General features: G+C 41.8%; 27 protein-coding genes, 6 long non-coding RNA genes and 1 pseudogene across 72 annotated transcripts in view; 16 read left to right on the forward strand and 18 right to left on the reverse strand.

The window, feature by feature from the left end:
* LOC140519743 (uncharacterized) overlaps positions 1-3,737 on the forward strand; it is a 5,950-nt gene extending 2,213 nt beyond the window's left edge. The window contains exon 2 of the long non-coding RNA XR_011972274.1: positions 178-3,737. This is a non-coding gene — a long non-coding RNA (uncharacterized lncRNA). The remainder of the gene's footprint in view (positions 1-177) is intronic.
* NPDC1 (neural proliferation, differentiation and control 1) overlaps positions 1-8,786 on the reverse strand; it is a 23,045-nt gene extending 14,259 nt beyond the window's left edge. For 3 of the 4 annotated variants that reach the window (XM_072633091.1, XM_072633090.1, XM_072633089.1), the window contains exon 1: positions 8,511-8,769. In XM_072633091.1, the coding sequence (XP_072489192.1) occupies positions 8,511-8,592 (82 nt within the window). In that variant the 5' untranslated portion in view covers positions 8,593-8,769. Of the gene's footprint in view, positions 1-8,510 lie in introns of all 4 variants that reach the window. The other variant, XM_072633092.1, reaches the window with a different exon arrangement.
* Positions 8,787-12,866: 4,080 nt separating this feature from the next.
* ENTPD2 (ectonucleoside triphosphate diphosphohydrolase 2) lies at positions 12,867-37,855 on the reverse strand. Of its 2 annotated transcripts, XM_072633075.1 has the most exons (9): positions 37,626-37,852; positions 35,026-35,143; positions 24,989-25,139; positions 22,952-23,111; positions 22,205-22,432; positions 20,747-21,001; positions 20,112-20,231; positions 14,630-14,764; positions 12,867-14,134 (listed from the first exon to the last, which is right to left on the reverse strand). In XM_072633075.1, the coding sequence occupies exons 1-9, from the start codon at positions 37,740-37,742 to the stop codon at positions 13,931-13,933; spliced, it is 1,488 nt and encodes a 495-aa protein (XP_072489176.1). In that variant the 5' UTR covers positions 37,743-37,852; the 3' UTR covers positions 12,867-13,930. The 2 variants fall into 2 exon arrangements, with proteins under 2 accessions (XP_072489176.1, XP_072489177.1); XM_072633076.1 differs by lacking the exon at positions 14,630-14,764 and having other exon boundaries at positions 37,626-37,855.
* Positions 37,856-57,688: 19,833 nt separating this feature from the next.
* SAPCD2 (suppressor APC domain containing 2) lies at positions 57,689-66,359 on the reverse strand. Of its 2 annotated transcripts, XM_072633098.1 has the most exons (6): positions 65,528-66,359; positions 60,793-60,920; positions 59,742-59,888; positions 59,509-59,616; positions 58,867-58,977; positions 57,689-58,743 (listed from the first exon to the last, which is right to left on the reverse strand). In XM_072633098.1, exons 1-6 carry the CDS (start codon positions 66,198-66,200, stop codon positions 58,615-58,617), a joined length of 1,296 nt encoding a protein of 431 aa, XP_072489199.1. In that variant the 5' UTR covers positions 66,201-66,359; the 3' UTR covers positions 57,689-58,614. The 2 variants fall into 2 exon arrangements, with proteins under 2 accessions (XP_072489199.1, XP_072489200.1); XM_072633099.1 differs by lacking the exon at positions 59,509-59,616 and having other exon boundaries at positions 65,528-66,350.
* Positions 66,360-72,862: 6,503 nt separating this feature from the next.
* UAP1L1 (UDP-N-acetylglucosamine pyrophosphorylase 1 like 1) lies at positions 72,863-107,520 on the forward strand. Of its 2 annotated transcripts, none has more exons than XM_072633108.1 (9): positions 72,863-73,694; positions 93,789-93,993; positions 94,387-94,562; positions 95,273-95,445; positions 95,874-96,067; positions 100,070-100,210; positions 101,098-101,283; positions 105,186-105,243; positions 105,558-107,520. In XM_072633108.1, exons 1-9 carry the CDS (start codon positions 73,406-73,408, stop codon positions 105,642-105,644), a joined length of 1,509 nt encoding a protein of 502 aa, XP_072489209.1. In that variant the 5' UTR covers positions 72,863-73,405; the 3' UTR covers positions 105,645-107,520. The 2 variants fall into 2 exon arrangements, with proteins under 2 accessions (XP_072489209.1, XP_072489210.1); XM_072633109.1 differs by lacking the exon at positions 72,863-73,694 and adding an exon at positions 88,239-88,655.
* LOC140519750 (uncharacterized) lies at positions 76,465-118,318 on the reverse strand. 2 transcript variants are annotated; one of them, XR_011972277.1, is made up of 3 exons: positions 117,817-118,271; positions 112,033-112,166; positions 76,465-77,403 (listed from the first exon to the last, which is right to left on the reverse strand). It is a non-coding gene; the product is annotated as an uncharacterized lncRNA (long non-coding RNA). The 2 variants fall into 2 exon arrangements; XR_011972276.1 differs by lacking the exon at positions 76,465-77,403 and adding an exon at positions 107,382-107,767 and having other exon boundaries at positions 117,817-118,318.
* Positions 118,319-118,340: 22 nt separating this feature from the next.
* On the forward strand, positions 118,341-154,477 carry MAN1B1 (mannosidase alpha class 1B member 1). Its single transcript, XM_072633100.1, has 13 exons — positions 118,341-118,646; positions 122,466-122,574; positions 123,305-123,432; positions 126,032-126,192; positions 127,876-127,988; positions 132,680-132,865; positions 135,766-135,914; positions 136,544-136,732; positions 138,018-138,208; positions 142,582-142,702; positions 148,339-148,536; positions 148,634-148,765; positions 151,490-154,477. Exons 1-13 carry the CDS (start codon positions 118,518-118,520, stop codon positions 151,691-151,693), a joined length of 2,010 nt encoding a protein of 669 aa, XP_072489201.1. The 5' UTR covers positions 118,341-118,517; the 3' UTR covers positions 151,694-154,477.
* A 1,558-nt stretch (positions 154,478-156,035) lies between these two features.
* Positions 156,036-173,079, reverse strand: DPP7 (dipeptidyl peptidase 7). 4 transcript variants are annotated; one of them, XM_072633102.1, is made up of 14 exons: positions 172,602-173,079; positions 171,961-172,068; positions 169,153-169,254; positions 168,509-168,648; positions 167,754-167,917; positions 165,874-166,009; positions 165,430-165,511; positions 164,838-165,004; positions 164,095-164,155; positions 158,837-158,955; positions 158,576-158,732; positions 158,230-158,294; positions 157,791-157,861; positions 156,036-156,869 (listed from the first exon to the last, which is right to left on the reverse strand). In XM_072633102.1, the coding sequence occupies exons 1-14, from the start codon at positions 173,077-173,079 to the stop codon at positions 156,770-156,772; spliced, it is 1,950 nt and encodes a 649-aa protein (XP_072489203.1). In that variant the 3' UTR covers positions 156,036-156,769. The 4 variants fall into 4 exon arrangements, 3 of the variants coding, with proteins under 3 accessions (XP_072489203.1, XP_072489202.1, XP_072489204.1); XM_072633101.1 differs by having other exon boundaries at positions 171,961-172,071; XR_011972275.1 differs by lacking the exon at positions 158,576-158,732 and having other exon boundaries at positions 171,961-172,071.
* On the forward strand, positions 158,950-168,508 carry LOC140519748 (kelch-like protein 9). 3 transcript variants are annotated; one of them, XM_072633105.1, is made up of 5 exons: positions 158,950-160,542; positions 161,018-161,270; positions 161,999-162,159; positions 162,497-162,862; positions 163,459-168,508. In XM_072633105.1, the coding sequence occupies exons 1-4, from the start codon at positions 159,604-159,606 to the stop codon at positions 162,827-162,829; spliced, it is 1,686 nt and encodes a 561-aa protein (XP_072489206.1). In that variant the 5' UTR covers positions 158,950-159,603; the 3' UTR covers positions 162,830-162,862; positions 163,459-168,508. The 3 variants fall into 3 exon arrangements, with proteins under 3 accessions (XP_072489206.1, XP_072489208.1, XP_072489205.1); XM_072633107.1 differs by lacking the exon at positions 163,459-168,508 and having other exon boundaries at positions 158,950-160,048; positions 160,199-160,542; positions 162,497-162,967; XM_072633104.1 differs by lacking the exon at positions 163,459-168,508 and having other exon boundaries at positions 162,497-162,967.
* Positions 173,042-174,257, forward strand: LOC140519751 (uncharacterized). Its single transcript, XR_011972278.1, has 2 exons — positions 173,042-173,129; positions 173,853-174,257. It is a non-coding gene; the product is annotated as an uncharacterized lncRNA (long non-coding RNA).
* A 14,569-nt stretch (positions 174,258-188,826) lies between these two features.
* LOC140518559 (dual specificity testis-specific protein kinase 1-like) lies at positions 188,827-228,710 on the forward strand. The gene is made up of 10 exons (XM_072630842.1): positions 188,827-188,884; positions 189,437-189,598; positions 201,884-202,080; positions 220,386-220,507; positions 221,367-221,415; positions 222,106-222,255; positions 222,893-223,066; positions 224,754-224,837; positions 225,879-225,965; positions 226,563-228,710. The coding sequence occupies exons 1-10, from the start codon at positions 188,827-188,829 to the stop codon at positions 226,650-226,652; spliced, it is 1,173 nt and encodes a 390-aa protein (XP_072486943.1). The 3' UTR covers positions 226,653-228,710.
* Positions 213,329-216,295, forward strand: LOC140519752 (destrin pseudogene; annotated as a pseudogene).
* A 54,739-nt stretch (positions 228,711-283,449) lies between the features above and the next one.
* ENTPD8 (ectonucleoside triphosphate diphosphohydrolase 8) lies at positions 283,450-305,547 on the forward strand. 3 transcript variants are annotated; one of them, XM_072633111.1, is made up of 11 exons: positions 283,479-283,579; positions 288,973-289,053; positions 296,841-296,979; positions 297,136-297,253; positions 298,975-299,125; positions 300,114-300,273; positions 300,384-300,614; positions 300,882-301,145; positions 302,126-302,236; positions 303,402-303,536; positions 304,112-305,547. In XM_072633111.1, the coding sequence occupies exons 3-11, from the start codon at positions 296,854-296,856 to the stop codon at positions 304,301-304,303; spliced, it is 1,488 nt and encodes a 495-aa protein (XP_072489212.1). In that variant the 5' UTR covers positions 283,479-283,579; positions 288,973-289,053; positions 296,841-296,853; the 3' UTR covers positions 304,304-305,547. The 3 variants fall into 3 exon arrangements, with proteins under 3 accessions (XP_072489211.1, XP_072489212.1, XP_072489213.1); XM_072633110.1 differs by lacking the exon at positions 288,973-289,053 and having other exon boundaries at positions 283,450-283,579; XM_072633112.1 differs by lacking the exons at positions 283,479-283,579; positions 288,973-289,053 and adding an exon at positions 296,629-296,650.
* A 2,239-nt stretch (positions 305,548-307,786) lies between these two features.
* Positions 307,787-352,272, reverse strand: NOXA1 (NADPH oxidase activator 1). The gene is made up of 12 exons (XM_072633113.1): positions 351,940-352,272; positions 338,532-338,614; positions 336,168-336,276; positions 326,972-327,106; positions 326,295-326,402; positions 325,151-325,210; positions 322,766-322,859; positions 322,541-322,596; positions 316,539-316,708; positions 311,918-312,026; positions 308,969-309,092; positions 307,787-308,213 (listed from the first exon to the last, which is right to left on the reverse strand). Exons 1-12 carry the CDS (start codon positions 352,111-352,113, stop codon positions 308,086-308,088), a joined length of 1,350 nt encoding a protein of 449 aa, XP_072489214.1. The 5' UTR covers positions 352,114-352,272; the 3' UTR covers positions 307,787-308,085.
* Positions 352,273-354,955: 2,683 nt separating this feature from the next.
* On the forward strand, positions 354,956-784,741 carry EXD3 (exonuclease 3'-5' domain containing 3). Of its 6 annotated transcripts, XM_072633115.1 has the most exons (22): positions 355,026-355,264; positions 364,475-364,523; positions 465,080-465,165; positions 523,520-523,584; positions 531,631-531,798; positions 532,685-532,852; positions 547,174-547,227; positions 548,431-548,570; positions 550,281-550,381; positions 565,187-565,260; positions 567,842-567,880; positions 585,407-585,573; positions 588,456-588,600; positions 590,842-591,052; positions 591,897-592,006; positions 596,312-596,570; positions 598,439-598,605; positions 601,226-601,399; positions 621,420-621,473; positions 622,298-622,429; positions 767,344-767,437; positions 784,058-784,741. In XM_072633115.1, exons 3-22 carry the CDS (start codon positions 465,132-465,134, stop codon positions 784,417-784,419), a joined length of 2,718 nt encoding a protein of 905 aa, XP_072489216.1. In that variant the 5' UTR covers positions 355,026-355,264; positions 364,475-364,523; positions 465,080-465,131; the 3' UTR covers positions 784,420-784,741. The 6 variants fall into 6 exon arrangements, with proteins under 6 accessions (XP_072489215.1, XP_072489219.1, XP_072489220.1 ...); XM_072633114.1 differs by lacking the exon at positions 364,475-364,523 and having other exon boundaries at positions 354,956-355,264; XM_072633118.1 differs by lacking the exon at positions 364,475-364,523 and having other exon boundaries at positions 354,956-355,264; positions 596,312-596,522.
* Positions 736,976-760,495, reverse strand: LOC140519759 (uncharacterized). Its single transcript, XR_011972281.1, has 3 exons — positions 758,954-760,495; positions 748,688-748,859; positions 736,976-737,352 (listed from the first exon to the last, which is right to left on the reverse strand). It is a non-coding gene; the product is annotated as an uncharacterized lncRNA (long non-coding RNA).
* On the reverse strand, positions 777,745-811,464 carry LOC140519758 (uncharacterized). Of its 2 annotated transcripts, XR_011972280.1 has the most exons (5): positions 811,093-811,464; positions 797,120-797,222; positions 779,113-779,249; positions 778,261-778,497; positions 777,745-777,965 (listed from the first exon to the last, which is right to left on the reverse strand). It is a non-coding gene; the product is annotated as an uncharacterized lncRNA (long non-coding RNA). The 2 variants fall into 2 exon arrangements; XR_011972279.1 differs by lacking the exons at positions 777,745-777,965; positions 778,261-778,497; positions 779,113-779,249 and adding exons at positions 788,260-792,831; positions 794,959-796,181.
* A 130-nt stretch (positions 811,465-811,594) lies between these two features.
* NRARP (NOTCH regulated ankyrin repeat protein) lies at positions 811,595-815,774 on the forward strand. The gene has a single exon (XM_072633121.1). The coding sequence runs from the start codon at positions 812,230-812,232 to the stop codon at positions 812,572-812,574; it is 345 nt and encodes a 114-aa protein (XP_072489222.1). The 5' UTR covers positions 811,595-812,229; the 3' UTR covers positions 812,575-815,774.
* A 48,877-nt stretch (positions 815,775-864,651) lies between these two features.
* On the reverse strand, positions 864,652-869,474 carry TOR4A (torsin family 4 member A). Its single transcript, XM_072633122.1, has 2 exons — positions 869,363-869,474; positions 864,652-867,345 (listed from the first exon to the last, which is right to left on the reverse strand). The coding sequence occupies exon 2, from the start codon at positions 867,311-867,313 to the stop codon at positions 866,042-866,044; it is 1,272 nt and encodes a 423-aa protein (XP_072489223.1). The 5' UTR covers positions 867,314-867,345; positions 869,363-869,474; the 3' UTR covers positions 864,652-866,041.
* LOC140519762 (uncharacterized) lies at positions 869,055-881,780 on the forward strand. Of its 2 annotated transcripts, none has more exons than XM_072633124.1 (2): positions 869,055-869,688; positions 876,443-876,833. In XM_072633124.1, the coding sequence occupies exons 1-2, from the start codon at positions 869,294-869,296 to the stop codon at positions 876,795-876,797; spliced, it is 750 nt and encodes a 249-aa protein (XP_072489225.1). In that variant the 5' UTR covers positions 869,055-869,293; the 3' UTR covers positions 876,798-876,833. The 2 variants fall into 2 exon arrangements, with proteins under 2 accessions (XP_072489225.1, XP_072489224.1); XM_072633123.1 differs by lacking the exon at positions 876,443-876,833 and adding an exon at positions 877,276-881,780 and having other exon boundaries at positions 869,601-869,688.
* Positions 881,781-886,722: 4,942 nt separating this feature from the next.
* On the reverse strand, positions 886,723-907,707 carry NELFB (negative elongation factor complex member B). 3 transcript variants are annotated; one of them, XM_072633126.1, is made up of 14 exons: positions 907,561-907,707; positions 904,072-904,235; positions 903,407-903,506; positions 901,736-901,966; positions 899,087-899,272; positions 897,434-897,546; positions 895,865-895,967; positions 894,114-894,209; positions 891,860-892,002; positions 891,374-891,480; positions 888,980-889,121; positions 888,424-888,532; positions 887,986-888,133; positions 886,723-887,823 (listed from the first exon to the last, which is right to left on the reverse strand). In XM_072633126.1, exons 1-13 carry the CDS (start codon positions 907,660-907,662, stop codon positions 887,987-887,989), a joined length of 1,743 nt encoding a protein of 580 aa, XP_072489227.1. In that variant the 5' UTR covers positions 907,663-907,707; the 3' UTR covers positions 886,723-887,823; position 887,986. The 3 variants fall into 3 exon arrangements, with proteins under 3 accessions (XP_072489227.1, XP_072489226.1, XP_072489229.1); XM_072633128.1 differs by having other exon boundaries at positions 886,784-886,974; XM_072633125.1 differs by having other exon boundaries at positions 886,723-888,133; positions 907,561-907,706.
* A 23,211-nt stretch (positions 907,708-930,918) lies between these two features.
* On the forward strand, positions 930,919-945,247 carry CIMIP2A (ciliary microtubule inner protein 2A). Of its 7 annotated transcripts, none has more exons than XM_072633133.1 (9): positions 930,919-931,168; positions 931,680-932,431; positions 932,791-932,922; positions 933,523-933,737; positions 933,831-934,123; positions 934,325-934,451; positions 935,427-935,521; positions 937,168-937,285; positions 938,240-938,803. In XM_072633133.1, exons 3-9 carry the CDS (start codon positions 932,867-932,869, stop codon positions 938,326-938,328), a joined length of 993 nt encoding a protein of 330 aa, XP_072489234.1. In that variant the 5' UTR covers positions 930,919-931,168; positions 931,680-932,431; positions 932,791-932,866; the 3' UTR covers positions 938,329-938,803. The 7 variants fall into 7 exon arrangements, 6 of the variants coding, with proteins under 6 accessions (XP_072489234.1, XP_072489238.1, XP_072489239.1 ...); XM_072633134.1 differs by lacking the exon at positions 930,919-931,168 and having other exon boundaries at positions 931,594-931,849; positions 932,330-932,431; XM_072633137.1 differs by lacking the exon at positions 930,919-931,168 and having other exon boundaries at positions 931,569-932,431; positions 938,220-938,312.
* TUBB4B (tubulin beta 4B class IVb) lies at positions 938,319-941,803 on the reverse strand. The gene is made up of 4 exons (XM_072633131.1): positions 941,214-941,803; positions 940,617-940,725; positions 940,382-940,492; positions 938,319-939,552 (listed from the first exon to the last, which is right to left on the reverse strand). Exons 1-4 carry the CDS (start codon positions 941,268-941,270, stop codon positions 938,492-938,494), a joined length of 1,338 nt encoding a protein of 445 aa, XP_072489232.1. The 5' UTR covers positions 941,271-941,803; the 3' UTR covers positions 938,319-938,491.
* A 10,442-nt stretch (positions 945,248-955,689) lies between the features above and the next one.
* Positions 955,690-986,745, reverse strand: SLC34A3 (solute carrier family 34 member 3). 2 transcript variants are annotated; one of them, XM_072633129.1, is made up of 13 exons: positions 986,645-986,745; positions 985,090-985,205; positions 984,723-984,836; positions 984,127-984,255; positions 983,544-983,687; positions 983,267-983,378; positions 982,901-983,096; positions 979,290-979,373; positions 978,755-978,866; positions 978,462-978,629; positions 977,717-977,833; positions 957,399-957,523; positions 955,690-956,446 (listed from the first exon to the last, which is right to left on the reverse strand). In XM_072633129.1, exons 2-13 carry the CDS (start codon positions 985,166-985,168, stop codon positions 955,973-955,975), a joined length of 1,854 nt encoding a protein of 617 aa, XP_072489230.1. In that variant the 5' UTR covers positions 985,169-985,205; positions 986,645-986,745; the 3' UTR covers positions 955,690-955,972. The 2 variants fall into 2 exon arrangements, with proteins under 2 accessions (XP_072489230.1, XP_072489231.1); XM_072633130.1 differs by having other exon boundaries at positions 956,107-956,274.
* Positions 986,746-988,627: 1,882 nt separating this feature from the next.
* Positions 988,628-995,134, reverse strand: RNF224 (ring finger protein 224). 3 transcript variants are annotated; one of them, XM_072633140.1, is made up of 3 exons: positions 992,557-995,134; positions 990,299-990,439; positions 988,628-989,750 (listed from the first exon to the last, which is right to left on the reverse strand). In XM_072633140.1, exon 3 carries the CDS (start codon positions 989,747-989,749, stop codon positions 989,252-989,254), a length of 498 nt encoding a protein of 165 aa, XP_072489241.1. In that variant the 5' UTR covers position 989,750; positions 990,299-990,439; positions 992,557-995,134; the 3' UTR covers positions 988,628-989,251. The 3 variants fall into 3 exon arrangements, with proteins under 3 accessions (XP_072489241.1, XP_072489242.1, XP_072489240.1); XM_072633141.1 differs by lacking the exon at positions 990,299-990,439; XM_072633139.1 differs by having other exon boundaries at positions 988,628-990,439.
* Positions 995,135-996,975: 1,841 nt separating this feature from the next.
* On the reverse strand, positions 996,976-1,001,124 carry CYSRT1 (cysteine rich tail 1). 2 transcript variants are annotated; one of them, XM_072633144.1, is made up of 2 exons: positions 999,354-1,001,124; positions 996,976-998,575 (listed from the first exon to the last, which is right to left on the reverse strand). In XM_072633144.1, the coding sequence occupies exon 2, from the start codon at positions 998,510-998,512 to the stop codon at positions 998,102-998,104; it is 411 nt and encodes a 136-aa protein (XP_072489245.1). In that variant the 5' UTR covers positions 998,513-998,575; positions 999,354-1,001,124; the 3' UTR covers positions 996,976-998,101. The 2 variants fall into 2 exon arrangements, with proteins under 2 accessions (XP_072489245.1, XP_072489244.1); XM_072633143.1 differs by having other exon boundaries at positions 996,976-998,578; positions 999,354-1,001,122.
* A 12,252-nt stretch (positions 1,001,125-1,013,376) lies between these two features.
* Positions 1,013,377-1,015,991, forward strand: RNF208 (ring finger protein 208). Its single transcript, XM_072633156.1, has one exon. The coding sequence runs from the start codon at positions 1,013,927-1,013,929 to the stop codon at positions 1,014,680-1,014,682; it is 756 nt and encodes a 251-aa protein (XP_072489257.1). The 5' UTR covers positions 1,013,377-1,013,926; the 3' UTR covers positions 1,014,683-1,015,991.
* A 984-nt stretch (positions 1,015,992-1,016,975) lies between these two features.
* Positions 1,016,976-1,020,302, reverse strand: LOC140519777 (ring finger protein-like). Of its 3 annotated transcripts, none has more exons than XM_072633159.1 (2): positions 1,020,090-1,020,302; positions 1,016,976-1,019,793 (listed from the first exon to the last, which is right to left on the reverse strand). In XM_072633159.1, the coding sequence occupies exon 2, from the start codon at positions 1,019,785-1,019,787 to the stop codon at positions 1,019,089-1,019,091; it is 699 nt and encodes a 232-aa protein (XP_072489260.1). In that variant the 5' UTR covers positions 1,019,788-1,019,793; positions 1,020,090-1,020,302; the 3' UTR covers positions 1,016,976-1,019,088. The 3 variants fall into 3 exon arrangements, with proteins under 3 accessions (XP_072489260.1, XP_072489259.1, XP_072489258.1); XM_072633158.1 differs by having other exon boundaries at positions 1,016,976-1,019,789; positions 1,019,904-1,020,302; XM_072633157.1 differs by having other exon boundaries at positions 1,019,904-1,020,302.
* Positions 1,020,303-1,025,824: 5,522 nt separating this feature from the next.
* Positions 1,025,825-1,036,649, reverse strand: NDOR1 (NADPH dependent diflavin oxidoreductase 1). 3 transcript variants are annotated; one of them, XM_072633148.1, is made up of 15 exons: positions 1,036,572-1,036,649; positions 1,036,065-1,036,219; positions 1,034,788-1,034,865; positions 1,033,251-1,033,348; positions 1,032,399-1,032,497; positions 1,031,659-1,031,760; positions 1,030,934-1,031,143; positions 1,029,695-1,029,816; positions 1,029,127-1,029,347; positions 1,028,842-1,028,949; positions 1,028,109-1,028,223; positions 1,027,606-1,027,752; positions 1,026,791-1,026,909; positions 1,026,507-1,026,601; positions 1,025,825-1,026,292 (listed from the first exon to the last, which is right to left on the reverse strand). In XM_072633148.1, exons 1-15 carry the CDS (start codon positions 1,036,645-1,036,647, stop codon positions 1,026,148-1,026,150), a joined length of 1,890 nt encoding a protein of 629 aa, XP_072489249.1. In that variant the 5' UTR covers positions 1,036,648-1,036,649; the 3' UTR covers positions 1,025,825-1,026,147. The 3 variants fall into 3 exon arrangements, with proteins under 3 accessions (XP_072489249.1, XP_072489248.1, XP_072489250.1); XM_072633147.1 differs by having other exon boundaries at positions 1,034,788-1,034,816; positions 1,036,468-1,036,625; XM_072633149.1 differs by lacking the exon at positions 1,036,572-1,036,649 and adding an exon at positions 1,036,468-1,036,487.
* TMEM203 (transmembrane protein 203) lies at positions 1,036,606-1,037,692 on the forward strand. Its single transcript, XM_072633160.1, has 2 exons — positions 1,036,606-1,036,693; positions 1,036,866-1,037,692. The coding sequence occupies exon 2, from the start codon at positions 1,036,944-1,036,946 to the stop codon at positions 1,037,352-1,037,354; it is 411 nt and encodes a 136-aa protein (XP_072489261.1). The 5' UTR covers positions 1,036,606-1,036,693; positions 1,036,866-1,036,943; the 3' UTR covers positions 1,037,355-1,037,692.
* Positions 1,037,693-1,037,915: 223 nt separating this feature from the next.
* On the forward strand, positions 1,037,916-1,077,385 carry TPRN (taperin). Its single transcript, XM_072633145.1, has 4 exons — positions 1,037,916-1,042,507; positions 1,074,795-1,075,017; positions 1,075,352-1,075,461; positions 1,076,057-1,077,385. Exons 1-4 carry the CDS (start codon positions 1,040,324-1,040,326, stop codon positions 1,076,117-1,076,119), a joined length of 2,580 nt encoding a protein of 859 aa, XP_072489246.1. The 5' UTR covers positions 1,037,916-1,040,323; the 3' UTR covers positions 1,076,120-1,077,385.
* LOC140519783 (uncharacterized) lies at positions 1,049,420-1,052,353 on the reverse strand. The gene is made up of 2 exons (XR_011972284.1): positions 1,051,949-1,052,353; positions 1,049,420-1,049,653 (listed from the first exon to the last, which is right to left on the reverse strand). It is a non-coding gene; the product is annotated as an uncharacterized lncRNA (long non-coding RNA).
* A 2,626-nt stretch (positions 1,077,386-1,080,011) lies between the features above and the next one.
* Positions 1,080,012-1,082,273, reverse strand: SSNA1 (SS nuclear autoantigen 1). 3 transcript variants are annotated; one of them, XM_072633163.1, is made up of 4 exons: positions 1,082,118-1,082,273; positions 1,081,773-1,081,972; positions 1,080,523-1,080,677; positions 1,080,012-1,080,273 (listed from the first exon to the last, which is right to left on the reverse strand). In XM_072633163.1, exons 1-3 carry the CDS (start codon positions 1,082,167-1,082,169, stop codon positions 1,080,570-1,080,572), a joined length of 360 nt encoding a protein of 119 aa, XP_072489264.1. In that variant the 5' UTR covers positions 1,082,170-1,082,273; the 3' UTR covers positions 1,080,012-1,080,273; positions 1,080,523-1,080,569. The 3 variants fall into 3 exon arrangements, with proteins under 3 accessions (XP_072489264.1, XP_072489262.1, XP_072489263.1); XM_072633161.1 differs by having other exon boundaries at positions 1,080,584-1,080,677; positions 1,082,118-1,082,266; XM_072633162.1 differs by having other exon boundaries at positions 1,080,012-1,080,677; positions 1,082,118-1,082,266.
* Positions 1,082,274-1,082,329: 56 nt separating this feature from the next.
* On the forward strand, positions 1,082,330-1,110,981 carry ANAPC2 (anaphase promoting complex subunit 2). Its single transcript, XM_072633146.1, has 13 exons — positions 1,082,330-1,082,540; positions 1,082,904-1,083,532; positions 1,085,423-1,085,555; positions 1,093,404-1,093,578; positions 1,098,458-1,098,577; positions 1,099,772-1,099,889; positions 1,100,794-1,100,975; positions 1,102,843-1,102,984; positions 1,104,849-1,104,924; positions 1,105,124-1,105,327; positions 1,107,052-1,107,181; positions 1,107,910-1,108,148; positions 1,108,827-1,110,981. The coding sequence occupies exons 1-13, from the start codon at positions 1,082,424-1,082,426 to the stop codon at positions 1,109,037-1,109,039; spliced, it is 2,478 nt and encodes an 825-aa protein (XP_072489247.1). The 5' UTR covers positions 1,082,330-1,082,423; the 3' UTR covers positions 1,109,040-1,110,981.
* The last annotated feature ends 7,821 nt before the right edge of the window (positions 1,110,982-1,118,802 follow it).

The following is a 1,118,802-nucleotide window of genomic DNA, read 5'->3' on the forward strand; positions in this document are numbered from 1 at the left end:
GGTTAAAAATTAAACCAGAGACCAGTAGGTTCAGTTCGAGTCACCATCTGATCACCTGACATCTGGGTTATTTGTCCCAGAGTTAAGGAGAGAACGCAGAAAGCCAGCATGTATAGAAGAACCCTAGATTACCAGTTACTCTGTATTATTCATACCATTTTTCCCTTCTATTCTCAGGGATAATGGAGAATTAACTGAAACCACAAGATCAGGAGAAGGGAAAGAAGGACCTAGAAAATCTGTGTTCTGGATAATTTAGTAATCAAAGGACAAAAACACAGGAAGTGAATGTGACCCCATGTCATCGCTCATGGAGAGGTTATGGGTAAGACCTCAGTGGCAGCCTTCATGGGAGGTACAAACTCTAACATGTGAATCACTATCTGTCACACACACACACACACACACACACACACACACACACACACACACACACACACACACACACACACACACACACACACACCCAGTTAGATCTAGGATAACCCACATAAGACAAGGTAAGGCAGCATCTAGTAGGAAAAACACTGAACCTAGGCTGAGAAGATGAATTCTGACTCTAGTACCTGCTATATATGTGACTTGGGCACATTGTAGAAATAGGATTCAATGATCTACGGACTTTTCTAAATATAAATTCTATGCTGAATGTTGTTCCAAGGGTCCCCTATATGCTCCATCTGAGCTCAAAACAGCCTTCTGTAGCTGATGACATTCTCCTACCTTAAGACCAGGGAGGATAGAACAAAGCAGTAATAGCTATTAATGTTTATGTTAGCATATGGTTCACAAAGTAGTTTCCTCACAACCCTATGAAATAGGTAGTTTCAGGATAATTATCCTCATTTGGTAAATGAGTAAACTGAGGTTTGAGGGAAGTTGAGCAATGGCCCTGTGTAGTTCCACAACTAGTGTTAGAGCCAGGACTTGAATTCATCCTGACTATAAATCTGGAGCCCTTTTCAAAATATCCATTTCCTCCATATAACCTTATACCACACCTCTCAATGGGCACAATTTCTGGTCCTGCTTATTCCACCCACAGTATTTGTTAGCTCTTTCCTAGCCAAAGAGTCTGGTCCTACAATAAGCAGTGATTACCTTCCATCCCCGGAGGGCCACAGAGCCCATCAAGTCATCAACTATTGGCTATTAATCAATCAATAAGTTTGTTAAGCCACATATTGTGCCAGGCCTCGGAGAAACGAGAAAAGTGAACCACTCCCAGCTTCTAGGACCTCATGTACATTCAAAAGGCAAGAGGAAGACTTGTGTACAAAATAAATACAAGGTAGTGATAAGTTTGGGGAGGAAGGGAGTTGAAGGGGATTAGGAAAGGCTTAACTTTGGAAGGTGGAGGTTTATCAGTCTTGATGGAAACTAGATTCAAATAATTGAGGGATGAGGAGGGAGTGCATTTTAGGGTTGAGGCACAGCCAATTTAAAGGCCCAAAGAAGGAAAGTGGATTGCCACATACCAGCAATATTATAAGACAATATTCAATGCCTGGAACTAACTCTTTCATGGTTCACCTCTACCTTCTAGCTTCCCTCGTTTCCTTCAACTTCCAGCTAAAATCCTACCTTCTACAATAAGCCTTCACAGTTTCCCCTTGATGCCTTTTCTCTTAGATTATTTCCAATTTAGCTTGTATACATCCTGTTTGTATGGTTTTTTGCAGGTTGTCTCACAAGAAGCTCCCTGAGGGTAAGGACTGGTCTTTGCCTTTCTTTGTATCTCCTACACTTAGCACTGTACATAGGACACAGTAGACACTTACTAGCTTAAACTTATTTCTAAAGCTTTCTTTAAAAAAAAAATCCTCGAATTCAGGTAGACCACTAAATGTCCATCCCCAGATCTTCCGGTGACCTTGGGTAAATCATTTCCTTCCTCTGGACCACCGTTTCTCAATCTATAAAATGAAGAGGTTTGGACTAGAGTCTTCAAGGCCGTTCCTTACTCTGACGCTAACACAGAAAGACAGAGATTTAGAAAACTCCCACCATTCTTAAATCTCGCCCACCTTATCTTTCTGTTGTAGCAAGAAGAACAGTGTACTTGGAGTCAGAAGAAATGGATTCAAGTGATATCTCAAACTCTTACAAGCTATACAATTATGGTCAAGCTTTTTGACCTTCTCCGACTTTGATCTTCTCATCTGCAACATGGGGCCAACATCACGGGTGTGAGGAAGATAGCTCTACCTCACAAGATTGTTCTAAGGCAAGCCCTTTGCAAAGTTGAAGGCTAGAAATGACAGCTATTTATTGTTATTACTCCTATTACAAGACCTACAACTTGGCACCAACTGCAAATTCAGGAAGCCCTCAGGGGATCTCTCCTGCAGAGCCTTGGGGAGAAGCTACTGACTGCCAAGCATTGTTGACAGAACGGGAGGAGCCCAGAGCAAACATGAGGCCAAGAAGAGGAGGGTAAGGAGGCAGAGCTAGATGTCACTCTTTGCTGCTCTAGAGTGTAGGATGCTGGGAATATCTCAATCACAGAGTGGCAATGGTGGAATTGGAGACCTCTGAGGGAAAAGCAAGCTGAGTGACAGAGGGGAAAGCGTGTTCATTTTCTGAGTCTCCTATCTCTTTCCTCTCTAACATTTCCCCCTCCCAAAAGGAAATATCAGGCTAGACACTGAGAAATCTCTCTTACTGCAAAGAGGTAACCCCAACAAGGCAGGGGGATTTCTCTATCTAAATATTCTAGGGTGAGAATAATCCTAGAGACAAGGAAATGGAAGAGGTGCGAGCCTCCCCAAAACTGAATCAGTGTCCCCATTACACCCACGGGAAGAGTAGAGAGTTTGGGTCTTAATAAGTGTAATTACTATCCTAGGAGTTGATGGAACATACCTTCATTTCCCTAGCAAGAATGACAGGCAATCTATCCAGTTCCCTAGGATTTGGCCAAAATGGGGCCTCGTTCCTATTCATAACTCTTAGCCCAAAATATTTAGAAAAAATGCAAATGCTAACAATTAGCTGGTACCACCACTGCTGCCATATAAGAAACCTGTTGCTTTCTAGACCCTACATCCCTTTTCCTCTGAAGTGTCAAGTTCCTTCTCAAGACCCCAGTACTCCTTCCCTTTCACTCGAACAGGTAAAGGCTCTTTCCATAATACGTCTTACTTCCTCTTGGCAGCCAAGTAGCATAACTTCATAGTCATTCATGTCCACCCCACATCTCTGATATCAACCCCAAATTTGCCATCAACTAGGTAGGAGGAATTTTCTCAGAAAGCAGCCTGTATTAATTACAAAGGACAATGAATTTGGAAGATCTGATTTTTAATCCACTTTAAAATATTATATTACCCATATGACCTTGGGCAAATCACTTTTCTGGATCTATAATGTCATCCACCTCTAAAGTCAGAGAATTGAGCTCCACTGTTCCTTCCACTCTATACTCCTTGTTCCGAAGATTGACATGTCAACAGAATCTGGCTTCCACAAGTGTTTCTTCCTTTCCCCACCTCCTCGTTTAGACCCAGAAGAATCTTCTGCCTGCTACCCTCTAAGCTAGGTCAGTGGTGACAAACCCATTCTAATTAAGCTGTCTTTGGAGAAGAAATTTCTAAGTTCTTCTTGGACAGCAGAATTTTCTAATGTGTTCTTCCCCTACCCCATTCCTTCCTTTTGGCCAGAATAACTGGTATTAAATGAACAGTAAACTAAAATAAAGAAAAAGAAAGAAAGGAAGGAAGGAAGGAAGGAAGGAAGGAAGGAAGGAAGGAAGGAAGGAAGGAAGGAAGAAAAAGAAAGAAAGAAAGAAAGAAAGAAAGAAAGAAAGAAAGAAAAAGAAAGGAAGGAAGGAAGGAAGGAAGGAAGGAAGGAAGGAAGGAAGGAAGAAAGAAAGAAAGAAAGAAAGAAAGAAAGAAAGAAAGAAAGAAAGAAAGAAAGAAAGAAAGAAAGAAAGAAAGAAAGAAAGGAAGGAAGAAAGAAAGAAAGAGGAAGAAAGAGAAAGGAAGGTCACCAATAAAGTAAAGAGCTATTCCCCTGCCCAGGGCCACAGTTTCTTATCGTCATCATCAAAATAATACTTAATATGTATATAGTATTCTAAGGTTTAATAAAGTCATATGTATATAAATAATTTCATCTGATCCTTGGAAGACAGGTGCCATTATCCCCTTTATTTTGAAAAGGAAACAGGCTGAGGCCAGGGTCACACAGTGTCTAAGCAGAATTCAAACTAGGTTTTTCCAGACTGCAAACCCCATGCTCTAGATCTCATTTGTGTATCAGGGTGGAGGGTCTTCAAATAATCTAGATTATAATAGGATTATTATTGTAACTAGATTTGGAGTAAAAGGTGTTAAGTAGGAATTATGACTCATACTATATGTTACCCTGGACAAATCATTCTCTGGGCCTTTTTCCTTAATCCAAAAAGAAAAGTTAAACCAGATGATCTCTAGTTTTAAATTTTATGAGCCCATGATTAATAGGAACAAAGTCTCTTGTCCCCACAGCTAGTGAATATGGACCTATCCCAGGCTATGTGATTCTTGGTGGTGAAACTCAGTAGGTCTAGGCAGAGATGGGGAAGAAGGGTCCAAAAATGGGGGACAATCTGTGCAAGGGTGAGAGACCAAAATATGTGACTAAATCTGCTCCCAGGAAGTCCCAGTGATGAAGATATACAGACAGGTATTCTGTGCCCTACAAAGTCTTTATATATATACATATATACATTCATTCATTCACTCACTGATTGAGTGCCTAGTCTATGCTTACCATTGAGAAGACTCCATCCTCAAGGTGCAGAGGGGCACTATGGTGGAATGGAAAGGAACACCAAATCTGATGTGAACATGGGCACTTCATTTTTGAGCTTAGGTTTCCCCACTTGTTAAACAGGGTTAAAGTTACATGTAGTAGCTCTCAGGGTTGTAGCAAAAGTGATTTTTAAATTAAGTGTGAAATGCTTTCTAGCTTTATTATATATTGTATTAGTCACTTTTCATGGCCATCATGCAGGCTCTAAGGCATAGCACTCCATTTACCATCTCTGTGTCTTTGTACAGATTGTCCCATTCTTGGAATGCCCTTCCTCTTCATCTCTGACTTAGCTGCTGTCCCACTCATCAAAATTACCTTGATTTTTTTTTTTTTGAGGGGGAGAGATATACTTACATTTAGAGTCAGGAAGACCTGAGTTTGAATCTGACCTTGGATACTAAGCTATGTAACCCTAGGTGAGTCACTTAACCCTGTTTGCCTCGGTTTCCTCATCTGTAAAATGAGCTAGAAAAGGAAATGCCAGACCAATCCAGTATCTTTACCAAGAAAACCTCAAATAGGGTCATGACATAACTGAAAGAACTGAACAACAAAACATTTGTACATGTCTCCTCTAGCTCCTTGAAAGAAAAAAACTTCATTTTTGTCTTTATATTTCAGTTAACTAGCCCAACACTTGGAAAATAAGTTATTTTGCAAATGTCTAATGTTATCTGATGAAGGTAAGATTTATACTCAAATAACAATAATACATGTTTCACATGTCATGTACTACATGTATCATGTACTACAGTATAGACGAGTGACACCGAGATACAGTTGCAATACAACTATACCTGAAGCTCTGACCCCTCCTCCAGATGAGAGCACCCCTCAGGGTAGTTAGGAGCAGACTCATTCAATGTATCTAGAGTTAGAGTTTTTAAAGACAGCTTCCTCTCCTGAGTAGCAACAGGCAATGGAGATTAGAAGATGACCCATCACACTTAATTTTCTCCAAATCTAGAATTTGTTGACCTTTTGATTCTTCTGAAGTTAGCTTTAGAGTTCACTGTCCTGAGTCTCACCACCTCTTAGGTTGAGGCAATGATCATGGTATAGTGAAACTTACACAGAATATGGAAGAATCTGTTTTACAATACAAGGGAAATGAATCGGCTAAGAACTAGCAGAAAAGTAGAGATAGAGAATGTATCCGGAGAAGGAAGGAAGTTGGTATAGGTCACGTGGTTCGTATTCATAGAATCCAGCGAAGGGAATAAAAATAGTAAGTATTTCCAGAAAATGAAGGCTAAGAGAATATAAGATTTGGGAAGGTGAACTTTGGAAAGAGCTTGAAATGTCAATATTGATATAAGTGACGTGTTGGGAGAACTCCGTGGCTGGTATTTGCATGATCTTTCTCAAGGAGGTGGATTATGGATTAGGTAGTAGTCTATAGAAGGAGAAGGTATTGGTGGAAAATAGGAGGTGGGCATAGAAAGAACCTATAAAGAATCATGAAGGCGGGGAATGTTCAAAAGGAGAGGAGGTCAGTACTGCAGGGATGGAGGGGCGTGGTACTGCAGGGACTTAAGAGGCGGGGTATTGCAGACTGTGGGGTGCAGTACTATAAGGGGTGGAAGGGCGGGGTGCTGCAGGGATGTAGGGGGCGGTATTACAAAGAGGGGGTGGAGTACTGCAGAATAGAGGGATGGAGGATAGAGGTATTATAGGACTGAGGGGTGTGGTACTGCAGGGGCAGAGGGCGCGGTACTGCAGGGCGGAGGGAAGGTGCGGGAGGGTCTCACAGTATTACAAGTTGGAGGAATCTCCCGGTCCCCCAGATCCCAGATCCCTCTTTCCCTTTTACTGGACTCTATAAAAGGGCGTCCACATTAGTAGGAAGATTTCCCAGTATTAAGGAGGGGCATACTCCCTTCAGCAATTTTACTGAGATAGTGTCAACTCTATCACAAGACAGAATTAGAGGCGGAGAGTATCCTGGCATTACTAAATGAAGAAATTGTAATTTTAGCTCAGGATGAATGGCTACAAAGTTGGAGAGTCTCATCACCTTAGCAGATGGAAAGACAAACAGTACCAAATTGGGAGGAAGGTCTTCCAGCGTAACAGGAACAAGGGATGGGGGATTAACAAACAGTGTTCTCACGGCGCTGATGAGGGATCAATATTTGTGGAAAGGAGAGTCTCATGGCGTTAAGCAAATGGATAAGTGCCCGCATTAGCGAGTAGGAAGGGTAGAGAATGGAGGGACTAGTGGCATTAATGGTTCGGAAGGTCTCACGACGTGGCGGCGGCGGTGGCGGCGGCTACAACTACGACTACGTGCTACCTTCGTATTAATGGAAAAAGGGTCCCAGGGGGTTAAGCAGATGGAAGGAGGACAGATATTTAACAGGGAAAAAGCATCTCATGGTGTTAGCAAATGAAAGGACCCATTTTTGCTGGAAGGAGGGATTAAAGGGGGGGGAGGACTTCTCATGGCTTTAATAGAAGGAAGGACATGTGGGGTCTTATGGCGTTAGAGGGAAGGGGAGTGGTCTAATGGCGTGGGAAGGAGGGTTTCATGGCGTTCAGTGCCTTAGAAGAAGGAGGGACACTTTATTAGTGCTTGGCGTTAGAAGAAACTGGGGGTTCCTTGTAGTCTAGGAAAGGGGGTCTCCAAAGGTCTTAGTAGATGAAGGGATTCTCGGAATTGGCAGTTTTCATGGTGTTACTGGGAAAGGGGGGGAGGGTGTCTCGTGGAGAAAGGATGGAAAGATCCTGGATATTGCCAGACTTAAAAGGTCTCCAGAAAAAGCGGGGGAGGGGTTTCGTGGTGTGAGTAGATTGAGGGACCCTCGGTATTAGCGGGCATTACAGGGAAAGGGAGGAGGTATCGTGGCATTAGTAGATGGAAGCACTAGGTTTAGCTGGAAAGATTCCACCGCGTTATTCAGCAAAAGGGGTAAATCTCATAAATCTCATGGCGCTGGTTAGCGGAAGAGGGTCTCTGTGTTAATGAGAAAAAAAGGGGGGGGGGTCTTTTGGCATTAAGGATGAAAAGACCCATTTCAACACACAAGGGGAGGGGGCCTCGTGGCATTAGCAGATGGAAAGACCCATTTTAGTGGGGAGGGGCTCATAGTCCAAAAAGGAGGATTAGCAGACGGAGGGGAGTGGTATAATCAGGGAATAAGAATCTCATAGTTTTGGCAGATGGAAGAGAGAGAGAGAGTGTGTGAGAGAGATTATGGCGTTTTTTTAGGGGGAAAGGAGAGTCTCAAAGCTTTAGCATATGGAAAGATCTGTTTTAGCGGGAAGGAGATCCCATGATGTTACCAGTTAACTGGGGGAGGGGTATTAGCGAGGAGAGATTCAGGGTCTCTCCCCACCACTCCCAGACCAGATGGCGGGCAAGTAGCAGTAACATGAGGGAGGGTCTCGCCGTATTAGGCAACAGAGGGCCCTTGACATTACCAAGAAGTAGAAAGGGGCAGCGTGGTCCGGAGCGTTGGGTAGTGCTACAAAATGGAGGGGGCAAGTGGTGTTAGCGGGATGGGGGATTTGGCAGCATGAGGCAAGGCTAGTAAAACCTTGTACATTACCGGGTCTGATGCTGTATTACTGCCGTGGGGCTGGTATTACCCAATTGTGGTGACTAAGGGCTGGGGGCAAGGGGGCATATTATAAAAAACATTGGAGCCTGAAGTTGGGAGGAGCAAAGAGCCCGGGAGTTCGGGGGACTGAGGAGCAGGGCTTCTCACCTGGTTGGATGGCAGTAGCGCTGCGTAGGGCCCCACTGAGGATAATTCCGAAGAGCAGAAAGCAAAGGGTCGGGCGCGCCATTCTTCACCACCTGCGGGGCAGCATCGCACCGGGCCAGCTGAGGAGTGCTGCGACCATCCGCACCGCGTGGGGACGGAAATGGAGGCACAGAAACACAGCAGGCACGACAGCTGCTGAAGTCGGCGGGTGCTGGGCCCCGAACTGCGTGAGCTGGGCTACTGACCGCAGGAGCAGCTGGAGGGGGCGGTGCCCTTGGCCTAGGGTCCGCCCCTGGACCCGCCCCCCTCCGTGTTTGCAGCTCCGCCCACGCCTCTCCTCACACACCCCCACTTCCCCCTCTACTTCCAGTGGAGTAGTCCCTTGGGGAAATCAGGCCTATGCCCCCTCAGTGAAAAGGGAAGACTGTCCCCGGACCCCCTGCTGCCTCTAGACCCGCTGCCCTAGTCCTGGAGTCTCCGTTCTTCCCCATCCCTGGGTCTTAGAGAAGACATGATGATCAGAGCAGAGCCAGAGTCCTGGAGAGGGATTTCTGCTCAGTATTTTCCCCTAACCTCATCTCCTCACTGAGCCCCCTCAGTGAGGGGCACCCCAATTCCATTGCATACATACACATGCACGTAACCTTGTACAAAGACACCCCGTAGAAAGTCTGTTGGAGACAGCCAAAGGAGCGGGCTCTTTTTGCAACCACTAGGGGGCGAGGATGTCCCATTGGGTTTGTCATCCCGCCCAACTCTATCCAACGTGTGTTAGATGGCTACCGACTCCGGAGTACAAGGCACCTAGGTGTGCTAGGGGCTAGGGGGTTCCAGAGACAAAACAAGAAGCATACATTTTACTGCGAGGGGGGACACACAACGTAAAAAATACATATAAAAATATCCCCAAAGTCTTGCCCTAAGACATACACAACTCAGAGAACAGGTCTTTGGGGACACCGTGTATCAGCCTTAGACATTGTAGCCATGTAACCATGTAACCATGGACAAATTACTTAACAGATCAGTTCCCTAACCTATGAAATGGAAAGTATAGCACCTACCTCACAGGGTTGTTGTGACGATCCAATAAGATAATATGTGTGAAGTGTTTTTTAAACCTTTAAGAGCTATATAAATGTTAACTATTATTATTATCATTGTCATTAGAAGAGAAAGAGGTCTAACAGGGATCAGGAGTCAAGATCAGGAAAGGCCTGCAATAAGAGGTGATGAATGAATTTAGCTTTGGTGACAGAACTGAGAAGGTCCCAAATTAACTATAAAGTAAATTTGAAGAAAGGTGCTATCTGCTTCCAGAGAAAAAACTGATAAGTGAAGCATGTATAGAATAACTTTACATATATGTACACATATATGTATATACACATAGCTATATGTATATGTACACACACATACATATATACACACCTATTTGTATCTAATGATAGTCATCTCTAGGGAGGTGGTAGGGAAGAAAGAGGAAAAAATAAATTTACATGATAATTTTCTTGTATATTTGAAAAGAATAGCAAGTTGTGCATAATAGATTTGCAGTTTCATGTGTAATCGTTTTTCTATTGTACGATATTATGGAAATGCTTATTTTATTCCATAAATTAAAAATAAAAATTTCAAAAAAACAACAACAACGAAAGGATCTTTGAAGTCCTCTAGTCTGACTTCTTTCCCCCTCCCCGTGTTTTACAAAAGAAGAAACTAAGGCCCAGAGAGGTAAAGGGATTTGTCTAAAATCACACATGTACTAAGTGGGAGAGGGAGGATTTGAACACAGGTCTTTTTAAATCTATCATTCTACTCTGCTACTGCAAAATCACGGGTTCCCCGACCTGAACACAGTACATTTATGAGGGATAAATGGACCTAGGTTTGGACCAATGTTTTTATTGGTATATGAATGACCTCCTAATGAGGCCATTCCTTTCACCCAAGCAGATCTGCACCTCTACAATTTACAGTCTTAGAAAGATGCCTGGGACGCTGAGAAGTCAAGTGCCCAGGGTCACACCGCCACAGTCAGGCAGCCTCTTGGATAAAAAGACCAATATGTAAAATACATTTGGTGTTCCCCTTACAATAAGCTCAAGGTCCCAGTTACAACACCCTCCAGCTTCCAATCTTAGAACAGAAATTACCTTGATTCAAAGCTTTGAGGTCTCCCTCACAAGGCACTCCCTATTACAATTCCTGACGTCCTTGTTACCACACACTGAAATCCCCTTCTAATAATATTCTCAGTGCCCTTGCTATAATACCCCCAATGTACCCTCATAAAGCCCCAAGGGTCTCCTTTTATGGTCTCAATGTCTCTGAAACAACTCACTGTGTCCGCTTGTTTAGTACAGTTTTCCCATTATTACACCCCAGAACCACACTGTTATAACTGTCCCAGTAGGAGATGCTGGTCTAGCTAAACAGGAGGTGTTTCTGGGGAGGGGGTCTACGATTATACCTTCAACTATGAGAAGGGTGTAGCCCCAGTCCTTCACACTGCAGGTCTCCTTGGCTCAGAAACACACTGCAGGGCTGATCTTGGCCAGTTTTCTTGATCTGAGAATCATGGCTATTGGTGCGAGCCCCCTCTTCACTGCACCTACCCCCTTCCTTCTCTGAAGGTCAGCCTGGCCAGACAGAAATAGCATCTGAGCTCATTTCCCAGAAATTAGGGGGGGGGGGGAGGGGGGGGAGGGACAGGACAGGAGTGTCTAAGATGAATCATTACAATTGAGGGGAGGGGGAGCAGGGCCTAGGACTTTGTCTGTTCAGTTACCTAGGGCTCACTTTGAGGAACCAGTGTGGCTGTGGACTCTCAGGAAATCTCTCCTAGTTAAACAAACCTGGGGGAGGGGAGGGGGGATATCCCTGGCTCTTGACTCTTGGTCCAGTTGCATATACCCTAGCCTTGCAAATACTTTAACTGCAAACAGTACCCTGTTCATCCATGCTCAGGAATAGCAGAGGTCATTTCTATTTTCTAAAATTGGGGGAACAAGGTAGGGTTTGGAGTAGAGGCTTTTTTTTTTTTTTAAATGTTATTCAGTTTCTTACACTTATACAGAGCTTCCACCATCTTGAAGCTTTCCCAATCACCCAACCCCCAGGGCAATAGTCTAGATAGGATTTACAATACCTGTTTCGTGGCCCTAGGAAACTGGGGTTTAGTCCCACAGCCTTGACCAGAAGCATGAAAATTACCTCTAAGGGCCAGCCAGGGCAGAAGGTGCTCTGGATCTTGAACATGGCCTAAACTGCATTGCAGGGGACACAGAGAGAGGTTTCTGGCTGGGTGTAATCCTAGCTGGAGGAGGTGGACAGAGGGCTGTCTGCCCACTGTACTGCAGACACTTGGGTGTGTCCATCTCCTCATGGACTCAAAGGGGGAGGATACAAGGGACAGATAATTCTCGTAGTAACCATGAAGACTGCCATAAACATTCCTAAACCCTTCCTAAACATTAATAATGGGAAGTATCTTCCTGAAGGCAATCCTGTCAAAGAGTGTCCCTATTTAAGGACAAAGTTGGCCTCCCCCAGGAGCTGGTCTGAAGCTGAGCATCCTATACGTCAGATCCAATCTCCATGGGTGTGCTGGCTCCTCTCTCCCCTCCCTTCTGCATATCAACCCTGAGTCACCAGTGACAACAGCTTCTCCTGCCTCCCCCCTTCCCTCCACCTCTGAGCACCAGCCAAACATCTGCCTGAGTGGAGATTAGAGTACAGAGACTCAGGCCAATGTGCACTGCGGCTTCCTGCAGACTAACTAGAGACTGGGACTCCAAGGCACTCTCTCTCTATCCAGGGAAAACTGGAGCAGCAGTGTGTGCAGAGTGAGAGAAAAAGCAGAGACTGGCAGGGAAGTTCCTAATGGAAGTAATAAAATATTGAAACAGGTGAGGAAAGAACACCACACACACACACACATGCACACATGCACACACACACACACACACACACACACCCATAGCCCCCAAATACCCAATTTTTCTGAAAAGTTTTAATGCATTTCCTCTGTCTGGGAAAGGTGATGCTGACTCTTCATCAAGGCAGGGGAATTATGGGTTTGAACCCCTCTGCCTTTCTACTTTTATATAACCTCCACTCCTTCAAAATCTAGGTCAAAATAATCCACCTTCTTGAGGCAGATTTCTCCAGAAAGGCTTCCATAAAGGGCACTTTTCACATATGCCCCCACTCCTCTCTCAAGGTGACCATTCTTTCTTCTATTTGGCATTCTCCTTAGCACTTATGTTTCTGGGACTATAGCTCTGCAATGTGCATGTGGGCCAGGGATCAGCCAGGGAATTACCCCAGGGAGAAATGAGCCTCAACACTGGCTAGTTATCCAGGATACATTTTATTACAAACTTTTTTTTTCTTTTTTAATACAAGTGATGAATGTCAATGGCTCTCCCAAGGCAGGCATGGAGAGATGCAGACAGCATGTCTCTATCTTTCTCGCTCTCTCTTCCACCCACTCTCCCCCTACCAAGTTACACAAGCACCACAGTGAGAACCATATGCATGCTGGGCAGCTCTGGAGTTTGAAATTAGGACAGGATTTTTTTTTCCCTTCCATTGAGTCCAATCTCTACATCTCATCCCCAAGGCTCTCCATTAGTTAAGCCTTATCTGCCTCTCCAAGATACAGGACTGCTGCCCTCCATGGAGAGATCAGACTCCATCCCCACCCCACAGGGTAGGATTACCTGAGTAGCTTAGTCAGTATCCTCATCCCTGAATGCCAGGAGCCACAGTAAGAGTGTGTGACAAGTTAGAGATATAAGAGGGGGACAGGAGCCTCTAGCCCAAGCCAGAGTATCAGCTGGAGAATTGGAGCTAAAGCCTAGGACCATGCCACTCTGTGACACACATATCAGATGTAGGGCTTGTAATGACCAAATCTGGGTCCTGGTTATGTCCTCCCCAAAACCTTATTGGAAGTCAAGTTGCCCCAAGCCCATAACATTGACAGGTCGTACTAATATTGGCTCACAGATAGATGTGTGGACTAAGGTTTGGGGAACATTCTGGGTTGCTGGGATCTCTAGCTCTAGAGACCTTAGGTTAGATTTGGAGAGAAACTTTGTTATTACCTCTGCCAGACTCTACCTTACATGCAGTAACCTGCTCAATGAAGTGACCGGTAATGAGAACAGATTTCCCCAAGCTGATGAAGTTACCTGTTATTCCTCTGTTGTAATCTCTTCCTTCCCTACTATCCATTCATACAATATCCCCCTCCCCCAAAAGCCAAGAAGAAGTCATGAATTGTCCCATCTGATAAAGCCTACATTGAGAGGGGGAGACAGTCCTGCTGCTTCTAGAATAGTAGGAGGGGGCAACAGTGCTGGGGGCTATAGAGAGAACAGGACCTGACCCATCCCAGTCAGGCACCTAACTTAGATGGCATTCTGTGACTTGGAAGAGCGAGCAAAGCAAAAAAGCATGGCCAAGGCAACAAGGATGACCATGAGGAAAAGCAAAATTAAGACTACCCAAGAACCATAGTCCGTGCTCTTGCGGAAATTCCGCTGGTCCGGTGGAATCATGTTGGTCAGGTTCAGCATGTAACCTAGGGCCCAGCCAATAGATGTGTCTCCTGCCTAGAGAAGAAGGATGAAGAAGCCACAATCAGACACCTGGGTCACTGAGCTCTGACAGACTCTCATCTCTTAAAAGAATAAATAAATACTCTTCCCCAACTCTAGTTTCTTTTTCTGCCCAAGTCTCTGGGCATATACTTTCAAAGAGAGCCCAAGCCATAAAACTCCTTCTAATTCCCCTTGGTCTAAGCAGATAAAGACTATAAAGGTCACAGTGGCATGGGGGCTCAAGTGCTAATGAGGCAGAGAACACCAAGCTATGGTCTGCTTGGCAACACTCAGCTTGTAGCTACAATCTAAACCCCAAGAGGCTAACCTTGAGAAAGCCCCTTCTCCCCTCCCCCACCCTCTCTCCTCCCTCCCTCCCATCCTCTCCTTCCTTCTCCTTTCTCTTGTCCCCTCCCTTCCAACTTCTCATCTTCTCTTTCCACTCTCTCTTCTCCTCTCCCTTTCAACCTTTCCACCTCCCCACTCCACATCCAATCCAAGGAATACCTTCTTCTGGAAAGCAATACTGGGGAAGGTACTTTCATCAAATTTGTAGCCTTGAACAAGGAGTTGGTATACAAAGGTGGCACAGGCACAGTAATCTACTAGGCGGGCCTGCTGACTAGGGGCTCGCTGCTGCAGCTGGGGATGGAACACAGAAGAACTCTCAGCAGTGCCATTGTCCAAAGTCTGGGCTCCCCACCCCTATTCCTTTGCCCAGCAAATGTCCTATTTTAGACTCAGAACTTCAGCCTTGGAGATTTTCTCATCTAACTCCTCCTCACCCCACCCCACAGTATATTATAGATGAGGAAACAAGAGTCCCAGAGAAAGGACAGCAACTGGTTCCCAATACTTGTTGATTAGATCAAAGTATGGTGCAAAGCACAGGTATCCTGATTCCCAAGTTTAGTCTTTTTTTTTTCCTACTGAACCCTAACCCGTAAGGTGACCTGTCAGAAATCTGCTCCTGACTAAAGGAGGCCACAGAGCCCAACTCTGGAGAGTTCAGTCAGAACTCCTTTGGGAAACCAATACATTAACATTTGTGTGCTAGGCTTCCAGGCCTTCAAGGAGGGGCAGGGGTAGGAGTGCTCAAAAGGTAAATTAACATTTTAACCAAAAGAGGAAGTTTGAGTCTCCAAGAAGACAGAAAAACAGTCTCTAAGCAATTTAAACAAAGGCTGGTTTGAAGTACTTTCTACAGACCCAAAAGGCAAGAAGGATTCAATGCTGGCTCAGACTTCTTACAATAATAATCAGTTACAATTTAATTAACCATAAAATGTAGTGTAAGGTCAAAAAGTCCTACCTCTGGGAGTCAGGAGACCTGGGTTCTTTGTAATCCTGGCACTGTGTAGTTTTGGACAAGTTAAAAAAATTGAAGAATCTCAAGAATTAAAAAATGACTCTAGAGGTCAATTAGTCCCATCCATAAGCTGAAATCTGAATCTCTTCAGGTCGCTTTACCTCTCTGAATTTCATTTACCTCCTCTAGGAAGCTGACCCATGTGTCTTTGCTTGCCTTTGGAGGATCCAGTGGAATGGTGCAAGTCAAAGTGTTTGAGAAAATCCTAATAAAACTAAAGATTTGTCAAACCCCAAACCTGGATTACTCACATGTACCTCTTCCATCCCTATTCATGTGCTGCCGAACGGAGCAGGAAGAAATCATAGGACCATACCAGCCGAGTTTACTAGAAATTTATATTATCTAAACTCAAATGGGTCCTCAACTCAGCAAGGGAATCCTTTTATTCCTCCCAGCCCCACACAGCTCCAAACTTTCCCTTCTTTCCTCAAGCTTCCAACATCATCTACTCCCCTCTCTCTCACACAAGGACCTCAAGATTTACTTTACTGAGAAAATAGACACCATTCAGACCATTTACCATCAATTCCCTCTTCCCCTTTACATCTCAAACCCTCTCATCATGAATCTTCATGCTCTCTTCCTTTGCTTCCTTCAGACCCTTCTCAACAAGCCCAGCCAAGGTATAATCAATCCCCTCCTCTCCAGGCCTCTCCACCAAATTAACTCCACTGTCATCTTCCATTAATCTTTGAACTCACCATATCTACTTTCTGGCTACTTACAAAACCATCCAAGTTTCCACCTTCCAAAAACAAACAAACTCTTACTAGATCTTTGTTTTTGTTGAGTCTGTGTCTGACCCTGCAGACCCCATTTGGACCAAGATACTCGAGTGTTTTGCCATTTGCTTCTCCAGCTCATTTTACAGATAAGGAAATGAAACAAACAGAGTTCAGTGACTTGTCCTGGGTCACACAGCTAGGAAGTGTTAGAGGTCAAATATGGACTCAGGTGCACCTGACTCCAGGGCCTCTCACCCTATCCACTGCATGACCCAGCTGCCATACTAGACCTTACTATATCCTCAGACTGTGTCTCCCTTCCCTTTGCCTTCACTTCCTCTCCTTCACTCATTTCTCAACCCTTTGCAAGCCAGCTGCCTCGCTCACCTGAAACTACCATTGTGGTCAGCTAGATGGCACAATGGATATGGAGTGGTAGGCCTGGAGTAGGAAGACTTACTGAGTTCAAATCTGGCCTCAGACACTTAATGAGTTGTGTGACCCTCAGCAAGTCACTTAACCCTGTTTGCCTCAGTTTCTTCATCTGTAAAATGAGCTAGAGAAGGAAAATGGCAAACCATTCCAATATCTCTGCCAAGAAAACTCCATAAAGGGTCGCAGAGTCGGACATGACTGAACAACAGCTCTATATACTTACTTAACTGAAATGACTCTCTCCAACGTTACTTCATTGACAAATCCAGTGATCTTTTTTCACTCTTCATCCTTGCTCTCTCTGAAGTATTTCGCACTGTTAACCACCCTCCCCTCCCGGATACCCTCTCTTCTTTTGGGTTCTCCTCCTTACCTGTTTGGCCCCTCCTCAGTCTTCTTTGTTGGTTTACTTCCTGACTATAGGGGTAGGTCTATCCTGAGCCTGATGGGGATAGGATCTGAACCCCCCAAAAGGAAAAGACCATGTTTTGGGGATCTGGACTCCAAAAAGGAAAAGCCCCGCTTGCCTGAGGCACCTGGCCCTTAACAGTAAATAATCCTTTGATTGTAGCCTTCATTGTCTGCACCTGGTCCCAACCTAGACCACCACTCCTTGATTCCATCTAGACACCTTCCATGTGGCCCAGGTCCCTGGTGTTCATCTAGAGCATTTGGCTCTTCCAGGTCCTTCTCTATACTCTCCCAGTCACTCCAGGCTACTGGGTCACTCCTAGATCCTTCCCACAGTCCTTCTGTATATAAGGTCCATCTTCCCCCTCCCCCCCATTAAATTGCTCAGATTCCTTAAGAGTGGCTAAGGCTCAGATTCAATCTGGCCTGCCTGCCAATAAAAGTGTCACAAATATGGTGGATTCTTAAAATCTCACCCACTCTAACTGGTGTTCTAATAAACCTTGTCTTTGGTTGAAAGAAGACTTGGGTACAATTCATTCAATGCAGGAGCTGCATCACTTGCCTTTCAATTCTGGGGATCCCAGCACCCCTAGACCTCAGCAGGCCCTCTTCTATTCTCTCTTTATACTTAATCACTTAGTGACCTCATCAGTTCCCATGGTTTTAATGATGTTTTCTCTGAAGATGACTCTCAAACATATAAATCCAGCCATATTCTCTCTTGAGAAAGAGACCCTCCAACTGCCTATTGGATATTTTAGACTAGACATCCCATAGTCATCTCAAACTCAAAATGTCCAAAACCAAACTCATTCCCACAGAATATCACTGTTTCTGTCCAGACCACAACCATTCTCCTAGTCACACAGTTTCATAAGTTTGGCAATATCTTTGACTACTCACTTTCCCTTAAGTCATATCCAAACTGTTGCTAAAATTTTTTGTTTCTAGTTCCACAATATCTCTGAAAACTATTCCTTTCTCAGATTTAAGATGAATGGATGCAAAGTGAAGTGAGCAGAACCAGGAAAACATTATACATAGTAACAACAAGAGTGTTGACCAACTATGCATCTCAGCAATACAGTGATCCCAGACAATTCCAAAGGATTCATGAGGGAAAATGCTATTCATATCCAGAGAAAGAACTGATGGAGTCTGACTGCAGATCTAAGCAATTTTCACTTTATTTTTTTCATGGTTTTTTCCTTTTGTTCTGTTTCTTCTTTTACAATGTGACTAATTTGGAAATACGTCTTACATGACTGCCCATATATGACCAATATCAAATTGCTTACTGTCTTAGGAAGAGGGAAGTTGAGGGAGGGAGAAAATTCAAAACTCAAAATTTTTTGCAAATGAATGTTAAAATTTCTCTTTACATGTAATTGGAAAAAATAAAATACTATTTAAAAAATACTATTTAGGGGGGGATAAAAGGGGAGAAAATTTGTAACCCAAAATTTTGTGAAAATGAATGTTAAAAGTTAAATAAATAAATTTAATTAATAAAAAAAAATACTATTTAAAAAAAACTTTCTCCTTTCTCATAAGGCCACCACACTAATTAAGGTCCTTATCACTTCTGGATAATTGCATTTGCTTCCTAAAATGTCTTTCTTTATCAAGTCTCTCTCCTTTCCTCTCAAGCTATACACAGCTACCAAAGTGTTTTCCTAAAGTGAAGTCTGACCATTTTATTCCCTAACTTAATAAACTCCAGCAGCTTCTAATGACTGCCTCTAGCATCAAATATAAGCTTCTCTATTTAGATTTTAAAACTTTTCCTGGCCTGGCCTCTTCCAATCTTATTATATAACATGTCCCAAAATTCTTAGTGTAGTCAAAGAGGCTATACATATGCATGTGTATGTATACATATATATACATATACATAAAAGTTTATAGATGTATATATATATATATATATATATGTATGTATGTGATATGGCTTAATAACTTTTGGAGTACTAATGCAACAACTTACAAAATAATATTAAAACTTAATATTATATTTATATATGTACATAATTAATATTTAATATTAAAACAACCATTTAATATATTTCACATGAATTTAGTTTTATAAATTTTAAATAATCAATTTTTAATTATTTTAAAAAATAGAGCATCCAGTCATGACACATATTGTATGCCATAGTTTCTGTATGATTTTTCCTCAAAGCCGAAACAGTGGTACTCTTCCTTGGTCACCTTGGTTACCAGATCTATCTCCATTAGACTTTTCCCTGGGGAAGTCACATCAGACCTGTTATATAGACATCAAAGCCTTGTTCTTTGGTTGATCTTAAGGTTAGGCTACAAATGCAATCCTTTCAGTCATTGAAGCAGCTGGTGAAAGTGCCTAGCAAGCTAGAAAATCGACTAGTGGGATGTATATAGCAAAAGATGGTGGTTATGTTAAATTTTAATAAGAAACATATCAACATCTTAAAAATAGAAATAATTAACCTTCCTAATATTTGGGGGGGGCAGCTAGGTGGCACAGTGGATAGACTATTCTTCCCCCCAAAGCCAGCCTCCATTTACATTTATCTGTTTTGTATATACTGATTTACATATATACTCTCATTTCAGTGGATGTAAGCTCTCAGAGAGTGGTGGCTATTACATTTTTCCCTTTGTAATGCTACCACTTAGCCTAGCCTCTGGCATAAAGGAAGTGCCTAACAAATTGCAGCTTGAGTAACAGAGAAGAGATAAAGCATCCAGTGGACCTCGAAGAGCCTACTTGAGTAAGAGGATGCTCTTTCAGTTCATCTTCTAAGTTACATCTGGGAGGGTGTCCATTTTTTCAACTGTGGGATATCTAGTGTCTGGGCTGAACTAAGACCTTCCTGTTAGCTTTCCTGTCAATGGGATAAAGGGCTGGGAGCAGAAATGTCTCCCATTGGTGGCCTTCAATTCTAGACAAGATGGCATTGGGAAGTTGGAATGATTAACAGAGATATGCTGCCAACTATCCGTGGTCACAAGATCTTAGACATACAATCTTATACCCTCTGTGCAAGTAATGCCTTACCTTTACCCATGACTCATTGCACAAAGCTTTAGCTGCAATCCCCAGCTCCCCTGGAGAGGTCACAGGCAGCTTCATCACTTTCTGAAGGAAGTCCACAGTGTAGTAGAATGCAGAGAAGGCCTAAGGCCAGATACAGGATAGAGGAGTAAGAATAAGAAAGCAGATCACCGGCAAGGGTACTGTTGATCTTCATCCTTCTGTTTACCTACACTCAGTTCTTATATTCACCCCACCGCTAGTCCCTAGATCTTGACTCCTATACTTTCAATAGCCCTTAGCTACTACGTTCCCTCATCACTGTCCATGTCCACTATGTCCCTACCCTCCAAGATTCCCCTATATACCATCCCTGTTTATCTTGAGCCAATCACCTTCAGAACCACCTCTATGGAGGTGATTTAATTCCCTTAACTGAAGGGTGCCTGGTGTCTAAGCTGAACTAAGGATTACTTGTTCTCTCTCAAAGAGGGTAAAAAATGGCACAGGTGGAGGAGTCAATATCTGGGATAAAGTCCAGAAAGATAAATCACAGACGTAACCCTGTGGGTAGAATGCAATTTAGCTGCAAAATGACTACTAGACCCCTAAAAGGCCCCATCTCATGCCCCAAAGGAAAATGATACCCCAGGACTCACAATAAAGTTCCCAACCACAGGAGGCTGGAAAATGCCATTGAAGGAGCATTGGGAGAAAGGACATGATGAGAAGTTGAAAAGATCAGAAACAAGCTGCTGGCAGAGGACAGGATCACCACTTCCAAAAAGGGTTAGCTCGGTATTGACATCATAGTCCTGAGGTCTCTGGGTTGATGTACAAGGTGATGTGTACACATCCTTCAGGAGGACTTTTCTTGAATAGTCTTTGGGCCAGCAAGGGTGTGAGCTCTGTCTCTGGAATAGGGGAGATGCAGGGAATCAGGTTCAGATACTCCTTCTACTAGTACATATCCTGGCCCCACTAGTAGGCACCTGGTATTCCTGATCTTAGACTACCTGACCCCTGCAGAAAGATCTACCAGATTAATCACCCTCAAACCTAACTTTTATCATATCTTCTCCCTACTGAAGAACTTCTATTGAGTTCTCAACGACTATAGGATCAGCACTAAATTTCTCTACTTCCTACCATTTCCCTGCATCCATTCTCCATTCAGCTAAACCTGTATCTACATATGTTAGATATGTTTCTGCCTTAGTACTTTGTTTAATCCATTTTCCCCACTTGAAATCTTCCCCTCCCCCCTGCTTACCCACATTCTACCCACCTATCCTTTAAGTATTGAGTTCAAAAATCTCTTCTTGCTCCTCTTCCAATTGATCTTGCCCTTTCTCTGAATTTTTATAAAATTCACCACACCCTCTGTAGAGTTCTGGATCTCGTATTGCCCATTTTGATGTTTAATTCTTAAATAAGCCAATTAGGTGAAGAAATAGATAGAAAGATGGACCTAGAGTTAGAAACACCCAACTTTGAATACAGCCTAGTCTCAGATAATAGCTATGTGACTCTGAACAAGTCACTTAAATGCTCTTTGCCTCAGTTTCTTCATCTCTCAAATGGTAATAATAATAGACCCTACCTCCCAAGGTTGTTGTGAGGATGAAATGAGATGATATTATTTATAAAGCACTTTGTAAACCTTAAAACACTTTATAAATAGAAGCAATGATGAGGGAAGGACAGATGAATGGCTTTCATCTCCCCAACCATCCCACAAACTCAGAGAACAAAGACCACACCTTTTCTTATCTCCTTCACGAGACAGGCATACTGGGGACTTGGTAAGGTCTTGTGGGGTAATTGATTTACAGCCCTTGCTTCTACCTGCTAAGAGAGCTAGAAAAGGTTGAAGAAGTTGTCCTCTTGAGCTGGCAGGGTGAGGGAAGCAGGAAAGTGAGAACTAGCAGACCCACCCAGACAAGAGATACATACCATTGTCTGGCAATCATAAGAACAGAATTTCTGAAAAGTGGTCCATTGTTGACAGGGGAGACATTAGGTAGCAGTCTGGAGATAGCAGGTGGGATGACAAGGAGAGTAAGAGTACTTTAGGTGAGTAATAGAAGTTTCAAGGAGACCTTTCTCTGCCATACCTGAAGCACACCAGCCAGCAACCTCTTAAGGATTTGGTCTCTACCATAGCACAGGAAGCTGTGGGTGTAGACTCTGTAGCTCTGACCATAGAGCTGCAACTTGACTTCATTGGCAGGGTCCTCAGTCTGGCTGACTGTCTCAAAAGTGATCTGTGTGGATGCCCCACCTAGGTCCATGGCCCCCACTGACCCCTGCCTTGGTCGAATCCATGCCCCCATCCAGTCATACTGTGAGAGAGGGGTAAGAGAGAGGGAGAAGGAAGAGGGAAGAGGGAGAAAAGAGAAACAGTACAAGCTAATAAATATTTATTAAGCACCTATTATGTGTCCAAGACTTTGTTTTCTCTCAGGTCTACAACCCTTCTCCCCCGTGGGGTTTCCAGACAGGAATTAGGAAAAAGCACTGGTGTTTTAGAGGGAAGAATTTCTTATCCAAAAGAACAAGGAATTCACTGGTGGGGCCAGGTGCTACCAAAGGACCCAGCTGCCCATCTACCCACAAGGGGCCCCAGTGGTAGCAGTCATAGACATTTTTGAATATCTAGCTGGGTTAGGGTTATGGTCAGGGACCAGTAAATGATACATAGGGTTAAAATCCTACCAGTGTTAGCAATGAAAGCACAGGGCATCGGATGGCCAGTTTGTCCCTGTATGTCCTGGGACAAATGAGACATTGTCCACTTGGTGGCAAGATAGGGTATGAGGAAATAGTAGCCTCGGAAAAGGTGAGCAACCATCCAAACCCACCTTGATGAAATTCTCCAAGAGATAGTTGGCAGTGACCCAGCCAAAGACTCCCTCATCCTGGCCAGACAGAATCCGAGCCCCTCGGAAGTCAAAGGGGTATTGGGTTAACGTCTCAGTCACTGATGAAAGGACACTGTCTGAAGCAGCTGGACTGGTCAGGCTACAGGAAATATAGAAACCCCTTAATGTCCTTTCCTGTCAGCCTCATAAACCCTGCCCGTGGAGGTGACTTTAAAAAAAAGGGCAGTATGGTACAGCATCAAAAATACTGGATTTGTAAAACAACTCTGAGGTACCACCTCACACCTATCAGATTGGTTACTATGACAGAAAAGGGAAATGACAAATGTTGAGAGGTATGTGGAAAAATTGTTGTTGGAGGTGTGAACTGATCCAACCATTGTGGCAAGCAAAATGGAACTATGCCCAAAGGGATGTAAAACTGTGTGTACCTTTTGACCCAGCAGTACCACTACTAGGTCTTATCCCAAAGAAGCTTTTAAAAACAGGAAAAAGGAACTATATGTACAAAAATATTTGTAGCAGCTCTTTTTGTAGTGGCAAAGAATTAGAAATCGAAGGGATGCCCATTAATTTGGGGAATGGCTGAACAAACAGTGGTATATGATTGTGATAGAATATCATTGTACTATAAGAAATGATGAGCAGGCTGCTTTCAGAAAATCTTAGGAAAACTTACATGAACCGATGCAAAAGTGAAGTGAGCAGAGCCAGGAGAATATGGTACACAATGACAGCAGTATTATAAGGACAATAATCAACTGTGAATGACTAAGCTGTTCTCAGCAATACAACGATTCAAGACAATTCTGAAGGACTTGCAATGAAAAATGCTGTCCACTTGCCGAGAAAAAACTGACTGAGTCTGAATGTAGATTGACAATACCTTTTAAACTTTCTTTATTTTTCTTGGGTGTTTTTATTTTTATTTTGGTCTTTTCTGTTGTAATATGGCTAAGATAGAAACATGTTTTGCATGATTACAGGTATATGATCTATATCAAATTGCTTGTGTCTCAAGAATAGGGAAAATGAAAGAGAGGAAGAGAATTTGGAACACAAAATTTTTAAAAAGAATGTTAAAAATTGATTTTACATGTAACTGGAGAAAAAAACATAAAAATTATTTTAAAAATTGAACTTGAATTCAAAGGACTGATGTTGGAAACCTAATTCTCTTTCTTTCTACCTGTGTGATATTGGGCAAGATATAACATTCTGGGCTTTCAGGTTCTATAAAATGATGGGTATGGACAAGAATAAGGGTTCTTAACCTTTTTTGTATTATGAATCTGTAAAAGCCCATAGACCCATTCTCAGGCTAATGTCTTTAAGTAACTGAAGGAAATATTAAATTTCCATTAGAGATCTGTGAAAATATTGGTTTCTCATCCAAGTTCATGGACCTCTAGAAAATATCCATAGACCCCCTCAGGAGTCCATGGATCCTTCATCAAGAACCCCATGGAGCAGAGACCTTCTAATAGCCTTTGAATAGTGAAAAGAATGCTGAATTGGGAGTCAGAGGGGCTGAATTCAAGCCTAAAGCTCTGTCACTTATTACCTGTGTGATTCTGGGCAAGTTATACAATCTCTTTGGATCTTATTTTTCTCCTCTGTAAAATAAGAAAGTTAGTCTACATGACCTCTAGGATCTCTTCCATCTCTAAATCTAAATTTTTTTGATTTTGATGTACATAGTCACCAGAATTCAGTTCTGGAAAAATCAGGACCAGGATTTTCTTTCACCAGAAACCTAGAAGAGTGTTCTACAATAGATACAAGTATCCCTCAGGTAGACAAAGAAGACTTATGATGACTGAAGGGAAATTTTGGAATGGATTTTTGCCATCTCTTAACTCGGATAAATCAACAAAAAGCCAGACTTTCCTACATGAATGGCTGACTGAGGAAGGGAAATGTAGGCACAAAGTTCAATGCCAATTCTAGTGCCAAGGCACCCCAAACAGCAAACTTGTCGGCAGAACAGCAGAAGAGGGAAGGACCCAAACTTACTTCAGAAGTCTCATGCCTGCAGTGGCACCCAGGTAGAGGGGGGTGACTGAATGTCTCTCTTTGGGCACATCTTTCATGGCTTGGTTGAGACAGCTTACCAGACTTTGACCTGCCCCAGAGGGATCTTCTGCATAACTGGAGATACCACCACCTAGAAGCAAGATGAAAGGGGAAGAAGAAGAGAAATGGTCAGTGTTGATCAATGCCCTGAAGAGGGTGGACTGAAATCCATCTCTCCATCTCTTCTCAATAAACACACAAAACCAAGGATTCCAATTTCTGTACTATTTGCTAGGGCAGAATGGTATAGCTGACAGGTCAAGATATCTGGGTTCCAGTCTTGGCTCCATCATAGATTCATTATGTGACCTTCAGCAAGTCACTTTCTATCTCTTGATCCAAGTTTTATCATTAGTAAAAGAAAGGTATTGGGCTAGTTGGTTCCTAAGGTATTTTTCAATTATAACAATTCATGGTTAGATATATAATATGAACATTAAAAATCCTACCATAAAAAAATGAGAAGAAAACCAAATCATTACTTTTCACAGCTAAGGTTAGGAGGAAAATTCTTAACCAAACAAAGGAGAGAAGTGATCACAAGGATAAAATAAATAATTTTGGCCATATGAAATTTAAAAGTTTTTACACCAACAAAATAAGCACAACTTTGACAAGAAAAAAGACTGTTTTTTAGAAAAATAATTTTTACAACAAATATTACTGATAAAGGGCTTATATGAAGAACTTAAATAAATATAGGGATGGGGATTGGACCTGTAATTTAATTGGTATAGAGAACTTCCAGAAGAAACTCCCTCTACTAATGCAGGTTGGTACTGATGGGGTACAGATTCTGGGAAGGAACCTCCTTGAACTCTCCTTGAATCTTCCCCCTTCATACCCAAATCTGTTACCTCCAGATTGCCCCACCTGCTTCCCACCCCAGCTGTCCATGGTCTGATATCTTCCAATTGCCTCCAGCTGTTTTCCACCCTTGATTACATCACGTTACCCCAGTCTCATCAATATCTCCCTTAGACCCCCGCCTCCTCCCAGACTACTAGATCACCCTCAGATCCCTCCCACAGTCTTTCTGCATACAAGTTCCATCTTGCCTCATTCAGCTTCTTAAGAGTCAACCCAATATAGTAAACCTTTAATAAACTTTGTTTTCCTTTGGCTGAAAGAAGGCTTGGGTGGAACTCATTCAGCATGAAGTGATGCTTCAGTATTTTGGGCTCCCAAGCACCCCAAACCTCAACATGATGGTTTCCTGACCTCATTAGTACCATCTCTGCAATTTATAGTGTGAGGGCAATGCCTACAGCAATGAGAGTCAGGATGCGTCAGAGGTAGGACCTGAATCAGGCCTTCCTAATTCTAAGGCGCTGGCTCTCTAGCCACTGTGCCAAGCTGATTTATACATACGTATACATACATGAGTATCTACACACATATGTAGCAGCTTGGCAAAGTGGACGTATATGTACATATAAAATTCATTTATTCAATAAACATTAAACACCTACTATGTACCAGGTTCTATGCTAAACATTAGGGATACAAAAAAAATGACAAGGTATTCCCTGCCCGTAAGGAGCTTATAATCTATTAAATGAGATAACATGCAGACAAATATATACAAAGCAAGATATATACACAGGATAAATAGGAAAAGCATTGGAATTAAAAGGAAATAGGGAAGGTTTCCTATAGAAGGTAGAATTTTGGCTGGGACCTAAAGGAAGCCACGGAGAGGTCAGTTGTTGGAGTCGAGGAGGGAGAACATTCTAGGCATGGGGAACATCCAGAGAAAATGCTTGGAAAAGAAAGATGGAGGGTCAGGAGGCCAAAGTCATTAGATGGAAGAGCAGTCTGTGTCAAGGAATAAGGTAGAAGGGAGTTAGAATATAAAGGGCTTTGAATGTCAGAGATTTGTGTTTACTCCTGGAGGCAACGGGGAGTCACTGGAGCTTATTGAGTAAGGGGTTGGCATGATGGGACCTGAATTTTAGGAAAGTCATTTAAGTCATTGAATGAAGGATGGATTGGAATGAAGAGAAGTTTCAGGTGAGCTGGCCCATGAGTAGGCTAGTGCAATAATCCAAGGGTGAGGTGATAAGGGCCTGCACCACAGTAGTAGCCATGTCAGAGGAGAAAAGGAGACATATTGGAGAGATGTTGTGAAGGTGAAATGGATAGGCCTTGGCAACAAATGTCTATTTACCTATCTGTGCTTATGTATATGCACAAACACATATCTATTTCTCAGTGGATAAGTGACTAAGTGACCAAAGGATATGAATAAACAGTGTTTTCTATCTCTGTCTCTGCTCTCTGTCTCTGTCTCTCTCTGTCTCTCTCTCTCAGTGGGTTAAGTGACTTGCCCAAGGTCACACAGCTAGTAAGTGTCTGAGTGCATATTTGAACTCAGGTCTTCCTGACTTCCGCTATTCACCTCTCCATCCAACTGCCCTGAATAAACAGTTCTCATAAGAATTTCAGCCCATTGACAACCATGTAAAGACTGCTCCAAATCACTGATAACAAGAGGAATGCAAATCAAACCTCACATTTAGTAAACTGGCAAACATGTCAAAATATGGCAATGGTTAATGTTGGAGGATTTGTGGAAAGGCAGACACACTAATACACTGTTAGTAGAGCTATAAATTGGTATAACAAGAGTGGAAAATAATTTGAAATTATGTTCAAAAAGTGATAAAATGTTCATTAAAATGCCTATGTCCTTTGATCAAGACATCCCACCATGAGGTTTATACCTCAAAGAAGACAATGATAAAATAAGATCGAGAGATAATCTGGTAAATGTTTAACAACCTTCTCTCTTTTTCTCTGGGAAAAAAATTTAATATTTAATCTAAACTATTAACACTTTCTTGAGTCTAGACAATCCACAAAACCATAAAACAAGCCTTTATTTACAGTTGCAGATATCTGAGGTGTCTTTATCTTTAGATCACATTAAAAATTTAACAACAGGCTCCTGACTATTAGAGTTGGTTTCAACACACCTCAGGAAAGGTCCCACATACACCAAAATATAGCAATGATTATATTATCATTGTAGCAAAGAATTGGAAACAATGTAGATGCTCATCATTGGGAATAGCTAAAAAATATTACTTGATTACAATGGAATATTATTGTGCTATATGAAATGAATAGGAAGAATTCAGAAAACTTGGAAAGAGTCATATGAACTGATGTAAAATTAAGTAAGCAGAACCAGGAGAAAAACAATATGAACACTGACTACAACAATGTAAATGGAGAGAGTAATCACAATAAAATTAAAATTAAATATTATGAAATTATATTGACCAGGCTTGGCCCTGAAGAAAAGACATGAGAATATACTTGCCTCAGTTTTTTGCTGAGTGTGAAACACTGCATATAATATTGTCTGTAGTTATTTTAAATGAAATTTCTCTTTCTGTCTTTTGTTGCTGGACTTTGGTGGTAATATACAGAAATGATGATGATATGTATGGATTTATTTTCTATCCTGCAACTGTGCTGAAGTTGTTAATTATTTCAGCTAGTTTTTCAGTTGATTCTCTAGAATTCTTTAAGTATACCATCATGTCATCTTCAAAGAGTTATAAGTTCATTTCCTCATTGCCAATTCTAATTCGTTCAATTTCTTTTTCTTCTTTTATGGCTATTGCTATATTTCTAGTACAATTTTGAATAATAGTAGTGATAATGGGCATCTTTGCTTCACCCTCTGATTTTATGGAGAAGGCTTCTAGCTTATCCACATCATAGATGATGTTTACTCAAGGTTTTAGATAGATACTACTTATCACTTTAAGGAAAACTCCATTGAATCCTACGTTCTGTAGTGTTTTTAATAGGAATGGAGGTTGTATTTTGTTAAAAGTTTTTTCTGCATCCATTAAGATAATCAAATGATTTCTGCTGGTTTTGCTAATGACATGGTTAGTTTATGCGGATAGTCTTCCTAATATTGAACCATAATATAGGATACATATATAATATTTGATCCCTGTGATTTGTTGCTGTGATCTCTCTGCTATTATTTTATTTAAAATCTTAGCATCACTACTCATTAAGGAAATTGGCCTATAGCTTTCTCTATTTTTGCTCTTCCTGGTTTAGGTATCAAAAGGATATCAAAAGGAATTTGCTAGGACTCCTTCTTTGCCTATTTTACCAAACAGTTTATTTGGTGTTAGAATTAATTGTTCTTTAAATGTTTGGTAGAATTCACTTATGAATTCACCTGGCCCTGGGGATTTTTCCTTGAGGAGTTCATTGATGGCTTTTTCAATTTCTTTTTTCTAAGAGGGAGTTATTTCCTTTTCTGTTAATCTGAGCAATTTATATTTTTGAAAATATTCATCCATTTTGCTTAGATTGCCAGATTTATTGGCATAAGATTGGGCAAAATAACTCCTGATGATTGCTTTAATTTCTTCTTCATTTGTGGTGAATTTATCCTTTTCATTTTTTATATTGTAATTTGGTTTTCTTCTTTCTTTTTTTAAAAAACAAATTAACCAATGGTTTATCTATTTTATCATTCTCTTCCCCCCCCCTCAATAAAACCACCTCCAAGTTTTATTTATTGGTTTTCTAACTTTCAATTGTATTACTCTGTCCTTTGATTTTCAGGATTTTCAATTTGGTGTTCAATTGGGGATTTTTAATTTGTTCTTTTTCTAGCTTTTTTTAGTTTCATGCCTAATTGATTGATCTGCTCTTTTAAAGTACTGTTTTGGTTGCATCCCATAAATTTTCTTATGTTGCCACGTTGTTATCATTCTCTTCAATAAAATTATTGATTATTTCTATGATTTGTTCTTTGACACACTCATTATTTAGGATTACTTAGTTTACAAAATGAATTTTTAACCTATCTTTTCATGACCCTTTACTGAATATAATTTTTATTGCACTATGACCTGACAAGGATGCATTTAATATTTCTGTCTTTCTGAGTTTGGTTGTGAGGTTTTTGCCCCAATACATGCTAAATTTTTGTGTAAGTGCCATGCACCACTGAGATAAAGGTATATTCCTTTCTATTCCTATTAAATTTTCTCCATAGGGCAATCATATCTAACTTTTCTAAAATTCTATTTACCTTCTTAACTTCTTTCTTGTCTATTTTTTGGTTAGATTTATCTAGTTCTGAGAGGGGAAAGGTAAGGTCTCCCACTAGTATAGTTTTACTGTCTAATTCCTCCTGGAACTCATTTAACTTCTTTAAAAATGTGGATTCTGTACCATTTGATGCATATATGTTTAGTATTAATATTACTTTATTGTCTATGGTACCTTTTAACAAGATATAATCTTCTTCTCTCTTTTATTTATTTATTTATCCTTCTTTCTTTTAATTAGATCTATTTTTGCTTTTGTTTTGTCTGAGATCCTGATTACTACCCCCACTTTTGTTTTTTACTTCAGCTGAAGCATAAGAGACTATGCTCCAGTCCCTTACCTTTATTCCCTCTCTCTCTCTCTCTCTCTCTCTGTTTCAAATGTATTTCTTGTAAATAACATATTGTAGCATTCTGGTTTTTAATCCACTCTGCTATCCACTTGTGGTTTATGGGTGAGTTCATCCCATTCACATTCATGTTTAGGATTACTAACTTTAAATACTGACTGTATATTTCTCCATCCTATTTTTTCCCTGTTTATGCTTCTCTCTCTGTCTCTGTCTCTGTCTCTTTCTCTCTCTGTCTCTGTCTCTGTCTCTGTCTCTCTCTCTCTCCATTTCTTTCCCCCACTTCTCCCTCTCTCCCCATTTTCATCCTTTCACCTTGTTCCTCCTCACCAGGGTTTCACTTCTGACCAGCACCTCCCCCAGTCTGCCCTCCCTTCTTTTAGTGCCCCCTCCTTTATCTCCCTCCCTTCTTAATTCCCTATAGGGTAGGATAGATTTCTGTACCCATCTGAGTGTGTATGTTACTCCCTCTTTGAGCCAATTCCAGGGAGAGTAAGGTTCAAACATTGTCCACCCCACCCCCTAATCTTTTCCTCCTCTGTAATAGGTCTTTGGCACCTCTTTATGTGAGCTAGTTTACTCCATTCTACCCCTCCCTTCCCCCTTGTCCCAGTGCATCCTTCTTTCTTACCCCTGATTGTGTTTTTTTTTTATATCATTTCATCAAAGTTAACTTATACCCTTGGTCTATGTATACCCCTTCTAACTGCCCTAATAGTGATAAAGTTTAGTTACAAGTATCATCTTCTCATGCAAGTATGTAAATAGTTTAATCTTATTGAATCTCTTATATTTTCTCTTTCCTGTTTACCTATTTATGCTTCTCTTGAGTCTTGTATTTAAGAATACAATTTCCTGTTCAGCTCCAGTCTTTTCATCAGGAATGCTCAAAAGTTCTCTTTTTCACTGAATTTCATTTTTTCGCTTGAAGGATTATACTCAGTATTGGTAGGTAGGTGATTCTTGGTTGTAGTCCTAGATCCTTGGCCTTCCAGAATATAACATTCTAAGTCCTCCAGTTCTTTAATGTAAAAGCTGCTAAATCCTGTGTAAACCTGACGATGAATCCACAGTCTTTGAATTGTTTCTTTCTGGATGCTTGCAGTATTTTCTCTTTGGTCTGGAAGCTCTGGAATTTGGCTATAATATTTCTGGGAATTTTCACTTTGGAATCTCTTCCAGGAGGTGATCAGTAGATTCTTTCAATTTCTATTTCAGCCTCTGGTTCTAGGATATCAGAGCAGTCCTTGATAATTTCTTGAAAGATGATGTCTAGACTCTTTCTTTGATCATGGCTTTCAGAAGTCTAATAATTTTCAGATTATCTCTCTAGGATCTATTTTCCAAGTCAGTTGTTTTTCCAATGAGATATTTCACATTGTCTTCTATTTTTTTACTTTGTTTTGTTGTTTTTTGATGTCTCATGGAGTCATTAACTCCCACTTCCCAAATTCTGATTTTTAAGGAATTATTTTCTACAGTGAGTTTTGGACCTCCTTTTCCATTTGGCCAATTCTACTTCTTAAGGAGTTGTTTTCTTTAGTGAATTTTTATACAACTTTGTGCATTTTTTGTGATTCCTTTATCAAGCCATTAAGTCTTTGTTCATAATTCTTTTGCATCACTCTCATTTTTTTCCCCAATTTTTCTTCTACCTGTCTTATTTGATTTTTAAAATTCTTTTTTGAGCTCTTCTTTTTGGGCCTGAGACCAATTCACATTTTTTCCTTGAGGCTTCATATGTAGCCATTTTTACAATGTTGTCCTCTTCTGAGTTTGTTTTGATCATCCCAGTTACTATAGTAACTTTCTCTGATAGGGTTCTTTTTTGTTCTTTTTCTCATTTTTCCAGCCTATTTCATGACTTAATTTTTACATTAATGTTGAACATTGTTCCTGTGGTGGAGGTGGACACTGTTCCAAGCTTCTTGTGCTGGGGCCCCTACTAGCCTTTTGTGCCAGGAAGATGGGACTCACTGCTAGCTTCTCTGGATGCCACCTGCACCAGACTCAACTCCCCCTTTACCAGAGTAAAACAGACTTTTCTTGCCAACTTTCTAAGTTATCTTGGGCTGGAAAATTGGTTCTCCCTGTCCTTTTGTTGGTTCTGCTGTTCCAAAATTCATTTTGAGGGATTATTTTATGATTGTTTGGAGGTAAATTTGAGAGAGTTCAGGCAAGTTCTTGCCCTACTCTGCCATCTTGGTTCTGCCCTACCAACACTGCACACAATAACACTTATTCCATGTGTTTGTTATTAGTTTTGCTAAATTGCTTTTCCTCTTCTTTTTTAGGTTTTTGTTATAAAGAAGGGGCAAAGGAGGAATATATTGGGAAAATTCGATAATTGTTTTAAACTTAAGATTCAATTATTTTATAAAAATGCCTCCTAATCTCTGTACCCCCTGTTCTGCCTCCAGATCTACTTTAGCAAGGAAAACAGACATGAAGATCAGTGGTTCTGTGGTGAAGGAAGAAAGGGAAAACAATAAATATATTGCAGGAGTTTTTGGAGTCTTCTAGAAACTGAAGTTTCCTCCAGTGGTTCAAACCCTTAGCTCAAAGCATGGTGGCCATGTACCAACCTAGCAAAGCTCCCTCCTACATTCTCTTGTGGCAAGATTATCAGACACTTGTAAGCCCTTACCCTAGCAGGGGTAGAGCTTTCTCTGTGCCCAGTGGGCACAGTATAGTTAAGAACTAGCACAAAGGGGAACAGTTTGGGGGGAAGAGGGACTTCTTAGATGAGATTAGCACAGCAAGGAAAATGATCCTATGTTAAATTCATAGAGATGCTCATCTAGAGACAATGTGGGACCACATGTTTAATGCAAGCTCCTCTCTTTCATCTATCTTCTTCTATCCCTGAGAAGGGAACATCCAGCCAGACTAAGAAAGAATGGAGGTATTCTTTCCTTTTTAAAAATCTTCCTTATAAGGGATGGCTCTCTGAGTGGGGTAGAGGGAGAAGAAAGGGATATGTTGGGAAACATTGATGATGTAAAAACAAAGAACGTATTTTTTATAAAAAAAAAAAGAAGAAGAAGAAAAGGAGAGGAGCCACTCCTGTCTTGGAGCACAAAGAAAGTGAATGCTACCTCTCATATGGGTATTAGCTCAGGTGTCCAGACAAAGAAGATTTCCTGGTAGGGGGCAGATTGGGTTAAGAACAGCTCAGATCTAACCACTCTATCCTACACTTTACACCTGTGCACGTAATGCCACAGCTTAATCAACTCCATCCACCTGGTTTAGATCAGAAGATTTTGTACTATAAAGGGAACTTTAAGGTCATCAAGTCAAAATCTCCTATTTTACAGATAAAGAGACTGAGTCCCCCCTCAAAAAAAAAGGATGACCTTGTCCAAGATCATACATTCATTAAGTGCAGATATTGAAGAAATCCTCTGACACTAAGGGGCAAAGGAGTGTAATGTCTGAAGGAAACCACGTACTTAAGTCTGAGGATAGGCCCCCACTTTCACAGCCTCTATTGTCCTTCTGTGCTCTCATGAGAATGGGAGAAAAGGGGAAAGAAGATAAAAATGCCTGGCACATAGGGCTCAATAAATGCTTTTTCATTCATTCATTCATTCATTCATTCATTCATTCATTCATTCCTCTCCTTCTCTAGAAAGTTAAAGCATCATTTTCAGGACATTTCTCCCATATTCTCAATTCTCCTATTTTCCCAGAAGTCCCACCCATTCCAGGCCTTAGAGCTAAAACCTGGGGCCTCTGTGCTAACTAGAAGGAGGACCTGGAATACAATGGGAAAAGCCCTGAACAAGGAATCAGGAGGCCTAGATTTTAGAATCATGGGATTCAGAACTGGAATCCAACTTTCTGGGTCATCTAGGGGAACTGAGATGTAGAGGGAGAAGGGACTTGTCTTGCCAAAGTCACTATCTTGACATGACCATGATCTTCCTGGGCCCTAGGTTATCTATATGATGAGAGGGAATTGGACCAGATTGCTAAGGTCCTTTCCAATCCTGATACTCCATGACCTTATACTAGTGGTTCTCAACACATGTACCATGGATTTTGATAGGTGCACTGCAAAATTTTGGATGCCATGGTATTGCAGATAAAAGAAAATTTAAAATAGTTTTGTTTAACATAACTTATTTACCCACCATATGGAGTATTGTAAGTACAGTGTATATGAAATAAACAGAATTTGCCTGTTACACTTATGTGCATACCTCTAAACATGTCCAGTCCTGAACTCACAAATAACTCAAGAAAACCAGCTGTATTTATGAAAGGAAACTGCACATGTGAGTGTCCTAACTTTTCTAACTTAAACATCCAGTATGTTACCATTCCTCAAAAAAAGTTTAAAACTACTGCCTACACAGAAATCTCAAGGAGGGAGGGGGCTAGGTGTTTGACTGCAGGGTTTCAAATTCATGTCTATCTATACTTGTCACTCTCTAGAGATCTCTATTCCTCTGTGCCTCAGTCTCCCCCACCCCATGATAAAACAAACCAAAAATATGGAGCCCCGTGCCCAGCCCCACCTCACCATGTACATCACACATGCTATGCTGGCTCACGATGCCTGTGTCATTCTCCTTGTCAGCTGGCCACTTGTAGACAAACATAGATGTGTGAGAAGAGCCAGCATCCAGGACAATTCCATACTGGAGAGAGGAAAGAATATGAGTAAGGAGTTAGTTTCAGAAGTTTCCTGGGTAATTCTCCCAGTTCACAGAGCTCTCAAACCTTGGAAACTCTTAGACCCCAAAATGGCCCTGGAAGAGAGAATGTTTCCCCCCACCATTTATGCAGCCATATCCCAGAAAGGGACAGTTGGAAAATTGATCAGTGTCATGGCTAGGAGTAGGGCCAGAAGTACTGAGGTACAGGTGGCCCAGGGTTTCAGGTTCTGGCATGCCCTGGCAGGCTGTCTTGCTAGCTTAGAAGTAGTATACCTGCCTAGGACAGAGGATGAGGACAGCTAAATTAGCATCAGCATGAGCCCAACTTCCATAGGCAACTGAGATGGGTTGGGGCTGAGGTATCCTTAAGACTGAGGGCTCTGGAACGAGATGTTCTTGACAACTACCTCAGAGCAATGAACTAGAAAAAAGCAGAGATATGCTCAAGGGAACATATACTAAAAATGAGTATCTGGGGTGGTGTTGGAGAGAAGATCATGCTTGGGTACTGTGTCACCTCCAAGTCACTAGCTTCCTTCCTCCTTCCCCTCTACAATGTCAACATATTTTGAAGATGAGAAATTGGAGGCCCTCAGAGAAAGTGGGGCTGAAGTTCACTGCTGTTTCAGGGGGACTCTAAGAAAAGAATGCAGGATTCCATCACAGTCTGTGTGGCCTCAGTTATGCAGGTCACCAACTTACCAAGAGCCAATGAGGGATTTAGAGAAAATGGAAGTGGCCCCTAACCCTAAATTCACCCTGCCTTTGGTCTGTAAACTCTTAAAGTTAAGGGTAAAGGACTGGAACTGGGAGCATTGACTCCCATTCTTTTAGCTGAAGAGAACCCTTTCATAAAAATGATTGGGGTAATCTCCTTGAAACCATGACAACAGACATGGAAAAAAAAACACCAGGCTTCCTCAACTGTTTTGTTGGTAATTCATAAAGAATTAATCAAATTCAATTTTTAAATACTGACCACTGTGAATACAGCCTTAGGTGTCATCACCCATGGATGAATACTCCCATTGTACAGATGGACAATGGGAGGCCCACTTGTGCCAAATATGCTATCTATCCCCAGGATCCCTCCCCCCATGTGCTGTGCTCATGGTGGGAGTCCCACCAAGAGAGACGCAAAAAAGGGTGCACCTGGAAGCCCAAGGAAGGAAGTTGAATGAATACATGGATCCCTCACCTGCTCTGGGAAGATCCCTTCTTCACTTCCCCTCTATAACTTCAGGCCCTAACCTTCCCTGACTCTCCTCCCAGAAAAAACAAAACAAAACAGGAAATTCAGACCCTGGTCCAGTCAACTCCCAACTATCCAAGAACTTGTAAGCCAGTTTGTGACCCATCCAAACAACACACAACATCCTGGAATCCTTCCCCCTACACAGCCCAACACCTGGATCACTTGGAAGACAGTGGGGTAAGGGGGAGAATTTAACCTTTTGCTAAAGGTTAAAGGTTAAATTTGCAGAATCTAAAGATGAATCTGCTCTCTCCTCAACCCCACCCTTCAGAGCTACTCACTGGTCAGTTTGGTGAAGAGCTCACTCTTTTCCTTGGGGACATTTTGGGTCCAATTAAAAAAAAACAACATTGGGCTCAATGACATAAGGAAAAAAGATTCCTGTGCATGCCAAACTGACTTAGGCCATGTTACCATTAGCTAAAAATGTGATCATTCTCAGAGTCAGTCATGGTGCTGCCCAATTTGCATGGAACCAAAAATACCTGTTCATCCAACATTCAAAATCCAAGATACTTTGGGTGTCTGACCACCTTCAGTAAATTAGTTTTGAGACCAGGAACTGGGCTACCAAGTCACAATAAGCCTCATGATCTGACCTACACACCCAGGGTCAGAGAACTGGGGTGGTCTTGGCCATGGCTATGAGAGGGGCCAGGCCTCCCACTGTATTTACAGACATATGCAGGACTCCATCATCTTTGTTCATATGTGGGGGGGAGCACCCCAAAGAAACTCCCAGAAGAAAACTTGGCAGCCAGTTTGCTGTTTCAATCATTTCTCCTCTTCCCGGAAGCAAAGACAGAAACAGGGAGGAGAGGAGCCCTAGGCAGTCCTGCCCAGCCCTGCCTGTGTGTGGGAAGAACCTTGGTACCCAGCCTAAATGAGTTTTTCGAGGGTCTGGGGAGGTGGGAAGCGGGGACGAACTGCCACCACTAGCACCAAAAGTCCTGCAATATGGAACAGACTTGCATCTTGGACCAGGACTCTTAGAGATCCCAGTGCCGTACCCGATCCGGTGGGCTCCTGGGGAAACCCATTCCTCCACTCTGCCCCTGCCGCCCAAAACTCCGCTGCGCTGGCTCATGCCAGTGGTTGTGTCGTTGTCCAGAACCCTGAACAAAATTGCACCACTCCTCCCCAGAGGCAGCTGCAGGACAACGGCCCCAGAAAGCAAGAGAGGAAGAGGCCAGGACCGGGGACAGGTACCTTGAAGGCGGGAGGTTCCCGGACGTCCCTGGTGGGGATGCAGAGCAGCAGGAGGCCCGTGAGGCCAGCCAGACAGAGCAGCAGAGGCAGCAGAACCGCTAGAACCTTCCCGGCCATGATCCCGCCCTCCTGCCCTCCCGTGGGTCGCCAGTGAGGCTTTGGCTAAGGGTGCTAGCTGCGCCGGAGCTGGGGAGCAGAGTTTCAAGGCAGCAGTCTAGGCATGGGAGGGGGCGGAGCCCTGGCTCAGGGGGTGGGGCTAACTCAATCTATTGGACTAGATCCTTGGTCACTGGCCCCGCCCTCTCCCTGCCCCTCAATTTATCCTTCCCCGCTCCCCAACCTTTGGGGCGGGAAGGTGAAAAAGAACCTGGTTGAGTCACCTTGGAGCGCCCGGGCGGGGCCCGAGTTCCCCATCCCCGTTTCAGCCCTCTCATCTCCACTCTGCCTTCTTTCCACCTCATTTCACTAGTTCCCATTCCTACAGTTTCTGCCACCTGATCCTCACATCCTCCCTAATCTTTCGCTTTTCTGTTGTCCTTCCCCTTCTTGCTTCCCTTCCATTACACTAACTATCCTTATCTGCTTCCCATCTCTTGGGGTGGGGGGAGGGGAGGGAAAGTTATTTCAGATTTGTGATTTCACTCAAGTAGGAAACTTCTTTTTATGCGTTGAATGGCAACTGTGAAGCAATTTATAGTTTTAAAGAGTTGCCTGGAAATACTGGGTGGATAAGGAACTTTCTAAGGGGTAGCAGCCAATGTGTATCAGAGGTAGGATTTCTATCCAGATGTTCCTAACTTTTGAGTCCAGCCTCGTTTTATCCTTTTATTCATTAACCCCTGGAGTAGCTAGATGGTACTAGGCCTGGACTCAAGAAGACCAGAGTTCAAAAATGACCTTAGATACTTATCAGTGATATGACCCTGGCCAAGTCACTTAACCTCTGTGTGCCTTAATCCACTGAAGAAGGAAATGGCAAACTACTCCAGTATCTTTGCCGAGAAAACCCATGGGCAGTATGGTACACGGGGTCATAAAGAGTCAAATACAATTGAACAACAACAATTCATTAACTCCCAATTTTCTGTCCCATCCCTTACTTCTCTTATCTGTAATCCCATCTCCAATACTATTTCATAAACCCCTCTTCCTTGAAATCCCCCACCCCGGGTTATTGCTCCACTCACAGGTCTTTCAGTCCTCTGAACTTCCTTAGCTTGAACCATGAGTTTTAGCACAGAATTGTTCTGTTCCACCAACCAACCTGAATTGCTAGGTTCTCTTAAGGCAGAGGACCCTATTATCTTCTCTTGTTCCTAATTCTTTCATAGCATACTTAGCCCTCTATGTTTCTGGATACACATTCATGTTGTTGAGTGACTGATCTTTGAAAGAACGCAAGGGAAATAAACATGAAACAGCAACAGAGGAGTCAGTGTCAAGGGTGGAAAATTGACAGGGATTTTTTTTTGGCGGGGGGGGGGGGGCGGTGAGAAGGTAGAAAGGGGAAGGATGTTCCTCAGTCTTCACACAGAGCTGGTTGTCTGAAGTGTCCAGGTTATAAGTTCCCAATGGACATGAGGGCTAGTCTACTTGACTGCAATTCAATAACATTTCTCTTGTTTTATTTTGTTGATGCCTTTTATTTTTATATCATAATCATTTAAAATTATTGATGCATTTCAATTTAAAATCACATATTTTTCCCAATATATTCTTCCTTTACACCTCCCAATGCATCATTTTTCATAACAAAAAGAAGGCGGAAAATGCTAAAAACTAACCAAATCTAGCATTATATGTAGTGTTCCATTCCCAAAGACCCTCACCTTGGCAAAGAAGGGAGGGAGTTGCCTTCTCATATCTCTTCTTTGGGGCTAAATTTGATTATTGCAATTTCACAACATTCGCTTTGATATTCTATTCCTATTATTTCTGTTTCTATTGTTGTCTTGTATATTGATTTCCTGGTTCAGCTTAGTGTCAGTTCATATAGGTTTTCCCATGCTTCTCTTGCTGCTTCATCTTCAAAATTTTTTACAGTTTAGTAGTATTCCATTACAGTTATATATCACAATTTGTTGAGTCAGTTGGTGGACATCTACTTATTTTTTTTAATTTGAAGGCAATGGAGCTAAGTATAGTGAGACTCACACAGCTATTAAGTGTGTAAGGCCACACTTGAATTCAAGTCCTCCTGACTCCAGGGCCTGTCCTCTATCCATTTTGCACCTAACTGCCACAGGAATCTACTTTTTAATAAAGATGTCTTAAGTACCTACTATGTTCAAGGTACATGTTCTAGGTACTGGGTGGTAAGGGGAGGGGAAGAGACTCCCTTTTGCTCATAATTTTTTTGTGCTATATTCATGATTCACATCTCTCCAACTAGACTACTTTAGGATAATAATTATATCTCTTCTTTCATCTCTTTGCCTATAAGGAGATAACATTTAATGGATAAAGGCATTCACACAGATAACTATGATATAAAAGATAGGATGGAACTGGGATGGAATGGGGATAGATTTGTAATTCCATTAGTAAAGGGAACTTCTGGGTCTTGGAAACTCCCTCTACCAATGCACGTGAACATCTTCTCTACAACTTACAAAGAACTGTCTAAAGCACTGAGAGATTAAGTGACTTGCCAGATTAAGTGACAGGCACATAGCTAGTATGTCTGAGGACAGATTTGAATTCAGGTCTTCCTGACTCCAGGTCCATCTCTCTGTCTACTGTACCACTTAGCTGCTCTCCTGATGTCAGGGAGTGGGTAATAAATGCAAAAGATAGGTTCAGACAAAGTACTATGAGAAATTCTTGGGCGGTACTTTGAGCCAATCTTCCCCCACAACCTCTCCTCCTATTTTCTTCAATTTCATCTATTCTACCTTACTACTCCATACAGCAGGATACTAGACTGTGTGCAGAGACAGGTTCAACTTTCCTAGGGTCTGCCCAGAGACAGGGACTCTCAGGCAAAGAGCCTGAGATGTCTGGGATAAAAGACTGACTTCTCCTTTTCAGGGTTTTTGGCTGAATCTCTAAACCCAAGAGGGGATCCCAAAGTAGAGCCAATCAACCAATTAATGAACACTCAGACACAGTTAAGCATTCAGAGAGCTTACTTTCTACTAGGGACATATGATAATACACAGATAAATCCAAAAAATATACAAAATAATTTCAAGGGAGGGGCATTAATATCTGGGAGGGGATCATGCAAGGTTTCCTGTAGGAGGTGGTACCTAAACTGAGCTTTGATGTATTCTAAAAGGCAGAAGTAAGGAAAGGATACATTCTTGGCATGGGGAACTATCAGTGTAAAAGCATGGAGAGAAGACAAAATTTCATGTGAGGGAACAGTAATCAGGCCAATTGACAGGAAGAAGAAATGCATGAAGGTGTGACATTGTTTATACATCTGGAAAGTTATGTGGGAGTCAGATTGTGGAGGGCTTTAAATATCAAGGTGAGGATTTCCTATTTTATCCTACAGGCAATTGAATTAGAGCATGATGAGGTATGTGGGTGAGAAGTGGATCATCGTAGGCAGAGACAAAAGGGTCAAAATGCTGAAGGAATGAAAGGCATGGAGGTGGTAATGGGTATAACTTGCTCATAGGATACCTATCTGACTAGATGGATGGATAATTGACAGGCTTGGAGATGAGGCTGAATCCACTGAAAGTGGAACCAAATTTTTAAAAATTTGGTCCTTAAATGATTAGCTGAAGAATGGGGAATTGGTATATCAAGCATTCTAGAGTCCTTGTCCAGTGGTCTCAAATAAACTGGAAACTGAGAAGGTAGGGACAAGTGTGTTTCATCTCATATAGAGTTCAACCTGGCATAGTATTAACACTTTCATTGAATGTGGGGAAAGCTTATCTATATCCTATAATCCTTCCAGAACCATCTGGATCTGTCCCTAGCAGATAGTTCCCCCACTTTCCTATCACTTCTCATCCCTTCTTTCTTATACCTTACAGTATTCAAAGTGACAAGTAAATAATCTACTCTGATAAAGAAGTCCTTTCTTAAGAGGATATCTTTCCTCTTCAGGTAACACTTGCATTTTGAATGGGTCCTTTGAAGATAACGTACACATTATTGTTTCATCTATCAATTAGTTTCAGGATGGGCTTTCAGGCCAATAAGCAGGAAGGTGGATATGTATGTCTTGTGTGAGCAAACCCTATGGGAGGTAGATGGGACCTTGTAGTCTTTCTGCTTCACCTACCTGCTAGGGTCTTTGGGGCTGGAAGGAGAGCAGGCAGGGGATCCAGGGACCAACCTACTGTCCCCCAATACTCAAGGAATACGACATATCAGCTTCTTTCCTTTGTGCTGGTTTCCCCCCATCCCATAGGACTTCAGTGGAGCAGTTTCACAGGCTAGTCTCTACAACAAGGTTAAAAAAATGAAACACAGCAGTCTGCAACCCTTATCCCAAGCCTGTGTCCTCAGAAGCCCCTCCATCTGAAAAAGCATGCCAATGGCTCCTTAGGCCTCTCCAAGGAAATGCATGTGTATCGTTTAAATGGCCTGGATCTCCAGGGGCCCATTCTTTAACCCCCTTCCTGCTTTCCTTCAGAAAACCTTCTTCTCCTCCACTGCCCTTTGTTCACAGGATCAGAGTTGCAAATCCTTAGATTTAGGAGTAGACAACTTGGGATCCAAATATCTTGAAAAGGGAGAACTCTGAGAAACCCTGAAGTAGGGAACATCCTGAGGGGTATGCACCAAGAATTCCAATTATGTTCCAGCAGTGGAAACATCCAGGGATTCTGTAAGGGAGACTTAAGGTGGGGCATGGTGGGGGAAGGGGAGGGGAAGGAGGGGAGAAGTTGAGAGAAGGGCTGTCTTTGATAAAGGGGAAAAAGCAACCCAGATCTTGGCTCCAGTCCCAGGACAGAGACAAGAAACAAGCTTTTTTTTTTTTTTTTTTTTGCCAAATCGGCTAATTCAGAGATAATAAAGGGTGGGGTGGGGTGCCATGCCTTTGAGGGTCTGGAAGAATTAGCAAAGGCAGCTTTATTCTCACTCAATGTCTACTGCTTCCTTCCCCCCTTCTCTCCCCCACCCAGCAGGAACTTTTCTGGAAGCCTTCCCTCCAAAAGCTCCCACCCTGAGCTCAGCGGGGGAGGTAGAGGACACTAGGTACCAGACCACTGGACATTACTGAACAGACCAGAGCTGTGCCAGACTCAGCCGTCCATGGAGTTCTCCCCCAGGCTGTTTCTTACAAGCCTATCCCCCTTATCCATCCCCACTCATCACCACAAACCCTTTCTTCTTCCCAAGTTGAAAGGGCCTATGGCCACAAGAAGGCAAAGGATTTCACCACATCAGACAGGCACCCAGCGAGACAAAGGCAGCCTGCAGTGTCTAAGGCTGAGGCCCTGGAGCAGGACACCATAAGCCTGGGACATAAGAGTGCAGAAGGATCCCATCTGATCCCTGCCTGGGACAAAGACAGGCACTGTGTTCTGCTGGAGTTTTAAGGCACATTTTCATCATAATCCATTGCTCTGATGACCTGTCAGGGGTCAGAGTAAAACCATGGGTGGCCTGGTCACCAGAGAACTGCACGCCTCCCCCCTACCAAGCAACCAATGCTGTCATCCTAAGAGTTTTCCCACCTTCCCAATTCTCTGCACTCCTCCTTCACATCCTAAGGTTGCCAGGGTTGAAATTCACAGTTCAGGGAAGAACCAATCAATCAACAAACATTCATTAAGTGCTTGTTATATTCGAGGCACTGGGCTGACACTGGGAATAGAAAGACAGAAATGAAATAATTCTTACCCTAAATGACCTTATATTATAGGAAGGAAGCATACAAAATAAACACATAGTAATTGTTTTGGGGGAAAAACAATAGCAGAGGATGGGATCAGAAACTACTTCATATCAAAGGTAGTACTTGATCTGATTTTTAAAGTGAATGAGGGAATCTAAGGAGTGGAAGTGAGAAGGAAGCGTCTCCTCAGTATCAGAGGACAGCCAGACAGAGACACAGAGATAAGAGATGAAATGTCACTGGCGGGCAACCAAAAGAAAGCAAGTTTGGTTGGATTATAGAGTGAGTAAAGGGGAGTAATTTATTTGAAAGTTAAATTTTTTTTTCTATTTTTTCACTCAAGAATGCTTGAAAGTCCTCTATCTCATTGAATGAAGGGGAGTAATTTATAATAAAACTAGAAATGTATGTTGGAGCCAAGTCATGATGGGTTTTAAATGCTAATCCTGGATTACATTTGATTTCAGGAGTAATAGGGAGCCACTGGAGTTTTTATTGAGCAAGGAAGTGATATGGTCAGATCATTGCTTCAGCATATCAATTTTGAAACTTACGCACAGAGTTGAAAAAATATCTCTGTACACAAAAGAGTATACACACGGGATAATTAGTAATAAAATAAAATCGAGCTTTCTTTTTTGGGGGGAAGGCGGGAATGGTATGGACTATAATTGCCATGAGCCCTCAGAGAAGAAAGAGATGGATTCTTAGAGCCTGAAATAGTTGGGGAAGGCTTCCAAAAGGAGGTGGGCCTCAGTTTGGGCCTTGAACGACTGTAGAGGTAGGACTTAAGAGGAAGGGGGAAGGGAGAGGGCACTGCAGAGTGTGCAGTATAAGTAAAGTTTATTTTGGGAGGTCTTGTTTTCCCAGAACTCTTGAGGAGAAGGGTCACGCTGGGAAGGATATGTCTGTGTATTCCTGGCCTTCCATAGTAAGTACTTCAGAAGTTGATGGGGAGTCCAGGCCAGGAAGGGGAGAGGGGAGTGGTGGGAGAGGACAGGACAGGCCCCTCCTTTCACTCTAGTACTAACACTTTGTTCTATAGACCCTCTATGGGATAAAGAGGGGCCCCTCAGATTCCTGTATCCTATAGGTTGGAACCAGATGGCCCAGATGTGCAGTACATGCTTCCAGAGCCGTGTTTGTTCTCTTTTTCCAGGGAAGAAAGAATTCTGGAATGAGACACAGTGTAAAGAGGCTCTTATCCTGTTGGCAGAGTAGGAAAGAAAAGCCTGGGGGAAAAGGAGGAGGAGGAGAAAGAAGGGGTTTCCTGGGGCCCCCTAATGAAAACAGCATGGGTTAGACTTTTCTTTTTTTTGCCAAGAAAATGCTTTTCCTATCCAGGGTCACTAGACCCACAGCTCAGTACCGCCTCCCCTTACCCTTCCCTTTGCGGCCGCTAGAAAAACTCAGCACGCTAAATACTAGATGGGGGGCAGCCTTGACTGTAGGAACAAACCACTGGTCCTTGTGCTAACTACTCCCTTGGACTAACTGAGTTGGAGAATCTAGGACCCCTTGCTTAACAACAAAAATGACAACAACTCCCCGTCTCTTTAGGACTTTTCACAATTTATAAAACAAGACTATCAGCTTGACATATCCCTTTGGTAGAAGTTGTAATAGAAATGAGGATGCAAAAGCTTAGAAATTCAAAATGATTTGTCCGTGACCTCTACAATTAGCAAGATACTGTTACCACAGAAAACAGGAAGGCGATAATCCTCCCCCTGCAAGGATAAGTACCCTGGAAAGAATATTTCATGGGCTATGGATCACCATCTGCTTTGGCTCCTATGAGTCCTTCCCAGGACATTTTCCCTCACATCTGATCTCAGTCTCTGACTACACTTTCTCTTGCCTGGTCCTCCCCAGAAACGAGCATAACCGACCTGACCTGGTCGATGCCCTACCTGGATGAACCTTCCCAGAGGGATCCTGGGATTCTGTTCTTTCTTCTTTCCCTAAATCCCTAAATGACTCATCCTCGTCCATGCTCTGGGTGTTCAGGGCCTGTATCCAGTGCAGCTGGAATTATTCTCACACTTCCTAGCTATTTATTGTTGTTCAATACTCTCAGTCGTGTCTGACTCTTCGTAACCCCATTTGGAGTTTTCTTGGCAGAGGTACTGGCAAAGTTTGCTATTTTCTTCTCCAGATCATTTTACATAAAAGGAACAGAGGCAAATGGGGTTAAATGACTTGCCCAGGGTCATACAGCTAGTCAGTGTCTAAGACCAGATTTGAACTCAGGAAACATTTTCCTGATTTCAGACCCAGAGCTCTATCCACTGTGCCACCTAGCTGTCCTACCTAGCTGATACTAGATATAAAAAAGAAGTTGGTCTTGATTCAAATTATCTGCCCTTCCTTAGCAACCTATCCTTTCACCACCCAAGATTCTCCTCATTACTCACATTTGATCCCATTAGGAAAAAATCCTGCTTCGGTCCTGTGCAATATCTGTCTTACCAGCTCAATTTAGCCATCCAGTTCATTTCCCCTTAATTCAATAAAAAGACTGTCTCTCCCTTTTATGTATCCATTTCGTGAGTTTGACAAACTACATACTGTGGAGGTCACATAATTTTCAAGACATGAGGAAAGCTTATGGAGGGAACCCTTGGCCTCAAGGCTACTTGTGACCTTCTAGGTCCTCAAGTACAGTCCTTTTACTGAGTCCAAGTTTTACAGAACAAATCCTTTTATTAAGAGCATTTGTCCTGTGAAGTTTGGATTCAGTCAAAGGGCCAAACTTGAGCACCTAGAGAGTCACATGTGGCCTTGAGGCCACAGGTTCCCCACCCCTGGTTTAGGGCCAGATATCTGGGGGACAGCCATATGGAGGAACCACTTTGCCAAACAATAGCCTCTTTCTGCCGGCCTACAGAACTTTGTCAGATTGTGGTTTTCCCCTTTGTTCTGTTTCTTCTTATACAACATGATTAATGTGGAAATATGTTTACATGGTTGCACATGTATAACCTATATCAGATTGCTTGTCATCTCAGGGAGGGGGGTTGGGAGGCAGAAAACATTTGAAATACAAAATCTTATAGCAAAAACAAATGTTGTGGGTGGGTGGAGCTACTATGGCAGAGAAAAGGCAGTGACTCCCCTGAGCTCTCCCCCAAATCCTTTCAAACACATTTAAATAATGTCATAAGGCAATTCTTGTAGTGACAGAACCCACAAAAGGAGGGGATGAAATAATTTTCCAGTCAAAGACAACTTAGAAAGTCAGCATAAAAGGTCTATCTAATGGGTCAAGAGTGAAGCACAGTCCAGCACAGCCCAGGCCCCAGTAAACCAGGAGCAGGCCTTGGGAGCCGCTGAATCAGCAGCAGCAGCTTCCGGAGATCTCAATCTACAAATGGTAAAGGGGTCAAACAACTGGTCAGAAGGATATTACAGGAGTCTTTTTGATAGCACTGGGGACAGAGCTCTGTTGCTTTGCTTATACTCAGATCCAGATGGCAGTCCCAGGATGAGGAGGAACACTAGCACACTAGAGCTTGTAGCCACACAGGAGCAGGGACCCTTGTCACAGTTACAGAAAAAAGTGCTTGTGGTCACTCACAGACCAGAGCACAGGCCAGGAGAGTAGTAAACACCTCTCCTTACATCATGACCCCTTGGAAAAACTCAAAACTTACAAGTCCCTAGAAGTATCTCTGAAAATAGTTGCAAAAATGCTTGAAATCTGGGACAGTGCTCCCTCCACCCTGAAAGCAGAGCCTCACTTTAACAAAGAGTTAAAAATCAAGGAGTAGACTAGAAAAATGAGCAAACAACAGAAATACATTGTGACCATAGAAAATTCCTATGGTGACAAGGGAGATCAAAACACACACACTCAGAAGACAACCAAGCCAAAGCTTGAACATCCAAAGCCTCCAGGAAAAATATGAATTGGTCTTAGGCCATGGAAGACCTCAAAAAGGATTTTGAAAATCAAGTAAGAGTGATAGAAGAAAACTGGGAAGATAAATGAGAGTGATGCAAGAAAAGCATGAAAAAGCTTAGTAAAGAACACAGACACAGATACTGAAGAAAATAGCAACTTAAGAAACAGAATAGGCCAAATGGTAAAAGAGGTCCAAAAAACCAATGAGGAGAAGAATGCCTTGAAAAGGAGATGTGAACAAATAGGAAAAGAGTCACAAAATTCACTGAAGAAAAAATTTCTTAAAAAGTAAGATTAGCCAAATGGAAAAGTGGTATAAAAGCTCATTGTAGAAAATAATTCCTTAAACATTAGAATTGAGCAAGTGAAAGCCAATGACTTTATGAGAAATCAAGAAACAATAAAACAAAACTAAAAGAATGAAAAAAAATTGAAGACAGTGTGAAATATCTCTTTAGAAAAACAACTGACCTGGAAATTATATCCAGGAGAGATAATTTGAAAATTATTGGACTACTTGAAAACCAATGATCAAAAAAAGAGCCTAGACAATATCTTTCAAGAAATTAACAAGGAAAACTGCCCTGATGTTCTAGAACCAGAGGGTAAAATGGAAATACTAAGTATCCACTGATCACCTCCTGAAAGGGATCCCAAAATGAAAACTCCCAGGAATATTACAGCTAAATTCCAGAGCTCCTAGGTTAAGGAGAGAATATTGCAAGCAGTCAGAAAGAAACAATTCAATTGTTGTGGAGCCATAGGCAGGATAACACAAGATTTAGCAGCTTCTACATTCAAAGACTGGAGAGTTTGGAATATGGTATTCTAGAGGTCAAAAGAGCTAGGAGCCAAGAATCATCTATCCAGCAAAACTGAGTATAAACCTTCAGGGGAAAAAAATGTATATTCAATGAAATAGAGGACTTTTAAGCATTCTTGATGAAAAGACCAGAGCTGAATAGAAAATTTGACTTGCAAATAAAAGACTCCAGAAAAACATAAAAAGGTAAATAGGAAAGATAAACCATGAGGAATTTAATAAAGTTAAACTGTTTACTACATGGGAAAATAAGACTTGTAACTCATAAGAACTTTCTCATTACTAGGGCAGTTAGGAGGAATATATATATATAGAGAGAGAGGGCACAAGTGTGAGCTGAATATGAAGGGATGATATCTATAAAAGTAAAATTAAGGGGTACAAAAAAAGAATGCACTGAAAGAAAGGGAAAGAAAGGGCTAGAATGGGATAAATTATCTCACATAAAGGAGGCAAGAAAAAACTTTTACAGTGAAGGGAAAGATGAGGGAGGTCGGTGTGGGATAGTGAGTGAACCTTCCTCTCATCAGAATTAACTAAGAAGGAAATAACATACACAATTGAGTATAGAAATCTATCATAACCTATAGGAAAGTAGGAAGGGAAGGGGATAAGAGAAGGGGTGGTGGTGATAGTGATAAAAGGGAGGGCAGTTTGGGGGAGAGGGTAGTCAGAAGGAAAACATTTTTGAGGAGGGACAGCGTGAGAGAGAGAATAAATAAACACAGCAGGGATAGGATGGAGGGAAATACATTTAGCAATCATAACTGTGAAAGATTTTGAAGCAAGTTTCTCTAATAAAGGCTCTCAAATATATAGAGAACTAAGTCAAATTTATAAAAATAAATAAATATATATAATATATAATATATAAAAAATAAATAAAAAAACCATTCCCCTATTGATAAATGATCAAAATATATGAATAGTTTTCAGATGAAGTAATCAAAGCTATATATAGCCACATAAAAAATGCTCTAACTCATTGTTGATTGAAGAAATGCAAATTAAAGCAATTTTGAGTACTATCTCATACCTTAGATTGGCTAATAGGACAGAAAAGAAAAATGACAAATGTTGGAGGGAATGTTGGAAAACGAAACATTAATTCACTGTTGGTGGAGTTGTGAACTGATTCAACTATACTGTAGAGCAATTTGGAACTATGCCTAAAGGGCTATAAAATCATGCATACCTTTTGACCTAGCAATACCACTACAAGGTCTGTATCCCAAAAGAGATAAAAAACACAAAGGAAAAGAACTTATATGTGTAAAAAAAATTTATAGCAACTCCTCCTTGGTGGCAAAGAATTAGAAACTGAGGAGAGATGACCATCAATGACCAATGAACAAATTGTGCTATGTAAAGAAATGATGAGCAGGATGCTCTCAGAAAAACCTGGACTTAGAAGAGTTGATGCAAAGTGAAATGTACTGTCTACCAAGTAACAGCAACATAGTAAGAAAATCAGCTGTGAATGACTTCACTATTCTCAGCAACACAATGATCCAAGACAACTTGGAAGGACTTATGAAAAATGCTACCCATCCTCAGACAAAGAACTGATAGTGTCTGAAAAGCATATTTTTAAACCTTAATTTTCTTGTTTTTTTGGGGGGGGGAGGTATCTATGTTTTCATGCACAACATGACAAATATGAAAATATGTTTTGCATTACTACCCATGTATAACCTATGTCAAATTGCTTGCCTTCTCAATGGTGTGTGTGTGTGTGTGTGTGTGTGTGTGTGTGTGTGTGTGTGTGTGTGTGTATGTGTAGGAAAGATGGAGGAAGGGAGAGATTTTGGAACTTAAGTTTTAAAAAACAAATGTTAAAAATTGTTTTTATATGTAATTGGGGGAAAATAAAATTCTGAACAAAAAAGAAAAAATGAATGCTCAATATTGAAAACTATCTTTACATGCAAATGGAACAAAACCCTACTATTTACAAAAACAAAAGAAGTTTTATCAGAGCTCATTTTCAAGTGACTTAAAGAACTACAGTGAATTTTTTCTATCTCCCTTCCCAAATCTCACCCCATTTTTTTCTGACACTAAGAATGTTTGTCTCCCAAAGCTTCTTCTGCTCCCTTATAGTTTGGACTCTAAGCAACTCAAGGTCTCTTCCTCCTGTGGGAGGACAGCTTCCTCTTTCCTTTTAATTTTTTCTCAGTTTCTCTTTTGGTTCCCTCCTACAGTGGATTTTTTTTTTCAATATCACATCCTGAGTCCTACTCCTTTTTTTTCTCCTAATACCAAAGATGTAGCTCTTTGTCACCCAAAGCTTCTATAGCTCCCTTGTAGTTTGGATTCTAAGCAACTCAGGGTCTGTTCCTCCTTTGGGAGGACAGCTTCCTCTTTCCTTTTTATTTTTTCTTAGTTTCTCTTTTGGTTCCCTCCTACCCTTTCCCTCCCCCATCCCACTCTTCATCCTTTCTTTAATTTTGCCTCCTGACTTTTTGCTACTATGGTACTTTTTGTACTATAGCTATTTTTGCTACTATGGTACCACTGTAGTGGAAAGAGAATCATTTTTTAGCCTTGGAAGCTCTGGGTTCAAATGTTAGCTCAGCTATTTCTTTCTTTCTTTTATTTATTTATTTTTTAATGTTCTACAATCACTACCAAAAAACTTAGATTTTTACCCCCCCACTTACCCACCACTACCCCCCTCCCTCCCCTAGATGCCATACAATTCTATGTAGGATCTACAGATACTTTCCTATTGAATATGTTTTCATTACAGTCATGCTGTGTAGATGAACTAAAATAAATGAAAGAAATCACATAACAAATCAAAACATAATACACACACACACATGCACACATACACAAACATGATCTGCTACATTCTGTAGATGAATTCCATAGTTCTTTCTCTGAGTGTGGAAGGCATTTTGTCTTAGAAAACCATTGGGAATTTTTTTTTTTTAAAGATCTTGCGTTATTACGAAGTTCCAAGTCTACCAGAAAAAACTCTCGCACACTGTGGTCGTTGCTGGGCACAAAGTTCTCTTGGTTCTGCTCCTTTCACTCATCATCAGTTCATATAAGTCCTTCCAGACCTCTCTGAAGTCTTCTTGTTCATCATTTCTTATGGTGCAATAGTATTCCATTACATTCATATACCACAACTTATTCAGTCATTCTCCAATTGATGGGCATCCCTTTGATTTCCAGTTTTTGGCAACTACAGAGAGTGCTGCTATAAATAGTTTTGTACATGTGGGCCCCTTTCCCATTTTTATGATCTCTTGGGGATACAGTCCTAGTTCAGCTATTTATTTTTTGTGTGATCTTGTACAAGTTACTTCATGTCCCTGGGTCTCATTTATTCTTTCTCTAAAATAAGGGAATTGGATTAGATGACTTTTAAGATAACCTCCAGATCTAGATGAAATGAAAGGACTAGGAAGAGAGAACATTTCCCCAGAGTTTGAAAAGGAGAGACCCGCACCCCTGTCTGACTTTTCAGAGGGATGGGAAAGGTGTATTGATCCTAACTCTAAAGGCTTCTCTCTGGGAGGCCCAGCACCTTACGGGAAGAAAGATTAGATCTGACTCACTTCAAAGCACTGAAAGCCTTGGGTCTATGACTTTGAGGGGGGGTGACCACTCTCCTTGCCTCTGGGATCAGAGCCAGCCTACAGAAGTCCCCTGAGTCATTCCTCTGCAGCTGGGTGGACACTGCTCATGATGTCCAAGAAGCTTCTCTCCTCTTTCTTTTTGATTACCTCACATTCAACCCTCCAAGTCCCACCTATGACTCCTCCTGATTTTAAGTAAACTCAGTACATAGAATTCAAGTCAGAAATGAATTCATTTGAAGCCTCAAACCTAAGGCATTACTCAGGTTGAATGCAGTATATGTCCTACTGGCTAGGAATTGTATTGCAGCTCTGCTCTTGATACCCAAGGTGATAATTCAGAGGAAAGATCCCAAAGCAGAAGGAAATTCCTAAACTTTGGTGGGTGGAAGGGAGTGGGATGGAAAGAGGGAGGGAATGCAATGTGGGACAATGGGAAGAGGAAAAGGTGGAATGGAGATGGTAAAAGAAAGATCTTAGAGCTGGGAAAATATTGTGAACAGGAAAAAGAAAAGCGAACTTCTATTGTGGGCAAATGCTCTACTGTAATGCCCAGTGTGCCACAGGATCAGTCACCATATTAACTGTTTCCCCACCAAATTTTTCAACTCAATCTTTAATGGATTTCCTTTTCTGTAGCAATAAGTTTAATTTTATAAAGGAAGTTGATGGTAAAATTGTCTAGGCAGGCATGTCCTTTGCTCTATAAAGCATAAGCTGCATGGTTATGTTACCACCCCGTGATCCTTATTCCCAGACTTCATTAGGATTGGTATAGGTGGTCTCTTTTCTTTTGCTGCACTTGGGAGAGGCAAAATCCAGGACAGAAGGGATAATTGGATTATGGGATTTTAGAACTGGAAGGGACCTTAGAAATCACCTTTTCCAACCCCCTTTTTGGAGAACAGGAAACAGAGGCCCACAGGTCACATAGCTAATGTACATGCATAAGTAGAAATACCGGGATTTGAACCTAGGTTCTTTGACTCCAAAGCCAGTACTCTTTCCACAGAACTAAGATGCTTCTTCAACCTCCTTATTTTATTAATTTTGTTATTTTATACCTTTGCAAATGGGTCCATGACCTTTTTGGTTTTTTTAAATTAATGACTTTATGTCAATATAATTGGTTTCCATTGTAAACCATTTTTTACACATATAAAAAAATCATTCTGAAATGTAGTGCATAGGCTAAATCAGATTTCCAGAGGGGACCATGATACAAAAAAAGTTAAGAATCTTTGCTTTATATCTTACATTTTTAGCTTTATTGGTATATGACTTTAAATAATTCTTAATAATGAATTAAGAATAATGGTCCTGGTAATTCTTATTTCTTCTCTGTTACATTAGCTAAAGTATTTTCAAAATAACCAGCTTTTACTTTTGTTTTTATCAGTTCTATAGCCTTTTTGTCTTCCAATTTATCTATGTCTCCTGTACTTTTTATGATGTTCTTCTTGTGCTGAGAACAATATCTTACCCCGTGTCCCCAGGCAAATTAAGTCAAATTTTTCTTCAAAAGGTATTGAGACCATCCTTGAGATTTGGTTGGCTCAAGGTTCAGGCTGTTGGCATCACTTCTTATTCTCCTGGGTACAAAATATCCACAAAGAAGATCTCTCTGGAAAATGCAGAACAACTTAGGTAAAGGAGTTTTGTTCAACTGAATCAACTCGAGGTATCCTCAGTGGTTGTCCTTCTTGGATATCCTTCTGATTTGGTTAGGCAAATCTCTTTCTGTTAACTATTAAATGACCTAAGAATGTCTCATTTTGTTTCAATTTTGAATCTAAATTACCGGAGGACTAGGCTGAATCAGGCTTAGTTCAGGGACCTCTTTTGTGCAATTCAGTTTACTATTCCCTTATATATTAAAATGCTGTGCCATTTGGTACACGTTTAGGACTGACATTGATTCGTTGTCTATGATTCCTTTAAGCATAATATAGTTTCCTTATTTTCATCTATTAATGGTATGAATTTTCTTTTTTGTTTTGTTTGATAACATGATTGTAACTCCTGCCTTTCTAGATTACCTGATGCATAATGTTATTTCAACTTCTCCTTTTTGTTCTGTACAAACCATTTCTTCTAAAGATGCGGCCCCTGATGCCAGGGGCCAGTTAGGGGAAAATACGGGAGGTCCTCTGTGCAAATTCTCTGTGCGCTGGCTGGCACCCCTCTCACCCTTCTGCCCCCTCTATTTCCCTATAACACATGACAGTACATGTGTCCAAAGACCACAACAACCCTTTCTCTCAGTCCCTTGGGGATGCCAGGTCCAGGGCTAGCAGGAAGGAACTGAGTATGAAAGGCAGCCATCCCCTCCTGCCATTAATAATTGTACTCATGGGGTTTTCTAGATGGTTGCTGACTATATGGGGAAGGTGAAACTAGCCTTGAAATTTCTCTAAGTGGATTAGCTCAGAAGGGATTGGTAATATATGTCATCAATCCCTGGGCCCATTCCCCTGTTTTCTAGTGAACCCTGTGAACTTCACAACCCAATTACCTTCCTTAGAATTAGTACAGAAGAAGATATTAAAGGAAGTCTCGTCCAGGCCCCCATGACCATCTTTCTTGATTCTTGACCTTCTTGGACCCTCAACAGAGCTGCCAAAGTGATATTCCAAAAGCACAGGTCTGAGCATGTCACTCCCTTACTCAATCAGCTCCAATGACTCCCTATTACCCCTGGAATCAAATATGAACTCCATTTAAAATCCTTTACAACCTTATTCCAACCTACCTTTCCAGGTTCATCACATATTACTTCCCCCCCACCAAATACTCTAAGGTTCATTCAAAGCATTTCTCTGTTACACACATTTCATCTCCCCTCTCTGCACCTTTGGACAAGCATGGAATACATCCCCTCCTAATTTCCATTAAAATCCATAGCTTCTTTAAAAGGTCACTTCATTTCTTACATGAGGTCTTTCCTGATTTTCCACCCACCGAGGACCTAACTACTAGTGCCTATTTACCAAAATTATCTTTTATTTGCAAGTTATTTCTCCTAATGGAAAGTAAACTCCTGGAAGGCAGAATTTGTTTCATTTTCCTTTGTATCCTCAGTTAATCTGGAGGCAGGATGACTTCAGTTCAAATCCAGTCTCAGATACTTACTAGGTGTGTGACCCTGGGCAAGTCACTGTACCATTTGCCTTAGTTCCTATTCTGTAAAATGAGCTAAAGAAGAAAATGGTAAACTACTCCAATATCTTTGCCAAGAAAACCCCAAATGGAGTCACAGGGGAGTCTGACGCAACTGAAACAATTAACAGTAATAATAAGCACTTAATGTTCATTGCTTTGACTCCTCTTCTGACCTCCTCCCTAGCCCTGGTCTGAATCCATCCTCTGCTAACTCTAAGTTTGACTTATTCATACCATTCTTGACCCACTCTGGGTTGATATGGATTCTGGGCCGTGTTCTTGGTGACAGGGAAGAGCAACACTGAGACATGTATACTCTTTCACTCATTCCTCTCTGTAATACAGAGTATACATACATTAATACATACATTAAGTATGTTCAACCTGTGGCCCAGGTGAGGGAGCCAGATGAGTCTGCTACCTGGGGTGGCAGGAAAGTTAACTGCAGTACAAAGTCAATCAACATATGACTTTGTGAGTATTAACCTATGGAAAAACCACCCCATTCACTGAATCAGAAAGTGAAACCAAGGGATTAGCCCTGCCCCCACCCTCTGTCTTCAAATCCTGCATTGGCTAGAAATCTCAGAAAAGCAGTAGGCACCAAACCTGTCCAACCTGTGTGAACAAGAGGTGACTGAGATTAGTTCTGGAGATGGGTTCTGGCTGTCCCTCTCTGGTGCTCCCACAACACTTCCACTCCACAGCACACGTACAAGTCATTCCATCTTGCTCTTGAGTTCCCTAGGGGGTAAGGACTGGCCTGAGGTTTTACCCCTTCCTTGGTTAATGAAAAAGCTGGAGGAGAAAACACCTTCTCTGACTTCTGCTTTTTGTCCCAAAGTAGGATAGAGGCTGGCTGGAAACCTAGCATGGGACAGAGCTATATGTCTCGGTCTGGTTTTAATCTAAATGCCCGTAGCTAAACTGCCAATCAACTCCTAAGATCATAGAATCATAGAGGTTACGTCCATTTAGCAAATAGGAAAATAGTCCTGGAGAGGTTGTGTATCCAAGGTTGCACAGCTAATACGTGGCATAGTTAGAAGTCGAACCCATCTCTTCTGATTCCAAAGGGCATAAGGTAGGGCAATATCTACAGGAAGCAAGGTCCCCAGGACTGAGCTCAAGATAGTGCTCAAACTTTTCATGCCTTTTTTGTCTGTTCTCTACCTATGTGAGGAGAGATGGGGAAAGGAGATGCTCCCCAGGAAAACAGGACATTTCCAGTGTATTTCCTAACCCATAAATACTACTGTTTCTCTAATGGTCACCCCTTTTGTATCAGATCTCGGGTCAGGAGATCCCTGTAACACCACAAGGTATGATTACTTTTCCCACACGAGCTGGTGGTGGGGAATATCAAAGGCCCTCAGGGAATATGACCCAGTGTTATGCTGAGGAAGGACTGGGAGAAGTCACACACTAGACAGAAACTCAAATACTTAAGATGTGAACCTCCATAGGAGGTCTCCCATTCTGGGTCTGAATGAATATTTAGGCTGACATAATAATAGCCAAGTAACTCACTTTGTATCTGAATGAATTTAAGTTTCCTCATCTGCCGAATGAGGATAAAAATGCTTGTACAACCTACGTCCCGGGGCTGTTTTGCTCAAAGTGCTATTGAGATGTAAGCTCTTATTACCTTTGTGTCCAAAGCGGGTACTGCCCCTATGAAGTAAGAGCATTGGTTTCTTGAGGGTGAACCTTGGCTAAAGAGCTGTTTCTGAATGGCATTTATTTGATTTAGCAACTCAGAGGCCCCTTTGTTTCCTGGCAACAGACTCCAAGACCTGGAAAACCAGGAGGGTAAAGGTGGAGGAGGGAGCAGGGCCACTCTTTCTAGAGGACACCTGGGAGAGAGTCCTAGATGGAAATGCAGGAAGCAAGGCAAAGGAAGAGGTAGTCTTGACTAGAAGGGAGATGAGACTGGGAGAAGGAAGCGTGGTTACAACAGCCTGGGCAAAGGGGCTACCTCCTGTAAGAAGCAAGCCTAGCCTCCTTACACCCTCAAGTTGGGAGGTGAGCTTGCCTAGCCCAGTTGTGGGGTGGGGCTCAATCCTTCCTTGTTTTCTACAAGTTAGCTTTCTTTAAGTCCTAGCTACAATCCCACCTTCTAGAGGAAGCCCTACCCAGTCATCTTTAAGGCCTTTCCTCTCTGTGGACTAGCTTCAATTTATCCCATACATATCTTGGTTGTACATAGCTGTTTGTGTATTCCCCTTTGGAGGTGCGCTCCTTGAGACTGAGAGTAAGGGCTCTCTGCTGCTTTTCTAGGACTTAGTACAGTGCCTAGATAATTTGTTGTTTGATTGCTTTTCAGTCCTGCTGGACTCTTCATGACCCCATTTGGGGTTTTCTTGTCAAAGATACTGTAGCAGTTTGCCATTTCCTTCTCCAGCTCACATTTGATGGATGAGGAAACTGAGGCAAACAGGGTTAAGTGACTTGCCCAGGGTCATAGAGTTACTAAATGTCTGAGGCCACATCTCGATTCAGGTCTTCCCGACTCCAGGCCTGGCATTTTATCCACTGTGCCATCTAACTGCCAGGAGTATAGTAGGTGCTTAATATTAAATCTGACTGTTGGAGACTTTGGCCTAACTATTTTGCCCTCTAGGGGCAGAGTGAGGAGTTACCTTCTTAAAAATTTCTAAGGTACTTCCCATACCCCAACTTCCCCAGCTGTTTCCTTAAGGACATCCCTTCCCCTGAGGATTCAATGCTCAAAAGTGGAAGTAGTTGAGAAGAGAATGAAAAGACATCTGGGATGATGCATATTTTTACTACAGACAGATAGCAGCTGTACACATTCTGAGGGGTGGGGCAACAACCATAAAAAAATCCATTCTTACCGAAATGCCCCAGAATTTTCTCTGTAAACACTTTGAGGCTGGGGAAAGAGGGTGAGTTTTGACCATACTCCATTCCCTGCAGAGGATGGCCTCTCCAGCTCATGGTCGTCCCCTCAGCTATGGTTCCAGTAATAGCTACTGGGGTTAAGGGTGCAATATACCAAACCCAGAGGCTCCAGCCCTGAGAAAGGGACATCCCCATCTCAGGGGATGTTCTTTTGAGAACCAGCCCCTACATTGAGGAGAACAAACCAAGAGTAGGGAGCAGTGAGAAAACAACCCAGCTCAGGTTCTTGTATCATGAAGGTAGGAAAGAACCTTAGGAGGTTACCAATTCTGGCTCCCTCATTTTAATAAGGAGGAAACTGAAACCCAGGAAAGCTAAGTGATTTGGTCCAGGTCACACATGTAGCAAGAAAGAGGGACATGATTTCAACTCAAGGCTTTGCTCACCAAAGGAGGAAGGGGGCAGTGGAGAGAGGGAGATGAGGCAAGGCTGAGGGAAGGAAGCTTCTTTCCTGCCAGAGATGGCTATGAAAGTTGTCCTAATAGATATTTCTCCCCAGAGCCTGCATGGGGAAGTTCTTCTGCCTTGGTCATGTTTGGATGCTCAGTGGTCAGAGAAGGGCGGTGTCCTTGACACTGCCAGACACTTGCCAATGGCAGAGGCTGTCTGGAGTTTCTGCCCATGGCAGAGGCATTCTGATGAATCTCTGCCTGCACCAAGGCAGAGGATGCCTGGAATGTGTGCCTGTGCTAGGGCAAGGGCTATGAAAAGACTCTATGCCCCCACAGGGGCAAGGACTGTCCATGGCATTTACATCTTTGTCAGCAGGATTAAATGAAGGTGGAATCCAGCTGGCTGGTTTCCTGATGGCTTCGAGCTCGAGCCTCAAACAGCTGCTTGATGAGGGCTGACTTCTCTTGCTCTAGCTGTGTGATACGCTCACTCTTATCTGTCACCTCCTAGGGAGGAAACCACAAGAATCAACGACTGTCTGGGCTCCTCCCCCATTTCCCAGTGCCCTCTTTTTCTCCCTTATCTCCATTACACCCTCTCATGCCCTTCACTTCACCTCTGATCCCCACCTTTGTTAGGAGACGATTTTGTTCCTTCAGCATGAGTATGGTCTGTTGATGTCTCCCAGAAAGAGGGGATATGGTGGGGGTAACAGAGACAGGACTGGGGACAGTCTGGACCTGCATGAGAAGGACATAAGGAAAGAGGACAAGTGTTCAGAGACTGATGATAGACCCAGTAAGGAAGTCCTGAAGAATCCCATTGTCTCTTCTTCCCCATGGGGAATGTCACCCCAAGTCTGATTTGAAGGGGGTACCATGCCATAGTCCACCATGTAAAGGCAAACCCTTGTGTACATCCAGAGGGTCCATTGGATGGAAGGCCTCTACATCCCTGAGAGGCAATACTGTGTAGTGAAAATAGTACTGGATTAGAAGCCGAGAGACCTTTGTTTCAGTCTACCTGGGTGACCTTGAGCAAGTTATCTCCCTTTTGTGATCCTCAAGTTCCCCTTTTGTAAAATAAGAGGACTAGACTCGATGATCTCAAAGGTCCCTTTCAACTTAGATATCTCATAATTCTATCATTCTATGATTTCAATATACCTCTGGTAGGAACCAGGGTGGGATACTCAGTGGACCTAGAACTGAAGGTCCTTGGGAAGGATATCTAGGAATGTTTAGGAAGGGGCTCAAGGAGGGACCACTCACCCTTCCAGCACAAGCAGCAGCTAAGAGCTCCCCCAGGCACCGAATAACTTCCTGTAGTTTGGGCAAGAGCTGACCCAGTGGGCTGGGGCTCCCCTCAGCCCCAAAATCCTGCAAGTAGAGTTAAGGTCAGAGGTCAGGCCAGCCTCTGGGGCAGAGGGAATATCCTAAGAACTATCTGCCAAGGGCAGAGATGAGTGCTGCTCTCTAGGAGGCAGGCATAGAGGAGGACTCACTGTGCTCTTCTTGTTCTTAGTCAGGTGGCGCTGTCGCTCCTGCACCCACTGGAGCTGTTGGTGGTACCAGTCCCTTCCCTGGTCCATCATCTCCAGCCCCTGCAGGAGGGCATCCTTCTCCTGTTCCAGCTCCTTCATCTGCTTCAGCTGCAACACATAACCAAGAGAGAAGCAGATATTTATACCATGTAAAGGCAAACTCATGTGCACATCCATACAGAGGGTCCATTGGATGGAAGGCCTCTATATCCCTCCAACTTCATGCCTTCTCCAAATGGCACCAGTTCCCCAGGCTCTTCCCTATCACAGCCAAGTTCCTAGAAGGAGGATTCTTCTCACCCCTGATGTCCTTGGAGGAATGGATCTTCCAGATGGGAAAGAGATAAAGTATCTTCAAAGAGGCTTCCAGTTCAGACCCACTGTACCTGGAATAATCTTAGAGCCACCCCAGAGCAAGAGGCCTGGGAAAAGACATTACTCCCTCCTTCCTTTCTGTCTCTTGCTCTTGTTCTGAGATAAAAAACAAACCAATGCTACCATCACTCTTGGAAAGAGGATAATCATCTGCCCTGTCACTCCAATCACAACCCCTGGAGCCCCTCAGACGAAGTTCCTTTCTGGGTCCCACTCTCCTATATGTATTGTATCCCTCTAAAGGAATGTAAAGTCCTTGAAGGCAGGGATTTGCCTATTACTTAGCACTTAAGTGATTAAGAAATGCCTTCTTACAACACAGCTAATATGCAAATATGTTTTGTATGACTTCACATTATAACTTGACAACATATTGCTTGGACGAGGGACAGAAGAGAGGGAGAGAATTTGGAACTCAAAATTTTCTAAAATGAATGCTAAAATTTTTTTATATTTAATGAAATAAATTGTTTAAAAAATAAGTGTTTTTTCATTTATTTATTCTCCCCACACTGATGCCCTACCTCCTTGCCCAGGTGGTAACATAGGTCAGTACTTGTGATGGACACTCCCTGTTCTGTCTCTCTCTTCCTTATCTATCATAAGGTGGGGATACCATAGGACAAGCGCATCTTACCATGTCATAGTCCACCCCATTGGTGATAGTATGCCGTCGCTGCTCTCCCCGGCCCCTGGGATGCCTCCCAGACGCGCCTGCTGTACAGTTTTCACTATGGCATCGTCCCACAGTCCAGACATCAGTGCCTGCATGGGAGAGAGATGCGTGTGGCTGCCTGGCTCTTTCCAAAACCAGCTCTCAGCTTGGCCTCCATAAGGCTAGCTAGCAGCTGCCAGTCATGCCCACACTTGGCTCTGGCTGCACCTGGTTCCACCTCCCCACCTCCCCCCACCCCCCAAGGCCTGCTCCATACCATCTGTGTGGTGAAAACTAGTCTCAGCACAAACCACATGGGTGAGGCATAAAAGTTGTCCCCCGCCCTCCTGGCAAAGAAGAAATTTGGGGAAAAGGTTGTATTCCCTGGGGGCTGGGAAAGGTAACCCAACCTTTTGGGTTCCTTATACAGGGAATTTCCATCTCCTCGCTGTGAACCTAGAATGGTCAGGTTCACATATTTCATTCCAGAACTTCTTTCTAGCTCATCTCCCAGGTAGATTTTCCCTCTGGTTTTTCTAATCATACAAATTTATTTCCCTTCATCTCAGTCTCCAGGTCTTCTAAACCTCACTTCCTGAGTGTCTCAGACCCTCCTTCCTCTTTTTTCCCACCAGCAGGCCCTGACTCAGAGTCAGGTGAATAAAGGAAGCAGATATTTCTACATCTGTTTGATATGGATTTGGCTGCTTTTCTTACTTGAAGGTTTTGCTGCTGATGTTTTATCTTTCCACCAGCATCAACCTACTGTCCCAGAACTGTCTCCTTAGGCTTCCCTAGACCCACCCTCTAATTCCTTAGTTTAGCTTCTCCATTGACTCTTCACACATTCACTCTCATTCAGTTTGTGTACCTTTGCTTACTGCATTTCCCCAACTTAGCATACCCTTCCCCTCCATTCCCTATACAGATTCAACTCATTGTTTAAAGTCCAGTTAATCCATGAGACCCACCTTGACTGCTCTAGATAAAAGAGGTTTTCCTTTCTTAGAATTTCTAGAACACTTGAGGTTTGGATAGCCATCATCATAATCCATCACCATCATCACTGTGTCTGACTTTTCATGTGTCTGAGCCTGATCTCCCCAAGCAAACATGAGCAGAAGCTGCATTTATATCTTTTTTTCTTTTCTCCATCATAACCTTACACAGAGGACCTCAGAAAGGATTTTCGAATAACAGATTGATATGCTTTCCTCTGACCTCCTTCCCACTTTGCATTTCCTAGCAGGATCAGGGAAAATTATCACTTAATTACCTAGGGCTGGAGGCCCAAGTAGCTGGTGTTCCTTTCACATAGGAAAGGGATATAAGAATCTGATGGGTTTAAGTGTGGGGTCAGTAAAGCTTCCTTCATTGTAGGTTCTTTGCTGGCATTGGAGGCCCCTAGCATAGGAGTTCTTAGAATCATGGACCCCTTGAAGCCTAACATAGCCTAATGACGTCTAATGAAGCCTAGAGACTCCTATCAGAATGTTTTAAGTACATAAAATACATAGGAACACAAAGGAAATCAAGTCTGTTGAACTATAGCTATCAAAGTATATTTTTAAAAAATACAAATTCAGGGATCCTTGTTTAAGAACTTCTACCCTAAGGGGAACTGAAGGTAATCAAATCAACAACTGCTAATTAAGTACCTACTATGTGCCAAGTGCTGGGGATATAAACACAATGAATGAAATAATGTGGACCTGGGACTTGAAAGTCTTAAGGGAGTGAATAAAGTCTCACTAATGCTTTCTCCCAAATGGGCTAGCCTTCCCCATATCTGTGAGATTTCCTCTCATTTCAAGGAAAATTGTTGTTATATTCACTCTTATGACTCTTCTAAGTAGGCTAAGATCCTATTTCTGAGAGCGATTGAGGGGTAGTTTGAGGGAAGCTATGGCCAGCCTCCCTGATGCCACCAGAAAAGTGAGGAATACCCTCAAACACTTCCAGATTTTATTAGTGGCCTATGGATCAGATATCCTAGTACTTACGTAAATAAAAAGCCCATTGGCACCCAACGTTTCAGGAAGACACAAACTGTGCAAAGAGAGGTCTACTCATAATATATTCTGTGGGACTCTAGTGACAGATGACCAAGGTGCTGGTTAGGGACTGGACTTGAAGTTAGGAAGACCTGAGGTTTAAATCTTCCTTTAGATACTTACTAGTTGTGTGACCCTGAGAAAATCACTTAACTTCTTTGTGCCTCAGTTTCTTCATCTGTAGAATGAGAGAGTTGGCCTTCAAAGTCTCTTCCACTTCTAAATTTATGATCCTGTGATCCTGAGGTTCAAATCCTCTTCACTTCTGGGAAGCAGGCCAGCCTTTAATGAGGGGGAGCAGAAGGCCCTTGCTCTACCAACTGTGGGGGACCTCAAACTTAGGGCAAACAACAGTGGCATAGGCCTCCTGGGCTCAATGCAGGTAGGAAAGGGGAAGTTGGTAAAGGTATAACAACTGCACAAAAGTCCCAGCAGGGCAAAGCTGTGGCCCTCAAGGGCCCAAACAATGAAGGAAAGAGAAATGGGAGACAATAGAGTAAATATGCAAAGGGGGTGGGGAGAGAAGGTCCTTTTCATAGTGGACATTTCAGTGGTGCCAGGCCTGGAATCTTGGAACCTGGAAGGGCTTCCTGAGACATCCTATGTCCCAGATCTATCTCTCTTCACCCTTTACCAGGCAAAGCAACTCTGAGTCAGGCTCTGTGTTTCCTGCCTCCACATGCTATCCTACTGGCATCAGCACAAATTGCTTGGTCCAAGAACTCAGTTCACCAGGAGGACATCACAGTAGACTTTCTGCTCCCTAGAGGTGAGGGTCCCACCCAAGTCTAGGGCTTGCCCTAGAACAGTGGACATTTGGGAAAGGGGCACAAAGTACCTGGCAATAAATAGGGTATACATGGGAAGATTGAATCTGCCCAATGCGTGGTACCAGCAACTGGTGTGGTCACCATGATTCCCAAAGAGACTTTGAGCCACATGACTGCTGGTAATAAATGGACAAGAAGACAGACAAGAGTGATATGGGCAGGAAAAAGGCAGCCTTCTCCTTCTCCAATGTTCTTAACCTCTAGCCACCTTTCCTCTCTCCTCCAATTTCTACCCTATACTTAGAGACCTATTAAACTCTCAACTAACATTCCTGGAAGCTCAGAGCCCTCATTTCTCTCACTACGCTTTCATTTCCCCTACCTCCCTTCCCCCATGGCACAGGTTGGGAGTGCAGGAGGGATCGGAAACACTGCTGAATGGAAACTCTGCACCTGCCTGGGCACGTGTGTAGGCTGAATGGGCCAAGTAGGTTGACTTTCAGTAGGACCATCAGCTGATCTCGGAGCCCAGCCCGTGCCTTAACCTATAATCCAGATACTTGTTCCCTAAGGAGGGGTCTGTGGGAATGGACAGTGCTGGGCATTCAGCTCCCTCCAGCCTTTGCCAATGGCCCAGGAAGTCTGCACGATAAGACTCTGTCTTTCTTCCCCATCCCCACCCCCAAACCCAAGCTTGAGTGCTCTAGATGAGTTTCTAAACTCAGACAGACATCCACCTGGACTATCAATGAACAAGTCCACAATTCTTTGACTGGGAGCAGAAGGCTTGCATTTATTATGAATCTACTTTCCCCTTCAAGAAAATGTCTATTCTTGTTATTTCTCCCCCCCCCCTCCCCAATGCTGAATTACAAAGGAACTCCAAGACCTGGGTTCTAATCCTGATTTCTGCATAACCTTAGGCAAGATTTTTCTGTGCCTCAGTTGTCTTTTTCTATAAAAATGGGAGAAATAGCTCCTGTCTTACCTACCTCCCAGGGATGTTATAGAAATAAAACGAGATAATGGAATTAAAATATTTAATAAATACAAAGTATAATTACTATATTATTATTACCTGGATCTTCTGTCCAAGGGCAGGTCTATGTTAGACCAAAAATTCACTTTGAAGCCCTTGAAGTCCCATGTTTGGTTCTGCTGTTTATGTAGCAAAGGAGAATCATTAATTTTCAGGCTTGGACTTGTGTCTGCATAATCCCTCAAAAAGAATTCTTCATCAGCATTTGGGAAAAATGCCCCCAGGAATATTCCTAGGATGTATAACTCCATTTTGGGTAGTGGGAGGAGGAAAAGATAGGCTTATTTCTAAGTGGTTTGAGAAGAACAAGAAGGTCATTTCCCTACTGGAGTCCCTCAATCCCTGGGGTGGCCCAGGTAGTGAGAGATGTTCCACAAGAACCCTCATGGGAACTAAGGCCCTAGGCAAAGTGAATCTGAATCCAGGGCAGGGAGGACCTCGGAAAAGAATGGTCTGGGAACAAGCCAGCCTATCCCAATGGGTGGCTCCCCTAGCCCTCTACCCCCTACACCCGGAGTCCTAACAAGGTCCTTCTCTGGTTGGTGTAACTCAGTCTGACTCCTGGCATCACAGACAAGAACCTCATGCATGGTAGGAGCTGAGATGAAGAGGAATATGCAGACTGGCAGGAAAGGGGGCTGAGTATACAGACAGAGAAGAGTAGAGAGGTCAGGGTCCTCAAAATAGACCATGTTCAGCAACGCTGTCGGGGTGGGAGGAATGAGGGATAGAAGGACAGAAGGAAGGAGGAAAGAAACAAATTCTCTGTAGACTCTGAAATACTTCTCCCTCCCCCATCAGCTTTGGGTCCCCAAAGCCTTCCCCCCCAATCTCTAACACCCCTCGGTCCTCACCTGCATCGCCACTCAGACTTCGCTCCAGGATCAGTCCTCCGGGGCTCTGAGGAGCCTGGCTCTTGGGCCGCTCCAAATCCCCAGGGTAACACCCAGCTTCCTGAGGGCTGGAGAGCTTCTCCAGACTCCGGGAGGAACAGCTCGAGCCCGCGTGGGGATAACGAACTCCCGAGGACAAAGGTTTCTTTTCCAGCAGCGTCCGGGGCTCGTCTGCGGGTGCGAAGATGAACCGCTGGTGGTGCTTCTCATGGGCCAGTTTGCCCCTGCCCTGGCCCGAACTAACCTTACAAATCCCAGGACCCGTGGGAAGTAGCTTGGCTTGGGACGCCTGGCCCCGGGAGCCCTGAGGGGCTCTGGCATGAGGGGCCCCATTCTCAGCGCTCAACAGCGAAGTCCTCAGTCCTACTACAAACCTCTCGAAGGTCAGGTACCCGCTGGCTGGGGCAACCTTCCTCAGCCCTTCCAGCACACCCCTTGGAAGCTCTCTCGTGTCTGCCCCTTGCCACCGGGACTCAATCTCCAGGAGGTGGACGTAGCCCCGCCGTCGATCATCCAGAATGTCAAAGAGGGTACGCAGGCTCTGCAGGAAGGCCCGGGGTAGCCCCTCGGTGCTGAACTCCTGCTCTGGGGCCGTGGGCAGTGCCCGGCCACGCTCAGAAGCGATCACGGCCATGGGCCAGCAGTGAGGGTCCCCAAGTTCCAAACAATCTACAACGTTCCAAAACCCCGGGAAAGAAGAGCGAAAGGATGGGGGGGAGAGGGGAGGGAAGGGAGGGAGGGGAGGGAGCGAGACTACCGGGGAAAGGAGCTTACAATAGTTTCTTCTTTTTGAACCAGACACTTCCTCGCTTGCGTCACCAGCTCATTAGCACTTTCAACAGTCATTGGCTAGAAGGGGCACCATCCCTTCTTGGATTGGCTAAGATTCAGACTGAACCGGTTTGATTTTCCAGCCAAAAGAGAAACGGAGTGGAAGTGCAGAGGGCCAGATGCTGAATCCCAAGCTCCTCTACTTCGCAGGTGCAGACCCAACCCTCTGATTCGATTGGGATTTAGGGGAGAAGGTGGGTGAAGTTAGAGAGGAAGTGACTGGATGAAGGAGCTGGGGTCCCCTTCCCAGGGTACCATAGATCCCCCTAAGTGGAGTTCAGTCCTAGGTCTCTATTTTGTATTTAAGCTCCCCACTTTTTTTTTTGGAGGGGAAGCATCTCTTCTGTTTCCTCCTTTAGAAAGAACACAGTATCTCAGAATTTGAGTTTTAGAAGGGACCTCGGAGGTTGTGATCCCACCTTTTCGTGATCAAGAATTCCTTCTACCACTTCCAAAACAAGAGGTTATTTAATCTCTACTTGAAAACCTCCAGTGTCGGGGGACCCACCTGGAGGCAACTTTGGTGCAGCTCTGAACAGTTAAAAAAATTTTTCCCCTATTATATCCTAGCAATATCTGTCTTTGCAATTTCCATTACTTCTATTTCTTTCCCTCAGAACCAAGGAGAACACGTTAATTTTCAGTTCACAGATGAGACCTTCTAGTTTCTTCAAAATATCTCCAGTCCCCTTACCCCAATCTACCTCTTCTGGACCATGTTCCATCTTGTCAATGTGCATAATGTGGTACCCAGAACTTAAAACTGTATTCTTTTTTATTATTATTATTTTTTAATGTTTAACGATCACTGCCATACAATTGAGATTTTATCCCCCCACACCTACCCCCCACTACCCCCCTCCCTCCCCACGACTGCATACAGTTCTGTATAGGTTCTACATATACTTTCCTATTGAGTACATTTTCACTATAGTCATGCTATGTAGTCGGACTAAAATAAATGGAAGAAATCATATAACAAATCAAAACATGATACACAAAAACATACACATACACAAACATGATCTGCTACATTCTGCTAATGACTTCCATATTTCTTTCTCTGAGTGTGGAAGGCATTTTGCCTTAGAGAACCACCATTGGGATTTTATTATTATTTTTTTAAGAAGTTCTTGCATTATTACAAAATTCCAAGTCTACCAGAAAAAACTCTCACACACTGTGGTCGTTGCTGTGCACAAAGTTCTCCTGGTTCTGCTCCTTTCACTCAGCATCAGGTCATATAAGTCCTTCCAGGCCTCTCTGAAGTCTTCTTGTTCATCATTTCTTATGGCACAATAGTACTCCATTACATTCATATACCATAATTTATTCAGCCATTCCCCAATTGATGGACATCCCCTTGACTTCCAGTTTTTGGCAACTACAAAGAGTGCTGCTATAAATATTTTTGTACATGTGGGACCCTTTCCCATTTTTATGATCTCTTGGGGATACAATCCCAGAAGCGATATTGCTGGGTCAAAGGGTATGCACATTTTTGTAGCCCTTTGGGCATAGTTCCAAATTGCTCTCCAGAATGGTTGGATGCGCTCGCAGCTCCACCAACAATGAATTAGTGTTCCAACTCTCCCACATCCTCTCCAGCATTTATCATTTTCTTGTTCTGTCATGTTTGCCAATCTTATAGGTGTGATGTGGTACCTCAGAGTTGTTTTGATTTGCATCTCTCTAATCAACGGTGATTTAGAGCATTTTTTCATATGATTATAGATATCTTTAATTTCTTCCTCTGAAAATTGCCTGTTCATATCCTTTGACCATTTATCAATTGGGGAATGACTTGTGTGATTATACATTTGAGTCAGTTCTCTCTATATTCTAGAAATGAGACCTTTATCCCCAAGCTTAGCTGTAAAAATTCTTTCCCAATTTAAAACTGTATTCTTAATGTAATCTGATCAGATTAAACCAATGCCTTGATTGACACTTCTCATCTCACTCTTTCTGAATCCGAAGTTTATTTCAAAACAGTGTAGTAATACTATTAGCTTCTTTGGTTTTCATTTCACACTGTTTAGTCAGTTTGAACCTATAATCCAGAACATCCTTCCCCCAGCTCAGTTTGTCTTTATTTGTTGTTTTCACACAAACTTTATATTTGTTTATCTTAATAATCCCAGAGCATTGTTGTAGCCTTTGAGATACTTTGAGGTCCTAATTATGTTATCCAACATCTTAACCATCCCTTCTAGATTAATTTCATAAGCTTTCCTCCTGTGCTGGACTCTTTCCTTAGCAAAGGAAAGAATTCTGAGAGGAGGAGGTGGCAGTCATTTGCTGGAAAAAATCCTAGAGTAGGAGACCTTATTCTGTCATTCACCTACTGTTTTTGACTTTCCTTGCACCTCCAACACTTAGCACAGGGTTTGGCATATAGTAAGTACTTAATGAATGCTTATTGCTTGATTGATTGCCCTTCTCTGGTGTCAGTTTGTACAAGACCGTGTGCAGGCATAGTGGTGGGGAGGGGTGGAGAGTACAAACATGAATGTGATTTGGTCTCCATAATTGTGAAGCTATCAGTGCACCCAAAACAAAAGACATGAGTTTTAGTCTTAACATCATTACGCTGTGTAGTAGAGCAGGGAGACTTAGAGCAAGTTACTGATCTCTTATAGGGCTCAGTTTTCTCTTCTGTAAAATGAGTGAGTTATATTGAGGTTTCTTCTGCCTCTGACATTCTCTTAGTGTCAGAGTTTATTCATCTGTAGTAACACTTTACATTTACGTTGCACTTTCCAGTTTACAAAGTGCCTCCATAGATACTGTCTTATTTGAACTTCAGAATTACTCTGTGATGAAGGTAGGAATTATTATTCATTCACTTTTGCTTCTGACTACCACCTCCTTCAATGAACCCTCCCTTCTATCACACACCCCCTTTCCCCTTTTAATAGAGAAAAAACTGAGTTAGGAAGAAGTAAAGAGACTTTAGGTAGGTCATAACTTTTCTGGACCTCATTTTTCTCAGCTGTAAAAAGAAGGTCCTGGATTAGATGAGCCTTCCAATATGATAATACTGCTAGTAACTTGAAAAGTTATTGGGATTCACATCCAGATCTCTAGATTCCTCATCATAGAAACACATTTTGTCAGAAATAATATTGTCGTTGCTGTGGCTGCTGTTTGTCCTTCATTTTCAGAGGACCAGAGACATCACTAGGGTAATGTCCTACCTGTTAGTGAATTGGATTTAAGTGAGGTAGAGCTGCACAAAGTCATTAACCTATATAATTTGAATTCAACTACCACCTTATTTATAGCTGAGTAAGTAATTTGTCACACTGCAAATTAGTGGCAGAATTCCTAGTCCAATGCTCAATGCACTGCATCATGCTGCCTCTGTTTTAACCTCGTCTATCTAATGTGAGCATCAGACTAAATAATCTCTAAGGTCCTTTACACCTCTGGCATTTGGTTAGTTTGATTCATTCAATCAATCAGTATTTACTGCCTGCTGTGTAGGGGACATGAAAAGAAATATGACACAGGAATGGCTTTTGTGGGGTTGCTTTTGACTCCTACAGAAATCATATTCAGCACTGGACAGGGTTATCCAATATTTAACACTGTATCTTGCACAGAGTAAATGTTTAATAAATGAATGAAGAATAAACATACCTATGCAGAAGAGTCAGAGCCAAACCAAGGGAGGTGCCAATATTGAAGAACCCATAAGAGAAGAAACCATCTGGTGTAGACAGAGAACTCCAAGGTGTTTTGTCTAACAGGGGAATGTGCTGCAAAGAATCATCCACACATCTCTCATGGCCCACTGTGACAGTACTGATCAGGATGTCGTCAAACAAATGATTCCTTAGAATCCACTGCCCTTAACTTTCACTGCCAAGAGCAAGATCTAGGTGTATTCCTCAATTCTGTAATCTTGGCATGGTGGCCTTTCCCCTTTAATTTTCTCTAGTCTTCCTCCTTTGTAGTTTCTCTGTCATAACACATATATTCAGTTTGCCATTTAAGGTGAAAAGAGACCTTATTACAGTGTGAGGAATCTTTGAGCACACATACTATAATGAATGGTAATTTACAAGCATGCAACTTATTCACTGAATCCATTTAACACATTGATCAGGTTTTTTACTTCTTTTTTACTTGCCTCTGTTTTACTTCTCAAAAAATTGGTACTAGATTTTTGAAGCTGAGCATCATCTCAGGTTGTTACATGGTCTGAGATCTTTATTCCTTTATGTGACCTTTGCCCCTAATACCTGCTATGAATGTTTGCTCTCTACTACTTTTTAAACACTAGTCTTGCCTGGATAGGACCAGCTGGAATGTGAAAGCCAACCTCTAGGTTTCTACCTGCCAAACTTCTACAGCCCTTTCTCTTTTGGTTCTCCAAGAACCAGCCAGATCCAGAGACTGGAAATAGGGGAGGAGCATATATAAGACAGCACAGTCCTGTCATACTAGAAGTACACTTCTCAATCAGAAAACTCTGAGGGGTAATGGAGCCAGACAAGCAATGACTGTGCTGCAAATCTGTTTGGGAATAAAGCAGGGGTTTGTCCAAGGGAATCCAGGGATGACATCAGACATCATTGAAATGAGTGGAAACATTTTTGTAGCTGAGGAAGCCACAGCTGAGAGCTGCCTCAGCTTGGGACAAGGGAGCCTTGTGTTGCCATAGAACGTTTGCATAGGAGAACAAGGCTCTTTTTTGCAGCTGAGTCTTGGGGGCGGGAGGGAGGGAAGTCACTCCCTAAGCATCAGGTGGCCCCTTGGGGATCCTTAGGTGTGTGGGAAAGAGCCAGGCTAAGGGGCCTTGGCTACAGTTCCAGAAGTCAGTCACTGTTTATTGAGTGCTGAGCATGGGCCTGATATCAATCTAGACACTGCAAAGCAACATACAGAATAAGAAGTGACTAACTTGGTCCTTGCCCTTGGAGAACTCAAAGTGTTGTTGGGGAAATGTACACATATAAAAGGTACATCAAATGTGTTCTCTTCCATCTCAGGCATTAATCATTTTATCGATTGTCCTTCAAATAAACTTCTCCATTTGCTGAGAGCTTTTCTTGGGGTATCTCCCTCATCAGTAACACAGGAATTTGGCTTTGCTATGTATTATTGATTATGTCAATAGTAAACATTTATGAGGTTTATGTGTATTATTATGTACTACAAGCTCTGCTCTGTGCTTCTCTTTGGTCATTAATAACTAGGCAGAGTGGTAGAATGGAATGTGACTATCAGAAGTCCTGGGGTGCTAATGGTTACTCATGCTCATAGAATGAGAGGGGCATTTCTTTTGAACAGATTTGAACCAAAGTAGGCAGATGATCGAACTGTCCCCCTCTATTCATTCTTTGCTGCCCTCTTCCCCATTCTTGGTCACCATGTCCTAATGAGCACTGGGGAGAAAGAAATATTGCAGTGTTTCCTTTAGCTACAGGTACTCCTGGGTAGATGAGCCATAGGCAATTGATCAGTCAATATACATTTATTAAGCACCTCCTATGTGACAGGTCTAGAGAAGGAAATGGCAAACCATTCCAGTATCTCTGGCAAGAAAACCCCATTCTGGGTTCATGAAGAGTTTGACAATTGGAGAACTAAACAACAACAAATGTGGCAGGTACTGTGCTAAGTGCTAAGGGATTTAAAGAAAGGCAAAACACAGTCCTTGCCCTCCAACAGGTGACAACCTAATGAGAGAGAAACTTGCAAACAATTATGTACAAACAAGCTATATGCAGGATAAATAGAAAATAATCAACAAAAATACTAGAATTAAAAGAGATTGGGAAAGTCTTCTTCTAGAGGGTGTGACTTTGTTGGAGATTTGAAGGAAGTCAGGGTGTTGATGAGGAGGGAAAGTATTCCAGGCATGGGGGAGGGAAGAAGAGTAGAGACAGCCAGTGAAAATGCCCAGAGCCAGTAAGTTGGACTGTCTTGTTTGAAGAACAGCAAAGAGGCCAATGTCCCAGGGTGGGTGGAGGGGAGGTTGGAAGGCGGAAGATGTAAGGGGAGAAAGGGAGAACGAAGTTTTTTTTTTAGCTACACTTCTTGGGACTCCAAGTCCCCTTTGCAATAGCGTCCCAAGTCTTAACTTGTTACAACTAAGATGAGAGGAAAGCTAGAAAATGTCTTCTAAGCCCTGGGATGTGGAACCAGGTATCCAGCTACCTTCAGATCTACTCTGATTATTCTTCCTCCATGCTGACCCTAGAAACTTCTTTGCCCAGGAACAAGTACCCTCCATTCACAGAACCAGTGCCCTAATGCTCAGTCTGCTTCCCGAGTTCCCTACCTCTCTCAAAATGGGGAAGAATCATAACTAGTCTTCCCTGGAAGTCATTGGGGAGCCTCAGGACAAATAACTAAACCCAAGGCTTTTTACAGGTTGAGAGATTAAGAGATGGGGCACTATCCATTCTCCCTTCACGCCCACCCCCTACCACGGTTTCCAATTCTACCCAGTCTCTTAAATCCTGGGCGAGTGAGACGGTGAGAAAAAGCCGAACCTTCCTCCCTGGAGAAAGTGCTGGCCAGAGCAGCAGAATCCCCCCCATGGGGCAGGAAGGAGCAGATCCAGTGTTTTAGGATTTAACTCTAGGCCACCTAGTCTCCCTGTCATCCAGCGGGTGACAGTAAAGTCCGGGGCTGCTTCCACTGGGAAGCCCAGCAGACCTTAGCACGCCTCGACGAGGTTGGTCCTAGGCATGCGCGCCTGAAACTTTTCAGGGGTAGGAGGGGCGGGGAGGAAGACCCTTTAGCTGACCCAGGCTAAGGAGCCGGAGGCCCAACCCGCAGGTAAGGGGAGAATATTTACTGGAGTTGGGAGCCTCTAGATCGCCTGGCCCGGGAGCGCGTGACATTAGCTCAGTTCCTGGACGGGTCACGAGTGCTCTGTGCAAGCTTAAGGCGGGAGCCCACGTCCTGGAGCCGCCGCGACCTCCCGGGGACGTTCCACGAGCTCCGGCTTCTGCTGCTGTTGCTGCCGCTGGGGTCTGGGGCGCAGGCATGGTGTCCGAGGAGGAGATCCGAGCCAGGCTGGAGCGGGCCGGGCAGCCCCATCTCCTGCGCTTCTGGGGTGAACTGCAGCCGGCCGGCAGGGCGGCCCTGCTCCGCGAGCTGGCCATGCTGGACCCGGACGAGCTGAGGGAGCACTGCCGGCGGGCGGCCGCGGCCTGCGCCCAGGAGCAGGGGCCTCTGGAGCATCTGGACTCCAGGATGCGGCCGGTGCAGCCCGAGTTCCTGGGCAGCGTGCGCCACAGCGACCCGCGGACCTTGCAGCGCTGGGAGGAGGAAGGTAAGACCGGGGTGCGAGGTCCGGTGCGAGGCCGAGGGCCGGGTAGGCTAGAGGGGTCCGGAGCTGGACTCAGCTTGCAAACTTTGACTTTAAAGGCATCCGCCCAAGCCTGGGGCAGTGTGGTGCAGGGGAGAGACTTTGGAGAACCCTAGGCCCATTCTCACCTCCACTCTACCACCTGTGTGACTTTAAGCAAAGTGCTTCGTCTCTTGGAGCCTCAGTTTCCTGATCTCTAAATGGACCGGGTGACCTGGGAAGGCCCTTTCCGCCCTAACTCCTATTTTCCCTTTGACCTTTTGGAATGCGAGCAGGGAGAGGCACCCTGGGGCATTGCCACTGCTACCTGGCTGACACCTGCTTTTTATCTGAACCTCCGAGCCTGAGTTCTTTCAAATCTGTAAGCCCGCCTCCCCGCCCCCTGGAGGTTCGGGAGGAGCTCGGGTTACCCCACCGAGACTTGAGGCCGCTGAGGTAATGGACCAGTCACTTCCAGAGGGGCGCACAGTGGACCCCTAATACGTGGTTGCCGACGGACTGGTTTCCTCATCTGTAGTATCTCCTCCAGTGCTGACATTCCATGATGTGACTCTTCTTTAAAACTTCGGTGGTTAAAGTCAGTTCCTGTGCTCCGAGATAAGATTAGGAAGGGTGGGACGGGGAGGACTGAAAACCAGTTGCTGTATGGATGAGTAGATCAGCATGAATCTTTTACTTAAAAATGTTTACCGCCCACTGTTATTCCTGCTATTATTTGATAATAGTTCTAGAAATGGCTGCACTAGCAGTAAGAGAAGGGAAGGAAATTAAAGACTCAAAGACAGGCAACGAGGAAAGAAAACCATCCCTAGGTACTGATATGATGGCTCACCTTGTTGGGGCGGACATTGATTGAATACTGTAACCAAGGCACCCCCATCCCGCTAAAGTAAGTGACAACATGGCATGCTCTGTTACCATAACCCAGTGAAATCAGTCTCAGCCATAGATTTTAGGCTAAATAAATAATATTGGGCCACACTGCCCAGGAATAGCCTTCTGATTCACTGAGGTAACTGACAGGTCCTGTATAAAACCAAGGCCCTTGGGGAAGAGAAAAAAAGTTCCACTTAAACTCCTGAGAAAGAATTGATTAGTGAGGAAGGAGCAGATGTTGCTCTGTGTATCTGTCTTCCCTCTCTCTACCAGACCAGAAAAGACTTTGTGAACTTCAGATATCTAGGATTTTCCATTTTCCCATCACCGTCTTAGCAGTACCCACTGAATCAACTGGGTCAGTGTTGTTGTAAGGATCTAATGTGATAACATTTGTAAAGCTCTTAGTGTAGTGTTTGTCATATCATAGGTACTTGATAACTGCTTAAGTACCTATGTGATTTCAGCCAGCTAGGTGACTCAGTAGGTAGAGTACTCAGCTTGGAGTCAGGAAGACTATTCTTTTCAAGTTCAAATCCAGTGACCTCAGATACTAGCTATATGACCCTGGATGAGTCATTTAACCCTGTCTGCCTCAGTTTTCTCATCTGCAAAATGAGCTGGAGAAGGAAATGGCAAATCACCATTCCAGTATCTTTTCCAAGAAAACTCCAAATGGAGTCTGAAAGAGAAATGACTGAGCGATAACAAACATATATAGTGTAGCAGACCTGAGGTCCCAGATCTGGAGGTAAGGAAGTCCTGAGTTCAAATTTGGACTAGACACTGTGAGACCCTGGGCAAGTCACTTAACTGCTGCCTGCCTCAATTTCCTCATAAAATGGGAATGATAATAATATCTAATTCTCAGCATTGTTATGAAGATTAAATGAGATAATATTTGTAAAGCGCAAACACTTAGTGCTATATAAATGCCAGCTTTATAGCTATAGTGTCTGCATTGGGAGCCCGCCACAGACTGGACTAAGGTTTAAGGATCTGCAAAGAACCTAGAAGAACTATACCATACAGGAGGGAAACATCTTGAAGACTCCAGAAAAAGGGCTTTCAGAAGCTGTGAGTTAACCCTTTGCCAAATGTGGTCTCTAAGTATGAACATATTTGTCCCTGGACCCTATGTACTTGTAGGAGAGTGTGCCACAGACTTTTGGGGAGATGTTTTGTACCAACTGTTCCTATGATACCACCCCAGTAAATACTAATACTAAATAAATCTGGCTGACTAATGGATAATCAGCTGACAGTCTTGTAGAGGAAGCAGTGCTGGGGACTCATGAGCTATACCACATTAGAAATACACTCCTTTTTCACTCTGGATTACCCCTAGAGCCCTGAGGGGACATAGTAGTCATTTTCGGGAAACCCAGCTTGTTAGTAGGAGTGGAAGTTAGGGATAGTTGCCTGAAAATCTGTGCTACTCTTAGAAAAACAAAATACAACACCTAAGAAATCAACAAAGAAAACAGTTGAGAAAATACCATCAGCGAAGTTGAAAGCTACAGAATAAACCCACAAATATAACTACAAAATGTATTAAATATTTAGGAGTCAATCTGCCAAAGTACATTCAGTGCCTGTATGGATTTAATTAAAAAATGCTTCTTAAATAAATACTAGCTTAAATAATTGGAGGAAAATTCAGTACTCATGGTTGTGCTGTGTCAATATAATAAAATTTATGATACTAGCAAAGTTAATTTACAAATTTAGTGCTATACCAATCGAATTGCCAAAGAGGCACTTTACAGAGCTAGATACAACAATAACAAAACTCTTCTGGAGAAACAAAAGATCTGGATTATCTAAGGAATAATGAGAAAAAGGTAGTAATGATGGGGGGAGAGGAAATAGCACTTCTAGGTCTCATACTTTATTATAGAACAGCAGTCATCAAAACCATTTGGTGTTGGATAAAGTAATAGAAAAATGGATGAATGAAACAGACTAGACAGGGAAGCATCAGAAATAATAAAACTTCAATACTCCAGGGTACAATAAACATAAAGCCATGAATTACCTAAGAAAGAATTCTCTATTTGATAAGAGCTTCTGGGGATAATTAGAAATCAGTTTGGTAAAAATTAGAATTAAATCAGTATCCTATATCTACAATATCTACAGTAAATTCAAAATGTATACATGACCTAAATATTAAGTGTCACATCATAAAAAATATTAGAAGAGAAACAGGTAACATACCTTTTACAGCTATGAGTTTGGGGCAAGTTCTTAAAGGGACAGACACAATTACAAAAGATAAAATAGGTAATTTTGATTACATACAGATGAAAAGCTCGTTCATGAAGGAAATTAATGCATATATAAGAAGGGAAGTTCTTTTTTCAGGAAAAAGTCCATATTAAGCATCTCTTAGAAGGGTTTGATTTCTAAGGTAAATTAATTGCTAACAAATGGTTGTTGTCCTTCGTTCTTGAAGAGGACCAAAATGCCATCACTCCAGTCAAGTTTCAGTGTTTCCAACTGTGGCTGATTAGATCAATACAAGCTCGGAATGCTCAACCACAGGTTGGGCACAAACAGTCCGTGTGAACATTTGGGGTAAATTCTCTAAATCTGTGCATCCTGTATTTCCTTGGAACTGTTTCAATTCTGCTTTGCTTATAGAGCACGGCACCTTCTCTGATGTAGGCAGGCCATTGTGTGCCAGTGTCTCCCATGTCACACAATCAATTCCATACTTTTTAAGAGAGACCTTGAGAGTGTCCTTGTATCCATTCTTCTCACCACCATGTGAACACTTGTCCTTTTGAGTTCTCTGTAAAACAGTCATAACAAATGTGTTAGACAGAAAGACACTTTATTTCCCTATGACCTTTTGGAATGCAAGGAGGGAGAGGCACCCTGAGGCAGTGAAAGCTGCTACCTATCTGGCAACGGTTCTTTGTCTGAGCCTCCAAGCAATGAATTCTTTCAAATTTGTGGGCTAACCTCTCTGCCACCTAGACAGTAGGGAGGAGCTCAGGTTGCCCTACCTTGAGACCTGGAATAGGCTTTTAAAAGTGCCATTGGATCTCAAGAGAAGGAAGACGGTGTAATGGACAAGTTGCTTCCAGTTGGGCACATAATGGACCTTAATATATGGTTGTTGACTGACTGATTAGTTTTCTCATCTGACATTCTGTGATCTAACTCTTCCATAAAACTTTAGTGGTTAGAGTCAGTTCCTGTGTTCTGGGGTAAGATTAGGAAGGAATTGGGCGAGGGCTGAAAGCCATCTCAGTGTGGATAAGTAGATCAGCAGGGGCTAATGAAGCTTTTACTTAAAAAATGTTTGCTGCCTGTTTTTATTCCCTCTATCATTTCATAAAATTCTAGAAATGGTAGCACTAGCAGTGAGAGAAGAGAAAGAAATTAAAGACTTGAAGACAAAACAACCATTCTACAATAAGATAAGAAGATCCAAAGATATAAACAGTTTTTAAAAGAAGTGAAAATTATTAGCAACAATATAAAAGAATACCTCAATCCCTAACAAGAAGAGAAATGTGAATTAAAGCAACTCTAAGGTTTCACTTTCCACTCAGAATATTAGCAAAGATGATAGAGGACCTGAATACTCAGTATTAGAGGGGTTGTGAAAAGACTGGCTCACTAATGTGTTGGTGGAGCTGTGAATCAACAGAATATTTTGTACAATAAATTAGAAGGCAGTTTGGAATTATGTAAATAAAGGGAATAAAATGTCTATAGCTTTGACCTAGAGATTCGACTGTTAGACATGTACCCCAATGAACTCCTTGATAAAATGAAAGGTTTTATAGATTCCAAAAACATTTTTAGCAGTATTTTTGATGGCATCAAAGAACTGGACTCACGACTAGTAATCAGTTGGGGAATGGCTAAACAAAGTGTGGTACATGATTATAATGGAATATTACATTGATATATTGCTATAATAAAGGATGAAAAAGGAAGTACAGAAAAATGTATATGAACTGAGGCAAAATAAGGGAAGTGGAGCCAAGAAAACAATATATGCAATGACTATGACAATGTAAATTGAAAAAAAGCAACAACTACAAAACAATCAAAACTGAATATTGTAAAATTATAAAGAAAGAGGTTGGCCCCAAAGAAGACATATAAGAAGACATATTTTGCCCCTCCTTTTCAGAAGTGGTTGTCCTATCATCTAAACTGGCTATCATCCTATGTCTCTTCCCTTTCATGACTAAACTTCCTTAGAAGGACTTCTACAATTAGTGCCTTTACTTCCTTTCCTCTCACTCTCTTTTTAAGTCATTGCAGTCTGACTTCTATCTCCTTCAACCCAAACTGCCCTCTCTAAAGTTACTAACGATCTCTTAATCCTCACCCTTCTTGACTTCTCTGGAACCTTTGACTGACACTGTTGATTTCCATCTTCTTGATACTCTTTTCTTTCTAGGTCTTCATGATGCTGTCATTTTACATTGCTGTCTTTCTAACTACCGTTCTCCTCAGTCTCCTTTGCTCGGTTCTCATCCAGATCATGCCTGCCCATCAGACATGTTCCTCAAGTCTCTATCCTGGGCCCTCTTATCTTCTCCCTTTACACTATTTCATTTGGTGAACTCATTAGCTCCTATAGACTCAGTTAGCATCTGTCTCTCTGAAGATGATTCTCAGATTTATTTATTTAGATTTAACCGTTCTCCTGACCTCCAGTCTCACATCTCCAATTACCTGTTAGGTATCTCAGACTAAATGCCCTGTAGACATCTTAAACACAACATATCTGAAATTGAATCTTCTTTTCTTAATTGCCTTTTTACTAGTTGAGGGCACCAATATCCTCCCAGTCACCCAAGTTTAGTCAGTCAGTAAGTAAACACATGCAGGACAGGCACTGTGCTAAGTACTAGGTACAAAGAAATTCAAAAGATAGGTCTTACTCTCAAGGCATTCATAGTCAAATGGGATAGACAACATGCAAACAACTATGTGCAAACAAGCTGTATATAGGATAAACTGGAAATTATCAACAGAGGCAAAGATTTACTGTAAAAGGTAGGATTTTAACTGAGACTTGTAGGAAGCCAGGGAAACTAGGAGGTAGAGATGAGGAAGCAGAACATTCCAAGTATGAAGAATAGCCTTTTACTGGCTGGAGTCTGGAGATGGAGTGTCTTATTTAAGGAATGGCAAGGAGACCAGTGTCACCAGATCTTAGAAGTACATGAGGGGAGTAGAGGAAAGGGTGGGGGAAGATGGTGTAAGGTATATTATAAAAAGATGGAAAAGGTAGGGAGAGCAGTTTATGAAGGGCTTTGGACACTAGGGGATTTCATATTTGAACCTGGAAGTGATAGGAAACCACTAGAGTTTACTTAATATTAAGGTTGCATGATCAGAAGGATCACTTGAATGGTAAATGGACTGAAGTGGGGAGAGATTTGTGGCAGAGAGGTCCACCATGAGGATATTTCAGTGAAGAGACTTGAAGTGATGGGAGCTTACCCTAAACTGATGGTAGTGTCAGAGGGGAAAAGAGATATTACTAAGATAAAGTTGACAGAATTTCATAATAGATTGTATATCAGAAGTAAGAGAGAGTGAAGATAACATGTAGATTGTAAGTGTGAGTGACTGAGAGGATGGTGGTGCCCTCAGCAATAACAGGGAAGTTATGAAAAGGGGAGGTTTTGTTGGGAAAGATGAGTTCAACATGAACGTATTGAATTGAAGTTATCTGTGGGACTTCCAGTTTGAATGTCCATTAAATGGTTGGACTTACCATCCTGGAAGTCAGTAGAGAGTTGGATAAGAGGATTGAGAATCCTCAGCATGGTTGATGTTGCTTAGCCTTCTTGGAAGAGGACCATGACATCAAGAAGGTGATGCCATGACTTACAAGTGAGTTGGATTTAAGTGAGGGAGGGTTGTGCAAAGTCACCAGTCTCATTTTTTTCTCCAGGGCCATCTGGGTCCAGTGGCAAGGTGTAGATCAAGACAACTGCATATGGCCCCTCATCAGCATAGAGATGCTAATTGAATCCATGAAAGCTAAAGTGAAATAGTATGGTGAGGGGAGAAGAGGAGACCCAGAATAAAACCCTTTATGATACTCCCAGTTAGTGAGCATGACTTAGATGCAGAAAGCCTCATTTGATTCTTCCATCCCTGCTATCAACTTCTGCCTTTATGGCTAAACTCTTTAAGTCTACAATAAATAACTCCACTTTCTCTCCTCTTTCTTAATTTCTTACAGTTTGGTTTCTGACATTATCATTCCACCAAAACTGCTTTCCCCAGAGTTTCTAATGATATACTCTCTTCTCTCTAGGTTTTTCCAGATACCACTGTCTCCTAGTTTTCCTCCTACTCACCTGACCTCTCCTTCTGTCTCCTTTTATGAATCCTCTTCCAGATTCCCTCTAATCATAGGTGTCCCTCGAGGTTCTGTCCTGGGCTTTCTTCTCTTTTCCCTCTATACTACTTCACTTGGTGATCTCTTTAGCTCCCATGCATTTAATTACCATCTCTGTGCTGATGATTCTCAAATCTACCCTTTCTGCCCCAGTCTCTCTGCTGATGACCAATCTCATATCTCTAACTTCCTTAGACTTCTTAAACTCTTTATGTCCAAAACAGAGCTCTTTATCTTTTCCTCCAACCCACTCTACCCTCTACCTTCCCTCTTACTATGGAAGGCAGCACCATCTTCCCAGTCCTTCAGTCTAGGAGTCATGACGGATACCTCACTATTTCTCACCAACTATATCCAAGGTGTTGCCAAGACCTGCCTGTTTGACTTTTTAACATCTCTCAAATATGCCCCCTTTTCTCCTATGACCCTGCCACCACTCTGGTGCAGACTCTCATCAGTTCACATTTGGATTATTGTAATAGCTTGTTGGTGGGTCTGACTGCCTCAAGTCTCTCCCCACTCCAATTCATCCTGCATTCATCCGTTATTTTCCTAAAAGTCGGGTTTGATCATGTCAAACCCAATCCTTCCCCCCCAATAAACTCCAGTGACTTCCTGTTGCCTCTGGGAGCAATACAAAATGTTCTCTTCAGCATTTGAAGCTTTTCTTAAACCAACCCCTTTCTACCTTTCGAGTCTTCTTCAAAACACTGACCTGGCTGTTCCATGAACCTGACCCTCCATCTCTAGGTTTTTTCTCTGGCTTTATCACATTCCTAGAATGCTCTCATCTTCCTTTCTGACTATTGACTTTGGCTTCCTTTAAGTTCCAGCTAAAATCCCACCTAATACAGGAAGCCTTCCCCAACTCCTCTTAATTTCAGTGTCTTTCCTCTATCATTTCCCATGTATCCTGTATGAACTTGTTTTGTATATATTTGTTTTCATGTTGTCTTCCCCATTAGACTGAAAGTCCTAAGGGACTTTCTTTTACTTCTTTTTGTATCCCCAGCACTTAACATAGTACCTGGCATATACATAGTAGGTGCTTAATAAATGCTTGTATGATTTGATGGAATGGGCTTTCTCCTCTTTCCTGGAAGGGAGGAGTCTGGTACTAGATGGAATAGCTTTTGTCCTCTTCACAAAAGAAGGCAGAATACCAGGCAGGAGACCTGGAGCAGTGAAATAACTTTTTCTCCCCTAATCTCAAAGGCAAGAGACTGATGCATGATGGAATGGTGTTTCTTTTCTTTCCCTGAGAGGCTGGAGACCAGGTAAGAGAGCTGTGCAAATGTGTTTTCCACCTTGTGTCAAAAGCAGGAGACTGGTTTGGAATGGAATAGCCTTCCGAACCTAGAAACCTAGGTGTTATCGTCTTTGACTCCTCATTTTCTCACACCAATACCCCCTCATATCCATTCAGTTGCCAAGCACAGTGAAATTGACCTTCCTAACTCTTAAATATGCCCTCTTTTCTCCCCCAATGCTGCCATCATCCTGGTGCCTGGACTATGCAATGCCCTGCCAAAAGTCTCTCCCATTCCAGTCCATCTTGTGGTCAAAGTGTTCTTCCAAAACTGCAAGTTTGACCAGGTCGCCCCCATCTCTCACCCCTGATTCAATAAACTCTAGTGTTTCCCTCTTATCTCCACGATCAAATATAAAATCCTCTGTTTGACTTTTAAAGCCCTCCATAACCTGGCCCCTTCTCCCCTTTCCAGTTTTCTTGCACTTAGCTTCCTCCATACTGGTATCCTTGCTCTTTTTCCAAACACATGACAGTCCATCTCCTGATTCTGGGCATTTTTACAGGTTCTCCCTTATCCTTGGAATTCTCTTCTTTCTTACCCCCCACTTTCTGGCTTCTCTAGCTGCCTTCAAGCCTCAGCTAAAGTCCCAACTTCTATAAGACTTTCCAAATCCCTCTTAACGCTAAGACTCTGAGATTACCTCCAGTTTATCCTATATCTACTTTGTTTGTATGTGGTGCATTGTCTCCCCTATTAGACTGAATTCCTGGAGGGCAGGGACTGGTTTTTGCATTTCTGTATATCCCCAATGCTTTGTACAGAGCCTAGCACATAGTGGAGACATTTAATTCACTCTCGTTGACTTGACTTTTTTAATGTGTTGATTGGTTTTGTTGGTTCCTCTTTAAAAAAAAAACATACATACACACACACATATGCACATGTATGTATGTATTTGTTTTAAGGGATGGTTCTCCAGGAAGGGAAAGGGATAGAACTAGAAATGTAGCAGATGGAAAAATAAAAGTTTTCAATAAAAACTGCTTAAAAATAAAATATACTACTCCTACTAATACTGTATGATACATATGATAATATGATATATATAATAAAAATTAAATATGGTAAGAAAATAATTACATCACTAGATTTCAGGGAGGCCCTTAAAAAGACAAGAGCAAGTTTTTTGGGAAAAAAATATGTCAAGTGAATCAAATACTCATAGAATTTAGTGAAGTAAAAAAAGTCATGAATGATTTGGATTAATAACAAACAGGCCCCTAAAATATCCACTCATTGATTAACCCTGTTATCCAATGTACCAATGTACTCCTCCCTACTCCTAAATGGTGCTGAATACTGTTTGTATCTTCCTGAGTGAGCAAGGTACCTAGGGTTTTATCGGGAAGAGAAGAGTGAGAATTTATATAGCAACTACTATGCACCAGGTACTGTGCTAAATACTATCTCATTTGCTCCTCACAACTACCTTGTAAAGTAGGTGTCATTATCTCCTTGTACATTTGAAGAAGCTGAAACTAAGAGGTTAAGTGACTTGCCCAAAGGCACATAGCTAGTAAATGTAGGAGGCTGGATTTGAACTCAGGACTTTCAGACTCCAGACCCAGGGCACTATCTACGGCACTATCTACTGCACCACTCAGTTGATAAAAATGCAGATAAGTACCCCAAGTAGATAGTGTTAGAGCTGGAAAGCACCTTAGGATGGAATGTTAGAATAGACTAAATAAAAGATTCCTAATTTTTTAGTGCTTGTACTTCTTGACTTTTTAGTCTACCCCTTATATGAAAGGAAATAAAGTATAGAATTTATTGTACATCTTTACAAAAGAAAAAATAGAGATTGATATCAGTAGGATAATATGGTTGTTTGTCAAATAGTGCCCATACTCAGTCCCTTGATAATCATGTCTCTCCCCAGAGGAATGGGTGCCAGGATTATGCTGGAGGCAGCAGAGCTGATGGTTACATTGTCAGTGTGAACATTTTCTACAATCAACAAACTCTACAAATCAGGGCTTGGTTTATTGTTTTAATGATTGTTTAGACTTAAGAAAATGATATAGACAATGTTAATTATGTTGATTACGTTTGAAAGTACGTCCCATATGTATTGAGGGGGGGTAGGAATTGTTAAATATTTACCAGAACATTTGATTGGGAACCCCTGAATTAGATATTCTTTAAGGTTCCTTCCAGCTCTAAAGAAGGTAAGACCTGGAAGAGATCAATCATGTTGTCCATCCTGGCTCCTTTATAAAGGAGGAACCTGAATTCCTCGGAGGGTCATACAAAGTTAGTGGTGGAGCCTTGACTGTGCCAAGGTTTGAAATTGTAATCTCTGTTCTAGGATTGTATCTTTGAGCTGTTATGTTGAATATTAAAACAATTTTAATATTTCTAATCAAAACCATTTTAAGAGGAAAACAGCTCTGACTTGGAACTACAGAGAGATTTAGAAACAAATTTTCCACTGTCGCTTTTTTCTCACTCCCCTGCTGTGAGTTTGCTTTTCTCTGGATAGGGTTGACTTCTTGAGTTCTAGAAATCTGCATGGGCGATGCTGGTTGATTGATTGGCAGAATCATTGAATCAGTGGGTGGTTAATTACTCTGCACTGACTTGGAATAATGAGTGAGTCATCTCTCTGCAGTATTATCGGCAGGCTCTGTTATTTGATATAAACTTGTACACCTTACAAGGTGCTGTAGTGGGTAGGGTGCTAGATCCAGAAAGCCAAACTAAGTGGCCTTTTCGTGTCCCGTAGGTCACAGGAGAACCTTGATCCATCGGAAACATTCCCTCATTGTTGCTTTGAGGTCCTGATTGTAAGCTAAAGATGGTTACCTTCTTCTGATCACCCCCAAAGATTAAGTGTATATATATTTGTAAATAGTATTTTATTTTTTTAAATTTCATGTAAAGATAGTTTTCAACATTCATTTTTATAAGATTTTGAGTTCCAAGTTTTTCTCCCTTCCTTCCCTGCCCACTTCCCAAGACAGAAAGGTATCTGATATAGGTTAGACATGTGCAGTCATGTTAAACATATTTCCACTTTAGCTATGTTGTGAAAGAAACAGAACAAAAGGGGAAAACATGAAAAAAAAACCCCAAAAACAACAAAAAAAGTTGGATCATTGTGTTGCTGAAAAGAGCTAAGTAATGTTCTCCTGGTTCTGCTCTTTTCACTCAGGGTCAGTTCATATAAATCTTTCCAGGTTTTTCTGAAGTCTTCCTGCTCATCATTTCTTATTGCCCAATAATATTCCATTATATTCATATGGTATGACTTGTTCAGCCATTTCTCATTTGATGGGCATTCCCTTGATTTCCAATTCTTTGCCACCACAGAAAGAGCTGCTATAAATATTTTTTATACCTGTGGGTCCTTTTCTCTTTTTTATGATCTCTTGGGATACAGAGCTCGTAGTGGTATTGCTAGATCAAAGGGTATGCACAGTTTGATTGCCCTTTGGGTGTAGTTGGTTAGGTATATTCTTAAACCTTTTCCATGCTGTGTGCTCCACCCCCCCACCTCAGATTTCATAGTGATCTACTATATATCTACCATCTAGACTGATTTCTCCAATCCTTTACATTTAACATTTTCATTTTCAGAGTCTTTCTCTCCCTACTCCTTTCCCCACCCATTGAAAAGTCAAGAAATATAATACCTATTGTACATATGAAGTCATGCAAAATAATATTTATCCTTTAAAAATTTAATTAAAATTATTTTTAATGTTTACATTTATTTTGACATAAAATGTTTCTGAAAACCGTTTATTTTTAACATTTATATAGCACTTACTATGTGCCTAGGCAGTGTGCTAAGCACTTTACAGTCATTATCTCATTTAGTCCTTACAGCAACCTTGGGAAGTAGGTGCTATTATCATCTCCATTTCACAGATGAGGAAACTGAGGCAACTAGAGGTTAAGTGACTTGACCAGGGTCACTCATCTAGTAAATGTTCCAGGCCACATTTGAACTCAGATCTTCCTGACTTGGACCTCTCTACTGTGCCATCTTGCTGCCTCTATTTCTGTAGCCCTGTATGGAGCCCATTTCTATTTCCACTTCTCCAGTAACAAGTTCCATGAGTCCAGAGCATCGTGGTATGGTGCAGGGAACCTTGGGTTTGGAATCAGAAGATTTTAGTTTAATCCTGGCTGTGCCACTCACTACCTCTGTGACTGTGGTCAAAACACTTCTCTAGACCCAAGTTATCATATGTATCATGTGTATGATCCCTGAGAGCTTTACAGCCACATCATTTTATGATTCTTTGTTCTCCAGGTGAATGAAATAGGATGGTTCATCATTGCTGAGTTTCCAAGAGGCCTCAGCTTAATAATATTAATAATAACCACCACAAACAAGCATTTAGTACTTTACAGATATCTCATTCAAGCCTCTCAACAGCCCTATGAGGTTAGTGTTATTATTACTCCTACTTTATAGACGAGGAAACTGAGGCACACAGTAGGTTCACAGATTTTTCATCAGAGTCAGGAATAGATTGAACTTCCTGAGCTCCAAGTCCAGCACTCTGCACTGCGATACCTAGAGTTAAGTGATCGGGTTTTAATGAAGAAGCCTGTTTTTCTTATTTCCAGCCCCTCTGTGATTTCATTCAAATAATTGAATTTAATTCAGATCTCCTAGGTTTTGCTGGGGAACGATAGAGCAGAGATAGGCAGACATCGAGGCCAAAGCTGGGGCAGCTTGGTGGAGCAGTGGATAGAGCACTGGGCCTGGAATCAGGAAGACTCATCTTCCTGAGTTCAAATCTGGTCTCAGATACTTACTAGCTGTGTGACCCTGGGAAAGTCACCTATCCCAGTTTGCCTCAGCTCTTTATCTTTAAAATGATCTGGAGAGGTAAATAATACATCTCTCCAGTATCTTTGCCAAGATAACCCAAATAGGGTCATGAGGAGTCAGACACGACTGAACAGCTGAGGTCAAAGGGGTTAAATAAATAATATAGGACCTGAGGTAGGTAAGTAGGCATAGTATTATCTCCGTTTTGCAGATGTGGACACAGAGACCTTGAGAAGGGAAGCTAGAGCTCTAGTTTCCTTCAAAGCCCATCACTTTCTACATGAGTCTTCTCCTGATACCTCCAGCTACTAGGGCCTCTCTCACTCCTTGAAATGCTCCTGTATCTATTTATTCACTCATTCATTCAGCTTATTTATTGATATCCATTCATCCATTTGTTTCATTTGTTTGTGTGTGTACATGTGTAAACACACAAAAACATACACATATATAATTGTTTTGTCTTTTTGACAGGCATACATATTAGAGGATTTTGAAAATTTTGTTTTTTTGTTTTTGATAGAATGTAAGCTCCTTAAGGGTAGGGACCATTTAATCTTGGTCTTCTCATGCCCCAATACCTAGCACAGTACCTGACACATAGTAGGTACTTAACAAATGCATGGTGACTGATTGATTAGGGGTCACATGATTAGTAAGTACCTAAACCAGACTGGGATTTAGCTGTTTGGACTCCTAAGTCCAACGCTTAAAAAATTATTATATATTATTATAAACTTAACATTCTCTTAAGGTCAAAGATTTAGAGCAGGAAGGAACCTTATAGATCATCCAGCCCAACCTCCTCTTTTTACAGATCAAGAAACTGAGGCACCAAGAGGTTAAATGATTTGCCTAACATCTCCTAGGTAAGAAATGTCAAAGCCAGGCTTTAAACCTAGGTCAACAAATGCAAATGAAATATGGGATTGAACCCCAAATATAATCAGAACTATTTATATTTTATTAACAGATACATATGTACAAATTTATATATATTTATGGATATGATAATATATAACATAACATAATTATATAACACATCATATCAAAAGTCTTAGTTCAGTTTAAAGCTTTAATAGTTTAAAACTGCATTGATTCATGTAACACTTTGTATAAACTTTAAGAAGAAAATAGCAATTTATTTGTTCTGTGTTCTCTTATATCCTGTCCTTAAGGAGTTGGTATGACTATATTTAAAAAATATAGTCACAGTCTTTGTTTAGGTTGTTCTAATTCTGTTTTTCTCATGTTGAATCACTTCATGTGTCATTCTTTTTGCTTTGTGTTTTTCCTATTTGTCATTTTTATGGCAGAAGAATTCTAGATAACCCCTATGGTCTCTTCTGGCTCTAAATCTAGCATCCTAAGTATGTTCCTAATATTCCACAATTTACTCCATCATTCCTCAATCTTTGGATAAGTATTGTTTCTGGTGCTCTGGTACTACAAATGGATATTACAAGTAGTGACTATTTTTGTAGAAATAAGCCTTTTTTTTCCTTCTTTCAGGATGTTATTAACCATCCTGCATCGGGGCCACCAGGTCAAAGGTAAATATTAATTTGGAGCTTTCTCTCCAGAAAGTTTGCCCCACTTTATATCCCAATAATGTCATAGAGTATCTGTCATTCCATTGGATTCTTTTCATCTATTGTCAACAATTGGAGGGGTGCAAGGTGGTATCTTAAAGTTATTTTTCATTTCTTTGATTACAAAACAACTTTTCAAATGGCTTTTGATAATTTGTATTTCCTGTTTTGAAAATTATGTTCTTCAACAAGTTCTTACTTTACTATATTGATGCTAATTCCTTATAGATGCTAAAGATCAGATTTTTATCAGATGCATTTACTGTAAAGATTTTTCCACCAATCTGTTTCTCCTATTAAAAAAAAGTTGCTTTCAACATGCAAATTCATTTTGTTTTTGTTTAATTAAATCAATCAATTCATCTCTAATACCACTTGCTTGATAAATGTTTTTCTTCCCTAAACTATTGACATCAAAATATTAATTCATTTTTCTTCCATTTTAAAAACAATTTATAGTTATAGGGTTGATCTACTTGGAGTTCATTGTATTTTATGGCACAGGAGATGTGGCTCTAAACTCATTTTTCATCATGCTATCCAATTTCCCAACATTTTTTATTGAATAGCTGTTCCCTAGTGGTTTTTTTTTTTAGTCTTGGTCTTATCAGACACTAATCTCTCATGTACGCTAGGTTTTATTTCTGGATTCTTTGTTCTGCTGAGCTAGTTTTCTATTTTTTAATCCTTTGCCAGACAGTTTTTATGATTGCGACTTTATAATATACTTTGAAACCTGGCAAAGCAAATCATCCAGTGCACTTTCCTCTGCACCAGGTTGAATGGAATTTTCCATTCTACATTTTCTCTCCCTTAGAGCATGACCCATCTTGGGGTCATTCCTAGCCTGAAGCCCCTCCTTCAAAGAAAAGGAGAAAGAACCAGACTCCTTAGAGACTCAGTACCAGGGAAAGAATGCTGAACAAGGAGACATTAGCTCTGAGTTTTATCCCTAGTTCTGCCCTTTGTTGTTTCTATGACCTGATAAGAATAGTTTCACTTTACTGAGTCTCACTCAGTTTCCTCATCTGTCCAGTGGGATAATAATGTCTGCCTCACCTGCTGTAGTGAGGATCAAATGAGATTATGTGGAAATACTTTACAATCCTATTACAGATTTAACAGATTAATGGCCATAATAATAATGTCATAGCTTTTCATTAGTTCCCTCTTACAGCTTTCTCTGAAAAGAGAATCAGCATCAGAACAGGATTTCTGGGTTCTAGAGCTCCCCTTCCCCTTCCAGGTTCCTGACCCCTGAACTTGTCCCAGTCAGCATTGAGGAGTGGGGTGAACTGGGCAGGGAACAGAATTTCTCTACAGAAGGAGTTGGGGCAAACAGTGTTGTGTGTCAAGGAAGGTACCACTAGACTTGAGAGAGGCAACTTGGAAGGACCAGTGCCAATCTGAAATGTAGAAGATTTGTACTCTAGGGTAGAGATGTCAAAATACCTGAGTATGGCAGGAATCAGATTAAAATGTCATTGGGAAATGTTTAACAAAATAACTAAAAATATAATTCAACACAGATAATGTGAATTTATGGCTTCCTAAGTTAATATATCTGCAGCTGACAGGGACCCATTCTATTTTAGTTTGACACCACTATTCTAGGACATCCCCCAAATTTTCCTGACATGGGATCCTGGAAATTGTTCCTCCAAACCTAGGAACATTCACCATAGCCCACATCCACAGTTACTCAAAAAGCATGTCAAGATTGGTAGGACCTGCCTGAGCTTGTGCTCCCTGGGCATAATCTTGGCAACTCAGTCTCTCTCTTCCTTACTGAAGCAAAAGTCAGATTCTAAAGCAAGGCTTCTTAAACTTTTTCTGCTCGCTACTCCATTTTGCCAGAGAAATTTTTACGTGACCCTGGGAGTATAGGTAGATAAAACAGATATGCAAATCAAATATTTACTGATAATAAATCATAAAGAAGTTTATTTTAAAACAGTTCTTTGGTTTATAAATTACCATTTATTAAAGACAAAAGCAAATTTGCATACTAATGAGATGGATGTGCTTGTTTATTTTTACATAATGAATTAAATCTTGGTGTAATATTTGATACTGCAGGACTTAGAGCATCTTCAATGTTTTTCAGAGGTAATTGATATTTTGGTTTTATAATTTGTCAATGCTGAGGACACCGTTGCATAAACAAAATAGTACAAAATGGCAGAAGTATGTTTAGGGCCATTTCAGAAATTGTTGGAAATTCTGTCCTAATCCAAACGAAAATTAATTTAACAATTTTTTAGGAAACTTAAGTTTTAACCTGCATCTGATAACTCAGCAAATTCTTCTTGAACTTTTAATGGCATATGATGGATATTTTTATTTCAATTGAATATGGTTTATGAACCCAACTTAGTTTTTTAGAATCAAAATTTGAAGGGAAGTAGTTCTGAAACTGTGTCTCCAGGCACTTCATCTGGTCAATTATAACTCTTACAATTAAATCTTTGGGAAGGTTATTTTCAATTATAAAATCATCTGTAGCTGTAAATACTTCTAAAGAACCATTTTCCACCTTATTCTTCCATATGTTATGTAAAACTTAAATTTTTATATTTTAACATAAATCTGTTACAATTTTTTCCTTGAAGTAACATATTTAAATCATTGAACTTTTCAAAAAATATACTACAAATAACAGTTTTGAAAGTCATAAGCAATTATGAAAAGAATTAACAAAATCGGATTTCTGCTTAGTCAAAAATATAACAACTTCATCTTTCAATTTCAGTTATGTGCTTAAACTTCTCCCTCTTGAGAGCTACCTTACCTCTGCATGTAGTAATAAGCTTTTGTAATTGAAGTTTGTGTCTTTGCAAAGGTTTGAAAACAAATGACTGAGGGCATGGCTTTTAATGAAGTTAATGATTTTGATGGTATTGCAAAGCACAACATCTGACACTGCTGATATTTTTTTGGCTATGAGTGCTTCCTGATGGATCATGTAAAAGTGATAGATTCATTGCCACCAGCTTTAACTTTGGCTACAAATCCTACATTCTTGCCCATCATTGCTCCAGAACCATCTGTACGGACTTCAATGCAATTTTTCCCCTGTAAACCTTCATTTGTGAAAAATTTATCAACTTTAAGATATATAGATATCTGTCTATCTATCTATCTGTCTATTTATCTATCTGTCTATCTAGCTATATCTTGTCCTCTTGTGTGCCCTTCCAAAGAGTGACAAAACAATAATTCCTCATATATACTTCCTTCATAAATATATCTTACATAAATTAATAACTGTGTCATGTTAGAAATATAACTGAATTGTAAACTTTAGGCTGCCCTTAAGCCTGGTAATAAGCTACTAGAATTGATCATTACTAATTTCAGAAATTCTTTTCAAAACAGTATCATTTGGTAAAGGAATTTTATGAATTGCATCCCCTTACTTTTTCCCATGAACTATTTCTGACATTTTAATAGCAACAAGTAACATGAGATCTTCTCCTGTTGTGTAGGGTTTTTAGTTTTTGCAATTAAAGAAGAAATCTTGTAAGATGCAAGTAAATGCTTTTCATTGACAGTAATAAATTTCTCAAAACATTGTTTTTCTTTATTTGAAGATTTTAAAAATGGTTCAAAATATTCCTTTGGTTTTTTTTTTTTTTGAAGTACGCTGCATGCTTAGTATTAAGATATCTTTGTAGTTTTGCTGGTTTCATGCTCTGCACAGTCAAAACTTCATTACAAATTAAGCAAAGAGGTTTTTCTGCACCATCATCATTATTAGACATATTTTCTTTTACTTGTCAGATTAGGTGTACTACAATCTGGTAGAGAAGACTCTGCTGCATTGTCATTAGTATTTTTATCTCTTCTGTCTAAATTTAGCCACTTATCCATAACTGAAAAATACTTTAGTCCTAAAATATAGATAAATATTGCTACTAATTTCTCAAATAAATACTAGCATTAGTTTATGAAATTACATTTGTTTGTACTTAATTTAAAGAACTGATGTTCACATTTACATACGCATACAGTGGTGATGGTAGAGAAATATTACTAAAGGGCTTTTATCTTTACTTGTTGCAATTAAACATTTATGTTTCTGTAAAAGGAGATAACAGCAATTTTTAAAAAGTGTGGATGCTGAATATGCTATAGATTCTTAGAGCTACAGGTGAGAGTTGAGAGCCATGTGAACATCAAAGATGGATGAACAGCCCTGGAAAGGATTTAGCAAACCCTCACACCAGAGATTCTAGTCCTTCTTGAGTATCCATACACCTCCATAGTAGGCTATTGTTCTGTAGACCATCTCTGTAGACAGGCTGAACTCGATTGCAGGGTAACCATCAGGCCTCAAGCCCATCAATGAGTTAGGAGGATGTCTATCTCAAGTATATAAAAACTTTCCCCAGTGGAATGGACAGATGAGAATGATTTGTTCCAAAGGCCATGAAGGCAGCTAAAAGCAGGTGCTGTGGAGCACTTAGAGCTTGGTCAGACATCGAAGGTGCCAACGTCATCCATTGCATTTTGGGCCATCACCAGTCATCTTGACTTTTGTCCTGCCACTGGACTTAGATGACTCTGGAAGAGAGAGTGAGCCTGATGACTTTGTGCAGCTCTACCTCAATTCAATCCAATTCATGAGCAAGTCAGGACATCACCTCGTGATGTCACTGGTCCTCTTTGAGAACAAAGGACAAATAACAGCTATGTGCCAGGCATTGGCAGAGGGAGAGTAGCTAAATGGAAACTTCTGGGTTTCTGAATCATTTATTCAGTGCTGATCCTCACCTAAAAATGTGCAAAGATGGGTCGTCTTCTAAGAAGTGATCTTTTAAAAATTTTTTGAAATTTTAAAAAATTATTTTTAAAATTCATTTAAAAAAATTTTTGAGTTCCAAATTCTCTCCCTCCAGCCCCTTGCCCACCCATTGAGAAGGCAAGCAATATGGTACAGTTATATATATGAAATCAGGCAAAACATATTGGAATGGTGATCTAAGGCAGACCTGTTCTGCCATGGTGACAGGTGGCAGGGAGATATCCATGTGGCCCTGACTGGAAATGACAGTTAATGGATTATGGTTCCTGACTCTTTTCTCCCCACAGGTTTCTGCCAGATTGCTCAGAACAAAGTGGCTGTCCTGCTACTTGCTGGGGGCCAAGGCACTCGCCTAGGAGTTACCTACCCCAAAGGCATGTACCGGGTGGGCTTACCCAGTGGGAAGACACTGTACGAGCTCCAGGCTGAGCGAATCCGCCGAGTGGAGCAGCTGGCTGGCTGCAGACACAATACACCCTGCACTGTTCCCTGGTGGGTTTCCCTGATCTTTGCTATCTAGGTTGTTTTTTCCTTCCTTTCTCTTGCCCTTTCTCTCCTCTCCCTCTTGGAGTATCCCCTCTTCCTGGGACACAGAGAGGTGACTGTTATCCCTGGGGCTGAAGTTTCCACACTCCACACGCTGGATTGAGTTTGGTTTGGTTTGGGTTTGGTTTTTTGTTTTGTTTTGTTTTTGCATCTATAGTATTCAGGTCACTATGCCTTTGCTGAGACTCACTGCTTACCTCCATCCCCATTATATCCATTGGTCCTTTAACTGGTCCCTGTTTTTAGCTTCAAGTGAATGGGTTTTTTCCTCTTCCATTTTTCCTAGTGTCTGTAATACAGTTTGTTTGTCCCACTCAACCACCTCCCCTCTTCCTCTAGGTACATCATGACCAGTGAGTTCACTCTTAAGCCAACAGTTGAATTTTTTAAGGAAAACAACTTCTTCCATCTGGATCCAGCCAATGTGATCATGTTTGAGCAGAGAATGTTACCAGCTGTGAGCTTTGATGGCCGGGCCCTCTTGGAAAGGAAGGACAAGGTTGCAATGGCCCCAGGTATGCTGTCTGGGCCTGCTTTCTGGGTACTTGGCTGTCCAAGGCAGATTAAAGGAAGGAGACAGGGACAGAGACTTAAATCAGGAATCAGGACACCTAGGTTCTGGTTTATTTGTTCATTCACTGTACTTTTTAAAAAGCGCTTAGTATACTGATATCACTGTGCTCCGTGCAAGGGAAGAATCAAAGTTTAGGTAAGATTTAGTCCTTGCCCTGTTGGAGTTTATAGTTTAGTACGAATGAATGAGACAAAAACATTGTAATGCAGAATATTAAACAATAAATTAATCTGAGAGGTAAAAAACAAAGTTCTATGTAAGATTCCATATGAACAAGTCATTAAGTATCTCTGATCCTTGGTTTCATCATCAGTCCAGTGGGGGTATTACTACTAGTTCCATCTTCCAAAGTTAGGGTAAGGATAACAGGGGGACAGTGTAATCACCTGAGCCTGCAGTCAGTCCCAGGAGGCCCTGCTAATGGTTGGTCTATGTGTTCTAGTTCAGGAGACCCTTTGGAGTTGAGTTTGACTACAGTGATAAGGCATGAGGCTTTTGCTTCATGGTGGGAGGATAACTCAGGGTAGCTTTCCCTGTGGGGCCGTTAGGCTTAGCTTAGGGTCATTAATGCTCACTCCTGTTGCTCTTAGGCAGAGCAAAGGCTGCCAGACACCTCTCTTGCTGTGTGTCCTCTTCCTCTTTTGTATTCAGATGGCAATGGCGGTCTTTATCGAGCCCTCATGGACAATGGAATTTTGGAAGACATGGAGCACCGTGGAGTAGAATATGTCCACGTGTACTGTGTGGACAATATCCTTGTTAAAATGGCTGATCCCGTTTTCATTGGCTTCTGTGTGCTGAAGGGTGCAGACTGTGGGGCCAAGGTCAGCCTGCTCTCTTTCCCCTGGTTAGATACTCCTCCTAAGCCATATCTAGATCTTTATTTAACCTGGACCCTAATTCTGGTTCCTGGGCTATTCTTTTACAGTCATAGGTTTAGAGCTGAAAGAAACCCAAGAGACCATCTATTCTAACCCTCTGAGTTCAACCCAGAGAAATGAATATGAACTTGCCACCGAGCTGGACAGAATGAAGATTTGAACTCAGATCCCCTATCTCTTAAAGTCTGGGGTCATTTATTCCATTGAACTCAAGTTCCTTTCACCTGACTATAAAATATCTGGGAAGGAACGTGACCATGATCTTACTGCCTCTGAGGATGGGCCTCTGGCTGCTGTAGAGATACAAAGGAGGGAATTGGGAATCCCACTGTCAGGAAGCCTGTCCTCTCTTCCCTATAATTTATCTGTAGGTAGTGGAGAAGGCCTACCCCAACGAGCCTGTGGGTGTGGTATGCCAGGTGGATGGCATTTACCAGGTGGTAGAGTACAGTGAGGTGGACCTGGAGACAGTACAGCGTCGGGATGAGAGTGGCAATCTGGTCTTCAATGCGGGCAACATCTGCAACCACTTCTTCACCCGGAGTTTCCTCCAGACCATTACACGGTGAGCTTTCCTGCTTCCAAATAGTGGTCACTCACTTGGGTCTCTATGGTTCTCTGTATGGGACACTGTCTTTTGTCAAAATGATTGTTTTCATTGGATGTTGTGAGCTGCAGGGTATGGAATCCACAATTAGTGTCTACTATATGTCAGGCACAGTGGTAAGCGTTGTAGATACAAAAAAAAAAGAGCAAAAGACAGTCCCTGTTCTTAGGGAGCTCAAAGTCTAATGGAGAAAATGTGCAAGTAACTATGTACAAACAAGCTATAAGAATAAATTGAAAATAATCAAGAGGGAAGGTACTAGAATTAAGGGGAATTGGGGAAGGTTTGCTGTAGAAGATGGAATTTTAGTTGCAACTTGCAGGAAGCCAGAAGGCAGAGGTGATTAAGGAGAGCATCCCAGGTGCCAGAGAAAATGCGTGGAGGCTGGTGATGAAATGTCTTGTACCAAGAACAACACAGTGTCACTGGATTGCAAAGTACGTGACAAGTTGTAAGAAGACTGGAAAGGTGTGGAGTGGGGTAGGGCATGGGTTTTGAATGTCAATCAGAAGATTTTATATTTGATTTTGGAGGTGATAGAGTCACTGGAGTTTATTGCCAAGAGTGGAAGTAGGTGGGGGGGGGGGGCAGCATTGCATTTTATGTGACATGATCAGATCTGATAGCTGAATGGAGGATGGATTGGAGTGGGGCGAGACTTGTGGCAGGTAGATGAACTAGCAGGCTATTGTCATAGTTCAACTGTCAGGTAATGAGAACCTGCATCAGGATGGTGATAGTGTCAGAGGAGAGACAGAGGCATATAATGGATATGCTGTGAAGGAAGAAATGACTGGTCTTTGCAATGATCAAATATGGAGGGTGAGACAGAGTGAAGAGTGGAGATTGACATCTAGGTTGTAAGCCCTGGTGACCAGGAGGATGGTGGTACTCTTAATAGTAATAGAGGAAGTTATGAAGAGGACAGGGTTTAGGAGGAAAGATAACTAAGTTCAATTTTCGACATGTTAAGTTTAGGATATCTAGGGGAAATCCAGTTTTGAAAGGTCCAGTAGGCAGATGGCAGTTGAAGATGCTGACCTGGAAATCAGCAGAGAGGTCAGGGCTGAGTAAATAGATTTTAGGATTATTAGCATAGCTAGGATCATCAGATCAATGGGAGCTGATGAAATCACCATGTAAAATAGCATAGATAGATGGAGGGCAAAGCCCTGTGGGATACCCACCACTGATGAGTGTGACTTGGATGAAAATATAGCAAAGAAGACTGAGGAATGGTCAGATATTCTAGTATAGGTTTCCTCCATTGTACTCTAGTACTGTTTACCTGATTGTTTAATTTTCTTACAGTCAAAATATCTTAGCACCTGGGAGGAGAAACATGATCATAGTCTGACTGCCCCTGAGGATCTGCCTATGGGCGTTATGGGGATACAGAGAAGGGAATCCCATTATCACTGTTCTCTAGGGATAATTGGCTTCCTGATACCTATCTTCTTTTCCCTATAATTGTCTGTAGGTAGTAGAGAAGGCAAACCCTGAAGAGCCTGTGGGTGCCAAGTGAATGGCATTTGCCTATAGGATACATATAGGTAGGAGAGAGCAGTGTCATGAGAACCCAGAGAGAAGCAAGTAACAGCAGTGTTAAAGGCTGCACAGAGGTCAAGAATGATAAGGATTGAGAAAAGACCGTAATCATTAGTAACATTAGAGAGAGCAACATTGAATGAGGAGGTTGAAAGCCAGACTGTAGAGAGGAAGACACGGAAAGGAGAGAAAATGGAGGCACCTGTCATAGATGGCCTTCTCATGGAGGTTTGCTTCAGTGTCCCCTAGCCCCGTTCTCCTCCCTTTGTCCAGACCTGTATCTAACCTAAACCAGAACTTGTTTCTTATGTTGGTAATAAATCCCTCAGCTTAAACCAACAGGAAAAAAAAAAGCCCATTCTAGTTCCTAGGAACTATTGGTAACCAGTCTGTTCTTTGAATTCATCTAGAGAACACCTTCAGTGAACTTTCTAGTTTCCCCTCTTTTGAGATTGTTACATTGCTCCTTATGGGCAGCATCCTTTTGATCCTCAGATACTTAACTCCTTTTCTGTCATCTGTAATAGGTACCTCCAAGCAACTCAACTTTATTCCCCTTCCATAGAGCTTTCTATACTTTCCCATTTCATTGGCAATTGTCATTTCCTTAAACTCCCCTCCAGCCCTTTGTTTTTAGTATTTAATTGGCATAAAATAGTACTTATGATGAATCAACCATTTTGGAGAGCAATCTGGAATTTTGCCAAAGAGTTATTAAAACTGCCTATACCCTTCGACCCAGCAATACCACTACTAGGTATATTTCCAAAGATGATTAGGGAAAAAGGAGAAGAACCTATATGTTCTAAAATGTTTAGAGCAGCGCTCCTTGTGGTGGCAAAGATCTGGGAATTGCAGAGATACCTATCAATTGGGGAATGGTTGAACAAGTTGTAGTACAGGATCTTGATGACTACTGTGCTATAAGAAATGAAGAGCTCCATGATCTTATAAAAACATGGAAAGACTTGCATGAAATAATGAAAAGCAAAATGAATAGAACCGAGAGAACACTGTATATAGTAACAGCAATATTGTTTTGAGAATGACTTTGAGGGAATAAAGCATTTTGGCTATTATAAATACCCAAATTAATAATAAAGGACATATAAAGAAAGAGACTATCTGCATCCAGAGAAAGAACTAATAAATAGAACTATGTGTAGAATAATTTTATACATATATATCTATTTGTGTCTAATGCCAACCATCTCTAGGATGGGGGGAGGGAGGAAAAAAGGGAAAACAAAGAAATTCACATGATGACTTTATTACATATTTAAAAGGAAGAGCAAGTTGTACAAAATAGATTTGCAGTTTTGTGTGCAATCTCCTTTTTTATTATATCATGTTATGGAAATGCTTGTTTATTCCATAAATTAAAAACAAAATAAATTTTTAAAAATAATACTTATGTACGCAATATCTGTGTTGTTATCTTATCCATTTACTAAGTTATGGGCAGGGACCAATTCTTATCTAACTTTTTCATCTCCCTATCACCTAAAACAATACTCTGCACACAATAATGCCTATTAAACGTGTGTTTTACTGTATAATTGGGAGATATTTCCTTGACCTCCTTGGATGAACCTCTTTGTGTTTCCCTGACCTTCCCCAGAGTAAACAGACTGGTACAGAAGAAGAAAGTGATGGGGTAAAACCATGCAGTCAGAGACAATTTCACCTCTCTGGGTGGAATGATGAAGGGAAGGGGTAGAGATTTGGGTGTTGGTGCCCTCCACCCATCCCCAAAATTCAGATACAAGGGTCATTTCTCCTGGAATCTTAAGGAAGATGCTAGATGGGCATTGGAGAGAGTAGGAAGGTCCTGTTAGTCCTCCTCCTCCTCCTCCTATTCCTTTATGCCTTCAGAAGGAAGTTCTATTTGGAACAGGATGGCCAGATTTAGGGGCAGCCTCTAGCTGGGTTTTCTTAACTATTTGACTCTAAGTAAACACCACATCCCAGACTGGGCTCCCTGAATGTGAACAGCCCGAAAAATGTACCAGACTTCTCTGCCCACTTGCAAACTGGAGAAACAATTCCTAAATCTTCCTCTTCTCTTTACCAGCCTAGAGTCCAGTATCTGTGGTCACTGGTATTAGATCCAAGCATCCTCCAATTTAAGTCCTTCAGAATGAGAAAGGAGGCATTGAGCCCCTAGTGGTTCCTGCAATGGATCCTCAGATTTATGTTCATTTTTACCTGCTGATGTGAGCGTTGCCCCTACCTGTTAGGCCTCATGTCAGCTGTTCCTATTTAGCTCATGTTAGGGCAAGAGCTCCTGGTAAAACTTTTGGAGACTGCTTCTCCAGGGTCTTCCCTAACCTGGAGTAACCTATTGAGGATAACTCTAGAATGAAATGAGATGGCTTATTTCTTCCCCTTTTTTCTTCTTGCTCACTACAGGGAATTTGAGCCTTTGCTGAAGCAACATGTTGCCATCAAGAAGGTCCCTTTTGTGGATGAGGATGGAAATCTGGTAAAGCCGCTCAAACCAAATGGTATAAAGATGGAGAAGTTCGTGTTTGATGTGTTCCAGTTCTCAAAGTTAGTGGCAGAAATGAAATAAATCTTTCCCTTCTCAGCACCCCTACTTCCTGACTGTCTCCCTCGGTTGGGTCAAAGTTTCCATGACCTAGTACTTCTTAGGGCACTAGGAAATTTGGGATCGTTGTGTCCGTGTTATATTGGAGGAGGAAGGATGGAGTGGAGGCTCAGTATGCAGTGGAAAGAGCCTTGGATTTGAAGTCAAAAGACCCAAGTTCATACTTCAGCTCTATCACGTGACATCAATGTGTCTGCAAACAGTAATTTCTCTGAGCCTCAGTTTCCTTTATTTGTAAGATGAGCAAGTTATACTAGATCAGTTCTAAGCTTCCTCTCAGCTGCAAAATGTATGGTCTATGTCCCCAGGTTTCCAGAGAGATCCAGGCTGAGGTCAGGCAAGCTCACCACACCCAATCTCATTAAATGCTTCACATTTCTCCAAAGGCACTAGGGGACAGAGGGCGCTGAGACATTAAAAGTGGTGAGGAAATCATGATAAATAGGTAACTTCAGACCCTAAGAGGGAGCAGCTATTTTTAGGGAGAGAAGATGATGTGAGAGTCAATGAGTATAAGTAGCACTGCTTTTCAGAGTCATTAATAGAAGAAGGTGCAGGTGGTTCAAGTGGCCTTCTGCTTTCCTTTCTCCTTTCTCACCACTGAGTTCACACACCTGATGTTTATTTTCTTTTTTACTGTTTTTGAAGAAAGAGGTGTAGATTATAAAACAACCACAGATCCATTGTAGTAGGGTTGAACCCACTTGAAATCAGAGTCTAACCGCAGTATCCTTTCAGTTCCCCTCTCTATCCACCTTCTCCCCATTCCTCCAGTACTCGCCACACACATGACAGGGGCTTTATTTGATGCTATTTCTTTTACCACTAGAAACTTTGTTGCATTTGAAGTCCTGAGGGAAGAGGAATTCTCTCCCCTAAAAAACGCGGACACAGCAAACAAAGACAACCCCACTACAGCCCGGCAGGCCCTCCTAGCTCAGCACTACCGTTGGGCTTTGCAGGCTGGTGCCCATTTCGTGGATGAAAATGGAGTCAGGATTCCAGAGCAGGCCAGGTGAGCATCTGATGAGCTGGTGAGCACAACACTCTCCCAAAACCTGGTGTTCCCTTTTGCACCCCCATTCATAGAGAGCCAGCACTCTGGTTACTCCCCCTGCTTGTTCCCTTCATCCCATCCGATTCAGCAAACATGGAGGAAGGGCCTATTATGTGCAAAGGTCTACGTTAGAAACTTGGAATATGAAGACAAAACTGCACTCAGAAAGCTTATTACATTCTCTGTCTGGGTAGGGAAAGTGGGGTGAGGTACTCTATGTGCACATATGAATGAGATCAGGGTAAGGAGTGAAAGGGACAAAGGAAGGAATGTACATAGTACTCTAGTTTTCTCCTGCTTTTCTTCTTGGTTGGATCATCATCCTCAGCTTCCTAACGATGAGGACCCCCAAGACTCTTCCTGGTGCTCTCCTCTTCTCTTTTCTCTCTATGCACCTTCTTGATCTCATTTGCTTCCATGGAGGTTTAATGATGAACTCTACCCAGATGATTCCTAAATCAAGATTCCCATTCTTTTTTTAAATTGTATTTTTTTTTATTACATTTTAAGTTCCAGACTATCTTCCCCCTCCTTCCCAACCCCACTCTAGAGAAGACCACCATTTGACAGAGAGGTAGGTGTGTGTGTGTGTGTGTGTGTGTGTGTGTGTGTGTGTGTGTGTGTATGTATGTATGTGTATGTATGTATAACCATACTATGAATACTTCCACTTATCATTTCTTTCTTTGGAGGTAGTTAAGGTGGGTGCAGTGGGTAGAGAGTCTCAGATACTAGCTTAACTGTGTGACCCTGGGCAAGTCACTTAACACTGTTTGTCTCAGTTCTACATCTGTAAAATGAACTGGAGAAGGAGATGGCAGACCACTCCAGGATCTTTGCCAAGGAAATCCCATAAAGGGTCACAAAGAGTCAGACACGATTGAAACGACTGAACCACAGCAAGGGTGTTCCCAAAAGGTAGATAGTATCTTCCTTCATAGGTCCTTTGTAGTTGATTTGAATATTTATAATACTCTGAAGAGCTTAGTGGTTCACAATTATTCTTTGAACAACATTGCTATTACTGTATACAGTAATGCTCATTTCACCCTTCAGTATTTCATGTAAGTCTTTCCATTTTTTTTCTAAAATTAACTTGCTCATCATTTCTTACAGCACAAAGATACCCATTTCATCTCAAACATGGATGTCTCATCCACATCCCAAAGGCAGCATGTCCACAATGGAACCTATCATGCCCCTCCCCATCCTTGCCTCCTCTAAGTCTTCCGTTGGTCCAGACTTTTTTTTATCTAATGGTACTACAGTTTGAGTCATCCAGGTTCATAACCTTGGCGTCATCCTAGACCCTTCCTTCTTTTTCCCCCGTTCCTTATCTAATCCTCCAGAGGCTCAATTCTTTTGCTTCTATTATTGCTCCTACATCTGTCCTCTTTCCTCCAATCGTAGGGCCACTATCTTATCAGTTCTTACCTAGGATATAACTGTCCCCTAATTGGTCTCCCTACTTTTCATGTCTCCCTTTTTCAGCCCTCTGTCCTTCATGCAGCTACCAAATAACCTTTCTCTCTTCAAAAACATTTCCACAGATACCTCTCATTCCCAGGATAAAATACAACTCCACAGCCTGGCATTTAAGGCCACTTTTCCAGCCTTATTTCACATTTCTCCCTTTCACATACTTTATGTTCCAGCCAAACTTGACTAGTCATAGAAAATTCCTGGGGGGCAGAACAGTGATTGTTTTGTTTTCATCTTTATATTCTTAGGGTCTAGCATAGCTCCTTGGGCTGGCAGGGCTTAATAAATGTTTGTTGAATTGAACTGAGTTCAAGTGAAGAGTTTACTTTACCTCTCTTATTGAGTTGAGAGAGTCCTAACAGCTGGCAGAATGGGAAATCTAAGCAGAGGCGGTGGCCCCTGAGTCAAACCTGAATCAATATCAAGATTTAGCAAGGGGAAGTTGAGGAGAGAGTATGTTTCAGGCATGAGGGACTGTATAAGCTTTGAGAGGTAGAAAATAGCATTTTGAGTTCACACAGATAGAATGTTAGGTAGAATGACATTTAGACAAAATGTTCTAATTACATTTGAGGAGGAAAACAAGACTTTCATCTGGGAACAAAATCAGGGAATGATTTATGGGGGGTTCTTAACCTAGGGTCTGTGGATAGATTTCAGGGGGTCCATGAACTTGGATGAAAAATAAATTATATTTCAATATAATTAGTTTCCTTTGCAACCTTTTTTATTTTGTTTTGTTCATTTAAAAGCATGATGCTAAGAAAGAGTCCATAGGCTTCACCAGACTGCCAAGGGAATCTGACCCCCCCCCCCCCACACACACACACACACAAAGGGTAATAGCCCCTAATTTAAAGGGAAATCAGGAGGGAGTATCTTTTTTTCAAGTGGTGGAACATAACCAGTTATTCTTGAAGAAGGGAGGCAGTAAAACAAGGTTAGGAAGCAGCTAGTAGTACAATTTGCCTGAAACATGGAGTGTATGAAAGGGAATGATATGAAATGAGTTTGAAAAGGTAGGTTTAGAGCCAGGTTATTGAAGGCTTTAAAAGGCAGGTCTCAGGGAGTTTGTAACTTATTCTGGAGGCCATAGGGAACTACTGAAGGTTGTTGAGCAGAGGTATGATGTGATCAGACCTATGCTTTAGGAAGATTATTTTGGCAGCCATAGGAAGGATGGCTTGCAAATGAGAAAAAACTAGAGACTGGAGACCTAGGTAGCCCTGATATACTTCCCCCTTTCTAATCAGTTCTTTTTTCAATGTGTCTCCCCACTTTCTAAGCAGCTGTTATTCATCCAAGTCACTCCCTTTCATCCTACACAACTGCTATCCCTCCTCTAGTTATCCTAAATAACTTTTATACTGGTCTGATATATCATGTCCCTTCCCCCTGACAGTGTCAAAAGCTGTTGCTGGGAAGAAAGGGGTCAGCCCCCATCATCCCACTGTTGTCAATGGTCCCTTGACAAGGCATTTAACCACCTTTGTGTCTGGGGGGATCAGAAACAGCCAGACCTTTGCCCCTCACTGGTTCTCCTAGTTGCTTTAGCAGTACATAGAGGTGGGAGGACTGGGCTGGATGCAGGGGATCTGAACAAGTGCCATCTGGTATTTGTGGAAGAAAGCTTAGACTTGTTCTACTTGGCTGAACTGGGAGAAGTGTTTGGAAGTTTCAGAGAAGCAGATTTAGGCTCTAAGTAAGGAAATGCTTCCTAATAATAAGTCGTGCTGAAGGAAAATGCGCTAGCTACCTTGGGAGGCAGTGGGTTCTGGGTCAATGGAGGAATTTAAGTGGAAACTGTCTAATCACTTGTCAGGGGACTGGTAGAGGGGAATTCCTGTTCAGCTGTAAGCTTATTAAGATCCTTCTAAGGATGATTATAAAGATCTCTTCCTGTCACAGATGAACAGCTTTTAGACTGTCTAATGAGCCTGTGAGATCTGCTCAGAATACCAGCAAGAGACAGGCCCTTAGAAGCCCTCATCCATATATTAATAAACTCTGAAACACGAACTGAGCAATGATATTCCAAAAATGGCTTGGGTCATTTCATTTTTCTGAAACAGGAAGGGAAAGAAAATTAGATGTCTTTTTCCACTCCTCATTGACATAAACTGCCGAAATCTGAATGTTCCCAAAGCCAGGCTTTTGAAGCCTTTTATAACATGAATATTTTACAGGCCAAGGCAAGAACTTTTCTGTGGGTGGAAGGAGAGTTTGGGTTCATGATGTTGAAGAAAACAGCTGTAGGTCATGTTGGCCTATATAATCTGAGCCCTCAGAGAAGGCTGGGCCCCAGTTCTAGGAGTGGCAGTCCTACTAAGGAGGAACTGTATACTAAGCAGGTGCTAATACAGATTTTTCTTTTGCAGTACTGAAAACCCTCCTGTCCTTTGTGAGATTTCTCCATTAGTGTCCTATTTTGGGGAGGTGAGAGCCTTTTTCTCAGTTTCAGGGCCTTGCTGGGTTGGGGCTGGAGACCATGGAAACTGGGATGAAGATTATAGCTGTTGGAACCAAACGCTGCTTTTAACTAACTTTGGGCAGAATTAGCTCTCAGCTGCATCTGTTTATCAGTCAGAATCCTGGGCCCATTCCTGAGGACATGGTGGGACGGGTTTAGTGAAGACCTAGGGAGATTCGGTCTGACTTCATTCTATGAAGCATTCCTGAGATTAACCAATCACACAGGTGGATACATCTCTGGAGGGGGAAAAAACATTTCTTCACCATTGTTCTTGTAGGGTCTGGAGGTATACCTGAAGGATGAGGAAGTCTGCTCACCTTTCATACTTGATGAAAACAAGGCAAAGCTGCTGGAAAAGGCCTGATTCATTTTAAAACCAAATCAAATCTGTCCTTGGGTCCACTGGCACGAAATTGGTTTTTGATTTGAATAAGACACAAATATTTCTGGAAGCAGTGCTGCTCAGCCTTGAGTACTAGACTTGAGTAGGAAATATATTTATGATGAAATATAAATGCTAAAATTTATTTTGCCTAGTATGGTTGGCTTCTGTCATCTAGGGCTGATCCTTTGAGTCCTGTGTGCAGTACTGCTTCTCTTGTTGAAACATGGAATAAGTACTATAAAGCTAAAAAATCAGATATATATATTGATATATATACATATGTGTATCTATCTGAATGTATATAGCAATATATATATATATATTCCTCTCTCATTCCTGCCCCCTTTTCTCCCTTGCTCTGCTGATCAATTCTATTGACATTTTTTTATTTCTGAATTTTTGCTAAATTCCTTCAGGCAATCAGTGGAGCAGATCCAGGCAGCTAACAAAGTGCTGGATTCTAAAGGCAAAATGATGCTATGTTGATATTAAGACTTACTGTTGATAGTCATCGTACCTTTCAGCTCAGAGGCTGCCCCCGTCCTTGTTCTGGGTTACAGATTATTTTCATGAAGATCACTCTTTGGGTGCATTTGTCCCTGGCTTATGGTGCCTTGTGGGCCAACAGACCTTCTACTTCCTGTTTATCTACAAACCTGGGTCAAATGGGAAGACAGCTGCTACTGCCCTGGCTTTGGTTCTCAGCCCAGAAGGAAACTGGAGAATCGAGGAGGAAAGGCCAGTATCTAGTGAATGCTCCCCCCTCCCAGCAACTCAGCAATAGCTGGGTTTCATCAGACCTTCTTAGAAATCGAGAAACACCTTCAGCTGTGAAATAGTGGCTGGCTGGATCTTTGTGTTTTTCTGCCTCAGTGAGCAGGACCCTGAGTGCTGAGATGCTTTGTATCTGGCCTTTGTGACCCCAGGCAAATTGCTTGGTGTATCTGTATTCTGTCCTCTTTCCCTCTAAGTAGGGGATGGTGCTATTTACTACCTCTTGAGGCTGTTGTGAGGAATTAAAAAAAAAAAGAGAACAAACCTTCTACAAACAGCGCTATTTAATTACCCTTTCCATTTTTTTTCCTTGCTAACCCTTCCCCTGGTATTTTGTTCAGTGTCTGATTCCTGCTTGGTGTCTTAGGATCATGCAGACAGGAGCTAATTAGTGCCTTTCCCTTTTCTAATCAATTTACCCAGTAAAAGGAAAGCATCATGAATGGAACAGGTCTTGACTCTAGAGCCTGGTGGTTCCAAAAGGGATGGGTGAAGGTTCAGTTTAGGAATAGGGAAGCAGACAGTGTTGGGAAATATTAAAGCCCTGTGGGGAGAGCTTTGGAATGCTAGAGAATTTTCAGCATTCCTCTCTTCCCTATAACCCCAAGGAAGCCAGGCCTCACTGGTAATGAAGCTACCAAGGAGGCTGGCTTCTCTGTGGTTCTAATAGACAGATTTTTCCTTAGAACCCTGGGGTCTGGTAGGGAAAGGGGAAGTTCCTGTGTTCTCTATGCCTGAGGTAGAAGGTTAGCCTGGAGCACCCGCAGGTTGTCAGACATGGGAATGTACTCTGGATCACAGCTACTATTGGAGCATTCTGGAGAAGGTTTTTTTAAAAAATAAGCTTTAATGACAACAAACCTCCAACTTCCAACCCAAATAACTGCATGTATCATTTTCTATGTAAATGTATAAATTGAGTCAATTTCCTGTTATCAATTATTAATCTTTTAAAAAAATGTTTTATTCATACATTTAGTTTTTCCATCACAGACAGTTATGAATCTTAAAAGGCAGATTGTTTTTGCTTTTGTCTTAACTCTGAATGTGCCAGACTTTGATAATAAAAATCATGAAATTATTTCTACTAGCATCCTGCCTGTGGTTTTTGGACTGGAGCATAGTGGGTGGTGATAAGAGAACCCACGGTTGTGGGATTCTTAGTCCTTCATTTAAGTGTGTCTTCTTTGTTTTTGTTTCTTCATTCTGCTGGACAAATAGCTGTTCCTTCCAGGATCCAGGGCTCTGTGTCAAGTCAAAGGCAGTAGGACAGAGGACCGAATATACCACATGCGGCTTCCGTTGAGCCGAGTGTGAACTTTACCAAGCTGTAATCATCAATCGATAATGTAGTTGGAAGAAACCTTTCCAGTATCAGTCCATTACCCTACCTCATGTCAGAACTGCACTCAAACCTCTTAATTCACAGCTCTCTCTTAATACCACTTCACATCTGTCTCTCAATTCAGCTTGCTTCTGAACCATGGTTTCCCACAGCAACCAGTTCCAGTTACCTACCTCACCACAGTGTTTTAGAGTGGCTTTGACAAGAGAACAGTGGTATAATAGGATGACTCAGAGAACAGCAGGGACAAATTAATCTGCTTACTGGAGGAAAAGGTCAAAGGCCTACAAGAATCCTGTCTAGATGGAAAAGTAGGTCAAAAAAAAAAAGAGCTTTTTTGATTGAAATTAACCTAAACCAGTGTGCTCAGATGTAATCATAAACGGGAGAAACTGAAAGATAATAGGAATAAGGTAAAATGGTGGAATTATAAGGTCTGAGGAACAGTCTGGGATAGTTCTTAGAAAAGAGACTTTGGGGATGCTGTGATATGGTACAGGAAGTTCCATATTTGGAGTCAGAACAGAATCTGGGCTCTGGTTCTAAACTAGCTGTATGAACATGGTAAGTCACTTAGCCTTTGAGTTTCAGGTATCTCATTTGTAAAATGGGTTTAATAATACCATCTCTTGCATTTCAGGGGAGAGGGTAGTCAGAAGCAAAACATTTTTGAGGAGGGCCAGGATGAAAGGAGAGAGAACAGAATGAACAGGGGTGGGGGAGAATAGGATGCAGGGAAATACAGTTAGCAATAGTAACTGAAAAAAATTTTAAAGCAAGTTTCTCTAACAAAGGCCTCATTTCTCAAACATAGAGAACCGAGTCAAATTTATAAAAATAAAACAATCAAAAGATATAATCATTTTTCAGGTGAAGTAATCAAAGCTATCTATAACCACATGAAAATTATTCTAACTCACTACTGATTGGAGAAATGCAAATTAAAGCAATTCTGAGGTATTACTTTGTACCTATTAGATTGGACAAATGTTTGAGGGCATGTGGGAAAAATGAAACATTAATGCACTGCTGGTGGAATTGTGAATGGATTTGAACATTCTGTAGGGCAATTTGGAACTATGCCCAAAGGGTTATGAGACCAGGCATACCCTTTGACCTAGTAATACCATTACTAGGTCTGTATCCCAAAAGAGATAAAAAACAAAAAGGAAAAGGACCTATACATATGAAAGAATTTATAGCAGCTCTTTTCTGGGGGTAAAGAATTCAAAATTGAGGGGACGCCCATCAACTGGGGAATGGTTGAACAAGTTATGGTATGTGATTATGATGGAATACTATTGTATGATAAGAAATGATGAGCAGGATGCTCTCAGAAAAACCTGGAAAGATTTGCACAGGCTGATGCAAAACAAAATGTACCGCGTACAAAGTAATAGCAATATTGTAAGATGATTAGCCGTGAATGACTTCTCAGCAAAACAGTGATTGAAGACAACTCTGAAGGACTTATGATAAAAAATGCAAAGAACTAATGATGTCTGAATGCAGATTGAAGCATATTTTTTTCACTTTATGTTTTGAGGGTTTTTTCCTTGTTTTTTCATAACATGACTATTATGGATATGTTTTGCATGGATATACATGTATAACCTATATCAAACTGCTTGCCTTTTCAATGGTCGGGGTGGGAGGAGGGAGGAAGAGAGAGAATTTGGAACTCAAAGTTTTGAAACCAAATGTTAAAAATGGTTTTTACATGTAACCAGAAAAATAAAATAATAAATACAAAAAAATAACTGCCCTGAGTATTCTACAGGGTTCTCTTAAGGATCAAATGAAATACTTTGTGTAAAGCACTTTGTAAATAGTGAAATACTACAGAAATAGCAATTTACCACTTTTATTATCACTAAGAGGGCAACTAGATGGCACAATGGATAGAGCTCCTGGTCTGCAATCAGTAGGACCTGGGTTCAGATCAGGCCTCAGACACTTGTTATGTGACCTGGGCAAGTCACTTAACTATTTGCCTCAGTTCCTCATGTGTAAAATGAGCTGGAGAAAGACAGGGCAAACCCCTCCAGTATTTTTGTCAAGAAAACCCCAAATGGAGTCATGGAGAGTTAGTTACACCTGAAATGACTCATCAACAACAAAGACATCAAGAAGGCAGATATGATGCCAGAGTTGTCCTAGAAGAGAGGTTCTTGAACAAGATAATAGCCAACTAGCCCTAGGAAGTATGCTTGGACCCTGGGAAATGAGAGCTGTGGAACTGTACATGGTCCTGGGGACATATGGTCCCTTATGATTCCTAACTGGAGAATGGTTTATTAGATTTTTTTAAAAAATAATATAATTTATTTTTTAGTTTTCAACATTCACTTCCACAAGATTTTGAATTCCAAATTTTCTCCCCATCTTTCTCCTCCCCTACAAGACAGTGTGCACCCTAACAATCCTTTTCTCCAATCTGCCCTCCCTTCTATCATCTGCCTTCTCCCATCTCCCTCCTCTCTATTTTTCTGTAGGGCAAGATAGCTTTCTATAGGTTTATTATATTTTAATGTAACAAGAAAATATTACTTGAAATCATGTTTTCTGATTCCCAAACTTACCAAGTGGTCTTTATGATATTAATTTGGCTTCATAGGTAGGTCTTTTTGCCTCAGAGAACAGCTATGGTGCTTGTAGGAGTACTCCCAAATTGGACCTAGTCCAACATTAAAGGCCATATCAAATGATCACTCTCTCTTCAGCTCTTTAAGTGTTCACTCCAGTCTAGCTTGTCTAGGTTTCCACAGATGTAGGCAAAAGCAACCCCCAGATCCCATACAAGCATTGAAGATAACTAAGTAACAGGTACAAGAAGGTCTTTATTAACACTCCACAGAGAAAAAGCAGAAAATTCAGGGGAGTTCTGAAGTTTTGTTTACAGACTCCATGAAAATAATAAAAAATTTGCTTCTTCCTCTTTCACAGGATTTTAAAGTCCTTTAACACATAGTAGTGCCCTGTTTGGATTTTCCTTGGAAGGGAAGTAAACTTGGTATTGCTAAGCAGGAAACTTCCAGACCCACACCATTCAAATAACAAATGATAATGACACAGGGCAAGATCTAGATCCTTTGTTCCCCCCCAAGCATAGCTTTTGTCCCATGGGTCACATGCATGATCCCATTCTCACAGCTGGAGGGAGACACATTGCTCAGGAAATTCACCTCCTTTCAACAGAAGGCCAGATCCTTGAACTCCCACACTTGGGGTTACTCCTAAGGTGTCCTCCAAGGTTACTGCTGTCTCAGATTTCTGAATCTGTCTGAAATTTCTCTTGCTAGAAATTTTTTTTAATTAGAAGGCTGTATTTGGGGACTCAATTTGAGGTCTATGCTAGTGAGGCAACTTTCACAAACTCTTACTACCTGTCCATATGATTCCTTTGTCCGCAACAGATATATAGTTGAGAGATTATATACTGCCTCTTTAAGGCTGGAACCAAGAATTTGACCTATCTTGAGAGAATAGTTCCACACAATGTGGATGAGTGCTTGAGCGTCTCTGCCATGTTCCTCTAGAAACTCTCAATACTTCACTACTGTCTTTTATGTTATCCTCTGGTTGTAGCTCTGGTACTCGGGGTTGGGGAAAAGGTCTGTTAGGCTCTGGGGTTCAGTAATTCTCTTGAGTCACGATAGGTTTGGCTTGAGCACATACAGTTTGCCATGGACTTCTGCCCCACGATTGGCTCTGGAATGGAGGTGTGAGGGGAGGAGGGGTGGAATCTCATCCCCTTCCCACAATGCAGAAGGCAAAAGGGAAAAATGTCTATTGGTTCCTTTTTTATAGGTTAGCATCAAAAAAGAAATATTTTCTCCTAGTCTGTCTCAATACTGAGTACCATCCTAGGAACATTCTTAATCACTGAAACATCCTCTAGGAGCTGCCAAAGGGCACAGTACCTCCACAGGAAGTGATAATCATGTCCTAAACAAAGGTTCACCTCTCTGTAAGCTCATCAAGTTGATTAGAGAAGTCCCTTGGTCAGTCCCTAACATTAATCATCCAGAGGCCACAATTAGTTCAAAGGTGCTTAATGAAATGGCATACAAAGAAAAATACCAATTAAACTTTCTGCATAAACCTGAGGCATATTTTCCCACAAATATAGATACCATAAGTGGGAAGCATGACTATTTGAACATATGGACCCAGGGACCAAGGATGGCAAAAATAGACACATAGAGAATCTGTGGCCAGAATACATAATGTGGAGGGGCAACTCACCTCAGATGTTGTAGGACTAGAAATGTATTCTGATGATATCATCTCACTCTCACTAGATGCTGTCCATGGTGGCTATCACATCCCATTGCTGCTGCTTACCCCTTATTGTTGGTTTGTCTGTCTCTGTCTCTCCCCTGTTAAAAGAAATTTTAATGATATTTTGTGTTTTATATCACCTTAAATTCCAAATATATCCTCCTTCCTTTCCTACCCAGAGACCTATCCTTTGTAACAAAGATAACATATAAAGATTAATAATAATAAATAAAATAAAAGAATAAGATATGAAGATAATAATAAAACTTACCCAACCCATCCCCCTGGTCTGACAGCATATGCAGTATTCCATACTCATAGAACCCTTGCCTCATATCTTTTTTTTATTTTGACAAACTGTAGTATTTATTAAATTATAAATTTTGTGACAAAAATATATGTATAATATGTGTGTGTATATATGTATATATCCCATATCTTAAAGAGGGAGATGCATTTTCTTATCTCTTCTCTGATTCCAACCTTGATTACAATTATAATTACATATCATTGTTTTGATTTTTTTGTTTCTTCCAAGTATATTGTAGTCATTGAGTATACTTTCCCCCTCCTTCTGCTTATTTCCCCCTGCATCAATTTATATATGCCTTCCTTGATTCTCTGAATTAATCTTTTTCATTCCTTATGGTACAGTAATTATTCCATTACATTCATGGACCAAAATTTGTTTAGCTCCACTCCAATCACTGAGGAACTTCATTTCTAATTCTTTATCACAAGAAACACCACAAAGAATATTTTTTGCCTTTGGTACCTTTCTCTTTGTGTTTTGTATTTGTATTTGGGGTAAATGTCTAGGAGTAGGATCTGCAGGTCAAAGGGTAAAGACATTTTAGTCACTTTTAAAAGCATAATTCCTAATCACTTTCCAGCATGATTGGGCCAATTCCCAAATCTCCCAAAGTCTATTAGTGTGCCTTTCAGCAGCCGTTCCAACATTAATTATTTCCATCTTTTGTCATGTTTTCCAATTTTTTGTGTGAAACCTCAGAGTTATTTTGAATTGCATTTTTCTTAATTATTAATGATTTGGAGAAATCTTTCATATGGTTGCTAATTGTTTATAATTCTATTTTTAAGATTGTTCATATCCTTTGTGTTGATCTGTCCTTGCTGCTGCCACCTGCTGGTCCTTAGTTGAAATGTTAATTCTCTTTAACAGGACTAGGTTATGCTAACTATTTTAGCTTAGACTCCAGGTTCTAAGGGTTAGGGGGTTGTTTTGTGTGGTTTGTTCGGAGTTTTTTTGGTGAGGAATGTAGATCCTTCACACATGCTAGTGCCCAATTATGAAAAAAATGTTCAACAGCTTCTTACTGCATAAAGAGAGAGATCTATCAGTCCCCAGAGTCATGTGCCACTTTTCTCTTGATAGGAAAAGAGTCTATCAGTTCCTAGAGTCTTAAATTTCAAGGGCTAAACTCTCTTAGAAACAATTAGATACTTCAGACATTTACTGTGCCTTTGAACTTTTTCTTTCTCTAGTCAATGCTTCCACTTCCTCTTTTCTTCCTTCCTTCCTAACTCTGCAGATTGGCTTCCCAAATCATCGCTCAATTGAAAGTGTACTTTCCAAAGTTACTAATAATCTCATAACTGCCAAATCTAATGGCCTTTTCTCAATACTTATTCTTCTTGACTGCTCTTTGTAGTCTTTGACTACAAAGCATTGGAGATATAGGATAATCACCCAGGCTATGGCATGATAGCCACCCATTTCTACTTGATAAGCTCTTCTCTCTAGGTTTTCATGATACTGCTGTTCTCTTACCTAGCGGATGCTTCTCAGTTGATTTGACTGGATCTTTATCCAAGTCATACCTGTTAACCATGAGTTGTCCCCTAAGGTCCTGTCCTGATCCCTCTCCTCTTCTTCCTCTGTACTGTCTCACTTGGTGATCTCATCAGCTCCCGTAGTTTCAACTATTGTCTCTGTACAGATGATTCTCAGATGTATTTGTCCAACCCTAATCTCTTTCCTTGACCTCACATTTCCATCTGCCTCACAGACATTTCAAACTGTGTTCCACAGCCATCTTAAACTCAGCATGCCCTAAACTAAGCTTATTATTTTTCCTCCCAAGTCTCCCTTTTTTCTTAACTTCCCTATTACTGTTGAAGGTACCACCACCCTCTTGGTCACCTGGACTATCAACCTAGTCTTCTTCAACATAGTATCTTCTTCAACTCCTCACTCTCTCCCCCACATTCACTAAGTTGCCAATGCCCGTTATTTCTACCTTCTCAACATCTTTTATATGAACCTCCTCTTCTCTTGTCACTGTTACCATCCTGGTCCAACCTTATAGTTAGACTATTACAGTAGCCTATAGTTTGGTCTTCCTGTCTTAAGTCTCTCCTCACTACAATCCACCTGAGGCTATCAAATTGCTCTTCCTAAAACACAGGTCTGACCATGTCATCTTTCCTATTTAATTAACTCCAGTGGTTCCCTATTGCCTCTACTATCAAATATAAAATCCTCTGTTTGGCATTTAAAGCCTTTCATAACCCAGTCCCTTCTTACCTTTCCAGTTTTCTTATACCTTACAATTCCTCCTCCCCTCCATCCCAATATACTCTGATATCCAGGAACACTGGTTTCCTTACTGTTTTTTGAATAATGCTCCATCTTCTGACTCATGACATCAAGCATTTTGCTTGGCTTCCTTCAGGTCTCAGGAAAAGTTCTAAGTTCTGCGAGAAGGCTTTCTGGATCCCCTTTAACTCTATTGTCTTCCTTCTCCTGATTAACTTTAATTTTTCCTTTATATTTCTTATTTGTACATAGTTGTCTGCACGTTGTGTCACCTCCATTAGAGCTCCTTGATTGCAAGCATTATCTTTTACTTTCACTTGCATCTCCAATGCTTAACATCGTACCAGACACATAGTAGGTACTTCATAAATTCTTGTTTAGTAACTTATTGACTTTTCTTCCTGCTAGGAGGATTCATGTCATTGTCCCAAGCCTTTGGTTAACTTAAGGTTAGAAAATACTGATGAATCTTGTTTCATCCATGATTGCATAGAGAAAAGATTAAATAATGTTGGTTCCATCAAATAGTTTAATTCCTAGAACTAGCGTAGCGCTATGGGAGGGAATTAGAGAATAACTTGGTTGCTCAATTCTGAAATGTGAACTCTGAGTGTATTTGTGAGACTTTTTTCCTTGTTCAAGATTTCTATGTTGCCTGAAATCTTGGAGCAGAGATCTGTCAGATAACACTGGGCACTATACCAATCTGGACATCTTTCCAATCTAGAAATGGCTTGGATATAGATTAATGTTAAATAAAATTGTCTGGGGATAGATGAATCTAAATCTCAGAGTACAGTGTCAGTATTACATTTTTTTCTTCCATAGAACTTAGTGATAACCTGGTGGTCAGCCTTTTGGATCACTACGGATCTGTAACACAGGGATTTATTCAAGTCCCCCACCTTGTCTATACTCCCAATGTATGGCATCTATTTAAGAATAAATTACCTAAGTTTTCTCCCTAAAGGACATATTGGGAGGCAGCATGGTATAACAGAAGAATGAATGCTGAACTTGGAATTAGCAGATCTAAGTTCAAGTCTCACCTCTCACTCAACCTCTGTGGATAAAATGGTGTGGTTCAACAGGATATCTACGGTCATTTCTGGTACCAAATCTATGATCTTAAGTAGGAAAGTCTGTGATTTATATATGTTGTGTCCCCCAGTAAGACTATGAGCTACTTACAAACTGGAACTCTTTAACTTTTTCTATATTCTCAATGCTGGGCAAATTTACATCATAATAAGTTTAATATAACATAATAAGTGCTTAATAAATAATTTTTCATTCACTCATCACAGCATGGAGATGACCATGGGCTCTTGAACAGGACAGCTGTATGCAAACAGGATCTATCAAACTGAGCCGGCTTCCCTCGCTTCCTTCAAATGGGCCAGGGATGCTGAATTTGTCTATGATCTGAGGATCAGCCAAGCTAAGGGCATTATTATCAGAAGGGCACAAAATACAACAATTCACAAAACTCTATCCAAGACATAGAAGGAATAATAATTTTGTTGTTCAGTCATTTTTCAGTTGTCTTAGAGTCTTTGTTAACCCCATTTGGGGTTTTCTTGGCAAAGACGCTGGAGTGGTTTGCTACTTCCTTTTCCAGCTCATTTTACAGAGAAGGAAACTGAGGCAAACAGGGTTAGGTGACTTTCCCAGTGTCACACAGCTAATAAGTATCTGAGGCTAGATGTGAACTCATGAGGCTTCCTGATTCCAGGCTTGGCACTCTATTCACTGTGCCAAAATAACTAGCATTCATATAGTGTTTTAAGTTTGCAAAAGGCTTCATGTACTCCATCTGATTCTCACAACAATCCTGAGAATTAGATGTTATTATTATCCCCATTCTGTAGGTGAAAAAACTGAGGCCAATAGAGATTAAATGACTTGACCAAGAGCACACACTATCGGTGGTAGGATTCAGAATGTCTTCCTGACTCCTAGTCCAATACACTATGCGCTGTGCCACCTAGCTGTTTATAGAGTCCCCAGTACTAAAGAAATTCTACCTCTTTGTAACTTGAGGGGGAGGTCTCCCATTCTGGGTGGGAGACACAAGCTCACATCCTATACAGTGACTAGGACACATGTATTTTTTAGAACTGCATCACATTTTCAGAGCCTGAGACTTCCTAGATTTGGAGAGGATTCAGGCTCAGAATGGCAGTCCTTAAGGAACTTAGAGATAATCTAGTCAAACATTTTCACTTTGCAGATAGGGAAACAGGCTCAGAGAGAGGCATTATCTTGTTCAGGGTTACACAGAGAGACTGATAGATGTGGGAACTGTTTTTTTAGTCTCTTAAAACAGATCCAGCGTTCTTTCTCCTCTACACCATGTTGTTTCCCATCTGGACTTCCCTTGGGAATCTCATCAGTTTCCATGGATTCAACTATCATCTCTATGCCTATGATTCTCAGATCTATTTATCCAGCCTTAACTTCTCTCTAAACTTCCAGTTTGGCATCTACTGGACATTTTAAACTGGATCTTTCATAGACATCTTAAATTCAACATATCCAAAACTGAACTCTTCATCTTTCTTCACAAATATTCCTCTAAATTTCCCTATTACTGATAAAAGTACCACCATCCTCCCAGTCACCCAGACTCCTCCACTCTTGATTCTCATCTCCTATACGGCCCATCTATTGTCAAGTCCTGTTTGCACCCTGTAACCTTTAGCACCCCAGTCCCTCCCACCTCTGACTCTGCTCCCTCCCCGGCCGTGCCCTCATCACTTCACAGCAGCACTATTACAACAGCCTGATGCTTGGTCTTCCCGAGTTCTCCGGGCCTTTTCGGGTGCCAGGGATCTTAAACATGGGTCTGACCATGCCACCCATCTGCTCCGTAAACCGCAGGGACTCCCCCATACTTCCTGGACGACGTTTGGCTTTTCAAGCTCTTTCCCACATTTCCAGTCTTCTTACACGCCCTGTCATCTTTGACGCCGTGACGGTGGACTCCCTTCTGTCCCTGACCGAGAGCCTCGCTCCCTGACTCCTGAGAGCCTTCTGTCCGAGCCCCAGCAGCGCGCTCCATTCTCCTCTGTACCCGCTAGGTTCCCCGGCTTCCCCCAAGCCCGAGCCCAAGTCCGGCCTTCCCAGGAGCCGCCCCCAGCCCCTTAATCGAGGCGCCTTTCCTCGGGGACTCCTCCCCCACTCACTTCCGGTATCCGGTCGGTACCTCGTGCATGCACGCTGTTTCCCTCCTCGGACTGGGAGCTCCTTGAGGGCAGGGTGTTTGTGCGTGTGCGTGTTTATGTCCGGTACTTGGCGCCGAGTTGGGAACGTGCTAGATGCTTCCTGACACGGAGCCCCAGTACGGGACAGAGCTTCGGACAAAAAATGCAGGACTCTGGTTTTCAGTCTGGCTCAAGAGTCTTTTTCTTTTATTCCAACTGTACAATGGACGGTTGGAGCTGGCCTCAGGGATCACCAAGCCGTGCCAGCTCTGACACGCTGTGGTTCTCTCTCGTTCAGTCCCCCCCAAACTTGTCCGCCGCCCCTCAAAAGAGGGTACTTAGACGCACACGGACGGATGCCAGCGGCTCCCGGCGTGGGGGCGGGGTCCAACCTCAGGGACTTCCGGTAGCTGGTGCCCTCCCCCTTCCTCCGGCTGCCGCCAGAGAGTCAGGGCGGGTGGGCTAGAGCTGCCACTGTGGCGTCGCCCCGGAAGTTCCAGCGTGCCCCCGGATGTGACCTCTGCCGCGCGGGTCTGGGCGGCGGCGGCGGCAGCTTTCGGCGGCGGCGGCGGCGTCGTGGCTATGGCTGTTGGCGGTGGGCGGCACGGAGGCGGTGAGCTCGCGGCTAGGACTAGCCGGGCTTCCTGACGTGTCTCGGCCGCTGGCCCGGTCCGGCCGCTGCCATGTATCCGCCTTCGCCGAGGCAGGACTTCTTCGCCGTGACTCTGAACTTGGGGGAGCGGGCCCAGGGCGGCTTTGACAGCGGCGGCGGCGGGAGCAAGTACTGGAGGCGGCGGCGCCTCTGCTGGCGGGTGAGGCCCGGGCCCGGGGGGCAGGAAGGGCCTGGGGGCCGGGGAGGGAAGAAGGCTCTGGGGCTTTGGAGTGAGCTCGTGCGGTGGAGGGTTTGGGACCCGGGCAGCGGGGGTAGCCGCTGCTTCTTCTTGGGGGGCCGGGGAAGACCCGGAGTGGCCCCAGGGGTGGGGGCGTGGAGAGCGGAGTCGGGATCAGAGACGTGGGGCTGGAGCAGGCCTGGAGTAGGGGCTGGGGAGAAGGGGGAGTAGAGAGGCGGGCCGGGGCAGAACTGACACCTGTGGATGGGATGGAGGTGAGCTGGGTGCGTCTGGTGTGGACTGGAACTGAAGCCAGGGAAGGGCGGGAGCCTTTTGGGAGCTGTAAGGTCGGGTAGTGAGCCGGGGGGCCTGGGCAGGATGGGGCTCTGGGGCAGTGATAGTGCTGAGTGAGACCCCGGGCCATGTGGGGCGGAGGGGGTGGGGCTGGTGGGGGTGTTGCAGATTGGAGAGGATTGGCTTGTTGGGAAAGGCCTGGGTGGATGGTCTTGGTGGGAACGATGAGAAGCAGGCCTGGGCCTGTGGGAGGGGGCGTCCATGCTAACTGGTGAGGTCTTACTCAGAGAATGGGGGCACTGTGCTAAACAAGGAGGGCTTGTTGGTGACCCAAGATTATGGAGGGGTCAGAATAAAGGGTGGAAAAATAGAGGAAGTTCCAGTTGGTGAATGAAGCTGGGGATCAAGTTGGGGTTGGGAACTAAGCTGGACATGATGGGGATAATAAGGCCTCAGGCATAGGAGAGGTAGGAGAGTGAGGACTGGGACAGAACTGCAGAGCTGTTCAGGGAGGCCCAGAGTGAAAGTGCTGGGAGAGTCAAGGAGCGGGTGCTAAGAGTGAGTGAGAAAACTATATTCTGGGCTGGGGAAGATCTGGAGTGGGCACATGGTTGGGACATGGAGAGGAAAGAATGGAGGAGGAGGAAACTAGGGAATGAGACAGCAGTGAGGCTGAGGAAGATCTAGGGACCTGTGACTCTGAATAAATTCCTTAACCTCTGAGCCTTAGTTTCTTCATTTATGAAATAGGAACAATAATATTTAGGCATCAAACTATGTAGATTTGAGTTTTTATTATCATTTTGGGGAAAGACTAGAATATTGGTAGATTGGAGGGTTGGTTGGTGGAGGACAGTGTTACTGAACTGAATTACTGAGAGGTGTTGGAAGGACAGTAAATTCTTGACTGTATGAAGTGGGAGATTTGCAGGTGGGGAGAGGCCAGGGAGTTGTCTGGGGAGGGAGGGAGTCAGAAAACAGAAAACTTTGGTCTTGATTGGGAGACAGGGACCTAATCTGGTTCAAGAAATAGGAATATTTGTTCTATTCTCTTTCTTACTGCCCTCATAGTCAGCTATACCATCAATTTACCCATTCTTCTGAGGCCTAAAGAAAGGTAGACTTCCATATGGGAATTGTGCCTCCCCCAAGAAAGACAGAAAACTTGCTGTTCTACCACACGTAACACATACTTGGGGAGAATCAGGATATAAAGTTCACAGTATAGAGATAGCTAGAAAATAAGATTAGATGGAGCATGGAAAAGGAAAAATCTTTTCTAAGGAAATTACTGCATGGATAAATACATCAAGGAACTGTTGCTCATAGTAGATGGGTAGTGTTTGCTTGTACCATTGGTTAGTAAACAGAATGCTGGACTTGGAGACAGTGAGACTTTAATTTGAAATCAACCTCAGACGCTTACTAGTGTTATGATCTGGACACAGGTTACTTAATCTGTCTCTCAACCTGGGATTTCTTCTTTTTATTAATGGGGTTAATAACACCTACCTCACAGGGTTTGTGCTGAGAATCAAATGAGATAAAGTATGTAAAGCACTTTGGAAACACTGAAGGATCATAAATGCTACCTGCTGTTTGCTGTAGCAGCTCTGCTATCCGGTGAGGCCCGGGCAGGAGGGACCCGAGGGTGAGGGTAGGGGTAGTAATCTTAGTATGAGTGGCAATAGCAGTAGTAAAAATAGTGACAGTAATGACCCTAAGGATGGGAGGGATTCGTGCTGACACTTATTTCCTGTTATTTGTGGCTTACTGGGAAGATTAGTTAACTACTGAGAAGAGTTGATGTTCATGATAGGGATAGAGAGGGAAGTGGTACTGGACCTGGGCTTAATGAGAGATGGGACCAGGCAGAAAAGGGCCCCCCAGGGTGGTGTGAGTAGAAGGAGGAGGAAATTTGAAGAATGTGTTTGCTAGAGGATTGGACCAAGACTAGTCACATAGAAGAAATGAAGTAGTATTGAGTTTGGAGGGTAAAGGGGAAATTTTGTACATTCTAGGGCAGGAGGTGCCAAACTTACTTCCCTACTCCCTTCTTCCTTCAGTCCCCTCAAAGATTAGGATTGGGATTGAGAGGTACATTTGTTTTTCAGGGAGCAGGGATATTTTCTTGTTCTCTTTGACATTGCTGCTCAACCTTGCAGAACAGAAAGAGCAAGATAGCTGGTGGGGAGTCCTTGATGTCAGGGATTCTATCCTTTCTGAGAAAATCTGTGCTCCGTAGCCACCTGTGACCCTGCTACCTACTTAAATTGAGTGCTGACAGACAAACCTGGCTCTAAATTGATGCCCACAGTGGCATCCAGCCACATTTCTGGACAGCCCATTGCCAGATGTTTAAGAGACTGATGGAGCTGGCAAATTCTCCTGTGATACAAGAGGGTTTTGAAAGACTACTTCTAGGATAAAGACAGCTTGAACACCTACTTGTGATCTTTTAGAATACTGTATGAAGCTTCCAGTTTCATTTCTGTATATTATACAGTATCGTGCCCTGCCCAACCCCCCAGGCTGAAAGAGTGTTTTTGGGGGGTTTGGAGTTTTGTTTTGTTTTTCACTATGTCACTCTTCTGCTCAACAAGTTATACTGTCTCCTTTTATTTTTAAAATAAAATGTTTTTCAGTTAATATACACCTCTACCTCCCTCCCATTACCCCCCTCCCCCAATTGAGAAAGTAGGAAATATAAATTCTCATGTCTGAAAAAAATATGGGAGTGTTTTTTGCTACAACTTTGTTTACAGTGGTTAGAGGTGTGCTATAGATTGCATTATTTCCTTGACCTATCTCTTCCATTTAATATGCTATTCTCCTTAAAAGATGGCATGTTTGAATAAATATATTATTACTGACTGTGAAGTCCTTGAGGGCCCGAACTAATTTCTCTTTTATATTTGCGTTCCCATTTCCTGGTGTATAATAGGTGCTTAATAAATATTTCCTTGCTTGATCAAATTAACATTTGGACCTATTATATATAATAGCCTAGACTGTATACAATGTCCTAGGCTGTAGGGATACAAAGCTGAAAAAACAGTACAGTCACAGTCCTTGCTTTCAAAGAACTTACTGTATGAGAGCTTAGAAATGTACACAAATAATTATTATAATCAGGTTCACATATCCCTGTTAGTGTGCTAATGAGAAACATGGCTGATTGAAGGCTCATATGTAAACCAAACATAAAGCAAAAAAGTTGACTTCCTGAGGAACCTCATGGTTCTTTTCCCAGTGAGTTTGGCTAGAAAGAGTTTTGGAATAAGTTCTATATTCTCATGTGGCATGTGCTATTACGTTATGTTATTTTCCTTATCCGAGCAGGGTATAACATGTTCAGAAATAATTATTCTTATTCAAAGTAAACAACAGCTTAACACTTGCATTCTTTTTTCTGACTATTTTTGGAGTGTGGTAGAAATTTTTCAATAGCTCTATTCAATTACTGTATTATCTTCAGTAAGAAAAAATGTCTCTCTTTCTTTCTAGAAATGGAAGCAGTTATCACGATTACAGCGGAATATAATTCTTTTCTTCTTTGCCTTTCTCGCTGTCTGTGGACTCATTTCCTACATCAATATGGCTAACCACGGGAGAGGTATCAGAACAGTTTGCATCTAAAAGTTATATTTGTATTGCATGTTGATTGAGCAGGAGGTGAGCTCTAAAGTGAATTAATGAGCCTGTGGATAACATGACATGGCACCAGATTGATGAACCATCAAGGTCAGTAGAGATGCCAGACTGCTTGTCTCATTAACTCTATGGAAAAGGTCTGGATGTTGATATGGCATAATCTGGTTGCTTTCCTAGTGTCTTTTTATTATTCATTCCATTTTAAATTCACTTGGAAGTTTGTCGGGTGTTTTAGGATGGAAGTCATTGAAGAAAACCAATTTGATCATAAATCAAAATTGTAGTTCTTTAATATTCTGTATTTCTAGTAGAAGGCTGTTCTAGTAAGCTATTAGATCCCTTTTAAATTTGCTAATGACAGTTGCTTTTAGTGGAAGAGACTAACTCTGTTCTAGTTTTCCAGGAGAAATTGCTGACTTACCTTTATATTTTATTTGGTTTTGAAAAGTAATAGTTTTGTCAAAATATTGTGACCTCAGGTTTATAGGAGGAAAGATTTTAAACTGTCAAGCATTTTGGAGTTGAGTGATTATCATTCATTACTTCCTTTTCTTGACTCTCTAAAAACTTTCCTGGGAGAGTATATTTCTATTGTAAATGGGTAATAAATGTTAAAATTTTTTTCCTAATGATTTTTAATCATTGTTACGCCTCAAAGCATTTTATATACTAAGATGTGCTTTCATATGTAGCCTTCACCAGCAGATCATCAGAAGAACAGAAGATAGAACTTGACATTCCTGAACTAAATCCAGCTGTTTTAGCAGCTCCTCAGAAAGCAGATGCTAATCAGGGTGACTTTCCTGAGATTTTGCCTCAGGTATTTTACAGACTTTGTTATAATGGAAGCTGTGGTAACCATGTAGTCAGCTATAATAGTGTAAATAATAATCAATATAGCAACAGTAGTATTTATAGTGCCTACTAAATGCTAGGCACTGTGCTAAACACTTTACAGTTATTATCTAATTTGATCCTCACAATAACCTTGGGAGGTAGGTATTATTATCCCCATTTTACAGTTGAGGAAACTGAGGCAAACAGCTTAAGTGACTTGCCTAGGTTCATGTAGCTGGTAAATGTCTGAGACTGCATATGAACTCAGTTTTCCTGAAAGGAGGACAAGCGCTTTATCCACAGCGCTACCTTAGTTGTAGTTCAGCTAACACTATTGTTGTAGAGTAGCATCACATGCTAGCATTTCTGCACTTTTCTCCGTAAGTGTGAAGTGTGAGGGTACACTTTTCCCCAAAGGTGCTAAGAATGCCATTGTTTCTTAAAGTGCATTAAAAAGTGTTTTGATGATGGCATGATAACCCCTTAGATTTAATTGGAGATATGGGGGTAGGGTTTCAAAGCAAGGCTAGGAGGAATGCCTGATTAGTTCCTAGAATGTGAGCTGGAAGGGGCTTCTAAAATCTTATTAAAAAGTCTTTGTTTTACAGATAAAGATCCCAAGGCCCAAAAGGCCAAGTAACTTGTCCAAAGCTTATAAAACATCATAACTAATTCTGTAAGTAGAGACATTCTCAGAAAAAAAGCCATTTCTGTTTACATTTATTTTTACTGTCTCTATTTAAATAAATTTTCCCATTGATTAATGCAAAAGCATTTCAAAAATGCTATACTTTTACATTTAATTTACCTCCTAAGACTTAGGTTAGACATGTTTTTCCTCTTTTACACTGCTTCTTAATCAAATATATAAACAAACCCTTAAGCATACGTTGGGAATTAAATATAAAGAGCACAGCTGTGATGACTCTTGCTTCAGTGTGAAGAATTTCCTCCTAATTTATTGTTTGGTTCTGCAAATATTGATATCTCAAAAGTCCAGGGAGATTTATGTGACATAGTTTCTTTGAGTACCTTTTACTTAGTTTTATCTAATCCATAACCTTGAGCTTTCACAATATGCCCCTTTTTTGTACTTCCTAAGAGTGATCTCTTGAAGTTTAATGTAACTTCTGACGTATAGTTGATTTAATGGAAGAAATATTTGTGGGATTATATAAAAGCTACTGAAAGAGACTGGCATAGTGCTTCATTAATGGCTATAAGTACTTTATTTTTTGTGTGCTTGAAAAAAACATATTGTTGGTTTCTAAGGGTACAGTATGTACCCTTAGCTTATTGTCATCTTTAAAAAGGAAAAAAGCACATCATTGGTTTTATTGGCCCCATTTTTGTCCATTAATGCTCTGTAATTTTGTGAAAGGAACATGTGATTTTTCCCCTTTTGCAAGTACATTTTTATTGCTTAAAAGCATTATATAAGCCAGTCTTCTGGAAGTCATTTGGGGGATGAATGTGGAGGGGGTGGTATGGCAGGAAATGAGCTTTCTTTCATATGTTCTATTTGGAGGAGTTACATTTTCTCGCTTTTTGCATGTAAAAAAATGAACTAGATTGGGGCCATTGTGTTCCATAGAGGTCCTTAGTGGTGATTTTTTCCCCACACTTATAGTAGACTTGTAGCAGTCTTTGTAAACGACTTGTGTTGGTAAGGATAATGTGTTTCTAAAAAAGGACGCTTCTAACCCCACAGCTAGCAGGGGTTGAATTCAGTGGTTAAAGCCTTAAAGGGTGGGCCCTTCTCCCTTTTCTGTAATGTACCACCAGAATTTTTAGTTTGGAGAGTAAACTATGCACAGCCTCTGCTGTACAGTAGACTGAATCTTCTGTATAGTTTGAACTCTAACAGTCATCATGATTGCCCTAACCACTGTTGGCACTTTATTACAGTGTATGTGATTAGGGGGAGAAGAAGAAGGGTCTGGTAAAAGTTTGGCAAGCTAGAAATCCAGGTAGAGCTATATAAGGGTGAGGGACAGGTAGGTTCACATAAAGCTGAGAAAATAATTCCAGTTCTAGAAGAAAATATCTAGTTCTGAAGTAACAGTTCTGGAAGCATTGTTTTGCCACCTTCTTCACTTTGCTACATTATCTAACCCTTTTTTCATCTAGGGGTCTATAACAACTTTGATGGATCTGTAGAGAATTGGGCATTCACACTTAAATTACTACAGACACTTTTCCCATGAATGTAACACTTCTGTCTTCCTCATTTCAGATTTGTGATACTGGTCTTCAGGGCCTCTGTTAGGTTGCTGTTTGTAAGTGTCCAGGGTGTCAACAGATAGCTTACTACATGCATTGAGGAAGTTATCAAGGAAAGGTCTTTAGAATTTCTGTCAAGTTGTGCTGGCTAGTCTGATAGTTTCTCATTTGTTTTAGTGTGTCATAGAAACAAGGATCTGAAGCTATATATGGACACCTGAAATTCTGTATACTATTTTAATAATTTTCATGTTTTCTTTGATGTAAGCCATTCTACTGTGCTGGAGGGTAGGGATATTAAAAAACTCCAGTAGAGTATATGCAGGTAATTTCATGGGAAATGCTTACATCTCTTACAGAAAGCCCGAAATCCTCGTCGAGGGAGACTTGGGAATCTACAGATCAAAGCTCCACAGGAAGATTTGAAGGAAAGGTCACATGATGATGATGATACCAAGAGGCTGGAGGAAGAACATGGCCAGGCCAGCAAGGAAAACAAATCTGAGAGGACTGTTATTAGGTATCATAACACTATCTTGTTACTAGTTGCAAGATAAAATGTAGATATTAGGATGGTTTGAGCTATGGAAAGAAAGAAAATCTGACTCCTCCCCCCAAAACAAAACAAAAAACAAGCATATCTTTTCCCTTCTCCAGACTATATTGACTATATCTCTTGATTCCACTGTTATGGGTTAATAATTATGCAGGTTACATGAAAAATAAAAAGCAGAAAAAACTGGTCTAGAAACCTTTCTCAAAATGTGAAAAAAAGTCTTGGTGATAAAACTTTTTGTACCTCCCCCTAACCCCCAGTGGTTTTTTCCCTTTTTAAATCCATTAGCTCCTACGTTTTGAAACGGAATAAGGTGGGGTTTGGGAAGGTTTGTATTTTGTGGAAGGGATGGTGGAAGTAGGGACAATGAGCCAAAGTCAGGAGATGGAATGGAGCCTCCAAACGCATTGACAGATATTTAATCTGTCTTTCCTCTGCCTTGTGGCTCCATCTACTCTCCTGAATTAAATTCTTTGAGTTATTGGCAGCCTCCTGCCATTTAGGTTGCAATGAAAATTGTGGAGGTGGCATTCTCTTCCCATTAGCTGAGTACTTTCAGTTCTAGCAGTTGTAAATTGTTTACAGTACTCACAATGATGGTGTCTAGCATTTATCTGGCAGCGTTTTTTAATGTATGTGGAAAATCCTTACGTTATGCAGTCGTTGAAATGCCTAGAGCTTGGCTATGATAGGTAGATAGATAGATAGATATAAACATACTATTCTTTAATGTATTTAACTTGAAGAATTTTTTATTAAACTCAGTATTTAAATAGCTGAAAACATTTTTATTGTTTAATACATTTGTATGTAAACATTATTTTTGAAGATATTTCCCTCAACACTGCACCATTAGGCAAGTTTTGTGGAATTTTTAGCTATGTTGAGTGTTCTAAAAATCTAGGAAAGGTGCTTGATACTTAGATATAACTTGGGATTGATTTTTTTAAAAATCTGCTCAGTAAAGAGCAGTTTTTACTGTATTCTATGTTTGCAAACAAAAAAAACCTAGCATTACTCAAGCAGTAGCAAAATATTCCACCTCTGGTACAATAAGCCTACTCCCAGCTTTGGCATAAAAAGCAGAATTCTAGGTTTGTAGCTTACTGAAATAGTAATTAACTTCCTTTTGCTAAATGGTTGGACTCACTAAACTTTAGTAAACAGAAAACTCTATGCCTGGAGCAGAGTGACTTAATTACTCTCTTTTGTTCTTGGTCAAAATAAGTGGTAACAACAGCTGATATCCTGCTCTGGTCAAGACTATGATAGGATGGACCTTCATACTAACTCCCCTTTCATCTTTAGGAGTGGTCACTTCACAGAACTTACTCGTTTGAATTCTCCTTGAAGGGCTGTGGTCCTTTTGTCCTTCCATAAAGACATCATCATCTTGAATTGCTATCCCCCAGGGAATCTTACCTGTCTTAAATACAACCCGTTGTGTTCAGTCTTTGCATCATACCACAGAAGTTAGACTGTATTAACTGTCTTGTATTATTCCCTGTATTCTAATAAGGTTTAAGCTTTGATGTAGAGACATACACTACAGCTTCTACTAAAAAGTTAAAACAAATAGGAGGTTAATTATTTGATAAATTTTATGTTCTCAAATAATTTTGATTATTGTTTCCCTGTCTCTTGTAGCTGGAGAGGTGCAGTAATTGAGCCTGACCAGGGCACAGAACCCCCTTCCAATAAAATGCAAGAGCCAGGTCATAAGTCTTCAACAGTGGAAATTAAAAACCAGAAAAAACCAGGTAGTCCTCCCTCCTTTCTATGTTTTTGTTATTAATTATTTTTTAAAAAATTAATAAATTTTTAGTTTTCAACATTTATTTCCCCAAGATTTTGAGTTCCAAATTTTCTCCCCATCTCTCCCCTCCCCCCACCCCAAGACACTATGCATTCTGATTACCCCTTCCTCCAATCTATCCTCCCTTCTATCACACCCCTCCCTTCCCTCATCTCCACCTTCTCTCTTTTCTTGTCGGGCAAGATAGATTTCTATACCCCATTACCTGTATTTCTTCTTTCCCATTTGCATGCAGAAACAATTCTCAACATTCGTTTTTTAAAACTTTGAGTTCCAACTTATCTCCCTTCCTCCCTCCTCACCCATCCCCACTAAGGCAAGCAATTCAATATAGGCTATATATGTGTAGTTATGCAAAAGACTTCCATAATAGTCATGTTGTGAAAAACTAACTATTTCCCCCCATCCTGTCCTATCCCCCATTTATTCTATTCTCTCTTTTGACTTTGTCCCTCCCCAGAAGAATTTACTTGTAATTACTCCCTCCTCCCATTTGCTCTCCCTTCTATCATCACCCCCACCCCACTTGTCTCCTCCCCTTCTTTCCTGTAGTGTAAGATAGATTTTCATCCCAAATTGAGTGTGCATGTTATTCCCTCCTTAAGCCAAATGTGATGAGAGTCACTTTTTCCCTCTCACCTTCCCCTTCCCTCCATTAAAAAAGCTTTTTCTTGCCTCTTTTATGAGAGATATTTTGCCCCATTCCATTTCTCCTTTTCTTCTCCCAATATATTCCTCTCACCCCTTAATTTAATTTTTTTAGATATCATCCCTTCCTATTCAACTCACCCTGTGCCCTCTGTCTATATGTATGTAATCCCTCCAAATACCCAAATACTGAGAAAAGTTTCAAGAGTTACAATATTATCTTTCCATGTGGGAATATAAACAGTTCAACTTTACTAAGTCCCGTATTATTTCTCTTTCCTGTTTAACTTTTCACACTTCTCTTGATTCTTGTGTTTGAAAATCAGATTTTCTATTCAGCACTGGTCTTTCCATCAAGAATGCCTGAAAATCCTCTATTTCTTTGAATGACCATTTTAAGTTATTTTTCTTTTTAACACTGTTATTGTATAGCTTGTCCTGGCTCTGCTTCAGTGCATCAGTTAATATAATTCTTCACAGGCTTCTCTGAAAACATCCCTTCTGTCACTTCTGATGGGACAGTATTGCATTAGGTTGATACACCATAATTTGTTCAACCATACTCCATTTGATGGACACTTCTTTAGCTTCCAGTTCTTTGCTGTAACAGAGAACTGCTGTAAATATTTTTTGCACATATGGGTCCTTTTCCTCTTTCTTTGATCTCTTTGAGGTATAGGTCTAGTAGAAGTTAAAGAGAATACACATTTTGGTGACATTTAGTGTTATCTTGACGAGTTCCATATTTACTTATAAAAGCAATTGGGTAGGATTCCATTTTTATATATAATTTGTGTGATATTTATGGATTACTTATTCTTGGGAAGTTTAAAAGAATTTGGCTGTAAATCCTTCCAGGCCAGGTTTTTTTTAATTGTGTAATTTGGGGGCGGGGGGGGTACTTTTAAAACTATCTTCAGCTAGGATAGGTTTATGTATTTAATTTCCTGTTCTATCAGTTGGGTAATTTTATATTTTTAGGTAACCACTTGTTTTCTTTACATTTTCAAATTTGCTAGCTTTATTTTTGTTTTTCCCAGACTTAATTTCTTTTGTATTGTGAACTCTTCCTGTTTCATATGGAATTTTCACCTGTTTGCAGTCTTTTTTTCTTCTTTTTCTATGTCAGTTTTATTGGCCTTGTTTTATTCACTCGTTCTTTCATTTACTATTTCATGTATTTTGTTAATTACACAATTTTTTCTTGTTGCCCAGATAAATTCACAGATAAACTGCTTTGTAATTTTCTAAGATGATATAATCCATATATTATAGAATACTGAAAAATAGAGAAACAAATGAAATAACTATCCAGCACCTTTGTGAGGCAAATATGGTATTGATTTTTAAACCTGGGAAAAATAAAACTAAAAAAGGAAATATCAGAAAAAATAAGTTTTCTTAATGAATATAGTTGCAAAAATACTGAGTAAAATGTTAGTTGATTGTAGTAATACATTTTAAAAGTATTCATTGATGCCAACAGGGTTTATCATTATATTTGCAGGTGCTATTGTCTAGAAAATACAAACGTCTCAAAAAAGAAATGGAAACAGTAAACGAATTTGCTGAAGTTACAGGACACATGATAATCTAAAAATATAATTTGCATTTTTACTTCTTAGCAACATATATTAAGAATGACAAAAATCCCAAGATAATTGGGAATGAACCTACATAGGAGTATATGTCATCTCTAGAAGGACTACTATAAAATAATAGTAACCGAAATAAAGGAATATCTAAATAATTGGTAGGATTTTTACTATTCATGTTTCAGTCAGAGTATAGTAAAGTAACTACCATTCAAATTAATTTCTATTTGTAGTGGGGTTTCGGTACACCAAGATCATACTGATGTATGGGAAAAACATGGACAAGAATATCAAAGGGTACACTTTTTAAAATGCTGTTTAAGGTGATCTTGTATTTTCATCCTTTAAAACAAAGTGGTTATCATCAAAACTACCTGGTATTGAACAAAAAATAGAGAAATACGTTGATGAATAGAATCTGTTTAGCAGATATCTAACCACATATGTACAAAACTTTTACATTTGATAAATCTATAGGAAACAAAAACTGGGGAAATGACTCATTAGTTCCTAAGTGTATATAGAAACATTGTAGTACTTAGGTTAAAAAATGAATTTAGAGCTCCTATCACATACCTTATTACTACCTCAGTAGAGGTACTACCTCTCTCCAGTTACCTACACAAGACTTTAAAAAAGGACTGTGAAAAATATGAGAACAAAATATCTTTATCTTATTTAGTAAGGGAAGATGTCTTTTTTAAATTTATAAACTTAAAAGGAATTATTAGAGCCAAGATCGGTGTGCTTTTGATGTACATAAAATAATTTTTAAAATGAGTAGATGGGGGAAGTATTTTTTGCAAAATTGTCAAAAACTATCTAAAATCTAAGAAATTTCAAAGACCTCGTTGAAATGATCCCTTCCACACATCGTTATTTTGCCTTACTTTGTATTTCTATAATAACTTGGCTTGTATGTTTCATCTGGCACATCTTGTCTTATAAATGGTTTTTTTTTACTTGTATATTACTGTCTCCTTGAGGGTAAGGGTTATCTTTATCATTTGGTTATCTTTTTTAACCATCTAGTATAGTCCCTTGTACAGAGCTGTACATACTTATTTATTAAATGGCTAAAGACTTTCCATCAGCTGAATAGAATAGATAAGTGTTATATGGAAACAGATAACAAGAAGTAACAATTTTACTCCTTAAATTATTGAGTTGTAATATGATATGATTGAGAAATAGACTATGAATTCAGGTACTCAAACTTTTAATTTCTGCTTTGTCATTTGCTGTGAAATCCTGGAAAAGTCATATCCTGGTCCTTCTCAGTTTGAAAAAGAGGGGGAGAGGATTGTTATGTTTTGTTTTTGAAACCTTGCTGATGGAATATAATACTACCAAAGTACACAATCTCTGTAACATTGCAGACTCAGACAAGTGGTTTATGTGTTTGATTGAGGTTTGTCAGGTATAGGTAAGTTTATTAGTAACTGGGGAGAGGTGTTAACATCTCTGTTCATCTATATAGGCATTTCTAAAACAGTCATGCTTGTGTTTTGAAAACTCATGGGACCTAGTACCTTGTGGTGCGAGGGGAGAAAAGGGCTTTTAGATCTGGCAAATGAGTGTCCCACCTACTGCAACTCTTAGGCTTAGGGAGGGCAGGGTAGTCTGAACCAGGTGAAAAAGGTTATGGTGACCATGAAGTAAATGTAATAGGATTTTAGAGTTGGAAAGGAGTTTAGTCCAATGCTCTCATTTTCTAGAGTAGGAGATAGGCCTAGCAAATTTAACAGAAAAAAAATGACACAACTGGGATTCAAACATTGGTCTTAAGGTTGTAAATCCCATGTTCTTCCCCTATGCCCATAGTTCTCAAACCTTTTTATCTCAGGACCGCTTTACAAATAAATTTTAAAAAACTATTGAGGACCCCTTCCCCCAGGAGCTTTTTAGGTAGATTATATCTATCAACATTTACTATATTAAAATTTTAAATGTCTTAGTATTACTGTGAAAACAGTTTTGACCTTGTGAAGACCTGAAAGTCTCAGGGGCTATAGTTTGATAACCATTGCACTATACCATATTGCCATAGTAGTCTTTCGGGATTTTAAAGCTTTCTGAAGAATTCCTGAGCAAACAGATTTCTTGCCAGATTCATGGTAACCATTATTTCATGTCAATTTAACTCTTTTCCATTTTTCCCTCTGAGCTCTGAGGAAGAATGAAGTTCCTTATTTTTTATTTTTACTGTGACAAGCCATGTCTCCCACTATTGACTCTGTATAGTAGAGGTTTAGAGAGCAGTGTCCATAGCAACCATAACTCCACAGTAACAGATGGTCCTCCTGAGGATCTTGAGACTTGTTTATTATATTCATTCAGAATGTCAGTGTTTTTATTCTATTGAAAGACATTGTTATCTTTAATTTTATAGTTCCCATCAATGAAAGGCAAAAGGCTGTGATAGAAGCATTCCGCCATGCATGGAAAGGATACAAAAAGTTTGCCTGGGGACATGACGAGCTAAAGCCATTGACACATTCATTCAGTGAGTGGTTTGGACTTGGTCTGACAATAATCGATGCCCTGGACACCATGTGGATTTTGGGTTTAAAAGAAGGTATTATTTATTATTCATATCTCCTGGTTGAGCCCTGTTTGAAATTATACTTTGTCAGACATGTCCCAAAGTAGTATACCAAACACTTGATGCCTTTTGTTTAGTCAGCAAACATTTATGTACCATATTGGAGTTGGAGGACATTGAAAGGTAAGTATAGTTCATCCCACCACTCAGCTTACATGGTAGAAGGGAAAAAGACTTGTAAACAGAAATATTACAAGTTAGAATATGTTAAGTACATAAAAGAAGCATAAAATGCTATGTGATCAAAGGAGAAAGGTGTATTTTTATAGAAGAGGTAGCGTTTTAGCTGACTGTGGAAGTGTGCTTGGGATGCCAACAAGGGAAGATAAAGCATTCCAGGTGTTGGAAAGAGTGGGAGTAAAAGGGGCAGAGGTAAAAAAAGAGGGGGAGCATAGTGCACAATCCATTTTAGCTAGACTGTAGAGTACTTAAAGGAGAAAGAGGAGGAGATGAGGAATAGATTGGAGCCAGTTTGTGGAGAACCTTAAACGTCAGGCTAAGAAATGTAGGCTTCATATCTAAGGAGAGAGGAGTCATAAAAAGTTTTTGAGCAGACAAGGAACCTGAAGACTAGTATGGGAATGATGTGTAGAATGAATTGGGAAAGGTGTGCTGTCTGATGGCAGGGGTTGGACTACATGACCTCTTAAAAAGTCTCTTAGTTATATGGTATCATGCTATTCTCACAAGTTGATGTAACTTTAAAAATTTAGGGTGGTATTCAGTATCCCTTATTGCATATTCTTTTTTGGCTATCAAAATTGTAGGTCTTGTGTGCTGCTCCCTTCCTTTTTTAAGGAGATTGGACACAACACCTTGTTGCCGTTGTCCAAGTGAGACATAATGAAAGCTTGAGTGAACATTTGTGGCAGAAGTGCAGATATTTGGGTGTTTCCTTAACCTGTTGACAGTAGTGGTTTAATATCTGTTGACCATTAAATAAAGGCCTGTGTTTTTTTTAACGTCTCCATTAAAATAGAGGGGATCACAGGGTTTTCTTTTTGGAAACCTTTTTAAAGAGAGATAGTGTGGAGTAATGTAAAGAGTGCTAGACTTAAAGTCAGTAGAGATCTGTTTCCCCCTTCAGTACTTAATAACTGTGACTGTGGCAAAGTCTACCTCCTATATCTCAGTTTCTTCATCTGTAAATGGGAATGAGAGTTGCACTCTGTACCTCATGGGAATTTTGTGAGGAAAGTACTTTGTGATCTTTTAAGAAAATGTGTTGTTTGTATTAATAAATTAATGACACAATAATAATAAATTGACATAATAAATTAATAATATGCACTATTTTCTTTTGGAGAAAATGTGTCCTGATGGTAGGACTTTTCAAGGTTTTGACCAACTGTGTGAAACTATGATGTCTTATCAGTTTGCACAGTATAAACATAGTGAACATCGTTATAGTTTTATCCACGTTTCCGTAATCTCTACATATAAAAAACAAAAAAAAAAAACCACAGTGATATATAGTATTCCTAACTGTTTATTCCTGTATGGCGATCAAAATTATTGATTTTCATTTGTGTTGTTTTGAAGCACATTTATAAAATAATGTACTTGACTCTCTTTAGATACATAATTAGGCATTTGGTTGGGAGGTGGCCCTAAATGAGCCTGTTATTTCCATTATGTATATATGTATTTAAAGCAGGCAGAGATTTCCATAGGCATAAAGAGTTTTTTGTTTTAGTTTATGACAGTCACAGTTACTTGTTTTTTGGGTTGGTTTTTTGTTGTTTTTTTTTGTCTCTCCTCATATTAGCCTTTGTCTATCACTTTCTACTTGTGTGACCCTGGGCTTCAGCCTGCTCTATAGACTGCACCTACTGAGGTCTCTGCTGCTCAAGGCTGTAAAAGAAGTCTGGGCAACTGGAGTAGAGTTCCCTCTACTGGGCAGCTTAATTTGTATTTTTTAAAAATCTTATTTGGTGCCTTTTGTTTACACATTTCTTTAATTAAAGCCATTTAACTCTTACCCCTCAATGAATCCTCCCACTAACAAAGAAAAATAATTGAGCAAATTGGCCAGTATTGTAGGTGCCCATGTCTTGACAACATTTTACATTCATAGTCCCTGATCTCTTCTGAGTTAAGGAAATTGTATTTTATCAGTTATATCTGGGACAAGATTGATTATTAAATTTAAAGCTGCCTTTAAGTCTGGACATCTTTAAAATAGGATCCTGGTAGGATCATCTGCTTGTCAAATCTAAAATCTGTGTCTTCTTTAATCATAAAGAGAGCTGTCAGTTAGTGAAAGATGATTATATTTAGCCTTAGTACAGATCTGGTCTGCTGTACACATGCCCTGATTCCAGTGTATTCTCTATTTAAATTTTAAGCTTTGTGGCCCTACTTAGGGTTGTGGGTAATATAGTTCTAAAATTCCTCACCTCTCCAACTTGCCCAAAGGATGTGCTCTAGGTATTTTAAACTGTGATGGGGTTTTTTGTTGTTAGATACTTTTTTAAATTTTAAATTTTCTAAAATTTTCAGTAGTTTGGCTATATCTTGACCCTTACCATCTCAAGTGATAAATATTTTTAAAGTGCTTAACACATTGCCCAGCAAATAGTAAGAGCTATGTAAATGCTTATTCCCTTCCCCTTCCCCTGTGTCGTCGACAAACTAGTCTGTAACTTTTCTTATTTGGCGTTCTCCTTAGGTATCCTGGCAATTAAAAACAGGGTTAGCCTTCACATAGAAAATTTCTTTTCTAGATAGAAATAAAATTTTTCCAGTCATGTAGTTAAATTTTCAAACCTGACCATAGGATCATAGATTTAGAGCTAGAGGGGATCTAGAATATATGCAAGTAATATCCTTATCAATTCAGTCCCTTGGGCCTTTTTTGTTTTGCAACATAGAATTTGAAGAAGCCAAGGCATGGGTGAAGACGGAATTGAATTTTGGAAAAAATGTGGATGTAAATCTATTTGAGAGTACTATCCGAATCTTGGGTGGACTTCTGAGTACCTACCATTTATCTGGAGATAGTCTTTTTCTGGAAAAGGCAGTAAGTGGTCTGAGTTTCCCAATTCAAGGTACTTTTCTCTCCCTTTAAAGTCACTGAATTGCTAATCTTTTCCTTGTGTTTTGTTACTGCCATGTTTAGGCTAAGGGTCGGGCTAATTTTATTATAATTTACTCCTTTAGAGTCATATTTAGCAATTTAATCACATCTTTGTGCTCTTCCATTTAAAATTTTTTAAGAAATGTGATTCAGTGATGATTACAAATTATATCTGAGTTTATATTAAGTTGGTTGGGTACAGGCAGATATCCCTCACATTTCTATAGTACCTTCTAGTATAGATGGTATTTTATCTTAGTCAAACCTTTTAGTGGTCCTGTAAGATAAGAATTATCCTTCATTTACATAAGAGAAAATTGAGTCTCAAAGAGGTTAGGTGACTTGCCCAGCCAAAGTCACAGCATGCTAGTGATAGGACAAAGACAGAACCTTGGATTTTTGAGCTGTCTTCTAGTGTTCCTTACACTGTAGCTGTTTCCTTAGATACCCTATGACTGCAGCTTGATATATGAAAAAGGGGGATAATACATAGGCAGAGCGGCATATTAAAAAGGTAGGTTCTCAAGGACTTGTATATGTTTTGTTGAATGTTTTCTTTTCTTTTTTATTAGAAAGATATTGGAAATCGGCTAATGCCAGCATTCAACACCCCCTCCAGGATTCCATACTCTGATGTAAACATTGGCAGTGGTGTTGCCCACCCTCCTCGGTGGACCTCTGATAGCACTGTGGCAGAGGTGACAAGCATCCAGCTGGAGTTTAGAGAGCTCTCTAGGCTCACTGGAGACATGAGATTCCAGGTATAGACCAACTAGTTATGTAGATATTTCCCTCTCAGGAAAAGAGGAACTTTACCATAAGTCAGGACTTGAACCACTTAGATCCCCATTTTTTAACTTTATCTTTTGCTAATTATTGCAGGAGGTTTGATTTTATAGTGTGCTATAGCAGTTGTACAAAAAAAAGGTTAATAATAAAATAATAATAATAAATATTATAATAGTAAAATAATAAAAATTAATAATAATAAAAGTCTGTTTGTAGTCCCAAATAAAGAGCATAAAACTAACTTAGCAGACACCATCATTAATTAGTCATCTGGCTAAGTTTGTTGGGATTTAATCTTTATGGGGGAAAATATTGGTTAGGGGATGGGTTCTTCTCTCTTATATGGGAAAGATGGAAGTCATTTCTCTTTAACATTCTTTAAATCCCATAGATTTATTTAAAAAGGCACATAACTGCCTTTATTCCTTTGTAGCTATTCATTATTGTGGTTCCCAATTAAATTCTCTGCTAATTGAAATACAAAACAGTCTTTAGGTTTCAAAATCTGAACTTGTGGGACTGTTTGACTCTTTAATGACTCCAATCTGAGTTATTCTTGGTGAGCTTCTGCTTCTTTTAATGTGTAATTTAGAAGCTGCTTTATAGGTGCATGGATTCAAGGAAGCTTAGAGCTGGACTGACCTTTAGAGATAATCTAGTTCATCTCCCATAATTGATGCTTTTAAAGGTCATAATGAGGTCTGAAAACAGATTTGTTTTTCCTTTGCCTTCCAGGAAGCTATGTGAGTCAATAAAATTCATCAAGAATTTAACAAAGATTTATTAATCATTTCATATCAACCATTGGTCAGTGGCAGGCAAATTATAAAGTAAAAGGCTTCATGATCATTAGGTGCAATAAAAATTGACCAGGGACTTAAGAATTGTTAGGAAGGTAAATTAAGCTCTTCTGTACCCTGTCAGAAAAATCCTGCCAGTAACTTACTGGCCCCTAAATTACGGTAATGTTATGTACCAGTGTCTGAATTGCCTTTATAAACCTCATTTAGAGTTAAGCCTTTGTTAAATTCCAGCCAGGTGCTGTTTGGTTCTGGGAATTGAAGGCTACCAGGCAACATTTGGCTTTTTTCATGAAGACCTATTCTGCCAACTTTAATTAGGAAATAAAACTTAGTGAGGCAGACTGGATGTTCAGAGATTCATCTAGCTATTTTTCCTTTGACCTCTTACTTTAGCTCTAGAACCATGACATTCACATATTTGTTCTTTACCTGTTTCCTCTGTTGAATGCTACAGACAGCGGTGGAAAAAGTGATGAAACATGTTCATTCCCTATCAGGGAAGAATGATGGCTTGGTTCCCATGTTTATCAATACCAACAGTGGCCTCTTTACTCACCTGGGAGTTTATACTCTAGGTGCCCGAGCTGACAGCTACTATGAATATTTGCTGAAGCAGTGGATCCAGGGAGGAAAGAAAGAAAATGAGTGAGTTCTGTTTTCTGTACTTTTGGAAAAAAAGGTCTTTATGAATTCAATTTGTACCTTATCCCTCTGCTGGCATCCCCAAGTTGAATTCACCAAACATTTTGTAAGTGCCTACTGTATGCAGAGCAGTGGGTAGACACTAGAAAAGATAGGAATTTGGATAAGACTTGGTTTCTGCACTACATGGTTCTCATGTCCTGCGATGGTTCTGTGTCATGCAAGTACAATATAAAGTAATAACATAATTGCATTATGGATATTCAAACAAAGTGAGTTCTGAATGGGAGCATTAATTACTGAATAGGAGAACCATCCAAGGCTTTTTGGAGAAGATCAACATTTTAGTTGGGCTTTACAGGATGGATAAGAAGTCTACAGGTGGAGATGAGGGGGCAGGATTAGATCCTAGGCATAAGGGGAACAGTTGTGAGCAAAGGCAACAGTGGGGAAGCACAATGTCTCTTCAGGAGAGGATGAATAGTACTTGTCTGGAGTATTATAGTATATAGAGAGGAGTTATATGGCAGGAGAGATATTATGGGCTGGTATGTGTAGGACCACAGAAATTCTAAGCTAAGAATTATAACTTTACTTGGATAGCAGTATGCCATTCAAGGGTTTTAACAGAAGAACGATATGAGTGGATATCCTAGATAAGGATTAGTTGGCAGCATTGTAAAGGGATCAGTGAGCAGAGACAGAGTTGAGATGGGAAGACCTAGAAGGAGGCTGTTCTCCAGCTAAGTGGTAAAAAGGGCCTTAGGAAGGTAGTGGTAATGGGAATAAGACAGATGGGAATGGATCAAAGAGATGTTGTGTAAGTAGAATTGATAGAACTTAGTAACTGATTAATTCTTTCTCCTTTCATATCCAGTCATTTACCAAATTCTTTTGGTTCTACTTTTGTAATAACACCAGTAACACAAAGCTTTTAAACACGTGAGACTGACAGGAATTAATGATATTAGAGTAGAACCCAGGGATTTTTTGTTTGTTTTAAAGAGATAATAAGCTTGGTTTTGGAAATGTTGAATTTGAAATAATAATAGGATATCCAGATAGAGATGTCCTGTAGGCAGTTGTAGATGGGTCCAGATTTGTTATGTCACCGATTTAGGGGAAATAACTCATGTAGAAAACTACTTCCACTAATTTGTATTAACAGCTTCATTGTAACTTAGTCTTAGAGAGTTGTCTAGGACACTAAGAACTGAAGTTATTTAACCACGGTCGTATAGTGAGAAGGTAGTATTTGAAGTGAAGGCTTTCCGACTTCAAAAGCCAGGCATCTATTCTGCTGTGCTGTTTCATTTATAGATGGCAGGTGTTGAAAATTCCACACACACACACAAATTAGTTGTTAAGTTATTTCTCCACCCATCATTATTTTTTTAAATTATTTTTTTATTTGTTTTTAGTGTTCTACAATCACTTCCATATATTTTAGATTTTTCCCCTTTTTCTCCCCTCCTCCCCTACCTCCCCACTCCCTCCATGAGATAGCATAGAGTTTTATATAGGTTCTACACATACATTCCCATTAAATACATTTTCACTTTAGTCATGTTGCGTAGAAGAATTAAAATGAATGGGAGAAACCATAAAACAAAAAATAATTCAAAAGAAAATGATCTGCTTCATTCTGCGATTCAGTTCCATAGTTCTTTCCCTGGATGTGGAAGGCATTTTGCCTTAAGAGACCATTTGGAATTATTTAAGTGCTTGCATTGCAATAAAGTACTAAGTCTGCCAGAAAGATTCCTCACTTTGGTTGTTGCTGTGTACAAAGTACTCTTGGTTCTTCTCCTTTCAGTCAGCATCAGTTCATATAAGACCTTCCAGGCCTCTCTGAAGTCTTCCTGTTCATCATTTCTTAGAGCACAATAGTATTCCATTACATTCATATACCACAACTTGTTCAGCCATTTCCTAATTGATAGGCATCCCCTCGATTTCCAGTTCTTGGCCACCACAAAGAAAGCTGCTGTAAGTATTTTTGTACATGTGGGACCCTTTCCCATTTTTATGATCTCTTGGGGATGCAATCCTAGTAGTGATATTGCTGGGTCAAAGACCACCCATCATTATTTAAAATTAAGTTTTATATATGCATTCTCTCCCTTTCACCTCCCCTTCCCCCCCATTGAGAAAAGAAATAACCAACAACCTCATGCCCCAACCTTGTTATAAATATGTGTAGCCAAATGAAACAGTTTCCTACATTGACCACATCCAAATTTTTTTTTTTTATCTCAATATGATTTGGAGTCTTGAGTCCATCATGACTGTATGAGGTGGTGAACAGCATTTTTTACCTTGAGTCCTCAGGAATTGTGGTTGGTCATTGAAACACCAATAGTCTTAATATTGGGATGCTTCAGACTCTTAAGAAGAAAAGTTTATAATATGATAGAAAAGAAAAACAACAAACGTTGGAGGAGATGTGGGAAAACTGGGACACTGATGCACTGTTGGTGGAGAGTTGTGAACTGATCCCACCATTCTGGAGAGCAATTTGGAACTGTGCCCAGAGGACTGTAAAACTGGTATATATCCTTTGATCCAGCAATACTACTACTAGGTCCGTATCCCAAAGAAAAAAACAAAAAAGGAAAAGGACCCATATGTACAAAAGTATTTACAGCAGCTCTTTTAGTGATGGCAAAGAATTGGAAATTGAGGATGCCCATCAGTTGGGGAATAGACAAACAAGTTGTGACATGATTGTGATGGAATACTATTGCGCTGTTAGAAATGATGAGCAGGATGCTCTTACATGAACTGATGCTGGGTGAAGTCAGCAGAACCAGGAGAACATTATACACAGTAACAGCAGTATTGTACAGCGATCAACTGTGAATGACTTAGCTATTCTCAGCAATCCAAGACAATTGGACTTAGGAGGAAAAATGCTATCCACCTTCAGAGAAAAAACTGATGGAATATAAATGTAGATTGAAGCATATTTATTTGTCTCATTTTTTTTTATCTTTTCTTTTACATCATGACTTAATGTGGAAATGTGTTTTGCATGATTGCACATGTATAACCTTTATCTTAATGAGGGGAGCATGGGAGTGAGGGTGACAGAGAATTTGAAACTCAAGGTAGTTTAAAACAATTGTTAAAAATTGTTTTTACATGTAATTAAAAAAATATTTTTTCCTGTCTTAAAAAAAGAAAGACAAGCTTATATTGAATGTTGATTTTTTTAAAAAAGTAAACATTTTAGCTCTTGGGAAAAGTGAGATCTAGATCACCTTTGCCATAAAAACTTTGTTGACCCTCCCTACTGTTTTTTTTCTTTGAAGTTTAAATCAAACTTTATGTTGCTATCTCTGTTCCACTTGGGGTTTCTAGAATATCTTTACCTTTGTAGTATTAAGAAATATTTTAAGATATTGTGGGAGAGATTTTAATTGCTATAAGGTCTGTAAGCTAAGCCTCAAGTGAGTTTGACTTTACTTAGAGAACTATAGGATTTTATATAATCTTTTAAGCTAAGAAAGAAGATAAAACGTATCTTTCTGGACAAAACAAAAAGTAGTTTGTCAAAAGCCAATTTGAAATCTTGTTGTTACAAATAAAAACACTGGACTTGGTATTAGAATAATTGGAAGTCCGGATTCTAGCTCTTAACTTACTGGTCATATAACCTTGGGCAAATAACTTCCTCCCTGGGCCTCAGTTTCCTCATCCATAAAATAGAAGTGATACATATAGGACTCTGGTGGAAAATGCACTTGGTAAAGCACTATAGAAATCTGTTTATTAGTACTTGTGATTTCTTGGTTTGGAAACTCCCATTCCCAATGTTGATCACAACTTACAGTGTTGAGAGAATTGCTTCAGGTTTAGATTAGTGAAATAATATATCCATGATTATACAGTAGCCAGCTTGAGATGGAGTTGGATCCCAGGTTTCTCAGGGCTTTTTAATATCAGCTGCGTTTGTGTGTAAGTGCAGGTAAATCATCCACCAGTCCTTCTCAATCAGTCTTCTCCTTCAAAAGCTCTGCATTCCTACATGCTGGAAAAACATTTATAGGGAAGACCAGATATATTTGTGTCCTTGAAAAGGCAGTGCAGCGTTGTGAATAGAAGACTGGCCTCTGACACATACTGGCTTTGTGACCCTGGGCAAGTTGCTTAACTTCTTAATGTCCAAGGTAGCTTGATATGACTAGAGATTGCAGAGCAGGTGGTAGTTGGACATTCCTTAGGAGCAGGTGTCCTGTACAAGGATAATCACAGGTCTTATTTTCTACCCCACCCCACCCCCCTAATCCTTGTCCTCAATTGAAGCTCAGACGTGAATCATAGGGATATAGATATGTGTGTGTATAAAATTGGGAAATTGTTTTAATTAACAGATTGCTGGAAGAGTATATTAATGCCATAGAAGGGGTCAAAAGACACCTACTTCGGAAATCTGAGCCCAGCAAGCTGACTTTTGTGGGTGAACTTGCTCATGGCCGCTTCAGGGCCAAGATGGTGAGTCTCTGTACCCTTTGTTGCTTTATGGATGTGGTGACCTTTTCCAAGAGTAGGGAACTTCATTGAGGCCAGTTAAACAAGTAAGATGATATAAGATAAAATGCTCAAGTTGGGTTCTTAGCTATCAAGAAAAGAATGTGAAAATGCCTGACTGACCCACCAAAATCAGGAGGGAGAAAAGATCCTGATGGCAATCAAGACAGATCTTTAGGTAGATGTTGCATACAATTTCACAAAGTTCTAGTGCTATAGTATTAGTCATTTGGATAGGATTTGTTGTCATTGTAAGAAATAGATCATCGGAGTCATTATCTTCTGTACCAAGCAACTTGGCTGTAGGTAGATCACAAGACATTTCTCTCTTTTAGAACTAAGGTTTTTCCACTTCTGCCAAATAAAGATCTATAGACTCCCACTGACCTGTTGCCAGCAGAACAACTTCAGAGTTAGTTGATCCTCTATCTTTGAGTAAAGAGTGACTGGCATTTACCTAATGTTATGATATATCAGATTGGGCTTCTTAGCAAGGAATTAATTGGGAGTCCAAGGCTCTTTGTACTGTTGCTTTAAGGTTTTTCCTGTTAAAGTTATTTACGATTTTTTTCTTTAAGTTATTGTATCCCATTATGAAAGGATAGAGGCTTTGGTAGAATTTAAGTTGCTTATGTTAGAAAGTAACTCTAACTTAGTATGCTAATATTATGACTTTTACAGATAATTCTCTTCTTCTTGGCCAGGTTTGGATATAACCTTCAACCTTGATTTGGAATTGTGGGTTAAATTAGCCAGAGTTGTCAATGGGGTCTTCCCTATTGTATCTCAAAGGGTTAAGCCCAAAGTAACGTTGACAGGAAAGTTGTGATTTTTGATTCCACTGTCTGCCATTCATCTCCAAAAATAGATCATTGACTGTGACACCAAAAAATCTACTGTTCAAAACAAACCTGCGAATGTATCTGAGTTACAGTGATAGAAGCATAATATCCAGAATGAAACCTGTTAGTTTTTCTTTGGTCATTTGGAGTGTTGTATTTGATTTTCACTATTATGTTTCAAAATGAACAAACTGGAGCATGCCTAAAAAGAGAGCTACAAGGCTGGTAGGGCCTGGAGGCCATGCAGTATAGTACAACAATGGGTTGAAGGAATTGGAGGTGTTTGCCCTTAATAAGAGGTATGAGGGAAGGGGTTATAGTTTGAGTATCTCAAGCACCATCATACAGAAGAGGGCAAACTTACCCTGCTCAGTTTGAGGGCAGAACCAAAAACAGTGGTGGAGACTGCAAAGAGACAGATTTCTGCTTGATTTTGGAATCATAGGATCATAGAGTTAGATCTGGATTGAACCTTAGTGGTTATCTAGACCAACCCTTTTTATAGATGAGGGAACTGAGTTGTAAAAGAAAAGTTAAGTGCTGATCAGAAACAGAATTGACTGAGAAAGTGGGGCATTCCCCATTCCTGAATGAATAATACACGTGGGATGTCCCTGAATAGATAATGCAGCTTGGTTATCTTAAAAAAACAAACAAACAAAAAAAACCTCTTATTTCTGTTTCTCATGGGTACCTAAGGTTGAAAAAAAAAATCTCAGCAGTTCAACTGTTATTAAGTGCCTGCTGTGTGCAACATGTATTCAGGGACCTAACTAGGAACTTTTGCACCTGGGGCCAGGACCCCGAACTATTCCAAGGATGAAAAGCACTTCTGGTGATAGACTCCTGGAAACTATAAGGCCAACATAGAGGAGGGAGGTGGCCTCACCACTCCCACTATAAAGGAGAAACAGCCATTGAATAGCTTTCTGTTTTACTAATTATTCTCGACAGTCAGATGCTGACATCAGTTATTTTCACATGTATTGTCCAAAAAGGCCTGCTCCCTCTCTTCCTCCCTCCTCCCCTCTCAATTTCTAGCAGGTGAGGCCATCAGAGTGGTAATCCTCATGCCAAACTGATAGAAATGTTTTGAGGAAGGAGGCTGAAGGAAGGCTTGAAAGCCACCTCTTGGTATCCGTTTAGAGCTAGAAGAGACCTTGGAAATCACTGGTCCGGTTTCTTCATTTTTACAGAGGATGAAGCTGAAGCTTCAGAGAGAGGAAGTGATTTTTTAAAGGAGGCTTATTCATTTCTTATTGAAATTGAGGCTGAGCTGAGATGGAGATAGCCCAAATCTCCTAGACTCATAAGACTGTTGCAATTGGAAGGGTCATTGTCCAATTCCTTTATTTTATAGAGAAGGAAACAGGCCCAGAGTTAGTTTCAGAGCTCAGTCAAGTTGTTTTTGCTTGACTCCTGAAAAACTGCCCTTACAGGTATGCTGAACCAGAATCAGGCCTCCTTCCCTAACTCCCCAGGCCACTTAGAGGCTTCTGCCCTCTCTCCCTGCTCAGAGGAAGAATGATTAATCTATTCAGCTTTGGAATGCCCATCCTAGGGCTGAGTAACTTTTTTTTGTTTGTGTGAGTACACATTCATTGAATTTTATATCTAGCTGCTTGTGCTTCCCTTCCAACTAGCTGTCTACCTCAGCCATCTGTCTTCTGTCTTCTCATTCTTCCCTTGTCCCCTTCCTTCACATCTCTCTTCCCATCTGCCTTGCCCTTTACCTTGTATGGCTTCATGAAACCAAAATTCACTTCTTTTGTGTGTTGTCTTCCTCTAGTAGAATTGCAAGTTCCTTGAGGGTGAAGTTGTCTCACCTTTTGTATTTGTATCCCTAGCACTTAATACAGTACTTGGCATATAGTAAGTATTTGATGCTTTTTATTTTTTACAAAATTTGTTTATTTTCCGAATTTTACAACCACCAAGAAAAATGAACATTCCATACATATTGCAGAAGAATGAAGGTTAATTGTACATGAAACTTGCAAACCTGTTTTGTATAGCTTGCTTTTCTTTTTAAATATATAATAAATTCAACCTATAGCTTTCAAAACTGTTCTGCTTCTCTGATTCTTTCTGTCTTCCTTTTCTTCTCTACATTTAAAAAAAAGATCTCTCACAGAAAAAGAGACTCCATGACCTTTCCTTTTTTTTTTGCTCTATCTAAATCCTCAACTGCTCCTTCACCCCACCTATTGGAGCAGGGGGGAAGGAGATAAAACAGCCCTTGTAACAAATATGCTTAGTCAAGGAAAACAAGTTCCCACATTTTCTGTCTGAAAATATATATCTTATTCTGCATCTTGAGGGCCGTCACTTCTCTATTGAGAGGTTGGTAACATGTCTCATCATCAGTCCCCTGGAATTGTGATTGGTCATTGGTCTCATCTGTGAGAGTTCTCAAGTCTTTCGAAGTTGTTTTTCCTTTATAATCTTATTGTTGTACATCTTCTGGTTCTGCTCACTTCACTTACAAGTCTTCCCTGGTTTCTATGCTTTTTCATTATTTCTATATCTGGGGCTACTCCTGCTATTTTGTCTCTTCACCTTACTTATTCCTGAAACAGCCTTCCCTGCCTTTTCTCCTTCCTTAGGGGAGTACAGGGTCATCTGTCAGGGTTTCTTAAATCATTAAATTTCTGACCCTGGGGCACATTTCCATTTTCTCCACCTTTGGGATAATCCTGTAGGCTAAGGAAGATATAAAGGTGAATAGGACATAGCTCTTAGTGTAGAAGACCTAGAACATGTACTCCAAATGACAGTTATAAAATAGTATATGATAGATGTACAAAACAGATATAAAATAGTGTAGGAACTTTGAGGAGATCAACATTATGATCAGTGTGGGACAAGGAAAGAATCATGGAGGAGATAGTGTTTGAGCTGGGGCTTGAAGGATGAATATATCATCAGACGGAAGGAATGAACTGAAGGTACAGAATGAGATATTTTTAGATGCAACCAGTGTAAGGGATTTATTTTGCTTGACTTTGCATAGCTGACACAATTATTTTATTTTTCTTTTGATTAGAGGAAAGGTAAGGATGGGGGAAAGGGAGAGAGAACCAGCAACAATGTTGGGATTATTAAAATGGGGGGACAGACAAGAATTGTGGGTCATTGAGGCATTTTAAAAATGTGGAAGAGAACCAAATGAAGGTCAACAGGAAGAACAGGTAGCTTTAGAAGTAATGTGTTATTGAATTTATTTTATGCTTAAAGAGAAAAGCAAACTATTTATGACTTCTGTATAGGGAAATGTTCACATTTGATATGGATTAAGTTCGAATTTTGAAAAATAGGCAGAGATTGGTGGGAGATGGACCAGGGGTGATATTTTCTATGTGGAGAAGGAAATGGCAAATCACTCCAGTACCTTTGCCAAGAAAAACCCACATGGGTCATGAAGAGTCAGACACGATTGAAACGAGCGAACAGAAACAAATGTGGGGAACAGCCTGAACAACCGTAGAGGTGATGGGCAAATGTTTGAACAGTGAGTAGTCTGTTTTGACTAGAGTGTGGAGTACATGATGGGAAATAGTGAGAAATAAGTGTGCAAAGGCAGGATCACATAATGTTATAGTTTTAGAGGTAGAATGAACCTCAGAGATCATCTGGTCCCTCCCTTGCATTTTACAGATGAGGAAACTGAGGCCCAAAGAGGTTTAAATGACTTGCTCAACATTACACAGGTAGTAAGTGCTAGAGGTAAGATTTGAACCCTGGTCCTCTGGTTCTAAATTCAGAACTCTGTCCACTCTACCACACAGTGCCAGGTTGTGGAAGGCCTCACAAGCAGGCTAACAAGTTGGACTTTATTTGATGGGCAGTAGGGAGTTACTAAGGCCTTTTTTCATAGCTGTGGAATGAAATAATAAAGTCTATACAAAAGAAATACTAGTCTGGAAGATATACATAGGATCAATTAGAGGGAGGAAAGGCCTGAAGTAGAAAAACTGATTGTAATTTTGTAGGTATAGGAACTCCATTAAAACCAGGAGTAATGATGGCATGGATATGATACGAATGTAAAACATATGATAGAAGTGGAGGTGGGACTTGGCAACCAAATTTGGTAAGTGAGTAATAAGGAGGACTGCTAGATGATGCTGAGGTTTCAACGTAGGCTACTGGGAGAGAAAGGAAGCTACTGACAAGTGTAACTCTACTGTTAACTTGGGACTTCGACAATTCAAGTTTTGTTTTCTTTTGGCTTTGGAAAGTGTTTTGTTACTTCTGTTTGAATGTGGCTGTAACCCACCAGGTAATCCACAAAACTTACTGAAGTAGTAATGTAAAGTAAGACTTGACTTAGGAGATTGTAATTCTCCAGCTTTCTCCATCCTCCTTGTTTTTCATTTCAGAAGTGAGATCTTTTCTCAGACTTATGTCAAGATGCTGGCCCAAGTAGAAGTATCCTCTGTATTCTCTTTTAAGTATTTTTCTTTAAAAAGGTGGTCCTTTTTAGGTCCTGTTAGATTGTGGAGGCAGAGTAAGAGCAAGTGATAATATTAGCCAAGAAGAGGAACACAAGATTTGCCAGAGATAGACCAAAATGTGCATATTCAGGAGGAAACTATGTATATATTTATATGTTAGTTTGGAAATAGATCCTAATTTTCAGTATCTAAGCCAGTACTTGGGCCTGTGACTGTGTAATGAACAGTGCTAGTGGACTCAAAATGGCTACTTGAACATTGTTGAGGGTTTCAGTGATTTTAAAATACTTCTAACTTTCAGGATCACCTGGTATGTTTCTTGCCTGGTACCCTGGCTCTTGGAGCTCATAGTGGATTAACAGCTGATCATATGGAATTGGCCAAAGCTCTCATAGAAACTTGTTACCAGATGTATCACCAGATAGAGACTGGCCTGAGCCCTGAGATTGTGTACTTCAATATTCATCCCCAGAAAGGCCATAAAGATGTGGAGGTTAAGGTAAGATTGTGGTTTGAGCCTAGAAGCGTTTGGCCAAGGAAGGAATAGCCTAGTTTTCTTTTGACTCTCTCTGAATAATCTCTGTTATCCTCTCTAGTCTTCAGATAGACATAATCTTCTACGACCCGAGACAATAGAGAGCCTCTTCTATCTATATCGGTTTACTGGTGACAAGAAATACCAGGACTGGGGCTGGGAGATCTTGCAGAACTTCAACAAATACACAAGGGTGAGGCCACATTTACAAACTGTTCTAAATTGTTTGTTTATTTATTTTAAATTTTATTTGTTTTCGGTGTTCTACAATCACTTCCATGTAACTTAGATTCTTAATGGGGAAGGTTTAGGCCCAGAGTTCTGAGCCTTCCTTGGCATATTCATCCCCTTAATAAGTTTGGGGGGTAAATAATTTATAAAATGTTAAATGAATCTTAAAGAATTATAGAAGTGTAATTACTTTTCTTATTATTTGTACCTGCAGTGAAACTTGGTTAGTTACTTTCTGGCAATTTCCATAGGAAGGATGAGTGTACCTTGTGCACCTGTAATCTGCTCTGGAGTGCTTATTTCTAACTTCTTGTTTCTAAACTTTCACTCTATGAAAATCTGTTTTGTTTTCTTTAATGTGAAGGAATGCAATTTGTCCAATTACTCCTTTCTGCTTCAGGGCATATTTCCAATTGTCGAGGAGAAAAGGCTCCCTTTAGATTTTGACCTTTATTTTTGTTTGGTGGAGATTTTTCTTAAAAAAAAAAAATGAACAAGCATTTTTCTCCTGCCTCTCTCCCCACCCCCCCTTTAGAAAAAAAATCCTTGTAACAATATGCATAACATCTAGAAGTTACTGCTATGTTAACAGGTTCATGTTTAAACTGTGGAAACCTATGCAGGAGTTATCTCAAATATATGCAAATTATTCTGTCTAGTCTATGAATGGGAAATGGTCAGGGGATCACAAATAGCTTCAGAGTATGAACTTGCAATCAACACAATACACCCTCCCTTTCTGAAGCAAAGCTAAGTACTCATTCCATTCCATTTGCAAATATGCAAAACAAATTCTCCCATCAGCTATATCCAGAAGTGTATGTCTCATTCTTCATCTTGAGGTCTATCACTTCTCTTTCAAGAGTCAGGCAACATGTAGAATTTGGTTTTTTTAATGTGAAGTATGACAAGGCTAACATTGTTATTTCTTTTTTTTATTAAATTATTTGTTTTCAGTGTTCTACAGTCACTTCCATATATCTTAGACTTTTATCGCCCTCTCTCCCTACTCCCTCCCTGAGTGTACAATCTTATGTAAGTGCCATGCATATATTCCTATTAAATATATTTTCACCTTAGTCATGTTACATAGAAGAATTAAAATGAATGGGAGAAAGCATAAAACAACAAAGCATAATACAGAAGAAAATGGTCTACTTCATTCTGTGATCAAGTTCCATAGTTCTTCTCGGAATGTAGAGGACATTTTGCCTCAAAAGCCATTGGGAATTTTTTTAAGTCCTTGCATTGCAATGAAGTACTAAGTCTACCAGAAAAATTCCTTGCATACTGTGGTTGTTGCTGTGTACAAAGTTCTCCTGGTTCTGCTCCTTTCACTCAGCATCAGTTCATAAAAGTCCTTCCAGGCCTCTCAAGGCTTCTTGTTCATCATTTGTTATATAGCACAATATCATACACCACAACTTGTTCAGTCATTCCCCAATTGATGGGCATCCCCTTGATTTCCAGTTCTAGGCCACCACAAAGAGAGCTGCTATATATATTTTTGTAAATGTGGAAGCCTTTCCCATTTTTATGATCTGTTTGAGATAGAGTCCTAGAAGTGATATTGCTGGGTCAAATGGTATGTACATTTTTATAGCCTTTTGGGCGTAGTTCCAGATTGCTCTCCAGAATGGTTGGATCAACTCACAGCTCCACCAACAATGAATTAGTGTTCCAACTCTCCCACATCTCAACCAACATTTATTATCTTCTTGTTTGTCATGTTAGCCTAAGCTAACATTGTGATATATGGTCTGTTCTTTGGGGTTCCGAAAGAAAGAGTGTTAGACCCTGAATCAGGGTGAACTGAGGGCCTCACATACTTACTAGCTGTGGACCCCAGGCACAAAGTCCTCCACTTAATTGGGAATGGTATGTTTCTTGCTTCAGTAGCCTTCCCTCACAGGGACCTGGGTTGTTGTGAGGATAAAATCAGTCACATTTGTGAAGTGCTTAGCACAGGGCCTGGCACATGGTAAGGTTCTTAGCAAATGCTCGTTCCCATCCTCTTCTCCCCTCAATGGTAGTGGGATTTTTCTGCTGAGGTCTAGGACATCCTGGGGCCAGGAGAGGTTTTATTATTGCCTATACTTTGAGGTAAATACTCCTTGAAGGCTCTTTTGGAAGAGATTGCTTGATTAGTTGGTCCTTTTTAAAAAGGAAACTTTAGATGAATTCACAGAAGAATTACATTGGTGAGTGAAAGGAAAGCAACTAGTTCTTTTTCCATATAGCTTTGTTGGGTGAATTGGCATTTTAAAGGTCTACAGTTGAATAAATGTTGACCTTTTGGGCTCATCTTCAGGGCACTGTTTACTTCCCTAGTGAGCTTTCTAGAACGCTGCAAAATGTTTGCTGTAAAGTGTGTTGTGTTATGGTATGGAATGGAATGAATACTTTTTAGCTTTCCTTCAGAAAGGGAGGGTGTATTGTGTTGATTGCAAGTTCATACTCCGAAGCTGTTTCTGATCCCCTGACCATTTCCCATTCATAGACTAGACAGATTAATTTGCATATATTTGAGATAACTCCTGCATAGGTTTCCATAGTTTAAACATGAACCTGTTAACATAGCAGTAACTTCCAGATGTTTTTTGCCCACTTTTGTTTTACTAGTTTTACCAAGCACTAGTATGGATTTTGTGGTTAAAGTGACAACGCCCATGACTCTTATTTGCAGGTCCCTGCAGGTGGTTATTCTTCTATCGATAATGTCCAGAATCCCAGCAACCCACAGCCAAGAGATAAGATGGAAAGCTTCTTTCTGGGAGAAACCCTCAAGTATTTTTTTCTGCTCTTTTCTGATGATATGGACCTCATCAACCTTGACCAATATGTGTTTAATACAGAGGCTCATCCTCTTCCCATCTGGGCCCCAGCTTAACAGAAAGCCAGGAGAAACAGACTCTGGTGGAGGGGGGACAACTTCTCCTGGTCATGGGGCCTTTTTCAGGTGAGCAGGGGTTGTACACAGCACAATTTTCAGGCCTTCCTGGAGGACCAAATGTGGGAAAGCCTTTCTCCACTTTGGAGAAATCAGCCATTCTTTGAAATCCAGCCATGAAGTGTGTGCTGCACCCAGCTGCTGGGAGCCAGATGAAATCCGACTCAGGGCTGAAGTAGTGGGAGGTGGGAGGCCTGGTCCAGAAGGATCACCAGGGTCTGAGCCACCTTATGCCATTTTCCTTAGGATTTCCTGATTCAGGGGGTGGTGCACACTGGCTTTAGAGGCTTCTTTCCCCTCAGGTTTTCAGATCATAGATCCATCTAGAATGAGAATAAATCAGCAACTTGTAGTTCTAGGATAAGGCTGTAGTCCTGACTTAGAGATGGAATAAGCAAGAAGTCATTCCCCCTTCATCAGATGATTGCAGTGTGCTTAGCAGTGGTTCCAGGCACTCTGATCTCACTCCACCAATACAAAACCATGTGGTCATTTGAAAGGGGAAATGACTTAAGAAGCATTTCTAGTGTCATTGTTCAGAAAGCACTGTGAATGTATCCGTGGAGGACACGGGGTTCCTTGTAGAAAGTTAATTATGGGTATTGCTGCTGGTTTGGCTCCGTGGTATATAATTTTATAGCTGTTTCTTTCTTTTTTTTTTTTTTAAACATGTAAGACTCAATGTGAAACAAAGTCAAAAATTGCTCATACATTTGTATTTGCATCAGTTAGACTCAGGTATTCTGACTGGAAAGGCTGCTTTGTGGTGCTGAGCTAGGAGGGCGTAGTTAGTCTAACTCAGCCTTGTCTTACTTCTCTCCCTTTGCCATATTCCCCCTTTGGGGTGCACCAGGCTTAATTCAGGCCAGTGTAAATTCCTGTAACCTGTAATGTCTTACTCATTTGTATTGAAAGGGTTTTCTGTTTGCTTAGTTTGTTTCCTTTAATAAATCTACTTGTAGAGATGGGGTAATGGACGTTTCCTCTAAAGGACAATTTCTTTTGGGGGTTGATTTGTTGAATTACATGATTTAACCCTGGAATTCTCAAATGAGCTTGTTGAAACAGTTTTTTCCCCAAATGTGCATAGATTCAGTAGGAATTGTAGCTGACATAGAAATGAGAAAAGATCACAGTCAGTGTCCTAGAATGTAGTGTCATGGTAGCCAGTGTTATGTGAACCAAGAGGCTTCTAATTTCCTAGCAGTCAGTAGAGTCCTACCAGGTCTTTCCTTTGGAAAGAGCAGCCCCTCAATCTGCCCAAATAAGTAATAAGTAAGTGCAAACAGCAAGTTTCTACAAGTTGGGAAACAGCTTGGAGCCTCGGATATTTAATTGTTGCTAAGTGGCCATAACCTTTCTTCCCTAGTTGGATGAAACTGCTCAACTGTATGGGACCACATGTAATTTTTGACAACATTATTTATCATTCCTTAGTTGTGATAGATCATGTGTAAAGTCATTTCTGCAGTAAATAGGATTTATTTGAACATGTCATAAAGCCCTTGATGCTAGAAATTAGGGACATCTTGCCATGACTAGATAATATGTGGTCTCTTATTTTTAAAAACTTAGAAAGAAACATGGATGGGGATTCATAAATAGGGAGACCCATGGAGTGATGTGAATTTTCCCATGAGGTATGGAGGCTGGACCATGGAAGCCATTTTTGGTCAAGCTGCATTGTCTGGTTTATGTCTACATTGGGAGATTTTGTACACTGTGAAAAAAAGATGCCAAGTGCTATTAGAATGTGGGAGGTTAAATGAGTGGTGTCTTTTCCTTTTCTTTACATAATTACATGATTTTTCCCTAACTCTGTCCTATCACTACCACTGTTTCCTGGAACAAATGCTAACTTGAGTTGGTTTTTCTTTTGTGTTCTGTGTTAGCTTGTGGGGGAGTGTGGAGAGGAGAGCATATATACTCAGTGCTGGCATAATTGATAATGATCTTTCTTGGTTCATTTGAAATTACCCTTTCCCTGGATGACTTCCTCAAAAATGAGCCTGAATTGAACCTCTATTCCTTCATTTCATTCAGTGTTTCACTTTGGGAAGGAAATTAGTTGGGAAGATGCTATTTTTATGGAAACTTAAGAAAGTTAATGGTATCTGAGTTCCACAGATAAGCTCCTAATTCTTATTTCAATCAACAGAGCCCATCCTAATTTTTCCAGCCAAAATTCTTCCCTGAGGACCATTATTTAGGTGGAAGTCAGCTTGGTGAAAAAAGAACACTGAAAATCTGATTGAATCTGAGATGGGTTCTAGCCTCAGATCTGCCAGTATCTATTTGACCTCGAGCAAGGCACATTGTCTCTGGCTCTCAGTAGAGGGAATTGACCTAGGTGATCTCTGTGGTCCCTTCTGGCTATAAAACTAAATGACTGGATGGTATCCTGATCTCTAGTACCCTCATCTTCAACCAAAGGGAGAGAATGTGCCCTGGTGTCCTCAAAGTGGGAGGACACTACTAAAACTAAATTTGTAGCCACAGAATGTAAAAAGCATCGAACTTCTTAAAATCAAAAGACCTGGGCTAGGACCCAGAGCACCTTACTCACAGGCCAGTGTAATCTATTATACTTTGTCATACAGAAATTAATGTGCAAAAGAAACCTTAGGGCCTGTGGAGAAAGGGAAAAATTTTATTCCATGTTCTGAATCACCAAATAATGGAGTTCTATATTATACATTTTATTAAACTTATAACTTATTTTAAGAGATTGTGTAGTGTGTTCATTGAAATCCTCAGCAACCCTTTTCTGGTAATCTATTCCAGTGATCTCTAATTCCCTGACTAGTATCCCTCTTTGTTACGTTCTTTGCCATTTGGTATGTGCTTGAGGCTGTGTTTACTTATGTGTACTTAGGTATATTGGAAAGCAGATGTTCTCTGTGAACATCCTTTGTGAATTTAGTAAAGGTAGGGATGGCTCCTGGGGGAGGTATCTATATCCATATGTCAAAAACCACATCCCATATAGGTAATAAGCAAAATCAGTAGAAAAGGGCTGTTTTCGAAGACAGACAATTTGGTCATCTCTACACAGATGACTCCCAAATCTATAGATCCAGTCCTAATCATTCTCTGCTCTCAACAGCCTACCAGATAGCTCATCCTAAATGTTACATATAGGCTTGATTTATCAAACCCAAGAAATTCTAAAATGAAATCTCTTATCCTCTCCTAATCCTGCCCCTTCTCCAAACTTCCTTTATTTTCTGTTGAGGTCACCAGCATCCTCCTAGTCTTCCAGGTTTGTGACCTCATAGTCTTCCTTAACTTTTCCCTTTGTCCCTTTCCATATCCAGTTACCTTAGGCTTGTTGATTCTGTCTCTACAATATCTTTTGCATCTAGCCCCTTCTCTCCCACCAGTCAGTACTCTCCTTCAGGCCTCTTATCACCTGTGTTTTTCTTTAACACCTCATTGGTCTCCAATCCATTCTCCACATAGCTGCTAAATGATCTACCGAGAGCTCTAATCTGACTGTATAAGCTAATTAGGTTCAAGATATCAACCAACGAGAAAGATAGCTGCACCCATCTGCAGGGCTCAATAAATGAAATAAATTTTAGAGCTTATTTAACATGATTAAACCATAGAATGGTCTCAGGGATGGCACAAGATGACATGCCAACCTCAGCCATACACACCTTTTTCTCACCTGGGGAAATGACTTTATTACATGTTGCACAGAGAGCTACTTCTACAAAGTCTCCTCTCTGAACTACTGTCTTGTCCACAGGTCTTAACAGATTTATAAAGAAATTGATGAAAGGGAGGTGGGTGTTTATATTCCAGTCATAGGGAAATAAATTAAAATGCAAAAATTGGTAGACTTCTCTAGGCCTTCCCTTAGCATTCCTTAATCTCAATCTCGTCACTTACTTGCTCAGGAACACACTGACTGTAGGGTAAAATACGAACTTCTTAGTCTGGCATTTAAGGACTTCCACTGTCTGGCCCCCACATATTCGGACCTCACTTCTCAACACTTCCCTTCACAGCACATGTTCCACCCAAGAAGGACTTCTAGGTGTTCACTAGAACTTGTTCTGATACCTACCTCTACGTATTCCTGGCTCCATGGCCTCACTTTTGTATGAAACAAGGTGTATATTTAAAGCTACACTGGCTATTGGGGTATCCATACAGATTTGTGTAAACCTTTGTATCCTTACTAGTGCAGTACCTGGCACATTGTACAGTGTCCAATGTCTGTTGATTTGGTGACATTCAGTTCTCATTACAATGAGCACACAAGTCTCCTGGATAGAAGCTAGGTGAAATTTTATTATTCTTCATTACAGAGACAATGTGGCATGACTCTTCTTCCCCATTAGCCTTAAGTAAAGCTATTTCTGAGTTCTGACAGGCTGAACCTTCACTCTTCTGTTTAGGCTTCAGTACTGTGGTGCTATTTATTACTCAGAAGTAGAGGAGAGAGAATTCCGATTTCAGTTATAATTGGGGGTTGGCAGAGGACACCCATGGCCAACTTAATCATCTTTGGAGACCCAGGATAATGTAAAAGCTTACCCTAGTCAAAGTAAAGGGTTTGTTTTTGCTTTTGTGGGGTGCAAAAAAGGGAAAATCCTATACACATTGCTACCTCTCCTCTCTTAGATTGCCTAAAATGGAAACATTGGGCTGTATGGGAGCAATAGGAAAGGGAGGTTCTGCCAAGCCTAGCTAGGAGAGAACCCCGTGTACTGATACTTCTTCACAGCCCAGATGCCATAGACTGTTGGAGATCAGGTGCCAAGCCTTGTGATGATCCTGCTCAGGGAGTTTAGGAAGTGAAATATCTGATCCTGGGGTACTGAGCTTATCAAACAGGAGTCCTTGTTTGACAGTCATAGGACTTGGAAAGTTTAACCCTGAGTGTGAATAGACATCGAAAGCCTCTGCTTTGGGCCTGGCTTTAGAAATCGTCCTGTTGGCTGGCACTGAAGGTAATGTCCCACACAGCATGATGATGACTGGTTCCAAGTTTTGGAGGTCATGTTATTGTTTATGTCTTCCTGCTTTCACCCATTCATGGATATATGCAGCTTCTAGCTTCCGAACCTCTATGACAGATATGGGGTCTGCTGGATTGGACCCTCTGGAACAAGCAAAACAAGACAGGAAAGGTAAGTGCACTGCTTACCTTGTGCTGGGCCTTTGGGAGGTGTTTGGTGAGAGGAGAAACAGGATTACAAGGAGGCATGCAGGGCTGAAGGGTAGAGGCTATAGCCTGAGTGTTTATAAAACCCTGGGATCAAACTAGTGACTTTGGCTTTATTGACCTCATTTTCTAACCACCGAGTCATACTCCGGACTTTGCCACCAAGCTTCTGCTCCCTTCTCCCTCTGCCCTTTGGCCCCCTTTTTTCTTTGGGGAGTTCTCCTGGGAACCTCCGGTTTAAGGGAAGGTCTAGAACTGACATCACTCTCTAGACTTCATCACCATGTTCTTACAGGATACCTTCTCAGATCCGCTGCCCACAAGTATTTTTTACTTTGGGGGAGGGGGCAGGAATCAGAACTAGTGATTTTATTGGTAGAGGGAAAATAGCTCTACAATGCAGAATGGCACTTGTTCTGCATCTTAATCCTAAGAGGGCTGTCTGAGGCACCAAAAGATTAAATAACTTGGTTGCAGTTACAGCCAGTATGTATCTGAGGCATAACTTGAACCCAGGACTTCTAAACTTCAGGTTAACTTTGTCTCCACAACACACCTTGCAATTTCTCATCTCCTGTGAGGCTTTTATTCTACTCTAGTATAGCGTATCATTTCAGTTAAGTCTTTCCTGAGAGCAGGGACTGTGCCTTGTCTTTGTATTCTCACAGGATCTTTGCACATGGTAGGTTCTTTATTTGATCTGTTGGTTTTGAATGCCATCTAGATACCTGCTAGGGCATCACCCACCAGGGCCCTAGAAACTAGATATGATCCTCTAAACTCCCCTTGGGATAGGATTGCACTCTTGTGGGCAGAATACAGACTGAGAAGAAATTCAAGAAGCCCATGATCCCATACCTGAGATCTAGGTGATGAGCTCCACCTCGGATGGTGAGAGAGATCAAGGATGAACTCAGGTTACTCCTTATCTGTTAAGAAGAAGGAAACCCCCCTATAAAGTTATAGAATTTTGGGAGAAGATGGGGACTCGCAATGTCTCATACAGAACGGTACAGCTCCAAACCTCTGGGGTGCTTTCCACAGCTAGGCAGAGGCAGTTGAAAAAGATGCAAGAGGTTCATTCAAACCTCAGTCCTATAGGGAAAGCTGAGTTTGCCTTGTTTGGTTCCTACCAGAATGGGAATAGGGAGAATTGAAGGTGGTTAAGCAGGTCAGGTCTGGATTAGAACAGTGGCAAAAAATACTTGAGAAGGATAGTAGAAGCTGTGTCCAGCCTAAGTAGAGGGAAGGGGGACAGCTTATTCTACCATGAAGCATAGGCTTACCAGATACTTACCCCACCCCCTGTCCAGGGATCCAGGTCTCCATTTGAAAATATGATGTTGCTTGCAGCTTTGAGATCTGAATAGGATAGGCAGAGTATGAACAAAAGAAGTGAGGGCCAAAACATTCACTGTAACATACTTGCTTATTAGAGTTTGAGCTCCACTGGTAGAATGTACAATCCTGAGGTCAGGGGCATGCCTGGAGGAACTAGAGTTGGCTTCTGCATCCCCTTCCTTTTTTTGGGTGGTACCTCAAGTAGACTGGGATATTCATGTTTGGAGGGAACAGAACCCATGGAAGATGGACTATTACCTTTACATTTTAACAGTGTAGGTGAAAAGTGACCAATGACTTACTATTCCCCCAGAAGTTGGTCTGCATCCAGCTTTTCCGGGGTCTGACACCCCACCTAGCAAAACAATACTTCTCTCGGAGGTCATTGGTGAATGGGATCTCAGGGAACATGTCAGTTACATTATTACTGTCAAAGGTGAGGTTAATCTCAGTGCAGGCCTGAAAAATGACCCATCCCAAAACATGCCAGGTCAGGGTGGGGTCACTAATAGGCAAGGTTTCCATCCAACCAATCACCCACCCAATTGTCCCAAGCCTTGTACCTGATAATCCCAGGCTTCTGCATTGGGGCCTGTGCCACAGCCTGTGGGGTCAGCACACTTCTGGTAAAGTTTGTAGATAGCGTAACATGGTTCTGTCCCAGAAGCATTGTAAAGCAATCCTAAGAGGATAGAAGGAAAAGAGTTTGGAACATACGTGCAGTGTCCAGGCCACATAGGTGTTAGGAGTTGTAAGAGAATTTCACATTCCAAGTAATTGAATGGACAAGACTTGTTGCCTCTTCTCTCCCACCCACCCCCTGCCAACTTAAATAATAATGCATACCCAAGGTTTCCCCCCTCGGTGGTGGTTCAAGAGTTCTGCCTACTGTAGCCACCTCTACCTCTCTTAAGTAGAATTTAGATACAGGGTTGGGAAATCTTGGAGGGGTCAATCCCATACCCCCCAAATGAAGCACTTTCCAGCCCCACTGGATACAGATGAATTTGACATCTGCTCTCCAAGGCCCTGCCCCCTCCCACCAAGAATGCCAATGTAATCTGCACAGCTCACTGCTGGAGGTTGGCACATTGCCTCTCCCTGGATCCACCAATGCCTTGGGAGAGGAGACAGGCCCAGGCTTGCCCGATGGCATTGAAGTCCCTGACTGAAATAAGCCAATGGCAGGCAGGGACCCTCTTTCTTCTCTCCTGTGTTGACAAGAACACCCCAGAAGAGTTGGAACTCAGAGAGTGCAAAGGCGGCAGCCCCTTGTCTGGCCCACGCTGCCAGGTGAGGGAGGGAAACAGGTCAAAGGATTTCAGGGACCATGTCAGCAGCTCAGCCTGTGGTGTCGGCCACTTATCCCCAGAAGCTGTTAGAAGGAGTTGGAAATTTATGGCAGCTGGGGGTCTTATGCGATGTGACCCTTGAAGCTGGTGGTGTCCACTTCCCTGCCCACCGAGTGGTCCTGGCCTCTGCCAGTGGCTACTGCCGGTCCCTTTTCCTGGGTGATGCAGGCCTGGAGACCACTGTCCAGCTGCAGGGCATTCAGCCTGGGGGGCTGGAGAATGTGCTCAGCTTTCTCTACTCCGGCAAGCTGCATCTCTCACCAGACAACCTCTGGGAGACAACCCAGGCAGCCGAGGTCCTGCTGGTTCGCGATGCCATTCGCCTCTGCTGTGCCTTCCAGGGCACCGCCACAGTCCCACCTGGAAAGGTCACTGAAGCCCCTCAGGATGAGCAATATGTCCAGTTGCGACAGGAAGCACTGAGTGAGTTACTGGAGAGAATGGGGATGCAGGGGGCTAGAGAGCCAGTAATGCTTGAGTTGGTTGTGAGTTGGTTGGGGAAAAGCCCTGTAAGATTCCCAGAAGCCAACAAGATGTTGGGGCAGCTTCACTTTCCACTGATGTCACCCACAGAACTTCAAGGCCCTGTCCAGGCCACATCCACTGTGGAGACTGATCTCACCTGTCCCAAGGCCCTGAGCTACCACATGCATGCTGGTACTCAGCCAGCCCTGCAGACTGAACATGGCTGCCCACAAGCTACTGTCCCTACTCTGCTTGTCCTGGGAGGGCGTGGACCCAACAACCAGCTCAATGGGGATGTGTGGGCCATGATACTGGCTAATGGAACGTGGAGGCGAATGGGGAAGCTGGCCACACCACTGTACAATCATTCTGTGGCTGTGCTCAGTGGCTTCCTCTATATCCTAGGAGGCCAGTCCAAGTTTGACCCAGCTGGCCAGCATCCATCCAATGAGGTGAGAACCTTGCATGAGGCCCTAGAGTAGAAGCAGTCAGAGCTAGGCATATTGCTGGTTTGGAGTGCACAATCCTAGCTATATTGAGATGAGAGTGAGACATACTCGAGACAGCCAGAGTCCAAAACCCTGGGGAGACCTTCCTCCCTTCCACTGACCTTTACAAAGGTTGAAGGACTTTTCCAAACAGAGATGTTCTGCAGTCTTACTGAACTACAGGGCTTATCTGGCTGGGAGCCCTGACGGAGAGGAGAGCTTTTCTCTTTATCCCCCCAAATTCACCATGAGTCCCTCCCTGGTGATTCAGGCCTGGGGAGCTCTATAGTGCAGCTTCTGCCTAAATCCAAGTGGTCACTCTGGCCAATATCTGGGGCTTCAGTTTTCCCTTAATAGTATCCAAAAGGAGGGAAGGCTAAGTGAGGAAGGGTGATGCCTGGAATGCAAACCCTACTCATAGTGCTCCCTGGACTCCTAGGTATTTCGATTTGATCCCCAGCATGGTACCTGGCTACAGGTAGCTGGCATGCTGCAGAGGAGAAGCCGATTCCACGGGGCTGTCCTGGGTGAGGCTATTGTGGCTGTAGGCGGTGGGACACTTTTGGGGAAACTCACTAGCACCGTGGAGGCATATGAGCCCATTCGAGACACCTGGAAGTGGCTGGTGCCTTTCCCTGTACCTGTGGCTGACCATGCTGGAACCACTCATGAGGGCCTTCTCTATATAGCAGGTGAGCTAGATAAAAGAGGGCTCCTTTCCCTATCCTGCTGGAGAAACTGAGGTGGGCAAGGGGAGAAGAATGGGCAGAGAGGCCAAGCTTAGACAGTGGGAGCTCGAGCGTGTCTTGGGACCAAGCACACATCAGCCTTTCTTTATCAGTGGGAAAGAAACAAAATAAATTCACTTTCTAAAAGATGGCACAGCCTAAAAACATAAAGCAAGCTCCCAGGAAGGGGCTAAATCAGGGACTCTTAACCCTTCTTTATCACGAACCTCTGGCAGTTTAGTGGGGCCTATGCACACTTTCTCCCAATGGTGTTTTTTTTTTTTAATGGAAAAAAGAAAATACACAGATTAAAAGAAAGTCATCATATTGAAAAGCACTGAAGAGTAAGACTTCTGGGAAACTCTTTATAGTTTATAACTCTATGTGTACACAGGCACACACACGTGTGTGCGTATACATACAGAGAAAGACTGATAGATGGATGGGGGGAAAGGGAAACAGAGCATAGGACCCCAGGTTAAGAACTTTCAGTTTAGATAAACCATGACATTTAAAACGTCATAAAGGAAATCGGGGGGGATAAGGGTAGGATGGGATGGAAGCACTAGGGACCAGGTCTCCAGAACCATGCCTGCCCTATTAAGTGTAGGGTGTTTAGACTTTGCCAGACGGTAGAAACTGTGTGACTTCTCCCATCCTGCCTCACCCATTTCTTCCCTTGCCCACCCAAGGTGGCTTCTCTTCAGGTAAGACCTTAAACCTACTGAGCAGTTACCTTCCACGTCTGCATCGCTGGGTCCCCAACCACCCACTGACTTTCTCCCGCTGTGAACACAGCCTTGCAGCTTCCAGAAACACCCTCTTCTGTGTTGGAGGCCGGACCCTTAGCCCAGTGAGTGTGATGGCAAGAAGCTGGAGTGGGAAAAGGTTGGGCTTGGTTTAACTGAGCAAGGGATGCATAGGGGGCCAGTCATGAAGTATTGTAATCCACCCCTCCCTACCTCACCCCACCCCCAAGCTCACTTCCATCTTACAGGTGAAAAACCTGAGACCTCAAAGGAGTGTGTAAGATCATGTAGATAGCTCATGGCAGAGTTAGAACCCAGGTCTGCTAATATCCTTTATTCCCATAACAGTGTAAGGTCCTGAGAATTTTAGTCTCCTTGGGAACTCCTAGGACTCCCAAGGTCTGGTAGCTAGATATGACTAATAACCTCTTGTGTGCATAGGCAGGGGCATGGGTCCATGTTGCTGAGACTGAGTGCTACAGCCCAAGCACAGACCAGTGGACAGTTCTGCGCCTCATCTCCCTGGGCCGATGCCAGCTGAGCATGGTTGGGCACGAGGACCAGCTCTATGTCACAGGTGGGGGCTCGCTGGGCACCAGGACCAAGGAGGCCACGGTCCTGGTGTCCAAGCCAGCAGGTTGGGCTTGGCAGGAGGTGGGTTTCCTGCCACAGCCACTGCTAGATCACGCTTCTTGCATCTTTGCTCTACCCTGCTGTGGAGTTCCAGCCCCACAGGAGAAAGAAGCCCATCCTCAGCCTTCTGGTTGCCAATGAAGAGTAGATGAGGAGAGCAGAGAGTCATATCAGGTGGGGGAGAAAGGCTACCCACCTTCATCTGGCCTCCTTTCTTTGAGCATCACTGTGCCCATCTGGGCACCAGGGATCTACTGAATAAAGATGAATACCACTCAATCTAGATGCACTAGTGGGACTGTCAGGCTGGACAAGTAGAGGGGGCAGTTCTGGACTCTGGCACTACTGGCCTCAACACTCATCCTCAGAAGTACGACCCAGAACAGAGATGATGGGGGGACAGGCTGTGGCTGAGCATCAGACCCCAGTTCTTGCTACACTCAGACCATGGCGGGGGGCTTCCCCATCATGTCTGACTCTCCCTGTGGACTCTAGGGCCAAACTAGAGACAATGCCAACATATGTACCTCCCTGGACTTGCCAGTCCTTGGGGTGAGATGGGAGCTCTGCCACTTTACTGACTGTGTGTCCTCAGGCAAATTACTGCCCCTCTATCGAACTGTTTCCTCATCTGTGAAATCATGGGGCTGCACTATGATCTGTATTAGTAATTACAGCAAACATTTAAATGACAGTGTTTTGCAAAGCATTTCATAGGTTCCCTCATTTGATCCTCACATAAGGTAAAAGGTTTATGCCCATTTTTACAGATGAGGAAACTGAGGCTGAAACACAGGTGTTAAGTGACTTGCCCAGGCTCACACACCCAATAGGAATCAGGCATATTTGAATGTCAAGTCTTCCTGACTCCCAGGCCAGCACTCACTGCCCAATCAAGGTGTGGTAAGATCCCTTCCAGCACAAGCCATTCTCTTGTTTAGGCTGGCTCTCCTCCACAGTGAGGTAGCAGCCTTCTTCTCTCTACTCTTCCCTATTCCTTACTACTCCTCTTACACCCACCTTACGAGCACCTCTGCCCTCTTTTCTACCCCTCCCCACCCCCATCTCTTACAGTCTTCTCATCATTTCTCTGTTGGGTCCCTCAGGCAGGGGGTGTGGCTAAAAGGAAGACTGCCATAGGTTGGGCCCCTAGGAACAGCTTGCCAGAGGGTCCTGGGATTCCACTAGGGAACAACTCCTTGTTCACTTTCCTTTGCTATATGAACATGAAATTCTAAGCCAGTCCTAAACTTGAGTTCTCACAGAATACCCTAAACACCAGGCCAGAAATGGGCCATTCAACCTATGTCTTTGATTGCTGCTTGCTAGGGGAGAATATTGGCCAGATTCCCTTCTACCCAGCAGGCTCTGAGACCTAGCTCACCACAGGGAATCTGAAGACTTACCAGTCAGTTCCCGGAGTCCCTGGATCCGACTCTTTGCACTAAGCAGCCGATCACATCCCACCTGGTAAGAGACATGCTCATCAGTCTTCCTACTTATCTTAGCGGGGACCACAGTTCAGGAACTTTGAGGTTGGGACACAAGACTTCCAGAATCATGATCTTGACTCTCATCATTTTGCACAAACTGGAAGGATAATTTTGGTGACACCAGAGGGAACCTTGGTCCCAGGGATGATAAAAATGGGATGGTTCATAGCCTGGATTATGAAGGCAGTGGGATTGTGGAAACAAAAAAGACATTTCTTATTCAAAAACCTTGGGTTTGAATCCCAGCACTGTTGTTCATTGCTTGTGTGACCCTTGGCTAATCACCTCACATCTGTGGGCCTCAGTTTCCTCATTTGTAAAATTAAGGTTTTGGAACAGATGATCTGTAAGGTTCCTTTCAGTTCTCAGTCCTCTAAGTTTTAAACTTTTAAGGGGCTGGACTTCAGCCTGAATTCACTGTTCCTTCTTAACCTTGTGTTGGAAAGCTCTTGTAGCCATGGACTTAGTTGGGAGCATCTTGCCACAGGCTCAAACAAGGCTGGTCAGGCTAAGCCAGACCACCCATCCCTGCCTCCTTCCATCTACTGGAATTTTGTTGTTGAGAAATAAAAACTCCCAGCTCAGTTTGGGAGCAGCTCTGGCAGATGTTCTTCCACTCTCTCCCCCAATGTCCAGTGGCCCCTGGGACTCCTTACCTTGACAGGATTGGCTGGGAAAGGGCCCAAGAAATCAGTGGGGTAGGGGTAGTCCATCATTGTGATCATGGTGAAGGCATTTCGGGCAAACTCAAACAGTTGAGTGATGGCTGAGTCAGTTGAGGGCTGTGTGCAAGTGCCCATTTCCTGGCTGATTCTGTCAAAGTCTTTGAGGAGAAGAAGAAAAGAAGGGATGTGCTCGTCATCACATCCCAAGGAGATGCTGTTGCCTGAGCAAAAAGGAGCTAAGATGATATTCTGAGTTCAGTGAACATTCCTTCAGCTGGCTCAGGGTCCAAGAAGCAACATTTTCAGAGAGATAGGGATACCTGACTTCCGAGCAATTTTCTCACTACACGGAAGAAAGTCCACTGATACCCTATGTGGTTCAGGGGAAGGAGCAGTGAGCCAGGAATCAGTATGTAGGACTCTGTCACTAGCAAATCACTGTGACCCTGGGCAAGCAACCTCAGGTTTCTGTACCAATGAAATGAGGATAACATCACCTACTCTGCCTCTATTCCAAAGATACTTGAGGACAAAATAGATTAGTATATGAGAAACTACAGAGGTGAGAAAGAATTACTATTACCCCTTTGTAGGTACAGGTCTTTGATTAGTCTGAAGGCTTCTCGCACTCCCTGGGCACACTCAGGGCTGTAGTTCTCAAAGTCCTGGAGGAAAAAACCCCCAAAGCATGTGAGTCCCCCCCCTCTATTCCTTGCTATAAGCCAAACCCTGTACCCTTTCCCTGGGGAAATCCATGGCAGTGTGGGACACAGAGGTGAGCTGTGAAATAGAAGGATCTATGGTGACCCCAATTCAATTTAATTCAGCATTTAAAGACAAAAATTAAGCAGTCCTTGCTTGCAAGGAGCTCACATGTTAGTACATGAGATACGGTCATACAGCTGAGTATAATACAAGGTCATTCAAAGGCTGCTGGCTGCATGATGCCAGGAGGTGCCAGCCTCTGGCCAAGGGCCACTGCTGGGACCACTAGGTTCCTGAAGACTAGAGTGCTGGTCCAACTTACAGTAGTGACATCTCTGAAAAACTGCCGGGAATCTCCAATGCCAGCAATGGACAGCACAGGAGCACTGGCAGCCAGTGCTCCAGCCACTAGGTTGGGGTACTTCATCCTCATGTAGGCGCTGAGTATCCCTCCATAACTGGGGAGGCAATAAGAGAATGCTCTGCCTGACACACTCTTGCCTTCAGAGTCTTCCCAACACATTCCACTTCTGCCTGGCCAAGACCGTTACTGTGCCCCTGGAAATACTAGGTTCAAACCCTACTTTTATAAGATGGGACTTATAATCCTTGTGCTGTCCACCTCACTGAAAGGAGGATGAGGAAATAATTTTCTGAACTGTAAAGTGTTATATGAAAAGGAGCTGCTATTATTATCTAAATTCCACCCTCCCTTCAAGGCCTTCTCCACAGAAGTATCCGTGTTGTATACGATGTAATCTTCCACCTCCATGCCTAGAGAGTGGTTAAAATTCCGCCACCTGGAATAGCAGCAAAATGGGAGAACAAAAAAAAGCTCTCTTGGGGGCCCAAAGGAGGGAATTTTTTGAACGAGTAAGTCCTGTCTCTGGGGCAAGTCCCCCTGGCCTTTCTGGTCCTCGGTTTCTCCATCTGGAGCCAGAGATGTTCTTTTCTCCTCAGGAGAGAGTTGGGAGCATTAAAGAAAAGGATGCTTCAGGAGAAAACCAAAAAAAAATAACTCTACAAAGGCAGATGTTATCATCAGCCAATCAATGAGCATTTATAAAACTCCTACTTTGGGCCAAGCATCGTGCTAAGAGCCCCTGCCTCTGAGGAGCTGGGCAGGAGACAGAATTCATACAAAAGAATTTTGAGGAAAAGGCAGTGGTAGCTAGAGGGATCAGGAAAGGCTTCATGTATGATATGATGCTTGAGCTTGAGCCTTGAACAAAGCCAGGAGTTCTAAGAAGCAAAGGTCAGGAAGGAATGGGGAAGAGACAGGACAAAGGCTCAGAGAGCAGAAATAGAAAGACAGGCATGAGAAACAGCCAGAAGGCCACTTTGGCTTGGATGGAGCAAATGTGAGGGTAAGTAAACTTTAATAAGCTTTGGAAGGTAGGCTGGAGCCAGGGCACGAACATCTTTAAAAGCCAAACAAAGGCTTTTACATTTGCTCCTGGGGTACTAAGGAGCCACTGCAATTTACTGAGTAAGGCACCTTGGAGGCTTGGCTTAGAGCAGAGGAAGGCTGAAGGCAGGAAGATTGAGCAGGAGGCAATTGTGATAATCCAGGGGAGAAGTGAGAAGGTCTGGGCCCAGATGGCAGCTGTGTTAGTGGAGAGAAGGGGACTGATACTGGATGTGTGGGGGTAAGAGGGAGGTGTCAAAAATGGACAATGTTTTGAACCTAAGAGACCGGAAGGATGATGGTGTCAACAGAAATAAGGAATTCCAGCAGAGGGGTGGGTTTAGGAGGAAAAAGAAGTGAGTAGTTTTGGCAATGCTGAGTTTATTATTCCTATGACACATCCAGCTCAAAATGTCCAGTAGGCAGTTCATTACTATCAACAGTCACCAATTGGCAGAGAGGTGGCACAGACTGGGAGTATAAACCTATTCCAGGAGGGTTTGGATTATCCTCTATAAATCCAAACCACAGTAGGTTATTGAGGAAAACCTGGAGAGCTAAGGTACATGCCTTAGTTCCTGAGTGCTCTACTTTACTAGAAACTTCTAATAAGCTGGGCACTGAGTGAGTGCCTTTTTCTTTAGATATGGCAGAAGACATGGAGGAAAAATCAGGCTGGAAGGACAGTGGGGCTGACCCTAGATGGCAAGTCTTATTCTGAGATTTACCCCAAAGAAGAAGCTTGTAAAACATCTGCTGCCCCTTTGTCACCATATGTATCCACAGGGACCTACCTCCCTCCAAAGGTGATGACAGGCACATTCTCAGCCTTGTATGCATTTTGTAGGGCCTGGATCAGTACAGCAAAGTCAGCCAAGGCCTGCTCCACTGTAAGCAGGGACGTATTTCCCTTCTTGGTGGACTGGACCCCAAATGGGAGAGACTTTCCATAGTAGCGCTGGAAAATACGAACAAAAAACAGTCTCCAACAATCCCATGTCAGCCCAGCATCAGGCCCTCCAGGCCAAGACCATAAGTTGGCCTGTTCCCTGGTAGGTCTCCTACTAAGGTCACAGGCTAATGTCCACTGCACAGGGGTAGCTCAATCTCATTTTTGAGCATCAGAGAAGTGTTTGCCAGAACCTGCATGTTAAAATGACAAAGGCATGAATGGAGAACACAAGGGGTCAGATTATATCTTTAAGTGTCAGAAATTATTCAAAATATTTTTATTCCAATTGTAAACAAAACAGAACTATCTGATTATGAACGGGGTAAAAATAACTAAATGTGCAACTTTTCTTTTAAAGCCTGAGTAGGAAGGTGATTCCATCAGGGCTGTCTGAATGTGGGCCAGACAAGAAAACGTCCTTGGGCCCGAGGGCTGCCATCCTGATACAAAAGTAGAGTGGCTGTGACATGAACCAAAACAAACACAGAAGGGAGAGAATGGGGCACGATCTTTTCCTCTGCTTGTCTGGAGAGTCAGCCTCCTGTTACCTGCCCAGGAAGGAGCCCCACATCTGAAAAACAGTCACACAATACCCACATGTTCAGCAAAGATGACCAGAGCCTCCTCAACTGATGCTAGCTCCAGAATGAAATTGCAGTTATTGGCAAAGGCCCAGACATCAGCTTCATTTCCCGTATAAAAAAATATTGGTCCTGTTCCCTTCTTCCAGAACTTCTCTGTAAGACAGACCAAGAGATAGGGCATTCTCTAACCATCAGAGAAAACATCCTAGCTTGTTCCCTCCAGGAAAAGGGCTGGCTGGAGTTTAACAAAACCAGATCTGGTCTCGAAACCAGATGCTAGATTTCTCCTCATCCCCCATTCCCAGGAGCCCCAAGACTCATCAACTTCAAAAAAGACTAAGCTGCAGGGAATCCAAACTAAAACAAAACTGTCCCTCCCCTCAAGAGGCTTATGTTCTGCAGGGCAGGTTGGGACTCTACCCACAGGCCCTGAAGTAATGGGTTCCCCATCCACTGGCCTCTCCTGGCTGGACAGTTTGGCAGAAAGCCAGACTGGGGAGTGAGTCTTCCACTGTCCATATGGCCAATGGCCCTCAACTACTCAACCAGCATATGTGTATACATGTATGTACAAACAAAATACATATATGATAATTATTTTTGTGGACAGAGCCCTAGCTGGGGTCCTCCCCTCCCAATTTCTTTGCCAGGCCTCACCCATCACCAGGAACCGCTGGAGGAATGTATTGTTGCCATAACTCTCAAAGTTGAAATGATCCAAAATCTGTTCAAAGTATCGTTCCTGGAGATCTCCTTGAACTGGGGAGGGGTCGTAGTTGGTTAGCAGCTGTCAGCCAAGGAACCTGGGACTCAGAGTTTGGAGGGAACTGTGCCTGAGGGACAGTGCTGGTAGAGAGACCAAGGGGTCGAGAGGGGAAGAAAGGAGATAAAACCTGGGGGATGGGGGGTGGGGGGTGCAGAGCATGCTATGGGAGCTGAATGCAAGGCTATGTCTGTGCACAGAAAGACGGGGAGGTGGGGGGACCAGGAATGGAATTTGAGAGAGGGTTAGGAAATCTGTTTTAGGGGAAATGTTAGGAGGTGATCTCTAAATTCTACAATGTTCCTAAGAACTCACCACCTCATCCAAGGTCCTGAGTGAAGGAGTTTGGGGGAAAGATTTGGGGAAGGGAGTTTATTTAAATTCAACAAACATGATCTGCTTATATGCAAGGTATTGTGCTTAGTGCTGAGGATACAATGATGAAACATGCCTGCCCTCGAGCTTATATTCTCCTTCAGAGCAATGGCATCACAGATCCAGGTTATGTACAGAGAAGGCAAAAGGACATTTCAAAAAGTAAAGAGTGATAAAGCTGGGGTACTCTAGAAAGATGTCCTGGGGAAGGAGGCACCTGAGCTGTCTTGAAGGAAGCTGGGGATCCTATAGGACAGATGTATCTTTTCATGAAATACTTTACTTGTGGAGGGGAGAGATGAGATGTTGTAAGGCAATAGCTAGCAGACCAGCTAAGTGACATGGAATGTGTGGAGAGAAGTAATATGCATACTAGAAATGTAGGTGACAGACTGCAGGAATCAATGAAGATTCTTGAGTGCTGAGTTAAGATGGTCACCTCTGTTTTAAGAGTGTCAACTGGATAATGGTTTGGAGAATATTCTAGAGAAGGTGGAGAGCCTGCCAAGGAGGCTACTGCAGTGGTCTAGGCAAGAAGTAAAGAGGGCCTGGGTAGAGGCTGTATGAGGAGACAGAGGCAGAGGGATGGGAAAAGTGACCATATGTACCCACTGATAATGTCACTGAAGACTCTTCCCTGAGTTCAAATCTGGCCTCAGACTCTTACTAGATGTGTGACCCTGAGCAAGTCACTTAACTCTGCTCCAGGTTCCTCATCTGTAAAATGAGCTAGAGAAGGAAATGGCAAACCACTCCAGTATCTCTGCCAAGAAAACCCTAAAAGGATTCATGAAGAGTTAGAGACATCACTGAAAAACAACTGAACAACAACAAAAAAAGACAGATGGATAACAGATGAATTTATAAATAAATAAATCATACAACCTAAAACAGGTTGAGGTTAAAAAAAAAAACAACCAAAGGTTGAGACAGTAAAGGACCACAAAGAGGACTGAGTTTGCAAACCTGGGTGACTGAACAATAGTGCCCTAAACAGAAATAAAGAAGTTAGGAAGTGGGAAAAGTTTTGGAGAAAACAGAATGAATTTTGTTTTGGATGTGCCCTTCAGGCAGCTGGTAACATGGCAACAGAGTTCTGGGAAAAAATGAGGGAGTGTGTGTGTGTGTGTGTGTGCGTGGGTAGAGGGTGGGAGATTACATCCTCATGAGGACCCAATGAGATCTGTTGGCAGTTTATCAGAGGAGAAAGGAGAAAGAGAGCACAGGATAGAACTTTGACAGATGTTGATATCCCATAGAGTAATCCACCACCAGAAAACTAGAGCACACCTAGACATCTTGCCCCCTGCCTTGCAGATGTCACCCCACCTAAAATAGCTTCAAGACAGAACCTCCAGAGGTCATCCCACCTGCCCCCCAAATTAATCCATTCAGCTATGAAACTGTCCTACAGCTGAGAGGTCCTGATTAATGAGTAAGTACAAAATGAGCTAACACAAACTCATCAGGAAGCTGGTAGCACAGTGGATAGACCAGGACTTGGAATCAGAAAAACCTGAGTTTAAATCCTGCCTCAAACAGTTAGCTCTGTGATTCTAGGCAAGTCACTTAACCTCAATGTCCTTGGTAAAAAAGGCTAGCAACTGCAACCAACCTTAAATGGTTGCTGCAGATGAGGTAACAGGTAAAGCACTATCTAAATGCTGGCTACTAACTGGCCACAGACCACACTTCATATCCAATCTAACTAAATATCGCCAGAAAATAAATGCCTGCCTTGAAATCTTGTCACCTGCCCTGCACTCCCCTAACTCTCTCCCTCTCTTTTTTGAATCACTTGCTCTAGAAACAGTAATCAAATCTGAGCTTGACAGCCAATTGCCCCCTGTCCGATTTACTCATCGTCTCTGCGACTATACAGACCAAGATTCCTTTTCTTGGTCCCACTCTCCTAGCTTTCTGTAAGCTACCTACGGTAGGAACTGCCTCATTCTTGTTTCTATGTGTTCACAACGAAGGCCACTGCCCAATAAGTCAGAGAGTAAATGACTATTTGGTGGGACACAGATGATGAGCCAGCAAAAGCGGTCAACTAGGAAGAGAACCAGGAACCCATCATGGAAACCAAGGGAGTTTTCCAGAATAGGATGTGGTGGATGGTCTCAAAAACTGGAGTCTGAGAAGGATGAACCAGTAGAAAAGGCTCCAGGACTGGAGCACATTAAGGGATTTTTGAACGAATGATTAAGTGGCAAACAGAAAAATGGAGAAAAGTACTTTTTAGGAGTCTGAGAGAGGAGCAGGGCGAGAGAGAGAGAAAATGAGAAGTGGGGAGACAGGATATTTTGAGGGCACATCAGAGTTACCTGAACATTTTTTAAGGATGGAGCAGTTTGGGTAAGCAGGGGAGGACTCCTCGGATATGGACAGACTGAAGATGGGGGCTGGGAAGAGGGCGTGATTGATCCGGAAAGCTTCTAGAAGAAATAGCAGGGGATGGGATCTGCAGTGAAGTGGAAGGTTGGCCTGGGCAAGGGGAGGGCACAGCAAGGGCAGAGGAAACGGGGGTTGATGAAGCAACTTGAGGGCAGTAAAAAAAACCAACCCACAAGCATTTATCAAGTGCCTACTATGTATCAGACGCCGTTAAGCCTGGGGAAATGAATACAAAAATGAACCCGGCCCTGCCTCAAGAAGTCTCCCTTGGACTTGGGAAGAAGTCTGCCTCTGCCTGCGCATGCAAACTAAAGGAGCGAAGGGTCCCGGCCGGGCTGAGTGGAGGTCGGGGGCACTACCACTCTTCTACTGGCACCGAGCTCCTGCCTGGCACACGGCTCCGGCACACGATGCCCAGACAGCGGCCTCTGGCACAGCGGGGAGCCAAGTCCGCCGGGAGGGGCGGAGGGGAAGGGGGCAGGGAGGCTCGGCCCGGGGCTGGGCTGGGAGGGCAGCATTCGGGGGATGCTGCAGGGACGCTGGAAGAAGGGGGTTCGCTGGGGTCACTCACCCCGGGACGCCCCGCTGCTCGGGCCTAGCCCCAGCCCCAGCGGCAGCAGCAGCAGCCAGGTCAGGCTGCAGTGAGGGCCGCGCCGGGCGGCGGACGCGCGAGACCCGGCGCCCATGATCCCGAGGGAGCCGAGTCCGGCCTTCCGGGCTAGCGCGCGCCCCGACACTGTCACATGACAGGCGCCCACGTGACCGCGCGGACTCGGAAGCCGGTCACGACACGGGCGGAGCCTGGTGGGGACCCGGAGCCAGGCCCCGAGTGCCGCGGCCGTGAGCTCAGTTTCCCCATCCGGGCCCGGGGTGCAGCGCCTCCTGTCCGGCCCCTCCCGGGCGGGGCCCTCTGAGGGTCGGACGGAAGAACCGGGTCTGGGGGAGGGGGAGACTAGCGACCGCCGCGGCCGAGCCGAGGAATCGCGGGGACGGTGACCACAGCCATGGGGAACCTCCGGTCCGGCCCTCCAGCCACTGGGCAGTGCCATCCCGAGCGCTGCGGCCACACGGCCTGCGGCACCCCCGACTCCGTACCCAGGTCCGCCCGCTGCCCAGGCCGGGGAGTTGCGCTCTGAGCCCCTAAGTCGGGAGAAGGCAAGGTCCCCACAGGAAAAGCCAGGGTCCGCCCTCCGATTCCGTACCCTCCGGTGCCTCTGTTACCTCCGGGGTCAGCTATTAAACCCTCCGTTTGGGTTCACAGTCCGGCCCCTTCCCAGCCAGCCGTTGGCAGCCAGACCTGGAGTCGGATTTCAGACCCGCTTCCAAAACCTGTCTGAGAAGCTTCGTAAGCTGGGAGACCCTGGGAAGTCACTCAGCCTCTGCTTGCCTCAGTTTCCTCATCCGTAACATGGGCTCCCTGCCTGTCCTCTTACACCCCTCCATCTATTCTGCAGCCCAGTAACACAGGGCTCCCTGCTTTTTCTGGCAGACCCTCCAGCTCAGACTCCGGGCCTCTCCCTCTCATCCCCATCTCCTCGCTTCCCTCAGATCTCAGCTAAAGTGCTAGCTTCTGCTGGAAGCCTTTACCTAGATCTTGGGGCCTTCTCTTGGATTATCTCCCATTTATCTTATCTCTACCTTGTTTGCTGTAGGCGTGTTTGCAGGTCCTCTCCCCCGTTATATTGACTTCTGGAGAGGAGGGACTGTCTTTCCAGTACTTAGCACAGTGCCTGCCTGGCACATAATAGTCGCTTAATAAATGCTTCTGGACTTGGTCATTTTATTGCACTTCACCGATAATTGTGTTTTTTACAAATTGAAGGTGTGTGACAACTCTGAACTGAGCAAGTCTGTTGGTGCCATAACAGCATGTGCTGACATGATGTCTGTCTCTGTTACATTTTGGTAACTCTCCAAATCTGTGGTGACCTGTGATCAGTGATCCTTGATGCTACTATGTAACTGTTTTCAGCCTCCACGAACCACACCCATAGAAGACAAGGAATTTCATCATAAATACTGTGTATATTCTGACTGCTCCACTGACCAGCTGTTTCTCATCTCTCTCTCCTCCTCAGGCCTCCCTATTCCCTGAGACAGAATACTATTGAAATTAGGCCAATTAGGAACTTAAAGTTTTAAAAATGGGTGTTAAAAATTGTTTTTACATGTAACTGGGGGAAAATAAAATATTAAAAAGAAATTAAGCCAATTAATAATCCTTCAATGGCCTCTAAGTGTTTGAGTGAAAGAAAGAGTTGCATGTCTCTCACTTTAAATCAAAAGCTAGAAATGATTAAGAGAAGAAATCATGTTCAAATTTGAGAGAAGTCAAAAGCTAGGCTTCTTGCCCCAGTTAGCTAAGTTGTGAATGTTGGGGGTGTAAGCTCAGTTCCATGTGGACAGTCTCGGGCGGGTAAAGGTGAGAACTCTAAGGTTTAGAAGCTCTCACTTTTACCCGCCGAGACTGTCCACATGGAACTGAGCTTACACCCCCAACAGTGAATCTGAACGAAAAGTTCTTGAAGAAAATTAGAAGTGCATTTTTTAGCAATAAAGTATTTTTTAATTAAAGTATGTACATTTTTTAGTCATAATACTATTGCACACTTAATAAACTAAACTGTAGTATAAACATAATATTTGTAAGTACTGGAAAACCCCAAAACATCCTGTGACTTGCTTAATTTGATACTTGCTTTATTGGGGTGATCTGGAACTGAACCTACAATATCCCTGAGGGTGTGCCTGTATACTAAGATGAAGGGAGGGCTTGTTTCCTTTTGTATTTTTATCCCCTCTTCCTGACACAGAGCTTGGCACACAGGTAGATATCCTTTGTCTCTACAGCCAGTGCTTTTCCCCATAACACCGTAGTCCTCTGGATTGTGGAGGGCTTTGAATGCCACACAGGGGAGTTTGAACTCTGCTCCTGACAGAAAAAAGCCTCTCATGGTCTATTTAAACAAAGGAGTGACAAGACCAACCCTGTGCATAAGGATAATTAGTCTAGTCTTGGTCTGAAGGGTTGATGGATTGATTGATGAAGGAGAAAGTAGACTGGAAGCCTTGTCTGGAGGGTAGTACATTAGTTTACTTGCGTAGTAATGAGGACCTATCATGTCAGGACATATTGTTGTTCAGTCATTTCAGTTCTGTCTGACTCTTCATAACCCCATGTGGGGTTGTCTTGGCAAAGATACTGGAGTAATTTGCCATTTCCTTCTCCAGCTCATTTTACAGATGAGGAAACTGAGGCAGATAGGGTTAAGTAACTTGCCCAGGGTCACACAGCTAGTAAGTGTCAGGCCAGATTTGAACTCAGAAAGGTGAGTTTTCTTGATTTCAAGTCCAGTGCCCTATCCACTTCACCATCTAGCTGCCTAGGACATGTCAAGCACTTAATAAAATATTTGTTGAGTTTGTCATAGTAGGCCTGTGGTAATGGGAACAGAGAGGAAAGTAGAGAAGAAAAAATATGGAGTTGGAGTTGGCAGAACCTATTAACTAACTTAGATGTGAGTGGATAAGAGTGCAGAGTGCAAGCTAATCCAAGGCTCTTAACCTGGGAGACTGTTAGTGGAACCATAGTCAAAAATAAGAAAACCCTAAAGAGGAAGAAGTTTAGGGAGAAAGTGCATACACTCCATTTTGTACATGTTTAGTTTGAAATGCCTGAGGACATAAATCAGAAGATGGTCTGTAGGTAGTTGGAGTTCCCAGTCGAGTGTTCAGAAGAAAAGCTAAGACTGAAGGTAAAAGATTTGGGAATTATTTTTTCCTGTTCTGTGCACCACCCCAGCCCCCAACATGAAGCTGAGCACACAGTAGATCTGAGTTGAAAACCCAAATTTAATTAAGTAAAGATGTTGCTAAAGAAACGACAATGGAACCAGTTTCTACTGTTGAATTGTTCTCCTAATGGTTCTAGTTCCTCACCAAAGCTCTAATTAGGGCAGAGACCCAGTGCTTTGCTCCTGGGCACTGAAATTTAAAGGGTGTTCCCCTCTCTCATTCTCTTCAGTGGCACAGAAACTGAGTTTATCAGGCTAATGAAGCACATATTAGGTGTTTACTGTGTGCCAGACTCTGTGCTAACCATAGGGGGATACAGATACAAACAAAAAGGAAAGTATTCCCTGCCCTCAAGGGGCTTATATTTAATTATGGGAAAACAACATATAAAAGGGATCTGAAAAGTGATGGGCCATGATGGCAAAGTCCAGAGCTTCCAGAGCACAGCTTGAAAGAGAATGGAGCATGGCTGACCTGGGTGTATCCCCAAAATGGAGGTCCTGCTCTCCCCTGCCTCAAGGAACTTATTAATGGGAGAAAGAACTGTTGTGTTATGTGTATGTCCTTCATTCTGGAAGAGGACATCAAGATGATGACATGACTTGCAGTTGACTTTGACTTGAGTGAGGGAGGGCTGTGCAAGGTCACCAATTTCACTTTCTCCTCCAGAGCCATCTCCAGTGACCAGTTATTCACCAGGACAATTGGAGATGGCTCAGGGTACAATGTGAGACCCTGGGCATTTTAGGCTAAGGCTTTTTCAGATACTCACTTTGAGTGAGATACACCCATTCAATGAACAGGCTTCTTTAAGTAGTTACTCCAGGGATGGCCCCTTTAATAAAAAAAAAAAAATCAAACTGGGAGGGGAAGACCCTCAGGGTTCCTGGGTAAAAGAGAAACAGTATTTACTAAATACTAAATGGGAAAAAGGAACATTCACGATGGAGGGAAGTTCCAGCTGAGTCATTGTGGCGAAGCCTGGAGAAGTCCTCCTAGGCATAGCATTTTCATTTTGGACTAGGCCTATGGTTTGATCAATGTAAGGAGCACCTATTGAGATGCTTTTGCCAATCCAGATCAGCACCTTCTCTGATGGATCATCTTACAGAATGATCTGCAGCACTGCAAAGTTAAAATGCCTTTTCTAAGGTCACACAGCCAATATATGGTCAGGAGCAGAACTCAAACTCAAGGTCTACCTGACTCCCACGTTTACTCTATACAGCTTCTGGTTAACATCGGATTGGCAACAATGATTAAAGTAGGAAACTGCCAGAGGGTGAACTTCTTCCCTTCTCCCTTCTGCCTATCTCCACCTCACCCCAGATGAGCTCTTTCCCATCTCCTCCCCCTCCTACCCCCTTGGCAGATAGATTCCTGTGTCTTTCTCTCTGTTGCCCCTTTGCAGGACTGTGTTTCCTTCTCCCCAGTTGATTTTGTCTTAAAAATTGATTTGAAGGTGCAAGTGTTAGCCATACTTTTGGAAGCTCGTCCTGGCATAAAAATTGTTAGTTAGGCCTCAGCCTCTCACCACTTCCTGCATATAGGGCCCTATTTGATATCTGAAGTACTTCCGATAGAGGCAGGAGGTATTTTCTTGGCCCAATCCTTACCTAATCCTGTGTAGCACTGTACCCTTAGTCAAAGCTGAATGGAGGTTTGATTCCTTCAACCTCTCACATGCTCATCCTTAATTATTTTGGGAAGGGAAGGAGCCCTTGATGTATTGGGTTTGGGGAGATGACTTTACCCTGTCTGATAGATGCTTAAAGATAAGCAAAACAACTCAGACTCTGTAAACTTGACCAATATAACTGCATTTTTATTTAATGTTAATAACATAATTGGCAGGGCCAATAAACTTTCCATGATATCTGGTCTCTGTAGTTCTATATTCCCTTCTTATTATATGTATAAGAATATGTTTTAGTCACTTAGAATTTCTTCTTTTTAATAGTTTTGTTTATTATTTTTAGATTTCGACATTCATTTCCACAAAATTTTGAGTTCCAATTTTTCTCCCATCTCTACCCTCCCCCCACTCCATAACACCTTGCATTCTGATTACCCCTTCCCTCAATGTGTTCTCCTTTCTATCACACCCCACCCTTCCCTTATCTCCATCTTCTCTTTTTTCTTGTAGGGCAAGATAAATTTCTATACCCCATTACCTGTATTTCTTATTTCCCTGTTATATGCAATAACAATTCTCAACATTCATTTCTAATACTTTGAATTCCAACTTCTCTCCCTCCCTCCCTCCCCACCCATCCCCACTGAGAAGGCATGCAATTCAATACAGGCTATATATGTGTCATTTTGCAAAAGATTTCCATAATAGTCATGTTATGTAAGACTAACTATATTGTCCTCCATCCTACTCTGTCCCCCACTTTATTTTTTCTGTTCTCTCATTTGACCTTGTCCCTTCCCAAAAGTGTTTACTTCTAGTTACTCCCTTTGCCTGTTTGCCCTCCCTTCTATCATCCCCCACACCCCACTTGTCCCCTTCTCCCCTACTTTCCTGTAGTGTAAGATAGATTTTCATTTTTAGTGAGCATGTTATTCTCTCCTTAAGCCATATGTGAAGAGATTAAGCTTCACTTTTCCCCTCTCACCTCCTCCCTTTTCTCCTCCATTGAAAAAAATTTTTCTTATCTCTCTTATGAGTTATAGTCTGACCCATTCCACTTCTCCCTTTCTCCTCCCAATATTTTTCTCTCTCCCTCCTTAATTTTATTTTATTTTTATGGATATCATCTCTTCTGATTCAACTCAACTTGTACTGTGTGTGTGTGTGTGTGTGTGTGTGTGTGTGTGTATAATCCTTCCACCTACCCAAATACTGAGAAAAGTCTCAAAAGTTACAAATATTATCTTTCCATGTAGGAATGTAAATAGTTCAGCTTTAGAAAGTCCTTTATGATTTCTCTTTTCTGTTTACCTTTTCATACTTCTCTTGATTCTTGTGTTTGAAAGTCAAATTTTCTATTCAGTTCTGGTCTTTTCATCATGAATGTTTGAAAGTCCTCTATATCATTGAATGACAATTTTTTCCCTTGAAGTATTATACTCAGTTTTGCTGGGTAGGTGATTCTTGGTTTTAATCCCAGTTCTTTGACTTCTGGAATATCCTATTCCAAGCCCTTTGATTCCTTAATGTAGAAGCTGCCAGATCCTGTGTTATCCTGATTGTATTTCCACAATACTTGAATTGTTTCTTTCTAGCTACTTGCAATATTTTTTCCTTGACCTGGGAACTCTGAAATTTGGCCACAATATTCCTAAGAGTTTCTCTTTTCGGATCTCTTTCAGGAGGTGATTGGTGGATTCTTTCAATATTTATTTTGCCCTCTGGTTCTAGAATCTCAGGGCAGTTTTCCTTGATAATTTCATGAAAGATAATGTCTAGGCTCTTTTTTTGATCATGGCTTTCAGGTAGTCCCATAATTTTTAAATTGTCTCTCCTGGATCTATTTTCCAGGTCAGTTGTTCTTCCAGTGAGACGTTTCACATTATCTTCTATTTTTTCAGTTTTTTGGTTTTGTTTTATAACTTCTTGGTTTCTCATAAAGTCATTAGCCTCCATCTGTTCCATTCTAATTTTGAAAGAACTATTTTCTTCAGTGAGCTTTTGAACCTCCTTTTTCATTTGGCTAATTCTTCTTTTTAAAGCCTTCTTCTCCTCATTGGCTTTTTGGACCTCTTTTTCCAATTGAATTAGCCTATTTTTAAAGGTGTTATTTTCCTCAGCACTTTTTTGATTCTCCTTTAGCAAGCTGCTGACTCACTTTTCAAGCTCTTCCATGACCTGAGCTCATTTCATATTCATTTTGGAGGTAGTAGAGGCAGAAGCCTTGACTTCCTCTGACAGCGTGCATTGTTCTTCCTCATCCAAAACGATGGAAGGAGATACCTGTTCACCAAGAAAGTAACTTTCTATGGTCTTATTTTTTTTTCCTTTTTTGGGCATTTTCCCAGCCAGTTACTTGACTTCTGAATCCTTTGTCATGAGGAGGGTCCTAGTGCTCCTCCTCCTCCCAGGACTGTGTTCAGGGCTGAGATTCAGATCAGCTGCTCAACTCCCCTAGAGGCCTTAAACTGAACCACTTAGGACAATGGACCCAGGCTGCTTCCTTGGCCATCGCAGCGGCCCAAGGCCTGTTGCTGTTGCTGTTGCTGCCTCTGCCACGTGGGGCCAGTCCTGGGGGGACCTGCTCCCCTCTTGCCCAGCTGGGAAAGCCCTCCTACACTAATCTTCGAAGCTTTCTTTGTCCCTTGTGGGTTGAGGAATCTGGAACCCGCCCTGCTGAGGATTCTGCCCCGGAGGTCCATTCCAGTCTTGTTCCTCTACCTGCCTTGCAGCCAGGGCTGGGCTCTGCTCAGTGTCCTGTGGGATAGACCTTTCCTGTCAGCCTTCCAGGTTACCTTTGGTTGGAAATCTCTTTCACTCTGTCATTCTGTGGCTTCTGCTGCTCTAGAATTTGTTGAGAGTAATTTTTTACAGGTATTTTGTGGGCTGTGAGGGAAGTGCTAGAGTATGTGCTTCTTTCTATTCTACCATCTTGGCTCTGCCCTCACTTAGAATTTCTTAACCAAAAGCACAACCCTGCCTTACTCTGAGGAATGAAAATTAATCAGTATTGCTTTCTATGGAAGAGCTATACTTTCATATACATAGACATATATCTGATGGGGTATAGGCTCTGGGAACCCTCTTGAACTCTCCTTGAATCTTCCCACTTGATCTGGCATTCACTTGAGGCCATAAGTCTTTCATTATTGCTATGCCCAAAACTCTGTTACCTCCAGATTGCCTCTGACTACTTCCCATCCTCGATCCTATCAAAATCTCATTTTCTTGATTCCTGGCACCTGACCTCTAGCTACCCCAGCCTACTGACCACTCCCATCAAGACCCTCCCTAGATCCCCTCCTCCAGTCACCCCACTCTATTTGGCCACCCCTAGATTCCTCCCACAGTCTTTCTGTATCAAAGATCTTCTTCAGCCTCCATGAAGGTGCTCAGATTCATTCTGACCAGCTTGTTAATACAAGTGTCATAAATGCTCAGATTCCTTAAGAATCTGTCCAATGCTGAGATTTCTTAAGAGTCTGACCAATATGGTGGATTTTTAATATACTTTCTCTTTCTTTGGCTGAAAGAAGGCTTGGGTAGAATTCATTTGGGCAGGACCTGGCATATTGCTATATTGGGGTCCCAGCACCTGTAAAGCTCAACGTATCCATATATACACATTTATGCAATATTAATAAAGAAGGCCCTTATTCCCTTGTTAGGATCTCTGTATATGGGAAATTCATTTCCCCTCACCACTGAAATCTGAGCTAGCATTTTCTTAGTATAATCCCAGGATTTCACCCTACCTCTTCTTGTCTCAAATGGTAACTTTCTGGAAGCTGATGACAAAGTTATATATTAGAGGTCTGAGCCTAGAGTCAGGAAGACCTGAGTTCAAATCTAACCTCAGATACTAACTAGCTGTGCAGTCCTGGACAAGTCATTTGACCTCTGTTAGCCTCTTGTTCCTTAACTGTAAAATGAGGATAATAATAATAATAATACCTACCCCACAGGATTATTGTGAGGATCAAATGAGATAACATTTGTTAAAATGCTTAGTGCAGTGCCTGGCAAAGAGTAGGAGCTATATAAATGCTTATTTCCTTCCCCTTCCCCCACTATCCACTACTCCAGGCACTGGAGATAAAAAGCCTAAATTAAAACATTTCCTACATTTAGTAAGCTTATATTCTAGTGGGAAGACATGTACACTAAAAAGTATATGCAAGGGGATTTACTGATTGGAAGTGTTTGTTTGGCCAGACAAGACTCTGCATAGCCACTAAGGAGTCCCCCAGCTTTGAAAACCCAGATGTTGGTGCTTCTCTTGCTGGTAACTGAATATGTATATAATAGTTGGATGTGTTAGATCTGTCTGTTGGATCTGTCTGTTGATCTGTGATGTATGTATTGCTTATGGTCAGACAGTTGGAAGCCCTGTCTGTTGGTCTTTCTGTAATTTCTGTCTGTATTTTTTCTGGAGTTCGGGGTGTTGACTTTTTCCTCTGAACTAAGTAAATGATACGTGTGCTTGATTAAAGTAGATTATTGACCCCTCAAAAAAAGTATATGCAACAGAAATATGAGGAAAATTTTGGTGGGAAGCCATAGCAGCCTGAGGGTGTGGCAGGAGGGGTCTGGCAAGTAGGCAGGTTTGAGGGGTGAACAGTAGGAAAGACTTCATAGCTAGGCAGGAGCATGGGCCTGAAATTCCAGTTGTTAGGGAGGCTGAGGCTGTCAGGTGTTCTATGATCCCTCAGTTAGTCCACAAATGTTTATTAAGCTCCTACATGTGCTAGGCCCAGTACTAAGCAATAAGGATACCAATAAAAAAGAAAGTGTTTGCCCTTGCAATCTAATAGGAGAAAGTAATGCAAAAGAGAGTTGAAAAGTAGGAGGGAGGAGGGGGGGAGAACTGGAGGAAGGACCTGATGTTCCACGGACTTGAAATCAAGCAGAGCTGCTGATGGAGAATAGAGAGGAAGTTCAGAGCCCTCTATAAAAAAAGTGCAAATAATTATCTACAAAGGAAATTTGTTGTTCATTCATGTCCACCTCTTTGTGACCCCATTTGGGTTTTTCTTAGCAAAGATATTGACATGAATTGCCATTTCCTTCTCCAACTCATTTTACAGATGAGGAAACTGAGGCAAACAGGGTTCAATGACTTGCCCAGGTCACACAGATAGTAAGAGATTGCATCTGAATTTAGGTCTTCTTGACTCCAGGCCTGCTGCTGTATCCATGGCACCACCTAGCTGTCCATATAAAGAAGATACATACAGGGAAATTTATAGCAGTCTCAGAAGGAGGGAATTGAGATTAAGGAGGACTGAGAAAAACTTCTTGCCCAAGGTAGAACTTTAGATGAAATCTGGAGAAAGCTAGGGAATTCAGGAGGCAGAGATGAGGGAAAAGATCTCTGGTCATGGAAAGGGCAGTGAAAATTCTGTTGTGTTTGAGGAATAATTTGAAGGTCAGTGTCATTAGATCACAGAGTATGTGGAGGGGAATAAGCTGTTAAGAAGACTGGAAAGGTAGGAAGGGATCAGGTTATGAGGGGCTTTAAAAGCCAAACAGAGGGTTTTATATTTGATCCTAGAGGTGATAGGGAGCCACTGGAGTTCATTGAACTGGGGAGGTGGGAGGTGTATGTGACCTTGTCAGATCTGTATTTTAGGAAGAGGAGGATCGTTTTGACAGCTAATGGACTAGAGTGGGGAGAGATGATGTAGGGAGACCCAACCAGGAGGCTATTGTAATAGTTTAGGGATGAGGGGGTGAGGGCCTGCACTATAGTGTCAGGGAAACAGGCATAGAGATGTTATAAAGATATTATAAAGGTAGAAACAACAGGATTTGATGACTGAGTAGACATGGGGGGGAGAGAGACAGACAGACAGACAGAGACAGACAGACAGACAGACAGAGAAATAAAGGATGACAACCAGGTTGCTAACCTGAGTGACTTGGAGGATATTGGTACCCTGACCTGTACTAGGGAAGTTAGGGGAAAACTGTAGGGTAGGGGTGGAGGGAAATAATGAATTCTATTTTGGACATGTTGAGTTTAAGATGTCTATGGGACATCTAGTTCAAGATGTTCAAGAGGCAGTTGGAGATGGGAGACTAGAAGCCAAGAGAGAGGTTAGGGCTAAATAAATAGATCTGAGGATAGATCAGCATAGAAATGCAGATTGAAATTCATGGGAGCTGTGGAGATCACCAAATAGTATAGGGGAGGAAGAGAAGGCAGCTAGGTGGCACAGTGGTTACAGTGCTGGACCTAGAGTTAGGAAGAGCTGAGCTCAAATCCAATCTCAGACACTCACTAGATGTGTGACCCTGGGGCAAGTCACTTAACCTCTGTTTTCTTTAATCCACTGGAGAAAGAAATGGCAAGTCACTCTAGCAACTTTGTCAAGAAAACCTCATGCGGGGTTGCAAAGAGTTAAATATGACTAAACAAGACAAGGAAAAGGAGAGGATTCAGAGATGAGTGTTGGAGGATACACACTGTTAATGGGCATGTCAGGGCTTAAACTTTTTCCACCAGTGACCCCTTTTTGTCTTTCCAAGAATTCCTTGGTGTTTGCATGACCTGAGGGTATGCACAGTGCAAAGTGCACATGCTTTGTGTTCAGAACCAAGGCTGCAGTGAAGTTACTTGATGCAACATGACAAGCACTGACAGAAACACCTCAGATTCATTATGAGTTTGATTTTGCTGTTATCCAGTTTTTCTCAACCCCATACAAGGTTTCAACTCACAGTTTAAGAAGTACTGATTTAAATGAAGACCCAGCAAAGGAGACTGAGAGGGAGCAGTTTGACAGGTCAATGGATAACCAGGCGAGAGCAGTTGTCATGAAAACCTACAGAAAGTGTCAAGGTGAAGAGTGATCATTTTAAAGGCTGTAGAAAGGTCAAGAAGAATGAGAAGTGAGAAAAGGTCATTAGATCTGGCCATTAAGAGGTCATTGATAACTTTGGAGAGAAAAGTTTCAGTTAAATGGAGTTCTGAGCTGCAGTAGACTCTGTAGATGAGATGTCTCCTCTCTATTAAACCTCCATCTGGTGAGCCCCTGGGAGCAAGGGGGAGCCACTACTTTGCCTAAGAAGGACAAATGGGCCTGGCATGGAATTGGAGTAGGTCAAAGCTCAATAGGTGGTTTGGCCTATGAGCGTCCTCTGAACTTCTACCTGGGCAAGATAAGGAGACCCAGTCTTAGAAAACAAACAAAGAAAAAGTTTCATATAGGACATAGGCACCTGAATTGCTTTTGGAAAGTCAGGATTCTAAGAAGTCGAAGGGAGAGAGAAAGGAATAGCCTGTTGCAGAGCTAGAGTGTCATGTGTGAAGGAGAGCAAACTGGACAGTTTGGTCTAACCACAAAGCATAGGGGATCATGTATGATAAGGCTGCAGTGGGGGTTGGAGCCAGGCTGTGAAAGACTTTCAATGTCAGACTGGGGACTTTGTATTTAATTCTAGATACAGCTGCCAGAAAGCATACATAGGTCTGACCAGTCACTCTTCAGTTCAAGAAGCTTCCATGGCTCCCCAATTCCCTCAGGCTAAAATGCACACTCCATTGTTTGGCATTTAACACTAACAGGACTAAGCCTGTTAATTGATATTGACGCCAATTTTAAAAAATATAATTTTACTATGTTGTTATTGTCCATTCATTTTAGTCATATTCAGCTCTTTGTTATTCCATTTGGGGTTTTCTTGGTGAAATTACTAGAGGGTTTTGTCATTTTCTTCTCCAGCTCATTTTATAGATGAAGACACTGAGGCAAACAGAATTAAGGGAATTACCCAGGATCACACAGCTAATAAATATCTGAGGTCAGATTTGAACTCAGGTCTTCCTGATTTGAGGACCAGTGCTCTATCTACTATATCACCTAATTCCCAATTTTACTATAATTTCACCCATCCATACAAATGTACTTTTAATATAAAATAACAAGTAGATAGTAGAATTTTACTTTGAAATGAAAATTTTCATCTTATTATCTCTAATTTTCCTTGCTTTATGGATTAAAAAAATTCACTCTTGCACATTGGTCCTTGGTGATATTCTTAAATTCCAGTTCTTTAAAACCCTTGATAATCTGTTCCCACTTTACCTTCCCGAACAGCTCACATGTCATTACTGCCTCCTGTCAAGCCTCCTGGGATTCTGCATTTCTATTTCTAGGGCCTCACACAATGCCTAGCATCTCATAGGTGCTTACTAAATTTTGAGTGATTGATTGGAGGATGAATTGGATAAAAGAGAGAGACTGGATTAGGGAGACATGGGCAAGACATTTCACGTGTCTGGGCCTCTGAAAGATGAGGGGGTTGGATGAGATGACCTCGAAAGTCCTGGGAATCTGTTTCATCCCTTATATAATTTAGGAAATAAGTCTTAGAGAGTTGCCTGGGGCTCAAAGGAATTAAACGACTTGCCCCTGCTTACCCCCTCAAGTAAATTGCTCTTAATAATTATCTGGTAAAATTTGATTGTTAACCCTGTTGAATCTCCCTTGGCCTAAGGAGCCATTCAATTCAACTAACATTTTATTAAATGGCCTCCCAGAATATGCGCTTTGTTAGGCACTGGGGATAGAAAGATGAAAAATTACATGGTTGCAACCTGCACATAGATATGAATACAACAGAATGTGATAGGTACAAAAGAGATCCAGACAAAATACTCTGTGGAAATTTGAGATGAAAGCTATTTTGGGGGCTAGGAGTGGAGGTGGGGGTAGGAGGGGGAGGTATATTTGGGATAGGAAGGCTTCATAATAGAGACAGTGTGATGTAGTGGAAAGAAAGCTGAATTTGGAGTCAAGAAGATCAAAGTTTGAATACTGTATGTGGGCAAGCTGAATCTCTCTTTCCTCATCTGTAAAATGAGCATGGTAATTCTTAGAATACATACTAAAGCGACAGCTAGGTGGTACCCTGGACAGCACCTTAGGCCGGGAGTAAGGAAGAACTGAATTCAAATGCTACCTCAGTAGTTACTAGGTGTGTAATCCTGACCAGATCACTTACCCTCTAGTTGCCTCATTTTTCTCATCTGTAAAATGGGGCTAATAATGGCAGCTGCCTCTCAGCATTGTTGTGAGTCTCAAAGAGATAATATTGAAGTGCTTTGCACTATGGTATAATGCTAGCTATTACTACCTCACAGGATAAGGCTATCGTTTTTCAGTTGTGCTCAACTCTTTGTGATCCTATTTAGAGTTTTCTTGGCAAGGATACTGGCCATTCATTTCTGTTTCCAGCTCATTTTACATATGAGGAAACTGGGTTAAGTGATTTGCCCAGGGTCACACAACTAGTAAGTGTCTGAGGGCAGATTTGAGCTCATCCATCCTGACTCTACTCCCAGCCTTCTATCTATCTACTGGCCCCACCAAGCTTCTCCACAAAGTGAGAGAGGACTTTAATTAGACAATGTGTATAAAATGCTATGGTAAGTGGATAGGATAATGTCTGCAAGGTAAAACTAGTGTAGGTGAAGTACTCTCAGCTAGGGGGTTCTGAACTTGAACATTTTGATGACTGATTTCCTTTTATAATCTTAAGTATTGTATTTTCTGCATTTAAAACTACTTCTAGGTGGGGTCCACAGGCTTATTCAGACTGACAAAGGGCTCTGTGGAGGGTAAAAGGTTAAGAACCCCTGATTTAAACCTTAAAGAGAACTTTTTTACCCAGGAGGGATGAGCAAAGAAGGTGTTATTCCAGCCACAAGAGAGGAATGAAGTAGAGTGTAGGGTGTCTGTTGTGGAGTTGGGGTGTAATATGCAGGTGTGAAGGGGAAGAGCTTTTATTCCCCACCTAGATTGGGGGCAGGGCAGCAGATTTGAATATGCCAGTGTCCAGGGCTAGTTTGTGGTTACAAAGCAGAGTGGAATCTCCCATATACTCTAAACATCACCCCCCACCCCCCAAACCTGAGGTATGATCCTATAAGGGAGAAAAGCCTGCTCCTGGGAAATGCTCTGGGACTAGTTGGAGAAGAGAGATGGAGTTTATTCCAGGGATCATATAGAGAAGAGTAGGAGTGAGGCTATTAGACCAACACTTCATTATCACCTGCTTGGATTTCTGTTCTCCAGTGAGAGAAGGAGGTTTGGTATAGAGAAAAAAACACTAGAATGAGTATCAGAAAAGCTGGGTTCTAACCTTTACTCTGCCACTTATTTCCCTTCTCTGGGCCTCAGTTTCCTCATCAGTAAAATGAGATCATTGGGCTGGATGATTTCTACTGTCTCTTCTGGTTATCACGCTCTGATACCTGATTCTGAGTGGTTCAAACACTTGGCCCACAAACCTCTGCCCAGCCCAGACTGTACTTCAGTTTCTTTTCTGACCACTGACTGGTACACTGATTTTCTCTAGAACAGTCAGGGCCTCCCTGCCCATGCTTTGAACTGGGCTGTATTCTTAAAGTGGGGCATGGGGTAGAATTCCTTTAGCGGAGAGCAACAGACAGGGCCAATGGAAGGGCAGATGTGGAGGCAAAGGCCAAAAGAGGCTGTACAAATACATTATAATACTAAGGTTGATGCTGTGCATATCAGGCTTGAGGTAGGAAACAAAGTATGGTTTTCTCTTTCCTTTCTCCCTTCCTTTCTTCCTTCTTTCCTTCCTTCCTTCCTCCTTTCCTTCCTTCCTCTATCTCACTTTTCTTACTTCTTTCCTTTCTTTCTTTCTCTCTCCCTCCTTCCTTCCTTCCCTCATTTCTTCCTTTCTCTTCCTAACCAATTCTCTCCCCCACTTTCTTCTCACCCCACAAGAAGACAATACAATGTAGTGGTAAATTCAATGTATTTGAAGTCTGAGAGCCTGAGACTTTGCCCTATGTGCTATGTATATGACAGGGCGTCACTTACCTCTCTAAGCCTAGGTCCCTTCCAGCTTTCAATCTGTCATTCCATCATTCCTGGTATCTGATCCAGACAGAAGTTGTAAGCAAGACTCTGCAGTCACCACTCTCACTCCCACCTTGGGTACAGATTCCCTAGGGTGACACCCTAGGAGGGTGTAGACCCAAGGCAGGCCCAGTTGACACTGGGCCAGCTCCAAGGGCTAGGGACCAATCATATTGTGAGCCTCTTTAACTGCCTATGGTATGGCAAGTATAGCAGAGTATTAGTGAATGGGAAAACATCCTTCACATCACAGCCAGCTACTCCACTGAGGGGCCCTTGGTTCTGAATACTGAGTACACAGGTTCAGATGAAGGGAGAGAAGAAAGCTCCCCACCTTCCTCCCCTCCCCCCCAAGCTTCAGTGTGGTTCTCTCCCTAGTGTAATCATTTCCTATTACATCTATCTCTGGGAGCTGATGGAGAAGAGAAGGTGTGAGGGTAAACAGAAGGAATCAATTTGTTCCTTAGATGTTGAGAGGAAGATACCCCCTGCCTTTCTCCACCCCAGGCACACAGAAACGGTTCGGTGAGTCACTGGGTCACAGGATTCAGAGCTGGTAAGGACCTTAGAGCTCATCTAGTCTTACTCCTTTATTTTACAATTAAGGAAACTGAGGCCTAGGGAGGGAAATCCCTTGTTAGTGGTCATATAGGCTGTAAATTGCAAATGTGCAGGCAGACTTCATTTCAACTCTGGCCGGCTTGGGCCCCAGAGAAGGGTTACTCACCCAGTTTTAGACCCTCCTCTCCTGGTGTACAGAGAAAGAGCCAGGTTTCCTTCCCTGAAATTCCCTTCTTCCGGAGCACATCAAGAAAACCACGGCCAAAACTTGGCTTATAGATTCCTGCCCCCTCCCCGTGGCCTCCTCCTCCCCCAAGCACCCCCTGCTCCCTTCACCTGTTTCATCTCTATGCGCTTTCTGCATCCTCCCTCGGGCCACTACCGTCCCCAGGTTCCTTTTCTCCTCACACCTGGGGCCGCTTGTCTCCCCTAAACTAGAACTGGGGGTTTTTCTCCTCCCCTGGAGGAACTTCTTGAGGGCAGGGCGGGCCCTGGGCCGACGCTGGGAGGAACCCTGACGCTCCCCGCCTCCCAGTCTTGCCTGTGGGCGGCGGGCACACAGCGCTCCTGGCACCGCCTGGCCCAGAGCGAGGAGCGCTGTGCGCGGATCGGGCAGTGGCACGGGGAGGCAGCGGACTCGGAGACAGAAGCCAGAGCTTGGAACTGCGCTGAGAGCAGGTGAGGGCAGCGCCGAGCCCCCGGGGGATTGGCAGGGCTCACTCCACCAGACCCAGGGCGCTTGTCAACCCCGCGGGTGAGCGGGGGAGAAGGGAGGCTAGCCCTGCCTAGGGGCCCGGCTGGAGCTGGTGTGGGGGACTGAACTCTGCCGACGGGGAGTTAGAAGTGCTCCGGGATTTTCCCTTGGCCCGCCCAGTACCAGCCACGAGCTGACTCTAAGGGATTCTTGTTGAACGATCATTGCTCTAGAGTTGGAGAGGACCTCAAAGGCCATATAGTCCAACCCCCCTCCCCCCTCCCCCCACTTTACAAGTGAGGAAACCGAGGCTCGGGGAGGTTAAGTTACTTCCAGGAAAGTTAAGGTCACACAAGTAGAAAGCACCAAAGGCAGGATTTGAACCAAGGTCCTCTAACACCAGAGACAGTGCCCCTTCTAGTGCACCAGCCAACTCCCACCTCAGTCTGCCAGGGCACTTCAGTAAAGGAGAGTCGCTACAGTAGAGAACCGCCATCAAAACAGTCTCCCCATGAAAAGAGAAAAAAGTGTTTGTTTCAGACCTTTGTCTCCTGGTCTCAGCTTCTGCTCTCTCCTACCGAAGCACCCCGTCTGAGTTTGAACTACAGAAAGGGAGAAACCTAAGCAAACCCCTGACCACCTATAGTCCTGTTTCAGGGAGAAGATTCAGAATAGCCCCAAATAATCTCTGGTGGGTTTCCCCTCAGCCCTCCACTCGGTTTCAGCCTCTCAGAAGATGCTTTGGGCTCTGGGGTTCATCTGGAGCCAAGGACAGGACTGGTTACGTTTCTCTTCCCCATTTGCAATTTATATGTCTGCTTATGGGGGGGAAGGGGGAAAGGGTGTGAAATCTGGCATTTAGAACCTGTGTCAATACACATGGATAATAGATACATTCTCATTCTTGCATGTAGTGCCTCTATATAGTCGTGCCTTAGGAAACCAAAATGTTAATTAATACTGCCAGTTTTTGTTGGGGTACACTGGCTGGTTTTTATGCTTCTTCAGAAAAATTCAAGAGTGGCCAGGCTCTGGGGGTCAGATACACATAGCACATCTCACTAGTGAATGGGAACCACTTTCCATTCCAGCTGCGCCCCCCCTCTCCCAATCCTAGGATGATTCTACAACTATATGGAATGAAAGAACCTCACACAGACATTTCTTTTGCCATGCTCCAGGGAATGCCATGCATTAGGATTCTAGAAACATTTCTCTTCAGTGGTAGAATGGGACTCTCTAAAGAACAGTATTGAACAGTTAGCAAAGAATTCGATATCCATTATCAGCTTTACGAGGTAGTGTGAGTCTTATCCCCATTTTACAGATGAAGAAAATGAGACTGAGAAATTAATGCATTGCCAAGAGGTCACATGACCAGTAAATGTTGGAGCTCACATAGCTGACTCCCAGACCTAGTCTAGAGCTCCTACCTGAACTACACTAAAGGTAAAGGGGGAAAATTCTGCCTGCCCTGCCCCTTGAGGGAGAATTTGGGAAACTGAATGAGAAAAGGGGTCCTCAGTGGTAAAGGCTTCATTCTAGGGGTTGGAGAACCCCTGGAAGAGAAAACTCCTGCTACTAATGAAAGAACTGAAGACATCCCTAGGGTAGCTAGGGGGTGCAGTTAATGGTGTTAGACAGGAGTCAGGAAGATCCTGAATTCAAATCGTGCTTTGGACACTTATTAGCTGACCCTAGGAAAGTCACTTAATCTCTCAGCCTCAGTTTTCCTCATCTGTAAAGTGGGGATAATAATAGCACTTACTTCACAGGATTGCTTCAGGAATCAAGTGAGATGATATTTGTAAAACACTTTGTAAATCTTAAATAAGCACCAAATGACAGGTATTATTGTTATTACCGTCATCATCATCATCATCGTCATCATCTCTGTCCTGTCATTACTTTAGTCGGAGGTCAGATTTGAACTCATCTTATCTTTGATAAGATGACATCATTGAGAATTCAAATCTGATCTCTGACCAAAAAGGATGGGACAGTTCTTACTTTAGTGATATACTTCTCTTCTCAGAGGTCAATTAATTTTCTTTGTTGACTGGCTTACTGGAGGAATTGGCTGAATACATGTGTATGGCTTAATGGATTGGGCCAGATGGCCCTTTGGTTCTTCCCTTTTTAGTCTCCGACAGGTGCCTTTTCCCCTTCCCCACCCCCCTACCCCCAATCTTTGGAAGACCAGTTTCCTTTTTTTTTCTTTTCCGTCCATTCTTTTGAATTTGGATTTGGGCACTGGTACTGTAACGAAGGCCAATGATTTGTAGTCCACTGGTTCAGCACCAGCCTAAGACATCTGGTGCAGTCTTTTTCTGAATCACTTTGGGGAGGGTGCCATAAGGGGTTCTCTCTATCTCTGCACTAGTTTCTCAAGGGGAGTTCCCTATATACAGTAGGCTTTTAATAAGTATTTGTTGACTGAAAAAGTAAAGAAATACTTGTTTGCTTTATTTCTTAAACTGTCATGAGATGTAATGAGAATGACCCATCTGTTTTTCCCACTGTTGAGGAGTTGGTAGGTTGGCAATATGACCAACCAGATGATCTTAAAGTCTTACTGGTTGCTCTCCAAGTTGGCTGTTCCCACTCTACCTACTTTTCCAGAGCTCTATGGGATTTTTTTCAACCCCTTCCTGACTGTAAGTGATCTTAAAACTTGGGCGAACAATATTTCCTCATCAGGAAGGGGTGGGGGACCCCTAGCTTTTAACTCAAAAAGGTTAGTTACCTCATCCCTAGTGAGTAAACAAGTAATCCAGATTGACTTTGAATTTACAGCTTTGGCAGCAGGACCAACTCATTTTGTAGAATGTTAAACCACAAATTTATGGAATTTTTAAGCTTCAAGGAAGCAACTTTGATTGGTGAAATAGTTTCCTAGCCCAACATTTTAACCATTAGGTTGTACAGTGGATAGAGTGCTGGGCTTGGAATCAGGAAGACTTATCTTTGAGAGTTCAAATCTGGCCTCAGACAATTAGTAGCTGTGTGATCCTGGGCAAGTCGCTTAATCTTGTTTGCCTCTGTTTCTTCATCTGTCAAAAGAGCTGGAGAAGAAAATGGCAAACCACTCCAGTATCTTTGCTAAGAAAACCCCAAATGAAGTCAGGAAGAGTTGGACATGACTAAACAACAACTACTACAAATACCCAGAGTATAAATGCTTAAACAGGAGGAAAGGGGGAGTAATCATGTTCTAGGGACTATAGCCATGGAATGAGGACAGCCTCCATGAACTGGAGAAATTCCCGTAATCCAAGAAGGTGGCAGTGGTCTAGAGTGTCCCTATTGGGAAAGTGCTATGAAGCAATTCAGTTTAATTCAACAAAAGTTATTAAGGATCTGTTGTAGGTGTTGGAAAAATAAAAGGACTGGGTTTCTGGATGGGCATAGATAACATCATGGCTCAGGCTCAGTGTACCATGAGGCTAAATACGATCCACCAGAGAGTATGATTAGGTCTCTTGAGGAACACAGCTCCGATTTTATAATAGAAATCAGTGAGGAAACTATTCACTTTATAGAAATTAACTTCACTGGGAATCATATGCTCTGTAAAATAGACAGGACCTGTTTTCCCAGGGAAACTCTGGAAAGGTTGTATCCTAGCCTGGCTTCCCTGTTGTGGTTTAATACTTAGTGTTGATTTTCTTTCCCTTTTGAGGTACTTGAATGGCCCCAGGAGGCTGGCTGCCTGGTCATTGTCACGTTTTCTAACACATGTTCCTTGGGGTTCTCTGCCAACACTTATTTATCAAGTATGTCATTATCAGTTGGGTGTGGCATTACTGGTTGGCTGCCCGGGCTGACTTCAGATCATCTGGAAGGAGATGCGACTCGGGTAGCAAAGACATCTCTGAAAAGAGATATACAGAAAAGAGGACTTTGAGGTTTTTGAGTGTGTATGTGTGTGATATTCTGGGGAAGCCCCAGGGGTCTGGTACCTGAGTCTGGAATTAGCTATGTTCCCTGTGAAGCTCACCCTTGTGTTTTTCTAGCCTGGTCAGGGCTATCATAGAGAGGAGGGATTGTGGTCTCGAGTGGTTATAAAAGGGAGTGTCTTTATTAGTACATTAAAATGAATGGCATGTAATTGTTGCTTGTTATTTTTGAATCTGGAGCCTGGGAGCTCTTCATAGTAAGATGGGCGGAATTTATCTTCGGGGAACAGTAACTTCCTGCCCCACCCCTCGTTTCTTCCCTTGTTCCTCTCGACTTATCTTTATCTATCATTTCTATCTCATGTACCTTCAAAATTCCTCTTAGAATCAGTCCCCGTCCTATCTCCCATTTCTTCTGAGTGAATATGAGGAATCTTGGACATTATTTAGTCCAAGTCTCTTGTCTTACAAATGAACAAATAGGCTGAGAGGTGGGGGGGGTTGGCCAAAGTCATACAACTAGTTAGTGGCAGAGCTGAGACTAAAACCCAGTTCCATACTCTTTCCAGTGAGCCCGGAAACCTGCCTTTATTGGTGGGACCTTGGATAAATCACTTCCCTTCTAGGTCCTCAGTTTCCCCATCTAAACCATGAAGGCATTGTACCAAATGAGTTTGAAGATTCCTTCTAGCTCCAACCTTGTGATCTTGTATCTCATCCTATAGGGCCTGGGGCGATCACTTCACAAATCTGATAGACATCTTTGCTGGCGAGAGATAAGTATTTGTACTAATAAAAGAGGACTGCTTCCAGGCAAAATGTAAGTTCTTTGCCATGGTCTCCTAGAGCCAGAATCCTTGTCGCTATAGTGACCTGTTAGTGACTCAAATGATGGGAATTTTAGTCCAGGTAAGAGAGGAAGGCATCATGTCAGGTAGAATTATGATACCCTCTAGTCTTCCTCTAGGTGGGAAGGGGGCAACTGTCTGTCTTGGTTGTATGTAGAGATAGCTCTGGTTGGATTTCATGACTCTAAAGGACAGGCCTTTTCCTGGAATGCTGCCTGAAGATATGGGACAAAGCCAGAGACCTTGACCTGAAGATGGCCTTCACACATCATTTCTTATCTCCTTTCACCTGCACCATCGCAGATAGACAGATGCCAGGCTTTCCAGTTCTCATTCAGGGCCTCTAGGAGGTGAAAGCCCCTGCCTATTCACCACCTTGGTAACTTTTGCAGCCAATAATCTGTAACTTTAATTCTTCTGCTGTAATCTGAAGCTAGTTCTTTATTCAGTGGAGACAGGGAGATGGAAGAACTTCCTTGTGCAGTTCTCTTTGTTGGCCTCAGTCTTTGATTTTGTCTCTTTCCTCCACTGCCCACCCCCCCCTCCCCCACTCCTCCAAGGTACATGAAAAACCAGACGTTTCACTGAGGTAGAACTCTTGAAAATTGGTGCCATAGAAACTAGTGCATGCCAGCTTCTGAGCAGTCATGAGCTGGAGTTGTGTGTGTGGAGGCAGCATCTGACAGGCACATCTGTAAACAGAAGCCACAGGTGGGCACGCATAGGCACACACATGCACAAATACCTATATGTACTTATATACACACTCACCAGCACACATTTAAACATAGGTACACACTTCATGCATGTACTCTCAAACACAAGCACACATATCCTTATAATCCTTTCGCGTACCATACCCAGCTATGTGCATTTATATCCATAAAAACATATACTCAGTCCTCAGTACACACCCACGTGTATGCGCACACAACCTTCATACACTGGAGCAAATCACTATACACAGACTCTCATACACACGCGTAGCAGCAACAGCAGCAGCAGCAGTGGAGTCCAAGCCCAGCTCTTGGGAAATGGGAATACTTTGCCAGCCTGGGGGGCTGCCCACCTTTGTCTTTGCGTCTGAGAGGTCATTGTTGAGCTTAGTGGGTGAGTGGACCTTCCAGAATGTGGTCTTCAATGCCTGCCTCTTTCTTTTAAGGTTCTTCTGGATCTCCTTGTCAGACAGACTCTCAGGATCCCCAAAGAAGGCCCCATCCTCAGAGGGCCAGGGATCCCTTGAATTTTCTCTTCATTGTAAGAAATGATCCCAGGCTGTCTCAGGCTGGATCCTCAAGAGTCTAGACACATTGGTTACAGTTACGAAGTAGAGGCATGGGACTGGCTCAAGCAAGGTGGGGTGCTTCAGGCTAGAATTCTCTTGGTCCATCTGTCTGTAGCTGTGTTACTGAAGGCCTTTAAGTGAGTTATAGTGCTTGGGTCCATCCCCTCCCCATAACCGTTATTCAGGAGTGACTAAGTCTTCTAGAAGAGCAGAAGGCAGAGAGCTGGGTCCTTTCTGCCTGGTAATTACCTCCCCAGATAGAGGCTGCCTGATCCCTAGACAATGGGGGGTAGGGTGGTGGAGAATCACATTTTGGGTATGCTTTGGATGACTCACTTTAGACCTGGAGATAAAGGTCTTCCTTTTTCTAGTGATGCACCATTAGGAGGATAGAAAAGCCAGGCTTGAACTGGCATTGTCCAAGTGGAAGAGAGAAGGAAGGGATATCCTTGCTTTTCTCCCACATGCTGGCAGAGTGGGGGGGATCAACCTATGTCATGGTACAAGAGTACCCAGATTTTACCTGTGCTATCAAGGAAAGCCAGGCTCGAGGGAGGCAGGGAGGTGGGGGAGAAAGGTTAACTCAAACCATTTCCTGTAGTAGAGCAGAGAGGAAGGCTGGCTTTTTGCCTTGGGGAAGTGGGGTGAGAAATTTCTGTCTGTGCTGTGCAATGAAGCTGCCAGAAAGGTTTTTTTCCCTATTAAATTCAGGTCTGGGATTTCAGGGGTGGTGAGAGGCCTGGAATGGTGAGGGTGCTTGGAACCAGCTTGCCAGTGGGCACTGTGACTCCTTGGAGAAGTCTGGACATACCACACCCACACTGTGCCTGGCAGAATTGTGTGACTGTCTCCTCTTCACTGATTTTTAAAGATGGTGTTTGAGAGTGGGGAGAAACAAGACGACAGTGTGTTTGTGTCTATTGTGGAATCTGGGTGGGATTCAAAATCTTGGCCCCCAGATTACTGAAGTCAGGCCCCGGAAGTCTGGCCGTGCGGGTTAGTAGCCTGGAGGCACATTCCCTTTCAGCAGGGTGGCTGGGCATTCTCTGAGGTCAGATGGTATCACTTCCCCAGGAACCTCAGAGCCCAGAGCAAAGGCTGGTCCACTGGAGCTGGTCGTGGTCAGGGGGAGTGTACGTGTGTTCCTGTCAAAACTCAAAAGGAAACTGTTTTATAGCCAGGGCTCTCTGGGGCAGAAATGAAGGTGTTTTAGAGTTTTCCAGCTAAAAGTAACCTAAGAGGTCATCTATTCCAACTCCCTTATTTGCAGACTGGGGTCCCAAAAAGTGACATGACCTCTGGTGTTATGGCCAGCTAAGAGGCAGTGTGGGTGATTCAAACACAGTTTGTCCTCAATGGAATTTTCATTGCCCCTCTTTCCTTCCTTCTCTTCTAATCATTTCTCACCCCACCCATGCCTATACCTCAACTTCCAAGCTAAGCAGGGTCAGGGCTTCTTCCAAAGCCAAGATTAATTAGCAGGAAATGTCTGTTTGGGGAACTTCCATTCCTGCTTCAAAGCGGTCTGTTTGTGGAGGGGAAGTGTTGCCCTCCTCCTTTTTCCTTGTCCTTGAGATATTCTAAGGTCTGGGAGGATTCTGGGGGGATATTTGAGGAAGAGGGCCCCCTTCTTCCCTCCCTCACATGCTCCTTCAGGAGCCCACAAAGCTGGGGAAGCCTGTGGGTGAGCATCAGTGAGGGTGGGCAGGAATTGCTACAAGGAGAGGTGTCCTTCCAGAGGCCCAGGAGGCCAGTGATGCTCACAACCATGGGGAAATGTACTGCCAGTATCAAGGGGAACCAGAGTCTAGGTTGAGTGGTATGGTGGGATGGGGGCCCCATTTTTGGTGACCCCTCCCTTTTCCCTTATTTAGGAAAAAAGGCTAGGATCCTGAAATCTCAGAGCAGGGGGTTGGGTTTTGCATTAAAGAATTAATTCAGGTGTTGTTAATGAGGATTCAGTAAAGCATGGTAGAGATCTCAGAAGGAAGGTAACATGATCACATCCTACTTGGTGGCCTTGCCTCAAGCCTCTCCCCTCTCTAGTCCATGGTCCACAGAGCAGCCAAAGTGACTTTCGTAAAGAATAGGTTTGACCACATAAGCACCAGGGTACTAGAATCAAGCAGACAATCCTTTGTGTGGCATGTAAAGCCTTTCACAATCCAAGTCTCCCTTTCCAGGTTTATCATTACTCCTCTTCAGGCACTCTGTAGTCCTACCAAACTGCCCTTCTTGCTACTCCTCTTACATTCCACCACATCTCTCACCTCAGTGACTTTGCTTAGGATGAGCCCATGCCTAAAATGCCCTCCCTCCTCAACTCTACCTCTTAGAATCCTTAGCTTCCTTTAGAGTTTGGCTCAAGTGGCTTCTCTGTCATGAAGCCTTTCTTGATCCACCCTATCTAATAGTGGTTCCCCCCATCCCCAAATCCTTCTATTTACTTCATATAGCCTGATTTTTGCACCTTTTGCTACTTCCAATAGTATGCAAGTCCTTGTGGACCAAGACAGTTTTTTTTTGCCTATGTTTCCAGCACCTGACAGAATGCCTGGCCAGTGTTAGGCCCTTAACTTGTTGATTGATTGATTTACACCTATATCAGGACCTAGTTCAAACTGGTTGGCCTGATTTCTGTCTTCCTGGTCAGTGGGCGTCTCTGCACTTGGTGCTGTCCAGATGTTGGCTTGGGAGCTTTGCTTGTCCCTTTCAGTCTTAGGAAATAACCATTAGAGTTCTTCCTCCTCTTCCATCTTACTTGCTCTTTCACTCTTGACATCCTTGTTTGTCTAAGTTGTTGGACCAAATCTAATAAAAGGAGATTTAAAAGAAATAAATTTCTTTTAGTTTAGTTACAAAAACAAACAAAAAACCACAACAACTTCACAAATACAAGTTAGGAGAGGGATGGCTAGCCAGAAATTTGTCTGAGAAAGATCTGAAGATCATAGTGCACTGGAAACTCACTATGTATCAATAATATCAGAGGCCAACCAAGATGGCTAATGTAACCTTAGATCAAATAGAATCATAGTGGCCAGACCAAGGTATTAGTACTACTGTACCCTGCCTCAGTCAGACCACAACCAAAATGTGGTATTCAGTTTTGGGCACCACAAATTGGGAAGGATATTGGTCAGCTGAAGAGCATCCAGAGGAGGTGAGATAGGATTTAATTGATTGTAGGATCTGGGGATGTTTAACCTGGAGAAAAAAAAAGACTTAGGGTTTAAAGGTGATGGTGGGAGGCCTGCCACATGGACATGGGATTAGACTGCTTTTGCTTGACCTAGAGGTCAAATCTTGGCACAGTGGGTAGAAGTTGCAAAGAGGCAGATTTAGGCTTGAATGTAAGGAAAAGCATCTTAAGAATCAGAGCTATCCAAGAATGGAATGATTTGTACTAAGAGGTAATTCGTTCTTCCTAGGGACGTGCTGGCAATTGTTTATCAAACTGCAGGAGGGTGGGGGTGGAGAGGGAAAATACTCAGGAAATAATCTGCATTATTAACATTTTCTCTGTCATTTGCTTCAGTCTAGACAATCAACAAAACAATAAATCAACCCCTGATTTGTAGCTTTTTGCAGATTTCCGAGCTGTGAAAGCTCACACTGAAAATTTAACAATCATCTTTTCTCTGTGGTCTGAGTTGGCTCTAGCACACCCCTGGTTCCTCTTCACTGAAGGTCTTCCACCAAAAGTGAAGCAATCACTTGGGTATATTGGAGTGAGGAGTCTTACCCTGGCCTGTGTTGTCTTAGATGGCTTCTAGGATCTCGTTCACCTCAGATGGTGTGATTCTGAGCGTCCTGACCCCATATTCCAGCCCTTGCTAAGATATTAGGTTCTTAAGACATACCAGGTACCTGGAGAGACCACTGAGGCCCTGTAAGGGATATGTTTAACCCCCCCCCCCCAAAAGACATACTGACAGTTGATTTGTCCTTACGGATCCCCAGAGGAGATGCTGCTCTGACCCATCCTGACCCATGATCTCAGGCTCTGACAGCCTTCATTGCTGATGAGGACTTTTCTTTTTCTGCTCTTTGCCTTGTGCCCCCAAGTCTGTCTTCAGACAGTCTGCCTCCCCACCCCTCTATCTCCCCTCCCGGATGGAGCTTTGGGCTGCTTTCAATCACCCTTGGGGTATTCGAGGGACCATAAGTCAGATGAAGGGGCCGCCTCTGGCAGAGGACAAACAGCTCATTGAGGGAGGGCTGAAGAGCAAGAATCCTGTCCTCCTCCAGGAATCCCGGCAGCCACACAGAGAGCTATTGAAGAACACAGTCTGGCTGGTTGGCAGCCCCTTGCCAGCGTGGGAATAGAAGGGAGTAGCAAACTGGGGTTGGGGAGAAGAGAGCTGAAAAAGCCTTTCCCTTTACTCCCTCCTCCCTCCTAGATGGTGAAGAGTCTTAAAACTTTGTCATATGAAAGAAACTGGGGGTGTTTAGCTTGGAGAAAAGACGGCTGAAGGCAGACATGACAAGTCTCATTAAATATTTCAAGGCCTGTTCCAGGGAAGATGAGTTAGAATTGTTCTGCTTGATCCCAGAGGGCAGAACTAGGGACCACAGAAGGGAGATACTTTGGGAGTTGATTTGAAGATATTTCCAAATGCTAGAGATGGCTAGCATTTGAACTGGCTGTTTTATGAAGGAGTAAGCTCCCTGTCCCTGGAACTGTTCAAGCAAAGGGCTATTGTAGAAGGGATTCATGCATTGAATGGAGAGGTGGACTGGCTGAGCACTGAAGTCCCTTCCAGCTTGGGGAGTCCGATGGAAATTCCTTCTGACAAATCCCCAGGGCAGTCTTAGGCTGAGCAGGTCTTGAAGGGGTTCTCCAGTGGGGAGACGTAGCCATTTGTAAAAAGAGAGGCAACCGCTTTGTGAACAGTCAAGCTCGTGCCACTATTACTGGGGTTCAGAGAAGAGATGATTATGATGAAATGGAAGCCAGGGGAGACATACTGACAGGAAGGAGTAGAACTCTGGGCGGTGTTGCTTTGGATAGCCTCAGGGCCCTTGGGCCCCTCATTGCGCCTTTGTCTCCTCAGCAACCCAGCTAGAGCAGCACTGATATTGCCCCAGTGGAGCTAGGTAGAAAGTGCTTTGAGATCCTCTGGAGTAGAAGCAGAGTGGTGTCTGTTTCCCCCAGTGTGCTGGTGTTGCTCCTACTCCAGCTGAACAGGAGGCCAGCTTCCCCTGCTTCCCCTGGAGCTGTCAAAAGCATATGCTGAAGCAATTACTTTGCTCTCCTGGGAGCTGTGGCTTCCAGAAACAGTGCCCTGAACAACTGGAATGGGTCCAGCCTCCAGCCTCCTGCGCCACCTGAAAGGGAAGGACCAAGGCCAGGGCCCGCGCAAGTCCAGTAGGTCCTACCATCTGCCACCAGCACCAGAGACTCACGTTAGAGTGGGGGGGGGGGGGGATAGAAGCATTGGCACCCATCTGGGTGGGTGGAGAGGATCATTTGTGTGCCAACAGGGGCTCAGTGTCTGAAAGGGGCAGTGACCCAGGGTGCCAGGGTACAAGTGCTACTAAAAATAATCCAGACGCCGAACTCAGAAATCTCTCTAGGAATCTGGCTACTGGACAAAGAAAAGTCAGCGATGATAATCACTTCTATTTGGGTTTAAGCTTCAAGGTTTACAAGACTGAGAAATAGTATGAACGTTATTGTTCCTGATTTACAGATTACAGGTCTGAGAGCAAAGGGGACTTGTGCGGTAGCAGTAACAACACCAGCAACTCACATTTCTATCAACTGAAGGTTTAGAAATGCTTTCCTCTGAGTCAGGGAGTAAAAGAATTGTCCCAATTTACAGATGGGGCAACTGAGGCTTAGAGAGTTAATATTCATGGTACAACTGGCTCTAGAGCCAGAGGACCTGGGTTCATTTCTAACATCTGATTCCTCCTAGTGGAATCATGTAACCTCCCTAAGGTTTGTTCATGAAGGGGATAGTCTCTGAGGTCCCTTCCAGCTGTTTCTCTATGATCCCTTGATTTGCCTAAGGTCACATAATTAGTGCTTATGAGAGTGTCTTTGCCCATGGAGCTGGGGCTGGGCTAGGGATCAGAGTCTGGCTGGGTCCCAGTTATATTGGTAGTGCCATTTGGGGGACATTTGACCCTCAGATCCCTCCCCCCAACACACACACACACACACACACACACACACACACACACTGATCTGTCCTTAGCTCCTAAGTTGTCTGCTTTATTATCCTCTAGCAGTCCCCACCATGTGTGAGACAGGCACGATGCCCCCTGAACCATCCAGCCCAGGATCCTATGATGGGGAGTTTTCAGACACCTATCTCCAGGTTGATCGCTGGCAGAGACTGCGCACGGCTGTCCGGAGGCTGGAATTCTGGGAGAACTTTGATGCCGAACTTATTGGGAGTGGCTTCTTCTCTCAGGTCTACAAGGTAAGATGCCAGGGAAAGATCTGTATTGTATGTGTTGAGGATAGAGGTGGAAGGAAAAGGCACTAGGGCACCTTAAATGACTCCAGTATATCAATAGCATCTCTAGTTTTGGTAACTGAGGTATGGTGGTGTTTTCCTGTTCTTTTGTGTCCAGAGAAGACGTATATCATGTGGTACCAATTCCTCCCTACTCCTGACCTGAGTCATGCAGTTGGGACTGCCCTCCAGAAATCTGATTTTCCCCCTAAAAGTGCCCTTCCACTAACCTTTCTACCTGTTCATGTCACCTCCTCCCAGTCTTCCAGGCTCATAACTGTTGACTCTTCTCTTGCCACACAGCCATATCCTATCATTTCTGCCTTTAAAATATTATCACATATCCCCTTGTCTTCCTTGCTCCTGCAAATGCTACAGTTTAGGTCCTTTCTCTTCTTACTCAGACTGTTATAACAACCTCCTAAGTGGTCTTCCTGCCTTTGGCCTATACGTTTTCCAGTCTATTCTTTGCACTGCTATCCAAATAATTTTCCTAATGCAACACTTTTATCTTCTTCCTCCTCTGCTCAGAAATCTTCAGTGACTCCCCGCTGGAGATTAAATGAGGTATAAACCCCAAATCCTGGCATATAAGGCCATCCCACAACATGGTCTCAGCCTACCTGCCCGAACTCTTACATAAAACCATAGGAGCACAGCTTTAGAGTAGGAAGGATCTTTGGAGGTCATCTCATCCAATCCTCTCAATTTTAAAGATAAGGGAAACTGGGTCCCAGAGAGATTTAGTGACAAGGTCACATTGGGATGAGTTGGAGAGCGGAGATTCAAACCACCATTTACATTTTCCACATTCCATCATTCTTATTCAGTTACTTCTCATCTTTGTGATCCTTAGAAAGCAGCCCCTTCCATCCATCAAAGTCCTTCCCTTCAAGGTTTCTCTCACATGCCTCCTGGGTGAATCCTTCCCAGACTCACCTCCCTCACCTCCGTCAGCAACTGGTAAAAGTGATCTCTCCATCTTCACATTTTTCAAAGCACTTTCTCTAACTTATATCACAACTTCTCTTGTTAGGCTGGATCTCTTTGAGAACAGGACCTTTGATGTCTCGTTGCAGTTTTGGCACCTAACATGGGACCTTGCTTGTAGGACAAGCTTAACAATTGTTTGCTATCAAATTGAATATCTTGGTTTAGCACCCTACACACAGTTTTGAGGTCTCCTATCTTCCCCTGGCCCTAGAGAAAACTAGGTGGTACCATGGTTAGAGTACTGGGCCTTATATAAGGAAGACTTGAGTTCAAATCTATCCTAGAATAGATCTAGCCTACTAGCTATGTGTCCGTGGGCAAATCAGTTAACCTCTGTCTGCCTCAATTTCCTCAACTGTAAAATAGGGATCATATCTGTAAGGTGCTTTGCACAGTGCCTTTCACTCAGAAGGTACTAAATAAATACCTGTTCTCTTCTTCCATTCCCTTTTCTGGACAGCATCCAGGATCTCTACATCGCTTGACCAGGTCATAGCCCTGCCCCCTCCAAGGACTTCTCAATCACTCTGATTGGCTGATTCCTCTACCACAGGGGATCTTAACCTTTTTGGGTGTGTTGGCAGTTAGGCCTATGTGCCCTGCCTCAGAATAATGTGTTGGGTTGTTTTTTTTTTTACTTATAATTGGAAGGAAATGCTAAATTTCAGTGAGAGCTGAATGTAAATAAAGATGCAATTTTCTCCTACTCAAGTTCTTGGACCACTTAAAATCCATCTGCAAACCCCTGAGGTGGAGAGGGGAACATCAAATTAAGAGCCCCTGATCCAGAGAAAAGAGTGGCTGTAGTGGGCAGTGAGAGGTCAGCTCTGATGACCCCTGCTCTCAGCATCTTATCATACTGGAGGAAGAACCTGGGGGCTTAATTTAATCTGGACTTGACACTTGTTTCTTAGGGTGAGGCTTGGGGCATGAACATATCTGCTCCCATCTCCTAGGCTCAGCTAAACTGTGTGTGGATTGTACCCCATCTTTCAGTCTATGGGAGGGGATACTCCAGCTGAGGAGCTGATGCTGAGGCAACTCATACTCTGCCAGAGATGTGAGCATTATTCTTTAATGAGCTCTTGATTCCTGGGCTAAGGGGGAGTGGAGCAAATGATAACCAAAAGCCAAACAATCACTTCCCCTTACGTCTGACTCTCCTGAATCCACAGAGAAATGACTTTAAGGTTCACAGCTGGGATTAAAAGCTAAAAAGCCTAGATATTCCTAGAATTTGCAGTGTGGACATTGGTCAGAGAAGGTATTTGGAAGCATAGGGATTCCATGGTCCATGGGAGGTCATAGGATCATAGATCTAGGACTGGAAGAGACCTTAGAGGGCCTCAATTTTATAGTTGAAGAAATTGAGACTCAATAAAGTTAGCTGATTTGGAGACAGCTAGGTGGTCCAATGGTTAGAGTTCTGGGCTTGGAGTCAGCATCAGATACTTACTAGTGCAACCCTGGGAAGTCACTTAACCTTTCTCAGCCTCAGTTTACTCATCTGTAAAATGGGCATGATTACACCTCAAAGTGTTTCTGTGAGGGCCAAATGAGGTACCATTTGCAAAGAGCTTTCCAAGCCTTAAAACACTACATAAATACTAGTTGTTGTTTACTACCATCGCTGTAGAACAGGTAGTAGGCTGCGATTTGTACCCAGGATCCTCTGACCCCACATCCAGGGCAGAATAGGCAGATACTTCTTGAATAAGGATGGTTCCCTCCCCCATAGACACCCTGAGAGCTCAGGTGAGACCGGGGAGGAAACAGCCTTCTCCACCCCAATCCCGGCAAGTGGTAGATCCAAGGGGCCCTGGTGAGAATGACACCAGAAGGCCCCACCCAAGAGGATAATCTCTGGGCCCTGAGCCCCTCCTTCTTTCCCAACCAATTCAGCTTTTCTGCAGCTCCCAGCTCCATACAAAGCCCCTCATCCAACACTCTCAACTGTACATCACTATGGTAACAGTTGTAGCTCTTACTTAGCTTTTATCAGGGGAGCCGCCCCGCCTACTCCCCCCCTCCCCCCCCCCCCCCCCCCCCCCCCCCGCCAATATTTCCATCCTGAAAGGGAGTCTGAATAAAAAATGAAATCATTCAGTCAGCCCTGAGCCCCAGAGCCTGAGTCTTCAATTCTCCTCCTCAGCACCCTGAGGAGCCCTATCCCCACCTTGGAATGGGAGGGGAGGGGCTGGCCTGACCTTACTCGCTATCTCCCTGGAGTTTCTGCCCTTCAGGGTAGGGACTGAGGGCTTTGGAGATCTCAGATAAATAGTAGGGGTCTCTGTTATTCTGCCTTCCGTAGGGGAGGGAGATTTTTCTGTGGGATTTCTTTAGTTTGTGTGACTCAGTCTCTAGAGCTGGATGGTAGCATTTGTTCTTTTGATCTGGGTTGAGGGGAGTGCCAAGAAGAGAAGAGGTGGTGGGCGATCTTCTTCTTTCCAATGGGGTACTCTCTAGTAGGAAATGTCCAAGGGAGAGGAAGGTGTTTGGAGCCTCCTAGATCCTCTTTGGCCCCTGCCTTCTTCAGAATTCCCCCACATTCCCTTTTTCATCCAGGGTCTGCATGGAAGGCCCAGCTCTTGGGAGCCACACTGCATTGGGCTGCAAAGGGGTTATGCACTGGTCTGTGTCCTGACCTCTGACCTGGACCAAGTTGTGGCCGCTTAGCTCTAGAAATAGCTGAGGGGACATCACCATTGATGGGGTTGATCGCCATTAAAAGCAGTGTGTGATAATAATACTAGAAGAAGAATTTAGAATTTACATAGAGTTTTAAGGTTTTCAAAGAACTGTAAAAATATCTCATTTTTATCCTCACAACAACGGGGTGCATGTGTGTGTGTGGACATTACTTTTATTCTCATTTTACAGATGAAGAAACTGAGGCATACCAAGGTTAAGTGACTTGCCCAGGCTCACACAGCTGGTAGGTATCTGAGATATGATTTAAACTCGTCCGCCTGACCTCAAGCCCAGTGCTCTATCCACTGTGCTACCTAAGTGCACCTAGGTATGTAGGAAATAGAAAATTGCACTTGGGGTTAGGAAGACATGGGTTCCAATTCCACCTCAGTCACTTCTTAGCTGTAAGATCTTGGGCAAATTACTTAACCTTTTGTAACTCAGTTCCTCTAAGGTCTTTTGACCCTTTGATTACCCTGTGGTCCTCTATGTGAAGATTTAGAATTACCAAGGTGGGGGGCATTGGGCCTGAAAAGGAAGATCAGAGGTGAAGGCTGGAGTATAAGCCCCCAGCTGTGACACCCTCCCCCCCAGAAGGATCCAAGACAGAAGTGCTGACCATAGGGGAAGCAGTTTCCTGGAGGGATAATGGTTTGGGAGAGGGAAACCAGTGCCAGGAGACAGGTATTGGCAGTCCTCTCTGGCACTGGGCTGGTCCAGCACAGGCAGCACTGTTAGTACCAGGCTCTTGAGCAATGCAACCAGATATCTCAGCCTGAAAGGAACAGGGAGGAGCCCAGGGCCAGCTTCAGAGAAGGGGAAAGGGGAGTGTTGCTCTGGCCTGGAGACAAAGGAACTGGAAGAGGGAGAAGAGTTCCATCCATCTTCCTCTCCTGTGTCTTTGTTTCTTCTGGAGGGAAGGCAGGAGATGCCAAGAGTTGCTGGTTCTTACTGCCAGTATGGTAACCATGGTAACGCACAGGATAATCTTGCTGCTTTCCGGGCTTCCCATCCTTGAATGTCCGTGCCTGCCTGGGGTGAGACATCAGGTTATGCTGTATCTCAGGGTTTCAGGTTGGAGGGAAGACCCAGGGAGGCAATGGGGTTCAAGTGGGCACATTTCTTATAGCATCTGTTGCCAAGCCTAGAGGCCTGTATTGGGCTACCCGAGTCTTTCTTACCTGTCCAGGTCTTCGGCTGGCCACGCCGGATGCACGTATGAGAGAAAGGACGTTCCAGAGTCAAACAGGGGTTGAGCTTTATTAAAGGGTTTCGGTTACAAGTGCAGGGGGTCTTCTTTCTTAGGACGAAGAGGGGGAGATTTCCTAAGAAGGCTAAGCTTAAGGGATTGGAAGTAGAAGTACAAGCGGGGAGAGAGGGGGAGGGGAGAGAGGAAAGAAAAGAAGCGGAGCCCTACTTTTCTCTTTGGCTCCACACGTGCTAAGAGAGCTTTTAGGCTTCCTCAATCCTACTTAATCTTCAGCCACACAGTTTGCATCTCAATACCATGCTGTTAGGTAACTAGGTGTGCTCCAATCCGGGACGACCTCGAGGGCAGGGAGACTCCACCCATCAGGTATCTCCGGGGGAGAGGCGGAAATACCCGAGCTAGCCGAGCTAGCTCGGTCTGACCTTCTCGAACCCCCGCTGTTCATGGAGGGCCTCGTAAGACTCTAAGATTTAGAAGTCCCACTTTTACCTGCCCGAGACTGTCCACACGGAATTGAGCTTCCAGTCCCAACAATCTGTAACCAGGGAGTTTCTGTCATGGAGATACTGGGCAGGGTCAGCAAAAGGGCAGAGCAGAGAAAGGAAAATCCTGGACCCAGATCAGCTCACAAGGTGTGGGCCAGAAAACATTCTAGTAGCCTGGGCTTCCATTAATGAATTTTTAAACCTTTTTGATGTCATGTACAGACTGGTAAAGCTTATGGATTCATTCTCAGAATAATGTTTTTAAATGCAGACAATAAAACATATAGGATTATAAAGGAAACCAATTATATTGAAATACAAGTATCAAAATATTTCTTAAAAATTCTTGGACCCTAGATTGACAAACCCCTGTATCTAGGGCTAGGAAAGAGACCAATGACTCACTACCTTGAGGCAAGCACATTGTCAGAAATGTCCATTATTCTCAGAGCTGTCCAGTGCCCTCCTGTCTACATGTAAAGAGTTTTCCAGGATGGTTTCCTTTCTACTCCTCAATACCCAGCATAGAATCCTATGTCTCTCTCCTCTTTTCTGAAGGTGGAAACCCCATCAAAGGGACAGAAATTGGGGGGCTTTTTTCCAAGGTCATATGTCAATATATGAACAAAATATCCCTTCCCAGAAGATGGGTCATATCTGTTGGACGCCTCCTGTGTATGTATGTATGTGTGTGTGGGGGACTAATACCTCACACCCTAATCTTCCTTTTCTTTGATTCACTTGTCTTTAGTGACTCATATCCAATATGTCTCAGCAGCACTACACTCCCCCCTCATCCTGCCTCCCCCATATTCACGATTGACAAAACCACAGGAAGGGGCCTAAAGGCCCCTGAACACAAACTCCCCTCCTCCTCAACCCCTCTGCAACTTTGCCTTTATAGCAGTGAGGTGTGAGCAGAGAGACCCTAGTATCAATCTCGGCTGGGTGCTGGGTGGCTCAGATATGAAACAATTCAGACCTGCAAGTCGAGGCTGGGGAGGAAAGGAATGAGGGTAAGTGGGGGGGGGGGGGAGGAGTCAGTGGGAAGAGATCAAGAAAGAGAGATATTTATATAGGTCAACACACATACACAAAGTGGGTACATCAGTTAGCCAACATTTATTAAACACTTACCATGAGTCAGGAAAGAACTTGTCTCTGGAACATCAGAGGCATTCAAAATGGACTTTTGGGAATCCAGTATCCACTCTGTATGTCTTCCTCCACTCTCTCCCCAAAACCAGAAAGGGACCTTGGTTGGTGGGACTCTTGGGGCCTCTGAGCCTTTGGTGGTCATCAGTCCTCACAAGAGGTCTTCTCCGAGCTCATCAGTCCAATTATCACTTCTGTGCAGATGACCTTCTAACTCAGTGGTTTTGAACCTGGGCTCCATGGATTACCCTAATAGTCGATGGATAAATTTCAGGAGCTCCATGAATTTGGATGGGGAAAAAAAATACATCTTTGTTTTTACTGATCTCTAACTGAAATTTAGCATTTCCTTCCATTGTTTAAAACCATTCTGAGAAGGGGCCTGTTGACTTCACCAGATTGCTAACGGGGTGGTCCATGATACAAAGAGGCTAAGAAACCCCTGCTCCAGTTGGAGTGACCAGCGTTCCCTACTCCTCCCCAACCCATCACCATGTCACTCTGTGGAAATTACTCCCTTTCTTCAAAGTTCACCTAAGATGTTCTCTCCATGAAGCCTTCCCAGAACCCTTCAGGTAAACCTGATCTTTACCACCTCAGACTTTTCATAGCACTTCCTTGACAACATTCCATTCAATGAGCATTTGTAAAGCATGCACTATGAGGAAGGATCTCTGCTAGGAGCCAGGGAAGCTAAAATTGAACAGAAAACAGTTCCTGTCCTCAAGGAGCTTAGGGTCTTCTGGGGGTGGGGGTGGGTGGGAGTAATAACATTTACACAGATGATTTATGAGCTAATTCATTGCAATAGGGGAAAAGGGAGGGGAACAAGAATTTATTTAGTGCCAGCTGTGTGCCAGGAACCATGATAAGCACTTCACAGATGTTATCTTATTGGAGGATGAGAGCATTAACAGTACAGGGACCAGGAAAGGTATTGTAAGAGAGAGAGGATAGAGGTAGAGGAGGGAGAAGAGAGAAGAAAAAGGGAGGATGGCATTCCAGGCATGTGGAACAGTCTGTGCAGAGACGGTGAAGCTAGAGATGTGACGCTGAATTTGGGGAAGAGTATATAGGCCAGTATGTAGACTGAAACATACAGTATGTGATGGGAAATAATCATTCTGGAAAGATAGCTGGAGCCAGATTCTCAAGGGCTTTATTTTTTATGATTTGTTTGTGTTTTTAATTTAGAATTTATTTTGTTTTTTTTAATAGCACTTTCATTTCCAAATATAAGCCTCCCCTCCTCCTCCTCCTCTTAAAGTGCCTTCTTTATAACAAAGGAAAAAATCCTCACAGTTTCACAGAATTAACCAACACATCAGTTAAGTGTGACATGACACCCAGCGATGCTCACTCATAGGTCCCAACCTCTGCAAAGAACGGTGGGAGGTATGTTCTCATGGCTCTTCTCTGGGGCCAAGCTTGGTCATTATAATATATGAAAGGCTTTAATTACCAAAGGAGAAAGTTTGCATTTTCTACTGGAGGCAACAGGAAATCATTAAACATTCTTGAGCTAGGAAATGACCCGTTAGGAAGATTCTGTTGGCTGCTATGTGGAGGATGCAAGCTGAGGCAGAGAGGAGAGAGAATGGAATCTGGGAGACCAATTGGGATATTATTGTGGTAATCTTGGCAGGAGATGAGGAAGTTATGAAACACAAATGGTAGTTATGTGTATGGGGAGAAGGGCATATATAAGGGAAGGATTTTGTGGGGGGAAAATTGGCAAAATTTGTTAACTGATTGCTTGTGGGGAGTGAGAGAGAGTAAAGAATAAAGGACTATTCTGAAGTTGTGATCATAAATTCCTGGAAGGGTAATGATGCCTTCCACAGAAATGGGGAGTTTGGAGGAGGAGCAGCAGGTTTAATAGAGAAGATAATGAATGCTGTTTTGTAATGTTAAGTTTGAGACATCTACCACAGGTTCAGTCAGAGATATCCATCAGGCAATTGGTAATATGGAACTGAAACTCAGGAAAAAAATAAAGGCTGATTGATTTAGGAATTCTTTACATAGAGATAACTGAGCTCTTCATCATCAAGAGATCATCAAGAGAGAGGGTTTAGAAAGAAAAGAGAACCAAGGTCAGGACAGAGCTTTTGGCTGCTCCCACACTTGGGGAATGGGACATGGACGATGATCCAACTTTCCCTCCTTCTAGATCTCGGTTGGCTGAATGGGCCTCATGTTTGGAATGGCTTAAGTTTGTTCCAGGCTTTCTATGCCCTGCATTATACTCATCCAAATGACACCAAGGGGATGGGAAATGGTGGCTTGTGTAGTTTCAGGGGCTTAATGTAAATAGAGCTGTCATGAAGATCCCATCATGCTGTATTAAAGGCATTTAGAACAAAATAGTCAACTCTTTTATGGCAGACAAGTCCAAAGAGGACCTGTGGACAACTTACCTCAGATGATACATGGACAGATCTGGGGTGAGGGGGTGAGGCAAAAAAAGTTGATGTCAAACATGTCAAAGAAATCCTTCAAGTGGCTATTGGAGTTCAGGTATCACCTGATAATGATCCAGGGGGCAAAAGCTTTTCCCCAAGAGTCAGGATGTTTGGGGATTCTACTGTTCTCTTTCCTCTCTTTGTGCCTTTGATATTAGATTTTGATATTGGAGATGTCTGATCACCTTTCTCTGCAAATAGCCTCTCAGTGTGGCTGCTTCCTTGGCAGAAGTGAAGCCTCTGACAAAGAACTTAACCAGAGGAGGTTAGAGAGTTCAGATTTCACCCCTTTGGAGTGGGTGTACCAGGTGGCCTTGTAATTTTAAAGCTGTATCTTCTGTTTTTCATTCCATTCAGTAAAAATACTCTACCTCTAATGTGAGCATATAATCTTTCGGGTTACTTAAAGTTGGGAAGAAAATAAGAATCTTAATAGATTGTGGTCTGAGCTACATTTAGATAAAGTTATGAGATAAGTTATAATCAATTAATCAACAAACATTATGTGGCAGGTGATGCTCCAGGTCCTGGGAATACAGACAAAAAAATTGAAATAATCCTTAATCTCAAAGAGTTTAAAAGGGATCACTTTTAAGCATCCAAATCTAGACTAAACAAACTTGGGTTGATTTCTAAGAAGCCATAAGGAACCCAGGCTAGTCTGTTCTTGAATACATAGAGGGATAGCCTGGCACATAGTAGGTACTTAATAAATCATTATTGACTAGTTGATTGGTTGGAATTTGGGATGAAAACTGCAGGAATCCAGATTGAGGTTTGGTTCCTGCTTTGCATGCCAGAGAGAGATAGAAGGGGATCTGGGAACTGGAGCACCTGCAGTCTGAATTGTGACTTGGTGATTTATGCAGAATTGAACTCTTGAGTATCTGTGGCTCCTATCCTCTTGACTTTCTGCCTCTAGTGCCTCTGTAAGGCAGGTGTTTTCATGGAAAGAATTCCTATACCATTCAGATGTTAATGTATGTTCCCTCATGAAAATGGTAAGCTACTTGAAAGCAAGGTATATATTATCATCAATATTACATTTTAGCCACCCAGGATGACTAAACTTGGCATTCCATATCTGTTTGTACATTCATACAAGCCATGCCCCCATTCCTATCTAATCCAAGTATTCCAACCGTTTCTCCCTGTGCAAAGGGAGAGGGTCTGTGATATGGCCGCATGGGCTTTTGGGAATTATTATCCAGAAGGACAATGTCAGTTTTCCCCATGCCTGGAAAGGGAAGGATCATAAGAGTCCAGGGAGAGGACTGACATGAGATACCAAAATTTCCGTTGAACGTTGAGTTACCACATGACCAGAAGCTGCTGGGGAGTTCATTATTTCCATTCTACTCAAATGCTCTCTCATACATGGTGGGTGTGTAAGAAATATTTAATGACTGATTGATCAGCCAGAAACAGGCAGAGAACATTTGCACATGTTCTATACAACTCATGTGACACCTGGGATACACTTTTACTTCAACTCTGCATTTCAAAATCCATTTTTCCCTTCAAGAGTCAACTCAGGTTATTACCTCTAAGAAGCCTCCCATGATCAGCTGAGTTAGTACATTCTTCTTCCTCAGATTTTCTTGTGGCATTTTGTCTGATCTCTTGCTTCTCTCCCCCCATTCATGCCTATCTTTGTATTATACTTATCTCTGTTCATGCGCCCTACTTTTCCAGGACTAGCATAGTCACATAAAGGGGGGCTCATTAGGCTGACTGCTAGGTGAATTCTTTGGCCACAGCAACCCATCAAATAAGAAAGGAACAAAGCGGTCCTCATTCCTCTGAAGCTTCCTTCTGCTGCCATGGTGACAAGAGCAGAGTTGTGGAAGAGACAGAGGATGAATCCCTCTCCAGCCAGCTCTCCTGGGCAGCCTGGGCACCTCAGCCATAGTGTCTCCTCCAGGATTGTGTTTGTCCTTCGTTGCTGAAGAAGACTACGCCATCAGAGAAATGATGACATGACTTGCACTTGACTTTGTTTTGAGTGAGGGAGGGCTGTGCAGGTCACCAGACTCACTTCTCCTCCAGAGCCATCTGGATCCAGTGACCAGATATTCATCAGGATGACTGGAGATGGCCCAGGATGCAATGGGAGACCTTGGCCCTTTACGCCAAGGTATTTGCAGCTACTCACTTCGGGTGAGGTAATGCCCATTCAGTGAATGACTGAATGGGGACCCAGCTAGCTGGGTAACTCAACTCCTCCTCTCCTGTCTGACTTGAGTTTCACTGGCCAGTTTCCTTTCTTTCTCTTCTCTTCCCTTCCCTTTCCTTGTCTTTTCCTTTCCCAAAACTTATAAACCTACTGCACTCTGAAGCTGGGATGTCAATGGGCCCCTGCCTAAGGGCTTTTCTGGGCCTTTCTAGCTTTAGAGTGATGATCGATAGTAATTGTTGCTGTTTCCCTCCCAACCTGATGTCTTTCTTTTTCTTGACCTCATTAAAGGGGCCATGCCCTGGCTACTGCTTAAACAGGCCTATTCAAGTGTCTCCTCCATCCCCTCTTGGGGAGGAAAGGCACCCTTCCACCCTCTTGACAGAAGCAGTGTCTAGACTCTTTTCTCTCCCTCCTCTCTGCCCCCACCAGCCCAGGAACCTGACCATATTCTGGCTCGTGGTCTTTGGAAAGATGACCTCAGGAACACAAGTAGCTGTTGAAGTATTCTGTATTTTCTGTGATGTGAAGGTTTGGAAATGTTCCACACCAAAAGAAATCAAGAAAAGAAAGAAGGCAGTTATCTTTTGTCTCAGTGCTGACAAAAAAATGCATCACTGTGGAAGAAGGCAAAGAGATCTTAGTGGGAGAGATGTTGGTGTAACCATTACAGATCCTTTCAAGCATTTTGTGGGAATGCTTCCTGAAAAGGATTGTTCCTACGCTTTATATAATGCAAGCTTTGAAACAAAGGAATCAAGAAAAGAAGAATTAATGTTTTTTTCTATGGGCCCCAGAATTAGCACTTCTCAAAAGTAAAATAATCTGTGCAAGCTCCAAGGATGCAATCATAAAGAAATTTCCAACCCAACATCAAGCAAATGGGCTGGAAGACCTCAGCTGGGCTTGTATTTCTGAGAAACTAGGAGGGTCCTTAATTGTAGCTTTTGAAGGAAGCTCTGTGTAGACGAACATTCAGTGTCACAAGCTGAAAAGATGCTGTGTTTAATGTATCTTCTTGCTAAATATGTAAAACAAATATATTTAGACCAGGGTTTCACTGAGGGGGAGCTGTCTTTTTTTAGATTAAACTAGGTATTATGTAAACTTATATATAACCTGAAATAAGTCTAAAGTCTAAAGTTTCATGGCTGTAAATTAAATTTTTCTTGACTGATGGTCTATTTGGTAGATTGGCATTAAAATTATTGTTTAAACTCAGAAGTTTTAATTATACAATTAAAACCAAAAAAAGGTGGTCATAAGCATAGAATGGAGAATTAACAGATATTTTTGTAACTTCTATAGCTGCTATCTCTCCTTTGATTACCCTATTGGTCATAAGCTGGTGGCAGTTTAGGCCCATTACCAAAAAGCCAAAACCTTCTTTGAGCTAAATAGAAACTGACTTTAAGGGTTTGAATGAATGGAAAACATTCCTCCTCAAAAATTCAAAAACCGACATTAATCCACTAAATATAGTAGTTAAGTCAAGTTAAGTTGTCTTCACTTTAACAGTTAATGTGCCTTAACTGCCTTAAAACTGTGCACACTGGTAGTAAAAGCTAGTCTTTCAAAAAACTTTTTTAAAGCACATAGAACAGAAGAAGCAACTCCTAGGGTAAAGCTCTTCCACTCGCTGGCAGTGACACTGTTCTGATGAAATAATCTCTCATTTGGGAATCCTAATGCATTCTGCAGTGACTGTGCAATACCTTTATGTAACCCTAAATTATTACACAAAGCAAATTATAGCTCTGCAGTAACGTGGTTTGCTGAAGAAAATGCCAGAACATTGTGCTGACAATCTATAGGATGCTTGTGACGTCTCGAGCCATGGATCCCTCAGAACTTTGTGGCTTCTACTGCAGTAAGTTATGAAAGATCATTAAGCAGATGTTTACTTTGGGGCAGGGGAAGACTTCTTAATTTCCTATAGAGATGTGTTGGTTGTATGTGAAATGGGTAGTAGGTATGAAACATAATATTCACCTTAATCATCTACTTTAGGAAAGTTTTCAGTGATTGCTTGACCCCAGCAGTGTAAGACTTTTGAACAGTGTAGAGATGCAAAAACATCTGGACAGAGGCTTTATTTAATAAGGGGAGCAGTTTTAATAAAATGAAAATAATAAAAATTTTTAAAGGAAAAGAGCTAGAGAATGACAAGAATGGCGTAGTTTTTCACCATTTTTAAGCATTAACCTAGCTGTTGGTATCCTGTATATGAGATTCTTCTATAGTGGATGCATTCCTAGAGGTTATGAATCAGATTGGTGTTGACATTCCCATTGTAATTGTAATGAAAAGAGAAAAGGAAATTGTGACTAAATGGGAGCATGGTTCACAGATTCTCCTCAGAGAGACAAATAAAGGAGTTAATAGAGTTGATTTCATCCTATATCCAAAGGAAACATGTGACAGAATTTCATGGGAGAGTTGATTATCATCTATTTTAGTACTTAGGATAAGCATTTGAAAAAAAAAATACTACTATGAAAACAAATGCAGCTTATGCACCAACATCTGAGTCTATAGAGAAACTCTGTGAACAACTTATTAAGGTCCTCCAAAATTAAATGACATATGTGCTTTAATCCTCAAGGACTTCATTTCAAAGATGGACAAAAGATGACAAAATATGTTGAAAAACATGAATCACAAATAAGAAATAAGGGCAAAAACTCATAGACTATACTGAAACCTCATGTCTATATATCATGAATACTTTCTTTAAGAAAAGAAAACGGAGGTTCTGGATAAGGGAAACACCCAATAATATGATAAAAATGAAATGAATTATATTTAAACAGAAAGGAAGTGAGTGGTTACTGGTATGGGAGTCATTTCTGAAGCAATCACCTCTGTAGAATCAGAACATCAGTTTAAGTAGAAGTCAAAATCAATAGCAAATCAGATGAATTAATAACATGAAAAGATACAGCACCTAAATGAAACAACTCCAGCTAGACTTACTAAAACAACCTGTTGATGCAAAAAAAAAAAAAAAGGGAAATGGACAAAAGAACAGTTATAGATACAGGCTATTACCATTTCCTTTTTCACATATTTTTATTTCACTAAACAGTTCAGATTTTTTTAACATTCATTTTTCAAAATGTTGAGTTCCAAATTCTCTCCCTCCCACTCACCCCTTGAGAATGCAAGCAATATGATATCCATTATACATGCATCACCATTTTCTAAGGAAGTTTAAACAAATGTAAATCAGTTGCCATAATGAGAAAATCAAAAGCTCCTGGAAACCACTTTAGTCAGCAAATTTACAATCTTGGCAAGTAAAGAGATATGCTAGGCAAAGGCACAGAATATATAGTTCATTTGTGGAATCTTGTGGAGAAGGATAATGGGATATTATAAACAGTATCACCTCACAATTCATTGAGAAGCAGTAGAAGGAAAAATATTGCCAAGAAAGCTTGACAGGATCCCAACTAAGAAAAATCATCTGACATAAGGTAGACAATGGAAAAGATCTGTGAAGGTTTTCATAATCATAATAATAATCTTTCTTCTTGATGGCAGTAGAAGTGCCACGTGTATCCTCAAGCATCACAGCGTACAGTGTGCTGCACAAGGGTATGAAAATGGCACTAGGAAACAAAGACAGGATGTTAAGTGTTGAAGTGGATACAGTGCGGAGCCTGGAGTCAGGAAGACTCTTCCTGAGTTCAAATCTAGCCTCAGACACTTACCAGCTGTGTGACCCTGGCAAGTCACTTAACCCTGTTCACCTCATCTATAAAAAGGAGGTAGAAAAGGAAATGGCAAACCATTCCAGTGTCTCTGTTAAAAAAACCCCAAATGTTATCATGAAGAGTCAGATACAACTGAAATGACTGAACAACAAAAGGACTAGACTAGAATAAGACTAGATTTCTTCTAGACTAAGTATGCACAGACAATGTTCATGCTGGAGATGACACAATTATGAAGTGTTGAGGGATTATTTTTTAAATTATAAACAATTTTCAAATTTTATTTTATTTCATTTAATTTTCAAGTCCATAGTCTTCCCCATACTCTTGCCTGCAATTGAGAAAGCCAAAAAACCCAAAATAATCAAAACAAAAAAAATGACAAACATGGATAATCACACAAAACAAATACCTGCTTTAGAACTGGAAGGAACCTTTAAACCTTAAAAACTCATCTAGTCCAACTCCTTCCATTTCCAGAGAAAGAAACCAAGGCCCAGGGAGATTAAGTGACTTGTCCAAGAAGTAGAAAAACTAGGACTCCACCCCGGGGTTCTCCGAATCTGAATGCAGGGTTCTTTGCTCCACAATTACACTGCCTCCCAAACTCTATTTGATGAGCCCTTGGGTATTAACGTGAAATGAGGCATAAAATGGAAAGACATCTGCTCACCAAAGTTGTTTGCCACTGACAACAACTGTGATGATGCCCAGCACAGCAAGCTTATGGAACAGGGATCCCCTACTGATGGCAAGGCCTCCAGATGCTTCTGTTTGCTGATGACATCGAGCCCTGAAGCATTGCCTCCTAAGTGAGATCTGTAATCACGCAAAAGAATTGATCCTGATTAGCAAACCAGGTGGATGAAGATTACCTAAGACCATACCATGGAATATGATGGACAAGTTCATTGCGCAGGGCTGTCAGTACGTATATCTTGACTTGGACCCTGAAGCATCTGGGCCCCAAATTGAACAGGAGAAGTAGAGCTGGAGAAGAGTAGACTAAGTTGCTATTGGGAAACTGGGCACTGCTTGTAAAGACCCTCAGCTTCTTCCTGAAACAATATTCTTCCAGTTATGACAGGACAGGGAGGCAAAGGGAAAGAAATAAGCATTTATATGGAGCTTTATAAATTTTATCTCACTGGATCCTCACAACAACTCTGAGAACTAGGTGCTCTTATTACCCCCATTTTACTGTTGAGGAAACTGAGGCAAACAAGTTAAGTGACTTGCCCTTGGTCACTCAGCTAGTAAATGCCTGAAGTCAAATTTGAACTCAGGTCTTCCTGACTCCAGGCCCACATTCTGTGTACTATGGCATCACCTAGCTGTTTCAAGGCTATATAGCAGGGCAGACAGAGAACTGGCCTTGGAATCAGGAGATCCTAGGTTCAGGTCCTAGCTCTGATACATTCCATGTGACCGAGAGCAAGTTCCTTAATTTCTTGGTATCTCTAGCAGCTTTATAAGGCTATAAGTTGCTGTGCAGGTGTTAATCTACATGGGGAAAGTTCTATCTGTAACCATCTGTCTATCTATAGAAAGATATCCTTCTAGTGATGATGACATATGGTGATAGTTCTTCATCTCTGAAACATGAAAAATTGTGAGTCACCTGAAGGACAACAGAGAGGTACATGATGGGCCTGAGCAATAATAACTAGTATCTATCTGACACGTTAGGCAGCTAGGTGGCTCAGTGGATAGAGCACTGGGCCTGGAGGTAGGATGACCTGAGTTCAAATCTAACCTCAGACACTTATTATCTATGAGACTGGGCAAGTCACTCCACCTCTGTTTGCCTTAATACACTGGAGAAGGAAATGACAAACTCCTGTATCTTTGCCAAGAAAACTCTATGGACAATATGATCATGTTGGACATGATCAAGTGACTGAAAAACAATGGAGAATTGTTCAAGAGAAGTGGCACAAGGGGTGCCACCTGCAGGAGGAGTTACTGAAGGGGAGATGGGCTTGCTACCCAGAGTGAGGGAACAGGATAAGTCAGCAGCCCACCTTTGGATGGCACCTGCTAGACATGGAGTTTCAAGAGCTCCAGTGGAATGTTCAATGGCACCCTGTAGAGGATGCAGGCAAGAGTCACACAAGATGAGAATGGGTCAATAGAAGGTGAAAGATACTGTCTGAAGGGCTGCCCGAAGGCTGAGATCACAGCTCCCTCAGAATACCATACCGGGCATGTGGTACCCTCTGTACCCCTCCACCACCCACCCTCAAGAATAGAAGAACCTTTAGGGTAGATCCTGCTTTATTTTTGCCTTCATATTTTTAGTGCCTGGCAGGTGCTTTGCACATAGTAAGAATTTCATAAATGTGTGTTGATTGATTATCAATTGATTAAACAACTTGCCCATGATAACACAGCCAGAGAGTGTAGAAGGAAGAATTTGAACCTGACCAGGTCCTTCCTGACTCCTAGTCTATTATATCAAACTTCCTCTCCATTCTTGAATAAATGAATATCCAGGTAGGGGTCACTAAGCTCTGTTGCCCCACTTCTGACTCCTTGAAGCTCAGAGTTCAGTTAGAAGAGGGGTGAAAGGAAGGTCAGGTGTGTCAAGGACCCTAAAGTCAGGGCCCAGAGAAGGGGGCTCTATGAGAACTTCAACCTGGCAGGTAGCATGAGTGAGAATCTGTCCTTGGTTTCCAGAGACTGTCTCTGTACCTGGTGACTAGGTAGACTGGTGAGGCTGGGGCAGCAGACTAGTCCATTTATTTGAAAGTGGGTGTGCTGTGGCTACTTGAACCTTCTCAGCTCCCTCTTCTGAATAGAGTTCCACAGACTATGACTGCCTACATGGGTCATGGCAGCTCTTGGGCCCAGGGACTTCACATGCTTGGTTTAGACCTCCTTAGTGCACTTATGAGGTTATGTTCTGCATTTTACTTATCTGTTTGTGGGTCTTATCCAGGGGGGTGCTGGTCAATGTTTTCTGAAAAGGCAGGACACCCTTTCAAATATAAACTACGTTGTTAACATTTTGTTCATCACTTTCTTAAGTCCGGGCAATCAACAAAATAATGACTCAAGCCCACTCTTTAATTTCTGAGGTGTTAATGCTCCCAGTGAACATTTAACAGTCGGCTCTCAAGAGCCTGTATGTGCTGGCTCTGTCACACCCCTAACTCTCATCCCTCTCCAAGACTGTAAACTTTATGACAGTGTCTTCCCTAAATGTTTTTCTATTTTCCCCAGTGCTAGAGACAGAGCTTTGGACAAGGTAAGTGTTTAATAAATGTTTGTTGAGTGTACAGATGAGAAGAGGGATGACACATGGGAAACCCTGGTCTGGGTGAGGAAGCTAGTGCCGTGTTGCCCAAGGACCTGACTCAGTGCTTCCCCCAGGTAACTCAGAGTTCGACCTGCAAGGTGATGGTGGTGAAGATCTATAAGAACGATGTGGACCAACTGGTCATCCTGAGGGAGATCAGCTTGCTACAGAAGCTGTCCCACCCCAACATTGTCAGGTACGCATGCTGGGCCTGGAGACGTGGGAGCCAGGGCAGGGGCTGTGTGGCCAGAGAGCCCCAGGGCAGAACACGGGCTGTCACACATATACACACACATACACACACCCCAGCTTTGTCTGACACTCTCCACCTCTGCTTCTCTAGCCAATGTTCTCCCTTGGCTGAGTTACAGAAGGAAGCTGGGGGAAGGCAGGTCCCCCATTTTGTCTCTGTGCCTTCTCTGGGGTGCTACCATACCCAATGAGTTCTGGGCTCTTGGCATTTGAATGGCTGCACTATCGGGCCCATATTGGTCTGGGTCTATCTGGGCAGACATCTCTTGGCCTAGAACTTCTGCTTGTCTGTCTCTCCCGTACACAGAAGTGCCAAATCCCCTGGAGTGTCTGTTTTACTCATCTTCATTTCTCTCCGTCTCTCCCCAGCTGCTAACAGAACCAGCAGCTCTAGGGTTTCTCCACCTTGTCCAGATAGACTCAGATACCCGCTACAAGCTTCCTCGTGTTAAACTCTGCCACGCGTCCCTGGGAGCCTCACATTACACATAGCCCCATGTCCAAGGGAGCCTTGTGTTACATGCTACTAGCTACCTGTCACAGTCAGGCACACTTTCACTAATAATGCAGCACTACATTACATGCCAGCAGGTTACATGCAGTGTTACATTACGTGGCAGGGTCTCATTACATGCTGCCACACTCACACCCATTGGCGTATTTTAGCAGTGCCATGGTGAGGGCATTCATACTGCCCGCAGTGTGGTTATCTGATCTATATTCTTGTGGGATCAGAGCTTGGGCTTAGAGCACCTGGGGGAGTATGGGAGAAAACTCCAGGTCAGTGACCATGTCATCTGCAGGTATCTTGGCATCTGTGTGAAGGATGAGAAGCTGTATCCGATCCTGGAGGTGAGAGCCAAGGAGAGCCCAGGCTAGAACTGAGCTGAACTGAGTATGAGAGTGGGGAAGGTCCTTCCCATCCACCCCCTGACTTCCACAGGACTACTCCAACCCTGACCTGACTAGTGAGATTCTCTCTGGAAGAAAGAACCAGCAGCTCTAGGGTTTCTCCCTCCCTGGGGAGGAAAGTCCCAGACCCCTTCTCTGATGCTCCACAGGGGAGAAGACAGCTCAGAGATGGGCAGAGGATTTGGCCGTAGTCATGCAGTAGATAGAGGCTAATATGTAAAGAAAACTCAGGCTTCTGGACTTCCAAATTGGGAGTGTAGCCCAATTACACTTAGTTGCTTTCCCTGAACTTGGGGGTTCCCAGGAAGCCAGACAAGGATGTTTCAGAATGTCAAAACTTACAGGAGCTTAGAAACCAAGACCATTGACCCAAACATCCTAACTTTACAGATGGAGAAAATGAGGTCCAGAAAAGCAAGTGATTAACTTGAGGTTCCACAGCATGGCAGTGGATCTCTTAAACTCCTCTCTCTGTCTGCTGCCTGGGGTGAAATTGGGACCCTGTCCCCTGGGCCCTTTTGTGGCAAAGGGTCATAGGAAGGCTAGCCAGGTTTGGCCCAGTATCACCAGGGGTCTTCATCATTAAGTCATACTGGGGTGAGTGCCCCTCCCCTTTTTTCTCCCCTGTAGTATGTAAATGGTGGCTGCTTGGAAGAACTGTTGGCCAGAGCTGAGGTACCTCTGAGCTGGAAGGAGAAGGTGGCTCTGGCCTGTGACATTACCAGGGGCATGGTGTATCTACACTCCAAGAATATTTATCATCGGGACCTAAACTCCAAGGTAACGAACAAGTGGAGACCAAAGACAAACCCATGTGCTGACTCCGAGCCTGGGATCAGCAGCTGCTCCATCTTTAGCTCTGCTTCTTCCCACCCCTCAGCCCTAGCACCCAAACTCCAACCTCTTTTCTCTTTCCTGTGTTCCTTGGAAGCCTTGACCCTGCTGCTGTCCCCCTACTGTAACCTTAGTTACTGCTTTTTCCTCTTTTGCCCTTATTCCAGAAAGAAAGGGCTAAGTCCTAAGTGCAACCTAAGGCCCATTCAAACCAAATTCAGGTTGGGCCAGTCTTATGTCTTGGTAACATTATTCTCCAATCTTTCAGAGGCTAATACTGGGACACAGAGGGAACCTGAGGCCTCCTTACCTTTTGTCTTCTAAGACCACATGATGCCTTGGTGGTTCGAGGATCCAAAGGTTGGGGGGAGGGAGAGAGAATGAGAGGGAAACTGTGATGAAGCCATTGCCTTTCTTTACAGCAATGCCCCACAAATGGAGGTGTCTTGAATATATAGGGATTGAGGGAGAAGCACAGTTATCTAGAATCTCTGGCCCAGATAAGTCAAGGAGGGTGTGGGGGATCTGGGCCATGATTCACAGAAGATCTATCAGGTCTTCCAACCTTGGGTTCTCCTTCCAGAACTGCCTGATCCGTGTTACATCTCGGGGCCGGGAGGCCTTGGTTACAGATTTTGGCCTGGCTCGGGAAGTGGTGGAGATGCCTGCCTCTGACCCTGAGAGGAAGCTGTCCCTGGTGGGCTCTGCCTTCTGGATGGCCCCTGAGATGCTCCGGGGAGAGCCATATGACCGGAAGGTATGGCTCAGTGTTCCAGTCCTCCAGAGGCCAGGTCTTGAGGTGACGCATCACTTATGGAAGGGTGTATCTTAGGGCCTCTCACTGCAAGTGGAATGAGGGCTCTCTAAGTCTGAGGAAGTTATAAACAAGACATGGATTAAGATCAGTATTTCCCAGCCATTTCGGTTCCTACTTTTGGCAGTTGGTGCCTTTGATTATATGGTGAAGCACTGCATTTGCACAAGAGTGGGGAAAAGGAAACACACACACAAGACTTGTGTCCAAAAGCAATTTACTAAAAGATATTCTGAGCAGTCTGCTAGAGTCAGGGGTGGGGTGCTGTGGCTAGCCTCCAAATACGATTGGGCCTCTGTCGTGGCAGCACCAGGTACGGCTTCCAAGCTTTCCCTTGTTTGTGTAGAAAAAGTCCCTCTCTAGCATGTTAAGGGTCTTCCTTCTTTTGGGGGGAATTCTAGGATGGTAGCTAAAGGAGAATAAAGTATTATCTGCTTATCTGCATTTCCAGAGGAATCTTTGGAATCTTTGAGTCCAGGAATTGGTTGAAGGGGAGGAGTGTCTGGGATATGGAGTGTCTCATCTGTGATACTAAGTGTTCTGAGGCCTTCTGGGCCTAGATGGTCACTTACCTGTGAGGTCTATTTATTGAAGAAAGAGAGGGAGACTTTGTCTGGCTTTAGGGGTGGAAGCCCAAAAGGAAGGCATAGTTAACACTTGCAGGATACTGGAAATGGGCTTTAAATACACAAACATCCCAACAAAGGGCTAAGGCCTTACATATATGTATATGTATGTGTGTGTGTGTGTGTGTGTGTGTATATTTATGTATGTATGTATGGGTAACTAGGTGGCCCAGCGGATAGAAAGTAGGGCCTTGATTCAGGAAGACCTGAGTTCAAATTCAGCCTCAGATGCTTACTTAGCTATGTGACCCTGGAAAAGTCACTTAACCTCTGTTTACCTCATTTCCCTCACTGTAAAATGGGGATAATAATAGGGTTGTTGTGAGGAACAAATGAGATAATTGTAAAATACTTAGCCCAGTGCCTGGTACATACATAATAAGAGGTATATAAATGTTAGCTATTGTTATTAACCATTATCCTTATTAATATAACTAAACATAAATGTACATTTATACATGTATGTCCATTTATAATGCAGCAAGCATTGTTGATGCATTTACATTCTTCAGAATGAGGAGGGAGAGCCTTTGCAGTTACCGCATCTCTAAGAAGTAAAACCATATGCTTAAATTCATATGAAGAAGAACAAACAGAATTTCTGAGACCAGCTATTACGCAATGCAGCTGCCAAAGTTCTGTTGGCCCAGCCGCAGGGTGTGGGAGCCTCTGGGATGAGATCTTGGCCACAGGTCTATCCCTGTTTGGACAGACACACCCATTTTCTTCTTTTCCCAAAAATGTGGCAGGGAAGTGGAGGCTGTTCCCACCCACGCTAGTCCCAAGCACCCACACTAGGAGAAAGAGGAGAGTTTCAATTAGCATGTGAGAAAATGGAAGGTGGTGTTGGTATCAATTGAACTGTTTCCAAAATGCTGAGGGGGTTAAGGGTAGAATTCCTTTGGGTGAGGTTAAACCTCTAGGAGGGAAATCTGCCTCTCATCCCTGAAGGCTTCTCACTGAGCTATCCCCTCAGCTCCTCCCTGGTTTTTTGGCCTTGACAGGTAGATGTGTTCTCATTTGGCATTGTCCTTTGTGAGATCCTGGGTCGGATTCCGGCTGACCCTGAGGTTCTTCCCCGGACACAGGTGAGTTACATAAACATCATGGGTTATTATTGGAAAGGAAGCAGTTGGAGTGCAGGCTATTAAATCTATATGTAAGTCACCTGCATGAACTCAGGGACCTCTCTTCGATTTCCCCCAGGCTGTCAGGGGGTAACTCCAAGACAAATAGGAGCTTTGTAGTGACTAGAACAGCCAAAGGGCTCCCCCAGGCCCAGACCAGAAACAAACCCAGAAAAGATTCCTGGGAAGCTGAGTAGTCCATTGAGTGGCAAAGAACTGGAAGAGATCCAGGAGGGCGGTGGTCCAATGGGAAGGCCTGGGGATAGAAGTGTTGGGAGTTAGAGGTTAGACGACTGTCTAATGCTCTGAGTTTCCATAACTCTGGACAGGAACCCCACGACATTTTGAGAACAAAGACCATCCCATATTTATCTATGCCTTCCCCAGAGCAAGCAAAAAGTATTCAATAAATGTTAGTTGAGCACACTGCCCTGGGGTGGGTGGAGGGGAGAGATGGGGAAAAAATTTGGAATTCAAAATCTTATGGAAGTATCTATTGAAAATAAAAATAAATAAATAAAATTAATTTTAAAAAAAATGTTAGTTGAATTGAGTTTTCCTTAGGTCCCAGGGAAAAAGTGAGGGAGCAGTTCTGTGTAGGGGCAGGATTGGAACATCCTGGGGCAGTTACTTCCAGAGGTTCCCCCCATCCCCTGCAGAAATCTGTGCAGGCTGGATTCTGGGAGGATGTCTTGGTCACTTCAGGTGTTAGTTTAGCTGATGAAGTGATTATAAAAAAATACTCCAAGCCCCAAGTAACCCCTAAAATGCCACTAGGCTAAGAGTGCTTGGGGGAACTGAGCCTGCTAGGAGCCAGGTGAGGTGTCTGCCATGATGATGATGATGATAGGTAATTGGCCCCCAAGGTGGAGGGGAAGGTTCAGTTGTGGGTTCTCTCCTTTTCCCTCTGGGACTGTGTGTGGGAATGAGATGTGGCGGATTTCAGTGGGAACTTTCTTCTTGCTGGGTACAGCCTCACTACTGACCTTTCTCCCTACCCAGGACTATGGACTAGATGTGGCTGCATTCCAAGGAATGATCAGTGAGTGCCCCTCACGTATCTTGGATTTGGCTGCCAGTTGCTGCCGGGTATGTCTACTGCCCTCCCACCCTCGCCCCATTAAGCTTCAACCTAGGCTCATCCAAGAAATGGATGTCAGTCAGCCTGCAGCAGTAGCTTTCACTATGTGGTGCGGTGGGTAAGGAGTCAGGAAGACCTGAGCTGTGTGACTCTGGGCGAGTCACTTAGTTTCTTTCACCCTCACTTTCCTGTTTGTAGGATAATCACAGCACCTATCTAACAGAGTTATTGGGAAGATCAGATGAAATTACTTTTGGAAAGCACTTTGCAAACCTTAAAGTCTATATGAATGCTAGACTTTTTTTTTCTTGTTCACATGTGAGTTCTAGGAGAAAGTTCCTAAAGCTCAGGAAATTCTGGAACCTGGTGGTTCTAGTCTAGGGTCTACCTGTGAGATGCATGGCCTTGAGGAAGTCCTTGTCTCCTTGGGGTCTCTGGGCCCCACCCTGTAATTCGGGGAAATGATTAACCCTTAATAGGGTAGATCTTTCTAACTCCCAGCCCATTGCTAGAGACTGCCAGAGTAGACACTCAGGATTACAGGAGACCTGTGAGTAGCAGGGGTTTTATGGGTTCCCATTCTTTTTCTCTTTCCCACCTCTCAGTTAGAAGCTTTGAAGAGGCCATCCTTCACTGAGCTGCTTGAAGAACTGGAGGAGATGGCCGAGATCCTGGACTCCCAACCAGCCAGTTAGCTTTTGGGGTGTGAACCTTGGTGCCTGCACCCACCTGGCCCTCCTGTAGGGACATAAAGGGCTTCCCTATGTGACTGAGCTGTCAGCAGATCCAGATGGGGACAGTTCCCTGCCTCAGCCTCCATGGACTTGTTTGTGTTTGAGCCGCTGGCTGTTTTCTCAGAAGACTTGGTGACAAAGAGAGTTCAGCAGATAATACAGAGAGAGAGTTATTACAAAAATAACTCATATGGGAACAATTTCTGGGCTCGTTTGAAGCAAAAGACTTAAAGACTTGTTTGTAATATAAATAACCAGAAGTGCTCACAGGATGGATGGAGATGATCAGATGTCAGAATTCTTCTTTCCCCTATGGGTTCCATCCTGGGCACCCTGGAACCCTCCCAAACTAGTATGGTAACCAAGGGGCAACCCGCCTTTTGAGGAAAAAGAGGTTACTAGTCCAGGGTTGAAAGTCAGTCAAGGGCAGGAGCTGAAACTCAAAAGTCTCCAACCAGTTCCTTCCATACGCTTCCCAGCCACCTTCTAAACCTGGAGAAATGTCCACCCTGGGCCCCTGATTCCCTGATTGGTGACTTCCTCTTCCGGACCACTATGTCAAGAAAAGCCTCTGCTATGCCCCCCGATTTACCCCCTACTATCTGGACAACTCCTCTTATCCCTCCTCATGGGTATCCTTTCTTTCTCTTCTCTCTCTCTCTCCTCCCCTCCCTTCTGGAACCGTGAGCCACGATCAGATTAACTCTGGCTGTGCTCTTGCTTAATTGACTCCTCTAGACTCTGTTCATGATCTCTAACCTCTCACCTAAGTGACCTTTTCTGGCCACCATGCTCCTTTGTCTCTCCCATTTGAACGTAAGATCACTGAGGTCAGGGACTGTGTTTACTTTTTGTATTCGTATCCCCATCACTTAAATGGATGAATGATGGACAGGCATGTGAGAAGTTAGGACAAAGGGCTCCTGGGCAATGGGGGAAGAACCCACTGGGCATTTCTTGTCTCTTCTGACTCCTTGGGAGGCCCATCCCCCAGTGATAATTAGCCACAGGTCCCAAATCTGACCCCTCAGGTATATCCATCAGGAAGCCAAGAGGGCTAACCCAAATTCCACTCCCCCTCCTTGCTTTGACTTGGGTGCTTCCCTGGGAATAAGTGGCTGTAGAATCTGTAGATGAGCTTTCTGGAGCCTGGAATCATCTTGTTGCTACAGAGGAGATATCCAGTCAACTAAGAAACCTTCCTTATGGGTATCAACAACACAATTCTCTCTCCCCAGGATCTACACATCCCCATGGATGGACGTTCACTCTTATGTACATGTTTTCCCTCCTGCCTTTACAAGACACTGCATCCTAATGTCCTCTATCTAGGTGTCTCGTCCTTTTGTCTGCGTCTCATCTTGTTCCATCTGTGTCTCTGGGAGGAGATGCTTTCAGAAGCAAAACCCTAGCAACCTGACCACTCCACCCAGAGGCCCAAGTACATGAGTGGTCATCTAATGTGTGTTTGCACCTGGCACCTTCTTCCTCCCCCTGTACTTTCTGCAAAATAGTTTGCAACCTTATGGATTGCTGTCTCCTTGAAAACCCCAGCTAGCTTTCTTCATGGGACAATGAAGCTGGAATGGGCAAGGGACACCCAGACAGACTAGGGGCCTAAGCAGGAGGCCTGGTGAGCAAACTTAAAACTCTCTGGGCCTTATTTTCTCCATGGGATTAAGAGGGGCCTGCCAAAGTTTCTTCCAGTTTTAGAGGAGGTATGACTTGCCGTGGATGTGGAGCGTTTGCAGGCATTATTTGGGTGGTTGGACAATATCCTTGAGGTTGGATGTCCTGGATGAGGCTGAGAATAGGGGAGAATTCTCTGAATCCATGACTCTTTGCTGTCGAACATAACCACCAGATGGCTTGTGGGGAGGGAGGATGGCCTGGGCAAGGTCAGGAACATGTGCAAACACAGTATGGACTCCAGAACTACTCTGGCTCTGCTCCCCTGACCCAAAGTCCCAGGAAATGTCTTACTAAATAAAGGAAATAAAGCTTGTTGAATCTGATAAATTGTTTGTTGCTGTTCAGTTGTTTTGAGTCACGTCCGACTCTTTGTGACTCATTTTGGGGTTTTCTTGACAAAGATACTAGAGTAGTTTGCCATTTCCTTCTCCAGCTCATTTTACAGATGAAGAAACTGAGGCAAACAGGGTTAAGTGACTTGCCCAGGGTCATATGATAAGTGTTTGAGACCAGATTTGAACTCAGAAAGATGAGCTGACTCTAGGCCCAGCACTCTATCTGATGGGGATGGGATCTGAACCCCCAAAAAGAAAAGGCCGTGTCTTTGGAATTTGGAAAGGTAAAGTCCCTGGATTTTCCCACTTGACCCAGGTCTCTGGCATTTGCCTGGGGCACCCAACCTTTGCTTGGTCCTTCTCTGTTACCTCCTAGTCACCCCAGACTACTTGACCCCTCCTAGATCCTTCTCACAGATTTTCTGTATATAGGGTCCATCTACCCCCCATTAAAATGCTCAGATTCAGTCTGGCCCACTTGTCAATACAAGCGTCACAGGGCAGATTCTTAAAATCTCACCCACCCAGAGTCTGAGTTCTGGTAAACCTTATCTCTGGCTGAAAGGTGGCTTGAGTTGAATTCATTCAAGGCAGGACCTGCATCGCTATTTGGAGGTCCCAGCACCCCTAGACCTCAACAAATCAGCTTCCCTGATAACACTGCTTAGCTTCATACAATTTCTGTTTTGTCCTCAACAGAAATTGTGTGTGTATGTGTGTGTGTGTTGAGAGAAAGATACGGTTCAGCTGTACCTCTGTGTCAGATTAAATCTCTTTCTGTGTATACAAAACTTTGTGAATGAGTACACCCATCCACATCTGGATTTATATAGCTGTGTGCATATCTCACAGTGTATGCATTACTGAGGAGTATCTGGCTCTGACATTAGCTGTATGACTCTGAGGCAGTTACCTCTCTTCTCTGAATCTCACAGTCCTCATCTGCAAAATGGGTATAAATCATGCTCACATTACCCAGGGGTTTGGTCTGTGTCTGTGGTTAAAGCTTCACTCTGTGAACCAAATTAGGGGTCAGTCTGTGACCTGAGCTTAGTCAAGGCTTAAAGAATAGTCATGTTTCTGCCCTGGCTCCTTCTCATTCCCTGAAATGAGAGGTTCACTCTGGAAAGCCAAGGTTTCATAGAAAGATTTTTTTTCACATGACTTGCTGTGAAGGACTCTATTTCCAGTCATAAAGAAATTCTCCCATGTTAGATTGTCACTTTAAGCTGAATATGGCAGCTCAAATAGAGTATAATTAGAGACCCAAGTGGGATTCTTTTCTTTGTGTTTCCTCCCCTCCCCCCATTTAAATGTGTGTATGTGGAAGGATGGGAGGAGTTGAGGGTAATAGAGAAGGGGGTGGGACTGTCATGTAAAACTTTTCCAGTGTCTCAAGCAAAAATGATCACTGAGACCCATCTGAATCATCCTTAATTATCTGAGATTCTACAATACACAGGGCCCTCATATAAGGCTCAGAAACAAAGAGCTAGTATTTCTGACAAAAATTGGCACCCAAACCCTCTTCCCAGCTCTACTCGTAGGGCTGGAGGCATTTAGCAATCCTTTTGGATGGTGGCTTAAAACTAATAGCAGATATCTTGAATTCTACAGATCGTTCAAGAAACAGTGTAATCCAGAATAAGGTTTGTGTTTGAGGGTTCACCCTGCATGTGCCTGAAAACTAGAGGGGGAGGAAGAAGGCACAGAAGCCTGCATGAGAACACTTGGGAAAGGGGTTTATGTTGCCATTAGGGAAGTGTGTAAGTAGCACCTGAGTGCTCTAATATGGCTTTCTCAGTTATCTGCAGGGCCATAGTAACTCCACAGCTCCCACTGATGTTTCTTTTATCAGATCAAACCAGATGACACAGGCAAAGACATTTAATGAACCTGAATGGTTTTGCTAAAATAGGGAACTGAATGAGGTATTATACATTCTTGGCACTCATTCCCAAATAATTGCTACCTCTGCAGGTGTCTCCTAGGGAGCTGTCTCAGCTCTCAAATATCCATTCTGTCCCCTCAACACACTTTGAAGGGGATAATTAGTCACAGACAGTGACTAGAAAAATTTGCTACAACTCTCAGGAACATTAGAGGATCCCTGAAACTCTGGGCAGGTTTTGAGAGTCCATTTTCTCAATACAGAACTGGAGAGGATGCCAGAGCTCAGAACACAGATGGCATTTTTCTCCCAGCTTTCTCTTACTAAACCCCATACTTCATTAACCCTATGTTTATGTCCTCAATAAAATCAGCATTTTCTGGGGTAGGGGGGAGGGAGGCAGACACTTTTTTGGCCTCAGACACTTACTAGGTGTGTGACCTTGGGCAAGTCACTTAACCCTGCTTTCCTCAGTTTCCTCATCTGTCAGATGAGTTAGAGAAGAAATTGGCAAACCACTCCAGGATCTTTGTCAAGAAAGCCCCAAAATGGGTCACAAAGAGTCAGACATGAAAAGACCATTCAAATCATGATTTTCTATTATGTACAGCTTGCTTTTAAAAAACTAAATTAAAGCACCATTAGTTTTGAAGGTTTCCTGTCCAACTATTCCTCTTGAACTTATATCTGTTCTCTGCATTTAAAAAAAGCTTTAATTACCCTCCCCCCCTTTTTTAACTTCCCTATCCCTAGTCTCCTCCACAGCACAGTGGCACAGTGGGTGAAAGTGCTGGACTTGGAGTTAGGAAGATATGAGCTCAAATTCCACAACAAACTCTTGCTAGCAGTAGGATTCTGGGTAAGTCACTTCAACTCTTAGCCTTAGTTTCCTCATCTGTAAAGTAGAGATAATAGCACTTACCTCTATGTTTTTGAGAGGATCAAATGAATGCTTTGCAAACATTAAAGAACTACCTAAATGTGAGCTCTTATTATAGTTATTATCCCACTAAAATTCACCCCAAATAGGAAAACAAACCCAGTCAGCCCTGTAACGTATAAACACAGATAGGGATTGGATCTGTGATTTCACTGGTATAAGGAATTCCTGGTGACAAACTTTTTTTTGTTGTGAGAAATGGATATTTCCCTCCTGTATTTAATGAGTAATTATCATATTAGGACCAAAGTTTATCTTCTTTTCTCTTCCTTCATCCAGAAACCAAACTGTGTGAGAAATCACTCTTAGAGATTTACACAGGCCACCATCTAATTAGACAGTAAAAGAAATTCTAAGTTTGAACTAATGGATACATTCCTGCTCATTGTATGTGCTCAGACAGGTCTTGGGGAAGTGTCGATTCTCCCTTTTTTCAGACAGGTGATATGAAAATTGATATCTCTTTAACCAAGATTTGGGTGACCCAAGTCACATACCCCAAGAGTCTTATTTTAATGTAGTTCACCTCCCACTGTGTTAGCCAATCAGAGCTAATTGCCACCCTCAGGAATGCTTCCTCTTCAAAGGGCATATAAATTGTGAATCCACTGGCATGAGGGGTCTTTGGTCTACGAGAGATGGCCAAATGACCATCCTTTTATTAACCAATTAGTCTTATTAATAAAATGATTCAATTACCCAGAAACTATGTTTCTCAGAATTTTTTAAGCATTACGCTATCAACAAAGGTTAGCATTTCTACAACACAAAGTCTTAGAGAGTTGTCTAGAGCTCTGAACAGTTGTCAGTCAGCCCATCAGTTAACAAGCATTTATTAAGCACTTAGTGTGTGACTGGCACTGTGCTTAGAGCTAGGGACACAAAAAAAGGCAAAAACAGCTCCTGCTTTCAGCCAGCTCACATTGAAATGAGAGATGAAGCATCAATAGCTAGGGACATACAAGACTTGCATAAACTCACAAATATACACATACAGTAAAGGAATACAAAAAGGAATACACACAATAATGGAATCAGTTTCATATATACACACATGCACATGCGGTAAAATGTGAAACAGAATCACATATATGCACAATAATAGCATTGCGTGTGTGTGTGTGTGTGTGAGAGAGAGAGAGAGAGAGAGAGAGAGAGAGAGAGAGAGATGAGGGGCGGAGCCAAGATGGCAGAGTAGAAAGACACAAAAATGCAGGCTCTCCCCACACAGCCCATAAAACACCTGTAGAGAGGGACTCTCAACAAATTCTGGAGCAGCAGAAGTGGAGAACAACAGAATGGAGGAGATTTCCAGCCTAGGGTGACCTGAAAGGCCCATGGGAAACGTCTGTTACACCAGACATAGAGCGGAGCCCAGCCCAGCCTTGGCCATGCGATGCAGCACGGCTCTGGGAGGAGGACACCTCAGGCATGGAACCTCCAGTCGCAGTAGTAGCGGTTTGCAGATCCCTCAGCCCACAGGCACCAAAGGTCAGTGACAGGGTTTTTTCAGCTGTGTGGAAAGGGAGAAGGGCCTTCCCATAGCTCCATCCTCGGGGCCACATCCAGAGGCCACATCGGGCAGGCGACAGCAGTTCGCACAGCAGCCCACATCCATTGTTGGATCGTAAAACCCCTGGGGGCACTGAGCAGCCAATTCTTACCTCAGCCCTGTGTAGAGGCTCTGAGGGAGCTGATCTTTGTCTCACACTGAATAGTGGCCCTGCCCATGCAGCTTATCTGAATCTCAGCCCCCAGGGCTGGCTTGGTGGAACTGGAGGCCAGGTGACTGTGGAGAGGAAACTGCTAAGATTCTGGACACAAAAATCTCTACCTAGTCCCAGACCAGTGTACGTACACACTTGATTGTGCCACCTTGGAGGAACTGAGATCTTACAGATTCCCAGAGTATACCCTACTCTTGACAAAGGACCCAAAAGTCAAGTAATTGGTTGGGAAAATACCCAAAAAAGGGAAAAAAATAAGACTATAGAAGGCTACTTTCTTGGTGAACAGATATCTTCTCCCATCCTTTCAGATGAGGAAGAACAATGCTTACCATCAGGGAAAGACATAAAAGTCAAGGCTTCTGTATCCCAAACATCCAAAATAAATATTCAATGGTCTCAGGCCATGGAAGAGCTCAAAAAGGATTTTGAAAATCAAGTAAGAGAGGTGGAGGAAAAATTGGGAAGAGAAATGAGGGAGATACAAGAAAAGCATGAAAAGCGGGTAAACACCTTGCTAAAGAAGACCCAGAAAAATGCTGAAGAAAGTAACACCTGTAAAAATAGGCTAATTCAATTGGCAAAAGAGGTTAAAAAAGCCAATGAGGAGAAGAATGCTTTAAAAAGCAGAATTAGCCAAATGGAAAAGGAAGTTCAGAAGCTCACTGAAGAAAATAGTTCTTTAAAAATTAGAATGGAATAGATGGAGGCTAATGACTTTATGAGAAACCAAGAAATCACAAAACAAAACCAAAGAATGAAAAAAATGGAAGATAATGAGAGAGAGAGATGATCTCTGAGAGGGGGGTACTAGCACCTGGAGAGATTGGAGACTTCTCCAGCTCATTTTACAGATGAGGAAACTCAGGTGAACAAGGTTAAGTGACTTGTCCAAGGTCACATACCTAATAAGTGTCTGAGGCTGGATTTGAGCTCATGAAGATGAGCCTTCCTAATTCCAAGCCCAGTGTGAAGAGGGTTCAGGACAGAATCTTAGGGGAGAACCAGAGTTAGTAGGTGTGATGTACATGAAAAATCAGCAAGGGAGACTGAGAAGGAGCAGTAGGAAAGCCAGGAGGAGAACCAAGAGAGTTCAGTGTCACAAAATCCAAAGAGGAGAGACATGATCACCAACATGAAATACTGGAGAAAGGTCAAGGAAAGATGAGGACTGAGAAAAGGTCATTAGATTTGTCAATTAAAAGATCATGGGTAACTTGGGAGAAAATAGTTTCAGTTGAATGATCAGGTCAGAAGTCAGTTTACAGAGGATTTGGGAGAGTAGATGCTGAGAGTGTATGGCTTTCTCATGTTGTTTAGCCATGACTTGGAGGAAAGATATAGGACCATAGTTAGTGGGGATAGTAGGAACAAGTGAGAGTTTTTTAAGGATGGGAAAGACAAAACCATGTTTGTAGGCATCAAGAAAGAAGCCAGATAGGGAGAGACAGAAGAAAATGAAAGAAAATAAGAATGATAGTGAGAGCATTGTAACGCATGATACATATGCAAAATCAATTTACCATTATTTATACTTACTAATGCAATGGAATCACTAATTAGACTAAGACTTCTCAATGCCAGTGATCAAAATGGATTAATCAAATGCATGAAAACATCAGTTCATCTTTTTAATTAAGCAGCACAAATGACTTCACTAGAAATAAACCAATTTGATTTCCTAGGGCCTCTCAGTAGGCATGTCTTGTACTGGTACTTAGTGACAAGGTTCCTCTCTGCCCAGCCAGAGGCCTATGTACTTCTCTTGAGGTGACTGCCTGGCAACTCAGCAAAATATTGATTAATCGATTAGCTTTGAATTCAAATAAATGTAGATGATGCTTGAGTGTCCAGTGTGGGGAATGCAAGAGCTGCCTCCATCAAGACCCAAGGTCAGGCTAGAGGCTGAGTGTATTCAGGGGATTTCTTACAGCTTAAACTGTGGGTATTGACTGGTTATACCCAAATTCTGATTAAGGGTTAGTGCCCCCAATTTATTTACCAATTAATTTGGTTGATGTCTGATAACATAAACTAATGATCAGGCTGTTTACCAAATTTTCCCACTGGCAGTGTTTCCTGTCTGGGAACGTGTGTTGGTTGGTTGTTTATGAACATAGACGTATTGCTTACTGACCTACACTACACATATGCTTATCAATGTTAAAAAACAAATTATGAAGAAAAACACATCAAAAAATACTTTATCACAAAATGGTAACCTAACACAACATGGAATGTTATGTCAAGACAACAAACTAATTCTCAGTACAGGCAGTTTACTAGGAAAGGAAGAGGAGACAGGACCAAGGGTATATTATAAAAGGATTGGCCTTGGCAAGGAAAGGGACCAAGAAGAGGGACTGCAATGAAAGAAGAGTTAGTGAGGAGAGATGTGTAAGTGACATTGAGATGAGAAGGATGGAGGGAGTGTTTAGTGAACAGTATCAGTTTTTTAGGGGAGGAATAGTATGAGGGCTTCAGCTAAGAGAGTGGGGGATAGCATACTATGAGATATTTGGGGAGAGATAAGAACGTTTGGAATAGTCACTATGGGGGACGGGGGATGGGATAGTGACTGATTAGGGAGGTATAGAATGACGACTTTAGGGCAATCAGAAGAGGATAAATAACGTAAATATGTAACGGACCCAATCAGCATGATTTCAGTGCAAGAGCAGGGAAAACATCGTGGGGTAATCCAGTGTAGGATGTTAGTGACAAGAGAATGAAGGATTTGAAAGTAATGTAGAAGAGAGTATAGAGTTGACTTGGTTTAACAAAGAGCTAAGATTGGGTATATGGGGTGTTCAGGGAAAACTAGCACCTCTGGTGGGACTGCCAAGCCCCTTTCAGAGCTGCTCATCCGCCTTTGGTATCCACGTGGCACCCAACTCTTACCTGTGGCTCCAAGTACTTGTAGCATGTGCGGCAGCCATAAAACTATCTAGGCAGACAGGCTGAGGGTAACCACCAGGCCTCCAACCCACTGGTGAGTGAGGGGATTGTCTACCTCCCCTCCGTAATTCAAACATGTGAAGACTGCCCCTGGCAAAATGGGCAGATGAGAACAATTTGTCCCAGGGCCACAAAGGCAGCTGAAGCAGGGACTGTGGAGCATTTAGAGTTTGGTTAGACATTAAAGATGCCAAAGTCACCCATTGCATCCTGGGTCATCACCAGTCATCTTGACCAGGGGTGGGGAATCTGCGGCCTCAAGACCATATGTGGCTTTCCAGGTCTGTGGGTGCAGCCCTTTGACTGATTCCAAGTTTTACAGAACAATTCCTTTCGTTAAGGGGATTTACTCTGTGAAGTTTGGATTCAGTCCTCACTTGAGGACCTAGAGGGCCACATGTGGCCTTGAGGTTGCAGATTCCCCACCCCTGTTCTTGACTTTTGTCTTAACGTTAGACTTTGATGACTCTGGAAGAGATAGTGATGACTTTGTGCAACTATGCCTCACTTAAATCCAACTCATGAGTGAGTCAAGACATGATATCCTTGGTCCTCTTCAAAAATGAAGGACAAACAGCAACAGAGGAGAGTATAGAGTTGAGTTGGTTCAACGAAGGGTCAAGATAGGGAACAGATGAAGGAATAGCTAGTGCTGGGGCAATCACCTGGAAAAGAAGTGAGGAGTGGAGGGAACAGAGATCATAGTAAATAAGTGGAACATGGTTAAAGGTTGTAAAAAGGAGGAAGAGATGGAATGATAAAAGACTGTGATGTGATAAAGGAATTTTAGAGTTCATGAATGTGAAAGTGGAACCCTTCTGGGTGATGGCAAGGTCAAGGGGATGGCCACCTCTGTTTGTAGCTGAAGGGGAGTGAAGGAACAAGTAATGGACACTGAGTAGATTGAAGAACTAGGAAGTCAGATTATTTGAGAGAGCATGAATATGTCTGCTGAAGTCCCTTAGAATAAGGAAAGAGGTTAGGGAGGAGAGAAACACTTAGCCAGGCACTGAATTCATTGAGGAAGGAACATGTCTGGGTGAGGAGGAGTGCAAACATCAGGATGGAGCTTGAGTGATAAATTTAAATAGCTAGATTTCAAAGGAGAAAAGCTTCCTGGGTGATGGTGAGAGAGGGAGAAATATTAGGGAAAATCTAGAAGAAGCAGTTGAGAAAATTGATTCATTGAGGACCCCAACTCAAGCTCTAATCAGCATTAATCAGTTCATTATGATTCTGCAAACGGTAATGATTGTTAGTAATTATTTTAATATATTCATTTAGTAATACATATTTAGTCTATCAACTAATAATATATATAAGAATAAATAATGTATTAATCCATACTTTGTATAAGTCACATAGGAATATAGATTCTAATAGAAGGTCCCTATAATAGGCCTCACACTTTAAAGTAGTGTTCATTACTTGTTTAAGAGCTATGGATCTCACTTGTGCAACCACAAGAATGCTGACAAAGATATCTCCATCCTGTTTTGCTCAGATTTCATGAGCAATCCAAGTATGGGTGGTGGCATGATACGGAAAGTTCCCCAGTATGTTCTTGGAGTATATGTATAACTTGTACCATCTCCTCCTACCTAACCTAAGGAGGATCCCATCTAGCTTATGACCACCTAGTCAGTGGAGATATCCCTTGCTTCACCCAACTCGTGATCCTGCTGACAGATCATTTTTATTTTAATGTATCATATATCAACCAATGGGATTCTATATTTTACCAAGATTCTTTTGCATATTTGGGTATCAAATTCTATAAATACAAGCTCCCAGAAAGAGGGGGGCATCTAAGATCATGAGGAAGATCTGAGGTCTACTTCATTAGAGGGGACCATGGGCCCTTTAATAAAGTGCCATTGGCTCAGAGTTCTGCCTCAGTCTCTTTTATTAAGGTTGAACAATTTTAATCCCAATGCAATGTAAAGCAAAGAGAATTCTCATGGAATGGATGGGACCATCTCTGGGTCATATTTGGCTAACAATAATATCATATTCTCTAGACATTGGAGATGCGAGAACCTTTTAAATCATCTCTTCCCTGTATCCTGGTAATACCATCCCAAACACTTGTAAAGCAGATTATTCTATCCGATTCTGGAAATAATGACTGAAGAGCTGTACAGACATTCTCATTTGATCCTCACACTAATCCTGTGAGCTAAGGACTACAGGTATTTATTTCTATTTTGAGAGGAGTGGGATGGATAGTAGGGTTAGACCTCTGATTTCATCAGGTTTGAGAATTCCTAGTATGGAAACTCCCTTCTCACCATTGACAATTATTTAAAGTCTTAGAGCATTTCCTGGAGCACTGAAAGGTTAAATTACTTTTTTTTTTTTTTTTGAGTTGGCAAACTAGGCCATTTTTTGTCTCATTTCTTACCCAGCCTCAAATCACTGAATGGGTGTTGCCTCAGACGATTGAGACCTGGGAAAGACATTAGCTTAAAAATGTCAAGGTCTCCCACTAGTCATCCTGACCTATATCTTGCCACTGAACTCAGATGATGCTGGAGGAGAGAGTGAGGCTGATGACTATGCACTGCTCTGCCTCACTTAAATCCAATTCATTTGCAAATCATGGCATCTCCTTCCTGATATCAGGTTCTCTTAGAAAACAAAGGACAAACAAAGAACTGGATGAATTAATCAAGTCTGAGATCTGGGAGATGGCCAATAGATGCCAGCCTGGAAAGGGCAGGTGGTGAGGCAGTCAGTCTCATGGCCCCTTCCGCCCAGGATTCTGCTTTTAAGTGGGGAGCAGTTTGTGGAATGACTAGTCATTACCCATTCTTTCACCTAATATTTCAGAAAAGTCCCTAAACTCCTGGCATCCTGTCAGTGATCTGTTATGAATCTGTAATATAGGAACGAGGTGAAACAATTTTAAAAGAGGTTATAAAATCTGTGTATGTTGTAAGTCATTGATACCTGTTGAAAGGAAGAAAATCTAGATGTTTACCTCTTACTTTATAAAGCAGAATTTTTTTCTAGACCTAAACTTAATCTCTTTCAAGTTCTAAAGGGCTAGAATCCTGGCTTTAGGAAACACCCCACACAAATTCCAAGATTCCTTTCCTGGCTCATATACGCTACTTGTTCACCTAACCCGAGGCATGGCTAGTTCTTTTTCTAACTCCTCATATAGCGTGGGGTGATCTCCTTGAAATTTGTTGTGGTAACACTGGTCTGGAAGAACTCAGGCACCATCTCCAAACTTAGCAAACTTAGTTTACACTTCTCTATTTAGAGAAAAGCCTGTTTATCCCTGCTCTTTGTTAAACCAGTTGGATATATATGAAAAAGAGGGCAGCAAATCCTATCACAACTCATTTTAAAAAGTCTATGACATGTACGTAATCTTGTCAGAAATTTTTTGAAACTCTAACTAGAATTTAAACACAGGTTCCTTTTTATCACTACATATTTATCCATTCAAATAACCAAGATATTGGTCAAAAGTCATTTCCCTTCACAGAAGCCATGTTGGTTTTCTCTTCATGGGTATTTGCCTAAGTGTTTATTATTAATTAATTATTAATTATTGATTGTATCATCACCATAACTCATATTTCTATAGTTCTTTATGTCTCATAAAAAAAATCTCCTTTCCATTCTAGGAGGCTGGCTTTCCAAACTTATTTCATATTAGCCCCCTTCACAAACTTCCAATTCAAATAGCCTTCTAGCTATTCCCTGAATGAAGAGCCATAACTAGAAATTTTTGCACCATGGTCAAGTTGCACCCACAGTTGGAGGAAGAGCAGTGGTGTTCTGGTAAATATTTAACAACCAACTCTGTGAAAATAATTGTACTTAGGAAACACTTTTAAGTTTAATCTGTGTTATTAACATTTTTTCCATCACTTTCTTAAGTCTAAACAATCAACAAACCAACAATAAATCAAGTCCTGATTTATAGCATCTTCCAATTTCTGAGGTATAAATGCTCACATTGAACATTTAGCAACCATCTGTCTCAAGTCAGCCCAAAGTAGCTCCAGCACACTCCTGGGGAACACTGCTTTGTGTAGGAAGAGACAGAGACCCACTGATGCTGGCTTGCAGCTGCTGCTGAAGAGGAGAGAGAAGGGAAGGGAGAAGAAGGCGCTTACTCAAGCATGTTCAAGGGTAGTAACTTGTAAATTCAGTGTTCTAGGTCAGCATCCTAAATGTTTCATCCTAGCTGCAGGTATGCCTCAAAGGGACATTCTGTTTCCCATCTCCATGTCTTTGCACAGATATACTTCCTTTTCTGCAGAGCCTCTCATGTGTTTCAGATTCCTTTAAGGTTGAGCTTCTATATGAAGCCTTTCTCAATTCACCCCATCCCACCTCACTGTTGTTAAGGTTCTTGTCTTCCTCAAGTCATCTTGAACTGACTTACCTGTAGAAATGCTGACTTTCCCCAGGAGAATGTAAATTCCATGAAAGAAGCTGTTTCAGATTCTGTATCTTTATCTGGACAAAGTGTATGGTATCTTGCTCATAGCAGGTGCTTAGCAAATGCTCTTAAATCAAATCGCAAGCATAATAATTGCCATTTCTTGGATGGAGCAATGAGGATGAGACAAAGGAAGTGATTTTCTCATGATCCCATAACCAGTAAATGTAAAAGCCAGGATATGACTCTAGGTCTCCCAACTCCAAGGCTACTGTGCATTCCACTACAACTTATGAAAATGCTCCCATCCTCTGAATTTCTAGGGACTGAGGCAAATGATTTATTTCATCTGTGTATCTGTTATCTCATCCCTGGTTGGACCCTTATCCTTGCAATCTCCATTGATTCTGCCTCTGGATTCCTTAGTATTTAAATATTTCCTGAGTAATAGCCTTAGAATTCTTTTTGACTTGTTGTTCTAGTGGTTTTTTACGGTTTTTGTCACCATCCTGTCATAACCTGTCACATTTTCCAGGCTTCTCGTTCTCCTCCCTTGGGTCTGACTCCATATTTGGAAAGATGCCTTTTCCTCTTAAAAGCTTCCTTGACTCTGCCTTTTTGACCAATCTGGGTTTTTTCCAAGCACTTGGTATATTTATTCCTAGGCTACACTTTGCCTGAACTTCCAAAAAAGAGTTTAAAAAAAGACTCAAGCTTCCTATGGTTTATTGTCTTTTAAGCTCTTCTTTTCAATGATTTTTCAAACTAATATTCACATTTCTCTCTCTGTATATATGTTATATGCATAATATATATACATACACAGACATACACAGACATATATGTATGTATTTGATTTTTATCAGATAGATTTCACTGTATGTGTGTACATATAAATATATATAATGCGTATATAAATATATATTATATATATATACACACACACACACACAAAGAGAAAGAGTTAACACATATTAGTTCAATATCTTTGTTATCTTTTCTTCCATCATCATGTGGAGTGAATTGGGCCAAAATCAACATCGTAGAGGGATGCCCCAGTCACCTGTTAATGATACGTGATAAGACACTTGCATTTTCTTTCTCTCTTTCTGGTCTTGCTGGAGCTGGCTCTCTCATCCCACCTTTACCCATTTCAGCAGACCAGGGTGGTTCACTAGAGGGACAGCCATGCTATTACTACTCAAATTTTCCCGAGGGACAACCATGAGATGTATGTATACAGGGAGGAGGATAAGAAATACATTGCTACTCAAAAAAAAAACCAAAAAACAAATACAATATTTTGAGCCCCCACTAGTGTGCTTCCCATTTACACAAAATTAGTCACAATGATACCATTAGCTCTTAAACATAAAATATTTACTAAATGAGAAGGAAAAGGAATAACAACCATAATTTAATATTTATTCTTTAGAAGGCAAATGCATGAGTAATTAAAAAATCATGATCCATATACACACATGGTTCATGAAGGAAGAGTGGTTATGCATTTTTAGAAAACTAGCAGGGAGATATGTGAGGGAAACCCGTATGCTTAGAATAACTCATAATTCTGTACTGGCCTTGATGTCATTAGGGAACAGTCTGCACCATGTGCCACAAAGTAGCAAAGCCACTCTTTGTTATATGCTTTCCTTCTAGTCTTCTGGGTAAAACTACTTGTCTACTATTCTCAGGTCGTTGAAACAGTGTCAAACTGTTTTAACAGACTGCCACCACTGGCAGGGAATGGAGAAAGTATTACCTTTTTTTAAATTTTTTAGCAAAAATACACCTGAACATCTCAAAGCAAAGCAGATGCAAGGTTTATGTCACTCTCTGTTTTTCTCTTTCAAATTGTAGAGGACAGTAAAAAGCAACAAAGGCAATCCCCTGAGAGAATTCCTTTCTTTTAGACTGTAGATGGCACTGAAAGGCAATAAATTCAATCAATTCTTCACATGGGGGAGGATTTTGCTTTTCCCCAGCCAATATTCAGGAGCTAAAATGCTTTCCCCTAGTCAAATAACTCTCTTCATTATCTGCAAAGTCAACCTGTCAATTGTACTTAGCCACTGTCCATTTCTGAAGTCAACCCTTTATAAGTATCTTCTCTCTTTACCTTCTGGGTTGCTTTTTTTTTTCTGTCTCCAGCTATTTCTGATTATTCCAGTGTTTAACTTCTTTTATTTCCTCTCCTCTTTTTTTTTTTCCTGTTTTCTCCTGGTCCTTTCATGCCTCAAATCAGGGCTTCCTAATGAGCAGTGACTTATCTCTAGTTCAGACTGAAAAACTCAGTTCTATCTAGTAAAATTTATACACACACACACACACACACACACACACACACACACACGTGTGTGTGTATAATTTTCCCACATTCTCCAAATAGTTGTGAGAGTTACAGTTTCTCAGCCATGTTCTTCAAAACTCTGAAAATAGTCTTACGTGAATAAATTGGTGGACAAGAATGCCTTGCAATCATCCCTACCTTCAGTCAGGACCTTTGTCTCTGAAATAAACTATCCCCTCTGGATAGTCTGTGCCTCCCCTCAAGCACCTTTATCTGAGGAACTATTCTTCTTAGACTGATTTCATTAGCATTCCCTAAACAATCTCTGTTTTCCCCACTTTTCATCCATCAAAATGTCCACATAACAAAGGGGCAGTACCTTATACCCACATTTATGTTCAGGTCCTAGTTCAGATCCTCATAATCTCTCACATGGAATATTGAAACATGTAATAATTAGACTGCTGTCATTTATCTTTCCCCTTCCATAATCCATCTTCCAGACAGTTGCCAAAATAATTATTCCTAAAATACAAATATAACTATGTCACTTCCTGGTTCAGAAAGTCTTCAAGAGTTGTCTATTACCTCCAAGATAAAATATAAACTCTTCAAATTGACATTTAAAGCTCTTCACAATATCCCGAAAGTCTACCTTTCCAGTCTTCCTGAATATTCTTTTCTATCATTCACTCTTCATTCTAGATAATAGGGCTACTTGCTATTTCCTAAATTTAGTATTACATCTCCTACTTCATAGCCTTTACAAACTCTCCCATACCAGTAATGCATTCCTTCTTCATTTCCATCCCTTAGAATCCCTACCTACTGCCTGCCCTCTACCATAGCTTACAAGTCCAAGCCATGACCAGAAACACCACATGTGGCATGAGAGGATGCTGAGCCACTGAAATGATCATCTTTTGACCTGTACTGAAAGAGACTGGACAGACCTGATAGAGGGAGCCATACTTATCAAACTTCTGATAATAGAGCTATTGATTCCTATTCCAAGTCCTCTGTTTACCTTCTGTACCTCTCATTCTCTTAAGCAAGAGGTGAATTTTCTCCCCCACCCCCCATTCCTTGTCTCTACTAAGAGTATGTTCAATTTCTGTATTTTTCATGCATCTTTAAAGATGCTTTCTCTATAAGATAACATTCATCGTGTTCATGTGACCTTGGAGAAAAAAAGAAAAAAAACAGTTAAACAGGAAGTTATGGTTGGCTACAAAGAGAGAAGAAAAGAAATTCTCTTTTCAAAAGGTTGGAGTGCCAACTAGGTGCTCAAACTAAACCAAAGAGATTTTTTTAATTAAAACCATATGATTAAGTTTCCCCAAAACAAAGATCAAAATAAATCTTCTCCAAATTCTGGATTCTCCTGGGCAAAGAACAAGTTAAGTAGTTGTATTAGTAGGGAAAGAGGTAAAGAGAAGCTTTCTTTCTAAGCTCTTTAGAAGTAGTTAACCCCAGCTATTCCTTTCTGCATTGTTTTCTTCTGTGGCAGGTTAAAAAAAATTCCTCTCCCCCATGAGAAGTGGATGAGAGTATTGATTAAAGGAAAAGTCATGTCCATGGGGACAGCTAAAGGAAGGAACTGAGAAAGAGTGGCCTTGTCCACACAAGGGTGGGGACCAGAGAGAGGGAATAGTCAGTGTTCTTCTTCAGCTGAACAACTCCAAATTCCAGCTCCTGTTATGTGCACCTATCTTTTTTTTTTCTTAAACATGTTTTATCCTTTAAGTAAAATATAACGTTCTTGAGGACAGGGACTACTTTTTATATCCTCAGCACCTGGCATGATACCTTACAAATAACAAGCATTTAATAAGTGAATGTTGGATTAGATTGAATTGGATAAGTGAATTGTACCAGAATTGGGTCACAGAGGAACTAGAGCAGGTCTTTTGTGACCTCGAAGAGAGGAAGATCAGGAGAGAAATGAGACATGTAGGTGAATGTAAAGGAGTAATAAAGAGAAGGCGCTGGATGAGATCTCCAGGCCAGGTTCCCATCTACTAGACTATAATCTCCATGAAGACAGACAGTGTCCTATTTAATATTTGCTTCTCTTGGGGCTAGATCAATGAAATTCACACAGTAGGTACTTAAGTAGGTTGGTAAGTAGAATCATAGGATAATAAGAGAACTGGCATATATGACTTGCTTTCTGTGTTCTTTGAAAGATCTTGGAGAATGGGAAAAGTGCTTTGAAATTGAAGAAAGGCAAATATTTTCTCAATTTCCAAAAAAAAGAAGAGGTTAAAATCTACAAATTATGGGTCAGTGAACTTTACTTCTATTCCTGGAAAAACCCTAGAACATATTATTAAAGGGTTGGTTTGTGAGCACTTAGGGAAGCAGTGATTACTAATAACTAGCATGGCTTTATCAAGAATATGTCATGCCAGACTTTTATTTGGCAGAGTGACTATAGTGGTAGATTTGGAGAACGGTTCAGCCATTGTATACTTAAGTAAAACATTTGACAGTCCTAGTGCTAGTTTTTTGGATAAAATGGTCTAGTTATAGTACAATTAAGTGGATTCAGAACTGAATAAATGACTATATCCAAAAAAGCAGTCTTTAATAGATTTATACTACCTTGAAGGGAGGTCTCTGATGGATTGTCTTAGTGATCTGTCCTTGGCTCTGTCCTATTCATCATTTCTTATCAGTGACTTAAAGGAAGACATAGTCAAACAAGAAGTATTTATTAATCAATTATTATTTGCCAAGCACTAAACTAAGTGCTGGAGCTTACAAATAAATTAAATTTCAAATAGTTTGTAATAAAAATATTTAAATTAAATATTAAACAGCCCCTCCCTTAGGAAGCTCACTATCTAATGGGAGAGACAATGTGCAAACTATTGGCAAATGAGATATATTCAAGATAAACTGGGGGTAATCTCAAAGGATGGGTTTTTTACAAAAAGTAGAAGACTTGAAGGCAGTCAGTGAAGCCAGAGGTGGAGGAGAGACAAAGCTTGCCAGCTATTGAGGATAGCCAGTGAAAAGACATGCGCTTGGGAAATGGAGTACCTTGTTCAAACACTAAAAAAACACAGGTGCTCCATCAGCCACCACCGCACCCTCCATACATGAAACCATTGGGTACAACAAATGGAAAAGTTTTGAATGCTGTGGATAAGTTCAGTTACCTTGGTAGTGTACTTTCCAGGGGTGTACACTTTGACAGTGAGGTTGATGCATGCATGGCCAGAACTAGCTCAGTGTTTGGAAGCTCCAAAGAAAGGTTTAGGAGAGAAGAGGTATTAGACTGACTACCAAATTGAAGGTCTACAGAGCTATTGTGCTGACCTCATCATTATATGCTTGTGAAACATGGACAGTCTACTATTCTTTCTATTTTGTAACGATCCTTAGTAGCAAGCTAACATATTCTAGCAAACTGTCTAGAAAGATTTGAATAACTGCTGGAAGCTAAAGATAGATAGCAGTGATGATCATTTGGAGGGAGTGGTAGGATGCATGGCATGGACTTCAATTCTGTTTTTGTTTTATTTTATTTATGGGCTTATTGTGTTTTTTGTTTGTTTTTGTCTAGACTTGTGATGTAAAGGACTCAGTCTGTGGATCATCTCTCAGCCAATATGGACGGGCACTTCTCCTGTGCAATGCAAAACTGTTTACAATGAAATTCAACAAACGGTTCAATTCAATAAACATACCTTTTTGTCCACTATTAAAGCCTACAAATACTAAAAATGACTCACCAGCAGCTCTCTTTAAATCTCCTTCTACTCTTTCATTATACATTCATGTATGAACAGCATGTATTTTTCACAATTAAGTGGTTGTTGTCAATGAGTATACTGCTTGGGTTCTAATTTTTTCATTTAGCATTATTTTGTGTAGGTCTTTTCATGTTTCTTTATATTCCTTTTATTTATTGTTCTCATATTACACTTAACTACCAGTTTTCAGCCATCTCCTAACTATTAGGAATTGATTATTTACAGTTCTTCACTATAACTAACAACAGAGCTATAGGTATCTTTATGTAGAGATCTTTTCCTCTCTTAATTACTTGCTTATATGTGTGTATGTGTGGGAGGTATGCAGTTGGGGTTAAGTGACTTGCCCAGGGTCGCTTAAGTGTCTGAGGCTGAATTTGAAGGCAGGTCCTCCTGACTCCAAGACCAGTGCTTTATCCACTGCACTACCTCACTGTCCCTTAGAGAATTACAGGGTAAAAGGGACTGATCACTTCTTATTCTTCCTCTCCTAAAAGATATAGCAAAAAAAGTACTTGCTTTTGAAAGTTGTTGGTGGTTTTTTTTAAACTGAAGTCCCACCTCTGACACATACTGACTTAGTGACATTGGGCAAAGGTTAAAGTCAGTAACAAAACCCCCTTAAACTTATGAAACCTCTTGGTGCTCTTGTAGCTCTCTAAGATTTTACCTTGCAGAGTAGGTGCTGACTTGCATTGGCAGAGGGAATTTTTCTCCCCTGGGAACTCTCTATACCAATGAGATCATAGGACCAGTCCCTATCCCTTTTCTTACCTATTTCCTCACTTTTTCTAATTCAGTGTTGTTGTTCAGTTGTTTTTAGGTATGTCTGACTCTTCATGACCCATATGAAGTTTTCTTGGCATAGATACAGGAGTGGTTTGCCATTTCCTTCTCCAGTTCATTTTACACGTGAGGAAACTGAGGCAAATAGGATTAAGTGACATGCCCAGTGTTGCACATCTAGTAAGTGTCTGAGGCCGGATTTGAACTTAGGTTTTCCTAGCACCACCCAACTACCCTACATACTGGTCTATATACAAATAATTAATCTGTGCCAATATCTCTTGCCCCATACTTTCCCAAACTGCACTCCATCACTTTCTGAAGTCTAGAAAATTAACCAAAAAAAAAGGTAATTTGAATCTTCCTAATTCCATGCCCAGCCCTCTATCCACTGTGCCACCTAGCTACCCTTTCCCAATTCAATACCGTAAAGAAATTTCATTAAGGTTAAATGACTATATCTACTTAGGTTCACGGTTGCAGTGTAGCTAGTTCATTGTAGAAGGCTCTCCTAACTTGCAAACTGGACTTTTGTGGGCTTGCAGGATCAGAGCTGTAGAGGAAGGAACCAGAGAGCCCACCTTATCCAATCATCTTGCAGAATGGCTTATCTTCAGCAATAGGTCACTGGAATGGGTATTAAGTGTTGGTAACTTATCCTGTAGCATTCCAAAACAGGTAAAGAAACAACAAATCAACTATCTAGTAAGGAAGTCATCCAAGGATCATAGGTCTAGAGCTAAGAGGGACCTCTTAAGTCATCTAGTTCAGCCCCCTCATTTTACAGATGAAGAAACTGAAACCAAGGGAGATGTATATTTAAAACTCTGAAACTGGCAAAGGCTTAGCTAATACCATCCCCTGAGATCAGAGAGGTTAGATGATGCAGCAAATTAACAGCAGAACCAGATATGAAACCCTGGTCTCTACCAATTTCATCACTGTTAAGTCTGCCTCTCTTGAACTCTGCCTTGGAGAACCACAAATTCAGATTTTTGCAGCTGAAAGAGACTCTACAAATCTCCTAAGCAAACATTCTAAATGAAATAGCTGAGTGCCAGATTTCAGAGAGATCATCTCATGTCCACTTGATTATCAAGTGGTCTTTGAGAAAGGGCCAAATGTGAACTCTTAAGGCCTCCCAGTCTTCCTAGCCTCTTCAAGCCCCTCAACACTAGAAAATTCACAAAAATTAGCACTGCTCACAAAAAAGGCCCTTGTACATAATTGAAATGATTGCTTCTATCCTCTGCTTAGACTGTGAATAATGGATTGTTACTTATAATACTTATCTGTTAAAGAGCTCTTCAATGCTTTTAACTGTTCCACACATTTATTCTACTTAACAATGCAATTTTTTTTTGGTACGTGTGATTCCTCTGTAGGTGGAACTCCCAATGGGAAACTTTTCCCTCAGTGATGCAGATCCGCCGCTCAAGAAACTTTTAGGCTCAGAGAGTCCCCTGGGGACTTAAGTGGGAGTTAAGTGTCTTGATCAACTGCCCCACAGTTAAAATTTGTCCAAGGCCAGGCTTGAACCCAGGCCTTCCTGACTCCAAGGTCAACCCTCTACCCACCATGCCAGGTCACCTCTTACAAACAATATAAATACATAATAAAATTTGCTTACTTTCAAGCTTTCCTAAAAATATTCTTGTTTGTTCAAAGTTTAGAAACTGGCAATAATCCCATCTGTGTGTCAGCACTGATTGTTCCCCATGCCTGGAATGCATCTTTTGGAAGCTCTGGTTTCCTTCAGGACTCTGCTCAGGCACCTTATGTCCAAGGCCTTTCCTGGTCCTGCAGCTGCCAACAGCTCCCCTGTCCCCCCTTCCCACCCCACCCCCCACAAAATGTTACCTTATATCTGCTGTGTGTGCACTTTATTATAAATCCATATATATATATATATATATATATATATATATATATATATATATATATGCTATTGTATGCAATATAGACATATATAATATGTACATATATGCATGGCTTTGTTTCTCCTGCCAAAATGTAGGATTTTTGAAGACAGGAACTGTTTTGCTTCTGTATGTGTATCCCCAAGGGCCTAGCACGTAGTGTGAACTTAATAAATGCTCACTGACTAGATGGATTGATTTCAACAGACTTTTTTAAAGCACATACTACTGTATATGCTAAGCCCTGGGAATACAGAGTCAAAAACAACAGTTCTTTCTATTCTATTGAGTGGATATAACATGTACACAATGGCATAATAGGGCAATTTGAGAAGGTCCAGAGCACAAGTGCTTGGAGGGGTCATGATAGGGTCTGCAGAGGATATATCAGCTAAATTGAGCTTTGGTAAAACATAATATTCTAAAAGTCTGAGATGAGAAGGGAAGGATTGGAAGGGGAGAAAGTTTTGAGAATGCACAGTGAGAGGTTGACAGTAGAATGTCTGGCCATTCAATAGTCTGTTTGGAATGCAGAATGAATAAGGCTGGAAAGGTAGTTCTAGCTAGATTGTGAAGGGCTAGGCTGACCCGTTTGTGTTAAAAGGGAACCACTGAAAGTTTTGGAATAGAAAACAATAACAAAGACAAGCATGGTCAGATCTGTGGTGTAGGAAAGGCTATGTTGGCAACTATGTGGAGCACAGACTGGAAAGGGGAAGGAGACCAAGAAGGAGCCTATTAGACTGGAGGGATGGAATGAAGGCCTGGAGGAGGGTGGAGGAGGGGAGACAGATGTGAGACATGTGTGAAGAAAAAACTGATATGGGTTATGAGGGAAGAGAGATATAAGAAACTAGGATGGCTATGAGTTTGTAAACCTGGATGACTACAAAGGTAGCAGTATTTTCATAAGAAATAGGGCTTTGGAGGAGGGAGAAAGGGTTTGTGGGGAGTTGACTCCTATTTTGGACATATTGAGTTTGAAAGGTTGATAGGACATTCACATGTATTAAAATAATAACATCTCATAGTGCTCCTGGCATATGGACAAGGCTAGTTTTTCCTTAAAAGGCAGGGAAACTATACCTTATAAATAATTGGTCTAAAATGGGGTCTCAGTCATTCTCATTCAGCTAAGACATCAAAAGGTGTTCTTCAGATTTGACAGATAACCTATGGCTCTGCTAGTCAACACATCCTTACCCAAACTGACACCATACCCTGGCTGATTGTCCTTCCCATGTTATGGCTATGTAAATCTCCTTTTCTATACTGTCCAATGTTCTATGAGTATCTCACTTCATTTCATTCCAACCCCAAATCTGAACCTTCAGGTTGGCCTGAATCAGGCTGATTTACAATAAGGAAGAAATATCTACTACAGAGGTAGAGATGGGATATGAGTCCAGAAGAAAGATTGAGGACTTGATATATAGGTGTGTAAGTTTTCTGCATAGAGATGATAACTGAACCCATGAGAGTGATGTCTCTAAGAGAGCATGTAGAGAGGAGGAAGGACCAAGACAGAGCACTGGAGGACATTCTTGGTTAGAGAACTGAAGATGGATGACAATCTAATATAGGAGACTGAAGAGAGGTTAAACAGATAGTAGGAGCACCAGGAGAGAATAATGTTATAGAAGACGAGGGAAGAAAGAGTTTTGAGGAGGACAGGGAGGTAGTCAGTATCAAAGACTTAATAAGGATGAAGCCTAAGAAGATACCACTGGATTTAACATTTAAGGACACATTAGGAAACCTTTAAGAGAACAGTTTCATACAACAGTGGAAGGATAAAACAGATTGCAAGGGACTGAGTAGTGAGTTGGTGGTGAGAAAGGGTAGACTGCTCTTTATAGGAGTCTGGAAGTGAAAGGGAGGAGAAGTTTGGATAGTAGCTTGAGTTAAGGTTTTTTTTTAAGAATGAGGCATGAAGCCTTTGCCTCTCTCTCTCTCTCTCTCTCTCTCTCTCTCTCTCTCTCTCTCTCTCTCTCTCTCTCTCTCTCTCTCTCTCTCCTCCCTCTTTTTCTCTCTCCCTATCTCCTCTTTCTTCTCTCTCTCCCTTCTCTTTCTTTTTCTCTGTCTCTTTCCACACAGGGGCAGCTAAGTGGTACAGTGGATAGAGTACCAGTGCAGGAGTCAGGAGGACCTGAGTTCAAATATCATCTCAGACACTTGACACTCACTAGCTGTGTGACTTTGGGCAAGTCACTTAACCCCAGTTGCCTCATCCTGAGTCATCTCCAGTCATTCTGATGAATATCTGGTCACTGGATTCAGATGGCTCTGGAGGAGAAGTGAGGCTGGTGACCAGCACAGCCCTCCCTCACTCAAAACAAAGTCAAGTGCAAGTCATGTCATCATTTCTCTGATGCCATGGTCTTCTTCGGCAATGAAGGACGAACACATCTTCTCTACACACACACACACACACACACACACACACACACACACACACACACACACACCTTACTTTCAATCTCTACTACAAACATGCTTAGACCTACTTCATCCTTAAAAACCTTTACTTGATTGTGTCACCCCCTCAAGACATCATTCTACATCTTTCCTTTTGCTACCAAATTCCTAGAAAGAATCATTGGCACTTGCTATCTCTACTTCCTCACTTCTAATCCTCTTGCAATCTTGCTTCCAAAATCCAGTGACCTTTCTTCAGTTCTCAGCCTCCTTGGACTCTTTGTAGCTATGAATACTGCTGAACACCCTCTCTTCTGGATACTTTCCATTATCTTTATACCATATTCATTTATATGCACATATATTGACTCAAGTATTGTAGATATCAGGACTATTTTGTTTTTGTCTTTGTGTTCTCAGGATTTAACAGTACTATAGGATCATAAGATTATAGATAGGAGCATAGGTTTAGAATTGGAAGGGACTTTAGAGGTCATCGAATCTAGTGATGTCAAACTCAAAGAGAAACGTGTCCCTGCTGGCTACATGTTGACTTAGAAAACTACAAATCAATATTATCTATGTTGTATTGTATTTTTTCTTATTTTGTTAATTATCTTTTAATCTGGTTACTGGCCATACAGGTTGCTTCAAGTTTGATACTTCTGATCTAATCCAACTCTTTAATTTTGTAAGATGGAGAAACAAAGGCTCAGAGAAATTGACTAATTGGCCCAAGATCATACAGATAATAAGAGGCAGAGCCAAGATTTAAACTCATCCTTCCCTGTCCATTTTTCTTTCCCCTACACTATTTTTACCTTCATATGAGCCTTGCACCTATTCCTGTATTCCAGTGGGTCTACAAAGCAATCAATGTGAGGAATCCTTCCAACAATGCAGATCACCCACTCATCCTTGTCTGTTCATCCTACACAAGTGTTCTATAAAGTGACACAGAGGGTTCACCCAGTGAGTTAGGAACCTTTCTCATTGTCATGATAACAATCTGAGAGACTAAGTTCCAAGTAAAATCAATTTATTAACAAGTTAGCAATTGCCACTAAATGGGTCAATGGATTCTCAAGAACCAGAGACCCTGAATGAGACTAATAGTCTTCTTTTATAGTTAAAAAGAGGAACTAATCACAATACATATTCATGTGATCAATACATATTCATAGAATCTAATACATATTCATGGTATTTGCAGGAATGGGGAAGTGTCATGAGACCATGAAAGTAGGTTGATTTATAAGATTTGCTTTGGGATTGTTCCTGTCCCCACATGATGACATTAAAGCAAGATAATTGAATGCTGTAACAATATGCTATAAGAGTTTTACAATTTCTAGTCAAACTAAGAGTTTCTGGGAATGGGGAAGTAGAAAAAAATTGCATAACCCTTAGGAAAATTTGTTGATCCACAGGTTATTGGCACCATCAGTATCTTAGTTTAGCATCATGTAGAAAGATTATGGGTTCAAATGAGGAATTATCTTTAGCTAAGATAACAGATAACAGAGTAATTACAAGAATAGGGAAGTTTAGCTGAACTTCTGCAAGAAGGGGGACACTTACTGACACCTCATGCCCTAACAGAAGTCACATGCAATCTTCTGAATATATCTTTACAAAAGGATAGTTCAGGCTCACACAAGAGGGAATCTTCACAAATAAAGTTGGGTAACTGGCGACACAGATAACATGGAGGTTAATCCTTGTTTGATTTTTTTCACCACATTCTCTTAACCTTGAATGGATACCATTGGAGCACTTGTACAGTCGATCAGTTATCTCATATTTTTGCTAAGTGACCAACCCATCTTATTTTCCAATTCTATATTATGAGATTCCTGCTTCTGCTTTTCTTGTGTAATTTTTCATTTGTAATGTATTGCAGCCTGATCATGCCTACCTTTGGGTAATCCTCAACTTTAATTATTCAGAGAATAATAAAAATAACAAAGAAGAAGAAGAAGATAGCATTATATGGTGCTTTCGGGTTTACAGCGCCCTTCACAGATAATATCTCACTTTGCCCCACAACAACCCTAGTAGGTAGATGCTATTATTAGACCCATTTTACAGATAAAGAAACTGGCAAATAGGCAAATAGAAGTTAAACGACCTACCCAGGATCACACAACTAACAAGTGTCTGAGGCAGGATTTGAATTCATGTCTTCCTGACTACAGATTCCACCACATCTAATAATAACATCTATCTCGTAGAGTTGTTGTAAGGGACAAAATGATAATATTCATTATCATTATTATTGTGCTCTGAAAATTTGTCACAAGGAAAAACTGGTGGATAGGTGGAGTATGTAGAACCGTACAATTCTCCAAAGGTCTATCTACAGAGAATTCCTCTTCAATTTGGACTCTGTGCTGGACATCCTCCATGACGATGGAGGACATCTTTGTCGAACATACATCTCCCTGTTTTATGCTTTGCTTGATGTTAATCATCATTGGGTAGACTGTTATTTCTGTTTTTATATATTTCAATAAATCTTACATAATTTTGTTATATGCTTGAGAAATACCTTGTTGTATCTTTTAAGCAAGCTTTTCCCTCTACTGGAGCAAACGATGTTTTTATTGTCAACAAACAATAAGCACAGTGAGATATGGTATTCTCTACATCTTCCAATCAATCGTGTGATTATAAAGGTAGAATCTGCTGTGGAATATTGTTTGTGAAAGATGGCTTGTTCACTTCTCATTCTCTGATCAAGTATGCCCTCTATGTGTATGTGAGTTATTCTCATGAAAATTTTGTAAAGATGGAAGGCAGGTAACTGTATTTATTTTTCAAAGTTTTTTTTTAATTATTATATAGTCATTTACCCCCTCCTTTCTCCTCCCAGTCAGTGAAAAGAAAAAAAAGAAGGAAATATGGAGTCTTTATGTTATATAAGCATGGTCAAGCAAAACATATCCCCATGCTGGTCGCATCCAAAAATGAATTTCTCATTCTGCATATGAGGCCATTATCTTTGTCATGACGTGGGTAACCTTCCTCTTTATTAGTCCTCTGGAATCATGGTGGATCATGGAGCTGATCAGAGTTCTTAAAGCTTTCAAAATTTTTCATTTTTGTGATATGACATTATAAATTCTAGTTCTATTCACCAGACTTTGCCTTGGTTCATTCAAGTATTCCCATGGCTTTTTGAAATCATCTTCTTCATCATTTCTTGCATTAATATTCAGTATTAATATTTTCTCAGTATTTTGGGGGGGGGTAATAATAAGGTCTGAGTTTTTTGTACACCTTGAGTATCTTCCTTTCTTATAGATACACTAAGAATTGATCCCTGAAAATCTTTTGAAATTGTGTCCTCCCCGAATATGCTTCCTGTTTATATTTGGTGTTGTAGTCTAGTGGCTTTTCCCATCTTTGTTTTCTTTAGAAAATGAGAAAGAGAAAATGATTAATCAAACTGCCTCCCTGAGGAGAAGTCTTGGGAAATGGAGGATGTTGGTGCTGTTAGCACAAATTTTAAAACTGAAGGGAGGTTTAGGTTTTGAGGAAGGTGATGATTTTAGTTTTTCAACATGTTGAGTTTGAGGATCACCATATAACCATCAGCCTGCTGGAAATACAGGAATGGTAGACCTTGACCTTGGACTAGAAGGTACAAGGAGTGGGAACTGTGTCTTCTCCTTCTTCTGTGTCCTTCCCCACCCTCCCAGGAAAGATAGGGGACAATTTCAATTTTTATTTTTGCTTCCCCCATGCCTAGCATGGTACCTGGCACGTAGCTGTTTGTTCATTTTTGAAGTGGACTGGTGACATCATGGGTGATGTCTTAACTTGTGAGTGAACTGGATTCAAGTGAGGCAGAGTTGTACAAAGACATCAGCCTCACTTTCTTCCTGAGTCAATGAAGTCAAGTGGCAGGACAAAAGTCAAGATGACTGATGATGTCCCAGGATGCAGTGAATGACCTTGGCTTCTTAGATGCCTGACCAAGCTCTAAGCACTTCACAATATCTGCTTCAGCTAGTGGGTAGTTCAACAATTCCTGATTGGTAGATCAAGAGACCAGGTGGTTGGGAACAATTAGTGCCTGAGGAATTTCAACTAGCTATGAATGCTAAGTCAGGAGGAAATATTGTACCCAGGACTTGAATTTGGACACCTGGTTCAAGTTTGAGCTCTGTCACTTACTAGTCATTTAAACTTCTTTTAGAGGAAGCTAGGTGGCATAGTGACTAGAGCTATGAGTCTGAAGTCAGGAGATCTGAGTTCAAGTTTGACCTCAGACACTTAGTAGCTATGTGACTCTAATTTCTTGTCTAGGCAAAATCTGAACCCGAGTCCCTTGACCCAGAGCCAATGAGTGCTCTTTCTACTATAACAGGTTTCCTCTAATCTTGTGGAACTTCATTCAGGGACTGACTTTCTTCAGACCCAAGTGTCAAGGTACTGGGCTAGAGGAAGAGGAGAGGAGGGCAGGAAAATCAGTAGCTTTGATCTCCTCCTCCCTTCTCCACCATTCATTCTGCTGGAGCTGGAAAGACAGATCTCCTGCTGTGTCTACTATCTGGTGAGGACAAGGGAGGAAAGAGTGTCCTCTGCCCTACCAGTGGGCAATGTTACTCACAACCCCAAGGCAGCAGCACCACCTCAAATCCTCTGCCTAAGAATTTCCCTCCTGTTCTGTCCTGTCTCTGTTTATTGAAATCTTAGTTCTCCATCAAGTGCCAGCTTACATGCCACCTCCCCTAACCTTTATGCCTCCATTCTGTCCTGTCACTTCCCCTCCATTTGGCAATGAACTGGACAGGGATCAGGCCTGTGATTCCATTGATATAGAGAACTTCCAAATATGAGATCTCCTCTGAACAACGCAGATTGCAATTTTCAGTCTTAGAGAGTTCCCTAGGCACTTGCCCAGGGTCACCCAGCTTATGGGTGTTATTTGAATTCAGGCCTTCTTTGCTTGAGGCCAGCTCTCTCTACTATTCCACTGTCTCTCACCAGTGTTATAACAAGGATATATATCCAGGACTATGCTGGAATCAGCTCCAAGTGGTGTGGAGTCTATTGTTAAGTTTTCAGTGGACGCACTTACACCTTGGAAATCAGCAAACACTACAAATCAGGACTTGATTTCTTGTTTTGTTGGTTCCCTAAGAAAGTAATAGAGAAAATACTAATAATTCAAATTAAACTTAAGTGTCATGTATAATTCCGCCCTCCCCATCCCCCCCCCCCGAAGAGAACCAAATGGCAAACATTTACCAGATCATCCCTACATATGTCTCTGATTTCCAGATACCAATATTATAACAAAATTATTCTTGACATCATGGTCATAATGGGCTGTTAGTTTTTGCTAAGCGTCCTACAGTTTTTATCTGAAGAGGACACATAAGGGAGAAAGGGATGTGCCTTATGAGCCTTTAGCTCAACCTAGAGAGTTGGGCTCCTAGATTCTGACCCTAGGGCTCAGGCAGCCAGGCTGCCTCTCATGCTGAAAATATATTGTCTTATATTGAAGCTATCCACGACTGTCTTATTCCCTGTTTTGTGAGCTACTCAAGGGCAGGGGCCCACCTCTATCTCCCCTCAGTGACTTGAATGTAGTAAATTCTCAGTAACTAGTTGTTGGATTAAAAAATAACTATTGTTATGTATGTTTGGAATATGTCCCAAAAGAAATTGTGAGCTTCTTGAAGTCAAGGGACTGTATCTTTTTCTCTTGTTATCTCCCTCCTCCCCCTGCCCCAACCCCCAGCACTGAGCACAGGGCTGAGCATGCCAGAAAATGCTAATAATTCTTGTAGGATTGAATAGAAAAGAGTGTGACTCTCTTGGAAGGAAGGCTCAGTTTCTGTGATGTTGTAATGCCAATATGACACACACAAAAGCCACTATGGATATGCGTGCGTATTTCCAGGGTAAATTCACAAAATATAAACTCTATTCCTCAAAGACAAAACCAAAATATTTATTCAGACACCAGAAATGCATTCTAAGCACAGGAAATAACAAAGTTTGTACACATTACTGATAAAAGGAGCACCATTATCCCCAAGCCTTCCCTCCATCAGGCTTCCCCACAAAACAGCTCCCCTAGGCAAAATTCTTCCCTCTCTCACTCATGCTAGCTGCTCTGCCCCACTCTCTCCCAGCTCTATATCATTCTCTCTTCCTACTCCACCATTCCTGCTCCACCCATTTGGCAAGCTCCTCCCACCATCAGCTCCACGTGACTAAGCTGTGGGCTGGATCAGAGCTCAAAGCAGGTTACATGAGCAGGGACAAGGAAGGGACAGGGAAGATCTTCAAATACCCTTAACATTACAGATGTCTACACAGTCCACCATTGAACTGACTGGGGCAGGGAGGGGCAGGAGGGGGAAAGTTGAGGGAAGAGCAAAGTCTGTCCCTAGGTACCAAGAGAGGGAGAGGGCATCTGTCAGAACCTTGAAACTGATGCTGGTGTGGGCTCAGACCTGGTTGAGTTTTGTTGAATTTTCTATCTCCTGAGCAGAGAGGATATGGAGCCCAGAGCTACAGATACATTCACAGGAATAGGGTCAAATGTCCTTCCCCAAAAGCATGTAATATATAAGAAGTGGTTATAGAAGTCTTGCTTCCATATTTACCCCTCTAAAATTCTTGGGAAAATACCATATTTCCTTAAATTTTAAGGTATAAATATGGGGCAAAAGCCTCTATAGCCTACTTCATCCCTACCTTTGACTATGCATACTTTTTTTTTTGGAGAGAGAAGAAAGGTCAACCACACCTTCACACCTACCTTTTTTTCTAGTTGAAATCTATCCAGTCTAATTCCCTAAGCCCTCCTGCCACCCCACTTTCCTCCTTCCCCCTCTTCCTCTCCCAATACTATTTCTTCTTTCTATCCTGCTACCCTTGGTCAGCTCACTTCCTGTCTCTGGGCTTCAATTTCCTTATCTCTAAATGAATCAGTTAGTGGGGTCAGGAATCTCTGCAGGTTTCTGTTAAGTGAGACCTTTTTATGCTCATCTTGGAGGTAGGAAAATCTGAGTACAAATGTAACTTCTGATGCATTGATTGTGTGACCCTGGGCAAGTCAATTAACCTCTATCTGCCTCACTTTCCTCATTTATAAAGTGAAGAGGTTGGACTACATAACCTCTGAAGGCCCCTTCTAGTTCTTACTCTATGCTACTCTACTGATCTAAATAAATACAACCGAGGATGTGATTTTAATAAGTAATTATGACCTCAGAATTGAATCTTTTTTCTGTGGAATTATGTAACTAACTTGATTTCCGTGATGTTCTCTTTTGATGATTTTGAGCCTGGAGGTGGGACCCTGGGTTTTCAAAGGCTGAATCTGTACAGGAAAATCTCTAGAAGGTTCTGCCAAGAAGAAAAGACTTCGAGTAGGAGCCCAAATTCCTATAGGACTGCTGTCCTAGGACCAGCCTGATTAAATTTGGAGATGCTCACTATCAGTTTGTTTACTGGATAAGGATTTTTTGGCCTTGGTAAATCTGCAACTCTTGAAGATCCTTTCCTGAAGCATAATAAACCCTCCTCCCATTCCCTTCTTCCTCAACAGAATCAATCAACAAGCATTTATTCAGTACCTACTGTGTGCTAGTCATTGTGCCAGGTTCTGGGTATATGAAGATATAAACAAAATAATGCCTACCCTCAAAGATCTTACATTCTGTTGGGGGATATAAAAGATACACATAGAAGTTAAGGATAGAGATTGGACCTCTCATGTCATTGATGTCAAGAAGTCCTGGTGAGGAATCTCTTACCAATGCAGGTCAGCTCCTTCCCTGCCGCTTAGGGTCTCACAGAGCCAGTGACTTGCCTTGCTCAAGGTCACACAATAAGTATGGTGTCACAGGCAGGACTTAAACCCATTTCTGCCTTATTTTGAGACCAGCTGTCTATCTAACATTCCATATGCCTTGACATACATATTAACAAATATAAAATACAAGCAAAATAAATAATTGGAGATAGTGGTGGTAGGGGGCACTGGCCCCTACTCCCCTCCCACGGGGAGAGATAAGGAAAGGCGTTGTGAAGGAAAAGGTGTTTGAGATGAACTTTGAAGGAAGCGAGGAATTTCACAAGCATGGGTGAGGAAGAAGTGCATTCTAAGCACAGGGTACCACCCATACAGTGTCAAAGAGATAGGAAATCCAGTGTTGTGTGTGAGCTACAGTAAGAAGGACCAAGGTTTTCATGAAAGGGAGTCACATGTAATAAACTTGAGAACTTGAGTTGTAGCCAGATTGTGAAGAACTGTTTTTCCTCTTAAAATTTTTTATTACGATGTTTTATTTTTAAATCACTTACACTTCCCAGCACATCCCTCCCTTTGTCCTGCCCACAGAGGCATCCCTTAAAACAAAGAATGAAAAAAGAAGGGGAAAAACAGTTCAGCAAAACTAACCAATACATGGAAAAATCAGACAAATGCAGTGTTCCAAATCTGTGGTTCCCATTTTAAACCCTACACACACACACACACACACACACACACACACACACACACACACACACACGTGTGTGTGTGTGTGTGTGTGTGTGTAGAGTTTAAAATACCAAACACCGAAGTCCTTTATCCTAAAGGCAATTAGGACCCTTTGAGTTTTTTGAATGGGATCAGAGATCTTTAGGCTTAGAATTGTGTAAAATGTTCTAATTTTTCTGGAATTTTTGCAACAACTAGATTCTCTTTTTTCCACCAGAGCAATGATTCACAATGCAGTTAAAGAAATTCAGTAAAACTGCGCTACTGTTTAAAGTGGTTTTCATGCTCTGCGAGAGCTGTGTTAGGAACCACTATTCACACACATTCCTTGAATCAAAATGCATCAATTATCAAAGCTGACAGACACTCAGCTGGAAGAAAGGCCCCAGTGTGAAAACAAGGGCCAATTAATCATTAATCAACAAGAAGTTATTGCTACTATGTGTTCAGCAGAGTGCTAAGCACTGGGGATAAAAATCCCCAATAATACAGCAATAAAAAAACAATTTCTGCAAAAACATATACATACCAAGTACAAAATACAAACACAGACACAAACACCAAGTAATTTCAAAGAGGATGGGGCACCCAAAGCTGGATCGTAGCATTTGTTGTCAAGCTGTGAAAGGAGTTAGGGCTTCTAAGAGACAGAGGGCAGGAAGGAGGGCATTTCAGGCATGGGTTGCAACCTGTGCAAAAACGTGGAGACTGGAGATAGAATGTTGTGAATTCAGAACAACAAATAGGGCTGTAGGAAGGTAAAGTGTAGGAAGAAGAGTAGTGTCTTTAGTAAGTCTTGGAAGGTAGACTGGGGTCAGATTGTAAAGGGCTTTGTACACCAAATGGAAGAGCTTGTATTTCTATCAAGTTCTTAGATCACAGCAATCAAGTATTGTTAAGTCATTTTTCAGTCCTGTTCGTCTCTCCATGACCCTATTTGAGATTTTTTGGCAGAGATACTAGAGTAGTTTGCCTTTTCCTTCAGCTCATTTTACAGATGAGGAAATTGAGGCAAACAGGGCTAAGTGACTTGCCCAGGGTTACACTGCTAATAAAAGTCTGAAGCCAGATTTGAACTTGAGAAGGTGAGTCTTCCTACCTCTAGGCACAGGACTCTATCCACAGTGCCACCTAGCTGCCCTATGAAATAAGGTGTAAAAGAAAATAAACAAGAAAGGGCATTTAAATTGTGTTTGCTCTTTCACAGTTACTCAAAAGTTTTTAGTTATTTTGAAGGGATGCAACGATTATGATTTCTTTGTTTCTGTAGGAAAAGTATGAATTTTGCGGGAATGTAATTTTTTTAAAAATCTGACTTATGTAATTTCTACTGTTAATTGGACTCATGAGAAATCCTTGGAACAACTTTTAGCCTTCTGATAGAAAAAGGAGCCTTGTCCCCTGTCCCCAGAGCTCTCAAAATCTATAATTCTTTGATTTGATCATAAGAAAGATCATTGAACATTTGAACAAGCACAACTTGGTAGGAGAATGGCAATGTGGTTTCTATAAGAGAAAATCGTTCTTGACAAATCTTTTAGAGGTCAACTTCAATTTCAATAAACATTTATTAAAGCATCTATGACACAGTGCTGAGCCCTGTACAGGGTGCTAGAGGAGGGGGGGAAAAGATGACATAAGACTCAACCCAGCCTGGTAGAATCTTCAATGTAATATGAAGTATAACATGTATAGGATAAGTTCACAGGAAAAGGGCCAATCAAAAATTTTGTGACATCCTGAGAAGGACGGAAAAAAAGCAGCAAGCATTTTATAAGTGCCTACTATGCACCAGAGACTGTACTAAGTTCTTTACAAACATTACCTTATTTGATCCTCACAACAACCCTGGGAGGTAGGTGCTATTGTAATCCCCATTTATGGTAGAAGAAACAGAGGTAGGCAGAGGTTAAGTTAATGTCTGAGGTCAGATTGGAACTCAGGTCTTCTTGACTCCAGGCTCACCTAGCTGCCTAGCATCATTAATGTCTAAGGGAATCAGCGAAGGCTTCATGGAGAAAGGGACATTTGAGCTGAGCTTTAGGAATATTTGGGATTTCAGTACGCCAAAGATGGGGTGATGGGAGTGTCTAAATACAGTGACCAACATGAGCAAAGACATGGAGATGAGACAATGAGCAGTCTGGTTTGGCTAATATTGTATTGTAAAGCATGTGGAGGAGTGTAGCGATAAATAAAATCAGAAAAGTTGGGTAGGGTCAGAATGTGAAAGGCCTTGAATGCCAACCAAAAGTGTTTGAACTTGCTTGTGTAACAGGTGATATTAAAGTCCCCTAAAAGTTGCCTGAGGGAAATAGATCAGTAGGACAATGAAAAAACCAAGACCTGCACAGATACATGTTTACTAACATTCCTGAGCTTCTTTTTCCCTTTTTCCTTGAGGAAATCTTCAAGCTGCCATTCCCTCCTTATACCAGTAGGACAGTTAACTGTTTCAACCATTGCCAGGTGCTGTGAAGAGTAAATCAGGATGGATCCTGGAGAGCTGGAAGGGCAAAAATGGAGACCTGGAACTGAGACTGGTTCAGGACATCATAGCAACCGGAGAGCGATGCTGGCCCAGGAGGACGGGACCAAGAGAAAGACTGCATAGCCTTAGTGGTTGGTGACATTGGGCCAGGAAACTCATACCCATCTCCCATCTTTTTTGTGGCAGAACCAATGGGGATGGCTATGAGTCACGCAACTCTGCAATTATTCCGGGCTGCCTGGCCCTTCTTCTCTTGCCCAGGAACAGTGAGAGCTCCGCAGAAGATTAGCAGGAAATAGGATAGGATGAAACAAGAGCCAAACAGTTTTGCTATGTTACAGCCCTTTCCAGTTACTTTACTATGCATAGATAAATTGTGCAGCCACCAAAAATTCAGTTTTCTAGATCTTATGAATGAGGTTGGTTGATTGAGAGCATGAGATTTCCCAACTGTGGGTTTGGAGGCTGAAAAACAAGTCAAGATTTCTATGATTTTCTAATTTCTGAGTGAATTCTTCATTTTCTTGTTTCCATATCCCTAAGATCAATTTTGAACTTGGTCAGCATTGTCCCATGAGCTCTCTGCTGCTGGGAGGTAGAGTAAGCTAGAGTTTAGATGGGGAGCAAAGAGATGATTTGGCCTTTGGGAAATCATTATATAAATACAAGGAGTCTGTGAAATCTGTGACTTAGTTGTTAGCTTGAGGTTAGTGCCACACAGTGGCCATATTATATACTACACTCCCTTACTGGTTAGTTTACAAAGTGAAAGCCTGCTTTTCTCTTAATTGCAGAAGACCGGGAAATTGATAGAAGAAGCTTTTTGCGACATCAGCAGCCATGTGGTATAGACCTACTCCCTATCATCTGTGGGGTTTGGGAGATATTTTGTGTTATATCTATTTTTTCCTTCTTGTGTTGTTTTCCTTATGAATAGGTCTGTCTCAGTGACCACAGAAGTCACATTGAAGATAGCTCCTGAGAACGTTTTTAAATGATTTTAAATTTTGAGTTGAATTCTACTTGAGGTTTTTGTTTTTTCTATTTTGGGGGATTTTTTCCATTTCCTTTCCTTTTTTGAAATATTTTCTTGTTTATTCACTGGAATTGTTTCCAATCTGGATTTTTTTATATAATAAAAAAAATTAAAATTTCCTACAAAAATAGGAGTAGGGGGAAGTTGATCTGGAGCATCTTGATCAACTGATTCCCCTTCCCTGCAGCACAAATGATGAAATTACAGAAAATAATGTGGAGATAGATGAGACAATGAAGTATTAATAAGAGTTTATGCTTTGTTACCTCCTTAATGAGCTATGAAGAAATGGAGATTAAATTTGATGGAATCTGAGGGCAGTTAGACATTGATTGGATGAAGGCAGAGTCATGCCCCTGGTAGCCTTTCAAAAGCCAGACACAGTCTGACTAAGGAATCAGTCAAAGCAGGAGACAAACTAGGATATCTCTGAGGAGTGTAAACTCCATGAATTGAAAAGGGAACCAATCATGGAAGAAAAATTAAACCCTTGGGAGAGAATCACTACTTGCTTCTCTGGGGTGAAAGGGATTTCTTTCCTATCCCTCTCATCAGCCTTGACTTCTTGCATTAAAATTAATTGCCCAGTAAGGGACCCAGGATCCAACAGAAGAGCAGACCCAGTCAGTCAAGGTATAAGATAGAAGCAACTTGTTGAGTTGACAGTTAGTGTTGATCATTGGGAACTGAACTTCAGGGAGGAAAAGACCCAGGGAGTCCACACAAGTGACCCTGTTCACAAAGACACTGAGTCCAAGAGGAGGAGAATGAGGATACTGGAAGAAGACATAAGGTATCAGGGCCCTTCTATACTAGAGGAGGTATGAATTGCCTTGGCCACACGTGTTCCTTAAATATGTGCTCCTCAGTCAGTGTTCTATGTGTACGTCCACTCTTCCTATTTATAATAGGAGTGACCCTCTTTGCTCCCAGTGAGGATTAGTTTTCCCTAAAAGGCAATAAAGTTGTCCCTGGGACTTGATGGGTTCCTGACTCTCTTGATTCACCTAAGAGCATAGAAAGTCCCACCTACATGGAGTTAAGACCCCTTTGAATTGATGGATAGATAAAAGAACACAAGGGTAACCATACCCTACCCCACTGACCAAACAAATTTTCACAGAGAGACTAGCATGTTATATCCAGAGAAACTAAGCACCACTATATCCCTGTTGTATAGCCTTGCTTTATTAGGGCAAAGTAAAGCTCATTTTGTTAACTGTTCAACGACCTTTGAGTGCCACATTTTGTGCTGACATTGAACCTGAACTACCAGGGTGCGGTGTTAGGCTCACCTCTAACACCACTGTTGCTCCATATGTTGGTGGGAGAATGTATCCTACGTTTATGGGGAGAATATTGTGTAGTTACGATTCTTAATTATTTCATCTAAAAAAATGTTTTTGCTTTAAGTCAATTATGTCCCCAAGTTGATTGCTAAAAATAAATGTAACAGTAGGTACTTGTGAGCTATAGTTTTAAAAGTAGGGAGTACCAGAAAACTTTGAAGTTGAGATTAACTATGTTCCTGGTGAACCCACCCTCTAAGTATAAATTAGGGGATGAGGGGAGAGGGCCAGGTTTAAAAGGATACTATGCTTATCTTCATTTCCTCGTGGGGACCCCCTCTCTCATGATTGACCTACTGTATTTCACAGGGTTAAAGATACATTGCTTTTATGACTCCCTTTGGTTTAAAGTTATTGCTTGTTTTCACGTGGAATTAACTGCATATTGTTGGCCTGGTCATAAGCTTCTGGCTAAAGTGTGTTGTTCCGGTCGTTGGCACATGCATTGCCACCAAGACTTTCAGTCAATCAGCAGGCATTTATTAAAGCACTGGTATGGTAGGCACCAAGAGGATAAAGACAAAAGTGAAAGTCTTTGCCCTCAAGATTGGGAGAGAACATGTACATATATTCTATCTACCAAATAAATATGAAGTAACCCTGAAGGGAAAGGGCAGCTAGGTGGCACGGTGTATAGAGGACTGGACTTGGGACCAGGAAGACTTACCTTCCTGAGTTCAAATCTGGCTTCAGACATTACTAGCTGTGTATGACCCTAGACAAGTCTTTTAGTCTTGTTTGCCTCAGTTTCCCCATCTGTAAAATGAACTGGAGAGGAAAATGGCAAATCATTCCAGTGTCTTTGCCAAAAAACCCTGAAATGGGGCCACCAAGAGTCAGACTCAGTAACATCAGCCTTAAAGGGAACAACTCAAGCTGCTGAGGGAGCCAGAAAAGCCTCCTAAATAAGGCAGTTCTGCAGCAGAGTTTTTGAGGTAGCCAAGGATTCCCTGAGGCAAAGGGGAAAAGGAAGAGCCTTCCAGGCATGGGGGAGATGATATGAGATGAGAGATGAAGAGCTGTGGGTGAGGAACAGACCCTTAGCATGGTTATATTACAAAAATTACTTATTTGTTTTAAATGCATATATGGTATTTGATTTTGCATTATTGGATTTTTGAATAAAATTTTCAGTAGTGCTTAAATGAAATGGAAGCCAAAATTTGGGGGAAATTTTGTGAAGCAATAACAATTCCCAAATGTTTCTCATCCTTAGGAGCAGTCCCTGAGCATAAAAATGAGGACATTAAAAAGCATCGAAAAGGGTTATAAAAGATTCAGATAATTGTACAGTGATCTATAACTATGTTATTCTGGAAGACACCACTCAGTCTTTTTGGTGTGCACATTACCAGGCACAGTTTATTACTCAAAAATTCCTGATATAGTGATAGTAGGTGATAATACCTGGAAATTGATCACCACCCCTCATTCTGAGAAGGAGTTGATCAAAAATTTGAAAGTCTTTATGGGTAAAGAAGACTCACCAATGGAAAAAATTGAGAGTTTTGTTGAAGTAAGGAAAAACATGCTTCACCCACAAATAGTGCTGAGTCTAGGTCTCCAGTGTTACAAGGCTTAAGCCAGGAAAAGAATCTGTGCTCTTCTGGGGAAGAACCAGTTGAAATTTGGACTGGTCATGTGATAGCAAGATTATGGTATTGGCAAACAGCTGGAAAAAATGTACAATCTGGTAGAAAGTGTTTTTGCAAAGTTTGGGGGAAGAAACTTCTGAAATCACTGGAATGCTTACCAAGTCAGGAGGGAGATGGCTAGGATCCATGAGAGGTATATGCTGAAGCAATACCTTTAAAGGATGCTGTTAGAGTTATTCAAGTCTTCCTATGTGCTCCTACTTTGCAGGATTGGTTTCTAGTCTTGAAATTCCTTCTCTTCTCCAGGAAGTAGTATCAAAAGGTCTATAATTCTCTTCTCCTTATGTCTTTATCCAGGCCCCGTCAGAGACAACCCTTCTAACAAAATACCTCCGTGTTAGATTTCTCTCCATCCCTTCTCTGGAAATGTTTTCTCCTAAATTGATTCCTCCTAACTCCATTCGCAGTTCATACACAAGCCAACGCCAGTGGTTTCCTTTGTTTATAAAAAGAGTTGAAAGAGTCATCTTAGATCATCCTCTTTCTTCTTAGATATCACTTGTGTTCCAGTATAAAGGTGGATTGATTTACCAATCAAGCTACTCCACCCTACTTAAAATAATGGATAAGATGCCCAATTAATCAATCTCACTCATAGGTTTTATTTGTTGTTCAGTTGTTTCTGTCATCTCTGACTCTGTGATCCCAGTTGGGGTTTTCTTGGCAAAGATACTGGAGTGGTTTGCCATTTCCTTCTCTGACTCATTTTTACAGATGAGGAAACTGAGGCCAACAGGGTGAAATGACTTACCTAGGGTCATACAGCTAGTAAGTGTCTGGGACCAGATTTGAACTCAGGAAGAGGAGCCTACCTGACTCCAGGCTTGGCACTCTACCCACTGCATCACCTAGCTGCCCCCATAGGCTTTATATTAAGTGCTACAAATATTTGGCCCAGGAATGACATTGCATGGGAACAAGAACTCCAATAAACCAAGGAAACTTGGTTATGCCCCAGGAATTGCCTTTATCAATTGTCAAAGTAATTTATAGCCAGGGTCTCTTGAGGTGTTGGAACAAGCACCATATTCCAATAGGAGAAGAGTCAGCTTCAGCCTTAGCCAAATCTCCTTCTCCTTCCCTCCTTATCCAGAGGAGGACCTTGGGAACTTTGAAGGGTGCAGAGGATTTGGGAATTCTTATGATCTTCCTATCAGAGTCCCAGTAGCATCCTCAGATTAGCTAATGGCGTTGTTGGCATTGGGAGCCAAGGACAGACTGGATACAGATTTGCAGCTCTACAAGCGATTTCATTCCACATCTGCAGTCTCCACTGTCCCTTCCAATCAGGGCCTTAGGACTACAGGTGGAATAGATCCAAATATGACCAATGACAAGGTCAGGCTCCCTCTTCTGAAGGCCCAAAGCCACCTCCTTTCCTGGTCCTATCTTTTTCTTCTTCTTCTTTAGGGGGAAACCAAAACATTCATCTACTTCTTTTTGTCTTTAGGGGAAAATCAAAACACTCATATATTTATTGTTGCCTTCTTGCAAATAGCAAGAACTCATCACACCCAGGAAGTCAGCACAGTAATGATGTCATAGTCAGTCAGTCAGTCAGTGTGAACCAGCATTTATTAAGCATCTACTATGTGCCCGGAGCAGCTAGGTGGTGAAGTGGATAAAGTGCCGGGCCCAGAGTCAGGGACACTCATCTCCCTGAGTTCAAATCTGGCCTCAGATTCTTACTAGCCGAGTGACCCTGGGCAAGTCACGTAACCCTGTTTGCCTCAGTTTCCTCATTTGTAAAATGAGCTGGAGAAGGAAATGGCAAACCAGTCCAGTATCTTTGCCAAGAAAACCTAAATGGGGTCATGAAGAGTCAGACACAACTGAAAAATGACTGAACAACAACAAAACAGCACAGTGTTGACACATAGTAAGCACTTTGTAACAATAATGATCATTACTATTATTGCCTAATCTTTTCCCAGTGCCAGCCCTGTAGACCTCAACAACATTAAAGCCACATTCTCCCCATGAGTGCTTCCAGTCTACATGGCACCATCCTATTCACATCTGTAACCAAAGGTACCTCTGTCCTTCTGGTTGTCTTTCAGGGCTGATATTTGTGTATCCTGCCCTCACAGCCACCATTCTCTAGTACCATTACCTCTCTAGATAGCAGGTTTTGTTCACAGTTCTATCTCTTGCTGGATTTTCTGTGGTTTCCAGGCCTTGAATCTGGGTTCATGGTGAAATTGAGTTCATTATTTCCATGGACCAAACATGAGAGGATGTTCCAGAGGTGGTGGAGATTCTGCCTTTCTGACAGCAATCCCTTTTTTCAGCTGAGCACTTGCATGTACACAAAGCTTGTCAGCTAGTAGAAATGTGTTTGCTGTTAAGAGCCACATGCATGACTGGGCCATAGCTGTCTTCACTTGCAGCTGCCTGGTCACATCCTCATCCTCGGGTGCCCATTCTCAAGAACGGAACCATAACCCCTTGGGAAAGCGCTGTGGGAAGCTTGGATTATTCCGGTGGCAGACTTACTGCAAACTGGCAGGCCTCTAACTGAGATAAGAGTAGGCATTCATGGAAAACCTCAGAGAAGTAAATGGACGAGTATAGGTCCAGAAGGGAAGACATGACTGACAAAAGCCCAGAGAGTCCACTTAGTGATGGTGAGATCCCATTCAGCCATTTTACTATTCAGCCTGAAAGAAAGAAAGCCAGTTGGGTTCATAATGTGAAGAGTTGGCAGTCTACAGAGACTGATACACAGAGGAGCAGTGGTACCCGGATGAGAGGGGGAGTGGGTGGGAAACACAGCCACAGCAGCATACAGAGTTTCCAGAATACCTATGAGGCCATCCAGAACCTGGCTCTCCCTACTTGTCTTTAGTCTTAGCTGTGTGTTGATCAAGGTTTAACTGAAAAAATAATGTACACACTATATACTTTTAAGTTTAACCTGCTTTATCAATAATACATTTTCTCCATCACAATTTTTGAGTGTAGACACTCAACAAAACATTAAATCATGCCCTGACTGATAGTCTGCCTGTTTCCAAGGTGCACATGCTCACACTGAAAATCTGATACTCAGTTTGGAGAGTGTTCCCGCCTCTATCTGTAGCCCACCTGTTCTGGGGTGCCCTAAGCAGTGGTCATAATGGCTCAGTTCGTTCCCTGCCAAGCTCCTTCCCCCTAACCTTAACATTGCCTAATTGACACCAACTGGAAATGGTATTGAGAGTCAAGATGGAAAAGTAGCCTCAAGAAGCGCAGATAAGTCCGATCCCAGCACTCCTCTGTACAGATTTAGAAAACAATGCCAGACTAATCATGATTATGAAATTCAAGGGGAAAAAAATCACGAGTCATTTATTGACCGGGGTCTACAAAAGGATACAAACAGGATGCATGCTATGTCACATCATGGCTACGCCACATCACATGATATGCCACATACATGCCTCAATATGTGACATGGCACCTGGTGACAATACCACCATAGTGTGATAAATGTGACATGACACATGTCTGACAAATGCATGACATGGTGTAGCAGTGTAACATGGCTTGATATAAGCATGATATGACATGACACCTGCCAATGTACAACAGAACCACGTGGCTATGGCGTGATATGTTCACATCATGATATATTCACACCATCATGCTACATGGCATGCCACAACACAATGTGACAGCAGCCATCATGTATGTGACATGATATGACATGTGCATGGCATATGCGTGCCATTATTTGAAGTCACCTAATCCCCCTCAGGACTGGGACCAGAGGCCTCTGATGGCTTCCACTTCTAAATCCAACCCATGAATGATTGTTGCTGCTGCTACCATGTGGTTAGAACATGGAATTACATCCTTCAAAACTACTCATGGAAACATATTTTGCATGACTTCAGATATGTAATGGATAAGTGAGAGGAGGAGAGAAGGGGGAGAATGTGAGACTGAAATTTTTTTTAAAAATCTAAAATTAATAAAATTAGCAGTCTAACAAATGTGTGTGCTAGGGCAACTAGGTAGTGCAGTGGACAGAAAGCTGAGCCTGGAGTCAGAAAGGCCTGAAGTCAAATCCGCCTCAGACACTTACTTGCTGTGTGACCTCTTGCAAGTCACTGTTTGCCTCAATTTCCCCACCCATAAAATGAGCTGGAGGAGAAAACAGCAAACTACTCCAGTGTCTTTGCCAAGAAAACCCTCAAATAGGGTCTGAAAGAATCAGACACCGCTGAACAACGACATAACATTCTTATGCTTCCATCCTGTGGTCAATGACAATATTGCAACTGGGGGAAGAGGAGAAAACTTTCCCTTTATAGTACCCAAATCCACCAACTTTGGAAGTCCCATGTTGGAGGTGGGTGTTCCCTGTGGGCCAGCTGAATTACTACCACTCAAAGCAGAGAGCGCTTAGCTCCATACCAACTGCTTTCTCTTTATTCTCTTTCCTTCTTTTCTAAGCCTCCAGTTCTCCCTAAGCACCTTAATGCTCAGGAGGGATATCCAAATTAGGAAGCTGATGAGAATCACAGCATTAGAACACTTAAGATGGGTGTCAGAGGCCACATGATCCAACCAGTGTTTTCACTATGACTTCTCTGGAGAACATCTCAGAAAGTCTAATCTCTGCTAAACCGATGGGAGCCACATTTCTTTAAGAGAAAGCCTATATATCTGGATGCCTTGGATGCTCAGACCGCTCCTAGTACAGTGTCTTCAGTTCTGGAGACTACAGTTTAAGAAGGATATCCATAAGGTGGAACAGGATGGTGACTGACCTTGAGTCCATGTCACATGATGGGCGACTGAAGAAACAGTTTAGTTTGGAGAAGACTCGAGGAATATCACAGTCGTCTTCCACAATTGAAGAACTGTTATATGGAAGACAGACTTGATCTGTTTGGTCTAAGAAGACAGAACTGTGAATAATTAGTGAAAGTTACAAAGAATCCAATTTAGGTTTGATCTCAGGAAAGACCTCATAGCTATCCAAAAGTGGAATGGGCCACCTAAAAAAGCAGTGGATTTCCCCACTTTGGAAGTCTTCAAACAGAGTCAGGGCAAGTACTTACTGGGTCTGCTGTGATGATGTTGGGTCTAACTTTCAAGTCCGTAGCTTGTAGCTTCTTGTAGCTTCTGGTTGAGAAATGATCAGCTGAGAATTTGGGAAAGACAGAGGAGGCTGGCAAGAGTTGAGTGAAAGGTACCAGAGTTACTGAGAGTTCCTGCTTTTCTCTTCTTCCTCTGCTGTCAGAACCAAACTTGGGTCCATCATCACTTCACCCAGGGTCGCTCACTGCAGCAACCGGTATGAAGGCTTCAGGCCCCAAGGTTGGAAGTGGAGCTGGGTGTGGCTGAAGGAAGGAATCTTCTACCAACAGTTAACATTTTTTAATGGGAGACTGAGAGAAACAGAGACAGAGCTGGAAAGCAATGCAGGGCTTTTATTTGGACACGGCAAGTATTGAGTGGCTGAAACCTCCCATTTTGTTTGCTACTCTATTCATTCAAAGAACTCTCCTTAGAGGTGACAGACTTGTACCTCCTCAAGATTCCCAGAGGTTCTCAGGTGCCTCATTCCCTCACTTTTCCTCAATTTTTGTCTGAAATGGGAAAGACTTAAATCTCAAGTTTCTGCTCCTTTTGAGCTGTTTCCAACAGCTCTTTACAGCAGGTGTTCCCGAGATAGATATTAATCTTAGCTTAATTTTTGTCTTTTGCTTAGTGCAGAGAAAGTATAAATGTGGAGTAAGGGGGAGGGCAGGAGGGAGCAACAGACCATGGCTACATTCAATACATAAACATTTACACAGATATAACTTTGTCCTAGTGGTCAGAAATTATTTTGACCCATGAACTTGATGAGCTATGTAGCTGGGGCAGGATATAATCATCAACAAGCATTTATTAAGTGACTAATATGCACCAGGCATTGGGCTAACTCTGGGAGTACAACAAAAGGCAAAAGACAATCCTGCCCTCAGGGAGTTCACAAGCTAATGGTGGAGACACCAAGAAAACATTTTTTGAACACGTAAGAGCTATACAGAGTGAACTGTGTAGGTAATCTCAGAGGAAAGGCACTAGCATTATGGTTATGATTTTACTAATAATTTTGATAAAATTTCATAAAGCTTAAACCTAAGCTTTTTTTCTTTCTTTCCTTTCTTCTTCTTCTTCTTCTCTCTCTCTCTCTCTCTCTCCCTCTCTCTCTCTCTCTCTCTCTCTCTCTCTCTCTCTCTCTCCCTCCCTCCCTCTTTCTATTTTCCAAAGCTTAAACTAGATTTGGGCTTTTTTTTTTTGCTTGGAGTCATAGGGGAAAAAAATGTAACTGGGTGAGGCTGGTTAAACTAGGGAGCCTCTGGCAAGAACTTCCAGCAAGAAGGAGAGAACAGGCCAGTCAAAGCTGGCCCATAGTGGGAGGCAGAAGTGTTTGGAAGGAATAAGGTCGTCTCTTTTCCAGAAGAGAGAAGGCAAAATTCTCTTTGGCAAAACTCTATGCTCTACAGGTACACCTGCTGGTTATAAAGGATTTTTAAAATAAAGAGATGGTTCCATCAATTTCTCCTAGCCATTGAAATTCCTTCATTTGGTGGCCAATGCCTTTCCAAATGGGTCATAATATAGTAACCCAAATGTCTACATTAGAGAGTGGATAAGGAAATTTATTTTGGAGAAAATGAATAAACTTCTAGTACCAAAGATTCTAACAAGGAGATAGAAGCCTTATTTATTACTATAACTATGTACATGTCTTTGTGTGCATATATCCTATAGCAAGTAGGAGTCCACTTTTCAGATGCAAGAATTCCCAGAATGTACAGGATTGGGTTTTTGGAAGGACATTCTGGGATGCTGTGTACATAGGTGACTGAGGTTAGTTCATGGAAAATTCTGGGAAGGAGAAAGTGAAAGATAGGAGAAAGAGGCATGGAATTTGAGAGTAGTGCATATATTCTCCATCTTGAGAGCAAGAACTGGATCTCACTGTGTGACACGGGAGACACTGGCACAGGGCTGCTCAGCATGGCTTGCCCACATCAGAAAAGGTGCAAAGCAGAATTGAGATAGCACAAAGTCAACGTAGGATGTGCAGATTTGGAGTAAACACCCTAATATTCACACCAACTATCTGTGCCCAGTCTGTGGGAGAGCATTCCAAGCTCGTATTGGTCTGATCAGCCACAGTCGGACACTGAAACTTCACTTTTTCATGGCGATGTCATTTTGGTCCTCTTGGAGAACGAAGGACAACAACCAACAACATCTCAGTCGATGTGCTAAGTGATTTTTAGAAAATGTCATCTCATTTGATCCTCACAATAACTTTGCGAGATTATCCCCACTTTCCAGTTGAGGAAACTGAGGCAAACAGGCAACTGAGACAAGTTGAGGAAACTGAGGTAAAATCTGTCTTCCAAGTTTATCATCCTACTGAAACTGCTCTCTCCATGGTTACCAATACTCTTAGTTGCCAAATCCAATGGATTTTTCTCAGTCCTCATTCTCCTTGGCCTCTCTGCAGCCTTTGACACCGTGGATCATTCTCTCCTTCTTAATACTCTCTTCTCTCTAGGTTTTTGGGACACTGATCTATTCTGGTTCTCCTACTTACCTGACCTCTCCTCTTTCTCCTTTGCTGGATCCTCCTCTAGATCACACCCTCTAACCACCGATGTCCCTCAGGGTTCTGTTCTGGGCCTTCTTTTCTTCTCCCTCTATATTACTTCATTTGGTGATCTCATTAGTTCCCAAGAATTTAAGTTACTACTTGTATGCTGAAGTCTTTCAAATGTACTTACCCAACAACAAACCCCTCTGCTGACCTCCCATCTCCCATCATCTCCTCCTGCCTTGTAGAAAGAGTTTATCCTTTGTTTTCAAAAAGGACCAGTGACATCCTGAGGTGAGGCAAAACCACACAAAGTTGCCAGTCTCGCTCTCTCTTCCAGAGTAACTGGTGATGGCCCAGGATGCAATGGATGACCTTCAACATCTAACCAAGCTCTGAGTGCTCCACAGCTCCTGCTTTAGCAGCCCTCATGGCCACTGAAACGAATTGTTCTCATCTACCTATTTGATGGGGGAAGTCTTCACCTGCTTGGGAAAGATATCCCCCTAACTCAACAATAGGTGTGAAGTCTGCTGGTTACCCTCAACCTGGTTTAACTGGAGCAAAGATGGTTCAGCTGGGGTGTGGTCACTGAGCATGCTACAGGTACCTAGAGCTTCAGGTGAGAGTTCAGTGAAAGGTGGACACCAAAGGTAGATGAGCAGCCCTGAAAAGGGCTAGGAAGGCCCTCACACTAGAGTTACTAGCTTTCAATGAACATCCCATACACCCCTGCCTTGCGGATATCTCAGACTGGATACCCAGCAAATATCTTAAATTCAACATATCCAAAACAGAACTCATTATCTTTCCCCCTAAACCCTCACTCCTACCTTCTCTATTACTATCAATCCCTACCTAATTCCTACCTAAATCCCTACCTTCCCTATTTCTATAGAAGGCACACCATCCTCCTAATCTGAAGGCTTGAAAACTAGGAATCATTCTCTACTCGTCAGGATCTCTCATCTCCCCTCCCCCCCCATATCCAATTCATTGTATCCTTTTCTCCTGTGACATTGCCACCATTTTGGTGCAAGCTCCCATCATCTCACACCTGGACTACTGCCATAACCAGTTGCTAGGCTGGCCTGCCTCAAGTCTCTCCCCATTCCAATCAGCAGCAGCTAGGTGGTGCAGTGGATAGAGTATCAGTGCAGGAATCAGGAGGACCTGAGTTCAAATGTCACTTCAGACACTTGAGACTCACTAGCTGTGGGACCTTGGGCAAGTCACTTAACCCCAATTGCCTCATCCTGGGTCATCTCCAGTCATCCTGAGGAATATCTGGTCACTGGATTCAGATGGCTCTGGAGGAGAAGTGAGGCTGGTGACCTGCACAGCCCTCCCTCACTCAAAACAAAGTTAAGTGCAAGTCATGTCATTATTTCTCTGATGGCATGGTCTTCTTCAGCAACAAAGGATGAACATACATACACATACACTCCAATCAGTTCAGCTACCAGTGATTTTCCTAAAGGATCACCCCTCTACTCAGTAAACTCTAGTGACTCCCTATCACTTCCAGGATCAAGTACAAAATCCTCAGTTTGGCATTCAAAGTCCTTCATAACTTAGCCTCCTTCCTATCTTTCTCATCTTCTTACACCTTACTTCCCACCATGCACTCTTTTTGTTGGAAATACTATTTTTTTCCAATTACATATAAAGATAGTTTTCAACATTCATTTAAAAAATTTTTTAAAATTTTATTTTAGACTCAAATGCCAGAACACAAACACAGAAAAGAGGAAAAACAAAACAAAACCAAAAACATAAACTTAAATATTGGAACTTAAATACAAAGTTAAAGAGAAAAAAACATGTCATGTGCATAGCAAAACGCAAGAGAGGATTCAAATTATGCAACAAGATATTTTCATTTCAAGAAAGCTTGTATGATAATCCTTGTTGTGTTGAAAATTGTCCCCATTTGCTTCCTTATGAGTTCCTTTGTTCTCTGCTGGGCACTTTTTTACTTTGTTCTTTCTCCCCCTCCCCCAGAAGACTACAATGAAGTTTAGATATGTTTCTCTATAGCTCTAGATACATACCTACCTATATACATATATACATACCTATAGACATGTATTTTCCCAAACCTATTCCACACCCGATCTTTGGTTTTTATGTTTGTGCATATCTCTTGCTTCCTGTCGCTCCTGCCTCCTCTACCTAACTTCTACCCACTACTTTGCCCTCCTATTACTTACCCCCCTCCAAGGATCCCTCCCCTATCCTCCCATTCCCATAAATCTAAACACTCTACTATACCCCCCTTTCTCCTATTGCTTCACCTTCCTCTCTAAAGATCCTCCCCCTTGTCCTCTCCCTCCTCCCTATGCCCCTACCATTTTATTTCCTCTGAATTTAGAAGATTTTTGTATTCTTCTAAATATGTATATATATATATATATGTATGTATGTATGTATTGTTCCCTCTTAAACCCATTCCTGATGAAAGTAGGTTACCAGAACTACAAGCCCTCCTCCTCCATCTAATTCCTCTGTATCAATTCTTCCTCTTGCACCTCATCTATATAAAATAAATATTCTTTTTAGCTATTCCTAAATGGTTTGACTTTTAAAATTAATATCAGTCAGGCTTACCCCAATCTTTGTTATGGCTACCCAATTATTAATAAGAGTTTTAGACATACATTTGACATATATAAAAGGTAAATAGTCTGTCTTTATGAATCCCTTATAATCATTCTTTGGAACATGCCTTATATTTCTCTTGGTTCTTGTATGTTGAATCTTCCATTAAGTTCAGGATTTTTGTTAACAAAGTCTTGAAAGTCTGAGAGTTTATCAATTTTTTTTCATTCTGAATAATATTTAACATTGTAGGATATGATCTTTTTGGCCATAGTCCCAGTTCTTTTGCTTTTCAATACATTGTGTTCCAAGATTTGAGGTCCTTTAATGTCTCTGCTGCTAGGTTTTGTGTAATTCTAATTGTGGCTCCATCATATTCAAATTGTTTTAATCTTGATGCTTTTAATATTTTATCTTTGAGCTGGGGGTTTCAAAATTTGACTGTGATATTCCTATGAGTTTTCCTGATGGGATTTCTTTTAAGTGGTGATCAATGGATTTTTTCTATTTCTACTTCCCCCTTTTGTTCTAATGCTTCAGGACAATTTTCTTTAATTATTTCTTATATTATTGTATCAAGATTCTTTTTTGATCATAATTTTCAGTTAGTTCAATTATTTTTATGTTTACTCTTCATGATCTATTCTCCAAGTCTGTTGTTTTTCTTATCAGATATCTCACTTTCTCTTCTATTTTTTCATTATTCATAATTTTATTAATTATTTCTTGATCTGTTATAATTTCACTGACTTCACTTTGCCCAATTCTAATTTTCAAGGAGTCATTTTCTTAAGATTCTGGATATTCTTTTCTAATTGGTTGACTTTCCTTTCATAGCCTTCTTGTTTTTCTTGGATTATTCTCTTTTTTCAGTTTTTCCTCTATCTCTGTCATTTAATTTTTTTAATTAAATGTTTTAATTTAAATTAAATTAAATTTAAATGTTTGAAATTTAATTAAATGTTTTAATTAAATGTTTTTTAATTTTATTTGTTTTCAGTGTTCTACAATCATTTCCATATATCTTAGATTTTTCCCCCTCCCTTTCCCCCTTCCCCCCTACCTCCCCACTCCCTCCCTGAGACAGTATACAGTTTTATATAGGTTCTACACATACATTTCTATTAAGTACATTTTCACCTTGGTCATGTTGCACAGAAGAATTAAAATGAATGAGAGAAATCATAAAACAAACCAAAACATAATACAAAAGGAAATGATCTGCTTCATTCTGCGATCCAGTTCCATAGTTCTTTCTCTGGATGTGGAAGGCATTTTGCCTTAAGAGACCATTTGGAATTATTTAAGTCCTTGCATTGCAATGAAGTACTAAGTCTGCCAGAAAAATTCCTCACACACTGTGGTTGTTGCTGTGTACAAAGTTCTCCTGGTTCTGCTCCTTTCACTCAGCATCAGATCATATAAGTCTTTCCTGGGCTCTCTGAAGTCTTCCTGTTCATCATTTCTTGTAGCACAATAGTATTTCATTACATTCTGTCATTTGATTTTTAAAGTCTTTTTAAAGACCTTCTAAGAATTCTTTTTGGGCAGGTGACCATTTGACATTACTCTTTGAGGGTTTCTTTATTTCAATATCCTCCTCTGAAGATGATCCCAGGTCATCTCTGTTCCCATAATAGCTTTCTATGGTTGGATTCTTTGCCTGTGCGTTTTTTGTGGTAATGATGACGGCTGGAAGTGGGGTGTGAGACCCCTACAAAGACCAGGGTAGCAGGGGCAGGTCGTTTGGAGAAGAATTCATGGACTCAAGCACTGTTGAGGCTAAGGTAAAGATTTGTTATGCTTTTCAGGAGGCAAGAATTCTTAGGGAACCTGACACCTTAAAGGGGTACAGGCAAAGTTTATATAGGATATTCTATTAGTATCACTTGTGCCAAATATGCTAACTAGGTGTTTTGGGTGGGATTAGAGAGTGGTTAAGGGGTGATCAGTTCTTAAAGGAACATGCACTTTTGGTATCTACTGCGCAGGTATTTTACCTCAAAATCATCAGGATATAGCCCAAGGGAGGAATTACCTGGACATGGGGTTTTAGGCCTGAACCGTCAGCCAACAGTCAGGGCGAGCTCAGCAATACCATGTTGCTCTCATCAATGTCTTGTTAGACAAGATAAATGTAAGAGAGTATATGTATGTCTAAGTCTAGGTTACATACGATTGGTCAGTGAGTAGTAAATGTTGTTACGACCCAGTGCACAGCCAGCTCAGTCAGTACATAGTTGTTTCAAACTAATGAGTTCCATAGGTGCAACTGTCCTTGGGCTGGGGAGAAACTGCCTGAGATAGCATTTGGAGGCTAGGAAGAAATGTGATTTTTAAAGAGAAATGTGATTTTAGAATTGGGGCTCAAGCACATGCACCTCAGCACTCCATCAGTAATAGCTTAATTTTTGTAATCACCTCTAGCCCTGGGATATGGGAACTGGTTCATCTTGCAGCAGATCTCCAGCTCTGCCCCTAGCCTGGAACCAAAGCCAAACCTCCCGCGCGCAGCCAGGGGCTTTCTGCCCCACTGCTTCTGCTCTCCCCGGCCATGTGCTGGTTCCTTCTTGCCCCCATGGAAGCACAGCTGGGTCCAGCGTTCCTTGTCAGCAGAGGTTCCCTCAATTTTTCTAGGCTAAAGCACCCAATTTCCTTCCCTATGAGGGGTAATAGTTCTTGTTTCTGGGGCTGATGCAGCCTTCCAAAACAAATAACCCCAGGGCTTGCAGCTTGTTTAAGCAGCTTGCGGCTTGTTGTTAAACTGGAACCTAGCCTGGTGGTGTTTGTTCTTCCCTGGGACCAAACCTCATGCTGGGATTTTTCTTCTGATCTTCTTGTATTGTCCCAGGAAGACCCCAGTTGTGCCCCTATTCTTATCTCCATCCACACTTTGTTCGCCCTAAAGTGCTATTTTAACTCTTTTGTGGGGGAAAATCTTGAGAGCTTGGAATTTCCTGACCTACTCCGCCATCTTCCCTTCAACCATCATTTTTTATAAAATTTTGAGCTGCAAATTTTTTCTCCCTCTGTCTATTCCTCCTCCCCAAGATGGCAAGCAATGTAATATAGGTTATACCTGTGCAGTCACACCATGTGTGATTTAACTCTCTTTAACTCAGTGTCACTGGCCTCCTTATTCCCTGTACAAGACTCTCCTCTTGGCTTCAGGAATTTTTTCTGGTTCTGCTTTACGGCTGGATTACTCGGGCTTCTCTCTGACTTCTTTTAAGTCTCCACTTTCTATAGGAAGCCTTTCCCAATCCTTCCTCACCTCTGTTAATTATTTCCTGTTTTTCCTGTATACGTACACGTGTATATATATGTGTGTGTATTTAAATTTTGTTTGTGGTTTCCCTGCATTAAATTGGGAGCATCTTGAAAGCAGGGATTGTCTTTTACCCCTTTTAGTATCCCCAGAGTTTGTTACAGTGCCTGTCACATAGTTGCTGCTTAATAAATGTTTATTACTTGAATGAAACAGAGGTCAAATGACTTGCCTAGGGTCATACAAATGATCTGAAGTCAGCTTTCAATTTAGGTCTTCCTAACTCCAGGCCCAGCACTGGTAGCCCACCAGCTACTAGATAGATAGATAGATAGACAGACAGACAGATAGATAAAAAGATTCCTCCTCTACCACCAGTCACCTCTCTCCAGAAAGAGAAGGGGGTGACCCTGAAGGCTAAACTCTTGAGTGATAAATCTGAACCTTAAAGGAACAGTGTCACCCACTCTCCTTCCACTTTCATTCCTCTGCTCCTCTATATTATATGAAGTGGGAATGGTTCAGTTTATTCACCACCTAGGCAGTGGAATTAAGAAAAGTTAGTGTAGGCCAGGGCTGTAATACACCGAGGAAACAAGCCCTAGCCCAGAAGGAAAATACTGCTCATCAATAAATATATACTGATGATCACAGACCTGAAATACCTCCTCTCCCCTCCCTTCCCCTTTCCTCTTCTCCTCTCCAAGACTGGATGGTATCAAAAGCATTCCTAATTGAAGAGGGAAAATGTGTACATCAAATTAAATTTATGACTCATTGCATCCAACAATTATCTCCTGGTTCAGCCTAGCCCAACCTAGCCCAGAGTTCATAACCCAATCCAGTGCCCAGTACCTTGGGTCAGCTCAAAGTCCAGAGTCTAGTTCAGAGACAAATCCATCATGATTCAGCCTATACAGAGCTCTGTATAGAATGAACTCAGCACCCATGGGGTATGGGGGCCATCCTGTACCCTTGAACTCAAGGAGTTTGATGGGACCTTTTGTGTGTGTGTGTTCTCTCTAGTCTTCTTTCCTCTCTTCCATAGAATGAGCCACAGTGTGGTACCCTAGGGAATCCACAGGACCCAGGTTCAAATCCTGCATTGCTGTTGGAATAGTTGTTCTCTACTAGTTGTGTGACTTGGAACAGGTTATTTCTTTAGGCCTTATCTATAAAGGATTGGGCTTGACTTCTAGAAGGTTCCTTCCTTCTTAGCTCTAAATCAATGATGCTCCAATCCTTTCCCTCCCCTTTGAAGGACTCCAGGTTCCCATGTCAGAAATATGTGCTATTTTTTCTCATTCTGAGTCTCAGGAGTCAGGCACTGAGAGAGAGAAAGGACCAGGGTGGGACCTCCCCGAAGAGGGGAACAGGAAGAAGGATAAAGAAAAAAGAAAAGGCTAAGGAGGAAAAAATGGTTAGGCATTGAAAGACAGCAGCCAATAACTTCGAAAGGGAGGGAGGATAGGTGTAGAAGGAGCCATTTTACTCAGCAATAATGTGGTACAGTGGATAGAGCACCAGGCCTGGAGTCAGGAAGTCCTTTCTTCCTGAGTTCAAATTTGGCCTCAGACTTTACTAGCTGTGTGACCCTAGATAATTCACTTAATTCTGTTTGCTTCAGTTTCCTCATGTGTAAAATGAGCTGAAGAAGGAAATGGCAAACCACTCCAGTCAGTATCTTTGACAAGAAAACCCCAATGAGGTCATAAAAAATCACACAACTGAATAACAACAACAAATGGACACTCAAATTATGGTTACCAGGGGTAACCAATAGGTGGGCTCTGTGTTGGTACTGTGGTAAAAAGTATAGCAGCCTCTGTGTAAAAGTACAGGTGCTCTGGTGGGAGAATGAGAGCTCCTGTACAGGTGAGTCTCTGAGCATAGGCACACACACACACGCACAGAAAAGGGATCTTCATTTCTTTTGATTGTCTTCACAATCACAGAGAAAACAGCCCTAAAATTTCTTCTCTGGGATCTCAATTCCTCTGCTTGCTTCCAGTCCCTGGAGCCCCGGTTTCTGGGGAGATAAGGGTCTGGTGGTGGTAGAGATGGGAGTGTGATTGCTCAGCTTTCTTTAGCCCCCACCTGGTGTCTGGGATGGGTCCCAGGGACCATGATGGGGTCTCTTGGTTGGAGAAGGGGCTTGAGAAATGGAGAAGTATCTTCCCTGGACCTGAAGCAAGGCCCCCAGATTCCAACTGATCCTTTTACCCCTGCTGTGACCACATTGTGGACAAGAGAATGAATACTTTTGCTAAATTCTCAGGCTCCAGAGGAGGAGAGAGGGATGGGGAGTCCCAGGCTGTGGTAGAGAGGAGATTGCAAAGAAACAGCAAACAGAATTATCAGCACTGTCCAGCACCTCCTGGGGTCACTGGCCTCTGGGGAGTCGACACTATCCCTGAGTTTCAAGTCCATTCTCACCTAAGGGAGAGAGAGGGGGAGGGGGAAGGGAAGGGAATTGGAGCATGGGGTGGGCACAGGGATTTTTAGCCCACTTCCTTTAGCACAGGGATTTGTATTAGTTTCTCAGATTAGCCAGTGGGGACTGATATGGCCTGGAGGGAAAGGAGGGGTGGAAGGAGGTAGAAAAGCTGGGGAATTCATAAAAATCAAAGTTGAATCTAGTTCAATCCCTCATTTTATAGATGAAAAAATTTAAGGCCTAGAGAGATTAAATGACTTGTTCCAAAGTAACAGAATAGCATAGCCAGAATTTGAACCCAGGCCCTCCAGTTCAAATCTATCTCTGTTTCCAGTATGGCCCACTGCCTAGGCGGCTGATTAGGAGCAGTTCCTGAATGATTAATCCCACCCTACCTGCCCTTCCAGGGTGCATCCTCACCCTCCCCTAGGTTGCAGTTTCTCCAGGGATAAGCTTCTCCCCACAACTCTCACCTCCATATCCTGGCACGCCTGGGGTTAATACTGGGCCTCACCTGGGAACAAGAGGAAATCCTGACTGAGCAAATAGCCTAGTGAAGGGTGAGTCCCGGTCACTAGCCTTCCGGAGAGCTGGGCTTCTACTTTGGCCTCACCTCTGCCACCAGAAAGGTGATTGGCCCCCGGAAGGTGGAGGGGAGGGGAGGAAACTGGAGGAGGCTGATGACTGCAATCAGAATGAGCTGCGTAGCTGATAAAGGAGTCATACCATCCCAGGTCTTGTCCCAGACCCAGTGGCCTGCCTGGCAAACATGTTCTCCTCCAAGCTCCTGTGAAAGCCTTTCCCACACAACCTAGTCCAGGTAAGTAGGGGTAGGAGGGGGGTTTGGGGTGGACATGAAGGCAAAAGGGAGGGCAGGTGCCAGGCAGGGCAGAATGGCATTGTTTTGACTCCAGAGGGCACAGAATCCCTGCATAGATTTGGGGTAGGGGGCAGAGGGTAAAGCCCAAACTGGGCTCAGGGTTATTTCCTGACATTTCTAGACAATATCTTTCCTGGTTGTCTCAAGGAAGATCTTTCACCTTAGATCCCCATCCCTTGTTGCTAGCTCAGAGATATAGCAACTGGGTAGGGCCTGGGGACGCTGGTTTGGCTCTAGTAACCACTGAACCCACCTTGCACTGGTAAGGATGGACAGATGGAAAGACAGACAGATACCTTGACCTGAGCTGGGAAGCACAGGCAGCTTTCCCAGTAGCTGCAGTTTGTTAAATAGGGATTCTACCTTTCCCCTTGCTCTCCCCATCCCCAACTCAGAACTTTTCAAACCCTCTCTTCTTCCTATTTCTCTCAGATAAGCAAGAGTATACTAGGGGTACCTAGTTCTCAAAGCAGGAGTCCCTGCACAGCCAGCTGCTGATAACACCTTCCAGGGGCCAGCGGCTGGCTGCCTAGAGGAGGTTCTTTGTAAGTCATGCCTTCTGTAAGGTGGGAGGTGGGGGGCAAATGAAATCAGTAGATGCTACTTGACAGAACCAGTATAGGTCTGAGACAGGCAGAAGATCAGGATGACTGAAGGAAAAGACATGCCCCACTCCATCTCTCCAGGGGAAGTAAGGAAAGACAGAGATAAAGTCAGTATCAGCAGTCCTGGTATGTTCTAGGGTGGCCAAGGGAAAGGCAGAGGGGAACCAGATGGAAAAGTCCATCTGCTCAGCCCTAAGAGAGACTGAGAAACTAATCTTTAAGTTGGTGGCTCTTCCACATTCGTTCACTACCATGAGTCCCATCCTGAGTCCACAGAACTCTGGTGTAGCTTTCTCAGAACGGCCAGAATTTCATAGACCCACAACTTTTATCCCTCCCCCTCCCCCACATTGGCAGCCTTGACTGGGGTGGGGGTGGAGAGGTCAGTAAACGAGGTTCATCCAAGAAGATCAGAGATATCAAAGGTGCATTCCTGGATTCCTGAACTCATTGGGACCTAGAGGGGACAGTTAAAGGTATCCAGTCATTGCAAGGGCTTTGCTCTTTTGGGGACTGAGGACAGTCATGGAAGAAGATGGTGTTTGGGTTGCTACAACTGAAGAATCAGGTTGATTAGAGATAAGAAGTTTCTAACTTCAGTCTCTTGCACCCCCAAATCCTTAATATTGCAGTATTCCCACCCAAACCATTATGTCCAGGAATCATGGAGCATAGTGTATAGACTGCTGAAAAGTCAAGTCAAAAGACCCTAGTTCAAATCCCACATTTGATGATACTAGCCAGGTTGCTTTTTGGCGGTCTCAGTTTCCTCATCTGTAAAATGGGGATAATAATTCTTATCTGCTTTACAACTGAGATAATGTAAGTAAAACACTTTTCAAACTTTAAAATGCTATATACATGTCAGCTAATGTTATTGCTCTGGTCATTCCCTGTGCCCCACCCCCCAAGTCTTTAACAGATCCCTGTGAACCCTCATACGACAATGAAATAATTAGCATTTATATAGTGTCTTCATGTTTGCAAATATTAACCTCATTTAATACAATTCTGGGAGGTAAGTGCTATTTTCATCCCCATTTTACAGATGAGAAAACTGAGGCAGGCAAAGGTTAAGTGAGTTGCTTCTGGTCACAGGACTAATAAGTGACTGAGTCCAGATTTGGACTCAGGTTGACGTGACTCCAGGTGCAATGTTCTGTCCACTGTGCCGGCTAGATATCCTTTAGTTTGACTCCAGTATCTTACAATCCTATTAAGTAAAGTTTCATTTGTTTTGCTTGATATTCAATCTGGCACCAACCTATTTTTCAAGTCTTATCTCATATGATTTCCCTTCACAGACTTCATGTTTTAGCCAATCTAGAGTGCTCACTCTCCCTCAAATGCACCCTGTACCCTTCTACCTTGGGGCCTTTGTTCCTTACTCTCTCTGCCTCCCCTTTCCATCTTCCCCTACGGAGCACCTGCCTATCCTTCATAGACTACCTCCTTCATGAAAGATCACATGTGGGATCCCACTGAGCGTAGTGAAAAATGACTTCATCCTCCTCAGACCTCACATAGTACTTTGTACTTCTCTTATGTACAATGATCATGTATGATTTTGAACTGTGGTTGTGCATGTGTCAAATCCCTGCCCCAGGAAGGTGAGGTCTGTGAAGACAAGAAAGGCTGTCAATATCTAGGCTTTGACTCTCCCCCAGCTCTAAACATTATGCCTTGGATACAGTGGATGTTTGATACGCTTTGCTGGATTGAACTGAACTTCATTATACAATTTAGATCAGATTATTTGTTTAGAAACTACATCAAGATTGCTTTTATTTAAGATACACTAATGTTTGGAGGCATCATCATGTCTCTTGGGGAAAGTGTTTCTCATACTATAACTCAGAAAATATATTCTAATAATTAAGACATCTGGATGGTGCATTGGATAGAATGCTGGACCTGGAGTCAAGAAGACTCCTCTTCATGAGTTCAAATTCAGTTTTGGACACTTAGTTGGGTAAGTCATGTAACCCTGTTTGCCTCAGTTTCCTTATTTGTAAAATGAACTGGAGAAGGAAAGTGCAAACTACTCCAGTATCTCTGCTAGATAGGGTCACAAAGAGGTGGACAGGATTGAGAAATAACCACAACCATTATAACAATCATAATAATTTACATCACTTTAAAATTTGCAGATCCATTTTCCCCCAACAGTTGTATGAAATAGGGCTGGTTCACTTAACTACTTTAGAAAAATTGCATTAAACAGGTTTATGCCAATGGAACCTAGGCTGCGTAGACTAGAGGCTCCATCCTGTAAAGGGATCTTCATAGATTATTCAAAAAAAAATTTGTAGAGAAGTACTTGTCTTGATGGGCCTGGGCATTTAGAGAATCTGTAGAGATTCTTATTTAACTTAAGGCCATCCCTTCCTCACTACCCCTCCAAGGCAAGGATTCCATGGATTGATTTTGGTGAGGCCTTCTATAAACCTGGATAGGAATTACATCTTTATTTCAATACAATTGGTTTTCCTTGTCATCCTACATATTTCATGTTAAACATACTAAAACATGACTGTGAGAAGCGGTCCACAAGCTTCATCAGACTGCCAGAGGGGTCCCCAACACACAAAAAAAAATATTAGGAAACTCTTATCTGAAGGATTCCCTGCAAGCAGCTCTCCAACTTGATTTCCATCTCTACAGAGACATAACTTGATCATGGCAGCATTGGAAGTTACAGTAACTTTACTTGGTAAAAAAGATTGCCCTCATTTGAAGGATTGGGAGGATTAGGTGAGTTTAGACATCTCTCTCCAAACTAGAAATGGCTTAGATACAGCTTAATGTAAATGAAGTAAAACTTTCTGGCAGACTAATACCTATGCCCAGAGTATCACTTAAGTTTGGATGCTTTATTTTTCCAACATACCTTATTAAATAAACACTTTCAATGGTGGTTGTTTGGGGGTAACAGTGGGGGTTGTCTGGACCCAAGGTAGTCAGACCATCTACAAATCTCCATGTTGACTTAAGGGGTACATCATCTGTCAACGATTTATTTTTTAAAATTTAATTTAAAAATTTTTTAATAGCCAAAAATTTCTTTTCTCTCTCCTATCTTATTATGCCCCTCCCCTGGAAAAAAAAAGAAATAAATTTGTAATAAATATGTATAGTTAGACAAAACAGATCCCCAAATTGCCAGTCACTTCTTGTTTACTGGTAAGATAAAGAAATTATCAGGTGGATTCTCCAGGCAACTTTTAAAAAGTCAGAGGGCACAATGTGACCCTTGTCAACACCAGCCTGCCTATTCAGGTGATAAATAATGAGAAAGACTCTTGGTAGAAAATGATGGTGAAATTAGTCTTCCTGATGAACGGAGCTCTAGGCCAGGAAGGGACTCAGCTGCCATCTAGTCATTTTCACAACATATCTTCCCTCAAAAACCAGCTAGCACATAGAGAGCCTGACCTGGAGTCTGGAAGCCTCTGCTTGCTTCAGTTTCCCCATTTGTAAATTGGGGATAATAATAGCACCCACTTCCCAAAGTTGTTGTGAGGATTCAATGAGATCATGAGATAATAAAATGAGATAATAATTGCAAAATGCTTACACAGTGTGTGACACATGTTGTTCAGATAACCCCATGGGGTCCATGACCCCATGGACTATAGCATGACAATATTGTCCATGGGGTTTTCTTGGCAACTGAACTAGAGCCGCTTGCCATTTTCTTTTTTTTTTTCTTCTTGGGCAGGGGGTGGGGTGGGGTGTGGCCTGAGGTTGCAATCTGTGTGCTCACAGTCACATAGCTACTAAGTATCTGAGGCTGGAGCTGAGCTCAGGTCTTCCTGACTCCAGTGCTGGTGGTTTCTCCACTCTCCTACCATTTCCTTCTCCAGTGGATTAAGGCAAACAGGTTAAGTGACTTGCCCAGGGTCACACAGCTAGTTCATGTCTGAGGCCAGATTTGAACTCAGGTCTTCCTGCCTCCAGGCACTGAACTCTTTCCATCTAGCAGCCCTTCCCACAGGGAGTACTGTATAAAGGCTAACTATTAGTATTATTACATGATGATGCACATTCTTCTGCATAGGAAGCCTGGAGTGCAAGAGCCATCCTGGATACTTCTCTCTTCCCTGAACCCCAAACCCCATACCAGAGTTATTTTAGATACCATAAGAGGTAGTGTGGCATAGTGGATAGAGGTCAGACCCAGAGACAGGGAGAACTGGGTTAAGTACTGTCTTTGACTCATAGTAGCTCTGTAGCAGTGGGCAGGTACCTCTCAGTAGTCTAGGTCATTCTCCAAGCCTACAATGTACCCAGCATCTGTCTCTGCTTTGATTCAAGGAATTTCTACTTTTGTAGATCCTTGGACTGATGATACCACAGACTGAGACTCCAGTATTATAACAGGTTCACCCCTGGCCCCTTAGTGGCAGTAGGGTTTATTACTCTGAGTTAGGAATAAATACCTGAATTCAAATTTCACCTCTGACATTCATCTGATCTTGGGCAAGTTATTTAACTTTCCAAAGGTTCAGGCCACTCATATATCTATATTGGATGGGAGAGTTCCTCTTTGGGAGGACCAGTAAAATTACTAGTCTTAACCAAATAAATCAGCCACCACCCAAACCCAAGGCCGTTCCTGATTCCAATATTATTTAGAACAAGGTTGACAGAATCATAGACTTATATCTGGAAATCATTGTAAAGGTTATCTAGTTCAAACACTCTTTTCTCATCTTTATTTTACAGATAAGGAAACTAAGATACCTAGAAATGAAGTGACTTGCCCAAGGTCATACCATCAATAAGTGGTGGAACCAAGATTTAAATGTAGGTCTTCTGACTCTAGTTCCCATACCCTGTCTACTGTACTTTTCTGCTTCTCCAAACACATTTTTTTTTTTTTGAGGCAGCTGGGGTTAAGTGACTTGTCCAGGATCACACAACTATTAAGTATGAGGCCAGATTTGAACTCGGGTCCTCCCCACTGCAGGGCTGGTGCTCCATCTGCTGTACCACTTAGCTGCTCCCTAACAACCTTTTAAAAACAGAGTTATTTTCAACCTCAGGATTTTAGTAGTTGTTCCTGACCCCAGATTTCAGTATTATAAGGAACACAGAAATTAGGGAACTCCTTCACTGATTGAAGTCAGTATCTTCTCTGCAATTTATAGTCTCAGAGAGTTGCCTAGAATATCGAGGTAAAATAACTCACCAGTCAGTATGTTTCAGGGACAAGACTTGACCCCAAGTCTTCCTGGCTTGGAGAACAGCTCTCTATGCATTATTCCATGTGGCCTTTCACCAATGTTCTATCTTTGACTCCTGGACACCAATATTATAACAGAATTATTGCAGAATCTTAATAGGCTGTTTTCTTATTTCACTGCCTAGTGTTCAAGTGAAGATATACATGAGGAAAAAAGGTCTGTGTCTCCTGGATCCGCAGCTGGGCCTGGAGTACTGTATCCTAGGTTCCTGACTCAAGGCTCAATTATACCCTCTGGAATAGGAATGTTTTAATAAGAGCCATGGAAAGAAATATTGTCCCCAGAAGTACCCAACCAGAGGGTGAAATAGGAGGGTGAAATAGGAGCTGAATCTAAAGACTTCCCCAGAGTCTCTGACTGGCCAGTTAGGCTTCCTGTGAACTCAAGGTTGGCTGGTCTCAGTCATAGCTCTTAGCAGCTCCCCAGTCAGCCAGTCAGTTAGTCAATACGTATTTATGAAGCAAGGGGAGCTAGGTGGTGCAGTGGATAGAGTACCAGAACAGGAGTCAGGAGGACCTAAGATCAAAACTCACCTTAGACACTTGACACTTACTAGCTGTGTGACCTTGGGCAAGTCACTTAACCCCAATTGCCACATCCTGGGTCATCTCCAGTCATCCTGATGAATATCTGGTCACTGGATTCAGATGGCTCTGGAGAAGAAGTGAGGTTGGTGACCTGTAGAGCCTGTCTCCCTCACTCACAACAAAGTCAAGTGGAAGTCATGTCATTATTTCTCTGATGGCATGGTGAAAGGGCAAGAAGAATGAGGATTGAGAAAAGACCACTAGATTTGGCAATTAAAAAAAATCATTAGTAACTTTGCAGACAGCAGGAGTTAAGGAGAGAATGAGAAGAGAGGAAGTGAAGTCACCATTTTGTAGACAGCCTTCTCAAGGAGTTGAGCCATAATGGGCAGGAAGGATCTAGGATGAGAGTGGGGATGGAAAGACCAAATGAGGGTTTTTTGAGGATGAAGAAGACATGAGCATGTTTGTAAACTGTAGCGAAGAAGTCATCAGATAGGGAGAGGTTGAAGGTGAGTAACAGAGTGGGGATGACAGAGGAAGCAATCTGTTGGAAGAGACAAGATGGAATGGGATCATTTGTGCAGGTACAGTGATTTGCCTTGACAAAATGTAGAGGCACCTCTTTATATGAGACAGGGGTAAAGGAAGAGATAGTGGCGGAAGGCATAAAAGTGATATTAGATAACGAGGAAGGAAGAAAAGAGAACTCTCCATGAACAGCCTCAATCTTTTCAGTAAAATATGAGGCAGGGTTCCCAACTGAGAGGGTTTGGGTCAAGGAGTCATAGGAGGTTTGAAGAGGAATGAAAAGATGTAGAAGAGTTGCTGTTGAGAGTGGGGTGGTGAGTTGATAAAGGAAGTGTGGATGGATTGTCTAGCATCAGCCAGGATCCAGCTGAGGATGCATAAAATAAATTTAGAGTAGACCTAGTGAGAACAGTTCCTTTTGTTCAGTAGCACATGTATAGGAGTGAAGGCAGTAAATGTTGAGAGTATTCCAAAGGGTGAGGCATAGCAGAGTACAATTTTTGATATCATAACAGGGTCAGGGATTCAAGAGAAAACAACAGTATTGTTAAACTGGTTTACCAAATGGTCAAAATAGGGAAAGGAGAAGAGAGTGGCTAATGCAAGGGTGATGGCTGGGGAGAGAACCAAAGATGAGGGATTGGAGGTCACAAAGTGGAAAGAGTAGGCTTTAGTAGAAGACAGAGAAGTAGAAAGTTGTAGTGTTGAAGAGAGAGAGGGGAGAGCTGGTTCAAATCTGAATGAATTCACTTAGACCTCTTTACCAAAGGGAACTTTTTTGACGCAAAAGCAGCTGGCTAGCCCTGGAAGAAGCACTAGCAATTTACAGAGGGACAGGAGCTTGTTTTTATAAGGACAGGATAAGGGAGACAAGGGACTTTTATGACCCAGGATGGGGGGAGGGGAGACAAGGAATTCCATGGTCTAGGATAAAGGGAAAATGTTATGGTATTTCAAGATAAGGGGAGACTTTAAAGAACTAGGGAAAGAGCATCTCAATCCTTAGGGTGCCTTTGTATCAAGATACTTTAGGATACCTTCAGGTTAGAAAGTAAACCAGGGACTTCACAAAGTCAATCTTTAATATGATTTTTAACTCTTAGGACACTGTTTGTATCCACATCAGTAGATTGTGATCAGATAAGGGAACTTCACAGATCTTGAACTTGAAGGTGGTTCATATGAGAATAATGGCAACATCACAGGCAAATATGTTGCTGAATTGGAGTGGAGGAGTAAATCAGGGGAAGTGAGTAGGTTGAGGAACTGGGAAGTAAAAGTGTTTGAGGGAGAGTCAATATGTGGGTTGAAGTCCTCTCGTACAGGGGCAGGAGTTGAGTGGGCCAGGTACTGAACTCATTAAGGAAGGAAGGGGATTGTTGCAGAGGTATGTAGACAACACTACCAGGATTTTGATTGGGTAGAATACATGGATTGTAAGGACATCACAGAATGAGAATCTACTGAGTGATGGAGGTAGGAGGTGAATTTAGAAGTGGCAATGGGGAACAAGGACTATAACAACTCTCCCACTTTGACCAGTGAGCTGAGGGGAATGAGATAAATGCAAGTTTCTTGCCTATGTAATAGGCATTCCAGGAGTACAATAAAAGGGGTGAGTGGTGTTTGTTTGGGACTTTGGGGTAGAAGGGTTAAGGGGGAAGGAAATAAGCAATTGGGTGGGGAATGAGATTTAGGGGATGGCCTACGTGGGTTCTGAATCACCAGAATTTGAAGGCTATGACTGAGTTAATCGTTCAGTGAAAGACACCTGTCCTCTCCCCTGAGAAGGCTGGAGAGCAAACACAAGATATGCATGGCCTGAGGTAGAAGGCCTCGGGTACGGTGGAAGGCCCCTGGTTCTTTTCTCCTCTTCCCTCTAAAGACTGGAGACTAAACCAGAGACAGAACAGCAGGAGAAGGAAATAGCCATCTAAACCACCTTTCCAGCCAGCCAGTTGTCAATCAATAAGCTTTTTATTAAGCCCTTACTATGTGCTGGGCTCTGTAGAAAAGCAAAAACAATTCTTGCCCTCCTGGAATGAGAGAAACAAAGTCCAGACAACTCTGTACCTGCAAGATATATGCAGATTAGGTGGCAGATAATAGCCGAAGTGAAAGCGCGGAGGAGGGGGAAGGAGGGATGGAGAAAGGCCTCCTGCAGAAGAAGATAGAATCTGAGCTGATTCTTGAAGGGAGCCAGGGAAGCCAAGAGGCACGAGTAAGAAGGGAAAGCATTCCAGGTATGGAGAGCAGTCATTTGGAAAAGTCATAGGAGTTGGGAGATGATGTGTTGTGTGTGGGAAACATGAAGAAGGCAGGTGTTACCGTGACCTAAAGTATGGAGGGAAGTAAAGCATAAAAGTCCTGGAATGGTAGGAAAGGACTGAGTTATGAAGACTTTTAAATGTCAGATAGGATTATGATCACGGGGGTATGAGGGAGCCACAGGAGTTCATTGAGCAATGACAGCTGAGGAGAGGTTGGATTGGAGTGGGGGGAGATTTGAGGCAGAAGGTTACTGATAATACAATAATTCAGGAGTGAGGGGATGAAAACTTGCACCAAGGTGGTTCTGCCCTGATTTCCCCATCGTTTGGCTGAGGGGAAAGGAACTCCAGAGTCTTAGGTCTCCCTGCCTCTAACTAGGCTGAGAATGGGGAGAGGTTTACAGAAAACCTGGGAGCTTGAAATGCTACAGCCCAAAATGATGCAGAAACGTGGGCTGGAGCTGGTTCTTGCACTTTAGAAATAATATAGGGGATGCCAAGAAGGGAGGAATGGATGAAAATAACAAATGAAAAGAACTGGCAGAAAGACTGCATGGTGTAGTGAACAGACAGCTGGCTAAGAGTCAGGGAGGTCTGGGTTCAAGTCTGGCCTTGGTCACATATTGACTGGGTGACCCTGAGCCACCACTTAGTCTAGCTGTGCCCTAAGCAATTCTCCAAGACAAGTTGCAGAAAGGGTGCCAACTTGCATCAGTAGAGAGATTTCCTTTGTGGGGAGTTCCCGATGCCAATGAAATCACAGATTCCGTTTCCAGCCCTAAAGATGACTATTGAGACAGGAGACTAGAAGGCTGAGGTCATCTGTCCTCAAGTCTATGAAGGGCTGGGAGGAGGACTTTTCACATCCACATTCAAGGAAGACCTGAGCTAGAGAAAACTGGTTTAAACTGATAGTTATCAGAAATTTAATTTACAATCAAAGGACTTTCCAACTCACTAGGGGATCAAACTTGGAAGGCATAATTGAAGAAGACCTTGGGGCCTCTGCTCTTAGAGATCTTTAAGAAGGAAACAAATGATAACGTGCCCCAGGAACTGTATGAAAGTAAAAGAAATAAGCAAAACCACTTTTTGGATCATTAGCTATTTTAAAAAGCAAGGAAATAGAGTTGGAAAATTACTTTCTTCCCCCTTAGAAATGTACAACAACAGTTTCTACAAGCAGGAGAATGAGTAGAGGTTGAATTTCTTAGAAATAAGGAGCCTAAAATTTCATTTCTGATTACAACATAGACAAAAACGATCGACTGCAGCCCTCTATTATATCCAGATACAGGCAGGAGAAGACAGGGAGACACAAAGTCCAAAGCCAGCCTGGCTGGGCCAAGTCTCCTGTACCATAAGGACAGCAGCCCAAGCAAGTCGAGACTTGAGTCTTCCTGCATCCTGAGTTTTTCCTTGAGGTGAAAGTGTAAGTCAAACTCTGGGCTACTTTCCAGAGTGACAATAAAATCCACATTTCTGAGGAATCCAATGTAGACTAGACTCAGTCCAATAATTATAGGCATCGTGGTATCATAGTAGACAAAGGAAGACTTGGGTTTAAGGTCTGCTTCTGACATATTCTAACCATGTGAGCACAAGCAAATTACTTAATCTCTCAGGGCCTCAGATGACTTTCTAAAACTACAAATGACAGAGGAGTTGCTGATCTGCATTGATGGAAGGCGTTTCCATACTGAGAGTTTCACTTACCAATGAAATCATAAGCCTGGACCAAAAATCAAAACCATACAACCATTATACCAGGAAAAGCCATGTACAAATACCAAGTTCAGTGATTCCAGGGAAGCCTGATGAATTTAGATAGAATAAAAATTCTCCTCAAAACTGCATGGTGAGAGAGAAGGAAGTTTTAGAAATGCCTAAGGAACAAGTCATTTAAGAGCCAATTTTGGAGCAGCTAGGTGGTGCAGTGGATAGAGCATGAGTCCAGAAGAACTTCAAATTAGGCCTTAGACTCTTGCTAGCTGGGTGACTCTGGACAAGCCACTGAACCCCAACTGCCTCTTTTAAAAAAAAGGAAATTTTGATTAGAAAGGTAAGAAATTAGAGATGGAACTGAAAAATAATTTCGGTTACAGTTCTTTCATTCTTTCAAAGACTTTCCCCATTTTAATTGCTGAATTTCTCCCTGTCTCCTTTCGTGTCAATATCTCTTACTTCACCCTCTTCTTCCTATCATTCTATATCTTTTGAGTTCTCCCCCCTCTCTTTCAGCTTCTTTTTCTTCACAGCTTTCTGTCTCTGTTTCTCTGCCTCCATCTCACGCTTTCTCATCATGTCTCTGTATCTCCCGGTTTCTCTCTGTCTTAAATTTATCTTGATTCCCCTGTGTTTCTGTTTCTCTCTAAATTCTGTGCTCTCTCTCTCTCTCTCTCTCTCTCTCTTTCTCCCTCTCTCTCTCTCTCTCTCTCTCTCTTTCATTGTGTCCCTGAGTCCCTGTCTCTCTATCTGTTTCTTTATATCTCTTTATGTGTATCTCTCTTTCTTGCACACTACACTACACTACACCACACACACACAAATACACACATACACACACTCCCTACCCCCCATCTATATTTGTTTCTCTTGGGATCCTTCTGTCCCTGTCTCTGTCTCCATCTTACTTTTTCTCAATTTCTTTTTGTGAACTCTTTCTGCCCCTCCAGAGTAATCCTTCTTTCCTACTTCTTCTTGCTTTTAAATCCTTTCATAATAATCCTCCTGTTCTACCTTTCCAGTCTTCTTACATTGTACTCCCCATCATGTATTCAGTGATCTAGTGACACAAGTCTCTGCTGTTCCTCCATCTCTCTGCCCTAGGGTTTTTCCCTGGAAGTTCTCCATTCTTGGAATTTTCTCCCTCCTCATTTTCACCTACTGGCTTCCTTCAGATCTCAGCTAAAGTCCCACCTTCTGCAGGAAGCCTTTACTGATCCCCCTTACCACTTGTGCTTTCCCACTGAGATTACTTTCAGTTTATTCTCTTGGATGTACATAGTTATTTGCATGCTTTCCTTCCCATTATACTGTGAGCTCCTTCAAAGTACAAACTGTCTTTTGTCTTTCATTGTATCCTAGCACTTAGAAAATAGTAGGTAAATGCTTTTTGACTGACTGACTGATCTCAGACTCTGAAGCCAGAGTTCCATCATCACCTCACCCTTTCACAATGCCCTAAGAAGGAAACAGGACAGGGATTATTATTGCCATTTTACAGATTGGGAAACTGAGGTATAGGGAAGCTGAGGGATATGCTCAAGGCTGACAGCAAGGCAACTAGAAAGTGCTTTAGGTTTTGAGTCTCTCTACATTTCTATCAAGGACCTTTCTGTACCTGGATACCTAAGGACAAGAAATCATATAACGTTAAACCTTGGAAAGGACCTTAGAGACCGCCTACTTCAACTCCCCAGTTTTGCAGATGAAGAAAGAGGGAAAGGAGTTTCCCTCACGGGTCACACAGGGTAAATAGCAGAGTCAGAATTTGAACCCATTTCTCTTGACTAAATTCAGCATTCTTTCCCCTATAATACCACATTTCCTCAAACATTGCCCAGGTCTAATTCCTCAGTGAACCAATACTCCATGGATCCAATAACTCTTGGACAACTTGAACTTCACCTCCAGACCATCTTATGATATATACTCAAGGTCTGATGGAGCTACCTGTAGCTGTAGAAATGCAACATCACTCTTGGAGGGTCTATAGTAGCAGAATTGGAATTGTCTAGAAGATGTGAGGATCCTCAATAAAGACAGATGATTCTCTGTTTCAGGCAATAAAGTATTGCGCCTCATCCATACATCTGTCAGCCTGAAGGTAGGAGGATTTCTCTCTCCAGAGTTCCTTATAAATCTGCAAATTCAAGATTTAGTACTAGGACTTGGCTGAGGGAGAAATTCTCTGGGGGAATCCAAGGCTTAGTCCCATTTGGGGAGAGTACATGAATGGCTGAACCCCCCCAAGAGAAGAGGTTTGACTGGGTCCTCAATGCTTTCTGTGCCCTCAGATTCCAGGAGAACATGGGACATACCCAGAGAGATACAGTCTTCATTGTCCTCCTGGCATCCACAATAATATCAGGAGTCATTACCCTCATCCTCTTTCTTGTGGATGGCTCAGACATCTTCGGGCTTCCAGATACCAAGGTAAGTCCTATCCTGCCATATTCTACCCCCCCCCCCACACACACACAGAGTTTCTATCTTCTATCTTTGTGCTGCTATAAGGGGATATCAGTATTTTTAGATCCAGTGAGTTACCTTAACAAAGCACAACTGACCTGTATCTCATGGCTCCACCAGTACGGGATGGTGTTTGATGCTGGATCCTCACACACATCTCTCTACGTCTACAAGTGGCCAGCAGACAAAGAGAATGACACCGGCATTGTGAGCCAGGCTCTGTCCTGCGACGTGACAGGTCAGTTTATGCCTGCACACGTAAACATCAAAATGATGTATGCTGTACCAAAAGTAGTTTATAGTATGACTCTTTGCAGGGATATTTTATGAACCCCCTAGAATCTCAGGAGTGGAAGGATCTAGTCCAAGATATTCACTTCTTCCTTATGAGGGGATCGTTCAAATTCTACTTGAACTCCCTCTCTGATGGAAAACCCCTTGCCTCTCAAGGTAGCTTATTCCATTTTTAGGTTGCCCTACTAGCTTCGAAGTTAAATTGAGCTGAATTTTGAAGGGAGTTTTCTTTCTACCTAAAGATAGAAAAGTCTTTGAAAGAAAGTTTAAATGAACTCTTAAATGATGGATCAATATATTAAGAACCAGTGATTTGTTTGGAGGTAACAACTTCCCTGCATTAATGCAGATCACAAATAACCTGTACCTTGATGGTCTTAGAGGGTTGCTTGAGATTCAAAGATGTGACTTGCCTACGGCCACACAGCTAGACATGTCAGAAGTAGGATTTCAACCCCTGTCTTTCTGACTCCACAAGTCCAGAATTTTATCCACTCATCCAGGCAGATCCATGGAGCATATAACATTCATCCTTGCAAAAAGGACATGGAGGGTGCTTGAGGACATTCCTGAGTTGTGAGGCGATGGAAGGTGACCCATGGAATATTAGCATGGTTGTCCTCAAACTACCTTCAGTGACCTTATCATAGTGGGGATCCTGGATTGGAGAAATCGTTAAACTCAAGGCATGGGGGTAAATCACTCCTTTTTCTTTCTGTATCAAACACACACACAATAAGTATCATTTATATATACTTTAAGGCTTGCAAATGCTATCTCATTTTATTCTTAAAGAACTCTGTGAGGTAAGTGCTGTTGATAACAGCAGGATTCTTGTGAGACTCAAATGAGAAAATAAGTGTGAAGTGTTTAGCACAGTGACTGGCACATAGTAGGTGTTGTATAAATGCTTATTCGCTTTCCTCTTTCACAGATGAAGGAACTGAGGCAGACAGAGGTTAAATGACTCTCCCAGGGTCATATAGCTAGTAAGTATCTGAGGCCACATTTGAACTCAGGTCTTCCTGACTCAGGAACCAACACTCTTATCCACTGTACCACTTTAGCTACCTCTTTCTGCCAAGTAAGTGTGATGTAGTGTGGAAAAAGTTCTGGATTTGACTCCAAATTAGATCTCAGATCTTTACTAGCTGAGTGGTCATAGTCAAGTCGATTAGTTTCTCTTAGACTCAACTGTAAAATGGAGCTAAAAAGACTGTGCTGTGGCACTGTGTGGAAAGTGTTCTGAACATGATATAGATGTGTTATTGTTTCTCCCTTTATCTCTCCCTCTCTCCTTTTATTAGTTTCTCTCTGTATTTCTGTCTTATTTTCTCTCACTGAATGTCCCATTCCTGTCTCTCTCTCTGTCTCTCCTCCCCCATCTCCCTCCTCACTCTCACTGTCTATGTTTGTCTCAGACACTTTCCCTCTATCTCTCTGTATTTCAGTTTCTCTCTTCATACTTTTGCCTTTGTATCACACTCTCCATTTCATACTCTGTTTTGTCCTGTGATCTGTCTCTCCTCTCTAGGGGTATCTTTCCTTCTTACTTCAAGCTCTGAAGTCAACACATGCAGAGGTCCACCATCACCCTTTCAGAAAGCAGGAATAAAAGGTCAAATTCTAGTAAAGGTCCTAATTTCTAGGCTTGTTATTTTTCAGGGTCTGGAATTTCTCAATACGCCAATGACCCAGTGAAGGCTGGGGAGAGCCTGAGGCCTTGTTTGGAGAAGGCGCTGGCCCTGATTCCAGAAGACAAGCATCAGGAGACTCCCACTTTCCTTGGGGCCACAGCAGGGATGAGGCTTCTGAGGTTGATGGGGACCCTGCACGGGTGTAGTGGGGAGCAGGGCGGGAGAATCTACCTACTGGGGACACTTCAGAAGTATGGTTCTCTCAGTTTATGGAAGAGTATTTTATAAGAGTAGGCATAGGGGGCAAAAGTCCCTTTTCTCCTACCCCTCAAATCAGAGCAAAACTGGCTGAACTTGAGATCAGGAACTGGGGATGGGTAGGAATCTCAAGAGAGCCTAGGATGAATGATGAATGGAAGACATTTGCTTCTTGAGGTCTTGGCTTGCCCCGGGTGAGGGTAGCAGGAACCTAGAGGTTCCCTTGCTGCTTCCTGTAGCCTCTATCCCACCTTGTCTTGATTCTGTATTGAATTCCTTCATGGACCCATCTCTGTACCTCCATTTCGCTAGTGTGCCCCTGATAGCTGTGTGGTTTGTGTGAGGGGAAATCTGAAATCACAGCAGTTCACTCATCTCAAATTGAGTATTCAGCAAGTTTAAGCTGATTAGCCTTAGCCTGATATGGTAAAACTACAGAATGGGAAGTCAAGAGACATCTGGATTTGAATCCCAACTCTGACACTGACTAGTTAGTTGTATGATCTTGGGCAAGTCAGTTTTCCACTCTGATCTGTAAAATGGGGATAATAATAGCTGGCATTTGTATTGTGTTTTCAAAGCACTTCACTTATGTTATGTCATTTGATCCTCACCACAACCTTGTGAAAAAGGGGTAATTATTATCTTCAGTTTACAGATGAGAATATGAAGGCTCAGAGAAATTAAGGGATTTGTCCAGGAATATTTAGCTAGTCAGTATCAGAGGTAGGATCCCAACCAGGTCCATCCTTAGTACTTCCTAACCTGACAGGATTGTTGTGAAGAAAACACTTTATAACCCTTAAAGTGCTACAAAAATGGGAATTATTAGATCAAGAGACAAATCTTTCTGTGGAAGAGGTCTGCAGCCATCTTCAGCTTTACTCCCTACCCCCATACTACCTTCAGAGAGAAGAACAGTTCCCAAGCAGATCGGATCTTTGAAGAAATCACCAAGGTCCTGGTTCAGTTTCCTGTCAGTTTCCAGGGAGCCCAAATTCTGACGGGGAGTGATGAAGGCTCCTTTGGCTGGATCACCATTAACTACATCCTGGAGACCCTAGTGAAGGTGCCTTGGGAAGTTGGGAGGGGAGGATTCTAGGGACCCAAAGCCACCACTGCCTGGGGGTCTGAGTGAATGATATACACGGGTCTGAGTGATGGATGTCTGGGGTTCAGTACACCTTCTCAGGGGAGTGGATCCAACCCCCTATGGCTGAGATGGTGGGAGCCCTAGACCTAGGTGGAGCATCAGCACAGATCTCCTTCCTTCCACTTGGCCCTATCGCTGACCCAAGTACCAAGGTCACCTTCCGCCTCTATGGGCATAACTACAGTGTCTACTCACATAGCTACCTTTGCTACGGGCAGAACCAGATGCAGAAACGGCTCCTGGCACACTTGGTGCAGGTGTGTATGGGGATGGGAAATGAAAGGGGTCAGGATGAGAGGATGGAGTGTGGGACACAGGGGCAGTTTCAGAAACTGGTGAAGGGTCAAAATTTCAGGCATCATCAAGCACAGAGGGGAGAAATGTGAAGGGAAGGGGAAACCTCTATTTTCATCTTTAGATGTCAGCTGAGAGCAGAGAGGAGTATCAAAGTTAGATCAAGGTGGGATCTTGGTGATAAGGTGATGAATGATCCAGAATGGGGCTAATGACTGCCTTCTCCCCAGACCAGTCCTTCTGAAGTTGTCCGGAACCCATGCTATCACGGTGGTTATGAGGAAACACTGTCTCTGGCTGACTTGTATAACACGCCTTGTGTCCAAAACTCCCAGCCCTCTCAATCCGTGCAGAGCCTCAAAGTGGAGGGGACAGGAAATCCAGAAGCTTGTTACTCTTATGTCTATAGACTTTTCAACTTCTCTACCTGTCAAGGCCGGGAAGACTGTGCCTTTGATGGTATCTATCAGCCTCAGAAGCATGGCCAGTTCTATGTAAGATTCTACCTGCTTTTCCTTCCCAAAGTTCCCCCCCACCCCCATCTTCTACCCCAGACTTCCTCATGGCACAAGCAAAGGAAAAAAAAAAGAGAGGAAGGGAGATAGAGACAGAGAAAGAGATGAGGACAGAGGAGGAGAGAAGAAGGGGGAAGAAAGGAAGGAAGATGGAAGGAAAAGAAAAGGAAGGAAGAGGAAGAAAGGAAGAAAAAGAAAGAAGGAAGAAAGAAAGACAGGAGGAAAGAGAGAGAAAGAAAAAAAAGGAAGGAAGAAAATAAATTCAGTAGGGAGGGAAAGGGAGTTTCTAGTCTCCATCAGGTTAGAGCCAGGGCCATTCATTCAAAGAATTTGATGGTGTTTGCAAAGGACCTATAAAGGAAGCAAAGAAATGAAATTCAGGAAGAGAGGATTTTCCTTTTCGGAGGTAGCTAGGTTGAACCCTTCTCTTGACCCTACCATTTGGATTCATAAGTACTTTTAGCCCTGCTACTTATCACCTGTGTCACCTTGGTGGGGAGTTGGACTAGCTGACCTCTAAGAATCCTAAATCTATGATCTATGATCCTGTGTTTGAAGAAGTCCTGAATGCAGGGGTGGGGAACATGCCCTAAGTTTATAAAAAGAATAACTCTAGGAAGTGTTTGAATTACAACATTTTGGATTCACAGAAGACTCCATCTATATTTTGGTGCTTTCAGTTTTAACTGTTCTTAACTATTCAACAAGACCTTCATATCCTGGAGGACTGGTTGAAGCAACTTTTCTTAGATGGAAGAAGCAAGGATTATAGGTCAATTATTACTAGGATTGAGGATAATGGAGATATGGAGTTTGTCTGATCCAGTGCCTCACTTTAGGTTCCCAGACCCAGGATTTGAGAATTTCCCCAATCTCTGGCTCAGGCCATCCTGGACCCTGGACACTGTACAGAAAGGATGGAAGAAGCAGAGGGTTCTGAAAAATTTTTTTCCTCCTAGGCATTTTCTGGATTCTATTACACTTTCCACTTCTTGAATCTCACAGAGGGCCAGTCATTGCACACTGTGAATGCGACCATTTGGGAATTCTGCCAAAAGCCCTGGAGACAGGTGAGAATTGCTACTTGCAATCCCTCTGGGCAAATTCACAATTTGTCTTCTAGGACTTGACCTTTTTTTGGGAGCAGAATGCACCCTGAACCATTATCATAGAAAGTTGGAAGAGATTTTAGAAATCTTTTGTGAGTGTTGAAACTTAAAGATTAGTGATTCAACTCAAGGTCATGTAGCTAATTAGTAGTAGGGCAGTAACTAGCATTGAGGTCTCATTTGCTTCCCGGTTCATCTATCTCATATTATGACTTAAATATGTCGGTGCCTTTCTTATATACTTAGCATGTTCTGTTGTGTATTGGAATTAGCAGTATCCCTATCTTCTTTCTCCTACCATACTATAAGGTTGATGAGGGCAGGGACTATGCCTTATTCTTCTGTTCTCCAGAAATTTGACCTAGTGCTTTGAACATAGTAGTGAATACTGTTTGAAGATGTTCAGGCCTTAGATCATATCAAGGACCAGGACTTGAAAGCTAGCATCATAGTGTCATTGACTATCTAAGAGGGTCTACTTGGTCCAGGGATGGGGAACCTGTTGCCTTGAGGCCACATGTGGCCTTCTTGGTCCTCAAGTGCAGCCCTTTGACTGAGTCCAAGTTTTACAAAACAAATCCTTTTATTAAAGGAATTTTGTTCTGTGAAGCCCTAGTCCATTCTACCTTGGCATCAGTTGGCCTGCACAGAACTAATTCAAGCAACCATTCATCTCTCCTTTTCTTCCTTTTGTCCACAACAGGGCTATCCTTTGCTAAATAATCTTTCAGTCTTAACACTATAAACTCTTTATATCTGACCCCAGTCTCTCATCTTTCTATTTTCTTCATCTGTTCCCAGAAACAGTTTAGCTCAACTGATCGAGGCTCTTTCTCCAGAGCCTTGAAGGCCACTAATTTCCCTTTTGATGTTCTTTTCTGCTTGAGTGAATGTGGATGTGATGAGAGAAAAAACCTCCAGGAAGGAGCAGAAGCTCCAAGGTTAAGAAGATTCCCAATAGTCCACCTGTTTTCATATCTCAATAGCAGCTTCAGTTCTTTGGAGCTCTCCTTCCCCATCCATGCTCCTCATACCACATCTAGCCCCTCTGGTTGTGGGTGGTAGTGATAAGATGGAGGCCCTTCAATGTGGTGTTATCTCCTACCCCTAACCATGGGGCCTGCAGGTGGAGGCCAGCTACCCTGAGCAGAAAGAGTGGCTATACAGCTACTGTACTAATGCCATGCACATCCTCATCCTCCTGACCAATGGTTACAAGTTTGATGAGGGAACCTGGAGCAACATCCACTTCAGGGAACAGGTGAGGGCTCCCACCCCTCAGTCCATCCATTCCTTCTTTCTAGGAAAAAGGCTGACTCTACCTACTGTCATTTACTCCCTGCTCCCTTTCCCTTTAGGGAAGTGAGAAAGGGGAAGGAATAAACATTTCTATAGTGTCTGCTTTGTGCCAGGCACTGTGCTGAGCACTTTACAAATATTACTTCATTGGATTCTCATCACAAGTGGGCCATGTGGGGCTGATATTATTTCCATAGGGTTTCCTCTTCAGATGTGTGTAGCCACAAGACAGTGACAGCCCCTGGAGATTGGGTTGCTGTCCATGGGTTTCAATAAAAATGGGCATCATTTACTTTTCATGCCACTGTGTCCATCCATTACCTTCAGGACTTCCATTGGTGTAGGTCCAACTATGGACTTGGGGACAGGTAGCAAACAGTGGCATAGATTACCTAACTTCTAAATAAATTTAGTCTGCTCACCAGTGCCACTGAAGCAGGCTGTGTATAGCCTCAGTTAATCACCTGGACTAATGATATACCTTGTGTGCTTTCTAGAGGACATCTTTGACCCAGCCACTTTCTGTGCCTTTTCCAGGTTGCAGGTACAGACATTGGCTGGACCCTGGGCTACATGCTGAATATGACCAACATGATCCCGGCTGAGGCCCCAGCCCTTCAGCGGACAGAAAGTTATAGTGTCTGGGTTGCTGGTGTCTTCTTTCTTGTTCTGACCATCGTAATGAGTATCGTGTCTGGAGTCATCTACTGTTTTTGGAGCCCTGACTAGGCTTCAGACTTAAATCACTGTGATGAACATCCATGGGGGGGAACAAGATGAACCTGATTCAGAGCTTCTGATAAACTGAAGACTGGTTCATTTAGCTCCTGGGGCAACCCACTCCATCCCAGTCTAGGGACCTCAAAGTCTATGGTAGGGAACTTCTGTCTCTGACAGGCATTTGAGGTTCTTTTGGGGCATCCTATTGCATTATATGTTTTCTGAGGGTATCTCTAGGCCTCATTCATCTCTCTAGAAGAGAGATGGGCTTGGAGAGATGGTATTTGGGTATGAGATGAGGGAAAGAGTGAAAGTCTGGGGCTGAGTTGAAGTGTAGGGTATAGGAGTGTGATTGTTGGGAGGGAAAGGCCTGGGATAAGAGGAGAAATGACCAGGCATAATGAACAAAGACCTTGGAGATTTGGGAGGCCTAAGTCTTAGTGACGCCTCTGCAATCAGCCAATTGTGTGACCAAGGGCAAGTCATTTTCTCTTCTGAAGCCTCAGTCATTCATCTGTAAAATGAGAGAGGTTGGACTCAATGACTGATCATTGAGGTCTCTTCGTGTTCTGTTATTACATGGAAAATGACAGAATGATTGAGGGAGCTCTGATGTTTCAGAAGGGAATTTGGGGACAGCCCAAGGATGACAATGAAGAGTCCCTGGAATATGCACTTGTGCTGTTATCAGAGGTGGGCTCAAGGCACCAAAGAAATGCAGGAGCAACTTCTTCCACATCAGTCACACTCCTGGGAGCAGCCCAAGGCAAAGAGTTCCAGGGCAAGGACTTCTGTCCTTGTTCGTCCCCCCATGCTGATCCGATTGATCTTGGCTTGTAGCACTTGCTCAGCCTCCTTCCCTCTCAGCCTCCTCTCCCCTGTGTCCTCTTGACTCTAGTGGCCATACTACATGATTGTACATTGATCTTTGCATATTATCTTCCCCATTAGACTGTGAGCTCCTTGACAGCAGGGGCTGTATTTTGCTTTTTTTTGTATCCTCAGCACCCAACACAGTGGGTGCTTAATATACGCTTGTTGACTGACTAGGGACCTTGTTGATCCCATAAACCTTCAAACCTGAGCTGCTTCCTTCTGGCCGCTGTTGCAGGAACACAACTCCCACCTATGATCCAAAGCCCAAGCCTCTCAACCTGATGGGTATCCCAGGGATGCTCCCCCCACTTCCTCTGGATGACTCAAAGTTTTGGGAAATGTGCTGTTACTTTTATTAAATTCAACTTGTCCACAGATCGGTTTCCAGATCCCAGAAGTTTCTTTCAGCCTGTGTTGGTAGGCTTTTGTTCTATCACATAACTCTCCAGTAATACCCTAAGGCTGGCTCATATAGTGCCTACTACATGGCAGGCGATGCACTGTTCCATACTCGTAGTTTGCCACCTTTGCAGAGAAAGGAAACACATCTTCTCATCTCTTCCCTGGGTTTAAGCTTGCTCATAATTATACAGTTGTTTCTTTTCTTGCTCTTTCTCCTTACATCGTTGTGGTCGTTGTATATATTATTTTCTTGGTTCTTCTTATATCACTTCACATGTATTCATATAATTCTTCCCATTTTCCCATTTTCTCTTGCTTGTTGTATACCTGCCCTGATGTCTAAGGAAATGTTTACAACAAAGCTTAGGTAAAGCTCATATCTAGAGTCTATCCTAAAAGGGAATAACTGTTTCTTCTAGGAAAGGTATTCAATATAAAAAGCAGATATTAGGTACCAGACAGCTATTTTTACCCACTACAAAAGAAATGCTTAACACACAAAAGATCCATAAGTGGATGTTAACAAGTGCCTAAAACATAAACAACGTAACCCATGATATGTATAATATATATATATATGTATATTATATTATACTTTCCCTAAAGGTAAAGGTACTTTGTGGGACTGCTGAACAAATATTTCACTTTTATTTCAGGCTTACACTGCATAATCTCCAGTCTATCTAGGAAAGGCTCTGGTTTTAGTCCTTTGGCTGCTGAATTCTGGTAGTAGGGACCTTCCCCTCACACAGGGATAGTCATTTCCTGGGCAACCAGCACTAACTCAGTGATTCCTAATCTCTCAAACAAGAAGTAGACCCTAAGGAAGGGAAATGCTCACCTCTTAGGATCTCTGTTTGGCTATCTATGCTCACAGAAAGAAGTTCAGAAGACAAGAGATAGGTAAAACCTTAAGGTTCGGTCTCTGGCTCATGTAAACAATCCTATGTTCTGTCTTGTGCCTCTAACTGCTATGGCTGTTAGGGGCTGGGGGTGGAGAGACAAATTACTTCCCTACTCCCCTCTCTCAAATGCCAGAAGTTCAAGGAAGATCTGTGTTCTAAAGATACTGGATGTCCTTTCTTTGTTCTTACAACCTACGGAGTGGGGGGCTCTCCCTGGCTCAGTTGCCAATACTCTTTAACAAAGCCCCCAAACACAGGGGGCTGTCTGCTATCACCCCAAAGTATGAATCCTTTAGCCCTTAGAGCACAGCTGAATCCCTTTAGAGCCAAGAGAAGATTCACAGATCCATTTCCCCTAGTTACATTTTATTCTGAATTCTTCATACTCATAATTTCATACAGCATAAGAATATTCTACTAAATTTATTTGCTAAAATTTGTTTGGCCATTCCCTGAATCAATGGATGTCTGCTTTGTTCCCCCCCCCACCTCTTTTTAATAATCACAAAAGTGTTGCTATTTTATTAACTCTAGACCTGAATTGGGTATTGGGCTAGATTTTCTTTCTAGATGATAAATAACCATTGTAATAATATCTTTCATAAAGTATTTTCTCTTTTTGGACGATGAAGAAATATAGTCTGGGATCTGCCACTAACTGTTTGACCTTGAACAAGTGTCTTCCCCTCTGGACCTCATCTGAAAAATGAAGAGGTCAGACAAGAATACATCTAAAGCAATGGTTCAGATGTCTGGAATCCTGGGTTCTAAGCCTGGGAGTTAGGAATGATTTGGCTGCCCTCTAGCTTCTTTCTGCCTCAATGATTTTTGGGCCCAGTGGAAAAAGCACTGGACTTAAAGGAAGAGGACCCAGGTTCAGATCCCTGTCCTGCTACTTCTCAGCCTTGTGACCATGGACAAATCCCTTCTTCTCTGAGCCTCCTTTTCTCCCTCTATAAAATGAAGTAGTTGGATTCAATCATCTTTCAGGTCTCTTTTCCCAATTCCAAATCCTATGATTCTATTACTTAGGAAGCTAAAGTGATTCCCTCCCAGGCGTTAGATATCTGGATCTTCTAAAGTAAGTGGGACAAACTGATTGTGTGACCTAGGCTAAGTCATTCAAACTCTCAGTGCTCTAAGACCATAAATTACAGACAACATCTACATTAATAGAGGGGGTTTTCTCACCTGAGAGTCCCCTATGCCAGTGAAATCACAGGTCCAATCAATCCCTTTCCTTCTCCTAGGATATTAGAGTAAAAATCAGGTTGATTGTTTATAAAGAAAAAGATTCAAAACACATCTTAGGAAATCTCTTGCCAATTTTTTCACTGTGCCATTGTACATTCTTTTCATTGTGGCACATAATGAGTTGTTAATATTGTGGTTGAGTATGCAAGGTGTCCCAAGAGTCTTGGTGCAGTTTTGAGTTTTTGAAACTTAAAGTGGAGAAGTTTTTTTAAAAAGTAAGTGGGAATCTTTTGGTGGAGGAATCTTCATGTAGATGAGACTCCTGGGGAACACTCTGGCTGTGGGAATGGGAACTCCAGTGATGGCAAGGAGTCTGATCCTCTTGCACTCCCAGGGTTTTCCTCGAGGAGTGTTTCAGAAGCTGTAAGTCATGGGTGGCTCCACTGGAGTCTCTTCTTTGGCCACAGTGGCCAACTGAGCAAAACATTTAGGAAAAATGCCAATGTGACCTGAGCAACGGCCCTCCAACCACTCATCATTCACTAAAAAGGTAGAAACGGACATGACAATCAGAAACCAAAAAGTTTCAAAGAGACAGTCGTTAGGTAATGCTTAGAAGTAGCCAGATCTAAATTATTCACGTTGCTGACCAACAAGGAGCAGGGGTGTGGAGAGTCCTAAAATTTCTATTAGGTTTGGAAAGATGTTTAGAAGCTTACCTCTAAGCAGGGAAGGAGCAGACTATAGGGATTCTATGAGGGGATGACTGGAAATATTTCCATTCTATCCCAGTGAAATGTTAGAAGCTTAACAAAGGGAAAAACAACTAGAGAAACTGGCCACATTTCAGAGGTGGAGAAGAAATACAGCCTGGTGGTCTGAAGGACAGGCTAGACTCTCAGCCTGACTTGTCCCAGAACTCACTCTCTGGTCAGGAACCAGACACCTAATCTCTGACTTGACCTTCTTGAATCTTAGCTTTTAGAAAGAGGAATTTCTTGGGAGTCACAATACCTGCATTTGAACCTTGTCTCTTCTATTTCTAGTTGTGTGAAGGGACACAATCTTTGGGTCTCAATTTCCTTATCTTCAAAATGAGCGGGTTGGATGAGGTGACCTCTAAAGTCCCTGCTTCTAGAGTCTAAGATCTTGTGAAGTGGTGAACTTTATTTGTACAGCCCTGGGGGCAGCCAGGAACATACAGGAATCTTGTAGACTAATTCAGCACTAAGGGAAGCCTAGATATGACAAGTCTAATGACTGGCCTTGGCAAAAGGAGCTGCCTAAAGACCAGTACCTTCAGAGAGAATGTCCAGGGTATCCCCTTTCTGGAACTCTAGGTCTTCAGGTCCCTCTGCAGAATAGCTATATTGAGCAACCATTTGATAGAGTACACGCTGGTCTCCACAGCATTCTGTTCCCTAAGAGGAGAGGAGAGTCAGGTTGAGTCAGAGAACAAGAAGTGAGCTAGGTTGAGTCAGGGGAAGAGAGGAAGAACAAGGATGAGTCAGAGGAGGGTAGGGCAGCCAGGTTGGATCAGGGGAGAAGGGGACAGCCAAGATGATCAGAAGAACTAAGGGAAACTAGATTGTAACAGAAGAGAGAACAATTGGTGGGAAACTTCAACATGAAGCTTTGGAAAGACAGTCATCCACTTGGTCCAGACCTGAATGTACAATAATGTCTAGGAGGATAATGAATGATGGATACAGGCAGGAATATTCTAGAGCCATCTTGAACCAACTCACAAGTCTATTGCTAAATTTTCACTGTGAGCATATTTTAAAAAAATTATTTACCGATTTTCAACATTCATTTCTGTAAGCTTTTGAGTTTTAAATTTTCTCCTCCCTCCTCCTGCTCCCCACTCCCCAAGATGGTGTGTAATCTGAAATAGGTTCTACATATACTTTCATATTAAACATATTTTCACATTAGTCATGTTGTAAAGAAGAATTAGAACCAACGGGAGGAGCCACGAGAAAGAAGAAACAAAACAACAACAACAACAACAAAAGGGAGCAAATAGTCTTTTTTGATCTGCATCCGGATTCCATGGTTCTCTCTCTGGATGTGGACGTCATCTTCTGTTAGAGTCTTTTGGAATTGTCTTAGATCCTTGCATTGCTGAGAAGAGCTAAGTCTATGAAAGTTCATGCACACTGTGGCTGTTACTGTGCACAATAATCTGGTTCTGTTCACTTCACTCAGCATCAGTTCGTGTAAGTGTTTCCAGGCTCTTCTGATGCCCTCCTGCTTATCATTTTTTTTATTCTAAATTTTTTTTTCACAGTTACTACTGCTACCTGTATTTCCTTCCATCCTATTCTCCCTACCCCTGCTTATTCTATTCTCTCTCTCTTTTCACCCTGTCTCTCCTCAAAAGTGTTTTGCTTCTCATTACCTCTTCCCCCAATATGCCCTCCCTTCTATCCCCCCTTCTCTTATCCCCTTCCCCTTCTATTTTCCTGTAGAGTAAGATAGATTTCTATAACTCATTGCCTGTGTATCTTCTTTCCTAGTTATGTGTAAAAACAATTTTTAATGTTCGTTTTCAACTTTGAGTTCCAAATTCTCTCCCTTCCTCTCTCCCCACCCACTCTCTTCAAGAAGGTGAGAAAATTTGATACAGGTTATACATGTGTAGTCATGCACAATACTTCCATAACAGTCATGTTGTGAAAGACTAATTATATTTCCCTCCATCCTACCCTGCCCCCCCTTTTATTCTGTTCTCTCCTTTCACCCAGTCCCTCCTCAAAAGTGTTTGTTTCTGATTACCTCTCCCCTGATCTGTCCTCCCTTCTATTACACCCTCCACCCTGTCCCCTTTCCTCCTACTTCTCTGTCAGGTAAGACAGATTTCCATACTCTGTTGAGTGTTTCTGTTACTCCTTCCTTAAGCCAATTCAAATGAAAGTAAAGGTCACTCATTTCCTCTCCCCTCCCTCCTCTTCCCCTCCACTGTGAAAGCTTTTTCTTGCCTCTTTCATATGAGATAATTTACCCCATTCTACCTCTCCCTTTCTCCTTCTCCCACTACATGCCCCTCTCACCCCTTCATTTTATTTTTTTAGATATCATCCCTTCATAGCCAGCCAGTGTGAGCATTTCTCCAGAAACTGGTGAACACTACAAATTAGGTTTTGATTTATTGTTTTGTTGATTTCTAGACTTGTTGTTATTCCTCCTTTTTTCTAAAAGGAGACATCATAGAGTGATGTCTAGACTTGCACAGGAGTTGCATTTTAGTAAAATAGTTGAATAAAGTCCTCAGCCTCATTTTTTCCTCCAGGGTCGTCAAAGTTCAGGGGTAAAACAAAAGTCAAGAAGAGTGCTCAGGGTACAGAGGGCAGCTAGGCCTTTCTTAGATCTTTCCCAGGTCTCAGTTAGTCTGAGGTAGCTAATCAAAGGCTAGGTAAGAATTGAGACAAAAGATGGCCCAATTTACCAATCACAAACCATCAATATAATTTTTCAGAGCTATTTTGGTGTTTGGGGCCTAGATTTTTATTTTTAATTTTTTTATTTCTATCTATAATATCTATCTACCTATATTACTGTTACTATTTTCTCTTTTTCAAAAATCTGGGATAATTTATTTTTTGTCCTACACAGTTTCCATTTATGATTTTTAGACTTAAAAAAGGGATGGAAAAATATTAATAATGAAGATTAAACTTAAAATGTACTTTGGGGTTTGTTTTTCATTTATTTATTTATTTATTTTTAGCAAGCTGTTAAAAATTTACTAGCACACCTGTGGATACAGGGACTAGGATTGGAGATGAGATGAGCAGGGAGTAAACGTGAATGGTATCTCCAAACCTGAACACATTCATTGCAGTTATTACAGTTGTTTGAAGGACTATCCTGCTTAGAAATTCACTGCAGCTGGCCTTTGATAACCCTTGAAGAGGGCTCTCACAATCCAGTTGCCTTTCTGGGAGTTCTGGTGAGTGAATATGTATGTATCTTCTGTGTTCTACCTGGCCATAGTTAAACCCTAGTGCTGCTGGGAAAGCCAGCAACTTTGGCTTTATTGCTTCTTTAGAACCCAGATATGAATGGATAGACAACAGGAAAGGACAGAAGGACTGATGTGTAGAGAAGTGCCTAGAAAGCCCTGAGCAGAAACATAAGGGATGAATCTGCAGTCTGGAAGCAGAGAGGGCTGCTAGCCATTCCATGAGTATTTCTGTACTGTTTCCTTAGAGTTCCCAGAGATTACCTACGGGATTCTTACCTGGCACTGGAGTCTCAGTCTTCTGTCTGTTGCTGCTTCTTGCCACATCTTTTTACACGCCTCTTCCCCAGAAATTGTAATGAACTTCCCACTGTCCGGGTGGCTGTAACTGCAATGGGTACTTAGTCACCTACTGTTCATTTCATGTCACTTGCATAGTCCACGAGGGGATAGGCTTCTTGGCCCACAGAGCATGGGAGGCTTAGGGTCCACCTCTGTCACAGATAGTAATGATACTGCCCCTCTCTCATAATTGCTGCTTATACAATTCTTCCACACTCCACCACCACTAATGTCCTACCCTAGTTATTACGGGTTAGTGACAGCCTGAGGAGAAAGCTGGATAAGGAATGCCAGAGCAGAACATCCTATACACATGAAGCCCTTTCTTTCTAATACAGAGTCACTCTTCCTTGGCCAAACTCTAACCCTGTATTCCCTCATTACTCATCCCTTCTGCTTACTACTCCTGTGTTACTGAATGAAACTGAAGGAAGTCAGAGAACCTCACTGAGTGGGCTCATTGCAAATGTCTGTTGTTAAGTCACCTGACTCTTTGTGACCCTCATGGAGTGGTTTGCCATTTCCTTCCCCAGTTCATTTTACAGATGAGAGACTGAGTCAAAGGGTTAAGTGACTTGCCCAGGGTCACATAGCTGGTAAGTGTCTGAGGCTGTATTTGAACTCAGATGAATCTTCCTGATTCCAGGCCAGTGCTCTATCCACTGGGTCACCTAGCTGCCCTCTATTAGAAATTTATGTTTTTAATCTCAAAAAGTTCCCATGGTAGCAGGTCAATCCTTTGACACCTTTCTAATTGATGCTACATCCCACTCACCCAGAGGCTGTTCCAAACCATTTTTTGTCTTCTCAAGTCCCCCACGCCTCTCCCTCTTATTTGCCCCTCTCAGCTAAGGACCTTACTTCATACTTTATGGAAAAAATAGAAATCATTTGCCATGAATTCCCTCTTCTCTTATTCTCTACATCTTAAAACTCAATGACATCATCTCACATTGTTTTCTTCAGCCTATAACAAAAAAAGGTACCACACCTATTGGTCCCATTCCTTCCTTTGCCACCTCACTATCATCTCTTCATTTTTCAATCTCTCTTTATCTAAAACTATCAGTTTATCTATTGGTATTTATGCTGTCTACAAACATGTCTAAGTATCAGCTTATATCTCTTCTCCCTTTCATTGCCAAACTCTTAGTAGCAGCTGTCTATAATTCCTGTCTTTATTTCCTTTTCTTTCATTCATCCTTCAATCCTTTCCAATCTGGCTTCTGACGTCATCACTCAACTGACATTTCTCTCTCCAAAGTGGCTTTTCTCAATTCTTATTCTTCTAGATCTCTCAGTGGCATCTGACATTGTTGGCCAGTCTTTCCTCTCTACCTATTCTCTCTTCTCTAAGTTTTCACGACAATGTTCTCTTTCTTGGTTTTCCTCCTACTTATCTGGCCATTTCTCATTTTCCTTTTCTGATTCTTCATCTACATCATGCTCCCTAACTATGGGTGTATCCCAAGGCTCTTAATCCCCTTCTTCTCTTTTCTTCTTTCTATACTCTCTCACATGGCAACATTATTAACTCCCATAGGTTCGATTATCATCTCTATGCAAATGATTTCCCCTAGTCTCTCTTCTGAATTTCAGTCCCACATCACCAATGAACAACCTATTGGATATTTCTAAGTGGATGTGTCAAACATAATATGTGCAAAACATAACTCATTATTTACCTCTTCAGAACTTCCTCCTTTCTGTTAAAAGCACCACCATCTTCCTAGGATCACAACTTTGTTGATCTTGACTCCTACCCCATTAATCCAATCACTTGACAGATCTTGTGATTTTTCTCTCTACAACTTCTCTCATATCCTTCTCCTTACTCATATGACTACCATCGAAGGTCAAACCCTCATCAGGACTATGGTAGTAGTTTCCCAATTGGTTTCTTTGACTCAAGTCTCTCCCTTCACCATCTTCCATGCTGTTACCAAAGTGATTTTCCAAAAGTTCATATCACTCCTCCCCTCAATTAATGGCTCCCTATGGTCTGTAGCACCAAATATTACATACCTCTGTGAGGAATTTAAAGCCCTTCAAAACTTTGCTCTGACTTACCTTTCCAGTCTGCTTCTCTATTCCTTTTTTTTCCAATTTTGGTCCAGGCAAACTAGCCTTCTTACTATTCCTCATATGTGAACTCTATCTCAGGTCTTCTTTGTACAGGCTACCCCCCATATCCGTAATACACTCCCTCCTTATCTCTTTATCACAAAATCTCTTTTTATTCCTTCAAAACTCAGCTCAAGTACCACATTCATTTCTTTTTTAAACTTAAACCTGGGACTACTTATAATTTAACATTTTAACTAATTAAATTATATTTTCTTCCCCTCCTACTTCCCTCTCCCCACTGGGGAAAAAAAGAAAAAACCCCTGTAACAAATATTCCAGCCCTGTATTTTGAGTGAAGGCTTTCCTGATCTCTGCCCCCACCCCCACTCCCTAGCTGCTAGTATCTTCCCTCCCAAAATTATCTATTATTTTTTAGTATGTATTGTCTCTCCAATAGAATGTAAGCTTCTGGAGGGCAGGGACTATTTCTTTCTCCCCCCTCCCCCTTACATTCCCAGCACCTAGCATGCAACCTGGCATAAAGCATGTAATAAATTATGGTTGATTGAATAAAACCCTATGAAGGTCAAATCCTTCATGAATACAGTGTTTATTGTTGTCATAGTGCTGCCTACACCACTAAAGCTTACTGTATTGTGACAGCAAAACCAGCAGAAGTGTGACTGCTGTGGTGACGTTGCCAGGGAATTCCCCAGTCTATTTCCAATGCACCCACCCCAAAATGCTATTCTTATGCTGAGATGTTTTTTGTCCCTACTGGGTCCAAACTGAAACAAGAACCTTTGAGTTTCAAGATGGCCCAGTGCCCAGTCAAAATGGGGTTGGGCAGAGGATAAGGAAGAGTGGTAAAGAAAATAATGTGAGTGGTGAGACTGAGGTCATCAACTGGAGGGTGGGGATAAATCAGGAAACTGAGGAGACATAATTCTGACCCCAGGAGAGGCCCTGATTTGAGAAGGAATATAAAAATTTTTATTTGTTGGATTTGACTCAGAGGACATAGAATCATAGGGTCATAAATTTAGAGCTGGAAAGGGCTTTAGAAGACATTAATTCCAACTCTCTCACGTTACAGATAAGGAAACTGAGACACAGAGAGTTTAAAGTGACTAGTCTATTGTTACACAGCTAATAAGTGGCTGAGGCAGGATTTGTATCCAGATCTTCCCACTCCAAGTCCATTGCCCCCTAGAGGTCCAGTAACCCTAACTTTATTATGCCATTATATCACCATCATGTCAACCATGGGGTAGGAGCTGGAGTACAAGAAGTCATGGAAGGAATAAGGTGATGACAAAGTAGATATAATGAACAGTTTCCCCCATGGGAAATCCAGCTTCTCAAGAAGAATGATCACTGGAGCCATCAGGCTGTAAAAGAGATATCTGATAAGAAGTGTTGAGATTTTTTTTAAAACAGGAGCAACCCAGGCATGTTCAAAGATAGAAAAGAAGGGGCTGGTGGTAAGGAAAGAACAAAGAGATTAATTATGAGAAGAGATCACTCAGTAGGCAAGAAGGAGGTAAGAAGGGATGAGAGACTTATATTTTACTGAGAAATTAGGGGCTATTTATCATGAGCTCCCTCTTCTCTAGTTTCCTCTACTCCAGTCTCTGATAAAGACATGATCCTTCATCCCTGGATCCCATGTCTTCCTTGTTCTTCAGCAGATTAATTTCACAATTATCACCCTTCGTTTCAATCTCTCCCTTAAAAAGGGAGATTCTATAGCTCTAGGAGCTGAGATAGGGACCAATATCAGTGCTATTCATTATTTCATTCTATTTTCTCTGAGATCAGTTGGGTTCTTTTTTTTAAAATTATATCTTTATAACAAATATATAAAATCAAGCAAAGCTTGGTTGTGGCCAAAAAATACATGTCTCATTTTGCACCCTGTATCTATCACCTCTCTGCCAGGAGGTGAATAGCATGATTCTTTCTAGCAGGTGTGTATATGCTGAGATGTAATGGTAATTTAAATGGGAAGATCTTTCCCATTCATTAATAGGCCCATGTGGCTTGCTTAAATCACATGAAAGTCTAAGTCATACATGGTGGGAAGAGCTTGCTGAATGGGTGGCACAGGAAGGGTAGAGTAGAACTGAGAGAAAGTTATTGAGAGCAGTTGGAGGGGAGGGAGAGAGAGGACACAGGCAAGCAGGCACAGCTAGGATTGTGAGTGTTTGTTTGTTTGTTTGTGGGAAGGCCCCAGCAGGGTTGGGGAGAGGCTTGGGAATGGCTTTGTCCCTTGCAGTGATGATGTGTATTGACTTCTTGGCTATTACAATGGATTTGACTTTCTGGTTTCTGAATAAATGTTTTTCTTCTGCTTTCTCTATGGAGAGTGTGTTATACTTCACGATTCCGAATTATGTCAAATTACTACTATTGCCTGGGCAATACATAGAGCTTGCCATCTTATAAAGGGAAGCCTTGTGTCCTTCTAGGGTCACTACAAAATCCATACCTGAGCTGCGCACCTTCTAATTGCCGCAGAAGCTTGTCTCTCAACAGGGCTTTGAGCACAGGCACCGATGCTCCCCTTTTCACCTCCAGGGTCATGGTGAAAGTACAATGTACACTGAGGTTGACAGATGTGTCTGGGCTGCTGGACACCTCTCCCTGAGCTGATGAGACCTGATAAGGCACAGAATGGAAATGGGCTGGGTTTAGGCGAAAGGGAAAGATTATGTCTTAGGAATATTTATCAATAGGAAACAGAGTCATTGGTTTCCCAAACTTAAGATGATACAGAATACTGTACGGCTGAGTCAATTTTCCTAGGTCCCTCCTTTCTCTGAGGGTTAAGCTGATGCTAAGCTTCAGAAAAAAAGATTTTGCAACTTGATCTACTGGTGTGCTGTTCTCTCTGGGGGAGGGATTGGGAGAAGTGCTTCCAGGAAACCTATCCAGAGACATAGTGGGGAAGATAGTAATCTGAAAGATGGAGGTGGGTTGCTGGGATGAAAGTCTCTGAAAACTCTAAACCCACATAAATGTGAATTGTTATTATTTGTGAATTAATAGTTTGTCTTTCACTCATCTGTTTGGTGTGATTATTTGTGCATTCAGCTTTTTAAGCACTTGAGGCCAAAGAGCCAGAACATTTTCTTAGATTTTTATTTCTTCTTGTACTACCCCTGACTTAAACCACAGATGGCACACTGCATGGAGAGTCTGGAGCTAAGGGTTCTAGTCCCAGTTCTAATGTGAATTTGCTCTTGGACACATCACTTGACTTTTCTGAGTCTCAGTGTCCTCAAATGCCAAATGGAGAAGATAATCCCTGATTTATCAACCTTGGTTTTTGTAAGAATCAAAAGTGAAGATTCTTTGGAAATTATAATTGCTCTTACAGGAGCTACAGCCACAGCTACTGATGACCCAGAAATGAAAGTTTTTGCCACCAAAGTCCTAGGCATTGTCAAATGGGTCAGCATCAAAAAATTATATAATTTTATCAGTGGAAATGGGATTAAAGAAAAGTAATTAATATTTGCTTTGCCACTACACCCTAAGAACCATAAGATTTTCCCATCTGATTTGCAGCTGAAACTTTCCATATGAGTTGTCTTCCCTGTTACATTATTGTAAGCTCCTCAATAGCAGGGACTTCATTGCTTTTTTATTGAAATTCCCAGCACTTAGCACAGTGCCTTGCAAATAAGAAGGGCTTAATAAATGCTTTATCCATTAATTTATTCATAACATATCAAATGGAAAGTTTTCATCACTGTTATCAGCAACATCATCATTAGCTCTTTTAAAATCCAACCCATTGTTCATGTTCTGGGAAAGGGACAGAACAGCAAAATTAGGGGATGCCAGAGTTTTAATGTGATGTATAACAGGGATTCTGTGTGAACTTGAGATAACTATAGAAGCAGTGGAGGTCTGACAGGAGCCCTGAAACCCTGTGTAGTTGGGCTCTGACAATATAACTGAATGGATTAGTCAGTGTAATGAAACTGTTGCTATGAATTTAAGAAATAAATGGAAAGGTGTAGAGGTATAAGCTGGCTTTTCTTAAAGCCATCATAATGATCTGCTTGATCTAGAGAAGAGCAAAATGAGTGAAATTATTTTGTATTCCAGTACCACAAGAAGGCAACACAATGGAACCAATCAGAAATGTCAAGATCCCACAAACATCCTTCAGAACAGATGGTGTGCTAAAGTGGGCAAACCATGTACACATGAAATGGACTGAAGACACAAATACTTTCATAAGGCACCAGCATTACCTCATAACAATGTGCACAAAATTAGAAACATTTCACCAGCTATGTAGGCAAGGGTTACATGTTATTTTTGTCAGTCCTTCAGTGCAGAGCAATAATAAAAAATGACTTTGTCCCTAAGCCTAAATTAAATGAGAAATGAAATAGAGAAAAGAAGAATCTTAGGTAGTCAAAAATATTCAATTAATGCAAACTTCAAAACTGTATCTAACAAAAAAATAATCACACAGTGATGGAGATCTTAAAAAATTCATCTTATAACAAAATAAATGACAGGAACAGAGCCAACATCTCAAATGATTTTGAAAAAGATAAGTATACTTTGACTGGATTTCTGAAAAGCCCTTTTCAGGTTGATGGCATGAATTCAACTAGTGGACCAGTTATACCAAAACAGTCATTCCAAAAAGCTGGCATAAACATAATGAATGAAGATATTCTCTCACAGTATTTGATAGAAAATGCAAAAATATTTCAGAACTTGCACCCTAATGCATATGTAGCAGTCTTTCCATGATAAGAACCCTAAAAAGAAAGGTGGAGCTATGGAGGACTACCCTTAAGGACAGATGACAAGCACCATGATGACAGGAAGGACCTGAGAGAACTATTAAAGATCTATGGAAGATGACACCAACATCTAGCTGGTAAATGGAACAGAAAGCTTGAACGACATGGTGCCCAACTAAAGACAACAGCCAAAAAGAAACAGAAATATGAAGGATAGAAACAGTAGAATAAACATGTATCAGAAGTCCAGACTCCTTTAATTAGCAACTGAAAGCAAAAGGAATGAAGAAACCAGAGGGTAAAGAGAACACCTGAAGAAGGGGGCATGGAAAGTCCTTGGTAATCTGCATGTGTGGTTACAAGAAATCTCACATAACAAAAATGCAAGTTGGCTCAAGCGAGAAACAAAAAGCTGGCGTACTGTTACTATAATAAATAATGGAGAAGGAGGGGACTAAAACTCTAGCTTCTCTTTAAAACTGGAAAGTGGTGTGCCCAAATGAGGTGCATAAAACCCACAATTATTGACTCAAACAATTCCTAGTGACACATGAATTATTAATAAAACACTCTACTAGCATCCAATAATAGATAAACTTGATTCTACCTAGGACCAAAAGGTGAGAACACTCGTGATCCCTCCAAGGATAGGCCAACTCATAAAACTGACATAACAGATTTGGAAAATATACTAACAAAACATTAACAAAACACAAGGTCTATCACCCTAAGGCAGCTATAGAAAGAGTAACAGAATAACACATCCTAGCCAAAAAGAGCAAGAGGATTGACAGTCCTCTTAAAAAACATCATTAACGGCTAAAAAGACTACAGTTAAACTTTTGGAATAAACAAGCATCATTTTACTAAGTGACAGGATAGGCTGATAAACAGGTATGTGCCACTGCATTTGTTGAGTGTAACTAAAATATATAAAGTCTATAAAATGGCTAAAATCCAGGAACAGAACCAAAAGGCCCTCCATAGACTATACACATGAAATCCATCAAAAATATGTTGACAAAGCAGTATGGAGCAAATAGCTGAATTTTACTAATTTGTTTGGGGAAGGAGAGAGGATTAATAATGGCAATTCAGGAGTAGGTCATTGCCACCAGAAATTAAAGAAGGGTTATAGGTCATTGCTATCAGAAATTTCAGAAGAGTTTTTCTTTAAAAAATCAGTTTTTTGATCAATGTAGAATAGATGAGGAAACAGTAGAAACTGGGCAGCATGGTAGATTATAAAAATTTAGCACCTATAGAAAGATAAGGTAGAATGAGACACATTTTTGGACGTAGTCAATATGGGAATTAATTTTGCTCAAGTTTACTTATTTGTTTTAAGGGTTCTTTTCTCTCTCTCTCTCTCTCTCTCTCTCTCTCTCTCTCTCTCTCTCTCTCTCTCTCTCTCTCTCTGTGTGTATGTGTGTGTTTGGAGGGAGAAAAGTAAATGCTTGATCTTTGAAAAAATGATTAAAATATTAGCACCTACTAAATACCTTGTAGGACACGATCAGGTGATTATAATTAAACTTCAGAAGTTCTTGGTCTTTAATGCACTGACAAATGACAAATATCCACACCATAATTACAGATCTGAAACCATTCTGGGGAACTCACTCAATAAACTGTCCTGAAACTGGACCATCATCATAAGCCAAACTGTTGACCAGGTGACAATCACCTGGATATAAGACTGATACATGACAACTTAAGAATAATGTCTTCAATAGATGTAGTCATACTGAATACTCATAATTTCCAAATTACATGGAACAAAAAGTGTTCAAAATACAAAAATCTAGAAGAGACCAAAATAATGTGGGAACAGAAACAATCATCAGTCAACAAACATTAAGCACCTAACATGTACCAGATATTGTGCTAAGCTCTGGAGATAAAAAAGGAAGCAAAAGACAGTTTCTGCCCTTATAATCCAATGAGGGAGACAAGCAAGCTATATGCAAGATAAACAAGAAATAATTAACAAAAGGAAGGCAACAGAATTAAGAGTGATTGGGCCAAAAACTGGAAATCAAAGGGATGTCCATCAATTGGGGAATGGCTGAACAAATTGTGGTATATAAATGTAATGGAATACTATTGTGCTGTAAGAAATGATGAACGGGAAGACTTCAGAGAGTCCTGGAAAGACTTATACAAACTGATGCTGAGTGAAAGAAGCAGAACCAGGAGAACTTTGTACACAGCAACAACCACAGTGTGCAAGAATTTTTTTCTGGTAGACTTAGAAGTTCATTGCAATGCAAGGACTTAAAAAATTCCCAATGGTCTTTTAAGGCAAAATGCCTTCCACATCCAGAGAAAGAGCTATGGAATTTGATTGCAGAATGCAGCAGATCATTTTCTTTTGTATTACATTTTGGTTTGTTTTATGATTTCTCCAATTCATTTTAATTTTTCCATGCAACATAACTAAGGTGAAAATGTATTTAATAGAAATGTATGTGTAGAACCTATATAAAATTCTATGCTGTCTCAGGGAGGAGGAGGGAGGTAGGAGGGAAGGAGGGGAAGGGAGGTGAAAAAAATCTAAGTTATATGGAAGTAATTGTAGAACACTGAAAACAAATTAAAAAAGAGTGATTGGGAAAGGCTTCCTGTACAAAATGGGGTTTTAGTCAGAACTCAAAGGAAGCCAGGGAAGATAATAGGTAAAGCTGCAGAGAAAGCCCTTCAGGCATTCGGGACAGCTAGGGAGATGCCCAGAGCCGAGATGGAGAGTCTTGTTCCTGGATTAACGTGGTGAATGTATGTGGTGAAGAGTGAGGAGTGAGGTGGGAGAAAGCTGAAAAGGTGGGAGGAAGTTAAGTTATGAAGGGCTTTGAGCACCAAACAGAGGACTTTGTTCTTGATCTTGGAGGCAATGGAGAGTCACAGGAATTTATTAAATAGAGGGGTGGGAGAGTGACACAATTGAACCAGCACTTTAGGCCAAACAGAAGATGGATTCAAGTGGGGAGACTTGAGGAAGGCAGACTTGTCAGGGGACTATTACTGTAGTCCAGGTGTGAGGTGATGAGGTCTGCACCAGAGGTAGCGGTGTCAGAGGGGAGAAGGAGGCACATTTCAGAGAGGCTACCGAGGTGAAGTCACAGGCTTTGTCGACTGAATAGGATAAGACACCTGTCACCTCCATCCTTCTGGGCACTGCTGGAGTTGTGCTAAGGAGGCTTTCGATGATCCTACAGAAAACAGAGGGATGATCCTAACATTTATAGTCAACTACAAAAAGCAGTTCATGGAACATAAGATACAAGAGAGTAACAGCAAGAGAGGAATTTGTCCCAGGACATTTTCCAGTTGAATTGCATTAAAAAAGAGAAGAATGAGATGATGATGATGATGATGATGATGATGATGATGATGATGATGATGATGATAATGGACAGCCCTGCCTTGGGGGAGTTTAAAGGTTAGTGCAAAGAAAAGAAGGATAAAAGGTTAGCTTTGAGTTTTTACAAGAACACTGTGAGAAAGACAAGACTTGGGTTTGAATCTTGCCTCAACCACTAGTTGCGTGACCCTGGACAAGTCACAACTTCTCTGTGCCTCAATTTCTTCATATGTAAAATGAGGGAATTTTATTTGATCTTAGAAAGGCATCTAAAATCCCTTTCTGGCTTTAAATTTATGCTCCTGTGATACTTAATATGTTTAGTAAAGATATCTGAAAAAGCTGCCAGACTCTTACCGATGTTTCAAGACATACTGTGGAGCCCGGGCTGATCCCTTCAGGAGGAGGGAGTCCTGCAGAAAAAGGATACGGAATGAGGAATAAACTAACTCGAGAGAACTCCCATAGTGATGGCTTTCCCAGTTGCAATTTTTAGGGGAAGGAGCTGTTAGGATGACTCGCCTGTGACCCACCAACAGGGAGCCCTTCTTCTTGGGGCTGAGAGTTTGAGAGTCAGCTTACCTTGAAGTGGAGAAACTGGTTCCCCAGGTTGGTTTAAATGGGGCCTTTTAGGAAGTCCCTTTGTAGATGAACATGGGATTTCATTGTGATCTCCCTGCAAGGAAGCCAAATTAAAAAGTCAAAGTACCCATTCACTAGCGAAGGCAGCCCTTCTATGTGGAGTCAGCTGTGTGGGTGCTTCATCAACTGGATGGCATTGTGTAGTCTGCTTATTCTTATTTTTGGTTGTTGTTGTTAATTAAGTGGTTTTACAGTATATATTTACCACATAGGAATTTCACCTGCCTCAGAATTCATCAATGAAAAGGAAGAAAGTTGAAGCACTGAAATTTCAATTGCATAATTACTAGGAACTTTTTTCTTCTGCCTCCTTCAGTATGATGCAAAGAGAAGTTTTAGAAAAAACCTAATAACCTAGTCCCAGTTACCAGCCACCAGTGGGCTGGAGTGATCTCATTTCTAAGGCATTTATGCTAACCAAGAGTTCAATGGACCTTGGCACTCTCAGAAAAAGGTACGCATTTTTAAAATTTGTTTTCACTGTTATTTAACAGAATCTGGGACAAGCAGAGAGAAGTGGAAACACTAACATCACCTGACGTTGCCCCAGAGAAGTATGCCCCTCCATGTAACACCTAGAGGTGCCCCAAACCTTGCTCCAGTAAAGGTTAGGCAGCTTATGGCCTAATGTTTCCCTATACACTAGGAAAATCTGGGCTTTTATACTTTCTGGAATTTTCTTACTATAAACCTAGTAAACAAGAAATTAAAATCTTATCAAGGCTGCTGAAGAAAATCCAGAAGAGAGCTAAGCTTCTACAAAGCTAGCAACTTGGCTCTTGGTGGATTCCTCACCCAGCGGTTATTCAGGAAGGACCGATCCTTGTCTTGGTCCTATAGTTCACAGGATGAGTCTACTGGGGCCTTTCTCATTCATTCATTCTTCCCACTCTAACATTCCCTTGCATAGTGCTTTTCAGTCTTATCAGTTTGTCCACTTTCAGGGGATTGACAGGCTCCATGAGGGAGACTGACTGATAGATGCTCTGAGAAAAGATCAACTAGAAAAGCTACATTTGATCTCAAAAGATAGATGGAGAGAGGCAGCAGTTTCCTAACTGCTTCTTGGATCAATTCCTAGGGTTGGAAAAAGGAAGGGGTCTGCCTTCAGGGAAAGGACCAATGAGCAAAACTCCAGGCTCGTATCCATTCCCCATCCTTTCGGGGCCCTTTCTATATTCAGGGGCATTTCTTCAACTACAGCCAGGAGAGGTACATCACTACCATATTTTGACCTTGACAACCCATGAAACAGAGAAAATCAAAAAATAGCCCTTCTGCCTAGGGGCCACCCTTCTGCTTCTCAGATCATTCTCCTAGTCCCTCTTACCAAGAAGTTTGAACATTGTAGACACTCTTAATGAGAGAGTTTCTGAGCCTTCTCTTCTCCATGCTGGGTAAACACAATTCCCTTTAATCTTCCCCCCTCCAGAAATTTAACACTGTATTTAAATGCCAGCCCTAGAACCTTTTCAGGCTTTTCTCCAGGGCATTAGCAAGATACCATCGAGGACCAAACCACAAACCACAAATTCCAGACAAGGGATAAAAAATTAAAGCAACAATTATATATAGATTCATTTCTCCTTCCTAGACTGTATCACCTTGATGTGGGAAAAGGACTAAAGAATTCTGGGACTGCCCTATTTTGTACTAATTGATTAATGTCTCTGTCACTAATATTTCATAAGACTTTAGGCAAACCTATGCATATATATTCTTACCTGTGAAATGGGGGGAAATGAGTTTAGCTACAGAACTCAAAAAGTTGTTAAATGAGTCAATAGAGAGAGTCAGTGTAGTACAGCGGATAAAATCCTGGCTTTGGAGTTAGAAGATGGGTTTGAACCTGGACTCTGCTACTTATGCTCTGTATGACCTTAGGTAAGTCATTTCCCTTCCCTGGACCTCAGTTTTCTCATCTGTAAAATGAGGTTGTTGGACCAAATGACATCTAAGTCTTTGACTACAAGTCAAAGACTTGAAAATTATAAAGTTCCATATGTTTTTGAGTCATGATTATGAAAACATGCCATCCCAGTATTTTAATTTAACATATTTGATTATATGCCTGTCCAGTGCCAGGCATGTAGTAGGTATTAATGTTTGTTGATTGACTGATATTATGGACATCATTTTTTCAATGGAAAGTAAAAGTAAAATAGGAAAAAGCATACACAGTCCCTGTCCCCCAGAGCATCTAATAGGTTCATAGAAGCCCTTACTCTTTGACATAAAAATAACAATTATTATCTATAACTCTTATCTGGAGAGTCATTTTCTAAGGAAGGTAAAAGTGACCCAAAAGGAAAGGTCCCTTCTCACCTGTGACCTGAGAGGCTCAAAACCAACGTATTTGTCGTTAGGATTAACAGATGAAATGATCTGGGGCAGAGAAAGAAAAAAAGAGACATGTTCTTGATGAGATTTAGAACTCCATCCTTGGGCATATCAGAGTGGCAAGCAGCTGTTCCTGTGAGGTTGTACTCTCTACTTAGTTATTATTTACATATTTACCACCTAACTTCCTTACCCTGTATGAGTCTTGGGTACTCATATTTTCTATAATATAAAGTTAGGAATTCATATTTCTGATGTAAAGTACTTTGAATATAGACTAACATTCACTTAGTTACTGTGCTCCCTGTAATTAGGTCAAATATTAGAAACAGTGGGGGCTTCTGTGAGAGAGGAGTAATAGAGCCTCACCTATAACTATCTTCATGCCAAAGCCCCAGCATGTCACCTTTTTTTCCACATTGACTTGTTCTTCACCTCAGTCCTCTTAGCAGCCCTTCCCACACCTAACCCCTACCCTACTCTCACCCTAAGGTCCTCACATCCCCAACTCTCTCTTTTTCCACTACTATCTGCACAGAATCCTATGGATTCTGTCCAAGTCCCTGGGACAGAGTGAGCTGGATAAGCCCAAGACTAATCACCTAGTAACAGCTGGTGGATGAAAGCTCTTAACACTTTCCTGATTTATGAGCTTATCTGACTCTTGTTGAGCAAGATTTAACTTAAAGCATGTAAAATTCTGTCATGATTTCAGAATTCATTCTCATTTTGGAAAGAATAGATTCAGGATTGGCTCTTTTGCTCAGAGCTAGGACTTGCCTTCTTTCCTTTCCTCCATCCCTCCATCCATCCCCCGCTTTCTTTCCAAGTCTCAAATTTCCAACATCAAGACTCAATGATTTGTCTCTACCCTTGACATCCCTGTCCCTATCTCTGGGACTTCTGGGTTCTCAGCTCAAAGTTTTGCTGATCCCAAACCCAGGGATTTTTTTGAAATCAAAACTGAAAGCCTGGATGAAACTTTAGTGCCAAGCATGGACTATGATCTCAGCCCAGTTGAGTTCTGGGGAAGGTATTGTTGATTCATCCAAGTGGTAAGAATTTACAGCCTTCAGAATCTCTCTATAAAGAAGGCTCTAGAGACTTAGTGTAAACAAGACTGCTTTACCTTTGGTTTCCCCAGGAAATCCATGGAATTTAGCTGCTCTACATCCTTCTTCCGGGGGCGAAAGATCTTACCCTTGGGAAATTGCAGAAGGTCCAGAAAGATTCGTTTCTAAGAAAAAGAAAATAATTTCTGACAAATGACTTGGTGACTTTAGGCAGAAATAAGGTAAACTAGGGCTTTCTCTACTTCTGGTATGTGCCAGAAGATTATAATACTAGAGGAATCTTTGATTCCTTAGCTTGAATGGAACTACTGAAGGTCATCTGATCCTTTCCCTTGATTCTGGGAAGGTTAGAAAGTCAACACAACTATTTAATCCACTGATTACCCCTTCTTCCTACAAATACCAATCATCATGGTGTCTCAGTCTGATCATGTGCCTGCAAATTGAAAGTATGACTATCAGACCAGATATTAAATGGGAGAAAACAATATAGAGAGTAAGGATTTGGATACAGAGAAGAAGAAAGAGCGATGTTCTTAGATGAGTCTCTGTGTAAATAAGGCACCAAAGACTTAATATAAATAAGACTGCCTTACTTCACTATTTCTGAAGTCCCTAGCCTAGAGAAAGTTCACCTGAGAAGACAGTGCAAAGTCAAAGTTCTCCCCAGCTCACCCAGGGCCTTCTCCTTGGGGATAAGATTAGAACGATGTCATCCACCTGCCTGACTCACTTGCATCTGGTCCAGGGCAGCCTCTAGAATGGCTGAACTTCCCTCTGGTCTCTTGGAGCTGGCTTTTTCTAAGCTTTTGGTGGCTTCTTCCCAAAGTCCTAGCTGGCATTGTACAGCTGCCATGTTGTACAACACCTGAGAATGATAGGGAAAAGAGAGAGGTGGTAAATGTCATTCCAAAGAATTAGCAGGAATCACATTTACAAAGAAAACTTCACTGTAAGGAAAACTCAGAGTATGAGGCTCTACCTAAATCCCTGCAAGGTGGTTGGTTGTTTGTTGTCCTTCATACTCAAAGAGGACCAAAATGACATCACTACATTGGAGTCAATGTACACTGTGTTCGACTATAGCTGATCAGACCATTATGAGCTCAGAAGGCTCTAACACAGGTAGGCACAAATAGTTTGTATGAATATTTGGAATGGAGATGTCTCTAAATTCGCACATTTCATATTTCTGTTGAGATACTATGATTCTGCCTATCTGGTTCAGTGAATAGAATGGTGGGCCTGGAGTCAGGAAGTCTCATCTTCGTGAGTTCAAATCTGACTTCAGACACTTACTAGCTATGTGACTCAGGGCAAGTCATTTAACCCTGTCTGCCATAGTTTCCTCATCTGTAAAATTAGCTTGAGAAGAAAATGACAAACTACTTCAGTATCTTTGCCAAGAAAACCACAAATAGGGGCATGAAGAGTTGGACGTTACTGAAGAAAAACAATAATTCTGCTTTACTCATAGAGCACAGTGCCTTCTTTAACGTGAGCATGCCATGCTGTGCCAGTGTCTCCCAGTGTCTCATAAACAATTCCAAAATTCTTCAGAGAGACCTTGAGAGTATCCTTTTACTGGCTCTTCTGACCTCCATGTGAGCACTTCCTTGTGCAAGTTTTTCATAAAAGTCTTTTTGGCAAACATATATCCTGTTCTTTGAACATGGAGAAGATATTCTGAATTTCCCATGAATAGGATGTATATGGTGAACTTTATCTGAGGATGTAGATGAATAACACTGAGCCACCCATGACCTCTGCCTTGATTTTCTTTGTGAACAAAGACATAAATATAGCAGCCAGGGAATGAAGTTAACTAGCTTGCATGGGAATCAAACCCACAACCCTGAATACTGATCTTTATCCAGTGGCTCAGATTTGGGCTGAAAGACACTTAAAATGTGCAGAATGCAGTATTTTCTTGCTGAGTATTTTTTGTTTCTTTGAAAAAAAACTATTAAAAAATTTTTGGGATACATTTTGTTTGGACACAACGAACACCTAAACAATCCCTTTGTACAATATTTTACTTACCCTGCCCAAACAATTAGATTATTGATTATTTCCAAAAAGAATGAATATTCTCTTAAACTTTGGCAATAGAATTCTAACATTAAACACAATAACTAACCAGAGGTTTTTCCTCCTTTCCATATTGAATTTATTTACCTTGGCATAACCATTATGTATATTGTTCCTTTGGCTCTGCTTTATTCACTTTGCATCATTTTATATGTCTTACCACATTTTTCTAAATTCTTCATATTTATTATTCCTTGTAGTCCAGTAATATTCCATTCTTCATGCCCCATAATTTGTTCAGCTTTTTTCAATTAGACATTTTATTTCTAGTTCTTTGAATATTGTAAATAATGTTGCTATGAATGTTTTTGTACACATGAATATTTTCTCATCATCAATAACCTCCTTGAAATATAGTCCCAATAGTCCCAATATAGTCCCAATCTTTGTGTCAAAGGGATAAAACAATTGTACTCCTCTTATTTTTTCACAGTTCCAAACTGTTTTCCAGAAAAGCTGAACCAATTTAAAGATCATCAGCAGTAAATTATTGTGCCTGTTTTCCCATAGTTCCAACCCACCTAATCATTCATTCATTTATCTAAAAAGCATTTGTTAAGCACTGATATGCTAGGCACTGTGGATATAAAGATAAAAATGAAACAATTCCTGCCCTTAAGAGCTTACGAATTCTACTAAGAATAAAATGTACACACAAAGAGAAAAAAAGCAGCATCGAGTGAAGGGTGAGGAAAGAGCATTCCAGGTAAAGGGGGAAAGCTGTGCAAAGGCTCAGAAATGGGAAATGGAATATCTTACGTAGGGAACAGCAAATAGGCCAGTTTGGTGGAATGTAGAGTTTGATAGCATGAAATAGGGGGTGGCAAGCCTGGAAAAGTAGGCTGAAGCTTTCTAGCTTCATAGGTGTGAAGTGATAGATCTTAGGGTTATTATTAATCTGCACTTCTTTGATTATCATAAATATTCCTTTAGGCAGTACAATACCAGTCTATATTTATTCTCCAGACAGCAGGATGCCTAAAAGTTCTTTAAAAAAAAATACCTACCTTATGTAGCAAAGAACACCAAAATGCAGTTTGTAGTTAGCTCCTGTATTAACTAGCTGTCTAGTAATCATGAGATTTAGCACTGGGATCATGGGTCCAGGCCCCACCATCTAGCATTTCTATTAATCTTTTTCAACTTCACAGATTACAAAAATTTCAAGAATAGGAACCATTTTTTTAAAAAAATATTTTGTAGGAACACAGGTTGGAGCAGAACTTGGCCAAGAACCTGACGGCTCTTATCCCTGTTCTTCCCAGCTCTTCCCCTTCCAAAGCCTTACAATCCATGTTGCCCTGAGTTCTCATCTCCACTCTTCTTCTTGCCCTCATGACTTAAAACTCCACTATCTCTCAGGTTACCACAGCCTCTTCTGGCCATCAAAATTTACCCTCTTTTGGAGAAGAGAAGGAAAGGGAGAGGGCTAGGTTGACAGAGAGGATAAGCTGAGTGAGCTGGGTCCCCATTCAGGCAACTCCATCTACTCACAAGTTCTGTTTGTCCTTTGTTTTTGAAGGGGACCATGACATCAGAGAAATGATGACATGACTTGCATTTGACTTTGTTTTTGAAAAAGCCTCACTTTTTCTTCCTGAACCATCTGGATCCAGTGACCAGATATTTCCATACATACTGACTGTATGACTGGAGGCCAGTCACTTACTCTCTCTGAGTATCTCAGACAACTCACTAAGACTGAGTTGGAAGGAAGGTATCAATCTATATTGGTCAACAGAGCTTCCTTACTGGAAGTTCCCTATACCAATGAAATTGATATTTCAGCAGGAAAGAATCATTTGAATGGGGATGTTTTCACCTTTTTGTTTGTTTCCTCAAGCACTTAGCAAAATATTGACATATAATAATCTCTTAATAAGTGTTTGTTGATTAACTGGGTCTTTTTAGAGTCATTTTTATAAATTCCAAACATACCTTACTATGCAACTCACTTCATACATCATGAATGTTGTTCACCAATATCTACTTACTTGTTTAAAATTACAATGTCATACAAACTTTGCTTTATTTTAACAAAACTCTAGCCAAAGGCTTTCAGGTCAATTAAGTTGAATTTTTAATAAATTCATCAACCTGTAACATAACATAACAATTTTGATATTCATTAAGTAGAATGAGACTCTTGCTTTATGTCACCAGAAGTGCTTGTAAATAATGACTTTCATATGGGCATTTTGAGAAAATGTATCTTTGCCCTAGAAGTAGAAGTAGGAAACCATGGATGTTGAATGTTGCATATGTTATCAGGTATCACTGCTGTGTCAATTTGTTTTATTTTTTTCTGTCACAAAGAACAGAGAAATATTAGTTTGTGATGGGACTCGGAATATAAAACTAGAAATTGCTGTGTGGTTAAGTGACTTGCCCAGGTCACACTGTCAGTATGTATGAAGAGGCAGGACTTGAATAAAAACAAAAGTATTAACCAAACTTAAAAGAAAAAAAATACTGAATTTATGAAGCAGCCCAGTGTTATTAGAGGACAAATGGATATATGAGTAGGTTGTTACTTGTTTTCCCCACAATTCCCATCACAGGTATAGGTACACAGGAGGCATCAGAAGTGCTTACTGAACTGAGCTGAAGGAAACAGTCAGGCTGTATAGGGACAGGGCAAGATTTCGCACTTAGCTGTGTCACTGCTGGTGAGAGCAGAGTAGAGATTGAAGTCAAACCCTTCAGCCCGCTTAGATCATTTCAAGGACATTTAAAACAAGGCATCCAGAGCCTACAGCAAAGATGATCCTGAGCCTTGTTTATACAACATGTACTTTGAGCTATTTTTGCTTGTAGGAGGAGGAGCCTGCAGAGTTGGGGCAAGAGGTAAGGTGATAAACCCCCCAATCGATAAATGGTCAAAGGATATGAACAAGCAGTTTTCAGAAGAAGAAATTAAAGCTATCTATACTCATAAGAAAAAATGCTCTAAATCATTGATTAGAGAGATGCAAATCAAAACAACTCTGAGAAACCACATCACACCTATCAGACTGACTAACATGACAAAACAGGAAGATGATAAATGTTAAAGAATATATGGGAGAGTTGGAACACTAATTCATTGTTTGCAGAGCTGTGAGCTGATCCAACCATTCTGGAGAGCAATTTGGAACTATGCCCAAAGGGCTACAAAAATGTGCATATCCTTTGACCCAGCAATATCACTTCTAGAACTGTACCTCAAAGAGATCACAAAAATGGGAAAGGATCCCACATGTACAAAAATATTTATAGCAGCTCTCTCTGTGGTGGCCAAAAACTGGAAATCAAGGGGATATCTATCAATTGGGGAATGGCTGAACAAGTTGTGGTATATGAATGTAGTGGAATACTATTGTCCTATAAGAAATGATGAACAGAAAGACTTCAGAGAGGCCTGGAAGGACATATATGAACTGGTCCTGAGTGCAAGGAGCAGAACCAGGAGAACTTTGTACACAGCGACAACCACAATGTGTGAGGAATTTTTCTGGTAGACTTAGTACTTCATTGCAATGCGAGGTCTTAAAAAATTCCCAATGGTCTCTTAAGGCAAAATGCCTTCCACATCCAGAGAAAGAACTATAGAACTGAATTACAGAATGAAGCAGGCCACTTTCTCTTGTGTTATGTTATGTTTTGTTTTATGGTTACTACCATTCATTTTAATTCTTCTATGCAACATGACTAAGGTGAAAATGTATTTAATAGGAATGTATGTATAGAACCTATATAGTATTGCACACCGTCTCAGGGAAGGAGTGGGGAGGGAGAGGAGAAGGAGAGGAAGGGAGGGGTAAAAATCTAAGATATATGGAAGTAATTGTAGAAAACTGAAAAACAAATAAAATAATTAATAAAAAAGGAGGTAAGCAGATAAGAGACCCCTCTACCTCCCCCCCATGCATTCCATAGGAGAAGCAACTAGGGTTATTATTAATATTACATTAATAAAAATACATATTTTTAATATCAGGAAATTCTACTCAGTATGGTCCATAAGTATTCATACAGTGAAGTCAGATTCCATTTAATACCCACAAATGCTTTGCATCAGCTCTAATGACTGGTACTTATTAAACCACGTGCCCCATTCCTGCCTACCCTGCCTCTTTTTCTTCCCCCCTCATACTTCTCTTTTTCTTCCCCTTTTATTGCCGCCTTATATTTTTTCCTAGCCTCCACCTTCTTTCACCTTCCTCCAGCTGAAGCAGCCCCAGAGAACAATTTGACAAAACATAGATCTGAGTGGCTGTTGACTATATTACATCAGTTTTAAGACTTAAGCCCTTTGAAAGGTCAAGAACTGGACATTTCCCTGTGCTCTGCACACTACCCAATACTTTTTGTGAATCATAAGCTAGAATGCTGGTTAATATTTCAGCAGGAAAGGATCATTAGCAAATCATGAATCGGGTTTTTTTTTTACCCCCCTATCATATTATTATTTGCCTTAAGACAGATTTTAGGACAAGGAAGCAAAAATGTAAGATGTCTGAAATTCAAACACACATGGCCTGAAAACACATTGAGCACCTGTGTTCAGACTCTCCTGCTCATCCAAGGTTAATGCAAAGAAAAGAGAGGGTTTTTGTTTCTGTAACGTTTATAGCCCAATACTCTACCAATAATAGGATGAAGAGACATAGCATTACATCACAAATATATCCCAGACTACAAGTGCTATATGACGTCTGAGGAGGGGCAGAGAGACTGTTGAGGGACTGTCACAGAAGGCTTCAAAAAAGAGAGAGCTTTAAATTAAACTTTAAGGGATAAGACGGAATTCAATGGAGAAACAAATGAAGAGGAGGAATCTGAGGCAAAAGGAGCAGTCTAAGCAAAGGAAGAAACAGAGACATCACCAGATCTGAGCAAGCACAGATTTGTCCTAGGCATGGCTGAATTTAGAAGGTGCAAATTGGCCTAGTAGGCACTGTGGGTAGGATAGGACTCTGGTCCTTCTAATCCAAACTGAGGAGGGTGATATGGATGAGTAGCACAGCCAATACTCTGGACTTTGGCCCTCCACCATGGTCTTGAGAAATTGGAACCAGCCATCTCTTCTTTCCTGAGAAGCACTGGTTACAACATTCTGGGTGCCTCTCACCCAAGCCAAGTCTAATAGAAGGGCTGGGGCTGGGAATGGGAACGGAGTGTATCCATCAGTCTTTAAACCTCTTTGCTAGGGTCTAGCCCTTTTCCATCACCTATGTGAGGCTGGGTCTTATCTATCATGAGCACAGAAAGGAAGAAATGGGTACTTGGACCTTCATGAAATGCCTTCATTTATGCAGGAAAGGTTATTAGTGAAGAGGAGAGGCAGCTGGTTGGATAAAAGTACTAGTTCCTCCCCCGACTCCCCACCAGCTGCCATCCTGATTACACCTACCTAGTACCTATTTAACAAAAATAATGATTTAAAATATGATGTTATCCTTCCTTTCACAGCCAAACTCACAGAAGCTTTATAAATTTCCTTGCCTCTATGATTTCTCCCTTCCCACTCCTTAACTCTTTGAAATCTGCTTTCAGCATCCCCACTCAAAAACAAATTGATCTCTCCAAGTTGTCAAAGGAAGTCTTGACTGTTAAATCGCATGGTCTTTTCTTGGTCCATCTTCCTTTTTGCCCTCTCTACAGCAGATCTTCTTTCTCTGTCTCCTTTGCTGGATTACCATCTTGGGATGTGTAGAGGCATTCTTCTCTTTTCTTTTTACATCCTCTACCCCTCCCCATCTTATCAGTTCCTATTTGCTGATGATTCCCTGACATACATATCTAGTTCTAATCACTCCCCCTGAGCTCCAGATCAACTGTCTCCAATTAGACATTCTGTAGGCATCTCAAGTTCATCATTTCCAAAATCCATTCTTTCTCTTCTACTCTACCTGCCCAAACTTTCCTATTTCTGTTGAAAGTGCAATCACCCTTCTGATCATCCAGCCTAGGCTATTGTAATTGTGTGTCCGTATAGATCTCCCTGCCTCCATTCTCTACCTACTCCAAAACATCCTTCAAACCACTTCCAAAGTAATCTTTGTTACATATAAATTTGGTCATATCACTCAACTACTCAGAAATCCCTCAGTGTGATCAGCTGTGAACGTCTTAGCTATTCTCAGCAATACAATGATTCAAGACAACTCTTACAATGAAAAATGCTACCCATCTTCAGAGAAAGAACTGATAGTGTCTGAAGGCAAATCAAAGTATACTTTCTTAAACTTTATCTTCTTGGGGGTTTTTTGGTTGGTGTTTTCTTTCACAACATGGTTAATATTGATATATAGTTTACATGACTACATATAGTAGTATAGTATAGTATATATTACTATATATATAGTTACTCTAGTATAGTAATAATCTATATCAAATTGCTTGCCTTCTCAAGGAGGGGGGAGGAGAAGGAGGAAGAGAGATAATTTCTCAAAAATTTTAGAAAATGAATGTCAAAAATTATTTTTATATTTAATTGGAAAAAAATTAAGAAAAAGAAAAAACAAAGAAATCCCTCCCTATTGTCTCTAAAGTTTATACTCCTCTGCATGACACTCAAAGCTTTCCATAATTTGGTAATACTCTACCTTTCTAGACTTATATTAATTCTCTCTATTCATTTTATGCCTCAGCAAAACTGGACTCTGCTCTGTCCTCTGAATGCCTACTGTATTCTTATGCCTCTGAAAAGCCATAACGAAGAATTTTTGTACTTGGAATAAGAGTCAGGAAAGGTACTCTCAGTTGGAGGGTGGGAATAAGAGAAACAGAGACTCTGGGACACCAGCAGAGGGTTCGGGCCCTCAGCAAGAGGTTATGTCTATAGAACATAGTTTTCAATCATTCAACACATACTTTTTTTGGAAACTCAGCTAGTATCAAGTGTCTGAATCCAGATTTGAACTCAGGACTTCCTGACTCCAGGGCCAGTACTCTATGCACTGTGCCACCTAGCACAAATACTTTCAAAAATTGTATTGGTATTATTGTTTTTATTTCACTCAATAAACATTTATTAAGTGCCTACTATGTGGCAGGTACTGTACTAAATGCTAAGGCAAAAGACAATTTCCGCTTTCAAGTTTATACTCTAATGGGGGAGACAACCCACAAACAGCCATGTACCAAGACACCTTTGGGATAAACTGGAGATAATCTCAGAGGAAAGACTGAAATTAAAGGGAACTGGGAAAAACTTTCTGAAGAGGACAGGATGCCAAAGAAGGAGGGAGAGAGTTCCAGGCATCGGGAACAGCCAGTGAAAATACTTGGATTTGAGAGAGAGAGTGTTATATGCAAGGAACAGCAAGGAGGCCAGGGTCAGGAGACCAAAGAGTACCAAGCAGTCAGGTGGCAGGTACTTGGATCTGGTCTTGGGGATCAGGTATAGCACTTGTACTTGGAATCAGAAGGCCTAAGTTTAAATTCTTTCTCAGATATTTATTTAATTATGTAAGCCTGGACAAGTTCCTTAACTTGTCTGGACCTCAGCTTCTTATCTACAAAATGGGAATAATAACAGCCTCTTCCTTACAGGGTTGTTGTGAGGATAAGTTAACATGTACAAAGTGTTTTGCATCCCTTAACACAATACAGAGATGCTTGCTATGGTGATGAGATGGGGGAAGAGGGTCCCCTTGCCTCTCCCAAATCTACCCCTTTGGATCACTCCAAATCATCTTGGGGCTGTCCATAAGCAATCTGTGCACAGCAAAGGACTATAAACCTCAGAAGGATGTGGAGACACAGACCCAGCTCTTGAATAATTTTGTGCTTTTTGGCAATGATATGACATAATTGGCATGGCCATTTCCCTTCTTTCTTCTAACACTTACCTCCCAAGCTTGTAATTTGTACTGAAGACCCAGTTGCTTATAGTCAATGAAGGCATTATTTCTCAGGTTGACCAAGGCCTGGGCATAATCAGAAAGAGCTTCTGGGAACCTGTGATCCAGAAGAGAATCAATTATAACTCAAAGGGTATTAGAAATGTACAATAAGTTCTATGATTGGGTCCTCATTGACTCAGTTGCTTAGTGAAGGGCTTTGAAGCAGAGGGTTGGATTCTTGGACTCACCTGTTAGAGCAACAGGGAGCTACGGTAGGACCCCAAGGACGAAAGGCGGCACAACTAGTGCGTCAGGAGAAAAAGAAAGCCATAGCATCTAGCACAGCAGCAGGCTGAATGCAGAATAAGAAATGATAGCTTGGATGAAACATGACTAAGGCTGTACAGTTCTGTATAGCAACAGACAGATGTGAGAGAGATTGTGATGACTAAATGGATAAAGTACCAAATATAGTCAGAACTACATTGAATTTCATCTTGTTGCAGTGAAAGACTACCTCCCGGCTGTGTGGTGGAGTACCCTTCGCATTCACCTTCCCCACATCACTTGCCACAGGTGTCCCAACCGAGGAATTTAAGGGGCACCTGCATCCTAGTCTAGAAGTCTCTGTGGGATTTATTTCTTCCCTTCTTGTCTTCCTAATATCCCTTTATAACCAGACCATGCTTCCCTGTTTGATATTACTTCTTCAAAAGATCCCTGATTTCATCAGTTTGGGAATTTTCTCCAATGACACAGTTTAAAACCCCTTCCTGCCTTAGCAGATGGTTTCATGAGTTGAAACAACTAAAATAATCCATCCCTTGGTAACCAACTTTCTGGGCATGAGCCTCTATCCACTTAGGCCAGTCCTCAAACAATAGATGCACAGTCCATCACTGTTCCCATCTTAGAAACCACCTCAGTTTGGTGTGACCTGTTAGAGCTTTTGTTTCTTGGTACAGTCTTGAAGATCCTGAGTCACCTTTAGATCACATAATGGTTAGGGTGTTAATAGTGAATACTCTGTTTATTAAATATGGTTCCAGTTTGGAAAAGCAGTTCTGGTTAGGAGGAAAGGGAAAGGAATAGAGAGAGAGGAATTATATACAGAAGAATCCTAGCTTGGGGACAGGTGGAAAGGCTGGCAAATCCTTGTTTTAAAAGGTAACTGTTAGAATAATAATGTTAGGAAATGCTGCAACAAAAAGGTAGCTAACTACAACAATAATAAAGTTAGGAAAAGCTAAGCTTCATCTCTCCCTTTTATTCTTACAAAAAAAAAAAAAAGGAAGGGGAAGGAAACTGATGAATTTATTTGGAAATAGGAGGGGCAGGAAATATCTTTAACATAAATATCCAGTTTCAGTTTATTGCCAAATGCTGTCTCTGCTTCCTTTACGATATCTCTCCTATCTGTCCTCTATCCAGAATGCTACAACCTTAGTCATTTCTCATTCAGACTATCACTCCCAGTATCCAGTGGTGCTTGATTATTCTAAAACAGTCTTCTCTGGTCACACTGATTGTGCCACCTTCCTCCTTGGAATCCTACCATGCTTCTTATTGTTCTCAAAGTTAAGGCCATGGTCTTCTTCCTGTGCTTCCAAGCCCCAAGGTACCATGAATGATCTCATCTCTTTGGTTTCCTAGTTCCTGGTCTGCCTGCCACAGGCTGAAAATCCCCTTGGCTAGATCCTCCTGTACCTTCCTCTGAATCTTTAGATACATCTTCTCCCACTTCCACCCTCTACCCCTCCAAAACATTTAGAAATTCCACCCCTTTCAATAAATTTCTTGTAATAATTAGAAAGCTAGTGGCTTCTCAATTGATTCACATATCTGGAGATGGAAATCCTGAAGTTCCTTTCCTTGCTGCATCCTTGATCATAGCCTTGTGTATTTTACTATATTTACGGAATCATTCAAAGTAGGAATTATTTTTATTTTTCTCTTTACAAACCCAATTCCTAGAAAAGTGCTTTGTACATATTAGGAGCTTAATAAATATCTATTTGAATTGAACTGAATGTTTACAGTCTCCTTAATTTGTGGTTGTTTTATATATACCTTTTTTACACCATAATCATTTCAGGACCTCCCAGACCCCTAACTATAAAACCTTCCCTTGGAACGAGGAGAAAGAGTAAAAGATTATGATGCTGCCTCCGGGTCTCTTTACACACTGGTCTCACCAAGATATCTGGTAAACTCTGAAAGGTCAAAGAGAGACCACAGCCATCACCATGACTAGCAGAGTGGCACGCAAGGTGGGCCAATTTTGAAAAGTGAGAAAGGAGGAGGAGCAAGAATAAGGTAGATTGGGAACAATAGGCTGTAAGAAAAGAAACAAGGAGACTTTGTCCTCACCTCTCGAGTTGAAAGTGAACCACTCCTCTCAGGAAGAATCCAACAGCCAGACAAGAGTCCTTAGTCACTGTTTGATCCAATGCCTAAGGATCAAAGATAAGGAATCAAAATGCTTAAGTTCCACAAAACAGCTAGATAACACGGCATGTTTATAATATAATGTGCCCAATTTTCATAAAACATACATAGAAATCCATCTTCTTATAAGTCATATCAAGAAAGCATTATAGGCATTTCAGAATTGTGAACAATTCTGTGGCTATTCCCTCTGATGACGCATATCTCATATATAAAAGCATATACTATGCTTTCTCATTCTGTACAACTTGTATCTAAATCTTTGATAGTGGATCTACCCAGAATGCTAGGAACCCTTTCTCTAGGTGACATTATTTTGAAAATGTAGTACATGGTACATTGGTTATCCTTTACTTTTACTATAAGATTAACCATCTTTCTTTTCCCCATCATACATCTTTCATGAAAATTTTAAAAACCTTTTTTAGACAAATACTAGAACTTAAATATATAATAAGCAAAGAAAAAGAAATATATTATAAACTTAAATATAAAATAAAAAAAATTCAACATTATATGCGCAGCAGAACACAGGAGCAGATTCAGAATATAGAGCAATAACTTTCCATTTCAAGAAAGCCTATATATTAAATACTGTGCATTACATTGAAAGCTGTCCATTTTCTCTTTGCTTTCTTGTAGGTTTTCTTTTGTTCTCTGCTGTACACTTTTTATTTCGTTCTTCCCTCCCCCTTCCTCTCCTTTCCCTCCCCTCCAGACTACAATTAAGCATGGATATATTTATATATAGGCATTGATGTATACATACACATATACATATCTACACACATATACATACATATATAAACAAATACTTTCCCTAAAAGATTCTACTCCTAATCTTTGTTTTTATGTTTGTGCATATCTCCTTTTCGTCCTAACTCCCCTACTTTACTTCTACCAGCTACTTTGCCTTCCTATTATTTAACCTCATCCCCCCCACAACAATCCCTCCTTTATCCTCCCCTTCCCATAAATTAAACACCCTTTTGTACATCCCTCAGACCTATTCCCACACCATCCCCTCTAAAGATCCCTCTCTTATCTTCCCAGGAATCCCTCCCTTATCCTCCCATTTTCATTGACCTAAATACCCTTCTATATCCCCCTTTTAATCTATTCCCTCACCCTCTCCTCTAAAAATTCCTCCCTTATCTTCTCCCTCCTCCCCATCCCCTTACAGCTTTATTTCTTTCTAAATTTAAAAGACTTTTATACTCTCTAGATGTATATGATTTTTCCTTCTTGAACCCATTTCTGATGAAAGCAGGTTTTCAGAATTAACAATTCCTCTCTCCCATTTAATTCCTCTGTATTGGTTCTTCCTCTGGCACCTCATTTGTATAAGACATTTACTCTTTTTGCTGTTCTTGAACAGTTTTACTTTTTGAGTCATACAGGTTGGCCCCATCTTTCTTATAAGCTACCTAATCACTAATAACAATCTTAGACATAAGTTTTACATTTTTCATATGTAAAAAGTAAATAGTCTATCCTTAATGAGTTCCTTGTAATTGGTCATTGGTATGTACCTTATGTTTCTCTTAGATGTCAAATCTTCTATTAAATTCAGGCTTTTTTTTTTAAATAAAATCCTGAAAGTCTGACAATTCATTAAATATCCTTTTTTTTTCATTCAGAATTATGCTTAGCTTTGCTGGATATGATATTTTAGGCCTGAACCACAGATCTTTTGCTCTTCAATATATAGTGTTTCAAGACCCTTGATCTTTTAGTGTCACTAATGCTAGGTCTTGTGTGATTCTAACTGTGGTACCATCATATGTAAATTGTTTTTTTCTTGTTGTTGGTAATATTTTGCCGTTGAGCTGGGGGTTTCAGAATTTAACTATAATGTTCCTATGAGTTTTTGTTGTAAGATCTCTTTCAGGTGGTGATAAGTGGATTTTTTAAATTTCTATTTTCCCTTCTTGCTTCAGGATAATTTTCTTTAATTACTTCTTGTATTATTGTATCAATTCTTTTTTTGATCATAGCTTTCAGAAGTAGCCTAATTATTCTTGTTTTCTCTTCTTGATCTGTTCTCTTGATTTTCTTTATGAGATGTTTCACATTCTCTTCTATTTTTTCATTCTTTATATTTTGCTTTTTTATTTCTTATCTCATGACTTTGCTGGCTTCCCCTTGCCTAATTCTGATTTTCAAGAAGTCATTTTCTTCTTTAAGATTCTGGATCTCCTTTTCTAATTGGTTGACTTTCTTTTCATAATCTTATTTTTCTTGGATTATTCTTATTTTTCTTTTTAGTTTTTCCTCAATCTCTCTTATTTGATTTTTAAAGTTTTTCTTTAAGTTCTTCAGTGAATTTTTTTTGGGCAGGTGGTCATTTGATATTAGGTAGAAGATGGGGTAGAAGATGGTTTCTTTGCTTCAATATTCTCCTCTGAAGATGAACCTGGTCTTGTCTATTCCCATAGTAATTCCTGGATTGGATTGGTTGGATTCTTTCTTCTTTGCCTATGCATTTTTTTGGTGTTAGTTTAGTCTTTATAATCACCTCTAGTACTGGGGTATGGGGGATGGTGCCTATGGCCTTAGATCCTCTTCACTTCTCCCCTTTGACCTTAAACTGAAACCAAGACCTCCAGCCTCCTATAAGTGCCCATAGCCAGTGGAGTCCCTGCCCCACCGCTTCTTCACTCACCCATATGTGCTGGTTCCTTCTTGCCCCACCACATCTCAGCAGCACAGTTGAATCTAGTGTTCTTTGTCAGCCAAGGTTCTCTAGATCTTCCCCAGCTCTGATGCCAAACTCCCCTCATTGTCCTGGGGGTAAAAGTTCCTCTAGCTAGGGCAGAGGCAGCCTCCCAACCCAGGGCTTGCAGATTGTAGTTTAAGTGGTCCCTAGTCTGGGGAGGTGTTTACTCTTCACAGGCATGAAATATGGCCCAGGGATTTTTCTTCAGATCTTTTCTGACTGTCCCAGGGATTGCTCTGATGTCATGATCCCCTTCCAAAATGAAGGAGGAACACAATCTGTGGGTAGTAGACTGAGCTGCCTACATGGGGACCCAGCTAGCTGAGTAACTCAGCTCATCCTCTCTCTCACCCTAGCCCTCTCCCTTTCCTTCTCCTCTCCAAAAGAAGGTAAATTTTGATGGCCAGAAGCTGCCCAGTTAACTTGGGGTACATTGACTAGATTTGATTCCTTCCCCTCCCTTCCCTTCCCTTTCCTTTTCTCTTTTTTCTTTCCTTCCTTTCTTCCTTCTTTCCTTTCATTCTTTCTTTCTTTCTTTCTCTCTCTCTCTTTCTTTCTTTTCTCCCCTAAAATCTTAGACTCAGTGTACTCTGAAGCCCACAGATTGAACAAAAATGGGTCCCTGCCCAACCTCCACTCAATGGCTGTTTTTGGACCCTCCTGGTTTAGAGTAAATGCCAATAGTCACAGTTCCTCTTTGAAACAACAACCCTGAGGCTCCTGCCCCTCCCAGTGTGATTTATATATTTATCTTTTTCTTTTCTATTAAAGGGCCATCCCTCTGACTAGTTTTTAAAGAGGTCTGTCTATTCACTGAATGGGCATTACCTCACTTTAAGTGAGTACCTGAAAAGGCCTTAGCCTAAAAGGTCAAGGTCTCCCATTGCATCCTGGGCTGTCTCCAGTCATCCTGATGAATATCTGGTCACTGGATCCAGATGGCTCAGGAAGAGAAAGTGAGGTTGTGACCTTGCACAGTCTTCCCTCACTCAAAACAAAGTCAAGTGCAAGTCATGTCATTTTTTCTAATGTCATGGTCCTCTTCGAAAACAAAGGACAAACACAACAACTGTCCCAGGAGGACCTTTGTTCTTCCCCTACTCTTATTTATTTTCACGGCTCTACGTTCCCTCCCAACCCTGAGCCACTATTTTATCTCTTTTGTGGAGGAAAATCTTCAGAGCTGGAAATTTTCTTACTTACTCCACCATCTTTCCAGAATCCTCTCAATTATTTTTTTATTTTAAAAATATTTTATCAATATATTTTGTTTTTTAAGTCCCTGCCATTTTGTAATATGTGTATATACCCCTTCAATCCTCCTGCAGAAGTCCCTCTTATAACAAATAAAAACAGATAAGCAAAACCAATCATTGGAGTTACCAAGTGACCAGGTATGACAGCGTATGCAACATTATGTACCCATAATTCACTACCTCTCTGATTAGATCAGAGTGTACCCCAAGAATGTTGGGGTGCACCTGAAATGATGAGGAATAGATATGCGAGTCCTATTGTCCTGAAAGAATTCACTAGAACAATCTCCAAGTTAAAGAAAGGCATTATTGGGGTGATGCACCCAAGCAGGCCTGTTCCCCATGAGGCAGAGCTCCAGTGGACTCTACTTCACGTGGGAGGCTGAGCATAGGCAGCAGGCCCCACTCCCCTACAGGAGCAGAGGGTCCTGCTTCCCCTAGGAGATAAAGGCAGTTATTGGGTTTAGATGTCTGGTTTAAACACAGTTTTATGGAATAAGGGGAAAGGGGACAAGAGAATGAAAGGAGCAAGCACAACTCACAAATGCCTGGGACTTCAGCTAGTCTGGCCAGCCTTTATCATGCAGTTAAGAATAAAGAATAGGAAGAGGGAGGGAAGAACTGTTCTGGAATTGGAGGCGCTTTGTGAAAACACATAGGTAAGTCCACGATGGGGGCTTCAACACACAGTCTTCTTTGATCACTTTTCTGGCTGGTCACATCCTGCATCTTATCTTATATCTCATATGCTCAAGCACTCTTTTCTACCTCATCACCCTCTACCTAAACGAGGGAAGTATGTTTCTCTGAAATTGCACACTTCAGTTTAAAGTATGAGTGTGGGTTTCAATCCTCAAATTCGTCAGATTTTATTTGTACTAGTCCTGTTTTCAACTTAATGGACTGTTTATTAACTTCTCCTTATCTGCACATCTAGTCCTCAAATGTCTCCTTCACAACATCAAGGGGATGTTTAAAAAACATAGTGTTGGAAGTAAATATTTACCATTTGTTTTAAGTGACAATTTGTGTGAAGTAGGTGTAATGGATTCCTGAATATGCCTTTATGAAGACAGCTGCCACTAGTTAAATAAACAAGCCGGTGAGATGAGGAAAGTAAGTGTCAATAAAGATCTGATTCAATTAATTTGATAATTTCTGACTGTAGTCCTTATAAAAGGGAAGCAGCATGATATTGTGAAAAGAACACTGGCCTGGGATTCAGAAGACATAGGGTTTAAGGCTTGTTTATTACCTTGGGCAAATCACTTCCCCTCTCTGAGATTCCCTTTACCCATTTACAAAAGGAGAATTCTACTAAAATGATCTCCAAAGTACTTTCTATACCTCTAAAATTCTATGAAGTTGCATATGCTGTAAGTATGAGGAGATGCTGTAAAAACCAGGGAATTTTGGAGAAAAGAGATAAGAATGGAATAAGTTTCTCAAGCAACAGGAATTTTGATCCAGATTTTAAATGAAGGACATAGATTGGCAGAGGAGATGGGGTGTTTCAGGTTTAGGGAGACTGGCAGGTTCAAAGTTAGATGCAGAAATATGATATGTTCAAGGAAGAGCAAACAGATGAATTTGATAGGAGTATATGGATTATATTGGGAAGTAACAAGAGATAAGACTGCAAAGGAAGGTGGGAGGGTATTAAATGCTTGGCTGAAAATTGAAATTCCATACCTATAAGCAATGGGAAGCCATTGTGGTTCTTAATCAGTGGAATTACGAGATATTAAAAAATAATGCTCTAAGCAATACATAGAAGATCAGTGTGGAGGTCATAAATGTGGGTAGGAAATAATGAAGGACTGGTTGACACTCTGTACAAGGCCTTTGATTGTATCATTATCTCATTTCAGGATGGTATCCCTGTTTTGGATTAGCCATATGCCTTTGTTTTAGTCTCTCTATTATAATATGGACAGCATTCATAGGTGTCCTGATAAATGTTTAACAACTGACTCTCTAAAAAAATGTACATACCACACTGTAATTTGCATTAAAATTTTCTTGATCATTTTTTGAAATCTAGACAACTAACAAAATAATAAATCAAGTCCTGATTTGTATTATTTGTCAGTTTCTAAGGTGGAAATGCTCACCCTGACAAGTGAGCTATTTTCAGCATATTCCTGGAAGTTTCTCAAATTATTAATATTGCCATTCTTAGTCAGCCACTTGTGTTTAAAGATGACTCACCATGTACCCATGCCATTAGGAATTTCCTTTCACATCTACTTACTCAGTTAGTCCCTTCTCCTTCTTCTTGAGAGTAATGACTGTCTTTTACTTTACTTTGCAAAGTGTTCAGCATAGTGACTAGCACATAGCAAATGCTTAATAAATACTTTTTGATTGACTGATCAATAGAAATAGAATTCAATAGAAATCTTAGAAAGCTGCCTAGATACATATGTCAGGGACAAGATATGAACCCATGTCTTACTGCTTCTGAAGCAGTCTCTTTATCCAGTATACTACAATGACTCTCAGCGTATCCCTCGAGATACATACATTTCCCCCCCAAGTCTTATGTATTTTACTTCCAGAGTCTCTCATATTCAGGTCCTTATCACCTCTCATCTGAACTACTGAAAGAAGTTGTTTGATCTCCCTGATTCCAGTTCCTCCCCTATTCAATTCCATCTTCCACATAGCAGCCCCAATAATCTTCCTAGGATAGAAGTCTGACCAAAAAGTTCACCACAATCTGCTTCAACCTACTTTCCAAACAATATTTTATTCTATTCCCTCTCATAAATTCTATATTCTAGCCAAATTGACCTCCTAGTCTTTTCCTCAGCCTCAATATTCCATCTTCTACCCCCTGATTGTTTATGTCCTCTTTGTTCTCAGTTTTTCTTATACCACACTTATGTTACCTCCTGGAAGAGAATCTGGAACCATTTCTTTTTTCCAAACTGGAAGCCAGAAGCTAGAAGTAGTATCTTTCCTCTCCAAAACTCTCACCAAACCCACCCCTCACACAAGCACAAAGTAATCAGTCTTCACCAGTGATGAGAGTTTTCTGCAAATAGACTTGATTTCCAAGCTACACTTATATTAGTATATGTTGTATACCCTCATATAAGATGCTTGATGGCAGATACTTTTTTGCTTTTATCCTTCCATCCCCAGTGCCTTGCACACAGGAGATTCTTCTCCTCAAGGCTAACCCCTCTGTATATGTCCTTTATCCTATCCCTTATCTTCTATAGCAGGTTACAACTTCAATCATTTCCCCCTTTCTTTATTCTTTAACACTTACTGGTTCCTTCTCCACTGTCTTCAAACATACCCCGTATTTCCCATCCTTAAAAGACTTCCTGGGGTAGCACCAAGATGTGAAGAAAAAGGAAGGAACTCACTTGAGCTCTCCCAAATTTCCCCTCCAAACAACTTTAAATAACACTTCAGAACAAATTCTGGAGCGGCAGAACCCACCAAAGGAGAGGGTGAAACAATTTTCCAGCCTATGACAACTTAGAAGGTTAGCAGGAAAGGTTGGCTGCACTGGGGTGAGTGTGGAGCTTAGCTCAGAACAGGCTGCACTGTAGAAAACCAAAACCAGCAGCAGGCCTTGGGGAGAGGGGGAAGTGTTGAGAGTTAGGGGAGAGGGGGAAAGAGAATGTAACTGAAACAGTGGCAGTAGTGGTAGTTTCAAGATCTTTCAGCCCACAGATGGTAAGGAGGTGGGGTTAAGACAACTGATCTGAAGATTACAAGGGTCCTTATACTGGCACCAGTCCCAAGACTCTGTTGCATTGTCCATTCTTGAATCTGAGTCACAGACCTGGGTCTTAGTACCAGGGCAAGGAGCAGCATGAGCACACCAGAGCTTGTGACCTCAGTAGAGTTGGGATTCTGGTCATAGTTCCAGGGTGGAAAAGAGTGTTTATGGTTTCTCACAGTCTAGAGCACAGATCAGGAGAGCAGTGAACATATCTCTTCCTAGATTACACCATCTTGGAAGAACCGAAAATTTATAGGTCTCTGGAATTATCTCTAAAGATAGCTACACAAAAAACCTGAAGTTTAGGATAGTGCCTCCTCTACTCTGGAAGCAGAGCTCCACTTTAGCATAGAGTTAAAAGTCAAGAAAAAGACTGGAAAAATGAGCAAATAACAGAAAAATATCCTGACTATAGAACATTACTATCATGACAGGGAAGATCAAAACACAAACTCAAAAGAAGACAACAAAGTCAAAACGGCTACATGTCAAGCCTCAAAGGAAAATATAACTTGGTCTCTGGCCATGGAAGAGCTCAATTTTTTTAATCAAGTAAGAGAGGTAGAGGAAAAATTGGGAAGAGAAATGAGAGTGTTATAAGAAAATCATGAAAAAAGAGTCAACAGTTTGGTAACTGAGGCACACATGCATACACACATATACATACACACACACACACACACATACACACACTCCTGAAGAAAATAACACCTTAAAACCAGAATAAGTCAAATGATGAAAGAGGCACAAAATTCAACAAAGAGAAAAATGCCTTAAAAAGTAGAATTGGCCAAATGAAAAAAGAGGTACAAAAATTCACTGAAGAAAACAATTCCTTAAAAATTAGAAGTGGGCAAGTGGAAGCTAATGACTTTATGACAGAGACATCATAAAATAATAAAACAAAGTCAAAAGAATGAAAAAAAATTAAAGTGTGAAATATCTCATTGGAAAAACAACTGACCTGGAAAATAGATCTAGAAGGGACAATTTAAGAATTACTGAACTACCTAAAAGTCATGATAAAAAAAGAGCCTAGATACCATCTTTTAAGAAATCACCAAAGAAAACTGCCCTGATATTCTTGAATTAAAGGATAAAATAGAAATTGAAAGATTCCACTAATCACCTCCTGAACAAGATTCCAAAATGAAAACTCACAGGAATATTAGAACCAAATTTCAGAGTTCTCAGACCAAGGAGAAAATATTACTATTTTCTAGAGTTTCTAAAAAGAAACAATTCAAAAATTGTGGAGCCACAGTCAGGATAACACAAGATTTAGTAGTTTCTACATTAAAGGCTCAGAGGGCTTAGAATAGTATATTCTGAAGAGAAAAAGAGCTAGGACTGCAATCAAGAATTACCTACCCAGCAAACTCAGTATAATCCTTCAGGACAAAAATAGATATTCAGTGAAATAAAGGACTTTCAAGAATTTCTGATCAAAATACTAGAGCTGAATAGAAAATTTTTCTTTCAAACACAAGACTTAAGAGGAGCATAAAATGAGAAATTATAAGAGATTCAATAAGCTGTTTACATTCCTACATGGGAAAACCATACTTGTAACTCCTAAAACTTTCTCATTATTAGGGCAGTTAAAAGGAGTAAACACAGACAGAGAACACAGGTATGGGCTGACTATGAAGGGACGCTTATCTAAAAAAAACAAAATTAAGGAATGAGAAACAGGGATGCATTGGGAGAAGGGGAAAAGGAGAGGTGGAATGGAATAAATTATTTCACATAAAAGAGCTTTTACAGTGGTGGGGGAGATGGGGGAAGTGAAAGTGGGGAAGAGAGATGATCCTTACTCTCACTGGAATTGGTTCAAAGAGGGAATAGCACACACATTCAATTGGGTATAGAACTCTGTCTTATCCTACAGGAAATAGGAAGGAAAGGAGATAAGAGAAAGGGGTCTTGCTGATAGAAGGGAGGGCAGACTAGAGTAGGTAAAAATAAGAAGCAAAACACTTTTGAGGGTGGACAGGGTAAAAGGAGAAAGAGTAGGATAAATAGGGAGAAAATAGGATATAGGGAAATACATAAGTGTAAAAGAGTTTTATAGCAAGTTTCTCTGATAAAGACCTAATTTCTCAGCTATGTAGAGAACTGAGTGAAATCTACAGAAATAAGAGCGATTCCTCAGCTGATAAATGGTTAAAGCATATGAACAATAAGTGTTCAGATAAGTACTCAAAGCTGTCTATAGTCACATAAAAAATGCTCTACATTACTATTGATTAGAGAAATGCAAATTAAAACAACTCTGAGCTACCACCTCATACCTATCAGATTGTCTAATATGAGAGAAATATTGGAGGGGATGTGAGAAAATGGAGACATGAATACATTGCTGGTGAAGTGATATACTGATTCAAACATTCTGTAGACAATTTGGAACTATACCCAAAGGGCTATAAAAATGTGTATGCCCTTTGATCAAGCAATACCACTATTAGGTCTGCATCCCAAACAGATTAAAAAATGAAAAGGAAAAGGACCCATACATACAAAAATATTTATGGCAGCTCTTTTAGTGATGGCAAAGAATTGGAAACTGAGGGGATGCTCAGCAATTGGGGAAAGGTTGAACAAATTTTTGTATGTGATTCTATTGTTCTATGAAAAATGATGAGCAGGATGCTTTCAGAAAACTTGGAAAGACTTACATGAACTGATGCAAAGTGAAATGAACAGAAGAACCAGGAGAACACTGTATACTGTAACTGTAATATTATATAATGGTCAACTGTGAATGATTTAGCTATCCTCAGCAATACAGATGATCCAAGACTGTTCTGAAGGACATGATAAAAAATGTTTTCCAACTCCAGAGAAAGAACTGATAGAGTCTAAATGCAGATTAAAGCATACTTCACTTTTTCTTCTTTTTTTAATCTCTGTTTTCTTTTACAGCATGACTAACAAGGAAATATGTTTTTCGTGACTGTACATCTGCTTCATCAACCACTTCACTTCCCTTAATTGTGGGTTTTTCCCCGTGGTTCAGTCCTAGGTCCTCTACTCTTGTCTTTTAATACATTCTCTGAATGACTTTATCAGCTCCTATGAGTTTAATTATCTTCTCTATGCAGATGAATGTGGCAGCTAGGTGGTACAGTGGATAAAAGCACTGGGCTTGGAATCGGGAAAACTCATCTTCCTGAATTCAATCTGACCTCAGACACTTACTAGAAGCGTCACCCTGGGCAAGTCACTTAATTCTGTTTGGCCCCCGTATCCAGTCCTAGTTTCTCCCCTGGGCTTTGCTCCTGCACAATTCACTTGCCTATTGGAGATTTCAAACTGGATCTCTCAGACACATCTCAAACTCAGCATGTTAAAAACAGAACTTGTCTTTCTGTCCAAACCCATCCCTCTTTGGAACTCTGAGATCTTTGTTGAAGGCACTGTCATTCTTCTAGTGTCCTAGATTCATAACCTTGGTGTAATCATGGATGCCTCATCCTCCTTTACCCCAAATATCCTATCAGCTGCCAAATCTTGTCATTTTTACCTCAACAACATTTCTCTCACACAATTCCCACTTTAGTTCAAGTCCTCATCACTGTTCACCCAAGTTATGGCAATGGCCTTTTAACTGCATTTCCTATCTCTAGTCTCTCTCTGCTTTAGTATATCCTCCATACACAGCTGCCAAAGTGATCGCTCTCATGTATAGTTCTGACTTTTACACTCCTCCCACTCAGTCAACTCCACTGGCTCTCTACTGTCTTAAGAATAAAGTATAAACTCTTCTGTTTAGCTTATAAATCCCTTTATTACCTAGCTTCAACCTATTTCTCCAGTCTCACTGAACTTAGCTTCTCCTTCTCCACTCTGTGATTTCAACAAACTGGTCTTCTCTCAGTTTCTCAAACAGGACACTTAATTTCCCCTTTCCATAATTTTTACACTGACTGTGCCCCAACCTGGATTGTACTTTCTCCTCATATCCGCCTCATAGAATTTTTTTCTTCCTTGAAGGTGGAGCTCAAATATCACCTTCTGTGGGAAGCCCTTCCAGCTTATCTTAATTGTTAGTGTCCCCTCTCTCAAGTTTCCTTGTATTTGTCTACTTTGGATTTATTTGCATTTATTCAGTATATATCTATACATGTCATTATTCTCTCCCTTTAGAATGTAAGCTCTTTCTAGCAGGCATTTTGAAATTTATTTTATGTGTATTCCTTGTTCCTAGCATATAGTAGGAACCTAATAGAACTGATATATTGATCTACTTAGTTATTTACAAGTGGACTCTCCCATTAAAATCTAAGTTTCTTGAGGGCAGGGATTTTTTAAAGCATTCCTTTGTATCCCCAAACTTAGCATAGTGTCTGATGTGTAGTAAACCCTTAATGAGTTCTTTTTGATTGATTTTGATTGTTTGATTAATAAATGATTATTGAATTATAATTTAAATGGGTAAAGGATTATTATCCACATCATTCAGATAAAACAACTGAGGTTCAAAGAAGCTGAATTGCCTGAGGTCACAATTAAGTGATGGAATAGGAACTAGAATTCCATAGTCACAATTACTCTTGTAATCTTTTACCACAGAAGAACATGACTCAGTCCTGGGGGTAGTGTGCCTAGGAGATGAGATGTATTAAAAAACCAATATGACTAAAACATCTTCTGCCCACAGCATGGAAAAGGGGCCAGAATGCATCTAAAGTTTTTATGGTTGGGTTATATTCTAAGTATTATGTTTGTTCTCCTCTCAGCCTGTCTTGTCATCCTCACCTGCATACCCATTCCAACTTTCAAGTTATTCCTATCACCCATGGGAACTCAAGAAGATGGCCAAAATATTTTGTGTGGATTTGCCTAGTCTCTTTATAGCACCAGTAGGAAACATTGGAGAACCATTCCCTGGTCCATCTGATTCAACTCTATTCAACAAACATTCACTAAGTATCTGTTGTTCTAGGCATGGTGCTTCATGTTTGTCTTTCAGAATGGCTTCATCCATATGCCCACTGATGGATCGGACACTGTCTCATAAGGAAGCAAAAACTTCAGGTGCTACTAGATTCAACCTCAATAAATATTTGGTTTAATTGCATTTTATATTTTTTTGAGAACTTTATTTTCTTTTTAAAAAATTTAATATTTTATTTCCCCCCAATAATACATAAAAACAATTTTAACATCCTTTTTTCAAATTTCCAAATTCTCTCTCTCCCTACCCCTCTCTTCCCCATTGAGAAAGCTAGCAATATGACATGTTATACATCTGTAGTCATACAAAACACGTTTCCAAGTAAGTCATTGTATTTTAGTTTAGATCTGACTCTCTTTACCCCATATTGTGCCCTTATGGATGGGGAAGCTGGGAGCAGTCAATTCTGGATTGGGAAATACAGTGTGTGCCTGGTGGGGTGTGTTTTGAGTGAATGGCCTCCTCTCATTCAGATTCTCTCTTTTCTCCTTTCACATCTCCATGACCCCATCTTTTCTAGAAGTTATAGGATACTCAGGAGGTTGGGGTGCTAATTCGTCCTGATCTCAGGCTTTGGATGTCTGAGCTATAAGGTTTGGGATATAATCCTAGGCCTCACTAGCATCCCTCCCATTCCTTTGCCCACTCACCTGCAGGGCTGCCTCTGGATTTCCAGTTAGCAGGTGCACACAGCCCATGTTGAAGCAGATCTTGGAAGAAGGCTCTTCAATTCTGGAGAATAGTTCCAAGGCCAAATCCCAGTCCTTCCTATCCACAGCCTGGACAGCTTCATGCCAGCCCTTCACCAAATCACTGTATGACATTAAGGATGACCCTACAGTGGAGCTGGCCTAGCTACCCTGGGGGAAATAAAGAGCTCTTTGAGAAGGTATTGACTGAGCACCTTACAGCTGTGAGGTTGTGAGAGGATTGTGCCTGACACTCCTTAGAAGGCAGCCTTACCAGGGTGAGAATCTGGGCTGAGCAGGAAGTAAAGCCCCTTTCTGTTTACCTAGTAAGAGGTGGAGGTATGTGTGTGTGTGTATTCATGTGTGTGTGTGTGTGTGTGTGTGTGTGTGTGTGTGGAAAGGGGAGTGAAAGGGGGCTGGCTGAAAGGATCTTTCAGGTGCTGAGGTCTGGGGAACACCTGTCTTTTAGAGCTAGAGAAAAGATCCTGTTTCCAGTGGCTGTTGTGGGGGTGGGCTATGAATAATGATAAAATGTCTGGCTTTTAGACAGCTCTTCATATTCTGTATAGACTCTCACCTGTAGTTTCTACCTGTGGCAGAGCTGAGTGATGAAACACCTGCTATCAAGCTGCTCTGTGTGATGCGTGTTTTGTGGGAGGGGGAGGAGGGTCTTGGCCCCATCTCTAAAGGACAGAGGAGGACAAGAAGCTTCTGGTTCATTTTTTTTTTTTTAGGAAGACTTGACAGCCACTGCCCCTGTCCTCCTTCACATTTAAGTCCCTGTCATGAGCTGAGAGTATTTTAAGGAAGCAGTTTAGATTTGAAAACAATAATCAGATTGAAGTTTACTAACTAAAATGGAAAAGGATTTCATTTGGTTACTTTATGGTCATGGGATGGGGAGGAATTATGCATGGGGATGAGGCAGATGGGGTGAGGGGAGAGAAGGTTCATGTGTGGAAAAATATCTGTGAGGGGAGTGGGCTATGTGTGTATATGGGTGGGACAGGACAGAAGGGCAGTTATAAAAAAAGACAGAATAGAAATGCATTTGGTGAGGACTTCAAGAGGATGAAGGTCTCTGAAGGGCCTGAAGAGAATATAATATGGGGGAAATTCTCTGAGATATGGGGTGTAGCAGGGAGAGCTATTTTAAGAGGAATCTGGTATATGAAGATTAATCAAGGCACCTGTATGGATTCAGGAGTCTTGATTCTAGATCTAATAGGCTTCAGAGGACTGGGTCCTATCAGATTGTATTTTATTAGGGGCACCCATGCTCTTTATTTCGGGCTCCATTCACTCTGAATTCTCCACCTTCTCCTCAGTAGCAATCTCACACTGGAGATAGCTCTGCTCTGAGGACAGCTTTGCTGATTGCTGTGTCCCTAGCCACAACCACCATTTCATTAGGGGCCCCAGCCATGTTCACTTCACTCTCAGCAAATCTGGATTTCTCTGTCCTTACTAGTCATCTCACCAGTCACCTTTGCCCCAGCCTGGGTTTTTCTCCTCCCACTTCAACTTCCTTTTACACAGTCTTTCTCCACTAGAATATAAGCCTTTGAGGCTGGGTCCCGTTTATATCCTCCAATTTCAGCCGAGTGCTTAGAACAAAGTCCTTCATGTTCTACCTGGTTAGCTAGGTGGTAGAGTGGATATAGCACTGGGCCTGGGCTTCAAATGCAGCCTGAGTGACCCTGAGCAAGTTGCTTAGCTTGTCTGTTTCCCTAACTGTGAAGTGGGAATAACACAGCACCCACCTCTCAGGGTTGTTGTGAAGGCTAAATAAGATATCTGTAAGTGTCTAGCCCTGTTCCTGGCCCACAATAGGTGCTATATACAATGCTATTTCTTCTTTCCTCTCCCGCCCCCACCATCTCTTTCTGAGGTGAACAAGGGCATGTTAGGGAGACACGTAAACGTGCATGTGTGTGTGTGTGTGTGTGTGTGTGTGTGTGTGTGTGTGTATCTGATGTCCCTGGGGTGGTGGAGACCAATTAGGGATGTAGAGCGAGAAGTCTAACATGGAAGAAAATGTTTGTATATGAGGGGGTAGCACTCTAGTCCTTTTTTGGGTTGGGATATTTGGAGGAGACTCGGTGGCTGGAATAGTAATAATGACAGTATATATATGTATGTATATGTATATACGTGTGTAGACACCCACACACACATACATCCTACACAGTCTCTTTGGATCCTTACAACCCTGTGAGGCAGATACTACCGGTATCATCACCCATATTTTCTAAAAGAGGAAACTGGGGTTGAGAGAGGTCATGTAGACCCATGGTCACAGAGCTAGTCAGCATGAGAGGTGGGTTTCTAGCCTGGGATTCCCCAGGAATCTGGGGTGGGAGAGCTCTGAGGGGGAAGGTCTCAGGAGGGGGCCTGGGTATCTGAAATATGAGGATTGTGGGGGAGGGCACAGAGGGGGTCTTTGAGGGGGTTGAGGCCTGGAGGAGGGAGTGGAAGGGAAACAGGGTCTGGGGGGGAATAATAAGGCCATGGTGGGGGTTGTCTGAGGGAAACAGTATAGAACGTTGAGAGACTGAGGAGACAGACTATGGGAAGACTGAATGGAGTGGGGGGACTGCAGGGAACAGAATATGGGGGATTTAGAGTGACAGTGTGGGGAGATGCTGGGGGGACAGGGTGTAGAGGGACTGAGGGGGCTGGGGGCTGGATACAGGAAGACTGGATGGAACACAACGATGTGGGGGGACCTGCAGGGAACAGAGTGTAGGGGATTGGGGGGATTTAGGAGGGCAGAGGACGGAGTCTCTGGGGGCTGAGAGGGCAGGATGCAGGAGGACTAATGGATCAGGATGTGGAAGGACTCTTGGGGGGACAAGATAAGGGGGGATTTAGAGGGATGGAGCACGAGGAGCCGCGATATGAGGGGGCTCCGAGACACGAGTGGGGGGGGCTAAGGGGAACAACATGGGGGGCCTAAGAGGACAGGATGTGGGGGCCCCTGAGGGCGCTGCACCAGGCGGCGGCCAGGTCGGCACTTCCCGGAGGGCCCCACCCCGCCGCTGGGGACACAGGGCCTCCCGGTCCGGAGCGGTCCACGCCCACAGGCTAGGCCCGAGTTCTGGGGAGCCGCTGGGGTGCCGTTGGGGCCTTCCTGCCCTCAGCAGCGCTCGGCCCGGCTTCGGTGCCCCCGGAAAAGCGGTCCGGCGCCATTCCGGTGCACGGCTCCGCCGCCGCCCCGCCGCCGACGTTCCGCTGCCGGGAGGGGAGAGGGCGCCGCCCCGCGGGCTCCGAACGCCGGCTCCACGTGAGTGGCCGCGGGCACACGGGGACACGGGGACGTGGGGACACGGGGCCCGGAGGGCCCTGGCCCGGAGATCGCGGCTCTGGGGCCCGCCAGGGCGCCTGTGTGAAAGAGTTGGGGAGCCTCCGGGCGGTGTGGGTGGGGGCGTCGGAGGGAGGGGTCTAGGGGACCGTGTGATTGTGGGGGGCCACGGGGCTGCTAGGCTGGGGGGATGGGGGGGTCTGTTCAGGGGTCCCCGAGCCCCTCCCCCGCCTTCGGCCCCGGGTCCCAATTCCTAGAGCCCGGTGAGCTCCCGAGGGAGCGTCCAGATTCCGGGCGTGGTCCGGGGCGGTCACCGCCCAGACGCATCCTCGGCTCGACCCCGTGCAGCCCCGGGGCCGCCTCCTCCGAGAAGCCTTCCCCTCCCTCCCGTCCCTCCGCGCCTCCTCCCCCAGCCCCCGCTCCCCAAGTCTTGATTTCCCTTCTGCTTTAATTTCTCAGAACACTTTGTTCGACCCCTCCACACAACCAAATTTTGGCTTGTATTTTTATGTATTTGGGTGTCCTCCTTCCTGCTGGGTTGAAAGCTCCCTGGGAGCAGGGGCTGTGCCATTGCTGTGCCATCCCCGTTCTTTCCAGCCCAGAACAAAGCCTTGCCCCCGTCGGTGCCTGGGTATGAGATTGTTGGAAAGAACGTGCGGGTAACCCCCCGTGGAGAGCGGGACGAGGATCCAGGTCTCAGCGGGGCTGCCATGTCCAGCGTGGCCGTAAGGTGTCAGTGCAGTCTTGGGAGGACAGTGGTGTGGACCCTGGTGGCACCCACCGGACTCAGAGACCAGGAAGAGCCCCTGGGTCTGTATTGGCGCCGTCCCTGAGGGTCTTCCTCTCCCAGACTGATGGGTGAAAGAGGCCATTCTTTGCCCCATCCCTTACCTGCCCTAACCACTGGACGGGTGTTGCCTCAGACAGCCGAGGCCAAGGTCTCCCCTGCAGCCAGCCCGTCTCCAGCTGTCCTGACCTGCCCCGGCCCCGGGCCCCACATGGCTCCTGTGGCGCAGCCCTCCCTGCTTCAGCCTGATTCCCTCTGCCGCAAGGACGGACAAACGTCCGTACCGGGAGCAGCGTCTGTCCCTGAGGGCACAGCCTGTGTAATTCAATTAAATGTCCAAATGTACTGTGGCATTTTTTGACATTTTATTTAACATTTTCTAACAGTGATAGGCAGGATGCAGAAAGAACCTGTGGAGCCTGTATTATTTTAGAATTTCTAGTTATTTTATGTAGTTACAGATTCAGCGTTAGACAGGACCCCAGAGGCCATCCAGTCCAACTCCCCTCCCCCCCTTTTTTTCAGATCAGTAAATTGAGGTTTAGGGACTTGCAGAGTAGTAAGTGATAACCAATATTTGAACCAGATTTTTTGACTCTTTCCATTATATTTGGGCTGGCCAGAAATTTGTGTTAGTCCCACACGTAAAGAAAAGTACTTATTGGCAAATGAATGGTTCTCTTCAGAGTGGCTGAATGGTTTAGTGGAAAGGTGCCTCAATTGGGAGCCAGCAGATTCAGGCTTTAGGCTTGTCTTTTCCTCTGCCTTGCTCTATGACTTTTGGCAAAGTCACTTATGAGGTTGGATTAGATGGTCTCTGTGATCCCATTTAGCTTTACGCGCTCTGATTCTAAAGACCACAGAAAGAATATTTAACATTTAAAAGAGCTATTTGTGTGTGTATACTGGAAAGAACACTGGACGTGGGGGGCAGAAGAATGAGGTTCTTAGTGCAGTCCTTAACTGGCAGGCTTGATCATAAATCATTTCACCTTAGCGCATCTCAGTAAAAAGATTGTACTAGACAATTTCTGAGAGTTCTTCCAATTCTAGCCAAATAATTTTAATCACTACTAAATATAGTGCATGTAAAACAGTTTAAGGAGACGTTTCTTAGTACTAATTTTTCCTGTTGATTAAAAAAAAACTTATTTGATATTTTATTTTTCCCAATTACATGTGAAAACAATTTTAACATTTCCCCCCAAATTTTGAGTTCCAAATTCTCTCCCTCCCTCCCCTCCCCACCCCATTGAGAAGGCAAACAATTTGACATAGGTTATACATATTCATAGTCATGCAAAACACACTTCCTTGTAAGTCATTCTGTGAAAGAAAACACAGACAAAAAACCTTCAAGAAAAATAAAGAAAGAGTATCTTTGATTACATTTAGGCTCTACTAGTTCTTTCTCTGGTGCTGGACAGTACCTTGCATCATAAGTTCTACAGAATTGTTTTGGATCATTGTATTGCTGAGAATAGCTAAGTTATTCATAGTAGATCATCATACAATATTGCTGTACTGTGTACAATGTTCTCCTAGCTCTGCTCATTTGCATCGGTTCATGTAAGTCTCTCCATGTTTTTTCCATGTCTTTTCTATGTTTTTCTGAGAGCATCCTGCTCATCATTTCTTAAAGCACAAATTAAGGGACATCTCCTCAATTTCCAATTCTTTGCCACCAGAAAATAGCAGCTATAAATATTTTTGTATGTATAGGTCCTTTTCCTTTTTTAAAAAATCTCATTTGGGATACAGACTGAGTAGTTATATTGCTAGGTCAAAGGGTATGCGTGGTTTTGTAGGCCTTTGGGCATAGTTCCCAGTTTTTTTACATAATGATTAAATTAATTCACAACTCCACCAATAGTGCATTAGTATCTGTTTTCCCACATCCCCTTCAGCATTTGTCATTTTCCGTTTTTATCCTATTAGCTAATCTAATAGGTCTGAGATAGTACCTCAGATGGTTTTAACTTGCATTTCTGTGACCAATAGTAATTTAAAGCATTTTCTCATATGACTATAGACAGCTTTGATTACTTCTTCTGAAAAGTGATTGTTCTTATTTTTTGATCAATTGAATAACAGGTCTTAAATTTGACTGATTTTCCTATATATTTGAGAGATGAGGCTTTTATCAGAGAAACTTGCTTCACAATTCTTTTTTCACAGACATGATGGCTAATTGTATTTCCCTCCATCCTATTTCCCCCCTGTTTATCCCACTCTCTCTCTCTCTCCTTTTATCTTGTCCATTCTCAAAAGTGTTTTGCTTCTGACTTTTACCTCCCCTAAACTGCCCTCTTTTCTATGAGGTCCTTCTACCCTCCTTGTCATATCCCCTACCCTTCCTACTTTCCTGTAAGGTAAGATAGATTTCTATGCCCAACTGAGTGTGTATATTATTTCCTTTTTTAGCCAGTTCTGATGAGATTAAGGTTCACGTGCTTCCCTCCCTACTTCCCCCATTTTCTCTTTTGTTGTAAAATTTCTTTCAGGCCTCTTATGTCAGATAATTTATACCATTTTACCTTTTCCTTTCCCCTTCTCCCAGTGTATTCTTTCTCATTCCTTAATTTTATTTTTTACGATAATCATACTATCACATTCAACCTATGCTTCTACTTACTGTCTTTGTATACTCCTTCTAACTGCCCTAATAATGAGAAAATTTTTAGGGATTATAAATATGATTTTCCCATGTAGGAATATAAACAGTTTAATCTTATTGAATCCCTTATGATTTTTCTTTCCTGTTTACCTTTTTATGATTCTCTTGAGTCTTGTATTTTGAAAGTCAGTTTTTCTATTCAGCTCTGGTCTTTTCTTCAGGAATGCTTGAAAGTCCTCTATTTCATTGAATGTCTATTTTTGCCCTTGAAGGATTATACTTAATTTTGCCGGGTTGGTGATTCTTGGTTGTAATCCTATCTCTTTTGCCCTACAGAATATCATGTTCTAAGCCCTCCAGTTTTAATGTAGAAGCTGCTAAATCTTGTGTTATTCTGACTGTGACTGCACAATATTCGAGTATTATTGATCTGAAACATCTGGAATTTAGCTCTAATATTCAGGAGATGGTTGGTGGATTTTTTCAATTTCTATTTTGCCCTCTAGTTTTGGAATTTCAAGGCAGTTTTCCTTGATGATTTCTTGAAAGATAATGTCTAAGGCTCTTTTTTAGGTCCTGGCCTTTAGGTAGTTCAATAATTATTGCATTATCTCTTCTGGATCTATTTTCCAGGTCAGTTTTTCCAGTGAGATACTTAATATTCTATTTTTTCAATCTTTTGATTTTGTTTTATTGTTTTGTGATGTCTCATAAAGTCATTAGCTTCCAGTTACCCAATTCTAATTTTTAAGGAATTATTTTCTTCAGTGAGCTTTTGTACCTCCTTTTCCATTTGACAAGTTCTATTTTTAAGGAGTTCTTCTCTTGATTGGATGGTTTTTTTTTTTGCCTCTTTTACTATTTGGCCTAGTTTGTTTTTAAAGGTGTTATTTTCTTCAGTATTTTTTTTTTTGGAGCCTCTTTTACCAAAATATTGACTCTTTTTTTCATGATTTTCTTACATTACTCTTATTTCTCTTCCCAATTTTTCCTCTGTCTCTCTTACTTGATTTTTAAAATCCTTTTTGAGCTCTTCCATGACTTGAGACCAATTCATATTTTTTTTGAATGCAGGAATTTTGGCTTTGTTGTCTTGTGATTGTTGTCTTTGTATTTTGTTCTTCCTTGTCACCATAATAACTTTCTATAGTCTGAATTTTTTCTTTTATTTGCTTATTTTCTATTCTATTTCTTGACTTAACTCTATGCTAAAGTAGAGCTCTGCTTCCGAAGTGGAGGGGGCCCTGTCCTAAGCTTCATTTTTTTTTTTTTTTTTTGGTGCAGCTATTTTCAGAAGTAATTCTCAGGACCTGTAAGTTTTTGACTCTTCTAAGATAGTATGATCTAGGGAATGGTGTGTTTGTTGCTCTTCTGTACTGTGTATTGGTTTGTGAGTGGCCACAAGCACTGTTTTCAAATCTTTTTTATCCTTTCCCCCAGTCTGCCCTCCCTTCTATTGTTCTCCTTCTCCTATCCCCTTCCCCTGCCTTCCTATGAGGTAAAATAGATTTCCATACTCAGTTCAATGTGTGTTATTCCCTCCTTAAACCAAATCTGATGAAAGTAAGACTCACTTATTCTCTCTTACCTCCTCCCTCTTCCCCTCCATTGTAAAATCTCTTTCTTGCCTCTTTTATGTGGGATGCTTTACTACATTCTACCTCTCCCTTTCTCTTTTTCCCAGTACATTCCTCTCAACACTTAATTTTGTTTTTTAGGTATCCTCCTTTCATATTCAGCTCACCCTGTGCCCTCTGTCTATATATATATATAGATAGAAAGATAGATAGATAGATAGATAGATAGATAGATTAGATAGATATATACATATAGACACATATACATATGCCTATACATATAAAATACACACAATTATTGGTCTACCTGAAAACTACGATCAAAAAAATTACATCTTGATTTCAATATAATTGATTTCCTTTGTTGTCCTATATATTTTATTCAGCAAATCAACTAGCATTTATCAAGTGTCTGTTATATGCAAAGCACTGTGTTAAGTGCTGGGGATACAAAGAAATGGAGAAATAGTTTCTGTTCTCAGGTAGCTCCCAGTTCAATGGGAGAGTCAACATACAAATAACTATGTGCAAATAAGATGCATACAGGACAAATTGGAGGTGGTCTCAGAAGGAAGGCAGTAAGATTAAGGAGAACTGGGAACAGCTTTTTGCAAAAGGTAGAACTTTAGTTGAGGCTTAAAGGAAGCCAGGGAAGATGAGGAGGGATAACATGCTAAGTATGGGTGATGGCCAGTGAAAATGCCAGAAGTCCGGAGATAGAATGTTTTATGTGAGGAACAGTAGAGAGGCTAGTGTCACTGGATCAAAGAGTATATGGAGAGGAAAAGATGTAAGAAGATTGTAAAGATAGGAAAGGGCAAGGAAGGAAGGGCTTTAAAAGCAAAAAAAAAAAAATTTCATTGAAGTTTATTGAATTGGGAGGGGGGGATGTGATATGGTCAGACCTGTTCTTTCATGAGATTAATCTGACAGCTAAATTGAGGATGGATTTAAGTGGGAAAGACTTGAGGCAGGGATGCTATTGTAATAGCTGAGGTGTGAGATGATGAGAATTTATACCAGAATGGTTCAGTGTCAGAGGAATAAGAAAGTGAACGCATCCATTGTAGATGGCCTTCTCAGGCCATCTTAGCATCCACAAAAGGAAGGAGAGATGTAGGATAATAGCTAGTAGGAATGGATGGAACAAATGAAGGTTTCTTTGAGGTTTGGGGAGACATGGGTGTGTTTATAGGCAGTAGGGAAGCAATTAATACACTGAGAGCAGTTAAAGATTAGTGAGGGAAAAATAATGGATACAGCAATCTTCTGGAGAAGATAGGATCAAATGGGATCACTTGTATATGTAGAAAGATATGCCTTGGCAAGGAGAAGGGCCACCTCTTTATGTGACATGGGTGAAGATGGAGATAATGGCAGAAGGCATCTTTGTGATGTGTGATGATATAAAGGGGAGAAGGGGGAGCTCTTGGGGAAAAGGGAGAGATCTTGAGGAATGGCCTCAGTTTTTTTAGCTGAGAGCGTAGGGGAGGGAGAGTTATAGAAGGTTTCAGGAAGGATGAAAAAGGTTTAGAGAAGGTTTAAATAAGAGCTAGCATTTATATTTAAGGTTTGTAATGTGTTGTACATATGTTACCTCATTTGTAAAAGGATTTCTTTGCTTCAGTGAGGGCCCAGGTGAGATTACATAACCTAAACTTGTTGCAGACCCAGTCAGCATAGTTTTGTGATCTTCTCTAACTTCATTCAACAGTGCATGAATAGGAATGAAGGCAGTGGATGGTGGGAGCAGTCCAAGGCCAGTGTTTAGTAAGGGAAGTTCTTAGATAGGATAAATGGGCAAGAGACTTGAGAAGAGTGTAGAGTTGAACTGGTTCTCTAAGGAGTCAAGTTGGAAAAAAGAGTGTAGCCCATGTAGGAGATAGCCTGGGAAAGACCTGAGGGATGAAGGTATTGGAGTTTGCAGTGGAAGGCAGAGGGCAAAGGTGGAATGACAACAGATTATGATCAGATAAAGTAATTTCAGAGATCAGGAACATGAATGTGGAACATTTGTTGACCTCCAGTCTTGCATCTCCAGTTGTCTTTCAGATATCTCAAACTGGATGTCCAGTAGACATCTTAAATTCAATATGTCTAAAACAGATCTCTTTATCTTTCCCCCTAAATCCTTCCCCACTTCTGTCTTTCCTATTACTATGAATGTGAAGGCAACACCATCCTTCAGGTCCCAAATCTAGGAATCATTCTCACTATCTCCCATTCCCTCACATCCAAGCTGATGCTAAGGCCTGCTGATTTCACTTTTGCAACATTTCTCAAATGCATCCCCTGCTGTGTCCTCTGACACAGCCACCACTGTAGTGCAGGATCTCATCATTTCACACCTTGATTACTACAACAATCTGCTGGTGGGTCTGCCTGTCTCTTGTCTCTCCCTATTCCAATCCATTCTCCATTCAGCCACTTAAGTGATTTTCCTTAAAGGGAGGTCTGATCATATTAAACTGCCCCAAACTTTAGTGGCTTCCTGTTGCCTCCAGGAGCAAACACAAGATGTTCTGTTTGGCATTCAAAGTCCTTCATTACCTAGCCCCTTTTCACCTTTCCAGTCTTCTCACACCTTATACCTTACTGTCTACCACCTACTCTTCCTGGCCATTCCAGGATCCAGATGCTTCATCCCTCAGCTGTTAGCATTTCCTTTCACTGTCCTTCATTCTTGGAGTCCTCCCAACTAAAGTCCCAACTAAAATCTTGTCTTTTATGGAAACCTTTTGCCACCCCTCTTAATTCTATGTAGTTCCATCCTTCTGTGAGTTATTTCCTATTTATTCCATGGATATAGCTTGTTTATTTGTTGTCTCTCCCATTAGTTTGTGAGCTCCTTGTGGCAAGTACTGTCTTTTGCCTCCTTTTGTCTCCTCAGAATTTAGCACAGTGCCTGACACATAATAGGCGCTTAATAAATGTTTATTGATTGACTGATGATTAATCCCATTCCCAACTAAAATCCCAGCTTCTACAGGAAGCCTTCCCTAACCCCTCTTAATTCCAGTGCCTTCCATTATTTTCCTATTTATCCTGTATGTAGCTTGCTTTGTATATATTTGCTGCATGTTATCTTCCCAGTTAGATTGTAAGCTCCTTGAAGATAGGGATTATCTTTTACCTCTTTTTGTATCCCTAGAGCTTGTGATGTATTAGGCATTTAATAAATATATATTGATTAATTTAGCTAGAGTATATAAAAGGGAGTCATTTGAAATCAGACTAGAAGGCATTGTGAAGAGCCTTAATTGCCAGGCTAAGTTGTTTGTATTTTATCCTTTGGGCCATGGGGAGCTACTGAAAGTTTTTGATTAGGGGAATGGTGTCAGCAGGAACATTATTTTGATAATTCTGTGAAACATAGATAAGAGAGAAAGCGAGGAAGAGGTGAAAGTCACTTGAACTAGGATGGTGGTGGTGCAGGCCTGCTTATTGGGAGAATGGTGGCATTATCAATAGAAAGACGGAAGTTAAAAGGAGGGGTAGGTTTTGTCAGGAGGATGATGTGCTTGGACAAGCATTTGACATTCTGGCAAGGCATCCAGATAAGATCATTGATACTGAAGACAGAGCTTTGGAATTTATCTCGTATTTGAGTATTTTGAAGCTTCTATGGCTTCATAGATCTGGTTACTTATAATAATTCAGACTTTAACCCACTAATGCATGTCCATTCTGTGTGACTCTTACCAATACCCTTCCTTAAAAATGTTTGGAGACTTTGTCTAGATCTCTTGACTTGTGTAGATAGCAGTAGAATAGCCTATAGGTGAACCATCATTTTCACCATGTGATTTGATTGGTCCATCTTTTTTTCCAGAGTCAAGGGAGTCAGTGATGTCACCATGGAAAAAAATACTGAGAAGTGGATGAAATATAAATTTAAGTGTGAAAGAGGAGAGTACTTTCTATGTTTAGTCTACTCAGTAAACACCTATCGACAGATTGACTGTGCTGAAGAAAGAACACTGGGGTAGAGGGTGTGTTAAGTTTGGATAAGCTTTCCATAGACCAGGCTTAAATGGCCTTAGTGACATTAGGCATGTCCAGAGCTGGAAACAGGGCTAAGGAAGATAGTTCTACTCACTAAGCCATGGTTTATATTGCCTATTCTATTAGTGCTAGCCTGGGGTTTTGGTTCTGTATTCTGAGGAATACAAATAATGACTTCTCTACCCTTGTTAATTATTGTTTTTTAGATAGCAGAAGAGATTGCACAGCTATTAGAGATCTATTACCTTTTCACAAGTAAGTGTTTTTTGGAAGGGACCAGTCATGGAAATGTATGATGATATCCCTTGTATTTGGAAAACTGTTGCTCGTCATGGAGGACTGAGGGTTGTACTTATCATTGGGGTAAGCTCTCTGCAGAATTCTGAAGTTTTCCCTCCTTTCCCCCTTCAGTGATCTCTCTCCTTTCTTGCCTTTCCCTCTCATGATGACAAAGGCTTCCAAGAACCACCCTCTAAAGCTTGTGCTGCAATGTTTTCTGACCATTTCCTTCAGAATATTTCCTTAGCACCCTGCTTGGGGACTTGGGCATGGTTAATCAGATAAGTTATTTCAAGGTAAAGTGTTAATGGTTTGCAGTAGCTCAATTTCTTACTTCTCCTTGGTAACATTTGCAATTTTACATGACTTTATTGCTTTAACTCAGCTAAGTAAAAACTGGTAAAATTGGGCTCCTTGGTGACTTAGTAGGACTCATGCTTTTGGTCATAGTGTGGTTCCAGCTATGGCTAACACAATTCCTAATAAACGGCTACCTGACCGGTCGCTGAATCTGATTTTTCAGAAAAAGCATGCCCAGCAGGTTTTGAAGTTGAGCCGATCAGTGTTGGATGTGCATTTGACATTCTGGCAGAGAAGATGATTGGTATTAATGATTGTATTGGTACTTGAAGTACATAAAGCAGAATAATCATTGAATTATTAATCTAAGTGGGACCCTGAAAGTCAGCCTTCCTTAGAGTAGAGCTCTTTAGGTACTGGATTTCTGTAGTAACCCTTCTTGTGAAATGGGTCTAATACCTAATTTATCAATGTAAAATTTAAATACATACTCTCTATAACTCTTGCCATTTTTTATTAAAATTTTTTTTGATGAACAAAAATCTATTTTCTTTCCCTCCTACAACCCCTCCATTAAGAAAAGAAAAACACTTGTAACAAACACACACACACATATGTATGTATGTATACACATTTAATATGCATGTATATGTATATATATTGACCATCTCCAGAAAATATGTCTGATTTTGCATCCTGAGTCCATCATCTCTTTGCCAGGAAGTGAGCAGTATGTTTTGTCAGTGATCCCCTGGAATTGTGGTTGGTCATCTTGTTAATCAGAGTTCTTAAGTCTTTCAAAGTTTGTACAGTTTTTTTTAGTGACCTTTTGATATTTAATATCAATGCATAAAACAGAGAGAAGTGCATTTGCTGAAGGTGTTTGTTATTGTCATGGAGCTATAAAGTCAGAGGGTACACTTCTGTGTATAGTCCAGTTGGGAGGGAGAAGGCTTCCACGTGGATGTGGTAAGATATAGTCCAATCCTTTCAAATTTTACCATATGAGGAAATTAAAACATAGAAAGGTTAAATTACTTGCCTAAGTCACATAGATAGTAAGAGACAGAACCTGGATTTGAATTCAGGTCCTTTGACTCTAAACCCAGCATCCTTTCTCCTATAGTCTGTCTGGGATTGCTGATGGACAGTGAATTAAGAATTGCATGGGAATAAAAGAATGAGTTGGATTACCTTTTGGAAATTGCTAACTCCGATTGCTTTTTTTTGATTTGCTATCCTTCTGAATCCCCTTGTAGTATTTGACAGTGTTGACCATCCCTTTCTTCTGTAAACTATCTTCTCTTTTGATTTTTATGACAGTATGCTCTCTTGATCATCTTCTTGCCTCTCAGGTCATTCCTCAGGCTATTTTGCTAGATCATCCATGCCCTGCCCCCAACGGTGTGTGTCCCTTAAGGCTTTGTTCTGAGCCTTTTTTTTCTTTCTATTTGATCCCTTGATGATCTCATCAGTTCCCATGGATTCAGTTATAATCTTTGTGTTTTGAGAACTTTATATCCAGCCCTAGTCTCTTGAGTTCCTGTTCTGTATTATCATTTGTTTATTTAACGTTTCTGAATGAATGTCCCATAAGTATTTCAAACTTAACCTATCCAAAATAAATCTCATTATCTTTTCCTCCTAAGAGTTACTCCTTTTCCTAACCTTGTATCTTTCTGTCCAGGGTGCCACCATTCTTTCAGATCACTCAAATTCACAAACTGAAAGTAATCCTTGACTCCTCGCTTTTCTTTACTCTCTATATCTAGTTTTCCATGTCTTTTCAATTCTTCCTCCATAACATTTTTCTCATCTTTCCTCTTCTTTCCACTCATGTGGCCATCACCCTGTTTCGGGCCCTCATTGCCTCTTCCCTAGGCTACTGCAGTATTTTCTTAATTGGTTTTCCTGCCTCAGGACTTTCCTGTCTTTAATCCTTCTACACAACTTTCAGATTGTTATTTCCAAGGCACAAGTCTGATCATATCACTCCTCTGTTCAAGAGCTTCTTGTGGTTCCCCATTGCCTCTAGGATGAAATATAATCTCCATTTGTCATTTAAAGCCCTTTACAGTCTGACTTAAACCTACCTTTCCACTCCCATTCACACATGCTACCTTTTAGCCAAACTGGCCTACTTGCTGTATTCTGAACGTGACATCCTTGGTTAAATTCTTATGTAACACCTGTTTTCCAGGCTGAAATACACTCCCTCCTTGCTTCTGTCTCTTAGTACTTCTAGCTTTCTTCCCATTTCCATTATAGGGCCACTTCCATCATGAAGTATGGTCTGGTCCCATCTGCCATTGCCTTCTCCCTGGCAATGGCTCTGGAATGACATGTACATTGGGTCACTTACAGAGTTTGTTGTGCTATAATTCCCATGTTTTGAAGTTCAGGGCAGTTTTCTTGTATTATTTTTGGCATTGTAGTGTTGAGGTATTTGTCATTTTCTTTGAGGAGACTTGGGATAACTTAAGTTGTTTCTGCTCATCCTGTTTTTTAGGTTAGTGACTTTGGCTTGTATTCAGATCCTTTGTGTTTTCAGTGTTATTGCCTTTTGCTTCTTTATAGATGAAGAAAGACCAAAGCACTGTGGTTGGACCCAATTTATGGGAGAATGTGGAGAAAAGCTAGCATGGATGGGTTGTGATCTATATTGTTTGTTGGAGAGAACATTTGAATGAATAACATCATAGATCTATTTGAGTTGTGTGTGTATATGCTGTTTCACCCAATAGAACGCAGAGACTACAATAGAACCTTGGTTGATGAGTAACCTGGTTTATGTATACTTTGCTGGATGAGGAAAAGTTTTCTTTTCACAAAGTTTGTCTTGCAAGCCAAACAAAATTCACAGTATGAACATTAAAATTTTGTTGAAAAACATCACCCAAATGAGGCTATAGCATTGAGAGCCAAGAATATTTTTAACAATAATGCAATGTCACATTTCCATGACATTCTGAAAAAAACATCAAAAACAAATGTCATTAGATTCCTAGTCAAAAGCAAATGTAAAGAAAAAAATCAGTCAAAACATGAAAGTGATTCTAAAAAACAAAAATAAACGAAGGCAGTAGTGTTAGTCTTACTTGTAGTGAAAGTAGCATAAGAGAACACTCTCAACATTGAAATCCCCGATGTTCTCATAGAAGGAGATTCTCCTTCCAAGCAATAGCCTTTCTTCCTCCTCCTCCCTCTCGCCTCCCTCACTCCAGCCATGACTCTTCTCAAAGGTAAAGTGCAGGTTAATTTATTTTATTTTCAGTTTATATTGTGTACTAATCATTGCTATTGTATTTTAGGCGCATTAGGGACAAAAAACTTACTTAAAACTATAAATAATTGTTTTTATATGAATATTTTTGGGAATGTGTTACCAATCATTCAACTTTACATTATTTCCTATGGGAATACCAACAAATTGCAATACCAACAGATGGTATTATAAACAGAATCTGGAAATGAATTAAATTCATAAACCGAGGTTCTACTGTATTTGTTTTTTATTCTGCATTTCTAGCACCTAGCACTCATCCTTGGGACATAGTCAAAGCTTAATGGATGCTTGTTGAATGAACAGTGAGAATACTCACGTTCTGATGAGCTCCAGAATCTGCTGAAGCATTGATATGCAGAACACATTCCATAATATTCTTCCCTATAACATGAGTTCAGCAGGAGATCTTAGACCAAGTCAAATTGCTCATTATAATTTGATTTTGCCTTTAAGTTAGTTTCAGTGCATTAACCCCCAGGCAGTGTTATAGAAAGGTTCCATTGACTTGTACAAATAAAAAGCCATAGAGGAATGGATATGGTATCTTGTTTTTGTGTCCTTTCCTCTGTTTGTTTATCTTTCTAAGATTTTTGTTGATTTCTTTTGTTTTTACGTTACCTTAATTTTAAAATAGATCCCTCTTTTTATTCTTCCCAGTGAGTCATCTTCTGTAACATTTTAATTCAATATCTCAACTATTCGATAGTATGTGTAGTTCCCAACTCATCTCCCTGCAAAGAATGGAGGGAGATTAACTTTCTCATTTCTTTGGAGACAAACTTGATCATTATAATTATAAAGTCTTGAATTTCTTTTTCATCTTCTTTTGTTCTTTGTTCTTTCTATTTACATTGTCAAAATTATTAGTTATATTGTTTTCCTGGTTCTGCTTACTTTGCTCCACTTCAGTTCATATAAATTTTAGAGTTTTCTGTATTCTTTATATTTCTACTTTCTTATACAATGATATATTATGATGTAGTACCGTAATTTGTTTAGCTGTTCCCCAGTTGGTTGATGTCTTTTTTGTTTCTAGTTCTAGTTCTTTTCTCCCACAAGAAATGCTGCTATGAATATTTTGAGCCTTACTGTCTTTAACCGACTTGGAGTAAATGCCTAGTAGGGGGATGTTTGTAGCTAGGTGGTACAGTAGAGAGAGCACTGGGCTTGGAATCTGGAAGACTAATTCTCATTAGTTCAAATTCTGCCTCAAACATTTACTAGCTGTGTGACCTTGGGCAAGACACCTCCCCCTGTTTACCTCAGTTTCCTTATCTGTAAAATGATCTGGAGAAGCAAGTGGTAAACCACTCCCGTCTCTCTGTCAAGAAAAATCCACAAAGAGTGAAACATGATTGAAATGACTCAAAAGCAACCACAAAAGTAGGATATTTTATAAATGGGTATGAATGTTTTAGTTACTTTTCCAAATTGCTTTTCAGAATGTTTGGACCAATTCACAGCTCCATCAATTATGTATGATATCCATGGTCCTCTTTTCTCACATCTTCTCCAACATTAATTATGTGTGCCTTTGGTCATCTTTGCCAGTTTGCAGAGTGTAAGGCAAAACCTCACAGTTGTTTTGATTTATATTTTCTTATTATTACTGATTTGAAATAGTCTTTTTGTAGTTGTTAACAGCTCGTAGTTCTTTCAACAATTATTTGTTCTTGTCCTTTGGCCACTTATCCAATACTTATGTATCTATATTTAATTCCATATGTATGTATATATATGTATATGTATATGTATATGTATATGTATATGTATATATATATATATATATACACATACATATATATATGTATCTTGGATATCAGATAATTACCAAAGTTTTTAAACACATTTTCCCCCTAAATTGGCAACTTCTTTTCTTATCCTAGTTGAGGATTAGCATTCATTTTGCAAATGTAAAAAAGCTTTTCCATTTCACATAATCAAGACCATGTAGGTTATCTTTCATGATTGCCTCTATATTTTATTTGGGTAAGAACTTTACCCCTAGTCAGAGCTGTGGAAGCTATCTAGTTTGGGTCTCTTCTAATTTTTTTGATGGTGTAACTAATATTCAGATTGTTTATCAGTTTTGAGCTTATATGATAGGAGATGCCTTCACCCTAATTTCTGCCAAATTGCTTTTCATTTTTCTCAGAAGTCCTCGTCAGATAGTAATTTTTCCCCAAGTAATTTATCTAATTGGGATATTGAACACTGGTTATTGAGTTTATTTGTTGCTTATTCTTCTTATCTAGTCCATTATTCTTTGGTGACTTTTAAAAGAATCAATGGTTGGTTTCACTAGAGGGCAGTCTTTCCTAATACATTGTTCAGTATTTATTTTCCTAATAGAAAAAATGATGTGTGAAAGGGCTAAAATAGTAGGTGATCCAGAAATCATTTCTGTTTGCCTACTGTGCATGCCAGGTCAGATATATTTATTTTGAAATTTATTTGGAAGTGAAATGGAGATCTCACATTGTGAAGTTGTGAATTCTGGGGAATTGGAAAGGCTGTTCCTGTTCCTTATACTGACATCTTCAACTCAGTTCTTCTCATTCTTTCTTTTTCTTTAAAAAAAAAAATCAGCTTCCCAGATATGGAGTAATTTATTTTATTATTTATTTTTTTCTTGGCAATTATGCTTACCTTTCTTCTGTTTCTGTAGTTTGGGGTATTTGAACATTTGTGTGTGTGTGTGTGTGTGTGTGTGTATGTTAGGAATGCCTCTGTTTTTGACTGCCAATCTTTTTTAAATTGATAATTAGGCTCAGGTTTTCAGGGTATGCCATTTTGGATTACATCTTGAGTTCTTACATTTTTTTTTTGGAAGGTATTTTATTCAGTTCTGTGATATCTAGTGGGCATTCTCTTGTTAAAGTTGCCTTTCTTTTATGTTTGAAGTAACTTTTTTCTGGAGACTTTCAGAATTTGTTGTTTGTTTTTGAAGTTATTCACTTTAGTTACTGTATTTGAAGCAGTGTTTTGTTTTGTTTTTCTGGATGTGACCTATAGATTCTTCTCTTGGGATTTCGTCAGACATTGGTTCACTTTCCTTTGTATTGTAACTTTTGTTAAGAGAATTTTGTATTTTTTGAGGGTTCAGTATTTGTTCTTCCTTCTGTTTTTAAGAATTTCTCAGGTTAATTTATATTTTGTGCTTTAGGTTTTTAATTAAAATTTTCCTTTTGAAATCTTTGGTGTTTCAGCCATTTTTCCTTATAGTCCTTCATAACTCCTTTTCTGAATCCTTTTCTTTTGATGATATCACTCATTGGAATTGAACCACAAAACTACCTCAGCCTTCTCTGTCAGGAGGTTTATCTTTTCACTGGCCTAAATATCTGTAACACCAATTCTATACCCACAGCATCTGCTATGGATATGTATGCATAATTCCAGGGTAAATTCACAAAATATAAGCTCTCTTCCTGAAACCAAGACATTTATTCAAACACCAGAAAGTCAAATCCATCATAGTAAAAAAGAAATCTATACACATTATCAGTGCAGGGAACATGGCCATATTCAAATCTTCCCTTTATCAGGCCTCCCCAGGAACAAGTTCCCTTAGGCAAAATCACTCCCTCTCTTACTCAGGCTAGCTGCTCTGCTCTGCCTCAGCTCTGCTTTCTCTCTCTCAACTCCACCTCCCTCTCTCTTCCTGCTGCACCCTTCCTGTTCCACTCATTCAGCAAGCTTTTTCTACCATGGGCTCCATGTGACTCAGGCTGTGGAATGGGCCAGAGCTCAAAGCAGGTCACATGGGCCTATTAAAGGGCAGGGAAGATCTTCAAATTCCCTTAACGTTACAATATCTTCCTAAGGGACAGTACTGATCCTCTTACCCTGGCTTCCTGTCCCACTTACTTTCCCTGATTCTTATTTTTTTCTTCTCTGTTTGGGCTAAATCATTGTTTGCTAGGTTTTATAGGATTGGAGGAGGGCATTCTAGATAGAGTCCCTGCAGCCTTGGAGTCCTATGACCTCAGGTTGCTCCAGATAGAGTATCGTGCTTCTTTTTCCTCTCTTTCTCATGTGACTTGGAGGGAATGAGGTCTGACTTGCAGGGTGGAGTGTGCTGTCATTCTTTGAGGCAGGATGGAATTGCCTTTTTGGGTCCTTGGCACAGGCTGATAGGTCAGTTTGTGTATCCTTGGCTTCAGAAACATCAAGGTCAATAGGGTTAGGACACTGAGTAGGTGCTTAAAGGGCTTAGTATTCTCTAGTGTTAATTCATAAGGCATTTATCTTGGAGGGTTCTTATTTTTTGTCTTGTGAATTCAATTGAAATCGTTCTACGTGTCTGACATGGCTTTTTTTTTTTTTTTTGAGGTAGTGGGGACTGGAGAAAATGTGTAGTCCTCTATATTGTTGGTCATGTAAACTCGAGCCACTCTCTTTCCCATTCTGTCTAGAGTATGAGAAGTATCACTTGTCATAGAATTTCCTCATTTTTTAACCCTTCTGCCTATATGTGTCCTATAGGCACCTCAAACTCAAAATGTCCAAAACAGAGCTCATTACCCTTCTGTCAAACCTATTACTGTTTATCACTATCCTTCCACTTCTCCAGGTTTGTAACCTTGGTGTCATTCTCAGTTTCTCATTCACTTATCTCATATATTCGATCATTTGCCAAATCTTATCTTTTCCTCTCCCTGTGTTCGTTTCTTGTCATTCCCAAAACTGCTAGCCTGATTCAGGCCCTTATTCCAACTTGCCTGGACTATTATGTGCCTGTCCCAGTTGGTTTCTCTGTGAGGAAGGTCTCCCCCGACTCCAGTCCACACACTCTGCCAAGGTGACTTTCCTGAAGTGTATATCTGACCATGTTCCCTCCCGTAGCTCCCTACTAGCTTTAGGATCAAATAGAATTCATTCTTCTTTCATACTACTCTTCTCCACATGCTTTATGGTTTGACCTGGTAGACTATTTCTGTTCCTCACATGTCATGTTCTGTCTCCTGTGTTGCCTTTGCACTGGTCTTTGTCCATGCTTAAAATGCTCTCTCTACTCACCTTTGCCATTTAGAACCCTCAGATTTCCGGAAGACTCAACTCTTTAGGCCTTTATTCGCGCCCCCCCCATATTAATCCCTTCCCCTGTAAGGTTACTTTGTATCTTCTTTGTATGTATCTTGTATATGTCTGTTTATATAAATGTTATCTCCCTCCTTAGAACTTAAGTTTGAGGGTAAGATCTAATTTTTCTTTTTTTTTTCTGTATCCCCAACATTTAGCATATTGACTGGTACATTGTAAGTGCTTGATAATGTTTATTGAAGGGCTGATTGATTATTTAACTGTAAGATTTATATAAACCTTTTTTTCTTTTCTATAATGAACTTAGCAAACATCAGCCAACATGAACATTTCAGTATACAAGGAAGAAATTGTGAACTGGTATTATGTACAATCTGCTTTATATTAAATTAAATTTAAAATCATAGTAACAAAGTTCTTCTGCTTGTCTATGTCCCTTTCTGAACTTTCTTCTATTCTCTTTTGTGTATTTTTAAGATGTCTGATTGCTCTTTTCCTTTTTTTTCCTGCATTACTGTCATAACCCATGAACTCTCTCTTGGCCTATAGAAAACCCCCTTCCTTGTAATAAGTATAGCTAAGCAAAACAAATTAACACATAGGCCTTGTAATTTTCAGACAGCCATTCTCTCGGATTCACTGTGAGTGTGGGAAAGGGAACCTCAAATATTCTTGCCTTCCAGCTTTCCTTGCCATGTAAGAGTTAACAAAAGCAATGGTAATGACAATGGAGGATTTAAGTGAATGAGAGGAGGTGATGATCTCAAGAGAGAAGACGATGTAGTTTTTCAGGGATTAACTTCACTGTGTGTCACATTAACATTCATGTTTATCAAGCCCTGCTACATCATATTCAAAATTGGAGGAGAAACTAGAGAACAGTATCAGGCAATCTAGAATCAAGCTCTAGATTATATAATATGTATTTTAAGCACAAAGGGAATGAGAGGAAATTGCCAGCTGCTTGACAAAATCCTTTGGTTATAATCACCTGTCAAATGTTGAAATTATTCTGCACTGTTACTTTAAAATCATTTTGTTTGGAATTTTGTCAGTCCCATAACTACAACTGAATGACAAAGTTATGACTGAACCAGCAAAAGGCTCAAAAAATGAAGAGAAGACATGCATCATTGTGGCTTTGAAAAATTTTGTTTTGTCTTGCAATAATTATTTGAATCAAAGACAAAGTATCAGTTTTTAACATTGACTTTGTTGTTTATTGGTGTAGCTATAATATTTCTAGGGATATTGATATTTTAGTTTTAAGAGTATATTTTCAAACAATATTTAAAAACTAGTAGTGTTTACGAAGAATGAAGTACCATCTCTTCTCTACAAAAGGACTTTTGTTAATCCAGTCTTTCCAAAGAGTTTAGTTAACATAATGATATAAATAGTAGGCATTATCAGCATAATAGCATAGGTAGGCTAATGTTAAAGCAATAGTGTGCCCCTTTTTTTTGGTTCTCTTTTTCAAATCTATCAAATGTTCATTCAGCACCTACTACAAGCAAGGTACTCTGCTAGGCTTTGGGGATAGAAAATTAAAATGAAACAGTGCCTTCCTTAAAGTACCCTTCATTATTCTGAGGTTCTACATCATGTACGCACATAAACAAATGCAAAGCAACTTCAAGAGGGAGAGAGCGCTAACAATTGGATGTTTGGGAAAGGCCTCCTATAGGTAGCTCCTGAGTTGAGCCTTGCAGAAAGCTCAGGATTCTCAAGGGGAATGTGAGAAGAGAATGCATTGGAGTTGCATGTAAAGCCAAAAAGCGTGGCATGCTGAAGTCAGATAATTGCTAGCAAGCCAATTTGTTTAGAAAGCAGAGGACGTGAAGGGGGGTAGTATGAAAAAAGTTTGAAAAGGTGAGTAGAAGCTAGATTTTAGAGTTCTTTAAATGTTAGGCTGAGGCACTTGTATTTTATTTTAGAGGCAGTAGTGAACTCTTGAAGATTTTTAAGATATTGTAGAGGCAAAATCTACAGGACTTGACCTAATTGGATGTAGAAATTGAGGGAGAAGGAAGAATTAAGGATGATTTCATTCAAAATAATAACAAATTGGATGAAATACCTAGAAATCAACCCACAAAGACATACTTAGGATTTACATAAGTACAAGTACAAAACACTCTTTGTAGCCACCATAAGGAAAGACTTAAAATAATTGGAGAGACCTCACTGGTTATTGATGGGTTGCACCAATGTGATAAGCATTATGAGTACTAATTAAATTAATGGATCAATTTTGCACAGTATCAAACATACTAACATGTTACTTTAGAGTTAGACAAAATATGAAAATTAATTTGAAGGAACAAAAGTTTTCTATCCTTACTAATTTATAATATAAGAGTTGGTGGTCATCAAAACTATTTGGTACTAGTTAAAAAATAGAAAAGCAAATCATTGGAAGAGACTAGATGAAAAATATTCAGAAGCAAATAGACACAACTCAGTGTTTGATAAACAAAAGGATTCTAGAAACTATGAACTTCTAGAAGCAGAAACTTCTATTTGACAGGATTGCTTGGAAAACTGGAAAGAAGTCAGACAGAAAATCATTTCAGATAAACAACTTTTATTACCATATAACACAATAAATTCCATATAGATAAACAGTACCCATAGGCAAAGGGAAGAAATTATCTTTCAAATGACATTTAAGGAGAGATTTCAAAATTAAATAATCGACAGAAATAATTAAAGGACAAAATAAGATCACAAAAGACAAAGTAATTTTGACCATATGATATTAAAAAGATTTTGTATGAATAAAATCAGTGCACCTGGACTAAGAAGAAAAACTTGAATGAGAAAACTTTTACTATCAAATAACTCGAATAATATCCATGATATCTAGGAAGTGGACTATATAAACATATAAAACTAAGATCAGTCTCCAAATAGCTGTGAAGAAATAGTTTTCAAAAGAAGAATTGTAAGCCATCAATAACTATATGAAAAAATGTTTCAAATTAGTAATAAGAGAAATATAAATTAAAGAAACTCTGAGGAGTTATATCATACCTATCAAATGGGAAAGAATGATAAAAAATGGAATCAATCAGTTTTGGCAGGACTCTTTGAGGACAGGAAGAGTAATTCACTACAGATTGGTCCATCTATTCTAGAAAATCAGTTGGAATTACATGAGAAAGTTACTAAACTGTTCATTTATTTTGTCTCAGTAATCCCTCTACCAGGTATATAACCCCAGGGATGTAAAAAAAATCCCAAATGTAGTATGCTAAAATATTCATAAGACCACTTTTTTGTGCTAGCCAAAAAATCTAGAAATGGCTAAACAAAATATTGTATGTAAATATAATGGAATTTAATTTTACTATAACAAATAAAGAATGTAAGAAATTTAGAGAGAAATAATAAAATCTATAGAAACTGACATGAAAGAAAGCAGAATTAGAAGAACATTATATGTAGTAACTTACCTTGATGGATCGTTGATATCATTGATCTGAAAATTCTCCTTAGCTATGCAGATCTAGACTAGTCCATTCTGGTCATTCTATACAATTCTTGTCTATATCCACCTGTAAATCTGCCATGTGGGGTCCACCTAGCATGTTGGGGGCCTTCCTCTAGTTTACTAGACAGTTTCTGGGTACCAGTGGAGTCTGCAGGCTGTTAATGCAATGTCAAGAGAATATGGCAAGCTGTAAAAAAGCCAAATACAATATGGCCTTCCGTCCTTTGTAGCCTCCTTCAGCTTTTAAAATGTTTATGGCAGAATGGTGGGAAAGACTGACAGAAACTGAATGATATTCCAACCACCCTGAAAACAAATAAAATGGATGACTATTTATAAAAATATAAAATATCACAGTTAACAGAATATAGAAATTGTAAGTACTCCAGTCTTAGAAACAAATTGAACAAGCCTTAAATTATACGTAAAGAAATAGCCATAAATAAGCCTCAAGAAAAAGCCAAGATCCACTTGTGGATTAATTCTTTCAAACATTTAAAGAACACTAAACTTCTGTACTGCATATATTATTTACAAAAATAAAGATAGAAGATACCTTATCAAACTCCTGTGAGATAAGTAAGGTCCTGATAGCTAAACCTGGGAGAGATAAAGCTGAAAAGAAAACAACTATAAACCAAAATATAAACCAGTTAAGCTAATGAATTTTGATACAAAAATGTTGAATAAAATGATTAGTAAAACACTGTAGCAATATATTTTTAAAAATTAACTGTGACTAGATTGGATTTGTACTAGAAATATAGTGATAGTTCCCTTCTGGAAAACAGCCCTTTCTCTCCTGCATCCCTCCTTACCACATAATTAAAGAGAAAAGTAAAAAGTAAAAGTAGGGAGAAAAGCTATTATGTAACACCACTCATCTATGTTAAAAACACTAAAAAGTACATGAATAAATAGAATTGTCTTTAATATGATAAATGGTATTTATTTCAATTAGGATCCAACATTATTTGTAATGAACCATCTTTCCAGTAAGATCAGGGATAAAGCAAGGATTATTGTTATTATTGCTCTTATTTGATATAGTTCTGCAAATGGTAGCTTTAGTAATAAGAAAAGGAAGTTGAGGGAATAAGCATAAACAAGTTACAGGCAAAATTATATTCATTTGTGGGTGAAATAGTTTATTAAGAGCAGTAGTTCTTAAACTTTTTTTAAAAAAATGTTTATTTATTTTTAGTTTTCAACATTCATTTCCACAAAATTTTGAGTTCCAAATTTTCTCCCCATTTCTTCCCTCCCCCCATTCCATAATGCCTTGCATTCTGATTACCCCTTCCCTCAATATGACCTCCCTTCTGTCACACCCCTCCCTTCCCTTATCCTCATCTTCTCTCTTTTCTTGTAGGGCAAGATAGATTTCTATACCCCATTACCTGTATTTCTTATTTCCCAGTTGTATGCAAAAACAATTCTCAACATTCGTTCCTAAAACTTTGAGTTCCACCTTCTCTCCCTTTCCTCCCTCCCCACCCATCCCCACTGAGAAGGCAAGCAATTCAATATAGGCTATATATGTGTAGTTTTGCAAAAGACTTCCATAATAGTCATGTTGTGTAAGACTACCTATATTTCCCTCCATCCTATCCTGCCCCCATTTCTTCTATTCTCTCTTTTGACCTTGTTCCTCCCCAAAAGTATTTACTTCTAATTACTCCCTCCTCCCATTTGCCCTCCCTTCTATCATCCCCTCCACCCCACTTGTCCCCTTCTCCCGTACTTTCTTGTAGTGTGAGGTAGATTTTCATACCAAATTGAATGAGCATGTTATTCCCTCCTTAAGCCAGATGTGAAGAGAGTAAGCTTCTTACCTCTTACCTCCTCCCTTTTCTCTTCCATTGAAAAAGCTTTTTCTTGCCTCTTTTATGAGAGATAGTTTGCCTCATTCCATTTCTCCCTTTCTCCTCCCAATATATTCCTCTCTTACCCTTTAATCTTATTTTTTTTAGATATCATCCCTTCTTATTCAACTCACCCTGTGCTCTCTCTCTCTATGTGTGTGTGTGTGTGTGTGTGTGTGTGTGTGTGTGTGTGTGTGTGTGTGTGTGTATAATCCCTCCAACTACCAAAATAATGAGAAAAGTCTCAAGAGCTGCAAATATTATCTTTCCATGTAGGAATGTAAGCAGTTCAACTTTAGAAAGTCCCTTGTGATTTCTCTTTCCTGTTTATCTTTTCATGCTTCTCTTGATTCTTGTGTTTGAAAGTCAGATTTTCTATTCAGTTCTAGTCTTTTCATCAAGAATGCTTGAAAGTCCTCCATATGATTGAATGACCATTTTTTCCCCTTGAAGTATTATACTCAGTTTTGCTGGGTAGGTGATTCTTGGTTTTAATCCCAGTTCCTTTGACTTCTGGAATATCCTGTTCCAAGCCCTTTGATCCCTTAATGTAGAAGCTGCCAGATCCTGTGTTATCCTGTTTGTATTTCCACAATACTGGAATTATTTCTTTCTGGCTGCTTGCAATATTTTCTCCTTGATCTGGGAACTCTGGAATTGGCCATAATATTCCTAGGAGTTTCTCTTTTTGGATCTCTTCCAGGGAGTGATCGGTGGATTCTTTCAATATTTATTTTGCCCTCTGGTTCTAGAATATCAGGGCAGTTTCCTTGATGTCTAGGCTCTTTTTTTGATCATGGCTTTTAGGTAGTCCCATAATTTTTAAATCGTCTCTCCTGGATCTATTTTCCAGGTCAGTTGTTTTTCCAATGAGATATTTTACATTATCTTCTATTTTTTCATTCTTTTGGTTTTATTTTGTAATTTCTTGGTTTCTCATAAAGTCATTACTTTCCATCTGCTCCATTCTAATTTTTAAAGAACTATTTTCTTTAGTGAGCTTTTGAACCTCCTTTTCCATTTGTCTAATTCTGCTTTTTAAAGCATTCTCCTCCTCATTGGCTTTTTGAACCTCTTTTGCCAATTGAGTTAGCCTATTTTTAAAGGTGTTATTTTCTTCAGCATTTTTTTGAGTCTCTTTTAGCAAGCTATTGACTCATTTTTCATGATTTTCTTGCATCATTCTCATTTCTCTTCCCAGTTTTTCCTCCACCTCTCTTACTTGATTTTCAGAATCCTTTTTGAGCTCTTCCATGGCCTGAAACCATTGCATATTTACTTTGGAGGTTTTGGAATGCAAAGCCTTGACTTCCTCTGACGGTATACACTGTTCTTCCTCATCTGAAAGGATGGAAGAAAATACCTGTTCACCAAGAAAGTAACCTTCTGTTGTCTTACTTTTTTCCCTTTTTTGGGCATTTTCCCAGCCAGTTACTTGACTTTTGAGTCCTCTGTCAAGAGGAGGGTATACTCTGGGGACATATATGTTCTCAGTTCCTCCAAGGTGGCACTGTTAAGGGAGAGGCATTTACTCCTCTCCTGGCCTGCTCTCTGGTCTGGGAGCAATCAAAAACGTTTCTGCCCAGAATCTGTGAGTAGAATTCCTTCCCCACAACCACCTCTAGCTCCACCAGGCCAGTGCTCCTCCAGACCCCAGGGCCAAACTCAGGGCTGAGATTCATATCAGTGGCTCAATTCCCCCTGGGGCTTTAGGTGGAAAGCTCCAAAAATGGACACTGCTGCTGCAGTGGCTGCTATTGGTGGTCCAGATGGCATTCTTTTCTCCTGGGTGAGGGAGATTTCTCACTGAACTTTGAAACTCTCTTTGGCATTTGTGAGTTGAGATATCTAGGAACTGCTGCTTCCCATGGCGCCCTGAAGCCTGTTCCCGGTCCTGTCCCTGCCATGCTGTGTGGCCCACACTGGGCTGCATTCCGTGCCGAGTATGATAGAACTTTCCTGTTGACCTTCTAGGCTGTCTTGGGCTGGAAATCTCTTTCACGCTGTCATTTTGTGGCTTCTGCTGCTCTAGAATTTGTTTAGAGTCATTTTTATAGGTATTTTATGGTCTATGTGGGGGAGCTTCTACAGGTCCATCTTTCTATTCCACCATCTTGACTCCACCCCCCCCTTAAACTTTTTTTATGTCATGGATTCTTTTGACAGTTGAAGTCTATGGACTCCTCAGAAGTTTGTTTTGTTTGGGGGGTGTGTGTGTGTGTGTGTGTGTGTGTGTGTGTGTGTGTGTGTGTGTGTGTGTGTATATTTTTTTTAATTCATTTAAACTTAAATACAAAATGAGAAAAGAAAAAAATAACATTTCCATGTACACAGCAGAACATGAGAGGATTTGATATAAAAAAATATATTTCCATTTGAAGAAAATCTATTTAATAAATACTACACATTGTTTTCGAAGCTACCCACCTTTTCTTTGCTTTCTTCTAGGTTTTTTTTTTGTTCTCTGCTGTGCATTTTTTACTTTTTTTCTCTCTCTTCCTACCCACACCCTAGAGAAGGCTTCGATTAAATGTATATATACAATGAGTGTTTGTGTATATGTAGTTATCTATAAACATACACACATGCGCATATATGTAAGTCTGTCCTATGCATATTTGTCATTTCTTTATTCATGGATTGAAGTCTTTACATGTTTTTCTAAATCACACAACTCATCATTTTATATATGACAGTAGTATTCCAATACAGTCATATCCCATCTGAGAGATTGTCTAATGAAAGTCTTTTCCCTCAATTTTCTGCTTTCCTTCTATTCTTGGCTATATTAGTTTTATTTATACAAGAAAATTTTAATTTAAAATAATCAAAATTACCCATTTCACACTTCAACAATTTTCTTACCTTTTAATATAGTTTAAAGTCAGGTGCTGCTGAATCTCCTTCCTTTACATTTTTTCCTTAGTTTCTTTAAGATTCATGACCTTTTGTTCTTCCAAATGAATTTTGTTATTATTTTTTCTAATTCAGTAAAATAACTTTTTAGTAATTAAATTGGGATGACATTGAATAAATAGATTAGCTAGATAAAATTATCATTTTAAAAATCACACTGGCTTTACCTACTCACAAACAATAAATATTATTCTGATATTTGTTTTTGTGTATTTTATGTTTTATATGTTTTTGTGTGTGTTTTGACAGCTATCCTCTCAGGTATTTTATACTGTCTGGTTATTTTAAATGACCTATAACAAAAAAATATTGGTGACACCTGGTATAATCCTTTTAATTTCTCCCTGCAGTTTTAGTTTTTTAGAGTCACCCCATCATAGTTAGCTCAACCCATGCCTTCCTTTCAAACTACACAAATAAGGATGACAACCATAAGGACAGTGCTAATATTTTCACAATTTGAAATAATTTGACCTTATTGAGTCCCTTAAAATTGGTCTTTAATATTTACCTTTATTTCTCTTGGATATTATATGTTGAATTTTCCTTTAAGTTCTGGAGTTTTTATCACAACAATCTGAAAGTCTTTGAGTATGTTAAATGTCCAGTTACCCTGGGTTGTAACTTGAGCTCTTTTGCTCTATGGAATAGGTCCAAGACCTATATCCTTCAGTGTAGTAGCTGCTAGGTCTTGTGTAATCCTTATTGTAGCTCTGTGATATTAAATTTTTTTTTCTTCTTGTTGCTTTGAAACTTGGCTGTGATATTCCGGTAATATGAGATTCCTGGGATCTCTTTCAGGTGGTGATGAGCAGGTTTTTTCTACTGCTACTTTGCTTTCTTGTTCTAGAAACTCAGGGCATTTTTCCTTGATAATTTCCTGTAATATTCCATCAAGATTCTTTTTTTAAAAATAATTTTCAGATAGCCTGACTATTCTTATATTATTTCTCCTTAATCTGTTCTTCAGATTTCTTGCTTTTCTGATGTTTCATTTTCTCTTCTATTTTTTCATTCTTTTGATTTTGTTTTATGATTTTTTGGTCTTTTAGAATGACATTAGCTTTCCCTTGCTCAATTCTAGTTTTCAAGAAATTATTTTCTTCCTTCAGTCTTTGATTCTCTATTTCCAGTCGCTTGACTTTAATTTTTATAATTTTCTTGATTTTCTTTGATTGCTCTTATTTTTTTCTAATTTTTCCTTAGTCTCTCTGATTTGATTTTAAAGGTGTTTTTAAGTTCTTCCAAAACTCTTTTTGTGTTCAAGAACGTTTGATGTTTCTCATTGAAAAAGGAGTGATTTGTTTAGCTCCATATTATCTTCCTCTGAACGCGTGAACCCAGATCTTCTTTATCCCCATAGTAACTATTTATGGTTGGGTTCTTTCTCCTTTTTCTTATTCCTTTTCATTCGTTCATTCATTTATTATTTTTTAGAAGCTATTGATGTAATCAAGTTGTAGTCACAAGGTATGGGGACTGATGCACCAGGCCTCAGGTCCTTCTTATTGTTATTTCCTGAGGTCTGTCACAGGGACCCAAACTTGGACTCTCCTCTTCACTCCTAGCCACAGGTAGGCCCCCAGCTACTTGCTCCCCTATGGTCCTTCTGGTGACTGCAAACTATAGCTCTCTTCTCTGCCCCAGAACTGAAATCAGGGACTCTGCTCTCCTGCAAGTAGTCATAGCCATCAGGGTCCCCTGCTGCTGCACTCACCAGGTGCGTGTTAGAGCCTTCCTGCTGCACCTACAGCCTGGGACATGTCTGCTTAGCACAGCTGTGCTTGGTGTCCCTGGTCAGTGGAAGGTCCTTTAATCTTCTCCTACTCAGCCATCAGATCCCCACACTGTCTGTGAGATGAAAGTTTCTGAGGCTGCCTCTCAACCCAATTGCCTCCAGGGCTTGTTGTTTGCTAATTGTGTTTGAAAGTTTGTACTTCACTGAGACAGAATCTCTGCCCCTGGATATCTGGGGTCTTTCCTGGGGTCTTTTCAAATTTTCTTAGGACAAATGCTTTACCTCGTGCTTATTTCTGCTGCTCTGAGGTGATGTTCTGTCTTTTTTTGTGGAGGAAACTTGGAGAGTTGGAAGTTTTCTTCCCAGAATCTTTCATTCTTTTTAAAAAGATCCTCAAGATATAACAGAACCACTCCAGGCCTTCTACCTTTGTGGCCAGTGATGAAAGTAGGCTTCAGAGAAGTTTGCCCACTAACCTTTCTGTCTGACTCCTTATATTGACTTGGGCTGGAAAAATGACTCACTGTGACTTTTTCCTGGTTTTCTCCATCAGGATTTGAGCTAGTATGATTTATGGATTTGTTTGGAGGAGTTTTTTTGCAGGGGGAGGGGACCTTGCTGTATTTCTTCCTATTATTCCTTCATTTTGGTTCCGCCCCTCCATTAACTGCTTTCAAGTAGCATACTATCTCCTCATATTAGAATGCAAACAATTTATCCTTGTTTAGTCCCATATGGTTGTTTCTTTTAATTTTTTCACATCTCTCTTGACTCCTGTTAACATTTAAAAGTTTGCCAACCTCTGGTCTTTTCATCAGGAATGCTTGTAAGTTTTTTATTTTGTTAAAGATTCATTTTTCCCCTTGTAGGATTGTACTCAGTTTTGCTGATTGTTATTTTTGTCTGTAAACCTGTATCCTTTACCTTCTGGAATATGGTATTCTAAGCTCTTTACTCTTTTATACTGGTGTCTGAGAAATTGTGTATAATCCTGACAGTGTCTTCTCTATTCTCAAATTCTTTCTTTTTGATTGCTTGTCATATTTTTTCTTTAATTCTGAAGCTCCTAATTTGGGCTGTGATGTTCTTGGGAGTTTTCATTTTGGGGTTTCTTCCATGAGGTAACTATTGAATTTTTTCAGTTTCCACTTTGCCCTCTGGTTCTAAGAGATCTGGGCAGTTTTAAGATTTCTTGAAATATGACGCCCTTGTTCTTTTTTTGGTTATGGCTTTCAGGCAGTCCAACGATATTTTAAAAATATGTTTTAATTGAAATCTTCTGTCTCTTATGTCATCATAGTTATCTCAAATATCCCTCCCTCTTGCCTTCCAGGTATTTTTAGAGAGGAAAAAAAATCAGCACAATTGATCAATACATTGAAAAAGTTCGATGATGTGCAATGTGTATTGCATATGGGCTTCCCGCCTCTATGACTGTTTGGGAGTGTCGTCTCATACATCTTCATTTGAGTCCTGCTGAATCTTTATAATTTTGTTACATTTACTTTTGATTTTCTGGTATGTAGCTGCTTTTTCCATTTACATTGTTGTATTTACTATGTGTATTTTCTTGGCTCTGCTTATTTCACTTTGCATCACTTTATATAGATCTTTTCATGCTTCTCAGGATTCGTCACTTAGATAATTGCCTATAGCGTGGTAATATTTCATTACATTCCCATACCATAATTTGTTTACCCATTCCGTAATTGGTGGAAATCCACTTTGTTTACAATTCTTAGTTATCACAAAAAGTGCTGCTACAGTTATTTTGGAGAAAGAGGACTTTCTTCTTATAGATGACTTCCTTGAGGTATAAGCACAGTAATGTAGACTCTGGTTCAAAGGGAGGGTATGAACAGTTCAGTCATTTTATTTGCATAATTCTCAATTGTTTTCCACAATGATTTTACCATTTTAGAGCCCCACCAACAGTTTATTAGTTTGCTTATCATTCAATTCCTCCAACATTGCCTATTGTCTTTTTTGGTAATTTTTGCCAATTTATAGGGTGTGAGGCATATGATCTGTTTCTCTTCTAATTTTTAAAAATAATATAATCTTTAATATTAAGGTCATATACCTAATTAGAATATATTATAAAATATGGTATAAGATGCTGATCTAAATCTGATTTCTGCTAGACTGTTCTCCAAATTGTCCATCAGTTTTTACCAAAAAGGGAGTTTTTTCCTAGGTAATTTATTTCCTAGGTAATTGTCCTAGGTCATTTATAAATTATTGTTACTTATTGTATAATATAATAATATAAATTATTGTTACTTCTCACTTTTTCTAGTCTCATCTGTTCCATTGATCTCTTTATTTTTGAACAAGTATTACATGGTTTTGATGACTGTTGCTTTATTAATATAGTTTGAAATCTGCAATTGCTATTTCCCCTTTGATATAACTAGTTTTCATCATTTCCCTTGATATTGTTGATCTTTTGTTTTTCCAAACGAATTTTATCAAGTTTTAAAAAGTACTGTCTTGGTAATTTGACTGATATAGCATTAAAAGTATAAATTAATTTTGGTACTATTCTTATTGGTTGGCATGGCCTAACCATGAGCAATGAATATTTCTCCTCCTCACTTAAATTGTAAGTGAATCTATGCAAGTCTTTTGTGTGCTTTGGTAGGTTGATTCCCAGACATTTTATGCATTTTGTAGTTATTTGGGATGGGATTTTTCTATTATTGTTTCTTGGGTTTTGTTATCATTGTGTAGAAATATTAATTTTTGAGGGTTTATTTTGTAGCTGAAGTTATTAGCCAGAAGAAGGAGGCTAATCTACTTGGAAGAGTGGAAACAATGGCATGAAGGCAAAAAAAAAAAAATCTTAATAAATGGAGGCATGAGACCTGTTATCAAATATTTGAGATATTATCTTCTGGAAAGGGAATTAAATTTGTTCTGTGTGGCCCCTAAAAGAAGAAGTAGAAACAGTAGGTGGAAGTTGCAACAGATTTCACTTTTAAGTTAAAACTTCCTAGTTACATTTATAAAGTGAAAGGTGCTGCCCCTACCCTAGAAGTCTCTAAGTGAGGACTAGATTCCCAAATGTCCAAAATATTATGGAAGAGATTCTTGATCAGCCAATAGACAAATCAGATGACTCCTCAGGTCCCTTCTAATTTTGATATTTTAGGATTTTATGAATCTTCCTATTCTCATCAAAGCAGTAAAGAATCTAATATCATTTCAGCTTTGTCTGGAACCTATTTAGGTCAGCATATAACCTATTTCACACTTTTTTTTTTTATAATTTTGAAACGCTCTTGTCTTCTTGTTAAAGTAACAGTTAGGATAGTGGTTATAGTGGCAAAGTGTCTTCTCTTTACTCCTGGAATTATTGTTTTAGAAAAATTTAATATTTTGTTTTTTCCCCAGTTACATGTAAAAACAATTTTTAACATTTGTTTTAAAATTTTGAGTTCCAAATTCTTTCCCTCCTACTTTCCTCCCTTTCTCCCCTCTTCCCCCCCCTTGAGAAGGCAAGCAATTTGATATAGTTAATATGTGCAATCATACAAAACATATTTCCATGTTAGTTATGATGTAAAAAAAACCACAGGCAAAAAAAAGCAAGAAAAAAAGGAAAAAAAGTATATTTTGTTCTGCATTCAGACTTTATCAGTTCTTTCTCTGGAGATAGAGACCATTTCTCACTGTAAGTCCTTCAGAACTGCCTTGGATCATTGTATTGCTGAGAATATATGTCATTCACAGTTGATCATTGTACAGTATTGCTGTTATTGTATGCAATGTTCTCCTGATTTTCTCATTTAACTTTGCATTAGTTCATGTCTGAATATCCCTATATCCCCTCCAACATTTGTCATTTTCCTTTTCTCTCATAATAGCCAATCCAATAGGTATGGGGTGATAGCTCAGAGTTGCTTTAATTTGCATTTCTCTAATCATTAGTGATTTAGAGCATTTATTCATATGACTATAGATAGTTTTGATTACTTCATTGGAAAACTATCTGTTCATGTCCTTTGACTGTTTGTCAGTTGAGAAATGAAACTTATTTTTATAAATTTGCCTAACTTCTCTATATATTTGAAAAATGAGGTCTTTATCAGTGAAACCTGTTATAATTTTTTTCAGTTATGATTACTACGTATTTTCCTCCATCCTATTTTCCCCATTTATCCTACTCTCTGTCTTTTTACCCTGTCCATTTTCAAAAGTGTTATGCTTCTGACTTTTATCTTTCCTTGATCTGCCCTCATTTCTGTCAACTCTTCCACCCCCCACTCCCTTAATTCTCTTCCCCTCCTACTTTACTATATGGTAAAATAGATTTCTATACCCAACTGAGTATGTATGTTATTCTGTATTTGAGTTAATTCCAATGAGACTACGGTTCACATGCTCCCCACCCCTCAACATCCCCCATCTTCACCTCCACTGTAAAACTCTTTCCTGAGGCAGCTAGGTGGTGCAGTGGATAGAGCACCAGTGCAGGAGTCAGGAGGGCCTGAGTTCAAATTTCATCTCAGACATTTTATACTCACTAGCAGCGTGACCTTGGGCAAGTCACTTAACCCCAATTGCCTCATCCTGGGTTATCTCCAGTCATCCTGATGAATATCTGGTCCCTGGATTCAAATGGCTATGGAGGAGAAGCGAGGCTGGTGACCTGCACAGCCCTCCCTCACTCAAAACAAAGTCAAGTGCAAGTCATGTTATTATTTCTCTGATGGCATGGTCTTCTTCAGCAATGAAGTATGAACACATACACACAAAAGCTCTTTCATACCTCTTTTATATGAGATAATTTATCCCATTCTACCTCTCCTTTTCCCTTCTCCTAGTGCATTCCTCTTTCTCATTCCTTGATTTTTTTTAGATAATCATCTTATCATATTCCACTCACACCTGTGCCCTCTGTCTATGTTCACTCCTAAATATTAATAATGAGAAATTTTGAGTTATAAAAGTATAATTTTCCTATGTAGGAATGTAAACAGTTTAATCTTATAGAATCCCTTATGATTTCTCTTTCCTTTTTACCTTTTTATGCTTGTCTTTTATTTGAAAGTCAGTTTTTCTATTCAGTTCTGGTCTTTACATCAGGAATGTTTGAAAGTCCTCTATTTCATTGAATGTCTATTTTTGCCCTTGAAGGATTATGATCAGTTTTGCTGGGAAGGTGATTCTTGGTTATAATCCTAGCTCTTTTGCCCTCTAGAATAAAATATTCCAAGCTCTCTAGCCTTTCATGTAAAAGCTGCTAAGTCTTCTGTTATCCTGACTATGGCTCTACAATATTTACACTTTTCTTTGTGGCTGTTTGTAATATTTTCTCCTTGACCCGGGAGATCTGGAATTTGGCTATGACATTCTTGGGAGTTTTCATTTTGGGATCTCTTTCAGGAGGTAGGTGATTGGTGGATTCTTTAAATTTCTATTTGCCTCTCTAATTCTAGAGTGTCAGGGCAGTTTTCCTTGATAATTTCTTAAAAGATGATATCTAGGCCCTTTTTTGATAATGGCTTTCAGATAGTCCAATAATTCTTAAATTATCTCTCTTGAATCTATTTTCCTGGCCATTTGTTTTTTCAATAAGCTATTTCACATTTTCTTGTATTTTTTTCATTCTTCTGATTTTATTGTTTCTTGATGTTTCATGGAGTCATTAGCTTCCACTTGCTTGGGCAGTTAGAATTGGTTCTAATTTTTAAGGAATTGTTTTCTTCTGTGAGCTTTTGTACTTCCTTTTCTGTTTGGCCAATTCTATATTTCTAAAGGAGTTCTTCAGTGAATTTTTGTACCTTCCCCATCTCTCTCCCCCGCCCCCCCTCCATTTGGCCAATTCTGCCTTTTAAGGAGTTCACTTCAGTGAATTTTTGTATCTTTTTTTCCATGTGGCCAATTCCATTTTTCAGGGAATTCTCTTCTTTAGATTTTTGTGCCTCTTTTTACTATTTGGCCTATTCTGTTTTAAAGGTATTAATTTTTTGAGGAGCATGTGTGTGTGTGTGTGTGTGTGTGGGTGTGTGTGTGTGTGCATGTGCTTCCTTTACCAAGTTTTTGACTCTTTTTTTATGATTTTCTTTCATCATTCTCATTTGACTTACCACATTTTCCTCTACCTCACTTATTTGATTTTTAAAATCTTTTTTGAGCTCTTCTATGGCTTGAAACCAATTCAAAAATTTTTTTTGAGGCTTTGGATTCAGGAATTTTGACTTTGTTGTCTTCTGATCGTGTTTTGATCTTTCCTGTCAGCTTGGTAACTTTCTATAGTCAGGATTTTTTTCTTTTGTTTGCTACTTTTTCCAGCCTATTTCTTGACTTTTAACTTAATGCTGAAGTGGGGCTCTGCTTCTGGAGTGGAGGGGTCACTGTCCCAAGCTTCAAGTTTTTTGTGCAGCTATTTTCAGAGATCATTTTGGGAATGTATAAGTTTCTGGTTCTTCAAGGTGGTATGATCTAGGGAGAGGTGTATTTACTATTCTCCTGGCCTGTGATCTGGTCTGTGAGGAACCAGAAACACTCTTTTCTACCTTGCAGCTGTGACCAGGGTTCCTGCCCCTCTGGTACTACCCTCTGGTGTACTAGTGTTCCTCCTTGCCCTGGGACTGCAACCCGGGGCTATAACCTGGATCTGCATATGGTCAGTGCAACAGAGTCCTGCCCCCGGTGCCAGCAAAGAGATCCCTGTAATCTCCTTCTGACCATTTGTCTGACCAACCTCACCCTACCCCTCTTACCATCTGTGGACTGAGAGATGTGGAAGCCACTGCTTCTGTGGCTGTTTCAATCACCCCCAAGGCTTACTAGTTAGTTTGCTGGGTCCTGGTATATGCTGGTGCAGCTTCAGCTGAACTGTGCTCCTTTCTCATCTGGTGCAATAAATCTGACCTAAGCTGTCTTGGGCTGGAAAGTTGTTTTACTGTGTCTTTTTTCGAGTTCTGCTGCTTCAGAATTGTTTTGAGGTGTTATTTACAGATATTTGGAGGGGAAATTTGGGAGAGTTCAGGTGACTCCCTGCCTTTTCTCCACCATCTGGACTTCACCCACCCACTCCTGGAAGTCTGCTGCTTCTAATACTAGCCACAAAATTCAGTTTGTTTTAGTCTAAATAAAGTTTACTTTGTTAGTAAGCAACATAATACACTTATGTAATACTGTGTTTTATAGCTACCTCTGATTTATACTCCATTGGTTATAAGTTCCTTGATTTCAGGAATTTTTTTTTATCTAAGCTTTCTTTCTCTTTAGGGTCTAGCGCAGTGTTTTACATATGGTAGCCTTGTTGTATTGTTTTATTATAAATAAAAATGTGTATTTTTCATTTTCAATTGATGTTCCCTGATCCTTAGCCTTTTCCCACTCCTCCCATCCTTCTGATTATTTCCAGATTCTAGGATCTAGAACAGTTTTTAACTTTTTCCACTCTCACTTTTTCTTTTCCGTTGTGCTGCCACCCCAGCCTTGGCACACTTTTCTTCTCCCCTCCATACAATATGATGATACTGTTGTTACACAGATTCTCTTGCCTGAAACTCTCCATCACTTAGGACATGTCATGTGAGACTGAGTGTCTATTTAAGTGTATTGTGCTAGAGAGGACCTTGGGAACTAACTCTCAATATGGAAATATAAATAGTTGATATACAGCTTGCTAACTTTATCGCTTGGGCATTAGTACATGAGAAGATTCAATCAACTATTGGTCAATAAGATCTAGTAATTTTGTGTATATGAGATAATAATAATTAATGGATACTTGTGAAATAAATGGCTAGAATTAATGCTAATTGATTGATTTAGAAAATTGATAAAATAAGAGGAAAAATGTGAAAAACTTTTTACTGTGTAAAAGTACAGGTATTTTTAGTCATTTGTGTGAAGTCACCATTTTTGTTCAATTATTGTATAGCTAGTAATGGTGATGTAGCTATACAAAGGCCTGCTCTGTGCTGCTTTATGGCTTGTAGGTAACTTAGAATTCTTGAAGGCTAGTCTAGCAGAACACAAATACTGTGAGATTCTTTCATGGAGGAAATGCTTTGAGTGCAGTTCTGGTGACAGGCTGAATCTGCTTAACAAGAACCAGCCTGCTTAAATAACCAGATATAAAACTTAATAACCTGGTTAAATAAAACCTGGAGAGGCTTGTTACCACTAATAAGAAAAATACAAGATGGCCATCAGGCCTGTGCAGCCCCACTGTTTCTGCAGTATCTGGTGATAAAAGGAAAAGCGGGTGCTAAGAATCACACACTTGGTTACATACATTGTCAAGCTCTTGTTCAGCACCCATGTTATCTGTATATATTTATTGAATTGGATTTTTTTCCTTTATTATTTTGATATCTGATGCATTTCACTGTTCATGAACTAAATCTTCACCTTGATGAAGGGCATAAGAGGCAAAATAGTGTCACAGAAAGAGTCAGGAAAACAGTTAGTCTTAATTCTGTGAGACCTTGAATAAAGTGCTTCCTCAGGATTCAGTGGCCTATGAGGTTCCTTCCAGATCTGATGTTCCATAATTATATGGAAGAGCTAAAGAATTTTGTTAAGTGAAATAAAGAAGTAAATTTTATTTTTGTATTCTGAAGGCACTCTAAGTGATTTGATGATTATAGAATACCTGTTTGTTCCTAGGGACAGCATATGCACAAGAGTTATTGGCTATTTAAGTCTATCACTGTTGCTGAGTCCCTGTGATATAAAGCATAATAATTGGATAGTTTTCTTACATGGTAGAAATGTAAGACTAGTATCAGCAGTGCCTTATTGGAGCATCATTACTAAAGCAGCCTAGAGATGTAGTTTTTTCCATGATCTACCATACTTCTATAAAGAGCAGGATAAGGATTGTTTAAGCATTTTTACTCAGAAACAAGAAAATGACAAGGTTACATGTGAAGCTTGTGTAGAAACTGAAGAAGCACATTTGAAATATTTACATGTAAATACACATAAACACATATCATATAAGGAAAGGGCCTTTTTAGAGGCACTGTGGCATAGTGACTTGAGCTGGCTGTGGAGTCAGGAAGTCCTGCCTCTGACATAGACTGGCTCTGTGGCCCAGGACAAGTCACTCAACTCTCAACCAAGTTGCAGAGCAGCATGTGTCCCTTCACAAGAAGTGGCTTCTCCTTTAGCTATTACTTTTTGGGTTCTCACCACTCTTCTACTGGGCAAAGCTACTACTGCCCTTCTACTTTTTAATTTATGATTCAGATACAAGCTCTTTTATCTCACAGCCACCTCTAAAAGGTATCACTCTATTATAGTGACAAGCAATTTCCTGATGCTAGAGAAATGCCAAGTTTCTCAGATATGTCAGTAGAAGAAATTTCTGCTTTATCTAGTAGGCTTCAACCCTCTTCTTGAAGCAAACCACAGTGCTTGGCAAAATAGGTATAAAGCCTGTCTTTTATCCTCTGTTTCTCCCCCCAAATCAGATTGAGAAGTAAAAGACAACACAGGCACTCCTGAGAGGTTTCCTCTCTTAGTCTAGCAGAGGCCATAAGCTCTGAAATCCCTTCACACAGTACCAGGATTCACCTTTCCCAGGGAGTCCCTAGCAACAGCAGTTCCCGCTTCTCTCCATCTAATCAGCAAAGCAGTCTCTTTCTTCTAAGATCCCAGGAAAGCAGTTAAGTGTCAGCTGTCTCAGCTGTCCCTGACCTCTTAGGACACTGCTTGGACTCAACTTACTCTCCTGACACTGCTTCTATCTCTTAGAGCTTCTTTCTGGCTTCTAATGCCCAAGACTGGGACCTCTTGGTTGTTGGTGGCTTAGGATGTGAAACTCAAGTAATACATTTTTATGTCAAGTATATATTCAACTTGTTTTTGTGCTATTTGTCAGTCATGTCCAAGTTTTCACAACCTCTTTTTCGGGTTTTCTTGGCAAAGATGCTGGAGTAGTTTGCTGTTTTCTTCTCCAGTTTATTGTACAGATGAGGAAACTGAGACAAACAGGGTTAAGTGACTTGCCCAGGGTCACAAAGCATGTCTGAGGCCAGATTTGAGCTCAGGAAAATGAGTCTAGGCCTGGCACTTTCTCCACTGTATTACCTAATAGTCCCAATGAACCCAATAGTCCTTATATAACCTTCCCATAGTTCCCTGAAAAGTATCTGATATATAATTTTGTAAGTTATAGACTCTAAAAAACATTCACATGCAAATGAGTTGATGGACCATAATTGCTTACAGCCTTTGTTACTATCTCAGTTATTGCTTTGCCTTCAAAGAGACTCTAAGTATGGCTCATCTGAGGGACCATTTTCCATCTGGTCCTTAGAACAATCTGTGTCTACAGGATTTTATCTGAGAAACTGTTTCTTTATAAGTTGATTTTGCCAGTTTCCCTTATGTAAATGTTCTTTACCTATCCATTTCAACAAACGCTATTCGTGTATGAAAGGGGCCCTTAGAAAGGTCAGCAGTATAGTTGCACTGTACTGCTGATTTGCAAATATAGAATGTCAGAGCTTGAAGGAATCTTCTTTATCATCCAACCCTTTATTACAGATGAAGAAACTGAGGCCCAGAGAGCGAAAGTAGCTTGCCTGAAGTCACACTGAATTAATGGTAAAGTCATTTCAGTACTTTTTTTCCTACTATTTATTACTTCCCTTTGAAAGAGGATTGTGGAATGAACATGAGCACGTCTTCCATGTTTCATTTGAATAAGTGGCACTGACTTGGAATGGAAAACACTAATTTGGAGATGCCTTTGAGATAAGAGAGCTCCTATAGGTTTTCATGTGTATATATAATATATATGTATATATATATATGTTTAGATGAATTACAGTGAGCTTTTGGGAAGACATGACATTTACCAAATTCTCATTGCATAAAATAAAACTAGAAGTTTCAGGGCATCCTTAATTTTTTACCTGTTATTGCAGTTAATAAGACCTTAATCTTCTTTTTCTTATTCTCACTGCTGTGAGTTAAAGATGAAAGTAACGTAGATTTAGTAACACAGACTGATAAACTGTCAGTTTACAATTTACAGTTATAGTTATGCAATTATATAATACAGTTTATATTTACATTTTGTATAGTTTATATGTATATTATATATTTATATGGTACAATTTATTTATGTCCATATTATATACAATAATATCGTACTTTACATAAATTTTTCACATTTGGCCCTCATGACAGCACTGAGGTAGATGATATAAAATATTCTTTTCCCAACCTTAACAGAGGTAGCATGGTGCAGAAGTTCCATGGTGTAATAGATAGGGTTGAACATTAGTCAGAAAGACCTGGGTTCAAATCCTATTTCAGATACTTAGTAGCCAGGATGACACTTGGGCAAGTCACTTAATATTCCTGAATTTTACAGTTTCCTCATTTATAAAATGAGGGGGCGAACTTGATAACCTTAAAGGGCTCTTCTAGATCTAAATCTATGATATTCTGATTCATAGAGGTTAAGCAATTTGCCCAAGTCTCACAGGAGGTATTTGACCCCAGAGCTACTGACATTAAGCTCCTTTACTGTATATCTTATAATTTTGAATTTGTGGTAAAGAGTAAATAATGAGTCCCATGAATGAGATGAAAGTAATGATTTTGGCTATAGAATTTTTAACAAATATATAGGAAGAAACTAAGCATATATGCTTAGCACAGAAATAGAGAAAGGAAATGATAAGGTCTGTCAGCCCTGGAGGAAGGTTCTGATGGTGTTATGGGAAGAAGTAATAGAAACAATACTTGACATTTGTATGGTGCGTTAAAAGTCACAAGGATTTGCTCTCATATTTTCTGAATTAATATGCTCTTTATTATATTATGAGCACCACCATATGGTTCATTAAATTAATATAACTTTTATTTTGTGTCACTGGTTGTTTATCAGAAGGTGGCCTAAACTTCTCCATTCTCAGAATGGCAGTGACATGGAGACAATTTATATCTCAGCCCTGAAACTGTAATATTCCTTTGCAGTAATGTTCAGGGGAGAGATCCAACTTTTATGCCATGGTTGGTTCCTTGGGGTCAGGAGCAGGGGAATCATGGTGGGGAAGGAGTTGGCTAGCTCCACCTAAGGGTTCCAAATCACGCTGGGGGGAATTTCAGAGGTACCTGGTTTGGCTTGAGGTCCCAGGAACAGCTGGAATGATTTGGAGCTCCTTGGAAGAAACATCTTCCTAGGAAGACCCTAAAGTAGCTTTTAAAACTTTGCTTATTGAAAAGACTGTTACTTACACCATTATATTTCAAGCTACTTAGAATTTTATCTGCTTGGGATTTGGTGGCCAATTATGATGTTTGAATTGCCTCCAGGAGATTGAAGTGAAACTCAAAACGTGCAGAATTTAGAATATTAGTAAGTTTTAGCAAACAACTAAATTGCTAATGGAGAAGCTATAAGAATATAAACTTTGCCAAGTCTATGCTGAGGGGATGGAGCGCAGCTGGCCCTCCTGGCAATGTGTTTCCAATTTAGACTTTATTTAGGGTAGGTTTGCAAAGGCTGGTATACTGATAATGACAGAAAGAAGTGTCTGATAGGTTCCTTCTGTTCAGACTTCATTTCCCATACGATGATTTTTACAGTTAATATGTTTCAAGTACATATTTTAGTATTCATATTTAAACCAGACAATTTTAGTTTGAAATATATTATCATTTTGATGATATATTTTTAAATTATCTTTTCAGCCTCTGAGATGTCTTTTATTACAGCAGATTCAGGAAGCAATATATGATTGCTTTGTTTACATGGCTGAAAGTAAGTCACGTTGATTCAAATAGTGTGGAAATTTTTTTGTCTCCAAAAAATACTACATTTTATTTTTGAAAGCCTGGCTTGTTCAGTGTTTCTGAAGTTGATCTTAAGTTGGAGAGCCTTCTGATACCAGTGGCATGCACTATATTGCAGATACCTTTTATTACAAGTAACTTCAACATAGGATTTGATATATGACAGAATTATCAAAGTAATGGAACAAATTTCACCGAATTTTAGAATTCAGAAGAACTTCAGAAATCATTTAGTCAAACTCTTCATTTTATTAGTGATGAAATTGAAGCCCACAGAAATGAGTTGACTTGCCTTAGGTCACAAAGCTAATAGTTGTCAAATCTGAGACTTTAATCCGGGCCTTCTGACTCCTGGGAGTCCAGTAATCTTTCCGATGTAATATACTTACTGCTTTATTAAGTATTCTCAGATTTCTCATACTTATATCTTTCCAAGACCTTTATAGTTTTATCCTGGAAATCTGGCATGTTCAAAATGGTCATGGGAATGTCAGTGCCTTCTTCATTCCCTCATCTTAATTTGCTCTAGAGCTAGATAAAAATAGCACTCAGATGTTATTTCAGGAAAATTAATAAATTAACTAAAAATTAATAAATGAAGGGATAAAGGGATAATTGTCATCCTTAACAAGCCAAAGGAATAGTTTCTAATTCCACCAGATTAGGTGCAGCTAAAGTGATTTAAATTTTCTTCATAAAGACTTTTTTGTTTCAATATATATAAAGCTGAAATATTTAATTGTCTAGTTTGGATACTAGGGTTTGGTTTATGCTTAGCCAGTTGAAATATGTAAGTCTTCAGTGGTTTGTCACAGAGCTCTAAAATACTGTACTGTTCACTATTTTGATTGGTGACTTGGATGAAGATATATACCTAAACTCAGTGTTCTCAGCTTTGTTAGCATATAACTGTGCCTTGTATGTTCTGATTATTCTTTTTATTCTTATTTTTACTGTGATTTTGCCTTGTTCATCTACTATTTGATTGATTTGATTTTCTCTTCCCCTTTTAATTAGGTTAGTTAAGAATTTATCAAACTTAATAGTCTTTTCAAAGAATCAGCTTTTAGTTTTATTCATTATTTCTATAGGGATTTTTTTGCTTCCAATTTATCTATTTTCCTTCCGATTTTTAATATTTCTTCTTTTGTACTTAATATAGGTTTATTTATTGATTGACTTTCTAATTTTTGAAAATGAATATTCAGTTCATTAATCCTCTCTTTTTCTATTTTGTTAGTGTATGTTTGTAAGTATATGATTTTCTCCCTGAGGATTGCTTTAACTGTATCCCAGAAATTTTTGTATGTTGTTTTATCATCATTATTTTCTTTTCAATCATTATTATTTCTATGATTTTTTCTGTGACCTCTCATTATTTAAGATTTCATTTTAAGTCTTTATTTGGATCTGTATGTTTTGTTTGTGGTCCCTTAATCAATTTCGTTTTTATTGCATTATGGTTTTTAAAGGATATATTAACTATTTCTGCCTTTTTTACTTTTTTTTTTTGCGATATATTTGTGCCATGTACAACATAGTTCATTTTTGTAAAAGTTTCATGTGGTGCCAAGAAATATGTATATTCTTTGGCTGTCCCATTTGGAATATGCCATCAGTATTTTAACTCTAGTATCTCCAGAAATTTTTACTGTTCCATGTTTGCTCTTTTGTTTATTTTTTTGTTAGATTTATCCAAAATTATCTGATAGAGGGATATTGAAGTCTCCTGTAAACTATGGTATAACTGTCTAGAAGCTCAGGTGTTTCCTTTATGAATTTGGATGCAAAGGTATTTGAAGCATATAAATTTATTACTCATATTAGTTGTCTGTAGTTCCTTTCCTTGTTTACTGCTTTTTATATTTTGAATGTTTATTTTTGCTTTGTCAAATAGCAATTCACATGATATATAATAATTTTTTTCTATCATCTCAGTTTTTTTTGTATGTCTTTGTTTTTTAAATGTTTCTCGTAACCAGTAGACTGTAGGGATTTTTAAAAAATCCATTCTATCACTCTTTTTCACTTTATTGGATTGTTTAATCCATTCACATTTAAAGTTATAAGGGTTAGCTGTGGAGACAACTAAAGTTGCTTTATCTTTAGTACGTAATTTCTGTTTTGGAGAGGTCTGACAAGTCTTGAGATTGGAGCAAGTGTCTAGTCTACTTCATCTTACTGCTCACGTCAGTGGATCTTGTGTTCTTTTCATTCTGCTGCACTGATTCCTAATTGCCTCAGACATTACTGATCTCTCTGTTACTGGAGAACTAAAGCAGAAGCAAGATGAACATTTGTCAGGGATTGTAGGACTTAGAACTGGACAGGATATGAAAGAGCATCAGTTTGTCCAACATCACCCAGGTAGTAAATTTCAGAGCTGATAATTAGGGTGAAAACCTCTGACTCTGAATTCAACATTCTTTTGCTATAGAGGGATGTTCTTCTTTGTATAGAAGTTTGGACTAAAACTCTGAAGATCCTTCCCAATTTAAGATTCTGTGATTAGTGCTGATATTAGTGTAGTGCTTTAACCAAATTGTCAGTTAATTACAGGTTAAATAAAAAAAGAAAAACTAGAAAATCCGTGCTCTGCATTAGTGCCCAAGTGACGTATATAACCTCTGCTTTCATTTCTTTCATTATTTAATGTCAGTGGCCTGCTGGGATTGTGTTCTGCCTAACTTGCATGCAGTTTAAAAATAGGACTCTGAGCCATCTGGTTCAGCTTTGCTACTACCACTTTCTGCCAGTAACCTGATATGTTATGTTTGGTTAAAGAAATTGGTGACTGCAGAGCTGGTTAAGTGAAGGAGAGCTGAAGGGTGGAAATTGGAACTGCTTGTTCTGTGGGACTGCTGAGAACTTGTTCATTGGATCAGTTTTCTGGAGGCTGGGAAGTAGAAGAGGTTGGACTCAAGTGTAGCTTAGTAATATAAATACAACTTTGTTGGATTCCTGCTGTTACTTGGTGGTAGAATATATTCAACAAGTCCCATCTGCAAAATTTGGCCTGTCCTCAGCTTGGCAGATGAGCCTCACCCAAGTTCAGAGAAATGTTTGACTCAGGCCATTACAACAATAAAATTAATTTTAAAAGTTCTTTATGAGTTACAAAGCAATTGAATTAATATGTTTAAAAACAAATCTTACTTTTAATGGACAAAAAGTAAAACAGACTCATTTAGGGTAGGACTTGTTTCAGGTCTTTAGTTCCCCAGTGCTTGACGTAGTTCTTGGTACTTAGTAGGTACTTAATAAATGCTTTTTGATGGATAAGAAGTAAGATGACTAAGAAGAAATTCATGGAGTGAAAAAGAACAGTTACAATAGTTTTTTTTAACATTAGCTTAAATATTTTTTTTTAGTTGCTAAGAAAAGATTTTCTCAACACTTGGCCAGTTTATTTAAAAATGAACCAGTTTTTTCATGTTTCACCAGAAGCATTGCTGTTACATTAAGCTACATGTGTTAGCCTGGTGGAATAGCTGATCAGTGCTCAAATTTGACTTACAAGATGCTGGAAATGATTTACAGAAGGTGATATGCTTATTAAGAAGGATGCACAGTAGCCCCAGGACTCATTCTCACTAGTCTTGAAGTGGTCCTGAGCCTCAGTTTTCTGCATTCTAAGGTATGTTTCAGGCACTTCTGATATCACATTGTATTCAGGACACTGCCTCACTGCTGAGGCAGCCTAAAGTTCCTTTGAGGTGTTTTTGAAAAACATTTAAAGAGGTTTTTGTACCTTAAAGTAGATTCGGATGGAAAAATCCTGGCAGTGGCTTTATGCCATCTCCTGGGTCAGTCTTGACCTCTCAAAGGGAAATGGGGGCTAGAAGACACTTGAAACATGACAGCTATGACTTATTATCTCTGAAAGGGGCCTAAAGAAGCTGAAACCAATAGCATGTGTCTGCCACACTGGAAAATTATACACTTGGGCCTTGTAAATCAATTCATGGGTAATTAATCTTCTGAAGCACTCTACACTGCTTGACTACAGATTTATTTATTGTCCATCTTTGGATGCTCAGTATCTGGGAGAATTTCACACACAATATTACAGAGTATTCATCCCTGCCTCAACACTCTTATTCAGGGGTTATTAACCTTTTTTATGTTGTGAACCCCTTTGGTAGTTTTATGAAATCTATAGAAACTTTCTCAGAATAATGTTTTTAAATGCATGTATTAAATACATTGTTGTTTGTTTTTTTGGCCTTCAAAAAGGACCATGATATCAGGAAGGTGATGCCATGACTTGCATATGAATTGGATTTAAGTGAAGGAGGGCTGTGCAAAGTCACCAGCCTCACTTTCTCGTCCCCAGCCATCTGGGTCCAGTGGCACGATATAGATCAAGAAGACTGCAGATGGCCCAGGATGCAGTGTGAGACCATGGCCTTTTTAAGATAGGGTTTTTTCCAGGTCTCAGTTTGAGGCAGTGCCCATTCAATTATTAAGACTAGGTAAGAAATGGGACCATAAAAACCCAAAAAACAAATGAGGCAAAGAATGGCCTCTTTTACCGAGTTAAAAAAGTGTGTGTGTGTGTGTGTGTGTGTGTGTGTGTTATAGATAGATATCCATTTGGGAGGGGAAAACCCGTAGGATTTCTGGCCAAAACAGAAACAACTGCTATTTACATTTACTGTTAGCAATCTGCCCAAGCTATAACCTGTGAGGTTGGGCTGGGCCCTGCTGTTGGCCAATCAATGAGAGTCAAAATGATTTGGATTTAAGGCATGATCCTTAAGAAAGAAATCCAGTCTGTAAACCCCAAGATATCTTCAGAGGTTTTAGGGATCAAAATTTACATGCCTTTGGACAGAGCACCTGCAGGTAAGGGTATGATACCCTATGTGGACGAGGGAGAGGAAGAAGAGGAGAGGAGAGGAAGGAGGAGTTGCATTGCTCAACTGGGCATGGGCAGTTAGGTTTCCAGTGGGACAGGTTGTTGTTTGTCCTTCGTTCTTGAAGAGGCCCATGACATCAGGAATGTGACAGTCGGGTTTAAGTGAGGGAGGAGTGTGTAAAGTCAACAGCCTCACTTTCTCCTCTGGAGCCATCTGGGAAAGATCTTAGCTTAAATACATAGAATTGCCAAGGAAACCAATTCTATTGAAGTGCAGTTATTAATATATTAAAAAAGCAAACACAAGCCTCTGTTCTAAGGTGTGCTAAGAGCAAAAACATTGGATATTATTTGGCTCACTGAAAACCAGGTAATAACCAAAGCCAATAATAAGAATTTGCATTTCTGTATGTTATTGGGATAATAGTAGAGCTTTGTAGCAGAGGTATGCTTAAGTATTTTTACATCCAGGGCAAATCAAGAGCTACTGCTGACCAGATGACCTAATTGTGGATGCCTTAAACTTCATGTGGACTTTTATTATGATATCCAGAATGATATCCACTGCACCAGGCCCTAGTCATATATTAGAGTGTAGTCTCTGGTTCTGGGTGCAACATTTAGGAAGCATATTAATAAGCTGGAGTACATCCACGGGAAGGAGATCCAGAGATTGAAGAGACTTGAACTGTACCATACACAGTTAGAAGCTGGTAAGCTGAGAGAAGAAACACATTTAAGGAAGACATGATAAAACGTGCTTTTAAGATTTTAAAGAGTTGTTTTATACAAGAGAAATTCAGTTTGCTCTGTAGACTCTGGAGGATAGAACTGAGACCAGTAGGTTGAAGGAAGAAGATTTCATTGTAACCTGAGGAAAAAGCTTCTTGTAGGAAGTTAGAGCATTTGAAAATGAAATGGGTTACCTTGAAGAATGATGAGCCTCCTGACCTTAGAGGCCTTCAGTAAAGTCTGACTGTTTCTCATGAGTTTTTCTAAACAGGGTTTGTGATTAAGGCAGGGTTGAGGACATGTGAAGTCTGTTTCAGTTCTAAGATTCTGTGATTTTAATGGAACAAATAAAGACTAAATTTGCTGTGCTTTACCTGAAATGTATGTTTCTGACATTTTGAATTTTTAGTTTTTAGTGTCTTGCACCTGTTTCTCCTCTGTTAGTGGCTCTGCGCCATGTTGGCCTCAGCCCTTGGCCTGGTATGACCCAGGGCTGAGCTAAAAATAGCTGTTAAAACACTGTCTAGAATACATGGCTTTCCTCAAGTGCAATTGTGGCTCACATTAGAGTGGGAGTAGTCAAAGACAGAGTGGAGAGTCCAGACTTGGGACTTCCTGCCATGTTATGGGGATATTTTTCCTTTAAAAAATGTTAAGAAACTTGATTCCTAAGAAGTATGCCACAAAAGGCTTACCTGGCATCAAAACCAGAAATATCCCCAGGGCCTCCAGGTGGGAGAAACTTAGAAAACAAATAAGGTTATTTAACCCTTTATTGAGACAACTGAGTTGGGGGAGAAACAATAACTTAAAATAACTAGAGTAAAGAGAGAACTACATTCTCTAGCAGGCAACATTTTTGGCTTTTCAACAACCAGCATGTCTTTTATGTGGAATTTTTATAACTTTCACTTAACTATTTTGCTATAGAAACATTTTCATTTGGGGGGGGTATGAGTCTGGGTGAAACATAAGGTTTACAGACAGCTTTTTAAGAATATATCTTGTAAGTTTTTTCAACTCAACTCTGTGCTTCTTTTCAGTCTCTTTGAGTTATTTGAATCACATTCACTATTCTCTTGATTTTTTTTCTGTTCTATAGCCTTGGGCCTGTGGCTGAAAGTATCTTCTCTTTGGACCTTGACAGGTTTAGTCCAGTTGTCACATTTCTGGGCAGTAGTTTTTGAAAATAGCTCACTTTTATATTGCACTTATAGGTTGTAGACGCTTTCCTTATAATACCCTTGTGATGTGTAGTATAAGCACTATTTTTTCTTTTTATAGATAAGGAGAATGAAACTCAGAGAGGGGAAGTTTTCTGTTCATAGTCACATGTAATTGTTAATACATGTCATAAGAAGAGGTACTCAAGTTCAGGTCTCCTGACTGTAAATATGTATCCTGTAATTCCAATATACTTTTATGCATTTATTTTTAAATTTTTGTTGATGTATTTTATTTCTGCATCTTCTCAGATAGACCACTCCTACCCTTCATACCCATAGAATATTACCTTATAACAAAGAAAAATTTTATTTGATTCCATCTGCAACATTCCACATCCATAGCCTCCTCTCCTACCCCCAGCCAAGGTCAAGCTTGGTCAATATAATTAACCAGTGTTTCACTTTGCTTCATTGTTCTTTTCATTTTCCTTATTGTAATGATTGTGTATATTTTTCCCCTGGTTCTATTATCATTTCATACAGATCTTCCCATATTTCTCTGAATTCCTTATATTTGTTGTTTCTTATAGTACAATAATATTTCATTAATTCATATGTCACAGTCTGTTCAGCCATTCTCTAGTTCATGGGGACCCATTTTTTTTAATCACAAAAATGACTGCCATGAATATGGCATATGAAGGACCTTTCCTTGCTGTCTGATATCATTGGGAGTATGAGCCTTAAAGTGAAATAGTTGGGTCAAAAGGTATGTGAATGACTTAGTTTCTTGCATAATTTCAAGTTGTTTTCCAAAATGGTTGGGTCAACTTACATCTCTGTAACAGTATGTTAGATTACCTGTCTTCCTGCCGTCCTTTTCAGTATAAACTATTTTCATCTTTTATCACCTTTCCCAATCGGATACGTTTGAAGTGGAACCTCAGAGTTGTTTTAATTTTTTACTTTGCTTTTCTATTAAGGATTTAGAGTAGACCTTCATATGGTTATTAATAGTTTGCAGTTCTTCTTTTGACATTCTTCTTTTCAAAATTCTTTTGTTTTTCATATCCTTTGACCATTAACATGTATATATAAATATTATATATAGATTACATGATTATATGCTCTATAAATCTTCCATGTGAGACTTTTATGATAATTGTTTGATACAGTGTTTCCCAGCTGACAGTTTATCTTCTTATCCTGGCTGCATTGATTTTGTTTGTACAAAAGTTTTTAAAATGTTATTGAATCAACAATCTATTTTTTTATAATTATCACTATCTCCACTTTGATTAAGAATTCTCATCCAATTTAAAAAATTCTCCCCCTTTCAACAGCTGTGAAAACTACTTCCTTTCAGTTTCTTTTAAATTTTTTTTATGATGTAAACTTTTATGATTAGTTTACATATCCATTTTGGAACTTATTGTGCTATGTGGTATAAATTGCTAGTGTAAATCTACTTATCTATCTATCTGTCTATCCATCTATCTATCCATCTATCTGTCTATCTGTCTGTCTGTCTATCTGTCTGTCTGTCTATCTACATTGTTTTGTTAAACTTCTTTACAGTTTTCCTAGCAGTACTTGTTGACTAAAGTCAGTCTTCCTGGAAATAGTTTATATTCATGAGTTTATCAGATATCCTACTGAGTTCTTTTGTTTCTGATGCTTGCTAAGCAATCTACTTCACAGATCAACTTTTCTATTTTAAATGATGATCAGATAGTTTTAATGATTACTCTGCAGCTTGAAGTCTCTAAATGTTATTTCCCCTTCATTCCTAGTTCTAGAAAATGACCACTTGATAGTTTGACTGGCATAATGCTAAATCTGTAATTACTTTAATCAGGTTGTGATCTTTTTGTTCATACCTTTTGCTTGCTTAGCTGTTGGAGGTCTTCTAGTCATACCACAAGACCTCTGAAATGCTTTTGGAATGAGAGACCCAAATATTTTATAAATGTAGACAATATACCTTTTCCTCCTTGCCAGCAGCCTCAGTAAACTGCTGCATCATGTCATGATGCCAGTTTTACTTCTTAAGAAGTAATAGTTAAGAAAACATTCATTTGGAACTTACTTATTGAGCCTTATATCTCTTTCATTTAGAAAGGGTACACCCATGAATTAATATTTTTAATTTGACTTGTCATTGTTATTATCATAAAGTTTTTCTTAGAGGCAGAGCTAAGATAGAGAGGAGTAGCAGGAAGCAGTACAGTGAGGTAACTCCTCCCATCCCAGTTCTCTCAAAAGATCTAGAAAATACACCAGCCCAATTCTAATGGGGGAGATTCAACCAAAAGTCACAATGAATCATTTTTTCCTGCCCTGGTTGGCAGAGGTAGACAGATAGAGAGGTCTGCAAAATCTGTGCAGAGAGCAGCTTTGCACCAGGACAAGTGGAAGTATAGATTCATAGTAGGGTACTTAAGTGGAAACAGGTGCCAACTTGCACCTTTGTTGTCCAGTTTCCAGTTTGAGGTCACAGACTGAGGAGGGACTTGAATTCCCTTGCCCCCTCCCCCATGTTCTGGGCTATGTACTGAAAGATGAGCAGGTTTAGAAGCAAGCAGTAGTGATGTGGCTCAGATCCCAGGAGCAGAACCTAGTCTGAAGCCTGCAGAGGAATAACCAGGGCAGGAATCCTGGATCAAAGAGGAGAGCCTGCAGTTCCATCCCTTTGAACTAGTGGAGTTTCCTAGCTGGTAGGCTGGTAGAAACTGAGTCTAGCAGTCAGTCTAATATTGCTTAGATCCAAACCCCTACTGGGAACTTGCAGAGTTTAGAGTGAGGGGCAGCAATGAGATTTTATACTAGATCAGACCATTTTGGGAACACTGAATGCTTCCAGTCCCCCATCCTAAGCTGTCCTTAAAATCCTGGAATAGTATAACCCCTAATATCCCCAAGAAAGCAGCAACAAAACCAGCCCAGACCTTTTCCTCAGAAGTGTGTAGAACCTGGTTTTAACATCACGTATAAAGTCAGGAAGTAGGCTGGAAAAATGAGCAAATTAAGAAAAAAAAGAATCTCACCATAAATAGCTATTATGTTGACAGAGATACCACAGACAAGAACCTAGAAGAAGAGAGTGACTCCAAAAGACCTACAAGCAAAACCTCAAAGAAAAACAGTTTGGGCATAGATTCAACTAGAGGTCCTAGAAGCGATGAAAGAAGAGTTAGAATTTTTTTTTTTTATCCATGAATTAAGAACACTAGAGGAAAAAAAATGGAAACAAAATGAGAACTATGGAAGAAAGAATTGGAAAGGGAATTAACTGCTTGGTACAAGAAGTACAAAACTTTCCCACCTAACAAACTCTCAGAAAATTAGAATAGGCCAATGACTCCATGAGACAACAAAAAATGTTAAAAACCGAGTCAGAAGACTGAAAAAAATAGAAGAAAATGTAATCTATCCCTTTGCAAAAACAACTGGCCTGGAAAACAGAACAAGGAGAAAAAAATTTAAGAATCACTGGACTGCCTGAAAGCCAATACCCCCCCAGAAAAGAACTTAGCCATCATATTTTAAGAAGTTTTAAAACTTCCTAGATCTTATAGAAACAGAGGGCAAAGTGGAAATAGATAGAATACATTGGTAAAGTTTTAAAAGAAACCCCCAAATGAAAACTCCCAGATACACATCATAGCCAAAAGCCCAAGGCTTGCAGGTCAAAGAAAAAATACTTCAAGCAGGCAGGAAGAAAAAAAATCCAGGTACAGAAGAGCCACAGTCAGGATCACACATTTTTTTTTTAACCACCATTATAAAGAAGTAAAGAGCTAGGAATACCATATTCTAGAAGGCAGAGGAGATTTAGGTTTATAATCAAGAATAATTTATCTGGCAAAACTGAGTATAATCTTATACGGGAAAAAAATAAATGTTTAATGAATTAGAGGACTTCCAAGCATTCCTGATGAAAAGACCAGAGTTGTGTAGAACTTTCAAACACAGGAGTTAAAAGAAATGTGAATAGGTAAACATAAATGAATCAAGATAAAGGACTTAAAAAAATTATAAGACTAATTATGCTCTAATATGAGAAGATGATACATGTGTCCTCATTGAACACTATCAGCATGTAGAGGGAGTTCAATTAGACAGAGGGGCAGGTAGGTGGTGCAATGGACAGAGTGCCAGATCTGGAGTCAAGAAGACATTTACTAGCTGTGTGACTCTGGGTAAGTCACTTAACTCAGTTTGTCTTAATTTCCTCATCTGTAAAATGAGCTGGAGAAGGAAATGGCACACTACTCCTGTATCTTTGCTAAGAAAACCCCAAATGGAGTCATGAAAAGTAGCACACAACTGAAAATGACTGAACAACAACAACAATTCGACTGAAGATCTGGAAATGGTTCTGTTACATCTGATGACCTTAAGAGAGGAATGGAGAGAGAGAGGAAGAGGACTACATTGGGGATGGAAATGGGAAGGGAAAGGAAAGTTAGGGAAAATGCCTCATGTGCAAGTAGGTGTCTAGATAAACAAGAAGGAGGGTTTTGGGGAGCAGCCGACACTTGAATGAATTTCATCCTCATCTGAAATAGTCAAAGGAGGGAAGGAAACACACAGCTACATACAATTGAGTATAAAATACATCTCAGCATGGAAATAGGAAGGAAAGGGGAGAAGGAAGAGGAATTAAGGGAGGAACTAGTTGTAAGCAAAACAAACTCTGATGTACAAGAATATGTACAACTCTTTTTGAGGTGGCAAAGAATGAGAATCTGAGGGGGTATCCATAAATTGTGTAATGGCTGGAACAAGTTGTGGTATATAAATGTCATGGAATTCTATGGCATGAAAAGAAAAAGAGAAACCTGGGGAGATTTCTGTGAAGCAGAGTAAAATGAACAGAATCGGGAGAACAACTTATACAATAGTAAAATTGTAGTAAAGACAAAACTTTGAAAGGCTTAGGAACTCTGATCAGCATATTGACCAACCACAATTCCAAAGGACTAAGGATGAAACATGCTACCTGTCTCCAGATAACAGTGAAGGGATCATAGTGTAGAATGAGGCATATATTGTTTTGGACTTGGCCAGTGCAGAAATTTATTTTGCTTTAACATATATGTTTATAACAGGGGTTTTGTTTTTCTTTCATTCTTAATTATGGGGGAGAGAGCTGGAGTGAAGAAGGTAAATTTTTGCTGGTTGAAAATTTTTTTAAAGTTTTTATTAAAAGCCTAACTTTATGGAGGTGCTGTTCTCAAGTACAATTACATGGACTAGGTTTCTGCCCTTTAGGGTAGACATGACATAGGTAGAAGTATTAAGTGCAAATAATAAAAGCAAGAGGAGCAATGCTAGCAGGGGTGTGCTGGAGCCAGCTCTAACGGGCTTGTAAGAGGTTGTTAAATTTTCATTTTAAGTATTTACACCTCAGAAGTTAACACTCATTACCATTTCATTGTTTCATTGTTTTGTGGATTGTCTAGACTTAAAGTGTTAATAATGTAGATTTAACTTTAGAGTAGCAGTTCATAAATCCTGCTTCTTTCAACCTGGCTGTTAAATATTTACCAGAACTCCCTTATTGCTCTATAAACACAGATTGAGTTCAGCAGGAGTGCAGTAGGAGGCCTAGGGACTGAAGTATTTGCCAGCCTGGAGGCCTGGTGACTGGAAGCTGATAGTAATATTAATAGTAATAGCTGGAGTTTATATAGCACTTTAAGGTTCACAAGATGCTTTATATCCATTATCTCATCTGAGACTCTGAATCCAAGGTTACATGAGAAAGCTGTAGTTTCGTGGAAAGCACACTGGAGTTTGAAGACCACAGGTTTGAATCCCAATTCTTTCACTTCTTAGGTATTTCACTGAACTCCTTTGTGCCTAGTTTCCTCTTTTGTAAAATGAGCTAATAGTACCTGAGATAACTATTTCACAAGTTTGCTATTAAGTTCAAATGCGTTTATCTGCAGAAAGTGCTTTGTAAATGGCTATGTTCCATATAAAATAGAGTTGTTTTAGGTATTCGTGATCAGATTAAATCCGATTTGTTGCAGTCTGTCACAAAGTTCTTCTATGATACTTCATCACTGTGTGATGATGATCCTGGTTTATCCAAGTTTATGCCAGCAGAACATCATTCCTGGCAGCTTTCACCAAGTTGGAGTGGTTCTGGGTTCAGGCTAGCTAGACTAAAACTGAAAAGATACCTCTCTGGAAGTTTGGCCTCTGGGTGATGAATTCTTTGGTCATGATGCCTCATGAAACAAGGGGAGAAAACCTTTGATATGACCCTCAGCCCTGTGTGGCTCCTTTTTGCAGTGATAGTGATGGGTTAGTAGAAAAGTAGATGAATGTTTATATGTTGTCTACAAGTCTTTTAACTGTTGGTGCTTTAAATGTGAGAACTTGGTCAAATAACCAGTAAGGGGATACCTTACTAGAGGAACTAGACTACATCAGTATTGTCATTCTGACATGTTTGACTGGAATGTGGTGGCCCAGTTACATAGTGGGGATGAAGGATAACATATGGACTTCCTGAATGTTGCATTGGTATCCTTAAAATGTTAAAGGACTGAGAGGAAGTCCTCTGATATTTTAGGGAGTTCCTGTATGAATGACTTATGGAAAGATATGGAAAAGAATTATATAGGAAGAAAAGGCATGCATAAGTTATGATAAGTACTTTGGAGGGAATACCCACAATGATGAATTCTCTTGAAGTATTTCTGTGATGTAAAAGTAAGTAAATTCTGTAGTATCTAGTGGCTGTAAAACTTGAAGAAAACTTTTATAATTTTTATGATAAATATTAATCACCCTGAAGAAGTATAGCTTGTGCTACCAGCACCACAGTTTCTTGAAAAACTAGTTAAATCAGGATGTATATGTTGAGGATTAGAAATAGCTATGAATGTTCATATCTTTTTCCTGCCAGGTACAGATCTGAGTAAATATCATTTAACTAAGTGTGTTTAAGGAAGCAAAGCAAATGTTTATCCTGTCCTTCCTGTAGAAGATAGGAAGACATTTTTATGTAAGATTTTGTTTAATGATGGAAAAATCCCAGACCACAAGATTTTAGAAGACATACTTGATAAAAACTAAACTAAGTACAACTTGAGGGTAAGAAAATTCAGTTTGCGATGTTTTTCTTCCCATGGGTTCACCATGTCTCTTAAGTACACTTGGTAAGGCTTGCATATAGCCTTGACATTATAGAAATGCAAGTATTTTACTCATTTTGTAAAAGTAGAAACTGAGTTACCTTGACTCACTCAACAGGCCAGTTTTCTGCTAAGAAGAAAGCCCCGTTGTCTTGACTCTCAGTCACTCTTTAGTACACTCTCAAGACTTTCATCAGTGTCTAACACAGTTTACAGAAGGATCTATGAAAATGTAGGCACTATTAGGGGAGAAGTAATATCCAGAGCATGCTGATATACAGAAAACACAGGCCTCATAGTATTCAGGCATGGCCCAAGATGAAAGCCTTCATCATTTCTTCTTTCCTTCATTGTTGCTTAGTGGCTGAAAGAAGTCAAGTTCTGCCTCCCTCAGTATCTCTTCAGTGGTCTATAGTTATTCCCTGGTGACATTTTACTAGAAATGATGGTTTTAAGAAGAATCTGTAGAAAAGTAGGATTCCTGTATCCATTCTAGGCTGCTTTGCTTATTTTTTGTGGTTACTTGTACCCAGGGCTGGCTACAGATTTGGGTGGGTCTCCTATAATCTGTTACATTCCTTTGTTAATATCAGCATATCCCCTATTTCTTTAACCTGTTTTGACAAAAGAAATGCTGGCAGTGACTTGGAGAGGAATGTTATTAATTTGTGCATGTTGCATAGTACAGTAGATGTGGGAATTAAGTAGAATTTTTTTAAACAAGACATGCTATGGTATATAAAATTAGAACAACTATGAATTAGTTTTGATATAACAGAACTTAAGACCTATAATGTACAATGCTTATTAAACACAATGGCAGAAACCATGTAGAAAAGAAGTATTGTTTTCATATGGCATTGCTAGATTCAAATGGCACATGTATAATCCTGTGGAGGGAGCCTGGACTGAGAATCTGGAAACCTAGAGACCTAGCCAAAGATTCGCAGATAAGTCACTCTACCCACCCAGGAAAACAGAGAGGCTAACTCTTGCCTCCTCTCTATTTTACTGACATTAAGAGAAGTGATATGACTAGTAGGTAGTCTTATCTCACCAGTATAACTTGGTGCTGAGATATCTCATTTTAAGCCCATTGCAAGGATGAGCACTGATAACAGTTCTACCAAGAACACATGGCATACTGGCAGTGGATCATGTCCAGCAGCAGTGACAAACGTATGGCCTACAACACTCCTGAGTATGGCTCAAACCACGTTAAAATGTAATAGGGAAATATTTAACAAAGTAAATAAAAATACAGTAAAACATAGATAATATTATATTTTAAAATGAAATCAATATGTGCCCTATAGGGGTCCTTATATATGATTCAGTGGTCTACATTTCTACTTGAGTTTGACTCTACTGTTATAAAGTATTTCTTGGGGTACTGGGTCAACAACGGGACATTTTACGCAGGTTGAGATGAGGCCAAATGTTATGTTATGTGGCCTATCAGAAGAGAGTGAAAGATCTGAATAGGTGAAAAAAACATAAGGAAAGTTCAGATTTTTTTTGTGCTCTGGAAGAAAGTAAATATCAGATATATGGAAGATTCCGTAATCAGGTGAAAGATGGAAATTCAGATCAGGAACTAGAGATGGTCCAAGTGTATGTTAAATATATGTGGAACATTTGGATTTCAGGCCAACAACTCATAAAGTATCTTTTTATCATATTTCTGCTTTCTTGATCAGTCAGAGTTGTGAATCCACACAAATAATTATAAAGCAGGGCTGTTTGTTACGAGCCACATCTAATGGGGTCCCTCAGTCCCTTCTGCCAGAGTATATATGAGTATGACATAGAACTTACTACCAATGCATGTGATTAATGAATTCTCAGAACTGTGACATGAGAAAGGCTCAGTGAAACTTGGGCTCAAGTTAGTACCATAGACACTTCAAAGTCATACTTCTTTTCTGTAAAAAAGGAATGACCTCTTGGTAAACTAATAGAAATTTACAGCTGCCCAATAGAGAACAACCCTAGTATTCTATTCCTTTTTCCTTCTATGTTCACTTCAGCTTTGAATTATGTTATCCATAGGAAGCATAATTTCAGGCTGTTCTCTGAGTTAGATAAGGATGTCTAAACACTATTGATCCATCTCCATACTGCCTTTTATTCTGAAGAAACTGAATGAAAAGAAGGGAGATTGATCTGTTCAGCCTTTCTAGACACTCTGAAACAGTTACTTGTGTTACTAGAAACATGTTACTTGTAAATGCCATTTCTCTGATCTTTTGACAGGACAGAAATTTCCTTTTCCCTCTCATGGATTCTCTGTAAGCACTCTGGTTGTAGAGTAGGAGGGTGAGGATATCTCCAGGGACTTGCTTCTCGTTGTTCTCCTGGTTGGCAGGTATTTAAATGACAAGGACAACCCCAAGCTTCAGTTGGTAACTGGCTCCTCATTTGTGGTTCCAGACTGCTTACTGTGTTTCTTCTTTTAGAAAGGGCATCCTGGCATCAGCAACTGCTAATAACTCCTCTGGAGATTTTCATCAGTGATGCAGAGATGATGGTGTTTGGGGGGGGGGGTTGGCAGCTGCGGCCTCTTTGTTGGGGCGGACCTGAAATCCTCTCACTGTTTGTTGCCTTGAATAGAGCAGATGTCTTAAGAGTGCCCAGCGCTGCATGACTCCACGCGCAAACAGGCAATTAATAGATGCTTTGGGATGAGGATAAGGTTGTTGCTGATTGCTTGCATCCTATCAGCAACTGAATCCCTTCCATCTGTCTAAATATTTTAGTCTTGAAATAAACATACATTAGAATGGGACAAGAATAACCTTCAACCCCTTTGGTGCTGTCTATTCTAAGAGTCTTTTCTCATTCTCTGTTCAGAACCACAGATAACCTTAGTGGCCTTTTAGGGGTAGACAGAAAAGACTTTAAGTAATACCAACTGGGCCAGATGTGGGAATCAACATCAGCTTGTGCTGCAAACAGTGGAATGATCTGTTTCAAATGCCTCTGCTACAAAGTCTTTATGTGATCCATAGTGATCTCTCTTCTGTGAACTCATGCGGCACTTATTGTTCATACCACACATTTTTGCACTTAAATATATTCGGCCTTTTTGTGTTCTGAAAGTTTTATGTGTATTAGTCTTGTTTTATCTAACTAGATGGCAATTTGTTTAATTTCAACAAACATTTATTAAGTGCCTGCTATGTACAGAGCACATGGAAAGATTTTTCACTAAGATGAAATTGTAGATCCTTAATATATGTGGAAAGCAGTATGCTAGGCACTAGGAATACTAAAAAAAAGAACCATTCCTTATCCTCAAGGAATTTATCTTCTACTGAGATGAATACAACATTGCATAGGTAAATAAATAGAAGATAATTTGAGGAGAGAGGCAGAGAGATATTGCTAACATCTCTAACAACTGGTAGGGAGGGAGGGGGAGAACCAGGAAATATTTTACCATACCTTAGAAACTTTGTCATTCTGGAAGATCACATCAACCCTGGAACTCACACCTTGAAAATAACTTCTGCTTCTGATTGGAATACAGAGAACTTCATTCAGGACCCTCATTTAGAGGATTTCCAAACCAGTCCTCTCTTTATTTCTGCCAAGTTTCACTCTTCTGGACTTTTTCATCATGCCCTCCTACCAGGTACTTTCTCTCTCTATTCTCCCCCTCTTCAGTTTTTTAAAAAATGTGTTGTCTTCCCTCTTAGAATGTAAGCTCCTTGAGGGCAGATACTGTTTTTTTTTTTACTTGTATTTGTATCCCCAGCACCTAGCATAGTGCCTGTCATGTAGTAAGCACATAATAATTGCTTATTGACTGACCAAGGGGATTGGCACCTGAAATGGGCCTTGAAGGATGCTAAAGAGTCTGGGAGGTAAAAATGAAGAGAGTGCATTCTAGCACAGTGAAAAGATATGGACAGAGGAGACATAACGTTGAGTTTAGGGAGCAGCTAACAGGCTAGTTTGGCTAGAATTATAGTGTGTTTGGAGTGGGTGTGGAATTTTATGTAATATTGTAATATGAAATAAGCGTAGAAAGATAGTTGGGAGCAAGATTATGCTGAAGTTTAATATTAGGCTGAAGAGTTTGTGTTTTATCCTATATTCAGTAGGTTACTATTGAAGATTTTGAGCTGGGAAGTGACATGTTCTTTGGGTCTTTTAGGAATAATAATTTGGCAGCCCAATGGGAGATGGATTGGAGAGAGAAGAGAGTTATGACAGGTAGACCAATTAGGGAGGTATTGCAATATTCCATGCAAGAGCTATTAAAGATTTGAACTAGCATGGTGGCTGTGTGAATGAAAAGAGGTGAGAATGGATGTAAGAGACTCAGAAGTAAATTGATAAGATTTGATAATTGATTAGATATGGGTGGTAAGAGAGAAGAAAGAGTCAAAATGACTTCAAGGTTGTGAACTGGAGAGATGGGAAGGTAGTTGAAAATACCTTCAATAGAAATAGGAAGTTTAGGGGAGGTGTGAGTTTTGAGAGGACATTTTGAGTTTGAGATATTGGTTAGAAATCCAGATGGATACATCTATCAGGTAGTTGTGGAATTGGAGTCAATCTGCATAGAGATGATCATTGAACCTGTGGGAGCTATTGAGAAAGCAAAGGAGTATAGAAAGTAAAAAGAAGAGGACCTAGGATAGAATATGGGGTGGGAGAAATATTAGCTAAGGGAGCAGGAGATAGATGATATACTAGTAAAAGAGGTTGAAATGGAGAGGTCAGGTGGCGACAGAGTAAAGATGGTAAATTGAGAGTCAGCATTTTTGCCCAATTCTTTCAATACACCATCTCTGCAATAACATAGAAAGCGTATCAGACTAAATTCTTTGAGAAAGCTAAGAAAAATTTACAGTGATTCATTTTTCCATTCCAGAGAAGTTTAGGGAGACAGAAAGGTCTGTAAGCACTGGGGTGGAGGCTGGCCAAGAGCTCAGCACAATGGCAATGAAGGTAGTCATGGCAGCAGTATAGAACATTCTAGCACTCAGAGATGGTAAAGGGGCTGACACTGAATTCCAAGGCTGGAAGCACCAGGGCAGAAAGAGATCTCCAGATCTCTTGAACTAGCACTGGGAATAGGAGCCATCTGACAACTGTGTTGCCCATTATGCAGTTCTGAATCATAGTACCAGGGTGAAAAGAAATGATCGTGAGCAAGGGAAGCCCTGGTTGTGTACAGAACAAGAAACAAGTTCTAAAAACTTAGTTATGTGACAATGAGGCCAAGAGCAGAAGGGAATACAGTTCTGACTTTTAGGCCTACATAAACATAAGCCCACAGAGGAACAACCAGATCAGGAAAACAAGACCACAGAGAAACTGTCAGTTCAGTCACTGTGACTTTGCAGAATGGGCTCACGGTAAATGACTGCAGCAGCAATCTAGTGAAACACAGCCACACACCATCCCCCAGATCGGAGCTCATACCAGGAGGGCAGTTAGCAGATCATTCCACTTGGGAAGTACTGACAACTTGTAGGCCACCAGACTGAGCTGTGAATACAGCAGGAGGACATAAGAAGGCAGAAGCTCAGGAAAGACATCTTTCACAGAGGTGAATAGAGCACAATACTAAGGTACAGTCCAGAGTCAAGAAGTAAGTTGGAAAAAAGGGCAAACCAAAAAAGAACCCAATCATAAAGACCAGATGTGGTGACAAGGAATCTTAAGACAAAACACAGAAGACAATGATGTTAAGACATCTACAAGCAGAGCCTCAAAGAAAATTTATATTGGACATAATTCCAACAAGCATTTTAGAAGAATTAAAGAAATTTTTAAAACAGAACTAAAAAAAGACTTTCAAAACCAAAGAAGAATGGTAGAGAAAAAAATGGGAAAATAAATGAAAGTTATGTAAGAAAGTTATGAAAAGGAGGTTAACAGCATCAAGAATGAATAAAACAAAGTCAAAAGACAGAAAAAATAGAAGAAAATGTGAAATATCTCATAGGAAAAACAACTGACCTGGGAAATAGATTGAGGAAAGATAATTTGAGAGTCACTATGAAAAATGCAAACCAAAAAAGGGCCTAGACATCACATTTCAAGAAATTGTAGAGGAAAACTGCCCAGATCTCTTGGAACCACAGGGCAAAACAGAAATGGAAAGAATCCATCAGTCACCTCCTGAAAGTATTCCCTCAGATGAAAACTTTCAGGAATATTATGATCAAAATCCAGAAGTAAGTCAAAGAAAAACTACAGCAAATAGCAAGGAAGAAATAATTCAGATACTGTGGAATCACTGTCAGAATTACATAGAATTTAACAGCCACCACTGTAAAGAAGCATAGGGCTTGGAATATGATATTCCAGAAGGCAAAGGAGCTAGAATTATAGCCAAGAATAACCCAACTAGCAAAACTGAGTATAATCCTATAGGGTGAAAAATGGACTTTTAAAAAAATAGAAGACTTTCAAGCTTTCCTGATGAAAAGAACGGAGCTGACTAGAAAATTTAACATTAAAATACAGGACTCGAGACACATAAAACGTAAACTTAGGGGTAAAGTCGTAAACAACTAAATATTTCTGTATAGGGAGAGGATACATGTAACCCTTCAGAACTTTTTCATTCTTGGGGATCTTGATGGGGTCTAATTAGTCCCAGAGCCTGAATGTGATTCTTTTATGCTGAGATGATCTCAAAAGAAGAATGGAAAAGTAGGGAAAAGAAGTGTATGGTGGGGGGGGGAGGCGGGAAGGGAGAAGAAGAATGGAGAAAGTTATCTCATAAATGGGAAATGCAAGGAAGAGTTTATACTATGAAGGGGATGGGAATAGGGGGGAACAGACAACATTTAACCTTACTGTCATCTGGACTGGTTCAAGGAAGGAACAGTATACATACACACACATTTGGGTACAGAAATTCATTTTACCCAACAGGGAAGTATGAGGGAAAAGAATTTAAAGAAGGGGGTAGGGAATAAGAGGCTAGATTAAGTGGAAGTGGTGGTCAGAAGCAAAGTAGAGTCAAGGAGGAAACTGTTAAAAAGAATAGGGTAAATATAAGAAAACAGGGTGGAGGGAAATACACAGTTAGCAGTCATAATTGTGAATGAGATAAACTCACAAAAGAGGATATCAGAATGACTTAGAAACCAGAATCCAAAAATATGTTGTTTATAAGAAAAATACTTGAAACAGAAAGATACATATGGAGTTAAAATAAGAGAGGGGCTGGAGCAGAATCTATTATGCTTTAACTGAAGTAAAAAAGGCAGGGGTAGCAATCATAATCTCAGACAAAGCAAAAGCAAAAAATAGATCTAGTTAAAAGAGATAATAGGGAAACTACATTTTGTTAAAAGATACCATAGACAATGAGTTGATATCAATACTTATTATATATTCATCAAATAGAGCATGCAGATTCTTAAAAAAAGTTAAGTGAGTTACAGGAAGAGATAGTAAAACTGTATTAGGCTGGGACCTCAGTTCACTCCCTCAGATATAGATAAATCTAATCATAAAATACATGAGAAGTTAAGGATATGAATAAAATTTTAGAAAAGTTAGATATGTTAGATCTCTGGAGATTATTGAATAGGAAGAGAAAGATCATATACCTATTTGTTGTTTGTGCATGGCACCTTCACAAAAAAATTACTATGTTTTTGGGCATAAAAACCTCACAAACAAATGTAGAAAAGCAGAAATATTAAATGCATCTTTTTCTGGCTGTAATGCAATAAAAATTATATTCAATAAAGGACCTTTGAGTCATAGATTAAAAATTAATTGTAAATGAGATAACCTAATCCCAAAGAATGATTGCATAAAAGAACAAATCATAGAAACAATCAATAATTTCATTAAAGATAATAACAAGAGTGAGATGACGTACCAAAACTTGTAGTATATAACCAAAGCAATACATAGGAAAAAATGCATATCTCTGAATCCTTACATCAGTTAAAAAGAGAAAGACCAAATCCACAAATTAAGCATTCAACTAAAAAAAAATCTAGAAAAACATTAAAAAACACTAATTAAATACCAAAATAGAAATCCTGAAAATCAAAAGAGAGATTAACAAAACTGAAAGTAAAAAAACTCATTGAACTAATAAATAAACAAAGAGCTGGTTTGTTTGTTTTTTTAAATTCAGTTAGATAAATCATTGGCCAATTTGATTTTTTAAAAGGCAAACCAAACTGCAAGCGTCAAAAATGAAAAAAAGTAAATTCAAAGCCAATAAAAAGAAAATAAAAGCAATTATTAGAAGGTGTTTTGCCTAATTATATGCCAGTAAAACTGACAACTAAATGAAATGGATGAATATTTACAAAAATAAGTTGCCCAGATTAATGGAATAGGAAACCAAATACTTAAATAACCATGTTAGAAAAAGAAATTAAACAAACCACAAATGAGCCCCCTAAGTAAAAAGGGCAGCTAGGTGATGCAGTAGATAGAATGCTAGGCATAGATTCATGAAGGCTCATTTTCATTAGTTCAAATCTGGCCTCAGACACTTACTGGCTGTGTCACCCCGGGCAAGTCACTTATCCCTGTTTTTCTCAGTTCCTCATCTGTAAAATGAGTTAGAGTGGGAAATGGCAAATCACTCCAAATCTCTACCAAGAAAACCCCACATGGAAAATCATGAAGAGTTGGACACAACTGAAAACGGTTCAAGAATAACAGCAAAAGAAAAAACTGCTGGACTAAATGGATTTACAAACAGATTCTATCAAACATTTAAAGAACATTTCTATTAATACATGAACTTCATGAAACAATATGCAAAGAAGGAGTCCTACCAAATTCATGCTATGGCAAAAATATGGTCTTGGTACCTAAGCTAGGGAGAGTCAAAACAAAGAAAGAACACTACAAACCAAATTCCCTATTAAATATTGCATCAAAAATTTTAAATGAAATATTAGCAAGGAGTTTACAGCAACATATTGTAAAGATCATACACTATGACCAGGATGGATTTGTACCAGGAGTGTAGGGCTGGTTCAGTTATTAGGAAAACTATAAATATAACTGTAAACTAGCATATCAATTAGAAAAACAACAGAAATTATGGTTGTTTTAATAGATAGCAAAAAGTTTTTAACAAAATAGTTTTTTTTCCTGTTAAATACACTAGAAAGCAATGGAATAAATATAGCTTTCCTTAAATTGATAAGTAGTATGTATCTAAAACCAAGAGCAAGCATTATCTATAATGGAGATATAGACAGGAAGCTTTCTAGTAAGTTCAGAGATGAAGCAAGGAAGTCCATTATTACCATTACTGTTCAATATTGGGCTAGTAATAACAATAAGACAAGAAAAAGAAATGGAAGGAATAAATAGAGGCAGTGAGGAAACAAAATACCACTTTTTGCAAATGATATGATGGTTTAGCTAGAGAACTCTACAGAGTCAACTAAAAATTTAATTGAAATATTTAACAACTTTTTCTTTCTTTTAAATTTATTTATTTATTTTTAGTTTTCAATATTCATTTCCACAAGATTTTGAGTTCCAAATTTTCTCCCCATCTCTCCCCTCCTCTACCCCATAACACTTTGCATTCTGATTACCCCTTGCCCCATCTGCCTTCCCTTCTATTACACCCCTCACTTCCCTTATCCCCATCTCTTTTATTTTTTTGTAGGGCAAGATATATTTCTGTACCCCATTACCTGTATTTCTTATTTCCCAGTTGCATGTAAAAACAATTTTTAACATTCGTTTTTAAAACTTTTGAGTTCCAACTTCTCTCCCTTCCTCCCTCCTCACCCATCCCCAGTGAGAAGGCAAGCAATTCAGTATAGGTTATACATGTGTAGTTATACAAAAGACTTCCATAAAAGTCATATTTCCCTTCATCCTATCATGCCCCCCATTTATTCTATTCTCTCTTTTGACGTTGTCCCTCCCCTAAAGTGTTTACTTGTAATTATCTTCTCCTCCCATTTGCCCTCCCTTCTATCATCCCCCCAACAGCCCACTTATTCCCTTCTCCCCTACTTTCCTGTACTGTAAGATAGATTTTCATACCAAATTAAGTGTGCATGCTACTGCCTCCTTAAGCCAAATGTGTTGAGAATAAGCTTCACTTTTCCCCCTCACCGCCCCCTTTTCCTCGCCATTGAAAAAGCTTTTTCTTGCCTCTTTTATGAGAGATAATTTGCCCCATTCCAATTCTCCCTTTCTCTTTCCAATATATTTCTCTCTCATTCCTTAATTTTACTTTTTTAGATATCATCCCTTCCTGTTAAACTCATTCTGTGCCCTCTGTCTATATGTATATAATCCCTCCAAATACTCAAATACTGAGAAAAGTTTCAAGAATTACAAGTATTATCTTTCCATATAGGAATGTAAACAGTTCAACTTTAGTAAGTCCCTTATGATTTCTCTTTCCTGTTTATTTTTTCATGCTTCTCTTGATTCTTGTGTTTGAAAGTCAAATTTTCTATTCATCTCTGGTCTTTTTATCAAGAATGCTTGAAAGTCCTCTATTTCAATGAATGGCAGTTTTTCTCCCTGAAGTATTATACTCAGTTTTGCTTGATAGGTGATTCTTGGTTTCAATCCTAGTTCCTTTGACTTCTGGAATATCATATTCCAAGCCCTTTGATCCCTTAATGTAGAAACTGCTGGATCTTGCATTATTCTGATGGTATTTCCACAATATTCGAATTGTTTCTTTCTTGTTACTTGCAGTATTTTCTCCATGACTTGGAAACTCCAGAATTTGGCTACAATATTCCTAGGAGTTTTTCTTTTCAGATCTCTTTCAGGAGGTGATAGGTGGATTCTTTCAATATTCATTTTACCCACTGGTTCTATAATATCAGGGCAGTTTTCCTCAATAATTTCATGAAAGATGATGTCTGGGCTCTTTTTTTGATCATGGCTTTCAGGTAGTCCCATAATTTTTAAATTGTCTCTCCTGGATCTATTATTTTCCAGGTCATTTGTTTTTCCAATGAGATATTTCACATTGTCTGCTATTTTTTCTTTCCTTTGGTTTTGTTTTATAATTTCTTGAATTTTCATAAAGTCATTAGCTTTCATCTGCTCCATTCCAATCTTTAAGGAATTATTTTCTTCAGTGAGTTTTTGGATCTCCTTTTCCATCTGGCCAATTCTGCTTTTTAGGGCAATCTTCTCCTCATTGCCTTTTTGGATCTCTTTTGCCATTTGGGTTAGTCTGTTTTTTAAAGTGTTATTTTCTTCAGCATTTTTGGGGATCTCCTTTAGCAAGCAGTTGACTTGTTTTTCATGATTTTCTTGCTTCACTCCCATTTCTCTTCCCAGTTTTTGCTCTGTTTCTCTTATTTGATTTTCAAAATCCTTTTTGAGCTCTTCCATGGCTTGAGACTAATTCATATTTTTCTTGGAGGCTTTGGATGGAGGGGCTTTGACTTTGTTCTCTTCTGTTTGCATGCTTTGGTCTTTCTTGTCACCAAAGTATTCTTTTTCCGGTTTTTGCTCATTTCCCCAGACATTTACTTGACTTTTGAGCTTTTTGTTAAGGCATTTCTCTGCTTCCAGTGGGGGTGGGGAAGTGTACTGTCAACTGCTTGATCCCCGCACAATCTTTGTGCCTAGAGCTCCAGAAACAGTGGCTGCAGCTGCCCCTTCTGCTGCTGTGGCTGCCGAGGGTTCCTCTGCCCTCTCCCCTGCTCAGCCACCCTGGGGTTGGGGCTGGACTATTCCACTCTCCTGCACTGGTCCCATAGGCTTTTCCCATTGACCTTCCAATTTTTCCTGAGTATTTTGGGGTCATGAAATCTGGAAACCAGCACAGGTGTGAGAAATTCAGTCTCCCCAAGACCTGCTCAGGTCCACTCTGTGCACTGAAGCCCACACTAGACTGCGCTCTGCTCCCAGCTGGTGTGATAGACACTTCTCAGCGACCTTCCTGGCTTTCTGGGGCTGGAGATTTGCTTCATTACATCATTTTATGGGTTCTACAGCTCCAGAATTTGTTTAGAGCCATTTTTTACTGGTATTTTGCTGGACTTGGGAGCAGCACTCTAGAAAGTCTGTGCTGTTACTCTGCCATCTTGGCTCCATCCCCACACAACTTTTTCAGAGTTGCAGGATATATAAAATAAAACCACACAAATATCAGTATTTCTTTATATTACCAACAAAATTCATCAGGAAGAAATAGAGAAATTCTATTTGAAATAACTACAGATAGTATAAAATATTTGAAAGTTTATCTGCTAAGACACATACAGGAACTATGGGAAAATAATTACAAAACACTTCACACAAATAAAAACATTTCTAAATAATTGGAAAAAATATATTCATGGGTATGCTGAGCCAATATAACAAAAATATTGGGGATATATACTACCTAAATTGATTTACTTATTCGGTGACAACCAATCATAGCACCAAAGAATTCTTTGTATAGATAGAAAAAAATAAATTCATCTGGAAGAATAAAAAGTCACACATATCAAGGGAATCAGTGGAAAAAAAATTGAGAAGGAAGGGTGCCTAGCAGTATCTAATCTGAAACTATACTCCAAAGCTGTAATCATTAAACAGGTTGGCACTGGGGATGAAATGGAGAGGTTGATCATTGGAACAGACTAGTTACATAAAATACAGAAGCAGATGAACATGGAAGTCTAGTGTTTGATAAACTTAAAGATACCAGTTATTGGGTCAAGAATTGACTTTGACAAAAACTGTGGGGAAAAACTGGAAAAAAGTCTGCCAGAAACTAGACATAGACCAACATCTTATAGCATATACCAAAGTAAGCTCAAAATGGATTCATGATTTAGACCTAAAGGGTGATATCATAAGCAAATTTAGTGGAGCAGGGAAGATATTACTTATCAGATATATCGATAAAGGAAGAGTTCATGACCAAATAAAAAATAAAGAGATTTGTGGCAAGCCAAATGAATAATTTTGATTATATAAAATTAAAAAGTTTTTGTACAAACAAAACCAATACAGCCAAAATTAGAAGAAAAGCAGGAAAATGGGGGGTTAGAATCTTTGCAGCAAGTTTCTCTGACAAAGGTCTCATTTCTCTGACAAAGTTCTCATGTATAAAATATATAGGGAACTACGTTAAATTTACAAGAACAAGAGCCATTTCCTAATTGAAAAATGGTCAAAGGATATTAATAGGAAACTTTCAGAAGAAAAAAAAATTCAAAGTTATCAATAGCCAGATAGTAATAATGCTCTGAATCACTAAAAATTAGAGAAAAGCAAATGAAAACAATCTTGAGTTATCATTTCACATCCATCAGACTGGCTCAGGTGACAGAATAGGAAAATTATAAATTGTTGAAGGGGATATGGGAAAACTGGGACACTAATGCACTGTTGGTGTAGTGGTGAACTGCTCCAAACATTCTGGAGAACAATTTGGAACTATGCCCAAAGGGCTATAAAGCTTTGAATACCTTTTGATCCAGCAATATCTCCATTAAGACTGCACCCAAAGAGATCCAAGAAAGAGGAAAAGGTGCCATATATACAAAAATATTTATACCAGCTATTTTTGTAGTGGCAAAGAATTGGAAATTGAGGGGATGCTTATCAGTTGGGAGTGGCTGAACAAGTTATGGTATATGAATATGGTGGCGTACTATTCTACTGTAAGAAATGATGAAGGGAGTGGTTTCAGAAAAACCTGGTAAGAACTGTATAAACTGATGTAAAGTGAGGTAAGCAAAACTAGGAGAACAGTCTACTTAATAACAACAATATTGTAAAGATAATCAACTTTGAAAGACTTAATTAATCAACACAATTACTCCCCACAATTCCAAAGTATTTATGATGAAACATACTATCCACCTCCAGATAGAGAGCTCCTGGACTCTGGGTGCAGATTGAAGTATGCTTCTTTTTCTTTTCTTTTCAAAACATGTTTAATGTGCAAATGTGTTTCTCATGACTATGTATATTTGTAATAGGTTTTGTTTTTCTTGCCTTTTTAATTGCTTTGGAGATGAAGAGAATTTGCGACTAAAAAAGTAAAGTCTTTGTGCTTCAATAAATAATTAAATATAAAGAAGTCACATGGATATGAGAAGAAAAAAGAGAGAGAAGTGTTAGGGAAGACAAAGTAGAAGGTGAGATGGGGGGGGGGTGTTAAAAGGTCCAGAGAATCAAATAGAATTAAGAGTGAGAAAAAGCCATTAGAGATTTAGCATTTAAGAGCTCATTGATAACCCTGTAGAAAAAAAAGCATTTTCCATAGCGTGTTAAATTCAAAGCTACATTGCAAGGAATTCAGAAGTAAGTGAGAGCTGAGAAAATAGAGTTTGGCTGTGAAAGGGAGAAGAGATACAGGATGATACCGCTAAGTGGTGTTTTTGGATTAGGGAAAATTTGCTCATGTTTATAGGTAGCAGATTAGGGTTGGGGAGGAGGATGGAAAGGGGAGAGGGTCATACTCCTTGAAGAGATGAAAAAAGGATGAGATCAAAGTCACAAATAGAGGTTTCTCCTTGGGAAGGAGAAGGGTCACTTCCTCAGAAACTTGAAAAAAGGAAGGAATTAAGACTTTTTAGATATGGGATAGGGGAGAAAAGGAAGTTCACAATGGATACCCCCAGTTTTCTCTGTAAAATAGGATACAGGCTTTTCTGTTGAGAGGAAAAGTAAAGACAATGGGGAGTAGTAAATTGAGGGAGAAAAGAGCAGTTTTGAAATAACCACCATGGGGAGTGTGAGAGTTGATCAGGGAAGAATGAAAAGATAGCCATGAAACAATTGAGATCTAGTTAAGATTAGATATCAGATAATGTTTAGGAGAAGTGAGGCAGAGGAAGAAATGAAAAGATAGATTATGATCAGAGAGAATGACAGGTTTTGGCTTCATGGATCTAGCAGAGTTATAAGTGATGAAGAGATCTAGGATTGGACTCTTTCTCTGTAGGTGGCTGAGTTGGAATAAACATATATAAGTTCTGGGAATTGAAGAAGTTGAACTTGGAGGCCAGAGAATTCCAAGGAATATCAGCATGTTTTGAAATACCCTAATGTGAAGGCAGGGGTAGTGACAGAGCAGAGAGAACAGAAGACTGTGATACTGATCCTGAATTCCTTGAAGCAGGGGAAAGCATAACCAGGAGGCTAGTTAGTCAGTGACTGTTATAGTAAGTGTCTGGTCTGAGTAATGCAGGGTTGGAGCAGTCGTCAAACAATTTGTTCATGAAAGATGGCAAAGAGAGGTCTGGACGTAACATCAAGGAGCAAAGATTATGCTTCTTCTCTCATGGTTCTGTGTGTTTCGGAGGCCATAAGGAAAGGAACGGTGATTAGGGATGCATTCATTATCTTAAACTTCGGAGCCAGATTTCTGTTAGTAATAGATAACAGCTAACACTTACGGAGTGCTTACTGTATTCTTACTGTGCTAAGTTCTTTGATTCTCATAACAACACTGGGAGACAGGTGTTCTTATTATTCCCATTTTATAGATGAGGAAGCTGAGGCAAACAGGGTAAGTGACCTGCCCAGCATCACAAAGCTAGGAAATGTCTGAAGCTATATTTGAACCTTTATGACTTCAGACCTAGTACTCTATCCACTGCACCACCTAGTACCAGAAGACAGAAAGAATATGAGATGAAGAGATATAAGATAAAGGGGAGTTAACTTTAGAGCATAGTTTTCCAGAGGTCATAAATAGTTGGAAAAAGAAGGATATCAGCTGTGGAGAGGGGTCAGATTGAGGTATGTATCAGTATAGGAAGAGATTTTCACTTCAGGACAGGCAGTTCTGAATCACAAGGATAAGGAGAGCAGAATGTAGGTGAGTCAACAATAGGGAAAGAAGAACCAGTTGATTGGAGTCCCCACCAAGGTAATGTGATGAGTGAGCCCTGAGTTGGTGTGGAGGTAGTGGTGTCAGTTTCTACTACTAGTTATTCTGAAGGTGGTGGGTCCAGATAGATAGAGTTAATTCTGTCTGGGCTTATGGGTCAGCAAAAAAATGATCCCAAGGTAGACTCAATTTGGCTTGGCTCTTGGCTGGGTAGTTTCCTTACTCATTGTAGAAAATGTACTCAACTCTCCGAGTTCCTGTAAGCATAACCTTGAGGCTCAGGCTCTCTGATGAATATGAGACCCTGCCATGAAGGCACTCTAGTACTTATGGTGTCCTGAGTCTTGGGATCTCTATCTGACCACATAGTAATCTCCTTGGGGCAAATGAAGTTTCTCTCTCCTCCTTAACATAATCTAACATTAGAACTAGTTAGGAGTGGGCACTCGGGGATTTTATATAGAACAGACTACTTTTATTGTTTTGTCATCTAATGGCTTTTTGCATCCCGCTATCTTTACCCAGTGTGCTCTTAGTCCTTTAGTTTCTTTCCAGTAGCTTTTCCTTGCCTGGCACTTCCTAATTCTATGTTTACCTAAATGCTGTGAGAAGGCTGTAGGCACAAAGGAATCTCTCCTTTACGGCAGGGGGTCTAATGATTCTCAAGATGAAAAAACTGAGGTTAATCTGCAGTCTCTTTAGAAACTGGGGAAATATTTTGCCTGGTTTCGTGCAAGCATATTGTTACTCTTCTGGGCATAAAGTTGTCAAGCATCTTTAGCCCTTTTAGTTCATGTAGCATTTGTTAGTGCCTTAGGTCAGATCCAGGGTACCATTCGTATGCTCAAGTGGAAAGTAGGTCTCTTTGAGGGTAAACAAGTCTCTGTTTTGATCAGATGTTCTGTCATATGGCAATGGCTTACAAAAATAATTTGGCTTTAGTTATTTTTTTAATGAGGAAACTTAAATTAATTGCATATGTTGATTGTTAATTTTAAATAGCAATCCCAAAACCACTAAAAGGAATTAAACCCTAGTAAGGTCTTGAGAAAGACCAGGTCCCTGGGAATACAGTTCATCTTGGCATGGTGACCAGCAGCCTCTGTTCTTCAGACCAGACACCACATTTTCAGCTAGAGACAATTTGGGTTCCAGGCAGATTGTTCTCATTTTACATTAAGGTCAATTAAAAAGAAATCAAGCAGTGGGGAGAATTTGGCATTTGTCTTTACCAGCTGTTTTTATTCTCGGAAATACATTAGCCCTTAGTGTGTTTCTTCAATTTGTAATTTATAGATAATACAAACTGCACCCTTTCTATTAAGCTATGCATGGGAACAAAGGCTGATTTTTCTTTTTATGATGAGAATTCAAGATAATCTTTATATACTCTTGCCAAAGACACAGTAACTAGTAGTTGGTGAACCCTTGTATGTGGTCTAGAACTGACCCTCAGCTTAATTTCAACTGGTCTGTGGGGCAAGATGTGCTATAATATGTCTATTGTTGTGAAAATGCAGCATGGCTTTAGAACTCTGTAGTAGCAGTTTTTTTTTTTTTAATGCCACAAGAGAGAGATGTTATTACATTAAAAGAAATTCCTTTCTCAAAAAAAAAAAAAAAGAACTGTGATACTTCCCACTTTGGGAGAGAGTTTTGAAAATTTGAGTAGAAATTTAGACATTTCTATAACAGAATTTGACAATGTTACCCATGTTTCCTATCTAGAGGATTTTCTTTCTTCCCTGATCCCTGTGGGAAAAAAAAGCAGACACTCTCTTTTCTGTGTGTTTTTGTCATTTTCTATGTTCTGTCATTCTCTGTGTCTATCTCCATGGGTGTCTAAGAGTGTGTATACTACACCTTTGAGTATAATTATGTGTCCATCCCACTGTGGTTCCTTTCCTGTCTTCTCCCCTGTGCCTCCTCATTTTTCTTTGCAACTGTTTCCCCTTTCTCCCCTTTCTAAATAGTCCATAATATCGAACTGAAGGTTATGTTCTCTATTCTTAGTTTTAAAAAGTCAACAATTTAAATTTTGTTTTAAAAGTCAATAACTACAGTTGTGTATGTTTATATAGCTTGGTAAGGCTTACAATGTGCCTTCCTCACAACAACCCCATCAGCGAGGTAGGACATGCTCCTCATCTTACAGTTGATGAACATGAAGAAGCTGAATGACTTGCACATGGTCACAAAGCTAGTAAATATTAGCACCAGGTTCAGTTGTAGATCTGATTTTTCAGGTGCCATGCTTTTCTTTCTATACTGTGCTGCCTCTGGCAGGTATAGTAGATGTGACAAAGGTTTTACTCTCAAGGGGTTTATAATCCAAATACACAAATAACTAGTGTGAAACAGAGAATGCAGTAAGTACAGAGGACATGTTTAGATAGAGTGCTACAAGAATGATGAGGAGGGAGAAGTTATTTTCCAGCTGGTTTGTCAAGAAAAGCTTCATGGAGGAGGGAGAACTTGAGTTGAGCTTATAAGAAAAGGAAAATCTTCTCTAGCTCTGAGATTCTGTGAGTCTGAATATGTCTTCTGTACCCTTCTTTTTCTCCATTCCCTGACTCCATGCTAATAACAATCAAAACAGGAAACGAGATACTAGTATGAGTAAACATTATGATGCAGTTGTTTAAAAAATTAATTTGTGCTGGAGTATATTAACTTCAGTATGACATTGAAGTAACTTTTAATTGTATTTGATATTGGCTTTTTAAGGAGTATCAGATCCAGTTTAAAGAGAAGAGCAGCATGGTTTCTCCCATTTGCTATAATTCTTCTATGCAATAATGGGAATGTATGGGTAGAGCCCATATAAAATTGCATTGCCGTCTTAGGGAGGGAGGGGGAGAAAATTTAAAATGTAAAAAAGTGAATGTTGAAAACAAATAAATTAGTAAATTTTGGAGAAAAAAAAGATGTGGCACAAATAAAAAAAATAAAGAGAAGAGCAATCCTTAGGATGAGGTAGAAGAACTTAAAATGAAAGATTGAAGTACTTAGAGTCATTTAATTATGGAAACCAAAGGACATAATCAGATTAGAATAACTCAGTGGGGCATGGGAATAAGCATGATGTGTTGTCAAGAGCACTAAACTAGAGGTCAGAATATATCCATATTTTCGTTCCATCTCTGCCACCTTTCAGTCTTTGAGTTTATAAGTTATATGATGACTTGGAGTAAATAATTTAATATCGATGGGTTTCAGTTTTCTTATCTGTCACTTTGTGAGGAGGAAGGAAGGTTGGAATAGATACCTTCAAAATAATTTCCAGGTTCAATATTCTTTGATCTTAAATTTTCCAAGGAGCATGCTTAATAGTTTTTCTGTATCTGTTGATATGTCAAAACAAGATCAAATGAGTTATATCATTATTTGCATTTTGATATTGCAGTTTGAAACAAGGAAGAACATTTCCATTACATTTCCCCACCTGCTACCCCTACTTCCCCTGAGAGCAAGCCCTTTATCTCTTCCCTTCAAAATGTTTTTGGTGTGCAAATATTAAAATAGAATCAGATGGTTCTCTACTTTACATTCCCAGAAGTATTTGTAATTTCTTCTTCGCTAATCGTAGGTAGTCTCCATTCTGGAAATGATGAATTTATGTTGTGGTTTGGCTGCTTTGAGGTGTTAGACCAAATGCTCCTTCAGTGGGTATGACCGAACATAGGCTAGAAAACACAGCTGGAATTAATTTCTACTGAAGTGTTTCTTTACTTCCTACACATATCCATTCATTCTCTTCTTAGTCATACTGATACTGGAAAAAGATTTTGGCTTTGAATCGTGTCTAAAACTGAGTGAGATAAAGGAAAAACAGCATTCAGAAAGATTTTTTTAACCATTGAATTCATTTGGAAAAATCTAAATGATACCAGCTAAATGTGCAAGCTTTAGCTAGGAGCTTTTGCTGTTGAAGTATAATTTTTAACAGCATGATATAGTACTGTGTTTATAGTGTATCAAATGAATTAACATGTAAAGGGCTTTGCAAACCTTAAAAGTTCTATATAAATGTTAGTTATGGTTATTATTATTTTTATTGCAAAGAACTTTACCGCATTTTTGCTGTTGGAGTTTTAATAAAAACACTTGGAGGTACATATTTGGGTTCTTGTTTTTTGTCCTTTGTTTTCAAAGAGAATTATATTGAAGTGAGACAGAATTGCACAAAGTTGTCAGTCTCTGTCTTCTAGAGCCATAGAAATCCAGTGGCAAGACGGAAGTCAAGACTGCTGATGATGGCCCTGGTTGCAGCGGGTGACCTTGGCACCTTTGATGTCTGACCAAGCTCTAAGTCTCTACAGTTCCTGTTTCACCTGCCTTCTGGCTATTGTAACAAATTATTCTCATCCACCCATTCTGCAGGGGTAGGGGGGAATTCTTCACATGCTTGGGATGGATATCCCCCTAACTCACTGATAAGTTTGAGACTTGCTACTTAACCTCAGTCGGGTTTAACCTGTCGGCCAAGGTTTTGTTGGGATATGGCCACTGCACACAGGTGAAATTTGGGTGAAGGTGGACACCAAAGGTGGATGAGCAGCCCTGAAAAAGGTTCAGTAAGCCCTCACATCAGAGATGCTAGTCCTTCCTGAATACACTATATACCTTTCCTATTTCTAGTGAGTCAATACCATCCTCCTAATCCCTCAGTCTTGAAACCTAGGAGTCATCCTGGACTCTTTACTGTCTACCACCATCCTATATCCAATCTGTTGCTAAGGCCTATTAATTTCACCTTTGCAGTATCTCTCAAATATGCTTCCCTTCACTCCATTCTGGTATAGTCCCTCATCACTTTATGCTTGGGCTATTTTGATAATCTTCTGGTGGCCCTGCCTGCCTCATATCTCTTTCCATTCCAGTTCACCCTCCATTTAACTACTAAAGTGATTTTCCTATAGTACAGGTCTGATCATATCACCCCCTCTACTCAGTAAATTCCAGAGGGTCCCCATCACCTTTAAAATCACATACAAAATGCTGTTTGTCATTCAAAGCCCTTTATATATAGGGGCTTTGAATATATATATTTATATCTTAGCCCCCTCTTACCTTTCCATTCTTTTAATATTTTACCCCCCTTTCATGAACTTTTTTATTTTTTTAAATTTATTATTTTTTAACATTCTTTACTTTATAAATTTTGAGATATTCTCTCTCTCCTGCATCCAGGCAAGCAATTTATCAATTATAAATGTGAAATCATGCAAAACATATTTTCATTATTAGCTATACTGCAAAAAACAAGTGATAATATTATACTTCAATTTGTACTCAGTTCATCAATTCTCTCTCTGGAGGTGGATAACATTTTTTTTTCATCATGAGTCGTTTGGAATTACAGGCAGCTAGGCAGCTCAGTGGATAGAGCCTTGGGCCTAGAGTCAGGAAGACCTGCGTTCAGTGTGGCCTCAGATACTTATAAGCTATGTGACCCTGGGTAAGTCAATTAACATGTTTGTCTTAATCCACTGGAGAAGGAAATGGCAAACCACTCCGCTATTTTTGCCAAGAAAACCCTATGAACAGTATGATCCGTGGGCTCACAAAGATTCAGACATGACTGAATGACTGAACTACCACCACCACCACCACCACCACCACCTCTAGAATTGTCTTGGATTATTGTATTGATCAAATTAGTCAAGTCTTTTATAGTTGATCATCATTACAGCACTGTTAACTGTGCACAATGATCTCGTGGTTATATCAGTCCATATAAGACTTCCCATGTTTCTCTGAAACCACCCCCCACATCATTTTTATAACAAAATAGTACTGTATCACAATCATATGCCACAACTTGTTCAGCCATTCCCAGTTGATGAACATCCCCCACCTTCCCCCACCTCCCCCCAGTTTCCAGTTCTTTGCCACCACAAAAAGAGCTGTTAGAAATATTTTTATACATATAAGTCCTTTTCCTTTTTTTTTTTTTTTAATCTGCTTGGGATACAGACCTACTAGCCGTATTGCTGGGTCAAAGGGTATACGCAGTTTTATAGCTTTTTGGGCCTAGTTCCAGATTGTTCTCCAGAAGGCTTGGACCAGTTCACAATTTCACCAGTAGTTCATTAGTATACTGATTTTTCTCTCTTCCCCTCCAGCAATTGTCATTTCTGATAGATGTGTGGTGGTATTTCAGAGTTGTTTTAATTTGCATTTCTCTGATCTGTTGTGATGGAGAGTATTCTTTCATGTGACTATAAAAGGTCTTTGATTTCTTCTTCAAAAAACTGCCTATTCATATCCTTTGACCATTTGTCAATCAGGAAGTGAATCTTATTTTTATAAATTTGACTCAACATAAGTTAAAACTCAGTATATATTTGAGAAATGAGGTCTTTATCAAAGAAATCTGCTATAAAATTTTTTTATATTACTTCATTATCTATGGTTTGTTGTTGTTTAGTTATTGTTTAATCGTGTCCAACTTTATGGACCACATAAACTTTGTCCATGGGATTTTCTTAACAAAGATACTAGAATGGTTTAACATTTCCTTCTCCAGTGTGTCCCCATTTTACAGATAAGGAACTGAGGCAAATGGGGATTGAGTGACTTGTCTAGCATCACACAAGACAGTAAGCGTCTGAGGTTCAATTTTAACTAAATTTTTCTGTCCATTGTACACTTAGCAAAATGTAGTTTCCCTGATTATGTCTTTTAATTAGGTCTATTTTTTGTTTGAAATCACAATTATTACTCCTGCCTTTTTTTTAAACTTCAGCTGAAGAGTATTAAATTCTGCTTCAGCCCTTTATTTTAACTCTGTGTGTGTCTTTCTATTTCAAGTGTGTCTCTTGTAAACAATATATTGTTGGATTCTGGGTTTTAAGCCATTCTGTTGCCTGCTTCTGTTTTATGGATAAGCTTGTCCTATTCACATTCACAGTTAATGATTACTAACTATATTTCCCTACATCCTATTTTTTGCTATTTCTCCCTCTTCCTTTCTTTTTATCCTGTTCCTCCTCAAAAGTCTATTTTGCTTCTAACCATTGCCTCTCTTAATCTGCCCTGCCCAATTAGAATTGGCTCTAATTCCAAACAACTTGTGATGAAAAAAATGTTATCCACCTCCAGAGAGAGAATTGATGAACTCTGAGTACTAATGGAAGTATAATAATATCACTTGTTTTTTGCAATATGGCTAATAATTAAAATGTTTTGCATGATTTCACATTTATAATTGGTAAATTCCTTGCCTGGATGCAGGAGGGAGAGAAAAATCTCAAAATTTATAAATTTATCCCCTTTTCCTTCTATTTCCCTATTGGATAAGTTCTATATCTATTCCCAACTAAGTTTGTGTATATAGTCTCCCTTCTTTGAATCAATTCTAGTGAGAGCGAAATTTAAGCATTGCCTGCCAGCCTCCCCCCATTTTCCCCTCCACTGTAAAAGCTCTTCCTTGTGCACCTCTTATGTGGGAAAAATTTCCCCTTTCTATCTCTCCCTTCCCCCTTCTCCCAGTCCGTCTGTCTTTTTTAAAAAATCATTCCAACATCACTCACACCCATGCACTCTTGTCTGCGTAAATCCCTTTTAATTGCCCTAATAATAACAACGTTCTTGGGAGTTACATGTGTCATCTTCCCATGTAGGAAAGTAAATAGTTTAACTTTATTGAAACTTTCATGAGACTCTTTCATGTTTACTTTTTTATGCTTCTTTTTGGACATCAAATTTTCTATTCTACTCTGATCTTTTCAGGAATGCTTAAAAGCCCTCTATTACATTAAACGTCCAGTTCCCCCCCTGAAAAATTATACTCAGTTTTTCTGGGTAGGTGATTCTTTGTTGTAATCATAGCTCCTTTCTCTTCTGGAATAACACATAAGTCCTCAGCTCTTTTAACATGGAAGCTGCTAAATGTTGTGTGATATTGACTGTGGCTCCATGGTATTTGAATTGTGCCTTTCTGGCTCCTTGTCTTCTTGACCTGGAGCTCTGGAATTTGGTTATAATAGCTATAATATTCCTGGGAGTTTTGGGGATCTCTTTCAGGAGGTGATCAATAGATTCTTTCCATTTCTATTATACCCTCTGAATATAAGATACTGGGCAGTTTCTTTGATAATTTCTTGAAATATGATATCTAGGTTCTTTCTTTGATCATGGCTTTAAGGTAGTTTAATACTTCTTAAATGATCTCCCTTGAATCTATTTTCCAGGTCAGTTTTTCCAGTGAGAAATTTCACATTATTTTTCTATTTTTTTTCATTCTTTTGACTTGGTTTTATTGTTTCTTGATGTCTCATGGAGTCATTAGCTTCCTTGCCCAATTCTAATTTTTAAGTAATTATTTTCTTTAGTGAACTTTTGTATGTCTCTTTCCATTTGATCAATTCTGTTTTTTAAGGAGTTCTTTTCTTTAGTGAATTTTTGTGCCTCTTTTACCATTAGGCCAATTTTGTTTTTTAAGATGTTATCTTCTTCAATATTTTTTGTGCCTCTTTTACCAGGCTGTTAATTGTCTTTTCTTAATTTTCTTGTGTCACTCCCAGTTCTTTGACTACTTTTTCCTCTACCAGTCTTATCTCTTTCTTTAACTCTTCCAGGAATTCTTATTCTGCTTGGGTCCAATTATCATTATTTTTTGAGGCTTTTTTGCTAGCTGTTTTCACATTGTTGTCATCTTCTGAGTTTATGCCTTGATCTTCCCTGCCACTGTAGTAGCTTTTTATGCTCAAATTCCTTTTTTTTGGTTATTGTTGTTGTCTGCTCATTTTTATAGCCTATTTCTTGACTTTGAACTATGTTAAAGTTGAGATCTGCTCACCTCAAGGTGGGAAGCACTGTCCCAAGCTTGAGTCTTTTTTGTGTTTCTGTTTTCAGAATATTTCCTGGTGCCTTCAAGTTTTTGGTGCTTCCAAGGTGGTGTGATCGTCAGAGAGGTGTGGTCGCTGCTCTCCTTGTCTAAGTTCTGATCTTTTGAAAGAGAGGTCCCTGGTTTGCTGTAGCTGCATGTACTAGTGCTCCTTTGTGTTTTGGTACTATGACCAAGGGCCCTGCTCCCTTGTGACCAACTCCTAGCACTCCTCTCTGTCTTGGAACTTTGACCCAAAACTTCATATGGGCAAAAGAGTTGCCAACACTGTTAGCTGTACCCAGTGCCATCACAGGGTCCCCTTTAATCTCTTTCTGACCAGTCGTCTCAACCCCTCACTTTATCTGCCCTGAGATCTTCTGAAACTGGTGCTGTAGCTGCTGTTGCTGATGTCATGTGTGGGCTTGCCAGACAGATCCCTACCAGACTTTTATCCCAGGGATACAGACTTCTTGCCTATCTTTTAAGTTTTCTTAGGCCAGAAAAATGTCACTGAATTTTTGTTGACTCTGCTCCTCCAAAATTTGATTTGAGGAGTTATTTTGAAGTTGTTTGGAGGGGAATATTGAGCCATCTTGGTTTCCCCGCTGTCTTTTTTTTAAGTGAATTCATATAATTCCCTCTCCTGCCCCCCACTTTCTTTCTAACTTCATTATTACTATTGACCCTACAACTGACCTCCCAAGTATTATCCTTTACTTCTAATTTTCTCTTATTCCTCTCTTTTCTGTCCCGCCTTTCCCATATCCAATTAATTGCCAAGTCTTGTTTTTACCTTCATAATATATCTTGTTTATGCCCCTTTCTTTTGTCTGATATTGCCACCATCCTGGGGTAGTCCCTTATCACCTCATTCTGGACTATTTTAACAGGCTACTGATTGTTCTTCCTGCCTTAAATCTCTCCTCATTCCGATCTATCCTCCACTCAATATCATAGTAACTCATTGCACAATGGTGCTGTTGCTGTGTAGCCTGTTCTCCTGGTTCTGTTCATTTTACTCAGCATCAGTTGATGTTTTCTAGGTTTTTCTGAAATCTACCTGCTGGTCATTTCTTATAGCACAATAGTATTCCATTACATTCATATACCACAATTTGTCATATACCACTGATGGGCATCCTCTCAATTTCCAATTCTTTGCTGCCAAAAAAAGAGCTACTATAAATATTTTGTACATGTATACAAATATTTGCATAATATTTCCCCCTTTTTTATGTTCTCTTTGGGATACAGACCTAGAAGTGGCGTTACTGGATCAAAGGGTATGCACAGTTTTATAACTCTTTGGACATAGTTCCAAATTCCTCTCCAGAATGGTTGAATCAGTTCACAGTTCCACCAACAATGCATTGGTGTTCCAATTTTTCCACATCTCCATTATTTATCATTTTCCTTTTGTCATATTAGCCAAAGTGATAGGTGTGATGTGGTAAGTTGTTTTTAATATATATTTCTCTAATCAAAAGTGATTTAGAGCATTTTTTCATATGACTTTAGATAGCTTTGATTTGACTAAAATCTGCTTGTTCATATATTTTGACCATTTATCAGTTGGGGAATGACTTAAATTCTTGTAAATTTGACTTGGTTTTCTATATATTTAAGAAATGAGGTCTTTATCAGAAATCCTTTTTCTACAATTTTCCCTCTGGTTTTCTGTTTTCTTTTAATCTTGGTTATATTAGTTTTGTTTGTGCAAAAGCTTTTTAATTTAATGTAATAAAAGTTTTCTATTTTGTATTTCATAATGTCTCTCTCTCTCTTGTTTGGTCATAAATTCTTCCTTTCTCCATAGATATGACAAGCAAACTATTACTTGCTCTCCTAATTTGCTTATAGTATCAGCCCTGATGTCTATATCATGTACTCATTTCAACCTTATCTTGGTATACAGTATTGACCTATGCCTGATTTCTGTCATACTATTTTCCAGTTCCTGTCCCAGAAACTGTATATTCTTTGAGCTTATCCAATAGTAGACTGCTATAGTCATTAACTACTGTGTCTTGTGTACCTAACCTATTCCACTGATCTACCACTTTATTTCTTAGTCAGTACTAAATAGTTTTGATGATTGCCATTTTATAATATAGTTTTAGATCTGGTATGTCCAGGCCACCTTCCTTTGCATTTTTTTCATTGATTCCCTTGATATTCTTGACATTTTGTTCTTCCAAATGAGTTTTATTATTATTTTTCCTAACTCTATAAAATGATTTTGGTAGTTTGATTGATATGACACTGATTAAGTAAATTAATTTAGGTAGAATTATAATTTTTATTACATTAGCTCATTACATTATAATTTTTATTACATTCCTCATAAATTATGAGGAATTTATATTTTTCCAGTTGTTTAGATCTCACTTTGTTTGTGTGAAATGTATTTTGTAATTGTGTTCATATAGTTCCTAGGTTTGTCTTGGCAGATAGACTCCCAAATATTTTATATTGTCTACAGTTATTTTAAATGGAATTTCTCTTTCTATCTCTTGCTCCTGGGCTTTGTTGGTAATATATAGAAATGCTGATGATTTATGTGTCTATTTTATATCCTTCAACTTTGCTAAAGTTTTTGTTTCAAGCAGTTTTTTTTAGCTAATTCTCTAAGTGTACCATCATACCATATGCAAGAGTGATAGTTTTGTTTCTTCATTGCCTATTCTAATTCCTCCCATTTTTTTCCTTCTCTTCTTACTAAAGCTAATATTTCTAGTACAATATTGCAATAGTAGTGGTAATCATGGGCATACTTGTTTTACCCCTGCTCTTAATGGAAATGCTTCTAGCTTATTCCCTTTACATATAATGCTTGCTGATGGTTTTAGATAGATACTGCGTATCAGTTTAAGGAAAACTCCATCTATTTCTTTGCTTACTGGTGTTTTTAATAGGAATGGGTGCTGTATTTTGTCAAAAGTATTTTTCTGCATCCATTGAGATAATCATATAATTTCTATTAGTTTAGTTATTGATATGGTCAGTTATGCTGATAGTTTTCCTACTGCTGAGCCAGCCCTGCATTCCTGGCGTAAATCCCACCTGGTCATAGTGTTTTTATGGTAAATTCCTGTAATCTCTTTGCTAATATTTTATTTAAAATTTTTGCATCCATATTCATTAGGGAAAGTTGTCTGTAATTTTCTTTTTCTGTTTTGTCTCTTGCTGATTTAGGTATCAGCACCATGTTTGTGTCATAAAAGGAATTTTGTAGGACTCTTTCTTCACCTGTTTTTTCAGATAGTTTATATAGTATTGTAATTAATTGTTCTTTAAATGTTTTGTAGAATTTTCTTGTAAATCCATCTGGCCCTGGAGATTTTTTCTGAGGAAGTTCATTGATGGCTTATTTTAATCTTTTTTTCTAAAATGGGGTTAAGTATTTTATTTCTTCTTCTGTTAATCTGGGCAATTTATATTTTTGTCAGTATTCATCCATTACACTTAGATTGTCAGATTTATTTGCATACAGTTGGGCAAAATAGCTCCTAATTATTACTTTAATTTCCTCTTCATTTGGTGGTGAATTGATCCTTTTTATTCTTTGCCACCACCACAAGAACTGCTATAAAGATTATTGTAAAAATAGATCCTTTTCCCTTTTCTTTGATCTGTTTGGGATACAGAGCTAGTAGTGCTATTTCTGGGTGACAGAGTGTATGTAGTTGTATAACCCTTTGGACATAGTTCCAAATTGTTTACCAGAATGGTTGGACCAGTTCACAACTTCATCAATAGTGCATTAGTATTCTAATTTTTCTATGTTCCCTCCAGCATTTGTCATTTTCCTCATTCAAATTCATTTTCTAAGATCAAGTTTTCTGTTTCCTCATTTGTTAATCTGGGAAGTTTATATTTTTGTAAATATTATTCCATTTCACTTAGGTTGACAGTTTTACCGTTATATAATTGGGCAAAATAACTCTTAGTAATTGTTTTAATTTCATCTTCATTTGTGGCATTTTCATTTTTATATTAATAATTTGGTTTTCTTCTTTCTTGTCTTTTTATTTTTTTACATTATCTCATCATATTTGACTTACTCCTGTACCTCCTTCTACATAGAATCCTTATAACTGTCCTAATAGTAATAAAGTTCCTAGAAGATACATGTATCGTCTTCTCATATAGAGAGGTAAACAGTTACTGAGTCTCTAATGATTTCTCTTTCATGTTTACCTTTTTATGCTTCTCTTGAGTTTTGTATTTGAAAGTCAAATTTTCCATTCAACTTTGATCTTTTCTTCAGGAATACTCGGAAGTCCTCTGTTCCATTAGGATTCTACCCACTTTTGCTGGGTAGAACTTTTGGTTGTAATACCAGATTTTTTACCTTCCAGAATATCATATTCTAAGCCCTCTGCTCCTTTAACATGGTAGCTGTTAAATCTTGTATGATCTTGACTGTGGTATCCCAGGATTTGAATGGCTCATTTTTGGCTGCTTGAAGTATTTTCTTTTTGATCTGGAGCTCTGGAATTTGGCCATAATAATATTCCTGGGAGTTTTCATTTGGGGATCTTTTTCAGGTGGTGATTGATAGATTCGTTCAGTTTCTGTTTTACACTTGGGTTTCGGGATACGAGGGTAATTTTCCTTGATGGTTTCTTGAAATATGATATCTAAACTCTTTCTTTGATCAAGGCTTTCAGGTAGTCCAATAATTCTTAAATTATCTCTCCTGGATCTATTTTCCTGGTCAGTTGTTTTCATATTTTCTTCTATTTTTTTCATTCTTTTGACTTTGTTTTATTGTTTCTTGATGTCTCATGGAGTCATTAAGATTTCACTTGCCCAATTCTTCTTATTAAGAAGTTGTTTTCTTCAGTGAGTTTTTGTACCTCTTTTACCCAGCTGTTAATTGTCTTTTCATAATTTGCTTCCATTTCTTTACCTATTTTTTTTCCAACTCTTATTTGATTGTGAAAATAATTATTTAGCTCTTCCAGGAATTCTTGTTGGGCTTGTGTCCAGTTCACACATACACACACACGCACACACACACACACACACACACACTCACACATCATTTTAGGCTTTGCTTGTGGTTGTTTTGACTTCATTTTTGTCTTCAGAGTTGTCTTGATCTTCCCTGTCACATTAGTAGCTTTTTATGGTCAGGTTCTTTTTTTTTTGTTTGCTCATTTTTCCACCTTATTTCTTGATTTAGAACTTCATGTTAGTATTGGGCTTTATTTCCAGTGTGGGGGCCCCATGTCACATATTTTTCTTTATAACCTCCTATGTTGTCTTGGGCAAAAATATGTCTTACCCCGTTCTTTTGTAGGCTCTGCCACTCCAGAATTCAATTTATGGTGCTATTTTAAAGTTATTTGGAGGAGAATGTTGGGAGAGTGCACCTGAGTGCTTCTCTACTCCACCATCTTCTATCCCATTATATATTTTTTTTCCCTCTTTGCTGGTGTTTTTGCTTTGATTTTTTGTTTTCTTTTCTTATTGCTGTAACTAGCATTTCTGGAACTCTGTTAAATAATAGTGGGAAGAATGATCATTATCATTTTACCCTGACATCTAGCTCTTATAGCTTATAATGTTTTTCTGTTAACAAGTACTGCTAGCTCTTGGTTTTAGATGATGTTTTTGGTCTTTTTAAAGAAAAGCCTTTCTATGTCTATGCGTTTTAGAGTTTTTAACATAAAGGAGTACTATATTTTATCAAAGGCTTTTTTTTGCATCTGTTGAAATAATCATGTAGTTTTTTATTTCTCTTATTTATATGATTAATCAGTACTGTTATCCTTGTGTTGAATCATCATTGTATCCGTGATACAAATCCAACTTATTCATAGTGAACTATTTTAGAGACATTGCTAGGATGTTTTTTGTAAGTTTTTATTGAAAAATTTTGCCACAGTCCTAGTTGGTACGTTTGTGTTATAGCTCTCTCCCACACCTTTTTGCCTTTTCTCTTCTTAATTTATTTTATCAGGACCATATTTATCTCATAGAAGAAGTCTGGTAAAGTTATTTGTCTTTATTTTTGAGAATATCTTTTTCAGCATTGTCACTAAGTGGTCTGCAAATGTTTAATACAATTCACTTATGACTGCCATGTTAATGCCAAACTTAATGTGGTCATCCTCTTGGCATAGCCTATGGAAGTTCAGCACTCCTAAGTTCAAAAGATCCACTAGTCTCACTCTACCTCACAGCTGGGATTACTGGTGTGGGCCATCATGCCCAGCTTTGCTAGTGTTACTGTAAAACCTGCTCTTAGTTTTACTATTCAATTCTACAGCCTTTTTACATTTTCATGTTTTCTTCATTTCTCCCATAATTTTCAATTTTTACTTCCTTTAGTATTGTTGATTTGTCTCTTTGTAATTATATGCTTGGTTGATCCTCCTTTCTCTCTTTTGCCAATATAAATTTTCAGAGATATACATTTTTCTCTGAGGGTTGTGTTACCTTTGTTCCCTAATTTTTGGAATATTGTTTCTCTTAAAATTTTTCTTAATGTTATTGTTTTTCTTTGGTTTGTTCTTTGGCTTACATTCATTACATCTGTGTCATTTGCTCATGTTTTCTTTATTAATTGCTGTTTTAATACATCATAGTCTGTAGAGTGTATAATTCTTCTGCCTTTTTCCTTTGTTTATAGTTTAAAATATAATCGGTTTTTGCAAATGTACTGAAGGATGATTAGAAAATATGTAATCTTTAATATTCTCATTTAAAAGATGCTACACGTATGTCTAACCTAATTTTTTCCAATGAATCATTCACTATTTTCTTTCTTGTTTATCCATCTTTTGGAGTCATCAAGCTGAAAGTAAAAAAAGATAATTAATATTTCCAACTCTTGTGCTTTTGTAGTTCACCTGAGTTTTCTTTTTTCTTTTTTTATTAATTTATTTATTTAAGTTTTCAACATTCATTTTCACCAAATTTTGATTTCCAAATTTTCTCCCCTTTTCTCCCCTCCCCCCACACCAAAACGCCGAGCATTCTAATTACCCCTATCACCAATCTGCCCTCTCTTCTAGCATCCCTCCCTCCCCTTATCCCTATCTTCTCTTTTGTCCTGTAGGGCAAGATAAATTTCTATACCCCATTACCTGTATTTCTTATTTCCTAGTTGTATGCAAGAACAATACTCAACAGTTGTTCATAAAACTTTGAGTTCCAACTTCTCTTCTTCCTTCCCTTCCCACCCATCCCCATTGGGAAGGCAAGCAATTCAATATAGGTCATATCTGTGTAGTTGTGCAAATGACTTCCATAATAGTCATGTTGTGTAAGACTAACTATATTTCCCTCCATCCTATCCTGCCCCCCATTTCTTCTATTCTCTCTTTTGACCTTGTCCCTCCCCGAGAGTGTTGACTTCTAATTGCTTCCCCCTCCCATTGCCCTCCCTTCCATCATCCCCCCCACCCTGCTTACTCCCTTCTCCCCCACCTTCCTGTATTGTAAGATTGGTTTTCATACCAAAATGAGTGTACATTTTATTCCTTCCTTTAATTGAATGTGATGAGAGTAAGCTTCATGTTTTCTCTCTCACCTCCCCCCTTTTTCCCTCCACTGAAAAGTCTTTTACTTGCCTCTTTTATGAGAGATAGTTTGCCCCATTCCATTTCTCCATTTCTCCTCCCAGTATATTTCTCTCTCACCCCTTAATTTCATTTTTTTAGATATGATCCCATCCTATTCAACTCACCTTGTGCTCTCTGTCTCTCTCTCCCTATGTATGTGTGTGTGTGTGTGTGTGTGTGTGTGTGTGTGTGTGCGTGTAATCCCACCAACTACCCAGATACTGAAAAAAGAAGTTTCAAGAGTTACAAATATTGTCTTTCCATGTAGGAATATAAACAGTTCAACTTTAGTAAGTCCCTTATGATTTCTCTTTCCTGTTTACATTTTCATGCTTCTCTTGAGTCTTGTGTTTGAAAGTCAAATTTTCTTTTCAGCTCTGGTCTTTTCATCAAGAATGCTTGAAAGTTCTCTATTTCATTGAATGACCATTTTTCTCCCTGAAGTATTATACTCAGTTTTGCTGGGTAGGTGATTCTTGGTTTTAATCCTAGTTCCTTTGATTTCTGGAATGTCGTATTCCAAGCCCTTTGATCCCTTAATGTAGAAGCTGCTAGATCTTGTGTTATCCTGATGGTATTTCCACAGTACTTGAATTGTTTCTTTCTAGCTGCTTGCAATATTTTCTCCTTGACCAGGGAACTCTGGAATTTGGCTACAATGTTCCTAGGAGATTTCAGATTTCATTTAGGAGGTAATTGGTGGATTCTTTCAATATTGATTTTGCCCCCTGGTTCTAGAATATCGGGGCAGTTTTCCTTGGTAATTTCATGAAAGATGATGTCTAGGCTCTTTTTTACATCAAGGCTTTCAGGTAGTCCCAAAATTTTTAAATTGTGTCTCCTGGATCTATTTTCTAAGGCAGTTGTTTTTCCAGTGAGATATTTCACATTATCTTCCATTTTTTCTTTCTTTTGGTTTTGTTTTGTGATTTCTTGGTTTCTCATAAAGTCATTAGCTTCCAATTGTTACATTCTAATTTTTAAAGAACTATTTTCTTCAGTGGGCTTTTGAACCTCCTTTTTCATTTGGTTAATTCTGCTTTTTAAAGCATTCTTCTCCTCATTGGCTTTTTGAACCTCTTTTGCCAGTTGAGTTAGCCTATCTTTAAAGGTGTTATTTTCTTCAGCATTTTTTGGGGTCTCCTTTAGCAAGTTGTTGACCTGCTTTTCATGATTTTCTTGCATCTCTCTCATTTCTCTTCCCAATTTTTCCTCCACCTCTCTTACTTGATTTTCAAAATCCTTTTTGAGCTCTTCCATGGCCTGAGCCCATTGAATATTTATTTTTGGATGCTTGGGATACAGAAGCCTTGACTTTTATGTCTTTCCCTGATGGTAAGCATTGTTCTTCCCCATCCGAAAGGATGAGAGAAGATATCTGTTCACCAAGAAAGTAACCTTCTATAGTCTTATTTTCCCCCCTTTTTTTGGCATTTTCCCAAGCAGTTATTTGACTTTTGGGTCCTTTGTCAAGAGTAGAGTATACTCTGGGGGTCTGTAAGATCTCTGTACCTCCAAGGTGGTACAATCAAGCGTGTACACTGGTCTGGGAGCAAGTAGAAATTTTTGTGCCCAGAATCTGAGTAATAGAGTTTCCTCTTTACAACCACCTGGCCTCCAGTTCCACCAAGACAGCACTGGGGGCTGAAATTCAGATAAGCTGCAGGGGCAGGGCTGCCATTCAGTGTGAGATAAATATCAGCTGCTCAAATTCCTCAGGAGTATTAGATGGGGGCAAGGCATCTACTCAGGGCCAAGGTAAGAATCAGCAGCTCAGTGCCCCCAGGGATTTTATGATTCAACAGTGGATGCAGCCGCTGTAGGGGCTGCTGTGGAAGCTGTTGCCATCTGCCTGATGTGGCTGCTGCTGTTGCCTGAGGCTGGAGCTATGAGAAGGCCCTTCTGCCTTCTTGGCCAGCTGAAAAAACCCTTTCACTGACCTTTGGTGCCTGTGGGTTGAGGGATCTGTGAATCGCTGCTATTGCGACTGGGGATTTTGCCCCTGTGGCCTGTTTGTGTCTTCCTTCCAGAGCAATGCCACATGGCCAAGGCTGGGCTGGGCTCTGCGCCGCATCCTGTGTGACAGAAGTTTCCTGTCGGCCTTCCAGGTCACCCTGGGCTAGAAGTCTCCTCCACTCTGTTGTTCTGTGGCTTCTGCTGCTCTAGAATTTGTTGAGAGTCTTTCTATACAGGTATTTTATGGGCTGTGGGGGTAGAGCTAGTATATGTGCATCTTTCTATTCCGCCATCTTGGCTGTGCCCCCTGCACTGGCCCAGTTGCTGCCTTCACCTGAGTTTTCTTATAAGAACTTAGGTACTCTCCTGTTTGGCTCATATCTATTTCATAATGTTATTTTTTCCATGTCTGTGGTTCTTTTAAGCAAAATGTAATTTCTTTCCCAATTGTCTCTCTGGACATCATTAATTTTTATTGTTGTCTCATCTGAAATAATGATTCCCCCCTACCCCTATCTTTTTAGTTATGTAATACACAATATATTTTGTTTCATTCCCTCATTTTTACTCTCTTATATGTCTATACTAAATATGCTCCTTATATAGGCAACAAATTATTGGTTTATTTATTTTTTAAAATTCCTTCTTTCATTTTTCCTCGTTTTTGTTGTTGTTGTTGTTATCAGTCTTTTCTATGGAATTGTCTATTTTCCCCCATGGCTCTTTAGTTCATGTCATGACAGGGCTCTTTATCTCTGCTGTTTTATGCCCTTTCCTCTCTTAGACTAGGCTTCAATTCCTCTATTGTCACCTGCTGCCTGTCTTCTGAGTCCTTCCTGTCAATGACAGTGGGAACTTAATAGTCTTTTCACTTCCTCTAGAATTGAAGGGATTCTTAACCTTTTTTGTGTCATGTATGACCCCTTTGGCAGTCTGGTGAAACCTGTGGATTGCTTCTTAGTGTGATGTTTTTAAATACATAAGATTACAAAGGAAAGCAATTATATTGAAATACATTTATCAAAATTTTTTTTAAGTTCATAGATACCAGGTTAAGAACTTCTGCTCCCACTCCCCAAGAGTGTCTTAATTGGGAGTGGATATTCACAGGAATATTCTCAGCCTTTCTCTGAGATAGATAGGAACAACTAGGATTAACACTCATTTTTCTTTATTTTTTAAAAAATAAGTGTTTTATTGATATTTTTATATCCATATCAATGCCCCCCAAATCAATCCATTAGCCACATCTGCAAACATTTGCCTACTTATGTATTTATCATCTACCACCTCCCTGTGGATAAGGGCACTTTTCAAAAAATCATCTGCAGGTTTATTGTCCTAGAACTGAAATTACCTACCAGTTCTTAGAGTTAAACTTCCAAAACTACAGCTGACAGCTTTCAACTTTTCATCAGCGTCCACAGAGAAGGGTGGAGGAGGAGGAGGCGGTGTAGGAAGAGTGGGGGGATGAGAGGGAGAGGGAGACAGAGGGTGGCGGGGAGAGAGAGGCAGAAAGAGAGAGAAGGAGAGAGAGAAAGAGAGAGAGAGAAGGAGAGGGAGAGAGAGGGAGAATTATAGATTATTGGGGAATGCTAGGGCACGTTTCCTCTTCTTTTTGTTCTTTCTGTAGGTTACAAATTGAATCTGGTGATAATAGCAAGAGGAATGAGTTTTTTCTTGAGGGTAGGTGGGGAGATACCAGGGAAGAGGAAGAAACGCAAGGAGGAAAAACCAAAGCCTAGCTACAAAAAGTCATTAGAGACACTTTACACGTGGAGCTTGCCCTGATCTCACCAGCTACTAGTGCCTACCTTCCTACCTTGTGTTTAATGACTTATGATTTATTTTGTATATGTTCGCTCTATATTGACATATGTACATATTATTTCCCTTTATGAGATGTAAGCTTCTTGAGACTAGGGATTGTTTCATTTGTGATATCTGGATCCCCATTGCCTAGCATAGTGCCTGGGACAGAGTAGGTACTCCTTAAATGCCAATTGATTGAGCAATGCTTCACGGTCACTTTTCTGAAGTTAGGATGGTTTGCATGTTTTTCCATTGGAGGAATTAAAAAACAGTAAATTTATGCTTCATTTCTCTGAGTTTACTTTGTAGGGAGTGTTCCTGGAAATTAAAGCCAAGTTTCCTGGCTTCTAGTTGAGTTCTCTGCTCCCTTAACCATACTACCTCTCTCTACCAACACATTTTTATTGATTTGTATTTTAAGTTCACTTCTTAGAAACCAAGAGGCCTATGGAGGGGATTTCAGTGTGTCTAAAATAGTAAAGATAATTTATTCCCTAAAGAAGTAAACATGAATTCATGGTTCTTTATTTCAGCCAGATGGGAAGGAATGCTAGAATTGGACTCTGGTTTCTCAAGCAAGGGATAAGAATATGTTGAACAAAGGAGAACAGAAATGACAGTTTTAATGACAGCCCACATTCCAAGGAGGTTTGTGTGAAATTTGAAGACATGGATTAGTGGAATTTTATCAGAGATGATCAGTATCCTCTTTAGGGCTAGAATTTTTAATAAAAAATATTAGATTGGCAAAAACAAATGAATTTTTTTTTTTTAGGGTAAAGAATAATCGGATTGGAGAACCATGCTCCTCTTATCCTTCCAGAGTGTAAAGTTTGGGGTTAGCCTTGTGGATTTATCAAAGAAAGCTTGTTTTATATGGCTTTAGTTCTGCTAGGGGTAGGAAAGGACTTCCTGGGCTCATTGGTTTGTGTACCTCCTGAAACAGCTGCCAATGCTCCTTATGCAAGACACTCCCATCATTTAAGTGAGGACTTTACAAATATGATGAATAGCTCATTGTTCCTTGAGCAAACATTTAGCAGTTATCCATTACTAGGTATATGCATCAGATCAAATAACTAGAACATTTAAAAAGAAAAAGTAGTATTAAAAGACAACTACAAATATTCATTAGTGAAAATGTATTTGTGTTTGTGTTTCTGTATTCATTATGCAGAAACATGATGTTAGTTCCTGGGGCTCAGGGACTTTTAGTCTTTATAGCACCTAGCACAGGTAAAGTCCAGGTTTTATTTAGGTGCTAATAATCAGTGTATGAGCAGTTAGGTAGTGCAGTGGATAGAGTGCTGGGTCTGGAGTCAGGAAGTTCAAATCCAACCTTGGACACTATCTGTATGATCCTGGTCAAGTCACTTTACCCTATTTGCCTCAGTTTCCTCATCTGTAAAATGAACTGGAGAAGGAAATAGCAAAGTACTCCACTATCGCTGCCAAGAAAACCCCAGATGGGGTCATGAATAGTTGGACATGACAGATAGGACTAAACAACAACAATCATTGTAGCCTCCACTGTAAATCTGGATGTATAAAGAACAAATACATGACAGTGTATGAAGAGAAATTAGTCAGTTATTTAAAATTGCTTTGAAAAACATATCATAAAAAAGTATATCATCCCACCTTCTCCTTGTTCTTCAGTCCTTCCTAATTTACTGTTTCCTTCTTTTCTGCCTACAAAATATCTGTCTTCAGATAGTCTTCACCATCCTTAAAAAACATCACCTGATCTGACCATAGCTACTAGATACTTTATCTTTTTCTGTCCTTCTTGGATAAACTTCTTGAGCAATCCTTCTACTCCAATATCTTCACTTCTTTGTCTCTCAATTTCTTTTATTTTTTGAAAGCAAATAGTATGCTTCAATCTGAATTCAGACTCCATAGTTCTTTCTGTGGATGTGGATAGCATTTTCCATCAGAAGTCTTTTGGAATTGTCTTAGATTGTAGCATTGCTGAGAACAGCTAAGTCCATTAAAGTTAGTCATTGCACAGTGTGACTGTTACTGTGTACAGTGTTCTCCTGGTTCTGCTCTCTTCATTCAGTATCAGTTCGTATAAATCTTTCCATGTTTTTCTGAAGTCTGCCTGTTCGTCATTTATTATAGCACAATAGTATTCCATTACAATCATCCATAACTTGTTCAGTCGTTCCCCAGTTGATGGGCATCTCCTTAATTTCCAATTCTTGGCTACCATAAAAAAATTGCTATAAATATTTTTGTATATGTGGGGATTTTTCCCATTTTTATGATCTCTTTGGGATACAGACCTAGAAGTGGTATTGCTGGGTGAAAGGGTATGCACATTTTTATAGCTTTTTGGATACAGTTCCAAATTCCTCTCCAGAATGGCTGGACCAGTTCATAACTCTACCATCAATGCATTAGTGTACTAGTTTTCCCACATCTTCTCTAACATTTATCATTTTCCTGTTTCGTCGTGTTAGCCAATCTGATAGGTTTGTTTTCATGTACATTTCTCCAATCAATAGTGATTTAGAGCATTTTTATATGACTATAGATATCTTTAATTTTTTTTCTCTGAAAACTGCTTGTTCTTATCCTTTGACCATTTATAAATTGGGGAATGACTTGTATTCTTATAAATTTGACTTCTTTCTCTGTGTATTTTAAAAATGAGGCCTTTATCAGATATTGACTCTAAAAGTTGTTTGCCAGCTATCTGTTTCCCTTCTAATCTTGGTTGCATTGACTTGGTGCAAAAACGTTTCAATTTGATATAAACAAAATCATCCATTTTATATTTTATAATGTTCTCTATCTCTTGTTTGGTCATAAATTCTTTCCTTCTCCATAAATGTCTCTCAGTTTCTTCTAAACTCTCTATAGTATGGGTTCTACTCTCATCATTCAAGTGAAACTTCCCTCTTCAGAATGACCTATTATTAAGTGCCATTATCTAAAGAATTTTTCTTAGTCCTCATGCTTCTCAGCCTCTCTTTAGCACTGGACACTGTTGATAACCTCTTTTTGGAAATTCTATCTTTTTCAGGTTTTCATGACTCTGCTTTGTCCTAGTTCTTTTGCTTCTTGCCTGACCCATTTCACCTCTGCTTGATCGTCATTCATGGAATCCATTAACCACAGCATCCCCAAGGCTCTGTCCTGGTTCCTCTTTTCTTTTCCCTCACTGCAATCCCATTTCATGATATCATCAGCTCCCATGGATTCAGCTATCACTTACATGCTGATGATGACTGAATTTGTTTCTGTAGCCCTACACTCTTTCCTGATCTCTAATAAGTTATCACCAACTTCCTTTCAGATATCTAGAACTAGATATCTAATAGGCACCACTAACTCAACATTTCCAAAACTCTTTTATTTTCCTCCCAAATTCTTCCCTTTTTAAAAGTTCTTTATTACTTTTGAGCACACTGGCATCCTACTAGTTAACCAGACTCACAGCCTTGGCATCCTTGAATCTTCCTTCATCTTCACTCATTCTACATAACCATTCTCTTGCCACATCTCATTGTTTCTATTGTCACAATATCTCTTCTCTGTCTCTCTGTCTGTCTGTCTGTCTATCTGTCTGTCTATCTATCTATCTATCTATCTATCTATCTATCTATCTGCTTATGTCCCCTTTTCTCCTTTCACACAACTACCATTGCAGTTGATGTGTTTGTCAACTCTCATTTGGACTATTAAAATAACTTTCTAAATGGTTTTCATGTCTCAAGTGTTTCCTTACTTCAACGTATCTCCCATTTAGCTGTGAACTTGATTTTTCTAAAACATAGGTCTTATGATATCATGAGGAGCTCCACCAGCTTCCTCTTAGTCAATAAATATTTAAGTGCCTTCTGTGTGCCAGGGACTAATTAAATTCTAGGTATATAAAGAAAAGCAAAAGACAGACCCTGCTCTCAAGGTGTTTACAGTCTACAGGAGAAGACAATATGAAACAACTACATACCAACAAGCTATTTTCAAAATTAGTAGGAAATAATCATCAAAGGGAAGGCACTAGAATTAAGAGGGAGTAGGAAAGTCTTCTTGTAGAAGGGTGGATTTTAGCTAGGACTTGGAAGAAAATCAAGGAAGCCAAGAAATAGAGATGAAGAGGGAAAACATTCCAAGCATGGGTGATAGCCAGTGAAGATACTCAGAGTTGGGAGATGAAGCATTTTCTTCAAGGAACAGTTAAGGAAGTCAGTGTCATTGGATCACAGTGGATGTGGGGAGAAGAGTGGAGTAGAGAGGCAATGTAAGGCTCTGTAAGAAGACAGGAAAAGTATGTGTGTAGGGGAGTGGGTCTAGGTTATGAAGGGCTGTGAATGAAAAACAAAGGATTTTATATTTGATTCTGGAAGTGATAGGGAGTCACTGGAGTTTATTGAGTAGGTGGTGACATCATTGAATATGCACTTTAGGAAAAGCATTTTGATGGCTGAGTGGAGGATGGACTAGAGTGGTAAGGATTTGTGGCAGGCAGATAGTTGCAATTGTCCAACTATGAGGGAGGATAGTAGTGCCCTTGATAGTTAATTGGGAAGTTTGGAAGTGGGGAAGGGTGTCAGAGGGCAAAAGATAATGAGTTCACTTTTGGACAGGTTGACTTTAGGATGTCTGCTAGATATGTATTTCAAGATATCTGAGAGGCAGTTGGAGATGTGAAGATGGAGGTCAGATGACAGGTTAGAACTGGATAAATCAATCTGAGAACCATCAGTATAGAGACAGTAATGAAATCCATGGGAATTGAGTTCATCAAGTGAAATAATATAGAAGATGAAGAGCAGAGGGTCCAGGACAGAGCCCTGTGGGACACTCATGATTGATAAGTGTGATCTGAATGAAGATCCAGCAAAGGAGACTGGAAAGAAGCATTTGGATAAGTAGGAAAGAATAGTGTCTACAAAACCCAAAGAGAATATTCGGGAGCGAGGGTGATCAACAGTGTCAAAGGTTACAGAGAGGTCAAGAAGGATGAGGATTGAGAAAAGGCTGTTAGATGTTAGAGTTAAGAAGGGAGTGAGCAGAGATGATGTAATGGCACCTATTGTAGATGACATTCTTACAGAGTTTAACCACAAAAGTAGGAGAGATGTGGGACAATAGCTATCAGGGATGGGAGAAATATGTGAGAGTTTTTGAGGATGAGGGAACCATGGGCATGTTTGGGAGCCTTAGGAAACCAGCCAGTACCCAGGGAGAGATTGAAGATAAGTGTGAAAGTTGTGGTGATAGAAAGGGCAATCTGCTGGAGAAGACAGGGTGGAACAGGATCACTTTTACCTCCCAGATCTAATATAAAAACCTCTGTTTAGCATTTAAAACTTATTACAGCCTAGTTCAATTCCTATCCTTCCAGTCTTTTTATACTACTTGACCACTTCTCCATACATTCTACAGTGCAATGACTTTGAGTGTTGGGTGAGACAAATAGCAAGCAGCCAATCTCCTTTCTCTATGCTTTTGCACTTGCTGTCTCCCCATGCCTGGAATACTTTGGTCCCTCATCTCCAGTGCTTAATTTACCTGGCTTCCTTTAGCCCAAATCTCCACATTTTGGAGGGGACCTTTCCTGGTCCCTCCAGCTGATAATGCCTTTCCCTCTAAGATTGCCTTCCATTTTTCTCCATATATCTTGTATGTACTTAGTTATTTACATGTTGTTTCACCCATTAAAATACAAGCCCCTTAAGGTCAGAGACTGTTTTTGCCTTTTTCTTTGTATCCCCAATGTTAGCACAGTTTCTAGTACATAGTGGATACTTAATATATGTTTATTGAATGACTAATTTTAAGTCAGTCTTCTTAAGGCATTTGTTCTCCTGGGAAAATGGTTTTTAATATGGAGCAGTGAAACTTAAATGTTTTCTGATTGCAAACTACTTTGGTATAGAACAGGAGACCTTCCACTTCTATGATAAACATAAATGACTACAATGAATAGATAGAGTGGTGTTATTTTAACAAGGTTCCAATTAGGTGACATCTGGTTTTATTAAATATAAGAAATAAGTTCATTCACACTTGTGACCCATTGTGAACTCGGGTGGTATACATGTCTCTGTAGACCACTGTGGAGATCCTTTTGGAATACTAGGATGTGTTTGGAACATGCTTTGAAAAGCACTAGTCTAAACCGTGAACATGTTTCACAAATCAGACCAATTACAAAGTTAGAAATGCAAGGAATATGCTACTTCTATTCATTATAGACTGAATAGAAGTCTGACAAATAAATGGAATTTGTTTATAAGGCAGAAACCTTTCTTGATTTTTTTTAAACAGACAGGTACATTACAGTTTATCCAATAAAGAGTGTGACACACACTATCCGTAGATGATGGATGTGTATCTCATAATTCCACAGATGACACGTATACTTCCTAGATGCTAACACATCCTTTTGTGGGCCTTAACAAAGACTATACTACATTTGACAGTTGTTTTGAAATCATAATTATTCTATACTTATCAGGCACTTAAAATTAACTAGTCACATAGAGAAAGGCAGCTGAATTTGAAGTTTAGGAAAGAGTTTAGAAACAGAGCAGATGAAATATGGTCATTCTTCCAAGCTTTTATTATGCATACCAACAAGTTCTAGCTCTGAAGAGTGTATCCGCCTGGTTGGCACACATGATTAATCATAGGATGGTGCATACCTCTGGAGTAAGTGTAGCTTAGTATAATGAAAGACCATGAATCCTGGATGTGGAAACACACAAAATTAAGTAGTAATAATTCTGCAGGGAGCAAATGAGTATGTTTTTTGAAGGAGAGCTGGGAGCAGATTGTCTTGCAAGACAGCATGAGGGAAAAATCCAGAGAGAGAGATGTCCGGCATAACATTTGTTTTCCTGTGTCAGACATAATTTCTTGATTGAAAAGTGACAGACTCCACCAGCAGAGGGGCCTAGAGACCCGTGGAGAGATCATTACCCTTCACCTGATCCCAAGACTGAGAATGCAGTATTGGATATCAGGGTCTAGACAGCCACTTGTGAAGAGAACTGGATTAGAAGTACTTGTTAGTTTCTTGATTTGATAAAATGATGGGGTTAGACTCATTGGGCTCTTAAGTTCCTTCCTGACTTTAAATCTGTGATCCAGTGGTTTTATTGAAGCCCACTCCTCGTTTCTTTGGTTGCTATAACTCTAAAAATTATGACTAGGAGGAGATGTAGACCTCATTGTCGTCCCATCTTGTTAGAGAGATCTTAGTCCTTGGATGAATTCCAGAGAAAGAGTCAGGCTCTGAAAATGTAGCATACTGAAAGGTTCAGCTTACTTTATTACTTTTTCCCCCCAAGAAGCATCATTATGCAATGGAAAGAGATTGGCCTTGCAGTTGGTAGTCCTTGGTTAACTCTTTTCTTGTCTCTTGCCATTTGACATAGGATTTAGGGCAAGTTGTTTTTTTCTCTGAGCCTCAGTTTCCTTGTTTATAAATGTATATAGTGACGCCAGCCCTGCTTACTTCATAGGATTATTAAGATGAAAGTGAAAATACTTTCTAAAAGTATATTATCATTTCTATTTTACTCACATTGATTGTTGAGAATTCAGTTCATTGACTTAAAAAAATCTTGGAAAGTGGGCATTATGTTTTTGCAGTATTCCCTTTTATGCGTGTCAGTTTTACCCCTGCTCTACATGGGCAGCCTTGAATTTTCTTTGCCTGATTGATGGGCTGCAAGATGTCCCCAACATCATCTTGGTAGGCTTCTATACACCTCCCTGAGGACTGGGGTGTCAAAATTAATGTCCCAATGAACTTTGGTCCTTCAGGTCAAAATACTGTGTGGTACTTACTGGTACCGTCAAAATCCTTAGCTTTTACTGTGATTCATGCTTTTTTGAGGGAAAGTTTGGGAGGGGTATGATGGATAACTGAAATTTATAAACTCAGGCTTTGGAAAAAAAAACTAACCCTACCAAAACCCAAAGAAAACTTTACTAGCAATTGATAATGCTTTGGATTTTTTCATTATTCAGTTGCCTTTCAATCTTTCATTCATAATATGCTCCTGTGGGCATACATCTATCATCCATCTTTACATTGGCCTATGAATCTCCTGAAATCTTGATTTTTTTCCTGATATTGTGCTATTCCATGCAGACTTGCATTAGTGATTTCTGAGTGAGAAGAAAGACAGATATGATCAGAAAGAATGTGGGCAAGCCATGTAGCAGGAGTGAGGCATAACAGCCTTGGGTATTGCATTTGTATCAACAAACTATTAAAAGACCCAGAGCAAGGTCTTAGGTACCAGTGGCAGACTCCCTATGAAGAAGCTAGAGAAAGACATGAACAGGAATTGCACAGGAAGAAAAAGTATGAATGGGGTGCACTTGGAAGGAGTAGTTATATTGAAGAGCTTATTGATCTATTGAAGCATCAAAATTTTCTGAGAATTTCAGTGGCATTAAGCTCTTTTCTCTAGTTTGTCCAGGGAATGGACCCTTATCATTCGTTTAATAATCAGATAAATATGAATTGCTAGTAACAGGTAACATTTACATATCACTTTCTGTGTGCTAGGTACTGTGCAAAGAGCTTTACAATTCTTCCCTCATTTGATCCTTCCCTCCACTCCGGTGCTATTATTATCCCCACTTTCTCCAGGCCCAGCACTCTATCTATTGTACCACCTAAATGCATCGTTACCATAGACAGATGTTTTACCATAGATGATCAATTTTTGATAGTCCTTTGCAGCACCTCATTGATGATCAAAAATGCCACTTATTAGATAACCAGACAATTGGTGGTGCAATGGATAGAGTGCTGGGCCTGGAGTCAGGAAGACCTGAGTTCAACTCCAGCCTCAGACACTTATTAGCTATGTGACTCAGGGCAAGTCACTTAAACAGTCTGCCTCAGTTTCTTCAACTACAAAATGGGGATAATAGCACCTACTTTCTAAGACTTTTGTGTGGATCATGTGAGACAGTATTTGTTGTTGTTTTTTAAGGCACAGTGCCTGGCACATAGTGAGTGCTATAATCCTTTTTCCCTTCCTTTCCCCTTCCCCATTTGACACCATTCAGAAATAGAAGTTGTCTCTAGGTTGAGTTTATCGTATATTAGACATAAGTTTCTATCATCTCTCTCCTTTCACTGATAATTGCATTTACCATGTTTTCTCCTATTGTCTTTTCATCTATTGCACATGTTTATTTGAGTTGAACAAAGTGGCCTCAGAAAGCTGTAACACATTGCATTTGTCTGTTCCCTTAACTGACATGCTCCTGATTCTATTCTGTTTGCTTTTTTCTCCCCTGTTCCCAACTGCCAAGTTTACTTTTCCAGAGAAACTTCGCAAGACTTTCTTTTCACAACTTGAATCTCATTTCACTATGGTCATATTTCTTTTATATGTGTCATAAAAAAGTATGCCATAAGACTTAGGAGAAAGATTTTTAGAACATGTGATTTTGAGTACCATCTCATCAGTCCAAGGTTTCTAAGGACTGCAGCATTTCCTACTTTAGCATATTAAACCTTCTGGAATTCCCTTTGAAGCAAATATTTTGATCCATCCCACCTCTGAATTTTCAGCACCTTGTTTGCACCTTTCTTGTGTACTTACTTTATCGGATTTTTTATTTGATTTATTATATTTGTGCATGTTACCTCTAGGATATTCTCCCTATATGTTCTGTGAGGGTGGGGGTCAAGTCTTGTTCATCTTTGTAATAATCCTCTAAGTAATTAGCATAAGTTAGTAAGTATTTGCATATTCATGTAATTAGTAAGTATTTGAGTAAATATTTGTGAAATGATGAAAGCAATAAGTTCATAAGAAAGTGAACTTGTACTTTTAAAGGATAGGGAGCAGGAAGTGTTGGTTGCAGTTCACATGTATAAAAGAGAACATATATAAGGTGGATCACTGAGAAAGAGAGAAGAGTAAGGGGGAGGTGGTTGAAACCTGTGGTCAGTGATCCCAGACCAAGCTTTCCACTAGCATACACAATTTGTTAAGGATTTGGTTAAACCACTCAACACTATTGACTGGATGCTCCATTCTAAGGTTCAGTAGAGTGGTAACAGTGATGGGCATGTTGTATTTCCCTGACCTTTCCTATACTTTTGCCCAGTTGATGGTCAGTGTAGTATGGGCTCATTTAGAGAGTTTGCAGATCAGAGTTGTCTCTTTGAGACAGGTAGGAGAACAGGGAGAGAGAAATCTCTTTGGAATCCACCACCTGTATTTCCATTTCCTACAACCCTTTCCTTTAAAAAACAATGACAAATTCACATAATGATTCTAAATTATTTTCATTGTTTTAATAGCACTATCTGCACTATCTCTTCTTGGAAAAACTGAGGAGTACAAACTTTTGACATCACTTTTCTAAATGAAGCATCTGGGAAGTATTCTGCTGCTTTGGGTTAGTGTGCATATGTTACTGTTCTCAGAATTCACATTTTAGCTTATGAGTTGCCAGTTGTTAACTAAACTACTTCAAAATCGACTGTGTACATGGGCTGCTTTCTATCATTTTCTGACACTTGTAGAAGAACACACGGCCAGGAAATTATAACTTGGAACACAGTCTTACGTTGTGCCATATAAGATAGACAACTCTACAGTTGATTTAAGAATTTTAAGCTCTACACATTAATTGCTTCCATACTTAAATGGTTCTCTGATGTCATGGCTATGAGTACTCCCTCTAAAGTTGCAAATCATAAGACATCCATACCCTCTCATCCTGTGTAGCTCGTCTGTTTCTTCCCATAAATCTTCCTCAAAGGGTATACCCAGTAGGCTATGAGTTTTCTTCTTCATTTCTCATTTTATGTGACTACCTACAGAGCACGTACACATCTATCAATTGTCCCTCACTCTTGCTGCATGGCTGGCTTAGCTTCTTATCTGGTCATACCCCTCTCTTGTGACATCCACTTTGCTTTCTTGGGCAGTTTTTTATTGGTAGTGTATTATAGACTTCTCCCACCCACAGTGAACATTTTCATTGTTTTTTTGGGTGGCTGTTATTTTAATTCATTGGAGACTATGGTATTCTATGATTCACAGACATATAGCATCACTGGAAAAATATTGTTGTTGAATAGATGAGCTTTGCTTCAGAGAGAAGCAAAGAGTCATTAGTAGCATTGCATAACTGACTAAAATTAGTCTAGCCTCCACTATTCCTCCTGTTCAGTTCTGGGCTCAATTTATTATCTTTCCAAAGTGTTTTTGATATGTGTTCTGATGAGTCAGCTCTAAGAGTTGTCTGTTTGATTGCCTGTCATGATCTGCCTAGTGATCTTCATCAGCTTGGTTTTTCCTGTGGGTACAGTTACGCTGAACTCTTTTCAGTGATGATGGATCTCATTTAAGAGGCTCTGAAATACAGTAGAGTTAGCTCTTCATTTACCCTACCCTGTTGTCACTTGTGTCAGAATGAAAAAGGCTTTGAGCTGTGTCTCCAGTCATGAAGCTGAACTGTACAGACTCATTCAGTCACATTTTCATCCATCGCTATAATTTTGGGCACCATGGTAGAGTTAAAAGAGAACTGGGTCTGGAATCAGAAGATATGGGTTTAAATCCTGGCCTAGTCATTCAGCATTTACCCTACTGGGAACATCTGGAGGATGTCACTAACCATAGCAAGTCCCTTTTCCATTTGGAGCCTTACCTGGACATCTTCCCTGACCATGGTCAACACCTTTAGTAGAAATTTATCTACTTCTTGTTGTTATTGTTATGTTTTTGCCTCACTTTAGTTACAAATTTTTAAAAAAATATCCTCTGAGTGTTCTAATGTATGTGTAACTTCTTGTAAAAACAGATGCTTCAGAAATTATTTCACTGTCACAGAAATACACAATTGTATTTTGTGCCAAAGTAATAGCATATTCATGACTGTGAGGGAAATACAACTCATTTTATTTAAAATGTTACACTTGACTTTGTCAAAGTCGCAATGCTCATAAGTCTCGTTTGTTGATTTAGTTTCATATAGCATCAAAGAATTTAGAGCCAAGAAGGGTTTTAAATATCATCTAATTTCATTTAAAAATTAATTAAATTAATTATATATAAATTATATAATTCTATATATAATATATGTTATATAAATATAAATGTATATATAAATATAAATTATATAAATAGGTAGATCATTTAAATGTCATCTGATTCCACCCTCTCTTTTTACAACGGAAGAAAGGAAAACTCAGTAGGGTCATGAGAATTGCTCATATTTCTGGAGAAGTCAATAGCAGTCATAATTCACATTCAGTTCCTTTGATTCTAAATCCAGTGTCCTTTCCATTTTGCCTTGATAATTGCATATTTGTATGTGTGTGTATAAGTCTTTGTTAAAATACTTATAATAGCTTATAATAGACTAGGACAGGATTTAAACCCATATCTTCTGATTCCAGACCCAGTTCTCTTTTAACTCTACCATGGTGCCCAGAATTATAGTGATGGATGAAAATGTGACTGAATGAGTCTGTACAGTTCAGCTTCATGACTGGAGACACAGCTCAAAGCCTTTTTCATTCTGACACAAGTGACAACAGGGTAGGGTAGTCTTGGTTCATAAAGAAAAGCACATATTTTGTGTAAATTATAAAATATGTGATAATAACTCTGATTAAGAAGTGTTATGTTACATAACATGCAGTTTTAAATCTGCAAGCCTTCAAATATCTTCTTGCCACAAGTAAGTGGTAATCTTGGTTGGAGCACATCTTTGCTTCAATAGCACAGGCCTCTTAGTTCTTCCCTCAAAAGGAAAAGTTGTCTAGCTAAACATCATTTATTCATACTTAGTAAAAGTTTGTTCTGGACACTTGATTATTACTTGTAAAATGTTTGACAGTATTTCCTATCAGACCTTCAGTAAAATTTTGGAGCAAGGATTATGTCATTTGTATTCTTGGTTTATGTTCCTCTAAGTTAGAGATTTGTAAAAGAAAAAACAATGCTGATTAGTCCCTTTCAAGATGAATGTGCCAAATGACATTTTGCATCTTTTCTTTTTCCTCTCTTTCTCCCATAATTCAGCCCAATTTAACAAATATTTACTTATCACCTCTCATGTGCAAGACCTTGTGCTGGGCACTGTAGATGTATAAACCACAGTTCTTGCTTTTAAAGATGTTATAGCTTGCTTAGGGTAGAGGATTTACAAATGCATTTAAAAGGATAATTAACTGTATTAGGTAGCATTTAAGTGCCCAGTGATTGGTACAATCAAAAAGGGCTGTAGGATTTCAGAGGAGGTAAAGATCTCTTTGGACTAAGCTAGTCAGGGAATGACATACAAAGGTAATAGAACTTAAGTTGGACCCTGAAAGATGGGAACATTACTCTTTATGGTACAGACAAAATGGCCCTGCTGTTCCTTACATGTCACTTATCTTCTGTCTCTGAGAGGTACAGGCATCTTCCTCCTCACTTCCACCTCTTAGACTCCCTAGTTTCCTTCAAAGCTCAGTTCAGGTGCCACTTACAATGGTAAATCCTTCCTGATCCTCCCAGCTGCTAGTGCATCCTGACTGAAACAATCTCATATTTATTTTGTATGTTTATGTACATATTGTCTGCCTTGATAGAACGTAAGTTCCTTGAGGGTGGAGGCTATTTCATTTTTTATTTCCAGAGATTAACACAACCTGGCACGTTATAGAGGCTTAATAAGTGCTTGTTAATTGATTTTAAGAATTAAAGGAGGTGGTAGGAAGGGCAGCAGCTTGAGCAAAGGCCCTGAGGTGTGAATGTACAAAACTTGTTTGGAGTTCTCAGTAGGCCATTTGGGGCTAGCAGGGAGGGCACATGAAGGGGAGAAGAAAAGTTGGGAAGGTAGTTTGGGGCTAGAAAGATTTTCAAGGACCTTTAATGCTATGTTGATGAGCTTTATATTTTATCCTATAGATAATGAAGAACCAAGGAAGCATAACTGAATTATTTGTACATTTTTGCTGGAAGTGAAGCTTATAAAAAGCTTTCCTCATGTGTTAGTGGATATGTTGCTATATAAGATCTAAACCTGTAGTAGGATATGTGAATGGATGTCAAACCACATCAGAGTTGGGGCTTTCCCTTGCTCAGGTGGATAGTATAAACTAGATCCTTTGAGAGGGAGATAGAGAGCACTGCCTCCATGCTGGTATAGTGGCTGCCATTGCATCTTGGAAATCAGACAGGCCTTGGCAGATAAAAGCCTGTCTGTCCGCAGAAAGTTAGCTTGATTTTTGATCCAATTCTAAAGTAAGTGGTTTAGTTATTACATCAGAAGTAACAAAGCCAGTTACTCAGAAGGTGCAGTTAATTGGATTTCTGAAGAGCCCATTAAAGTAAATACTGTGCCATGTATTCTGGTTTTATGTGGGTGGTGCTTCATTTTATTGATTTGTTTCTTAAAAGCCTCAAACCTGTTATGGCAGGAACTCTACAGTTATAATAGCAGATCTGGGAAACTTGACACTTATTTGGTAGCTGGTGGTAGAATTTGGATGGCTTAGAGAGATTATTAACATAATATGACAAGACATCTTTTGGCTCATTTGTTTTTCTTGTGCTTCACTCTGCAAATTAATTTTCCAAGATGTCTGCTGCTGACCTTTAGGCCCATTCCTCTGGGAGTCTGTGGAATAGAGTAGGGATGTGCCCCCTTTCACTTACTAAAGAGTATAGTCTTGGAGCGCTTAATTGGTGGAAGACCAAGGCATCTAAGTCTGTTGAGATAGCTGGCAACTTACCTCCTTTCCAGTTACAAGACTCAGCTTCTGATTGTGTCCCCTGATACACATGCACTCTGAACAACTACAGCCAACTCAGATACCAAAATAAACCCAGCAGACGTGAAAACAAGAAAGAAAGAAGACCCACTAAATTGTTGAGCTAAATTTAACATTTATCAGGAACTGAGCTACTTTAATGTGATGTAAAAAAAAAACAAGTGGGCTTTTAAAAAAGGAATTGGGGAGGAAACGAACAATAAAGAAAGAGAAATTACAATTTTTGCTACTTTCAAAAATGGGAGCGGTGCCTAAAGCAATACCCCTCTGCCAAGAATCTTTCCATTTCTTGAATTATGAGACATAACAGTTTATTGTCAGTGACTTGAAAAACTGCAGAATGACTGGGGGCTGGGGAGGGAGGGAAATAGTACTGAACAATGAGTGGCATTCCTTAGAATGTCAAGCTTAGGACCATGGGGAAGGCTATCATTAGTTAAAGAGTTCTCTCTGAGCTGAACCCGCACAAAACCATCACCATGTCCATTTCCATTGATCCTTCCTTTCCTCACAAAGGGGCTTCTCAGAGCCAGGAGACCCTACTAGCTGCCATCAGCCAGCCCTCGTGCATTGTAAATAAAGTCATCTGTTTAAATTAGAACTGTAATTGTTTGTACTTACTATTTTAGACTGAATCAGGACAAGCTAGAAGATTTTCAGAGAATATTGCACCTGGAAAATAGAATTATCCCTGTCATTTTTTTAAAAACCTAAATTGGATAGAAAATAAGAATACAGGTGTTCTGAAAAAGTACTAGTCAGATCTTTGACTGAAGGCCAAGGAGACTTTGCATGTAGCATGTGGACAAAATTTGTCTACAGAATTTGTACTGAACAAATTTTATCTGATATAAACTGGTAATGACGGTATTTCACAAATAAATTTAAGATATTACTTAGTATCTGCCTCATATCTTTAATCCTGGAGGTATTCCTATCAGGAAAAGTCCTCTCTGTCCCAGCCCCTTTATTCTGGAATAAAATTGACTCAAGATAGCCCTGGATAAGGATACCCATGTTTACCTTTCTTTCCCAGTCATTGCATGGAGGGCTTGGTCTTGGCACTACTGTAAAGGGGAAAAAACACTGAAACCATTAGCTGATTCCTCCTTCATTGCCATAAATGTCTACTATTAGTCTCAGGGTTGTGAAGCTTAAGAAGGGAACTGGCTGCTTCTTCTTCTCTTTTTTTGCCCTGACATTCCTCTTTCAGTCTTAATTTGACCAGCCAGAAGCATTGATACTCATATCTGTGCACATTAACCATTCTGATACTGCCACACGGTATCTAAATGTCCTCAGACAAATTGCTTAACCATTATTGGCCTCAAACCTCATCGGTAAAATAAGGAGACTGAATTAGTGGATTTCTAAGGTTCCTTTTGGCTCTAAACCTATGACACTGTGATCTATGCATTCCAGAATCAATATTCTAATTTCCCATTGACTGACAGGTAAGAAACACATTTCATTTCAAGTGATTTTGACTTCTCTTTATGTTTGATAAAAAACCTTGACAATCTGAAGAAGAAAGATCCAGAAATTAGATTTCTTAACCAATGGCAAGAAACCCTTTGCCAGTGGCTAGAAACAAAGGCATTGATGGGCTGCCTAGGGCAAGCGGGGCAGGCTGTTTGCTGAGGAAAATTCTTTTCACCATTGGTAGAGCCTGGAGCTGCTCTAACAGATGTTAGGACTGGAGCCTTGGGCTCTGACCAGCAGCTAAAGAGGTGATGAGTGGAGAGTTGCCCCAGTTCCCTGTTTCTGATTTCAAAACACCATTCAAACAGTTCCTTTTAGTGCAAGTTTTCAGCCAGAGGCTATTTGCTAATATGAAAGAATCTCTCTAACATTGAATTTTTGTGTTTTATGGTCCTGCTGAGTTTAAGAAAGGTTTTATATTGTTTTAAGTTAATTTTGTATGAGAACAAATAACTCTAGGCACTAGAGATTCAAAAAGAAATAGAGAGTTCATTCCTTGTTCTCAGGAAGTTTACAGTTTTGTTGTAAAAACAAGATGGATACATATGGAGTGGCTAAAAACAGGGAGAATTATAATGGATTTGGATTATAAGAAAATTTAGTGGTATATCGACAAAAACACATGTATAGGGTAGCAAAAGAGTCCTAGGTGCTTAGATTACACAGAATAAATAAAGATAGGATCTGATTGGGGAGGTGTTAACCAAGAAAGCAGGATTTCTGTCGGCACTGTGGCTTCATAGTTGATATGAAGCCATTTGTTGATAGAACTCCAGCAGGATTCAGGGTATTCACGATCTCTTAATCAGTGAGTCTTAACTTCTGGACCACTTAGAGAACTTGTACCCTGTTAGTGAGATATCAGAAAAAGCCTTCATGCATTCAAAATTGAACTTATGACTTCTTTGACTTCTGAACTCAGTTGTGAACTATTTGCTCCTTTCTACTTCACTATCATACTTCTCAGATCTACACATCTGAGGATTGATGGCATTCCAGTTCCCTCCTAATGTTTTGAAGCTCAGAATTAAGATATTCCTAGCTGTTTCATCTGTTTGTCTTTGAAAAATTGTAGTTTGAGACCAGCTATCCTTTTTTCCCCCAGCCCCTTCCTCCGTTTCCTGGTTGAAAACAAAGGATGAGCAATTCTGATAAAATCTGGGTAGCCACAGGACAGGCAGGCAGCAGTAGGAAATTAGCAGAGTCGCTGGGGTTAGGCAGGAAGCTGTTGCAAAGTTACACTGTAGAAAGGGTCTTATCCTCAGCAGCATTTGAGCTGAAACTGACTTTTTCCCAACATGCAACTTCTTAGAGGCAACTACAGTCTTCTGTCACCCCACAGTGTAACCAACTGAGGAAGGAAACAGCTTCTGAAAGTAACCTACTGGGAAATGCTTTATTCCTTGTTTTTTACATAGCTTCTTAGAAAGCATTCTGATCTTAGCTATTCTCTAACTTCCCCATTCCATGTTGTGTCTGTTCTTAATGTTCTTTTCCTCATTGCATTTTGTATTCATTTCTCTCTTCCAGCAACAACAAAATCCTTGGTTCCCCTGAGTTTGTCAGACTTGGAGAACAGAAAGTTTTAACCAATGACCACAACTATAAGCAACAGTCATATTTATCTGAAATTCCTTCAAATTAGAATTTAGTGACATTCCATGGTGCATTTTAGGATAACTGTAGAAAGACAATATTGATTCAACATTGAGGGAATTAATTAATAGGGTTCAATACCCTTACCTTAAATATTCAATCACTTACTAAATCTTGCTGTTTCAACCCTACATTTTCTCTTGTATTCAATCCCTTCTCTCTACTCACAAGTTCACCAACTTCATTTGGGCCTCATCACCTTGTACCTTAGTTCTTGCAATGGTTTCCTAATTGGTCCCTTTGCTTCAAGTCTCTTCCCACTCCAATTCATCCTCCACGTTGATGCCAAAATGATTTTTCCTTCAGCATAGATCTTACCATGTCTCCCTCTTAGTCTACTCTAAAGACTTTCTGTTACCTCTAGGATATAATCCAAACTCTTTTGCTTAGCTTTTAAAAACATTTATAAATTCACCCCAAGCTATTTTTCTAACTTCATTTTACATTACTCTTCCTTCCACACTTTTTGATCCATCCAAACTGTCCTTGTCTGTTTCTCCTATTTCTGTGTCCTTGCTCTGACTGACTTCCATACCTGGAATGTAATAGCTCCTCAGTTCTGCCATACAGAATCCCTCTCTTCCTTCCAGATACAGCCAAGCACAACCTTTCTACATGAAGCCTTTTTTGAATCCTTACAAATACTCCTTCATTTCTTCTCAGACTTACTGGTATAGAGGTAACTAGGTGGTGTGGTGCTTAGAGTGCTAGACTTGGAATTAGGTAGACCTGAGTTCTAATCCTGCTGTAGACATTGAGCAAGTCCTTTAACTGTTTTAGTTTCTTCATCTATAAAATGGGAATGATAATTGCACCTATCTGACAGGGCTCTTGTAAGGATCTAATGATATAACATTTGTAAAGTACTTTGTAAACCATTGAGTACTACATAAATACTAGCTAATTTTATTATTAAAGATTTTGTATTTATTCTCTCTCTCTCTCTCCTGTATATATACACATACCTGTACTTATTGCCTTCCCAATAGAATGTAAGCTCCCTGAGAGTAGGGATTGCTTCATTTTCGTATTTCTATTCCCTGTTGCTTGGTACAGTGCATTGTAAATTACACATGGTAGGAGCTTAATTACTTGTTGATTGACATGTTGCTCTTATAGTGTTACTATTTCATAGCTAATGTGTAGGGTCTCTGAAGGCTTTAGGTGTAGTACAATGGGAGCCAGTTCTTGGGCTTTTAATGGATTGAGACATGCTTAACATAAACTTTGCTTGGGACTTGAGGGTCTTTCTTTGCATGCATATGTGTGTCAAGGAAATAACTTTATTTTTTTTTTCCTCCTAGTCTTTTATTTGAAGTGCAGACTGAAATTTTGTATTGGTGTACACCATAACCAATGGACCAGGAAAGCAGCACCAGAGAGAGTGCCGGTAAGTCTCTGTTCTGTACTAATCTGTACTCACTTATACGTGTTTTTTAAGTCTTTTCCATGTGTGGGAGACATTTTTTTCTCCAACTAGATTGTAAACTCCTTGAGAGGAGGGGTATGTGCCATTCTGTATTTCTTTTATATGATAGTGATACTTTGCCTTTGTATAGTTCCTTTTATTTGTTTAGAGGACTCTTAGTCTATTAGTTCATATCCCTTTTTGCTCGGGACATCACTCACTATATTAGTATGTGGTCAGCAAGTGTGATTGTTTGATCAACTGTAGCATATTCTATTATAAATCAAGAATGGGGAAATCTTTGCTTGCTTTTAAAAGGGATTTGTCTGAATGGTTGAAGTTTTTGATCACTAATTTACATCAGTGTCCAGAAATGTGAGTGAGCATATGTTTGGTTACTTTAGACAAACTCATTTGAAGAACGTGGCCTACTGGCTACTGATTTTTCCTTCTTCTAAGTGTTTACCAATGTTATATCATAATTCCCCCTCTTTACTCCCCTCCTTCCGTCCTCAGTCCAGATCCAAAGACAGAAAATAGGAAATATCTTCACTATAAAAGACTAGCCTATAGTAGTTGTGGAATATAGGGGTTAAGTTGCTTTTTCAGGCTTTCATAAGGAGTCATTCAATAGACTTGGATTGGGATCTCACAACTTCTGGCCTGTTTTCTATAAGAAAGTGCTGATAAACATAGCTTTAGCTAATTAAGAAATAAAAACCCCACCCCACATAAGAATCTAAATCTGTGATACATTTTAACTGGGTAGGGCTTGGGTAGAGATGAGTTCTGAGTACTGGAGCAGAGGAGATTTTACAGATGTAGACATTATAGATCCTTAACACAAGGGCCATTTGGGAAACCACATTTTCCTGTATAATGATATATGGCAAAAGGGCCTATATCATGTTGAATAATATTTTATGGTTTCGTAGAGATTATATTTATTGAATTATACTATAATTAGCATTCATTCCATTCATAAACCATCTCAGTTTAAACTATCAAACAAAATGATAGCAATGGCCATTTTAAAGAACCTAAGAAAATAAAGCATTCGAAATTGGTGAAATGGGTGTGACATTTGTTTCCTCAGGCACAAGATGACATATTTGTAAGGAAGGATATCATGAGAAAGTTTGTCAAATACCTTGCTGAAAAATCTTTGATTTTTTCCTGCTCTTTTAGTCTAATGATCCTATCTGGTTATGAATCCTAATTTCCCTTTTTTTGTCCTTCTTTTAACCTTTTTAGATTAATCAGAGAGTTTTCTGTGCATTCAAATTTATGACTAATATGTGATATCCCTGCTCAAGAAGCTCTCAGGGTTCCCATTTGGCTAAAGGATAAAAATATAAGCACCTCTGTTTGACATGTAAAGCCCTTTACAACCTGATTTCAGCCTAGCTTTCTAGACTTACTGCATAGTACTCTCCTCCAGCTCTGTTTTATATCTGCACTGGTTTACTTGCTAATCCTTTTACCCAACATTTCATCTCCCATCTTCAAGCCTTAGACCTAGAGATTTTTCATGCCTTCACACCTTTGCTTCTTAGAACAGATGCATCTCTATATGAGGCCCATTCTGATTCTTTTCCTCAGTTTCCCCAGGTTCTAGAGCCTCTGAAATGACTTTTTATTTACTTTGTATATATTTTGTGTATAATAATAATAATAATAATAATAGCTAACATGTATGTAACACCTCTTATGCCAGGCACTATGCCAAGCAATTTATAGATATTATCTCATTTATTTATCGGTGTTCATGTTATTTTCCCTTCTTGTGTAAGTGCCTTGACTGCAAGGGCTCTTTCATTTATTTATCTTTTTCTGTCTTTTTTTTTTTTTTTTGGTCTTTGTATCGCAGACACTTACAGTTTCGGGCATGTAGTAGGTACTTAATAAATTATTGTTGCATGAAGGAAAGATTGGGTTGTCAGAATTTCATTTTGAAAACATCCTGTCCTTTTCAAACTATTTTCCCTTTGAGAGGGAATGGGAACATCCACTTCTTTTTCTCTGAATCTTTTGAAACTTTTGCTCAAAAATGTAAAAAAGCGCATGCCAGATTATACCTAATGTAACTGCCCTTGGCTGTCACAAACTCTAAGATGATATATTTCTTCCAAGATTTCATTTTGCTAGCCAATTCATCCTTCATCAGAATTAAATCCAGAATTCTACCTCTACCCTTTAAATCCTTCCTGTACCTTTTGAAAGATGAAATTGTCAGCAGGATAAGCCAAGAATTTTTCAGATGTTCTGAAACTTAATGGGAGATCTGAAAATAATTGAAGTCTTCCAGTTACTACTATATCTTGCTTCTTTTATAATTTCAGCTTTTATAATTTACATTAGGAAAACATCATCCATATCCTCCATCTGGTCAGACAGTCTGTAGAATACTTCTAGTATAATAGCATGTCTATTTCTGTCTCTTTTTGCTTTCGCCTAATACTCTTCAGTGAACTCTCACATGAATTTCCATGCAGGCATTTATTTTCTTTATATAAGCTTCCACTCTGTCCCTTCTATTAAACAGGTTTCCTTTAAATCAGGTTAATTCTTCATTGTTCTATCCCAGTTATGAGCCCCATTCCACCAAGTTTTAGTGATACTTCTGAGATCATGTTTATATCCTGAGATCATATTTATATCATGTGTTAAAGCTTCAGACTTACTTTTTTATTATCTCCAAACATTTGTATGTAGATAACTGAGGTCCCAAATGTTCTTCTCAGCTCTCTTCCCAGTTACTTCCCCTTGTGAATTGCTGCTCATATTTTCTACTCTTATTCCTATTTCTGTGTTACACCTCATGTCTTTTATCATATTCAGTTTTACTATTGAACTTGGGAAGCATAAAACAAGAGGATGTGTAATACCTCTAAAGGGATTTTACCCAAGGTGGTTGGTGGATTAAGACTGAAGGCTACAAATTTTGACTTCTTTGGAGTGCTTCAGTCTCATTAAAAAATGCCCATCTTCCTTTCCTCTTCCTGACCACCATACTCCCACATACTCATTAAGGTTCATCTAGTACAATTAAAATCAGTTCTTAATATTTCACAAGTTGATCTGGAAAGATGAATTATAGAGGCTAAGTTATTTAATAGTGAAGGGATGGAAGCCTGAAATAAAACCTTGTTAGATGGAGCTTATAGATAAAATTTAGCTGTGTAAATTGTGGTGATTTGGGATGCTGTGGCCTCACGGTGTTTATATGAAACGTGTGTTTCCCCTTCGTTTTGTAGTTATTGTTTCACTGGACTGGGTGATGGATGATGGAGAAGGTAGTGTCTGGAAATATGTTCAGAAGTGGACAGGAAGCCAAGAGGGGTCTCTGCCAGCACTTCCTTCCTGTCTACAAGAGGAGGAGAGGGAGGGCAACAACCTTGGCTTTCCTTTATCCTGAGAAGAGTGTCACCAGGCCAGCTGCATTACAGGAAAAATGGTTTAATCTTTCCCCAAATTATAGTATCATTCCTTTCCTTTAGCTGTTAGGTTGGTCCAGGAGCCACATAAATAGTGAATTGAATGAAGGATTTCTCTGGAACAGGGCAAATGATTCAGAGAATCTGTAATGAGGATGGAGAAATACAGATTAAAATATAATGTGGGTGGATTTAGGGAGGAATTTATTTTTTTCCTTTACTGTTTAAAGTCTCATACCACAATAAGTCATCTTGCTCTAGTAGCACCAGACATTTTTGGTCTTGATAGCATTTTTTAATAATCTTGCCAGAAAAAGGGAATAGCAATTTCAGACATCATTTTTATTTATTCAGAATACAAGGAACCACAGGCCAAACTCAGCCCGTATTTGCAGCCTTTGGGTAATATCTGGTCAACAGTTGTCCTTGAGGGAACTCCTGTTAGAGGATGAAGTTTTTGCTTCTGTAACTGTGACCCACCATTTGCTTGATGACTCTACTTAGAGCAACAAGGGAAAATAAGGGGAGGTTGAAAGGAGGTTTAATTCATTCTAGTGTAGCTTTCTTTTAATTTTAAAATTCAGGTTTATTTTATTGTCAGGTCTGGATTCTCTATCCTCTCTCCCCACCTTAGTTGAGAAAACAAGAAAAAATTTTTTACAAATATATTACTTATGTGGAAGAAAAAAAGTCTTTATCTGCACTCTACATCTCTCTGTCAAGCAATGGGTAGTATATTTCATCATGATTACTTCGGCATTGTGGTAGGTCATTGTGTTGATCAGAGTTCTTAAGTCTTTTAAAGTATCTCTTTACAGTATCGTTATTGTATAAATTGTTCCCCTGATTTTGCTCATTTCACTTTCCATCAGTTCATATACATCTTCCTAGTTTCTCTTAATCCATCCCCTTCCTCATTTCCTTCTCCACCCCCCTTTTATTATATATTTATTTTTAAGATGCTTTTTTAAATTTTGATTTTCAAATTTTCTCCCTCCCTTCTACCTTCCCCCACCCACTGAGAAAGCAAGTAATATATCAATTATACATGTGAAATTGTGCAAAACGTATTCCATATTAGTCATATTTTTTAAAAAGCAAGAAAAATAAAGAGAAAATTATCCTTGTTTGTACTCAGAGTTCATTAGTTCTCTCCTTTTTTCATCATGAGTCTTTGGAATTGTCTTGGATCATTGTATTGATCAGAGTAGCCAAGTCTTTCACAGTTGATCATCATTACAGCATTGCTGTTACTGTGCACAATAATCTTCTGGTTATTTTCACTTCATTTTGCATTAGTTCATATAGATATTCCCATGTTTTTCAGAAACCATCCTTTCCCTTGTTGTTTCCCATAGCAAAATTGTAGCATCTCCTTGATTTACAATTCTTTGCCACCACAGAAAGAGCTGCTATATTTTTGTACATATGATACCTTTTCCTTTTCTTTTGATCTATTTGGGATACAGACTTAGTAGTGGTATTACCAGATCAAAGGGTATGCATGGTTTTATAGCCATTTGTTCTACACTGTTCTCCAGAATGGTTGGACTAGTTCACTACTCCACCTATTTTTCCCTCATCCCTTTCTGCATTTGTCATTTTTCGTATGTGTGTGGTGGTACCTCAGAGTTGTTTAAATTTGCCTTTCTCTAACCAATAGTGAATTTAAGCATTGGGATATGACTATAGATAACTTTGATTTTTTTTCTGTAAACTGCCTGCTTATCTTTTGACCATTTGTCAATTGAGGAATGACTTTTATCTCTAGAAATTTGACCCAGTTCTATATTCCGTACCTGTTTGATAGATGAGGTCTTTATCAGAGAAACTTGGTGTAAAAATTTTTGATACCACTTTATTGCCTATGGTATCTTTTAGCAAAATGTAGTTTCCCTGATTATCTCTTTTAACTAGGTTCATTTTTGTGTTTGCCTTGTCTGAGATCATGATTGTTACCCCTGGCTTTTTATAGTTTAGCTGAAGCATTTTAAAATGTACTCCTAGCCTTTATTTTAACTCTTTGTGTACTTATGTGTGCCTTTCTACTTCAAGTGTATCTCTCGTAAACAATACATTGTTGGATTCTGGTTTCTAATTCGTTTTTTTTCTATCTACTTCCATTTTATGGGTGAATTCATCCCATTCACATTCATAGTTATAATTACTAACTGTGTTTTTCCCTCCATCCCATTTTCTTGTTTCTTCTTTCTCTCTTTTTATGTTGTCCCTCCTCAAAAGTCTAATTTGCTTCTTGCTATTTTTTTTCTTATTCATGGTTTTTCTTTTTTGTTCTGATTCTTCTTTCACAACATGACTAACATGGAAATAAGTTTAATATGACCGTACATGTATAGCCTATATTAGATTGCATGCCATCTTGGAGAAGGGGAGGGGAGGGAAGAAGAAAAAAATTTGGAACACAAAATCTTAAGAAAGTGAATGTTGAAAATTATTTTTACATGTAACTGGAAAAAATAAAATACTATGAAATGGGGAAATCTTTTGCTTCTAATCATTGAATCTCTTAATCTGCCCTCCATTTTATCAATTCTCTCCCCTCCCCCCTTCTTTCCCTTATGCCGTTCCCCTACTATTTCTTTATTGGGTAAGTTACATTTCTGTACACAAGACTATGTGCATATATTCACATACACACACACACACACACACACACACACACACACACACACACATACACACATTCTTCCTTCTTTGAATGAATTTCAATGAGAGTGAGATTCAAACATTGCCTGCCACCCTCCCTCTTGCCCTTCCTCCATTTTTCCTCCTACTATAAAAGCTCTTCTTTGTGCACCTCTTATGTGTGAGAAAATTTTCCCCATTCTGCCTCTCCCATTTCCCAGAGCATTGTGCTTTTTCACCCTTTATTTTTTTTTTAGAGATCTTTCCTACATAATTGACTCATTTCCATGCCCTCTCTCTATGCAAACTCCTTTTAATTGCTTTAATAATGATAGAATTCAGGAGCCAAGATGGCATAGTAACAACATGGACTTTCTATAATGCTCCTGCTAAGCCCAACCACATACCTGTAAAAAAATGTCTCTAAACAAATTCTGGAGCTGCAGCACCCACAGAATGATGGAGTGAAGAAATATCCAACCTAAGACAGCCTTGAAAGGTGACTGAGAAGTGTCTGTTGCACCACACTGGGAGCAGAGCTCAGTCCAGTATGGGCTTGAGTGCACAGAGGGGACCTGAGTAAGCCTTGGGGAGACTGAATCTCTCATACCTGTGGTGGTTTCCAGACTTCATGACCCCAAAGTGCTGAGGATAAATTGGAAGGTCAATGAGAAAAGCCTATGGGACCTGTGCAGGAGAGTGGAGTGGTCCGGCCCCAACCCCACGGTGGCTGAGGGGGGAGGGGGCAGAGGAATCCTCAGCAGCAGCAGGGGTAGCTGCAGCCACTGTTTCTGGAGCTCTAGGCACACAGATTGTAGAGGGATCAAGCAGTTGACAGTACACTCTCCCACTCCCACTGGAAGCAGAGAACTGCCTTGACAAAAAGCTCAAAAATCAAGTAAATGTCTGGGGAAATGAGCAAAAAGCAGAAAAAGAATCAAACTAGAGAATCTTACTTTGGTAAAAAGGAAGACCAAAGCATGCAAACAGAAGAGAACAAAGTCAAAGCCCCTCCCTCCAAAGCCTCCAAGAAAAATATGAATTAGTCTCAGGCCATGGAAGAGCTCAAAAAGGATTTTGAAAATCAAGTAAGAGAAGTAGAGCAAAAATTGGGAAGAGAAATGAGAGTGAAACAAGAAAATCATGAAAAACAAGTCAACTGCTTGCTAAAGGAAAAGAGAAACTCCTAGGAGTATTGTGGCCAAATTTCAGAGTTCCAAGGTCAAGGAGAAAATACTGCAAATAGCTAGAAAGAAACAATTCAAGTATTGTGGAAATACAATCAGGACAACACAGGTTTTGGCAGCTTCAACATTAAGGGATTGAAGGGCTTGGAATGGGATATTCCAGAGGTCAAAGGAACTGGGATTGAAACCAAGAATCACCTACCCAGCAAATCTGAGTATAATACTTCAAGGGAATAAATGGTCATTCAATGATATGGAGGACTTTCAATCATTCATATTGAGTAAAAGACCAGATCTGTATAGAAAATTTGACTTTGAAAATACAAGAATCAAGAGAAGCATGAAAAGGTAAACAGGAAAGAAAAATCATAAAAGATTTTCTAAAGCTGAACTGTTTACATTACTACATTGAAAGAAAATATTTATAATTCTTGAATCTTTTCTCAGTATTTGGGTAGATGGAGGGATTGTACATACACACACACACACACATACACATACATAGACAGAGAGTATAGGGTGTATTGAACCAGAAGACATGATATCCACATGCAAAAAAATAAATAAATAAAATAAAAATTAAGGGGTGAGGGAAGAAAATACTGGGAGGAGAAAGGGAGAAATGGAACAGGGCAGGCTATAACTCATAAAAGAGGTAAGAAAAATCTTGTTCAATGGAGGAGAAAAGGGAGAAGGGGAGAGGAGAAAAGTGAAGCTACTCTCTCCACATATAGCTGAAGGAGGGAATAACATGCTCACTAAATTTGATACAAAAATCCATCTTACACCACAGGGAAGTAGGGGAGGAGGTGACAAGTGGGGTGAGGGGAATGATAGAAGGGAGGGCAAATGGGAGAAGGGAGTTACTAGAAATAAACACTTTCAAGAAGGGACAAGGTCAATTGAGGGGGAAAAATAAGGGGAGATAGAGTAGGACAGAGAGCAGTATAGTTAGTATTACACAACATGATTATTATGGAAGTCTTTTGCAAAACTACACATATTTAGTCTGTATTGAATTGCTTGCCTTCTCAGTGGGGTTGCAGAGGAACGAGGGGAGGGAGAGAGGTTGGAATTCAAAGTATTAGCAACAAATGTTGAGAATTTTTATTGCATATAATCGGGAAATAAGAAATACCGGGAATGAGGTATTGAAATTGATCTTGCCCTACAAGGAAAGAGAGAAGATAGGGATAAGGGAAGGGTGGGGTGTTTTAGAAAGGAGGGTACGTTGAGGGAAGGAGTAATCAAAATGCAAGGTATTAGGAAGCAGGGGGAGGGGAGTGATGGAGAGAAAAATTGGACATGTTACAAAGTGAGGTAAAAGCAATTAGTATCAAAACAATTGGCTGAATTAATTACTGAGAATAAGTCAATGACATCTTTAGTTTGGGGAAAAGAATTTTAGTCTAAATTTCCTAGAGGAAGGTAACCTCAGGTAAAATTTGGCATTGATGGAAAAGTTAAGGTTTTAATGGTAAATTTGATTTTATGATTGCTATTTAATTGGAAACTAGAACATGTATAGAAAGGCATGTAAGCCACTTAAGACTTGCCTCAAAAGGTGTTCCTTAGCCATAGTGAAATTATAATCGTATTTGAAACCTGGTTATTGGAACTTGCTATTTTTAGATGCTATGGCACTATTAAGTGACTGTTCTTCTGAGTCTAACTCCAGATATGGATAGCAAGAAAGGTGGGCTGAGCCTCCAATCCATGATGCCAAGAAGCCTGTGAGATGCTGGTATGAACTGCAAAAGGTGATCTTCTGGGAAGGGTGGGAGAGCGGCTGTTCAGCCTGGTCTGAGGTAGGATTCTCCTGACTCAATTTCCCTGACACCTGGCATACTTTAAGCCTGACTGAATGCAAGTTGACAATCTACTCCTGCCTGGAATTGACATGAAATTGGGGAAATATTGTTTCGCTGCAATGTCCCTAATCTTGGTGGCAATTTCCTATAGTCAAAAGGTTTGTAAGCTTAATACCAGATCTATTAAATTATAGATTATTGGTAGGGGAACATCCAATATTAAGTCTAAAATTAATCTACTAGGCTTAGGATTTTAGACTAACAACAATAAGTTAGGGTCCTTTAATTCTTAGTAATACTGTGGAGACAATTAGGTCAAGAGCTTGTGAAGTTAGCAAACATAAATATTATTTGTGTCTCAGTTGGTTAATGTTTAAAAAAAATTCTTTTGCAGTCCATATTGTAAATGCTTTAAAAAGGAGTATCACCTGACCAAAAGTTTGAATTGTTTTATCTGTTATAAACTGTGTTAAAAATGAAAAATAAAATTTAAAAGAAAAAGATTCAAATGGAGCAGATGGAAGCTAATGACTTTATGACAAATCAAGAAATTGTAAAAGAAAACCAAAGGAATGAAAAAGTAGCAGACAGTGTGAAAGATCTTGCTGGAAAAACAACTGATCTGGAAAATAGATCCAGGAGCGATAATTTAAAAATTATGGGACGACCTGAAAACCATGATCAAAAAAAGAGCTTAGACATCATCTTTCATGAAATTATCAAGGAAAACTTCCCTGATATTCTAGAACCAGAGGGTAAAATCAATATTGAAAGAATCCACCAATCACCTCCTAAAAGAAATCTGAAAAGAAAAACTCCTAGGAATATTGTAGCCAAATTCCAGAATTCCCAAGTCAAGGAGAAAATATTGCAAGCAGCCAGAAAGAAATAATTCAAGTACTGTGGAAATACAATCAAGATAACACAAGTTCTAGCAGCTTCTACATTAAGGGATCGCAGAACTTGGAATATGATATTCCAGAAGTCAAAGGAGCTAAGATTAAAAGCAAAACCACCTACCCAGCAAAACTGAGTATAATACTTATGAGGAAAAAATGGTCACTCAATGAAATATAGAGGACTTTCAAGCATTCTTGATGAGAAGACCAGAGCTGAATAGAAAATTTGACTTTCCAACATAGGAATCAGAAGAAGCATGAAAAGGAAAACAGGAAAGAGAAATTATAAGGGACTTACTAAAATTGAACTGTTTACATTCCTACATGGAAAGATAATATTTATAAATCTTGAAACTTTTTTCAGTATTTGAGTAGTTGGAGGAATTGTGTGTGTGTGTGTGTGTGTGTGTGTGTGTGTGTGTGTGTGTGTGTGTGTACACAGAGGGCACAAGGGCGCAAGGTGAGTTGAATAGGAAGGGATGATATCTAAAAAAATAAATTAAGGGGTGAGAGGAATATATTGGGGAAGAGAAAGGGAGAAATGGAATGGGGCAAATTATCTCTCATAAAAGAAGAAAGAAAAAGCTTTTTCAATGGAAAAAAAGTGGTAAAGTGAGAGGGAAAAAGTGAAGCTTACTCTCATCACATTTGGCTTAAGGAAGGAATAATGTACACACTCAATTTAGTGTGAAAATCTCTTACACTACAGGAAAGTAGGAGAGAAGGAGAAAAGTGAGGTGTGGGGAGTATGATAAAAGGGAGGGCAAATGGGAGGAAGGGGTAATTAGAAGTAAACACTTTTGGGGAGGGACAAGGTCAAAAGAGAGAATAGAATAAATGAGGAGCAGGGTAGGATGGAGATAAATATAGTTAGTCTTTCACAACATGACTATTATGGAAATCTTTTGCATAACTACACATGTATTACCTACATTGAATTGCTTACCTTCTCAGTGGGGATGAGTGGGGACGAGGGAGGGAGAGAAGTTGGAACTCAAAGTTTTAGAAAGGAATGTTAAAAATTGTTTTTACATGCTACTGGGAAATAAGATATATAGTAATGGAGTATAGAAATTTATCTTGCCCTACAAGAAAATGGAGGAGATGGTGATAAGGGAAGGGAGGGGTGTGATAGAAGGGAGGGCAGATTGGGGAAAGGAGTAGTCAGAATGCACAATATCTTGGGGTGGAGGAGGGGAGAGATGAGGAGAAAATTTAGAACTCAAAATCTTTTGGAAATGAATGTTGAAAACTAAAAATAAATAAGCAAATTTAAAAATGATAGAATTCTTAGGAGTTACATATATCATCTTCCCATAGGATTGTCAATATAGTGTGACAATCCCATAGGATTGTCAAAAGTTTAACTTTTATCAAGACCCTTATGATTACTCTTTCATGTTTACCTTTTAATGCTTTGCTTAGGTGTTATGTTTGAATGTCATATTTTCTGTCCATCTCTGGGCTTTTCATCAGGAATGCTTGAAAGTTCTGTGTTTCATTAAATATCCATTTTTCCCCTTCAATGATTATTACTCAGTTTTGCTGCAAATTTCTTAAAAGATGATGTCTAGGTTCATGACTTTCAGTTAGTCTAATATTTTTAAAATTATTTCTCCTGGATACTATTCTCCAAGTCAGTTGTTTTCCAATGAGATATTTTGTTTTTTCTTCTATTTTTTTCATTTTTTTAATTTTGTTTTATTGTTTCTTGATGTTTCATGGAATCAGTAGTTTCTACTTGCCCAATTCTAATTTTTAAGGAATGATTTTCTTAAGTGAACTTTTGTATGTGTTTTTCCATTTGGTCTGTTCCTCTTTTTAAGGAGGTCTTTTTTTTTAAAAAAAAATTATTTATTTTTAGTTTTCAGCATTCACTTATATAAGTTTTAAATTTTCTCTGTCTCCATCCCTCCCTCCTCCCCATGATGAGGTGCAATCTGATATAGACTCTACCTATACATTCTTATTAAACATATTTTCATGTTAGTCATGTATAGAAGAATTAGAATGAATGGGAGGAACCATGAGTAAGAAAACAAATCCAATCAAAAGGGAGAACAAATAGTGTGCTTTAATCTGCATTCAGACTCCATATTTCTTTCTCTGGATGTGGATGGTACTTTCCATCCTGAGTCTTTTGGAGTTATTTTTGATCCTTGCATTTCTGAGAAGAGCTAAATCTATCAAAGTCAGTCATCACACAGTGTGGCTATTATTGTGTACAGTGTTCTCCTGTTTCTGCTCACTTCACTCAGCATCAGTTCATATAAGTCTTTCTAGGTTTTTCTGAAGTCCACCTGCTTCTCATCTCTTACAGCATAATAGTATTCCATTACATTCATATACCACAAGTTCATTGTTTATTCCCCCATTACCCTTCTACCTTCTTTAGACATACGTGCAGCCATTCCCTAATTGATGGATATCCCCTCAATTTTTAGTTCTTGACCACCACCAAAAGAGCTCCTATAAATACTTTTGTACATGTGGGTTCTTTTCCCATTTTTATGATCTCTTTGGGATACAACCCTAGAAGTGTTATTGCTGGGTCAAAGGGTATGCACATTTTTATAGCCCTTTGAGCATAATTCCAACTTGCTCTTCACAATGATTGGATCTATTCACAACTCCACCAACAATGCATTAGTGTTCCAATTTTCCCACATCTTTAACATTTATTGTTTTCCTCTTTTGTCATATTAGCCAATCTGATAGGTATGATGTGGTACCTCAGAGTTGTTTTGATTTGTGTCTCTCTAGTCAATAGTGATTTAGAGTATTTTTTCCTATGACTGTAAAATAAATAGCTTAAATTTATTCCTCTGAAAACTGCCTGTATCCTTTGACCATTTATCAATTGAGGAATGACTTGAATTCTTGTATATTTGACTCAGTTCTTTGTATATATTTTAGAAATGAAGCCTTTATCAGAGACACTAGTTGTGAAAATTCTTTTCCAGTTTTCTGCTTTTCTCCTAATATTGGTTGCATTGGCTTTGTGCAAAAACTTTTAAATTTAATGTAATCAAAATTATCCATTTTGCATTTTATAATGTTCTCTGTCTCTTGTTTGGTCACAAATTCCTCCATTCTCCATAAATCTGATAGATAAACTATTCCTTGCTCCCTAATTTGTTTATAATATTATCCTTTACATCTAAATCATGTACCCATTTGGACTTTATTTTGGTATACAGTGTCCGATGTTGATCTATGTCCAGTTTCTGCCATACAATTTTCCAGTTTTCCGAGCAGTTTTTGGCACATAATGAATTCTTATCCCAAAAAGCAGGTTTTTTGGGTTTATCAAGTGGTAAATTGCTATAATCATTGATTATCGTCTCTCATGTGCCTAACCTATCCCACTGATCTACCCCTCTATTTCTTAGCTAGTAGCAAGTAGTTTTGGTGATGGCTGTTTTATAATACAATTTAAGATCTGGTATGGCTAGGCCACCTTTCTTAGCATTTCTTTTCATTAATTCCCTTGATATTCTAGACCTTTTCTTCTTCCAAATGAATTTTGATATTATTTTTTTTTTAGCTCTAGGAAATAATTTTTTGGTAGTTTGATTGGTATGGCACTGAATAAGTAAATTAACTTAGATAGAATTGTCATTTTTATTATTTTAGCTCGGCGTACCCACAAGCAACTGATGTTTTTCCAATTATTTAAATATGACTTTATTTTGTGTGAAAATTGTTTTGTAATTGTGTTCATATAGCTCCTGGGTTTGTTTTGGGAGCCTTACAATTTAAATATAAACAGATAAGTGAATAAAGAAATTCCCTTAATATCTTAATCAATGTTAATAATAACTCACACTTATGTTGTGTTAAAGTTTACAAAACACTTTAGTTATCTCATTTGATCCTCATAACAACTCTGTAAAGTAAGCACTATAAGTATTATCATATATATTTTACAGATGAGGAAACTGATGCTCAGAGGTTACTTGACTTATTCGTGGTTATATAATTAGTAAATATCAGAGGCAAGATTCAAATCCAGATCTTTCCTTATTCCAGATCCAGCATGCTTTCTTAGTTTTTGTTGTTGTTTGCTTGGTTTTATCAAAGCACCATCAAGATTTCCTGTACCATGAGGTCAATATGAGAGGTACAGAATAAGACCATAGCTAAGACATTCTTTCTGTGATTGTTAGAAACTTATAGAAAAGGATATGAAGAAATTTGTTACTACCCTTCATTTTTATCTCAGGCGTATTTTACTTTTCCATGGCAAAGTTAAGACAGCATATTAATTCCCAAAGGAAAGAAGCAGCCAGTAGGTTTAATACTGGCCCTTTGGTACTAACCCAGAGCATACCCATATCAAGCAAATGTGGATTTTCCTTTTGACCTTTTTGGCTTTTGTAGAGGTCTAATCTATGTGTAATATTTAAGATACTCTTTATTTGGTTGATGCTTGAACCTACTTTTTGGGGGAATGTAAGCTTTTTGGGCATATGGATTATTTCATTCTTCATATTTATATCCCCAGTGCTAAGTATCTGGCATAAAGTAAATATTTATTAAATAATTATTGATTGATGGAGTATGGAGTTTGAAGAAAAAGGGAATATTGAGAGATAAAGAGAAAAGGAGATAGGATTAGATAAAAGTTGTGGCAGGTAGGTTTGCAATGAATATATACATAGCATGTCCTAGAACCCTTTCCCAATATGTTTCTAGTTCTACCTCCTATGCTCATGTTTGAGTCCACACAGATTTTCCATCAGACTGGGGTTGAGGGGATGGTCCTGTGGGAAGGGGTTGTATGGAGGGAGAAGAGTTTGTTATGACAAGACTTGGAAAGCAAGTAATGTTATATTGCCACATTTGCCAGCAGCCAGCCATGTGACCCAGAACTTGACATGCTCTGAAGCTTAGTTTTTCTTTTTATAATGTGGAAATGTGACTTTTTTCCTTTCCTCTTTTTCCATTAAGGATATAAGGATGCATGTGAGAATATTAGCTCCTTTTTTTTAAAGTACTTTATAGTTTACACATCACTTTGCCTATAACAACTTCATGAGATAGATTTTACAAGAGATAGCCCATCTATTTGCCTTTGCACTGACTTTCCTCCATGCCTGGAATGCACTTCTTCCTCACCTCTGTCCCCTTGAATCTTTTTCTTTCTCCAAGATTAAAATCAAGCACCACCTTCTACTTGAAGCCTTTTTTGATCCTTTCAACTCCTTTTCAAATTATCTTATATTAAAATACTTCACATTTTTACAAAACTTTATTTATTATTTATTTATTTTGTTTGCAGTATTCATTTCTACAAGATGAGTTCCAAATTTTCTCCCCATCTCTCCCCTCCCTCACCCCATGATACCATGCATTCTGATTACTCCTTCCCCCAATCTGCCCGCCCTTCTATCTCACCCCTCCTTTCCCTTATCCCCATCTTCTCTTTTTTCTTGTAGGGCAAGATAGATTTCTGTACCCCATTACCTGTATTTCTTATTTCCTAGTTGCATTCAGAAACAATTCTCAACATTCGTTCCTAAAACTTCGAGTTCCAACTTTTCTCCTTTCCTCCCTCCTATCCCCACTGAGAAGGCAAGCAATTCAATATAGGCCTTACATGTGTAGTCATGCAAAAGACTTCCATAATAGTCATGTTGTGAGAGACTAAGTATATTTCCCTCCATCCTATTCTGCCCCCCATTATTCTATTCTCTCTTTTGACCTTGTCCCTCCCCAAGTGTTTATTTCTAATTACCCCCTTCTCCCATTTGCTCTCCCTTTTATCATCCTCCCCACACCCTACTTATCTCCTTCTCCCCTACTTTCCTGCCATGTAAGATAGATTTTCACACCAAATTGAGTGTGCATGTTATACCCTCCTTAAGCCAAATGTGATGAGAATAAGCTTCACTTTTTCCCTCTCACCTCCCCCCTTTTCCTCTCTATTAAAAAAGCATTATCTTGCATGTATCTTTGTGATTTATGAGAGATAATTTGCCCCATTCCATTTCTCCCTTTCTCTTCCCAATATATTCCTCTCTCACCCCTTAATTTTATTTTTTTAGATATCATCTCTTCCTTTTCAACTTACCCTGTGCCCTCTCTCTATATATATGTATATAATTCCTCCAACTACTCAAATACCGAAAAAAGTTTCAAGATTTATAAATATTATCTTCCCACATAGGAATGTAAACAGTTCAACTTTAGTGAGTCCCTTATGATTTCTTTTTCCTGCTTACCTTTTCGTGCATCTCTTGATTCTTGTGTTTGAAAGTCAGTTGTTCTATTCAGTTCTGGTCTTTTCATCAGGAATCCTTGAAAGTCCTCCATATGATTGAATAACCATTTTTTCCCTTGAAATATTATACTCGGTTTTGCTGGGTAGATGATTCTTGGTTTCAATTCTAGTTCCTTTGACTTCTGGAATATCATATTCCAAGCTCTGCCATCCCTTAATGTAGAAGCTGCTAGATCTTGTGTTATCCTAATTGTATTTCCACAGTACTTGAATTGTTTTTTTCTGGCTGCTTGCAATATTTTCTCCTTGACCTGGGAACTCTGAAATTTGGCTTGAAGTTTTCCTTTTGGGATCTCTTTCAGGAGGTGATAGGTGGATTCTTTCAATATCTATTTTGCCCTCTGGTTCTAGAATATCAGGGCAGTTTTCCTTGATAATTTCATGAAAGATGATGTCTAAGCTCTTTTTTTTTGATCATGGCTTTCAGGTAGTCCCATAATTTTTAAATTGTCTCTCCTGGTTCTATTTTCCAGGTCAGTTGTTTTTCCAATGAGATATTTCACATTGTCTTCTATTTTTTCATCCTTTTGGTTTTGTTTTGTAATTTCTTGGTTTCTCATGAAGTTATTAGCTTCCATCTGCCCCATTCTACTTTTTAAGGAACTATTTTCTTCAGTGAACTTTTGAACCTCCATTTCCATTTGCTTAATTCTGCTTTTTATAGCATTCTTCTCTTCATTGCTTTTTAGACCTCTTTTGTCATTTGGGCTGGTCTGTTTTTAAAGGTATTATTATCCTCACCATTTTTTAGGTCTCCTTTAGCAGGCTCTTGACTTGCTTTTCATGATTTTCTAGCATCGCTCTCATTTCTCTTCCCAATTTTTCCTCCACCTCTCTTAGTTGATTTTCAAAGTCCTTTTTGAGCTCTTCTATGACCTCAGACCCCTGCATTTTTTTGGAGGTTTTGGATGCAAAAGCCTTGACTTTTATGTCTTCCTCTGGTATGGTATGCTTTATTCTTCCTCATCTGAAAGGATGGAAGAAAATACCTGTTCACCAAGAAAGTAACCTTCTGTAGTCTTATTTCTCCCCTGTTTTCGGCATTTTCCCAACCAGTTACTTGACTTTTGGATCCTTTGTCAAGTGGAGGGTATATTCTGGGGTGGCACTTGGAGGGTATTCCTCTAAGGCAGCATAATCAAGGGTGAGAAGTTTACTCCTCTCCTGGCATGTGCTGTGGTCTGGGAGCAACCACAAGCACTGTTCTGCTCAGGATCTGTGAGTAGAATTCCCTCTCCAGAACCTCCACCAGCTCTATCACACTAGTGCTCCTCCTCACCCCAGGACCACCACTTAGGGCTAAGACCCAGATCAGGTGCTCAGTTCTCCCAGGGTCTTTAGGCATAGGACTCCAAAAATGGACGATGCTGCCACCTGGGGCCAGGGCTAGGTCAGAACCCTGCTCCCTTCTCACCCAGGTGAAAGAGCTTTCTCACTGACCTTTGAAGTTGTCTTTGGCATTTGTGGGTTGAGAAATCTGGGAACCACTGCTGCTGCCCATGATTCTGTGCCCTGAAGCCTGCTCTGGTCCTGTCTGTGCTGTGCCACACAGCCAAGGCTGGGATGTGCTCCACTCTGACATTGGTGCAATAGACTTTTCCTATCCATCCTCCAGGCTGCCTTGGGCTGGAATTCTCTTTCACTCTGCCATTTTGTTGCTTCTGCTGCTCTAGAATTTGTTCAAAGTCATTTTTTACAGGTATTTTATGGGCATTGGGAGGACAGCTATAGCAGGTCCGTCTTTCTACTCTGCCATCTTGGTTCTACCCCCCAGTACTTCACATTTTTAATATGTAATCTGTATATTCCCATATAGGTATTCCTGTTGTCTCCCCCATTGACATGTAAACTCTTACACGTTGGGAATTTTTCATATATTGTATCTCCTCGCCATTCTGTCTACACTCCAGCTAGCATTCTCTCATTTCTCCCCATGTGTTCCCCCCACTCCAATTTGCCCCTAGGTCTCTCAGCTCTGATAAGAGAGCTTTCTCACCTCGTCTTGCTAGGAACCAGCCCTCTACAAAACACTCTTGGTCATTTTTCCTTCTTATTGTCAGCACTGTGACATCATCTTCATTCTTTCCCTCCCAATATCCAGCCGTGGACTCTGTCCTGTCTCTGTTCTCCCCTCCTCCTATTCCATCCCCTAGACCTAATAGGTGAGCTTTGGCCTTCTGTTGCCCAAAAACATTCCTCCATGCTGCTTCCTAACCATTTTCACACCATGCTGTCCCTTCTCCCTCTTTCCAACTCCCTTTTATGTGTTGTCCTCTCCTAGTAAAATGTAAGCTCCTTGAGGGCAGGAACTGTCTTGCTTGTCAAGTCAACAAGCGTTTATTGAACACCTGCTACGTGCCAGGAACTCTTGTAAGTGCTGGGGATACGAAGAAAGGCAAGAACTATCCCTATATCTTTGTCGCTTAGCATAGTGTCTGGAACGTAATAAGCTCTTAATAAGTACTTTATCTGTCTGTCTGTCTACCTACCTAATCTCCACAGTGCCTACCTAGCACATAGGAGGTATTTAATAAACTTTTTTTGACTGATTGATGCCTATTTTTCAGATGAGAACACCAGCCCAGAAAGGTACAGATTTGCCCAGTGACCAAGTTTAAATCCAACGTTATTTAATGAACCCAAAGCTTCTTAGAAGGAAGAGGGAGATAAATTTGAGGTTTTGCTGCATTAGGAGAGGAACATGGTAATGCATATTTTTTTCTAAGGGGATCTTTGCCTCACATATGAACCTAAGTTTTGTTACAAGGGCCACTAAAAGAGAATGTAGAATGTGTTATCTTCCACTAAAACTTCCCTAGAGGGAAAATAGGATTGGAATTCGAAGTTTCCAGCAGGTTGTTGGGTTTGGGCTAACCCTGAATGTATGTGTGTTTGTATGAAAGTTCTCCTAGCACTTCCTTCCTGCATTTCTGAGGAGAAGGGTGGAGGTGAAGGGGGCAGTAATGAAGAATGTTTCACTGTTTTCCTTTGAGGGAGGAAGAAAGCTGAAGAAAACAAGAGATGCGATCCTAAGTAAATACTGACCTTTTATTTCAGCTCAGAGATGTTTTTCACTGCCTAGAGCCTCTGGGGAGTAACAGCATCCTCCTTGCTATTGTGCTGCCTACCCCAAAAGGGGGCTAAAGTTCAGCTTTTATGATGTTCTCACTCTGAGCTTATGGGAATAGAGGCCACATTCCTTCTCTTAAGGTCATCTGAGTGCAAGAGACAGCAGAATCCTACAGGCTATATGGTCCAACCTTAGGGCATTAGGCCAGTTCAAACTGAAACAGAAGTGAATAGACAATGTAGGTGACTTTGAAACCAACCAAACTGTTTCTGTAAAGTACCTCACAACACAGTGCAGGAAGGAATATTCTGTGGACTGGTTGGGGACAGTAGCTCTCTTTGCATGATGGTATCTTGCTACTCCATAAAAATATTACTTATTTCTCTCAAAGTGCTCTTAAGTACTTTTCCAAGTACTTTTCTTAAGAATTTTTTGCTATGTTCTATTCTATTTTGTCTTGAGGACAAACCCAATCAAATGTCTTCACATTTTAATTTGAAAGGTTTTTTATGTCATCAGCACATTCATCTTTGAGTCAGACTCATCTCTTATCCTCCAGAAAGCTGCCATAGATGTTTTAAATTTTACCTTTGTCACACCCAGAATGCTTTCCATTATATGGTCTTTACCTACCTGCTTAATGGAATTAAGCTTACTCCAGGCCCTCTCACTAGCTATACAGTATGCTATGAATTAGCACTTTATGGAAATAGGTTGATTGACTTCAAAGTCACCTAAATTGCCCATTTCTGTTTCATTTCTGGCCTCATACGTAAGGTTAGATCATGTAGAGTGGAGCATTCTTCTCTTTCTTACACTCAGATGACCCTAAGAGAAGAAGCATGAACTCTAAGGAGGAAGGGCTAGAAGGTTCAGAGAAAGTTTGTAAAAGATAATGCATTTATGTTAGGTTGTAAAGGATAGGTAGTAATTCAACAGGTAAACAGGCCGAGTCTTGACACTAGTATTTGGGTTTATTGAACACATTTCTATGTTAATTTGTTTCTGCATGTCCTATATCTAATCTGCTTCAGTGATCTAACTCTATTTTGTAACCCATACCAGATAGTTTCTGTCATGACTGCTTTGTAGTATAATCTGAGATTTGATACTGCTAGATCCAGGTAACTTTCCTCAGGACAACCCCGTGAGGTAGTTTTAGTATAATTAACCCCATTTTACAGATCAGGAAGCTGAGATTGAGAAAAGTTAAGTGACTTGCCAATGGTCTCTCAGCTAAGTAAGAATTTGAGGAGGAAAGAAGTTTTCTGATGAGAACAATGTGAATAAATTGGGAACTCAAAAGCCAACTTAGATTTTTAAAAAATATCTGTATGGAAGTTGGAAGAAAGGGAAGGTGACAGAGGATGTCTACAAAAGCATAGCATGGTCCTAGCTTGGAATGAGCAAAGGCTAACAAGGAAAGCTAAGGACAACAAAAAAGGTTACTTTTCAAAAAGTTTTCCTGGGGAAAAGATGAAGCTCAAAGATAGAATCAGGTCTGTGCTCCATGTGGAGTGGATGATGCCAACAGACAACAGAGAGAAGACAGAATGCTTCAGTTTTTGCTTTTGTTTTTTTCTGCCAAGGAGATTGGACCGGAAGAGACAGAATAAATATGTCTATATAATTTGATGATCCAAGAGAAACATGGAAATTATAAGAGAACCCTTAACTGTCCTTGATAAATTTAAGTCACCTGGTGCAAGTGAACATCTTGAGTACTCAAACTGGCAGAGGTCATCAGTGAGACTCTGTTAGTTAGTTCTGAAATACTGAGGAGAATACACCACCTAACCACAAATGAGGAAACTGAGGCCCAGAAGTTGAGAATTTCTCAGTGTAGGGGCGACTAACAGGTAGCAAGGGTGTCATCATTTTACTTGGCTGTGCCTTTGCATTAGCTGTCCCTATGCCTGCAATGCTACACTGCTTCTTGAAATCCCTTGTTTCTCCCAAAACTCAGCTCAGACACCCCCTCTACATAATTTTTTCTTGATCCCACCAGCCGCTTGTCCCCATCTCAAAAAGCTACCTTGTATTCATTTTGCATATGTTTCGTATATGCTTATAGGCATACATGTTGTCTGCTCTGATAGAATATGATGTCCTTGAGTATAGGTTGTTCTTGTTCAGTTGTTTTTTAATCCTGTCCAATTCTTCCTCACCCCATTTGGGGTTTTCTCATCAGAGATACTGGAGTGATTTGCCATTTCCTTCTCCAGCTCTTTTTACGGATGAGGAAACTAAGGTACACAGGGTTAAGTGACTTGCCAGCATCACAGAGCTAGTAAGTGTCTGAGGCTGGTTTTGAACTTAGGTTTTCCTGACTCCAGGCCTGGTGCTCTATTCACTATACTACCTAGCTACCTTGAATACAGGGACTGTTCCCTTTTGACTTTGTATTCCCCAGACCTTAATACAGTGCCTAGCACAATAAATGCTTTTGGATTGATTGAAATGGCAGATCTGAGATTTGAGCCTAAGTTGTCTCCAAATAAAGCACTTTTGTGTTCACCCCAAATGGGGTGAGGAAAAGTCAGACACGACTGAAATAACTGAACAGCATCCTCATATTATAGAAGAGGAGACAGAGGCCTACATAGGCTAAAGAACTTTCCCAAAGTCACATATGTGATGTCAGAGATAGGATTTGATTCTAGGTCATGTGATTCCAATATCAGTGCCCATTTCATTGTCCCACTCTACTTACATGCCACTCCCATGAGAATGTAAGCTCCTTAAGAACTTTTTTATTTTTTATTATTTTTATTTTTTTATTTTCATCTTTGTATCACCAGCACCTTGTCTAGTGCCTGACATATAATGAGTGCATAATAAGTACCTGTTGAATTAAGCTGAAATAACATAACACACATTCACTGAATGAATGAATAACTCCACAGAACATACTTGTATAGAAAAGTACTACAGGCTGTCCCTGAGCATGCATTCCTTGTGCCTGGATCCAGGAATAAGGTGATATAGTCACAGGAGGAGGTTCATCTGAAGATTCTAGTGCACGTCTCAATGTCTCATTGGTCATAGGGCAAAAGACTACCAAGTGGTAGTGAAATTCCTCTTCATTTCAGTGTCTGACTTTTGTTCACTGCATTTGGGGGTTTTCTTGGCAAAGATAGTGGCTTGGTTTGCCATTTCCTTCTCTAGCTTATTTTACAGAAGAGGAAACTGAGGCAAACAGGGTTAAATGACTTATCCAGGGTCACACATCTAATAGGTATCTGATGCTGGATTTGAACTCAAGTCTTCCTGATTACAGGCCTGGTCCTCTATCCACTGTGCCACCTAGCTTCCCATGATGATATAAGGACCAAGTGGTTTCAGAGGACTCTTTAAGTTCTAGAGTTATGATCCTAGGATAAATAGAAACAAAATGTGTACAAAATGAATGTGGATTGATTTTTTTCAGGGGCAGGGCACTAACTGGGAGAAGGGTCAGGAAAGACATTTTTGTAGGAGGTGACATTGTAGGTGAGTCTTAAAAGGAACCAGGGATTTGAAGAGATGGAAATGAGGAAGGAGTGCATGACCACCATTACTATCCAGGAATGATTTCCAGCCTACTGTCCTGTGACTCTTCCTATGTATATATACTGTGTTACTTCCTTCAGTACTCCTATGTTATACTTTTGTCAGTTTGGATACTTTACTCCTTCCATACCTTAGTATGTGATTTTTATGAATTCCAGTGTCGAAAATAATTCCTCAACCTTCTCTTGATGAGCCAAACCTTTCCGTACTTCACATGGCTAATTTTCAGACAACAAACTTAGACTGTTTTTCAGATGATAAGACACATTCTATTTCTGTGCCCACTCAAATACTTTTAGCTTGGTTTAGGGCCTGCCAAAGCTGCTGTTCTACTGGTATGTCCTTTGGTAATACAAGATTTCTTCCATACTGTAATGAAGCATTTGAGTTTTAAAAAGCAGTGTTGGGAAATTCAAGGCCAGGAGATCCTTTTACCCATAACCATCTCTTTTCCAAAGTTTCCTTAGGATTCAGCAGAGATAAGTGACAAATGGTTCACTTTCTCTGTTCTGTTCCTACAGACCACAGTTCATATTCCACAGTTCACTGACTGTAAGGTTGAGTCATGGTTTGCTAGCTCTATAACAGTGGCCCTGACAAAAATCAGTATCAGAGAATCTGTCGAAGGACTCTGGAAACAGAGCTAGGAGGCTTTGTGGTTGTGGCCTCATATCCTAAGAGTGAATAGATGAGGCTGGCGTAGATCAAGTTAGCCCATAGTTTACCTTTCATCTCCACTTTCTGTGACTCTCCTTGACCCTGGAAATTCTTTCATCTCCCCCATGGGAATCCTTCCCCAATTTTAAACTTGTTGGTATATAGTCTTAATTTTATCTTTGGGTTTGACAAATAATATATTTGTTTGAAAAGGTTACTTTTTAATCCATTTGAATTTTTCTCACTCTATTCTTGTAAGTGACATCACTTTCATTCCATTGTAGCACTTTATACAGGGTGATAATGAGCAGTAATTGGGGGGTGGGGATAAAATGTGTTTTCCTCCTTCCTTCCCCTTCCCTAGGGCTAGGAAAGTATTTTCCTATTGAAATGTCAACTTAGCTCAAAAACATTTCCCCCCTAACCCCAGCCCCTTAAAACCAGCCTTTACATTAACACATAAAATGAAAAGTAAAAAAATTCAGTGTAACTAAAGTTCAGTCTGTTCAAAGCTTTCATGATTGTACTTCCTTGGGAATTTTGGAAACCTTGTAAGCAGAATTAAAATAATTTCTCAGCAATGAGAGAGCAAGCTGGGGCTCTCCAACAGATGTAATCACTCAAGGAAAACTTTGTTTGCCTTGGCTGAGTTACTCCTTCATTTTTTCCCTCTTTCATGCAGCCGCCAATCCTCCCCTCCTTCCTTTTCCCTTATTCCCCCCCCCCTTTCTTCTCTCTCCCTTCATCCATTTCTTTCTTTGTCTTTCCCTCTGCCTAGACACTCATCGCATTCTGGATCAAACAATAGCAGCTTGGCTACTTCCAAAGCCAACAGCAAATCCAAATGAAAGAAGGGGGCCTTTGGTTGTCATAAGAATTCGTGGCTACTCACTTCCTAGAATTAAACCCTCAGCTCTGATCTGTAACCTAGCCAAGTCTGAGACAATGACTGGGTTTCCATTTTGTTCCTTTGATAGAGAGTTGGATACGTGCTCCAAATGGGAAAACAAAACCTACGTCATGATAGAGAGACAAAATCCAGTTTCTCACATGATAGGGTCAATCCCCAATTGTGGCACGTTCCCCACTTACCAGCACCCAAACCCGACCTAATCTTAGAGTCAGGTTTACGCTGTGGAAAATGTAATTGTTATTTGTCTAACTATTAGAGCACTTTGTCCAGCAATAGAAAATGCATGCAGATGATTGAGAAAAGGTCATAGCATGGATGATTTAGAAGAGGTCTTTTTGCTGTGTAACACCCACAGTTTGTTATTAGACAAATGGCTAGTTGTTATTTATATTCCATATTTTCACAAAGTGCATATTCAGAGATATGTATCTATATGAAAGCATATTGGGCATTTTCTGTTAATTTGAAGGAATGGAATTTAGAGGGGATGGAAAAGAGACTGAAGGGATATGAGGAGAGATCAGTAGGCTATGGAAAGTATTGAGGAAGATGGAGGTCTGAAAAAACGGTATGTGGTATAGTGGAAATTTACAGTGCTGTGCTGTAGTATGAGAGTCATCTATCAAGAGTGGTTTGGTTGGACAGCACTTTACCTTGGGGTGGTCACTTCTTATTCTGTATCTAATGTGGCACCTCAGCTCCGATCATCTCTGGGATCCGTTGTCAATTGCATTCATGTTACCCAGAACTGCTAACCAAACTCACAGGAAAGTGGATTGTTTCTAAAGCTAGCTGTTTTCTTAGGATGAGTGATGTGTCTGATTGTTGTATGACCTTACAAATCCTCTCAGGCAGGAGCTCCTACTGCGCAGTAGGAATTAACCTAGGCAAGCCCAAGCACATTCTGAACAAAAGATTTCCAAGATCAGGTCTGTCTAGGAAACTATCATTACCTGATTTGACAGCTCCCTTTTTCGGAGATAGTGCCCTACTGCTATGGATGCCATGTCTTTCTCTCCAGCAATTCATTTTTTCCTGTTTTCTAGCTCCCCACACACATGTTGGGTCTCTTTGGTTCTTTCCTAGTGGTGTCATTCCTTTACCTCCCTTACTGTTAGAAGTTTTCCCTTCAATGACAGAATTCTGTGGGAATAGAAGACTTGCCTTGTAGCAGATAAAGTTCCATGATTGAAACTGTCCTTAAACAGCTGAAGTTCACTGACATTTAACTACCCCTGGAATGTGGTGTTGATTTACAAACCATGGTTTCAGATGAATTCTTTTAAAAAATCACATTCTGATGTGACCCAGGAATCCATAAAGACTCTAGCATCTGCCCTGTGACCACAGTAATATAGGAAAGTATGGTACCAGGATGGTTTCATAGATGAATAGTAAGACAGAGAGTTTAGTGACTCCCTCTAAATCCCATGACAAGTTAATCACAAAACCTGGAATAGAATTTAGGTCACTCAGAATGGTGCCGTCCTTCCCTCTCCCTGCTTCTAGGGTAGCGTTACCTGCTTTTCCTACCCATTCCACTGTTGATACTGAGCCTATCACTATCATTCTTGCATGGCAAAGTGTACATTAATGTATGAGAAGTGAGTCTAAGAACAAAAAGTTCCGGGTGAAGAATCAGTCGGAGCCTTCATATTGCAAGTGAGACCACGGTCCTTGGCCAGTGCTGAAACTTATAATCCACACATGGAAAATCAGAAATTTAGCTTAAAAAGTAGGTTGTTTTGTTTTGTACTAAAACATAATTTTCTTCCTAGAAATTCCAACTAATCTTAATACAGTAATATAATAAAACTCCCCAGTGAATATGTGTCTACTCACCCTGAGTATCCTAAGACCTCATCTTTGACAGATGGGAGGGAACACTCAGGCACAAAAAGTCCAAAGGACTTGTTGAAGATCTCACAACAACTGGTTCTCTCTTCTTATTCCCAGCCTGGCTTGGGTCAAAAGACCCAGTCCACTCTCACAGCAGGGGTTCCAGTAGAGCACTTAGTACAGGGGATTTTTCTTTAGTACAGTTCATAGATCATTAAGCATAAATGTACCTACCAAAGAATTGCCTCTCCAGGAGTTAATTCCTGTTGTGATTGAGGAGGGAAAACAAAATAGACAAAAGAAATAGTTAAATGTATTTGCGTTAAGTTGGATATTTTAATATTCTCTTAGCCAGAAGCCTGTGGTGGAAAAAGGCACAAAAATTAACATTTGAATACAGACTAGCAAGGAGAAGTGATTTTTCTTTATGGTCCTTGTTAGTTGAATTAAATTTTATTTTTTGAAATTACCATTAAAAATGATAAGTATGAGACACTATTTTCCTCTACTTTCTCTCAAGTCCCTATTCCTCTACTAAAAACAGGTGAGGTTTCCTTGTAAGCAGGTGGACTCGTGCTGAAGATTTGAATCCTTTCTGCTTGTTCTCCTCAACTTCTTGTGTTGTGGGAGGTTAGCTGAAGTATTTATCAACCACATAGCATTATATTTCATCTGGAAGACTTGTAAGAAGACTACTTTATTTAATTTCCTCATATACATTATTTCAGATAATCTACATCCTCTTGTTACTGAAATCTTAAGGCTTTCAAAAATGTCAAATAACTTGCTTATCTTGTTCATTCAGATAAACACCTCTCAACATCCTGTTTTTCTTATGTCATACGAACAGGAAGGGAACGATTGTTTGAAATGTGCGTCAGCTGTAGCTGTAACCAGGCAATTTCTGAGTCTCCTGTCTACCATAGAAACTTAGGGCTGTATGTTCCATGTGTCTGGAGTATAGAGGCAGCTTGATTTGAAAATGCTTCTCAGGGTAAAGGATGAAAGCTCTTAAGATTTTGGTAGGAGACTTAATAGCTCTGGTCCTGAAGGGAAAATTTGAAGAAAATAGGTAACTTGGGATAAATCTTTTCAAAGACTTTTTTCAGAAAGACTCTGGAACTAATGGGCAACTACTTGATGTCAGAAAAACACAAGAAAGGTTCTAGTATGTTGAGAGGAACCCCTGTGATTAATTTAAAGGACTCAGAGGACAGTGGTGAAAGAGGCAGGCATGAATGGGTTGCAACCTGTATCACTGGAGGGAGGATCCTAATGGATCAGATACTTTGGACTGCTGGAGAGTACAGTACAATGTAGTGTAGCTTTTTGGGAGAATGTAAGCTCTTTGAGAGCAGGGACTGGTTGTGTTTTGTTTTTTTTAATTTTTGTACCCCTAGAACCTAGCACTTGGCTGATGTTTAATTAGTATTTGAAATGGAATAGTATCAAGATCTGAAATTGAAAGGGACCATTTAGAACAACCCCATCATTTTATAGATGAAGAGACTCATTCAAATTATGTAATTTGCTCAAGATCATACGGGTAGTAAGTGGTAGAGAAGGGACCCCAGGTTCAGTGCTCTTGCCACTATGTCATAGACATAGGAGAGATCGCAGAACTCTGGAAAAACCTGAAGTGGGGGAGGGAGGGAGAAAGAGAGAGACAGAGACAGAGACAGTATTCATGATGTACAAGTGCTGAGTTTCTGTGTACTCTACAGGTCTTGGGCTTTTCTTGTTCCTTATTCTTGAACTTTATTCCAGAACATTTTCTTATATCTTTTCCCCTTGTATGAGAAGGATCACAAATTTAGATTGGGAAGTGATACTTGGGAGTTCTATATTCTAATATCCTCCTTTTATAGAGAAGGAAACTGAGGCTCAGAGATATTGTATGACTTGCCTAGGGTTGAATGTACTCAAATGGATCTGGAGTCTTGTTGATGTAGACAATCTTTTTAACAATCCATCCAATTCTACCAGTTCTCTGTGACTCTTGTCCATATCCTCTTCTTGCTTTTTTCTCACATCATAAAAATGCCAGTCAAGCATACAGGTTGTCAGTGGTTGTCCTTTATTGGCTAGATGAGCAGCCTCTCTTTTTTCTATCATAGACATTTCTTTGGTAACATCCTTTACTTCACTTCATCTTCTTAGTCCTTATTCAGTATGTGTTGCAACCTGCACAAACCTCTCATGTACCTTTTCATTGCCTGTTCAGTGACACTCATTGTTAATTCTTGAGATTGGAGCAGTACATGACTCATAGGCATACAATGACATTGGTAAGATATTGTAAATAAAAAGATGGGTCTTTATCTCAGGGAGAAATTTGACATCATTAAGAGAACTTTTCACTTTCCTGAAGGTAATCTAGCGGGCTTATCTCCTGCTGTTTAATTCTAGGTCCAGCTTGTTCATTTGCACGGTCTGTCCAACATACGTGTACTGATAGAGAAGCTTTATAGGTTGTCCATATGGCAGCATGTCATAACCTAGAGACAATATTGTATTCTTCATTGACTTGGCTTTTCATGTGTGAATGGTAAGACCAAATTCTTTTGAATGGTTATGGATCTCATTTAGGAGGATTTGCAGTGGTTCATGGCTTGATGCAGCCAATATAATGTTACCTGAAAGGAGGAACATTTGTAGGAGCTCACCATTTTTTAACTTAATCCCTCTATGATTTAGGCTCTATGCTAAATCTACTCCAGGAGATTGATGAACTCCTTTGATAGGCCTTTCTCTCCCTCTGTTATGCCTCTTAGGAATTTTTTTCAAATTTTAAAAGTGTTAATGACTTTCTAAAGATTATTTTAATTTTTTGCTTTGTTTTTTCTGTAAAAAACAGAAAAATCATTTATTCCAAAAGGATACAGAAATTTAAGGTTAAATTATTTGGAAAAGGAAGGAAGGAAATAAATATTAAGTGGTTACTATGTATATACATATAGAATATATAGCAGTATGTACTATCTATATGTATGAGTACACATGTATATATGTATGCATACATATGAGATAATATTTGTAAAATGCTTAGCACAGTGCCTGGCACGTAGTAAATGCTTAATGTTTCCTTCTTTCCTGCAAACACACACAAAGAAACAGACCAACACAGAGTGATCTTAGAACAGATTCAACACCATTAGGGAATTTTTTCCTCCAACAGAATCTCTTAGTGATTGCCAAAACTATAGCCATTCATCTACTACAGGAGTTTAAATGCATTACGTGTTTTTAAAGGTAGTGAATGAGAGCATATTGTCATATTTTCAGGGGGAATGAGAATAATATGCATTTGACTAAAGTCACCTTCTTTGCATCCACAGAGCACTGTTTGTATTTTAGACATACATGATAGACACATTAGTTACAAAATTTGACAAAGAATTAATTTTTCAAAAGGATGTTATAGAAAAAGTACTAAAATTTAGAAGAAGGTAAAAATTCAATTATATTGTAAATATTTAAGTCAGCTAATCACCTAACAGATGAGTTAAGGAAGTCTTTGGGTTAAAAGGTTGCTTTAACTTACTTTAACTTTTTTTTTTTTCAGCCACAGTAAAAGAAAGTTTATTGAAGATTAACCATATTGGGTTAACACTTTTTTTCTTTTTTAAAAATTTATTTATTTATTGTATTCAACATTCATTTCCACAAGATTTTGAGCTCCAAATTTTCTCCCCATCTCTTCCCTTCCCCCACCGCAACACACTATGTGTTCTGACTACCCCTCTGCCCAATCTGCCCTCCCTTCTATCACACTCCTCCCTCCTCTTATCCCCATCTTCTCTCTTTTCTTATAGGGCAAGATAGATTTCTATACCCCATTACCTGTATTTCTTATTTCCCAGTTGCATGCAAAAACAGTTCTCAACATTCATTTTTCAAACTTTGAGTTCCAACTTCTCTCCCTTCCTCTCTTCCCACCCATTCCCACTGAGAAGGCAAGCAATTCAATATAGGCTACACATGTGTAGTTATGTAAAAGACTTCCATAATAGTCATGTTGTGAAAGACTAACTATATTTCTCTCCATCCTATCCTGCCCCCCATTTATTCTATTCTCTTTTGACCTTCTCCCTCCCCAAAAGTGTTTACTTCTAATTACCCCCTCCTCCCATTTGCCCTCCCTTCTATCATCCACCCCACACCCCACTTATCCTCTTCTCCCCTACTTTCCTGTAGTATAAGATAGATTTTCATACCAAATTGAGTGAGCATGTTATTCCCTCCTTAAACCAAATGTGATGAGAGTAAGCTTCACTTTTTCCCTGTCACCTTACCCCCTTTTTTCCATTGAAAAAGCTTTTTCTTGCCTCTTTTATGAGGGATAATTTGCCCCATTCCATTTCTCCCTTTCTCCTCCCAATATGTTCCTCTCATTCCTTAATTTTTTTTTGGATATCATCCTTTCCCATTCAACTCACCCTGTGCCCTCTGTCTGTCTGTCTATCTATCTATCTATCTATCTATCTATCTATCTATCTATCTATAATCCCTCCAACTACCCAAATACTGAGAAAAGTTTCAAGAGTTACCAATATTATCTTTCCATGCAAGAATGTAAGCAGTTCAACTTTAGTAAGTCCCCTGTGATTTCTCTTTCCATTCTTCTTTTGATTCTTGTACTTGAAAGTCAGATTTTCTATTCATCTCTGGTCTTTTCATCAAGAATATTTGAAAGTCCTCTATTTTATTGAATGACCACTTTTTCCCTGTAAGTATTATACTCAGTTTTGCTGGGTAGGTGATTCTTGGTTTTAATCCTAGCTCCTTTGACTTCTGGAATATCATATTCCAAGCTCTGCAATCCCTTAATGTAGAAGCTTCTAGATCTTGTGTTATCCTGATTGTATTTCCACAGTACTTGAATTGTTTCTTTCTGGCTGCTTGCAATATTTTCTCCTTGACCTGGGAACTGTGGAATTTGGCTACAATATTCCTAAGAGTTTTTCTTTTCAAATTTCTTTTAGGAGGTGATTGGTGGATTCTTTCAATATTGATTTTACCCACTGGTTCTAGAATACCAGGGCAGTTTTCCTTGATAATTTCATGGAAGATGATGTCTAAGCTCTTTTTTTTATCATGGCTTTCAGGTGGTCCCATAATTTTTAAATGGTCTCTCCTGGATCTGTTTTCCAGATCAGTTGTTTTTCCAGTGAGATACTTCACATTGTCTTCTATTTTTTCATTCTTTTGGTTTTGTTTTGTAATTTCTTGGTTTCTCATAAAGTCATTAGCTTCCAACTGCTCCATTTTAATTTTTAAAGAACTATTTTCTTCAGTGAGCTTTTGAACTTCCTTCCCCATTGCCAGGCCTAGAGGCCTGAGGGCTACCCGAGTCTTACCTTACCTCGCAGGTCTTCGGCTGGCCAAACCAGATAAACATATGAGAGAAGAGACTTTCCGGAGTCGAACAAGGGTTAGGCTTTATTCAGGGTCTCGGTTACATGTGCAGGGGGAACTCTTCCTTAGGAGGGAGAGAGAAATCTCCCAAGGAGGCAAAGATCTTACAGTGAGGGAATGAAAGCAGAAGTGGAAGTGGGGAGAGAGGGGGAAGGGAGAGCGATGAGAGGAAAAGGGAAGAGGCGCCTTCTGTCCTGTAAGGGCTCCTCCCGCGCTAAGAGCGCCTTCAGGCTTTCCTGACCCTAATTAAGCTCTCCGGCCGCGTAGTTTGCACCTGAATACCGTGCCTGTTAGATAACAATAGGTGTGCCCAGATCCGCGTCAGTCTCGAGGGCGGGGATGCTCCTCCCATCACGTTTCTCACGGGAAGAGGCGGAAATACACGAGATAGCTCAGTCTCACTCCTCGATTCCCTGCTGTTTTCTGGGGGGCCTCATGAGAACTTTAAGATTTAGAAGTTCCCACCTTTACCCGCCCGAGACTGTCCACATGGAATTGAGCTTCCACCCCCAACACCCCATTTGGCTAATTCTGCTTTTGAAAGCATTCTTCTCCTCATTGGCTTTTTGGACCTCTTTTGCCATTTGTGGTTAGTCTATTCTTAAAGGTATTATTTTCTTCAGCATTTTTTTGTGTCTCCTTTAGCAAGCTTTTGACTCGCTTTTCATTTTTTCATGATTTTCTTGCATCACATTTCTCTTTCCAATTTTTGCTCTACTCTTACTTGATTTTCAAAATCCTTTTTGAGCCCTCCCATGGCCTGAGACCATCGCATATTTTTTTTTTTGGCTTGACTTTTATGTCTTCCTCTGGTATGGTATGCTTTGTTCTTCCTCATCCAAAAGGATGGAAGAAAATACCAAGAAAGTAACCTTCTGAAGTTTTATTTTTCCCCCTTTTTGGGCATTTTCTCAGCCTATTATTTGACTTTTGAGTTTTTTGTCAAGTGGAGGGTATACTCTAGGAACCTGTAAGTTCTCAGTTCCTCCAGGGCGGCACAATCAAGGGAGAGAAGTTTACTCCTCTCCTGACCTGTGCTCTGGTCTAGAAGTAACCACAAGCTTTTCTGCACAGGATCTGTGAGTATAATTCCCCCTCCAGAGACTCCACCAGCTCCACCACACCAGTCGTCACACCAGGCCCTCCACTCAGGGCTGAGACCCAGATCAGGCACTTGATTCCTCAGGGTCTTTAGGCCGAGGGCTCCAAAAATGGATGCTGTACCACAGTGGCTGCCACAGCCCTGGGCCCAGGGCTGGGGCCTGACCCTGCTCCCTTCTCACCCAGGTGAAAGACCTTTCTCACTGACCTTGGAAGCTGTCTTTGGAGTTTGTGGATTGAGAAACCTGGGAACTGCAGTTGCTGCCCATGATTCTGCATGCTGAAACCTGCTCTAGTTCTTTCTGAGCCTAACCATGCAGCCAAGCCTGGGCTGTGCTCCGCTCTGAGCCTGGTGCAATAGACCTGTCCTCTAGGCCTTCCAGGCTTTCTTGGCCTAGAAATCTCTTTCACTGTGTCATTGTGGCTTCTGCTGCTCTACAATTTGTTTAGAGTCATTTTTTACAGGTATTTTATGGGCTGTGAGGAGAGAGCTATAACAGTTCCATCCTTCTACTCTGACATCTTGGCTCCTCCCCCCTAGGCTGACTCTTAAGGAACCTAACCATTTGTGATGCTAGTATTGACAAGCAAGCCAGATAGAATCTCAGCTAGACAGAGTCAAAGCGCGATTGAATCTGAGCTCCTTCATGGAGGAGAGATGGAATTTATTTTAACTTCTATTAACTTGAACTTCCAGGGAATTTATCTTCTTCAGCAGATTACAGAGAATTGCACAAATTATTCTTTTCCTCAAGGCCAGTGATACTTGAGATAATTGTGATTCAAAGAAAGGGTTAAGCTAGGCCAGGATGGTAATCATTCAAAAGAGATAGCAGCAAAGTACACAAGTTATCAAAATGGTGATGCTACAATTCTGATTGGGACATTTGGGATGAAGCAGGGGACAAAGATACCCATCAGAGTGATGAGCACCAAGGCTGCGACTGTCTCCTTAGCTGGCTCTCTTCATCCCATCACTTTAATTTCCAAATTTTTTTTCTCTCTTTTCTACCACAGTGGGCCATTCTTTGTAACAAAAATAAAAATAAAAGAGAGATAAAAGAGCTATTAAGCAAAACTAATTGATGCCTAAATCAAGTCTTACACTGTATGTAATGTTTCACGATAATTTTGCAAAGAATAGAATGACATGCCTTTTCTTATCCTTACGGCCAAGTTTACTCATTGTATTTAAATGGTGTTTAACTTCATTTTTTTTGTCACGTAAATTGTTATAGTTTATGTGTGTTTTGTTTTTCTGATTCTAATTCAGCCTTCCATCAATTCATATAAATCTTCTCATGTTTCTCTGAATTCTTCAAATTCATCATTTTTTCTGACATAGTAATATTCCATTGCACAGTTTGTTTAGCTGTTCCCCTAAAGATATCACCCCTTTTTAAAAAATTAAAGTCTTATTGAGTCCCTTTGTGTTTCTGTCACATTGATTTCTGAATAAACCCCTCATTCCTTTCCTGTCACTCTTTCTTTGTAACCTAACCTCCCCCTAAACAAACAAATAAATAAAAAGTTTGGCAGAACTAAACAATGCATTGACTGCATCTCTAGCATGTACTATATTCCACACCCCTAGCCCTCCACCTCTCCTATGAAAAGAGAGTAGTACATTTCTTATCTCTTCTCTGGGGCCGAGGTAGGCTTCCTTTTTGTTGTGGTTTTTCTGACATTATTATAGTCATTTTGTATATCATTTCCTTAGCTCTGCTTATTTCCTTTTACATGAGTTCATTTAAGTCTTCCTATGATTATTTTAACTGCTCATATTCTTTTTTTCAGTGCAGTGATATTAAATAACATTTATATACCACAACTTATTCAGCTATTCTGTAGTCATTGGACATCTACTTTATTTCCAGTCCTTTACTACCAAAAAATTGCTATGAGTAGTTTGGTGTATATGGGATCTTTCTTTTTGTCTTTGACTTCTTGGAGTTTTTGATTAGCAGGGATCTCTAGATTAATGGGATCTCTAGATCAAATAGTAGAAGCATTTTAGTTATCTTATTCACGTAATTACAAATAATTTTTCAGAATAGTTGGACTAGTTAAAAGCTCTGCCAGTAGCCTGTTAATGCATACATCTTCCCATAATTCTTCCAGAAAGTTACATCTTTTTCTCAGCTTTGCCAATTTCAAAAAATTATATTTTTTCACTCAGCAAAAGTCCACCTTCTCTGCTTCTTATCCTAAACCTTCCCCTACCTCCACCCAATTGAGAATGAAAGAAAAACAAAACCTTTATTTCCATCTCACTCTACAAGGAAAGAGAAGGGAGTACTTAATTAGGCAGATGAGAGAAGTAGATTAAGGGAAGGACTAGTCCTAAGGAGACAAACTTTTAACTAAGGATCTAGAAAAATATTTATAGCTCTTTTAGAAGTGACAAAGAATGGAAATCTGAGGCCATGCCCATAAATTGGAAAAAGTTATTGGGTGGGGGTTGGGGGCATATAGATACATATATGTATCTCTACTTGTACACATACATATGAGATAGAATATAATTGTGCTGTAAGAAATTATTCAGGGGATGGTGTAAAAAAAGCAAGCCCTGGGAAGACTTATATGAATTGAAACAGAATGAAGTGAACAGAACCAGGAGAACAATTTACTGAGACAAAGAACTCTGAAAGAATTAGAGACTTCTATTAGTATAATGACAAGCCAGATTCCAAGACGAAATAATGAAATGTTCTACCCACTTCCTGATTGAGAAGTGAAGGGCTCATAGTACAAAATGAGATACTTTGTTTTGGACATGATCAACGTGAGAATTTGTTTTGCTCAACTATATATGTCTATCATTGTTTGTTTTCACCTTTTTATGTTTCTCTTCGCACTTGTGTTTTAACTTCAGAGATTCTACACAACTGTGGTCTTTTCATCAGGTATGCTTGGAAGTCCTCTGTTTCATCAAAGATCCAGTTTTCCCCTTGGAGCATTAGACTTAGTTTGCTGAGTAAATAATTCTTGGCTGTAAGCCCATATTCTTTGCTTTCTCAAATGTGATCTTCCCAGCTGTCTTTCCCTTTGTAATGGTGGCTGCTAAATTATATGTGATTGTGACAGTGGTTCCATGGTACTTGAATTCTTTCTTTATGGTGGCTTGTAATATTTTTCTTTGATTTTCAAGATCCAGATTTTGGTTATAATATTACTGCAAGTTTCCATTTGAGAGCGTTTTCCAGGAGTTGACCAGTAGATTTTATTTCCAGTTTTCTTTTTAGTTCTAAGAGTTCTGGGCAGTTTTTCATAAGATTTCTTGAAATATGATGCTGAGGTTCATGGCTTTCAGGCAGTAAATTGATGTCAGTTTTCCCTAAGAGTTCTGATTCCCCTTCTTCTGAGACAGGATGAGTGGTCTCTCTAAGCACTAAATCCCAGCAGATTAGACGCCTTCTAAGGTCCCTTTCTTCCTTTAGAGAATATCTCTCTTCCTTCATGGGAATACTTATCTTTGCAACCTCTTTCCATTATTTAACATAATTCTAGAAATGCTTTTCTTGGTATTTCAAAGCCCTTCACAGTATGACTTCAACCTCCCTTTAAAACTCTTTTAGGATATCCACACATCAAAAGTATTCATAATTCCTTAAAAGACATAGTAACTGAAATGCAGCAAAATGTTTGAAGTTATACTTTGCAAGTATGTTTAAGGGCAGAATACTTAAACAAACAAGAAATAGAAGAAGACACAGAAGATAGAATAGACAGTTCAGTTACATGAAATTTAAAGGTTTTTGCGCAAACAAAAACAAAGCAACTAAGATAAGGGAATTCATCAATTAGAAAAAAAATATTGCATCAAATATCTCAGGTAAAGGCCTGATATCTAAGCTATAGTAGGAATTAACACAAATAAATAAAACCAAGAAACATTCCCCTGTAGATAAATGAGAAATGATATTAATAAGGTTTTCAAAAGAATTATAAAGAACGTTCTAAATCATTAAAAATAAGAGCAATGCCAACTAAAACAAATTTGAGGATTCACTTAATGTGTAAAAAATTGGCAAAGCTAAGTGATATATCATAGGGAGGAGGAAACAGTACACTGAGCTCCATCCCATTAAAAAACCCCTCCAAACAAATCTAGAAAATACACCAAACAGAATCCTGATGGAGAAATTCAAGAAAAAGTCAGTGTGCCATTTTTCTGGTTTCACTTGGTATAAGGGGTCTCTGGAGCCTGGAAATGGACTGGCCAGGAGTACTGCTGTTTAGAACTGCATTATCGAGAGAGAGGCTGTGAACCACAATCCTAAGTCCCAGGTCCATATCAGGGTACTGTAATGAGAATGAGTGCTAACTAGCCAGCTAGGTGGTACAGTAGATAAAGCCCCAGACCTGGAGTCAGGAAGACTTCAGTTCAAATCCAGCCTTTTAAGGCTAGAATTCTGTCAGAGACACATTAATTAATTACATTTCAATGTGAAGAATCTTTGTGTAGAATTAGAGAGAAAAATCGAAAGGATCAGAGATTCATTCTGCCTTTTTCAGTTTTTCTCTGACCTGAGTCATTTCTTAGTTACAGTTTTATTGTTCAAGAACAAAAACAAAATTCCATAGTCAGTATCAAAGAAGAATACTCGTTAGAATAGAATACTAATCATTTAGTTAACAGCTTTTGATTCATCAAAGAGATCACCCTAAGACTTTAGTCGTTCTTTAAACACTCCATCTAAGGATTCTCCTTTCAACCTGGTTTAACAGATACATCTATTAATTGAAGTAATGCATTCTATTGAATAAAAGATGTCTTTGTTTTTAGTCAGATCATTACCTTAATCAGTTTCAAGGAGGAGTCTTTCTTGAGATGATCAGGTCTTTCCTTTTGAAATGGGTAAAGACCTTGATAAAAATTATGTGAAAAAATTTCAATGCAGGATATTATTTCAGAACAGATAGATAAAGGAATACTTATAAGATTTCTCATTCATTTTAGACCAAGAATTTATTTTAATTTAAGGAAAAAAATTCAATTAATAAGTTTTTATTTTCTCTCCCACTTCCCACAGTAGGAGAAAAAGAAAAACAGAACCCTTATAACTAATATTCATAGTTAGACCAAACAAATTCTCACTTTGGCTGCATTCAAACATGTCACATTCTAAATCTTGAGTCTGTCATCTTTGTGTCAGGAGTTGGGTAGCCAATTGTATTATGTTTAATGACACTGTAGGATATAGTCTAGTGTTGTTATTCCACATCCCACCTGCACCAACAAATCATGTCCCCAAAGTGTGGCTTCTGAACATCTTTAGTGCTCTAGGGGCACTAAAGTGAAAGTGGGGAAGGAGTATCTTCTCTGATGCTATAGCTCACATGTCCACATTTTTGCATGTTCTGCCATGATTATCATTTGCAAGTAGTCAGCCAGCTTTAACTAGCTTTTAGAATGTGATGTTTTACTAAATTGCTAAGTCTTGTGGCACTCTCCCACCAGTACATTAAGAATTCAGGGGAAAGTGGGTTCAAATTTTGAGAACACATGTGACAAAGGGGTCATTACTAGGACTCTTTTTTTTTCCCTTGGAATCATCAAAATGTGCTTTTTAGATATGGTGTAGCATTTCTTCTGAATTCCTTTCTAGTACCTTAAGTCTCTCCTTCCTCATCTTGTCCAATCTGTCCTCTGCTCTTGATGTCGACACTGTTGCCAATCACTGCAGTCCTAGTGATGCTACTAGAATACTGGTTGAAAAGTGTAAATCATCTAGTCTTTTATTTATGTTTTCGTAGAATATGATATTCAGGTTTTTGATTTATCATATTGTCCTTTTAAGGGAGCCAAATGATTCTTAGATTATCTCCTTGTTCCTTACTTTCCAGATCATTTGTTTTATAGTGGATATTTCATGTCTTCGTCCACTTTTTGATATTTCTTGACTTTGTTGTCAGTCAAGCATTTTTAAAGCACCTACTGTGTGCCAGGGTATGCTAGGTGCTGGGGGTTAAAAGAAAAAAAATATAGTCCCTGCTCTCAAAGAGTTTACAGTCCAATGGGAGAAACAACACGCAAATAATTTTGTACAAACAAGATATACACAAGATAAACTGGAGCTAATCAACAGAGGAAAAGTGTTAGTATTAAGGGGGATCAGGAAAAGATTTTGTTGAAAGTGGGATTTTATCTGGGCCTTAAAAGAAGCCAGGGAGGCCATAAAGAGAAGATGAGAAGGAAGAAAATTTCAAGCATGACGGAAAGCCCATGACAATGCAAAGAAGCCAAGATCGTTGGATTGCAGAGCAGATGGGTGGGCTGGGGTGGGGAGAATAAGGCAGAAGAAGACTAGAAAAATAGTAGAGGCTCAATTTGAAGGGCTTTGAATGCCAAATAGAGGATTTTATATTTGATCCAGAGGGTGATAGGAAGCCATTGAATTTATTGACTAGAAGGGTCAGACCTGCCATGGTCAGACCTGTACTTTGGAAGGATCAGTTTGATAGCTGAGTGGAAGATGGATTAGAATAGGGAGAGACTTGAAATAAAGAGGCCAGTAAGAAGGGTTTGTATTGGGATAGGAAGAGTATAATGGAGAGAAAGGGACATATATGAGAGATATTATGAATGTAATATCAATTGGATTCAGGGAATGAGAGAGAGAGATGTAGGAGTCAAGGATGATGCCTTGGTTGCAACCCTGGGTGACTGGGAGGATAATGTTACCCTTGACAATAAATAATAGAGAAGTTAGTAAGAAGCTTAGGGGAAAAGATAATGTGTTTAGGCTTAGCCATATTGAGTTTAAGGTATCCACAGAACATCCAGTTCTAGATGTCCAGTAATCAATTAGAGATGTGAGACTGGAGATTTGGAGAGAGGTTAGGGCTAGGCAAGTAGATTTGAGTTAGCTCCTTTACTTTTCAATATCTATCATTAATTAGCCAAAATTAAGTCTTTGTAGATCTGGAGCCATATGGTATTTAACAAAGCTCTTGTAAAAAAAAAAAAAAAAAAAGGAGAGTTTCATTAGTAAACTTTTCCTTCCAGGCTTGACTTCTGATGTTCCCTTTGCCAGCCGTACAAGTGTTTTTAATTTAAAGATGAATTTAGTTTCCAGCATTTTCAGCAAGATTGGTGAAATAACATAACTGAGTTTTGTGATGTCTAAAGCCCAAAAGACAGTGTCTGCCCCTGGCAGCTTGTAGGCATGGCTCTAGCTGGGGTCTCAGAGTGTGCTCCTTGGACTGTGTGTAAGAGGAAAGGAGAAGAAAGAAGTTTCATGAGTTTTCTTGTGGCCAGTGGTTTACAGAGCTTTAGAACATATTCCCAAGCCAAAGGGACTTGAAGGAGACTTGTAAAATAGAAAGAGCAAAATATGACCCTAATTAAAAGTTACTTTTCACAAATGTTACATTGGCTGTGACTTGATTGCTCTGTGACTGTAAGTTTGCCTGGGAGCAAATCTTGGGGTCAGGCTTCCAACAAGGCCAGTTCAGTTCCTCACCTGACACTGAAATTGGCATCCCTCTGCAGGAGTGTCCTGGGGTTTCTGTGGATAGAAGCAGTGACAGAGTCGGAGGGCTACGTTTTTGCTTACTTCTTGTTTGTAGTGCAGAAACTGCCAGGGTATCACAGTGGTGTTTTTAGGAGAAAAGATTGTTTTCTTGGGTTTTCTTTTGTTGTAAAAGGACCATACAGTTGTGAAGTTTGAAAAACCATAATCCCTACCTTCTTCAGAAGACTTTCTCCTCAAATTAAAAAAAGTAGTGAATATCCTTCAGTTGTACTCTGCCTAAACATAAATTCTCATAATTCCATAAAATGTGCTTCTGTATAAAATGTATAAATATTTTACAGATCTATTTCACTTTAAGCAAATCTTTTTATATGGATCCATTTTTGTATAATATCATAGATCCTGCCAATTCAGAAAATAATTATTCTAGAGTCTTAGAATTTCTGAATAGCTGAAATTTAGCCTTTTAAGCATCAAGTTAAGAAAATATTTTTTTCAGCCATGTTAAATTGGATTGGAGAGTAGCATGGTTGAAAGAAAGTTGGCCTCAGAGCTAGAAAGAATGGGATTCATTCATATCCTGCCTCAGCCATCTATTAGCTGTGTGATACCATGCGAGTCACTTAACTACTCAGTGATCTAGGCTATTCTCTGAGAGTAAGAGTTATAGAGAAGGTGATTTTCATTGGTAGAATTTTCTCATCAGTGAATTCTGTATACCAATAAAGTCAAAGGTCCAGCTTAAATATTTGGTACTTCAGTGAACGTGAGATCTCATAAATGTAGGTACTCCTATCAATAATTTTTGTGTTGATAGTCTAATCCACCCTGGAACTTCTTGTGGTTGTTTCATTATTTCTGGGTACCTCATAGTTGCTATATTATCCCTCTCTGTACACATGCCATCTCTCATGCAACTCTTGTCCATGTCTCCCATATTTCTTATGTAGGGTATCTGCACAATGTACTAGGGTCCTTCCTTTAGTTCTCTTAATAATGCTTTAACTTGAGTTCAATTCTGCCTCAAACACTCACAAAGTTGTGTGACCCTGGGCAAGTCACTTAACCCCTGTTTACCTCAGTTTCCTTATCTATAAAATGAGCTGGAGAAGGAAATGGCAAAACATTCCAACATCTTTGCCCAGAAAACCCTAAATGGGGTGATGAAGAAGCAGATACAACTGAACAACAATAACAACGGTAAAAGAGGCACAGAAAATATTGAAGAAAATAACCTCTTAAAAAGTAGAATTAGCCAAATAGATAAAGAAACACAAAAATTCAGTGGAGAAAATAATTCCTTAAAAATTAGAATTGTTCAGCTGGAAACTAACATTCTATGGGACATCAAGAAAAAAATAAAACAAAATCAAAAGAATGAAAAATAGAAGGAAATGTGAAATATATCTTTGGAAAAACAACTCACCTGGAAAATAGAGCAAAGATAATTAAGATAATTTAAGAATTATTGAAATACCTGAAATCTAGGTTTAAAAAAAGAGCCTACACACCCTATTTCAAGAATTACAAAGGAAAACTGCGTAGATATTTTAGAATTAGAGGGCAAAATAAAAATTGAAAGAATCCACCAATCATCTGTTGAAAGAAATTCTAAAATGAAAACTCCCAAGAATATTATAACTAAATGCCAGAGCTCCCAGGTTAAGGAGAAATTACTGCAAGCAGTTAAGTGAGAAAGAAATTACTCAAATACTCTTGAGCCACAGTCAGAATCACACAAGATTTAGCAACTACCAAGGAGCAGAGGCCTTGGAATATGATATTCCATTAGGCAAAGGCACAGGGATTACAAACAAGAATAACCTATTCAGAAAAATTGAGTATACGCTTTCAGGGGGGAAAAAGTATATTTAATGAAATAGAAGGCTTTCAAGCTGTCCTAATGAAAAGACCAGAGCTGAATAGAAAATTTGACATTCAAATACAGCACTCAAGAGAAACATAAAAAGGCAAACAGGAAAGAGAAATCATAAGGGACTTATTAAGATTAAGCTGTTTATATAGAAAGATCATGCATATAACTCCTAAGAATTTTAACATTATTAAGGTAGTTTCAAGGAGTCTACACAGATAGAGGGCACACAGATGTAAGTTAATCATGTTGGAATGATCTCAAAAAAAGAAAAGTGGAATAGTGAGAAAGAGGGATGCACTGGGAGAAGTGGGAAAGGTGAGGAATAATGGGGAAAATTATTTCATATAAAAGAGGCATATAAGGAAGAATATTTACAGTAGACAAGAAAATGGAGGGGGGCAGAGTTTGAATCTTACTCTTATTTAAACTGGTTCAAAGAGGGAAGAATATACACACACACATATTCAGTTGGGTATAGAAATCTATATCTTACCTAACATAGTAGTAGGAGTGGGGCTAAAAAAGGAGACTGTTATAAAAGGGAGACCAGATTAAAGTGGTTATTCTAAGATTCCTTAGAATCAAAACAAACTTTTGAGGAGGGGCAGGGGAAAAAAGGGAGTGAGAAGTATAAACAGAAGAAAATAGGATGGAGGGAAATACATATCATAGCTGTGAATATGAATGGGATGAACTCACATAAAATGGAAGTAAATAGAAAAATGGATTACAAACCATAATCCAGCAATATTTTGTTTACAAGAAACACACTTGAAACATTGAAAACACAGTTGAAAATAAGAAACACACACAAAGAAACTTAAAATTGGGGCTGGAGCAGAATAAATCATGCTTCAGATGAAGTTAAAAGGCAGGGGTAGCAATCATGATCTCAGACAAAACAAAAGCAAAAGAAGATCTAATTAAAAGAGAAATTACATTTTGCTGAAATGTACCATAGACAATGAAGTAATGACAATACTAAACATATATATTCTAAATGGCATAGCATCCATATTCTTAGAGAAAAAATTAAATGAGTTACAGAAGGAAATAGTAAAACTACACTGGTGGGGAACCTCAACTTTCCCCTCTCAGAACTAGATACATCTAATCATAAAATAAATAAGAAAGAAGTTAAGGAGATGAATGGATTTTTAAAAATTTATTTATTTAACTTTTAACATTCATTTTAACAAAATTTTGGGTTCCAAATTTTCTCCCCTTTTGTCCCCTCCCCCCCAAACACCAAGCATTCTAATTGCCCCTATGACCAATCTGCTCTCTCTTCTATCATCCCTCTCTGCCCTTGTCTCCATCTTCTGTTTCGTCCTGTAGGGCCAGATAACTTTCTGTACCCCTTTACCTGTATTTCTTATTTCCTAGTAGCAAGAACATTACTCAACAGTTGTTCCTAACACTTTGAGTTCCAACTTCTTTACTTCCCTCCCTCCCCACCCCTTCCCTTTGGAAGGCAAGCAATTCAATATAGGCCAAATCTGTGTAGTTTTGCAAATGACTTCCATAATAGTTGTGTTGTATAAGACTAACTATATTTCCCTCCATCCTATCCTGTCCCCCATTACTTCTATTCTCTTTTGATCCTGTCCTTCCCCATGAGTGTTGACCTCAAATTGCTCCCTCCTCCCCATGTCCCCCCATCCATCATTCCCCCCACCCTGCTTATCCCCTTATCCCCCACTTTCCTGTATTGTAAGATAGGTTTTCATACCAAAATGAGTGTGCATTTTATTCCTTCCTTTAGTGGAATGTGATGAGAGTAAGCTTCATGTTTTTCTCTCACCTCCTCTCTTTATCCCTCCACTAATAAGTCTTTTGCTTGCCTCTTTTATGAGAGATAATTTGCCCCATTCCATTTTTCCCTTTCTCCTCCCAATATATTTCTCTCTCACTGCTTGATTTCATTTTTTTTAGATATGATCCCATCCTCTTCAGTTTCCTCTGTGCACTCTGTCTCTATGTGTGTGTGCATGTGTGCATGTGTGTGTGTGTAATCCCACCCAGTACCCAGATACTGAAAAGTTTCAAGAGTTACAAATATTGTCTTTCCATGTAGGAATGTAAACAGTTCAACTTTCGTAAGTCCCTTATGACTTCTCTTTGCTGTTCACCTTTTCATGCTTCTCTTCATTCTTGTGTTTGAAAGTCAAATTTTCTTTTCAGCTCTGGTCTTTTCATCAAGAATGCTTGAAAGTCCTCTATTTCATTGAAAGACCAATTTTTCCCCTGAAGTATTATACTCAGTTTTGCTGGGTAGGTGATTCTTGGTTTTAGTCCTAGTTCCTTTGACTTCTGGAATATCCTATTCCATGCCCTTCAGTCCCTTTATGTAGAAGCTGCTAGATCTTGTGTTATCCGGATTGTATTTCCACAATACTTGAATTGTTTCTTTCTAGCTGCTTGCAATATTTTCTCCTTGACCTGGGAACTCTGGAATTTGGCCACAATGTTCCTAGGAGTTTCTCTTTTTGGATCTCTTTCAGGCGGTATTCTGTGGATTCCTTGAATATTTATTTTGCCCTCTGGTTCTAGAATCTCAGGGCAGTTTTCCTTGATAATTTCATGAAAGATGATGTCTAGGTTCTTTTTTTGATCATGGCTTTCAGGTAGTCCCATAATTTTTAAATTGTCTCTCCTGGATCTATTTTCCAGGTCAGTTGTTTTTCCCATGAGATATTTCACATTATCTTCCATTTTTTCATTCTTTTGGTTTTGTTTTGTGATTTCTTGGTTTCTCATAAAGTCATTAGCCTCCATCTGTTCCATTCTAATTTTGAAAGAACTGTTTTCTTCAGTGAGCTTTTGAATCTCCTTTTCCATTTGGCTAATTCTGCTTTTGAAAGCATTCTTCTCCTCATTGGCTTTTTGAACCTCTTTTGCCAATTGAGTTAGCCTATTTTTCAAGGTGTTATTTTCTTCAGCATTTTTTTGTGTCTCCTTTAGCAGCGTGCTGACCTGCTGTTCATGCTTTGACTGCATGTCTCTCATTTCTCTTCCCAGCTTTTCCTCCACCTCTCTAACTTGATTTTCAAAATCCTTTTTGAGCTCTTCCATGGCCTGAGCCCATTGAGTGGGCTGGGATATAGAAGCCTTGACTTCTGTGTCTTTGCCTGATGGTAAGCAGTGTTCTTCCTCATCAGAAAGGAAGGGAGGAAATGCCTGTTCACCAAGAAAGTAACCTTCTATAGTCTTATTTCTTTTTCCTTTTCTCGGCATTTTCCCAGCCAGTGACTTGACCTCTGAATATTCTCCTCACACCCACCTCGCCTCCTGATCCTCCCAGCCAGGCTTGGGGTTTGAGATTCAAATGCTGCTTCCAGCCTCAGGGCTTTTGGCAGGGGCAGGGCTGCTATTCAGTGTGAGATTAAGCTCAGGTCAGGGCAGGGCCACCTCACAGGCTCCGTTCCCTCAGGGGGTTTATGCAGAGACCTTCAACAATGGATCCAGGCTCCTGCCTACTTTGGGAGCCCCTGTCTGCTCCCACCTCTGCTTCTGCCTCCCGAGGAGACCTGAGTTATGGGGGCACCCCACTCCCCTCTCGACCTGCCAAAGAGACCCTCTCACCCACCCCCGTCACCTGTGGGTGGAGGGACCCGCGCGGCTGCTGGAGACTCCGTCCCTGAAGCCTGCTCGGATCTGCTCCTCTTGGTGCTGCAGCCGCAGCAGGGCTGTACTTGGCTCCCAGTCCGCGGCACAAAAGGACCTTTTGCGAGAGGTTTGCAGGTCCCTCTGGAACAGAAATCTCCTTCGCTCCAATGTTCTGTGGCCTCTGGTCCTGCAGAACTCGCAGTGAGTTGCTATTTACAGATGTTCTATGGGTTGTGGGTTCGGAGCTATGTGTATGTGCGTCTTTCTACTCCGCCATCTTGGCTCTGCCCCCCCAATGAATGGATTTTTTAAAAAACATTAGATATAATAAACCTCTGGGAAAAAAACTGAATAGAAACACAAAGGACTATACTTTTTCTCTGTTGTACATGGCACCTGCATAAAAATTGACCATGTATTAGAGCATAAAATTTCACAAACAAATAGAGAATAACAGAAATGTTAAATGTGGCCTTTTCAGATCAAAATGCAATAAAATTGCATTCAGTAAAGAACCTTGGAAGCATAGATTAAAATTGGAAACTAAATTATCTAATCCTAAAGAATGAGTAGGTCACAGCACAAATTATTGAAACAATCAATAAAAAGATTAAAGATATGACAACAATGATTCAACATACCCATATTTGGGGGATATACCAATGCAATGCTTAAGAAAAATTTTCTCTCTTAACACTTACATCAGTAAAAGAGAGAAAATAAATCAATGAATTGAGCATGCAACTTAAAAAACAAAAACAAAAGAAGCAAGCTGTGTATACCACATAGGAATGGAATACTATTGGGCTTTAAGAAATGAGGAAGACAATGAGTTCAGAAAAACTGGGAAGACTTATATGAACTTATACAAAGTGAAGTTAGTGGAAACATGAGAACATTGTATACAATAACAGCAATAATAGTGATCAACTGTGAAAGACTTAGTAACTCTGATCAATACAATGTCCTATGAGAATGCCAAAGATCTCATGATAAAAAATACTATCCACCTCCACAGAGAGAACTAATGTGCTCTGAGTACAGATTGAAGCATGTATTTTTTACTTTGTCTTTCCTTTTTTTCTTTGCAACATGACTAATATGAAAATATGTTTTGCATGACTTTCATATATAATGGTTATTGGATTGCTTACTTTCTCATTGGGTGGAAGAGGAGTTAGAGAAAGGGAGAAAATTAAGAACTCAAAATAAAAAAAATACTAAAGACCTGTAATCCTTGCAGGCCATATTTTCTCAGGCCATTAGCCTGGCTCTGACTTAACTTCCCTCCTTCTGTAACTTTAACTCATTAGTTATTCAGTTTAACTTTCTTCTGTCTTTTGCTCTTGTTTCTCTTGCTGTTTTGTCCTATGAGCATTCTTCTCTTAAAAACTTTAGCCCTAGACTTACTCTCACCTTCTCTAGTTCTAGTCAAGTCACTAATGTAATTGAAAGAAGTATCATGAATGCACTTAGTGTACTTAGTGTGTTGCACATTCATGTTATCCAACTTCAACTGGATCCTCACTGAAACAAGGCAAGGCCTTCTTTTATTCCCTGCTAATTTATTTCCCATTTCACTCCCCAAAGAAACTATTCTGAATCTTTTTTTCTTCAATCTCCTTAATATTTTTCTTTCTTGCCTCTCCTCTTCCCAAGCTGAAGATCTTGCCTATTACTTTACTGAGAAAATTGAGACTATTCAACATAAGCTGCTTCTTCCATTCTCCTTATCTCAAAACTCATTGACATCAACCCTCACTCTTTCCTTTCTCCCATTCTCTCATTCTCCTGACAAAGAGGCGGCTATTCTACTTGTCAAGGTCAACCCCTCTACCTGTGCTTTAAAATTTATTTAAATAAGTTTTTGTTGTTGTTTTTTTTAATATCACCATGTATCCCTCTCCTCCCCCTTCCCAGAGAGCCATCACATACAACAAATAGATATTTTTTAGAGAGAAAAAGAGGCAGCACAACTGATTGGTACACTGAAAATCTGAAGACATATGCAATGTGGAACACCTGTGGAGCTCTCACCTTCATGAAGGGGTAGATTGGGGATGTTTTCTCATATCTCTTCATTTGAGCCCCACTTGATCTTTATAATTTTATTACATTTATGTCTGATTTTTTTGGTATATCTTTATTTTCATTTCCATTGTTGAAGTTACCATATGTGTGTTGTTTTCTTAGCTCTACTTATTATACTTTGTATTAGTTTATATAGCTCTTTACACACTTCTCTGTATTTATCACGCCCATCATTTCTTTTTTGTTTTGTTTTATGGAGGAGGGAGGCAAGGCAGTCGGGGTTAAATGTCTTGTCACACAGCTAGTAAGTGTCAGGTATCTGAGGCCACTTTTGAACTCAGGTCCTCCTGACTCCATGACCAGTGCTCTGTTCACTATGCCACCTAGCTGCCCTACACCTATCATTTCATACAGCACAGTACTATTACATTACATCCATGCACCAGAATTTGTTTAGCCATTCCCTAGCTGATGGGCAGCTACTGTGTTCCAATTCTTATCTGTCACCAAAAAGTACTGTTACAAATAATTTGGAGTCTATGAGGACTTTTTTCTTGTCAGTGGCTTCCTTGGGGAAGTCCAAGGAGTCTTTGGATCAAAGGATTTGGACACTTTAGTTACTTTATTTGCATAATTCCAAATTGCTTTCCAAAATTATTGTACCGTTTCATAGCTTTATCAACAATAGATACCTATCATTTGACAACCTCTCCAGTATCACATCCAACGTGGCAAAAAATTTTGCCAAAAACATTTTTTTAAATTTTCACCTGTTTGCAAGGTATGAGGTGAAAACCCAAGGCTATTTTGATTGCATTTCTCTTATTTTTTTCTTTTTTTTCCAAATGTATTAATGTATTTGTTTTCAGTTTTCAACAATCACTTCCATAAGTTCCAAATTTTCTCCCCTTCCTTCTCTTCTCCCTCCCCAAGATGGCATGATTATTAATGATTTAGAGCATTTTTTTCATGAGATTGTGAATACTTTGCAATCATAGTCTTTGACCATTTAAATTTTGGGGAATGGCTATGAGTTTTATACATATATCTTGGATACCAAATCTTTATCAGAGAAATTTGACACAAAGATTTTCTCCCCATTTGGTCACTTTCCTTCTTAACCTAGAAACATTAATGTTTTCTGTGCAGAAGCTTTTCAATTTCAAATAGTCAAAGTCATATCTTTTTATCTTTTGTAAAATTACCTCTAGCTCTTGTTTGGTCAGTTTACATCTGCCACGTATAACCATGAGAAATGTTTGATCTGTTTCTCTTCTAATTTTTTATAGTGTAATCTTTAATATTAAAGTCACATATTCATTAAAATATATTGTAGAGTGTGGTAGACATTAATCTAAACCTATTTTCTGCTAGACTGCTTTCTAGTCTTTTCTTTATCAGAAGTTTTCTCGAAGTAATTTATGTTTTCTCTTTTATCAAACAATGCATTATTGACTTCTATAGCTTCTGAATATCTGTAGTCTGTTCCACTGATATATCTTTATTCTTTTTTATTTTTTTTGGAGGCAGTTGAGGTTAAGTGACTTGCCAAGGGTCACACAGCTAGTAAGTGTCTGAGGCCAAATTTGAGCTCAGGTCCTCCTGACTCCAGGTCCAGTGCTCTATCCACTATACTACCTAGCTACCTCATCTCTGTATTCTTTAAACTATAATAAATGGTAATAATATAGTTTGAGGTCCAGAAGTGCTGTACCCCATTTGTCCTTGCTTCTTTTCATCTTTTCCCTTGATCTTCTTGATCTTTTCTTTTTGCAAATGACTTTTGTTATTATTTTATCAAGTTCTGTAAAGTATTCCCTTGATAATTTTATTGGCATAACATCAAAAGTGTAAATTAATTTGGGTAGTATCGTCATCTTTATTATGTTGGCACAGCCTAGCCATCTACATGTACCTTTGATCCCATTTTCTCCAACAGATTGAATCTTCAGTCATGCCCTCACTTCTTAAGTTGTCAATTTCTCATCAGATGGTTCCTTCTCTACTGCCTTCACATAGGCCTGAGTCTCTTCTATTCTTTTATTTGTTTATCATTCATTTATTTAGCATGCCGTCAATTTTTATTAATAGCATGCAGCTATCTATTGAACAATATAAGCATTCGCCCCTTTTGGAAAAGACCATTGAGTTGTTCTTAAAATCCCAGTAAGTATGCATTGTACTGGTGCTCACAACAAGCTTCCCTCTCTACCCAGCCAGAGGCCATGTGTCTCCCTCCTTGGCTTTACAGGTTGCTGCCTATTACTGGGGATCCCTGCATTCTAGCAAACGTGGGAAACTCAGAGTTTCAAGTTTGAAAGAATACAGGCGTCAGTTGTGGTGGCCACCTAGATGTTTGTCTTTAAGGTAATGTTGTCACTGTATAAATTCTTCTTCTAATTATGTTCATTTCACTCTATATCAGTTCATTCATCGTTTTTTGTAGCACAATAGTATTCCACCACACACACCGAGATACACTCATATACATATGCAGCTCAGTGGCATGGTGAAGAGAGTGCTGGACCTAGAATCAGGAAGACCTGAATTCAGATCTGGCCTCAGGCAGTTACTTTACTGTGTGGCCCTGGACAAGTCATTTAACCTCTCTGTCTCAGTTTTCTGATCTCTAAAATGGGGATTATTGTAGTACCTACCTCCTAGAGTCACTGTGAGCATCAAATGAGATAATGTCTGGAAAGTACTTTGCAAGCCTTGAATGCTATGTAATAATTTTTATTATTAATATTATTAGCCATAATTTGTTCAGCCATTCCATAATTGATGGACATTCCTTAGATTACCATTCTTTACCTCCAAATGAGCTACAAATATTTTTATATATCCTTAATTAGAGTTTGTTTTGCTTAGGTATAATTCCTCCCTTAATTTACTCTTCCTCTAATTCTCCTTTCTCCTCCTTCCTTTTCCCTCCTATTTCTTGTTGAGTGAAATGTATTTCTGTATCCAGCTGTGTATGTTGAACACTTCAGATTAGGGTGAGGTTCAAGTGCCAACTGTTCTTTCTCTCCTTTTTTATTTGTAAAGACTTTTTTATTTGTATAGACTTATTCTTGTATACTCTGATAATATATGATCATTTACCCCATAATTCTCCCTTTCCCACCTGTAATATATTCCTTTTGCTCTCTCTTTCTTTTCTTTTAAGATCATCAAAAAACAGCAGAACCACTCATAGGCACTTTATCTACTTAGACTTTATGAACTGTGATGGTAATAGGATTCTGAGGGGTACATATGGATCATTTCCCCATGTTGCCATCTAAACATTTTATCTTTCTTTTTGGCCCTTATGATTGCTTATTAATGTTCACTTGTTTATGTTTTTCTTGAATCCTGTGTTTGCACTCTGGTCTTTTCATCAAGAATGCCTTGACATCCTATTTCATTAAAGAACCATTTTTGTCCCTATGAAGCATTATACTTTGTCTTGCTGAGTAATAATTCTTGGTTGTAAGGTTTTCTCCTTTGCCTTCTGTAATATGGTATTCCAAGCATTCCATTCATTTATAGTGGTGACTGCTAAACTGTATGCAATCCTGATGTTGGCTCTTTAGCACTTTTTTTCCTGACACGTTGTAGTATTTTTTTTTCTTTGACCTGGAAGCTCTGGGTTTTGGCTATAATATTCCTGGAAATTTTTCTTTTGGAATTCATTTTTAGAAGTGATTGGTAGATACTTTTTGTTTCCATTTTACTCTAGTTTTAAGAGATCTGGGCAATTTTATTGTAAGATTTCTAAAAATATGTTACCTAGGCTCTTTTTTTGGTCTAAATTTTTAGGCAGTTCATTGATTCTTGAATTTTTTTCTCCTTGATACGTTTTCCATGTCTGTTGTTTTTGATCAAAGATGTTTTTCATTTTCTTCTTAATATTTCTTGCAGTCTCATGGAGTCATTAGCTTCTATTCAGTCCTTTCTAACATTCAAGGAGTTTTTTCATTGGGCCAGGCTTTGTACCTCTTATGCCAAGCTATTAGTTACCTTTCCAATTTTTACTTCCATAGCTCTCATATCTTTCCCAATTCGTTGCTCTAGTACTCTCATTTTATTTATCAAAAACATTTTAAACTCTTTTAAAAGTTGTACTTCAGCTCTTCCTGGGATTCTGGTTGAATTTATTCTCAAGCTGGTTTTTTTTTTTCAGGCTTTGATTATCAGTATTCTGGAGCCATTCTCTTCTTCCGGATTTATGTTTTGAACATACCTGTCACCATGATAATTTCTTATGGCTGAGTTCTGTTTTTCTGTTTGGTCATTTTTCCATTTGACTTTCTGACTTCAAACTTGCTATTAAGGTCAGGCATAAGTGTTAAAACCAAAACAATTCTGGAGGAAGGTCTGGTCTGGTCCTGCTGCTGCTCTTTAGCATGTTGAGTATTATTCCATTTTCTTAGGGACAGCTCATACAGTGGATCTGTAAGTTATCAATGCTCCCAAAGTGGTCTGATTTAGAACAGAGTCTGAGCTCTGCAAGTTCCTGACCTGAACCAGGGTCAGAGCAATAGCAGATTGCTGCTAGACTCCACCACCATCAGCTACCTGGGAAGCTCTGCTGATTCAGAGTCATAGAATTGCAAAATCCTCTTTGGTCAGTGCTTCCTGCCCTGGTTATTCATCTCAAGGCTGAAGATTGGACTGGAATGTAGAACTGAAACCTTGATCTGCTTTGGGGTCTGAGCCACAAGGCTTCAGTTTGCTTCTGAACTTACTACTCTCTGGTACACAATTAAGGACATGTAACTATCCCTTGGGGCATCTAAGTGGTACAATGTATACAGTGCTGGGCCTGGAGTCAGGAAGATTCATCTTCCTGGTTTTAAACCTGCCCTCAGACACTTACTAGCTATGTGACCCTGGGCAAGACACTTAACCCTGTTTGCCTCAGTTCCTCATCTGTAAAATGAACTGGAGAAGGAAACAGCAAAGCACTCCAGTATCTTTGTCAAGAAAACCCAAAGTGGGGTTATGAAAAGTCAGATGACTGAAACAGTTGAACAAAAATGAACTATTCCTTACCCAAGAACTCTACTTCATGGTGCATATTCCCTTCTCACTTTGCTCAGAATCTGTGACCTGGAACAAGTTAATGAGTAGCAAAGTATTGGATAGTAGGCACCTGTTCTTGCACCCTGCACAAGATCATGGTGCCCCAGTATGGGTAGATTTCTTCTAGCCCTAGTGCACAGCTTCTTCCTGTGCTAGAGTGCTCTGTACAGGAGATTCCTGGCCAGATCCTATTCTGCGTGTCCCCAGATCTTGCCGTTTGTCTCTCTATGCCAACGAGAACTAGAAAAATGTCTCACTGTGTTTTTTTCTTGGATTTACCCATCAAGATTTGGTCTGATGAATTTTCTAGATTCTTCAGAGGAGTTTTGTACATGAATTGGCTACTTTATTGTCTTGGTTCCTATCTCTCTCATTCCTAAAAAATTTTACTAGATCCTGCTATTCTCTTAAGATATCCCAGGGGACAGTGTACCTTCTACCCTGGAAGCAGAGCTGCACTTTTGCAAAGAGTTAAAAATCAATAAATAGAGTGAAAAAATGAGCAAACAACAGAAAAAAACCAATTCTGAACAGAGAAAGTGACTATGGTGACGTTTTGATCACACTCAGAAGAAGACAACAAAATCAAAACTCCTACATCCAAAACCTCCAAGAAAAATATGATTGGTCTTAGGCCATGAAAGAACTCAAAATCAAGCAAGAGAGGTAAAGGAAAAATTGGGAAGGTAAATGAAAGTGATGCAATAAAACCATGAAAAAAGAATCAATAGCTTGGTAAAGGAGGCACAAAAAAATACTCAAGAAAATAACACCTTACAAAATGGACTAGGCCAGATAGTAAAAGAAGTACAAAAAGCCAACAAGGAGAAAAATGCTTTGAAAAGCAGAATTGGTTAAATGGCAAAAGATATACAAAAGTTTGCCAAAGAGAAGAACTCCTTAAAAAGCTGAAAGCCATGATAAAAAAAAAAAACCCAACCTAGACATCATCTTTCAAGAAATTGTCAAGGAAGAAATTAAAACTATCTATAATCACATGAAAAAATGCTCTAAATCACTATTGATTAGAGAGATGCCAATCAAAACAACTCTGAGATACCACATCACACCTATCAGATAGACTAACAGGAAGATGATAAATGTTGGAGGTGTAGGAGAATTGGAACACTAATTCATTGTTTGCAGAGCTGTGAGCTGATCCAACCATTCTGGAGAGCAATTTGGAACTATGCCCAAAGGGCTACAAAAAATGTGCATACCCTTTGACCCAGCAATATCACTTCTAGGACTGTATCCAAAGGGATCATAAAAATGGAAAAGGGTCCCACATGTACAAAAATATTTATAGCAGCTCTCTTTATGGTGGCCAAAAACTGGAAATCAAGGGGATACCCATCAATTGAGGAATGGCTGAATAAATTGTGGTATATGAATGTAATGGAATACTATTGTGCCATAAGAAATGATGAACAGGAAGACTTCAGAGAGACCTGTAAAGACTTATATGAACTGATGGTGAGTGAAAGGAGAAGAACCAGGAGAACTTTGTACACAGCAGCAACCACAGTGTGTGAGGAATTTTTCTGGTAGACTTAGAACTTCATTTCCATGCAAGGACTCAAATAATTCCCAGTGGTCTCTTAAGGCAAAATGCCTTCCACATCCAGAGAAAGAACTATGGAATTTGATTGCAGAATGAAGAAGATCATTTTCTTTTGTATTATGTTTTGGTTTGTTTTATGATTTCTCCCATTCATTTTAATTCTTCTTTGCAACATGATGACTAAGGTGAAAATGTATTTAATAGGAATGTTTGTGTAGAACCTATATAAAACTGTATACCATCTCAGGGAGGGAGTGGAGAGGTAGGGGAAAGGGTGGGGGGGAAATCTAAGATATATGGAAGTGATTGTAGAACACTGAAAACAAATAAAATAATTAAAAAAAGAAAGAAAGAAAACAAAAAAAATAATAAGAGCCTTTCTCCAAGTGAGAAATGATCAAAAGATATGAATACTCAGTTTTCAGATAAAGTAATCAAAGCTGTCTTGTAGCCATATGAAAACATGCTTTAAATCACTGTTGACTGGAGAAATGCAAATTAAAACAATTGTGAGGTACTATATCTCACCTCTTAGATTTGCTAATAGAACAGAAAAGGAAAATGATAAATGTTGGAGGGGTTATGGGAAAATTGGGACAATAATGCACTATTGGTGGAGTTGTGAACTGATTCGTCCATTCTATAGAACAATTTTGAACTATGTCCAAAGGGCTATAAAACCATGCATACCCTTTGACGCAGCAAAAACAAAAAGGAGAAGGATCTATATGTACAAAAATATTTAAAGTAGCTCTTTCCTTGTGGCAAAGAATTGATAATTGAGGGAATGCCCATCAATTGGGGAATAGCTGAACAAGTTATGGTATATGGTTGTGATGGAATACTATTTATTGTGCTCTAAGAAATGATGAGCAGCATACTCTCATAAAAACCTGGAAAGACTTACATGAACTGATACAAAGTAAAATGAGTAGAACCAGGACGATACTATACACAGAAACATCAATATTTTAAGATGATTAACTGTGAATGCCTTAGCTATTCTCAGCAATACTGTGATTCAAGAATACTCTGAATGACCTATAATGAAAAATACTGTCCATCCCCAGAGAAAGAACTGATGGTGTCTGAATACCAATGAAAGCATACTTTTTTTTTTACTTTATTTTTCTTGGGTTGTTTTTTGGGGGGAGGTGTCTGTGCTTTCTTTTACACCATGACCAATATGGAAATATGTTTTGCATGTGTAGCCTCTCCATAGTTAACTCAGCTGGTCTTCAGAAAGTAGGCATTTTCTGCTTAGTGAGGCTTTTTAAACGTGGTAGACCCTGCCTGAGCTTACTGTTTTCTGGTCCAGCATTTTAGAACTGAGATCTTCCATACTGGAGGGTTGGGTTTTTTTTTGTTTGGGGGGCAGGGGCTCTATCCTTTAGATTCTATTCATTTTTAAGAATGCCTAATGAAGATATTCTCTCTACATTGTGAATCTACAACTGTACTGCAATTTTTTATCTTAAAAAATTGTCTGGGCCACTGCAAGTTAAGTGATTTTCCCTGGCACACACTACTAGTATGTATCAGAGGGAAGACTTGGACCCATTTCTTTCTGACATCAGCCATCTATCTCTCCATTGTGCCACAATGTCAGGTTTATGAAATACTTTCTTCCCCTTAGCCCTGTGATGTATGTGGTACAAATATTAAATATATTTTACAGATGATTAAGATGAGACTGAAGGTGTTAAAGTGACTTGCTTATGGTTCTGTGTATCAGAGTTGGATTTAAACTCAGGTTTACTGACCGTGAGTTCAAAATTCTTTCTACTGTCATGAAATACCTTAATTATTTCTTTTGTGCCTACCACCAGGTGTTTGGTGCTGTGTAGGATACAAAACAAGTAGAAAATATGATCCCCGTTTTAAAGGAACTTCTGTTATTGTGGATGAAAATATTAAGTTCTGATATCTCAAAGTGTTCATACTGTTAATAGTCACAATATGAACATAATTATGGCTTTATATTTGTATAGTGTTTTTTAAGTTTTACAAAGCCATTTCCTTCTATGGAGTATCATTATCTTTATTTTACAAATGAGGAAATTCAGGCACTGAGAGATTAAATGACTTGCACAGTACCACAGTTTCACACATGAATTAGCCAAGTAACCGAGCACCATCGTAGTAATAGCTCCTATAACAAAGCAGTCTAAGGTTTGCAAAGCACTTTACAGGCATTATTTCATTTTAGTCACATACTCCAACTTTATGAGTTAGAATTGGCACAGTGGATTACAGTATTGGACCTCAAGTCATGAAATTGAAATCCAGCTTCAGACATTTTCTAGCTTTGTGACTGGGCAGATCACTTTCCCTCTCTGTCTTCCTCAGTTTCCTCATCTATAAAATGAAGATAATAATAGCACCTATATCCCAGGGTTGTTATGAAGATAAAATTAGATAATATTTATAAAGTGTTTTTGCAAACCTTTAAGGTTTGGCAAAAAACTTTACAAACAAGTAAATCCTAACTTGTTATTGTTGTAGTTAGATTTTACAGATAACTATTATCCCCATTTTACAAATGAGGAAAATGAGAATGAAGTTAAATGACTTGCCTGTGGTCAGATGTCAGTAAGTGTTAGAGGCAGGATTTAAACCTAGGTCTCTTGGTATTGAGCCCACTTCTCTCTCTCTGCTTCTCCAAACATATTGACTCATGTTTATAAATAAAAAGTATTTTATGTTCATGAATTATTTCCTTTGATCCTTACAACAACTGATTCTATGCAGCAGGTAGAACAGTTATTGTTATTTGAGAAATGAATGAACACCATATAGAAAATGAACCTAATGAACATCATTTCCTTCTCTCCAGATTCTGGCCCAGTCTCTGTAAGCGTGTTCACACATTTTTGCTTAGTTGTGGTTGCTGCTGTTGTTCAGCTAACTCTTTGTGACCTTGTTGGACTTTTCTTGGCAAAGATACTGCAATGGTTGCCATTTCCTTCTCCACCTCATTTTACAGATGAAGAAACTGAGGCAAACAGAGTTGAGTGACCTGTCCAAGGTCACACAGCTAGTAAGTGTCTGAGACCAGATTTGAACTCAGGAAGATAAGTTTTCCGACTCCAGGCACTGCACCACCTAATTGTCCCTAGTTGTCATTACTGGACATATGTTTCTGTTCAGCCTTTTTCATTTAACATTTTGCAGACATCTTTCGATATACTGGCACAGTCCAAAGGCTTTGAATTTATCAAAACTTTATTCTATACCATCAGGTTGACATGTCAGAATAAGTCAATAAGCCTGTCCCTTATTATCAACATGTATTATTGAGCGTGTACTCTGTGTCCATGACTTAAACCTAGTCCTCATTTACCCTCCTGGAATTCTGGGGCATGGACTGATTTCCATGACTTTGTATTTTAGTGTCTCTCTTGCTTAGAAATGATAAAAAGGTCAAAAGTTTAGCTTTAGTTTAGGGCGTTATGCTGTAGTCAACAACAGAGGTCCATTAAGTTTTGAATCTCAGAAGTTCTAGAGCTTGGTTGGAAGAGGAGAGACACATCAGACCACTGATTTGTAGTGGTAAAAATACTTTGGTCACAAATATACCATTGAGAGTTTTTTGTTTGAAGGAATAAGTATGAATCTTCCTCTTGCCCTTGTTAAAGTGTTGCAGGAGTGATGTCTGTTGTTCAGTTGTTTGGGTTCCAGAGGGAGGTTTTTGACGCTGTAATCCTGACTGACAGTTAGGAGGTTAATGGTTTCCAAAAGAGTGGCCTGGAATGCCCCATTTCTCTCCAGTAGAACAATGCCCTAGTGTGTCTAGGCTGCCTGTACAGAAGCAATAAATCTGTTTTGTTTTGTTTTTTTCTCTCCCTCCATCCCCCCACTTTCTCCCCCCATCCCCTGTCCCTAGGCCAGGACCCACTCCTGTTACTGAAAACCCTTCAAACTCTGTGGACAAAGAGAGAGCTGCAGAAGGTAAGTCCCTTTCTTGGAGCCTGCCCCCTGCACAATGGAGCTCCTCGCTGTATGCAGAGCATGTCCAGCCCAGTGCAGGGCTGTCAGGACTGTGATTGTGTTTGGTTACATTACGCAGGGGGAAAGCCCTGCGATTGGCAGGCCCGGGGAGGAGGCAGGTCTGTCTGCTTCTCAGCAGACCTGGGGCACAACAAAGGAGAGAATTCCTCAACACTAAGGCAAAGGGGCTGGAAGCCTAAAATTTCAGCTCTTTTTTTCTTCCTCAGCACAAAACCAGAGTGAACCAATTTGGGATCCATGAAGCATGTTGTAATCCTTTGTCCTTAAATAGCACCTTTGGTAGAGGTCAAAGTACTTTACTCTCATTAACCTTCACAACACTCTAGTGCAGTAGCTCAGGAACAAGGATGATTATCTTAATTTTCTTTAGAATCAGAGAAGTAACAGATGGATAGTGTCCATCTTCTCAAGGCTGAGACCGCTATTCCTCTCAGTCCAATCTCTGCTTAGCTCTGTCTTGCAAATCAGTTTTGAGAAATAGACTAGCCACAATTAGTTTTTCTTGACATGCTGGTTCCATGGCAGAAAGTGTTCCTTGTCTTGGGATGGTGCCTGCTTTTGGAAATCCTAGGCTCCGGGTTTTTTTAAAGCAACAATCATGTTTGTAGTTTAGTGGCCCATATCAGAGAGAAGATAAATAACATTAATGATAATAGCCAATATCTATGATTTTCAAAGTCCTTTACCCATCCTGGATTTGGGATAGGAAAAGGCATATATAGGTGCAAACATTTCCCTCCTCTCTGTAATCTTTTCACCATCAAACTGGAATGAAAGGACCAGCAACTACCCCCCAAACCCATGTGATTTCAGCTCCCAACTGCATGCAGCTAACCCCCACAGTCAGTGCCTGCAGCTCTGCTCTCTCCGTCCCCCTACCTTTGTGGCTGTTACTCTAGCACTCCTCCTCGTACTGACCACGTGAGCACCCTCAGCCTCTGTATATGGTTCTGTATTCTTCACACAGCATACCAGGACTTCAGCTATTATCAAATGCTCTCCTAAATCTAGTGATCATTAGTCTAGAACAGTGATTATTTCTGACACAGCTGTCAAAGCTGGCCCAGCCTGAGATATCATTTAGAGTTTCTGCCAGTTTCACCTGGAGCTCTTAGGACACTTGAGTGCATCCTCAACACTTATCCAAATAATTTAAAAGAAATTAAAAACATCATCTCAACAAGTATAAAGCAGTGCAACTTGAGTACCAACATTCTGAGGCAGTTAGAAGGTAAAGTTAATCATAAAAGGTTTCCTAGAGCAGTTGAGATGTGAGATCATTTTGAAATATAGTTTTGGGACCTTAGATTTCCAGAGGTTTGGGAGCTGTGAGTTGACAGACTCTGTTGAAAGTTTTCAGGGAAGTTGAGGAAGCTGTGTTCTTGAGTTTATGATTACTCTGATAAGAAATTAACATCAAAATGCAGGCCTTGAAAAGCCAGTGCCATGAAACTCCTTGATAACCATGCTCCCTGGCCTGCTGGTCTTTGTTAGATTTAGTGGTTTAGGAAGTGCTGATCAGGAGCTCTGTTTCTCTGCTCACAAGTAATTAAAATCATCATGTAGAGACTGGAGGAACACAGGACAAACCCAAAGTCACATGATCTTTTTTTTTCATGATTTTGGAAGTATGATTGATTCACTATTATCTTCCCTTTCCTCCAGATAACAGTATATTTAAAACCAAGAGAAGGTGAGAAAATGGGAGGAATGGAACAGTGATCGAGAGACTTTGAGGAAAATAATGGAAAAGATTCTTGTAGGAGTTCAACACTCTAGAGAGACATGAATCACCTGTAAAGAAAATCTTGAGTTGCAGATTCTGTAGGGCACATGCAAAGTAGTCAAAATGAATGGAGGCAACCCTGTAGTGGAAAGAAAGCTGGCCTGCAAGGTTCAGCGTCCTGTGGCTGTGTCAGTGACTCCAGGCAACCCTCTAAGACTTTAAGTTGCTGATTTTCATTGGGAAAGGAAATTTCCTTATCCAAAATTCCCTGAGCCAGGAGTCTCTAAATTAAAGTTGGAAAGTGACTAAAAGTGATATACCCCACTGGTTGCAGCAGATCCTCCTCAAGATAACCATTCATGAGGCTCATCTCCAGCACAATTGTAGGTTCTTGTATTCCCTGACATTCTTCTACTTTGCCCTTTCCTTTCTTGATGCAAGCTCCAGCTTCCCCCCTTCTGAGACAGGAGTAGGTCTGTCAGCCATGCAAGCAAGAGCTGTATAACTTTTTAAGAAAATTTCCTTCCTCTCTCCTCTGCATACCCATCCTTGGTTTCTCAGATAATTCCTGGTTCTGGCATGCTTCCTTCTCCAAAGATGACTACAGAGCAGGAGGTGGGTGGGCTAGTGAATTGCACAGTATGAGCAGGAGTGGATGAGGTGTAATCATAGACACACACATGCACATATATGTATGTGTGTATAGGTACATATACCTGTGTGTACACATGCATACTTACACATATACACATGTAGTGACAGGAATACAAATACAAGAAAGGAACCTAGTTACTGCCCTCAAGGAACCAGAAGTCAGGGTGGGGGACATCACAGGCAATGGCGTGGTACGGTGTTGAAATGGCCAGGAAGTGGTCTGCAGCAAGATCAGACAAAAAGCTCACCTGTCAGAGTCAGGAGAATGGAGTTTAGGATTAGGGAGTTGGGTGAAGAAGGGAAGTTTGAGTTAGAATTGGGGGAGATATTAGAGGGATTCAAGGATGCTGGCTATAATGTGGGCAGCACGGTGAGGAAATAGCTGGAAAGTCAAAATACATCCAAAGCAAATTGAATGGTTTCTGCCAAACCTACCATGTTCCACACTTCCCTGTTACTTTTGAGGGCACCAAACCCTTCTAGTCACCCAGCTGGGCCATCTTTGTGTCACCTTCCGCTCTATATTCTCCCTTATTCCATGTATCCATTAGTTGGCTAGTCTTGTTTTTCTTCTCCACAGTATCACTTGTATTAGTCCCTACCCTTTTCCAGAGCCTTACTACCTCTCTCCTGGATCATTGCCATAGCTTTTCAATTGGTTTCCCTTCCTCAAATCTATCTCCTATCTATTCTATCCTTTTTATAGATGCCAGAGTGATTTCCCTAAAGCTAACATCCAACCATGTTATTTGTCCTATGTGTTAAATTTTAGTGACTCTCTGTCAACCCTAATATCAAGTATCACTTCATCTTTATCTCATGCATTTTAAATTCTATTTTTACATAAATTGTATGATAGTATAACAATTATGTACATGTATTATAATGTTATTTTCATATTAGTGCAGTAATATATGTATATGATTTATGAATAGGTAAACATAAGCATTGAAGGTTCATATCCAGATTTTTTTCCTATGGTGCCCAGTCAGAAACCTTTGGAGACTATTGTTCTATGCCAGTGACATCCTAGAACTTCCAGGTCTGGTCCCCTTCCCCCCCTTTCCCCTTAAATAATAAAAGAAATAGATGGATTTGCAACTTTTGCTGAATTGTATAGAAATAGAGCTCCTAATGAGAATGGATGAGAAAAGACCTTGGAGAGAGTGAATAAAGAGTTGCTGTGATACTTTATGTACTGAAATTAATTCAGCTATAAATTGATACTAAGCATGTTTGTTTAATGTTCAATGTAAAGCTTTTAGTACAATCTTTTTTAAAAAAAGGAAAGAAATATCATTCCTGAATCTGGGAGCTTGAGACAACATTTCTTCTTAGTATAATATATAGCAAGTTTCCTAATTTTGAGTTCTCTTCATAAAGGTGCTTGTCCTATAGTCACTACATTCATCTGGCTTCTGTGGCATGATACCTTGGATGCAAATCTTAGTGATTAAGAGCACAAGGCTTAGTCCTGTATAATGACGTGGTTGGATTGGGGGAAGGTTTATCAATGTGAAGAAAAGGCCGAAGGAGTCCTTTATCATATCTGAGCTGCCCATCCCTGCACCCATAATCCTGATATTACCTTTGTTCCTCTGGCCTTGAAGAAAGACCAGCCTCAGTACCAGGAATGAGAGCTAGTGTATAAGAGATGAAAGAATCCCCTCGAAGGACTCATCTCTGGGCTCTCTAAATTGTATAAGGAAGAATGTGTAATTGTGTTTCAGATTTTAATCTAGATGAAAGAGTAAATTGAGAGATATCTTAAAAACTAATAAAGTTAAAATATCTGTAGGAATTTACTTAAGAAAAAAGAAAATAATGTAAATAATCTATAAGTAAAAAGACTATAAATTGAAGTGACTCATATTTTGAAATATACTAAAATTTATACATCCAGATGATTTTGTTGCTTCATTTAAACAAAGATTGACTAGGTTTCTTCTATGTACCCTGTGTGGGGTGCTGAGTGATACAAAAATGAAATAAGACACAAACTCTGCCATTAAGGGCCTTACACTTTGGTAGGAAAAATAGGTGTAAAAATGGCAAAATGCAGCATAGAAAAAAAATATTTGCCTTTCTTTGTATACCTATCACTTAGCACAATGTCTGGCACTACCATGTTAGTTGACTATGACTGCCATGGGAGTAACGCTGTGAGGGCACAGAGTGGTGAGCATGATGCAGTTTTCTGGGAAGGCTGTACTTACTCAAGTGATACTAGTGCTGTGTAGTAAGGCTTGGTACATACACAATAGACATTTTCTAAATATTTGTTGAATAAATGAGTCAAATCATTTTTGGAACTGCTTTCCACTTTGTAAGTGACAAGCCACCACTAAAATGTCTTCTAACTATGTAGTTGCAGCTTGTTTTGAGTTATGATTAATATCCAGTTTGATTACTTACATTTTCATCTGATTTGGCTCAAAATGACTTACAACTATTTCTAGAATCTAGAAATTAGATATGCTTATAAAATAGGAAGATTTATAACCCAGAATACATTTGAAATAATATGCTGTAGATAACCACTTTATGGCACTCATATTGTCTCTAGTTCCTCTTCCTGATATGCCTGTGCCCCAGGAATACTGGAGACAAATGTTTGGTATACTGTCAGCATTAACGTATGTCTGTCCATGGGGACCATGCCCACCGCTCTAAGGCTCTGTGATCTCCTTAACATACCTGTCAAATATCAGACATATCACTTTATAGGTACACTTTAAACAAGATCTTATCTAATACTATATAGAAATATCTTTCTTACTTTTCATATTGGATTTCCTGGAGAATTGAAAAGGATGATTCAGACTCATGAGGTAGTAGTAGAACCTCTTGGTTGTAGGAGCACAGGCCCGAGGAAAGATGGTTTACTTCTCAGTCATGCTGTGACAGTAGGAAAGTGATTTTCTTTGTAAGTGAGGACAATTTATACCACTGAAGCAAAAAATAAAAAAATGAAACAAAATGAATCTGTGATTGCAGAATGGAAGGTTGGGGCAATTAGATGATTTTGGGGAAAGCCTTAGCCTGGAGCTAGATGTCCAAATCGCTCCCTGAGCACTGTGTTTTATGTGGAGCTAGAGACTTTCTGATGGAAAGGGAATGGGAGGCCCCAGGGAAGAGCCAAAACTTAAAAGGATCTTTCCGACTAATTGACTCAGTTTCTGGAGCTTGCCCAGCCAGTTTCTCTTGGGCTTATTACTTGAATACACATGACTTCAACGTCTCTGCAAAACATTTCTCTCTTTTACCGTAAAGCTCTCATCTAAAGACAGTGAGTATTAAAAACATATTGTGTTAAAAACCCAGATCCCAGGATGCTGCTGGAGATTTGTGGATTAGAAGTCCTATGCAATCTTTCTAGAGATTTCTGTGATTAGAGACCCTTAGAGGAAAAACATTGTTGACATAGGAACTGATAGATTACTATCTATCTACCATTATCCATTGATGCTCCCAGCCATGCTTTTTTTCCTTTTCAGACTCAGTCACAGAGCTGCTCTTGCAGTCAGCATGAATTGACGTGTTGAAGAAATACAATTTTTAAAAGCAGACAGTGAGAATATGGCTCATAAGATCCATAGCTTTTTGATGTAAGCCATGCGCTAAGAAGCTGCTACCAGCGGAGATGAACATAAAAATAGGGGGGAGTTTAGTACAAGTTAGTTCCCCTTTCATTGTTCAAAAGCATTTTAGTTCCTATAGAATTCCATGGCATTGGCCTTTGAAATCTGAATCACTTTGGAGAAATCAAGAGAGGTGCTGGTCCTAAGGAGCTTTGGAAAATGTCCCACAACTTCCTGTACTTTCCTCTGGGTAAGGGAAGGTATATGTGCTAAGCATTATGACTCCTTGTTTCAGTCATGTCCAACTTTTTGTGACCCCATTTGGGGTTTTCTTGGCAAAGACACTAGAGTGGTTTGCCATTGCTTCTCTAGCTCATTTTATAGATGAGGAAACTGGAGCAAGCAGGGTTAAGTTACTTGCCCAGGGTCACCCAGCTAGTAAGTGTCTGAGGCCAGGTTTGAGCTCAGGAAAATAAGTTTTCCTGACTCCAAGCCCGGTGTTCTATACACCATACCCTCTAACTACAAAATATGACAGCTCCTTACATATTCCTTTCTCTCTTCGGTGGCAAAATGTATGTGGAGTTTGGGGTGTGGAAGTGGGAGGAATGACTCTCTGAATTTTAATACAGGTCCAGTAGTCAAAAGGACAGAATCTCAGGGCTCCTGAATCATTTTACTTTGGTATAGAAATTACCAAGCTAGAAAGAATCCCAGCTGCTGAGGGGAAAAAAAAAGCTCTTACCTTAGATATTAGTAAAACTCTAAAAGGCAGAAAATAGATTTAGAACTGATATGTTGACATTTTTCTGACTAGAAGCATCAATTTGCAAACCTGTAGAAAGGATATAGAAAATAATTGCCCATGCTTTAAACATTCATTTCTCCTTTTCTTCCATTGTATTCTTGGTTCACTTAAAATGGTGTTCTACCCTTGGGAATTTGACACACAGTAAATTAAGAACATTTGTTAAAGGCAAAAAAGAAGCATCTTCTGGAGTTTATAATTTAACTAGAAGAAAAGTAGTGGCTGTTGGTAAGGACTTCTCTCATCCTTTCATCATACTTCCCCCAATCCATTCACCATGAGAGGAAGGGCACAGTGTGGGTATTAAAGAATGCCCTGCCAGCTCTCCTAAACTCCTTGGAAACACCCACTTATGTAAACATTTTAAAATAATTGCTGGGGGTTGCATATATTAGACAAGGAGAATCTGCCATACAAATGTTCCAGTCTTCTCCCTGTGCTTTAAACCCCAACTCTCAAAGTTTTAAATATGGAGTTTTCCTTCATTCAAAGCTTAACAGTATTTTCTTTTCTCTTATTGTGGTGTAATTGTTTTTAAATTCCTTGTTCTGTTAATGATTTGAAATGGGAAAATGTGCGAAAAATCACACTGTTGCTTTGAGGCAGCAGGAGGCATTTCTTCCTCTTACATTTTGATGAAAGAGTGATGTGATTTTAAAAAATGTTTCTAAGTTCAGCTTTGCTGTGCTCATTGTTTTGCTCTTTTAGTCTGTTTGCCCCCATCACCCCCCCACCACTATTGTGGCTCCAAGGTGTTATGTTGACTATTTTTGGCAGCAGCAATTATTTGATAAGTCTGGGTCTGGGGAGAGTTAAAGAGAAAGCGAGCTTTATTTATGTTCCTTGCTCAGCACAGGTATGTTGGGGCTGCAGATAAAGCAGCTTGTAAACCTGTCTGCTTTCACCATCACCACCTTCCAGATAAAAAACAAGCCCCTTTGTCTGCCCTGCAGAACAACCTCTCTGTCTTTATGGGATAATTAGTGTGGACAATTGCTGTTTTCCTTGTTGGGCTTGGGGTGCAGTGGACCAGAAAGGAATCTTTAGTGGTATGAAAAGTCAGTGGGGGAGAGGATGGTGGCTGAATAGCAACAGTTACCTCTCTGAATAGATTAAATTTTTTTTTTTTTTAAAAAAAACCTTTTGTGTTGAGAGTGGGGGAGGGGAGCTGCAGGAACCTTTGAATGCCTGACAATGTGGTTTTTGTGTCTCTACAGCTCCGGGAAGTAGCCAGGCAAGGATTCGCTACCCTGGAAGATCCATTCTCAGGCCTTCTGGACATGCTGGAGAGCTATAAAGGCTGGAAGGGGAAAGGACACTCACTGGAATATTACATCACCAACGAATTAGCTCGCTGGCTGAAGGAGCACCCTAGGGATCCACAGGTTAGGGCCAAGAAGCCCAGACTGGAGATAAAGATGTTCCTGCTTCCTGAACCCATATCTTTCCTGGGTCCCACAATTCTTTTTTTTTTTTTTAATCTGTATGATTTCTTATAGTAGTTATGATGCTGTAGACTGTTAGCTCTTTCTCATTGGCTCTAAGGAAACTGCTACTTGGTGCTCTCAGTTTGAAAAATTTCTGTGATCTGGAGAAATTAATGTAGCCTTGAAGTTTACCAGAACTATAATTTATCATGAGGCATATATCTTAATAGAACAAAGGCCTAAAGTAAAGGACCTGAGACACCTTCAGAATGTATATTATCAAGTCTGTGGTTATTGAGCCCACTGCCACCTCTGTCCAGATTTTGTTCTCCTGAAATAGGATGTTGTATGCTCATATTTATCTTTCAGTACTTTGGCTTCAGAGAGCTCTGACACTATGTGATGTCAGACAAATTCCTCACCTCTCTGGGCCTGATTTATCCTATCTATAAAATTTTAGGTTTGGATTAAATGATCTCTGAGGGCTTCTCCAGTTCCTAAAATTCTGTGATCCACTGTACTGGAAATTGAGCCCCAATCTCTTATGCTTTGAGATCCTTAGGAGGGCTATCTGGTGGAAGTGATGATACTTGCAGCACCCTGGTGAAGCCCATGGACCTCTTCTCAGCATATTATTTTTAAATGCATAAAATAAAATATATAGGATTGCAAAGCAAACTAATTATGTTGAAGTACACTTATCAGAATATATTTTTTAAAGTTCCCAGCCCCCAGGTTAAGGATTCTTGGACTAGTGGTAGGGTTTCATGAGCACAGTACATACTATTAAGTTGAAATTTTATATATATATATATGTATAAAAACATATATCTGATTTCCCTAGCCTGGCTTGAAGCTGAAGATGTTGCAGGCTCGAGCATTTGAGGTTCTTGGCGAGAGCCAGAGTAATCTCCTCGAGCCCCTGATCAGCATTTATCAGCTGCAGAAAGCTGACCGGAGCACTTTGCTTGGAAATGTCAATCATCTTTACCATAAGGGAAAGTACAAAGAAGTGAGTATGACTTTTTAATGTGGTTTTCAGATCCAGAACTGTGGCTCTGAATGAAATAAATCCATCTAACTTCTTGTCCCCAGGGAAAAAATCCAGTTTCCTAATGGCAGTAACATACTGTAGCCACAGCATAGTTACTACTTCCTTTGCTTCCAAGTCTGTGTCTTTTCATTAGAGAAGGAAAGAAGTCATTATAAGAGAATGAGAAATGAAAGTGAATTCCCTTTGCAATTGAAACGAAATATTTTTTCCAGTTGCAAGAGAGTTTAGAAAATCGACCACAGGAAAAGTGACCTGCTCTGCCCTGATCTGATTGATGGTCTTGGGAATCTCACCAACATAAAATGCTGATAACAATAATAATAAGAACTGACACTTATATGTAATGTCTTAAAAGTGCAGAGTACATAACATAGACTCATTTGATCCTCGCCCTAACTAGGTGATATAGGTACTACTATTATTCTCATCCCCATTTTATAGACAAGAAAACTGAGGCTCAGAGAGCTAAAATGACAGCTCTTAAGTGTCAGATGTGAGATTCAAACCCAGTTGACTCCAAATCCAACACTATATCATCTATGGCATGTTAAGGTTTCAGATACTTTTGGAGAAGGAAAAGAAATCTTACTACACATTCAAGAATTCTTATTTTTAAAGAGCACTGTCTGTTACATTTTTCAGTTCTGGTATTCCTGATACAACTTCATTTAAATTTTGCTCAACATAAAGTTAACAATGAATCCCTTGACCCCTCCTAAAGTTCTTCTCAAAGTAGGGAAGTGACCCTGGATTCTAGAGGGCTATGCCAGTGGAAGATTCTACCACTTCCAGTACAGTCCTGGTAATGGACTCTGTCATCCATGGATCAGTCTAGCTAAACTTGGGAAGTCTCATCACTAGAGAGTTTAACCTCCAGGTGATAAATACTTTTAGCCACTACAACTCATGAAACCATCTACTAAGATACCAGTCAATGTTTACCTTCATTATTAGGTAGAACAACCACACAGATGAAATCATAGGTCTTCAACATCTTCATGGCTCTGTATACTGCCCAGAATTGGTGGAGCCACTGTTGAGGGACTATCTAGCACAGTGCAAATACCTTTGGGGCCACTGTGCTGTAAGGATGGAGGTAACCAGAAGCTGACTTGGCTCTGACTCCCTGTCCCAAAGAGCACTCTTTAGAAGTTTCTGCTACTCCAAGAACTATTAAGGGCTAGGAAAATCAGAGCTTCTTGCTTTAACAGCAGCTGTGAGTGGATCCCTCAGCTTTCCCTTTTGCTTAGATCTACTCATAAAGTGTGTTTTTGGAAGTCACTGAAGCTTTTCTGAGGAACAAGGTATGAGATGGGTAGAAGGGAGTTATTGATGGTCAATTTGTTCTCATTGGAGCAGATGCTATGCCTGGGAACTCTTCATGGGTATGCATAATCAATTGCTTGTGTATTATAGCATCTACAGAGCTTACTGTGGATTGTTGGGCTAGGATTGAGATTGGGCCTGTGATTTTACTGGTAGAAGGAATTCCTCAACAATGAGAATTCTCTGTCAGCACAGGTCCACTACACCTTCTTTATATCTGGTTGTTCAGAGCAACAAAAGCTCAAGTGACTTTCCAGAGTCACACAGCAAGTGTGTATAGGAGATATGGCTCAAGGCTAGATGTTCCTCACTCTAAGGCTAGAACCACAGTGCTTCTAACTCTTTTGTCACAATTGCCTTTCTGGGGATCATTACTATACTAAAACAGTCTCTCATGGACACTTACTCCTGGTTTGGAGGAAGCATGTTGTCATAGAATGAACAGTAGGTTTAGGATGCTAGTCCCAGTTCTGCTACTTAAAACTACCTGAGCCCTAGTTTCTCCTTACTCTAGTTAACTCTAAAATGGGGTTAAAAATACATATAACACCTACTTCACAGGATTGTTGTGGGGGGTCAGATGAGAATTTATGTAAAAGCACTTTGTACATTATAAAATGTATGTATGGGACATTATGCCAAGTGGAAGCATAAAATTTCCCAATTAGAAGAACACTTTTAGGCCCTCTATTCCTCCCTAATACAACAATCTCTTGTACAGAATTCATGGTAGAGTCATTCAGTTTATTCAAAAATATTGCTAATGGAAGGGGATTTACTGCCTCACAAAGCCACCTATTCTGTTGTTGGACAGCTCCAGTCTTTAGACAGCTCTTTCTTCCTGTAAATGATTTCCATTGATCCTAGTTTTTGTCCTCCAGAGCAGCACAGAGTAAGTCTTTCACATGATAACCCTTGAGGTGTATGATGGCAACTCTTATGCTCTTTCTATGTTTCTTCTGCTCTAGACTTAACATCCCTAGCTTCCTTCCCTGATCTTCTTGTCATCATTTCAAGGCCCCCATACCACCCAGGTCAATGCCCTCCCTAAAATGTGGTTGCTAGAACTCAGCAGAGCTTTCCACATGTATTCTGACCAGAACAGAGTAGTGTTTATCTTGTTATGTATGTTTACGTATGTGTCCTACTTCTCCAGTCAGATTGAAGACTTCTTGAAAACAAGGTCGTGTGTGTACCTCTAGGGTAGCCCCAGGACTCTTCAGGTTCTTCACATGCCTAGGTAAATATTTGATGAAGATGATAGTGATGCCAGAAATTCTAATGGGAGAGAAAATAACTCAAATGTTGTCCAGAAATACTCCTGTCAGATCTTCCAACAGCATTAAACTTCACTCATCATTTCAATGTGCACAAAATCAGAAAGTCTCCTGTAATTTCCACACAAGTTCCTTCTTAAATTAGGAAACTTGACATTTTTTCCGAAAGTTTCTGTGAGAAGTGAGTTGATAGTTTTTAACTCTTTCCACTGTTCTTTCGTGACTTTGCTTGTACCAGATTTTCACTCCTCGGAAAAAATGCAAAAAAAGTGAGTGTTTCATGGTTCCTATTTGTCACATAGTTCTGTTTTTTATTTCTGTAGCCTCCTTTTAGGTCTAGCGTGATAACTAAGAGGAATTTGTATCTTCTGTATCCCTCCAGGATTCCTTTTTCTTCACCTGTAGATTTCGAAGACAGCATAGATTAAAAAAAGATATCTAACATTCAAATAAAAATTCTAAGCAAACACTCTCTTGCCCTGCAGCTCAACTTGCTCACTGCAGCATTTTGCTGTTCTGTGTGCCTTCCTTTTAAATTATTTAAAGATGTGCCAGCTCTAAGGACAGTTAATACAAACTTGACTAATTCTTGTGACAGAAGTGAGTAGCATTAGCTGTTCCCAGGGATGAGCTAAAGGAGTTCACATTTGAGCCCCACATTCCCAGCCACTTGATGGCACAGTTGCTCCACAGGAGGTGAGCTGAAGCTGCATTTTTCTGACTATAAATAAGGATGATGCCTAAAGATAGAGGCAGAAACTTAGCAGGAGCTATTTAGGGTGTTTAGCAGTATCCTGGTGGTTAGTTACCCCCTTCTGAGACTCCTCAAACTGTGGGCGAGGCAGGAATCATACCCGTCTCATTGGTCTCTTAAATGGAGCTCCGTATAGCATCTGTGCCGACACGCTCGATTCTTAAGAGGAGTGAGCCATGCAGAAATCTAAAGGGTTTACTTGCTGCCCTTACAAATATAGCCCTGAATTGTATGTTTTCATCCTTCAATGAATGAAGTTCTCCAAAGGTGACTTGTATTTTAATTTAAATATGATTGTCAGAGTTACTATCTTGAACTCCAGCATCGTCCTCAGACTAGCTCTGGACCAAGTGTATACCATGTGTTTTGCAGGGTTTGAAACCAGTGATGGCATTGTAGCCTTTCAGAAACCTTTCTTGAGCTCTCTGTTTCAGCATTGGTGAATGGCTTTATGGAAACCAAGATGGCTGCTGGTCCTCTCTGAACAATGCTGGAATTCAGCAGACTAGCGGCTAATATAGTGCAATGCTATTCTCTGAAGAGACTCTGAATAGGCCAGGCTGTGCTTTAAAAGAATGAAGGGTAGGCAGAAGGCAAGCTAGTGTTTCATGGTCATCTTATGTTACACTTCAGCCTTTCAAAGAGTGTCTGGGGCTGGTTGAATGAACCTCTCTTGCACTCCAAATGCAGGAATCTAAAGACAAAGGGGACTCTTGTCCCTTACAGGCCCCTTTTTCGAATAAAAGCCATTGTCACATGAACAGGGGCAGCCTGGCAGGCTGTGTATGCTTCAGTGCCCCATGATATCGCTAAGTCTCAGCAGAAATCACATTCAGGACCCTGTCAGCTTGGATTAGCAGGGTCTCATGACTTAATGTGCTGCGATATTTCATGTCGAAGGGTGGCGGCTGTCTTTCTGCGGGGTGAATGCCCTCTTTTGTCCACTGAGTCATTTTATTTACATTTTTAAACAGCTTATCAAGGTAAAAAGATTGCTTTGCTTTAAAAAAAATCAAATTCCTTTGCTTCAGGACCAAGTAGTAAACGCTTCTAAGGTCTGATACAGTGAAACTTGTTTTCATAATTACGTCCAAGTTCTGGTCTTGTTTAACAGATTCATATTCAATTCAGAACAGGTGGCAGTGACTGCATTTAGAAAAGAAACAATAAATAATCTTTTTAACCTGTCACAACCAGAAATATTCCTGACCTAGAAAACACCCTCAGGATTCTCTCCACCACAGGGCACTATTTTCTTTCTTTATCTGCATCACTCCAGTTTTATGTAAAAGCAAGTGCCTGAGTAGGAAACTGTGGGACAGTTATTTTTGTATGTCAGATGTGTTCACATCTGGGTGGTTTCCCATTTTTGGAGACAGACACCTTTACAACCTTTTGATTGGAAGGTTAGCTTTGTGTTGGGATTCACATGGTAATTATTGATCATAATAATAAAAATCATACTGGAGAGTTGAATTAACTCTCACAAGGTCTATTCTTTACAGAAGCTGATAAAGAAGGCACCTAAGAACCATACACTGGGTTGCCTAAAATTTGAAATATCAAAAATGATTGTTTTTTTCATCTCTTTCATGAATGTGTCTCATTAGTTCATAATTAGGGAGAGTAATTCTACACTTTCATGTTCTACGGCCTCTCTCTTGGCTGCCTAAGCTCTTCTTCCCATCCTAATGACTAGTCTTGCCCCTGGTGAGGAAGCAGTCTGCATTTTGTCTCCAGCCCCAAAACTCATAAAATGAAGACCTGTGTGCATAGACCAGACTCTTTACCAGCATTAAGGTGTTGATTATTGTGTGCTTCTGGACGATGATGAGCTTGTAAGACCTATGGACAGCATGGTGCCAACATTTTAAATCCAGCAATTGCTCAATGTGTGCCGAATCTTGAACTAGGTACTGAGGGTGGTAAAGGAAAAGACAGTGCTTCATGATATGAAGGAATTCACAGTCTGCTTGAAAACACACACACACAACACACACACATACACACACAGCTAGAAAGCATTAACAAATTGCAAATGGCAAAGTGCATACCAGAGAGAACTTTTTGAAACACAAAGTGGAAAAGATCAATGTGTGGGGTAAGTCAGGAAAGGTTTCATAGAGGAGATAAATTTTCAGGGATCTCTTAAGGGAAACGATAGGCATATGTTGGCAGATAGAAGGTCCTCTTAAACATTAGGTGACCTCTGTCCCATGGATTTCTGGGTATGCTGTCGCTACAGTCTTTTGGGAAGGGGTGGCGGTTTCTTAAGTCAGATGATGTCTCCAAAGCAAACTGTATAAATTCTTATTATATAAGACCACTAAGTAGTGTTTGCAAGAACTCAGGTCCCAGCTGCTTCCTTCACTCCCTGAAAAAAAGTACAAAAAATGCAGAATACATTCCCACCCCCTCCCCCCCACCCCCCTCAAGCAGACTCTGGCTCTGCTGCTTTATTGGTGGGTTCCAAGATGAGTGTCAGAACAAACCCTTTCTCTGCTCCCTTTCCACTGTCTTTGAGGCTGCAGGATTTTCCTGTTGCTTCCAGTATCAAGTGCACTGTGTGCAAGGGCTGCTTTGTGAAAGTGTCTGCCTCCCAGCTTTCCTGCTGACCAATTAGGATTAGATAAGGATAATGCAGTAAGAGGTTCCCCTCTGAAAAGATGATTTGTCCAGGTACCAGGTAGGAGCTAATAACCACCTTGTCATTCTCATTTCCTTACACTCCAGTAGCAAGACAGGTTGTCATTTGGACCAAGACTGGTTTATCATTTGGACCAAGATTGGACCAAGACTGACCCTGCTACTGGTTCTCTTGCTGTTGAGCCACCTTTGCCTCAGAGTCAAGTCTGCCTGTTGGTTTAAAACAAGGCCCCCTGCTTCTGAAGACTTTCCATGAGCAGACTCCTTGCTACAGTTGTTTTCCATCTCTCGGTGCTAAGGTTGCATCCACCTGTTGGTAAATTCTTTTTTAAAAAAGTACATTTTATTGATGCCTTTTGTCTGTATGTTGTGTTCATTTCTCACCCCGGGCTCCCATTCCCCATTGCACCCTCCCATTTAAGCAAGAAAAACAACTGAACAAAAGCAGCCAGTGCAGAGATTGTATCTGACAGTGTGCACTCCACTCTATATGAGCAGTTCCTTAGTGCTCTGCCACCAGGGAGGAAGGCTATTTCATCATCTCTCATCTGGGACCTTTCATTACTCAAAGCTCAGCTTCCTTTCCTTTACATTATTGTAGCCATTTGTATAGTCTTCCTTTGGTTCTGCTTGTTTCTGTCTTTATCAGTTTGTACATATCTTTCCATGTTTCTCATAGCTCTTCATGTCCATCACTTCTTATTGCTCAATGATATTTCTTTGCATTTATCAGTCATAGATTGTTGGGTTTTTTTTAGCCATTCATTAATTGATGGGCACCCATGTTGTTTCCAGTTCTTTGCCACTATGGGGTGGTGAATACTATGACTATTTTGGTATATTTTAGACCTTGTTTTATTTCCTTAGTATATATGCCAGGGGGTAGGATTATAAGGTCCAAAGGTATGGACAGTCATGATTTTCCTTGAGTAACTCTGAGTTGAAATCCAGAATGGTTCAACCGCTTCATAGCTCCATCATCAGTGCACAGAGTGCTTATCATCCCATGGCCTCTTCAGCATTAACTGTTCCATCTTTTATTATCTTTGCCGTTTTGCATGGTATAAGGCAAAAGAAACCTCAGCGTTGTTTTAATTTGCATTTCTCTTCCTGCTAGTGATTTGGAACATATCTTCATGTCATCTGTTAATAAGTTCTTGAAGCACCCAGTTTGCCTTCTCTTTGTGCCGCTGCCTGTTTCTGCTTCTATCCCCATTATGTCCTGGTGCTCTTAGTGCACTTCTCAGTCACGTAGGTCAAGAGAGTTGCCCAGTAGTCTGATGGGATTGCCACTGGATTGATTAAACTCTGAAACATCACAGCTGGACACTTAGATGATGACAACAATGATACATATTATATAGAATAGTGGGTACATTTCATGGGTGACATTTTCCTAGCGTTGGTTCTGATACCAGGTAGGGTTCAGGCTTGTGCCCCATAAATACACCTTCAGTTTGACCTGAATCCTTCCCACTGCTCTTTGTAATCTCTCAAAAATTCTGGACCTGTCCTCCTGCAGTGACTGAGCTTCCACACTGGCTTCTTGTGCTTTCTGCATCACCTTTAAACTACTGTGTTTATTAGATCACAGGGAACCATCTTTTTTCTGGGAAAAGTTGGCCTAAAATTGTCTTATATTCCAGCTGTTATACTCAAGCTGCCTCTCTCTCTCTCTCTCTCTCTCTCTCTCTCTCTCTTTCCCTTCCTGTTTCCCTTTCTTCCCCTCTCTTCTTTACCTCCTTCTTTCCTTCCCTTCCGCCCTTCCTATACAAGATATATCATATCTGAAATGTGTTTCATTTCAAAACACATCTTATAAAATCCAGAAAATTTTGCCATCTTGAAAATACATAACTATGCTGCAAAATTGGATATTTTTATCCTTTCTCTTAGCTTGTGTTATACTGTGATACCATACTGGACACTGGAGCTTGAATGGATCTAGGCTTGGCATAGTCCCAAGGAATTTACAGTCTAATGGGGAGCTGAGACAAACAGATGTAACAATCATCTCTGGATTATTTCTTTATGAATAACTAGCCTTGTGAATTTTCAGGAATAAGAATTTATCTCAAATAGACTTTCACAGGCCACCTGGAATATTCCTTGGCCAGCTTCCCCTTTATTAGTTGATATACATTCAGAAATGCAAAATAACATTGGTGTTATTTTAATGAAAACAAACTCTTAAGAAAATCATTCATTCCTAAAACTAGTACTTTTTCATGATTTTTTTAGATTACTACTTTGGATCTTCTTTATCCCTCCTTCAAGCAGAGCCAACTGTGTAAATAAATAGATTAAGCAACACATTATTGATTGTTGTGTTTCTACTAAAGGATAATTATCCTGAGTGCATTATTGTAATTGTCACAGGAGTTGGGCCATTGCCTAGCTGCCCATCTCTTTCTTGCTCCCAGCCCAATCATAAATAACCTGGCAAACCAACTCTCTGTCTCAAAAATGTTTTTTTGCCCCAGTGGCTCTACCTGTGTAGTTTGATTACTATTAAACTCAATGTGGTAGGATTGGAGAATCAGGCCAGCAGGAGCGAGAGATGAGAACAGCTCAGTTGTTAGAGGGAGAAGAAAAATTGAATAGGACCAGCCTTGAAATCAGCAGTTAGAGGTTTTCTTCTGATTCAGAAACTAATAGAAAACTTCTGTAAGACTGAATTTTGGTTTAGCTTGGTCTAAGAGCAGGTATAGAAAATGACTTCAGCTACAATATGAAATATGGTCTGGAGTGTACAAAAGCTGGGAGGGGGCTATTAAGAAAGAAGGCGTTTTTAGTTACCTGAGAATAAGTTAACCAAGGTCTTGACACAGGGTTGTTGTCACTGGGGCCAGAGGAGAAAAGGTGGATTTGAGTAAGGTAGATGGAGAAGAAAAGGGTAACTTTGGTAGCAGATTGTATACTGGGGGAGGGGGGGAGGTGAAAGAGATGTTAAAGATTTCCTGGAGAATTTAGGCTTAAGGACAGAATAAACTGGGATTGGAATATAATAATATGATATAATGTAACATGCATTTATTAGGTATCTCTAGAGCACAGTATTGCCTGTAGATATGGATAAGCTAAAATAGCAGGGGAGTTTCTGGTGCTGTTTTCCTTTAGCCTAATTAAATCTGGGGGAGACTGTTAGATGATATAGCTAGATAGGTGACAGAGAGCTAGATGTGGATAGAGAGGAAAGCTTTATTTCAAATGCTTCCTCTGATGCTTCCTATGTGACCCTGGGCAAATCATTTAACCACTCAGCCTCAGTTTTCTTATCTGTAACATAGGGATATTGACAGTTAACTACTTCAAAAGGTTGTTGTGAGCCTCACATAATATGAAACATTATATGTTGCAAACCTTAAAGCACTATAGAAATGCTGAGCTGGTGGTTAAACATGTTATCCTAAAAATAGTGAATGATGTAAGGGCTTAATAGAGGGCAAGAAGTCAAGTGAAAAGAGATTAGGAAATTACCTGTGTATGAAACATGAATAACAACTGAAGAAGAAAACATCTTGAAAAGCATCATGTTGCAAAGTGGAAAAGGAGCTTTGCTTTTGGGGTCTGAGGTCTTGGGTTCAGATAGTGCTTTGCCACTTCCTGTTCAACCTTGGGCTAATCACTTACAATCTTTGGGCCTCAGGAGCCAAGATGGTGGAGCAGAAGGATGGGCCTATGGAAGCTCCCCCCCATAGCCCATAAAATACCTGTAAAAAAATGACCCTAAACAAATTCTAAAGCAGCAGAATACACAAAACGACAGAGTGAAAGAGATTTCCAGCCCAAGGCAGCCTGCAAGGCTGACAGGAAAGGTCTATCAAGCTGGGCTCGGAGTGGAGCACAGTCTAGCCTTGGCCGCATGGCGCGGCAGGGACAGGACTGGAGCAGGCTTCAGGGCACCACCAGCAGCAGCTGGCTGGGTTTTATATATGTATAAAATGAGGCACAGAGAGGTCAGGTAGCCCAATACCTTTTTTGGCAGAGTGGAATAGAGCACTGGACTGAAGTCAGGAAGACCTAAGTTCAAAGCCAACTTCAGACACTTCCTAGCCTTGTGACCCTGAGCAAGTCACCTAAACTCTCAAATGGGGGAAGTAATAGTGCCTACCTAGCAGGGTCATTGTGAAGATCAAATGAGGTAATATTTGTAAAAAAAACATTTAGCACAGTGCCTGGAACATTGTGGGTACTATATAAATCTTTATTCCCTTTACCTTTCCATTGTTTCTTTTCCTATCAGTAATGAAACCCACAACATTAGCTGGCCATCTGGTTTAGGAACATAGGATTTTAAGGGAATTTTAGGGAAATTAAAATTTATCTAGTCTTACCCTCTCATTTTACAAATGAGGAAACTGAGACCCACAGATATAAAGTGATTTGTCCAGGGTCCTACTTGGTGACTATTTGGTAGCAGGCAGGATTAGAACCCAGGCTTCCTAGTTCCAGCCTCAAGGACTATACACTAAACTTTGTAATATACATGACAGGGAAACAGTTAGTTTGACATGTTTAGTAGGCTAGTGACTAGGACATAATAACAATCATAATTCACATTTATGTAGCGGTTTGAGATTTATAAACAAAGTGTTCTCCTCACAATGACACTGTCAGGCAGGTAGTGCGAGTATTATTATCTCTATTTTATAGATGAGCAAACTTGTGGGGTAAAGAGACTTATCCAAGGTCACACAGTAAGTATCAGAACAAGAATTTGAGCCCATTTCTCTTGACTCTGGGTTCAGTGTATTGCCCATTATACCACACTACCTCTGGGCCCCTGGGATACCATACTGTCTGTAAAGAAAGGGAGAACAAATTCTTACAAAAAAAAATTTACCTTTAGCAAGCCAAGGGTGAAATTTGTCTATTACATCCTCTCATTTCTTATTGTATTCTCTTCAACATAATGCCAGGTAAGAAAGAAGGATGGTTACTACTGTTGTGTCTTTCCCCTTTCATTTTCCTGGCAACCTAATCTGTTTTCTTTTTTCCAGCTTAGAAAATCCTCCCATTACCTCTATCAGGGAACTCCTTTCCCTCTATTTTACACTGGGTGTCACTAGCTGAAAACAAATGAGTTGTCTAGTTAGCAAGCATCAGGTTCTGTAAGTAAATATAATATACATGTTGAGCCTGTTTTTTCCTCCCTGCTTTCCCTTTTCTTGGAGTCAGATGTGAAGGTCCTGACAAGGTAGCTGTGAACCTCTCCTTAAGAGGAGTGCTGCAGCTGTTGACCCTGTAAGGGTCTGGAGGCTTGCCTGCACAATGCAGTCTTTTCTGTGGGATGTCTCCCTTCATTGCTGAATACATGTTCTACAGAGGGAAAGTATCTTACTTATGGAGTTTCTATATCTCTTTCCATATGCATATTATGTATCCATGCAAACGCCCAATGAGTGATAATCAGGAAATCATATTCCCCTGTATTTTCAGAAATAGGTTGCATTTCAGGCTAATCAAAGCCTTCCACTTTACCATTGTAGCAGCTGTTTTGTTTTACTCTCACCATTCTTCCACATTGTAACTTCTCCACTTTTTCTTTCTATGCCAAGTATACAGGAATACAGTTTGCTTATAGAATATGTGCCAAACATAGTGTTCTAAGATGAAGCATTTTCCCTTATACCATGGTTTTATCTGATTTTGTGATGACTGAGTAATGGTTCTGTATTCATATTCCTGTGGGAATGTTCATTCTTTGTAACCCCAATTTAACAAACTAAGAAACTGAGGGATTGGGCAGTCTTTATCCAAAGCCATCAATTGAGTAGATAGCCGAGTAAAGGTGAATAACTAGAAGTCCTGTCTCCCAAGTAGACCCTACAACAGTTTCAAATTGAAGAAAAAATAGTTTCCCTTATTCCCTTTGGAAGCCTAACTTTCTGGAGTGAGCAAGTTGAAGTCAAACTTCTGTTTAAACATGTTTAAAGTATTTTCTAAAGTTTTCTCCTTAGTCTCACTTATAACTTTTCTAGACAATAGCCCAGTGATCAGTGATCATACTGCTGTTTCAAGCAATTCTCAATAAGGAAAATGTGTCTAAGTGGCATAAAGACTCTCACTTCTGTGAGACACCACTGTCCTTGAAGGTGCCTGCCTCAAAGACCCTCAGAGACATTTCTTACTGTTGGTTGGATTTCATCCAGAGGTTTGCACTTTGCTCAACCTCTAGAACAGTTATCAGATTTGAGAAGAACCCAAATCTGGTCGAAAGAGGAATTGTTAACAAAGGTCAAGAATCAGAATGAAGGGAACTGGCTACATGGAGACCAGACCAATTGGCAGAGGGATGAAAAGGCTTCTTGATGCTTATGCCTGCCCCTACCCTTTACTGTTCCCCCTCCCATCTCTCCATGAATGCAGTCTATAGGGTAGGCAAGGGAACTGGAAGAAGTGACCAGAACCTTTCCCAGGCTTCTATTTTGATCTGTGCTGTGAAAAAAGAGGGAGAATAGCTGGATGTAGCCTGTATGCCTGTCTGTATGTTTGTTCATGCCTGTTATTTTTATATGTAATGGGAGCTCGATCTATGGGGATTATTAATAGCACCAGAAAAGTCAGCAGTACGTGCTAGTAGTCAGGGCTAGAGCAAACGTTTTCTCTTGTGGATTGTGGGCATGGTGAAATCCCATATAGGATTCCAGAAAAAGAGGCAGCACTGCCCAGGGGAAGTGTATTCTTTTATGGGAGAGTTCTCTGAGACGAGAGTTTTCAAGTTCATACTCAGGAGTATCTCAATGGAATTGGCTTCAGATTAACTATTGTGCAGCATCCTGGTTCAGCCATAACTGGGTTTCTCATTAATAGAATAGAATAATTCATTCCTGAAAAGCAGTTTGGATTTGGAAATTTGATGTACCCATAATGCTAGAAAGAATGGTTGTCCACCAAAATGGGTGCTAATTTATTCTAAGGCAGGGGTTCTTAACCATTTTTGTGAACTCCTTTGGCAGTTTGATGAAACCTATAGACTCCTTCTCAGAATTATGTTTTTAAATGCATAAAATAAAATACAGAGGAAACTAATTCTACTGGAATACAGTTATCAAAATATTAAAAAGTTTAGGACCCCCAGGTTAAGAACCCTTGCTCTAAGAAAATAGTGTCCTTTCTTCTTCACTTTCCAAACAGTTAAAGGACAGATCCTCCAAGAGTCAGTCTAATTCATATAGAAATGATCTGTGGCCAGGGCAGGGGAGTATGTGTAATGTCTCTTCATTACACCCCTTCCCACCCCTGCATGACTAGATGCTGGTGGAGGGCCAGGGCCAAGGTTCCATAGCTGGGGAGTCATGTTGGAGCCATTGCCTTGCCTCTAGCTCCTCGGATTCTCTGCCCCAGCTGAGTTACACCGAGCTGTGATCAGCCGTTAGAATCAAATTGAGGCTATTGCTTGGGAAGAGATTGTCATTCATTGGGCACTTAATGTTGATGGTGATGAGGGGCTTTGGGGGGAGCAGATAAAGGAATGAGCAAAGTCAGGGAAGACAATCAAAGGCTAGAGAATTGAAGCAGTGGGTGAAATGAGTAGAGCAAATCGTGTACAAAGTTTGCCTAGACAAAAGTTTCTGTCCCAGAACCCGACCACTTGGTGGTGGGACATCTGGTAGGTGCTTTTCTAATTCTCCACTCTTAAAAAAATCAGTGGTCACAGGATCACAGAGGGGTCTTGCTTTGTAGGCAACCCTACCCTTCAGGTGCCCTTCTGACCAGGTGGTTCCTTTTTTGTAGACCAGTAAGGTCAGGATTCCTGTGAGATGCCAAGGGTCTCATTGAGTTTATAGAAAGAAATCAGATGGTGCAGTGGATAGAGCACCAGTGCAGGAGTCAGGAGGACCTGAGTTCAAATCTCACCTCAGACACTTGACACCCATTAGCTGTGTGACCTTGGGCAAGTCACTTAACCCCAATTGCCTCGTCCTGGGTCATCTCCAGTCATTCTGATGAATATCTGATCACTGGATTCAGATGGCTTTGGAGGAGAAAGTGAGGCTGGTGACCTGCACAGCCCTCCCTCCCTCAAAACAAAGTCAAGTGCAGGTCATCTCATTATTTCTCTGATGGCGTGGTCTTCTTGGGCAACGAAGGACGAACACACACATACAGAAAGAAATCAGTTAAGCATGGTTTAATGTTACATAGGCCCTCACATTTCTAAATAGAAACATTGGAAAGATCATCCTGAATGTTTTACCCTTCTTCTAACTTTACTGCTTTTCTTTCAAATATGCATGTGAAAAATCGGTTCTCTTCTCTGTATTTTCCAGGCGGTCATACTAAGCACAAAGCTAAAGTTACAGACAGAATTGGATGTGGAAAAGGTGAGTCATTTGTTTACATATATAATGTGTTAAGGGTCAAACTTCAGCAAAATCAGTACCCAAACCACTGTCCTCAACAAAATACAGTTTTCTTTGTTTGAATGAAAATTTTGCTGGGTCAATGCAGAGATCTAAGATAACTCCGAAAGACTCACGAGAAAGAACTTTGGAGTCTGAATGCAGATGGAAGCAGACTATTTGCTCTCCTTCTGTTGTTCTGTTTTGTTTCTTCTTTCTCATAGTTCTTCCTATTAGTTCTAATTCTTCTTTACATCACTACTAATGTGAAATACATTTAATATGAATGTATAAGTAGAGCCTATATCAGATAGCACACTCTCTTGGGAAGGGGGAAAGAGAGGGAGAGAAAATTTAAAACATCTTATGGAAGTGAATGTTAAAAACTAAAAATAAATAAATTGTATATTTAAAAATTAATTGTATATTTATATATTATGTAATATATCATATAATTAATATTATATATAATAAATCATATTTTTTTAAAAAAAGAAAATTCTGCTGCAGGGGGGACTCAGAGGTAGGTAGGAATGGAATTTCACCCTAGCTCAGCAGAGTCTGGAAGGAGGGGTGAAATAAGGATGCTATCCATCAGTAAAGGAAAAAGCTCTTTGGATAGACTTACGAGGGAACAGGTGCTGGATTGATCAAAAGAAATTTATATTTCAGGATGGTGTAATTTCTTCCCTCCCACCATTGTCAGAACTATGAAACAAGGCTGAAGAAATTCATTGGGTAGCCACTTACACTACTCTAAGAAACTATCCCTGACTTGCACCCCAAGCATTGAGGCCAGCTTAATTTCTTTATAGCTACATGATTACTTTTTTCCCTTTTTTGGTTTTAAGCTTAAAAGAGCTAAGGAAACTTAAATATGTTTTTATTTCATTTACTCTTACTAAGTGTCATCATCTCACCCTAAGTCAAAAAGGACATTTCTGCCTTCTGATTGAGGTGTCCAGGCCCACAGTACCGTAGATGGTACAATTGCAGCGGCTTAGGTTATAGGCATGAAGTTCAACACTGAATGTCATTATCATGTTTCAGAGCTTTCCCTTTCCTGGGATTCACAGCTTCTTCACACTTTCTGGGTCTCAGGCCTGGCTGCTTTGTTTATTATTGCAAAGTGTTCATCATCACATGATTGTTTATGTGCCTGTGGTCTTCTCCCCTCCACTCTAGATGTGCACGCCCTTGCTTCTTCAGGATAAAGCAAACCTTGTTGAGGACTACGTGGCTGACTATCCACACCTCCAGAGCCAACTCTTACAGATCATGGACACCTGGTGTCATCCTACCTTTAATACTAGAGATATTGCCAGGTGAGTATTTCAAAGATGCCATGGAGAGGTTCTTTGCAGTGCTCTCTAGACTAGGGCATCTAAACCAGTTGACTGAGAAGCAGAGAACATGGCACCTCAGTGGGTTCTAAAGTCAGGTTCCTGAGCAAAAATTTTGGAGGCAGCTACCTCAGCAGATTTTAGAGCCACATACCTGAACAGACTCTAAGCAATTATAACTTTTGGCAAATCACAAATGAATGAGATTTCTTTCACCTGCGTTCTCTTCAAAGACACTTTGGAAAATTACCCTTCCTTGGAGAAAGAACAAATGACCAATTTTAACTTTCCACATTTCTTTAATTAGTATAAACAGAAGTTGCTGAATATTGCCCTAGGAGCTAATCATTCCTCCTCACATTTACGTAGTGCTTTGTAGTTTTTGCATACTCACAGTCACCAAGTGAGGTGTGTGGTACAGAAATTAATCCCATTTAAAGATGAACAAGCTGAGTGAGAACTCTTAGAGGGTAAGTGACTCTCCTGTGCTCACACAGCTAGTAGGTGTCTAAGACAGCATATAAACCTACACACTCTAATTGCACACTCAGCTCTGTGTCGTCCCATGTTGGGAGTTGATCTGAACACCTCACCATGTTCTCGGCAACCATGGGATGTGTGCAGAGATTCTGCTGTTGTGGAGTTTGTTTTGTACAGACTTTTACAGGCTGTTCTCTGTTGATGGAGCTGAGAGACCAACAGAGACCAGAGAGTCTGAGCATAGCCTCTCATGTTTTCTTTTCTTTTGGAAAAATATAGCTGTATGTGTGTGTGTGCACATGCCTGTGAACATGTTGTTGTCTCTTCTTTATGTTTGCTGTGATGGAGCAAAACCAACTTAGATGTGGCAGTGGTAATCCCTTGTTTGAGCGCCCTCTCACCTCAGACTTGGTTCCTACTCCTGAGAATTATACACAGTTTGGGAAGGAGTGAAACTATTTCCTCCTCAAATTTCTCATAGCCCTTGTCTGGCTCTCTCTTTGAATTTATTTCTCTCCCTTATATAGAGGCAGCTGAGTGGCAAAGTGGATAGAATGCCAAACCTGACTTAAAATCTGGTTTTAGGTACTTACTGACTATGTGACCCTAGGCAAGTCACTTAATCTGTGTCTGCCTCACTTGCCTCTTCTATAAAATAGGGATAACAGTAGAGCTTACCTTTCAGGGTTGTTGTGAGAATTCAAATGAGATAATAATTGTAAATCATTAAACACACAGTGTCTGGCATATAGTAAACACTATATAGATGTTAGTTATAACTATTATTGTCATTGTTAAATGAGATAATTGTAAAGTGCTTAGTACAGTATCTGGCACATAGCATTATATAAATGTTAGTAATTATAATTATCATCCCCTTATTAATGTGTGTATCTGTCCTGCACTACTCTCTTTAGGATAAAAGCTGCTATAGAGCAGTACTTTTGTCTATCTTTTTATCCCCCATGCCTGGTATATTAGCCTTTCATGGTATATATGTGCAATAAATGTGTATTGGATTAAACTGACTAGAATTCTCTGTAAAGATTCACGATCCCATAACCATCTCAGAGGCCTAGCTGTGAGCAGAGTTAAGGAGAAACACAGGCCTTAATGCCCTACTGTTCTGACATAGTACCAGTAATGCTTTTTAAAGAGCAGACTATGGAAGAAACCTGTGATGATGTGCTGGCTTGGTGTTCTTTCTTGCAGACAATATCAAAATGTGCCTCCTTCAAGAGCAGACAAACTGAACCAGAAAATGCTGAGCAAACTTGTCTTCAGGCTGCTGGGCCAATACAAGGTAGACCCAGGTGTGTGTGACTTTCTTACAAAATCATTTCCCCAGAATATTTCTTTTTTAAAAAAATATAAACCCAAAGAAGCCTTTCCATCCAGGCCAGCAGTAATCAAGAATTAGTTCTGAGCAATGGTCCCACGAATCCTAGTTGATGTTATTTCAAAGAGGAGCCCGTGAATTATGGGAACAGTCACTTCTGTTGTTGGTGTGCAGTGCCAGTGACTAGCAGCGTGCTGTTCCATCCTGTGGTATGAAATAAATCCCGACCTCCAAAGAGTTTAAGTCCCTGGATTCTGATGTCCAGCTCTGAGTTATCCTTCTGTTTCCTAATGGAATAGCCCGCCCATAACTCACCAAGGCTTCCAGTGAGGAGGTGCTCACCCAGGGCAGAGAAAAGAAACATGGCAGCAGCCCACCTTGGATTTGGTTGGAGGAGAGATGTTGTAGTTAAGGGATATTTATACTACTCTTGCAACTCATCTAGAAAACAAAACGAAGCAGAATTTATGGTGTTCAGAGGGGTCATTTAAATAACTTCCCCTTCAGTCCCAGGCTGTTCTTCTCAGTCTGTTCATCACATTGCTTTGTATTCCAATTGGAGAAGCAGGGGGCATGAAATAGGGAACAGGTTCCCAGCAAGAATCTCTGGGTCACTCAGCAGGCCCTGGTCTACATCCATTGCCACTTGGTCAAGCAGACGGGGCGTCGCATGCCTCTCCTCTTCCCCTGCCTGCGAACTCCCGAGGGACTGAGGGAATCTGGCCAGCTCTGACAGCAGCATCTCACTCTTCCCCATGAAGGGGGCTGAAGGAAGCATGTCTGTGCAGGCTGGTTTCCTGCCAAAGGTGCATTCTTCAGCCCTGTCTGCATCTCTGGCCTGTCTTCTCTTCCTTTTCCCCACAAGAATAAAAAAAAACAATTTGTGTCCATTCTACCCAGACCCGGAGCAGAGAGCCCAGCTCAAAGCTTCAGTTTTGCTGCTGTCGAAACCCCTGTTGTCAGTTCTAAAAAGCTAACTTCCCTAAGGGGATCTAAAGACTCTTTTTCCATACTGTTCATTAAAAACCAGCAGGATATCACAGATTGAGGCCAGAAGAGAGCCCATACCCACTGTGCACTGTGGCCATTAGCATCATTAGGAGAAAAATCAGCCATCCACCTGGCAAGCTCTGCAGTTCCATGGCTCTGACCTTCTCTTCCTTTTAGGACAATCTCATTCTGGTCCCTGTGACCTTGCTCATGCTTTCCCCACTTTCTGGAATGCCCTGGTCATCAGTCAAAATTCTGAACTTCCTTCAAGACACGCCCAGTATTTCACAGTGATACTTATTTTATTTGAAATATCTGACACTTGCTGTGTCAAGAACATGTTATCTTATACTGTCTTATTATTGCTTTAAAGCAGTTCTCTGGCTTTTAAATGGATGCATATCTTATATCCCCAACTACTGTAGAATATAGTGTCCCAAAAGTCTCAGTACAGCTTTAAGCGTTAAGAATTTCACAAGTATACAGTACAAACTTACAGAAACATCATTTGAAAGCTTAATTATTTGAATTTCCTTTACACTTAGTTTTGTGAATTTTGAATAATTAATTAAAAATTTTAAAAGACAACATACCCAGTCATTATGAATTGTGTGTGTGACACTTTCTGGATGACACCTTCTTAGAACAGTGAATTGGTAAAGGAAGTCCTCTTGCTTGACAGCTTTGATCACCTGATCTATTTCCATTAGATTTCTCTCATGGGGTCATGTCAGAACTGTCATGTATGCATCAAAACCTCATTCTTTGGATGATTTTAAGGCTAGGATTACAAATGCATACTTTCAGTCTCAACAGTAGCTTATGAAAGTTTTTACAAAGTTTAAAAAATTGACGTTGAGCAATTATCTTTCAAACTTTTTAAAGTCAATTTGTAGCATTTATACTTCTGCAAGTTTACAGCTGCCCTGAGACTTTTGGGACACCAGCTATACTTCTCAGAGGCTGGAGCCCTATCTTCAGCTTTGCTGGTGCTTGTGCTCAGTGCTTTACACCATGAGAGGCGCACAGTGACTTCCAAACCCATTCTATTCATTCCCACTCAGGAGAATATTGTTTGTCCCATACCCTCTGCCTTCCCCACCTCCCACTGCCAGGTCAAAATGCCCTTCCTGAACCTTTCTCTTTAGCAGTGTCCTCCTGATTCTTTAGGACCCAGTTCAAGTCTGTCATCCTGCCCAAGGCCTGCTCTGACCACTTCCCTCTTCAAAGTTCCTACAATGTTTCTGATTCGTACCACTGATTCTGGCACTTAGCACAGACTGTCTTGTGTTGTTACTTAGCTGTTTCATGACGGTGCAGTGTTTTCCTAGCAATATTGCCAAACCTTTGAAGGCAGCCACTTCCTCTTGCATTTCTTTTTCTTGGCCTAAGCCCCACTACTGGGCCATACACATAGTAGGTATTTAATAAGTTCATGCTGAATGAATAAATGAAGTGATTGCCGAACTAATGAATTAAGGGAGGTGCTAATTGCTTCCTAATGGCCAGATGTTGATCTACAGCATTTATTAGTCTTTTCTATTCCTAGTATTTGTTTATGTAACATGTGTTGCTATAGCTCCTAACTGCTTTCCAGAACAATGTAAACACAGCAAGTTTTGCTGGGAGCAAGTGGGTATCCAGGTGCTTATGAAGACTGAGCACTTGGGAGGGAAGTAGGGGAGGATCACTTCCTGCTTTGGATGTTAGCCATGGGACCCAATCACTTTGTTTAGCATAACAGGAGCCAACTTTATGATGTGGCTGCTAAAAAAAAAATGAATGGGATCTTAGGCTGCATCAATAGAAGTCTAATATCCAAAAGGAGGGAAGTGATAGCACCACTGACCTCTGTCCTGGTCAGACCAAATCTGCAGCATTGTGTTTAATTCTGGACAACACATGTTAGGACTGACATTGGCAAACTGGAAAGTGTACAGAGGAAAACAACCAAGGTGGTGAAGAGTCAGGAAATGTTGACATACTGTATGTATGTGAAAAGGTTAAAGGAACTGAACATGTTTAAACCTATAGAAGACTAGATTTAAGTGAAATGTGATAAATATCTGTGGCTTATGTTGGTCCACTAAAATTCCCACTTTTTTTCAGACGAACTGTTACACTAGGCATGGTGCCTCTGTCTTATATTTGCGAATTGATTTCTTGAACCCAAATGTAAAACTTTTATCCTTATCATTATTTAGTTCCCTTTAGATTCAACCCAATATTCTTACTTTTTAAATCCCAACTCTGCCATCCAGTTGGCTCTTTCTCTCATTTTTGCACCATCTGCAAATTTAACAACTATACCATTTGCCTTTATCCATGTTCATTGATAAAAAATGTTAAATTGTACAGGATCAAGCGGAGATCTCTGGGACCTTCCCCTAAAAACCTTGCAAGTTGACAATGAACCAGTAGTTACTATGCTTTGAATGTAACCTCTCAACCAATTCCAAATCCATCTAACTTTACCATCATGATATTCCTTTGTTTTGCTATCCTGGTATCCCTGCCAAAAAAGCAAATGAGGCTAGGCTGGCCCAACCTGTTCTTGATAAATGTATGATGACTTCTGGTGATTATCATTTCCTTTACTAGATGTTTACTTTTAAAAACAGATTCTAGAATTACATAAAGAAAAATTCTGGCTCTCGGGGAGTGTGCTCTCATACTGTGGAAAGGTTAAAAAAGCTTGAGATGTAGTTCTCCAGGTGCACGTTTTTCTATTCCTTTCCCCATTCATGGATCCTTGCTAAACAAATCAGAATCATTTTTTAGAATAGAAATAGCAATGTGGGAGACATATACAAGAACAAGTGTGTGCTTGTAGGCACCCCTAAATATTTTTGAGAGATAGAACAGCACAATGGATAGGCCGCTGCACTTGGCGTCCTGAAGACCCGGCTTGAAATCTTGACACAAAACATAGTCTGATTGTGTGACATTGGGCAGATCACAGTACTCTAGTTTCTCCAGCTGTTAAATGGAGATAATGAAAGTACCTCTCTCATAGGATTGTGAGGAGCAAATGAAATAATGTATTAAAGTACTTTATGCACATTCTAGCACTCTTTTCAACGCCAGCTATCATTATTATGTCTATCATAAAAGCACCGTCCACTGCTCCTTATGCACGCTGTTAAACAGAAGTAATTCCAACATTGTGGACTTACTAACTCCCTGTCCTCAGTTAGGTCCTCTTTTCTCTGATGGTAACAGTCCAGACTCATCATCTCTCTGTCTGCTGCACTTTCTCTGATTGCCCCAAGCCAGTTACTTTACTTCAAAGGGTTGGGGTTAGGCTCTAACTTGCCTGTAGGCTGGTAGAGGAGAATAAATTTAATTCAATTCAGAAAGTATTTATTAAGCATCTGCGTGGCTGGTTCTGAGGCAGGTACAAAGAGACATAAGACAGACCACGAACTGGAACTGATAAAACACTTTCTACTACCAAAATGCTGACATACCCAGGATTTCTCTCCTTGCACTCAGCTTGCTGAAAGTTTCATGGAGAGATAGGATTTATTTTTTTGAAACAAAGAACATTGAGACACAATAAGTGACTAAGATGTGGAGTGATGTGATTCACTCAAGACTTTACCTTCAAAATGGAAATGAAACTAGTTATACTATCTCTCTCAGAGGGATTTTTTAAAAGTGATTTGTCATTTTATTTTTTTCAGGATTTATTTTTTTCCCAATTACATGTAAAAACAATTTTTAACATTTGTTTTTTTAAATTTTGAGTTCCAAATTCTCATTGTCCCCTTCCCTATTAAGCAATTTGATATTGATTATACATGTGCAGTCATGCAAAACATATTCCCATATTGGTCGTATTGTGAAAGAAAACATAGACCAAAAGGAGAAAAATCAAGAAAGCAAAAAAAGTATGCCTCAATCTGCAATCAGATTCCATCAGTTCTTTCTGTGGAGGTGAATAGCATTTTTTGTTATAAGTCCTTCAGAGTTGTCTTAGATCATTGCACTGCTGAGAATAGCTAAGTCATTCATAGTTGATCATTGTACGATATTTCTGTTACTGTGTACACTGTTCACTGCATTTTGCATCAGTTCATGTAAGTCTTTCTAGGTTTTTCTAAGTGTTCTGCTCATCATTTTTTTAGAAAACATTCCAATGGTTTTGTTATAAAGAATTTTTTGGGGTATATTGTCATTTAAATAATTCACAACTATATACGCTGTGTTAATAGCATTCCTGTTTTGCCACAGTCATGCCAGCACTTAATTTTGTCACTTGTCAAAAATTTTTTTGCCAGTTTCATGGATGTTGTAGGGCAGTGGAGTCAAACTTGCCTTCCAAAGAGAGCTGCTCCTCATTTCTTATTGCATAATAATATTCCATCACAATACTTGTTCAGGCATTCCCCAGTTGATAGACATCTCTTCAATCTCCAGTTCTTTGCCACTACTAAAAGAGCTGCTATAAATATTTTTGTACAGATAGATCCCTTTCCTTTTTTCTTGTTGTCTTTGGGATACAGACCTAGTAGTGATGTTCCTGGATCAAAGAGTATGCACGATTTTGTAGTCCTTTGAGCAAAAGTTCCATAGTTCTTCAGAATTGTTAGATCAGTTTACAGCTCCATCAACAGAGCATTAGTGCCCAATTTTCCCACATTCCCTCCAACATTTGTCATTTTCCTTTGTCATATTAGCTAATATGATAGGTTTAAGGTAATACTTCAGAGTTGTTTTCATTTTCATTTCTCCAATCAATAGTGATTTTTAGAGCATTTTTTCATGACTATAGATAGCTTTTATTTCGTCTGAAAACTGCCTGTTCATGTCTTTTGACTTGTTTATCAATTGGGGAATGACTTGTATTCTTATAAATTTGGCTCAGTTCTCTATATATTAGAGAAATGAGACCTTTATTTGAGAAACTTCCTGTAAAAATTTTTCATAGATATGATCACTATTTATTTCCCACCATGCTTTTTCCCCTTCTCTTTCTCTTTCCTTTTACCCTGTTCCTCTTCAAAAGTGTTTTGCTTTTGACTAGGTACTCCCCTAATCAACCCTCCCTTCTATTAAGCCCACTCCCTTCTCTTATCCCCTTTACCTCCTTCTTTCCTGTAGGGTAAGATAGATTTCTGTATCCAATTGTGTGTGTGTGTGTGTGTGTGTGTGTGTGTGTGTGTGTGTTATCCCCTCTTTGAGTCAAATCCTCAAATGATTTTTGCCAGTAAAATATTTTAAAGCACTATATAATGTGAATTATTATTGTTGCTATGTAGTTCAGTCCACATGTGCCGAGGAGCGTAGAATAGATCATTGGGTTGGCCTGGGAACCTTCATAGATTTGATTTGGGTTCTGAACAGAGACCTAGTTCTCACCTGAGAAAGCAATGAAAGCAGAGGTGGAGATCTGAGTGAGTCTAGTGTATTTCAGGGAAAATGAAGAGATTGACTTGAATGGAGAAGAGGGTTTATATTTGGGAGTAGTGTGAATTTAAGTTGCAAAGGTAGTTTGAGTACCAGTTATAGAGAGCCTTGAATGCCAGACTAAAGAATTTTACCTTGATCCTGTGGGCAGTGGGGAATGAGGAGAGTAAAAGTGGTAGAAAACATGTGGAACTTGATCTCTAAGGTCTTTCCCAGCTCTAATAGTCTAGGACTCATTCTGTATGGTGATCGGTGGATATATTATCAGGTGAAAGTAGTGATTGATTTGGAAACTTAAATTACATAATGGTATCACTGAACTAGGGAATCAAGAAGCTTGGTTTTGCAACTAAGTTGGGCACATCCCTTACCTTTCCTAGGCCTCATTTTATTATCTTATAAAATAAGAGTGTTGGACTAGATCTGGTCTCTAGAACTTGATAGGCCTACACATGAGGAAATCTTTCTCAGGTAAGAGGATGATGAGTTGGAAACAGCAGAGGGCAGAAGAGGACTATGCAGGATTCAGAGGGTTTTCTCAGGTAAAGTAGGAGCATCTCTTCCCTCAGACTTAGCTCCCAGGCTGGGACATCACACCCTTGTTGTGGAAGAGATTCTTGGCATTCATCATACCCTTTGCAGGATTGTAGTGTGCTCTTAGAAATCAACCAAATGAGTTAGTTTAGATGTAGAGTTGCAGAAAAAGTGAATCGATAAATGTCTTAATATTTTAATAACCTGAATTTGGAAATGAAAACTTGTTTAGAGTCATCTTGGTATATTTGAAAATATTGCTCAGTCAGTAATATATGCTATGAGGGCTGACAAGATGGATATAAGCACAAATGGGGACTTTCACCTGTTCAGTAGTAAGAGTGAAGCTACTTAAGCAAGACCATAGAATCCCAAAGCTGTGGTCAGAGGGGCTGTGCAGAGGGCCGGTGTCATCATCATTCCATTCACAGACTTATCACTTGGGGAATATTTTTGAAAAGGTGTAATGAAGGAGGTTTCATAGTCCCCATCCCAATTGACATTTGGTGCCATTGAATTTTTTTTTTTTTTTTTTGCCATTAGATGATAATTAGTAAGCCTTTCAGGGCTGGCTGCATTAAGTAATGTACTAATTCTGCTGACCTCATATATCTCCTGTCTAAATGAAAATGAGCAGCGACAGGGTTAAATACCTAGCTTGGTTATTTCACTCTGGAGCAAGGCATATCTTCCCTAAGTGGGCTTGGAAGAAAAGGTTTCATTCTCTCCTTCCACAGTCTTTCCTTTATCCTATTTACTTACAGGCAGGAATGCAGGGCTCTCTACTACATGCCTGCCCAGGCTGTTCCTTAGAAGGGAGTTGTATTACCCACAAAACATTTCCCTACAACTCCTTCTCCTTCTGAACAAGTGGAAGTTTGCCTCCTGTAGCTGACTATAAGCCTTCTTTTCAGCCTGGGGACAGAGAAGCACTTTCCATGAACTAGAAGGGAGCACAAGACTTCACCCAATCCCTTACTTCCTCTTCTAAAACCAATCAACAAGTATTTATTTGCAAGAGAGAAGGAAAGCTAAGAGAAAGTACCCTCTGCCCCTAGAGGGTGTATACTGTTTTGGAGTAGACAAGATTCAGATTCTTTAAATGATTAGAGAGAAAAAAATGATAAAGTTCTCAGTTTTGTTATTGGTGATCTTGTCATCTGCTGGTTTCAGACATCCCTACGTAGGTAACTCCCAAATCTGTGTATCAAACCCTATTGTCTCTCTTGGGCTGCAGGCTCATGTCACTAGCTTCTAGTGGACATTTTCAACTGGATGTATTCCATAAGCATCTCAAAATTTAACATGTTCAAAACAGAACTTATTTTCTTGGCCTGCTCCCAAACCCACTCTGCTTCCAAGCCTCCCTGTTTCTCTCTGTCCACTCACCGTGATTCACAGCCTCAGAGTCATCTGCCACTCTTCAAGCTTCCTCTCCTCCATATCTTATCAGCTGCCAAATCTTGCAGGTTCTACATCCATGACATTTTTTCACATAGCCATCACCAGCCCTCATTACCTCTTCCCTATTCTTTTTTTCCCTAAGATTTTTTCAGTATTTTTCTAATTGGCCTTCCCAGCTAGTCTCCCTCCTCTCCAATCCATCCTTCATACAACTGTCCGAGTTTTATTTGCAAGGCATAGGTCAACTGCATCACATCCCTTCTCAAAGCCTGAGCAGCCCCTTCTTGCCTCCAAGATCAAATATAAGCTCCTCTTTTTGCTATTTAAAACCCTTTGCAATCTGGTTTCGGCCTACCTTTCCAGCCTTATTATGTTTTACTTCCTTTCATGCACTCTAGTTTCCAGCCAAATTGGCTTTCTTACTGTTGTTCACACCAGATTTCACTATTCATCTTCATGCCCTAGCACTGTCTCCCCGCCAAGTCTGAAATGCACTCCTTCCTTGTCCCTGCCTCTTAGAGTCCCTAGCTTTCTTCAAAGTTTAACTTTCTCCTTCATAAGCCTTTGTTGATTGCCCCGGCTAATAGTGCTCTCCCACCAGAAAATTACCTTAGATTTACTTAGTGCATAGTGCTATATTTCATTGTATGTATATATGTTAGTTCCTCTCATAAGGTCCTTGAGAGCATGGATTATTTTGGTCTGCATCCATTCAGGCAGTTAGAGGTCCCAGTGGATAGAGCCCTGGACTTGGAATTAGGAAGACCTGAATTGGAATCTTGTCTCCAACACCTATTAGCTGCCCACCTTGAACAGATCACTTAATCTATCTTACTTTCAGTTTCATCTGCAGAATGGCAGTAATATTGTAGCACCTACCTTACAGGTTTGTTGTGAGGATCCAGTAATATAATTATGTAAAGCAGTTTGTAAATACTAAAGACCTATGTAAACGCTATTATATTATTCATTACTGCTTGTTATTTTATTGATTAGAGGGTTTTTTTAAACTATAAGTACTGCTTTTGGGGTAGGAGGGAGACTGGTCTCCCTATGTCTCTGAAGCTGGAAATTTAGTATCCAACTACCATGGCCCAAATCCCACTGCTGATCAGCACAGAAACTTTGACATGTTCCATTTATAACCTGGGCCATCTTGCCCTTCCCAAGACAGCCTGCCCCCCAACCCGTTTCCTGACTCCTGGAGGCTCAGCACACTGGTACTAGCTTTAGTTCAGACACCTGGTTGTCCTTAGCCCTCCTGCAGCTCAGAACTGCAGAAAAGATTACCCAGCTTTTCTAATTGCCATAACTCCTTACTGGTCATCAAATTATTCTCACCTAAATGTGGAGACATTCCCTCTTATTATTATTCCCTCCCTAAAGAAGGAAAGCAGTATGCTAAAATCTTTTGCATGGCAATCCAGACTTCATGAGCTTGAAGGCTGTTACCAGAATCCTGCCCCAAACAGGAAAGTTTCATGTTGTGCTTTTCTGTTTTGGCATGGTTGTTCCCTCCCTGGCCAAGTAAATCTAGTTAGAGGCTGACTGCATTGTCACAATGGCAGCCTCCCAAGCCACTGCCAATTCACCATAGCCGATAGCCAGCAGAGCCAGTCAGTAGTAGTAATAGCAGAAAGTTTACCACTGCTCTTGCCTGCAGAAGAGCTTGGAGGGAGTCCTTATCGTAAGCCCTAGTGGGGAGTAGCCCATGCCAAGGAGGGAGGGTGACTGCCTTTGTTTTAGAGGGTAGGTGTTTTGAGAAAAGCTTTCTTTGCAGGGAGGTCAGAAAGAAGCAAGGGTTATAAGATCTTCTCCTATTTGCAAATGTGTAAACTGTACAATACTCTTGCTGTTTTTTCATTCCAACAGCATTTGTTCTTGAGAAAGATAGCCCAGGCAGTGTTCTCATGGACCTGATTAATGGGTTTGGGCTCAGCAGGTTAAATTCTGGAATAATTTTTTATCAGGGATAATGTGTTCCAGTTTGATATTCTAATGAAAAGACAAATACTTTTCGCTTAGAGAGTAGCATGATGAAAGCCATCAAATTAAATCACAAGTTAAGATAATGAAGAGATGTCTTCTAACACAGTGACTGATGTCAAGGGAAATCTGGCTTTCTCTGCATTCACCTATAAATACATAGTACTACATTTATGCAGGACATTTGAAAATGTCAGAGAAATTCCATAGCATATCCTACAGAACATTCTCTAGCTATGAACATACTCTTAGCCCTGATTCTTTGATATTTGGGTACTAGAAATACCCTTTTAATCAATCTCCTTGCCTCTTCCCTCTCTGGCCCATCCCATGCATGTCAAGGACAAGATGGTTAGTCCAGGACTTGTCTACAAGGCTAAGTAAATAATTAAAGAGTGGTCAGGACAGAGGAGACCAATCAAATCTCTGGACCCCCTGGCCACAGTGTCATAAAATAATCACTACTGGAAAAGATTTTAGAGACTATCTAGTTCACCTCCTTCATTTTTCATATGGGGAAATTGAAGCCTAGAGAAAGAAAAAACTTTGGCAAAGGTTATCCAGAAAATTTATAGCACATTTGTAATAAAATTCAAGGCCTCTGTCTGTCCCAAGGTTGAGAATTCTTTTTACTACATCATGCTGCTTTATAACCCATGCTACATCATACACAAAAGCAGAGATATGACCTATGTTATCAATCAGACAAACAGTTATTAAGTACCTACTGTGTGCCAGGCACTGAACTAGGCAGTTTTGTTACAAAGACAAAAAAAAAAATGAAACCGCCTGCCTTCCAAAGAGTTTAATTATATGGAGGTGGAGGTGGGTTTCGGGGGGAGGCAGGGCAGAGACAACTTGTACATATGTAAGTATATACAAAAAAATAAGATAAACATGAAATCTTGAATTTCATTAGTATAGGGAACTCCCAGATGAGGAAATGCTATCCACCAAGAGACTGGCACCTTCCCTGCAACTTACATAGTCTTCAAAAATCACCAATGACATTGAGAAGCTAAGTGACTTGCCCAGGATCACACATATGTCAGAGATGGAACTTGAACCCAGGTCTTCCTGGCCAGCTCTCTATCCACCATGCCATAGTCTCTCATAGAATAAACATAAGGTAGCTTGGGAATAAAGATACTAATAGATGGGGAAATCAGGAAAGGTTTCATGTAGAATGTGGCACTTGAGTTGAGTCTTGACAGAAGCAAGGGATTCTATAAGAGAGATATGAGGAGGAAGTCATGGGAGAAAGCTGGTGCAAGCTATGGAAATAAGAGATGGGTTGCTGTGTACAAAGAACTGCAGGAAGTTCAAAAGGGGTTTGTATAATGAAGGAGGAAAAATAGGTTGGGGTCAGGTGTGTTGGGTTTTGCAAACCAGGTTTATCTTTTCTCTAAAGGCAAGAGGGAGCAGCTAGAGTTTATTGAGTAGCAGAGTGACTTGGTCAGTTCTACATTTAATCACTGGTAGCTCTGTGGAAAATGGATTGGCATAGGCTAAGGTGAGGGCTTGGTATGTAGTGAGAAGGGGTCAAATGCTAGAGATGAGGTGGAATTAGAAACAGCAAGATTTGGCAACTGATTGGATACATAGAGTGAGAGAGAGGAGTTAATAATAGCAAGAGTTACAACCCTGGGAGGCTAGAAGGAGAATGTGGTACCTCAAAAGTAATCGAAAAAAATGGAAAAGGAGTGACTTTAAGGGAAAAGAGATTAAGTTCTTTTTTGAACATGAATTATATATGTCTAATTGGCAGGTGGTAATGTTAAACTTAATTTTAAGAGAGGGACTTGGTTGGTAATCTCTGGGAGTTACATACAAAGAGAAGATAATTAAACCCATGTGAACCTATGAGGTTACCAAGTGAGGGTGTAGAGAGAGAAAAGGAAAGAGTGTTAGATGGAGCTTTGGGGTGTGTCCAGAGTTGAGAGACTTGATAAGGACCATAAGCCACCAAAAGAGAGGGAAGGATGGTCAGATGGGTAGAAGGAGAACAAGAAAAATGCATGTATGAATGAATGAAAAAGCACTTACTAAACACATGTGCCAAAAATTATCCTAAGCAGTGGGGAATAAAACCTCTCGAGGATCTCATACTTTCATTTAGAGAGAAAACATATAAGAGAAAAATCAGCTTCTGGGAAGGAAAGCCTTGGTAATGTCACAAAAACTCAGGGAAGAGAAAATATCCATGAGACAGTGGTCAGCAATATCAGATGCTATGTAGAGGTCAACGAGGATGATGACTTCTCTTCTAAACCTCCTTTTCTTTTACAAGTGCCACCTTTCTTCCAGTCTTCAAGGTCTGTAACTTTGGCATTATTCATGAATTAGATTTCTCTCCCCCCAGAGATCAAATTGCCATCCTCACCATGTCTCCCATCCGAGCCCTTTTCTGAACTCAGATTCAGTCTCTCCTCACGTCTTACCTAGATTATTGTGATATCCTACCAATTGGTCTCCCTCCTTCACATTGCTGCTAAAGTGTTTGTCCTTAAGTGCAACTCTGACAAGATGATTTCTCTACTCACTCTATCCAGTGGTTTCCTATTGTCTCTAAAATCAAATGTAAAATCTTTTTAGCTTTTAAAATCCTACACAGCTTTAGAAGGCAACAGATGGTGGAGTAATCCCAGACTCTGATTTGCTGGAGCAAGATCTTTGATAGTATGAGGAGGCAAGGGATTCAAGAGTGTAGCTAGTGCAGGATGAAAGCCTGGGAAAGAGCTGAGGGAACAGAGTGATTGAAGATCACAGAGCGATAAAAAAACAAAAAAAAACAGGGTTTGGGTGTGCAAGGGAGAGGGAGAAGTAGAATGACAATAGATTGTGATCACAAAAGGGAATTTCAGAGTTCATGAATATAGAACGTGGAAGTTCTTGCTACCACTCATGGGTTGTGGTAAGATCTAGGGAGGCAACTAGATAGCCTGGAGCACTGGGCCTGGAATCAGGAATCTAGCTGGAATCCAGCCTCAGATACTTACTAGCTATGTGACCCTGGGCAAGTCACTTGCCTTTTCTTTGCCTTAATCCACTGGAGAACCAAATGGCAAACCAATCCAGTATCTTTGCCCAGAAAATCCCATGGGCAATATGAGCATGCAGTGGTCCATGGGATCACGAAGAATGAACATCTGAACAACAACAAGATCTAGAATACAATGCAATTGAGAATATGTATATAGCTGAAGTGGGGTGGAGGAGTAGGTCATATGAAGTGAGTAAGTTAAGGAACTGTACAGTTCCTTAGGGTATGTGAGTATCTTTGTGTTTGTTGAAGTCCTTTCAGTATGAGAGCAGGAGTTGGGGAGGAGAGAAAGACCGTGAACCAAGTATTGAATTAGTTGAAGAAAGGAGAGTGTCCAGAAAGTTGGTAGATAACAGCTACTCAGATCTTGATTGGATAGTCAGTATGGATTGAGTGAACACTAAAGGAGGGTCATTGCTCCCTCAGTGATGAAGGTAGTGTTGGAGATAAAGGAAGTTGCAGTGAGGGGCAAGGAGTATTCTAACTCAACCAATGACTTTTCAGGTGTGAGGGAAAGTACGTCTTAGTGAAAGAAAATAGGAGCAAGACAGGAAAAGATTAAAGATGAAAGCATATTTGCCAGCTATGGAGTAGGTCTTTTAAAATGCACAGTGGAAGGGATGAGCAGGTTTACAGTAGGACATTGTGGGATAGAAATAAGGGAGAAGGCAGTGGGAGAAACAGAATGGGGTTTCTACCATGACAACTTGAGGTTGAAAATCACTGAGATAGAGAAGGTATTACAGGGTGGGGGCCTAGCAGTATCTGACTGATAGAAGATGCTTAATAAATGATCGATTGATTGTTAATTATTGAGAAACAAGTCCATATAGGTCAGCAACATCCCTAAAGGTTGAACTTCAGGGTGGAATCTTGTCAGAGCATTAGGCAGTAGCATGTAGCTGGAAAGCTGGAAGGAGGAAAGGGGATGAGGAGAGGTCCCTGCACAGGGCCAGACTCATGGACCAGGGTCAGACTGATGAAAGGAGCACAGTGGAATGGGAACCAGGTGAGATGATGCTTCCCTCTCTCTTTACCAAGACTAGTGGAGGGGATACAATGAAATGTCATTTTCTTCCTAATGTGAGAAGGAAGGTTTAAAGTATGAATCTCAATTTGGGCAAAAGGTCTTAGTCGTCAGCTTAAAGTAACCACAGTGTAAATGAGGGCTGCTACTAGCAGGATGTGAGAAAAAATCATCTTTTGGCATGTTGTAGAGGAAGACATCGAATTTATTAAAATATTAGGGGGAGAAAATATGCCCACGATGACTGTTATTTCATGACAAAATGATTTCTCATTCCCTACCACCAAACTGCCAAGGTAGGAAAGAAAGCTAAACCAACACAAAATAAATCCATTAACAATTGAAGTCATGTGGCTAAGATATTTTCTTTCCCTTTGTTTCAGCTCTCTGCCCAAATGTCATGAACCAACGACACCTTGGAACTCTCAGGTACCTCTTCTACAAGAGGTTTGTCGAGGTATGCCTGCATAGCATATGCAAGATGTTTATTCCTAAGAAGGTTTGTCTGTCTAAAAACAAAAAAGAAGGACCTCTGCTTCTGTACTTCTGTACTCCTGAGAAAATACAACGCAATTCAATTTAAAATGTTTCTGACCATTGGACATAGAGTGCCTGCCATATAGTAGGCACTTACTGAATGTTTGCTGACTAATTGATAAAGTCATCAAGAACATGGAAGAGAAATACAGCATACCTGTATCTCTGTCAGTGGCTTTAGTCAGTCCATCATAAGCATTTAATGCTGTGCCAAATTGTCTTTGGAATCCTGTGAAATACTCCCCTCTGATGTACATCAGATTGCATCATCTGCACTGTAACCTGCTATTCGGGATAGTACTTTCCACTTGGATTCAAGGGTACAAATTTTCAAAGACAATGTTCTGTTCTGCTTCCTGCAGCACAGCCAAATCTGGACTTCTGCTCCCTTCAGATTGGACAAAAAGGCTGAACACTTGCATGAATAAAAATGGCCATGACCGTGTATGTCTCAAGTCACCTTAGAAAGCAAATGCCTAGAGTCCAGGGGCCATTTTCACTGTCCATTCTCACGGATTCAGAGTTCCTGGCTCTGCTCCTAACTGTGCGACCTTAGGCAGATTATTTCACTTCTCTGGGCTTCCACATCCTCTCCATAAAATCAAGCAATTGGGCCAGATAATCTCTAAGTCCCTCACAACCTTATCAGTCCATGAGTTGAGCAATGGCCTTGGTTCCTGCTTTCTTGGCATAGATAAACTGGTGATGATAATACGTGCGCTCATGAAGGGAAACCGTGTGGGCCAAGGGATACATCTGAGTGGCTGCAGTTTGTGTCCTCTCCTCTGCCCCAGCAGGTCTCACAGGAGCTCACATCAGGTTGACTTCTAAATAGGAGGAAGAGAATACATTGCAGGTCCTAATAATTCATCCACATTCTGGGGTAAAGAGAAGGGCACTGAGGGGAACTGACAGCACTTTTTCACAGAGAAAATCATCAACAAGCCAATTTGCAGGTGCTGCAAACCTAACAATCCTACTGAAAAGGCTCTTCAAGCCATTGTCCATTACCTGTGAGGGACATTATATTCCTGGGGAAAGTGTCTGGATTTTTAATAACCCTGTGCTCCCTGTCAGAATCCTTTCTAGGACGAGGATGGAGGCAGGCAGTGTGGTACAGTAGAATGAGCCTTGGCTCTGAAGTCAGAGGACCTGGGTTCAAATCCCACCACAGATACTTATGTGACCTTGGGCAAGTCATTTACTCTCTGAGGTCCCTTTCAGCTCCATGTCCATGATCCTCTGGTTTCTTCTGATGGTTTTCAGCTAGAAACCACATCTGAATTCTCTGGCACTTGGGATCATTTACCTACATTAGAGGGTGAGTGACTTTTTTTTTAATTAGAGACTAGAAATCTCCCCAGGTGGTCTCTATTCATTTCACAGCTTCTCCTGTATGGTAGAAAATACATATGTAGTGTAGAATAGTGTAGAAAAGTAATTGCATTTTCCCCATGATGAATGTGGGTAGAAGGAAAGAAAAAACGGATTGAATTCCTTCACATTTACCAAAATTTTTAAAAATACAAGAAGTAAACAATTTAATGACTTTTGCTTCCACTTGTTATGTGCTAAAAACATGCTATTAGACTTTAACACACATTCATCTCCCCAGTGTGTGTCTGTTATCTCTCATAGCAGGCAGGTTTGGATTAGAGTCATGTGACAATACTGATTCACCAAAAGGCAAGAGACCTACTTTATATAGTGGAGTAGTTTTTCTGAGTGTGTGTGTGTGTGTGTGTGTGTGTGTGTGTGTGTGTGTGTGTGTGTGTAACTGCATCACAACCAATACTTCTATGGTAAATAAAAAAGTAAAAAATAAATGTTGCATAAAATCCTAGAAAAATTAGAACCATTTTACTCATCTTTTAGCTTATTCACTGTGTTATCAAAATCACAACCCAGGTTGCTTTTGGACAAGTACACAAAAAGGCCACAATGAGGGCTATAGAATGCCTATGAGAAAACAGTTGCTTTCTTAACTAGTGAGCTGGATGGGGCCCTCAGAGATCATCTGATTCAACTACCTCATTTTATGGTTAACGAAACTGAGGCCCCGGTCCAGGCTCATACAAGTAAAAATAGAAAACCTGGGATTTGAACTCAGATTCTCTGTACCTAAATCCAGAGCTCTTTCCAATGTACCATGCCTACTCATGAGTTAAGGTTTCATTTGGAATTTGTATTCCTCTTCCCAGAATAACCAGAAAGTAATCAGAGTGTGAGGATGGAAAAGGCTGTGTGAGAAGCTGGAGTTCCTGTATTCCACTCTTTTGAAGGAAAAAAATCACTGGGTATATTTTGAATTAGATATGTTGTCCTTATGGCTAAAGTTTGAGTGTTGACAGTAGAAAATGAGTCAGGTAATTTATTTCAAGTCAATTACTATGAATCTTGTGGTCTTGTGGAAGAACTGTCTTCCCCTTCACGTCTAATGCCTTTACACCAGAAGATTAATTTAAGAAAATAGTTACATATCTGTTTTAATTGCTTTTCAGAAAAGTATGACCCAGGAGAACTGGGAAGATCACATTCAGGTAAGTAATTAACTCACTGAAAACGTTTGAGCACTGAGTTAAGAGCCTAGGACTAAACTCTCTTTGACCTGTTAAGTGAGGCAGTGGAGGCCCATAGAAGAAAAAGATTTAGGGTGTTCTGAAATGCATGACATAAAGTAAAGGAAGCTTGCCAGCTTCCTAGGAGCTTGGCCATTTTTGCAAGGGAGATATATAGTCCCTTCTTAATTGTATGCATATGCAGCTAGGTAGAAGTAGGAATTTTAATATGTATTTATTATTGTGAAGCTATATAAGGTAAGAGAAGACTAAAAACCTACTTAGCTATGTAAAAAATATAAACTATAAGATGAACAGGTTTGTTTTGAATGTGATAAGGTATATTTTTATGCACATCTATCTTAAGGCACCAATTAACCCTTTTACATATGTACTGGTCCATCTGAATATTAGTATATAGCCTACATGGAGGAGAAAGCTTGAATCAGAGCTTAAAAAGCAATGAAGTTAATTTTTAACTTTAGTTGAATTCTCAAAAGCTGACAAAACTACATTATTGCTTTTTAACTCATTAAAATTTTTTGTTATTAATTGATTGGTTTAAAGCCATAAATAGAAGCCTATATTTGTACTTACCTCTGCATGAACATCCATAAAATTCTTTGCTACAGGTCCAGACTTACCTCTGGACAAATAAACCATTTACTGTATGTAAGATCTGACATTTTCATCTACTCACAACTTGTGGGATCTGACATTTCGGAATTTACTCAGAATTGTGAAAACTAACGTTTAGTTCTGGCTCCATTACCAAAGGAAAGGGCTGTAACTCTGTGCTAAGTGGACTGTTGAGGACATCCTTTCAGGCCATGGGTTTGTACATGGCATACACAGTGTTGCCAGATGAATGTAGAGGAAATATTCTAAGCTTCTTATAAATCACATTCCACGAACACTCAAATGAAAGATAAATGCAATCAAGAGTTCATAAATTCATCTTCACAAAAAACCACTGGCCATGTATTCACTTGAAGTGCCTGCAGAGGACAATTGATCGATCTTGTATTATAATGTATGTACCTTTCTGGCAATTTTCTAATCAATACAAGTCCCTTCCTACAAAGAACTTCCCTGTCATATGTCCTAGCCCCAGCTTTGACAAGGGAGGTGGTTCTCTGGCCTTACATGAAGGAAATAATAACCCCTACCAGAACTGAAATCCCAAAGAAATCATTCCACAATCAGGTGTGTTTCTCTTTCCTTGCTCAGACTGTGTAAACAAAGCAATGGTAAAGTAAGCAATGATCTCTGCTCCTTTATGAAATCATATTGACTGGTTTGATTGTGAAGCTTTAGAGTATCCTCAAATGTCACCCCTAACCATGCCTGGACCCCCTTCTCTTCATCCTTTCTACTGTCACACTTAGTATTCTCATCAGCTTCCATGGGTTCCATGATCACCTCTGTGTAGGTGATTCTCAGATCTATATATCTAGCCCTTTCCTCATCTGAGCTCCAATCTTGAATCTCCAGCTGCTTTTTGGACATTTTGAATTGCATATCCTCTAGGCGTTTCAAAATCAACATGTCCAAAACATTCTTTTTACCCCCAAATCCTCTTCTCTTCCTAATTTCCCTATTACTATTAAGGGGTCCCACCATCCTTCTAGTTCCCCAGACCCTGAACCCCCAATATCATCCTTGACTCTTCAATTGTATTCACTCCACATATATAGTCTAATGTCAAGTCTTGGCGTTTGTACCTTTTACAATATTTATGTGTGCACATATCCTCATTCACATTTGAATTATTAATAGAAAGCAGTAGCCTTCTGGTTGATTTGCCAGAGATGGACAGACTTGTTTCTCAAGTCTCTCCCCATTTCAGTTCATCTTCTACTCAGCTACAAAAGTGATTTTCCTAAAGCATGTCATTGCATTTCTCTACTCAGTAAACTCTAGTGATTCCCTCTTACATCCAGGATCAAATATAAATTCCTCTCTTTGGCATTTAAAGTTCTTTAGACTCTGGACCATTCCTGCCTTTCCTATCTTTTTACACTTTACTTCCCTCCAAACACCCTACTATCTGACTTTACTGCCCTTCTGGCTGGTAGTCAAACACAGCGCCTCTTTACTGTTAGTGACTTTCCATTAGCTGTACATGATGCCTAGAAAGCTCTTCCCCCTTCTTTCACCTTCTGGCTTCACTGAGTCCCTTCAGGACACAGTTGTTTGCATGTTGTCTTTCCCATTAGAATGTGAGTAGTCTAGGGCAGAGACCATGTTTTTGCCTGTCTTTGTATATCACAGTGATTGGCATATAATAAGTGCTTAATAAATGTTTACTGGCTGACTGACCAACTGTCATACAGGTCCATAGAATTATATGAGAGGAAAAACAATCTCTTGACTGGATGCAGAACTCTTATACTGTACCCCTTGGTTAATATGGTTGGGGATTAGAAAAAAATTAAGTGTACATAACACTAAAGCTAAACTTAAATATAAACTACTCTTTGATTCTGAGAGCAATTGAAAGGTCACTTATGAATTTCAGTTATACATATATGCTAGATCAACAGAAATACTGGTTACTAGATGTGTCTGGGTTCATAGAAAGTTGAAGATTTGGTTTTTTACCTATGACGGTCTTAATAAGAGACAATGTCACTCCCTCACTGGCTGAACAAGGGCTAGGTTTTGTTCCTTGAGCCTCTCAGCGATTAGTAAATTGTTGAATGTAATAAGAAGTCACATCCTATTGGGTGTTATCTATATGGTCCCATCACTTAGCAAGACTTATGTCATGGTGTCAACAAAAGTCATCTGTGGGCATTTCCAAAGTAGAGTAACTGTGATCTCATTCATAAGATACTGGCAACTCTTACTTGGTTTTTATCTATGGATGGGGAGGCACTAAGCTGAGGAGGGTGCAGGAAGGCATGCACTAGCATTACCCAAAGAAGAAACTTGTGAAATATCTCTGAAGATCCCTGTCTTCCCCAGCATACCTGATGAGGCCCCCAGGCTTGCCTTCTCTAATCTAGAACAGTGATTAGATGTTGAGTTTTCTGGCTCTTCCTCTGAGGGTAAAGGCAGAGAAGGAGACAATGACCATGGCCGACAGACAGGGTTTTGAAAAGAGTTTGTTTCTTTTCTGGCCCTTTGGTGTTTGACCTCACTCCCTAAATACCTTACAGCAAAGTTAGGGAGATAATTGAGGAAATGTCTGACAACCTGGAAAAAACAGAAATGAACTAGCTTCTCCTCCCCAAAGTAAATCTGACCTCAGCCTGGCATTCAAGGTTCCCGATGATATTACCCAAATTTACCATTCCATTTTCTTCCTCTCACTGCTACAGCCAAAGGTAAAGAGGAAGTAAAGTGTAGGGTACAGCAAATACTTACTTGCTTGCTTTCCCTTTACCACCTCTTTGCCTTTGTTACCTTCCTCTTCCTGGAATTCCCCTCCCCTCATTCCCACCTATTAAAATCTCATAAATGCCAAGGGACATCAGGTTGTAGTAAAGAGAATCCAAAAGATCTGAGATTGAATTCTGGCTCTGCTTTTACCTACCTGTGTGACCATGGTGAAAACACAACCTTTCAGAACCTTATCTGTCCAGGTGAGGATTTAGAGCAGAAGGTCTTGAACTTTCTTTTCATCTCTCAGTGCTGTGACTGTCCCTATACTTTGGTTGAATCAAATAATTTTTAAAATAACTGTATTAACTGGGTCTTGGACAGCTTTTGTTATGCAGAGATTTTTGTTGCTACAGTGTTGGCTGAGACAAAAGTGAGAGCCCACACTAGTCTCTCCTTCTTCCTTGGGGAAATGAAGCATGTGTGACCCACAGGCTCTGCTTCTTGGAGCAAGACAGCCCAGCAATTTGGTTGCAAAGCTGTCTTTGCTGCTCCTACTGCTTCCACATTCCAGTCTAGTAGCAAAGAGAAAACCCAAACGTTTGACCATTATCTTCAGGTGCTTTTGGAATACAGCCATCTCTGCTTTGTACCCCAGCAGCTGTGGAACAGCTGTATAGGAACTCTGCCCAACTATTTAAGACTCAAAGTGAAGAAAAACAGCACATCCAATTGAGACTTCGAGGGGAATCTCTGGCCGAATGCAATCCCTTTACTTGGAGTTTTGCCAGGGTGCTCTCCATTTCAGTTCTATACATGGGGTAGGGATTCTTGCTGGTTTTGATTACATGGGAATCGTGAAGTTGTTCACTATTACTTAAGGGTGCATTGGGACTTGGACCAAAGGTGCATCCTAAGCACCTGCTCCCATTTGGTGTGCAAATGATAAGATGTTTGTCCTGCCCAGTTCACATGGGAATTCCATTTCAGAGCCTGAACTAGCCCCTGACCTCCTAAGGCTCAGGCCCTCATTTTCTCTTGACTAGACCAGCTCCATCACTCAGGCTGCTGACCTCTCATGCCCCAACAGATCTTTGCTGTAGTGATGAAGGCTTCCTGCAAAAGCCAGCTGCTAAGCCAGCTCAGCACTGGGGAACCTCAGAGCCTCTCTTCTGTCTTCTCTATTGTCAGTCAGAAGCTTTATGGATTTGTTTGCTTTTCTACTTTAAATGATTTTACCATGAAAATCAAATGATTTTAGCACATGAGCCCTATTCTCAGCAGAGGGCTGCAGGGGCAGATGCCAGGAATTGTAGCAAACATATAACCATATTCCCACAAAACCTTTAGTTTAGTTGCAAGTAAATTGTGGCAGATGTGAACTTCAGACATTAAAATGTGTTATTTGTTGGCATTGTAGAATCATCAGAAGAGAATTTTGAGTCATTTTTACTCATTTTAGGGAGTAAGAGAGCTAGATCATCCCACACTGGCAAGAGTGAGAAGCAGATTTGCTAGATGTTGGGAGGTTAAGGATCTCAAGTTCATTACCACTTCCTTTGGTAATATACATTCATGAATCAAAAAACTCTCAGTCATAAATTTCTTCTCTGTACCTAAACATCATTCCTCATATTTATAGCTTTCACCTGTTTTTCTTTCTTTAGAGGTAGATCAATAAATAGACATCAAATAACTTTCAGTAATGAGCTTGTCAGCCTATTCTAGCATATTTGGTCCTCATGGGTGTTTTATGAGCTAATGAAGAGAATTTTGTCTACATTGTCCACCTGGGACTTTGAGTCTTTGCTTTATCCCCAGCTCCTACCCACCCAAAATTTGGACTCCACTCTAGAAACCACACTAGGCTCAAATAGGCGAGCCTTTATCTTCTCTTGCCCAGAATTAAGCCTCCACCTCATTTTCTGGGCCACCTGGGCTAGACCTTTCCTTAACTTTCCAGCACACATTTGTGTGTCTTCCTGAGTTAGAATGTAAGCTTCTTGAGAGCAGAGATTGTCTTGCTTGCTTATATTCTTATCCCTAGCATTTAACACAGTACATAGTACGTACTTACTAAATGCATGTTTGCTCTCTCCCTTTCCTTCCCCCTCTCTCCTCCTCCTTTGCTTCCTCCTTTCTTTTTTTCCTTTCATCTGCTTCTCTGTGTGTACCTTTAGAAGTAGAATTATTTATCTGGTATTCAGCATTGCCCATTTCCTTTTCTTTTTTCTAATTAAGTGATGGGTATACCACTAATAATAATTGGAGGTGTCATGTAACTGTCTGTAAATCTACTTAACTGCACTATCATTTCAGCTACATTTATATATTTTGTGTACCATAAGAGAGTTTGGTCAGTCCCTAGTTGAGATCCAGATATGCTCTATCTTTGGTATTGCCCTGGTAACTCTTTCAGCAAAGAAAATGTGGTTAGTTTATCATGACTTGTTCTCAGTCAACCCTTGCTGACTACTAGTGATTGCTGCATTTCTTTCTAAGTGTTCATAAACCAGCTCTTTAATACTCTAAGAATTTTGATAGGAATATAATTCTAGAATGGTCTAACTATTGTGGAACTCAGGGAAGGCACAATAAAGAGCTTAAAGTCTGTAGGCCAGAGAAAACCTGATGAGAGACCAGATCTGTTTGATGCTACAGTGGCTTAGGAGGCATAAATGATTCCTGCCCCACCATCAGTACTAATTTGGATTAGTTTTTAGAATCCTTTTTCAGGTGTCTGTTTTGCCCATTATCTCTTCTAAATCATGGTCAATATAGAAGGCTCCTCAAATATTTTAAAGTAATATGATGTGCTTAGAAGTGATGTTTTTTACAAAGCAGTTTATACTTCTGTCATAAATCTTTTGTAATCACTTGAAAATCCCTTCTCAGCATTCTTTCCTCTCAGTAGTTATCAGACAGTCCAATCCTGCAGCAATTATCCTGACTCATTAAATAACCTGTAAATGGGATCAGTACCTGTCTGAGAGCTGCTACAAGATACATACTGGCTTCTGTGAGGACAGGGCAAGTACCCAGTATTCACAAAGGAGTGTGGGCTCTCTGCAGTGGGTACTTTGGCCCCATTGTGCATTTAGACAAAATTACTTGACTAGTTTAGTGCCAGAAAGGGAGGCAATAAGTCCATGATGGTTTAGAGGTTTAAAAAAAGAAAGGTGTGAGTGTGCTTGGGGATTGGGGGAGATTCTCTTCACTGAGAAGTTAAATAAATGATAAGAAATAGAAAACTAATCTTCACTCATTCTGCCTGAAAGAATGCATATCTCTTAGGAATGTTGTAATTATGGATTTAGGAAATCAAGCCAATTTGCCAGAGTGTGAATTTCAAGATTTATTCATTCTGCCCTCTCAAGCATTTCTTCACCGGAACAGAAAGCGCCCAGAGTTGAAATACACCAAGAGGGATTAAACCAGAGAGAAAATCCCTGCAGGTACTTCCATTCACCAGAGATCCTGCAAACATACTTATGCTGCTTTGGCTCAGAGCCAGATGAGTTCTCGGAACCCTGGAAAATATGGAAAAGTTGTAACCTAAGTCCCTCTGGTGTGTGGAAGAGGAGCATCAGCAGGGCTGTAGTGCAGTCCTGTCATTCTCCAGGTGGTGTTAATTGTTCCTCGTAGAGAACTTTCCCAATATGCAGGGACAAAGGTAATTAGAATTTCAAGTCAGCTTAATCTTAGAAAATGAAAAAGAAGTGCCTAATGGGATTCATGCGCATGCAGAGGTTTTAAGTCACTAGTTAAAAAATTCAAACTAGAGTTGTTCATAGTTCATATGTTTATAGCAAATGAAATTGAAATCTATTTAGAGGCTTTATTACATATTAAAGGAAGCCTGGAAATATTAGTCAAAATTGCTAGGTTTGGGTGTCCAAATGACACTGTAGGTAATTTGTATAACTCAGTGTTGAGGCATGTAACCATAGAGGTAGAAGGAACCTCATAAGTCACCTAATCCAACCCCTTCATTTTGTAGTTGAGAAAACTAAGGCTCAGAGAGGTGGGTGACTTACACAAGGTCACACAACCCAAGAGATACATTTCAGGAAGTTCTTGTAAAGCAATATAGTGGGCAGGAAAGTGACCAATTAGCTCCACTGTGGGCGCATACAAGGTAACACAATTAGTGGGGTAATGAGCTAAATTATACTTTGAGGATGATGGTCTCCAAGATCATGGATTTACAAGTGGAAGGAACTTTAGGAACTCCCCAGTCCAACCCCCTCAGTATACAGTTGGGAAGGCAAAGGCCTAGAAAGCATAAATGACTTACAAAAGCAGGTAGAGTATGAGAGGTGGGTTTTGTATGTAGGTCTTCTGACTCCAGCTCTGTGGTTCTTCTCATTGTGCCACCTTGTTTTTTTTAAAAAGGGTTTAAAGCTCTATTCATAAGAATTTCAAAACTCTAGGCAAACCCATCCTACCAGTCTTTATTAGGTGTACTCTGTCCTGGCTGGGAGATTGTTGTTCCTGGATTTTAAGCTGTGGTCCAGAAATCCAAATCCCAGCTGTTCACGTTTTCTATGTCAGCTAAAACCCAGGGAAGGTATTGGGGATTAGCTTAGTGTAACGTGGCTGCCAAATAGTATAGTATGTAGGTTCCAAAAGGATTGAATGAAACTCCCGGGTGAAAGATCAGATTTTGAAAGATAGCCAGTGATGTTTGGGGCTCCCCCTAACCTGTGAGATTAGTTCCAAGAAGTCAGGTACCCGATTGTTAGAACATGTCCTTCAGTTCAACTGTCAGGACCAGAATTCTACCCAGATGGCCTATGGCAGGAACCATCGCTGATGGAAGAAAAAAAATGTCCAGATGAGTTTTAAAAAAAAAAGAGAATAGGTAGTCCAAAATCTATAATTGGTTTTGGAACATAGCTAGAGATCCAGAGAGAAACCTATATGGATACTTCTCTCCGAACCACTGAGCTGTGCTTTTGTACTTTCTCATGTCTCACTCTGCAGGTGGTAGACTGAGGCCAGCCTGAACGGTGGAAGAGAGTGGGCCCCAGGTTGGACAGGATTATTCCCAGGGCTCAGCCTAGCCCTGATAAAGAGTTCTGGAGCATTATTTTCAGTAAACTTGTTATAAATATTGATGCCTAAGTTCCCTTCTCTTTAAAAAAAAAAGTTAATGTTTCCAATTAGTAGAACATTTATTTTCTCTTCCTCTCACATCCCCTCCAATTGAACAGTTAAGAAGAAAAAAGTCATCCTAACAAACATATATGCATAATTCAGGTAAAACTGAGTCCCACATTGACCATGTCCAACGATGAATGTTTCATTCTACATTTTAAATCCATCATCTCTGTGGCAGGAAGTGGGTAACATGCTTTATCTTTGATCCTTTGGCATTGTATTTTATCATCTTACTGATCAGAGTTCTAAAGTCTTTCAAAGTTTTTTTCTTTGTAATGTTATATATAAATCATTCTCTCAGTTCTGCTCCCTTCACTTTGCATCAGTTCATAGACATGTTCCCAGTTTCCTCTGAAACTATTCATTTCTTATGAAGTAGTAAGTTTATTACATTCATATATTGTTATTTATTTAGCCATTTCCAGGTGGGCCCCTTAATTTCCATTTTTTATTACTATAAAAAGATGTATCAATATTTTTGTATATTTGGGTCCTTTTCTTCTTTCTTTGATCTCTTTGGGGCATATGCCTAATAGTGGTATCACTGGGTCAAAGAGTATTCACAGTTTCATGATTTTTAGATCATAGTTCCAAATTGCTTTCTTGAATAGCTGGACCAATTCATAGCTCCACCAACACTGTACAAGTATGCCTGTTTTCTGACAGCTTCCACCAACAATTGTTATTTTCCTCTTTTGACAGTTTTACTAACCATTGAGTTGAGGTAGAACCCCAAAGTTGATTTAATTCACACTTCTCTAATAATTAATGAATTGGAGCACTGTTTCATATAGTTGTTGATGACTTAGATTTCTTCTTTGGAAAACTGCCTCTTCATATTTTTTGACCATTTATCTATTAAGAAATGGCATTTATTCTTACAGCTTTAAATCAGTTCTTTATATGTCCTGTATATAAGACCTTTAATAGATAAGTTTACTGTAAAGATTTTTTTCCTGTTAACTATTTACCTTCTAATTTCAAGTACATTGGTTTTGTTTCTACAAAAAATAATTTACTTTTTATATAATCAAGATGTCAGTTTTATTATCCAGTCTCACATCTTCACCTGCCTATTGGACATCTGCAATTGGATGTTCCATAAACATCTTCAACTCAACATGTCCAAAACCGAATTCGTTATCTTTACCCTCTAAACACTCCCCTGTTATAAGCCCTCATCACCTCATACTTGGACTTTGGCAATAACCTTTCACTTGGTGTCCCTGACTTCATAATCTGGCTCATAACCTGCCTCCCTCCTACCTTTCCAGTCTTTTCACACCTTAAGCATCCCCATGCACTCTGCAATCCAGTAATACAGGCCTTCTTGCTGTTCCTTGAACAAAAAATTCCACCTTCCAATTCTGGGCATTTTCACTGGTATGTCCCCCATTCCTGGGGAACATACCAGTTATGTTACTTTTCCTCCTTATTGCTATCTGCAAGTGTCCCTTGCTTCCTTCAAGTCTCAGCTAAAATCCCACCTTCTACAAGAAACCTTTTCCAATCTCCTTAATGCTAGATTTATCTGACATATCTTGCTTGTACATAATTATTTGCATGCTGTCTCCTCCATCCCTATTTTTTGGTTATGAACTCTTCCCCTATCCATAGCTATGAAAGTTATTTTTTTCTTGTACTTCTAATTTGTATATGAACTCAACTTTTGGGTATAAGTCATGTATCTATTGGGATGTTGCCAGTTAGTATCTATCTTGGCAATTGGTGTGAAACACTCTAACATCCTCCTTTTTTTTTCCTCCCTGTCCTAGGAGGGGAGCAACATCTAGGAAGTAGCTATAAGTCTTCAAAAATCTTTGCCTAAAGTATTCAAATATGTCTGTCTCTTAATGTATGATTGTGAACTATATCTTCTTCATTAGTCTTACCATTCACATTATGACTACAATTTAGAAATGGAGATATTACCATTTAGGGAAAGATATACCCCAAAAGCTTAAATGTCTATAAATTCTAAGCCCATAGATATCAAGGGCAGCCAAGCAATAAAGGAAAATAAAATGGAAATTTTATGCACCTTAATTTTTTCATAGGTTTTTGTAGTCATTTGTTTTTGTCAGAGAATAGTAGACCTAAAGTCTAAATCTCAAAAGAAAGTGTATTTTCCTATAAATCCACTAAAGTTGGATTATTCCTGGGAGTAAAACCTCACACCTCAACTTAGAACTGGAAGGGACCTTACCTTCATTAAACAGAGTAGCAAGTAGAAAGCCCAGAGAGAGGAATTGAATATCCAAGGTAAAACTGATCATATATAGCAGTTGTGGAAGGAATGGAAGGTTTGGTGAATTTTCTAAAGCATACAAAGAACTGAAAAAATGTCTTAAGATGAAGAGATTAATTTAGATCTTTAGTAACTTAATGGAAATCGAATTGAATTATTTGTTCCCTGCCTATGACATTCTTCTTCCACAGCTGTACACTCTCTTTCCTGTACATCGGCTGCCTTTTTCCAGTCTTTGGTGCTCTCACCCTCCTAAAATTACTTTATCTATCCTTTAGAGATGTTTATCTGTGTATATGTCATCACCTCCTCCCTGCATTTACGTTTTGCATAATAAGTGCTTATTATTTGCTGAAGTGAATGATAGAGGGCACGGTCAATATCATTTGTGTGTAGACCATGAGGAGTAGAGTGATGTGACTTGTACTGTGGAACATCAGCATTAAGAAGGACTGCAGAAGATACTTTGTCTGACCTCTGCCTGAAAATGTACACTCATTTTCTACAGTGTTTGTGATAGTCACCCAGTTTTTTCTTGAAGACCTTTCTTGAAGGGGAACCTATTCCCTCCCAAGATAGTCCATTCCATTTTTGGACAGTTCTGATTCTTAGAAAGTTTTCTGTTCCATTGAGCACAAATTTGCCTTTCTTCAACTTCCACCCATTGCTCCTAGTTCTGCCCTATGGGGCCAAGCAGAACAAAGCTACTCCTTCCCTATGGCAGACCTTCAGCTATTTGAATACAGCTATCAGCTCCCAAATGTGTAGTTCTTTTAACCTGTATTTGTGTGGTATAGTTTCCAGTGCCCTCAGCATCCAAATCACCTACTTGCTGGACATGTCCCAACTTATTCTGTCCTTTCTAAAATGTGACCATGTAAACATGGCCCTTATTCATTATCTTTCATACTTATTTCAGTATTTTTACAGATACACGATCTCATTAGTGTTGGTATATTCTCTGCCAATGCAGGTCATAATACAGCATTCCTACTCAACTTGTGTGGTTCTTATCTATGTCTTTGCACAGATGCTCCATAGAGTTCATACTTGAAACCCTGGAGACCTTTCTCCATTGTCATTGGGGTTTTTTTCAATAGCTTATTGACAGCAATGTAATCTTCAGACTCTCCATTTGTTAACCCTCATTCATGCTTCATTACCAGCCTACCTCTTTCCCCAGTTACACGTTTTGTTGCTGTATTTTATACCTCTTATTATGCATTAATCATTGCTGGCAATATCTTGCAGCCTACTCATAAACTCACCATGTGTCTTTCTGTTGACAGTCGCATCACCTATAGCTTTGATCAAATGTTCACACGGACTCTGTGCCCAACCTGTGGTAGAGCATTCTGAGCTCGTATTGGTCTGATTAGCCACAGTCAGACACACTGAAACTTGAGTTTATCATGGTGATGTCATTTTGGTCCTCTTTGAGAACGAAGGACAGCAATCAAGCAACCAGCTTTGATCATAACATTCTGTTACCAACGACCATGTAACAAATCCAGGAGAATATTGTCATTATGGGTTTGATTTGGTGATAGTAAACAGCCCCTGGTCATTGAAAGCACTGCATATGGAATAAAGAGTTTATTTGAAGAAATCTTGTTTAGTCATACACTAGTAGAGAACAGAGTGCTAGCCTCCTGCGACACACTGGTAAGGAAGCAAGAGTAAAATCACCGATAAAATGTTTCCATTTCTTTATGGAATATAAAGAGCAGCAGTAATATTTGGTGTTAGGACCAGCTTTGGAAGTGATCTAGTCTAGGACTGAACCTGCGATGGGCTTCTGTTTCAGGGGAATGACCAAAAGACCGAGTGGGCTGGTGATTCAGTACAAAAGAATGTTGCTCTGAGCAGAGAGAGAAAGAGAACGCACAGAATGGCCTGCTGCCTCCTGGGTGCCAAGGCAGAGGTGGGACAGGAAGGGCAAAGGATATCCTGAAGAATGTGAGGGAGTTTCCATGTATTGTAGTCCATGTGGGAACCTGGGACCCTGGGAGGAGAGAGCCTGGAAAGACTCAAGGCTGTTTGGAGGATGGAAAAGACAGCCAAGGGAGGGGCCAACCCAGGGGATCTTCTCCAAGGTGGTTCAGGTGGCACACATCAATGAGACAAGAAGACAGCACTTACTCAAGTGCCAAAAGAGCACTTAGCTGGGCATTTAGCATGTGACCTGTACAGAAAGAGACTTGTTTTCTGCCTGAGAAAACATATATCTGGACAGCCATACCCCTTATTAAACAGATGAAAATCCAACCTTCCTGCTTTAAAAAAAAGAAATCAACCCCTTGTCAGTAGGCTTCTGCTATCTCAGCCATAAAAGGGTCCTAAAGCATAGATTTCAGCAGTGGGAGGGACCGTGGAGGTGATCTTGTTCTGTTCTCTCATTTTATGGATGAAGAAACAAAAGCTCACAAAGGGAATATGGCTTCCCCAAGGTCATCGTCAGAAAGTTAGTGTCAATACCATGATCTAGGTGTCTTCACTTACATCCCAGGGATCTTTTCAGGATAACTCTGTGGCAAAGTGCAGGAAGTCAGGAAGACCTGATTTCCTAGCTGTGTGACCCTGTCACTTAGCCACTGTCTGCCTCAGTTCCCTCAGCTGTAAAATGGGGATAATAACAGCACCAACCTCCCAGAGTGGTTGTGAGGATCAAGTGAGACATTTGTAAAGTACTTAGCACAGAGCCTGGTACATTGTAGGAACTTAATATATGCTTATTCTCTTCCTACATCATACTGACTCCCTAGAAACATGGTTGTGGTCCCCATTGTCTATAACATAAAATATATACTTCTTGGCCTGGCATTTAAGACTTGCACAATCTGGGTCCCACTAACCTTTCCAGACTTATTTTATACTATTCCCCTTCATGAAATCTATGTTCTAGTCAACATAGACTATTAGCTTTTGGCTAAATTATTTATATGCTTTGTCTCCTGTTCCCATGCATTCTCACAAGCCTTTCCCCTTTCCAAGAATGCATTTCTTTCTCATCTCTGCCTCTTCAAGACCCAAGTCAGGTACTGTCTACACCATGAAGTCTTCCGCTCACCCCCAATGTGATTGTTTTGTCCCTTAATGTCAAATATCTGTAGTTTGGGCGTCGTGAGAACTTTTCATTAATGCTGATTACAACCTATCTGTAACTTAGTAAATAAGTCTTAGGTAGTTGCCAGAGGTTCAAAAGTTAAGTGACTTATTCATGGTCACACAACTATTATGCATCAGAGTAAGACTTGCCAATCTCGTGTTCAGCACTCTGTTCACTATACTATACTGCCTCTCAATTTTCTTTATATTATAATTATTTTTTATGTATTATACTGCCCCCTGCACCTTCCCTTTCATTCCCCCTCAGGCTATAAGCTTCTTGAGAGCAGGGACCATTTCATTTTTGTCTTTGTATCCCATGCCCAGTCTAGTGTCTTGCACAATGTAGGTGCTTAATAAATGTTTTGAATTGAGCTGAATTAGGGTAATGAACATAGGACAAGAAGGATGTAAATCCTTCTTGGCTAAGGCAGAAAGCTTTCCCATCTATCAAGGTTAACTTAATCAATTGATTTTATTCTGACCATTCTTGCATATCACAAAGTTTTGCAAGATTTGGGCATGATGTTTTGTCCATTAGTGACTTGTCTTTTTCCCTCTGTACTATACCCTCTATGCACTTTTGTATGCCTTTTTTTTCTTCTAAAGAAAAGTCCTTGGGCCACCAACAGATTTGTCTCCTGATCTGAACCGGAGTGTCTAGCTTGAAGACAACTTCTCACCTTTCCATCATCGTAGGAATCTAAAGAATGCCAGTTGATGGCCCTGGCTACATTCCAAACATTCAAACTCTGTTTGCACTTGTGAGAAGGCAGGATAGAGAGCCTGACCACAGGATCCTCTGAGATTAACGAGTCCTTCATCAGCAGGGTTTGCCTGGCACTAAACTACTGTACCTTGGCTGTGGAATCTGCATAACTCAGAATGTTTTTAGAAAAATGCCTCCTCTTTTCATGTCTCTTCTTTCACTGATCTGAAATCATACCACCCATCATTGTGATGAGGGTTTGTACCCAGCAGTTAGAGAAGGGATGCTGGTATGTGTCTTTACTGAAACATAGCCTGTAGGGGAGCATGTAGCTGTTCTTGGTTGACTAAGGTCAATGCCACCAGTTGTCACCAAAGTCCAAGGCTGACAGCATATTACACTCACTACAACTTTATAGAGCATTACTTTGTGGAACATTTTTGCCCTTCATATCCTGTAACAAATATTACTACTTGAGAAATGCCAGAAGCATTTTACTGTAAACCCCTTCAGACAACTGCTCCTAACCAAACTGCCCAACTCCAAACCACATCGCTATCCTGAAGTCAACATACAAAACACACACAGAACTTAGAGGCATTTTAGACAGAACTGAAGAAAACTAACTAAAACTATGAATAACTGAGAGGTAGTTTTAAGTAAGAAAGAACTGAACCCCATAATGAAGTGAGGATAAACGTTTCTGCAACCAAAGAGGATAATGTAAAATATTTCAGATTCACAGAAAAGAGTGATAACTGGTGCCAAAGAACCCTCTTCAACATAAAAATGACAAGAATTATGAAAAAAGTATTCAGAAGTCTACAGTAAAGAAGATTTAAAATATTGGAAAACCGGAGTGACGAAGACAAGTTTTAAAACGTTGGATTACCTGGTAAGAAGAGATGCCTGAGAGCTAATTCAGTGCCAGTCTAATTACTTGTGTATTCTCAGTTGCCTTCTCCACCAGGAATGACAGTTTTGGTCACCATCCTTCAGGACAAGAATGGATCTGAAATCAAGATTAGGAAAGGGCAGCCACAGTGATCCTGTTCTCCTGTCACTTCTTTCGTCAAGGGAATATTGTTCATTGTATCAGATTCCTCAGTAGGCTGTAAAGCCTTCCCCAGACTACCTTTCCCCCCCCCTTCTCACTCCTCTCCCTCCCACATTCTTCTAACCCTCAGTTCTCTTGATTTCCCCTTTGGACTCTCTTCATCCCTCCTGCCACCCTTGTTCCTTCTGGGTATTCCATCATGCCTGGGATCATCAGGAAATCGATTTAGAGCTGGAAGAATCCTTGGGCATCATCTAGCCCTTCACTTCACTTTATAGAAGAGAAAGATAAGGCACAGAAAAGCAATGTCCTATTCAAGGTCACAAATATAAGTAAAGGAACTCTGATCCTAACCCAGTCCTTTGATGTAAATTAAGGCAACTCATTGTAAAACACTTGTGAACTTTTTTGCAACTCCATGCTCTCCCTGTCCCATCTTTGTGGAATATCATATGCTCTATCTTGAAGTTAAAATGCTCTTTCTCCTCTTTTTTGTGATTTACACCCTTTCCTTCCTTAAACACCTGCTTAAAATCTACCTCTTCTTCACATCCTTCCTTGGTTAGTCCTACTTAATTCTGATCACTTTGCTCTTCAGTTTACCTTGACATTGATGAGTTCAGAGTTTGTACCATGATAGTTTATCCTTGTTTCAGTTTGGCAAGTTTTCATCCTTTTCCATATCTGTCTATTATTCAACTATAAGGCACATAGGAGCTACAACCATGTTCTAGATTTACCTGCAATGCCCATTAAAATTGTAGAGTATCAAAGCTTAGATCACCTTATGTAGCCCTGTCATTTCACATATGAGGGAACCAAGACCCAGCAAAGTAGCAGAATTTACCCAAGGTCACACTATATTCTGTACAGAATAGGTTCTTGTGTTTTGAGTAACTGACTAAAAACTAGAAGATAGACTCTACTATTTCCAGCTCCTACAACTTACGTGGTCTTATTACTTCTTCAAGTGGTATCATGCATTCATATTGTTCCCCTGGACTGTGAAGGAGAAGAAAGATACCTAAAGAGAGAGAAAGAAAGAGAGAGATGGAGGGATAGGGAAAGAGGGTATCCTTATTCCTTGATAAGAATGGGAATGACTAGACTGAGAGAAGACCAAGGCAGGGGAAAGTCAAACAAAGGAAGACAAAAGAGATCTTGCTGTATGACCCATGTGAGAGGAGACTGACAAAGGTTTCAGTTCCCTGGTATTATTGGGAAAGTCAAAGAGAAGCACATAAAGTATTGGTGGAAATTAAGCTGTATATATCACTACCATCCCCATGTACTATCTAATCCCAATTTCTGCCTCTGTACCTCCCCAACTGACCTGGCTTTTCTTAGTGAAAGTCCATAAATGCCTTTTACAAAACATTTGCTGTATTTATGCATCATAGCAGTGACTTGTCCAGGGCTCCACAGAACTGTGCAGAAATAGCCAAGATGTGTGGTCGTCAGTGGGGCTCTTCTTGCTGTGAGCCTTGCTGGGTTGTAATCATACTCTGTATTGTTCTTATGCATTTCCAACGGGAGCACTTGGAGAACTTCATAAATGCAATATAATGCATTAAGAGTCTGACCACTAGCCTCTATTCCAAATTGTGAGGCAGTCTGACATCATGGTGCTTAATAGGGAGCCTCACCTAGTGCCAAAGTCACTTTAATTTTCATGTGGGACTAACAGTGCACCTTTGACATCCCATTTTGTACCTTGCCTCTTTTTCCAGCTGCAGATTGGAAAGGTCTGCTTTCAGTGTTTTCTTGTATTTCAAAAGATACTTTCATATGGGTTCCTTCTTTATGACCTCCCCCCACCCTTTAAAAAAATTACCAAGCTTGTTAAACTTCAGCTTATTTTATGCAAGAATATCATCTAATCCTTTCCTGTTTCAGAACATGGTAGGGGAGAATTTGTGGCTGCAGGAACAGCTGATCCAGCTACTGATCAGTTACTGCGATGTCACCACAGCTGCCCAGTGGGCTCTGTACTACCACCTTTCCGGTGAATCTCTGCCTGCCAAAGTGACTGAGAAGATGCATGAACTCCAGCACCAAGAGAGGTGAGATTCCTATCTCACTTTGTCTCTGTATCGTAACAAGTACAAGGCTATCCCAAGAGTATAAACATTAGTTCTGGAGTCCCTGGAAGCCCACAGCTTCACTCATAGGCTTTGGCTTCTTTGGATAGATATAATATCTTACTTTACTTTATAGAGGATTCTCCCATGGCACCAGGAAATTGCGTAGGCTCTCTTAGCTCCCTAGATATCACTGTTGCTATCTTTGTGCACCGAACTATGGTTTGAAAAGAGAGAAGGCAGATTTTAAATGGAATAGCTTAGGCTGGTCCCTAAGATTAGCAATGACCTTGTTCTTGGAACTAAGGAAATTTAATATGTTCTGCCTTTCCATTTGATTCCCATTTTCCTTGTTCTTCTCTGTAGCCTGTGTTTTGGGGTGATTAAAACTAGAGAAACAAAAGCCATTAAAATGTCTAATTTTTTAGCAACAACAGTGTCTGGGCAATGGGGGAGTTTTATGGGATGCAGCCTACAGAGGAGGGAAGCCAGGAGCTAAGAGAATATTTTGGAAATATTTAAGTGACTGTGGATCTGGGGTTGGGAACCAATATAATTGGTTTGAGATTCAGGTGAGAAGAGTTGTATTAACAAGTGGGATACAGAAACCGAAGAGGAGTGGATCCAGATTGGTCAGTGAACTTGATAGGGAAGCAGGGTAAAGATAGGCAATGAGGAGAAGAAAGCATTTGGATGGACTGACCAGCAATAGCCCATCAAGAATAATGCTATAAAAAATGATAAGGAAGATGGTTTTAGAAAAAACTAGGAAGACTTATATGAACTAATGCAGAGTGAAGTGAGCAGAACCAGGAGAACATTGTACACAGTAACAGCTATATTGTAGCACGATCAACTGTGAAAGACTTAGCTGCTGTGATCAATACAGTGATCTAAGACAATTCTGAAGGACACGTGCTAAAAAATTCTCTCTTACCTCCAGAGAGAGAACTAATGAACTCTGAGTGCATATTGAAGTACATATATTTTTTTAACTTTCTTAATTTTTCATGCTTTTTTTTGGTAACATGGTAAATATTGAAATAGTTTTCATGATTTCACATGTATAATTACTGTCATATTGCTTGCCTTCTCAGTGAATGGGAGAGGAACTAGAAAGTGGGAACTCAAAAAGTTTTTAATGAATTTTTAAAAGAAATGATAAATTTATTTTTTAAAGGTGATTAGGAAATATTTAATAAATATTCACAAAAAAATTAAAATGTAACAACCAAAAAAGAGTAGTTTTTTAATATGCATGAGAGAAAATTCACACACTTAAAGTCATAATTTTAAAAATTGTAAAATTAGAAGGGCTTACTCAGAGCATAAATCCTGCCTACGAAATTACTAATAATTGGTCATCCAGCTTCTATTTTTGAATAAGCCCTGAACTATAGCTCTAAATTAGAAAGTGATCTCTAGCCATGCTAGAACATAAAAGATTGCTGCTAACCACACCTGATGGGCAGATACCCTTGAAGGACAAATTCAGGGGTTCCTCTATTAAAGAGAAGATCTTATATCAGACTTCGCCAATGGAGCTTGGGCTCCTTTAATCAATAGAGATTGGATTCATGGGCATGTAGACATTTGCAGGCTTTTCAGGCTCTCAGTACTCACTGTTTAAAAACTAAGAAACGTGTCAGTTCAAAGGCTCCTCACTGGTTAAATGCAACATTTCCAAGTGAGGCCACATCTTTAATTCAGTATACTGACCCTCTAGATCATTGTGGTGCTGGCTATAATCTCTTTTCTTAGGGTCAGGGGCCTCCTACTTGATGTGTCTCTCCTCAGTGTTTAAGCCTTAAGAATGACCCCCCCACCCCGACCTCTGACAGTAATGCTAACTCACATTTCCATTGTGCTTTATAGTTTTCCAAGTGTTTTTTGCACAACAACCCTGAGAGGTAAAATTAGGTAGTGCAGGCATTATTATCTTCATTTTACAGGGAGTGTAAGGGACTTGCCCAAAGTCTCACAGCTTGGAAGTGGAAGAGCTGAGACTTCAGTTGAGGTCATCTAACTCCAAGTTCAGTGCTCCTCCCATGACAGCTCCCAGTTAAGGGGTCATTTCTCATGCAGTCAGAAGCTGGGTAGATCCTCAGGGAGCAGGAGCATGAGATGTGAAACTTTACATCTTGATGAAACATTTTACACTAATATTAATTTAGGCAACCCATGTGCCATCCTCCAGTGCTCTTCCTGGAGTCTGTGTTCTAAAGATAATGTATTTGAAAAAGCACAGCTGGCAAATCCTTTTTTTTTTCCTGCTTTTTGTAAAAGCAAAAACTGAAGTCTGTGAGCTCTTTTTATTTTTTAATCATTTGATAACTTCATTTCAATATAATTGGTTTCCTTTGTAACCCTATATGTTTTGACTTATGCATTTAAAAACACTATTCTGTGGCTTTACCAGCCACTCCCCCAGTCATATTCTATGACTTCCCAATCTTCAGCTTTTCACCCAGGCCCGGCTAGCTCTGGTCTGACCCTCCTTGCTTTCACTCATCTCCCAGTCACCTTATCCTCATGTGACTGGAACTCCTCCCTGGCTTAATTCTGTTCTCCATGGTCTTATCTGCCCTGAAGACTTTGTCAGCCTTCATATGACAGCATGTGGAATTATGTGACTAGCCAGGCCACTTGCTAAAGAAGCCATTGAGCCATACTGTCCCTTTTATCCTTAAATCATGTTTGCTGACATTTGGTAAAAAGAAGCAGAGAGAGCTGCAAGAAAAGTGTGGAAGTGTTGAGTGAACGAGATGATTCCCTATCTTGAAACCCATAGTCACCCTAGGTATTCATGCCCACCAAAGGATAAATGTTGCTTAGTTCACTATTTTATTTTCTTTATGTTACAGAGTGGAAGTGACTAAGGAAAGAACCGATGATTCTAAAATGGACAAAAAGAATGATTATTATTATCAATTGCCAATAACCAGGGAAAATATTCACTTCCTGCAGACCTGGGAGGAAGTGGAGAAGTGCAGGGATGTCGTACTTCAGGTAAGTCATTCTTCAGACCACAACAGAGACAAAATTGGCACTTTAGTAGCATGGGAGCCAAGATAGAAGTGCAAGATTAAATCTTGTATTTTTGCCATCATTTCTCTCCTGCTTGAGTGCTGAGTTTCAGGAAGTAATGGCAACTGATGAATGGAAATGGAAACTCAAAATCATAACCTGATAGAGCTGTAAAAAGTCCCTTACTAATGGAGGCAAAACTGGGCAGGGGCTTCAGTGAGCTATTTCTTGGGTGAGACAGACCCACACTGGCTCTATCACAAAGTGAAACCCTTACTGCATTTGTCTATGAGACACTTACCATGCAGGATTCCTGGAAGAGGAGTGGCATTATTCTTCAAGCATATTTTAATATGACATTTTTTCAAGCTATAAAGAAAATCTCTGAATATAGAAAGTAATTCTCACCTACAACTGCAGTTTGCTTTTTGCTAGCTTTACAGTGGACATTTCCAATGACAAATGCCTTGGGTTAACTTTCCCAAAACTCTTTATGAAATCTGGGTGCCATGAAACAGAAACACTCTGGAAGAAAACACTGCAGGGAAGTTTAACCTGTTTTTGTGCAGATCCGTGCATCCCTTTGGTAGTATGGTGAGCACTAAAAGCCCCTTCTCAGAATAGTGTTTTTAAATGCATAGATCAAAATATATTGGTTACAAAGGAAATTGATTATATTGAAATGCACTTATTAGAAGATTAAAAAATAAAAAGCATTCACCCACCCTGGGTTAAGAACCTTAGACCTCAGTGGTGCGGGATGCAAACAGAAAATAGCTGGGAGCAAAAACCAGAAACAGAAACCTCTATGGAGATATCTTTTAGGTTTTTGACTACAGATTTGTCCCTTAGAATCCATTTACATTTTAACCAGGTTTCGCCTTCTCTGTTAGGCATTAACAAAGCCCCGAATTGCTCAGTGCCTGGGAGGGGGCGTTTTTTTTTCTCTTAGCAAATTTATTTTCCTATTCCTTTGGAGAGATTTTTCTGTGATTAGTTTCCCCAGGGTGTCACCAGTTATCTGAAGGGTGTATCTCACCAATTATCTCAAGGTTATTCTCAAAGTACAATTAACTTTAATTCCCTTTAATTTAAAAGTAAATACTGGTAGAGCTATAATACAATTTTCAAAGGAGATGTTGCTAAACCAAAAGAGGATACTGTATATCACAGCTCCCTGTATTGTAGGAATCCTGGTATAATCTGGTATAAACTTCATCAGACCCCTTCTCACCCTGTCCAGTACTTGGTGACTGCTGTAACTGTGCACAGCTATCTGGTGGGATTTATTTCTGTTTACTCTACCAAGTTCAGCTAATGGAGATGTAGCCTCTCCACCCAGAGAGGTAGAGAGTAGTTCTGTCTTGTTCAGAGCAGTGGCTGTGGCTTTACCTCCTTGAATTCTAACGTTGCTCTGGTTGACTTTTCCTAAAACTGCCCCTCCACACCTCCACTGCATGTGCTGAAGACCCCTTTTATCCCTACCTGTTCTATACCAGATCATCTTATTTAAAGTTTTTGTTTAATGATAGAATTCATTAAAGGCCTGACTCTGATGCCTCATCATGACATGGGAGTGACTCTGAGCTCCTGAAGGCTGTACCAGCAATGTAATCTCTGGCAGGTCCTATTGAATTGAAAAGGCAATAAACTACCCGTCTGTCATCCGAGTACCTGCCTAGTGAAATTCCCAGCCATTCACCAAGTTAATAACTGGGTGGTAAATGTTTTCACCTCCACTACTCGCAGCCTCCCACCACTTACTAAGGTGTAGAAGGGATATAACTTGCATCAGTGGAGAGAGAACCCACACCGATGAAATCACTTCTTTTATATACTGTTACATGGGTCCTGTTGTCTTCCAAATCGTCTGAGTCTTCATTCTTTCTCTTTCCTTCTCCCTCACTCAGCTACTGTCCCTGCACAGGAATCTAGACCGTTTTGTGCTTCTTTATTTCATACCTAATGGACACAGCTGAAAAGCCTCTCTTCCTCTAACTGGGCTGCCCTTTGGAAACATATTCTATCACTAGGACCACATTCAAAGCCTTTCCAGCACTTCTGTCGTACAGTGCCTTGGGTTCTTTGGAGGAAAAGGCTATAGATATCATTGGTGGGAAGTCCATTGATAAGTGCCTAGCTGGCCCCATGGGACCCCTGGGTAGGAATTTTCCGTATTTCTGACTGTTCTCTTCAGACTCTGTCTTGTCTCTGGGTGTGCAGCCTGGCCAGGTAGTTGGCATTGACATGGAGTGGAGACCCCCCTTTGGATTGGTGGGAAGGCCTCGAGTGTCAGTGCTGCAAATTGCCGCTAAGGAACACGTGTACCTGTTGGACCTGCTGCAGTTCTCAAAACTGGACCAGGAAGAAAAGGAAAAGGAGCTTTGTCATTTCATCTGGAAGCTCTTTTCAGATCCATCCATTATAAAACTAGGTAATAATAGCCCTGGGGCTTGCACTCTGTCTAGCTTCGTAATGTTGGTGTTTACTCCCTCTATTTCCTAAAAACTCCCTATCTAACTTACTGTCCTAGTGTATGCTTTACTTTTCTCATCCTCCCTGTCCACCCACTCCCCAGTTCCTAGGCTTACAAGCCTTTTTGATTGGATAGCTGCCATAAAAATTCCTTTTCTTGGCTATAAAGAAAGAATAAATAGATAAGTATGGATGTTAGCATGTACTCAAGACTGGCTATTCATTTACTGAAGAAAATCTGTTTTTGCAAGGCTGTTAACTGTGGAAGTGACTCCTTGGCTGATTCACATCTGCTGAAACGATTAGAAAATTCCCTAAACCAGCAGGGCCTCCACAGTCTACTTTATAATGAGGGGTCTTGGGGAGGGGGTAGCAGAGAGAAGTGTTTTCTCCTCTATTTCTGATTCCATGAAAACATCATTGTAATGAGGTTTTCTGCCCAGGTTGGTCAGCCAGGAGGTACTAGGTCAGATCTGGGCCTTGACTACAGGCCACTTTTTAGCTTCTTTTCTGTGGCACAGGGGAACTTCAGTTACTTTGACTATTACTAGGTCCTGGACTAGTCCTAGCACATTCTAACTTCTGTGTCTCTAAAGGTACTATTTACCATGATTCCCTCTCTCTCCTTTGGAACTAAAGAGCTGATAGACATTTGGAAAGAGGGGTCAGATGTTGTCCCATTTGGGCACAGGTATGATTTTTCCTTCTCTACCTGAACATGGGGCTTGCTGGGAAAGAAGACAATAGGCCTCATGAGATACACACCACTATTTCCTGTTTATAATGTTAGAAACTTTTTTCAGGCTATGGAATGTCTGGAGATCTGTGCAGCTTATCAACTACATACCCAGCCCTCAGAGAGATGGAAAAGCAGGCCCAAGGAATCCTGGACCTGCTTCAGGTAGACAAACAGGTGAGGAAGAAGGTTCATTCCTCACTGGAGAACAGTGGGTCAAAGGACAGACGTTCTCTCTTGTGCCAAGGGAATGTTGTTGTATTCTCTCGGGTCCTGGATTCAGAATCAGAAGACCTCAGTTCAGATCCTGCTTCCCAGTTGTGTGCTTATGGAGAAATCGTTTCTGCCCCCTGAGCATCCAATTTCTCTTCTTTAAAATGAGAAAGTTATATTTCTGTCAGCTACTTTACATAGTTATTATGGGGAAAACATTTTGCAAACCTTAATGTTGACAGTCATTGGCTTGTTAAGTTTGCAGAACTGCTTGACATGTATCACAGCAACCCTGAGAAGTAGCTGGTACAAGAATTAGGAATGTGCTACTTACCTGCTCAAGAAGCTTTGGTCACTCCCTATTGCTTCTAGAATAAATACAGACTCCTCTGTGTGTCATTTGAAGCCTTTTACAGTCTGCCTCCAAACTCTCATTCCTGACCAATCATACTTTATCCCACTTGTACCCTCCATACTTCAACCAGACTAGCCTGTTGTCTGTTCTGTCTACAAAACTTTCCATCTCCTGTCTCAGGGCCTTTGTACGGCCTGTTTCCCAAAGCTGTGATGCACCCTTCACCTCTGCCTATTGGAACCCCTGGATTTTCTCAAGCTTCAGCCCAAGGGCCACATCTTACAGGAGACCTGACCCAGTTTCCCCAGTTCCTGAGGCTGAAATTACTTTATATTTGCTTGGTCTATATTTTTATGTAAGCTCCTTGAAGGCATTTTCATCTTTGTATCCTGAATGCCTAACACAGTGTCTGGCATAGAGAAAGTGCCTAATAAATGCCATTGAATTGAGTGAGTTGAATCGAATCTCCATTTTACATATGAGGATACTTGAGTCTTAGAGAGGCTAAGTGATTTGTCCGTGGTTACACAACTATTAAGTGTCAGAAGTGGGATCCAAGACCAGCACTATACTGGACTGAAACAAATGCTATATAAATGTGAGTAACTGTTAGTATTATTATTCTACCCTCACAGGCCTCTTCCCATTTTAGACACTAAGTGATGTACTGACCCTGTGTAGACATGATTTAAAATCAGGGGCCAATCCACAGAATGGGCTCATTTGGAGTAGGGCTTTAAATCATAATGACTCAGTTGACTTTGGGGGATGTTTTTTGGTTTGATTACAAGTTGCACGGTGCTATAAGTGAGAAAGAATCCTAGAACACAGAATACTAGAACAAGGGATGCCACAACAACAACAGTAATGATAACAACTCACATTTATATAACCCTTTAAGGGTTACAGAGGGCAGCTAGGTGATGCGGTGAATAGAGCACCAGTGCAGGAGTCAGGAGGACCTGAGTTCAAATCTTACCTCAGACACTTGACACTCACTAGCTGTGTGACCTTGGGCAAGTCACTTAAGCCCAACTGACTCATCCTGGGTCATCTCCAGTCATCCTGATGAAATCTGGTCACTGGATCCAGATGGCTCTGGAGGAGAAGTGAGGCTGGTGACCTGCATAGCCCTCCCTCACTCAACACAAAGTCAAGTGCAAGTCATGTCATTATTTCTCTAATGGCATGGTCTTCTTCAGCAACAAAGGACGAACACACACACAGAGTGCTTTCCTCACAAGGCTGTCAGATTGGTAGTGCAAATATTATCTTCTTTTTACAGATGAAGGCCCTGATTTTAGGAGAAGTTAGGTGACTTGCCCACAATCTTACACCTAGTAAATGCCACAGGCAGAATTCAAATCCAGGTCTCCTGACTCCAAATCTAGTATTTTATCAACTGTACTATCTGAAAGGGACCACAAAGTCTAGAATTATAGAACTTAGAGTTGGAAGGAAACTTAGGTCTTTCCTCTAATTACCTCACTTTATAGATGAAGCCCATAGAGGTTAAATGACCTTCCCCTAAAGTCTCACAGAAAATAAGTAGAAAAGCTAGGATTTGAACTCAAGTCCTATGGTCCCAAATAGAACTATTACTATGCAAATAATAAGGAATATTTCCAAATATAAGCCATATCAAGAGACTCACAAATTTCAGGTAACCATGGATTGACTTACATGGATAGGACTATAGTGGCATATTTAAATTTACAGTGAATATACAAACATAAAAATAGTAGCAGTGCTCAAGGATTATTTTTTAAAATCTTTATGCTAGATACTAAAATGCTCATTAATCAGAATGTTTAAGGAATGGAAAATTATAATTAATTGAATTTTCTGCTCACTCAAGAGTTAACTAGGAAAACTTTTTCTGAAAATCTTTCTCAAGAAAGTATACTTTCCTTTTTAAGTGAAATGTATTATAAATTAAATGTATTCTGTACGATTCCCGGTTTTATAGTAGTAATGATGATGATAGCTAACGTTTTATATGGCACCTGCTGTGTGTCAGGTACTATGCTAAGTACTTTACAGCTTATCTCATTTGATCCTCCCAACAACCCTGGGAGATAGGTGCTGTTATTATTTTCATTTTACAGTTGAGGAAACTGAGGCAAAGAGAGGTTAAGTCACTTAGCCAGGATTTTATTTCTAGTAAATATCCAAAGCTGAATTTGAACTCGGGTGTTCCTGACTCGAGGCCCAAAACTCTCTCCACAGAGCCAACTAACATGGTTATATTATAACTGCAGAAGATGTAGGGGATCATGATGAAGTGTGTCCTGGCCTCAGGATATAGTCCAGAAGTTATTTTTTCCTCCTAGTAAATCCTTTATATATGAGTTTGCCTTGTCAAGACTTTTGGTTTTCTCTGAAATCAATGGATTTCAGGAGAGTTCTGGTTAATTGAAGGTTCTAGTAATTTGAGTCATTTCAGTCCATGTCTTATCTAAACTCTCTGTCTCTACATTCACCTGGGATAATGCCCTGCCCCTAGTAGGCCTTTAACAACTACTTGTTCAGTTGAAAGGGGTTTCAGGTAAACAACATTTTCATATATTTGCATGTTCGTGACTTCTTTCCTAAACTAGTATACAACTTATGTGAAAATGCCAAAAGTTTTTATAAGCTTCCCGGAAAGTTGCCTTTGCTTTCCCTTAAAAGAGAAAATAATGAATGAGGACTAATGTAAGACAATCCATTGAAAAAACAGCCAAAAAAAAGGCACTAGAAGTTTTGGAAAAGTTGCATAATAAGATAGGAACTACAGGGCTAACTTACTTAAAACACAGAACATTAGCATTTCATGCATGGAGCATTTTTCTATAAAATTGCTTTTGCAGAGGGGAGAAAACTGTCCTCTAATATATGTGATTGGGAAATCTAAGGAAAGAGATACTTTGGAAAGTTCAGATTTTCTTCTAGAAGTAGAAAGGTCCATAAGACAAATTATGAGAGCTACAAGTGGCTTTTGAGATTTTCCTCTCATCTCTTCCTACATTGCAAAGAAAGGAACCTTTGCTTTAAAAGGGAACTGCACCCGTGGGAGAAAGGGGAAGTAAATGCTACAAACACTAAATCTGGTATCAATCCAAAGAAGAGAAATGACTTTTCTGGTCGAAATTAAAGGGAACTTTGAAAAGTCTTGGATAGTCCTTAAGGTTTCCAATTGTACTCTTACAAGAGCCATCCCCACCTCCCCCAATAAATATAGACTTTTAATGGAGGCTTTTTGTCTCCCTCTGAGTAAGTTGTATTTTCAAAATGTCATAGCTTCTCTGAACTTAGTATGTATTTTTTGTTTGTTTAAACATTTAATCTCTTTCAGACTTTCCTTTCTTATTTTTTTAGCTTAAGATCTGAACAGTAATAAAAGTAAAAATAGGGTCTGTTCTCTGTTGACTGTGTTTGTGACTGTCCCCAGATTAAGCACTTAACACTTGTGGTAACATTTTGAAGGGTGTACTAGAAAGATTTCATTACTCCAAAATTTTTGCCCAGTGAATCCTGAAATTCCACCCATAGAAACTCATTTCTTTAGGTTGAGCATTGCTCTTTTCAGACTTCTTTTTAAAAAGTACAAACCTCCCCTGGAAGGAAGAAGCCATTAAACCTCTACTTTTTGTGAGCCATAGGTGGCCAATGAGAGCCTTGGGCTCCTGGAGAGGGAGGCATTTCTAAAGATTGTGGGTTGCAGAGGAAGCCGTGGAAACAAATTTCTCATGTCTCAAAACTTTACTTTTAATTAGCTTAGTCATATCACATTCATTTCTTTTATCTATGGGTCAAAATGATAAAATAATAGGTGTCATTGCTTCCTAGATGTTATTCACTAACTGAAAATAGCAAAACATTATTTTCCTAATGTGGCTGTGTGTGACATCATGTTTTATCCTTGTATTTAGTTGCAGAAAAATTCTGGATTGTGGAAGAAGCATCACATCCCTGTGGAGAGCCTGTGTCAAGAGCTGAGCTCTATCACTAAAAGTCCCAGGCAGGCAGAAAAAGGACTGAGCCTCTTGGTGCAGAACCTCCTGGGGAAACCACTGGACAAAACAGAGCAGCTTTCAAACTGGGAGAAGCGTCCCCTCCGGGAGGAGCAGATCGTTTATGCAGGTCTGATGAGCAGCAGAGCCAAAGGCCCAAGCTTCTGCCAAGGGTCTGGTCAGTGGGGCCTGTAAAACCCCAGTATGATTGGTCCATCCTCATGAGCATCAGGCGACAAAACCTGAATGTGTATTGTCTTAATGATTTTTTTCAGTGAGTACTTCCTGATCTCTACCCTTAAGGAATACACATTCTAGGAACAGCTGGGTGGCATGGAGGATAGAGCACCAGCCAGGGAGTCAGTTCAAATCCAGCTTAACATACTTACTGACTATATCACCCCGGGGCAGTTCTGGGTGGAGAGACAACTTCAGACAATTGGCTCGATCAAGCAGTTAAGAGAATGAACTCCCCGATTCCTCCCCCTTTGTGCCCTTTTCTATAGTTGCCTCTGTGGTAGAAGAGAGAGGAGATGGTATAGACATGGTCCCTGTCGTGAAGGAGCTTTCATTCTAGTTGAAGATACAGAACACAAGCAATTGGAAAACAACACAAAGCACTAATTAAATCCTCTCCAGTAAAATTTCTCTCTTTAGCTAGAAAGAGAAATACACTTCTTTCTCCATTGCATTCACCCGATCCTTAATAGTAATGTTGTTGATGATGACGATGATAGATGATAATGGCAACTCACATTTATATAACACTGAAAGTTTTACAAAGCCTTTTTTTTCCCAGAACAAATCTCTGGTGTAAGCAGGGCAAGTGTTATTACACCAGTTTTTCCAATGAGCACCATGAGGCTCAGTTTCTTGATTAGTACCATACTAAATACCAGCCACATCTTTCCTGAGTTCAAGTCCTTTCCCCTCTCCAATGTAATCTCTCCTCCCCAAGGCCTTCTCTGTACTTCACTCACATTGAAGAAGCATGAACTTGAAGATCTGTAACATGTGCCATCAGTGGCCTTTCTGTCTGCATTTATAGAAGTACTTTGAGTAGAAATCCAGGAGAATGAGGTGCTTCTGTCATATTGATTATTCTACCCCCTTATCCTCTGCCTCCATCATCTAGGATAATAGCTGAACAAGGCTCAGAATTTGTGTCATTGATAAGGAAGGTTTCAGTCAAGAATGGCTGGAATAGGACTGGCTTGTGAACTGGTTTTGACATTAACCCACATGTCAGTGAGAGGAACATCACTGGGAGCAAGTGAGAAAAATGTTTTTACTTTCCCCTCATTGACAGTATAGTAAGGGAGGAAACATGCTCATCTTGTCCAAAGTCAGTGACTTCATTCATAAAGACAACTCAATCCCTCCAGTGAAATACTCATCCATTTGGATAATTGATTTCTTTAGGTGAATAATAAGAAAAACAATAGTTATACTTTCCATTTGTATAATGCTTTATGTTTTCAAAACATTGTTCTAGCCATTATCTCATTAGATCTTCACAACAGCCCTGCAGGGAGGCAGAGTGGAGATCGTCATCCTCGTCTTAAAAATGAGGAGACTGACACATGGGCAGGTGAAGGGTTCTTCCTGACCTAGAATCTGTGAGTCAGAGGGAGTACTGAGACTCGAGCCCAAGTCTTCACTCCCAGACCAGTGTTCCTCTTTCTTCATCAGGGACTGTATTATAGGTGTACAAAGCTCATTAAGAAAGATGAATTAGCACCAGACTATCAGTCAATACTGAATAAACTGCAGAATATAGTCCTTTGTAATCCTTAAAATGCTATAAAAATATTAGTGGACTTTTTCTTCTCATACGATGGCTCATTGTTTCCCCTCATTAACTTCAGAATTTCAGAAAACATGATCCACATGAAACATTGTTAAGCAGGTCTAAAGCAGCATGTCTGAAGGGAGAAATGCAGATGGCTTCCCTGGGAGTTGTTTACGTGTTGCCCCAAGACCAGCACCTCTGTTTCCTTCTCGGGAGGAGTTTGTGACCCACCCCCCTTTCCTCCCTCTTCACAGCGTCTGATGCATACTGCTTATTGGAAGTCTATGAGGTGCTTTGTAAAGACCCAGCCAGATTTGGCTTGACTGCAAACCTGAAGGAGAGCCTTGGAGGCAAACAAAGTACGAAGCCAAAGGCAAAGAAGCCACTCAGCAAGCAAGGGACACAATCCCCTTCTACACAGGTTGGTCAAAATCTTCCACAATATCTGTGTCACTGACATAGGACGCAGGCAGGGCCTGGTCCCTGCCTCCGGGGCTGCCTCCCATCCCTAGTGAGTGGCCATGCTCAGGCTAGCAGGAGTCAGCTCTTCCAGCGTTTATCTGGAAGGAATTATTTTGCCCTTTGCAGACACTTGTTACAGCTCATTTTCTTTGTCCTGGGAAGAAAAGGACTGAAAGGAGATTAAAGACAAGTGGCCTTTGTATAGTGCTTCAAATTAAGTGTGGAAAGTATTTTATGTATATATACATATTACACATACATTCACGTATGTATTGTTTCATTTGGGTCTCACAACAGTCTTATAAGTGATAAAATCCCCATTTTAGAGATAAGGAAATTGAGGCTCAAAGTTCAAGTGAGTTACCTGGGGTCACACAACAAGTAAGTATCTTCATCCTGACCAATCCAATACTCTATCCACTATACCAGGGTTGTGGAACCTCAAATATGACCTTTTGACTGAATTTAAACTTCACAGAACAATCCTGAATCCTGCACTAAACCGTGTATGGAAATCCCAAAGGGCAACATGGGATTTGGAGCTGGAAAGATAGGAGGGAATCATCTAGTTCAACTCATTTGTCAGTGGGGAAACTGAGGACCAGAGAGGAGAAATGACTTGCCTGATGTCACATAGATAATATGTAGAAGAACTGAGAGTTGAACCTTGATCTCTAATAGAAACAGTTGGTGGCACAGTAGATAGAACTCTGTCCCTGGAGTTAGGAAGTCCCAAGTTCAGATCCAGCCTCAGACACTTCCTAGTCATGTGACCCTGAACAAATCATTTGACCTCACTTTGCCTCAGTTTCCTCATCTGTTAGATGGAGATAATAATAGCACTTACCTCCCAGAGTTGTTACAAAGACCAAATGAGATAATATTAGTAAAAAGCACTTAGCACAATGCCTGGCACATAGTAGGTGCTATATAAGCACTTTTTCCCTTCCTATCTTCTGATTCCAGATCTAGAGAAGGAAAATGCAGACTTATTTCCAACAACCAAGAAATGAGAATGCACCTTGAGAATAGTAATTTTAGGATGGAAGAAAGGAAGTGCAGCTTTCCAAGGGAGGGCATAAATCTAGAGAATCCATTATGACAAGAGGTCTAGAGAACCTATTACTGCCCAAAAGACACTGACGATATATTTTTTAAAACAGTTTGAAAAATTCATGAGTAACAAGTTCATAATAAGTAATTAAGGGCAGGTATAGCCTTAATTTTGAAAGGTGATATCAGGGAGCATAGCCATATGTAACCCTTTATCACTGTCTCCCTTGGGAGTCCTCTTAGAGACAGAGTGGGGTCTGGATGACCTGTGGGTCTGACTCAGCATTTCTGATGGTCTTGTATTCATCTCAAGCTCAGTTCCCATGCATTTGTCTTCTCTGCTTTCTAAATGACCTTTGAGATCCCCACCCACATGGAGAATTTGCTGGTAGCAGAACCTGAACATTTACATTAAAGAACAATTTACGTTCCTTATGGGAGAAACAGGACAGTGACCTGTGAGAAAATGTAAAGGACTTTGTCTGGATAACCCTCACTTTAACCCTGTCACATTGTACCTTGTATTACACTTATTTGTGTAAATGTATGTTTCTCCTCTTACAGACTTGTAAATTCCTCAAGAGTGGGAATCATCAGTTTTCATCTCAGTACTTAGAGTGACTAGCGCAGTGCATTACACTGGGTAACTACTTAAATATTTATTGAATTGAATTGAATTTTAAAAAACTGTTAGGAAAATTGAAAATCAGTATAGACCAGCATCTCACATTATCTACCAGTGCATACATGACTTAGATACAATAATCACACCACAAACAGACTAGAAGAGCAAGGGAAAAAATACTTTTACAGCTATGGATAGGAGAAAACTTCATAACCAAAAAAGGGATAAAGAGGATCACAGAAGATAAAAGGTTTGGTTTTAATTACATAAGATTGGAAAGTATTTGCCCAAACAAACCAGTACAGTTAAAATTAGTAGAAAAGCAGGTTAACCAGAGAAAAAAATCTTTGTGAAAGGTTTCTCTTTATCAGGGTCTCCTTTCTAAGATACATAAGTAATTATTTCAAATTTATATGAATGATTGCCCCAATAGAAAAATGATCAAAGGATATGCAGTTTTCAGAGGAATAAAATCAAAGCTATCAATATGAAAATTGTTCCATATTACTAATTAAAGAACTACAAATTAAAGCAGCTGTGAGTTTCTACCTCACATTCATCAGACTGATGAAGATGACAGAAAAGGAAAATAGGATTTGGAGGGACTGAGGGGAAAATACATGCAGAGGGTAGGCCTGCGAAATGGTCCAACCATTCTGGAAAAAAATTGGAAACTTTGCCCCCATTTGTCACTAAACTTTCCAGACCCTTAGACCCAATGATACACTACTAGGGCCATACCCCAAAGAGATCAAATAAAGAGGAAAAAAGGATCTATGTGCCCAAAAATATTTATAGCAGCTCTTTTGAATTGAAAAAGAACTGGAAACTAAGGAATATCCATCAGTTGGGAAATCGCTGATCAGATTATGTTAAATGAATATAATTAATTGAATTGTAGGAGTTGGCATCAGCTGGAGAGACACTTTCTGCCAGTGCTTTTCCTGAGATTTCTGCCAAAGACTTCAGCGTGGTGTGTGACACCATGCTTCAGGGCCTGGCTCGCTACCTTCGTTGCCTAGGAGTGGATGTACAAGTCCTTGAGAACACCGATGACCACCGGCAAGCAGCTGAGGTCAGTTTTCTTATAATGAGTTTTGGCTAGACCTCAGACTGACTGTTCTGAGATACATGGGTTCTTCCCTCTTTTAGAATATTCCCCTTATTCCTCTGCTTCAAGTTGTGATGGCATGGTTTCCAGAGGCACACCTTGATCAGATTGGTTGTGCTTGGATTTGGCCCCTTGCATCATCCTTCCTATAGCCAAAGCCAATTTCTTTTTCTCTCCACCCGCAAAAACAACCCCAGTTTCTAAAAGGAAGGAGACAAGATGACCTCTGAGGTCTCACTCAGCTCTGAAAGTCTGTGACTGTACCTTTCCTTTTTGGAGGAATGCTCCTTGCCAGGTTCCAGAAGGGAGTCAGGAGGCCACACCCCAGGCTGGACTAGGAGCAGTGTCAGGTTCTATTGTTAACTGAGCCTCTGAAGCACATTTTTTCCCTTCAAAGGTGCTTCATTGAGTATTTACTCATTTAAGTCACACAGGATACATATCTCCATGGTTTTACCCTACTCCACCTTTTCATGTTGTTACCGTGCTTTACAAAGAGTAGCTGCTACATAAACATTTGTTGTTCAAGCTCACTAAAAACTGCTGCCTTAGGAAGTATTGAGATGTGAGCATCAGGGTGTTTGCCAAGACTAAAGGAGCCATATTATACTTGTGTTCCATATTGTCCTGTTTAGAGGGTTGAGTTTCTGTTTGTATTTTAATTATGAAACTTAGAGTCCCTCAGTAGAGGTCCTCCTGTGCTTGACTTTAAGCAAGTCTCATCCCTTCTAGGTTCAGTTTCCTCATATGTAAAGTGAAGGGCTAACTCCAAATGAACTTCAGAGTGCCTTCCATCTCTGAGTCCTATGATCTCTTACTTCTCATTGTCCCTCCTCAGGACTGTGACTTACCCCATCCAGATAGATGAGAACTCTGTCCCATTTTTAATTTAAAAAGAAAAAAAAAACACAAAATACAGCACTTTACAGTTTACAAAGTATTATGTTCACAGCGCCAGGAGGTAGGAAGTATACCTGTCATTCACATTTTATGTAGTTGACTTGACTATTCCTAATACCACAGTGATATTCCAGTCAATCCAAAGGCAATTGACAAACTCTACAACTGCCCATTAAACCTGCCCTGGGAAGCTTTATCAGGGATTGGGGCTCAAAGACATGAAGCAATCTGCAGAAGGTCACGAAGCTCCTCAGTATTGGAGCTGGGGCTCAAACCCAGGTAAAACTTCCTAAAAACAATGACACAGTGTTGTTTGTGGGAGCCATTCCAGTATTGTTCCACTGTCTGTGATTTAACTGGAATGTCACTGTGGTTTAGTAAATAGCTGCATACCAAAGAAGAGGACACAGGCCTAGATAACCTGAAATGGGAGATAATCCATTTGGTTCTGTAACATAACATGTGGGTTCATTTTCTGAACTAGGTTTTCCTTTTTAATTGTGTTTTCCTCAGCCTACCGTTAGACTAGACTGTTTGCATTCCCTAAGAAAACAACAGCTGTCTAGGGAGGGGAGAACATTTGAGGCATCACAAACAGGGGAAGCCAGTTTAAAATACTTTGCCATGGATAATCCACGCAGAGATAATTGACTATGCCTAGAAGGGACTGCCCATTATTGCACTTGAGCAGTTGGGCAGGTTTTTCCCCCCTGTATTATTCAGTCATGTTATCATCAACTCCATATGGACCATATAGGAAATGAAGACTCCTGTAGCTCCAAGGTCATTGTTTCATCACTTGAAGGAGGGAGAATTGATTCAGGCAGAGATCCTGGAATTATTTGAAATTTGGTTCCCATTGTCTTTTTTAGGCCTCAGTTGCTAAAGCAACTGTAAATATTGTTGCTCTCTGGAAAGACCTCCTTCCCCTTGTGGATCTTATACACCCAAGAAAGGGTTGCATTTGGAAAAGGGTATGGAAATGAGGTGATAGGTCTGGAAATGTAGGTGCAGGAAGAATGGTGATTACGTACATAGAAGATTGATATTTGCCGTTTCCCTGAGGTTTGGGTCCGGGACCTCAGATCACTTTCTTAGCACTGACTGAATCCTCAGTCTCTCGCAGCTTCCTTGGGTTATGGTAGACCGGCCTCACTAAGAAAATGAGGGGAGAGCCTATGTTTCTCTACCTGCCAGTCTCAGCTTTGGAAACAAACAAGTCACTTCCCTCCCTTCACAAATTCACAACAACCATAGCTCTGACCTAGACCTGGGGGTTGGAAACTGGCTTCTTTTGCACATGAAATGGCAAATGCTCAATTCTCAGACATTTGATGAATGATGGAGGTAGCTTGGTTGAACTGACCATAGTCATATGAGGAGTGGTGACCATGGCCAATGTCTCTATGTTCCCAGTACCTACAATTTCAGGGCTTCCAAACCATGGGAGATAGGCTTTTGGTACCCATATAAGGTCTCAAACTTTGAAGCACACTTGCCTATGTTTTCAAAGAAAATTGGTTTAGCCATGTTTGGTGATTATGTGTCAAATAAAAATAGAAGTCAAGTGCTTATGAACATTTTTTCTTACACATGTAATTTTAGAATGGCTTAGTGATTACTGAATGCAGCAAATTCTTTTTCTTTGAGGATTCAAAAATAAACATGAAAAGTAATAACAACTAACTTTTCAGTAGCCCAAGAGTTTTAACTTTCTGTGAATTCATGTTAATTTTACCCATGCACTTCAGAAATGGGAAAGACTTCTGTCTTTCCTGTTAGAGGGACCAAATGGCTCAGACAGAGTGAAGGAATTGAGTGTTTAGGAAACTTAAATATTAAAGAGAAGATAAAGACTGAAAAATGAGGAAGAGAGATGCTATGAAAAGTGACTTAACTGCTGCTATAAACTAACTGATGTCCATTTCCTTGCCTAAGTTCCATCTGCTCTGTTTCCTGAAAATGCTGGCATTACTGACTTCTCATCATTAGCCGTCTAGTAAGGCACACCTCCACACTTTGCTACAGGCCTATAGCTGGTATAATCTTTGCCTTCTTCAATCAGTCACTGGCTCCCAGACCTGAACTCCTTTGATTTCTTCCTTCTCACCAAAATAATACAACACAATACACAATATGATCTTTAGGATGTTAGTGTGTGTGTGTATTTATTTAGATACTGCCATCCTTGCTCTACCAGGCTTAAGGTGCTTTTGACCACTTGCTGATATAGCACTTAAGTAATTGAGTTTCTGCTGGGTCTTGAGGACTGGAAATATGGTTTCTTGTTTTGTTCATTATAACAAAATCCTACTGCAGTGAAACAATCTGTAGAGTTTGTAGTAAAGGGGTTTTGGTAGTAGTAAAAAAAAAAGTTGAGCTTCAACCCACACCCCTTCAAGCAGATTGCAAAGTCTGAATTAATGAGTCTGAGTTAAAGAAGTTTTATTGTAGTTGATCTTTTTATCTGAGATCTTGTTTTCTAACATGTCAAACCAATACCTCCAAAAAACGAGAAGCTCAGAAGAGGTAGGACTGTGTAACCCAAGTAGTAGCCAGTTGTCCCTGATGTTCCCTGAGAGCAACTAAGAGGATTAGTTCTACTATATAAAGAGTGGGGACAGCATCTCCTGAGAAGGCCCAGCACAGGACCTTGAACATAGTAGTCACTAAGTAAAGCTTGGTGGATCGGATGATTAATTGTGATCTGCACACCTTGCTGAATGTATGGCTAGTTTGGTAAGGCCCTGGGTGGGGGTGAGGGGGGAGTCTTTGGAATGTTGGTGCCTTTGACTTTGAGGAAAAGGAAGGATCTGGTTAATGGAGAAGGCAGCCACTCCTTTTTCCTTTTACAAAAATTCCTCTTCCTGAAGCATCTATGTCCTTTATATTTCATTCTCTAAGGTATGAGCAACTTCTTGGGGTTACTACTGGTATCATTTGTCTCCAAAATAACAATTCCCCAATAATTGACCCCCCAGCTCAATTTAAAATATTTTCATTTAAAATTTAAATTTAAAGTATCATTTAAAATTCATTTAAAATTTAAAATATCATTTAAAATATCAACCAAAGCCTTCTTTGGGAATTGGCCTTGAGCAAGTGTAGTTATTTGGGGGCATTGGGCTGCACAGAAGACTCACGTTCATCACCTGAAAGGTATTTCCAGTAGAGACTTGAATATAACAAGATCAAACACTCAGCTGCCACACAGCCTCTGTGAAAGGACAGCAGATGCACAAGTTATCATTGGGGAGGTGTGTGTGAAACATCTCATTCCCAGCCTCCCAGTTTGACAGTATAAGAAACAAAGTCTGGAGATGAAGATGGGAGGACCTCTAAACTCGGACATGGGAGAGATAGAGTATCGTGTACCTTCCTCCCTGACCCTGAATCTCCCCTTCTCTGCAGCAACCTGTCCTTACTGCTCCCTCCCCAAACCTGTGATTCGTCTTAGTGCTGGGGACACGATCATTGGTTATAGACCCTAACTAGAGAGTTGGGACAAAATGAGAATGAATAATCGAGTCAGAGAGACCCAAGGCTTGGAGTAGAGCCTGAAAGCCAGTGTGGTTAAAGCAGAGTCATGGGGTAGAAATAGAGGAGCAGTGTCAGAGCAAAACCCATGTGGGCGAACTGAAATCAAGACGTAGGGATAAGAGCCGTGAGAACACCGACACTGATATAGGTCAAGGCACAAACTCCACATAAATGAACAGGAACCAGGTTTTCAGGATTTGTAGGAACAAGGAGGACCGCTGAGAGGCACTAAGAACAAGGAAGAGTCTTGATAATAGAGATGGCTTTTTTATTATATACTCAGTGTTTTTATGTAGTTCTTAGGGACACAGAAACCAATCCCAGCATACATTCACTAGGTGAGGTTGGCAGATGACTGGGAATACCTAGGTTGAGTGACCAGTGTGCAGAGAGGGTTTGGAGCAGCTTTTGACATGCGGATTCCAATAGTCCTTTTGTCCTCTTGAGAACCCCATTTTCTGCTCCCATGCTCTTGCTTGTTTCAGATAGATTTATTCAAAATACCCTCTGGTTGATAATCACTTTCCTGCTTCTAAATTTTTTCCTAAGTCACCCCACATGCCAGACTTTTTCTTTTATTATATCCCAAGAACTCCTGAAATCCCACCTCTTTCAGGAAGGTTTCCCTGACTAATTAGGAGACAGGAAGATTCTCCCCAAGATTCAGCCATGATCTAACTGTACAGCTCCCATGACACCCCTTGTCTTTGTCCTGTACTTATTCATAATGCAGCTTTAACCCTTGGCCCATTGGTTCGACTAGCTCAGAGATGGTGTTGTTTTTCCTTCTCAGACAATATCTGATACAATAAGGGCAGGTGCCTCTCCACCCAGAAACTTGGATAAGGACATGCTTTTCCAGGGCACCTTGGCAAATATCCCCACTTCCCACCATCATACTCCCATGTGAAGAAGTACAAAACATCCTTATTCAAGATTTTTTTTAAGGTAGCAATACAGCTAAAATTAAAAAATCAATCCCTTAGTACCTATGGGTCTCCAGTAATTGGCATCTCAACTCTTAGTTGTATGGGGGTGAGGGGGGCATCTGTCTTTGTTCTGTCTTTGCTTGGCTAGGAAAAAGAGGATTCCCCCATTTAGAGAAACAATTTTCTGACACCCCTTACTCCTCCTACCACACTTCCCCCTACCTTGTACTGTGGCCTCTCATATATATATATCCAAAATATTCCCATTCAATTCATGGCTACCTCTCTTAGATGGTATGTACCTATAGGGAACCAAGGAGTCCTCTGTCATTTCCAAGTACAATGAAGAATCCCATTGTAACATGGCCCCTTAGAATCCAGATTATATTATACACCCAGGCATAGGGATATTGCCATTAAATTTCTCCAAGCCTCATCGTGGCATAAAGATGATCCTGGGTTCTCAGAGGCTTTGCCAGTGGCATGCAAGCTATGGCAAGTCCTACCAAGCCCACCTAACTTTAAAGAAGCTCCTCACCAGGTTTGCCCCTGAGTGGTGCATTTTTCAGTCACATGAACCCTGAAAGACCTATTACTAAGTCATAGGGAATTTGTGACTGTGTTGGTAAGGGAGGCTTCCCACTGATGAAATCTCAGATTATTGAAGTACCAGCATAAGTAGTGTGAACCATAAGTTATAGCCAGTATGCCTTGAAAGCTCATGATAAGATCCAGAAACCTATAAAGTAAAGCTTAGCCCTACTTTCCAATATCTTTGGAGAACAGCAGAGTTCTACTTTGGGCTGGATGTTTTCAAATTTCTTCATGTCTACCAGTTTCAGCAAAGCCAGTTTTAACATATATACATGAGGTATATAACCAGCACTTAGTTTTCAGAGATTTGTTTCTTGTGCCTCAGAAAACTCTGACTCTTCTTTGGACCAGCACATAAACAGGACTGCCCATACATTCTGAACCCTGTAATGTCACTGTTTGTATGTAGTGTGTTGGTGTAATCTAGTTCAGCCTGTGCTGTCAGTCATAGGCACAAACCAGAACCCAAGCCCAGGGAGCTTCTGATGGAAAGTCACAACCATGCATTTTTCCAAATAACCAGACCTGAAAATGTCAGGCATTCAGGCAGGTAACAAGTATTTACTGAGTACCTCCTGTGTTCCCATCAGTGGAAACAAATACGTAGTCTTAGACATTATCATGGTAGTATATGCTAGATTAATGGTTCCCAGCCTTCAAATATGAGGACTTCTTTTTAGTGTCAAAAAATTTTGTACCCCACATGTGACAGTAGGTAATATAAGATATTATTAACATCTCATAATTAAGAAAACCTATGACAGATACTTTTTGAATGAAATTGTTTTGTAATCATAGTAGCACATAAATATATTTGAAAAAGAGCAATTCATATATATATATGTATACACACACAGACATAGTCATCATATGTTTCAAGTTACAGAAGCAGTGTTATTCATAATACGGAGGCACACAGTACAGTTTATTGGACATAACTTCAAAATGACAGTGCTTGGTACAGCTATGAATTTGTGGACACATTAGAATAACTCCGTGACTCCCCAGCAGTCTGTAGCCTATAGATTTTTTGGTCCTAAAAGGCAGAGATCATTTTCTTACATTTGTATCTCACCTGAGATCAAGCGTATTTGCACAAAGCAGACACTTAATAAATGTTCATTAAATGAATGAATAAATGAGTGAATGACTACTCAGAACCCCTCCTGAACAGTTTGCCCAAAACCACAATGTGGATTGAGGGTAAGGCGAATCTTTGAGATTCACCCAGTGGTTCTGCTCTCAGGGCAGAGGGGAGGGATTGAAAACAGAAATTATTTCCCATCTGGAGGAACCAATAGGCCTCCCAAGAGAAAAAAGATACCACGTGGATTAACCTGACCATCTGAAGAAAAGAGATTGGGTAGGGAGGGAGGGGAATAATTCTGAGCAATCCTCAGAAAATGATTCCAAGAGCAAAGATACACATAGATCACAAAAGCAATATGTTTGAGTCCTCACAACCTCAGCTGAAGTGAGAATGAACATCACCTTCATCCTCCAGTCACTACAAAAACCAAGGGAAGAAAGCTTGTTCAATGCCTGTCAGACCTGCCACAACTGCATCATTCATGATTGTGAAAGCCTGTGAGTTAGCATCTAGTACATGCTGTGGTATCACTTCAAAGAAGTGATCTCAAGAATAATCTCCATGGTATTTTAATTTTACAGATTTACACACATGCACTTTATAAAATAGGACCGTCCTAATAAAGTAAATTTAATAAATCAAATTCTTTTTTTCTCATTGACTTCCATTAGAACCCAGGGAAAATAGATTGAGCAGAAAGTTTTGGCTGATTAAAAAAATTAAATTAAGATGATAATTTACCCCCATGACATAGCTAGGAATGACTTACAGATCTGGTGATATTCTAATTTTACATCATTGATCCCAGAACTTAGCTTCCCAGCTTCTCCTTTTGTCTGATATAGCAAGCTATAATATCACATCTCCTAAGTTCCATTGTCTAATATGAAGTGCTCCAACTTAAACACTTAAGTTTCAGGCTTATCTGATCAATCCATTCAAACTTTGATACTATGACAGTTATTCACATTAAGTGGGTGTAGCAAAACCCAGCATTTTTACTGAGACAAGGTATGAATGACTGGCCTAGGAGGTTTTTAAGTGCTTTTTCATGTCCCCAACTATAAGAGAGGGTCCATGCCAGAGTGCAATCCCATCTGCTGCTTCCAGTGCTTTGAATCATCCCTTTGGCTTCTTTAACTTGGCCTGAGAGAGAACCTGGATGCACCCAGTAACACTGCAAAATGACAATGAGATTAGAATGTTAACTTAATGAAAAGTTTTAGTCATTACTTTTTTGTGAGAGGAGAAGGGGAAAGGGGCAGGGAGTATTTGAAGCGTCTAAAGAAATGGGACTTATGGATGCTGAGGGGGCGGAGCCAAGATGGCGGAGTGAAAGCAACGACTCACCTAAGCTCCTGGAAAAACTCCTCTGGATATCTCTGCGGGGAGAGTCTGACCAGACTTTGGAGGTGTAGAATCCAGTGGGTGATGGACTTTGACGGATTCGGAGCCCAGGCTGGACCGGAGGGTCCACGGGAGGGATCTGTTCCGCAGGGGTAAGACCCCGGCGCACAGCGCAGCGCGGTCGGCGCGGCAGGGCGGAGGGGACCAGAGGAGCCCGAGAGTGGCGGGCGAGACCAGCGGAGCAGGAGATAAGCCAGGCCGAGCCGGTGAGAGCTGCTGAATGCCAGACATCAGCGCAGCAGCCCTTGAAATCTTCAGCCTGAAGACGGACTTCGGTGGGTCACTACTTGAACTTCCAGGAACTGGGATGGCAGAGTGATCAGTAAGTGCTCTCTCCTCCCCCCTGATGACCGTGAAAGAACCATAAAATTCTTCCCCAGATTAATCCTGGATCAGCGGGAACAGCAGAAGGGGGCGGGTGGTCTCATAACACCAGAGGCTGGAAAAGTGGCAAAGGGGGATTCTTCCTACGGTAGCGGAGACGGCTGGAGGGACAGACGACCCAGGGCAGAGAAAATTCGCACTGAGACCCAGGCAAGCCTCAGAGCCGGGAGACGAGCCCAAGGAGGGGCGGGAACACGCGTTAGCTTCTAGGCGTGCCCCAGCCCTCCAGGGGAAAAGGGAAGACAATAGGGAAGCTGGCATCACCATCCCCTGACCTTGCCTTTGCCTCAGGTCAGCTGAGGAGATATCCTGAGGACAGACCACCCCTCCCACATACCTAATAAGCTAACCCCAGGGTTGATCTGGGAAACAAAAAAAAAAAAGCCTGCTTTTAGCCTAGACACACATCAGCTCAACTTAAAGATCTGTACCTTCTGACTGAAAGAACCAAAAGCTACAACACTCAGCCAACATCATGAATCGGAAAAAGCAGACGAAAAGTGAAAAAACCATAGAATCTTTCTATGGGGATAAGGACCAAAACACAAACATCAAAGAGGTTAGAGCTGAGACTGTACTTCCATCTGAAACCTCAGATGGGACTATGAATTTCTCGCAAGAACGACTAGATTACCTGGAACGTCTGAAGAAGGATATAAAAGAAAAACTGGCCAATGATTTTAAAACTATAAAAAAAGAATTCACTGATGAGAACATCACCCTGAAAAAGAAAATTGAAGAAATGGAAAAGGAAGTTCAAAAATTAACTGGAGAGAATAATTCCCTAAAAGGAAGAGCTAATCAAATGGAAAAGGAAACCCAAAACCTAATTGGGAAAATTGATCAGATGGAAAAGGAAACCCAAAACCTAACTGGGAAAATTGGTCGAATGGAAAAAGAAGTACGAAAATTAAATGGAGAAAATAGCTCCTTAAAGGGAAAAATTGGTCAGATGGAAAAGGAGATGGAAAAGCTAACTGAAGAAAACACTACGATGAAGATTAGAATTGGGCAAGTAGAAACTAATGACTCAATGAGGCAACAAGAATCAGTCAAACAAAATCTAAAGAATGAAAAGATAGAAGAAAATGTAAAATATTTAATTGGAAAAACAACTGACCTGGAAAATAGATCCAGGAGAGAAAATCTAAGAATTATTGGCCTGCCAGAAACCCATGATGAAGAAAAGAGTCTGGACAATATCTTCCAGGAAATCATCAAGGAAAACTGTCCAGAAGTACTAGACTCAGAGGGCAAAATAGTCATCGAAAGAATCCACCGTTCCCCTCCCGAAAGGGATCCCAAACTCAAAACCCCAAGAAATATAGTTGCCAAATTCCAGAGCTATCAAGTGAAGGAGAAAATACTACAAGCAGCCAGAAAGAAACAATTCAAATATCAAGGACACACAGTCAGGATCACACAGGACCTTGCAGCTTCTACATTAAAAGATCGAAAGAATTGGAACCCAATATTCCGTAAGGCAAAGGAGTTGGGACTTCAGCCAAGGATCAACTACCCAGCAAAGTTCAGCATAACATTTCAGGCAAGGAGAAAGTCATTCAACGAAATAAGGGATTTCCAGAGCTTCCTGACCAAAACACCAGAACTCAATAGACAATTTGATCTTCAAATGCAGGTCTCCAGAGAATCATAAAAAGGTAAACAGAGGGGAAAAAACAAAAACAAAAACTTGCTACTCAATTAGGGCAAACTGTTTACCTCCCTATAAGGGAAGATGATACCTGTTAATCTTGAGAACTGTGCAGCTATTATGATAAAAGGGATATATGTAGAGGGAACAGGCATAAAGTAAATGATGTCATGTCAAAAATATGATTTAAGTATGAGAAGGGAATGTAATAGGAGGTGTGGAAAGGGGGAAGCAGAAAATGGCAAATTATATCACAGGAAGAAGTACAAAACTATAGTAGAGGGAAGGAGGGGAGGGAGATGAGCATTGTTTGAGAGGTACTCTCATCTGATTTGTTCAAAGGAAGGAACAATAATCTTAAGTAGATAAGCCTAACTAGCTCTATAGGTAGTAGGAGGGGAAGGGGGAAGAAAGGGGAGGGTGGCTAAAAGGGAGGAAAGAAGCAATAAGAGTAAAGGGGACTAAAAGGGAGGGGGGCTAAAAGAAGGAGGGGAAGGCTGCAGGAGGAGGGGGAGAAAAGTGAATACTATTGAGGAGGGGAAGGGAGACGGGAGAGCTAAAAGCACAAATGGTGGGAAAGAGAGTGGAGGGAAATACACAGATTGTAATCATAACTGTGAATGTGAATGGGATGAACTCTCCCATAAAACGGAGACAGATAGCAGAATGGATTAAAAGCCATAATCCAACAATATGCTGCTTACAAGAAACACATTTGAAACGGGGGGATACACATAGGATAAAGGTCAAAGGATGGAGCAGAATATATTGTGCTTCAGCTCATGTAAGAAAGGCAGGAGTAGCAATCCTAATCTCAGACAAAGCAAAAGCAGAAATAGATCTAATCAAAAGGGATAGGGATGGAAACTATATCCTGCTAAAAGGCACCATAGACAATGAAGCAATATCATTACTAAACATGTATGCTCCAAGTGGTATAGCATCCAGATTCTTAGAGGAGAGGTTGGGGGAGTTGAAGGAAGAAATTGATAGCAAAACTATACTAGTGGGGGACCTCAACCTCCCCCTCTCTGAACTCGATAAATCCAACCTCAAAATAAACAAGAAAGAGGTTAAGGAGGTAAATAAAACTCTGGATAAGGTAGATATGATAGATCTTTGGAGAAAATTAAATGGGAATAGAAAGGAATATACTTTTTTCTCAGCGGTACATGGAACATTTACAAAAATTGACCATGTACTAGGACATAAAAATCTCACAATCCAGTGTAGAAAGGTAGAGATAATCAATGCATCCTTTTCAGATCATAATGCATTAAAAATTACATGTAATAAAAGGCCATGGAAAGAGAAACCAAAAATCAATTGGAAACTAAATAATCTAATTCTAAAGAAGGGTTGGGTTAAAGAAGAAATCATAGAAACAATCAACAATTTCATTCGAGAGAATGACAATAGTGAGACAACATACCAAAACTTATGGGATACTGCAAAAGCAGTTATTAGGGGAAGTTTTATATCTCTGAATGCTTACATAAATAAAATAGAGAAAGAGGAGATCAATGACTTAGGCTTGCAGTTGAAAAAGCTAGAAAAAGAAGAAATTGAAAATCCCCAAGTAAATACCAAATTAGAAATACTGAAAACCAAAGGAGAGATTAATAAAATTGAAATTAAGAAAACTATTGAATTAATAAATAAAACCAATAGTTGGTTTTATGAAAAAACTAATAAAATTGATAAACCTTTGGTCAATCTGATTAAAAAAAAAGAAGAAAACCAAATTACTAATATTAAAAATGAAAGGGGTGAACTCACCTCCAATGAGGAGGAAATTAAAACAATAATTAGAAACTACTTTGCCCAACTTTATGCCCACAAATTCGATAATCTAAACGAGATGGATGAATATTTTAAAAAATACAAATTGCCCAGATTAACAGAAGAGGAAGTTGAATACTTAAACAACCCCATCTCAGAAAAAGAAATTGAACAAGCCATCAATGAACTCCCTAGGAAAAAATCTCCAGGGCCAGATGGATTCACAAGTGAATTCTATCAAACATTTAAAGAACAGTTAATTCCAATACTACATACACTATTCTTGAAAATTGGGGAAGAAGGAGTCCTCCCAAATTCTTTCTATGATACAAATATGGTTTTGATACCCAAACCAGGAAGAGACAAAACAGAGAAAGAAAATTATAGACCAATTTCCCTAATGAATATAGATGCAAAAATTTTAAATAAGATTCTAGCAAAACGAATACAGCATCTTATGACGAGATTAATACATTATGATCAGGTAGGATTCATACCAGGACTACAGGGCTGGTTCAATATTAGGAAAACTATTAGCATTATCAATCACATCAACAACAAAGCTAACAAAAACCACATGATTATCTCAATAGATGCAGAAAAAGCTTTTGACAAAATACAACATCCATTCCTACTAAAAACGTTGGAGAATGTAGGAATAAAGGGAACTTTCCATAAAATAATAAGCAGTATCTATCTAAAACCTTCAGCAAGCATTATATGCAATGGGGATAAGCTAGATGCATTCCCAATAAGATCAGGGGTGAAACAAGGTTGTCCATTATCACCACTATTATTTAATATGGTACTAGAAATGTTAGCTGTAGCAATTAGACAAGATAAAGATATCCAAGGAATTAAAATAGCCAAAGAAGAAACTAAGTTATCACTCTTTGCAGGTGATATGATGATTTACCTAGAGAATCCCAGAGATTCAAGTAAAAAATTACTAGAATTAATAAACAACTTTGGCAAAGTTGCAGGGTACAAAATAAACCCACACAAATCTTCTGCATTCCTATATATTAGCAACAAAGTCCAACAGCAAGAGATAGAAAGAGAAATCCCATTTAAAGTTAGGGTAGACAGTATAAAATACTTAGGAGTCTACCTGCCAAAACAAACCCAGGGATTATATGAACACAATTACAAGACACTTTTTGCACAAATAAAGTCAGATTTAAGTAAGTGGAAAAACATTAGTTGCTCATGGATAGGCCGTGCTAATATAATAAAAATGACAATTCTACCCAAATTAATATACTTATTTAGTGCCATACCAATTAAACTATCAGACAATTACTTTCTAGAGCTGGACAAAATAATATCAAAATTCATTTGGAAAAACAAAAGGTCCAGAATATCAAAGGGACTAATGAAAAGAAATGCTTGGGAAGGTGGCCTAGCGCTACCAGACCTCAAACTGTACTATAAAGCAGCAATTATCAAAACCACTTGGTATTGGCTAAGAAACAGAGAGGTAGACAAGTGGAATAGACTTGGCACTCAAGATGCAGTAGGCAAGGAATATAGCAACCTTCTGTTTGATAAACCCAAGGACCCCAGCTTCTGGGATAAGAACTCATTGTTTGACAAAAATTGCTGGGAAAACTGGATAACAGTGTGGCGGAAATTAGGCATAGACCCATACCTGACACCGTACACAAGAATAAAGTCCAAATGGGTACATGATTTAGGTATAAAGATTGATACCATGAATAAACTGGAGAAGCAAGGAATAGTGTATTTATCAGATCTATGGAGAAGGGAAGAATTCTTTACTAAAGGAGAGATAGAATGCATTATGAAATGCAAAATGGATAACTTTGATTACATTAAACTGAGAAGTTTTTGCACAACGAAACCCAATGCAACCAAAATCCGGAGGGATGTAGTAAATTGGGAAAGAATTTTTACAGCTAAGCTCAGAGATAAAGGCCTCATTTCTAGAATATACAGAGAACTGATCCAAATGTATAATCATACAAGTCATTCCCCAATTGATAAATGGTCAAAGGATATGAACAGGCAATTTTCAGAGGAAGAGGTTAAGGCTATCTATAATCATATGAAAAAATGCTCTAAATCACTATTGGTTAGAGAGATGCAAATCAAAACAACTCTGAGGTACCACATCACACCTATAAGATTGGCAAACATGACAGAACAAGAAAATGATAAATGCTGGAGAGGATGTGGGAGAGTTGGAACACTAATTCATTGTTGGTGGAGCTGCGAGCGCATCCAACCATTCTGGAGAGCAATTTGGAACTATGCCCAAAGGGCTACAAAAATGTGCATACCCTTTGACCCAGCAATATCGCTACTAGGACTATATCCCCAAGAGATCATAAAAATGGGAAAGGGTCCCACATGTACAAAAATATTTATAGCAGCACTCTATGTAGTTGCCAAAAACTGGAAGTCAAGGGGATGTCCATCAATTGGGGAATGGCTGAATAAATTATGGTATATGAATGTAATGGAGTACTATTGTGCCATAAGAAATGATGAACAAGAAGACTTCAGAGAGGCCTGGAAGGACTTATATGACCTGATGCTGAGTGAAAGGAGCAGAACCAGGAGAACTTTATGCACAGCAACAACCACAGTGTGTGAGAGTTTTTTCTGGTAGACTTAGATTTTTGTAATAACACAAGAACTTCTTACCAAAAAAAAAAAAAAAATCCCAATGGAGGATCTCAAGGCAAAATGCCTGCCACACTCAGAGAGAGAAATATGGAAGTCACTCACATATTGTAGCAGATCATGTTTGTGTATGTGTATGTGTTTGTGTATCATGTTCTGATTTGTTATACGATTTCTTTCATTTATCTTAGTCTGACTACATAGCATGACTATAGTGAAAATATACTCAATAGGAAAGTATATGTAGAATCTATACAGAATTGTATGCAGTCGTGGGGAGGGAGGGGGGAGTGGGGGCTAGGTGGGGGGGATAAAATCACAATTGTATGGCAGTGATTGTTAAACATTACAAAATAAATAAATAAATAAATAAATAAAAATTAAAAAAAAATAATAAAAAAAATAAAAATAAATTAAAAAAAAGAAATGGGACTTATGAAACAAGGAAGAGAAGGTTATAGGATCCCAGCCTTGGAACTAAAAAGGGACCTGAGAGGTCATGTAGTTCAAACTCCCTCCTCTTATGGATAGGAAAACTGAAGCCCACAGAAATTAAATAAGGGGGAAGGAAAGGGAATAAGCATTTATTAAGTGCCTACTATGTGCTAGGCTCTGTGCCAAGCCCTTTTTACAGTTATTATCTCATTTGATCTTTACAATAACTATGGGAAGTAGATACTATTATTATCCCCATTTTATGTTTGAGGAAACTGAGGCAAACAGGGGTTAAGTGACTTGCCAAGGATCATACAGCTGGTAAGTGTCTGAGGCTGAATTTGAACTCAAGTCTTCCTCCAAGCCTAGTGCTCTATCTACTGCCTCATCTAGCTACCTAAATGACATGGCAAGGTCACACAGGTGGTAAAGGGCAGAGCTAGCATTCACGCTCAGGTCTTCTGACACCAATGCTGCTTCTCCCCAATGTGAGATTTGTAAGAGAAACACCAAAACCTGGAGTGCAAAAAAAAAAATCACTTTAAATCTGACAGCGTACTATGAAAAACAAAACTTAGAAGGGAAAGAAAATATTTATGAGGCAAACATTTAACTCCAGACATCCTTAAAACCACTTTAAATAGACGATAGTGGTTAAGACTGAATAATGGTTACCCTAGTGTAAAAAATGTCACATTGGTCCTGCGGTGGATCTCAGATAGCTTGAGGTGAGAAACGGAATATCCTAGGTTTGTCTTTGTGGGTTAAGGAGCAGGAGCTGAACTCTTGATGCCCCGATGCAAGCAACACAACTGAAGAACCCCTGACTAGATGGAAAGGCCATTGGGAGCTTTGGAACTAACAGTCACTTCCTTACCTTCCCTGAGGGAATGGAGGTAGGGTGAGCTGGCTCCCAGGAGGACCTACATTCCCACACCAACCCAGCATTTTTGCCACATTCAGGTTGGACTTCACTCTGAGTGGAGAGTTCACTTTATTTTTTGTGGTGATAGAAACTCAGTGCTCTGGGATGTGAGCAGCATCAAGAATGATGGGCAGCTACTGAGTGTGTGATTATTGGGTCACAAGAAGAGACAGCCCAAAAAGGATTGTCTCAGCTGCCTGTGTACTTCCTCCCTGCCTGAATGGTTATAATGGAACTGTACGTTGTGGGACAAGACTAGAGAGATAATTCCACTCTCTAAGGTTTGCACTGTGCGTCTATCTGCCAGCAGGATTTGTTAGTGTATGTAGCCTTACATGGGGCTATCAAAAGGATCAGAAATCTAGGAAATCCTAAGATGTCAGAAACAGCAAATGCATGTGTAATCACTGGTCCTAGTCAGTCAATCAGAAGCTGTTTATTAGGCATCTATTATGTATCAGGCACTAAATTCAGGGAATATGAAGAAAGCCGGAAACAGTCCCTGTTCTCGAGGAGCTCATATTCTAATAGGGAACATAGCATGAAAAAAATTGTACATGCAACTTATATAAAGTATAAATAGAAGGCATTCCCAGAAGGAGATTGGAAGAGCCCTCCTAAGAAAGGGAGGATTGAAGAAAGCCTGGAGTCCCAGGGGATGAACAGGGACCAGGGGAAGAAGTGGGAATAAACCAATCAAAAGGGAACTTGGAGTATTAAACACATCATGATGGCCAACGTCTGGATTGTAGAGTGAACGGAGGAAAAAGAAGTGGAAAGAGACTGGCAAGGTAAGCAAGTGTTAGGTTGTGAAGGCTTTAAAAATCAAAAAGAGGATTTTATATTTGATTCTGGGAGTAACAGGGAGCCACTGGAGTTTATTGAATTGAGGCTACAGACATGCCCAGGTCTCCTTCATATAAAAAAAAAAACTCTCCAGTAACTGTCAATCATCCCATATCCCTTCCGCACTTTGTGGCTGAACTCTGAGAAGGCCATTTACAATTGGTTTCTTCACTTCCTCTCCTCTCACTCTCTTCTTAACTCTCTATAATCTGACTTCCATCCTCATCATTCCACTCCAAAATGACCAGTGACTTCTTTTTTTCATTTATTTTAAGTTTTCAGCATTCATTTGCACAAATTTTGAGTTCCACATTTTCTCCCCATCTCTCCCCCCCCAACCCAAAATGCTGAACATTCTGATTACCCCTGTAACCAATCTGCCCTCCCTTCTAACATCTTTCCCTTCCCTTATCCTCATCTTCTCTTTTGTCCTGTAGGGCAAGATAAATTTCTGCACTTCATTACCTGTATTTTTTATTTCCCAATTGTATGCAAAAGCAATACTCAACATTTGTTCCTAAAACTTTGAGTTCCAACTTCTCTTCCTTCCTCCCTCCCCACCCATCCCCACTGAGAAGGCAAGCAATTCAATATAGGCCGTATCTGTGTAGTTTTGCAAATGACTTCCATAATATTCGTGTTGTGTAAAACTAACTATACTTTCTTCCATCCTGTCCTGCCCCCCATTTCTTCCATTCTCTCTTTTGACCTTGTCCCTCCCCAAGAATGTTTACTTCCAATTGTCCCCTCCTCCCATTTGCCCTCCCTTCCATCATCCCCCCCATCCTGCTTATCCCCTTCTTCCCTAGTTTCCTGTAGTGTAAGATAGGTTTTCATACCAAATTGAGTGTGCATTTTGTTCCTTCCTTGAGCCAAATGTGATGAGAGTAAGCTTCACTTTTTCCCTCTCACCTCCCCACTTTTTCCCTCCTTTGGAAAGGCTTTTTCTTGCCTCTTTTATGAGAGATAATTTGCCCCATTCCATTTCTCCTTTTCTCCTCCCAATATATTCCTCTCTCACCCCTTAATTTTATTTTTTTAGATATGATCCCTTCCTATTCAACTCACCCTGTGCTCTGTGTGTGTGTGTGTGTATGTGTATGTATAATCCCTCCACCTACCTGATACTGAGAAAAGTTTCAAGAGTTACAAATATTGTCTTTCCATGTACGAATATAAACAGTTCAACTTTAGTAAGTCCCTTATGATTTCTCTTTCCTGTTTACCTTTTCAGCTTTCTTGATTCTTGTGTTTGAAAGTCAGATTTTCTATTCAGGTCTGGTCTTTTCATCAAGAACGCTTGAAAGTCCTCTATTTCATTGAAAGACCATTTTTCCCTCTGAAGTATTATACTCAGTTTTGCTGGGTCAGTGATTTCTTAATTGCCAGATCCAATGGTCTGTCCTTGATCTTTATCCTTCTTGACCTCTCTGTAGCCACTGACCCTGGCAATCATCCTCCTCTCCTTGATACTCTTCTTTCTAGGTTTTCAGTACACCACTCTCTCCTGATTCTCCTCCTCCCCATCTGACCTATCCTCCCAAGTCTCCACTGGATCTTCTTCCAGATTATGCCCACTTACCATGGATATCCCACCAGCCTGTGTCCTGGGCTCAGGATTTGACTTGGTGATGTCATCAGTTCTGGTGAATCCAGTTATCCTCACTATGCTGATGATTCTCAAATCTACGCATTCATCTCTGACTTCTCTACTGACCTTCAGACTCAAATCTCCACCTGAAAGTCTAGAAGACATTCTAAATTCAACATGTCCAAAACTGAACTCATTATCTTTACACCTATGCCCTTGCCTCTCCCTTTTCAGACCTTTCTGTTACTATTGAGAATACCATCATCCCAGGCCTCCAGACTCGCATCCCAGGTGTTATCTTCAGCTTCTCTCTTTCTGTCACCCTAACCCACCCCCATATCCAATCTATTACCAAGACCTGTTAATTTTACCTTTGTCAGATCTCATACATACACCACCCCAGCCCCTGCTTCTCTCCTCTGATACTACCAATACCCTGCTATAGATCCTCATTCCTGCATTCGTGCAGTAGCCTTCAGATTAGTCTACCTGACACAAATCTCTGCCCACCCTAGTCCATCCTCCATTCTGCTGCCACTGTGATTTTCATAAAGCACAGGTCCAATCATCTCATACACAAATGCACATACTGCAGCCAGTAAACTGCTGTGGTTCCCTATTACTTCCAGAATCAAATACAAAATCTTATTTTTGTCATTCAAGACCCTTCATAACCTGCTCCCCACCTACCTTTTCAGTCTTTTTGTACTATACACCCTCTCCCCCATCCACTCTTCAACTTCATTACATTAACTTCCTTACCTATTCCCAAACAAGATACTCCCATCTCTTGACTTCAGGCATTTTCTCTGGCCATCCCCCATGCCTGGAATGCTGTCCCTCATCTCTGCCTCCAGGCTTCCCTGACTTCCTTCAAGTCCCAGCTAAAATCTCATTGTCCACAAGAAGGGTTTTTCAATCCCTCTTAATACTCGTTCCTTCCCTCTGTTGATTATCTCTTGTTTATCCTGTATATAGTTTGTGCATATTTGTATGTTGTCTCCCCCATGAGATTGTGAGTTCCTTGAGAGCAGAGGCTGACTTTGTCTCTTTTGTATCACTTAGCACTTAGCAGGTCACTTATTGAGTGACTAACTGGTATGGTCAGATTACTGCCTTTAAAAAACCTCCCCTCTTCCACACCACCACCTTTTCAGGAAGTAGTATCTCCTTTTTGTTCTGAGGAGGCAAAAATAAGACCTTAATTTATCTGTCATTTCCCTCATCTAACTCATGTTAACTTAAATTCTGCCTCCAGATTGCCAGAAAGGATGGGAGAATCATATTGACCTCTGGATTGCCATATCAGAAGGTAAGTTTTCAATTGCTCAGGCTTTCTGCACTCCTTGACTTTGTATGTATTCGATCTCGAGAAAAGGAAAACCTTAGTTACCCCTTTATCACATTTCTGTTCACATTTCCAAAGGTGTTCTCCATAATACCAGCCACATGTGTGTGAGGCCTTCTGTGGAGATTAGTTCAGAGTGAAAAGGGGGGATCCCCTAATCTTATTTTCCTAGGAGAGTCCCCAGAGTTAATTGCCATGAGCCATGGGTACTTTCATCCAGATACTCTCACAGGACTGAGTCCCAGCTTTCTTCAGCTCTGTCTCCCCACAGCACCTTTGGGTTGAGGGCCCAAATTATTTTTTATTAATTTTTATTTATTAATGTTTTATTAACATTACAACCCCTCATATAGCTCTTAAGTCCTCCCTGTAAGCTGTCAGTTTTCCTCTCCTGTTGCTCTTTGAAGACTTAGTCCCTGCCCTGTGTTTTGTTGGACCTGGCAGAACCCCTCTAAAAATCAGGAATCTTCACACACTTGGAACTAGATTCGAAGACTGGCAACTGAGAATTTTCACAGATTCCCAGGAGTCATAGAGATGACCTAGATTGCCAAGTCTATCAACTTTCCCAGAGTAAGGATGCCATCCACAGCCTACAGACATACAGCTTTCAGAATAGTTTTACATGCATGCCATATAGGGTAGGCACAGAACTCAGGTCCTCTCTGAATTTCAAGAGAAAGACTGTTGTAAAAAAAAAAAAAAATAAGTTCCCAGTCTGTGGAAGGAAGGATAATCCTCTTTCCATCAAACTTAGCTCTGTCTCCCTATGTATCTGTGTTTTGCAGCTGCAGGCCCAGGTCGGGGAAGGAAGGTGCTTTTCTGTAAACTGTTCTGACAAGGCCAGACAGCAAGCACTCAGCGTCCTGAAGCACTTCAATGTCCGTGTCACACTCAGAGACATCTTCAGCCGCTGTCAGGTAGGCCCTGAATGCTCAGCATCACCTGCTTGAGGCTGTGTATAAGCTTTTCTGTCCCTGTGCTGTCCTCCTGTTCTTGGGGCTTTGTGGACCTTAGAGGTGGTGTTTCGATCAGGCAGGAATAGAATGTTCTCAGAGCATAATGTGGTCATTCTTAACCCAGCTTAACAGCACTCAAGGCATCCCTTGAGATCTCTAGGGGTGTCATGAAATTTTCCCCTCAAAATTTATCAAAGCAAATCAAGTATGAGTCACTTTAACTTCAAAAATAAACATGCACACCACCCTTGGAGCAGTGTGATTGAGGGGTATGGCGCCTTGCAGCATGCAGCAGACATAGTGAGGCTCATGTCATGATTTCAAAAAGACTTCAAATTGCTGGAATGAGTGGTTAGTAGGAATAGGTAGTTGTCAGTATCAAACTTTCATCTTTTTCCATTTTGGGTTTGCATCCCACTCAAACATATGTAACACATTGAATTTCTCAGGTTTTCCTTTCCTCTCACTTTTGACTTAAAGGTAAGTCAGATGTGATTCTGAATTAGACCAGCTAATATCAGTTAATTGTATTAGAGAAATATCTTGAAGGCACTGATGAACAGGTGGAGTTTGACAGGTGTCTCCTGTTGGTTTTCTGGCTAAGAAAGCTGGTTAGTTGTTAGGTTTGTTTTCCTTTCCATCTCTTTAAAGTCTGACCTGATTACAATCCCTCAAGTCCTGCCTTTTCTTGCTTCTCCCAGCCTCAAGGAGCTTCCCTAACCCCTGCCAAACTCCCCTGGATTTCCTTTCTATGTGTTTTGCATATGCTTCTATGTAACTTTCTTTGTTCGATAAAATAAATGCAATCTGTTTAGGAACATGGAGTTTCTTTTTTTATCTTTGTGTGCCCAAAGCCTGGCGCTACCAGGCCAGCTGACTGATTAGTCCAAAATTGCTCTTAGCACTGAAGGCAAAACTCTGAGCTAGGTGTAAAATAGCCAGTTCATATCTTAAACGTATTTCTTATTTCTTCTTCTTGGGATTTTTGTTGTTTTAGATGGCAAGAAAATCAATTTTAAGGGCAGGAACACTACTTGGTTTAAAGGATAGATATTTATATCTGACAACTAAATTGTTATTGCTACTTTTTAGATGAGTGCTCCTTCATGCAAGTTTGTTTTCAAGTAGGAAAAAAATATTACTTGTCTTAAGGTTTCTCTTTGTTCTGGGCTTGACTGTCAAAACAAGGTGAATATTAATCTATCTGGCACACAGATCAGATTGGCATATTGACCAGATCAATGGCCTTTAGCAGCACTATGACAAAATAGATAGAAAAATTTTAGAAGGGAATATCCCAGCTAAAAAGATGTCATGGAGCACACTCTTTGGTAGAGTGAGGGACATTTGTCATTGATGTGTTCTGCAGCCATGGCTCTGCTTTCAGTAAGGATTTTTGTGGGGTTTTTTTTAATTGTTTGTTGATCACATTTAAGTATCTGCTCTGAAGAGCTGTACAGGGAATGTTAAATGTGACATTTTCAATTCATTGTATCAAAATATTACTGATAAAAGTAGGAATGCGGAATATAACAGTCTGGAGAGGTCAAGATGGAGCTAAAAGAATGGGTCATCATAGAAAATCCTACGAAGAACCTTCTGGCACATCGGGGCCTAGGGTGATAGGAGGAAGAAAAAGGGAACTGGGGGATTTTTCCTACTACTAGCAGAAACAAAAAGTACTTTTGCTAAATACAGTTTTACATTTTCTTCTTGACATATACAGCTTTGAATTTGTGGCATCGTTGAAATTCAAGTCCTGTTGAGAAACAAAAAGAACTTTAAATTTGGTAGCAAATTGTATTTCCCAGGTTTGAATTCATGTCTCCATGTGTTCATTGTCCATTGTGGAATTCAGACTGATGGCTTTTCCTGATAAATGAGTCATGGTCTCCCAAAACCTCCACCTCTCTTCCTGTCCTCTTTTACCTGAAGACCAAACTTTTCTCTGACCTTAATTCTTTCTATTGATCTGGTTGATTCCTCCGCTGAAGCTTCCAAAAATCTTTGGCCACAGTATGATTTAAAGTAAACGAAAGAAAGCAGCCTGATGGAAAAACCCAAGAACTGACAAGGTACACTTTGAAATTGAGATTACAGAGCTTTGTCCATGTTTCCAAGTGAGTTTTATCATCTTTGAAATCTAAGAGGGAAAAAAAAAAATCTCTGCTTTGGACAATATATCCCTATGGACACTGATGCATGCAGAACCAAAAATGTCACCAAAGTCCATGTGATGGGAGGGAGGTGCACCACCCTGACCATGTGAAAAGCACTCCATTGGGGGCACCACGTGAGGAGCTTTGAAGTCAGCCTGGGAACTCAGCAGTATTGGTGGGTGATTAGTAATAGAGATCCCTCGAGCTGTCGATTAGGTTGGAAATGAGCCCGCCTCTTGAAAGCCTCTGTGCCCACAGTATGCACAGCAGGCTTGGGCTCCTTTCATGTGGCTGTAACGTCAATGCAGATGGAGCTGAGAACTCTCAGCTCTTGCCTTTCTCACTCAAGAAGGAAGGAGCATGAGAGCCTTGCCTCCTCCCGATGCGATGTGAATCAGCCCAGGTCGGGTTATGGGGCTGGCTGGGTGGGGTGCCCAAGATAAAAAGCTTCAGTCCTGTATACAGACGGACCTAGAGATCAGGAGCATGAAGGAGCCCATGGGCCCTAGCCAGTCAGGAGACCCCCCAAAGGCAGGCCTGCAGTATATGAGACCCTGTCATCTTTAAGCTGGAAGGCAATGTGCTGTTCTTTGTCAATAGGATATCTATTTGGGGGCCTGGGATCTCTTTCACACTTCGCATTCATTTTGTTTTTAACCTGTGTTATTGTTTTTAGTCTCTTTGTGGTCAGAGGAGAGACATGTCATCGAATCTGTGGGTGACATTTGTCATAGAATCACAGGGGAATGAGGTATAAAGTCAAGGCTCAAGAGCTGCAAACTTGTACGTGCCTTTAGCAGCATTTCCTGACCTCCAAGGTCTGCCATCCATGTAGCCTGAGGTTTGTTTGAGGGTAGTTTTGTGAAAGGTAATGCTCCTGTAGTCTTTTTCTTTATGGCTTTTGTTCCCAGTGCACCCACTACACCCTTCCCCACCCCCACCCTGGAACATTAAAGGGACCCTCACTGCTCCCAAGGTGGTACTCAGATCTGCCTGGGCTCTTTGAGTGCCTGCCCACCTATGTGGCTTCTGTGGTCTCATCCCCTGTGAGTTTCCCCTCCAGATTGCCAAGGCTGCCCTTGATTCCATAGAGTAAATCATGAAGTACCCTCTTCTTCAAGCCATCCCTTCACATCTCCCAATCATCGTGATTGTTGTTTGGAGATATGAGTTGAAAGACACTGGAAGCCTGATCATAAGAGATTTTTAGCACTTCTTTTGTTTGTAGAAATGTTCCTGCTCCTCTGAGGTATTGTAAACAGACCTGAGTGTCCTTCCTGTGCTCTCTCTTTCCTTTGCCTTCCTCTCATCTGCCCTCCCCACCCCCAACCTCAATTCCAAAGTGGTAGATGAGGGGAATGAGGTCTACTCTTCTACTCTTTAAGTCTATCTTAAAGAGCATCATTCTCAACTCCAAACCCTCTTTCCCCACCACCCCAATATCCAATTAGCGGTCAGGTCCTGTCACTAATACCCTCATAACAACTCTTGTATATACCCCCTTTTCTCCTCTGACACCACTCCCTCTCTGTTGGAGTCATTATCACCTCATGCCTGGACTATTGCAGTAGCCTCCTCTTGGGTCTGCCTGCCTCAGATTCCTTCAAACGGACCTTCCTAAAGTGCGGATCTGACCATGGCATCCCCCATATACAATAAATACCAGTGGCCCCCTATTACCTTTAAGTCAAATATCAAATCCTCTCTTTGGCTTTCAAACCCTTCATTACCTGGCTCCTTCCTGCCTTTGTAGTTTTCTTATACCCAGTTCCCCTTCATGTTCTCAAAAGATGACATTGCACCTGACTCTAAGCGTTTTCAGTGGCTGTCCCCCATTCCTGAAATCCTCTTCCTCTTTGGCTCCTAACTTTCTCTGATGGCCCTCAAGTTGCAGCTGAAATCTTTCCTTCTGCAGAAAAACTTTCCCTGCCTCACTTCATGCTGGTACCTTCCCTGAGATTACTTCTACTTTATCCTGTCTACATCTTGTTTGGACATAGTTTTTTGCATGTTGCTTCCTTCTTAGACTGGGAGCTGAACAGGGATCCTTTTTTTGCTTTTTCTTTGTATTCTTAGCATGCTGCCTGGCAACACAGTAGGTGCTTAATAAATTCTTCTTGATTTGAAGAGGTTCTAGTGAGGTCATAGTGCTTTCCAAGCAAAAGGGAAAGGCATAGAGACAGGAGATAGAGTAGTGTATGTGAGGAAAAGTGAGAGTGTGGGGACAGGGTGATGTGTAAGAAAGTTGTGCCAAGTTGAAAAGAGGTTTAAATGACAAAGGAACCCTAGCCATCTTCCTTTCATTCATTTGATGTTTTCTATATATAAGTACAGCATTTAGTCTGTTCATCTCACTACAAGACATCTTTAATAATATTCTGCAGTCTAAGTGTCCTTTGGGGCACCTGCAATTTCGATTATTCTAAGACAGATTTTTCCCCTAACCTGTAGCCATGTAGCATGTTCGAAAGAACATTGGTATTAAACAGTTGAGCTTTTGGAGCTAGGAGCAAATACCTTGAGATGATTGTGAATGGACTATGTAATTTCCTACATGTCTGCTAACCCCTTATATATTCCTAGGCCTAGTTTATTATCCCTTTGCAGTGACTTTCTGAGATGTTTGTGCTGATTGGATGATTGCCCAACTTTATGTCTTTATCTGTGCAATAGGCATTCTTTATCAGCTTGGTTTTTCCTGTGTTGATTTCTAGAGCTATCTTATGAATAACTGTAGATTTCCTTGAGGAGATCCTTTATCACTCTAGTGTAATATACTGTTTTTCAAAGTACCAGTGATGAGAGTTGCCCGTGTCAAAATCAGAAAGACCAGCAAAACATAGGAGAGGAAGGATCTTCCACCCCTCTGTTTCTTGTCTTTTGGTAGCAGTAGCTGACCGGTGCTAGGCTATAGTGTCCATGACATGCCCTTCCATTTCCATGGCCTCAGCCGAAACCAGAGAGGCTGGAAGTCAAGGATCCAAAGAAGAGTATGAAATTTCATTTATGATTTTCAGACTTCCCTCATATCCTCATCCTCACCTCCTGTCCTTTCTGAGCATGTTCCTCTCTGGGCAAGAACATCTGCACACCATCCCCATGTACATGACATCTCATCTCCACCTTTGTGCCTTTGGTCATGTGTTTCCCCAGCTGGAAGACCCTCCCCCCTCCTCTTTGCCAACCCCTTTTCTCCCATCCTTCCAAACTGTCCTCTAAACTCCTGTCCTCCAGGAAACGTTTCCTAATTCTTCCCACCTGGCTGGGATTTTGCTTTTCACCACATTCCCCCAGCAATCAGTTCCAAAAGTTCCACTTTTCCAACAGATGTTTCAGTGACTGCAGCTTTGGGAATTAGACCCAGCAATCATGAAAGGGTTTATAAGAGACATGAAGCAAGATCTCAACCTCTGCAAGTCTTCAAACCCAGCCCCCAAATCATCAAACTGTCCTTATAATTTACCTCTGACTTTCTCAAGTTTGTGATCTTTCTCTCTCATTCTCAGGAATGAACATGTCCTGCCCTGGAGAAGGGGAAATGATTATATACCTCATCTCTTTATAGAAACTTTTGTTTCTTCTTAAAGCTGTAGAATCAATAATTGAATCAGAAATAATCCTGGCTTTTCCAGTTTGAGAGTTTGCAGGTACTGGGTAATACAGATTTTTTTAAATGATCAGATAATATAGTTAGATTTAAAATTATCCATAGTTCATCTCCTGGAGTTTACAACAGTTCACCAAGCCTATTAAAGACCTAGCTGACTGAAAAACATTTCTCACTACAATTGGAAAAAAATATGGACAAAGATCATAAGAAATATTGCATGATACAATAAAACTAGCTTCAACTGTGGAATCAGCCTCCTCACTGAACACTACAACTGACTGGCATGTATGTGTTCTTCAGTTCTAATGAGTCGACTGGGATCAGAGTGCTGATTGAACTCTCTAGTCCAACTCCATCTTTGTATAGATTAGGAAACTGAGGCCCAGACAAGTTCTGTGACTTCTCCTCTATACCCCAGGAAGCTTGGTCCTAGGAAAATCTCATTATCCTAAAAGATCCCATCAGCCTTGGTCCTTTACCTCCTCCTGCCCCTCTGATTGAAGGATGGAATTTTGAATGCCAAACCCTCCATTTAAGGAAGGTGCTCAGGGTGAAACATCTCATCTCTCATCTAACTATATTTCTCTGTAATTTCTCTGACTCCTCTACTCTGTGGGTACCTTTGAACTACCCCACCCCATTTCAGCTTCCTTCTGTGTGTTGTCTTCCCCCATCAGATTGTCAACCCCTTGAGGGCAGGGACTGTCTTTTTCTTATTTATATCCCCAGTGCTTAGCATGGTGCCTGGTACCAACCAAGCAGCTTGGCCCAGGCTGTAGATTGTAGAGCTGAGATACAAACTCCAGTTCTACACCTCCACTGTACCACTCTCTCTGCATTAGTCTTTCCTTAGCTGTTCTGAATGAGCCTCATTTAGTCTTTCTCTCCCTTTGCTTTTTCTCATTTCTTTCTTTGTGCTTATGTCTCTTACACTGTATTTATGTCATTGTCCCATGCAGTGTTCATGAGAGTTAAAGATATCCAAATGCAGCTTCTGAAAGGAGAGATCCCATTTTCTGCAGAAGGAAATGAGCTTTTGATTTTAGGAGTTGAATATGCTCTGTCCTGATATGCACCTTTCTCTCTCTCTCTCTCTCTCTCTCTCTCTCTCTCTCTCTCCCACTCTCCCATTTTCTTTGACCCTTCCCAAGGGCCTATAAGGGAGGAAGGAAGCATTTCTCCTGCACTCTGAGTTCTGTAACCTGACCTAGGATGTTCCAACCCTTGGTACTCTAAAATCAGGTTCTACTGCTTGGAATGCAGCTGCCTGAGAGAAGTTAGGAGACTGCTACCCTTGCCTCTGAGGAAAGAAAGTGGCCGTATAGCTCCTACTCTGTGAGCCACATTGTCAAATTACTTCACATGGCTCACATGCCACAGTTTGGCCACTGGTTCCTCCTAATTCCCAGCACAAAACACAAACTGCTGTTTTTGTCTGTCTCCTTAGGATTTCACAGGGCCCCAAAATTGCCTGGCTGGTCCCGATTCTCACCAGCAGGCCTATCAGAGACTTCCTCGTTCCCACAGACTGTGTACTTGACTGCCAAGATTTCAGTATCTTCAGAAATCCAGTGGAGCATGAAGGTCACAGTCAGGGAAGACTGAGAGCCTGGGATTTTTCCCCTCTCACCAGCTCAGGGCTGGTGGCTGTCTTTCCTTGCTCGTGACTGTTTTCATAGGGTTAGCATGAAGTTTGCCATTTGCCCAGACTAGGGCGTGCCAGTCATGGAGATGTTGCAGCGTGGCTGGGCCTTGTCTAGAAGACTGTTCTGTGCTGTACTCTCTACAGCACTGGGGTCTCTCCCAGAGATGTTTGTCATTTAGCCAGGTTGACAAGCACGTGGTGCATCCCAGCTTTCTTTTATACATCTGTGTTTTCTCTGTGTTCACTTACAGCCTGTAGGTATATTTTAAACTGTGCAGAAAGAACATGTGTTCTTTATGTTATGTCTTAAAGTATGAGACTGTTGACACCATGTTAGCTACTAAGGTCCAACTGATTTTGGCTTACAGAGAAGATTCTGCTGCTTTGCTACAAAACCTGGTGCTCTTTAGGCTTCTTGAAGTATGTAATGCATAAACAACCTGAAGGTGACATTTTGTGGATGTTTCCTCTGATCAAGTCCAGTCCCTTTTTGCCTTAATTCCTAATCCTTTAGCTGTTCCTTGGCTGTGAGGAGGTGTGCAGAGAGTAGGACTATTCCCTTGGTAACATTTTCCCATTGCACCCAATACACTGAGATGTAACTAGCACAAGAAGAATAGGGCTTTGCCCCAGGACATTGATGCCTGAAGGAGGGCAGACTTCCTTCCCAAATGGACTGCTGTCCCCCAGGCTCACTTCCTGGTTCTTCAGCAGCTTGATTGCCTCTGGCAGACACATACATACCATACCTGGCTCCCTAGCTGACCTCCTTTCCTTCCACCAAGGCTGAGGGCTTATACTGTCTGCAGAGCAGACCTCTTCTAGCACAAGCCCACCCAAGGTGGGCCTGCCCTTTGTTCAGCTGTTCGAACTCCACTCCTGACTGAATTTCCCTAGGTGAAGCTCTACCAGTACACACAGAATGTACTTTTGTATGTGTATAAGCGTATATAAACACATGTAAAATGTAATTCTCACATAAAGATTTCTTTAGCTTAGAAACAAAAATCTCCCCTTTGGCCATTGTACTCCTGATAGTTCCTGTGATTCAGGAATGAATGGAAACTTCATACTTGAGTGAGGGCTGGAGCTTTACCACTGGAAAGAAAAAGTCAGTAAACAAACTCAACAAATGAAGATTTGTTAGAGAAATGAAATAGGAGAATAGGAAGTAAACTGCAATGAGACGCTAAGAAGGCTCTAGCAAGATCTTGAGGTGGAGGGAGGAGAGCAGAGAATATATGGGCTGGTGTAATAGTAGATCACTAGCAGGAGGTCTCACAGTCAGTCAAGAAGCATTTATTAACCACCTACTATGTTCCAGATACTGCTGTCAGTTCTGAGAAGATAAAGAAAAACCAAAAAAGCCCCTGCTCTCAGGGAGCTCACAGTCTAATGGGGAGAAAACATGCAAACAATTCTGTGCAAACAAGATCAATTAAGGAGAATCTGAAAGCACTAGCTTAAAGAGAGACATGAGGAAAGCTTCTCACAGAACGTGGGACTTAAGTGGAGGGGCAAAGGAATACAGGGAAGCTAGGAGGCAGAGATGAAGGAGGAAATTTCCAGGCAAGGAGGATTGTTTGATGTTCAAGAAGCAGCAAAGAGGCCTGGGTCACTGGTTTGCAGTGTACTAGTTTGCAGTGTACATGAAAGGGAGTCAGGTATAAGGAGACTGGAAAGGTAGGAAGAAGCCAGGTTATGAAGGACTTTGAAAGTCAAACAGAGGAATTGTTTTAGGAAGATCAACTTGATAACTGAGTGAAGGATGAACTGAAGTAGGGGGAGACTTGAGGCAGTAACCTATCACAGGAATCCAGGCATGAATCAGTGATGGCTTGAATGAGGGCAGGGACAGAGTCTGAGGAGAGAAGGGGGCATATAACAAAGTTATTATGAAGGTCTAAGTGATGGGGTGGGGGGAGTGGGAGTGAGAAGTCAAGGATGACACCTACATTTTGAGCCTGTGTGACAAGGAGGGTATTGGTGCCTTACACAGTCATAGGGAAGTTATCAGGGATTGTAAGAGGGAGAAGAGATTGTAAGAAGAAGAAGACTGTCTTATTCACCCCTCTTGTTTTACAGGTGAGGAGACTGAGGCCTAGAAAAGTGAATGGAATTGCCTGTGGGGGTGATGATCAGGAAAAACTTGAGCTGTGAAAGGCCATTGTACAGGGCACATGTGAAAGTTAATATTATCATGTTCTGCTCTTGCTTCTTACACTTGAAATATTTTTTCTTGCCATCTTGTTCTTGCCAGAGCACCAGGGGTGAGCTTGGAAGTATCTGGTGCCTCCTCATTGCTGAGCATGCCCTGCCAAGGCAGGCAGTGGAAAGGTCACCCTTGCTCAGTACCTCTTATGGCACCTACAGATGGGGCAGAAGACTGCTTGTCTACTACCCCTTGTAGAATCCCCATGGACACAAAGACCAGGTGACAATGCCTCCATCTTCCCCTTCCCTTCTCTCAGACACCCTGCCCCCCCACATCCTTCATGATCTTCAGAACACATCAGATTACATTATAAACATTACAAACTCCTTCTCCATCCATTTGCTTCATTAGCCTGCTTCCAAACCCTCATAGCACTGAACTCCAAGTGACTAACTTCTGCGTTAACAAGTCTTTCCAGAGTACTGATTGCATACACCTGTGACTGCTGTGCTTGGCACTGTTTCTCTCTTATTTCTACTTTATTACATGGATAAATCTTCCTCCAGTACTTTAAGGACTTGTGATTTCATCAGTGATGATACCTTCTGTGACAGATTGCATCCTTTCCCTACTGGTGGCTAAGCCTCTGATGATGAGCTTTCTTGGGCTCAGCTACCAGGACCTACAATGAACAAACATACAGTATTTTGTGACCTCAGTCTTGTTCTGTAGCTTTGCTCTTCTCTAGCATAACCTTCAAGGTCACCTCAGTGCTGTGTTGAGGATCACAGGAGGATTTTGGTGGAAGATGTGGCTACAAGTGAACAGGCAAATACCTCTCTCTTACCAAGCATCTTCTCTGTAATGTTTTAGGTACCAAGATGGCAGCAGTTAACCAGCAGATAAAGATAATTTAGCTTTAAAAAAAATCTATTCAGCATTTTCTTACATTTGATGTATACCAAGCTAGCCTGCATCTGCAAAACGAAACTAAACCACCTTCAGTGTTCTATTTGCTAGTGTTTTCTTCAGTGTTATTTGTTAGTAACCAATTTGGTTGGAGAAAGGCATCAATGGTGTCATGGAAAAAGTCAGAATTAAAAGTCATACAGAAAAGCAGTAAAAAGCATATTGGGCTTGAGGTGCAAAGACCTGGGTTCGAATTCTAGCTCTGACACTCACTAGTTGTGTGACCCTGGGCAAGTCACCTGGGCCTCAGCTTATCATCTGAAAAGTGTTAGATAGAGTATCTCCCTCAGGGGCAGTTAGATTTAGAAGGACTTTAAAAATTATCTTCATTTCCTTATAAGGAAATGGATGCTATTTCAGTTTTAGTAACTTGCTCAAGGTTACGCAGATGGTGTCAAAATTTAAATTCAGGTCTTCCAACTTCATTTTATAAGTGGTTCTTTTAACGTAAATTATCATCATTATTATTGCAGAGAGACTTTTTTTTACCCATAGGAGGTAAGATGAGGCAGCTGTCCACAGCCCTGGTTCTGATGATCTGAGGAGGGACGTATAGGAAGTTCCTGGCTGTTGTGTCCATGATGGAAGGCTTCAAGAGACTGCAGACAAGAGTGCTGTCCTGGGCTCTGTCTGGACCCTCTTCTCTTCTCCTTCCATACTACTTCACTCAGCAGTCTCATCAGCTGACATGGATTTAATTACCGTCTCTATTCTGATCCTTCTCAAATCTTCCTGTCCTGCCCCAAACTCTCTGCAGACTTCCAGTTTGTCATCCCAGTGGCCTATAGGACATCTTGAACTGGATATCTCTGAGACATCCTAAACTCAACATGTCCAAAACTGAACTCATTATCTTTCCTCCAATCCATCTCCTTTCAAATTTCCCTTTTATTATCAAAAGCACCACCGTCTTCTCTGGATTCCTCAGTCTCTTATCCCCCATATCCAAACTGTTGCCAAGGTTTGTTGGTTTCACTTTTACCACATCCCTCAAATACCCCTTCTCTCGTCTGACACTGGTACCACTCCAGTGCAGACCCTCATCACCTCACGCCTGAACTATTGCTATAATCTGCTTGTTGGTCTGCCTGGCACAGTTCTCTCACCAGTTCATTCTCTGCTCAGCTGTCAAAATGATTTCCCTAAAGTGCAGGTCTGACCATATCACACCCCCTACTCAGTAAACTCTAGTGACTCCATACCACTTACAGGATAAGATAGAAAATGCTGTTTGGTATTCAGAGCCCTTTATAACCTAGCCCCCTCCTACTTTTCAGTCTTCTGACACTCCTATGTGTTCTTTTTCCTCTCAGTTTACCTTGATTTTCTTTTTTTAAAAAAATTTTTATTCATTTTGAACTCAAATGCAGAAAAACAAAGAACATTTCCATGTACACAGCACAACATATCAAACCATGAATTTCCATTTCGCAATTTACTTTCTTTGATAAACTATGTACTAAATACTATATACATCATTTTCAAAACTATCCTGCTTTTCTTTGCTTCCTTCTAAGTTTTCTTTTGTTCTCTGCTATGCAATTCTTTCTCCCTCCCTCCCCTGCTCTAGAGAAGGTTCCTACACAAATATGTGTGTATATATGCATGTATATGCATGTATGTATGTGTGTATGTATATGTATACATATACATACATGTGTATATGCATATATATACACATATATATGTGTGTGTGTGTGTGTGTGTGTATATATATATATATATATATATATATATATATATATATATATATACATATACGTATATATATGAAACCATACTATATGTACTTCTGTTTATCAGTTCTTCCTCTGGAGGTGGATAGCATCTTCTTCCATAGGTCCTTTGTAGTTATTTGAGCATTTGTAGTACTCAGAATGACTTAGTTGTTTCGAGTTGTTCTTAGAACACTACTGCTATTACTGTATAGAATGTTCTCTTGGTTTTGCTCATTTCAGTCTTCATTATTTCATGTGAGTCTTTTCATGTTTTCCTAAAATCAGGCAAGTTTATCCTTCCTTATAGCACAATAGGATAGCACAACGTGTTCAGCCATTCCCCAATTAATGGGCATCGCCTCAACTTCCAGTCCTTTGCCTCCACAAAGAGAGCTCCTATAAATATTGTAAAACATATAAGTTCTTTTCCAAACAGACCTAATAGTGGTATTGCCTCAAAGGGTTTTATAACTCTCTGGATATAATTTCAGATTGCTCTCCAAAATGGTTGGATCAGTTCACAATTCCACCAAGAGTGAATTAGTGTCCCAGTTTTTCCAAATCCCCTCTGACATTTGCTGCTTTCCTCTCCTATCATTTTAGCCAGTCTCATACATGTAAGATGATATCTCAAACTTGTTTTAATTTGCATTTCCCTAATCAATTAATGATTTTATATGACTACATATAATTTTGATTTCTTCTCGAAAAGCTGCCTGTTCATATCCTTTGACCTTATATTAATTAGGGAATGACTCATATTCTTATAGATTTGGCATAGCTCTTTATGTATTTGAGATTTAAGACCTTTATCTGGGAAACTGTCTATAAAATTTTCCCAAAATTTTCTGTTTTCCTTCTAATCTTAGCTACATTGGTTTTATTTGAACAAAACCTTTTTAATTTAATGTAGTCAAAATTATCCATTTTATACCTTGCAATACTTTCCATCTCTTTATTTATTCATAAATTGTCCTCCTGTGCATAAGTCTGATAGGTAATATGTTCCTTGTTCTTCTAATTTTCTTGTGATGTCTCCCTTTATATCTAGGTCATGTATTCATTTTGACCTTATCTGTAAATAGTGAAAGATATTGGTCTGTGCCCAATTTCTGCCTGACTGCTTTCCAGTTTTCCCAACAATATTTATCAAAAAATGAATTCTTGTCTCAAAAGCTTGTCTTTACATTTTACCAAAACAAGGTTACTATAATCATTTGCTACTGTGTATTATATGTCTACTTTCTGTTTCTTAGCCAGGACCAGGCAGTTTTGATAATGACTGCCATATAATAGAGTTTCAGATCTGGTACTGCTAATTCTCCTTCCTTTACTTTTTTTTTCATTAATTCCTTTGGTATTCTTTACTTTTTGTTCTTCCAAATGAATTTTATCATTTTTTCTAGCTCAGTAAAATAATTTTTAGGTAATTTAATTGGGATGGCATTGAATAAATAGATTAGGTAAAATTAACATTTTTATAATCTTTGCTGTGCCTACTCATGAACAATTAATATTTCTCCAATTATTTAAATCTGACTTTATTTGTATAAAAAGTGTTCTATAATTATATTTATATAGTTCCTGAGTTTCTTTTGGTAGGTATACTCCCAGGTATTTTATACTGTCTTCAGTTTTTTTAAATGGAATATCTCTTACTTCTTGCATGGTTTTATTGGTGATATATACAAATGCTGTGTGGATTTATTTTATATCCTTCTACTTTACTAAAATTATTGTTTCAACTAACTTTTTAGTTGAATCTTTAGAATTTTCCAAGTATATCATACCGTCTATAAAAAAAAAAAGATAGTTTTGTTACCTCATTTCCCATTCTGATTCTCTTAAATATACTCTTAAATGCAGGCATGGGGAACCTGCAACCTTGAGGCCACATGTGGCCTACTAGGTGCTTGGGTGTGGCCTTTTGACTGAGTCCAGGTTTTACAGAACAAACTCTTTTATTAAGGGGATTTGTTCTGTGAAGTTTGGATTCAGTCAAAGGGCCGTGCTTGAGGACCTAGAGGACCACATGTGGCCTCGAGGCCCACAGGTTCTCCAACCCTGATCTAGACACTAGCCTTCTTGCTATTCCTTGAACAAGATACTCCATCTTTCTATCTCTCAGCCCTAGGCATTTTCAGTGGTTGTCCCTCTTGTCTAGGATCCCCTCCTTCCACATCTCTGCCTCCTGATTCCCTGGCTTCCTACAAGTCCCAACTAAAATCCCGCCTTCTACAGGAAGCCTTTCCTAACTCCTCTTAATTCTAGTTCCTTTCCTCTGCTAATTATTTCCTATTTATCCAACTTATTTATACATGTTGTCTCCCACCTGAGACCTTGAGCTCCTTCCTGGAGTACAGGACTCTTTTTGCCTTCCTTTGTATCCCCAGCACTTAGGGAAGAACCTGGCACGTAGCAGGTACCTAATAACTGCTTACTGACTGACTGACACTCCAAAAGATTGAGTTTCCATTAATTTTTGTTTGTTTGTTTCACTCAAACGTTTCTTCAGTTTGTTTTAGGATAAGACTGTTGAGAGGTAATTACCTGATTCTAAATCATTATATTCATCTTTAAGAAGAGAAACAACTGCCTTGCCTTTGCTAGTCTTCTCTCTGATTTTTAACCCTCAGTGGCCAATGCAGTAAGGTTGACCCTATATTTTAACTACCAAGAAATAATCTCTGATTTCCCATGATTGTATGTATTATGTTGCCAAAAAAGTATCCCAACGACCAGAAGGAGAGTGTAGGCGTTTGAGCTAAAATGGAAATCTGAAAGGTCAGCTCATGGTACGTGAGGATCATGATGTTATTTTTAAGAGTTTCTTTAGTTCACATGAAACTTCATTTCTCATAGTGTCTTGCACTAAGAATAAAATTATGACAACTTCTTCATCCCCAAAATGTTCTAGTCTCCATGGCATGCTGACAGAATTCCTTAGGACTGGGATGATTTCACTGTCACAAGGGCACCCCATGGAATCTACTGTCTATTTAGGAAGTGTTCAGGTCAGCAGGGTCATCATTATTGTTAGAAATAGACGTTCCCAAGGAACTCTTATGTTAGCAAAAGTTCCTTAACATGGTGCTTATTCATTTCAGTGTGAATGGCCCAGGGACACAGGTTACTGTGACTGACTATGACTCTTTGCGGGCATTCTCCTTGGGGAGATAGACAATTCAATTCAACAAATTCTTTTTAAGTTCCTGCTTTGAGTAAGGCATCAGAAAAGAGAGTGATAGCCATTGGCATAGGGAAGGTCTCAAAATGTCAAAATCTATAATGGAAAAATTCTTATGTTAATACTACAGTTCCCTGCCAGCATAATGACCAATATGCCATAGGGCTAGCCATCTTAACCTTTTTCTTTACTAAAAAGTTTTCAGCTTAGCCCACCAGAGATTCTCCTTCCTTCTCCCCATGCCCGTTCCCTTTGAAATTATATTTTTATTTTTACAATGAACATTAGTGAAAGATCGCAAAAAAAAGAATTGTAAACTAAGAGCAACCATATGAAAGAGTACTCCAAATCATTAGTAAGAGAAATGCAAATCAAAACAAACCTGAGGTTTCACCTCACACTTATCTAGATACTGTTGGAAGAGTTCTGAAAAGACAGTGACAACAGCAGTGTACATAGAAAGTACAAAATAAAAACCATTGAAATGGAATGTTACAAAACTATTAAAAACAACAGCAAAAAAAAAAAAACACAAAGAAGAAACAAGAGACCTTTCCACATTCCTTTGTAGAGTTTGGGGAGCATGAGTATGGAGCACTATATGTAATTTGTTGCGTTTTTTTAATGTGTTGATTAGTTTTGCTGATTTTTTTCATTATTTTCCTTTCTTAAAAAATTATTTGTTATAAGAAATGGTTATTTGGGAAAAGAGAAGAAGGAAGATACAAGAGGAAATCTAGGTATTGTGAAACCAAAAGATACCAATAAAAATTTGTTTAAAGACAATTAGAAAATAAAGCAATGGAAAAATAAGATTTACTTTACTCAAACTCACTTTATAGCCAATTTGGATAGAATTTATTTTTCATAAAGTGAGGTGAATACAAACACATTTGCCCATATCATGCATTCATTTAAGCATTGACAGCAAAGAAATTGATGACATCGAAATAAAATTATTCCCGCTTACATAATAGATACTTGATATATTTTTATCGAATTGAATTAAAAAGCAAATAGCTCATCACTAAGAAATCCTCAGCATTTTTCCAAGGAACAAAACCAAATTCTTGAAAATTATTTTCACAAGTAGTAAATCAAGAGAAAACAGCATAATTGAAGTAGCTGGTTCTATACCAAAAATTTTAGGTGTTTCTATATGAGGGATGGGGAGATAGGAGGCAGGGGAGTGGCACCAAAAGAGAGAAGGCAGAGGTCCTTTAAAATAGGGCTCTATGAATTGGCCAAATACTTCATTTGGCAGCCCAGAAATGCAAGGTAAGTGTTCAGTTCTTTCCCCTCCCTCTCCTTTTCCCCAATTCCCTCACCTCAAAATTCTAATCAAATCATTTAGAAAAATTCAGAACCAAGCTTTCGAGACTAGAGTTTCCCACAGACTGAGTGACCAGGACCACTGCTAGGTTTCTTGAGAACAGGAATTTGTTTTCCTTATCTTATAGATCTCCTACTTTAATAGTGTTTTTAATAAACCTTTAAAGGATGAGTGAATTGACCAACAAATGCATTGATGAAAGAGGAATCCATGAATTCGTGATGATTCTATCCTATCTGACTACTCTAGTAAACACAGAGAGCACCGCTGGTTCTGTGAAGTTGTTTCACCTGGCCTGCAGATTAGGTCACTCATAATTACAGAAGCAGCAACATTAGAAAAGGAGAAAGCCACCGAGCTCAGGGGAGGGGTCCACCTCGATTGTCTCTTTGGCCTTAGAAGTTCTGATCTCAGATTACTTGGTGGAAAGAGGCAGTTATGCAAAGCATCACCAGCTACCTTGGATTTCTCACAGGTGATCAGTGAGGTGTGAACTTGAAAGGTTACACTCAGAAAAAAACCCTCCAGGGTTCCAGCTTGTGTGTTGATGTGATACTTCTACCTGAGCTAGTGAAGATATTGGAAAGTTTAAAAAAAAAACAAAACAGAATCCAGATGGTTAACTCAGCTCACTTGCTACTGGAAGACAGACCATGCTGGGCAGAAGGAGTTGATGTAGCACTTTGTGCCAAGCACTACTGATAGCAACAATGATAGCTAGCATTTATACAGCACTTTCAGTTTGCAAAGTGCCTTAAAAAGATTATGTCATTTGATCCTCCCAACAACTCTGTGAGGTAGGTGCTGTTATAGAGACGAGAAAACTGGGGCAGGCAGAGGTGATGGGACTTGCCCAGAGTCACACATCTGTAAGTATCTGAAACAGGATTTGAACTCATATCTTCCTAGGTGGTTTGCACTCATGACTTTTTGTGACCGGAGCTGACAGTAGCCTGTCATAGAGAGGCAGGCAGGCCCTACAAGAAGTTAAGGTGAGCCCAGCTTCCTGGACAGGCCTAGTTGACCTCAATTTAATTCAGTTCAATTCAGTAATATATTAAGTTTCTACTTGCACAAGTCATTGTACCAGGGACTACGAACACGAAAATGAGAAAACCATTGGGACAGTATACATAATGAGCACAACCACATATGCTATGTGATAGGGGCAGCGAGTCAGACAAAAGGCTCTGGACAAGGAGGGGAAAACTCTTCCTAATGGAGAGACTAAGGCAGATTTCATGGGGGAGGCCCTACCCCAGGTTAACTGTGAAGGGTTGTAACAGATGGAAATGAAGAGTGCATTCTAGGTTTCAGGTCAGTCTACACAGGAATTCATGAAGACCATAGGTGAGAAGTTGAGATGGGAAACATTAAGTGGTCCAGTCACTCTGCAACATCAAGTGCATGAAGAGCATTGACATGAATTTAAAACTAGAAAGGTAGATTAGCTTCACATGGAGAGCTTTAAATACCAGGCAAAGGAGTTTCTGTTTTATCCCACAAACCAGTGGTGTCTAAGCTTTTTGATCACATCTCTATCAGTCAGAAGTTTTTGAACACACACTCCCATCAAATTATATGTATTTATAAACTATATGTATTGTCTATCAATCTAATTTGTGTATTATAAAGCACACAAAATAGACAACATTTATTAATTGTCTTTAATATTTAATTAAATTTATATTGTCTATAGCAGCAATTAATTAACATATGTAAGGCAACATGCTATGGCAAGAGTTCTGGACTAGGAGTTAAGAAAGAACCTGGATTTGAATTACACCTCCAGCATTTAAGTGGTTGTGTGTCCATGGGCCACAGACTTGCCCTCTTTAAGTCTCTCTTTTCTTACTTGTAAAATGGGAATGATATTTATGATACCTACTTCATAGGATTGTAAAGAGAATTAAGTGAAATAATCTACATACAGCCTTATATAAATTAGCTTAACATGCTCTATACTTTTCAGCTGCTTTCATTGTTACTGAGGCAGGCATTCCGGGGATAGAAAGTTGAGATAAGACAGAGATGTTAGCCGCAAGAAGCTTCTAGTCTAGGATGGTAGTTTACAATCTAGAAATCTAGAAACGTTTCTATTCCTGTCACATACAAAAAGACTCCAACTAGTCTAGAAAGCTTCTTGCTAAAATCTTCTATGTGAATTTATTTCACTGTAGATCATAGTTTAGATATGGGTAGTAATAGCTATCTCAGCCCCACAGAGGAAGTCAGCAATATATGACTTTTGTTTGTCAACCAGGAAACCAGTTTTTATTTGATCTTTTGTTCCCAAGGCTAAATTTTGATACACCCAAGCAGTGTCCATAAACTGTCTGTGACCTGAGAAACATCATTACCATTTAACAGCGTAAATGGCACTTGTTACATATAATCGCTTACCCACTTCTCATGCCCTAGTTTTCTAGGAATAGACCCTACTGTAAATGCAGAAACATTATTTGAATGTTTTTAGTTGAAGCCACATTAAAAAAAACCAACAAGTGTTTGAAGGAAGCATCTCTCCTCTGAATCTGGCTGAAATCTTCTTGCCAGATCCAGAAATCCCAGGGTGCTTGCTTCCAGGAACACAGCATGATACCCAAAGCTACAGAAATTCCCTTCTTAACCATCAACAGCGATCCCCTCAGTTTCTGTCTGTAGAATGACGGGTGTACAGGCAACAATTGTGTATTCAAGGTGGCTAGACAAGTTACTTGTATTCTGCTGACAGACCTGACCCTGAGAGTGTCCAGACTGACCTTAGGATTCTCTAAGCTATCCCAAGTATCCTTCTTTGCCTGACCTTCTGACCAGTAGTCCTGTCTTAGACCACCATGTCTATTTTACTTTGCCTACCTAACCTGCCCCAGACCACTAGACCACACTGCATTTCAACTCTCCACCCCATTCATCTTGCCATCCTCCCTGCCATGAAGAGCATCCTTGAAAAACCTTTATAATGCCCTACTATCCCTTCAAGTTATCATCCTATATCACACTTCTCTTTCTCAGCCGAATTCTAGAAAAAAATGGCTTACACTTGCAACCTCTGCCTCCACTCCACTCACTCCTTAACCCTTTGCAGTTTGGCTTCCCATGTCATCACACAGCTGAATCTGCTCTTTCCAAAAGTACCAGTGATATCCTAATTTCTACATCAGTTTGACAACCTTGACTACTCTCCCTCTCTGGCTTTTTGTGACACTACTTTCTCTTGGCTTTCTCCCAACTTGTATGGCTTTTTCTCATCCATTCATTTTGCTGGCTTGTCATCTACATCATGTTCCCTAACTGTAGATGTACCCCATGGTTCTGTCCTACGCCCTCTTTTTCCTTTGTACTGTCTTGGTAACTTAATTAGCTCCTGCAGGTTTAACTATCATGTCTATGCAGATGACTCACAGATCCATCTGGCTAGCCCAAATCTCTCTTTTGAATTTCAGTTCTGCATCACTAGTGGCCTAGTAGATGTTTTAAAATGATTGTTCAGATACATCTTACATTTAATATGTCCAAAACTGAACTCGTTGTCTTTCACCTAAAACCTTCCCCTCTTCCAGACTTCACTATTTCTGTCAAAGATATCACCTCTAGGCTCCAGGTTCACAGCCTCAGCATCATCCCTTTCACCATGCTCTCCCTCTCCCTACCTATCCAGTTAGTCGTCAGATCTTGCCATTTCTACGTACGTGATATCTTCTATGTCTGACCCTGTTTCTCTGCTCACACAGCTACCACCTTAGCCTGTATTATTACAGCAGCCTCCCGATTGGTCTTCCTGACTCGAATCTATGCCACTATCCTTCAGTACAGATCTGAAAGTGTTACTCCCTTAGTTAACTTCAATGGCTCGCTGTTGCTTCTGGGATAAAATATAAACTCCTGTTTAGCTTTAGCCTTTCACAACCTATTCCCCAACCTGTCTTTCCAGCTTCATTGAATACTCTATGATTTAGCCACACCAGGCTTCTCTCCATTCCTAACGCATGAAAGCCCATCTTCTACTTCTATGCCTTTGCATTGGCCATCCTGTGCCTGGCATGCATTCCCTCCTCAGCCCCAACTCACAGAATCCCTCTGTGGTCTCAAGGCCCAGCTTAAGCAGCCCCTTATGTATGAACCATTTATTGATTCCCTCCAACTACTGCTTCTCTCCCTTCTAAACTACTTTGCCTACTACAACTGTTTTGTATTCATTAGTATTCTCTTTAATTTGGGTACAATTATGTATGTGCTTGTTATCTTATGGCTAGAATATAAGGTTCTTGTGAACAGGTACTATTTCATTTATTAAATTTGCATCTCTAGCACCTAGCACTGTGTCTGGCATATAACAAGAAATTAATAACTACTAGCCAATTGGCTGGTTGATTTATTTAAACAATTCTTTTACGTGCCCTTCCATTAATCTTCTATAGAAAGATTTTCCCAATGCCTTAGAGGACTTCTCTAGGTCTTGATAACCCTCATGGTTATTGCACCACCTGGACTATCTATCTTTTATCCCTTACCCTCACTATATGACAAAGAGGAGGGGGAAGAGAAGAGGGAGAGAGACAGAGACAGAGAGAGAAAGAGAGAGAGAGAGAGAAGGAGGAAAATTAGCTGATCGTGTAACTAGGTCAGGGGATGAAATTTCAATTTAATTCAACAAAAATTCATTCAGTACCCATGATGTACATACAAGACTCCATGCTTAATACCAGGAATACAGACACAAAAAGAGGAAATAGTTCCTTATCTCAAGAAGCTCACATTCTACTGAAGAATTGATTTAATTCAACAAACGTTTATTAAGTGCCTACTATGTACAAGGCACTGTTAGGTTATTGAGTAAAATTTAGGAAATTCCCATACTAACCTTACTCATTAAAAATAAGGAAATCCATGACATTCCAAAATGCAAAAGCAGAAAAATCCAAGATCCTAATGTTTAAGTTTGCTATAGCCACCAAACAAGGGATTCAGATGACCAAAGGAAGATCTGTTTCTAGAAATGGAGCAGTAAAAAAGAAAAGGTCAGAGTATGAACTTATTACAATTACCCTAGCTTTTCTCTGTGTTGCAAGGTAAAAATTTTTGAGCTAGCTTCAGTACCTCAGGATTCAGTAGCCATATGGTTTTAAAAAAATTCCTGACTAGCGGATATAAGAAAACAGATCCTAACCCAGCTTAGTCTGCCATATTGAATGTGCAGGAAACACCTTGGGTAGTGTTTTCCTTGCCTCTTCTCTCTTTCTAACCATCCTATAACATTTTAGGCCTTATCTTCTCAAATGGTACCAATTTTGCTAAACATTTTCTCAGTGATATTAGAAGCATAGGAAATTACTTCTGTGATGGCTTTTGAGCACATGAGATTCTCTGGCAAACGTTCCAAAGTAGCCCACTAGAGTGGGTCTCAGACTCCTCATTTATCCCCTTGCACAGTGTCCTTTGGGAAGTAGGTTCAGGAACGTCTGCCTTTGTACAGGTCCCAGTAAGTTGGTAGCTTGTCCTTTTTCTTGGCCTTGCCATCAGATAAAGGGAATAATCTTGGGTAAATTGTCAGCATCAGCTTTTTCAGTAGTTCTTTCCTTTGAGAATAGTTTGAGATTTTGAGATACCCTTCTTCCACAGGGAGGAAAACTAATGGAATGTGCTCTTGGGCTAGTATTTTTATTCACTGTGAACCTTGAACAATTACCCTTTATTTCAAGTACTCTGAAAGACTTGCTTTTCCTAATGACTGAGTCTACTGTGCAAGGAGCTGTTTCAGGAGAAAATCATCTCTTTCCTGAATGATGTGTTTGATGTCAGAATTTTTAGTGTGGGGAGAAATTGGAATGTCCTGACTGTTATCTCCTTGGAAGAACCAAAGATGAGGAGAAAGGGTCTTATAGACCCTGGGAGGGAAGAGCAGTTGGTTGGGAGTCAAGAGAGACCTCTTCTGTAGAGTAGGAGCTACACAGCACTATTTCCCTTGTTGTGAGGACAGGATAAAAATAATAATGCCAATGTTGATGTAGGATTTTCCTCACAACAACCCTGTGAGGTGACTGGTACATGTATTACTGTTACCTGTTGAGGCACAGAGAAGCTATGAGAATTGTCTTTGATCAACTAGCCAGTAAGTGTCAGGGCCAGGATATAAACCCTAGTCTCTTGACTCCCTACCCAGCCCTCTTTCCACAACACCATAGAACCCCAAAAATAATAACTCATAGGTATATACTTTAACGTTTACAAAGTACTTTCCTTGCAACAACCTGATCAGGTAGATAGGGAGTTATGCCCATATTATAGAAAGGGAAACTGAGGCCTAGATTAAGGGACTTGCTTGTGATCACACAGTTAAGTATCAAGTCCAAGTCTGTGCTGGACTGACCTTAGCATGCTACCACAGTATCCTTCATTTACTTCATTTTTATCAAGGGCAAATAATACTTCCACTCCACCCCACTCCATTCTCACACTACTTCTAAATCTTTCCCTTCCTTCGTCTCTGTAGAGGAGCTGAGAGTTCTCTGCTTCAAGTTCCCATGGCTGCAATTTGCACTTGGCAATGAGTATTTGAAAGGTTATCTGAGATCGTGTACTCACATTGTCATAGATGAAACAAGGACTTTTTTGCACTGAAAGTCTCCAAGGGGAGATCGCCTCTGCAATTAATGATATTATAAGGGAACGACAGCCAAAGACAAAATTAGACTATATACGTAGTAGCTTTAGCAAAACAAAATGAGAGGCAGAAATAAAAGATGTCACTCCTTTATGTCTGTTTCTGTCTCACTATTTTTTTTACTGCTTACCACCAGGACAGAGAAATCACAGGAGCCAAGCAAGAGGCTCACTGAGTCACAAGCTGTCCAAGCTGTGGATTACATGTAGGTTTCACTGGATTTAAAATTGGAGAGAAAATTGGTGCTTACTTAAGGTCAGTAAAAAAGGGAGTAGTTTATTGGAGGCTCATGATAATAAGGCAGATTACATTGATCTATGAAAGATTTGTTTGGCCTAGAATTGAGCCTCCTCTGCCCACTAGATGCCAAGTATACATATACTCTCCCTTATTGAGCAAGAGGACTAGTCAGGGCTTCCTGTTCTTCATAAAGCCACAGAGCCCTGGGGCATTTCCTAGTGGGACAGTAGCGGGTAAAGCAAATATTTTCCCAGGGTCACTTTCCTGCTCCTTAATGCACATTCTAACCAATCTAACCAATTTACCCTGGTCTTCAGAGATCATCTGCTCTCCCTGCACCTGGATATCTCCAGCTTCTGACTCACCTTTCAGAAAGCCAGTTTTGCATGGATGCTGTTCATTCTGTCTAGGGAGCCTTTAAATGTTATTCTGTCTAGAGTGTCCTTTCCTCCCATCCATAGCCTATCCAGTCTCTGTGTGACATCATCTCAGTTTACCTGGTCTTATGTGGTACCCAAGCTTCTTATTTTGGGAAAGACAAAATCCTTAAAGATTTATGCTAGTTATGGATTCTTGAAAAATTGAGAAAAATTGAGGCCATTCACCATGAGCTCCCTCTTCAATTCATTTTACTCAGATGCCTTCTGCCAATCTCCTTCTTCCCCTTTGTCTCACATGAAGAGATGTCTTTACTCCATACCAAGGCTAACCCCTCTACCAGCACAAGTGATACCATTCTCTCCCATCTCCTTCAATAGATAACCTCCTCTGTTAGCCCTCACTACTGTTAATCTCTCTTTGTCTACTGGTTCCTTCCCTGCTTCCTATAAACATGCCCATGTCTCCCTCATCCTCAAAAAACTCTCAATCTTTCCATACCCCCTATCATCCCATATCTCTTCTATTCTTTGTGGCTAATCTTCTAATAAGTGTTTCTATTTTCTTTCCTCCATCCTTCTTCAGTCTGGTTTCTGACCTCATCATTCAACTGAAACTGCTCTCCAAAGTTACCAGTGAGCTCTTAATTGTCAAATCCAACAACCTTTTCTCAATCCCATCCTCCTTGACCTCTGCAGCCTCTGACACTATTGAACATTTTCTCTTTGATAACTCTTTTCTCTCAGTTTTTTGGGATGCCACTCTCTCCTGGTTCTCCTGCTACTTCACTGACTACTCCTCAGTCTTCTTTGCTTAATCTTTTTCCAGATCCTTCCCTATAATATCAGGTATCCTGAAGGAGTTCTGTCCCAGTCCCTTTTCTCTTCTTTCTCTGTACTACTTCGTTTTGCGATCTCATCAGGTCCCATGGATTTAATTACCATCCTTTCTGCTGCAGATTTTCAAATCTACTTATCCTGCCCCAGTCTTTCTTGCTGACCTCCAATCTCACATCTCCAACTGTCTGTCAGACATCTGGACCTAAATATCCAGTAGACATCTTAAACTCAACTGGATGTCCAAAACTGAGCTCATCATCTTTCCCTCTAAACTTCTCCCATCCCCCCTTTCCAGACTTTGCTATTACTATTGACAGCAACACCATCCTCCCAGTTCCTTAGGCTTGCAACCTAAGAATCACTGTCCCTCACCATCCCTCACTCCACATATCCAAGGCCAAAATATTTCACCTTTGCAACATCTCTCGAGTGTGCCTCTTTCTCTTCTCTGACACAGCTACCACTCTGGTGTAAGCCCTCATCTTGTAAGAGCCTTCTGGTGGATCCACCTGTCAAATGTTGCTCCCCATTTCATTCCATCCTCCCTTCAGCTTCTAAAGTATTTCAGGTCCCCATGAAAATCCCATCTTCTACAGAAAGCATTTACCAGCCTCATAATTCTAGTGCCTTCTCTTTCAGTTGTTCACTGTTTATCTTGTGTATAGCTTGTCTGTACATATTTGTTTGCATGTGTTATCTCTGTCATTAGATTGTGTGTTTCTTGAGGACAGAAACTATCTTTTGCCTCTCTTTGTGTCCTTATTGCTTAGCACAGTACCTGGCACATAGTAGGTGCTTAACAAATATTTAATGACTGAGTGTTAAAGCCTCTTTGTCATTCTAGGAGAGACTTGTTCTAACTCTCCCCTTCCCACAGTCTTTGCTTTTTGCTCAGTGAATGTCGTAGCCCTGAGTACCGCCTGCTTGCTATGGCATCACCTGTTACCTTAGAAATTATGGTGTTCTCCCAAATGCCAAGTGACAACTTCTTCAACTTGGCCAGAAACCAAAGCAGCTGAGCTGGGGAAGTAGAAGCTGTTGTTTAATATGGAGAGGCTTTGTAACGCACAATCTAATGAAATTGTTCAGGGAAACTTTTAATAATGTTTTTACAGGAAGGAAGTGAAAAATTGTTCCTCCTGATTGTGATTTATTTACAAAAGAGCTAGACTAAGAACTACTCTGCTGGAAAGAAAGCCTAGTGAGGGCAGGCATCTTTAATTCAGGCTTTTAACTCCCACACACACCTATGCATTCGATTGTCCCAGGTATCTGCAAGTTAGGAAATATGTATATCAAAAGGTGCAAGGCTTTAATGGTGAAACAAAAGCAAACAAGAGATTCTTCTCACCTGTCCAGTGGCATAAATAAACTATCTAGTACTCAGTTTGTAGGACCTAGGGATTATGTTACCAGTAGACTTGGGTTGAAGTTTTGTTTTGTTTTGTTTTCAGTTATCGAACATTTATCAGGCTTTTATTTTTTTCTCCTTAACACCTTCCCACCCACCCCCACTCTCACAGTGATCCAAAAAGGGAAAACTAAACCCTTGTAATACTTAGTCAAGCAAAACAAATTTCCACATTGTGCATGTCCAAAAGTGTGTCTCATGCTGCAGCTTTAGTTCATCCATTCTGTCAGGAGGTAGGAAGCATACTTCTTATCACAGAGCTATAATATCATGAAAGTGGAACAAATTCAAGCAGACTAGCTGATCAGAGCTTGAGTATCCACTGTGTGAAGAACTTTGTTGAATTGTGGCAAAACCACCCAAGTGCCTCTTCTACCAGGGGGCTCCCCCTCCTTTGCCACTGATCACTTCTGCTTCCACTGCCTATTTTGTTAACAGGGAGTTCTTTCCTAGACTTTGATCTTCAGACTATAACTTGGCCCCATACCCAAAGTCCTCTGAGCTTTGGATCCTTTCAGACTGATCCCTAATTGACATACTGCTAAAACTTTGATCTATGGCCACCTCTAGTTCTCAGATTGCATAGCTTTCAATGGGGAAAGCCCCTAGACAGAAATGTCCCACTACTTTATGTCAACCTTTCTGCTTTTAAATTCAGTAATTCCTGCCTAATTTGGAATACACTTGGTGTGGTGCTTCTGTGGTAACATGTCCCTTAAAAGGGATGAGGTCAGGCACTGGGAAAAGGATTTCCCAGGGAAAGGGATTGCTCCCCCTCATTTGTCTGGTGTCTGTGGCCCAACTTTCCCATGGCATCGAGTTCAGAAGGCATCAGCCCCCATGCCTTTGATCTTTTTTTTCCTCAAGGGGAAGAGATTAAAAAGGAGACAAAAAGTTAGGGAGAATGGAACCCATGTAATGGGGCCCGAGGAGCATGCCTGGATCTAAATAACATGGAGGCACTCCTTAGGCGGCTTGCCTGGGCATGCCCAGATCTTCTAAGATGGAGGCTGACAGGTGTGTTGCATTTGACCCCTCCCCCAGGGTTTTCCAATATCCTTAAGGGGGTTAGGAAGCATCAAGGCTCTGTGCCAATGGTGCCAGCCCCCACCCATGTGTTCCCTCAGTTGTAGGGGTTGGTCCTCTACATCCCAGTTCTATTCAGCCACTGTCAGATTAGCTTTTACAAAGGAATATTTACTTCAGGAGGTAAAATCACAAATGTCACTCCCTCAACACGGGGAGGCATACTTTTTCCCCACCCTACCCCACCTTAACACCATCTCTGTTTCTGGGGAGGAAAAGGTATTCAGGCCTATAGTTTGGCTCCCAACCTGGTGCCAACTTGTTGGGCACCGTGGCCCCTCTGTCCTCTCTGACAGACTGGCTCCTCTTCCTGGGTCTAGTGGGGGTCATCTCCAGGATCTAAAAGTGGAGACAGATGGAACATAACATTAAAAAGTTCTGCCAGGCTCCCTCGTGGAGAGAAGGAACAAGGGAGGAAGCTGTCCCCTCTTATGGGTCCAGGTCACAGGACTTGGGCGGTGGGTGAATGGTGATCTTCGCCCTCCGGACACAGGAAGAAAGAGATCCCAGGGAAAAGTGGCAGGCTTGGCCTCACTAGTTTGAAAAAAGAAGTCTATTCTGGTCATGAAGCCGCTGCCCCTTCCCCATGTGGCAGGGGAAGAATAGGACCTCCATCTTAGGAGCTTTGGGAGTGCCCAGGCAAGCCTTCCAAGGGGTGCCTGTGTCCTGGGCAGTCAGGGTGTGCTCCAAGGGCCCCTTACACACAGTTAATTCTGAGAGGCACTTACCTCCCCCTCTTACCTTAGAACCTCTTCCAAGGGGAAAGGGCTAGGGAACGTAAGTCAAGGGAAAAAAGATTCTGGGACTTAGGAGCCTTTGGATACTTCATAAGTATCTTTCTTTAAATGAAGTAACTAGAGATTCTATAGTCTTTTTCTTTTGTGTGAGTTTTTAAACTAAATTTCATCCTGGAACCTGGAGCAGATATGTAGCTTCATCAGGCTGTATCTAACCAGCACTGGCCACAGGGCAGATGAGCCTGACTTTGGTAGGTGCCTTGTCTTCATGAACATCCAAGCCAAAACTTGATCTGTGACCCACCTTCATGGACGGTCAACCCTGAGGCTTTATTTTTTGAGCCAACTTCGTAGATGGGCAATTGCAGATTCATTGAATTTTAAAGCTACTAAGAACCCACTCGGTTTACAGATGAGAAAACTGAGGCCCAAGGTCATAAATGATTTGCCTGAGTCTACGTTGAAGGTTAACTGCAAAACCTGGGCTAGCCTCTAATTTTCCACTGTACCAGGTATCTGTAAACTTGACCAGGAGTTTCTTTGGCTGCCATTCAGGAGACTTTGAGCTGAATACCCCTGCCAAGGAAGAAATCAGACACTTTGGCACAGGTGGTGAGAGATTATTAGAGTTATGCCAGAATGTGGTTTCATTAAGAGCCCAACTGAAGCTGTTGGATGAAATTTGACCTTGAAGGTATTATCACCCATTTTTGCACAACAGGAAAACACTGATACAAAGACCAGTGAAGGAAAGTGCGCTTTTCTCATGTATTCCCCCACTGACTCATGCACAGCAGCTTCCATCCTAGGTGCCACTTACTTCTGGCATAGCTCTCAGAGTGAGAGTTCAGTGGGCAGAAATAAAGACAATGGCTCTGTCTCCTTTTGGTCACCAAGGGAGAGCCTGATTAGGGGACCTGTCTCTTTCCAGACATTTGGACTAAATGGCATCTGAACAGAAAACATCCAGGTCCAACATGGATTCATTCTAGCATAGAAAAGATCAGGTATGGAAGATCTGGGGGCAATAAAGATATCCAACATTCATCCTAATAACACTTTTTGTTTATATAAGGTCTTCCTAAGAGGACCTCTAAGTACTCCTAAGACATGAGCTTATAACTCTTGAGGCTCCCACCTCAGAAACAGGGGATTTATTGTTGTTGTGAGGGAAGGGAAGAAAGAAGTGACTATATTGGAATGGCATGAAAGAGGGGCTCATCAGTTCAGTTCATCTTAGTTCATTCCTTTCCAAGCATCTTCTTTCCATTCACTGTATCCTCTCATCCTCCCAAATAGAACCAGAGTCTTGTAGGCAGCATATTGATTTAGAAGACCACAAATTAACATAATCTGCATTGTATTGAATTTTTATTTACTTTATTAAATGTTTTCCATTTCCATTTTAACCCAATTGTGCCCTGCTTTCCAGTTTTACTATCCCCATGCAGCTGTCAGTCTCAGAACACACAAAAATAGGTAATGGTGGGACTTGGTGTTAGGAGTAAGAAAGGTATCGTTGCAGCAGGAGGATCAGAAAAAGGTTTCGTGTAGAAAGTGGCCCTAAAGCTGAGTCCTGAAAGAGACTAGGGGTTCTATGAGGCAGAAAACTGGCCAGCTTTAACTGTGCTTCATATTCTACCCTGGCCATCTTTTTGCCACTCAAACTTGCTGCCATATATGTGCCCTCTCCCACCCTTCTACCTCTTTCTGTGGGAACCATATCAACTCAATACTGCCATTGCTACTGGAGCGTCCATGTCAGTTGCTCCCCCTCTGTCTTTCACTCACCATCCCTGTTACTTTCCCAACCAAAACACTCCTCTCCGCCCCGACTCTGCTTTGTGTCTTCCACTGTTAGAATGTAAGGTCCTTGATGGCTCTGTTTTATATTTGTGTCCCAAGTACTTAGGGCTTGGTACATATTAAGAGTTTAATAAATGCTTTTTCATCCAATTATTTACTAAATAGTAAATGCCTTCTGGGTGTTGGGGATGTTAACATAGTTTAGATAATAAGCAGTCTTTTCTCTCATAGAATTTACAAGCCTGTTCAGGGACAAGATACACACACAACAAATTTCTCATTGCACAGAAATTCAGAGCCTCTGCCCAAGGTATTGACCCCATTTTATAGAAAGAGAATTGGAACCCCAGAAGACTAGACCATACTTTGGATCCTGGAACAAGGTGGTAACAGAACAAGAATTGGGGTTCAGAACTTGCAGGCCCCACCTTCCATCTCAGACATCAGGGTGCTTCACCCCAGCACTAATTTAACGGCATTGCTTTCCAAAGAGCCACTGTTCTAGCATTCACAGGTGAACCAGCAGAGTCTAGTAGGAAAAGGATTCTGAACTGAAGTTCGAGTCTTGCTACCTCCTGTTTCCTTCTTGTGTGACCTTGAGCAAGTCACTTATCCTCTCTGAGCCTCAGTTTCCTCAGATGTGAAATGAGGAAGTTGGGCTGGATTTTCTTTAAGAGGCCAAGAGATTCTTTAGGGACCTTTTTGTTGTCCCCAGTTCCTACTTGGGTTAATAGCCAAGCATTCCTAGACAGATTAATTATGTGTCCTAGGATCCTATCAAACCTCTGCTTTCTCACTGACCTTCCTTTCTTGTTTGCTCATCCTTCCTGCTCTAACTTTTCCCCCTCTCATGTACTTAAACCATGTTCTTTCTAACAGAGTCTGGTGAAGGGGAAAGTAAGAGATATGGCCAATTAACCCTTGCCTCTCTAGGCCTGATCCTATCTTGTGCCTCCTAAATGGTAGGGCCACTGCTCTTAAATAACTGATACCTTTTTATCCCATGAGTGGCTGGAGCCCATGGACAGAGTTGAGGTTAATAGAAGCTCCAACCAGCATCTTGTGCTGGTTGAGGTCAAAGTGCCTGTGGCCACCCAAAAATCATACGTAGACATCTTTTCACTGTGGTCCCTGCTGCTTAAAAATTTATGAAGGAGAGGATTCTCCAGGATGGAAAGTGATTAACAGCACAATGGAAGCTGCTTTAGATCTCTTCCCCAGCCCCGATCCCCAAAAGTCTTTGTTTTCTTTAATCTTGAGGGGGAAGGTGGTAGGGAGGACAGCAACTGGCTTTTGGCTATTTTATCTTCCTGGAGACTCTGCATTTTATTAGGTAGATCCAGTTAGCCCCATCATCTTTGAATATAGCCTGTCCTAAGTCTGGGCTGAGAGATGCTCTTACCCAGAGGAGATTCCCTCTGCTCTTTTTGAACAGACTGAAGATTTTACCAGGAATGCTGCCCTGTACACATGAGGATTTTGAATTTCATATTGGGGTCCTTTTGTGGCCCTCAGTCTGTGAACCTCAGTCAGACCTTTTGTCTGGTTTCCAAGAAGCAAAAAAAGCAAAATGAAGAGAGAATTTCTAGGCAGAAAAAAAGAGCACCAGTATTTATGTTGTGTGGTACTCTGTGGGGGTAGAAACATGGCTCTTAGTGGGGAACAGGGGACAGGAGACAGTGAACTCTATGCTAAAGGGAGATGTGAAAGGCCTCATAGAGAATGGGTCAGTGGCACTTTCCCATGGCTGACGTTACTCAGGCCAAGTGCTAATGTGAGTAACAGCTGTAGCACAGTCAAGGTTGAGTAATGCTTTTATCCTTTCCCCATTCGGAGACCCTCATCCCCCTGTGCCCCTAGGACCAAGGTCAGAGTTCACTCACAATGTCATGGGTCCCACAGTCATGGTGGGGGGATTAGGAGGAGGAGGGGGAGGAAAGATTGCCTCTCAGACAGCCCTCTGCCTTTTGGCTGGGGGAAAGAAGCCAGAAGCATGGTTATTCCTGGGAGTCAGGCCATGCCCTTGGCTCCCTGTTCCGGCAGACCCAGAGGACCCAAAGGAAAAAAAAATGAATGGAGTGAAAGGAAATGCAAATGGATAAAATAAAAGCAGAAACTTGTTCTTGATTTTGAGGATGGGTCCAAAGCTGGCAGCAGCATTGTGGAATAGGAGACAGTTTGCTGAATTTGGAGTCAGGAAGATGTGCTTTCATGTCTTTCCTCCAACACTAGTAGTATGACTGCAGGGAGATAACTTAACCTCTTGGAGCCTCAGTTTCTTCATCTGTAAAACAGGGATAATAAGACCTAAAGTACCTATCTTGGGGGGTGCGTGTGTGTGTGTGTGTGTGTGTGTGTGTTCATTTTTGTCTTTTGTTGCTGAAGAAGACCATGCCATCAGAGAAATGATGACATGACTTGCACTTGACTTTGTTTTTTTTTTGAGTGAGGGAGGGCTGTGCAGGTCACCAGCCTCACTTCTCCTCCAGAGCCATCTGAATGCAGTGACCAGATATTTATCAGGATGACTGGAGATGACCCAGTATGAGACAATTTGGGTTAAGTAACTTGCCCAAGGTCACACAGCTAGTGAGTGTCAAGTGTCTGGGGTGAGATTTGAACTCAGCTCCTCCTGACTCCTGTGCTGGTGCTCTATCCATTGCACCACTTAGCTGCCTACCTATCTTACAGAGCTGTTGTGAAGCTCAAATGAAATATGCAAAGTGCTGCAGAAATGTCCCCTAGAGCAGTCGTTATCATCGTTGTCTTCTTCTTCAAAGATCCCCAGCCGTTTGGAATGAGGTGTAGAATTTGTGCCTATGAAACCTTGTCACATTGGCCCCCACCTATCCCATGGGAGGTTGTGTCTTTTTTTTCCCTCTAGAGACCAGCAGGCACTGCTCAATCATTCTGGAGCCACTTTTGAGAAATAAACCAGTAGGGAATGACCTCATCTCACCCTATGTGAAAAGAAGAAATTTTTCTCCCTAGAATTTTCTGTTCAGTTACATGTGGGCATCACAGGGAAGAAAAAGCCTCCCGATGTCTATGACAATAAAACTTTGACAGTGTTTCTGAATAAATGGAGCCTGTGCTATTCTACGTGACTTGAGTTCAAGGAATTATTTAGATCCTCTTCATCTCATAACTGGCAGTGCCCCTGTACCACACCAAGACCTTGAACACGGTGATGCCCCTGACCCCTCTGATAGTCATTCCAGTCTGCTATCACAGCTTCTCCTTGTGGGAGGTGCTAACCTTCTCTCATTTTCGGGGCAGCAGAATCTTCACTCCTAACTTCTAAGGCTGGATTCTCTAAATCAAGCCACACTGAGGACTCATCTCTGACTCTCTCACTGAATGTGACCCCTTCTTTCCTGGGTTCTGGGTTCCTATTCCTTCTTGGAGAGTCCTGGCTTTTAAAGCTTGCTTGGCAAAAACCAGGCCACAGCTAAGGAGTCCCACAGCAAGCAGAGGTAAGTCACCAGTCTTTAAGTGACATGACCCAGTTTTTCCCACAGATCATTGAACATTAGGTCTGGTCCATCATAGGGAGTATAACCAAGAGTTTCCAAAGCATGCTTTTCTCTCTCTAGTACAGAATTAGAGTTGGGTTTCTTCAGTACTATTCTGATGTGATTACCCATTGCTGTTCTCACAACCATCTGTCACTGGTCCCACCTAGGAACTTCACTGATCACATACTCTTTTTTTCCCTTTTTTTTATTAATTTATTTTATTTATTTTCAATGTTCTACAATAACTACCATATAATTTAGATTATTATTTTCCCCTTCCTCCCCTTACCTCCCCCCCTCCCTCCCTGAGACAGCATACAATTTTGTATAGGTTCTACACATACATTCCTATTAAATACACTTTCACTATAGTCATGACACATACTCTTTTTTGCAGCTATTTTAATGCATGAATAAGAAGGATGAGTCCTACTATAGATGTTTAACACTGAGGCATCGTTGGATGGACTGATAGCATCTGTTTCTGGCAGGAAGAGTTGTACTTCTAGAGTACAACCTCGCCGGATTCAGAAGAAGACTGAGCAGAAGGTTTGGTTATAGACATCCCTAAAGGACCACATTATAAGTGATTCATCGTAATAAAATGTATAGACAGTGTTATAGCAATGGTCCAATGTACAAAACCCTGGGAGAGAGCTTTGAATTGTCTAGGGCCAAGGAGGGTGAAGTACTAAGATACAGCCTGATCCTTCCAGTGGTATCAACAGTACTGCAGTTCGTGTTGTGAAATCTCCTTTGGTTTATTATTCCCTAATATTTCATATCCCCTTCATGGTTCCTACTCTCATCCTCTTTCTCTGTCCAGAACTCTTTTCTGGTTTAGAAGGACCAGAAGAGACCAGAAGAATTCTTTTCCTCTGGGAATATAGAGACCTTGGTATTTCTCCTAGACTACTCAGTAGGCTCGGTATGGTCCAAATGAACTGAATGGTGTAACTCAGGGGACATGTGTGTTCCTAAAGATTCTTTTAGGAAGCCTCTTGTTGCTCTTGTATACTGTCATCTGTGTTTGTATGTTATATTACTAGGTTGTGAGCTTCCCCAAGTCAGGAAGTATGTCTGGTCTAAGTTGTTTTTAGTATTTTTTTCCCCAAATCTCCTGAAGTGTCTAACAGTGTTCTGCATATAGTAGGCACTTAGCAAATGAATTTTGCAGTTTACAACTATGACTCATCTCCCCCTGTAGCCAGAGGTTATCCATAGCCTTCACTTACCTGTGAGAGTAGGAGAAACTCAGAGAGGCAGGGCAGTTGTTTGGACATTTATCAGTCTCTCCGATGCGCAGGGAGGAGTGGGGGAAAGCCTGAACTAGTTACCCAAATCCATACTGGTTTTCTTTCTGAGAAAGGGGAATCTTGTTTTGTCCTTAGTTCCCTGTATCAGAATTACAAGCCATCCAGTGTTAATGTGGAAAATTTTGTTTAGCTGATCAGTTTGTCAGTATTCCTTCAAATATTAGTTTATGTATGTGCCTGCATATGTACTTTGTATTTTCACATTTTACCTCTTTGTTCCCTGAAATTAAGGAACACGCTTGTACAACTCATTTTATGCGTTGACTAGCAAAGCACTATACACAAAGCAGAATAAGAATAATGATAAATGAAATGTAGTTTCTTTTAAAGCAGGAAATAGAGAGAAATAGATATTCAGTGATCTCGAGATCTGTGGGAGGAAGAGTCGTCTGTACCACCCGGGTTATGATAACGACAGTAAGGCTTTCCATGTTCATGCCTCCACACAGTCCAGGAGGAATTGTAATTTCCCATGGGAGAGAAGGTTCTCTTCAGGCTCAAGGCTTGTTCTTTCCTCTTGAGGAGGCTGAAGTTTCACACTAGCATGATGTGTGCCTCAGCTAGGGACCTTTCACCCTCAGTAGCATCCCATCCGCTCCTAAGCAAACCAGATTACCAACTATTTCCCTTCAGATCACTCACCCAAACTTCCTACCTATTGTCACCTTCAGCAGTCCCCAGTAGCAGAGTTATCTTTGATGATAAAGTCTCTGAATTTCCAGGCCTCTTCAGCAGATTGTACACATATATCAACAGTGCATCCTGGAAGTGAATCAGGAGTTGCATTGGAGCAGACCATGTGCATTCATAGGTCTCCCTCTTTCCTACCCATTAGCATTTTATGGTTTGGTAACACTGAAAACAGCTATTTTATTGACAATTCTGTAGAAACAAGTGGCTGAACTACCTCACTGGAAAATTATTTGAGAAGAGGGAGATAATTGCTCCATTTTTAAAAAGACTCTTCCAAGGTAAATGGGACCACCAAGAAAAGAAGGGATGGTAGATTTCTAGCTGAGATCTCCTGTTATTCTTCCTTGAATCTAGTCATGATTCACATGTGCCCAGGCATTCAGCCCAGGGTCATTTTCTCAAATTTTTTTCAGAAAGTTTCTGGTCCCCAAGGGGAGATTCCAAAGCAAAAGAAACCCATATCTCTCTACAATCTTTTTCTCAGAGTTCAGGTCTGGAACCAGACAGGGTATCTCAACCTAGGCCAATCCGAGGTGTTGCTGAGCCTGGATTAGGAAGCTATGACCAATTTGTGCTCCTAGAAATGGAGGATCCAAGAAGAAACTAATGAAAGCGAATTGTCTGCGTTTCATACATTAACTCTCTCTTCAGTTCTAAATTTATTTGAAATTTTCTTTAAGAAGGCAGCATGGTAGAAGGAACATTAATTTCTGAGTCAAGAGATCTAGGTTTGAATTCTACTTCAGATACTTCTCTGTGTGACTAAAAGTAAATTACTTGTAGTAATTTACTATACAAAATCTCTCAAAATCACAATTTTCCCATCTTTAAAATGGGGATAATGATATCATATTTATATTTCCTTGGGCATATTGGGAAGAAAATGCTTCATAACTCTATATTTTAATTTTCTAAGACTCTGGGACTCACACTAGCCCATGATTTACTTGAGCTGGTAGGCTAAATCTGTTGTGCCTATTATAATTATTAGTAATATTTCTAGTTTTATTCTACTGAATATATATTTAATGAGTACCTACTATGGGTAAAGATCTGTCCCATTCTGGCAGTGGTTATTTTAATTACTCTTCAAAAGATGGAGTAAACTGCTTGTGGAAACCACTTCCCAGTAGGTGTAGCACTTACAGAATTCACCACTGTCTAATGTGACATATATGATCAGACCTTGTGTCTCACCAATGAGTTTCAAAATACAGACCTATCTCTGATTTTAAAATGAAAATCATAAAAAATAAACCCAAGGATTAATACTATGAGATTTCACTTTATACACTATTTTTAGGATAGCTTAATAGATAAAAAAGCATAGATATATTAAGTTCTCAGTATGAGCAGAACAGGGCACTAGGTATTCACATTGCAATAATGTCTCACCCTGTCTATGCCTTTATCCCAGACTCAAGAAAGGGATTGCAGATAAAATCCCAATCTGAACCTTTAGAGAGCTTAATATAAAGGCTTCCTCAAAGACAGACCTAGTGGTATTTCCTATCCTGCAGACTAACCAGGTCAGTGAAAGTTTTCCTCCAAGTACTTTCTGATAACAATTGTCTGTCACTATTTCTTAATAGATTGCTAGTTGCACTTTCGGTGAAAGAAAGTTGGAATTCTTCAGGCATCTGAGGTTGAAATACATTTGTGATTTTTTTTAATTTCATTTTTACCCTCCAGAAGTTGACATAAATTTAATCTGCTTGCTTCTCTTTGTCTATGCTATAACCAGCAAGTGCTATAAAGACTCCAGGATGTCCCTAAAGCCTTGGGAGATGTTTTAATGAGCTTTTCAGAACTTTGACTTACTCTTTTTTTTTCCCTGAGAAAACAGGAAGTTGAGTTGGCCAAGAGGAAGCCCACTCTAATCCCCCGAGATAGTCTTGTGGTGGGGTGGGTTCTTCAAACGCTGGCAACAAGGCCTCTCTGCCCTGCTGGAGACAGACACTGAGAATCTTAGTCGCAAAATGTTGGTTCCCCAGACACCACATGATAATGAAAGAAGAAGTCATATGCTTAGAGAACAAAAGGCCTGAATCTCTCCCAAGTCCCTGATGCATTCAGCAGCTTCCTGGAAATGACGACTGGGAGCCTTCTCTGCTCCTTCAGCTGAGCAGAGATGTCTATCTTCCAGAAACCCACTGTTGGAATCAAAATTAATGCTCTTTATGGAAATGTGAATAGTCAATTATTTTCTGTTTGGTACACATCTCAGCATACCCAATAGGGCTTCAGCTGGCCATGAAACTGAGTTCTCTTATCTGCTGTGGGAAGGAGCATAGAACTCCTGGGTCAGGAGCTTGGATGTAATGTACCCTTCTTCACCATGATGGTTCATTGCCTGATTCTCCTAAAGAACTTAGAATTTTGAGAGATTTGTATCTCACTGCTCAAGAGATCCTTGGTCTGCCTTCCTATAGCTCTGCCTAGGATTGCCTACCTGCCAGAACTCAGGCATTATCATCTTGGGCTTTGTAGAAGTCTCCCATCTGATTCTTCTCCAGGTCATTCCAATGTGAGTTCATGACTAGGAGCTATTTCCTGACACACCGGCCAGCTCTGTCTTCCCTTGCTCTGAACAGATACCTTCCCCAGTGCTTATACTTCAAATTCCCAGCCACCCCCCCCCAACCCCCGCTTTAAAGGTAAGGCTATCTGTTTTTGGTCACCAGAACCAGCCACATGGAGGAATGACCTAGGAGTCCCTTTTCTCTCCAGCGTTTAGGGAATAGCTGGAGGCCTCATCTTTATCATACAATCTAAGAGGAAAGGGGCAGAATTAATTTCAAATCCATCAACTACCCTAAGATCAGAGGAAGAGGAAAAGGTGTGAACTTCTAAGTCTAGGGGGTTTTTTTCCTCCAAAAAAGAAATAAGGAGAAAGTGATAGGGCATGGAATGGCCAATTAGGGAGGAGTATAGTTTCCTTTTAGAGAGTTATTTAAAATGATAGATTTGAATCTTTGTGAGAAAGAATTAAATGTCTGCCCTGTCTGATGGAGGCAAGTGAATGACTTAAGTGACCTCTCAAGTCCTTACCTAGCCAGAGGATCTTCTGTAAGTCTTTACTCAGATTTCCTGGATATTGGGTCAGTTCCCTTAAATAAATTAAATGAACTTCGTAACTTTGGGCCTAGTAAGCTTTGTGAGAAAAGTATTGCATGAAATGGGCCAAGAATGAAGCCATGGGTTAAACCATGTTTTCTCTTCTGTCTTGTTTTTTTCTCCCTCCTCCTCAGCCCCGTCTGAACTAAGCCAGCAGCCAGGCAACATGACTCTTAGCAGGCTTTGCCAATAGAGGTTCATCAACTCATTCCTGGGAACAGCTGAGCATGTATAACAGGGCTCAGCTCCACAAGTTACATTTCTATGAATTATGTCTCTTTAGGCCCTCTCTCCATGGGGCAGATATCTCATTTATTTCCCTTTATAGTAGCCCTTTCATGTATTACATACGTACATACAAACACAAATCTATAAATACACATATAAATATGTATTTTCAAAGTAGTTCTCTTAGATTCTTGTTATACTTGTAAAATACTGAAAACCCACATTGATGTTGGAACACAGCCTCAGATGTATATAGATTACATCTGTGTAAATAGTTATATGTCCATAGGCCATGTTTGCATAATCATCTAAGTATCCATAGGTCATATGTCACTGGTTTACCTGTTAGCAGGTTCCTGAATTATCTTGGCTTTTTAGTGGAGGCTGCCAAAGATGTGGGGAGCTCTGGAGCTTCATGTCAAACATTGCACCCTCTTTCTCATGACTATGTAACACCTAAGATCTTCAAAGTATGTGTACCAACTTTGTGAAGCCTTTGGCACCATTAGCAGAGCTGGCCTCTGCCACCAAAAGGTCTTTCCCCATCATATCCTGAAGTTCCTCTCTAGCAGTTGTGGTTGTTTCCAACAAAGTGGGCACAACTTTATCTGACCCACTACCCATTTCCAGGGGAGTTGAATGGGGCTAAGTGAGAGGCCCATGTGACCTATGAACTTGGGACTGATGACAAGAAAGTCTAGTAAATCAGCAGTCTAGTAAATTTGAAGGCATTCAGTCCATAGCTGTAATCAACTGTCCTTGAAGCTCTCAGACAAAGAAGATGTGGAATTGGCCTTGGCAGAGCAAGTGTCCCACCTCAGACAGGTGCTGAGCCAGAAGACAGCTAAGCCTGGAGACTAACCAGTGTTTCATTTGACTGGCAAAAGCTGAAATATGCCCATCAATGAAGGTTGCCACACAGATAGCCATGGAGAAGGAAACTAACATACCCATACTTGTTGTTGTCTTCTATGAGGAAAATGTTTGTTCCCGGTTTATGATATGCTGCATATATTACATATTGGACTTAATATTAAGATAAGGAAGACCCTCAGTAACCTGCTTACGTTCAATTTATGCTTTCCTGGTATTTTGAAACATCTAGTTGTACCTCAGAATAGTTCGAAGGCTATGGTTGTGTTTCATGTTGTCTCCCCCAATAAGCCCAGAGCAGAGATCTGCTCACAGTCTCTAATAACAATAGCTTCCCTTTTTATATAGCACTTTGTAATTTACAAACTACCTTCTTCACTGAAGTTCAGAGATTTATACCCATGATCATATGCTCAGCAAGTACTGGAGTGAGGACTTAAACCTAGGTCTTCTAACTCCAGAATCCTCAGATACGTAAGCCACTTTGCTGTCTTGCTTCATTAGAGTAATGTATATATGCATATCCCCACAATAACTCCCAGGTGGGGACCTGCCTGCCTCCTGAAGTTCTGTATAGTTCGATAACATGTGAAAGCCGCTGCTAGTTTCAGCAGGATTACAGTTCTGCTTTTCCTGGCTCACACGTTCGAGTTCAGTTTCTTCTCTTGGATTTGTGCAGTACGCTCGCAGCCTGGTGCCAGGATCCTTGCATCTGGAAGGACAGCCCATTCATAATGTGCCTAAGTTGAGTAGCATTGCAGCCAAGTTGGCTGCAGACATGGGAGGAAAAAGTCTGGCACAAAGCTTCCCTTTTTATTGTGGTTGTTTGTTGCTTCCAGTTGTGGAGAGAGCAGGGAGGGAAGGGGGCCTGGTTCTCCTGGCAGTGCCTCACAGAAATGTTTGCTTTAGATGAGTGATCTGGCCAGCCCTAGCTCACCGCTCTATGTCTTCTTATAAAGCCTACTACCCAACATTTGACATATTTCCTGGAAAATGCAGTGGTAGTGTTTCTGCCGCAGAGCTGCCTTCATTTGCTACATTGTCCTTCTTTGATTTGGGATGAAGTAAGGGACCTAGAAGAGAAGGAATGAGCAGGAATGTATTTATTTCCAAGATCCCTGGGGAAAAAAGGGCTTCTCAGGAAAGATGAGTTTCTCTATTCCAGGGAAGAAATTGAATTTTGGGAAACCAAGACCTGTAGACTTAGTGGGGTACAAAGGGACACTGTAAACTCATGCAAAGCTGGGTTTACATCTTCTTTTGTCTTTTTATATTCCAAGCTCCAAGCACAAGACTTTACAAATGGTAATGACTATTATTATTATTATTAATGATGATAATAAAAATATGCCTACGATTATCAACTTGAATGCCTTCATTTTACAACTAAGAAAGTTATGTCCCAGAGAATTAAAGTGACTTTCTATAGTTATCAAAAAAGTTTAAATGAGGCTGTCAAATATCTAAAGCCCCGCTCTCCCATTAGAACACTGTCAGGGACTGGAAAGACTCAGCTTTAAAGAGAGAAGGGTGCTAGAGGGTGCCAGAGTCAGAAAGACCCAACTCCAAATCCAGTCTCAGGCACTTATTAGTTGTATGATTGTGGGCTAGTCACTTAATCAGTCTGCCTCAGTTTCCTTATTTGTAAAATGGGGCTAATAATAGCACCTACCTTGAAAAGTTGCTGTATCAAATGAAAGAATATTTATAAAATGCTCAGCACAATTCCTGGCACATGGTAAGCACTATATAAATGTTACCTGTTGTTATTTGGTATGGGGAGTAGGCAAAGCCCCCTTTCTAGCCTCCTATTTCCGTCAGTATGCCATTCTTCTGTAATTGGGTACATAGCCTCAATCGTCTTTGGCTCATTCTTCTACTTCACCCCCTAAAGCTGATGAGTTCTAAAGTCCTATTGGCTATTTCTTCAATCCCTCATACTCTTTTCCATTCTCATGACATCCAACCTAATCCAGACTCTCATCTCTTCTTGCCTGAATTACCACAGGAGCTTCCTAACTAGTCTTTTTACTAATCACCTTTCCCCTTCTAATTCACCTGCCCATGCTGCCAGAGTCTTTCTCAAACACTCCTTTCACCATTTTACTGCCTTGCTCTGAAACCTTGAGTGGTTTCATATTGACTTCCCAATTGGCCGTGTGCCTTAGAATGACATTGAAGATCTTCCATAATTTGGCACCAACCTACCTAATCCACTTTCTCTCATTATTCCCAAAGGTGTCCCTCTCTACTTCAGTCAGAACCACTTCTTTACCTCTGCGATTCTTATGCATACTGTAATCTCTGCACCTTTGTTCCTGATGCTCCCTCCACTGGATTGCTTTCCTCCTGCTCTAAACATATCCTCCCCTGTACTCCAAGACGCAGTTCAAATTGCATACTTGTCAATCAACAAGCACATATTGAATGCTTACTCTGTGCCAGGCACTTTGCCAAGCACTGGGGATACAAACAAAGGCAAAAACAGCCCTTGCCCTCAAAGACAAACATGAAAACAACTAGATATATGTATATATAGAAGGTAATCTTAAGGTACAAATAAAAAACTGGTGGGCTAGGAGAGGTATCCTAAAGAAGATAAGATTTGAGCTCAGTCTTGAAGGAAGTCAGGGAAACTAAAAGGCAGAGATGAGGAAAGGCATGGAGGTGAAAAAAATGGAATGTCAAACATGAGGACTAGAAGAGGGTAGTAAAAGTGAACATTTATATAGCTCTTACTACATGCCAGGCAGTGTGCTAGGTACTATAGATAAGTGCTATTTTTATCCTCATTTTATAGATGAGGAAACTGAGGGAAGATTAAGTGACTTGCCCAGGGTCAAGTCATACACCAAGTCATAGGTGTATGAGGTCAGAATTGAATTCCAGTTTTCCTTATGCCAGGCCCAGTGCTCTATCCCCTCCCTATACCACCTAGCTGTCCATTGTAGCTAGATTGTGGAGTATACAGAGGGGAGTAAAGTGTAAAACTATTGGAAAGGTAGGAAAGGGCCAAGTTTTAAAGAATGTTTTTTCTTTTTAAATTTTTAAAGTTCTTTTTTCTTTTAAAAAAAATTTCCAATTATGTGTAAAAACAATTTTTAACATTCATTTTTTAAAATTTTTTTTTGTTTCAAATTCCCTTCTTCCTCCTATCTCACCTCATTGAGAAGGCAAGCAATTTGCTACAGGTTATACATGTGCAGTCATGCAAAACATTTTTCCACATTAGTTATGTTGTGAAAGAAAACACAGACAAAAAAAAAAACAACCCAAGAAAAATAAAGTTTAAAAAAAGCATACTTCAAATCTGCATTCAAACTCAATCTGTTATTTCTCTGGAGGTGGATAGCATTTTTAATTATAAGTCCTTCAGAATTTTCTTGGATCATTATATTGCTTAAACTAGCTGTCATTCATATAATATCATATAATCATATAACATCATATAATATAATATAATAATATTATATCATATAATATTGCTGTACCGTATACAATGTTCTCCTGGTTCTGTTTATTTCACTTTGCCTCAGTTCATTGAAGTCTTTCAGGGTTTTTCTGAAAGCATCCTGCTCATCATTTCTCATAGCACAATAGTATCCCATCACAATCATATGCCATAGCTTGTTCAAACATTCTCTAATTGATAGGCATCCCTTCAATTTCCAATTCTTTGCCACCACAAAAAGAGCTATTATAAATATTTTTGTTCTTATAGGTCCCTTTTCCTTTTTTTTAAAAAAAATCTTTTTGGGATACAGAACTAGTAGTGATATTGCTGAGTCAAAGGGTACACACAGTTTTATAGACCTTTTGTCATAGTTCCAAATTGCTCCCCCAGAATGGTTGGATCATTTCACAACTCTGCAATCAGTAATACATTAGTGTCCCAATTTTCCCACATTCTCTCCAACATTTATCACTTTCCTTTTCTGTCATATGAGTCAATCTGATAGGTGTTAGGTGGTACCTCAGAGTTGTTTTAATTTTGATTTCTCCAATCAGTAGTGATTTAGAGAATTTTCTCATATATCTATAGACAGTTTTGATTTCTTCATCTGAAAACTGCCTGTTCATATCCTTTGACTATTTAGCAATTGGGAAATAACTCTTATTCTTAACCAACTGTACTTGATAAAGTAATTTAACTCAGTTTTCTATATATTTGAGAAATAAAGCCTTCATCAGGGAAACTTACTGTGAAAATTTTTTCTCAGTTTTTGTAGGATTCTGGTTTTTAACCCACTCTGGTATCTACTTCCATTTTATGGGTGAGATCATCCCATTCACGTTGGCAATTATGATTACTAACTTTGTATTTTCTTCTTAATTTTTCCCTGTTTTTCCTTCTCTTTCTCTACCTTCATCCTGTCCTTCCTCAAAAATGTTTTGCTTTTGACCACCACCTTTCAAATTCCTCCCTCCCTTCTATTAGTCTCCCCCCTCCACTATCTCTCTCCCCTCCATTTAAAGTAAGATAGATTTCTATATGCAACTGAGTGTATATGTTATTCCCCCTTTGAGCCAATTCTATTTAGAGTAAGGTTCAAACATTGCCTACCACCACCACCCCCATCTTCCTCTAGACACTGTAAAAGCTCTTTCACACCTTTTTTGTGTGAGATAATTTACCCCATTCTACCTCTCCCTTCCTCCTTCTCCCAGTGCATTCTTCTTTCTCACACATTAATTTTATTTTTTTAGATATCATTCCATCATAGTCAATTCAGACCTGTGCCCTCTCTCTATATATATTCTTTCTAACTCCTCTAATATTGATAAAGTTCTTAGGAGTTATAAGTATCATTTTCCATGTAGAAATGTAAGTTTAACCTTATCAAACACCTTGTGATTTTTCTTTCCTGTTTATCTTTTTATGTTTCTCTTGAGTCTTGTATTTGAAAGTCGAACTTTCTATTCAGTTCTTATCTTTTCATTAGGAATTCTTGAAAGCCCTCTATTTCATTAAATGTCTGTTTTTTCCCCATGAAGGATTATGCCATTTTGCTGGGTAGGTGATTCTGGTGTAATCCTAGCTCCTTTGACCTCTGAAATATCATATTCCAAGTCTTAACAGTATGTTTATGTAGAAGCTGCTAAATCTTCTGTTATCCTGATTGTGGCTCCATGATATTTGAATTGTTTCTTTCTAGCTGTTTGTCTCAATGACTGAGAGCTCTGGAATTTTTCTATAATATTCCTGGGAGTTTTCATTTTGAGATCTCTTTCAGGAGGTAACCAGTGGATTCTTTTCATTTCTGTTTTATCCTTTGAATTTAAGATATCAGGGTAGTTTTTCTTGATTATTTCTTGAAAGATGGAGTCTAGGCTCTTTTTTGTTCAGGTAGTCTAATAATTCTTAAATTATCTCTCCTGGATCTATTTTCCAAGTCAGTTGTTTTTCCAGTGATATACTTTAGATTTTTCTTCTATTTTTCTTCATTCTTCTGACCTTGTTTTATTGTTTCTTGATGTCTCATGGAGTCATTAGCTTCTACTTGCCCAATGCTGATTTTTAAGGAATTATTTTCTTTAGTGAATTTTTGTACATCTTTTTCCATTTGGCCAATATTGCTTTTAAAGGAGTTCTCTTAGGTGGATTTTTGTGCCTTTTAAAAAAAATCATTTGGCCTATTCTGTTTTTTAAGGTATTCTTTTCTTTAGGAGAATGTATGTGTCTGTGTGTGTCTGTGTCTGTGTGCATGCACACCTGCCTCTTTTACCAAACTATTCACTCTTTTTGTGGTCTTCTTGCATCACTCCCAGTTCTTTTCCCAAGTTTTCCTCTGCTTCACTTAAATTCGGAAAACAGCATCAAAACAAGTACATGCAAAGGTTCAAAGAAAAATGTAAATTGATCTTAAGTCCCCAGAAGAATTCTTAGGAGAGTTCAAAAGGCACCGCAAGCATTTCACTGTATTAGCTGAAATATTGATGGTTAGGAGTGGGGAAAGATTTGAGTCAAGGAAATCAAGTAGAAGAATTTTGCAGTAGTCCAGGAAAAAGTTTATGGGACCTGAACTAGGGTGGTGGCTATATGGATAGGATATATACAAGAGGTGTTGTGACAGGAAAAGCAAAAACATTTGGCAACATATTGGATATTTTGGAGAGAGGGATGAGTATAATTGAGGAATCAAGGATGACACTGATTTTTTGAACCTAGGTGACAGAGGATGGTGGTGCTCTTGACAGTAGGAAGAAAGTTTGAAAGAGAGGAAGGTTTGGGGCAAAAGATAGCGAGTTCTTTTTTCAGGTTTCCCTGGGACATTTAGTTCAAGGTGTCTAAAAGGCAGTTGGTGATGCAGATCTGGAGATCAGGAGAGAGACAAGGACTGAATAAAATAGATCTGGGAATCATTTGCATAGAGATGGCAATTGAAGCCATGGGAGTTAATGTGATCACCAAGAGAGAGTATATAGGGGAAAGAGAAGGCAGCCCAGGACAGAGCCTTCAGGGATACACAAAGTTAGTGAGCAGCGTATAAAAAATCAGCTACAGAGACTGAAGAAAATTGATCAGACAGCTAGGAGGAGAACCAGAAGAGAGCAAAGTCACAAAAACCCAGGAGGGAAGAGTATCCAAGAGCAGAAGATGATGAGCAGTGTCAAATGCTCATGGTCAAGTGCAAAGGTCAAGAAGGATTAGGACTAAGAAAACGCTATCAGATTTGTCAATTAAGAGATTATTTAACTTGGGAGAGGGCAATGTTAGTTGAAAGATGAAGTTGGAAGCCAGATTGCAAAGGGTTTAAAAGAGAGTGAGAAGAAAGGAAATGGAGACCCAAATTATAGATGGCTTTATCAAGGAATTTAGCCTAGAAGAGTAGAGAGATATAGGATGATCGTTCCTGGGGGTGTTAGGATCAAAGAAGTGGGGGGGGGGGGGTTAGAGAGAGACAGTTAAAAATAGGCATTTTTGTAGGCATCAGGGAAGGATCTTCATAGGGAGAGAGAATGAAGGTAGAGTGTAGATGATAGTGGAGACAATCTTCTGGAAAAGACAGAAGTGGATGGGATCAATGGTGCATATAGAAGAGTTGACTTTGTCAAAGAGACAGGCCACTTTTCCATCAAAGACTAGAGTGGAGGAGATAATAGAGGAAAATGTCCAAGTGATTTGAGATGAGGCAGAGGGGAGAAGGGCAAACTCTGGCTGAATGGCCTCAATTTTTTTTGATAAGTGTAAGGCAAGTTTCCCAGCTGAGAGTGAAGCTAGAAGGGGGAAACAGCACATACATTTGTAAGTATATACAAAATAAATGCAAGGAAATGTGAGAGGCAGGAGATCAGGAAAGGTTTCATAAAGAGTTGTCCCTTGAGCTGAGTTTTGGTGTCTTCCATGAAATCTTTCCCGATGGCTCCACTCAACCTTCTCTTCCCTAATTCTAATTGTACTTACAGCCTGTGCCACATAACTAGTACCTTGTTATTTGCTTTCCTGTTCACTAAATGTTTTACAATTAACAATATAATTTTATATCAAGGTTTGTTATTTGTTTCATATATATTAATCTTTCTCCCATCATTGACTCTCAGCTCTTTGTGGGCAGGAAATGTGTCCTATAATTTCTTGCTGGACATTGGCTAGGGGAATAAAGTACATGATGAATGCATTGTGGGTGATCTGTTAAATGTAAATAAACCATGGACAAATCCACTTCTTTACCGAGGGGAGAAAGGGGAGTTGTTTGTGTCTTAGGACTGAATCATAAAGAGCACCTGGGCTGAATTCCTAAACACAGCTAAAGTTTGATGAGCATTAAGAGACACAGTGGAACTGGTTACCCTCTGGGAAGGGAGGCCTAGATGAAAACAGTTGGCAGTGTTTCTGGGTGGTCATGGACTGGGATATACTTGTTGCAATTATCCAGGGCATGGTGGTAACAGCTAGACTGCTTCATTGGACTCCAGCATTAGTGACAGGACTCAAACCATGTCTGAAATCCCTGTTGAGGAACATCTAGTGAAAGATAAGATCAAAAAATAGCAGCTTTTGTTTTGAATACTGGCCATTGTTGTGGAGGTAATAAACTGCTCACTATGGATGGAATAGGTATGAAGAATGCTAGCACATTGCCAGGAGATGCTGGGGCCCTGATGACCCTTGTGGAATCAGGGCAGGGATTGGGGGGAGCTTGTATAGGGTAAAGGCTGTCCAAAGAAAGAGTGTCCCATGAGCTTGCTTAGACAGACAGAATATGTTTGTGTCTTATTATCTCCCTGGCTCTGCTACTGCCCATGGTTTCATACCTCCCTGATGATTTACATGAGAACCAGCATTTTCTGTTCTCTTTCACCCTTTTCTTTTTTTTTTTTTTCACTTCTCCCAATTGGATCCAGAGGTTGAGCCAGTGTCACAGCCAAAATCCACATTGAACTCCTACTGATAGGCAATTTCTCTCTGGCAAAGCAAACATCCTATTCCAGAAAATTCCAGGAAATCTGTTGACTTACAGTTTCATTATGACTTTCTTGGGTGAACCCAAGAGGGCCTTACAGTAGGTGGGGAAGGGAATTTTCTGTAACTACAGTAGTACCAACCATTACCATTTCACTGGACAAACCATCACCTCTGCTGTCAGTCCTAATATCAGGAAAACTGTACTGACTATGAAACTCAGTGTTCCAAAAGGACATGCTACAATCAGTATATATGAATGTGAAGTGTCTTATGTCAGGATCATAGGAGTAGAAAGCAAGAAATCCTCTTCTCTTGAGGAAGATTGCATCATTTCATTTACCATAAGGTCTTTAACAAAAAGTAAACTGGTTTTGAAAATGAATTTGTCCCTATTGTGGTTCATCTTTCCTAGTGATGTTCAATAAGTTTGGCAGGAGTTATATGTGATCAACATCAATTCTGCCATCAAGGCTATCAGACATCCGTACCTAGTTCATTCTAGCCTTACTAGTCACTTTAATCAGGTCATCCTCCAGGCTGTGCTTCAATATTTGTACCAGTCAAGTAGGTAGCAAATGCTATCCAATACTGGTGAAAGTTCTTATTGATACTAAGCATTTGCCCTGGGATTTGGGACATTTTGATAAAGAGATAAAATGGTTCTGGGGTCCTCGTGGGAGAAATAGCATATCCTCTGTAATACATTAGTAACATCCTTCTTGTGTCTTTAAATCCTAATTTTATTGATATCTTTTGGTTTTATATTACCTTCATTTCTGAATAGATCTCTCTCTCTCTCATTTCCTTAGAGACTGATCCCTTATAACACAAGAATAAAAAAGAAAGCAGTTTGGCAAAAAAACAACTAATAGATCAACCCAAGCTGCCGGTATATGCAGTATTCATACCCATAGTCTGCCTCTGCAAGGAAGGGAGGGAGGTACATTTTCTCAAATCTCAGATAATTACAAATTACAGTGCTTTTTAGTTTAATTTTTTTTATTTCTGTTCACCTTGCTGTGGTCATTTTACATATTGTCTTCTGAGCTCTCCATCAGTTCATATAAGTCTTGCTGTGCTTCTCTTAGTTATTCATATTCATCGTTTCTTATGGTGCAATAATATCCCATTATGTTCATGTACCACTATTTGTTTAGCCATTCCATAATACGTAGGCGTCTACTTTATTTCAGTTCTTTGCTACCACAAAAAGTGCTTCTATGAATATTTTGTGGTGTATGAAATGTTTCCTTGTACCTTAGACCTTCTTGGAGCATATACCTAGCAGTGGAATCTCTAAGTTAAAGGATATAGGTATTTTTTATCCCTTTTTAGCATAAGTCCAAATTGCTTTTTTGAATGATAAGATTAATTCATACCTTCACGTACAGTCTTAGTGTGCACATCTTCCCATAGCCCTTCCAGTATTAACTATTTACATCCTTGTTATCTTTGAGAATTTCATTATCTTTTATGACCAGGCCTTCAGGCATCCCTTCACTGAAGCAAAGGTACAATTCCATTAAGCTCTTAAATAGCCCATTAATGGAAAGGAGCATTGACTTGGATATTCTAGAATAGGAAATAAAGAAAACTGCATATTTTTATTAGATTTTGGAATATATTGTTTTATGTTTTTGTAAATCAACCTTCCTGCTTTATTTTGCACCCCAGGGAAGGAGGGAGGGAAGGACTGGATCCTTGATTCCATTGGTGTAAGAAACTTCCAGTAAAGAAACTTTAACAATGCAGGTTTGTTCTACAGTTTAGAGTCTTAGAGAGTTGCCTAGGGTACCAGGAGGTTAAGTGACTTGTCCAGGGTCACAAAGGCAGGATGCATGAGATGCCTGGGTCTTCTTGATTTCTAGGCCAGTTCATTATCTACTACGTGCACTATGTCTCTCTTTGTCCCACGGACTAATAATAATCCCTGTCAGCAGTGGATCATCTCATACTTACTGAGGAAATAAAAGGCCATTTGCAGTGAGCTTTCACCTCTTTCCCTACTCTTCATCTCCAGATTCATTGAGATCACTCACTATTCTCTCCTCACTGTGAGCTAGAACATGAGTGGAATTGGGAAAGCCTGAATTAACCTCCACACCAACTACTACTCTTATGGACCAAGATTTTGTGGAACAGACTTGGGGCAGTTTGAATTAACTTTGTCCCCAGGTTGGCTGATCTAGGACCCCTTCTATTAGACCCTTTGGGGAAGATTAGAAAAACAATTTTGGAATTTTGTCTGAAAGTTTCTGAGACCCCAAGGAACTCCCCTGCTAAAGTCTCCCTGATGGCAACTTTTACATGCTTTTACCTTCATGAACTGCTTTTAAACCATCTTGGGAACTGCTTTTCCCCAAAGGTTGTTGGATATTAAATGGTTTGTTTGAATCCTTGAACTCTGAGTCAGTCGTACTAGATGTGGACCCACAACCTGGACACTCCTTTTTTACTGGTGCCTCTGATGAAGAAGAGACTGTTACCTTTACCTTCAGGGACATCTCTTTTTATCCTGATCTCATCCCCTCTTATCTCCAGTAATTGCTTCCACAATCTTCTCCCCAATCTTTACTCCCTTTCTAATAACTCCTTTCTGCTATCTACAAACCCAGATCTCTCCCACCTTTCAAAAACTCTTATTAGTCCCTACCATCTCTTCAAGTATTTTTCCTCCCTTTCATAGGCATAATCCTAGAAAAAAATTATCTATACTTATTTCCTCTACTTCCTCTTCTCTCATTCCTCATCCCCTTTCCATCTGACCTCTTAACTAAAACTGCTCTTTCCCAAGTTATCAGTGATCTCTTCTTGCCATATCTGATGATCTTTTCTCAGTTCTCATTCTTCTTGACCTTTCTGCAGCATTTGACACCATTGACCACCTTCTCCTACTTGTTCCCCTCTTGGGTTTCGTAACAGTGCTCTTATGGTTCTCCTTCTCAGGCTTTTTTTTTTTTTTAGCTAGGTCATCAGTCATATCCTACCCCCCAATTAAGAGTATATTCTGAGACTCTGTCCTAGGCTTCCATTTCTTCTCTGTTTTCTCACTTGGTGATCTCATTCAATTATCATCTTTATGCTGATGACTCCCAGATCTATATATCCAGTGCTTCAATCCTACTGGACATTTCAAGATGGATATCCCATAAAACTCAGCATATCCAAAATGGAACTCACCATCTTTCACCTCAAACTCATCCCTCTTCTTAACTTCCTTAATTCATGAAGGGTCTCACCAGCCTTCTGGTCACCCAAGTTCACACCCTCAGAATCATCCTTAACTCTTCACCCTCCCTCACCCCCAACATCCAAACAATTGCCAAATTTTATTGATTCTATCTCCACATGTCTCATCTATCCCCTTCTCTCTACTCCCACTGCTAACACCCTAGTAGCTTCCCCATTTTTCTCCCTGTATCCCAACAACCCATCCTTCACACACTGCTAAAGTGATTTTCCTAAAGCACAGATCAAACTATGTCTTACTCAGTAAGCTCCATTCTTTGATAAAATTCTGCACAATCTGACCCATTCCTACCTTTGTGTTACATATTATCCCCCCCACTTTCTCTCTCTCTCTCTCTCTCTCTCTCTCTCTCTCTCTCTCTCTCTCTCTCTCTCTCTCTCTCCGGTCTAGCCCTTCTTCCTATTCCTCGAACATGGTACTCCATTTCCCATCTTTGAATCTTTCCATCAGCTGTCTCTCATGCCCAGCATGTACACTCTCCTCACCCCAGCCTCTTGAAATCCTTGGTTTCTCTTCAAGACACAACTGAAATCCTATGTTTCTTTCCTGATCTCACTTGTATCTCAGCTTGTATTTATTTTGCACATGTTTATGTGTGTATGTGTGTTTTCCGCTTTTAGAAGGTGAGCTCACTAAGAGTTGGGAGAGTTTCACTTTTGTCCTCATATCTCCAGTGCCTAGCACATAGTCGTTCATAGGTAGCTCAGTGGTACAGTTGACAGAGCATTAGATCTGGGTCAGTATTGGACTTCTTGGAGTCAGGAAGTTCTAAGTTCAGATCTGGCCTTGGACACTTAATAGCTTACTGGCTTACTCAGACACTTACTAGCTGTATGACCCTTGGCAAATCACCTAACCCCTTGTGCCTCAATTTTCTCATATGTAAAATAGGGATAATATTAGCACCTACCTCCCAGGATTGTTGTGAAGATGAATGAGATAATATTTGTAAACTGCTTTGCAAACCCTTTAAAGCACTATATGAATTCTACCTGATATTGTACTAGAATGCACAAAATAAATATTTATTGGATTAAATTAGAATGGATAATTCACCCATAGGTAATGGAGAGTTGACTGTGAAAGCTTTTGGAGTCTGTCTCCCAAATAAATGATATGTGTGACCAAGACCTGTTGTCGTGAAAAACTCTTCCTTTCTGTATGGAGATACATGGCTTATGGCCTCCTGACTCTATATGCCAAGCCCTGCCATTTAGCCCTGGGCAGCCTGATCTGCACAGTGCCTCTTTACTCAGGGCAGGATTAGGAATGGGTCATGGCTCAGACTGGGCTCTAGAACCCCTTGAGGCATCCTGTGAATAAGTCGTTTTTTGAGGTAGAGTTCTCACGCTATTAATACCTCATTTGAGATAAGGGAAGAGGGAAAAAGCCCTTCATGGAAATATTCCTTCTCTAAGTGGCACAATGTGATGCTTCTAAAAATACATGTTTGTGTTTGCTAGCCTCTTAGTTCAGCTCTGTGGGAGCCTCCTCTGCTCTTGGAGAAGCCGTTTGTACTGTGGACCCTAGAAGCATTCCCTAGTGACCCTGACTCTTCCTGGAATGAGGGGTAAAGGAGGGCAAAGAGAAGAGTTGTTCCCTAGCCACACTTCACTTTTCTTGGTTCACATCCTCTCGGCCTCTTTCTTTTCTTGTCAGAAAGGCCTTGGTTCAGTTCAATGAACATGTTATTAAGTGCCTCCTATGCACAAGGCACTGGGTTAAGTACTCCATTAATTTCTCACAGAGGTCCTACCAAATATCAGGGGACCCCAGTCCAGAAGGCAAGTTCCCCACCTGTCCCACAAAGTCCCTGAGAGGTCTGGGTAGAGAAAATATAGTCCTTACAGCTCACACTTGGAAGTTCACAACACTTCTCACTTCCCTCATTCAGTTGTCCATCTCCTGCAGCCTTGCAGGACAAGACAGAGACAACTAACAGTTCCTTACATCTACACAGCCAGCCACATGTTAATTCTGTGGAGCAGACTCACTGAGCCTTGTCACTCCACTACCAAGCCAGCAATGGACAGATTACAAAACCCTGGTGGCCAGCATATCCCCAAAGCTGTGAGTACTTCATTTTCACCCCAAAGCCAGTGAAGGATTACCCACTACAGGCTCTCTCCATTTTGAGCTATGTGCTTGGCAGTCTTCCTCCATGGACTAGGATGAAGAAGAGGAAGGAGGATAGAGGGCCTGGATCTCTTCCAACCCAATCATCTCCATCTGAATCCTTTCCCACACCAGTCCTGTTAATGGAAGAAAATTTGACTCAGGGCACAACTCCATGAGCCATGTGGAAAAACTCCTGCTGTTTGGAATTGGATGCCCTGTCCAACCTAGGGCAACAGATCAGAGCATAACTGTACTACCTAAGGAAGTTCAAAGATGCTCCTATTCGTCCAGTATATTTAATTTATATGCAGTTTTGAGATGGAAATGCAGTCTCAAAGAGACTCAAAGACACAGATACTACCCTTCATGATAATTAAAATAAAGAAGGAAGAGGGAAATATATGAAGTATGAGTGATTCTACAGGAGAACCAAGGGTAGGGCAAGAAACTTAGGACCTTCCATCCAGGTCACTATACCTTAGGAATACCAGTCATTGATACTGCTAGACCTGGGCTAGGAAGGGATCATAACTTTTATAATGCCAGGTGGTTTCACAGAAGTACATATTCCACATCTTTTGGCTGTGTTCTACAAATATCCTCTCAGCAATGGCTCCTTAGTGTGTAAGGAAATAAAGGAAAAGGGCATGTGTGCTGGCTACTGAAATTAGCTCAGTGACTTTGGAAGATGATCACTTTTCAAAGCACAAGTCAGACCAAACCAGGTGAAAATAGTGGTGTTGGAGACAAGTTAGGAAGGAGAAAAAATATTGCACCAAAGACTCTTTGGAGAAGGGAAACGTAGACAGTGGGTAGTAACTGCAGTGTCATTTCTAAAGGAGTCTTCAGCAGTGAAGAGATAGCTTCAGGAGATAAGAAGAGCCAGAAACCCTCCTAAGCCAGAAGAGACTATAGAAGGTCACATCAGATCCCTTTGTCTCTAAGGAGTTTGGGAAGTGGACACTGGGACATTGGGAAGTGGGTCATTTGTAGCCATCCCTAGAGGGAGAGTGGTACAGTGGAAAGAATACTGGCTCTGGAATTAGATGTCCTGTGTCTTTTCTACCCACATGACCTCGGTCAGATTTAACCTCCCTGGGTTTCATTTTCCTCCCCTGTAAAGCGAAAGGGGTCAAGCTAGACGACCACATTTTATCCAGTTTCTCTAGACTTGGACTATGAGTCAAGACACCTGAGTTCTAGTCTTAGTTGGGCCAGTATCTGAGTCAACCTCAGTTTCCCTACATTCCAAATGGGAAAAATATTACTCACCCTGTTAATCTTGTGAAGTTCATAGATGATAGATTTAAAACTGGAAGGGAATTTAGAGGGAGGGAAGAAATAAACATTTATATGGCACCTACTATGTGCTGGGCACTGTGCCAAAGGCTTTTTACAATTATCTCCTCTGATCTTAGGAGATCTTTAGAGGTCATTTAGTCTAACCCTCTCATTTTACAGATGAGAAAACTGAGGCCCAGGGAGGTTAAGTGACTTGCCTGTGGTTATGTAGATAATAAATGGTAGAACCAGGATTTGAACCCAGGTCCTCTGGCTCCAGATCTGGCATTCTCACACTAAGCTGACCATGCTGGTTGTTGGGCAACTCTAAGAACTAATGTGAGAAAAAGCACTTAAAAATATGCCACACAAGTTTATAGCCACATTATGATCAGCGTTAACAATAAAAGAGGTGGCAGTTTGACAAGCCAGGTCCAGCTCCCCAGGTTTCGGTGGTGGCTCTGTCAGTGGGCTCCAGCCCAAGCATATATTTAGTACATGGATGCAGAATAGCTGTTACTTCTTTCTCCTTTACTGGCCCAGAGTGTTGTGGAGGATAGATCTGTTTTCAGTGTAGGGGCTGCCTTTTCTGAAGGGAGGTGCTTTTTGCTTAGGGGTTATTTTCCTACCTTGACCCATGCTTCAGCCTTCCCAACAAAGAGGGAGTATGGTAACAGTGATGTCCCTATGCAGTCCCCTTCCTCTGCTCTGCAGGTGCAAGGAGTTTCTGAGAGAAACAGTGTGTGTCTGTCTAGAGAGCAGCTCAAGCTCTTGGGGAGGAAGGCCATGAGTAAACATTGGTACCCTGGGGTCAGCCACTGGGAAATCCAGCAAGAAGCTGCTATCAACTGTGGTCTCAGATCTCCTAGCATTTCCTCTTCTCCCAGATGCTGGCTTCCGGCCAGTCCAAATACTCACCCCTGGACTCAGGCGGTCTGTGCAACTGACCTCACCAGTTCTCTCCTGTGCATTTCACTCCTGACCTCATTGGTGGTGCAGAAGATGAGAGATGCTCAGGGGAGGTAACTGGAATTGTGCTCATCTGCTGCTGAGAAGTCAAATTGTGGGGCATAATGGGGAAGGAGAGAAATTTTCCCAGTGATTCCATATTCATGTATGTAGACCAAATCTAACAAGTTGAGTTTTAATATAGATAAATATAAGTTCCTCTAATTTTAAAAAAAAAAACAACCACCATAGGTTGAAGGAGCCCTGGATTAATAGGAATTTATGCAAAAAATAACAATAATAATAGCTGACATCTTTTTATCACTGTTAGGTTTACAAAATACATTATGCACATTAACTCATTTAATCTTCACATCATCCCTGTGTAGTAGAAACTGCAGGTATCTTATAGATGAGGAAACTGAGGTTCAGAGAGGTTAAAGGACTTGTCTGCAGTTGTACAGTAAGGACATGTCAAAAGGGAGATCCACACCTAGATATCTGCCAGTGCAGAATTTTAATTGATTTCGAGCTTAATATGAATCTGCAGTGTGACGTGGCTGCTTAAAAAAAGGTAATGAAATTGTAGGCTCTGTCAGACTACTGTTGGAAAGTAATGCTTCCATCCTCCCAAGTACTATCCCTTCATTTCTGTGGATCTCTGAATGTAGAAAAGATGTCTGCTATCTCTTTTTCCCAGCCATGCTCTCCTCTCCCTAGCATCTCATTGGGAGCTCCCTGAGTAGATCTGAAAGCACTTTGGAGGGGTGGTCACAGGGCAGAGAATGTGAATGTTGTAGGCTGATGATTTGTTAGCTGTGTTCCCCTCTCAGTAGCCTTAGTTTGATCCATAGGGTTATTTTTCTTCATCAGTTGTAATTTTTTCCCTAGAGAAGATACTGTCCTATTCTGCCAGTCTTCTCTCTTTCTCCTCTGACCAGTGCTCTGAGACATCTCTCCTGGGACATCCCATCTCCCCATCCCATCTCTCCAGGGAGCAGCAAGCAGCTGCACCAGGGTATTTGGCTGCTTGCCAGTTAGATTAGAGCATTTAGTCACCAGGATCCTCCAGCTCACAAAACCACAGGTTTAATTGGTTGCACAGAGTGGGTGTCTAGTGGTTTCACCGGAGATGAAATCAGTCAAAATGTGGGAGCCCAGATCTTCATAAAATCTCCCATCTGTATTTCTTCTGGATTGGGCATGGCTGAACTGTGGTGGAGGAAAAATGCAGGCCACTGTAGGGAAACCCTGAATATTCTATCAGCAGTGGAGGGACCCACAACTTAGCCCATCATGTCAGTGCCCTATAAATAGAGATAAAAGAATCTGCCCTTTTGTGACATCCATGACCAGAAAGCAAGGCAGCTCAGGGTGGAGACCCTGGGCTGCTGGCATTACTGTGAATGGAAGTGGGATCCTGTTTGTGCCAAAGAGGAACCTCTAGTGAGTCATTCTTCAGGAATGAAATCTTTTGGCTTCTGTGGAAACATCACTTTGATCTTGATTCTCAAAGATTCTTTTTTCCCAGTTTGGTTGACTGCCTCCCTTCTGTTTTACACCCAAGGCTTATCTACCTCTCACTTTGCACCTCATAGAGTGTATTTTGTCTCCCCTCTTGGGGATCAGTTGACTTTGGCCCAGGTATACTTGGACCCTCTTCCTTCCTTCCCTCTTCACTTTCCTCCTTGTGTTTTGAGCCATGTCAAGATTCAGTGTATTTGGCTTTAGGTCATCTCCTGCAGAGGTTGTCCATTTGATACCCCTTCCCTCAGAAAGCTCCGTCTCTGCAGAAGTGAGGTCTGAAGCCCAGGGCTGATTCATATCTTTACACAGGAGCTATGCTCCCAGACAGAGTCTTTCCATGCCTCTTCCTCTCCCCTCCCCCTGCCAATAATGCCCCTGAGTGGCAGGAAGGAGCAAGTCTGGAAACCCTCAAAACCTCAGAAGGATCCCTGACTGGGGTGGGGTAAGATCAGGTCTTTATTGGCATTCCCAGTATCCAGCACAGGATCATGCATATGGCAGGTTCTTAGTATTTCCTGAATGCATTCATTTAGGCTCTTGCCTCCTACTAGACCTTTTCAAGAAGATTCCTGGCAAGACTGGACTGAGTGAGGAAGTCTCTCCCACCCCCGGAAGCTTCCCTAGGAAGGGCAGAGGTGGCTGATGGAATCTTGGCTTCTCCACTTCTTAGTGGGATGATTTGGAATGAGGCTCCTAACTTCTTTAACTTAACAAACAAGTATAATAAGTTTTTTCTACATCCTCTCTAGGGTTGTTGCCAAGAAAGTGTTTTGTAGAATATAAGCTTTTGGAGGGCTGTTTTTGTCCTTTTCTTCCCAGCACCTGGAAGGATCCCTTGCAGGGAGGTAGGCACTTAGTAAATGTTGGTCGAATTGAGGTGAGTTTGTCTTAAATCCTTAAGGCACCACCTCAGTGTCCTCTAGCCTTCTTGCCTGCTCAACTCACCTGCCCTACCAGCAAGACAACATCCCAAAAGGAAAGAAACAGAACTGTAGGAGCAAGGTGGGACCTTCCAGCCACCAGGGCCCAGTGTCAGCCTCCCTGTTCTGAGCTTGCTACCTCTAACTAAGCCTTACTCCTTGATTCCAGGGCTTACCAAGAGATCAAGTAGAATAACTTACCCCTGATTCCCTCTCCACCCACTCCTCTGCCTTGAACTCTTCTAGACTGGAATCTAGGAATCCCATTCAAGTTCCCCACTTAAAACTTCTGGATTCCCCTATACTGAGCTCCAGGGGAAGGGGGAGACCAATCAGAGAAGAGACCCAGTCAGGAGACTGGACAAGGAGGTGGCTGTTTGTGAAAATCATTGTTCTCTGTTGTGTGTTAAAGAGCAGATAGCTGCTGTCTGGATGGTCCTCCACCTCTCAAGTGCCTGTAAAATCATTGTCTCCCTAACTGCATCCCAAGAAAATGGCCAGTCCATCTCCAGGCACTGTAAAAGATTGTTTCAGTCTACTCCTTTTTGAATAGCCTGACACCAAGGAGATAATTGCTCTTTGGATAAGATCCCAGGAGAGAAAATGACTGTTCCCTTTATCAGGCCTTTCTCCATGGACCTGGTGCCCACAAGATAGCTCTGTCCATCCAGCAGGGGCCTCTGAGGAGCATTTAAACAGTTCATTAGTAAGAAGCCTCCATTAATGTGGGAGAACTGAGGCAGAAAATGTGAAAGGGAGTAGGTGCTTGTAGGCTTCCCACAGATTGCTCTCCCAGAGGGCTGCAAGACTGCGCTTTGCAGTCTCTTCCCCTCCCCCACAGACTACAGGCCCCATCACCCCAGCTGGCCCTAGGTCATAGTCCAGATTGACTCTCTCAGTAGGCTGGAATTGGTGGTCTGCTCCAAATAACATGGGCAGAACTGTCAGACCAGTCCACTTCCATGCCAACTCCGGAGTCGTCCACGCCAAGTTAACAGCTGGGAATGGGAGGCATGGGGTTTGAGAGGGAAACACCAGAGCAATCCCTTTAGGAAACAAAAATTCCATCTCATGGGCGATCAGCTCCAAGCATGTCTGAATTTACAGCTTGGAACAACTCTGGCCTCTTTCAGAAGACAGCTGAGGCTGTGGAGGAATAAAGTAGGAGGGGAGGGACCTAGTCGAAGGCCAGAGTGAGGCCAGTTTGGGATACTTAGCTTGGAAGCAGATTAATAATATGATAGCCAAGCTTGGCCACGAGAGGAGGGAGGAGCTGTGTGCTTGGCACACGGGAGGCACTTTCAGACCTGAGAAGGAATCAGTACATGTCTTCTCAATCAAGGCCAGTTCGCTCCAACAGTGATGGCATGGAGCAGGTACTCTGCTCAGCATGGCTTATTGAATGGATGAAATGGCATATCACTGTTAGAATTTCCAGGAAAGGTTTAGAAGAGAGAAAAAACTGTGTCCCCTACCCCCCACCCATAGCCACTCACTTCTAGGTGGGCAGAATAGTATGGTGGAAAGAGGTCTGGATTTGAAATCAAGAGACCTAGGTTGAACTCTCTAAGACTTTTTCCTCCTGTGCCAAAAAGATATGATAACACACCTCCTAGGATTTTTGTCAAGAAAGTGCTATATAAAATTGAACGATTTTTTTGTTATTAACAAAGCAGCACAGGGAATATGGTTCAATGGAAAGAGAATTGTTGAGTCAGAAGGCCTGGATTCAAATCCCAGTTCTGTCGCTTACTACCTATGTGACACCTTGGAGAAATCACTTAACCTCACTGGGCCTGCTCCTTGATCTGTGAAATGAGTGAGGTAGGCAGGATGACCTCGAAAGACCCTCTTAGCTCTAAATCTGTAATTCTATTATCTTGTGATGTTATTATAGTATATTAATCATCATTTTAAAGTTCTGTACAAAATATATGAAGCCTAAGGGGATGTTAAAAAAAGGAGATCATAGGATGGAGTTCATCCTGAAATAGAGAGGCTTAGATTTAGGGCTGGACGATGATCTGATACATTTTCCTTATTTTCCTGAAAAGGAAACAGGCCCAGGGAGAGGAATTGATTGATCCAAGGTCACATCGGTAATAAGAGACAGAACTAGGTTTCCAACCCTGATCCTCTACCTCCAGGTCACCACTTTTCTATTACACTACACTCAGAGTTCTACCCCAGCAGACTTCTACAAATGTCTCAAATGACAGCTCCTTTTGTTATTAGGCAAGGCAACATATAATATAATGGGAAGAATGCCAGACTTGAAGTCAGGACACTTGGGTTCAAATCCAGGCTTTGAAATGTGCTAGCATTGTGGCCTTAAGCAAGCCTTTAACCTCTCTAATTCAGTGGCTAGCACTGAATAATGTTTGCACTTAATGTTTATTGATTGACTAGATGTTTTGAAGAAAATACTTTCAAACTTTAAATGCCACATAGCTAATAACAGCCTGCATAAACACTTTAAAGTTTCTAAAGCACTTTACAAGAATTATATCTAGCCCTGGTAGGAAGGTGCCATTATTATCCTCATTTAACAAATGAGGAAACTGAGGCTCAAAGAGGTTAAGTGACTTGCCCAGTCAGTTACCAGTTACTTGTCAGCTGGTAAGTATCTGAGGCTGGATTTTAACTCAGGTCTTCCTGCTTCTAGGCCCAGTGCTGTATCCACTGTTTTGCCTAGCTAAATGCATGACTATTAGAGTTTGAAGCAGCTCTCTGTCTAGAGACCTTGGAAATAAACCAGAAAGATCTTAAATATAAGTTAAGAAAATCCAACATGAAGATATGAATACTCCTACAGCTACCTTCATGCCTTTGTTATTTCTGGTGACAGACTTTCCAGCCTGAGAATCAAGGCTTGAAGTATATTTCTTTAAGTCTCAATCAACTAGTATATGTCTCTGAGGTGGTCAGTTTCCTCCAAATGGTAAGGTGTGTCCACCCACTCTAAGATACCCCTGTCTTGGAATCTTTCACCATAGTATCCCAGGGCTCCCATCCCCCTCCTTGAGATCTGAGGGACTAGAGATTGAAATGAAGGATTGCTGCAAAGCCAACACTGTGCACCAAGTTGGACTTGTTCTGCCCCAGCGTGTAGAGCCACTGGCCAAGTAGCCCCAGGGGCACTGGGAGGGCATGGTTTTCCTCCCTTCTTCATTTTCCCTGGAAATTTTGTCTGTTATTCTTAGGGTAGCTGACATGGGGTCATCCTTCAGCAGAGAAATGAAATCCTGGAAAACTGGGACCCCAGAGCTGCCTCCTGTTATATATATAAATGGAATGGAAAATTATTTCAAATACAAAGTGCGCTGCCCTCTGAGAATGTTCTCACAGAACGACTCCTGGGATTTTTTTGACTCCTTGCGGGGGGAGCTCTCTCATTGGTGAAAGCTTCCCAGCCAATGAGTGTTCCATGTGCCTAGGCTAGCCCTGACAGTGAGAATCTGCTCCCTGCAGATACTTGAGAGGTGCACAGAGAAGACAGTCAGAGAGCTGTTCTTACCTATTGAGCTGACCCAAAGCTTAGATTTATCTTCAGTGGTAAGGAATAGCACTGAACAGCTTTTTCTTATCCTGTCCTCAGATACTGACAGCATTGATTTTTGAGATGACTAGTCACAATTAGGAAACCATCTTCAGTCAAAGAACAGAGTTGTTTCCCAAAGTGCTGAGAAATACAGCCACATGTCCATAGAGGAAATGAAACTATAAACTTGGTCTTGCTAATAGCAGACTTGAATCTTCAGAAGAAGGCAGGCCAGACTAGCAAGGAATCTATTACACACACACACACACACACACACACACACACACACACACACACGCATATCACACACATACATGCATATCACACACATACACATATCACACACATCACACATACATACACATCACACATATCACACACATGCACACATATCACATATGCAAACACACATCACACACAAACACACGCATATCATGTGCACACGTGCGCATGTGTGCACACAGTTATTTCACTGCTTCTCTGCCAATAGTGATGTTGGTAACTATGACCATGGATGTGTTTGGTAAAGTTTAGTGTGTTGTATCTTTTACACCCCACCCCACCTCATTCCTGGTTTTTGGTTTTTGGGGGTTTTTTTCAGTTTTAATTGATGCCTTTTTTTTGTTGTTTTAACATCCTCATAGTATCCCTGACCCACCCACCACACACCCCCAGCCCACTCAGTGTTCTACTCTAAAGCTACCTACACCATCTATAACGCTCTCTGGAGTACTTATTCCATAGGAAACAAACTTGCTTTCATCTTAAATCTTTTTCATTCCTTCCAACTTCTGGCTCTCACTAAGAACTGATGCCTCTAGATGATGCAGTCTCAGTGGCCACCCTTTGCAGCTCTCAGAATTTTGATAGAGTTTATGTAATTCAGCTCTACCACTCAGTCAAAATCCTAGTAACTGTTGATTAGCTGATTCCCTTTCCTTCCTCAATGACTGTAGTACCTACCTGGCTCAAAATTTTTTTCTCCTTCCCAACTCCTGCCCTCATTCTCAGGGACTTGAGCATATGTATTGATTCTCCCTCAAGTACCCTAACCACTGAGTTCCTTAACCTACTCACTTTTCATGAGCTACTTCTCTACCATACCTCAACCATACATAAAGATGGTCATGATCTTGCCATCTCCCACAAATGTACCACTTTCATTTTCAAAAATTCCAAAATCCCTCTATCTGACCATAATCTATTGGATTTCTTCCCTCTGTCTTTACTTACCAAACCTTCAACTCTTGACCCTTTAGTTCTCTTCCAGGCCATCATCCCTACACTAGCCACTCTATTTTTCATCTTGACCCCTTGATGAACTAGTTCAACTCAATATTGCCCCTTTCCCCTTGAGTGCCTGTCCCCTTTTCATATTTCTGATTGAGCCCTACCAATCCTCATCAGCCTTGGATCACTCCCACCATCCATTGCCTTCACTCCTATATTCATGCTGTTCAACAAAGGTAGAGAAAGTCACACAACCATTCTGATTTATTTTACACAGTGTCATCTGGACCCTCATTGCTACTAGGCTATCCTACTATATTTCCCTTATCAATTCACTATCCCACTCTCCACAGCAGAGTTCCCGTGGCTCCCTTCCCCCATCCTCTCAGTGGAGAACCTTGCCTCATATCTTAAATTTAAAATTGGGTCCATTTACTATGAGCTCCCCCTTCTCTTTTCTTAAACTCATTTCATTCATGTGGCTTCTGTCACTCTCTCTTCCTTTACTCCTGTCTTACAGGAAGAGATGGTTTTACTTTTCACTGTGATTAATCTCTGTACTTGCACAAGCAATCCTATTCCATCCCATCTCCTCCAGTAGTTTGCTCCATCTGTCACTTATTTTCAGTCTCTGCCTGTCTACTGGCTTCTTCTCTACTACCTACAAACATACCTATGTCTCCCCTGCCCCATCCTCAAAAAATCCTCACATAATCCTTCCATCCCCACTATCTTCCTATATTTTTTCTGCCCTTTGTGGCTAAACTTCTTTTAAAAGCCATCTACAATAGACACCTCTACTTTCTCTCCTCTTACCCTATTCTTAATTGCTTATAATCCATCTTCCAGCCTTATCATTCCACTGAGACTGCTGTCTCCAAAGTTACCAGTGATCTCTTAATTGACAAATTCAATGACCTTTTCTCCATCCTTGTTCTCTTTGACCTATCTGCAAACTTTGGCACCATTGATCACCCTCTTTTTGATATTCTCTTCTTGCTAGGTTTTTGGGATACCACTCTCTTTCTGGTTCTTTTCCAGATCTATCCTTCTCTATCTTCTTTGCTAGATCCTCATCCAGATTCCCACTCTCTAAACTATAGGTGTCCCATGAGATTCTGTCCTGGGCTTTTTTCTCTTCTTCCTCTATACTACTTCATTTGATGAGCTCATCAGCTCTGATGGATTGAATTACCATCTCTATGTTAATGATTCACATATCTAGCCTTCCTGCCTCAATCTTACCTCCAGGCTGTCATCTCCAGCTGCCTGTAGGACATGTCAACTGGATGTCCAGTAGACATCTTAAACTCAATATGTCCAAAATGGAATTCATTATCTTTCCCCCTAAAATCTCCCATCTTCCCTATTACTGTCAAGGGCAATGCCATCCTCTCAGTCCCTCAGGCTCACAATCTAGGAGTCATCCTGCATTCCTCACTATCTCTTACTCCTCTGTATCCAATCTATTGTTGCCAAGGGCTGTTGATTCCACTTCCACAGAATTTCTTCAAATATGCCCCCTTCTCCCCTCTGATACTGCCACCACTTTAGTGCAGGGCCCTCATCATCTCATACTTGAACAATTTCATTAGCCTGCTCTTAGGTTCGCCTGCCTCAAGTCTCTCCCCACTGTAGTCTGTCCTCTATTCAGCCACTAAAATGGTTTTCTAAAGTCCAGTCATATCACATATACCTCTCTCTCTCTCTCTCTCTCTCTCTCTCTCTCTCTCTCTCTCTCTCTCTCTCTCTCTCTCTCCCCCTCTCCCCCTCTCCCCCTCCCTCCCTCCCTCTCTCTCTCTCTCTCTCTCTCTCTCTCTCTCTCTCTCTCTCTCTCTCTCTCTCTCTCTCTCTCTCCCTCTCTCTCTCTCTCCCTCTCTCCCCCTCCCTCCCTCCCTCTCTCTCTCTCTCTGTCTCTCTCTCTTTCTGTGTCTCTCTCTGTCTCTCTCTCAGTAAACTCCAGTGGCTCCCTAACAACTCCAGAACCAAATAAAAAATCCTCTGACATTCAAAGCCCTTCATAACCTAGCTCTCTCCTACCTTTCTAGTCTTCTTGCACCATATACCGCAACACATATTCTTTGATCTAGTGACAATGGCCTGTTGGCTATTTCACAAACAAGACACTCTATCTCTCTGCTCCAGGCATTCTGTCTTCTCAATTCTGACTACCAACCTCCTTGGCTTCCTTTAGCTCCCAACTAAAATCCTACCTTCTGAAGAAAGCCTCTTTAAATCCCTCTTAATTCTACTGGCTCGCCTCTTAATTATTTCCTATTTATCCTGTATATTGCTTATTTGTACATATTAGTTTGTCTTTCTCATTTGATTGTGAGTTCTTGGAGAGCAGGGACTGTCTTTTGTCTGTCTTTGTATCCCTAACACTTAACCCAGTGCCTGGTATAGTAAGTGCTTACTAAATGTTTACTGACTGACTGGCTATAGAGCACTACACTAAATAATAAAGGAGATACAGTGATTAAACATGACAAGGTTTCTGCCCAGTGTTAGTATAGTAATTGTGTTACTGCAATCAGAATGGCTTGCCAGAAAGGACAGAAGATGAAGAGGCACTAACTGATTTAGTAAACACTGGGCAGGATATCTGAAGACCTTTGAGCACTCCTCTAGGGCTAGATGATATCCCAGTTCAGAGGTCTGATATTATTGTAGTTAGTGAAGTTCAAGGCTCTTAGTAACCACTTCTTAACCTTAAAATGTTTTCTGAATACATTTGTACCTTAGTACTTTGATAGAGACATGATTTCCTCTATGTACTGCTAGGTACATTGTTTAAACAAGGCAATTCAATATCCACCATTTCCTGCGGCCCCCCCCCCCCCCAATCCTGGTTCATCCTTTGTGACTTCCAAACATGTACTTTCATAAATTCTTCATAGAGAAATTAGCTAAAAGTCTTCCTCTGGATTTGGGGGGGAGGGATTTTGAAGGTCCCAGTACAGCACTTTTGGTATACATCTGTTATTCCTCACTTATGACTAGACCACCTCCTTTTCTGTTCATACATTACTTTGACATCTTTTAGGTTACTTCTTATACAAAAGTCATTGTTAAATGTTATGATATAATTACTCTAGCATGCATTTTTCTATTGCCTTTTTAGTCACACACAATTTTAAGTTTTTACAGCTCTCATGATGTTCCAAAATCAGCAACTAAAGAGTATCTCACTAAGATGAAAGATGAAGAGGTTATTTAATGTGTTTTTTTAGTGGACCCATATAGTTTGATGTCACGTACATTAACAGATTAATAGGGTATCTTGGTTTGACTCTCTTTTTAATTTTGAAGTCATACTTAAGTTTATTAAGAGTTAATAAAGGAAGGGCAGGTCCAAGTAGTAGAGAAAAGGTAAGAACTCATCTGAACTCTTCTCAAAACCCCTCTGAACACCTTTAAATAATGCCATAAAATAATTCCTGAATCCACAGAACCCACAAAAGGATGGGATGAAATAATTTTCTAGCCAATGACAACTTTAGCAGGTTAGCAGGAAAGGTCTGTCACACTTGGGTGAGAGTGGAACATAGTCTAGCACAGGCCCAGCCCCAGCAAATCAGGAGCAGACCTTGAGAACACTGAATCAAGAGCAGCAGTGGCTACTTCCAGAGCTCTCAGCCCACAGACAGTAAGAGGTTCAAGAGGAGATTAGACGGGCCTCTTTGCTAGCACTGAAACAGTATTCTGTTGCCTTGCCTTTACTCAGATCCAGGCCAGAATCCTGGGTGACAATCCTAGGGAAAAGAGGAGCAGAGCGTATGGCTACAGTGGAGCGGGGACCTTCATCAGAGTTCCAGAGCAGAAATGAGTGCTTCTGGTCACTCACGGACCAGAGTACAGGCCAAGAAAGTAGTAAACACACTTCTCCTCAGATCATAACATGTTGGAAGAACTGAAAACTTAGAGGTCCCTAGAAATATCTTTGAAAATAGCTGCAAAAAACCCTGACATTTGGGATGGTGCTCCTTCCACCATGGAAGCAGAGCACTGTTTTAAGAGAGTTAAAAGTCAAGATATAGGATGGGAAAAGGAACAAACAGCAGAAAAAAACTCAGACCATAGAAAGTTACTATGGTGACAAGGAGGATCAAAATACACACTCAGAAGATAACGAAGTCAAAGCTTTTATATCCAAAGCCTACAAGAAAAAATATAAATTGATCTTGGACCATGGAAGAGCTCAAAAAAGATTTTGAAAATCAGGTAGAAGAGGTAGAGAAAAAAATCAGGAATAGAAATGAGAGTGATGCAAGAAAATCATGAAAAAAGTTAGCATCTTGGTAAAGGAGACACAAAAATTGCTGAAGAAAATAACACCTTAAAAAACAGACTAGGCCAAATGGTAAAATTGATACAAAAAGCCAATGAGGAGAAGAATGCCTCAAAAAATAGAACCAGGCAAATGGAAAAAGAGGCACAAAAATTCAGTAAAGAAAAAAATTCCTTAAAAAGTAAAATTGGCCAAGTGGAAAAGGAGGTACAAAAGTTCACTGAAGAAAACAATTTCCTTAAAAATAATAATTGAGCAAATGGAAGCTAATAAGCAAAAGAATGAAAAAATAGAAGATAATGTGAAATATCTCCTTGGAAAAACAACTGACCTGGAAAATAGATGCAGGAGAGACAATTTAAAAATTATTGGGCTATCTGAAAGCCATGAAAAGAGCCTAGACACTATCTTTCAAGAAATTATCAGGGAAAACTGCTCTAATATCTTAGAACCAGAGGGTAAAATAGACATTGAAAGAATCCTCCTATCACTTCCTGAAAGAGATCCCAAAATGAAAATTCCCAGGAATATTATAGTCAAATCCCAGAGCTCCCAGGACAAGGAGAAAATATTGCAAGCAGCAAGAAAGAAAAAGTTCAGATATCATGAAGCCACATTCAGGATAACACAAGACTAAGCAACTTCTACTTTAAAGGATTGGAGGGCTTAGAATATGCTATTCCAGAAGGCAAAGGAGCTAGGATTACAAGAATCACCTTTCCAGCAAATCTGAGTATAATCCTTCAGGGGAAGAAATGGACATTCACTGGAATAGAGGACTTTCAAGCATTCTTGATGAAAAGATCAGAGCTGACTAGAAAATTTGACTTTCAAATACAAGACTCAAGAGAAGCATTTAAAAAGTTAAACAGGAAAGGGAAATCATAAGAGACTTACTAAGGTTAAACTATTTATTTACATTCCTACATGGGAAGATGATATTTGTAACTCTGAAGAACTTTCTCATTATTAGGGTAGTTAAGAGTATATATAGACAGAGGGCACAAGTGTGAGTTGAATATGAAGGAATGACATCTAAAAAAATAAAATTAAGGGGTGACAGAGGAATGTACTGGGAGAAAAGGAGAGGTAAACTGAGGTAAATTATCTCACATAAAAGAGGCAATAAAAAGCTTTTACAGTGGAGAGGAAGAGGGGGGAAGGTGAGAGGGAATGAGTGAACCTTATTCTTATCATTATTGACTCAAAGAGAAAATAGCATACACACTTAATTGGGTATAGAAATCTATCTTACCCTATAGGAAAGTAGGAGGTAAAGGAATAAGGGAAGGGATGGTGATAGGAGGGAGGACAGATTGTGGGAGGGGATAGTCAGAATCAAAACACTTTTGAGGAGGGATAGGGTGAAAGGAGAGAGAATAGAATAAATGGGGGGCATAGAATGGACGCAATAGTAACTGTAAAAAAAATTTTGAAGCAAGTTTCTCTGAAAGCCTCATTTCTCAATAAACATATAGGGAACTGAGTCAAATTTATAAAAATAAGAGTCATTCCCCAATTGGTAAATAATCAAAGGATATGAACAGTTTTCAGATGAAGTAATCAAAGTTATCTATAGCCATATGAAAAAATGATCTAGCTCACTATTGATTGGAGAAATGCAGCTTAAAACAATTCTGAGGTACTACCTCATACCTATTAGATTGGCTAATAGGACAGAAAAGAAAAATGACAAATTATGGAGGGGATATGGGGAAAATGAGTCATTAATGCATTGTTGGTGGAGTTGTGAACTGATTCAACCATTCTGTAGAGCAATTTGGAACTATGCCCAAGAGAATCACTAGGTCTGTATTCCGAAAGAGATAAAATCGAAAAGGAAAAGGACCTATATGTACAAAAATATTTATAGCAGCTCTTTTCTGGTAATTGTTCAGAATTGGAAATTGAGCTGATGCCCATCAGTTGGGGAATGACTGAACAAATTATGGTATGTGATTATATGATTATGATGGAATTTTATTGTGCTTTAAGAAATCGTGAGCAGGAGGGGCAGAGCCAAGATGGTGGAGTAGAAAGATGCATATATTCTAGCGCTTCCCCCACAGCCCACAAAATACCTGTAAAAATGACTCTCAACAAAGTCTAGAGCAGCAGAAACCACAGAACAACGGAGAGAAAGAGGTTTCCAGCCAAAGGTAACCTGGAAGGTTGACAGGAAAGGTCTATCTCACAGGACACTGAGCTGAGTGGAGCACAGCCCTGGCCATGCGGCACTGAGAGGAACAGGACCTAAACAGACCTCCAAGCAGAGTTGCTAGCAGGGAAGGTCCCAGATACCTCAACCCACAAGCAACAAAGAAAGCTCCAAAGGTCAGGGGGGAGGGCTTTCCCAGCTGGGCAAGAGGAAATGGGGGTTTCTCCAGCAATAGCCCCAGGCGATGGCAGAGGCCATGACAGTAGACTGTAGGCAGCTATGGAGGGAAGCAACCTGGATCCATTGTTCAGGCAGCTCAGCTTAAAGCCTCTGGTGGTAGGGAGCAGCTGATCTAAACCCCAGCCCTGAGTGACCACCCTGCCCCACTCAAAGCCCAGGGGAACTGAGCAGCTGAGTCTAATCTCTTGACAAAGGATTCAGAAGTCAAGTAACTGGCTGGGAAAATGCCCAAAAAAGGGGAAAAAAAATAAGACTATAGAAGGTTGCTTTCTAGGTGAACAGGTTTCTCCTCACATCTTTTCAGATGAGAAAGAACAAGGCTTACTATCACAAGAAGTTAAGACCCCTGCCTCCATGGCCTCCAAAGTGAACTTAAACCGGACTCAGGCAATAGAAAAGCTTGAAAAGTGAGTTAACAGCTTGCTGAAGAAGAACCAAAAAATGCTGAGGAAAATAACACTTTTAAAAAGAACTCAATTGGAAAAAGAAGTCCAAAAAGCCAATGAGGAGAAGGAGGCATTAAAAAGCAGAATTAGCCAAATGGAGGAGAAGGTTCAAAAGCTCACTGAACAAAATAGTTCTCTGAAAGAGAGAATTGAGTTCAGGGAAATGAATGACTATGAGATAAACCAAGCAATTAGAAAACAAAACCAAAAGTTTGAAAAAAATAGAAGATAATGTGAAACATCTCATTGGAAAAACAACTGACCTGGAAAATAGATCCAGGAGAGACAATTTAAAAATTATGGGACTACCTGTGATCAAAAAAAGAGCCTAGACATTATCTTCCATGAAATTATCAAGGAAAACTGTCCTGATGTTTTAGAACCAGAGGTCAAAATAAATATTGAAAGAATCCGCCAATCACCTCCTAAAAGAGACCCGAAAAGAGAAACTCCTAGGAATATTGTGGCCAAATTTCGGAGTTCCAAGGTCAAGGAAAAAATACTGCAAGCAGCTAGAAAGAAACAATTCAAGTATTGTGGAAATCCAATCAGGATAACCCAGGATCTGGCAGCTTCTACATTAAAGAATCAAAGGGCTTGGAATAGGATATTCCAGAAGTCAAAGGAACTGGGATTAAAACCAAGAATCACCTACCCAGCAAAACTGAGTATAATACTTCAAGGGAATAAATGATTATTCAGTGATATAGAAGACTTTCAAGCATTCATGTTGAAAAGACCAGAACTGTATAGAAAATTTGACTTTCAAACACAAGAATCAAGAGAAGCTTGAAAAGGTAAACAGGAAAGAGAAATCATAAAAGACTTTCTAAAGCTGAACTGTTTACATTCCCACATGGAAAGAAAATATTTATAACTCTTGAGACTTTTCTCAGTATTTGGGTAGGTGGAGGGATTGTACACACACACACACACACACACACACACACACACACACACACACATACACACACATAAACAGAGAGTACAGGCTGTGTTGAATCAGAAGAGATGATATCCACAAAAAGAAGAGATAAAATAAAAATATAGTGGTGAGGGAGGAAAATACTGGGAGGAGAAAGGGAGAAATGGAATGGGGCAGGCTATAACCCATAAAAGAGATAAAGAAAAATCTTGTTCAATGGAGGAGAAAAGGGAGAAGGGGGAAAAGTAAAGCTACTCTTTCCACATATGGCTTAAGGAGGGAATAACATGCTCAATAAATTTGGTATGAAAATCTATCTCATACTAAGGAAAGTAGGGGAGGAGGGGACAAGTGAGGTGAGGGGAATGATAATAGGGAGGGCAAATGGGAGAAGGGAGTAACTAGAAATAAACACTTTTGGGAAGGGACACAGTCAAATGAGGGAATAAAAAAATAAGGGGGGGATAGAGTAGGATAGAGGGCGATATAGTTAGCATTACACAGCATGATTATGATGGAAGTCTTTTGCAAAATGACACATATATAGCCTGTATTGAATTGCTTACCTTCTCAATGAGGATGGGGAGGGAAGAAGGGAGGGAGAGAAAGAAGGTGGAATTCAAAGTATTAGAAACGAATGTTGAGAATTATTATTGCATATAACCAGGAAATAAGAAACACAGGTAATGGGGTATAGAAATTTATCTTGCCCTACAAGAAAAGAGAGAAGATGAGAATAAGGGAAGGGTGGGGTGTGGTAGAAGGGAGGGCTCATTGAGAGAAGGGGTAATCAAAATGCAAGGTACTAGGGGGTGGGGGTAGGGGAGAGATGGGGAGAAAAATTGGACATGTTACAAAGTGATGTAAAAACAATTAGTATTAAAACAACTGACTGAATTAATTACTGAGACTGAATCAGAGACATCTTTAGTTGGGGAAATGAATTTTAGTCTAAGTCTCCTAGAGGCAGGTAACTTTGGGTAAAATTTGGCATTGATGGAAAAGTTAAGGTTTTAATGGTAAATGTGATTTTATGATTATTATTTAAGCAGGAACTAGAACAGGTATAGAAAGGCATGTAAGTCACTTAAGACTTGCCTCAAAAGATGTTCCTTAGCCAATGTGAAATTATAGTCATATCTGAAACCTGATTGTTGGAAGTTGCTATTTTAAGATGCTATGGGACTATTAAGTGATTGTTCTTCTGAGTCTAACTCCAGGTATAGATAGCAACAAAGGCAGTCAGAGCCTCCAATTCATGATGCCAATAAGCCTGTGAGATGTTGGTATGAACTGAAAAAGATGATCTCATGGGAAGGGTGGGAGAGCAGCTGTTCAGCTTGGGTTAAGGTAGGATTCTCCTGACTCAATTTCTCCACTGACACTGGCAGACTCTAAGCCTCACTGAATGCAAGTTGACAATCTACTCCTGCCTGAAACTGACATAAAGTTGGAGAGATATTGTTTCCCTTCAATGTCCCTACTCTTAGTGGCAATTTCCTATAGTCAAAAGGTTTGTAAGCTTAATACCAGATCTATTAAATTATAGATTGTTGGTAGGGGAACATCCGAGGTCAAGTCTAAAATTAAGCTATTAGGTTAGGAATTTAGATCAATAACAATAAGTTAGGGTCCTTTAATTCTTAGTAATAGTATGGAGACAGTTAGGTCAAGGGCTTATGAAGTTAGCATACATAGTTTTTATTTGTGTCTCAGTTGGTCAATGTTAAAAAAAAAAATCTATTTGTGGTCTATATTGTAAATGCTTTAAAAGAGGTATCACCTGACCAAAAGCTGGAATTGTATTATGTGATATGAACTGTGTTAAAAGATGAAAAATAAAAAAATAAGAAAAAAAAAGAAATGGTAAGCAGGATGCTCTCAGAAAAATCTGGAAAAACTTACATGAGCTGATGCAAAGTGAAATGTACTGTGTACAGAGTAACAGCAATATTGTAAGATGATCAGCTGTGAATGACTTAGCTATTCTCAGGAATACAGTGATCTAAGACAGCTCTGAAGAACTTATGATGAAAAATGCTTTCCCAGACAAAGAAACAATGGTTTCTGAATACAGATTTAAGCATACTTTTTTTACTTTCTTTATTCTTCTTGAGATATTGTTGTTGGGTTTTTGGTTTGGGGTTTTTTTTTTCTGTGTTTTCTTTCATAGCATGACTAATATGGAAATGTTTTGCAAGATTACACATGTATAACCTATGTAAAATTACTTGCCTTCCCAATGGGGGGAAGGGAAAGAATTTGGAAATCAAAGTTTTGAAAACAAATGTTAAAAATTGCTTTTATATGTAAATGGGGAAAAATAAAATACTAAATTTTTAAATCAAAAAAAGGCTAATATTGTTGTTGAAAAGATGGAGTTTTGTATCAGGGACAAATCTGAGATCACTGAAAGGGGTACATAATTTCCCAAATACCAATCCATCCCCTCACTTCTTCCTGTTCAATTCTAAGCTCACTTCATTGTCCACCTGTAGTACCTGTCCAAGATAGTTGTAGTAATGAAATAACTCAGATACCTGCTTTAGTCGATATCATTTCATAATCTAGGCAATATTTAGTTTTTATCCACTTTTTCTTACTGTTTTTTTAAATTTGTATTGTTTTCCTAATTTCTAATGAATGACTGTTGATCTCATCGAAGAGACCTTGTATTATTTCATATTCTACCAGCCCTTCTGACACAAGCCTGATCTAACTTTTTTTTAACAGAAGGCACTATGTAACTATTGTTGAGAACACCAGCAGCCTCCTAATATAAACTAGATGTTTATGTATTTTATGCAGAGCATGCACTAGAAACATCTGTAAATACAAGAAAACAACATATTGATTGAGGAACAAAAGGAGCATACCAAAATGGTTCAGTGTTATAAAGAACAACTTATTTTGATCTGATAATTATTGAATGAGCTGCCCAAAAGCACTGTAACATTTAAACTGTCTTTGTTCATTCTAGCAAAACCTGCACTACAGATATATAAATTAGTCCTAACTATGTTAAAACCTAAGTAAGTTACAGTATTTGATTTTCACATGAAAAACCATTCCTTTTAAAACATGCAACTAGCATAATGTCAAGAACAGTTGATGTAACAAAGCCCAGGAATGGAGGGGAAAGGATCAGTCATAGTTTTTTGTTTTGTTTGAGCATAAACCCATTATGGCTATGTTTAGCCTTACATCCATTATCATATCTCCTAACTAAAACTTAACTATGACTTCAGAATTAAAAAGGGAGTAGAACCAAGACATTTTGTTAATGTGTATGATGTGTATGACTATACGCTACATGACTCCAATAAAAAACACATTAAGCAGCCTCTTCATCTCTCAGAACTTTCCCCCATGACATCAGAATGTCATTTTATACTCAGTAAGTGTAAAATTATCAACATTTTACAAGGAAAGATAGAGATTGAACTCTTTGAGCTTGAATCTGTTGAGACCATCTTGAGCCAGTGAATGAAGATGATACCTGCAGATGTCTTGGTGTTCCTTTGCCAAAATACATTGGACATGAAAATACCAAAGAGAAGAAAGGCCATGATTAAATATATTAAAGAGACTTGATGGCATAATGAAATTAAAGCTAAATGGAAAGAGCACATTTAAATCAACTAACACTTGTCTTAACATACATTTTAGTATACAAAATAGACCAGAAGAGATTTGGAAAGTATCCTAATGAAAACTCACACGATATTAATATAACACAGGGATCATCCCCGTAAGACAGCTTAAAAAAAAAAAAAAGACTACTTCTTGTCTAGATAGGAGGAAAAGCTTAATATACATTCTTAAGGAGCATGAAAAACAGGTCAAAAACCTACAGAAATGTTTTTGAAACAAAGAAACATCACTTCACTAACTGTTCTCTCCAAATTACTATTGCTATCTTAATTAAGACAAATTCAATGACATTCACTCATCCTTCTTGACTCCCCTGCAGCCCTCAACACTGTCCATCACCCTCTTCTCTTTCATTCTCTCTTCTTTCTAGGTTTTCAGGTTATTATTTCTCTCTTGCTTCTCAACCTGTCTATATAACCACTTCTTCTCAGTTTCCTTTATGGTTCTTCATCCAGGTCATTCCCAGTAATCATAAATGTCCCACAGGGTTCTGTCCTGTATCTTCTTCTCCCTCTAGACTATTTCCCTTGGTCTCATCAACTCCCTTGAATTCAGTTATCATCTCTGTGCCTTTGACTCTCAAATCTATCCTAACCCTTCCACTGACCCTCCAGTCTCACATCTCCCAATTATCTATTAAATATCTCAAACTGACTGTTCCATAGACATGTTAAACTCAACATGATCAAAATTGAATTCATTATCCCCCCCCCCTTCCCAGATTCTCCCCTCTTCTTAACTTCTCTATTACTATTGAGAGTGTCAACATCTTTCAGTCATCTAGGCTCCCAATGTAGGTATCATCATCTACTTCTCTCTCTCATTCACTCCATATATCCAACCTGTTGTCAAGACCTATTGATTTCATCTTTGCAACATCTCTCACATATATCCCCTTCTCTCCTCTGAAATGCCACCACAAGGCTGCAGGCCCTCATCGTCTCACCCCTGGACTACTACCATAGTTTGCTGGTAGGTCTACCTGCCTCAACTCTTTCCCCACTCTAGTTTATCCTCCACTCAGCTGTCAAAGTGATCTTTCTGAAGCTCAAGTCTGACTATATCACCCCCTGATATTGAATAAATTCCAGTGGCTCCCTGTCACCTCCAGGATCAAATATAAAATCCTCTGCTTGCCTTGTAAAACACTTCATAACCTAGCCCCTCCTCCACCTTTCCGATCTTCCTGTCCTTTATATTGCCCTCCCCCACAACATCTTCTTGGATCCAATGACATTGGCCTTCTTGGCCACATAAGGCACTCCATCTTCCAGCTCTGGGCATTTTCACTGGTTATCTCTCATACCTGGAATGCTGCCCTCCTTATCTCAGCCTATTGGCTTTCCTGGCTTTCTTTAAGTCCCCACTAAAATCTCACTTTCAACAAGGAGCTGTTCCCAAACCCCATTAATTCTAGTGTCTTCCCTTTGTTGATTATTTCCAGTTTAACTTATATACACCTTGTTTGTACATAGTTGTTTGCATATTGCTTCCTCAATTAGACTGTGAGCTCCCTGAGAACAGGACTATCTTTTGCCTTCCTTTGTATCCTAAGTACTTAGTATAGTGCTCAGCAAATAGTAGGTGCTCAATAAATGTTTACTGACAGACTGACAGCAGTATAGCCTAATAATATGTATATACCATTGGATTTGTTGAATGGAACTAAAAATGGTTTGCCTCCAGGTGAAATGAAAAATAAGGAAAAAAGAAAAGGAAAGGATAAAATTCATTTGTCCTGAGTGGCACTGGTGTTCAACTGAGGAGATTTTCTTTGATGCTACAGAGGATAATTGATCAGGATGACTGGAGATGGCCCAGGATGTAGTGGGAGACCTTGGCCTTTTAAGCTAAGGTCTTTTCAAATGCTCAGTTTGAGTGAGACAATGCCCATTCCACGAACAGGCCTCTCTAAGAAGTGAAACAATGGATGGCCCCTTTAATGAATTAAAAAATAAATAAAAAATCAGACTGGGAGGGGAAGACCCTCAGGGTTGCTGGCCAAAATAGAAATAGTTACTATTTACATTCACTCTGACCCAGGAGGGCCCACCATCAAGTGCTGCTTGGGCAAGGACCTATTATTGTCCAGTCCCTGCAATCCAGAGTAAATTTGGCTTAAGGCTTGGTCTTTGAGAGAGAAATCTAGCCAGTAAAGCCCAAATTAACTAGGTAGTTTTCAGCCATCAAAAATTTCTCTTCCTTTGGGCAGAACACACTCAGGTAAAGGGACAGGAGAGGAGGGGAGGAGCTGAGTTGCCTAACTGGAACTGGCCAGCTGAGTCCTCAGGCAGCTCAGACTACTCACAGGTTGTGGTTTGTCCTTCATTCTAGAAGAGAACCACAGCATCACCTCATCTGATGTGGAGCAGTAACTTTCCCAGTGTCATACTTCTAGAAAGCATATGGAGCACGATTTGAACCAAGGTCCTCCTACCTCCAAGGCCTTTCTTTTTTCTGCCATACCATGGTGTTGCTTAGTTTTTCTAATCCACCTGTATAGTAGCCTATAGAATATTAACTATAAAAGAACAATAACAGGAGACTGTTTCTATATGAATTCCACTGAAAAGATAAAAATAAAAGAATTAATAATAATGATTATGATGAAGAAATATTTCAAGAACCAAACCAGAGCTGAAGTTTTCCTTTCTTCCATTCTTCAGCCCAGTTAATAAATATTTCAGACCCTATTGATGCCTAGTAGTTGAAAGCTTTATAAGCTCTATCTTCCTCACCCACTGCCTTGTATACTTCTTTTCCACAATTCCATCTCTAGACCCCCAAACCTTCTAGTGTTTCAGCCAATCTGGTCCAGCTAATCCTACAGGAACCCTCTTCCATTAATTAAGCCTCCCTTTGTAACAAGAGAGTTTTCTAGAGACTTAGTAACCTGATAAGGCCATATGCAAAGAGAAGAGCTGATAAACTAGAACATGACATGATTGTGGGCAATGAAAACCCCAAAGTGTCTGTCTTTGCCTCTGAGTCAAGAGGAGTGGAGCCTGTCTCTGAGAGTCACCACTGGAAAGGTTGTTTTTCCCTAGAGAAGTTAAACTTAGCTTCCACTTTGTTTTCCTTCTCTGTTATTTTGGTGATATTCTCCAGTGGGAAATATACTTAGTTTGCAAAGGATTCCCATCAGCAAAATGAGGCTGGAATCCTGTTGGTTTATTGGGCAGTGGTGTCAAACTTAAATAGGGATCCCTGCTGTGGCATAGTGACTTAAAAAAACACAAATTAACATTAAGAGTTGTGTTGTGTTTTTACTTATTTTATTAAACATTCTCAATTACTTTTTAGTCTGGTTTGGCAGGGGAGTTTTGCGGGCTGTGAGTTTGACACCTCTGAATTAGGAGATAATAAAGGTGACTGAGGTGGGATGGAGCGAGATAAAAAGAAAGGAAGAAGGGAGGAGGAAGGCAGAAAAAAATCAGGGTGCTATGTTAAACCAAGTTCAAGTCTTTGGGCTAAAAACATTTACTTTTATCCTTCACATACAATAGTCTGGATAACTTAACTAATTAAGCCTTTCTGGTCTTTTGGTGCTGAGGCAGCATGGTTACTGAGAACCACAGCTCTCTCCTCCACCCAGAGTTCCTAGACCATAGCAGGGCCATTCTGTCTTCCCTAATAATGCTTTAAAAGCCTTCTCAGGTCTGAATTTCATAATCTCCCAAAGAGATACCTATTTTTTCCAAGAGGGGGAATAGGAGTCTTTCTAAAGGCCCAAGCCTGACTGTTGATGGCTGATAGCATCATGTCAAATTGAATTACTCATTTTTCTTTGCACCCCAGAAAAAAAAGGCATTGGTACAAACTCTAAATTTCCCAACAAATTAATGTCACTCGATAAGTGTTTGTTGAACTCTGTGCTCAATCCTGTGCTGAAGACTGTGGTGGAGACAGAAGAAGCACAATTACTAGTGATCTCTGAATTGTCAGATCCAATGTACTTTTCTTAATCTGCCTTCTTGACCCCTCTTTGACAGTTGATCACCCTCTTCTCCTTGATACTTTCTTCTCTCTGAGTTTTCATGACTCTGCTCTCTTCTTGTTCTTGTTCTCTTACTGCTTATCCAACCACTCCTCATTCTTCTTTGCTGGATCATCATCCAGGTTGTGTCCGCCAACCATGGCGGTCCCCCAGGGCTCCATCCTGGACCGTCTTCCCTTCTTCCTCTATACTGTTTCCCTTACTGATCTCATCAGCTTCAATTATCATCTCTTTGCAGATTATTCTCATATTTGTTTATCTACCCCTAATCTTTCTACTGACCTCCAGTCTCTCCAGTCTTCTCTACTCATCTCCAGCTACCTATTAGACATCTCAAACTGGCTCTCCAGTAAACATCTTAAGTTCAAATTCTCGCCGCTTTAGAACTTCCCTCACCATCCTTCTAGTTATTCAGACTCCCAACATAAGCATCATTCTCAACTCCTCACTCTCACTGCCCATATTTGTCACCAAGTTCTGTTGATTCTGTCTTCACAACATCTCTCATATAGTCCCCGCTTTGCTCCTCTGACACTACCACCACCCTGGGGTAGGCCCTCATCACCCCACACCTGGCCTATTGTAATTAGTGTTCTGACAAGTCCCTCCCTACTCCAGCCCATCCTCCCCTCAGCTATCAAAAGTCATCTTTCTAAAGCAGGGATCTGACTATGTCACACACATCCACCCCCATTCAATAAATTCCAGTGGTTCCCCATCACCTTCAAGTTCAAATAGAAGATTCTCTGCCTGCCTTTTAAAGTCTTCATAACCTGGCCCCTCCCACCTTTTCTTACACTTTATTCCCCTCCATGTACTTTATGATCCAGTGACTCCCACCTCCTTGCTGTTCCCCACACAAGACAGTCTCTCTCCTAACTCCTGTCATTTTCACTGACTGTCCCCCCAGGTCTACAACATTCTTGTACATCTCCACATCTTTTGGCTTCCCTGACCTCCTTCAAGTCCCAGATAAAATCCCATCTTCTACAGGAAGATTTCTTCATTCCCCTTTAAAGCTAATGCCTTCCCTCTTCAAAAAGGAAAGAGACTGAAAGAAGAAAGTCCAATTAGCAGAGTATTGTAATCATGTAAGAGGTGACTAGCATGGTAGCTATGTGCTTAAAGAAAAAAATGAGCAGAGAAATATTGTAGAGAGAAAATTAAGACTTTGCAACTGATTAAAATTGAGGCACAAAGGAGAAAGGAGAATTCAGGATGCCTCAGAGCCTGCAAACCTTCCTCCTGCTGACAAATGCAATAGCCTTCTCCTCGGAGATTGCCTTCCATATACTCTGCATATATCCCTCCAATTTATCTTATGTATATCTTGTTTGTACGTAGTTGTTTATTTACATGTTGTCTTCTCCAATAGATTGTGAGCTCCTTATATCTTCAGCACTTAGCCCACTATAGATATTTAATAAATGCTTGTTGACTTGACAGAGTATTCTCTATCGTTGGGTAGTTTACATTCTAGTTGAGAAGACAATTCAATTTTGACTCATTAAACACTTATTAAACACCTACTTGTTCCGTGCTGTACTGGGCTTTGAGGTGGAGGGGAGTCCTTGTCATGACTTCCATACGTGAAGCAACACATTATTGTAGCCTAAAGAAAAAGAATGAATTTTGGAAAATTAATCCAAAACTGTGTGGGTGGGAACATAAGGAGTGTCTACCTGGGAGGGTTATTAATTTGAAGGAAGAAAGCCAAGCATAAGAATTCTTTTATCCCTTCCTGGCATTAGGTACTCTTGTGACCCATAGCCACCCAGAACTCCATCCCTGAGAAGGTGGGGGCTGGGAGTGAGGGGACTGACAAGGCAATGTATCAGGATGACAAGCTATATGGCAGAAGAGCCATGGAAATTGGGGATCATCAAGTAGGAATGTCCTTTAGAAGGGGACATTCCCAGTGATTTTCAGCATGGGAAAATACTTTATCAAAGAAACTTGGGTTTAAAAAAAATCTAAACATGAACCTTTGACATAGCACCACATAATGTCTATTTTTAATTTTTCTTCTAGCTCCTTCAGCTCCTTCTTCACCATGATCAGTGGCATGCAGCAGCTTTCATAGTAGTGAGATTAGTCAAATTTCCCAAAATGTTAAATAATGTCAAATCCAAGGAAAGGTATATTCCAAGGCTCCAGACAAATAAGTCATTTATTTCTTTCCCTTTAACATTTACATACTGAAAGCTCAGGAGGAACATAGATTCAAATACCTCCATTGATAAGAGGGTTGGACTAAACTTTCTTGAAAGGATGTAATAATAACCACTTTCCTGGTTGTTTCTGAGATACTAGGGATCTGAGGAACTGAATAAATTCAATTTAATTAATTTCATTTTATTAATAATTTAATAAATTCAATTCAAATTAATCTGTCTCTATTGAGTACCTACTGTGTGCTTAGTCATATGTTTGCTGCTTGTATTTCAGAAACATAATTCAATTTGATCAACATTTCTTAAGTGCCTACTTATGTAAGGGACTGTGCTAGGAGTTGATGAATGAAAAGGAAATAGCTTCTGTCCTTAAGAGGCTTACAGAAACAAGTTGTGTACAGCTAAGTAATTCCAGATACTTGAGGAGGAAGAGCATACTGACATCTGGGGAGATTGGAAAAAGCTTCCTATAGAAGGTGGCTTCTAAGGCCTTCAGATTAACCTTGAACAAATTCTAAGAGGCAGAGATGAGAAATGAAAAAACCCCAGGGATGAAGGAACCATTGTATACAAACCTGTAGATGGAATGCAAAATCAGGGAATAGCATGCCTTTGCCTTGAATGTAGCATGCATGAAAGATAATAGTTTGGGAAGATTGGTAGGAGCTAGATTGTAGAGGGTTTTTAATACCACTTACTAAGACCAAAAAGTTTTTGTTTTATCCTCAAGACCGCTGGGAACCACCAAAGACTTTTGGACAGAAAGTGACATGGTTAAGCCTATGTACTAGGAATATTAATTTGGCAGCTCTGGATCAAAAAGGAAAGAGACTGAAAGAAGAAAGTCCAATTAGCAGAGTGTTGTAATCATGTAAGAGGTGACTAGCACGGTGGCTGTATGCTTAAAGGAAAAAAAGGGCAGAGAAATATTATAGAGAGAAAATTAAGACTTTGTAACTGATTAAAATTGAGGCATAAAGGAGAAAGGAGAATTCAGGATGCCTCAGAGCCTGCAAACTTTCCTCATGCTGACAAATGCAATAGCCTTCTCCTCTGAGATTACTTTCCATCTATTCTACATATATCTTTTATATACCTGCTTGTTTGCATGTTTTCCCCTCATTAGACTGTGAGCTCCTTGAGAGGAGGGACTAGTTTGCCTTTCTTTGTATCCCCAGCACTTAGCAGTTACTGACTCATACCAGGTACCTGATGAATACTTATTGACTGACTGGCTTAAAGGACAGTGGTGCCCTTGGCAGAGAGAAGTTAGGAAAAAAAGTTTAGGAGAAAGATAAATTTTGAACATGTTGAGTTTGAGATGCTTATAGTCAAAGCTGAGGACACTTGTATAAATTGCTGCAGAGTGAAGTAAACAGGATCAGGAAAACAATTTATCCAATAAATTTGTCCAGCAAAATGTATCCAATAAAAACATTGCAGAGAAAAGCAAAATTGAAATACTTAAGGAATATCTAGGTAGAGATGCTCAGCAAGCAGTTGGTAATGCAAGACTGTTGTCCAAGAGGGAGATGTACACAAATATATTCACACACACACACACACACACACACACACACACATCACCAAAAGAGAGAGTATGAGAAAAGGGGGCCCAGAAAAAGACCTTGTGGGATACTTACTCTTAGTGGTCAATCTAGCAAAGGAACCTGAGAAAAAGTAGGCCAATAGTAGCAAATAGAGTAGAATCATGAAAGCCAAGGGAGAAGCAAGCAGCCAGGAAGTGGTGATGGGCAGCAGTGTCCAAAGATATAAAGAGGTCAAGTAGAATGACCATTAAGAAAGAGTCATTAGATCTAGCAGTTAAGCAGTCATTGGTAACCTTGGAGAGGACAGTCTCATTAGAGTGAGAAGTTTAGGAAGCCAAATTGTAAAAGGTCAGGAAGTAAGTAGATGACGTATTCCAGGTAGACCATTTTTTCTCATTTAGCTATGAAAAGGAGAAAATATATAGGATAATGGCTTAAAGGCATAAGAGGGTTAAGTATAAATTTTTTAAAGTTATTATTGGTGTCTTTTGTCTTAATATCACCTTCAATTCTGAAGGTATCCATCTCTCCTCTCCTACCCAGTGAGCCATCCCATGTAACAAAACAAAAGAAGGAAGGAAGGAAGGAAGGAAGGAAGGAAGGAAGGAAGGAAGGAAGGAAGGAAGGAAGGAAGGAAGAAAGGAAGAAAGGAGGAAGGAAAGAAGGGAGGAAAAATAGTTCCACGAAACTAACCAACAGATCAGTGCAATCTGTCAGTTATACGCAGTGTTCCACACTTGTAGTTCCCCGTTTCTGCAAAGAAAGGAGAGATGAATGTTCTCATCTCTTTTCTGGGACCAAGTTTGATTATTATCATTTAAATGAAAGTGTTTAAGGATTGAGGAATCCCATGAACAACTTCTCTTTAGGCAGCAGAGAAGGAACCAGTGGATAAGGACAACAGTGCCTGGCACTTAGTAAGCACTTAATATTTATTGACTATAGATTCTGGATAAGGAGAAAGTGAAGATGAGAGAGAAAAATAATGATACAGGAGACATGCTCCTAGAGGAGACAGGAGGGGATGAGATCCAGAGCCCAAACAAAAGGATTGGTCTTGACAAGGACAATGTCTATCTTTCTGACTGAAACAAAGAAAGAGAAAATTGTAGACAATGTAGAAAAGTTCTGAAGTATGGAATATGAGAGAAAAGGAGTTGGCAGCAGATGGCCTGTATTTTTTTCATTAAAAGAAGCAACAAAAACTTTTGCTGAGCAAAAGGAGGAAAAGAGTGGTATAGGGAGCTTGAAGAGAGAACACTTGGAATAACTGCAATGGGAATTATACAGAGCCACTTTAAAATTTAATTGAAAAATCATTTCAGCAAAGTAGCAGCCCCAGTCAGCCTTTCTCTGCATAAAACCCAGTAGGAAGAGATAGAAAGAGAAGTTAACTCCATTCAAAATAACTGTGGAATCTTTAAAATTTTAGGAAGTCTACACACAGGAACTCTGTGAATACAGCTACAAAACAGTCTTTACAGAAATACAAATCTAAATAATTGGAGTGAAATTAATTGATTATGATTAGTCCATGCCAATAGAATAAAAATAATAATACTACACAAGTACCAATTTACTAATTTCCTTATTCTGTGCCATAGCACTTAACTACTAAAGGATTAAATTGTAGAGCTAGAAAAAATAATTCATCAGGAAAAACAGTCAAGAATCTCATGGAAATAATCAGAAAAAAAGTAGAAAGGGAGCCCAGTAGTACCAGTTCTCAAACTGTATTATAAATCAGTCTAGCACTACTATAGCAAAACTATTTGATACTGGTTAAATAATAGAAAGGATAGTAGGTGGCACAGTGGGTAGAGCATCAAGCATGGAGTCAGCAAGACCTGAGCTCAGATCTGGCCTCGGACACGCTAGCTGTGTGATCTTGGGCAAGTCACTTCACCCTGTTTGCCTCCTTTCCTCATCTGTAAAATGACCTGGAGAAAGAAATGGCAAACTTTTTAGTCCTGTATCTTTGCCAAAAAAAAACCCAATTGGAGTCATGAAGAGTTGGACACAACTAAACAGCAAAAAGAGTAGAAGAGTCAGTCAATAGACAACATACAGAAACAGATAAACATAATGTTTAGTTACCTTAAGGACCCAGCTGATAGGATAAATACCTATTATTCCACAAAAAAAAAAATGCTAGGAAAACAGTCTGGTAGAATTGAACATTTAGACCAACATCTCATACTTTATACCAAGATAACTTCCAAATATATATAAAAAGTTCACAGTATAAACAAATAAGCAGAGCAAGGAAAAAAATACATATTGCAGCTGAGACCAGAAGAAGGCTTCATGAGGAAACATGGGATAGGAAAGATCACAAGATTAAAAGGTTAATTTTGATTACATAAATTCAGATATTTTTGCACAAATAAAATTAATGCAGTTAAAATTATAAGTGGAACAGTGAACAAGAAAAAGAAGTCTTTGTATCAGCTTTCTCTGATAAAGAAAGGTCTGATATCCAAGGAACTGATTCATATATGTATGTAAGAATAAGAGCCATTACCCAGTAGACAAATGGTCAAAGGATACAAGCAGGCAGTTCTCAAAATAATCAGAGCTATCAACAAATATATGAAAAAATCAGGACAGCTTTGAATATAACATGTAGAATTTGTTATTTGGAGGGAGAAGTAAAGTGTATGTGGTACAGATTTTCAGCTTCATGTGTAGACATCTTTTTCTCCTGCTTTTCTTATTGGGTGTTTTTTAGGTTCAAAGTGGGAAAAAACAATGTTTTTTAAAAGAATAACTTCTCTTGATAGAATACGATAGAGAATCAATAAGAAAGGAGTAAAAGGATTGTTATGCAACATTGTGGGAACAATTGAGATTAGAGATAAATCATTGATGCAGGTCATAATATTAGAATTTCTCTTAGCAGCATGCCAAGTTGAATCGGAGAAGGCAGGTGTGACTGATGATAAGACAAAAGAGTCCAGTGGTCCAAGATTAGAGATAGTGTGTGGTTGAAATGGTCAATCAAAGGGTCAAGAGTGTAAAGAAAGAAAAATGAGACTACTGCAGGGAGGACAGCCTGGGAGAACAGACAGCAGAGGGAGGGGGGTGGATGGTACTGTGAGGACAAAGAATAGATTTAACAAGAGGGTGCAGAGCAAGAGAGGGAATGAGAAGACACTCTAATGAGAGAGGAGGTAGAGAATACTGACTGTGGAAGGGTAAAGTTAAGGTCAGTAAGGACAAGATAAGTGGAAAAGTAGCAGGAGGAAGGGATTTTTGCCTCAGCTGTTGACTGAATCACAGGAATAAAGGGACCAAGAACCTAGATGTTCACACACTGTAGGCTAAGATGAAGCAATTGATTGGGTCCCCACCCTCCAGAGTACTATATGATAACCAAGTTTGGCCTTGATGCAGGGGCAACAGTAAAAGCTTCCACAGTAGAGCTGGTCATTCCAAATACGGGGGACCTGGGAATGTTGGCAGTACATGGATGTAGCATGTATTTCTTTCTACATATCTGGTATCTAGCACAAGACTTAGAATCAGAAAGACCTGAGTTTGAATTCTGCCTCTGACACTTGCTGTGTGACTCTAGGCAAGTCAACTTCTCTGTGCCATCTGTAAAATGGGGATAATAATAGTACCTGGTCATAGACTTGTTGTGAGGATCAAATGAATTAACATATGTAAAGCACTTTCGCCAGTCTCAAAGTGTTATATAAATGCTAGCTACTAAAATTTATCTGGGTCAATAAATAACTGGTGTTCAGACACCCCCCTTCAGCAGGAGGGAGCCTCAACCCTAAGTATCAGGTGATGAGGCACACCCAGAAGATACGTACAAGCACTGAGATCTTAAACCTGACTCATTCAACACATCTACTGTGTTCTCAAGCCTTATGGAGACTCCAAAGCTGTATTCACAAGTTCCTAATTATCATGTGTTTTTCAAGGATTTTAGAATGTAAGTTCTTTACAAGTAGGAATTTTTCATTCGTTGTGTTTGTCTGCCTATACTGCCTAGTATATAGTAAGTGCTTAATAAATGCTTGTTGATTGATTAATTGATTAGCAGTTGCCATTTGGTTCAGCAAGGTCCTGCAGCAAACTCAGCCATGTTGGCAGAGTCCTTGCCCTCAGGGAGAAACAAGCCTCACGGTCTTGACCTATAGGTGCTAGATTATTATCAGGTGCTGAATGTTATGGCCCAGGCTACCTTACTAGACTTAAGAAAAGAGAAAGCTAGATCCCTGTGGGCTTTAGGCATCAAGGAAACTTTCACTTGGGGCTCGGGGGCCAAGTAGAATTGAGATCAGTAAGAGATGATAAATAGAAAGGCACCGAAATCAAGACACAAAGGTGAGAATTAACAGTGATAGAGGACCAAAAGCCCTGCCCCATGTTGGAATTTGTCTCGAGGATGAAACTGGATAAGGCAGTTAGAACAGATCAAGGAGGGCTTTGAGTGCTGCTCTGAGTGCTTCTGACTCCATGCTGTAGGCAGGAGAAGGTAATGACAAGAAAGTAGTATTTAGAGAGCTTGTTCTGACAGCTTTTCCAGGTGGGTTGGAGTGGGAAGAGAATGAAGTCAAAGAGGCTAGGAAAGACCAGAGAGAGCAGGAGTATGTCGTCATCATTCAGATGTGAGATGGTAAGAGCCTGGACTAAGGTAGTGGTAATAACAGTGGTGTTATGGTAACATTCATTACCCTTGCTTTGCAACTGGGAATATGGTCCCAGAGGCAGGTGAGGTCAACTAAACACACCCAGCACGTTAGTAGTGGTGCTCAGAAGGTTACCATCCTATCCTTCCTCCGTTAGCCTTAGCTGTTATCAAGCCTGTAGCCTTCTTTAACATAGCACCAAATAAGGCAAAGAGATGCACCATCCATCCTGTGTATCCTGGGCAAGGTGGAGTATTGAGAGTTTGGAGGCAAAATGCTTAAGAAGCAAACATCAGCACTTGTCAGGAGATGTTTATCATCCCTGGAGTTGATGTTTTCTGAGGACTGGACAGATGTAACCTAACACCAGGATCTTGGTTCTCAATTGGTTCTCCAGTCCAGTTGTATGGGAAAAGCTAAATGATACTGAGACTCTCAATATAAAGGGCTGCATCCTGTCCCTGAGGTAAGGAATGGGCCAGCCTGGCCCTTGATCATTCTACTGGAGGAGCCGGACCCACTGAGCGGGAGGTTGGATAGGCCTCCTTCACTGGTGCTGTGTGACTTCATGGCCCATGGAGCTGAGGTGTCAGCAAGACTCAATCCAATTCAGTGCGGTACATATTTATTAAGCAACTTCTGTATTCAGAGCACTGTGCTCAGCATTAAGGGGAAATTAGAAATTTTGGTATGACAGATCCCCTTCCTTTACGGGGTTTATGCCTGCTCTTCTCCTATATGTGCCATTCTGACGTAAATCATGACTAGTGGGCTGTGCATTCTGAAATCACCCTGAAATTCTCCAATTGTCCAGGAGAAATCTGGTCAATAAAAGAGTGCAGAACAGACAAGCAAATGGAGAGGAAAGAAGGTTCAGTACTACATGCCACTATTTTCCCAGTATTTCAGTTAATGTTGAATAGACAAAGAATGAAATGATTCTTAGATGAATGGCCCAAATATCAACTTCCTGCACACAGTGAACTGGAAAATAATCAGCCCATTCAGCATAAGATGTGGCCATTCCAAATGAGTTTGTCTTCGTTGCTGTATCCTTGTGTATACTGTTGCTGCTGCTGTTGCTGAGAGCGCCTGGTCCTTTGTGGCTCTTTGGTGGATGGCGACCCGAGAGGGACTGGGAGATCCCAGAAGCTTGCCATAGCTACATCCCAGGAATGACTGTGGCATAGAAGGCATTCTTACCAGAGACTTTGTTTGTCCTTAGGAAACTTCAGTGGGGAGCCTGACACCCTGTGTACAATTCCATCCAAGTTACTAAACAGAGAGAGACTTTCTTATGGTGAGAATCACAAATTTGTCTAATAAACCCATAAGTAGACCTGAAGTCATCTCATCTTCAAGCTAAATGTTCCCAATTCATTCGCCTAATCCTTGTTTAGCCTAATCTCCAGCCCCTTCTTCTTCCTTGTCATGCCTCTCTGGACCAATTCTGATTTGTTAATGTCCTCCTTAAAATGTGCTCCTCCAAACTGAACACTATAGTCCAGAAATGAACAGGGCAGAGGAGATCATTCAGGATGCTGTGCCTCTGACAGTGCACAGGAGGTTCTGTAGGACAGCCTGATGGTCCCCTCTGTACAATTTAAGGGCAGACAGGAAGCAGCTTATGATGCCATTTTGACAATGAGAGCTACACTCTAATCTAATTAGGCAGTCCCATCCTAACCTTTCCTGGGAATGAGTTCCTCCTCCTCCTCCTCTACTGCTTATACTTGTTGAAGCAGCTGCATACATACATATATACATACATACATATATACATATATACACATATATACACATACACACATATATATATACATACACATGTATGTACATACACACATCTGTTGTTATTAGTGTTCAGTCCTTCTAGTCGTATTCAACTCTTTGTGAACCAGTTTGGAGTTTTCTTGGAAAAGATACTAGAATGGTTTGCCATTTTCATCTCCCACTCCTTTTACAGATGAGGAACTGAAGAAAACAGGGTTAAGTGACTTGCCCAGGATCACACAGCTAGTAAGCATCTGAGGTCACATTTGAACTCACAAAGATAAGTCTTCCTGACTCTAGGTCCAGCACTCTACTGCACCACCTAGCTTTCACACACACACACACACACACACACACGTGCATATGTATGTATGTGTGTATATGTATGTACCTACCCAGGGAAAGACGAGATGAGCAAAGGAAGGAAGAATTAATGATAGAAATTCCATATCCACCCACCAAAATCACTCTGGCTCTAGATGGGGAGTAGCACGGTACAATGGCAAGAAAGCTGAGCTTGGATTCGGAATCCTGGTCTCTGTTGCCATCTAAGTGACTTTAGACAAATTCCTTCACTTCTGAGCCTCACTTTTCTCATCTGCCAAATTAAGGGTTGATAATGCACTAAGTGAGCTCACAGCCCTGTCGTGAAGAAGCATTTTGTGAACCACAAAGTACTGTATAAATGTGTGCTCCTATTACTACTAAGTTCCTTTTCACTGAGAAGTACTAGAAAATGTGTTCTGAAACTGTAAAGAGGAATTGAGATTAGGGTTAAGTTGGGGTGAACTTCCCAGGAGCACAGTTTTTAGACCATGGGAGACATCAGGAAGGAAGAAAATAAGATGAACTTGCTGTAGTGGAGGAGATGGCAATAGAAGACAGGAGACAGACCTACAGTGCAGCCCTGCCTCCAACACTCACCAGCAAATGATCACTTCTACTCTCGGAGAGTTTCCTCCTCTGTGAAATGGCTTAGACTATGTGTGACCAAAAGAGATAGACGGATAATAATTGTAATGCACTCAGCCTAGTGCCTGGCCCAAAATAAGCGCTATCTAGATATTAGCTAATATTATCTCTAAACCCCTTCCAACTCTAAAGCTCATAAGAAAGATTTCAAGATTATCTTATCCAGCCCACTTATTTTATACAGGAAGAACTTCACAATGCATAGAGAGATGAAATGTTTTTTCAAGGTTACAGAGATTGTAAGAACAGTGTCAGAATTTGAACTCAGGTTCTGTGATAACAAATCCCAGGTTCTTTTCTCTATACCATTCTTTTCTCTTCCAAGTAGCTCAGGAATCTCCCCTGGAGACATTGCCAGATAGCATAGACATGTAACTTAGAAGCAGGTGGATGGGCCAGTCATTCAGCTCTGTTGTTCTACTCCTGAGTGGTCGAATGGGCATTGGACCAAACATTGGACCATTTAAAGAGATCCTGTGACAGCTCCCTCCAAGGACTGAGCCTGGATTCCTGGCCCTTTCTTTGATTACAGAGTGAACGCACTGGTAATTAATTTGTGTGTTACAGGGCTTTTAAAAACAAAGAGCCAGAAAGCTGAAAAATTGTGCGGAAAATGAAGAAAATATCTGCAAATCTCGGTTGTGGCTGTGAATGAACTGTTCCCCAACATGTATACAGATGATAATGTTTCTTTTTTCCAACCTTAATTCCTGACAATGTGGCCCATAAAGTGCACACATTCCTCTGTATTCACTCCTTCCCTGTAGTTTATTCAGAGACAAAAAAATGAGATGAGAACAGAGGAGAAGAGGGAGAGACAGAGACAGAGACAGAGAGAGAGAGAGAAGAGGAGAGGGGAGTGTGAGAGGAGAGAGGAGGAGAGCAGAGGAGGAGGAGGGGAAGAAAGAGGAGGAGAAAAAGAGAGAAGAGAGGAGGATAAAGGAGAAAAGGAGAGGAGATGGGTAGAACCTTTGATTAGCATATCTAATTAACTGAAGCCAAATTTATGTTTCCTTCCACAACACCTTTCACATGGAAGCAGTATCATGTCTGGCTCCTCTTCTTATCTCTGAAGCCCCACACAGGAATGAATGAATACTCAAGGATGAGGGTTCCATAGTCATTCCCCCCAAGCTAAGTGGAGTCCCCAGGGACCAAAGAAGAGTGATTATGCATGGTTCTTGTGCTTATGTTCCAGACCAGGAGGGGCTAAGGGTCAGGGGCTGAATAGGATGAAAAAGCCCCTGGACACTCACCTTTGTCCACCTTGGAGACAGCAAAGGATTTCAAGGAACTATTGGTCTGTGCCTTTGAAAACGAGAATGGAAACCTGTTTCAGTGGCTCCTAGGACCCTGAGAAGAGAATTTTACAATTCTCCTGCAAGATCAAACTGTATTTAGAGCTTATTCTTAAACTTAACAAAACTTGTCCTCATACTTTGGGATCAGATTCCCAAACTGAGGGTACAGAGATTAAGAATGGCATTGTCACCCAAAGCCCAAGAGTTTTGCCCACCAGTAGGGCAGGGTTTGGGAAAAAAGGGGGAGGTGAGAGGCCCATTTCCCCCTTTGTTTGCCTCTAATGTCTGGTGCTGCCTCTGAAACACTTGTAATTCTAATATATGACCTAAAAATGGAGAGAGGCCAAAAGCAAGACATGTCTGTGCCTCACCAACTGACCTCTCTCTTCCTCCTGCTTCTCTTTCTTTCGCCTTTTCTAAAAACTCTGCTGAGAATGGTTCTCACGCTGGCTTTTTCTTCCCCTGCCTCCTCCTCTCCCTCTTTTGTCAGGCCCCCCAGCTCAGGGAGGAGTGCTAGGGGAGGGCTCCACCCCCCAGACCTCATTCCCACACTCATAATTCCTGGGTCACAGGAGACACAAAAGGGGTTGCTGTGCTCTCCGGCCCTAGCTTGGTGGGGGGTTGCAAGGGGAAAGGAGGGAGGGAGGGAGGGAGGAGTAGGAGGAGACATGGCACAATCTTTTTTTTTTTAACCCAAGCTTTATTGGCTCTACCTTACTTTCACACTGAAGATGACCTTCTTCCCTGTCCCCTGTGCTCACCCCCCTTCTTAATCTTCCCTCCTCTTCTGGGGCAGTCCTCATTTTTCTTTTCTTCCTCAGTGACTTTGTTTCTCTGGGAATTTTAGCCATTTTCCTTCCATCACTCCCCCCAAAATAATGCTTTAAAGGAAAGATTGTGAATACTAGGTGCTTGGAGTGCATGGTGTGGGTGGCAGGGGGAGGTGATAGAAAGAGGAGTTTTGTAATGAGGGGACTTGAGCTTTCCCAAAGTTGTAGGTCTCTAGGTGTTACTGGAAACTGTTCCCTGGGAACAAGAGGGCTGTCTCCAGGCTGAGATGGCAAGAGTCCAGGAACCAGGCAGAGGCACTAGGATCTGGAAGGCAGGGTTGGGAATTGTAAGATAACCTTAGTTGTGCCCTTTAAAAATATCCCAAATAAAGGAGCTAAAGTTGCTTCTTTTTAGTGGAGGAAAATGGAAATGGAAATAGAATAGACCAAAACAAACAAACAAACCAGGTGCTACAAAATTAAAGCCTCTTTATTTGGAATTGAACATAGAAGACCATATGGAAGCAGTTCAGGGAACATGCAGAGCAAAGACTGAAAATGACACAGTCCCTCTCCTCAAGGTGCTTACAGGGGGCAATATATATATATATAAATGAAGTTTATATATAACTTCAATACAAGTTATTTGTAAGTGAATAGGAGTCCTCGCCATAAGTGGTCAGAGAACACAAACAAGCAATTTCTAAAAGAAGAAATACAAAATATCAACAACTATATGAAAAAATTTCTCCAAATAATTAATAGTAAGAGAAATGCAAATTAAAACAACTCTGAGATTCTACTTCATATTCATCACAGTGGCAAAGATGACCAAAAGATAAAAAAAGCAAATGTTGAAAGGACCATGGGCAGCCAGGGCACATTAATGCATGTTGGTGAAGCTGTGAACTGGTGAACCATTCTGGAAAACTTTCACAACCAGTCAAATTATTGCTATGGCTTCTCCTGGGTAGAAACAGGCTAATTCTAAAATCAATAATTCTTCTAGCTGAGTTCTCTGGCTTCTCCCAAGATTTTTTCTCTTGTCTAAGCAGAAGGACTGAAGAACAGTGAATATAGGCAAGTGGAACCAAGGCATTGGTATGCTGGAACTTGCTCATACCACCAGCTCTTGTGAGAGCTGATCGTTAAATCTTCATTGTGAGCATTTACACCTCAAAACTCAGCAAATATTACATACACATCAGGGCTTGATTTATCATTTTGTTGGTCGTCTAAACTTAATAAAGTTTTAGATAAAATGTTAATAATGCAGATTAAACTTAAAAGTGTATTATATGGACTTTTTATTCTTTTGGAATGCTTGTTTTTAAACAATATACGAACACATATCTTGGGTCACAGAGAAGAGCAGGACCCTCTACCTTGAAGGGTGAAAGCAGGCATCCTTGGAATCAAGCTCTAGGACTGGCCTGCAAGCAATTAACTTCCTAGGAAGAGAGTTTTTGGAAGGAGTCCTGTCTGGAGTCCTGGACCTACATATGAGTATTTAGAACTTCAGAGAACTGTGCCCAAGATGGTGGGCATGTCTCTTAAGTTAGAGTCCCCCCAGTCACCTCCAGCTTGTCTGAGCACAGAACACAGGGGCTGTGTTGCCAATATGCACTTCACTGAGCAATTTTGTAACATCTTTGCATTCCTATTCCATTTCTGAGATTTTAGAAGGCCATTCTTAGGCATTCCCCTTCCCTCCTAATCAAAGAATTAAAATAAAGAACCCAGGATGCCCCTTCATGAGGTCACAGAATCACAGTGCTTCCTCTTGCCTCAACACAGTCCCCAGAGATGTGTCTCTGCTCTCCAGAGGTGAAGTTATTTCTTATCTGTGACCCCCATTTCCCTTGCTGAAGTATGAGCTCATTTCCTCTTGTTCTATCCTCAGTGGAGCTTGTGAATAGCTAGGCATCCCCTCCCTCCCCAGGATGGGCCTTTCCTTTAAGTTCTTAAAGCCTGTTAAATTATCTCCTTTCCAGTCCACATAACTCCCAGGACCCTAACCTTGAAGTTCTGTTTAAATCCATTGGTAGATTTGGCTACTTTTCTATATACTTGTCTACTCACTTCTTTCCCCTCCCCTCTTCCCTCCCCAAGTCCCCAGTTCCTTCACATCATCCTTTCTCCCTGCCCATGATACAAGGTTGTCTCAGGCACAGAATTCTAATAAGAGATTAAAATCTATTAGCACAAAACATCAGATTGAAAATGAAACAATTCAGCCTATTTTGCTTACTCCAAAGTAGCTAATTGTCTAATATTTTTCAGTGAATTTCCTGGATGGCTTAGTGTGTCATGTAAAAAAGTGGCTACAGATACAGTTTAAGTGATAAGGTTAAAAACTAGTTTAACCAGTACTCTTCTGTCAACCAGAACTCTAGGGCCAGCATTTTCTCACATTTATAGTATAATGACAACTGATGTTCCAAAAAAAAAAAATTATCCTGAGGCCCTGAAACTTCTGAGGTGCCTTCTAGATCAGAAAAGAAAGGTGTGAGTACACTTAGCATAGCTGTAGTCTTAAGATATTATATCTTATTCTCTTTCTTTGAAAATCTGTAATCTGTGTATGGCATATAGAACAGCTCTCTATTAAGTAGGGAAGGGCCTCTCTGATTTACAAGATATATTTGTTTCCCCATCCGTCCGAGACCTTTTCATTGCTGAAGCACAGCTGTGCCTAGTCTGGTTCCCAGCTGGGCAAAAGAGAGATGTTATGGATCAACCAACATAGTCAGCCTCTCAATTTCTAAGCTAGGGTGCTGATCAGAGCAGAAACCTGGGTGGACTTGAGACAATTCGAGGACTGGGAAGGCTTCCTAGGATTACTCTGTGGTTTCAGGGAGCATTACAGGGCTCCCACATCCATTCCAAATGTACTCTTTGGCTTCTGACCTGTTTCTGTGGCCTCTGAGGCTGGCAGCATCTCGAGGTCAGCGTGGGCCAAATCTTCCAACACTCCAGGCTGCCCTACCAGTTCTCACGCCACCTTCCAAACCAGACCTGGCAATCAAAGTGGACAAGGAGCCATGCTCAGAAACCTGACTAGGCCTCTACCTTCTCTCTGGTGGCTCCCTTGTATGAGGGCTCACATGGATAAAAGGGAAAGTGGCTCCCTGGATGTTTTCAAACTCCTAGAAATAACAGTGGAGACTCAGAAACGGAGCCTGAATCCCACTGACATGGCCATTTCAGAGGAAGTTCACTCTGCTCATTATTGACATAACCGTCACCCTGTCCTTCCTGCGTCTCCTGTCTCTAACTATGTGGCGAATGGTTGCTTTTAGGAAATGACATTAATGTTGCCTGATCCCCATGTTGAATACATCAGGGGCTAAATCCATCAGGATAGTAATGTTAGAGGGCAAACAAGGGGAAGTTGAGCATCTAGAGTCTAGCGCATTGCCATCCATGTCCCCTATCTCCTTTTCAGCTTAAAAAGTCAGGAAGACCTGGGTTCCAGCCCAGAATCTGATACACACTGGCTGCATGACCCTACACAAGTCATCTACTATCTTGGCATCTGATGGAAATTCTTTAACACTCTAAGTCACAGAGCAATTCCAGATATGCTTTAGTAGAGGGTATTTCCTCACGGAATTTTTCTACATTGATGAAATAACAAACTCAGGGTTAGGGCACATAGAGCTCACAAGAATTCTCAGGTCTCATTTTTGTACTTCCCGTCATAACTAGTAGCTCTCAAACTCCATCAGTTCCCTGAGAATTACTCAGTTACCCTGGGCATATCCAGGAAACATCCATTTGAGACTCTTCAACTTCTCGTAGTGCTACCAGTCAAAGATGAGTCTCCTTCCACTTGAGTCCTAAACCCCTGTTCCTTCAGTGTCCATTGTCACTGTTCCCAAATCGAGCTAAGCTTTCTTCACTTAACAGTTACCTGAAAGAGTCACCTCAATGAGGCCACCAGAGAAAGTTACTTATTAGGCCCAATATTGCTCTGGATCACCATTTTCCTCAGAGACTCCCTCAGAACTTCCTCAGGGAGGCAGATATTGGTTTCTAGTCTTTGCCTGAACTTGGAATGGTATCATTTGGTTTGTCAGCTGAGAAAGGATTTTGCCCCCTTTTGAGTTTTTGCAAATTCATTTCCTCTACCCTATTAATTTTCCCCAAGAAACTGTCTTGACTTCATTTGTTGTCTTAGCTAGGAAACAGAGCAGGCACCCCCTGCTTTGATGCCTGGGTCCTGAAGAGCAGACCTCTTATCACTGTGTCTCTGAAACATAAGTGGAACCACCTGGCCTATGTTCTGTTTGCCTAACCCTGTGGCAGTGTCCCTATGAGTGCCCCAAAAATTCTTCCAGTCCTCCTGCCCGCCAGTCTTTCAGTAAGCATTAGGTGCCTTTGCACTGTCCCACCAGGGATTGAACATCCTGGGTCAGTAATCATCCTCTCTGGGAAAGGGCAGAGAGCACCCTAGGCTCCCAGGGGCCATGCTGGCATGATTAGAAATGTTGCTTCCGCACGGCACCCTCCCAACTTTCAGTTCAGGTGGCAGACCTCTCCAAACCAACATCATGAACTACATTTTATCTGTTTGCTTTAGCTCTTTAAAGGGCTGTCACCTGGAAGAAGGATTAGGCTTGTTCTGTTTCACCACAGAGGGCAGAATTAAAAACAATGGGTAAAAGCGGTAAAGAGACAAATTTAGGCTCGAGGTCAGGAAAACTAGGTAACAATTAGAGTTGTTCAGAAGTCTAAGGGGCTGGGTTGGGAGATGATGGGCTCCTCCCTGATCCCATGAGGTCTGTGTAAGGAATGTTGTAGAAAGAATTGTTTTCCAGGTGTGGGTTGGGCTAGATCACCACCAAGGCCTCTCCTCACTGAAATTCTGTGATGCTGTAGCTCCTGTAAAATACAAAACGTCAAGAACTGCAGGTCATAGGTATTAAGCCACCAATTGTTTGCTCATTTAAAAAGTTTTGTGAGTGAGTACCTATAAATCCTATTCAAATTGTCCCATAAACCCTGAATATATAGCTATGGAGTCACTGTCTTAGTGACCTTACAAATCATGTTGCTCTGAAAACATCCGTTTTTTTTCCCAGGAACTGAGTCCTACATATGGCAGCTGATTTATTATGTTCCCAGTAATCAGTTCATAGATTCTAAGATCATTGATTTAGAGCTGGAAGGGACCACAGAGACTGTCTAATCCAGCCCTTCAGGATTAAGAGTCAGTCTTTGATTTGGGTTAGGACGAATTCTATGGTCAAAGGTCAGTCAGTCTGTGGTCAGGATCAGAGATCAATCTGTGGCCAGGGCTAACGTTCAGACTGTGGCCAGGGTTAAATGTTAGCTTATGGCGATAGAAGAATGCTTCCATGCAGGTATAGCTCTCATGACTTGGGCCTCATGTTCTAATCACAATAATATCCATGCGACTTACAGAGATAATTAGAGAAGTTCTGGGCACAAAACAGATGAGAATCATGGACTAAATAGAAGCCACGGTGTTTGTCCACCTGCACAGCTACATCTGTTCTGTGGCCCTTGTATCCAAACCTGGTTCAATGAATCCTCCTTGGCAGTTCCTGGAGTCCAGCTCCGAGGACTCACTGAGACCAGATAAAAGTCCTAGAAAGGCTCACCCTTGATGACCTGTAGTCACCTTAGGAGAGAGCTATAGTTCCTGTGGCCCTTTGCTTTTCTACTTATTAAATAGACTGCCTCTCTCCTACTTCCCACCATGGAATCACTAATAATTCCCATTCTACAGTTTCTGAGTAAAGGCCAAGCTTTAAACTCTGTTAATGCTTCCTGGTGGTGGGAAAAGTAGGGAGGAGCATCTGTCTTCCATGAGAATGACCCCAACCTGCACCAATCTCTCTCTCTGACCTTCAAGGTCCATTCAGAGCAAGAGCTACATGGCATCACACTGGATTATTCATATATGTCATCATTCTCTGTTTGGTATATGTGAGCTTTATCTTTCCGTATAGACTGAGGTCCTTAAGGTATTCTCCCTTGCTATTTCCCCCACAAAATAGCTAAGCATAAGACTGGGCAAGAGGGATCTGTAAACACTCATATTCTTCCCCCTCTCTCCACCTATCTGACCCTCATCAGACTCCGATCAGAAAATATTCAGTTATTTCTACAAAAAGCTGAGTCCCACTCTGTCTGCAAGTATGCTTCGACTTAATCCAGGGGTAGGAAACCTGCAGCCTTGAGGACATGTGTAGTCCTCTACGTCCTCAAATGCAGCTCATTGACTGAACCCAAAACCCAAAAGATTTGTTTAATGAAGTTTGGATTCAGTCAGAGGGCAGCACTTGAGGACCCAGAGGGCCACATCGCCTTGAGACTCTGATGCTGCAGACAGTCTGCTGTGACTGGGTCTGTCTGTAAAGTGATTCTAGTGTAGACAGTATTTCAAACCACAGAAGTCAGGGAATGTAATCTGTGATGGTTGTATGTACTGGGATGGCTGGGTTGAGTGGCGGGATTGGGCGGCAGGGGAGAGACAGAAGAGTTCTTCATCTTTTAAAAATGACCTGCATATTGGTTTTTGCTTGGTTGTCAGCTACACTTTGCCCCATCTGTCTTGGCAGAGAGGACCATGGCTGCTGCTCCTCTCAGGGTAACAAAGCTTCCTTCCTTCAAACAGGTCCTGTCAGCTTTGAGATCCTAAAATTAAAGAGACAAGGCCTCATTCTGGGAGTCCCTTGGTAATGAGATATTTTACAGCAGAATATTTCTAAAACTTCGGAGCCACTGGGTTTCCCCAGCATTGGGGTTTAACATAAAGGGAATTTCACTAGCAGCACTTGTGTCATTCCTGAGAGTTTGTCTACCTGTGTCTGTTCTAGTCTCCTCATATTGGGCCCCTCACCTACCTCAGGGCTACTTAGGTATGTGCTGCAGATTGCCTTATCCAACCAGAGCAGGCCTACTGACCACATGTGGTATAATAGAAGAAATACTGAGGATCCAAGAATTAATAACTCTGCTACTAATTTACCATGATTTGGGACAAGTCATTTTATCTCTGGGGGCTTCATTCTCCTCATCTGTAAAATTCAGGGCTTGTAGATGATCTCTGTCTTGGTCCCTTCCAGTTTTAACATTCTATATTTCCCAAGCTGTTGCCCATAGAATTAGTCTTCTGCTCTTCTACTTGCACCTTTTGCCCTACCAAACTATTCTCCTAGCTATCTCCACCCCCTGCCATGCTCATTATCACTTCTTCCAGATTTTAAAGGTTTTGTTCCTTCCTGGAATGCCCTATCCTCTCCTCTCTTTCTGAATTCCACTAAAGCTTTAAGGTCCAGCCCAACTCCCTGGGCTTTCTCTGGCTTCTCCCTGCCTAGTCCACACTGATCTTCCCTTCTGTCATCTCTGAACCGATCACACTGGCTCTCCCTTAATCATACGTTGGACTCTGCTGTTCCTTTATCTTTCCCTGGGTGTATCATTCCCCAGCTAAAACTATGAGTTCCCCAAGGGCAAGGACCAAAGGACTCTCCTTAAGTACTTCCTTCCGGACAAGTTCCAGAGTCCTTGAACTGGAAGAGACCAGTCAGGATCCAGACAGGAGAAAGTCTTACTGTATTAGGATCCTAGCACAGTTGCTACTTGGGCTGGGCCCTACCTAGTCTGTTGAAAACTGTTTGCAAAGGAGCCATTTTTCCAAGTCCTCTCTGAACCTCCTTTTCCTCTTCAGTAGGCAAAGACTTGTTCCCATCAGGCCTGATAGGGATGGGTGTTTGCAAGATGCCCCAGCTCTCCACTCAGGACATGCATGCCCAGCCTTCTAACAGATCCCTGCAACCCTGATTGAGAGAGTGCTGGCAGTCAAGGATGCTAAGAATCAGTCACAATAATGCGGCAATCCCCTTTCTGATTTTGAACAGCCAAGCCTGAGTCTTTGCCTTTGAATAAGCCTGACTGGAAAGCCCACAAAGTGTTAAGCCTTTGAAAAAGGCTCCTGGAAGCTGGGCATCTTGCCACCCTCAGCGTTGAACACTGGGCCTTCTCTAATTACCATGGCATCACCTGCTGGAGAGAAGGGGGCTCTGAGCAAGCCTCTCTCGTTCACTGTAAACCCCAGCAGTGGCCTGATTTCAGCTGACCAAAGCAAGGAAGAGCTGTTAAAATCTGACACTCACTCTCTTGAGCTCCCCCTGGGAGTCTGGTCAGGGTTTGCAAGGTTTCTTTACTCCGGAGCATCAGGCTACCCCACCCAGTCCTCAGCCCTTCCAGGAGAGTAGGCTATTTGGTACCTAAACAGCATCGCCTTTCCCATCTCACAGAACTGACAGAGCCTAAAATGAGCTTTCAGGCCACACCGCTTCTCTTTTTGCACCCAGAACTTAAGCTCATTCTACTGAGCTCCAGCACTTTAACCTCTAAAGTGCCCCTGTTTATCCCTTTCTTACCACACACTGCAAAGTATAAAAGGCAGCATTCCTAGTGCAAAAAGAGCCCTGATATTACAGTCAGAAACCTAGGGCTTGAGCCTCTTCTCTGCCCCAGTTCCCTTCATACCTCTGTTTCCTCTTCTGTAAAACTGTTAATAATATTCAGACTTGCTACCCTAACAGAGCTATCAGGAGGAAACTCCTCTGCACACTATAAATCTGAGTTACTGGTATCATTATTATACTGCTTTGTGTTTAACTTACATGTATGTATGTCTTATCTCCCCTGTCAGACTGCAAGTTCCTGATTGTCAGGGCAGGGACTCTATCTCATTTACCCTCATTCATCTTTGTAAGAAAGGCAGTGAGTGTGTTATAATGGGAAGAACATTATAGAGTCAAAAGGGAGTTGACCAGCGCTAATATTATCAGGTTGACTACAGATAAGTCATTCTGAACCTCAGTTTTCTTATCTATGAAATGGGGATAACAGTTCTTTCACTATCTACCTCACAAGGCTGCTGTAAGGATTTTACATGCTATATAAAATGTGAGTGATCATCAAGTATCCTTCATTATGTCTTCTACGATAGGCCCCTGATAAATGTAGACAGAATTTGGCCCTAGTAACCCTGTGGACTATGGGAACAGAGAGAAGGCAGGCTGGACTGGGCTGCTACTGACTGATGGAACTTTTGATTCCCATCAAATACTTAACAACAGAAGCAGTGCTAAGGGTTAATATGAGGAGGTGCTAATGGAGGTTGGCCTCTGGTTTCCTGTTTGTACCAAGATACAACCTCTCCCCCCTTTTCCTCAATTAGCCTCCATCTGGCCCTCTCCATCCCATCCTGCTTGCTGCGAGTTCTCTCTTTGTAGGAATTTGCCAGATCCATAAGGTGTGTGATTCCTGGGCTGGGATGATGGTGGGGGAAGGGAGGAGGATGACCATAAGGTCCCTTCCATTTCTGGGCATTGTTGTTTTGCTCCAAGAACCTGATCCCCTCCCCTTCCCATGGGGTAATCTGAGACCATATGTGTCCTAGCAAGGACAACCAGCCTGGCTACCTCTCTGCGGCACCAGGCCTTCTCGCTTCCTTCCCTTAGCCCAAGTTCCAGACTCTATCAGAACCTGGAGAAGGAAGCCTCATTTCTTGGGCCGAAGCCAGGAGGCCCTTCACGCAGCGGTTGACTGACTACTGTTCTCAGTTTTGTTTTTTGGTTGATCTCTCTGAGACCTCTTCCATTCCGTTCTCTGACTGTGGTGGCCTCTGCAGGAAGCCTCCTTCTCTTGGGTGGGCTATCTCGGGGCAGTTACTCCCTGCCAGGAGGTGCCCTTGTGCCCTGAACCTCCTTTAGAGCCTTTTACTAAACACTTTGCAGTGACTAAAACACAAGCACTGATATTTTTACTCTGGGAGGCCATTCATTTGAGCAAACATTTATCAAGAGCCTTCTATATTCACAGTTCTGGGATACAAATAAAAAAGTTGAAGCATGATGCCCTACTTCCAATCTGCTTGGGTGGATGTGGACATATATACAAATAAATGTAGGCAGAATGAGTTGAAAGTGGCTTATCTGACCCATTTTGGGTGGGATTTGACAGACTCTGAATTCTGCTTTACATAGTCATTTTTCCTGGATCCTTCGAATAAGAATAGCAGTGACTCCTTGTTATGCTGGAAGGTTCCTCACAAGTTCTTCAACCCAAATCCTTCTCAAGTGATTAATCCTGTCTACAACATTCTCCAAAAAGTCATCCAACCCTTACTCAGACTCGATTTCATCCCTTGCAACCCCTACCCTAGTCCCTCTATCCCTACTCCATATCTTTATGTGTACCTCCAACCCTAAGAAGATACTACAGGGACCCCAGCAGGTCCTGGAAGTACTGTGGGAACACAGGTTCTAGAGCACCAACAGTTTTCTACCTACAAATTCTAGGAGACATTCTGGAGGCCTGCTCTACAGAAGGTCAGATTAGGACCTTCATTATGCCCAGCCCCAGTATAGTTCAGAATGCCCAGAGGGCCCTAGAGCTGCCTTTTTTCTAGATTAGAAGCTGACAGCTGCTGGCAGCCCCATCGCCGGGTAAGATTTGGACTAAGCTTGACAAGCACGTACATAACACATATAACCATAGACAACTGTATGGCCAAGCTTTGCCTAGTCAAAGTGTTTCAGCAATCTAGCTATTTTAATAATTGTTAAGACCAGAAGTAACAGTTACCAAAACAGAAGAAACAGAGCAACTATTTACCTCCTGTATCCTGTCTCCTTAAATGGCAGCTCCCTTGTCCTTCTCAAGTTATAAGAAGCATTGTCTCTTGTAGACTGTAACTCCTTCATCCTATAGTTGTTGTTCATCCTTTGTTTTCAGAGAGGACAAATGGATAAAAATGTCTGGAGTCAGGAGATGGAATGGAGGATGTGCGTACAGCCAAGAGGTCAGGGTCCCTGCACCATGGAGTAAGTAGAGGGAGCTAAGGCATAAGGAGATTAGAGAGGTAGAAAGGAGCCAGGTTTGAAGAGCTTTAAAAGCCAAACCTAGGATTTTCTATTTGATCCCAGAAGTATTAGAGAGCCATTGGAGTATATTAAGTAAGGCAAGAGAGAGTGACATAGTCAGATGTATGCTGACAAATCTGTTTGAACACTGGATGGAAGATAGACTGGAGTGAGGAGAAACTTGAGACAAGGAGAACAATCAGAAGAAAGGAAGGGAATAAGCATTTATATAGCACCTACTGTGTGCCAGGCTTGTGAGATAAATGCTACTATTGCCCCATTTTGAAGTTCAAAAAACTGAGATGAACAGAAGTTAAGTGACTTGCTCAGGGTCACACAGCTAGTAGTAAGTGTGTGAGGACAGATTTGAACTCAGGTCTTTTTCACTTCAGGCCCAGCACTCTATGCACTGCACCACCAGCTTCTTCATGTTTCCCAGCTTATTGGTCCTTCACTTCTAAATCAAAGGAAACCTTGACTTCAGTGAGAACTGATCTTGCTACTTATATAGGTAGCACCAGTCTGAAGGGTATTCTTCTTTACCGGGCAATGCCCAAATGGAAAGGCTGTGTCTAAAGTAAAAGGAGGTGTTCTCAGGTTCTGTGATCTGGCAAATCCTATTTTCTCATAATTAGAAAAGAACTAACTATTCAGACCCTTGGGAGTATCTTTAAAATTCCAACCTACTAAAGACCTGAAAACAGAACCTTTCCTCCTCAGCCGTGTTGGGCACTGATCAGGAAGATGCTTGTACTGAGGGAGAACTCTGCACACATGCCTCATTATGGCATCAAAAACTTTTTCCTCCTCAGTGATGCTCCTTTCTCGGAAGACCTGTGCTCTGAAGCTTGGAGCTGTCTGTCCCTTAGCCCCTATACTACCTCCTCACCATCTGTGACCTCATCTAAAGACTGTAGGAAATTGCAAATCGATGTCCTGATATAGAGAGCCCAGATTATATGCCTGTCGGTGTAGGGACTGAGTGGTGAGGGTCCTCAGCTGCCCACAGTAATGTTGGATGAAATTTGAGCTAGACCAAGACCTTCCCAGCCTGAGTTTGTCTATTTGTTTTGTGCACTTTGGGATTTAGGTACCTGGATGTGGTTTTCACGGAGAATAGAGAGACTAGCATATTACAACCATATGCTCAGAGCCAGAAGGGTCTTCAGATGACATTCTGTCATCTGGGCCTCCTTCACTCCTCAGCACCCTTGATAAGTGACTACCCTCTCCATGAGCACCTCCAGTGACCAGAAGTCTGCCAAGCTCTCTGCCATCCTAGTTGCCCTCCTCTGATGGGGATTTCACTTTGTTAGTGTCCTTCTCAAAATATGAATTCCACATCTGAGTAGCTTTAAATTATGATACAGAAAATTCATGGCCTAGAATCTGTTCATTAAAATCAAGCCAACTTTACTTCCTGTGTCAGCTGTATATCAAGATAACAAAACAGTCTTGACAAGTTCCCCAGAACAGCCTGCTCCCTGATAGTGGCCGGGCTACAATTTGCTGCTGCTAAAAGATTAGATTTGTCCATTTTATTGGCTCTGTGGAAACCTAGGACCTGCTAGCTATGTTAGACATCGTCTGGGATCTCTCTGAGAGGAAAGGAAGTAGCAGATTGTGGAGGGTCTCTGAAGGAGCCGGCTGTCAGAATCCCCCGATTAGTCATGTGGATGACAAGCGACAGGGGCCTGAAGATGAAGGAGAGAGACTGGATAGGAGATGGGAATGTTGGAGCAGACCACGATAAAAGGTTAAGTTTGGAAAGTTCCAGTGTAGAAGGTCAGTGGAATAGTCCAGGGTAAATCAGTGGGCCAGACCTTTGGTAACTTCTGTTCTCATGCTTGTGGGTGCAAAGGTGTTGATGAAACCTAGACTGGATTTTAAAGTGTTCACTAAGATACCAGAGCTAAGCTGGGTAAGGTCTGCAGACTAACACTTGCCCATGTCCTTGTTTCAGCGTAGGGGCTCCTTGGGTAGAAGATGCCAGCTTGGGGTTGACTTTCATGGAGTCAGGAAGAGCCAAGTTCAGATACTTCCTCAACAGTCTCTGCCTGGTAAAGTCACTCAGCCTGCCTGCCCTAGTTTCCTCATCTATAAAATAGCCTGAATAATAACATCTACATCGTTGGGGTAATTGTGAGGATAAGATGAATTAATATTTGCCAAGGACTTTGCACACCTATATAAATGCTAGCTGTTGTTCTATATTCAACCTGCAAGGCCAAGACATGGCCTCAGCAGAAACAGTGAAGACCCCAGGGATTTTGCATAGTGGAAATAACATGAGCCTGACTATCACAAAGCTATCCACCAAAGTTAAACCTTCCTCATGCAATTTACCTGAAAGGTTTATAGGCTGTAATCTGATGTCACACCTAGGCTCAGAGCATTCCTTTCTGATACTTCTTCTGCCATTATAGCAGTCAATCTTCCCACTGGTTCAGTCTCTCCCAACATGTCAAGTGATAGAAAACTCACCAACTGCTGAGCAATCCATTTTACTTTTGGACAGCTCTTAGCGGTTTGAAAAAAAAAAAACAACTTCCTCATACTAAGCTGAAATCTAACTCGCTGTAATATCTACCCATTAATCCTAGGTCTCTCCTCTGGGGCCACACGGAATGCTTCCAATTCTTGCTCCAGACAGTGACCCTTCAATTATTTTAAGGCAATTTTCCTGTACTCTCACCCTAAGTCTTATCTTGCCCCTCCAAGCTAAGTGTCCCAAGTTCCTTCAACTGATCCTTATATGGAATCATTTCAGGCCCTCTCTCCATCCTGGTCAGCTTTTTCTGGACGTGTGCTGGAGGATCAGTGCCTGCCCTAAACTGAGGCACCCAGAACTGAATGCGAGACTTCAGATATGGTCTGACCAGGCAGAGTACAGAAGGACTATCGCCTTCCACATTCTGAATACTTCATGTAATCTAATATCATTTCAGGTTTTTTAAGTGCTATGTCACTCTGTTGACTCATATTGAGTTTGCGGTCAATTGACTTAGTTGCCCCGGCTTGACCACTGAGTCACCAAACAGTAAGGCCATAGCCATATAGAGCAGGCCCTTCCTCTGACTAGTGGGGTCATAGGATCATAGATTTAAAACTGGAAGGAAATTTAGTGGTCATCTGTACTAACTCCCCCATTTTATGGTGGGGGGGGTGGAGCTAAGGTCCAGAGAAGTTGTGACTTAGCAGGGTCACACAGGTGACTAATATTCAAACCCAGGTCTTGACTCCCAATCCATCATTATTTCCACTGTACCAGAGCACCAGAGAAAACATCTGACAAGTGACCAGTGATATTCCTTTGTCACATAGATCCTTGGAGAGGTCAGCTATATGTACTGATTTTAAATGTTTTCTAGGGTTGTCAGACTGATGCTGCCTGTATTTTCTAGCATCTGAGCATTACCATGGCATTGAGCATCTGGTGAAGTGCTTTTTTTTTTCTTTCTCTAGATATCCCTAGAAATACCCTGCCAAATGGATTAGTGTTGTTTTCTCATTTTACAGACTGATGAAGTAAGGCCAAAAGGTGTTCTGCTACCCACAGCACCTGCTTTTCTATCCTCAGTCTTCGTGGAGGGCTGCTGAGGCAGAGCAGTGATTGTCTGTCCTTCCGTTCTCAAAAGGCCTGTGCTCTAGAAAAGGAAAGAGTGGTGGAGACTAGAGCAAGTTAGAAGGTTTAGATGTGAATTTCATTTGGGCATCCTGGGGTCAGATTTCCTGAGCTAGTTCCCAGAATTAAGGGAGATATTTATCTGTAGAAAGAGGTAGAGAATTCATCTCAGAGAAGACCTGGCCTGGCCAGCACTTTCTTCTCAAATAATCTCTAGTTTTTTTACAGCTTCCAGAGCAGGAAGCCAGTCCATTCAACCCAGAGCCCCACATCTTACAGCTCCCCATCTGTGATCCTATAATCTACCCAGGAAATTCACCAGATTAAACCTTGACAGTCCCTGTTAGTAAGGAACACCACAGGTACCAGTCCTATAGCCTAAAATCTGGCCAGAAGATAGGAAATCATACATCCTGACATTCTCTATTACTAGCTAAGGGCATTGCAGATACTAATGTATGAAGTTTGATGGCTATCATCTCTCCAAAAAAATTGCCATCTCACATCACACCCTTAGCAAGGGGCTCTGCATTCACCAGTGGGAGTTCCTTGCCTCATCTGTCTGTCCCCAGGGTAGGCAGTCTGGGAGAAGAAGAAGGGGGTTTAGAGGGAGCTACCAGCCTGGTGGTTTCTCTCTGTTTAGAAAGGGTGGGGTGGACAGGTTGACATATTTAAATCATCATCAGGATTGCCAGAAAGCCAAACAATGAGTTTATTTTCTACCTTTGGGAAAGATGGAAACTGTCGTCTTCTTAAATTTATTATTTTTCTCTTGGTACATTTTCCCAGCCCAGAAAGCAGAAGTGGTGCCTGAGAACCAGGGTGGTGTCTGAGCTCCACCAAAGCCCAGAATGGGGAATTGGGCCCGGGCAACCTTACTAGATCTCAGACCAAGACAGGGGAAGAGTAGAGAAGGAAGAGGGTGTTGGGACTCAGTAGGTTATAGAGTGAAATTGTGGACTGGTTTCTGTGCAGTGAAAGAAAGTCTGGGGACTTGAGACCTAGGGAAATTGGTTGGGAGAATGGGGGTAAAGGGGATTCTCATTTCACCCTGATTTGGTCTTATTCGATGCAGTAAATATTTATTGAACTGCTGTTTCTTTTGCCAGGAAGCAGCATGGTATAGTGGATAGAGTTTTGACATTGGAGTGAGAAAGACTCAGGTTCAGATCTTTCCTCACACACTTACTGTGTGATCGTGGGCAAGTCACTTAACTACTTTGTGTGTTGGTTTGCTAATTGGTAAAATGAGGGCAGTTGAATTTGATAGTCGCCAAGGACCCCTCCACCTCTAGAACTATGGTCTTATGATAAGAAAAAGATAGAGCTTGAAGTTTAATTGGAGAAAGCAGACGCACACAGAACAGCGAACAAAATAAAACTTATAATCACGTGCATGATTCCTGCTTTCAGAACCCCAGGACACTAAAGGAGGTGAGGCTTTGAAGGATATGTAGGGTATATGTAGACAGAAAAGAAAGAACACTGGCAGTAAAGGGGATTAATTGATCAGTGGCCCATAGGTGAGAATGAACAGGGTGAATTCTTAGGCCTCTGATGCTGAATAGCCTTAGAGGGAAGACTGAGGGTTAGAATGGATACCCCAAGCAGGAGAGTGAAAAGATGAGTGTTTTTAAATGATTAATCTGATGGCAGGAGTTGAGCATAGAAGATTAAAGGTACAGGGACTGGAAGACTAACAGTACCACAAACAAGAATGAGACACCATGGGCTCTGTATGGGGTAGAGCTGATTATTCTCTTCTTTTCAAAGTAACTGTTTCCTTAAGGAGAATACTCAAGTTTCCTAACTCATTCCAGAAATACTGAATTCCTGATGTGTGCCTAGCAGTGAGAAGTCACAGACAAGTAAAATGTAGGGTCTCTGCCTTCAAGGAGTTCACAGTCTGTGTAAGGAAGAAAGGAGAACCTAGGTTTATCAATAATGAAGCAAAGTCACAAGGCAGTAAATAAGTGCTTCTCCTTGACATATGTCCGACTCTCCATGACCCCATGTGAGGTTTTCTGGTTGAAGACACTGGAATAGTTTGCCATCTCCTTCTCCAGCTCTACAGATAAGGAAACTGGAGCAAGCAGGGTTAAGTGACTTGCCCAGGGTCACACAGCTAGTAAGTGTCTGAGGTCGGATTCGAACTCAGGTCTTCCTCACTCCGGCCAGGTCTAATCCTCTATCCACTGCACCACCTAGCAGGACTAAAATAAATACTAGATTAGTATTTTGGACTATAGATAGGTGTGCCCTGGGAAGAGCAAGATGTCTCTGAACATAAATGGCCTTGGGAGGCCTCTTAGAGGGGCAGAACTAGAATTGGGCCTTAAACAATGGGGAGGATTTGAATAGGCAGAAAAGATGGCAATTCCTAGGTTATCAAAAAGGCTGGATAGGTAGGGAACGGCAGACTCTGAAGAGCCTTGAATACTGTGGAATGGAATGTGAACCAACCTAAGAAACCTTCCCTTGGGTTGAAAGCAACGGGCTTTAGAGTCCTGAAAAAACTGTTGAGGGATGACATTCAGTTTAATTTCAGGTCCATTATTTATTAAGGACCTATTTGTGTAGAGCACTGGATTAGGTTAGCAATAGATATAGGTTAGATGAGACATAGAACCCTTTCCTAATGGAAGCTAATAGTCTAGGTAAGACACATTAAGGGAACTCTAATACAGAATTGCCAAAAACATTAGAAAGAGGCAAGCAGCATGCTCTGTGAGGTCAAAGGAGCACCCATACCCAGAAATCCCTCTGCCTTGACCCCAGCCATGCTTTTCAAGTGGTCCAGGAAGTATACAGACTCGATTCCCCTTTTGAGGTTTTTCAGGGGAAAAGGCTGGAGCAGATGACCTTCCCTCTGGTCCAAGTCTTGATGTCTAGCCTGGTTTGGTTCTCAGGCACCACTTCTGCTTTCCAGGCTGGGAAAACATAGGCAAGTGAGGAAAATAGTAAATTTAATAAGACAATAATGTCTGTCTTTTTCAAGGCACCAGAAAAGGCTTTGTTTGTTGAAGGTAAACATGGTGTTTCTTCAGGGACTTAGCAGAAGTGGCCCATCCCAGGCTAGCACATTATTATACTATCTTTGGCTTGCTCTCCCAGTTGCATTACTGGGAATCCAGTGTTCCTTGAGCCCTCTCAGTCAGAACAACAGAAAGCCTCAGAGGCTCCCCTAGCTGCTTCATGATCATCTTGTCACATAGTGCTCTGGTGTGGAATCATATAAAACAGAAAGGTAGAGGGGTTGTGTAGTGGAAGTATTGAAGAGTTCTGAACTCGGAGTCAGGAGAACTGAGTTCAAATCCTGGCTATCATGACTAGGCAAATGACTGCATCTCCCTGAGCCTAGAAATCTGCTACTTACCTGTTAGGAGGAAAGTGCTTTGTAGATCTTAAAGTAAGATATAAATGGGAAATGTTAAAATATGGGTAAAAGATTTGTGTAGAATGAACATTCTCCTATCACACTTCTGGATTCAAGAGGTATGGGCAGAGCAGAGGGGAAAGGATGGGCAAGGATGCTTTCAGAATACTTCTTGTCCTCTGCCTCCTCTCTCTGGTACCCATTCCATAACACTGCCAAAGCTGTACCCCTTCCTGGCCTTCCAGCTGTCTTCTCCTTCATCACAGTGGTTGAGATACCCACCAATGGAGAGCACAGCTTTTCTCACCTGACCAGCTTTTTAAATCAGTATAGCCCACTGACACATAGCATTCTTCCTGTTCCCACCTCTTTCATGAAACTCCTCCATTTCATTCTGTTTTGTCTTTTTCCTTCCTGCCTTCCACCCTGCTATCCTTTCAAATGATCACTTAGCTCTAAGGGTGAAAAACTTTGCTCACCTCTGTATCACTGGTGCCCTACATTCAATATTTCAAGAATCTGTGATTTCTTAGTTGTTGGGTACTTCCTCTGACAGCACAGACCACAACTTTTCTGTTCCTTAGTAGGCGGTCTCTGTGAGTTGCTGTGGCCAAAAAATTCATCATCCTGTGGTCAACCTTTGATGAGTCTCTGTGAATCTAACTGAGCTGGTGCTTGGATCATAAATATAGCCAAGTGTCTACTGTACTGAAAGCCTTGCCAACTTGATGGGACCTGCCAGGATTCGATCTCCCCCTAGCATATTCTACAAGAAGCCAAGGTCACATTCATGCCACAAAGAGGCACCAGAGTAATTAAGTTAGGATCATTGATTTAACACTAAAAGGGACCTAAGAAAGAACAGAGCCCAAACCCTTCATTTTCCACTTGAGGGAGCTGAGGCAGAGAGAAGTTAAGGGACTTGCTTAAATCACACAGCTAGTGAGCATTTGAGAGAGGGTTTGAACCCCCTCCCATCTTCAAATCAGAGCAAAAACCAGTTTCCTTTTCCACCACTACCTCTGTTCTTGTTTGGGCCCTCTCCATCATCAGTTTAAACTGTTCATTTAGAAGACTTTATTGGGCATCTGCAATGTTCTGTGTGCTACAGGATGTCACATCTGGATTGCCTCTCCAAGAAGAGTCAAAGCAGGGCCTTTAACCTTATGTCCCCTTTCTGAACTCTGGACAATTTTGTTGCCATCATCTCTCAGCCTGTTAGTCTAGGAAACAAACACCACCAGGTGGTGACTAAACAATACTCTGAAATACTTAGGTGTGAATTTCACACACATACACCCATCCCACCCCTGTCCCCCCAAATCCCTCACTTGTCAGGCATAGTAGAGGGATGGGACTTTATTTAGGCAGTAGCCTATGGTGCACAAAGCACAAGAGTGAAGGTCTCAGCAGTAGAGAAAGGGACAGAGATGGGCAGATAGTTGTCAAGGACCTGACCTGCCACTTTAAGGACATCTCAGGTGTAGTATTTGCAGTGTCTCCTGCCACCATCCTACCCCCACAAGTATCTAATTCACCCTGCAAACCTTCATCCCTGGACATTTATAAAGTAAACCCCTTCCTGACCTGCACACTTGGAAGCTCAATTCTGCACTGACACACAGAGGCTGAATTCTGTGATATGGATGGATGAACCAACATGGCATTTATTTGTCTATCATAGGCAAGGACTCTTGACCTGGGGTCTGTGAACTTTTTAAAAAATAGATATTTTTATAATTTTGTGTAATGGAGACAGCTCCAGATTTGGAGTCAGGAAGACCTGAGCCCAAACCTTTCCTCACACCCTCTTACTAGCAATGTGCCCTTAGCAAGCCGTCTAACATCTTAGCCTTAGTTTCTTCACCTGTAAAATGGGGGAAGTAATAGCACCTACCTCACAGTGTTGTTGTGAGGATCAAATAAGATAATATATATTAAAGTGCTTTGCAAACCTTAAAGTAACCTTTACTATGTATTTCAACACAATTGATTTCCTTTGTAGTCTTAGTATTTTATTTTATGCATTTAAAAGCATTATTCTGAGAATGGGAGTCTAACACAAAAACAGTTAAGAATGACTGCTGTTGGGCTATGGACTCTCTTAGAGAAAATGTGGCCTGATTATGGCAAGTACAGGGCAAACCCAGCAGTATCTCGGTAAACCTTCCGAGTCCCTCTATCTAAGTGGACACAAAGATGCTATCCTAAAAACAGGGAGCTTCAGAAACATCGGGCATTGCCTGAGGGTTTGCTGGGGTGCCTGCCTGACTGTTCCCTGCAGTCTTTATTTTCAAAGGAAGATACTTTTTCTTCAGAATCACCTTCGGCTATTTTTCTACAAACCCATGGCCCCAGTCCCCAAGGACAGCCTGTCTTTGGCCATTTAGCATGTGAGGCCCCAGGCTAGACGCTGTGTGAGGCCTGGCCCCTGGGACAGACAGCAGGCAGCATTTCCACGCCCCTTCTGCCCCTTCCCTGTCTCCCTCTCTTTGTCTCCCTGTCTCTATCTCTCTCTCTATCTCTGTCTCACACACACACACACACAACCCTCCTATGTGGCCTGGTATGCCATGGAGGTGCAGAAAGGTTGGGCTAAGTGTACAGAACTTCCTCATCTGCACTGGACCCTGAATGCCATCTCCTTTCCACCTCCAGCTTCTTTTGGTATCACTTGATCTGAGCCCATGCCTTATTTGCAGAGGTACAGAATTGGTCGATGGGCTAAGCCCCAGGTCAATTGATATCCTTTCCTGAGGAACTAACTTGTCTTCTTGCCCTAAGGGGCAGCTTTCATGAAGTTGATTGTCTGGTCGAAAAATTGGTCATCATCTCAGCAGCACTTTTTCTTTCCCTTGGAGTTATCCCTACTAGTTAGGACAATCTTCCTGGAAAAATCTTTGCCCCACTCTCCCCAGAGTCACCATACCAGGAAAAAGGGCAGGCCACCTAAAGCTACCAACTCTGAGATCTCCATGAGGCACTGGCTCAGGACCTTAGTCCAAATCAGTATCTTTCCCTCACCTTCCAAAAGATCAGCCTCTATCACTTGTCTCACACATTTCTAAGGGTGCTGCCCCCCCCACCCACAATATGGTGCAGGTCTTCACCAGACCTAAAGGAAAGGCAGTCTGTGGTTACTCCCTTGGAGGACTGGGAAGAAAACAGCTCTTGGCACTCCAGCCTCACTCAAGGGAGGAGATTTAAACTGGCATAGCCTTGGCCTATCAGCCAGCTTGCTTTCCTTGCTTCCCTCTGGCCATCTTCGGGTAGATGTCACTGTCTGGCCATGATTCAGTGCCAGGGATGGGCTAGCACCCCAGGGGTGGGGGATAGTACCACGTCATCCCTCCCCGCAGGCTCACCCCTTGGCACAGTGCAGTGTCTCACTTTCAAGGGAAAAAAAACTGTGTTGCAACCAACTCCCATCCCAGGTAGACAGGCTGGAGGCAGCCCCCACCCAGTGTGTGGAGCCCAGGGATCCCAAAGGAGAGAAATGCTTCAGTCACTGGGGGGCAAATGAAGGGCTTCCTTTTGAATCTAGCTTAATCACTCTAATCTGAGTACCCCCCTCCCCTTTCAAATGCTTGTCACTGTCTGTGCCGCAATGCACACTCACACACTCTGAGAAATTCCCAGCCTTGGCCCCTCCTCCCAGCCTGGCTGGGCGGGCTCTCTCCAGATCACTCCTGCTCTCTCAGGCTGTTTGTTTCCCACTGCCTTTGCTGTGACTAAAGTGAGCCCGCCGGCCTGCCTTCCCGCCCGCCCGCCCGCCTGCCCATCCTCCCACTTTCCCACACTGCTTAGCAATCAGCAAGTTCTCACACTCACTACCCCCCCAACTTCACCCCCCCAAGGGCCGCCCAGTCTGCTTAAGCAACCAGGCAGGCCTGCCTAGCCTTTAGCTTCCCCAGATCTGGGAACTGGCCCCCCTTCCTTCTCTAGAAGGACCCAGGACTTCCTCTCGATGCCTCTCTGCCTACTTTTCTTTCATTCTCATCTTTCTTCCTTTAGCTTCATTGCTAGCTCTGAATCCAGCTGTCTATATCCGCCCTTTCTCCCCTCCCCCCTTCTCTCTTCTCTGATATCCTTCTCCCCTCCCCTCTCCCTTTCTGCTCTCTGTCCTCTCCTTCTCGTTTTACCTTTTTTTCTCTTCTTTTCCCTCTACTCCAGTCTTCCTGCAGCAACTGTACACAGGACAAGAGAGAAACACATACTTACCTAGACAGTTTGGAAATATAATTAACAGAGTAATTAGTGAGTAGGGGGCTTGGGGGAAGGAATAGCAGGGATACAAATTAGACCAGCTTTCAAAGTTCAAACTTTCAGTCTCCTGCCCTTCTCCCTTCAAATGACAACCACATATAGTCTTCCTCCATGAGACTTGCACAAAAATTTCAGGAAACTTGGAATGAGATCCCCACACCCTGTATTTCCAGACTTCCCTGAATCACAGGTACCAGTGAAATTACATTCCACAAAGCTGTATATTTTCAAAAACAAGACAGACATAGGAGAGAGGGTAAGACTTAGAGGTGCACAATCATAAGGGTTAGCTCTTAAGTCAGCCAGCTCATCTCACAAAGGTAGCACTGACCAGGGGATGGGATTAGGGATGGCCAGAGCAGCACTTAGACAGAATTTAGACCAGGAGTTCGTAATCACCTGTGGACTCCTCAGAATATTTTTAAATACATAATATATATATATATATGTATATATCAGGAAACCAGTTATATTGAAATACAGTTTAAAAGAAAATTTAAACCAAGTACAAGGGAAATAGACTAGATAGTTTCTAAAGTTTATTGTATAAGCTTGAATCTGGCTATTTCTCTGTTCTATTACAAAGAAAGTAGGGAAAGAAAAAAAAATCCCGTGGAAATGAGGATGATTAAAAACTGGCCTTACCCCATGGCTAGTGCAAAGAATACCCACCAGAATGTCCAGGATAAATCCTTTCTTTTATTTCTGGTCTTTTTGCTGTTAGACTCAGGCAGAACATTGTAGCAACAAACCTGAGAAATGCTGGAATGAGGAGCTCAGTGGATGATTGAGTTGCTGGTCAGTTCATTGATCTACATGAGCTGAACACCTCCTCTGCAGAGGACCTTGTGCTGGACACTGGGGAGGACAGAAGCTCTCTTTTGGTATCTTTGAAGCACCATCCTGTGAAAGAGGGATGAGCTGCTTAGCAGAAGAGGACAGAGAGAGAAAACACAGCCAGGGCCTAAGAGAAGGTAGATTTAGGTTTGACATAAGGGAAAACTCCTTAGGAATTCAAGTGATCCAAAAGTAAAATGGTCAGCTCTGGGAGGTGGTGAGTTGTGTGTCACAGCATATCTTCAGGGGACTGGATGACCCTTTGCCAGGGGTGCTGCAGAAGGGCCTCCTTAAAGTGCCAGTTGGATTGATGACCTCTGAAATCTTTGAATACTTAACATTATTTTATGGCCTCAGTATTCAGTACCAGGAAGGTATAAATGGTGTGAGAAATTGAACTATGCATGTGTTGACCTGGGAAAACAGCCTAAACTTTGGGCTTTTGCATAAACTTATGGTATAATAAATAAATAGCTCTGTGCTTGAAATTGAGAAGACCTAGATTTAAATCCTGCCTCAGGTACATACTTCTGTATGATTCTGGGCAAGTTACTTAACCCTGACTGAGCCTTAGTTTTCCCATCTGTAAAATCGGAATGCTAATGATACCTGTAGTACTTGTCTCTCCAGATTGTACTGAAATTTAGATAACATATCTAAATCACTTTGAAAATTCAATTTTAATACTGAAAAATTTTAATTTTTCAATGATTATTATCAGGACCTGGCCTGACCTTGCCCTTTGCCTGAGTGGACTCTGTCTTGGATAAGAAGTATTGTGAAATAGACTGCAAAGTGGGACCACAAGTTGAAAAGGGATGTTTCCTAGGAATTCTCTTTTGTTTTTCCTACCCTTTGGGCACAGAAAATAAAACCTCCAAATAAGCTGGGATATTTTTTAGTTTTCATCTGTCTTTGAGACTTCTATTTCTTAGCCTCTCAGATGATGGGGCAGAAAGGTGGTGATCTATAGGGCAGAAATACTGGCAGTATCAAGAGCTCCTTAGTTGTCATATAATTTGATTTGAAGAACTTGGTGCCTCTTTCTCTGGATCCTCTCTAAGGAAGCTAAACCATGGGGGATGTGATGGGGAGTCAACGATTAGAAATACAAAATAACTTAATGTTTTATTTTTTTCTCCAAGATTCAGTGACTTCTATAGGTTTAACTCTAAATGTGGGACATCATTTTTTTCTGCTCACTTACGAATACAAAGCCCAGGGCTGCTGGCTCTCTGGCCTGACCTCAGTGCCCTATAAACCTAACCCCTGGCCAGGAAAGACAAAACTGCCTTTGCCTTATCTCCATCTGCTTAGAGAACAGTTTAACCTAACAAGATTAGCATTGGAGGAGTTCTCTGTCTCTTTCTCCTTTTTTCTTTGAATGCTTTGCAAAGAAAACAACATTAGGGTCCTGACAATGGGCTCCAGACCTCATTTGCTAGGGAAGGGGGAGTGAGGAGGGCCCTGATGTCTCTGCTAGGAACGAAACTCTGAGCTCAGGGGCTGCCAAGGGAGTTCAGTCCTTGAGGTCAGGGACCCCCATTCTGTGGGCCCTGCTAGCACCTAGTATAGAGATACTTACAGATTGAGTATAAGATTGTAAGCTCCTCAAGGGCAGGGACTCTGCCTTGTTTCATCTTTCTGTTCTAGCAAATTCATGTATGCTGCAGATGCCAAACAAATATTCGTTCAATTGAACTGAATTGGTCAGAAAAGGGAAAATTGCTTTCTGACTGGGCTGATGTTCCCTTGTACGTGTGCTCCCGTTGAGGCGATACTAAATAGCCACTTCCTGGCCCCACCAAAGACTTCTCTGAAAGAGCAGGTTTCACCTTAAGAATTAACCAAACTACCAACTGTGCCAGTCACGTGGTTTATATTCACACACAAGTCCACTCACTCACACTCTCCTCTCTTCTCTTCTCCCTCTCTTTCTCCCCCCTCTCTCCTCTCTTTCTCTCCTTTCTCTGCTTTCTCTCTCTTTTCTCTCTTTCCTTTCACTGTCTCTCACTTTCTCTCTGACTTTCTTCTTCTCTTGGTTTCTCTTTCCCTGTCTCATTCCATCTCTCTCTCTCTCTCTTCCTTCCCTCTGTCTTTTTCTCTCTCTCTGTCTCTGTCTCTCTCTCCTTCCCTCCCTTCCTCCCTCTCTCTCCACTCCTTCCCTTCCCCTCCTTCCCCCAGTCTTTTTCTCCTTCCTTCCCTCCTTCTCTCTCCCTCCTGCCTCCTTTTTCTCTGTCTTCCTCTGTCTCTGCCTCTCTTATACAGTCTCTTGACTACATCCACATTTCCTAACTTGAAAGGAGGAGCCACAGTTTTATGAGACCTTAACATACATCTTAGAGACCTAGGTCATTTTGGTTTTGAGAAAACACCGTTTTGTTCATTTCAGGGCAGGAGAGACCCTGACTCAGTCTACAGGACCCAGTGAAAAAAATAATTAAGGAGATAATCCATTTTCTTTTAAAATTGTACCCATCCTAGTTAGAGAGCAACCTCAGTGTCCTCCCATACTCATATTATCCCTGAAGTTGTCAGGAGGTAAAGCCCACCAGTCCCCCCAGTCAAGGGCCAAGAAAAGGTACTGGATGACCTCTCTCCCCTCCCCACTGCCTACCCACAACTCTCCTTTTGGATATTTCCCCTTACTACATTGTCCAGAGCTTGAATCAGACCTGACAAAGGGGATTAGGGGATAGCCCAGCTAAATAGAGGAGCAGGTTGAATTCCGTGGGAACCAGATCCAGGGCACAGGGAAAAGGGTCCGGGCTAACCCCAGGTCACACAGAGAGCTGGAGCAGGAGCCATGCCCGCCGGCCGGAGGAGATTCTCTTGGACACTGGCTTTTGTAGGGCCGAGTCCCATCAACCCAGCATGTATCATGATCTCTATTGACGGGGACAGAAAAGAGCTATTGTTAGACTAAGAAGCCCTCCCTTTCAGGCCCCAGGCTCGGCTCTCACAGCCACGTCACAGAGGTACCAGGAGCTAGACCCCAAAACAGACAGCCCCACACTGTCTGCTTCCTGTTATTTGTGGCACTAAGAGAAGTCCTCGGCAACCCTGTGAGGCCACAGTCTGGCTTTAGCATCCCTCCACCCCCTGCAGTATCCCAGCCAGCCAGTCATTCATTCAACAAAAATTTCTTAAGCATTAGCTGAGTGGAGAGCTCTGCTGTTGTGACTGGGATGTTTATATGAGCTTGTGTAAGTTCAGATGAAGAATGACCCTTCCCTTCACGGAGCTTATAGTCTAGCAAGCAGAAAAACCACAAATGCAGAGAATTCTATATATATCATAACAATGCTAAGTGCCTTAAAGAGATTAAAAAATATAGATATGGGAGTTCCAAGAGAGGATCCACACCAGTCAGGGCAGATCAAAAGAAATGAGGGCAAGTAGAACATGCTAGGCAGAGGGAACAGCCTGAGCAAGAGCACAAAGGCAGAGCCCAGGGCACGTTGAGAGGGGCTGAGGGCAGTGAGTCGTTCAGTACTGTATGACTAGATCATAGACTACCTGGAGGAGAAGACTGGACATGGAGGTCAAAGCCCAACTGTTAGAGCCTCGAAGACCAAGAAAAGGAGTGTCAGGCCTGTCTTCCATGATACATACCTTGCCATACCATCCATACCATGCCCTCTCTCACTCTATGTCCCTCTTCTCCCTCCCTTCCCCCCCTCTTTCTTTCTCTCTCTCTCTTTCTCTCTCTCTCTCTCTTTCTCTCTCTCTCTCTCTCTCTCTCTCTCTCTCTCTCTCTCTCTCTCTCTCTCTCTCTCTCTCTCTCTTCTCCTCTCTCTCTCCCTCTCCCTCCCTATCTCTCTCTTTCCAGGCTGGCTAAATGTCTACATTCAGTCTTCCCATCACAAAGTCTAGGTGACCTCCCTCCTGCATCGCTCATGGCCCATACTCCATTGCTGTGGGGACCAAGGCTGGTCTGCTAACCAGCTCCTGTTCCTAGGACCACAGTCCTGCCAGTGTAGCAAGATAGTGTTTGTTTAGGCTCTTCCTACAGGCTTTAGCTCCTTGGGCTCTTGCCAGGCCTGAGGTGAAAGAAGCTTCTGTTTCACCCTGGCTTAGAGACAAGCCTTTAGTGCAGTTTAGAAACGTCAGATGCACATGTACTTAGCTCTGTGTGCAGCAGTACACCAGGAACCTTGGACTCATTTGGGACAAAAATCTAGAACCAAGAAGGTAGCCATGGATGGAAATTTCATTCTCTCTTCTTGTCCTCCCCAGTTGGGCCCTCTGTTAGTCACTCACAGCCTCACAGTCAGTAAGCATTTAAATGCCACCGTTCTAAGCTCTGAGGACACAGAAAGAGGCAAAAAACAGTCTCTGCCCTCAAGGAGCTCATAATCTAATGGAGGAGACAACAAGCAAAAAATACATACAGACAAGTTTATACGAAGGCAAGGCAGGAAATAATTAAGAGAGGAAAGGAACTAGACTTAAGAGAGATTGGGAAAGGCTTCCAAGAAGATGGGATTTAGCTGGGAAGGAAGCCAAGAGGCAGAGATGAGCAGGGAGAACATTCCAGACATGGGGGACTGCCAGAGAAGATGCCTACAGTTTGGAGATGGAATGAGTTGTTCATGGAACAGCCAAGAGGCCAGTATCACTGACTCAAAGAGTGGGAGAACAAGTGAAAAGCGTAAGGAAGGAGGGCTTTGAATGCCAAAGAATTTTGTAGTTGATCTTGGAGGTGCTAGGGAGCCCCTGGAGTTTAGGGGGAATGACACGTGTCATGGATTTCAAGCTGTAAAGGACCTTAGACATCATGACTCTAACCCCTTCCTTTCACACAATGAGGCCCAGAGAGGTTGCAGTTGATCAGAGAACCTTGGGTTCAGATCCTGCCTCTGATAACTGTGTGACCTCGGATAAGTCCCTTAATCCCTTTGAACCTTAGCTTACTCATGTATAGGATTGATCAGGTTAGACTAGCTGGCCTTTGAGGCCTCTTTCAGTTCTAGATCTGAGATTCTCAATGGTAGTCCTCTTTTTTCAAACCTCACATTGTTTTCCATGACACCGTGCTACCTGTACAGGATCCAAGAGTAGGATAGGATTTTAGATCATCACAGACCAATCACCTCATTGAGGAAAATGAGGCCGCTATGAAAGGGAAGTCAACTTCATAGGGTCATTATATATAGAACTGAGCAGGACCTTAGAAATCAGCCCATTCATTTTACATATGAGGAAACTAAGGCTCACAGATGTTAATTTGGGGTCACACAATAGGTGGCAAAGCCAGAACAAAATCCGATTGTCTGATTCCAAATCCAGGGCCTTTTCAAATACATAACTCTGCTTTCTTTTAGCCAAGTGAATGTGTCTCTAGGAGGTCCCTGCTACTGTATTATTAGGAGTGGTAATACATTGTCACGTCTTCCTAGAAGTAAGTTAAACCATTAGTACTAGAAAACACATTAGATTTTGTCAGATTATCTGTCTGTCACCTCAGTAAGCAGAAAGACTGACCCTAAGCACGTATTTATGAAAGCTTCTACTGTTCTGGTGTCCAGGATGTTTCAAAATACACTGAGTCAGGCTTATCTAGAACCTCTGTTCTTTATCCCATCCCTATTACATCCATGTTCTCTCCCCCACCTGTGGGAAGGAAGAGGCCATAAACATTCTGGGATGATTTTGTCAGAGGCAAGTGAGAAGCTGACCATCTGAGGAGATTCTCAGGAAAATGTTCAGTCCTCCATCTGTTCAGACTCCAAAGGCATGAGGGGGGATGAAGAGTTGTGGCCATGGGAGGAGATGGTGCGGTAGAACAAGGATTCACAGGAGAATTTTGTTGTGGTTTGAAAGTGGCTTCTGCTACTAGTAAGTAGGTGAGACAGGAAGAGAAACTGGGTCAGCAGGCTGTGTGGGCACCAGGCAGCTGGAGCTGGCTCGGGTGGGGCCAGGTTTCTGCTGCATTCAGAAAAGATGCTGTGTGTGAGCAGAGGCCGTTTTGGGGGCAGCAATCCTTATAGAACTGGAAAGCCGACTACAGAGGAGGGGGTGGGAGCCCCAAGAGAGGGAGGCTGGGGGAAGCTTGCTGAGGAAGGATCCCTTCCCTTCCTTCTTCCCTGCAGTTTGAAAAGGAAAGTGGATGGAACTGTTGCAAGAAGGAAAGCTACTCTTAGGAAAATAGAAATAATGACACTTACTGGTGTTTATATGGAACTTTTCAGCTTACAAAGCACTTTCCTTACATCAGTCCTGTAAGGGAGATAGGATACTTTATTTCTCTCATTTTACAGATGGGGAAAATATAATTCAATAAAGTTATGGGACCTGACCAGGCTATTTAATGATTTTGTGATATGTCAGACCCAAAAGGAAACTAAGTCTTTCAGCTCCAATGCAATACTTGTTCTACTATGTGTCCCATCTGAAGGAATACAAGCAACAGGACATACTCCAGAGACTCCTTGACAGGGGGCTAGCCTGAGATGCTGCCCTTGCTCTGTCACACACTGGTTGACAGAGATGATCAGGAGAAACAGTAATAGGTCAGGATTGGAAGGGGTGGAAGACATGTACCATCCCAGAAGGGAAGAAGACTTGAGGAATCAGTGTTTACTTTAGCATGGAGGCTAATGGCTGAACTGCTATGGCCTCAGGGGTACTGAACATGTGCGAATTCATATAGACAAGGAGACAGGGCACCCACTAGGGCAGGCAGTGGAAGGGACTCACTCTTTCAGCCTAAAATATTTCATTCCTCTATCTGTGTGCTCAGTTATTTCTCCTATTCCCATGTCCATGTGTGTCAACCAGGTTAACCACTTCAGGTTCAGCTTCAGCTTCCTTTAATTCCCCTACCCTCACCCCTGCCCCAACTGCCACCCCGAAATATTATCCTAAAGCCAGGAGTCTTTACAAATTGCTCTAAAATAAAAATAGTAAATTTCAAGAGTTTTTTCTTTTGTTATTCAAACCAGAGACAACAAAAATCCAACAAACTGGGTCTTTCATAGGGTCATTGATTTAGATCTGGCAGGGCCCTTCCAGATTATCTGGTCCAGAAGTATCACACTTGAAGCCCAATGGCCACAAGCCAGGAGAGTACTGCCCACATCAAATTAAAATGCATTTGTGATTGTAATCATTTTGTTCAGTCTCCTCATTTTATACATGCAGAAACTAGCACATGGTAGGGGAGTCACAGAGACTCTACTGTGGTAGAGAACAGAATAGAACCTGAGTCTACTGACTCCTAATATACCACACTGCACCAAATCTGCAACTTTGACAACCTCAATTCATACTGACCGAACCTGTGCTGGTTAACAAAACAAATGAAAATACAGTGCAACATAGATAATGTTAATTTGTGGTTTTCTAAGTCAAACTGCAGCCTGCAGGGATCCATTGATATTTCAGTTTAATACCACTGAGCTGGTCCAATCCCTTCATTTTCAGATGGGGAAATGAAGGGCTGGAGAGATCTCACAGTTAATCAATATCAGAGCCAGGATTGGAACCCAGGTCCTCTGATTCCAAGTCCATTGTTTTCTCAGTGTACCCTGGGATTCTCAGCTGAAGCTAGTCTCATCTTAAAACAGTTTACCACTCTTCTTGGCAAGAAGAGAGGATACATAGAACTGTGCCAAAGGACCCACTAAAGTCACTTCTGAGGAATGTACACCTTCAAGGCATGCTGTCCACTCTCATGCTTGCTCACTTGTGTCAGTTCACAAGCACTTCGATCTCTTAATCCTGAAAGATCATTGAGTAACTCAGGAACAATGCCTTTCCCTCTTCATCTGGGTGCTGTTGGCCTGTGAAGCCAAATGAGGAAGAAAGACAGGATTCCTGAGACTCTTTGGGTAGTGGACTCCAAAAGGGATGCTGGTGTGGTCACTGTGAAAACAGAGGTTATCAAGGAGCCAGATTAGGTGCAGTGCAGTGTACTGGGACTCAGGTTCTGTTCCTTTCTCTGCCACAGACTATGTAGTCTCTGTGACGTTGGATACATCACTCCCCACCATGAGTCACAGACTCTGCATGTATAAAATTAGGATATTGGACAAAATGAGCAGTGATGGAAAGAGCCCTGGATTTGGACTCATGGGACCTGTCTCCAATATTTCCTGTGAAAGCAAAAGGAAAGTAACCCTCTGAGACTTTGTTTCCACATTTGTAAAATGGAGATCACAATTCTTGGACTACCCATGTCATGGGATTATTGTGGGAAAGTATTTTTTAAATCCTAAAGCATCGTAAGCAAAAACTATATTAGTTGTCTAGTTCCTGCATATCTCAGTTATGTCTGGAACTTAGGGATAGATGATAAGTCAGAAAGAACATCAAATTGGAGTCAGAAGACTTGGATAAAGGTCCCCTTCTACCTATCATATTCTTCTTATGGGTCTCAGTTTCCTCATTTATCTAATAAAGGGGTTGGACCCCCAAGATTTCTTCCAGCTCTAGGAGTCTATGAACTGTGATCTGGTCCACACCTTGAATTTAAAAAACATATATGACTTAGCCAAAACAGTCTTCTGTGCCTTTGTGGGCTTCCCCGAAACTCTCCAAAATAGTCAAGATTGGGGGGGCATAATGATAGGTGGGGCCTTCTTTGTCTCTACTTCCCTTCCATCACCATATCAGAATGAAATCACTGCTCTCCTCATTCCGGTGCCAGGGCCTATGATGTCCCTAGAATTTCTCTTTTTCTTGCCTCTAGGTTCAGATTTAAGGCTGGTGTCTCAATGTAAAGGCTCCCCATTACTCAAGGGGATGGGTGTTTTCCCAAGGAGGACAGCTGGAGAGGAAAGTGATGTGATTAAAATACAAATTCAGAATCTTAACAGTCCAAAAAGGGAACTCAGAAAGCAATTAACAAAGAAAATATTTCTTTTCTTTCTCTTTTCCCTTGTCCTTGTCTGGGAGTTAAATGTCCCTTTGGAATTCCTGTAGCCCTGTTCTGAATCAGGGTTCATTCATTCATTCAGTTAACATTTATTAAACACTTACTGACTATCTGTATGATCTTGGACAAGTTACTTTAGCCTCAATGGACCTCAGTTTTCTTATCTGTAAAAAGAGAGGATTAGAGTAGATGGTCTCTGAGATCTTTCCCAGGCTTTAACTATGAGCTATGAAGCGCTATGTACCAGGCATCGTGCTGGGTGCTAAGAATGCAAATACAGAAACAAAATAGACTCTATTCTCCTATTTCACAGTAAGAAATGATGAACGAGATAATTTCAGAGAAACCTGAGAAGGATGAACTGATGCAGAATGAAGTGAAGAGATCTAAGAGAATAATCTATGTATTTACTACAATACTCTAAAGAAAAACAACCTTAAAAGACTTATGAATTCTTATCAATGCGGCAAACAATCAGAAGGCTGAGGATGAATCATGCTTCCTAGGTGACACAATGGCTAGAACCTGGACTCAGAACCATGGAGAGCTGAGTTCAAATTTTGCACGCACTAGCTATGTGACCCTGGGCAAATCACTTACCTTTCTCAGTCTCAGTGTCCTTTTCTGTAAAATGCAGATAATCTACCTTAACAGGGGTTTGTGAGAGTTAAGTGAGAGAGCATATGTAAAGTGCTTCGCAAACCTTGAAGCATTGTATAAAATGCTAGCTGGGATTATTATGCTCCCCACCTCTTGGCAAAAAAGAGAATTGCCTAGAGGTACAGAATGAAGCATACACTTTCACACATGGCCAATGTATGAATCTGTTTTACTTGACTGTACTTATTTGTTTCAAGAGAAGGCTTTTATATTTGGGAGCAGAGTTATGGAGGGAGACAGGGTCGGGAGTGAGAAGGAAGGAAGGAAGGAAGGAAAGTGAAAAGAAAGGAAAGAAAAAAGGCAGTCTGTTCATCCTGTCTTCTCAAGCAGATCTTTCCCTTCGTCATCCTTCCCTCTCACTTACCTTCAATCTCTCCTGGTCTACTGGCTGCTTTCTACTGCCTCCAAACATACCCATATCTCCTCCATCACTTGATCTATCCTCACTTGATTCATCCTTCCCCGCTAGCTATCATCCCATATCTTTCCTCTGTTTTTGTGACTGAACTACTTGAGAAGGTCATCTACAGTAAGTACTTCTCCTTTCTTCTCACTTTCTTCTTAACTCTCAGCAATCTGGTTTCAGCTGCTCTCTCCAAGGTTACTAGTGATTTCTTAATTGTCAAATCTAATGTCCCTTCCTCAGTCCTCGTCCTTCTTGACCTCTCTGTAGCCTTTGACACTGTCCCTCATCCTCTTCTCTTTGATACTCTCTTCTGAGTTTTCATAACACTGCTCTCTCCTGATTCTCTTCCTACCTTTTCAGTCTCCTTTTCTGGATCTTCATCTGTGAGTGTCCTACAGGGCCCTCTATCCTGGTTCTCTTCTCTTCTGCCTCAGTACTATTTTACTTGGTGATATTAACCATCTCCCAAGGATTGAATGAATATCTCCATGCTGATGATTCTCAGATTTCTACATCCAGATATAACTCTCTGTGGATCTTCAGTCTCACACCTCCAGTTGCTTCACATCTCCAATCTCCTTCTTTAAACTCAGCATGACTAAAACTAAACTCACTATCTTTCTGCAAAAAATTCCCCCCTCTTCCTAACTTCTCTATTACTGTTGAGGGTACAAGTATCCTCTCAGTCACCTAAGCTCCCAACCTAGATCTCACTGTCGACTCCTTTTCCCAGTCACTCCACATATCCAGTCTTTTATCTGCCTAACATCTCCCACGTATTCTCCCTTCTCTCTGGTGACATTGCCCCCACCCTGTGCAAGCTTATCACCTCACAACTGGATTGTAGCCATGGCCTGCTGGTTGATCTGCTTGCTACAAGGCCTGCTCTAATTCATCCTCTATTCAGCTGTCAAAATAATCTTCCTAAAGTGCATCTGACCATGTCACCTCTCCTATTCAATAAACTCCAATGGTTCCCTAACCTTTCCAGGATCAAATATAAAATACTCTGTTATTCAAAGCCATATATAACCAGGCCCATCCCCCACCTTTCTAGTCTTCCTCACACACACACACACACACACACACACACATACACACACACACACACACACACACACACACACACACACACACACACACACACACACACCAGTGACACTGACTTCCTTGTTTCTGCCACTAGATGCCCTATCTCCTGACTCCTGGCATTTCCACTGGCTAGAACACTCTCCCTCCTCAGTTTCACCTGCAGGTACCTTTTCCATATGCTTTTTAATTCTATTGCCTTCCCAAATTTATCCTATATATAGCTTGTTTGTACATAAAAACATGGTTTGTTTCCATGTGGTCTTCCCCATTAGACTGTGGCCTCCTGGAGAGAAGGGATTGTCTTTTACCTTTCTTTGTATCTCTAGTACTTAGCACAGTGCAGGCACATAGTAGGTACTTACCTAATTGACTAGTAGATAACAATGCCTCAGAGGTGAGAAGACAGATGCACAGCCTCTGACACATAATGGCTTTGTGATCCCCTGCAAATCTGAGTGCCCCAAGCATCTCTCTAATGTTGCCAAGGAACCGGTCATCTACATCGATGGACAGGGTTTTTTCCCCAGGAATACCCTATAAACCAATGAAGTTACAGAAATGGAATATATACTTTTAAAAACAAACTGTACATAATAGAGATTCATAGTTTCATATACAGTCCTTTTTATCTGTTCTTTATAGATGGAAATGTCCATGTTTGTGGATGCTTGTCAAGTTCATAATTTAAAAAAAAAATTTTTCAACAGTCCCTGCATTCTAGGAGCTTATCAGGAGAAACAACACATGCACGTATGAACAAATACAAAGCATATTCAAGGTAGATACAAAATAAATTTAGGAACCACTAATGGCTGGGAGTGAAGGCAAGGTGGGGAGGATGAAGAAAGGCCCTGAATAGGAGGTAGAGTCTGAGCTGAGCCTTGAAGGACTCTGGGAATTCTGTGGGGCAGAAGAAAGGAGGGAGTGCATTCCGGGTCTGGAGGACAGCCTATGAAAGGCATGGAGGCAGAAGCAGGAATGCTGTTTACAGGGATGGCAAGGAGGCCAGTTTGACTGGAACATTACATACAAGGCAAAGATCGAAGTTCAATTAGCCTAGAAAGAAAGGGACAGAGGAATGTAAAGAGCCTGGAGTTTTCTGAGATGAGTTTAGTTCTGTGGCTCAAGGAGCTTTAGGTAAATAGCACCCAAGTCACTTCAGTTCTTTCCAGTATCCTGACCAACCAAAAAGGATAGTCAGCTACATCCTCAATATTATTTTTTTAAAAAAAAATTTAATATAATTTATTTATTTTCTATTTTCAACAATCACTTCCACAAGCTTTTGAGTTCCAAATTTTCTCCCCATCTCTCTCTTCCCCCCATCTCAGGAAAGCTTGCATCCCAACCACCCCTTTCTCCAGTCTGCCCTCCCTTCTACTACCCTCCCCTTTTGTCATCCCCCTCCCCTCTATTTTCCTATAGGGTAGGAGAGATTTCTATACTCCATTGCCTGTACAACTTATTTCCCAGTTGCATGCAAAAACAATTTTTAACATTTATTTTTAAAGCTTTGAGTTCCATGGTGTCTCCCTTCCTCCCTCCCCACCTACCCTCACTGAGAAAGCAAGCAATTCGATATAGGTCATACATGTGTAGCCATGCAAAACACTTCCATAACAGTCATGTTGCAAAAGACTAACCACATTTCCCTCTGCCCTGTCCTGCCCTCCATTGATTCTGTTCTCTCTCTTCACCTCTCCCGTCACAATAGTATTTGCTTCTGATTACCCCTTCCCTCAATCTGCCTTCCCTTCTATTATCTTCCCTCTCCTATCCCCTTCCCTCCTGCCTTCCTGCAGGATAAGATAGATTCCATAACCAATTGAAAGTGTGTTATTTCCTCCTTGAGCCAAATCCAATGAGAGTAAAGCTCACTTATTCCTTCTCACCTCTTCCTTCTTCCCTTCCATTGTAAAAGCTCTTTCTTGCCTCTTTTATGTGAAATTCTCTACCACATTCTACCTCTCCCTTTTTCTTTCTCCCAATACATTCCTCTTGACACTTAATTTTATTATTTAAGTATCCTCCCTTCATATTCAGTTCACCCTGTGCCCTCTGTCTGTATTGATATACATATATACATACATATAATACACATATACATATATACACATATGTACATACCCTAATACTAAAAAAGGTCTCATGAGTTACAAATATCATCTTTCCATGTAGAAATGTAAACAGTTCAACTTTAATGAGTCCCTTATGGGCTTCTCTTTCCTGTTTACATTTTCATGTTTCTCTAGATTCTTATATTTTAAAGTCTAATTTTCTATTTAGCTCTGGTCTTTTCAACAAGAATGCTTGGAAGTCCTCTACTTCATTGAAATTCCATTTTTTTCCCTGAAGTATTATGTTCAGTGTTTCTGGGTAGGTGATTCTTGGTTTTAATCCTAGCTCCTTTGACTTCTAGAATATCATATTCCAAGTCCTTCAACCCCTTAGTGTAGAAGCTGCTAAATCCTGTGTTGTCCTGATTGTGTTTCCACAACACTTGAATTGTTTGTTTCTGGATGCTTGTGATATTTTCTTCTTGACCTGGGACCTCTGGAATATGGCTACAATATTCCTAGAAGTTTTCCTTTTGGAATCTCTTTCAGGAGGTGATCAGTGGATTCTTTCCATTTGTATTTTGCCCTCTGGTTCTGGAATATCAGGGCACTTTTCCTTGATAATTTCTTGAAAGATGATGTGTAGGCTCTTTTTCTGATCATGGTTTTCAGGTGGACCATAATTTTTTTAAAATAAATATATATAATTTATTTATTTTTCAGTTCTCAACATTCACTTCCACAGGAATTTGCGTTCAAAATTTTCTCCCCAACGCTTCCCACCCCCCACTCCAAGATATCATGCACTCCATCTACCCCTTCCTCTACTCTGTCCTCCGTTCTATTATCTACCCTTCTTCCATCCCCCTTCCCTTCTGTTTTCCTGTAGGGCAAAATAGATTCCTATACTCCATTGCCTGTATATCTTAATTTTCAGTTGCATTCTAAAACAATTTTTAACATTTATTTTTAAAGCTTTGAGTTCCATGTTGTCTCCCTTCCTACCTCCTCACTCATCCTCATTGAGAAAACAAGCAATTCAATATAGGTCCTACGTGTGTAACAATGCAAAGCACTTCCATAATAGTTATATTGTAAAAGACTAACCACATTTCCCTCTGTCCTAACCTAGAATAATAGAATTTATTCTATTTTCTCCCTTGACCTGTCTTCCTACAATAATGTTTGCTTCTGATTATCCCTTTCCCCAATTTGCTGTCCTTTCTATTTTCTTCCTTCTCCTATCCCCTTCCCCCTTGCCTTCCTGTGGGATAAAATAGATTTCCATATCCAACTGAGCATGTGTTATTCCCTCCTTAAGCCAAATCCCATGAGAGTAAGGCTCAACTATTTCCTTTCATATCCCCCCTCTTCCCCTCCATTGCAAAAGCTCTTTCTTCCCTCTTTTATGTGAGATGATTTGCTACATTCTACCTCTTCCTTTCTCTTACTTCTAGTACATTCCATTCAATAGTAAATTTTATTTTTTTTAGGTATTATCCCTTCATATTCACCTCATCCTGTGCCCTCTGTCTGTGTATATATATACATACACATATACACCCATGTACATATACATACCTACACATATATAATATATATATATATACACACATGTACCCATATACACCTACATATATATTCCCTCTAACTGCCTAATACTGAAAAAGATCTCATGAGTTACAAATAAGATTTTTCCATGTAGGAATATAAACAGTTCAACTTTAATGAGTTCCTTAAGGCTTCTCTTTCCTGTTTACCTTTTTATGTTTCTCTTGATTCTTGTATTTGAAAGTCAAATTTTCTATTCAGCTCTGGTCTTTTCAACAAGAATGCTTGGAAGTCCTCTATTTCATTGAAATTCCATTTTTTTCCCCTGAAGCATTATGCTCAGTTTTTCTGGGTAGGTGATTCTTGGTTTTAATCCTAGTTCCTTTGACTTTTGGAATATCATATTCCAAACCCTTAGTGTAGAAGCTGCTAAATCCTGTGTTATCCTGATTATATTTCCACAATACTTGAATTGTTTCTTTCTGGCTCCTTGTAATATTTTCTTCTTGACCTGGGAACTCTGGAATTTGGCTACAATATTCCTAGGAGTTTTCCTTTTGGAATCTCTTTCAGGAAGTGATCAGTGAATTCTTTCCATTTCTATTTTACTCTCTCGTTCTAGAATATCAGGGCAATTTTCCTTGATAATTTCTTGAAAGATGATGTCTAGGCTCTTTTTTTGATCATAGTTTTCAGGTAGACTAATAATTTTTAAATTATCTCACCTGGATCTATTTTCCAGGTCAGTTGTTTTTCCAATGAGATATTTCATATTGCCTTCTATTTTTTCATTCTTTTGGTTTTGTTTTAAATTTATTGATTTCTCATCAAGTTATTAGCTTCCATCTGCTCCATCCTAATTTTGAAAGAACTATTTTCTTCTGTGAGCTTTTGAACTTCCTTTTTCATTTGGCCAATTCTGCTTTTTAAAGCATTCTTCTCCTCGTTGGCTTTTTGGACCTCCTTTGCCATTTGAGTTAGTTTATTTTTAAAGGTGATATTTTCTTCAGCTTTTTTGGAGTCTCCTTTAGCAAACTGTTGCCACACTTTTCATGACTTTCTTGCATTGCTCTCATTTCTCTTCCCAATTTTTCCTCTACCTCTCTTACTTGATTTTCAAAATTCTTTTTGAGCTCTTCCATGAACTGAGACCATTGCATATTTTTTTGGAGGTTTTGGATGTAGAAACCTTGATGTCTTCCTCTGATGGTATACTTTGTTCATCTTTATCCAAAAGGATGGAAGAAAATACCTTTTCACCAAGAAAGTAACCTTGTATAGTCTTATTTTTTTCCCTTTTTTGGGCATTTCCCCAGCCAGTTACTTGGCTTTTGAGTCCTTTGTCAAGTGGAGGGCATACTACCCAAGGCTTCAGAGGTTTGGTAGAGCTGTTCTCTGAGATATCTCTAGGGACCTGTAAGTTCTCAGTTCCTCCAAGGTGGCACAATCAAGGTGGCCTGTGCTCTGGTCTGTGAGCAACTACAAGCACTCCTTTCTGCCCTGGAACTGCCATTAGGATTCCCTCTCCAGAGCCACCATCAGCTCTGCCATGCCAGTGCTCCTTCTCACCCCAGGACCACCACTCAGCCACTTGATTCCTCCCATTGTCTGTAGACTGAGAGCTCCAGAAGCAGCAGTGGCTGCTCCTACCCTGGGGCTGGGGCTGGGGCTGGATCACATTCCTCTCATCCAGGTGAGAGAGTTTCCCACTGATCTTTGAAACTGTGTTTGGTGTTTGCAGGTTGAAAAGTCTGAAAACTGTTATAGCAGCCAGTGATGCAGAGCCCTGAGGTCTGCTCCAGTCCCATATGTGTCAGCATAGCCCATGATAGGCTGTACTACACTCCTGAGCCCGGTACATTAGACTCTTTCTGTTAGCCTTCCAGATTGTCTTGGGTTGGAAATCTGTTTCACTCTGATATTTTGTGGGTTCTGCTGCTCTAAAATTTGTTTAGTCATTTTTACAGGTGTTTTGAGGAGTTTGTGGGGAGAGCTCAGGCAGATCCCTGCTTCTGCTTTGCCATCTTGTCTCCACCCCCCCAATCTCAATTTTAGATTATACTTAAAGACAAACCTCTAGGAAGAATCAACCACAAAGATGTTTTCATGATTTAAAAGGAAATATTCCCTATCTGTTCCTCATGCATAGAGTACATCTCATCCAGTCCAGACCGCTGTCTTTTGAAATCCTTCTTTAATCAATCAGTTATTCAGTAAACATTTATTAAGCATCTACTTATGTTCCAGGCACTGCAGTAAGCACTGAGGGTACAAAAAGAAGCAAAAGCAGTCCTGGCCCTCAAGGATCTTACAGTCTAGTAGGGAAGAAAGGTCCTTTAAAGTCCCTTGTACTTACTGTCTCTTCCGTGAAACTTTCCCTGACCTCTCATCCACCACCTCCAGCTAAGAAGGGCTTCTGTTTCTTGGTATTTGTTCTGGCATTTTATATAATCCCATCCTTGCCCTTGGTACATCTACCTTGTACCAGACTTATTTACTTATATGTCAAATTCCCATATTAGATTATAAATTTTCTGAGGTCAGAGACTATATTTCTTTTTTTATTTCCAGTGTCAAGCACATGTCTTTCAAATAAATAGTAGCCACTTAATAAGTACCTGTGGAATCGAATGCCCATCTAAACAAACTACAGTAAAGGGGCCAAATCCAGGTCATATGTCAACAAGTGATCATAGAATATAAGTTCCTGAAGAGCAAAATCTATTTGGTTTTTGTCCCCATATCCCCAATGCCCAGCAAAGTACCTGGTGTGTAGTAGATAACTTCATAATGGCTTGAGTTGTGTTGATCATTCAGTTGATCAATATACATGTATTAAGCACCTCCTATGTGCAGGGCAATGTGCTGAGCACTGAGGAGACAAAAAGAGGCAAGAGACAGTCCCTGCCTTCAGGGCTCTTACCATCTGACAGGGGAGACCCCATATATACAGATACCTAGAAAGGAGGCTATACACAGGATCAATGGGAGTTAATTAACAGAGAGAAGGCACTGGAATTAAGAGGGCTTGGGGAAGGCTTCCTGTAGGAGGTGAGATTTTAGTTGGGACTTAAAGGAAGGTGGAGAAGTCAATAGAGCAGAGAAGGGAGAAAATTCGGGAGGGGGGCGGGGGGGAACAGCTGAAGAAAAGGACCAGAGGCTAGAGATGTAGTGTCTTATATGTGGAACAGCCAGGGGGCCAGTGTCACTGGATTAAAAAGTACCTGTCAGGGAGTACTGTGTAAGAAGACTAGAAAAGTAGGAGGAAGGGCTTCTGAATACCACAAAAAGCATTTTGCATTGGATTCTGGAGGTGACATGGAACCACTGGAGCTTATTGGGAAGAGGGGGAAGAATTGACATGCTTGGACCTACATTTTAGTAAAGTCACTTTGATGGGTGAATGGGGGATGGATTGGAATGGAGAGAGACTTGAGGCAGGCAGACCCTCTAGCAGGCTAGTGCAATAATGCAAGCATGAGGTGATGAGGGCTTGCACCAGAATAGGTGCAGTGTCAGAGGAGAGAAGGGACTTATTCAAGAGATGTTGCAAAGGTGAAATCCATAGGCCTTAGCAACAACTAGAGTATGGGAGGAATCTAGGATAACTCCTAGGTTGTGAGCCTGAGAGACTGGGAGGATAGTGTTACCCTCTACATAATGGGTTGGGGGTGGGGGGTTGGGGAGGAAATATAGTGACTTTTGGACAAGATATCTATGGGGCATCTAGTTTGAGATGAAAGATTGCTGGAGATGTGAAACTGGAGGTCAGCAGAGAGTTTGAAGCAGGATAAGTAGATCTGAGAATCACCAGTATGGAGATAATTATAAAATCCATGGTAACTGATGAGATCACCAAGTAGCATAAAGCGAGAAGAGAAGAGAAGAGAAGAGAAGAGAACCCAGGAGAGAACCCTCAGGGACCCCTACAGTTAAAGGGCATCATCTGGAACAGGATCCAAGAAAGGAGACAGAGAAGGAACTGTCAGATAAGTAGGAGGAGAACCAGGAGAATATGGAGTCCTGAAAACCTAAAGAGGAGAGAGTGGTCTACAGTACTGATGGTTGCAGAAAGGTCAGGGAGAATGAGGAGTGAGAAAAGACCATTAGATGTGGCAACTAAGAGATCATTAGTAACTTTAGAGAAAGCAGTTTGAGTTGAATGATGTCCAAAACCAGATCATAAGGGGTTAAGAAGAGAATGAGAGGAGAGAAGGTGGAAGCACCTCTTGGAGACAGTTTTTTTGAGGAGTTTAGCTAGGAAGGATGAAAGAGCTTTAAAGTACTTTTTAGCAGGAATGGAAGAATCAAGTGAGTTTTTTCAGGAGACGGGAGATAGGAGCATATTTATAGGTAGTAGCGAATGAGCCAGAAGACAGAGATTGAAAATAAATGAAAGACTGGAGATGACAGAGGGGGCAATCTATTGGAAGGGACAGGCTAGAAAAGGGTCTCTTGAACAAGTAGAGGGATTAGCCTTATTAAGGAGTAAGGGGCCAATCATCATATGAGACAGGGATATCCAGTTGCTATCTGAGCAGACAGATTTATTCACTATAGTCAGATCAGGGCTGTCTGTTTAAGACCCTATTCTGTCCAATGCAGTCTCACCTTTTTTTAAGGAAGATTTTCTCAAATGAGAAGTTGCAAAGACACTTTGACCCTCTTAGGGAGTGACTGACCCTGAAACTCTTGTCTGAAAATCTGGGTTTATATTCTATCCCTGACACCTAGCTGTGTAAACATAGATAAGTCATTTGACTTCTCCAAGGCTCAGTACTTGCTGTATCTAACACCCAGAATTAGTCAGAAGTCACTTTTGTAAACTGTTAACAGGCTTTCAAAATGAGAATTTTTCCACTTCTTGGCAAATGACAGATGGACAGTTTTCTCCATCTCTGAGGTGACCCACGTCTTCCTAAGACAGGGTTTCTGGGTGTGTTAGGGCTGGGCATGAGTAAAGGAGCATTGTAGGAATAAGGAAAGATTAATTCAGTAAAGAAAGTTCCTATAAGGGGAGATCAGTGCTCCCCCGCACAGTGGAAGATATTGACACTGGAAATGTCCCTCAACACAAGGGTTTCTGATTTGGCCCCCACACGTTTACTGTTAACTCAGTTCAGATCACCTACAGCGTCCCCTCCATCTCCTCTCACCCATCTCCTAATTGCCTTCTTTCCTTTGGCTCCCACCTAGCCCAGGACAGAGGTGCTGCCCAAGGTGCTAAGAGGAGCATTTGGCCCCAGTCATTGGGCCTAATGGTCCAAGCATTTTCTTTCATCCCCAGCCCTTTGACCCAGGATCAACTCCAACACCTGTTTGACATTTTAGTCTTTTGGGGAGAGAGCAGACAGACCAACAAATCAATAATTCAGGGGTGGGAGGGGGGAGAGGGCCAATGAAGTCAGACAGATCAGTCCTTGGGGGTGGAGAAGATTGACAGATAGCTCTGAGGATGCTGAGTAACAGAGACACAGACAGACAGACAGCTGTCTCTGGCCCAGGTAGTCACTGACCTGTGAGGACTGCAATCATTTCTTGAATAAAGCAGACATATTCATATTGCTGGTGGGGAGACATGTTAGAGCAGAGGAAAAGTGTTGGGGGGGCAATCACCCCTAAAAACACCCATGTAACAGCAAGCCAATTACAAACAACCTTCCTTCACTGTCACTCAGGCTGTGGACAAATGGGGCTGCAGGCAATTTGACTTAAGTCAAACCATGGACTAAAGGTAAACGTACTAATCTGATGAAACACTCTCCAAAAAACAGTAACAGCCTTTACTGTGGAGTTGGAGGATCTGTATTCTCATCAGATTGTTTTTACTTACTATCCCTGTGCCCTTGAACACAAGGTACTTAACCCTTCTAGCCCTCAGTTTCCTCATCTATAAAATAAGTAACTCAACTTAACAACCATTCCTTCCAGTTCTAAATTCTATGAAAGATCAATATACAGTATACAATGGTTTAAAAAAAAAAAAAACTAGATCAAAATATTCCCCAGACTGAATCTGAATGATGCTGAAATGTCAGTGAGCTCAAGGGCCTGTCCGTGGGTTGGAAAGGGTCTCAAATTAGAAATGGAAACAGTTGCCTAGAACTGTTTCCTTCATTGTTTCTACTGTGTCAACAGAAGATCTAATGTTTTGGAGACATGCAGGCTGGAAACTGCCTTCCACAGGGTGTTCAGGACCATAGAGTAGTCCTCTCAGATATCATTCACAGTCTACCATGATTCTCAAATACCCCTAAACTTCTCTTAATCTATTCTGGTTTAGTTTTCTAGGGTCTTGACTAAATCTACAAGCCAGGAACCTTTTTATATTCCTAATCTGTCCTAATTCCTAGGTGAATGAGTTCTGTAAATTTACTATCTATGAAGAACATAGGACAGATTTTCCCCCAGTTCAGCCTGAGTTCTTGGTTTTTCTGTTTGGATGGTCTTCCACAGCCCCTTCTTTTAGAAGGATTCAATGAATAGGGGAGAACCCCACTGGGAAAAATTTTAAATTGCTTATCCTAATTCATTTACTAATAACATGGCATTTTATGTCCATTTGGAATACGCAAAGCTTTTTATCCCCATTTCAGAAGCTGGATGCAGAAGGCTCTGTACCTTCTCTAAGTGCAACTTGCCTTCTTAGAGACACTGCACCGTCAGATATTAGCTGGGAGATAGGAAGTGTGGTAACAATCTTGCCTGGGGCTCTTACACTCATGCCCTTGGGCTCACTCCTCCAGGTCACTTTAGCCAGGTCCCGGATCTCCATCCTCCCATCACTCTGCTACTGTCTCTTCCCTGCCAGCAGGACAAGTGATTTTGCTTTGGCTTTGTTTTCATCCTGGGGTGCCTGGTTAATTCTGGATTCCAGCACGGATGTGTTTGGGAGAGTGGGGAAGGAAAACAAGCATGTGGGAATTTCCAAAAGGAATACCCACATTTAATAAAAGGATTCAGCGCAGGTCCGCGTATTACCTCAATAAGACTATCACTTAGACCAAGGATGCAACTCACCTGAAGCCAGATTACTTCTTGAATTCTTTGTGACTTTGGGGGATGAATGCTGTATTTGTGACAATCTACATGGATTCTGCTGTGTCCTGCCAGGGAAGAGTAGGTTAAAGACCAAGCTGCTATTTTATGTGTACTCATTATTGTCTTATATTTTACTTAGTAAAACACAAATGATGCTTTCTGTTAAATTTATCTCATTTGTACACAGTTTCACAGTCAGTTTTTTTTTAATTCACAAGTGGATTGTTTATATAGTTTCTTGGCTTTTTCGATGGCCATTTCAATATGTTATCTCCACTTTCCATTCCTACCCTCCTTGCCCTCATTCTCTTAATATGCTGAGGTCTGGGAGCCACATGTGAACAGGCTCCTCCATCCTTGCCTCTGGACTTCTGGAGGCAGAAGCTATAATCATATAGAGACTCCACCTTTTCTACAGGTGGGCTCCCTATCTGACCAAATTGCTGGCAGGGCCTTTGACTGTGAAAGTGGTGCTATGGTTAAGGGATTTAAAGCTGGATTGGGCCTTAGAAGTAACCTAGCCCATTTTGCAGATAAGAAAACTGAGGCATAGAGATAGTGACTTTAACCAGTCATACAGGTAGTAAGTGGCAGAGCTGGCATTTGAACCCAGACCCTTTGACTCTGAATCTAAGGCATCTTCTATTACATTCTATTACCCATCAGTAGAAACTTATTGAGGTCTCTTGTGTACCTAGCCATAGGCTGTGGGCTGAAGGGGAGACAGACACAAGAGACACGGTGCCCAGACTCAGAAAACCTAACCCAACTGCTCTTACTGGGACAGACCAGTTCAACTTACAGAAGACCAATATCTGGTCATTAGCAAAGTTCCTTTAGTGCATTTAAGTGTTTGTATGTTTATTAAGTCCTATTAAAGAAAGAGAAGGGAACCTTTGACAGGCAGGTATCCATAACAACTAGAAAGAACTAAGGGCTTCAATGGGAAATAAATATGTTATATTTATAAATATAATATATATGTAATACATGATATAATATGCATCATATATATAGCATTTATACAGCACTTTAAGGTTTTCAAAATGCTTTTTCTACAACAAACCTCTGAAGTATGTTGCACAAATATTATTGTGCCCATTCCACAGATAAGAGGCTGAGAAATTGTGACTTGCCTAAGATCACTTAGCTAGTAAACGTCAGAGCCAGAATTCGAACGTAGGTCCCCCAGAATCCAAGTCCTCTTTCTGAAATGTCACACTAACTCTCAAAAGAGAATTTGATTCACAAAGATCCACACAGCTGGCATAAAGTGAAGGGCACTCCTGAAGAACTAGGATCTTTAAGGTGAAAGACTAAGAAATTAAGGAGATAATGAGGCATTGAGGTGTTGGAAGGGCTGTCTCCTGATTGGCTCAGAAGTCTTTCAAAGAGCATATGGACTACATTCAAATATACATGATCACACGCGGACTCTCTTCCCTGTCTCCCTCCCTCTCCCCCTCCACTCCCTCCCTTTCCTCTACCCTCTCCCTCCTCTTTTCTCCTCTGATCAGACTCACTCTCCCCAGGCAGGGGCGTTGCTGGGAATTCCACTGAGTTCCCAGAGCTGGGCCACCCCCACCCCTCCCCCTGGCCCGCCCCCTGCCTCTCTTTCAAGGAGCTAAACTCTGGGAACAGTCTTCTCCCTCCCTTCCCCCTGCCCGTCCCCCCATCATGGATAAATGGCAACGCACCAGACAGCGTTTGCTGAGTCCCCACTGCTAGAGGACCAGGGCATGTGTATGAATTGGCAAAACAGAAATGCCAAGGAAGGGGTAGAGTGTTAGATGAAAGGCCAGACCAGGGCCACTGAGGGCCGCTCTGTACCCCCACCACAGGTGGCTGTGTCCCCTGATGGTGCCCTCAACACTCAGAAGACATCTCCCAAACTTCCATTCTCTCCAATCCCAGAAGGAACCTAGCCCTCCTTCAGCCACGTAGATACACACACACACACACACACACACACACACACACACACACACACACACACACACACACACTCTCTCTCTCTCATAGTTTGGGGGGAGCTACTTGAGCAGAATTCATGCTTCTCGGTATTTTCCCTTTGACCCTTGAAATCTGCCGTGTTCTCCAAAAGTTCATTCTTACCAATAGCCAAGGACCACCCCCGAAACCTGTGTTACCACCTTTCCCTCAGCTAACCATCTCTCCCTCTTTCCCTCTTTTCACCCCTTCCTTCTTCCCTCCCTCCATCCCTGCCATCCCTCATTCCCTTCTGCAGCATTGGCCTGTTTGTCAGCCTCCCTGACTGGGACCGATTCTCCTTGCCTCCCACACACCACCCCAGCCCTGCCTCCTCCTCCCCTTCTTCTCACACAGGTGAGTGAGCTGATGTGAAAGTTCTAGTTATGACTCAGAAAGAAGGTGTGAGCAGGGCCTCCCTGCGCCTGGGCAGCAGCCCCAGCCCAGTGTGACAGGACTTTCCCACACTCCTCAAGGGTGTGTTTCCCAGGCTAGTTGTGTTTTCGGAAGGTGCTGTTGCATGTTACCCCTCCTGAGGTCAGGTTGCTCATCCCTCAGGCCCTCCTGGACTGTGTTAGTTGGGTGGGACCCCTTCAGGAGCCATGAACCTGAAACAAGCAGCTTGTTAAAATCCAAAGGAGATCCATGGAGTGTTCTCCCTGATCTTCTCACTTGCCGTCCCATCTCCCAAAGACAGACTTTCAGACAGCATCATGGTCACAAGCATCTGTCAGCCTCTTATCTTTGGGAGTGGATCCTTCACATTTTAGAAGTGAATAAAAAGTGTAGATATTGAGAGGAGCAGTAACTTGCCGTGTATTTCGGACTTTTTTCCTTCTGCCCCCCTCTCCATGTCTATTCCCTCCTCCCCCCACCCTTTCAACTTGGAGTGGAGTGGGGGTGGTCCACAAGCCTTTGAAGGGATGTGAATAGTAATGCATGATTATTTCAGACTAAAAAGATGCACTTTTTTTTTTCAGAACAAAAAGGGCCCTCAATCATCCTGTATTTTAGATACAACAAATATTTTAAGTGCCTACTGTTTGTAGACCAGTTAGACTGTGGGAGAGATACATCTTATTTAGATAAGATATTCTCCTTACCCTCCAGGAACTTAACCAGGCTTATTTATAGTCCAGTGGAGACCAGATCTGGATCTTAGAGTCTTACACTTGATAACTGTGTCACTTTGAACAAAGCAGTTAAATTCTTCGAGCCTCCATTTTCTCTTCTGTAAAATGGGAATTTTTTTTTTTAAACCACGAACATTTATTGTCTATAATGTGCCAGGCACTGTTATTTTACAAATATTATCTCATTTGATCCTCTTGGGAGGTAAGTGCTATTATTCCCAGTTAAAAGTTGAGAAGACTGAGGCAGACAGAGGTTTAGTGACTTACTCAAGGGTCACACAGCTAGCAGCATCTGAGGTCAAATTTGAACTCAGGTCTTCCTGATTCCAGGTCCAGGGTTCTATCCACTGCACCATGTAGCTGCAACAATATTTATGTCACCTACTTCACAGAGTTGCTGCCAAAAAAAAAAAACCCTTTGTAAACTCTCAAATATGCATTATTTGAGTTTTATTTTATATCTCGTCCATCCTGTTGCTGCCCTCTCTGGGAGAGATGGTCACAGGAAAGGGAGCAAACATAGCTGAGATTGATATAACATGGACCATGGATTTGAAAAGAAAAGTTTTCTCTCCTAAACTTTTCATATTAAAACCACAGTTTTATTTTTATAATTAAGCTCCTTTCGGCTCTCAAAAAGGGAGTAGCAGGATCCTGGCAGAGCCTTGCCCTGGCTCTCTTGATCTGACAGGGAGTCCCTGAGGGGGTGAGAATCCAGGGCCTAGAGCCTCAGACTGGGGCTTTCCCCAGTCAGGAAGCAGCTGGTGATAAGGTCCTGCTTTCTGCATCATTTCTCTAGAGCTCTGTGCTACTGCCTTCTCGTGAGAACCTTGGGAGTGAGGCAGGCAAACACATGGCCTAAGAACTCTTTCCCAGAAACTCACCTGCCTATTTATCTGGGGTCAACCAGATGGGACCTGATGCTTTCCAGGATCATCTGTATGATGTGATGTCAGTCATATGCCTGCCCACCAGTATTATCCAAATGCTCATCACTATCACTCTCTTTACCCTTCAGCAGTTGTGTATGGTGTGTGTGCTGTGTGCCCAGCCCCGTAATGGGGTATACAATAGGGGTGATAGGAGAGGAGCAGATAGAGAGCCATGAGGAAGCGCATAGTCTCTCTGGGGATATATGCAGGAAACAGGGAGCAAGACAGAGCTGTGGATGATGAAGTATTCATGGGAATGGTATTCTTTGAGACCCAGGCTGGATTGCTTCATGGCTCAGGTTCTCAGGTGCTTTGGAACAGCCCTTCCTTTTCCTCAGTATAGTTACCCCACCTGCCTGATGAGAAAGAGGAAGAACCAAGGATGAATCAGAGAGGAAGGAAGAGAATGATCTCTTGGGAGACAGAATGATTGGGAGACAGAATGATTGATGGTCAAGGCATGGGTGCTCCAGGCCATTTGGGCTTTCATTTCAATTCCCTTGATGCCCAGGGGTGACCTCAGCACCATTCCCACAAGAAGTCCAGGTATATTGTTCCTTGAGAAGAACCTTCCCTGCTACTGAGAGGTATAATGGGGAAAGCACTGACCCAGAGTCAGATCCCACCATGGTGTCGAGTCCCTTTGTGACGGTCGGCAGGTTACTTTTTCTGAGTCTCATTTTCCTCATCTGTGAAACAGAGCTATGGCCACATTTATACTCACTAGGCTTTTGTGAGGGAAAAATGTTTTTTTAAACTTCAAAGCACTATAGAAATGCTAGTTGTGGTTGCTGTTGCTGATCAGCACTTAGCAGGCATTCAGTATTTATTACTGATTTTTGTTTATTGATTGATTGATCAGTAGAGTAGCCAAGAAAGAAGACAGCAAGTGACTTCCACTCTTGTTCTGAGGTGTGCAGAATTCTTCCTTGTTACAGAAATGACACCCTTTCACGTTCTCACTGAGGTGAGAATCATCTCCTGGGCTCCTATAGTCTAGACTTTAGGTGCAGAAAGAGAAGCCTCTTGGCCCTCCTTTGGTGTGGGATTTGCTGGTTGCAAACACCAATGACATTTGTCTCTTCTTTGGAACTAAGGATCTATGACATCGCCCTTGCAACTGTTCCCATGCTGACCATCAGACAAAGGTTTGAAAAGGTGACTCTGCCTTTCACATACTGGGTGCTTCATGTTTGTTAAGCTGAGAATGGGGAAATAGAGAGAGACAACTTCGAGGGAAATAGGAGTTAAGGAGTGGAGGTGGGGGAGTGTCCCATGGAAGTTCTCAGACACATCCTTCTGGACTCATTGTGAATCTTCCTGGCTTGAGCCTCCAAAGGCAAGAGCAATTTAGGTGCCTAGACTGATAGGCATAAAACAGTCTCCAGGTGAATTTCAAGGCTGGACTAACAGACCCAGCACCCACAGACAGGGCTTTCTCCCACCACCCACAGCAGGGTCAAGATGTGAAAGTTAAGAGGAAGTCAGGAAAAGAACCTCTGAAGGCTCTGAGCAGGACAGAACTTGCTTTTCAAGCTTTTGAAAGAGATCTCAGCTGCCAGTTAGCTGGTACAGGCCCAAACCCACAGTGCTGTCACCTGAGGCCAGGCTGACCCCAGTCCCCCAGCCAACATCCCTGGACCAGCTGGTTCTCACTCCCAGGCCAACAGTGGCACTGCTGTGGGAAAACCACTACCTGTAACTCCCGAGGGGTGGGGATGACTGAGCCAGAATCCATTTCAGAATGGGCAATGAGTATTTCGTCTAGGAGCTCCTGGTGACTCAGTATGAGCTGGTACCAGAGGCTCCACCCCCAGCAGCATGCTCCCTTAGCACACTACAACTAGATCTCTCTCTCCTGGGTCAGTATGGAATCATGGTTGAAGCAGAGCAGAAGCAGTGCCCCACCTCTGGCCTGCCATGCCATGCTGGAGACCTTCAGCCTGACCAGGTGAATGAACGAACATTCCCCAACAGTGGAGGTGCCGGTTGTGAAAGGGTAGAGCTTGGAAGCTCTAGTCTCCTCCCTCCCCCCATTCCCTTCTCTGTACATCAGAACCCCACCCCCACCTCTGTTCTCCTTTCTCCTTAGCTCTTATTACCACCATTACCAAAACAATGCTGGGGTGGCTGTTCGCTCTTCTCTGCCCATAGAACTCTTTCAATGCCAGGAAGGTCACCAGGGGGAGGAGGTCTGAGAATGGCAGGGGCCAGAGAGGGAGGAAAGAAATGATCTGGCTTTGACCCTGCTGTCTGGGCTCCTTCTTTGAGGGTGAAAACATGCACAGAAAATGGGGTTGCAGGCAGATCTGCCTCATAGGCCACCTCTGTCCAGCCACCTGGACTGTATTTGTGTTCAGATACAAACTCCCTGCTCCCCATTGGATGGATAGCCATTGGTAGGCCGTGGGGCCAGGAGGTGTCTCTCAGCCCCCTTCAAATATTTCCCCACCGAAAAGGCTTTGTGTCATCATCCTTAATGAGAAAAGGAAGAATGTTCCCATGAATTTGGTGTTAATTGTATCAGCACCTCCTTCTCTGGGCCCTTTCCCCTTCTTCCCCACTCCCATTTCTCATCTTAACATGACAGGTCAGGGGGAAACAAAACCCTTAGTGGAACAGGGGTAGGGCTCAGGCATGGAGGGTCTGGCTTTCCCTCACCAGCTGTGGGTCCCCCCTGCAGTGTACCCACCAACAGTTCATGGGTCTGGAAGCAGCCAGCTTAGTGTTTCAGGGGGAGATCTAGCTGTGGCTGTCCAACTAAGGTAGGCAGGGGCCAAAGGAGGCTTGGCTGTCTGGTTCCTAGAAGTGGCTAACCAGCAAGGTAAAGGATTCGCAGGCAAACTGAGACCCCCCCAGGCAAGACTGGCAAGCCCCCTGTCCTGGCAACTATTGGCAGGGAGAGAATACCAAGGAGCCACTTAGAGTCCCAAACAGTGAAGGGACCTAATTGAAAGTGGTATTCAGGAAGCCTGTGGTCATACCTGTGGACAATGCTTTAGAAGGCAGACCCTAGAATTTGTTGCAGTGATGCAGGTACCAGCAGGAGGTAAGGGTAAGGTTCCAATATGTAGTACCTAGTACAGGCCCCCACATATAGAGCACAGGTCCCTGTTCAGAAGGTAATATCCAGAGGTAACAGCCTGGCTGCTCCCTGTCTTTCTCCCTCTCCCCTGAAAAAGCTGCCACAGCCCCTGAGTGTGTGGGTGGTCAGTTGCATCAATAAGTCACACTGTTACATGGTCACACAATGAAGCAGCATCTCAAATGTTGCAATTCTTAGGGCCTGTGGGAGAAGGGTGCGGCAGGGAAGTGAGGGCCCACAACCTCCCCCCACCGTGGGCAGGCACCAGGGCTCCCACTCTCTGGGGAGCTTCACTTCCATTATTCCCCTGCCCACCAAGAAGCAACAGCATCTCCAGGACACACAGTAACCAGGCTCAGAGTTAGGGAAGTAAAACATCAGCAGAACTCTATACCTGCCATTCCTTCTTCTATCTGATCATACTGATCACACCCCTCCCTCAGTCCTTCTCCCTCTCTTCGTGGGGAATTTCCCTTCCTGAGTCCCACCTCTTGGCTAATTCCCTGCCTGCTCCTTGCAGAGAGAGATTACAGTCAGGAAACTGTGTCTGCCTGTGTTGCCCTAGCACTCATGTGCCACCTATGGTCCAGCTCAGGCTGTGGTGTTGTTGAGGAGCACCAATGATGCAGCCTAGCCATGGGCTGGCTTCTTACTCAGTTCCCTCTTGTTGTGCTTTTATCTCTATTACCATTGTGCCTGGTGACTCACACTCATGTACCCTGATCTTCCACACCAAGTAGTGACTAAATCTGTGGAACTCTGAAGACAGGCTGCAGTACCAGGAGGACAGGCACAAGGAGGTGGTGGAGGTTTTGTGAACAGAGACCAAACTAAAGGATCATCCTCCTGCTTGGCTAACGGAGCAGTACAGTGGGCGGGCACACAGAAGGGGCCTCTGATTCGTGAAAGGGAGGGGAATAGAATAGGATGGAATGCAATGAAACAGTCTGACCAAGCCAAGAACTGACCAGAGTAGTATAGATATCCTGTATAGCAGTAGAAGAACTCAAATAAAGTCATAGCTTGTTGAAGCTTGAAGAAACCTGAAAGACTTAGCCAGCCTCCCCTCATTTCACAGAGAGGTAAACTGAGGCCTAGAAAGGGGAAGGGATCACTGCTTGTGGCAAGTTGGTTTTACGGATGGTTCAGCCTGTGGCTTTGTCTGCCGGCTACAGGACTCACAAGTTTTCCTTGGAATCCTATCTAACCCCTCTGTCTTGGTCTCCTTAGGTGTGTAACTGTGATAAATATCTGAAGATCTCCAAAGAGAAGGTCAGACGCTTGATGAAGATCAGTGGTTACCTGGCAGGGGAAGACGACACAGGTGAATAGAGAGCAAGCCTTGGGTGCTGTCCTGGGTACAGACTGTGTTTTTGATCCATGTGAAATTGACTCCCTCTGAGTTCCAAAACCTCACTCAGCTGCTGTGGTCAGTGGTCGCAGTCTAGCCAGCTACTGACCCTAAGGAAGGCTGAAGAAACCACTTAGGGGAAAGGCTTGTCCAATTCTTACTGGGAAAGCACCATGTATGTGGTTTTAAAAGTGCTCTCCAAAAATTCTATGAGGCAGTACAAGTATTTTCATGCCCATTTTACAAATGAGAAAACCAAGGCACAAAAAAAAGATTTCTAAGTGTACACAAATAAATATAATCCAAGGTATAGTGTCAAGGGGTCAAAGGACAGCTCTGGACACAGTGTGCCCCAGGAGAGTTGGAGGAAGCAGAGAACATTTCAGTACTTCAACAATTAACCTGTTAACCTCAGTTTCCTAATCTATAGTCAATAAGCAGTTATTAAGGGCTAACGATGTGCCAGGCACTGTGTTAACCTTTGGGGATACGAAGAAAGGCAGAAACAGACCCTGCTCTCAAGCAGCTCACAGTCTAATGAAAGAATCAACACGCAAACAACCAAATCCAAACAGGAGGAAGGATAAATTGGGAGTGATCTCAGAGGTGGGCCACTAGCATTAAAGGGAGAGGAGAAAAAGCTTCTTGTAGAAGATGGGATTTTCATCAGGACTTGAAGAAGCCAGGGAAGCCAACTGGCAGAAATGAGGAAGGCGAGGATGATGGGGACTGAGAAGAGGCCACTAGATTTGTCATTGAAGAGCTCATTGGTGACTTTGAAGAGGGCAGTTTCAGTTAATTGATGCTAGAAACCAAATTATGAAAGACTGAGAAGTCTGAGAAGAGAGTTGTTCAGTCATATCCTGCTCTTTGTGACCCCTCTGTGACGTGGGGTTTTCTCGGCAAAGATACTGGAGTGACTTATCATTTCCTTCTCCAAAGGTTAAGTGACTTGCCCAAGGTCATACAGCTAGTCAGCATCTGAGATGAGATTTGAACTCAGGTCTTCCTGACTCCTGGTCTAGCCCTCTATCCACTGAGCCATCTAGCTGCATTCAGACAATAATAAGTAAAGTCAGTGAGCATAGCCTAGGGGTTTGACTATGAAAAGGAGTTAATATATAGGACAGTAGCATCTAGAAGTGGTAGAGCCAGGTGAAGTTTTTTAAGAATGGGGGAGACTAGGGCAGGTTTGTAGGCAGCAGGAAAAGGCAGGGAGAGATTGAAGATTGAGGAAAGGGGAATGGTTGAGGGAGCAATCTGCTGGAGAAGACAGGAGGGTATGAGATCACGGGCACGGGTAGAAAGTGATCTTGGCAAAAAGGGCTGCCTCATCACAAGAAAACTGAGCAAACGGGAGCGATTCAGGGATGTCAGGAAAGTGGAGAGGGGGCAAACTCAATGCAAACTCCTTCTTCTCAGTGAAGTTAAGAGTCTTAAGTCTTCAGCTGAAGGTGGAGGGAGCAGGAGGTGTTGGAAGTTCAGTCCTAATCCACAGCCTACTTCCCTTCAGCCCCTGCCCTTAAAAACCCTTCTTTAGACCCTGCCATCGGCTTGAGCTCTCCTAGATCTCTCCTTCTCTTTACAGCCAGGCTACCAGAAAAAGCTATCTACATTCACAGCCACTAATTTCTCACCTTCCCTCACTTCTTAACCCCTGACTAGCAAGCTCAACTTCAGACCACCGTAGAGGTCTTTTCCAGCATTACCAAAAATCTTTCATTTGCTAAAACTGATAATAGACTTTCCTCAGCAACCCCTCTTCCCCTTCCTAGATACTCTTACCCTCCTGGCTTTCATGACCCAAATCTCTCCTGGTTCTCCTGCTCCTTCCCACTCTCTTTCGCTGTATCATCCTCTCTTTCCTACCTATTACCATCCAAGTGTTCCACAAAGCTCTGGCTTAGGCCATTCTCATATCTCTAGTTCTTTCTCTTTACCTCATTACCTCTCATAGGTTCAATTCCCTTCTGGGCACTGATGGCTTCTCATACTTTAAGACTTCTCTGGTTTTTCCCCCCTACCTCCCACTTTCCACCCCTGCTTCTCAGCTTCCTTTTGCGTGTTGTGTTCCCCCTTTGGATTGTGAGCTCCTTAATGGTAGGGACTCTCTTTTTTTAAATTTGTATTCCCCCCCACAGGTGCTAAATAAATGTATTTTGATTGGTTAAAATCTATATACTTAGCTCTAATCTCTCTTGAATTCTAGTCCCATGTCATCTACTTCCTGCTAGACTTCTCTCCCTGAATGTCCCATTGGCATTGGAAACTCAGCATGTCTAAGAGAATTCATTATTTTTTTCCCCTTCAACCCACCCCCCTTTCAGACTTCCATTTCTGCTGGGTATCACCATTTTTCCAATCACCCAGGTGTGCAACCTTAAAGTCATCCTATATTCTTCTCTCTTCCTCATGACCTTTCCCTTTTCATATCTAATTAATTGCCAAGTTTCATTGATTCTGCTTCCATAATATCTCTGATATCTGCACCCTTCTCTTCATTCACAAAGCTACCACCCAAATTCAGGCCCTATTCTTAGGTGCCTCTTAAAGTAATCTCTCTCCTTCTAGTCTCTCCCCACTCCACCCAGCTACCAAAATAACCTCTGAAGTTAACCGCATCTCTCACTGTTTAACTCAAAAATTATCAATGGATCCCTCTTCCTGGAGGATGAAATACAAACTCATCTGCATTTGCAACCCTTCATGATCTGGCTCCAAACAAACTGCCTCATCACTCCCCTCATGCACTCTGTATTATACACAAACAGGCACACTCAACATCCGTCTCCTTCCTCTTTGACTTTACAAAGGCTGTCTCCTGTGACTGAAGCACCTGCCCTCTCTCCTCACCTCCACCTCTCAGAATTCTTAGCTTTTTTTCTGCAAAGCTCAATTCCGGTCTTACCTCCTGAAAGGAACCTTTTCTGGTCTCCCTAGCCATTGGTGCTCTAGCCCTCCTCAAATTATGTTTTATTGACTGACTTGTTTATAAATGTGCCTTCTCCTGGTTCAAAGTAGGCTTCTTGAGGGCCACTGCCATTTGTCCTCTGTGCTTATCACGGCACCTTTCTACACAGTGGCTGTTTAAGAAATGCTTGAGTTGATCACACTGAAAATAGAAGGGTTTCTCATTCCAGTCATCAGAGTTGGAAAGCATTGATTTGTTCCCTGTATCAACCTCCTACCATAGTCTGGCCATGGCAGAGGGGTCAGAAGGGCACTTAGATGTGGCACTTTCCCAAGGAAGAGATGTATTTAGCCTGGGAGAGAGGAAGCAGGGCGTCTGTCATGTGATCTGAAAAGTCTCACCTTCTGGGCCTGAGGTCTTTGTAGTTTATGGAACTTCTAGAGAAGAGCAAGTATGAACTCTTATCTACTTCTCGGAGAGTCTGACTTAGAAGAATGATTAGGAGAGAAGGGACTTAGGCACTAAATTATTTCCATTTCAGTGAGTAGGATCTGGGACCCCACCTAACAGCCTGGAAACTATGTAACTCCTTTTCCTCTATGGAAAAGAAATTCCACATAATTCACCTTCTAACTGAAACTAACCCCAAACCTTACATGCTGCGAATTTTTAAATGGGAGAAGAAGGGATGGCAGAAGGAGGAAAATGCCCCATTACTAGGAGGTAGGACCTTTGCCTTATTCCTAGGGAACCCAGTAGTTTCAAAGTCAAATTTTGTCTCTGATCAAGGACTGGGACAAGAGTGGGTGAGTTTGGTGAAAGACAGAGCTTTCTCTCCAACTGCCCATTATGCAGTTTCCAGCTGTGGCCTATGTTCTCACCAGCCCACCAATGAATTGGCTGTGCTAGTACTGAGTCTGGACTGCCAAGGAGTTGGGGACCAAGAGGCCAGGTAGGGAGATTAGGCAGGCTGCCCTCCTACCCTTGCTCCAGTGCCTTTGTTTTATGGCCAGGCTGGGTGTGTTATTAAAGGGACAATTAATTGTTGTCTAATCGTTCATTTGCATTTTGCACCTGGGGCACTGAGAGCTTTCCCAGGGTTGGGGCACACTTTCCACCCTGGTTGTTTGGACTTGTGCTCATTCTCTAGGAAAGTCTTCAAGCCCAGACAGCTCTGCTTGGGGGAGGGAGTTCCTATCATGGTGGTCTACACAAGGGTCTGGAGGATAAAGAAGAAATATGTAGGCCTTGGTTAGAAGAGAGCTAAGAGCATCTCTTCTCTAGGTATGGCCCATAACTCTGGCCTGGGCCCTCAGACCTGCTGAGCTGGGCTCTATTATGGATCCTGGTGGATCACATAATCTTGGGGCTTAAAATTGGGAGATACTTTGAGATCATACAAGACAATCCCCTCATTTGACAGATGAAGAAACCCAGGCCAAGAGAAAAGTGACTTGCCCAAGGCCACACAAGTTGGTATTTGTGTGACAGATTTGGGATTCAAACCCACGTCCCCTGACTCCAGCTCCAGGCCTCGCTACACTCCATCATGCTCTGGAAATAAGCGAAAATAGCTTAAGGCATGTTAATAAACAAAGGAAAACTAGGATCTGCTGGGAGGTACCAAGGGCTCTTCCCTATAAAGCAAACTTAAAGCACTATCTTCATGTTAGCTGTTACATTAATATTCCCAGTGGAACTCTGGGTAAAATGTGAGCACAAGTGCAGTTGTCAGGTGTCCAGAAAGAAGCCAGGACAGCCTGTTTGATGGAGTTAAAAGTGAAAACCCACTCCTAACTCCTCACTGCAAATACTTGAAAGCCGCTTCTCCACCACACTACTGAATGGCATCTTTAGTTAGAAAAAGGATCAGTAGTAGCCATGAAGGATGAGATGGGGAGAATCACAGTTCCCAGGCCACCTTCAAAATTTCAAAGGAAGAGCAAGGTGAGACAGGATTGATCCTTCCTCACAGCCTCACTCACAGGGAAAAAACAAATAGACTCCAAGTCCCAGGGACAGAGGAAGGGAGCTTTAATACATCCAGAGCAGCAGCACCTCGTACTGAGTTTATCCTAGGTCTATTCAGTGCTCAGTGCCCTTCCCCCAGCCTTCAAGCACACTACCCCTCAAGCCCTGTTTCTATACAAAGAACATTTGGGTCCCTCCAACAATCCCTGGGGAACCATTTGTTTCTTTGCATTTGGCACAGTTGTCCCCAGTCTTTTCCTGAGAGTCCCAGATTGGGCCAGGCTATGAAAGGAGTCCTGCTGGGAGGGAGAACACCCTCACCATCACCCCCACCCCACTTGGCCATCCACTTGTCCCTAGGGCTTCCTGAGGCTGGGGCCCAGGCTGGGACCTGCCTGGTGAGTTCAGACTTTCAGCCAAACTGAACCTCTCTCAGGCAGGGGTCATTGAAGGAGTTAGGTACAGCAAAAGGAAACCTACATTTGGAGTTGAACCTGAGTTCAAATCCTTATTCCCAGCTTCATAACTTATCACATTTGTGACTTTGGATAAGTCACTTAACCTCTCAAAGCCTGTTTTTTATATGAAAAATTAGGGAGCTGAACTAGATGGCTTCTAAGACCCCTTCCAGCCCTAAATCTGTGTTCTCTAGGCTCCCTGGCAGTGACTGATTAGCGATGAAAGTAGGGCTAGGCAAGGACGTAGGAAGGGGTTAGCTAACAGCCCTGCCTCTGCCCAGCCTAGATTATCACTTTTGCCCCAACCAAAGTCACCAAAGTCTCCTCCATAGCCACAGTTTTCAAATCCTAGTCCTAGCTCCTTTCAGAAATGCTTTGTCAGTTAATAACAGGACTGGAGTCGATTGATGGGAAGTGAGCTGTGGGCATTCTCCAGGCTGTCAGAAGGGCATACGTTTATCACCCTCCCCTGTAAGCAGGCTGGTTCCAGGACAGGCCTGGCTGTGGGCAGCCCTGACCGTCCTTGTCTGACTCTAGGGGCCTTTGTGCTGGGCAGCCTCTGTCTGCCACTGTGCTTTCATTCATTCCTTCATTCCTCCATCTCTCTGCTTCTTACTCTGAAATCGCTTAGCTCTGGGCTAGCACGGCTTCCCTGTAAGAATGTTTCCCTAGTCCTGGCTTCCAGCTGACGTGTGTGTGTCTTGTGCAATAAATTATGTAAAAAAAATAGTCGTTGATGCTTAGATGACACTTGATGGTTTGTAAAGAACTTTGATATAAATAATATACATGTGTACATATCTATCTGTCCTTCCATCTAAAATAGCATTTGATACAGTGTACATACTGTATGATCCCAGGTAGAGAGACAAGCTTATCAGCCCCTCATGGTTGGCCATTGGACATATAACTCAGCAGAATATTCCCCACTGGCACTGGTCCTTGGACCATTTGGGCCACCCATTTCTTCTCTGCCCCACACAGGCTTCCTCAGCGCAGTGACTGGGGAGCCAGGACAGGCACCCCTTTCTGCTGACCACCATCGTCAAGGTGGTGCCATTTCCCTCTTCCTCCACTAAGAGCTCTGTACTAATGGGTCTCTGCAGGGGTTCAGCCCACAAGCCATTTTAAAATAGGAAAAGTCTGCCCAAGTTGCCTCCATCAGTCAGTATATTTACTGGTTTGGCTCCCAAGGATGGCAGTTTAATTTGCAGTGAGGCTCATAGGACAGCAAGTTCTAACTTGTGGTTAGGGTTTGTCTCAGCCTAGAACTGGGAAGACAGGAACTTCTGGGAATCTGCTCCCCTCGGCTGTCCTCTCCTTGCCTCTCCTGGGCCTTCTAGCTGCCCCTTGGCGCTTAGCCCCCCTTAGGCACTGAGTCTTGTCTCCAGCATCTGTGAAGTCAGTTTGTTAGGCAGCATCCTCCCTTGGGCTCCTCAGCCTCCACAGAATCATCTCTAGATGCCATGGCCCAGAGTCTGAATCAGGGAGAGGCTCCAATGCACCTTCCGAAACGGAAGTGAAGGATGCTGGCAAGCCACTTCTCCCTGAACCTCAGTTTCCTTATGTATAAAAAGAAATAATAATATTTGCCCTTGATTGTAGGGGTCAAATGAGATAGTAGATATCAAAGTGTTTGATGACTACAAAGCATTCTAAAAATATATGGGATTATTTTTAGGTAACTAGGAGTCATACAAGGTTTCTGAACAGTGGAGTGAGATGATGATAATGACGATAACAAGGGGCATTTAGATAGCATTTTAAAGTTTGCAGAGTAATACATTATTATACTTGAGTCTCACAATGACCCTGTGAGGTACAGGTATTATCATCACTTCATTTTATAGATGGAGAAATTGAGGTTCAAATAAGATAGGGCCTTGCCCATGGTGACACCACTAGTAAGTGTCTGAGAAGGGACTTGGAGCCGAGCCGAACTCTAGAGCCTCTATCTTGAGATGAGTGACAGCCTTCTGGAGGAAGAATTGAAGACGTGGAAGGGAGAGACCAGAATCCATAAAACCAAGCCTAAGGGAAAGAGAATTTTAAATAGGTGGTGAACAGTATTCAGTAGGCATGAAAAGGAGGGGTTAAGAAGGATAGAACCTCATTAATTCAGATCCCTGGTTGAAGTTAATATTTATAATGTAGAAAAGTTTATATATGTAATATAGGATAGAAAAAAAGTTTGCTCTGCAAATTAATAGTGTAAACAATGATGGGGAGAAAATGTTGACAGGGTTCTTGGACTAATTCTGCCATAGGTACAGCATGATGGCCCTGGGGACAAGGGCCTGGGCACCAGATCATCAGAGTCCATTTTCCCAGGTGCCTTCTCAGGGCTGAGACCCTAGAGTAATTGATCACAGACACCCAAGATAGGCCCCAAGAACACACAGGACACAGTCCATTGGTTTCCCTTCATTGTCAAGAAGGGTTCAGGTAAAGCAGAAAGGTACCCAGAAGGGAAGGTCCTAGTAAACCCAGGCAGCCATGCTCCCCTGCTGCGCTGGCCATCATTTCCTGCCCCTTTCAGCTTCTCTCCTGCACACATGCCCTTATTCTCTAGCAGCACTAGGGGCCACTCCTGCAGTGAAATCCCTACTTTTCCACACTAACTACAAGCAGCCCCAGCATGGGAGAAAATGCCACATAAACTTGAGGAAAGCTACTCTTTCTTTTTTGCCTCTGTCTCCAGTGCCTTGAACATAGTATTTAATAAATGTTGAGTTGAAATGAGGCTGGTTCAAGCCTCAAGGCTGTTTGACCATGTCTACTGCCTTCCTACCCCTTGGAGCTCAGCAGAACTGACTTCTCTGCTTTACTAACCATGGTTTTCAAACTTTTAAATCATTTAAATCAACAGCACCCCATGTGCAAGCAAAAACAGCTATTAAAGCAGATGGTTGTGGCGTTTTATTTTGCGTTATTGGCCTTACTTCGAAATACTAAAATGACTTTTTCACAGATATTCTGTGATAGTTTGAACTTTTCACTGTCAGACTGGCCTCTACCATCGGACTTAGTGAGGTCTAAATATGCTACGTGCCCACCCAAGTCCTCCCTGCCCAACCCAAGCCTGTCCTAGGCCCAAGCTGAAAATTGCTGAAAGATTTCAGCCTGCCCCCTTTCTTCTCCTCTCCCCAGTCAGGGTGTTGTACAATCCTGCTCCTTTGTCCTCCTTGTCTTATCTGGAGTATCTGTGACAGATAGCAGCTACCTTCCCTGCCTCCCCACAGCCAGGACAGTTTCTCAGCCTTGTAACTTTCCTTATCATCAGATCTCAAACCAAGAACATGTTTCCCAGAGACCTTTGAGCCCCAAGAATGTTCCTTAGGTGTGTTTTCCAACCTTTGCAAGTCTTTTATAGTCCAGCTTCTGCTACTCTGGAATCACCCAAGTAGGTCAAGTCCCTGCTAGGCACATGTGGGCACAGCAGAATCCAGGGACAAGTATGGAGATAGGTTCCCCATTCCCTGGGTTGTCCCACTGCCCAGGTACTCAGGGTCTTAGCCACATGCTTCAGGAGTGATAGAGTAGCTAAGGAAACCCTGAGGATCCCACTTTCTTGTCAATTATAGGGTAGAGTGTGTCTACACAGGGCATGAGACAGCACAATGATGACAATATGCCGACATCCCCATGAGGAAAGGTTACTTCCCTATACCAGTCAGCAGGAAATGAGCACTAACCTATGTCTTTAGCTACAGTAAGAAGCTCCATGGAGCCCTCTACAAGATACCATGATACTGTGGGATACTGAGTGCTAACTTTGGAGTCATAACATTTAGGTTCCATTCCTGGATCCCTGTCATACAATCTGCATGACCTTAGGCAAACCACCCTCTGAGGACCTTGGTTTCATTATCTGTAAAGTGATGGAGTTAGACTAGATGTATTCTGAAGTTCCTTCCAGCTCTAAACCTATGTTCATTTCTATGAACCTTCTTCCTCTAGGAGGTAAACAACTTTTCTGGTGGGTTTCTGGTGGCTGGTGGAACTAGAGTAACTGGGTCTAGGATTGTTTCTGGCTTATAGTCCAGGATAAGGATTCAGCCTTTAACTCAGTCTGTGACTACAACTAGAGACAGCTCAGGGGACTCAGCAGCCAGAGCCCTGGCCCCAAAGGCTCAGCTTCATTTTCCTTGTTTGTGAAATGGGGATATTGATAGCATCTGCTTCCCAGGATTGTTATAAGGGTCAGATATGTAAAACACTCTGACACACTTGAAGTCACTATATAAATGTTAGCTGTCATCGCCATCACCATCATTGTGGCTCTTTTCTCCACTCTGCCACACCACCTCCTCAGAGTGGAACCATTCTGGGGGCCTAGACAGGCCTCAGTCTTCAAAGCATCACGTTCTAGTCAATTCAACCGGCTCAAAGCTAATATTCAATGTTTGTTAGTGTGTGGGAAACATTGTGCTTGGCAGTCAAGATATACAGTTTTTGAGCAGTCACAGGATTGTTCTGTACTGCAGGCCTACAACCCATATAGAAATGATGGTATTACAGGGTTGTTGTTGTTGTGACTGTTTGTCCTTCCTTCTCAAAGAGGACCGTGGCATCAGGGAGGGGATGCCGTGACATGCAAGTGAATTGGATTTAAGTGAGGGAGAGCTGTGCAAAGTCATCAGCCTCACTTTCTCCTGAGGAAGGTATAGATCAGGACCACTGGAGATGGCCCCACATTACAGGGAAAGTTGAGGCAGAAGAGGGCGTTCACTTCTGGGGAGGAAATTGACCCCTGAGCTGACCTTTGCAAGTTGGGGAGGTCCTGAGAGGCTGTTTCTGGTTGACTCCCCTCTCCACTCCCCCAGGGCACAGGGGAAAATGTACCTCTTCATAACCAACCTTTTAATACAGGCAGTTCTACCTGGGACCTTTTGAAGTCCATTTATATTGAATGCCACACTTGGGCCCTGAGGCCTTGATATCAGGAAGGTACAATTTTATAAATGAACAAAATTATAATAAAGGCAGCAAAGAAACTGGAGCCAAGTAGCAGGAACGGCAGCTTAAATTTCCCTGCTCAGAGGTGAATCTGATGCAGATCTCCTGACTTCTGGTGCCAGGTCCTTTCCACCGCACAGTGCACATAAAGCCGCACGGGATCGTGAGTGATCTGGGGCTGAAATGTGTATTTCCGACAGAGCTGTAAGAGGAAGAAGAGACTGACATGTCCAGGGTCAGGCTGCAAAGGATTCCTAGAGGGAGCAGGACTCAGGCTAGGCCTAAAAGGCTGGGTCGGGCTGTGGCCAGCTAGAGGAAAGGAGAATTACAAATGAAGAGATTACTAACATTTATGCAAAATGGTCAGGTTTGCGAGTGTTTTACTGTCCTGGACCCTTTGGGCTGCTCGCAGGCATTATCCCTGGAGTCCCAGAGGCTGCGCTCCACTAGCCATAAAGGTCCCTGAGGGGAGCTCCAGGTGGTAGGAGGATACAGACCTTACAGACCTTGTGCCCCTGGTCTGATACTTCCTGCCTCAGTGCCAGGTGTTCCTGGGGTCCCAGTCGTGAAGTCTGTCAGGTGTGGGAGCAGGTGGAGGGCAGACAGATGTGGCCCAAAGAAGCTTCTCCCCAGAGCACCCTGTGCCTGAGGAATCAGACACTCTCAGGAGTTGGGGCAGGGTATTTTGGTAAGTTTGGAAAGGTTTTTCTTTCAACCAGCCTCTTCTGATTAATCTGGGAATTAAATGGGTTTTTTCATTTCAGTGGAGTGACAGATCTTTGCTCTAGTTATGACCAGACCCCCTCACAGCCTTCTCAAGGACTTGTGCATTCATCAAGGTCCACTTCCAGGGACCCCCATGCAGGTGGAGACTCCCCAAAGCAGCCTTCATCTGACAGAGAGGTTATCCCACTATCTGCCAAAGCCTCTTCCCTTTTCCTCTTTGCTTCCACTGCCCCATGACTCCGGCACTGCAAGGGGGTGCATTTTTGGCAGTGTGTAAGTGTGAGAAAGGAGAGAAGCCAGAGACTGAGAGTGTATGAGAGGATGGAGTGTGTGAGTGAGGCAGATTGAGGCAGAGGAGTGTGGGAGGGAGGTGAAGGGAGGGGAGGCTGAAGAGAGGGCTGCAAAGCCAGTGTAAGTGCCAGTTTGCCCTCTGGGCTGGGTGGGTGCCCCTTCCTGTGCCCACATTCCAGGCACCCTGGCTCACCTTGCCTTGACTCCCCACAAGGCCCCACTGTGCTGTGTGCTCTTTCCCTCTCTCACATAGATAAGGTGGCTTCCTCTCCTCCCACCCCCGCCCCCCACTTAAAAAGCCCTCTGGGGCTGGGCCCTGAGGGACTGATGACCTTTTCACAGCAGCTTTTGTGTTCCATGTAAGCTTGTTTGTCTAGTTGGCACCCTGCTCTACGGCTCCTTGTGGCCTTTTCAGACCGCTGGGACCAGGGGGCGGGTGTCTTCAAAAGCCTTTCAAAAGGATCCCGTCCTAGGAGGGAAAAAGTTTTACAAGCTCCCATTGAAAAATGGTTACTTTGAAGTGATGTTGCATTTTCTACCCTTTGAAGCATACAATTAAAGGGGGCCGGGAGGGAAAGGCGAAGAGCTGGACTTCGCTTCAGGCTGGGAGGGCTGGCTGGGGTGGAAGCGAGAGAGGGGACGGGGCAGGGCCTAACGGAGAGGAGAGCTCGGCCTGAGCAAGGGCAGCCTGGGAGGGGAGAGGCCAGTGGAGAGGAGAGGAGAAGAGAGAGGAGGAGAGGAGGGGAGGAGGAGAGGGGAGGACAGGAGGAGAGGGGAGGGGAGGATGGGAGGAGAGGGGAGGGGAGGACGGGAGGAGAGGGGAGGACAGGAGGGGAGGAGAGGAGGAGAGGGGAGGACAGGAGGGGAGGAGAGGGGAGGAGAGGAGGAGAGGGGAGGACAGGAGGGGAGGAGAGGGGAGGAGAGGAGGAGAGGGGAGGACAGGAGGGGAGGAGAGGGGAGGAGAGGAGGAGAGGAGGGGAGGAGAGGGGAGGAGAGGAGGAGAGGGGAGGAGAGGAGGAGAGGGGAGGACGGGAGGGGAGGAGAGGAGGGGAGGGGACGAGAGGAGGGGAGGGGAGGAGAGGGGAGGGGAGGAGAGAGGAGGGGAGGAGAGGGGAGGGGAGGAGGAGAGGGAAGGACAGGAGGGGAGGAGAGGAGGAGAGGGGAGGACAGGAGGGGAGGAGAGGGGAGGGGAGGAGAGGGGAAGACAGGAGGGGAGTTAGGGAGGGGAGAAGAGAGATGGGATAGAGAGCTGGAAGAAAAGAGAAAAGCCAGGAGAAGAGGACAGAAAAGAGAACTGGAGAGGGAAGGGGAGGCCCCAAATGGGGGAGCGGAGGAGAGGCTGAGACAGAGCTGGGAACAGATGAACAACCGAACAGACGGGGACACACAGACAGCCCTCTGCCTGGCCAGCCCTTTCCAACAGTGTTTGGAAAGGATTGGAACCTCCCACGTTGTGGGCTTTTCTTGGGGGGGGGGGGGGGGCGATGAGGAATCCCAGATGGAGATGCAGGGGAAGTACTGGGAAGTAGCTTCCCTCCTTTCAGATTAGGAATCATCAGGACAGACTGAAGAGAATGGGGAGCCCAGTGTAGAGAGGAACATACCAAGCATTCCTGGGAGCGCTGAGGCCCAGAACGCAGGCTCTCTCCCTCAGTGCAGGGGGTGAAAACATCACTTCCAGAAAGAGCCCTGGCCCCAAAAGCATCCTAGTTAACTCTTCAGCTCCTGGCTCTACTAACTGTCATTGCTCCAAAACATGGGAGCCTGCTGGAGACTCAGACTGGAGGGATGGGCCCTTCGTCTGCTTCCCATGGGATCCTTCGGGACTGGGAGCCAGGTGTTTTAGGACTTGAATCTTGAGGCTGTGATGGTCTCCTCCACTGGCTTTACCCAGACCACACCCTGGCATGGGCCACCCTCACCCAGCCCAGCAACACTCTGAATGGCACTTCTGTGGTTCACCCCACTTATGTTTACAGTTTAGGGAAGGGCAGGGAAGATTTTGTGAGCTGCTTGGAATCAGCAGTCCCAGTTTAAGGGTCTGCTTTCCTACTGAGAACCCATGGCTAAGTCCAAAAGAGTTCTTAACCCTTTTTTATGTCTTGAACCCCTATGGCTGTCTACTAATGCCTTCTCAGAATAATACTCTTAAATGCATAAACTAAAATACATAGGATTACAAAGGAAACCAATTCTATTGAAATAGTTATCAAAAAATTTCTTTCATGGCCTGAGCTGATCTATCTCAGGTTAATTAGCAAAAAGTTTCTAAATTTAGCTTATCCTTGTTATTGTCTGTCCTTCATTCTGAATGTTCTTGAAGAGGAGCATGAATGAAGAAGAGGATGCCATGACTTGCAAGTGAATTGGCTTTAAGTGAGGCCAGGATGTGCAAAGTCACCAGCTCCTCTCTCTCCTCTCACTCCTCTCTCTGTGTCTCTCTCTCTCTCTCTCTCTGTCCCTCTCTCTCTGTCTCTCTCTCTGTCTCTCTCTCTCTCTCTCTCTGTCCCTCTCTCTCTGTCTCTCTCTCTGTCTCTCTCTGTCTCTCTCTCTCTGTATCTCTCTCTCTCTGTCTCTTTCTCTGTCTCTCTCTCTCTCTCTCTCTTTCCCTCTTTCCCTCTTTCCTCTCCTAAATTCCCAAGGGCTGCAAACATTCCTGGAAGAAATTACAAATTTTGCATTGTGATAATGGCCTTTATTAGTTTTCTTTTCATTTTCACTCAAGTGACTTGCTGCCTTGAGGTGGAGTGTCTCAGGTGAAAACCCTCACCTTCATGCTGCACTTTCCATAACTACCTTTACCTTTATCATTCTCTAAAATGCTTTCAGTCCCTTTAGACTCTTTGTGATCCCATTTGGGGTTTTCTTGGCAAAAATACAGGACTAGTTTGCCATTTCTTTCTCTAGCTCATTTTACAGGGGAAAAAAATGGAGGTAAACAAGGACTTGCCCTGGGTCACACAGCTAGTAAGTATTTGAGGCCAGATTTGAACTCCTGAACATAACTTTTCCTGATTTCAAACCTAGTGCTCTATCCACTGCACCACCTAGCTGCCTAACACTTATATCAGAGTAAAACTGTGCCAGGTACCAATGTTTATGACTAAGTCTAATGATCCAATAGAGGGATGTATGAATAGATATTGAATCAATAAAAATGCTAAGCCAATAAATGCATCTAGGCCTAGAAGTACTAACATTATAAAAAACATGCAGGCTAAATGCACATCTGGAGTGCAGATGAATAAGAAGAGGAACCTTGTGAACACCATTGCCCAAAGAGGATGGGAGGGGCCATCTGAGAATCACTGCTCTAAAATTGGAGGAAACCTCAGATAGTCCAACACCCTGATTTTACAGAGGAAAAAAATGAGACCTGGGGAGCTGAAGAATTACCCAGTGTCACACTAGAAGTGAGCATCAGAGGACACATTTGAACTCAAGTCCCCCAAATTCACAGCCCGCACACTCTTTCCACCATCCTAGCATCCACTTATCAAACATACTCTCCCCACTGAGATTCTTCTCACCTCTGATTCAGTTCAATTCTCTAGATATTTATGAAATAACTATTTTGTGCCAGGCACTATGTTCCAGCCCTGGGAATACAGTGATGAAAACTGACCCAGCCCCAGCCCTTGGGGAGTTGACAACATTCCAATGCAGAATCCACTCTCTTTTATCCCCACCCCAAGCCAATCTGAAATCCTTATTACTGTCATTGATACCCATCATCCTAGTCAGCCAGGTCTGCAACCTTGGCATCATCCTGGGCTACTCACATTCATTCACTCCATATCCAGTCTGTTATTAAATCTTCTCCAAGTAGGTCCCTTTCTCTCCATTCACAGAGGTACCTCCATAGTTTGGGTCTTCAACACCTCTCCCCTGTAGTACTGAAATAACCTTCTAACTGGACCCTCTGCCTCAAGTCACTGGCTACTCCAATTCATCCTCCTCACAGCGGTCAAAGTGATTTTCCTGAAGCATAGGCCTGACCTTGCTCAATAAACCCGAGTGGCTCCCTGTTACCTCTAGGATTAAATATAAAAGGTTTTCTTGCTGTTGTTGTCATTTCAACTTCTCCACAACCTGGCTCCTTCTGACATTTCCCATTTTTTCCCACTTTAATTCCCTCCCCATAATCTATAATCAAGCCATGTTAACCTCCTTGCTGTTCCTCCAATAATCACAGTGCTCCATCTCTTGTCTCTGTCTTTGGTCTGACTATCCCCGTCCCTTCTCATCACTGCCTTATGATGGAAGGCTTCCTTTAGAATTCCGCTTACAAGAGGTAGCTTTGGGCATGAAGACAAAAATGAAATAGTGCCCACCCTCACGGAGCTTATCTGTCCACAAATATGTGTGTATACATATTTGTGTGCATGTATATATATATGTGTGTGTGTGTGTGTGTATTTGTGTATGTGTATTTGACAAGCAAAATTGATGAGGCCTTTCCCAGTCTCCCAGCTGCTAGTGTCTTTCCCTCTAAATTTACCTTCCATCTGTGCATATCTTGTCTGTATTTATTTTATACACATGTAAATTCATTGAGGACAGGACATTGAGGACTATTTTCTCCATCTCTGACCCCTAACTCAGTGTGGTTGACTATTCTACAGGAAATAAAATAAGTACACAATGGGAATAATACCAGTTAGAGGTGGGGTGGGGGGGTGGGGGGAGAGATTGAGACAAAATGCTCTAGGAAAATTTGAGGAGGGAGAGGAATCTGCAGGGAGAGAGGGCTTCCTGGAGGAGCTGATAACTGAGCAGAACCTTGAAGAAAAGGCTTTTAGTAGGCAGAGCTGAGGGAGTACATGGCAGCCAAGCAGGACAGAGCAAATGCACGGAGAGAGAATCTAGGAACAGCAAAATAAATGAGCTTAGCTGTACAATAGAGTGTGTCAAGGGCAACAGAGTGAAATAAGTCTGGAAAATTAAAGCCAGATCGAGCAAAGAGGAGCCTTCAATGACAGGCTAAGAAGTTCGTATTTTATCCTGTAGGTAGAAGAAAATCACTTCATCAGCCCCATAGACATCAGGAAGATTATTTTGGGGGCCTAGGAAAGCTAGATCAGAAAAGGAGGGGAGCAACTAGAGGCAGTAGTAAGAACAGTCATAGAAAGCAATAGTTCAGGAGCAGAGGATGATAAAGGATGATAAAAGAGAAAAGCTCAAGCAATCTTCTTGGAAAAGATGGGGTTTAAATGAAGTCGTTTGGATATGAGTAGTTTCCTAGGTTTGTTTATTTTTTGTTATGTTTTTTCACAGGCTACTCAAAGAACCCTGAAGAGGATTGGGAGCTATGTCCCAAGGCAGAGACTCCAGCCTCATCAGAACCCACCACCTGCACAGAGCAGCTCCCAAACTGTACCTATAACCCAGACTGCCGCTGGCTGGCAGACTCAGACCTGAATGAGGGGTCCCTCACCCTAAAAAATGGGACCACCCTGCAGATCAGAACCATCCCCCGTGGGGTGCTGGAGAAAACAGACCTGGCCCATTTCTACTGCTGCACTCAGTGTGGCAAAGTGTTCTGGGAAGGCTCCCACTTTGGGCGGGTGGTCTCTCAGTTCCAAGAGATCTTAGGTGGCTCAGAGCCCCAGACACAGACCTTCTATGAACTGAGCTGAGCTGGGCTGGACTGGAAGGCCTGGCTGTGGCTTTCTTCTCTGGTGGGATCCAGCCACCAACTGCAAATGCAGGAGACAGATGAGCCCTGGCAGAGGGAGCTGCATCCTGCCCTATCCTACCTGTCCTGTCCTATCCTATCCTGGTTATACTCTGCTCCTGGGTACAAGGTGGAAAATTTGGTTTGCTATTCACTTTGAGATGTTTGGTGTGAGAATATTGCCTTGGGGGGTGGGGGGCACATATTGGGTAAAAGCCACTCCCTGGAGAGGGCCCTATTTCTATGAAACTCTTATTCTATTAAAAAAAAAAAAAGAATGCTAATAAGGACCCTTGTAATGTTTTCCCAAAAGGGATTTTTAATCAGAGTCTATGTTGTTTTGGGTCATCTTTCCAGAAGAGTCTCTCCTCTGAGTGCACAGGGATATGTGAATGGTGTGGTCTAGGGTTCAAACTCCATGATCCCTTTTCCCCAGCACAGAATCCTATACCCTGCCTGCCTCTTTCTTAGTCTCCAGTGTTCTCTTTGGGTTTACTCATCTGGGGACAGATTTTTGATTCTAAGAAGTCTTTAAGAGTCTTTCTTTGAGCATGGTCAAGGTATGTTCAAAGAGAGCAGAGGAAGGGAAAAGGCCAGTTTGGAAGGAATGAAAAGTACAGGAAGAACAGATGAGAGCAGGAAAAGAGAAAGATGAGAAAACACTTGGAAGGGGACAGGTTAAGAAGGGATCTGTGATCCCTCAAGAATCCTTCCCACTATACAATCAGTGGGCTAGCTGACACGAGTGTAGTGGATAGCACTGGAGAAAGGAAGACCCCAGTTCATATCCTCTCTCAGATACAAGTCACTTCACCATGCTATTATCTCAGTTTCCTCAACTATAAAATAAATGGTGGCCTCAGTGGCCTGTAAAATCCTGTCCAGCTCCTCAGTTTATGATATTTATGGGTATGGTTATAATGATCACATTTTTATAATATTTTGTTTTCATTACAACATATTTGTATAAGCATTATTGATGTAAATGTTGTTATGCTTACATTACAAATGAAACCAGGGCTAAGGAGAATGTCTTGCCCAAGGTCACAAAGCTAAGAAGTCACCAAAGCCTCAGCTCAAACCCAGATCTCCTTCCACTGACTACCTCCAAGATCAATTGTGGTTCGAATGATTAAAATGAACCACAAGGTAAGAGCACTTCCCCAATCTTGAGGATATATTGGGAAAGGGAAGATATTAGGAGGGCGCCAGCTCAATTCAACAAGCATTTATTAGAAATCTACTATAAGCAAGGGACTGTGCTAGCCTGGGGTCACCAAGATAAAAAATCCAGTCACCCTTTCCAAGAAATTTACATTATAATGGGGAGAAATATAGAATGTGCACAAGTAAGCAAGCACAAGTCATCCAAGAAGAGAGAGTTCCTACTGATAACTGGGGTGAGAGTGTAGAGGAGATCCAGAAAGGCCTCGTTCAGAGGTGGTACCTAAACTGGGCTTTGAAAGAGGCTTGCTTTACTAAGTGAGGAAGCTCTTAGAAGGTCCACTCTGTTTAGAAACCTCCATGAGGAGACTGGTTACAACAGCCCCATCTTGTCAGCTTCAAGACCTAGGCCTCCAATCCCTATTCTGCCTGGTCCTAAGCTATCCTCAGGTTGTGGGGAGCTGAAAGGCCAAGCCTCTCACTGGTTTTGGAATTTCTAGGCAATGTTTTCTAATAACCCCTTCTTAAACATTCCCCTTTGGAAGATTGGACCTTGATTTCTGCATTTCCTGGGCTGTATACCACAGGCCTGCTGGCCCCCTTGCCATCAACCATCTTGGAGACAGGGCTTATCCTCTAGTCTAGGCTGACCTGGACTTTCTGTCCTTGGCTTTTGTAAAGTGACTTTGGGGTTTGGTAGTTTAGTTTGGTTTGGTTTGTTGCCTCTTTTTGGAAGGAATTTATTTTTCCCTTTTCTAGTGGACTGAGAATACAATCTAAGGAGCCCATCATGTCTTAGCGTCACCTAGGTTAAACCTACCTAAATGAGCACCAATGATTTTACCATTGCTTTCCCAAATTTTCTGAGCACCCATTCCCTCCCCATGGATATCAACATTTCTCTCCAATACCCAGAGTGAGAAGTATGTTGGGAGTGAACAGCTTCCTATGCCCCCACACCTCACAGATCCACTCATCAGCACAGAAACCAGCAGGATAGCCTCAGCAAACTCAGGACAGTTTCCCGATTCTTTTTCTTCCTCTCTCTCCTTTCCCTCTCCTCTTTCCTACAGTGAACCTTCATTCCTTTCCTTCACAGCATGTTAGAGCTGGAAGAGACATAGAGACACTTGGCTTGGGTCCCACCAATTCAACCTAAACTCTTTTCTCATATAGATTCCCAGTATCTCTGAGCTTGGAGGGACTTCTGAGGCAATCTAGTCCAATTGGTGCCTGAACAAAAATCCCTTCTAAAATATACCTGGTGTAGGGTTATCCAGCCTTTACCTGAAGATCTCTAGGGAAGGGAACCCCCCTTTTGGATAACTATTGTCACTTCCTGACATCAAGTTTAAATCTGTCTCCCTATGACTTTCATCTATTATTTTTGCTTCTGTCCTCGAGTGCTGAATAGGACAAATCTAATTCTTCTTCCCCAAAGGAAAAATACTTCAAATACTTGAAGACAACTATCACATCCCCTCCCCAGTATTTTCTCCAGGCTGAACATTACCAGTTCTTCATATGACAAGATCTCAAGGCTTTTCCTCATCCTGGTAATCTTCCTTTGGACATTTCCTAACTTATCAATGGCCTTCCTAAAATGTAGCATCCAGAATTAAAGATGTGGTCTAGCCAGGAAACCAAGTATACAGCAGGACTGTCACCTCCCTTCTCTTGGATACTGTGCCCTCTCCACGGTCACTATTGCCCTTGTCTTGATTCTTAGCTTTCTGACTTCTTTATAGCATTTGACACTATTTGCTTATCCCCCCTTCCTCAATCCTTTCTTGGTACTCTTGGAATATATAAATTCTATGATATTCCTCCCTCCTAGTTCTTTCTGATCTATCCTAGAAATCACCAGATCAAATTGAGATATTTGTAAAGCATTTAGCACTTGGGTCTGGTACATAGTAGGTGCTCATTAGATATTTATTGCCTCTGTCCCCTCTCCCCAAGCCTTTGATGACTCTTCCTCATCTGGGAATTATCCCACACAGTCCAGTCTTTGGCCTTCAGTTCAATTTTCATGGCTTCAGCTAGCATCTCTTCTTAGGTAATGCACTATCCCTGACCTCCCACTGGGGCCATTGTCCATATTTCCAGCTGCCACCAGAACACCTCTACCACAATCAGCTCAGGCTCAGCGTGGCCCTGCTACTTACTGTGTGATCCATTCTGAGCCTCATTCTCCTCATGTTTAAAGCAAAGAAGTCATACTTAACAGCATCTATGCCTTTTCCCAGCTATGAGCCTATATCCAAAAGCAAACTCATTCCCCTCCAAAAGGATGGATGGCCCACTAGCTCTTCAGAAAACATCCATGGAGAAATGGACTGGTAATGTTTGACCTTGGCAACCTTGCTCACCCTCACCCCCCCCATTCTAGACCAGCCAGCCCACCAGATTCCCTGATCCAAAGGAACACTGGAGCTCTGTAGCAAAACCAACCATGGTCTTATTTATCTAAAGCGCATATCTCTTAGGCATCAAAGTCCCGGAACTTCTGACACATGATTCAAAACCCCTGGGAACAGACGGCATCCTTGCTTTCACTGTCTCTTTGGCCACCCTCTCCCAGACCTCAGAGTCTCCTTGTTCCTCTCCTCCTTCTCACCTCCCACCCACCCCCACCCTCAGAAACCCATCGTGCTTGGCACACATTCTAGCACATCTACAAGAAAATCAATTCACAACCTCTCCCTTCCAAGAGAGGGTCCTTAGGCCTATGAGAAAGTAAAGGTTGGTCTGCCCCTGCTGAGGCCTGAAATAAAAACGTGGAACTAGTGTAGATATGAGCCTCTCTGTTAATATACATCAAGCATACCTGTAATAGAGGTCAGACTACCCTTAGACTCATCTTACAGTCCCCAGGAACAAGGGCAGGCAGGAAAAAGGCTAATTGATTACCGCTATAATGACCACTTGGATTGGCCACTATAGGCAGAATGTCACCATATGTTTTCCTGGCTATGGGTCATCACCCCATTGGGTCCATTTGTTCCCTTTCCCTCTGGGAAAAAAGTGGAGACCAGACTGCTGGTCTGGACTTTATTGCTCTTGGTGATGGCCTGTTTCTGGGTCACAAGGAAACACTCAGCCATTTGCCAAGGAAGAAGGAGTCAAGGGAGACTGACTGTCATTCTAGGATGGGGGAGGGAACGTAAGGGAAACATACTTGGTAGAAACCCTCTGATGTATTTGGTGAATGGAGGACACATATGTTCTAAGAGGGAAAAAGGACTATGGAGCCAAAGCAGGATCTTTATCTGTCCATGAGTTAGTTAATCTGAGGCTGAGGTTGGTGGACAGTGGGAAGATTGTGGCTAGGGCTAGGGCTAGGGCCCAGGCTGTGGGCAGGGTCCAAAGTCAGTCTATGGTAGAATTTAGGACTTAGTTTGTAGCATGGTCAGGGAATCAGTCTGTTGCTAGGTTTAGTGATCAATGTCTGTGGCCTGTAGTTGAGAGTAAGATTCAGTCTGTGGCCACATTAGGGTTCAGTTGCAGACATTAAACTCCAAGAGTGAAGAGACTATGTCTCATTTAAACTTTGTACCACCCCCAGCACAATCCTCTGCACACACTGGATGCGTATTAAGTGCCACTTTTGTCAGGAACTGTTCTTGGCAGTGAAAGACAAGGATGAAACAGTCCCTTATCTCAAGGGAGTCTATGTTCTATCAAAGACAGTAACATGCAGTGTGTTAAAATATACCAAAAATATAGGAAATAATGAAGGGTTAGGCACTAGCTACTGAGGGAATCAGGCAAGTCATATAGAAGGGGATGACTAAACTAATTTTGAAAGAATCTAGGAATTCTAATAGGTTCAATTTCAATTCAGTAAACAAATATTAAGTACCTACTATGTGCCAGGCATTGTGCTACAAGCTAGGGATACAAAGAGACAAAAGACAATCCTTGCCCTCAAAGAGCTCCCAATCTAACGGGGGGAGGGAGACAACATGCAAATAGTACAAAACAAGCTACATACAGGATAAATAGTAAATAATTAAAAGTGGCTTCCTTTAGAAGGTGGGATTTTAGTTGGGACTTGAAGGCAACCTTAGAGGTCAATAGTCAGAATGGAGGAGGGAATGAAGAACAGCCAGAGAAAATGCCCAAGCCAAAAGATGGAGGGTCTTGTTCATTGAACAGCCAGGAGATGAAGAGAGAGTCACTAGGGGATTAATTACTTATGTAGGGAATGTGCAGAGGGTCCTGTGTAAGAAATAAGCAAGAGGGCCAATGTGTCAGGAAGAATGGAGTGTGTGAAGGGGGTAACGTATAAAGAGGCTGGGAAGATGGATGGGAGCCAAGTTGTAAAAGGTCCTAAAACCAATACAAAATTTGTATTTGGTCCTGAAGATAATAGGAAGCTGCTAGAGTTTATTGAGCAAGGAAGTGACGTTGTCAGATCTATGCTTTAGGAAAATCACCTTGACCATTGTGGAGATGGATCAAAGGAAGAAACTTGAAGCAGGGAAATCTGCCTTAGCCAGGTAAGAGGTGATGAGGGCCTGAACTGGGGTGGTGGCCCCAGGAGTAGTGAGAAAGAAACATATGCAAGGGACAGGGAGGAAGAGTTGAAGTCTTGGCAACTGATTGGATAGGAGGGTTGAAGGAGAATGAGGCATCCCAGATAACTGAAAGGACACTCTCCTTGAAATAAACAGGAAAGTGTAGAAGAGAGGTGACTGGGGGAAAACAGAACGAGATCTGGTTTGGGACATAATGGATTTGAGTTGTTTCTAGGAAATCCAGTTCAAAATGGCAAATGGGTAGGTGGTGGTGGTGTAAGATGGGGCTCAGGAAAAAGTGGGGGTTGGATGTATAGATCTGGGAGTCAGCAGCATAGAAATGATCATCAAATTCAGGGGTAGGGGCTGACAAGGTCACCAGAGAAGAGTAGAAAAAGGAAAAAGCAGAAAACCCCAGGACAGAGCCTTAGAGCACACCTCCAGCTAGAGGACATAGCATGCATGATGATCCAGCAAAGGAGCTCAAAAAGGTGCAGTCAGATAGATGGAAGAACCAAGAGGGAGCAGGGTCCTAAAAACTCTTAGAGAAGAAAGTATGGGGAAGAAAGGTTGGTGAAAAGTGTTAAATATTACAGAAAGTTCAAGAACGACAGTGATTGAGACATTATGGTAGGCTTTGGAGATACAAAGACCAGACTGAAATACTCACTGACCTTCAGAAGCTGACACTGGACTGGTTGTGTTAGATTACGTCACCTGAGACATAATCATTTATTCAAAAGTAGACATCTAAAGAAAATAGTGTAATGAACTCTGGTCCTATAAATTTGATTGGTTTTCCAAACAAGTGGCACCTGAAGACGGAATTTGGAAAGACCCTTTCAAAAAAATGCAAAATAGAGAACATATTCAGGTGTTGGGTCCAGAAAGGCAATCAGATTCTGCCAGATATGCCCTTCTTGCAGCCTGATGGCAGGGCCTGTGTACAACACAGTCTCTGGAATATTCACTGGTTCTTGCTTCTTTCAGATCTCTCCACCTTCTACAAATGTGTGAAAGAAACTAGCCTGCTTGGAAAGAAAAAAACCCAAAATAAAATAAAGAAATAAACTGATATGTGAGAGGGTGGAACAGGTAGTCCTAACAATTCATACTGTACAGAGGTAAAAGAGGTTGCCCTAGTAGGACAGTGGGTTTCTCACCTCAGGAGGTCTGGAAGGGGTTTAGTGGGCGGGGAGGGGAGAGGTGGCAGTGCTGATTACTTGCGGAGGATATTGTCAGAGGAAATTCCTGTTTAGGCATGATTTGGACTAGATGACTTCCTACTCTGAAATTCCATTAAAATTCTATAATTTTATAAAATGTTTATAAATTCTCCAAGATTTCATGGAAATGAATTGAATCAGGGTATGAGTACCAGAGTTAAAGGGTTAGGAAGTGTATACAAATGACCATTAACATGGGCTGTTCCAAGGGCTTTGGGGACTATAACTAGACTGGAATGAAGCACTTATGGGAAACTAAGTCAGACTGGGGCTTGTAGTGGGAGGGAAATCCCCAAGTTAAGAATAATACAGTGGAGGAAGAGGCAGGAGGAAAAAGTCCTAGTTCTGGAGTCAGAAGACTTCAATGTTCATTACCTGTGTGATACTGGGCAAGTTATTTAACCTCCCTGGATCTCAGTTTCTTCATCTGTACACTGACGGGATAGGGTGGATTAAGTGGCCTCCAAGGTCCCTTCCAACTCTGGATCTGTGACCTTAGGACCTAATATTTTAAGGTTACCAAAATCCTTCCCCACAAATATCCTGTGAGATGTCTTATCATCATCCACCAGAATGTAAACTGAGGACAGGCATGGTTTCATTTTTGTCTTTAGATCCCCATCACTTAGGTACCTAATAAATGCCCATTGCTTAATGATTCCCCATTTTTCCCATGAAAAAACTGAGGTCAAGGAGAACTTCCCTGTAGCCATACAACTGCTAAGTATCAGAACCCACATTTGAACCCAGGTCTTGTAACTGGAGATCAGGCATTCTTTACACTACACCACATTCCAATTTCTCCTCCCCTGCCACAGAACAGTGGCCAGAGCACCAAAAGGTCTGGGGTATCATTTCTTCTCTAACATGTTGATGAAGGAGATACCTACACCTTACCGGGTCCCCATTCCTTGAGCTCAGTCCTTTTCTCGTTAGGACCCCACCTTTCGGCGGCTTGTCAGAAGTAAGAGCCTGGCTCCCATTATCTCCCACAATAAACTGGGCGCTGGAGACCAGAGCCGGGAAACTTGGCCTTGATCGTCCTCAAGGAAGTAATAAATTGTCTAGATTTGAATAAGGGGTAAACATCAAAGGGGCCCAGCCTCCCTCCTGAATGGGTCTAATGTTAGGAGGATGGGATTGGTTTACTTTAATTCAAGGCCTTAAGATTTTGTTTGTTTGTTTGTTTTCATCTAAAAGGCATCAAGCCTTCAATGGAATAGTGAAAAACAACATTAATAGCTTAGATTTATATCGCGCTTTATAAACCTTCATGGTACAAGTTTGGTTTCACACATGAGAAAGCTGAGGTTTAGCGAAATCAAAGTCTTCACTCAGACATTTTATGACCTTAGACAAGTCACTTCCTTTGCCTGGGCCAAAGTTTCTTGTGCTGCCAAATCAGGTGGGACTAAATGATCTCTCCATTGTAGCTCTCTCTATGAATTCTATGAACTAGACCTGAAATACAAACAGAGGTTTTCTGGTTCCCAATCCAGTGCTATTTCTCTTAAATGCTCTATTGAAGATCTTTTTTTTTTTTTAAGATCATTGTCATTTTCCAAAGATTCTGTCCTTCCCTGACTAAATGGAGCCCTCCCTTGTAACAAATAAGTAAAATCTACAAGATAAATTATATAACACCTAGATCTGAAAACATATGCCTCCCGGCTCACTTGTAGTAGTCCACCACCCCAATGCTGAAAGACAGGAGTCCTGCTTTATCTTCAAGCTTTTGAATTTGTGATTAGTGTTGGCTTTTACTCTGAATTGCCCTGCCATCACAGACACCTCTTAATGGTTGTGCTACCCTCTGGGTCTTTAGAGAATCATCAGCTGGCTTTAGAGATGCTTTTTGAACCTAAAGTGAGAGGGGAAATGTATCTTTGAAAATCATCTTGTGCCTGTAAGGGGTTTCTTTTTGTTTGTTTGTTTTCTAAGGCATTGACTTTCTCCAACTATTAGAATCTGGGGGATGCTGGAAGATTGGTTGCCCAGGAAACACATCCTCTGCCTGGAGGGGTCCCCTGTTGCCCATCCCTTTCCAAGGTAGCAGGGATGGAACTGCTTCTCTAGATGAGCTTGCCCCTGCTTCCCCCACCTCCCCTCCAAAGGTCTCTCCCTTGAGCAGGACTTGGCATTGATCCTCAATGCACTTTACAAATGAATGTACAAACACCATTTCTCATCCACCAGGAATGTGTCTCCTCTCCCCTCCCCACACATCCCTTTCCGGGCACACTTCCTTCCTGGTATAATCTGGATCGGAAACAAACCTCACTGTGTACTTGGCTGGCTCCCCAAGGGGGGTGGGGGGAAAGACTCTTGGCTTTCTGTTGGGTCAGTGGCTTAATAGCTCGGCCTGAAGTTACCTTCCGTGATTCAGCTGATTCTCAAGGGACCCAGACAGAAGGAGAGCTAGCACTTCCCTGCCTGGTGTTCCCAGTGAGCTGTGGTCTTTTAACTAAGCAAGACTTCTCAGATGTGGGGCTCAGCTCCACATTTATGAATGTGTATAGTAGGGGCAAAGGAGAGTCCCTTCCTTCCACCACCTGACAGCTTCCCCTCACCTCCATTAATTCAAAGGCTACACTTGAGTACTGGATATCCCTCTGCATACCAGACTAGAGGCCTCAGGCTTCATCCATAAGGGAACCTGAAGGTTAGAGCATCATGCCCTAATTGATAATCAGGAGTTCCCATTCCTAACATAGCCACTGATGGGATGACCTTAACGGAATCATTTATTAACATTAATAAATTAGATAGTACTTTTAAGGTTCAGAGAGTCCTTTATACATATGATCTCATCCAATCCCTACAACAACCCTGTCAGGTGGTATAAGTATTATTATCCCCATTTTGTAGGTGGCAAAATTGAGGCCCAGAATACTTATATAACTTGCCCTAGTACACAGGAGAAAAGTCCATCACTCCCACTGCACTTTGAACTGCCTCATTTCAACTGTGTCCTTGGGCCTCATTTGTTAGATTTTTCTCCTACCTGTTTATTAGGAGTAGTGAAAGTGCAGCAGCAGCTTCTAGACAAGACAAATACTGATTTCTCTTTGCCAGCTACGGCAGTCATCTCCAGGGAGAGAGATTTCCTCCACCTTCACAAGAGAGTCAAGACTAAGAACCAGAATTCTAGAATCAGAAGGGTCCTCAAATATCACTTAATCCTACCACACACCTGAACAGAAATCTCCTCCAAGCACTCATCAAGGCTCTGATTAAAAGCATCCAGTGATGGAGAACCTCCCATCTCCAAAGGCACTCTACTTTTAGATGGCCCTAATTCTAAAGAATTTTCCCTCAACATCGGTGATCTAGAGAAACCCGAACTGGGAGGCGTGGCAATCATCTAGTCCCATTCCCTCTTTTTTATGGATGAGGAAATGGAAGCCCAGAAAGGTGACTTGTGTAAGATCATACAGACAGTGGTAGTGCTGGGCTTCACACACAGGCCATCTGACTGCCCCCCCTCCTTCATACTACACCTAAGGGAGGAAGGAAGGAAGGAAGGGTCTTTCCCAAGGGCAGTTCTTTCAGCTTAACTTCCTATGGAACCGTCTCCAGTTTCCTCACCTTCCTGGCCACCGGCCTCTGAACTTGCTTCCGTCCCTGTCCTTCCTAAAACCTGGTACCCCGAACTGAACATGGTATTCCAGATGCAGTCTGACCCCTCAGCCCTCAGCTCATGGTGAGTAATCCCATACTCCCCTGGGAAGGGAAATGGAGACGAGGAGGATATTTAAAAGAAGAGGTGGAGGAGAAGGGGAAGTGGGGAAGTGGTAAGGGGGTAGAATGTTGACAACAGTATAAAACCCAAGTACACTAGTGGGGGCAGTCCACACGTACTCACGGACGCCATATATGTTCATAGGAATATACAAGCATAACACATAATTTATCACTCCCTAATTGAGCTGATTTTCACCTAATCTCAGACTCAGTCAACCTTAGAAAAGACACACATGTAAGAATTATCCTAAGCTTCTAATTTCTCCCTAAAAGGAGTTTTTGTTTTGTTTTGTTCTTAATTCTGTCTTCATCTTTTTGCCATTTTAAGTTCTATTCTTAGGACATGCCTCCTGGAATCTTTTTAAAAAATATTTTATTTTTTCCCCAATTACATATAAAAACAATTTTTTAATATTCACTTTTTAAAATTTTGAGTTCCAAATTCTCTACCTCCCCTCCCCCCTTCCTGAGACAGTAAGCAATTTGATATAGGTTATCCATGTGCAATCCTCCCAGCATCTGAGGACCACTTTTCCAAGCCTGGGCTCTGCCCCAAGTACACTCTTTACAATAGAGATTTGTAGCATTTTAATCCAGAGTGCTACTTCTCCAGCTATATATAAACCTTTATGTTCCAGTTCTTTCCTTGTGAGAGGGAAAGGTCTATCTGTTGAAACAGCTCCTTAACCAAATATCAGGAGGAAACTGGACTTAAAATCATTCCCACTAGCAATAGCCAACAAAAGTGAGTAGAAAAAAAAAAGGAACTTCCCCCAGCTGCATCCTGAAAAGTTCCTGCTCTCAACGTGACCCAGCCTGTGCCTTCCAAACCTGCCCTTGGATTTGACTGGGGGGCTTCTATTTCTAAAGAAGTCAGAAAAACTAACTCCTCCTCCTGCCCTTCTCAGAACCTTAATTTCTTCACTTGTGCAATGAGGGGGAGGAGGGGAAGGGCACGAACTGGTTCCTTATTTTCTTCATCTGTAAAATGAGATTTGGACTTGATTTCTAAGGTCCTTTCTAGCTCTCGTGTGATGATCTGGTCCATGATCTCTCAGTTTCCTCATCTGTAAAATGGAAATAATACTGGATGAATTACTTACACACTCACCACAGCTTTGTTGTGAAAAAAACCCTTTGTAAATTTTAGAGTGCTAGGGAAATGTGAATTCTAATTAACAGAAATAATAAGGTAGATTAGCTTTAAGGGAGATTCCTTCTGTCTCCTCAGTCTAGCTGAGTATCTTACCGTAATTTTTGTATGACTAAGGTGTTAAGGAAGCCAAACACACTGATGCTTGAAATGAGTGACAGTGTGTGGACTGTGATCAGACAGTCTAGTCTTTGATTTGAGCCCCCAAAACATAGTAGTTGGTCCATCTTTAAGGTCTTCTAAATGCTTTACAAATATTCTCTCATTTAATCATCACAACAACCCTGGGTGATAGATGCTATTATTGTCCTCCTTTTATAGATAAGGAAACTGAGGCAAAAAGATTAAGAGACTTGCCCAGGGTCATTTGATTAGTATACAATGTCAGATTTGAACTCAGGTCTTCCTGATTCCAGGCCTATGGTTATGTCTACTGCACCACCTAGCAGCACATAGATTCCTACATATACACTGCCTGGTGTCTGTATATAGACACTCATACGTATGTACATTCAGTCACCTTTATAATAACTGACATTTAGACAGTGCTTTCTATACAATAAGTCAGTCTGATCCTTACAAGGACCATGCGAGGGAGGTGTTACCATTATGATTATTTTGCAGAGGAGGAAACTGAGGCTTGGAGAAACTTGGAGGGACTTACACATATGGTGGGATTCTAATCTTCTCTCTTGACTCCACATCTGGTTTACTCTACTGCCCACATGTACCTTCACACATCTGTCTAATTCATACACTGATATGCCCCCACATACCCCTATCCAGTCACCCACATGTCCACATACTCATGTTCATATACACTCCCACAGACATAGGAACACATTCCCATACCCTTTCAGAAGACTGAATGATGACTCTCTCCTCTTGACAAGGCCAACACTGGAGCTGCCTCCCCAGGGCCTGGGTGGCTCCTGTAGCTGGGCGGGCTGGAGTTCTAGATGTTAAGAGTCAGGAGATTTGGTTAGTCAGTAAGCATTTATTAAGCACTCAGTATATACCAAGCACTATGCCAGGGATTGGTGATACAAAGAAAGGTAAAAGACTCTCTGCTTTTAAACTCATGGTCTTATAGAGGAAACAATATGAAAACAACCATGTACAAACATAGATTGGAAATAATCAATAGAAGGCACTAGCTAGGAAGAAATCATATGGGTGATCTCTTTTGATTCATGTGTAAATTGGATTTAAGTGAGGCAGAGTTGCACGAAGTCGTCAGCCTCACTCTCTCCTCCAGAGCCATCGTAGTCCAGTGGCAGTACAGAGTCAAGACAGCTCAGGATGCAGTGGATGACCTTGGCATCTTCAGTGTCTAACAAGCTCTAAGAGCTCCACATCACCTGCTTCATCTGCCTTCATGGCTGTTGGAACAAATTGTTCTCATCTACCCATTCCACCAGAGGAAGTCTTCACATGCTTGGGGTAGACACCCCCCTAACTCACCAATGGGTTTGAGACCCCTTGGTTACCCTCAACCTGATTTGGCCCATCTGCTGAAACGGTTTACACTGGGCATGTTGCAGCTTCTTGGAGCCACGGCTGAGAGTTGGGTGAAACAGGTGGGCACCAAAAGTAGAAAGAGCCCCCAAAAGGGCTTGGCAGCCATGACACCAAAGGTACTGGGTCCTCCCTGAACACACCCTACACCCCAAGGGGTGGCTGGGAAAGGCTTCTTGTAAAAGATGGAATTTTGTTATTGTCCTTTGTTCTCGAAGAGGACCATGAAATCAGTAAGATGATGCCATGACTTGAAAGTGAATTGGATTTAAGTAAGACAGAGCTGTGCAAGGTCACCAGCCTTATTCTCTTCTCCAGTCATCTGGGTCCAGTAGCAAGATATAGACCAGGACAATTGGAGATGGCCCCAGATGGAATTTTAGTTAGGACTTGAAGGAAACCAGGAGGCAGAGATGAGGAGGGAGAGCATGGGGGACAGTCAGTGAAAATGCCTAGAGGCTGGAGACAGGAGTGTCTTGTGAGAGGAAGAGCAGGGAGGCCGGTGTCATTGACTCATTGGATAGTAGGCAGAGTGTGTGAGAGAGAGAGGTGGGGTAAGGGATAGGAAACTGGAAAGGTAGGAGAGGGCCAGGTTGTGGAGGGCTTTGAATGCCCTACAGAGGATTTAATATTTGATTCTGGAGACAACAGGGAGCCACTGGTATTTATCCAATGGTGTGTGTGACACGGTGAGATCTGCATATTAGGCCCTGGCTCTGATCTTTACTGTATAATGGTGGATGTCAGTTCATTTGCCTGAGACTGTTTCCTCATCAGTAAAGCGATGATACTTACTGTACTTTCCCTGCCTACTCCCACAGTACTACTATGAGGAAAGTGTTCATAACTATGACAATAATGATGACAAAGCTCCTGGAGCTGTCACCTCTAGGCTCGATCGTTGCTGTGGGGAATCCTCCTCATTAGAGCCTGCCTTCTACCATGGGAACGCAGGACTTCAGAGAACTGGTGCCCCCCTCCTCTCAGTGCAGCCTTTCCTCTCACACTTTGTGTTTTCCGAAATGTATTTACAAGTGTGAAATCTGGGTCTGACACCCAGGTTGGGAGGTCAGGGCTGAGCTGGGAGGGTTGGTTTTTAATACGGCTTCTCTCACTCGAAGGCTCAATCCCCAAGTGCCCAGGGCTGCCAGCCCCAAGCCCTTCCAGCCTCTGCACCCTCACAGGGTCTAGGAGTTCATCATCTGTCTGGACGTGTTTCCTGGAAAGGCGGGAAATGAATGCTCTCAGTTTACAAGCCTAAAGGCCACTGAAGGAATGGCCCTGGAGGCACAGGGGCATCATCTTGGAACCAGTTTCTACTCCTAAACCCCCAGGGCCATACTGGGGGGGGCCGGCCAGCCAGCCAGTCGTGGGACTGGGAAGGGGAGGTCAGGGGGGCCCAGGCGGGGTATGGGGGGCACACAGGACAGGGGACAGGGCTTGGGCAGGCAGGAATCGTCTGCCCCAGCTCCAGAGCTGCGTCCACTCCTTCTTCCTCTCCGAGTTTGCCGCTCGGAGCTGGGCCGGTTTGTTATTTGATCTCTATCCTCTCTCGGCCTTTTCTACCGGGTTTCTCTGCTGCTGGGAAGAAAAGCTCTCCTCTTTCCCACGCTCCCCGACACATTTTAATGAATTAACTGGAAGCCCCGCCCCCTCCTGGCAGCCTCGGGCCCCTCCCCCAGTGGCAGAAATCCTTTAAGGTGGCCTGCAGGCCTCATTGTTCGCTCCTGGCTCTTGTCCGGCTTCTCTTCTCCGGGCCTGGTTTTTGTCTGTGTGGTCTGAGCATGAAGTTTTGCAGAAGGGAAACAGACCCGGGAGGGAGGGTGCTAGGTTCACAAGGCAGTTCCCAGCAAATCAAACAGTTGTTTCGACAAAAATCAATTATGAATTATAAAAAGCAACTAGAGTAAAGGCCTTTCAGGTACCCCCTTCTCCAGAATTTCAGCACAAACCGCCTGTGCTCTGGGCTTCCAGGGGTCTGCTCTGCAGCATTCCCCTCCCACCCACTCTCCCCGCTAGTGGCGCCTGATTTACCTGGGGCTGTGGGCCACTGGCATCTGTCTGGGCATGATGAGAATCCAACAAGGATTTCACAAACATTTATTTAAGGCTCATTACAATGTATAAGACTGTGCTGAGTGTAGAGGTATAAAGATAATAAGCGACATAAACCCTGTTCTCAAGGCGCTTACAGTCTAATAAATTCAAAGGTGTGGAAAGCAGATGTTTTGGCAGTGTGAAGAGCTCCCAGTGTGGTACCTCCCTCCACAGAGGCAGACGGGCAACTCATCTGTAACTTAGGAGTCTTAGAAATTTGCCCAAACACTGTCTGAGAGGTTAACTGAATTGCCAGAGAGGGCTCTAGCCAGGTCTCCTATGTCTCAGGCTGATCCTCAGTCCACTTAGCCAGTTGTTTTTCCTGTACTTGGTGCTGCCCCAACTCTACCTGTCCTCCTACCTTTTCTGTACCTCCTGCTGCCCCTGGCACTGGCCCTTGTGAGGAGGAGGGGGCAGGAAGAAATGAGGTAAAGGAGTGACTCCCATGAGAGCATCTGCGGAGCAGGGGTGCCCAGCGATGTCTGTCATTACAGAACGGGGAGGTCACCAAAATCTTTAGGAACCAAAAACAAACTTGTAAGGGAAAGCAACTTCACATATAAAATCTTTCACCTGGAAATTGCCAAGACTGCCCCACGCATGGCAGGGTAGCAACCGGTTTCCCTACTAGAGCCACCAACCTCATGAAGGTTAAATATTCAGTAAGTACTGGAGAAAGAACAAGAGGTTTTACCCTCTGAGTCCACCTTCTGTTCTGATGTAAGCCATGGTAAAAGACTCCTTGAACCAGCAACCTGTCCCTGAAAACACAGCTGAGGTTAAACGCTCTGCTCTGGGGCTCCTGGGAAAGCAGTTTGGTGTTTTCACATTTTTTTCAGCAGCCTCAGAGGTAAAAAGTGCTTCTGCCCAGCAGCAAATCACTCTCAGACTCAAGACTTCGTCATCCTCACAGGCTACCTAAGCGGAGAACCCCTCTCCCATAATAGCTCTTGCTTCATAGCCTGTTGATAAGGGATGCCTCTTTCCAGGCAGCTAATTCCACTTTTCAACAGGATTACTGAAAAAACGTACCATCTCTATGAACTTCCATTCTTGTCATCCCTAGTTCTGCTCTCTGGAATGGAGGAACATGAAGTCTATTTCCAACACAGCCTTTGAAATGCATGAAACCAGCTGTTGTGTCCTTCCCCTTCATCCCAAATCTCTCTCCTCTAAGCTGAATATCTCAGGTCTTAGCCTGACTTACGCATCATGTTTTTCCTCATCACTATGGTCCCCCATCCTCTGGACACACTTACCAATATTCTTCCTAAAATGTGGCATTAAACTGCCACATTAAAAGCACCACATTTGGGGTTCATAGGATCGTTGAGATTTGGATCTGGAAGGGACCTTGATGCCTTTCTCATTTCACAAATGAGGATAGGACCCAGAGAGGGAGTGACCTCCCCAAGATCACACACAAGCAAGAATTGGTGGAGCTGAGAGCTGAACCAGTTTCTCTGACTACAAAACCAGTCCTCCTTCTACCTTATCACACCACAGGGGCTTAAGTTGTTGATGTTCTTTTGTCTTGAGGCTGAAAAATTAGTCAGGATTCCTAGAAAACTGAAGAGCAAATAATGAAAAAGCAAATAAAAAGTACTTTCCTGCCCTAGGGCCTTTGGAATAAATGGCTTTCCTTTAGACCTGAAGCTCCCCACATAGGGACTCCTCCTCACCCCTAGCCTCTCCTGAGTGGCTGCTGAGAGTGTCTGGTGGGCATGAAAATCATGGGGCTGTGAGCTGAGCCCATCAAAGGCTGTTCTGTCCAAGTTGGCAGGAAGTCCCATCAACCCAAGATCACAAATCAGAAGTGTGGATTTGGAAACACAGAACCCTGGAGAAACAGTGGGATCCTCTACTTAAGAGGCAGAAGCTGAGAAATCCGATACCTTGCCCAAGATGGCAGACCAGGGTGCCACTGGGAGAGACTCAGTGAGCATCTGCCTCTCCAATCCATCCAGTACCCAGGCTGCCAGATGAATCATATTCCTCCCCAGCTCAGGGGCCTGCAATGGCTCCCCATTGCCTACAAGCTTTAGTTCAATTCAGTAAATATTTATGAAGTAATCAGTACTAGGCACTGGGGAGGCAAAGGGATAAAGCACAAAACCATTGGCCTAGTATGCAAGGCCCTTCCCAGTGTGATCCCAACCTGCTTTTCCAGCTCTGCCTCCCGATGCTCCCCACACACAGCCCACACTGTTAACTATCATCTAATCATTCCCTAAACATCACTCCCGCTTTCCTGTCTGCCTTTGTTCACACTGTTCCTTCTACTGAAATGTCCTCTCTAGCCTCCCACTCTCCTACCCACCCCTTGAAGTATCAGCTCAAATGTCACCACTTTCAGATCCCTGACCTCCTTCGCTCAGGTCTCACTCTTCCAAACTAATCGCATTCTGTCTGAATCTCCCTCACCACCCACATCGATTTAGGTGAATAGACACATATTATATATAGTTATAGTTATTTGTGATCCTACGACCAAGCTCCTTGGGAACACAAACTGGGTTCTGCCTTCTGTAGTGAATTCACACTTACTTGGAAGCAAAGTATCCTGTCTAGCTGTCTGCTTGGGCCACAGTTGTGGAGAGGGAGGAAAAGCAATGAGCCTAGAGCCAAAAGACCCCTGTCTGAATCCTGGCTCCACCACTTACTAGCTATGCTCTGTGCCTCAGTTCACTCCACTGTATAATGGGGATAAAAGGTTTGTTATGAAGAAAACCTTGTCAACTGCAGAGCATTACAGAAATGTCCGCTATTATGGTTATCATCTCTGAGCAGCCACTGATCAGTCATTGGCAGAAGGGCCGATCATTTCCTCATCCTTCACCACTGATCCTGGATCTGGAGGGATCCATAAGGATTGGCCAGGCCCTGACCCAGGCTGTGTGGGCTCCCACAGATGGGCCACGAAAGAGCATCCAGGAGCCAAGCCCCTAACTATTGCATGCCAGAGCCAAGGAACTTTAGCTGGGAGACCTCACTGATTTAATAGCCTGAGTTTCTGTAATTATCAGTGACAGTTTTTTCCCACACTGAGATCACAGAACAGCCTTTGTCTGCAGGCCCCAATTCTGCCCACCCCAGCATGGACCTAAATGGAGTTTTTCTCCCCTTTCCCAATTTTCACTCAAGCCCTTAGGAAGACTCTTCCAGAGTATCCTCCTCCTGGTGAGTGACCTTTCCTCAAAGTGAATGCTGAGTTCATTTGTCCATACTATGAGATTCGGTGGTGTATTTGTAACTTGTTTTGCAAAGAGTGTAAAATGACGTGACTAGCCCTGCAATAAAAATAAAGTTCATAGCTACTAGATATTTTTAAATGAGTATTATTTTTTTTTCATTTTAGAAGATGTCCCCAAACCTAATTTCATCCCAAGCCTAACACATATTATTCTGAACACGTTTTCCTGGTCTGTCTGCTGTCCAAGTGTTTAGTTTTGCCTTTTTGTGCCATATTTCTTGTGTCTTTTACTATCTGGCCTTTCCCACACCTTGCAAGGACAGTCTAATTGGTTATAGGAAGTTAAGGCAAGAAGCATTTATTAACCACCTTTGATTTGCTAGGCACCATGACAAGCCCTGGAGGTACAAAGAAAGGCAAAAAAACCCCAAAAACCCATTCCAGCTCTCAAGGAGATCAGTCTAAAAGGGGAGACAACATGCAAAAACATTTATGTACATATCAGATGTAGACAGGATAAATTGGGAGATAATCTCAGAGGGATGGCACTAAGATTAAGAGAAGCTTTTTGCAGAAGCTGGTAATGGGTAGATGTGCTGTAAGCATTTACTGAGGACCCAGAATGTGCCCAGCGGTATGCTATGTGCTCAAATGAGAAACAGACCTGCCCTCAAAGGGTTTTCAAAGAATAGAAAGACCTGGGAACCTTGGAAGACCTGGATTCAAATCCTACCACCACTCCCACACATTTGCCAGTTCTGTAACCCTGGGCTGGCTAGTCTTAACCTAAGTTTCTTCATTTATAATTTGAGGATATTACTAGCACCTTTTTTCACAAGGTTGTCATGCAAATCTAATGAGATAATGTGGGCAAAGTGAGACAAAGTTTACCCAAATACATGTCGTGTATTTATGATGACCAAGCTTGTCTCCCCAAAAAATGTTAGAAAATTCACTTTCCTCCCTTTATTTAAAAAAAACATATTTGCTTCTGAGGGGAGAAATGGGGAAAAAATTTGGAACTCAAAATGCTGTGGGAGTGAATGTTGAAAACTAAAAGTAAATAAATAAATTTTAAAAAATTATTTGCTACCAAAAGAGAGGAGGAGGAAAGGCTATAATTGAAATTAAATGTGATGTAAAAACAAGATTAATAAAAAAAATTTAAATCAACAAAAACTACAGGAGGTGGGGAATAAACAACAATTTTATGGATCCAGAGATTGTGGCCACACTTTTTAAAAACAGCACCAACAATAATAAAAGCTAGCTGACTTTAAGGTTAGAAAACCCTTTGGCATAGTAGTACTGACTCATGTGATCCTCACAACACAGAGAGGCAGGTGCTGTTATGATGCCCACTTTGTGACAAAGGAGGAAACTCTGGAGGAGAGTGTTTAAATGACTTGCTGAGGGTCACCCAGCTATATGTCTCAGGTCCAACACCCTCCCTACTGTACCACCTAGCTGCCACATTGAATAGCATATAAACTTTAGCTATTAGCAGAGAAATTGGGTGAACCTATTACAAAGTAATAAGAAGCAACATAGCGTCATGAGAAAAAACCTTAGTCTTGGCATCAGAAAGACCTAGCCACCAGCACCTACTGTATGACCTTGGGCAAGTCACTCCAACTTTCTCAGCCTCCGTTTGTTCATCTTTAAAATGAGAACTATAGTACTTATGATATTTAATAACCAGAGTGATCCATGTAAGGGCATGATGAAGTTTTAAGTATGTACCATGACACGTGCCATATCTCTTTATGAGGTACAAACTTCTGTGATCAAGTCAAGAATGGACTAGATGATTGATTAACCATGCCCCTGGAGACGCTTGTGTACAGACACACACACACACACACACACACACAGACTATATCATCAGAGAGAAGGGATCGTAGGAGACAAGGCACCTAGCAGAGAACAGAGAAACACACTGAGTCCAAACAGTATTTGTGGAAGATGTTCCCCAGATCTCTTAGGGATGTTCTGAACCATCTTCTTACTCTTCAGTAAATACCATTTTTAAAAAACCTAATTATGTCTAGCTGATTGTCAACAGGGAAGCATGCCAATGGGGGCTCCAGAGCGACAGTACTAAAAATCCAGCCTCCCCAGCTTATCCTTGGAATCTGGAGTAGCAATAGTAACCACCCTTTGGAAACACCAATCATCAAGTGCAAGTTGGAGAATGGACTGAGAGGGTCTCCTACATTAGGAAAATGGTTTGTGACCTTAAAAGGTTGTTATCATATACATTTCACAACCTGAGATACTTCCTGGGGATACATCTGAGTTCCTTAGGGAAGACAAAGGTATTCAAAACCCAGTTGGAAGGCTCTCCCCTCTGTCCTCTGCATGACAAGTACCTCCACATCACTCATGGGTCTCTCAAAGAATTAAATAACCAGATGATTTTTCTCTGTCTTACCCCTGGATATGCACTCAGAGGATTATCAGCTACCGTTAACCCATGAGCCTTCTTTGATGTCAAAGAAACCCCCAAACTTAACCTGAAGGAAGCAGAATGTTCCCAAACAGAAACATAGTCCTTAAAATATCAGGCAGGATCCAAGGACAGTTTCAGACATTTGCAAGGGAGTCTATGAACTCCCATAAAGCACTGAGGTCACAAGATTCAGTCTTCTTCCACCCATGATACAGCAACCATCTGACTACACTGCTTTCTTTTAAAGCTCATTTTCCAGTTGCTCAGTGACCATTTGGACTGGTTGGAGGATTTATTCTATGTGACTGAGTGTTAGAGAGCTCTGAAGGCTGCTAGGGATCAACCTAGGTTAAGAGTTTTACAATCCATCCTCCAGTTGTTAGGCAGGCAATTCCAGGAGAAGGCATCTGGGTCACTCAGGGGAGGAGCCTGATATGTTTCTTCCCAGTGCCTCCATCATCATATAATGATACAGGCAGGAAACTGTGACAAACCTGAAAGCCACAGCCACCAAGTCATTGCAGTTCATTTCAGTGTCTGGAAATCCCAGTCAGGACAGCCTGCAGGCCCTTTTGCTTGCACAGCTAACTAACCTGTGGCTTTCAGGAGTGAGAAATCCTTACAGATAGAAGCATTTCCTACTCGGTTCTATGATGGTTGACCTTCTTCCCTCATCTTGGACTGGGACTCAAAAAATACGAAAGCCTGGTGATGGGAAGTTCAAGTCCTGGTTCCAATTCGACTCATTGTGTTAGCTTGAACACTTTCACCTTCCTGAGTCTGGTTGTTTTTTTTTTCATTTATGAAAAGGGGCAACTAGGATAAAATATAAAATAAATAAAATAAAAAATAAATCTTAAAAGGTTTTCACTTCAAAGTTCTGTGATTTCATAGATGTGGAAATAATCCTCTCCCTACTCCTGCTCTATACTCTCTCTCTCTCTCTCTCTCTCTCTCTCACACACACACACACACACACACACACACACACACACACACACACACACACACACACACTCGTCTTTGTAGGCAATTTCATGGCCTGTTGTGGCCAAAAGAAAAATCATCCCCTGGTGGCTAACTTTCTGGAGAGCAGCCTCTCCACTCTTTATCGAGGCTTGTCCTCAGATACACTGTCCCAGGCTATTGTAGGGCCAATACAGGAAGCCCTTCCAGAATGGTAGGTGCTGCCAGATGTTTTATTCTGAGGACAGAGCCTTTAAGAGGCCAGGCTCACATCCATGTCACAGAGGACCATCAGAGAAGGGCTTAGTGGATACACAGGGCCTGTATAAGGAATAATTCACCAAACACATTCTGCCAACTCAAGGCAATAAAGACAGCACTGTGCCTTGCTTAGTAGAACACTTTGTAGCTTCCAATTTCACTAATATCTCTTTTGGTGCAATCCAAGTGCACTATCGTTGGCTACTGTTTCAACTACTAGGTATTGCTTAAGCTTCCCTTGGGGCCATCGTGGTCCATAGGCTGTAGTAATTGAGGATTAGAGGAATAAGATTAGAAACTGTTAGAAGGCAGTTTGTTCTGGCCAAACACAGATCCGAGCTTCGGTGTGTCTGGATGGAGGTGATTCTCAAACTGTCAAGGTTGGGGAAGGGGTGGGGAGGAGGGAGGCAAGAGAACTTTCCCAGTGAAGTAGCTATGGGCCATCACTGGCCCAGGGAAGGGGAACTAATTAGAAGGAAAGTTCTCATGCTCTTTTGAAAAGAGTTTTGCTTGTGAATGTGCATGAAGAGCTCAGAGTCAGTGCTCAACACTAAATTTGAAAGTCTTTATCCTGCTCGGTTCTCTGGTCATTTTCAGTCAGGTTTCCCTATGAGTTTAGAAAACCTCAGTCGCGACTTCTTCATTTGATTCTCAGACTTATCCCAGCTCACCCACTAGTAAGTTAATGGGGTGGGGCCAGGTCTGGAAGCCAGGGTCTCAAAGGGTTGTTATTATAATTCACCACCCAGTGCACAAGATAGAGGGAAAAACCCTTTGTCACACTGTATAAGACAGGTCATTTCTCAGCACTTCTAAACTACCCTAATTGGGGGAGGAGGAGAAGGGGGGGAGAGAGAGAGAGAGAGAGAGAGAGAGAGAGAGAGAGAGAGAGAGAGAGAGAGAGAGAGAGAGAGAGAGAGAGAGAGAGAGAATTCAGCCAAGCTTCCATGTTGGGTGGGGAAGGTCAGGAAAGAACCCTACCCTCATTCCCCGAGACCTCTGAAGTTTGTAGAAGGAAGTCATTGTTAAGTGCAAAGTCGAATTCATTCAGCATCCACCCCAACCTCTGTGTTAGAAACATTCGGGAAACAGCAGAGACAGGCCATTCCTGTCTGGCCCACCAAATCATTTTGGGATCCCTTCTCCTGCCAGTTATTGGTTTCTCCCACTATCCCTGGTTTTGAGTGGAGACATGAGCTAGATTTAGCTAAAACGGAGTTTGGAGATCATCTAGTTCAACCCCCTCATTTTACAAATGAGGAAACTGAGTCCTAGTGAGATGAGTGACTTTGCCAGTGGTCACACAGATATTCCTATTTCAGATTCAGTCTTTTTACTACACCACACTGTCTCACAAGAATTTATTCAACTCTATGTACCTCAACCCATGCTGGGGAAGGGATAGGAGATGAGAAATTCCTGTCCTCCATAAGTTGGCAGATTTTCTGTTATCAGAGAAGCAAACAGGCAGATCCTTGGCCCTTATCTTCAGCTATAATTTGAGCAGGAGGTACATCATTTTCCCTGGGGCAAATTTGCCCAGCCCCCAGTAGAGGGTGGAAAAAGCTGGAAAACTGATATAGGAGCTATCCCCAGCAGCAGCACCTGTTTCACCTTCTTGGCCATAGCCTGTTACATCATTTCCACTCATGGAGGTGGCTCCCAAGGGCCCCTCTAGCTCCAACATTCTCTGACTCTTAAGGATCATCATATCCTTTAGTGTGACCTCCCTTCAGGCATTCATCTATTCTGACATTTCTGTCCTGATGCAATTTTGTATTCCTTCTTTTATATCCTTTGTTTTATATTCCTACTTCTTCTATTACTTTTTTATATTCCTTCTTCTTTACAGCTACAAATTCAGTCACTAGAAGACTTGATTTCTAGTGCCAAGTCTATTATAGCCTGAGTTGGAGTCACCCTAGACAAGTCATGACATTTCTCAAAAGGAGCCTTAATTTCCTTTTCTGTAAAATGAGGTTGATTTGATTTATTTTATCTAAATAGGTTAATTTCACCTTTAGTCTCCTCACATTTTGAATACCAATTGAGATAATGGATGGGACATTGTTTAGAAAAGAAGGCTAAAAATGCAGATTCATAAGATCCCATGGGAAGAGCTGAAGCCACTTAATCCAATTCCAGAATTTTATAGCCGAGGGGAAACGGATGCCTGGGGAGGTTAAGTGACTTTGTCCAAAAAGACACAAGGGTCATTATTAGTGTCAGATGAGGTATCACTATTTCAGGGGTATCCTTTGAATGGGCATTGGTGCCAGACTGCCCTCCACCACTTTTGTTCCAAAGAAAGGGGACCTCTAAGTGAAGTCTGAAGTATTTAGCTGGGACATGAACAAGGTAAATCAGAAGTACTAGTTAAAGTTATATAGCAGGCAATACTTGGAAGTCTCCCTGTTAGTATACACTTCGTAGGCATTCAGTAAATGAATGGATAAATGCAATCCTATAACAGGCATCATAGTACAATGAAAATGATGCTGGAATCATGGCCTAGGTTCACTTCTGCTACTATTGTATGATTCTGAGCAAGTAATCCAACCTTTATCAGCCTCAGTCCTCAGTTTCCTCAAGGGAAACGATAGTTGCTTCCCCACCTTAAATCTACAAACCTAATCTTTTGCCTGATAATATGCCATATACTATAGCCTACCCTATTGGATCCTAGAACAAAAGCCTTCTTGGTCTTTGCAAATCAGTTATATGTATCCCATATCAGACAAGATGGTGGTAGATGGGGATCCACAGCCAATATTCAGCCTAGCTCTGAAATGATCTTCCCTAGTGGATCTAGTTTATATAACGACTCACTCAGGGAGACATGTTGGGTTCTAGGCCTACACTCAGTTCCTCCTCAATTTCACCATCGGGAGAGTTAAATTAGGACACAGTTGAAGGAAGCTAGTGAGCAAGCACTGAGCCAAAACCAGGCCTTGGCCTGCACATACCAGCTGCTTCCTTTCCCAGCTCTTCTGAATGCTGGCTTCAGGATCCACCAAAAATTTTCACTTTCCCAAATTTCCAATCCTCTGCAACGATTCCTCCATTGTGTTAATTGTTGTCTTAGCCAACCCACAGTGGACTTGAGAGGTACCTTGTTAAGAGGAATTCCAGGACTGGCTTCAAAGTGAATACAAGTTACAACTCGTCAGACAATTAAGGGACTGCATCTTACTCTGTAAACTCTGAGAAATTATTCCTTTTTAATTTCCAGAGACCACAGAACAAGCTATAAACTGTAAAAACCTAATGAGAAAATTTGACAGGTAATGTCTCCTCCTGCAAACATGTTTTAATAGGTTGACTGTTATGTTGGTCAGTTAAAAAAAACTGTTCAGATATGAGTCATTTCAGATTTCTGTCTCACCAGTAAGCTTCTCTCCTGGACTTACCTTGAAAGCAATTTCAACATTTTAGCTCCAGTGGGAATGAGTTCAGTTTTTGTTTGGATAAAGTAGCCTCCAGACCAGCCTGGAGTCTTAGTATTCAAGGGCCTAGGACTAGAGCTCTATTTTTTGTATGCTTTAATCTTCAACTACCTGTAATTTGAGGAGCTTAATTAGGAGTCAATAGAGACATATGATTTCATGGGTACAGAGAGCTCCTTACCAGCTGATGACAGGACAACATATCTTGCCTACAATTTAGAGGTCTAAAAAGAAGTAGCCTAGAATCTAGGCCCTAGGCCATGGAGAGGTTGTCTGTCATTGGTCCAGGTTCACAAAGTCACTACGTGTGGAAGGCAAGACTCAGGCCCAGGCTCTTTATCCAATGTGCCAAGCTTCCTCTTAGGAAGAGGTTCCTTCTTTTTGTTAATTACTGAGGGACAGGTATTTCAGAACCATACCCACACTAGACACTTGCACACATACCTCCTAACTCAAAATGAAGCAGAGTAAGTTAATTGGATCATGATTCCCTATCCAATAAAAAAGATGCTACTCATTAATGAAGTAAACGTCTCCCTAACCTGTCCTGCCTCTCTCCGTTCCCTCCTCCTGCCTCAGAATGTATTACTGAACACTGTAAGAGTGGGTGGGCTAGGACTCGTCCCCTCAATAATTCTAGACACCATCCCCCTGACTTCCCAAGGATCTGACAGGCCCACTAGATGCTCAAACAAAACCAAGCTTGTGAGCATCTAAAGGTAAAATGCCAAAATGCGGCTTCTTCTTTCACTGTGCTTGATTTTCCAGGAAATTGTTGAGCTGAAGATGGATGGGTGTTAGAAAAAGGCATGCAACTTCCGAATCTGTGTGTGCGCCTCGCCTGAGCGTGTGTAACTTCCTCCGACTGGTAAATAAACTGACATCTTTTTACCTTCATCACCCTCCTCTCTCCTTCTGGGGGGACCTCCGTTGGTCCCGCGGCGCTGTCCTGTTCACGGGCTCCCTCTGCCTGCGCAGCTCGCAAATGAAATCGACACCAAGAGGGTTTTCCCGCAGCTCTTGGACCCTGGTCCCTTCTGCATCCAGGGATTTGACACCCCGAGTAGCTGGGCAGCGGCCAATCTTCGAGCCATTTCCAACCTAGGGGTCGTGGTCCCCGGGGTCTGGCAGAGAGGGGCAGCTGCGAGGGGGGGGGTCTCCTCTCCCGCCTCCGAGCCCGGCCCCACCCCCTAAAAGATCTCCACTTTCGTTCCTTCCTTCCCCGCCAGCAGCCAGTCTGGGGGGTGACCCCGCCCCCCAAAGGCTAACCGCGCTCCCTCCGCCCCCTGCTCCCACCCCCACGTGGGTCGCAGCCCAATAAGCAGCCCCACTCCCAGCACGGCGGTCGCGTCACGGGTGCACCATTGTTATGCAAATATAAGCAGCCTAAAAGGCGCCGAGGCTGCATCTCCGCGACAGAGCCGAGCAGAGGCCGCGTGGGGCTGCGTTTAACTCTGACCCGACTGGACATGCACCCTGCGTTGTAACAAGGAGGCGCCTTCCCCCCCCCAGCCTGCCCCCACCTTCCCGGCTCTACCCTTCTCCCGGCCGAGCGAAGCCCGGCGGCAGCCCCCTCGCTCGGCCCCCGGCGCGGCTGGATGCAGCGGCGGGTCCCCGCGGCGGCAGGAGGCGGCTTCCCCCCGGGCGCGAGCCGGCTGGGAGCCCGGCCCCCGCCCCCGAACGCAGGGGCCCGGGAAGCGCCGGCCGGTGCCGGGGGCCCGTGTCCAGGACGGCAGCGCTGAGTGGCCGGGTTCTTCCATGCGCCCCTGCATCCCGCGAGGGAGACAGGGGCCGAAGCCGAAGTCCTAGAGCTTCGGGGCCGCGACCCCCACCGACGCCGCTGCCACTCGCCGCTCCCGGAGCTGCCGCCGCCGCCGCGGGGACCAGAAGCGCGCCCGGCCTGAGCCAGCTCCCGACCCTGGAGACTTGCTGGGGCCGCGCCCAGCCCGCGCGCCCCGGAGCTGAGGAGGGCCCCGTCGCGGCCGCCGCGCCCCTCCCAGCCCCAGGCCCCAGGGCCCGGCCCGGCAGCATGAGCCAGGCGGAGCTGTCCACCTGCTCGGCCCCGCAGAGCCAGCGAATCTTCCAGGAGGCGGTGCGCAAGGGGAACACGAAGGAGCTGCAGTCGCTGCTACAGAACATGACGAACTGCGAGTTCAACGTGAACTCGTTCGGGCCCGAGGGCCAGACGGCGCTGCACCAGTCGGTCATTGACGGCAACTTGGAGCTGGTGAAGCTGCTGGTCAAGTTCGGCGCCGACATCCGCCTGGCCAACCGCGACGGCTGGAGCGCGCTGCACATCGCCGCCTTCGGGGGTCACCAGGACATCGTGTTATACCTCATCACCAAGGCCAAGTACTCGGCCAGCGGCCGGTGATGGCCGGCGCCGCCCGGCCGGGGGCAGGACCGGGGCAGGACCGGGGCAGGCGCGGCGCACTGCACTCTCCACCCGCCTGGGCGCCTGTCCGCAACTCCTCTGCGCCCTCCTCCCCTCGCACGACTAGGCTCCGGGAGGGCGCAGGCACACGGGGAGCCGGGACAGGAGAGCAGGGGGCCCGCGGGCCGCGTCCGTTAAGCCCAGCGCCCAGGGGACCTCCCCATCCCGGGGTCGGGGTCGCGGAGCAGGCGGCGGCTCCGCGAAGAGTGTTCGGTGTGTGAGTGTGAGTGCGTGCGCGTGCGTGAGTGTGTGTGCGCGCAAGAGACATGGGGGAGGGGGGAGGGATTTCTCGGTGTGTGTGTGTTGGGGTTTTTTTTGTAAAAAAAAATTCCTAATATTTTCATTTTAAACATCAAAAGCTGCTTGGACTCCTTTTTCTCCCCTCCCAAGACGCCCCCCCACTCCCCACTCATCCTCCCTGGTGACTGACCCGCGATTGCGTCCGGAGCTCTGTCCTCCGCGGGTGTCTGGGGCTGGACTCGGGGTTTGTTTTCTACTGTAAAATTGTCTGCCATCTACCTCGGCTGTGCTAGCACAGGAGTATTTGCCGTTTCGGTTAGAAATCGGGTCAGATGCTTTAAAAATGGACTTTCCCCTCGGCCTCCTGGGCATACCCCCGTCTGCTGCCGCGAGTGGCCCCCTCTCCCACTCCCCACGCGATCTTCTCGCCCTCCAGACTCGCCCCGGAGGTTGTCCTTTTTATAAAGTATTCTGGCACAGAGATTGATCCCATTTCCACACTTAACCGTTCCTGTCGCTGTTCTCTGGGTTTCATTTTTTCCTTCCTTTAAAAAAAAATGTAAAAGGGAAACAAATCCTCCCTAGGATCTAAAACCGAGACAGGCTTTTTCATCTCTCGCTTACGTCCACGGGGCGGGTGGTTTCCACCTGGAAGAGCTTTTTTCCCACGGTTCAAAACTTAAGAACAAGAACTTTCCTTGATTGTAGTATGTTTGGAGGGCTAGGGCTCCCTCTGTCCATCCTCAGCACACAGATCGCTGGGATCTCTGGTTCTGGATCTAATTTGTTTTTTGGGTTGGGGAGGAGATTGGACGTTGTCTTTGGGGGAAGGTCGTAAACCCCAGCCCCTCTCCTTCTCCCTGTGCACCTGAATTTAGCCAGAAGTCACATAAGCGTCGTCAGGTCCTCCTTTATAAAAAAAAGCAAAATGTACTCCGAGGGAAACAATCCAGTGGGGTGTTTAGTAAGTCCTGGACTGAATTCAGGGTTACGAAAACGGGGGAAGGGGCCTGGAAGGAAGAAGTGGGCTCGACTTTGGAGGCAGGAGCGGAGGAGGCTGGCGCACTCGGCGAGGAACGCGCGCCCCCTGCTGCCCACGCTCGCTAACAGCCTGGAAACCCTGAGCGAAGGAATGGAATGGGTTTCTCCATCTGGCGACTTGGGATCGCTCTTCTTTGACGCTGAAACCGGAGGAAAAAGAAGAAACCACCTTCCGTGGCTTTGGGAAAGTGGCCTGCACGTCCATTGGCAATGCTGCTCTTAACTGCCCTGGCACAAGGACAGCGGGGAGGCAGAAATTCAAACTGGGGCCCCCTGCCGTGTGTTGTGTGTGTTGTGTGTGCGTGCGTGTGTGTTCACCCCGAGTGTCTGCACTAAGAGAAGAGATAGATCACTGCCATCTCCTTGCTATGTAACCTTTCTTTCTCTCTCCCCACGCCCTGACTACTCCTTTGGCCCTAACCATGACAATTAAAGGAACAAAATAGCTATGGACTGGGGGTTGGGGGGAGGTGTTAAAATTGTTATAAACTATTTATCTTGTATGTTGTATATTTGTGGGTGAGGTTTGTGAGCCTGGTTTTTGTTTGGAAATATTGTGAGTGGTCAATGTGGTTTGTGGGAAAAATATGCATTTTTTTTTCTAGTCTTAAACTAAAAACTTGAGTCTGCCGGTTTTTCTCATTGCACTGAACACTGCTTTGGCTAATGGCTTTCACGGGCAGTTTTCTCTTTGGAAAACTTTGGCTATAATGAAAAAAGCTCCAGGTTTAAAAAAAACCTTTGGGAAACATCTCTCTCATTTAATGTTGTAATTTGCCAGAACTTTTTTTGGTTTGCAAACTTTCTGCGTGAGCGATGGAGACGATTCCAGCATCTTGGTGCTTCTCCTTTGTAGTGATGAGGGGGCAACAATACCTTTTCTAGTGAGTTTTATTATAGTTACCGGATGGTTGCACATTTTTAAAAGATAAATGAATTTGCCACAATTATATGTCATAACATTTATGACATAATATAAAATATTAACATATATTAAGCCAAGTTCTAGATGATTTTTTTAAAAAGAAATCTTGGTTATAAACCCAGTTCTTAAGGGAGTTATGTCCAGTGTTGTGAAGACAACATGTTAACCCATATTTATATTTTTATAAAATACCTATAAGACTGTGAATCTCTTGTGTTAATTGCTGAGTGAGTTTTTAAGAAAAGTATTGTTCCTCTTCAGCCTCCTGGAGCTTTGTAGACCTGATTAGAAATGGAAAATTAGACCTTGGGAAGGGGGGAGGGGGGGTTGCTCTGAAAATGTGTGAGCTGATGTATTTTTTTGCATCACTTCTGTCCTGAAAAGCTGCTGCCCTTCCTAGTCCCTATAGTTTCAATTTTCTATGCAACCCCACACCCCATATTGTTTTGATTCTGAGAAATAAAAGGGATGGTGAATAATTCAAATTTAAATGAGATTTCCCCTTTATTTGGCGTATAGTGCTGCTTGACCCTTCATGCCAAAATGAGGGGGAGAAGAGAAGAGACAGGTGGAGGGAGGCTTTTGTGTGTGTGCATGACTGGTCATCTTTGGCAGTCATCCCTGGTGATTTTATTTTGGAAGAAGATAATGTCAGTGAGTTAAGCAGACATTGAAAGCTGATGCACAGATTGCTCCAGAAAGGAGTTTTTCTGTAGATTTTTTTTTCTCTAGATGCAAATACCTTTTTAATTATGTTAATTAATGTTAAGAATTTTAGGCTTATATTGAAGCTGTATATGGGTCACTATATGATCATTTCTAACTGGATGAAGTCTGTACAGCACAGCATCTTCCTGAGTGTATGATATTGACTGGTAGTCCCAGAGTGAAAAATTTATAAATAAATTTTTCATTGATCTTTTTATAAAAAAAAGTTTGGCCTTTTTTTGGGGGGATGTTCCTTCTCCAACATTGTCTGATTTAAAACCTTAAAATGAGACTTTACTTGGAGGGAGTGGAGGAGGGGAGATTGGAATAACAAATTACAAAGGTGCTATTTCCAAATATTTAAGAGATTATCTGAAAATCATTACTTTTTTTGAGCAGCATATGTTTATATATGTGGAAATATATATGTGCATATATATACACAGGCAAACATATATAAGGAGGAGCTAAATGACCTTGACATCCAGGGTAACTTGCCCAACACGAATAACTCATAAGATTTTCCAAACTCCTAGAGACGTCTTAGGGCAAAGTCCTTGTTTAGAGCTATCTCTCAGTTTTCACCACAAGGCAGATAATTATGCCTATTGTTTATCCTGCATATAAACTTCTGCTTTTTAAAAATCCACTGGGCAAGCTTGGTCTGTTGTAAGAGATGCCTTACAGCAAGCACATGTTATATTACTCTCCTTTTCTTAGGGCTTTACACATTCTTAGAATCTCCAACCGTGGAGCTCCAGGCTACCTTAGCCTGTAGTTCACTGACTCCCTCCAAGCTCAGTGGCCTCAAGGGGGAAAAAAGTAAGCAGTGTACACTTGTATAGAGGAAGTACATAAAAGGGGGATTTGTGTTTTAATAGAAAACAGAAAAAGACTCAGAGACTCAGGGCTGACATGAAGGGTTTTAGCTAGTCTTGTAAGACTTTAAACATCTGGGAAATTGTCTGCATATTGAAGACAGCCACTCACCCAGTTCTATTTGAACCAGGAAGATCCCTAGCCACAAAACGAACTTCAAGGATCTACCATCCAAATGATTTTCAAATTGATCCCAGTAGCTCTGATTGTGAAGTGGATAACAGGAAGCCAACATTCTCTTGTAGTTAGAGTGTGAGGTGCAGTGAGAGGTCTAGGTGTGCATGTGCCTATGGTTAACCCACAGTAGTCTTAGATTGGGAGGCTCTGCCAAAGAGTCCCTTTCCTGGCTACCCTAGGCACAAGTTAAACATGTAAATCTGAAACGACTCCAAGAGAGGACTCAGTCTTATTCCTGTCACACCTTATACTTCTAAATACCCCCATCTCTGAAGTTTTTACTAGATTAAGAGGAGTTACTATACCAGGAAACAATAGTCAGTGACTCCCAAGCTCTGGTATTGGGATCAGTTCAAAGAAAGTCTAGTTTTTCTGAGTAATTTACACATTCTGATATAATCATTTTTAAAGGTTTTATATTATTTGATGGTCTGATATACTTATCATTTGTCAGTTTGTTTTCAGAAATTCCTAAGTTGTAAGTAACAAAAGCTGCTTTTTATAAAACTAGGATCCAAGCCTCTTTAACCCGAGCTGGATTTTCACAGAGAATTTCCAGAATTCCAGGCCACGTTTCTGTCAGTCACCATTACTCTCCTTGTATTGTTCTTTTAGAATCAAATGTAAAATGCGGTATCCTTTCATATGGTTTTCTTCATTTGTGTGCTTTTCTGGGATGAAAATCAGACCTTCCTGTGAGGATGTAAGGAAACATGGAAGGTCGTACTGAGGAGTGGGGAAAAAATATTGAAGGACCGGGGCTCAGATCTGGTCCACGTCTAGGCCTCAACATCTTCATCTGTAAAATGAAGAGATTGAATTAAATGGAGGTAAAGAGGAAGCAATTGCTTTTATCCTGAACCTTTTTTTTCTTTTTTTAGTTCTTTCGTCTTCCAGCACACAGCGAGACCCTGCTAGTCACATTTCATCTCTCACCCCCCTTTCTAGAGTAGGCTATGCTTTTTTCCACACTCCCAGAAGCTGTGGATCAGGGGGGAGTGAGAAGACTCCTCGCTCCTCGTTCCCTTCCAGACACTCAATTTACAATCTCAGCCACCCATCCTCCTTAGAGGGTTGTTTCAATCCAAATTTAGCCACCTTTGAAAAATCCCCTAGGTAAGTTTGGTTTGTTGTAAGCCACCCTCAAGGAATTTACAATCTAAAGGGGGAGACAAGATGCAAACAAATACATACAAAGCAAGTTATATACAGGATAAATAGGAAATAATTAGTAGAAGGAAGGTACTAGAATTAAAAGAGTTTGAGGAAGCTTTCCTGTAGAAGATGAAATTTTAGCTGGGATTTGAAAGAAGTCAGTATGTGGAGCTGAGGAGGGAAAGTGTTCCAGGCTTGGGGGACAGCTACAGAAAATGACTGGAGCAGAGAGATGGAGTGTCTTGTTCATGGAACAGCCAGGAGATCAGTGTCACTGGATTGAAGAATTGAGCAATAGGGTGTAAGAAAACTGGAAAGGTGGCAACATTATGAAGGGTTCTGAATGCCAGAGCGTTTGGTATTTGATCTTGGAGGCAATAGGAAGCCACTGGAGTTTGTTAATTAGGGGTTTGACATAGTTGGACATACGCTTTAGGAAAATGACTTTAGTGGCTGAATGGAGGATTCAATGGCGTGGGGAGAAACATGAGAAAGACAGATCTACCAGCATGCTATTGTAAATAGTGCAGGTATGAGGTGATGAGGGCAGACACTAGAGTGGCGGCAGTGTCAGAGGAGAGAATAGGGCTTATTAGAGAGATATTAGAGATGACAAAATCAACAGGCTTTGGCAATAGATTGGATATTGAAGGGGGCAAGTAGGAGATAGGGAGGAATCCAGGATGACTCCTAGATTATGAGCCTGAGGGATTGGAAGATGGTGTTGCCCTCTATAGTAATAGAGAAGGTAGGCAGGGGAAGGGATTTAGGAAGAAAGATAATGAGTTCTGTTTTGGACACATTGAGTTTAAGATGCCTACTGAACATCCAGTTTGAGCTATTTGAAAGACAACTGGAGATGGAAGATTGGAGATCAGTAGAGAATTTGGGGCAGAAGAAGAGGTAGTTTTGAGAATCAGCAGCATAGAGATTGTAATTAAATCCATGGGAGATGATGAGATCACCAAATAAAGTAGCATAAAGGGAGAAAAGAGGACAGACCCCTGAGGAACACTTAGCGTTAGAGAGCATGATCTAGAAGAGAATTCAGCAAAGGAAACAAGTGAAGGAGCAACCAATCAGACAGGTAGGAGAAGAACCAGGAGAGTGGTGTCCCAAAAACCTAGAGAGAAGAGAGTATTAATTAGGAGAGAGTGATCAAAAGTGTCAAAGGGGTAATGAAGAAAAACCTCAAGGGTAATTGATAGTCAGTTTATTAATTAGGTTAGCTAATAATCTATAAATTGATGATCATGGTTTCTTTCAGTAACCAAAGACCCACAGCGGAGATCTTGAAAGCCTTAAATAACCCTTATGAAATTCCTTGGACAAGTGTACATCAACCTTAATTGGTGGACACTTAATGAGGACGTAAGGCTAAAAGGCTTCAGCTCCTCCTGCTGAAAATATGGCTTGATCAAGAGACTCAGCAGCCTCCAGCAATCTGGGCAGGGAAATCCATGTCCATTCTGACCTCTCTGGATGGCTTTCTCCTTCATGAGCTGGGTCACCCTCAACTCTAATGGAGGGAAACAAGGACAGGGGTTCCTTCTCTCAGGGTAAGGGCTCTCCCAAACTGGATTCTGTTCATACTCTGTCTAAACAAAGAGTAGGTCTCCTAGTTGGGTGGGGTCCTGCCTAAGATTGACTAGCATGTTCCTTGAGGGCTAGGAGGAATCTCATCAACCAACCATGTCCTTCAAAGATGGACCGACCTTTTAAAAGAGCTGGGCCTTGAGAAAAAAATAGAAGGATCAAAACCTGGATTGCAATTTAATAATTAGCAATACAATAGTATTATAATAATTTCTCTCAAAGGCTATAGAGAGGTCAAGGAAAATGAAGACTGAGAAAAGGTCATGGATTTGACAATGAAGAGATCATTAGTAATTCTGGAGGGAAACGTTTCCATGGAATGATAAGATATATTGTAAGTGGTTGTGAAGTGAGAGGACAAGTAGAGGGACCTATTGAAGATGGCTACAATGGGCAGAAGAGATAAAGGATAATAATTAGTGGAGATGGAAAGATCAATGAAGGGATTTTTTGGGATGGGGGACATCCCAACAGGGGTATGCATGTAGACAATAGGGAGAGACAGTAGACAGAGAAAGATTGAAAATAAGTGAAAGGGGGATGGACAGAAGAGGCAATCTGTTGACAGAGGTGGGATAGAATGAGATCCCTTGAAGAGTAGAAGGGTTAGCCTTGGTAAGGGGTAAGAACATTTACTCATCATGTGAGACAGAGATGAAGGGGGAGATAGTGGGCAGAAGGCATCTGAATAATCGGAGACAAGGAAGAAGGGAGAGGAGGGAGTTCATAGCAAATGGCCTCAATTTCTTCTGTAAAACATGAGGCAAAGTTCTCTGCCAAGAAAGTGGAGGCAGATAGAGTCATGCCAGGTCTGAGGAGGAATAACAAGGTTTGAAGGGCCACTGTGAAGAGTGGGATTGTCTAAGCAGTGGTGAGGACCCAGTGGAGGTTGTATAACATAACTTTGTGGTGGACTCAGTCAGAATGGTTGCATGATCTTGTCATCATTCATAACTGTTAAATTTCTGCGTTCATGAATATTCCAAAATGCCTTTTTCTAATCAGACTCTTCTGTTGTTTCATGCTTCTTTATGTCTCATAACCCGCAACCTTTTTCTTTCTCCTCTCTATGACCTCCAAATTCCTCTACCTCTCAGTTCTTTCCCAGCCATCATTTCTATCTCTTTCCTTCCCTATCTCTACCATGCTTTGGTGAATCAATTAAATTCTCTACTATCCTCCACTCTTGAATCCCTTGTCTCCTTGCCCTATCCCTAGTCACACTTTGCCAAATCCCAATCATGGACTATTCCTGCCATCTACCTCCTTTGCTCCTATTTATATGTTACTGAGTAGAGCTAGAGAAAGTCACCAGATTGGGCTGAATGGGTCCACTACAAATTTATATTACATAATTTCAACTGGACCCTTACTGCAGCAAGGCGATCCTTTTATACATTCTATCCCACTCACCAAAAAAGGATATTCCAAACTTTTTCAACCCTCATTAAACCTCCGATTGAACCTCATCTCCCTCTCCTTTCAACTGAGGCCCTCACCCCATACTTCACCAGAAAAATTCTAGTCTATAGGCTATTCACCAACAGCTTCTTCTCTCCCACCTCTCATATTCCTAACCTTCTGCATCACTCATATCTCTGATAGACATGCACACTTGATCCCATCCTGCCTTCCGTTTCTACAACAGATTGCCCTCACTATCAACCCCATTCTTCCTTTTACCTTCAATCTCTCCCTATTCGCTGGCTTCTTCCCACAAAGATTTTCCTACAAAAATGCCCATGTCTAACCCTAACCCTAAATACCCATGTCTCACTTATCCTTAAAAAGTCCTCATTGATTTCACTATCCCTTCTAGTTATCCTCCTCTACCTCTCCTCGCCTTCTTGTTGAGTTTGTCTACACTAGCTACTTCCTCTGCTAACATTCATTTTAAACACACAGTCTTCTAATTTGTATCTTTGCCTCTAGTCTTTCCCTACTCTAATCCATACTGTACTCACAGTGATTTTCCTAAAACACAGGCTTGACAATGTCACCCCACTACTTAATAAACTCTAGAGACTTCCTATTACCTCTAAGATTAAAAAAAATCCTCTGTAATTGAATGGGACATCTAGGTGGAGCAGTGGATAGAGCACTGGGCTTGGAATCTGGAAGACTTTGTCTTCCTGTGTTCAAATCCAGCCTCTGACAATTACTAACTGTGACCCTGGACAAATCCCTTAAGCCTGTTTGCCTCAGTTTTTTCTCATCTGTTAAGACGAGTTGGAGAAGGAAATGGCAAATCACTCCAATATCTTTGCCAGGAAAACCCCAAATGGTGTCACAAAGAGTTGAACACGATTGAATAACAACAAATTGGAATTGAAAATCTTTCATAACCTGAACACTTCCTACCTTTCCAATCTTCTTACACTTTATTCCCCTTGCTAAACTTTAATATCTAGTTTCACTGGCCTATATGTGGTTCATCTGCATATGGCCCTCAGTCTTTCCTATCTGTGTTTTTGCACTATCTGTGCCCCAGATCTGGAATACTTTGCTCTTCAAATCTACTTCTTATCTTTGAATTCCTTCAAGATTCAGGTCAAACCTCACTTTTTGCAGAAAGTTTTTCTCATTCCACTCCCTACAATGCTTTCCCTCTGAGATTACCTTCCATTTACTCTGTGTGTGGAAGGTTGTTGTTTTTCAGTCATGTCTAATTCTTCTTGATCCCATTTGGAGTTTTCTTGGTAAAGATACCTGAGTGGTTTGCCATTTCTTTTTCCTGCTCATTTTACAGATGAGGAAACTGAAGCAAACAGTTAAGTGACTTGCCCAGTGCACAGTGTCTGAGGTCAGATTTGAACTCAGGAAGATAAGTCATTGTGTCACCTAGCTGTTTGCATATTACATACAGATAGAGATACAAAATATATAATGTGTGTATATATATATATATACCTACACATATATATATCATATATATATAATTATGCATATATTTTTCTCCCCCATTAGAATAAAAACTCCTTGGGGTCAAGGAAGGTCATTTTCTTTCTTTGTATCCACAGAGCCTATACATGATGAGCACTTAATAAACACTTATTGAGTAACAACTGACTTTAGAGGAAGCTTGGTGTCATGGATACGGCTTTCTGAACCTAAAGTCAAGAAAACTTGGGCTCAAATCCTGCCCTTAAACAGTTAAGATCTATGTGCTCAATTCTCTCATCTCTGAAAGGAAGGATGAGATTCAGTTGCCTCTGTGACCTCTTCTGGTTTTAAATCTATGTCACCATGATCCTTTTTAACCTTGGAGGTATTCAGTGAGCATCATTCCATATTATTCCCTTTCAGGGCAGACAAATAAAGTTAGCATTTGTTCTGGAAAGGAAAAAGATGATCAGAATATACAAAAATAGATCACTTAACACATGTATTCCTCATAGGGCTTTGACTCCAGAAGTTTAACTACTATGTGAAGATAGATTTCTATGCAAAGAGAAAACAGCCTCATTAAGGCCAGACTGTCCCTTAATTGAAATGCTAAAAGCAGTCACATCTAAAGATGTCATTAGCTCAAGTGCTTCTGGCCCAAGTGACAGGCAGTAGGTACAGAACACAAGCCTGGGCTTAGGGAGGCTGTGATCTCTTAGGATTTAGAGGTGGAAAGGAATGAACCTTGGGTTCCACTAGGCAAATCCTTTCATCACCTTACACACAAGGAAATAAAGACTCAAAGGATTAAATGACTTGTCTGAGGGCACACAAGTAGTAGAAGACAGTCAAAATTCACCCCCAGGTCCTCTGACTCCAATGTCAGAACTCCGACTGGTTCTATCCACACTCGTTTTGGTCCTGGCTGTGTCATCAACCAGATCTATGACCAAAGCAAAGCATTTCTCTTCCTGGATTCTCTTTCTTCATCTGTAAAAGGAGAAGACTAGTCTAAATAATCAAGTTGTAGGTATGTTCTAGTATTAAAATTCCGGCTTACTTAACATTCCCCACCCTGTCTCAGTTGCCCTTCATAAACAGCAACCAAAGAAATTGTGGATAAAAGATGCCATGTAACATTTAGTACAGGAATTTGGGTTCCAAGTTTCCTTGACATAGATAGTATTTTGGAGAGTTTCCATTGTGAGAGTCTCGTCTTAGCAAGGCCATCAGGAGAACCCGAAGCCCAGGTCCCTTGCTCAGCACCTCAGAAAGGAGAAGGAGCCTGGCAGATGGGCTTCCATTGGGGGTCTACCCCCGCATCATTTTATCTCGAAACAACAGACTTATTTGCAGCTCCTTTAATTAAGTTTCCCTTTCTGAAAAACACATTTGTCTGAGAAAGCCTTTGTGTTTCTCAGGGGGGTGGCATAAAGATGGTTTTTTTTTCTTCTTCTTGTGGGGTGGAGGGAGAGAAGAGACAGTCCTCAGTATTTTCCTATTGATGGAGAAATGTTGCGAAACTGGCGTTTGAAGTCAAGAAAACTTTCTCCACGGATGCTTTTGCTTTAAATGATAAAAAGCGGTGTTTATATACAGTAGATGAAAGTTCTGAGTTTTTGAAGGATTCTCTTCTTTTCTTTTTATGCAGATACACATGGCTAAGAATGACTTTTTCCTTCTTCAGGGAAGAAATAATCACACTGCCTTACATTCATGTTTTAGAATTGTTCTAGATCTCCTTTCATAGTCCTATATCAGAGAAAAAAAAAACCCAAACCCTGACAAATTCTTAAAATGATTATTTTTATTTCCAAAGAACTGCCAACATCCCTGGGCATCCTCATTCAAATACACATACATGTATATATGTATGTATATATATGCATACATATGTGTGTGTGCACAGATAGATATAGATATCCTCTGGAAAACAGGATACCCTGGAAGCCAAAGGAGTCACCTTGGGAGCTGCTGGAATAGCACCCTGGGATGAGTAACAGGCAACAGCCAACCACACAGGAGCAACAACCACAGCAAGTGATGTACCCGCAAGCCTTAGATCTGCCAGAACTCTGGACATACAAACTTCCCACTGCAAGCAGCACTTTTTTTTTTTTTTGCATGGTCTGGTCAAATAAAGAAAGAAGTGGTCTATCTTTTGGAGAAAACCTTAGCATCATAATTGACCGACTGATCCATGAGCCCTAAGTGATTGGAGGGCTGGTACTGGTGTTGTGGTTATTATGTTCACCTGCTATTAGAAGGTGGGTGTGATTTCATGTTGTATGCATGGACTTTGACTGTGTGTAGTTGTTCATGGAAGATATGCATATGTGAGGGGAATGCAAGAGGAAAGGGTATGGGTAAGTGGCTCTTATTCAGGGGTTCTCTAGATAGAGCAAAGATGCAGTGAAAACAGCACAAGATTTGAGTCAGGCAACCTGAATTAGAATACTGATTCTGCTGATGAATGCCTGTTTGACCTTGAGAAAGTAACAATCTCTCTGCCTCAGTTTCCTCATCTGTTAAATAATAAAGCTGGACTAGATTTCCTGAACACTCCTCTCCAATTCTATATCTTTGACCCTACATTCCCAGGACAGATTGATGAATATTATCCAACAAGCTGATAGCAAACCCCTCTATTTCCTCCACGCAGTTAATAGAGATGGGTGTCACTTAGGTTGAGAAGTTAATTTTTAAAAATGTTGTGCACCTAAAACTATCCTTTGACCAATGTTAGGATGAAAATGTGGAAGTTAAGTCTTTATTCCAGGGAGGAGAATCTGTGGCCTCCAAGCCACATGCATTTCTCTAGGTCCTCAAGTGTAGCCCTTTGACTGAATCCAGATTTGGTCAAAGGGCTGAACTTGAAGAACTAGAGGACCACGTGTAGCCTCCAGGTCGAAGGTTCCTTACCTCTGCCTTCCATTTCATCTTTGTTCAGCCTGGTCATTGTTCCCATTCCCTGCACCAAAATTCTCTTGGCCTTTTCCCTAAATATCCATCTGCTAAAGAAATCAGATTCTAAATTACTGGTATGTAGCATTCTTTTTGCCTATTCGACCTTGGGCAGATCACTGAAATTCCTGAGCCCCAGTTTCCTCATCTGCAAAATGAGGAGGTTGAACTAGGTTGCTTCTCCGGTCCTTTCCAGTTCTGGAACTATAACACTATGGGAGGCAGCAAACCTTGTCATTCTAGTATTGGCTGTTTTTTGGGGGAGGTGGGAGGATTACACATTAGGGAACAAAAACTTGGGAGACGAGCTAGCCTGGAGAAGTTGGGAGGAAACAGAAGGATAATGGGTGTGGTCATAGGAAGGAGGACCAATGATGGAAAGGGGCGGAGCCAGCTGTGAAATTTCCCCTAAAGAGTGGAGGTAGGTCTAAGTGGTAACAGTCAGAATATTCAGGCTGTAAAGGTAAGAGTCGGTGCAGGATGGGCAGAGTGAGAAAGACTGCAGACACGAGGCAGGCTGAAGGTCCCTGAGCTTGTCTTACCTGACAGGAACTCTGTTATCCTTACGATGAAGTGCAATAGGTTTGGTGCTGTGGAATCCCCGCCGAAGAAAGTCTCTTGAACTAATATTCCGCAGTTCCTACGATTACCTGGGCCCCCGGGTTTCCCACCTCCCCCTTAGAGTTTCCGGCCCACCCTACCCCACTGGGTCTTACCAAAAGCAGAGCTACAGAGACCGCCTTCAGGCCCCTCCCCCTCCTCACTCACCTACCCCCCCTTCTTTCAAACTCCCCAATTCAGTCTCCTCATTCTTTCTTCTTTCTCCTTTTTCCTTTAAAGCTATTTTTTCCCTATTCATTCCCAGGGGCCTCTGCCCTTTTTTCCTTGACTGGTCCCCTCTCGGGAAGCAGCTGCTATGTTAATGAACCCAGAGGAGAAAGAGAAGGAGCCCAGAGAGAAAGGCCCAGAGCTCTCCAAATGCTGAATAAGTCCCCATGGAGGGAGGAGACGGCCCTCTCTGACAAAGGGGGTCTCCAGCCCCAGCCCCTCCCTTTTTCCCCAACACCAGCACCCTTTCACATTCAAATCCATGAAACAGGGCTATTCAAAGCCTCAAAGAAAATAGCTGCAAGTCTCCAACCCAAATAGGCAATAGACCAGCCTCCAGTCTCCCCCGCTGCCCTGGACCCTCCGGCTGGAATGTATAAACAGGTCCCCAGTCAGAGGGGCATGGGAGTGGGGGAGGGACAGAGTGCAGAGTTCAGCTCCATCTCACCTGAACTCTCATTTCTCCCCATTTAACAGAAAAATTTCTCCCACTATCCCCACCTCTGCGGCCCCACGTTCCCACCCCTGCCCAAGCCTTCTCAGGTTAAGGGGCTTTGGGAGAAGAGAACAGAAGTTGTGGTTTGGGTTCCTTAAACGTTGACTTGGGAAGGGAGCGGTAGTCTACAAAAGAAAATGAAGAAGACTCTATTGGTGGGAGGTGGCCCCCAATTTCGACAGCAGAAGATTTAGATTTTATCGGGTGCAGGAATGGGATTGAACTCCCCAGAGGTAGAAGGAGTTTCAGCACTGGGTATGCGTTTGTGTTGCCAGGTGGTAGTGCCTGGATGCACGCAGACCCACAGACCAGCCTGGGGAGGGGCAGGGAGGAGCTGCAAGGCAGCCTTGGAGGAGACAAACCGAGCGAAGGCTCCTAAATTCGTCCAGGTTACCCCCTGGCACCTTCGCAAGCAGAAGTTTCAACCTCTGGTTCCAGCAACAGCAAATTCCTAAGTTCCAATTCCAGGGTCTCCCCCACCCCCTCCCCAAACTCAAGTTCAAGGTGAAATGATGGGGATTTCCCGGTGCCCGGTGGAGACTCTGAAGCTACACAGAGAACAGAATAGATCGCAGGTAGAACTAGGCTAGTTTGAAAAGATCCGCTAATATCCTAAGGACTTTGTTTTTTAAAAAAAACAACCCACAACACAAACAAAACAAAACAAAAACAGCCCCGCCCCTTCCCACTTTGATTGGCTACTGCCTTCCTGGCTGTGCCATCCTCCCCGACTCTCCATTGGCGGATTTGACCCACAATTTAAATTTACAGACTCTGAATGGGTAACTGTTAAGGACTCAGACCTGGCTGAGACTTGCCTACTCCGCCTTGATGTTCTCACAATCTCCACTTCCCCAGGCTGGATCCCTCGGGATGAGAGCCAGGAAGGTGTCGTATATACCTTATGCCGAGAGAGGGCAGTAGAGGGAGCGCCCAGGTGGGGACGGGGTGGGCAATATCGCCCTCTCGTGGCCCAAGTCATATGTGACACTCCCGGAGAGCCCAGGATTGCAAAGCGGGGTGTGCGCTGTCCTCAGTTTCGGGGCTTTCCTAGCTTGTCACTCTCCCTTTTTTTCTGTCCTCCCAAGTTTCCTCGTTTATCTTTTCCTGATTTAGAACAAGGTCTATTCCAATCCCTTCCTTTTACAAATGAGGAAGCTAAGACCCAGGGTCATTTGCCCAGGAGATTTACCCAGGGTCGCATAGGTTGTAAGTGACAGAGCTGGAGTTAAAGGGTCATCCTTATGAGGGGACTAGGTGCAGTAGAAGGTTGGGACACATTGCCCACTCAAACCCTTTGTACCCAAGACTGTGCAGCAGTGAATAGAGCGCTGGGTCTGGAGTCAGGAAGACCTGAGTTCAAATCTGAACTCAGACACTTGCTAGCTGTTTGTCTGTGGTCAAGTCACTTAACCCTGTTATCTCAGTTTCCTCATCTGTAAAATGAGTTAGAGAAAAAAATGGCAAATCTTTGCCAAGAAAACCCCAAAAGGGGTCATGAAAAGTCAGGGATGTCTAAAGGAGGATGAAACAACAATACCCAAGACTATATAGGAAGAAAGAGACAGGGAAAAGCTGAGTACCCATGTGGCCTGCCATAGCTCACAGACACCCCAGGAGGCATCATGTCATAGTAGAAAGATGACCTATATGAAGGCAGAGAACCTGAGTTCAAATCCTACTTCTAATACTGTGTGATATTCCCTCCTTTCCACCTCTTTCTCTGGGACTAATCATCAAATCAATATCTCTGCAACCATGAAGCAAGGGATGATCTACTGCTCTGTAGTACTCCCCAGAATCCTTCACTTCTGACCTTCAGGTTTCATAAGCCTAAGCCCCCTTCCCTAACTTGCATTCTCTTCTCCCTCATACACATCCAAGGCATGCCCATCTCTTCCATATCTCAATACAACTCTTCCCTCTCTTCCATCGAACCTTCTGTATCCACGCTCTATTGGTAGCAAACTGTGGTTCATAATAGGACTGTCCCCTATCCCTGAGTGTCTCCACCTCTCCCCTCTCCATATGGGGCTTTATTTGTAATATATTTTACATTTGCTAATACATCATGCACATTACATTCCAATAGAATGTAAACACTTTGAGGTAGTTTAAAATGTTTGTCTGTGTATCCGCATCACCTAGCACATGTGCTTAATGAAGGCTCATTGAATTAAATTTAATTAGAATCTTGCATTTTACAAAGCTAAAGCATATTTACATGCATTATCTTCTTTGAATAATCATTCTTACAAAGAGATATGGTCTTGTAGATTCTTCTACTCTTTGAGGAGAAGTCTTTGGTGACTTCCTAATACCTATTGATTAAGTTCAATTCCTTTGCCTGGAGGACATCCAAAGAAAAGTGAAAGGATGATGAAGTGTCCTGAAATCATGCTATATGGGCATCAGGTGAAGGAACTGGAGAAGAAGAGAAGACTTAGGGATAGATGTCTTAACATACTTGATGGGCTGTCATATGGAAGAGACACAGTGTAAGCAGTGCCTGGCACTGTGTATACTGCTTCAAGGTCAGCTACCAAATTGATAGTAAATTCTTCAACTTGAAAAGGCTACAAGTCAAGACTAAAGTGGAGGGAGGGTTGGTGCATGACTTTTTGTTTGCAGATGATTGTGGACTCAATGCAACCTCTGAAGGTGAGATGGCACAAAGTATGGATCAATTCTCTGCTGCTTGTGCTAATTCTGGCCTAACAATTAACACCAAGAAAACACAGGTGCTCCATCAGCCACCACCACACCATCCATACGTGAAACCATCAGCTACAGCAAATGGAGAAGTTTTGAATACTGTGGATAAGTTCACCCACCTTGACAGTATACTTTCTAGGGATGTACACATTGACAATGAGGTTGACACACGCATTTCCAGAGTTAGTTCAGTGTTTGGGAGACTCCAAAGCAAAGTGTGGGAGAGAAGAGGTATTAAATTGACTATCAAACTGAAAGGCTAAAGAGTTGTGGTGCTGACCTCATTGTTGTATGTCTGTGAAACCTGAGCCATGCCAGAAAACTGAGTCACTTCCATCTGAATTGTCTTAGGAAGATTCTGAAGATTACCTGGCAGGATAATATAGCAGACTCTGAGGTCCTTTTGTGAACTAAACTGCCAAGCATTCAAATTCTACTGCAGAGAGTACAACCCCAAAGGGCTGACCACATTGTCTGAATGCCAAACATAATGCCTGCCAAAAAGACTATTTTAAGGAGAACTCACACAGAGCAAGAGCTCACATGGTGGTCAGAAAAAGTGATACAAGGACACTCTCAAGGACTCTCTTAAGAACTTTGAAATTGATTGTGTGGGAGACCCTGGCACAGGATCACTCAGCATGGTGTGATCAGAGAAGGCGCCATGCTCTATGAGCAAAGCAGAACTGAAGTAACTCAAAGGAAACGTGAGATATGAAAATTTAGAGAACCACCCCAAATGTTCACATGGACTATTTGTTCTTGGCCCAAGCATTCTGAGTTTGTATTGGTCTGATCAGCCACAGTCGGACACACTGTAACTTGTGATATCATTTTGGTCCTCTTTGAGAATAAAGGACATTTTTAATCACCAAGATCTAGGTCTGGGAGGTGAGTACATATGTTTATATGTTTACCCAGATAATTGTGTCTCCATTGGCATTTGTTTGTATGGGGCTGTGTAGGTATATGATTGTACAAGGCATACACATATGTGTTTGTTTCTTTCTATGTGGGTATCTGTATGTTCATCTGTATCTCTGGATGAATGGACTGTAGGACTTTTAAGAACCTGATTCATGTATCTGAAAGGGGGTGAGATTTGGGGTTCTATAAGCCCCTTGAAGGACTATTTTCATTTCCCTTTGTATTTTCCATATTCCCTGAGACAGTGACCCCACACACACACACACATAGAGGTACCTTCAATGAATGTTTGTAGAATTATTATGTGTTCATTCATTCATCAAACAAGAATTTATTAAGCACTTTCTGTATGCAAGACACTAGGCCAAGTGCCAAAGTATGTAAAAAAAAAAAAGGTGTAATACCTAGTAGAATATTTGTTCCTTAAGGCTAGGGGCTTGAAAATAGCGTGATGTAAACTGTATCTCCATGAAAGATCAGTCATATATATAAGTAGTGTGTGTACAGGATCGATTGAGGGACTGACTATAGGTGGAAGACCAATCAAGGTGCTATTACAAGGTAATGGACAGTAGGTGGCACAATGGATATAGTGCTGGATGTGAAGTTAGATAGACCTGAGTTCAAATTGGCCTCAGATGCTAATTGTGTAACCCTGGGCAAATCACTTAACCCTGTTTGCCTCGGTTTCTTCATCTGTAAAATGAGCTTGAGAAGGAAATGCCAAACCATCCCAGTATCTTTGCCAAGAAAGCCAAAGTGTTGATCACTACTGAAACAACTGAACAACTAAACAATCTACCAGGTGAGATACAAAGGTGAAAACTAGGGTAGTGATAGTGAGAATGAAAAAGAAAGGACTGATAAGAGAGCTCTTTTGATCTGGTAACTGGTAAGAGATTAAAGGGAGGGGAGAATCAAAGACTACCCTGAAGTAACAGACCTGTTAAACTGGAAGGTTGGTGAGGAATTGGAGCAGATTCTAAGCACCAGGGCGCTGGATTGGAAGTGGGAGAATAGAGGAAAGCAAGGAGCTCCTTGACTGTCATTTCCTGACTGTTACACTTCAGAACCAAAGGTTACGGGACATGTGACTCTGGTTTGGGGTTCTGAAATGTGTGGATCTGGATGTCTGGTGCAGACATGGAAAAGGCAGGGAATGATGCCATTCTCTCCCACCATCCAGGCATCAACTATATATCCTTCTTTATATCATATGCATTTTTTATTTCTTGATAAGTATTTTCTTTAAAACCATATTGACTATAAATGATAACAAAACTTAGTACCATTTACATTAATGTTCAGATTCCTCTTTATTTTGAATAAATCATTGACTTTAAACTTAAAAACAATTGTTTAATCTTTAAATTAATGTCAATACATAAAGTATCTTTAAAATCTTTTCAGTCACTCCTTCATCAAGAGTTTTTGTTTATTCTTTCTCATTCAATTTTCCATTTATATGGTCTTAGTGTTTACTTTGTTTTTCTGTCTCTGTTTTACTTTGAATTATTTTCTAAATGTCTTTCCAGATTTCTTTGCATTACTCATACTTGTACATCTTAATTGCATTAGTTCTCCATTATATTAATGTACCATAATTGATTTAACCATTCCCCCATTGTTGGCCATTGAAATTGCTTCCAGTTTCTTTGCAAATATATTTAACGCTGCTATGAAAATCTCTGAACAAATAGCTTTTGGGTCATTCTTGACGATACTTTCAGGGCATATTCCTAACAAGGAATTAATGAGTCAAAAGGATATAATAACTTTTGTAATTCTTAGGTTACAAAATTTCTCATCGAGCCGTATTCCTCTGCACTGCTCCATCAGGCACCAGGAACAGCTTCCTCTAGGAAAAACACTTCACCTCTGGAAATCATACCTCCTCAGTATCTCTACCCTTGGGGCTCCTCCCTCTGACTGGACATTGAAGAGAATCTCCCAGAACCTCTATTTAAGGAGGGTGCCCAGTGTAAAGATAATGATGAGTGGGGGGGAAGAGTTAAAGATCTTCCCTACCCATTAATAGGTCTCAAAACCTTTAGTTAATTTCTGTTGAAGCACTGGGTCAGAGGCTCTGAAAAGTGTATAACTACCCTGAAGTGAGGTTTTGCTTTAGGGCTTAGTTTTTGGAAGAAAGTTTGTGTGCCAGATGAGACTCTGGGCAGCTGCTAAGCAGCCCCCCAGCTTTGAAAACCCAGATGTTGGTGCTTCTCTCTGTTAACTACATATGTATGATCAGACAGTTGGATCTGTCATGTATATATTGCCTATGGTCAGACAGTTGGAAGCCCTCTCTATTGATCGTTATTTTTCTGTATTTTTTCTGAAGTTCAGGGTGCTGACTTATTTCCCAGAACTAAATGAATGATATACGTGCTTGATTAAAGTGATCATTGACCCCTCAAAAATTGTCTTTCCTTTTAAAAAGCAGATCAAAGAACCTGTGATAGCAGGCCCTCCTGTGTATGTCAGGTCCTTGCTGATACACCCAGGCAAAATAGCTCTTCCTTTCCCATCCCACTGTGGCACTCCTTTGGACTCCTTCCTCTGAAGTTGATAGGTGAACTTCCTTGTGTGTGTTGTCTTTCCTCATCAGAACATAAGTTCTTTAAGGAGAGGACTATCTATTGCCTCTCTTTGTGTCCCCAGTGCTTAGCACCTTCCCTGGCACATAATGGGCACCTAATAAATGTTTTTTGACTGAATGCCTAATGACGGTGTAATACCAGATTGCTTTTTAGAAAAGACTCTACAAATTTGCTATGACACAAGCAATGAATGAATATACATATCTGTTTCTGCCAGATCTTTGCATTGTTTATTTCTGTGTGAAGGTCTTAGTTCCCATTTGTATCCACCCCTCAACTCTATTAAACTGCAAATCCCACAGTACCTGTGGCACATAATAGGTGCTTAACATTTATATTTATAGAATTATTGTTGTTTTGTCCTTTGGTCTCAAAAAGGACAAGATATCAGAGAGGAGATGCCATGATGTGGAAGTGAATTGGATTTAAGTGAGGGAGGGCTATGCAAAGTCACCAATCTCACTTTCTTCTCTGGAGCCATCTGGGTCCAGATAGATCAGGATGACTGGAGATGGCCCAGAATGCAGTGGAAGACCTTTTGTCTTTTTAAGCTAAGGTTTTTAATGGGTCTCAGTTTGACTGAGGCAACACCCTTCATTGATTAAGACTAGGTAAGAAATGAGGCAGAGAATGTCCTCTTTTACCTAGTCAAAAAGGAAAATAAGAAGGAAATGAAGAAAGAAAGAAAGAAAGAAGGAAGGAAGGAAGGAAAGAAGGAAGGAAGGAAGCTATGTTGCCAAACTGAAATTGGTCAGTTGGACAACACAGCTCTGGCGCTCTCTTTCCTTTCTCTCTCCCCCCTCTCTTCTCTCTCTCTCTCTCTCTCTCTCTCTCTCTCTCTCTCTCTCTCTCTCATACACACACACACACACACACACACACACACACACACACACACACTTTCTTCTTTTCCTTCCCTTCCCTCTGTCCCTGTCCACATAGACTATCATACCCTTACCTGCGGTGCTCTGCCCAAAGAAAGATGAATTTTGATTGCTGAAACCTTGAAAGAAACCTTGGAGTTGACAGACTAGATTTCTTTAAGGATCATGCCTTAAACTCAAACCACTCTGGCTCTCATTGATTGGCCAACAATAGGTCCCAGGTCAATCCCCATTCAGGTCAACGTTTGGGTCCTGATTGGCTCAGAGTGAATTTATAGAATAGAATGGAATGGAATAGGAAAATGGCCGCACCAGACCAGCTCCATGCTTAAGTCATGAATGGGATTATTACCAAGGTATTTTATGTCCCCAGGAGGATGTAATTCCTCTCCAGGACCACAAGGTGGTAGCACTAGCTTAGATGCCTACCCAGCCAGGGGAGAGTGTGGAGAATCCTTTCCTGCAAACAAAAATAGCCTCTGTAAGCGGTGCCCCCACCTTAGTGTTTCAAAGTGTCGCCTTCCTTTGGCCTTGGAAGGATAATGACTCAAGGAGAGGAAGATCTGCTGCTCTGGGCACACCAGAGGGGACTTGCCCTTCCCTCCCTCACCAGGATGTGTCAAAGGGTCTTCACCTTCACCACGGGCTGGAGCAGACTGCGTGATGGGATAGAGCCATGCACACATCCCGGATTTCACTTTTTCATGGTCTGAGAAACACTCCATCCTTTAGATTAATTCTAGTCCTGGAAGACTGAATGCCCTCTGATGGTCAATAGAGAGACTGCAGCTTTTTAAGGAAGGCTTACCCACACAAGCCAACATCAGAGACAGACACCCACCTGGTGTTTTCTGTAGAAGGAGTGGTCAGATCAGATGTTGCATTCCTTTAATGAATAATTACTATAGTGAAGTGCAATATAATTAAGGGAAATCATACTCAAGCTAGGACCCAAGGATACTGCTAAAGAGAGTCCTCAAGAGTTATGTTCTCTATTGTTTGTTTTGTCTTATAAAAGGTGATGGTGAACTGACAGAAAAGTTCTGGACAAGGGGCTGGAAAGATCTCAATTCACAGTCCATCCCTGACATTTATTAACTGTGTGATCATGGTCAAATCATTTAGCCCTCTTTGGGCCTCAGTTTTTCTCATCTGTAAAATGGGTATAAATATACCTGTCATTAGAGTTGTGACATTCAAACAAGTTAATAAAGTGCTTTGCAAATTTTCAAGTTCTCTAGAAAGATTCTATATAAATATCATTATTAATCTTGTTTGGTTATGACAACAGTGGTCCCAGGACCCAAATCTGAACATTACCAGCCTAATTAAAGTTTACTTCTGACAGTCTATCTATTTCACACCTTGAGGTTAAGAGGTAATAGAAATAAGCAGAGTTGAAAGCAGGAATTTTATCATGGGGCAAAAACAGTGAGGAAGTGGTAGCAGCCAATCCCTTCAGACAAAGTTTTTTAAAAATTATTTTTAGTTTTCAATATTCTCTTTTAGAAGATTTTGAGTTCTAAATTTTTCCCCTCCCTCCCTTCCCCCCTCTCCAAGGTGGCATACAATCTGATATAGGCTATACATGTATGATCATATTAAACATATTTTCACATTAGTCACGTTGTGAAAGAAGAATCAGAACAAAAGGGAAAAACTATGAGAAATAAAAAAGAGGAAATAGTCTGCTTCCACCTGCATTCAGACTCCAGAGTTCTTTCTCTGGATGTGGATGGCATATTCCATCATGAGTCTTCTTTGATCATTAAGGCAAAGGTTCTTAACCTGGAGTCCTGTAGACAAGATTTTAGGAGGTCTATGAACTTGGCTGGGGAAATAAATAAATACTTATATATCTTTAGTTTTACTAACCTCCAATTAAAATTAAATTATGTTCCTTAAATTCTTTTAAAACATTATTCTGAGAAGGGGTCCATAGGCTGCACCAGACTCCAAGAACCCCTGCTCTAAAGCATCCAGCTACCAACGTTACGGGAGCTGAGAAGGAAGGTCCAAGAGAAAGAAAATACTCCTCCTTATGTCTGATATCTAGTTTCCTGGGGAAAAGTCTCAACCATCCTCTCTAGATATAGTTCTAGAGGTAAGCTTCATAAGAACTTAGATAAATTCGTTCAATAGACATTTCCTGAGTCAACAAGTCAAGTCAACAAGAATTTATTAGGTGCCTCATATGTTCTGGGCACTGGGCACTGGAATAAAATGCAAAAATAGTCCTTATTGTCCTTTTACAATCTAATAGGGAGACAGGATGAAAATAATTATGTACAGATAATATGTATACAGCATAAGCTGGCAGTAATCATAGTGGGCAGCAGCACTGAGTGCAACATGGAAAGGCTTTTTGCAGAAGGTAGGATTTTAGCTAGGGCAGCTAGATGACACACTAGATAGAGAGCCAGGCCTGGAAAGACCTGAGTTCCAATTCAGTCTCACACACTTACTAGCTGTGTGACCCTGGTCAAGTCATTTAACCCTGTTTGCCTCACTTTCTTCATGTATAAAATGAGCTGGAGAAGGAAATAGTAAACCATGTCAGTATCTTTGCCAAGAAAATCCATGAAGAATTGGATGTGAATGAAAAATTACTAAATACCGACAGGATTTTAGCTGAGACTTGAAGGGAGGCAGGAGACAAAGATGAGGTGGGAGAGAATTCTGGGTATAGGAGACAGCCAGTCAGAAAGCTGAGTGTTCTGTACCAGCAGTCTCAAGGAGGCCAGTGACTCTGGATCACAGAGAACATGATGGTGAGTGAGGTGGAAGACTGGAAAAGTAGGAGGAGACAACATTATGAAAGACTACATTTAAATTCAATTTTATTTTATTTTTTAGTTCTGAATTCTCTCCCTCCATCTTTTCCTTCTCTCACTCTTTGAGAAGGCAAGAAAAACCTATTACAAATATATATAGTCTTGCAAAATAAATTCCCCCATCAGCCATGTCAAGAAAGAAAAGAAAAGAGGCTACAGTTTGCAGGCTGACTCTACCAGCTCTCCATTTGAAGCTGCATAACATGTATATGAAAGACTTTCAAAACCAAACAGAGGATTTCATATTCACTCCTAGAGAGGATAGGGAGGAGATGGAAATTATTGAAGGGGGGCAACAGAGTGTGACAGGATCAGGCCCGACTTCAGGAAGGTCACTTGGACAGCTGAGTGAAGGATGGAAGGGAGTGGGGGAGAGACCTGAGACAGGCTATTTATTGCAGGACTGCAGGCATGAGGTAATAAGGGCCTACACTAGAGTGGTGGCAGCATCAGAGGAGAGAAGGGGACTATAGAGAAATCTTGCAAAGGTAGAATCCTCAGGACTTAGCAGTAGATTGAATGTGAATATAGGGGGTGGTGAGAGAGATCGAGGGGGAATAACGGTACCCTCAACAGTCATCAGAAGTAAGGAAGAGAAGAAGGCTTTGGGGGAAAGATAAGTTCCATTTTGGACATGTGAAGTTTAATATGTCTATGAGACATTCAGTTTGAGATGTCCAAGGTAAGGAGAGAGATAGGGGAATAAACATTTGTTAAATGCCTACATGTGCCAGGCACTAACTCATTTGCTTTTTACAACAACCCTGTGAGGTAGGTGCTGTTACTATTTCCATCTTATAGCTGAAGCAGATAGAGTTTAAGTGACTTGCCTAAGGTCACACAGCTAGTAAATATCTGAGATAGGATTTGAACTCAGGTCTATCTGACTCTAGGCTCAGGGCTCTATCCACGGTGTCACTTAGCTAGGAGAGATATGAGATTAGAGGTCATGAGAGAAGTTAGGTCTGGATAGTTAGATGTGAGAATTATCTGCACAGAGATGCTAATTGAATCCAAAGGAGCTGATGACATCACTAAGTGAAATGTTACAGAGGGAGAAGAGAAAAGTTTCCAGCATAGAACCCTGGGGGACTCTCATAGTTAGTGGGCACAACCTGACTGGAGATACAAACCAGGAAACTGAAGAAAGGTCAGATAAGTAGGAGAAGAACCAGGAGAGAGGAATGTCATGAAAATCCAGAGAATATATTAAGAAGAAAAATGTGATTGACAGCTGTGGAGAGGACAAAAAAGACGAGAACTGAGAAAAGGCCATTAGGTTTGGCAGCTAAGGGATCATGGGTAAGTTTGGAGAGAGCAGTTTTGGTTGAAAGATGAGATTAGAAGCAGCATCAGAAAAAGATCAGAGAAAAGGAAGTAGAAGCAGCTAGTGTAGGCAGTCTTCTCAAGGAGTTTAGCCAGGAAAGGGAGAAGAAATACAAGATAATTAGTGGGAAGGGACAAACCAAGGGAGAGTTTTGGGAAGATGGAGGAGACATAGCAATATTTATAGGAACAAGGAAGCAGCCAGTGACACAGGGAGAAGACTGAAGATTAGTGAGAGAGTGGGGATGATAGATGAAGTAATCTACTGGAGAAGATGGGATGGAATGGGATCATCTGTGCATGAAGAGGGGTTTGCCTTGGTAAGAGGAACCACCTCATCATGTGAGATAGGGCTAAAGGAGGAAAAGGTGGGGGAAGGCATCTAAATCATGTGACATGAGAAATCAGGAGAGGGGGTAGCCCTTGACAAATTCCTCTCAATATTTTCAGTGAAATATGAGGTTCAGTACTGTGTACCTATTATGTGCAAAGGCCAGTGCTTAATGTGGAGGAAAGGGGGGGGGAGAGAGAAACAGAGAGAGAGAGAGAGAGAGAGAGAGAAAGAGAGAGAGCAGTAAATATGACAGTCCCTGCATCCAAGGAATTTATAGTCTAGCGAGGGTTGGTGAGGAGGAGGTAGGATCCATTTGGAAACAAAGAAATAGAATTCAGTTTTCCTCCTTCACCTCAGTGACTTCTCAGTTACTGGGAGTGGAAAAACTGGAGGGGAAGAGAAAGTGAAGGATTCGCAAACATCTTGTTTCATCCACTTTCGCTGAAGAGAAATTCTCCCATTACAGTCTTTGTACTCCAAAGGCACTACTACCCACAGAACCTTCCTACACCCTGGATCTATTTCCTGATGGGTTTTGCCTTTCCTGGGGCCACCCAAGGTGCACACTTGCCTGGAAGTTTGTGCAAATATGTCCCTTGGTGGGCACTCTAAACATTAATGGCACAGCCCAGAGCGCCCTGTTCCCTGTGCTCCAAGGCAGCTGGTCTAGAGTAACAGCCCCATTCACTTATCCAGGGAGTTCCAAGGGGAGTAAGACCAGGCCATTGGCCTGGCCTCTAGAGAAATGTGCCATAAATATTTGTTGAATAATTCAAATTGGAGTGGTTTGCCATTTCCTTCTCCAGCTCATTTTACAGATGAGGAAACTAAGGCAAGCAGGGTTAAATGACTTGCCCAGGGTCACACAATTAGTAAGTATCTGAGGCTGGATTCGAACTCAGGAAGACTCACCTTCCTGACTCCAGGCTCTTGACTCTATCCACTGTGCCACCTAGCTGCCCCATCTATCTTGCCTCCCCCAAGGTAAATCATGAATTCCCCAAGAACCAGGAATTGATCTCCCCAAAGGGCTGAGCACACAACACGGGCCCAACATAAATTTAATGAAGAGCAGTGTTTATTCGGCGGAGGGGCCATAGGCACAGTTTCAGGTGTGGCCAAAGGATGAAAGTGAAGGAGCTGTTGGACTATTACCTCCCACCACCATGATTCCAAAAGGAGGTGGGGGGCATGGAGGTGTTGAGGTAGGATGGGGAGATTCATAAAGTATTGTGTTACAAAGAATAGAGGTAAGAAGGTCGGATGGAAGTCTTGGACTAAGAAGTGGAGGCAGATGATTGATGGATTCAGGAGAGAGGTTGGAGGGTCAGGAAGGTTATGCCCACCCCACCCCCACCCCCACCCCCTACTTACAGTGTACAAAGGAAGCCTCTGGGCTTCCCTGGCTTTCTTCAAGCTCTAGTTAAAATCTCTCTTCTACAAGAAGTTTTTCTAAATTCTTCTTAATTCTGCCATCTTCCCCCTGTTGATTACTTCCTGTTTGTCTTAAATGTACCTGTTGGTACCTAGTGGCTTGCACGTTGTGTTCCCCCCCCCCCCATTAGATTATAAGCTCTGTGAGGGCAGGAACTATCTTTTGCTTCTCTTTGCAGAGGACACAGTGGGTTCAAAGCAGCAGTCTTTTCTGAAATAGCATACACAGTAAGAAAAGTATCAGTAGGACATTCTTCACCCCCATAAACTTAGTGAACTCCTCCCACAAATATCCACCCTGTTAGTGGAATGAGTGGACACACAATGGGATCATCCACGGAAGATCACAAGGAAGAGTCTGTTGAGGGCACCACCATTCTTATCCTTCCACTCACCCAGGTCTGAAAGCTCCCTATTATCCTTGGCCCCTGAGAAATCTAATCTATTGTCAAACTGCCATTTCTATTTTCACAACATCTCACATATGTCCTCTCCATTCTCCTTACACAGTCAACACCCTAGATAGCAAACATAAGTCAGAGAAATTATACATATGAGAATATATGCCAAATTTTATACACACATATTTAGTAGTTGTTAACGGTTTGATGTCCATTTGTCAGAGAAATCTCCAGTGTAGTGTCCCAGGATCTCTGTTTGGGTCTTGTGCTGCCTGACATTTTCTATCAATGACTTGGAAAAAGGAACAGATGGGGCATTGATCAAATTTATGGATGGCATGAAGATGGGAGGAAGAATTAATATAATCGATGAGAAAGTCCAGATCCAAAGGGAAATTGATAGTATTTGAATGTTATAGATTACTATTGTGCTGTAGGAAATGAAGAAAGAAACATTTTCAGAGAAACCTGGAAAAATTTATATGCATTGATATAGAGGAAAGTGAGTAGAACCGAGAGAACAATTTGTACTAAAACAATATTGTAAAAATGAAAACTTTTGAAAGGATTAAAAACTGATCAATGCAATGATCAACTACAATTCTAGAAGACTGATGAAGAACGCTGCCCACCTCCTGACAGAAAGATGATGGGATAAATTTGAAGAATGAGACACATATTTTTTGGATATGGCCAATGGGAGGATTTGTTTTGTGTGATTATGCCTGTTTGCTACAAGAGGTTTTTTTTGTCTTCATTTCTGTGGAGGTGGGAAGGAGAATATATGTATGTTTAATAATTTAAAATTTAATTTTTGAAAATATTGGAATAAAAACAAAAAACCCAAAATAATATTGACAGGCTACAGGGCTAAATCGAAGGATGGAAACTAATGAGCATTCAAAAAGTCAACTTCACAAGCACAAGTTGGATAGTAATTTGTGTAAAAAATATCTGGAGGTTTTAGTGGACTATGAGTTTTTAGTGGATTATAAATCAATACGGCTTCCAAAAACCTGAGGAGATTTGAGGCTACACTAAGAGACATAGATTCTCTCAAGAAGGAAGTAAGTTACAGTCCTGCTATAGGGAGTCTTCCCTGGTCAGACCATGGCGTATTGGGAGTATTTAGTGTCCATAGCTCAGTTAGAAAGGACACAACAGCTGCAATACGCCCAGAATGGTACAGGCTTTGAGTCTATAAGAGAATCAATGGACAGAACTGGGGGTGTTTGGCCTGGAAGAAAAGACTACAGGGGTGGGATGGGATGTACCAGCCATGTTCAAGTATTTGAAGAATTGTCATTTGGGAAATGGATCAGATTTGTTGCATCTGGCCCCAGAAAGCAGAACCCAAGGGCAGGAGGTAGAAGCTTAAAAGAACAAAATCTAGGCTTAATATCAGGAAAACCTTCCTAACAATTAGAGCCAAGCAGCAGTGAAATGGGCTGCCTTGGTGGGCTCCTCATTGGAGGAAGCTGAATGTCCAGATATGTTGTAGGAGGGATTCCTTCTGGGATCTGGCTTGGATAGAGGGCCCCTGGGGTCCCTTCCAACTCTAAAATTCTGTGTGATTTTGTATGAAAGAACATGTATGTCCAGGGCACGCTCGCTGAGGGGCAACCCATGGCTCTGATATTATGTGGCTGCTAATATTAACCACACTTCTTTCCCTAGATCTGCTTGTCCCCATGGGGTACCGATGCTGCTCTCCAATGTACCCTCTGGGCACCCTGTTCCCTCGGCTGACTGCGTCTCTGGGCTATCCCTCTCCCTTCCCCTGCCCCTGAAGTCTTACTGCTCCAACCTACTGCCTTCACCAGGACCCTGGAACTGAAGGGCTATTGTTTCTCCATAACGAGAGGAATGGACTTTGCCCTCTCTCTTGAGAGCCTAGAGGATAAGAATTAGCTGTTTTAGAAAGGTGGGGTCTTCATCCAGACACCTAGTCAATGAAATAGGGAACAGCAGCCTGTGGTAGGAGCCATACTTGCTATATAAGCTAGACTACTTTTTTTTCTTAAAAGGTGTTGAAACTTGTCCTAGAGACTTATTTAACTCAGAGGAATGTTTGGGCCACAATGTAGCTTCCTGGTGGCCAAAGTACAAAAGCCAGTCCCAGGGGAGGCAGTCATTTCTCCTCCCCAGGCCTGACTATGAGCCAGTTTTGTTCACAAAGAAGCAGGAAAACTCTGCTCTAGAAAATCAAAGCTATATCTTTGCTGAGTAGCCTTTCAATATTGTGGCTAAGTAAATTTCTCTTTGTAACTGTTAAAAGGTCTACCAGTGTCTCATTTCATCCCAATTCCAAATTTATACTATCACCAGACAGGCCTGAATTAGGACTGGCCTACAATAGCTTTTTCTCCTGGAGGAAATGGAAGTTTTTAGCTTCCAAGAGACAGGCTCTTTAGTAATACAGAGCCAAAGCTAATTAGAATACATACACGTAGGCCTTCTTTACTCCAGTGACAAAAATTCTCATCCTTGTTCTAAGTCTCTAGTCACAATCTGCCTTGGGATTAGAAAATCCCCTTTAATTCCCACTATTTCCTGATTGGTAACCTTTCTTTTCCCACCCAACTCCCCAAAAAGTCATTTCTGGGGGGGTGCCTTCTGAGAAACCAAAGAGGGCATTGTGGTTCTGACACATTAGAATGGGCAGGAGAAATTAAGAACAAAGGGTTAGGAGAGGTAGCTAGCAATGTATCAAAGGTTTTGTACCTTAATTCTTCTGTCGAGATTTCCAGCCTTTCAAATACTAGTACAGCTAGTAACAAACCTCCCAGGCTTTGATCCGCCTGACAAGTAGAAGAGATGTCAGAACATTTGTAGAAGGGTGGGAAACATCTCAGGGTTGATTGAGTTCCCAAGCACTGGGGTCACCTGGTCCCTTCCCCCTATTTCCAGGCTACAGCCACCTAAGCATTCTCTTGACAAATGAATTTTCTACCTTTAGAGAAGAAGTCATCTTCTTCTAGATGATTTCCTGGTCAAGCAATCCTTAATGTCAGGACTTTCTTTCCTGATCTAACTGAATTCTATTATGCCATCTACTTACTCTTTGCTCTTGATGCCAATTCTGGACCACTGGTGCCTTCCCTACCTCCCTTTATTGGGAGTCTGCCCATGGTACCTGTTTATATTATCCCAGTAAACAATCGCTACTGCTGTCTGTCCCTTTTCTAGCTGAGTCTCTGGATGATGTCAGCGCCTTTGCCAGGACTGAGGTCAGCTTTTCCTGGCTGGGTTCCTAATCCTCTTGTGCACAGCTCCTACCTACCCTTCCCTGGGACCAAGTATATTTTTACTGTCGTTAGATGAAGTCTCTTCCAGTTCTAGTGATGGTATAACACTAATAATAATATCTTAAAGTTTTACAAAGCACTTTACATGTGTTACCTCAATAAGGAAACGGAGACTGGGGGAGGCCAAGAGACTCGCTCAGAGTCACACAGCTAATAATTATCTGAGGCAGGATTTGAACTCAAGTCTTCTTGCCTCCAAGGTTAGCACCCTATTGGCTGAGCCACCTAGATGATCAGGAAGCCTATCCATCTGCTGTCTAAGATATATGATCCCATGATCCTTCTCAGAGATGACATAAAATGACTGGAACAGAAAGTGGATGGAGAAAAGAGTAAAGAGAAACGAGAGAGAGGAGAGGATTTTTGGAACCAGATTGGGGGAGGGAAGGGGATTCAAATACCACATCACATGCTACGTGGCCATGGCACAGCTCTGCTCCCTCCCTGAGAGGGAAAATTCAGTCCCTATTCCCAATTCTCCTACCACAACCTCCTTCCCTGTTGTCTTGCCTTCTTCCCACCCCCAGCCCCCACTGGACCTGCTGATCCCCTGCCCTAATACTTCCAGATGCTCATTCCCTCCTGCTTCACACAGACCATCCGTCCCTGCTGGAGACCTTATGTTCCCAGCTCAACCTGATCTCCCCAGACATTCATTTAATTACTGTCTTCAGCAAAGGGTTTCATTTCATTATGGTATGCACACTATGAATTTTATTTTTTTAAGGGAAACATTTTTTGAATTCTCCCTTTTTTTGAATTCATTCATTCATTCATTCATTCTCCCAACATTTTTTGAATTCTCAGGACATTATATTCATTCATCAAATTTAAGAGACAAAAACTCAAGTCGTCTTTTTTTAATTACCACCTAAACTTTACTTTAAAAAAAAAAAGTTAAACGAGACATAAAATACTTTCGCTATAGTGATTACCATGCATATACAAAGGTGCAGCCAATCTTCATGAGCCTTACCTTTAACCAGATAAAACACTAACCCAAACTGACCAAAACAGGGTCAAGATGTCTTTATCTTTCTGTCTCAGAGAACGAGACATTGCTTACCAGGTGTCGTGGACTTAACCTCTTCAGGCGCATCCTGGCACTTACCAAAGTACATTTTGTACTGTTTCAGCTTCATGATGTGTTATGGTGGAATTGTCTCAAAGAATTCAATCAGACCACCTCTAATTCAAATATAAGCATTTATTGAGATGACACCTCTCATGACGCCTAAGTTCCAAGAGGAAGCAGCAACTTTAGAGAAAGCAAGACGGATTTTTATGGGGTAAAGATGCAATTACATTAACAGAAATTATGAATATTAAAAAAGCAGGAGGGCCTTGTTAAGGGCTTAGGTAATAGGGGAGGGGTCTCAGTCTCAGTGAAACTGAGCATGCAATTACTCACAATGCATACAGAAAAACCTATTAGGGGGTATGTAGGTATGACAATGCTATTATAATAAGCCTCTCTGTATCATAAGCTTACTCTAGGTCAGTTCTTTACTATTACTGTGCAGATGCCTACTTAGGGAAAGTCCCTTCTATTGTTTTGGGATCCACATCCTGCTTGGGCATCCTTGAGGTGCTGCTTTCTGATTGGCCAAGAATTGTGGTCCTGTCTAAGACTAGAGGGATGTGGTTATGGTTGAGCCTGGACATACCTGCTGTTTCTTCAGGGAATATGAGGAATGGGTCTGGGGGTGGTTAGCTAGAGGCAGTATCTAGGATCTCATCACATGGACACACCCGCTGTTTTTCTGAGAAATATGAGTTTGTGGACACATCTGTTGTTCTAGTGATCAGTGAGACATATATGAGGAAGTTAGGGTACTGAGTGTGTGTGTGTGTGTGTGTGTGTGTGTGTGTGTATGTGTGTATGTATTGGGTAGGGGTGAGTGGCTAGGTAGGGGCAGTGGGCCTGTTGTTCAGTGGGGCCTATAAGGAAGTTAGAGCACTGGGGCTGGGAGCAGCTTTATTAGGATTCTATCAATACCTCCTACCCAATATGCAACATTACAAGAAAATTGAGGAGCGACTGGGACAGTGTACTTTGTTTTTTACATCTGTTAGTTTCAAAAATGCTCTTTCACATGAATAACTTTGCTAACAGGTAAAACCACCAAGCACTGAAAAGAAGCTAGAATGTAGCCTAGAATGAGGAAGGCTCTTCAGATTTCTAGAACCCTCAAGCAATTCTCAGCTGATGTTTGTAATGCTTGTAGCCTTTAGAGAAGGAACTATAGTAACCCCAAAGCAATTCAAGTTCAGCTTCCAACGAGTCTGAGGACTCTTTAAAGTTGTTGGCAATGATTTAAATATTGCCCCTGCCCAAACTCAGCAGTTACTCCACTGCAATCACAATTTTACTAACTTCATATTCAAAGGGTTGGTCAATGCTAGCAATCGTTGAGTCCCAAAATGGTAAAATGAAATTATTCCCCTTTGCTCCTATTTTTTTAATCAAAGTAATTCTGGGACTCACATGTGTCATCAACAAGAGTAGATGTTTTCCTTCTAACATCATACACTGTGGAGTCCTTAGCCCAGCTCCCCGCTCCACTGCCATTAGGTCTCTAGAGGACTTTCCACATATACAGGGTTATAGGATACCCTGAACAATTATGGGGTTCCTCTCTAGTGCTATCTGCTCTAGCTTTCCTTCTAGATTGTTCTCTCTAATTAGTGTTGTTTGTTCTCTGTTCTCCAGTGACATCACAGATGATGTCTTGAGTTGCAAGTGAATTGGATGTAAGTGAGGCAGGGTTACAAAAAGTCGCCTGCCTCACTCTCTTTTCCTGAGTCATCAAAATCCAGTGGCAAGGCAAAAGTCAAGACAACTGGTAGTGACCCAGGATGAAGTGGATGACCTTGCCTGACCAAACTCTAAGCACTCTACAATGCCTACTTCAGCCTCCTTTGTGGCCTTTGGAACAAATTGTTCTTATCTACCCATTCCACCAGGGGAATTCTTCATATGCTTGGGACAGACATCCTCCCTAACTCTCAGAACTCAAGCCTGTCAGTTACCTTCAACCTAGTTTAGCCCATTTTCCAGGAAGGATTTACTGCTGTGGTCACTGCACATGCTACAGTTTTCTGAAGACACAGGTGAGAGTTGGGTAAAAGCGGACTCCAAAGGTGGCTGAGCAGCAAGTCCTCACATCAGAAATGTCAGTCTTCCCTGAATACTCCGTACACCCCTCTCTCTAGTATTAATTGCCAGTACTAGTTAACATATTCTTAAAATCATCAATACCATTGGTTCATGTCCCAATTAATATTAACTAACTTTTACAAAGGGATATTTACTGAGAAGGTATAGTAAGAACAGAATTATAAAACATTTCTCCCCAATCACCACAGTAACTGGGTAGAATGGACTCTAACTAAATATGGTTGGGATGAACATTCGCCCTACCAAGTTTGCTTCCAAATATGGCAGTCCAGTCAATGGACAGAGTCATTCCCTTCCTTGCAGAAGCTATGTGTTGGTATGAATCTCTAGGCAGAGGCAAGCAGGTAGAATCTTTGGCTGTCTGCAAACCCTGGTATGAACTCTAGCTTGAATTCCTGTTGTTCTCTCCATCTTTTGAAGCTCACCAGATCATGAACTAGTTCATCTCATTTCCAATACTCCTTCACCTAAGGTAGGAAAGAACAGACACAATATCGACAGAAATACGGCCTTGTTCCCATGGATTCGTATTCACCAAGACAGAGAGAGGAGACGCTGGCAGGAATCCACTGCCACCATTGCTAACATCTTTCTCCCAACCTAGAGACTCACAGCTATCCTTGCCTTGATCAGTACTAGGCAAAAAAAGACAACAAGTTGTCCTCCCCCTTGGATGTGTTATATATACATATATGTTCAGCCCCATCTCAGCAAACAACTGAAGAAGGTTTTGCTCTACCACCCAATAAGTAGACAGGAGCCAGTCATAGCATACTTGTCCATATTCTGTATGAGGGATTGCATCAGACTGAACATACTCAGCAATCATTCATTAGCTTCACATCATTCTTTTCACTGATTTTCATATTGTCATTGAAATATTCTGTATATTACAGCACTGTACAAAATAACAATATGATGAAAACAGAGAAGCATAGAAAGACTTATATGATATAATATGATATAATAAAAGTGAAATAAGCAGAGCCAAGAAACACATTGACCATAGTAATGTAAATGGAGAAAATAGTCACAGAATGGACAAAAATAAAGGTTGCAAAGTTACAAAAAACAAACATAACTCCAAAGACTAGAAATGAGAAGATACTTCCTATCATTCCTTTGAGGAACTGAGTGGTTTACAAGTGTGGAATTGTAATGTTTTCAGACTTTTTTTTAATATATTGATCAGTTCTGCTAATATTTCCTCTCTTTTCTTGCTCTTTCTTCTTTAAAAAATTCTTTGTTTTATGAGATGACTCTCTGGGGGACAGGAGAGGAAAATGCTGGGGAAACTGAGGCAATATAAAAACAAAAAATAGCAACAAATTTTAATTTTATAAAAGGAAGATATTGTGGGCTACATCTTGTCACAATTAAAAACTTGTGTCAGCTTTTCATTTTTGTCATTGCAACCAGTTAAGATTTAGAGCTGGGACCCTACTTTGACCACAGTCTGGGGAAAGACAACTCATCATGTGAAGGACAGAGTCAAACTTAATGGAATTTAGTCCGTTAGTTCCTGGCTTTTGTGTCTGCGTCAGCAAATGAGTTGTTTTAATCATCTCTTGTAAAGCTTATAACGTGATGAAGTGGTTTTGTTAAATAGCAGGTGCTGCTTCTGCTCCACATCCATCTCATGACAGACAGTGAATCTTCAGCTGGAATCCTACTCGTGAAATCTACATTTACATATGTCACATGTGACTCGCCTCCCTAAAGGCAAGAAGAGTCTAACTCTAAAATCAAAGACAATTCTGCTGTGTTTACTTGAAGCACATGCGTCGAGTTTCAGTTACAATTTTTTCAACTATAAAATGGGGATAATACTAGTTAGGTGGTGCAGTGGATAGAGTTCAGTGCCTGGAGTCAGGAAGACTCATCTTTCTGAGTTCAAATCTGGTCTCAAATCTTGTGTCTGGGCAAGTCACTTAACCCTGTTGGCTTCAGTTTCCTTATCTGTAAAATGAGCTGGAGAAGGAAATGGCAAACCACTCTAGTATTCTTGCCAAGAAAACCCCAAATAGGGTCACAAAGAATCAAACACAACTGAAATGATTGAACACCTTAATAAGCTCCAGGATTGTTGTGAAGATCAAATGAGATATTTGTAAATCACTTAGCACAGTGCACAGCACACAGTAGGAACTTAATAAATGAGGATTTTCTTCATTCTTGCTTGCCTGTCTTCCTTCCTTTCTAGAATGAGGTTCAAATTATGTATACTATTTACACAGGGGCCATCTCCAGTCATCCTGATTTATATCTTGCCACTAGACCCAGATGGCTGTGGAGGAGAAAGTGAGGCTGGTGACTTTGCACAACCCTCTCTCACTTAAATCCAATTCACATGCAAGTCACCATATCACCTTCCTGATGTCATGGTCCTCTTCAAGAACAAAGAGCAAGCCACAACAATAAGGACCATTTACATAAAGCATGTTCGTATTTTTCTTTGCATTTCATTTGAATTCACTCCAGCACATCAAGACACATTAGATGTGCCATCAAAACAGACAGGCTTCAGAGGACCAGCAAAATTTAAGAATGCCAAGTACATCATTTAACTGGCCAAAAATTGGCTTACCATCAATTGCAAATAGTCTTTGAACAGATATAAAATGTTCAACAAGGCTGTTTTCCATTTTCAAAATACTGTACCACAACAGTAGTGTCCACAGTCTATAATGCCATTAGCAAATATCAAAACAATTTTTCCATTTGGTAACCATACAATCTTTTGTTACACAGATTATTCCAAGACCTAATTAAATCATTTTGGATGTGACTAATCAGGTTGCATTTTTGAGATTATTGAACTTGTTTTGTCATGATAGGATGTTATTTTTTGGAGCACATTAAAGAGATTTAGAAAAAAACTTTTCTCAGAATTTTAAATTTGTTTATTGTGACCCTTGAACATTCTTCTACCTTTTAATACACAACCCAACAACGTCAATCAGTTACTCCATTATACTTTGGTTATAGTACCAAGTCTATTTTCCTTCATTCAATAATACATGAATATTCTGACCTTATTAAAACTTTATCATGAAGAACTGCTGTATGTACTAGATATTGACAGTTGCTAGTTCTTAAAACACTGATTAGCTCTAGACTAGTTTCTGGATTACTTATTAACAAATGTTGGATTAATGTGATTACTGCATCTTTAGAGGAAAAAAGATGCTTTGCTGTTTGATAAACTATATATTAACCACTTTTACTTTTTACACCAGTCAGATTGAAAACTTGTTATTCCTATTTTACTTCAAGGAAATATACTCAATTTAAAATGTTATGACCCATAGATAATTGAAAATAGTGGTCAAATATATTTTTTAGAATATAACAAATTGTATCCTCATATGGCTTGGAATAGGAACTACACTGACCTTGACTAAGAGAAAAATTTTATAAATAAATGGTCAATGGATATGAACAAACAATTCTCAAAAAAGGAATTGCAAAGTATTCAGAGCCACATGAAAAAATACTCCAAACTACCAGTAATAAGACAAGTGAAAATCAAAACAACCCTGAGATTTTAGCCCATATCTTGCAAATTGCAAAATTACAAAAAATGCCGATTGTCAATGTTCAAGGGGTTGCAGAAGGATATGCACACTAATACACTGTTGGTGGAGCTGTGAAATGGTACAACTAGTTTGCAAAGCAATTTGGAATTATGCAAAGAGAGTGACTAAAATGTCCATACCCTCTGACCCAGAGACTCCATTACTGAACTGATAGCCCAAGGAAGCCATCAATAACATAAAAGTCCCCATATATTCCACAATAATCATAGCAGCATTTTTTGTGATAACTAAGAATTAAAAATAAGGTAAGATGCTCATCAGTTATGGAATGGCTAAACAAAATCTGGCACATGAATGTAATGGAATACAGTCAATCCTTAACTTTCACGACTTCAAGCATTCCTGTGCTTTTATTAGTAATCTCATTTTCATTTTTACATTGGCAACCTGACACATTCAGGGCTATGAGCAACACAGTTAAAAATGAGAGGTACTGTGCTTGCCAGTTTGTAGAACAGCTGGTATCCTACCAGGCAATTCACTGGTCTTGTTCACCCTAACTGTTACAAAGAGCTCCCCATGAATTCACTGCATATTTTCATTAACTTTAAAACTCAAGTTTTATGTTACAATTATGCCCCTAAAGTATAGCGCAAGTCCTTTGGGCCCTAAGGTGATGTTGAGACCTTACCTTCCAACAGCAGCGACAAAAGTCCAAGTAACCTCTCCCTTGGTTTTCAGAGGGTAGCTATAGGAGAGAGGGTTACAGCAGTATAATGTACAGTATACAATGCCCTCACATTGCCTCCCGACACAGTGGAAAATAAGATTCAGGTTAAAAATGTTTTAGTTTTAAGAATTTTATTTGTTGTACAGTATTTATGGCACTATAGATTTCATGTGCAATGAAAAGCTGAAATCAATGTGGTTTTTTTATTGAGATATTAGCATAAAGGGCCACAGAATTCTAGGGAATTGCTAGCAGGAAAAATGTTTTGCATATTACCAATTTTATTTGTGTACTGCATTTTATGAGTTATATCATGTTTACTGTGTTAAGAAAAGTGTCTATGATCAGAAGCAATGCTTTGTTATAAAGAATTGTACGCAGAAAAGTGTATTTTCAGTATTCTCTAGTGAAAGATGATACTTTTTGGCAGCTGCAGGAAACTAACCCCCTATTTCCCATAGCTTCAATGTATCAAGATTCATGTTTTTCTCTTCTGCACCATTTTCTAGGAACATTTCTCCCACAAAAGTTGAGGATTGACTGTGTTTACTGTGCTGTCAGAAATGACATGTGTGATGAATAGAGAGAAACATGGGAAGACCTATATGAACTGATGCAGTGAAGTAAGCAGAGCCAAGAAAACAACATACACATTAATTATAATAAGGTAAGTGGAAAGAACTACACACCAAAAAATAAAAGTGAATGTAACAAAATTATAAAGATCAAGTAGGACTCAGAATGAAGAGATGGCCAACTCTCCCAACCCACTCCCTTCATGGCAGTGGGACATCCCTAGGTGTTACATGCACAATGCACATGGTTTTGGATTTTTTTCAATGGTCAGTTGGTTGTGCTAATTGTTTTTCCCCTCTAAAAAACACTTTGTTTTATGGGGAAGGAGAGGGAGACTTGGGATAACTACGACAATGTAATAAACAGAAAATATCAATAAAAATATTTAAAAAGAGAAAAATTATATATCTTTTGATCATAAACTCAGTTTATTTCACTGATCAGAACTGGCAGCAGTGTTTTCATATAAATCTTTAATTAAGGCATCTGAGTCAGTCTATACGATAGTATCAGCACATTTATTATAATTCTCTTATTTTAATAATTTTTATAATTCTCTTACTATAATTCTCATGTTGAAAAGCAATCCACATACTAAAACTGAAAAAAGGCATCACTGAATGAGAACATAAAGATGTGGACTTATTATACTACTTCAGGAAGTTTGTGCAACAAAAATTACACTTCACTGGATATGCTTAATGTATATGCTTCTATAGGTCAAATAGACATTTACTAGCTGTGTGATCCTGGGCAAGTCACTTAACCCCAGTTGCCTCAGTTTCTTCACCTGTAAAATGAGCTGGAGAAGGAAATAGTATCTCTGGTACCTCTGTCAAGAAAACACCAAATGGAGTCACAAAGAATCAGACACAACTGAAATGACTAAATAAAACAACAAATGGGTCAAATAATTTTCTAGAAAAATAATTGGAAAGGAAGGGGAAGACCAGTGGTTATATGGCAATATAGTAGTAGGGATATATGCTAAAAACAAATAGACTTTCTATACATTTCTATAATATTTACAATATACAATTACATTATTGCACATTACAAAAATTCATACTTTAAAACTAAAAGAACATATTGCTAAAAGGCAAAGTCAATTTTGGGGAGGCATGGGGTGCTCCTGGGTGTAGCTGTCACAGAGAGTTCACATGCTTCTGCTTTTCAATGGCCACCATCACTCAATACCTTTCACCAAGGCTGCATGACTCATCAAGATTTTTGTCATATATGAGTGAATAGATTAGAGGCTTCATCTGCTGTTTTACTCTGCAGTACTCCTTTCCTCATTAAATCCAAATAATCCAATTGTCTCCCATGGTTCTAGTTGACCCTGCTCTCATCAGGGTCACCAAAGATCAGCTCTTGTCCCATCAAGACTGGGTTCCCAGTACAGGACCTAACTGGGAGTGTCACAGCCAATTCACCTCCACATTCTTGTGGGAGAGTGAGCCAGAGTGACAGCTGGAGGTTCAGTGTTAGAGAAAAGAAGGAGGACAGAGTGTAGGCTTTAGGAAAATGTGGAGAGACATAGATTAAAAGACAACACTTCCCTGGCAGCCTGCAGTCTATTTAAAAGTTCCTTGATGGAAACCCAGGATAAATGTGTATTTTTGGAATAAAAAACAGCAGGTGCTCAAAAAATAATCCCAGCCTAATTAACATGCCAGAGTGGTTGTGAGGAAGATGCTTTATAAACATTAGAGCATTGTACAATTTGGCTACTGTTGTCACAAGCAGGCAGAATGGTATAGGATTAGTTTCAGAGTCAAAAGATCTGGGTTCAAATTCCACCTCCAAAACTAGTTGTGTAACCCTGGGCCAGTCACTTAACCTTTATACCCCTCAGGTAATTAAAAGACAAATATGGTCTTGATACTCGAACCACTGAGAGACAAAGTAGAGAAAGAAAACCATACACCAATATCCCTAATGAACATTAATGCAAAAAAGTTCAAATTAAATATTAGAAAATAGTCTTCAATAACATATTAAAAAGATTGCACCAGGTTGGATTTGTACCAAAAATTCAGGTTTGCTTCAAAAAAAGAAGGTAAGAAATATAATCTTGTAAATAATATAAATTTTAAAACCCCATAAGCTTATATCAGTAGAAACTGAAAAGGCTTTTGACAAAATCCAGCGTTTGTTTCCATTAAAAACTCTTGAAATCATATGAGTAATTGGACCTTTCCCTAATATGGCAAACAGCATTTGTCTGAATTCAAGAGCATTATGTAGTGGAGAAAAAGTTAGAGGCCTTTCCAACAACATCAGAGGTAAGTATGCCCATCATCACCACTACTATTTAATATAATGCTATAAAATTATGTATAAATAGTGTTATAGCAAGAAGAAAAGAAAAAGAAACTGAGGACATAAGAATAAGCAAAAGGGAATCAAAATGATGATATGATGGCAAAATTAGGGAAACCTAGAGAGTCAACTAAAAAAATTAATTTAGTTTTAGTAATTAATTTTTTCAATTAAGAAATAATTAATGACTTTAGTAAAATTGTAGGTTGTAAAATAAATTCACATAAATTATCAGTATTCCTATATATAAACAACAAAACTCAGTAGGAAGAACCAGAAAGAGAAATTACATTCAAAATAGTGGCAGGAGTTATAAAAATACTTAAAAGTATATCTACCATGATTGGCTACATGAAGCTGGCTTTAAACACTTTTTTGCAGAAATTAAGGATAGATATAAATAATTGCAGAAACAATAATTGTTGTTGTTCAGTTGTGTCCAACTCTCCATGATCCTATTTTGGGTTTTCTTACCAAAGATACTGCAGTGGTTTGCCATTTCCAGCTTATTTTACAGAAAAGGAAATGGAGGCAACTAGTCCTGAGTCACATAGTTAGAAAGTATCTGAGGCCAGATTTCAACTCAGATTTTCCTGACTCCAGGGCTGGTGCTCTCTCCACTGTGTCACATAGCTGCCCACTAAACATTCATTATTCACAGGTAAGTCAAACTATTATAATAAAAATGACAACATTGTCTTAATTAATTAATTCAGTACTGTGCTTGTCAAACTGTTAAAATATTAGTGCTGAAAAAAGCAATGATGAAATTTATCTGAAGGAATTAAAGGTCAAGAAGGAAAGTAATAAAAAAAAGTGGAAAGAGATTTTATCAGTACCAGATCTCAAAATGTACTACAAAGCAATAATCATTAAAATAATTTAGCACTAGTTTATAAAAAAAAAGTGAAAACTATCAGTGGAATCTAATAGGTACAAAACATGAACACTAGCATAGTATCTAAAAAACCCAAAGACTCCAGTTACTGTGGGAAGGCATCACTATTTGACAAAAACTATTGGGAAGACTAGACATCAATCTGGCAGAAATTAGGGTTAAACCAACTCCTCACACCATACACCAAATAAAGATCCAAACAGATATGTGATCTAGATATAAAATATAATTAGAAAAGTAAGGAAGAAATCACTTTTCAGATCTATGGATAGGGAAAAAGTTCGAGACAGAACAAGGTAAGATAAACATCTCTGATTACCTAAAGTTTAAAAGTTTCTGCACCAAAAAAATCTAATGTAGTCAAAATTAGAAGGAAAATAGTTAACTGGGAAAAATCTTTGCAGCAAGCTTCTCTGATAAATCTTCTATCCAAGAAATATAAGAAATTGATTAAAATTCATAAGACTAAGATCCCTTGCTCTGTTGATAAATTGTCGAGGGATATCAACAGGCAGCTTTCAGAGGGAGAAATCCAAGCTATCAACACTAATATAAAAAAAAGGGCTAAGTCACTAGTAATTAGAAAAATACACATTAAAACACCTTTGAGGTTCGTGCTTATCAAACTGACAAAGATGACAAAAGAGGGAAATAACAATTGTTGGTGGGGCTCTGAATAAACAGAAACATTGATGAATTTTTGGTGGTGCTGTGAATTCTACATGTGTGTGTGTGTTATCCCACCCTGTACCCAGATGCTGAATAGTTTCAAGAGTTACAAATATTGTCTTTCCATGTAGGAATGTAAACAGTTCAACTTTTGTAAAGTCCCTTATGACTTCTCTTTGCTATTTACTTTTTCATGCTTCTCTTCATTCTTGTGTTTGAAAGTCAAATTTTCTTTTCAGCTCTGGTCTTTTCATCAAGAATGCTTGAAAGTCCTCTATTTCATTGAAAGACCAGTTTTTCCCCTGGAGTATTATATTCAGTTTTGCTGGGTAGGTGATTCTTGGTTTTAGTCCTAGTTCCTTTGACTTCTGGAATATCATATTCCACACCCTTTGATCCCTTAATGTAGAAGCTGCTAGATCTTGCGTTATCCTGATTGTATTTCCACAATACTTGAATTGTTTCTTTCTAGCTGCTTGCAATATTTGCTCCTTGATCTGGGAACTCTGGAATTTGGCCACAATGTTCCTAGGAGTTTCTCTTTTTGAATCTCTTTCAGGCGGTGATCTGTGGATTCCTTGAATACTTATTTTGCCCTCTGGTTCTAGAATCTCAGGGCAGTTTTCCTTGATAATTTCATGAAAGATGATGTCTAGGCTCTTTTTTTGATCATGGCTTTCAGGTAGGCCCATAATTTTTAAATTGTCTCTCCTGGATCTATTCTCCAGGTCAGTTGTTTTTCCAATGAGATATTTCACATTATCTTCCATTTTTTCATTCTTTTGGTTTTGTTTTGTGATTTCTTGGTTTCTCATAAAGTCATTAGCCTCCATCTGTTCCATTCTAATTTTGAAAGAATTATTTTCTTCAGTGAGCTTTTGAATCTCCTTTTCCATCTGGCTAATTCTGCTTTTGAAAGCATTCTTCTTCTCATTGGCTTCTTGAACCTCTTTTTCCAATTGAGTTAGCCTATTTTTCAAGGTGTTATTTTCTTCAGCATTTTTTTGGGTCTCCTTTAGCAGGGAGCTGATCTGCTGTTCATGCTTTGACTGCATGTCTCTCATTTCTCTTCCCAGCTTTTCTTCCACCTCTCTAACTTGATTTTCTATGAGCTCTTCTATGGCCTGAGCCTATTGAGTGGGCTGGGATATAGAGGCCTTGACTTCTATGTCTTTGCCTGCTGGTAAGCATTGTTCTTCCTCATCAGAAAGGAAGGGAGGAAATGCCTGTTCCCCAAGAAAGTAACCTTCTATAGTCTTATTTCTTTTCCCTTTTCTGGGCATTTTCCCAGCCAGTGATTTGACTTCTGAATATTCTCTTCACACCCACTTCCCCTCTGGATCCTCCCAGCCAGCTCTTGGGGTTTGAGATTCAAATGCTGCTTCCCAGCCTCAGGGCTTTGGGCGGGGGCAGGGCTGCTATTCAGTGTGTGATTAAGTTCAGGTGCTCAGGTTGGGGCAGGGCCGCCTCACGGGCTCAGTTCCCTCAGGGGGTTTATGCAGAGACCTTCAACAATGGATCAGGGCTCCTGCCTGCTTGGGGAGCCCCAGTCTGCTCCCATCTCTGCTGTTGCATCCCGAGGGGGCCTGGGTTATGGGGGCACCCCACTCCCCTCTCGACCCGCCAAAGAGACCCTCTCACCAACCCCTGTCACCTGTGGGTGGAGGGACCCGCGTGGTGCTGGAGATTCCGTTCCTGAAGCCCACTCGGATCTTTTCCTCTTGGTTCCGTGGCCGCGGCAGGGCTGTACTCAGCTCCCAGTCCCGACGCCCAGTCCGCGGCACGAAGGACCTTTTGCGAGAGGTTTGCAGGTCTCTCTGGAACAGAAATCTCCCTCGCTCCAATGTTCTGTGGCCTCTGGGTGCAAAATTCGCCATGAGTTACTTTTTTGTAGATGTTCTATGGGTTGTGGGTTCGGAGCTATGTGTATGTGCGTCTTTCTACTCCACCATCTTGGCTCCGCGCCCCCCCCCCCCCCCCCCCCCCGTGCTGTGAATTCTGGAAAGCAATTAGGAAATATCCCCAGAAATTTATCAAATTAAGTATGGTCTTTCACCCGGTGATACCACTACTAGATCTATGCTTCAAAGAAATTGAAAAAAGAAGAAAAAGATCTATGTGTTAAAAAATATATATATCAGCTCTTTTCATGGTAGCAAAAAGTTGAAAACTAAGGGATTATCTTCCTTTTGGGACATGACTAAACAGATTGTGATATACAAATGTAATGGAATATTATTGTGACATAAGAAATTATGAGATAGCTTCAGAGGAAAATAAGATTTCTACGAACTGATGCAGAGCAAAGTTAGCAGAATTAGAACAATTTATATAATAATAACATGATAGATGAAAACAACCATATTATTATATTATATATTATTAATCATCAACAATCAATAATATTTCTACATAATAACAAAATATAAGAAGCAATAATAAAAAGTCAAATCCCATTCCAAATAACTACAAAATGCATAAAATACATAGGGATCAACCTCTCAAAGCACAAAAAGACTTGTGTAGATTCAGTTACAAAATGTTCCTTAAATAACAATCAACTCAAAAAGCTGAAGGAATATTCAGTGTTCATGGCTAGGCCATGCCAATATAATAAAAATGATAATACTCCAAAAATTAATTTCCACTTTTAATGTTATACCAATCAAATTACCAAAGGGATACTGTATACAACATGACAAAAATAATGACAAAAATTCTTTTGGGAAAACAAGAGACATAGACTATCAAGGGAAATGATATAAAGGAGTAGGGACAAGGATATAACAACACATCCAGAACTCAAACTATATGATAAAGTAGCAGTCATCAAATTGGATCCATACCCTAAGGAGGAAACCATCAAGAGATAAAAGTCCCCTTATATTCCCAAATATTTATAGCAACACTTTTTGTGACAGCTAAGAATTGGAAACAAAGTAAGATACCTATTAATTGGGGAATGTCTAAACAAATTCTAGTACATGAATGTAACAGAATATTACTGTTCTATAAGAAGTAAAGCAGGTGATGAATACAGAAAAACATGGAAAGACCTATATGAACTGATGCACAAGGAAGTAAGCAGAGCCAAGAAACCAACTTAACACAGCAACTGTAATCACATACCAAAAAGGAAAAGGGAATGTAAGAAAATTATCAAGACCAAGCAGAACTCAGAATGAATTGTGTGTGTTCATCCTTCATTGCCAAGGAAGACCATGCCATCAGAGAAATGATGACATGACTTGCACTTGACTTTGTGTTGAGTGAGGGAGGGCTGTGCAGGTCAGCAACCTCACTTGTCCTCCAGAGCCGTCTGAATCCAGTGACCAGATATTCATCAGGATGATTGGAGATGACCTAGGATGAGGCAATTGGGATTAAATGACTTGCCCAAGGTCACACAGCTGGTGAGTGTCAAGTGTCTGAGGAGAGATTTGAACTCAGGTCCTCCTGACTCCTGCACTGGTGCTCTATCCACTGCACCACCTAGCTTTCCCTCGCTCAGAATGAATAGATGTGAGAGGACATTCTCAACTCACCTTATCATGGAGGTAAGAGGTCCACAGCTGTTTCATGTTGGACATGTTTTGAGGCTTTACTTTTTCTTCAATGTATCAGTCAGTCGTGTTGATTGTTTTTTCCTCTCTAAAAATACTATTTATTATATAATGGGGAAGAAAGACACTTGCAATAGCTAAGCTGATGCAAGAAACAGAAGATATCAATAAAAAAACTTATTTAAAAAAGAAAGAAAAATAACCAAGGGAGTTAAGAACCAGAATAGGGTTCTCAAGTGGGACAGCCCCTGTTACCTGAGGCCCCTCCAGAAGAGATTGGTCCTTCTTAGGTTTGAATTTGCCTCGAGTTTGTCCAAGCCTGATTCAAAATGCCCATCTACCATTTGGCCTGAAGGTCTAACCCTGCTTCTGCTCAGCCTGGGGAAGTTTTTGAAGAGCTATGCTGTGCTGGGGAGAGGAGAACCTCATCAGCACAGCACAGCACAAGCAAGCTGTGTTTTTTGGGGGGTCGGGGGTATCGGGAGAGAGGAGTGGCTGTGAATGAGAGAGTAGGCAGTCCCCAGAAGTGCCATGAGGTTGTGTGCTTTATTCTCTACTCTCTAATGAAGTATTGGGCTAAATCATAGCTTTCGTTTTTATCACTTCCTCCCCAAATATCTCTGTTCTAGGGGGTATGAGTCTGATGATAAGTAGATGGATAGTCATTTCCCTGGTTGTTCTTAAGGGAGAAAGTAGCCTTTAGCTTACACTCATCATTTTAGTACCTTCCCAGTCAATGCCAGTTACCCAAATGACTACCACAAAAAAATGAATAGCAAGTAAACCCATTTATCTAAGCAAAGCAACAGACAAAAATTGGGAGAAGTTCTATAGATTAGAATCCATCAGAAAATACATGAGTGAATTAGGTCTTCAACTCAGAGTGAGATAACATCTCACAGCTCAAGCCAAGAGAAAGGACTTGATCTCTTCCAAGGAGATCTATTCTAACAGTCTTCAGGAGACAAGATGGAATGCTGAGGGGAACCAGCTTCTCCTACATGTCTGATGCTTCTCTCTCCATCTGAACAATGTCTGGAAATATACATGACTCTTGCCCAAGAAGGTGTCAGTTCCTTATGCTGATATGTAGTTTCACATCACACTCCACTACCAGAAGGGATGCCATAGGCTTTTACCCCACACTTACTAAGCCATATGTCTATTAACTTTCACTTTGGAGCTGAAGGAAACAGAGAAGATAGACTCACGACCACTATATTTCTTGTTTGAAAATAGACTGAAAAAGTCTTAACACTGAGCTATTATCAGCTCAGAAAGGCTCTGAGAGAAAAAAAGCTGCTATGACAATGCCAGAGTCCTTTGTCTCTGTACAAGGACGATACTAGCCAAGATGAATTCTCCAGCTGAGACTGAGAAGGGAACTGGCCTAGATTACAGCTGTTATTCAGGAGCAATTCTCAAAGAGGACTAGCCCAGCCTAGCACTGAAGCCACCTAGACATAGATGGAACTAGCCAGTTGAGAATCTGTCCCTTATGAAGAGCTAGTCCAGTCCAGCAACAGAGTGAGATAACCTCCTGCTTCTTCTTGCCACATTTTAGAAAGGACATTAAGAAGTTGGAAAGCAACTAAAGGGAATTAGGTGAAAGAAACATATATGCTTAACTTGGAGAAGAGATTTATGGGGAACACGATAAATGTTTTCAAGTATTTGATGGACTTTTGTGGAAGAGGGATTAAGCTTATTCTTCTTGACCCTACAGAACAGAAATTATGATGGACAGAAATTGCAGAGAAGCAGATTTAAGCTTAATGTTAAGTAAAATATTGCTAATAAATAGCAGCCGACAAATTTGTAGCCTTAAGGTTAAATGATTTGTGCATAGATTTGTGCATGGCCAAGCAGCTAGTAGGTATCTGAGAACAAATTTGAACTCAGGTCTTCCTGACTCCCGGTTCAATACTTTGTTCACTGTGCCATCTAGCTGCCTCTAATAATTGGAAAGAGACTGGACTGTCTTAGGAGGTCATGCATTGACTCTCCCTAGAAGTCTTCCAGCAAAACTGAGCTGCAGAAGGGATTCTTGGACAGATATCGGTTTGACTCTGCAGCTTCTGGAGTCCACTCTAACTTTCTAGCTTCTGACTGACTCTAAATAAGAGAGATAGCACAGCGTCCTGGCCTCTGGTCCATCACAGATATGACAGGTGACTTGAGTGGAAAGGTCACACTACTCCTGTTGTTGCATTCAATCTTCCTTTTCCAAGAGGACCATGACATCAGAGAAATGATGACATGACTTGTACTTGACTTGGTTTTGAGTGAGGGAGAGCTGTGCAAGGTCACCAGCCTCACTTTCTCCTCCTGAGCCATCTGGGTCCAGTGGCCAGATATTCATCAGGATGACTGCACACCACCCAGGATGCACTGGGAGACTTTGGTCTTTTAGGCTAAGGCCTTTTCAGGTACTCACTTAAAGTGAGGTAATGCCCATTCAGTGAACAGGCCTCTTTAAAAAGCAGTCAAGTGGTCCCTTTAATTTCAAAAAATAGATAAATCATGCTGGGAGGGGCAGGAGCCTCAGGGTTGCTGTTTCAAAGAGAAACTGTTACCATTGACATTCATTCTAAGCTATGAGGGTCCAAAACAGCCTTCCTTCTCGTCTCCCCTAAAACCTTAGACCCTGTGCACTCTGAAGCCCATGGATTGAACACTAAATTCTGATGATCCCCCTTGTTTTCTTGTTCCTCAGCATTGGGTGACTTTGTAAATGCTTGTTGATTGACTGACTGACTCCACGGCATCCATGAAATTAAAGATGTGAAGGTAATTCCAAATAGACCTCCACTTTTTATCTTTCCTGTCCCTCCCAGGAAATTGAGAACTGTCTGTTCTCAGAGAAGCTTGCCAGCTCCCATGCTATTGTTGCGAGATGCTCCTGGCCCTTAGGTCAAGTTGCAAAATTTAGGCTGTCTCAAAGCCTATGGGAGAAAGAGGACAAAGTTTATTTGTCAGTCTCACCCAGGATTCTCCAGGATGAGACCTTTTCTACAAGGGTGGGGGACAGGGGTCGGGGTGTGCTGGTCAAGGGATTGAACCAGGAGACACTGGCTTCTTAGGGATAGCCCTCCAGACTGAATCCATTTCCAGCCTACCTAGGGAGATTAAGCAGTGTGTTGTCCAGTGGAAAAAGGACTGGATTTAGAATGGGGGGCGGGCTTGGGTTCAGCTTGCGGCTCTGCCTTTTCTACCCGTCCCACCGGGAACGATTCGTGGACTCTCCCTGGGACTTTGTTTCCCCATCGGTGAGATCTGGGACTTGGGCTGGACGATCCCTACGGAACTTTCCACCTCTTACAAACTAGGAGATGTGTGGTTCGCTCCCTCCCTGGACAAGCTCCCCTGGCCGTCCCGGACTCTGGGCTCCGGCCGCGTCCTCCGCAGCTACCAGCCTGCACCTAAGGGCCGACAACCCTCCCGCACTGCCCACCCCCGCGCCAGGGCTGGAGCCGGCTGGCCCCGAATAGCCCCGCAAGGGCTTCGTCCGCTCCCCGGGAGCCTGAGGCGAGAGCGGGCGGAAAGAGGAACGTCCTGAAGTGTTTGCTCGGTTCTTTCGCTTCTTGCCAGTCTCGCTGGTGCCCTCCCCCCACCCCCAACCTGCGGGCTTCGTCTACAGGGGCAGAGAGGTGAGGCCGGGGGGGCGGGCGGGGCAGCGAGAGAGGAGCCCCGCAGTACCCTAGAGAGGGGGAAACTGAGACCCGGCGCCGGGAGTGCGGGGGTGTCGGGAGAGGCGGGGGCGGGCAGAAAGGCCAGAAATGTGGCCCCCGCCCTAGCGCGGCCCAGGCTACACCTGCAGGGACCCCGCTCCCGACGCCCCTTCAGTCCGCGCACGGCGGGGTGAGCCGTGGGGGGCGGGGGAGGGAGGGGCAAGAGAGGGTCCCCACGCAGTCTGCCCTTCCGGCCCCCTGCAAGCCCTGGCCACTGCCCGCGGAGGGCATGCGGGACTGCAGAAACAGCGCCCTCGGGGGCTGCGTGAGGACACCGGACACGCCAGCGCGGGAGGGGTGCGTGGGGAGGGGGCACCGGACACGCCACTGCGGGAGGGGTGCGTGGGGAGGGGGCACCGGACACGCCACCGCGGGAGGGGTGCGTGGGGAGGGGGCACCGGACACGCCACTGCGGGAGAGGTGCGTGGGGAGGGGGCACCGGACACGCCACTGCGGGAGGGGTCCCTGGTGAGGGGGCACCGGACACGCCACTGCGGGAGGGGTGCGTGGGGAGGGGGCACCGGACACGCCACCGCGGGAGGGGTGCGTGGGGAGGGGGCACCGGACACGCCACTGCGGGAGGGGTCCCTGGTGAGGGGGCACCGGACACGCCACTGCGGGAGGGGTGCGTGGGGAGGGGGCACCGGACACGCCGCTGCTGCGGAGGGTGGGAGCAGAGGTATTCCCCATGGATGGGGGACAGGTCCTGGATAGTAGAGTGGGTTCTGGAGAACGGGTTTGGCCTGTCTTGGTTGATCCTTCCCAGAGGTGAAGGTTCTCACTCCATCCCCACCTCGCCCCAGAGAGGGAAAGTACAAACCCGGACACTGGGTAGCCTGGGGTCCACCCCACTCCTCCAGCCCCCAGCCTCCAGCTGAGTGAAGAGCATGGCTATTCCCCCAGAGGCATCCGGACAGATAGGAAGGAAACAAGCATTTATGTCCCTGCTAAATGCCAGGCACTGTGTTCAGCGCTTTGCAAATAACTCATCAACTCCTCACAACCCTACCAGTTAGGTGCTATTATTATCCCCTTTTTACATTAAAGAAAAAGGGAGGCTGGCAAAGGTTAGGTGATAAGAAGTTTGACCAGGAAGAAAGACCCTTGGAAGCCAAGTCCAACCCTCATTTTGGATGAAAAAACTGAGACTTAGATTTAAAGAGGCCTGAGCAAGGTCCCATGAGGAGATCTCAGTACCCACTACTACATGTGGCCCTGCTGGAAGGGGCATGACTGGTCAGGACAGGCCCCAGATTAGTCATCTGTGTTCCACTTAGCTGTAAAGTACTCTATGCTGACCCTTCACAATTAACTCCAGGGGCTCCTTGGGGCCTCTAGGATTAAACGTTAAACACTTTGGCATTTTAGTCCTTCATGAAGTGATCCCTTTCAACCTTTCCAATCTTCTTACACTTTAATCACCCCACACACATTATCCACACTGGCTTACTTCCTGTTCTTCCAACATGATTCCTTGGGTTCCCTAGTCTTTCTTTTCATATGGCTGTTCTTTCACGACTCAGCTAAAATCCCTCCTCTCTCGTCTCCTTTCTCTCCTCTCCTTTCCTTTCCCAAAACCTTAAACATACTGCACTCTGAAGTCCATAGATTGGACAACACTAGGCCCCTGCCCAAGCTCCACTTAAAGGCTGTTTTCTGAAGCCTCCTGGCTTGAGAGATTATCAGTAGTAACTGTTGGTGTTTCCCTCACTGCCTGATACAGTTATTTTTCTTTGCCTCATTAAAGGGGCCATCCCCTGACCACTTCTTAAACAGGCTTATTCACTGAATGGATGTTACCTCACCCTAAGTGAGTACCTGCATTGACCTTGGCCTAAAGGGGCCAAGGTCTCCCATTGCATCCTGGGCCATCGACAGTCCTGATGATATCTGGTCACTGGATTCAGATGGCTCTGGAGGAGAAGTGAGGCTGGTGACCTGCACAGCCCTCCCTCACTCAGAACAAAGTCAAATGCAAGTTATGTCATCATTTCTCTGATGGCATGGTCTTCTTTGGCAATGAAGGATGGATACGATAACAACAACAAAATCCCACCATCAGGAAAATGGCTGTCTTCTGGTACTTTCTTGACCCCCAACCTCTTACCTCTAACATTAATTCCATTTATACTGTATATATGAATCGATTGATCAATAAATTAATAAACATTTATTAAGTGCCTTTGTACAGCAAAGCATCGTGCTAAACTCTGGGGATACAAAAAGAAGCTTGACAGTGCTTGCCCTCAAGGAGCTTACAGTCTAAGGGGGAGCCAACTAGATACAGGGTAAAGAGGAAAAAATTAACAGAAGGAAGGTACTGGAATTAGGAGGGGTTGGGTAGAAAGTGTGTATGTAGTTATTTGCATATTGTCTCCCCTATTAAAAAGTGAGCTCCTTGAGGACTGGGATTCTGTTTTTACCTTTTTTTGTATTCCCAATTTAGTAGAGGACCTGGCACATAATGATGTATGTCACGTGGCTTGTTGATTGACTGCCTGGCTGTGGATCAATATAGCTTTCATCTGTGGGGGTGGAAGGGAGAAGGAGAAACATGATGTGACTACAGTACTGTGACTCTTCAAGGCTTTCAAGCCAACCACCAGCCCCCTGAATCACAGACTGACCCTTGGCTAATGAAGGTGTCCCCAGCAGGGAGGGAGTAGGGATGGACTTCACTCTGACCTTCACACCCTTAGAGGTGATTGGTTAGTTAGGGTCAGGGTCTAGTCTGTGACCACAATAGGGATTCAATCTGTAGTCAAGTCAAGGCTAGTCTATGACTAAAGTTACAGACCAGTCTGGGGTCACAGGGATACCTATTACTCTGTGGCCAGGTTTACAGGTCTCGAGTTGGCTGGGGTATCAGTCTGTAGCTGGGGTTAATTCAAAATCTGTGGCTGGGGAAACAAGGTTTGAACCCATTAACACTAATCAAACAGATAACTGGGCAAACATTTATTAGGAATCTTTTAAGCCATGGCAGAGTCTTGACAACCACCCCCCAACCTGGTTTGGTGTTCTGTGGGGTAGTACATCTGGCACTGTGATCAAGCAGGTATTGAACATAATCTTAGGAAGTGGGGAGATTGGGTGGGAGGGTGGGGGGGTGTAGGGAAGAATTCCCCAAGTCTGATCTGCAGCCTCCAGCACCAGCCCTTCCCTCAGCTCCTGCAGCTCCTTCTTGTGTCTTGCCTTGCAGAGAAGCCAGAAATCTAGATCCCTGCTACCCCAGCTTAGGGAATAACCTTCAAGGAAGCAGCTATAAAGTCCTATGTATAAATAGAGGCCTTGGCCTTCCTCCTATGAGCAGCACTTTGGGCTCCCCCAAATCCCAAGAGGCAGTATTCCTGAGGATTAGCCTGGGAATACTGTCCAAGCTGGGAATCACATAGACAAGGCAGGGAATGTGAGAGCCTGGAGGAAAAGGGCAACCCACTGAGCCCTTTGGGGCCATCCCCTATGGCAGTATGTTCAAAGTCCACAGAAGAGTGAAGAGGACAGGCAAGGATGGGTGCAAGAAGAGGGAGGTGTCCACTATAGTAGGTTGACCTTGGCCACCACCTGCTTGCAGCCTGTGACAGCAAACTCTCCTCCTGTGGTGTTGTAATAACTGAGCTGCCCAGCCAGGCTCTCGATGTGGCTCTGGTCTGGATAGAAGCCTTCCCCCACCATCTCATCCAGGAAGCAGTTCATGATGTCCCACTTCTGTAGCAGGACAAAGGGGACCACCTCAGCAGTCTCCCAGAGTGGGTGGGTGTTTGCCAGGAGGGTGTGGAGAGACTGGCTGAGCTCCTCCCTGCAGTGCTGTGGGGTTAGCTTGCTGGAGACGGTGTGTAGAACAAAGCGTGTGACCTCGCTGCTGCCAATGCTGCTGATGAGCACATAGATGGCATTGAGGAACTCATTGGATTGCCGAGGCTGGAGGAAGCTGTGCAGAGTGTCCAGCAGGCCTGGAGACATGAACTCTACCTCATCTAGGATGAACACAGGAATCTTTTCTTCCACCTCTGCCCGGGTCACCATGTCGGTGATCCTCTCAGACAAGTCCTGTTGGCAGACAAGGCCCTCCTGATGGTCTGGACAGTGATGCATCACATAGTACTGCAACACAAAATCTCCCTCCATCACTGAACGGAAGTGCTTTGCCAGCAGCCGGCCCACGTGGCTCTTGCCCACTCCACTTGGGCCATTGAATGAGATGACCAGTGGCTGGCTGTGAATGTGTGTGGCCAAATAATCCCGCAACAGTTCCATGATGCTGTCCATGGCGGCCTTCTGGCCAAACACGCCCCGCTGCAGGGCTTTCTCTAGCCCATCTAGGTCATATTTCTGCAGGTTGTCATCAAGGTTCTCGATGGCATTGAGAATCTGAATGAAGACAATGGCCACCAGCAGAAGCAGGCAGCGCTTGGCCTTGCTCTTCTGCTCGGTGGGGAGGTACTTCCGAGAACTCTCCGGGTACAACACGACCCGGGATTTTCGGCGCTTCTTCTTCCTCCGGAAGGACGATTCCACAGGGGCCTCAAAGGTGAAATACTGGGGCTTCTCAAAGTTCATGCGGTGGGGGAGGTGGGACACAGGGGTGCTGCTCAGCTTGGCCCGGTCTAGGGAGATCTGTCTCTGAAGCAGCCTCGATGGGGATGGGGTCAGAGCAAGAGATGACTCCCCAGGGAGGTTGGATCTCATGCGGCTCTTGCGTAAGATCCGGAATTTCCGACGCAGGCGAATGACAGCTCTCACGGGTGAGGAGACCATGCCTCCTGAGAGAACCTGGGCAGGTCGGGGGCTTGGCTGACCTCCTTCCATGGCTCCAGATGACACACCATTCAGGTTCTTTCCTAGAACAGGAAGATCACATGAAGAGCCTTCTCAGAGGTCTGCTATGGACATCTCAGAGTGTCACGAGACTCTAAGCCCTGTGGCCCTGGCCTTCCCAGCCCTAAGCAACTCCCTAGCTAGGTGCAGGGCTACACCTCACCACCAAAGGCAAAACAGAACAGATTTCCTAAAGAGAGGCTCAGAAAAGAAATATGAGAGAATTTTAAGATCCTTAGCTCTCAGTTTCCATCACCCCAGTTTGATCCCATCTTTCCAACATTCCAGCTACAGAGAGAAAGGAAGTGGAAAGGAGGTGGTAGAGGGAGGTGCAGTGGATAGAGGTCTGGGCCAGGAGGCAGGAAGGCCTGAGTTCAAATCTAACCTCATTTACTTGGTGCATAACCCTAGGCAAGTCACTTAACTTGTCTGTCTCGACTGTAAAATAGGGAGTCAAAATAGCACTGATCTCACAAAACTGTTGTGAGGTTAAAATGAGATATTTGTAAAGCACTTAATACAGTGCCTGGCATATCGTTAATGGCTTAATTAATGTTTGTTTCTTTCCCTCCTTTGTCTCTGGTTCCTACTGTCCTTCCTACAAGAAGTGGTGCAATTCCAGAGAATCAGATTTGGCTATGGAGGACCTAGGTTCCAATTCTTATTTTCCTATTTAAGATACTAAACAAATTGATTTTCCTCTCAGGGGCTGTAAAATGACAGGGTTAGTTGGACCCTAGATAATCTCTAAGGCTCCTCCCACTGGACACACAGGACAACCAACTTCCCAAATCCCAGGCTCTCCTGAACTGGGCAAAGCAGGTAACCCCAGTTGTTCCCAGAGATCACAAATGATCTCAGATGATTTCCTAGGGCCATCCTGGGAGGTGGCTGTGTTCTTCCTAGAGGAGGCAATTAGCTTTCAGCCAGGCTGGGCTAGATCTGTGAGGATGGGCATCAAACCTTCATCCCCACCATCAGCATGCCTAGGCCCCACATGCAAATCCTTTAGGTCAGAAGGGAATAAATGCAGCTCTGCCTAGTGAATGAGGAAGTAGTCAGGCCTGACAGTGGGAGGGGTGGGTGGTTCTGTGGCTTTGCTTGCCTAGAGGGCTTCCTGACCGAGGGGTCAGTGGTAGGGTCCAGAAGTAGATAAGGTTTTGACCCCATCTCCTCCCCCATTCAGGGTCAATGCTATGATCACTGGGCTTCTACGAAGGAGGTCCCCAGGCTGGGGGTGGGGGTAGTATATGGACAGGGGTAAAGAGAGCTGGAAGGCTCCAGGACTGAAATCATATTGCCAATCTCCTTCCCATGAAAGTTCCAGCTCCCCTACTCCTATAATTAGATAAATAAACACTGTCCCTCAGGGTTCCCTTCATAAACTGGTCTTCTTCCTTAACCATAGTCCTTTAGGACACTATGGAAGGATAAAGGACAGGAGAGCAGCATTAGCAGACTCTAGAGAATTGAGAGCTAGTGGAAGGAGAATAAAGTTCCTAGGGCATTTCTTGGGGGTAGACAAAGGCAAGGATGCAATCTCATTCTATAGCTCACAGTGTGAGTCTCCAAACCACTCCCAGGATGGATTCCTCTCCTGAAAGCCCCTTGACCTTCCCATACTCACAGACATGGGGGGTGGGGGGGTGGGAATAGGAGAAACCCCACCCCATTCCTCCACCTCCACTTGAGGCAGACACGGAGAGAAGAGAGATGGAGACAGTAAGATACAAGGAGAGAAATACATAGAGCCAGGCTCAAGGGGAGAGAGAGAAAGTCAAACAGAGATTAAGAAAGAAAAAGCCATAGAGAGGTGACAGACACAGAAGAATGAGACAAGAAGGAAAAGAGAGACTGATACCGAGAGGCAGAGAGACACTGAGCCAGACACAAGGAAAGAGGCAGAGACAGAGTGAGAAAGAATGAGACAGATAGGACAGACTGAAAAAGACAGGCATACACAAAGAGACAATGAGACAATGCCAGCTGGCAAGAGACAAGACAGCCACAAGGCCTTCCCCAGCCCCAGCCAGTCCATACCTTGTGTGGTCAATGTCAGGCCCTGAGCCAGCCACCCCAGGGCGCCCTGGTCCCCTGCTCTGCCCTCCTCCCAAGAGGCCAGTCGTTCCAGCTGTTCAGGAAGCAGGAAATGCCAAAGCCTCCCTGGACTGGGGGCTCCCAGGCCGTCTTGTGGAGGGAGGAGAGAGCTCTAGGGGAAAAGGTCAGGAGACTGCATTCAGGGGCATCAGAGGAGATGGGCTTCAGGAAATCTCCAGCCAGAACCCAGGACCAGGACACCTGCCTGTCGGGAGAGAGCCAGAGGGAGAGGAAGCTGATGAAGAGGCTTCCGCCTCTATGCAAAGGAAGTGAGTCAGGGGGGGCGGGCGGGACGCAGAGGAATGAACCGAGGCCTCAGAGCCCTCACCTCAAGAGGGAGGGGTCAGCCCTGTCCCAGGGGAATCACTCCAGTGTGTTCAAATGGGATGACTCCTCACTCTTTTCACCATTCCCTTCTCTAGCCCATGGATGTTCTTAGAGACCTTCCTCTGACACCCCTGAGACCACTCCCCCCCACTTGGCTCAGCCTCTCCCACTTCCCTTCCCCCTCCTAGGAGGTCATGTACTTGGTGAGGGGGGGCAAGAACAACTGTCCACAATCTATGAGAGTGTAGGGCCCTACTGTAACTCCCCCATGGGATTTACTAACACTTTCTCTTGGACTGAAGGTCAAGGGCTGTAGGGGGCTGACAGTGGGCATCATTCAGGGGTTGCTCCCCCATTCTCCCCCATTGGCTTCTCTCTGTCACACACACACACACACACACACACACTCTCTCTCTCTCTCTCTCTCTCTCTCTCTCTCTCCCCCCCCCCCTTTTTCTCTCCTTTCTCTCAATCTCTTACTCTCTCTTCTCTCTTTCTCCTCCTTCTCCCTCTCTCCCTGCCTCTCTCTCTCCTATCTCAATCTCTCTCCCTGCCTCTCTCTCTCCCCCTTTCTCTTTTTCTCTCTCTCTCCCTCCCTCCCCCTCTTTCCTCGTTTCCCTTCTCTTTCACTCTCCTGTCCTTTCCCATTAGCTTCTCCCTTCTACGGCCCATACCTGCTCTGGCTCCTTACCTGCTGCTCTTGCCCCTCCCCTTCTCATGGCCTGGGATGCCTTCCCCGACCCACTTCAGTCTCTGACACATCCACTACATTCTACCCCCACCATTGTCTGAAGAGAGCTCCAATCCTCTCTGCCTTGACAAAGTGCCCAAGTCTGTGGGTCCTCTACTCTGCAACAAGGGTAACCCCAGGGGGCCAGATCCCCAGGCTCAGTAGGGAATCACCCCATCTCCCATTCAAGACCTTCTACAAACTAGCCCCACCCACCCAGCCCTTCAGCCAATGAATACTCATTGAGGAATGAACTAGGGTAAAGAGCAGGGCTTTCAAGATAGGAAGATTTGGGTTTGTACTCCTGGTGCTGCTTACTTATTAACTGTGTGATAATAGAAACAGAGGCCTTGGGCAAGTAAATCCCTCTCTGAAATCCTGTTTCCTCTCCTGTAAAATGAGGCTACTAAAGTTTGCCCTGCCTATCACAGGGTTGTAATAAAGGGTAGAACATATGTACATGTGAGAGTGTGGCACCACACAGGTGAGTTCCTGTTTGTACCAACTCCCAGCGCTGTCTGATGCACTAAGTTCTGCCAGGTCAGACTCCCCAACATCCCCAGCTCAGACAAAATTTCATTTCAACTCCAGGTCTTTGTTCACGTCGCTCCCTCTGCATGGCCCTGTGTCACCCCCAGACTTCCAAAAGATAAATCTAAAGCTATTGCACTTCTCTGTAGAGTCAAATAACTGAATGTCAGAGTTAGGAGAGACCTTGGGCTATCTTGTGTAAGCCATACCCCCCTCCCCCTCAAAAACAGAACCCTCCCAGCACTGCACGAACGACAAGTGATCAACTAAACTCTGCCAAATGATCACCAGGAAGGGGAAAACCACAATTTCCCCAGGCAGCCCACTTTACTTTGGGCCAGTTCTAATTATATCCTGCCTAAATCTCCTCTCGGATGTCACCCCATAGTTTTTCTTCTGCCCTCCGGACCTAAGCAGAATAAATCTAATCATCTCTTCAGTAGACAGTTTTTCAAGTACTTAATGACAGCCATCACTTTTCCCAGGGAATCTGCTTTTCCTCAGGCTATGAATCCCTAGCTCCTTCAATCAATCTTCATATGGTGTTAAATCAAGGCTCTTCATCATTCCAGTTCCTCCAAAGGATGGTGTCCAGAAGCCAGGCTTCTTACCTTAGAAAATGTATCTGTTCCCAACTTCCCCATAATCCTTTTATTTAGACTGGAAACCAGGAAATGACTGCTTTTCTACAAGTCATCCCAAACCGGTCCTGAGGACATCAGGTCCCAGGGCCTGTGAAGGGTCCTCCACCTACCTCTGGTATGGAGAGCTGGAGGGCTCTGACCCTCCTCCGGGAGTTTCACTGGGAGCTGCTCCAGACATCATCACATTTGTATGAGGACTGGAGCTCCACATGGCTAACTGCCTCTGGAACATCTCCATCATCACCTGGAACTCAACATGCCCCGAAAGAGAGTCATGACCTTCCCTTTGCAAACTGTATCACTCTCCCACCTTCCTTGTTTCTGGCAGTGGTACCCCAGGCCTCCCAGCCCCTCAGTGTCACCCTTCACTCCTTCTCCCTCTCCCCACCCCTCTATCTGGTCACAAAGTTCTCTTCCTTCTTTCTTTCTATTTCCTTCACACTGTTCCCTCCTCTCCATTTTCATGGGTATCACTCCTAACCAGGTCCTCATCCCCCTTCACCCAGGCTGTGGCCGTAGCAGCTTCCTAACCCTCCTCTCCCTGCTTGGTCCTGCTTATGCAGATAGGTTTTGAGTTTGGAATTTTTTGAAACTGGACTTCTGATTCCAACGACTCAGGGAACTCAAGTGAAAAAGCCCCCTGTGCTGAAGCAGTCAGTACCTGCCCTGAAATTCAGAGAGCTGCCTGTATCCCTGAGAGGCAGTGATCTGCCCTGGGTCACACAGCCACTAATTGTTAGGACAGAACTGACCTCAGGTTTTTCCTGACTCTGAGTCTGGCTCTTTATCCACCATACTACCCTGCCTCTGGCTGGCAGACTGATGGTCCTAAAATTCCTCTTTTGTCATGTCACTCCCTTGCTCAGATCATACGCCAACTCTTCAGCTTGTCATTCAAGGCCCCATAATTGGGTTCCTACCTTATCAAATATCTCCCACTCTGTCCATTGGTCCAGCCAGGCTGTTCTCATTGCCCTCCAAACAGAACCTACTTGTTCCTCTCCATGTCCTGTCCCCTCCATGAAATGCCCCCTTCTTATTTCTACTGCTCCAGACCCTAAATCTCTGTAGAGCTCCGCTGAGGTACTATCTCCACCAAGGCCACAATAATATTTTCTTTCATCCTTTTGCCTAAAAGTCCTAGGCAGGAGGCAGGTGGGTTATTCAGTGTGGGTAGAACGCTGGACCTGGAGTTAGGTAGGCCTGAGTTCAAATGTGCCCGTGGGTACTTAATTAGCTAAGTGATCCTGGGCAAGACACTTAACTTCTGTCTCCTTCAGTTTCGCCATCTGTAAAATGGGTACAATAGTAGTACCTACCTCCCAGGGCTGTTGTGAGGATAATAAAATGAGAAAACATTTACAAAGTGCTTTGCAAACCTGATATAGTAGTACTGACATTATTAGTAGTGAGTGCTAGGACCAGGGTTAGGGTGAGTGGCATGGACACGGAGCTCTGGCAGCTGGAGGAGGGGGCTCCGTCATTAACTCCCAAAGGGAAGCATTCCTATAAATTGGCTCCATTAGCCAGTCTGTTCTCATATTAGTCTGCATGCTGTTATCAACCCCCAACCCCAGATCCTCCCACCCAGGTCTGGACACTGCTGATAATACAGAGCCTGTGGCTCCTTCTCCTACTTAAGAGGAGCATCTGTTTCCTCCTCTGTCACCATCTCTCCTTCCCCACCCTGACATCTCCAGCCAGCTAGACCCAGCATCTGAAGAGCAGACTGCACTACACCAGAAGTGTTTCTGTAATGTTTATCAAACACAGGGAGCTGTGTGAGGCAGCAGAGATACATACAGGTAGAAGATGACTCCTGCCCTGGAATCTGGTTGAGTTGACAAGGCATAAACACACGAGGGAAAATAACAAAAGGTAATGGTGCTAGGTATCCAAAAAACAGCACAGACAAGAGTGGATAGAGTGCCGGACTTGGAGGCAGGAAGACCCGAGTTCAAATCCTGCCAAAGAAAATTATCAGCCAAGTGAGCCTGGGCAAGTTACAGAAAGCAGCACAATAAGGGCTCCAGAGTTCTGTGAGTAAGAAAGCACTTCAGCTATTACAACCACTCCTCATTCTCACTACCCCCACCTCAATTCAGCCCCTCATTCCTTACTTCCACTACTGTGATGTATAACTGGTCTCCTGATGCATCCCACACATTGCTGCCCCCAATAATCTTCCCAACACTTTGATCCTGTCATAACTCAAACACTGTCGATGGCTCTTCATACCTAACAAGTGAAGTACAGGCTCCTGATCCTGAGAAATGAGGGCCTTAGGTAGTTTGACTCCTACCTCCCTTTCTGCCCTTTTTTTAAATGATGCTCTATTTCACACACTCTAAAATTTACTAAATGAGACAATTCTCTATCCCTCTGTTCTCATCCTTCCTTCTCCCATCTCTTTGTCTTGGTTCATACTCTCCCCTATTGGCAAATGAGCCTCCCTACCTGACTCCTCGCCCTTTGTCTAAGGTCCTTTCCTTCTTTCATAGCCTTCCTCAACTTTCACATACTCCATGAAGTCTTTCCCAAAGACTAACCCCTTCTAAAAAAAAATAAAAAAAAAGATCTCCCTCCTCAAATTTCTCAAATTTGTCTCAACATCTCCTTTGTATTCCTCTCACTTTCCCTTATGTCAGGGTTATTTGTGCATATGTCTTTCTCCCTATTTGATTATGAGGCAGCTAAGATAAAAAAATAGAGTGTTAGACTTGGAGGCAGGAAGACCCAAGTTCAAATCCTGCCTCAAACACTTATTAGCTGTGTGAACCTGAGCAAGTCACAACCTCTGACTGCCTCAGTTTTCTCATTTGTAAAATGGAAATAAAAAGGGTCACTGTGAGGATCAAATGAGATAATACTTAAAAGGGGCTTTGAAAACTTTGAAGTGCTATATAAATGCTGGCTGTTACTGTTGTTAGCTCCTTGACAGTGGGGTCTATTTTTAACTCTTCCAGTCCCTAGGACATAGTTGGTGGTTCATACCGTAAATGTTTGTTGAATTTAACCAAGCAATCTGCAAACATGTTAAACACCTACTATGCGCCAGTTACAAGAGAATCCTTGCCTTTTTGAGTTTACATTCTAATGGGGGAGACAAAATACTCCTCTATAGATACAGACAAAACATACAGAGGAAGACCATGGAGGGCTGTATGAGGGAGAGTAGGAAAGATTGCTGGGAGTAGAGGTGAGGGCTTGACCTGAATCAGAATGGAGTGGATTTCTGGCATGAGGCATGTGCAGGGAAAATTCACAGGGACAGGAGATGGAGTGCCCAATGTGAGGAAGAGGAAGAAGTCTGGTTTGTGCAGAGGGAAAGAAAGTATAATAAAGCTAGAAAAGTAGGATGGGGTCAGCTTGCGAAGAGCTTTAAAAGCCAAGGCAGGGTGCAGAGGAGATTCAGCAGTGTTGGTGATAAGCCTAGAAGGTAAGCTTTGAAAAAAGGACTGGAAAGGAAGAGGAAAGGGGAGGAGAGAAGATCAGGGAGTAGGAGCATCACAAGCAAAGATGACAAAGTGGGAAGAAGGTAATCAGGATAACAGCTGGGCCAGGGGAAGGGGGTGTAAGGGAGAAGCTAGGTTGCTTGGAGTGGAGGATCTTACTGGAAAGTAGTTAGGTGATAAAGTTGGCGATGTGAGCTAGAGGCTGGAGGGCAGAGAATCTAAGTGAAGAATTCAAACTCTATCTTGCATGCAAAGAGAAACCATTGAATGGAGTTTTTTGGGTGGAGGAGAGAAGTGAAAGCAGTGAGGAACCAGTGATTAGTCCCTAAATCAGATCAATCCTTGGGGGTAGGGATGGGAGAGTAGGGACAGGCTATACCCTGAGAGGAGGATTTTCTAATCTTAACCCTCAGTTTGGAGGCTGGGTCCAGTATTGTATGTGTGCTCATATTTATGTGTGTATATATAATAAATAAATAGACATAAGGCACCCCAAAAGTCTTAGTACAGGTTTTAAGTTTTATCTGTACATATAAGTAGTCTTATCTACTAAACATGACTGTTTATATGTGAGTGTACCATAGGGTACACAACTCGCTCTGCTGCATGAATATATATACTCTCCAGTGCTGTTCTCAGCCTTTTACATGAAAGTCTATACTTTCCAACACTACTGATTTCCTAGACCCAGTTTTGGCTTCCTCCAATTTCCCCATGAGTTCCCAGAGGGCAGGACCTAGGTCTGGTCTTCCCCTACCTCCGCACAGAATAGGTGTGCTTGGGGCCAGGAAAATCTAAGCCCCATCTCTTCCTTTCTTTGCATTGGACATTCCTCCTAGTCTTTCCCAGTTCATTTCCCAAGGTCACCCCCCATACTCTATGGCCTAGACCACTGATCTAGAAGTCTGCAGACCCAGGTTGGTAGTGGAAGGAAAGACCATATTCCATATCACTTGGAGCTGGCCGAGAGATTTCCAAATTGGGACTCAGAATGGAAAGCACGTCAGAGCCTTCCTCTCTCTACCCTTTCCCTGCCCTCCTAGTTGGGGGCAGTACAGTTTCAGGTCTCTCTATTCCCATGTTTAGGCCAACTCCTTCCTCTCCTGGTCCCAGGGTCCCCAAAAAACACTAACTCCAGGAGATACCAGGTGCTTGGGCATTTCCATGAAAGTAGGAAGCTCTTGCTTTGCAAAGGCCTGTGAGCCAATGGATACCAGCCCTGGAGTGGGCAATGGGAAGATGTGGAGATGTGTGTGTGTGGGGGGTACTGTCTCTGCTTTCTTAATGGGGTAGGGCCTTGTTCTCTGGGTAAACTCATCCTCCTGTTGGGCTCCAGGCCTCATCATCCTCCTTCAGGCCCAGGGAAGCTACATGCAGGTTCGTGGAAGCACTGGGGGGTCCCTCAGGCCTTTCGGATGATCCTGCCAGCCTTCCGCCAGTCCCGCAGCCGCTCCCTGCGCAGAGAATACACCAGCGGCCGAGAGAAACCAGGTCGACCTGACCGAGACCTAGAAAAGCTGCAGTGGACAGAGACCCGGTCACTGGAGGTCCTCCAGCACCAAAAATCCCCAAAGCCTTTAAAGCCAAGCCATTGGCCTTCCACCTGGCCTTGGTATGGTGTAGTGACAGAATGTCATCGGACTTGGAAACAAGGAAGTTTGGGGTTTGAATCCTTCCTCAAGCATTTATAAATTGCATGGCTTCCTCATATATAAAGTAACAGTAGCATCCATGTGTCAGTGTTGTTGGATCAAATGAGATGATGGATATAATGTACTTTGTAAATCTGAGAGCAGCTGTATAAATGCCAAATATAACAGGCTCTGTTTTCTTCCTCTGTCCCTTTCACAAAGAATGCTGGACCTCAGAGGGCAACTTATATCTGAAGCAGGAATCTTCTGTATAACATCACCAACAAGTAGTACTCCCCACCTGAACACCACCAGAGATAGTAAACTTACTACCTAGCAAGGTCAGCTATCCCCTTAATGGACAATTGTGTCAGGGAGTCTTTCCTTACATTGAGCCAAAATCTGCCTCCCTGAAACTTCCACCTAATCTGGTCCTAATTCTGCCCTCAAATGATAAAGAGAACAAGTCTAATCTCTTTCCACAATGCAGCTTTTCAAATACTTGAAGATGGATTCTTCTATATTTTCTCTTCTCTAGGGTAGTACCTTCAATCAATATTCATGGAGCATAACTTCCCTCACCAACCCGGTTACTTTACTCTGGACATGCTCTTCTTAAAATATGATGCCCTGAACTAAACAAAAATAATGCAAATTGGGGTCTGACCAGGCCAGAGAAGACCCATAACCACTGCCCTTGTCCTGGACACTTTGCTTTGGTTCATGAATCTTAAAACCAAAGCTCTTTTGGCTGCCTCATCCCGTTATTGACTCATACTGAGCTTTGGGGGAGTCCACTAAAATCCTCAACTGATTTTTTGAACCCAACAGAGTCCTCTCATTTATATCTTTTCTTTTCTCCTTTTGTCTCTATGCCTCTCAAGCCACTGTGTACAGTATAGCAGACTGAGTCCCTCAAGACAGAAACATCTTTCTCCCCTTATATGAAACCACATGTATTTGCGACTCGGCTGCTGTACACAGATCTGTGGAACATACTTCAGGACAAAACTAACAAAGCACGGAAGGTCTCAGAACAACAGCCACAAAGACTGAGGGATGAAGCCGGCAGTGGGAATGACCACATGAAGACAGGTGGACAAGGTGATGTTCCTTTGGTGTGGGCAGAGGGCAAGTGAGTGGCCACAGGATAGTCCTTTCAAACCTTGACACTAGAACTGAGGAGCTCCTGGACCTAGACAGGAATGAGTTTTGCACTGTTCTACATCCTACTTTCCTTAACTGGGATAAAGTTGATTGAACCAGTGCCTGGAAGAGAGGTAGGGGCAGGCTGGAAATAAACAGTTCTTAGGAGCTAGATAGATCGAGTCTGTCCCTCTTCCAAGCTAATCCTTCACACATTTGCAGACAACTGTGTCATCCCCATATTTCTCTCTTCTCCAGGATATACATCTCTAATACCTCCAACTGATTTTGATATGACATGGGTTCACATTACCCTCATGATCCTGGTCACCCTGCTCTGGACGCGGTCCAGACTGTCAAAATTCCCCTTAAAATGTGGCACTCTAAAATGGAACCAGTTGGGGTTTGACCAGGGCAAAAATCAACAAAATTATCACCTACTTCATTCTGAAGATTAGACTTCTATTACTGTAATCCGTTTAGGTTAGCTTTTTTTAGGTGCCTCCTCATAGTGCTCATTCAGTCACATTTAGGATAAATTAAGCCATCTCTCCCATCTGGCACTTGGACAACTGATTTTTTTTTTTAACTCAGGCGCAGGATTTTACATTGATTCTAGTTACATTTCCTTAGATTCAATCTATTATTCCAGCCTAAGGATTCAGTTATCCAGTGTCGGTTCCCAGGCTGAAGGCACCTGCAAATCTGATAAGCCATCGGGGCTCAAACAAAACAATCCATGAGAGCACTTCACAGTCTGCTCCCCCAAAGGAAGGCGGAGGGGCCGCGCCGGGGGGGGCTTTCTGTCTTGAGCTCGAGAGGAGGTTCGGCCTCTACCCTCCTCCCCCTCCCTCCGTCCTCTATCACAAGAAGCTCCCCTTGGGCTTCTAGCTTTCAGAGCGCCCCTGGGAGAAACCTCCCATCACAAAGGTCGCAAATTACGCCTGGGTGCCCTGGGGCCATCCATCCCCATAGGAGAAGTTTAAAGCGGGGATGCCCCGGGGGTGGCCCTCCTCCCCGGGGGTGCCTCCCCCGCCGCCCCCCGCAACGCCGTTCCCTCACCTGGCTGACCACAGGGGCCCCGCCTGCTTCTTGGGCTTGGCCCGCTGCCGCTGCAGCTCCATCCAGCCGCAGAGCAACTCCTGGAGAATCACCGCGTAGAGGAGGAGGAGGAGGAGGCGGGGGTCCATGCGGGGCACCTCGGTCTCCATGGCTGAAGGGCAGCGGGCACCGCGGGCACCGCCGAGGATGCTGCGCAGGACCAGCCGAGGTCCGCGCGCACGCGCCACCTACCTCCCCCGGGCCGTCCTGGATGCGCGCTCTCCGTGCGGAACGCCTGGCGAAGCTGGGGGGACCGAGGCCCCCGCCCCGCCCCGGCCCGAGCAGACCCGACCCGGCCCGGCTGGGACCAGGAGCCGGGAGAGCGCGAGGAGTCCCGCCCGCCGCCCCGCGAGCGGACCCGATCCCGGGCGCCGTTGCCCGTGCGCTTTCTTGGCGGCCGAGCCAGCCTTTGCTTGAGGAATTTTTATACCGCCCTGGAATACAGAATATTCGGATTGGAAGGGCCTTGGAGAAAATGTGGCCCCACTCCCCTGCCCACCATTCTACAGATGAGGAGGGGGTGACGACGCCGGGCGTCCCGACCGTGCCCTGAAACTCAACGTCAGGGACCAAGACTCCAGAGTAACGCCGCACCTGTGCAAGGTGACGCCCCTCCGGGGCCGCAGGCGTGGAGGAACAGGCAAGCAGCTGCCGGAGCAACAGGGGCTCTTCTCTGGATGCAGGGGATGGGCCCCAGGTTAACTCAAATTAAACTCAGATCTCGGTCCTTTTCCCTGAGCTGGATTAGAGGAATGAGGGCTATATCCCGTAAGAGAAACCAGGACTGAGATTTCTGCCCGAGGGGAGGGCCTTGGCAAGGAAAAAAAGCATCCACTGTGTTCACAGATCTCAGGGCCTGAGGTGTGTGTCTTTCTGACAGAGAATATATATGTGGAATGAAAATATAAACAAGGGGAAAAGAACCAGTAGTTTTCTTGGCAGGGAACCACGGAGTTGAGAAGAAGAGAGAGACTTTTTTCCTACACATTACTCAACCTCACCCAGCCCTTTCTTCAAAGCAAGAGGGCACAGGGAAAGGGTACCTTATTTCTGACAGTAACTATAACCAGAAAAGGAAGTCTCTGCCCCATTCCCTGGCTCATGATAGTTAGGGTCTCAAGAAGGATTTCTTTTACTGTATGTACTACCAAAGCGAATACCCAGTCTAAATCCCTTGGTCATCCGTGGCCCATGTTTATTTTAAGAGAGCCACAAAGATTACTGGTGTTCAGAACCATGTATCTGAAACAATAGCCCAGTTCCCTTTTATTGCCATAGAAAACCAGAAGCTGGTCCAGTTCTCAGTGCCTAGCACCTAATACACAAATCCTTTCTGGGAGTATATCATCTTGGCAAAGGGAGGAATCAAAAGGCCCACAAAGCCAGCTGGCCACTTGATCAGTGGGACCCAAGCCAAAAGCCCAGGAGTCGGTCACTGATTCTTCCCTCCCCAAGAGCTGTATCATCAAGGGGTAGCTGCTCAGGGGAGGTCTCTCTCCCCTGATTTGAGGAGAGATAAGAGAGCATTTCCAGAGCATGTGTGGTAAAGACTTCTCTGAGGCATGATGGATCAGTGGAGAGATCAATAGTTTGTTCTCTAGTCCCCAAAAGTATAATGCCTGAAGGAGGCTGGGGGACCAGGGACTGAGGGTGACAATAAATTATATATTAAGGGTCTATCTGCCTGGCACTGTGCTAATTGCTGGGGATATAAAAAGAAACAAAAGACAGTCTCTGACCTCAAGGAGCTCGCAATCTAATGGGGGAGACAACAACCAAGATATGTAGAAATAAGCTATCCACAGGATTAAATAGAAAGTGAGGGAAGGCACTAGAATTGGGGGGTTAGGAGGGGCTTCCTGTGGAAGAGCTGATTTCATTTGGGGTTTGAAGGAAGCTACGGAAGCCAAGAGGCAGAGATGAGGAGAGAGAGCATCCTAGGCATGGGGAAGAGCCAGTGAAAATGCTCAGAACTGAGAGATGGAAAACAGCTAGGAGGCCAGTGTCACAGATTGAAGAGTACATGGTGGGAGGGTGTAAAAATATATATAAGACTGGAAAGGGATATGTGGGGATGGGAAGGGACGATCAGTTATGAAGAGCTTTGAATGCCAGAGGATTTTGTATTTCGAAAATTATAGTGAACTGGAGCTTATAAAATAGAAGTGACAACATAAAATAGGAAAGTGGTAACTAGATTATCTGGATTATTAGTTCATGTCCAAAAAGACATAAGATGGAGAATATTTTCCATTGGCTATTGATATGGCCCCACCCCTCAGACTTAACAGGCTTTTATTCCCCTACATGAACCCTCTATTTATTTCTTCACATTCTCCAATTATGCCCTTTTCTTTCCCAACTCTGTTCATGATCTTCTTTGAATGGAGAATCCAGCGCCCTACCTGTGTCTCTGCCTGTTCTACCAGCACTCAGAATGCATCTTCTCCATAACCAATGTCCCAGGTGGGTCTTACTCAATTCCAAAAGACTCATGATGGAAAATGCTATCCACATCCAGAGAAAAGAATTGTGGAGTCTGAATGCAGATTAAAGCATACTGTTTTCTTTTTGTTTTTTCTTCCTCATGGTTTTTCCCTTTTGTTCTGATTCTTCTTTCACAACAGGACTAATGTTTATATGACTGTATATATGCTGTATATGTATATAGATCTGCTATATGCCTATAGCAGATTACCGTCTTCAGTTGAAAAAAAAATTTGGAACTCAAAATCTTATAAAAGCAAATGTTGAAAATTATCTTTACATGTAATTGGAAAAAAAATAAACTATTAAGTGGGAAAATTTTTTTTAAAGTGGTTTTACTAGATGCCCCTAGTCCTTTGTGCCTCTCAGTAAGCTTGACATGTGTGTCTTATCTTTCTTAGTATGTATTGTGGAATTCTTAGAGCATATCCTATTTTTATTTCTGAGGCCTTCTTGGAGTCTATCAGAGGTTTCTGCACATAGAAGTGTCAGGAGATGTTTGTTGAATGAATGAAAGTAATTCAAGAGGTGCAGACACTGTAACCAAGTACAACAGCACCAAAGGCCCAGGGCCTGGTGGACTAATTTGTGCCATGAGACCTCATCAAGGTGGAAGGTGGGATGAGTTAATGTAGACAGTAACAGCTCTGAATCAGTCACTCCAGTTCTGTTCCTTTTGAGATGTTCATCACTAAGGACTTGGCATTGTACCAAGTTACATTTTTGCAAAAGGCATACAGAAAAAGAAGGCAGTTATCACTGTCCTAATTAAGGCTTAGATAATGAATTCTTCTGAAGTTTTGCCCTTCTGACTGACAATCTCCTCCCCAGTCAATATGGACCCAAGGATGGTCAATGGTCAGTTAAGAGCTCTGGTCCTCTCAATCCTTTGATCAAACAGACCAGAAACAACCTCCTCTGAGGAGCAGAGTTCTGGGTAAACAGCAAATTCTGCTCCCTGAAATGTCAGCATGGTGGCTGGGTGAGGGACTTGGGCCTAGGAAGTAGCTTTCAATAACTCTTTGGGAACTGGAAACTTAAAACTAGGACTTGATAAAACCTGCCAAGTACCCCAAAGGGCTGAAGCAAAAGGAAAAGAGGCCGGCAGGTGCAAATGCATACGAATCTCAGTCCACAGAGGAGACTATTCTGGTCATCAATTTCAGTAATCACAGTGTTTCAAAAGAAAACTAGGCATGGAACCAGGACACATCGAGTCACAGCACTGCTATTTACGATATGGTCCTGAACAAGCTATGGACTCCCTGAGCCTCAGTTTCTTCATCTGTAAAATGCTTACCACTTCACTGGACTGTTATTTGGGTCTGACCAGAACATGTTATATGTAAGTGCTTTGCAAACTCTAAAGCACTACTGAAGTTTTAGGGACTAAAGATAAAAGACTGGAACTTCAAGGAAGTATAATAGCTCCATAGCCTTATAATGTAGACAGGTACTTAAAAGCAAGGGATTAGCCTTAAGCACCCTTTCCCACCCCCCCCCCCCCCCAACACCTCTACTGCTATATACATTCTAGGAATCCTTTCAACAATAAAGAGTAAGAAAATAACAGCAACCCGCATTTACATAGCACTTTAAAATTTATGAAGCGCTTTCCCTATAAGCCTATGGCGTAGGTAGAACAAATATTATTAACTTTAGTAAACTGAGGTTCAAAGAGGCAAGAGATTTACTGAAGGTCACTTTGCAAGTTAAAGTGGCAGAATCGTTTCTGTACTCCCAGTCAGGTCCTGATTCTAAGTTCAGAGTTCTTTTTGAAACACATTCTCCAGATGATTGGAGATGTGCGCGCGCACATGTTATTCTACATTTATTTTTGACATCTTCTACCTCTTCCTGAATAGCACTTTTTCCTCTTGCCAATCTCTCCCCTCTTAACATCTACTGTCAAACCAGGGTCCTTTGCTATACTTTTCTCTTCCCATACCTGCTCCCCTAAGGGCATTGGCCTACATCCTAGACCTTTCTCTCACCCCTTTCAGTCTTTAAGCTAGCCCCTGTACTTTCATTCTGTCCCAGCAGCTCTAGGCCAGCATTTTCACAAAGGATTCTTGAAGTCCTGCAGTCTTAACCCAAAACAATAAACTTCTAATGGTGGGAATTTTTGCCACTAGGAAAGACAGCGGGAAGATATTTCTTAGTGGTAAATCTTACACTGAAGCCCTGAAAAGGTAGCAGGGTAGCTACCTGCTCTGCTCACGCAATCCAGACAATGGCAAATCTTTACACTCACGTCAGTTTGGAGTCTCATGGACTTATCACAAGTGAAGATCAGGAAACAAAGGCAGAGCATATGACATGGCAAGAGAATATCAAGGAGGAAGGAAGCTTCAGGGTAGATACTATTAAGGGTAAAAAGAACGGGTAAAGTCAACAGTGCTGGCTATATGTTTTCTCCCAAGGGGAAAAAGGTTTGCTGTTCCAACTAGCAACATCAGTTAACAATCACCTGACTGTGTAAGCTTGTCCAAAATGAAGAACTTCCCATGGACAGATTCCTAGCAAGCAGCAAACCAGCCATATGCTCTCTTTCTACCACCAGGGGCAGAGAAAAGCTTCCTGGTCATTCACGCAGTCTACATTTAAGAGAAATACAATTAGCAACACCAAATAATACAGGACCACACAGTCTAGCCCAAGCTCCTTCCTACTTGGATGCGAAAATTCTCTCAAGTTTCCCAACCAGGTAGTGAGCTATAGTAGAGAAGACATCTGACGTCAGAGGTAGTTTTCGAAGCTGGGTTCAAATCCCAATTCTGCCAATTACTGAAGTGTGACCTTGGGCAAAGCACTTCCCCATGAAGGAGAGGGACTAGGCCTCAGAGGTGCCTTCTAAGTGTAACATCTAGCGAAGTAGGAAACCAGGTTTGATTGAACAATTCTAATGACTGGCGCTCACTACTTTAGGCGGACGCCTGATTACAATGGGTAATGATGACGTATCATCTGTTCAAACCAAAACAGTGCTAAGACTTTGCATGTACATTTCTACGTGTTGTCTTTTTTCATGAAAAGTATTTTTTTAAAAATTGAAAGCAATGTTAATTTAAAAAGTAAATTATGGGAAGATTTGAGTCTCTCCCCTGAAGTCTGCCTTCTTAGGGACTAAAATTTTTGGCTCTCTTGAAAAATAAAGTATGTAGCATGCAGACCTTGGCAATCTGGAAGGAACTATTAATAATCAGTGCTAATTGCACATCACATGCCAGCACATGCACTCTTACAAACACAGGCACACTTTAAATAATTTACATGACAGCATTTCACCAAGGGCTGCCCTAGATTTTGGGGTTGTTTTTTTTTATTTCTGCTTTCTGCAGTCAACCTCTCCAACTCATGAAGTCATAAAATGTCCAGGCTGGCAGGGCTCTTCAAAATCACCCAATCCAACTTCATTTTTTAGCAAAGGAAACTAAGATCCAGAGCACTAATGGGATAGGACTAAAGATCACACAGAGAAGCAGTGGCAGGCCCAGAGTTTGCAAGTCACTTAGAAAATGGTCCAGTCCTCTTTCCTCCAAAACATCCAGCTTTTCTGTCTGATGTGATTATCATGCTTAAGAAAAACATTATCTGTAGGTTATTTACTAAAACCACTTTCATCTCCGTAAATGAAAAAAAATAAAATTATTTAGCAACTTTCTCCTCAGAAAATTATCTCATCTAGACAAGATGCCCCAAGAACGTTAGGAGAAGCCCTTATTTATTCACAGCAGGCACCTGTACAAAACAATCTACAAAGTCAAAGTAAAGACTGCACTTGGTATAGACTGTATTTTCTTCTATGGCCTTGCTGATTATGGTTTTAAGATAAAGCCTTATCAACATCCACTTACATGACTGTGAGAATAAGCATTTCAGCTTTTTTTGTGTATGTGTAAATTTGGAACCTAGAGGCAATGTGATATGGCAGATAGTGTGCTGGTCTCAAAGCCAGGAAGCCCTGGGTTCAAGTTCCATCTCCGACAGGTCCTGGCAGTGTGACCCTGGACAAGTCGCTGAACCTCTCAGTGCTGAAGATAGTTCTCTAGGAGTAGAAGTTGTGGAGAAGGAGATGGACCTGCCTTGGCAGGAGTCTCCTCCTCATCTGAGGTTTACTATACCATGACACCAAAGATCCAGTCTTCTATCAGAAATTCAGAAGTAGGATCAAAGCAAACAGCGGCTACAGAGAACACATGGCTGGAGGAGAGCTACTTGGGGCAGGTGCCAAGATAGGAGAGCCTCAAACTGATGGAGGCTTGGGGGCTTCTCAATATGAAAGGTGAAAGGAAATCTGGCCATGTTCGGCAAAGTGGCTGCTACTGGGGATACCTGACACTCTGAAGCAGACCAAAGTTTGCCTCCCACAGGTGCCCCTGCTCAGCAGTTACTGTACTGCCACCTTGTATGGTGAAAGAGCTCGGGTACAGTCATTTAGGCTCTTGGCCACACCCCTCCATCCCCCCACCCTACCTACCCACACACACCAGGAAAGCAGCTTCTAGACTGTTTTGTTGCTGTTGTTTTTAGCTACATGACTGGCAGCAAAATCACTGTCGTGACTGCAGGGGCTGCCAAGTACAGTACAGCAATTACTCAGGCCTTAGTCATATTTGGTTTGGGATGGCTGGGCCTGAAATAAAGTCTGCATTACATAGATTTGTACAACCTATGAAGGACTTGCTAAGCAAATTACTGGAGTAAAAAAAAAACATTGTTTGGTAGGGACAGAAGAGGTGACCAACCTGAGAACAAACGGTTTTCAGTGATTATAGAAACACATGCTTTTATATAAAAAATAATCCTCAAATGATCATCTAAGTAATTCTATATAACAATGCCTGAAAATTTAGAACTAGTTCCAGCATTTACTGAAAAGTTACTAGACTTATTTCTTTGACAGTATTTAAGTAGTATTTGAATGTTCACTAGTTCAAGGCATATATTCCCCCAAACTAATGTGGTTTGACTGTTCTGTGAATTCAGAAGCCCTGTAGTTCACTAGAGAAATCAGACTAAAATAGTCTCATTCTTTTATCAGGTCCCACAGTTGCCAAGAGGGGATTTAGGATGCAGATTACAGTTCTCAATGAAATCCTTCTGGTGAGGCCTAAGTACCTAATTCCTCTTCATTAAAGGAAGTGTCCAAGATTCAGCTCTGACACTTCCAAGAAGGCGATCATCATGTGAGCACATGGTCAGTTCTATTCTTGTTTAAAACAGAAGCTGCCTTTTTAACCTATATAACTACTGTTCTTCCACCTTTATTACAGTAATTAAAAACCAACAAAGTAAAACAGGAGCCGAGAAGTTTTCCAAGGCATTTAAAAATGTAAGAAAACACATAAGACTTCTGAAAGGCTGGACGCCATGGCACACACCCACAGTCCCTGCTGCTGGAGGCTGATGGATCACTTGAGTTCCAGAGTTCTGAGCTGCAGTAGGAAGGGCTAAAGCGGATGGGTGTCTGCACTAAGTCTGGCACTAATATGATGAGTCCCTGGAAGGAGAGAGACACAAGGCTGCCTAAGGAGTGCCATCCCAAGTTGAAAACAGAGCAAGTCAAAACTTCCATTCTCATCAGCAGCAAGGTAAGGTCTATGAGTGGCTGTTGTTCTTACAGCCTGAGTGAGACAGACAGTTCAAGTCTTAAAAAAGATCCACAATCTTCTGAGGTTGAAAGTATAAAACACAACATCAAGGCTGAGGTCTAAAGAAGTCTGCCAGAGATAAAAAATGAAAGCATCTTCTGGTCCTATGACCCAATTCAAGGAATCCAGCAGCAAGTCAGGATGGAATGGGATGGGGAGGGTAGAGATTCTTAAAATATTTTCCTCCTGACTTGACCCAGGATTTAAAAAAAAAAGGGGGGGGGGGTGTTAAAAAAACTCTCTAAATCTATCAGCCACTAAAAAATGACCTGGTTCTAAAGGGGCACGCATTATCATCTTCATCTCACAGACAGAGAAACTAAGGCACAGAGGTTGCCTATATAAAGGTTACATAGTAGGCCAGAGATGGAACAATGAACAGAATTCTAAACAAATAATTCCAATCCCACTAAGCCTAGACTACAGGATTATTCAGTTCTGTACTTATCTATCAAAGAGGTTCATGGAGACCATCCTATGACATTTTTGTTTTTTATCACAGACACTCACACTCCACTGAAACCACCAAGACCACTTTGAGTAACTCAGACTAAGAGAGGTGAACAATTCTGTTCTTCCACCAACTCATTCCCTAATGAGGAGGAAACCTCTTGGATTTCCATGTAGACACATACACATGATCTTCAGACCCTTCCCAATGGCCTCAATGAAGCTAGGATCTGCTAACTGCACAGACTCTGTAACAGAATTTACAGAACAGAATTTCAGCATTCAATGTAAAGTCCTCAGGAAATTCTTCACAGTGCAGGGATGACAAACAATTCCCCAACCCTCAAGGGCTATGGAAAGCTACATGTCACCAGGTACCATCACCGTGACCAGGCCCAGGGTCAGAGCACCTCAGAGTGCTGCCGGAGTTGGGACAGCAGGAAGAGGTAGCTCTAAAGCAGGAGCTTCTGCTGTCTGGGCTGGGCTGGGTTTGCAATGTTCCAGGTGTTCCAGTTTCTCTCCAAGCTGGTTGTAAAGATCCTTTACAGCCTCCCCACTCTACAGAAGAAGGAAGAGAAAATCAAAGTCAGACTTTTGTTTTTAGGTTGTTACTACTAAAAACACGAAATCTTATTATTACCCAAGTGTTTTAACACAGACAACTGAGATGTGTTTAAGATATAATTAAACCTTGAAAGTAATTACACTTCGAAAGCTGCTATCTAAATAAAGCAGACTTTTTCCATTTTAGCAGGAGCCTAGGGACAAGATTTAGATTTCAAGTCTAAAAGCACATTTCTTTGAGCTTTTAAAAATATAATCAACAAAGGGCTAATCAACAAGCTCACCTGACTGGTAGGTTCCAAAGTCTTTTGGAGGGACTCCAATTTAGTAGGGGCCACTTTGTGATGCAGGTGAATCAGGAGCCGGAGAACATGGCGGTGTACATTCTCCTTTCTAGAGAAAAAAGAACCAAGTGTCACTTCCCCTCCCCACAGGATAGAATAGGTGCCTGAACTAGGTAGGCATTCAAGAAAGTGAAGGCAGACTGGCTGGCTTTTTAGGAAAAAGAATGGAGGTAAAACTTGTGCTACCTAATATGGGAGCCTCTTCCGTCTGGAGCACTCTCCTCTATTCAGAAACATCTTGCTCCTCCTCACACTCTGGCAAATATTAGAATTAGAGTCTCTCATGAAGGACCCCTTTCAATGAGACTGGCTAGTCAAAGAAAGTGCTATTCCGTAAGAGATTCCCACATGGGGCATTTTAGATGAAGAACATTCAACAGACTGAGTAAAAACCAGTCAGAATTATGGCAGATGATCCAAATTATCTTGAAAAGATGCGATACAATATAAACTTGTTCTGGAAGACTTTATATAAACACCTCTACAACTAAGTTACCTTGAGAGGCAAGTGAGGAAGAATCCATCAAATAAACTAGTACAGAATTCTTCCACAGCAAATTCATCTGCCAGCAGAGTAAGATTCCCAGTGAGCAGGTGAAGAAATATATCGCCGAAGGCCAGGTCTCCGAAAGTCTCCACTGCAATAGTAACAGAGGGTTAACTAAGCAGAAAGTCTTCAAGAAATCAGTTTCTTTCTATAAAAAATAAATTTTTAAAATTGTTAACTTAACACCAAATAAAATGGACATTTCTGCATGTAAAGTAGAAAAAGATGATTATACATGAAACTGATAATCTCTATTACGTACAGCTTACTTTTCCTTTTAAAAACATAATAAATTCAACATGTTAACTTTCAAAATTGTCTTTTTTGCCTGTTTCCTTCCAGACTTCCTTCTCTCCTGTGCATTAAAAAAAAACTGCTTCAACAGCCTGCTTTTCTGTTTCTTTTTTTTGACAATCCTTTCTATCACTGATTCTTCCCCTATTTCCATAATATCCCTCCCCATTGAAAAAAGAAAACCTTTATAATAAATATTCATAGTCAGACAAAAACAAATTCTCATATTGGCCAGGTCCAAAAACATATAAGATGCTCTAAATCACTGTTGATTAGAGAGATGAAAATCAAAATAACTCTGAGGTACCACATCACATCTATCGGATTGGCTAACATGACAAAAGAGGAAGATGATAAATGTTAGACAAGATGTGGGAGAGTTGGAACACTAACTCATGGGTGGAGCTGTAAGCTGATCCAACCATTCTCAAGAGCAACTTGGAACTATGCCCAAAGGGCTACAAAAATGTGCATACCCTTTGACCCAACAATATCATTTCTAGGACTGTATCCCAAAGAAATCATAAAAGTGGGAAAGGGTCCCACATGTACAAAAATATTTATAGCAGCTCTTTTTGTGGTGGCCAAGAAATGGAAATCAAGGGGATGTCCATTAATTGGAGAATGGCTGAACAAGTTGTGGTATATGAATGTAATGGAATACTACTGTGCTATATAAGAAATGATGAACAGGAAGACTTCAGAGAGGCCTGGAAAGACTTATATGAACTGATGCTGGGTAAAAGGAGCAGAACCAGAAGAACTTTGTACACAGCAACAACCACAATGTACAAGGAATTTTTCTGGCAGACTTAGTCCTTCACAGCAATGCAAGGACCTAAAAAATTCCCAATGCACTCGAGGCAAAATGCCTTCCACATCCAGAAAAAGAACTATGGAATTGGATTGCAGAATGAAACAGATCATTTTCTTTTGTATTATGTTTTGTTTTGTTATATGGTTTCTCCCATTCATTTTAATTCTTCTACGCAACATGACTAAGGTGAAAATGTATTTAATAAGAATATATGTGTACAACCCACATAAGACTGCCTGTCGTTTTGGGGAGGGAGGGAGGAAGGAGCGGGGAAAGAAGGAGGAGGAAGGGAGAAAAAATCTAAGATATATGGAAGTGAGTGTAGAAAACTGGAAACAAATAATATAATTTTAAAAAAAAGGAAAAAAAAGAGCAGCAAAATTATTATTACTTCACCATACAAAAAACAAACAAAAAGTATGAGACTAATTCTTAATAATTATTCTATAATAAGCATTAATTTAACTAGGTTGTATAGCATCCATTCATATCCCTTCCTCCCACCATTCCCACCCCAAAAAAAGTCTTTAAAAATGAGTTATTTTTCCCTCCTGGCTCTGCTTCTGGTTTTCTGAACTTTGAAATGTACCTCAGCGGCAGTCACCTTGAAACTCCCCTCACTGTCTAAGACTTTCTAGAATATCCAAACACTTCGGCAGGCTTCTCATCCCTGGAAGACTCATCTGCCCTGAGGGACCCTGACTGGCCAACCTTCACTTCCCTTCTGCCTTTCTAGACTCCACGCCCCTGCCCCTCACGGATACCTTTCTTCCTATCCCACCATTCTTTCAGCTCTCCAGTGTATGATCTCCCCTCATTAGAATGTGAGCTTCCTGAGGGCAGGGACTGTCTTTCTTTTTGTTTGTATTAGTATCAAGAGAGCTTGGCAAAGTGGCTGGCACATAGTGAGCGCTAATAAAAAACAAATATCTGCTGCCTTACCTTGGGTCAAAAAGCTGGCAACAGACAAGAATATCTACATTTCTGACACCAGAGCCAAGCCTGTAGCTCTGGAAACTGAGACTCATTGTGATGAACAAGTGTTAGAGGTAGAAGTCAACATTTCCTGGTACTCTTCTGCTGCACCACTGTACATGCCAGTTGTTCTTCTTCATAATGAGCTCTTCCCTGTCCCAGTACGTACTTTCCATTTTGACATCGATCCCTCATCTAAATGCCCTTTTATCCTCCCCCATAACACTTTAATGAGAAGTGAACAAGCTAAGACTCACCTAATCCAGGCAAAAGTCGGAGAAAAGCATTTTTATTCCTTTGCTTTGTTATGTGAAGGACATAATAAAGTCCCATTTCACAGGCCATCCTATGCTCCTGCAAGAACCTGGTACCAACCAAGAGAGCACATCATCAATATTTTTGCTCTTCTATATATAATGATACCTTATGTATTTTACACTCAATGATATAGTATATTATTATTGCTTACAGAGGTTACATTTCTATGGTTTCTGACAAGTTATCCGAAATAACAGCATTGGCAAATCTTTAGGACTGGAGAATTTAATCACTATAACACAATGTTTCCATCTAGAATCCACTACAAGTATACCTCCATCTCCCCCTTTTCTTTAAGTATGTTTTAAAAACTTTGGTTTTTAAGGTGCCTTAAAGAATGGACCATTATAAAGCTCACTGCCTAAAGACCACTTTATTTTGTACAGATGTTCTTGTCAACATTGTTGATCATTTGATTGACATACTTGGTAAAGCTTTCAGGAAGGGTATTAGGGTAAGTGACTGATGCCTTCTCTTCTGTTGGTAGTTTCTGATCTACATTGAAAGTATAATCATCCACCACAAAAGACATAAGCATTGGCAAAAATCTAGTGATCAGCTCTACTTCCTGGAGAAGAAAAGAAAAAGTTTAAATTAAAGCTCCTTTTCAGCTCAAGTGAAGTATAACAAAACCCGGTTCAAGTCCAAACTCCCCACCCAGGCATTGAAGGCCTTCCTTAATCTCATGCATTCCTTTTCCCCCAATTTTATTACCTACCTTTCCCTAAAACATATCTCCCACTCAGGCTGTTTCCCATAGCACATCCCTTGTTTATCTCCTGCTACCTATTAAATGTCTTTCCCTTTATGCCATTCCCACCCAAACTGTACTTATCTTTCAGACACAAGCTGCATCTCCTCTAGGAAGCCTTCCCACAATACTTCAGCATACTCCACCTCTCCCATTTTTTGCACTCCTAAAGTCCTTATTCCAGGACCACATTCTTAGGCACTACAGAGTTTCTTTCTACATTATCCTCCAATTGTTTTAGTTCCAATTATGGAATATTAAATCCCAGTGACACTGTGAACTGTGAGAGCAAGACAGAGACTCACACATCTCTGAATCTACTACAGCATAGCACAAAGCCCAGCTTACGTTAAAAGTTTAATAAATACCTTTTTAATGCACAATTAACATTAAAATTAACTTAAATGCTAATTTTATAAAATAAAACTGACTATAAAGAAGATTTAAACGATGTTTGTGTAAGCTTTTAATCGAGGCTCCCCTGACACTGACACTGCCCAAATTGGAGTTTTACATATGACAAACACATTCAAAGGAACAAACACTACTTTTTGATACCTTGATACCTTGAATTTCAACTTCTAAAAAATGCCTGTTCGTATCCCTTTGACCATTTATCAACTGGGGGATGGCTCTTATTCTTTTAAATTTCAATCAGTTCCCTACATAACTCAGAAATGAGAACATTATCAGAAGTCACAGGTAAGCAGCCCAAGAGCAAAATGGAAACTAAACAATTAAAGAGTTAAAAATCTCGTCTCAGCTAGCAATATACTTTGTGACCTTGGGGAATTAATTTCTCAGGGCTACAGTTTTCTCATCTCATAAATGAGGATAAAACCGACATCTGTTTAAAGAGCTCACAAGAACAAAAATCACAAAATTATTGAAAATAATTTAAAAATATAAAAATTATGTTATAAAAATACTCATTATGGAATTCAATTGTTATCATTACTTATTACTATGACTGCACAATCTCAAGGTATTTGTTTACTTTATGCTGACAGAAAAAAGAAGACAATGGGCTCGAGTATAAATTTCATTTGAGAATGAATGGGTCAGGGCTTATAGAGTCTTCTTCTGATGCAATGTTGTGTTCTATTACAAGGGTCTTCAAAAATTCCAAGTACTATTCCCATCAAATCAGCCTCACCTGAATGCTCACCAGCAGCACTAGAATAGTGACTAGAGACCCATAAATAAGGGCATGGACATCTGGTAATCACAGTACAAAAGTCAGAGAGTGATGGAAAGGACCACTGCAGCCATCTAGCCCAACCCACACCTAAATGGGAATCTCCTTATCTACTTATCCCCTGATAAGTAGTCAGCAAGCCTCTACATCAAGTAGTCAGCAATGGGGAAACTTGCTTTCCTCTGCAAGTGGTCCATTCCACTTATGGACAGTTCTTGTAGTCAGGAGTTTGCTCTTTACATTGAGCCAAAGGTTGTTTCTGCAATTTCAACCCTTTACCCTAAGTTCTGTCCTCTGAGCCCACAAAATCAATTTCCAAAGGCAGAGTTGCCCGATGACTCACCATGGGCCCAGTCATGAGGCTAGTCATAGAATTAGAATCAAAGTGTTGCCACTAGAAGAGACCCTAGAGATAACATGATTCTTCTCTAACTTCTTCCCCCATCAGAGAGATGAAAAAAAAATGAGTCTCAGAAAAGGGAAGTGACTTGTCTAAACTCATATAAACTAGAGCTAAGACTAGAACTCAAGTCTCTTAATTCCTAGCAGTACTCTTTCTATCAACCCCCTTTGCCTAACTAAAGAGAAGATTAAGATAACTTTTATGCATGCCATCTCAGGGAGGAGGGAGGGAAGGGGAGAAAATTTAAAACTCATGGAAATGATTGTTAAAACTGAAAACAAATAAATTAATTTTAAAAAAGATAACTTTTAAATTAAAACAAATTACCATCTTTGGCTCCTTGAAGACCTGACTGTCAATCATGTCCCAAGCCCCCTGCCCCAGGGAGAGCATTCGTAGCAATAAAAGCAGATCAGGACTTTCCTGCAAATGCAGAAAAAAAAAATTTAACTGCTCTCATTCTATTTGTTTACAATCTTTAACCAGTACACTTTTATCAGAAACTGATTTATTTTCACTTACTGCTAACAGTATCAGTTTCACAGAACCAAGAAAACAGCCTATATGATCACACAATATAACATGATGAAAGACATCCAAACGCTAATCAATACAGTGATTTCAGAAGACCAACAGGGAAATCTATTTCCTATTTTTGGCAAATAGGAGATGGTGCAAACTTACGCAGTTACTGTCAGACATGGTCAATATGTCCCTTCATTTTGCTTAACTATAATTCTTTGTTATAAAGAAGTGTTCTTCTAAAGGTAGGAGGCATCACTGAGGCAGTGGTAACGATATTAAGAAAATGTTTCAGTTCAATTAAAAAAATGTCAGCTTCACCCTCTATTCACAAGCACTGGTTATTTCAACCAAAATAAAATATATCAACCTTCCAATCAAGGTAGGTGAATTATTCCTTGCACATGGATTTTTAATAATTACATTTTCTTTTTCAATTAACCAAAATCCTCTTCCTTCTACTTGCCTCTAATTGAAAGAGAAAGAAAAATAAGGCCTTTGTAATATATATGTATAGTCAAGCAAAATTCCCACATTGGCCATATCCAAAAAATATGTGCCTTGATCTAGACTAAATCCTGTCAAGAGGTGGGCAGCTTGTCTCATCGTGAATCTTCTACAACTGTGGTTGGTCACTGGATGGATCAGAGTTCTTGAATCTTTCAAAGTCATTTGCTTTTATATTATTGTTATGGTATAAATTGTTCTCCTGGTTCTTTTCACTTCCCTCTACATCAGTTTCTCTGAAGCTGTTCCTGTCATCATTTCTTATGGCATAACAATATTAATTATATCACATTCATATACTTTAATTTGTTCAACCATTCTCTAAGAGATGGACACACACTCAGTTTCTAGTTTTTTGCCACCACAAAAGGAGCTGCTATAAATATTTTGATTTTCCTCTTTCTTTGTTTTCTATAAGGTATAAACCCAGTAATGGTATTATTAGGTCAAATAGGTTGCAGTTTAATAGCTTTTGGGGTTGAGTTACAAATTGCTTTCTAGAATGACTAGGTCAGTTCACAGATCTACCAACAATGCATTAAGATACCTGTTTTTCCACAGGCCCACCAGTATGTCATTTTCCATTTTTGGTCATCTTTGCCAATCTAATGGGGGTAAGGTGAAACCTCAAAGTTGTTTTAATTTGCTTTTTTCTAATTATTAGTGATCAGAGCATTCTTTCATATGGCTTTTGATACCTTGAATTTCAACTTCTAAAAAATGCCTGTTCATATCCCTTTGACCATTTATCAACTGGGGGATGGCTCTTATTCTTTTAAATTTCAATGAGTTCCCTACATAACATAGAAATGAGAACATTATCAGAGAAACTTGCTGCAAAGATTTTTCCTCTTTATACATGGGCTTTTATTTTGAGCCCCTATAGTAGACATGTGAAGTATATGCCTAAAACATCTACTCCCAAATACTCTTTAGGCATTTGCCACTAGCTGAACAAGAACTGAGAGCTGCTTCTGTTAGCTAGCTTGGTTTTCATAACAAAGGCAAGTCTAACTCAGGTTATATCCTCATCAATTTCTGCCACTCACCCTGGGTAAGGTTTCCTGACCCACCAGTTCTTGAAGATGTCTTATGGTGCTCAAGGACAGGGTATTAATCGCAAAGGGATCACAAAGAATCATAGACAAATCACTGAAAGGAACAAGTGATAAGTTTATATTCCTAGATTAAAGACATCCCACACACAGCTAATATCCAGTCTATTCATCTTCTTAAAGATATTTTACTTCATTTTTAGTCAATCGTCACAGCATAGTCCCAGAAAAGGAAAGCACTTAAACTAAGACTCATTAGAAAGTTAGTGCTATTTAAAGCAGTAGTATCAAACTGAAGCTGGGGCCACAAAACCAAAAATAAGGATTCCCTGTAGTTGTCTATTAAGTTAGAAAATCACAAGTTAACCATAAATTATGTTTTCATTTATTTTGTTAAATATTTCCTAAACATATTCTAATCTTGTCTGGGCTGTCTTGTGTGTTTGACACCTCTGCTCTAAAGGACATAAGAGTCTCTAAATGAACCCCCTCAGTTTACAGAAGACAGTGAGAAGCCCCAAAAGACAAAGTGACCTGCCCAAGATTACACAGCTAGTTAATGGTAGAACTGAGACCAGAACACATATCTCCTGACTTGTAGTTAACTGATATTTTCACTGCATCACCTTGTTCTTCCAGAACCATTCACCTACAATCCACAGACTGGGACTCAAGTAAACAAATCTGTTTGTACCAGCTAGAAGTATTATTTCTGGACAGAATAATCAGGTTATATCCTAAAACAAAAAAACCCAAAAATCTTGCTGCGTTTCTGAAATTTATTTTTTAAAAAATCTTAATAGATGTAGTCTATCACTGATGAAAACAATCTTTAAGAGACAAAAATAAAAATTACTTTACCTCTTTAATTTTGTCACCTACTAAGTCAAACTTTGGTTCTTACCCAGGTTTGAAGTTAGGTAACAATCAGATACCTCAAATTCTGAATCCTTCCAGTAATCATGATAAGAATACATAGAATTAAAGTGAACATTCATCAAGCATTGTCCCACAGAGGATGTCCTATTTAATAGAATGTTTAATACCATGGAAAGTGCCTTATAAAAATTTTCCTTGTGAGACTCTAAAAATGTGCAAAAGACAAAAAACTGTAACATAATTAGACCCCCTAATTATCACAGTAAATCAGATCCATAAACTTCCTAAAAAAGCAAGGTCTTGTCAGTCCCTTTTTGAAAGGAGGTGATGTCTGGAAGTGATGCCTAAGATAAAGCCCCATAAATAAATTTATTAATTAAGAGTGACAATATGCTAGGGAAAGACTAATTTATTTAATGGGCTATTAAACAGACAGCAAAGGCTGAAAGAATCACTGTTCAGATCTGGAAGGAAACCTCAGGGATCATCTATTTCAACCCTCTAATTTACAGATGAGGAAACTATGGTCTAGAAAGATTAAGTGACTTGCCAAAATCACCACAGTAGGACTAGGCAGAGTCAAGATTCATACTGAGGTCTGCTGGCTTAAAATTCATCATTCTTTCCCCATGTCATGCTACTAATGCTGTTTGTGCTGTATGTACCTGAGACAATTCCACTCACCCCAGTACTTGCTCCTGACCTTTCTTCACTCCATCCAGGAATCCTTGAAGCTCCCGAGCTCTCTTATTATCAACAAACTTTTCTCGGATGCAAGCATCAAGACACCAGGTGAACTGTGCAGTGAATAAACCACAGGGACAAACTCAAAGGCTATGTCTTCTAATTATAGGGTTATATACAGGTCATTTTCTAAATGTAAGCAAGTTTCACAGTTCACCCTTTTTCTACTGGTTAAACCAAACCTTGTAACACAAATACTCTCGGCATAAAAAAATTTGGGTATTTTTCAAAGATTAATTAGCTGATACTAAAAAATGTTTGAATATTTCTGTAATCAGAATTACTTAAGACAAAAGGAAAAGCAAATGTCCCGTTTGTTGTAGTTATTCAATAAAGATGAAAAGGTTAGTATACTATTTTACAGAACTAGCTCTGAAATTTTATGAGAAAACTGGGACATGGAAAAAGGGCATTACTCTCCTTCTATGGGTAAAATCAAAGTATCAGAGTCCTAAAAAGTTAAAAGCCTAAGTCAAAACTGATTAAGCATTAATGACCAATCTCAATCCAATGATAATTAGAAAACAATTATTAAGCACCTATTATATGCCAAGTCCTGCACTAGGCACTAGGTGTTCATGTAAAAAGGATGAAATAATCTCTCCTTGCAAAGAACTTACATAAGTCCAAAAAACTGATGATAAACACAGGTCTCTCCTATCAGTAAAGAAGATGGGAGTTCTAGATATAGAATACGATTGATAAATATACACTGTCAAATTCAGTAGATGTGCCAGTTGGTTATACTTAATTTTTTTTTTTAGTGAGAAAGACAGGTTCAATTAGTGGACAGGAATTATGGAAGAAATAATTGTATAAAAAAAAAAATCAGTAAAATAACAACAAAAAGCATTAACCACTCATCTTTGGCAGAGGCAGAATTTTGATTAAATAGAAGGCTAAGCTAGCTCTGAGGGTCTATTAAAATGTAGAAAGAGGCCAATGTGGGAATTTGTTTTGCTGGGAATTTGATGCATAATTTATGAGGGTTTTACTTTTCATTTTTCTTTTATTATTCAATTGGTGAAGGGATGGGGAGAGAACAGTGGAAAAGATAATAACTACTTGCAAAAATAAATAATACATTAAAAAATAACCCAAAAGTGGGCCCTAGAACCCCTGACCAAGTTCCAATGCAGCGGCTTGACTGGGAAGCATTGGTCTGGTCTAATGCTTCCCAGTAACTATCATTCATATCTGTATAGGCTACTGTAATCTCAGCAATGAGCCCCAGATAAGTGTTTTTCAAACTCAATACATTAGGGCAATTCAAAGGCTAAAAGAGAGGTTTATAATCGGATTTTGTTTCTCATCAATGTTAATTAGCTCACCATAATCAGTAAGCTTAAGACTACTAGCAGAAGTGCCAACAGGTAAGAAAGATGATATGAAAGTCTAATCAGTCTAGGGAAATCTTTATTGACCCAGTAACTCAGAAAGAGAAATAACAGATGTCATTATGATCTTGTCTGTCATATCCGCATTTTCTTGTTTGGGGTGATGTGATAGGACCACCAGCTGCTTAACAGCCTCCATGTGACAAGTACTGACATATTAATATAAACCTAGTCCCATAGTACTCATATCTGGTACCTTATGGCAGGGATCCACCATGCAAATATCACTGATATCCAGGTCATGTAATGACATTAGCAACTCAGCCCTCAAGGTACAGTAATGGACATTCCTTGTCCGTAAGAATAAGGTCCGAAGAAACTGCAACACCATGTCGTAGAGTTTCACGTTCTTCCCAATCATTTGTGTCAGCTTCTGCACTACCTAAGTTCAAAGTCCATCCAAAAGAAAAGAAAAAGAAATTACTTATTCCTCTAAAAGAAGTCATATTGATATTGCTCAACATAATATGCAACTGACAACAGGGAATCTATCCATGCTTGTTTGCTTACCAAAGAGAACCATTCCAATGCAAGGGAGGAGTCATGCAGGCCTCCAGGCTGCTCTCAGATTTCTCTTACTACCCTAATCTCAATTACTTTACATTTACCAACTGATATGGTATCTCTATCTCCCAAATAATCTGTCTTTACAAATGTGCAAATAAATGTCAGTGATATATTAAGTTTGAACTATTCAATCACCTGAAATCAACTAAATGGTTGTTTTGGTTTCTATGCATTCATTTTATGACTGTGAAAAAAATTAAAAAGTGTCCATGTAGTTTAGAAGTGACTCAAAGGATAACCAAAAAACGTTCTGTAGGCTTAAGTAATTTGCAGCATATTACCAAGGAGTCTGTCAGGACTGATTAAAAAAAGGAGGTAGACTACAGGGTACCTGGGTAAAGGACTACAACGTAGAACAAAAATGTCAGAGCAAATAAAAATGTAACTGAGAAATAACAAATTAACAAAATTAACAAAATAAATGAAAATACAATACAACATAGATAATGTTGCAGGGAATCCATGTCTACTTGAGTTTGACACCTCTAGTGTGGAGGATAATACACGGCTGAACTGGCTGACCTTCCAAGGGAACAGGAGAGGGAAAGGAAGAGTGTGTAACTGGTCTGGGGTAAAGGCCCAGTAAAGAACTTTGGGGTACAGAAAAGAGGCCACTGAGGAGGAAGCACAGGGTTAGTGGTTTTAACACAGAGGGAAACATGGAAGGTTATGGTCCTACAGGGATTTCATCCTTCATGACAAGGAAGTGGATCCATGCAGGTAATGACAAGAGGAAGGGTATGACACTATCTATGAATAGCACAGAAGTGTAAGACACAGAGCTCCCTGGACAGGAATGTAGAACATATCCTGTCCAAATCACTCATTTTATGGTGGGGGAAACTGAGGCCCAGAGAGGTAAAATAATTTCACTAAGGTCATTTTCTAATCATATTTCTAGTCTTCTGGACTCTACCTACCATGGAGAGAGGATCTGGAGATGATTACTTTTGATTGATATTTTGGTCCAGTTAGGGCAGAATTTGAAACACAGGTCCTTAGCCTTCGAATCAGGATTAGAGCTGGAGGCTGCCTGAAGTTTAGAGGGGGAGAGGGACTCCCCAGCTTGTCCCTCCCAACTCTGACGTCCTCTGATCTAATCCTGAGTCTGATAATAACAGCAAAGATAGCTAGAATTTATAATTTATAGAATTTATAACAGCAATGATAACTAGAATAGCTACATGCCTAATGAATGCCAGATAAGTTACAATTATTATCTTACCTGATCCTCACAACAACTCTGGGAAGTAGGTATTGTTAGTATCCCCACTTTCCTGATGGGAAAACTGAGGCAGGCAATGATTAAGTGATGCATCCAGGGCCACACAGTTAAAAAGTATCTGAGGCTGGGGTTTTTCTTTCTTTTTTTTCCAATGTGGTAGAGATAAAAAATGTTTGCTATTTGAAAAACAAAAAACAAAGAGCCAAAATCTACCACTGCAGTTGCTTCTAGTTCTACTCCATGGCAGGACAATAAAACAAATCTAATCCCTCTGCCTTATAACAAGGTTTCAAATACTTAAAAATATGCTATGGGGGCAGCTAAGGGGCACAGTGGATAGAGGACCAGCCCTGGAGTCAGGAGGACCTGAGTTCAAGTGCAGCCTTAGACACTTGACACTTATTAATAATTGTGTGACCCTGGGCAAGTCATTTAACCCCAATTGCCTTGCCAAAAAAGTAGCTACCACAGTTCCCTTACACCTTTTTTTTTGTCAGACTAAACAACCCTAGTTATTTCAAATGATCTTCCTAAGACAAGATCTCACTACCTCTCTTTCATCTGATAAGTATCCAGCTTATCAATGGTCTTTCCTAATATGTGCCACAAGTCTGTCTGTGTCTGAGAACAGCAAGTGGGACTATTGCCTCCCACATTCTAGAAGATGCTGTGCCTCCTCAGGTTTAGTGATCTGTTCATATGCCTCCATGGGATATTCTCATCCTCCTCCACTCCTCCCCATACCAATCATGCCTGAAATTCTCACAACTAGACTCATTCCTTTGAATAAAGTCAAATTCCTAGTTAAAAATCACATCTGTTCTCTAAAAGAGGAGTATGTTAAGCAGCTTTATGATTAGATACTGCTACATTACCACCAATCAGTGTAGCAGATTAACTCAAAATAAAGTCCAGGAAAGCCACCCTGTGGGCATTTAAGGCCAAGCTGATGGACAACAGCACGGGACAAAACACCACATAGGAAGTACGGTATAAGCAGAAAAGCAAGGTAAGGAATTACAGTGTAAATACATATTTCCTTTTGGTTGTTACCTCCCCCTGACGCCTTGTTTTAGGAGATGGACTAAAGAAATTATGCAGGACAGACACTTCATTGCTGAAGAGGATGTTCTCCTTTTCCAAGATGTATTGTTTGAGCAGTGGAGAAACTTCATCGCCAAAAAGAGCTTGATTATCCTGCCAGATCTGACGCTTTACCTCCACAGCACATGCCCGATACAGCTCTTTGTCTGCCATCACCAGCTTCAATTTTTTTTCAGGAACCTGTAAGAACACTTGATATCAATGTTTTTTTCTTTTTCTTTTTTTTTTTAATGTTTAACAATCACTGCCATACAATTGCGATTTTATCCCTCCCCACCCACCCCCCACTACCTCCCTCCCTCCCCACGACTGCATACAATTCTGTATAGATTCTACATATACTTTCCTATTGAGTATATTTTCACTATAGTCATGCTATGTAGTCAGACTAAGATAAATGAAAGAATCCGTATAACAAATCAGAACATGATACACAAACAGATACACATACACAAACATGATCTGCTACATTATGTGAGTGACTTCCATATTTCTCTCTCTGAGTGTGGAAGGTATTTTGCCTTGAGGTCCACCATTGGGATTTTTTTTTTTTTCAGAAGTTCTTGTGTTATTACAAAAATCTAAGTCTACCAGAAAAAACTCTCACACACTGTGGTTGTTGCTGTGCATAAAGTTCTCCTGGTTCTGCTCCTTTCACTCAGCATCAGGTCATATAAGTCTTTCCAGGCCTCTCTGAAGTCTTCTTGTTCATCATTTCATGGCACAATAGTACTCCATTACATTCATATACCATAATTTATTCAGCCATTCCCCAATTGATGGACATCCCCCTGACTTCCAGTTTTTGGCAACTACATAGAGTGCTGCTATAAATATTTTTGTACATGTGGGACCCTTTCCCATTTTTATGATCTCTTGGGGATATAGTCCTAGTAGCGATATTGCTGGGTCAAAGGGTATGCACATTTTTGTAGCCCTTTGGGCATAGTTCCAAATTGCTCTCCAGAATGGTTGGATGCGCTCACAGCTCCACCAACAATGAATTAGTGTTCCAACTCTCCCACATCCTCTCCAGCATTTATCATTTTCTTGTTCTGTCATGTTTGCCAATTCAATGTTTTTTTCTTGATTAGCTTTTATGTTAAATACTGTGAATGCAGTTGACACAAAGTCCATCTCCAAAGAAGGTTGCCAATCATCCTCCTAAAACTTAAGTGGAGTGGACAAAATGTAAAATAACGGTAACAGTAGCAATAGCACTAATTTTAACATAGTTTAACTAAAAATCTAATAACTTCTTAAAATTTCTTTTTCAGATGGACTGCAGTTCAAATTTCTAATTTCCAAAATTCAAAATCCTTACAACTGTTGAAGGGAAATACAGAATGCTTTCTTTCAAAGTAAATACAAGTATACACATATTCTACCTTCCCATTACTTTAAGAGGTGGGAAAAAAAAGGCATTCTTTGAGCCAGACTATAATAAATGTTCTCAAAGAGCAAGTGAAGACAAGCTAAGTGAGAAATTGCATCTGTGCCGTAACCCGACAGACACCGACATACTGAGACCCTATGTCTGGAAGCAACAAGAAGACCCATCAGTCAGCTAGCACCGATTAAGTGATTACCACATGCCACAAATGTACTACTTGATTCTACCTTTGGCAAATGTTTCATTACACACATCACCACTGGTTGGAGAGAGGGCATTTTCACCAGGGAAAAACTTTTCTCCAAGAGATCTTCTAGCTTCTTGTACCTAGAAATACATAGGTGATAATTATAATGGACTCATCTACTCTAAATGTAGATTGAAGCACACTTTTTCAATTTTTCTTTATTTTTTTTCTGTTTTCTTTTGCAACATGGCTAATAAGGAAATGTTTTTTACATGACTTCACATGTATAATCCATATTAAATTGCTTGTCTTCTCAAGAGGAGGGTGGAAATTGGTAGCTTAAAATTTCAAAAAATGACTGTCAAAAATGTTTTCATATGTAATTGGGAAATAATTAAGGCAATAAGAAAACATATGAAATCCAGCAAAAAATTTTAACAAATAGATTCACCCTAGTTTCTGATTGCTAGTTTAACAAGCACAAGAAAGGTTAAGAAGAAAAGCCACAGAATAAGATCATGAAAATTGGTGTTGTTCCCTATGTGTGCACTCAGATTGCTGTTAACTAGAACAAGAGTCTGAAGGCAATAAGGACAATTATCCACTGACTGAGATAGCTACAAGAGTTTTTGTGTTTATAGCCATGAAACAGTAGTGCCTCTAAAGATAGATAGACCCTGCCTGGTTCTTTCTCAGGATTTTTACCTTTCTTCAACTTTTCCTTCAGCAGCAATGGCAGACACTCTCTCCAACAATTTGTCTCTCAACTCATCAAAAACAGACTGGTGGAACTCTAGCCGAGGTGTCCCATGCAGGTCCAAGAAAGGCAGAGCAGACTGTAATGATGGCAGAAGGACACCATTCTCTGTCTAGTAAAGCAAAAGTTGGTGTTAAATAAAATTCATCTTATAGAGGAGGTACCAAAAAAAAAGGAGAAACAAACAAATTTAATTTTGCCCAGTATGAACTATGAACAAGGTCTATTAAGAAAAGATATTTCTCAAATCTTTCCAAACAGTTATTAAATAATATAAATCATAATGAGTACTAGGCTTGGGAGTCAGAGATCAGGGTTCAAATCTTTCCTTCTGAGTTACTAGCTGTGTGACTATGAGCAAGCCATAATCTCTCTGAGTTTGTTTCTTCATCTGTAAGATAAGGCTAACAGTATCTATCTCATTGTTGTGAGGATTATACAAGAAAATAATGTAGGTTAAGTGCTATAAGATTTAAAGTGCTATACATAATATGTATTATGTAGATGGTGCAGTAGAGAACACCAGGATTTGGAATCAGGAAGACATTCTCATGAGTTGAAATCTGATCTGACACTTACTAGTTGTGTGACCCTGTTCAAGTCACTTAACCCTGTTTGCCACTTGTTTTCATCTATAAAAATGAGCTGGAGAAGGAAATGGCAAACCACTGTAGTATCTTTGCCAAGAAAATCCCAACTGGGGTCATGATGAGTTAGACACAACTGAAAAATGACTGAAGAAACAATAGTACACCCATCCCTCACGATACAGCCCCAAGATGATGACTCCATAGTGTCACTCCAATTATCATTAAACATTGTTCCTTTCAAGTGAGGAACAAAGTCAAATCCACACAGAAAATTCATTCATCCTCTTGAGTTACTTCCAAATTGCTCATAGATCTAATCCAACTTCTTAATTTTACTGAGGAAAGCCAAGGCCCAGGAGGGGGAGTGATTTGTCTACACATCACAGTAACAGTAATAGAACTGGAATTTGAATCCAGGTCCCATAACGTCTGGTCCAGGCCTCTAATCTTGAGTACAAGGTTAGGTATAGATTGTTGTTGTCCTTTGTTCTTAAAGAGGACCATGATATCAGGGAGGTAAGATCATAACATCCAAATGAACTGGATTTAAGTGAGGGTGGGCTGTACAAAGTAATCAGCCTCACTTCCTCCTCTGGAGCCATATGGGTCCAGTGGCAAGATATAGACTCTTAACGAATGCTTATTAGGTCTTACGAGCAGCTAGGCGGTGTGGTGGGTAGAGCACCAGCGCAGGAGTCAGAAGGACCTGAGTTTAAATCTCACCTCAGACACGCGACACTCACTAGCTGTGTGACCTTGGGCAACTCACTTAACCCCAATTGCCTCATCCTGGGTCATCTCCAGTCATCCTGATGAATATCTGGTCACTGGATTCAGTGGAGTGGCTCTGCAGAAGTGAGGCTGGTGACCTGCACAGCCCTCCCTCATTCAAAACAAAGTCATGTCATTGTTTCTTTGACGATCTTCTTTGGCAATGAAGGACGAACACATGCACAATACACACTTGTTAGGTCATGTAATGTATGGAATGTTGGGCTTAGAATCAAGATCTGGGTTTAAATCCTAACCATGGGCAGTTCATTCATTCTTGGAATACACTTTGGCTGACAATAGCATTCATTGTGACCTTGAAATTACTTCCCCTCCATGGGATTCAATTTTCCCATTAGCCAAATGAGTATTGGACTAGATGATATTTAAGGGCTCTTCAAGCTCTAACAATGAGTCAATCTTTGCACTCTGAACTCTTGGGAGGGGAGAAAATAAGGTCGATTGACAGTCAAAGGATTCAAACACACTTGTAAAGTGACTAGAACTTAAATCCAGCACCCAAGGCCACTCAGTTGCACTACTCACAAAGGAAAAGGCCTATTCCCACTTTCTTCACTTGTAAAGGCTCAAGGGTAATTTAAAAACCAATCCTCTAGTTCTGGGGTATATGATCATAGATTAAGGGTTAGAGTGGATATTAGAGGCCAACTAGTCCAACCTCCTCATCTTAGAGATGAGGAAATTGAAGCCCAGAGGAGCTGAATTGCATGGGGTCAGGATTTAAATCCAGATCTTCCTGATTCCAAGCCCAACACTCTAGGTACTGCTCAACCTAGCTGTTTACTCATTCTTCATTTCTAATAGCTCTTTGCTCTGGGTTGCATCTCTGAGCTCCATGCTCCGTGTCCTGGGAAGAAAGTGAAATAAAGCTTCCCTTGGCTCTCTCACACAGCGTATCTGGAAATTAAATCTCCATTTAAAAAAAACAAAAACAACTGAGGCATCACCAGTCCCATGTTTTCCCTTTCTCCATGGTCTTTTATAGACCACTGACAGCGACTTAACAATCGTATTTGCCAGTTCTCTAAGTACCCTAGAATTGTACTTCATTTAGTCCTAGTGATGTGAACAAAGGCAAGTTGGTCCTTCCTTAGCATACTATCTCCCTACTCATCTGAGGTTTCAACTCCCTAGTAAAATTTTTATTTTGTCCTTTCCAAATCAAAAATCCTTGGCAGAGGAAAAAAAAAAAGAGCTGACTAGTTCTGCCTTTTCTATCCTCTATTCTCAACATCCCAGCTATCCTAAGCAACCTTTCTTTGATCTTTTTTATCCAATCCAGTTAAAACAATAAAATCTTTTTGGTATCAGGAAGAATTTCTCAGTCCTGAAACTATTCTCACTTTATTGTGCCAAGCTTCTTTTTTACTCATCCCCCATTACCTGCCCTTGGCACATGAGTTTTAGTGGATTTATAAACTCAATTATCACGACAGCAGAAAAAAAGATAATGTGAAGAAATTTAATCTTAGGCTACTTTAAAAAGGGGTATAGTACGCAGAAAGAGGGAAATGACAATATCACATCACATCTAAAATGATGCATCCAGTTCTGAGCATCACAGAAGGGGATTAATAAGCTGGAAGGAATCCACAGAACAACCAGAGCGATAGGGGCCTGGAAACGATGTCGCACAACAAGTGGCTGAAGTCCCTGGGGATGTTCAGAATGGAGAAAAGATTCAGAGGGGGCATTACCACCTTCAATTGTTTGAAGGGCTGTCATCTACCAGACACTGGGTACGTTCTTCTTGGACCCACAAGGCAGAGCTACAAGCAGTGGATGGAAGTGAGGCACACTGAGGCTGACGTAAGGGGGCACGTTCCTAACAGCTAAGCTAACTAAACTGGACAAGGCGGCTTGGGGAGGCGGGGATTTCTTCCTCATTCAAAGGTCTGGACCGTCATGTTCAGGTTACGTTGTGCTGAGAATTCAGGCGCTGGTCGGCCTGGAGGACTGAGCCCCGAGGTCTCTCACACCTCTGGGCTCTGGGAATGGAAAGGAAAGAAGAACCGACCCGTAGAGGCCGGTACTGGGGGCCTAGGGATCCCGCACCTGGAACTGCTCGATGGCTTTGAGGGGCTCAGTGCAGTTGGTCAGTGTCTCCTTCAGGTCCTCGCCGTTGGCCACCCCCAGGTCCTGCAACCCGGCGAACATGGAGGAAGCCCCGGCCCCAGCCCCTGCGGCCGCGGCGGCCCCAGCCCCGGCCCCGGCCCCGGCCCCCCCCGCAGCCCCCGAGCCTGGCCCCGGACGGGCCTTTGCCTCCTGCGCCCCATCCGCTCGCTCGCCTCCGGCTGCTGCCGCCGTTGCCACAGAGCCCCGCTCCCCAGGCCCTCGGGATCCCGCGGTCCCAGCCCCGGACCCGGGCCCGGGACCAGATTTATCCCCGGCTCCCTCCAGTTCGACCGGAGCCCGCTCCGAGAACGCCCGGCCCTTCCGCCCCGTCTCCGGTTTCCGGTCCTTCCTCCGCTCTTCCGCCCGCAAACACCACTCCGGCCACTAAAGTTCCCGGAAGCGAACTCCCGGCCCTCGCACGAACGCCCGGATGTTCCGCCCACAGGCGTTTCCGCTGACGTCACTGACTCTCCTCCCACACCTTTTCAAGGTCCTCCACGCACGTACTGCAAACTTTTTCAATTGATAACGGGTAACCTAGGCTCCTTCCCCGTGAGACGCTGGACTAGACACTTACTTCCCTTCCCTTGTGCCTCAGTTTCCTCATTTGCAAGATGGGGACGTGGCATTATCTGACCTTCTGGCCAGGCAAGGGCCCTCGCTGGTACACCCCCTCACCGAGGGCTCTCTAGTGTCCTTCCTCCCGCAGCCCGACATTTCCTGCCCTCCGTGCCATCCCCTCAGGGGCAAGTTGGGCTCAAGTACTTCCGAGGCCCCTCCGGGGTCCATGGAGCCCGTGGACGACCAACGTTTCTTAAGCCCTGGCTGCGTGCCGGGCGCCATTGTGATTGTGCGGACCAAGAGGCAAAGGCCCTTCCTGCTCTCCCAGAGCTTACACTTCAGCGCAGGGACAGCGGAAAGAAAGCGCAGCGCCCGAGACGAGCGCTGAGTGCTGGGAACGGGGTCCGAGAGGGCTGACCCCAGCGGCTGCTGGCGGGGGGGGGGGGAGAGGGAAGAGGGGAGGGGCAGGGAGGGAGAGAAGGGGGGACGGGGAGGGAGGGAGAGAAGGGGGGACGGGGAGGGAGGGAGAGAAGGGGGGACGGGGAGGGAGGGAGAGAAGGGGGGACGGGGAGGGAGGGAGAGAAGGGGGGACGGGGAGGGAGGGAGAGAAGGGGGGACGGGGAGGGAGGGAGAGAAGGGGGGAAGGGGAGGGAGGGAGAGAAGGGGGGACGGGGAGGGAGGGAGAGAAGGGGGGAAGGGGAGGGAGGGAGAGAAGGGGGGAAGGGGAGGGAGGGAGAGAAGGGGGGACGGGGGTGGTTTTCTGAAAATTGTGAAAACAATCAACAGTAGCCAACACTTTTGTAGCGCCTACTGTGTGCCAAATGCTTTACAATTACGTCTCACTTGGCCCTGACAGCAACCCAACGAAGTAGGTGCTATTTCCCCCTTTTTACAGATGAGGAAACTGAGGCAAACAGGTTCAGTGACTCGCTCCAGGTCACACAGTGTCTTTCTGCCGACCTTTATTACTGGTTCTAGATGTTTATTGGATTATCTTTGTTACTGGTTCTAGAGTGCCCACAACAGTGGACCCACCGAGTACGTTCTGGCAGTGAGACCCTGGCTGAGTCACTTTCCTCATGCATGCAATAGAGATAATATTACTTTCACCACCTATCTTCCTGAATTGTGATGAAAGGGCATTGGAAACTTTATAAAACTTTATAAAAACTGTACATTTTTTGGAAATGCAAGTCTTAGTATTCTTACTTCCATCAGCCCTTTAAAACTCACTCAGACTGTGTCTTTTCAGCCTGTGTGATTCTTACCCACACACTCCCAGATTATAATCCTTGCAAGCACAATTCCAAATAACAGTTTATGAATTTATGCTCTGAACAGGGCATTTCTGAGTACTGTGGATGACCATTTGTTTGTCCTTGACAAACCCATTGATTATGGGCAGTTGCAACTTTCCTGAATTACTCATTTTAAAATGTAGCTTTTTATAAATAAAATTGTTACCTGCGATTTGGGAGTACAATTTCCCTTTATTATGATAAAGTATATATTTTATACATATTATATAATAAAAATATATTTTGAACATCTTAGTTATCTACAATTACAGAGATTAACTTCCTACCTATATATTTTACCAAAAATGTATTTAAAATTTTTTTAAACTATTTTCTCAATTTTCAACTAAACAAGATCTCTTGATGAAATTATAAAAAGTAAAATTCTAGTGAAAAACAAAAAGCAGTTGCATTTTTGAGTGAATTTAAATGTTTTATTATATGAGAGTTGCATTTTGTGTATTTAAGCAATATGATTTATTGTGATATATGTGATTTTTATTTTTAAATTTTTCTTTTAATATTTAAATTTTAAAAATTTTTCTAAGATGTTTAATTTTTCTATTTAGCAGGGAGTTTTTTTATATATCAATACACATCCTATGTACAAGTTTTTACCTTCTTGGGAATCCTCTACTTTCCTTTCTTCTTCCCTCTTCTCCTGTCATATACTCTCCTTACCTCTGATCATTTCCCTTTTCCTTCCTTTTCTTCTCTCTTTTCTCTCTTTGCTGGAGAACCTGAAAAAAAAGGTGGTTGGTTTGTTGTTTTTTTTTTACTAGTTCTGAACCCATTTTTGGCAACCCTGGTAGCAAGTTAATTTGCACATATTTAAGCATTAGAGATGCAGCTTTTGCTTTCTTTTCCATCCTGTAAATATCTGTAATGTCGTGTAATATTTGGGGTCATGTGAATTTGGGGAGATAAGAATCTTGTTTCTATGGTAGCTGAGCCCTTTGATCAAGTTATGAAATAAGCTGTTGAGACTTGGGGTTGCTCTCTCCTCTTGTCCCCACTCCCTCCTTGCACTTGTGGTTTGATTTTTGCAAGGGGAAGGTCGAATATCTCCAGTTGTAGTTACTTTATATGGGTTGGGACTCCATCATTAATAGTCAACACACACAATTAGTTTAAAGTAAAGGCATTTACTGCAATCCCAGCTTGAGTTTAGGAGTTCTGCCCTGCAGTAAGGATCAGTGGGACCAGACGACTGTATTAAATCCAGCACTAAAATGGTGAGCTCCAAGAGCACAAGGCTACCAGTCTGCCTAAAAAGGGTGGAAAAACAGAGGTGGTTAAAGCGTCTGTGCTGCTAAGTATAACAAGCATTTACCAGGCACTGTGCAAAATGCTTTACAAGTATTATTTGATAATTATGAGGATTGGACCTATGAGTATATGGTCAGCTTGAGTGAGATAGGGAGAGCCAGTGTCAAAAAACAAAAACATTAAAGGGATGTCCATCTATTGGGGAATGGCTGAACAAGTTGTGGTACATGAATGTAATGGAATACTATCATGATATAAGAAATGATGAACAGGAAGACTTCAGAGAGGCCTGGAAGGACTTACATGACCTGATGCTGAGTGAAAGGAGCAGAACCAGGAGATCATTGTACACAGTAAAAACCACAGTGTGCAAGGAATTTTTCTGGTAGACTTAGCCCTTCACAGCAAAGCAAGGACCTAAAATATTACCAAAGAACTCTTGAGGCAAAATGCCATCCACATCCAGAGAAAGAACTGTGGAATCAGAATGCAGAATAAAGCCAACTATTTTCTACTGTGTTTTGTTTTGTTTTGGTTTTCCCCATGGTTTCTCCTATTCACTTTAATTCTTCTATGCAACATGACTAATCTGAAAATGTGGTTATAAGAATGTATGTGTAGAACCCATATAAGATTGCATGCCGTCTTGGGGAGAAAAGGGGGAAGGAAGGGGTGAAAATTTAAGACTTGTGGAAGTAACTGTAGAAAACTGAAAACAAATTAATTTTTAAAATTAAGACAAAACAAAAACAAAACAAAACTGAGGTAGTTTGGCATATTAGATAGAAGGCTGGCCTCAGAGTGAGGAAGACTTGAGTTCAAGTTCTGGGCAAGTCATTTAACCTTTTGGTGCTTACAAGCCCCAAGTAGAGACAGTTTCCACACTGGAGGTTCCTTACACTACTGAAATCACAAACCAATATTCCACTGAAGTCCTTTTCCAATGCCAGGTTACAGATGACCTTGAGTTCTTGAAATTTAGGTCAGTAGAGTGCAAACCCTTGGCAGATTCTTCCGAGCTGGAAAGACTTCAAATGAGAATCCAGTACAGTGACAGATTGTGTCTGCTGCCTGAAGACCAGGCTAGCAAAATATAAGGATGTTTATAACCAGAGGGTCAGTCACCAGATAAGGAATTTTTTTCAGCCATAGCAGCTCTTGAAACAGTCTGTTTTAAGATAGAAGGGCTGCCATCTACATCAAGAGGGACAGCAGCTACAATTTTAAAAACCCCACAAACCTCATACCTTTAGCAGTTTGCAATTATAATTAGTAACATTAGAGGCAGTATGGTACAGTAGATAGAGCATTGTGCTTGAGTTTAAGAAGACCTGGATTCAAATTCTACCTCAGATACTTAATAGCTGTGTGACCTTGAACAAGTTGGACTCTCTGGGTCTCAGTTTCCTCACATGTAAAATGACAGGGCTGGGTTTGACCTCCAAAGGTCTTAATTTATGAACATGAAAAAAATGTGCCTTGTTAGACCCCCCTGTGATGTGTGGCAGAGTGCCTTGCTTACTCTGAATACCAATTTTGTCTCCACCTATTGAAATCTCCTATCATTTGAGGCCTAAAATCTTCAAATCCAACCCCAACCAGAAGATCTTGCCCTACTTCTCCCTTGGCTCTGGTAGAGACAGATGTGAATGGCAAGCTAAGTGGGATCATTTGCTGTTTTTGTTTTAAAGTGCCTCTGATTGAATCTTGCCTTTATCAACCAGAGTCTTTACTAGGAGTAAAGTACAGAAACAAGAATTTCTTTAACTAGAAACAATAAATGTATTTGTATTGTTAATGTGATTAAAGATCTTCCTCAGCCCATTAAGGAGAGTTTGGGGATATTTGTAGGAAGGCCCATACCTTTTGTTGATGAGGCACTGACTCCCAAGGGTTGGGATGGCCTCTGGCTCTTAAAAAGGTATAAATACTCTGAGTTGAGGTTTTACTTTGGGGCTTACTGATCGGAAGTGTTTGTTTGGCCAGACAAGAGCTCTGGGAAAGATTCCCCCTCCCTCCCCACTTGAAAACCCAGATGTTGGTGCTTCCCTCACAGGTAACTATGGTCAGATAGTAGGATGTGTCTGTTGATGGTCAGGCAGAGGATGCCATGTCTGTTGATCTTTGATTTCTCTGTATTTTCTTTGAAGTTCAGGGTGCTGACTCCCCTGAACTAGGTGAATGATACATGTACTTGGTTAAAGGAATGATACATGTGTTTGATTAAAGTGATTGTTAGCTCCTCAAAAGTTGCCTTTCCTTTTATGAAAGCAGACCAAGACCCTGTGATAGCAGTACCCCTGAGTATGTTGGGGTGTTTACTGATACGACAGGGTAAGAAGTAGGCAGGGCCCTTGGGCAAGATAGTCCACACCTGCTGCAGGTACTAGTTACTATTTGCTAAGTAATGACTGACACAAAATAGAGCTTTGTGGCCTTTGTAATAGCTGTCCCTTTGACATTAGTTTAATCAGCCTCCACGTATGACCCAAAGGGGCCTCTATTATAACTTCTATTATTAAGTACTTTTTAGGTAGTGAGCTCCCTGAGGGTGCGAACCATTCATTTCTGCCTCCACTCAGTAATGAGGAATCAGGCTCTGCTCTATAGGACAAAGGCTAAATGTTTGCTGAATTAATGTGTTCATGAAAGAAGGGTGCACATTTGTCTAGGTGTCTCATGTCCCAGCTAGACTCAAAGTTGAGCTGCAATTTGTACCTCTTGTTATGTTATCTTGCTTTTGTTTAAACCTTGACTTGACTTTCTAGGGAGGTCGTTCTCTAGCTGTTTTTTATGAGTGCTGTGACCCCACAGACCATGAGCTGCTCCAGGGCAAGGACCTCGTCTGCTGTTCCCTTTGTTTTCCCATTCTGTGCCTAGCCAAGCCAGGGAGCGCTGCGCAGCTCAGCCATGCACATCTGCGTGGTGACTCTTAGTTTAGTTAGGGAAGTGTGAAGAAAACCATGCCTGCTTCATCTTCTCTTCCTATGTGCTCAAAGACCAGTGAGGCCTTACAGAGACAGGAGCTTCTAAAAACTCCAGCCCACACCTCAAAGACTGGGACTAAATCTGTGGGCCCAGGCTGGGATCATTCAACCTCCCAGTAGTACTTAGCATCATAGATTTAAAGCTGGAAGGAAGCTTACAAGTCATTTGTAAGGTCTCAACCCCTCATCTGATCAATGCAGAAACTGAGGTTGAAGGATTTGTCTGGGGTCCCCCAGCTAGTAAGTATCACAGGCAGAATTTGTACCTAAGTTTTCCTGACTCCAAGTCCCATGCCTTATCCATTACACAGGGCCTCCCCATCCCAAGTCTCACCTGAGGATATTGAATACCAGTTCACAGGCTCAAAGCTCCAACCCATGCTTATGGGGTTGAGTGCAGAAGGGCAGGACTAGCCAGGGACGTGCTTCACATTTGGGCTATAACCAGGGAGGTATAGGAGCCAGTTCAAAATGGCTGGAGTGGGTGTGGGAAACTGATTTTTAAATCTTCAGTGTGAACATTTTCACCTCAGAAATAATTGGGCTACAAACCAAGACTTGATTTCTTGTGTTTTTTGATGGAGAAAATGTTAATAATGCAAATTAAGCTCAAAAGTGTATCATATCCACATTTTTACCTAAAAAATTGTTAAACATTTACCAGCACACCTCTTGGGGTAAGAAAGGTAGATTCCTGACCCCCTCCCAGAATTATTTATGAAAATATCATTAGCCCTCCATTTTGAGGGGAGAAGCATTGTCTTCTTCAGCTTCCATTTAATAAGCTATATCCAAGGAACTTAAGATATTCACCTCCTAACCCCTCCCACCAAGCTAATTTTATCATGTTTTTCCTTTTTAAACAGAAATTCCTGCATTGCTAGGGGGCTGGGAGTCTGGGGAGAGGAAAGAAGACAGAAAGGCCAGGTTATTTTGCCTGTAGCCAGCACTTCAGGAGGGCACTAGTGACTAGATGTTCCAGAAGAAAGGCTTGGCCTTCCTATCCTCCCCTGACCATACCTCCAGGATCCCCTTCTCAGGGTATTCGGCCAATTTGTCCTCCGGAGAACTTCTCCTTTCTCTTTTAAGAGACAGCAGCTGCCAAGACCCCATTACCTTCGGGGATTAAAAACAAAGACGATGAAGCAACCCCCATGAGATCTGAGAGACAGAGACCTTAAAGACTGGTGACATCTGAGGAAACCGTATTCACTCTCTCTGCCTTAGACAATGAGCTTCACAGGTAGTCTGCCAAGTCAGTCCTAATAGGCCTAATCCAAGTTCGATAGAGGTTACACAAGTATCCCTTTATCAAAGAAAACTCATTTTACAGAATTTAAAATTTATAAAATTTGTTGAGGATGAAATAACATTTCTTTTGGCCCAAATGTATGATGTCATCAGTGTAAGCTGCAACAGAGGGAAATTCTCCCAAAGTAGTCCATCACCTGCTTTGTGACCTACTGTCTTTGATAGTTATTTGGAGGCACTGAAATATTGTCACTTGCCCAGGCACATGAAAGAAGTATGTGTCAGAGGTCACACTTGAACCTAAGACTTTCTGACTGAGGCTGACTCTCAAATTCCTTTTACATAATGCAAATAAAACCATTATGCTCAAGGTCTATTTAAGCTGGGGGAGGCCAAGTATTAGGGGGATCTCTGGGTAAGATGGGATTTTGCAATCAATCAATAAATATTAGAAAATAAAAACATAAGAAATCCAATCTAATCTATCAAGCATTTTTTGAGCACCTACATAACATGGCCAGTCCTTGGAGTATAGGCAGATATTCCTTACCTTATTCCAGTCTCAGAAGTATGTGGAAACTTGGGGGTAGCCAGTTTCCTACTATATGTGACAGTTCTGTGTGATGACAAGGAGTCTTCTGATTGGTTTCCAAGCTAGGAGAACTGATAACTCAAGGGCTTCAGATATGGAGCTCTGTGTGATTATAAAAGGGGCAATCTGCCCATCTCTCAATCTCTACCTTTTGGCTTCAAGGTGGGAGGGCTACTTTTAGTTGCCTCCCTGAGAGGCAGGGTGATTTTGAGGTTTCCCATTCAGGCTTGGTGGCCAGAAGTTCAAACTGCCTCTCTTTCATTGTCTGTCCTTTCCTGTTCTTAGATAAATAACTATTTCAGGATGGAAAATGGTGATCTTATGAGTTTAGAAGACCCACCAACAGCTGAAGGTAGTAGCTGCGATGTCCACCCAAGCAACAGTGGAAGTGAGGGGAAGTGACTATAGAGAGATACACAATCATTTGAAAATAATAGCAACTCAGGCATTGTGACTCCTCATAACAGAAAGTAATGTCAGCTATGGGCTCTTAAAAGGCTCTGACCCTTAGTGGACAGCTACACCTAAAGGGAACTTTGGGAGGATTCTCAGTGTCAGTTATGAATTTCCCCTTTGACAAACATGTTCTCTTCAAGTGTGTCTTGTTACTATTAGTTTACGTTCACTCTCCCGTGGACACTGTATATATATTTTGGGAAGAGTGTATCCCAGGTTTTTTTGTGGGGGGGATGCTTTGTCCCAACTTTTTTTTACAACATGTTAGCAAGTACTTTTTCTAAAAGCTAATTGAGAGTACTGGCAGATTCTTGGTGGAGAACAGACCAGTGGAGGCTCAAGAACAACAGGAGTAAAAAAAAACCCAGCCCTTCAAAGTTTCTGTCATAATTTTGAGAGTAAGTAGCAACTGTAATGTGGGGAGTTCCAATGCAGTTTGGTAGGGTGAGCCCAGAAGGGATGCCATCCTTGTTGTATGTGAGGCATCATGGTGGATGCTAGGGATACAAACATAAAACAAAATATAATCTTTGCTCACAACAAACTTACATTTTATCGGGGGGATAAAACATGCAAACAAATAAATATATGCATGATAGTTTGAGGTGGAAGAGAATGCTGACGCTAGAGAGATCAGGAAAGGATGAGCTGACCATCCTAAGAAACGAGAAGGTGTTCAACCTGTGGATAGGGGATAGTCTGTGCAAAGGTGTAGAGTTGAGAGATGGAAGACTGAGTTTGGGTAATAGCACAAAAACTAACCAGGCGCATAACAATGAATAATGGTAAGGTGCAATTACTTTGGTAAGGTAGGTTGGAGCCAGATTGTGAAAGGCTTTCAATGCCAAGCTAAGGGAAATTATATTATCTTACAGGAAATAGGGAGTCATTGAAGATTCTTAAGCAGAAGAGTGACATGCGTTAGAAAAATATTTTGTCAACCATACAGACCCTGAATCAGATGTGTAGTCTGTCTCTAACAGCTATCAAGGAGCAGTTTGGCTACCTTCCATTATGTTGATGTCTAAAGTTCAAGGACACGCCCCAAACTCTTAATTTCCCTTAACACAAGTACCCAGGTTAAAGAAGAAGGGAAGAAAATTTTGAGAGTTGTGGTTGTATTGTCAGATGATCCCTAATGAATGCAGACATCTCTATGATTCCAGGAGGATCCTGGTGAGCATAGCAGGGGAATGAAGCAAATGAAAAGTGGGTTATTTGTATATGACTATAATGTCTTTTAAAAAAAAATATGTACTTTTATTTATTACATTAAATATTTCCCAATTACATGTAAAAAATTTTTTTTAACATTCATTCTTTAAAATTTTGAGTTCCAAATTCTCACCCTCCCTCCCCCATCCCTGGAAAATGTAGGCAATACGATATTGATTATACATGTGGTCATACAGAACATTTTTCTATCTTAGCTACATTGCAAAAGAAAACACATATGCACGCAAACAAAAAAAATAAAGTTAAAAAAATGTGTTTCAATCTGCATTCAGAGTTCATTGTTCTCTGTGGAAATGGATAGCATTTTTCATCATGAGTCCTTTGGAATTGTCTTAGATCATTATCTTGATCAGAGTAGCTCAGTCTTTCACAAGTGACCATCCTTACAATACTGCTGTTACTGTGTATAGTGTTCTCCTGGTTCTGCTCGCTTCACTTTGTATCAGTTCACATAAGTCTTCCTGGGTTTTTTCTAAAACCATCCCTCTCATCATTTCTTATAGCACAAATAGCATTCCATCACAATCATGTACCACAACTTGTTCAGCCATTCCCTAATTGATATGTATCCCCTCAATTTCTAAATCTTTGCTACTACAAAAAGAGCTGCTACAGATATTTTTGTACATAGGGGCCCTTTTCCCTTTTCTTTGGTCTCTTTGGGATACAGACCTAGTAGTGGTATAGCTGGGTCAAAGGGTATGGACAGTTTTATAGCCCTTTGGGCATAATTCTCGAAATTGTTCTCCAAATGGTTGGACTAGTTGTATGACCATAATATCCAGTATATCATGTGGTTTTCTACAACCTACTCACCAGTGAGAGAAATGATTATTAATTAATTAATTGTTAATACTGGAGAAACCCAGGATTTTTTTTTCCCTTTTTCATTTGGAAATTAGGTCAAAGCTCAGTTCTCTAAAGGGCAGGGCAGATAATGAGTTGTTGCTCCACCCAACTAGAGAACCTTACAAAGAATTTAATCTAAGATGAATTCTGGCCTTTTGTGTTCCACTCTGGCAGTCTAGTTTGCTGAGGCTGAGGGTAGTCTGAGTTGAGATGGTCTCTCTTTGTCCATGAGTGACATAATCAGTCACATCCCCCAGCTTCTCATTAGAATAGGTCCAGCTCTCATTATAGTATTCATTCTCTCAATACTAGCTGACCGATCAGAATTGAGTGGATTCCATGAGGGGTCTTTGGCATTCCAGAGTGCCTCTGGCCTCTTGTAGTAATTATTGCTAACATGATTAATAAAATGATTTAAGTACCGAAAAACTGTCTCTTGAACTTTTTGTACATCACACCAAAAATATTCACGTAGAGTATACTAGGGAAAATTAATTTTTTTCTGGGAATAGTGTTTCCCTTCCATTACAAAGTTGGGGTTTTTTTTGCAGAAGTTACTTTATAGCATCTATCTCATAAAATGAAAAATGCTTGCAATCCCACTTTTCTTTTATGGTTCTTAAGTGATTCATCAACTCTTAGGGACAATTTTAGAAGTAAATCCTCAGCCTAAATTGTGGAGTTTGTTGTTACCTGAGGAAATACTTTGGCAAATCGAGAATATCCCAACGAGTGAATTTTCCTTAATTATGTGGCTCACCTATTTTTAGTGTTAGACTATTATTTTCTACTCTCACTTACTGGCAAGCAGGTAACCTGATTCAGCCTCCACACCTGCAGCCCTGGGCATGCCAATAAGAAGCCTAGCTGCCTTTTTCCCAACAGTCGTCTCTCCTACTCTATAGGTCTCCCCAACCTTTCCAGTCAAGACTTGCTCTCAAGCCTAAAATGTAAATTGTCCTAAGTCCAAGGTCCTACAACAGGACTATCACTTCCCACATTTTTGACATCTTTTTGTTTATGTAGCTTAGATGGCACTGTGTCTTTCCAACTTTGGCTTCCAGGGCTTCCCTACATGAACCTAATTTGTTCCTATTTTTTTGCCTTTACTAATATTGTATCTGATCTGGTGTGTTCTTCTTCTTCCTTTTCTACTATTACATTATCCCAGGCTTTCAAATGATCCTTAAGGACGGCCCTTTGTCAACAACCATGCTGCACTTCATACATGTGGGAAAATGTGACTTCTGATGGGTGAGAAAATACTGAGTCTCAACATGAAAAGATGGTTGGAGAATTTCGAGAGAGGCAGTCAAGACAGGCAAGTTTAGACTTCTTAAAAATGATTTGATTTTATTTTCAGATCCACACTTTTTCCCTCCTACCTCTTTCCTCACAGAAAAGCAAGAAAAATAAACCCTCCATTACAGATATGTATAGTAAATCAAAACAAATTCCCCCACTGGTCATATTCCTTCAGTTTGTACTCTGAGTCCATCACCCCTCTATTAGGACATGGGTAGCATGTTTTACTTTGACTCCTCTGGAGCTGATCAGAGTTTCTAAGTCTTTCAAAGTTGTTTATATTAACAATATTGCTGTTGTATGAACTGTTCTCCTGGTTCTGCTTACTTCACCCAGCATTAGTCCGTACAAGTCTTCCTAGGTTTAATCTGAAATCAACCCTTTCATCACTTCTTACAACACAATAATATTCCATCATTTTCTTGCACTATAACTTGTTCAACCATTCCCTAATTGATGGGCACTCTCCCTAATATCCAATTCTTTGTCACTACAAAAGAGCTATTATAAATATTTTTGTACAGATGGGGCTTTTCCCTCTTGATGTCTTTGAGGTATAAATCTAGTAGTGATACCACTAGGTCAAAGGTTATACCTAGTTTAATAGTTTTCTGATCAAAGTTTCAGATTACTTTCCAGAATGGCTGGACCAGCTCCACCAAGAGTACATTAATGTACTCTTTACCACAACCCCTCCAGCATGCCATTTTCTTTTTCTATCAACTCTACCAATCTGATGGGTGTAAGATGGAACCTCAGAGTTGTTTTAATTTGCATCTCTGTAATTATTAGTGCTTTAGAGCATTTTTGTATGGTTATTAATAGCTTGAGTTTGATCATTTATCAATTGAGGAATGGCTCATTCTTATAAATTAGAATCAGTTCTCTACATATCTAAGAAACAAGACTTTTATCAGAAAAACTTGCTGCAAAGGTTCCCTGTCTCCCCCCGCTCCTCATTTACCTGCTTCTTTTCTAATTTTGGCTACCTGGGTTTAGCTTGTATAAAAAACATTTTAATTTTATGTAATCAAATTGACCATTTTACTTTCTGTGACCTTCTTTATCTTTATCTCTTGTTTGGTCATTACCCTTCCCCTATCCATAGACCTAACAGATAATTTCTTCTTTGCTCCTCTAATTTGTTTATGATATCACCTTTTATGTCTAAGTCAAATACCCATTTGAACCAGCTCAGACTTTTGAATGGCAGACAGAGCTTCCTGGAGCTGAGGAGCAAGCCCTCTTGCTCCTTGACTTGACTTGATTCCTTGACTTAAGAGCTTCCAATCTCAGAAAATGCTGAGATTTTTGTTTCCCTCCCCACCACCCTCAACACGTATCCTTAACACTTCTCGAGAATCAGGAGAACTACCTATACAACAACAAGATTGTAAAGATAAACTAGATCATTAGATTTAGTTTCACTAAACTTTGAAAGACTTAAGACTCTGATCAACACAATGACCTACTGTGATTCTAGAGATCTGAAACATGTTATCCACCACCTTACAGGTGATAGATTCAGAGTACAGAATGAGATATACATAATACACATATACACACATGTATGAACACATATATGTGTATGTACACATATACATTTGTCTTTCTGTACATACATATATGTGTATGGATGTGTGTGTGTGTGTGTGTACACACTTTATGGAGTTAGATACAGAAAGAAGCAAGCACCCGGCGATGGTCCTTTTCTTTTCCCCACAAAAGTGAAAACTGTAGTTTCCCTTGGAGACAGGTAGACCTGATCCAGCAATGTGCTGGTAAAAGTTTTAACAACCAGCTTTCCAGAAAGAAAAATCCCTAAGACACACTTTTAAGTTTAACCGGAATTATTAACATTTCTGTTACATATGCATAATCAGCAAAACAATAAATCAAGCCCCTAATTTATAGCCTTTGCTGACTATGAGGTATAAATGCTCACAATGAAAAGTTAATAATCAACTGGGAGGTGATTCATCCCTGGCTAGATCTCAGATCATCCACTTTGAGATGAGGTTATTACATGGTCAACCATATATATGTATATATGATTTGTTACCTATTATATATACATATTATCTATAATATATATGTAATTGCTATAAGATACATACATCCATACACACACACACACACACACACATATACATACATATGTATAAATTCTACTCCCTAACTGAATCCTGCTTATGCTGGTTTAAGTCCCGCCTTTTCTAGGAAGTACCATTGACTACTTGTGTTAATCTGAGTATTGGATGCAAAGGTCTGACAAATACATTCATTGGTTTATTTGCAGAAGTTTTATTTAAAGTTATACAAATAGAAGTTAGCAGTCTCTAGACAACTCTAAGCAGGCAGTCAGATGATCTATGGGGAATCACTGGATGTAAAACCCTTGGGCAGAGAAGGGGGGAGGTGTGTGTGATGGCCAGTGCTGGATGTTTGTTCCACCTAGATCTGGATCAATAAAAGAGCTGAGGAACCTCATAATTTGTCTTTCTTCCTTTTCTTTCTTTCTTTCTTTTTTTTTTTGGGGGGGGGGGTACGGGGAGGATGGGGTAGAGAATGGATAAATAGGCAGCCTAGACCAAGATTCATATGCAAAAAAAGACTCTTAGTAGAGCTCAGCCTGATCCAGGTGGTGTTTACTTAGCAGAGTGTTTTCTTAAAGTACCAGGTATATTTCAAGTTTGGATGATACAAGCAGACCTGGAGAATCCAAAATGGTTCCCATTCTACACATAGGTCCACAATACCACTTAACCTGACAAAATCTCTTCTCATCTCTGAATTCCTATAGATTTATCATCTCCTTCAATTGGTATTTAATGTAACAGAATACCTTTGTATTGTACTTAAACTGGAATTTTATATTCTTTTCTCTCCCACTAGACTATAGGCTCCCTAAAGGCACAGACATTGCTTGTCCATCTTTGTCTCCCCACCACTGGGACCACAAGGCCTTGCCAGTCCCAAGATAAAATGCCTTGAACCATGAGAGCTGCTAGTATAAGCAAGGTTCTAACATTTCCCAAGGGTCACACAAATGTCAGTGCAACTTCCCCCCTTGGCCGTGTGCCTCTTGAGGGCTGGGATGGTCACTTAAAACTCTGCTTCCCTTTCCACATCTGTAAAATGGAGGTTATAGCACCTACCTCCCAGGATTGTTGTGAGGATCAAATACAATAATGTAAAGTGCTTACCATAGTGCCAAGCACACAGTAGGAGCTATGTAAATGTTAGCTATTATCATATTTATTATTATTGTTATGGTCTCCTACCAGTTGACAATTCAGGAAGCAACCATAAATAGTGACCTGGCCCTGCAAAGCCAATCTGCAGGAGTGGGGAACCTGCAGCCTCATGGCCCAGACCATGGCTCCCCATAGGTAATGAGTTCCTCCTGCATTAGGAAGGGAAAGGTCCTGGAGAATGAGAGGGAAACTACAGAGATGTTTAACTCCAATCCACCCCCCTAGCAACTTTGCCCAAGTTCTCTCTAAGGAAGCCATTATCTCCAGAGACACTAAGGAGACTTTTTCCTTCTCTACCTACATGGAAACTGGCAGGCAATTATCTCCATTAATCTGCTGGGACTAGTCATTGGCTCCATCCCTGAGAGGATTCACACAGCTTCCCTCCCTGCTCCTCCCCTTGATATTCTCTCTCCTCTCTCCCTATCTCACTCTTCCTTCTCCCTCCCACCTTTTTCCTCTCTCTCCCCTCTCCCATCTCTCTGTGTCTGTCTCTGTGTCTCTCCTTCCTTCTCTCCTGTTTATGCTAGAGCCGCAGAGCCAGACTGGAGAGAGTACCATGTCCTCTTTTTCCACAGTTCAGTAAGCAGAGAACTTGTCCTTGGTCAGCCATCAGAGCACTAGTGCACCTTAAACAAAGATGCATGTTCATGCAGGTACATGAGGGACACACACTATATAAGCATGTTTATGTGAGACGTCCGCAAGCTGTTTTCCATGTGGCCAGCTCTGGCCAAGGCAGAAGTCAGCAAAGGGAGAACCTGTTCTGACCCTGAGGCAGCCAGAACAACTAGATGATCAGACCTGGTGGTGGGGAAATGAAGATGGAGTGGAACATGTCCACTGATGAAGCCTGAACTGAGATCAGGCAAGATTTTATAGGCTTGCTGTCTTGCTTCCCTAAACCTTTTCAAGATTCACCAGTCATGTTCCTCCTGCCTGCTATGAGAACCCTTCTGTTTCCATGCACCTATTCCAGGTGTCCCCTCCTCCCCTCAACAGGGCCAGACTAGCTGGAAGTTAGGCTGAAAAGAATGATTGTGGAACAGAATGAGCAGGCACAGGGTGGCATTATCTGCACATCTATCTGTGCTGAGAGATGACCACTAAGTGTACTGGGAGTTCTCAAGTGCATAGGTCCAGCCTCTGTACCTCCTCTTCCCACCAGTGCTTTTCCAGCTTCTTCATGTAGGGGCCCTGCACAGAAAGAAGAGCCAAGGCTATGCCCCTCCCAACACCATACCAGCCACTCCCAAAATGACTTCATTGCTACACTGAAGTATTTATAGCCCAGGGAGAATCAGATAAAAGCACTTCTCTAAGTGGATCACATGGATTCATGCTAAGTCTGAGGTGACCTCAGAACACAAAGGAGGAACAGAGATTATTTTATGTTTAAAGTTTATTAACTTTCTCCATATAATTTTATCTATGTCATTTCTCCCAAAGATATCCACTTTGACATTTTTTCCCTTGGAGCATGGTCACAGTCCCTGCAGGGACTGTGCAGGGTGGGAGGGAATCAAAGTGGTTCCAGAGCACCTTCCCTATCATCCTGGGAATTGAGAAAGGACTGATATAGCCCACTCTGGGGTGGAACATGTTCATAGATGATGCAAATTGTTACAGGATTGCTGTCTGGCTCTTCTGAACCTTTTCATAATTGGCCAACTATGCTTTTCTCATCTACCCAAAACCAGCAGAACTCAGAACACTCCTGCTCCCAAGCACACAGCAGTACCCTCAGCTAAAGGGAGACAGGGTCAGACAGGATGACAGAGACAAGGGACCAGACCACCAATGGAACACAAAAAGACAATGGAACCAGGACTTGTAGTCCACTGAACAAGAAGCCCCAAAGAGCCCTGTGGGTCCACACCTCCCAACAACTCCCTGTAAGAAATCTGGACTGTGTTGGCTGAGAGCAAAGCTTCCCCCCAACACTCCTATCTCCCCAAACCTTTGCTCTTCTCCTATGCCAGACTGGTCAGCTGCCTTTTGGATCTATTCCTGAGTCCTTCTGGGTTAGGCCAGTGTTAAATGGGGCTATGGATAGGGCAGGATCCCATAATGCCTGAGGAGGAGTTTGGGGGTGATGGGCGTGTGCTTTACTCAATACTGAACACAAACTGCACGCCAACAACTTATACACACACTAACTTTGCACATACATATACACACAGTTCAGAAATTCTACCAACTAACTCCCTCTCATCCTGAGGTCCGCCTTACTTTGGGCAAACTCAAGTCTCAGTTATCCATCCCAGCACCCTCCAGGGATTTTGAGATTACTCTAAGCCAAGCCAAAAGCAACACTCAAGGATGTGCAGAGGCAGGGACCAAACTGACTGACTTTCCCCAGACCTGTCTCCTGAATTGGAAGAGCCCCATATCACATGAAGGGAGAGAGGAAACAGGGTTTCTTAAAGATATATGACCTAGTATCTCCAAGTGGGGAATATACAGGCATTAGCCTTGGGCTAGATCTAGCTCACATAAAGAAAGCAGCTTCCAGTGTGGAGCGTGCCTGCCAGCTTCAGAGGCAGCCTGCCCACTTCATGTTGCCTCCCCTTGACTCTAGAGAGGATCTCTCCGGGCAGAGTTGCCCAGCTTTGCTCTTCAGTGAGGGTCTGGTGCCCCAAAAGTCTGCTGACCTCAGCTTTAGAAACAGATCATGGCTAGAAGAACACACAGAGAGAAACAGATACAGAGACAGAATGATATAACAAAAGAGCAAAAGGCAAGAGCCAGAAGATGGAAGTAGCACCTAGTACTTTGTGTTACCATATTTGATCCTGCATTTGTAAATGTGTGGGTCTTGCTCATAATACTGTGTGTGTTATTGTGTACTCTTTCCTTATTCTGAAAGTTGTGTGTCAATGTGTGTGGAGTGGGAGCCATGAATGGAATAGAGAGAGTCTAGGAAAAAACAAAATGTATAACTATATAACAAGAGAGGCAGAAAAGACTGGGCTGGGGACAGGACTGGGGCTCTGAGACAGAGGCTTCTGGTTCCAAAGGACAGGAAGAAACCCAGTGGAGATTTGTAACCTCTGGGTTCTATCGAGTGGCCCAGGGCCCTGGGAGTCCCAAGTTCTAATGTACAGCACAGGCCACTGGAGGAATCCAGGTTCAAAAGTGTGGCTTGAAGGCCCTAGGGTTGCAGGGTCTAGAGGGTGCAGAAAGGCCCGGTCTCATGCCGCTTAGGCCTGCGCTCGCCCTGGATGAGGACTCCGGGGGTTGACGGGAATCGGGAGTTGTAGGAATCTTCAACATAGTATGCAGCTGGCCCTGGGGTGCGAGCTATGAGGAGGAGGAAAGTTGATGCTGAATTCCAGCACCCTAACTTGGAATCTGGCCACCCTCTGATTAGCCCCGGAGACCTTCTTTCTACATTCTCAGGTCCCAGACACCTCCATTCGCCTACTCTGATCTCCAGAAATCCTAATTCTTCCCAAGTCTCCATCTTACCTGTGAGTCTCAGAGACTCTTTTCTTGGCCCAGAGACCCCAGCCTTCCCACTAGGACACTAAAGCCCCATTCCCAATCTCCTCTCCATTTAGTCTTCAGAGATCTTCCCATCCCCCTTCACTGGTCCCCAAAGATTCCAATTCTTAGTTTCTTAGCTTCTTAAGCTCTCCTGCCCTTCTCCTTCCCAGATGCCTCATTACTCACTTAACCCCTAAAACCCTCCCCAGACCACTGGTTCCCCAGAGACCCTCCTTCTCACCCTGGGACTACACTGCATACCCTTCCCCTTACCAGGACTGATCCAACTGTTGAGAGCCTGGGCCCGGCTCATAGAGAAGGCAGGAGATCGAGGTCCCTTAAGCTGAAAGCCTGGGATAACATTGTAGGTGTTTGGGCTGGGCCGAGTTTCTCCTGTGGTATTGGAAGTCTAATGAGTGTCCTGGAGGCAACAGCATTAAGCTACAAGTAGATCCCTTTCTCCCATACCCACTACCACCCCAGACCAGAAGGACTGTGGGTATTACATGGGGCCCTGGGACAACATGGGGTTTCACTTACTGGCCTTATTAACCAGCCTCCTGTGGCCGAAGGTGAAGGCAGGAAAGCTGGGCCGGCAGGGCTGCTGGGGCCCCAGACTGCAGGGTTGTGTGTAGTGGAATGGAGATGGCCACTGCAGGGGTGATCAAACAGGGTACAAAGGGTCAGCAGAATGGGTGCTGGTGCTGGAGCTGTGCACATACAAGCCTGGGCCCCTGTATTGCCACCCTTCCCTCTACCTACCTTACATCTGCACAAGGGAACCCTGAGGCCCCAGGGAGCATCCCACATTCACACTGCCAAGAATCCCTCTAGTCTAATTCGGGAACGAGGCCAAGATCTGGTCCATCAATCTTAGTACGGAGCCATGGGACAAAGCAAAGGCCTGGAGGTGGGGCCAGGTAGGTCTTGGGGGCCAGGCCTGAGAGGGCAAAAAAGCAATATGTACCTGCTTCTCCCTGACGAAGTCTGCCTTCTGTGTGAAAGGGCTTTCACTCTGGAACCAGGTGGTTTGCCATGCCCTTCGACCACCACCATCTGCAGGGCATATTGCAAGTCAAGAAGATCCCAATGAAGGAAAAGAAGACAGGAGGTGTGGGCAGGAGTCCTGGGACGTGGGTCAGGGAGGAGGGTGGGAACCAGGGTGGGGAGACAAACAAGCAAGCCTGAATTTAGAGGATACCAAATAGGGTCCTCCGAGGGCTGGAAAGAGGTGAAAGGTGAAGTCTGGAAGGGCTAGGGTAAGACTTCCAACATTTTGGTTCCTCTGGCAGATATGAATACTGGTCCTGTAGTATCTGAAATTTATCTCCCTTTCCCTTAGGCCTACCACGCCTCGGTGCTGCTCAACCAAGCTGAGACCAGGAAGGGTCAGAGGGGCAGGAATAGGGACAATCTAAATTTCTGAAAAGGGGAAGAGAGAGATACCTGTGCACTGAGGTAGGAATGGGAGGGGATATGGGGAGTTGCCCCCCTACTCCAAGCTGAGGGTTCTATAGGACCTTAACTGTTTGTCACCATGTGGGGCCTGGGCCCAGTTGACCCATGATCTGCTTAAGGAAGGTCTAACTCAGGGGAGAACCAGGACTAGAAGACTTTGGGAGAGGCAGGAAGTGAGGGGGTATCCTGTTGGTATTAGAGGTGGTTACTATAAGCTCCTACCCATTAGGCTTCCCCTAAGAGCAAGAGGTGAAAGCTCTACCTATAGGTTGGGAGAGGAAGAGAACTGCAAATGGGCTAGCAACAATGCCTTTGTATTACACCCCCCCCCCCATATTTCCCTTCACACACACACACACACACACACACACACACACACACACACACACAACATGGGTTTGAAGGGAAACGTGGGGTTGGCACCACATCCTCTAATATCTCCTTGGTCTGAGTGGCCTAAGTTCCTGCTCCTTCCCACTTCCACCAACTTTCACATTTCAGGGGAAGATTCTGTTCTTTTGCCACCTTCCTGCCTAGGGCTAGAGAACTCACTCACTATCAAGAGATGCTCAAGATTCTGTCATGGGCAGAGATGGTGGTGATGAAGAGGATAAGAACACCTCCTCTTCCTACTCCCACTGTTCTGGGGTCCTTGGATAGAGCAAATATTAGCTATGATCTAGTTTAAGCAAAAGTGGTTGAAATAGGAAATTTCTATAGTTTCTTTCCTGGAGTTCACAGCCAGATATCTAAAAAAAGTAATCTCCCTTTGTTGCTTTCAACTTTTTTCCTCCTACTCACTCCTTGCAATCTGGTCTCCAACTTCACCCACCACTCCAAATGAAAGTATTCTCTCCAAGGCTACCAATGAAAAGAGTTAGCATTTTCATCAGTCCTCATCCTTTTTGACCTTTCTGCAATTTTTGACAGTGTTGATCACCATTCTCACTCCTACTCACCTCCAAATGTTTCCTACTACTCTTTCTTGATTCTCCTCTAATCTAGCTGATCACTCTTTCAGTCTCATCTACTTCCTAAGTATTGGATATAGCCCAAGCATATAGCCTTTCTCCCTACATATCTGCTCCCATAGTTCAATTATCAATCTTTGCAGATTATTCTCACATGAATATATTTGGTCCTAATCTCTCTCCTGAGCTAGTCTAGTCTCATAATTCCACAATGTTCTGTAGGTGCATTGAATTCCACATATTCGAAAATAGAACTTAGCTTCTACCACATACAGATTAAGGGCACTATTCCATGCTTCTAGTTCCCTAGTTTCACAACCTTGGCACCATCTTCCTTCCATTCCTCAATCTCTTTCACATCATCAATCCAATCAGTTGCCAAGTCTTATTGGTTCTACATTGGTAACTTCCCCTGAATCATTTCCTTTCTTTCTACTCCCATGGTCACTAGTCTAGTGCAGCTTCTCATCCCCTCTTGTCTGGATTGTAGCAGTTTCTTCATTGAACTCTTGACTTCCAGATGGCAAATAACCTTCCCAAAACACACATCTTGCTGTGTCATTCTACAGCTGAACAACCTTCAGTGGTTCCAATAGGAGCCTTTAAAATACAAACTCATTACTAGTTTGACATTTTAAAGCCTTTCACACAATGTGGCTTCAGCTTATTTTGTTAAGTTTACTGCAGATTATGATGTCACTATACCAGCCAAATGTGGTCGCCTGCTCTACATGATGTTCCATCTCCCATTCCTGGGCCTATGCCCGGGTTATTCCTTTTCTAATGACCTCCAGGTTCCTCAGAAGCTCACTCACGTACCACTCTATGGGAAACCTTTCTTGAGGTCAGGGACTTGTTCCTCATTTTATCTGTGTATCACTGGTACCCAGTAAAGCATCCTTGCACAAACACTAACTCAAGAGCTACTTATTTGATTGAATTGGAAGTTACCAGATGATACACAGGGAATGAACTCTTTTCCTTCTCCTATACCCAGTATCCCTTGTCTATCCTACTGTCCTCCAACTAAGGGCACATCTTCTTTGCCTCTTTCCTACAGATGCAAAAGGTTCAGGGAGCTGTTGTGTCTTGAGATGCTCAGGAGAGGACAATGTGCTAGGAATGGGTAGGGGGGCCATACCCCGAGTAGGTGTCTTGCAGCTAATGCTGTAGCGGGGATGTGGTGAAGACTCCCGGATGCTCACATCAGGTGCAGAGTACTGGGTCGGCCCTGGAATATCCATGTCTATCAGGATTGGGGGTCGTCTTTCCAAGCCTAGGCACAGGAGATGGAACAGAGTTTCTCAGGAGGACCTCCCCCTTCCTTTTCAATGTGTTGTATGTATGTGTGTGTATTCATACATGTATATATGTGGTGTATGTATATATATATTTGTATACACACACATATATACGTATATATGTTGTGTGTGTATGTGTGTGTCTATGTATGTAGAGTATGTGTGTGTATGCTTTTCTCCTTGTGGCTACCCTCCTCCCAATTCCACCTCTGAGATAATGGATAGACTGTTCAGATGGGCCCCTTACACTGTCAGAATTGAATTAGTTTCAGACTTGGAGATAGGGCTACCATTCATTCCTCCTACTCTACCTCCATTCCACATGGCTCTGCATGTACTGAATTCTTTTACATTCCTGACCCGGAGTAGTTGTGATTCCCGCAGCAGGTTGGTTCCCCCCATAGGGAGTTTTTGAAGATCCTGGGGTGCTGAATGCTTCATAGATTCCCACCTTTCTATAGATTGGGGGCGTGTGGGTAGGACTGGATGGTTCCGAGACAACTTCCCCCTGTCCAAGAGCACAGAACTTCAACATCTATGCCAGTCTCTTTCCTTCTGAGTCCCATTCCCCTAGCCCACCCCTCACTTGGGGACCATCACTCCCTGCCCATATTTCAGCCTTAATCATACATCCCTTTAATGGCCTCTAAATGTGCAGTATTAATATTAATCCCATCTTTACCTCTACCTTCTTTCCATCTCCAGCCATATCCTATTCTAGTTTCTATACCCCGCTATTTCTTATTTCATCCCTATTCTCCCCCATCCTTATCCAAATCCCATATGATCCCCCAATTTTATTTCTATCACATTTTTCTCAAACCCACTTTCTTTCAATCCCCCTTTGGTCCTTGATTCCTCACCACCTTCCTAAGGGCCCTCAATATTCTCCCAAATCTGGGGCCAATTACCGACTGCTGGGAGGTGCTGGCTGCCTTGTTTGTGTACCACCATGGGTCCAGTGTTGGCCTCCATTCATATAAAAATTTGCCAAAAACTTCACAGCCTTCTGGTCAAAATTCATCTTTTTCCAGTCTAAACACTGTGTCCTCTGTGTTGGTTAATCTAGACTTTTCTCAGGCCAGACATCATGGTCACACATCACAACATCCCTCTTGTTGTTGCCATGGTGAAGAATGGGGGAAGGGTGTTCTCCTGGTTCTGGAGAGAATAAGATGGGGAAGAAAGTTGATATTCAGGGACTTGGGTGTGGATTTAGGGACAGAGTTGAACAATCCAAATCATAGCTCAGTCTTCTCACCACCAAGGTTTTTCCAACTCAAGAGTACAATGTTTCATAGGATCCCAAAATTGCCTAGAGGGTTATATAATTTTCTTCCGGGGCTCATGACCTTATAGATGGGGGTGAAGAAGGTCCTCATAATGCGTTCTCCCCTCATCCTGGTCCTAATATTCTTCATCATTTTTTTTCTCTCTCCTTTTCTCTTGCTTCCTTGTTCACTCACTTCCTTTTTTCTGTAGCCCTGGATTCCTGACGCCCCAAACTCCTTGGTTCACAGTAGAAATTCTAGGTCAGGGTCAACAACCTCTCTCTAGAGGAGTGTGTGCCCACGAGGGTCCCTGGAAGACTTGAGGACTCAGTAAACTAGGTAACTGGAAAAGAGAGAGAAAAAAAAAAAGGAAGAGAAGCCCTCGTGGGTGGTGGGGGATGGGCTACCATCCTTACTGTCCTTGGTGACTTGGTGACACCCTAATCTAATCCAGTCTAGGGGTCTGTTAATATGTTTCTAATTCTCTTTTGTCCTTTCTGACTTACAGAACTTTTATCAGCTGAAGAAGGCTCAACCAATATATTTCATTGGTTTAGAGACTATCCTACCTTTTACTTTTTTGCCCTTCCTGGCCTTTACACAACCAGGCTTCCCTTTAGAGAAGAGACATACCTCATTGGTATCATCAACCAGGCAGGCCCTGAAGATCTTCTACAGGTTTAATTCACTCAATATTCCACACAGTGGGAGAGGGGCAGAGGAAGGTCAGAGAACTTAACGAGACTGAGGAACTGAATGCCTACTGTACATGGCTACACTCTGAGGGAAAATAGGAAATTAAATTAAGATAGTCTTCTGACCATTGGGGATTCAAAATCTAAGTACAGCATCATAGAATCTGCAGATATGAAAGTCACTTCTACTGTGTAACAGATGTGGAAACTGAAGCCTAGAGAAGTGACTTGTTCAAAGTCATCAGTATAAGTATGCCCATGATCTGCAAATCTATTCTTGCAATAATAATAGCAGCATCTTTGCCAAGACCACAATGTGGAAATATAAAACAATACAAGATACTATGCTGTATATAGTAAGTGGTGAGGTAGAGAAATTTCAGAGAAATTTAAAAAAAAAATGGAGCAGAACTGACAAAGGAAGGCATCTTGGAAGAGGAATGAATGGCTTTTGTTATGGCAGATCCCAGACCACAAAACCTGAATCATTGATTGCTGGATAGAAATAGGTGACATCTAACAAGGTGGTACAGATTTCCCATTGGTCAAAGGCCTTGAGTTTAAGGTAGGAAGGAACTGTGGTAACTGACCAAGTAAGATGAGGTGCATCAGGTGGGGGGGGTAGGGGTTTTTCTACCATTCACCCCCACCCTCCCGCAAAGCTACAATAAGATTTGTGATTCCCTAGCTCTAGTGCAAGGAAAAATTAGGTATGGAGGGAGGAAAAAATTAAGTTTTGAGTTTTCAGGTGGCCATGGAAAACTGGGGGCTAAAATTAAGGCAGATGGGGCCTCTGGAAGCATAAAGGCTAAAGCAGTACACAGGAGGTCCAGGTCCTGAGTATCTGGAGTGGGAGAAAGGGAATATCAGGCCTTCAGAGGGTATTTCTGACTTTGGTACCATCTCTTCACAATGGTTGCCCAGGTAACAATCTCCTCTGAGCAGAAGGGTCTGATGTCCTGGTCAGCCTGCACCCAGTTCAGGATCTACTGGGGTTACAATGTTAGCAACTAAGAGTCACAGCCTTTTCACACCTGAGCCACACTACATACCTGGGTAAGAACTCCATCATGGCTCCTGTTTAAGAACTAGGGTCAGGGGTGACGGGCTCAGGATTTAGAGGTTGGGGGATTGGGGCACCCTGGGCCAGGGAAATGGCTGGTGGGGAATTTTAGGAAGTTCACATAACTGGTAAGGGAATGTGGTTGGGTGGGGGCAGGCCAGAACCTGGGTACTAAGCAAATTAATAGGTAGGGAAACTAGACTATCATAGGTAGAAGAGTGGTTTGGCTGAGAGGCACCAGGGAAGGTTCTGGGGAAGAACACCACACGTAGTAACTTCACCCTGCCTTCTCTAGTCTACCTCCATGTCTTCTCTCTGACTCATCATCTTCTCCAGTGTTTTAGATAAAAGGATGAAATTCTTGTATTGACTACTGTTCTGTTCTCCCAAATCTGGACCTCATTTCCTATCCTCAATGAGGAGAACCACTTATGTCCAAGGGCTTTTAAATCTGAATTTGTTTGACTCGGGACAATGTCAGCTATCTACCTTCATCATATCTTGTCTCTGATAGCCACTGTGACAGTCTCCCCTGCTGCCTGATCCACCAGGTACCTATCCTCCTTTCTTTGACTACATCCCTTTATCCCTAGCTATGCTGGCTTCTATCCCCAGCTACGATACCAAGTGGGATACACTTATGGCCGGACCACTGCGCAGGTGCTGACGGACCCAACAGTGAATAAGAGCCCATGTTCTGTGTTAGCACCACTCACCAAACCCAAGTTCATTGAAGATTTTAGCCAAAATAAAACATCCCATGCACAACATATGGATGCAAACCAGCCCTACATCCCCCATCACACAGGTGAGAAGCAAAGACATGTACCACCTTCACTTCTCTGTGTCCAGCTCAGGGATTCTTACCCAGTCACATTTTTCCACCTCCATGTCTACCCAGGATTCCAGCCTTTTAAGGACTTTGAGGTCAAAGGACACTATCCACCCCTCGGGTCGGAGCAACATGGGACGGAGCAATATGGCACTCCTGTGCCAGAGTGCAATCAGTGCATGCTTTCAACAGGCAAAGGCACTGAAACTATGCCCTACCCACCTCACCCACCTCAGCCACCATGTCTACCATGCGAGAAGGCCAAAGAACCTGATTTTGGACATCCAGGTTTGCGACTGGCCTATGGAAAGGAGGGGTGGAAAACCTCACCCTCTCTTGACAAGACTCCTGTATATCCTCAGGTATACAGAAGGCTCCCTGTCAATATTCACTTGAATCCTCCCCCAAGACATCCAAAATACAGGAGGCTGGGGGCGGGGGGAGGAGGAGGGTGGGAGGAGCACCCAAGGGAACTCTTAAGAGGGGAATGGGGGAGGAGGTGGAGAATACGGCTGTTGAGCCAGACTAAGGAGGTGACTCTAGCTTCACCCTCCTTGTTCTAGCTGCACCACTTCGGAAAAGATGTGTATCCCCCTCTGCCATCCCAGACGGAGACACTAGATGTCGGCAGGTTTGAGAGGCTTCCCAAGCTAGACAAGCCTGACCTGATCCAGCACAAAGCCATTTCGGGTGGGTGGCTGGAGCCCAGAAGCCATGACTGGGTTTCAGTCCTGGTTCTGCCACGACTTTGCTGAGACTTTTTGGGCAAGTCCCTTCATCTCTCTGGGCCTCAAGTGTCTTACCTGTAAAATGAGGTATTCATTTATCTGATCTTTGAGGTCCTTTCAGAGTCTGATACACTGATTCTAAGCTAGATTTTTTTCTCTCCCTTAGCATTCATTCCTTCAGGGATTTAGCCTTGCCTCCACACTTAGCCCATTGCTCCTATGCCCTTCCAGCCTCTGCTATCAGAGGGACACTGGAGGCTCTGAAACAGACCAGATGCAAAGGTCTCAGCTACCCTCCCTCTCACATAGACAGGCAAGATACAAAATCCATCTGTCATGCTGGCGACACATTATTTTGGCTCCATGGACATCCAGAGTTCAAAACTATGCCAGTAGATGAAGGGGGGAAAGAAAGAGATGATTCAAAAAGGAAGAAAGTGGTGCTGCAGCAGCCAAGCCCTGACTGATGGTGATATGAGTGGCGGTCATCCTTTCACACCTGCCTGCTTGACTGGTTCCTGAGTCACAACACTGAACCCGGCTTTTTCATCAGACTTTGACAGCTATGTTGGGAGATGTTTAGACCCCTAACAAAACATCTGTATCTTCTTGCCCCGAGAGGCTCTTAGTCAACAAGCAATTATTAAGGACTTTCTACGTGCCAGGCATGAAGCTAAGTGCTTATAGATATAAATAAGAGCCAAAAAAAAAAAGTCCAGTACTCCTTCCACTCCATTGTCCTGCCACACAGGGGGAGTACCAATGGGCCAAGAAATACAGGGTAGAGTACAGCTAGTAGGAAGCAAATGACACACACAATTTAAATCCCACAAGCAGGTTAAAAGGCATCCCAGTGAAAATGAAGTTGCAGAAGTGCAGTCAAGGTTTCCTGCTCAATATTCCCTGGATTAATGACACTCTCATCTGCCCTGCACAGGCTATGCTGGATTCGTACCACGATTCACTTGGGTGATGGGAATGAATTATCGAGATGGTGTCCAGCAGGCCATGGATGAATTTGATAAAAGCCAGGTAAATTAAATTGAGAGTTACTGAGCTCCATCAAGCATTTAACTGTTAAATGAGGTGCTAAGTCTCATTGCACCGCATCCTGCTGGGGCAGCTAGGATCCTGGGGGTAGCCAAGTAAGTTTTCAGTTGAAAACTGAAAGTAATCGCAAAACAAAGGAAGGGAATAACTGTCCAAGTCAAAAGCAAACACCCTTGAAGGGTGACAAGTGACTTCAAGGGCATTTCCCTCTGGATCTTGAGCTTCCTGCAGGCCTCCCCATGAGAATATATCACACCCAGTAAAATCTTTCCCCTTTCTTCAGTTCTACTCCACAACACAATTGTGGGGATGCTACTCTCCTTAGAGACTTTCTAAACCACTGGCTTCAGGAAACACATGGAATCTCTAGTTTCCTGGGAAAGTAAGAGACTATTTTAGATGAAATGGTACTAAAAATTTTGCCATTCATCTCGATATTCCCTGATCTCAATGTGAAGCTAACTCATGGATAAGACAGGAGTTAAAATAGCAGGTTTAAGCTACCTTGGAAGACCCTAAAAGCAAGGATTAATTTAAAAGTGCTTAGTTTCTCAGTATTCTTTGAGACAAAAAAGCTTTGAGCTCCTCCCCTTCCTTCAAGGAGTCTGAGCAATACAGGTTTACCTTAAGTTAAAGCATCTTCTGAAATGTCAGTACTGCAGAGGCTATAAAAACACCAGTCAGGGAGTCACCCAAGTGTTGCTTCGCCTCTAAATGTTCCCATCAAGACAAGAGTGGGGGGAAAACTTTCTAATTGTGAGAACCCAGCTAAGAATCCATTCTGGTGGGGAAGAAATTGTTAAGGTGTAGCACAGAAGTAAAAGGGGTGGTATGTGAAATTGAGGATAGAGGGCATTCATTTCTAGGAGAACCTGGGGAAAATACGCTAACTTTACTGCTTCCCTCACAGAGTCAAAGACTGGTCAACTATGACCTGTACCAGGTAGACAAAGCTAGGGTACCCAGAGACTACACATGATAACACCAGTAGTAAAAGACTGTATATGGTTCACATCATTGCTCCTTCTCCCCAAGATTTCAATCCCTATGGCATAAGAAGTTCTGTCCCAACAACCCCTGCCTCCCACCATCCCCCTTCCTTTTTCTTCCCTGCTAATTCATTCACCTGACTGGGGAGGACGGACAGCTTCTATTCTCTTCTGTAATATTCCCACCATCCTTTTCTAAATGCTAGAAGATTATTATGCTTCCTAGATGGCACCTGAACAGAAACTCAATTCTTACAGGCCTTGCAACATCTGACACCATCAGGCACCTGGTGCCCACTAACAATGGGGCCTAAGCACCACTCTTGATTGTCCTCCCATTTGGCAGGACAGTGAGATTCCAACCTGATAAACATCAACATACTGCAGCCAAACTGGGTGAGAGCATTCCACAGGCTGCCTTTAGTTGAATTTCCTCAGACTGATAGGAATCTGGCACCAACAGGGCCTTAGAGTAAAAAGAAATGTTAATGTCAAGTTATCATTTACACAAAGGCAGGAAACAACAATTTACCAAAAGGCAGGCAAGTTAAGCTTAATTAAATGTGTTGGCTTTCTTTAATAGTTATTAATGCGCAGAAAAACCTCTGCATTTGCAAGTAACAAAGAATATTTTCCCAGTTTCTAATAAGAAACCCTGTTTACGCTCTGGGAGAAAGGCTACCAAAACAACACTGGCCAGACACTAAAGTTTACCACAGTCAAGGACTGATACCTTTCTACACAGGATTCGTACCAAGTATGTAAGTTATACCTAATATAACAAGTGTTTTGAGAAATATAAGTTATATAGGAATAAGAAACTGTTATGTGCCATTAGTAGTTTTGAAATTTTATAGGTGATCCCACAAATTAAAAGAGTAAAAGGAAAATTTGGTCCAGAAACTTCCTGGCATTATCTCTTTTTAAAACCATTCAGTTCTTAATCTGAATCAGTCCAGCCTAGTTTGGTTCCTAGAAAATTTTTAATCACACCTTGTGTGGTTTTTACCACTGATTCTCATAAAAAGTTATGGTCTAGGTTCCCCAGCAGGGTCAAGCAGTTTTGCTTATCTGCACACTAAGCATCTGACTGGCATTATGTATTACTATTCTTTTAAAACATACTTGCTACTAAAAACTTAGCATTTCTTAAGTAGCTTTGTCACTCTCAACTAATGTTAATTATCATAGAGATTTGGGCTTATTATAATTTTATAATTCAAGTCTGGGAACCACTAACGTAGTTTCTTAGCGTCAATGACAGAACTAAGAGGCAGGGGCAACCTTTTGGCAAAAATCCCTCTGGACTTAGCACCAAATAGGTGGCTGTATTCTACATGTAGCTAACAAATGTAAGCCATACTCAAAAAAATTAGATTCTAATGGCACAGGCTTTATGTATGGGAAAGCCTAAGAGAAAAACTTTGCAAGCCAATTAAGGCCCATGGAAACCTTAAAGCCATAAACCTTGTGTACATTTTAAAACGAGGCTTTTAAAGTCTTCAAAGAAACCCAGTCTTTTAGGTGCCATTAGCTAAAAGCTTATTTATTCACCACTAATGACCATTTCAGTATCTCTCCTTAAGGGAAAGCAGCCATTTTATTAGGGCAACTCCCAGACAATTAAAACACTGGGCCATAGAAACTCATTTTGTTCTGGAAGCCCAACATTTCACCAATCATCTCTTCAGTTCAAATTTTGTTTTTACAGCTTTGAGAGAGACTTATGGTTTAACATTTGGCAGCAGTACTCGCAAAGCTTACCGAAATGAACAGAAGAGACGAAACAATGCACTATGAAAAATGCTTTAATGGTGTTATCTGTACAGCATTTGATGTCAAACAGGAAAACAGCAAGTGCAGAACGCGAGACATGAACATCAGGAAAACAAGTTTGTGAGTGAATAAAAAGAGTTCATACAGCTTTCAACATAATTTACAGAGTAAGTGATGCACAGCTTTTTTACGCCACCTCCTCTTCAGCCTCCTCCTCAAATTCTCCCTCCTCCTCAGCTGTGGCATCCTGATACTGCTGATACTCAGAAACCAAATCATTCATGTTGCTTTCTGCTTCAGTGAATTCCATTTCATCCATGCCCTCTCCAGTATACCAGTGTAAGAAAGCCTTTCTGCGGAACATGGCTGTAAACTGCTCAGAAATGCGCTTAAAGAGCTCTTGGATGGCAGTACTGTTACCAATGAAGGTGGCAGACATTTTCAGGCCCCGGGGTGGGATGTCACATACAGCCGTTTTCACATTGTTGGGAATCCATTCAACAAAGTAACTGCTGTTCTTGTTTTGAACATTGAGCATTTGCTCATCTACCTCCTTCATGGACATACGGCCTCTGAACACGGCTGCCACCGTAAGATAGCGCCCATGCCTCGGGTCACAAGCAGCCATCATGTTCTTTGCATCAAACATCTGCTGGGTGAGCTCTGGCACAGTTAAAGCACGGTACTGCTGGCTACCACGGCTAGTCAGTGGAGCAAAGCCAGGCATAAAGAAGTGCAGACGGGGAAAGGGGACCATGTTCACTGCCAGCTTACGCAAGTCAGCATTAAGCTGCCCTGGGAAACGTAAGCAGGTGGTGACACCACTCATAGTTGCTGACACCAGGTGGTTTAGGTCACCATATGTAGGAGTGGTCAGTTTCAGGGTTCTGAAACAGATATCATAGAGGGCTTCATTATCAATACAATAGGTTTCATCTGTGTTTTCTACAAGCTGGTGTACTGAAAGGGTTGCATTGTAGGGCTCTACTACAGTGTCCGATACCTTGGGGGAGGGTACAACGCTGAAAGTGTTCATGATTCTGTCTGGGTATTCTTCCCGGATCTTGCTGATTAAGAGAGTACCCATCCCAGACCCAGTCCCACCACCCAGAGAGTGCGTCAGCTGGAAGCCCTGGAGACAGTCACAACTTTCCGCTTCTTTTCTTACAACATCTAATACTGAGTCAACCAGTTCCGCACCTTCTGTGTAATGGCCTTTTGCCCAGTTATTTCCGGCACCACTCTGGCCTGAAAGAAAAAAGAAATGGTCATCATTCTTTTTGTGATCAATGACTATTAAAACCATCCTAGAATCTACATCTCTTAATTCCAACCCTACCCTACACTTCAAGAGAAGCTCCAAATAAATCAGTGTCTCAATTCTTAAAAATTTAAAAATTATAAAAAAAAAAAAAGAAAAAAAATCCCAAAACCCCACTCATTAAGGTCAAACTTCACTTTAAATAGTAAGAGAAAAAAACAAAAAAACACTAACATATAATTTGGTGATGAAACAACCACTGATATTCAAAACATCAGAAGATCAAATATTAAATCTGACCACCACTACCCCCAAAGTTCAGGCGTTATGGCACAAAGAAACCAGCTTTCTCAGTCACTTTAACGAGCATCTAGATAAAATGCCTACTGATATGAGAAAGAACCCTTAGTGCTTTCTCCAAGGTGAAGTGCCCATGTCAAAGTGCTAGAAAAACAAGTGACAGACTCAGCCATCAAGCTAGTAAGTCATTTTACTGACTTAAAATTTCCCGACTGTAGAAAATATACAAACTGATTCTCTTTAAAATTCTCTTCTACTTTTAAAGTTCTATGAACTCTTTAAATGCAAAGGAGGGCGTGGTGTGAGGGAAATGCCAGGAAGAGACTTGAATCATGCTGCTTGTTGCCAGGTACCAGGGGAACCAGTGCCAATTCCTCTCCCCACTTTCTCCCCACATAACCTAAACTCAAAATTAAAAAATAGGGGCTACACACACCCACGTGCTCCCCAAAAGGGAACAGTTTAATTAAGGAAGATAGAGAAGAATCTCTGTTAAGCGAAAGCAAAACTGCTTACCGAAGACAAAGTTGTCTGGCCTGAAAATCTGTCCAAAAGGTCCAGATCGGACAGAGTCCATTGTTCCAGGCTCAAGATCGACCAGGACTGCTCGGGGCACGTACTTCCCACCTGGAAATAGAAAAAGAATTAATCAGAGAGGTCTGATGAGCAAGGCAGCCCGGGAAAAGGGCGGGGAGAGGCGAAAGGCTATGGGGGGGGAGGGGAAAGAAACTAACTTGTTTAAAGCACATACCGGTAGCTTCATTGTAGTACACGTTGATCCTCTCCAGTTGCAGGTCGCTGTCCCCGTGGTAGGTTCCGGTGGGGTCGATACCATGTTCGTCACTGATCACCTCCCAGAACTGGAAGACATTGGTGGGTCGATCAAGCACAGCTAGACCTGAGTCACCGAGGGCGGGCCGGCGGTGCAGCCGGTGCGGCGCAGCGGAGGGCGGAGCCGGCCACGCCCCGGGCGGGCTCCGGGCTAGCGAGGAGGCCGAGGCCAAGTCCTCGTCCTGCTCTTCCCAACGCTCCCTCCTTCCTCTCCTCCGCCCCCGCCCCGCTTTCCCCAAGGGGCCTCACCCAGGGCTGGGGCCGGAAGCTCCAGAAGCCAAAGCAGCCCAGAGATCGTGACCTGTGACCCGCTTCCCCCCTCCCCCAATCACACCCAGCCCTTGCTTCCCCGAATTCACTACAAACGAACCCAAGACGCCGCAGCTTCCCTTCTCCGCAATGCGGAGGTGGCCCAGACCCTCCCGGCGCCATCTTTCCCAGTGCCGCCGCCCTCAGCAATCCCCAGGGCCTGCTCCAAACTCCCGAGAACTCTCCCACCTGGGCCACGACCGCTCACCTTTGCGCCGATCTGGTTGCCGCATTGCCCGGCCTGGAGGTGCACGATCTCCCTCATGGTAACGGCTGCGGCGACGGAGACGAACACGCACAGAAGCGGAAAAAGATCGGGCGCGCAGACTGCAGCAACCGACGTTTGCCGAACTCTTATATAGCCATGAGCACCCGCCTCCTCTCACCATTTATTGGGTAATCAGAACGAGGCCACATGTTTTCATAAACTATTGGCTCCAACCTTGTCAATCTAAGGATTCAACTCCCGCCTTCCAGGCAATTCCCCTTCTTTATTGGTGAATGATGGTCTTACGTCTACCTATCAGGACACCTCCCCTTGAGCTGCAGTGCATCCTCCACTGGATGTTTCAAATGATTGATTTGTCTTTTCATTGGCAGACTCAGTCGAGGGCGCCGAGGGTCTCCCGCGATTGGTTGATAGAGGCTAGCGTCTTAGTAACCGCCGCACTGCAGCGGGAGGCGCGCAGAGGGTGGAGCGGCGGGTGCAGGCTCGTGTGGGGGCGGGGGCTCTGCTTCTGGGTCCCAGACGCCCGTCGGGGGAGAGTGGCCGAGGCCGCGCCCCTCTTGGAGGCTGTTTGTGTGGAGTCGCGTGGCCCTGGGCAACCCGGGGCTGGGGGTGGGGGGGTGGAGTCGCGTGGCCCTGGGCAACCCGGGGCTGGGGGTGGGGGGGGTAGAGACTGCCTCCGAGCCGGAGGCTGGCGGGGCCCGTAAGTACAGTGGGGGTGTTCCCCTCCTGGACTTGGCCTGAGGTATTGGGGGTTCCAGGGGGTGCGAGGAGCCGCCGAACTCCGGCTGCAATGAAGGCCCGGCAAGGACTTAAGGGCTCCTCAGCTTTTCCATCCCCCGAAAGAGGCGAAAAGCTTCGTCAGGGCCCCTGGCCAGGTGGCCCAGGGGCTCGTGAGCCCCAGCATCCCTGACACACCTTACTGGGGGCCTCGAGCAGAGTATAACATAGTTCCGAGGGTGTGTAGACCGTAGAGTCAGCGCTCGTTGTGCTCGTTACCCACCCCCACCGCAGACCCAAACCCTGGTTCTTCCAAAAGTTGTAGTGCCTTAGTGTCGTGCACTTCGTACCGGTCCGACGCCTCCGCACGCACACGCACACACACACGCACGCTAGAAGTGGGCACTGTAGAGGGACCGCGAACCCGGAAGGGGGTCTCGGAAGCCGTCTGTTGCAGTCCCCCGTCACCCGGGCACAAAGGCTCGCCCCCTCCAAGCCGCCCTTCACCCCGCTTCTGCCTCTGCTGCACGAGATGAATCGGGGTGGCAGCGGCAGAAGTGGGTTTTTAAAAGGGTAAAGGTAGCTCGGGGAGAAGGTTCCTGAAGGGGGTTTGGACACGGCTGCTTTCAGACTGTCAGGAGCAGGTAGGGAACATGCCCCCCACCCCCAGCACATACACCGCAGGTCTTCGGAACAAGCTGTGCTGTAACGACCACGCCACGGTTGCCTAGCCTCTGCAGAAAGCTATTTTTAGCTTTCACAGAGTTATTATTGCCTCTGTAAGAGGTAAAAGTTGGAGCTCCCACCCACCCCGACAATGATCCCTGAGTTTCGGAAACTTTTCCAGTTGAGAGCTCAGCCAGAGTCGCTGATGCCCGCTGAAAATTCAGCTGCACCATCCTCAGCCCAGAGGCTAAGAGAAGTCCCGGGATAAATAAGGCAGACCCTCGAGGAGTTTGTATGTAGTAGGGGAAAGGAACGACCACCGGACAAAACAGAATGAGTATGAAAGGGAATGACAACAAAGTTCAAAGGAGCAGAGAAATCAGGCTGCCCCCCTCAGCCTGGAGCAAGGGGCTTGTAACTTGGCCTGAGGGATCCTTGCTCTGGTCTTTGCTTTGTCAGTACGCTCCTCATTTCCACTGCTCCCCAACCCGAGGAGAATCCTGTGCTCCTTGCTGCCGGCGAGGATTATTCTGCCTGTTTTGTAGGAAGGGCAATGGAGAAACTGGGTGGTTAGTTTACTCGAGAATCACCCCAGAGTTCCAGCCTAGACTTGGAGCTGCTGCCTTTGGGATCCGGGCTATTCACAGTGGCCACGGAGCTTTTCTTTTCTCGTGTCTGTGTACTCTATGCAGCCCGTTGGCTTGGTTCCTGTTACCTTGGTACCTTCAGGCTCCTGTGCAGTACACAAAGCTGGGCGGGTGGAGGGAGAAGAAAAGCCAAGAAAGGTCAAGAGAAACTATGAGACACCTGCTGTTGCCCGTTGGTAGGTTGGCTTGTTCCGTGCATGTTTTCTTTCACCTCCATCTCAGGGTTTTAGGAGCAAGTAATCCCTTAGATACATGTTCTGTCTGTTTGTCTTTGCCTAGAGGGAATGAAACTGCCTGAAACACAAAAGAAATGTGTGTACCCACCATGGACAAAGGGCTGCGTTTTTATACCTTTGGGGAATATTATTCTGGAACAGTTGACAGGAAATGTGATTAGTATTCCAGATTCAGCACCAACCTTGGGATTGGACTGCAGCTAGCTAAATTAATTATTTATTTGGACAACATTTGTCCTCTGGAGAGTGACTCAGCATATAGATTCCAAATAATTCACATTCAGGTGATGGGAATTCATTCACACACACATACACACACACACATACATACACGTATTGCTGTAGGCAGGAGCAAGGAGAGAAGGCAGAACCTGTCTTGAAAATCATAATTTCTGATATATTTTAATGCCAGACAGATCTTGTTACTTGAAAAAAAGGGAAGAGATTCTGCCCTTGGGCATGCTGACTGTCAAGGTGAGACCAATAGGGGCCTGGCTAAGGGAAGGAAATGGTGTGAGAAAGAACCCTTAGACCCTGTGCTTCATCAACCACAACAAGACCCACAACTATTTACAGAAATTCCAGGACTTTTTTTCATAAGTCTTGTACCAAGATCAGGAAAAGGCATGAGAAGGTCATAGGCTTCTGTGAAACAGGGGGCACAAGAGGATTCTAGACCCTCTTTCTCCATCTCCCTGGCCCCTGCCCTTCCTTCCTTCCTTCCCCTCTCCTGTACCTCTCAGTCTCTGGAATAAATTGAGTGGTGCATTTTTTTTTTTTTAATGTGGAGATGGGGGAAGAGGGGAAGCAGTATGATATCATGGGAAAAACACTGGATTTGGGCATCAGAAAACTTGTATTCGAATTATGGCTCTGCTGTTTTCTGCCCATGTAACTTTGGGCAAATCTGTTAACCTCTATGGGCCTCAGTTTCATCATCTGTAAAATGGGGGGGGGGAGGTAAAGGAGTTGGACCAAATGATCTAATTACCTAACATGTTAGGAAGCTTTTCCTGACATCGAACCCAAATTTGCTCATTTTCAAACTCTGTCCATTGACCATAGGTTTTAGAACTAGAAAATAATTAGATTAGATGAACCTTTAGGGTACTGTTATAATGGGAATTCCTTTTAGGTAGGGATTGGTCTAGCTAGCCACGGAGCTTCCTTTCAATGGTCTCATTATTAGTCTGTTTTCTCTCATGACTAGACTGGGACATATTCTACTTGAAGGTATTTCAGGAGCAAGTAGGTACCCAATTAGCTTATTGTGTCCTGTTGTTGAGTCATTTCTACCATGTCCTACTCTTGGTGACCCCATATGGGGTTTTCTTGGTTAAGACATGGAGTGGTTGGCTATTTCTTTCTCCACCCCCTTTTACAGATGAGGAATTGAGGCAAACAGGGTTAAGGGACTTGCCCAGGGTTCTTTAAGATTGATTTATCACTCAACTCCCTCATACTTGCACACTTGTGAAGACAAGACTGGACATCTTAGTTTCTTCCTGTAAGGACTAAGTGAACTCCATCCTTTCCTTGATTTGACTGACACAAGCAGGGTAAGTACTTCTCAGCTGGTGATAGTGAGAGCTTCCCCTTTCTTGCTCTACAGGTTCATCTAATCTCTGAAGACCTTCAAGAATTCAGAACTCAAACCATCTCCTGAGGCAGTCTATTCCACTATCCAATTAGCTCTAATTGTTAGGAAATTTTTCCAGACATTAAACCTAAATTTGCCCATTTTCAACCTCTATGCCTCATTATAAGTTTTAGAACTAGAAGATGACTATCGTTTAGTAAGTGTCTGAGGCCCAATTTCAACTCAGGAATATGAGTCTTCCTGATTCCAAGTCCAGTGTTCCATCCATGGCACCACCTAGCTGCCATATTGTGTCCTGAGGCCAAAACCATTCAGTATTTGAGATATACAAATATCACCTGAAGCATTTGTCCTGAAAAAGGAAGTCTGTGCCTCAAAAAAAAAAAAATGGAGAAAATACATGAATTAGAAGTTAAGTGAATCAAATGAGGCAGGTGAATTTCAAGCAGCAAGTTTTTTATAGGTGCCATTTTACTATGTACCAAGGCATTGTGATAAGCACAGGGGTCACAAGGACAAAACTTCCCCCATGGAGCTTGTATTCTACTGGGGAAGAGATGTACACATATACACAATGCATAAGAGGCACACAATAGGAAAGCACAGGTGGCTAATAGCAAGAAAAATGCCTTCTGCAGGAGGTGGGGCTTGACACTGAATCCTGAAGAAAACATGAGACCAAGAGGGAAAGCAAGCATGATGGTTAGCCAGGACAGAGATGAAGAGGTGGGAGAATGCACAATAAGAAATCACAACTGGATCTTCAAGACTTTGGAGGGAAGTGATAATAATATTGGAGAGGAAGGAAGGGGTCAGGTTGTGCAGGATGTCAAACAGGAGTTTATATTTGATCCTAAAGGTAACAGGAAGCCATGGAAGTTTATTAAGGTACAGTGACATAATCAGATGTGTGCTGCAGGAAAATCACTTTGGAGGTAGTGTGGATAATGAATTGGTGTAGGGAGAGACTTGAGGCAGAGAGATCAGATAGTCCAGGAAAAAGGTGATGAGTGCTGCAAGGAGATATTTAATAGTGAAAAGTTGGAGCAAGTAAGAGGAAGGAGGTTAGAGCAAGTTTAAATTTAAGAGGTCATTCAGAAGCAGCAACAGCAAATGTGGATCCTCAGGAGCATGAGTACTGAAGACCAGATTGGCTATTCAGTTATCCTCTCTAACTCTTCCTTAAGATTGATTTATCACTAGCCTCCACTTGTAAAGACAAGACTGGACATCTTAGTGTTTTCTGTAGGGACTAAGTACACTCCATCTTTTCCTTGATTTGACTTATATAATTGAGGTAAGTACTTCTACACTGGTGATAGTGAGAGACTTCCCCCTTCCTTGATCTACAGCTCTGGCCTTGGGACAATTCATGAGCAGCCTAGTTTACTACATTGCAATCTTACTATACTGAGAACTGATGAGGGTAACAAGGTTCCTGAAGGAAGTGCTTGGTTTCCTTTAATCTGAAATCATAGAATTTAGAACTGGAAAGGATTTTAAGGATCATGTGACTCAATCTTTTTATTTTATAGTAAGGAAGGAAAAAAGAAGGAAGGGAGGGAGAGAAGGGAAGAAGGAAAGAGGGAAGGAATAAGGAATGAAGGCAGAGAGGAAGAAGGAAAGAGAGAAGGAGGAAGGAAGAAAGGAAGGAAAGGAGCATTAAGTGCCCACTCTGTGCCAAGAATTGTGCTAAATACTTTACTCATCTCAGTGACCCAGGAGGTAGGTACTATCCTACCATTATCAAATCTATTTTTACAGTTGAGGACACTGAGGGAGACAAAGGTTAAATAACAGGATCATGTGGGTAATAAAGCGTCTGAGGCTGGATCTGAACTCAGATCTCCCTGACTCTAGCTCCAGTATTCTAGTTAGCTGTTTTTTTATTTATATGTATGTATGTAATATAAATTACATATTTATATTTGTAGATAAGGAAACTAAGTCTCAGAGAGGTCAAATAATTCTCCCCCAGTCCTATAAGTATTAAATAGAAAAACCAGAATCCACACCCCACACTGACTTAAAATGCAGTGCTTCTTGCACTAAACCACGCTATATAGAGGAATCTAAGTTCTATTGGGAGATTTTAACGGTAGTTACCTATGTATGCCATCCTTCTGAAAAGTTATTTTGGAAAGATTTCAGCTTGTCTCCTAAGACAAGAGACCTACCCAGAGTGATCTTAGGTTGAGGGTGGGGCAGTAATTTTTATCAGTTGCTCCAGTAAGGCCCTTTGGGTAGGGCTCCTGGGAGCTGGGACCATGTAGCCCGAGGAGGTACATACAAGCTATATGACTTGAGAAATTAAAATCCAAAATGAAAAGGTCTGGACACCAATGAATTATTTAAATCCAGGTCTTACAACCCCATAATAATGGGGAGTGGGGTGGAGAGATACTTTTAAACAGCCCGTTCAGCAACAGTAGGATTAAAAACCCTGTGTTAGGCTTCTGTCACTAAGGGTTTGGGTCTGGGCCTGTAGCATTCCGGTAACCATAGCAGTCAATTGTTTTTTTGGTGCTATGGAAGCCACAACAGAAGCTCTGTTTACTAAATGGAAGGAGGTCCCAATGGGAGGGTGAGTTACCTTCCTATCCCTACAAGGGAGTGGGGGAGGGGCTGACACACAAGGCCCTGCCACCACCTGGCCTCAAAAGACCTTGCTAATAAACCTGGGATAAAAGCTTTGCCTAGCTCCCAGGAAGGCAGAGGAGAACCGGGGACCATTCAGTAATGTCACACCAATTGTTCTCTTATTTTCTTTCCCTACCATCTAAGCAAAGCTTAAGCTCCTGCTTCCTTTTCTCAGCAGTAAGGAGGAAGTGATGCATTGAACAGAATTCTGTTTAAAAATCAGCTCCCTAGGTCTCAGAAAACAAATCAATTACCCTCAGTGGTGCTCCATTTCCCCTAGAGGGCTGGACTAGTCCTCATCTCTTCTTCCCAGTGGAAGAAAAAAAGGAACATGGGGTTTGCAGAATTTCTTGATATATTCATCAGTTATGCTGATTTTTTTAATGTTCATATGTTATATGACTCTCTTGGGGGAAATTATAGTGATATAAAAAAAACCCAAGACATCATTTGAAGCTTATTTTTTCAAAAAGAAAAGTAATGTAATAATGTAATGTAAAACAAACTCAAAAAGAAACAGGGATCACTAAAACATATATAAGGATCCTTACAGTTGCAAATCAGCTTAGAAATCCACATATTAACATTATCTATGTTCTATCGTATTTTTAATTCATTTAGTTAAATATTTCCCCATTACATTTTAAAATGGTTCAGGCATTTCTTGGGAGCAAAGATGGTTGTTTGATATCTCTGGTGTAAAGCATTGATTTTGTTTTTGGCCCTGTGGACCATGAAACTATTAATATTAGTGAACATAAATATTATAAGCAAGCAAGTTTGTGATTTCTTATGATATGAATATTACTAGTAATATTAGATAATTTTTGGTTGTTGTTATTGTTAATTCATGTCCTACTCCTCTTGACCCCATATGGGGTTTTCTTGGCAAGGATACTGGGGTGATTTGCCATTTCCTTCTCCAGCTCATTTTAAAGGTGAGGAAACTGAGGCAAACAGGGTTAAGTGACTTGCTCGGGGTCACACAACTAGTATCTGAGGTTATATTTGAACTCAGGTCTTTCTGACTCAAATTCTGGTGTTCTACCCACTGCACATCCTAGCTGCCCCACATCATTACCGGTACCTGGCCCTATAGGCAAGTCTTAGCTCTCAGCGTTAGTCTCTTCCTCCCACAAGTAAACTTTAGACAGATGACTAGACTTGCATTAAACAACCAATGACATACAAGCAGAAGCTACCTGTGCCCTGTCGATAGAGGATCTCTGGAGCACTGATACTGATATGCCTCTTGACCTGAAGAAGGCTGGACTTCCTTTGCCTGGACCCCCTTCTCACAATAATAGAAAATGAAAGCTTCTTCCTCAAAATGGCACCTACCCCCTACCCTGACATGGCAGCTGGGTGGTGCAGTGGATAATGTTGAGTCTAGAGTCAGGAAGACCTGAATTCAAATCTAGCCTCAGACACTCTGGGCAAGTCACTTAATCCTCTGTTTGCCTCAGTTCCTCATCTATAAAACAAGCTAGAGAAGAAAATAGTAAACCAGTTCAGTATCTTTGCTAAGAAAACCAGAAATGTCCCAAACAGTGGGACATGTCGGAACAACAAAAGTCCCACATTCACAATTGTGCATTTGGGAAAGTTGACTGCTCTGAATAGGAGTCAGAATGAAGAGCCCTCAGGGCCTGCCAGTGAATTGAGCGTCTCATTTCCTCTGCCAGCCTCACCCCCATACACCGCTGCACTCCTTGCTTTCCAGCTCCAGCAGGCTGGCTTCCCAGGGTTAAGCCCTCTGACGCTCAGTGACACATTTTCAGCAGATGACCCAAGTGCCAGTTCAGTAAGAAGCAGTCCCCAAGGCTTGGCACTGGACCTTCTGCTGTTCTCCCTCTATGTAGCAACTTGGACCAAGATAGTTGAGCAAACACCTGTAGCTGCTGAGGCAGCTTCTGTACCTCGAAGAATCACGGAATTGGCATGCCGTCCATGGCACAGAGAGGAAAGGCCTGTCAGGTCCGTAAGAATAATTGTCACTAATATTCGGGGCCATCCCTGAAGCATCTTCATAGCAGGGCTCTGGTGTCCCTCCCAGCCACACACAGGCGTGCGTGCACATGCAAACACACATACACACACACTCACACTCACATACATACACACTCACACACACGTACAAATACACACATACACACACACACATACACACTCACACACATACACACACTCACACACATACACACACACATACACATGTACATACATACACACTGCTATAATGACTCAAGGAGGAGGCAGCTTCCCGCACTAGAGTTCATAGAGATCTAAAACTGGCAGGAGATGCATAATCACCCCATGCCCAGCACAGCTTCGCCCCAAGTAGGGAGACTGCTACTCCTCCTCTAGGTGGCACTTTGCCTTTAGGGGTATCTGTTCTGCCCTGGTTGCTCACGGTAAGCAGATGACTTCCTCACTTCCCTCATCTGTGTTACATTGTTTCTTCTCCCTCCCTCCCTTGAGATGGTGCTGATAACAAACCTGCGTGCACACATTCATATTCTCTCTCCCCTTTCCGTCTTTCTCTCTCTTCCTTCTTCTTTCTTCCTCCTCCTTTCTCTTCTTTTTCTTGTCCTCCTCCTTTTTCTCTCTCCTTCCCTCCATCCCTGTCTCTATCCCTTCCCTTTCTCTCTCTCTTTCTCTCTGGCTCCTACACAGTCAGGGACACACACACACACACACACACACACACACACACACACACACACACACACACACACACACACACACACACACACACACACACACACACACACACACACACACACACACACACACACACACACACACACACACACACACACACACACACACACACACACACACACACACACACACACACACACACACACACACACCACACCCCAAGCCAGTCATGCTGAGAGTTAAAAGGCACAGTCCTGGTGGAGGAAAAGTGATTTTAGAGACACAAGGTCTCATTTCTCCCAAAAAACTGTATTTTTTAACTAGTAAGAACCCTGTTAAAAGTATAGATTTTGCCTGGGATGGATATCTATTAAACCATTGCTACTTGTTAACACTTTCATCAATATTATAAGTATTGATTACAAGTTTATCTTAATTTAATGGGACTGAGCTTTACTCTGACTCTTCTGATCAAGAATCTAAAATATTTTACCCAATCAGGCTGAGAGACAGAGAGATAGCACTGATAGAGTGCTGAGCATGGAGTCAAGGAGTTGTTCAGTTTCAGACTTGTCCGACTCTCAGTGATCTCATTTTGAGTTTTCTTGGCAAAGATACTGGAATGGTTTGTCACTTCCTTCTCCAGCTCATTTTACAGATGAGGAAACTCATCTGTAAAGGCAGATAGGGTTAAGGGACTTGCTCAGGGTCACACAGCTAGTAAGTGTCTGAGGTCAAATTTGAGCTCTGGAAAATGAGTTTTCCTGATTCCAGGCTCAGCACTCTATGCACTATAGCACCACCTAGTGGCCCCAGGAGCTAAAAAGACCCGAGTTCAAATCCAGTCTCAGCTACTTGCTAGCTGTGTGACCCCTGGTCAAGTTCTTTAACCTCAGTTTCCTTATCTGCAAATTGGGATAATGGCATCCATCTCCCAAGGCTGTTGTGAAGATTAGTTGAGATTATTGTAAATCAATAAACACAATGCCTGGCACATAGTAAGATAGTAAATGTTATATAAACGTTATAGCTATTATTATTGTAAGAGCCTCCCAATTGTTCTCCCACTCTGCAATTCAGTCTTTACACAGTTGCCAAATTAATATTTCTAAAATAAAGATTTTCAGTGGCTCTCCACTTACTTCTAGTACAAAATACAAACCCTATAGCCTGGCATTTAAAGCACTCCACAATCTGGTTTCTCCTGCTCCTCCTTATATATTTTATCTTTCAGCCAATCAGACCAGCTTGCTACTTAGTGGGCATGACATTTTTTTCCCATTTGCAGGCCTTTGCAGAAGCTGTCCATCCATTGCTGGAATGCCTTCCCTCCTCACTTGAATCTTCTAGCAAAGCCCACTTCTGGTACATTCTTCCATAAGAGGCCCTCCCTGATCTGCCCAGTAGTTGGCACCTCACTCCATCATTATTTTGTATTTATTTATCAGTGTATATGTTATACCCTCCCCATGGAGTGCAAACTTCTTGAATAAAAGTTATTTTACTTTTATCCCCAGAACTTAGCACAGGTCCTTGTCTGGAATGAAAGGGGGAAACAAGCATTAATTAAGCACCTACTTTGTGCCAGGCCCTGCACAACTCAGTTTACAGAGATCTCATTTGATGCCTTTAGTAGGTGATTAATAAATGTTTGTTGAATGGAACACAATTCCTCTGCTCCAATCAGACAAATCCCTATACTACCATTCATACCTCTCCCTTTGCTCAAGATCTCCTCAAGCCCTCCTTCCCGTTCTGCCTATCCAAATCGCACATAATCTTCAAGTTCAAACTGTCTCTTCCATGAAACTTTCACAGATGACTCCAGCCCTCTCTGAACTCTCTTACTTCCTTGCGTCTCAATCCAGCTTCTGATCCATCACACACTGTCTTACCTTGCTCTCTCATTTTTTTTTCTCTGTGAGTTACAAGGTACACAGGGCTGGGCACACTGGAGGTGCTCAATATAGAATAGCTGGATGGAATTAACTGGGAAGTTTTGATAGTGGAGATGGCGGGTTGGCAAAGTCCCATTGCAAAGGACTCAGTCTGGGTAAGGCAAAGAAGGGCTCTGTAGTTCAGGGATCTGGGCATGGGGGGAAGGGGAGATGACTGAAGACAAACTTGACTTTTTCTCAAAGGAGAGAGACCTGCACATAGCTAGATGAGACACATTCCTTGCTCCAGGGGGAAGTTGGATAGAAGTGGGCAGCTTCCTGCTCAGCCCTTTACCTGAGCGGAAGAGGAAGGGAAATCCATTCCTGTTATGACTGATCTGGAACTGATTCTTCATGGAATAGGGTCCCCTTCCCCAACTCAGAGGCGTGCTGGAGTCTGCCTGGACAGGTGCAGAGGGCTGATTGATACATTTTCAGAGGGAGCATTTACACCTTAGAAATCAGCAAACACTACAAATTAGGGCTTGATTTATTATTTTGTTGATAATTTAAGCAAGTGATAGAGAGAATGTTAGAAATACAGATTAAACCTTAAAAATGTGTTGTGTGTGTATATGTATGTATACATACATATACACATGTATATATACACACACACACATTTTTTGTTGTTGTTGTTGGGGAAAGCTTGTTGTAAAGCCAACACACCCCTGTCTGAGGGTCATCTTTCAGTTCAACTCCATACCAGGTACAAGGTTCCAATGCTGGACCCAACTGTGGAAAATTGAAAGTAGGTCTGCAGGAGAAAAGAGGTAATTAAGGAACTTGTAACAAGTTCTTATACTTTTTAAAAGCACCTTCAACATTTTTTGTAGGAACTTCTCTTTTTATGACCTCATTTTATTCTCATGATGTTCCAGCCTGGCAGACAGGGGGGCAATTCTTCTTCTACCATGTTCTCATGTTATGAGAACGCAAGTGTGGAAGGTTCTCCTCTGCCCGTACACCCAGGGAAGTAGAATTCCCAGGCTCACTTAACTAAGACTTATGACCATGAAATGCTGAAGGAACTAGATTGTTCAGGGAAAAGTGAAAACCAGCCTCCAAAACCCTAATTTAAAGAGACCAGCGCCCAGTGGCTAATCTTTGCTGCCTAGAAGAGGATGCATTGAGGTGTCTGTGTTCATCCTTCATTTTTGAAGACCATGACATCAGAAAAATGATGACATGACTTGCACTTGACTTTGTTTTCAGTGAGGGAGGGCTGTGCAAGGTCACCAGCCTCACTTTCTTCTCCAGAGCCATCTGAATCCAGTGAAAAGACAGAAGAGGGAAAGGTTAGACATAAGAAAGCCCTGATTTCAGGACCTAGTTTTCTAGACCTGTTGCTAAATTTGCTTTCAACTTGTTGTATGTAGAATGGGGGCCCTCTGGTGTTGGAGAAATCCAGGAACTTGGAGCAATGTTAGCCCCTCAAATGAGTGTCTATGGGGTTGAAGGATCATGAGAAATGTCTTGGAGGCACCATTCTTTCTTCTTAGGGACTCCACACTACACATGAAGATGAACTGAATGATCTTCTCAGGGCCAGAGCCTGGATGCTAGCTGGCCCTTGCCAGCTCAGGGAAAGATAAAAGGTAGAGAAAGAATAATAGTGTTACAGAATTTAGAGTTGGAAGGTTGCTTGGAGATCACCTAAGAACATGGCCCTTATTTTACAGATGAAGAAACAAGTCTAGAGGTTAAGTCATCCACCCAAAGGGATGGAATGAATGCCACCGAAGAGCATAGGAATACCTTGGCACTGATTGACTTATCTACCTGATCCATCCCCCAAGCACCCTATCCAAACTGGCCCACTGATTTCCTTCTCTCTGACCACCGCCCATATTGGGTACCAGCGTAGCCTCTGACTGGCAAGACTTAAAACAGATAGCTAGGTGGCTCAGTGGATAGAGTGCTGGTCCTGGAACCAGGAAGACCTGAATTCAAATCCAGCCTCAGACACTGACTAGCTATGTGACCTAGGGTAAGTCACTTAACCTCAGTTTCCCCACCTGTAAAATGGGGAAAATATTAACCTCTACTTCCCAGGTTGTGAGGATCAAATGAGATAATATTTGAAAAGCCTTTCGCACACGGTGCCAGTAAGTGCTTTTCCAATGCTATCTTACATCACCCAGAGGGCCTCCCCCAGTAGGAAGGTCAGAGAATATAATAAAGATGGAGGAGGAAGCAAGGCCAGAGAAACCAAAAATGTAGCTGCAGAGATGAAGGAGGAATAGGGGATTCCTGAAAGGGCGAGCAGAGAACTGAGCTCAGGGAGGAACTGATGTGGGGTCTAGGAGGGTGGGTGGCTTGAGTCGGAGTGTGCTGAATCAGTGTAAAATAGTTGGAGGGACACTGGATTTGGGAATCAAGACCTATGTTTGACTCCCTGCTGTGCTACTTGCTACCTCTAGAAAATTGGACAGGTCACTTCCTCTCTATAGACCTTGGTCTTTGACAATGACTTATCTTTAAAATCTCTTTCATCTCCAGATCCTAGGGTATATGTTTTAAAGAATGTTGGACTTGGTGTCCAGAGAGATTCAGGTTTTACTCTTTCCTCTAAGGAGAGTTGTCATTTTCTCTGTAAGTTTCAATTTCCCCATCTATAAATAATGATAATCATTTGTGGCACTCAATTCATAGGATTGTTGAAAGGATCAAGTGATGTAAGCACTTTGTAAACCTTGAAATCTCATATCAATGTCAGCCATACACACTATTGGAACGCAGGGGCTGTTTTTGGCCTTTTCCTGTATCCTTAATGCTTAGCACTGTTTCCTGGTACAGTGTAAGCTCTTAACGTTTATTAATTGGCAATGATTATCCTGTGATTGTCATATATGAAACTATTCCTGACTCCAAGGTGCTCTCTCCTTTCTTTACCTGTTGGGTGCAAAACCTACTATTGGGACCCATATCGATCTGCCCAGGAAACTGTTCCTAGCCAAGAATTCAAGAGTGTGGATTCTCCACACTCAGTAGCCCTGGTCCCAGTCGGGTTCCCACCCAGCCATCTCCAGTTCCCCACCCTTGGACTCCTTGGACCAAAATATTCCTGAGGATAGGACTGTGTCTCTGGTCTGCTGACTCTGTTCTGGGCAGTTTCTCGAGCAGGGTCATCCATCAGCTACGTATTGCAGATTTGTGTCTTCTCCAGTTCACCCCAGACTGGAAAACTCCCCAACTGAACAGCAAGGGGCAGTATCAGCCAGGTTTGTCCCTGTGGTAGAGTCAGCTACTGGCAGTCTAGAGGTATGAATCTTGCTTAAACAGCCTTCCCAACCCTGGAGTCAGTAAGGTCAGGCAAGCAGAAGCCTGGGGAGGGTAAAAGGGGGATATGATATAGAACTCCATTTATTCTATAAGAATAAAAGGGGATTCTGAGGATAGGTTTGTTGAGGATGGGGATGTGTGTGGTGTAAATACAACATTGTAGTACCCAAGAAGTCTGCCCTGGGTCTATCCAGGGCTCACCTCTCCAAGGGAGAAGGAGCAGTCTTTTTGTACAAATCTGTGCACATGTGGACCCCACACTGGCCCGATAGGTATATCTCCATGTCCTCCCCACCCTTCCCTCAGGCCCGGTGACCCAGTATGGCTGTAATAAGAACCTGGATTTTCACAGGCTGTGTGAGGCCAGAACAACAGGGTGCTCAAAGCAGTGAGCTTCCTTGACTGTGGTGTCTGCAGCTGAGTCCTGGGCCTGAGGGCAGCACTTGCAGCAGCTGGTGATAGCATGGTCCCAAGGCTGAAGGGAGTGGAGCCAGAGAGGGAAGAAGGCCCAGGATCTGAGGCAACGGGGTAGCCAGGTGGGGTGGTGTCGTTGCATCAGGTTGATGAGGATGACCAAGGCTAGGAGTCCAAGGAGGGGCCCTCCTGCGGCTGCCAGCACAATAGCTCCTGCCACTGATAGTCCAAACACTGCCAGGGGTATCAAGAAGAAGCTGAAAAGCAGGTAGGCACCAGCCACCCAGCGATAACTGGCAGTCACATTCCCAAACTTCTTGGCCAAAGGGATGGGCAGGCGGAAGGCGGGCACTATGTACCACAGCAAAATGCCAGCCATGTTAAAGAACAGGTGGATGAGTGAGACCTAGGGGGAAATCTATGTTAGGATATAACCTGGGAATAGACCTCTCAAAGGGATCTCCAGCTAATTCCCCACAAAGAGTATTGCTCACCCATGACCAGTTTCTGAAGGGCAAGGATGCATTCACATGAGAGCAAAAGGGGCTATTGCCCCAGGGTCCCCAGGCTTGAGGGGCTGCAGAGGGGCATTTTACAGAATAGAGCAGAGTGCAATGACACCTTAGGTGAGGGAGCCACTGGTGACTGGGTTGAACAAAGGCTCTACTTATTTTTAATCAGCCCTAGCCAAGGGGTTACTAAGGGCATTCTCTTGGACCTCTGCCCCACCCAGGATATTCCCTGATAATTATGAGGCAGGATGTTTCGATAATTCCTTAATTAATTCATGATAAACTGGAACAAACCAGGCCTGATAAGAGGTTGATGAGATTGGGATTGGCCCTGGGTAAGGGTGACTCAGTGGTAGGTTCAGGCAAAGTCTGGGGCCTCATTTTCATCCTTGCCCCTCAGTATGCTGTCATATGCAAGACAAATTTGGTAACAAAAGAGAGGGAAAAAGACAAGTGGTAGTAGGATCAAGCAAAGGTTTTTCTTGTGACTGTGGAAACTTGAGCCTAGCTATAAGCAACAGGGAAAAGAGCCAGAGAAAAGGGAGAAATGGAAGATGCTGAAGGAAGAGATGAGTGCTCATAGGGATAGAATTCATGGCACAAATGGAGGTTTTCAGATGTCTAGGCTCCTCAGTCAAACTTTGCACACAGTGGGGAAAGCCCACATCAAATATGGAATGGGGCATCCTGAGGGCTTAGTGCTGTCCTGTGACTGTTAGTCTGGTGTTTCCCTCCTTCTAGATTCTGCCCCTAAGCTGCGAGTGGAAACCGAAGGAAAGGATTTTCCTATAGGAGAAGGGCATTGAGAGACTCTATAGCGTACTAAGTTCGGCCACACTAGGATACCTGGACAGCGCTGAGCAGCATGTCAGCAGGACTGGCCAGAGCAGCTAGCAAAGTCGTGGTGGTCGTACCAACGTTGGAACCCAGGAAGAGGGGGTATGCCCGCTCCATGCTGATCACTCCAACTCCTAGAGGAGAACATGGAGTCACTTGGAGGCTGGACCTAAGAATTGCCACTTCTGGGAGAAAGCACATAAGGACCTAGCCTGGTGCTCCTATACACATAAATGGGGTAGAGAAGGATCTTCACCTGCCTTCTTCAGAAACCTCCTCCTTCCTTCTCTTTCAGTCTTCTATTACCACTATATGCCCAGGCTAGAAAAGGCCATCCTTGGCGCCAAACTCCTATCCCAGCATTTCTCTTCCCAAAACAAGTGCCCAGGCAAGTGGGAGCTACTCATGACATCAAGTCTCCTCATCTAGCACTTATTCCTTCCTACTTTTTTACAGTACATGGGAAAATGAAGTTGTCCTCTTGAGGGAACTGTCTTTAGAGGTCACACCAAATCATCCAAAAAATAATACTTTTATACTTCATTACCACTGAGTACCTAGGTACTGAATTGAAAGCTTTTTGAATCTGTTGCCACATGTAAAAGAGCTCCCAACTCAACCCTGCCCCACCAGAACATCTGAGGTAAAGAATAATTCCTCAGCCCTCTACAGTTATCACAGGCCCAGGCTCAAGTACCTCAAGATAAGAGCTCATAGGGTAGAGCAATTTGTCTGAGCTCTCCCTCAGGCCCCTCCAAATACCTTTAAATAATGACTCTAAACAAATTCTAGAGCAGCAGAACACACAAAAAAGAAAGAATGAAACAATTTTCCAGCCCCAAGACAACTTAGAATGTCAACAGGAAATATCTGTTGCACCATGGTGAGAGAGGAGCACAGTCCTGCACAGGTCACACCAATGCAGTATGGGCCCCAGCAAACCAGGAGCAGGCCTCAGGACAACTGAGTCATTGGAAGCAGTGGCAGTTTCCAGACCCCTCAACCCACAGACAGTACAGGATTTGAACAACATGTAAGAAGGAGATTTACAGGGGTCCCTTTGCTGGCATCAGGGGCAAACTCTGTTGAATTGCCTATACTTGGGTCTGGGTCACAGTCCTGGGTCTTAGTCACAGTGTCAGGAGGAACACTAACACAGCAGAGCTTGTGGCCACAGGGAAGCAGGGACCCTGGTCACAGTTCCAGGGTTGAAGAGTGCTTGTGGTTGCTCACAAACCGATGCATAGTATAGGAGAGTAGTAAACACACCTCTCCCCACATCATACCACCTTGGAAGAGCCCAAAACTTACTAGGTTCCCAGAATTACCTCTGAAAACACAAAAAAGTCTAAAGCTTGGGGCAGCACACCCTCCACTTGAAAAGTACAGTCCCACTTTAGCATAGAGTTAAAAGTCAAGAAATAAACTGGAAAATGATCAAACAAAAGAAAAAAATTTTGACCACAGAAACTTACTATGGTGACAAGAAAGATCAAAACATATATCTCAGAAGACAACAAAGTCAAAATTCCTTCAACCAAAGCCTCAGAGAAAAATCTGAATTGATTTCAGGCCATGGAAGAACTCAAAAAAGGTTTTAAAAATCAGGTAAGAGAGATAAAGGAAAAAATGGATGGAGAAATGAGAATGATGCAAGGAAATAATTTTTTTAAAAAGTCAACAGTTTGGTAAAGGAGACACAAAAAATACTTAAGAAAATAACACCTTAAAGAGAGAACAAGTCAAATGGTAAAAGAAGCACACAAAAATCCAGTGAATAGAAGAATGCTTTGAAAAGCAGAATTGGCCAAATGGAAAAGGGGATACAAAAACTCACTGAAGAAAATAATTCCTTATAAGTTAGAATTGAGCAGGTAGAAGCTCATGACTTTATGAAACATCAAGCAACAATCAAATAAGATCAAAATAATGAAAAAATAGAAGAAAATGTGATAATCTCACTGGAAAAATAACTGACCTGGAAAATACATCCAGGAGAGACAATTTAAGAATTATTGAACCACATAGAAGTCATGATCAAAAAAAGAGCTCAGACATCATCTTTCAAGAAATTATCAAGGAAAACTGTCCTGACATTCTAGAACCAGAGGGTAAAATAGAAATTGAAAGAATCCATCAATCATGTACTGAAAGAGATCCCCAAATGAAAACTCCTGGGAATATTATAGTCAAATTCCAGACCTCCCAGATCAAGGAGAAAATACTGCAAGCAGCCAGAAAGAAACAATTCAAATATTGTGGAACCATACTCAGGATAACAAGATTTAGTAGCTTGTATATTAAAGGACTGGAGGCTTGGAATATGATATTCTGACTGGCAAAAGAGCTGGGTTTACAACCAAGAATCACCCTGCAAAACTGAGTATAATCCTTCAGAGGAAAAATGGATATTCAATGAAATAGAGGACTTTCAAGCATTCCTGATGAAAAGACCAGAGCTGAATAGAAAATTTGACTTGCAAACACAAGATACAAAAGAAGCATAAAAAATGTCAACAGGAAAGAGAAATAATAAGGAATTTGATAAGATTAAACTTTCTATATTTCTACATGGGAAAATAATATTTGTAATCCCCAAAATCTTTCTTATTATTAGGGTAGTTAGAAGGAGTATATGTAGACAGAAAGTGAGTTGAATATGACTGTATGATTATCTAAAAAATAAAATTAAGAGATAAGAAAGAAGAATGCACAGGGAGAAGGGGATAGGAAGAAGTAGAGTGGGATAAATTATCTGACATAAAAGAGGCCTGAAAGAGACTTTTACAGTGAAGGGGAAAATGGGGGAAGCAAGGAGGGGAGCTCATGAATCTTACTCTCATCAGAACTGGCTCAAAGAGGGAATAATATACACATTCAGTTGAGGAATACCATACAGGAAAGTAGGAAGAGAAGGGTATAAGAGAAGTAGGATGGAGATGATAGAAAGGAGAGCATTTTGAGGGAGGTAAAAGTCAGAAACAAAACATTTTTCAGAATGGACAGGGTAAAAGGAGAGAGAGTGTAGGATAAATGCAGGGAAATAGAATGGATGAAAATACACAATTAGTAATCGTTATTGTGAATTTTTTTTTTACAATTTCTCCGATAAAAACTTATCAAATATATAGAAAATGGTCAAATTTATAGAAATAAGAGCCATTCCTCAACTGATAAATGGTAAAAAGATGGGAATAGGCAGTTTTCAGACAAAATAATCAAAGCTATCTGTAGTCATATAAAAACACTCTAAATTACTATTTCTGAGAGAAATTCAAATAAAAACAACTTTGAGCTACTACCTCACACTTGTCAGGTTGACTAATATGACAGAAAAGGAAAATTACAAATGTTGGAGGGGATGTGAGAAAATTAAAACACTAACTTATTATTGGTGAAATTGTACCCTGATCCAACCATTTTGGAAAGCAATTTGGAACTATGCCCCAGGGGCTATAAAACCATGCAGATCCTCTGACTAAGCAATGCCACTACTAGGTCTGTATCCCAAAGAGATAAAAAACAAAAATCAAAGGACCTATGTGTAAAAAAATATTTATAGTAGCTCTTTTAGTGGTGGCAAAGAATGGGAAATTGAGGGGACATCCATTAACTGGGGAGTGGTTGAACAAGCTGATGTATATTATTATAATGGAATACTATTGTTCCATAAGAAATAATAAACAGGATGCTCTCAGAAGAACATGGAAAAACTTACATGAACTGATGCAAAGTGAAATGAGCAGAGCCAAGAGGACACTGTACATAGTAACAACGATGTTGTATGATGATCTACTATGAATAACTTAGCTGTTCTCAGAAATACAATAATCCAATAAAATTCTGTAGGACTTATAATGAAAGTTACTGTCCATATCCAGGGAGTGAACCAGTAGAGCCTGAATATAGATCAAAAATACTTTTTATTTACTAGGTTGTTTTTTTTTTTGTCGGTGTTTTCTTTCACAGAATGACTTACATGGAAATGTGTTTTGCATGACTATACATGTATAACCTGTGTCAAATTGCTTGCCTTCTCAATGAGGGGTAAGGGAGGGAGAGAATTTGGAACTCAAAATTTGAAAAAAAAATGTTAAAATTGTTTTTACATGTAATTGGGGAAAAAATAAAATATTAAATAGAAAAAATAAGGCCTCATCTAAGAGTAGGGCCTCACATACCAATCCTGACCAGGAGTCAAGTGTTTCCTCCAAAAGCAGGGTATCAAGGAGATTTCAGGAGCAGGATCTGAAGGTGGAAACCCAAAAAGAAAAAAAAGGTAGTTGACAGTATAAGACAAAGCAAGTAGGAAAAGGCAATCGGAATAAATCTGACAAATCAGTGTGTAAAGCAAATTGACAGAGTGGATTAGCTAATGGGGAAAATGGATGAAACAGGTTGATTCAAGGCACAAGAGGAGATGAGGTTTAGCTGTGTAGCTGTGATTGCGACTACAAGGAAAGGAAGTTTAATAGGGTTGTTAAGTTATTAAAATGAGATAATAGACAATAAAGGTTTTAATCAGGTGAAGTGTAAATAATCTACAAGTAGTTTAAAAGAAAAACAGCTGAAAATCTCAACCAGAGTGCAGAGTAGGTAAAAATGTGTAAATAAGGTCTGCATTGCTGCCCAGCTGAGTGACTGTAATCTGTATTCCAGGAGTAGGCTGATCTCCCTCCTGGGAGAGAAGATAAATTGATTGGAAGAACCTGTCCCCTCATTTCAGGCTATTAGGGACAATGAAATATTTCTAAAGAAAACAGAAATGTTTTCAGTGAGGAAAAAGTGGGGGGGGGCAGTGGAAGCTCAGAGGTGGAAGAAGGAAGATTTGATTTCTGTTATGATATTAATGTTGCAAAGAGGAGAAAGGGAAAGTACAGCTGTACACTTCGAGCTTAAAAATAGATTTGGGGCTCTTCCAGAAGAGGAAGGATCTGGATGCTTTGGGGAGGAAGCAGCTGTATGTCCTCTCAAGGATGATGTCATAGAATCCCAGAAAGCATCAGGTGAGAGATCTCTCACTGAGGATCAGAGGAAGAAGAAAATGTGGCTTTATTGGGTAACTGCTCTCTCAGAGGTCCTGAGGTGTCTTTTTGTGGACCTGAGAGGGGCAACAGCAGATCTGTTGTCTTCCCAGGGCACATATCCAAGGCCTAATAGGAGAACCTCTCAAGACTTAACAGAACAGATGACTCTTCCCCACTGATGATTCACATAGCCATGGATGATACAGTCAAAAGGAATCTAAAAAGTATTGCCAACCATCATGAAGTCTTGGGCAAGAAACTAAAGACCACAGAGGCACAGGTTATATTTTCTCACTGTTGCCATTGAAGGTAAGGGATGAAAAAAAAGAAAAGTTAATTTGGAAAGTGAATAACTGGTCGGGAAGGTGGTATCTGAGAATGGGACCTGGACTTCTGGACCACTGTTTAAAATATCAGGATGATGGATTCCCAGGAAGTGATAGAGCACACCTAACCAAGACTGGTAAGAGTGTATTTACTGGGTATCTTACAAATCTAATCCAAAGATCTTTAAGCCAAAAAGAGATGAGAGAGAAAAAAGATTATCCATGTATATACCACAAGCTAGATATCATAGAGAGAAGCTATAATAAAGAAAGAATGGCAATTGCCCAGATGTTCATAAGACTCAAAATCCAAGAAGAGAGTCAATAATTAAACCTATGGCATCTAATGTCTACACAAATGCCCAAAGTTTAGGTGGGAAAAGGAGAAATTAGAAGTCTTAGCATATTTGACCTCATAGATATTGCTGAGACTTGTGTGATTAAACTGATGTGTAGACTAAGGTTCTAGAAAGATATTGCATATTCATAAAGAGGATAGATAAAAGGTGGGATGGGGGTAGTACTGAATATAAAGAAGTTATGTGAGGAAATCCAGACATCAGAGGAGGAAGTTGTGTAAAGGGTATTTAAGTGAAGGAAAAGTATTTGGGTGATTCTCCTCGATAGAGGGGAAAAACAGAAGTGAATTGATTATTGCAGTATATACTACAAGCCACCTGGAAATGAAGAGTAAATAGATGAGTAGTTTGGGAAATGGATTACAAGCTTGGCACAGACTTATAATTTAGCATTGGTAGAGGACTTAATGATCTAGACTTTTCTTGGAGCTCTTTCTCCTAATGAATCCAGAAACACTAATAACTTCTTGACTTGCCTTAGTGATAACTCCATCCTTTAAAATGTGGAGGAGCCAACAAGAGGAAATTCTATTCTGGATCCAATTCTCACTAACAGGAAGGGTGGGAACAATAGGGAAAATGGAGAAAAATGACTACTCTCTCCTGGAGTTTTTGATAGAGGTGAGGAAATCTGAGCATAGTCTAATGTGCTCCCTGGATTTGGGGAAAGCAGATCTTAAGGGTGCAGATGACAAAAAATGGACTAAAAGTCAATAGGGGAAGATAGCCTAGAAGCTGCATAAGAATAAAGTCAGATGAAACAAATGAAAATGAAAAAAATTATTTATCTAAAGAGAATGATGTGGATGCACAAGGAACTCACCAAACAATTTAAATTTTTAAAAAGAAATATAAAGAAAACAGAAACAAGGCCAGATAACAGGCTATGGACTGAAGAACATGATGTGGTCTTGAAAAAACAAATGCCAAGAATTGTTAAACGTTGCAACGAGCTGTGGATAGGAAGGAAAGCTGAAGAAAACTCTACTGAAAGAAAAGGGTACATCAAAGAATGAATGGGAGGATGATAAACTAAGGAGAGAACAGAGTTGCTCAATTCTTATTTCTTTGCCAAATGACCTTTGCACTGGAACTGACAGAACAAAAATAGCTAACAGAGTTAATATCCAAGATAAGTAAGGAGATTTAATATCTCGTCTAATGTCGAGAATACCCAGTTGCCCTTGATACATTTGAGTTATCTGGTCCAGGTGAACAACATCTTTAGGTACTGAAAAAACTGACAGGTGTGATTGCTGAACCAAGGTCAATAACACTTGAAAGATCATGGAAAATAAAAGAGGAACCATGGGATTAGAGAAAAGGGAAATGTTTTTCTGGTTTTCAAAAAAGAAGGGAATGATTTTAAACTACAGTCAAATGAGATTGACATTGAATCTGGAGAAAATTCTGGAAAAGGTCATTAAACAGATAATGAATGAATATCTGGAGAAGGAAATCAGTAACAATACAGAGAGCCAGAGTGATTTCTTCAATAACAGGTTATGGTGGACTAATCTCGTTTCAATTTATGACAGTATTACCAAACTGGTAGATAGGGGAAATTCTCTAGAGTTTACTTGAACTTTAGTAGAGTTCTAAATAAAGTAACTTACTCATACTATTCTAGTGAGGAAGGTGGAGAGATGTGAACTAGACAATAATTCAATTAGATGACTCAGAATTAGAGAACTATACTAAAAGAGTAGTTGTTAGTGGTTCAACGTCAATGTGGCAGGAGTTCTCCAGCGTAAAAGCCCAGGAATTTGTAATTGGTCCTGTGTTACTTAACATCTTTTGATCAATGATTTGAATAGCAAAGATTTTATGCTTAATAAATGTACATGATATAAACTGGGTAGGATAGCTAGCACAATAGATGAGAGCATCAGGATCCAATAAGATCTTTACAGGTTAGAGTATTGGACTGAATCAAGTTAGATGAAATTCAATAAGAATAAATGGAAATTTGTATACTTTAGTATTATAAAAAAATTTATTCATAAGTAAGCTCTAAGGACCAAATCTATGCCCAACTTGGTGAGCTTACTTCTAGAAGTATGAGAGAGGGGCCCATTACTTGTTTCAAAGTATACACAGGTATGTACGGCTCTAAGTGGTGCAGTGGATAGAATCCTGGACCTGAAGTCATGAAGACTCATCTTTCTGAGTTCAAATCTGGCCTCAGACACTTATTAGCTATGTGACTCTGGGCAAGTCACTTAACCCTATTTGCCTCAGTTTCCTCATCCGTAAAATGGTCTGGAGAAGGAAATGGAAAACCATTCCTGTATCTCTGTCAAGAGAACCCCAAACACAGTCATGAAGAGTCAGATACAACTGAAAAATGACTGAACTGAGTGCACAGGTATGTTCTTGGCTGTTTCCTGTCTGTTTATGGTATGGTGACCAAAAAGTAAATTTAAAAGCCTTTTAATTAGATACTGAACCAAAATTGAGTATGCATACAGAAGTCTCGAAACTGATGGGTAAATTCCTTTTTTTGCTAACATCAAACAAAGGAAAACACTGCTGTAAACCTCTGGGTTAGGAGAGAGGTAGCAGCTCTGTTAGTGGCTGTGGCCTGCTTCCTGCTGATGACTGCCTTCTTTTCCCACCTCACCATGAATACATGGTGCCACCTCTTTATCTCTACAGTCTTTTCTGGTCTTAGACAAATAAGTATTGGGGTCAGAAATGACCCATGTATGATCTCATGTGAGCTTCAAAAGGTACAAGAGCTACCAGAAGTCCAGAGACTAGAATCCAAAGCAGAATCTGCCAGGAGCAGCAGCACTTGTGTCCAATGAGGAGCCAGCCCTGAGAAGAGACCTGCTGGACCCAATCTAACAATGAATTGACTTAGCAGTCAATACATGATATCCTTCAAGCAAGAGTGATTTGTCCATCGTCTCTGCCACTCCCAATTGTTATCACTTTGTGTTGGAGTTCACTCTCTCTGAGGGATGAGTGGATGTGTGGAGAGAAGTGAGTGTTCCAGGTTCAGGAGGCTGTTGTACTTTCAGCTTTTGTTATACCTTCTCAATAAAAGTTGTTTAGTGAAAGCAAATTGGTATTAGTTGGTTTATTCATATGGAGGAGAGATCAAGTGGTCAGTTGATATTGGGGAGATGTTAATCAAGCATTGATATTGACAGGAACACTTCAGATAAGGGCTCAATAGCAATGAGTATTAGATGTCTTCAACCTTTTGGGGTTTTGCCATTAGAACCCCAAGAAAAGTTTTAGGCTCACTTTGGGGACCTGACCCATTAGAACAAATGTGGTTTGGCAAAGTAGCTCAGAGCCTATGGACTACAGGTGGAAGGTGAGGAAAGTATTAAGTCAGATGGCAGTTTATCTAAAGATATTTGGGAGTTTTAATGGACTTCAAGCATCAAAATGTAGAAGCAGGAGGAGGAGGAAAAGAGAAGAAGTACTAGTAGTAGAAGTTGGTAGTTCTCTACCCTGATCAGGTTTCATCTGGAACAGCACTCTGTTAAGTTCTAGCTGACACAGTTTAAGTATATCGATAATGAGAATTTCCAGGAAAAAAAAGAAGCTAGTATAGTACAGAGCTGTGGGTTAAGCAGGGTTAAGGCCATGTCATATGGGCATTGTTGGAAGGAACTGGGAAATATTTAGCCTGGAGAAAAGAAGATGGGGGCGGGGGGAGACACATGCTAGCTGTTTTCAAATATTTGAAGGGCTATCATGTGGAAAGGGGATTATTTGATTCATTCTGTTTGGCCCCAGAGGGCAGAACCAGAAGTAACAGGTGGAAGTTACAAAGAAGCAAATTTGGACCTGAAAGGTAAAACTCCTAAACACTCAGAGCAGTTAAAAAATAAAACAAACTGCTTTGAGAGGTAGCTAGCTCCCCCTCTTTCTTTGTGCATTACTAGACCACCATGGAGGTCCTTTCTAACTTTCAAATTCTGCAATCAGATGATTCAGAATTTTCTGTGTGTGCATCACCCTGTTCCCCTGGGATGAAGCAAAGGAAGTGCCAGTTCAGAAGGGCCCTGGGGACCCCATCACAGGTATTTACTGTTGAAATTCTGGACCAAGTCTCTTTGCTGCACCTTCCTTCATTATAAGACCTAGAGGGAGGGAATATCAGTCATTTAATATTTTCCTTAGCTTATGGCTAGCACACTCCCACTCCATCCTCCCCTAATTCCTATGATTGAGAGTTACTGTCCCAGGATCTTAGAGTTGGAAGAGACCTCAGAGACCATCTAATTTAACCCATATGTAAACACAACACACCTAACAGGAGGCCATCCAACTTTTCCTTGAAGACAAGACCCTTAAGGGGGAAGCCACTACTTCTACAGTAGCCCATTCCAGTTTTGTTTTTTTTTTTCATTTGGAGGCAATTGGGGTTAAGTGATTTCCCCAGGGACACATAGCTAATAAGTGTCTCAGGCTGAATTTGAACTCAGGTCCTCCTGATTCCAGGGCTAGGGTTCTATTCACTCCACCTCCTAGCTGCCCCAGACCCTTTCCATTTTTGAGTAGCTATAACTGTTGGGAAGTTACCCCCTATATCAGGCCTAATTTTTCCTCTGCAGAGTTCACCCATTGCTCCTAGTTCTGAACTTTGGGAACCGCACTCAAGCAGAACAAGTGTCATAATCCCTTTTTTCACATGACAGCCAAATACCTGAAGACAACTATCATGCCCACCTCCACCCCCAAGTCTCAGTTTTTCCAGGGTAAACACCCCTAGTTTTTTCAACTAATCCTCATATGGCACAAACCCAAGGCCCCTCATCTTCTCTGCTGCTTTTCTTCGGACCCTTTCCAGTTTATGAATGTCCTATCTAAGACGTGCTCAGAATGAAACACAGAACTATAGGTGTGTTCTGATGAGGGCAGAATACAGAGGAATTCACGCTACCCTAGTCCTGGACACTGTGCTCCTCTTGTTGCAGGCTAAGATTGCTTTAACTTTTGTGGGGGGGGGCTGCCAAATCACCCTATAGAATCATATTGTATAGTTCATTAAAACTCCCCAGAGGTTTTTCAGATGAACTACGACGTAGCCACATTTTCTCAGTCTCACACTTTTGGTGTTGATGTGTGAACCCTAATATTTTATTTTACATTTATTCTTGTTCAGTCATTTCAGTCACGTATGACTCTTTGTAATTCCATTTTGGGTTTTCTTGGCAATGATACTAGAGTGGTTTGCCATTTCCTTCTCTAGCTCATTTTACAGATAGGGAAACTGAGGCAAACAGGGTTAAGTGATTTGCTCAGGATCAGCTAGTAAGTGTCTGAGACAGAATTTGAAATCTAGAAGATAAGAGTCTTCCTGCACCACCTTGCTGCCCAGGTATTTTATATTTACCCCTTTTCATTTTGATTTGGCCCAGTGTTCTGGTCTGTCTGGATTTTTTTGAACCCTGAAGTTGTCATCCAATGTGTAGCAATTCTTCCCAGCTTGAAGAACTCTCTACAAATGTGATAAGCAAACATCCATTCCTTTCTGCGAATAATTGGAGAAATGTTACAAAGCAAAAGTACAACTTTCTAGCCATGAGACCAACAGGATAGCAAACTGAACATCTTCCCGAATTCCCACTAATTCTCAAAGAAATAAAAGGCAATTGTGCACCAGGTATACAACAGTTACAGCTGGACCCACAGGACAAAAAAGAAAGAACTTTGACATGATAAAAATCCCTATGAATTAGCATTGTAGAGTAATAATCTTTAAAGTACTCACCACAAACCTCCATCCTTCCAGCAAGGACACACTAATTGACCTGCCCCACAAGCCTGGATCTGGAGCCCCATATTAGAATCTCCTGTCACTACAAAGACTTTTCGGGCACACCTCATCCCCCTGCCCATCTCCCTCCTCAAATACACATTTTTTTCCACTATGTGAGGAGGAGGGAAGGGAAAGGGGGAAATGAGTACTACCTTCTGCCTGCTATAGAAACTGTTAGGAACAGATTCTACACCTTCTCTCTACTGTGAAAAAAGTGGAAGATATTGATTCAACTCATCCAGAAAACAGAAGAGTCAAGGAAGGAACTAGGGTTTGGGCCAGTATGAATGGTTGTGCCAGACCTGAAGGAAAGGGGACTGAAACTTAGCTGGGGCCAGTCCTGTTCCCTAAAAGGCCATCAAAGACAAGGACAGAGGCCCGTGAAACCTAAGTCCCCCTATGTGGAAAGGGATCAATGGAGCCTCATAGTCCAGCCTCAGCAATGTACCCTCCAGGGAAGGGAGAGAAATCAGAAAGTGGATGACAGGGAAATATAAAGACAAAGGTTGAAACACCAAAGATCTCAAGAGGAAGAAATCTTAATAAAGGGAAACCTAGAAATATGAATAATAAGCCCTCAGAGAGATTACAGAGCTCTCTTAATAAACATTGCAAGGCGAATGACAGTTAACCAATGAAAGGTATCATTTGTATAGTACTTTAAGGCTCACAAAGTCCCTTAAAATTATTGTCTCATTTTATCCTTACAACAATTCTAGGAGGCAAGAGCTATCATTATCCCAATTTAAGAGATGAGAAAACTGAGGCAGACAGAAGTTGTGACCTGCCCAGGGTCATACAGATAGTAAGGGTCTGAGGCCAAATTTGAACTCAGGTCTTCCTGACTCCAGGTTCAGTGCTCTATCCATTGTACAACCTCAAGAATACCTGAGGAAGAGGGCGGAGCCAAGATGGCAGAGTAGAAAGACGCACATACACATAGCTCCAAACCCACAACCCATAGAACGGCTACAGGGAAGTAACTCACGGCGGGTTCTGCACCCGGAGGCCGTGGAGCACTGGAGCGAGGGAGATTTCTGTTCCAGAGAGACCTGCAGACCTCTCGCGGGGGGTCCTTCGCGCTGTGGACTGGGCGCTGGGACTGGGAGCTGAGTGCAGCCCTGCCACGGTCACGGCACCGAGAGGAAAAGATCTGAGCGGGCTTCAGGGACAGGATCTCCAGCGGCCACGCGGGTCCCTCCACCCACAGAGGGACCTGCAAACCTCTCGCAAAAGGTCCGTCGCGCTGCAGACGCGGAGCCCAGCCCAGACCTGCTGCGGCCGCGGCACCAAGACGTACAGATCCGAGCAGGCTTCAGGGACGGGATCTCCAGCGGCCGCACAAGTCCCTCCGCCCACAGGTGACAGGGATTGGTGAGAGTCTCTTTGGCGGGTCAAGAGGGGAGTGGGGTGCCCCCATAACTCAGGCCCCCCTGGGAGGTAGAAGCTGAGAGGCGGCTGCAGACCGGGGCTCCCCAAGGGGGCAGGAGCCTGGATCCATTGTGGAAGGTCTGTGCATAAACCCCCTGAGGGAACTGAGCCTGAGAGGTGGCCCTGCCCAGACCTCAGCACCTGAACTTAATCTCACACTGGATAGCAGCCCTGCCCCCGCCAAAAGCCCTAAGGCTGGAAGCAGCATTTGAATCTCAGACCCCAAACGCTGGCTGGGAGGATCAGAAGGCGAGGTGGGTGTGAGGAGAATATTCAAAGGTCAAGTCACTGGCTGGGAAAATGCCCAGAAAAGGGAAAAGAAATAAGACTATAGAAGGTTACTTTCTTGGTGAACAGGCATTTCCTCCCTTCCTTTCTGATGAGGAAGAACAATGCTTACCAGCAGGAAAAGACACAGAAATCAAGGCTTCTGTGTCCCAGCCCACCCAATGGGCTCAGGCCATGGAAGAGCTCAAAAAGAATTTTGAAAATCAAGTTAGAGAGGTAGAGGAAAAGCTGGGAAGAGAAATGAGAGACATGAAGTCAAAGCATGAACAGCAGATCAGCTCCCTGCTAAAGGAGACCCAAAAAAATGTTGAAGAAAATAACACCTTGAAAACTAGCCTAACTCAATTGGCAAAAGAGGTTCAAAAAGCCAATGAGGAGAAGAATGCTTTCAAAAGCAGAATTAGCCAAATGGAAAAGGAGATTCAAAAGCTCACTGAAGAAAATAGTTCTTTCAAAATTAGAATGGCACAGATGGAGGCTAAGGACTTTATGAGAAAGCAAGAAATCACAGAACAAAGCAAGAAGAATGGAAAAATGGAAGATAATGTGAAATATCTCATTGGAAAAACAACTGACCTGGAAAATAGATCCAGGAGAGACAATTTAAAAATTATGGGACTACCTGAAAGCCATGATCAAAAGAAGAGCCTAGACATCATCTTTCATGAAATTATCAAGGAAAACTGCCCTGAGATTCTAGAACCAGAGGGCAAAATAAATATTCAAGGAATCCACAGAACACCGCCTGAAAGAGATCCAAAAAGAGAAACTCCTAGGAACATTGTGGCCAAATTCCAGAGTTCCCAGGTCAAGGAGAAAATATTGCAAGCAACTAGAAAAAAACAATTCAAGTATTGTGGAAATACAATCAGGATAACACGAGATCTAGCAGCCTCTACATTAAGGGATCGAAGGACATGGAATAGGATATTCCAGAAGTCAAAGGAACTAGGACTAAAACCAAGAATCACCTACCCAGCAAAACTGAGTATAATACTTCAGGGGAAAAATTGGTCTTTCAATGAAATAGAGGATTTTCAAGCATTCTTGATGAAAAGACCAGAGCTGAAAAGAAAATTTGACTTTCAAACACAAGAATGAAGAGAACCATGAAAAGGTGAACAGCAAAGAGAAGTCATAAGGGACTTACTAAAGTTGAACTGTTTACATTCCTACATGGAAAGACAATATTTGTAACTCTTGAAACATTTCAGTATCTGGGTACTGGGTGGGATTACACACACACACATGCACACACGCACACATACATAGAGACAGAGTGCACAGAGTGAATTGAAGAGGATGGGATCATATCTTAAAAAAAAATGAAATCAAGCAGTGAGAGAGAAATATATTGGGAGGAGAAAGGGAGAAATGGAATGGGGCAAATTATCTCTCATAAAAGAGGCAAGCAAAAGACTCATTAGTGGAGGGATAAAGAGGGGAGGTGAGAGAAAAACATGAAGTCTACTCTCATCACATTCCACTAAAGGAAAGAATAAAATGCACACTCATTTTGGTATGAAAACCTATCTCACAATACAGGAAAGTGGGGGATAAGGGGACAAGCAGGGTGGGGGGGATGATAGAAGGGAGGGCATGGGGAGGAGAGTGCAATTCGAGGTCGACACTCATGGGGAGGGATAGGATCAAAAGAGAATAGAAGTAATGGGGGACAGGATAGGATGGAGGGAAATATAGTTATATACAACACAACTATTATGGAAGTCATTTGCAAAACTACACAGATTTGGCCTATATTGAATTGCTTGCCTTCCAAAGGGAAGGGGTGGAGAGGGAGGGAGGTAAAGAAGTTGGAACTCAAAGTGTTAGGATCAACTGTCGAGTAATGTTCTTGCCACTAGGAAATAAGAAATACAGGTAAAGGGGTATAGAAAGCTATCTGGCCCTACAGGACAAAAGAGAAGACGGAGACAAGGGCAGAGAGGGATGATAGAAGAGAGAGCAGATTGGTCATAGGGGCAATTAGAATGCTTGGTGTTTGGGGGGGGAGGGGATAAAAGGGGAGAAAATTTGTAACCCAAAGTTTTGTGAAAATGAATGTTAAAAGTTAAATAAATAAATTTAATTAAAAAAAAAAGAATACCTGAGGAAACACAGAATTCTGTGGAATCAAAACAAGGAAATTCAGGAATGGTTCAAAAGAGAAATGAAATCCATTAGAGAAGAAATGAGGAATTAAGTTATAGCTGTCATTGTAAGTAATAAAATACCCAATTGGCGGTTAGAAAAGGTTGAATGCACAATATAGAGTTTCCCCAAGGAAGAAAAAGATATTTAACAGATTTGGAATGAAGGAATACTGAAATGGAGAGAAATCTGGCAAAAAGAGAAGCAAAATACAACCACGTTAAAAGAACACATGATCTCTACACAAGCCAAAGTCATTGACCTTGAAGACAGGATATGCAGAAACAACTTAAGGATCATAAATCTCCCAGAAGAATATGACAAATAAAAAAGGCTGAACACTATAATGAAGGAAATAATACAAGAAAACTGCCCCAAAGGTCTGGATATAGAAAATAAAGGACAATTAAAAGAATCCACAAATTGTCTCCGGAAAACAAAACAAAACCCTACACTTCAAAGTCTAAGACACATGGTGGTCAAATGGAACAATTCTAATGACAAATTCTATAAGTGGTCAAGATAAAGACCTTCAGATATGAAGGACAGGAAATTCAAATAAATACAAAATTATTGTACATCCACTAGAAATGGCAGAAAGGAATGGTTTAACACAGAGGTGTCAAACTTTCAGTCTGCAGACTAGCAAAACTTCTGAGTGCAGCCCAACCAAATTAAAATGTAATTGGAAAACGTTTAACAAAATAAGTAAAAATACCACATAGCATAATAATGTTCATTTGGGGTTTTCTAATTCAATATGCAGCCCAGAGGGATCTGTTTCTATTTGAGTTTGATTGAATTTGACTCCACTGGGCACATTCAAAAACCAAAGGAACTAAAAGTGCAACCCCAAATGACATACCTTGCAAATCCAAGGCTAGTCACCAAGGAAAAAAGGGAACATTCTATAGCAAAGATCTAGGCACTGAGGGCCCTCTACTAAACACCTCCTTCCACATTGATATCAAACTGTCTGCCTCTTTGGATCTAGGCATTCAGTCGTTTCTGGATAATTGCGTTCTTTTGTAATCCTGTGTATTTTTATTTTATACGTTTAAAAACATTATCTGGAAAGGAGGGTCCATAGGTTTTACCAGATTGCCCGAAGGATGTATGACACACAAAAAGGTTAAGAACCCCTGTCTAGTCTGTGCATTTCGATCTTATCCACAAACATATCATGAGATACCTTTTCAAATGCTTTGTTAAAACTTTGGTAATTCCCTGTGCTACTAGTTTCATAACTGTCAAAAAGGGAATCAGTTTTGCCGGGCAAAGCCTGTTCATGATGAAACCATGTTCTCTGCGATCGTCGATGCCTTTTCTAGATGTCCCCTTTAAAAGTGCATTCTGTAGTTCTGTCCAGAATTTAAGTCAAGCCAGTTGCTGATCGTTTGTAAAATCCATTCTGTTCCCTTTCTTTGAAAATCAGGATAAACTTTGGCCTTCTCTAGGTCAAGGAGGGCTTTGACTCTCTCCATCTTTCAGAGTGACTCACGTTGGTCCTCACGGAACATTGCTCATGAAAACCAGGTGGCTTAAACTCATCAAGGGTAGCTAGGCAAATTTACTACGTCCCTACTTATTAGGGGCATCGCCTACTCATCTATTTTTCTGTCCAAAGATCATTTTTCTTGGTAGAGAATACAGAAATAGAACAAGAATGGAGCAGTTTTATGGTTTCTCTATCATTGATTACCATCCTGTTCAAGCAACGGATCCATCCCTTATTTGATCTTTCTTGTAGCAAAGCACACCCCAGTACACACACACGCACGCACACACATGCACACACACACAGACACACCAAACCTTTTCATAACGTTCTTCATGAAAACTGAGCTTTAGTATTCATGAAGCTAGTTTTACAAGACTATACCATGTTTTTGGAGCTCTCTCCTTATACAGACACTACAGTCTAGGACCCCTCTCCTATCACTTTATCCCTTACATCTTCCTCTCACATTTCTTCCAACTTCTCGAACTCCAGGAAAATTGGCTCCCTCCCTGTTCACCCCCTCCATTATTAGGTACTTCTTTTGTCATGCCCCCAAATTCTGTGCCAATAGGAGTGAGAAGGATTTTCGCACTTGAGTGTGGTGGTGCATGCCTGTAGTCCCTGTTGCTGAGGAATGTGATTCTCTTGCTTGCCTGAGTTTAGGAGTTTTGAGTTGCAGTAGGACTAAACCCCATACATACTAAGGGGATTAGTTGTCTGATACTAATATAACGAGCTCTCAGGAGCAGATGGCACTAGGCTGAGGGTAGGGAAAGGGGCTCAATGGGGAAAACTAAACAAGTTAAAGTTTCTGTGTTGATCAATATTGGGAATCAGATCAAGTGACCACTTTACTCCCAGATTAGCAAGATAGGGAGTCCTAATCTCAAAAGAAAAAAAATCTTACTATACCTCACTGTCTCTTCTAGACATCATCATCTTTTTCATGTCATCGTCAGCGACATCTTCTCTTTTTTGATATTCACCAGGCCGATCAATATCACCCTGTCTAGGACCTGGTCCCAGTTACCTGTCAGCCTCTGTGTCGTTCTCCCTGCTTCCTCAAGAAATTCAGTACCTAATCCAGTCTTTCTACTCCAGTCTCTGCCCTCTTACCCAGAGACTTCAGTGCCCCCCTAAAATACCCTGGGTTCCCAGATCCTTAGTTCTCTTGCCTTCTATAACCTGTATCTTCACTCCACCTCAGCACCGATAGGGAGGGACAAACCTTAGATCTCACCACCAGCCATTTAATTTAATTCAACAAGCATTTATTCAACACCCATTATTGTACTACTTCCATGATCTTGAACTATTAAATTCCTCTCTGACCATGACCTTTTATCTTTCTGTCCCTACCTTTGCTTCTTTCTGAATCCAATCTTCATTCTCACTACAGCCTTCAGTCTCTTTATCCCTCATTGTCTGTTAATCAGAACCCCTGGACCGGTTTCTCTTTGCTTCCTTTATTGTCTTGGATGTATTGTTTGCATCAGTTCAATTATGAACCACTTTCTACACTGAATTCCTAATCCTCTTGTTTTGTTGACATTTACACCTTGTCAAACCCCACACCTGGGTTATCCCCATCACTTTTTTTCTCCATTCCTACTTACATTGTGCTAGAGAAAGTCACACAATGGTCCTGAGTCCACTATAAAATTATACTATCCAGTCACAACTGAGCCTTCACTATGGCATGGCAGCCTTCACTGATTAATTCTCTGTCACCATCCCCATGGTTGTTGAAATCATATTTTCTCTCTTCAAGTCCCTTATATCACCTTCTTTCCTCACCCCTTCAGCAAAGGATTTTATTTCCTTTTTTTTTTTTTGAAAGTGTAGATGTTCACCATCATACCCTGTTCTCTTCCCTTGTGTTCCATTCTCTGAGAAAGATGTCTAAGGCCACCCCCCCACCCTACTTGTGTTTCTGTGGGAGCTTGTCTCTTTTATCATTCTCCTTCCCCTGTTGAGTACACACATGACCAGGCCTTCCTCATCCTTAATCTCTTTTCAATCCCTTAAGAGATTATCTTATATCTTTTTTTTTTTTACAGCCAAACTCCTAGTAAAAAGTCATCTGTGTTCAGTATCTCCATTTCCTGAACTGACACTTGAATTTTAATTTTTGCACTCTGATTCACAACCCTGTCACTCCTCATTGCCCTCTCCAATATTACCAGCAATAACTATTGTATCCAATTGTTTCCTCTCTGCCCTACCCCTCCAACTTTTATCCTGCTTGACCTCTCTGCATCCTTTAACTCTGCCCTTTTTTTTTTTACTTCAATTCTCTTTTCTGGCTCTCTTGCTATCAAACTGACCACTCCTTCTCAGTCCCCTTTGCTGGATCCCCATCCAACTCCCAACTCTGGCTGGATGTCTCTTGAAGGCTGACCCTGGGTGCTCTTCACTTCCCTCTCTACACCTGTTTTTGGTGATCGCATCAGCCCACATACTCATTTAGCATCTTTACAACAAACATGATTCCCAAATCTACATCTCTTCAGTATCTATATCTATCCTAAAGGACGGGAACTGTTTAGTTTTTGTTTTTGTATCTCCTAAATGCTTAAGAAGGGCTTGATGAATGAATGAATATACATTTGCCCCAAACTCTTGCCTGAACTTTAATAGCTGTTCCTCAACTAGCTGCTAGAAACCCCTACCGACGTATATAATCAGTATCTCAAAATCAGCATGTCCAAAAAGGGATTCACTGTCCTCCCCACAAAGCCCATCTCTTTTCCAAACTTCCCTGTTCTTGTTGAGATACCACCACTTTTGCTGTTACCCAAGTTCACCATCTCTGCTTCCATCTTATCTCAGTAGTCTTATTAATTCTATACCCTACAACATCTCTTCAGGTTGCCCTTTTCACCCCATTCCCAAGGACACCCTAGTTTTGACTCTCATCACCAATCAAATGAACTATTGAAAAGCTTCCTAAAAGACCTCTTTATTTCCATTTCTTCCTTTCCTGATTTATTCCAGCCAAATTGGTCTATTGGTTGTTCTCTAATTCAACTTTCTATCTCTTGTCCCAGCATCTTGGCACAGGAATATCTGTCTTGCCCATCTTTATTCACTCTCTGCTGAATCTGCCTCCTAAAATCTCTAATTCCCTTCAAGGCTCAACTCAGCTCCCAGATACAATCTGTTCTGGTCTGGACTTCCTTGCCTTCCCACCCATCAACTCCCATTGTCAGTGCTGCTCCAAGTTTCTTGGATTTACTTATCTGTAGACATGAAATTAGGAGAATGTAAGCTCCATGAGGACAGAAACTGGCATTTTTTGTCTTCCTATCGTCAGCACCTAGTATAGTGTCTTCTACTTAATGGGCAATTAGTAAGTGTTTATTGAGCTGAACTAAATTGAATTGAACCAGGAGCTCACATGCCTTTCCCAACCCATCCCAAGCATCCTCACTGGCACAGCGAAGCCCCTCTACTTACCCATCAGGGGCACAATAGCAGCAGTGAAGACGCTGCTACTTTGGACCACAAAGGTCATAACAGCACCAACCACAATGGCCAAGTAGCCGCTGAGCCATCCAAAGGGGAAAGGGAATTCTGCAGGAGACATCAAAGTTATCATAAAAATGTTAATAACAGAATTTGCAATTTACATAGCACTTTACAGTTTGTAAAGCACTTTCCTGAGAGCAGCCCCATAAAGGTAGTCACTGCATTATTTTCCCCATTTTTGTCAATAAGGAAACTGAGGCTCAGAGAATGACCACATTCACCAAACCAGTAACAGTATATTACCAGTATTAACAGTAATAATGATAGAAATAATTTCAGACATTGCACCTTAGGTTTCATGATTTTTTTTACATTATTATTTTTGGTTCTCACTAAAATCTTTCAAGATAGATCGCTCAGTTACTATCATCCTCATTGTACAGATGAGCCTCGGAGAGGTCAAGTAACTTTCCCAACCTCACAGAGTAGGTTTAGTGGCAGAGAGCTTAAGCCCATGTTTCCTGATTCAAAAAATCCTATATTCTTACCAACACACCGTGCCACCTTGATTTTTCTGCTTCCTTTCTCAGTCTCTAAACTAACTCCCTCCAATCCCCATCTCTCTCTCCTATGTTCCCCTCTTCAATGGTGGCTCCTCTCTCTTATTCTGCCCCTGCCTTTCATACCACCCTCTCCAACTGCCCCCTCCCTTCCAATCCCAGTTCCCCCTCACCAGCATTGATGACCTTTCGAATAACCTGAGCAATCTGGCCACGAAGGATGGAGTTGAGTAGGCGGACAATGAGGACCAGGCCAGAGCAGAGGGTCAGTAAAGAGCCAGCCAGAAGAATGAAGCCAATGGCCAGGTCAGTAAGGGATGATCCCACAAAAAGGTGGTGACCTAAGGGAGGCATACCCCAACCCCAGTGACATGTGGATCAGCAAAGACTGGGAGAGGGTTGGAAAAGGGGCCTTTAGGGATGAGGAAGGGAGTCAAGGAGATGTTCAAAGAGGGATATTTCTCACAGGGCTTCATGTTGACTGTGACATTCCTCTCTTGGCAAAACTGGATCCCACAGGGGAAGCAGAACTGCATACTGCATGCACTACTGTTCCTCACAGGAATGGTCTCCACAGCCTGGGTTAGAGTCAGATGGTCACAGGAGAGGTGAAAGTCACAGATTTGGATTAGGAATGAGTCAGAGGGCAACACTGGGAGAGTCAGGGTATATAAGCTGGGTTTGGGGTCAGAGTTAGTAAGGGTCAGGGATCAGAACTATATTAGGAAGGGGTCTGGGGTCAGAAGGCCAGGATAGACAGTGGCAATCTGGTTAAACCTCCTCAGAATGGTATTTTTTAAATGGAAGGAAATGCTAAATTTTCAATTAGAGATTAATGAAAATAAAAATATAATTTTTCCCATTCAAGTTTATGGACCCCTTGAATTCATGGACCTCAGGTTGAAAGAACCTTGGGCTAGAGGAACCCTAAGGAAGTTGATTGTCTTTGACACATGATGCCTGGGAGATAGGGGTCTGCTTGACCTAGGATGTATCCTTACCATCTCCTTGGTGGTGCACCATTGCTTGATGATACTGTTGGTCACATTGCCTGTGGCACTGTTTGAGATAGCATTAGGATCCAGCTGTGGAGGGTCAGGCCAGAACAATGAATGAGGGAGGCTAGCCTCAGCCTTAGTCCTGTCACTGGCATCAGCTACCTACTGGGCAAACTCTCCTTCCCTCCCCTTCCTCTCCCTCCCTTCCTCTCTCTGTCTCTGTCTGTCTCCCTTCCCCCCTTACACACACACACACACGTCCCCCATGATTTCCTAGAACTGCCCCCTGACAGCCATCAGAAACCTTGCAGAAAAATAACCAGCATAGTTGGCCAAATATCCCCACTTTATTTAAAGAGTTCAAAGGAGGGGAAAAGGGGAAAGTTTTCACAGTTATAACCATAGATCAATGGATAAATACAATGATACTTCAATGCCCATCCATTCAATCATTCTTTCATTTAAGCTCCTACTATGGGCAAGGCCTTGTGCTCTGCAGTAGGAATGCTAAGATGAAAAATGACAGCGAGACAAGCATACACATAAATATGGGACAAGCATGAATGTGGTAAATTCAAAGGAGAGATTCAGACAAAATACTCTAAGAAAATTTGTGTTAGAAAAGTCCACTTTCACATAGGGGATAAGTAAAGGCTTCATGGAGAAGGTAACATTTAAGATGCATTTTCAGAGAAATAAGGGATTTTGACAGATGATGTTGAGAAAATAGCTCATTCCAGGGAGAGCTGGAAGAGGGGAGGGAATCTTAGTAAATTCACAGAGATAGAAGAATATAGGAAGAGGTTAGGGAATATTCAGTGGTCCCATTTGTTGGAATGTAGAATATGTGAATGTATGAGATGTAAGAGATTTATCAGGAGGTCTTACTAATCAAGTAGAAGAGCTTTGTTTCAAATGTTTGTCTGTGCCTCGGTTTTGTCATCTGTAAAATGAGCTAGAGAAGGAAGTGGCAAACTACCCCAGTATCTTTGCCAAGAAAACCCCCAAATGGGGTCATGAGTAGTCAGATGGGACTGAAATGACTGAACAGCTGCAGCAACAATAACAACAAAAACAAAAACAGCCACCACCACCTCTCCATGGCACCTTACAAGGAAGAGAGACAACTCGTGATTCAGTCTGTGTGATGTTGAGGTGGCCTCCAGAATGAATTGGTTGGTTTGGAAGCATCCCTACATGCCTTTTAAGGAATAGGTTTCAGTGTCTGGGGCTCAAGATCATACCATAATAAAGTTAGGGCCATCAGGGACCTTAGAAATCAGTAAGTCCAATGATTTCATTTTGCAGATGGTTAATAAGTGTCAGAGACAAGAAATGAACCCAAGTCTTCTTGACTCCAAATCTAGCACTTTATCTACCATACCACACTGTTTGTCATGATTTGGTTGATTTATGCTCCAGAGTATGCACTCTTTTGAGCGGAAATAACCTTTGTGTTGGCCTACAAAAGTGAACTCATTGACCTGTCAACATTTGGATGAAAGCCATGCCTACCTATTGACTTGTACTGGAGTATCAGAAGATTGAGAGGGTACAGAAAACCACAATCAGTGCAGCTCTCAGTTGAGATGGGTCAAAGAAGGCCTACTAATTAGCATGAGGCAAGAGAGGTACCTCAAAATGTCCTTATGTAGCACAATCTTGGACAAGTTGCCTTAACTCACATCATGCTAGGGAGGGTGTATCTCCAAATAGGAATCGAATCTTTTTGTTAAGCCATTTTAGTCATGTCTGACTTTTGTGATCCTATTTTAGGGTTCTCTTGGCAAAGATATTGGAGTGGTTTGCAATTTCCTTCTCCAGCTCATTTTACAGATAAGGAACTGAGACAAACAGGGTTAAGTGACTTGCTCTAGGGTCATACAGCTGATAAGTGTCTGAGGCTGCATTTGAACTCAGAAAGATGAGTTTTCCTGATTCCAAGCCCAGGGCTTTCTCCTCTGTGCCACCTAACTGCCCCAAATAAACCTTGAAAGGAGCTATATTTGGAGTGATTTTCCCAGAATAAATTCAGTATGGTGGCATCAGCGAAAAGAGAACATAACCTCTTCAGGGATTCTTCTAAGCCTAAACTGGTCTGTGTAAGCCTAGAGCTTGTGGGCTTCTAGGCTACTGGTTACAGAAGTAAGGCTAGAAAGGTAGGATGGAATCATTTTGTGGAGGGATTTAAATGCTAAGGCAAAGGAAATTGTACTGGATGCTCTAGGCAACAGGAAAGACAACAGAGGAGAAATAAGGTCATTTGCAGTATATTAGGAAGACGCCTTAGTCAGCACTATGAGGAAGGGAGGAAAGACGACCGAGAAGCAGGAAGTGTCCAGGAAGAGGCTATGACAGTAGCCCAAGACAAGGAGTAATGGGGTGGCAAAAAAGAGTGGCAGTAGTGGGGGTAGAGAGGAGGGAAAAGAGGCTGTGTTGCCATCCACATCCAGAGAAAGAACTATGGAGTTGGATTGCAGAGTGAAGCAGACTCTTTTCTCTTTTGTTTTGTTTTGTTTTCTTTCTCATGATTTCTCCCATTCATTATAATTCTTCTCTGCAACATGACTAATGTGAAAATGTGTTTAATAGGAATGTATGTGTAAAGCCCATATTGGATTGCATGCTGTCTTGGGGAGGGAGGAGGAGGAAATTTAAAACTTATGGAAGTGAATGTCAAAAACTGAAAATAAATAAATTAAATATTAAAAAAAGAGGTTGTGTCCCAATCAGTGGGACTTGGGAATAAATTGGGTGTGAGAGGCAGACAAGAGGAAAGAGGTAAAGTCAACTGGCTGACTGGGAGCATGGTGTTACCATCCATACAAGCAGAGACACTAGGGGAAAGGATGGGTTTGAGAGAAAGATGAAGAGGTCAGTTTGGGACATGTTTCCCCTGAGTTTCTGGTAGTACTTCAAGGCAGAGGTAAACTGGAAAGAGTTGGAGCATTGAGCTGGTGCTCAAAGGAAGAAATCAGAGCTAGATAAATCATTCAACTCAAGAAGCACTGATTAAAGGCATATTATGTCCAAGGCACTTTGTTGTATGTTAGAGATATAGGCATGAAGTATGGCATAGCTTTCACACTCACGAATGGTATAATATAATGCAGATTATATAGATTTGAGAGTCGTGTGCATAAGAGTTGCAAATTGAAGCCATGGAAAGGAATGAAATCATCAAGGAATAAAGTGTAGAAAGAAGAGAAAAGGATCAAGTTGGGTGTTCCCATTAATTAGCAGACAGGAAAACAAAGGTGAACCAGTGAAGGCTGAGAGGTTGAATTCAGATGAACGAGGAAGATGATCAGTGCAGAGTAGAGTCATGGAAGCCAAGGTTAATGCAAGAAGCTCCCTGATTTCTCAGTGATGCAGACAATGACTTAGTAAACCTGAATTTTAAATATTTCTCTCTCTTTGATACCACTCAAGGTTCCATTTTATCAAGGTTGATTTTAGGAACATTGAACTAAGTTACTTTCATTAAAACTTTCTTAGGAGGGCAAGGAAAAATAAAATGAAAACTATGCACTTAATAAATGAATTAAACCTCAAAGGGGAATCCAATAACCCTGAGATTCTGATCCCTCTCCCCCACTTTTCCTGGAAGGTACCTGCACAATGAGGTGGGTGAGGGGCTGTGTTAGCACCTTCAGGATGTCAGGTGCCCGTTCCCCGGGGCTGAGAGTAAAGGCTCCCACCACCAGACCACTGAGTTTCTCCAGAGCTCTGGCTGCAATTTCCAGGGGCAGCATCACCAGCACTGTCATCCAGTTAAAAATGCCATGGACAGCAGAGCCACCAAAGGCTCTGCAATACCAAGTTTACATGACCCCGTGTAATAATCGCTACCACAGACCTCCCTCCCAGGCCCTGAGAAGCCCCAACTTTAAGATCTTCTCCGGTCTCTCCCTTCTTAGTCCCTGGACCTCCCATCTTCCCCCCCCCCCACCCCCGCTCCAGCCTTTCTCCCCAGTCACCTCCGGAATTCGTCCCTGGCACCCGATTGGGCCATGGAAACTAAAGTGCTGGTGATAGATGTGCCCACATTGACTCCCATGATGATCGGCACCGAAGCTTGAACAGTCAGCACTGAAGAGAAAACCCAGCTTAACTTCTTGGACCCTCAGTCCTGAGATTGGGTAGGGGTCCTTTGTCCTCCCAGTCTCCCATAAAACCCTCTCCCCATCCATCCATTTTTCTGTGAAACTAGAGGCCCCATCACCTGAGAGCATATAGTAGATCAGTGTCACTCACATTTTGAGGCTACCATGCTGACCACAATGGAAGAGGAGGTACTGGAACTCTGCACCAGTACAGTGACCAGGATGCCAATGACCAGCCCAGCCACAGGATTGGACAGCACTACATTCTCCTTAAAGATGTCCCCAGCCACTCTGCCTGAGATAAAGGGCAGGAGGGAGAGAAGGACCTCAGAGTGTTAAAGAAGTCATCCCGGACATGATCCCAGGGAACTTGTATGAGTTGTCCGAGTGAAGTGGGAACATGCACAATTTAATAGCAACAACTCTGTAAAAAGAAACAACTTCGAAAGATTTCTGAAAGAATTCTGATCTGCCCAATGGCCAACCATGACTGCAGAAGATCCATAATGAAGTATGCTGCCCACCATCTTACAGATAGGGAATGGATTCGGCTCAGAATGAGATGCTAATATAGCAGTTTGTAGTATGATTTTCCATCTTTAAATTACAAGGGTTTCTTTTTTCTTTGTTTTTCGATGGTGAGGTAGAGAGGAAATTGATTTGTAAATAGGAAAAAAAGTAATTTGAAAAATTAGCAATTTCTAAACCTCCCAGTCATGCCCAAGGTCACTCACTGCTCAGCAGCTGGAAGGCAGAGCTGAGAATATCCAGGGAACAAATGAAGAGGTAGAGGAGGCCAAGGAGAGCAAAGCCCTTCAGGATACCAATGACCACATGGCGTAGCCGACCTGCCCAGTTTAGCTCTGAGGGAACAAAGTGGACCCTTTCTCTTTGCCTGGAGCTCCCATGCTTACCCCTTTTAGATAACCTCCCCATTCCATATACCAGTCCCTGAATCCCTGTACCACATCCCTCTTCATCAACTTTATCCCCTTTATTTCTATTCCTATTCCCTGTTTTGATCTCACAATCCTAAACCCTGTCTTCTGTTCTTATCTACTAACCTGAATCCTTACATGCCTATTCCACACCCCAATTCCACATCTTTAATTACTCTATCCCCATGCCCTCAGTTTCCCTATTTGTAAAATGGGTATGGGATACAAAGGCTCTTCCAGAACTAAAACTCAAAGAAGTCATTTGGGATTTTCTTCCCTGACTGCAAGATGTATCCTTCAACGTCAGATGCTTCCCTGCCCCTTTTTAATCCCTTGCCTGTGGCTGGCTCTGCCCTTCTCTACTACAGAGACTAGAAAAGAACAGAATTCACCTTTCCATGACTGGCCAGATGCTTTCAGCTGTGGGAGGGCCCAAGGATCTGTCTCTCCCTCTTCCTCCAGATCTGGGGTCCAGTTGGGTACCTGAGTTCTGAATTCTTCCATCCCTATGGAGGGTCTGTGTCAGAGCCAGGACGGGTGGCTGAGTGGGACCCCAGGACAAGGACTACCCCAAATTTCAAATTTTCCAGGATGGTCCAAGGAAGGGCCCAAATAGGGCAGAAGCTGAGAGAGGGTCAGGGCACAAGGATGTGACACAGTACACAGTAGTTGGGAGATAAGGAGCCCAGAATCAAAAGACAGGAACGGAGAAGAATGAAAAGTGAGAGGGGAGGATGTAGAAAAAGAATATTTTTGTACCTGCATCTCCAGTTCTCTGGCCCTCAAGGTGGATACTGACTGTGGTCGGGGCCCTGTGGCCAGGCTGAGAGTGAGACATGGGGTAGGGGTCAGTGCAGGGCCAGGTCCCAGGCTGGCTGTAGAAAATAAAAAGGAGAGAAGGGCTTTCCTTCCTTCCTTGGCAGGGAACATATAAGAGTCAGAAATCCTGCGTCATCTACTCTTCACATCCACAGAAGGATAACTACATTGGCCTCAAGTCTGTGTTTTTCTCCCTCCTGTCCACTAAAATTACATCCTTCCAAGCCAGAACCCACACCCACACCCACAGTAGAAATAATGATGCTATATTACAAGGGGCAAATTCAGAGGCTTCAGGTAACGCATAGTCTCATCCATCCATCCATCCATCCATCCATCCATCCATCCCTCCCTCCATCCATCCCTCCCTTCTTCGCTCCCTCCCTCTGTCTTTCTAGGGTCTGGGCCCATCCAGATGTGCCTTTACTTAAACTGCTCCTACCAATTCTTCTAGGCTGTACAGAGTCAAATCAAGCTATCTTCAGGTTGGGACAAGGGTTAGGGTGGAGAAGAGGACATGGAGGGCAAAGTGGGTGACATTAGGACTTGGCTCTGAGTGGTGGAATTCACTGACCCATACTATCTTGTGTCATTAAAGATACCACAGATGGTTTTAGATTAGACTGGCATTTGAGATGCTGCTGCTGACAGTTTATCATTGCAATTCTTCGATTATGTGCTCAATAAGTGGCCCAGGTTAGGGCTACAAAATGACATGGGGGGATATCAAGGAGCCTAGAGGCTAGAGCCCCTACTCATTTGCCAGAAAGCCAAGATCTTCATCCCCCAACACTCACTCCCCTCCCCCAAAAAAGCCACTGTTCATCTTTAATCTTAATACTTGGTCCCTGAAGTAACTGCTTCCCCTCTGTACCCCAATAAGATTCATAAGATCAGAGACCTGGAGTTGGAAGGAACCTCAAAGGCCTCCCAATCCAGCTCCCTCATTTTACAGATAAAGAAACTGAGGTCTAAGAAAGTTAAGTGACTTGTCCAAGGTCACACAGGTAGCAAACATCGGAGGTGATTCAATCCCAGGTCTTTTGACCTCATAGCCAGCCGACCATGTTGCCTCCAGATGTTTCCATCTCCCTTGGGTACCCAACCCTGCCCATAGCCCAGGTCCTCCCCACCAATTCACACATAAGCACATATATCGTGTCTTGTCATGTCACAGCAGCTCCTTCCTGCCTGATTCCGAGATTTTACAAGGCAAGAGGGAAGGGCACTTCTTATCATCACCACTCTCATTCTCAGATGCTATAAGAAGAGGAGATATGGAAGTGTACGTGTCCTATTCCCCTCTTCTATCACCTCTCTCTTTCTTGGCTATCTCTTCCTTCTCTTATAGTTCTTTCCTGCCATCAACTACTGGGGTAGCTGGGGATGAGAGAATAAACCCTGGTATCCTGGGAGAGAAAGTCAACCTATCCTCTCTCATATACACATCTCCTAGCCTTGCCAAGTCCCAGGCCTAAGCCCCTAAGACACCTACCTGAGCAGCCTCTTGGCCCCAAGGCACCCTCTGAGAAGTGATTAGGAGGCTATAGAAGAAGCTGGTAGTGCTTCAGGTCAAAGATCCAGCTCTACTCACACATGACCCGCTGCAAGCACTGCCCCATTAATGTTTACCAGAGAGCTAATCTGTCCCCCACTCCCTGGGTGAGGGCACCACATTTCTGACATGATCCTCCAGCTACCAACACCCCTAAGGGTCCAAGCTCCCTACTCTCCAAACCCTTCCCAGAAAGATTACTTTCCCTTTCTTTGGGTGCTTCCCCTTTACCTGGAAACTAGGATCTCCTGGACCATTCCTGACAGGTAATCTCTGGCTGATGACACTTATCCCTTTCTCCAATCTGGAGAAGCCAGTGTTCACATATGTATGACCATGATCATGGCTGAACATGAACACTATTCCACACTAAGCCTGGCTTCTACCTATGCCTGCTCCAATGGCAAAGTGGAGGGCAAAGGAATCTAGGGTTGATATTCTGGACCCCCAGGTCCCCATCTTGGGTGTTCCTCTGATTCTGGCTTTCTTTACACGATCCCAGAACATTTGGGTGAAGAGGAAAATATGCATTTAGGCAACCCAGCTCTCACATGCCTGTGTCCTGGGCTGACAGACGCCATCCATCTTATCTGCTGCAGAGTACTCTGCCGATAAATAGAAGCCTAATCTTGAGCAGCTTATGCGCCCTTATGTGCCCTTCCTTCTTGCTATCTCTCTGGCCATTGTTCACCCTCCTAGGGCATCATTCAATTCTCTAAAAGGAGAATGGGAGCAAAGTGGGCAAACCAGAGGCAGCTTCCGCTCCCAGAGTCCAGGTTGGGCCAAGGGAGGCCTAAGGATATCAGAGAGTGAGGGCAGTATCATTCTGAGGTGAGAATGGGTCAGTTTGGAGGAAGGAAAGGTAGACCAAAGGAAAATCCAAGGGATATCTGTGCCTGCGGTGGGATCAAGACTAGGTCTCAAAGGAGTTCATCAGAATTAGAAGTGGGTTAAAATGAAATCAGTCTCTCTCTATCCCTGGAGAAGGAAGGGTTAAAATAGAATGGTTTCTAAGGTCCCTTGTAGCACTGATATTTTATGTTTCTTTGCTTAAACCTGGTCCCAAACTGAGGCCTGACTTCAACTACTTACTGATTTGGAACCCTGACCATAGACTGAGCCTTACCTTGGATAAGGTAAGGTAGACTGAATTCTGACTGAGACTGGCTGTTGGCTTTGTGATAGACCTCATCTGTGCCCTTCAGGCACCATCTCTGGTGAGTGTTCCCTTTTTTAGGGGTCAGCCCCTCCCTGATCAGTCCTCTCTCTGGGGCAGCAAGATCAGCAGTCAGGCACCTCCCCACAATTATGCCAGGATCGGGTTTAGACGTACTCTCCAGGGGGCCAGCCTGTGAGGAGTCCCCACTCTCTGCATGTTCCCTGTGGGCATATGAGACTTTGGACTTGGTGGGTGAGGCAGATCTGTGTCCCTCCTGGGTCAGCACATTCCCTCAAATGCCTTCCCCTCCCCTCCACAACCAGGCAGCCTAGGGCATTATCCTGGAACCTAGGTTCAGAGAAAGCCCTGCCAAAGAGGAGGAAGTACTATCCCCTTCTGGACAATACAGGAATTGATTAAATGTCCTTCTTGGGATCAGCATCCTGGGTCACTTTTTGAGGTGTCGATGTGTCTGGGAATCAGTGTCTAAGGGTCGTTTAGGGGTCAGGGTCCAAAGGGTCACTGTCTAGAGTTTCAGGTTATATACCAGTCCTGTCTATCAGTAAAATCTTCCTATAGGAAGCTGGGATGGGACAGCAGCTTCTGGCCAGAAGTGGTCATTCATGGCTTTACTGCTTTTGTCTGCCTTGTTCCCTTTGTGGGGGGAAAGAAGCTCTGGTGACACACTGGGGCCACAAGGATCCTCAGCAATCAGAGATAAACTCTGTAGGACTTCAGACAAACATGCATTTGGGGGACAGAGATCAGAGAAGGTAGTCATACTTTAGTAAAAAAGAAAGACAAAAACCCAACAGAACAAATGGTTGTAAACACAGCCACTTTGCCCTATCCCAAACTGCAGGGGTCTCAACCATGGTTCTAGATACCCCTATCCTCATGATCCAGGTAGTGGCCTCTTCTGGAACACAAATCAACATGGTCTTTAATCTAAGTGCTAATTGTGGATTTTGAGTTTAGGGTTCCAGATGCAGAGCCCTATCTCTGTCAGGGGCTGAGTTTTCTAGGGGAATCAGGCAGCCAAGGGAGTCATTATGGGTTCTAGCAGCCAGACGCCCTTTGCCATCTGGAGCAACTAGAATTCTCCAACAACCCCAACTCAGGGTCCTGGTGGGGAGCGTTGGATAGTGAATCAGTGTTGAGAAGAGGTTGGCAGCAACTGTCAAGGGATTTGGGGCCTAGTGAGAAAAGTAATGGAGCTATGATGAGACATGTCACAGGATAGAGCTCCAACTCCCACTTTCAATCCCATACATGGGCCAGTCCAAGGGTCCAACCTCTGCTTCCCATGAAGACTGCCTGGATCTTGTGATTAGGGACTGTTCCATGGCAGGATATGTTTGGTGGCTGGGCATATTTATGGCCAGGACTTAGACTTCAGGGGTGCCCTCAGGCTCACAGCACAGACAGCAGCCCCAACAGCAACCCTGTCTGGGGAAGCTGGGCTGGGGGCCTAGGGTCGGACAATGGCTGGTTGGTTGCTGGGTGATCACAGAGGTAGGCTTGGGAGGGCTGCCTTTGTGGGAAGTGGGGGACCAGGGCTCTCCCCGGGGAGGCTCCCGCTCTGCCTTCACAGCGAGGAAGGCAGCCAGATCGAGGTCCAGCATGGCCACACCACCTCTGGGTGTCGGTGTGCTCTGGCGGCACTGAGGGCAGGGGATCCATCGCTGTTCGTGAGCTGGTGTGTCCAGTCGCCGGACACAAGCCTGGCAGAAGGTGTGGCCACAGTAGAGACGGCGTGGCAGGTGGCCCACCAGGTCATAGGAGGAATAGCAGATGATGCAGTCATTTCTGCGGACCCCCACTTCAGAAGGTTTCTCCTTAGCAGTGATGGCCTCACTGTCAGTGGCTTCCTCTACATGGAACATTCTGTGGAGAGAAAGAAGGACCAAGGCTGGGGACCTGGGGCTCATTCAGCCAGTTACCTTGGATTCCTGCACCAATAAAGGGGGAGTGTCAAAATGTGGTCTTCATCAGACTCTTCCTGCCCTTAAACATACCTTTACCCCAAACTTCACCTTTGAAAGCTCTAACTCCATCTCTTTGTTCTGGCTTTGTTCTCAGGGGATAAGCATAGGTACAGACAACAGTCTTGGAGACATGAAATCAGAGACAGTTATATAAAAGAAACCACCCCTGGTCATTTATATAGCATTTCCTGGTTTGCAAAACATTTTACAAACATTTGATCTTTGTATCAATCCTATATAGAAAGCACTACAAGTATCACTCCCATTTTACAGATGAGAAAATTGGGGCTGAGAGAGGCTAAATGATTTATTTACCTATCATCAAACATCTAGCGAGTCTAAGGCAGAATATGAAGCCAGATGTTCCTGACTTCCAAGTCTGGTGCTATAACTACTGGGAATGAATGAATGGATGAATGAATGAAAAACCACCTATTAAACACTTACTGGGAATACAAAGAGAGAAGCAAGAGAATCCCTGTTCTCACAGAGCTCACATCTTAATAGCAGGAGACAACACACACAGGACTCAGTCGCAAATCAGATGGTCTTTGGGGTGGAATGGCAAAACAGACTGTAACGTCATTTCTGTTGATTAAAAAAAACCAAACTATATCCATTTGTACTGTTAATCCATTTGACAGGGCTTAGAACTATGCAATACTTCTTATGTTTAGGACAACCGAGATGGGTAAAGCCATATGGAACGAGCACTAGACCCACTATCAGAGGGTCTATCCGAATACTGACTCTTACACTTAGCACTTGTGTGACCCTGGCCTTGATGATCACTAAGGCCCCTGGCAGTTCTAAATCCTTTGATCCTATGAACATATATGCACAGAGCACACACACACACACACACACACACACACACACCAACAACAACAACAACAACTAAAAGACACATAGCTTGGATCAGGGAACCACAGACATCTTATTTCCAAACTGGACAGAGACAAGGAAAACCACTGACTCTTCCATTTTCAGTCCTGGAAGGCTAAGGAGTGAAGAGTTCAGGGAGAGCCAAAATGGGGGTCAGGGACCTGGGAAAAGTTTTTTGGGGGAGTAGTTATGAAGCTTCTGAAAGAGATGTTCTAAAGATAGTTTGTGGAGGTACAGAGAGGGAGTGAAGATAGAATAAGGAGTATATGAACAGATATCCTCCCTCTGGTTTGTCCTTGAGAAGGAGACTGCAGTCATAGTAACTGCCTCACTCCTTGGACTCAGGAGAATTTACCACATGTTGAGAATGGGAGCTAGGTTCACAAACTCTTTGCCAAGTTGGAACCTCCACTGGAGATTTTGGGGGATGACTGTTCTGACATGTGTTTTTTGAACATTCCACCTCCTTTCCCACCAAACCAGATTTCTCTGTCTCCCAGGTCAAATTGATAAAAGTCAACCCATCTTTAAAGAGCCCTGATTTCTGTCGACTCCTGTGCTAGGGTCAATGGGAGAAACCAGAAATATAGTCCCTGCCTTTTGGTATTCAAAGTGGTTAGGGAGACAACAACCTAGTTGGATATGTATCATTCACTAATGATCTTTGCCCTATGGAGATGCTTTCTCACCACTGGCAAAATCCCCTATGGGAAATCCAACAAGATAACCTAACTAGGGCAGAATGATTGGGGTTTTACTTCATGACATTTGACATCCAGAGGAGAACCTGCTCCCTCTCTCCTTTCACCCCAACTAGAGTGCTCCTATAGCTCATGGTTCTTTGCCAGGTCTTTGTCACTGGCCTCCGTAGAGGGAGTGTAGCCACCTCCACTCTCTCACTAGATGTTGGGACCACCAAGGTCCTATTGCAGTCCTCTCCCAACGGTTGGTGCCTGGATCCTTTTATCCTGAAGCTACTCCCTGAAGTTTTCTCACTGCCTTTGCCCAAGGTGTCAGAATGGCTAGTTGTAGCCTAAGTCAACAAGCTCCTCCCTTAAGAGGATCCTCCAAAGACTCAAAGTGAAGAATATATCTCTGTCTTATGCTTCCTGGATCTTAGTGGAAGACTTTACATACCAAAGGTTTATCTTCGACCTGACTCACTTCACAGGCTGACCTTTTAGCCACTTTTAGCGGCTCTTAGACTACTGGGTTCCCCTCAGGGTCCTGGGACTCTTTGTGTCTCTCCTTCACCCAGTGCCTCAAGGCCTCAACCTTCCAGCTCAGTTATGTCTCCTTAGTCTTCTCTCAACTGACCAGGACTAGACACTCTCAGGCCATTGAATGTTGCCCAAAAGAGGTGTGGGTGGGAGAATATGTCTTCAGGACTCTAGTAATTTCATCACCAGCTGACACTTTAAGTCTCTGGTCTCTGAACTCACTTCCCCCATAATTGGGATTTCCCTAGAAGGGAGCTGGGGGCAGAGGAAATTTACCTATCCCGGCAACCCACTCATGGCCAATTGAGAGACAAACTTTTTGGATCATCAGTTATTTTGGCCTATTCACTGGATTCCTGAGCTGATGAGGGACCAGGGAATGGATCTATAACTCAATCCACATCAATCTTTCTCTAACCCCCCACCTTATAGCACTGCTATGGTACCAGACAATTCCTGACTGTAGGCCTAACCTCTGAGTCTTTCTGTGCTTCCATATATCTTATTTCTGTCTCTCCTAGACACCAGCTCCCAGGCCCTTCCTTCCCTCCCTCCCTTGCTTTCCCTGGCCCCAGACCCAGCTTCACTTCCAGCTCTTACCTGCTCCCTGACCACTGGTCTGGATCTTGTGCTTCTGCATGTGTCCGGTCCTAGGGCCAGATCCCAGGGAGTCTGATGGGTACTCAAGGTGCCCAGGGCTTCCCCTCCCCCAGAGGGGGCTCACATTACTACCCACGAGCTCAGGATGAGCCAGCTCCGCTTTCAGTCACAAAAGCCCTGCAATGAGATCTCCCACCACAGCTTCCAGACACATGGCCTTGGGAGAGATAAGGAAGACATCTTAGGGCCCTTCACTTGCCCACCCCTACTTGGTCCCCTGAACAAGGGAAAAACACAATCAGCAGAACCTTCCATTTATCACTCTATGCAGCATGGATGGGGAGAGCTTGTGAATGGCAAGGTTGTAATGGGGAAGACATCAGAGCAGGCATTAGTTAGATGTGGAACATGCAGAGGGGTCATGGATGACCATGTTAAAAGCCGAATCTGACCTGGGCACATTCCCTTAACATGTGGCCATGGTCAGGTGGTGAATAATAATAACAATAGATAACATTGATATAATGCTTTCTTTTCCCCCCACTCGCTACTATTCTGTTTTTTCCAATTACAGGTAAAAATAGTTTCCAACATTCACTTTTATAAAATTTTGAGTTCCAAATTTTTTTCCCTCTCCAAGACCAGCAAGTAATCTGATATAGGCTATACATGTATAATCATATTAGACATATTTCAACGTTAGTTACTTTGTAAAGAAGAATTATAACCAAAGGGGGAAACCACAAGAATGAAAAACGAGAAAATAGTCTGCTTTGATCCGCATTCAGACTCCACAGTTCTTTCTCTGGATGTGGATAGCATTTTCCATCATGAGTCGTTTAGAGTTCTCTTAGATCACGTATTGCTGAGAGAAGTTAAGTCTATCAAAGTTGATCATTGAACAATGCTGCTGTTATATACAGTGCTTCCTTGACAACAGCTGCATGAGGTAACTAGGATCAATTATTGTCATATCCATTTTACAGATGAGGAAAACTGAGGCTCAGAAAGGTTTAAGTCACTGGCTCATAATCACATAACTAATATTAGAGATAGAACTAGAATCCCCTTCTGATACTATGCAATTCACCACACTTGACTTATAAATGTGAGTCAACTCTGGGTGGCCCTCTGACCCTGATCTTTTGGCCAGCCTTTCCTCAGATCACATACAGTGTTCTTGTTCCAAGAGAGGCTGGTGTAGGGTCAAGGTTAGGTTCTAAGCCAGTATTTCAATTTAACTCAAGGAGTTTCTGTAGTGGAAACTGAAGAGCTGCTTTGAGCCATCTTTGCTCTGAATCTGGCAGAAAGTGAAAGGGGAGGGCAGCCTCTCCTTCCTTATCCCCCCACCATTTCCCCTCCTTCAGCCTGCCCCCGAAGTTCTCCCCAAACTGGTCTGACTAGTTCTTGTGGCTCAGTCTGGGTGGAGCTGCTTCTCTCCTAGGTTGGGCTTGGGGGTTGGAGAGTGAGAAGGGAGTTCCTGCCTAGCAAGGTGGGTTGAATGGGCCATGGGGACCAGGGCAAGGCAGACAGAGAAGGCAAACCCAAGATTATGGTGAGAGAAGATGGTGTGTGTTTGTAGGGGGAGGAAAGGATAGTGCTTTCTCAATAATGTCTGAAGAGTTGGTGTGAGTCTGTCTTCTGGACCCTGATCAGATTCCTGACACCTGTGTCATACACAGTGAACACCTCACACATACCAGGCACCTCTGGGAAGTGATTGCTTCCTTATGACTGTTAGGTGTGGAGAGACCAGTCCATCCTGCCTATCCTGTCAGACTAATTGTTCTTAAATCTTACTTCCATGGTGTTCCTTTACTATTCAAGAAATGTAAACAGCTCCTCATTGCTCACAGGATAAAGTCCAAACTCCCAAGTCTGGCATTCAAGGCCTTCTATGATCTGGCTCCAAACTCAGCTTCATCTCTCAGTGTTCCTTTAATGTACCCTGCATTCCTAAAACAGTAGATAGAGTGCTGGGCCTGGAGTCAAGAAGACCCGAGTTCAAATCCAATCTTAGACATGGACAAGCTGTGTGACTCTAGGAGAGTCACTTAACCTGTCTGCCTCAGTTTCCTCATCTGTAAAATGGGAATGATAATAACATTTACTTCCCAGGATTGCTGGGAGGACCAAATGAGATAATAATTATAAGGCACTTAACACAGTGCCTTGCACATAGCTACTGTTTGGTCATGGCCAACTCTTTATGGTCCCTCCGACCATAGTACAGCAACAGGGATCATCTTGGCAAAGATACTGGAGTGGTTTACCATTTCCTTCTCCAGTGGTTTAAGGCAGACAGAGGTTAAGTGACTTGATCAGGGTCACACAGCTACTAAGTGTCTGAAGCCAGATCTGAACTCAAGTTTTCCTGACTCCAGGCCCAACACTCCATCCACTGAGCCACCTGGTGGCCTCCTGGTACATAGTAAGTGCTATAGAAATGTTAACTATTATGAGTTATATAACATAGATGTATATGTTATATAACATATGATATTAATAATTAATATATAATGAAGTTACATAACATAATAATAATGGCTATTATTATCCCTTCTGTAATGCCTTTCCTTTCTTCTTTCTTTCTGTCTGTGTCTCTTCTCCTCCTTCTTAGCCTCTGCATCTTTCCCTTTACGATGCAATGCCAGAGCCACCACCATGCAGAAGTCAGAGATCTCTATGATCCCTTTACTTCCCCTGGTTCTCACTGCACTCAGTTTAAAATTCAGTCCCATACTGTCCTAGTTAATGTTTCACATGACTGACTTCTTGAACAAGAGTCTCCTTTAGTGCTTCTTCATGTTTCTTGAGTTTCCTGACTAGGATGAAAACAGGCACATAGAGGTCCTCACACAATGTCTGTAAAAACCCCACAGTGGTAGTTTGGTAATTCACCAACCAGAGGGCATGGACACCCTAGAATTGTTTTCTCTAGGAAAAGAACGATGAATTTGAAATAAAAAAATCTGGGTTCTGCCACCAATACTATCTGTGTGACCTCGGATAAATCACTTAACTTTTCTCAGGCCTCAGGTTCTCTGTTTGCAAAATGAGGGTGCAGTGATATAATCTTTCAGGTTTCTTCCAACTTTTTAGAATAGGCCCTAGGCCCACTTTGGTAGGAATGGAAGAAATGAATGTGGGAACTGGAGAGGGCATGAAGTGGAGGCTGGTAGTGGGTGGGGCAAGGATATGTAGGGGAGTAGGTGAGACCACTTGACTGAAGGGTCAGAGGAAACCAAGGTTTCGATGGAAACTAGGAAATCATTCTCCACCCAGGCTGAGGATTTAGAAGATGAGTCACTGGCCTAGCTAGGTTCTACTCTGGCTTCTGCACCCTCAATCCTTCAACCCCTGCTTGCTAGTTTCTGTTCTTCCTCACCATTAGGAAACCTCTTTCCCTCATGACTTTTATGATAGCAATGTGAAAGCTTCTTTCCAAAACTGCAGCACAAAATTTACCTCCCTTAGAAAGCCTTCCAAGACTGACCTCACCCAGCTCTATTCACTTCTGTATTCTGGGACCCCTGGGGCTCTGATCTGTACTATCTTAGTTGTCCCTTTTGAGTCTGATGGTCCCTTTTGAGTCTGACATTCCATACATGTATTCTTCATTCTCATTCATAAGCCAGATTTTAGATATTGGCCCTGGTTGGACACTGGCCCCACTACTTCCTCATAGTAGATGGGTGGTAAACTTCGATCCCCTCCTCATTACTGGGTCCAAGGGACCGATGTGTGAGACAGGTCATAAGATTGGGCCAAAGGCCATGTAGTCACAGGGTCAGGGCAGAGCCAAGCATAAGAGACCTGAGGATAAGGAAGGGGAGGAAAAGGTGAACAGGGTCCTTCCTCAGAACTTCTACTGCCTAGCCAGCTAGTGGAAGAGAAGTGTTGGTTGAGAGCTGTGAGGTCTGGGCTGCCTAATGACATTGAAGAGTTTTGGCCATCTCCTCAATCCACCTCTAGAACCTCTAGATTCTGGCTGATCCAGCCCTAGCCAAAATGGAAGCAAGGTTGAAGAACAGGGATAGAGGAATGTGATTGTGAGGTGGAGAATGTGGGAATCAGGAAAGAGCAGTTAGATTCTCAGCCAGATACTAACAACATGACCCAACATGTGAGACAAGTCACAGTGCCTCAGAGTCTCAGTTTTCTTACTTTTAAAATGGAAATAATAATACTTGGTCTACTCTACCTTACAGGACTGTTATGAGTAAAGTCCACTGCAAGCTTTACAAATGTGAGCTATATTTCTCAAACCCAAGAATCCCTTCCTCTCTGGCCATGATCCAATTCTTACAAATCTCTAAGCTTCAAGTGAAACTTCCTAGACCCTAGACCCCAAGCCTAGCCTTTCCAATCTTTCCATGGTCTTTGGATAATCAAGCAAAGCAATGGTGAAGACAGAGCTCAACATATTATTTAGGTTTATTGTTAAGGGAACAACAGGGGTAACTGAAGAAATGAGGAGTCCCTTGGAGATGGTCATTGATGCAACTGCCTTAGTCCAGGTGAGGTAGGGTATGGGGTGACAGGACTCTTGAGTTGAGCTGTGTGAGAATAGGAATCATTCCCATTCCAATCACTAGCTCAGGATTCTAGTGGGCAGTTAATAGGAATCATCAGTGCTGATGGCTTGCCCTATGCCTCTGAGACTTTCAATAGGCACAGGGTTAGGCCGCCACAGTTCAGAGAGGAGTTTTGAATACCTTCTTCCACCTTAGGTAGAGATCCTCTCTCTCCCAACCTTGGCTTCCAATTTCCTTGACACCCCCTCAACCAGCTTCTCATGATAGATCCCCTCCTCACTCTTGGACTCATCCCCAAATCTTATAACAGTGTATTCAGGTCTGGGTATCACATTTTAGACAGGACATTAACAAGTTGGTGGAGGCAGACTGGCCTGGAAACCATGACTATGGTAAGTTGAAGAAACGGGGTATGCTTATTCTGGAGAAAAGAATAATCCTGGAGGAACGTGTCACTGTCTTCAAATATCTGAAGAGTTGTGATGGGGAAGAGGTATTGAACTTGTTTTACTCGGCCCCAAAGGGTAGAGTTAAAATCAGTGAATGGAACTGCATTGAGACATATTTCCATTCAATGTAACAGAGTGGGCCAGACAGAATGGGCTCCTCTGGCAAGTAGTGAGCTCCTAGCCACAGGTGATTTTTCAGCAGCAGTTAGATATCAATTTATCAAGAATATCGAAGAATCCTTTGCAGGTACAGGTTGGACTCTGATTTCTCTGGTCCATTTGAGCTGGGAAATTCTGTAATTCCTGAACTTCTGATTTTGCCCAGGACTCTGTCCTGTCATGATGAATGATTTGGGGAGGGAAATAGGCAGACGATTTCAAATGCATCACATACTAATGACTTCAGCCTCTGTCCTGAGCTCCAGTTCCTCTGGGCAGAGGGGGCTTAATGCCTTCCAAAAGGGAACCACCCAGCTTGATATATGCCTCCTTACCCCTGAATGACAAGCCCAGCTGCATCATGGCACAGGTCTCCTTCAGTCCAGGTGTTCGGAGGAGCTAAGAGATCACACAGCAACAGCGGTGGCATCGGCAGCAGCGAGGACAGTGGCAGCAACGGCAGCAGGGGCAGCAGCAGCAGTGATGGGCGATGTCGTCCCCAGGCCGGGAAGGCTGGACAGTTGTGTAAGGTGGCTCTGTGGTCCCTGATGTGTGCTGCAGGCCAGCGTAAGGATTCCCTGGCTGTTGCCAAGACGCCTGGGGCTGGATTTGAGACCCTCCTTTGGCTTCCTCCTGGGTCCACCCACTCACTGTTGGCAGGGAGTAAGCCGGTGCAGGGCTAGGCCTGGCCCCAGGGTATGGAGTGTCCTGGCTTTGTTCCAGCTGCTGTTCTAGGTCTGGGCGAAGGTGGGCTCGGGGGATGTTAATGCTGGCGTATGGGTTCTTCACCACAGATTCAAGGGGGTCCATGGAGCTACTGAGAAGTGGCAGGCAAGGAGGGAGGGAGGAAGGGAGGAGCAGTTTGATCTGGCCCTGCTGAGGAAGGACACAAATATTTACCCAGTACAGAGGGGGGAAGGGCAGCAGACCAGAGCTTCCCAGACCTGGAGACAGACCTAACTCCTAGTCAGGACCCAAGTTGCTCACCATGGGCTCCCAGCCCAGCCCAGAGCCTTAAATCTCCCAGTGGAACCACTCAACTTTGTAAGACAGGTCATGTAAGTATCTGAGCATAAAATCATATGCCTATGACCATGTGTACGTGTGATTGTATATGTGAGTGTATGTGTGTGAATCTGGACAGTGTGACAGCTTGTGTGACAGAATAGGATATATTAGTATGACAGTATAGAGATGCAGGTGTGACAATGTATGAATTAGTATATGAGGAACGCTCCCCAAAACTCCAAGCTTCACTCTACTTCCGTGGGACAAGGCTCTATAAGGAAGTCAGAGATGAGAGCTAGGAGTCTGGGGAATGGGTCAGCTAAGAAACAGGATGAAGTCCTGCACTGGACAGTGGGTGAAGGGAGCATCTTGTTCCTCAGTAGAGAACATCGCTTCACCCTTTCCTCCCCATCCTCCAGTATGGGGGTTTTACACAGAGAAGAGCTCTAGCTCCCAAGGTAAGATTCTTTCCTGACCTGCAACTTCCCGAGTCCCCATGTCCTCTGCCACTCACCAGGGCACAAATGTCCTAGAGAGGGAGAACACTGCCACCTTCTTCTCAGAGCTTAGCAACCCCAGGGATGCCCCAAGCACCTAGCCTTCCTCCCGAAGAGGGCAAACGCAGACAAGCTCATGAACCTACCTTCCGCTGAAACAGGCAAGTGTTCTGTGTGGGTCCAGTCCGGTGTGACACTCTGGGATCAGGATAGGTGTCTGCTGAGTTGAACTCTGTGGGGCCTCCTCCTTTTTTCTTTGGGGGAGGGCGGGGGAGGTCCTGGGAGGGGTTGGGCCAGGGCGGAGCAGAATAAGCCCAGTGGGGCTGTGGAAGGTGGGTACAGGAATCTTAGAAATCCAGAGTTGGGGGGCTCAGAGGTGGGTTCAGAATACTAGCTCCAGAGAGATCCATTTCTGCTTCAGTTCTGCCAACACTTGCTCCCAGCTATGCTTTAAGAGATCAGGAATGTCTTCTCCTGTATCAGTGCCTGATAGAGTGGGTTCAGCACAGAAGGGGTTTCTTGCCCTTCAAGTCCTTGGTCTCTGGTGACCCACAGAGCTGGCTCACTCCTAAGGCATCCCTAGCCCCTCCCTGGCATGCCATCTTCGTCAATTCGTAGCCCTCGAGCCCACCCTCCTCTAGGTGGAGGAGACAATTGAATGAGACTTAGCCAGCTAGACAAGGATGGGAGAGGCTGACTAGGAGGACAGGAGGGAGAAGAATGGTGGAGGGGGAGAACAGAAGAAATGGAAGGAGTCAAATGCAAGGAAGAAGGAGCCTCCCTTAGGAATTACCAAAGGCTCCATTACCCTGGAAGATTGATTGAGGGTGTCATAGACTGCTGGAACCCTCAGGACCACCTAGTCCGCCTCCCCAGGGGGTCTCCACCCTTGGTCTGGAGGAGGAGAAGGAAACCACTAGGAAATCCTCCCAGCTCAAATAGGGAGGATCCCCACAGACACGATATTCCAAGCAGACCAGTTCTGTAGAGAGAATAGTCATCTCCAGGATCTGTCAGTCGAGGGATCAGTCCCAGGGTTGGCTTTAGGGTCAAGAGATCAGGCCCAGAGATGGAGGATGGGGCAGGGAAGTGCAGCTCCACTGTGAGAGGAGCCCTCTTCAGGGTCAGTCAGGGTCAGCGGGGTCAGTCCCAGAGTTAGCCTTAGGGTCAAGAGAACAAGTGCAAAGATGGGGGCCGGGAAGTGCAGCCGCACTATGAGAGGAGCCCGCCCCAGGGTCAGTCAGGGTCAGGGCGGTCAAGTCTGCGGTCAACTTTAGGGTTAGGGACTAAAGAACCCACAACTCAGGGTTCTGCCTCAGGAGGTGAGGGAGAGGGAAGCAAGGCGAAATCACCCCCCGGCTTAGGGTCAGGGCCCCGGAACCAGAGGGTCACCGTTTCATGAGCAGGAGGGAATCCGCCCAAAGCTTGGGGGTGACAGAGGTCTGGGGAGGAAAGGACAGCCCTAGGCGGGTTGGTCCCGGGGTGCAGGGGTGTGTGAGAGCCCGCTGGTACAGGCTGGGAGATCCGATAGTTAAATTTCCTTGCGAGCGTTTACACTTCGGAAATCGGCGAGGAGGAACGTCCCCCGGCAGGTAGGAGGCACACACCATACAATTCCCAGCCTCACCCCGCCCCCAAGGGGTAAATGCCAGTCCTGCATCCTCTCTGAACAGGAACCCTTCGTCCCCCAACCTCTCTATGCGCATGCGCAGGAAGAGCACGGCGCCAACCCAGCGGTAAATCGTAAGGACTGAGACTTCATTCCCCAGAAGCCTCCGCGCACGCAGACTCGCTTTCCCAGAAGTCACTCTGTGAAGGATACACTTCCGCTTTGCTGCCACCCTCTATCCGAAGCTCCTAGGTTCTCGCTATAGATTCCCCCGGCCCTTCTAGGACTTGAGGGAAAACAGTTGAGAGTCTGGATGGGGCCTATGGGGGCCTATGGGAGACTTCTGAAAGAAAGGGGCGGAGCCTAAGGGAAAGGTGGGGGCGAGGGAGAGACAGGAAGGCGGAGCCAATCCTTGGTCTCCAAGCGGGAGGGCCCACGCCTATCTAAGGCCTTTAAAGCTAGTACGCGGCTGGTTCGGCCTACGCTGTGGCTTTGCACAGTTCCTGTGGGTGGGGTTTGCATTTCTGGGAGGCCTGTGTGCAATGGGGGTGCGTGGGAGGGGCCGGAAGTCGGGGTCAGCATTAGCAGACCCCTCTTAGACTTTAGGCCAGTCCGACCTTTTAATTATAGTTGGGAAAACCGATACCCAGACAAGGCCTTTCTTTCGTCAGGCCCTTTGGGCTCTCTGAAAACCTTTCCTACCATGGAAGCCTTACTAGAGACATTGTAATGAATGAATAAAAAACGCGTTTATTTTAAGCGCTGTGCCCTGGAGGTGGGAGGGAGGGGGAATCCCTGAGATAGAGAACAATAGCTTGCACACCCTGTATACCTGGCACCCCTCGTCCATTCTAGGACTGAAATTTCAGCCAATCATAGGAATAGAGGACATGTCTATAGTACAGTTTACTGGAGTCTTTGCAGCCGTGGTCTCATTTTGTCTCCCTCAACTCGCGATCTCTCACCCCCCCACCCCACCCCCCCGCAGCTAATCCGTGCCCAAGGCTGGTCGATTTCACCTTTGCAACATCTCTCTGAGAAGAACCTTGTGGGCGTGGTGGCGCATGGATAGCCCAGGAGTCAGGAAGCCCTGAATTCAAATCCACCCTCAGACGCTTACCCTGAGCAGGGCATTTAACCGGTGCCTCAGTTTCCTTATCTGTAAAATGGTCTGGAGAAGGAAATGGCACACCACTTCATAATCTTTGCCAAGATAACCCCAAATGGGGTCACAAAGAATCAGACACGACTGAACAACAACAGGTCCCCTTCTCTGATCTTGCGTGGTGCAGTTTCTAATCACCTCATGATCGGACTGTTGCAATGACTTGCTGGTCGGTCTGCCTCTAATCCATTCTTCAGTCACTCAAGTGTTTCTCCTAAAGCCTAGGTTTGAAAATGTCACCTTCCCATTAAGTAAATTCCAGTGGCTCACTATTGCCTCAGAATCAAATATAAAACTTTTCTGTCTGGTGTTCAAAGCCCTTCATAATGTAATCCCCTCCCCTTCTGTTCTTCTTACACAGATACTCTTTTATCTAATGACACTAATTCCACAAACAAGACACTCCATCTCTTGATTCGGGACATTTTCTCCGGCTGTCCCACATGCCTGAAGTGCCCTTCCCCTTTCTGATTACTGGCTTTGCTAGATACCTTCAAACTCAATCTAAAATCCCATTTTCTGCAGAAAGCCTTTTCCAACCCCATTCAAATTCTACTCTTTCCTCTTTTAATTATTTCTTAATTTTCATGCGTATAACTTGTTTGCACATATTTGCTGCTTGTTCCCCCTATTAGATTGTGAGATTCTTGAGGGCGGGTACTGTCTTTTGCCTCTTTTTGTATCCCCAGAGGCTGGCACAGTGTGTGGTACAAAGTAGGCACTAAATGCTTATTGACTGACTGGTCCTCACAGCAGCCCTGTAATAGAGGTAAGGTGGAAATGAAAGGGCAAAGTGAAAACAGCTTTAGATTTGGGGTCAAAGGACCTGGGTTTAAGTCTCAGCCCAGACTGAGGCTCACTTTGGTAAATCACTTTCTGGGATTCATCTTCTTCATCTATTCTCATTTGTGCCCTCCTTCTAACATTCTTTTCCCCTCCTCTCTGCCTGTCCTGCAAAGTTTTTGTCTTACCACCCCTTTGTGAATATCGATATTTTCTATCTTTATCCCTCTAAGGTTAAAACAAATACATTTTTATATCTCCCTAAGGTTAAAAAAAAATACCTATCTTCACAACAACCCTATAAAATAGGTAGTATATTATTATCCTCATTTTAAAGATAAAGAAACTGAGGCATAGAGTGTCAGAATCTGAGTAGTAGATCCAGAACAAAGGGGATCTTGATGTCTCCAAATGATATGTCCACAGTCACATGACTCCAACTATGACCTTCAAATTCAATCTTCCAGTGCTCCTTCTACTACATTATGTTTCCTCAGCACAGTGATCTTTTCCTTGACTGAGCTCCTGCAAGAATTATTGCCTGTACCACAAAGGATGTGAGCTGTCCAAGGGACAGAATTTACTCTCATTCTGTTTAAAGGCTCCAGATTTTGTTGATTGACTGTCACAAAAATATTATTGATACCAATAAGGAAAAAGATTGTGAGTTGGTCAAGAACCTGAGGAGTTTGGGCCTTTCTAAGGAAGTATCCTTCAACACTGTCTCTGCCTGTTCCCATTACAAAATCTTCTGCCAGCCTAAAAAGAGGACAAGATATATAGGGCAGACATTAGTTCTCATTGAAAGAGGGAAAAACAGAGATTAAGTCTCAGTGATAGCTAATGAGTATCAGAGGCAGGATCAAAGCCTAGGGATCCTGACTCCCAGTCCTCAATCCCATATACACTCTTCTGTCTGCTAGACACTCAGCATATCTAACCCCAGTAAAACAGAACCTGGGTCCTGATGGCCATCTCTTGCCTCTAGACTCTAAGATTAACAAAAAACAACAAACATTTGCTAACTATCTACTAAGTACTAAACACTATGCCAGGGTGCTGTGGGAAAAACAAAGTTTAGATGACACAATCCCTGCCCTCAAGGAGTTTATAGTATAATATGGGGGTGAATATCAACATAGCTATAATAAACAGTGTTACATGGTGCATGGAACATTTACAAAATTAGGTATTGTATGAGATCTAAGGGGAAGATCTCAGGTTAGAAAGGCAAGGTGGAATTAGGACCTTAATTGTTAGGCAGAAGTGTATGAAGGGAAGCAATAGGGATTCACTGAAGATTTTTGAGCATAGGGGTAACATCATGAGATATATAGGTAAGAAAGATTTTTTTGCCAGACTTTTTAGGTTTTTCTGTATAAAGAATGCTTTGGAATGGGAAGAAAGTGGAGGTCAAAAGATTTGGTAGAAAGCTGTTTCATTATTCTAAGATAATTGTAATAAGGGCTGATACTAGAGAGATGGCAGAATAGGGAAAAGGGAAGGAATGTGACATGAGTGTGTTGGAACCAGTTTATACAGGATTGGGACATCCAATTGTTAAATTTCACCTCAGAACTCAACCAATGCTACAAATTGGGGCTTGATTTGTTTCCTTGATTATATAAATTTAAGAAAATGATGGAGAAAATATTAGTAATTAAGATTAACCTAAAAGTGTATTCCACCTTTTTTTTTTTTCAGAGAGTCAGGTGTTAAACATTTACCAGCATACACCTACATATGAGAGATATTGTAGAAATGGAGTTGATAGAAACTGGTACCAAATTGGAAGAGACAAAGATAATCCCAAGGTCATATGAATGGTGGTATCACAGAGGGAAAAATGAAATCAGATAGAGAATGTTTAGAGGAAAGAATAATGAATTCAGTTTTGAGCACATTGAATTTGAGGTGGAGAGAGGAGAGGAAACAAGTAAGAATTGATTAAGCACCTACTGTGTGCCCAGCACAGTGCTAAGCACTTAACAAATATGATCTCATTTGATCCTCCCAACAATCCTCGGAGGTAAAGTACTATTGTTATCCCCATTTTTTTGTTGTTGTGAATTGGTACAAACATGATGGAAAGCAGCTGGAACTATACTCAAAAAGTCACTTACCTGTGCATACCTTTGGATCCAGCAATAGCAGTTTTTGGCATATTCCCCCAAAGTGATCAAGGAAATAGGAAAAGAACCCATATATTCAAATATATTCATTGCAATATTCAAGCATTTTTTATTATCGTAAAAGAAATAGAATCTGAGGGAATGTCCATCAGCTGGGAAATGGCTAAACAAATTATGGTTTATGAATATAATGGAATATGGTTGCACTTTAAGAGATAATGAGTGATGGATTCAGAGAAACTTGGGAAGGCTTGTATGAACTAATGCACAGTGAAGTTAGCAGATCCAAGGGAATAATTTACACAATGACTACAACATTTGTAAAGAAAAACAACTGAAATACTTAAGAAATCTGATAATTCAATGACCAACCATGGCTGCAGAAAACTGAGGATAAAAAATGGTTCCTACCTCTTGACAGAAAGGTAATGAACCAGAAGTGAAAAATGAGACCTACATTTTCAGGCTTGGCCAATATGTGGATATGTTTTGTATTACTATCCTAATTTGGTATGAGAAGAGTCTTAATTTTAATTTTGGGGAGTGGTGGTGGGAGGGTACGTAATAGTGATAGCACTGCAGAAATAAAGGAAGGAAGAGAAAGAAAAAAGGAAATGAAGGAGGAAAGAAAGAAAAAAAGAAAGGGGTGGCAATGAAATATTAAAAATATGCAGAAGGAAAGAAAAGGCAGTTTAGAAGAAAACAAACAAATTATTTGGTGTTTTTCAAGTTAAGAATCTCAGACCTCACTGTTGCATACCAAGTCTTATATTCTTTCCTAGTTGACTCTTTCTCACTTCCTACACAGGCTGTTTCAAACTTTTTTTTCTTTTCAAATGACCTTGACCCAGAGGTGTCCTAGTGAATGTTTAGCAGCCAGAAGGAAAAAAAAAGAAACGTACAGAACACACTTAAGTGTGGATTACTTTATTAACATTTTCTCCATCACTTTCTTAAGTCTAAATAATTAATAAAACAATAAATCAAGACCTGATTTGTAATGCTTGCTTATAGCTGAAGTATAAATGCTCAGATTTAGAAATTAACCTGAACAGTTAAAGCTGGCTTCAGCACACCATTGCCTACATCTCTGTTTTTGTGTCTGTCTCCTTCTCTCTATAGGGAACATAAAGATAGACTTTAGTGAAGAAAAATCCTCAAAAAACTGAGGCACTCTATTGGGAGTTCTCTCTTTTTCCCAGTTCTATATTTTAAATAACCTCAACATCATTTGCTCTTCTCTTCTTTGCTTTAGTCTCAGAGGATAAGGTAGCCTTTCTTCTTGTCAATATTAGCCCCACTACTTTTACTCTTCCTTGATCCCATCCCTTCTGTCTCTTTCACAGCTTGCTCCATAAATTACTCCCTTTCTATCCCTAATTTTCAACCACTCCTTATTCACTGGTTTTTTCCTGGTTGCTTACAAATCTGTCTAGATTGCCCCCATTCTTCAAAAACCTTCGCTTGACTCAACCATCCTCTCAAGTTATCATTCTGTATCTCTCTCTCACACCCTAACTCCTAGAAAAAGGTGCTCAGTCATAGAACTGAAAGACATCCAAGGGGTAAATCCAGAAGAAGTAATGCCTCAATAAACCCAAACAGAGCCTCAGAAAAAAAGAATGCCCTTCCTACAAGGACTAGAAGAATACCTGAAAGAAACAAAGATATAGGTACAAAATGGAATCGATGGGGAGGAAAAAGTGGCAAGGAAAATAAATACCTCAAATTTCATCTTACTACATTCATGCTCTAGCCTGTCAAGGTCTTTTTGGTTCCTAAATGTCGTCAATCATGACAGCTAACCCTTCCATGTTCATGTCCGGAAATTTAATAAGCTTAATATCAGATAGTTCACATCTTTCTATCTTTTTCACAAGTAAATATACCTCCATTTTTTCTTCATCTCACTCACTTCTCAACTGCTTACAATTTGGTTTCCGAACCCATCACTCAACTAAAATTTCTCTTTTCTCTTTGACTCCTTCCTTCAAAGCCTCTTCACCAAGAGCCTTACAGCCATGTGTGTGTTCAGTCACTCTTCAATTCTGGAAACATGAACCATGATCAAATAAAATCAATCCACTCCTTTACAGCCCCCTTCTTCTCACTACCCCTGATCCCTATAGCTTTCTGGACCAAAATAGCTTCTCCCTGGTGCTACCACCTCTCTATGTGTATTATTTTTTCCTTAGATTATAAGCTTTTTGAGATAAGAGATATCTCTTTTATATTTGTATCTCTAAGAGTCAGTACAGTATTTGGCACATAATAAAGGATTAATAAATGTTTTTTTTTTCATTCATTCATCTATACCTTTATCCACATCACTGGAAAAATATTAAACATCACCAAGGACCAAGCACAGATTCCTGGGGACCTGCCAAGTTGACATTGACTATTAATGACTATTTTCTTTGAGTCTTGCCATTCAACCATTTCCAAATCTATATATTTGAATTATCCTTTAGAGTATATTATTCCATCTTTTCCACAAGAAAATATGCCTTCACTTTCTCACTTCACACTCAGTTCTCAAACCTCTGTGATGTGGACTCTATCTCAGTCACTCAATCATTTAATCAATCAGATTGGTGTTATTGTTGTGGGTCCTTCATTCAGAGAAGAGGACCAATGACAACAGGAGAGTGATGTCTTGACTTGCAAGTGAATTGGAGGCAGGGCTGTGCAAAGTCATCAGCTTCATTCTTTCCTCCAGAGTCATTAGAGTCCAGTGCAAGACATAGGTCAGGATGACTGAGGATGTCTCTCCCCTTCACAACCCCCACCACATTTGCAGTGGAAGACCTTGGCCTTTTTAAAGTAATGTCTTTCCCAGGTCTCAGATTGTCTGAGACAACACCCAGTCAGTGATTAAAGGCTAGGTAAGAATTGAAGCAAAAGATTTGCCTTCACAAAAGGTATCACCATCTGAATCCTAATGGACTTGACAAAGCGTAGTTTTTCAGTTATATTTCAAGAAATCACAAATGAATACTACATGAGACAAAAGAACTAATTGTCCTAGTTTAGGTGCAGGAAATGATAAAATGAAATAAAAAAATTTATAATATATACATTAAAATGATATAATAAATAATAGATGAATGATATAAAATGATATAATAATATAGAAATGATGTAATAAATAAATAATATAATTAATATAATAAATGATAGAATATAATTATTAAATAAATGATGTAATGAATAATAAATATATAATACATTAAAAATGATATAATAAATATAATATAAATTATATAATAAATGAAAAAATCTAGCTCCTCAATTCCAAGATATTTTGCAAAGCATAAGTGACCAAAATTTATATTCCTTTGAGCAGAGCACCCGCACATAAGGGTATTTCTCTTTATGTGGACAAAGGGAGAAGAGGAAGGGGGGATGGGAAGGAGGGAGAGGAAGTGGAGGGAGGAAATGGCAGCATTACTCAAGTGGAAGTGGCCAGTTGGGTCCCCCAGGGGGCAGGTGCTATTACTCACAGATTGTTCCTTTGTTCTTGAAGAGGACCGATGACTTCAGGAGGGTGATGTCTTGACTGGCAAGTGAATTGGATTGAAGTGAGGCAGAGCTGCACAAAGTCTTATTCAATAAACACATTAATTGCCTACTACATGCTAAACTCTGTGCTAAATGCAAAAAAAAAAAATGGTGTCTGCTCTCAAGGAACTCACAGTCTAATGGGGGAAGAAAAAACACAGAAGGAAGCTAAAATTAGTGTGAAAGAGGAGGAAGAAAAGGTACCTAAGGGGCTTTGATGGAAAAGCCAGTCAAAGAAGTCCTAAAATAGCTTAGCCAGGTGAGAAATCAGATGTCTGATCTGTGCTCTCTTTCCTTAAATGAGAGTTTGGAGTTCATGGTCCTACCCTTCAGAGGGTAGTGATGAAGTAAGTATTGAGACTGAGGAGATCTTATAAAATGATGAACTCACCTAACACTACTCTAAAGTCTCAAGTAATTTCTTTCTCTTCCTCATCCTCCTCCTTCACCTTCTTCCAGTGGTATTTTTGCGTCCTCATTCTCATCCTTGATTTCTCTGCAGTGTTTAATACTGTTGGACATCCCTTGCTTTGGGGGGTACTTCTCTTCCCTGGGTTTTTATGACTCCTCTCTTTTGTGGTTCTCTTCCTTTCTGTCAGATTAATCCTTATCAGTCTCCTTTGCAAAACTGTCATACATTCCCCCTTCATTGCCTGCCATACATAGGTGTACCCCAAAACTCTGTCCTGGGCAGTCTCCTTTGCATTCTTTTTTACCATCTCCCTCTTTCTCTATTGATGATTTCATCAGAATTTAATTATCATCTCTATGCAAATAATTCTCAGATCTATATATCAGGCCCTTATCTTTCTCCTAAGATTGCTTCCTACCAGCTGCTTGACTGGATATCTCCAACTGTATGACTACAGATAACTCAAACTCACACGTTCCGTCCAAAAAATACTTTACTATCTTTCCTCCCAGACCTACACTTCCTTTTTATTTCTGTTAAGGCTACTACTACTAAGTCACCCAGATGCAAAATTTAAGAATTGTCAGCACTGTGCTGTTGCATCTTTTATCTAATCAGTTGCTAAATCCTGCTAATTCTACCTTCTTAATGTCTCTCTTATCCATCCTTTTCTCCCAATTTATACCACAACTGTCCATTTCAGTAGCCGATCACCTCTTCCCTGGATATTTGGATTATCAACCTAGTTGGTCTCTTAGCATCTAGTCTCTCCTCTCCAGTTTATCCTCCACACAGTAACCAAGTTGATATTTCTAAAGTGAATATCTGTCCATGTCACTGGTGAATGTGAGATTGAAGATGCATGAAGAAGGAGGGATGACTGCTGGGGTAAGGTACCAGATGAGGCTGGAGAGAATGAGGTCAAGGGTCCAGGAAAAAGGCTTAACCATAATGAAAACTAGAAACATCTCATCTTCTGTAACCAGAGGGAAAGAACAAAGGGCAGTGATGCTAAGAAGGTTTGAGGAATGAAGGAGAGCAAAAGAAATGCAGTTGGATGGCCTCAACCTTCTCCAGGGAGAAGAAGACTAGGCCATCAATTGTGGACAGTAACAGTATGGTCGGTTGGTGGTGAGACAATAGAAGAAACTGTTGCTATTGGAAATGAATAAAGAGTTGCTAAGGGTAGAACAGTATTGTCAAGCTGTCAGCTGAAATTATGTACCATGAATTATTTTTTAAATCTATTGATACATTTTTACAAAATATTTTTGAAAGTTCTCTATAAAGTACATTCCTTGAAAACAATAAGTTCATAATTTTTAACAGACAATGGGAAAGGGTTCTTTGGTTTTGATGGTACATATACCATCCATTTATAGTGGGGTGATATTAACTACACCAGTAAAAAGAGTAAAAAGTTTCTGGAGTAAAAAGGATTTAGAATAAGAAGATTCAAACAAAATCCTTGCTCAATTATTGCCTGTATGACTTTAAGCAAGTCTTCTTGGTGCTGAGGTCTCCTCATATGCAAAATGAAGGGTTGGATTAGGGCACTTTTAAGATTCCTTGCAAGCCTAAATCTATGATCTAACAATTTCTCCAAGCACTTTCAGCAGCCCTGGAACAGGAGCAAAAAAAGCAAAACAAAACAAAATAAAAAACCAGATGTCAAGGGTTACCCAGGTACAGGGAATAATCAAGGAGACAAGAGGTCCTAGGATAGTCGTTAGTAACACATTCAAATGACAAACCATGAGCATGGAGGTAAACAAAACCGGAGCAGGGGACACAGAATGGGAACTAGAAAGATTCAAGGAACTGAAGGTTATAAAGATGAAGAGTTAGGAATGACAGAGTGAGGGAGGTAGAAGAATAGGAGATAGTTATTGAAAAGTGGAATTCCAAGATTAGAATCTTTGAAATAGTGTAATTCTAAAATATTATAAAGTCTAAAGTATGTCCTTGTTGGGTGAAGAAAGTCATTGGAATTGAGGTTGTAGACAAATTAAGAAATCAGGTTCTAGTGGCACTGTCAACAGGAATATTAAAATCACTAAGGATGATGGCGGAAGATAGTTTAGAGAAAAAGACCATAAGCCAGATATGAATCCCATGCCAATGGGCTTTGGGTTACACATTCAAGTGATAATATTCCTTTAAGGAGTAAGGCATCCTGGGATAGACATGAAGTAGAGCCTTATGTTTGGGGCATAAATTATGATCACTAGCAGGATGGTGTAGAAGCAGCTGTATAGAAGCTAAGGCAAGTAGGACTTTAAAAAACTGAAAAAATTGAGAGAATGACCTAGAGGTCAGAAGGTATCAGTCACCAAGATGGGGAGAAGAAAGTACATGTGGGAGTTGAAAGGACTTTGAAAGATGAAAGATCATTCAGGGCTAATGGTAGAGATATGCTCTAGAAATGCAATGGGGAATGAGAGAGATGCTGATTATTTTTCTCTATCTCTAATTTGGGGCAGTAGGAGAAGTGTCTCTAATGAAGGTTGTAAGAGATACAAGAGCCTTTACAAGAAAACTTGATTTCAATTAAATTGGGGAAGGGGTAGGTATATTGGCTGAAAAGTTTGAGGATGTAGAACAGTTGGTTGACCACAGATGGGAGACCCTAACCTCTTTGGGCTTCTATTTGTAGCAGTGGGTCTGTAGATTGATGTGTAAAAGGAGAAGAGTGGTTAGATGATAATTCCAACTTTAAATATTACTCTAATTTCTATGATAACTTACCTTTTTTCCCCTCAGCTCAAATTTTATTTTCCCTAAATGGGCCATGTGTGGGCTAAACACAGATTCTGGGGTGTGCAGGCAACTCATTGACTCCCTGAGTCCAAGTCTTCTAAGCCACACCTTGCTCTTCAGGTTGGCATGAGGGAGTTAAAAAGCTATTTTCCTTGACCACCACACTAGGATCTGTGGACTCCTCCCTCTGGCCAGTCTCTAAGCCCCCAGTTCAGAAGTAAGCAGGACTGCAGAGCGTTCAGCAGAGAGAATAGAGGGTTATGGTGAGTCATGCAGTATGTTTGTGACACAACCAGGGGAGCAGAGGAAGGGGTCAGGTTTGAATTCAGCTAATGGAGCATTTAAGTATGATGGAAAGAATGCAGGTGAGAGGGACAGTCATGTTTTCCTGATGGCCTGGTATCACTTGTGGCTTTGCATCCTAGGAGACACAACTGCCTTCCCCACAAAGCCATACACAAAATTCCTTCCAGTCCATTCTGGCCAGGTCCCCCCTTTCCCCCAGTGATCCCTCCTCCTCCCCCTCCCCTAAGCAGCATTGTGTGTGGCGGGCCTGTGGCCTGGGAGGAGAAAGCCCGCATTTCCTGTGGCAGTCTGGCTCCCAGAGCCTGGAGCTGACCCCCCCAGGACTGAGGCCTTGCCTGGGAGTGGGAGCTAGAGACCCTAGAGCTGGAGCTGATATGTCATTTCGTTATACCCAGTAGCGTGTGTGTGGCTCATTCATGGGGCTAAGGGTGCAGTCGTTGAAGACGAGAAAATATGGAAGAGCCAGGGCTGGGACAGTTAGGGCTCGCTGCCGGGCATCAGCTCCTGCTGTGGTCCTGAACCATGCCCACCTCCCACCTCCAGGTTGGCCTTGCAGAGAGAGGGAGGGGGACCCTCGGGACCCTTGATGGCCCCTTGTTGGAATTGGGGGCCATGAACTATGTGTAGGGGGAACGTTCGTGTACTGGGGGGGGGCTCAGCCTGGGAGCCCCAAGCCCTGGCCTCTAGGGGGGCCTGAGTCTATGGGCAGGAGTGGGGGGCTGCAGCGGGGAGCAGAGCAGAGGCAGCGGGGGCGGCGAGGAGGGTCCGGCTGGGCAGGCTGGGGGCGGGGTCAGGTCGGGGGCCCGGGGAGGCGCCGCAGCCGCGCCGAGCCAGCCAGGGGGACGCGAGGCGCGGCGCGCACTCACTGCGGTCCCCGCGTCTCCGCCGCAGAGCGCGCTCGGCTCCGCACGCACCTGCCGCCGCCGCCGCGCCGAGCCAGCGGAGCCGGCCGCGCCGCGCCCCCCGCCCGCGCCCCCGCCCGGGCCCGGCATCCGGACGCGGGCCCTGCCCCTCCTTGGCTCTCGCCCTCCCGGGGAGCGGGGCTGGAGCGCGCCGTGCCCGGAGGAGCGCCTCGGGCCGAGCCGGGCTGGGGCGGCGCATCCCCTTCTCTGCCTTTCAGATAACCTCGGCGGAGGCGCGCCGGGCTGGCCGGGCCTGGGGCCGCATCGGAGCCGCGGCGGACCGAGCCAGGTGACGGAGGGGGCCGGAGACGGGGCGGAGGGCGGCCATCGCGGCCAGGTCCTGCGGGCCCCCCTGCCCCGGCCTTAGGGCCAGCCGCCGGGGGGTACGCGGCTAAGCCCTCCCTGCCCTTTCTCCATCCCCTGCTTTCTCCGAGGGCTTTGGGGGCGGAGCACACACCTGGGCTGGAGGGGGGAGGGGGCCTCAGGTTTCCGGACAGGGGTGGGGAGCCGGAGGTCAGGGTCCCAGTTTTGGGGATGGGGGTGGTTCGGGGATCAGGCACTTGGTTCTAGGTGCAAGTCTCCTTCAGCCTGGTGACCTCCTTTACCCTCCGGTCTCTGTTTTCAATTTCTTTCCTCTTCTCCCTGGTGCCCCATGACTGGTGGGAGGGTAAGGTAACCAACCCCCCCGGGAAGCCCCGCCCTGGAGCCATGGCAGCCGCGGAGTGCCTGGGTGTCCAGCTGCCTGGCTTTGGGGACCACTGACTCAGGTCGGAGAGGAAGCCTCCTGCATACTTCCTCAGATAGAGGACAGGGGCCCTGGGGGAGGCACCTGTACCTTGGGGATCCCCTACATCCACCCGTCCTGTCACTTCTCCCTCTCCTGAGACTTACCCTGGGAGGAAGCTGAGAGTCCTGGGGGGGTCTCCCCCCCAGATCTGTCCCCATACATTCTCACCGGCTGTCCCTGGGAGTCAGGGGGGCGGCCGGGGACCACCTCAAACCTGGCCGTGCCAGGATGTTGTTCCCGATGCTGGGTCCTCACCAGCACCCACAACCCAGGGCCCAACCGGCCTAAGTGCCACTAGCCGGATGCCGGCGCCCCCTGGGCCCGAGGCGAGCGGCTGGCCCGGCCTCCTCATGTCCTGCCTGAAGGGCCCACAGGTCATCCTCAAGATGGAGACCATGAAGATCGTCCACCCTGAGAAGTTCCCAGAGCTCCAGGCGGGTACCCCCCGCTATACACCCACTCCCCGGCCTGCTCCTGCCCTGGCCCCCAAGAGGGCCTGGCCTTCTGACACCGAGATCATTGTCAACCAGGCCTGCGGTGGGGATGTGCCCGCCCTGGAAGGGGTACCTCGCACACCACCTCCGCCCAGGAGGCCCCGGAAGAGCAGTGCCGAGCTGGGCTTCCCCCGGGTAGCTCCCGGTGATGAGGTCATTGTGAACCAATATGTGTTACGGCCCGGCCCAGCTGGGGAGCCTCTGGAGTGCCCGACTTGTGGGCACACGTACAACCTGACCCAGCGACGTCCACGTGTGCTCTCCTGTCTGCATTCTGTCTGTGAGCAGTGTCTACAAATCCTTTATGAGTCCTGCCCCAAGTACAAATTCATCTCTTGCCCTACTTGCCGCAGGGAGACTGTGCTCTTCACTGACTATGGACTGGCTGCCCTGGCTGTCAATACGTCCATCTTAAGTCGCCTCCCACCGGAGGCACTGACTGCCCCACCTGGCCAGTGGGGTGGTGAGGCGGAGGGCAGCTGCTACCAGACCTTCCGCCAGTACTGTGGGGCTGCCTGTACCTGCCACGTCCGGAACCCGCTGTCCTCCTGTGCTATCATGTAGTGCCCTCCTCTATCCCTGCTGTCCCCTCATGCCCCATGCTAGGACTGCTGCTCCCCTTGGTCCCTCCAAATGCCAGGCGCAGACTGATGCCAGCCTTCTGGAACATCCCAGAGGACTCAGCAGAAAAGGACTGCAACGTAGATGTTCCTTATCTCCACATGTCCTGGGATCCTCACTTCCTCTGACCTCCCTGGGTGTTTGCTTACCCTTTGAAACTGCTTTTCCTAGAAGTGGGGCCATGCTAGCCCCTAGGAAGAAGCCTTTTCTGCCCCTGCCCTGCTGCTTCCCATTCCTCACCCCTCCAAGGAGGGGTCTCTGCAGCCAGTTTTGCCATTAAAACTCTTTGCCAAAGTTGCCATTTCAATTGCTAACTGGAACCATCTCTGACAGCACAACCCTCCTCCCCAGGTGGACTTAAGCCCCAGCTCCAGTCTCCCTTCTCCCTCCTCCCTTATAGCAGAGTAGTCATGGGAGAGAGGCCCACGAGGCCCAACCTAGAACCCTTTCAACCTAACAGGTCTGCATCCTTCCCAGGAACCCACCCTTCTGCCCAGGGCTGGGTCCCAGGTTCTCCCTTCCAGCAATGAAGACGTGGTCCCTGGAGTCTCAGGTCAGCATGCAGCGAGGCTCCATTTGTGTGCTGTGCTAAATTGGACCGTGTGTGAGCCTGGGAAACATGGACAGCTGGGTCCAGAGGCCTTTCAGTTCATTTACATGTCTGGGCTAGTTCCCTCTGCCAAGGATTCCCCAGCAGGGACTACAGCAGCCCATCTCTCTTCTGCCTGGGTGACTCCTCTTGCAACTCTGGTCCTCTACCACTGCTGTGCTTGAATCCAGGGGCCTACTGATCTATTCTTCCCCTGGGTCCTGTGTGGTAAACCTTTTTATCTTGCTTCAGCCCAGACTGTGTCAGGGGCAAGAAGGTCAATAACTACTACCAAGGACAGTTCATATTTCTATAGCACTTTACCGTTTACAAAGTGTTTTCCTCACAACAATCTTGTGAGGTAGGCAATGCAAGTATTATCCCCATTTTACAGATGAGGAAACAGGCTCAGAGGTGACATGACTTTTGCCCAAGGGACTCGAACCCCAATCATCGAATTCTAAGACTAGCGCTCCTCCCACCACCCCTTGCTGTCCCCCAGGAGCAGGCGATCTGTAACTTATTCCACATAAGCTGATCTGGGGCCCAATATTTGCTGATTGGGAATGCGTGCTCTGCAAACTCATCTGCTTCTCTGCTATTGTGTTTCTTTCCTTCTGCCCCAGAGTTTCCGAGTAAAGACTCCTTTTGAAAAATTCCAAACTTGTTGGTGCCTGAATTTGGGAGAAGAGGGTGGGAAGGGGGGGTGTGAAGGTGTCAGTGCAATTCCAGTGAGGGGGTAAAGGTGGCGGGTGGACAAACCAGTCCTAAGGCTGGTGAGAACCCACAGCACTGAGGGACAGAGGGAAAAAGGGGTGGAGGGTTGTGGACCAACTGATTAGTTGATTTATGGTAACCTCTTCCTGACTGGACTTCACCTATAATCCCTAGGCATCCTAGGGCCAGGCTCTTTTTTGCCCTAGCACCACCTTTTAGGGGCTAGAACTGAGTCCAGATAGGGAGAGGGAAGTATAAGAGTCTTTGGGCTGATAAGGGTGGGTGACTGGGTAGAACCATATAAGGACAAAGCAGCAATGTAACCTACATGGAGCTGGACCACAACTGCTTTGGAGTGTGGAAATCCTTCGCACCCAGGGCTGGTTTTCACACACCAGGCACTATACCCACCCAATACATTTGTCCCTGATGCTAATGCCAGTATGTTAAGCAGTTGGTTGAATCTTGCACCCTCTTAAGTGAAAACTAGAGCATCTGTTAGGGCAGAAGGGGTTTAGATGCAGCCAGAAGCCACAGAATTTCATTGTAGGAAGTAACAGAGACCATTGAGTCTAATCACCTCCCCTTCTACATCTTCTTGGGGGTGGGGTTGGGGGAGGTGTTATCCAGTATCTGCTTGAATGTTTTCAGTGATGGAGAGCACACCTACCTCAAAGGTTACCAGTTTTAGATAGCTCTGATTTTTAAAAAATTAAATTGATTTGAAAACTGCCTCCCTGAAACATTTAGTCATTAGCCCTAGCTTTGTCTTGTGGACAGAATAAATCTAAACCCTTCCTAATGACATTCCAAGACAGCAACAATGACCCCAGAAACGGTTGATTTCTCTCTCTTGGCTTCAGTTTTCTCTTCTGGAAAATGAAGGAGTTGGCCGAGATGATGTTAACAAAGTCCCCTCTAGTGCTAGCATTTTTATTTTTGAAGTAATTTTATTGGTGTCTTTTGTTTTGTACATCAGCAGAATTTCTCCTAGTATCCTCCCCTTTCCTTCCCCCCTCCTAGAGGAGCCCTTCCCTTGCAATTGGAAGTGAAAAAAATCATCAAAACTGATCTAATAAGTTTGAAATATATGCAATGTACTATGCCTGTGGACAGCCTACTTCTGCAGAGGAATAGGGTAGGGATGTCCTCATTTTTGGAGGGGGGGGGGGGGGCCATGCATGTTCCTTGTAATTTTAGAACACTTGATCGCTTTGTGATGGTTCTTTTCCATTTACATCATTGTAGCCATTGTGTATATCAGCAATTCTCAAAGCAAGGTCCACAGACCTCGGTGGGTCCCTGGGACCCTTTCAGGGGATCTGCAAGGTCAAAACTATTTTCATAATAATATTAAAACATTATTTGACTATTAAAATATTCTTCTCCATTCCAACTACATCTATGAATGAGGCTGGATTTCTTCAAATATTTCAATTAAAACATCATAACAGATTGAAGGCAAAAGCAAATATGAAAATCTCTGTTAAGCCAGCCATTAAAGAGATCTGCAAAAATATGTGAAACAATGCCACTCTTCTCACTAAATTTTTTGTTTTGTAAAAGTTTTTTTCCATAGAAAATATTGTTTGTGTTAACATGTAACAGGTTTATTGTTATTTAAATGAATAAATATATTTTAAATTTATCAGTTTTACTTTCTAATGTAATAAATATCAATGGATATTACTTACATAAACAAACGCTCTTTGGGGGCCTCAGTAACTTTTAAGAGGGTAGAGAGGTCCTGAGACCAAAAAGTTTCAGAATTGCTGGTCTATATTGTTATCTTGACTCTTCTTACTTAAGTCTGCATCAGATTAGGCAAGTCTTTCCATGTTTCTCTGTCTTCCTCATTTCTTACAACACAGTGATATGTTACACTACATTCATGCATCACTTGTTAAACCATTTCCCAATGGATGACACCCAATTCTTTCAACCAGTTCTCACATGACATGATCTCCAGGCTTCTCAAACATCTGGTTGCCTTCTTCTGGATGCACTCCAGCTTTTCACCATCCTGAATATAGTTCTTAAGATGTAGTCTAATGAGAGCAGGGTCCAACTGGACTCTCTGCTTCTTCATTCTGTACACTGGGCTGCCGTTCCCTCCTGCCCAGCACTGTCAAGTCTCTGCCCCCAGAGCTTGTGGGCTCTTCTTTTTAAGGGCTCCTCTCTTTATGGTCTGTGGTGTGTATAAGTGTATGGGAGTCAAGTTCCAGGAGAAGGGTGGCGGCAGAAGGGGTCACCTTGAAATTCAGTCCAGGTCTATTTGTGCCCTCTGGCATTTTCACACCCGGATAAATTCTGTGTTCACCACAGCTGGCCATAGAGGAGGCATGTGCCTATATGGTCAGAGTACAGCTCTTCCCCAGAGATCTCCCTTCTACCAGTCAGAGGCCTGACATTCCACCCTAACTGGGTGGGAGTAGTTTCTCTTTCCCCACCTTCAAGCCCAAGCTTGGCTGACCTTCAGGGAACATGAGCTGCAAGGCCCTTATCTCTGAGGCCTTCAGACAAGGAGAGGGGCAGAGAAGGACATTTCTGCCCCTCCCCCCTAAGCAACCAGGCTCTATACTTCCCATCCCAAGAGGGCACGTGTCTCTCCACTCAGGCTGCCCATACCTGCTCTTTCCGCACCCACCATCTCAATATATTCACTGTCTTCTCCCCACTCCCTACCCCTACTTCTTTTCACTAATGTAAATGATCATTTCTATAAATTATCCAGGTTGTGAACTTACTTCTTACAGTAATCCAGTTCTTTCTTCCCCTATTCAGTCTTGACTATCAAAGGGAGCAGTTGAGGGAGTTGTGATCAAAGTCTTAGCTCTCTAAATCAGTGACCATTAGCTCCGGGAAGAATTGTCCCCCAGATCTTCTCAGAGATAATGTCAGTTCAATCAATTCAGGATACTTCCAGTAATAGGATGTTGCAGTGCTCAAGTCTCTCAGATTGGTACTTCTTAATGAGCAAAATCATTGGTGAGTGGTAAGTAGGCTCACCCCCTCAAAAGGTCGTTGAGTCCTGGCTGGAGGGTCAGTGACCTAGATGGTTAAGTAGGATCATGAGCAAGGCAAGTAGTAGGAGGGGCAGAAAGATGAGTACCAGTCCAAATATCTCCAGCGCTAGCATTGTTGCCAAGACCAGGCAACGGGTGCAGGGACCCCTGTCACGAAGGGCCCAGAGCCTTGAAATGAGACAGGGTGGGCAAGGCAAGAAGGGGAGGCAACCTCGGTTTCCTCGAAGTTGATAGCGGTGCTCCAGGGAAGCCCAGAGCCCTGTCCCTCGGGGAGGAAGGGCTGGGGGGCTGGGAGGTGGTGGGGGTTGAGGCCCATCAGCCTGGAGCAACTCTTCCTGAAGCTGGTAGATCTCCCACTCCAACATAGGAGTCTTCTGACGGCACAATGGGCAACGCACACGGCCCAGGTCAGTGCTGGGAGCTGTGCCCAAGAGCCTGTTCAGGCAGTGCTGGCACAGTCCATGTCCACAGTTTAGCAACACTAAGAGGTGTGCGTCCACCCCGTAGGATTCTGTACAGATAGGGCACTCATCTTCTGCGTCTTCCAGTAGCCTCAGAGTCCACTGTGCTCCAGCCCCCAATAGGGGCTTGCTCTCCCTGGGGGCAGCCTCAGGAGGGCAGGGGGCTGAAGGGGCCAAGCTCTCCATTTCCTCCTCTTCATCTGGGGAGCTAGACACAGGCTCAGCTGGCTCTGGCTCCTGGCTGCCCACAGCCATATCTTTCTAGGAAGGCAGGACCAGGGTTAGAGGTTAGAGGTTAGGAGTTAAAAGTTTTAGGAATTTAAAATTCAGAAGGAAAAAGCAAAAACGCCTTCTATTTCCTGGCTGACTACCTTAATTCCTCTGAGACTTTAGTAGTGGACTTCATTGCTCAGCCTGGCCGGGGTCCGAGGCTTTCTATGGGGATCACACACGCCCAGCACTTGATCTAGGGCCACCAATTTCTCCTTCCCCAGACTTCCAGCACAATCCTCCCCAGTAATTAGAGCAAACCTCTAAGAATTTGTAGTCACAAACACCTGGTTGGTGCTGGCGCCTGGTAGTCCTGATTCCTTGTGAGCTTAGGTTCCTAATTTCTGGCTTTGGGCTCCTAGTTCTTGGGTCACAGCCAGCTCCGATTCGGGCTCCTGCCAAATCCAGATAGACCAAATGATGAAGGAAGCTGAGAAGAAATCTGCCGGAGCACAGATTCTAGTAGTATTTCTCTCTCTTAAGTGGCTCAGCTGACTGGGAACTCAGGCTCCTCCCAGGACTGGGGGTGGAGCAGGTAAGGGATAGCCTCAGGTGGGCAGGCTCCTCCCTAGCCTGGTGAAGAGGAGGCCCAGAAAACCTGAAGCTAGAAATCCTAACACTTAGGCCTCTTCAGATTTCTTCCAACTCCATCTTGCATCTATTCAAGGCACAAATCCAGGAAAATCCATTGTCAGGATTTCTCAGGTTCTGAGAAGAAGAGGGAAGAAAAGATCTTCAAAGAGAAGGCATTTAATTAACCAAGTCTTTACTGGGCACTTAGACCTTGCCTAGTTCCAGTTCCTTCTTATAATAACCTTATTCTGTGGAGAAGGCAAGAAGATACCTACAGCTTCTGCTGTTTGGAAAGTCACAGTCTAGTTGGGAAGAGACTTGGAAGGGAGAATAAGGCTAGGCTCTAGGATGGGTCTGAATGTACACTCCAGGTTTAGAGTTGGAGGATCTGGTTGAAAATTTTAGATCTTCCACTTAACCACCTGTGTGACCTCAGGAAGTCACTCGTCTGGGCTCAGCTTCCTCACTGAAAAATGGTTAGCCTCTCAGTCCCCTTCAGTGCCAAATCTGTTGTCCTAGGAACTTGAAGACAATGGCATTAAAGGTTAAGCAATGTGGATTGTCAGGAAGGGGAAGATGATCTTGAGCTGATTAGGAGTTACCGGGGGAGAATTATTACTCAGAGGTTCTCTCTCTTTTAGTGGGGAAGTCACTATAAACTCCAAAAAGGAAGATTAGATTGTAATCTTTGTTACCTCCAGTATTTATCAAGGAGCTTTACACATAATAGGTACTTGATAAATGTTTGAATAACTTTGTTATTTTATGGAGTGATTCACTGAAAGACTGACTCTTCACAGGTAAACACCTAAAACTGCACTCCAAATTTAATGCTAGGTTGTTCACTGACTTATTCAGATCCTGGTCCTTCTCTCTTTCCTCTTAATCAACCATGTGCACTAGCTGCAGGTAGCCCAAATTGAATACAGACAAAACATCAAAATTTTGCAAAGTTTCAAGGTGCTTTTAATGGGATACAGACTCTGGGAACCTCTTTCAATATTCCAACTTAGTCTGGCTTTTCATACCCAAATTTGTTACCTCTAACCTCTCCTTTGTCAGTTGCTTCTAAATAGCCTCTGACTGATTCTTATCCTTGATTACTTCCCACCCAAATCTACATTGTCTGATACCTCCCAATTGCCTCCAGCTGTTTCCCACCCTTGATTACATCACTAGTTACCCCGGTCCCATCAAGATCTTCCTTAGACCCCTCCTCCCAGACTACTAGACCACCCCCAGAACACTACCATGATCTTTCTTTATATAAATTCCATCTCGCCTCCATGAAAGCTCTTGATGCGATTTAGCTGAGATTCTAACTGGTCTGCTTGTCAATAAAAGTGTCACAGATGGTTAGGCTTCTAAAAAGTCAACCCAATATGGTGAATCTTTAATAAACTTTGTTTTATTTTGGCTGAAAGAAGGCTTGAGTTGAATTCATTCTGCAGGACCCGGCATGTTGGTATTTTGGGGTCCCCGAGCATCCAGATCTTAAGATTATGGTTCCCTGACCTCATTACTTTGATCAGAGCTTCAAGTTAAGCAGAATCCTCATTGACTTCTACCATCAGTTTCCCCTCTCCAACCCAGCCTGTATATGTCTTTTCCCATTTCCTAAAAGATAAACTGGAGATATCTTTGCCTATTTTTGGTAGGCCCAGAAAAGGGCAGAAAGCATTTTGTTTGCTTGTCTTTTATGCACCTTATCAGAGGGTAAGATTTTGGTACTTATTTTGTAAATATATTGTTTATGTTGATTATTTAGAGTATTTTTTAAAAAAAATTCTTCAGCATACCATTCAGAGCTCTCTTCAATCTCTCCCCCCCATTATTATTATTACTATTATTATTATTCTACAAAACATCAATTCCTATATGTAGACAGAGGGCACAGGGAGAGTTGAATATAAAGGAATAATATCTAAAAAATAAAATTAAATGTTGAGAGGAATATACTGAGAGGAGAAAGGGAGAGTTAAGAGATAAGAAACAGCTTTTACAATGGAGGGAAAGGGGGGGAGGTGAAAGGAAATTAGTGAACCTTACTCATCCAGTTTGGCTTAAGGAGTGAATAACATAAAAACTCAATTGGGTATAGAAATCTATCTTACCCTACAGGAAAATATGGGGGAAGGGGATAAGAGGGGGGATGATAGAAGGGAAGGCAGATTTGGGGAGGGGGTAACCAGAAGCAAACACTTTTGAGGAGAGACAGTGGGTCAAAGGAGAGAATAGAATGGAGGGTGGGACAGGGTAGAGGTAAATATAGTTAGTCTTTCACAACATGACTGTTATGGAAGTGTTTTGCATGACTACACATGTATTACTTATATTGAATTGCTTGCCTTCTCAATGAAGGTGGAAGGAGGGAGAGAATGTGGAACTCAGTTTTAAAAAGAATGTTAAAAATTGTTTTTACATGCAACTGGGAAATAAGATATACAAGCAATGGGGTATAGAAATCTATCTTACCCTACAGGAAAATAGAAGGGAAGAGGGGATAAGAGAAGAAGGGGGAAGGGAGGGCAGATTGGGGGAAGGGATAGGGAGAGGGAAGAGATGGGGAGAAAATTTGGAATTCAAAATCTTGTGGAAATGAATGTTGAAAACTAAAAATAATAAGTTTTTAAAAAGACCCCATCAAATCCTGCCTCTCCATCAATCAACATTTATTAAGCATCTACCATATGCCTAACACTATGGATAAAAGTACAAAGAATGAAATAATTCTACTAGAAAGGAGTTTTTGTTCCCAGAAAGCCTTCATTGTATAGTATAATAATCTTACTTTTGAATCTATGGCATTTGATGTCAGCACTTATTTGAGGCTCAAAGCTAATTAAATACTGACCAATCAAACTAATGCTTGATATTAATTTTTTAGCTTTAATTCAATTTTATTTTTTCCCAGTTTCAAATTCTCTCCTCCCCCCACCCATTGAGAAGATAAGAAAAATTTTTAAAAATTATATGCAAAACAAATTTCTGAATTAACCTTATGATTTTACTTCTCTTGTGTTAACATGCTCATCTCTAAATTAATAATTATTAAAATTAAATAGATTCTCTAATAGATTCTCAATAAATGTTTTAATTCAATTACCAAGGATTCCTTAGGTTAGCACCCAATAGTTCTCTGAAACCACAAATTATAGTACTTTTAAATTTATAGGCCGTCAAGAAGGACTGAAGATTTCCATTCTAAAGTGTTCAGATACCTACTCCAAAAATCTGTCAGAAATGATTATTACATAGTTTATTACATACAACTTTTCAGGAAGACAGGATGGAAAAGGCACAATTAGATTTATGCGTCATGCTTGCATTGACATGGGTGTACATTGTCAGGACAAAAACCACACCCCTTTCCTCATTTCTTACCTGGTTGTGTACTACTTTGAGACTTCTCTGACTGACTTCTCTACCACACCCCCTCATTGAGTACCTTCTCCTCTCCCCCTCCTCCTTTTCAGCTTCCTTTTGTGTTTAATCTTCCCCCATTAGATTGTAAGCTTCTTGAGAGCAAGGACTTTTTTCCCCACTTAACAGAGTAGACACTGAGTAAATGTTTATTGATCGATTGCAATGGAAGCCAAATTGTAAGGGGTTGAGAACTGAGTGTGGGGTAAGAAAATGAGGGCAGATTTTCTTGTGGAAAAGATGGAATTATGATAGACTAAAGGATAATTCAATTAGATGGATTTGGTACCAGTTGAATGTTAAGACTCAAAAAGTAGTCATTAATAGTTAATGTCAACTTGGCAGGTCCTTAGGGATGTTTAACTTTCCACACTATCTTTCAGAGCTTTTTGGATAAAGTGATGACCATTTTACATTTCAGAAAAGGAAATGTTAAGAATAGACATTTTCCCCTAGTTGAGAGTCTGGCCTGGTCAGGAGGGACAGGGCAGTCTTATCTGTTGGGTAGCATCTTGCCCTCTGATCCTTACAGTCTTAAGACTGTAGACTGTCTACCACTTGATGGTCATTTAAAAATGGCAGTTTTCAGGGTTTGTGAAACAGGCCTGAAAGGGTGGGAAGGTGGGTGCCTTGTTGATATGCATCAACATTACTACCCCTTAACTTTACCCAATGAGTGTTTTTGAGGTTACTGGATACTTGGCTCCAAAGAACCCCAGGGGAAGGGTTGGTAGCTTTGCTCCCAACTCCATGTCCCAGTCACTTCCTGGGCATGACCATGATGGGGAAATAGCCTTTGCAATTTAGTTCCTAAGGCTTTCTTTTCAGTCTATAGCACCCTAGGACTTATTGGGACTTGTTTACAAAAATCCTTCAAGTTTGAAGTTCTCAATAATAGCATTGATTAAGTACATGAGCTTCTTTTCCCATTCTGTCACAATGTTACAGATTTCAATTCCATTTTCAGGTTCTGATTCTCCAAACTGAAGTCACCTCATCTTTACACCCACCCAATGAATAACTACTCACACAAAAGACCCCCAACTAAACTTGGGAATCCCCCAAATTGAAGGACTTTTTCTAGCCTGGGGAGGAGGGAGTGACTCCAGGAAATGAAGTTTTGAATCAGTGACAGGAGGGCAGATGCCCATGAACAGCGTCAATATTTTATGTAAGGTAGAGGGGATACTGGTAGTAAAAAGAAGGGATTCATCTGGAGATAGTTAATTTGGGAAAATTTCCTAGAGGTGGCAAGATGGCTCCAGTATAGCTTGATGGAAAGGGTAGGTTTTCTGGGCCCTTGGAATGTCATGAGCCATGTTCCAGAAGAAGGAATACAGGTGTGAGGCAGGGCTCCTGGAGTCACCCCTCCCTGCTGAGTCAGGGTAAGGAATCCCTACTTGCTGGTCAGACCAGAATGCAGGAAAGGTCCTTCCTAGGACAGGAAACCTTGCTCTTTCCTCAGGGCAGAGGTGCCCTCTATTCAAGATGACTGGACCTCATAGGTACACACCTGCACAGGGGTTAAGGCATCTGGGATCAGATGAGAATGAGTCAACTCACCATCCCAAACCTCAGGGTGAGCCTTGGGGGACTACGAATCCTAGAGACACAAATAATTATTCTAGGAGCTCCAGTTCTTCAGTTTCTTTACCCACACTTGCCATCCCCAAATCAAAACTGCCCTTTCCCCATCAGTTTGTAATCATCCAGAACTTCCTCCAGGAAGACTTCCCTAATTTTCCCCTTGAATTCATTCTTTTATTATATATCCACCCGAGGCCATTTCCTCAGTTTCCTCTCCTTTTTGTAGTAGAAATTGGGAGAGGGGAATTCTGTCCCACTGGCCAGGTGCTCTTAAGTCTGGGGGTGGGGTAGGAGGTGAGGGTGGGGTGTGTGTGAGAGAGAAAGAGACAGAGAGAGAGAGAAAGTGTGTGTGTGTGTGTGTGTGTGTGTGTGTGTGTGTGTGTGTGCGCGCGCGCACTATCCAACCCTTCCCAGTCCCTTTTAAAGAACCTGAAGATGATGACTTTGCCATATCATTATTGATTTGCCAATCACATCTCAATACCACTTTCCCCAGCCAATCACAAATCAAATACCCTGGCCCTGCTCCACCCCATCAGTCATTCTCTTCTCACAGCAACTGAAGATCATCAGCTTCCCCAGTTGTAAAGGAAAACATCCAGATATTAGGACAGGGTGAAGATGATGACACCTAGTCACAGGGTGAAGAAAACAAGGCCCAACAGAGAGGGATTGGAGAATGTGTTCAAGACCAAGATATGAAGGGTGGTCTGTCAGCCTCAGGCTTGAGCCCTTATGAGGGAAGAGGGGTTGTGAAGACCATCAGGCCCAGGTCTCCGCCTGGAAGCGCATGACCCGCTCCAGCTTGATGAGGTAGGCAGCAGCATCGGGGCCAGAGAGTCCACCCTCTGATTGGAACAATGACGTCAATGCCTCTGAAACAGAGGCTGGCATGGACTTGGCATTGCTGATGGAAAGAAAAGGGAAAGGAAAGGGAGGGAGTTACTACAAGATTCCAGTGGATCCTCTAGGTCCCCAGTCCTTTTTTTGGGTCCCCATATGCCTGGTTACTCCAAAGTATGAATCTGGGCTACCAACCCCTACAGATCTCTCCTTTGCCTAAGGGCAAAGGGAATGGGAAGTCAGAGAAGAGAGGGGAAGAGAAGGGAGGGGAGACTTACCCAGCTAGGTAAAAGTAGGCTCCATGCTGATTCAGAAGTTCCCACACCAATGCCCCATGCTCCTGCAGACGGTGCTGTACATAAATCTTTTCCTCCTGCAGAGATGCTGTATTGTTTTCTCAATCCTCTGGGGCCAGGGCAGTCACTTACCTAATACCTCATCTTTGCTGGGTCCAGCACTACCACCCCCTTTCTTGATCTCCCATTCTCCACCCTGACTCCTTTGATTTCCTTCATCTTTCACGCTATCATTCTCATTATTCTCCCTTCCAACTCCCACTCACTTGGTCCCTGGAGAAAGCAGTGATGAGGGTCAAGAAGCCTCTCTGAATGAGTTCTTGCCACTCTGCCTCACAGTAAAAGTCTTTGTCCTTCTGTCGACAACCAAAGAACAGATAGTTTCCTGTTGGCAAATGGGGTCAGAGTGTGAAAAGGAAGATGATGACGAGGCAGCTAGGTGCTGAAGTGGATAAAGCATTGGCCCTGGAGTCAGAAGACCCTGAGTTCAAATCTGGCTTCAGACACATACTAGCTGTGTGACCCTGGGCAAGTGACTTAACCCCAATTGTCTCCAAAAGGAAAAAAAAAGGTAAGACAATTCCAAAAAATTGGACTTGATCACCCAAAGCATCTTGGTGCCTGGTGCCATACCAAGGGCTTTGGGGAACTTGGAAAAGCCATTTCAACTCCCCCTTCTCAATCTTTCTAACCTTAGTTTCTGATTTGGGATTCAGAAGGGGTGAGGATGGACACTATCTTTTGGCAAATTACTTTAGAGCTGACCTTCACCCACTGACCCTGTCCTGAACAATGAGTCTAATTAATTCTGGATCTCTCTCCAATAGGCCACTCAGGGAGACTTGTTTGCTTTTGGTTTTAATTTTGATTTTTCTACTTCTGACTTACTAGATACCTGGGGGTACAAGGATGAGAATGACCTGATCCCGCCTTCAAAGACCTTATATTCTTTTGGGGACATTCCAGTTGGGACAAGAGACAGTAAGACAGGAATACACAAAAGTACTGCATTCCATGGAAGCTTTTTGTATGCAGTTGCTGTCCAGTCCCTATCCCAATCGATGCTGCCCCTCATGCTCACCTGTCTGGCCCTGTGCCACACGCTCCTGGATGGCTGCACGGAAGGGTGCCACCCCAGTGCCAGGACCCACCATGATCACAGGGGTGTTAGGCTTCGAAGGGAAACTCAGCCCACTTTTTCGAACCCAAAGGGGAACTCTTACTGGTCCTGCATAGGGAAGAAGAAGCTGCAGTGACATCCAAAGACAGGGCAGTCCCTGAGAGTTTCTCAGTTTTTAATCTTGTCTGAGGAGGCCTGGAAGGGAAAAGGTACCAGGAAGGGGTGGCCCTAGGCCAAGGCAAATCCAAGATATACTCCTAGCCCTGGGAGGAACAGAGGAGACAAAGTGTCTTGCATGCAATGTTTGACACCTGCCTTTCTTGGAGTCCCTCTGTACTTCCCATGCCTTGTGATATTTCAGCTCAGATGAGTGGAGAGAGTAGGACTGGGGTGGCAAAGAAGAGAGAGTCTATGACACTGTGCCTAACCACTGTGCTCTACTCCTGGAGGACTGCTGAGCTTACCTCTCTTTGGATCCAAGGAAGCCAACCAGGAAGAACAGAGGCCCTGGCGGGGCTTACGGAGGCGAGTCTGATACTGCACCACAGCCACAAGGATCTGCACCCTGAGAGGATGAGCCTTGGAGAGGGAACAAGCTGGATCACAGAATGCTTCGGACGAGTAAGGAGGAAGGAATAGGAGTAGGCCTTCATTTTCAGAAAGCCTATGGATAGCTTATAAATATCAATTTGCTTCACAGAATTTACCAAGCTTCTCCCTTTTTGCCTCTCCTTTGCTGGTCAAATTGGAAATGCCACATATGCCTCTAAAACCAGGGAGAAAATAAGAGGCAAGAGGCAGTGAAAGAGACTTTTGGGGGGGAATTTGTGTCTTTTCATTTCCTTCAGGGCTGTTACAGTACTCTGTGTTGAGGCACTGTTCACTCTCTGATTGGAAGGTTGAGACTATGGCTAGACTGACCACTCTAGACAACAGCTGTGTTCCTGAAAAGGTATGTATGAATTACTTAAAATATTAAATCTTTTCTCCCTATTTATGCTATTATGTTTGTTCTTAACCTGCAAATAGACACTTAAAGTATCAAGAGAGGAATTAAGGACTAACAATGCTTCTAAATGATGTTTATAAGCTATCTGTGGATTTTCTCAAAGTGGAGGCCTGCCTTCTGCTTCAGGCTCTCTCTCCCCAGAAGCTGCTGGTAATGACCTTCTCTTTGAGGTGTGAACTATCTCTTACCAGCAATGAAGAGGCAATGGAGTAGGCCCTGGGCAGGATTGGGGGGATGAGGTCCAGCAGGTAGTCTGGTGGGATCGAAGCTGCTGAGTGAGGGAAGTCACTTAGGATCTGGAAGCAGAAGCAGAGTAACCTGACTTTTATCTTGGAACTCAACTCTGGCTTCCCCCAGATGCTGAAGGGTGAGGGCATAAGAGCGTGACGGTATTTTGGGGCCAAATCCTCAGTTGTCTATGGAGCCTCCCTGACCCAGGGGTCCAGAATTGGGCCCTAATCCTGGCCCTTCACCTCCAAGATGGTCCTTCGAGGTCTATTGCAGTAGTTGTATAGTTCTTCCTGGCCTTGTGCAGAACTGAACTCAAGCAGCTTCTCACGTTCCATCTGGTGTTGTGAGAGACAGGCCAGGATCTCAAAAAAGGAGCGATGAGGGACACGGGAGATGTCCAGGTAGTGGGACACAAGATGATAAATGGTACAGGGCTGAGGCAGCTGAACTGGGCAACTGACATCTGAAACAGCAAGCAGGGAATCCCATTTGGGTCAAGGTGAATAAAAGGGCTATGGAGGAGGCCTACCTTCCTTTAAGGGGGGCCTTATGCCTCAAGGGTGATAAGACTTACAACCTGACCTGGTAGAGTCAGGCTAGCTCTCTCTAGGTCATACTGTAGGAACTAAGCTGAGGCTGTGAAGACCAATTAGTTCTCTGGCTTTTGGAGGAAGAAAAGAGAGAAGATAGAAGAAAAGAAAGTCATATAGAGGGAAAAGAGAGATGGACAGAAGAGAGAGGCAGCAAAAGAAAAACAGGGAAAAGAAAAAAGCAAAATGAAGAAATGGACAGAGAAACTGAGAAACCCACCTGGCTCCCGAGGCTGTAGCACAAAATGACGGTTTGGGTCCAGACTGAGCAGGTGACAGAATTGCTCGGTGTCACTGGCTGAGTTCTGAGGCTGGATCATCACGATGTCCCCAGCGGTAAAGCTGCAGGGAAAGGACCCTACTCCAGTTACCCCCTAGGAACCTGCCTAGGAAAGCTTCAGAGAAGCTTCCTTTTGGCCTGGATACAGGGCCCTCTGGGTATGGCAGTAGACAGGCAGAAGCAGTGAGTCTAGGGGAATTGGGAGCAGGAGGTGGAAACTTTATGAAGAGATAACTAGGAAAGGCAAGGAAGTACTAAGTTGAGGAGACAAGGGTTGAAGTAGCTCTTTAGATTCTGGGTCTCAGAATTAACACCCATAAAATGAGTTGCTGAAAACTGGGGGCTAAAAGTCACGGTAGAAGTCATCTTTGACTCTTCCTTTTCCCTTGCCTCCCACATCTAACTAGAAACTAAGTCTGTTGATTCTACATCCCAAATACATTTGCATCTCCATGTTCTTTCTCTCTTCCCCATCTCTCCATCTTACCATAGGCTCTTATTCTCTCATCTTAAGTATTGCATGAGTGTCCTAAAGGATCTTCTAGCCTCTCCACTATAATCCAGTCCACATATCTGCCAGAATAATCTTCCTAAAAACAGAGGTCTAATTCCATTACTCCTCTGCTTAGTAGCTCCAAACTATGAAATAAAAGTTCAAATTCCTCAGCTTGGTAGGCCCCTGCCTACTTTTCTAGCCTTATTTCCCATTCTTTTCCCTACTTAAACCTCATATTCTTGCCAAGCTGGTCTTCTCATTGTCTTCCAAATGTGCCCCATATATTCCTGATTATGTGCTTTTGTTTGTCATTCCACCTCCTGGAACATCGTCCTTGCCCAAATTTGCCTTTGCAAACCTGACCTTCAAGGTACAAGCTCAAATTCCTCCCACAAAACCTCCTCCAACCACAGAAGCTCATGTATTTCTCCTTTTACTGAATTCCTTTAGCATTTATTATCTCATATGGTACTATTATTCAGTGATGTACTATAGTTGTTTATTTACACATCTCACCTATCAGTATGTACATTTGTGGAAGGAATATCTCTTTCCATCTTTAACATATCTCATACTTAATAAAAGCTTATTGAACAAACGCCTAACTTGATAAGATCTCTGGATGACAAAGGGAGAATCCCAGTGAGAAGTTGGGGTGGATCTGTGGGACAGATGCATCTCACCTGATTCCAGAGCCTGTGATGTCAAATTCAATTAGCCGAACATCCTGGAAGTGTGACTCGGCAGTCACTCTTTGATTGGAGACCATGGGAGCCAGGAAGGGTTTGTGGTCAGAAGGGAGCTCCTCAGGTCTTTGATTCTCTGAATGTTGTTCCTCATAAGAAATCCCTGGGGCTTCATCACAAAAGTTTAAAATGAACCTTGAAGGCAAACTAGAAAAGGAAAGGAGAAGGTGGCAAAGGAAGCCAGTGCATTAGGAGACTGGCAGCAGCAGAGGGGGAGGGAGGGGAGGAGCTTCATTTTAATGAAGTAAGCCACTAAAGGACCCTCTTTTCCCTCAAGAGTCTTTAAGGATATGCCACACCTCCTCTCCTTGCTACCTTAGCTGGAGAGTAAAGAGAGCCCACAAGAGAAGTGGGGTAGTTTTCATGATGATTCCTTTCCCAGTGACCAGCAGAGGGAGTACCTAAATTGAGCCAGAGGGGAATGTGTTTGGATCTGTTTCAATTAGAGATTTACTCCTGTTCAGAGTTCGCCCCAAGAAAAGCCTAGAACTAGGTACCTGGATCAGTGATGTCAAATCCGGGGAGATCCTAGATTTGGCTACTGAAAGGGAGGAGATCTAGAAATGCTAACTGCCTGCAGGAGGGATTGGGGAGTAGGGTGGGAGTCACATAGAAACCTTCTAGAAGAGAGCTGGCAGCTCTCCCCAACATTTGATCCTTACGGTATATTAGTAGGTATCACACTAAGGTCAGAAGGTACAGGATACAGTCCCAGAACCTTTCTCCACAGGTTCAGAAGCCAGGGATCAATAACTGCATCAGGCCTGCCAGAACACAGAGAAAATTCAGGGTAAGCAAGCATGCTCCTTTCTAACAACTCTTCACCCATATCCACCTACATTCCCTTCATTTTCCCTGAAACTAGTCTGACTCTGGGACAGGACTTGAATACCCACTGTTAGGACAAAAGAGTGTCTTATCTCATTCTTAAACCAGAGGGCAGATGAACTAAGGATAGTCTTACAACTATCACCAATGACTAGGGGTCATTCAAACCAGAACCCTAGGGAAAAGGTAGCTTGGTTCAATAGCATTCTTCCTTGCCCTTTGAGCCTATTCCCAAATCAAGACTTAAGCATCTCTACACTCTGTGTTCCACAGGACCAGGAGAGACCTGTGGGAAGGAGGTGGCATGAGTAGGCATGTCTTGGGGCCTAGTTTGAACTTTGGACCAGACACCTTTCACTAGAGCACAGCAGTACCTAAAACTCCTTGAAGAGTTCTACTTTTTGCATATACTTACACTGTCTTCCCCAACAGAATGCAAACGCCATAAAAATAGGGACTGTTTCATGTTTGTCTTTGTAACCACAGTGACTGGCACATAGTAGGTACTAAATAAATACTTGTTGACTGACCATTGTCTGATTGGAATATCAGCCCCAGCCTGTGAAGCACTCACCCCAGATCATGCTGGTCATCACCCAGACCAATGGGCAAGAGTGCACTACCTCCAAGCTGCAGCAGGCGTCTGTGTAGCTTCTTGGCCACAAAATTAAACCTGTTGAAAGAAAAAAATATACTTAGAAACCCATATACAAACAAATGTAAAACTCCCTACTCTCAATCCATGAGGTCCCTTCTTCTTGGGTGATCCTATCATTGTTCAGAAAAAGTCTTTTCCTTTCAGTAGGATCTCAGTCTGGGAGTGTGTGTGTGTAGGGGGGTTGTGGGAGGAGGGGAGAGGGGGTGGTGGTGGTGGTATCATTCCCATTTTTACAGAAGTGGTTCAAAGAGGGTCAGGACTTACCTGTGAATGGGCAAGGAGAGGACTAGAGTCTAGGATCTCTTCACAGTAATATACTTTGGGCACTCTTGGGGCATGGTCAGGGAGTCCTTACAAGAAAGGTTTTAATGATGTTTGCTTTCAGTGGAGTAATTTTAGGCCCAAGTTCCCAAACGGACTCTAGGTAATAGTGCTAGAAATGGGCAAACTCTCAGGCTAAGACAACCCTGTGACTAGTACTCAGGAGACTAGAGAAAGAAGGAGCCTGGATCCCAGTGGGAAGGTAGCACTTGTAGGGAGAAACCTGATTTCTTGGTCAGTCTCTAGGTATGCAGAAATCAGAAGGTTAGGAAACCTCAAAGAATTAGTAGGTTTGGGGCTAAGGGAAAGGCCCCTGTTCATCTTGGCAAAGATATCTAGCATAGAGTCCATCTTTCTATGGGGGGCACAACTAAGTCACAGGGTGGGGTCAATCTCAGAACACAGGCTGCCTTCTATCTTCTCCCACTTCTAAAACACTCTACTCACTTGGCATAGGAAGAATCGCCAAGACCCAGCACAGCATAATCCATCTGACAAAGGGAGGTAGGAGGCAGGTTTTTTCGGAATATAAACTTCCAGAAATTCTAAAATTAAAACCACTCTTTAGATACCATAGGTCAAGATAACGGAGGAGTTCATAACATGGCATACCCACCCAGGGCAAGCAGACCTCCCTGATTTGGGTTCCAGGTGCATGGGTTCAGGTAATCTAAGTCAATAGTGTAGCCTTTAAGTCTGAGTGAATACTCCACTAGTGTTTCCCTAGTAACTGATTGCTATTTTCATATAGAGCAATTTAGGTTAATTTGCTTTTCCTGAAAGAAACTGCCTGTCAGGGACTGATAAATATGGCACTGCTCATGTAGTTCAGATCTTGGGTGGGCTAAGTATTTCCAGTAAAGGTGTGTCTGGACCTGGAATTCTGGGGTCAGGGCTTAGAGAGGCTGTTACGCACCCACATTCACCTAGCAAATGAGGAGAGCACTAAGACAATGAGAACTGGATTCAGAGTCAAGAGTCAGACCCTGAATCCAATTGGGTTTGAATCCTGGCTTTTTAACCATCTGGATGGTCAAGATCTCCTCTATAAGGAGAGGGAGCCTGAGCAGATGACCCCAAGCCTTTTTCTAGTCTAAGTCCTTTTATCTTAAAAGTGTCTGAGCTGGGACTTGAACCTGGGTCATCTGGCTTCATGTACAGTTTTCCTTTCCCTTCAGCACACTGGCAACAGACCACTGGAGATAAGGTCTCCTTTTAGTCTTCACAGGTGGAGAGTGAGAATACTCACAGAATCTGAGAGTTGGAAGGAACCTAGTCCAACCCATACATGAAAGAACTCCATCTTATAACATGCCTGGCAAGTGGTCTTCTAGCCTCTGCTTGAGGACATCTGAGGAGGGAGAACATCCCACCTCTTAAGGTAGGCCATTCACTTTGGGACAGCTCTAATCATTAAGAAGTTTTCATGACATCTAACCTAAGTTTGTGTTTCTGTTACTTCTAGTAACAGAACTACTAGTTACTACTTCTAGTAGAACCAGTGAGTACTAGTTCTACCCTCTGATAACAATGAGGAAAAGTTTACAAAATCATGGAAGAAATCATACTGTATACTATAACATAAGGCTGAAGAGAGGTAAATATAGGTCAAATCAAAGTTATCTTAATTTAAATTGGAATTTGTTATCTTGAGAGATGATATGGGATAAAAATACAATTAAGACCTGGAGGAATTTAGATGAACCCTCAGACAACGGACTTATAGCAAGTCAATAAGAAAAGCTGGGGCTGTCCTTAATCTGTGCAGTGATGTCAGGAAGAATGACTATGGCCTGACCAAACAGATCGCTGTACTGACCTAATTAGAGACATGCACCTGAGCTGGCTGGATAACAATTCTTATGTCTTTAAGACCTACAAGCTCAGTAAAGTGACTTGTTTTAACAATATGCCTGTGGAACTGAACTGACCAGGACAGATTCTTTGGCCCCAGGGACATTCACAAGTATTGGGAAAACCTTACCTTCATGTTGTCAGGGGGGTCTCCTTGGCCTGTAGTAGCACAAACAAATATCACCAGTGGTTCATTAATCAGATTCACCTCAATATAAAAGACAGAAGTATAAGGATCTCTTGTAGTGTCAGCATAAGAAATCTTCCCTTCCTTCCCTCTCAGGTAGATATATGGGAAAGAAAGTACTATAGACTTGGCCTGTGGCATCAAAGGGATGGTTCCTTAAAATGTCCACTCTATTCAACAGGCAAGCCTCATAGAACTGGATCTGGTTGCCCAGGTAGATGAAGAATAAGAATCAATAAGGACCTCTAATGTTACTCTTTAATCTGTTCCTACTTTAAATTCACTGTAGTTAATGTAGAGAAAAAGGGATTAATGTGAGCAGGAGGAAATTTATCAGATCATGTGAACACAAATAAGTTTGTGCTTGCCATTCCGTTAGTTCTCATTTTTGGCCTCTTTCCTCACCTGATATCTCCATGTTCCTGCTCTGTTGCCTTACTTCTAAAACATCTCTAAGCCTGAGCTCTCATGGCAGTTCCCTACGTTCCCACTCCCTGCCATTATCATTCAAGGACCCCATGATGGAGTGCCACTCTATTTTTCCAACATTATCTCACATTACTCTCCTCAACACATGGCATGCTGCTGTCAGTATGAATTACTCTGTCCTTGAAATCTGCCTGGTGCTTTGGCTTCTCTGTAACTTTTTCTTATACATTTTCTATGTCAAGAATGCATTTCTTCCCCATTTTTCATCTCATGAACCATCTATCCTTCAAGACGAAATCAAATACCACTTTTTCCACAACACCTTTCTCCTCAGCTCTCACGCTTTGTTTTGCAACTTTCAAATGTTTTAGTGTAATAATGTGTATTCTTATTATTATATTCGTGTTGTATCCTGCAATGAGATCGTGAGCTATAAGAGTTGTTGTATCTTATCTCCTCCACCCCCTGGTACAGTCCTCTGCACACAGAAGACCCTTAATAAATCTTTACTCAGTTGTCCTGTTGTGCCCTTTAACTGGCTTCTTTTCAGCTACCCATCAGAGAGAAAAAGTCCGCCACAAATGTCTTAATGTTTTGGCGGCGGATGTGAAGCGTTAATGGTGTCATCTGAGGCCCCATGACAGCTAAGTGGAAGTAAGATTTTTGGTTAAGGCAACCTTTCCGTCATCCTGCACAGGAGCCCCAGGGGGCAGGGCTGTGTCCCACCTCTGCTCCCGAGTCATGGGCAGCTGGGGAAGCTCGGCGAGGACCGCGCTGCCAAGCTGACTCACCACATCGTAGGAATCCAGCGCCTGCACCCTGCACTGGAGCCGCCTCCGCCGGGCCTCCCTGCCGATCCTCTCGGCCACATCCTGGGCAGTCCCTGTCTGGCTCCCAAACAGGACTAGGAGGCTCGGAGTCAGCATCTGGGGAAGTGGGGCTGGTGCTGGGGAGAGGGGCAGAGACGCGAAGAGGGTCAGAATCGAGGGGGCAGTATTATTGGGAGGGGTTCAAACCAGGCTGGGGCCAGGGCGGGGAGGGGGGAGGGTGTGAAGAAGGCTGGGTTAGGGTGTTGCGGTCAGCATCGGGCGAGGTCAAAGTTGACCGGATGACAGCCGAGGCAGACAGAACTTGGAACTTTGACCACAGCTGGGGGCAGGAGCCCTGGGCTAGGGGGGGTCACGGGCCCCGGACCTCGGGTGTGCGGGCAGGGGAGGCCCGGATAAAGCAAGGACGCGTAGAGGAGAGGAGGGAGCGCAGGCTACAGGAGGGAAGGGAGACGCGGAAAGGACCATCACCTCTATCAGCAACTTCCCGGGGGTGACTTCCGGTGCCGGGAGAAGTGACGCCATCGGTGAGAGACGGGCACATCATGGCGGCGGCGGCGGCGGCAGCTAGAGGAGCTGCTCCCACCACCCAGGTGAGTGCGGGGAGGGGGGGCTGGGAGGTTACCGACCCTGGGGGTGGCGGTTCGGTCAGCAGGCGGACCGGGGCCAGGTCCGGCTGCGGGGCTCGGAGCGCCGTAAGCGAGCGGAGGGAGGCCGGGTGGCCCCTTCCCTCTCACTGCTGACCCTCGGTGCCTGTCCCCGCAGCCGCCGCCGCCGGGGCCCCGCTGAGGAGCCGGGAGGACGGGAGCGGGCCCCGCCGGCCCCGGAGCCGGCGTCGGCGCGATGCTGTTCTCGCTGCGGGAGCTGGTGCAGTGGCTGGGCTTCGCCACCTTCGAGATCTTCGTGCACGTGCTGGCGTTGCTCGTGTTCTCCGTGCTCCTGGCGCTGCGCGTGGATGAGCTGGCCCCGGGCCTGTCGTGGTGGAACGTGTTCGTGCCCTTCTTCGCCGCGGACGGGCTCAGCACCTACTTCACCACCATCGTGTCGGTGCGCCTCTTCCAGGACGGGGAGAAGCGGCTGGCCGTGCTGCGCCTCTTCTGGATCCTCACCATCCTCAGCCTCAAGTTTGTGTTTGAGATGCTGCTGTGCCAGAAGCTGGTGGAGCAGACGAGGGAGCTCTGGTTTGGCCTTATCATGTCCCCGGTCTTCATCCTTCTGCAGCTGCTCATGATCCGGGCTTGTCGCGTCAATTAGCGCTGCTGGGAGGGGAGGGAGAAAGGACGCGCTGCGAGCCCCAGCCCTCCCGAGCCGGCGGCCGGATCGCGGGAGCCCCGGCGAGGTGCAAGGAGTCTCATTTGCTTGTGAAGTTCTCAGCTTTTTTTCGTGCTTTTCACCCTAATTACTGGAGGGTGGGCAGATGTGTGGAAAAAACACTTATCACTAAATACAGGTATTCTTTTTTCTTTTTTTTTCTTCCTATTTTCATTCTCCCTGTTTTGAGATGACTTCCGGATTGGACAGTGTTTAATTGCCTGGATTGTAAAGGAGCTTTGCTGTTAGAAGTTGCTTTTCAATAAAATGTACTGTTGGAATATGAGTATTTCTTTGGACTTGGTGGAGGAGGGGGTGTGGTCGGTTGTACTGCTAAATTCGGGAATCTTATTTTGGTCAGTAGTGTTTTATTCCGAAGCCTGTATCAGGGAAGCTGCCCAGGGAGCAGACCACGTGTTGACTGCAAAGCTTATTTCTCAAATTGAATTGATCAAGGAATTGGATGGTTGCTGTTACTAAGCATAATATTTTTTGTTCCTCCCTTCCGAAGGAGAAAATGGAGAAAACTAATTCCAAAGGATAGATCAAACATTGGGACCTAGGACCCCAGTTGCTAGATAGCCTTCTGACTAGTTTGCCCCATATATTAGTGAGAAAGTTTTTATTTTAGTTGGTTGGTATCTAGAATTTTCCTGTCAGCTCCAGTAATTTATTCATTTCCATTTTCATGCTTCACCCTTTACTGTTGCCCCACTTAACTCTTCTGGAAATTGTAGAATGATTTGGGAGTGATCCACCTTCAGTAATCTTAAATGAAGGTAACAAGTTAAATTCTTGCTACTCGTTATTTTAAAGGTTGGTAACAGCTACAGGATAGCAGCCTGGTTACTAAAAGTACTGCTGACTTAGATTACATAATGTACATTTGCATTTCTGTATAGCTCTTTACAGAGTTGTTGCAAGGCTCAAATAAGAATGTACTTGGCACATCTTAAAACATTATATAAATCCCATGTCAGTGCACCAAAGTCTTCACAATCCCTCTTCCTTTTACCCAAATATTTCCATGTCTCATTACTTTGCTCAGTTAGCCCACTTTATTTCGGTAAACATACTAATGCAGCCTGTTAAAACTTGGTGAGGTCAAGGGCATCCAATCTGTTGCAAGCCTGGGTGCGGATGTTTTCCTGGCCAACCAGTGATCCTGGATGGAGGTAAGACTTATGAAGTCACTGTATGGCCATTTCATTTTACCACTAGGCCTCTGGAATGGAAGATGAGTAGTTTCCCATGACTATAATGTAGGGGTAAGGCTTCTAAGAAAATGGGAGAAAATGAGATGAAAAGTTAGCAATTGTAGGAACACAGCTGGTGTTAGCTATTTTGGCTTCTTCCAGCTTAGATTCTCACATCAGTCATTTGGTTCACAATCCTAGGCTTTCCCACCACTGACTTTGACTTGGTGTAAAGGAAACAAACTTAAAGAAGATATTCTGGTCAGGTTATTTTTTTCTCTGGATTAAATACTCCCAGAGAGTATTGTGAACCGTCCAGATATGGGATCTTGGAAGCCCCACTCTATTTTTCCCCTCCTCTGTAAAGGAGGGGGTTGGATGACTTCCAATGAATGTTCCAGCTGCAAGTCTGTGATCCTGTGACCTGTGCAAAAAGTTACTGCTTATATTTTATTATAAAAGCAAAATACCATGAGAACAGAGGCAAATTTGTAGAGGAAATGAAGGACCCACTTTTACTAAGCAGTAATTTGACCTAACCTCTACCTGGGTAGTTAGGCAATGAAATGGGTAGCGGGCCTGCAGTCCCGAAGACCTGAATTCTAATTCGGCCATCGTACACTAGCTGTTTCACTCTGGGCAAAACACTTAACCCCCTATTTGTCTTGCTTCCTCTTCTGCAAAATGAGGACACGCTGGAGAAGGAAATGGCAAACCGCTCCAGTATATATACCACTGAATAGGATACCACTGAACAACAAAAACCTTTACCTCCCGCCCTCCCAGGAGTCGGCAGTGGAATCACACACAGGTCTATCTGAGACAGCAGAGGGAATTTGTGCTAGTGTCACGTCAGAAGACTTGGCTCATTCCTGTTACCCGCAGTGTACCCAGGGCCGCCTCCTTGGGCCAACAAGAACAAGGTTCACGGTCACATCGAGAGGTAGAACTCAGGTTTAATCACTCATAGCTCGAAGCTCTCTTCCTGATGGAAGCGTCTGGGCTGCGGTCCAGGACCCTCCCTTTTCCACCCTAGTAGGGACATAGTTGCCCACACTAGCGTCTTCCGAAGGAATCGAAGGAGGAGGAAAGTAATTAGAATACACCATGACTACCCAAGAGGAGGGTCTAAAGTGCCTTTCCCCAATTGGGCGCCTGCCCGGGTGATGGAGTCTTACCCAATTAAGGGTGTTTTTCCCCAGGGGATTGAGTGAAGGTAATCGTTAGCCAATAGGAAGAGCTTTTTCCGGGGGGCACGGGGAGAGGGCGTTCCCCTCGCCTCACTCCGCCTCCAGTTTTCCCCTTAGGTGCTGCTGGCACCTACCGGGCGAGTCTAAGGGTTCTTTTCCCAACAAGCCCCGGACTTGGTGATGATCGTATTCCCCAATGAACAGTGCTTTATCTCAGGGGGCGGAGCAAGAAAGGTCACTGGCCAATAAACAACTCCTCCCACTATGGGCGGTGAGACGACCCTTTCCCGTCTGCTATAGGTGGTCTTGGCACACACGGGGCGGGTCCTGAGGGACTTTCCCCAATAGGAGGCAGCCCCGAGAAGAGGGGTGTGGTCACAGACGGGAAAGCGGGCAGCGGTGGGGGTCAGGCAAACCGGGACGGTTCCATCAGTTCACTAACCGACCGGCCCGCCAGGCAGGTTGCCGGGTACTAGCGCTGGGGTGGATTTGCCCGGCTTCGCCTTGTTTAGCGCTGCACGGCACCATGACAAGCCTCGAGCCTCGGCGGCCGCCGGGTCTTGATGGGCTGGCGGGGTCCGGCTCCCGCTCGGTGCTGCCGGCATGGAAACGGGAGATCCTAGAGAGGAAGCGAGCCAAGTTGGCGAGCCTGGGGGCCGGGCCCCGGGGCTTGGCCGGGGGGGCCGACGCTGGGGCTGGAGTCGAGACTGTAGCAGGGACTACGGCCGGGGCCGGGGTCGAGTGCGCGGGGGAGTCAGCCCCTGCGGCGGAGCGGCTGGTGCTGGCCGATAGCTTGGGTCCCCTGCGGGAGAACCCCTTCATGCGGCTGGAGACGGAGCGCAAGCGGCAGCGGAGGGGGCACGGCACGGCGCCCGGGGCCCGGTCCTCGACGGGGCGTCCGGTGCAGCAGCTACTGGAGCTCTATAGTCGCGTCCCGGGCATCCGCACCATTCGCGCAGACAACATCCTCATCATCGAATCCGAGCCCGGCTTCTTGCCCGGCCAACGGCCCCACGAGGTGAGCATCGTCGGCCCGAGTCCGAGCCCGGACCCAGTGCAGCAGCTGCTGGCCCGGCGTGGCTGCTCCGTGGCAGAGATCCGGGCCGCCGAGGTGGTGATCTATGAGACGCCCCGCGCTGCCGCCGAGGCGGCCGCGCAGCCAGGCAGGGTCAGCCGTCTGTTGGAGAAGTTCGATCCCCCGCTAGCCAGCGGCGAGCCACGGGCTCGGGCCCCATCCCCGCCTCGGCGTCGTGGGAGCCCTGAACGGAGCCGGCCTCTGGTGCCAAAACCTTCTGCCGTCGAGCAGCGGAGCTCGGCGACCTCCCCTTCCCTGCCCAGCCCCGGACCCCGTACTCCCAGCGTCGGGGAGAGAGCTGCCTGGTTCCAGAGGGAGCAGGCATTGGCAGCTGCCCCATCCCGGCTCAGTGAGTTCCTCCAAAAGACGGGCAGCAACTCTTTCACCGTCCACCCCCGGGGACTGGCCAGAGGAGGCCGGACAATACCAAATGGGCCTGCTATCGAGGCCACCCCGGAACCCCATCTGGGTCCTGCCAATGGCCTCCCTGCAGTGGGTGGGCCTGTGCCATCCTCTTCCAGTACTTCCAAAGGCACCAACAATCGGAAGCCAAATGCTGAGGAGGAGGCACCTGTCCTCCACCCTCCCCCTGGCCCTTGCCTGATGGGCAGTGCCAATGGGGGACCCAGTGCCACTCCAGCTGCCCCTTCCACATTCCCCAAACACAGCCTGGCCAGTGCCACTCCCAGTCAACGAAGGTGGGTTTTTGCAGCCACTAGCACCAATGACTCTTTTGAGATCAGGCCTGCCCCCAAGCCAGATATAGAGACCATCTCTGATGAGGACATCCAGGCTAAGGCCTTGGCCAACCTCCGGATGAACTCCAAAAACTCCTTTGTCTTCATTCCCAAGCCCAGGGTGGAAGTGCTAGGCTCCAGGCCTGGCCATCCAGTGGGAAGCAAAGCCTTTGAGCAGCCAAAGGGAAAGGCCAGTGTTTCTTCTCAGGCTGGCCACTTGACCCATATACCTCTGGAAAATGGGGGCCAGCACCCACAGGAAGTTGTATCTGCATACAGGAATAACTTGGGGGGTGAGGCCCTGCAGGCATCTGAGGAAGGGGATCCTCAGAAACAAAAGGCCACAGCTCTCTCAGAGGGGAACCGCAAATGGCAGGGGGAGGTATTGACACCTTCCAAACAAGAGCCTTGTGGAGGCTTTGAGATTTCTGATACATCTCTCAGTTCCTCAGTCACCCAGATCCCTGAAGAGCCCAGTGGACCAGGGCTTCCTGTTACTTATATTGATGAAGTAGATTCAGATGATGAATCCTACCAAAAGGCCAAAACGGTTTTAAGATTCCCTGATGCTCCTCATTATCGACCTCATCCCTCCCTGCCTAACAGCAAATCTGAAGTTCACTACCTGAGCAACAATACATTCACGGTGGTGCCTAATAGGAAACCAGCTACCCCTGAAGTGAGTCTCAGCCCACCAAATGGGGAACTGTATTCTGAGGAAGAGGAGGAGGAAGATCAGTGGAAAGGGAAAACTCTTGAAGATCCTGAAATAACCCATGAGAATGTGGGGATGTTACTCAAGAAACGTTATCCCACTGTCCATGAAATTGAAGTGATTGGGGGCTACTTGTCCCTAAAGAAGTCCTGTTTAACCAAGATTGGATCCTCAAGAAAGAAGGTAACACTGAATGAGAGATATCAGAGGTCTGCCTAGCAAGGAAGAAAAATGTATGATCAGGTGATAGACACTTAGACTGACTAGCACTTGGTGAATGTTCCCAGTCTTTTAAAAGGAAAGAAAGAAAAGCATTACTGATATTCTTTTCTTTATTAGCTTATCCTTCACAGTCATTTTCCACTGGCCATCCATGCTCTGATAGAGCCCTCTCTTGTGACCAATAAATATAGTTAGACAAAGTAAATCAGTATATTAACCATGTTAGAAAAGTGTGAGCCTCATTCATTATCTTTAGTCTATCACCTTTCTTTCAAGACTTGGGAGGCATATTTCAACAAAAAGTTCTCTAAAGTTATGATTGATCTCTGTCTTGATCAGAGTTCTGAAGGTTTTTGATACAGTTTTTCTTTAACTATTGTGGTCATCATGTAAATTATTTTTCTGGTTCTTTTTATTTCAGTCTGCATCATTTCAAAATAAGCCTTTCCAAGTTGAATTCTTTCATCACAATAATTTCATTAAGTTTGTATACTACAATTCAGCCATTTTCTGGTCAGTGGGCACCCACATTGTTTCCAGTTCATTGTTCCGAAAAAAAAAAAGAGCCTCTATAAATATTTTTATATGTCTGAGACCTTTCACTGTTTTTGACATCCTAATGTGGTATCTGGGTCAGAGCATACCTATGGCTTAGTGATATTTTAGGTGTAATTCCAAATTGTTTTTAGAACAACTGGACCAATTTACAACTCCACCAGCAGATTTTTAGTGTGCCTGTTTTCCCATGATAGCCTTTCCAATATTTTCCTTTCTCATTTTCTGTCTCCTTTGCCAAAATGATAGCTGTGAAGTGAACTTCCTTCTGGATTGAATTTATTCATCACAGGAGAGGGCTTTATTGGAACTGGAATGGTCAGTGGAAAGTGACAATGAAATAAAAAAAGAAAAAAGGACATCAGGATTTTTCTGATTTCTGCTACTTTTCTTTGTCACATATCTGTAGTCATGTCATAAATTGTTGAGATTGGTTGCAACTGCTGCTGTTCAGGTGCTCTCTTCTGAATGTTCAGAGGCCAGGGACACAGTATTAGCTTGTTCTGGTCCAGGCAGTTGTGCCCAGTTGATGGAGATAGTTGGATTGTTAAAAACAATTGTTTGATACAAAAAGCAGACCTCCCTCAAATTATTAAGTATTTGAGCTTTTCCCCATAATATCTTTGCCCTCTTGGCAGGTACCTGTGGATATAGATTAGAAAGTTCCCTATAATTTTAAAATAGTTAATATGGGATGTTTTGACTCCTCTGTAAACGAACAATTTTGTCATTACAAGATTTCTACATAGGATGGAACCTGTCCTGCCTTATAGCAAGATAGTGGTGGCAGCCCTATTGATTGGAGATGCAGGTGTACCTACCCAAGGTTTGCCACCCAAATGGGAAAAGGGTCCTGCTGTAAGAAAGAACTTAACTGATGTGCTGCTTGTCTGCTTGGTAGGCAACTCCCATTTACATGAAAACTTTAGAAGGAACACTGACGTTGGAATAAAAGGACCAGTATTTGAATCTCATTTCTGTTACCAGATGCCTGAGTAACCTTAGGTACATAAATTCACAAAGAGGGAGATGGGACTAGATGACCAGATGACCTCTGAAGTTCTTTTCAGCTCTAAGTCACCAATCTTCTGATCCTGTGATTCCTAGCCTTATCCCAAGGAAGAAAGTTTAGCTCTTCTGGTCTCCCCTGAGGGGACAAAAATAGATCTGGCAGAAAAAACCTGTAGGGTCTCACCTAGAGCTATTGTTCAAATAGTTTGTCAGGTGAAGATAGGCAAGTGGGAAAGAAGCTTAAGTCAGCTCCAAATTGGCTATGGCTGTGTCTAGTTCAGTAGCTATAGGACAGGAGGATAGAGAGGAGGTCTCAGTCAGAAAGACCCAAATTCATCCTGGCTGTGAAACCTATTTACTTGACTTTATAACCCTGGGCAATTCTCTTCACCTCTCAGTACTCTAGGCCAGTTGCTGAAAAGTGCTGATCTGCATTGGTGAGAGGGAGCTTCCTTAGTTGGGAGTTCCATATACTAATTAAATAAAGATCCAGTTCCTCTCCCTTAAAGCGGTGATGTGATGTCAAACTCAAATAGAAATGAGGGCCACTAATCCCCGTTCAGCCTGCATAATGACTTAGAAAACCACTTATTAATATGTATGTACTATTGCATTTTTATTTTGTTAAATATTTCCCAATTGTGTTTTAATCTGACCCGGGATGCCTCTGTCTTAAAGGATTGTCCTCTGCAGGTGGCAAAGTTTACTGACCTTATGTGACATTCACAATGTCCTTTTGGACTTTTTACTTGACTTTCAGCTGAAACCAAGCTCAGATTAGAAGCCCTAGCAGAACCTCAGGAAGTTTGTTGCTACCCATGAGAAATTAGGGCAGGTTGATTCTCTGGATAGCATTCTGGGTTGGAGCTTTATACATTTCCTCACCTTTGAGTCTCCTTAAGATCTACCTTTTTTTTTTTTCCTTAGGAAACTAGGTGCCTCTACTTTGATTTCTAAAGTTGCAGGGATATTTTCTCTTTTGGCTTTTTCACAGAAAAGCATTGTAGAATGTTTCCCTTCTGTGGGAGGTCTTTTTTGTTCCTACTGCAAGTGGTGCCAGCTCTGTCTGGTAAATCCACAAATCCTCCACACCTTGTGAGTAGAAACTGAAATTTACACGGGCTCAAAGCCTTAGCTCTCTGGAGTCCTCAGAAACCGGAGTGGCCACATGGAATTAACAGCCTTGTTAATTCCTTTCTATTTAATGCTGTTGTCATGGGGCAGGGCTATCACTGGGCCTCGTTAACTACATGCCCCATCCAGCTTTCTCTGTACTGAGTGTTGAAGTCCTAGAACTATGAATGAATCTTCCTTATTTCCAGATCCATAAAGAGCATTGTTGTAATGAAGGTTATGCTCTTTACCTTCTGTGAAGGACTTTTTTGGTTGCCTTTACACTGTGATTTGCAGAAATGGGAGAACTGACTCATTGCTAGCTGGGTCTTAGTGGTAGAGCCTGTTCTTATAGAGTTGAGCTTGGTCTCTGTTCTTGGACGGTCTTTGTCTCGGCCTTGACTCTTGACTCTGTCCCATTCTCTTGGCTTTTTACTCTCTTTCTGTGAGCTGCTATGACCCACCGCACCCCTAGGCCTCTCCTGTATTTAATGAGATGAGGAAAGACTAGATTGTACTGAGCTCTTGAATGTATTTGGAGGAAGCAATATATACTGTTATGAATCTTGACCCCTAAAGGCATTCGAAGGAGTATTTTGATCATAACTGAATAAGTAAAAGGGAGAGATTGTGGGGTGTATTATAGAAAGGACAATGGATTTAGGTAGAGTCAGAGACCTTGGGTTCAAATCCAGGTTTGGCTGCTTGCTCTCTGTGTGACCTTGTATGAGTTCTCTGCATCTCTCTTGGCTTCATTTTCCTCATGAAAGATGAGAAGTTTGGACCAGATGTTTTTTAAAGTCCTCAAATCCTATGAATAGTAAATAATGTAAGAAGCATGCTAGGTAGCTTGAAGGCTGGGTAGAGACGCTCAGATTTGTGTTTGACTACCTTTCTGACCAGAGCCAGCTCCTTCCCAGCCCTGCTTGTTTCTGGGAGGGAGGGACGGAGGGGAAGAGGCAGTGCCAGCCTAACCCTTTGTACCCTGAACCTGAACACAGTGCTTTATAGAACCCCTCCCTGCCAATGCCTTTTACAGAAAAGCTGAAAATTTTCCTGATTGTTTCCTGTTCTTTGTTTAACCTTGGGGCAAATTCCAAGGCTAGTAAATACCATATCACTTCCCTATTGGTGGGGTGATAAGGGGCTCCTTTGGCAGTGAAACTGGGTCTGACAAGTATCTAACAGCATATCCTGGTCAGCCCTACTCATCTCCCCAATGATGACTTCTCCTATCATTTCAGAGCTTCCTGAGTGAGGGCTTTCTCATTCTTTTCCTCCTAGATCCTCCTAATGTGACTTCTGCTTTACATCACAGTAACCAAAGGTTCTCTTGTTTAAAGCTTCTAGCAGCTTTTCCAAAACTAATCTAAGGGCCCTTTTTCTCTCCCCCTCTCGTAGCTGTTGCATATGGTCCTCACATTCTGGCCCTGACTTACAGGACATTTCCTTCCTTTGTTCTCCTCTCCATCTTGCCCTTCCCTTTTTTCTGCATCTCCCTCCCCTCTCATTGCTGGATTCTCTTCCAGGGATTAGGTGTTGCCTTGTTTTCTCTCTGCATCTGTTTCTTTGGTGAAATCTTTTGGCATCATGGTTTGTCAATATGTATGTATGCGTACATAGATGGTCAAAGTACCTGTCTCTCCCTTGGCCTGTTGTACTAGTCAGTGCTTCGTCATCTCGGCAAGACACTTGAATGTCCTTTTTGTATTTGGAATTATCATGGCTTAAAAGCAAATAAAACCCAACCCTTCCTTGTCCTCTGTGCTGAGGCTCTGTCATCCCAGTTGGCAGCTGTAATTCCTTCCTGCTGGTCCTTCTCACTTTCTTATTCACACATTCTCTCAGTGCCATGTTTGGTCCCTTATGTCATCTTTTATCCCTGCCTCTTTCTTAGCAAAGCCCATGTTCACAATCTGGTTATCTCACTTCTGCTCTATTGCAACCTCATTTTTGGCCCTATGGGGGCTTTCCCTCTTACACACTTGCATCTTTTTATCCCGCTGATGTCAGCCTCCACTTTATTAATTTTTTTTCAGCCTTCACTTTAGCAGACAAACCTACCCACTATCCTCACTCTGTGACTTTCTCTTTCCTACTTGCCGTTTAAAAAAAACAACAATTCTTTTTGGCTGCCCTCTTTCTCTTGGTGCGCCCTCCCCTTGTCCCCCCAGCTATATCTCTCCAGTCCTTAGACATCAGCTTCCTCATTGCCGTGTGTCATTTGACCTTGGGCTAGGCAGAGTTCTGCCACGGCAGAACCTTCAGCCCTCTAGGTCCTCAAGTGTGGCCCTTTGACAGAATCCAAACTTCACCGAACAAATCCCCTTAATAAAAGAATTTGTTCTGTAAAACTTGGACTCAGTCACAAGACAAAATCCAAGGACCTAGAAGCCCACAAGTGGCTTGGAGGCTACAAGTTCCTCACCCCGGGCTAGGATCTCTTCTGTACATACTAATTCATATTTATATGGCATTTTAAAATTTACAAGAAGGCATTTTCCTTTGAGATCCTCATTATTATTTCCCTTCTATGGATAGGGAAATTGAGGCTTGAAGTACTTAAGTGAGTTGCTAGAGAACAAGGGATTTAAACCCAGGTTTCCAGTTCTAAGGGCAGTGATCTGTTCACTGGGCCACCTCTACCTCTCTTCCTTGTGTTACGACAAAAATGGAAAGAGGCAGGGACTTTGTTCGGCTATCTCTCATTTCTAGGAGACTGTGAGTCTAATGGTGTTTGAGATGATGAGGCTTTAGGACTAAGGAGCATAGACTGTCTAGGGCGGGGTCCTGAAAGGAGGGGTCTTCATGGGTAGATTTCAGGGGTCCATGAACTTGGATTTTTATTTCACTAACGTTGAACTAAAGTTTAGCATTTTTCTCAATGATTTGAAAACATTATTCTGAGAAGACGTCTGTAGGTTTCATCAGACTGCAAGAGGGATCCATGACCCAGAAAAGTGAAGAACTCTTGATCTAGGTCTGCAGGGGTGGGGAACCTAAGCCTTGAGGCCACATGTGGCCCTGTAGGTCCTCAGGTTTGGCCCTTTAGAAATTTGGATTCAGTCAAAGGGCTGAACTTGAGGACCTAGAGGGCCACTTGTGACTTCGAGGCTGCAGATTCCCCACCCCTGATAGCATGTTTGGCAATTGAGAAATGGAGGCTAAGGGAGCTGAAGGAAACTTGGGGGTGTAAAAGGGGCTACCAAAAAATTTGGGAGAGGTGAAGAGAGGTGAGAACAGAAGGATAGACATTCCTAGGTATGGGAAAAGTAATGCACTTCCCTATAAACTAGATTGGAAGAGGAGAGGTTGAGAAGGTTGATAGGGAAGTTGGCTTGAGCATGGGCCAGGAGAAAAGGGGATATGACCTTGGGAAGTTGTGGAGGTGACCAAACCTGGCAGTGATCACTAGAATGGATCCAGAAAAGGGAGGGAGAGGCCAGATGGCTTCTCTCATGTGAGTAGGCAGGCCTGGCCAGGGCCCTACTGGGAGCAATACCTTCATTCACAGCCTTGATTCAGGGCAGCCGCTTCTGCCCTTGGACACATAGCATCACTTGTCTCCTTCACATTCATCAGAGGCAGCATTTCATGCAGGGCAAAGAGTGCTCAGCTTGAAGTCAGGTGACTTGAGGGTGAATCCCATTTTAAGTATACATTGTCTATATGACCACTAGCAAATTATTTGACTTTTCTGAATCTGTTTCTGCTCATGAGACTTGTTCTGTCTCCCAGGGTGGTTGTGAGAAAAGTGCTTTGTAGATATTAAAAGTGATTCTGAAATATGAATGATCACTTCACAAATCTGTAGTCAGCTGTGGTAACACCCTAAGTCAGTCAGTGACATCCCTGACATGTGTTATGAGCAGTGGCCCTAGTAATAGAGGAATAAGCTTGTGTTAATACCTTCTCTGTCATTTGTTGTAAATCCTTTTTTAAAAACTATTTTATTTTTCCATTATTTTAAATATATTTTTATTTATTTCTTAAGTATTTCCCAGTTACATGTAAATTTTTTTGACATTCTTTTTCAAACTTTTGAGCTCCAAATTCTCTCCCTCCCCTCCTTGAGAAGATAAGCACTTTGATTTTGATTATACATATGAAGTATATTATGTGAGGTCATGTAAAATATATGTCCATATTAGCCATGTTGCAAAAGAAAACACGAACAAAAATAATCAAGATAAAGAAGGTTAAAAAAAGTATGTTTTAATCTGCATTGAGGGATCATCAGTTTTCTCTCTGGAGTTGAACAGCACTTTTCATCATGGGTCCTTTGGTCTTGGGTCTTCTTGATCAGAGTAGCTAAACTGATAATTCTTAGACTATTGCTGTTACTGTGTACAGTGTTCTTCTGATTCTGTTACTTTATTTCTAAATTCAGATTCTTTCCTTTCCATCTTCTCCTCCCTCTTCCCTCAACTGAGAAAATAAGAAAAACAAAACCTTTCATAAACATGTAAAGTCAAGCAATACAAATTCCCAAATTGTTGAGTCTTTTCCCTGAATCCGCTGGCTCTCTATCTGGAGGTAGACAGCATGTTTCATCATGAGTCCTCTGGAATTCTTCTTGGTCATTGTCTTGACTAGAATTCCTAAGTCTTTTAAACATTTAAAGTTTATGCTTTAGCTTTTAAAGAACTTTTAAAGTTCTTTGTCTTGATAATATTGTTGTTATTGTGTAAATTGTTCTCCTGATTCTGCTGACTTCATATCAGTTCATACAAGTTCATACAAGTCATCCCAGGTTTCTCTGTACCCCGTCATCATTTCTTACAGCTCAGTAATATTCCATCACATCCAGACAGCGTAACTTCTTTATCTATTCTCCAATTAATGGGCACTCCCTCAGTTTCTAATTCTTTGCCCCCATGAAAAGAGCAGCTATTTCTTTTGTCCATATGGGTCCTTTTCTTCATTCTTTGATCTCTTTGGGGTAGAGGCCTAGTAGTGATACAGCTGGGTCAGAGGGTATATACAGCTTAATAGCTTTTTGGGTACGGTTCCAAATTGCTTTCTAGAATGGTTGGCCTGGTTCACAGGTCCACTAACAGTGCATAAATGGACCTATTTTCCAGTCATATGCTTTTGTGAAGTGACTGACTGGTACTCAGATTTAGTAGTCTGTGATCATGGAGTAGAATAGCAAGGGGCAACAGTTTCCTTTCAGAGATATACAGAGCCACTTATCAATAATAATATTATTATTAGCTATTAGTTATTTAGTACTTTAAGATTTACCAAGCCCATCATAAATAGTATATCATTTGATCCTCATAACAACTCTGAGAGGAAGGTGCTACTGTTATCACCCCTATTTTGCAGTTGAAGAAACTGAGATTGACAGAGGTTGAATAATTTGCCCAGGATTATATAGCTAGGAAGTATTTGAGTTTGAATTGAAACTCATGTCTTCCTGACTCCAGGTCCAGGGCTGTCATCCACTGTTGCCTCTCAAAAAAAATCCCAACAAACCAAAAACATTTATGAAGTGTCTGCACAAAGGTGAAACAGTTTCTGTCTTTAAGGAGTTTATCATCTAGACAGGGGAAACAACATTACATGTATACAAAATACAAAGTTATTTTGGTGGAAGAGGAACCAGTAGCTGGAGGCAGGGGAGGTATTGGGTCAGGAAAGTCTTCATGTAGAACAGGGTTTCTAATCAGTTTATTCTGTTGTATTCTGGTGAAGTTTACAAACTCCTCAGAATGTGTTTAAATGTAAGTTCATGGACCCCAAGTTAAGAATCCCCTGATGGCATTTGAGTACTGGGCTTTGAAGGAAATGAAGGCTTCTAAGAGGCTCTTCTGGAAGTTTTTTCCTTCCAAACTTAGCCTCTCTGGCAGTGATTGCTGTGGTATTGGTTCACCTCACCCTCTCTACATCATATAGTGACTTGATCTGGGAGCCAAGGTTAGAACCCAAGTTCAATTTAAACCCAGGTTTCCAGTTCTAAGGGCAGTGATCTGTTCACTGGGCCATCCCTACCTCTCTTCCTTGTATTAAGACAAAAATGGAAAGAGGCAGGAACTTTGTTCGGCCTTCTCTCATCTTCCCTTGTGCTTTTTCTTGGGAAGAAGACAAATTAGAAGCCAGCAGGAGTGACAGGCAACTTTGGCCTGGCTTTGAAGCCTATGAGACCATGCCTTCACCTCCTCTCTTCCTGAGCTAAGTTGGGGAGCTCTTTGGCCTTGGGACGGCCCTCCCATACCCATCTCAGGCTGCTGCAGCTTTAGGTCTACAAGTGTCACTCTTCCATCCTTGGGGGGTCTTATTGCTTCAGATTCTAGGAGTCTACTTTCAGGGCTATTTGGGCTACTGAACTGAAATCCAGAGAAAGATTCTGCTATGGGAAGGCAAGAGTTGTTTCTTCTTCTGAGTGGATCTTTGGCTAATGTATCTGCCTGCAATTTGTGTTTTATACCTCTTTAAACTGTAGGGAGGAAGTAGAGACAGGTAACTATTCCTAAAGACTGCCATTGGCCTTTTAAGTGATGTTTGCATTTTGTCTAAGCCTCTCTGGTTTCCTGCTGCCTTTTCTCCTACACACCTGAGTCTGGGGTGCGGCACTTGGGTCCTGTGTGGGAGTTGAGTATGCCCAAAGGAAGTTTTTCCTGGCTGTTGTTCCTGGGAGTGGCTTCTGAGGACTGAGCTACCCTCCCCCCAGGCCTCCAGGTTTTTCCACTCCGTTAGTGAAAGAAGTGCTAGACTTACTGAGAGGAACTGTTGTAGTTCATTACCCCCTTCCTTCTATTTCCATCAGCAAATTCCTGCTACCTAGTCCAGGGGGGTGGGCCAGAACAGCACCATGGATGGTGCTGGATTTAGGAAGACCTAGGTGCACATTCTGCCTCTCTTGATGTTTATTCTGTGGCCATGGGAACAGTTCTGTTTTTACAAAGCTCTCTGAGCTTTGGTTTCCTCATCTGTACAATGAGCATATCTTTAGTACTTAGCTCATAGAGTTGTCATGAGGCTCAAATGAGATAATGTATGTAAAATGCTCCACAAACTTTAAAACAGGCATAAAGTCAGTTGTTAGTGCTACTGTTATTACTGGCAGCAGCAGGAGTGAATGTTGACTAAAACTTGGCCTTATCTGGACATAGCTGGCCTCAGTTTCCTGGCACAAAGTCGCTGGGTGGCAATTCCATGTTTGGTTTAAGGTTGTGGACTTTTTGGAATTGTCATCTGACAGCCCCGAGTCTCAGTATCATGCTGACTGCTCTTCTGATGAGCCATCCTTGTGACCCTGGGGAAAGAGTTGGGAGCCCCCAGATTACAGACTCAGGCGATGACTGTGTCTTGAGATGAGTCACTTCACTGATGCCCTGTAGTTTCCCTTGCTATCTTTGGGGAAAAGAAATTTCCCTTTTTGCCTTGCCTTACGTAGGGATATTTGAGAGTTTCTTGAAATTTGTACTCTATGGAGGAAAGGTGAGATAAAAGTGGGTGAGGTCTGTTTGATAATGAAGTGACCCCTAATCACATGGGTGTTGCTCCAGTTTGTTATATATTACTGAAATCTTTAAAACCTGCGATTTAGTTATACGACAGCCAATATTGCCTTTATGATTGATGCCATAGTATGAAGAATCTTCTGTTTCTGAAAAAACAGTGTGCAGAGATAGACTGGCCCAGCCTTCCAGGGAAGGGTATGTAGTTTCTCAGGAAGAGGGGAAGGGAATAAGCATTTATATAGTTCCTACTATGCGCCAGGCATACCATTTGACCCTCATAAACCACCTCTCCAGGTAGATACTATTATTATTTCCATTTTATAGTTGAAAAAAAATAACTGAGGCAAATAAGGTTAAGTGACTTGCCAGGATCACGCAGCTAGTATGTGCCTAAGGCTGGATTTGAACTCAAGTTTTCTTGACTCTAGGCCCAGCATTCTATCTACTGCACCACTTAGCTCCTAGGTGAGGAGGCCTTTTCATCTCCATACTAATTGTTTCCCCTTTTTGTGTGTGATTCTGGAATATCTCTGTTTTGCGGAGCAACCATCTAAATCCTTGATCTTGTCACACCGGTAGGTGGTAGACCATGTGGCACTTCTTAACCAAACTGTGTTGGTTGTAGCTTCTGATGGGAACTTATTCATATGATAACTGCTTCTCAGCACATTTTTCTTCATATTTAGGACCTTGTCATTATTGACACAAGACAGTTTATTGTCTCCTGTTTGAGAACTGACATGGTCTATTCATTATCTTATTTTGCTTATTGGCAATCCACAGATGCCTACAATTAACCATCTCATGGCCTCATTGAGCCGCACTGTAATCAGTGAGTCATTTTCCCTACTCATACTTCCTGAGGTGTTCCAAGGCCAAGTTCTTTGCACAGGATACCTTATCTATCTGGTTTGCTGGAGCAGCTGAAAGGCACTTTCCAGAGCATTCTGGGTAGGTGGGGAGGGAGGATCTGAGTACCAGAAAGTGGGGAAGTGAGTTGGGTGAGAGTATCTCTAGGTTTTCTTATTGCTAGCATATGGGTGTGGGTCATGTGGCATGTTACAGTTAGGGAGAGAGGGAGTCATTACTGTGGATGAGGGGTGATGATAGAAGGACAGCCAGGATTCTGAACTCCCAGCTGTGCCCTGAAGTTGGGGTTGGGGTTTGGCTCATGGGCCTAGAATCTGAGGGCAGGAATGTAACACAAGCTGGGGCTTTGTGTAGCGTGAACAGAGAACAAAAAGGCACTTGTGAAAGCTGGGAAAGCTCAGCTTTGAAGCTGAGGCTGAGCCGTGACCAATCTGCCCTGGTGTGTTAAACTCTTTCGGTCAAAGTCCCCATGGGGCAGGTGATACTGTTTATATAAGCACCCGGCAGTGGAAGCCAGCAGAAGCTTGCCTCTTCTCAGCTCCTTTCCCTCTCTGGGCCTGACTCCTTTTTGGCTCTTGGACTTGTGCCCTTCTCCTTCTTTTCAGTAGAGGGCTGATTATTTGCAAGGCATTTTCTGCTGTGGCTGCCATGAGCTTTGGGTCTTGGCCCAGAACTGGGAGTGCTTCCTGTGGGGGCAGCCAGAGCCTCATCCCATTGCTCTATGGTGGTAACTGAACAGGCACAAGAATAGTGGAATTGTTAGAGGCCCCTACCCCCCAGGTAACCTGGCCCTGTGTTAGGTGCCTTGTGAGTTTTAGAGATTCATGGGTACAAGCTGATTGAAGCAGCTGGTCGGGCTTAGTGCTAATCCTCTATGTGGGAAGGCTTGTTTCCCTGTTGAGATTTTATAAATGCTCAGCCAAGAGAGAAGCAGCAGTCAGTAAATGTTCCAGGTGAATGGCTGACCAGCTTATTTCTGCCCAGGAGAAGTGATCAGTGTTAAGCCCCACCCAGTGTTAGGCCTTGGTTTCTATGGTGAGTGAAGATAGTCAGAAGAGACAGATCAGTGGTGTGGCAGCCTGTGTGGCCTCCTTACTACATCTAGAGAATGATATCTCTGCCTTTTGGATTTGCAATTTAAGGAGATAAAAGGACAAAAGGCGAGTCCAAAAACAAGACAATAATGTGCTATAGTTTGTATGCGGAGATGACACTGTTTACCCGGCATCACGTGTTCGAGCCGTTTCTCTAGCAGTGGGCATGGTCTGCCATGAGCCATTCCCCATTCCACCTGGTCCCACTAGTGACCATTAGCCATTGACTATGACTTAGAAGCACAGGCTGTGACCTTGGGGTAATGATTTAGTCTCACAGCAGCCAAGCTGTGAGTCGGAAGGCAGCGTATATCTATAGATGATTTCCAAAAGCCTGTTGTTGAACTTGTCCCTGTGTGTGTCTCCGAGGGAGGAAGCTGAGACAGGCTTGACTACCCTTTCTTATCCCTCCTGTTTTGCACAAAGAACTCCTGAGCCATATGGCACTGAGGTCCTTAGTAAAGGCAGGGGGCTAGGAGACAGCTTGAACTAGCAGTGCTCTCAGCCTTTTGGCATGTTTATGCTTGGAAGCTTTCCACCAGGGTCTGATCACTTGGATTAAAGTGTTCTCTAACCATTCCTGGGCCTTGAAATTGGTAGGGACCCTCAGAGAGCTAGAGCTCCATTGTTATATTTCTTCTTTGCCTTTCTCCATCTCAGGAGTTGGCATGGTATATGTATGTGTGAGTCATTTGCTAATCTTGATGTCCTTCCCAGCAGGTTTAGAGAGTGAAGCCTCTATTTCTGAAGGGGTACATAGTGGTCAATGAGTTATAGCTGTTGGGGGTACATACAGGGCAGAGGGATGGCTGAGTGTTAGCTCCATGACTTCTTTTCAGGACTTGCCCTGCCTTATCCCAATAGTTCAGATTATGGCCACTGACACCTCTCCTTCCCTAATTCCCCAAGGACTTTTCCTTACCTTCTTCATCTAGAATTCAAGCTCACCTACTCCACAGACCCAGAAAAAGAGCACGGTGAGGTTCATTGTTTATCCTGCATGTAAGGGAAGCCAGTTATGTTGAAATTGAGCAAGCACCCATCTAAGAAGGCGGCATCATCACTGGCTTGAGTGACTCAAGTCTTCCTCCCTTAGGGTTTTTGCTAGCCAGGGCAAGATGAGAGGACTGTTCTCATGGAATTGGCTGTTCTGTCTTCCCTGAGTAAGCCCAGCCTTAGATCTGTAGCAGGGTTGTTTGTAAAGATGAGGGGATGAATATAGTGATGTCACTCATGGAAGGTTCTTTCTCTTTAGATGATGCAAGTTCAGTGACTAGTTTTCCCTTAAATTCTGGAAGGTGAAAGTGTCTTGAAAGTTTCTCCTTGACACTAGAATGCTTTGCTTTTGTGGTAATGTGTGGACCCTTTGGGTGTGTGCTGGAAAAAGCTTGCTTGTGGCATTGGGGGTACATTGGAGGGCTAGGGCTAAGCACTCTGGTAGGAGACTTAATTTGGGTTGACTTTGTGAAGCTTTGAGCATGGAGTAGCCCTTCCCCTAGCCTGGTAGGGGATCTGAGGCTAGTTATTTAAGAGTTAGAGATGGGGCTCCTATGACCTGGGGCCTTGGTCAGAAGAAGCCTGTCACTCAGGAAAGGGTTGTTTTCTGTCCGGGGCCTCACCTTTGCCACTCTACAACCTCTGGCAACGGCCAAGCCTTCGCTGTAGGAAGCCCCAATGCGTGTGTAGGCCTGTTAGGTGTGTGAGTCCCTTGATCTGTGGTTTTTCTCTCCATGACCTTTCTGTTAGGGGTGCCCATGGTGAGTTACAGGTGTAGGCCCTGCTGTCTGGTGGTGTGATCTGGGCTAATGCTCATGTGAGAGACCCAGCTGCTCCTTTCTAGGACTGTTCCTATGAGATGTGATTGTAACCTAAACCTGTGCCCATGCTTAGGGAGCAGCCAGACATCCTCGCATAGGGAGGGGCAGTGTCCCCATTACAGCAGGCCCTCACCTGGAACTCCCATCCCAAAAGGGCACTGTCACGCAGTTATCATCGTTCTTTTCGATCGAGGCCTGACTGGAAGCTGTGCCCTTGCTCCTTGGGGCCCGTCCTGCAGCTTCTTTGTTAAGGTCCAGCCCTGATTGAGGGGAAAGCCTCTGTTGGTGGCTGGAATATTTGAGCAGTTCCTTCCTGGTTCCTGGCGCATGGCCTGCCACATTTTTCTGCCTTCCATGGTGGAATCTAGATCGTGCTGTCTCTCCTCCCGAGGAATTTGAAACTGTTTGTGGTGTCCTGTGCCCAGGTGGAGTTTAATATTTCGAGCCTCCGCTGTGCCGCTCCCATCTGCCACGGCTGAGTGTATTCATTACCGAGAGAGCTAGTGAGAGCAGGTTGTGTGGGCGGGCCCTGGGGCTGGGAGATGGGATCTTATCTTGGAGCTGCCCCAGAGCAGAGGTGGGGCTCCAGATTTGCCCCTCACCTTGGCTTCCCCTTCCTGCAGGCTTCTGCTCCTCCTGGGGGTATGGGCCCTAAGTCCGTTGGCTGTCCTGAAGAACAATTACTGCCTCTTAGGACTGGGGCTGGTAGGAGAGGTCCGGAGCTGGGAAGGGGCAGCAGTTCCCCACCAAGGCAAGGTGTACCCCTCTGGGTCTGAGGGGACATCTGCCCTTACACTGTCCTGCCATCTCCTCTTCCCTAGCCCTCAGTAATCTCTGATTACCTCTGCTGGGGGATTTGGGGGGTAGATTTTGCTTGACTATGACTTTTGAGGAAGTAGAGTAGAAGCAACTGCTTGTCTATTATAGCTCATTTGTCTGCCTGTAGATAATCTGATCAGCCCTGCCAGGGGCTCAGAGAACTATTTAGGGTTTCTCAGGTCCAAAAAAAAAAAAAAAAAAGCCAGTAGTTTTAAAAGAAGGCTTATAGTAACGCACATATCAAGTTACCTCTGACTTGTAAAGAGCAGAATCCACAGATGAAAGCATTAGGTAGGGGTTCTGCCTGTCAGGAAAATGATTTTAAAGCTCTAGAAAAGAAGACAGTTTCTCTTAGCTTTGACTTTGTTTATTCCTCTTAGCTGAAGGGAAAGTTGATCTTAATGGCTTTTAAAATTATGAATTTAAGCAACTTTACAGAAAACAAAGAGCATTAAGCTCTTTCTGTCCCTCCAGAAATGTCTTGTGTCCTTAAGGCCTTGTATAGCATTTTATATACACGATTACTGTCTTGTGTTTTGCTTTTTCAAGTAAACATTTTTCTATAAACATTTCAGTACAGCCCCAGAGCTGGTATTCAGATCAGTAATCCTGAGTTTCACATACTAGAGCCCTCCTGCCATCTCTCTCCCCCTCTCCCCCCCCCATTCCTGTGGGAGTCTTTAGCAATTTCCTAGTTTTTTGCTTTTATATCAGTACTGCCTGTTAGAGTGTGTTAGTATATTGGGCTTGGGGTTACAGAAATGTGGGTTGTAGTCCTGCCTCTGATTTGGTGCAGCAGTATGACCCTTGGCTTCTGTGCTTCTGGTGAAATTTACACACTAAATCATAGATGGATTGGGATCAGTGTTAGGGAGTGTTACGGAAATTCCCCCCTGATCTCCCACTATGTATTGCTGCTATGAACATCTTTTTGTTTTTTAAATAATATTTTATTTTCCCCCAGTTATATGCAAAGACAATTTTTAAACATTCATTTAAAAAATTTTTTTGAGTCATAAACATCTTTTTACAGTTTTCTTTCTTGTTATTTCCTTGGTGTATGTTTCCCAAAGCACAATTACAGGATTCAAAGGGCATAAGCAGTTAATAGCTTTTGTTAAGTATTGACAGATCAATGACCCTGGTGGCTTGAATAGTTCAAATATTTCTGCCCTTTGGTAGGTTCATATGGGTCCTTAGCTTTGGAGCTTGAAGGACTCCCTTGAGTACACCTCCCTCATTTTATAGATGAAGAAACTGAGGTATAGACAAGTTAAATGACTTGTTCAGGGTATCACACCTAGCATGAGTATGAGATGGAATTTGCCTCCAAATTTGCCTTCTCGAGTCCAAGTTCCTTTTCCCTTTACACTTAGTAGGTGATGGGACCTGTCCATAGCAAGACATCATGAATAATGTTAAGCAATTATTATTTATTAAATACTTACCATCTGACAGGCACTAAGACTGGACTTTGGAGTGTTTCCTCAAGGAGATGGGAAACTTTCCATTCAACAGTCATTCACTGAGTGCCAGTCATGGTGTTAGGAGAAGGAAATTTGGTGACAAAAACAAAACAGTTCCTGTCCTCAGAGAGCTTCTGTGCTCCCTGGGGAAATGTATACACAAGTAAACAGTCACAAAATAGAAACAAAGTAAATGCAGAATATGTTTGGCGTAGAAGGGGACCACTAATATCAGACCAGGATGCTTTCCTGCAGTATGCCCTATAGGAAGCTTGGGATCCTACAAGAAGGGAGGGCATTCCAGTCCAGGGGGACAATCCCCGCAGATACCGGGGTGAAAGTGGGAACGCCAACTAGCCTTCTGTGTCTTTTCTCATGGGTATGCGTTATCTGATCAGGGCAGCATCAAACCACAGGTGAGTGTAAGTATGGCACAGTTAACAACTTTAAACTCTGAAGAATGGGTGACTTAGAGTCATGGAAAACAATCTGAGGAAAGAGCAAGTTGACTGAGAGCAACGAATGCGAATGCTCTGGAATGAGGGAACCCTTTCCTCTGGGGAGGACAGATGAGCCTGGCTTTGGGGAAGAGCCCTGTCCCTGTTCCACTGTATTTCTTTTGGGATTTGTGAGTTAGAGCTTAGGGAAGAGACCATAAGATCGCTCATTGAGGTTTACATGAGCTGGGAGGTTGTGGCCAGAGGTGCCTGGACACACCTCCCTTGAATCCCATGGCTGATCTATCAAGCCATTGGAACATTCAGTTCTTTTCAACAAATATCTAAGTGCCTTTTATTGTGTGTAAGGTTGCACTTCACTAGACTGGGGATCAGAGAATAATATATTTAGAGAGCTGGGAAAGGATTTTAGAGTCTTCTAGTCCAACCCCTTTCATTTTGCATATCTGGTTAGGTGACTTGCTGAGGTCACCCTGGGTAAGGGCAGTTAGAATTCAGATTCAGGTTTTTGCCTTTCTAATACACTACTCTTTCCACTACTTCTTCCTATAACTGCAACAACAACAAGAAGCATTTCTATAGAATCTCTCTTAATATAAAGACCAAATTTAACTAGAGTTTTCCTTCTATCAGGCATACTACAGGTACAACAGACAAATAAATGCCTGGTGATTTGAAAAGACCGCTGACCAGCTGGTGGGGGTGCAATGGAGAGGATTAGGAAAAGCTTTTTGCAAAAGGAGATGTCACCACTCCCAGCTGAGCCTTGAAGAAAGTTAGTTTCAGATCTTTAGAGATCAAGGTGAGGAGGACTAGTTTTAGATGTGGGGGATAACCTAAGCAAAAGTTTGGAATCGATGCACAATGCATTTCAGAATTGGAAGGGATTTCTTTGGCCATCATTCCAATCTGTGCCTTGTAAAGAATCTTTGTATACCATACCCTGCAATTACTCATTTAGCCTTTTTGTTTTAAAAAAAAAATTTTGACACCTTTTATCTGTACTTCCTATCTTCCAGTCCCTGCTCCAGAGAGAATATCCCTTTGTGATAATGAAGAGAAATCAAGCCCAGATAATTCATATAAAGACCATGTCTGATAATGTAGACAATATTCTGTCTCAACCCTTGATGAGGAATGAGATATATTTCATCATCTCTTGTTTTGAACCTTCATTTGCTTTTATGTTACTAAGTTTAACTTCTTTTTTAGTGATTTTTTCATTTATATTGCTATGGTGTGAGTATATTGTTTTCTTGGTTATTTTTTTAAAGTTTTTACTGATATATTGTTTCTTACATCACCATATATCTCATATATGGCTCCTGGAGAGCCATCCCATATGACAAATTGTAATTTTTAGAGGGAAAAAAAGGTAGCACAACTGATTGAATACATTGAAAAAATCTGAAAACATGTACAATGTGTGACACCTATGGACTTCCCACCTCCACCAAAGAACAGGTGGAGATGTCTTCTTGTATCTCTTCATTAGAGTCTTAGTTCTCTTTATCCTCTTCTGCATTGATTCATACAGATTTATGTATGTTTCTATGAATGCTTCATCTTTGTCATTTCTTACTATTCTGTATAGTCATTTTACATTGGTAATATATCATAGTCTGTCTCTTGCTCTCTCTTTTGAGGCAATCAGGGTTACATGACTAGCCCAGGGTCACATAACTTGTTAGTGCCTGATGTTATATTTGAACTCACCACTTAGCTGTCCTACCATAGTCTCTTTGGTTAGTCTGATTATTCCCCTCATTGATGACACCTGCCTCATTTCTAACTCCTTGGGACCACAAAGAAGGTTACTATGAAGTTGTTGGTATCTTTATTTCTGAATTTGACTCCTTGGGGTGGGGGATAGGGAAAGCATATGCTTAGCCATAGAATTACTGGGTCAAAGGGCATGAATAGTTTAGTTCCTTGTGTTGCATAATTCCAAACTGAAAATCTAGACTGGATGGATCACTTCATAGTTCCACCAGTAGTTTATCAGGGTGACAATCTTCCCACATCTCTTTCCTTCCTTCCTTCTGTTTCAGTAAGCACCCCGCACAGAGGGGCCTGCTATCACAGATTCTTAGATCTGCATTCATGAAAGGAAAACAACTGTCAAGGGGTTAACAATCATTTTAATCAAGCACATGTATCATTCCTTTAACCAAGTACGTATATTATTCAGTTAGCTCAGACAGTCAGCACCTTGAATTTCAAAGAAAATACAGAGAAATCAGAAGATCAACAGACGTGGCTTCCTCTGCCTGACCATAATTCAACAGACAGGTACAGCTGTCTGACCATCGATACCAGAGAGGGAAGCACCCAACATCTGGGTTCTCAAAGGGGTGGGGGGGGAGCTCATTAGCAGCTTCCCAGAGTCCTCCTCTGACACTCAAACTTTATAAAAACTAAGTCCCAAAGTAAAACTTCACCCTCAGAGTATTTATACCTTTTTTAAAGCCAGAGGATATCCCAGCCCTTGAGAACCAGTGCCTCCTTAACAAAAGCTATGGGTGTTCCTACAAATCTTCCCTAATCAAACTCCCCTTAATGGGGAAGCCCATTAATTGATGGGGAAGATCTTTAATCACATTGACAATACAAATACATATTCTGTTTCTAGTTAAAGAAACTCTTGTTTCTGTACTTTATTTCTAGTAAAGACTCTTGATTGATAAAGGCAAGATTCAATCAGGCACTTGATTATACTAAAACAAAAAAAAAAAAACACATCAAAAAGATCCTATTTTGATTGTCATCACTTTCTTCCTTCCTTCCTTCCTTCCTTCCTTCCTTCCTTCCTTCCTTCCTTCCTTCCTTCCTTCCTTCCTTCCTTCTTTCCTTCCTTCCTTCCTTCCTTCCTTCCTTCCTTCCTTCCTTCCTTCCTTCCTTCCTTCCTTCCTTCTTTCCTTTCTCTTAGAAGAAAATGGGAGTTATTGGAGCTTTCTGAATAGGAGAATGACAGATTCATGTTTAAGAAATATGAATTTGAAGGCTCTTTGGAAGGATGATAGGTTATAGAGAAGAGAAGGAAAATAATGGCAACCAATTAGGGGACTATTGGAATAATGAGAAGTAATGATGCCTGAATAGGATACTGACCACAGAAGTAGAGAGAAGAGGGTGAAAGCTGTTGCGGTAGAATTGAAAACTGATTCAGATATGGGAGGTGAAGGAGAGTGAAGAGTCAAGGATGACTCAGGTTGCAAACTCATGTGATTGGTCAAATGGTGGTGCCTTCAAAAAAATAGGGAGGTTGAGAGGAGGGGTGGATTTAATTCAAGAAAGCATTGGTCAGAATTTTTTTTTTCTGTTTGCTCATTTTCCAGCCTATTCTTGACTTTTACCTCTATGCTAAAGTGGGTCTCTGCTTCCCAAGTGGAGGGCACAGTGTCTCAAGCTTCAGGTGTTTTGTACAGCTGTTTTCAGTAATCCTCGGGACCTGTGTAAGTTTTTGGCTCTTCTAAGACAAAGGGAGAGGTGTGTTTACTAGTTCTGTACTATGCACTGGTTTGTGAATGACCACAAGCACTCTTTTCAACCTTGGAACCATGACCAAGGTCCCAAATACTTTCCCGAAGTCACAAGCTCTGCTGTGCTAGCATTCCTCTTCGTATTGGAACTCCAGATCCAGGTATAGGCAATGCAACGGAATTCCGCCCCTGGTGCCAGCAAAAGTACCCCTGTAAATCTTATGACCCGCTGTTCTATTTACTTATCTGTGGGCTGAGAGATTTGGAAAACACCACTGCTGTCAGTGATTCAGTCAGCCGGAGGCCTACTCCTGGTTTTCTGGGGCCCAGTCTGGGCTGGTGCAGCCTGTGCTCTTCTCTCGCCCTGGTGCCACAGACCTTTCCTGCTGACTGTCTAAGTTGATTTGGGCTGGAAAATTGTTTCGTTCTGTCTTTTTGTGGGTTCTGCCCCTCTAGAATTTGTTTAGAGAGTTTGGGGGAGAGCTTAGGTGAGTTCCTGCCTTTTCTCTGCCATCTTGACTCTGCCTTCTCAACAGGCATTTATTAAGTTTTTACTATGTGTCTGGCAGTCTGTTAGGAGCTGGAAATACAAAGGAAAAAATGACAGTCCCTTCTGGTAGCTTACATTCTACTAGGGGATATACAATTGTAAACGTGTGTGTGTGTGTGTGTGTGTGTGTGTGCGCGCATGTGTATATAGATACACATAGGTGCACATAGTAATTTTGTGATGGGGGAGGTAGGGAAATAATTGGGGAGGTAGGGAAAGACCTTTTGTAGGTGGTTTTACTTGAGGTGAGCCTGAATGGAGTTTGAGATTTTAAGAGGAAGGAGTTAGAGGAGAGGACATTTCCGATTTGGGGAAAGAGTGTTTACAAAGACATCATAGCTGGAAATGGAATGGCAAGTAGGGCCAGTTTGTCTGGAACATAAAATGAGAGGGAGTAATGTGAAATCATTCTGGAAAAAAAGTTGGAGGCAGATTGTGAAGGGCTTTAAAGGCACTACATGGGAATTTGTATTTTATCCTAGAGGCAATAGGAAACTGCTGACGCATTTTGAGCTGGGGTGTGACTCAGTCAGCCCTGTGCTTTAGGAATATCACATTGGCACATAAAGCTGAAGGGCAGCATGTTTGCTTCTGTTGAGGTCTGGCCTCTGAGAAGTTTTCAGTGCCTGAGAAGAGAGAGCCAGGCCAGTCTTCTCCTGAATTCCATGAACACAATGTGGTTATGTCCCCCTGAATCTTGCTGATTTGGTGACTGGACAGAGGAAAAACTCAAGAATCAGGGAGATCAATTAGGATCAATTAGGCTATTGGAGGGGAGAGGCCCTGAAGCAGGATGCTTGCCATGGAAATGGATGCCCATTATGGTTGTAAAACTGACAAGGTGTGGCAACTGACTGACCGTGAGGGGTGAGGGAGAGTGAAGGGTTGAGGTTGACTCAGAGGCTGGAAACCTTTCTAACCAGAAGGATAATGGTACCTTTCTAAAAGGAAATAGGAAAGTTAGGAGGAAGGGTAGGTTTAGGGGGAAAGAAAGTATGAAATACCTGATGGGGTAGGGATGTCCAGCAGCAGTCACTTCATTTCACAGGAGAGAAAATTAGCACTCAGGGGAGAGAAATAAATTGCTTCAGAGATGGGATTTGAACTTGGGTCTTCTGCCTCCACCAATAGTGTTCTCCCACTGTACCATGCTGGCAATTCAGTTCAATTCAATAAACATTTATTAAGTGTTGTCTTAAGCACTGTGCCAAGTCCTAGGGATAGCCCCTAGAAGGGATGCTGGTTTCAGGAGCCTTGACGCCTTCTGTGGCCTCCTCCTCATCAGGTGGAAGTCTTTGGCAGGGGGATACAGGGAAGAGTAAATAAACTGTTTTCTTTTTAAATTTATTTATTTTCAGTTTTCAGCATTCACTTCCACATGATTTTGAATTTCAAATTTTCTCCCCATCTCCCCTCCCCAGGACAGTGTGTATTTTGATTATCCTTTCCTCCAGTCTGACCTCCCTTCTATCTCCCTTATCCTCTTCCCTTATATTTTCCTGTAGGGTAAGAGATTTCTCTTTCCCATTGCCTATATATCTTATTTTCTAGTTGCATGTAAAAACAGTTTTTTACATTCATTTTTAAAGCTTTGAGTTCCACATTGTCTCCCTTCCCCCCTGCCTCCCCCTCCATTGAGAAGACAAGGAATTCAATATAGGTTATACATGTGTAGTCGTGCAAAACACTTCCATAAACAGTCATGTTGTGAAAGGCTAACTATATTTCCCTCTATCCTATCCTACCCTCCATTCTATTCTCTCATTTGACCTGTCCCTCTACCAAAATGTTTGCTTCTGATTACCCCTTCCCCCAATTGGCTGTCCCTTCTATTATCCCCCCTCTCTTATCCCCTTTCCCCCTGCTTTGTAAATGGACTCTAAAGGTATGGCAGTAACCTTCAGGGGAAGGAATAGTCCAAGTCTAGTCCCTCAAAGTGGGCTGGAGCACCTGGGATCTTCTTTAGGGTCAAGGTTGCTGAGCAAGCAGCTAGGATCCACTTTGGTCCTTTCTGCCCCATTAGCCAGGATCTCCATTGCTGACAGGTAAGGGATATTGTTGTGCTGGCTGAGGATAGGACTGCTTCTGGCCAGTCATGATGGCTGGCCCCAGAATGTTACCTTGCATATGAAATGTTTCGTTTGGCACCTTGGACAGGCATGAACCTTGTTCACCTCTGAATGAATCATTTCCACTTTGACCCCCTGATGATCAAGTGTGACTATAGTCTGAGCTTCACCTGATAGAATTATAGGCTGTTAGAGCTAGAAGAGACCTTATCAGTTATCTAGTTCAAATCTCCGTATTTTACAGATGAGGAAACTGGTGTCAAGATGTCACCTTCATGCTTCCTCCTACTGCAGTGGTTTTTCCATTGCACCATGGTCTTCCCCTTCCCACCCACCCCCCAATCATGGATAGGTAACTACTTTTCAGAGCCCAAATGGAAAGCAGAGGCAGTTAAGTGGTGAACTGGATAGAGGGACTAAGCCTTGGAGTCAGGTCATGAGTTCAGATTTGGCTTCAGACTCTCACTAGCTGCATGACTCTTGGCAAGTCACTTAACCTCTGGTTGCTTCACTTTCCTCAACTGTAAAATGGGAAATAATAATAGCACCTATCTTGTAGGATTTTTGTGAAGATCAAGTGAGAGAATATATGCAAGAAGATCTTAGCACAGTGCTTGGTATGTAGTAGGCACAATGTAAATGCTTGTTCCTTTCCCCTCCTTCTCTAGTAGGGGTCAGACTGAATTTGGGGGCCTGGGTTATATGAAATCTGTGGTTCTGAACTTAGAAAGCTAAAGAAGCCTTCTCTTGTTACCCTTCTTGCTGCCCTCTACTCCCTTACTCTTGGGGCCCCTGCTTTCCATACCGGGTGCACCTGGGCCCATCTTATCCTCTCCATTGGACTCAGCCCATGCCCTTCTATATGCCCTGCCCTGGGTGTTTTGGTAGAGTTTATCGCAAAGGACTAGAGAATCAGCTCCAGTGAAATGGGAGGGGTGGGGGGAAAGAGTCATGCCTATAAATGTTTCTGAAATCTGAATAATGGAGAGAACAGCTCCTTGGAACTGGTTGGTGATTACAGGGCCATCCCTTCCCCCTTCACATGTTTTTTTTCTTTTAACATGCCAATAACCTCCCAGTCTTCCCTCCTCCAGGTCATCCTCCTTGAGCAAAACCTACCCAACTATGTCTAGTGGTGGTCAAAATATTGTGTACCTAGAGTCTCCTATATTTCTGCTGAGAGGAACTAGGCATGTTTTCTCTTTTTTTTTTTTTTTCCTAAGAGGGCATTCTAAAGGACCATTTTTTAATCCAAGAGAAGTTGAGGTCAGGACCTTGTTGAACACTGGAAGAAAAGGCAGGACAGGTCAATCTAGTGAATCAGGAGCTGGCCTGCCAGTCAAAAGAGGGGGATTTTTCCCAGGTTCCTCCACCTTGCTGTCTGGCTTTGGGGCAGGCTCTCTGAAAGCACTGATCCTCTGCACTGGTCTCTGTGAGGTAGCCGTGCTCTTTCCTTGTTGTGACTGTATCCTTCAACGTGCATACAGGGCCTCTGCCTGAGCCCAGACCAGGATGCTAGATGAGCTGGATGCTCCTCCAGCTGGGACATGCATCTGGGACATGTTCCTGGAAAGATGCCAGGGCAGGCCTGTTGCTCCTTGCTGTGGTTGTGGCTTGCCCGGAGGTGTGGGGGATAGAGGGGGGTTAGGGTGTTTGTTTGCTATGACTGGAACTCAGCTGGGCTTCTGTCATACACTAAGCCTGGCATTTGGTAGCGGGGAGTGAGGAGTGAGGGTGTCCAGCCCTCATTTGGGCATTTCTTTAGGGAAGGGGCAGTACCCTGGGCTCTTCAGGGTATAAAGGTCATTGTATTGGCATCTGAACCCAAATCAAACTGTTCTCCTTGAAGTCAGGGCAATAGCCAGCTCCACAGGTACATGGGGTTCCCCCCACCTACCAGTAGTCTTCAGGTCACATGACTCTGCTGTATACTCTCCTCCCTGCCCCCCACCCCCATTCCTATCAAGGCCAAATGGTACTTTTCCAGGCAGACAGGCATACACGCCCTGTACAACATGCCTAAACACTGATTTCCCTTTCCGGAGCCCAAGGTATAAATAACTGTATTTCTGAGCTGGGAGTGGCTATTTGTGAGGGAAGGTTAATAAGCAGGCCTCATGTGCAGGAAGTCACCAGGATACAAACAGATGGCATTGGCCATGGCCTTCTGGGCCTGGGGGAATTGAATGGAACCCGTATCATTAGTGAGGGATGGGCTGTCATGTCACCTGCCATCCACTGGTTGTTTTTTCCTCTCGGCTCCTAGGGAGGGTTTTGGGGAAGCAGTGGTATTCTTTTTCTCTAGGCTGAGAAGAGGAGGCCAAGGCCAAAGTCCACCTTCTTCCACAGGGGCCCCCTGGATGGCCTCTGACTGCTCCCAGGGGACAGAGAGAGAAGTCGGATCACTGAACTGGAATGTCCTCTGTGAATTCTTGTGACCCTGGGAACTTGGTCTGGGGAGGCAGGCCAGGGTGTTCAGGGAAAAGGCCAAAGGGCTGTGGAGGGAGAGACCTGAGTGGTACATCTGATGGGAACATGCAAGTCAGGGCTCTGAGTTCACACAGTGTTTTTCTTCTTTATAAATAGTTGGCTATTGGCTTAACTTTAAACAAATGTTGAAAACTGTTTATATTTAAGCAGAGCCAAGGGTCACCTCCAAGCTGTGGTGAGGCCCCAGAGGAGGACTTTAGTGGAGTAGAAGAATAAGTGCTAAACCCTTCTGTAGATTCAGCTGGAGGAGTTCAGAGAAGAAAGGCCATTGTGGGCTGGAGGAGGCTGGGAGGACTGGGGAGGTGGGGCTTGAGCTAGATCTTGAAAGGTAGGTAGGATTTAGCCAAGTAGAAAGGATTGGGGGTCATTCTAGGAGAGGAAAGAAACAATAAGCGCACAGGTAAGAGGTAGGAATGAGTTTGTGGGAAGGGGAGTGAGATTTGACTGGAAAAGTGTGGGGACAGGAAGGAGGAGAAAATGCTAGAAAGAACGGAGGTATGTGGGGGGAGGGTAAGGGGGTAGGCCAGGCTGGGCCTTGAAGAAAGGTTAGGATTTGGAGAGGACATTCCTAGGGCTAGGGGAGAAGGGGCAGCATGAATGAGTGAATAGGGGGAGGGGGAATGAGCATGAACATGTGCAAGGTGAAATGAGGAGGTCCTTCTTTGTGCTTCAGTGGGAGGAGTTAGGCTTTTCAATAGAAAAGAGGCAAGGCTGGAAAGAAGGTAAGTGGGCTTAAGGGGGTTAGGGGAAAGGCCATTTCCTGGGGATCCTGACTGACACACCCAGCTTTGTACTAGAGGAAAACCCTGCTCGATGCTCTGGCTTGGTGACTAGATGCTCTTTGGGCTGGGAATTGGGCCAAAGACAAAGCACCCAGAGGTGGTGGATGTGTCTCCAAACCTTGGGTAAGTTTTCTCCAGGCCAGGCACAGGAACTGCAAATATGATTGGGTGGGAGCTTATTTTGTAGGAGAAAACACTGTAGGTTGCCAGCATTCTGGATCATTAAGCATAACTAACATTTATGTAAAACACTTTACCTAGACTATCTCATCTGAACCTTACAACAACCCCTCAAGGGAGGTGCCACAGGTATTATCATCCCCATTTTACAAATAAGAATACAGACACTCAGATTAAGCATTTGCCCTTGGTCACACAGCTAGTCTGTGTTGGAGACAGGATTTGAACCTAGGTTTCCCTAACTCTCAGTTCTGCATTGTTCGCCCTTATTCCCTGCCTCTCTTTGGAGCCTTTTCTCCTCAGCAGAGGGAAGTCTGAAGTTTACCTACATATTTTTGTTTGGGGTGGGTGGCTGGAAGCTGATAATAATGTTTCTTGGCCTTTTCAGTCCTCCCTTTCATCAGTCTAGAAAGGTGGGTGAGCATGAAACTCAGAGTTTCTTCGCCTCAGTGCCCATTGAGCCTGGTTGGGTCTGCCCAGATTTGTTCTTTAGAGCATATTGGTGTTCAGAGAAATAGAAATGCTGAAGGAGAAATAGGGTAGAGAGGGGAGCCCCATCTCCTTTCCTATGTAAGTTCTTGCAGCCCTACTTGGAGGCAAGGAGATAGAAAAAGGGGACCTAGGGGACCTTGAATCTATTTAGTCAACTCTCAGTGATTTATAGTAACCAGAGAAGAAGATGCTATAGTACAGAGTATTCATACTGGCAGATACACAGTTGGTTTTTTTTTTAACATGTTTGAAGGAATCACCTGGAATTGCAGGTGATTTCCCTTCCTGTTGGTTTTAAGAGAATATTGAAATTAGCTGTGTTTTTTAAGATATAAAGAGATGACAGAGGGGAACATTTAAGATAAGACATGGCTATGGATCAGTCACTCTGGTTTATCTTTTACTTCCAAGAGAGAATTGATCAACTAATTTATCCACCCAGGGTTCAACCATGCATTTAAATTGTTTTTCTTTTTCTTTTCAGTTGACAGATTTTCTCTCTCTCCTGCCCCTTACCTCATTTTTCAAAGGGAAAAACAAACACACTTCTTTGTAACAAATAAGTACAGTCGAGCAAAACAAAGGCCCTTGTGCAAAAAATATCCACCTCCTTCTGCATCTTAAGGTCATCACCTCTTTGTCAGGAATTGAGAGCATGTAGCAACACTGCTCCCTTGGAGTTGTGGTTGGTGCATTGGTTAGAGTTTTTAAGTCTTTCAAAGTTGTTTGTCTTTATGATGTTTTCATTTTTCTATATTCTCCTAATTTTGTTCACTGTGCATCAGTTCATAAAAGTTTCCCCAAATTTCTCTGAACCCATCCCTTTCATAAATTTTTTTAACTTTGGCACCTAACTTTTAAAAAAAGGATTTATATTTTTTCATTAAATATTTCCCAATTACATGTAAAAATTTTTAACGATCATTTTTTAAACTTTTGAATTCCAAAACCTCTCCCTCCCTCCTGCCTCTACCCCCTCCCTGAGAAGGCAAGCACTTGGATTTCAATTATACATATGAGGTCTTATAAAGCTTATGTCTCTATTAGCCATGTTGCAAAAGAAAACACAGAAATAATATAATGAAAATAAAGTTTTAAAAGTATAATTCAATCTGCATTTAGAGTTTATCCATTATCTCTCTGGAGGTGGATAGCATTTTTCATCATGGGTCCTTTGGAATTATCTTGAATCATTGTCTTGATCAGAGCACATAAGTCTTTCATAGTTGATCATCTTTACAATGTTGCCGTTACTGTTTATAGCGTTCTCCTGGTTCTGCTCACTTAACTTTGCGTCAGTTCATGTAAGTCCAGGTTTTTCTGAAACACCTTGCTCATCATTTCTTTTTATGCTTCTTTTTAGTCTTGTATTTGAAAGTCAAATTTTTTTATTCAGCTCTGGTCTTTTCATTAGGAATGTTTGAAAGTCCCCTATTTCATTAAATAGCCATTTTTTCCCCTTGAAGGATTATACTGAGTTTTACTGGTTAGGCTGTTCTTGGTTGTAATTATAGCTCTTTTGCCTTCTGGAATATTATATTCCAAGCCTTCTTCTCCTTAACAGGTAGCTGCTAAATGTTGTGTGATCCTGACTGACTCTGTGATATTGGAATGCTTTCTTTCTGGTTGCTTGAAGTACTTTCTCCTTAACCTGGGAGTTCTGGAATTTGGCTATAATATTACTGGGAGTTTTCATTTTGGGATCTCCTTCAGGTGGTGATTGAAATGAATGAAAGAAAGTGAAAAATAGCGTGCTTCATTCTGTATTCAGACAATGTCAGTTCTTTCTCTGGAATGCACAGATAGTATGTTTCATCATTAGTCCTTTGGGGATTGTCTTGAATCATTGCAGTGCTGAGAATAGCTAAGCCTTTCACAGTTCTTCATTGTACAGTATTGCTGTTACTGTATACGATGTTCTTCTGGTTCTGCTAACTTCACTTTGCATCAGTTCATGTAAGTCTGTCCAGGTTTTTCTAAAATCATTCTGCTTGTCATTTCTTACACAGCACAATACTGTTCCATCCAAATCATATACCACAGCTTATTTAGCCATTCCCCAATTGATGGGCATCCCTTTGATTTCCAATTCTTAGTTACCTCAAAAAGAGCTGCCAAAAATATTTTTGTACAAATAGATCTTTTTCCCTTTTTGGAATGTCTTTGGGATATAGATGTAGCAGTGATATTGCTGGATCAATAACCCTTTGGATATAGTACCAAATTGCTCTCCAGAATGGTTGGATCAGTTCACAACTCCACCAACAGTGCATTAATGTCCCAGACAAACTTATTTTAAAAAAACAACAGTGTATTAATATATAGCCATTGCTATTTTTCCACCTAAGGGTTTAGGAGAAGGTATAGTTGTGTTGCTGAGAGGGAGAAGGGGGTGTGGAATCCATAGCCTACTGGAAAGAGATCCTTCTTGTCTCATATCACTCAAACGTATTTGTCCACTATCTCCTTCCTTCCTATCTCACGTGAAGAAGTGGCCTTTTTCCTTGTCAAGGCAAGTCTCTTTATATGACCCCATCCCCTCCTGTCTTCTCTAGCAGATTGCTCTTATCATCATGTTGATTTTCTTTCTAATCATCAGTCTCTCCCTATATACTTCGCTGTGTACAAACATACCTATGTCTTCCCTCATTCTTAAAAAGCTCTCATGTGATCTGACCCTCCCTACTAGCTATCTTGCTCTTTTTTCCTCCCTTCAAAGTTAACCTCCTTGAGAAAGTAGTCTATGCCAGGTTCCTTTACCTACTCTCCTCTCCCTTGCTTCTGAGCCTTCTGCATTTTCTTTGAACCTCATCTGCTGAAATACTCCCTCCTAAGTTACTGAATGGCCAGATCTCATGGCTTTTTCTCAGTCCTCATCCTTCTTGACCTCTCTGCAGCCTTTGACACTGTTGACCACCATCTTCTCCTGGATATTCTTTATTCTTGGGGTTGTCAGGACATCAATCTCTTTTAGTTTGCCTCCTTGCCTAACTGTTTTTGAATTCTCTTTTATAGGGTCTTTATTTCCTCACTAACCCACTAATCATGTGTGTCTTTCAAGGCTAAGTCCTGGACCAGGGGGCAGAGAACCTGGTCATCAGCTCCTGTGGGTTCAGTGATCATCTCTGTGCTGTTGATTCCCAGACCCACATATCCAGCCCTGGTCTCTTTCCAGTGCTCCATTTCCACATCACCAACTGCCTTTTGGACATTTCAAACTGGATGTTCCCAGGCATCTGGTACTTGACTTGTTAAAAACAACACTCATGACCTGTCTTCCCAAACCCACCCTCTACTGAACTTCCCTGTTATAGTCTCCAGCACCTACACTGTCCTATTATCTAAGCGCATAATCACAGTGTCATCCTCTACTTCACACTTAAACTCACCTCCCAGATCCAATTTCTTGTCAGATCTTGTCATTTTTCTCTTCACAAGATGTTGTGTTTATATAACCTTGTCTCCATTCCAGTACAGGCTATTTATCATCTAGATGGAGCAGCTAGGTGTAACAGCAAGGATCCAGACATACACAGGAGGGCTTGCTAGCACAAGTTCTTAGATCTGCTTTTCTAAAAGGAAAACCACTTTTGAGGGGTCACCAATCTACTTTAATCACATATGCCAACAGACAGGGCTTCTGTCTGACCATAAGCAATACATACATCACAGATCAACAGACAGATCCAACTGTTTGACCATTACATACAAACATACATAGTTACCAGAGAGAGAAGCACCAACATCTGGGTGTCCCAAGGTGGGGGGGGGGGGGGCTCCTTAATGGCTACCCAGAGTCTCATCTGGCACATGAACCTTCTTCCAAAGAGTAAGCCCTAAAGCAAAACCTCACCTCAGAGAGTGTGTGTGTGTGTGTGTGTGTGTGTGTATGTGTGTACATACACACACACTTACTTTTCAGAGCCTGAGGGCACTACCCTGGTTACCCAGTGTCTCATTAGCAATTAACAAAAGGTGTGGGCCTTCCTACAAAATAAGCCTCCTCTAATCTGAGGCCCATTAATGAGTGGGGTAGATTTTTACATTACACTAGGCAAGGATGTGGATTGAGCACAAGGTATGGAATCAGGAAGACTTATCTTTCTGAGTTCAAAGTTCCAATGTGTCCACAGATAATTGTTAGCTCTGTGACCCTGAGCAAGTCACTTCACCCTATTCGCCTCAGTTTCCTTATCTGTATAATGAGCAGGAGAAGGAAATGACAAACCCCTCCAGTATCTTTGCCAAGAAAATCCTAAATGGGTCATGGAGAGTTGGACACTTAGATGATCACAATAGCCTTTTAACTGGTCTCTCTGTATCGTCCCTCCCCAATCCATTTCATCCTCCACTCAGCTTCTAATGCAATGATCTGATCTGTCCATGCCATGATTCTATTCAATAAACTCCAGTGGTTCCTTATCTCCAGGGTCAAATTTTTAAAAATGCTCAGTTTGACATTGAAAGCCCCTTGTGACCCAGCCCTTTCCTGCCTTTCCAGCCTTTTCTCCGCTCTGCCTACTGCACAGTCCAGCTATACTGCCACATTCTCACTTGTTCTCCCAGAAGACACACCATCTAGTGTTGGTGCCTCTGTGCTGGTTAAGCCCCTGACCTTGGCCTCTTGGGTTCCCAGGCTCCCTTTAAGAGTCATCTTAAATCCCATCTCCTGTGGAAGAGCTTTCCTGCTCCCCCTCCCCCAGCATACCTTTGTATATTATATATAGTATATGTTTTATATGTATTCGATTATTTACTTTTTGCCTCCCCTATTGGAATGTGAGCTCCTTGAGGTCAGGGATCATGCCTTTTGCCTTTCTTAGTAATCCTAACAGTTAGCACAGTGCTAGGCACATAGTCAGGACTTCATGCTTCTTGACTGATTTTACTCCCAGCTATTGTACTTTCCAAGTTGGAAGCCTTGCAGGAAGTCTCCTGGGGTGTGGTAACCAAAAAGCCCAGTTCTGAGGCCTGTTTCTTGGCCAGGCCCTCAGTCATGAAGCCCATGTTCTTGGAGGGAAGGGATTGGGTGGAGAATGAGGGTGGCCGGCCATTCCAAGGAGCACTTGAGAAGAAAAAGGCCAGGCCAGCTAGTGACCGATTGATGTTTGTATTACTTGTTTGAAAGATTACAAAGCACTTTTGTCACAACAGCTATATGAGGTGAGTAGTATACTGTTAATCCCATTTTACAAATTAGGAACCAAGACTGAGAGGGCAGATGACTGCTGTGGTTGCCTAGTTAGTCTCCAGATAAAAGGCATAACACTCCTTTTTTGGCCTAAGGTCAGTGGTCAGTGCTGATTTGCTCAGGGGAAAGACTTATGCCAGAAACTCACTGTTGCAGCTAACTACCAGCTTCTCCAGGTGAGAGGGGGAGGTGTTTGGAACAGAACGGCAGGTTTAGATTCTTTCCAGCCCAGGGAGAGGAGGAAAGGGCAATTAATGAGATACAGAAGGGCAGAGAATGCCTTGAAGGGAGTGTCCCTGTCACTCTTCAGGGATGCATGTCACTCTTTTCTTGGATCTAGATGAAGATTTCCTTCAATGAGAAGAGTCTGCAGACCACATTTGAATACCCCTCTGAGAGCTCATTGGTACAAGAAGAAGAGGCAGAGGAGGAAGAAGAAGAGGGGGCATCTGGCTCTGAAGGGGATGAGGAGGAGAAACCCTTTGCTGTTTTCCTTCCTCGAGCAACTTTTGTAAACAGCACTGTGATGGAGAGCACCACTCGACCTCCAGAATCTGGCTCAGGTGAACCAGCTGTTGGGGAGAACTCATCTTTTGGCAGTGGGGGAGAGATTATGTGTGATTTAGCTTGGGTCTGCCTGCTGCTCAGCCCTTTTAAAACCTGGAAGTCAGAGAGCCCATAATTCCTGATATGCCTAGTGTTTGGAGAGGGAGCCTTGTCCCATTTAGTAGACTGGGTATTCGGGGTGCATGAGGTATTGGTCTGATGGTACCCTGCTTGGGGAGAGCCTGCCAACATGGATCCTGCATGGGGTGAGACCCATTGCTTTCTCACTGCTCTTCAGGACTACAAATGGGTGAGTATGTATCTATGCATGTGTTATATTTGGTTCCCTAGGTCTGTCCAGTTATACCCCAAAACACTCAGTGGAGTTCAGCAAATGGCAGGAACAGAAGTATGATGCAGGCCCATATGAAACTGGGGCTAGCCCTCAGAAAGAAGTCATGGTAAGACTGGGTTTGGAACAGGGCCCCTGGGCTGCCTGCCTTTGGGGGGCAGGGTTTGCTCCCTGTGGGTTCAAGGAGCCAGACTAGTGGAAAGAGCCCTGATCTAGGAGCTCAGAGACTTGCCTTTAAGGCCCAGCTGGGCCACATAGTCACTGAGATCTCAAGCAAAAGTCACTCCCCGACTCAGTCTTAATTTTATCATTTAAAATATGAAGAGAGTTGGACTAACTAATCTCTAAGGTCCCTTCCAGCTTTAACTCTCTGATTTTTTTTACCACCTTTTCCCAACCCCACAGCACTTATTCTAGGGTCCAGAGGCCTCTGCCTACTCAGGTTCTGCTTAGAATAGGGAAGGGCTAGTTTTGTTTCCCCTTGGCAGATCTGATGATTTACCCCTCTGTCCTGACCTTTTCAGTCTCTGTATTGGCCCCTCTCTCACTGCCCAATCTAAAGCACCCTAAGATTCTGGCCCCTACAATGCCTTGATCATGGCATCTAATGAGGGCCCTCCTGGGAGGCCCTGTAGAGGGGTAAATGGACACAATATGTCTCTACTCACAGCCCTCTTGCCTAATTTTTCCTTTCTCACTCATAGCTTACCCCAGCCAGCAAGCATGACCTCTCAGACTTCCGAAGTGAGCCTGCCCTCTATTTCTGATCTCCCACCACCTTGGACTGAGAAATGGAGAGACTGATAGCACTTCACCTTGTTGGGCCTGATCTTGACTGAGTGGGGCTGGAAAGTCTCCAGATATCATCCTGCCATTCCTCCTCTCCCCCCAGGACCATGGTGCTTGGGATACCTGATAGTCATGGGCAGCACGTGCCACAATTCTCCAGTGCTGTGGTTGGGGAGCTCAGCCACCAGGGTCATAACTCTGGCTGCTGCTGTTTCTCTGGCCTGTGTCCCCTCTTTCCATCTGGTTTGGATCTGCCCAGTGACAGAGTACTCAGGATCTGTGCCTATGGCATTTCCCCCTCCGCAGGGCCTCAACCCTAAGAAGCTCCATTGCCACCTTATCTTTGGGAAATGTTAGGACTTGGCCATGCTTTTGTTCCACTACTGAGGCCTAACAGGGCAGGCCCTCGTCCTCTTCATTGGCTCAAAGGGGGCTCACAATCTACTCCTGTTCCTTCCTTTAGTGCTTTGGTATACCCAAGCCAGGAGTGGAGCAGCTTTCTCTTTTCTTGGTAGCACTGATACTGGTGGGATTGGGGGTATTGCTGTCCTGCCCTTCTCCTGCCTACTCCCAGGCCTTCTCCACATCCCTTGCCCCCTCACTCCATTGTTGGTCGTTCTTTGTTTAGTCTGCCTGTTCTGCTGAGGGGGAGCACCCTTCTGGGAGGGTGAAGGTTGACATGAAGACAGAAGGTCATGACTGTACCTAAAAGGACTTTCGTTTTCCTTTGCCCAAGGAAAGAAGCATGGGCCTTTTGGCATAAGCCTAGGCCCAGAGCCAGCTTAGGTATTTACTCTCCATTTGCAGCTGCCTTTTGTGCCAGGCTCTGGTTTAGTTACCTGTCTCCTTCTGTTTGTTTTAGTAGGGCAGTCCTCCTCCTGTTCGGAATTTACTGAGGCTAGCAATGCCTAACTGGCTTAAAGGCACTCCATATCTGCACTGGATATCAGGATTTTATGTGAAGGGGTAGAGTGGGTGTACACATATGAAAAGAGAGTGAATTTAACCAGACCTGGCTTAGCCAGAAAGCAGGGATTCGCTCTCTGAACCCTGCCCTGCCCTCTCTGCCTTGTCCCCTCTCTGGGGTCCTAGGGGCTTATGACTTCACAGATGGTTCTTCGCCCTCCATTCAACCAGTCAGTACTTATACACATGGCTGAAATTAGCACAATTCACTTTGTAATTAACCAGAATAATTTCTTTCTTATCTGATAAATGGGACTCAATAAACAGCACTAGAGAAACTGCCTGTTTTATCAGTTGTCATTCTCTTTCCAAAGACTACTTATCACTGTTGCAGGTAGAATGATGTTTTTGTGAGAGCCTTAAGGGGCAGGTGGAAAAATCTGTGGAGAAAACCTACTGGGGAAATAAGGGAAGTGAGGCCCAGTACTACCTGGGCCTTAGCAGACCAGGGAGGGAGACCACTGTCTAAGCATGATGGGACTCAACATCCTTGGTTTTAGGCCCCAGTGGTCCCATGGTGACTTTGCCTCTTTCCTTTCCCTACCCATCAAAAAAAAAAAATGTACAGTGAGTTCGAGCCTAAAGTGACTCATAAGTGAGCTTTTCCCAGCCTTCTCTCCCCCAGCTTTCCCCTAAGTTCATATCTTTACTCTATTCTCAGTGTCACAATTAGGCCCCTCTCAGTTCATATTCCATTCCTTTTGATGGTCAGCCAATGACCTTTTTCTATAATGCAAATAGACACAGAGTCAGATTTTTAGGTTACAGCCTCTTGAAAAAAATCAGTATTTTGTTTTGTAGGTGGTGCTCAATGTTCAGTGTGCTCTGCCTATCTCTAGGGGAGAGGGAAAGTTAGTATTTCTTTCCCAGGCCTGGAAACTTAAGAGTTTGGGAGCCATGGATCTCATAAGTACTCAAAGGCACAAGGGATAGCAATCAAAACAGCCAGATGTAGAAGCAGGGAGACAAAAATCCTAAGCAATGTAGAGTCAAAAGATGTGAGTGGTGGTGGGGGTGATATATTTGGGAAGGTTTCACTGAAGAGCTGAGACTTCAGATCTATGAGGGAAGAAGGCAATGTAAAAGGCAGCAAAAATTTAGTACAATTTTGTGCCTTGGAAAATGTGTTTGTCCTTCATTGCTGGAAGAAGACCATGCCATCAGAGAAATAATGGCATGGCTTGCACTTGACTTTGTTTTGAGTGAGGGAGGGTTGTGCAGGTCATCAGCCTCACTTCTCCTTCAGAGCTGTCTGAATCCAGTGACCAGATATTCATCAGGATGACTGGAGATGACCCAGGATGAGGCAAATGGGGTTGACTTGCCCAAGGTCACATAGCTAGTGAGTGTCAAGTGTCTGAGGTGAGATTTGAACTCAGGCCCTCCTGACTCGTTTTGTATCCATTACACCACCTAGTTGCCTTGGAAAATATTTAAATCCTGAAAGCCCTTCTAATACTCACACTGCCAATGGCTGGCACTAAAAGTTGATTAACAGCCCAGGAAGTGATAAAACACATTTCAGCACTGATTAATGCCCCAGTGACATAATTCAGAAGAGTGATCTGTTGGGAACTACCTTGGATATTTCCCTCTCATCTCGTTAAGGCACAAGAGAGCAGATGACAATGTCACACAGTACCTCAGTTGACCAAGCTTTGGCTGTTACAAATTAATTTTCAAGTACTCATTATGGTCTGTAAACCTGTAGGTTCTACTTCTTGCTTAGGTGTGAACTGGAAAGGTAAGGCAGTGAGTTAGGAAGTCGATTCCTAACCTAAAGAGGATTATGAAGATGAAGGCAGTTCCCAGTTATTAGCAACAAATTCCTAAATGAAGATACAGCTGGAATTGGGAAAGTAAAACAAGGCGATAAGTCTGTGTTCTCTTAGGCTTACTCTTGCTTAGAAGGGTTAAAAATGAGTCTATACTACTCATTAGATCTAAGACACACTAATGTCATTAGTCTAATAGTTTTTCCATAAACAAATTCCCATCAAGACACATTCCATCTTGTTTGAATTTAATTTGATGGGGAAGCCATTGTTAATCTCGATGGTGACAGTGTCAAAATGACCTTCAAAGAAGATGATGAATTTTATTACTTTTTTGTGGAAGTTAGGATAAGCAGGAATAGGAGAAAAAAAGATTGCATTATTTCATTTCAACAGACATTTATTTAGTGCTAACTATATGTAAGATACTATTCTGGGCCCTGGAAAAATGGCTAACACCCCCCAATTTCTCCCTCAAAGAACTTACACATGTACTCAAGTAACTCAATGCAAATTGTGTATGAAATAATATAATTTCAATGGGAATGTGCTAACATGCCAAGATATCAGAAAAAGTCTCTTTTAAGAGGCAACACATGAGCTGTGTTGTACAGGAAGACAAGGACTCTAAGAGAAAGAGGTATGAAGATGTGGGGGAACCACTTGTGCAAATACAGAGGTAGAAAGAACAAGCTAACAGGTCAATTTGAATGGAATAGTGGACATACAAGGAGAACAATATGAAAAGAGATTGAATAATCAAAGACCAAGATAGGATACAGACTTGCTATATAATCATACAAGGCCTTCCTTGCCCTTACTAGGCATTTAATGAACATTAGAAAAAACTGAGAGTGTAGTCCTTTATTCCTCTGGGGCCTCTGCTCATTTCCATGTAGGGAAAGGTCCTGGTCCCTTGGTCAAGTGGCCAAACCAGGTCCTGTTAGCCTCATCTTGTGCCTGTATCTCTAGCTCTTCATACATACTCTTTACTCACCAACTTCCATGGTGGAGTGGGGGTGGGGTAAGAAGCCATCTGGGCAAAGACTATTAACAATGAACAAAGGCTTCTGGTTCTTGGTTTAAAAAAAAAATTCTCCCCCCACAACACAGACAGCAGGCTCAGAGATGAAAATCATAAGGAAAACTTTATTCACACATAAAACTGCAATATATTGACTACATGTATACATTAAGGTTCATGTCCCTAGTTAGGGTTTTTGGCCACTCATCCCCACAATTACTGGCTTTGTCTGGCCACCTGCTTTGAAGGAAGCATGGGGCCTGGGAATAAATATCCTGAAGGCTGATCCAGGACAGCAGTGACAACTCTCAGGCAAAATTGCCTCTCGTCCTCTCTCTGTTTTCCTCTTCCCCATGATTCCTTCTGCCTGGAAGGCAATGAAACGTGCAGAGCATTACTAACCCCTACCCCAAGTGGCTGGGCTGTTGTAATTACCCCTTTTCTTTAGGACATGTTAGATGAAACACCCAGAGAACAGTGAATACCCATGAGGTACTGGGGAGCTAAGTTGTTCTCACATGCCTGAAATAGCAAGAGAAGGGAAATGCTGCAGCTATGAAAAACAAAGATACTTTATTAACAGATTCCCTCTCAAGGAAGACACCTGCAGACCTACAAAAGGGAGTGTAAGGCAAGCCCCAGGCTTTAGCCCATGGTCCCAGTTCAGCTGTCCTTGCCCATAGTATTCTTCTGGTCCTGGGCTGCGGCCTTGCTTAGATTCCCTGCTTCTCGCTTCAAGACGTTGAGTAGCGTCTGAGAACTTTCCAGAATCTGTGACCAGAAAAAAATGAAACAGTTTAAGCTTGCACATCTTGGAAAGATGCAGCTTTTTGGGTACTAAGGGGCCCTCTCTCTCCATCACTACTTACCTTTTATTGTACTCTCTACATATTGTATATATGCTCCTTCATCTTCAAATAAGTCAAGGATCTGGACTGTGCCATTTTTATATTTGTAAGACCATAGTTTGAGTTGTGAGGGACCTAAGAGATCATCTAGTCCAACTCCCTCATTTTACATTTAAGGAAACTGAGGCCCAGGGAAATTAAGGGACTTGTTCAATGTAGCAAGTAGTAGAAGTAGAACATTGAACTACACCCTCCACCTTCAAATGCAATTCTCTTTCCATCACACCTGGTGTCTCCTGGTACCTCTAGTTCAGCTTGCAGCCTCAAGGCCACATATGGTGCTCTAGGTCCTCAAGTGCGGCCCTCTGAACTGAATCCCAAACTCTAAGGGGATTTGTTCTGTAAAGTTTGGAGTCAGAGGGCCATACTTGAGGACCTAGAGAGATGAAGGTTTCCCACTCCTGCTCGTGTCTAGCATAGCACCTAGTACACAGTGTTGGCTTGGGGGGGGGTGGGGCAGCACAAGAAGGATAAAGGTGCGGACTTCATTTGGGGTGGGGAATGTCTGGCAGCTCTACCCTTAAAAAATTGAAAATTCAGATCTCTGGTGGGCACTCTCGATGGACTTGTTGACGTTGGGGTCCAGTGCTCTCATTTTAACGATAAGGCCCCTGAACCTGGGGGAGGTTAAGCGAGTTGCCCAGGGTCCCACAACCAGTTAAATGTCTGAGGTAGGCTTGGACTCCATGACTTCAGGGCTGCAAATCCAGCCTTCTGTCTGCTCTCTGGAACAAACCACCCTGCGTTCGCAAGGCTACACCTCCCCTCTGCCGACCCCGAGGTGTTTAGCACCAACACATGGATTTGGAGCACCGCCTCATCTCGGGGAGGGGTGCCCAGTGAGCTTGGGGTCTCCACGGGTTAAGTACCCTCCTGAGCGGCGGGAATGGGGGCTGGGGGGGGGGGGCAGGGTCCGGCTCCGGCGCGCCGGCCCACCTGCCCCCGGGGGGAGGCCCACCTTGAGGTAAGCGGCCTCGGTCTCGGCAATGGTGCGGTCAAACTCGTTCCGGGAGGCGATCTTCCGGGCCAGGTTCTCGTTGACCCGTGCCAGCTTCTCCGTCAGCTGCCGCACTTCGCCCTGGAGCCGCTGCTTCTCATCCTCCTCCTGCTGGATCTGCCGGCACAGCTCCTCCCGCTTCTGGCACAGCTCCTCGATGCCTGGGGGAGGCGAGAGAGGCTGGTGGGGGCCCGGGCGGGGAGCGGGGGCGGGGTTCGGGGCCGCACAGGGGGGGAGGGGCGGGGGGTGGCTCGGGGGGCCGGGATGGCTCGGGGTCGGGGTTCCGCCGCCGCCTGCGGCCCTCACACTTGACCAGCTCGTTGTTGTAGTTCTGAAGCGCCGCTCCCTGCTGGCTCATCCTCCCCGCGCTCCCGCCACCGGCAGCCTCCTACTCCAGCTCCAACCGCCTCTACCGCATCACTGCGCCTGCTCGGATACCGCTCTCCCGCCCTCCTTTGCGCGCCAATGGGCCCGTGAGCTCATCAGGTCGCGCCGCGTCGGCTCAGGGGAGTCATTGCGTGACGTCTGACGTCACCACGACGCGCGCCAGGGCTGACATCCGAGCCGCTGCGGCTGCGGGAGCCGGAGCGGGGTCTGGGCCTGTCAGCGCAAATGGCGACGGTGGCGGCCATGGTAGAGGGTGCAGCCTGCGGGGCCCCGGGGGCGGAGCTGTCAGTGGCCTGGAGTACCGTGAGCACCGGGCTGGTGCCGCCCGCCGCCCTGGGGCTGGTGAGGGCCACACTCCGGCGGGCGGGCTCGTCCCTCCCGGCGCATCTCCGCCTCCTCTCGGCCGCATCCTTGCCCTCGGCCCCTTCTCTTCCTTCAGCCCCGCCCCCGCCCCGCTCAGCCCCCTGTCCTCATGCCCATCTCCCTCTCCGCTCCTCCTGCCCCTCATCCCCACTCAGCCCCACGCCTCCTCTCAGACCCCAACTGGTCTCTCAGGCTCCAGCTCTTATTTTTCGTCCGCTCTCCTCCTGTCCTGACTCTTCTCCCTCCTCTGGCTGACCTTTAGAGCTGCTTTCCTCCTTGTTTTAGAGATGCTCTGTTTCTGACCCCTCTTGGTCCACTTCTTACGAGTTCTGTGCTCTTTAGGCAGCTTCCAGGCCACCCGGAGCAGTGAGTTTGAAAGAAGAGGAGCTTCAGGCTGCTGTGGAGGTGCTGAAGTGCTATGAGCTGCACTCGATCCTGGAGGAGTGGTTCACCGAGGTGCTTCAGACTGACCTGCAGTCCAACATCGCCCCCGAGTTTTGGAATGCCATTGCTCAATATGAGAACACCGCGGAAGAGCCCCAGTGCGTCCTGCTCCTCCTGGAAGCCTTTGGCTTGCTCAAGTGTCGACTGGACCCCTACCTCAACAGCTTGGATTTACTGGAGAAGTGGACGCAGATGGGCTTGTTGCTGGGGACTGGCTCTCAGGGTCTGCGGGAAAAAGTCTATACTATGTTTAGAGCCATCTTGTTCTTCTCCACCACGAAAACCTTTCAGGAGATGATCCAGCAGTTCTATGCGCGTACCTTTAAAATCTACATGCATCAGCAGAAGAAAAAGAAAGTGGATGAAGGAATGAGCGAAAGTGGCATGAGTGAGCCAGAGTTGGACCAAGGTGACTTGGAAGACAGTGGGTCTCCAGAGGGCCAGGAGTGTGCCGGCTGCAACAGTGCTAAGGAGCTGTGCTGGTGCTCAGTGGCTCTGGAACAATTCCAGCAGCTTAGTGAGATACTGTAAGTGACTGCTACTTGTAACTTTTGTGGCGTTGGGCATATCTCTCTGCTTCTTTTGGTTTCGGGGATCTCCTCTGTAAAATAAAGGAATCAGATTTAATTATCTCTCAGGTTCCATCTAGCTCCATATCTTATTAACCTATAAAAAAGTGTCCCCTAGCCTAGTCACTTTCCCTGGGATCAGGCAGGGTTTAACAAAGCTGTAGTAGAGGAAACCTTTTAATTCTGGGTAGTGGAAGAGGATCTTAGGACATCTAAATAACCTATTTCCCTCACTCCTAATTGCAGGGAATGTCAGAGTGTGTGAGGTGCTATATCATTAGCAGAAAATAGTGTTTATTTGTTGGAATAATGAATTCACACCTTTAGGCATTGATTATCATGTTTTCATCTCTTCACCCATTCCTAGACTTTAGTTATACTCAGTGGAGAGTAAGTCAGAAAAGAGATTTGTCTTGTGTTCCCCATCATTGCATAGCTTCCAGGTGAATGATTCATGACTGCTTATTAACAGCACTGTAGATATAATACATATTATGGTTAGGGGTTGGACTAGATGACCCTTGAGGTTCCCTGTTTTGTATTCTGGAGCAGATTAGCTCATGGCTTTTTTTTTATGTCCAAAATTACTAGCATTCTCTAGAAGTACTTAAGGACCATCAAAGAGTTTGAGGGAAAGAATTTTGCTTTTCAGCAATATGTTAAGAGATGTTTTGCTAAAATGACTAAGATTTCTGGTTTGACGTTTGGGGTTCCCATTGATTTTCATGGATTAGATTTTATTTTGATGTAATCCAAATGGTTATCCCAGTTCTTTTGTACTGGAATTTTGTATATTCAAAAATTCTTTAAATAAATGTGCCCCAGAGTAAACTTTGAAGTTTTTTGGTTTACAGATTTTTACTATAGTGATACTAGTTATGCCCAAAATGAGTCTTTAAGTATGGTTCTCTGAGGGACCCCCTTTTGAACCACACAAGGTAGGAAGGGCAGGATACACACACACACAAAGTATGTGGTTAATTGTTTTTAAGGATGCATTTGTCATTACAGTTTAGATCTACATTAAAAATCACAAAAGTTAATCATTTTTAAGTTACCACAGTAGTGTCCATTTACCCAGGCAGAATTTTTACAAATTTTTTCAGTGGCAAAAAAGAGCAAGTGGGATAGTTGTCTTATCCAGAAGTACCTTTGCATCCATTGGAGCCATGTTTACTTGTCTGTTGGCTGATCTGTGTGGACACCTGCTGGTCAGACCTGTGCTACTTCACCAGTTAGAGCTAAGAAATTTTGTAATCTTGGCAGATTTTCCAATCCTTTATTGCCCTTGAGGGCAAGTCCCTCAGCAGAAGTAGATCACCTCTTCTGTGCCTCTATCTCTACTTTTAGCAACTCCTGACCTACTATTTGCCTAGGAACTCCCACTGTAGTGGTCTTCTTGGACTTTGCCCCTAGGATCTTCCATTCAACAAAATTTGAGCTCTTTTTCAATTAATGCTCTCAGAGTTCCATTCTTTGGGGGTACTGAGGAACTATGGGAACTTTGTTTCCCAGATTCAACTTTTCCAGATTCAACATTTATTTTAACAGTGAGCTTTCTATAAATAATGTGATATACACTTAAGTGGTGTATCTAATGGTATGAATTTTTTATTGGAGGATGAAGGTGGCTTAAATATTTTGGGATGGGGAGAAAACTCTTACAGCATAGAGGGGCTAGCGACTTAATCTTTCTGGATTTAGGTTCAGGTCCTGTTTGAGGACCATAACTCCTTATTTGTGGTTTCATACTTTGTACCTTCTGAATCGCCTTCCCTCTCATCCCTTGCTTCAGCTAATTCTTCACATGGCTTGGGATAAGATTTTTGAACACTGGCTTCCCTTCAGGCACAGGCTAAATTTGCTGGAGAGAGTCAGTGCTGATGCTGTTACAACTATCCTCCACCGAATGATTGAGGAAAGGATGGAACGTCGATGTCGGGGAGAATATGAAAGGTCTTTCCTGAATGAATTTCAGGAGGTAAGCTCTCTTTGTGACTTTGCATTCTTGATTCTTGCTTAAGGGAGTACAATTTTAACAAGTAGAAGAGAGTTAGTTAAAAAATGAACCAGAATCTAAATTTAGAGTGGTACAATACACAGATAACCTTTTTTATTTACACTGTAGTTGAACAGGTTTATGTGGGTTTTTGTTGTTGTACCTTTATGGTTCTTGCCCAGGCTTGCATTATTAGCTGTGGTCTAGGTTTCATATAGGCTCTTGTGAGTGTAGTGTTGTTAATCGTTCAGTAACTTAAACATTTATAAATGTTGAACTAGGCACCCTGTTAAGTGCTGAGGATACAAAGAATGCAAAAACATAATTTCTACCATCAAGGAGCTCACATGCAAACAATTATGCATATGCAGTGTACATAAGTAGTGTAAATGGGAAGTAATTTCAAAGGGAAGATGTTAGGAGTCAGAAGAAGATTGGATGTGAACTGAATCCTCAAGAAGGCCACAAGGCAGAGGAAGAGGGAGAACTTTGCAGGCATGAGGGACAGCCAATAAAATGAATGGGGTTGGTATACAGAGTGTTATGTTTGAGGAACAGCTAGGAGGCCAATATTAATGTACCATAGAATATGAGGAAGAGAGTAAATAGTAGTAAGACTGGAGAGGTAGGAAGGTACCAGGATATAAATGGCCTTAATGGCCAAAGAGAGGATTTTCTAAGGTTACAAGGAGTCACTGGGAGTGTATTGAGTGGGAGATGTGGAAGTGACATGGTCAAACCTGCACTTTAGGAAAATGGATTTGGCAGCTAAGTTGAGGATGGATTAGATAGATTATGGAGAACTTGAGAGACCAGCTAGAAAACTACTGCATCACTCTTGGTATGAGGTCATGAGCCTGAGCTAGGGTAATGCGAATAGAGAGAAGGGAATGTATATGAGAGATGTTGTCAAGGTAGAAGTGATGAGATTTTGGCAATGAATTAGATATATTGATCAAGAGTGAGGAGAAAGCAGAAAAGACAGGATTTAGCAATGGATTAGTGAGAGTGAGGTGTTATAGATGATAATGAGATTGTGAGCCTTGGTGACTGGGAGAATGGTAGTGCTCAGGACAATAATAGAGAACTTCAGAAGAGAGGAGAGTTAGGGGAAAAGATAATGACTTCTGTTTTGGCATGTTGGGTTTAAGATGTGCGATGTCTGGTATGCAGTTGGTCATTTAAGATCCAGAGGGCTGAATATATAGATCTGGGAATCATGTGCATGTAATAATAATAAAAAACCAATTTATATAATACCCATTATACACCAGAAACTGTGCTAAGCACTTTACAGACATTATCTCATTTTATCTTCGTAGCTACTTTGGGAGGTAGGTTCTATTATTATCCCTCTTTTACAGTTAGGAAACAGGCAAATGACTGATATACAGTGAGAAGTATATGAGTTCATATTTGAGCTCAGGTCTTTCTCACTTAAGGCTTTTTGCACTGTGCCACCTAGCTGCCTCAGAAGATGATGGAGATGATAATTGAACCTATAGGAGGTGATAAAATCACCAAGTGAGACAGTATGGAGGGCAAAGAGACAAGGTCATTAAGGAGGTGGAATGGGAACATCAGTGGTTAGTGTGTATAACCTTGATGAAAATCCAACAAAGGAGACTACTGAAAATGAGTAGTCAGACAGGTAGAAGAAGAACCAGGCAATGTCACAAAAATCCATAATCCACCTCGAAAGGAGAGAATTTCCAGGAAAAGAATGTGATGAGTTGTGCAGAGAGGTAAAGAAGGATAAGGATTGAGAAAAGGCCATTACATTTGACAATTCAGAGATCACTGGTAACTTTGGAGTAAGCGGTTTCAGTTTAATGATGAAGTCAAATGCCAGCCTGCAGAAGGTTTAGAACCCAGTTAGAGGAAAGGAAGTGGGGTTATATACTTTCTCAAGGAGAAATATAAAGAAATCAACAGATATGGCTTCCTCTGCCTGAATTCAACAGACAGGTCCAGCTGTTTGCCCATAGTTACCGGAGAGGGAAGCACTAACATCTGGGTTTTCTAAGTGGGTGGTAAAATTAGAAGATTTCTTGTGAAACAAGCATGTTCAGTCTTTCCTCCCAAGTAAGGAGGAGGAAAACTTGTGTTGCTAAATATTTGAAACATGACCCCTTCCCCCCACTTTCTGAAAAGCCCTTATTGTTTAAAAACTAGGAAATGTCTTTTTTTAAGTTTAAGTATTAAGCCAGCCTGTGTTAGTTACTATTTTCTTAGGCTAACATTAAATGTTAATTTCATTAGGTGGCTTGGCCTGGGTATAAGAAAAAATACATTTGCCAGGATGATACAAAAGTAGATTATCTGTATGCAGATAACCCATTATATTGCCACTTTGTTCTTAACCTCAAGTATTCCAACCTTGTTTATTAGTGCCTCAAATGCACAGAAAGGAAAAAGAAACTTTGTTCCTTTCTTGCTCTTTCCGCTGTGCTGATCTGGATATGAGTGGGTTTTTTCCCCGTTTTCATTATGATGACTGAAAAATAGAACAGCCACAAGTCCTAGATAGGGGAAGTTTCTCTGTCAACACTTCCACAAATAGATTCTGAATCCTCACAGGTTGTTAGATCTGCATTCATAAAAGGAAAGGCAATTTTTGAGGGGTTAACAATCACTTTAATCAAGCACATGTATCATTCCTTTAACCAAGCACGTATATCATTCACCTGGTTCAGGGGACTTAGCACCCTGAACTTCAAAGAAAATGCAGAGATATCAGAGATCAACAGACATGGTTTCCTCTGCCTGAATTCAACAGACAGGTCCAACTGTTTGACCATAGTTACCAGAGAGAGAAGCACCAACATCTGGGTTTTCCAAGGGTGGGGGAGGCTCCTTTAATGGCTTCCCAGAGCCCAAACAAACACTTCTACTCACTAAGCCCCAAAGTAAAACTTGAATTCAGAGTATTTATACCTTTCTTAGAGCCAGAGGGCATCATAACTCTTGAGAATCAGTGCCTCATTAACCAAAAGCGTAGGCCTTCCCACAAATCTTCCCTATCAAACTCCCCTTCCTGGGCAGGCCCATTCATGGATGGGGAATATCTTTAATCACATTAAATAATTAACAATACAAATACATATACTGTTTCTGGTTAAAGAAACTCTTGTTTCTGTACTTTACTCCTTATAAAGACTCTTGATTGATAAAGGCAAGATTCAGTCAGAGGCGCAAAAATAGCAAAAGATCATGTTTTGTTTGCCATCACACCATATCACTATTTGGGATCTAGTTTTTGGGTCTGGGTCTAAGTTTCCTCACTTTTGCCAAAAAAGAGGAAATCATTTAATAAGACTAGAGATTAGCAGATCCAGTCTTTTTTATTTTCTAATGAGGAAATTGAGTCCCAAAGATGTTAAATGATTTGCCTAAGGTGTAATCCAGCCTTCTTTTGTGTATGAGGTATATACCATGGACCAGAAATCTTAGCCTGTCCTACCTTCACTGTCATACAGCTTGGGCATTGAAGAAAAAGACTGAAGTGCTCATTCCAGTCCCCCCTAAACCACATTTTACTAACTAAAGGGTGTGGTTAGGTGGTGCAGTGAATAGAGCACCATACTCGGAGTAAGAAAGACCTGAGTTGAACTCTGGCCTCAGACACTAGCTGTGTGATCCTGGGTAAGTCACTTAACCCTGTTTGCCTCAGTTTCTTCATCAGTAAAATGAGCTGAAGAAGGAATGGCAAATCATTCTGGTATCTTTGCCAAGAAAGCTTCAATGGGGTCATGAAGTGCTGGACATGACTGAAAGACTAAACAATTACTTATGGAATCTAAAACAATGCTCAACAATTTTTTTTTTAGTCTTTTGCACCACCAACAGGACTGAGCATAATTAGAAGAGAAGGGGAAGAAAGGAAGTTGTAAAAAAGAGTAGGATATGTATGACTATCTCTTAATAGGCAACACAGAACTCATATCTCTAAACAAATTTTGTCCATGGAAAACTATATACTTATTTCAGCAATGAAGCCATTGCTTGAAACATTTCTGAAATTCCTCTTTTGGAACTTCTTGGGAAACCAATTTATCAACTAAAACAAGAAAAAACCTACTAAAGTAGAACTCAAAGGTAAAGTCGGTGTTTGATCTAAACTTTGTATCTTCTTTGGTTCATAATGCATTACACTACAAAAAGGATGCACTTAGTAAATGTTTATGGATTCAGTTGAAGTTATTACTTTGTAGTAACAATTTTTAGCCCAAAATTGCATTACCTCATATGATCCCTCACTATATTCACTGTAGAAGTCTTTCAGTGACTTTTTGATGTCTCTAAAAACCCAATCTGTTCTCAAAGGATAAAGACTTTCCTTCTTTAAGGATAGTGAGGAGAATGTGCCAAGACTTTGAGAAGAGAGTTTGAAAAGAGTATTTCCAGAAATTTTTTGAGCAACGACAACATCCCTAAAATAATCACCAAGGGGACTTCCCTGAAGGACCATTCGTTTGGAGGTATACATTTTGGTATATCTGTTAGCAAGTCAGTCATGATGTTATGGTCACATTTCATCTATAAGTATGTAGTAAGTATATGCAAGTGTGTCTATATATACTTTTTAATGCATCTGTATCAGTAAGCACCCCAGCAAACACTGGGATTCCTGCTATCACAGGCTCTTAGATCTGCATTCATGAAAGGAAAGCAACTTTTAAGGGGTTAATAATCACTTTAATCAAGCACATGTATCATTCCTTTAACCAAGCACGTATATCATTCAGCTCAGGGTGTCTGCACCTTGAATTTCAAAGAAAATATAGAGAAATCAAAAGATCAGCAGACATGGCTTCCTCTGCCTGAATTCAACAGACAATTGGACCCCAACTGCCTGACCATAATTACCAGAGAGGGAAGCACCGACATCTGGGTTCTCAAAACCATAGAGGAGGGTGGGAGAGCTCCTTAATGGCTTCCCAGAGTCCTCATCTGGCACGCAAATCTTATTAAAAACTAAACTCCAAAGTAAACCCTCAGAGTATTTATACCTTTTTTAGAGCCAGAGTGCATCCCAACCTTGGGAGTCAGTGCCTCATTAACAAAAGCTATGGGTGTTCCTACAAATCTTCCCTAATCAAACTCTCCTTAATGGGCAGACCCATTAATGGGTAGGGAAGACCTTTAATCACATTAACAATACAAATACATATACTGTTTCTAGTTGTAGAAACTCTTTGTTTCTGTACTTTACTCCTTGTAAAAACTCTTGATTGATAAAGGCAAGATTCAATCAGGCATTTGATTATACTGAAACAAAAACAGCAAAAGATCTTAATTTTACTTGCTATTATAGCATCTAATGCGTTAAAGTCCTTGCCTCAGGTGTTATCAGAGCTAAACTATCAGTCAATTAATAGATATTTTATTAATCATTTATTATGTGTCAGGGACTGTGCTTAAGCACTGGAAATACTAAGAAAAAGCAAAAACAATCCCAGATGCCAAGAATGTTACATTCTATTATAGGTAGGAGCAGCATATGTAAGTCAAGTCAAAAGCAAGTTTTTAAAAAAAGTAATTTATTTTTAGTTTTCTCTTTTCACTTTTACAAGATTTTGAGTTCTAAATTTTAGTTTCAAAATTCATTTCTGTAAGATTATGAATTCTAAATTTTCTCTCCATCCCTCCCCTCCCCAAGATGTCATGCAATCTGATACAGGCAATACATATACAATCATATTAAACATATTTCCACATTAGTCATGTTGTGAAAGAATAATCAGAACAAGAGGGAAAAACCACAAGAAAGAAAAAACAAAACAGTGACTGGTAGCTGTAGAGGATAGATTGGATAGAATAGGGAACGAGTCAGGAAGACGAATTCAAAGGTATTTTAGTAGTTCAGGTGAGAAAGGTATCGAAGATCTGTACCAAAGTGGTGGCTGTTTGAATGGGAAGGAGACATATTTAAGAGGTATTGCAGAGAAAGAAATGAAAAGATTTGTAAACTAATTGGATGTGCAGGATGAAGAAGAGAGAAAAGTCAATGATGCTGCTGAGACTTTGAATGTTAATGATTAGAAGGATAGTGTTGCCCTTGACAGGAATAGGGAAATTCAGAAGAGAGGTTTGAGAGGGAATTTAATCTCTTTTGGATATGTTGAATTTGAGATGTCTAGGGGATATCCAGATCAAGCTGTCTTAACAGGCAATTTGTGATGCATGACTGGGAAAGAGACTAGGATAAAACAAATAGATCTGGGAATTATCTGCATAGATAATTGAATCCATGGGTAGCTGATGAGCTCACCAAGTGAGAGTATAGAGATAAAACAGAAGATGATTCTTGTGGGATACCTACTTTTAGTGGGCTTGATATGGATGAAGAAGAAACTGTCAGACAGAATATGAACCAAAAGAAGCAGAGAGGAGGGAATATCTGGGTCAACATTTTCAGATGCTGAAGAGGGGTCAAGAAGAGTGAGGATTGAGAAGAGTCCTTTCTTTATATTTGGCAATTCAGAGATATGTTACCTTGGAGAGAAGTTTCAGTTGAATGCTGAGATTGGAAGCCAGATTGCAGAGGATTTAGAGAGTAAAAGAGGGCAGATTCCTGATTGTAGATGATTTTTTCAAGTTTAGCTGAGAAGGGAAAGACAGATATAGAACAATAGCTGGCAGGCTTGGTAGGATCCAATGAGGGCTTTTTATTTTAAATTTATTTTTCTTCTGAATTTAATAAACACCAAATAAAAATGGACATTTCCACATCTATAGCAGAATAGAAAGAGGATTGTACACAAAACTGCAGATATCTATTAGGTATCACTTGTTTTGCCTTTCAAGTATATAATAAATTCAGCCTTTTAGCTTTAGTTTTTAAACTGTTCCGCTTATCTTTTCTTTCTAGCCTTCCTTCTGTTCTTTACTGCATTTAAAAAAGGATATAGTATTTTTTTTTTCCCTGAAGGATGGGGGAGATTTGGTGTTGTAGGCAGCAAGAAAGGTGGTAATAATATATAGGGAGAGAGTGAAGATTAGAGAGTAGGGATGGTGATGGATACAGTTTGATGAGAAGACAGGATGTAATAAGGTCATGGATAAATGTTTAGGGGATTAGCCTTTGAAATGGCCGCATCATCAGATACTAGAATGAAGGAGTAGATGGTGGAGGATGATGTCAGAAGGATGTGGGATGGGGAAGAGGAAGCTCCCAGCAAATGGATTCACTTTTTTTTTTTCCCCAGTAAATTATAAGTGGAGATCCTCATCAGGAATGGTGAGCGTAGAGATAGATTGGCATGGGAAGTTTGAGGAGAAAGAAAAAGTCTGAAACAGCAACTGTAGCCAGTGTGATACCAGTTTGGGAGGAACAGTAGCATTGCCTTGCTGAAGTGAGAGCCTGCTTGAAAGGTAGCATAAATGTCTAGTAGACTCAGCAAGGTTTGTGAATCTTTCATTGAGAACAGAAATTTGGAGTAAAACTTACAGTTGAGGGGAACAACCCCTAAAACCAAAGAACCCAAAAAGACTGCAGAAGAAATTGTATCCTGGGCTATTATTTTGGCCAGGGTTTTGGTCATAGGCCCTGAAAGTCATATTTATCTTGTAACACAAGCATTCATTTCATCATTGTGGAAATGTTACATAAAAATAAATTATCATTATACAATAGTAGATCTCCTAGGTTCAATCAGCAAAGAATTTTAGAAGCTTCTAATAGCATTACAACTGGATGAAACTTAATTTGCTGTCCCTCCCCTTTCCCCTGCAGTATGTCTTTCTCTACCCTGAAGCTGTCAGGGCCCAGGACTACCCTTGTATTATCCAGTGCAGTAGGTAAACCTTTCTGTTTTCTCTTGACAGTGGATAGAGAAGGTAATTGGCTGGCTCAGCAAAGTATTCCTGCAAGATAACCCTGTAGGGTCCACAGCCCTTGAGGCCAGTAGTACTCTGCGACGCTGGCGCTGCCATGTACAGAGATTTTTTTACCGAATTTATGCCAGAATGAGAATTGAGGAACTCTTCAGTATCATCCGTGGTAAGCATCAATTCAGTTCAGTAAGTATTAAGTACCTACTTTGTGCAAAGAGCTGGAGATACAAAATCCAAAATGAATCCTAGCCTATATGGAACCTTGTATTCTACTGGAGGGATACAGTGTGTAAACATAAAGCAGATGCATGGGAAGTTGAAATAGAAGAAAATGCTATAACTAGGGGTATGTGTAAAGGGTTTCTGTAAGAGTAACTGTTCTGAGCCCTAAAAGAAGATAAGGGTTCCAAGAGGAAGAGTTAAGTTGAAAAAGCATTCCAGACACAGAGTGACAGATGTAATAATGCATAAGGAAGGGAGAGAGAAGCCACAGTCAGATAATAGCCAGTACTGGAACATGGGCTGTAAAGCTGAACCAGATCATAGGTGGTTTTAAATGTCAGGTTGAGAAGTTATGTTTTATCCTAGAGGTAATGGGGAACTAGAACTTTTTGAATAGAAGGAGAACATATTCAAAACCACTGTCTCCATGATACTAATTTGACACATATGTAGAAGATACATTGGAGAAGGAAAGAGACTGAATAGGGAGACCAATTAGGAAGCTTTCAAGGAAGTTTCTAGTTGAGAAGTCATGAGAACCCAAACTAGCACAGAAGCCATGTGAGTGGAGAGAAGGGAATGATATTCAAGGCATGTAAGGATGTATAATAACAAGACTTGGCACATGGAGGGTAAAGGAGGAGCAGGAATGACTGAGATGACAAATCGAATAACTGGGAGGATGGTGGTACCTCAGCAGAAGTAGGAAAGTTTGGAGGAGGAACAAATGTCATGAGGAAGATAATGGCTTCTATTTCAGATATGTTGAGTTTGTGGTGGCATAGGGATATGCGGGTAGAGGAGGGGTGATACTCAGCGGTTCTGTGACATTTTAAGACTGGAGTTTTCAGTCTCCCAGATTTAAACATCTGTTTAAATCTGGGAGTCATTTGCATAGAGATACTCCCATGGGAGTCAATGAGATCCCCAAAAGAAACCATTTATGGAGGAATGATCTAAGGGCTGAGTATACATCTTTGGAGGATTTCCATAATTAGGAGGTAGCAGATGGATGATGATCCAGCAAAGAAAACAGGAGTGGTCAGACAAGAAAGAGGAAAATGAGAAGAGTGCTGTCAGAGTCACCAAGGGAAGAGAAAATGTTCAGGAACAGGGAGTGGTTGACAATGTCAAAAGTTGCAGTGTGTTAGTTAGGATGAGGATAGAAAGAAGGCAATATAGTGACCAGCCACAACTGCAGAAGACTGCTGATGAAGCATGATACCCACCTCCTGTTAGACACTCAAGATGAAGGAAGAGACATGCATTTTTGTACATGTGCATTTGGGAATTTGTTTCGCTTACTCATGATTATTTGTTTCGCTTGCTCATAATGATTATTTGTTTCAAGAATTTTATTTATCTTTTCTTTTCCCAGTTAACGGGAGGCAGGAGGGAGAAAAAGAAAGCTTATTAATTGAAAAAATTTTAATTTAGTTTTTTTTTTTTAAAGGCCAGATTTAGTAATTAAGAAATCACATGTAACCTTGGAGAAAGCAATTTTAGTCAACTGGTGGCATTAGAAGCCAGGTTATCAGAGATTAGTAAATAAGTGGGAGGTGAGGTAGTGGAAGCCCAATATAGATTGACTATTACTGGGAGTTTGGCACTGAAAGAGAGAAGAGAGACAGCATGCTTGCTTAGGGGGACAGCAGAGTCAAATGAAGGATTTTTAAAGATGTGGGAAATTTGGGCATGTCCTTAAACATCAAGCTAGCAAATAAGGGGAAATTGAAAAGGAAGGGGAGAAAAAGGATGATTGACAGGACCAGGCCCCAGAGGAGGTGGATCAGGTGAACCTGAAATGAGAAAAGGATGCTGAGTGGTCATCTTAGAACTAAGCCTTGACATGAAGAAAGGCCATCTCTTTCTCAGAGAGTAGAGCACAGGAGAGAATGAGGGAAGATGGAGAGAGATTTTGAGGTGTAGAGGAGGGAAGATGAGGGATCCTATCAATCATTCAGTCAATAAGCACTTGAATGCCTGCTGTGTGCCAGGCATGGTGTGAGCTGCTGGAGATACAAGTGCAAAGAATGAAACAATCCTTACTCACAAGGACCTTACGTTCTAGTGAGGGAGCGAGCAAATATTTAACAACAACAAATCATAGCTAACATTTATATAGCGCTTACCAGACACAATCTAAGTTCTTTACATTTGTTATCTCGTTTGATCCTTACCACAATCTCGGGAGGCAATAAGGATTATTGTAATAGCTAGCAGTTTTAATGCTTTAAGATTTTCAAAGTGCTTTACTCATATCTTATTTTATCCTCAAAACAGTCCTGAGAGGTAGATGCTATTATTTTCTCATTTTACAAATGAGGAAACTGAAGCAGACAGTGGTGAAGAAGACAGTGCCAAGGATCACATAGCTAGCAAGTGTCTAAGGTCAGATTTGAACTCAGGTCTTTCTGACTCCAAGTCTAGCCTACTGTTTGCTGTGCCAACCTAACTGCCAATAAAATTATGTACAGCATAAATATAAATACAACCTTATACAAAGTAGATAAGTACAGGGTAGTTTGGGAAGGAGGCTGCTAGCAGTTGGGGGAATCAGGAAAGGCTTCTGTAATGCCAGTGTGATACCCATAGCCACTGCTATGAATATGCATGCATATTTTCAGAATAAATTTGCAAAATATAAATAACTGTTTTCCTCAAAGGCAAAACTAAATTGTTTATTTGGGACATCATTAGAATACCAGGAGGTAAGATTTAACAGGGTGCTTATCACTAATCCAGGGAGTGCCCTGATATCTTAAACCTTCTTTCAATCAGACTTCCCCACAAAAACAAGGTCCCCTAGATAGATTCCTCTCTCTGCCCACTCACAGCTTGCTCCTCTCTCTCCATCTTGGGCTATCTGCTCCCACTCACAGCCTGCTTCTTTCTTTCCGCTCTGCCTGCTCTCATTCTCTGCTTGGGCGCCCTCTCTCTGCGACTTGGGCAAGCTCCTCCCAGTCTGAGATCCATGTGATGCAGGCTCCATGTAACCACAAGCTCCATGTGATCACAGGCTCCATGTGATAGGCCTATCAATGGGTGGGGAAGATCTTCCTATTCTATTAACATTACAGCTTTGTGCAGAAGATGGACCTTGAACTGAATCTTAAAGGAAGAGAAGTACTCAGTGAAGGGATGAGTCCTATTTTTTTCAGTAGGAGTCGGAGTCAGGACTTTCTGATGAGGGGAGGAATTGTGGATAACATAGGGGGCTTGAAGAGAGAAGAGAAGTACTGGAAGAGTCACCACAAGGAGTGTGGCAGCAGGGAAGAATTAAAGGGTTTTTGCATAGCGTCAGGCATGGCAGTGGTATGATTTCCTCCAGCAGGGTTCCCCAGTCTGATTGAGAGTGAAGATGATAAAGGATGGGTTTGATTCACAGTTGGTGCTTGGCAAATTGTAAAGGCAATAGGACAAATGATTGAAGGGTAGAGTGTGGTATATAATTGAACTGGTTAGCTCTTTGGTCAGGACTGTGAAGGGAGGAGAGTGAGGTTTTGGAGAGTGCAAGAAGATGAGATGAAAGTGAGAGGAAGAGGTCTAGGATAAAAGGCAATTTGTTAAATAATACTATGAGCTTCCCAGAGGGAATAGTAGAAAAGTAGGGCTGAGCAGAATGGAGATGAAAAGGCAATGAGTGGTTTCAGAGTGAAAGGGGTTTATTTTTGCTTTTGTAAACAGTAGCTCTAATGACAAGGATTAGGGGAGGAAGAGGAGCAGAAACAAGAGAAGGAAAGAGTTTGCTGGCCTTAGTTTTGGGGAAGTACCATTTTACTGAGGGTTCCTGCCTTTCAGGATTTTACAGTAACATGTCTCTCTTCAAACACTGAAGAAGGAGAAGATTGAGTCAGCAAGCTGATGGGCAGGGCAGCTGAGTTGGGAAAGACCTGATGTTTGGGTCCCTAGGGGCTTAAATTTAGTGCCATTTGTTCATGACTGAGTAGCTTGGTGTTTGTAGGCTTGATGGTTATGGAGGGCTAAAGCATTGATTTTCACAGACCATTTGATGACACACAGTAGAGAGGGTATCTCTCTAGTGGCAGTAGGTCCTCAGGTGAAGAGGTCTCCAAACTCCATCCCAGAGAGGACTGAGATTGGAGAGCTGTTGCTGTCAGAGTTGTCCCCTGAGTGTTTTTTTCTTCAGATGGTTTGGTGATGCAAAGTGGAGTAGGTCATGTCTCCACATGTGGGAAGTTCTGGGATAGGGAGAGTACCAAACCCAGTTTGTGAAAGGTTGTGTGCCTAGGCATCCACCCTCACCAGTCAAGTGATGACAGGTCTCCTCTTCCCCAGTTCTCAACTGGACTCATGGCTAGGCTATACTGCTGTATATATTCACCTTACTTTTTCTCACACCCACTTCTCCTCCTCTGGCTCAGGCTAAGGGTTTCCTGATCTGGCTGATGTATGGATTAGTACTTTTCCATGCACCTGATCTTTACTTTCTCACCTACTGGATTAATTAAACTAATATTTTTCTGAGACCCTCGGATTCACTGTGTGACTACCTTCCATAATTCTGGACAGCCAGCCAGGATTTTCTTAGGTGTGAATTCTTCAAGTGGAGAGTGGGATTAGAAACCCAAACTGGCTATTTTGTCCTCTGGTTGAATTTGATTGTGAGATCTCAGAGATGAGAGCAAAAGTGTGGACAGCAGAAGTTCCTTGGATAGTGCCTGCATGTGCACATCTATATTTTCTTTGATTTTGCATGTGTATAGATCTTGGGTTGCATCTGCATAGGTGCAGGATATTTTTAATATACAAGTGTGGGTTATAGTGATAAGATTTTATAGTATTCTCTGTTTAATTTATAGATTTTCCAGAGTCTAAACCAGCAATTGACGATTTGAAATACTGTCTGGAAAGGACCAACCAGAGACAGCAACTGCTCAGCTCCCTTAAAGCAGCTCTTGAAACCCGTCTCCTTCACCCAGGTTGGTCTTGTTCATTAAAGATGGTTACTCTGGACCTCACTGTCTAGCTTCTGTCCCATTTTGTAGGGGAATTAGGTTTGTTTGTAGTGGGATCTCAAAGCCTTGATCACCATTTTCTGTCCTATTGTTACTTCTTTCATGTTCTTAGGCCTTAGTTTTCATGCTTGTGAAAATTGGACTTATGCTGGAATTTGAGCCCTCATGGTATAGAAGAGAAGCAGATTAAAGAATGTCAGTCTCTTGTGGGTCCCTGGGACACTGAGGTGACTTTTATTCTCCTTTTGAAGAGATGATAGCAACTAAGTAGACCAAGTCTGAGTTGGAACCCTTGATACCTTGCAAAGTTAAGAAGAAAATAACTCACCCACAGATGTTACGGTTAAATAATAAAAATGAGTATCATCCAGACAATTGACTCATTTAGCAAAGCATGCTTACATCATTGCAAAACGCTGGGTTCAGGGCTCTTGGTAGCCAGGAACGCAGAATTTTGGTTATTATGCAGTTAATATGCAGTTTGTAGGGAATGAGAAACAGGATGAAAGGTTAAGATACTTTGTTTCTTATTGAAGGAGATCTGGAGACTATGAGGTGAGGGTGAAGGTTGGTTGGAGGGGATTAGGAAACAATCAGGAAACATGAGAAGAGAAGAAAAAGGGGTAATTTTGTGACCTTCTTTAAGTTGGATGACTTGTGGGATTGAGAAATAGTAATCTTGTGGCTTCTCCGAACTCAGGTAACTTTGAAACTTAACTTCACAAAATGGTGAATAAAGGCAAAATAGAGTCAGTAATCCTATTTCAGTACTACATAGAAGAGCTTTGTGGTGGGAAGGTGGTTCAGGAACCTAGATAGCATGGGCACATTCCATTTTCTTGTCTGTCTTATTTCACGTGTAGAAAAGAGCAGGGAAAGAATCAGGTTGAGCTTCTTGGGAGTAGAAGGGAAAGTGAATGTTAAATGTTTTTTCTCCACAATGTCCATTGAGGAATCAAGAACAACACCAGCATTTAAAGAGATGCTTCAAGGAAGGGGCACAGTTTTTCCAGTCCCTTGTTTGCATGGATACCTTGGCCACCTGCATCTCCACAACTCAGCTTCCTGAGAGCTTTCTCCTCTAGCTTGCTTCTTGAGTCCCATTTGGGTGTCCTAGAGGTGTTCCAGCTGTTGCTGTCCTGCTTTCTTCTGTTTCAGGGGTAAATACGTCAGATATCATCACCCTTTACATCTCAGCCATCAAAGCCCTTCGGGAGCTCGACTCTTCCATGGTCATCCTGGAAGTAGCTTGTGAACCTATACGACGCTATCTAAGGTGAGGGAAAAAACCAGGATGTTAGGTACTCATCCCCCACTCAGTATCACTGGTTTTGTCTACTTTGTTTACTGATAATTAAACAGTCATTCATTCATACCTCTCCTTTGTAGTGAGTCATCAACAATATCATTTTCAAGACGGTTGTTCCGAGGGCAAGAGACTGTTTCATTGCCCTGTGAGAAGCCTTTCAGGACAGACTGCCTGGGGTAGATGGGATTTTGCAGTTGTCCAGAGTAGTCACAGAGGGCTGCTTAAGAGAGAAGGTCCTTGAAGGATTTCCCTGGGTTTGGATTTTCTGCCCATTTTCTCATTAGCACTCTTAAAGCCAGATTACACTCCTCCCTTCCTGGAAAGGTATGGCTTCTCTTCCTAGTTCTACTCTGTTCCAACCTAACAGTTCAAACCAGAGCTATATACTTTTATCCCCTTTGGACTGAATAATGAAGAAACAAGATCCCTTCTGCCCCAGGAATAGGCCCTGAGCTCAGGCCCATCCTGTGCAAAGCAACCCTGACCCCAGTCTTGATCTTCCTAGTGGTCAGGAGTCCTTCAAGTATCCACACTAGGTCTGCTCCTCAATTTGTTCTCCACCTGCTCAGTTAACTCCTTCACTTCTCTAACCCATTGCTCTCTCTGTACTTAGAAACTTCTTTTCCCACTGTTTTTCCCTTTTGTTTATACTGATGCTTTCTAGGACATCATCATCCTGTTTGCCTCTCTGTCAGTTATAAATTTACATCCAACAAAATATGGTTTCTTTCTGTAGCAAAAAGGGATATGGGTATCACTTATACTTCTCATAGCATTAGAATAGGGCTATTTATTACAATGGCTGTGACCATGCAGGGATCTTCAGTACTGGGAGCTGATGTCATGACCACACATGGTCTCACCTTGACAGGACACGGGAAGACACTGTGAGGCAGATTGTAGCTGGGCTGACTGGTGATGCTGAGGGTTCTGGGGACTTGGCTCACGAGCTCTCCAAGGCTGACCCGGTGACGCTGGAAAATGGCCAGGAGAGTGATGATGACATCTGTGAGCCGGAGGACTGGGTGCCAGACCCAGTGGATGCAGATCCAGGTCAGATGGCTCTCTCTAGGGTAGCACCATAGCCTGCCATGGGCTGTTGGGGGCTTTTGCTGGTGGGAAGGGCAACATCCAAGATCTGGTCTGTTCATACTAAGATTAGGCTTAGTTCTGTTTTTTCCAATGGTTCTGTTTTTTCTTTGATCCTACTTCTATTTGCTGAGAACCATGGAGCTAAATTTCAGTTTGTGGGGTGATATTTGCTTCAGTGTCCCAGGAAGGGATAGGTAACTATGGAATGCCTTGGGGAGCCAGTTGGGGTGAACTACAGTGTGGAGGGGCATGAGCCAGGCTGGGGATTGCAAGATTGGGTTTAAGGAAAAGGGAATCAGCTTCTAGGAGTCCCTGGAACCAGTTCTATCACTAATAGTCCCCAGTGGACTTCTTTAGGAAAGCTGGGAAAGGAATGGGAAGGGTTTTCTTTTTATGGATACTCAGGTTTTGACTGGGGAGCTTTGTCAGGTATGAACTTGTGATTTCTCAGGATAGGTTAATGCTGAGTTCAGGGGCCAGGTTATTCATGGAAGATACAGAACCTATCTCTGGCTTACTTGTTTGGTCTTTCTTGTCATCTGTTTATTATATATGTAGAATTGGACAGATAGACATGTGACACTGGGGGCCCGAGAGGAAGCCTTGGCTTTAGGAACTGTCTGTGGAAATTCAAACATGCATTAACTCATCCTGTTTGAGCACACTTAGCCTCTGAGGCAGGGGCTGCACATTTCCTTATCATTAGGTTCTCTGCCCTATCTGCCCTATCCCCAGCTCCTACTGCTGCCTCTATAAGAGGGGAGGAACATATTGTCCTGACATACCTGCCTCTGGATTTCTGCCCCCTCCCTTCCTGAGAGTAGCAACTAAACAAACCTCACACCTGTGCTCTAGGCACAGGGAAACTGGCATAGCCAGGTTTGAGTTTCCAGTGTATCAGGCACTCTGTTGGGATTAAATGCACAGTTCTTTCTTCCCACATTGCTTGTGCTGCTTCACACTATAGTTCACCCCAGTAGTTTCCCATGAGTCTCTAATAGTTGTCTCTCCACCCCTATCTTTTCTCATTCCCTCCATGGCCCTGATCTTAATCTTCTTGGGTTTTCCCTTCTGCCTTCTCTGGCAGACAGCCTGAGTGACCTAGTGGTGTGGCTTTTTACCAGCAGGGGAACCCTGAAGGCAGATGGCCCCAAGCTCTCTTTGTGGTAATTTTAGGTTCTCTGTCCCAACCTCCTCTCCTTACACACAGATGCAGTGTTCCCTTCACACTCAGTTTCCCCAGCATCCTACAACTCTGACCCTTCTGTCTTCCCACCCCTTTGACAGGAGTGGTATCTAGGACAGGGATCTCCAGCCTTTTTCTGAAGAGGAGCTAGCTACTTTCATTTACCCAGAAGCTCTAAGATCACTGGTGGGATTGGAGTCAGGGGTTGTGGTAAAGTCCTTGACTTGAAAGGGTGGCGATGCTGGCAGTAAAATCCTTGAGTTATCAAAGGGTCACTGCCACAGCCACACTTTCCTCTACTTGGAACCCTGGCAAACTGGGGAAGAGGATGTGATGGCAGCAATAGCTGGTTTGATGATCTGTCAGGTAAGTCTTTAAGCTCTATTGTCAGACCCTGGTCAACTGTTTGGGGACCACTGGTCTAGATTATGAGGCTGATTTTCAGCCCCCTGAGTTTATCACTCAGAGACGAGCCCAAGGGGAATCTGGTGCTGGAATGGCTAACAGCCTTACTCCTTTGGGAAAGCCAGAGTGGGCTCATATGCCCTGGGGTCCCCCTTCTGCCAGCAGCACGTTCCTGTCTCTACTGGTGGTTCCAGAAGCTTCTTTCTAATGTTCTATCTTTGTTGCCTATGTCTCTAGGGAAGTCAAGCTCAAAACGCCGCTCCTCAGACATTATCAGCCTGCTGGTCAGTATCTATGGCAGCAAAGACCTCTTTATCAATGAGTACCGTACACTGCTTGCTGATCGCCTTCTCCATCAGTTCAATTACAGTGCTGAGAGGTAAGTCATTCCCTGGCCGTTAATGGGAGAGGAGTCTTCATTGAATAGTACTCTAGTATCAAAGGTACAATGTGTTTGAAGAAGAGACCTGATCCCCTTCTGATCTGACTGAGTGAGGCCCTCTGAGCCTCAAAAAGCGGTTAGCAGGTGAGCAGTGCTACCCATTTCTCCTAATTGCGTTTATTTGTAGGGCTAGGTGTACTATGTTCAGTGAAGCTATTACTGGTGAAGAAAAGCCACAGTTTCCCTTCTTGTTTCCAGTAACCTGTCCCAAGGAATAAGATATTATGTACATATTTTAAATGCTTTATTGATTCTCTTTTCCTTTATCTATATCAAGACATTTCTTACTGACAATCTAAGCTGCCCTTGTAATTAATAGATATGGTTAAGCAAAACAAAGGAACACACACCCATATATTTATATATATTTATTATATGTGTATATATGTATACACATGCAGACACACATATATATTGGTTATGCCTGAAAATGTACCTCATTCTCCACCTCTAGACCATTGCATCTCTGCCAAGCGTCAGGAAGCATGATTCAGTGTTAGTCTTCTGAAATCATGATCACTAACCACACTGAAAAGAATCTGAAGTGTTTGGGTGTTATTTTTCTTTACATTATTATAGTCATCTTGTAAATTGGTCTTCTGACTGTACTTACTTTGCTGTCCATAATTTTGTAAAAATCTCCCAAGTTTTTCTTAATTCTTCATTTTATTATTCCTTATTGTGATATTCTGTCCCATTATGGTACAATACTATTACTAGAACTTATTCAGCTATTTCCTAATTGATGGACATCTTCTTTGTTTCCATTTCTTTGCTGCTACAAAAGGAGCTGCCATGAATACTATAGATGTTATAAATATTTTCCCTTGGACCAGATTGTTAGACAAGAGGGTTGGCAACTCTGTAGAAGACTGTAGCTTTTGTTTCTTAGGAGATGAGGGGTCATGGAGTTCATTCACTGTTAGGAAAGAAGCCCTCTTTGGCTTGAAACGGGGATCTCATAATGCTCTTTCAGAGCTGCCCAGGGGAGGGGGTGAGAGGAAGTCAGGCCTAGTTTTCGTAAGGATACTCATTGCCATTGCTCTTCTCTTGGCATGGTGGGATTAGCGGTTGCATGAATTCCTAGGCAGTGAGGCAGTTTGGAGTCTCCAGAGATTCTGGTCCATTTTGCTGTTTAGGTAGGAGGTTGAGGAGAGTTATCAGAACTTTTAGGATCTCTAGGGAATATTTCACAGGGATCACTCAGATCTTCTCAGCTGTCCTAGGCTCAGAACAGCATCCCTGATGACTTTTCAGTTGACTCAAAGTCTCAGGGAAAATCTACAAGGCATTGTGGTGTAGAATAGTAGAAAAAGCCCTCGTTTTGGAGTTAGAGGACTTGATATGCATCTTAACAGCAGTTTGCTAGCTGTTTATGTTAGCCAAGTTACCTAACCCCACCAGGCCTCTATTCCTTCAACTTTAAAATGGAGGAGTTGGGGTAGGTGGTTTCTAAGATATCTGGCAGCTCCAAATTATATGACCCCTATAATTTTGGTGGGGTGCAAGGGGACAGAGGTGAGAGTGGAGATGGGAAAAATGCCAGGAGAACCCCCCAAATGAAATGTTCTTCTTAAGGTTTCCCTCCAGACAGTTATCAGAGTCCATGTTTGGAAATTTACTATATCCTCTCACTTCTTCCTCAAAGGTAATTAGATTGTTCACATCTCTCTGATGCCAAGAGAGAAATCCATAACCTTATCCCATGATCTTCGTGGGCTATCAGATTTAGATGACTCTCCTCCAGGCATGTGGAGGTTCTTGTTCCCCAGCACTAATATGGCTACCCTTTGGTTTCCAGGGAAATCCGTAATGTGGAATTGCTGAAGCTCCGTTTTGGTGAGGCCCAAATGCACTACTGTGAGGTCATGTTGAAGGTTAGTGTCCCTATGTAAGTTGTGCAGCGTGCATCTCTGTTTCCCTATTTGGAAACCCATTGGGCTGCTCTAACCTGGAAGATGCCTTCCCCATCTTTGTTAATTATCTTCCCTCCCTAATTCTGGATGCAGCCTGACTCCTGAACCCACCCCAGACCCTCCAGACATGACCTGGCCTCTGTCCTCCACCTCACTCCAGGACATGGCAGATTCTCGGCGCATCAATGCCAACATCCGTGATGAGGAGGAGAGGCTCCCTGAGGAAGAACGGCCCCCATTCAGCCTCATTGCTGTCATCCTGTCCAGCGAGTTCTGGCCGACCCTCAAGGAGGAGAAGCTGGAGCTCCCAGAACAGATCAAAGAGGCAATGGAGGCCTATTCCAAGAGATATGAGAAGCTCAAGGTACCAGCCCCCCTGACATGTAAGGGAACTGGGAAGGGAGCGTTCCCTCTTTCCCTCACTTATAAACATTATTTTCTAAGTAAGGGGTTATTTTAGTGGCAGGGTAACACCGACCCCAGAACATGGCAGTGAGTGGTTCGAGTGCTAGGATCTTCTTAGGGGAGTTGCAGGGGACCCCTGAGTAAATTAGAGCTTAAGAAATACCACCCAAAGTCAATCTCATTCAGTACAGTCTGATCTGGCCTCTACTCAGTATTTCTTGTTGCCTCTCTTGTCCAATTAAATTGTTAACTTGTGTTCTGTTTATGTGAACCATGCTTTAGTTTGTTTTCCCATAGGTGAGCTTTCAAAACAAATTAATTCATGCTATTTTCATGGCATGGATTACATAATATAATTACAAATTAAGGGTTCAATAATTAAAAGAACAAAAATTTAACCCAGAACTATCTGAATTAAGTACTTAATGTGGGTAAACTATTGTGATTAAGATTTCTATTAAAATGATATATTTCTCTTAGTTCCTGCCCTTAACTTTACTTTGTCATTGTCTACAAATCATTCTGTTCCTATTGTTTTAATATACCTTGAGTATGTTTTGTCCATTAGCCTTCAGATCTTATGCTTATAATCTCTGAAAACTTCCCCTGAGAAGTTGTCAGTCCTGATTTTTCCAGCTTTATCCAACTTTAGTGTTTATATTTGCAGCTTATCTCACCCCAAATGTAACATTTAGTGTTTGTTCCCCAATGAATGAAGTTGTCTTTGCTTTTTCATATTGTTCATATATCAGCTTTCCTGTTTTGTCAGTTCACCTGTGAGCTTTAATTTCATCATCTGAACAGTGAGGGACTTAGAAGAAGGTGATCTCTTAGATCTCTTCTGGCTATAATCCTATGATAATCTTTAAAGGAGGAGGTGCCTTAATTATAATAATAGGAATTTAGCACTTACCTAGCAAGTCCATGTTCATGCTTTGTAACTTTGGAAAATAGTTATAGCATTTTAAATAAATCTCATAATTTTAATTTGGTGTTGTATCTTGTCAAAGGCTTACTGAATTGCATCTATTGTTTTTTCCTTGCCTAAATTTTTTTTATCCTCTCATAAAATAGAATAGTCAGATGGGACTTCTTTCCTTTTCACCACATAGGTTATGTTGTCTTAAGTGTTCAGTTGAGTCTACTCTTTATAGATCCTACCAGAGTCACCAGTTTCTGATTTCCAGGACATCTTTTGGAGCCTGATGGGGATCATGTCAGCAGTACTTCAACCCTTGGGCATACTAGCCATTTATAATGGCAGGTTACATGTTTTGGCCAGGGGTTCACCAGTTTTGTCCTTGAGTTTCTTCAAAAGTTTTGTGATGCCATCTGTTCCTGGTGGTTTTTTCACATTCATTTGGTCTCTGATTGAAAAACATCCTGAGCATTTCCCACTGTTTGTACAATTTTTTCTAATATTGGGGCTCCTGGTGGTTCAGGTACAAACTGTTGAGTTGTAGAAGAGGAGCAGGACTTTGACCTGTGGGTCATGGCAACCCCTGTCTTCCTCTTCTCTTACCTGATACTCCAGCCTAAATAGAGAGGGAACTAGGGTCAAGAAGTATCAAGGGTCATTTTTCTGAATCACCACAGCTAAATGGAAGGACCATGTGCATGGCTCTTGTCTAAACAAAGCAAGGAGCTCCTGGACCCTCTGCTGACTCTTCTGTCTCCACTCAGGCTATGAGGACCCTGAGCTGGAAACACCACCTGGGCCTAGTGTCGCTGGATGTGGAGCTGGCTGATCGTACCCTTTCCTTGTCAGTATCTCCAGTACATGCTGCTGTCCTGTTGCATTTCCAGAGCAAAAGTAAGATTCCTCCTGCCTTGTGCATTCCCTACCTTCTTACTGCAGTCTAGATGCTGCTCTGCATTCTCTGAGTGAGGGGAGTAGGTCAATGAGCTGGGGGTTCATGGTTCTTCTGAGCTGGCTGGACTAATAGTCCTGCTTGGAGATTTTTGATCCCTAGTTCTCAGGCTTGTTTTGTGGATATATTCCCTCTCTAAACACCAAGTCTCAGCTCTTACTCAGAGCAGAGCATTAATACTCATTTAGCATATTCCAAGCATTTTCTGCTTTTGGGGCTTGGGCCCTGGAATAGTCCTTGATTAGTATAAGGTATAAAGGACTTGAGTGTAAATTGAGCACCTGCCTCCCTGGATCCAGTTCAGCTTTTCCTCATCACCACCTCTTGCTGTTTGGCTTCTGGCATCACTGGGACTGACAGGACTATTTTGCTGGGGGAGGGTGGCTAGGTTCCCATTGAGCATCTGGGACTCCTCCAAAGAAAGATTGATCACTGGGGCTCAGCTCCTTCTGTCTTTGCTGACAAACATTCTCTTAAAGGCAGAATTAGGGCTTGATTATGAAACACCCTGCTTCTCTCTCTTGGAGTGAGTGCCCTGAGCTCAGAGACAGACCTGAAGCGGGCGTTACAGTGCAGATCATGCTGGGGGATGGTTTGGCCATCATCCCTCTTGGGCTCAAGCCCATGATAGTACAGAAGATCCGCGCCTCATGCCTCACCTTAACCCCAGGCAGCTGGTCTCTGGAGGAGTTGAGTGAGGTGCTCAAAGTGCCAGTGGCCTCTTTGCGTCGCAAGATGGCTCTGTGGCTGCAGCAGGGGGTGCTGCGTGAGGAGCCCCCAGGCACCTTCTCGGTGATAGAGGAAGAGCAGCCCAGGGACCGAGTGGACAAAGTGGTGCTCCTGGACAGCGATGAGGAAGGCGACTCAGCCATGGCTTCACAGGCTGACCAAAAGGAAGAGGAGCTGCAGGTTAGTCCTGGCACTGCTCCCCCAGGCACATGTAGAGCCTCCTGAGGGTCTGGGTCATCATGGGAGGCAGGGCAGGAGTGGAGCCCCACTTCTGGGGAACTGAGATGAAGGGCAAGAGGAGAGAGGGCAGCAGCAGGACAGTGGCCATTCCCCTCTTGAAGTCCTTGTTTCTCCAAACTGAGTAGGCTGGACTAGAAACTTTCCAGATCAGCATTTTATGAATCCATAATATGGACTGTCCTTGGTCTTTGAACCTGGCTGAAGTGGAAACTTTGAAACACTAGTATATACCTCAGGGATTCCTCCTCTTGGCTGCTTCTCAGAGGACTTATAAGAAGGAGACCTCCTGGAGATTCCCAGAGATGTCCTAGACTATGAGAAACACTGCCCCAGCTTAGAGTATATGAGGAATTATTCTCAACTGTTTCTTCTAATCAAATTGGTCTGGGGAGGTGGGAAGGGACATTATTATCAGTTTGCCAAGGAAGAAATGAAGACACAGATGGAAGAAACTTGTTTGGATGGTAGCAGAATCACAGTGATTCTTAGCTGGTGCCCCATCTCCTACATCTGTGGGTTCTAAGAGTGGTCTGGAATCCACTGAGCTCTAGGCAGATTAGGAAAGAGAAGACGATTGCATGCATCTTGACTCATTCTCTTGTTCTCTTTGTCCTGTAGCTATTCTGGACGTACATCCAGGCCATGCTGACCAACTTGGAGAGCTTATCTCTGGAGCGCATCCATAGCATGCTTAAAATGTTTGTGATGACGGGTCCGGTGGTGACTGAGATAGATCTGCAGGAGCTGCAAGGCTTTTTGCAGAAGAAAGTTCGAGACCAACAGCTCATTTACTCTGGGGGTGTCTACCGCCTGCCCAAGAGCTGCAGTTGACAAGAAGAAAACCTTATCATCTTGGAACTTGAGGGACCTGCAGGGTCATGGTGAGGGGCATGCTGGAGACTGGCCAGAGCCCAAGGTGACCCTAGGACTGCCCATGAGAGTAGGATCTGGATACATCAGGCTCTCTCTATGGGTTTTTCTGCTTTCCGTAATGACAAGGACAGAGAGATAGTGTGTGTTATTCCCTCCCTCATTCCTCTCATATGCCACCTCAAATTCATTTCTTTTCTATTATTCCCCAAATTTAGTACTCTGTTGCTCATTAAAGGAAAATTGGCTTTTTAATCTTTTCTCTATTTTCTGTGGTGGTTTTTGATCTGGGACAGTGTGGGAAGGAATACCAGTGATGTAAACCACAGTAAGCTAGAAACCATAACTGGCACTAGGCACTTCCGTCTTCCCCACCCTACCTTCACCTTCCAGCCTCCATCTATGAGGCAACTTCTTCAATACCTGAGCTGAATTTTGCTCCCTGGTAGCAGGTTTCAATTTAGGTCATGATCAAATGAGGTCCTGAGCCAGCTAGGCATATTTGTATGATGTTAGGTTACTGGGCTGAACTTTCAAGGTGTAGGCAAAGAAATGGCCTGTCTCGATCTTATGGCACTGAAATCACAATTTCATTGCTTTCAGCACTTCCTAGCATTCCTAAGAAATGAGTTCCTTATCCACCCTCACCTCTTACCTTCGGACTGGTAGTCACACTCTTCTAATTGGAGATTGTTGGGTTCTGAATAGAACCAGGCCTTTCTGGGGTCACAGAATAAAGGAATCTTTCCTAAGGGAAGATTGTTGTAAAGTTTTTAATTCCCACATAGAATGTTTAAGGTTAAATAGCTTACCCCCAGGTTCTTCCTTGTGGTTATGATACTTTAGTGACCTCAGGCTCCATTTTGAGGGCTTATACAGTGGGACAAAGTCAATATTTGTCCCTCAGTCTGATTTTATTGTCCCGTAATGCAGAATGCTACTTTTACATGCAAATTTGAGCCTAAGAATATCATAAAAGGAGTTTCTAAAGAAGCTCTATAAATGCAGCCGTGGATAGTGCTTTTAAGTCAGCAGGGTTTTTTTTTAAATTATTGATTCCTTTTTCTTTTTACTCTGCAGTTATTTACATATATATATGCTATAGTACCCCTAGACCAAACCCAAATATCCTTCTTTTATTTTTAAGCAACTTTTTATTGCTCTCTTGTTTTTTTATATCACCATAATTTTTGCCAATGTCCCTCTCTTGCCCCTTTCAAGAGAGCCATCTCATGTAGCAAGTTTTTTTTTTAATACTTTATTTTTTATCCAATTACATGCAAAAAATGTCTAACATTTTTTCACAGCAAAAATCCACTGTCTCTCTCTTTCCCCACCAGTAATTGAGATTGAAAGATAAAATCCTTGTTACAAACATATATAGTCAAACAAAACAAATTTTTTCATTGGCTGTATCTAAAAGAATACATACATACATGGACATACACACATATATGTGTATATCCACATATACAAAATATATTCAGAGTACAGAATAAGATATATTATTATGCATTATATACGTGGTATATCTATATCTATATCATCTCATTCTGTACTCTTGAGTCTTGTACTTCTCTATCAGGTAATAGGTAGTATGTTTCATCATTAATCCTCTGGAATTATGGTTGGTATCTGACACTAATCAGAGTTCCTATGTCTTTCAAAGTTGTTTGTCTCTGCAATATTTTTGTCATTGTATAAATTGTTCTGGTTCTAGTCACTCTGTATCAGTTCATAGAAGTTTTCCCAATTTTCTTGAAACTTCATCATTTATAGCACAGTAGTATTCCTTCACATTTATATACTGTAATACGTTCGCTCCCCAATTGATGGGTGCTCCCTCAGATTCCAATTCTTTGCCACCTCAAAAAGATCTATAAATATTTTTGTACATCCTCAATTGGAGTTTGTTTTTCTTAGAACCAATATCCCAATCTACCTCTTTCCCTAATGGATGAAATTATTTCAATACCTTGGCCAAGAGGTGGTGCCATGGTGCACAGAGCGCTGGGCCTGGAGTTAGAAGAGGCATCTTCCTGGCCTCCGACACTCACTAGCTGGGTGACCCTGTGTATGTCACTTAATCCTGTTTGCCTCAGTTTCCTCACCTATAAAATGTACTGGAGAAGAAAATGACAAAGCACTCCAGTATCTTTGCCAAGAAAACTCCAAGTGGGGTCGTGGAGAGTCAGGCACAACTGAAACAAGTGAGCATTTCCATACATATTCCTTCCTTTGACCAATTTAGATGAGATTGAGTTTGATGTGCCATTCCTTCCCCCGCCCCACTTCCTTCTGTTTGTGTAGACTTCTGCACGTGCGCCATAGTTTGGTGAGGTAATTTTCCTAATCTTTCTTTCCTGTTCTGACCCTATCCCATCATGTGTACTGCTTTTCCCTGCCAGGCCTAGAGGCCTGTGGGCTACCCGAGTCTTCCCTTACCTCTATTGGAGGTCTTCGATTGGCCAAACCGGATGCTCGTATGAGAGAAAGGACGTTCCAGAGTCGAACAAGGGTTGAGCTTTATTTCAGGGTCTAGTTACAAGTGCAGGGGAATTCTTCCTTAGGAGGGAGTGAAGAATCTCCCAAGGAGGCAAAGATCTTACAATAAGAGATTGGAAGTAGAAGTATAAGTGGGGAGAGAGGGGGAGGGGAGAGAAGAGAGAGGAAAAGCAGAGCCTCGTGTCCTCACACGAGGCCCCTCCGCCCAAGAGAACTTTTAGGCTTTCCTGATCCTACTTAAGCTCTCCAGCCGCATAGTTTGCATCTGAATACCGTGCTGTTAGGTGTGCCCAGATCCGGGACGATCTCGAGGGCGGGGAGAGCTCTCTCCCATCACGTTTCTCACGGGAAGAGGCGGAAATACACGAGATAGCTCGGTTCACCTCGATTCCCAGTCGTTTCCTGGGGGGTCTCGTGAGAACTCTAAGATTTAGAAGTTCCCACCTTTACCCGCCCGAGACTGTCCACATGGAATTGAGCTTCCATCCCCAGCACTTCCCCTCCTTTTCCATTCTTTTAAAATCAGTACATAACCATGTCCAGGCCCTTTGTCTATTTAAATTCCTTCTGTGACCCTGATTATACAGCATGTAGAGGGGAACATACGTATGATTTCCCCATACATAATATAAACAGTTTGTCTTTGTTTAGCCTCTTATTTAACTATTTATACTTCTCTTAATTTCAAAGTTTCAGTGCAGCTCTGCTCTTTTTATCAGAAATGTTTGAAAGTCTTCTATTTCATTAAAGATTAATTTTCCCCCCATAGAATTATATTCAGTTTTGCTGGGTTAATTATTCTTGGTTACAAACACACGCACACACACACACACACACACACACACACACACACATCCCTTGCCTTGTGGAATATTCTATCTTCAGCTCTTTGCTCTTTATAATGATAATTGCTGAAAAGTGTGTGACTTTAACTGACTTTTGTGTACTGGAATTCTTTCTGGCTACTTGCAGTATTTTTTCTCTGACTTGGAAGCCCTGAATTTGGCTATGATGTTCCTGGAAGTTTTGTTACAGAGTTTCCTTCAGGAGGTGACCAGCGTATTCTTTATTTCCACTTTGGCCTCTAGTCCCAAGACATCTGGGTAGCTTTAAGATTTTTTGAAACAAAATATTTAGGCTCTTTTTTTCATGGCTTTCAGGTAATTCAGTGATTCACTGTGACTTTTTCTTGGGTCTCCTCATCAGGGTTTGGTCTGATATATTTTGTAGGTCTGTTTGGATCAGTTTGCGGCAGGAGGAGCTCACTGTATTTCTTCCTACCACTTTACTATTTTGGCTTCTCCATCAATATCCTTTTATTATAATAAAAGTTGTGATGGTTGTTCATTTTTTTCACTCATGTCCCAACTCTTTGTGACTTCATTTGGGGTTTTCTTGGTAAAGATACTGGAATGATTTGTCACTTCCTTCCCATTTTACGGATGAAGAAACTGAGGTAAACAGAGTTAAATGACTTTCCTAGGGTCACACAGCTAGTAAGTGTCTGAGGCTGGATTTGAACTAAGCAAGAGAAGTCTTCCTGACTCCAGGCCTGGTGCTTTACTACACCACCAACTTCCCTATAACAAAGAAAACCTCTTAAGAAAAACTGACAGGCACAGTTTCCACTTCTGTCAAAGGATGCAGCTTTGACATCTGTAGTCCCATGCCAAGAGGAGGGAGCTGTGTTTCATCATTTGTCCTCAGAAACAAATGTGGGTTAGTGTATTTAATCTGATTTCAGCTTTTAATGTTATATCCTTTACATTATTGTAGTCCTTGTGTATATTATTTCTCTGGTTTTATCTTCTTCCTTCTGTATACAAGTCTTCCCATGCTTCTCTTGTGCAAGAAAGACTTCTGTGTTTTTAGCCAAAAACCTCGCAGACAGTTACTCCAGTTTAAGGGAATACTGGCAAAAATTCCTCTGGTAATTGAAATTGTCCCTGACCCAGTGTCCTCTGACATTTTGTATGAAACAAAAGGCAGAATTTCACAGCAAGAGAAAATAAGGTACAAAATTTAGGTTTAGTTTTTTGGTTTTTTTTTTTTAATTAACAGAACAATAATAATGTCAGTATTGGAGCACCCTTGGAGATTTATCTTCATGAAACTGCTCTTTAACCACTCCTTTTATGAATTCACCTCAACCTGGTCAAAAACAGGCACAAAAAGTTTTTTTGGAATAATTTTCTTAATTGTGTTAAACTTGATACTTTATCCTTTTAGTCAAATCTAAGATAAGCAACAAGATTGGTTTGATTCATGATGAACTATGAGACCCTACCTTTGGTTAAATGCAAAGGAACATTTACTCTATCTTATTCTAGTTTCTGGGATTCTTGATCCTTCCCTAAACTTTATTAAGTCTTCTCTTACTGAAAACTGACTAAATCTTTGATCCAAATAAGACCAAGAATTTCAGACTGCAAAAAAGACTTTTTTAAATGTTTTCTAGAACAAAAAGAGGTCTCAGTGTATATGCTTCCATAATCTGAATTCACCATATCCATTGTCTCATATAGTGCGGTAAACATCCCATTGCATTCATATATCTTGATTTATTCAGCCATTCCCTACTCTGTGGATTCCCACTTGGTTTCTGTTTTTTAATTAGCATAAAATGCATCAGCAAAATTTTTCAACAGTACATTTCATCCTTTTAGATGTTGATGTTTGACTATTGATTTGACTATTGACTAAAAATATTGACTAATATCTTTATGTACTGCTCATAGAAATTGTTTCCTTCTGGAAAGATAGTCTTAGGGTAAATAAAAGGGATGAAGAGTGGATAAATCCAATGTTGGTCTCCAAATCCCATGTACCAGTGTTGGGAGTGAGGACCATGTCAAGGATTGAGAGGTTATGTGACAATGGGCAAGTCACTAACATTTCTGGGCCTGTGTCCTCATCTGAAAAAAAGGGATTGTAATTTATGAAGCACTTGCCTCAACAGTCTGTTGTCAAAATCAAATGAGATAAAGTATATGCGTTGCCTTACAAGTGCTATGGAAGCTATTATTGAAGGAAATAGACAAATGGGAAGAAGTCTTCTTTTAGACAGGAGTGAAGATGAGCTGGGGCCGCTAGATGGCACAGTGGTTAGCATGCTGGCCTTTAAGTCAGGAGAATTTGAGTTCAAATTCAGCCTCAGACACTGACTAGTTGTGAGACCATGGGCAAGTCATTAACCTGTTTGCCTCAGTTTCCTGAGCTGTATAATGAACTGGAGAAGGAAATGGCAAACCACTCCACTATCTTTGCCAAGAAAACCCCAGATAGGGACACAGAATTTTCCATAATTGAAACGACTCAACAACAAAGATAGAACACTTGACCTTGAATGATGATAAGGACTGAGGAAATAAATGTTTAAGAAGATTTTTAGATGCATTCAAGATTCCTAAAGGTAATTATGTGAGAAATTAGAAATATATGGGAGCACAACCCTAACCTTTTGAGGTTGTCTCAAAAGGCGGTAATACTCTTCTTCAGAGTGTTCATGTCTCAGACAAAGTCCCGGTCTTGAAAGTTACCTTAGGACATTTCACTTTGAATTTTTAATTTGGCATCCTAGGTTGATCACTGATTTTTTTCCATCTAATTTTTTTTCAGTAGCTGTGTGTACATGTTTCAGGCAGGGAATGAACTTTCTAGCTTCATATCAATGTCTTTTACATGAGATATCTGATTTGTCCATATGCCTGAAGTGTGCTTCCCCTGAAAATAATAGCTAATTGTTTGGCTTTACCTCTGTGTTCTTTTGACCTTTTTTTATGTAAATATGCCTTGTTCAAAGCTAAGGATTCATTTTAATTAAATAACCATTTATACATTACCCAATTGCTACCTGCAGAAGATTGTACTAGGCACTGGTGGTGGTATAAAGATGTTTAAAAGATTTAAGCCTTCCTCTCTTGAAGGTCACAATCATGAAGGTAGTGCTTAGATAAATAGCTATAATGCAGAAGAGAACATAGGAGGGGTATGCATGGAATACTATCCTGGGTACCCCCTTAATTTCCAGTTTTGTCACCACTAAAAAAGCAGTTGTAAATATTTTTGTACTTATCGTGGCAGGTGAAATATGAAATGACTGAGGAAACAAAGGTTCAGTCTTCTGAGCTTATTGATTTATTATGTAATGCATGCCAATTGCCCAACAAACTGAGGCCAGAACTTCTCAGCTTAGGCCTGGACCCTGAATACAGGAGGATTGAGACTTTTATACATTAAAAACAATCAAGATGAATTAACTAAAAGGAAACAATACAATATTAGGTAATCTGATTTCTAATTGGAGGAAAGGTTAGAGATTTTCCAAGTTGGGAGAGGGAAAATAAACCAGTGCAGTTCTCTGAAATCAGAAAAAAAGGTGTACACACCTCTGTCTTTGGACAAGCAAAGGAATATGGAAAACAATTGATAAGCATGGGGTTGGTTTCCAGATAAGTCATGTGGGTTGCTTAAGATGTATAATTGTGTATAACCTTGCATTAGTCTTTAGATATGACTGGGTTTCTGGTCAGCATAACCTAGGTCCTTAGTTAAGGATCTCTAAACAGTGGGTTCCAGCTTCCTAGCTAGGTCCAAATAGTGCAATAAGGTTTTCTCTCAGTTCCCACAACTGAATAAAGTTTTCTTTCAGGACAGAAATTGGACCAGACCATAACTGAACAGAGAGGGAACTGAGCTATCTCCAGAATTGAGTCATAAGATGGAGTCATTACGGTTCACTCAATTCTCACTATGATAGGCTATTCTAATCCCCTTAATCCCCTCAATTTCCTCAAAACCCTTTTTCTCTTTCATTGATCTCCTTGGGTTAGAAGCCTAGCATTGCTAGGTATTGCTGAGTTAAAGGATAGGTAGCATATAGTGACTTGGGACATAATTCCAGATTGCTTTCAAGAATGGCTGTACCAATTTACAGCTCCGTCAACCATCTGTTACTGCTCCTGTTTTCCTGATGCTCCTCTAGCATTTGTCATTTTCCTTTTTGTCAGTCATGCTGATCTGATGGGTGTGAGGTAGAACTTTATTGTTGCTTTAATTTGTATTTCTCTAATTGTGATTTGGAGCATTTTTCATGTGGCTATAGATTGCTTGGATTTCTTCCCTGGAGAACTATGGGCTCCCTCTGTTACTTCTGATCACATTATGGTTCTTTAGAGGATGCTTGGATGTCTCTCCCCCATGGTTCTTTAGAGGATGCTTGGATGTCTCTCCCCCCACCCTGCTCCCTGTCTCCTTCCCATTAGAATAGAATTCATTCATCCTTATAAAGTATGTTCATAACCTTTGACCATTGGTTATTTGAGGATGGCTCTTACAAATTGTAATCAGTTCCAATTTATCAATCAATTCCTTATATATTTTGGAAATGAGTCCTTTATCAGTGAAACCTGTTAGAAAGGTTTTTTTTTGTCTCATTTAACTATTTCCCTTCTAATCTTAGTCACATTATATTTGTTTGTGCAAAATCTTTTAAATTATATGTATTTCTCTCCATCCTGTTCTCTTGCTTTTCTTTGCTCTCCACCCCTTCTTTACATAGAAAAAGAGGGGCATGGAATAGGAGTGTGTTCAACTCTAATCAGTGCTGTGGACTTGATGCAAACAGCTTTCCCTCCCTGGCTTATTTTTCCTCCCCTCATCTGGATCCAAATCACACCTTTTTTTCCTCCTTTTAAACTTCTCTTCACAGTTTCCCTTCTCAGTTTAGGGTTTGGTTTGCTTATAATCCCTCCATTTATATCTTTCTTGTTCCTTCCCTTTTCTCAATTTCCTTCTATTTATTTCCCTGTTGAGTTGAATGTATTTCTACAGCAAACTGTGTATGTGTGTGTTTGTATGTGTTTTCCACGCTTCTTTCTCCAGTTTAAATATAATTGATGTTCAAAGTACTCTCATTCTACCACCCCTTCCTTGTTTATAGACTATAACTTGTTATATGAGTTATATGAGAGACTAAGTACCACCCCCCCTTCTCTTTTCTTCCCACGTATATTCTTTCCCTTCCTCCCTTTTCTTCTTTTAACAACATCAAAGCCTAATAAAAATCACGCTAGATCCTCCCTCCTATTTGCTTCCCTGTTACTTCTGACATTATGGTTTTTAGGAGATGCTTGTGTATCATTTCCACCCTACCTCCCTTCCCATTAGAATGTAATTTAATTCATCCTTATAAAGTCTTTTCTGATTACTCACTGGTATTTATCTGTTTATATTTTTCTTTATGCTCATGATCCAATTTCAAAGTTTGTACTTTGCTCTAGTCTGTCAGGAATGCTTGGACATTCATTTCATTAAAGGGCCCCCTTTTTTCCCCCTCTGTAAGATTATACTCAGTTTTACTGGTAAGTTATTGTTGGTTTTAAGCCTATGTTTTGCCTTTTGGAATATTGTATTTAATGCTCTCCATTCCTTTACAGTGGTAGCTGTTAAACCTTGTGTGATGCTGATTATGGTTTCTCAGTATTTGAATTCTTTCTTTCTGACAATTTGTATTTTTTCTTTGACTTGGAAGCTCTGAATTTTGGATGTCATCTTTTCATTTTGGAATTTCTTTCATGAGATGACTCACTATTTTATTTTTACTTTGCCTTTTGATTCTGAGAGATTTGGGCCATTTTCTTTAATGATTTCTTGAAATATGTTATCTAAGCTCATTTTTTGGTCAATGAGTAATAAATTATCTCTTGATCTGTTTCCTAGGTCAGTTTTTAATATGAAAGACCTTAGCTCTTCTAATTTTTCAATTTTTCATTTTATTTTAATATTTCTTGTTGTTTCATGGAGTCATTAACTCCTATTTGGTCCCCTTCTAATTTTTGGAGAGTCTCTTACTTGAGTAAGGTTTTATACCTCTTGTGCTAAGCTGCTTTTTCCAGTTTCTCCTCTATAATTCTCATTTCTTTCCTGATTCTTCCATCACTCTCATTTCATGCATAATATTTTAACCTTGTTTTAATTTTTTTCTTTTATTTATTTATTTATTTAACTTTTAACATTCATTTTCACAAAATTTTGGGTTCCAAATTTTCTCCCCATTTGGCCCCTCCCCCCACCCCCAAACACCAAGCATTCTAATTGCCCCTATCACCAATCTGCCCTCTCTTCTATCATCCCTCCCTTCCCTTGTCCCCATCTTCTCTTTTGTCCTGTAGGGCCAGATAACTTTCTATACCCCATTACCTGTATTTTTTATTTCCTA

This window comes from Notamacropus eugenii, chromosome 1 (assembly GCF_028372415.1).
Source record: "Notamacropus eugenii isolate mMacEug1 chromosome 1, mMacEug1.pri_v2, whole genome shotgun sequence".
Lineage (NCBI taxonomy): Eukaryota > Metazoa > Chordata > Mammalia > Diprotodontia > Macropodidae > Notamacropus > Notamacropus eugenii.

What these genes read in the sequence shown, in the direction of transcription:
- ENTPD2 (XM_072633075.1), bottom strand. Translation starts at nt 37,742, where the DNA reads ATGGCCGGGAAGGTTCTAGCGGTTCTGCTGCCTCTGCTGCTCTGTCTG. An exon ending in GCAGGCATGAGACTTCTGAA is followed by an intron (nt 23,112 to 24,988) that starts GTAAGTTTGGGT and finishes TATTTCCTGTAG; the next exon opens with CCTGACCAGTCCAGCTGCTT. An exon ending in TCTTGGAGAATTTCATCAAG is followed by an intron (nt 22,433 to 22,951) that starts GTGGGTTTGGAT and finishes CCTCTCTCACAG; the next exon opens with TATGACTGGATGGGGGCATG.
- SAPCD2 (XM_072633098.1), bottom strand. Translation starts at nt 66,200, where the DNA reads ATGGCCGTGATCGCTTCTGAGCGTGGCCGGGCACTGCCCACGGCCCCA. An exon ending in ATGGGGTGGACTATGACATG is followed by an intron (nt 59,889 to 60,792) that starts GTAAGATGCGCT and finishes TATGTGTTGCAG; the next exon opens with CTGAAGCAGATGAAGGAGCT. An exon ending in AAAATCGTCTCCTAACAAAG is followed by an intron (nt 58,744 to 58,866) that starts GTGGGGATCAGA and finishes TTTCCTCCCTAG; the next exon opens with GAGGTGACAGATAAGAGTGA.
- UAP1L1 (XM_072633108.1), top strand. Translation starts at nt 73,406, where the DNA reads ATGGTGTCCGAGGAGGAGATCCGAGCCAGGCTGGAGCGGGCCGGGCAG. An exon ending in ACACCCTGCACTGTTCCCTG is followed by an intron (nt 93,994 to 94,386) that starts GTGGGTTTCCCT and finishes CTCTTCCTCTAG; the next exon opens with GTACATCATGACCAGTGAGT. An exon ending in GTGCAGACTGTGGGGCCAAG is followed by an intron (nt 95,446 to 95,873) that starts GTCAGCCTGCTC and finishes ATTTATCTGTAG; the next exon opens with GTAGTGGAGAAGGCCTACCC.
- MAN1B1 (XM_072633100.1), top strand. Translation starts at nt 118,518, where the DNA reads ATGTATCCGCCTTCGCCGAGGCAGGACTTCTTCGCCGTGACTCTGAAC. An exon ending in TCTGAGAGGACTGTTATTAG is followed by an intron (nt 126,193 to 127,875) that starts GTATCATAACAC and finishes TGTCTCTTGTAG; the next exon opens with CTGGAGAGGTGCAGTAATTG. An exon ending in GATTTTGGGTTTAAAAGAAG is followed by an intron (nt 132,866 to 135,765) that starts GTATTATTTATT and finishes TTTGCAACATAG; the next exon opens with AATTTGAAGAAGCCAAGGCA.
- LOC140519748 (XM_072633105.1), top strand. Translation starts at nt 159,604, where the DNA reads ATGTCAGCAGCTCAGCCTGTGGTGTCGGCCACTTATCCCCAGAAGCTG. An exon ending in GCCAGCATCCATCCAATGAG is followed by an intron (nt 160,543 to 161,017) that starts GTGAGAACCTTG and finishes CTGGACTCCTAG; the next exon opens with GTATTTCGATTTGATCCCCA. An exon ending in GAGGCCGGACCCTTAGCCCA is followed by an intron (nt 162,160 to 162,496) that starts GTGAGTGTGATG and finishes TTGTGTGCATAG; the next exon opens with GCAGGGGCATGGGTCCATGT.
- DPP7 (XM_072633101.1), bottom strand. Translation starts at nt 173,079, where the DNA reads ATGGCACTGCCCAGTGGCTGGAGGGCCGGACCGGAGGTTCCCCATGGC. An exon ending in GAGCAGCGGGGCGTCCCGGG is followed by an intron (nt 172,072 to 172,601) that starts GTGAGTGACCCC and finishes TATTTCTTCTAG; the next exon opens with AAGCTTTCCGGATCAATCAC. An exon ending in GACCAACTTCTGGGGGAATA is followed by an intron (nt 158,295 to 158,575) that starts GTAAGTCATTGG and finishes TATCCTATTCAG; the next exon opens with ATCTCAAAGCTGCAAGCAAC.
- LOC140518559 (XM_072630842.1), top strand. Translation starts at nt 188,827, where the DNA reads ATGTTGAGAGGAAGATACCCCCTGCCTTTCTCCACCCCAGGCACACAG. An exon ending in AGGCACACAGAAACGGTTCG is followed by an intron (nt 188,885 to 189,436) that starts GTGAGTCACTGG and finishes GGGAGGAACCCT; the next exon opens with GACGCTCCCCGCCTCCCAGT. An exon ending in AGGTTCTTCCCCGGACACAG is followed by an intron (nt 224,838 to 225,878) that starts GTGAGTTACATA and finishes CTCCCTACCCAG; the next exon opens with GACTATGGACTAGATGTGGC.
- ENTPD8 (XM_072633110.1), top strand. Translation starts at nt 296,854, where the DNA reads ATGGGACATACCCAGAGAGATACAGTCTTCATTGTCCTCCTGGCATCC. An exon ending in GCAGGGATGAGGCTTCTGAG is followed by an intron (nt 299,126 to 300,113) that starts GTTGATGGGGAC and finishes TACTACCTTCAG; the next exon opens with AGAGAAGAACAGTTCCCAAG. An exon ending in TCCTGGAGACCCTAGTGAAG is followed by an intron (nt 300,274 to 300,383) that starts GTGCCTTGGGAA and finishes TCTGGGGTTCAG; the next exon opens with TACACCTTCTCAGGGGAGTG.
- NOXA1 (XM_072633113.1), bottom strand. Translation starts at nt 352,113, where the DNA reads ATGTCATACAGTGATTTGGTGAAGGGCTGGCATGAAGCTGTCCAGGCT. An exon ending in TTGAGCCTCTCAGGTCACAG is followed by an intron (nt 322,860 to 325,150) that starts GTGAGAAGGGAC and finishes GCTTCCTTGCAG; the next exon opens with GGAGATCACAATGAAATCCC. An exon ending in CCTGGACATTCTCTCTGAAG is followed by an intron (nt 308,214 to 308,968) that starts GTACTGGTCTTT and finishes CTACCTTTTTAG; the next exon opens with TGAATGATGAGTGGTTGGAG.
- EXD3 (XM_072633114.1), top strand. Translation starts at nt 465,132, where the DNA reads ATGGACCAGGAAAGCAGCACCAGAGAGAGTGCCG. An exon ending in CAGCACCAGAGAGAGTGCCG is followed by an intron (nt 465,166 to 523,519) that starts GTAAGTCTCTGT and finishes CCCTGTCCCTAG; the next exon opens with GCCAGGACCCACTCCTGTTA. An exon ending in CAGAATTGGATGTGGAAAAG is followed by an intron (nt 547,228 to 548,430) that starts GTGAGTCATTTG and finishes CCTCCACTCTAG; the next exon opens with ATGTGCACGCCCTTGCTTCT.
- NRARP (XM_072633121.1), top strand. Translation starts at nt 812,230, where the DNA reads ATGAGCCAGGCGGAGCTGTCCACCTGCTCGGCCCCGCAGAGCCAGCGA.
- TOR4A (XM_072633122.1), bottom strand. Translation starts at nt 867,313, where the DNA reads ATGGAAGGAGGTCAGCCAAGCCCCCGACCTGCCCAGGTTCTCTCAGGA.
- LOC140519762 (XM_072633123.1), top strand. Translation starts at nt 878,623, where the DNA reads ATGAGAGCACTTCACAGTCTGCTCCCCCAAAGGAAGGCGGAGGGGCCG.
- NELFB (XM_072633126.1), bottom strand. Translation starts at nt 907,662, where the DNA reads ATGTTCGCCGGGTTGCAGGACCTGGGGGTGGCCAACGGCGAGGACCTG. An exon ending in GGTCAGGAGCAAGTACTGGG is followed by an intron (nt 895,968 to 897,433) that starts GTGAGTGGAATT and finishes TGTTCCTTTCAG; the next exon opens with TGATTTGTCTATGATTCTTT. An exon ending in CTTTGGAACCTACCAGTCAG is followed by an intron (nt 888,134 to 888,423) that starts GTGAGCTTGTTG and finishes CTTCTTCTGTAG; the next exon opens with AGTGGGGAGGCTGTAAAGGA.
- CIMIP2A (XM_072633133.1), top strand. Translation starts at nt 932,867, where the DNA reads ATGTTAGCAACTAAGAGTCACAGCCTTTTCACACCTGAGCCACACTAC. An exon ending in AGACTCCTGTATATCCTCAG is followed by an intron (nt 934,124 to 934,324) that starts GTATACAGAAGG and finishes TCCTTGTTCTAG; the next exon opens with CTGCACCACTTCGGAAAAGA. An exon ending in ATGAATTTGATAAAAGCCAG is followed by an intron (nt 935,522 to 937,167) that starts GTAAATTAAATT and finishes ATATTTTCCCAG; the next exon opens with TTTCTAATAAGAAACCCTGT.
- TUBB4B (XM_072633131.1), bottom strand. Translation starts at nt 941,270, where the DNA reads ATGAGGGAGATCGTGCACCTCCAGGCCGGGCAATGCGGCAACCAGATC. An exon ending in GCAACCAGATCGGCGCAAAG is followed by an intron (nt 940,726 to 941,213) that starts GTGAGCGGTCGT and finishes AATGTCTTCCAG; the next exon opens with TTCTGGGAGGTGATCAGTGA. An exon ending in GTACTACAATGAAGCTACCG is followed by an intron (nt 940,493 to 940,616) that starts GTATGTGCTTTA and finishes TTCTATTTCCAG; the next exon opens with GTGGGAAGTACGTGCCCCGA.
- SLC34A3 (XM_072633129.1), bottom strand. Translation starts at nt 985,168, where the DNA reads ATGTCTCACTCTCAGCCTGGCCACAGGGCCCCGACCACAGTCAGTATC. An exon ending in TGCCTTCCAGCTGCTGAGCA is followed by an intron (nt 983,688 to 984,126) that starts GTGAGTGACCTT and finishes CCTTTATCTCAG; the next exon opens with GCAGAGTGGCTGGGGACATC. An exon ending in CACAGTCAACATGAAGCCCT is followed by an intron (nt 978,630 to 978,754) that starts GTGAGAAATATC and finishes TGCCTCCCTTAG; the next exon opens with GTCACCACCTTTTTGTGGGA.
- RNF224 (XM_072633139.1), bottom strand. Translation starts at nt 989,794, where the DNA reads ATGAGCCCCAGGTCCCCAGCCTTGGTCCTTCTTTCTCTCCACAGAATG.
- CYSRT1 (XM_072633144.1), bottom strand. Translation starts at nt 998,512, where the DNA reads ATGGACCCCCTTGAATCTGTGGTGAAGAACCCATACGCCAGCATTAAC.
- RNF208 (XM_072633156.1), top strand. Translation starts at nt 1,013,927, where the DNA reads ATGCCGGCGCCCCCTGGGCCCGAGGCGAGCGGCTGGCCCGGCCTCCTC.
- LOC140519777 (XM_072633159.1), bottom strand. Translation starts at nt 1,019,787, where the DNA reads ATGGCTGTGGGCAGCCAGGAGCCAGAGCCAGCTGAGCCTGTGTCTAGC.
- NDOR1 (XM_072633147.1), bottom strand. Translation starts at nt 1,036,625, where the DNA reads ATGGCGTCACTTCTCCCGGCACCGGAAGTCACCCCCGGGAAGTTGCTG. An exon ending in CCCCTGCCCGCACACCCGAG is followed by an intron (nt 1,036,220 to 1,036,467) that starts GTCCGGGGCCCG and finishes CCCTCTCCCCAG; the next exon opens with CACCAGCCCCACTTCCCCAG. An exon ending in CTCGAAGGACCATCTTGGAG is followed by an intron (nt 1,028,950 to 1,029,126) that starts GTGAAGGGCCAG and finishes TTCTGCTTCCAG; the next exon opens with ATCCTAAGTGACTTCCCTCA.
- TMEM203 (XM_072633160.1), top strand. Translation starts at nt 1,036,944, where the DNA reads ATGCTGTTCTCGCTGCGGGAGCTGGTGCAGTGGCTGGGCTTCGCCACC.
- TPRN (XM_072633145.1), top strand. Translation starts at nt 1,040,324, where the DNA reads ATGACAAGCCTCGAGCCTCGGCGGCCGCCGGGTCTTGATGGGCTGGCG. An exon ending in TTGGATCCTCAAGAAAGAAG is followed by an intron (nt 1,042,508 to 1,074,794) that starts GTAACACTGAAT and finishes TCTTGGATCTAG; the next exon opens with ATGAAGATTTCCTTCAATGA. An exon ending in ACCTCCAGAATCTGGCTCAG is followed by an intron (nt 1,075,018 to 1,075,351) that starts GTGAACCAGCTG and finishes TTGGTTCCCTAG; the next exon opens with GTCTGTCCAGTTATACCCCA.
- SSNA1 (XM_072633161.1), bottom strand. Translation starts at nt 1,082,169, where the DNA reads ATGAGCCAGCAGGGAGCGGCGCTTCAGAACTACAACAACGAGCTGGTC. An exon ending in CCGAGGCCGCTTACCTCAAG is followed by an intron (nt 1,080,678 to 1,081,772) that starts GTGGGCCTCCCC and finishes TTCTGGTCACAG; the next exon opens with ATTCTGGAAAGTTCTCAGAC. An exon ending in GGACCAGAAGAATACTATGG is followed by an intron (nt 1,080,274 to 1,080,583) that starts GCAAGGACAGCT and finishes ATTGCCTTCCAG; the next exon opens with GCAGAAGGAATCATGGGGAA.
- ANAPC2 (XM_072633146.1), top strand. Translation starts at nt 1,082,424, where the DNA reads ATGGCGACGGTGGCGGCCATGGTAGAGGGTGCAGCCTGCGGGGCCCCG. An exon ending in CCTATACGACGCTATCTAAG is followed by an intron (nt 1,099,890 to 1,100,793) that starts GTGAGGGAAAAA and finishes TCACCTTGACAG; the next exon opens with GACACGGGAAGACACTGTGA. An exon ending in CCCAGTGGATGCAGATCCAG is followed by an intron (nt 1,100,976 to 1,102,842) that starts GTCAGATGGCTC and finishes CTATGTCTCTAG; the next exon opens with GGAAGTCAAGCTCAAAACGC.